The 1,153,433-nt window shown below is 39.3% G+C and overlaps 8 protein-coding genes across 18 annotated transcripts; 4 read left to right on the top strand and 4 right to left on the bottom strand.

Annotated features, from left to right (window-relative positions):
* Positions 1 to 28,265: 28,265 nt before the first annotated feature.
* On the bottom strand, positions 28,266 to 54,255 carry DYNC2I1 (dynein 2 intermediate chain 1). The gene is made up of 24 exons (XM_059472918.1): positions 54,187 to 54,255; positions 51,606 to 51,659; positions 50,559 to 50,973; positions 50,013 to 50,065; positions 49,091 to 49,417; positions 47,670 to 47,728; positions 45,810 to 45,867; positions 44,210 to 44,287; positions 42,777 to 42,972; positions 41,097 to 41,199; positions 38,807 to 38,936; positions 38,166 to 38,277; positions 37,691 to 37,785; positions 37,244 to 37,370; positions 36,197 to 36,369; positions 35,463 to 35,625; positions 34,094 to 34,207; positions 32,951 to 33,012; positions 31,898 to 31,949; positions 30,618 to 30,678; positions 30,274 to 30,370; positions 29,900 to 30,031; positions 29,356 to 29,579; positions 28,266 to 28,769 (listed from the first exon to the last, which is right to left on the bottom strand). Exons 1-24 carry the CDS (start codon positions 54,199 to 54,201, stop codon positions 28,598 to 28,600), a joined length of 3,072 nt encoding a protein of 1,023 aa, XP_059328901.1. The 5' UTR covers positions 54,202 to 54,255; the 3' UTR covers positions 28,266 to 28,597.
* Positions 54,256 to 62,143: 7,888 nt separating this feature from the next.
* Positions 62,144 to 141,598, top strand: ESYT2 (extended synaptotagmin 2). 3 transcript variants are annotated; one of them, XM_059469337.1, is made up of 24 exons: positions 62,144 to 62,526; positions 91,476 to 91,517; positions 92,103 to 92,237; positions 93,977 to 94,053; positions 99,779 to 99,851; positions 100,677 to 100,766; positions 111,835 to 111,890; positions 116,558 to 116,678; positions 117,313 to 117,489; positions 117,940 to 118,022; positions 119,240 to 119,288; positions 119,940 to 120,029; positions 120,458 to 120,553; positions 123,373 to 123,474; positions 128,000 to 128,062; positions 129,970 to 130,044; positions 130,662 to 130,748; positions 131,502 to 131,651; positions 132,668 to 133,056; positions 135,158 to 135,256; positions 135,784 to 135,915; positions 137,235 to 137,340; positions 138,245 to 138,294; positions 138,453 to 141,598. In XM_059469337.1, the coding sequence occupies exons 1-24, from the start codon at positions 62,173 to 62,175 to the stop codon at positions 138,496 to 138,498; spliced, it is 2,742 nt and encodes a 913-aa protein (XP_059325320.1). In that variant the 5' UTR covers positions 62,144 to 62,172; the 3' UTR covers positions 138,499 to 141,598. The 3 variants fall into 3 exon arrangements, with proteins under 3 accessions (XP_059325320.1, XP_059325327.1, XP_059325336.1); XM_059469344.1 differs by lacking the exon at positions 123,373 to 123,474; XM_059469353.1 differs by lacking the exons at positions 123,373 to 123,474; positions 128,000 to 128,062.
* Positions 141,599 to 151,057: 9,459 nt separating this feature from the next.
* NCAPG2 (non-SMC condensin II complex subunit G2) lies at positions 151,058 to 194,542 on the top strand. Of its 2 annotated transcripts, XM_059488007.1 has the most exons (28): positions 151,058 to 151,263; positions 151,937 to 152,022; positions 155,491 to 155,682; positions 156,761 to 156,875; positions 157,300 to 157,457; positions 158,204 to 158,338; positions 163,721 to 163,815; positions 164,654 to 164,723; positions 165,405 to 165,491; positions 168,050 to 168,145; positions 172,444 to 172,569; positions 173,438 to 173,617; positions 174,609 to 174,761; positions 176,340 to 176,562; positions 177,804 to 177,928; positions 178,787 to 178,960; positions 181,202 to 181,272; positions 181,520 to 181,673; positions 181,845 to 182,018; positions 182,548 to 182,658; positions 182,769 to 182,912; positions 183,686 to 183,785; positions 184,075 to 184,259; positions 185,046 to 185,189; positions 187,019 to 187,122; positions 190,094 to 190,191; positions 190,411 to 190,513; positions 194,309 to 194,542. In XM_059488007.1, exons 2-28 carry the CDS (start codon positions 151,948 to 151,950, stop codon positions 194,358 to 194,360), a joined length of 3,444 nt encoding a protein of 1,147 aa, XP_059343990.1. In that variant the 5' UTR covers positions 151,058 to 151,263; positions 151,937 to 151,947; the 3' UTR covers positions 194,361 to 194,542. The 2 variants fall into 2 exon arrangements, with proteins under 2 accessions (XP_059343990.1, XP_059343997.1); XM_059488014.1 differs by lacking the exons at positions 151,058 to 151,263; positions 151,937 to 152,022 and having other exon boundaries at positions 155,620 to 155,682; positions 156,761 to 156,832.
* Positions 194,543 to 211,139: 16,597 nt separating this feature from the next.
* PTPRN2 (protein tyrosine phosphatase receptor type N2) lies at positions 211,140 to 845,446 on the top strand. 2 transcript variants are annotated; one of them, XM_059465851.1, is made up of 23 exons: positions 211,141 to 211,321; positions 278,815 to 278,865; positions 372,693 to 372,806; positions 434,337 to 434,454; positions 439,246 to 439,408; positions 451,904 to 452,360; positions 459,034 to 459,288; positions 460,633 to 460,673; positions 462,632 to 463,005; positions 482,232 to 482,318; positions 497,782 to 497,861; positions 609,446 to 609,510; positions 739,115 to 739,327; positions 759,711 to 759,905; positions 782,953 to 783,100; positions 790,578 to 790,651; positions 798,821 to 798,898; positions 810,885 to 811,004; positions 812,149 to 812,315; positions 817,943 to 817,996; positions 820,017 to 820,081; positions 835,999 to 836,072; positions 840,760 to 845,446. In XM_059465851.1, exons 1-23 carry the CDS (start codon positions 211,183 to 211,185, stop codon positions 840,829 to 840,831), a joined length of 3,204 nt encoding a protein of 1,067 aa, XP_059321834.1. In that variant the 5' UTR covers positions 211,141 to 211,182; the 3' UTR covers positions 840,832 to 845,446. The 2 variants fall into 2 exon arrangements, with proteins under 2 accessions (XP_059321843.1, XP_059321834.1); XM_059465860.1 differs by lacking the exon at positions 739,115 to 739,327 and having other exon boundaries at positions 211,140 to 211,321.
* Positions 845,447 to 934,155: 88,709 nt separating this feature from the next.
* On the bottom strand, positions 934,156 to 993,261 carry DNAJB6 (DnaJ heat shock protein family (Hsp40) member B6). Of its 7 annotated transcripts, none has more exons than XM_059467608.1 (10): positions 993,131 to 993,256; positions 983,585 to 983,693; positions 982,779 to 982,888; positions 980,058 to 980,117; positions 979,578 to 979,688; positions 968,082 to 968,216; positions 967,175 to 967,319; positions 965,663 to 965,733; positions 943,696 to 943,899; positions 934,156 to 935,764 (listed from the first exon to the last, which is right to left on the bottom strand). In XM_059467608.1, exons 2-10 carry the CDS (start codon positions 983,647 to 983,649, stop codon positions 935,682 to 935,684), a joined length of 984 nt encoding a protein of 327 aa, XP_059323591.1. In that variant the 5' UTR covers positions 983,650 to 983,693; positions 993,131 to 993,256; the 3' UTR covers positions 934,156 to 935,681. The 7 variants fall into 7 exon arrangements, 6 of the variants coding, with proteins under 6 accessions (XP_059323591.1, XP_059323554.1, XP_059323563.1 ...); XR_009418030.1 differs by lacking the exon at positions 934,156 to 935,764 and adding an exon at positions 957,960 to 958,162 and having other exon boundaries at positions 993,131 to 993,254; XM_059467571.1 differs by having other exon boundaries at positions 934,156 to 943,899; positions 993,131 to 993,261.
* Positions 993,262 to 1,001,575: 8,314 nt separating this feature from the next.
* UBE3C (ubiquitin protein ligase E3C) lies at positions 1,001,576 to 1,073,667 on the bottom strand. Its single transcript, XM_059466407.1, has 23 exons — positions 1,073,373 to 1,073,667; positions 1,062,546 to 1,062,599; positions 1,059,793 to 1,059,867; positions 1,059,007 to 1,059,153; positions 1,058,224 to 1,058,339; positions 1,056,640 to 1,056,797; positions 1,054,473 to 1,054,626; positions 1,053,478 to 1,053,698; positions 1,053,044 to 1,053,198; positions 1,051,084 to 1,051,271; positions 1,043,854 to 1,043,940; positions 1,043,077 to 1,043,234; positions 1,042,298 to 1,042,530; positions 1,038,441 to 1,038,545; positions 1,037,310 to 1,037,397; positions 1,033,938 to 1,034,035; positions 1,030,546 to 1,030,678; positions 1,029,511 to 1,029,758; positions 1,017,326 to 1,017,538; positions 1,009,556 to 1,009,744; positions 1,009,393 to 1,009,459; positions 1,008,428 to 1,008,558; positions 1,001,576 to 1,005,357 (listed from the first exon to the last, which is right to left on the bottom strand). Exons 1-23 carry the CDS (start codon positions 1,073,436 to 1,073,438, stop codon positions 1,005,187 to 1,005,189), a joined length of 3,255 nt encoding a protein of 1,084 aa, XP_059322390.1. The 5' UTR covers positions 1,073,439 to 1,073,667; the 3' UTR covers positions 1,001,576 to 1,005,186.
* Positions 1,073,668 to 1,118,380: 44,713 nt separating this feature from the next.
* On the top strand, positions 1,118,381 to 1,121,925 carry MNX1 (motor neuron and pancreas homeobox 1). Its single transcript, XM_059481742.1, has 3 exons — positions 1,118,381 to 1,119,019; positions 1,120,902 to 1,121,062; positions 1,121,145 to 1,121,925. Exons 1-3 carry the CDS (start codon positions 1,118,416 to 1,118,418, stop codon positions 1,121,478 to 1,121,480), a joined length of 1,101 nt encoding a protein of 366 aa, XP_059337725.1. The 5' UTR covers positions 1,118,381 to 1,118,415; the 3' UTR covers positions 1,121,481 to 1,121,925.
* Positions 1,121,926 to 1,132,595: 10,670 nt separating this feature from the next.
* NOM1 (nucleolar protein with MIF4G domain 1) lies at positions 1,132,596 to 1,147,300 on the bottom strand. The gene is made up of 11 exons (XM_059475591.1): positions 1,146,335 to 1,147,300; positions 1,144,859 to 1,144,983; positions 1,143,742 to 1,143,937; positions 1,141,644 to 1,141,967; positions 1,141,055 to 1,141,165; positions 1,140,131 to 1,140,298; positions 1,139,419 to 1,139,540; positions 1,135,782 to 1,135,914; positions 1,135,297 to 1,135,428; positions 1,134,482 to 1,134,591; positions 1,132,596 to 1,133,631 (listed from the first exon to the last, which is right to left on the bottom strand). Exons 1-11 carry the CDS (start codon positions 1,147,298 to 1,147,300, stop codon positions 1,133,454 to 1,133,456), a joined length of 2,565 nt encoding a protein of 854 aa, XP_059331574.1. The 3' UTR covers positions 1,132,596 to 1,133,453.
* Between the last annotated feature and the right edge of the window lie 6,133 nt (positions 1,147,301 to 1,153,433).

The following is a 1,153,433-nucleotide window of genomic DNA, read 5'->3' as shown; positions in this document are numbered from 1 at the left end:
GCTGCTACTGTGACCACTTGTAGGGGGATAGAATATAAGTAAATAAAGGTAGTATAGAAAGTAATTTTACCCCTCTAAAGAGTTGCAGCTGAGCCAATTATTAGAGATTGGGAACAGGCCTGATTTTAACAGGCCACAGCTGTAGCCAGTAAGAAGAGTGTTATAAAAGAGTGGATGGGTTGGTTGAGGGACCTGGAGTCAGTTGGCTGCTGTGGGGATAAGGAAGAGTCAGTGCCTGGAGGAGCTGCCTACAAGAAACATCAAGGAGGTATGAAACTCTAGCAGTATGGAACCCTTGCAATATAAAGATAACAGCCACTGCCCTGGGGTGTCACAGACGTCTTTTCTGAAATAATCCTTTCCTTAGTATTTTTTTTCTCCTGAGAAGCCTCAGGAACAAAATGTAAACAATTATTATCTGCTGCTGTGGAATGCAACAGGTGGCTCTGTGACTGGTCTCATGTGGCCATTTCTAATTAATGGCCAGTCACAGTCTGCCTGGCTTGGACACTTTGTCTGAGACACAAGCTTCTGTTTTCATTCTTTCCTTTTTCTATTCTTAACTGGTCTTCTGATGAAATCCTTTCTTCTATTCTTTTAGTATAGTTTTAATATAATATATATCATAAAATAATAAATCAGCCTTCTGAAACATGGAGTCAGATCCTCATCTCTTCCCTCATACTCAGACCCCTGTGAACATGGTCACACTGGGGAGCCTGCTCCTTTTCCCAGTCACCTTCTGGGGGAAGAACCTTTTTCTAATATCCAACCTAAACCTGCCCTGACACAACTTCAGGCCATTCCCTTGGGTTCTGTTGCTATCAGCACAGAGCAGAGATCAGTGCCTGCCCCTCTTCTTCCCCTCATGAGGAGCTGTGACAGCACTGAGGTCTCCCCTCAGCCTCCTCTTCTCCAGGTTGAACAGACCAAGTGCCCTCAGTCACTTCTTGGTTCTCCTTCAAGGCCCTCCCTATCTTCATGTCCTTCCTTTGGACAATTTCTAATAGTTTTTCCTTCTTATATTGTACTGCCCAAAACTTCACACAATGCTCCAGGTTAGGCCAGAGCAGAGCAGGACAATTTCCTCCTTGGACCATGGACCTTGTGCCTGTATTCCCAAAGTCTGTTTGGTCCTTTTGGCCAATTTGAATCTAATTCTTAAATAGTGTCTTTAAATCTTCACTGATTGCTCCTGTCTGCCCATGCAGGCTCCGTTTGCAGGCACAGGGTCAGTGCCTTGAGGTCTGGCTCTCAGAGCCATGACAGCCTGTTCTTTCAGGATTTAGTAAGGATTATTCCTGAACAATGCCAGATAATAAATTTCCTTCTTAATATGAATTTTTGTAGCCTTTTTCATTAAGAGCCCCTCGCAGATCAAGGCTCATCCTCAGCTCCCCATTAATCATGTGTTATGCCATAGCAACAGCTCCCATGAGTGGGTTTGCTTCATGAAGGCTTCCATCAAAATGCAACTTGAACGTGTTTTTAGCAGGCATTTATCTATAAATATTAGCACATGCTTACTCCAAAAGTAATCCATGAAATGTCTCATCTGCTGAGTGCATCAGTAAGTCAAGACATAAGTTTCAAAGTAAATATATCTCTTCAGATTAATCCAAGCCTGCCTGCTCTGACAGTTTTTAAACAAAACCTGTAATTGTGCAATGTCTTGTGGTCTGCGGTTGTGTTTGCTGTGTGCAATTTGTAAAACAGGTAATTAAATTGCTTCTTGGACAGTCTCAAAATTTGCTCAATGAGTTTAAAGCAAAGTTTGGTTTTATAACCATTTCATATCTCAGCATTAAGAAGATAATTGTGAGATCAAACACCAAGGGAAGAAAAAACATAATTGATTTTTAAAAATAATTTCATTTACTGCCCCAGGAAAACAAGTGGAATATTTGGACTGGTAATCTCTCATTCAGTAACTCCAGTAAAAGACATCAAATTGTGGGGACGCTATGGAAAATAAATGATGATAAAGATATTTGCAATACCAGCTGAATTGCTGCTGAGTTACCCAAAAGATATTTAAGTTAATTTCATGGCAAAATATCCAAGGTTTAGTGTATTCAATGAGTTAGTATTGAATTAGTTCAAGTTATAAGGAAGTGCCTCAGAAGCCAAGCAGCACAAAATAGTTATCATGATGTGCTGACAGGATAATCTGTTTTTTTTCACAGACCTTGACCAAGCAACTCACTCGTGCTTGATTTGCTGGGAAAACGCATTTGATTACGAATCCCATGAACATGAAGCATGTGCCCAAGATACAGTATAAGCAATCATCACCTGGTTTTTCAAGAGATTTAAATAGACTTTGGAGCAAGTCCCAGACTGCAGTAGTCTACTTCCTTACAACAAACATTATCTTAACTAGCAAGAGCTTGAAAAGGTCCTGACATTTTATTTTATAGAAGCTACATAACTCAACAGAGTAAAGAGAGGGCATAAAACACTCTGTATGGTTAGTTATTAGATGTCCTGAAAATAATATTATATACTGTTAAAATGTTACCTTCTGTTGGTTTTCTCTTCCAATTATTTGAGCCTGTGGTTTGACACTAAAAGTAACATTCAAGACCAGGCTGAGGTGTTCATTGTGTACAAATATTCAGTGTACACCTCTCAAGCTGGATTTTTTTCAAGCAAACTGGATAAATCTTATAACTCATACTTTCATGCGTGCTAGAGCACAGTTCAATTATGCAAATATTAATTTGCATCATTTACATGGCTCAGTGGTGAAGACTCTTGAAAACATCACCTACACAGAGCCTAAAATGAAAGTATCAGAGACTTACAGAATGACATCAGTAACTTTTCACAGTAACTGTGTATGGTATTTCTACCGCAGCCAAATAACTCATGCAAGAACTGTTTCCTTTTTTATCCTTCATGTGAGATTTTCTGTGAATACAACACTGAGTGGATACATTAAAAAAAATCAAGTAATTTCACAGAGAGCAGTCATTTAAGTGTTCATTTATTTAATCTTATTAAGAAGTACAACCCATATCCTTCCAGTGGTGAATTAAATTGATCTCTTTTGCCTGTTTATCTTGCTGCTTTTATGTTTGAGCTCTCTGACATCAAAGGGATGGATGTCTTTAGGCAAGAGACACTGTTTGGTGTTCTGCAGCTAAATAGCTGTGACCTACAAATATGTCAGCACTAGCATAAGGATCACTGTACAAACAATAGCAGAAGTTAATTTCCTCCAAATTTTGTTTAAAGAGTAATTTTAAATGTTTGATACATGGGTGGCAAAGGCTTATATGTATGGTAAATTCTTCTTTAGTCAATTCTGGTCTTTTTTATGCTCCCTATGAGGCTGTCAGCTCTCATTAACATCAACAATAAAGCTTTGTATGTCTTAGTTTTGAAGTTTAACAGTTTACAGGGAAAACAAACCTTTGGCATTTGTTTCTACAGAATAGACTATAACAAAATGAGATGGGCAGTAGACTTTAATAGAATAGAGCTATATTCAGCATTGAATGCCTTTTGGCTAATATGCTAACAAGCACTCTGTGCAGTCTCAGAACCCTGAGAGAGGGAAGTATTACAGCGACCTGAGGAGGTCGCTTGGGGGTGAGAGAAAAGGGCGAGAATCTTGTTTCTTGATCAGAAGGCTGGATTTATTGATATATGATATATAATACAATATTACTATACTAAAAGAATAAAGAGGAGATGTTGCAGAGGCTTGCTAAGCTAAGAATAAGAAAAGAAAGAATCTAAAAACAAGAGAATTCTCTGTCCCTGTGTTCCAGGGAGCTTGCCCTGTGATTGGCTCTTAATGGTACACATGGAACATGAACCAATCCCAGGTGCACCCTATTGCATTTCACAGCAGCTGATAATCATTGTTTACATTCTCTTCTGGGGCCTCTGCTTCCCAGAAGATGGACAAATCTGAAAGAAAGTATTTCTGTGAAAAAATGTCTGCGACAAGGGAAGATCCTTGTATCCATAGTAGCAATTCACAGTAACCAGTCTCTATTTCTTTTTTACTCTCTATTGTGAGCAGACTGCATAAAATGATCTGCTCAGTAGGGAGGAAGGAAACAAGCATCCCATTTGCTGCTTTGTTAATAGGAAAGTGGAGAGATTAATCATTAAAGAACAAAATGCAGTATATTTTGTGGGAATGGTGATGCTATCAGTAAGAGCAACACAAAGAGCACCTACAAGAGTAACAAATCCACGTCAAACAGTGTTGGGGATTACAGCATGTGGGATAAAAGTCAAGATTGAATTCCTAGTAGTTTTCAGAATTATTAGCATGTTTCAAAGTTCTATCTAAGTGTCTCGACGTAAAGAAAACATTTTCTACAACCTCTGCAATCAAGCTTTTAAATATTTTTAGGAATATTTATTCCCTCATTAGAAGAGTAGTTTAAACCTGCTAAATCTCAATGTTCAAATATCCCAGGCTCCCTCAAAAGAAATGGGACCTTTTGGGGCATGAGAGATGAAGCAGCCCTCACATGGACGTAGGTTGAGAGAGTTGGGGTTGTTCAACCTGGAGAAAAGAAGCCTCTAGAGAGACCTTAAAACACCTTACAGTACCTGAAGGGGCTGCTTGAGAGAACTGGAGATGGACTTTTTACAAGGGCATGGAAGGATAGGGCAAGAGGCAATGGTTTTAAACTGAAAGGAAGTAGATTCATATTAAATATTAGTTGTAAATTCTCCTCTGTGAGGGTGGTGAGGCCCTGGCCCATGCTGGCCAGAGAAGCTGTGGCGGCCCCATCCCTGGGAGTGTTCAAGGCCGGGTTGGATGGGGCTTTGACAAGGCTGGTCTAGTGAAAGGTGTTCATGGCAGGGGGGTTGAAATGAGATGGTTTGTAAGGTCCCTTCCACCCCAGCCTGTTATATGTTCAGTCCTAGAAGAGTATTTCAATACCCCACTGTTAATGCATCTTTCAGGTTTCCTCTTGTGAGTTGTTTCCATCAGATCAGGTGTTCTGTGGTTAATGCTACAATGGCAGACCAAGCACACAAAGCCAACTCAGAGAAGAAGCAGATGACATGCCAAGATGCTAACACTCAGAGCCAGAACCCAGGTTGTTAGTTCAGGGTGGAATAATGATGATAAATTAATGCTCCCTTATCCTTTGAACTGAACTGGAGACTGGGATGTTCTTCACCTCCAGAAAAGCTGCTCTCAAAAAAACCTGTAGAGAGAGGAGAATGCTTCTTTTCTCATTCTCTGCAAAAGAATTTTCTCATTTTCTTTTGCAAGACACAAATATAGAAATGGAGGTAATAAGATGAACACCAATGTCAGAATCACAGGAATACTCTGGGACTATGGCCTTTGTCTCGTCCTCATGAGTACAGGAATCCCTGGACCTCTCTTTTTCTTCAGGGAGGATTTTACATCTTCAAAGAAATTCTGAGTTTATAATATCCACAGATTTAATATTAGTAAGAAATTCTTCCCTGTGAGGGTGGTGAGGCCCTGGCCCAGGCTGGCTGGAGAAGCTGTGGCTGGCCCATCCCTGGAAGTGTTCAAGGCCAGGTGGGATGGAGCTTCTTTTCGCTATTAAAAAAAAAAAAAGAAAAAAAGAAGCCAGAGACTTCTTTTCTCCAGGCTGAACAACACCAACTCTGAGTTTGTAATATCCAACCCCAACTCCATCCTCCAATTTTACTCTCAGGAGCACCATGTCCTTGAGTACCAACATCTGAAGGTTAATAGGACAAATCACAGGGTTTGGACCAGGTACAAGTTTGGCAGGGATTCTTCCTTTCCTAGAAACCATTGGCTCTGGAGTCTCCATAGCATGAGAAGACATCAGGGATATCTATTCACTACATTGCTCTGGTGCATGCTTAAGAGATGAGTTTAAATTATAGCAGCCTGGGAACTGCTCGTGTTATCTATCTGGAAAGACAGAGTTGTGTCAGTGACTTTACAAAGGAACAGACATAGTTGTAATATTCCCTGGAAAAGCGCTTCAAAGAGAGAATTCCTGGAAGAAGATCATGAAATCACAGGCGATAAATCCAACTAATGTTTTTAAAATATGTAGTTATGAAACTACTGAATGAAATATGCTCGCAGAAGATCAAACACAAAGAAGACCTTTTGTTCTTGGCCTTGGGATTGTTTGGCAGTCCAAATGAAGTGTGGGGTGAGGGACATTCCCACTGTACCAAGGGCAGGAGGTAAACAAATCATCAGTGTAGAAATGGGGTGCCCAGAGCCATGGCTAGCCTATGAAGCACGAAGAACATGAACAGTGAATACTTTGGTTTCTTTGCTGAGGCCCACAGCATTTCTCACCAGTCCTGAGTAAGTAATTATGAACCAGATCCTTTCTGAAGATGGAGATATTCTGAAGGGTTTTCTGTTAATCAAAGTTCAGAGCAAAATTTTCCACATTGGGGCTAGCTGAGAACTGGGATATCCCTCTCTGCCCATGTGCAATTGCAGACTGAACATGGCCAGTCCAAAAGGTTCTGCCCACTGAACCAAGGCTTGCTAGATGAGAGGAGTGCTAAAACAGTTTTTTCTCAATTTGTCTAAAATACTTCTGTATTGGATGTATGGGACACAGGGGACTGGGGACATGACTGTAAGATACTGGCCAGGGGAAATGCTTTTCTTTGCAACCTCATGTGGGGACCTTCTTCCTGAAGGTCTTTATCTGTTGTTGACTCTGGGGATGTTAGGAAGTGGTCAGGTTTTGAAATCACTGTTTTTTATTTGGCTAGCTGGTTTTCAACTGAAAAAACTTTATGCTTGTTCATGGCCTGAAAATAAAAATTGAGTTTGGGCCCTACCAGAAAAGTCACATCACCTGGTGAGAAGCTGTGCCTTCTCAGCAACTCTAAACTGCAGCACTCCAATCCCTGCCACCTCTTTTTCCCAGAACGCTCACCAGGTAACTCACATGCTCTGCCTGTATCAGGAATCCCACACTCAGCAAGGATGGTGCAGTGCATTCCCATTAGTGATAGGATAAAGTCTGTTTTTAATTAAGGCCATGCAGATTTCTGTGCATTGAAGCAAAGTATTAATATATCAAATATAATTATCATCATCAGCTACAGAAACCTCAGCTTTTAAGCTGCTGATACAGAATGCTTTTTTACTTTCATTTATATATATGGATGTTGTATATTCACAATACACACATATACACTACCTTAACAATGGAAAAACACTACCTACATCCAACAGGTGGTTTCTTAATTCTATTTTGTTTTGTTAGTAAAATATCTATTTAAACAAATAGTAAAGCCATAATTTCTTAAAGATAAAAAAGTTGCATGATAGTCTCTATAAATTAATGGAAATATTAACAAAATATTGCAGCCTCATTAATGGCAGAAAAAGAATTGAACATAATAACCAGTTATAATTGAATAGAGGGGCACACATTCCAAGATTTTGTCTTGGAAATAACTTTTACATGAAAAACAGAATCATTCAGGAAATCAAAAGAAAGAAAAACACTACACTGCTCACAATTCGAGAATATTTTCTGCAGGAATCAGTGATAAATATTTCTTCAGAGCTATTTCTGCCTGCAGGAGGGAAAAATATCTAATGAAATACAAGCTTCTGCATAGGAAATTAATGAGTGAATTCATTGAGTAGAGAACATGGCATATACAAAAATGAATAAGATACAGATCAGCATTATGATATTTACATTATTGTTTATATACAAGAAAAGAAAGAGAACTTCTCAGTGATATACACACCAAAGCTAAAGAAAAAATCACAGAAAGAATATTAGAAAATTATTAGAAAATCTATTCTAGTTCTGAAGACTTCTGTCTTGTCCTTTTTTAAATCTTAATTTGACTGGTTTTTTTTAAAAGATCATAGAATCAAGGAATCCTCTGTAGAAGACCGCATGAAAATAACTGACTTGCCACTCCTGTCCTCAAGGATCAGCTCAATCTATGTCATTAGTTCATCATCTTTGTGGAGTAAAGACTGAAGGACCTCTCCTGATAAACCTTATTAAACAATTTCTGAAACATATAGCTTCATCTGTATTCAAAATCTTCCATTAACAGAAATTCATAGAATCACTGGACAAAATTCTTACCAAGCTATTTCTTTTTATTTTGAAATATTCAATACCTTTCCAGTGAGTAGTCCCCTGATGAACTATTTTCTGCTCTAATGGATATAGCAGTTTACACTCAGAAGTGAATGTATGCCATTAAATTACTTTAGGGATCCAGTGTACAGTTCATTTTTACTTCATTCTGAATTTTTTACAGAAATACAAAGTACCAACTGCAATGGAGACGGAAAACCTTCCTTAAATCATGTCATATGATTATCCCATAATATTTCCCAGGACATTTTAGTTCTGCTCATTTTTAGAATCTCCACAGAAGAGGGGAAAATGAAAAAAATTACACCTTCTTAAATTTCTCACTGCTTAATTACTTTCACTGACATTTGCATGGCAATACTTTTCATATATTTCAGTTTATTCAGTGCAGGACTGTTTGAGAAAATCACTTAAATAATCATTAGATCATTATCTCCATTCAGAGAGAAAGCATTTAAAATGTCATCACACCACTTATCCCATAAATAAAGCCCTCCAAAACTGAGTACAGTTTTATGAGGGCCAAGCAGTATTTTGCAGTTAGTAACTTTTGTGACAATGAAATATAAAGGGGCAGCTCTGTAAGGGTCAGAGATAGGTTTGTGTTTTATAGGAATATGATCTGTATCGCTGCCATAGCTTGACTATTCTCTGATTTAAACTAACCTGGTGCCTTGTTAATGGCTGCTCTCTATTTCTTGCATCTACAGCTTGCTCTTGGCTGTAACATTCATGCCATGTATCTCCCATGGCACCTGAAGGTGTGTTACTCTTCCTGGGCACTTTTCCAGAGCACGCTGTAGCCAGGAGCCAAGGACAAACACAATTTGTCTTTTGGTTTGCTTCCCTTGGTTTTGAGGGTTTCTCTACAGAGACAGAGCTCAGCCAGTCAAGACAACCAACTCCTTCTCTGGCTTCTCCTGTCCCTGAAGTCACTCCATGCCTCTGCTGTCCCTGGCTCATGATAATTGCATTTCACAGTAATCGTCAAGTCAGCAAGTTATGCAGTGAAAAATTGCTCTCATGGGCAGCCTTTACTGTCATATCAAATAATATTGAGTACTAATTTCTACATTGTGAATGTTAAAGGAGACTGGGCTTTAGACCAGGTCTGGATACACATTTAACCAATGGTGTATTTCTGTGGGAGAGGAAGAGGAGCAGAAAGTCTGGTCTGAGTGAGTTTGACCATAATGTCAATAAGATGGTGCAGTTTGGAATGAGAAAACATTAAAGAATTTTTTATTTTAGACATTGAGTTATCCTCAAATGCTTTGACTTGTGTTTCCCTTTCATCTACCAAGGTGGTAATTACTTGGGATGGCTGTCAGAAGTGCAGCAGTGATTGCTTTTAAACAGTGTTCCTTTCTCAGATTAAGATCCCTAAAGTAGCAGCATCCATCCCCAGAGCACACTCCATGTCACTAAGGACGAGGCTCAGTGAGAAATGACTGCTCTGCCTGGTAGAAAATCTTCCATTTCCTTTATTATGCAGGCACTGTGGCCAAGGACTGTGTGTTCAGCCATGGACACACACTGCAGGCCCGCAGGAAGGGGAAGATCCATAATTTATGCTGTGAGCCAGGACAATGTCTCGCGCACTTTAAAACGAGCACTTCCTATTTCATGACTTTGCCCAATTCCACAGCTGGAGATGGCTTCTGTCCTGCTGCACATAAGCCTCCTGTGCATTTCAAAGTCTCAGCACTAGAGCAGAATTTCTATACTTTAATGGAAATAAAAATCATCCATCTCAAGCTAAATGGGTTTTTTTCTCTTTCAGGCAGCTGCAGAGAATAAGTGCTAGCACAGAAAGGGGAGGATACAGCCCTTGGTCCAGGTAAAAATTCAAATAATTGGACAGATTCTATTCTCTGCTTCAACACCAATTAATCTCATCTTCAAAATCAATTCACTTTATTTTACTGGTTGCTCTGTCAGACCAGGTACCCCAGCTGCAAGAGAGGGTAAGTGTAACCCTCTCTTGCCACCCAGTGAAGTTAGTCAGGACAGAAGCCTAATCACTCAGTGGAAGACATGCAGGTATTCAAATGCATTCTGTGACATTTCAATTTGTCTTTGCAAAGCCACAAAACTTGAAAGTTTATGTCAGGACTTAAGGTAGAAAATAAATCAGGATTAAATGGTAGCCAGCATAACTGAAAGACTGGTCCATTTTTTCCTCTGCAGGGGCCAAATGGCACCACCCAAACTGATGCCATGAAAGTGTCTTGCTGGATGGGAGCAGTAAGAAAACAGAGAAAAAGGACAAATATTTTTGAATTGTCTTTTAAATAACAATGTATAAAGTGGTCCTGTATTACTGGGAGCGGGTCAATCAATGACAGATTTGCTTTGCTCAGTGAGAATTGTGATAGAAATAGTTAATGGCTATTTGAAATAATTTTATTTTTTAGTGCAAGTCATTCTATATTTACATTCCCTTTAAACAGCTCAATTTATTTCACAGTGTTGTTGCTGTAGTACAGCAATTTGCACTGGATATTTCACTTAATACTCTAGAAAAATGAGAAGCACAAGAGGAAAAAAATCATAAACATTTAACTGAAAACTGTCTGCAACAATTCCATCATTTTCAGCTGTGTGGGAACACAACCCGCATTTAAACTAAATGAATAATCTGACACTCTGTAGTCTGTAAAAGCTCATCTGACCAGACATGACAGCTGTGAACTATTTTCACTGCTTGATATAAGGCATACTGGGCTTGTGCACCATACCTTCACGTCCTTGTTTGGAATATAAGCAAGCTGCCAGTCTTTGTTGGCAGTGGCTGCATTTGGAGAAACTTCACAAAGTCAGTGGGAGCGAAAAGTCCCTGGAGATTCTCCTTAGTTCCCTTACTGGCCTTTAATATGCTCATTAAAATGGCAGAGCAGCCCTGTGCAGGTTTGTACACTCCTCTCATTTCCCAGCTCCTGCAGCTCCCCACTGCAGAGTCAGCCCTGCCAAATGGCCCAGCCTGGATCTCATCCACCCCCACACACACAGCAAGCACTGAAGGAGTGACATGAGATGCCACACCTGCCACCAGCGCAGCCCTGCCTGCCTTACCTGTGTGAGCTGGTGACACAGCCCAAGACAGAGGCAGTTTCCATCCCCAAACATTTGTTTGGTCAGTCTTGAATACAAAACCTGCTCCTTGGAGCTAATTATCCCACTGGCCTTTAATTCTCTACCTGGCAGTCTTTTCAGGATTTCACCCACCATTTTCCTTTCTTACCAATTCCAGATGTCCCAGAGTTTGAAAACAAGTGGGATTTCCAAAATGTGCAGCTTGATCAAACAGGTTTGGAGACTAAAGAAAACAGTTTTATTCACCTCACTGACCTGCTCACTCTCAAACCCTCCTAAGGATCTGGCATCACAAACCATGTGTTCCCTTCAGTTGCACTCAGCCAGTCAAGAAGTACCTACAAACTGTAGTGAGAGTCCTATGTATTGGATAAGTGGGTCCTAGCTATTCCAAATGAGCTACAGCTGTGAAGTCCACAGTTGGGCAGCAGCTGTAGCTCGTGAAGATAACTGGGATAAAAGGGGTGGGCTGAGAGCCCTGGTGGAGTCCCTGTTGAAGTCATGAAGAACTGTCCAACAGAGAAGAGTGCCATGGTAGAAAACCAGCGAGAAGGTATGGACTTTAGATATGATTGCAACAGTATGGGGCTCTAGAAATATGAAATACAATGTGATAACATGTGGTGACCCCGACGTGATGGACATATGCAGCCTGAGGGCTGTAGCAGCCTGAAGAGCTGCGGAGGATAAGACAGCCTGAGAGCTGTGGGACAGCCTAGAGCCATAGAGAAGAATATAGCTATTGAATCAAGGAGCTGTGACAGCCAGGAGCTGCGAGAAATATGGCCTTTGAGTCAAGAAGCTGTGTGTGTTGTACATGACCTTTGAGTCATGGGGGAATGTGTGTATTGTACTTGTGTGGTGTATGAGGCCACTGAGTCTCAGGATAAAACATGTATTGTAAGGAAATGAATATATTGTACTTGAGTATCTATATTGTATTTGAATAGAAAAAAGGGGGGAAATGTAGTGAGTGTCCTATGTATTGGATAAGTGGGTCCAAGCTATTCCAAATGAGCTACAGCTGTGAAGTCCACAGTTGGGAAGCAGCTGTAGCTCATGAAAATAACTGGGATAAAAGGGGGTGGGTTGAGAGCCCGGGAGGCGCCCCTGTGGAGCCATGAGGAACTGCACAGCAGAGAAGAGTGGCATGGTAGAAAACCAGCTAGAAGGTATGGACTTTAGATATGATTGCAACAGTATGGGACTCTAGAAATATGAAATACAATAAGATAACAACAACAAACCTCTTTTAATCCTCCCCAGCATGGTGTAAAAAGGAATATTTGAAAATCCTGTTCTCTAAGGCTCCTCAAAATGCTCTGAGATGCTCAGACTAACGTTTTCTTTCACATTCTTGGGTATGTTTTACTGACTCCTTTTCACTTTTAAACTTTCTATTGTCTTTCTTTCATATTCTGAGCTCTTGACTTCTGCCTAAACTGATATGTCTGCACACAGTGATGTAAACCTCAATTATTCTAACTTTCCAATACTTACTGTTGTGTATTAATACATTCAAAACCTCTGCATTATTCTCTTAAATCAATTTTTTTCAAGTCTACTCCACTATTATTACTACAGATAATTTAACTAGCATCATATGAAAGGGTTTCCCAAACCTTATTTTATGAATTTCTGTTCTAATAATTTCAGGTACAGACTCTTAACAAGGTAGGAGATGCTAATTTTTATAATTAGCTATAATAAATATGCAAAGGGCAGCTTGGCTAAATTGTGTCTTGATGATGGAAATTACTAAATAGAAATACATTAAATCCAACATAGAAAATTAAGATAAAATTGTAAACAGCAGTTTCACAGTGTTTCACAGGCATATAAAAATAACCTTCCAGGCCTGTAGAAGATACATCAATAGTAGAACAAAATAAGGTAAGTAGAAATTGAGCTGAGTTAATAGGAAAATGTTGTCTGTATTTTTAAAATAGTCAAACAAAAGAATAGTGGAGAAAGGATTTTTCATTTTATAAGTGGTTACTGCACTTTTGAATTATAAAATACTGGGGGAAAAGTCCTAGAGAAAGATATTGCAGGACCCATATGAGTTATGAGGTCAACTGCTTCTTAATCAAAACCTGTGAATTCCAGAAAATATGCAAACACATACAACAAAATTGAACTAGCTTTCCAATCTCTTTGCTGTAACAAAAATTGAATCAGTAGGAGAAAAAGTTGTCGAATTTGCACACTCAGGTGTTTCATATTTCTCTGCTTGACTTTCCTTCATTATCCTCTGGGATATTCTGTAACCACCAGAAACTGAGCTACAGCTGCTTGGCTCTCCATCCATCTCCATTGCTGAGCCAACATTTGCTTTTTATTTCCCTTAACTGCAAAGTGAAATGAGTTAGCTTATACCACCTGACTTGTCACAGCACCTTTGGGACAGTCCCAGATTCAGAAATCAATCAACTCCAGAAGCCAAAATTTGCTGTGCTGTCTGTACATGCAATGTGACTTGTTCTGATGCAAGGACCGTCCTTGCTCAGCATTTGTATCTTCTCCTACCCATTTGACAAGAAGCAGATGCTTAGAATAATATGCATAGAATAATTTTTTATCTGAGTTCCTTTGTTTTGAACTCTGGCCCATCTGTGACAGTGTTGTTCCTCCTGGGAGCAGTTCACACAAACTGCCACCATGGCTATGAACATAAGATAAAGAGAGGAAGCTTATCAGCAGACTTTAGCATGTGCAAAATTATACAGAGAAAACTGGTCTGTTCTGTCATGATGAGGCACAGCCAGTTTTGCAGCAAGATCTGCCCTCTTTCCTCACTGCCCATGCAAATATGAGCTGGTTCACTGTCAGGCAGCTCCAGGCAGGGAAATGCAGCTGGAACTGGAGGCTGGATCATTCAGAGGTTTCTGTTCTACATGTAGGATGTGTGTGAGTGGTGACCAGTATACAAGAGTAGTTATTCCCTCTTGAGCAGAGAAAAGGTCTAAAGCCACCTAGAAGAGACCCAGAAATTCTGATTGAGGTTTGGTTCTTTAATAGAGACCAAGCAATGAATCAGCCAGGCACTGCAGCTCATACTTGCTTTCCAGGGAATTCTGAAATTTACCCTTAACCAACAAACCTGAGTTCACCAAGGGTTTGGTGATTCTAAGCTAAATTAATGTCAAAGGGAGCTAACTTGGCTCTGAGGACTCAGAAGGAGCTAGAGAAAAATGTGTTTTCCCTTGCTTTTACCCAAACCAAGTTTTGTGTGCACTAATGAACCGTACCTTCAAAAAGAAATTGAAGGGTTGTACAGAGCAATCCCAGCCAGGCACTGATTGTGAAAACAAACACTGATGTACAGATATTCAGGATTCAGTTTATATTTACACTTGCAACAACAATCAGTGATGTTATCAAGCACATAAAAAAAAGGACTCTTGAAATGATCTCTGTGCCACACAAAACAAAGGCAGCTTAACTTCCCTCCCTGAGTCTGCAGTGAGTTCATCCTTAATAATTGGTGCTGAGCTTATGTAGTTTTTCTTTCTCATACCATGTGACCAGTCTCCAAAGGCAGCTGATGGGATCTGAACTTTGCTGGTGTGTTTGGGATATTCTGTTCCACAGGCACACACAGGATCCAGGACAGTTCCCACCTCCTGGGGCTCTGTGGGCCAGTGGAAGAAAATTTACAGAAGTTCAAACACCAGCAACAAGCAGAGGCACCAAGCTGTGCTCTTAGTAGCAAGTGTCAGAAGGCATTTAAATGATATTTCATCACAGCTTGTACTGCACGGTGGTGAAAAGCTGTGAGCTGAAAACAAGTGGCTGACCTGTGTGTTATTTTTGCAGAGGGAAGAATTTCAGCACTCAGCAGAGCATCATGCAGCAGTTCTGTATGATAGGTGGGTGCAGCACTATCATGGCCAGGAGGGGTGGTGGTGACATGCAAAATAAATGTATTTATGGCTTCAGGCTATCAACAAGCGCTATTCTCAGAGACAAGCAAAGGCCACACTTGCTGGCAGCAAACTGTGTACGTGCAAGCAGAGGTTACTCACTCCACTTAACCCCACTTCCCCAAAGGAAAAAACATTCCTGAGTTTCAATGGACCTGAATAAGGAGCCATGATTAGCCTGGCTGAGGAGGATTTGGGTGTGAGGACTCAGATTAGCTGAGTTCAGCCCCCACATTCTAAAAGGGAACTCCTTTCCTGTGCTCAGTTCCAGAGCTGCATCCCCTTGAGCAGGGTCAGGTCCTGCCCCTCACCATCCTCTGTCCCTTGGGCAGAAGTTTCAGAGAAACAAACCAAATCACAATCTCACAGCTGGAAATCTCCCATGATGCTGATGGAAGTATCTGGAATTTACTTCAAATTGTGCCCATGCATTTCAGAGGTCTTTCCAGCACTACTTACCAGCACCTGTTTTGCCGCATTTGTATGCAAACTGAAAAAGTCCTTCCTGTAGTTTTTCCCTTCGTGTTGATGTTCATTTAAGGAGACTCTTATCAGCTACATTTTCCAGCCTCTCTGAAGATGTTACATAGCATTTTGTCAATTTAGCAACACATCTTCATTCTTCTTTGTATTATCTTGGCATTTTGGTTTCCAGGAGGTATTGAAAAATGAAAAGAAATGCAATTTTTACTTAAAATGTTGCCCATACTTTCACAGATTCAACCTGGCCTCTGGAGGAGACACTGATTTCACCCTTCTGAGACAAAAGGCACAGGAACTTTTGATAGTTATCATGGAGATATGAAGGAACAGTTTATTCTATCTTAAAACAGATTTTGAAGGATGCCTCATTCCTTCCTTGCTAGACTTAATAGGATCAGCATTTATCTGCTCTAAAATTCTTTTTGCTTTTTTCCACCGGACTGTGGATCTTCTCCAGGTGTATATTTTGGAATATTACAGTTTATTTAGGATTATTACTGCTTTTGCATGCATTTCTCCCCTTTATTTATAGTGATATCTTCAGGCACAGTCCATATAATAGGCACCATTCTCTGGGATTTGGTTCACCCTGGCATGCAGTCTCTCCCCTCTGGTTATGATGCTCAGAGGAAGGTCCCACACCCCTCAGTGTCTGACATGTGACACTGCATGGTGTCACATGTCAGGGTGCAGGGATGATGTGGGTAAAGGAGAGCGAATCTCAGAATTCTCCGAAGTAACACCAGAATCAGTTACTAGGTTTGATTTTTTTCATATTTTAGCTCTTCTTGGCTTTGCAGAAGGCTGAGGGATGCATGATTTCTCCCACTGAGCTTTGAGGCAAGGTGACTGCAACCACTGGTGCTTTGCTGATGTCAGTGGACACCACAATCCCTTAGATTGTGATTCCTCTTAGCAAACTTGCAGCCCTAAACTTCTTGTTCCAAATGCCAGACAGCTTTCACCACGAGACAGGTGCAGCCAAGATATCACACAGCAACATTTGGTGTGCAAAAGTAACTTTAACTAAAAGCTTTGAAAGTGAAACTTCAAGAGAAACCAGAAGGAGGGAGTTGTACAGTTCCAGTAGAAAATGTCAGTCAGGTTACTGTTGGCAACTTGACACTTCTCACAATCTTCTAAGTATTGGTAGCACCTTTAAAATGGCACAAAATTCACTGAAATGCTTTTGAAATTCCCACCTGCCTTTACCTGCCCATGTCTGTCACCCTGATTTTTTAAGATTTTCTAAGCCTTCTGATGTTGACATTCTTGTAGCGAGCTTTCTCACACACTTTTTGTAAACAACTCATTGTTTTGCATTCTTTTATGCAGGAGAAGAAATTTGATGGGCTGTTGCTTTGTCCAGTGTCATTGGAGAGGTGGCACTGTCACCCTCCAATCCACTGTCACTTTTGGAAATCTATAATGTTGGAGTCAGAAACTAAACTTCCTTTTTCTCCACCTTGAGAACAGCAGTGTGTGTGCTTGTGTTTTGTGTCCTGTAGCAACATGTCTTCTGCTTATCCACACTTAAGGAAAATGGTTTTTTCCTATCTTTCTCCAATTTATCATTTTTTCAGTCTCAAGGTCATTAAATGTAGGATAGTTGTTTTAAATATTGAATTGCAAACATGTTCTGCTGTCCCTGCTGTCAACAGCTGCTCCAGAGCTGCACTCAGGGCTCTTGCTGAAACAGAAAGAGATGGCAATAATCCAAGCAAAGTCACTGCAGGAGGCACCACAGGGAGCTGGCATCCACCCATTCCCAGGGAATGGCTCCTCTGGCAGCAGGCACCATTCTGGCCCCTCTGCCCACTCCAAACACCTCCATTCCTGAGCATTTGAAAGTCACATAATAAACATTAATGAATATTGTCAACCAGCTTCCTTCCTCCTCAAGATCAGCTTGCATAGGATTGAAAATATTTTGAGGTAATTTCATTATAACAACACGTTTAATTATTGCAGACATTTCGGAGTGTGGGTTTCAGCACAATTAATTGCTTTACATTATTCCACTTATTCATGACAATGACACAATTTTTTGGTGATAAAAGGCTCTTAATCACAATTACTTGGTAAGTAAATGCAAAGGAAGAGCCGCTGACATCAAAAAGAAAAGCAGCACAAATCCTGGCTGTCTGGGACTGCAGATGAAGGAGGCCACATATCTGAAACCAGACCATGAAGCAGCCCCTCTCCACCTGCACATGCTGCTTCTTCCCTGTGCTCCAGCTGCAGAGGCTGGGAGGAGGAAAATACCCATCCAAGGGGAGTTTCCCTGCATGCAGATCCTTTCCTGTGTGCTCTCTGAGTGTTGAACCAGTGCTGGCCCCAGGAGCTAAGGACAGGAGTGTTGTGAGAGCAGATAAAGGATAAAAGCATTCTTTAACAATGCTGAAGTTAAAAGCAGGTTATGAGTACCAGGGTAAGCCAGGCCTGGTGCTTTGAATAGATGATGCCCATTTCTCTGCAGAGCTCTTCATCCTGACCCTGGGAACTGCTCCTCAGCTCCCTCTGAGCTGCCTCCATGGTCCTTTCTTGTCTCCTCTCCTGATCCTCACTGGTCACAGACTGAGCCTTCACACTGAGCAGCAGCTGAGCCTGAGATGCTGCCCTCCATCCATAATGTGCACTTTTCCCACACTCCAGGTTTCTCCATACTGCATACTAACAATTCTTCTTTCCAGGAACTTTATTAGCTGGGACATAGAAGCACAAATTATTTTAATGAAGGATTGATGATTAGGCTTTCTTGACTCTTGATCTGTCAAGTAATGAATTGGATCCAAGCACATAGCCATGTGCCAGTTCTGATTTTAGTTTAGTTAGAGCCTGACAAGACCCAGGTTCTCGTAATAAGTTTCATGTTCCCCCTAGTTGAACTTATTCCTTATGTTTTTTTTACTAGAACATTACTTTCCAGCAGTTCACATCAGTACTCTTTGACTGCTTCAATTACCAGTAAGTGTCCATCTCCAAAGTGTGCATTTGCTCTTTGATTGTGGATTTCCCTGTTTCTTACAGATAGAAAGCTGAAGTGATCACCTTATCCCAAACAAAACTAACAAAGGAATATGAAATTCAATCCCTGTGACTGTCTCTTGTCCCTGAAAATCCTGCAGGGATGCACAAGAAAGGATGGCCGTGGAATTGGGGTCAAGTTAGTACCACATGTATTTCTATCCCCTCCTGGAAAGGGCACTGCCCCCCAAAATCTCATATCCTTTGCAGCAGCCCAGATGTGCAGCCAAAGTTGGCATGCTCCACCATCCGAAGATATCTGCATGGGTGATGGAGTACCTGTGGGTTCTTCTGTGCAAGCTGAGTGGGAAAAGTTCCAGGAGAGCTGCACCACTGATTAACCATTGGATGGTGGCTTTTTTGCAGCTATTCCAATGCCTCTGACCCTTTCTTAGCATTTTATAAATGGAAATAATGCAAACACAGAAAAACTCAGAGGTGAGAGACAGGGTTTTTTATCTGTGCTCTTTCATGGAACCAGCCCTCATGCCTGAAGATATCTGTGTGTTATCCATAATGTATTTGCCTCCTAAGGCTGCAGCACTGAGCTGAGCAGCACAGTGCTTTGCAGGAGGTACCTATCACTTGCCCTTTCCTACTGAGGCTGAATATCCCAGCAGGAGCTTTCCCCTGGCAGAACAGCAGCCCATGTCAGCCTTCACTCAGTGCTCTCCCATTTTTTTGGGAGAGAATGAACAGGAAATATTGTGAACTTCCAACGAAAGTCATGCTCAAGCTTTGCTCCATGCCCCAGATGCAAAAGGCTGCCAGCACTGATAGCCCAGAGATAAAGCTTCAGGCTTGAGGCACAGGTAAATCTGCAGATCTGAGGAGGACATCTCTTTCATTCCACAGGTGGAGGCTTGTGAGCTTGGGTGGATGCCTGAAAGTTAAATATCTGTAACCTGAGGGCAAAAGCAAAAAGGTATTTAAAACCCTAACAGAGTAATGTTTGGAAAATTCTGGATTTGCTGATGGTGGAAAAGCACTGAATACCCATTATGGAATTCAGCAGCAGGCTGAAACATCAGCTTTTCATTGAGGTGAAAAAAACCATAAATTTTCCATGTGCCATTTGCTAATCGGAATGGCAAATTCTGATTTACCTCACAAATGTTGCATCATCCAAATTCTCAGGACAACTTAATTTATTCATCTACTTATTTTCATTGATGTGAAAGCAATGGGAACTGAAACAAGCAAGATCCAAAATGGTGAGAGGATAGATTGTAGTCCCTGTAGCTGTATGGAAGGATTACTCTTTAGGGAAGCATTATATCTTAGAGGGTGTCTTAGATTATATCTTAGAGGGTTGTTGGCCTCATTTAGAGTACCTTGAGGATGGTTGGAGGATGCTGTGGAAAGACAACTGGCAGATCTGGGACCAGCCCGACAGGCTGTATGGTTGTACACAATGTGCTGTGCAAGAAGGTGGACAAGGGAGTGAAAGCTGGAATGAAAACAAAACAAGGAGGAAAAACCATGAGTGTGAACAAAGAAAACTGCTGTCCAGATGAGAGAATTCCACTCAGCTGTCCAGAATATGCTGAGAAAATAGGCAAAGAGCTGAATTCTGCCAAGCCCATAGGCCCACTTTGTCTTGGCCCTTGCATTCCTGCAGAACTAGAGGAAGGGAGATTGATAAAATTTTATGCTTATTTTCTACTTATTTGCAGGTATTTTATACTTATTTTTCACAGGTGTGTGAAAAATACCTTTACAGCACCATTACAGCAGCACATTGATATTGCTCAAACACCTGGGCTTAATTATTTTCACAGGCTCCCAACTTGGTGCTTGGAAAGGAAGATTCAATGAGCAGGGATGACTGCTGTTCTGGATGAGGCTTTTGAGGCAGCTGTTTCCATGGTGTTTAAGCATTAAATACAGTGAGTGACATTCCTGAAGCTCCTTGCAAGGTGGCTGGGCTGTCACTGCAGTTAGGAGTTGGAAACAGAAGAACTTTTATTCAGATGATGGTCAGAAGTTTATCAGGCAGATGGAGGACAAAGAATAGCAATTCCATGATGTCCTTCTGCATCATCCAGCACTGCAGTATTTTAGTTTATGTGTCTGTCAACACACGTCACTGAACTCTAAAACTCTCTATGGGCAACTTTTTATATTTGGATATATCTGCCTATCCTTGAAGAAACCTGGATGAAATATTTCCCCTTCCTTCTCTTCCTGCTGTTAATGCTCCTATTCTGTGTTAGAGGCATTTTTTAACCAGCAATAGTAGCAATGCTATTGATACTATTGCAAATTGATAGATGTGCTCTAATGCAAACAGCTTGTGAGACAATCCCTATGCCTTCAACAACATTTTGAAGGCATCACAGTAATTGTTAACTAGTCCATTAGGGATGTTCTAGTTCTTAAAATGTATTGATTTAAATTATGTATGTTAATGTACCTATCAACATTACAAATGTAGTTTGCAGCAAACTGCTCATAATATATGAATGATAAGCCATAAATAATAACTGGGGCTGTAAATTAAATTACTTGATTAAGCTGCAAAGATGCACTCTAATTTGGAACAGAAAATTACTTTGAAGTGATTTCAGCAGTTGCTAATTCTTTTAGAGTAGCTGAGTTTTATGAGCCATAGTTTCCTTCATGTCAGGCATCAAACTTTCTGATGGATTTTGCCCACTAACATGGTTAGTTGGGTATTGTTACACTTGAATGCAACAGACTGACAAAATAATGAGTGACAACTATTTTAACCAAAATATGAAAGTGCTTGAAATCAAATACATTCATTTTTTTCTGATACAATGTGAATAACCTTGGGTTGGTTGTCAGCAACAGCAAAGCCCCTAGAAGAGCCTTAATTTTGAAACCCAGCAGTGGCAGCATATAAAAGGGTTGCAGTTAGTTTGGAATTTTTTAATAGGCACAAATAAATAATGGTATTGTAAAACCCCCAAAACCTTCAGCAGAATTTAATATGAGGCTCTGAAATACAAGCTGAGCAGAAATGCAATGCTTGACCTCTTCTCACAACACGTCTTACATTGCTGGTACAGTAGATTAGATTCTGGATGAGTTTCAATAGATAGAATAACTAAAAATAACTTACCAAACATGGACTTCTGTACCCAAAAGCTGCTTTGATAGCTTGCACGTATCTAAGTGGAGAGGGATGAAGTTGTGGGAAAGTACTGGAGAGCTTGTGTTCCAGGAGCAGAGAGCCTTTTCTGGATATCCCAAGAGGAGTACTGCACCTCCTCAGAGCCACAGAGTAAAGCTGGCTCTGTAAGGCACAGCTCACTGCTCAGGGCTTGCCTGGAGCTCAGGGCAGTGGCAGCACTGCTGTGTATCCATCAGGAGACTCCTTCTCAAACCTCCTTTGCCCAAGGACACCCCAGACACGTGCTGGGGCACCTAGATTCCTTGGGGATTGTTACAGTGCAATAGTGGAGTTTGAATTTGTGGGTTTCTCAGTTAGGGTCACCTTTAGCACACCCAAAGCAAGGGCACACCAGCAATGGTTCAAATGGGCTGGATGAGCAGTCAGATTCCTCATTACAAAGTGACAAAAAAAAGACACTGATAAATGAAATATAAACCCAATTCAACTTTAAGACTGGTGGGTACTTCCAGTTGTCTGGGTGCGATTTTTGAATAATCCAGTATTTCCAAATGTCCCAGCTATCTGAGGCTTGGGGTCCATCTCCCTCTTCTGAGTTCTTCCACTAGATTTCAGCTCATACATTTCTTGCTCTGAAAGCCAATTTCTAGGCACTTCAAGTGTGGGTTGGTTTTTTCCCCCTTTAATAAATGCAAATGACGGAAGATGGTGTGACCATGCATCACAGGACAATGAAGGACTCCAAGTCCTTTCAAGTAAATGAGACTTGTTTGAGCTCTCAACCTGATATTACAAATCATTCAACAGCAAAATTTGTTTTTTTAATTATAGTTTGATTTCTGCTCTTCTAGATCTGCTTGGGCAGAGGTGTCTAAGAGGTAGATACAGAGAAATATTTGTTTGTTTGTTTTATATATTTATATTTATATTTTTCAAGTAGCATTAATATTTAAAACTTTCATTGATTGATATAATTAGCTCAAGGCTAATTTCAACACACATCTACTTTCCTTATCTAAACAAGTGTCTTTGGAGCAGGGTCTGATGCAATTTACTGGTATTCCCAGGCATGACTGTTACAGGAAACACCTTTGTAGCTGAAAGAGAGATATTTGAGCTTAAATCATGGTTTAAATGAAACTCGTCTCAACAGAGAGGTGAATTTGGAAAAGTTTCTTGATAAGAAAATCAGAATAGACTTTTTAAAAGCAGATAAATAGACAGAGAAACTATGAGAAATAACAATATTCCTACTTATTTCCTGGTTACAATTTTCCTTTTCAGATAATACAAGATGTAGGACATAGTTAGTGAACTGATCAGCCAGCAGGCTTGAAACAGAAGTAGTTATTTACACAGTCTAATGATTTGGTGGAATGTATTGCCACAAAATATTCTCAGGACAAAATAAAACTCGTTTTTAAAAGCTATTGGATGAATCACTGGGAAAAAAATTCCTCCCTTAAGCACAGTGATCTGCTACCATCTGAGTCAGAAAATTCCTCTGCCACCAAGGAATTGATTTCCAGATTGCCAGAAGCTTGGAAGACACACCAAACTTGGAAGAAAAGTGTAATTGCGTGTTCCTCTGGCTTCCCCTGTTACTCTGTTTTTCCTTCAGCATTTGCCTTTGGCTCCTGTGGGTGGGGTAAGATCAACCTGTTGTCTGAATACAGCTATTTTCATGTATGGATAGATTTTTCAGAAAGACCTAAACTTCAGAGATTAGTAAAGACATTAAAGAAATGAAGTTTTTGGTTTTAAAGACATGGATGCAATGATATGAAGAAATGCAGTATATTGTGAAATCCTTATCTTTGTAAAGTATGAAAAGAATGCAAATCAGAACTTAAACAAATGTAAACTACGCTGAATGCCTTTGAAGATTGTGGATAGGTAGCTTTCCATTGGACCCCATGCAACACCCACATAATTAGTAATGAATTTGCTTAATGAACAAACCTTACAGAACTGCCAAAATGCTAAGTATGCAGCAAGTAAAGCAAAAGCCTCAGGGAATTTAGGGAATCTATAGTAATGCAGTGCCTAACCTATGTCCTGCATTCCACAGCACCAATGGAGGAATTTCCTTCTACTCAATGTGAATTTCATCATTTTGGGTGACTTAATCTTTAAATGAGGCCCTTTGATACTGTCTCATAATGTGAAAAATAGCTGGATATCTAAAGTAACCTAAGTAATTGTTAATTTTCTAAGTTAAGGTTAGAAGGGCAGTTTCATGTGCATTTTTTCCTTTATCCTACTTTTCTGGTATTAATCAGCCTGTCCTTTGGCTCAACTGCATGGGCATTAAGAGAATCCTATCACCATTGCAAACAAATGGAGTTATCAAAAAAAATCTTTTCCACCTACCTCATATAACTCTGTGAGGCAGACTTTGCTTGGTCACTTATTTCAATAGTGCAATAGAACTTGACTCCCAAATGATTGATAAAAGTTATTCTAGATGAGGAAAGTGTATTAAATTTTTCTCTTAATTCTTTGCCTTTAAGATATGGCCTTAGAAATCTGGAGTTCTGACTGCAGTCAGGGTAATGCACAACTTCATTTAACTCCCTGTAAACATTCACTGTTCGACTCTGCTATTTCAAAATTACAGCAACTGTCTGATTGTGGACTTATGGATTGTTCTCTAAGCTCTGGAAGAATTCCCTATCTCCCTAAACAAAACTTTTTTACCCAGCTCTTATTTTCTCTTCCCCAAGAAGTACCAAGCAGATTAAAAACGTGACTTTTAAACTATGTGCCTAATGAACTGCTGTGTTATGCCTCTCTTTCTTCTATAACAGAGACAAAACATTGCAGTTGGAGTTTGAGGAAAGTTATGAAATCCCTGATATGAAACAATTGTGGGGTGGATGAGTTGAATGGTTTTTCCTGGTCACAAGACAGACAACATAAAAGAGGAACAGCAGTGAAATAATCAGCTGGTAGAGCAGAGCTTTCAGCTAAGAAAGGCCTCTTAAGAACACTGTAGCACTTCAAAGCCTGACTAAAAAGACTAATAATATATTCTACCTGCTTTTTATTTACTGTATTGAACCTATTCAGCAACAACAGATTGTCTGACCTGTGCATGGGATTAGTTTCCAGTGGAGCTGTTATATTTCAGACTGCTAAAAGTAAAACCCACTTGACATCTGGGAGAAAAGGGCAGCAAATATATCACAAAATTTAATGAATCCAAGGGAAGCAAAGGTTCAACTAAAGGTGAAAAATAATCATGTTTTAAATGTCAATGGGTAGTATAGGCTATTACTGTATTGCTTTACTCCTGCTTTTAATAGGGTATCATTGCAATTTTCAATTGGGTTGCACTAGGGTAAAACTAAGAAACAGAGCCCTTAGGCTACTTTAATTTATAATAGGATATAAATTGTTAGGAGCTGAAATTCCATCAGTTTAGTGGCACAGTGTTAAAAAGTTTAAGCTGCATCCATGAAAAATACAGATTTTTCTAACTATGTGCAAATGTTAGTCCTTTTGAGCCTGTATTTGACACTATGTCAGTAACCAATATGAAGAAAAAAGCAGAGATTTCCTTGTGCTCAAAATCGAGCCCATCAATGCCATCAAACAATTTCAGTCTTACCTGCCTCTCTCCTCACAGCTGAGGAGGTTCAGAAACACAAACAAGCAATTGTCTGTAAATAGAATATAATAGAAGCTAATAATGAAAATATGTCTCATTGGCCATTTCCTTGTCCTGGTATCTTCACAACTTTTCCTGGTTTGCATTTCATGACTGATGGCCACGCTCTGGTTACATCCCAAGTGAATTCTGCATGGGCCTATTCCAACAGTCTCTGCAATTTAATGACACTTCAGTATTTGCTTTAGTCCTGCCAATTTCTACACCTAACACAGACCTAGATGGGCTTTCCAACTCCTCAGAAGAAAGCTTCTATTTTTACAATTTAAATGTGTTCTGGTAAAAATATTCCAGGTTGCAGAATATTCCCTTCCTTTGGAAGCTACAGAGCACCTGTATCCTTCAATATGACTTAATTAAATGAAAGCTATGCTTAATTAAGGCAAAATTGCATTGGGTAGGATGGTCACCTTCAGTACAAATAAAAATAAATGTTCTGGGACTAAAGAAGAGTCATTCTATTCCTGTTCTCCCAAGCTCTGCTGGAAATATAGGCTGACAGGTTAATAGAAGCATTTCCAAACAGTTGTGAGAAATCAGCCATCTGATTCAAGTACTCTGTTCCTTGGGTAACTTACTATTCAGCTACTGAAAACTTGATTTTCCCATCTGTGAGTTGACAAAATGGAACAAAAACAGTATTAATATTTATGTTCCAAATAGAAAAGGCTTTCAAAGCATGTTCATAAAGTGGAAAATAAAAGCAGCAGTTTATCCAAAACTTTCTGGTCTTTTGCAAATTTAAAATTTATCAGCCTTGCTGCCAGGATTTGCTGGTTTAAGAGCAAGTAATCATATTTTATAGAAGCTGTTAATATAGGTGAACTTCTATATCACTTTAATGCTCTCTATTATGTGGATCAATTTCAACTGAGTTGATACTGTTATGAGTGGTTATTCCAAAATTGCCCACAGGTGGGAAAAAATGTTTACTGGGTCTGGTTGAAATGTTTTGTGATAGCAATGTTTATATTCTGCATAAAGATTGTTCAACTGAATATGTGTGCATAAGAACCAGAGGTACCAGTAAAATTATACCCAAATGAAAATACAGTGAACTTTTTTTTCTTTCACAAGATTTTCATTTCTAATTAATCATGTTGCCTTCTTATGAATAAAGTCCAGTATCTTATATAACTTGACAATGATTAGAAGTAGCTGATGGAAAATTAAATGTTTTGTTTGAAACAATTTCTTAAATCCTTATGCATGGAATTGATTTCTTTGTGCTGTGGCCTGCCAATACTTCCCACTTTGCTGATATGTGCTCCAGAATGGTTTCCTCCAAATGTTCAGCTGCTGACACTGCATGGCCTGCACTCTTTACCCACTGAGAGCATGCAAAAAAGGACAACATTTTTTCCTCACATTCTTGTACCAGCAACTCTCAGCCCAGGATGATTTTATTATTACTGATATTCTTACATTGGTTTCCAGTTCAAGAGAGGAAAATCCTTTAGGCAAGAAGCACAGGCCCACTGCAGGAACTGACTCTCCAAGAAGTACAAGCATAAGATAATAAAATATGTTTGGATGTTTGAATTCAAGCACACCTAACAACAGCTGCTCAAAAGCAGTGACAGGTACTTCTGTGCAAAACCTGACACTATTTTTTCCTTTTTGCATATTGAAAAAACCCACCACAACTGCACACAGCACAAGGCAGAAAAATCCCAACCCTTTGCTTACAGGTTCCATGTACAGAATTGGCTACAGTAGAGAAAATTCAGGATGGCAAGTCCTGAAAATGATGAAATTATATTGGATTTCTTTCAGAAGACTGATCTGGGAGAAAGGAGTGGTGGAGTGTGTGTCTCTCACTTTGGGATGCAAAGAGTGAGAGATTTGGGTTTGACTTTTTTTATGATAGGTGTCATCAGAGATGCTCTGATAGCTTACTGGAAAAACTACCTGCCCTTTCTTCATCTGACTTACTAAAGTTATTCTTATTTAACTTGTAATATATTGCCAGCAATGAAGATAAGGGTCACTTGTGTTTATGGACATTAAAAAGAAAGCCCATGACTAATCAAGGACCTAGGATTTGCATAAATGGTCTCTAAAATATTAATTTCTCATCAGTTCTTTGGGCTCTCTGGATTTGTGCAATGGACAACAACAGACTCACTGCCCAAGTGGTGGATGTTGTTTTTATAAAGAACTCATTTTTTACTGCTGTGACTTGGCACCATCATGTGGCCACTTTGAGTTTTCTCAACTTCAGTAAAAATTTACATAGAAAAACGTTTGCAATTAATTAATTTAAACTTAGAAATATTTCAATCTATTTCAGAAGGAGAAGGTACGTACCTGAAATATATCTGTTTACTAAATACAGAATACATTGTTTGTGAATTCTCCTTTTTTCACTAAATCGGAGCTTGTTTAATCAAGGTTTAACTCATGTTCTTTAAGCTGGCTTTTCTTAAGTTACAAAAGACATTTTCAGTCCTTCATCTTGGTCCAATCCTTACCAATAGCATACAAAAATTAGCATATTATAGACAGCTGTCCTCTTCCTCACTACAAGAGCTGTGGAAATTATGTGCAGAATTAAACAGGTAAGTACTTTCTGTTTTATGTCAGAAATCCCAACAGATTTAGAAGTTCAGTAAATCTCCCAGGCATATTTTTCACATAGCTTGATCCAAACAGGGAGTGTACATCTCAGAACCTGAGTTAGTCAGGTATTCCTTTTCAACAGTTTCAGGGTGAAAATCAGAAGATAGATATGTGTGATGCAATTTGTGTTTTGACATGTTTGCATATGGTCTTTAGGCAGACACAAGGAAGTTTTACCAAGCATTAATGTTGAGGCCCAGAGGTGGAAATCTCCTCACATTCAGGTTGTACAAAAACACAACTTTATGTTTGCCAAAGAATTGCTGTGATTTATTTCACAGTGAAATAAAGAGAAACAACAGTGCAATTTATAGGAATGTATTTTTGCTATTTTTAAAAAATATATATACATCTAGAGTACCTTCAATAATGAAACACGGCCGTCACATTTTTAGTGAAATAATGGTAAATTTGATTCTGTCATTTTTATGATAAAATATATTGTTTCACTTGAAATATTGTATTGATAGTCTTTAAAATATACACAAATAGTTATATACAAATTACATTAAAAATTTTTAATTGAAGTAAAAAATAAACTACACATTTTGCAATAAATTGTACAACCCTGTTTCTAAAAAGACTGCAATAAAATAGAATACAGTTTTTCAGATTCCTCAGGCCGAGGTAATGCCCACTTCTTCTTTACATACTGAATGTCTATGTGTCCAGATTCCTTGGCCAGCACAATGCCTAACAATCCATTTGCTTTTTCTGGCTCTCCCAGAAGAGTCATAGTTACAACCCTGAAATCAAAAGAACAAGGGAATGTTTTTTAAATGAGGCAAAATAAATAGAAATTGGTGATTTCAAACATGTTTGTATCAGGTTACTTACAGTCAACTAAATGATTCTTATTTTCTGCTCAAACCCCATCATGTTCTTCAGCTTTTCACCAGTTGCAACCATTTAGTGTAAATATAACATTCAATTCTTCCCCCATACAATTCATCATCAATTTCTAATCATGGTTGTAAATTATTTCAAGCTTGTAGAAATGATCAATGTTTGACTGCATTTTACAGTACAGTGTAATAACTTAAAAAGTTAAATAATTTAAAAAATTTTAAAATTGTAGTAATTACTCCAAAAACTAGCAATGTGTTGCTACAGTTAACAAGGATACAAGGAAAACTTTTAGTTAAAGGGATATTCAGTAAGACTAATTTCAGCCTAGGGAAGACAGTCAAAATTTAGCTCACTTTAGTTTGTTTCCACACCTTCAGCAGTTCACAAAATAAGAGTTAGAAAAGCAAATTCTAATGATAATTTAAAATCAAGCAAAAAACCCATGCAGCAACATTAATATTTTGTTAAAAAAAGAGCACATACCTCTCTGATGGCATAGTCTGCTTGGCCACAGGCAACAAATCATTTTCCAGAAGATCCCAAATGTAAATATTGGATGATGCATCCAGGGCAAAGAACACAGCAGGTCTTGTCAAAGCCCACTGCAGGGCAATAATTGCCTGGCCCTTTGTGCTGCCATTCCACTGCATGAGGGGATGCTCTGATGTCATCTGGTGTAGTCTAATGCTTCCATCTGAACAGCCAACCTACACCACAGATAAAAAGAAAATGCCTTTTGGAACAAATGAACAAACAAACCAAACTAAACAAGATATAAAAAGTGGTGTTTAGGTACATGGCTTACTGGTGGACTTGGCAGTGATAGGTTAAAGGTTGGATTTGATGATCTTGGGGGTCTTTTCCAACCTAAATTTTCCTATTATTCTATGATTTTTTTTGTCACCCTTCATGGCAGATTTGAATTAGTGAGGTAAATCTACTAACACATGTAGTTAAATATATCAAATTAGAAATACTCCCTCAGCAAGTAATTAAAAAATGAAACTTCTATAAAATGTTTTCATACCAAAAACAGTGGCTTTCCAAAAGGGAAGAAATCAATTGCAGTGATGCTTATTGATCTCAGTCTGCTCTCCTGGGGCCTGAATAGCTTGGGAACAACTTTTAAATCATGTCTTGTACCATGGCCTACCAGACCCTGTGAACAATATAAAGGAAATTAATTAAACAAAACAACAAAAAAAGTTGCATTATTGGTATTACAGGAAAGAGTTAAATAATTCATGAGCTGATACTTAAAAGATCCTTAATAGCTACAAATTTTAATAATATAGGCTCAAATTATAAATTTCATACAGTCTACTGGTAAAATTCCAACTAAATAAGGCAGCTTCCAAACCAAAAAACTAACAATGAGATGAATCCCAGGATGGTACTCACAATGTTGGTTCCAACAATGAAGTGATTGGGATTAGAAGACAGAAATTTAATAGTCAGTGTCTGTGGCATTCTCTGGCTAATATCCTTTGGGAAAAGGCTGAGGAAAATGGCAAAGGCAAAAGATGCATTAACACAGAGAATTCACTCCTAAAGCTGTGCAAGTACATAGAGAAACTCTTCATCTAAAATGTCTATGATTAGATCTAGGAAGCAATTTGTATTAAAAAAAAACACAAACAGAAAATAATGTTAAATATATCTTATGCAACAGCAGATTAGTAAAGTATAGGAAAAATTAGCTTTGTGAAATAACATGTAAAATTGTAATGCCCCAGTTCTCCTACCTGTTACTCAATTCCATAGTTGAGCTATGTACTAACTTCACTTTCCCTCCAGGAACTAAACCTAAAATTATAAAAATTTATTATTTGAACTGATTTAAGCACTTTGCATTAAAAAAGTGCAAGCAATAAATTAAATTGTAAGGTAATAAATAAAAGGATATTTCATAATTAGGTTACTGCAAATACAACCTTTGACATGTAAGAATCTCACATCATTTAGAACTGTTTGCTTCAGAATTGAAATCTGAAGAGTTACAGTCTTTGACAGAAATAGAAACATAGTTATACTTTTCTTTTTCTGCACTCTCTAAGACTCAATTGTAGAAATGGTTAAGATGCACATTTATGTTACTTGGATCTTTGACAATGAATTAGAGGTATGAGATAGTGCAATAATGCATCCACAAAGTTGGTCTATGTTACTTGTTAGCAGAGAACAACATAAATAATGCAAATCCTTCAAAGACAAAACTTTTTTGCAGAGGAAAAGGTTTTACTGCTGGTTGCAGTAAAAATGTATCAACACATGACCACAGCTTTAAAATGCACCTCTCCACAGACATAATACCCAGCTTTAGCAGCTTAATATAGCCTGACATTGCACATGGGCTTGTAGAAACTAATCAAAAATTCTAGTTTGCTGCCATTACTTCATTGTTTATTTATGTATTTTCAAATGTAAAAGGATTTTAGTCACAGCCTTTTCCAGTTAGGTAAGCATGTAAGTGTAAATTTGTTTAAAGAACAAAGAATGTAATTTTCTTCATTTACATAACTCAAAAAGGGCTGAATGGACTTGGTTTTTCAGTGTTTCCACAGAAAACTCCTCATGCTAAATTAAGTATCTTACCTAAAAAAAAGCTTTCAGGACAATTCTCAAAATGGAGACACAGGCAACAACAAAAGCACTTTAACGGGTTTGGTTAAAACTCAAGTACAAAGAGGAGGACCAAAGCCATAGAATTGCACATTCTTGGGAAAAAAACCCTACTGCTGACAACTCAAAAAACTACTCTGACATTGTAAAAATGTGTCTGTCTAGTGCCAATTACCAATACAGAATTAGCAGATGAGATTTAGATAGCAGTGAAAATTATTCTCCTACCTAACCAATAACCCCAAACATCAGCTATGAATTATTCAGAATAAATCTTTTCCTCAGTAATTTTGCCTTCTTCTAAACTACTTCTTGGCATCACTGACTGTTCCTCTCTCTTTTAACTTCAACGTCTCAAAACTGGAGCATTTTATTCTACCTCTAACAGTAGTACAGTACTCACCTAAGTCAGTTTGTGAACCAGCTAGATCCGCTTTCTGCAATTCAACAACTACCTAAAAAATCAATATTTAACATTAATAAACAATCAATATTTACCAGAATTCAAAGTTATAATAGTAAGTAAAACTCTAAAGGGGTGTTTGGAGAGGCAGGTTTAACATTACAATGACCACAGGTAGATTCTCTACTCCCTGTCAATGTCTGCAATTCTAAAAACATCTTCACATGCCTGCGTGATGCTCCTGATGGAAAGCACAATATGGAAAGCTACATTCTACACTTAATTGCTAGTTAGCATCTTGTTGGCTTGGTCAGTCACCAAAAAACCCACTTTAAACAACATTTCCTGTGCTTTCCTATACATGAATAAAATGAACTGTACATGAAATAAAAAGGGTAGATCATTTGGCCTGAATCTGTTGCTACTTAAGTTACTAAAGTAAGTTAAGGCTTTAAGGAACTTGATTACTGACACAGAGGTGAAATACTTTTATCCCTTTTTATTCACAGGTTCAGCAGCTGAACCAAAGCTGCATCAGGTAAAAAAAATGTGTAAAACATATGATAAAAGAGTTATCAGGACAACAATTAAGAGCAATAGACCTAGTACTTTCCTAACCATTATATTTTAGGCAAGGAAATCTTATCCTCTGATTTTCACTTTTTATCTCTTTAACATTTGTTTTATAGAAATTAGGAATTTAATTTCTCCCCTATATTCAGTATCATCTCTGACACCACAGTGATTTTAAAATTAAAGTAGGTGGGTGAAAGATAACCGAGGACTATTAATGGAGTACTGGAAATATTTTACCATATTTTTATTAAGTAATGCAATTTATTGCCTTTTTTCATGAATTCATGTACCTGTTAATACTTTTGCCAAAAGATAACGTTAGGGGTCAGATCAAAACTTTTAAAGAGAATTCCAACAGAATGGTTAATGTTGCTGTACTTTTCAGGGAAGCAATTCTCCTAAGAAATTCTGAATTTGGGTTATTGTATTTGAAGTATTTTATTATACATTATACTCTCTCCTTTCATGCATACTCACCCACATATTGAGGATTCCATTTTCATCCATTGAAGCTATCTGAAATGGAGGGCTTGACATTTCTATGGATGGAATAGCAACAATTTTTTATTCATACACTGACCTCCCTCCTGAACAATAGCAAAGGATTTGAAACATTTCCTACATTAATACATCCTCTGAAACTTCTACAATCCTCTCATTTGCATAAAAAGGGAAAGTGCCTAATTCTACAAACGAAAAAAAGGCATGAAAATTTCTTTACTGACAGGGTGGTCAAATATTGGAGCAGGTTTCCTAGAGAGGTGGTCAGTGCCCCAGGCCTGTCAGTGTTGAGGAGGCATTTGCACAATGCCCTTAACACATTTTAACTTGGTCAGCCCCAAACTGATCAAGCAGTTGGACTGGGTGATCCTTGTAGGTCCCTTCCAACTCAAACAGTCTGTTCTATACCTCTGTCTATTCCAGTATGTGCAGCTTGTCCTACCAGAAAGGCAAATGATCTCAGTCTGCATCTTTTTTAAAATGTCTGGATTCTGTGTGGACTTTGGAAGGGAACATAAAGTGAAACAGATGGAATCTTGTAAAACCTGCAATAGGCAGCACATTTCTTCAAACCACTATGGATTTCAAAGTACAAATCTGCAATGGAAGTGATAATGTCTTCCCTAGCACACTGTCTGAGCATTTGAGGATGTGAGGATTAGAGTATCTTTGCAAAGGTTGGTCATAAAAAGAACAGGCAAAAGGCAAAGGAAAAGCCACCAATTACAGCCACACATTTGAAGTGCTTTCAGCTATAAGCAAGTTGCTCCACTGACTCAGACAGGGATTTTTTTGGACATTAGAGAAGTACTAAGACTCTTCCAAACACAGTTTTTGAGTGATAACTGGTTTTATCATGGAAATTCTGCTTTCTTCTGTCTAGAAAGCAGAATTTATAACAAGCACACAGCCACATCTGATGTGAAGCTGCACTGAATGAACACTACATAAAAATGAGAGCAGAAAACAAACTGCAATTGATACTACAGACAACTTAAGAGGCAGACTGGGATTATAAACTGGATTTTGGCTATGCTAAATTTGTTTCACTAGATACATAAAGAAAGGCTCAGATGCTTAGAAGAGCAGTTTTGATGCTTAGAAGAGCAGTTTACATACCCTCCTGATAAGAGAGGCTTGAGAGCCCATAACTGTGGTCACTGCTGAGAGAAGTTGAGACAGGTTCCACTGCCAGTATGGGAGAGGTGTGGTTTACTGAGTTTAGAATGCCATCTGTAAATGAGGATAATGACAGTTAAACATAGTACTTTCCACAAAAACAAAAACAAAACCAAAAACAAAAACAAAAAACCAACAACAACAATAACAAAATCTTCATCACTTTTCAGCTTATGGGAGAATTATGATTACAAAGAAAAAATGGTAAATAATGAACTTTGCACAAGTCTCAAACACAATATGCAAACTGCTAAATTACCAAAATACTACTAGATAAATCAGTGTTCCAATATTTCTATTCACTTCTCATTTTCCAAGTGACTGATGCACCATTTATGTCACTGTACCAGATATTTCATTAAAATCTGCCATTTCAGGGTTAGCATGGAAAGAATTATTTCAAGCTCCATAAACAATAGGGGTAGAAATAAATCAGTGTTTACTATAAAAGAAGACAAAATTTAAGAAAAATTACTCTTAGTAGAAAGTATCCTGAAAAATCCTGAAACAGTATTCACCACAAGAGAATATGTATTTGCCCTTTAATAACATTTTAAGGCTAGTGTGTGTTTAGGTAATTTCAATGTGTGTTCTTTGTCAGATACCCATGATTTCTGGACTTGCCCTTTGCAATGAACTTAATCTCATTTAAGACTGAAGGCATTAAAGCTTCCTAAGTAGCCAGCATTAAACCTGCCTGCTTACATAAGCAACTACATGAAACTGTACACATCCATTTGACCACCAGCTTGCAACAGAAGACCAAGCATCTTTGACCTACTAAAAAAAAATTAAAAGTCTATCTATAACCAACTACTGTTTAGTTTTACATGGCTGCTGCAATTAGAAACACTTGTGAAGAAAGGAGGATTTTGTAAATGTGTGTAGTGGGGTGTTTTAGAAAACTGGTAGTACTACAGCCAAAGTCAAATCAGAAAATCACAGCATGGTTTGGACTGGAAGGGATATTAAAGATCATCTCATTCCAGCCACCAGCCATGGGCAGGGACACCTTGTTCTAGACCAGGTTGCTCAGAGACCCATCCAGCCTGGCCTAGAACACTTCCAGGGATGGGGCATCCACAGCTTCTGTGGGCAACCTGTGCCAGGGCCTCACCAATCCCACAGGAAAAAATGTCTTTCTAACAACTAACCTAAACCTACACTCCTAATAAAATTATTTACAAAACTATTGCTGTATGCTATTCCTCACTCTATGATATCTTGCATGAACATTACAGAAACATCAAGACTTAGGTGACAATTTCACTGTGCACAAAGTGCCTGACCAGGATGCACAGATGCTCACCTGTGGAAAATGTGGGAACTCTAAATGTCCACTCAGTTTCTGAGATCATCATACAAGGGTGCATTCTTGAGTCTTCCCGAAGATCCCACACCAACAATGAACCATCTGCTGTTCCAGCAAAAACTAATGTTGCTTTACTGGGACTAAAGCAGCAACACATCACCTGTAAAACAGTAAAAGCATGCAGCGTTGATATTATGATAAAGATCAATGGTTTGATGAGCCTGAAATAGGTTTATGAACATGGAAACCCAGGAAATACAGATCACACGTGTTTATGCACAAAGGAAATCTATTTTAAAAGGGAAGTAGGATATAAGACCTTCAGCAGGCTTCCCCTTTTCAAAACAATCATTGTGTAAGCTGAAAGCTGAAAGAAGTGACTCAACTGTATGGAAATGATGAGTAGACAGAAGTCCTAACAACATCTGAACCAGATGTTTTACCTCCATTCATTCTTCAGCCATGAAATAGAGTCAAAATTAAACAATCCAAACAACCAACAAAACACCATGACCATCACTACAATCTGGTTCTGAAGCACAGAATAGAACAAGAACAGTCTTTGTTCACTAGGCTCAAATGTGCTTCTCAGAAGACAGAAGATGGCATATTTTGAAGCAACACAAAAAAATACCCCATGTAAAAATAAAATCTTTAAATAAAGTCTTGTATATTGATGGACAATATACATTGTATATTGATGGACAATATACAATGTTATTAAAACATACCTCTGAATCACATATTAAAACTTTCTGAGGACTGGAGGGCTGCCAGATGTTCCAAACACATATAAGGCTCTTTCTGCTCAGCAAACCCACACCTGCCTTTTCAGGTAATCCATGAGCAGAGAGCATTGTCTGCCTCTGAACTTGGGAGACACACAAGCAGGAGATTTTTCGGCCTAAACCATTAAAGAAAAAAGCCAAGAAAGAAAAGCAATAAATGAAAAAGCATATTCACTGCAGATGAAAAAGCATATTCACCTACTATAGCAACAAACAAACTAAGATGCAATTATGAAGAATATTTCTATTAACATTGTGTTGCTTTTGAAACTATACAATAAAAAAGTAGGGACTAGAGAAGGAATTCAAAATACTACAAGTAGGAAGCAAAAAGGAAGAGTCAAGAAATTAATAGAATAATTATTCTGGGCATAAGCAATCTGATCTGATGCCAGTATTTATACTGAAAATTAATCTGAGTCTCAAACAGGAAACAGCACAGGCCAGGCTTTTTTGGTTTTATCTCCATCTAACATGTTCCTGTTAGATGATGTAGGGTTCTGTGTTATAATAGGCTTTCCTAACATAATTACAGATGCTCTATTTTTCACTTTTCATCTCAACAGCTATTGTTTATATGGAGAAGATATAATTGCTTTACAAATATATCAGGCCACAGTATCCCTGTTGAATAATCTGCCTTTATTTGTAACTTTGGCCCTACTGTCAGCATAAAGAGCCCAAACAAAATTACATCCCTTGGGATGGTCCTTCAACAACAGGAATAAGAAATTACAAAATTACACCCATCATGTTAATTGCTGGCTTTATTTCTGGTAGGAAGAGATGGAATATATTTCTTATAAGATGCTCTGATGTTATCTATGTGAAACCAATCTGATTAGTGCAATAAAAAAGAAAGTGGGGTTTACATCATCTGTATATCCTGATATGTGCTGTTTGCACAGTAATGACAAAGAACATGGCACTTTGCATAAGAAAGAAGAGTGTATTCTGTACACTAAAAGGTGTAGAATAAAGTTCCCTTACCATGGAGGAATGGCTGGTTAGTATTTAACTGGAAACAGCTGTCACTAATAGACAGACTGGTTTGTCGAGATCTTACTTTCCTGGGTTGTGTTGCAACTTGATCTTCCTCTAGCAAAACAGCAATCACCTTTCAAACATAATTACATTTATAGAAATAAAAGGGTCATCTTCCAGCTTTGCTATTTGTAGCTTTCTAAAGTTACATGGAATAATTTCATAAAACTTTTATCAACTGTCTTGTTAATTTTGTAACTTTGCAAATACAGCTTTACAGACATAAAAGTTGCACAGGTCTGATTCCATTCCTTTGCAGAGAGATTTTTCTCTTTGATAACAACTATTATTTAAGTAATTCATTTAAATTAGTCAGAACAAGAACTGTAAGTGATTTATCACACTGTATATTTATGCAACAAGCTCAAAGGGATATTAAGGATATAAGTGTACCTGGCATGCAGACCGGAGAAAATTTGCTAATCTTTGTGAATCAATTTTAGGTGTTGGAGCTCCATTCACTGATGTATTCTGGCTGTTTATGGGACCTATGAAAAACAGAAAACAAAAAACCAAACCTGAGGCTTCAAAAGAGAATCAGTTAAGAAAAGTGTAAGGAGAATTTTATTTTTGAGCAAGAGGAGAGTGGCAGGAATCAACTTATCTTCAGAAAGAATATAGAAAGAATAGCGTTTAAGGACAAGATCTGTTGAAGACTCATTTCTGCTGCCAATAAAAACATCAAGCCAGAAGGAAAATTATTTGTGCCACTTATTTTTCATACTTTCCACATGAGGATTCAGAGTGCCTATGTCAGCTTGCTATCAGTGCAGCCTGCCACTGTACAGATTCTCACAAGTAATGGATAGCAAAGAGAAAGTTTATATGACATGCACTCCTCTGTTAGTAAAATTAAAATGTTCTTCACCTCCAGATACAAGAGCACTTTCTCCTGGATGCTGTGTCCATTTCTCCAGTGTCTCAACTTCCTCAGTCTGAATGTCTCTGTCAAGGTTGTCCTCATTACACTGAACATATGCCTAAAGTAGAAAGATTAAATTATCAATATATTGGGTGATACAGCTAAGACTGACAGCACATAACTGAATAGAACTTATTTTAAAACTGAAATTTAAAGCTTAGCCTCTTCTGTTTGTGAATTCAGATCTGAGCATACTAACACACTGTCACTATTTCATGCATGCACATTTTACCACATTTCACACCAGAGTGCTAAATAAATAATATTACAAAAATACAGAATGTCTTCCTAGGCATGTAAAACCCAGCATATCTGGGGACAGTGAGCCACAGACAGGTGAAAAGCTCTTCAGGAAATGGGGAAGGAAAATGAGAGAGTTGTCTGCTAATACAGAAAGGAAATTGCCTGTCTGACCAAAAGTTTTGAGATCATTGCTTTATAGTAATTAAGGCTGAGAGATCAATATGATTAATTTATTACCTTATGTGCTGGTAGCTTTAGAAACTTTATTTTTTAAGGAAAATTCCTTTCCAGAAGGAAAATCAGCCCTTTGAGAATTGAAACATTACTAGGTATTTGTTACACACCTGCTTAGTGTTCATTTTACCAAAATTCCTGATATACATGTCGTACTCATTGACAGGGGGCAAATCCAGTAGTGAAAAACTAACTGAGAAATCCAGGTCAATTAGTGGGAGAAGTTCTGAAGTCCGTTTTCTTCAGGATGAATTACAAGAGAGAAACATAAAAATGGTTAAGAACAAATATTTGGTAATCCTAAAGAATGACAACCTGATTTTATATCTAACAATGCTTTAATCTATGGGAATTGAAGTTGTACCAAAATTAATTAGCAGATTAAAATGTAACAATAGAAATACATAGACTATTGTTTAGAGTTTTCATTTAATGTTACATTGAGATAATATCATATTTGATCATATTTGAAAATGCAGTACTAATCGCAAATGGCAAATGTCAAATGGTTTATTACTAAAGACAAACTATCAAAAGCTCAGCAGACCATCTTGCCTAAGTATTCCAAAGCTGTTCTGTAACAGATGAATGTCTCTTTCTTCTATAGTTAGTGGCTAATTCTCCTAAACTCATTTCATTAACTCACATCATTCATATGTGTACATGCTTTATAAAGATCTTGTATGATATCCTAGCTTTGTTACATATTTGTAGGAAAAGACTGACAGTCCTTGTCACAATTCACACAACTATCTATCTACTTTAATGCCATAAAGCTGTTGAGATATTTCATTTCTAGAGTGAACTGCATGAATTACACAAAGATGTCTGCTTACAAGTCAATTACAGGCTCTTGCTGTTACACAGTCTTTGATAATTAGACAATTTTTGCAGTCTCCCTTTCTCTCTCCTGCACTTGCAGGTTTTTAATGTACTTAAAAGTGATACATAAATACAAATTAGATAAAATTATGCATCTATAGCAATTCCATATCTAAACACTCTTGCAGATGCATTTTGTAGTTACAGCTTCTTGCTGAGGCAAGATGTCATTTGAAAAGAGACAAGACTAGAGGAACAAGAGCTAGAATTTCATCAGTATTTTAAAGTGAATTTTTCTCCATGCATAAGGACAATTTTCACATCTCCTTTTTGCGACTTGATGACATCTGTTGCATATTCTTAGCCACGTTTTACTTGTGCTTCATAATGTATCATCCTCTCTTCACAAACATGGGCATAGATTGCTGAGATATAACTCTAACATATAAAACTTGCTTACTAGTTTCAAAACTTAATGATACATGCAGATAAATCCTAAAAATAAACTAATGAGTTTGTACTTATAATTTGCAACTCCCAAGTTCCAAAAATTATTTATGGGATGCTTTCAATCTATTTACTGGTAGTAATGTATTATCACAACATTGAATTCCACAACCCTTTCCTCTTCCCATGAAAATGCTCATTATCTTCAGGCTGTGTATGCTGTCAGCATGCACACAGAGTTATAAACATAGTTATCATCAGTCATGGAACCTAATCAGCAGAGGCTGACAAACATTCCAGAAGACAATTCTCCAGAGATGCCTTTGTGAGTTTCTTAATCTGTCTCTACAGTCTAGAGAGGAAGCCTAGACAATGAACTTGTGTAAAATTTGAGCCTATAATTTTAGGCAATGTGAATTAAATAACTTAGACAATAAAATCTCCCTTATGTGAAAATTAGCCACTGATGTGAAGCCATGAAACAGTGGAGTCTGGCATTAACAATAACATTTAATAATGTTGCTTTATCATCCAAACATTGTAACAGAAAACTGGAGATATACACAGTGCTTCTGACAAATCTAGAGCTCCTGTCAAGTTCCACAAAAAGCAGGCATCAATTTGTTTCTTTAAAATAAAGATATGCCTTAAGGTATCTCAAATCTAGATCAATTTTAGATCAGCAATAACATGTATTTACAGCAATTGATGTTATTCCTGAAAGGGAATGTGCTATTTAAGCAACTATATGCACCATATATTCTTGATTATTTCAATAAGTTACAGTTCTGCAGAGATCTGATGGAAGATAAAAGGATTGCTTTTTTGTACTTTAAGTCAGTATCTAATTAAATGACTGAAGCACTAAACAAAGAAATTACAATCCTGGCAACACGTTCTGTAATAAAATGATGCACATAAACTGATATATAGATACATTTCTCTTACAAAATGACATGTAGCAATACCTGCAAATTATATATGCTTAAAAACTAATTACTGCTAGTTAATAAAGTATTTGATTCCATAAGACTCAAGTTTATAAAAGTCACATACTTTAAACATAATGAAAACAACTGCATCTTACATAGTGAGCTGCCATTTTTTGTGGATTATTTAAAATACACTTACTTCTGCTTACTGGCCAAACTTCGGCTGCTTTGTCTTTGGTTTGCCATTTGGAAATCCATGAATATTCCACAAAAAGAGCTTCTGACAGAAGAATCTTGCCTTTCTGTGATATTGTAAAACACAGTGTTACAGTTCACACTTAAAAGTGCATGAAAATGTTAAGCAGTAAGTCTAAAAAGCAGCAGATTTGTTACAACACAGCTACTGAAAGTTCCTGGTTCACATGTTACACAAAGGGCTCTGCCACCATTTTCAGTTTAACATCAGTAATGGGCCAGCATATACAATGGTTCTTTATCAATCAATTCAAAATGACTGACCATTGTAATTTTTACTTTAGAAGACTTATGCAGAAAGTGTCTCTCTCTTTCTCTTGCCATCAGCAGGTGCTTTGTTCCCCAGTGTACAGCAAAACCCTCTGTGATCAGTCCTAAAGATTGCATTCAAGTCACACAGACTTCACCATGTGCATACTACACCTCTGAGGAAGAGCTCAGGTAGAGGAGAACCTCACCAACACAGGCTTAACTAATATCCTTAGATGAGTAAGGAAAACATTGGAAACTTCCTTGAAAAGCCACAGTTAACAGACCAACTACAACAACTGATGTCACATCTGTCTTACTCCCTTTCCTGGCTAGGTTGCAGCTAATTGACCTTAAGAGCCAACTTCCAGTCAGGACTAATGGTGCTTCACTTCCTCAAAGGATAACTGCCTCTTTAGGCAATACTTGTAAAATGCTTTTTAACTTATAAAATAATTGCCAGACTGATCAATCACTATTTTAAGCGAACAAAATCAAAAGTTCATCAAAAAAAGAATGTGTTGTGTAATTAAGAATAAATCACCAAGTGTTAAAATGCTGAAATTTAAAAATCTCTATTGATTCTGTATTGTTGACTAGATAAATAATAATTGCCTAAATCTTCTGCAAGAAGAAATTCACATTACAGTATGCTGGTTCCTGCTGCAATGACCATTAACTGAAATCTATTGACAGAGACTCTTCTAGGCTGGAAAAGACCTTTAAGGTTTACTGTAAAGACTTACAGGAGCTTCATTTTATTCTTCCTTTCTGTAATAACTTTGTACCAGACTAAAAAGCTATTTAATATTCTTTTGCACAGTGATTCTATGTGGTTGTTCACTTCAGTGCAGACTGCAAAGGAGAACAACAACTGTACTTAAATAAGCAGCTCTGGCACTCATAAGAGTGAGATCAACTGAATTCCAGACATTTCAGAAAGAGCTTGCATTTAAAAGTGATAAAGTGCTATATATTTGAGTAGTGTTGATATTTTTCTTGCCTTCCCTCCAGAACAGTTGCTTCAACTTTGCTTAAAAGAAAAAGGTGAATTTAATGCCAGCGGAAGCCCCAAACTGTTCCAGCACTCCTCAAGTTTTCAAAATCCAGACTCTCATATGCTCCTCTTACCCAAAATAAGATGCATTAAATGTCACTCTGTACTTTTTATTTTTCACAATTTAAATGATTAGTAATGCCTGTGAATCGTTTAGTAATGTGGACGTTACAGTGCTTACCACAAATCTACATGATTCATCCTGAGGACCAGATTTTGGTCTTTAGGCAGACTGTTAGAAAAAGTGGCCAGCTGACTTGTAAGTTGTATGTGTTACTCATACATTTAATATAAAAAGGCTGCTATCTAGTCACATACCCATGACTGGCTCCTTTTTTTCATTTTCCACTTTCCTTGGCAATGGATTAAAAATTCTATCGTTTTCTTCAGTAATTGCTCTTTGAATTTCTTCAATTTCTGATGTTCTGGAAAACTGAACCTCTCTTAGATTTTCTTCTGCATCTTCTACTTCACTACTTTTGTCTTCATCATCTTCAAAATCATCTTCATAGACCTTTGAAAGTAATAGAACTTCCAATACTTGGTAAACACAAACTATAGATACACTTTTCAAGATCTTTTACAGAAATTATAAAACGTCAAAATAAAAACCTCGTGCAGATATCTATAAATCCTCTGATTGAAAGGCATTCTAAAATAACTGATGGAAAGAAAATAGCATCTTTTCATTCTGCAGTACAGAACAATCTGATCAATTCTAAAGATTGATCAGATTATCTTCTAATTATTCATAATTACCTTTAACTATTAAAATTACTGCAGTAATTTTAATCAAGAGAAGATAATCTCAGTGTTGTTCTACAGTGCCTAAAATAGTTTTTATTTAATATCCTAAAGCAGACACTATAAGTTTAGGTGAATTATGTGTTCTTTAAAGAAATAATATAACAGTGTTCAGTGGCATAAATGTGTAGGCATGAATGAAGCTGTTGATTTGACAGTTTTACTTCAAGCTGTCCTTTAATGGCAGGCTCACATTTACTAAACTGCCACACTCCCTGTCGATGCCTAAGGGGCATCCTTTAACAAATTCTCAAACTAAGACAATTCATGTCATGCTAAAATAACCATCTAACATGTATGAACAAGTCTTAAATGTGCTTATTTCTCTTCACTGAATGGTAAAGAGCTACTGCAGTGACCAGCTCAATAGTGGAAATCATCACTCCTGACATGAGTGGAGATGAATTCTACCCTCACTGAACAAAGATGATTTTAGTTCAGCTCACAATGAAAGCACATCCCACACACTCTTGTGTCTTAATAACTTTAAAGTAGACAAAATAGAGCTAAAAATAGGGAATTCAATGAAACAAATTAGTAAAGTGAATGCTGTGTGTCAATACCTTTTTCCTATGATAAATGAGCAGGCTTTTTTATATTTTTTATCTGAAATTATTAGCTTTGATTATTTAATTAATTCAGCATTCTTCACAGAAAGTCATTTAAGTAATTGAAATCCACAAAGGCAGAGAAAACATTTTGTGAACACTTCAACTGAAAAAACAAAACTTGACTCCCAAGCTCTGATGAAAACTAACTAAATATATAGCAGAGTCTCTACATAACATTTTAATTACTCACTATCTACTGTTAGCCACATTAAGGTCACTGTCACCAAAAAGTAACTAAAAGCCATGTAACATCCTGTTTATTTCTGTGAACAAAGTTACTCTCTTTTTTGATACTTAAGAATTACTCCAGACAGACAGCTGTATACTTTTACTTACTTCAAAGTCATCTTCATAATTGAGGGAAAAATCCTTAAATTCTGTGTCTGGATTAGAGATGTGTGTATCTTTCATTTCCTAAATCCAAAAAACAAATGAAACCATTAAATAATCTTCCTCCTAAAAAATCTCTTATCTGACAAATCTTAGCATACAATAGATTAATAGTTGCTATTCTCAGATATTTTTACATTTTCAAGCAAATATATAGCATGAAGTTTATAGATAGTTTACAGATAATTATATTATCAAGCACTAATTGCTGAATTAAACTAATAGTACAGGAAGAAAAACAGAACTCAACTTTATCTTAGGAAGATCAAGTGGTTTTCTAACAGTATTTTTATTGGAAAAGATATAAAAACTGCTGTGCTGCCTACAACTTCCTTGATGGTGCTAACAACAAATAAGATTGCCCTACCCTTTTGAGGACTAGACAAAATTATCCCTACACCTAAGTTATACTGGAGGACTCACTCTTAATAAAATAGTGCAAATGCTGAAACCAGGAAAGCAGAGACATGGATGTAACAGGAGAACAAGATAATTTCTATATGTAAATAATTTTGCTAACATTGAACCCTCTACTTTGTTTACATGGAATAAGATTTATGGTATCCCTGCAAGAACTTCAAATACATTTCCTTTCCCTAGATTATTAATTTGATTAAAATAATGCCATTTACTTATGGCAACTTTCCTGGTTTCACCATTTGTAGTGTTTAATTAACAGACTGAATCCCCCAGTATAACTTTAGTTGTGAGAAATTTCTCTGATTTCTTCTGCCTGCAAGATTGTAGCAACTAATTAATATAGTTTAATTTATACAATTTTTAAATAAATCCTTATTCCATTTAGTCAGACTCCTTTAGTAACAAACTCAACAAAGGTAAGTGTTTATTAGCTTTTAGGCTACTTTGTATTTTTTATTACCTATGATCATCTCAGAAAATGTCTACAGAGCTGTCAGCTTTATTAATAACACAGAAGCATCTGGTACAAATGTGGTTTTTACACACTAAAAACCTACCAGCTGTCAGTACTGTCTGGGTTCCTACTTTCAAGAATTTATAGAGAAAATCTATATATTGTCAATACAAAATGGGATTGGGAAATTATGCTGGAATATTTTGAAGGCTGTGGCATTTGGAGGAACAAATATACAAAAAAAACGCAACAACATAGAATGCAAATCCCTGGAATTTCAGTGTCCTTGTTGAGTCAGGTCTTGAGTAGGAATTTCTCCCTCCTGTGTTGCCTCCTATTGCCAATGAAGACAGAGAAGATAATGGAAAAGGAGACCAAACATAAGAGGACTGAACTGCCTATTTCTCTCCACAAACTAGAAATGAAATTTAGGTCCTCACCACAGAAATTCAATTAAAGATGAGCTGAATCAATAAGTTGAAAACAACACAAAACTTTTTTAAATTGTTATGGTAGAGTTAGGCTGCATCTGCACAGACAGTCCCAAATAAGCCCAAGCCTATACAGCTTCAGACTTGCTGAAAATTTGGCTCTGTCTGCACATGTCCATTTAAAAATATTAAAATAAATAATTTCAAACTATAAAAATCATTTCCTCTTCTTTAGTTTTACCTCTTGTCTTGTGTCCATGTCCTCTGTTTCAATGAGTTTTCCTTTATCTTTTACAGTCCTATTCACAAAAAGAACAATTTTATAGGTTAACTTATAAGAAAGCACTTCTGGTTTGGTTTTTGGGGATTTTGTTTGTTTTAGTTAAAAAAAAAAAAAAGGTTTTTTTTTTCCTGAACAGGAAAGAACAGTTGGAAATGTCCACTTAACTGGAATATTTCTACAAGTATTTTTATAGATCTCTATGATACAAAAGGATAATGAAAGAACCAAGTGATAAACTGGCAAAGAATTGAGAAACTAATTTAACACCTATAATTGCATCAAAAGGCAAGAAAAAGTAGTGAGGAAAAAAAATTCATAACCCTACACATTTATCACTTGTATTAATATCTGCAGCAAACCAGAGATGAAGATCAGGTTGGTGCAATATGTTCAAAAGCCATAAATCAAAGACTGATTTCAAACCTGTTTTTCATTCAGGGGTTTTATTTATGGGGACAATACAATCAGGGTCAGAGAGCAGGAGCAAGTCACAACAAGCTTTGCTCCTCAATAATCTATTTGATTATTTTATACATAGAGAGTAAGTAGAGAGTATCAAACTTCTAGAAGAAAATATTTTTACTTCTTATGCGGGTATTTGTATCTACTGCTGTTGGGATTGACAAACATAGGAAAAGGCAACAATAAAAATGAAAATTTGGCTGGATTGTGTTATAACAAATTGGAGTGATTGAACATTAACAGTGCCTGAAGCTGAACCAGGGTTTCATGACGTCTCACCAAACCATACTGCCTTCCCTGCCACCCAGGAATGGCTAAACTCTCCTTCCCAGCCATGCACAAGCAATGACTCAGCCACAGCCCCAGCAGCAACAGCTTCAAAACATTGCCTGAATACTCAGCACTGCTGACACAGCTGAGTGCTGCTGCCAGGTAGCATCTCAAAGTGTGTATTCTGAAATATTTCATTTTTCAGTTTTGCATAGGATCACACTTCCACAAATTCACTTCAGCCAAAGTGGTTTGTCCCATGCTTAACATTAACAATACTCAGCCACTGGTGGTGACTTCACTGCCTGTGTCCCCAGAAGCAAACAACCCAGATTGTATTGAGCCAGGAAGATAAACTAGGGTTTAAAAGTGAGAATTGCAACCAACCATGGACCCAGAGAATTAGACTACAGGAAGAATTTTACAAGGCTCAAGAAATAAAGAATTCTAAGTACTAGAATATACAGGAAACTTGTCTGAGAGTTCTATTTGCTAGTACTAAAACTTAGAAATATAATCCTGAACTTAATTTAACTGGTCCTACTGAGGGTATCTAGAATATTTCCTTTCATATTCAACTGCAAACTTGCTATATATATATATATATATATATGTGTGTATATATATGTATATATATATATATGTATATATATATAAAATGTTTCAGATATCATCTAGGATAGGAGCTAAATATTGATACTCAAATTAAACTGAACAACAAAATAGAGTCCGGTGTAGTTCATCATGAACCTTACATGTCTCCACATGACTACATAGTGAATTTCCAAATGCTAAAATTCAGCATTTCTGTCTCTGAAACTAAGTGCCCAGATTAATATATATATGACTAAAAAATATCTCTTGCTACCCTGATGAAGAAAAATAATCAAAGGAATACAAATACATCCTTTTTCTATCTGAATCATCTTACAGGCAACACACAGATTTTTTGTTGTACTATTGGGCCTATGAAAAAACATTATCCCCAGATATGTGAGATTAAGAATTTATGCTCATTGCTTTGGTGGTGACTGAATCTTAGTAGACACCATCTAGTATATAATTATTTTAAATCTCTGAATTTACCTTACAAGCTGATGGCTCATTTCTTCTTGAATCCTCTCCTCCTTTTTATATTCACTGCTCTGTGAAAGAAGTCACAATATTCATGAGTCATAAAAGCTGGCAGGGAATATCTATATGATCCTGTATTAGTAGTACTTTCATCAAACAACAAAAAAGGTTGTTAATGAATTGTTTCAATTACAGACTATTTTTTATTTCAGTCATTGCTCGTAAGATGCTCTCAAAAACTGGTAGAGCCCAAGGGCTGACCTTGGAAGGCTGTGGCCAGCCTGTTCCAAAAATTACAGTATGAGACTTTAACAGTATGTACTACAATTCACACAAACTGGACAGAAGGGACACAGAACAGTCTCAGACACTTGTAATCCCCAGTAGAGGGACTTGGATCTTAAATTCTGTATTATGCAGGTTTGCTTAAGTTTGGAAATGTATTCAATAGGTTGTTTAAGATAAAGGTCTTTGTCTCTATCCAGAAACACAAAACAAAATATAACTCTGGGACAGAGGCATCAGTGTGTGTTTTCTCTAACAGCAACCTGAGTACATTTCCAAGGAAGTCACACACTGAGCAAGCCCCTGATAGACTTTTGTTTTCTGCTGCAGTCAGTCAGTTACAGGAATCACTTATGGAGGGCCCCTGCACTGAAAATGACTCATTGTCACTAGAAAACATATTTCTGAATTTCTATTTCAGAAGATTGTACATCTTCACTCTTTAGGCAGCAGAAGAAACTACCTGAGACCATCTCAGCTGTTGTATGTCTATATGTCTATAGAAAATTCATTTGATTCTAAGAGTTACAAATTGCTAGAGATTCCTTCTCTCAGTTTTCTTGAATCAATACTTATGAAACATCAGTTAAAATTACAAATTAATGATTAAGTCTCTAGGATACAACATAATATTAAGTATCTAGGATATAACATCATGCTCTGTATTAGAAACACAAAAGATATTCTATGGCTTCAGAAGTAGAGGCAAACCCCACAAATATATAAAGGGTCTATATTCACCTGCCTAGTTATGACTTGGATTGATGTGTTCCCTTCACAGACAACATAAAAATAGCATCTATTAAAATCTTTTTTGCAATAAAGGCAGCCAATAAACTTCAGTGGACCTCAAGCCTTATGACATCTCCACTTCAAAGTGTTTGCAAAAATTTCAAAAGTCATAACAAGAAAGAATTTTATGAATAAAAGATGTTTCTAACATATAGGCAATTTTTTTTGTTTAAATTTTAAGGAAGGAATCAATTCTGAATTAGCATATTTAAATGCAGATGTAGTGTTTTCATCTACCACTTTAGCCTCAAATTTCAGAAAGTGTTGACTTAAAATTCTAGCATTTTTATCATTCCCCTATTGACAATATATTAATAATAAAGTAAGTGATAAGGTAATGTTTTAGCAAAACCTACCTTTAGATCATATTTCTTTCTTTCCTTTTCTCTACTTTTTACTCTCTCATCAGCTTCTGCCTCTGACCCTTCTCTGTCTCCATGGGAAGATTTTTCTTTAGATCTCTTTGTTTTATGTTTTTCCTCCTCTTCCTTTCCATAATGTTTATAACTTTTCTCTGTAGAAAGCCTCTCTTTTTCTGTCCCAGAAGAATGTTCTTTTTTTTCTCTGTATTTTCTTTCTCTCTCTTTATCCAACTCTTGATGTTTCTCTAACTTGCGCACACGTTCACCTTCTTCAATTTTGTAGGCCAAAAATTTTTCAATTTGCTTTCTTAAATCATTATCCTGCAAAGAGGAAAATAATATTAAATGTTTAAAAACTTCTCCAAGACAGTTCTATCTTCACAAATCTATCCAGATTTGACCATTAAAATGATTGAATTTTAAGTACCTAATCTTTGTGTCCCATGGATCTTCCAGCCACTTTTTTCATTTCCTATGATAACAAGTTTTAAATTATGAGATTCTGGTGTTTCTTCTAGGACACTGCACACTTTGCTACAGAAAATTCTTTGAATTATATGTTCTTCACACAAAAAATTAATTCTTGTCTACTAGGTGGTCTAAAGTAGGATGTACACTCATCAATTACCCTTGCAATAAGGGCATAAATAGTAGATGGAAACTTTTGATGTAGCTGTACCAAAACCAAGCATTTTTGCATGAAAATTTTATTTCACGTTTACTTAAAAAAGAGAATAAAATATGTCCTTAAATTTGAGTAGCTGAGATATATTTTGGTTTTGTTTTTTACACTTGTCATCACCTTACTATCTATGCATCTCTTGGATTTCTTGGGAAACACAGTCTGATCCAGTTTCCTCATTATTCTAAAATTTTATCTATTCTGGTAAGGAGACACTTCACTAACTTCCTTTACCTTCTGTACTTTATGTCTTCTTTCTCTCTCTTCAGCTCTTGTTTTCTCCTCCTCTAGAAAACAGATGTATAAATTAGAGGACAGATTTTATAATATTCAAACTCTGTACATAATTAATTCTAGCAAGTAGAAAATTGTATTTTAGCAATGTGTTTTCTCTTACATAAGCTCTTTCTAAAAAGGAATTCTGTTGAAATTCTCTCTCCAAAGCTGGTTACTCCTTCTTCTCTCCTAATGAATCCCTCCAGTCTTGTGTCATGGTAAGAGTAATGACACGTGCTACTGATTTCAGCAACCACCCTGCAAGTGAAGGGATCACTCAGGACAGTGTCCAGGCACTGAAAACCAAACCAGTGACATCCATCCTCTCCTCAGAGGAAGGGAAACAAGCATCAGAATTTTTTTAAAAGCATCAAAATAGAACATGCCAGCAGGTACTCACACCTGCCTGTTTTATTCTCTCTGCACAGATGGGGTATGGTTTCAGAACATTCCTATATAAATATAAAATATTTCCAAGTTCAACAGCAACCCAAAGTTACTTACCCAAATGATGCCTGATTTCTCTTCTTCTGTGATGCTCTGTATCTCTTCCTTCAAATGATTTCAGATCATTTCGGGGATCTATTATCTCATATGTCTTGTGCTTTTTGTCTCGTTCTCTATCAGTGTCCCTGTCTCTATATTTTAGTGCACTGTGTCTCTCCTCCAGCCATGACTCTGGGACCTTATCTTTGTGTCTCTCTCGGTCTTCTCTCTGCTGTTCTTTTTCCCTTTCTCTCCTTTTATCCCTGTCCCTTTCACTGGATTTAAACCTCTCTCTCTCTCTTGTTCTCTCCTTGCTCTTCTCTCTGCCTCTGTATTCATGTCTGTAAGGGTTTATGTCATGAACACTCCTCTCTCTTTGCAATTTCTTCTCTCTGGGTTTTTGGTCTTTATTTTGACTCTCTAGTAGTGCTGCCTGAAATAAAATTTTAAAAAATTATCATTATAATTCAGCAATCTATTTTGATAGGAGTATATTCATGTGAAAAAAAAAGCTGGATTACTAAATATATATTTAATTTCCCAAATAATTGTTAATTTCCCATTTAACAATTAAAATGCTGATATAGTTCTAGGCTTACTTTGTAAATACTAACATTATGCCTGTGCTTATTGAAAAAAACCTAGCAAACTGAATAATAATAACACATATTGGAAAACAGCTTTTAAAAAATACAACACAATTTTAATGTAAACATTAATGATGTAACTGACTGCAGCCTATTTGAATGCCTATTTGACCAGGGGAAAATGTAATTAACCAGTTTAAAAACAAAAAAAAAAAAAAAAAAAGATGATGATAATAAATACAATACATAATATATATTTTAGGAAAGTGAATAATATATATAAAGCAGAGCTGTCACTTGGATTTGGGTGATCAGAAAATCAGATCCCACTGACTGCTGTGTGCTTACTGTAACAATGCATTATTTCCATTTATCTAATTTAGAACAAAGAGTTAACTCTTTACATTTAGACCACCAATAAATTCTAGTGCTGTAAGGCAGCTTAACATCAAGACTAGCAGAAATAAAATAAATCCACCTTTAGATGTTTCCTAAGTTCTTCTGCTTTCCAAGTGTCTTCTTTAGTTCTTTTCTAGAACAGAAAATGCAGAAAAGACTGAGAAATCAATTTGCAGAGAGAAGTAAATCATTCAATAATGAATCATATTTCTAAGGAAAGGATCAAGGTAGACATGGCAAGTCTCAGTGAAAGGATCATGCAAACAATAATTTGATTTAGCTATAATACCTATTTGCAGTAAATCTCACTTTCCTGGACCTGGAAGAAGCCTGAAGCTCAGACTGCATGTGTAAGTTGACTGCACATGAAATATTAGTATGTAGCACTGAAGGTAAAAAGCAAAAAGATAATGAAACCAATCAAAGTACACATGGTTTCAGTAGAGTGCTCCCCAGTAAAATAAATTCTATTTCTTCTATCTGCATTTGCAGAGCTCCTTCACTTGCCTGCTTGACTGCTGTTACAAAAACTAAATAAAAATTCATATTGTTTGAGATCACTGAGGGAAAGGAGGAATTTTAATCTATTGAATATTTAACTAGTTCATTGGAGGATGATGACCATATCCAAAGTGACATGATCAGGCTATCCTTATTCTCAAATTTAGACTTGGCAAAAGCTACTGAAGATTAACAAAATAATCACTGATAAATATGGTAATGATGAGCTGCACTGGTGGAACAAAATAAACACATGGTGCCCATTTTTTTTCTTCCTTTTGGTAATTCATTATATGGGAGCAGTATTTTAACAGTATATATATATATTTTTAAATCATTCTACATGAAAAAAAATCATGGATGTTATAGAAGACTGTAATGGACTGTGACTTCTAAAGTTAATCAGAAGACCCAAGAAGACAGAATTTGTTACAAACAGAAAGTGCCCTTTCAGTTTTATTTTCTTCTGATATTTAAAAAAGGCAAAAACCCAAAGAATGCAAATATTTACTACTGCAGAAAGTCAGATGAGAAAGTAAAAACAAAGCTGATAATTTTCTTAAGTCAAGATTTAACAAAGCCTAAGAAACTCAACAGAACTTGTATAATGTTAAGCTGAAAGGACGGATATTGATGGGAAGAGAGCAGAATAGTCCAAAAGTAACATATTTAAAATCATGTTTTGGATTTAGACAATATTTAGGCATGTATCAGCAAACAAAGAATGTTAATGATGTAATAGCATAAAATCAGCATGACCAACAGACAACATCAGATGAGGCTGCTTCAGATTTATTTCAAAGCTGAGGCAAAAAGCACACAGCACACACAGGTGGTTCTCTCACCCAGTAATGTGCATCTGTCACTTTTCTGGGATCTGCAGTTTTCACCTCCCCACCACAACCAGAAGCTGTTGCTTTTGTGTATGATTTTCCACTTAAATCTCTGCTTTTGCAGAAGTATAATAAATAATCAGGGAAAATGAGATATTTTATAAAGGATTGAGTCCTTTGTCCCTCTGTAAGTAAATGTCCACACAATAATGTTTCAAACAAACTTTCAAAGGATTTATTGAATTGTCTCACCTGTCTGCTAATTTAGAAGTACTAATATACTCATGTAAATCCAGATTAAGATTTGTTACTTAAATGACACTGGGGTTAACTTAATTCATCCACCGAGAGAATTCAGCACACATGAAATGCCACACATTTACTGAACTCAAAAAGTTCGGCAAACATTTTTACCAGTTAAGAATCTGTCCTTTAATCTAAAGATAAAGCAGTCAGTGGAAAAAGAAATCTTGTTGCTTTAGATAAACTTTGAAAGAGATCGACAGGGGGTTGTTTCATCACTCATAACTAGAAAGATAAGAGGTTTTCAGAACATAATGTTTTTAACCAATTTAAGAACTCAGTTAAATGTGATTCTAAAGAAACAGAAGAGCAATAAGACAAAACTCTGTCTTTAATTTTTAAACCAGAGAAAAGTACTTTATTTTTTGCATGTAAACGTTTATCGTTCTTATTTCCAGTATGAGAAATAAGAAAGCTATGAGAGCTCTCAAATAAGCAAGAGCAGGATGACAGAAGCAGCCAAAGGAGGGTTCCTCACTCCGTGTGGCTGCTCCTGCCTCTGGCTCTCTGGCACTCCCACAGCGACACACCTGAGATATTTCGGATCAAAGTTGAACTTTTCCATCACAGCGCGCTGCCTTGGCACGCCTACTGCAGCCAGTGAAAACGTCACCCAGTCATTGCTGCTAGCACGCCATGTGGTTTTGTTTCCTTTATTCCGCACTCGTACAAACCTTCAATAATTTAACACCTTAATGCAAAAGTTACGTGTGTTCCCGAAGAACTAAAGCTCGGCGATTAGCGGTTACAGGAGCATCAATTATTAAACACGCTTTTATCTAGAAGGTGAAACAAGGGGTATTTCCGTAACCAGCTGTCCCCTTCAGCAGGGGAATGAGGGGCGGTACAGCCTCCCCTCAGCCTCGGGATAAGGATTCCCTCTTGTGGGGGGATTCACCGCCGTGCCGACCAAACAAAGCGCCCCGGCCGGCCCCAGCAGAGCCGCGGGGGTTCTCGGGGGCAGCAGCCGAGGCTGCGGCGCTGTCCCCCGGCCCTGCCGCGCTCTCCGGCGCTGCCGCTCACCTTGTCCCCGTCCATGGGGCCGGGAGGCCGCGTCCGCCGCCGCGGGCCGGGATCGGCGCTGCGTGCGGGCCCGCCCGGCAACCAGGGCCGGCAGCCGCGCGCCGAGCGATGGATGCGCCAGCGCCGCCTGAGGGGCGGCATGGCCGCGGGAGGGGCGGCCCGCTCCGGCTGTCCCTGTGGCCGAGGACAGGGGAGTGCAGCACGGAGGGCACTGCTAGCAAATCCTGCTCCTCTCGTCGGCTCTACTGAGGGACATTTGGGGTCTGTGTCCTGCTCTGGGCTCCTCAGTGCAAGGGAGACAAGGAGCGGGTGCAGCGGAAGGCAGCGAAGGGGATAAGGGAGCATCTGTCCTTTGAGAAAAGGCTGAGGGAGCATCTCTCCTTTGGGGAGCATCTCTCCTTTGAGAAAAGGCTGAGGGAGCTGCCTCTGCTCGGCCTCAACTAGAGACAAGTGACAAGGGACCTCGTTAATGTATAGATATCTATGGGTGGTGCCAAAAGGATGGGCCAAGCTCTGCTCGGTGGTGCCCAGCAATAGGAGATGAGGCAATGGGCAGAAATTGGTGCACAGAAGCTACACCTGAACATGAGAAAGAATTTCTTTACTGGGCAGGTGATCATGCACTGGAACAGATTGCCCAGAGAGGTTGTGGAGTGTCCCTCGCTGGATATTTCAGAACCATCTGAACACAGTTCTGTGCTGTGTGCTCTGGGGTGACCCTCCTTGAGCAGGGAGGTTGGACCAGATGACCCACTGGACATATTCTAATTTCATTAACTGCAGTACATCAATCATCTTTTTATGCTGAAAAGGGGTGAGTTAATGATTTGTGATGGAAAGAGCAGGTGACCCACTGTGCTCCCTTCCAGCCTGGCCCATTCTGTGATTCTGAGCTGCTGCCCAGCTGGGTTTCTGCTCTCAGACCCTGTGAGCTGGGGATGGGGACACATCCCCACAGCCCTCAAGCACTGTTGTTCTCTGCAGCACTCACCTATTCCAGGTGAAGTGTATTATGAAACCATCCCTCGTCATGGCTGACTCACTTTTAATAAAGTTGTGCATAATTACTGCAGGGCAAAAAAACTGTGAGAAGGGTGCTATGCTTAATCTGCCACTTATACAGGTGCGGGGTAGTGGTAGGTATGAAGAAGAGTTGTATAAATTAAAATACTAATAATATTCCCCCAGTGACGAGTACAAGAGCTGATCTCTGCAACAAAGCACAAGTGGCAGCTCAGCAAGCGCACCTGGAATGAGCTCGATGGTTGCCTGCAGGAAAGGCAAAAATATTCACACAAATATTTACAACCCATTAACACGTGCAATTTAAAAGGCCAAAAGAAAATTTCTCTGGGTTCTTTTAACTTTGTTCCCTATTTTCAGAGTGTGAAAAAAAAAGTTAATATGTAGCAGCTACTGCTAATATTGATGATTGTAGGAAACTGACTACTGGGGGCGGAAAGCAAAGGAAGATACATTTTTACATTTTAGAAACATTCGTGACATAGTTCAATGGGAGTTTGTGGCTGACTTCAGAGATAAAATTTAACCCTTTATACTTGGCCTTAAATAGTCAGTTGACACGTAGGTACAAACCCATGATATCTCGCCTTGTGTTCATATTTCCAGAATAAATAAAAATTTTGTAAAAGTTTCTACTTGTCCAAACTGTGAAATATTTTCCTTTATCATATAGCAGAAAAGTAAATCAAGGAAGCAATTATGAGGAAAAAAAAAACCAAAAAAATTTTGATATTTTCTTGGAAATAACAAAACCAAAAAAACACACAAAAATCCAACCAAAAAAAAAAAAAACCAAACACACCATTAAATGTAAGTATGACTTTAAGGGCTAAATTGTATCCACTAAATATAAACATCTATGGATACTAAAATATTTATAACCTTTCTAATGGATTATTATCTGGTTGTAGCAGAACAATAATAATCTATAAGCACCTGGTTTGGGGAAACCCCAATTTCAATCCAGGCTGTGGGATGAGCAGATTGGGAGCAGCCCTGGCCAGAAGGATTTGGGGGTGCTGGTGGGTGAGAGGCTGGACATGACCCAGCCATGGCACTCACAGCCCAGAAAGCCAAACGTGTCCTGGGCTGCATCCAAAGCCCCGTGGGCAGCAGGGCAGGGAGGGGATTCTGTCCCTCTTCTCCTCTCTGGTAGAGAATATTGCAACCACAATATTGCATCCAACCCTGGGATGCCCAGAAGAAAGACATGGACCTCTTGTAGACAGTCCAAAGATGATCAGAGGGATGGAGCACCTCTCCTACAAGGAAAGGTTGAGAGAATTGCAATTGTTCATCCTGGAGAAGAGAAGGCTTTGGGGTGACCTTGTTGTGGCCTTCCAGTACCTGAGGGGAGCCTGCAAGGAAGGTGGAGAGGAGCTTTTTACCAGGTCATGTGGGGACAGGACAAGGGGGAGTGCATGTAAACTAAAAGGAAGTAGGTTTAGATTAGATATTGGGATAAAATTCTTTACAGTGAGGGTGGTGAGGCCCTGGCACAGGCTGCCCAGAGAAGCTGTGGGTGCCCCATCCCTGGCAGGGTTCAAGGCCAGGTTGGATGGAGCTCTGAGCCACCTGGACTAGGGGAAGATGTCCCTGCCCATGGCAAGAGACTTGGAGCTAGATCTTAAATGGCCCTTCCAACCCAAACTTTCCTGTAATTCTATGATTTTATATTTTTCTTCCTTGAACATATGAAAATGGGCATAAAAGCCATCTTGGATTATCTCAAAGAGCTCTTTAGCTGTAGTGGTGACATTGTATAATACGGAACTGGGCATCTGCTTAGGAAGAGATCTCTACAGAAATGCTGTCCTATGTATAGACACTGAAGGACAAAACAACCTTTAACTGGATTTTTTTTAAACAACAATATAGCAAATACATATAACTAAATAAGCAAATGTGATGCCAAAAACTGAAAAGAAGAAGCAGGGTTTTTTTTAAATTCTGTTTCTCTTGTCTACTCTTTAGAACATGCATTTGTATTTACTATTAAAAAAAAAATACCAGTTTTGGCTGCTAATAGGTTTTCTTCTTAGCCTTATGATAGTATACTAGTCAGGCATCTCTCAGACAAGAAAAAATACAGATGTGGGAAAGTGCCACTAGAGGGTTTGGAAAGAACTTTTCAAACCTTAAATCTAGGGATCAAACAGAAGTTTATCTGCTGCATGAGAATACAAGGTAGAATAGCATGTTTGGAATAACAATACTAAAATTTGCGCATGCTTAAATGTATCCACCATATATTAAAATAAACTACAGTGTGTCACCAATGTAGTGGAGAAAATGAATACATCAGTGGTTTGACTGTTCTTATAAAATGTGTGTTAGAGTCAAGTGAATACAGGCAATAAAATTTTAAAAAGCCATCATAAAAGGATGCCCTAGATTTTCTTTGTAAGAAAAGTGTTGCAAAACAGGGGTTTGGTAGCCCTGAGAATTTTATTACCATTTTAGCATCTACAGGTTTTTCTCTTGTCTGGCTTGGTACATGTATCTCCTTCTTCACCTGCACTGTTATCTGAAAAACAGGGAGATAAAATAGCACAGCTTTTAATATTCTGCAGTAATAAACTTTTTTATTTGTTTGTTTATATCTGCTGATGTTCCTCTAAGCCTGTGAAGCATTATTGCATTTTTCTTCACCTCTGTGGAATGACACATCACAGTATTATACCAAAAAGTTACTGGAAATATTACCCCTCAGAGGGACAAATGGCAACTTTACACCAGGCTTAAAAATCAAGACTCTTCTGTTATTAGGAAAAAAACCACTTTTTTATTTTTTTTTTAAATTTCATGAAGAAACGAACTTGTTAGGACCTAGGCTTTGTAGGGTTCCTCTCCCCACCTTTTTTTTAACCACATTTTGCTGAAGCCTTTTGAAGATTAGAAGAAAATTAAAATATTTCTATCAGCAGACATGCATAAATGATCTGCAAAATATCAAAATACTTTTGTTAGTCCTTCAGGTTCATAAATAGAAACAGCAAAAATGTGGATTACTGCAGTAAAGTTTGTGTCTGTAGTTTTGAACTCCTAAGAATCCAATGAGGGGGAAAAAAGGAGACTGTAATTATTGTGAAAACTTGTTAAGAAACACATCTCAGTGGAAAGTATTTCTGTCTTCAGTAACAATAAATATTTGAGGATCTTGTCATGAGAGTACAATTTATGCATTCAGTGAAACTGAAGCCAGCCTGGGTGATAGCAGGGATCAGACACACATGGTTTTTCTCCAAACAGAAGCTCAGGTATGTTAGAGTTTTTTGGCTCTTCTTTGTGCTATATATTAGATAAACTGAAGCAGGCAAAAAATATTTATGGTCTAGGGTAGATAACTTGGAGCAGGCTGTAACAGCTGCATAAAATCAAACACAGAAGTAGAGAGTATTCCATCATGAGAATCTACTAGGATAAAATTTCATGTAAATTATATTTTCATTAATAATTCAATTTTTTAAAGGATTATGTTCCTCAGCAAAAATTCTCAGATTTCTACTCAATAAAGATTTCTCTTCAATAGCAAAATAGTCTTATTAGACTGAAATAATGCTGTTGGGTAAAGTTAGGTGTAATACCATATATTATCCTTCAGGGAAATAAACTGTTACTGTAAATGGTCATGGAGTAACAATTAAAATTGCTTCCAAAACATGTTTTCTTGTGTAAACTCCAAAGAAGTTGGGAAGATTAGGTTTTCTTTTTTACCACATAAACTGAATTTTCCCAGTTTTTCTCATGGTCAAAAATGATGTACAAACAAGATCTTTCAGGAAGTTATTTGGGAGAGTAGTGATGGTATTTACTGGCAAATAAATCATCATGGCAAGAGAGGCAAACACATATGGCTGAGAATGGGTATAAAGGGATGTTGCTAACAAAAAGTATTAACTGAAATTCTAATAATGTAACAGGCCTTTAAAAGGCAGGATATGGAAAGAATAAATATCATCTAAATGAAATAAATATAATCAGCTGTGCAGCTGATACAATTGACTAGAGGATACTTGAGAAGAAGCCAGAGCAATCTCTGGGCCATAAATTATTATCTTCAGGAGTCCCTAATGCACAAAAGACTACCTTTTAAAATTACATATTTTTAAATTTTACTTTTATTTTAATTTTTACATTTTTAAAATATTAAAGTATAGTATCAGGAAATATGTGAATTAACATTTCCAAGATTCTTGAGCAAATTATTAAACTCTTTATCCGCACCAAAAGATTCAAATAAACAAATAACTACTGTTTATATAGAACATTTTATTATAAATTTTATAATGAAGTAACTAACCCTAATTTATCACCTAGCAGCAGAGTTTATATCTTGATTTTAACAAGACTCTTTTGTCTCTATACAACAATGGCTATGCTAATTTCCTACCATCCAGTTTCTTCATCAAAATATTGTGTGGGCCCAAGTGAGTTATCTACAAAGGTTCTTAGAAGTCAGTGGTAAACTCTTTATCAGAACTTCCCCTTGACGTTACAGATAAACATTATCAAATTCGTGCTACGAGATCTTACTTCTGTTTTCCTCTTTGATTAGCACACAATCACCCACTTTTAGTTCTGATTAATCAAACTTCCACATTGATTAATTACTCTGTGCAGGACCAATGCTAGGCTGCCTGGTCTACAGTTATATTATGTTTGTCATTCTAAATGCTACTACAAGATTAATTTTTATTCCATTTTATTAAATTTGACTGCATGGGGAACTTCTCTAAATTCTATATCCAGCTCATTTTCAAAATACATGCTGGACATACATGAGAGCAGAATAATATGTAGCTTGTGGTAAAGTGTTAATTGCCAAATATCACATTAATTCAATCACTTTTTTCCCTTAATTTTGAATTTTCATTTTAATTTGTGGTTACAGTTGTTTTCTGACTCAGACACTGTAAGGCCGGATAGGGAAATTAAGTGGACAATGGAGTCCAAGGCTGAGAACAAAAGACTTGAAAAAATGAGAGTATTAATAGTGTTGGTTGTAATGGAGGGAGCCAACAAACAATGTGGCCATTTGTACTAGGTGTTACTGAAACTCAGGAGTGAGTTACATTAAAGTCACATTATAAGCAGAGTAAATAATTAGAAGAGGAATTCCATAAATGCAAAAAATCACTCAAATTTACTGTAGTTAATTTCACTGGTGTCCAAAGGGTTCACAGCATCATATTTGATACCCTCAGTTTAAGGTCACAAGCTTTCCTAGAGCCTTATGGTGCTCTTCAGTTCCTTCACAGTTACAGCCTGCAGGTGTTTTGAGTTCTCTAGAAGACCCAAACTAAATTATAATTTCAAAGCTTGGATTACCACCTAGTTGCAAATCACTGATTTTGTTACATCTTTTTGTATCATTTGGTTGTTCTGAATATTCATCCCGAGTAATCTAAATACACAGATGGAGTAAATACAGTGCCAGTGGTAAAGAGAAAGTAAAGAACAGCAGGAGTCCATGGCCAGAAATTGTTTTAACTTCGAGTGCTCCATTGAGTCTGATGGCTGGCATGGAGGCATTTTGGAAAGATGAGAAAACACTACACCATATTCAGTTGTCAAAACATGGATTCTTTTTCCAATTCTGTTGTGCCACACTAACTCTAAAAAGCAAACAACTTTTCCTCTGATGCCATTGCATTTTTAACTTTCTCTGGATAATTGAGATGAGGTTACTTTCACTTCCTAAGAAAATGAAGCTTTTATTTAGCTTTTCTATTTATCCACTTGTGTGTGTTTTCATAACTTTTCAGCCTATTGGCTAAAGTGATTCTCCCCTCTTTACTGCCTGCAAATTTGAAGTCTCAAAGTCCTACACACTCTGTGAAAATTGGCATCTGAAGAGACGAGAAAGGATCCGCATTCCCACTAAGTGAAAGGTTAGCTATTTAAAGCCAAAAAAGGCAAAAAAAAAAAAAAAAAAAAAAAAGCAAAAAACCTCAAAACAAATAAAACCCACAAACTTCTGGTAAATGCTGAGTTTAATCTGTGTGTACCAGCAAACTGATTAGGACCTGATAGCTAAGGAAAAGCAACAGCTGCCTCTTACGAAACTCGTGACTATATCAAAGTTATTTGAAAATGTAAAGAAATGGTAGGAGGAATGGTGCAAGAACCAGGTGTTAAAGGGATACAGGACACAAGCCTGTTATAAAATCAGATTTTTCGGTTTAACAAATCCCAAGACAGTGGATGCCACCCTCGGTACTCGCGTGTGTTAACAGGATGACAGAAGAGGCAGCTTTATGTGAGGATGTGTGAGCCAAACATCAGGAAACACCTGTTGTAACTCAGGCGCGGAGTGACCAGCGTCTGGTTCCTCCGAGACATCGATCAGTCTCTCCTTTAATAACACCCATCAACAGCGAACAAAGCGAGACAAGAAGGTTGTCATCGAAGGGCGTAACAGGTAGAAACATCCAGCCGCGAAAGTGACCGAAGAGAACGGGAGACGGAGTGGTTTGCCCGTGAGGAAGCGCACACACGCCTCGGCACGTTCTTTGTGCTCCTGCCACCCACCGAGAGCCCCTTTCCTGCGGTGTCCCCCAGAGCCGCGCTCCCCTTCCCGCATTCCGCATGGCCGTGGCCCCGAGCGGCCGCGGGTCCCGGGCAGGCCTGAGAGGGAGCGATGAGCGAGCGGCGGAGGGGAGGGGAAGAGGCTGCCCGGGGCGGGGGAGGCGGCGAGCAGAGGCGTTCGTGCGGCGGCCGGGCGCCAATAGCGGCGGTCGGGGCCGAGTCGCCTCCTCCCGGCGGCAGCGGCGGTCGGAGCGGGGCCAGCCGGGCCCGGAAGCGGCGGCGGGCGGTGCCGGAGCGCGGTGAGCGGGGCCGGGCGCGGGATGCGAGGAGGCGCCGCCGCCGCCCTGCCCCCTGCCCGCTCGCAGCCAGCGCCCCAGGAGGAGGAGCAGCGGGAGGAGCGGCAGCAGCAGTAGGAGCCGCCGCTGCGGTAGCATGAGCGGGGCAGCCGCTAAGCAGCCCCCCGGCGCGGGGTCCGCCGCCGAGCCCGCCGCGGAGAACGCGCCGGCTGCGGACCCCGTACCGGAGTCGCCTCCGCCGCTGCTGAGCGTGGACGTGACGGGATTGGTGTCGCAGTTTGCGAGGAGCTTCGTGCTGATCTTCCCCGTGTATGTGCTGGGCTACCTGGGGCTGAGCTTCAGCTGGGTGCTTATCGCCCTGTGCGGGCTCTTCTGGATCCGCAGGCACCGCGGCGGCAAGAGCTCCCGCCTGGGCCGGGCGCTCGCCTTCCTGGAGGACGAGGAGGAGGCGGTGCGGCTCAGCGTCTCCTCCGCGGATCTGCCTGCGTGGGTGAGTGGCCAACACCCTTCGGCGCTGCCGCGAGCACCCGCGCCCGGCGGGCCGGGCCTGGTACCTCCCCGGGACCTGCGTGACACCCGGCCCCGCCGCGCTGCCCCTCCGCAGGCCGGAGCCCCGGAGCCGGCCCGGCGGGAGCGGTGAGGGCACTGCACCTCCCGCGCCCCATGGCTGCTTGTCCCGGTTCTCCAGCCCCTTCCGAGACGGTGCAGCGGCGGGAGCGGGCGGGCAGCCTGTCCCTTCCCCGCCGCTCTCCTTCCGCCGGGGTGGCCTCTCCGTGTCCCCGGCGGCCGCTCCGCTGCGCCCGCGGCGCTGACGGCGGTGACAGCCTGAGCCTGCTGCGGCCGGGGTTCCCCTGGCAGGAATAAACTTTGCTGCAGGGTTTGGGTTTCCTTCCCCTCAGGTGCCAGTGGCGCGCACGGCTCGATTCCAGCGCGGTCTCTGCAAACAGAACGCGGATGTCGCGGCTTGGGCCGTTCCTTGCAAAGTTGAGATGAGAGGGAAATAGAATCGGGCTCTTAATGCTGGCTGGTCTCTCAGTAGACTGCTGCCAAACATGGGATGAACCAGAGGTGAGGTGGTGTTTCTGAGTGGTTTCAGGGCTGTGACATGAGGACTAAGGGACAGGGGCCGTGGTGGCTTTATTTGTGCGTTGATATGGTGGGGGTTTTTAAAGGCTTTCTCTAAATCTTCCTTTGGAAGTTTTAGGCTTTCTACAAGGTCTTCAGAACTAACGCTACTTACTTTTTTTCTGTTTTAGCTTAAATCTGGCTTCAAAGTTGAATACCTTTTGTTTGTAATTTCTGCTTTGGAGGATGAATGATGTTTTTGATGCAGCTGCCAGTGCCAGTGTGCATCCAGGCCTGCCTGTGCCCCACTCTGCCCCGTGATGCGCTGGGCAGAGCTCGCTGCTCTCTGTGCCCACACCGCAAATCCTGAGGGTTTCTGCTGATTCTTTCCATGTGATTCCTTTATTGGCTCTCTCTGCTGCTGACCTACAGTCACCCACATCTCCCCTGGGGACTCTTTGCAGTGACTGTGCATCCAGCAGTGCTGAGATGATAAGAGTGCAAGCAGCTGTTTTCATGGCATCAGATTGCAATACCTGATGTGACCTGTTCTAGCTCTACTGAGGAAGTTATAGCAGAGAATAGAGTGGGTAGGTGTGAGACTGGAGGCTTTTACTCCTCTTCCATCATATCTTTTGCCAAAGTTCTGATGGAAGATCATTATAAAAATAAGTGCAGTGTACAGGAGAGATTAAATGTTTTTACCTCTTGAAGCAGAGATGTGAGTCTCAAATAATGTAGCAAATAGCTCTTACTTTACCTGTAATGTGTGTTGTGTTTGGTTTTTCCTGTAATCACACAGCAATATAATGGAAATGTTCTGACACTGCATTTAGAATGAATTAATTGAAGCTAGATTGGTAGGAGGCTTGTATATAGTAACAGTCTGCTGGTAACTAAGATGTAGATACTCAAACTTATTGCTGTGTGTAAATTTTATTTTAAGCTGCAATTTGTTACCTTTGATAAAATGGCAATTAATTTCTGCGTGGAGTTATCCAAATAACTAAAGATTTGGAAAGGGGCCTCCTGTTTGAAGTCAGAGGCAAAAAAAAAGTTGAGTGGTGGCTGCAAGCACCTGTATATATCCTATGGCATTGTGAGACAGCAACTGATCAAAATGCAGTGTCCCAAAAGTGTGACCCTCTCAGGCACCAGCTGGCAAATGGATGTAGATTTTTTTTTGTTATTTTTTCCTTCTTCTTTATCCATATTCTTAAATTTTAAAGGTCTTGGTTCTTTTCTTTTTGTTGATGTATTTGCTATGTTCTGGAAGCATCCTTCTTTCAAATCAAAGTAGCTTCCAGAATAAACATAATCTGGAAAAGAGAAGACTTCTGAAAACCTGCTTAAATCAAAAGTGGTCTTCAATGTCTGCTGTCATAGTCCTTAATGCTGCTTCCATAAAGCATCTTGAAAAACTGCTGTTGTTCTTCCTTCTGCATTATGTGCATTTTCCTGGAGGTTTGTGAATTTCAGTCATATTTGAAGTAACAGCTAGTGGGTAGAACCTGACATTGCTGGTAGGGATGAGCTTTATCCATTTCAGTATGAACTCCAAACTGAAGGATTTTCCATTGGTTTCTGTTATGGAAATAAATTTTAAATTACTTGAGTAGGACAGTGCTGTGGTTTAAATATAGGAAACTTTTTACTCTTCTGGGACTGATGCTGAGGTGTAATAAACAATCTTTCAACTAAAATTATGTGGTACTTGAAAGATTTACTTGACATGTGGTATCTTTCTGTGCCCTTGATTGGAGAAGAGCTTTAGCTTGGTGTGTTAGGTGTGATTCCCTTTCCCCACACACCTTGGTATTGTCTGTTGCTTTAGTGGTTCATATTAAGTACTCAGTAATACTGCATTGAGTTATTTATTTTTGAGAAAGTGATTATTTCAAGAGAATGTTTTTCTGCTGGCAATATGCTCAGTTGCAGTTTGGAAATGATACAGTTGTGCCACCACACTAGATAGCATTTGTAATGTTAATTATTAGTTTCCTAAATTAGACTTACTTCTTCCATGAGCAGGTGGTTATATATCAGCAATATTCTGTACTGTGCATATAAAATGAATAAATTCAACATGAGTACAAGTTATGTCACTTAAAATGTCAACACAGAATTAACTACAAATAAGTATGCATTGAAAAATACCACATTTACTGTCTTAAAAAAATAAGATCTGTACTCATAGACTTGCTAAGATGTAGTTATAGCTGTGCTGTGTGTTTGAAAGGTGTCATGGATTATATGGGGTAGGAGGGTGCTCATTCAAATAATTTAGAACTAGGCAGCAGAACTTACAATGAGAAAGAACTGGAGATCAAAGTTGTCTTTAAATAGAGACATTTTAAGACATGAACAAGTCTTTACAGAAAGACATTTTCTCTTTATTTGCAGCATTTTATGCACCAGATGTATTTTACACTGGAATGAATGTAATTTAGTTACAAACATGTATATAGTGAAAATGGCAGTTTAGGTATCAGTACACAGAGGAGCAAAGGTAGGAAACTTAAAGGCAGGACTCTTGTTTTTAAAGGCCAGGTATCATGTTGCCTTTTATTTTAAAAATGGTAATGGAATTTAGTAATCTGATAATAACAAATTTACTTTGTTCTTTCTTAGATCAGCCGAAAAAGTTAATCTAATTTTTCCATTTTAGCAGTGGTTCTTGTTGCTTAGTGCCACTTTTATAACATGCCAACATGTTCAACATGTTTTTGTTTAGTGAAACTTTGGCTCCTGTTTTCTTCAACATACAGATAAAAAGCCATGCTGAATTTGTTTTCCCCAGATTAAATGTAAATTTGGCCTGGTACCAGGAGCTGTATCTATGTCCAGTCTGTCAACAATCAGCAGGTGACCAAAATAGGAACAAATCTTAGCATTTTAAAAGAATTTATTCTGAAAACAGATTTAGACATTTTTTGGTAAGCCTAAGTATGTATTATACAGAAACTGAAATACTGTATGTGATTGTAGTAAATGTAGTGGCATGGTAGAACATTAATTACAAGTCTGCTGTGCCATTTTGGGTCCTACACACTTAAATTTCTGCTCTAGTTTGGAGTGATTTTATGTTCTTTTTTTTTTCTCTTATTTTATTTTCTCATCTACTTAAGAAAAAGAAAAAAGCCTGCCTAAATCTAAATAGTTGTCATCACCTTTTAAATTAAACTTACTTGGAGTACCATTTTAAAGAAAATGGTAGGTCTTCTTTCTCATGGGAAGCCGTATGACGTTTTTGCAGGTTGTGAGTATTGTGGGTCACCACTGAACTGCTGTGCCACTGCTTCACCTAGAGAAAGGAGATAATGTCTAATTATATGGTTAGAGCAACAAAGACTTTGGTTTTCGCTGGCATTTATTGGAAAGGCAGAGCCAGTGTTTGTGGAAGAAAAGTGGTTTGGTAGCTCTAACTGCAGGATCACACCTGTACTGAGTGACATTTGCAGAGAAGGTTAAAGTGGTTCTGCTCTTGTGTGTAGCTGATATGAAGATTTCTTGATGATACAGAATCAAACTTGCTATGTAAATCCTAGATAGATGGTTCAGGACAGGAATCTCCAAAGAATCCCTGCTGATGGATGTTATGTACTCAGTAAACCTGATACACAGGTGAACTTCAATGCAATGTGTGTTACTTGCTACAGAAGAAAAAGATGTTCCTCCTCTCATACCTTTGGTTGCTGCTGCAGCTGCAGGAACTGTAGGAGGGTTTTTCTGCAGCATATGAAATTTGAAGACACTGAGACATTGACACATTTTTCTGATCTGTTCTCCAGCTTAGCTGAGTACGTGAGATGGAATTTACCAAGGGGTGATTTATAAGAAAAATGACTCCCATGTACCATAACTTAGTGTTAGGCAAGATCTCATCAGTTTGGGTGGTGAGTACTGCAGGTGGCCCTGGCTCTGGGCTGCCAGCCTGCATCTGGAAAAGGTGAAGAGGTGTAGTAACATAGAGTAGTAACATGTGAGTACTTAACAACTGAACTCTGTGTCCTTCTTCTGCCTGATTATTTTTCATTTTAAACTGTGTTCTGTTCTAGCTGATTCATAGTATATGAATATGCACATCTGTGTGTTGTGGGTTGTGTGTATGTTTGTGGTTGGGCTTTCTTCTTAAAGGAAGAAGTTTAAGTTGTTTCAGTATTACTTCTTGAATTTAGGTAACTTGAGTGACATCCTGAGAGTACCCCATAGTTGGGAGAAATGTAAATGATGGGTTTGGGAATGGAGAACTAAAGGGAAAAAAAAAGATACTAGACAATTGATCCTATCTCCCTGTTTCTCAGAGTTTTCAATTTGAGTGTGTTAAAGCTATGCTGAGACCATGTCTGTCCCAAAACACCTTCTCTCATGTAGTAATGTGGTGAACCTCACTAGATGATTCATTTATAAAGATCAATTTCCAAAATATTTATGGTAGAAACCCACATGTTGAGTTGCTGTTTATGAACATGATATCAAACGACTAAAGAAAAATATCAACCTGAAAGTATTAGTACACCTCTTGAACTCTTTGTAGGTGACACAGGCTTTACATAATTTTTTCATCCAAGAAATTATTATTATTATGTAGAAATTACTACTGTGTTTTGGGACTACTGTAAATTTCAATAAGCAGTTTGTCTGAATAACTAAGGAAGATGTGTACATGTCTCTTTAGTTTTTTTTTGTTTGCTCGTTTGGTATTTTTTTTATTTTGCATTTTAGTCTGCTAGTGTCATTTCCATGCCTAAGTGCCTTTGCATATAAGGACTGGCCCATCTTAAATCATATATGAGATTGCAGGAGTCAGAAAGATCTTGTCTGTAGGGACTGAGATTTTGTGGAAGAGAAAGAAACCTGGGAGAACAGTCAACCTTTTCTGCATCTTCTACAAGATTCTTCTCATTTTAAATTACAACTGCTTTTTGAGATTGTTGGCATATCACAGTGTGGTGGGGTATGCCATCTAAGATTTTTTTTTTGTTTATTTTTTAACATGAGAACTTTCTGGGAAATAAAGTTGAATCAGGATTATTGTCAAAACATTTTCATTGCAGTTTATAGTAATGAAAGCCTGTTTTATACATGTGAAGTGTTCTTTGGTGTCCTGTTCTTTTTCTTCAAAAGGAAAGAAGAGTGGCATGTTGTTTCTGTAAGATAAATTTCTTTGACTTAAACTTTAATATAAACCAAATTATTTATCTCCCATTTATCAATTCATCACTAGTTCTCTAGTGGTTGAAATTGCCTTTGGCATAGCTTCTTTTGAGCTTTGCTGCCCATATACCCATACTGAATATGTTTATTTTTAAAAAACCTTTCTTTTGAATAATAGCAAGTTTTAAAAGAACACTTATTTCTAAATATCCTCTGTAGTGTTTGAAATGAGCTTGTCACAGTCTTATAACTGTGTATAAGGTTCTGAAGGCAAAAGTTAATGATTATTAATTAATCTATCTATACCACTGATTTGGTATGTTCTGATATGTAGATAAAAGGAAATCAGTAAAAAGAATCATATTCTGGTCATGCTACATAAATAATAGATTTGGTGTCAAACACTGCTAGTTTAGGTACAGAGTTGCTTGACCTGTGGTATCTTATCTTTGTCTTTGCTTTTCTCTACTATTGGAAAGGATAAATTAAATCTGATCCTCCCCTTTCCTAAGGAGGTGGAGAGTGGACACCCCACCAGCAGCTTTGGAGCTTTCCTGTGGCCTAGCAGGGTTCTAAGGGTTATGTACCCAGCTTGAAAGGGCTGCAGAATTTCAAATGTAGGATGTGTAGGGCTGCTTTGGCACATTCAGGGTAAATACTGTGCCACTTCAAAGAAGAAAATTAAATCCTTATCTTTCACTGCTATTTGTGAACACTTAATGGAAATAAAGGTTATACAGAGTAGGTGTGTTCAACGTAGATTGAGATGTGAATAACACTGGGGAAACAGTGTTTTGATAAGAATAGGGCAAGAGTGGTTTTATTTGAAACAACTGTTTGAATTCAGTAAATTCTGGAACTGAACTGTTTAGAGAAGTCTGACACTTTATCATTTGTATAGCTTTTAGATCATATGGTACTTTGATTCTGGGTAAGACTTTATTCAGTTGAATGAGGAGAGAGTTCTGTGAAGTTGAGAAAGAATATGTTTGATAAGAAACAAGAGGGAGGAATTAAACCAAGGATTTGCTAAAAGTGTGTGAAATGGTGAAACCCAGTTGCCAGATTTGTGTTTTTTTCTGGCATATGCCACATTCTCTCTGTTTCTGAGCTGGCAATAGTGGATCATCAAGAGTGGAAAGAGGGGTTGTACAAACTTGCCCCATCAGCTAGGGACATATCTGATAGTAGGCTTCTACTCCATTGACTGGAATTAATTCAGATTTAACTTGCTTTGTAAGGACCTCGTTACAAAAGCAAGGTTCAAGAGTTAGGAGTCATTTCCTGGCTTTAGGGGCCTGTGTTAGACCAGCACATCAGCCTTGGGAAGTGTGTTCCATTTACCTCAGCTCTGCAAGATACTCTTTGATCCCTTGTTGCTTTATAAAGACCTTAAAATTTCCATCCTAATGTCAGGGTTCAGGTAAGAAGCTGTGTCCCATCTCTTGAATCCCATTAATGGGGTGTCCGGGAGAGGGAGGAAAAGAGGTGTTCCTGAGCCTTCTTGCACATCATTTGATCCCCATCCCCAGTGTTTAATTCCCAAAAGCTTTACCAAGCTTCATGTACCAGTCTTTTTGTTGCATTGGTGGAGTTTTAATTTCCTTTCATTTTAAATGGCACAGGGTTTTTTTTGGTTGGTTGGTTTGGCTTAGTTCTCTTTCTGTGCTTCCTGTAATACAGTTAAAAGTTAGAGCAACAGCAAGAATATTAAAGCTTTTTTGACTTAGTCCTTATTTAGGATAATTTGAATTTTATTTGTAGGATCTTCTCTGCATTCCTGCTTGAGGCAGAGAGAATCAGGGGGGTCAGTAAAGGGACTGATTCTGCAGTTTCAAAATGAAGTAAATGTGCACTCTCCTGACAAAAAGAATGTTCTGCATCCAACTGCACTTTCCCAGTGACACCTTGTGCCAACATTAGAATTTACTTGGCCAACTAATTGTGAGTTTTCTGCCAAGCTGGGTGTTCAGCTGGATGAGTTTCATGAGTTTACTATGAGGCCACAAAAGTGCCAGTGCCTGCAGAAGGGAAGGGGCGGAAGCCTGTGCTCAGGTTTAAAGTGAGATGGAGCAATGGCCTGCACAAAGAGGCTGTTCTTAGCCAAAGGGTGGAAAATAATGCTGCTGACGTATCTTTGTGGAGAAGCAAAGTTTGAATGGGAGCTGTTGATAAAGTCAATTTGCACATCTAACTTCTTTTATAACATTTTTTAACATTTTATCTAATTATCAGGGATATAAACTCTCAATATTTTGATTCACCTTAATTAGTTTTTATCATGTTTTTAGTGCATGATTAGATTGGATCAACTCCAGAAGTCTCTTCATACCTGAATTGTTCTATCGTTTCCTTTTTGTTTTAAGCTGTCATTTAAATTAGCTTTCAGTCTCTAATTATGGCTTACAAATGGTAAGAAATCTTTTCTGCATAAAATACAAGTATTTGCTTAAATATTAAGAAAAGAAATTAAAAAGAGGCTGTTTTTAGAAAGGTGTTTTGTTGGATATAATGATGACACCTTTTGAAGGATTTGGATGCCTGTCAGCTAAGTAGACAGTATTAAAGGTTCTGTGCAGCAAATGTTAAAACACACTATTTTTCAAATGGAACTCCTGTTATATAAATAACCTTTGTAAGACCAACGTTCCTATATAATGAGTCATTGCACAAAGTTTTGTCTGCTACACCCTGATGCGACTACAGAATTTTCCTTAAGACCTGACAATCTGAAAGAGGACTAATGGTTTTCAGCTGAAGCAGCCTGGATTTATGTGCCATGAAGTTGTTACTGTACTAGAAACACGAAACTAGTTTTACTTGGCTGAAAATAACTGTCATATGACAGACAAGAATTGCATTGTCATTTGGCTGTCCTTATCGTATAGCAGCCTGGGTCGAGTTTACATTAGTTCAGTTGCTGCACTTTTACCTGGGAGATTTACATTTGCAGTGTAAATTGCATAACTTTTGCCATCTGTTTATGTGAAAACTTCAGTTGGAGTCTAGTAACAGACTACACTATTGTTTTCATAACCTTTGTTTGCATTCTTTAGTTAGATACTGGCTCAGTGAATTATCCAAGCGGACTGAAATACTTTCCTCTGAGAAAATTTTGAAAGATGCAACACAGAATGTAAAAATTCAATGTATTGACAATCCATTGTGTTGTCATTGTCAGTCCTTAGTGGGAAGATGGGAAGAAGGTGAATGTCTAAGAATGCAGTGCTCTCCTGGTTCATTTTTAAAAGTAAAAACAGGCTATGCTGAAGCATGAAGGTAGCTGTAAAACCTCGCTTGCTCAGATTTGAATTCACTATGCCGTGTTATGATCCACAAATTCTGCTCTTAAAGCTTGTGGGTGATCTTTTTAAAAATAGCTTACTAAAAACAAATGAATTGTGTGGAGGAAAACTTTGCAGGGAGAGCTGAAATGGAACTTCACAGCTCAGAGAGCTCACAGCTTGCTTTATTTGCAAGCATTATTACTGCTTCTTTGTAGTTTGTAGTTTTTCATGCCTTACTTCAGATCTGCATAGCTTGATAGAAAAAAACCCACGTGTCTGTGCTTTCTCAGATGCCCTTCTTCACTTAGCACACTCTGCAGACCAGTGAATAAGTTTACAGCTTCATATCCAAAAGCTCAACAAGAACTCCTGTGATTTGTTTTATTCTGCAGGGAAGAGTATGAGAAGACATGCTCTGAGCTGTGAGGTTTTGTGCAGACTTACGGGCAAACTCTCAGGACTTCTTGGTATTTAGGATGTTTGGGCTCTCTGCATGTTTCAAGCTGACTGTTAATGTAATGAATGTAGTTATACAAATGATTCAAATGAGGAAATGTCTTCTCTTCATTTGTTAATATTTCCTAATGCAGTAAGCTTGCTGGTCCAGAATTTTGAAAAATTGTAATTTGTTTTGAGACAAGTCTTCCCTCCTCCCCCAGGCTGTTGATTCATCTTGCTAATTGTTGAACTAGAATGCTAAATTCTCTCTTGTGTTTGGCTAGGAAGTTGCCTTAGTCTAGTGATAAATTTTATGATGCAGGCTAAATTTGTATACTAAAATGTGGTGTTCCTCACTCAATGACTTTCTCCTAAAATACTTGAACTAGAAAAAGAATTCTTTTCCACCCACCCACCCTCTGCCAGTTAAATATCAAATGGCAGCCAGGAAATGATAAGAGAGTGTTTCATGGGGGGAACAGAAAACCAGTCCTCAGTCACCTGACTTGTATGTGTTAAAAGAATATTCAATAGAGATTGATATTAGATTAAATTGTGGTAATTTCTTGTTCTCTATTTGTTCATGATAATCTTAATATTGGTTTATATTTTAGGGGAGATATTTGGGCTTTTGAAAGTGTTTGGGTTTTTTTTTTCTTTTAAGAGTGTGCTAGGTATGAGTACAGTGTTGATGTGAATGTGCCTAAGCTGTCTATGTGCATTTGATAAAATCACTTATTTCTGTCATGTTCATGTAAGTGTTTATAATGGGAATTAATTTTCTGGTACATTTGGCTATATATAAAGCTTTATAAGAAGTTGCATATAATATATGCTTGTTTTCAGATGTCTAATAACAGAAAACATATTTGCCAACAATTGTTTCTCAGGTCTTTTGTGTTTTGAAAGTTTTGCAATTATAGTTGACATTTCTTTCCCTTGTGTCCTATCTTTTGTGTATTCAAGTGAATAACCAAAATGTTACCAATATGTTATTTTTGTTACTTTTGATTAACCAAAGAAAAGCTCTAATGAAGTTTTTCTTGTGAGTTCATTAAGATAATTCATTACACACAGAACCATAGTGACAGCCTGACAGTAGATCTGATGTGGAGGTTGCTTAGTTTACAAATAAAGTTCATTTAAGATTGGGTACTTTAATTTTGCTATTTGAGAGCTGAGGAATTACAAAAGTGTTCTTTTAAAGAATATTTCAGTGTTCTGTGATTCACTTCCAGCGCACACAAGTTGTTACTGTTCTGCCTGCTGCCTTTATGCTGAACTCCTTGGTTTTCTGGCACAGCCAGTGAGGAAGTCTGACAAAGTAAACCTGACAAAGTGCTTGAACCTCTGTAGGGACTGGGGAGAGGATCTGCACATTGGTGTTCTGGATACCATGCAGGAGTGGCAGGCAATTGTATGTGGCAGTTCTTGTGTGGGAATAAGTGTAGACAGGCCCATTGAGGACTAATGGGTAATTTTAGATGATATTAAAACATTTGCCAAGGGAAATGGGCAATAGGAAGACTCGAAGGGATACTGGAAAGCAGTCTGTATTGGCTCTGGTGGGAGACACCTAAACTTTCATTTTCATTCACTTTGAATGAGTTTGTATTTGCGATGTAAAGTATTTAGCAGATATTTTGTAAAACTTTTTTAGTGTAAGTGGAGGTATTTGTGCTTGAAGTGACCTCTGCTAAAGGGATGGAAGTGATTGGAGCTTTAAAGAATTTATCCTTGACTGAAATAAGATTGATTCACATCTCTGTCCTCAGGGAGAAGGTGGTAAACTGTAGGTTCAGTTTATTGCAGAGCAGTAGAATGTATTCACTTGCCAGAGAGAGAAGATTAGTTCATCAGTGTTCCTAAAATTAATGGGTTTTAAGCTCTGACAAATCACTCTGGAATTTCCTTTGCTGTCAAGTTCTGAGTCTTGATTCCCATGTAACACATAAGATTCTAGTTTAGTTTTAACATGTAAGAACTTACAAGGTCATTTGCTTTCTTGCTGGCGACTTGCAGTGCTTGGGGAAATGGTTGAAAACCCCAGTTGTCTGGAGGGTTTTCATTTGTTCTAGTTTTCTTTTCCAGCAAAGTTATGAACTCCAGCTCTGCTTTCTGCCACTGTGGTTGTTTGCATTGTCAGCCACATGGAAATAACATTCCTGTCATGTTCCAGTGGAGAAGGCAATGTGTAAGTAAAGCTCTTACACTGTGATCTCCCACTGAATAAGTAAAATAGAAAAAGCTCTTGACTTGAAGCAGTCCAGGTTAGTTAATGACAAGGGCTTTGAGATGTCACTATTTTAAAAGAAACTAACTTGCTTGTGGCAATTGAAATAAATACATTTCCCAACATAATTTACAAGTTAATTTCAGTTGTTGTGGTTTGACCCTGGCTGGATGCCAAATGCCCACCAAAGTTGTTCTGTCACTCCCCTCCTCAGCTGGATGGGGAGAAAAGTGCAATGGAAAAGTTTGAGGGTTGAGATAAGGATAGGGAAAGACATCATTCACCATTGCCAGTATGGGCAAAACAGACTCAAATTGGAGAAATCAACAGAGATTTTTAGCAGTCCAATCAGAGTAGGATAATGAAAAGTAAATATTAGAAACACCTTCTCCCTACCCCTCCCTTCTTTCTGAGCTTCACTTTCTTCCTGATTCACGACCTCCTCCTCCATGGACTGCAGGGGAATCTCAGCTCTGGAACCTGGGGCACCTCTTCCCCTCCTTCTTCACTGACCTTGCTGTGTGCAGAGTTGTTTCTCTCATGTTCTCACTTTTCCCTGGACAGAACTACTTTTGTGAAATAATTTTTTGTTTTTCTTCTGAAGTAAGGTATCCCACAGTTGCTGCTGGGCTCTGCCTTTTCCAGCAGTGAGTCCATCTTGGAGCTGGCTGGCATTGGCTCTGTTGGGAGGGAAATCGGGAAATAACTTCATTGGGAAAGTTTCTGGCAACTTCCCACAGAAGCCACCTTGGCCCTGACCCTCCACCTGCTCCGAAAACCTTGCCATATACACCCAATACAATTTTAAACTGTTCAGTTAAAAGAGAACTCTTTAATGTACTTTTAAAAAATGAGAAGTTTGGCAGCTGAGTATTCATGTCGTAATGATTTCTCAAATACATTGAGCAGTCAGGACTGTATCAGATAAGGAAAATCATATGTGGTAACAAGGGTTGTGGACCTGACTTCAGCATCCCTTGATTTTGTAAAGAAATAAAAGACTTGGTTGTTTGTTTTCTTTTCTTTTCAGAGCCTAGTTGTACATGGAAAAGACTTTATCAAATTCTTGAAAATACTTTTTTGAGTTGGGAGGATATAGTTGCAAATTAGCTGCTATTTATGCAGATCTCTGAAAATAACTATGGCATTTTACTCAAGGGGGTTGGTTTCATTTTAACTGTCATCACTGCATTCTTCTAACTCAAGTGATGTCTTTTGCAAGAAAGTTATTACATGTGATTAAAAGCTGAGTACAGATCTAAGACTGCTGAGAATATCTGGTAGCTGTACAGGGCTGGCAGTCAGGCCTGGAACAGCACAATGAACAGTAAAACCTGTAAGAGAATCTGTTGCCAGTTAGTACACACAGTCACACTTCTGTAGCAAACTGAAATTTAGGTTCCATCCTTGGGCACCTCATTCCAGAGATGAAGGTCTGTCCCTGGAACCTGCCTTTGATGAATGGGAAGGGGTGAACAGAGCTCTTTGCAGGAGGTCCCTTTTCTCTATATAATAAGAACATACAATAATGAGGTCCTAACTACACTGCTGCTTTTTACATGCTTAAATTTATCAAGGAATAATTTGGGCCACAACTGTTAGATTTTAATTAATACATGTAGTAAATATTCTGTGGTAGAACTTCTAAAAAAACTACTAGCATCTGTTACAAAATCTGCTGAGACTTTCAGAGCTGACAGTGACTTGGCTGTACATATTTTTCTCTGCATGGGCACAAAGATTAACCTGTCCAAGAGAAATTCAGCATAAGGAAAGCTCTGCTTTGGAGCAGTAAAATAAATAGGCATTGCCATGGGCAATATTTCTTGGAGCTAGATTTTAGACAACTGACTTACTAGGTGGTTGTTGGCAGTTCAGTCAGTTGTCTTAGAATCAACAAAAATTTATTTTTATTTACAGAGTTATTACTAAGTTGGGTTTTAGGCACTAGGTGTTTGGTTTCCCCTTAGAGCTAGAATCTGCTGAACTTAAATTTAAACATATAGGTGCAAATTAGTTGGAGTTTATCTTTATGGTCAGTATACACATCTCTAGAGGACTGTACTGATAGTAAGGAAATCTTCAACATGTCAGATACATCTCTCCAGAGGCCTTTATTTCTCTTTTATTGATGATGAAGCAGGTGTAGAGTGACTTGTTTATTCTTGAACATATAAAAGAATTTTGAGAATTAGAGAAAAGTAATTCATCAGTTGAAATTGCCTACTGATTAACAATATTTGAATCTTAAAATCTGGAAATCATTGAAATTGCTGTGAAACCATATATAGGTAAAAGCATTGCTGAGATGTAAAGTTTTTTTCATCTTTTTTTTGTCATGAACTGCAACCAAGATCTAGTGGGTATGATCTGATTATCACAGTTCCAGCTATGGATTGTACAAATACACAAAGTGGGACAGTAGATGCAGATTAAAATACAGAAATTTTGAGCTTAAGTATCAGTTATAAACTGCTCAGTCTTAAAAGACTCTTAGATGTGTAATGTTATGATTAATTGGAGGCAGTATCTCTATAACATGACACAGCCTGCTGCTGTCATTAATTAAAATGGTATTGATTTATAATGGCTACTTTTGCTGCTAAATGGCAAAGTGAAAGAACATTGTTTGTAAGAGTTGAGCCAAGAGTAAAGAATATTCAAGAGATCCCCAAATGCTTGGCTTATCTTCAGCATTGATGATAATCAGTAACAGGAGAGCTGACTGTTCTGTGTTGCATTTATAAGGGGGATAATGTATCCAATTCCTTTTTTTTCACTCTTGCTACCTCCCCATCCTGTCTGTCAAACACCCAGCAATTCTAATGCTGGAACATTGCTCCTCCTAGGCCAAGGAGATGTTGAATCTGAATCACTCAGCTGCTTGCTGCCCATGGTTAGTTTGCAGGGCAGAAGTTGTCTTTATATAAGGGCTGTTTTCAGGTGTGGGTAAAACATAAGTGGTGCTGACCATAGGCAGTGGCTGTGTGTGTAGAAGCAGAGTTATGTCATTCAGGTCAGCACTGCACACTTGACTGGCCATTCTAGAGGTGAACTGATGGCATTATTGAAAACCTTAGGTACAGACTCTAGATAGTAGTTTGTCTACAGTCTGTGCTTCCACTGAAGGGCTGCTTTTGTAACTGCTTCTGCGAAAATCAGATTACAGTCTCTCAAAAAAACTCAGGAACTCCTCTACAAAAATATGCAAATAAAATAAATGAATTTACATTAGAAGCAGAGAAATTTAAATGGAGTGTCATTTAAAGCATATATGGCCAAATGCTAAACTTCCCAAAACACTGGAGAAAGCAGATTCTTTGGTTTCCAGCATTGTTTTAAAAAGAGCTTAATTTAGAAAGAGGATTTAAATTTTTTAGAATTTATGATCACTAACTTTGCTTGCTTTTTTTAAGATGGAAAAACTTTTTAACAGAGTCTGAAGAATGTTTTGATGCAGAGCATTGCAAGACAGCTATGTCAAAAGACTGTATCAGTGATGGTTTGCAGTCCTGACATGAGAGAGTCCTGTGTCTGCTGGGAGCTGGAATCTTAGGAGATGTTTCCTGGAAGTAGGGCCTGGAGGAATTTTGGTAGGGTGAATGGGAGCATTGCAAACTGACTGAACTTTTAATTTCTGTTTAGTGTTTTGTATTTTTGTATTTACTACTGATGTCTTAAAAGATGACACCATCTTGAAACTTAATCACTGTTTTTCCTTTTTTTCCTCCAAAAGATGAAACGTTGGTTTCAAAGTCCAGATTTCCTACATATTAGCAGTATTTCTTTTCCCTTGGCTTTATTGATTTGTAAAGACGTGTGTGGTTGGGGTAAGTGACTGAACAAATGTTGCTGTGTACACAAGTCCAAGGATCAACAGGACTGTCCAATATCCAGGTGTGTTTTAACTAAAATACTAAAACATGTAATACTGTGTTGTTGGAAAAAGGTACAGGCCAGCCTTGGGTGCTCATTTACTGCAGTTCCACTTGAGGGGCTTTATCTTCCTTTTTGCTAACTGTGAACTTCAATATGTTGCAGACTGTGATGTGCCTGCCAGGTAGTGTCCATCTGTTTGTGGATGAACAAAAATCTCCTAGTGCTGTGGATGGTGTACTCTGGTACTAAATGTACTTTGTGATGAAAATTATTGTACAGTTGTGGAGAGACATTGCAGGCCCAGGAGATTTGCAACTTGCTGCATGTTCCACTGTGCAGATGCTGTATGTGCCAGCCCAGTAACATAAGCACATGAATTTTCCTCAGAGGATGCAGTTTCAGTAGCAGCCTGTCCTTGTGCAGGTTTGATTTAAGTACACTTACTCTGCTTTTTCTAAAATAGCTTCTTGGATAAGAGGTGCTAAGCTCAGTCATGGGATAGATACTCAGCTGGAAGAGAGGCTGTCCAAATGTGATTTGTGTGAATTAAAGGCCATGGGTGCAAATTTAAAAATCTTTCTATGTCTTTGTAAAACCTTTTCAATAAATAATGAACATACTTTTTCTGTTTCAAAGCAAAGCGAAACTGGGTGGGGATTTTTGTTTATGTTGAACATTAGTTTCTGCCATTTTTGAGGACTTTTTTTCCTCTAAAGTACCTTTTGTTAACATAGAGAGTCTCACTAGTAAGGCTGATATTTAAGGATAATAGCTAATTTAGCTGGGGAGGCAATCTGGGTTTTGATTCCACCTTGTAGCTCAAGCATATGATGTAGCATTCCTTAGTTTAGAAACTTGATTTAGCAGGGAGTGCTTTCAGTGTCTTTCCTTAGCAACCCAGCCTACCAAAACACACCAGAGCTGCCCTTCCTGCTCTGTTCTGAGGAACAGTAGCAAACTCCATGGTTTTAAGGTGGAGTTTATAAACAAAAATAGGATAATAAGTCCTGCAATTGTAGGGGATTGGAATTCAGTGGTCAGAGTATTTTCCAATTACATGTTTTGTTGGTCTTGCATTTTCAGTATGATCCTGTATGAGGTTAAGGGCTGCACTAAAACTTTTAAGTATACTTACCTGAAGAGTATTCATTAAATGGAATTGCTTGTGAGTTCTTTTTGCTTGTTTTCTTTGGTAGGGGCTAAGCATGCCTCAAGGCAGAAGGGGTGCTGGAGGATGCCAGCAGCTGCTAAGGGTTACAGCCATCCTTTGCAGAAGCTGAGAGGGCATTCAGGGAAGGATAACTCCATAGTACTCTTTTAGTTTTGATTTTTCCTTGCACATCACTTCTGATTGCTGTGTTAGCTTGATGTTTGATCTTGCTTAGTGCAGAATTTGCAATGTAATATGTTGCCAGTGAAATGGCAATAGTGGCTTGAATGAAAGAGCCAGAAGGAGTTACACATGTAAGTTTGTCATCTGATGCCTGGTGCTGTCAGGTTAACTGGGGCTTTCCTCCCCACCATTTGTCACTGCATTAACTGAGACCTGATTTAAACACTGCAGCTCTTTTTGCTTTCACTTTATTGGAATGCTCTGCTTTCTGTTACTTTATCAGCAGAGTTTTATAGTTTCAGAGGGGGCTAATCACTGATTATTTACAGGTTGCACAGATCTCCTGGTCTATTGCTCTGCATTCTTTATACTCTCTGGATTTTACATAGTGGGTTTCTAGTGTTTTGACTCGAAATGAAACAGGAAGTTTTAAATGCCTGTTATATCTTACGTGATTTCTGATTATATTTCAAAAGTGGTTTAACATTAAGTTCTAGCTGGATAATACTGGATTCAGTGCAGTATGTAGAAGTTAAACATCTTTGCTGCTGTTGGGTCAGAGTCAGTCAAAACAAGCATTAACTACTGAGTGTATTCTACAGACTTGTTTGACTTCTTAGGATTAACTTCTTAGGACTTCTAGGTTAACCTAGCTTGAATTTTTATGTCATGATGCTGCATTTCTTTTTGATACCACCAAAAAAATAAAAATCCAAGTTCTCCATTTTGCTCTTTTGTATTTTCAAATACAAATTTGCAGTTTGCTTATTCCAAACAAATTCAAAGCTAATTATACTTGTCATAAATCACATAGATTTGTTTCAAATGTGTTGTGAATTATAGATTACATTAGAAAGAATATAAGGTAGGGCTTCATCATGGAGATGTTTCAGGCTAAAGTGAGGGAAGAAGATTTAATCTGCCTGAGAAAGAGGAGTCTAGCAGGAGGTGATCACTGCTTCTTAACACCTGCCTTTTCTGAAAGCTGATGCCCATTTTAGCTCTCACAGAACACCTGCCTGGCTCCCTTAGGGAGATGAACTGTGCAATCCAGTGAGTGCTGAAGGAATGAGCTCTCCCTGCTGCAGGAATCAGTCTCTGGGTCAGAGCTGACTGCAGGCTGAGGGAATGGGGCAGCAGGTCAGTGGAGTAAAAGGTGAAGAAACCTTCAATGTTTTATTGTAGATACCAGCAACAAGGCTGGCTGGCAATTGGTGCAGAGCCCAGCACTTCTTTTCACAGCTGTAGACAGTTCAAAGAATAGTGAGCTGTGCTGTGACACTGGTTGTATAAGCTGTTTTGAAAGCTAATGTTTAGCAGTCCAGAGAGGAAAATTTGTCTTCTGTTGACTGTCAAGAGAATAAGACACTCTGGCATGCAGTGGGGTGGGAACATGCCTGGATTCTCAAGGGAACTGAAAAGGAATTTGTTATAGAGACTTGAAAGTACAAAAGAGGTCATGTTTTTGAAATGTGACAAATTGAAAATATCGTGCTAATGCGTTAATAATTTTATTTTTAAAAGCAAAAGCTTGAATTTCAAGGTATTAAGACTTTATTTGTGGAAGGAGAAGAAGAAATTAAATTACTCCTGGGAATACAAGGGTAAAGTCAATAATGTCAAAAAAGAGTACTCTGCAAGACTTTTTTAAGTAGTAAAATTTGGTGAGTCCTGAGAGCTGTGGTTCATCCTATGCCTTTCAGCAGTTTAAACATTTAAAATCTGGGTCTTTGCTTTCAGTAATTGCAATGCTTGTGGGAATTTGGGGATGTGCTAATGCAGGCTTATGAAACATTAAATGTTTCATTTTGTAAACCTTGGTTGCACTACTTCTCTGTAACAGGCTGTGAGAGCAAGACTATGGTCAGTATAAATCCAATTTTTGATATTTTGCTTGTATAGAGCCTTGTGCTACTAATTTTTTTTTTTTTTTTTAACTGTGCTTGTCCTGGCCCTCTGTTGGACATCAGCATTTATAAAATACAATTGTAATTGTTACTGCTGTAAATGCTTATAGAGGTGAGATTGGAAAAGGGGCATCCTGTTGTCCTAAGAGTTCATGTTGGCTTCTGGTCTTCTGAATGAGGAAGTGATATAGACAAAAACTTTTGTAAATGTGCATAGTAAACAGTTAAAATGTTAAGCCTAAACTCCTATGTTTCCTCACTTCAAGATGTGCTCAACAGATGTGTTACATGTGAAAAATGTCACTTCCTGTGTCAGGTTATCATTCTGCTGTCAGAGGTTCTGCATGTCAGTCCCTCAGAACTGGAAACCATTAAAAGGTTCCTGCAACCTATTCCCTCCATATGCCTTCTACTCCTTTATTATTATTTTTACTGTCCTGTCTCACTCCAGACTAAGCACTGAAAACTTGCCTTTGTCCTTTTTGAGGTGGAAAGGGAAAAACTAATGTGAGCATGGCAATCCAGGAAAAATTACAAGATATTAAACTGCAGTGAAAATAAAGCGGTTTGGCTACAGAGTTGATGTAATCTCTATATTGAAGCCTGAGCAATGCTATATATTAGTAATATACAGTACTTGAGGATAATTCTGAAATTAGGCTGTGCTAGAAGGTGAATCTGTGTCAGTGCATTAGAAGCTTCAAGCTTTCTGTTCTGAAAGAGGTAACAGCTGAGCAAAGCAAACCCATGTGGTTCCTCTGGCAGACATCCTGTGCTGTGTTTAGGGTAGATTCTGCACCCAGATAGCAGATAAAACCATGCCAATGTACTTCCACCTATTTGGAAGGAAACTCTAACCTTTACTGGTGGAGAAGGAGATTTTTGTTTCATGTTGTTTGTGAGGTGATTAAGCCTGGTTGCTTCTGGAAGTTAATGATGATTGGTTTTTAATTTCTGGGCTGGAGCTCTTGCCTACAGCTGGGGCTGCAGAGGCTGAGTGTGAGGCTAGAAGCAGGATTTTCCAGTTCCCTTACTAGCAGACTTCTGTTCTGTCATTCTTCCAGAGCAGCTGCTTCTAATGCCTATCCCAGAGGATTTTGTTAGAGCAAGCTGCTGCTAAGTAGGAGGTCTCTGGGTAACTTTCTATTATGGCATGCTTGCTCCATCTCTGCAAAAATAGCAGCACTTAGGCAAATTGTATCTAGTTTTGGTATTGGTGAGTTGAATTGCTGAAAAGTAATGCAGCTTTTGAGAAGTCACACTGCCACTGAGTGAAACATATTTAATAGATGTTGAAGTGAAAGATGTGCATAAAAAAATGAAACTGCTGTGCTTTGAAATGGCTCAGCATCCTTCACTTCTGAATTGCAGCACTTAGTTCTGGGCTGCCTTTTCAGTCATATCAGAGCTCTGGAGCCTCTTTTTAGGCAGGGTTAATATTTTTCAAATATTAGCATTATTTTGCATTGCCAAAGACATTTTTTGCCATAGAAATTGGGGAGAATATCCAGGTGAGAATATTCTGGTGGTGTTGCAGGGCTGCATAAGGATGGATTTTGAATCCTGAGCTATAAGCTGATTAGACTTTTGATGGGCTGCTAGCAGAAACTGGAGGATTGCTGATTTTCCAAATGCTGTTCCAATGAATTCTGCAATGAGAAGGAAAACAGAGGGACAACACTCTCAATTACAGTCCTGTATTTGTATTTAATATATAATATATTTTAAAAATAATCTTAGCAAAGTAGCATATTTGTATTATTTAAATGAGAAATACAGATACATTTCTGGCTATTGATAAAATGTAAAAAAAGGCATCTTATAGTTTGAATTAATGGCATGCTTTAATTTTAGCACAGCAGACAGGTTGGATATGGGATCCCTCTGTGGAGTTTGGGCTCTAGTGAGGTTCAGTGGGAGTGTGTATGGGCAGTGGTGGCTCTTGGCAGTGTTTTGGGAAGGTCTGGTTTAGCCTGACTTTACAAGACACAGCCTGTATGCTGCTAGTTGTTTTCCTTGTCCCCCAGATATGGTACTTATGAATATATATTAAGAAATAATGTCCTTCAGGCCATACCAGGATGCTGAAATGTCCTGTTTAAATGTCCAGGTTTGAACTACTCTGTATGTTAGGCTTTTCTTTAGACCTTTAAGAAAGGGAAGAGGAACAAAGATAACAAGGAAGGTTGTAAGGAAATAAAAATTTCTATACCTTACAAAGAATGTTAGTTTTGTTACTTGAGGTGTATGAATTCTATTGTAGTAGCTTTCCTGTGTTACCATTGAACCCTGGAGGTGTTGAAAAGCCTCCAAAAACAAAAGTGTTTGTTTCAATTTCTCCAAGCACCAGCGTGTTTTGTCTTTAATTGCTATGTTGTTGAAGAAATTACTTTCCACCCTAGTGCTCACAGTGACTGAAGCAGATAGCTCAGGGTAGGGGGGGATACAGAGATCACCCTGGAAAACTCGTGCTGAACAGCTGTCTGTAATTCGCTGTGGCACCTCACAGGACTTGAACTGATAGAGGCAGCTCACGTGGGGTGACAGAGTTTGTGCTGGTACAGTGTTTTGGGAACATTTGGTGGGGTACCAAGTATGTGTTTCTAAAGCCACTTTTGTCTTATAGGTGCAAATCTGACTCAAAGGCCATGTAATTGCTTCTTACATAAAGGTTTATTTTGTTTTCCAATGTATTGTCCAAGCACTTAAATGGCTTATGTTCCAGTTTATAAATAAATACAGTCCTTAACCTTGCTTGGTATTACAGCTGTTTCTTTCATTTAAGTATGTTTCCACTTTTTCCATTATTTCTGTTTTACTGTGAGGTTTTATCATGATCATAGAGGCATGGCAAAAATTTTAGGCTCCTTTCCCACCTCCTTTATATCTTACTCTCCGTGTGTATTCTCTGTGTGGAGGGGAGTAATTTTATTTTTTCCTCTACCCTTAATTCTCTTATGTTTGATTTTTTTAAAACATTTTTTTTCTTTGTTTGTTTATGGGCCATTATTGTCAAAACCTCTGCTGCTTATTTTGTAACACTTTTAGGTTACTTGACACTGATTTATGTGGCTGTTTCTAACTGGAATTCTGTGAAGTGTCCTATGGACATAAATAGTGTGCTTGACAAAACTGATTTTCTATATTCAGTCTGCTTCTGCACCTTGCAGAAGTTTCTGTTGAAAGATGGGGCACATGCAGCTCATCTGTAATGATTCTCAGGGAAACTGTTTTGAGAGTCTTGGCTTAATCTCAAACTTGCAAACACACTACATTTGTAGTCTTGAGCATGAATTTTGCTGTACAAAGGCTGATCATTTTAAAACTGCAAACACAAAATCCATCCCAAGGCATGCTAAACAGAAACTGAATCTGATTAGCAGAAGTAATGTGAATAACAGTTGATTGTTGGTTTAGTAACAAGGGCCTGCAGGATTTCTAAGGTACCCTCACTATTAGCATTTAACCTTTCCTTTCAGAAATACTGCATCCTGCAGTTCTGCAACAGTAAATATTTTGTGGGATTTCCTTAGAAGAGGAGAGAGCCAGGGTATTTCTGGTATTGCTAGAAGTTGGGAGAATTGCTCAGTTAACCCCAGAGGTGAATTACTGAAGTGACAGAGCCTGGCTGCTGTGATTTCCCTCCCAGTCCCCTTCTTTAGCTCCTGCCAGAAAGGAGGGGTCCTCCCTTCAGCCTGGCTGTGAGGAGGAGCCTCTCCAGGCTGTGGCAAGTGGCAAAAGTGGAAGGGAACAAATCATTCACCTACTGCTGCTCCCTGTTGCTTCAGAGACTGAGAGGGGATTGCTGGCTGGAATACATGGGATTAAGCTATTAGCCCTGCTCAGCTCTATTTTACCTAACATGTCCTTAGGCCAGCCTGCTTTGCCAACTGGAAAACACTGGAGTGAATAGCTGTTAAATTGAGCTTGAATATCACTATATGACATGATTTATTCTATCTGCGCTGGGCTTCTTCTTTTAGTTACTTTGTCTGGCCTTTTTGAGTTACAAGTGCAGTGAGTTTAGACAAACTGTCAGCTATAATTCAAAGGAAAATTTAATTTTAGTGTGTTTTGGTTTTTTGCCACACCACTGGCTTTAGGCTTAATGGTTAAATAACTGCTTATGCTGTACATTCAGAAGGTTTTAGAGCACCTAATTTGGGCTTCTGTCCTGAATCTCCTTCTGTGGTATGGTCTCTCCCTACCCACAGATTATGTGTGAAGAGACTATGAAAACTTACTGTGATACCCTCATACGTTTTTACATTTAAACTAGACAAATGTACTTTTGATAGAGAGGAGGATGGAGGATTTTTAGATGTAATTTTAGCTTTCCAAAATAAGCAGAAGGGATCAGCATCTACTAGAAGAGATATTTGTGAAATAGCTGGAAAAGTGCTCAAGAATATTTTGCTGCTTTGTAACTATATAAAAGAAACTTGGTTATACTGTGTGACCTTAAAGTGACTGGTATAGTTTCTTTAAGATTTACATCTGGAACAACAAATGATCAGTGCAAAGGGAAGGAACTAAGCTTAAGTAAAGTAATGCTGACTCAGATAAGTATCTGTTAAACATAGCTATCATAGTGCATTATGTTTTATGTAGAATATTCTACAGTGTGTGGAAGTGACTCATCAGGATTGTTGAGGTCAACTCCTGGCCTATGGAGAACACCCCAAGAATCATAACATGTGTCTGAGGACATTTGAATTCTTACTTTTAATCTTTGAATGTAAAATGGAAGAAACTCAAAATTTTGGGGGATTTTGTTTGGGGATTTTTATTTATTGCTGTTGGAGTTTTTTCCCTTTAAATCTAATCTGCTTTTATTACTTCCATTTCTTCCATTGCTGTAATACACAATTTATGAAACGTGGTTGGTTTGTAGCAAATTAAATTTTCAGTTTTTGGAATTCTCTGGTCAATACCTGTAGTTTTGTACTTTCAGTGTAGGTCCTCAGATTTTTGGTTGAGTTATGTAGATAATATTTAGAGCCTATGTGTTAATCATAATCATCAAATAAATGTTACATTTAACTAGGGTTGTCTCATAAATACCTTTAAGATGGAGAAAACTTTCAAAGATAATTTTTAAAAGAAAAATGTTTTAGAATGAGGGTATCGGTGAATAGTAACAGCTATTATGAAATTTATGTTTTAAAGCAGATTATTAGTACCTGTGACTGTGTTGAGAGCAATTCAACATTACTTACAGAGGGGTATTGTCATGTCTTTCCTTCTGATTTTCTTGTCAATGCTTGCTTTTAAGGACATTTATGTAGATAAGTGAAACTTCCTTTATGTGAATGAAAAAATATATTTAAGGCATTAATATTATTTGCACTTTGAACCTCATTTCATGTTATTTGCTGGTTGCTATTTGACTCTTCAGAATTTCCCACCAATCCTTAGTCCATGGCATTTGAGTGTAATAGTTACTATTCTGTGTCTTGCCTTGTTTTCTTGGAAAGATGCAGGTGATAGTCTGGCCAGAAAACTGAGTCAATTTAGCCAGTATGAAGAGAGTTTGAAAAATAAAATAATAAGAAATGTTTCTGCCTGTTTTACTGCTATTGTAAGTGGTTTTCTTTTGTCCTTTTTTTCTTTTACTGTCTTCTAGGACAATAGATCTACATTCCTTGGGCTCTTTCTGCTCATTTATTGATCATTACAAAAAATACTGTGTTTTGAATTGAGTTTTTGAAAGTGCAGATCAGAAGTAGAAAGTAAATATGAAAGTTATTTAGAGCTAAGCACAACCAGTTGTGTGAGAAAGCCAGATAGTGTCTTTTTAATGTACAGAAATGCATCTTTTGAGCACTTCCAAATATTTTGCAAGATAACATTTAATAATAGAACTTTCCTGGAACATGAAATATTATGATGTTTTTGGAGTTGAATGTGGTCATTGGGGCATTTCTTCCCTCAGTTCTTTCTTGTTATACTTTGCTTTGAATAATGAATTGCTACACCAAGTGGTTGAAATGACACTACTTGCCAAACCTGCATGAGTAATTTAACAACAGAAGCCAAGAGGGAAATGCTTTTAGTCATTAACTGTCTTAGCTGAAATCTCCACTTCTGTCTCTTTCTGTCGTGCTTGTCAATAGATTTTTATAAAAGAATTAACAGATTTTGCACATCGCTTAGTCTGATTCTTGCTTCTGGCCGTAAAAATGTCTGTGCAGTTGCTTCAATGTTCTTGTGTCAGTCCTGACTGATCCAGTGTACCAACTTCTATCCCTCAGGCTTTTTCCTGTTGTCTATGCATAGAATTGTATTTGAAGTCAAAAAGTCTTAAAGCAAAAAATAATTTTGCCACTAGTATTGCAGTCTCATATAGCAGGCTGAAAACATATGGGATTGGTAGATGGATAAATATTTTATTCTTTGTTTTCAGACAGCCTGGGTTTGGAGCATCTAAGGATTAAGCAAAGCCCAGCTTTTGATTCAAGGTTGGCTTGAGTGAAAATTTCAGAGTCTTGAAGAAAAAGGTTCTCTGCTTTCTGTTTTGAGTGTCAGAATAGGCACCAAACTGAACTATATTAAAATAGGAGTGAGCAAGCAGAAAAGCAAGAATGGAAAAGAGATGAGAAACAGGAGTGGAAGATACTGTATTATTTGTTGCCTATTATCACATGCAACTGCAGGAGTAAACTAGGCTTACATAAATGAGGAGCAGGCTTAGTGCCAACTCATGTAACTGTAGGAGCGTGATAGGTGTGGCGCACCAAAGGACAAGTAATTATTAAATCTGTGGAAATATTAAGAGTCCTGTCCTGTTAAGCAAGGTCTTAATGAAGACTATAGAGTAGATAAAATAAAAAATTAATAAATTAGCATATATGGGTAGATTTGAGTATCTGTGGCCTCTTTTTTGTTTCCCAAACTATCTCAAGTGTTTCTGCATAAATTGGGACTGAATGTGAAGAGTGCTTGAAGATTTTTCTTAAATGCATTTTAAACCTCCCTGGTGCAACTTGAGGCTATTTCCTCTTATCTTCTCTTTTTCACATGGGAGAAGAGAGTGACTCTCATGTGGCTACAACCTCCTTTCAGATAATTGTAGGGAACAAGAAGGTCTCCTCTGAGTTTCCTTTTCTGCAGGCTAAGCAACTCCAGCTCCATCAAGTGCCCCAGCTAAGTCTTGACCATTTCCAGCTCCACTGTCCTTCTCTGGACACACTCCAGCACCTCAATGTCCTTCTTGTATTGAGGGGCCCAAAACTGAACACAGGATTCCAGGTGCAGCCTCACCAGTGCCCAGGACAGGGGGACAATCACTCCCTGGTCCTGCTGGCCACACCATTTCTGATTCAGGCCAGGATGCCTTCGGCTTTCTTGGCCACCTGGGCACACCTGGCTCATGTTCAGCTGCTGTCAACCAACCAGCACCCCCAGGTCCTTTCCCCAGGGCCACTTTCCAGCCACTCTGTCCCCAGCCTGTAGCGCTGCCTGGGGTTCTTGTGACCCCAATGCAGGACCCAGCACTTGGCCTTGTTGAACCTCAAACCTCTGGTCTTTGTCCATCAGTCCAGCCTGTCCAGATCCCTCTGCAGACCCTTCCTGCCCTCCAGCAGATCAACTCTCACCCAACTTGGTGTCACCAAGACTGAGGGTGCTGTCAATGCCTTCACACAGATCATTGATAATGGCAGTAAACAGGAGTGTCCCCAGCACTGAGCCCTGTGGAACACACTTGTGACTGGCCAGAGTTACAGCCATGGATGTAGCTCCATTCCCCCCACTCTCCCTGGGCCTGGCCATGCAGCCAGATTTTTACCCAGCTGATTTACACTGATCCAAGCCGTGACCAGCCAGTTTCTGCAGGAGAATGCTCTGGGAAAACATGTCAGGCTTCACTGAAGTCCAGGTCAGCACATTGACAGCCTTTCCCTCGTCCACTGAGTCATGCTGTAATAACAGATCAGCTCCATGGCCTTTGCTGGCACCAAAGTCAGGGTGACAGGCCTGTAGTCTCCCAGGCCCTTGTGGATGGATGGGGTTACATTTGCTGACCTCCAGTCACCTGGGACCTCCCCAGTTAGTCAGGACTGCTGGTAAATGATGGGGAAGTGGCTCTGGGAGCTCTTCTGCCAGCTGCCCCAGTACCACTGGGTAGATCCCTTCCAGCCTCAGAGACTTGTGCTTGTCTAAGTGGTGTAGCAGGCTGCTGAGCATTTCCTCTTGGATTACTTTGGTGTCCCCTATGTGGAACAGCTGTGCAGCTCTCACCCTGTGAAACTGAACATCACTGATCTCCTCCTAAATCAGAAGGAAGCATGTTGATCCAGCATCATGCACAAGTCATTACTGAGATTTGGCATTTTTCTGTTTCCAGACTCAGAGGCAAATATTTAAAGAAAAGATCTAAGTGTTATTTATTAGTGTTGGGGTTAACAGTGTTCATTCTTTCTGTTCCTTTAACAACTTTACCGTTGGGAGCAACATGAGAACCCTATAAGACAAAAACTGAGTGTAAACTCCGTTCAGCTGTAAGTTCGTGTACATACTTGTAACTGCTTGTGTTGCAAAAGTAAAAAAAAAAAAGTGGTTTTTTTTTTTCAAAAAGTGGACACCATCCCCAAGCCTCTTAAGTTCAGAGTTATGACATTCTACCCACCATAATTTTCTAGGAAATTAATTCTAAGTAAATAAAATTACATTGTTTCCAAATTGTTCCATCTGCTATTAATAATTCTATTCTTTTAACTTTAGTAAAATAAATGATGATATTTTTTCTCAGTCAAACAGATCACTGGACTTTAGCATCACTTGTAAAGCTTTTGAGAGATGTGATATACTTGAAAAAAGTGCTGAGAACCTTTCTTGACAGTGGAAGACAGCAGCATTTGTAATTCTCTAGGTATCTGTAGAAACATGGGGCTTACCTTTTGTTGTTGACCTGGGATTGTTGAAAAATAAACAGACTGGAGAGATAACTCTGGCACTGTTTATTATGCTGCTGATGGGCAGCATAGCAAAACCTATATAGCAAAAGTTTGGGGGTTTAGATGAAATTAAGGACTGCTCTGAGGGTAGATTGAGTATATGAAGAATATGTTAGTGCTGATTATTAATGCAAGAAGTGAGTAAAAACTGAAAGAAGTCATTAATGGGCCTTGCTTTCAAATTCATCTTGTTGAAAATACGCTTTAAAGAGTAGTTCTTTCACTGACTCCTCACATCCGGGATATGCATAATAAAAATAACTGCTGTTGAGGCCGTGGTGCAATCTGTTATGCTATGAAGAGATTAAGACTTGGCAGTTCAGTTCAGTAGAGACACTGCTTCACAAAAGTCACCATATGTAGGTCACAGTTTTTTAGTGTGTTCAAAGGCTCTTTGTGTTTGGGAAGTGTGATCTGCATCTTGTTCTACAGCCTGTGAGTTTCTAAGGAAAGTCTTGTTAGCTCTGCTTATTCAGGGCTTTATTTTTGTTTGGAGGGGATTTTTGTTTGGGGCTTTTCTGGTGTGTGTATTTGTAAAAGGTAAAGCTACTACCTGTGCTCTCCTGTCTGGAAAACTGTGTCTGTTCATCCAGCATTTAATTGATGTTTTCCTATTGCCATGGGCACTTTCTGCCCTGTATATAAACTATCACTCTGTCTCTGACTGGTTTCTGCAATTGTTTAAAGAAAGAAATCACTAGAAATGTCTTTCAAAGGACTTTTGGCCAGACTTAAATCCATATTCCTGAGCTTCAACTTCACTGATTAAATATGTATAGCCATGATTTATTGCCATTGAAGAAGATTTGGCATGAATGAAAGGAAGTAGAAGTGCAGTTGGGACTCTGGCAGTCGTGTGTGTCGTGTTAATATTGGCTGACACAAGCTGGGTTGGCTGTGCTGGTTTTTTAGTTTGTCCATGGTGTTACAGCATTACTTTATTCCAGGTGCTGCTACTAGAAACAAGCCCAAGCATATATTTATTTAGTTAATAAATGAATTTTTATTTTAATTTGCTTGTATTTTAATTCTCTTGTCAGGATTGTTGACTGCTCAATATGTTGTCCACTGTCTAGAGAGAGATCCCTAAGCTTTCTGGCATTATAAATGACTGGACGCAATTAACTACAAAGTGTTTTGTATTTGTATTAATTTTTTGGTTTGTGTTTTTGGTTTTTTTTAGGTGCATTTTCCAGACACAGAGAGAGCAGAATGGCTCAACAAGGTAAGGAGAAGCATTGCACCATATGGGAAGGGGCAGGAGGGAGGGCTGAGATGAGAATAAAAGATGAGGCAAGAATCTGAGAAGAGAATAGTTTTGACTTCATGCTTTATACACTTCAAGTCTCTGGTTGTTGATCCAGTTAGTCACAAGAAAGATTAAATTTAGTTTCAGAGTCCTGAAAATGTGAGTTTTATGAATGATTTAAAGTGGCATAACAGTAATGACAGCTATAATTGCATAGAAGTCATAGCAGCTGTAAACACAATCTTTAATTTTCAACTTGTCTGGGATACTTTCCAGTTACTGTAGGTTCCTGACCTACAATCTAAAAATAAGTGAAATTTGCAGTTTTGATTTGTGTGTGTGATAATCTAAGACATAAATCTATGTAGCTTACTTTTTAAAAAATATCTTTCATTCAAAGAGTATAGAAGAACATGAATTAATGAGAAAATAGTAAGAAAAAAGCAATATAGAATTTTCAGATAGAAAATTCAGATGCAGCAAAGTTCTGATTTTTACATTTATAACTTATTCATGTATTTTAGAACTGTACTTCAATGCAGATTTTTTTTTTCTCTTTAGACTGTAAAACAGATGTGGCCTTTTATTTGTCAATTCATTGAGAAACTCTTCCGAGAAACCATAGAGCCAGCAGTGAGAGGAGCAAACAACCACCTCAGTACCTTCAGCTTTACAAAGATTGATATTGGTCATCAGGTCAGTGTCTGGGGAGGTTTTTTAAGAGACCCTCTTTTACACAACATTTTCATGTAGCCTGTTCAAATCTGCACAGAAATATTTCTCTGCGACACTTGGTCATAAGCCTGACTCTGATTTCTATTGTAACATTAAAATAAAAAATGTGTGGGTTTTTTAGCAGAGGCTTTATTGCATTTCCTGGGATCTATGCTTCACAAACTTGACTGAGAATTTGGAGATGACTCAGTGTAGCAATGCCTGGTCACATGAAGAGCTCACAGCAGTGTAATTTTAATATTGTTCATGTGAGCATGTTAGTGAGCAGGGACCATTATCCTTCTGGCAGAGGGTCCAAGTGCAGTTCTCTTGTCACAGATGCACTTCTGATCATGTTATGTGTGGGGTCAGTGACAAGGCTGCTGGCCTGGCTTCTCAAGGACTGCACAAATCACAGTATAAAGGGGCATACAGATACTTGTCTTCTGTTCCAGCCCATGAAAGAAGGGGTCTCATGCCTGCAGGAGAGTCTGTTTGACCAGTGCAAGCTGAGAATGATCCCCTCTGCTTGCAGCAACTTCAGCACAACTTAATCATCCCAACCAGAGCTTTACTGCTTTGAGATGCAGTTTAACAGCTTTTGTTTGAAGTTGTCTTTTGTGTTTCTATTGCTTGTCATAAATTGAATTTCAAATAAGGATTTAAAAATCAACACCCCCACACCCCACCCTCAAATGTTAGGAAACCTAAAATTAATTTTCAGGTGAGATGGAGGGGAATTGTTTTTCCTCTCTTTGTGATTATTTCATGTAGGTTAAAGTTCATTATGCTTTACTGCACCTTTTGTGTGTTTGGTTTATTATTTATTAAATTGTAAAACCTTTCACATGGGGCCTCTGTCCTGCCCTAGATATATTTGTATTATAGACTGAAGCATTCCTTTTAAGTAAGTTTTAGATTAGCTCCCAGACCTCTTTGTGGTTCTGCAGCTGAATTGAGTAACCTTGGACATGACAAAGAGCTATTCTTACTTTATATTGCAGCCTTGATTGAGTTGGTTGAGCTGCACAGCCCCAACACAGCAGTGAGATTTTGATTTTACAGAAATTATCAAAAAGGTGTAAATAGAAATATGAAAATTTTTCAAGGAAGGAAAAACTCAAATGTGAGGTTGTTAGTCATCCTCTCCTGCCTAGTGTTTGATGAATATTTGAGGCTTGAGTGTGTGATTGATATGTGTTAATTCTGTGTGAGGGAGAGAGGGGAGAGACTGAACAATGATTTAGAGAGACAGCACAGAGTGGTTGACACAACTTTTATGGGAATTACAGATTCTTTTCCATCTATTCTCACTCAATTCCACTCAAGGCAATTTTTTGTGAGCTAAATTTAGCTTGTTGTTGTAGTTACACAGAAAAGAATGCTTTGGGAATGTTAGACACCTCTACAGAGAAATCAGATGTTTATGCAGGGGAGAGAGAAAGCTTGATATGAAATATTTTGTAAATCTTGAAGTTTAGTGGTCCATACCCAGGGTAATTCTGGAAGGATTGTGGTTAACTGGATCCCAGCGAGGTAATTTTTACCCTTGAAATAAGAGTTTGGACTAAATTGTGATAGTCTTACTTCACACCTTTTAATGTTTATAGTAAGTTCTTAACTTCAGACATGAATACGTCTATATTCACCTTTAATTCAAAGTTAAGAGTTTAATGTACTTCTGTAGAAGAATCCAACTTTTACTTGCTTCATTGTTCTAGCCTCTGAGGATAAATGGTGTAAAAGTGTACACTGAAAATGTGGACAAAAGGCAGATCATTTTGGACCTTCAAATCAGGTAAACTTTATTAATATATTACAATGGGGTCCCTGCTCTATAATTTGCACATTGTTTGATTTGGCAGTTACATTGGCCTGAAAGGAGAATTGCTTCATTATGCAAATATAGTTAGTTCTAATTGTGTATGAATGGAGGAAGAAGATGCATGCTGTAAACAGCTTTTATCTGAGGGAGATGGAATATCAACTCTGTGTGGTTTCATCATTAAAGTCATGTTTGTTAATAAAAAAATACTTTCCAAAGATAAAGCACTATCTTTGATTTTTTCTTTGATGTATTAATACTTTGCCATTACATGTAGTCTGAAATCTAAGATTTTGGGTATTTGACTTTTCTCAGTTACTTATTATTTTATAAGCATAGTATTAGGAAAAATAGTGATAGGTACAGAAGAAATTGTGTTTACCAGAGTAAATCTGTGTGTTATAAAATGCCAAAACAACACTGCTCCATTGCTTCAGCTTTCTTTGCTATTTCATCATGACTCCTTTTATATAGGTTTCTCAGTAGGTCTACCCTACATTTACCCAAGTCATTCTCAGCACAATCTGCAGTTGCAAAGGTTTTTGGAAGTTCAGTCAGTGAACCCAGCAATGTTTTCGCATTTGATCATCTTAGGTCTGTGTTACTGTGGCTACTTTTGCCTGTTTGTGGGTTATGGAAAAGCCAAATTTGTCAGTCACTGACAGTCCAGCAAGGAACAGCCTTCTGTGCTCCTCACTACTTCCCTGCAGCAGCCAGGAGGGTCATCAGGCATCTCAGCTTCAGAGGCACCTCCAAAATTTGAACGTGGTTATTCTTAAATTTGAATTATTTGTGTAAAGCTCAGCTATGCTGAAGCCTTTGCTGCTTTGGCAGAGCTGGGCAGGCCCCAGAGTGATGAGAGAAAAGGCTGCTGTCTCCTTCCCTGGGTTCCAGAGCAGCTGGGGGCTGCATTTGTGAGCAGAGCCCAGTCTGTATTGAATTGAATCACTTTATTTCTGTAGGGAAAAGACAGCTGTTCAAACCAGGGATTGGTGTTGCTGGACAAAGTACAGCAGGATTGGCTCTTAGAGCTTATTGCACTGGGTGAATGTGTTAGTCCTAATGGAGATACTTCCTTCAGTTTTCTCTTTGTTGCCACTTCTGACAGCAGCTGGGAGAGCAGCCTCACCTCTTGAGAGATAAGCCCTCAGGAAAACCATCTAATCTGACCAAACAGTCCATAGAAATTGTTTTTAAGAAGCTCTTTCTGTTCCAAAACCACTTCTTCCCTTTAAGGCGGAACTATTCACAGGAAGACAGAGTAAATCTAGTTTTGCTTTTTTTTTTTTCATTTCTGCTCATCCTCATGAAGCAGATAAAAGTGAAAAGGCCAGTAGGTTTGTACAAAAATTTCAGGAATAATGTCCTGTTACACAGGCCTGAAGGAAATCTGTCTTATTGCATTATCTTGCAATCTGCTTAGATAAGTGGTAGACAGCTGCAATAGAATCCAGTCTAAAAGGCTGAAATAAATTCCTTGAAGTGGTTTAAATAACAATAACTGTGCTGGGTCAGTTGGGTGCCTGTTGAGCCCAGCATCCTGTCCCTAATGCAAGTGGCACAGGCTTCCAGGAAGTAAATGGAAACGAGAGCTCTGGAGTGGCTATCACAGCTTCTAGGAATTAAGGCTTAGACAAAACCATCATCAAAGGAGTCCTGTTTCATATTTAAGACTTGTCCTTGTCACCTCATTCAGAAAGGGCTCTTTTTCAAAGGCTTTTAGTATGCAAGTTAAAACAGAGAGCCCCCCTGGCCCCCTGTAGCAGTTGTTACTGTTTGAATGTTGTTTGCTTTTTAATAGCTTGATTTATATGTCCTCTGAGAGTCTCATCACTGGGATTGTCTCAGTCCTAACAGGAAGAATAAGTGCCTCTTGATACATTTAGATACATAGTTAAATACAGATACCAACTTTAAATTATGTTTTCTATTGCAGTTTGGCAGGATTATAAAGAGCAGTCTCACTGCTGGAGAAAAGTCCATCCTTTGGAGTATTTATCCCTCTAGATTTTAATATCCAGTTAAATTAGTTTGTTATAACTTCAATTTATTTCTAAGTTTAAAATTAGGAGCTTCTATAAACCCTTCATTCTCTTAATACAGTTGAGCAGGACCTCTCAAACAATCTCTCTAAACATTCATAAGAATAGTTGTAGGAAGCCAAGCCCTGTGGGGTGTGTGGTGAGGGAAGGAAGGAAAGATTTTATTTATGTTTTTTTCAGTTTAAAGTACATTAATTCTTTTAAGAATCCCCTTTTATCCTGCAGTTCCACTATTGTGGCTTCTTTTAGCCCTTTATGCTGTCAGTTGTTTGTGGTGGTGTGTGTATTTGCTTTGGACCTTCCATAGTGCATTTAAGAGTTTCAATGTGTCTCCAAAACTCAAGAGTATTTTTTTGCATCATCCTTGAGGGGTTTTTTTTTTTGTCTGCTTTTAATTTTAATTGCAAAAGGAGTGTGTTTTGGTTTAGTTTCTATTGTTTCTGCAAAGACACTGAGTGCATTATGATCACTGCTTCAGAGTATTTTTCAGAACTCTTTGGAGCACATTTTGTGCATCACTCAGGGTCCAATTAAGAACTTCATTCTAAGTAGCTTGAATAACTAATCCACAAAGCACTGGAGAATGTATTTAAAGGTTCAGTTTGAGAACCATATTTGTGAAGGGAATGCTTTGCCTTTCCCTTACTTTGGAGTTTATGTTTAAAAAAATTATTAAAACTCATTACAGTTTAAAAGTCTAGTTCTTGATGACAAATATGGGCAAGAGAAAAATTTCAACCACTTAAGCAAATGAAGATAAAATCTAGAGAAATTGTTAATAAGAAATCTTACATTTGCTAAAGTGTGTGAATGTAGTAAATACTTGGGTAAAGGTTATGGATCAACAGAAAACAAGTTAAAGCCAGTCAATTCAAATGTAACTGTAGAAAGCAAGAAAGCAAGAAGATTGAGAGATTGAAGAAGTAGTTGTTAATAGCCTGAGTTCTTTCAATTTCTCATGACACAAAAAATTGATGCACTGAAAGAGTTTTAGGCTGCAGATTAAAACACATGGCAGATTTTTTCAAACGTGGAATACTTGAATGGGGAGACTCACTACATTATGCTGGCAGAGGACAAATGTAAAAATAGGGAATAAAGACTTTCTAAAAACAATTTAGATAGTCCAGTATACAGAGCCACATCCCACTGTAATATAGGAAATATTTTTGCTATAACATCTTCTTTTTTCTTCTTTTTATTCTGGGTATCTCCCATGGGCTACAGTGACCACATGCAGTACATCATGCTTCTCTTTTGATTCAGTACAGCTGCTGTTAATATTCTTACAAGAGTGTCCTCATTAAACTGTGATCTACCTCAGTGTTCTGTACCTTAAAGGGATCATAAATATTTCTGGGATGTTATGATCTGAATGTATGGAATTTGCTTACTAAATGAGCTTTCAAGTTGTATGGTGTATTACAGTGGAATTGTGTAGGCATCAGCTGTTAATGGACCCAGCCAAATATCTTGGGGGATAAAACCATATTTAGCTTTATTATAAAGTTAAATGTTGTTGACTTAGTCCCCTCAAATGCAGTTTGTTACTATTTTTACTTCAGTTTGTCATCATGTTGTTATGGATTTTCAAACAAGCATATTGCTTCCCAGTCTTCATAACACAAATAGTTCTGGTGCTGCAGAGTGCTGAGATTGAGGTTTCAGTTGCAGGTTTTAATTGACCTTGCTTCTCTGTGTCATGTTGTTATGCAATTATATATATATATATATATATATATATATATATATATATGTGGGAGTGTATTTATATATATCTCTACTATCTCTATATATAGTTAGATAGATTAAAAATAGAAATTACATCGTTTTAAATTGTGTATTAAAAGTTACATACCTATTTTTAAACTGTACAGTCACACTACATTCTTTCCAAGGAAAGCAACTGTCACCTTCCTTTGACATAGACCCCATCATGTTGTTGTCTTCCAGTTCTCCAAACTGGCCATTAAACAAAAAAGATTCTGCAAAGTCTTTTCTTTTGAATAGTTGAAAATAAATTCCAATGATGGATGTTTACAGGAAAGTCTTGGTACTATTGTTTATTTCTGTTTAAGGGATTGATAAGAATTGCATTTGTTGGCATCCCAAAGACAGCACCACCACACCCAGAGCAGAGGAGGATACAGATGATTTGGATAATGGATATGTGGAATGCAGCAGCTCTCACCTTGTTTTTTCCTTTGGTAGTTCTTTGTGCCCCTCAGGCTCAGGAGAAGGGAACAGCAATCCTGCTGTTCTGCTCTTACTGTAAAAGTAATTTATTCTATATTGACTTGAGCCTGGAATAGCCAATGAAGAGAGCAATTCCATTTGTTCACAATTCCCCAAACATTTTTGTAATAAGATTACTTCATACTCCCAAACACAGCTAACACTGTACAGGCCAGGTCTGAGGAATGAATGTGCAGAAACCTGGGCTCTGCTGCAGAACCTGGAACAGGATGCGCTGCAGAGGGAACAATTTCCCCCTCCTTTCAGCAGTGTCTGGCTTTAATCTGGCTCATCTCCATCCCTCTTGGCTCCTTCTTCCATTTTCTTTACCTGGGCAGTCTGTTCAGAAAGCTTTTCAGATTTCATTTTTGCTTCTGTTACAGCCTCTATCTTCTTAGAGAGTGTCCTAGTCCAGCTCATCTCTCCCTACCTGGGGAGATGATGGTATTCAACTGCTGGGTTTTGCTTTTAGCTCTCATTCTACAGAATCATTGAACAATTCCATGCTAAATCAGAGTTTCAAGCTTTCTTCCTGAATTCCCTGTTGGGTCTCAAAATTAGTTTGTTTTCAGAACCAATGTGTCTCACAGCAGTACCAGATCTTGGGAAAAGTTGCTCAGCTCTGCTGGTACATGGTTGAGGGAAAGCAGTTATAAATCCAAGCCTGAGTTGTGCGTGAATAATCTTGTAGCTTTGTAATATGGGCAAAATAGATGGGACTTCTTTTTACCAACTTTGACAAATCTGAAATACAGGGCAGCATCTGGAAAATTTCAATCACTTGACCTTGCATCCCCAAAAATGGGATGCAAGAACAGTTCAGGGAAAAATATGCATGATTTTTAATATATTCTCTAATTTGCTTCCTGCCTTCTCTCCCTTCAGAAAGGGCTCAACTGTTTTTGGCTTAGAACTTGCTTAGAAGATCATTCAGCTCAGCATGCCCTGCTTATTGAAATTCTAAACACAACTGGCTTTGCAAGTCTATGAATATTTCAGACAAGTTTCATTTTTAGCATAACTACCATCTCTGTCTAGTGCTTCTCATGATTATGTTAGATGAGAGTGGATTTGGGTACATTTACTATCAATGAGATCTGTGGAGAGCTTTCCTGAAATGGAGTATGAGTTTTGTGTCCATTTTTTCCCAAAAGTAGTGCCTCTGGCTTGTTTCCTATTAGACATCCTTCTGGAGATGGTAGCAAACCTAGGTATTAATTTGAGTGATTTTGATGACAATGATGTTTTGAAAGGGATGTTTAAGCAAACTGGCATTGTTTTATGTTCTAATATTTTAACATGCATTTTTTGTGCATATACTGGGAAACAAAATATGTCGTCATGACACTGCAAAACAGAACTAACAGTTTATTGCAATTTAGGTCATAAAAGTGAAATGTATACTTTCTTTTTTGGTTTAGTTTTGTTGGAAACTGTGAAATTGATTTGGAGATCAAGAGATACTTCTGCAGAGCTGGTGTGAAAAGCATACAGGTGAAATTCAGTTTTTTTTCTTTTGATTTTCATATCACTAAATCACTATTTTCTGATGAAATAATCTATAAGAAAGGAACACTAATTGTGTAGTTTTCTAGCTTAATTTTTTTTCTCATTTGAATAGTATTGATACTGCATTAGAATTTCAGTTATATGACTTAACATAAGAAAAAAATTCCTTTAATATGTAGAACAAATATGTAACATTTACTACAGGAAGAGCTGCAGATAATCTCATATCAAGCTGATGTTTAAGTGATGTATCAGTTTATAAAGGCAGCACAGAGCTTAAAACTTTATTTCATGTAGTATCTAAGCATCAGATAGAATTACTGATGCAATTACTATTAGTAGCCTTATCTTCTGATATTGTTTCTGAGATTTCCTGAACTTCCTGATAACAGATCTCTCCCTAAGGAGCAGAATTAGCTCTTTTACATGTGTGTCTTGACAGACCTGTAAGCATTTACCTGATTCTGCTCTGGTACCTGTGGTGGCACTGTGCTTCTTGTGTCACATTTGTTTACGTGGAGCTGTAGAAATAATCTACTTTACAATTTAAAAAAATACCACCAACATGACACTGCATGATACAGATGAATGTAATGAATTTTTAAGCACAATTGTTAAATGCTTGTATGAATTTTTTGGGATTTGGATGACGTATGAAGAAAGAATTTTATATATATACATATATAAAGTTTTCCCGTAAGCAATAATTTAATGAATTAGAACGTGTGAAGTTTATTTGCCAGCAAATAAATTTATTTAAAACTTAAATAAGTAAATTTCACTGCCTTTTTTTTTCTTCTCCTTACACAGATCCATGGCACCATGAGGGTTATCCTGGAACCACTAATTGGAGACATGCCCCTAATTGGAGCACTATCCCTTTTTTTCCTTAGGAAACCTGTAAGCACTTTTATCTCCCTTTCCACTTTTTTTAGAGTGCTGATGATGGTAGTTAAAAATGATGGAGCAAGAATTAAGCAGCAAAAGGAAAGAGTTTGGGAAATCACTGTTTGCTTGAACTTTGACAGATAAGGACTGGAAAAATTTTATGAATGCTAGCAGGATCCAAGATGGATAATAATTACCTTGGAATGGTGAAGTGTGTTTTGTGAAAGCTGTCAAACTTTTCTTTCAAGTCCTATGGGTAAGGAAAGATAGCAGATGCCATCTAGATTGGTTGTAAAAAAGCTTTTGTTACTTTTCTCATGATATTCTGTAGGTCTAACTTAAAAATTCCCAAAATCTGTGCAAGGTTGTTAAGAAAACCAATGCTGGTGTTAGCACAAATTAAAATGGGAAATTATCCACCTACTGTGAAGTTTTTTTCCTAGAAAGCAAGTGGCAATTTCTATTACATTTACCAGTGACACTCTATTACATTTACCATGAAGCACATAGTGAGATGGAATTGGAATTCAAAATAATCATGATAGCAGCAAAAGTGGAAAGCAGAGAGAAGGTCATAGGCCAAAGTGCCTGTTTGGGCAGGAATAACAGGGAAACAAAGGTGAGCCAGCAAGGTCTGGCTGGTATGAAAATGATACAGCCAAACTGGCATGTGTAAACAAGAGACCAGCCCTCAAATACTTTCAGTTTTAGGCACAGCACTTCACCAAATCTTTTTTTATAAAAGTATAAAGGATAACATAATACACATTGCACTTGGCTGGTGGAAAATTCTTTGATGTTGTGTATGTGTGTGTGAGGCACTCCCAGCAATTTGAAGTTTGGTGCTAAATAAGTCTCCCTAAGAGCCTAACAGAAAATGTGAGCAACGTGGAAATTCTTATGCTCCATAGACTTCTTTAAAGAAATTAATTGTTTCCATCTCTTACTTGAAAGTGTATTTTCCATTGGACGCTTTCCTTGAAGATGTTCTAATTAAACATTAAAACTTCCTGTGTCAAAGTTTAACAGTTTCAGACTGGCAGGTCACAGATTGCAAGTGCATGAGTTTAAACACTTGGAAGCATCACAAAGTGATCATCTTGGTTTCATCAGCAGTCTGAAACTCTGAAAAGTTATCTAGGCTTGGGGGGGTGAGATACATACCTCCTCAACAGCTTTAGGAGGTATGTTGTTACTTTCTTGTGATACAGTATTTTTGAACAAATGTGATACAGTTCTTTTGTGATACAGTTCTTTTGAACAAATGTCCCATGATAAATTTTTGCTACCATGTTGAAAAATAGGTTTGGTTTTAGATGTTTATGTGTGGCCTAGAAAAAACTTAGGTCACTTGTGTGTTTGTGTGACTTGTTTCATCTGTCTAAAGAAACCATGTGTGCTTGGGTAGAAGGAATGGAGACTTAAATCTCAGTAAAATATGCAAGAATTTGGAAATATTTTGTCCCTGATTTAGTCAGTGTTTTTGTAAAAGTGAATTAGTTCATGCAAAACTGGTAAAACATCATTGCTCTTATTTGGAAATAGTTGAGAAACTACATTAGGATGAACTAAATTTGGATTTCCACAGATTTCTTTGAAATAAGCCTAAACACAAGGAGATGTCTGCTTAAGTTTCACTTCATTTTTAATCTGTGGCTGAGCCATGACTGTAGGACAACTGTTAATCTTCATGTTTATCCTAACAAAGTAAGCATGGCCCTGAAAAGGATTGAATGCTGTCTTATGCTGGTTTGCACTATGTAATTGTTAGCATATTCTCTGATATAATTTTGCTATGTAATCTTCTCCTAAACAACTTCCATACACAGTACAGTCCCCAGCTCATTCCAGGGTCCATCCAATAAACAAGTTAAATGCAAACATTCTGGTTTAGAGGAGCAGGGACAAAAGTGGAGCTGTGTGGACAGAGGTGCCTCTTTTTGCCCTACAGGAATAGCATTTCTTCATTGTCCAGATGTGTTGTGTCGTCTCTCAGCTCTGTTTTGTACAGTCCTTCTGCAAAGCCATCCTGACACACTCAGTGCTGGAGCCATGACTTGACCCAGAATATCTGCACTGCCCTGGGGTCCCTCCTGCAGATGGTCCTGTTGGTGCCTTCTGGGGGAGAGATGGGAAAGCTGGCAGTGGCAGGAGGAGAGATCAGCCCCAGGAATCCTTAGAAGCAGCTCCTGGCACTGCTCTGCTCCCCAGCATCCTGCTCTGGTAGGAGATATCCAAACCTTTCACTTCTGGTAGTCCCAGAGCCTTCTCCAGTAGATTTTAACTCTGGTAGCTGTGCCCACTCTTCTCTAAGTGTGATACATCTGCAAAGTGCTTAACTAGGACAATTTGCACCTGAGAAAAGAAACTGAAAACATGTCAAGTGAAACACCCCTCATTTGGGGTCAGTTTGTGAACTTTGGGAAATACTTTGTCCGTAGTAATTTTGTCTTTTGTCCTACCCCTGACACTTTATTAATAGGACAAGAAAAGGATGGAAGGTAGAGCAGAGTATCAGCTTGGACTAAAAAGTCAAGGCCTCCCCAAAAGTATTCAGCTACAAAAATGCTAAAAGTGTTTTTCACCCTCCTTTCTTTAAAAACTAAGGTAGTGGTAAAGGTCTGAGCAAACCTAAGGGTGAATGGTTAAAATAATCTAAGATAGGCCATTACTTTGACAGTTATCCATGGCTGTTCAGCTTTCTCCAAACAGACTCCTCTCCCCACCACAGTGTGTTTTCTCAGTGTTTATTTTTCTAACCTCTGTAGAAAAATGTAAAATAAACCTTATTATAGCAAGAACCAAATTCTGTTCTCTTACTAGAGAGCAAATGGCTGCAGCCAAAGAAAGCCTTTCTTAAATATTTTTGTTAGAAGAGAAGAGGAATTAGCTGGCAGCTGGCATTAGATTTTGTTCTCATATTTTCCAGTCTAAAGTAACTGGCAACAATTCCTCTTGCTCTGTATCATCTGTTTGCTGGACTTAATGACTATAAAAGGCAACATGGCCTATGAGCTTACCAGTCTCATATTTCTGAGTAATACATAAAGTTTTTGATCTTCCAAGAGTTCTTACATCTTATGAAACTTTCTCTATACTGTATTTTGTTGTTATTGTGAGGAAGGTGTTAAAAGTTTCATCAGCTTATTTTATAAATCCAAATATGTAGGACATTTCAAGGAAGGGAAATATGTGCATTCTAATGTTTGAAGCGGTCTTTTAAATCTCTGAGTGTCAGTGCTAGAGAGAAGGTGGCACTGGATTAACAGTCAGGATTTGTGAGATTCTTTGTATTTTCTCACTATATTAACATTATGTATATTTACCAGATTGATTCTCAAAGTTTTAGCTATCATTTTACTTTTAGCATGAATCAGTGCACAGTTATTTTGATTTGCTGTTCAGTTATAGAAGTTTATATGGCTTATAGTTGTACTGTAAATGGGTAATTTTCAAAAGCTTGTTCAGTGGCACACTCAGAATTGAGGGTGTGTCCTAACCCAACCATTTTCTCTTAATAAAAGCCAAAACCCTCCCAATAAGACAAACACATAAAAATACTAATGTTCCAAAAAGAACAATGGCTGCAAAACAGGATGTCTTCCAGGAAAAATGGGCAGCTCTTCCAAAGCTCTCATTTTCAGATTCACAGTTTTGCCTTCCACTTGATGACTTGAGTACTACTCTCCTTCTGCTCACTTTATAGATTGGTTCTGTTCTGTAGTTTGATTAATTTTTTATAAGGTTGAATTTCACTTAATATTGTCTCCCTTTGGAAAACTGCCTATATGGGACTTTCAAAATTATAAGTCCTAATGAAAATTAGTCTCAAAAAGGAGTGCTTGCAGCCATAATGAGTCCAGTGAAATGGCTGGAAATAAACAAAGTGGTTATGTAGAATGTACAGAATGCATCTAGAACATGTGGGACTGTCAGGTTTGTGGAACACCTGGGTAAAGGCTGATGCACAGCTACTGTTAGAATAACATTTGTTAAGAATTATTCTTGTTGCTTATGAAGTGAATGATTTTCATTGCTACTCAGCATACTTAAAATTTGCTACAACTTACATTTTTTCTCAGTGATTTTAGATTTTGGGGTGTTTTAAGGGCCATCACAGTTGGTGTTTCCACAGTACCTTACTCTTTTCTCCCTGTGCTTTCCCATTCAATGCTGTTGTCTCTCTTAAACCAGTTTTGAAACTTCTGCTGCTGGAGGAAGCTGGCTAAGGGACATGAGCTGGCAGGATATTAAACACCATAAGAAAAGCCCAATTTTCTGTCCTTGAGATGTATTTTAGTTGCCTGAGCCAGCTCACTAAAGTCAGGAGACTGGTGTGAGGGTGTGAACCACAATGCAGACTGGTAGAAGGGTAGGAAGGAGTAGAGAAGAAGGAGAGAATTGGCTTGAATAAAGCTGTGAGTGGCTGACACTATGGAGAACAGCAGGTGCACTGGATTGTGCAAAGTCAACTGTGATCCTGCTTCTGGTCCCTTCAGCTCACTTGCCTACTGTGTCTTCTACCCCCTCAAGTATACATCTTACCTCTCTAGCAGTTGTCTCATGGAAATCTTCAGAGAGTTACCACTGAAAAACTTTTAAACACCATTTCTGTGCAGAGATATGCTGTGTTTCCTGCACAGACCAGTGGGAATACTACAGCACCTACTCTGTATTGTTGTTTGAAAGGTTGAGTTTATTGTGTATTTCCTGGGAGATACACTGGATAATGTTACATATTAAATTATTACAGCAATGCCAGCACTTCAGTGTTGTAGGTGGTGATGGGCTTTGCTCTACTAACAAACAAATTGTACCATGTCTGGTATGGCCTTTCACAAGCAACAATAGAGGGCATATTAGTTCCCTTCTTGTAAGACATTCCTGGGAAGAATCACATCTTATCCCATGGATTTGTATCCTCATGGCCTGTAGTAGAGCTTCAGTTTTTCTACAAAAGTATTGCACTTCCATAACTCATTTAGCAGGAAGCTGTTAATCAGCATTTTAAAATATGCTGTGGCTTATCTTCTGAGAATTAGTATTGTTTATGGCAGCCAAATCAAGCCACAAGGTTGGCAGTGTTTAGAGGCTGCTTTTTGTATATCTGTGAGCTTTATTTATGGACCTATGTATTTTACATTCCAGTACATATTTTTCCCTTTGTAAAGGTTTCTAGGGTCTTGAGAACACCCAATGTGTATAGAGGTGCTCATTAGTTTTTAGCCTATCTTTTCCTATTGGCTGAAGGGGTTTATTTTTTAATCTGATTTTTTAACCTCTTCCAAAATATGCATTGTGTTAGTTCTCAGTACAGAGCTTTGGTAAGATGTGAATTTCTTGGCTTTCAGGCAGATAACGAAATTTGTTTTCACCTCTCTGAGCAAAGGAAGAATTGTAAGAGGTTTGAGTCACAAGACACTGACTACTTCATTGGAAAGTGTAACTGGTGTCTGGAATCTGCCTTTGTGCAGTGAGCTGCTGGGTAGAGTTTGCAAGGCACATCACCTCTCTAGTTGCAGTGTGTTGTGGAAAGGCACCATCGTTTCTGGCTTCTGGCACAATTTCATTTACTTACAAATTCTGCCCAGTTTTTCCAGTGTTCTGGAAAATTGTTCTGTTAGTTCTGCTGCAGAGAACCAGCTGTCATTCTCTGAATTTTGCTAAACTAAGAGAATTATGCATTGCTTAAAATGATGACAGAGGAGGAAATCATATTGTTAAGCTATTTCTTAAATATGGAAACTTTTCAGGTTTGGTGCTTCATAAAAGATTCATCAGCTGGGAGTCCTTTGCTTGCTCCCTTTTTCTCCAAAGGACTCTTCAGTTAGTTATGATGGCAACATTGCTGTAACTTCTGTCAGAACCACATGTTAGGGGGTCCTGTTCTTCTCCAGCAAGTCACGGCATGGCAGTGCCCAAAATACAGAGTGAAAACCCCTTGTTATTTTGCTGGACTGTGGCTGGGGGCTCTCTCCTGCTTATGAAGAATTTTTTTGCCTCCTTTCTTCTCACTCTGCTGTGAGTGTGTCTGCTGTCAGTGTTATTTCTATACTTTTGCAGATATAAAGATGTTGGGTTTTTTTTCCCCTGAGTTGCTCTTTAATGTTTGGAAACCAAGAGCAGACTTGAAACAACTTTATTGAAAGGAATGATGGGGCGAGGACAGGGGGAGATAGAACACTAAAAAAAACAGAAGAGGAGAAAACAAAAATAATTTCTCCCTAATACCTGTAGACCAAGATTAGTGTGTGTGTTACTGCTGGGTGCTTCTGGTAGAACTGGAAAGGAAACTCTGTGGTGGGTGAATGCCAAAAACTTTATCTGACAGGGGAATTTACCTTTAAAGCCCAAACAGTGAAAGCTTGATTATGGCAGGAGTTTGAAGGCTCATATTCCTTCCAAAATATTTAATGGCTTAAGATTTATTTGCAAAGCTTTTTTAATAACCCTGTAAAGTTCTTAGCTGTAATAATGTTTTTTTTTTAATTTATGAGCTTCAGCTTCAAATGGAAGAGGATTTGTCTTTAACATTTCTGAAATTGGTCTTTGTATTTATTCCTGTACATTAAGTGGATGAAGAGAATTTCTGATATTATATGTATTTCTTGTCTAAATAACCACTCTTGGGTGCAAACATCTCGGGTTTTTTGTGTAATTGTTTTTCCATGTTTCATGCTGTAAGGACTGATGATGGAATGAATGGGTAGGCTTGTTTTTTAGCAGAGGTGTGTAATAATCAAAATACTGACAGTGAGGCTGTATCATAGACCCTGTTTTGTTTCATAGGCCGTGTTGCAACCTTTTGAAATGCTTTTTAGTCGCATCAATGCAAAGTGTCACTTCTCAGTGGCATCTCTTTGGTTGTTCTTGGCTTTCTTTAGGGCTGTGGCAGTTACTGCAGAAACCACTGTGATAAATGTTTCAGTCCAGTGAAGGAGATGTTTCCCAATGTTGAATTTCAACATGCATTGTGTTGCTCAATTTATTGTGTTGCTCACTTTATTCAGTGAAGGCTGTTTAGGAGGCAGCACAGGACATACTGTGTTAATTGCTGTATGCGGCTCACTGAACAAAATATGAAAACAAAAGGAAATGCAAATCTTTTCTCATTTGCTATTTAATCTGAAAACATGGTTATTTATGTAAAACTGTTAAATACAGGATGCAGGTATGAGCACCTCAGGATAAGGGACCACTTTTGGAAGGTATTTATGGTGTCCATTTGCTTCTATTTTGCCTATGAATAAAGAAAAAATAAATCATATAATAAACTGGCTTCTTTGTCTTAAAACAGTATAAAATTACTATTTCTAGAAGCTTGGTAAACTGCATAGCTTTTTAAAGTGTCTTATAATGTACAGTCAAGACTTGTGATTACAACAAGAGAATTAGTCTGAATACTCAATTTGTGGTTAGTCTTATCAGCTACTACCAAGCTACTTGTTTGCTATATTACTTAAACATCCGTGGGTTTGCATGATTGAGGAAGTAGTATAAAACTGAAATTATTCACACTAAGTTGGAATTTTCATCCTGGTTCAATTATTTGTTTCTTAACTTTTTTTTTCAGATTTAAGATAAGGAGGAGATTTGAGAACATATACAAATACAGTAATTTGCACAATTAATTTTTAAGGTGGAATCTTAGTTTTCCTAAATGAAAATATTCTGTGTTCTAGCTCATAGCTTTTGTAGAACTGTACAAATAAAGCTTGCATACCAGTGTAAAAGAACCCATTTTGCAAGAAATTATTTTCAATAAATAATTGATTTTTACATTTGTAAATTAAAAACCTCATAGCTTTAAATTCATAACCATGTAGAAAAAATTATAGTACCTCAAAAAGGAAGAATAAAAATACTGTTCAGTACACAGTATGGGTTGTAGCTAAGAAATTATTGTCTTCTGAAAGGCAGTACTTCCATTTAGCCTTGCAAGTATTTCATAAATAAAGGAGCATTAACCTTTTCTCACTAAAATCCTGCTAGTGGATTAGAAATAGAAATAGAAAGTGGGCAAAACTAGTTGCAAATGAGGTATTAAAAAAGATATTGAATACAAAGTGGTCCTGCAACCACTGATAGCTTTGTGCTTTCACCTAAAGAAGGAATCAGTCAAGAAAGTCAGCAATCTCTGTAGAACTTCTGAAGAATTTTTTCACTTTAGATTCTTACAGTCTGGTTTCATCTATGACAAATGTAAATGATCAGGTAGATGGCTTGGTCTGAGTTTAGTCTGAAGCAGAATCTCTGACTTTCTGGGGAAGCTACTGGGTGGAATTATCCCATGATGGGGAAATATGGAAATTTTCTGCCCCAAGGAAGATGACTCCTACCCCATCTGCAGATTTGCAGCTGTGGGACAGATTTGGGGCCAGTGTAGCAGAGGAGGGCCTGGCACATCCAAGCCAGCAGAGCCTGAACTGCACTGAAGCACCAGGAGAAAGGGGAAGTGGTCACTTCTGAGAGACTGCTGGCCTCATATCCCATCCTGACCTGTTCTCTCTTGAGGTTTGTGCTTGCCTGGACCTCAGGTTCAGCATGTTGTTACAGCTTGCCTGGCCTCAGACCACTGCCCTCTGCTGCTCTTCCATGTGGGGATCAGCACCACTTCCAGGGTTTTGAGATCTGGAGAACATGAAAGGTGACTGCAGTGTGGCTCTGGAGGCAGTTCAGAGGCACAGGGGCTCAGGTGGTGAGCTCCATCCTGCTGCTAAGGTTGAGGAGGCAAGAAAATGGTTGGGAGTAGCCAGGAGGGAGTCATGAGCAGGAAATCATGGAAACCAAGGCAATAATCTCTGTGATCAGAAGGTTGGCTGGGTGGATGAGGGAAGAACTATGGATACAGCTTACCTTGACTTCAGTAAAGCTTTGACACAGCCTTCTGCAACATCCTCCCAAGTAAACTGCTAAGTACAGAAGAGATAAATGGGCAGCTTGGTTGAAAAATGGCTAAACTCTTCAGGGTCAGTGAGCTGGGGTTAGCAACATGAAGTTTAGCTGGAGGACCATCAGTAGTGATTTACCCTGGGTTAAAACCTGGGGCCAGCACAAATTCATGGCTGTCCTGGATGCCGAGACAGAGTGTGCTCTCAGCAAGTTTGCTTGCTTAAAGCTGGAAGGAGTGCTTCATACACCTGATAGTTGTACTGATGTTTAGAGGGACCTTGACAAGCTGGAGAAATGTGCCAGCAGCAATGTCTTGAAGTTCAACAAATGGAAATGTAAAATCTTGTGCCTAGAGAGAAATAACCTTGTCTCCCATGTCAGGCTGGGGGCTGACTGGCTGGAAAGCAGCTTTGCTGAAGAAAATACAGGCTGATTAGTTGGATAGAAGGGGGAAGAGAAGTCAGAAATGTGCACTTATGGCAAAGAAGGCCAACAGCTGCAGTAGGAGAAGCGTTGCCAGCTGGTTGAGGGAGATTTTCCATTCTCCACAGCACTGGTGAGGCACATCTGGAGTGCAGTGTGGGGTTCCCCAGTACAGCAGACAGGGACATGATGGAATAAGTCCAGTGGAGGGCCACAAAAATAATGAAGGTACTGGGCATCTCTCATGACATCATGCTTCAGTCCCTTAATCATCTTCCTCATGCCCAGGACAGCCTGAGCCCTGTTTGTGGCAAGGGCATGGTGCTCATGTAGGTCCCATGATTGGTGTTGCCTTTTGTTCTGGAATATCTGGTCTGGTTATTACATCTTACTTTTTTCCTTGAAAGGATAATGATTTCCTTTTTCCTTGCTTAGTTGTTTGTTACAGGTAGGCTTGGTAATATTGTTCATAGGTAACATTGTTGAAATATTAGCCACCATTAATAAAGTGTATTAAACAATATACGGTGTTCCTTATATGAGTTAATCTATTATGTCTTATCTTTACTGGAAGTATTCACAAAGGAAATCACTAATTAAACTATTAATAGATCCTTTGTAAAAGAAAGGTATAGGTATGTGCTATTTTTAAAAAAGAAAGTGAAGTTAGGGTGATGATTCTCATCTGTTTGTGAAAATACACAACATTTGTTCTTGCAGAGATTTGTTGTTTTGTTTTAGCATTTAGCTGGACTGCCACAATTAGTTTCTTAACTGAGGAATATCAAAATCCTTTTCTCATGCAGTTAGATTGAGTGAGTTGGATTTGGAAACATGTTGGTAACTGGGTGGGTTTGGGTTTATGTGTTGCTTAAATACTCTGGTAACTTCTGTGACATTAATTGAAATAATTCAGTGAAGAGAGAACTAAGAGAACTCAGATCTGTTGGTTTTGTTATCTAGAATTAGAATATTATAGGATCAAAAAGGATGTTTAAATTAGTTTTTAATGGCAGCAATCATGAAGCATAATAGGTACCTTTATACAGCATAATATTCTGCAAAGATTTTCAGTGACAAAGTATGCATGGCCTAGCAATGAGTTATCCCTTTTAATTATTTCTGACAATTTTTCTCTCTTTGATACTTATTCCTGTTGATGCCTTTCTCCTTTATCAGTGGTAAAATGAACTTCTGCCTTGAAAACAGCCTTTTATGTTTGAAAGCTGTTATCACATCTTCCTGCCACCTTCTTAATTCCAGTTCTTCATTCATTCTGTTGACTACCTCTTCTAGATCTCTTATTTTCCTGGTCTCATGTGGGGTTCTTTTTCAGGTTATTATAATTTGCAAATGCATGTTAATGATTGTTCATCTCTAACAGGTCTATGGTGACCCCAGAAATATTTCTCCAGAATATAGGATCACATTTCATTATTCTATATGGATTGTATGGAGTAGATCCTGTGTATTTGTGTATATTGGGGGTGTATATTTATATAAAGAGTGGATAAGAGAATGGTAAAACTTTTTATAACATTAAAAAAATGTATCTAAAAATTCTTAAAAATGGAAGAGTTGTTTTGTTTGTTTGTTTGTTTGAGAAAATCCTGGAAACTGTTTAATTCTCCACTGATCAGAATCTGTAGCAATTGTGTTTATTTCTTCAGTATTACCAATTCTAAGCTGCTTTTCTTTTTTTTTCCTGTCATTTCCCCCCCCCCCTCCCTTTTCTCTGCAATTTTCTTTTCTCTGCAATTCACAGCTTTTGGAAATTAACTGGACTGGACTGACCAATCTTCTGGATGTTCCAGGACTGAAGTGAGTATACCTAAAGCAGTGTATCTGCACCCCAGTAAAGCCCAGAAAATCTCAAGACCATAAATTGAATAGTTTCTAGGTTAGATGACTCTGAGCAGTTTTCTCTTAATGTAGAATTATATGAAATTGCTCAATTGGCAGAAGGTAGTGATTTCACCACAAGTCAAAGTATGCAAAAAATATATCTAGTAGATCATGTTAAAAATAGTTTGAAAATATAATTTATAATGTACTTCTTTTAGTGTTCTCAGCCTTTCTAGAATCTTATGAATTTCCTACCTGCCATCTCCTATCATCAGAGCCTTCCTTTCATGCAAGTGGGTTCATGACATCTTGGTTCTTGGCTTTGTATGCCAATCCATCTCTATTTGCTTGTGTAAAGGTAGTTAGAAGTACCTTAAGACTATTCAAACTAAATAAAGTTTCTAATATCTTCAAGTGTTTACTTTTAAAGCTTTCAGTTTATTATGTGAAGATCAAGTGGAGTACCAAAATATTCACTGTATATAGCAATAAAATATGTTAGCTTATTCAGAGCTTTTCCTAATACCACATGATAAAATCCCAAATTAAAAAGCTTCAATAGAGGTGCAAATTAGGCTGCTTTCAATCATTATAAACCTGATTAAGTTAAATCCATTAATATATTCATATTTATCAGGTTTTAATAGTTACCCAAGGGCTTTTTATATGGAGACAATGGCAAAGGAGATAATGGTAGATCTGATACACACTTGGATTTTGTGACTAGCCCTTTTATTAGATCCCATACTCTCAAGAGTTGGCTGACTCCAGAATTATTTTTATTGTTTCAAAACAGGAGTTTGAATTTAGTTGTTAAATTAATCCCTTAGTAATCAATTGCATGACTGAAGTGAATTCTGCTTTCCTTAGACACGTGGAGCCATTGCATGGAATCCCAGCTAAACAGTTTGAAATTAGAACTTGCATTAAGTAGGTTAATGGCTCCAAGAATTTCTCATGTTTCAAGTCTGTCTCTGAGGAAAGAGGTTTTCTTGATGAGTGAGAGAAAATGGCTTCCAAAATACAGCTCCTGAGTAATAATTCCCCTTTTTGATATAACACGACTAAATTTACATTTAGCACTTAACTTTACTAGGCTCCTGAGACTCACATCCTGCTACATATTTGCCTGGCTGCAAACACAAAACCTCAGATGTAAACAAAGTCTAGCTAAATATCTCAAGTTTATGGTTTCCAGAGCAACCAAACTTGGCCACATATGCACAAACCAGTGCCACCTAGACGTGGTATAGTTTCTATAGTAACTGTAACTGGGGTGACTCATGCTCTGCCTTGCCAAGAGGTTTCTTTGGTGCTGTATTTTTTTTTTTCTTATCTGTATAGATAACTTGACATATTGTAGTTGTTATAAACAATGAGATTGCTGCTACCACAGGTACCTTTATAATCCTATGGCTTTTGGCTGCACACTGAACTGCTTATTGTACTCTGTTTGCAAATGTCTGCTACTAATTGAATTTCAGCATTAGCTGCTGGAAGCTTCTCTGTCAGCTGTTAACTATTTTTTTATTGCTTTTCCTATAAGACTCCACAAAGGAGAAGGACACACAAGGAATTCATATTCCATCATTAGTATAGCTTGTGGAGAAGTGGAATTAAAATCTCTGTGTGAAGAGGAGACAGGCTGTGAGAATACTCAGGTGCTTTCAGGAGGGGATGTGGTTGATGGGAAGATGTTTGGGTTGCTTGAGATGCAGTGAAAACACTCAATGCAGTCAGAAATTTGCTGTGTCTGCAGTATGAATAAAGATAGCACAAGAAAAATACACAACTGCTAAAAATTAAGTAGAGCTAAGTAGAGAGCAATACAAAAGAGTAGCAACTCACAATTATTTTTCTACAATGAAATTGAGCTTTTAAAGACAGTCTTATAAATATATGAAACATTCTACACTTCTTCCCTTTTTTGAACTGAAAAAATAATTGTACATAGAATCGTTGACTAAAGTTTTATGATCTTAGGAAGCTGGTTTTTAATGATGCATCAACATAAGTGTTTATATTAATGCATCTTTCTCTGTTGCTTGCAGTGTTTTGTCTCTGTTTTCCATAGATCAGACCACTTACTTTAGATAACAAAAAATGCAAAAGATTGTAATTTTTGCCTTGTATTCATGAGGAATACTTTGCATCTAGGTGCACCCCAGCTGGCTAATACCAGATGAGATTTAAACAGCTTGAAAGCATCATGTTGTTTTAGAATTCATTTAATTCATTAGTTAGTTGCATGCAATCTTCAGTGTTCTTTTCCAGCTCCCTATATTTAAATTCAGGGCATCTGCTACATTCTAGGAGTCCAGTTTCTCTATGTAAAACTTGGTGAAACTTTATTAATGCTGCCTCATTTTTCTCAGGTGTTTTTTGTGTAATTCAAGCAGCAATGTTGGGATAGAATTATGATACTGACCTCTGGAACCAGATTTGGGGTTTGGTTCTGGCATAAAGGATTGTGAGTCCTTCCAGTACTTGGGCTGTGTTTCTTTCTCTTATTTAAGGAGACTTGCTGTAGCTCTATTTGAACATTAGTCAGTCTCTGAACCTTATGCTAGTCCAGAGGAGGTTTATTTATGCCTGTGATCACATAAAGTTTGTGATTTTAATGAAACACTAGAGAAGAGCAGGGCAAGCTCTGGTACCATTGCTTTCCTTACACAGCTCCTTTGCTTTCTGTCACTTGGTTTTCTCCATTAGTCATCTGTTCTTAAGGGACTGAGCATAAAGGCAGAGCTTTCTCTTCTTACCAAGTAGGGACACTAACAAAAGCAGGAAGAAAAAGCTTACCTGGTCTCTATACTAGAGTGTTGTCATTAGACTTGAATTTTGAAAAGTGAGATTGTTGCTTGTGTGGTTACCATCACTTCAGCTTTGGTTTGGTTTTTCTTTTCCTTTTAATGTTAAGACTGGTTGAGATGTTTATCTTCAATTTTTTGTCACCTCTTGACAAAATAATGAATTCTATTTTCTTGGCTCATTTCAGAGAGCATAGAAAGCGAGAGGTTTGGTAGAATGAAACTTTAAAGTTTGAAAAGCAGTATGTTAAAATGATAGCTAAGTGAAGCTACTCTTCAGATAACATGTAGTATTTGTCTTAAAATTTACTGAAACTGAATTTCTAGGGTTCACATAGAATGATAACCTCTGTAAATGTGACTGGATAAGCTCTTCATGAAAGGGAGGAGAAGGAAGATTCTTTAGGGCACGTGTGAATTAACTCAGAAGTTGAGTGGAAACTTCTTTCCTCTGAGCAATATCTTAACGTTATCCACTGTTTCCTCTTTCTAACCAGAAGCCTGCACAGACCTGTCCATTGGTTTTGATGCAGCCTTGAGCTCCTTCTGTTCCTGTTGTTCTGAGCACCATTACAGTCAACCATGTTGCATCATGTATTGTAGTCACCTGGATTTCCAGGGGCAGCCAAGGGCTTGCAGGCTGCTCAGTTTTCAGATCTCTGGCATGAAAATCAGTGTGCATTTCTAGTGGGCCAGATTGTATTTCATGGATTTGTTCTGCTGCCCATCTCTAGCATAATGTTAATTGCTCATCACTACATGTTCTTTCCAAATGAAACTGTAACACATATCATGTTTCACTGCAGTTTTTGTGTTTTTATATGCGAGCTCCTGAGTCAGAGTTATTCCCAGCTTCAGATTCAGTCTTAGAAAACTTCACAAGGTGCTCACACAGAAGTGCTTCATCCAAAAATGTTCCAAGTAATCAAACATTATCTGCATCTTGATTTGACAAAGACTGTAAAAGAAGAATCATGGTGTGTATTTAGGAGAATTCACAGCTCCACCAGCTTTAGTGAGAATGTCCCTCTGCAGTTCAAAGTATCTCAAGTATTATTGTAATGACCTCTCTGAACCTTTGGGCATCCTCCTGGGATGTCCTGGGTGCTTGTGCTCTGTGTTCTGCCTTCTCCCTGCGTAGGCAGTGTGTGCAACCAGTGCTGTTGGTGTGACAATGATTTGTTGTCAGTTCACACCTGAGCTGGGTGACCTTGTAGCTTAGGAAATTGTTCTCTCTTCTCTGTGTTTGTGGAGGGGTGTGGGGTTGGGTTTTATGTGATTCATTACCAGTGTGGTTGCACTGCCACTCCCTTTTCACTGAACAGAACCAGTTTTGCTTCCCTAGGCTACGTTTTACTGTGTTTTACACATTGTGTTCTGTGTGTCTGTGGTTTAAGTGATGGTCCTCCCAGCTCAAGAGGACAAGTGCTTTCATAACAATTCAGGAAGGGACAGCCAAACTTGCAAGGACAGACAAATCATTATTGAAGTACAAAAGTAATTAAACAGTTACCATCTGCTTGGTTGTATGTGTTAGAGGCAAGAGCACTTATGCAATTCCTTTTTACCCAGGCTGCTTATAAAAGGCAAGGGTGAGGGGGAAATTTGGCTGTGGCAGGGAAATGGGAACTTTGTATTCATCCCTGTGGTCTCTGCTGTTCGGTGTCAGCTGCTTCCACCTGGTGGCCGTTTGGGCAAGAATCCTTTATTTTACATTTACAAACCAAATGTGTCTTCTGCTCTCCCAGGAAGGCAAATATTTTCTCCATTTAGGTTGTTAAGCAGCAAAAGGAATATTTTTTTAAAGTAACTGAGGATTCTTTTCTCCAACAGTGGCTTATCAGATACAATAATACTGGATATCATATCCAACTACTTGGTCCTTCCCAATAGAATTACAGTCCCCCTGGTCAGTGAAGTGCAGATTGCTCAGCTGAGGTTTCCTATACCAAAGGTAAGCAGGTTTCTGTCAACAGCAATAATTGGGCATTTAGTTTCTTCTGTAGTAACTGTTCAAGGCAATCTGGAGGAATTTTGAAATACAGTTACTGCACTGGTACAAGTTGCTGTGAATTCAATCACTGATAATAACTGATTTAATTTATAAACAATTTCTGTGAAGTTAATGTTTCAAAAGCCACCAAGAAAGATTTATTTACTTATTCATTTATTTATTCTTTAAAAAAAAATCTTAAACTTATTACTTTTACAATCACTAGATTGCTACAATCTAGTTTAACTATAGATAAAAAAGTAGCATGTGTTTTACATTATGGTGGAAAATTACTATTAGTGTCCTTCACTAAACAGTTGTTGCTATTTTTTGCTACTCAGTTCCAGAAACCTGATATTTCTTGATGTAACTGGCATGTTTCTGATGGCTGATGACAATTTTTCTTTTCAGGAGTCTCTTGAGTGCTAGGTCTGTTGAGTGTGTGGATCATCACTGATATCTTCTATTTACAGTATGTCCAGAATAACTTTCATGTTAAGGAAATGACAATGGAAATTATAAAACATCTTTGTGTAAATTGTGATGACATGGAAGCTCTCAGATTACTATACAAACTCATCTTTTCCTTTTTCAGGGTGTTCTAAGGATACACTTTATTGAAGCTCAGGACCTAGAGGGGAAAGATACTTATCTGAAAGGGATTGTCAAAGGAAAGTCAGATCCTTATGGAATCATCCGTGTGGGCAACCAAATTTTCCAAAGCAAGGTCATCAAAGAAAATCTCAATCCAAAATGGAATGAAGTTTATGAGGTATAACCAATAAAAATACCTTGTTTTATGTTCTTTTTTATGTAAGAAAAAAAAGAAGAAATATCCTCTTTTGTTAAAGAGGTTATTAAGGGGTGTGCTTAAGGAGCTTCTTGATGTCTCCCACTAGAAGCCCAAAGTTCTGTAACAAAACAGAAATTCTCCCTTTATTTACATACATTTTTTTTTTCCTTTTTTTTTTTTTTTTTTTTTGTCTAGACTGAGCATCAGTAATTCTGAAAAATTAGTTTGGGCTTTTAGAGCCAACATTGACAAATTTTATCTGAAAAGCTCTTAAAATTGCTCTACTCATTAAATTGAAATTTTTAAAAGCATTTGCTTACTAATGTATTTTACTGTACAAAGTTACTGCAGCTCAGTGTTTTACTGTTATTATGCCATTTAACCAAGCTGGTCAGTTTTACTGATAATGCCCTCTCACTGAACTTCCAGGCCTTAGTGTATGAACATCCAGGACAGGAGCTAGAGATTGAGCTCTTTGATGAAGATCCAGATAAAGATGACTTCCTGGGGAGGTAAATGTTATGGAGAATATGTTTGTATGCATTGGAAAGAGATTAAATATTGTAATTTTTCTTCAGTTATTGTTTGTATTTTATTGCAGTTGTTCTGCTATCTAATTGTATTTATAAATCAATTGTCTTGGTAGTAAGTAGTTTCCTAACTACTTCATATGTGTAAATTCATTTATATGCAAATGTGCCTGGGTGTGTATATACACATCTATATGTTTACATCTTTTCTGAAAAAAGCAGGTGAGGATTGTGGGTACCCAGAATTGTGCCCTAGCTTCTTTAATGTCTGTGAGCTAGCACTAAGTCTTAATTCTTTCTTCAGGCAAAGTTAATATACTTTTATAGCTTTGTATCTTCTTCATCTTCATAGCTTCTAAATGACTGTCTTGAGTTTGTTTTTCCTCTGAAGAGCTGATCTTAACTATTTGATTAAAGGAAAAAAATTACTGTAATGCTTTTACAAACATGACTCACTCTTTGACTCCATAGGCCATAGGTGTTCACTCATAAACATTTCATGGGTTTAGCCAGCTTCTTTCTCCAGTAATTTGTCACCTTTATTTCTTGTCGAGTTTTGGAACTTCTCATTGTTGCTTTCCATAGTAGAACTCCCTTGTTTTTCCAGCTCCTCCTCTCTTAACAGGAGCAACAGTACCTACTTCTCATTAAAATTAAGAAGTAGGCAGTGCAAAGGTTTCTTTTTCTTTGCACTTCCCTAATCTTACACTGAAGTGATGGTGGGAGGAAGTGACCTAATGTGTACATCAGTATTAATAAAATAAGAAGCCAGACAAATGTTCATGCACTGGCATGCAGGTGTCTGCTCTGTTTAATTTTTAGCAGATTCCCTGCTACATTTTTAGCTTGTGTGAACTAGAATTCTCCCAGACACTGCCAAAACATGAATTTGGTCACAGGTGCTATTTCCAGTGGGTAGTTTGGATGTGCTCTCTGTTTTGAGAGTTGGGTCATACACATGTGAGTTACATTGTTCCCTCATGGTTACAAAATGGGCTCTGTTGTAGGCATTTTCCTGAAACCCTGCACTCATCTTTGCTCAGCCATTTCCTTCTCTGCTCCTTCTTTTCTGAGGGGCTAAAAGAATAATATTCTGCTCTTTTGATGTCAGTGGTGGATAATCAGGGTGAGGCTTGAGTTCTGTGCTAGATATTTTGTTTCTTGGCTAAAATACTGCTTCTTTTTCTCCATTTTCCTAGTTTGATGATTGATTTAATTGAAGTTGAAAAGGAGCGTCTTCTAGATGAGGTAATGGAGTTCAGTCATTTTTGGTTTAACAAGGCCCATATGTTGTACATGTTGTTGTTCTTGGGTTATTTTTTCCTGGGCATAGTTCCTCTATGTGCAAGAATAACCTTAATGCTGTAGAAATACATGAAATACATGCCCTGATGATCAGTACAGTGGTTTAAGAGCTATCTGAACTGGTGAAATCTGAAAAATAATGACATTCTTTGTTGGTCTTGAGGTTTTAAGGTTACTCCTATGCAAATGCAAAAAATAGTAATTTAGATATTTGGTGAGAAGTTTTTTTGCAAGAGAATAGTTAATTGCTGGGCAGACTAATTTTTATCCTATATGTAAGAGAGATTTTGTAGGAACATTGTGCAGGGTTTGTTTTCCCAGAACATCTTTACAGAACTTTAAGAATTTTCTTGGTATTTTAAAGATGCTTTTATATATAATGTATAATGTTTGTCTAGGTGGTTTTATCATTCTGTATTGTAATACTTTATGCAAAATATGACCTTTTAATGGATCAGATCTTTTCAGGTTATGTGGACTCCAGCTCTGAGAGATTCTTAGCAGACTTTAGTGCTTCCTAAATGTCCTGAAGAACTAATTGCAATCATAGATTTGTTTGCCAGATTATTTCACATTATTTTGCTTAATTTTCAGTGGTTTACTTTGGATGAAGTGTCCAAAGGAAAGTTGCATTTAAAACTGGAATGGCTCACATTGATGCCAACTGCTGACAATCTAGACAAGGTATTAAAGGAACACATTACTTTCCTTCTAATCTTAATTGTTTTGGGGTGATTTGTTGTGACTTTTTTGTTTATTTGTTAAGTGTGTAACCAGATCTCTAGCTGCTGTGAATTTGGAGTAACAGCTTTATTCCAAGCTGTCTGTCTGCTAACATTTCATCACTTGGGAGATAAAGATGGATATAATATTACAATCTGTCCGATCAAAAAATATAAGTAGGAAATGGGGTGCAAATTTCCATGCAAATGGTTTTGAAATGTCTGCATGAGTCTTGAAAACTTACTTTTTATGTTTCATGCTCTGAATTTGTGAATGTTTGCTTTTTGGAAGATGGTTTTTTGTTGTTTTTTTTTTTTATTTTTTCAGATATGAGACAGAAATAGTAACACTTGGTTTCCAGGAAGGCTTACAGTGTGTTTTTGTTTTAGGTGCTAACAAGCATTAGAGCTGACAAAGACCAAGCTAATGATGGGCTTTCCTCTGCATTGCTTATTCTGTATTTGGACTCAGCAAGAAATCTGCCTGTAAGTTATGTTCTCATGGATACCCTTCTGTCTCAGAGTCTCTTGGGTACTCCCAGCATGTCTTGCTTGGTAGTGTGACACTGCTTTACTAACACACATTGTGCCATCTTCTCTATAATTCCTCTCCTTTCAAGATGTGTAATGTAAGGTCCACTTTTTTAGTAGCATTGTCTTTAGCTATATATTTAATAAAACATTATTCTTTAATCAGTGTGGTTTTTCTTTAAAGAATGCTCCTTTCCTGGACTTGAAAGGCTGCATGTTTTTATTCCATGATGTTTTCCATACATGGTATGGGATTAGCATGAGGAATTTTAAGGAACTAACTGGGAAACAACCCACTTCCATAAGTTCAGGTGAACTTGCTTGCTTTGGCTTAGGGTATTGCTGGAGATTTGAAGGTACTGAAGTCCTCACCATGAAGTCAATCCTGTGCACTTGATTTTACAGTGCCAGAACACTTGTATGAGATTTCTATCAGACTGTTTTTTGCAGGGTGGTTTATTTGCTTGTGCAAAACATAAAAATAAATCATTTTCTCTCTATGGATTTATCCTATGGGACTCTGAAATAACGTGTTTTGGAGTTTATTTCAGGTTAGTAAAGTACTGTTCCTGGTTGTAATTGATAGCAATAATAAATTTAACCCTACCGTAAAGAGATAAGTGAAACTTAACTGAGTTTTGCTGGTTTTCAGTATTGCTATTAGATGAGAGGTTCTGGAAGTGATGACTAAAATATTAATCAGAGAATACAATTTTGAAGGTTTGGATTTTTATGCATGCATTTTGCAGATTTTTCTGCTGAAACTTGGGTTAAAATTAAGTTAAATCCTAGTGGTAACAAATAAAACCTTAGTAGCCCAAACAATTTACATGACTGACTAGTGATTTCATGTCTGTTCCAGGGTGTATAGAGCAGAGTTTGGAAGTGGTATTTCTAGGCTATTTTAAAAGCTAAAAAGACTCATTTGGAATAGAGTTGGAATCCTCATGTTTCCTTTTTAACCTCACTGTATATTGAATTCAGGCAAAATCTGTAACTTAGCAGAAAAGAAATTCAAATTACTACAGTACAGAGTAAGCAGGAACAGAATAGAATTATGGTGTGCTTAGTATCAGTTTCAGAGTACTGCAACAGACAGAAAAAGTCTGTCTGCCATCTGTTTTGTGTACTAGATTCAGTTGAACCGATTTATGTATCTTCGTGTTCAACTACTGAATTTTACTGAAACAGCCACAAAGGTAATGTTTGGTAAAATACACTAAAGCCTCTTACTTAAAATAAGTGATGTAAAGTTCTCTCCTGCACCAGTTCCAATCTTTTCTACATAGCTCTGATTCTCTCTTACATGCTCCAGCAAATACTGAGGCTTTGTCATAATTTTTTTTTGTTTGTTTTAAACAAACATTCTCTAACATTGTCTCCTTCCTTGGGAAAGATGAGGTTGCAAGTCTCAACTTCTGCCTGTTTTTGCAGACAGTATTTTAATTTCAGTGCATTTAATCAGTAGATCTCTGAACTCTAGGGCACAGAAAGGAGGAGTTCTTTGCACGAAGCAGATAAATTAGGAAATTTGGGAACAGCATACCAAATTTCCTATTGCTGCATTTGATATTCTGTCTACAGTATAAGAATTGCCTGGGTGGGTGGAGAATGATGGCCATAGAGTGGGACCTGTTTAATCCTCTTTCTTCTTCCTCTACCAGCCCAGAAAAGCAGTTGCAACAAATGACTCAGTATTTAACTTCAAGTAATTTTCTTTCCAGTGTAAAGAATATAACAGAAAGTAACATAGAACAATTGCAAATTCCATGTACAACTTTACTACAAAAGAATAATGTGATATTGTGTTAAATCAAATTTTCCAAAACCAGAGACCAAAAGGCTTCACAGTTATGTCAAATTGGGGGAAATGCCATGGGAATATTACTTTTATGCAGGAGAACTGAAAAGATTCCTGTGCATTCTAGAAAGAAAATGTCATGGAACTTCTACAGGAACTGCAGTTAATTGTAGTAATAGAGCTTTTTTATGGCCATAGGATTCTAATATGGAGCAACATTTACAAGACTAAAAACATGAAATTTGTTGGTTTCTCATGTTTTGCTCAAGTTCAGTCATAGGGGTTATGTAGAGAAATAGCAAATTAATCTCTTGGATTGCTTGTATTTATGGAGAACAGAGAATTCAATAGAATGGGTAAAATTACACTGACCCTTATTAATAGTTTGAAGATTTTTGTGCACCACTTTAATGTTACAGTGAGAAGTTTTCTACAGGAATTACCTTGAAAATTGCCTTAAGTGAATGCTTATCACTGGTACATTTTAGGTCATGCCTTCAGCCTTGTTTTGTTGGAGTTACAGTGTTGAGTTACCACAACTCAGGCCTTTCTTTTGCATCATAGCTGTGAGTTTCTGGCACACTGGGATGACTGATCTGGAAAAGAAATAGAAATGGTGTAGAAGGCTGGTCTCTAAGTTAGTAAACACTGGTTGGATCTGCCATATAAATCTGAACTACCAAGTCTGAGCCTGGAAAGTGGGTTAATATTATTGAATAATATATATAATAATAATTGAATAATTAATGAAAAAAATAAAATTCTAAAAGCATTCCACCTTGCTGTGCTACAGAAAGTTATTTAATGGATGAAACTATTTGTAATGAGAAATATTTACTTTTTGTTTCTTGCTGTTTTCTCTGGAATCCTTTGACTATTTTCCTTAACTTTTCTGTGTAGTAAAGCTGCTTATGCATTCATTCTGCCACAATCCCATCACTCTGCTTTCTCCTTCCATTTCCATCTTCCTAAGAGTATCTACGAGGGAAACTTTGGGTGTGGATACTTAAAAGAGAGGAGAGCATCTGGACTAGTCTTTTGTGAAAACACTACCTCACTCTATAGAGCACTATTTGTGAGTTCTCTGGTATTATTTGTATTGTACCTTTTCTCTGCCAGAGTGTGGATTAGTGCTACTAAAGCCACTCACTCTAGTGGAATGAGAGCATGCAATTTGTTTTCCTGCATGGTTTCAACAAGTGTGCATTGTTTTTGTGCTATTTTTATTGCATTTTAAAGGCTACTTAAATTTTATTGATCAGCATATCATTGGGTAAGTAAGTAACCTTTTTTGATAAAACCCAAGATAAGTTTGGTGTAAAAGCTCTTTACATTTAACTTAAATTGCTGATTCATTGAGAAATAAAATGAATACTGTACTAGCACACTACGTGCTCGTTAATTGTTGGCTTTTATTGCAAAGAAATTAAAATAATTAAATTGCAACCAATAGTTTCTTCAAAAGGTGATACACTCAATGTTTGTAAGAACTTGTAACCTCTCCACACTGGTTCAAGTTGTTTTAAAAATGGGTGCAGTTCTTGTGCTTCCCAGACTATAAATTCCCTTGTAAATTCTATCTCACTTCATGATGCTCCTTGTTTTGCAAATTCCCAAGCTCCTTTTCTTTTTTGGAAATTAGTCTGTAGTTGGGAGAATCCAGGCTAGGGTGAACTAACAAGTAATACTTTTTTCTTGAATTTAATTTTACAAAACTATTAAAAACTGATGAGCCTCTGAGTATCTTACACTTACATCTGGAAGTACAACCTTGGTATCTTCAAAAAGACTGAGAATCTGCTCAGAATAAGTATCTTTTTTACCAGACAGAGGTGGGTTTGTCTTTGGAGATTGTGCAGATAAATTTTAACTGGCTAGCCACATCATAATCCTTGATTTTAAAACACCTTTCCAAACCCCAGCAAAATCCTGTTCATTTCTCTGTAGAAGTTAATTTTAAAGTTTCTAAAAAGTTATAACCATTCTATAATCTTGTTTAAAATAAAGGAATGAGAAAGGCAATTTATAACCTACAGTTCCATCATCTTAACATCCAAAAATGTTAAGGAGTTTCTATTTCTTTTAGTTACACCTATACTAGATATATCTTAAAAGTAATTATCATTAAAAAAAAGCTGGATTAAGAATGTAGCCCTGATGTTTTTTGTGGATCTTAGGATCTTTGTGGTAAGACAGGTTGTCTGTATAGAGCATTTATTTAGAAATCAGACAAAACTTTCCAAATCCCTGAGTCGATTTGTGAGGCAGAGTGGAACAGCAAAGAAAGCTGGGTCTGGATTCCCTGCTGCAGCACTGGGAGCTGCCTGGCTCTGCAGTGTCCTGGGGGCTGCTCTTGCTGCAGAGGAGGAGGAGGTGGCTGAAGGCCAGGGGACAGGACAGGTCTGAAATAGCCCAGGGATACAACCAGCTCCAGCAGCCCTAGGACTGCGCTTGTTCCCAGGGCATCCTTAAACATTGGCTGTTATAAAACATTCCCACTGCAAGCCCAGTCTCTAACGTGGAACATGAGTTACTGGGGAAGTGTTGAAAAGGGAGCTCACTTCCTATGGCGAGAGGAAAATTCTGAGTGATCTCTGTTCCTTTCTAGATAGTTTATTCACTGCTGCAAATCTAGGTTTGTGACACCAAGACATACACCCATGTAAATCTGTTTAGCTGAAGTTAAGGTATAAGAATTGTGTTAGTTTAATTTCCAGAAGTAACATGAGTTTTATGATAATCAATAGTTTATAACAGTTTTGGTGTCTGTGAAATTTATAAATTATCCATATTTTAAATGAGCTCTCACAGGTAGTGGCTGTCTTCTGGTTATCCAATGAGGATGCACACAGAGATAGCCCAAGCAACACTTAGTGAGTCTAAAGAGGTAATGAGTCATTCTCCAAATCATATTGAATCAGAGCTGGCTGAAAAACAAACCACTTTGTTGCTTGTATAATTTATGGATTTGTTATGAGGATTTACTGCAAATGTCACTGGCTGTTAGAGAATTCCACAGTGTCATTATCAGTGTATTTCTTGGATAACCCATCCTCTTTTCCTGTTACTGCAGAGACACTCAGAACCATACCAAGACTATTTTGTCACCCAAAGCAAGACCTTCCCTTTTTATATTGAGTATCTCCTTTCCTCCTCTGAGTCTCCTTCCTCCCAGCCTTTCAGCCACCATCTTCATGGACCTGCAGCTTCTTCCCTTGAAACCTGAGGCCTGGCTTAAAGACATTTGCCCCAGCTGATGTCCCTGTTGGCCTATCCTTGCTATGATTCCAGAGGAATTGAGATATGCTCAATATCCAGGAGTCAATGGTTGCCTGCCCTTATCTATGATCACATAGGTTTGGTTTTGACTTCTAAAATTCCTTGAAATAATAAGATAGGAAGGGAAAGATTTGTATTGAATATGCAGGTGCAAATGGGAAGGAAAAATAGTCCAGTAAGTTGAGTTGCAGTTTAAGATTCAAAATAATTTTGGTGAATTGTAGATGGCATCTGAAATAATGAGGTTCTCTATAGAGGACAATCATTGCATCCTTATAAATATGGGACAGAAATAGAAAGAAAGATTTGAAAAGAGATCTTTCTACAGAAAGAGATTTGTAGTCATGCTGTGTCATGTTGTTATGAAAGAAAACACTGTGCTCTGTGTAGAAAAGAGGATTGCAGCCTGTGAGAAGCATGGCCTAATCCTTTTCTTATCTTAGCCATTACTAATGGCCTACTCTTTTTGTTTTCTTAGCCATTACCAGGGCCCTGATCTTGGCTGTAGCAATTTAAGGTCTGGAGCACAGCACTGATGATGGCAGAGACAGTAACCATGGCTGGCAGAGAAAGGGACTTCAGCCCATGGAAATAAATAATGGAAGCACAGAAGGGTTTGGGTTGGAAGGGACCCTGAAGATCATCTCCTTCCAAGCCCTGTGCCATGGGCAGGGACACCTTGCACTAGATCAGGTTCCTCAAAAGCCCCATTCAACCTGGCCTTGAACAATTCCAGGGATGGGGAATCCACAATTGCTGCAAACAAAGCGACACTTTTATCTTTGTCAGAAAAGAGGGAACAGTGCTTCAACTCCAGGCAAAGAAATTTATGTGTTGAGGATTTAAAAATTTCTTAATGAAAACCAGTTAAGCATTAGTTCCAATGAGGAATAATAAGTTTCAATTAGTTTCAACTAGGGATAGTGTGCAGTCTCCATCTTTGAAGTTCTCTAAGTACAATACTAAGTTCCTAATGTATCAGATAAATCACTGTGGAAAATTCCATTATTTTATTTTAAGAAATATAATGTCCAAGAAAAATACCCCACAAAAGTAGTCAAACCTTATTTCTGGTTTCTCAAGTTTAAAAGTTGGACTTGATAAGTTCCTTGCTTGTAGATTGCTTCCAACTCAAAATATTCTGTGATTTTGTCCTGGATATTGTATGTTCATTCTGAAATAGAAATTTTCAAGCAGGATGCCAGGAATCTTTGTAATATTTTGGCCAACTGGAGTATATGACATCCCAAAAGAAACTGCAAAATAATATTTCTGCATAAAGGTTAAATCTCTTCAAATTTTAGTCACTTAGATTTTCATTTCAGAAAGGCATTTCTTTTGGCAAAGCATTAATACCAGTTCCTGTTCATAAACCAGAATGTTTTAAAAGGCCACTGTGCAATTTTTTATTGCCACAATCTACAGCTTCTAAAAAAGAATTATTCCTTGAAACAAAAATGTGTCTCTAAAGAAAAAGCCAGCCATAAGTACATAACTTGAAGTCTGTTTTATTTCCAAATCTTATTTTCTGAAATTATTTCTTATAAAGTGAATGCAATTTTTTCTAGACATTATTGCGTCACTTAAAGAACAATATATTAATCTTAAAATAAAATTCTAAAATTTCCATATTTAATGGAAAGCAGTGAGAGGTTTTGTCCTGCTTAGCCAGTTTAAATTCCTATTTTTAGTGTATTTACCTGTCTTCATTCAACTGAGTAAAGTAGCAGACCTTCATTCTAGTTAGCATGCAGTGTTTGCATCACTTTTCTGAAGAGGCTTAAAGAAATTTGACTTTTATCATTATATAAATCCCTATCAATTAGGTGTTGTAATTTCTCCCACAAAAGGACTCTTTTGCATAATTACTTTACTTATCATCAGAGAAGCTTCTGGGTTGTGAAAATATGCTCAAACAAATTCTAAAAGGATCATTAAGAAGGCAGTTCATAGGGCATCAGGCATTAAATAAAAATATTTTGTGAATTATCTCTATTAAGGTAAAAAAATGAGCAGAGAAATAGAAGCAGAGGGAAATTGGGTATATTACTTTTAAAGCAGAATAAAATATCCAGAGGAGAAGAGGAAAAAGAATTGTCCGATTTTTTTTTTTTGTTGTTGTTGTGGTGGTGGTCCTTCATTATTTTGTTTTGTTTGAAAGATGTTCTGGTTTTTTGTTGGTTTTTTTTTTTTTTTTAGGTTGATTTTTTTCCCCCCTGCTTTGTCCTATGTTGTCATGTCATAATTAATTAACCTAGTGAAATTGCTTCATTGCATGTCTTATTAACCCTTCCTATGTTCATTCTCTCCTGACTTAAAAGAATAATCCATTAGAATTTAACCCTGATGGCTTGAAGAAGGCTGCTGTTCAGAAAGCCCTGAAGGTAACATTAATATAGTTGTCCATTTAAGGTCACAAAAGTAATTGGAAATGCACGAATGCCTGCAACACTCTGCTTCCAACACTGGATGGGATTTCTATTGCCAGATACAAATTTAGTGTAATTCTGTTTCACTTGAATTTGATTTCAAGAGGCCAGTGTCAGGATGTTGTTAAAATTCTGTGGTCTGCGGTAATTTGAACTCTAGATCAGATTAGGGGAGTGCAGGCTGCTCAGGAAGAGTGGGGAAAAGTGCTGGGAACTGATTTGTGGTAGTAACTAAAGAATGAAGCTGACATGAAAGCTAAGACATCTTCCACATACTGAGTGATACCTTATCACTCAGCTCTGAAGGATTGCTTTGGAATAATCTTGTTCCTGCTAGATATTTTTAGTAGGTTTTACATTTTTATATGACTGCTAAAGAAATTTAGGCCAGCTTTTTGGTAGGCAAACTTGGAAAGGGCTCATGTTCAGCTGGAGGAACTTGAACAAGGGACAGACTTTAATAGGCTGTCAACAACAAGTCTGTCAGTACCTGGTCTAAGAGGTGCATTCTATGTGTGTGCATATTGCTACCTGCTTAATTTGATTTAAAATTATTCCTATTTACATATCAGCATGAGTGACAGGGTCTTTTATGAACTCCTGTACTTTCATCATTTTATGAAGAAAGTTTCAAGCATCATTTTGTGGACAAAGAAAAAATGAAGATAATGTCACCTACTATTTTAAAACACCATCAGTTGCAGTGTAATATGGCTTTGTTTCTGTTCTGTAAATCTTTGTATTCAGCTTTATTAGAGAACTAAATATTTTTTTCTTAGAACTCATAAAAAAAGAAAGGCAGCATTCATCCAAGAAAGGAGTGCTTTCTTAACAGCTTTATTTCTAAAGGAAAGTATGTGACATTAAAGTTGAGAATTATTAGTGGAAGTATGATGTCCAAAATGTAAGTTCAGATAAAAAAATCTAAGTGATGCCCTTTCTTAATTTAAAAATATAAAATTTTTAATCACTTGGTTGTAATTGTGACCTTACATGCATTAAGAAGATTTTAACTAACTTTCTATTGATATACCTGATTTTTCTACAGGGTAGAACTCAAAGTAACCATGTATCCTACATTTTCTAGGCTTTTTAAACTGCATTAACACCCGCTTGAGATGATTAACTTTCATGTCTAAATTTTCTTTCTGAATTGAATTTTTGTTAGATTAAATTGAAATTCATGAAAGAAACATACAGTTGGAATGTTCCTTTGTATATATGATTTGTTTCTAAACTGCTGTTTGTTTTCACAGTTTGATGTAATGCTATACAGCTGGTGAGCAAAGCTCAGATATGGCAGATGGTTGATTCTCTAATAAAGAGTATTTGGTAAACTGTAGAAATATCCCTCACATACATTATAGTGCATATTCTTTTTCCCCCAAACTGAAAAGTAGGGAACATCAGTGTTGGATACCACAACCAGTTTAATAGTTCTACAGCACTGTATATAAAGTTCCTGAGTTTGTGCTTTCTTCATATCTTCCATCTGCATGCAATATTCATTTTGCAGTTTTAACTATGCTTCATTAGCTTTGGGGATTGCAATGCTCATTAAAAGATAAGAATTTGCATCTTACCAGTTTCATTTAAAGAAAATGGAAATGAGTCTAAAACTCCTGCTTATTAGTAGCATTTTGCTTCAGCATATTCAGGTAGTTGGATGCCTTCATGTTGATGTGCTCACCAGCTACTCACCCGTCTGCCATTCCAGCCAGCTGAGTAAAACACTGAGAATAATAGAGAAGCATGTAGTAGAATGCATATGATTTGTATTTTTAAGATGCAAACATTTAAGCTTCAGAGGGGAGAGGTTTTGCTTTATTCTGAAGGCAAAGTTTTTGCTTTTTCTTTACCAGTCAGGAAAGAAAATGAACAGCAATCCCAACCCACTTGTTTGGCTGTCAGTCGGACACAAGGCACAGGAGAGTAAGGTGAGTTCCTACTCTAGGCTTGGCTCTGTCTCCACATCTTTGGTGGGTCTGTGAGCTTGGCATTTGGCTACCAAACCATGGAGCATATACACACACTAAGGTGCCACCAGAACTGAAATTGGCAATAAGCAGCCAAGGATTACAACCTGTGACCTAAAACCACTTTATCAACCAAACCATGGCTCAAAGGGCCACATCCAGTATCTCTTAAACACCTCCAGGGATGGTGGCTCCACCACCTTCCTTGGCAGCACATTCCAGTGCCCAGTCACTATTTCTGTGAAGAATTTTTTTCTAATGTCTGGCCTAAACTTGCCCTGGTGCAGTTGCAGACTGTGTCCTCTTGTCCTGTTGGTGGTTGCCTGGGAGAAGAGGCTGAGTGGCTACAGCCTCCCTTCAGGCAGATTCCTGTCAGGGAGTTATAGAGAGCAATAAAGTTCCCCCGAGCCTCCTCCAGACTCAACAACCCCAGCTCCCCCAGCTGTTCCTCATCAGACCTTGCTTCTCTGCACACACCAAATAAAATGCCAAAATGAAAAATGTGCTCATCTCTTGACACCACCTCCATTAGACAAACTGTCTGATAATTTGTGTACTTCCTTTTTCCTTAACTTCAGATTAGATACAAGACCAATGAACCAGTATGGGAGGAAAACTTTACTTTCTTTGTACACAATCCAAAAAGACAAGATCTTGAAGTTGAGGTATGTGTCTCACTCTCTTTAGATACCTTTCTTTTCTAGGATGTTGCAGCAGTAAAAGTCACACATTAAAGGCTGTTATGAAATTAGGCTAAATACAATGTGAACATTGTTAAAATAATACTTAAAGTATTTTTTTTTTGACCAGGCAATGAAATGTTTATTTCCATTTACTACTAAAAGGAAGAAAGACTATAACTATGTTATTCATGTGAGAAAGGCTCTCACATGAATAACATAGTTAATGGCTGTCTTTTCTAATTAAAAAGAAATCCAAAATTAAATTTGAAATACCAGTTTGGAAGTAGGAATCTTTCCCCTCTCACACCAAGGAAGTATTCACTTTATCCAAATGTATCCCTTTACACTGTTGACATGTCCTTTACATAGTTCTAAGAGACTGAAGTGTAAATGAGTGAGGACTGTCTTAGTCACTCTTCCTTTAAAAGCTATGGGAATTAATTTTCACACAGACAGTTTGGAAACCCTGTAGTTATTCTGTTCATAGGTCTGGTAGATGTAGATATGGTCGTTACTTCTGCTGTAGGAGGAAAGGTTGAAGAAATGAGGCATTGAGTATATTTGTCTTTTTCTCCTTCAATGTAATGTCATCTTAAAATCAGGGAAACTTGGTTTAAGAACAAACTACTTTCAATATGGTTTGTATTTTTTGTTTTTAAATAAAAATGTATTTTCTATCTTTGAATTCTTACAAAGCAGATGATACAAAGTGACGTAATTTCTGTGTTCCTTCAGGTGAGGGATGAACAGCACCAGTGTTCCTTGGGGAACTTCAAGCTGCCTCTAAGCCAGTTGCTAGAGAGTGAAGATTTAACTATGCATCAGCGATTCCAGCTGAGCAACTCTGGTCCCAACAGCACTATAAACATGAAGATTGCACTCAGGGTACTCTAAAACCTTTCCCATTGTAAATATCTGAAAGCATATTTAGGGCTATGGTGACACCACTCCTGTGGTGACTCCTAGCAGCTTTTGAAGAAGCCAGCACATTTCCTTTGATGTCACCTGCAAATTGTCCTTGGGTGTGCAGTGCATCAGTACACAGAGATAGCCTCTAATTTAAATATATTCCGTTTGAAAACTGTAAAATGCTCAAAATGAAACAATAGTCACCTGCATTAATTAAAAACAATGTCTCCTGTGGTTTAAGGTTTGGAAATCATGTTTGGAATCTGAATTCCTTCAAATCTCTTTTGAACCCAGTGGGCTACAGATCAGTGAAAAAGCCTCTATCTAGAAATGGAACTGAGGTTTTGATGGTTTTAAAAAGTGAAGTGTATAAGGAAAGGAAGTACCTGCATAGTACTGGAAAAATTCAAACCAGCCCTTAGACATGTTGGAGTTTAGAAAACAAAACTTGCAACCTGAAAGTTGGTTTGTCTTTTTTCTCCATCTAAATTACTTGTTTAATGAGGTACTATATCTCTTTGCAAACAGTCACACTTCTGTTATTTTTCTTTCTAAAGCACTTTGTTGCTTATGTGTCATTAATAAATTAAAGCTACGTATAAAAGAGAAAGTAAGAACAATCAATGAGAAAAAAATTGTGATGTAAAATTAAATTTCAAAACAGTAGAAGAAAAAATTACAGAATATCTTTCCAGATGGCTGGAACTGCAAAGTAAATAGCATTTACACCAGAAGTGGGTAGAATATGGGAAGAGAATAATGAGGAGAATAATTCTTAATAAACAGAGAATTTCACAGTTGTGAAATGAAGTTACCATGAAGAAGGTGGAGATGTGCTTTGTCATGTAAAGTATTTCATAGTGTAGAGTTAGCAATTGTAAATGGTTTTGGTCCTGCTTTAGTGTCCTAACTTTACAACCTGTCACCAACCATTATTCTTGTCATTTGTATACTGCAAAATAGCAACACAATATGTATTTTCCTGTATCCAGGTCCTTTCTCTTGAAAAGCCGACAAGATCTCCAGATCATCAACACTCAGCCCAAGTTAAAAGGCCATCTGTTTCCAAAGATGCAAGAAAATCATCTTTTAAGCCTCAGGTTCCTGTCTCGCCAACATCTGACCCAAACAAGCCCGCTCCAGCATCCCCAGTGACTGACAGTGATAGAAAGACTGACGCGGCTGATAAGAGTCAGCCTGCCAATGCCAGCCCGCAGTGGCCGACGGATCTGAGCCGCAGCTCCTCCAGCCTGCAGGCCTCCAACTTCTCGTGCTCCCCCAGCCACCTGTCGGCGAAGGAGCCCACGCCCAGCATCGCCTCCGACATCTCGCTGCCCATCGCCACGCAGGAGCTGCGCCAGCGCCTGCGCCAGCTCGAGAAGTACGGGGGGCTCAGGGCTTCTGCAGCGCTTCCCAGCCCGTGCACAGAGGGCCACCAGAGCAGGAATTCACATTTCAGAAATGTTCCTTACTGCTCAGTCATTGGGATTTTCTGCTTCTTCCTGGTGGCTCAGACAGACGCTGCAATTAGAAGTTTCTTAGCATTGTGATCGTCTGCTAGATAATCTAAGTCCCACTTCTTCTCATAGCTGCACTTTGTAGTTTCATGGCAGTAGTTGCCTCTTTCACCACTGAATCCTATTAGCATTAATTAAGCCAATTAAGCTGGAAATGGTTGGTCTTTTAAAATAACTCAGAGGGATATTAGGCTATAAAGAATGTTCAATGGGTAGTCAGTTACTATGCAGTCACTGAAGATTGGTGCAGACATGCTTTCTTAAATTCTTGATTTTTTTTTTACTTGCCTTTACTTACCAAGTACAGCCATCCTGCTCTTAATAGGAGACTAGAAACTATTCATTCCCTATTCATCGAGCTTCTCTGTGAATCCTAGTGGAAAGATTTTATTTTTTATTTGCAAGGCATTGAACCAATTCATCTTCTCTGTCAGAGGTCATAGAATCAACTGAGTCACAGAGGTTGGACAGAATCTCTGGTTGATCATCCTTCTGCTCTAAACAGATTCCTCTTCAAAGTTAGATTAGGTTTCTTGGGCCTTGTCCAAACAACTTTTGGTTATCTCCAAGGATTGAGATGCCATAACTTGTTCAGCAACTCCAGTGCTTAACCACTCCACTTTTAAAATGTTCTTCCTTATTTCTGTTGGACTTTATCTTGCTGCAGCTTGACTATGGTCTCTTGTTATTTTACTGTGTACAGCCATGAGGATTCTGACTTGGTCTTCTCTAAAATGCCTACTTTAAGCAGTGGAAGGGCTGCAGCTGAGTCTGTTGGTGGCTCTCTCTACAATTTGTACAAATACACCACCTGCTTATGTGCTCCAGACCCCCATTTATCTTCATAGTCACATGCTAACTTGTCTTGACTTTGTCAGGCTCTCTTCTGGTCCAAAACTGAGTTAGAGTTTGTTAATTGTGACAAAGATTGAAATCCCACTCCTCATGTAATGCACAAATGCCATACTTTGTCATTTGGTAAGAGTGGTAAAGCTACAGGTAATGAGGTCCTTTATTGCAGACCACATGATTTAGGCACTTTGAGTATTTTTTTTTTTTTTTTCAACTAAGAAAATACTGAAATTAAATCTTTATTCTATTTTTTAAGTGAATGACTTGGGAATTTTAATGGATCAATCACTTTGTAGTAGATATTCACAAAATAGGCACTCTTCTCCCTTGAAGATAAGATCCTTCAAGTGGCTGAGAAGTGGCAAATATGGCACACACAGTCCTGTGTGATATGGAAAATACTTACAGACAGCTCACACAAACTAAAATGAGCCTTTCATGGAGATGAGGGAACTGCATATGCTGACCATTCTGTAAAACACAAGTTCTTAAACATGGTGCTTGCTTTTTAGTTAAACATGACCTATAAGTGTAAATTTTTTCTAATCTTCTTTTCATAGAAGATTCATATGAACATAGAAGATTCATATGAACTATAGAAAAGTAAAATGGTTGTATTTATATTGAGCTTTTACAGCAGGAATTGTGGATTGAAATGATCACTGTTTTAATCCCAAGAATATTTACATTTCTATGATAAGAGAATTCAGAAAATAATGGGCTGATCTTCTTATTGGCTTCTGGTTTTAGGTAAGAGTGGCCCATGCCTGAGGTTTTCATTGCAGTTAGCACTATTATTCTTTCCAATTTCCTAGATGCTGCTTTGATATTTATTTTAGGGCAGGCAAATTCTTTACTTGTAATGAAGAAAGTCCCATATTCCTAATGACAGGAATACCTGGCCTATTTTGGAGAGCAGAGTTGTTGGCCAAGGAACTGTAGCACAAGGATCTGATGAGGACGTGCTCACAGACTTACATGGGTTCTCTTCTTTCCCATTGGTCTAGAGAAGTTAAATGGATAATACCTGATTTCTGGGAAAACTGCTCAGTTAAGTCTTATTTCTAATGTGCATTTTAAAAACTAAGCATAATGTTCTCTTTTTTCCTGCAGTGGAACAACTCTGGGGCAGTCTCCATTAGGACAGATTCAGCTAACAATTCGTCACAGTTCACAAAGAAACAAACTGATTGTGGTGGTGCATTCCTGCAGGTGAGCATACCATACACTATTTCATATCTGGGCATATTTCTCTATAAAGTTTGTCCTATCCTGACTTACTCTTAAGTGGATTGGTTAATCATTCTTCTTTTTGAAATAAAATATGCATAAATACAAAAATATTCAGAGCTGTGCTCAGAATCAGGAAAAACTTTGTGGAAGATTTTGCTCTGATTTTATATTTGTCTATTATGCCTCTGTCAGATTTTAAATGAAAATGACATTTAAATTTTTATCAGCAGTATATGAAAGCTGTTTCTAAGAGACTGATTATTTTACAGAATGACCAAAACACATGATTTCTAAAAAGCCATATCCAAACTTCAAATTAGAATTTAGGAAACATTGCATTCCCACCTCTGCTCTCTGCTTAGGTCATTTGGTGTTGTTCAAGTCACTCCATTTTGTGCAGGGGAAGTGCTTCATGTTCTAAATTAAGTGATGGTAATGTAGACATTTATATTCAGCAATGTTTTGTTGATTTTCTAAGTGCTTTTCCTTGGTTTTCACTTCCCCAGAAATCTGATAGCGTTTTCTGAAGAAGGATCCGACCCCTATGTGCGAATGTATTTATTGCCTGATAAGAGACGATCAGGAAGAAGAAAAACACATGTATCAAAGAAGACATTAAACCCAGTGTTTGATCAAATGTAAGTTCTAAACTATGTGTAGTAGTTTTGTATCATGTAATTACAAAGCTGTCAAATCAAGATTTCTGTGCTTACTGAAGGGTGAGCTGTTGAAGTTCCTGGTTGTCAGCATTAGACTTGATCATACCTTTCTCTTCTGCTGTAAGAGCTCTTCTATCCTTTTCTATTCCCTGTCATCACTACAGCCCTTCTTGCTGTTAGCAGCCACTTCTGTCTTTCCTGCCTTCCTACACCAGTTCCATGGCCCTGTGCTGTAGCTCAGCTGCAGGATTCGCTCTCCTGGCAGGTGGTGAGAACACGAGTGCCTTAAGCTGGCCAGTGCTGCTGCTCTCCCTTCCTGCCACAAAGCCTGGCTGGCTGAGTTCCTGGCTGATGCTGCCAGCCTGTGCATGCTCACATTGCTCAGTCACTGTGGCACTTCTCTGCATCCAGGGAGGCAGGAAATTTCCTTGTAGGTTATATCCTGGCCCATATGTTGGTAGTTGTAACAGCTTGTGCAATATTAAATTGCATAAAAATCCTTATCCTTGCACTCATCTTTTTGAAAGTAGTTTCCCTCACATGTCTGCCCCTTATTCTCCCACTCTTTGGTTTTCAATAAAGACCTTTCTCTACTGACAGCAAATGAATTCAGGGAAAACACCACTTCAGTCCATTCTGTCAGATCTGTAAATCATTAGTTAGAGACTCCAGCAGATTTTCTTGGTAGTGCAGCTCTCTCCTGTTCATTCCAGGTAATTGATTTATTTTACCATGTGCCTTTCCAAGGAAAGTGTATTGCAAAGCAATAAAGCTATTTAAGAACTGCAGTGACAAATTGATGTGGGTTGTGGTATAACCTTGTCCTGACTTTGTCTAAGTTGCAGCTCTAGTAAAGAGCTATCTTTGATACTTTTCTTTAGCCAGACAAGAAAGAAAAGGAGCTCTGGTTATCAAGTACCAAGGATCAGTAAGACTGACCAGTCTTTTTCTTTTGGAAAATGCTAATACTGAGCTGTCAGTACAGCAGGATTCCACATTCTCTTTTCTCTAGTCAGTGCTTCACCTTTGCCTCCTTTTGTCTTGTTCATGGGTTTGTTTTATTTTACCAGTGGTTTCTAGATGCCAAAGGTAAAAGAAGTCTCAAACATTTGATGTTGATATTGATCCCTGTTTTCAAGAAAAAATTTAGGCAAAACATAGGAATTTTTTTAAATTTGTCTCAGACCTCATTTTTTAATTTGGGGAGGAAGATGGTTTCGTTTTGATTTGATTGGCTGTTTAGCTGAACTGGGACCTCTGGTACAGAATTCCCTCTAATACATCTCTTTGCCTGTCAGGTTTGATTTCAGTGTTTCCCTGCCTGAAGTACAGAGAAGAACACTAGATGTAGCAGTGAAGAACAGTGGTGGATTCCTGTCCAAAGATAAAGGGCTGCTTGGCAAAGTAAGTTAACAATAAGCAAATTCTATTAATCCAGCTTATAAAAAACAAAAATCCTCTTGACATATGAGTTAGTGTTGATTGTGATTGAAGCCTGATTCAGGAATGAAGCTTTCAAAAATTACAGGTGCCTGAGATGTCAGGCTTCAGTAAGGGAAGGAACAATCTGCAGAGCCAGACTTAGAAAGATGAGGCAGTAGTCTCTTCTAGGGAGTAATAAGTTCACAGTAACAAAAGAAATGTGCTTGTCAGACTAATCATGCTGTCAGAGAAAGGAAAGAACCAGTAGAAACCAGGCAATATTTCAGAAAATGTTCAGACAAAACTGGAAAGACAAGTACTTAGGGAAATACAGAAGTAATTAAATCCCCAGTTTGTAAAATCCATGAGAAGGAGCTGCTCCTGGAGACATTCCCAAAGCCAACAGAGCTGCTGTGTTTGTGACTTCAGTGTTCTATAGGCACACGTTAAATCACCCGATTGCTACACACGTGATTTGGGGCATGAAAATGGAATAGTAAATTCCTACACCCTTTCAAATTGCCATATTTGAGCTCTGTGAAGAGGATGAGAGATACAGAATCATGGTCTGTTCATGGTGAGCAGTGTCCTCAATTTTCCTGTTCATCTGGAAGGCTGTTAGTTAGGAACACATCTGCTGATTGCCACTGCCATGCTATGCTGTGCTCTGGGACTGCACCACTGAAGGGTGAGGATTTTAAGGTCAAAAACAGCAACTTGAAACTTTAGGCAGATAGCAGAGAGCTGTGATGACAAGGATATAAAACACATCATGTACCAATGGCATTGCTTAACTGTAGTTGACAGGATTGTCAGATTTTATCTGTAATAGAATTAGAATGAAAGGCACACACAGTGCACTGATTGGTAATTTAACTTTCCACAGTTATTGATACCTCTGGCATCTGAAGAACTTGCTAAAGGCTGGACCCAGTGGTAAGTATAACATTTCCTTTATTAATAGTAATACTACATGCTAATGTTAATACCACTGTTAGTGTTAATAGTAGTTAATGATAATTACTTTGTTAATAATAGTTTTAATAGTACATGCTAAATGTAAAAAACCAATCCTTTGGTTTTTTCTTTTTCAGGTATGATTTGACAGAAGATGGTACAAGGCCACAGGGTGCAAGTTAGGCCCATGGACACCAGGAATTCCTCATGCATAATTTTGCCAACCTTTATATATTTTTAACGCGTTGTTTTCAGAGATGTACCAATGTTATTTTTATAGCTTTACTGATTTAGTTCTTAGACACATCCCCAATAATTTTATAACACTTTGTCATTTTATGTAGACATAGCCATCCTCATTGTTAAACTTTGTATTTTATTTTGCTAAACAGTTTTATGTGTTACTGTAATGTGCAATAGTACAGTAAGGTAACCTTTTGTGTTTCAATTGATCTTTATGATGGCTGTACCTATTAGAAAGTGAAAAGAACATGTTCTGCTGTTTTCCTGCCTTGTTTTATATCTCACCAAGGTATACTGTACCATGTAAATATATACTATTTTTTTATAATTCTTTCATGCTGGTTTGAATTCAGAAGAAAATTAGGTAAAGGATAAAGATATTTTCTTCTAAACGCATGTTAATTTCTTCAGATGAATCTCTTTTGTCTTTGCAGCACAATGGTCTTAATCATTTTGTGATACTCTGCAAAATGAAACTGCAGAAAAACATTTTTACTTTATTGTGTTTCTGGCCCAGTGGGGCTAGCTTAAAATGTATAAAACATTAACATTTTAATATTTATATATAAATGTATTATTGGGAAATCATGCTATAGAATATTATAAATAAAAATGAGAATTCTATAAATATTGTATAAATAGAGGATGAGGTCCACAAATAACAGTTTCTAAATCTGAGTTTTCATTTAATGGAGTAAACATAACAAACAGTACAGTTTTATTATACAGGTTCAGTTGGATTTCGTTATTTATTCCTGTACTCTGGAGTACTGGACATGTGATCTTTTGAAGGTATGAGGACATGGATTTTTCTGTATTATAAAGATGTCTAGCCACTTTAAACTGTCCCTACCACCATGTTTCACTGATTTATAAGTAGACAAATCAGCTTGCAGGTTAAGTTCATATAGTAGGCATATGTACAAGACATATGTTATTTTTATTACACAGTACCGTGCTAAAATAGTATGTTATGTGATACCTTCTGTAATCCTCAAATAAACACCAGTAGGTAAGGAAGTGGGGAACTGAGATAAAATTGACTGTCTTTGACAGTTGCTTCATTGCTGCTTAGTATGTTTGGTGCATGAACAAACTGCACATCAATGGTGCAGGCAGGTTTCTGAGCAATGCTGCTCTCCTGCAGCATTGCCCTGGGCTGGGCAGGAGGCAGCAGTCAGCACACACTGATCCAGGCAGGCAGGGTCTGAAGGGAGACTATCAGCCCCAGCAGCTGAGCTCATAACTCTAATTTTATGAATTATGGGACTTCTATTTTTGTGTTCAGAACTGATTTTTCTTTTTCTGGTAAGTTTTTTCAGACTGTTAGAAAAATGTGCATTAAGAATCTAAGAGAACAGCTTGGCTTTTGCAAAGCCAGTGTCCTCATCCTTGGAGAAGTATGCAATTAGACAAAGTATATTATTTAGCTAAGATTCTAGAATGATGTCTCAGCCAAGAAAGAATTTTAACGTGGAATGATAAACTCCTGAAATTAGCTTTATTGCAAGAAAACTGACAGAACCTTAACTCTAGATGTAGAATTTGTCTACATTACTAGATGTACCAAAGTGCCTACCATAGATGTAGCTTTTTGTCTTTTTCAAGTCTAAAAATTTAAGTTTGTCTAAATTCAATTTAACATGAACATTTGTTATGGTTATGTGTGACCTGCACCATACACCTCTACAGTGATGGCCTTCCCATTGCCACGTTTTATACACAACAATTTTATCAAACAACCTTACATTGTAAATTGTACTGTAACTGCTGTTACTGGGCTGGGCAATAGAGATTCTTTGTAAGAAAACATTTCCATTTGAAGGCTTCACTGTATATTGGAATGTATGAGTAGCTATATATACACTCATCAACTAATAGAAAATATATTATGAAATACATATTTTCTTTGCTAGTTCTCCATTAAGATGTTAAAAATGGAAAGACAGAGAATTGTTCTTAATGCAATGAAAATGCAGAAACCAAATGCTAATCTGAATAAATGAGGTCTAAGAGTGGCAGTTCAACATAATTGCCTTTTGCCTTTGTTCAGTCTGAGGTGGAAGGATTTTTTCTCTACATTTTGGCCAGTGACTGCACAGAGTTTGATCTGCAGCCAAAAAATAGGGTGTTAAACTGATTCACTGTTCCAAGTCTTAAGTGAAGTCTGGGGACAGAAAACTGCACTTGAACAAAAAAAAATTCTGTCTTCTAAAGTTTGAAGGTGGAAAATAATGCTGTGTTCAGGCAAATGTGAAAGGATAGCACAAAGTGAGTAATTGAATAAAGAATATAGGGCAGGTTTTCAAAATAGCTCACTACCTAAAATTAGGGGTTGGTTCTTAGAGATACCATTTTCCATTTAGGAATCTGAAATGAAGAGACTGAACTGTCATTGCAATTCAGCAACTAGAATTCCCATAGTCTATAATCAGTTCTGGATGCCAGATCTTCAGAAGCATTCTCCTGAGTGAATTTGGATCAGACTGTGAGTGCCTAGATGAGACTGATTCTTTGGATAGTGGATGCAACTTTTGTATTACAAATTCCAGTTGTTCCATTTATATGGAAGTGGGAAGGACAATTTTGCCTCTGGGCAAAAATTGCACCTCATTATCAAGTCATTTCTTCAATGTCAACTGATAGCTTTTCATGTAGTTCTTGTTATCCTGTGCCTTAAAATATGAACATATGAAGATGTTTAAGACATGGTTAAAAAATAAGCTTTGTTACCTGTATGTACCAACACATGTTCTGTACTATTGAAACTGTTTTTAGAATTACTCTGCTTCACTGACAAGAAAACCAGCTTTCTTAACTATAGCAGTGGTATAACTCAAACTCAAATCAGCATGCATATCACTTGGAGGTGGACTAAAAGAGTTTTAATTTTCTGTCTTGAATCCTTTATCAGAGCTGCAGCAAATGGTGAGAGTTAAAATGAGAACAAAGGGTAATCAATTTTGTACAGATTGCCTTTTTTGCTCATGTAATTCTACATTATGATGCATGTATTTATTCAATAAATGGTTCGTATGGAGGTTGGTGTGTTGCTTGCCTCTGCACACACACACACACACACACACACCCTCTCCTCTCTTGCATATCCCTGTTCTAATTGGTAATACAATGAACTGAATTTTCAGTCCTGTAGCCAGACTCCTGTGACCTAGGGAGCCTTGCTGTAAGGTCTGTAGGCAGATTTTTGGATCTTACCTGAGAGAAAGTGGCGTGAGAAGTGCAGGACACCTCATGGGGATTTCTGTGCTTGTTGATCTGGAACAGATTCACACATAAGAATTTAGTAGGTCCTTTGTTCAACTTCAATGTCTAAATTTTATTTTTCTCTGAAATTGATCAATTGAACAAATTGTCATAATTCTAGCACTTGTTAATTGTCTTTAAATATGCTTTCAAAAGGACCTAGAACTGTATTTAATTGCCTTAGATTTAGAATCAGCAGATTTCTACCCATGGCATTCTTTCCTATTTTTTCATTAGTGTGGTAAGGTTAATTGATGAAAAATATGATGATGTACTGCATAAATAAGAAAAAGGCTGTTATATCCTCTATCTGTTCCAGAAAAAATGCCATAGAAATCATGCTCTTTGCATGAAAGATTAATTTATAATTCATTATAATTCTATAATTACTTATGCTACCTCTTCCCATAAACAGCTATACTTTGTCTGAATTCATATTCAGTCAGTTTTTATGAGCCATAAGTAAAAGCTGCAAAACTTCATCAACCAGTCACTATCCCATTTAGAATGGGTCCCACTGGACAATCTTTAATATTACTAACTACAAAATTATGTTCCACTTTTATTTAGGGGTTTTTTTCCCTTAGAAGGGGATATGTCCATTTTTTACCAGAATAAAAATCATCTGCTAATCAATGGGAAGGGAGCTAAAGCCTAGGAAAAGCATGGCTGTCTCCACATGTCCCTCATGGCAAGGTGGTTCTGGATTGCAGACTCCCTGGCAATGCCAGTACTGATCAGGTGTCAGCATTTTCCTCACTTGGGTCAAGAACAAGCCTTCCATTCAGTCCAGCAACACAGGTGGTACCTGGATCAGCACTGCCTGTGTATTCACAGATCTCATTGGAGAGCAGAAATAACTGTGCAAGGCACTCCTGCAGATGGCTTTGGTATTAATTTGATGGGTTCACCCCAGCCCAGGATTCTTCTTAGTATTTGCTGTACTGTTTAAACTGGTTTGGCCTTTTAGTTCATCCAGCCCCCACCTAGGAGCAGTGTTTGCCAATAAAGTTACCACTGTGGCTATTTTCAGTATTTTCTCAGCTAAGAGTTGAGTACAAAATTTGTTTCCTATGAAACAAATTTGTTTCCTTCTTTTAATCAATTTAATTGTTTATATTATCCCCCTGACAAACTCTGAATGTTGGATGGTACCTTTGAAAGAACCAAAACTGCAGATTGTCCTGGACCCATTTGTAGCTGGCTGCTGAAGCAGTCAGATTATTTAATCCCAAATGGTGGCTTTATATATCCTAAAGTGTCCAACTGTTGTATGATTCCCTACTGATTTCTAAGGCAGTCAGGCTCTCAACAATTTTCTCAGGCACCTTCTGAAATATGTTTTATGAGAAATGTAAAAATCCACTTGTATTTCTTTCAGTGTTATGCAGTAAATTTAGCTGCCAGAGTAGATGGCAGCTCTGGAGGAAAGTTCTCTAATCTGTATTCATGTGATAGAGGTGATACTCTCCGTTCTCACTGTCTGCAAGGAATATTGCTGCATGCCAGTCATCCAATGTGGAATCCAATTTGAGCAGGCTCCGGCATCTCAGTTTCCTCAGACACCACCAAAGTGAAGCCAACCTGTCTTTCATGTTAATCTTTGAGTCCTCAGTAGCTGTGAAATTTACAGCAAGGGAATTAAGGCCTAACAGTGATCATTCTTCCCTTTAAGATCCATATAGGAACATGTCCAAGGACAGCCCAAAGCTAGGCAAGATTGCAGGCACTGGAAGGGCTCGTTCCAGCCCGGGGTGCTTTGTGGCCTGGAGACCCTTGGGCCATTCCTGCAGGGCTTGGTGACCCAACCCTCAGAGCTGGGCACCAAGCACCTCAGCCTCTGTGCAAGAAATGATAGAAGGAAGTTGTGATGTCCCTGCACCCAGCTGTGTCCTGTGAATTCACTCATCAGCTGTGTGGTAGGGATCTAATTGATGATCAATTTTATTTATTAATTATTTAAGCAAAGTAGCTCCTTTCTGCAGGATGTTACACTAGATGACCTGGTGAGGTCCCTTCCAACCTCAGTTCTATGGCTCTCAAGTCTATTTTTCTAAACACTAAGGTAAACTCAGTAAATTGGAGGTCTGTGTACTCCTGGCCTGTGCTGTAGGTCTTGTTGGGCATTCTTCTTCCTGAGCCCAAGCTCTCAGGGATGGGCGTGCAGCTACCCCAGCTGGGCAGAAACACGGAGTCACACAGCTGGGAGCTGCAAGCTCTGCTGAGTCAGGAAGCAAAAAATTGATAGGAATTAAAAATACATTAATTTGTGCATAGAACTTGAGTTGTAACATAGATAATGTTACAAAATGGTAATTGTAGGTACTGAATGAAGGTCAATAATTTTACTCAATAACTGGGACAAGATCCTCAAACGCAAAAAAGGTGCATTAATTTAACAGAGGTTGTTTCCAGCATGAAATTTCAAACAAGTTTTTTTGTTCTTTTATTCTAGTTGAATTTGCAGGCTAGTGTGTTATTCTACAAATACTGAGAGCCTGACAAGTAGAGCTTACTAAGCATGTCACAATGATTAATAATTTAATACAGAATATTTTGCAAGACAGTTTCATGCAGACTTCTCATGGGAGAAATGCTTCAACTGATAGGCTGAAATCCCTGATGTATTTTGCATGATTGTTGTTGCTGTCTCTTGGGTTAAGTTGAAGTTACTGTGTTGCAATGTTTTCCACCTACAATTTATAGGAAAGTGCATGAATCATGAAATTTTCTGAGCTCAGGTAACTATGATAGCCACTGCATGGGAGCTCTGTGGTAACTTTCAGCTCAGAGTTCCACTGGATACATTTGATAAATTGTCAACAGCATCCAAAGAAAGGACTTGGATTGTCTCCAGACCTGTCATTTATCCAGGTGATGACAATGAAATAAAGGTAAAAATGGGTTAATGGAAATGGATGTTCATGACTCATGAGTGGTACTGGTAGCAATGTTGGTTCTTTGTTTTATTTGTTAAATCATTAATTAATTTCCATGTAAAATAAGTTGGAATCAAAAGTTGAAAATACTAAGATTAGCTTTTTGACAAGTTTCAATCTTAGTTTTAGGCAACCTTGTTCTATGCCATATTTTTTATTCAATATGCCTTTTCAACTTCAGATTATTTGAGACATAAAAATGCTTAATTTAAAACATTTTATTTTTGCTTATCTTGTTTTTCACATTGCGACATTAAAGTTCTTCCATGTATAGTCATTAGTGCCCAGTGTTTATTCCTGAAGGTACTGTCATATTCCACTAGATGGTAGTGCAGTCCCTATTCTCAGAACCCTTTTTGCTGCCTGTGCACTCTCTTGTACAACAAGGAAGTGGTTTGGATGAGAGGCATCCTTTGGGAGTGCAGCCTTAAGTCACCTTGGCTTAAAAGCAGTTAACAACAGGTATGGTCCTCACTGTGCTCTGCTCTCCCCCTTTCCTCTGAGGCACCAAAGATCCTAAAAGAATTGTTTCATAATGGGGGATTCAATTTGCCAAAATGGTTTTGTAGAGGTATTTAGTCATGAGGCACAGGGAAATTTTAAAAAATGATGTGAGGAAACATGAAACTTCTGGAAGATTAAGGTTCTCAGTTCATCAGAAATTCTACATGCTTCTGTCAGCAATTCACTGTAGGTGTTTCATGCCTTAGATACCAAATTAGATTTGATTCTAGAACTCCCTTGAGTTGCTGACACAACTTTAATGAGATTAAGAGCAAAAAGTTGAAATTAATCAAAAGCAGGCAGAAGTGAAATTACAGTTCAGGACATGGAAAATGGCCAGCACATTTGAAACATCCCTGTGCTTTAAGTATTTATTGTTGATTCAAGTATATGGCTAGAAACTCAGGATAGCTAATAATTAAATCCATCATGGAACAGTATAATCAACATGGGGGTAAAGGGAAGACAGATAAAATTCTACTAGAAAAAATAAGAATCACTTTTCCTTTGTTTAAGGACATGATAAGAAAGTTTGCTAAAACACAGGTCTTGTGACAATAAAACTGTTCGATGGCCAGAACAGGAATAAATGACACATATGTCTAAACTTAGTGGAAATGGAAGCCCTCATGGGTGCCTGGCTCCACATTTCCCCCCAGGCTGACACCACACCACTGTCAATTCTGCAGGAAGGCAGCAGGACATGCAGCCTGTAAAAAAACCCAGTGGGCTTTGGTCAGGTGCCTGCTCTGGATCAAGGATGGGGGAACAGCCCTGCTGACAAAGCCAACACAGATGTGAGAGACAAGTGAATGTTGGTATAATGCCCAAGCAATGTAAAGCAGTTTGCTGTGTGTTTGTGTGTGTTTATATATGCATAAACTAATATGGATGAGCAAATCATGTCCATTCTGATATTTGTACTGCATTTTCATGTTTTGTGCTAGACAGATGGAACAGAGATGGTGTCATATCTAAGTGATGCATGTCTACCACAATGAAACCTCAAGAGCACTTGTAAAATTAATAATAACAGTGATTTTGTACCTTAGAAGCAATTTTTCTCTTAAAGACTAAAATAGAATGAGAGCTGCAAGGAGACAGGACACTTATAAGAGCAGTAAATCTCTATCAGAATGTAATTTAATAGGGTTAAAGTAATATAGACATAGCATTTGTAACTGCAGTGTTTTATATCTGAAACAAATTATCTGAAAAACTAGTATTACAAATTTACTCAATGATACATAGTATTCTGAATGAGGACAATGACTTTATACTAGAAAATGTTTGCTGCAATTATAATGAAAAATTCCACTCCCTTTTGTTTTTTTTTACAGTGGGATGGATTCAGCTATGCAAATACTGTTATTGTAATTTCTTTTTGTATCTTATAACATTTCAGAAATCTTTCCATTTTCATGGTACTAATAGTGGGCAGAGAAAAATTACAATGACTTGTAACACTTTATAAGTAATGAGTGATAAGAGTAAGGGAATAATAATACAGCAAATAATAATTATAGGACCAATAGAATGGTTTGGGTTGGAAGAGACTCTAAACATCATCTATTTCCAACACCCCTGCCATGGGCAGGGATGTCACAGACATCTTTTGTGAAAAATCCTTTCTTTAGGATTTTTCCCTCTTCTGAGAAGCTGAGGCCCCAGAAAGAGAATGTAAACAATGGTTATCTGCTGCTGTGGAATGCAACAGGTGCATCTGTGATTGGCCCATGTTCCATGTTTACAATTAAGGGCTAATCAAAGACAGGATCTCTCTGGGACAGAATCAGAGAGAGCTCCGTTGTTGATTCATTCCTTTTCTATTCTTAGCTTAGCAGCTTCTGAACCTTTCTCTCTATTCCTTTTAGTATAGTCTTAATGTAATATATATCATAAATTAGTAATTCCAGCCTTCTGATCATGGAGTCAAGTTTCTCGTCTATCTCTTCACCCTGCAACCCTTGCACGCCCTGCAACACAGGGACACCTTCCACTAGCCCAGGCTGCTCAGAGCCCCAGCCAACTTCACCTTGAACACTGCCGGGGATGGGGCACACACAGCTTCTCCAGGCAACCTGTGCCAGTGCCTCACCACACTCACAATAAAGAATTTCTTCCCAGTATTTAATCTAAACTTGCCCTCTGTCAATTTAAAGTCGTTCCCCCTTGTCCCGTCTCTCCGTGCTCTTAAAAAATTCCCTCTCCTCGTCTGTAAATCCTTTAGGCACTGAAAGGCGCTTCAAAGTTTCTCCAGAGGCTTCAGGTCTCTGGGCTGAACACCCCCAGCTCTCCCAGCCTGTCTCCCTGCTCCAGCTCTCTTCATGCTATAATAGCTAAGTATTTTGTCATGAAGCATCACAACAAAGGCAGGAAGCAGAAGCTGCCGCGTTCTCCCCGCTCTCCCGGAGCCGGGCGTGGCTCCGTGCGGGGCCGGCAGTGCGCGGAGCTCCCGCGGGGCGGCGCTCAGCGCTTCGGCACCGCCGGCAGCGCCCCCAGAGCGGCTCCCCCGAACGGCCTCTGCACCCCCTCCGCGCAATTTATTCCTTATTTTGGTCCGAGGTAACAAGGATACATTTTTTTTCTTCTGCAGTGACTTTTTTTCCCTAGTTAATCTCTTAAACTCTAAAATTGATTCATGTTAATATTAATAATTTAAGGGAAATAAGCCTTTTCACGGTCTAATCACACCAGCATTGAGAAGTGACAGTTGCCTCTGAATAAAGGATGGCATGATTGGCAGGATTACCTTCAGGCAAGGGGAGATCTGGAGAAGTGGAATAGTGTGAAACTTCATCTCTCTCTCATGCTGTTCGGATTATTTATCAAAGTATGTGAAGATCAAAAAAAAAAAAAGTCAAGGGAAATGCACGCATGTAAATTATTAACAGCCTGCCTCAGAGGATGAGCAGATTTTGTTCATACTGTATTAACTATAACAAATTTTATTACATATTCAAAGAAAAAGAAATAGAAGTTACAACTCCAGCATGGTAGTAGATAACGTGTGAAATAATCTTATAAGAAACTATTATCTACAAAATAACATTGTAAATATAAGAAAATATTGTCAAGAAAGCATCTGATGTTCAGGGAACTACTTGTTTATTTTTTTATTTATATTGTTGACTCTTAGAGGTTGAAATGGAATGCTTGCTGTAGTCCAAACAATATTCTGGTGTGAGCCATCTGTGACTGAGATCTCTAATGCAGGCCACCAACAAGAATAAAGACTGGTTCATGAAGCAGGAGCACAAAAGCAAATCTTTATTTGCTGTTGCTCAGCAACCATGTGCGAAAGGCCCATTTTTCATTTTTGCCTTAACTTGACAGGAAAATGATAATAAATATGAGATTATTATCACAGGGTATAGATTATTTTGAACAGATGAACAGATATGTCAAAGAGAGGCATGTAATTTGGTACTCTTGAAAGGGAGAATATTAGAGAAACTGAAAATAGAGTTGTAGGTTTATTACTGCCTTGCAGTTCATGCACAGCTCTTGAAAAAACCTAGAAAACATTATTCTGTCTCTCTGGTTTCTCTATATGGTCCTTTAAAATGAATCACTTGGTGTTATTCAGCCTGTTGTTATCTGTGTCAACTTCTAGTTTCAATACTGTGAAAAAACCATTCTGTGGTTGCTATGCAACAGAAATTAAAAACTAAAATATGTTTTAGTTTGTTTGCTAAAATGATACGTGCCCAACTAAATAAACAGTAACCAGGTGACTAATGTAGCATCTAATTAAAAGACTAATCAAGGTATTAATGAAATATTCAGTCTACATGAGTCACGATGAATAAATCCATCAGCATGGATCTAAAATGGCAAAGATTTTTAATTTATGCAGGAAATTTTTAATATAGGGAGGCATTAGCATAATGTAAAAATGTCAGGTGTTATACTTTTTTATTTGTTTTTACAATTCTACAGGTATGCTGATTGCTCATGCAACTTACTCCAAGCAAACTGTTCCACAGGCTCCTTGCACTTAGCTGAACACATGACTTGGGATATAAAGTCAGGTCCACAAGATCTGACACAAGCCAGCTTCTCATACCAAATAAATGTAGCAGAAAATGCAAAAAAAATGGATTTTTAATGTGAACTAAAACTGTGAAAGGCAGGGTAAATAAGGAAGATTCTATGTTAAAAATTAAAACAGCAGAAGATGTAAATGCTACTTTTAAAGGAGCGAATTTTTACATTTAATACTAAATGAAATCTAAATTATGTAATATTTTTTAAAATGACAATCCTGAAAAGTCTAACCAGATGTTAGAACTTCTATAAAAATTATAGTTGGTTTTCTGTTTGCACAGAAAAGCAGCACACACTGTACTGCTTCTACAGACTGAAAGTAAATTACTTTAGTTCTGCACCTCTCTCTTCTAACAGCCAACACTGAGAGATGCTACTGAAAATGCCAAATGGAAAGACACAAACTAAGCCCTTAATAAGAGACTTTGACTAGCTTTGGTTTGCAGAAGAATGGGGAATGGGGAATATGATAGAATTCAAAATTTGACTCTATTTCCAACACTGCAAAGAAGAAACAGAATTTCCTGATATATTAAAAAAAATATTTAGAGTTAGTTATCAAACTAAATATCATGTGGCTTACATAGTCTCTTATGCACTCTGGCATATAGGCTGTTTAACTCTTCATTGCTTTTGGATGAAGAGTGCAAAGTACTCACACTGTTCACCGGGACTGTGAGTAAAAGCATAGCTGTCAACAATAGCAACAATAACATTATTGGAGAAAAAAGCCACCAGTGTAATCAAATGCGTGATATTTTGTAAAAGCAGTTATGTTCACTTAACCAGAGATCCATGGAAGAAGGAATACCGCTCCTTAAGCACGAACATGAATTTAACTGAGCAGGTCTTCCCCCCATTTGGAAGCACTGACATTTGGCAGGTAGTACAGAAAGGGAACAGCGAGCGGGGCAGTGGGTTTGAACCGTGGCAGCTGCCTCTGGGGCACTGATGGATGTTCCCCCGGCACCAGCCGTGACAGAAAGCAGCGGACGAAGGAGCCTTTGAGGGCGGCCAAGCTGCCGGCAGCTGCAGCCGGGGCCGGCGGGGCAGGGGCTGAGAAGCGGGGGGTGAGCCTGAAGAGGCTCAGGAGAGACCTTATGGTTCTCCACAGCTCCCGAAAGGAACGTGGAGCCAGGTGGGGGTCGGGCTCTTGCCCGACAGAGCCAGCGACAGGACAGGACACAGCCTGAAGCTCCGCCAGAGGATGTTCAGGTGGAGCATTAGGAGGAATTTCTTCACAGAACGGGTGACTGGGATGGGCCGCGCAGGGAGGTGGTGGAGGCGCCCTCCCTGAAGGTGTTTAGCAAAGACTGGACGTGGCACTGAGTGCTATGGTCTAGCTGACCGATGATGTTCGGTCACAGGTTGGACTCGGTGATCTCAGAAGCCTCTTCCAGCCCAGCTGACGCTGTGCTGTGGTTCCCTGACATTTGAACACGATCCCCTGTCCCGAGGGGGTTCCCTGAGTTTTGAACACGATCCCCGGTCCCGAGTGGGTTTCCAGGGCGGCCTTTCCCCCGCCCCGCCCTCAGCGGCACCGCGCGCGGGAAAGGGCGGGGGCGGTGGCCGACCTCTCGCGAGACGAGACGGGAGTTCCGCGGCGCGCGCGCAACGTCGGCCGCGGGAGGATTCGAAAAGTGGCGGGTGAGGGAGGGAGGGAGCGGACCGGGCGGGGGCTGGCGGCGTCCCGGAGTGCTCCGGAGCGTCCCCAGGTGCCTCGAGCTGCCCACCGGTGTCCCCTCCGAGCGGCTCCCGGGGTCCGTGTCTCCTCCGGCGGTGCTGCCGTGCGCCGCGGGCTCTTCTACGCGCGCGTCTGCCGGCTCCGTTCCTCTCCGCAGAGGCGGCGCCGCGGTGTTGGAAGCGCGTCCCGCGTGTCCATGAGGCTGCGGCCGCTGTGAGGGTCCCGCGGGTCCGTAAGGGTTCGGCCGCTGTGAGGGAGCCCCAGGTAAGCGGCCCGTCCGGCTCCCCGCTGCCTGCCCTGCCGGGGCCTGGCGGAGCCCCCGGCTGACTCGGGACAGGGCTCAGGAGCGGCCCCCGCCCCGTTCTGTGGTGTGGCTTCACACTCACTAAATGCTGTGTAAGTCGCTTTCCCACCTGGAGAATCACATGAGGAGATACTTGGGATGGAGGGAATGTTTATGTAAGCAAATAAGGCTCTTGGTGGCCTTGCCCATTTCCCATTTCCATTTCATTTGATAGCCGAGAAAATAGACCATTTTACTACCCCTCAGTGCTTCTGATACAAATAAATAGTGTTGTTATTGGGAATTATGACTAGCTTAAATAGTGGGTATGTGCTGGAGAATGCATTGTGCTTTTTAAAAATCAAAGTATCCATTAGCAATTTATTCTGCTTTAAGACTTACTAAAAAAAAAAAAGACTGAAAAAGAAAGCAAGCCCTGCAGCCTAGTGATGTTGTGAATCCAAATACTGATTCAGATAACTAAAATATGTTGGAGGGGAAAACTACTTTAACTATGTAGTACATAGTACTATGTGTAACTACTGTAATATATAAATATATATATATATATATATAAATGCTATGTATATAACTGATATATGATTTACAGTACATTGACAGTACCTTCTCTAATGTCATGTTTTGGTTATAAAGTGGATTCCAGGATGAAGCGCGAAGCATTTTTGCAAGTTGTGTCTAAAGAGTCCATTGAAGACTTCCTGCGTTACACTCAGAGCCCTGTAAGTGAGCCAGTGTGTACATTTATCACTTCTGGAGTCCCGAGTCTGTTCCAGGTGCAGAAATCATGTGACAAAGGGACAGAAACTATCTGTCTGGTACTTGCAGATGGGGATGATTGCTATACAAAATAAGTTCAAATGGCACTTGAAGGAATATAGGCTGAAAAAGTTGTGGAATCTGAAGAATGAATGTTTATAAACCGGATAATTTTCTGGTATTTGGTTGTTCCACGTACTGTTTTTTAAAAGTAAAATATCAGTATTTGTGTAATTCTAAACAAATACCGATTACATGTTGTTGTTGACATTGTTACATTTCAACCCATGGAAGAGTTTATTGGTATATAAATAAGAGTTAATGTACAAACATAGCAGAATTGTGTTTCAGTAGTATTTGTTCATTCATTTGGTAGTTTGGGCTGTCCACTTGTTCTTTGGTCCATGTTTAATTTTGCTTGAATTGTTCTTTCTATCACTGAATGCTTTAGAGAAGGGGTGGATTGCTCTTTCTAAATGAAGTGTGGAGAGAACAGGGAGGAACAACCAAACAAATCCCCTGCAATCTACTGTTAAAAGCTCATTCTCACTTTGTGTATACATTGCATAATAATGAGAAATAATAATTTGCACTGAGCTGTTTCCCACTCACCTTCAATCTGTCTGGTGTTAAATATACCTGAGCTCTTCCAGACATCTCTTCCTTGCTGCCATAAATGGTATTGTGAAGTTTGTTTCTTGAGCTTTCTTATGGGTATTTTCTGGTAGTACCTGTGGCAGGGTAAAGTGGATCAGTTGCCTCTGTGTGCCCAGAGGCATGAACTGATTTCATGTAGCACTATATTAAACCCACAATCTTGTTCTGTATAATAAGCTTACAAAGTTTGTCTCCCAAACATCCTTCAATCTTTCCCCAAGAAATTTGCTATTTCTTTCATTTGTGTGCCTGGGTGTACTTATGGATGATAAATTTATTACCAGACTGCCTTTGTCTGAAGTCTCCTTCCCATTTTTTTCCAAATCTAACCACTTTAGCAAAAAACTATTCACTTTAGTATTCACTGGCAGTGTTTCCTTTTCAATGGTTGTGTTGATTCTGCCATCTGCATTCAGTAATATATTTTAATGTGCCACGGGCTATTTGGTTTTTTTTCATCCTTTTATTTTCCATCACCAATTCACAGTTCTCTTGCAGCAGTGTTCAGCTTTTGCCAATATCTCTGGAAACTTTGTCACCAGCTACAATGAGTAAATTGATTAAAATTGTCTTCATGCCCTTGTAGCATAAGGGAACATGAATATCCACATGACTTTTTGACTGTCCAAAATACTTCAATTCCTTTAATAATTTCCTTTTGAAAGCTGCAGCAATGGAGGATGTGTGACCATGTCTTGTCTTAGTATGAGGATCCTCCTTTTGGCGTCTCCCTTGAAAAATTCTTGATTGCTTTTCTGGAGGAGGCTGTGGTTAAATAAAACAGCACTAAAGTTTCACTGCTTTCCTTAGTTTTTGTATTATATTTGCTACTTAGTTGGTGCTCTAGCCTTAGAGTTTGCCTTTTAGACTCTCCAAAGTTCAGTTTTTAGCATCACTTCTTTCAGTGTCTGTTTTCTACACATGTCCCAAGCCCCCTTTTACTTCCCCCTTGAATTTTTCTTTCCTGCACTTTCACTGTTTAGATTCATCTGTGTATTCTAAAATTCCAGGGCTTTGCTAATTTTCCTTCAGGGTTGCCTGTGGGCTTTTCTTTTTTTCCTTTGTAATATTTTAACAGTGTCATATTGTGGTGCTGTTCATTAAGATCTTAAGCAGGTGCTGTTGGTTTTTTCCACTAAATCCCTTTCTAATTCAAGAAAATACAGAATTTCTTAGAAAAATAGGAATCACAGATATGATTATCATTCACTGTCACCCTTTCTCCTCATAGATTTTGGAATAATTCTGTCTCATATCATCCCAAAGAAAAATCTTAAAGCTCTGATCTTATTATGGATTCATTCTTTCTGTTCAAAATGGTACGATCTTAATATCCTGTCTTTTGGGTTTGTTTGAAGCACAGGGCTGCAGAACTCCCTGTGAGGCCTTTGGTTTATTGTATTTGTTTTCAGTTGTAGAATAGAATAGAAATTCTCTTATAAATATTAACAGGATCTTTCTTCTCATACCCTTCTGGGAAACTTGTAATACCTACTGCTGTTTCTTTCATTCTTTTCAGTTTTTACCTTCAACTTTTTCTTTTTGATGCCTTGCAGTGTATCTGCAAACTAAAAATAGATTTATTTCATGATTATGGGAGATCTTCTCTTTCCTCTGAAGTGTTTTTGATCCAGTGAACCTTCATTCCTGTATTGGAAATTACATCTCAGAAATTATCTTTCTTTCTCTTGCCTGGGCCTGGTCTTCCTCATCTTCTCTCTGCATATTCCCTTTCCTAGCAGGTTGCCTTCCCTTCCTTGATGCTAACAGACTCCTTGTGTCTCTGAGGTAAATTCCTTTAGCAAAGTTCTTTCTAGGAAAGAGTTCAGATCAGCCTCGTGGTGCAGTCTCTGCTGGGGAGTGAGTGATGGTGCCTTCCCTGTCTGCAGGGCCTCAGCAGGAGCTGCCTTTGGTGAGGGGCTTTAGCACATTGCAGTGTGCAGAGCTCTGATTGTGCAGATCTCAAATCAGTGCTGTTACTGGGCTTGCAAGGGTTTGTCAGGGTGAAGAGAGAGGCAAGAATCTTGACCTCATGTTCAGAAGGCTGCATTTATTATTTTATGATATATATTACATTAAGACTATACTAAAAGGAATAGAGAGAAAAGTTCTCAGAAACTAGCTACACTAAGAATAGAAAAGGAATGAATAACAAAGTTCTGTGTCCAGGCAGAAAGCAAGAACAGCTCTGCTGTGAGTGGTCAGTAAATCCAAACATTTACCCAAGACCAATCATGGATCCACCTGTTGCATTCCACAGCAGCAGATAACCATTGTTTACATTTTGTTGCTGAGGCCACAGCTTCTCAGAAAGAGGAAAAATCCTAAAGAAAGGATTTTTATGAAAATATGTCTGTGACAAGTGTTGTCCCTATGGCTCTGCTGACTGCTCTGTTTCCAGTCCTTGCCTAAGGATTTTCTTTCAACAGCCATCATCAATTGATACTTAAGGGAGCAAAGACATACTCAGGGACTTAAAATCTGTGCAGTTTTGAGCATCTTAGCCAAGGGTATGGAATTGTCTTCATTGCTATCAAGGGTAAAGACTTCTGTCTTAAAGGCAGAACTCTTGCTTCATGATAAAGAGTTAAGTAGCAGGAGTTTCTTATGCTATTTTAAAAAATATAACTTCTAGAAGTATTTTACCTCTAACTGGAGAGGAATATAAGTTAATCATTAATGTAAAAACCCAGATTAAATGTAGAAAAGATGATGATGAAGTATAAGCCACTTTGCTGATGTGGGATTGTGTGGTGTCTTCTGACCATTTATAGAAAAATACATGTGATCATTTTGACTTGAATGAGCTACTTCAAGAATTGCCAAGAAAGCAGAAAGAAGTGCTGTGGCAGAGACTGACACAGCTGCTGACAGAGAGCTTGATGGAGAACCCTGTGGAAACATGGCACAGGACTGGAGATGATAAAAATGATGATGACATGGAAGTTGAGATAGTTCCAGAAATGGTAAGAATCTTGTAAAATGAAAACATGATGAGTGTTTTGTGTTTTTTAGGAAATAAAATGGAATATTTCCATAACATCTGAAAACATGCAAGGGCTATGAAATAAGACCAGTTCCAAATATCACCTTCCTGCCCATTTTTTAAAAAGGCTTAATTTATTAATTAATTTATTAATTATTAATTTCAGTGTTAAGCTGAATTTATGATTGGTCCATGCTCTAAAAGGCTAGCTCTTCTGATAATTTAAATTATGAAAGATGTGACTTAGTTTTCTCAGTAGAGTTGAATGGGCTTTTTCTATGTCTTATGTTAGTAAACAAATGTTAATGTTGCACATGTTAAGTTTAAGTAGCTGGCATATAAGAAATTCACTACCTGATTTTTTTTTTCACTACCTCATTTTATTTGATGAACATAATGAAATCTAGATTCAACTGTGCCTTCCACAAATTTAGAATACATAGAATTCTATGTATTCTATAGTACTATAGAATTCTATAGTATTCTAAATTTGTGGAAGGCACAAATTTAGAATTTTCTGTACTGTAGTCTATGTAGCCTTGAGAATACTGGGGGAAAAGGTTATTTAATTTTGGGGGGAAGAAAAGAAATGCAGTGGGGAAATCATTAGAGAAACCAAGAGGCTTGTAGAAAAATCAGTCATCTGTTCCAAGGTCTGTAGAATCAACACTTGGAGTGAAATTCACCTGATGTACATCTCGGAGTTACACATGACCCTGCTGGTTAGGGCTTCTCAGCTCTGAAATTGATGTGTGTTTGAGTGCGTTTGTTGCAGATGAGGATTTTAGTGCAGGAATGGAAACACATACACAGTCTCAAAGTTATCTACTAGCTGGAGCTGAAACCCCTTTTCAAACTTTTTGAAAAGATGTACTTTAAAATCTGTTCTTTACCTCTTATTTGAAAGGTTTTGGGTGCCAGTATGCTCGTCCTTCAGAAAGGAAGCATAATAACATTTCAGCTTTGCTCTCTGTTGCTAAGGTTCATTTCTTGTTTGAGTTATTTTCTGAGCCCAAAACAACCTGCAGAAGTGTTTGCTCAGCACTGCTTTCTTTCAGAAACAGACGGTAGCAGTGATCCAAGGAGTGGCAGCTGTCGTTATTGCTTCCATACCTGCCGTGGATGAAAATGTAAACTACAAAGCTCTTGTGGAATGTGTGTTTATCCTAAATGGTGAGTGCTTCTCTGTACAGAGTGCTGCATTTTACAGAGGCTGTTTGATCTGACTGTGAAACAGAATTCACAGGAGAAAAGTTGGTACTGGTTTGAGTTCATATTTATGAGACAAAATTAAGGCAATGTTTACCTAGAAATCAGCTGCACAATTTAGAAGTTGGAATGCAAATAGTTTTCTTTCTCCCAGCAGTTCACCCAGTGGAAGGTAACTTTGATTATCCTTTGATTTTTATTACTTTTAAAGGAAACTCAATATTCCATTGTTACTGATCCAAAACTTGGGCCAAAGCTTAGAGTTGCCTAAATACTGCAGTGAGCATAAGCCATGGAAGTGTGTAAGTGTGGCAGGAGCTAGCAGACTGCTGTTTTACAGGAGTGACTTGGTTCTTTGCAGTAAATAATTATTCCATTACTCTTGTAGGTATCCTTCCTGCATTATCTACATCTGAAAAAAACCTACAGGATGCCATCCAACGTGTGTGTGAAATGTGGTGGGAGAAGGGACTGGAGGGGAAGGAGCAGCTGGGGAAGACTCTGTTTGTCATTCTGCTGAGGAAAAGCCTGAATAAAGCTGCTGTGGTAGGCTGAGGCTGTGTTGAGGCTATGTTCAATAATAACTTTCAGGTTATTGAATATTTCAAGAGAGATAATCCCTCCAATAAAACACTGCCTTCTCTAGAACAAATTTTAAAGGTTTTTGGCATCAGTTTCACAAGTGAACTGGATTTTAATTTTTTTTGCATTCCTTTTAATCTTTTCACTCTTTTGTCCAGTCCAATGGCCAAGGTTTTTATTGTAATTAACTTTTTGTCAACTCAGATATTAAGTACTATGTTCAGCTAAGCATAGAAACAGCTTTTGTGGGAAGCTTCATTTTCTCTTGCTTTTTATCTTTCTACAAATAATTTTTCTTTCATTTTTCAAAATGTTTGAGTTACTTGGTGCATTGTGATACACATTTTTTGCACTAATTCAATGGATGTATCCTTATTTCTTTCTACTGTTTTTCCCTGTTAACTGCATGTACTGTATAAAGTTTAAAAAGTGCAATGATGTGGTTTTAACATATTCTGCATGGAATGGCAACTTTTTTTGTTGAGCATTTCTTCAGCATATCTTCATTTGTTGGAAGTCAGAATTTCTGCAGTTACATGTATTTTTCCCAGTAATATGATGAATTGAATATTCATAATTTCACAATCTGTAACAATGCATTTCAAGTTCATTATTTAAAATCCTTTCACTGCAGCTTTGCATTAAATCAAATGTTTTTGCATTAAAGCAAAGCTTCTCCAGTCTAATGTGGGCTTCTTATTCCCTGTCAGGGTGCAGATATAGTTCGTGTGTGGAATCTACATCAGACATTACTTTGTTTTGATTATGATTCAGATGAGAGTAATGAAGTCAAAGACTTGTTGCTTCAGTGTTTTATGAGTGTAAAACACATTAAGAAAGAAGAGGTAAGCCTTTTATCTTACTGTGGTTTTGTGCCAGTGAGCTTTGGTTGCTTTTAATAGTTCTGTAGTTTGTCTTTTTTTATAGTACAGTAGGTAGCAACATGAGAGAAATCAGCTCTGACTCCAAGCTATAAATGGTTGATACTGTTGCATTTGGAAAACTTGTTTCTATTCCAGACTAAAGTGTGAAAGTTTATGTCTAAATCTTCAGTTCCTTTATCCTGAGGCAATAAGAATCAAGTGCTTTGCTTCCATTGCATTTCCCTCAATACTTTAAATCATTCCCTGGTGTAATTCTTTTCTTTTATTTTCTTTTCTTTTATAGCAGTTCTTCTTTTATTCAAGACAAGTTACTGTAGCAAAATAATTTTCCTTCTAAATGACTTCATCTAGAAGATTGTGTTGCCATATTCTGCTTTAAAAGTAGCAGAAAAAGAACCCAACTTGACAGAAAAATAAGAATTACTTTATTTAACCACATAGATTTCTCTCAGTGAACAGCTGCTGTTTTGTTGTTCAGATTGTGCCTGTGCACCAGAATTGTGGCATCCAAGCCTATTTTCTGGTTAGGTGACCAGACCACATTACTTTGTCTCTGAAGTTCTGTCTCTTCCCTGCATATGTAAAATAGATATATTCCTTTTCCTGTGGAATACATGAACTTCTGTCATAAAATGAGCTCTGAGATTGGTGCATGGTTGTGGTATATGTCATATTAAAAATGGAGATAGCAAAGGAATTAGGTGAAGTGGTTGATAGAGCAGGGTTTGGATACCTGCCACAAAGTTGGTGGTGTTTTGGTTACTTACATATCATATTTTAAGCTGTTTTAGTTTTGACTAAAATAATGATGTACCAAGGTAATATGAGAGGTGGGAATGGAAGAAGAGAAAATGTGGGTGGAAAGAGGAAAGGTAGGTAAGGCTTTATTGACAGAGTTCACAATTGATTTTGTGTCCTTGGTGTATTTCATTTTAAGCCATTTTTTGCCATCTGGAAAAATTGTGTACCTGTGTGTGTTCTTTGTCACAGTACTTAAAATGCATTTTCTATATTTCATTCTGTATTTTTTTCTGTTTTATTTGAATCCACTGTATTGTTTTAATATTTCATCTTCATATAGGCACAGTAAATAATTGGCAATTACATATGTAAAATACAACTGCTATCTAGGCTTTAGATGTAAATTATTGTAGTTCTTTTTTTCTTCCACATTATGTGAGACTTTTAGTAGAACGTGTTAATTACTACACAGCTTTTCTGAAGGAAGTTTGCTCCTTGAATCTTTGAGTGAAAGAGTATAAAATTGACATTTTGTTGTGGGATTTTTTTAAATATGTGGGGGGAAAGTAGACTAAAAATCAGACTCAATAATGTATATTTTTCCTGGCATATTAAATGAAAGTTTATGTCTGCACAAGAATGTGCAGATTTGGTCACACTTTGCACATTTTGCTTCCCTGCATGAGATTTTTCTCTTTGTTCTCCCAAGGATTTCTGGTTCTTGCCATTTTGTCACCTTTGCATTATCATTATGCATTAATTGCCTGCTTCTTTCTAGGTAGATCTAGAGAGCACCTTACTGCACTCTCTGCTCATTAATAGTTTAGATCCTGAATTGTGGATTCTTTGCTTTCTGGCTGGAAGCACTGACTGAAAGCAGCAGCTCCCAGCTGGAGCCAAAGGGCTCAGCCTTGGCCAGTGGTGGGGCTGCCTTGGAGCCCATGGCTTTGGCTCTGTCAGCACAGGGAAAGCTTCTGGCAGCTTCCCACAGAAACCACCTCTGCAGCCTCCACCTCCAAAACCTTGCTGTGCCAGCCCCATACACAAGGCACTTCACATCCTGAAGGATAATAGTTCAAAATAAAAGAAGAACCATAACCCATTCTGGAAAGATCCCAGGACAGGGTTCAGTTAAATTAAGTGTGTGAAATAAATTTAGACATCTGTGCAGGAGCATAATCAGTACAGGTCCTGGGAAGGATTTGATTGCTTAAGTGAATGACCCATGCTGCATTAAATGACCTAAGCTGCCTCAGACATCCAGGTGGGGCTGGCACATAAAGCACTGTCATAGATCTCTGCCTTCTGGAAAACCATCTGGGCATGTGAAATTGCTCTGTGTGTAGGGTGTGCCACATTAACCCCAGTCAGCAGAGTCAACAGAACAATTCAGCTCCATAAAACAGTAACTAAACAGCTGATCACATAAAACACTCTTCAGACAGTTAACAGTTCAGGGACTTAAACATCCAAATTCACATGTCTCAGTTTGTGAGCAGAAATCCAACTTCACTGTATGAACTTGCAGTACTTATCCAGAATGGTAACCAACTTGGATTTTCCCAGCTCTGCAGACAGGAGATTCAAAGTGTTCAAAGCATTTTCCTGTTGCTATGAGGCCATTGTACCTCAGTTGCAAGTCCTTTTGTTTGGCATTTGCGTGCTGTGGGAGTTCAGTTGTGGTAACATACCTCATGTATGTTCTCTAATTTCCCTTCCTGGTTCATTTCACTAATGTTAGATTTCTTCTGGCAACAAGAAACCAACCAACACTCCCCCAGTATCTCTGCTGAACCTTTTTTTTTTTGCATCCTGTATTGCTTCTAAAATGCATGTAGTAACACCAAGTATCAACATGATGTATGAATTGCTTTGAGTTGAAAGTGAGCTTCTGTGTATCAGGCCTAATACTCCCTTTAATGCCTGCAGACTTGTTCTATAGTTCCTAAGAATCCTGGATTTTCAGAGTACATGTCCCAGAGCACAGTACCACAGTAGCTTAAGCTGCTATAACTCCAGGTTGCAATGATCCTGTGTTGCCATGGAATAGCATTCCTCTTTTCCTTATCACAGTGGAATGTTCAAGCAGCAATATTGTGGGTTGATTGAAGGAGGTGGCTGTTTTCTCCTAGTGAGATTATTTTTCAGACAGATTAACTGTCTGGAATGGTTCATCATATGCAAGACTGAAGGAAGGGAAGGGTCAGGAATGCAGTGTATCCATTCTAAATCAGATTAAACCAATAGAGAACTGCACATTTATTACACCTCATTGCAAGATCAGGGTGTTCAGTGTTTCTGCCTTCCCAGGCTGTGCTGTTTAACACACAGTAATATTTCTCAGAGGCTTATCATTAGTGGAGTGATCCTCTGAATTTCTCTCTCTGTGATTTATGAAAACATTCTTGTTCAGATGGGGTTTCCAGTCAAACAGCTGCAGAGCAGGTTCCTGTGTTTTACAGGTGGGTCTGTTGTGCTCTTTCCTTGCTCACCTTCTCTGTGTGTACAGAACAAAGTCATGTGCTCTGTGTCCACAAGCACAGCAGAACCAGACACCCAACACTGACACTGCATTAGTCCCACAGATGACAGTTCACAGTCTCATTCACCTATCACCAGGTTATCTCTCACAATTATGAGAATGTTGTTACCAGTAATTATTGCAGATCCATTAATCACAAGCAGCAGATTCAGTTAGAGGCACTTATAATTTTCAGGAGCAGGCTCAATCTTTTGAAACCTAAGGCTAAAAAGAATTGGTTGAAAGCTATTTTTTTTGCTTTTTGTCATCTGTTTTGCTGCTGGGGTTGTAGAAGATGAGATGAGTTTGAGTTTGTCCTCATCCTTGCCTTGTTGAGGAAAAAACTGAAGGTCAAAACTCCCTTGACCTTTTGTTTTGTCAGGGATGTTGATGTGTGACATGCCAAGTGGGACTCCTCTATGTCTATAGAGACAACCCCTGTTGAACTGGGAAGGTTTCCACCAGACCTGAAGCCAAAAATCTTGACATTGTATTTAGCCATTAGGTCTTGATTTCTCTGAGCTTCTGAGTTACTTCTTCACCCAAAGGCATTTCAGTTATCAATTCACTACAGTGCAGTTTCTGACTGACTGTACTTCCATCTCCCTCCTCTACTCTGTGAGATTCCAACTCCAAATGTGTCTGGCATTCAATTTTCTGTGTTTGGTCTTAGGTGTGAACACAACTCTTGGCCCAGCTCTCAATGGAAGTGCCTCTGAACCTCTGCTGTTTATTCAGTGACCTTTTGCACTTCTGTCAATGTGCTCTTTACTATTGCACTTCCTTTATTAATATTCCTAATTGATTTGTTGCTAGAAAGCTGAGAGGTACAAATGACCCTTACAACTGACTCACCCTTATGTGTGATCAGCCATTTTGAACTCTTACCTTCACCTGTAGGCTAAGTCAGAGTGAAGCTGCCTGTACAGATACTGTATAAGGCTACAATTCCTTGGGCAGATTTTGCTGATTCTGGGAGATCATTGGCTTGTTTCCTTCATCCACAGCCTTTTGTTACAAAATCCTATTGCTCATCAGCTTTGTCATCATTGTTCCTGACTTGTTAAAATGGAAGAAAACTGATTTGGGAAAAATAGTTTCTGTTTTCATGAATGAAAGCCGCTCCAGGAGGTTCACAACATTACCTTTCATGTGGCAGGAGGAAAGGAATTGTCCTTGCTGATCAGAACATTGAATTTCCTCAGTGGCCCAGCTGTTCTCTGTGGCTTGGTAAAATTGTTTCTGCATGCAGTGCTGGTATGGCAATGACTTGATGAGGGTTCCTCAGGGTGAGAGAGATAGAAAAGATCTTGCTTCATGATCAGAAGGCTGGATTTATTAATATATGAAATATAATACATTATAACTATACTAAAAGGAATAGAGAGACAAGTTGCAGAAGCTGCTAAGCTAAGAATGGAATAGAAAAGAATGAATATCAAAGTTCTGTGCCCAGCAGAAAGCAAGGACAAACTCTCGTGTGAGTGGTCAGCAAATCCAAACACTCACACAAGACCAATCACAGATGCTCCTGTTACATTCCACATCAGCAGATAATTATTGTTTACATTTTTCTTCAGCTTCCCAGAGAGGACAAATCCTAAAAGAAAGGATTTTATGAAAAAATGTCTGTGACAGTGCTGGTAGAGTTGTAGTGTTTTATTTATGCCTTCAGCATCATTTCAGTGTCACCCCAGGATGATTTTGGGATATTGGCACTTGGCAGAGCTCAGTGCTGCAGCCTCCATGGGGGGGCTGACTGCACTGTGTGCTGCCATTCTGGAATGCTGCTCAATTGAAGGCACACCAAACCAGAAAGGACATGCAAAGAGTGGAGGCAGATATGTGATCCATGTGTTCATTTGTTCTGTGTTCTTTCTACACTATGAATAAAAGGAGTGCTTGAATTCTGTTTAATAATTAAGAATCTTAAATAGTTTTTTTCCGTTTCACCTATGCATTTTAAAATTAAAGATGTAATTTCCTTTGTATTTGCTGATTTTTGAGGTAGCTCTTAAATTGCATATTCTTCAGATCTTTGAGTTCTCTTTGTTTTTTCCTCTCTTCCCCTCCCCACACAGGGAAGAAGACTCTTGAGTTTTTTGTTCACCTGGAATGTAAACTTCATTAAAATGATACATGGAACTGTTAAAAACCAATTACAGTTCTTTCCAAGGTATGCATCCCAGTAAGAGTACTTCATTAGTAAGAGCTTGTCTAAAATCTTGTTTATCTCACTCTAAAAATACCTAGTGTATTGAAAGAATATGTCAATAACCAGAAACCCACAAATCTTCTGAATATTACTGCTATATTGTTTCAGCAACTTCATTTAATAGGAGCTCTGACGTGCCTGGTGTACAGTTATAGGAGCAGTAAATGTTGATTTGCCATTAGCTAAAGCAAATGACTTTGGATAGAAATTGGACTGCATTATTTGCAGTCTTCTGTGAGGGTTGCAGGTCCATTTCTCCTTTGGTAGGGTGTTCCTATTTTTTCCTACAAGCAATCTCTAATTGAATTTTCTAGGTTTCTATGTAAGGCATTCTAATAAGAAGTGACTTGCAGGATAAATCATAGCCTGAGAACTTGGCTGATGGATGAAAAATATGGAGATTTTTTTTCTTTGATTATTTGGTGAAGTATTGCTGAAGTAATTCTGTGTATTAAAATGAGAGGCTTTCATGTAGAATAATATATTCCTGTACATGTCTATAAAGAATTCCAGGCACTCTTCATGACATAACTGGTAAAATATCTCTCTGAATGTTTTGACTCTCCCACCATAGGAGATATTTCAAGTATCATGTAATAGTGCTTGTGCTCATTAATGAAGAGTTAACTTGGTAGTTATGGGTGTAGACTTGAAAAAGAGATTTTCTTCTAAAAACCAATTTGCACAGAATTAAGAAGAATATTGATTCTTATACAAAACTTCATGTTTCACCTTTATGAATTGTGCATAGATATGGTTAGTATGCTTTCTTGACAGTGTTTCCTCTATGTTAATACAGATCCTTGGTGGAATGCATTTCAGAAGTTTACTTCAGGGCCTGGAAGAAGGTGTCAGGAGAATTCACAGAGGTAACACTATGCTTGAAATCTCATTTGGATGGTTTTGAATTTCAGGGTGGGAAAGACTCATGACTTTCCACTACAGAGAGGTTCCTTTAACAAGCCTTAAAGAATTATTTCCCTAAGGAAAGAGCCCCTTCAGCATTGTCAAGGAGTAACTGTATGTCATGCTTTGAATGTTTTCCCACTGAGATCAGCTTGGCTGCAGTTAAACACCTTTAATTCTGCTGCTGAAATATTGGTTCACACAAATATGCATATGCACAATGTTTTTCATAAACATGCCTGTTAGCTGAATTACTGAAGCTTTTATTCAGCATGGGCAAATCTGTATAGTTGATAGCTCAGGTATTTATCTAGTTTTTGTGGATTTCCATGGAAATTATTAACAGCATAATTACAGATCACAACAATGCTAGAGCAAAATTTCAGATACCAAAGTACTTTTATTTACCCTTCTTTTAGCTTCTGACAATTGGATTAATTCTAGATTCTGAAATTTTGATAATCAGTTGAGGCAGATTGAGGCCCCCAGCATGGAAAACTTTGGGCAAGGCAGAAGCCAAGTAAGAAATAATAGCAGGTGCTATTTTCAGTTTCTTGTTTTAGGGAAAATATAGTTGCTGAACAGCTACAGTACTTATTCTTGTTTTATTGTGTTAACAGGAGCATGTGTGTGTTTTACTGTAGGTACTTGAATATAACTGCATTCAGGATTTCATGCATCATGGAATTCATCTTCCCAGAAGTTCTTCTGTTCATTCCAAAGTTAGAGAGGTAAGTTCCAGGAAAGCATGACATGACCTAGTAGTATCAAAATGAGATCAGTTGTTACAAATTAGCAAATTTCCTTTTCATACTAAAATACCATACCAGGTGTGGCTGGGATGGAAATACTTTCATTCATAGCAGGCTGTGTTTGGGGTGTGCTGGTGGCGCAGCAATGTTCTGCCTGCTGCTGAGCAGTGCCTGTGTGGTTTCAAGGCTTTCTCCTCCCCATGTTTTCTCTTGGGAGTGGGCTGGGCATGAGTAAGAAGCTGGGAGATCACAGCTGAGACAGCTCACCCAAATGACCAGGAGGATATTCCATGGCACACAACGTCATTCCCTCAGCAAACTGAGGGAAAGTGGGTTTTGGGGAGGCAGCCATTGCTGGAATGCTGGCTGAGTATTGGTCTGCTTGTGGCAGGTGCTGAGTGGTTGCATTTGCATCACTCCTTTGGGGAGTTTTTTGGGCCTCTTTGCTTCATTCATTAAACTCTCCTTATCTTGATCCATGAACTTGCTTTTCTCTTCCAATTCTTTTTCTTCCCCACTGAGCAGGGAATGTGTGTCACAGACATTTTTTCATAAAAATCCTTTCGTTTAGGATCTCTCCTTTCTGGGAAGCTGAGGCCCCAGAAGAAAAATGTAAACAATAATAATCTGCTGCTGTGGAATGCAATAGGTGCACCTGTGATTTGGCTCATGTTCCATGTTTACAATTAAGGGCCAATCACAGGTCCAAGCTCTGGAACAGATTCACAGAGAGCTCTCTTGTTTTTAGATTCTATTCTATTCTTAGCTTAGCAGCTTCTGCAACTTTTCTCTCTATTCCTTTTAGTATAGTCATAATGTATCATATATCATAAATTAATAAATCCAGCCTTCTGATCATGAAGCAAGATTCTCGTCTATATCTCTCACCCTGAGGAACCCTCACAAGTTGCTGCAATAAGTGTGTGCATGGCTGTGGGTGTTCAGCTGGTGACTAGGGCCAACCCACCACAAATACTTAAAAAATAGCATATTCTGAGAAATAATGTTAGAACAAATTATAGGAGGAACCTGCTTATAGTTTTGCACCAGATTTGTCTTTGCTGCTCAAAAGTAGAAGGGGATTTTCCAGAGTGTCAGGAATAGGTTTTGCTGTCTGTTGTCTAAGCTTTCTTTACCTGCAGAATTGACCTTTCCATAGATGATCACAGGGATGAACAGTCATCACCTTCTTGAGGCAAACTTAGTGATGGGTCTGAAATGAAGCTTGGCTTTTTTCTTTTGATTGCGTGTAGGGGATTTATATCGGTTTATAGGGACAAGCTTTGATTCTAGTTGTCTGTCTGTGGCTTTCAGTCATGAGCAGAGCATTTGAAGCAGAATGAGAAGTGCACAAGCCTCTTTAGGACATTTGTATTTGATCAATGCCCCTTCCCCTCCCATGCTTGCTCCAAATACCCAGACTCTAGAGTGTATGCTGTGTGCAATATTCAGCTTGACATACCAGTGTACAATGCTAGAGTGGGTTTTTTGTTTGTTTTGGTTTGGATTTTTTAGGGTTGGATTTTTAGGGGGTTTGTTCTGTTTTGTTTTCTCATAGCTATAGGATTTCCTTGTCCTGTGATTCCTGATTGATGGAGCAGGCATTTGACAGGGCATTTCATGTTTTACAGACTCTGGGGCTTATGATCTTGAAAGAGGACAGTGAATAAATGTCTTTGGGCTGCAGGAGGAGTAGGTCTTGGAATAAATTTGAACTGACCACTAGAGAGAGGGTCAGCTTCTTTTCAAATTTTGTGTAATCTTGTATTCTGTTTTCCAAGATCTTCAGGGAATTATCAGTGCTGTATTGATCAAGGCCAGAAATGTTCAGAGGATGATCTTGTCTCACTTTCTGATTAATTACCAACCTTAGAACACAGCTCAAACTGCTCAGTGTTTCAAAGTGGAGGAATTCTTCAAGTCAAGTTACATTATGTCCTTTCTCATATTCTGCTCTGGTCTTCCACTTTCTCTTTCTTTTCTGCATAATTCAGATACAGAAAATAACAGGATTTTTAGCTAATTAAGCACACTTTTGAGTCCCAAAGAGTGCTGATACTTGCTTTTCATCAATGCATAAAAAATGTATTAGGTTTTTACATGTGTATTTGGGTAACTCCACTTACCAGATAAGTTCCTTTGTTCTTAACAGAGAAAAAGCTTATTTATCTGTAGTTCATAATTTCAAGTTTCAAAGTACTTCTACCAGTAACTTTAAAAATAATTTTTATAGTAACAAAAATGAGGTGTTGCTGTGCAATTCTCTAGCCATGTTTTTTTTCTTAGTTGTAGATCTTTATATAAACTTAATGACTCTATAAAATTATAAAATATTATATTTATTAGATTGTTTTAAATGAAATATTTTTGAGACTTCCTAATAAGATACAGGGTCAATTAGCATGTTTAGGTTTATCATTTTCATAGTATGAAAGCTCTGGTCTTACATAATTATGAAATGCATCAACTCCTTACCACTTCCTGAATGTAGAATGTTAAAATTGGCTTTGGATCCTGTTTTATTTGTTTTTTCTTAGATGCTGAGTTATTTTCATAAACAAAGTAAAGTCCGTCAAGGAGTTGAAGAAATGCTCTATAGATTGTATCAGCCCATCCTCTGGAGAGCACTAAAGGTAATTATCCTTTTCAGAAAATATAAATGTCTTTCTCCAGCTATTAAATTTTGGGTCCCTTCCACATCTTCTGTTTTTATTATTTGCTTTTAAAATGGATGGCCACAAAAACCAAACTGAGTGTTTAACATGACAGATGTAGCTGAGCAACTTTTAAAGTTGTAATTAGACATAGCATGCACAATAATGTTCTAATTTGTTAATATAATTTACTTGTAAAATCCAGTTTTGTTTACAGGTACCTAGAGTGCTTTCCGGGATTGCAGTTGGCATTCTTATCTTCTCAGTCTGAAAATTCTGTGTAATCTGGTATTATCTTTTCCAAGATCTTTAGGGAATTGTCAGTGTTTTATTCATCAAAGCCAGAAGTGTTCAGAGGATGTTTTAGTCTCACCTGTTGATTAACTACCAGCCTAAGAGTACATCTGAATGAATTTATTGGAGTATTAATTTAGGAAAACTTTGATTCTAGTTGGATTGTATAGACAGACATTAATGGTATGGATGTGCTTTCAGAATGAAATTTCTTATTTGTAGTTCTTTCATGGTGTGTGTGTCCTTCTGTGGATTGCATGCATGGACTAAGGAGGACCCACTGCAGTTTGTCTGCTCAGTTACACTCTGTGATCAAGAGGAGCCAAGCTTCCTTCTTTGTGACAGCTTTTATTTTGTCTGAAATTATGAAATCCATGTTTGTGAGAGTGTACACATACAGCCAAGTTAATTTCTGGCAAACATTTACAATTTCATTTACTGGTTGGTCATAAGCATCTACTCTAGAAGTGAGAAAGGCATTTGAAATTCTCAAAGTTGAAAGTATTTAGTATTAACTTCAGAAGTTGTTTATAATGGATTTTATGAGTTGCAGGAAAGAGTTGAGATCTGCTTGGTTTCAACAGAACCCTGTGGTAGAGGTGGGAATATGAAAAGTCATTGCTAGGCCAGTATCTTGTTTGGTGTTACATTAAATCTTGGATCCCATCCTTTTAGAATTTATATGAACAAGAACCCTCTGGATGAAACATTTATGTCCTGATGCCAGAGAATGATAGCTACAAATCATGGCTTCCTTTAATTTCTCCATTTCTGTCCCTAAAAAGAATAGAGGTTTTAACTGGTTTTTGGTAAGTTAACAAAGTACACTGTTCCATTCTCAAGGGAGTTGCTGCCTGTCAGTGAAGGGTTGTAGTCACTTGCCAAAGGCCAGGACTCAGATGTGAGACTAGACTGCTTTTTGGAGGAAGATTCTGTCAAACCTTATGAAACCTGCATACATTAATTTGGAGGAATGTAACAGAAGATGTGTGATCTGGAAAAAAAGATTACTGATTGATTTGCAGCAAGACAATGGGAGAATTCCAGATTCCACAAGTAGCTGAAATTTTTAACAGCTGTTATTCATAATTTTCACATCACTAATGGTTCCAAGGCTGGAACAAATCATGTAATGCTGCATGAAGTGTTTGGTGGTTTGAACTGTGCTGTGACTCAGAATCACCAGTAGTTTAAAATACACAACTAAGAAGGGAAGCTTATAACTGTTCTTATAACTGTTATGGATTCTACTCCAAAGCTTGAAGTGTCAGTTTAATTTTAGATAACTAGTTTGATGCTCCTATTTTAGTCAAATCCCTAATTTAATACAGAGAAGAACAAATTCTGTTCTAGAACACTGTTTATGAAACAGAAAGGACACACAAGGCCTGTTTACTCCTTCTTACAGAGAGCAAAAATACTTCAGTTGTAAGAACACAGTGAGTTCCAGAACTGTGGATGCTGAAACTACTTAATTTAATCTCTGAAATCTTTAAATTGAGAATGACATTTTGTAATACAGTTCTCTGGTTTTTCTTCAATTGCTTGTTTTGCAAGTAATTAGGTTGCACAAGCTTCTGTTGGGGCTTTTACCAGCACATTTTTATAAGCCTTTATGCAACTCTCAAGTTTTTATAATATAAGCCCATATGTAACTTCTTCATCATTTTTTCATGTTCTTATTATGAAAAGCAAGAGTCATACAAACATAAAAGAGATGTGCAGTGATTGGTTGTTAGTATGAGAAGATATATGGATATAAAAATACAATTATCTAGTGTAAGTAGTGATTAAGCTATTTCTTATCAAGCTGAAAAAGTCAAGAACCACTCCTCCAGGAATTCAAGCTGTTGAAGGAAGTGACTCCTTTAAAGTGTTTGGTTGTCTTTTTAAATATTTTTTAACATCCCACACATTTAAACTAAGATGTCCTGGGAGAGCAGTGTTTTAAATAATTTGAAGTTAATTTCAGAATCTGTAAGACCAGTTAAAGTTTAAAAGAAAGCTGTGAAAATTAACTGAAGAAAAAAGTAAATTATGGTTTTAAAAGGCTCTGGAAGTTTCTCAGAATAGTAAAAGCATATAGTAAAAGAAATATTAGTTATTTAAATTACTGCAGGCTCTGGCATGGAAAAGTCAGTGTGGATTAAAACAGACCATGAATTTAAACTCTCAGGGTCTACCTCTGTGAAGACATTGTACAAGCCTGAATATGCAAATACATTTGGGATAAATTCCAGTTAATTAAAGGCAGGAATTTGAACTGTGGGTACTCAGTTCAGAATTAAAAGTGAGCTTAATAGAATTCAGTGTAATGCACTTAAAAAGTTTATGGAAATTAACTTTCTGGAATGGCTGTGGTAGACAAGGTCTAGGGTATTGCACAAAACCACATTTGAATTAATTTTCACATGCAATGTTAGTGCAGAAGAGCTATTTCACCCTGAATTCACATATTATCTTGTTATGTGTTAATTCTTAAATATAGACAGGCTCAGAGTTAAAGGATTTTCTATAACTTTATAGGATAGAATTAAGAATTAGGTCTTGTCATCTTTTAACTGTTTGCATTATCCATAGTAAATAAAGGAAAACACAAGTCCCTAACTAAAGAATGTATGTGTCTGCTTTGTTTGCTTTTGTAGTATCCAATTTCAAATTCCTCGTAATTTTGTTGACTTGAACAATTTGGCATGTTATGGTCCTACTCCACCATATCAGGCTTGGTCAAGAAGAGAAACCTAAACCAGATTGTAATTGAAGTAATTGTTACTATTGTGGTTTTTTTTCTGGTTTTATTTGTCATTAGTTTATTTTGAAGTAATTGTTACTATTGTATTTTTTTCTGGTTTTATTTGTCATTAGTTTATTTAAGTCTAAATATTACATGGTTGTTGCCATGTTCCTTTTCCCTGCTTTGATCTCAATGTGCTTTATGACAAGGGAAGAAGATAATTAAATTATTAGCATAGTCAAGAATGTCCCTGAACTGTCTCATCTTGCTGTTAAAATTAGGCCTACTTTGCTTGTTATATTGAGGGCTTTTATTTTTTTATCGGACACAAGATCTGGACAAAATTCTTCCTTCCAAGTCTCCTTTCCAAGAGAAGTCGATAGAGGCTCTTCATCACTGCACTGCTGTCTTTGATAAATAAAATGTAGTTTGGTGGTTAGATTTCAGCTTTCTCCTTGACATGCCTTGAATTTCTTCATGGTTTCATTGCCTGCTCTCTTTTTCTGTCCTTTGAATCCACAGCATCAATTATCTTTCACTCAATGATTGTCTAAATATACACCTTTTTCTTTTCCCTTTTTTGTGTTTGTGTCTGTATAACCAGTAAAATACATGGTGGAGTACAGTGAAAATTGTTGAATGTGGTAAAATGTTGTGAGGCTTCCCATAGATTTTTGATGAGCTGCCTGGAGCTCAGAACATGTTCCTAATCCTTATGTGCAGGGATGCAGAACTGAATAAGTTTTTGCTGGATAAGTTACGCTCCAAGCTTTCTGGTACTTAGTCACTAAATACTGTTTTCTTGAAGAAACAGGCTTGAGCTTTTCAATTAAATCACCTGTCTCTTGACAAGCAAGTTAATTAATCCAGTCTGATTGAATTCAAGAGTCTTCTGTCTTGAAGAGGAGCTGTAAGGCCACCAAGAGAAATCCCAACTGCTTTTAATTTATTCACTTTACAGAAAGCAGAAGGGCTCTGACTGTGATTCCTCAGGGTCGTTGCAGCTGATGTGCTTTGAAAGCTGACTGTAACAATAACTCAGGTTTTACTGAATGGGCAGAAATGTAAATAAAACATTAAAACTCTTATGTGACTTTAAGTTCTTCCATCCATTTGTAAATTAATCTCTTCCATTTACTTAATTAAAAACACTTGTTGAAATGTTTGGAGAACAGTATTTGACAGGATGCACCTTTGGATATTTACAGTTGATCCTTATGGAAAAAATATCTTTTCTCCATTGTAACAGGCCAGAAACTCAGAAGTTCGAGCAAATGCAGCGTTTTTGTTTGTGGATGCTTTTCCTGTTCGTGATCCCAGTTTTACTGCTGAAGAGATGGACAGTGAAATTCAGAAACAGTTTGAAGAACTTTTTGTAAGTTTTAATGAAATTAAAATGTTAAAAATGAAACTTTTGTCAGAACTAACTAAAAACAAAATCGTTGATGCAATTAAAATGTATGGGATTTCTGAATAATTGTAGGGAAATAGAGGTCTGTGGTACAGAAAATACAAAATTAAACTAATATTTTTAATTTCTATAGTATGTTTTCTGCAGATGCTATACACCACTTTAAAAAGGAAATATTTTGGTTTGTTATTTGTTATTCTGTGAATGAGAGATGCCTTTGAAAGATGAAATGCATGAGTAATGATCTTGATCCTTACTTAACCTAGGATTGTGGGGGAGAGCTTCACAGTTACCATGGAAGCACTCAATCAAAGTTCAGTACTGTATTACTAAATACTTGTGAAATTAAGTATAATGGAGAGAACCTAAAAATCTCCTTACCAGTCCAGATGGGTGAGAATGAGCACAGTATTTTCATTAAGAAAATGTTGGGGGATTCCTGAGTTCACATCATATAATTGAAAGTTTCAAAGTTGTTATGTTGTTCCATAGGAACAGTGATCAGTGTAAACTCATATAAATAGAAATCCAGATATTCTTAATTAAGTCACAAATGCAAGACTTGATTTATTTAAAAAGAAAAAATTCAAAAGTCCAATGAAAAAATTGGCCAGTAGTTACCTTAATTTTGCTTCTGGTTTAAATTTCCTTATTTTCTTCATAGTAAAATTCCTTGAGGCACTATTGATATTACAGTTCTTTTATTGTATGACAGTTTTCATAATGATTAAAATGTAATGGAATGCCTTTTGTTTATGATAGGCTCAGATCAAACAGCAGTAGAGTCACAATTTTCCAAATGCTCACAGTGTTGTTCTTTTGTTTGTTTTAGAGTCTCTTAGAAGATCCCCATCCAGTTGTTCGCTCTACAGGGATACTGGGAGTTACTCAGATCATATCCAAGTACTGGGAGATGATTCCTCCAACAATTCTTGCTGATCTTTTAAAAAAGATAACTGGAGATCTGGCATGTGATATAACATCTGCTGATGTTCGATGCTCTGTTTTTAAAGTAAATGTTTTTTATCATGATTGTAATTTTTCTGTTTTACTTGATGTACAGGTTTCTAGTATAGGCCACTTTAAATCAAGGAAATATCTTGTTCTTCAAAATGTCTGAGGCAATAGAATTCCTCCTACATGGAGGTTTTGCACATTTCATAAAAGCCACATGTTTGGAAGACACAAATGTCTTTTGAAATAGTAACTGATTGCCTTTCTGACTGTAAGGTTTTCAATTCCAGTTGTACACAGACTGTTTGGACCCAATAATTAATATTTTTTAGCTATTAGAAATAACGCTTAGACTTGAAAATATATGTAGGCAGTTCCAGAATTTCTTACATCACTGACTTTAAGGCATCCCAAGGCATGCACAATTGGGATTTTGTTTCCCACTTTGTGTGTCTGAGGTTTGGATGGATGTAATTCCACAGCTGGTCTGGTCATGCCTCCTCCTGTGCATTGCTCACTATGTTAGAAATAGTTCATCTACATCTTTCTGGCATGTGAGAAATAAGTGATAGCTTGGACAGAAAAATGAACTCCCTAATCAACATTTGCACTTGAAGATTTTGTCTGTGTCACTTCAGCCTCAGATTGAAGCTGTCATCCTGTTAATCCTCACTTGCTCCACTACTGCTTCATGGGGGAGCTATCCTGGATAAGCAGAAAGTGCTGATTTAAAAATTAATTGTTAAAAAAAAAGTATTTCTAATTTGAAATCATCATATTTTAGAGAGCTGGTGTGTCCTCAGGCAGAGGGCAAGACCATGGTCTGAGTGTAGGGCTGAAGCTGATTCATCTGAAGTGAGTTCACTGAACAGAGTTCACTGCAAATTTGAAGTAATCAAAGCAGATTTTACCAAAGAATATTACAAAAACAAGCATGCACAGTGTCTGCCCCTGCTTTGTTTAACATGACAAGTGTCACAGTCCTCTTCAACAATTTTTAGCTACAGATTTTTCGGCTCCATTCTCTGGATTTGATTTTTTTATTTTAGTGCCTGCCAATAATTTTGGACAACAAACTAAGTCACCCACTCCTGGAGCAGCTCCTGCCTGCAAGCAGACACAGTCTGCATGATAATTCTGAGAAGGTGCGAGTGGCTTTTGTGGAAATGCTGCTCAAAGTGAAGGCTACCAAGGCTGCCAAGGTAGGATAATGGTACTTGATAAGTAGCAAGGAGACAAAATCATGGCATGTATTTAAAAAAAAAAAAAAGTAGATTTTGAGACTGCTGCAGTGTTCTTAAAAAAAAATAACCTGCTTTGCTCTGGTAATACTCTTAGTATCTGTGGTATCCCGAGCGTTCTGTGGGGCCTTGTTCTCTCTGGATGGGCAGGGGAGAGCAGTGGGTTACAGCCACTTTCCTCAGCTGCCCAACTCTTCTAAATGCCTAACACCTTAACCCTAAGTAGCTTTTTTGCTCTGATTCTTCTGTTTTTATAATGTCTGCTTCTATTTTGTGGCCACATCCTTCAGGATTTTCATGTCCTTTACAGTGATTTTTAATGTATTTTGTATTCTGCTGTGGACTCTTATTTAGGGTGCCACTGTCCAGCCACAGGCATTACAACATCTTTGAGCTCTTATTCCACTCTCCAATGTTTATAGTTTCCTAATATCAATTTTATATTTTAATTTAACAATGGTTTAGTCTCTTGCTAAGACTAATAAAGACATAAAACTATTAGAAGGCATCCAGAGGAGGGCTCTGAAGGTGGTGAAGGGTGCAGAGGAGAAGTCATACAAGGAGTGGCTGAGGTCACTTTGTGAATTATCCTGAGTTTGCTGCAATTGAAGACAGAGAAAAAAGATAATTCTCTATGTTAGGGCTTTTTTAGGGGAAGGAAAGATCAGGTTTATATAAAGAAAAAAAATCCTAGTAAGTGTTAGATGTTTTTCAATAACTCCCTATTGATTTAAAAACTGTAATGTGTATCTCTAGGAAGTCCTGGGATCACTTTAAACTTAGTTTTTATGACAGTTTTAATAGGGACATCCATAGCTCAAATTCACAGGGTAATTATCTGATGCAAATATTTCTGCTAAAGAGTAAAATAAGTTCTTTGGCATTGAAAAATACTTTTTTGTTTGTTTTAATTTTAATTTGTCCAGCATAATTAATTCAGAATCTTCTCAGAAAAACTACAAATGTAGTGTTACAGCTGGCAAACAGCTGTGTAGTCTTTCTGAATTTCATAGCATTTGATTTCTGTGTTACAAATAAATTAGAGCTCTGCTAAGAATGGGATGCATTCAGTATTTAGTAATGTAAGCTTTGGGATGGTTTTGGAAACGGTGTTGATCCATTTAAGTACACAATACTTGTGAGTAGTTTAGACCTACTTTGTCCTGTGAGGAGAATATGAAACATGGCACATAATGGTAATAATTGTATTTTATGGTGATATCCTTGTAGTGTAAATAATTCTTCCCTGTATCTATGGAATTGCATTAGTATTGCAGGTGAAGTGGAATTGCTTGAACGACAATTTTAGCAGTGAGTCAGAGATACCAGGAGATTTAAAACATCAGCACAGCAGAATGACATTGCAGCAGAATTTGACCTCCAGTACACATTGGTGTAAGAATAAAAGATGCTCATGCTTTCCTGGTTGATGTTCTTTGTATTTGATTAGACTATTACCATGGAAATCACTCAATGAAGGTGATGTTTTTTTCCTCTGTTTTTGTTTCACTCCTTTGAACATCTTTTTACTCCCCAAAGTTCTGGAATATCTGTCCCATGGAGCACCTCCTGTCCCGGCTGGAGGCGGACTCTTGGCCGGTGTCGCGGCGCATCGTGAACCTCCTGCTGAACTCCTTCTTCCCCAGTGCCCAGCCCGAGGATGTGTGGTGTGAGCGCTGTGTCACCCTCATCCAGATGAATCCTGCAGCAGCCAGGAAGTTCTATCAGTATGCCTATGAATTCACTGCCCCCACCAATATAGGTAAAGCACAAAACCTTGGGAGCTTTTGGGATTACTGATATCATACGATGTAAATGCTTTTTTCTTATTTCTGTAACAGGGGTACATTGTTGCTGGTTTTTTTTGGGGTTTAGTGTAGTATTAGTTTGTAGTTTTGGAAATTCTTGACACCAGCAATAAGCACAGCAGGCAAAGTTATCAGCTTTTTCAACAGTGAGGAGATCAAAACTTCTCATCTCTGTTCTTATGATGCTGTACTGTGCACTCCCATGGTGGTACCTGGTCTATTCCCCTTTCTATTCCCCTTTCTCCCCACATGTACCTTAAAATTATCTCAGTTGATACCTATTTCTCATGTAGAATTAAGGTAGCAAATACCCTGATGCCCTAAGTGATTTGAGATCTTCATGTGAAAGATGATATAGAAACTGAAAAATGTTTACATCTGGTAATCTGAGTGTCTGGGATTTGTGGACCAGGATTTTCAAGTTGCTCAGAGAAAATCTAAAAAGTCCTCCTTCAGAAAGCTTCTGAAAGTTTCAGTGAAGAGGGCATGTACTGCCCAGCATGTCCTGCTTTTTAGAAAAGTTCTGTTGAAACAAGTAAAATCAGGAAAATTTTGTTTCAGAGGAGTTCTGTTAAAACTCAAGTAATCAGCATGGAGTGACTTGGGTGAAATGCCCAAACCATTGCCTCTCACTGATCATCTTGATAAGGTTATGAAATCAGCTTGTTGTACTTCCACCAGAGTGGCATAACCCTTTCACTTTTTCTAGAGCTGAGCTCCTTGTTCAGGAGTGCAATGGTTGGGCTACATCTTTTCCAAAGGATGGGAATTGCCACAGGAGGGAATGGGAATTGACATAGGAATGAACATTGACATCGAAGGGAAAATGTTCTTGAACGTGGGTCATTAATTTAACAGCTGTGCCAGATTAGATGTAGGAGTTGTGGAAGCTTCTTCTGGTTCTGATTTGATAAAGTGGTGATTATTTGGGGTTTTCAGTATACTGTTTTAACAGTAAAATTCCAGAGCCTGATGATAATATTGTCATTTCTTCTTCATACTTGAGGATATAAAACATGTTCACGTTTTTTCCATTTCCTGTACAAGGAATTTTGCTCCATTTTTTCCTAGCTGTTTCTGGTTCCGTTGCCTACTTTTTCATACTGGCTTTCCAGCATTGTAATTAGAGCACTTATTACCAACATGCATAGCAAATAGTAAATGTCTCATTTATTCCTGCTCCATTTAAATGTAGCTAAATTGATGCTCACCATTCGGCGCTGCTTGAACGCCTGCATCCAGAAAGCAATGAAAGCCAGTCTTCATGGCAGTGGGGATGAGGATGATGATGAAGATGGAAGTGAAAAGGAGAACACCAGTGTAAGAAAGTCCACTCTATTCTAAATTCTCATAACTACTTTTCAGTGGTGCTTAATGTGAGACAGAATATGGCAGAAAGTCTAAAGGAATGTCCTTGGGCATCTCTGGAGTTGGAAGGGGAGAATTGCCATTATGTTGCAGACATCTTTTCATAAAAATCTTTTCTTTAAGATTTTTCCTTCTGGGAAGCTGAAGCCTCAGAAAAAGAATGTAAACAATGGTTATCTGCTGCTGTGGAATGCAACAGGTACACCTGTGATTAGCCCATGTTGGATGTGTACAATTAAGGGCCAATCAAAGACCAAGCTCTCTCTGGGACAGAATCAGAGAGAGCTCCTTTGTTTATTCATTCCTTTTCTATTCTTAGCTTAGCAAGCTTCTGAGAATTTTTCTCTCTATTCCTATTAGCATAGTAATAATGTAATATATATAATAAAATAATAAATCAAGCCTTCTGAACATGAAGTCAACATTCTCATCTCTCTCTTCACCCTGAAAAACCCTTGCAAGCCCTGTTACATTATTGGATTTTCATGTCCTGCAGTAGCAGAAATCTGATCAAGTAGCTAGAAAAAGATAGAAGGAATATGAAGTTTATTTTAAATTAATAGTTGTCTAATTCCAATGTTGATTATAAATTGGTTTGGTTTTGCAGTTAAATTATTTTAAAAATTACTATTGCAAGATATGTGAAGTTAGAGAGATTAAAACTCAGTTATGGAGTTCCTGTTCTACGGTGATGAGTGTCTTTGTAAAGAATCTAGAAGGATTTTTTCTAGTGTCTTTAGAGCCTTATTTTAATTTAAATTTCTATTTGAAAATATCATTGGTAATATCATCTAAATGTTTGTATTTCAGGTGTTGGATAATGTGTTGTCAGTAAATGATGTGGCCAGCATGGCAAGTTTGTTGGAGATCACTGTAATACTCTGGAGAAGCATCCACAAGGCACTAGATCATAATGAGGATGCCAAAGAATATGCTATCAAGAAATTTGCTTCTGTACTTCCTGACTATTTTAAAGTATTTCAGGTAAAGAAAGCCTAGATTTTCCTTTATTTTCTCAGTATTTTCTTCTGATGCTTTCATGTTTTATATCTTTTATCTATTTTTATGACATTAAGTATTCTTTTTCATTGTTGCTATAAACTATAAACAGCAGCAATTTTCTTGGAATCCCACAAATGGGCAGAAACTATTCTCCAGCTGCAGTGTCTGAGTGATGAACCATTATCCAAATAGTCAGCTCAAAAATACTTTTGCAATAAATTGCTCTCCTTGTAAGGTTTTTCTAGGGTTTTATTATTTTGAATGTTTTAGAACTTTTGGAAAACAGTAAATACAAAAGAGCCATTGTAGAATTAGTACTCAGTGTACATTAGAGTCCACATGTTTTTCTACCCATTGTCCTCCAGACTCTTCCACCAGCACCACTTCTATGATTCAGCTGCAGCTGAAGCAGCTGAGGCTCTTTTTGCACTGAATTTGAGCTGGCAGAGTGCACGTGCAGCCCAGAAAGCCAAACATGTCCTGCTGACCTCCTGGAGTGAGTCCAAAGGATGGCCACCAAGATGATGAGAGGGATGGAGCACCTCTCCTAAATGGAAAGGCCTAAAGAAATGGGATGTTAAGCCTGGAAAGGAGAAGGCTCTGGGGTTTGCCTAATTGCCTGCAAGAAAGACAGAGAGGGACTTTTTACAGGGGAATGTAATGACAGGACAAGGGGAATGGATTCAAACTAAAAGAAATTAGGTTTAGATTAAATATTAGGAAGAAATTCTTTTTTCTGAGGGTGAGACATTGGCACAGGTTGTCCAGAGAAGCTGTGGGTGCCCCATCCCTGACAGTGTTCAAGGCCAGGTTGGATGGGGCCTGGAGCAACCTGGCTAAGTGGAAGGTGTCCCTGCCCATGGCAGGGTGGCTGGAACAAGATGATCTCTAAGGTCCGTTCCAACCCAAACCATTCTGTGATTCTGAGGTTTCTACTAATTTAAATCTACTCTCTAATAATCTGTAGATGCATTTATTTTTTTATTGCCTGGATTCAATATAGTCAGTTAATTAAAATCAGTCATTTTCAAATTCTCAGTCTCCTTGCTGTGATTGTTTCAGTGTAGTTCTTGAGGAGGATGCCATCCTGAGAGTGGCCAATAGTGGCTGCTGCACCCAGAGTGAATTTGGAAGGATTACATACTGGATATCTTTTTCTTAGTTGATGGCTTTTATGCTGAAGTGTCCTGAAATATGGTGGCTGCTCCACTGCAACTTTGCTTTAGATAATCAGAGAGTGAAAAGCAGCTCATTGCTACATATTACTCTGCAGCACAGAGACACAAGTGCTCTCTACCCTGAAAGCATTTGGAAGTTCTCAAAGACATTCCAAACTTTTTTGGCAGAGGATGTAGCATCCTTTCTGAAAGGGTCTGGTGAACAGACAAGATATCCAGCTTTAGCAAGCAACCTCTTTGACTTTGATATTCTTACACAGTGAGTATGCAGCTTGGATCTAAAAGGACCTGTTATCAGAGGCTTAGTTCCTAATAGGCTACAAACATACTGAAGCTGCCTGTCTCTTTCCTGAAAAAGCTACAAATATATTTTAAAAGTTCTTTTAAAAATATGAGCTTTAAAAAAAGGTTTTAGATCTTGGAATGGCCAAGTAGATGATCATTTCATTTGGCTGTTTCCATGAAGTTTGGACATAGAGATAAACCATTTTTGAAGAGTTCTTAACATAGATTGGTTTCTGTATAAGCTGAGTGAGATTCTGTTGTGGCCTAGACCATGTATTATGACATGTTGTAATGAGTAACAGTGCATTAAACAATGCCATCCTTATATAACAACCTTTTTCTTTAGTCTTTTTAATAAGTTTGTCTTGTGAATGAATTTAGGCATTTAAGGTTGAGAGGAGTTAGGTGGTGTCATGGCTGTGCAATTAAACCTTAGTCTCTAGTAGAAAAAAAATGATGAGGAGCTGCTATTTCTATTGCAATGAGTATTAACTTAATGGAGCCATGACTATTCATGGTAGTTATTCTGGCAGTTTGTCAGAAAGTGAAGGATATGATAATTGGTAATTGACCTCCAAAACCAGGAATCAGACATTTCAGATTGCAAGCCATATTGTTTTGAGCTCCTTTCAGCTCCATTTGTACTGTAAAAGGGAAATCCTTAATTTGAGGAGCTGTAATCACAATTTTTCAGTACTGTCTTTAGTTTTGCTTGCATGTATGTACCTCTGTGTCATAGAGTGTCATTCTTTGATCCTAGGATGAGCGGTGCATGGCTCCACTGATTATTCTGGCATCATTTATGCCCCCTGCTGCTATTCCTACGTTCAGGTACTGTTTGGAAATCCAAAATGCAAATGACAAGAAGTTTCTTGCTGGCTGTATTTGTTAATTTTTCGCAATCTGATATATTAAATACCCATTTGGGTAAATTAAGACACTAAAACTGTGATAAGTCAGTAAAATTTGTGATGTTCAAGTCTGTCTCATTGGTGAATCCTTATTTTGTATTTTACTAATTGTTTTCTGCACTTATGGGTGTGAAGATAATGTATCTCTTTGTTTGTTTTCTTTTAAGCTGTGGTGTGGTTTCCAGACTCAGAAATATTGACAGTGGAGCTGACCAAAACAAATATTCTATCCTGATCGACTGCCTGTGCCGCTGGGGTCAAGTGGGGCACATTTTGGAATTAGCCTGTGATTGGCTCTCTGACTCACTCACTCCAACAAAGGTGTGCAAATGCATGTCACAGGGAATAGAGGAATTGCCAGACTGCTTTAAGGCATCATGCTTTTTAAAAATAGAATAAGACTTGTCAATGCTGTATTATTCTGCTTTGAAATCAGTTCTACAGTCAGATACTAACAGGGTTGTACTGGTTTTGTGCTTCCTTCCTATTCAGAATGCTAAATCAGCTGGGCGTCGAGTACGGATCCATGTAACACAGGAATCCAAGCCAGACCTAGCAATTGATTACATTGAGTATTTATTGACTCATCCTGTCAATTGTGGTTGCCTACTTTCTGTTCCTAAAAATAAACTGAAGAAGCTTTTGAAAATCCTCGGTGCTGCAAAGGTAGTTTTCTCCTTCTCATAAACAGTGCTTATAAAATCAGTGCTTAACATCATATATTGCCTGAGTCAAACTAAAATGCCTGCAAGAACAAATAAATGAGGTTCATTATGCCCTCTCCCTTTGTAAAAAGATCTTTTTTGTAGAAAAAAAAAATCCTTTTGATTTTTATTTCTTTTTTATTTTTATTCCAACAAATACTCTAAAGTAGAAGTATAATAGTTCAGAATTGTTTATAGAGATGACAGATTTAAGCCAGCTTCTCAGTCTTAGATGTCTCAAAATTTTTTTGATCTAGTGTTGAGTGTTTTTAAGGGACCCAACTTTTAGAATATGCGAATAAGGAATAGTCTGGAAATCAGTTATGGCATTGAAAAATGGAAGTAAAGTATGCTTGTTGCTTATTTGGGGTTGGTGCTTTGCTGTTTTTGTGGGTTTGGGGTTTTCTTTAACCTTTTGTTTAAAGCTATTGAGTGAAGAAACATTTGAAAGGTTTTTTTGAAAACTACAAATGTAAACCTTGATATTTCAGAAATCTCTTGGCTCAGTTCTGGAAGGAACAGATTCTGGTGGCTGGAATCAAGCAACCAGCCTAAGAGCCTTCAGCCTCTTTTGCAGATTGACTGTTCATCTTCAGCATAAGGTATGGTTATAGCTTTCCAAAATAAGCTGGAGTTACAGTTGACAGTATAAGGAAGTTCCAAAACAACTGGAGAGACAATTGGTAAACTTCCCTTTGGGTTTTTTTTTCAGTTTTCTGAAGAAGGAGAAGATCACATTTCACTTCTGAAGGAGACAGGTGCTTGGATAGAAAGTCAAGTTGTACCTTTTATACTAGCAAGTGATCAAGAGGATGGTATTTCAAAACACAGTGATGTTTCTGAATTCATTATCCAGGTTAGATGATTCTTATAATATAAATCAAGCTGCTTTCAATTTGAAAAGCTGTAGGTGTAGCAATTTGTGTGCAGACAAACTGCACTGGCATTTGTGCCATCACTTGCAGTGTCCCTTACCCCTGACCTTGATTTGCCCTTCAAAGAAAGCATTTGATGATATAATGTGGGTGAGGTTTTAGCTAGTTCTGAGCTGTTTTCTGTTGCATTCTTCTGACATTTCATTTAACCCAAGGTGGATTTTTAACACTGAGCTTTTACCAGATTTTGGTGAAAGGAAAGATTTGGCTAACTTTGGTCCCAGGCAGTGTCTTTGAACAACCCAGCTCATATATACACAGACTGATTAAAAAGTTCTTACTCTGCCTGTACTTCCATCTCATAATCTGTTTAGTATGTAACAACTGTGTGTCTGTAGGGAAAAGCTCTTTTTGTCTGCTGGTTTTAATTTTGCTATTAAAGGCAGGTAGAGATGTCATATTTTGCCTCAGTAAATGATAAATATCAATGCCTTTGATCTGAGCCTGAGTTAAAAAGAGAGGATTTGCTGCCTTTTGAGAAACCATTTACTGTTGGGAAAGGGCAATGGAAGCGTTTGAAGGACTGGTTGGAATTCATGCTTTTCAGCAGGTGTGAACTGAGTAACTCCAGTTAGGTACACCAGCTCTCAGGGCACCTTGGCTAAGAGTTTGTAGTTTTATTATTTTTCAGTTTTACTGAATGATTACTTTACATGAAGTTTGGGTTTCCTATAATTTTGCACCTCTCTTCTAGGCCTACCTGACAGTGTGCAAAGATGTCATAATGGTGGGCCTGGGAAATGTCACATTTCAAGCACACCTGTTAGAAATGGCTCTTCAGGTTATGCAAACAGGTACCCTCTTTTGTACTAACAGCAACATCTGCATTTATACTTGGCTGGCTTTTCTTGGATTAGCAAATTAGTTAATCCCTAACTTTTAAGAATTGGAGGTAACACTGGATTCATACTTAAAATATTAATTGGACTGTATGAAAATTTCAGCTAAGGGTGCTCAGAAATGAAATGTATTGTCTACACTTGTAAACTCTCACTATTTGTTGTATCTAACTGAGTTCCATTCTAAGGTTGTACCTGATTAATATTGCAACTTTTACATTATGGTATTTATCTCTTTCTCTAGAGAGAGGTGGCTTTTGTGCTCCAGTGTTGCTGTGTGCTCTAAAAGAAATTATTGAAGCTTCTTTAAATCAGAATACTGAGACAGAGGAAGTGACAAATCTTTTCCACACTCTACAAAACGTCTTCCAGAAAATTTTAGAATGTGTGGCACACAGACTTAAGAAAGAGCAGGAAAAAGGAATTCAGGTATGATATTATAGTCCAAATTGATACGTAATTGCTAATATGTAGATGAATCCATCATTTTTATGCAAAGGGGTATACTTAAAACACTTTGAGGTTGTTACCTTGCTATTACCAACTGTTTGGGTAGACACATGATTAAATTTTCAGTTAAATTTTCCAAGTTTTCTTGTTACCAGGGTTTTTTTGTCCATTTTGGTCTCATCATGACATAATGCATTTGTTCTGCAATTTACTGGTTCTTTTGTTGCCAGTGATTCTGAAACATGGTGATACTTCTAGGCTGTTAATCTTATCTGCAATTAGATGAACTTTCTCAATCCAGAGCAAAGGATTTGTTTATATACATTATGATCTTGGAGGGAGGAAAATTTTTCTTTATTATTTATTTCTTTTAGTCTGAATGATAGCAACTTCAAAATATGAATGATGTTCTAACATTCTTGAAAATCTCACATCTTCACAGAAAAGTAGACTTCTTGTATTTCAAAGCAGATACTAAATAGTAGTGAAATGGGTGGATCAGTCTGGGAAATTTGCTGATCTACTTTTCAGGACTTGTGAAAAACATTCAGTTCTTTTTTGTAAGAGCCACTGCTTTGTTTGTTTCTCAAATTTGTGAGCAGACTTCCCAGTTGTTGCTGATTCCCCTCTGATCCCAAGTGACTAGAATACCTCAAAAGCTTTCAAGGTGTGTGTGGTCTGCACTTCACAGAGAGGTTTGCTGGTATAGATGATTTATACTTAAGCAGTCTAAAAAAACAGATGTGTTTTTCTTTTTGGTTTTAGTTGATTCACTCTATTCAGATGCCTCTTGGAGAATTCATCCATGCACTGCAGTGCTGGCATTCCACATTCCCAGCAGTTCAGCAGGGTGTTCTCTCCACTCTCCTGGCTGCAATAGTAGCAGAGATAAATTGTGTGCTACAGAAGGTAAAGTTAATCCTGATTTTCTTTTTTCTATTTAACACCTTCTGCTTTCTAAATGTTATGTTGGAATGACAGAGCTTTATTCAGAAAATTGATCTTTGTACTGCAGATGAGTATTTTGTGTGTGTTGGCATGGAACAAACAGGAAACTTTATTTGCTATAATTTCATATTAGAGTTCATCTCTCAGATTTCTGACTACAGCTGTGTAGGAACAGACTTGTCCTGATGCTTATTTCAGTGTCTGCCTCTGACAGGAGAATTTGGCAGTAAGGCAGTGTTGGGGATTAATAACATGGATTCTGGGATATTTCCTCTGTGCTTTGTACTGGCTCTGGCTGGGAAGGAGTCAGCTCTCCTCCATGTGCTGCTGTGGCTGGCATTTGTGGCCAAGCCATTGTTGAGGACACACCAGTTTGTTTTGGCTGTTGCTGAGCAGTGCTTTGCAGTGTCAATATTTCCCTGGTTCCTTCACCTTCACTCTATAAAAAAAGTGAGGCTGTCAGTGGGCAGGAGGCTGAGAGGGAACACAGCTGAGACCATGCACCCAAACTGATCAAAGGCTTATGCCACACCATGCAATGCTGTGTTCAGCAATCAGAGCTCAGGGAAAGGAGGAGGACAGGACATACCTGACTTCATCCCACCCAGCATTAGAGAGTTTGGGAAGTGAACCTCTGATGTGTGACAAATTCCCATTCCCTGCTCTTGGAATGGTCCCATAAGGTTCTGTAGCCCTGTTTCAAAGCAGGCTGATGCCCTGCTTGGCACTGATCACTTGTGCATTCTCTGCTTCCATACAGAGACATTTCATGTGCTGCATCTTGGTTTTGGTTCCTTTGGTTTTCCAAATATCTGATCTGCATTGCTTTGGAAAGTCAAGAAAGAGTCTCTAATACTGAAAAGAATGTGTAGACAGAGGTTATTTCATGTTCTGAAAGTGCCAGGAACCACAACTCTCCTTGAAGGAGAAGGGCAACATTCCCACCCCATTTTTCTAATGCAGGTAATGTTAGGAGCAAATATGATTAGTAAGATTGGAAGCTTTGAGAACTAAAAAGGAAGAGCAGAGGCTCTTCAGTAGAGGCTGTGCTTTTGCTGTGGGTTCTGGATGTGTCAGAAACAGAGCAAGGAGCAGTTGCCAGAAGGAACCACAGAGCAGTTGCAAGGTTCTGTTGCAGGAGGCACTGCAGCAGTACCAGCTGTTTGCCTGCAGATACTGATGTATCAGCTGAGAGGCTGGGGGGGACAGATGCTCTTTACACACGATGCAGAGGGAACATTTCTGGGCTTGAATATACTGGAGATTCATAGACTGAGTGTTCATTCCAGTCACTCATCTGAGCTGGGCTTTTCCCTGCCCCCAGGTTGTAGATAAAAATTCAGTTCTAACTAAGTATTTGTCATCTGTTCAGAACTTTACACCAAAAAGAGCAGGTATCCAGAAAATCACTGTCACTGAAGTTACATTTAGAAATCAGGGATGCACACTTCAGCTTGGAGCCACAGAGGGGACTCACTTGTGTTTAACAGGCTGTGCCTTTGTGAAGAGTGACCACCAGTGTAGATAAGTGAAACTTCTGGTGACAGCAACTGCAGAGAATATCTGCCTTGGTACAAATACTGTTCATGTGCTTTAGTTTCAGTCTTTCTAATTTAAATTAGTTTTGTTTATTTGGACACCACACAGTTGAATTAAAGCAACTCAAAGAATACTTGTGAATGTTCCAATTGTTTAAGGATAGGTCCTGGTTAGTGTAATTATTGAAATACAATGTTCTGCATACACATCTTTCTTGAGCTACAATGGTTGTTGACTTATTTCTTTTTTAGGCTTCCAGTGAATATGAGTTGACTATGCCAAAGGCTATTTCAGACCTTCCCCCTCTTTCAAGCAGTTTAATGGCTGTAATTATGAAGTCAGCTAATGTTGTCAGGTAAATGTTTCTATATTAATTTTTCCAAGATTTTTGCTAATATTGAACAGTTTATGTGTTGTCAATAAGATTTTAATTTCTAAATTCAAATAAATCTTGAAGAACTGGTTGCTTTCTAAATTTATCTGGACTATTTAATAATCCCTTTTTAATAATCCCTTTTTCTTGACATATTGCCTGTAGGTATTGATTGCTGGGGTTGAGTCCATTTTTTAACCAAGTGTGCTTCTTATTTACAAGACTTAAGCATTATGAGTTTTTTAATCATACATCTTGGCTTGCTTCTTTCATAAGATACTTATAAAGCTGAGTCCCCTCAACACAGAGATATTGAGATAAAATATATGCCAGAAATAGAATTAATCCTTTGATTGAACATCTGCAACAAGGTGGCATGTACTTATGGTTGTATTAAAGTCACAACATTCAAAATAGGAAGTATCTGAGTGCTGAAAGCCTCCAAAAGTGAGCTTATGTTATTTATTTTTTAACACTTAAACTGGGAGAATATTTTCTCTATTTAGTGGGGGCCCTAAATATCTTCTAAAATTGTCACAACTGAATTTCATTTTGCATGGTTTGTTCATATTCAATTTTTCTTAACATGACTCTACACACCAGACTTGTTTTAAATTACAAAGGGACTTAGAAGTCCTATTGCTCTCCCTGACTTACCACAACTAATTCCTCTTCTTTCATCTGACAGGCACTGAGTATCCCTGTCTCTGCTGTTATGAGGTGGTTTGTTTTCTTCTCAATCCTTCTCTAATTCTAGTTGAACTTGCAAAACAAAAGACTCCAGAGACTCCAGCAATAGTCCACATAATGCAAATCTAGCCATGAGGCAGCAGCTAAAGGTGTTCTCTTCTAGTGAAACAATTATTTTACACATATCTTTACAAAAGAGATGCAGAAAATCAGTTAATTCTTCTGAAACTTTTTCTTGTAGTAATCAAGGTGAATCTTGTCCATTCTTGGTGGAGAAAACTGCAAGTTTGGGCCAAATTGTTTCTGTGTACTTGGGGAAAAAAATGTATCTTCTAGTATTTCTCTTTTTGGGGTAAAGATTTGGAGATAATTTCCATCTGGTTCTACTGGTGCCTCAGAATTGAGACTACTTTTAAGGCTCTTTTATAAATCTGTGTTGCTAGGCCATAACTAGAGTCCAGTAGTGCATGGTTCAGTATTTCAGACATCTTTATGTCAACATGAAAGCCTCTAGCATTACCAAATCTGATGTGAGCTCCTGCTCTGTGAGCTCAAAGTCATCTTGCTCTGAGTTCAGCAGAATCTGTTTTATTTTCAGTACTAACCAGTCTCTAGCACTGAATTTCAACCCCCCTAGAAGTGATAATACTGGGAGGCTTGGCAATATCTGTCCAATTGTGTGAGTAGCCTTCATTTTAGTAGGGAATATCTGTATAGGAACCAATTACTTACCTCTGAACCTTATATGTATTTTTAAATAGCTTATTGTTCTGTTCTATTTTATCTTTGCCTGCAGGCTCATATGACCCTTTTTTCAGAGGGAGGTGGGGAAAGGCAGCTTCAGTGAGTCTTGTTACAGGTTAATGAAATTCCAGTGTTCCTTCATGGAGGTTAAGAGTGTGCTTAGTGACCCAAACAATGATAACAACCAAGTCAGGACTGATCCCACTTCTGTCCATTAGCAATTTAAGAGCAAGCTGAAATGGAATCAGTGCTTGGTCACATTAGTCCACAATGATACAATGAAACTGAAGCAATGCATGAGCAACTTCATAATGCTTGTTTCTGAAGCTGAAGATTTTTCATCTTTCTCAGCTCTTAGAAGCAATATTTGAATTTCTGCAAAATGTTTTTACTGAATTGGTTCTTAACTGCATATTTCATTTTGATATCTTAGCACAATAAAAGCCTGAAGAACAATTGAAGTCAGGACTGGCAATGTATGATGTTCAGTTTTCATAACAGATAATAATATTGCTAAAGGTTTTTTGAAATATGTTAGGGAAAGTTTCTGTAACATTGCTGCTCTCAGTTTTCCCTTTAGTTCTTCACAGAACATTTTGCTTTGTGCTCTGAGGAGTACCAGGATTGTGGATCTCTTCCATCTCCGCTTTTATCCCTCTTGTTCTTTTATTTTTCTCTGGTTTTGAGAATTGCTTCTCAAAGTTAAATTTGGGTTTTTTACCACAAACACTAATGACCAGTTAGTTTCCATTCTGTGCTATTGACTTATTCCCTACTGCAGTTTAGTTTGGTTGCTGGACCCCATCTGAGACTCATTTTATTTCTCTTACCTTGACATATATCCCAAAACACCACTAGAGTTTGCTGGTAATACTTTCATCTCTTGCTAGAAGTCACAAAATCTGTTAAGATGCATATAGAGTTAGTATTTTACAAGGAGCTGCTGTCATAGCTCTATTATTCTGTCCATAGTTTCAGTAACTAAAATGTTGCTTGGATGTGTTTCAGAGCATTGTTTAGTTATAAATGATCTTCACTAGGTTGTAATTGGAAAAACATCTATTTTAATATTTATGAGAAACACATTTAAGATCAAATTTTAATTAAGCCTGAGTAGGCACTAGCAAACCAATGGAGTCATAGAATGGTTTTTTTCAAACTTTTGTAGGAATTTGAGTTAGAAATTTCAGTAAATTCTGGAAATCAAATTCCTGTAGAACCAGTAGTTTTTTCATGGATTGACTTTCCTAAAATGTACCACAAGCTCGTCACTTCTTTTAACAGCCACTTTTTCTGTTTGCAGACTTTATTTTCTTCCCAAGCAATTTACCATGCTTTGATATTCTCAGATCCAGAGGCAGCACATAGTTTTCAGTTACCCAGTCATGCTGCTTTGTCCTGCCTGGTGTCTTTGAAGCTGTGGTGGCAGACTAGCACAATTACAAACATGTTCTGTTCGGTTCTATTTTGAAGGAAATGTGATTTATAACATATTTTTTCTTTATGTTTTTTTCCTTAGGTCAATTTTAAATGAATTAATGGAGTGCATTCTCTCGGAAGAAATTGAAGGGATTTTTAGTCTAACAGCTACTGTCTGCATTGTGATTATAATTAAAGGTCAGTTAAAACATTTTTGTCCTTTTTCCATCTTTCTTTTTGCTACTGCATTGAAATACACAGTAGTTAATCCAGGACAGTGAAAATCCAATTTAATCTAATATTCCATTGAGCAATCTTTTCTGTTTAAAGTTATTTTATGAAAATATGGAAGGGTGGGGTTGGGGTTTTTTTGATAAATTATTATTTTTGTCCAACATTTCAACTCATTTCAAATAGGTAAGCACAAAACTTCACTTCTAAAGGATATTGCACCTGCCATTCAAAGGAAGCTGATAATGTGCAAGGATGCTGCCACAGAGGAATCCAGAGGCACTGAAAGGTGGGTGTGCTGCAGGAAAGGAGCACTGAGCTCTCCTATCCCCCCTCTGCAATAATTGGCTCTGTTCTGTACTTACATAACACTGTTAGAGTGTTCTGAGTGATTGATTGCAAGGTTTAAAATACTGGGGGGGAAGTGGGAGGTATTGAGCCCAGCACAGTATTAAATTTCCTGCCCTTATATCTGCTGTGATTGCAATCTTTACATATTTAGCTTCAGGCTTTTTTCATTTAATTTGAATGTGTTATCACTTGATCTATATATTGCAGGATTCACTTCTGAAATCCAGGTCTGTTTGCAGCTGGGGTAGAATAAAGCAAATAGTCCAGTTAGTAATTCTTATTACTAGGAGATTTTTCTCCCACTTTAGCATTAGGCATATGAATCCAAACCTATGCAGGCAGTAAAAATTTAACTGAATATAACAATGACTTTGAGACCTTTCCACAGGTGATTTTATTTTGCTCTTTTTGTTAGATGATGGATTTCAAGTGTCATATCTTGTGTATCTTTTGTGAAAAGTTTTTTGAAAGTGATTGGCTGCATTGTATTTGCAATCAGTTATCTGAGGCCTGTTGACAGAATCATGATAAATGCTTTAGCCTGTAGTGTCTCAAATTTGCTTAAGTCTTAAAATTTGTGAACAGCTGATTTCTGCCTAGTTATTGAACTGCCCATGGAATCAAAAAGTGTGCAAAGGAGACATTATAAGCTCAAATACAGAATGTGAAGAAACCAGACCGGGGTTATGGACATTAATCCAAAATTTCTGAGAAAGTTTGTAATGCACCACAGAGGCCTGAACATGCAGAGGCCCTTGCAGTCTTTCATCCTTCAAACTAGTGATCCTTACTATTGAGTCAAACAAGGAATGTAGAGTAGACAGACTTTAAAATAAAGGCACCAAAGCAGGGACTCCCAAACAAGCCAAAAATCCCATTGTAAAGGAGCCTCATTGTATAGGAGCTTCATTTACTCAACAATTTCTTGCACAGCTCTTCCCCTGTGTGCTCTTCTTGTGGATCCTTGGCCTAAAGCACTTTGTTCTCTGACATTTTAGTGACTTGACATGACATTGGTGGTTGAGCTGTGCCTCCATCCAGAGCATGGTGCTCTGGGCCCCTTCAGTACCCAAAAGAGACCTGCAGGAAAGCTGGAGAGCTGCTTGGCTGTGAACAGAATGTCCTTTGGTCAGAACCTTGCTTAGAAACAAAATCAAACACAAATAAACAAAACCTCATTCTTTTCTCCTTGAAATTATTTTACAATGGGTTGCCAAGTGCCCTACTAGAATATTTTTAACAATAATAATAATAATTATGTAGAAAAGAAGGAGAGCAGCAGGATATCGTGTTTCAGTTTGCACTTCTTCTAATCAAGGCAGTAAAAAAAGCTGTGAAATTAAAGTGAATCTTAACATGATTAAATAGATAGGCACATTAAAGTGAATAATTGCTGCCACTTGAGAGCACTAGTGACTATAAATTTCAGTGAGAACACAGATAATTGCTTTATGAATCTATATGATTGTCTCTGCCCAGTGAACTGGGACAAATCAACCTGCATGTTGGGGCAGATGAGGAGTATGAGATGCTACACAGTGTTTTAATTTTGTGATATATGAGTGGCTACCTTTGTGTAATACAACCCAGGAGGCAGTTGCAGACAAAATTCAAGGGTTAGGGATATGAATATGATAATGGGAAGACTTTTTCTATGAATTGGAATTGCACTATGATAAAATTCAGAAGCTGTCACACAGCTTTGCAGAATTTGGGGGGGGTTCATATTTGTACAGTTATGTTGGGGAATTTTTCAGTCCAGAAGGGTAAAATAATTGATGCTGGGAAGAGGTTTGGAGGGAGTTCTGCAGTGATCAGGTTCTGCACCATGAATGGAAGTGTTTGCAGTCTCCCAGTAAGACAGAACGTCAGACTGGGCTGGGCCTCTGGTGGTTTCTGATGTGCCATTTGTAGTGCTCTGCTGCTGGTGTGCTCATGTAGCTAAAATGTGATTATGCATGCTCTAAAACATGCCCTATTGTTTGTAAACTATTTTATCATCCTGCTCTGCTTACCAAACACCAAATTTTGTTATGGTATGCTGCAAGCTAGAGCTCTGGTCATTAATTTGAAGACAGTCCTCTAACACACATCACTGTGCTGCTGCTGGCTAAAATACATTGCTGGGTTTTAGCTCATTCTTAATAGTATTACTATTTTTTTGCTTCTGAATGCATTAGCTCCTAATAACTCCTTGAGGGATTATTTTATTCAACACCCAGGTATGCCAGGAAATGGTGACATTCTTTAATTTCCCAAGAGAACTGGCATTCTGTGCCAGCATCTTAACTTCAGACTTAGGAGTAATCTCTTACATATTAGCAATGAAAGTAAAAAAGCTGTCTGGTGTGGTAATTAAGGTGCTGCCCTTATACAAGGAATTGGTGCACTAATTCAGAAGCAAAACTTTTCACTGCAATTTACTCTTCCCTCTTCAGCTGAGCTAGTGGTTTCAGATGGTCCTGTGGGTCTGTATTTTAAAAATGCTGTTCAGTGCATTTAAAAATTCTGGACAACATACTGTGTATTGAGAGAATTTCCTCAAGAGTAATGGCACACACATTAGTTTATAAAATGCAAATATTTATGCTTAACAAAAAAAATGCAGGTACAGCTGTCAATGCAGTCGTTTGGAGGTTAGAGAAATATTAGATTCTGTAAAACCTAATGTGCTATAGGATAATAACTTAATACTGTATTTAAGTGTATTTATTTTATTTAGCTTTTTAATATATGAGTATTAGAATTTAAATTTAGCTAATGACTGTGCTGAAATATTTTTTTTAGTATTATCATTTAGCTAGCTCTCAGATTCTTAATTGCACTCTCTTGTGTCTGTAAATTATTGCTCTTGAATTGTTTTGGTGTACAACTCTGGGCATGATTTCTCTGCCTCCCATCTTTAAGATCCCTAGGAAGGTACTTGGTAAAACTGACTTCAGCTTGGGAGGAGCAGAGTGAGCCCAAGTGATGGCTTTGGCCAACGTGCCAATGGTCCCACATCACAAATCCATTGGTTTTTTAGCCTTCAACTGTAAGGAAATAAAATTTATACAAAGCAGCATTGTGCCTAAACCCACGGAACACAACTAATTCTCCTAATTCTGTAGAACCTTGTAACACTACCTTTAATTGAGACTGGAGTTTCATTCTGGCTTAAAGGCACTGCAGAGAGGGGTGTGAGATCAGAGATCAGAGCAGGGCTGAGGAGTGTGAGGGCAGCTCGAGGGGGCAGCTGCTAATAAGGACAAGATTGAAAGCTCAGGCTTGGAAAAAAGTTGCCACAGGTGAGAAGAAAAATTATAGTTATTGAAGAGTGAGGGAGAAATGAAGAAAGCAAACGAATGAAAAGTGGTCTTAGAGTGAATTTCTTGTAAAGGATTTCACTGTTTTGTTTAAACAAAAGAGTAACAATGCTGTGCAGAAAATGAGTGGGTTCTTTAACTAGATGATGAAATATTAGAAAATGTGCTTGAATTGACATGGTAATTTAAACTGGTTTGCTGTTGGTTATTCTAGAGACAGAGATGATCAGGAGAAAAATGAAAAGTTGAAAGAAAACGAATCCAGCTATTTCAAAAGTAATTTGTAAAGGCATTTTAATAAACTAATACAGACTAACTTGTCAAAGAAATCATGTGGTAGCTGTACTCTGAGAATCAAATAGTTGAGGATTGATTTGGCATTTAGCATTTCTAATTCTGTTATGCATTCTTTTTTTATGGCATTTCAGATTCCTGTGTGAATCATCTCTGAAAATTTTGGATGAGTTTTTGAATCCTTGACCACGCAGAAGCTTTTGTCATGAAAATTGAGGGAAGGTGTATTGCTTTGTAAAAAACTTACCTTGTAAACTTGTGAATTGCTTAAAACTGTTTTCTGTTATTCTGTACATTTAAAGCAAGCAAAATGTATAAAAGTGTGTATAGAAATTATGTAATAGTAAAGATTCTTCAACAGCTGCAAAGGGGTTGTTCTGTATAAAAATGTCTTCTTGGGAGTGTAAAATCAGTATTTTTGTATCTTTGTTTTTGTAAAACAAATAATAATTGTATCATAGATACTCTTGAGGCTGAGGTTGCATGTAACCTCAGTTCCTGGGAGGACTACAGCATATTCCTGGGGGTTATGGAAATGAATCTTACTTTGAGATGTGTGAGGGTCAAAATGGTGATTGGAAATAGCCATCATGGCTTTATCAGGGCAAAGGCTTTACCAACCTGACTTCCCTCCCTTTTGGAGAAGAAGAGAGAGCACAGCATGTCCTGTTTCCTATCCTTGGCAAAGACTTTTCCACAGTCTTACACAGTATCCTTACAGCCAAACTGGAGAGAGATGGGATGGATGGGTAGACTTGGAAGATGAGTAGAAATCTGCACCAGAGTGGAGGAATAATCTGCTAAGGGGTGACATTGGCAGCTGTGGCTGTGGCACTGCTGAGGGCAGGCCCTGCTGCCAGGGCTGGTTGGTGACAGGGTGAGCAGCAGCCTCGGACTGATGGCAGGTGACAGCAGCTGGGAGCCACAGCTGACACCAAGGGGCATCTCCTGATGTTCAGCAAAGACTTGGAGCTGATGGACAAATCCTGCACCACCCACCCAAGCACCTGAAAAAGGACAGCTTCTTGCTGCTTGCTCCTGCCTGCAGGAGGGTAAAGGAAACACTTTCCCCAGAGATGACTGGAGGAGAATATGAGGCTACAGAAACAACTTGAGCAAGAGAATTTCTTGTTGGATGTGAAAAACAATCATTATGAGAGGGAAATGGAACTGGAAGAGGTTGCTCAGAAAGCCTGTGGAATGCCCATCCTTGGAGATGTGCAGAACTTGGCTGACAAGGGGGGAAGGCTCTGACTTTCCATGGTGTCACAGCTTTGGAGTTAGCCCTGCTGAGCTGGGGATTGGATTCTCCCCTGAGCTTCCTCATGACTTGAATATTCAGATGATTCAGTACCCAGTTCAATGGGGGGAAATGTCTTAACTATTAAACATAGGCTTGAGTAATATATAAATTGGTTTATATTTAACTATTTTTAAAAATTATAGCTATTTTGATCAGTTAGTACCAAGGATGCAGATAATGTAGGCATCTAAGCCACATATTTAATTTTCTTCTTGCAACCAGATGCTCTCCCACTGATGCCTTGTGAAGGCTGACCTAGAATAGAGGCTAGACAATGTTAAAGGAATAAAGTAGGTATTTATTAAAAGGTGTAATGCATGGGTAGTACAAGAGCCCACCTAGGGCTATACCCTAGATGAACCAAAATGGTCACAAAATGAATGACCATTATAAGTTTTGGTCCATTAGCACATTGGAGTTAATTGTCCAATTACAGCTTTAGCCCATGCAGTCCCATCCTTCTTGTTTTTCTCTCTTCAGTCCACATTGTTTATGCTCTTGGGCCTGAGATTTGGATTGGTTGTCCTTGGTCCCCAGCTAGAGAAGGAATTGTTGTGTCTGCCTGCTCTGTGAAGAGAGCTCACCATCCCCTAACATGAAGCTCAGAACTACAAACTAAAGCTGTACAGAATCTGAAAAACAGAAAAGCTAAAACCCGAGGCATCACCAAGATTAAAATTATGCTCATTGCACAATGTTTTTTGCCTTAATGGAGATACCTGTAAATTGCGTGTCTGAGGTCATGGGGTGGTTCCAGCCCAGCCAGCAGCCAGGCACCACCCAGCCCTCCCTCACTGCCTCCAGCCCTTCAGACATGGGGGCAGGACTGAAAGGACACAAGTAAAAAAGAAGCAGTTGAATAATTAAGTTAAAATAATCGTACTTCTTCAAATTGTGAGGAAAAGGGAGAAAAAGGGAAGTAAAACCATCCAGCCAGTCCTTAGGCAGTGCCCTTCGCACAACCTTCCGCCCACTTTATTCCTAAGAATGGTGCCAGATGGTGTGAGACAACCCTTTGGTCACTTGGGGTCCCCTGTCCCAGTTGTGTCCCCTCCACACTCATGGTGCACTCCCAGCCTCGTTAGGGGTGGGGTGAGAAGCAGAGAGGCCATGATGCTGTGTAAGCCCTGCTCAGCAATAGCTGAAACATCCCTGTGTTATCAGTACTGTCTCCAGCACAAATCTGAAATACAGCCCTATACCAGCTACTGTGAAGGAATTTATCTCAGCCAGAACCACAGCTCCTGATGCTTTAGTTTTTCTGGTTTAAGAGATTTAATGGGAATCTCCAGAAAACAATTCAGCCACAGACCAAAGTCGCATCCTCCAGCTTAGACCTGGAGACCTGGGCACAAAGCTCTTGGTTATGTACAGTTCAGTGAAGTGATTCTCAGGTGGGCCTGTGCCAATGGCTATTGAGTCGCCAGTGTTGCTGAGGGGCACTGACAGTGAAGTTAACCAATCTGGCCAAATTAAGACAGGCTCTTCATTCTTGATTAAGATTTGTACAAAGCTGTACCTCCCATCTGTCTAAACAAGCATCTACTCTGCTGGTTTTCTGTCCATGGGAAGAGACTGTCATGTTTTTTCAATATCTGCTGTCAGTGCAAACATCAGATCCATCCATGCTTGACCTTGGTACATAAAACTTCCCTACTGGATAAAAGCTGGTTTAGCTGGAATGTTGATATTTAAAAGCAGTGTAGTTCTTAATAAACAACTGGCAAGCTTTGCAACAGGATAGTCAGTGTGTGCATGGATTCATGAGCTCCAGATGTACCTCATCCACAACAGTGGCCTGACCAAAGGAACTAATGCTGCCCCAGCAGGTAGCTGCAAATCTGCCAACTGTTTACCTATCAACATCTTTATAAAAACTGTGTTCTTTGGCCTTCATTCTTCTACGTCTGTTAACAGGCAGGTGTTCCGGTAATGACCTTTTAAATCTTGTGATTATACAAATTACTCAATGAATATGTAAATAAGTTTCTTTTTTTTGCTTCTCAGTCTCTCAGTATTTGCTCATATCATTAGATTAGAAAAGAATCCAAATTTACTGCCTTGTTTTTCCTCAGTGTATAATTTTGTTTTATTCATGGAATTCATGGTACAGATTCAATAACCCTGTCAGCTAGGTAGGAAATAAAGGTCATTCCATCAACATCAGAAATATGTGGATTTCCTTTGGAGAACTCAGAGGTGATACTGCTAGGAAGGGTGAAATATTTAAAGATAAACCTTTGTTTTCCTGGTGGCTGGTACTCAAGTGGTTCTTAAGAGGGTTGAAATAATTTTCTGTTAGTCCTGTAGCTGGTGAACATTTCAGCTCAATTTCTAGTCTGGCTCTACTAAACTGTTCTGCCATGAAAAAACATTGGCTTTCTGCAACACAAATAATGGTGTTGGCGTTCCTCGAGTCAAGGCCTGTCAGGGCTTTCTCCTTAGGCCTTTGTGGCAAATTTCACCAGAATATCAGAGGCGTTCTGAGTTTCACTTGCTGTTCTCATTGCAAACTTTAATCGTGCAAAAATTTAAATCTACATTTTCCTTCTTTTTGGAAGAGACAAATAAATAGAACATTTCTTAAGCTGTTATCTTTTGTAAACCTGTACAACAAATTTGTTTCATCTTATTAATCAAAAGTGCTGTTGGGGAAGACGTGGTGTTTTTTGGGTGTGTTTGAAAACTTGCCTTAATCTTGAGACAGACCCTTTGAGATCTCTTCAGCTTTTTGAAGAAGTTGAACCTGACTTTCATTAATAAAATTTCTTGAAAAATGAGCAAGACAACACCAGTCTATGACACTCTTTTGGGTAACTGGCACTGTCAGGTGATGAAGAGCTGCCTGCAGAAGAAACGTTCTGGACACATTTGTACCTGTGAGTGCTGTGCCTGGAGCTCTTCCCTTTGTGCATATGCATTCAGGATCAATGAGACTGAAGAAAGCAATAACCTAAAACTACTTTCAGTAATCAACATTGTTTGTAAGGACTTGGGCCCTTTTTGTAATGACAATGTTCATTTGCTTTGTTGTCTGGATGGGAAACAAATCCCTGCATCTGCCACCTATCACAGCTTCAACTTGTGAGCTAGGAAAAGGCAGGATAAATTCTCAAGCTTCTTCCTTAGCAAATAAATGCCTTCATGTACGGATCCAAGCACACAAACCTTCAGAATAACCAAGGAAGTTAAAAAAAATCCACCTTGCACCTGTTGTTTACTCCATGAGAACTGAAACTCACTTCATATTTAAACTCCCATGTGCTGCTCTCAAGTGTTCTGAGGTCTTTTGACTTTCAGAAGGAAATTGGACTAATTTTGACAAAACCTTTCACCTTACCTGAAGGATGCTTAGTGAAGGACACACCTGATGAGTGTGATGTGAAACCAGGACACACAGCAGTGAACTTCCCATATTCTTTGCTGATCTGCTCCAGTCTCTTGCAGACCAAGACCATGGCAGAGTCCAGCTGTGCCCGTGCCAGCAGCCCCTGTTGTGGCCACTGCCTGTGTCTGAGAGAAGAGCTTGGCTTTGTGCTGGCACCTGCACAAGCAGCTGGCCAAGGGCAGCTTTCAGGAGCAGCTGCAGAATTTTCCACAGGAGGCCAGCAGTTCCTCAGGTTCATTAAACCCTTGCAAACAGGCACAGACCTTGCCTAATCTGCTCTGGATAAGAATTCTTGGTCCTGGGCTCTGTGTGGCTGCTTGTCTGAGCTCAACCTGAGGCACAGCCCCAGGCTTCCAGCAGTGCTGTAGCTTTGGCTTTCATTTACTCAGCAATCACTGGGGGGTTTTCACTGGGTTAGGGTGTTCAGCATAGATGTGTTCTGGGTCTTCTCTAATCAGAGTCCTTTGTCTCTCCAGTTCCACATCATGGTTCTTGCAAAGTTGCAAAAATGATATGCTGTGGCACTGAGGAAATTTCATTCTCTGTTGTATCTGTCACCACTGTTTGAAAACAGTGGGCAGTAGGAGTTCTGTTACTTTTATTTTGTTACTGCTCATGACTCTAGTAAGCAGAAGCTGTTACCAATCTTTTTCTCTTGTGTCATTCTTTTTAAGCAGAGAAGCACCTTTTACTTAGCTAAATAACTTGGTTCTCAAACACATGATGTGACAATTATTTATTTCATTACTTAGGATGTCACTTTACTAGATTCTTCCTACATAAAATTCTAGGATTTTGTTTTATACTCTGTCAGCTTGTCCCAGTTTCAAATATATGTTCAAACTCCATTAGTTTATTCTTATTTTTTGTGCTATCATTAATAAAAACATTAAATAAGATGCTGTTCCAAAACATCATTAGTAATTACTTTTCAGTTAATCTCATTCCCTCTTCCGTTCAGTTGGTTCCTTACCCATCTCACTATACCTACAATAAATCCTTGTCTTGGGTTAATCCATGTTTATTGTGCTGCAGTAGCAGATGCTCTGCTGTGAATCTTTACATTTTAAGCAGGTACATTTTGGCAGTTCTTGCAGGAGAGGTACCTGAATCCTGTGTGACCCCATGCCCACATCAAAGGACATAGGGGATAGAGCCAGCCCAGCCTCCTTCAGAGTTCTCTGCAATGTGCAATGATGTATGCTTCCTGCCTTTTGGGGTCATTATTAAACATTTAGATAAACTATATTAGCTCAGCTTCCATCTGAATAAAGAATTTTGATTTGGCTGGGGTTTTTTTTGTGTTGCTTCCTACTTGTTGACATTCTTATTTACCCACAGCCTAAAATGGTACCTGAGCACAAGCTTCTTAGTGAGAAATTCAGGCTTTGTGCACAGACCTTTCTGAAATCTTGTGGTGGTGATTAAAAAAAATTGTTTGCAACTTTATTTTCTTAGAACAGTGTCTAAAGGAAAAACACAGCATCTGTAAGAAGGTACAAATTCAATTAGACCACTCTAGGACAGTACTTAGAAACAAAACAAAAGAAAACAAAACAAAACAACCTGAAGTAACTCTACTTCCAGCTCTAGTTCGGGCTACTTGAGGACGGTGTGACTGTCCTGCATTGAAGGAAAAGCTCCTTTGACTGGATAGGCTCGTTTTGCTGATCACACTGCCAAAATCTCTGTCCTTTCTTACACCATCCTCCATGGTGGACACTACCAATATATTACCAATAGTTTTACTCAGCATTTTCCCAGTTCTGCACAAAGAGAATTTCTAAGGCTTGTTCTATATTTAAAAGTGATCCTTTATTAAAGGGGATCGTCCTTCCTGACAAAAATCATTACCTTTCTGTTCTGTCCCCAGTTTCCCTCTCATGGGCTGCAGGACAGTGGTTTTCATGGGTCTGTGCCCCCACAGTGTGTAAAACACTTGTTTGCCAGTGCCTGAGCTGGTCACTGGGCACAGCAGATGAGTTTGCCTCGTGCACAAGAGCTGCTGGGAAATGTGTAATGATCACAACAACCTATATTCAAACTCAAGTAGCAAAAATGTCTGAGATGGACACTGCATGGTGCTCTCTATGTCCCAAGAATCTGATTTTTAAAGGAAAGAAGTTAAAGGTGGGTTTACCATCTTCCAGATCAGAGTTTTTTCTCCTTTCGTAGGTGTCTCTTATTGTCAGAATTTTAAAAGTTAATGTTTTGCTAGGGCTCAAAAAGGATATAAAACCAGTCTACCTGCCATGAAATTGAGAAGTGTTTGATGCAAGAAAGAGCTCAAGGGATCTGATTACAGCCTCCTGGTTCCCTGATTTGATCTACACTGGAATTGACAGCAAACTTTGGTTCCTAAGCCATCCATCACAGGTCAGCCAGCCTCTGGGGGATTCTTATCTTCCCAGTTGAGATCACAGAGCCTTAAACTGCCTGAGTAGCACATAGAGATGAGGGAACCCAGCCTGCAGTTTTTAATTTATCAGTGCATCATGATGCATTGATTGAATGCTTAAAAGCAGGCCTGTTTCAGTGTGATCTAATATTAGAAAGCACTCTGTCTGCGCTATCTGATAAGACTCTCCTGGGCAATTAGCACATCTGAACAGGTGTGATGCTTTTGACTCTGGAAATAAACTGACTGTGGAAAAAAATACATGAAACCTCTTTTTTGTTGGTTGGGGAGCTTTTTTGCTGGTTTGTTTGTTTTAATTATAGTGAGAGGGAAGCAAATATTTGTTTTTTCATAAACCTATTTGTGAAGACCATCTTCATCCTTTAGGCTCTCAAGCTTCCTGTTGCAGGTCCAGTTTAGGACAGCTCTTTTATATCTAATTTTATTCATCTGCTAATGAAAGAAAATGCCAGTTACAAGTTTCTTTTTGTCTTGGTATTTTTTCTAATTGTATTTAATGTAATTCTTGCTAGTAGAATTTTGTGCCTTTACCATTTCTTCACCATAATTTTCCTTTTTTATTGGCAATCTAGAAGGTGAAATGGTAGAATATTAAGTACCCATCTCACACCTCAGAGCAAGAACCTTGTTCATCTGTTTGTGTACCTTTTTGTCATGCACAGTAGAAGCTCTGTTATAGGGAGCAGAAAAGTTCATGAGAGATGCCCAGCCTAGGAGGGAGATTCCCTAGAGAAGCAAAGTAGGTATTTTTGTTTGGGCTTTGATGCTCCATTGGAACACTCTGAACTTCAACAGGGAGCAACAGCAAGGCTTTTAAAGTGGTGATTCAGAACAGAAAAAGAGCATTGCCTTTTCTATTATTCAACTTTTAATATTTTCTCTAAAACCCATGATTGTTCTCAACATAATCTTGTACTTGCAGAGACACATAATGTAACTTCAGTGTAGCCTAAACAATGTTCCTCTCCCCAGCTGTCATTACCATGAACTTTCCCTATCTTTTTTTTTCCTGATCACAGCGTACCCTCAAAAAGTGGCCTTCCTTTAAAAGAAATGCATCATAGGCCCAAGTAGTCTTGTACTCTGAGATACCAGAATGCTTGCAGCAAGAATTGCTAATATTTTAAACTGGAAATTATGTGCTTATTTTATTTTTTATTCCTTTTTAGCTATTCAAAATAACCCATGTGAAGAAACATTGTATAAAACTGCAGTGAAAAGGATCTGAGCTCTGTTGCTCGTGCTCCATTCTGAGTTGCTATCAAACATATTGGTCAATTCTACATTTCCTTTACAGTGTACCAGGAAGAAAATATCCTCAAGGATTCTCCAAGCTTATAGACACACAGCAGCTAGAGCAAATATTCTAACCTCTGGGCAACCACCAGGTTTGCTTCTGTGTTTTACAGTAACTAGGACAATAGAACATGGAGAACTGAATAGAACACTGAGGATGAGCTTACCCCCAAGGCAGATTGTCTCCAGTAACAGGCAGCCAAAGTCAGAGAGAGTTGCTGGAGAAAATAATGGAGGGGAACACAGGTGACTTTTTGACAGTTTGCTGTCCCACACTTCCTCTCACCAGCACAGCAAGGGGCTGAAAAATGCAAGAATCTGCACTTTGTGCTTTGTGAAACCAGATCCTCCCTTGAATGTCTTCAGGATGAGAGGAACAGACTCAAGCTGTGCCAGGTGAGGTTTAGATTGGATATTAGGAGGAATTTCTTCACTGAAAGGGTGGTTGATCATTAGAATATGCTGCCCAGGGAAGGGATGAAATTACCATCCCTGAAAGTGTTCAAAAGATGTGTGGTTGTGTCACTTGGGGATATGGTTTGTGGCAAACACATGGTTGCTGGGCGAACAGTTGGATTCAATGATCTTGGAGGTCTTTACCAACCTTAAAGATTCTGTAATTCTTTGAAACACATAAAGACATGGTTTAAGAGTGTTATTAGAGCTGAAATTCAGGCACTCAAAAGTCAAATGATATCAAAATGAAGATGTGGACAGCTTAAATGTCTCCTGTGATTATGTGATTATGTGTCAAGTGACACATCTTCAATCACATTAAGAGAAGTTACTCATTCCACACAAACTGTTCCTGTACCTGCTCTATGGATCATGCAAACCCCTTGCTGCTGATGACCCAGCAAATGGGCAGTGTTTTATCCCCTCATGGTTCAGCACACAGCTCCACACTGAGCCTGCTGCCTGCTGTGCACACCCAGCTCCTTCTGCAGTGACATTACCTTTGCACTTCTCACGGCAGTCCCAGAATCTCACAGTGATTCATGTCTCTTTCCAGCTCCCTGTAGGTTTACTTATCACCATCCTCAAAATGCACAGTGACACTAAGGTAAAAAATTTCCACAGATTTTTTTCCATGTTTGTCAGATTATAACACTTGTTGCCTTGAGGCACCCATCTTCAGCTGTGAGTGCTCAGCACTGGAAGCAGGCTGCAGGTTCTGTGTCAGGTACAGCAAGTGGGGGACATAACCAGAGCCTCCCCAGCAGCTTCAATCAGCTACAGGCCAACTCTTTCAGAATGACAAAGTGCAGTAATCTCATTCATCCTTTAATTGAGTACAAGAGGAGTGGCTATCCCAGGGGATTAGTTACTTCTTGTAAAATCCATTCACCAAGTATCAAGTCTTACAGATTAACAAAACTGGATGAAAACAGAATTTTTAAAGTGTTTTTGAATTCCCTCCCATTAAAAAACCTAATTAATTTTAAAAATTGGCTCCCTATTGACATTTCAAATCCATTTTGATCAATGGCAACCAAATCTAATTATTCATGCACACCTAAGGGTTTCAAGATGGTTTTGAAGAACAAGAACCTATTATCAATTGTCTAATCCTTTCACTTGGATATCCCATCATGGTGTGCTCAGACAGCAATTTTTTAAGCTGCACTGAGGCCTCTAAATGCCCATTAAAATCAGCAGATATTAATGTGGTTTTGTTTTAAAATCTGCCTCAAGAGACTGAAAAACAGGCAAGTCCCAGTTCAGCCTGTGCTGGACTGAGTGACAGCAGGTGTTAGCAGGAAATTCAGCCTTTCCCACTCAGAAGGGACCAGCTCCAGAGCACCTCAGCCACCTGTGCTTGTTCTCACAGAGGCCATCCCTCTCCCAGGAAAGCCCAAATTCCCTTTTATAGCATGACACCAGATATGAAGATGTCAGAATGTCCCCAGAGCTGGATTCATCAGTTACTGTAGCCCTGCCTTGAGACACCAGGGGTTTGTTCTTCACAGGTTCTGGACATTCAGTCATTTTTACTTGCTTCACTCCACCTTTGCCTTCTCTTCCAACAGCTTCACACCAAACAGCTTCAGCAACCTGTTTCCTGTAGGTATCACCAGCAGTGGTATTTGAACAAGTCAGCTAGAATTTTAGATGAGCCTTAAATGATTTTGGGTTCAATCCAGACCTGCAAATGCCTACATTAACAGAAGCTGCTCTCTCCAGCATCCCTAGCAAAGCAGCAGGAGAGATTATGGAAATTTTCCTCACACATGCACACTGAAGTGGCTGGTGTGTTACCAAGGCTTCTTACAGCCTTGGAAGTCAGCCCTGAGCAGTCATATACAAAGATGTTTAGGTCTTCAGTTAATGTAAGTCACAGCTCCTGCTATTCTCACTGGTAATTTTCTCTAGCTGCATTTCATCTCTGAGGCCTTGAACATTCCACTTTAGGCTCCGTTCCAGAAACACATAAAAACCATTATCATTCAGTTACAGCACAGGGAATAAAAGACAGGCTCACATCTTAGCAGTCATAACTAAAATCAACCTACTTTTTTCTTTTTATTTTCCTTTTTAAACTTCATCAGTCATGCACTTGCACAGTTCTCTAGGATTTTTCCTTCTGGCTCTGTATTGAACTCCTGTTCCTCAGTGATGCTGAAATATCTAGAGTAAAACTTTTAGTGTGCACCAGAGCAAAGCCTTTTCCTAATAAAATTTTGGAAACAAGAAAAAAAAACTTTAAAATAGCTGAGAACAGCCAGGCAACATCATTCTTAGATATAACAGAATTGCTATGATATTCATAAAGTTAATCATACCACTAGCTTCCATCAAACAGTCTGATATCTTCTAGACCCTGCAAATATTTATTTTCATGCTAAACTGTATCCAGTATGAATTCATTAAAAAATTTCTAAGGCTCTGCTAGTTTTATAGACATTAAATAAAAAATACTGAAATTGGTAATTTCTGTATCAAATGCTAAAATCCTCTCAAATAATTTTAGTTACACAATTAATTATTCAACAATTGAAGAAGACCACAGTCACTGCAGACATGACCTTGGACTATACATTTTCACACCAGTTTAAGACTTTTCCCTTTAGGAACTTTCTATCCATTTGTCCTAAAACTTTGTCCTCAAATTCAGAATACAACCACCAAACTGAAATTTATGGAGAGACTGAGGCTTTTGGTCTCAGTAGTCCAGCCTTGTGTAGAGCTTCTTATGCTATAAACATTCATTGTCTCAGGCACTGGGTGGCTTTTTAGACATATTGTTTATAACTATTGCAGAATAAAGTCTTTCCTTCTTAATTGCTTTAAAATATTAACTATTTAAATTCTATATTTAAAAAAATGTTTACATGGAGTGAGTTATAAATTTTCTCTTACTGAAAGGATCAAATACACAAAGCTAGATAGACACACCTATACTTTTCAACACAGATGAGTAAGAGAAGTTATGGTTAAGTGCATAGGTCAAAATTTCTATTAAACTTTGTTGATATTTTTAATACTAAGGGCTATTACAGCCTCTGCAATACAGTTGAAATACCCCCCCCCCCTCACATAATTTGAATATAAATATTGTGACTTTAAACTTTTCATCAACAGTAGTGAATAAATGTAACTAAAGCACGCCAGGACCTGAAAGTGTGAACAGTTCTGCAGTCACTGTTTGGGTGTCTCTGTGAGATCACCCTGCAGAGTGCCCAGTGTGTGTCAGCTGCCAAAGCAGAGGTTATGACTGCTCACACCAACAACCTGCACAGTGGCAATTGCTGCTGCCCCTCTTGTCACCATGGCACCCCAAGATGTGGCTCTAGAGATGGGGTTTGTGGCCTCATTTTTCACAGTCTTGTGCAAGAAGTCCTCAAATGACACACAAGGTGCAGGAGGGTCACTGCTGCTCAAGCAGCTCTTTCTGCCCTCAAAAAGAGCTCGCTCACCAGGTGTGGTGAATGTTACACGTGCATCAGAGCCTTCAAAACCTCCCTCAGTGTCTGTGGACACATCTAAAGGCTTTGAAGATTTTACCTCCATCCTCTCAGGCCAGAAATGGAAATAATAAAACAATATAAATTCTGTCTTTTCTGGGCACAGATACACCACAAGCCTCTCTATCTCTTCCTCTCTTCTTTCACCCTTAACCCCCCAATACATCTTAAAGCTCTGCCAAGATATCTAGGTTACTGAATCTGAGATAAACTGCCTGATAGGTATTGTTCCCTGTGGACTTTGGGCCCATTAGCAGGACAAATGATCTGCAATTAATGTACTCAGAATTTTTGATTTGGGGAGGGGAGAGTGGAGGGGACAAGAGGATGAGAGCAAGAAAGAAAATGAGGAAGATAATTTTAATGCTTTTTTTTTTCCCTAAGGGCTTGTTTGTCTGTGCAGGTAGAGTGTAGTTAGCATAGCTGGAACTGACCTTTTGTTCAGGCTCTTCTTTATACTTGGATAAACTGACAAATAGTTCTGTGATCCTTGGATGAAACATGCACTTCTACCCAGTAAAAATATACAATTTCTACAATCACACAGGTGTGCCTATGCTTATAAATATAATTCCCATTTGAAATTTGAAAACAGACCTGTAAAGGCTTTCAAACACAACCTCAGGTACACAGGTACACAGTAGGTACACAGTAAAACTCAGAGGTGACCTTTGTGTTGTAAGTTCTATTACTTACCCTCTAACTATCCTGTATTATTTAAATTCTGTTTACAACATTTGATTCATATCACAATTATTTACAATTTGAAAATATTAAGAGTATTTTCCTTTTGTGTATCTTTAGGCCTAACTTATTCTCTGGCAATGTTCTACTTTGACTGAACCCTGTGTTTCTTTTTTACACCCAATCAATGTCTGGTTTGTGTAATTTTGGCACTTTTTTGTTTCTTACATCTCTAAAAAATTCTACTATTAACTCAATTCCCAGCTGATTAATTGACTACTCTTAATATTTAATTCTAAACAGTAATAAATCAACAAAAGAAATCCTATAATGATCTTCTTGCCTCTCCCATGCTAAACTACTACCTACAAGGTCTTTTCTAGCAGGGCCATTTGCCTTTAATATAATCTTGGATGGCCCAATGAAATTGAGAGAGGCTGACCTAAATATCCAGTGGTTAGTTCATGTCTTTGAATCAACCAGAGCAAAAATTTAAACCTTTAAAATACCACCAGGCCACACAGGTGTCCTGGCTACTGGGGTAATTATCCATCCTGGGGTCGTTTCTGGCCCCCTCTGGATCTTTTTTTCCAGCCCTTACTAGTGAATTTTTGATTAAAACATGAATATTTCTCATGAAAAGCCTTAGTCAGACAACACAGCATTTTCAAACAGAAAAGTGTTCCCTTGAAAAATCTCCTGTTCAGCTGTGGTTGCCATGGATAAGGATGTAAATCTTTCACATGCATAAAATCATATAGATTATCCAGCTCTGTTTTTACTTTGCCTAGCATGTTTTTCACATCTAAATGGGCATCATTAAAATACTTAGCTGCAGCAATTAAGGACATGCTAAACCTCAATGTGTTGGACTGGATTTTCACTGGGTTGAATTTTTCAGTTCTGTAATTCCCAATGTCATTCTTTCATGAAGCCTCACCCTCACCTCCAGACACACTAGCAAGGAGAGCTGATACGCTGCCCTATCTTTCAATATATTTAGAATGCCTCAGCAAAAATATTTAAATATGCCCTTAGAGAAATAATTTGCTGATACTGTTTTTTCAAAACTATGAAGTCCCACAGTTGTTTTTGAGCCCCACAATATCCCTGACTTCAGGAATGGAGTCATTTCTCTAGTCTTTCTAGAAATCTTCACAAATGACTTGCACACTTTAGGATTTCTTTTTCCACAGTTCAGAAACTTTTTGAAAATATAAGAAAGCCCACAATCAAAACAACCTCACAAGGTTGGTAGACCTAAGCATGGATGCTTAATTTATTATATGAACTATTGAAAACCTTGGCACTGATAATTGTCTTGATGAAATGACTGTGAAGCAGCAAGGAAGATGCGTGTGACACGTTATTTACACTTTGGTACTGTTTTCCATCTAATTTGCACACAGACTCAAGCCTTGCAGTTTTTACACTTCATTAACAAAATTCATTATACCTAATACACATTACTTCAATCTGTCTGCTCCTGGGGCTTTAAGACAGATCTGTGTATCTTTGTTAGGTGAACTCTACTACAAAACTGTAAAATACAGCCAGGCAGGGAATGCCTTGCACTTCCCAGTCCTGAGAATTGCTACTTGAGTTATCTCCAAATGCCTAATTCACCTACTGATTGACTCCTTGCTCTTTCCTTGACACCTGATTCCTGTTTTTACTGGATTTGGATATTCGAGGATTTCCTCCTGTCCTCAATGAATGCCCTTTCTTGTCCCGATTTTTCACATTGCTTCAAACGCTTTTGAACAAATGTCATTATTTTGCTAATCCTCTGCACAGAGTGGTTATGGGAATTTTAATTTCCTTTTAAAATCTGCATAGTATTTGATCATAAATTCACAGGAACTATGCAAATCCTTCCTTGCAGAGCTGCACTGATTCCCGGCAATATCACTGCTGTTTTGTATTTTGACGTACAACTTGTTCTCTCGCTGTGCCTGCCATTTGCTGCTTTCTTACCTTCAGTTGTTTTGCAGTTCTCTGCTAATTCTGATGACCTTTTTTCTTGTTCCCACTACTAGCTTTTAAAGCCAGATGGTTTGCATAACCCATGAGAATATCCTAATTTATGTTTCAGCACTTTCATTTCTCATCTTGTCCTTTCCACAGAATGCTTTTCCCTCCTTTTCTCTTTCTCCTCTTATAGTGTTCAGATTTCTCTCAGTGTCATCAAAATTGATTTTTCTGAGGTAAAGGGACCTTTTGGCTTAGTGAAACCACTCTCCTGCAAGGCATAAACAGTCATGTAACAAACCTCAAGAGCAGGAATGTTTGAAAAGACCATCCAGTATCAATACATTTTTTTGAAATTTCTGTTTTCTGAATCAAGTATTGCCCTTTTTGCATCTGAGTCACCAACCTTAACCACAAAGGAAAGGAGGTGACTTTGCACCAGTTCTAGAAGCAATGATTTTTTTTTTTTCCAGCACAGAGGTTCATGGTTTCCCACAGAGCAGAACTGAGAGGACAAGAGTTGTCTGTAGCTGGCTGTAAGTGCCCCTTGTTCTCCCCATGGGCTCCTGTCCAGCCCCCCTGCCCCAAGTCTTGGAAGTGAGCAAGGAGGAAGGTCTCTGCTCTTCCAGGGTTAGCCTCTTTTGTGGACTTTTGTTATTTGCTTTTCTGTTCTATGGCAAAGCCACTTCATGTACTAAAATTGTTTCTCTTTTTAAATACCTCGAACATGTCTCAGTCTGGTTAAAGGCAGAGATGAAGCAGGTCAGGTGTAGTTAGGGCTGTCTACCTGAAGGTCGTGGGAATCTGAAACTTCAGGGAGGAATAAAGCAGATGTTCAGGTGACAGAGGGGGCTGGGACCAACATCATATGGTGTGGCATGGAGCTGGCTGTCCTGGCCAAAAACACATCCCCCTGTATGGAGACATGGCACCTGTGCTGTGTCACCTTGGTGGCTGTGATTAAAGGCTGAGTAATATTGCTACAGTGAATTATGTGAGAAAAGGAGAGCCTGTGAGCCAGGATCCCTCCATGAGCTTGAGACTCCTGATCCCTCCTGGCAGCCTGGACTGATGCTCCCACTTGCACAGAGTGTTTTGGGGACAGGAGTGGGAGGATGAACACTTGTGGATGTCTCCCAGGAAAACTCACAGAGGTGTTTACCTGAAGGCTCTTTAAATCCTTTGCAATAGCCAGCAATTTTCTGTGGAGGAAGCATTGGTACACAAATATCTGCTGAGGAGACCACAGGGAGGATCCACTCAGCTGGCACATGCTTCAGGACAAAACTTTGATAGGGTGGACTGGTTTCACAGAATCACAGAATTTGTAGGTTTGGATGTCCCTTCCAACCTCTGGAGGGACATCTGGAGATCACCTTGTCCAACCTCCCTGCCAAAGCAGGGTCACCTGGAGCAGGTGACACAGGAACACGTCCTGGAGGGTTTAGAATGTCTCCAGAGAGGGAGACTCCATGACTTCCGTGGGCAGCCTGTTCCAGTGCTCTGACACCCTCAGCGCCAAGAAATTGTCCGTCTTGTTGAGGTGAAACTTCTTGTGCTTCAGTTTATGGCCACTGCCTCCGTACGGCTCCATTGTCTCCCCGTACAGGTGTGTGAAACAAGCACATTAACTCCCTTCCCATGCCCAGCCATCTTTACGGGGGCTGCCGGGCAGGATCGCGGTCTCCGCCAGGGCCGGTGCGGGCCGGGGGAGCCCCAGCGCTGCCGCGGCGGAGCCGCTTCCCCCGGTCCCGGCGGGGCGGGCAGGGCGGAGCGGGCGGCGGGGAGCGCTCCCCCCTCACGGCAGCCGGGCGGGCCGGGGCGGGGCCGGGGGCGGGCGGCGCTGGTCGCTGTCCTGGGTGTTGAATCTGCTGCGGCTGCCGGAGCCGGGGAGCGGCCGCGGGAGCCACAGGGCGGGCGGGCGGCATGGAGTGAGGGCTGGCGGCGGCGGGCGGGGGAGCGGGGCATGCGATGGGCCAGGCATGATGGGGACGCTCGGCTCCGTCCTTCCGCTGTTGCTGCTGCTGCTGCTGCTGCCGCCGCCGCCGCTGCCGCAGGTGCTCGCCGCCGCCCCGCGCATCCAGCCGCCCTCCGCGGGGGCCGCCGCCGAGGCGCGGATCGGTGAGTGGGGCCGGGGGCGGGGGGCGCGGGGCTGGCGGGGAGCGCACCCCGCGCTGCTGCCCGGGAGCTTCCCCGCTGGCGGCTCGGCAGGGCCCCGGCGGCCGCGCCCGCACGGCGGACGCTGAGGGGCCCGTCCGCCCGTCCCTCTCCAGCGGCTCCGGGTAAGCGGCTCCGTCCGCTTGTCCCTCAGCGCCGGCTCCGGAGCTCCGTCCTCTGGTCCCTCAGCGCCGGCTCCGGATAAGCGGCCCCGTCCGCCGGTGCCTCCGCACCGCCTCCCGCTGCCCGTCCCCGGGTCTGTCACTTCCCGCTCCCGGCCCCTCGCCCCTCCTGCCCCCCGGCGTGTCCCGTCTCGGGGGACAGCTCTGCGGGCCGGCTCTCGCCCGCTGTCCCCTCATGCTGAAAACTTCCGCTCACGAGGCCCCTAAAATCGAGGTGCGCCAGTGGCGAGTCCCCGAAAATGCTTCCAGCCTCCACATATTTAACTCTTCTCCCGGTTTGCTGGATTCAGCCCACCGAACTGCCCGTATATTTGGAGACAGGAAATCTCCGGGCCACAATCCACCAGATGCTGCCTCTGGTGGAGTCCCCCCTCCGAGTCGTGCTGCTGGAGGTGGAAGTCAGCCCTGGCTCCGGGTTAAGGCTCTTTCGGAGCTGTCAGAAAATGCCCAGTGCTGCCCAGTGCAGACCATTAAACATCAGCTTTGTGTTGAGACATTCTTGACCGACCCCTTCTTCATTTAGAAGGTACCAGCTGCACTCAGCATCCCCACCTGGGAAGTGACCCACGCGGGCATGAAGGGATCCTGGAAACAAACTCTGTCTGTTTCACATCGATGCAATTCTCCTGTGACACTCTCCCTGGCAGTTCTTTCCTTTGAGACATTCTGCACTGTATGCTCACCTGAATTGTCTATTAATATTAATATCTATTTATAGAGTCAGTCTCATTTCACTTACAGTATCTTCCCAAAGCTCACTTTATGTCAAGAAGGTCATGACTAGGAGAATTTTGTATTTTTTCACATTTTAATGTCTGCCTAGGGTGGTTATGGAGGTCAGAGTGAAAGCTAAACAAACTACCCCTAAGAAATGTTTTTCTAAGACAAAAAATTTAAATTCCTTTAAGAAACAAAGAAAGCCTTCCAGAGGAATATTGCTGCAGTTTTCCTCATATACGTTCTCTTTATTAAGAAGGAATTAAAATCAGTTGACCATGTTTATAATGAGGCTTCAGTCAAGTGGCAATAAAAATGAGCTATTATGCTTGCTGTAGTGAAGGTAGTGATGCAAGGTTTTAAGGAGAAATGGCTTGGACTGGATTTATCCATCCCTCTTCTCTCCTGGTTGCTATAGATATGGACTGTTTCTCCTAATCTGCTGAAGGGAAAGCTTGCATAAAAATATTGCAAGTAATAGCTGTATTTTTTTTCCTCTAATAATACAATAGCCTGCACTGTTCTTTCAAAGTAGCCAGATGTACACAAACTGCAAATCAGTTTGGGTCACAGGGTATTTTTTCAGTTTGTTGTAGCTGAAACACAAAAACAATGTGTGTGTTTGTCACTTCCCTCCCGCTTCCCCGTGCTCCTGCCTCAGCAAGGATCCCTCCCTGCCAGTTAAGGCTGTCCTTGCATGGAAGGGACTGGGGGAAGCACAGCCTTGCCTTTACACAGTGAATCCACTGCTCTGGAGGTAGAATTTGGAGGCATTTTAAAGGCAGCAAAAGATGCTGAGCCTCCCTACTTCTTGCTGGGATAGGGAGCTCACTGATCTGTCAGAGATCTCTGTGAAGGATGGGAAGGGATTGATTGTGTTTGACAAGATGCAGGAAAATGTTTGCATTGCTTGAAGTGAAACAGTTTTAGCTGTCTCTTCCATTAGAGTTCCTTTGTTTCTTTTATTGACCAGTGTTTCAGATCTCATTAATCTTGAGTTCAAACTATTTATTATTGTAGATTCTGTTCAATTTTGGAGTACAATCTTTAGACATAATCAGGGGACATAACTGTAATTGTACAAGGTATCCAATTTTTGAGATTATTTCTGGTTATATGTGAAAGATACTAATTTGGTTTCTTCTTGTGCACAGTCCCATCTTCTGTAATTGAAAATTGAAGACAGACAGATGCACTATGAGGCCTCTAGAATGTGTGCTGAAAACTGCCTTAAGAGCAAAATAATTATAGAAACGTATTTTTATTGGGTTTTTTCTCCTATTATTTCAGGAACTCTTCCTAAAGGTTGTTTGAGGAGCAGAAGTTCATGACCTTTACCATTTCATGGAATGGATTAATCCAATTTCATTCTTTCCCTCTTTTTTATGGTCAACTTTTGTCTGCGCTTTCCAGTATAGTGAACATCTTTAAATGTTGACCTTTATTTTGCAACATAATTACAAACATTTTAAAGAAATTAGAAGCTTTAAAGTTGTAGATAACTAAGATTCAAGATTTAGACTCCTGCTTCTTCTTCCTCTATAATTCATGAAGCTTTGTAGATTCTTCCTGTGTTGACGTGTTTTGTTAAGGTGCAATTACCAACAGAAGCACATATTCTTCCATTTCTTGACATTTACCTTCATCATTCATCATTCTGTGATGATTTATAGTAGCATTTTAAATGTGAACAAATAAGGAAAAGTAAAGTCTTTTCCCTCTCTCTTTTCCTTGCCTAATTCTAGGCCAGGAGAGAGATTCTTCTCTTTTTCACAGAAAAAAAATCAACTGAGTACATAGTAGTATTCATTAGTCTTTAATGAAACTCTGGGGTTGGGAGTTTAATATTCCAAAGAAATCTTTATTAATTTATGAGACACAGTTCATTTAAGATTATGGAGCTTCTTCTTAAGTGTTTTACATATAATTGTCTGTGGAAAAATACATCCTGATCATGTTTGCTCAATTCCAAAGGTTTGTGTTATTCCATTCTTGTGTTGATGGTCATAACACTAAGCAGTACCTTCAATAAAAACTGCAGCTCCAACTACTGAAATATTTTCATTGTGCAGGCTTTTAAGTAGACTAATTGATTCAGAAAGTTGCAGAGGTACTTTATTTTCATTTTAGGTAGGCTGGGTGAGGCAGAGAACTCAATAACAAAGTAAGCTGTGAGCATTCTTAATCACGTTCTTTCATTAGTATAAACCACTGCTGCTTTATAGCAGGGGTTGTCCTCATATGTTCCAGAAGAGAGTAAATGTGCTTGCTGCAGTGCCTTCACATTGACCTCTAATGTGTAAAATGATGCTTATAACCTTCAGTGAATATAATTTTGCAATATAATTTGATCTTTTGTGCTGTGTGCAATCCCATTTTTCAGTATGCATTTTCCTATTAAATGAGTACATGGATATGCTGTGGAAATTTCCAGAAACATTTGTTCCACGCTCTACGTAAATTTGCTCCCTACACTGTGTAAAAGTTCCTTCAGACTTGTATTGAAGTAATCACAGGCAGAATTTTTGTCTGTCAAATGAGTGTGAATTTACTTTTTTACTTGCTAACAAAAAGACAAGTCACATTTCAGCTTATAAATATAAAATATACTCCTTTAGCTGTGAGTTCCTGACACTTACAGTGTCTTACATTTCTCTAGGATTTAAATGTAATTGAGGATAGAAACTTTACTCAAAGACTTAAAAAATGTTGCATGTTAAGTTTAGTACTTTCACAAAATACTTTATGCATATTTAACCACTGAAAAAAATATTTTAGAGGTGGGTTAGGAGTTGCAAGTGGCTAAAGTTGATCAGAATTAAGAAAATGCAACAGCAGGAACTTCAGTTACTGTTGGTGAAAAGCATTTCTCCAGTGTTGATTCTTAAATTGTGAGAGAGTTAAATAAAGAGTAGGACAGGTGAAAAAATTATTTATTTAGATTTTCTGCATTTCATTCAGTGTTTTGAACACTATCCAAAGGAGGCAGCAACAGAGAGCTTTTGTCTGTGGATGTCACATGGGGAATGGCAAAGAAGTGTCTTGGTTGAGTTCTTGTTGGATGGATGTTACCCTAACAACACTGTTAGGGTACAACAACAACAACCCTAACCAGAGCTGCTGTTCTCAGCCACCATTGTTATCTGCTCTGAAGGTCCATGAGGACTGAAGTTTTTCTTCTTGAAGTAATTGAGCTGAAGCTCACTGAAGCCAATGTCAACCTTCCCACTGACTTCAATGGCATTTGGATCAAAGTTCTGGTTTGGGGCTTGTAGCAGACTGGCTGGGAAAGGAGGAGAATTAGAGTTTTAAAATCTGTTCAGTACAAAAAGAATTGCATGACTTTCCAGTTGCATTCATTTAGAACTTCTCATAGGCACTTTAGTTTTTAATAATGTCTTTAATGTAATTATTGATGGTGGAGTGTAATTTATGATATAATAGTAAAAAATAAAAATAACAGCAATATAATTTAATTAAGACAAGGCTGTGTGCTCAGGATGTGGAGGGTTCAGTGTAGGAAACTGGATTCTCCTCTTCATCAAAATATTTTTGCATATCCTAGAAATATTTCTTAAATTATTTGTTACATTAAAAAGCAGATTTAAGGTAGATTGATATCAAGGCATATCTATCTGTCAGTTCCACTGAATTACAGGTAAGAACATGCATTAATATTATTGGCACCATGCCATGACTGTTCTCCAATAGCTTTTTTACTGTAACTTGTTTGTGTTCAAAGTTGCAGGTAGACAGGAAGTGAATTATTTTCTGTCAGTCAAAGGAAGCAGTTGCAGGGTGCTCTGAAGGCTGTCCATAGGATTGTCAGAACCCAGCACATCCCTCTGGCTGTCCTGAGCAGCCCAGACCCTGCCAGGGGGCTCAGAGACCCTGGCACAGAGCCCAAGATGCCCCTGTGGGTTTGATGATGACCCATGGAGCAAATTACCAACCTTAGATGAAGATCTGCAAGCCACGACAGCTGAGTAGAATGACAGTGAATTTATCACAGGGTGGAAAAGTAGATTTTGGGGTTTTTAGAATGGGGGTTCAGGGGGCAAGATGTAAGGATCAGGGCATGTCCAGCCTTTCTCCTTCTTCTTCTTCTTGGCCTCCATCTTCTGCTGTGATGTTGGCACTCACAGATTGGTTTAGAGTAGCAGCTCACTGTCTAACACAGGTGATAGGTATTGGAAAGTAATTGTAAACATTGTACATGTAGTTTTTAGTATAAAGATATAACACTGCCCTGGGGCAGGCAGAGTGCCTGGAACTGTCCTGCTGAATGGACCTCAGCTGGACAGGAGAAAATATTTTATAGATAAGATACAATAAACAACCTTGAGACTGAGAACTGAAAAGCTCTGACTCCTTCTTTGAGCACCAGGCTGGGAAAAGAGACTTTCTAATATTTCTCGGGGTCACTGTGACCAGAGAGAGGCCCCAAGATAGCATGGGATTCCTTGGGAGTTTTTCTGTGTTCCTGTTTGTCTTACTGACCAAGAGAAAACAGAGAAGTTTTTGGCAAGACAATCTTGTCTCTGCTTCCTACCTGAGTGTGCCCCAGCCCTTCCAAAGCTCCCCAGAGCACACCACCATGGTGCCCTGACGTCAGCCAGCCTGCTGAGGGGGAATTGCTCCTCCTTGGATCCTGGAACATTTGGGCAGCTCTGCTGACACAGCCCAGGGCAGGTCATGTTGACACACTGCTGATAGGCAGCAGTGGCCTGTGTACTTAGTGACTGTGAGCGCTGTGGGTTACAGACAGCTCTGTGCTGAGCTGCCACACAGGAAAGTGCAGCTGCAGTCCCTGGGGGTGCTGAGCTCATTGAGAAGCAGGAGCTGAGGTCCCCTGTGTCAGTCAGATTTCCACTGCCTGGAAAGAGAGCATAAGAACATGAGCTCAGATGTCGGTGGTTGCCATCATTCATATGTATCCAAGTCTGTAAGAAGGCTTGGACAAGTCAAAAGGCAGTGTGTATTCCAGCTGCCTGAGAATGATACATATTTTAGTCTCATCTCACTGACAATGTAGCCTAAAATTTAGCTAAAATCTCTGCAGTTATTCTTACAAAATCAGTGTATCTACTGTCCTGCTAAAACCTGTGTTTAGGCAACACAGGGAGATTTGTGAGGAAGTTCAGTAACTGGAGGAAAGATTGATTTGGTTTTGGTCATAAATTTGGCAGAGGATGGAAAGTCACCAAGAGGCAAAGTTCACTGCTAGCTTCCATCACAGGAGTGCTGAGCTGGATGTGAATTTGGTTGGGCTCAGCATGGTCATTATTAATAATCCAGGAATGCAGTGAGTAATATTGTTGTTGGTCAAACAGTTTTATATTTGCAAATGAGGAGTAAGCAGGTGAAGATGCAGATGAAGAAGGGAAGCAAGCAGAAGAGAAGCCAAGGAATAGAGAGAAGCATGTTGGAATGAGAAATTAAATCTTTAGAACAGGAGATCAGAAATGGAGATTAGTGAGTTATATATGATCTGTAAAGATGTAAATTTAAGATTAAATAGAGTTACCTTTTCTCTTGGAAGAGACAGTCAATTGCAGCAGCAAAATTGAGCTGTTCAGTGTATCAGTTTGAGGCATGAGAAAATGAAGGCAGGTGACTAGAAGGATAAGGGATTTGCCAAATAAAACTATTAACTCATTCTTTCAGCCCAAAGTGGTGGCAAAAAAATGAAGTCAAGAAATGCATATACACTATGAGAAACTGCTCTGGGAATAGAAAGGATTTATTTCTCTTTATGTAAGGGTTGGGAATCATCTAACTAAATGTAATTAATTGAGCTAATCACTCTAGGCTCCTTTTAACCTATTTCTAGTTTATAAATTTCAATTAATTTTACCCAACTGTACATATCCAACACAGGTCAAATAAATGTCTCCCTGAGTGCAGCTATTGCTTTTCACTTAGTATTATCTCAATTCATTTCCCAGGCTAGGACAAGTATCTGTAAATGTCTACAAGGTAGGTACTGCACTTCAGCTCTTCAAAAATCAGATGCTCAGGTTAAATTTGGGGAGAGCTGAACACATTTGGAGGGTGATTGACCTGTCTTTCCCCACTAGATGAGACTAATGAAGTAGCTTAAACTAAAGTTAGGCTGCTTGAGGCTCACCTCCTAAATTTCTTCAGAACCTTTCTGAGATGTCTAGGTCTTGCCAGGGAGCTGTTTAGGGAGGTTCTGTGAGTAGCCAAGCAGGTTTGTCACATAAGGGACCGAAGTGAGGTGGCTGATGGATAATTGTAATACTTGAAAGAAATTTCTCTGAGAAAATCTGCCTCTGGTAATTGCAAACAAGTGAAGAGGACCTCCAAATGAGACAGAGGAGAAATGAGCATAACAGAATGAGCAAGCAAAGGGAAAAAAGCAGGTAAATGTGCAGGAGGTCTGCAGGCAAGACGGAGAAGAAGGCAAGGGAGTCTGGTATTAGAGACATGAAGGAAGGGGATCATGAAGACCTGAGTTATGGACAGTCATTATGTTAATGTGTATATAAATTAATGAGCTTTCTTATCTGAGTTTTAAGGCCTATATTTGTGAGGTGGTGGAAGGGTTCTATTTTTACCTCAACCATTCCACAGTGTCATTACATTCCTGCATTCCCAGTAAGAGTTTACCATTCAGAACGGCTGCACTCATCCAACAATTAGGGAGTTTTATTTCTTAAAAGATTAGAGGAACTTTATATATTTTATTCTTTTTGAGAAGGAATTTCTTGAGAAGTAGTTAGGAAATTACCACAGTTTACTGTGGTTTCCCCCCCTATAGTTTGTTTCAGCAAATGGTACTTAAATACCACACCTAGTTTGTTGATACACAGTGTCTCTGGTCAGAGGGTTAGTGCTTACAATGCCTACTTATTTTGCTTCCAAGTAACACATTGATTAAACAAGCTGTTTTTACATATAAAATGAGTAACTAGAAGTTTTATGGGAAGTACAGCTGGTTGTAGTGGGTGTAAGGTCTCTTCTTTCAGTCATAGCTGAGCAGCATGCAAAGATGGTTACATAAACTTGAAATCACAGCCAGCAAGAGCAAGGTAATGCGCAGAGATAGTTGTGCCTCCAAAATGTCACATACTTCCAGATGTCCTCATAGAAAACAAAGCAGTGGGGACCAAACACACGCTACAAACTGCAATGAACTTAACAAGTTCTACAAAACTCAGGAAATATCCAGATACCTGTAATCCCCCCTTTTTTACTCCCTCTTCCCCAATTAATCTTTGATCTCTCAAGTTTGAACCTCAACATATTCTACAAGGTACCTTATGAAAATCAGTTGTGGATGCTGAATGAGGTGTTTTGAATTTCTGGTGCACAGAAATCTGCTCACATTATTCTGCAGGAGATGATTACCTGTCTGTCTATTGATGCCCTAAAAGGGGTAAAGATATTATAACCTCTTCTTCCTATTCTGCTCTGCCCCAAGAGCAGAAGTTGTCTTTTCTCTACAAGTTTTTAGTTGGTTGATGCAATGCAGTTAAACTCAGAGCAGTTGCTTCAGGCAACAACTTTACCTGCAAGGTCAAATCTCATCTTCAGGCCTGAGGAAGAGTTTGTGTGTTAAACAATTGTCTGTGGTTTGTTTTTCAACTCCTACCAGCCTGCAACTTTGCAGTACAGAATGGCAGTAACAAATTTTATGTTATTCCTGACAGTGACTGTTGATCTTGCTATTGAAATAAAAAAAAAGGACCTAAACCACAGCCATGCTTGCAGGCAGTGAAACCAGTGCTGGTATTGGTGTTGGTGTCCATGACATGGCAACAGGGACATGGGTTTTGGAGGTAGGATTAGTTTATGCCACTGTTTCTCTTAAGGTCTCAAAGGCATGAAATCTAGACTTGTGTCTGTGTAAAAGATAGTCTCCTGTTAAGCTGGCCTCTCTTACAGAATAGATTTATAAGTCAGACATCCCATTGTATTTGCACGTCAGTGCTGAATTTAAAAAAACTGCATAAAAGATTATAGGCCTTGATAATTGTGGATAAATCACCACCAAATAATGTGAATGTCTATTCTATTTCTGTTAAGAATGTATACATTATTGTTTATTTCTCTTGGAAAAATGGTTTGTTATAATTTTAATTTGTGGTGTGGAATACTTTATATATAAAATACTTACATTTCAGCTTTATTTGATCTTTGTTGTGGTAGATGTTAACCATCAAATACCTTTGAGCTATTACTCATGAAATCTTCCTTCCTGTTCTAGATTTCAGCAAAGCTCAGTAGTCTCAGTATGTAATCAGTCAATGCTTTACTCAAACTAGCAAAATCTCCCACCAAGGCTCTTCTGAGACCTGGCCAGCTCCTCAGCTGAGCACTGGCTCTTATCTTCATGGCCTCAATCTGTGGATTGTGCAACTCCTTCCTTTTGTTGGAGATGGCTGTACTCACTGGTGACTATCTCATTTCTTACTTTAACATCCTAAAGGAAGAAAAAAAGGAGGGGAAAAGGAAATTTGGGAATTAGTCATCTGTCATGACTGTTTGGAGATAGCTGAAAACAAGATACCAAGCTAAATATCATCAAGCATTTAGGTAGGTCACCTTGGAGGTAGCAACACAGTTGACAGACATAACTCCACCCCAAATATTCTTCAGTGCAGAGTATTCATTACATTTTTGTGTCTCTTTGGCTGCGTTTCTTTTTTTTTCCCTCTTGAAAACAAGGGTCAGGTTCTGCAAATTTGTCTCACCTCAATTTTAAAGTGGTTAAAATATTCTTGTTAGTACTACCTACCTGGAAATTTATTTTAGTTAACTAGGTCAGCTCATAATTACAGCTTACCAACATATGTTAGATGCAGGGGATAAATTCCAAGGACAAAAACCAGCTATAAAAATTGTATATTCAGAATAAATGTGACAAGAATGAAAACTGAAATTTTGAAGAAAAACCCAAAGTTAACTGAAGCTATCCATTGTAAGAGCTGCAGAAAAATAAAACAATCATGTTCTTTGGAAACAATCACTGTCACTTTCAGACAATAGAAAATTTATAATGCTATAATCAAGTGGCATTTGAAAAGCAGAATGGGAAGGTTGTTTTAGTACTACATGTGCTGGGTTTCATGCTGCCCAGCAGAGATCTAGGGATGAGGGTGGGTTATTTTCTGTCCATTTGCTTTTGTTTCTCCGGGTAACACCTGCTCTAATGAGTTTGTAATCTGAAAGTAAATAACTGAGCAGGGAGGAGGAAATGGACACAACACACAGGCTTGAGAATAAACAGCTGTCAAATGGCTGCTGGTTCAGAAAGTGCAACTCACAGGTTTGATGGAGAATCTGATTCAGCTTGAATGAAGGAACTGATCACACCCAGTTGTCAAACTTCCCTAATTGAAGAATTACTTGAGAGAATTCTAGGACAATATGTTATCCTCTTCAGATTACGGAACTGTTTTCACAGTTTAGCAGGTAGGGAAGAACTCTGAAAGGATCAGCTACCCACTGATGGCTGTAAAAGGAGTGTGGTTGTGATTCTTTCTCTTGCAGTTTAGGGAGGCTCATGCCAGAGAGATTAAATGAAATAGTAGGGCATTAAAAGGGGATGAGCTTTACCTACGTCTGCATGAAGCTGCCAGAATCTGAATTATGCTACATATGTTTGGCCACCTAACACTCTTGTCATTCAGTGCCTTTCTTTTTGTCCATCTGGAATTAGAATAACATCAAGTTGTTTTCAGATGAAAGTTCATCTCTGCACAAGGAGACTCAGCTATCAAGAGAGGCATATAAAATACAACCTTTAATGAGTAGTTTCACCAGTTTTCCTGACTTTGTTTCTGTGTTTGGTGTAAATTAGAGGGGTTGCAGGTTCAGTTCCTTTTGATGCCACTGGTATTAATCCAGGGTTCCTGGATTTAAGGGGATTTAAGACACCAAATATTTAAACAGGGCTTGCCTGATTTTATAGCATGTGTTTAGCTCTATTTGAGACAAAACATTACCAAATAAATATTTGAACATTTTCTTTATAGTCAGTTTTCCATTGTCTCTGTCACAGTCTGAAGATAAACTTGGCTCAGGAGCTCCCATGTTTTTCTTCTATTTGATAAAGTCCCTCTCCTTAATTCTTCTCAGTGTGGGGAATTCTTCTTGTCAGATGATGGGCTTTGGTGGTTTGATGGAGTTCCCTTTTACACCCTGATCCCACAGAATGGTGTGTGAGTGTTACCTTGTGTGGGAATGTCACTCTGGGAAATGAGGGCAGTGTTCTGCTGGCCACACCTAGGTCACTCCCCAGGCCTAGACAGCAATCATGTTCAAATGAAAAGCAAGTATTCTACTCTCTGCAGTGTTCAGTAAAACAGCTATCATACAAAAAATAGGTACAGAGGAAGATGGCATAACATTCCTTAACCTGTAATCTTTACTCTTTATTGTCAGAGTAATTATCAGAATACTTAATTACATTTCCCAGGGACAGATTATTTTTGGTCAAGTCTCATGCCCCGAAATGCATACTGACTTTACATGGCAACCTGCCTTTCTGCTGTGGTTTCTCTTGGGAGAAGGCCCATTCATACCTGGAATTTCCACCCACCTTCCAGCCCTTCAGCTCCTCTCAGCTGTGCTAACAGAGCTCTGTTTGGCCAGCTTCATCATTGCCATGGAACTTTTGGAAAGTCCTTCCCAGTTGTACGGATGTCAACTAAACACCACTTTGAGAATAAACACCCAACCAAAACCAAAAAACAAACCCCCCAAACCATTTACACACTGCCAGTACAACTCTTCCTGAGCACACATTATTCAGCTGGGAGTGAGAGTACTCTAATATTATCTGTTGTGTTGGAGTCAGTATGCAACAGTTGCTCTTTTTCCTAGTTTTTGTAAGTAAAAGTTGAAGTGGCAGCTCTGTTGAAAATAGGTTAATTTCAGTAATCCAGTTTCTTACCACTTTTTCCCACCACAGTATTTTACATTATATTTATTCATAATTCATTTTTAGTCACATTTAATTTGTGGATAATGTGTGTCAGTTATTATGATTATATTTTTTCACTTCATAAATCAAAGAAGAGCTATTTCTGCAATAGTTTATTACCTGAAAGCTGTAATTAAGTCTGTCTGTTTAATGTTGGTACTGATTGCCAATGTTAAGAGTTAAGAGTTAAGCATGTGCACAACTATAAGTAAATGCAGTTGTCACTTAGTAAATGTGAGTGTTCACCCTTTATGCTTTCAGCATGGAAAAATATAGGTCACAGCAGTTTTGTTCTGTGAATTTTTGTAGAGTCCAGACCTTTATTTCACTCCTTTAGTTGGTAAGTGAGCACTTTGATGACATCAAAATTATACACACTAGAAAAACTTATAATTCCAACTTCATAGTGCTGTCACTTGCATGCATATTCAAGGTTACTCAAAGAATTCATTGCATTTCCAAGTAAGATAGTTACAACGAGGTTTCTAAAATGAGACTAGATAGAAATTTCTAAAATTGCCTTGAATCTGCTGTTTGTAGTGCCTTGTGCAATAAAAAGACTTTGTGTATTTAACTTACTTTTTAAAATTTGATATGGCACAAATCTAGATGAGCTAGGTTTGGTTTTCATTCTTCTCCAGCGAGTAGGATGTCTGCTGACATGCAGGAAGGACTGTAAAAAGATGCAAATGAATATTTCTCTGAAATCAGATTGGTGCCAAAAATCCACTAACTGATGCTTTACAACTGCATGAAAACTGAAAGAGGTTATTCCTCCTTTTCCCAAGATGATTCTCAGTATGCATTTTGCCAGTGCTTCCCCAGAAGAATGACTTGAGCTCTGGACCTTACCTTGCAGACCAGTGAGATAATTGCATAGTTACAGAAAAAATAAATTCCTGTCAGAATCCCCATGTCCCTCATGAATGAATTTTGTATTCACTCTGCAATTTCTCAGTTCATACATTATCTGTGTGTAGTTATTCTCCATATGTGACAAATTAGAAATAGCTTTCTTTTTCTTGGTATCATCTCAGGAGGTGAAAACTTATTTCTACAAATATATCTTTTTGCAAATGTAAGCTTTTTTTTTTTAATGAAGATGATAAGTTGCTCTAGGATAAAAAATTAGTAGGGTATTATCCTTAGAGACCATTGAGAATTTTCTCCTCACAAGAGAGACTACTGGGTGGCTAAGGGGAAAGAAAGTAGGGCAGACCTCAGCAAGTGAGAAGTCATTATGGAAATAGATAAAAACTTTAGTTCACCTTTTCTGTTCCATCCTTACCCATGCTGAATATGAGCAGGATTCCTCTGAAGAGCTTGACTGTGCTTTTTAACTTGCCCTAGAACTCTCTTAAGACAGTGTTTAAATTTAAAGGTCTCGTTAGGAAGATGTTACTGTAGCAACAGGAAAGTAGTATTTTTCAGATTTGACAAAAAGCTTCAGTGTCCTTCTTGACTGTATCTTCCAGATTTCACAGTATGAATTTCTTTCAAAGTCACATATGGTATTTGTTGGATGAATTACCAAAAAATAGTCAAGTGGTGCAAAGACAAAAAGGATGATTTCAGATAGTGATTTTTTAAAATTATCTTACCTTCAGAAGTATATTGCCATTCCATTATATAAGGCTTTAAAATATTAATAAAGTGATGACTCCTGTTTTTTCATGGATCTGCTGAGGGACCCTCTGTTGGTGGATCAGCTCTCCAGCCTGGTACTGGGCCTGGCAGATCTGAGGATATTCCACAGTGATGGATGGCTGGCAGCTGGGAAGGTCACACCAATGTGAGTGTTATGATCTATTGCCCCATTCTTACCTTATTTCCCTCAGCAAATGCCACTGGTTTCTGTCAGAGAATGATTTGGTTTAATTTGATTTGATTCTTTGTATTGTTTGCCCCTTTTGACAAGAGCAAACTGAGTAAGCACAAATAGCAGCCCTGAATAATGCTTGGGTTCCTGTACACACTGATGGGGCCAGGAGGCTGCAGTGCTGAGGGCATTCTGGAGAATGACAGAACAATTCTGATGTGGACAAAGATTCTAGGTGCAGGAATTCAGAAACTTTCCTTAGAAGAAAAAGAAATAGATATATTCACAGTAATCGTGAATCAAAATTTATGCTAGGACTTGCTCATCAGGCTCTGAATAAGAAATATTTCATGAGAAACAAAATTCCATGGATTTTTGCTACTGAGCTGCTAATGCAGTGCTAAGTGTGGGCAGAAAATACAGTAGTTAAATGAGTTTTTTATAACTGTGTTCTGGCCAGAAGTCTCTATATTAAAGTGCTCCCACTGGGTTCCCGTAGCCATGAAAAGTATGTAACTAACTTGGTGAGAGAAAAGCTGTATATTTGCATTGTAAATTGCTGTCAGTCCAGGTAAGAAAGTGTGAATAGAAAAATGTCACATCAAGGCAGAACACACAGACTATTATGGTCTGCTGAGCTGGATCATTCTACCCAGCTAAGCCTCCCCTGCATCCTTCTGCTTCTGCTTTCAGGCTGGGTGGCAGTTCTGTATTCACCACTGTGTGAAAACATGGACTTCAGAATGTGCAAGTACAGGTGGGATTTCAATGTGGCCTTGAGCTAATTTCTGTGCTTTAGGTGATGGGAAGGAACAGAACTAGGATTTGTTTTACTTCTTAGGTGTGAAATAATAAAAGTGCATCTTTGTGCATGACATCTGTGTGAGAGGGAAGATTCAATTGCAAGCGTGCTGAATTTTAAGAGAAAATAGCTCAATAGGGCACTCAGAAAATAGGCAATTTAATAAAGTAGAAAGAGGTAAAATAAGTGTGCTGATTTATCATGATCCTATATAAAATTGGTGGATATTATAACCACAGCTGAATGATTTTTTTTTCATTGCCTTGGTTTACTTTCACAAATGAACAAAGTCTTAAAAAATTAGTGTGGAGACAAACAAACCAAGGATGATAATATTAATGAGAAAGGCAGTTCAGATTCAAGAAGATCTGTTATGATTTTGTCACAGACACCTTGAAGTCACAGAGTTTAAAGAAGCATAACTTTTGAAGGCTTCTTTAAAGGAGTAAGATGAAAGATTTTTTTAAAAAATAAGACTGCTTTGCTCCTTTTAATAGCACTTCTAGTTATTGGAATATGCAGTTTAAAACAAGAGTTTCTCGGATCTTCCAGCTATCAGAACAGGTTTGTTCTAAAACAAGCTTCTAGGAATGTGTTTATCACTTTCTTTAAAATTAAAATAATGAAGGAAACATTTGACTCTTCCTCAAAAATTACTGCAGTGACATAAAATGGCAGTTCCTCTAAATCTCTGGCTGTTGTATGTAGGTTATTTGAGCAATGATTGTGAATTTTTGCTTGAAGAGCAAAGGATCTCAAATTGCTCCCAAGTGCAGTGTGGCTGTGTAGGGCTGCTGTATTTAACTTCTTGAGCCACTGGTTTTGTGTGATCATTAGATTAAAACTCTTCAGTGTAGTACAGATACTAAAGTTATGTTTTACATGACCCAACACAACAAGGAAATACATTATATTTTGAGATGGTTTTGCCTGGATAGTTTTTGTGGCTTTTTGCTTTCGTTCCTTAATTGCAGCAGAGAGTATTCCTTGAAGAGGTTTTAGTTTTATCTGCTCAAGATGTGGAATTTTTTCTTTATAGGAGCCTGTCATATTTTAACATTTGTTTTTGCTCCATCTCAGGGCAAAAATAAAATAGAAAATTAAAGTGTATTAATAGAATAAACCACTTTAAAGATTATTTTTCCAACAGGTAAAATACTGAAATATTTTAAAATTTGGGGGTTTTAGGTTAACACTGAACTTTTTCAGCCTGAACTGCAAGGTTTGTCAGCTCAAGGGCAGAGTGAAGGATTTGCCAGTCCTCATCCTGGAAGTTGTATCCTCAGATCTCATGTGTCCAAGATGGGCAGGAGAAGCCAATCTGGTCACAGGGCCAGGCTGCCCTGCTCACCTGATCAGGAGCCTCTGGAAGGGGCGTTTGAAACACCCAAAAGTCACAAAATCAGAATAGAATCACAGAATGGTTTGGGTTCTGAGGGACATTTTAAAGGTCTCCTGGTCCAATCCCCCTGCAATGAGCAGGGACATCTTTAACCATATCAGGTTGCTCAGAGTCCTGTCCAACTTCTTTCTTTTATATAAATTCCCACTATTCATATATGGCTCAGATGCATTGTAGTGTTAAATTTACCTCAAATGAAATATTTTGATTATATTATTTTTTTCATTAGAACTATCTTGTAGAACCTCAATTTTCTGAAAACTACATTTTTCTTTGAAAGATCTGTTGACAGTCTCCATCAACTTTGGTTTATATAATGATCATAATGTTCAGAGAAGTCAATTGGTTTTGTTAAAAGTCCCAAACAACCCAAACTAAAGCAATCTTTTAATTTTTCTTACACAAGGGCAAATGTGACTGAAATTTTCATGAAAATTGTGGGGTTTTTTTACTTCTGCTTCTTGAGGTGTCTCCCAGCTGGTCTAGTTTTTTTTTAATACCAGGAAAAGAAATCCTGTTTCTCAACTGTCTTCAAAGAATATATTGATTTCACTGAAAAAATTCTGTGTTTTTACATGTTTTCAAAAGCTCCAGCTTTTACAAAATATCACAAAATGTGTAGGTATCTGTCCTCTAGTGAGAATTACAGCAAAAGGGGTTCTGCACAATTTTTCAATTATTTTCTAATCCCAGACAGACTGGAAGCTACACTTATTGACAAACCTCATGAGAAATAGCAACATGTACCAGATTCCTTTTCAACTCCAGCAATTTAGTATTCTCTCAGAAATAAGACTGTGTTATATTAGATATTTAAAAAACTGGGTTTTTTTTTCCTCAAATTTCTTTTGATAAGAAACATTTCCACTTTTTTCTTTTGAGAAACTTGCAGGATTGTTAGTGGTGTGGTGTGGGATTTCTCTCACATCAGATCTCTGCAGCTGAGTCAGTCCCTCTGTCCCATTTATAGTCACTGAAGGGGAAGAGGCACTCGTGGGACTTATTTGATCTGACCTATTTTACGTGTCTGCGTCAGGAGGAGATGAGTGCTACTCCAGGAACATTTGGCAAACTGGCTTCATTTCCTTCAACTGCAGAAGCAGCAAAGTGTGAGCAAAGGCTGTGTTAGAGAAATGTTGAGAAATATGAGCTTCCATCCAAACTTTCTGAAATATCTCCATGAATTTTTTAAACTTCAGATCTGCATCTTAACTTCAAATGGGATAGTTTCCAAATCCTCTGTCTTAAGAGTACTTTGTAGTGCTAAGGTTTGTAATATTTAATGGTGCCTTTGTTACACCTAAAAAGATATTACATTCTCATGCAAGGTTTTAAAACTAGAGAAGTTTTAAAAACTAAGAGAAACACAGTTTTTAAAAATTTTAAACTAGTTTTTAAATGTTTTTAAAATTAAGATAACCACAGTAACAGGAGCTCTGTAAAAGGATAGCACTGTCTTCCTTCTCTTGAAGGACATTTTGGCTCTACAGTAATGGAATATCTTATGACTTGGGATTAAATGATATTTTTGAAAAGTGAATTATTTTGACTTTTTTAAACAGTAATCTTCTTGTTTGTAAATAAATTCTTAGTTCTAAATAAGCAATGAAAACATAATAAGCAATAAGCAATTATAAACTTTAAACTGAAAAGATGCAGTTAAATTCCAGCTTGTTTCTAAGCTCAAAACATTTTCAGCCATGGTATATAATAATGCAAATGCACCAGTGCAGACACACTTGGCTGCAAATGCATTCCTTCCTTCTTCTTCTGCAGTGTAACAAGTTTCATCATTTCTGATGATTATTTTCATGCTTTGCTCATGTTCAGCATAGTTTGTTTTTTTTTCCAGTACTAAATTATCTTGGGTTACTGTAAAAAGTTCAGAGATATGTTTTAGGGATTTTTCTTTCACCTGTGCTTATTAGAAAATAATCCTGTCTTAAATCTAATATAAACTGCTTAGTATATAGAGATACTGCATTTTTCCAAATATCTATAATGAAATATATAGTACTTTGTTGCCACCTAATGTGTTGAAAATTTTAAAGCTCTTTGAAAAGAGGCACTTCCAGCCTGAAGGGGTTGACAAATTAGGTAGGATGTATAATTAATGCAAGGATTTAGAGGTTGCATAAATTAATAGTAGTGTAAAGATGATTAACAATATGCTGGTTCTGTTAACTTAATTTGACAATGAATCCTTTTCTGTACTGTAGTAAGAAGAAAAATATTTAACTCATTGAAGAAAGAGCAATATTGTAGTTACTGTGGCTGAAAATCCACCTGCAGCAGGCCTGAGGGGCTGAAAAGTCCAAGGATATGGGTAGGGAAGGATTGAGAACTGGTCACACACAGGGACATCTGTGCTGGCCCCTGACAGCCCTGAGGGACTGGCTTTAAGATGAGCATTAGTGCATAGAGGAGAAGCTCTAACTTCAGAAAGGGAACTCCAAATCTATTAACAGAAAGGCAACAGCAAATGAGAGTAAAATGAGTTGGAGGACTCAAGTTGTTTGACTGGAGAGTGGGGGTGATGGGAGAAGAGAGAAATATTAGGAAGCAGATTATGAAGGGCTTTGAATGTCAAGTGGCCATCCAACAGGATTTGATTCCTGTTTCCTGTTATGTGACATTAGGCAAATCATGACATTTCTCTGGTTTTTCTGAGTTGAAAATGTGGGTAATGCTTGCATACCAAGTAGCAAACTGTGGTGGCAGCTCTGATCTTGGTGCAATGTAAATGAGATATTTAATTTACTAATTTAAAAAATTCCTAAATGAACATGGTGATGTAAAAGCATTAGATTCACACTATCCTTGAACTTACTTTTTGTAGTACTCATTAACATATTTTTCTGTAATCAAGATTTCTGCAGAGCTTGATTTCTGTATACAAAGCTTTTTATTTATGGAAAGCAAGGTGATTTTCTTTCTAATCTGTAGCCATATTGAATAGCTAATGAGGACATGTCCTTTTCTTTGTTCTTCATGATCCTAAGAATTTTTGAAAAATACATAGGTAGGAAATGATACTGTGTCACTAACTGTTACATTTAGTGTCCCTATCCATTACATAAGAGAAACATGTGCAATACCACTGCCAGCTGCAGAAGCAATCTGTGTATGTGTTGATTTTATTTTCCAAATAAGAACTTACCACATAAGATACGCTCAGAGTGGTACAGTTTGTAAAAGCAAAATACAGTACTGCAGAGAAACTACAATGTTCTCGAGGGAATGCTTGGTTTTACCAAGGTATTCCTTTTCTTGAAGGTTAAAAAATACTCAGAATTGAATCTGTTTGAAGTTCAAGAATTGTTGTTATATGCATGATGATCTCACACAGTATTATCTGTAAGAATTCCTGTCTTCCATGTCCAGCTGGCTATAATTCCGTCTCTCATGCTGGTAGATGATGACCAAAGCTGGATTTTACATCCTTTCACTGCCTCTCATCTGGATTTCGTGGGGATAATACTCTGTGGTTTAAAGTTACCCTTCTTTAGTACAGAGTTGCTAATCCAGGAGAAGGCACTGGGTGAATTCAGCAGCACAGGCAGAGGTGAGTTAGATTCTGTTTTGAGCCCTGGTTTCCTACAGACCAAGCTCAAAGCCTCCACCCTTGTGTATAAGAGTGCCACTGGAACTGAAATGGCGAGACTGAGAGAAATTCACACAGAAAGAGAGCAACAGAGAGAAAACTTCATAAAGTTACATATTAGTCATGTCAATTGCACATGTCAATGCGCTGGAAAATAGTTGGATATGACAGCAATCCAAAACCACATAATCACAAGTTCTTTATAAAAATACCATGGAGCTCGCTTCTGAAGATGGTAATAATTTTATTGACATTTGAGAAAACTTATCTTTTCTGAAGTTAACATTTCATGCAAAATGATTGAGAGATGTGGAGAAAACCTATATCTGAATGAGTCATTTTGTGGGTTGTTGAGTCAGTTGGTGGCTTAGGTAAATTAAAATGAAAACAGTTTTTCTTTCTGTTGGTATTTGGATACTTCCCTCATCTGCAGTAAGTAAACAATTTCCTGCTAATATCACTTGTATTTTTATTGAAATTAGACTTTTGATTATGACTGGGGAAGAAAAGTGCTTCCCACTGTAGGTTAAGACCAAGTTCATGACCACCTAGGGAATCTGAACATACATAAGTTGATGGGGCCTGATGAGATGGATCCCAGAGTCCTGAGGGATTTGGGTGGTGTAGCTGCCAAGCCACTCTCCGTGATATTTGAAGAGTCTTGGCAGTCAGGTGAAGTCCCGGGTGACTGGAAAAAGGGAAATGTTGCACCCATGTTAACAAAGGGTAAAAGGACCCTGGGAACTCTCAACCTGTGCCTGGGAAGATCATGGAGCAGATCCTCCTAGCAGATGTGCTAAGGCACATGGGGCACAGGGAGGTGATTTGGCATAACCAGCATGGCTTTGCCAAGGGCAAGTCCTGCCTGACCAATCTAGTGGCCTTTAATGAGGGGGTGACTCCATCAGTGGGCAAGGGAAGGGCTGCAGGTGTCATTCATCTGGACTTCCATAAAGCCTTGACAGAGTCCCTCACAACACCCTTCCCTCTAAACTGGAGAGAAAAGGATTTCTCTCTCCAATGATGTGTGGACTGTCCAGTGAGTAGGGAGTTGGTTGGATGGCTGCATCCAGAGGGTAGTGGTCTGTGACTGAGATCCTGATGGACATCAGTGACAAACAGTGCCCTCAGGGGTCTCTACTGGGCCAGTGTTATTTGGTGTCTTCACCAATGCCACAGACAGTGACACTGAGTGCACCCTCAGCACATTTACAGATGGCACCAAGCTGAGTGTTGTGCTTGGCTGCCTGAGGGATGGGATCCATCCAGAGGCACCAGGACAAGCTCCAGAATTGGCCCATGGGAATCTCATGATGTTTAATAAGATCAAGTGCAAGGTGCTGCACCTAGGTCAGGACAAGCCCTGTTATAAGCACCGGCTGTGGGTGAGCAGATTGGGAGCAGCCCTGGCCAGAAGGATTTGGGGGTGCTGGTGGGTGAGAGGCTGGACATGACCCAGCCATGGCACTCACAGCCCAGAAAGCCAAACGTGTCCTGGGCTGCATCCAAAGCCCCGTGGGCAGCAGGGCAGGGGAGGGATTCTGTCCCTATGCTCTGCTCTGGTGAGACCCCACCTGCAGAGCTGCATCCACCTTTGGGATCCCCAGAATAAGAAGAACATAGGACTGTTTGAGGGAGTCCAGAGAATCAGAAAGATCTTCAGAGAGCTGGAATAGCTCTCCTATGAGGAAAGCCTGAGAAAGCTGTAAGTGCTCAGCTTTGGGATGACTTTATAGTGGCCTTCCAGTACCTGAAGCAGGGCCTGTAAGGAAGCTGGAGAGAAACTTTTTACATGGTCATGTAGTGACAGCAGAAGGGGGAATGGCCTTAAGATGAAGAAGGGCAGATTGAGATTAGATATTAGGAAAAATTTCTTTATTATCAGGGTGGTGAGACAAGGATCAGGTTGTCCAGAGAATTTGTGGATGTCCCATCCCTGGAAGTGTTCAAGGCCAGGCTGGATAGGGCTTTGAGCAAGCTGATTTAGGGAAAGGTGTCCCTGCCCACAGCAGGGAGCTTGAGACTGGGTGGTCTTTAAGGTCTCTTCCCACCCAAACCATTCAATTATTCTGTGATTCTATAACCCAAAACATATTTATAATGTCCACTGTAATAAAATCTCTACTTACACAAAAAGTTGGTTTTGAAACATGGAGATCTGGACTGAGAAGACTTTGGGGGAGTTTACTTGACAGCTTTGTAGTTCTGATAAAGGAAAAACTTCATTAAATTTCTCAAGAAAAAGGTCATAATAAGTGGTGGAAAATTTAACCTGAAACTGAATAAATTATTGCTAGAAGATGAGGGTTTTTTAATCACTGGGATGATAAGCCATCAAAATTATTCAAATGGGGCATACAATACAGTAATTCAAACAGAAATTGTTTGACTAATTGCAGAGACCACCTGATGATGGTGGTGACATTCTCTGATGTTTTCAATGTAGAATGTGCTCACCATGGTCTTTTCTGACCTTGAAATCTATCAGTCACTCTCATTTGACAGAGTGCATTACTGTGAAATGTGTGCTGTACAGATTTTTTTCTTCCTCACTGTTCCTCCACTGTTCACACAGTATGAATGGTAGTACCTATTAATTCTGGAGTAAAATGGTTTTATGGTGGTTTTATTATTAAAAGAAAGCAATTTTTAATTATGTCAAATTATAAGGTCTAAGAAAATCTTGCCCATCTTAGCAGCATACAAAGACAAAAATGCTTATCAGCTTAAGTTAGAATCTCATTTGATTGCAAAGTGTTGTTTTATTGAATGCATTTTATAATGGGTTGACTGTAGAAGTTGATGTGGATGGTAATTTTGTATTCATCCTTTTGTCATTTATTGCTTGTAGTCATATAAGAAAGCATAGCTAAATGTTTCTTATTATTTTTGTACTGGCTGCAGAAGGAAAGGTTGGAGGTTCTTATAAATAATAACAAAAGTGAAGTGGAAATTTTTCTTTTACCTTTTACACTATTTTAAAATTGATTTTGAAACCTTGCTTGTGAAATACTGAAGTACTCAAGGAACAAATAAAATTCCTGAATAGTAAACCAGAGAAATTATTTATTAAATTAACTGCCATAAGACATTTTTCTAGTTCGTGCTTTTCATCTGAGCAAGTCTTGGAAAAGAGTTCATTTTTCCAAGGACAACTTTGCCCTTGAGAACAGTGGTTTTCAGCTCCAGCAGAACTTTATGAGGTTGCTAAGTCTTTTATTGTTGTTCTGTCTTAGTAATGTAGTGACATTTCTAGTGGAGTTCCAACAGAACAAAACTATTTGCTTTGAGTTATTTACTCTCAAGATAGTACTCAAGTGAGAGGATCTAGTTGTTTTATGTTGAAAATCAGAATGAATGAGCATCACCTTGTAGCCTCCTATCACATGTCACTTGTAGTGCTCAGTTTAAGCTGATACATTTTGGGATAGTGCAATCCTCAACATGTGGCAATTTTCCATACATGTGCGAGTATGTACATGTATATATTACTAATATCAAATCAGGCCCAGAGTTCTCATGCTTTCATGTTCTGGTTGAGCACTGCTAATGCTATTCACTGTCCTTAGATACTCACTGCTTTACAGACACCTCCACACTGAATTCTTCTTCAGAGCTCTGGTTGCAAATCCCAACCAGCATTACAAAGCACCAGAGCTATCTCTGCATTCTTCTGCACTTTTCTGTCAAGTTCCCTCTGCAGTGTTTGAGGTCAGACTGTCCAAATCAGCCCAGCTGATTTTATGGTTGCTATGAAGGAGGTTACAGAGAGAAAAATCTGACTAATCTGAATTTAAAATATAGCAATAATAGCTTTTGACCCCAAAGCACTGTATGAATTTTTATTCTTTTGATGGAAAAGGGGTTGTTATTGGTTTTGGCCTGGTATTTTGCTGCAGTGCAGCTTTCTATGCCTTCTTCAGCTTTTTCTGTGGTGCTTCTCACTGACAAAATAGAATGAGAGAGTGAGTCCTGTGACTTGAGGTCAGTACAGAATCATGCCCCCGTGGGCACTGTATCACTGGCTCACACAGAGATTCAGTCTTGTTACTCACTGCCAAACTCCACATCAAAGGGAAGGGAGGCAGCAGGTGTTCCCCATATTGCATGGGCAGAAATGATCTGAGCTTCTGTCTGCTCACACTCTGCAACTGCTGCAGAGATTTTTAGGGAGCAAGAAGAGGCTGAAATACAGAAATACAGTCATCTTTCAGAAATGAACAGAAAGTTTTTCAGACAGTACTTTGTCCTCTGTTTTTTTTTTTTTTTTTAATGATTAGACAATAACATTTTATTACTTTTAAAAATGACTCCTTATGACTCACTCCCTGCTGCTGGCTTTAAGTTTCATACAAATTGCATGAAAAATTACTTGTAGGCAATACAGTAATAGCAAAAAAAATGGCCATGACCACAGTAGCATGAAAGGATTACCTGCCTTAGATTGTTTGAAATAGAATCTTATATGTAACAACAAAAGCATACCTAGAAAACAAATTAAACTGTGTTATTAAAAACACTTCCTTTCCATTGGAAATTCAGGCGTTGTAGAGACAAATGGAATGTGAGTCATTAGGAGCTGTGGTCTGATTGACACTCAGCTCATGTGTTTTGCAAAAATAAATTACACACTTTTCACTAGCAGTAAACTTAAAATTTTCGGTTGAGAGCAGGAGCAATTGTGGCTTGGATGATAAAATTGGAGATATAAAATAATTTCACTGTATGTTGCTTCCATTTTATGGTGTAGAAATTTGTGTAACTTAAAATGTCAATAAGGAGATAAATTGCTGGCTTTCAATGTGAAAAAGTAATAGTATTATTTTCTTATGCCAAGAGCTACAGCAGCTATCTGTTAAAAAGTAAGGCAAGAGCAGCTATTTTGAAGCAGCAGAGGTTTCTTTTATTCCATATTCTTGCACATATTTTTTCTAGCTATTGAAATTTTTATGTTATAGCTGTTGAAGTAATGAAGCTACTGATATATTTCTGTCCTTTCAAAATTATTAGAGAGAAGTGTCATAGTTGGGAGGTGCTTCCAGACAGTGTGCTGTGCTAGCACATTGTCCTGAGGAAAGGCATGTCCTTGCAGAGCCGGTCCCAATGGATGGGCAGCTCCAGCTGGGCTGAGCTCATGGTGCAAAAATGTCACAGCTGCTTTGCCAAATGACAGGAAACAAAAGAGAGCCAGGAAAGGTTTGGACAGAGAAGGCAGCAAAGAGAGAATTTATTCAGTGATCTGAATCTAAGGAAAGCTGTTGGAGATAAGTGCATGACTGGAGCTGCAGAGAATGCTGTTGTGTGGCTGGTGACATGGGGGACAGCTCTTGGTGGTGGCCCCATGTCACCCAAATACTGACCTTCCTTTGCTACTCTTGGTCAGACAACTTGCTGGCTGTTTTATGGGGAAGATTTTTTATTTCACCTAGTAAGACCACTTCTTTAGTTTATTTTATAATATTTATTTTATTAAATTTTCCCAGCAACATTAGAAATACCAATATTGAGCAATGATTGCATGTCTTTTAGAGGGTCTTATGTTTTAGAAACTATCATGCATCTCTTGGTGTGAAACTATCACACCATTACTTGTGATAGTTTCTATCACAAGTAATCACTTATAATCTATCACTTATGAAGCCAGATTTACTGGTAAGGTGTGCCGATTCTGGGTCTGATAGTTGCTGAAAAGAGTGAGGGAATTGCCTTGGTGGGAGTTGGGAGATTTCCCCTCAGAATCATGGGGTAGTTTTACTGAAACCTTTGCTGTGATGCAGTGCACTCTCAGAGCTCACCAAGTGAAGGCTAAAACCATTATGGAGGGCAGTTTGGTGTAGGAAAAGAGAGAAAGGGAGATTTTTTAAAAAATATGAATTATGGAAAACCTAAATTATAAAGCGCATATGTGTGGTTCTATCTACATAATTATGGACATTTAAAAACTTTCCATGTCTACTGGTTTAGTTAACACTAGTGAATTAAATCCAAATTACAAGATTTGTTTACCTAATTCCAGAATAGAATGACCCCTGTGGTGCAACCACCTGTGATGGAAAGCCTACCTTCTGACAGAGGTGCCACTTTTTTCTAGAGGAGACATTTCTGCTTCTGGTAGTCAAAATTTGAGTGACTTAACACCATTTAAAAGTTATATCACTTTATTTAGAACATGAGATCACTGGAGATACAAAGTAAAATGCAAGGGTGAGACACTGTTGGAGTGGAATCCATACATTTGAGATATAAAATTGCTTTAACTGAAGCATAGTAAAAGGCAGTGTGGCCAGAACAACGTAAATTTCTGGGGACTGATTTGTGACTAATCTATGTCATCCTGAAATCAAATCGTTTGATTTTTAAACCTGCTTTGTTAGATGCACTTTGAGGAAAAAATGCAAAAATTTTACAAGTAAGAACAAAAAGAAATTAAGAGCTGGAATATCAAGAGGCTTTAGGCATAATTTCCAAAAGAGTAAAGATGATAAAGATGCTGCTTTCTGCTTCTCTCAGCAGACTCTTCAGCTGATCTATTTCATTCTGAGGTCTAAAGATACTCAAAGCTGAGCTGGTCCTCTTGAATCTGTTCCTGTGGTCTGCATGAACCAACCAGGGGTTAAGCAGTGGAACTGCTGCTGGTTTGGGTTCTCAGTGGAAACTGGGGTGCAAGTCTTTTGTCTCAGTGAGGCTGCAAGGACATTTTTTCTCAAGATCCCCACATTTTCTTTGCAGACCTCACTGCTAAGGTGCAGCATAGCAGAAAACCCCAAGCACATTGTGATTTCTCCATCAGGACTCTTTGCAATGTTCTGAAATTACTGAACTAGAGCTGGTCTTGAGGTTGGCTTGAAATAATATCTTTGGTGAATCAATCTTCAGTGAAACAATTGGCTAGATCAAGTATTTAAAAACAAGGTGGAGATCGTTCATTTGTTTTTGGGGTTTAAAAAATTTTTTTACTTTTAAATTGAGGAACAAATCCATGATTTTCATTCCGGCAGTAATTCTGCCATGCAGCACTATGATGAGATTCCAGGAGTATGGCATAGGAGCACTACTCATGTAGGACAGGAGCAGCTCATTTTTTTCCAGGAAAGAGAACTACAAGCAGCTATCATTACTAGCAGCAGATATTTCCATTTTTTCCCAGTAGTAGCAGTACCTATTTTTAATTGCTGATAGTTAACAACTCCATGGGAAAAGGAAAAAACCTATAGCTAGTAATTACAGTCTCTTCTCTCCCTTCAGTCCTGAAGGAGCCTGTCCTCTGCTAACAATTATGAAATCTGGCACTCCTGGATCAGGCTGCATATTAGGTTAAACCTAAGTAGCTGTCAAGGAGGGGAGCTATCATACCCAAGACAGGCTACCAAAGGAGGGCTGCATTTCCAAAAAAGTTTGAGAATTGCTGCTTCACACAGTCCTAGAGGCACAGATTGGAATGAGCTGTCAAATATGATTTTTCACAGAGTATTGTTGAGTTTATATAATGAGGAGGAACCTACCTGCAGAACAGGATGAAGAAAGAGAAGATTAAAGGAGACATTGAGCTCCACTGGCTGATCTACAGGACAGTAAGAAAAAAGCTGAATGAGATTTTTATACTTAGATGAAAACTCTGTATCTATTTATTTTACAGGCTGGAATAGTAAATGTCTGAGGCTTTAGTTTGAGTTGTTTTTTCTTTTCTTTTTCCAAAGCTTTTTATGATAAAGGGAGTAACTCAATAAAGGGTTATTTTAGGTGGTCTTACAGAACAAATTCCACCTTCTGCAGATACATGCAGTTCTTTGATGAAGCTGGTAATGTGGACATACCAATTTGAGGGTGATGTCTAAGACTAAGTAAGTATATTTGGTTTTTAATAGATTTAATATAGAGCAAGAATTTAATTGTATGAGAGTAATATATAAATTTTCCCCCAAGAAATAGAGCTCTTTTAGCTTCCAAGCAAGATTTTGCTACTCTTATAAATCCACACTCATGCTTAGCCACAAAGTTAATAGTGATTTACCATCCCTGGCTCCAACAAATGTCAATTTTCCAAGTGTAAGCAGCTCAGAAGGAGACACATATGAAGGAGACAAAGAGATGTACAGAGCCTGGCTGGAGCAGTTATATCAGGTTGACTGATTCATGAACATTTACTGAAAGAATTTAATATGAGGCAGTGATTTGTGAGAAATGACACATGTGGCCAGAAACACCTTACTGGGTGAGGTCTGAACATGGTGTTTGTGACCATCTGAAAGTGTTGTAATAAATGTCAGTGACAGGCTGTGTTTCATTTCTGCTGCATATCTTTGTTCAGGCAGTGTGTACTTGTCAGTTGTTCTGATTTGTATAAAATTGTATGTGGCCATGTACAATTTGGTTTCCTCTGCCTTCCTCTTCCTACAGGAAACTCACTCATAATTCAAATATTTCCTTTCATCTTGGAGTGAGGGACACTGAGTAGAAAGCCAGAACTGGCAGTTTGGCTTCTCTCTCTTGCTTAAGGAAGGAAATCTTTAGATGGATTTTGATACAGCTTTATGTGTTGATTTTTCCTTTTAAGAATAGAAAAAAAGGTGCAAAATACAGCTTGTTGAGGTGTGAGACCTAATACAAAAGCAATGTGAGACAGACTTCTTTGCATAGAATTTAGATTCCCACTTGAAAGGCTGAAATACCCAGAAATTCTCCTGTGATTTAGTTGTAACTAGCTGGCAGATGTTGAATAATCTCAGGAGCTGTCTTTGTTGCTATTCCTTAGTAAATATGTAGCAGACGGACTGTTTATAATCTCTGTAATATGGGATTTGTCAGTCTTCCTTTATTACCTGTAAAATGGATTAGGAGAACAGTAAGTTTGGACTGGTTCTCTGAGGAATGTGAGAGAGTTAAATGTCCATCCTTATTGGGGATTTTAATGAAAAATATGTCTTTAGTGATTATATTAAAAATAGCAAGACTACTGTCTCTGCTTCAGCCTTCTCTATTTCTCCTCATCCAACTAGATTTTAGTACTCTCACAATCCCCACCCTCTCTAAAATTACTGGGAAATTACATTTATCTTTGGACAGAAAGTGCTGAGCATCTTACTAGAGCCATTTATGATTTAATGTCTGTTCTCAGTGATGCAGTAGTAATGAAGATGCAGATGTGGCTGGGCAGATAGAAACGGTTTATTTTTCCACAGATGTAGGTTTTTCCATCTCTTATCTTTACATGTTTTTTTGTTTCAGGCTTTATTAGCAGTGAGTTGAAAAGATCAACATTGACATACGTGACGTGTCTGTGATCCCAAGCTGGAAACCATTTCCAGCTTCTTTGCTGGGGAAGCACAGCACTATTCAGCTGAAAAAAGCCCTTCAAGTATGTCCACTCAAATATGAAGCAGCAGTTGCATGAGAAAAGTGTGCATTTTAATGAATTGATCTTCAGACATCACATAGCAACTGAGAAAAACCACACAATTTAAAGTGAGAAAGAAAAGCTAAACTACAAAGAGCCATTAGGCTTGTCTGATCCATTAAAATGTACATATTGTGTTGGACCTAAAGTGTATACAAGTGAAAAAAATGAATGCAGTAAAAACAACCCAATAGACCAGTGGGGATAAATCACATAGTTAATTATAAAAGATATTCAAGATTCAGGGTTTAATTTAATCAGTGTGAATAAATCATCCTGCAGTTCTCCTTTGGAATCCAAATCAGTTTGTCTTTCTTACCCACTACTGCTAATTTGAAAAAATGCTGTTCATGAGTTAATTTATATTAACTCATGAACTTAATATATGGCTTAGTAAGAGAACAGAAGATAATAAAATCATTCATTAGAATTAGTATAATCTATTTTGCTCTTGAAATAGAGAGTTCTCAGTGAAACACCAGAGTAAAACCAGTGTTAAGACTGCCACGCAAGTGAGGACAGCCTGATGAACTGTTTTTCTGAAGAGATATTCACAGATCCATTTCTTCCAAGGTAGCAGCTAAATCCTACTGCTGGCCATTGCTGCTGCAGTGAACACAGGCAATGGCTGGCAGCCATGGGAGGTAGAACATAAAACTCGTTTATTTACTGACGTACTAAGCAACTTCAGCAAGCATTGTTAATACTTTGGACGATACCCAAGGCAGAAGACCAGAGTCCTGTTGGCTCAGGAGTATGAGGAAGCTTTCTGGAAAATTGGAGCATTAATGAAAAGCTTATCTTACATACCAGGACTTGAGCAAAAGGCCAGAGCATCTGATAGAAGCAGCCTCCTTCTGAGAGTTTTTTTTTCTGAGAGGGTCTGACTTCTTTTGGAATAAGACAGCAGGGGATTGGCCCACACCTGTATCTTAATACTTTAAAATCAGATGGAAGCTTTTGAGTATGTTTGCATGGCTGTATAAAATCAATTACAACATGCCTAAAAGAAAAATATACCACAGGCATATCCCCAGCTTGGTCAACATTTTTCTTATAGTTCAAGGGAAATAGGATTTGAGGATAAGGCAGGTAAATGTTATATCCATAGTCAAGTGTGAGTGGCTGGAGGTTTTGTCAGTAATTTTCCACTTCAAAAAACAAACAACTGCAAAATTCATATGAAAATCTTGGGAATCCCATACCTTTTCCAGGCAGCCTGGCATGCATGTTGACTTTGAGGAGAAGTCATAGCTTTATATGCTGTAAAGTTGCACAAGTCATGGAGATGATTTGTGCAAAATTATTATGTGTGAATGCTGAATGGAAGGCAGCTCATAAGCACAATTTTCTTGCTGCTTGTGTTGATGAATATTTCTCTGAAGTGCTTGTGTATCACAGCGAGATCAGATACTGCTGATCTAACTTATACATGGTTCAACATGAGTAAAATGAGCCTCACCTCCCCAGTAAAACTGGACTGGTTTAGAGTTTCATTTGGTTTTACCCAGCTTTATTATTTTTGAGAAGATCTTTGTTTTCTTCATGCTTTCATTCTGTTGTTTCGATTATATTTCATCTGTTTTTCTGTTCAGGATTTTGGCACCCCTATAGGTTCCTTGAAGGGATGAAGGAATCTATACCTGCTGCTAAATCCAGCCAGTTCCATGTCATTCCCATCCAGATGGGCAGCTTCCTCATTCAGATGGGCTGTATTTATTCCTGAATCTGAAAAGAATATGGTTCTCTTATGTTGCTCTATTTACATTAAAAATTTTATTTACAGTGAAGGAAAGAAGAAGTTTTTCCTTGCAGTTGTTAATGTGGATATTGTGGTTTAATCTCTGTATTTTGAGATTTTAGAAGGGTAACTGACAATTTTTTGCATGTCATCCAGCTGGACTAGATGATTTTTGTGAGTCCCTACTAACTGAAATATTCTATTCTATTCTAACTGCTGAATGTATTTTTTGAGAATGTTATCATAAATAGTAAGTAAAGCAAGTTTTGAAAAGATCAATGAGGAAATAATGAGAAAGGGCAAGCCCACATCATCAATAGTAAGAAGAGGAGCGTGAGGATAGAGGGAAAATAGAAAGACTTATAATATTCTACTAAAAATATTAAGATTATGACAGTATTGGAAAACATATAGGAAAATCTACAAGTATTTAAGAAGAGAAATGTTGATGTATTTTGTCACATCTCATCGAAATGGATAAGGAATATTTTTGCCTATGTGATGTTTATTTTAGCACTAATGTATTACTGACACATTTCCTTCAGATACATGAGATGCCATCTATTCTAAGCTGGAAGGCACAGTAATTTATTTTCTTTGACCATACTGCTCTGTAGGCAAGCTATCTCCTGAGCAAAATAGATTATTCCTAATCCACTGAAAATTATCGAAGTTTTTCTTATTAAAATAGTTGTGGAAGTGAAGTAGATGTCAAATGAAGTGCCTTTCTATGACTATAGTGAGAACAGGAGAGCAAACCTGCAGAAAGTGTTAATGGTAATTATCTGCTAATGATGAAATCCTGTGCAAAACCTGCAAGCCTGTGGAGTTATAGAAAAGCCAAAACTCAAGAAAGGTCTCTTCTCTATCTCATTAAGTGAAAAACTAGAAGTGAACTGAGAAACTCGTTCTTGATTATGTGGCAAAACACAGTGATCAGAGTCTGCACTAATAAACCAAAAGTCTGACCCATTGTCTGACCCACAGTGACACACTATAGACAATAAACCAGGATTTATTAACTTCTGCATTTCACAGAAACTGCCATTCTCATTTCTGAAAGTAGCCCAGGTTGATCACTGCATTGTGGAACACATCCAATATAAAATCAAACTCTGAATAATTTATGACAGTGCTTGTAAGTCTATATTAAAAAACTTCTCAAATGCACAAGTCCTCCAAAGGCCAGAAAAGAGTAATGAGTTTATATTTGTCTTATTTCTGCAGTGTAGACAGGTTCATCAGTGTATAGTGAGAGACTGTTCATGACTTCAAATGATAGAAATTACTTTTTTAAATAAAAAAAAAAGCCAAACTCCCTTTCCACAACATTGTTATGATTTTTTCCTGATTTTATCATAATCTTTGACTAAGACCAATGGCATTCCAGGTCGGTTTTTATTGTTATTGGCATATATGGATTGAAAAGAACTGTTTCAATGAAAACTTCACCAAAGTGTCCAAAAAACCCCAACATAGGCAGAAGAGCCTACTCTTCCCAATACATCTAGGATATTTTAATCTCATTCTAGAATGGAGAGTCTAGCATTATAATAAGTTTCTAGATTTTCTACTGCCTAAATACAAAAAGCACAATAAAAATAGGACATAATACTAATTATACTGGTTAGATTGGCAGTACTGTTCTGGTTCAGAATATATTTCACCACTTATGTTGGCAGAAACATGCATTAACATTTAGGCTAAGAAAAAAACACTGTGAAGTTGGCAGCCAGGGCCATGATTCTCTTCATGATTCTCACCATATGATTTGCAGGTGAGGTCCATGGCTACTTATTTAAGGCTTATTAAAAAGATGGATATTTTGCCAATAGGCTTAATAGCATTCTTCACCCTTGAGAAAAAAACCAACCAAAAACACTTATTGTTTTGTTTTTCTACTCTCTGTGCTTCCCCCCAGCCCCCACCACCCCTATGTCACTACATATTAAAACATTTGAGAGGCTGATTCATCATTGTGGTGAGGCCAGTAATTCTCATGGTGAACATTTCTCTGTCCTTTGCTGTGAATTATTGACAGAATTAAGTAAACTCAGGAGTCCTGCCTACTAATGCCCAGCTGCATTCTGAACACCAGAAGCAATAAGAACATTAACAGTAACCCTGTTCCACTCCCCCAGGGCTGCTTTGCACATGAGACCCTCAGCATTTTGCTGCTGCTCTGTCAAAATTTCTCCCAGTTCCTTCTCCCCTTCTTGTACTCAGAAAATAATTTATAATCCCTGTTTGGAGCTCAGAAAGGGGAGGAAACCTGTTGGGTTTTATTTAGGGTTGTCCTCCTTTACTTTCCTTTGGCCTGTATTTAACATGCGGAACGCGGGAGAAGGTTGGAATATCAGAATAAGAAGGCAGAAGAAGGGTAGAAAAATGGAAAAAGGTACTGCATCCTCTGTTAGTTTTGCTCATCAAGAAAACCTCAAATTTGTCACCAGGTTTATTCATTGCTCTGAAAAGTAGATGAAGGCTTTCAAATAACATTCCCTTTGAATGTAATAATAATTCTGGTGTTAAAGATTAGATTTCAGTGATCATAAGACTAACATTTTCTAAACTGGGTCCCAACTGACTTTTGAAACTCAAAACCTTAAATTTCTCATGTCATTTGTCACCCCATTGATGAGTTTTGGGAGCTTGCTGTACTGCACACATATATTTAATGTCTCTTTTATGGTAATACAGATTATGAGCCAAAATGTAATATAGGCTTCTTAAATCCATTATTCAAAACTTACATTTCTGTCACTGCAGAAGATTTGTGGTGAGTAATTTCAGCATTTTGGAAAGTAGCCATCAACTGAATGACTCAGAGCAAAGGGTTTTACACAAATGCAGATTATGACGATATAAATTCTTTCATAAAAAGATTGAATCATTAACAGTAAATGTTCTTAATAAAGATGAGTTCCAAGGGCCCAATTAACACAGTCTTTTTTTATGCAACCTTTGTGTTGTGAAACAAAGAACTCATTTTAAAAAAGCTAAAATCACACGTACTTTCTAATTTCGTCTCATGTTTTGCATAAGTATCCTTCATTCTACATAATAAACTTATGGAGAAAAGGAGAATAATGTGTTCCTGGACAGGAAAGAACAGGAGAGGCTTTAGAGAACCATTGAGGCTTTTATGTGGAGTAAACAGTGAGATATTTGTACCTGATTGCCAACCACATCCTGGGCTGCATCACTGTGGGCAGCAGGTGAGGGAGGGGATTCTGCCCCTCTGCTCTGGTGAGACCCCACCTGGAATATTGCATCCAGCATAAGAGAGACATGGACCTGCTGGAGTGAGTCCAGAGGAGGCCACAAAGATGATCAGAGGGCTGGAGCAGCTCTGCTGTGAATACAGACTGAGAGGGTTGGAGCTGTTCAGCCTGGAGAAGGCTCTGGGGTGACTTTATAGTGTGGAGGGATAGAATGTAAGAAAATAGTGCAGAAGGTAATCTCACCCCTGAGGAGTTGCAGCTGTGCCAATCACCAAAGATTAGGAACAGCCCTGCCCTTAATAGACCACAGCTGTGTCCAATGAGAATGAGTGCTGTAAAAGAGTGGGCTAGCTGGTAGGGAAGAAAGTTGGAGTTTGTTGGCTGTGCTGTGATGAAGAGGGAGTCAGTGCTGTGAGGAACTGCCTATGAGAAATTGCTGAGGAGGTATGGGAGTTTTGAAATAAGATAACGTTGTTATAGTGCCTTCCATTACCTGAGGGGGCTACTAGAGAGATGGAGAGGGAATTTTTCAAGGGTATGTAGTGGTAGGACAAGGGGGAATGGTCTTAAGATGAAGTGGGTCAGGTTTCCATCAGGTACTAGGAAGAAATTCCTCGCTGTGAGGGTAAGTGCCTTCCTTACTAAGGCACTGGCACAAGTTTTCCAGAGAAGCTGTGGATGCTCCATCCCTGGAAGGCTTCAAAGTCAGATTGGATGGAGCTTTGAGCAACCTGGTCTAGTGCAAGGTGTCCCTGCCCGTGGCAGGGAACTAGATGATCTTTAAGGTCCCTTCCAACCCAAACCATTCTGTGATTCTATGACTCCATGATCTTTTGTTTCATTTTTTAAATTAAAAATTAGGTAAGAATAATAGGAGGGTGTGATAGTGAAATAGCTTTTGCAACGAAGTAAGTTGGTGAACCTATAGTTTTTTGTATGGATATTAAAGGGAATAGAGGTTGTTGAAATATAATCAAAATGGTAAAAATATATATAAAAAAGTAAAAACCAAGAGATAGAAAAGTATCTGTACCAATAGTAAATAACTGAAGGCTTCCTAGCAAGACCAGGTCTTGTAGGACATCTTCACATTTGAATTATAAGAGTGTAGGTGTACACAAAGTAATTTTGAGTAGTTGTAAATACAGGTGACAACTGAAGAAAACTAGGCTTTCCTAGATTATGTTTGTGTCCAGCTATTTCTTTCCAGGGAGTCAATACTACTAAGCAAGGAAGTAGTAGTAAAGATAGTAGAGAAAGACTGGAAAGGCATGTTTTTGATTTAAAGTCTTAAATCAAAGCTGTAACTTTGAGGAGGAAAGGCATGTGAAAGAAGGAAAGCACTGGAAGGTGCTAAAAAGGAAATTGTTGGATTCAGGGGAGATGCCTATTAAAAAGGGAATAATCTCCATATTTCCTGAAGGATGATTTAAAGAGAAAAGCCAAACCTTCTGTCATCAATGCACACTATCTAAGTAAAGTATTTAAATCCAGAATAATGAAAGAAGCAGGAGATTTTTGTATGTATTTATCTCTCACATGGTAGAAGCCAAGTGCTATTTCAGCAGAAGTAAAAGTCTGAATGAGGAATGGCTCAAAAAGAATCTGCCAGGGAACAGCAGAGGCAGTCTGCTCCCTGGGCAGCTGAGGAGGGGCACAGGACAGGGAGCCAGTCCCACCACACCTGAGCAGGCAAGCAGGACAGACTGATCACCCCACCCGGGTTTAGCTGAGGCTCTGGGCCACAGCAAGCCTGTGGTGATGAGGAAGGCCTGAGATCAGGCTGAGATATGAAATCTGAAGGTCTGGATCAATGGGAGGCATGCCAAGGCACTGATGTGGTGGCAGAAGAACTCCAGTGCAGTTCAGACCAAGGGATGAGGTCTCAGCTTAACAGCAGCTCCCAAGAGATGGACTGGGGAGTCCCCAGTTCCAGCTTTTATTTTCATAACAGCTGAAAGCTGAACTGGCCTTGAGCTGCTTCTAGGAGGGGTGAGAGAACTCAGAGCCCTGAGGACATTGCAGTAAAATGGTGGTTTGCATAAGAAAGAACTCATATGTAAAATACATTATTTGAATATCTAGAAGATTGAGTGAAGGATAAAATCAGAATATAATAAGGCAACATATTTTTTTTTTTAATATATGGCAGGAGAGACAGATAACAGACTTGAGATAAGGAACACCTTTCTCCCAGAAAAGTTGTTGAAGGAAGAGGGGAAAGGAAGGATGTGGACTAACACAGCATGTTGTTTAAGGAATGACTGATGGTTTCAAAATGAGTGAACTAAAACCAGAGAAATAAGAAGAGGCTGAGAATGACAATAGCACAGGAAAAGTGGAAAGTGGTATCAGGATTAGGCAAGAAAAGGCAGCAAAAAATGTTGAGGTCTAGATCCAGAGAATTTGGTTGCTATTAGGACCACCTGTTCCAGACATACATATAAATTGTTTGGCTAAGCAATTTCAGTTTAGGCAACTGAGTTTTCCAAGCAAGAACAGGAAGTTAAGTGCTATAAATGGGGTTCTTAAGAATGGAAATACACATCAGTAATTGGGGACTGAGAAGCAGCACTCTAAACTCTCATCTGGATTTGGCACCTGTCTCAGTTGTGGTTAAACTTCCATGTTGAGACTGCAAGCCTTTACCTTTAACTTTGACACTTACACTGTGATGGTGAATGAAACAGACATCTCTCAAAATATTGTTGTTAAGGGGTTTGTTAAGGCTGTTTTGTGGAACTCACGCTGCCAACCCTTGGCAGAAAGAGCCCTCCCCACTGAAGAGACAACTAAGTAATTTTTGAGTGATTTTTCCATTTTCAGACACTGTCATTGTATCCCCAGGCTAAGAAAGGACAGAGAAAGCTACTTCCCCAGGGAAGAATATAATTGCTTTATAAAAAACCCCAGACTTCAGTGAAATGCACCCATCAAGAAGTCTACTTCTCCTTACAGTTCCAGGGAAAAAAACAATCTGTCACCTAAATTGAACCATCCTCTAGGAGAATGAGGTTATGTCTTTGTTAATAAACTAATCCTGGGTGTGCTTTGGGCCTGAGCATGGATATAGGATCATCCAAACTCCTGCCAGCTTGGTCATGTCCATGGTGCAGTTTGGAGTGTTAAATAAGTACATTTGCAGACAATGCCCAGGCAAAGTCTGGGAATGTATTATAGCCCAAGAATCCAGGGAGGTAGGATGCAGCCCTTTTATTTTGGAGAAAAAGGAGACAGAGTGAGAGAAGTCAGCCAAATGCATGTGAGCCATGCTGTGCTGATAAATGCCAGGGTCAGAGAATTGTTGCCGGCCCATTTAATTTATTTTTAGGAGCAGCCTGAAAGGACAGGTAACAGCATCCCAGAGTTATCTTGACATTTGAAGTTATGTATTGGGGAATCATATGGCTTGATAGCAAGATTGCAATAGTACAGGCACCAGCTTTGGTTGTGGTCAGGTAAGTAGCTCCTTGATTTAAAACCTGTCCTTTAAGCCTGGCTTTGTGTCAGTGAGTAACTTCTGTCTGTGTTGATTCAGGGCTGCAGAGTGTGAAAGCTTACAGGGGCAAGATAAGAAGTTTCAGAAAGTTAAAAGCCCAGTTCCCAGGGACTTTTAATAAGACCTGAGAATCCCTTAGGTCTCTTTGAAAATCCTGTCTGAAAATAAAAATTGGATGAAGTGTTGGATTTATTGGTTCTGACAAAAAAAAAAAAAAAAGAAAAGCAGCAAGTTCTCAGACAATCTGCAGATTGGAATAGCAGAAGAGAAGTGATATGAATTTTCTAACAAGTCTTGTCAGTTTTCTTGTCCTTATTAAGGAGAACAGAACATCTGCAAATGGGGCAGACATAATATTGAAAATAAGTCCTGAATCAATCAATTCAGCAAAGAACAATCTGTACTCATGATTTTGGTTTTGGCAAATCATCAAGCAGCTATTATCTGGAAAGCTAAATGGGGTCACCAATTCAAGGCTGGCTGGAAGATAATAAAATCATAAAAGCATCATAATATGCATTACTTAAATGTGAATAGTCAAGGCACATTTGAATTAAGTGTGGCTGGTTTCAGCTTCAGAATGAGACACCCATGTGTAGATGTGTCCTTGTAGGTGCCTATAATGAATGAGTTCCCATTAATAAGATCCCATTATGGTCAATATGGTCTGTCAAGGCCAGAGGCCTTTTCAGCTGATCAGATGTGGGGAGTTCACTCAGAGTGAGCTGGAGAGCTGTGGACTTTTGTGACTGCTGTGTCTGCTGGTCACCCATCACAGCAGCTCCATTCTTTGTGAGAATGTGCCTTTTTTTGTCAAATTCATCACAAGAAACTTCTGCAACACTTGGATTTCAAGCAAAGGTTTAGAATGATCTCCAGCCTTCCTTGGTTACCCTATTGACCATTTCTTCTAATTAAAATACAAATCCCTTCCCCAAGATCTGTAGCCAGCTGATCATCTGTATCCATGTGCTCTCTAGAAATAGGACTTGGAATTGAATATCCCATGGAACTCCCATAGCTATTTTTGGTTTATATTTATTTGATTTAACCTTGGTTCTATTTTTAACGGTAGAACATCAGTGCTTACCAGTGAACCTGATGAGAGCAGGTCCCACACCACCCATGCATTCTCTCTTGCATTTGTCATGTACCTGTAGCATTGTTGCCTATAGCATTTACCTAAAGGAGTACAAAAGAATAGGGCAAACACATATTCACATTTCTCTACTTTACTTTTCCAGCCTTCAGAAATTTTCAGCTCAGGAAGTGCTAAATCAAAAATGATAGAGTCTTGTTTATTGATTTCTAGAATTTTATGAGTCCTTTAAAAAATGTTCTTGTGGCTTGACAGGATGGTGAACTTCTCTCTTCATGTTTGTTTTCCATGCTATTTAGGAATTTTTAATCCTTTTGGCCCTAGTAATAATTCTAAAAAGAGGTGAACTTCTGTTTGTCTATCCTCTGTGTTGGCAAATATCATTTACATGCTAAATTTTGTTATTCTAATCTTAGTTTGCACTAATGACAAATTTCATTAAAAGCTAATAAAATGCTAATTAATTAATGCTAACAAAGGCAATATTTCACAATAGTGAAAATTCTACCTTTTGGACTTTAATGATATTGAGAAATATTTTGTAATTCTACTTTTTCTGAGAGGCAGAAAATTAAGGGTAACAAAGGTTTTCTAAATCAATAGGAAACAGATGTGATTCCCATGAAAACTCCTGCATTTAAGCTTCTTTATTATCTTGTTTATAATGTTTAAGTAAATCAGCTCTAAAACAAGTAGTGCTGTGGGGCAGAGGACATTGATTAACTGCCTGAGTTTGGAGGGTAGTTTTACCCAAATCCAATTTCATAGGTATCAAGACAAGTGGAAGATTTCAACTAATTTCAACACTTGGAAGACTTTTTAAGACCATTTATACAAATTGAGCATGTTAGTCTTTTTTTTTAAATTACTGTAATAACAAACAAAAGATCAGTTTTTCATGAGATTACACATAGATATTAATGGTAACTAAAGAACAACGAATGGGATGTACTTAGAAAAATTAAATTATAAATTAATGAGATGATGCTCTGCCCTGAACTAGTGTGGTTTTAAATCTCCAAATTTGCTGATAACTGCAAAAAGTAGGAAACAGTAGGTGTGTGTTGAGTAGAATTATATTAATTGATGTAGGTTGGAAAAGCTTGGTACAGACAAAATGGTGGAGGTAAAAAAAGGCTAATATAATCTGTGAGGCTCTTGAATGGAAGTGAGTTGGAATATAGCTCTGGAAAAGTTTGAAATGAAAAACCTGGGGTTTTAAATGTAAGGAAATGCTGTCATCTTGAGGAGAAATTTTCCTTTGAAAATGTTAATTCTTTTGTTTTGTCATGCTTCCGATTAGATTTATTCGTATGAATAATAAATTTTCATAAATCTTAAGTGAAACTCAATTATAGTTTTATTTTTCTACTTAAAAATGTAAAAAAATCTAGAAAAGTTTTAGACCAAAAATGTAAATTCTTTTTGATTGCTTTGCCAGGATATTCTACTTCTCTTTTCATGATGGGATGTTAGGTTTAATTAATGTTATTTTTTCTTTTTGGGGTGTTTTTTTTTCCATTTTTGCATATAGCCTGGAGCAGAGCTGCCAGCTTTGGAAACAGAGGTTTTAAGATGACATATACCAGTTGCTTCTGAAGTGAGGTCATCTGGGATTTCTCACCTCTCATTTTGTGCTCTGGATGAAGCTCAGGGTAGCAGATGCTCTCAGTCCTCTTTACCTGTTCCATCCCAAAGGATTCAGTTTTGTGGTTTGCACTGTTCCCTTTCATCATCACAGGACCAGTGACTGCTTTGATTTGCATTCTGCATAAAGTGTGTTGGGATTGAACTTGGCCAATTAGATTTTTTCCATTGAGCAACAATAGTAACTCTCTCTGAGAGCTTAAGGAATAAACTGCACTAATTACAAGGTATTATAAATTTTGTATTTAGAAACTTTTTTTCAAAGTGGAGATAGATCACAGTGACAAGTCAGAGCAGCTGAGATGTAGTAGTGTGGAATAACTGATTCCTTCTTAGCAGAAAGAGCAGTGATTTACTGGTGAGAATTTCTTCCTCTGTTCCTCTGACAATCACCAATAAATTACTATGTCTTTTCCCCCAACTTTAAATATTTACAAGCATCTCAGGAGAAAAATGTATTCTTCATTCTCTGAACATACTTTTTGTGGCTTGTATCATCACTAACTAAAGGTATTATAACACAGTGCTATTTAGTATCTCTCAGAACCACAGCTTTAAGCCATCTCTGTCTTCTGTTTGGCTATATCTCAAATCAGGTGACATGTTTCTCTTTCCTTTAAATCTGTCCCATGGATGTGTGATATTTAGTTGTTGAATTTACTGGAAATACAGGGATGAGTTAAAGCACTGACCTCCTGCAGGAAGCCGCTATCATTCATCTTGTGGTTTGGGACTGTCACATTTGGTTACTGAACAGCTTTTAAAGCAAACTGCTCCAGACTCCTACTGAGGTGAATCAGAGGGGACAGAAAGTAATTTCTTCTGTCTGCACCCTGGAATTTTTGAGGTTTATGAGTGTGCTAGTACTGCCACTCTCACTTGTTTACTTAGGTTTCTAAAATTGGAGTAGTGTTTAATTTTGACAGAAACTGTGGGATTATTTTAAAATTTGATTTAGCATTTTAGTAAAAACTGAGGCCTAGACTGTAATTAATTCTGTCATTCCATTCAACACTTGTCCCTCCAGTCTTGAATTCTTTTTATGTGGCTGTAGTTATTTCAATGTCCTGTTACCTTTCCTGTTGTTCATACAACTTTTAGTTTTTACATTTTAGAATGCCATTCAAACACATTCTTTACATTATAACCTACTTTCTAGTGAAATAATTCTTAACCATAAGTTTCAAACAGAAATGGGATAGAGGCATTCTCTGATATGTTAGGATTTTAGAAATTTCATTCTAATAAAAATGGAAGTAAAATCAAGTAACATCTTAAAATATTGAAATAGGATTGCAAATATTATAGACTCAGTATTGCAAAAATTGGAAATATTATGAGATGCTTCCTAAGTCAGGATCAATCTTGTAATGTAATCTAAATCACATTTCACAGATTTCTTCCATAATTGTGAGCAGTGGAAGCTTATTGTTGGAAACTAATACTGTGTAATTTTATCTTGTATTTCATTGCTGGCAATTAAGTTTGAGTTGGCTGCCCTGTTATTGTGCTAGAGTCATGGAATGGTTTGTATTGGAGGGGATCTTAAGGATCATATAGTTCCAACCCCCCTGCCATGGGGAAAAGAGTCCTTAACTTGTCCAGGTTGCTCAAAGCCTCATCCAGCCTGACCTTGAACACTCCCAGGGATGGGGCATCCACAGCTCCTCTGTGCAGTCTGATCCTGTGTCTCACCACCCTCACAGTACAGAATTTCTTTGTAATATCTAATCTAAGCCTGCCCTTTCAGTTTGAAATAATTCCTCCTTGTCTTGTCACTACATGGCCTTGTAAGAAGTCTCTCTCCATCTTCTGGTTTGTCCCCAAGCCTCCTTTGATAACTGATTTTTTGCCTGTGTAGTGTAGCTTAAAAGATTCTTATTTCTCAAAGTTTTCAATTGTGAAGCTTTCGACAAGTTACTGTTTGAGGAGTTTGTAGAGAATGTTAGACAAACTTTTTAAAGAAATTGGAAGCCAGATTTGTCCTTAGTTATTTGAAACAGCAAAATTCATACAACATTACAGAGTATATTTCTGTTTCCTTTATCATGAAAGCCTATGTTCTTTGTATGCAGTAGCAAACTTGACAAAACTACAGAGAGTAATGAAATTTCAAAGCAGTAGTAAGGCACTGGGCTTTCAGCAGAGAGGGTCATTTGCAAGGAATACAGCTGGCTTCAGTTTTAGTTTGGCCAGAACCTGCAGTCAGGTACTTGGAATAATACATCTGACTACTCATCCTGTGGAATTCTAAGGTTTTATAGGAAATGGACAACAGAACAAAATAGTACTCTTCATTTCTGGCAACACGAGTATTAACAGTGCAGTTCATGCACACTTTAAGGCAGCATGAAGTTGCCCTGATGCTGAAAAAGCTGCCTGATGGATCTGTCTTCTCCTGAGCTGGCATTTAGCTCTGCTCCTGTGCTGCTCTCATCCTGCCCTGTCCTCTGCAGGCTGGGAGAACTAAACCCACCTAAAACCAGCCAGAAGTGAAAGAGGCAGGAATGAACAGTCAGGGCTGTGACCATGCACTCTATGCCAGTATTAAATGCTCATGAAGTCCTTTTCCAGTGTTTTTTTTTTCCCTCTATCTCTGCAGATAATTATATCCTCTTTTTTCCTGAGACAGAGCCACAGTATAAGCTCCTCAAGGCTACTCATGTTCAAGGAGATATTATATTCTTGTGTCATTAAAAGATTTGATCCAGGACAGATATTTTTTCTCAGAAAATGAAAGTAGCTGGAGCTGCTAAAGGGGCACAAATGACTCTATTAACTTGTCAGGTGTCAGGAGTTCAGGAGATGGTCAGATCAGTTTACACTGGCTCTGAACATTTTCTGCCAACAGTGTGTTTTAAAATCTTTAATTACATATTATTATTGTCTCAAACTATTAGGACTATTTTATTTTGCCCTCTGTCCTTTTGTCTTTAGTCACTGCATTGTCCTGGTTAGGTTGCTCTGGTTTCTGCCACCTAGAAGGTTGGTTTCAGTGATTTGGACAATGCTCTCAGGCACACAGTGTGGTTTACGTGCAGGGTGAGGAACTGGACTTCTGCAATTCTTGTGTGTCCCTTCCAGCTCAGGGTATTTGAAGGCAGAATGAAGGGGACAATCCAGCATTACTTCAGCCCACTGCCCACAGCTCTTTGAGAACACAATCCTTCACTGCAGAGCAGGGATGCAGGCAAAGTGGCCTGAGAAAGCCAAGGAAACAGTTGTTAAAGTGCCCTCCTAGTGAGAAACATGGAGTCAACGAACTCAGGTACCTCCTAAAACCATTTTTGTGCTGCAAGTGGAGCAATGTACTCCTGATGAATCATGCTGCATCTGTAGTACATCCACGTCCCAACGTGTCACATCAATAGGGGATTCAAAGGGAATGACAAGTAAAAGCAAGGAGTAACAGTGTGATGGAATGTAAGTAACATTAGTGTCTCTTTTTTTTCCAATCATGCTACTTAAGAGGTCTGTGCTTTGATGTATAATACAAAAGGGCAGTAGTGGAGGGAAATGTGAAGGATGGGTGGGTGTTAGTGATGTGTAAAATAGCAAGCTTGCCTTTAAATGACTTGGCAGGGACCTAGCTGTGAAAAAAGGCACTGCTGACAACTTGGAATCCCCCTAAGTGTGATGTCCCTTCTCCTTGAGCAGTCTTAAAATTGAAATGGTGACAGGCTTTTAGATTTGTACATCTGCCTTCTCATTATTGAAAGTAAGTTAGGAAAATTTATATTAATTGATGTAAGGAAAAGCTGAAAAATGGCTTTTAGTTGGAAAATTGTTTCCATTTATAAATAAGGAAGGTCTTTTATTGACATGTATACCTATTTTAAATAAAATAGATTAGCAAGAAAGGAGTATTTATTGTGGTTTTGTTTTATTGTTGTTGCAACATTTACCTGGTTAATGTCTTTGCTGATGATCTTTTGCACTAGCTGGTACATGGCTTTCATTTTGCTTTAGCTAAATTCTTGTAACTTACAGCTTCAGGTCGAAATGCCTTTTAAGGAATGCATGCACTATTTAGTGCTTTTAAAATGAAAGTACAGAACTGCTCTGATCCCCCAATTTGTGGAATAATTATTCTGATGTAGTTAAAAATCTAATTTAACTTTCACACAGATGTTTTGTTCAGGAAGTTTTCTTTGCACTTTTATCTCCAGTATGGAATAACACAACAAATCACCCTGTGTAACTGCACACCAGCTTTGCAATCTTCGAAGAAGTAAAGCTTAAAATTTATTAAAGAACAATGAGAGGAAAGAAGGGACTCTTAAAAATTAATTTCAAGGTCAGCTTGAAGCAGTGCCAGGCTCTCAATCTTCTACTGCTCTTAGCAAAGGGTGTAGTCCTGTAGATTAAGTGGGAAGGGCCTCTTCAACTGCTGATGCACAGGATCTGCAGCAGTTGCAGATAATTTGATTTCTTTTCCTTAAAAAAAAAAAGGTCAAGAAAACACATCCCCCAAATATTAATATGTTGCTGCTTTGGGATTTTTCTGCAAGTGCCTACATAAACAAGATAACCTGAATTATTAAAAGTGTGAATTTAAAGAGGATTTGTTGTGCCACATTTGTTAAACACCCACACTCTGTGTGGGCACTCAGAAGTAAAGTGATGTTCTTTGAGTTCAGCTTAACTGCTGACTGAGCCTTTTCTTCACAGTATGGTTGAGGTTGGCAGGGAGCTCTGGAGGTCTTCATGCCCAACCCAGAGGCTCAGGCTCCTCTAGCTCAGGATTGTGTCCAGTTGGCTTTTGAGTGCCTCTGACAGAGGAGATGGCCCAGTCTTTCTGTGCCACCTGTGCTGGTGCTGCTGTTCCTTCTGGTGAAAATGCTTCCTGATGCTCAGGGGGAACCTCCTGTGTTTCAGTTTGCGGAACCTCTTGTGTTTCGTTTTGTCCCCTTTGCCTCTGGTCCCATCACTGGGCACCACTGAGAAGAGCCTGGCTCCATCTTTGCACTCTCCCTTCAGATATTTATGCAAAAGATCTCTCCCAAGCCTTCTCCAGGAGTGTCAGTCTCAGCTGTCCCAGTTTTCCTCACAGGAGAGATTCTCCAGTGCCTTCATCATCCTTGTGGCCCTTCCTTGGGCTCTGTCCATGTGCAGCAGTGCAGGTGTGGTCTCACCAGTGCTGAGCAGAGGGGAAGGATCACCCCTTGAATCACTGCCTTGAAACACTCCTCAAATGTAGCACAGCACAACATTAGCCTCCTTTGTCATATGGACCTAATCTTTTGTGGCAGCCTTTGGCACTTAAGGATTGAAAACTCCAATTTTTAAATTGCTGCCTTTGACTCATACACTATGATAGTTTTTTAAATAAGCCCATTTTCCCCCAGCTCTCTGTCTCAATGTCTCTTCAATGAGTAAGACTTTATTTAAGATTGTATAAGGTCACATCTATCACTCTAGCTTTTGGAAGTTCGATTTAATAAATACCTGGAAATTAAATTTTAAAAAATGCTAATGTATAATTAATATATATATTCTGAGATGTGCTAGGAAGGGGCTCACTGTTGCTGTGTCCTTCTCTGTATTGGAATTTCTACACAATAATGCAAATTATGCCATGTTTTCCACAATACTTCCTTCATCTTTTCTGGCTTTGGGATTAGCCATCTGGTCTTTGGTCCAGTGCTGACTTCAGCCAGGTTGTGAGAACAGTAGGAGAACTGAAGCTATTGCAGTAACCTGCGCTGCTGGTAATTCAGTGCAATTTACCTCTCTGGCTTTCCTAGATATAATACAGCTCAGTAATACAGTAGCCATGGATCCAGGATGCCTCTCAGTCTTGGATACCCTGTTATCTCTCTCAGATGATATGCTGACCCTCCTTCTTATAGATAAAAATTGTTATAATCAAATGCAAATATTACTGCCCAGCTTGGGATTTGGAACCAGTACAGCTACATGCTAACAAAGTGCACAAGTTGGGGTAATTTATCAGAATTCCAGTACATGAAGAACCCATAAAGACATTCCTAGCAAATTATGATGGTAGTGTTAAATGACACATGGCAAACATGCCCCTACATTTAGGGGGATAGAATATAAGTAAATAAAGGTAGTATAGAAAGTAATCTTACCACCCTAAAGAGTTGCAGCTGAGCCAATTATTAGAGATTGGGAACAGGCCTGATGTTAACAGGCCACAGCTGTAGCCAGTAAGAAGAGTGTTATAAAAGAGTGGATGGGTTGGTTGAGGGACCTGGAGTCAGTTGGCTGCTGTGGGGAAAAGGAAGAGTCAGTGCCTGGAGGAGCTGCCTATGAGAAACATCAAGGAGGTGTGAAACTCCAGCAATATGGAACCTTGGACTATATATGACAAAACCTACATACTTTTTTTTTCTAGAGGAAAAGATGTGTGCAGTCAGAGGCATTGCCACCTGGTAATTTAAGAACTTGCTAGGGTGACTGGTGAAGTTTTACTTAGGATGTAAATATTTTAAATAGCCTTGGATTCATTAAGCATTTCTTTCTCTGGCAGAGCAGGGAACTTATCTCTTTATATATTTATATAGTAATTTTTTGTCTTGGCATGAAAAAGTAGTTGAATCTGGTACCTAAATTCTTGCACGCTAGAAAATGTTATGGATTAATTGAATCAAGATGAGCTTTAAGCATGTTGTTTACAAAGAAGTTTGCATTCCAAATTTTTCTTTCAGAAGTCTCCTTTTCATGTCAGGATGACTGGGAAATGTATAGTGTACATTCATTTTAAGAAGCCTCTGGTAGACTCTTCCTCACCTGTACTCATACTACGTGTATTATTTATCATCCTCAGTGTTCTGTTTCTGCTATTCTTAGCATGTGGCTTTGTTTCATTCAAGCAGTATACTGACTGTGAGGACTGGTTAGGAGCAATCTATACAAGGCAATGAAAATCTCTTAATTTTTATTTTAGAAGTTCGTGAGGGAAATTATACTGTGCAAGCAATACCAGTAAAAAATTCCTTGCATTTTGGTTATGTATTAATGAAGAAAAGAATTACTAGAAATAAGAGTTCAGGTAAAAATCTTCCATTTTCCTGTTGTGTGTTTATCTCAGTTTGCACAGATGATGTGTACCATGAAATTCAGGGGGATTTCATGGTACACATCCAGTGGGCAGGAAAGTCTGGAGGTAATACAGATTCAAGATGGAGACAAGATCTTCAATGAAGTTTTTTACCTGATAGTAAAATGAGTTTTGAATATTTTTTTTAGTCACTAAGAAAGAAAAGCAAAATAACTTTTAAAGCATTTCTTAAAAACTATAAAAATCTGCTGTAGTACTTAGGCTTCTTACAGATTGGCAATTTGATTCTTGGTTTCAGATTCCTGGGTGCTTATCCTTTCTCCCCAAGCATTCAATAATACTTCTGCTTTGATTTAGCCCTCCTCCAGACCATTCTTTTTGGATTGGGTAATTTTTACTTTTCTACAAACTTTACTGCATTGCTCCTGGTCACTTGTGTAGAGTTATTATAGGGAAGGTAAACGTGAAGGGTTTCAGTCCTGCTTGTTCCATAGTGCTGAGTTCTCTCCTGGTCTGTTTTCTTTCCTGTCTTATGGCTGTCACCTTCAGTTTGCTCCTGCTGTGCTTTCTATTCCATTTCTTATTTGGCCAGTATCAGGAACTTGGGCTTGTTACCCTGGTGGGGATCCATGCTGCTGATTAATAGCACAAGTAGCTAAAAATAGGTGGAGTTCAAGCAGGAGACATTTGCTGATAATGAAATGTTCTGCCTTTTGTCCAGGGCTCTCAAATGTGATTTTAATCAGGTGACAGAATGGCCACTACTGCTCACAAAATGAAGGAACTGATGTATCATTTTTTAAAGTCATCCTCTGCAGAATGGAAACTTCTTTTGAGGAAAACAGAAGGCACAAGCATGTTAATCAGTTTAAATGTTATCTACAGTTATTTTTTTTGCTGTGGATGAGAGGCTTCTGCTGAGGGAGGCTGTTAAGAGTGTTGTGAAGAGCATGTGACAAATATCTTTTATCCCTTTTCAAAGTGGGAGTCTTGTGTCCTTGTTTAACTGAATATAAAAGGTTTTGCTTGAATTTGAAATTCTGAAATCTATATAGCAATCATAGGTGTAATTATTTTATTGCTTAGCTGGAAATACACCTTCAGATACTTATTTTTTTTTTCCTCAATCTGAATGTAAGTTGTTATTACTCTTGCAATGTAGTTTAATTATGGTTGTTATTGTCACATGGAAAGCTGAATACAAGCAACTTCAGGCAACTCTCATACCCCTTGACATTTTTCATCAGTATTGCTACAGTTGGGTGCTCTGTGCTCTTTTATCAAGGATAAATATCAAGGATAAATTTATCAAGAATAAATTATCTTTCCACAAGGTGATAGGCCTGTAATGAACAATTATAAACACTAGAAGTTATGCTTTATATGTCATAAACATTAGAAGTTATACTCTTCTGGCACTAATAATTAATCCTCAGGTGTATTGAAAAGATTCTACTCACCTAAACCCTGAAAAGCAGTGCAGAAGAAAAGTGAGCGCTTTCATGGGAGTGCTGATGACACAGGTTATTTGGGGAGTATAAAAGGTGTATTCTTGATCTCTTTTGTCACATGCTAATACATTTCCAAAAGTTTCATCTCTAGAACTTAAACTAAAAGTTTTGTTCTATCAAGAAGATTCATCTTCTTGGAAAAGCTGAACTGGCAAGTTCTTTGACATGCTTAAATTAGAAGCATGATGTGTTTGCCCACTGGAAAGGAAAAGCCAGAAATTTTACAATCATTCAAAGAAAAGTAAAGCTTTGTGATTTTTTTTTTTAACATGCTCAACTTGAAAATATTGTTTGTGTATAAAGTAAGAAAATATAAGCCTGAAAAATGCTCCTGGTTGGATATAACCTATACATGTTTGCATTACTTTCCTCATTTGGGCACAAAATACCCTACCCTACCTAAATCTCCTTGGCATTTACATCCCGGAAGTCTGCTTTCAACTGAAAGTAAAAATTACTGTTCAAAGTTAGAGAGATAAACACACTGAAACCTCATTTCCAGCCTAGACAAAATTCTAGTATTTGGCTCTTTTATACCTTAGGACTTATGACTGAAGAATAAGAAAATAATAAATTCACTTTACTGATGAAGTGATTGGAGTGCAGTGAAGATGGTCATGCTTTCTGCTGTGTAAAACAGTTCATCTTCTGCTTATGGCTTAAAAAAAATTGACTATTTTATGGTGGAAAGGGAATATACTGAGAAAGTAAGAGAAAAACAGGGAATCATTTTGATCTAATAGGCTTGTAACAGATATTGGGAGCCAGAGGCCTAATGCATTAAAGTAGAAGAAAAAAGCGGTCAGTACTCCTGTATTAAAAAAAACCAAACAACCAAAATCAAAAACTTTTACAAATGTCAGGCTAGACACTTTTCTGTTCTGTTGGAGTATTTTATGCCATCTGTCTAGACTGTAAGATCTTTAAGGCAAAATGAGATACACAAGTGGCACATGGACCATTGCTAGTACTGTTAATTGCTTGGTTTTCACAACATCTGGCACACATTATATAACACATTTTCTTCTGCCTGTTAAAAGCAGATAATATTTATTTACCTGCCTGTCACTAGGGCTTTGAAGAGTCTTATGGAAACCAAAGGAATAAATGAGCCCTGGAGGTGAATTGAAGCTTTTTAGACACTCCAGTCCAGACACAGCCTCTAACTCTGGGTTTTTGAGCAGTGTCTTGCCTCTCACTGGAACAGTTTTCTGATGCTCTCTCCCTGAACATCTGTTGATGGCCACTTTCATAGCCAGAATCCAGGGCCAGACAGAACTCCCCTGTTGCAAATGGCCAGCCTGATGTTCCTAAAATTTCCTCGCTACTGTGGGACCCGTTAAGCTTCATGGTGGTGGTTTTATTGTGCCATCAGTGCCACCTCAGTTGGCTGAATGGCAAGAGTCATAAAAGGGGAAGAAAAACATTTTATTTTCTGTTGCCTGTTTCCTTCTACTGAACTGAGGAGATATAAAAGAGCCCTTGGAGTATCAGAATTAAAAAGGCCTCAGCTGGAAATGTTTGACAGCACTGCCTCCAACAGAAAAGGAAATAAAATGGGACCAAAAAGTTGACTGTGTAGGAATAGCATATACAGAGTTAAGCTTGAAGTGGGTCACATAACAGGAATTTATTCTTTTTTTCCCCCCCATCTCATTTTTTCTTCTGGCTTTGAACCATTTATTTTAAAAATGAGGCCTCTTCAGTTAGTCATCATAAATTAGTCATCCACCAGTGTTTGAGGAATTGGCCCTAAGTGAACTAGGCTGGTGTAGTAAAGTATAATTCAGCTCCTGTGTAGCCTTTCTTTGTGAGCAGGGCAAATGAGCTTGGATGTGGTCTCTGTTTCTTTGTGCTTGGATTCCAGCTGCTGTGACTGGGTATGGAGGGCTCCTGCATGGCTGTTCTCTATTAGGACCTCACTGCAGAAAGGAACCTGCTGGTGCTGTGCTTACATCTCTCTGACTGCAGGAAACATCCAGATCCTATCTAGCCATATTTATCTGCATGAAGCTGCAGAAGCTAAAAGTCATCCCACGGTGTTTTAGCATATGCTGAAAAATGAAATACTGTCAAACTCCTACAGTACTTGAAATAGACTTGAAATAGCCTTACAGTTTTGCTCCTTTACACTTTTTCTGTAGGGATCATTCAGGGATTCAGATGCAGTGGGGCACAGAAATAGAGAATGAATCTCTCACTTGTTGAAATGAAAATTAACCTTCTGAACTAAGATGGCTTTCATGCCTACTTTTTGTGCTACACAGAAAGTGCAGAATGAATAATTCAATAAGTGATACTCAAGCTTATAATTTGAAAAGAGAAATGTCTGGAAATCTTCTATGAATGAGATCTTTGTCATTTTTTAAGCTTGATTGCTACCAGCATAGATGATGGTCTAAAAATATGCTAACTGTTGTTCACACCTATTCAGTGTAGCCAACAAGGAAATTTCATGTTTTGATCAGCAGTATGTATCTGCAAAATAACATTCTTGGTTCCAGTTGCAACAAGTAGGAATTTGCCATTAATTTTAAGGTGGCTGAATTTCATTCCTCTGTGTACAGTTAAAACAACTTTATAGATGGGAGAGGTATTGAACATCAGTGCCTTTTCATACACAATTATGAAGCCATCCATCCTGATTTGAGGGTGGTGGGTGCTTTCCTACTTGAATTTTGCAGTTTAATTACTTTTCCTGTTGTGTGTGTATGTGTACTTGATGAGAGTCTTCTCCACAGTCTGGTTTATTACCCCATGATTTCACAATGACTAAGTAGTGATTCAAAGAAGATTGAAATGTTAATTTCTTTTGTTCTCCTGCTCTTTAAGAGGCCAGCATAGGTAGAGTGAACACCACTAAAATAATTTTGGTTCTAATATTAACTACACAAGTACAGAATGAGATTCTACCTTCTCATTGAGTTGAAAGAAGAAAAGCCCCCAAGCTAAGGTTCCTAAATCATCATCTTACTCCCACAGATGATCATTTTCAAGTGGCAGATGATTATTTCTGGAATCAAGAATCTTACTTACTTCCTGATGTGTCAGTTTTTATTTTTTCTAAGTTGCATTTAAATACTCTTTAGGTATAGATATCACACATAGCAAAAAAATATAATCTCAAATGCCTAGGCTAGAGGTAAACCTGTGAGGAATGTTCTGGATTTTTTCATTTGTGAAATGATTATTCAAAACCATTCTTCTCTGTATCCAGAATGATTTTTAGACTGCAGCTGTCTTGCTGAATATTCATTATGAAATATTTGTATTTAAAAATAAACCCATTAGTTTTGTTTCTATCACACCAACTTGTCTTTTAATATGTGCCAGTGACCTAGCATGGTGACTGCATCTCTGAGCCTTAGGTCTCCAAGGAAAATCTTCATATATTAGATTTCTTTTTTTTTTTTTTTGGTAAAAATATCCAACAATATGCAGATAATGTCAAGTATTTTTAGCAAGGTATCCTAAAAATATAATACAAAGTTATTTAGCTGTTTTCTACCTTCTCCTTTAAAAGCTCATGTGGAACTACTCTCTCTTGTCCTAGGCCCCCATCTCTACCCTCATACTTCCAGGATAAACTGTGTGCTTTCCAGCTTGGAGTTATTTCTGATTCACAGAGTTGCTCATTTAATAACAGAAGGCATTCACTGTGACTAGAGTAAAATGTAGCTAAGGGGAAGCATATTTCTCCCTTTTCAAGGATAAAGAAAAGTTAATTCACTTTCATATTCCTAATTTAGCTGAGGAACAGCATCTCTTCTATAATGCAGCAGAAGCATTTTCCCAGACCGCTTTAATTCCTGAACATTTAGGATCCAAACTTCTTTTTTCAAAAATCAAAGGCCTGTCAGTGCCTCTGCCAGTAAAAAGATACCCCCTTGGTGACTGTTCCACTATATATTGTGGAAATATGACCCCCTGAAACAGTGGAAAAGGAGGCACAGAGGAGCAGGCAAGCCAGGGTTACAATGCCCACAGAACTGGTGTCAGGCAGAGGCATTCAGCAAACCTGGAAACCTCATGAAGCAGTTCAGTGTAGGGGGATAGAACACAAGTAAATAAAGGTAGTATAGAAAGTAATCTTACCCCTAAAGAGTTGCAGCTGAACCAATTACTAAGGATTAGGAGCAGGCCTGATTTTAACAGGCCACAGCTGTAGCCAGTAAGAAGAGTGTTATAAAAGAGTGGATGGGTTGGTTGAGGGACCTGGAGTCAGTTGGCTGCTGTGGGGACAAGGAAGAGTCAGTGCCTGGAGGAGCTGCCTATGAGAAACATCAAGGAGATAAGAAACTCCAGCAATATGGAACCTTTGCAATGTAATGACAATAGAACTCTTGCAATGTAATGACAACAGTTCAGTACAATGTACAGGGCCTCCTTTTTTAGTTCTTCCTTCCTCTTGAGTGCTTGTATTGCCTGAATCTGTGTTTTTCAAACATATTCAAGTGATTGAGTCTTGACAAAATTACCATTTTGAAGAGGCTGGCTTTTGGTTTTCTGACATCTTATGGAACACAGTAGAGAGGTCTCGTCTCAGGTAACTGGAAGATCACTACGAGAAACCTGCAAGACAAGTTGAAAAAAATAGAAATTGTATGGCATGGCATACTTAGATTATTTTAGAAAAGAAGTCTGGGTTCAGTTGCCTCACAAAGGGCACCTTGAGTTGTTTCAGGTGCTGTGGGTATTCTGCCTAATGTCTCTGACACTCCAGAAAGGACTGAGTCTCCTACCAGATCTCTCAGTGCTGTGTGGATATCTCAGGCTGTGGTATCTCAGATGGCAGTAGAAGAAAATGTTTTGACAACAGATTCCAACCCCATTTTATTGCAGTAATAGCAATAATAACAATAATCATGAATATGTTTTTAATACATATATCCTGTAGACATGCTTAATAAATTTGTATCTATACAGGTATAATACAGACTTCTATACCTGTAGTTTGCAAAGACAGACTCTGATACTGAGTTTTGCAGAGTGCCTCGTGCTGACTGGAGGTGGGAGAGCAGAGGTGCAGCAGTTAGTGAGATTAGCAATCCTCTTTGATGTGTAATTGCAGCTGTGTGCTTCGTGCTTTTGTGTGCCGTGCCTCCCGCTGGGGCAGGCACTGCACGCTCAGGAGCTTTGCAAGTGAAAACATAATGTACTTTATTATTCTCCAGAAAGGGGAGGGAGAAACCAAGCAAAAAATAACAAGAAACAAAAGCAAAGTACATTTAGCTTCCCTTCATCATAAAGGAAAAAAAGAACGCAGCAGGAAAATAGCTTCCATATTTTTAGGCATTTGTGAGTCACCCTAAATCTCTTAGGATATTTTAGTAAAAATTATATTAAAAAAGCTTCTATGAAGTAATGAACTCGTAAGTTTTTCTGCGTGACATGTTTCAGTTGCTTTTTTAAATGTTTCTTTTTAACTTCCTCAGGGTAAAGAATCAGTTATCCACCTGGGAATGCAAGTGTTGTGAAGTGAGCATATGGATTGTGAGAGGAAAAAAGACTGGGTAATCTTTTCTGAGGTTGGCTCTGGCATTCTGTAGTTCTGCACTAGGCTATCAGTAGTAGCAATAAAGGTGTTCACACCTCTGGGAAAGTAGGGGATGGTGGGATAATCCATGGCCTAAGGTCACTGTCCTGCCCTTAAGGACCTTTTTGGCAACTGTAGGGTCTGGGTTTAGGCAGGTGTGGTGGAGATAGAGAATGGGTTAGAATAAAGTCATAGTGTTGTCAAAAAATGACAACAAGGGAATTGGAACCTTAGAGAAGGTTTTACCAACAGTGCAGGTAAAGGCTTGGAAGATCTGGAATGATAAAAGTCTCCAGTACCCAGCTGTGATTTGAAAGCTTGTGGACACTTTCATATCATTATAGAATTAAAGTATTACAACTAAAAGCAGCACTAACTGAGCAGTAATTATCTTTTATATGTGCTCTACCTTTAATCCAGAATGACATAAATTGTGTGTTATTACATCATCAGATGTCAATGGGCAGAGCTGCTGAGTTTAAGGAAAGTGAGGATTTTCTGAGAGGTGAGGAGGATACAAGTATGTATGAGCAGCTCGCTCCCCCTTCCTCACACTTGCTCCCTGTCCTCATATTTTATTTAAATTGGGAAGTTGAATAGGCTGGGTTACTCTGATGTAACTCTCCAGTAGACTTGTGCCACTTGAGGACTGTTTGTTCATTGAACCTACATGTAAAATAATATTTTTAGTTATGTAAAACTGCTAAAAATTTTGGCAATTACTTAAGAAATGACACAAAAGGTTTTTTGATTTTGTTGTTCTGTCACCACATGAATGGCTAAAGGCAAGTTGAATGGATAGCCAAAATGTCTTAGCTGTAAAAATCCTAAAAAATATTCCATGAGCACTATTTCGCCTCCACGTACCTCTCTGTAAAAATGTTCCAGGATGTTATACAAAAGAAAGAGAACTGTAGATACAGAGATTCTTGTTCTGGTCCTTGACTGATACTTTCCAACTGCCTGCAGGAAACTGAAGCCACCTTCTCAAAACAGGCCAGTGCTTGATATGAATCTGATAGTTAAGTTTTATTTTTAACAAAGCTCAATGAAGAGAAGTAGATGAGTTCTGTTTCCTTGTACAAAGTAGTGTGTAATAACACTTCACATTTTAGTTTGACATACCAATAATGAAACAATTTCAGGTGTATCAGGCATTCTTGTCACAGTCCCATCTTGGTTTGAAAGAATACTTCAAATGAGGTTGCACATTAGAAAAAAAAATTCATTTACTCATCTGGGTCTAATTTTAGTATTCTTGTGCCTTTACTTCTGCTGCATGATATATAGATTGTAGAATAGAGAATTAAGGTCAAAAAGCTTTGGATTTTTTGGGTGATTTATTTGTTGCTTTTTTTGGTGTGTGTTTTTTTAAGGTCCTATAATTAGGATGTTTTGTAAACACTGCATTGATGTAGAAAGCATTGCATACACATTGTTCCTTGCTTTCTGTAGAGTATTGGATTCAGAAACAACACAAAATTAGATTTGTAATATATTCATCAAATAGAAACTCTCCAAGTATAGTTTTAAACATTATGTTTTAATGTTTTGGCTGAAATTCAAATCCTGAAGGAAGAAAAATATTTTTTTGAATAATACTGGTTCATTAGAATAATTTAGGAATTTTTAAGAGGGCTCCCATATGAGGTGCCAGACTGATTCTAAACCTTGCTGAATATCATGTCTCATAGAATTATGCAAATGCTGGTCAACTGCAGACTGAAGGCTCATGTGTGGAACTTCATGAAATATTAACATCAATAATTTTTTGGAGGAAAAAACAAAATCAAGTCTTTAATTAATGAATCTTTGGAATCGACTTGCAAAACTATCAATGGGATTATTGTAAAACAACTTCTGTTCTCAGGATACCTCCAAGAAATGAGAGAGTCCCTTTCTTCTAAATTCTCAGAAATCCCAAGACAGAGTCCTGTAAAGTCAGTGTAAGATGCTAGCCGGGAAATGCAGGGCTGTTCTTATCTCTGCCTCTGGCTTATCTCTGCACCTTGGACTTTTTATCACTTTTAACACATCATGCATTACAGACATTTCTGTGGAGATTATTCTCCTGCACTTCCTTTCTCAGACGCTCTTATTTTCTCCCATTTCCTCTTTTCTTGTACATTTTTCTTGTTCAGTTGTTGCACAGTGAAGTGGTCACTATTACCTCTGCTCTCCCTCCAGTATTTTCTTCTGAATTTGTACCTTTTGCTGTTTCCAATTTTCTAAGTTTCCTCAACCCCCTTGATTCTCTATTTCCATACAGGGAAGAAAAGAAAACCAGAACAAAACAAAAAATCCCCTCTGAAGTCAATGTTGGTAATTCCTTTATGGATTAATAGGTCTCATTCTTGTTTTCATTGTGTATGCTCTAGGCTAATTATTGTTACTAGGGAGAGGCTGGATTCAGCAGACAGAACCAGCTCTGGAGTTCAGAGCAGCTTGGTGGAGCAGTGGAGGAAGTTCCTGATTGGTGAATAGGGATGTGAAATTCCCCATTCCTTTCTCTTCTCCATTATGTGCCTCCTACCTGGGAACTCTCAGTAGCAAAGAATATCCAGCAGAGGATAGGGAATGAGCACAGAGAAGTCTGTAATATGGAAATAAAGTTTACAAAGGAAAAACAGCAAAGACAAAGAAACTTAAACAGAAAAAATAGTAGGTATTTGGGCCCTAATTTCCTGCTCAGATACTTCAATTCCATCAAAATCACCAGGCATTGGAGGCCAAGTTGAGAGCTGGTGTCTCTATGGCTGCAGTGTAGCAAAGGCTTTTGTCTGCTCTTAATGGAGAAATGCACCTATATGAACTCCTGACAGCATCCAGCCTTCAGATTTTTTTCCTTCATAAATGGATTTGCTGAAGTGCAGTTTCTCCTTGGTGGTTAAAGGAGTGCAACAGATGAACTTCTAGAATCTGAGAGGTTCAGTCTTCTAATGATATTTTTCTTGTTTTTCCAGACAGAGAAAAATAGTATTTTGTGTACTTTTTAGGAAGGAAACAGAAGATGAATTCTGGTGTTACTCAGCATGAACACTATTTGTCATATTTCAGAATCATCTCTAATTTTCTTGGCTTCCTCCCCAAATTGCTTTAATCATTAGGCTTTTTCTTAACTACATCTCTGATGTGTGTCATTATTGTGGCTGGCTCTCAACAACTAGCCTAGGGAAAAAAAAATTCTCGCTGGTCTCACAGAGTAGGCAGAGCTGCTTCACAGACACAACAGCAGGATGTATTCTAGGACAGCTGGCTCTGCTGCCAGCCTCAGAAACACCAGGGTGAGTCAGGAGTAATTAGAGCTCAATTACTGGTCAAAATCAAGACCATTCACTCTCAGTTCTTTCAAATAGGTGTAATTTCACAAAAGTAAGTAGAAGCAGATCATTTAACTCTGTGATAAATTTAAACATCTGTCTGCAATGGATTTTGAATCAATATAGAATAGATTTAATTCTTTATCAGCATAGCAGAGCATTGTCCTAATTCTGTCCCTTGTCATTGTGATGCCCATGTGGGGGCTTCAAACACAACAGCCCAACAGGACTTGAACAAAGCCACAAGGTGCTGCACATGGATTGTTTGTCAAGAGATAATTTGTATTGATAGGGACAGCTGAGTTCTTGGTAGCTTTTAAAAAATGTCTAGTAGATAAACACTGTTATGATTTTTATTTCCTGTGGAAAGGGAGTTTTGGGCATCTTAGTAAGAACTGTTAATTCTGTTGTGCTACCAATATCCCTGTGTGACCTGTTTCTCATAACTCTGTTCCATCCTAGAGGAGGCTGCAGCTTCATTCGCAATTCAAATTCCCTGGGCAAATTGTAGAGATAAATCTTGATGTCACAGTCCATTGAATTTTACTTAATATTATTATTTTTCCCTCAAGAACTCCAAGAGACTCTGACTTTCTTCATTGACTTTCATTATGTTTCTCCAGTACATGAATAATTAATGTGGATTACTCTGGACTGTTTAAACTCTTTATTAAAGAAATTACCGAGTGTATATAATAGTGTCTCTTCCATTAGATGAACACAGGTGATTTCAACACTCTAAATTAACATTATGATTCAGAAATGCATGATGAAGGCATGAAGCTGTTTTTCCAAACAGCGATTTTTACTGTTTTCTACATCTATCAGACCTCCATATGGATACAGAGAAACAGACAGATTTAGACCAGTGTTTGGGTCCTGCCTTCCTTTTTTGGAGCTCTTTTGTAAGAGTAGCTCCCACATCCATGGGTGCTGTTGTCCAGATTAGAATTACTTGCCTGCAATAAATGACTCTGAATTAGCCCCTTGCACTCAGACTTCTTGCAATGATGTATTTCTTTTTTCCTTCCAAGTTGTTTTCACCAAGTCCACATTGTAATTTTAACCCAAAAATTGTAACCCAGCTCAAATTAACTGTGAAATAGAGGTGAAGCAAAAAGGAGAGGGATTTTTTAAAAAGTCTGAGGAAGGAAAATAGAGGGGATCCTATGTGACAGGCACTTGGTCATACTGCAGCTCTTGGTACAGGCATCTGTGGTTGAAAGATGCTGCACTGTTTTCTAAGTAAAACAGAGCATAAAGGCCAATAATAGCAGAGAGGTCCTCTGCAAAAAATGGTTTCTGCCTTTGAAGTCTGCTTAAGATATTGTTGGGAGTGGAATATTATCCATTATAAATATTGGGTAATTGCTTAGTTTGAGGCAATGTAAGTGGATGAGAATTGCTGTAAATTCTGGTTATGTGTTTTTAAGCACCAAGAAGATACTCATTAAGAATGTCTGCCAAATAATGAAAAGAAAATTTTGGCACTTGTTAGAGGGAAATGAGAAACATGTCTCTTTTCCTTCCTTTGATTATGGAAATAATGGGAGCTTTCCCGAAACAGAAAACATAAAACATAACTTTAAAAACCATTTAAAAAAAAACCAAACAAACCCCGTCACCGAATCCAGCTCTTAAAGATTGAGTACTGTCAGAGAATAGGACATAAGTTTCTGAACCATGTAAGTGTTTTGGATTTTTTACCTGAAAGAGTTATCTTCCAAAGCACATAACCTCCAGACAGAGCTCCTGTTGCCTCTAGCTAATGGTTCATTACTTCTTTGACCCAGCTTGTCTTAACCCTGACTGTGGAAGACATCTAGAATTATGTTATAATTAGGATTTAGAATTCACTCCTGTACTGCAATTTTGTAAAACAAGTATGCTGGAACAGACTGGCAGTTAGTGATGGGCAAAATGAGGTTGATAGATATAATGATGGCAGCAGCTCTTTCACAGAATAAATATCACAGAGGCCTCTGCAGTGCAATGCTGGCTGGCTTGTGTGCAATGATATTGAGGAAGGCAGTGCTGGTAATGTCACACTCTGCTGGATGGAAGCTTCAGTGTTGTATCTTTTGGCTGTGGATAATACCAGAAGGTTTTGCTGCCAGCAGATTTTGTGGGCAAGGATATTTTACAGGCAATGACAGGTAAAAAATCAGGCTGCTTGTTGATGTATTTAAACAGTGAAATGGAATTTAGTCTCAATGGTGTTCAGCTTTTAGAATCTCTGCCAGGCACAAAAGAAAGTTTTGCTTAGTTGCAGTTGGGATTTCAGTAGGCATTGGGTGATTTTAGTTCCTGCCCAGAAATTAATTTAATTTTAGCTATGGGTGACCAGAAGGTGTTTAATTGCAGTTACTGAAGGCCTGCTCTGACCCTTATGACATTATGTCTACAGTTTGTGAGTATTTCAATCAACAATTTTTAATTCTGAAGTAACAGATCCTTCATTTTGTATTGTAAATATGCTATTTTTTCCCATTATGGGGCACCAAAATGGCAAAAATCTTTTGTCTGGGGCTCGAGTAAATGTGATGTACTCGAGTAAATCACATTTGATGCCTTCTGCCACAATTAAAGGTAAAAGATTTCAGTCATGATTGTAAGAGATAATATTTGAAATGTTTTAAAATTATTGTCTATTTATTCTGCAAGAAGTGATTCATCTTTTTTTTACAATATAAATAGTGTTCAGTATAATTAAGTATTAGTGGATCTAATTGTTTGGCAGATTATATCTGTGCTCCCCATTTTCCTTTGAGAGAATGGCATTCTTGCTAAAGAAACAGAGTTAGACAGTGTAGCAGTGAGAGCATTGTAATTTTTCAGAAGAGATAATGCAAGTTCTTTTAATGTTTACAGTGAAAAAATGACAAAATGGCTCATCAAATGGTGAATGAGCCACTTTCTGAGCCCTGGGCAAATGCAAATGCTGTTCTAAAGCTTTCTTAGTGATGGACTTTCAGTGTCTCTTCTCTTCATGACCTGTTATTACTGCTCACATCTCCAATTATTCTTAGTACTGACCTTTTCTCAGTGCTCCCCAGAAGAAAAGCCCTCCATCATTGCAATCATGGCATTAGTAATCAGATAAGCTAATGGTGTTCTCACTACAAAGCAATTCCTTTCCTTAGTGGTGAACATGCTCAGACTACTTACATGCAAAGGAAAAGATCTAATTTTTTCGTCTAAATGCAGAAAGGACAAAGTAGAGATTTACATAGTGAGAAATAATAATAATAAACACCACAACATGTCTGTCTATGTTGCCTATTTCATGCACTAATCCATGGTGAAGGGCAAGTGATATAAAGGAGGTAACTGAAGTTCTGCTTTGTAATGTCATTGAGGCTTCGGGGGCAAGTCTTGGCTGTAGGTTTAGTACTGAAATTTTTCCTAAATGAATGAAAACTCTATTCTGTGATGAATTATTCTGGCTAGAGTCATATTTCAATATACAAATCAGTGTGTATGAAAAATGATTGAAAGAAGGGGTAAATCTGAGATGAGGAAGTGTTAGCACCATATGATAACACTCATGGGAAATCTTGCCTTACTTTACTTTGAAAACTTTTCATGTAAAAGATTGCACAGTCCTGCAGTTAACCACTGCAGGGATTTCTTTTGTCATCTTTATGACTGTTAATTTGGATTAGAGTAAAGCCTGGATTCTTCACCAGGGATGAGTGCTCCTTTGTATGAAGCTTTGTACATGCACATAATTAAAAAAGAATGGAAAAAACCCTTCTCTCAAGAGTTTGCAGTATTACAAAAACATCAGGCACATATTAAACTCATAAAAGGTGGAGTGAAGAAAGAAGATCAAAGCTCAGTATATTTTATGCTGACAATATTTTTCTCACTTTCCCTCTTGGGAGAAAGAACCCCTTTAGTATTATGTGCCACTTTTAATATTATTCTTGACCACATTGATTTACTGTTCTTTCATCACTAAACTATTATCCAAGCAGTTGTTGATAAACCACCACAGGCTCTGAGAGCTTGATCAAGTCTCTTTTTCAGTGTAGAACATTCTGGATATCCTGAGACCCTCAGGAGACACCAGAATGTAACTGAACCTACACCTGCTCTGAAGAGCTCTGAATTGAGGTAGCAAGACAGAGCAAATTCTGCCCTTCTTTTACCTCCTGTCCCTTAGTTCTCTCCCAGTGACACAATGGAAGGGAGAGAGATGGGGAATGGCTGAATGGGCTACAAGGGAAGTGGAGGGCTGTGGCATTCACATTCTCTGAAAAAATTCTTTTCCCAGGATTATTCACCTGAGAAGCCTCAGAGAAAAAGAAAACAATTATCTCATTTGCTTCTCCTGTGTTTTGCTCCTTTGAAATGTGTTTGGAGCTTGTTTACCCACAGGTGATTGTGTCATTGGATTCTGGTGGGAGTCATTTTGACTCTTTGGCCAATCAGTGGCCAAGCTGTGCCAGGACTCTGGAAAGAGTCACAAGTTTTCATTGTTATCTTTTTAGCATTCAGTAAGTATACTTTCTATATTCTTTAGTATAGTATTCTTTAATATAATATAGTATAATGAACTAATAAATTAGCCCTTTGAGAACATGGAGTCAGACTCATCATTTTCCTTCCTCTGTCGGGCCTCCCTGATTTTACAATAGAGGGCATGTGTGGGCATGGGTGGACTGGACTGCCAGCAATAAACACTGACAGGTGACAGAGCTGCTCACCTGCAGGAGGGAAAGGAGAGGGGACAGTGTAGTGGGGGCAGTGCCTGGGAATGGCATGAACATGTTTGGGAGGGTCAAGGAGGGGCAGCTGCATCCTGGTGGTGGGACCATGTTTTCTTGGAGAGGAGGAGCTAAAAAAGAAACACTTCTCAGGAAGAGAATGGAGGAGTTGGGAACAGAAAAAAGGAGCAAAGGAGATAAGAATGAAAATTTAAAAGGTAGGGCTAAGGAGTATCCTGGTTTTTTGTCATAGTGAATTCCATAATGAATCTAAAGCAAGGAAGGCAGTTAGTCTCTTGATTTTTCACAGGCAATTAGTAAGTTTTGAGTCATGAGTATATGCTTACATTGCATGTGCACATACCTGTGTAACCCCAGGGTTTAGGAAATTGGGATGAAATTTGCTTAAAGCCTGTGATCAGCTTCATGTACATTTTCCTCAGATATTCTTGCAATTTTGGGTAATTCTAGACTTGTTAGCACACATGTATGGCAGACAGATGAGGATGTGTTGAATAGATCACAGCTTTAGCAGACTGAAAAAATTTATCTCTCACCTTTATTAGTGAGCAGAATATTTCTCTCTCAGATGATTTCTCCCATCAGTTTTTTGCAAGAAACCTCATTTCATTTTTCCTACCAATGTGTTCAGATTATCGTTCATTATTGTTGGGCATCATCTTGGTTTCTTTAGTTAAAGGTATCACAGTTGTGTGAATTGAGCACATCTAAAATACAATTATTGGACCATATTTATTAATCCTACTATAGGAAAATAATGTGACTCACTATTTAGAGTCTTACATAGCTGGGGCTAAAGACCCAAGGAGGCATTGACCTGCCCAGGTGTTTCCTTGTTTATTACCCTCACCAGCAGTGATGAGCTCACCCTGCAAGGTCTCCTGACCACATCTTGCAGCCAAATGTGAAATAAAGAGGTAAATGTGGGGTGCACTTTTATTCTGGACTATTAAAATGTTAAAGACTGCTGGCATATTTTGATTAAGGGAACATATACTGGCTGAAGTTGTGATGGGCCAGGGGTTGTTAAGGTCTGCAGATGTGAGGAGACATTAAGTGCTTCCATGAATATTAGAGTAAGAGAGTGAAAGGAAAAGGTAGCGATCCTTCAATAACACAAAAGATTTAAGAGGTTTGTATTTTCCCAATTTCAGAAGAAATGTAGCTGGTTTTGCCTGTTATTTGGATTTTTGTTTTGATGATTATAAAACAGTTTTTGATAAACAGGGAGTTTATCTATGACCTACTTTTAAATTTTAATTTAGAAAAATGCTTACAGGATTGATGGCATTCTTGGGAGAGGTGGTTAGTTTAGGATCATCATGAGTTGGTTAACAGGGGGAAAGGACAGAGAAATAAACATAATATAATCTGTTTGAATCATCAGTCAATGTCAGTTTTAAAAAATATTTTCCTTCTAAGAGAAATTTTACAGTTTCTTCTAGATGAAGTTCAAGTGACTTCATCTGCTGCATTGACTGTCCTAACCTTCAGAGGCTCCTTGTATAAGTCCAAACAAACAATATGTTCCAGTGCAATTTAAACTTTCCTATTTTTTTCTTTAGGAAAGCAGAACTGCTGTATGATGAAGAGAAGGAGATAGTTTTATTAGTGTCTCATGAGAAGAATGAGTTGAAAAAAGAAACATAAACTTTTAGGTCCTGTACTTGCAGCAGTATTTTGTGATTATGTTTTGCTGCCTTTCTGAGAAATAGCACTGGAGATGTAGAGGGGGAGGAAAGGGAGGCAGAAGAATTTGCAAGGCCCTATGGAATCTCTTTCTGTGACTATTAAATAATACACCATGTAAATATACTGTAGTGTATATTATATACAGTATATTAACCTGATCTGTCACTATTGAGATGTGGAGACCATGCAAGTGTTAATAAAGAGTTGAATGTCAGTGCAAGTTAGGTAAGAAAACTCTAAATTCTACATTTAACAAGGCAAAGCATGCTGGATAATTGTGTGGAAATTTTGTTATTTCAGGGCTGCTGTGTGAAGTGAGACTGGGGCTTTAGGTTTGGTGTTTGAAAGTAATGTATCAACAGTTTATGTGTACTGGGACATTTTTTGTGGTAGGGAGATTTTTTTGATAGAAAATGCAATGTGATTTTGCTCCCATAAGGCATGAACTGAATTAAATATATTTTGGAGATGATACCGCTTCACTCTTCGGAGTTGACTTATTACCACCATTACTAATGGTAGGTAGATGGTATTTAAAATGAAATATGATATTTCTTAGTGTTCCAGCAAATAGCAGGAGATAAATTAGTAGCTAAATTAGCATATTCACTGGTTGGGTGAAATATGCATAACAATCAACTCTAGCAATAAATAACTAGAAAGGAAATATTTTTCAAGGCATTTTGGAGGTCCTTGTCTATTTTAGAGTAATCCTACATGGATTTAGTTTACTATGCATTGACTTTTCTAGTTTGCTCTCCAAGACATGGGTTTACAAGTCTGATTGCATCAGATTCCTTGCTGCAGTGAGCATCAAATAAACAACAGTTATTAAAAGAGAAGCTAAAATGTGATAATGCCAGTTTTCTTTTGTGCTTTTCCTGGAAAACTTATTAGTCAATAAAGCAAAATCAGAGTTCTGTAGAGAAGTAGCATGACTGTGCATTTCTTTGTACCTAAGCAGGCTTGTTTTGTTCATTTTCTATCTGTATTTTTCTGCTTCTGAGAATCTCAGTGTATTATTATAGGATGGCCTGTCTCTGGCAGGTGGCTACAGACAGCAGGTGGTTGTAATCCCAGCTCCCAGGTGCTTCAAATCATTGGAGTCAGGTGAACCTGTCACTGTTTGAATGTGCCACTCCACTAGAAATATTCCTGGCTGCAACTTCTCATCTGACACCTTTTGGCTCCACAGCACTGCAGGATGGGAAATGACTACAAAACTGTCTTCCCTCCATCACAGGACAAATTCAGCAGCATTTTCTGGACACAGATATTTCAGGTTTCTGGTTTTAATTCTTTTTTTAACCTCTCAGGAAAAAAAAAAAAGAAATACTGATTTTTTTCTAGCCATGAAACCTTCTATTTTTTTTTTTTAGAAGAGTTAACTTCAGATTTCTGGAAACAGGAACACTGAAGTATGCATTCCAAGTCTAGTTTATATTGGTGCTTGAAGTCTTTATTTTTTTTTCTGCAAGAACGCCTATCTAAAGTGAGCATTGTTATTCTTTTAATTAGACTCTTGATCTGTGAGCTCTGTGTGGATGTTTTTGGTCACTGCCTCTCATTGTCCTTGTCTGATGCCCTTTATGAGTCAATGTACAGCTCAGGCATCCTCCTGCTTGGCTGGGTCAGTAGCAGGGCTGCAGTCAGGTATCTTCAGTGAGTTTCCAGCCACTGTTTCAGGTCAAATGGTTCTTACAGCAGACTTGTCTGGGCCAAAATCATCCACATCTCAAGAATATGTTACAAGCCACACTTTGTGTACTGTGTGGGTACATCCATTCTGCCATACTGTGTGTGAAGAAGCTTTCCTTGTCTGAAATTTCCTTTTCAAAAGGTACCAAATGTATATCCACAGTTTACTGTGACATGAGTAAAAGGATGAGAGAACTCTTATTCGTGTGCATATTGTAAATCTGTGTAAGGTTATGTGTCTTTGCAGGCAGGTGTGGGATGGATGTGAAGAGCTGTTTGTTCTCCAGCATGTCTTGAATTCACATAGCTGGGTTTGTCTAGCTCAGACCTAGCATGTGCTGCTAAATCCTGCTGAGACACATAGCATATTAGTTCAGGCTTCATGATGTACTAATACAGTTATCTGCTGAAAGCCTTTTCAGAAATTCCTAAGTCACTCTATCTCACCAAAACTTTTCTTTTAGCAGGATTAGGAGCCAGGTAATTCATGGTCAGAGGGTTCTGAGCCTTTCAGTTCTTTTTCTAAGGATATTTTATATAATCCACTGGACTCCCTGGTGATTAGAGGTGCTGTACTTTGTGCTTTCATGGAGATAGGCATGGCTGGGGAGAGAGGATTTGCTCATTGGTTTGGGTCTGGTGTAGTTCCTGCTGGTTTCTTGATGCAAGGTGTGGAAAAGTTCAATATTGCTTAATATCATAACTCCATGTGGCCATTTATAAATAAGATATTTTCCAGGAAAATGAAAAGGTTTAATTGTGAAAATGTGTTCTTAAGGGCAGTGTTTGTGTCCAACCTACAGCTTCATTCCCCAGATCTGCTCCAGTCCTAGACCTTTAGCTTTGTCAGAAAATAAAGAAACTACTTTGGGTAAACAAAGCGAGTGCCCTTAGCAGTAGCAGGATATTTCACAGTGCCTTTGCACCTGATCCTTGTCCCTGTGCCCCAGTGTGGAGTGACCAGAGCAGGGGCCCATCTTGCCCACTTCCCTGCTGCCTTCACAACTGTCAGCAGGGACTCATTTTGGCTGAGGATAAAAGCAAAAATAACCATTGACTCAATCCCTGGTTGGGTGACACCAAGGGAACAGAACAGTTTGGTCACAAGGGAACAGAATACTTTATCCATGAAGATGTGTACAAGTGAAAGAGCTGGGATTGCCAGCCTGGATGAAGTTTCTAGGGTGAAGAATGGAGTTTGTGCTGTAGGGGCTCATCAAGCAGCAACTTCAGGATCCAATTTCCTGTTTTAAATCAAAAAATTCCAAGGATATTTTTCATGGGCCTATATTGATTTGTCAGCTGTCTGTGAGGTATTAGGGTGTTGGTAGGGGTGGCTTAATTTGGAAGCCTTTCTCCAAGGACTTAGCACTCCTGAAGTCTTAGGCATGGTCAGTGTTGCAGTTACTAAACCCAAGCTTAACCTGTGCAATTTATAGGCAGATTTAAAGGCTTGCCTCATTGCTGTGGCAATACTGTCAGGATGCTCTTGGTTTCTTGGTGTGTATTCTTGCAGTGTACTGCAGCATTACTGTGCTGTGGTATAATAATGTGTTCAAAATTAAGAGAACATAAAGTCCCTCAAATCAATTAATGAGAGAGACATGCATGGGAAAAAACCTGAACCTTCAGGAGAGAGATGAGGGGAGGAAAACTTCAAAGATTATTCTGGACATAGCCAATTAGTTAGATGTGCTGTCTAATCAGACCTGTTCTGGACTTCCTCTACTGCCCAGTTTGAACTCCCAAGGCCCACCAAATGTCTGACTTTTTCACAGCATTAACAGGTCTTCAATGCACTAATTATCCACAGTTTGACACCTCTATTAATTTTTACCTTTCTTTTGTGTTTTTAGGCTGCCTCTTTGAGGATGACCTTTGCAAGTCTTATGAAGTCTGTGTTAATGGTAAGTCTTCCAGGTTTTGTTTGCTGCTTGGTCTGCCCTCCACTCTGTAGTTGCTGTGTGTTTGATTTAGTAAACCAAATTCATATGTGAGTGAGAAGGAGGGGAAAAGGAAAACTACCAGGTATGACTATTATGGTCAGCAGTTAGGAAAAATTTAATAGATTAAAAAAAATTTCTCTCAACCCTGAGCAAAACCATTTATGTGACATAGATTTTGGTTTAATTAAGCACACTGAAATATGCTAACATTTAATTTATCTTAATATGGGTGAAAATAACTGTTTTGTTACCTTCAGTTTGCTCCTCTTTTTAGAGGATGATGTTGGGTAATTATCAGTCTCCTCTTCTTCAAAAGATTGTTATTTTATATAATAAGAAAGAAAGTCTCAAAGGAACACTGCAATTGTTGATCATACTGCTTCCTTTTTTTGTGATTTTACTTGAATTAGGCAGGAACAGCTTTCTTCTACTGTCCTGCATAATTCATTTTCAGTAAGTCCAAAAAGACAACACAACATATGAATGAGGCTAATGGAATAGTACAAAAGATGTTTTCTAATAATAGTTGAAGGTTGGAAATGTGCTATATGAAATGATTTAATTCCCAGTGAAGGACAGAGGATGTTTTGAGAGAGGTGTTTGAAGCAATAACTGCTATAAAATGTGTATATGTGGTGAAAGAAGGATGGGAGTAGTTTTTACAATGTCATTTGACATAGAAATATATGGCAATATGTATATTTGTAATAAGGGAGGTTAATATTTAAATTAAGTATTAGATATGAAATTGTTTGTGACATCATATTATAAAGGAGAGGCTTTGTTTTCCATCAAGCTCAAACAATAATATGGGTCTATTAATAAATTAAGATATTAATAAGGTTTAGCTAATGAACATTTAGGATGAAATGAGATTAAATTTCCAGTACTGTTTAACATCAGACTAATGCAAATTTATAAGTCTTTTGTATTGACAATTCCTGTCATTGACACCAGGAAGGGCAGTGACAGATTTGTACCGGTTGAATTTTGGTGACTATCAATATTTTCCAGTGCCTAGACTGGAGTCTTCCCCAGTGCAAGCAGATTTAATCAGGTTTAATCATAGGCAACTGTTATATGCAGCAGACAATGCATAGTGGGCAATTTATGCAACAGATGATAGCAATTTCTGCACTTTAAGGGATCTCTCTATTGAAGACTTTGCTGTTCCTGTAAATGTAACTTCCTGACTTCTTGCTCTACTTGTTTTCTTAAATCATGGTGCATTTCATCAAATGTCCATATGACACTCTTTACCATGCAGAATTAAATTATGGAAGTTGTATCTTTGAATTTACATGGACCTTTTCTGTAGAACTACTCATGTTTTGGCATAACTAACTTAAAGAAATGTCAGTAATGAGTAAGACAGATGATCAATAATATTTTCTAATGTCTGATCTTGTTTTAAAAGAATACTTGCAGGGATTCTGTCCAAGTGTCTAAGGTAGCTGTAAAATATTTCATTCTTGTTTATCCACTGGGAAAATGTTATCTAGAATGTATTTTAAATGCTCTCTTTGATGCAAGTGAAGATTAAGCCATTCTTGAGAAAATAAACAGGATCTTTGGGAGATCGTACATTGAAGTACTAAGAAACCATCAGAATTTTTTATGTGTAGCAGAGAGGAAGTTGGCCTCTTGCTTCTGAGCAATCCTTCACATTTTTTCGTGCCCAAAGTACTGCTGATTCACCTGTACCTCTGAAATTTTCAGGAATTCTGATATATTAAAATTTGAGTGCTTTGCTGGGTTGAGAGTTCAGGAACTGAAGTTTGTGGAGGTCACTGTGCTCAGAAGCAGAGTGTACTTGGAAAAGCTTTGCCTCCTTTCTTGTCACACAAGTGGGTATTTCTGAAGTACAGTGTGAAAGTGGGTAAGAAGCAGCAGCTGCTTTTGGTAGCATGTGATCTGCAGATCTGCTTCTAAATCCTGCAGGTAGGCTGATAATTCTGATCTTTTTCTCTGCCTTCAGCAGAGGCAGAGAAAACTGACCACATTTGCAGGAATAAAGCTAAATTTGCCTACTGAAGACATAAGTCACAGTATTTGCTGTCTCCTATCTGTCATCAACTGTAGATTTCAAGTCTATTTCATGCATACTTGTGAAAGCATAACCAAAACACCAATAACTGAGCTATTTCATAGCTTAAAAACCCCCTACTCTTCTTCCCCTCTCATTTCTTCTGAAGAGAGATTTTTACTGAAATATTTTGATAAATTTTCTTTTCCATTAAGAAAAAAAAAAAGGTGTTAAAAGAATGGGTTTTGTATTGTTAAAAGCAATGTAATAGAAAGGTGAGATCTGAGATAAGCAGCATAGCTGTTTATATCAGAGATAAGGGCTGCTTACATCTGTTTAGGTCACATGCCATTTTTGCAGGGCAAAGGACTTGCTGTAATACTGATTGTTGACTTTTCTGCCACTTTCTCTCATCATGTCAAGGTCTCTTTTGGCTTCAGTGATGGGTTCTTGCTTAGGCTTGTTTAATAGCTCCAGCAGCATTCATGCAATATTAATTTATTTCCACAAACCTTTTATCAGTTTTCTGAGCTGCACTGACTCATCAAGTGGTTAAGAAGGAACATATTGTTTCATGTTAATTTTAATGGCATAAGGATAAGCCAGGCAAAAAGACTGAGTTTGTTTTCCTGGACTCTTTCTTTGCAAAGCCAGAACTTTGAGAGGTGAATTGACTTAGATGTCATTTATTTATCTTCTGGTACATCACTGCTTCTTTCTTAGAGCTGGAGGAACTGACATTTTCACCCATCTAAAATGCTTGAAGCTTGAAAAACTGCAGCTAAAAAGGGTGATGGGAAAGGTGGTGAATATGCCTGTGATCTGCAGTCTCTGATATAAAGAAACCTGGCATAGTATAAGCTTGGAAATTCTTGCCCTCCCCAATAAATTCTGAAAAGCTGTTATGGATACAATAGGAAGCAAATAATATCTTAAGTAAAGAAGATATATAGAAGAAAAAGAATATTTATATTATTATAGTTATTAAATTCCAATTAAGTAGGAATAGTATTTGCAGTGATGGTATGTGCAGTGACACAGCTGTAGGTAAAGGGGGTTTGACTTTCACACCTTCACATACACTTTGCTGTCTGGGTTACAAGTTCAAGCAGAAGAGTTTGCCTGTGAGTGTATTTTTTCCTTAACAGCTCTGCCTAGAATATGTTTGTTTGAAAAGGAAAGAAAAAAGCATCAAGAAGGAATTTTTAGAGGATCTCTGAGACAGAAATTCTTTGCTTACCCTTGAACAGTCCTTGTATTTATATACTAAATTTAGTACAGCTGGATAAGCAGGAATATGTCATGTTTTGTTTTGCATTTTAAGTGACAGATAAAGCAGTTCATGTAAAACATCAGCTTGTTTATCTTCCTTGTTGGAAGGTTTAAACAAACTGGCTCCTGTGAACAGCAAAACAAAGACAAGTTCTTATTCTTTCTCATGAAATTGTGCTATTGAATTCTAGCAGTGCCACTGGGAAAGACACCATGTGGTACAGATAAAAGTGTTCATTTCAAAATAACCATCCCTTATGCCCTCTCTTTATTAAACTGTTTGAACTGCTTATTTAGAAGGGTGCCATTCTTTCCTTTAGCTTTAATCTCCAGATATTTTGCTTCAGGAAGCAGTTTTGTGCTGTGCTTTATGCGGGCATGGATACCATGATATCTTTGCTCCTATCAACAGCTCCTTTACAAGTCAGGGCAGGTTTATTTACGAAAGAGGCTGTGGCTGCCATCCTCCATCCTGCATGAAATCAGAATGGGGTTCATGCAGACAAGATCAGATAGTGGAAAACATCTCTGTGAGGCCAAGCAAGGGAAGCTAATTAAATGCAGTGGTTGGCGCAGAGTGCGCCGTTGAGCCGAGCCTGGCTGACAAACACCTCCCCTCTCCTCGGAAGACAGCTCTGATGTCTGCAGCAGTGTTTGGAGAAGCCGTGCCGCTGAAAGGCTGGGCAAACAGCTCTGCACAGCTGAATCAATATTGCTTTATGTATGCAAGCTGCACTTGTTAGGAGGGACTTAGGTTAGCACGGTGTGGCAGAGGCACCCAGGCATTGCAGTACGAAATCATGAACCTTTCCAAGCCTGGATCTCTGCAGGTAGTTCTGAATATTAATGCATTTCTTCCTGAGCTCCTTGAACATTTGGGATATAAGTGATTGCGTGTGCTGGTGATGAGCCATAAACAGTAAACATGTGCTACAGATGATAAGGGAGAGAAGTCAGGATCCCTGAAATGGTTTCTTGAACTTAATGTGCTCTGCTTTGAGGTTTTCCAGACCATTGCCTGGTGGGGTGGGATTGCAGAGGGAGATGCACCTCAGCATTGTTGAGCTAACAGATGTCTGTGGCAACATCTGTGTTGGCAAGGCACTGCTCTCCAAAAGCTATTGAATTTTTGTCAAATGACACTATAAATCTGGGCCTAAGCTTTCTGAGCCCTTTCAGTGAGCATCAGTGCTTGTTATAACTAAATTCAGACTTCTGAGGAGTAACACTAAGTGGTACCTCTGCATGCGCTTGCTGTATTGTCTGTAGAGAATTCATGTGCTTTTCAAGGATGTGGGGATTCTTCACCAATACCTGAAGTTCAAATACCACCTGATGTAATTTCTTACCTGAATTCTGAACTAAATGAGTGTGTGTGTATGTTTGCACTTGGATTTTTTTTGTTATAAAAACCTGACCAATTATTTAAATATTAGGATTTACTTCCCATGGTTCCTCTGTACCAGTTCAATGAAATAATGGGACTTGTCTGACACTTTATTCAAAGCATATTTTAAAATATTATGTCAGAAGAAGTCACAATCTTGTGTGGTGCTCAAGAAGTAAAGCTTAAAATCTGCCATTGTATAATGGTACTCTGAAAATCCACATCTTCGGAAGTATTTGCACACTTCATTCAACTGAAATCAAGGGTGAGTTAACACCTAAATATTCCTGAGAATCTGTGCATGTGAAGATGGTGTCTCAGTTATTAGGAATACTTTATAATTTTTAAGGAAATCCATGCACGTTTTGAAACAAGTTTGTGGAAATAAACACCAGGATTGAAATTGGCTCAATTTTTTTGTTCCCCACACTTGTTCTTCATCAGGTTGTGTGACAGTTGTGTAATAGGAACAACTACGTGAAATGGAGATAGTTTGAGAGGAAGATTCCCAATTTCCCATTTGCCTCTGTTCTCTTGTGTGTTAGCTCTCACTTCCTCTGAGCAATTTGAGGTACTGGAGGTGAAAAAATTAGCATTTAAGTCTTAAGGTTAAAATGTCAGTGCAGTGGTGACTTCATCTCCTTTACTTTGAAACAGTGTGGTGGGATTTTTTCCTTATTGAAAAAAGTCTCATCTATCTTCTAAACTCTGTATTTGTGTCTTGTGTTTGTCTCAATGTGGTGCTAAAGCAGCTGCCTGTGTGATGGAAGGACAGAAATGCCCAGCACAATGGAAGAATTAGAAGTGGAGTAGTGATCAAAGGTGAAGTTATTCCTCTTAGGAGAAGATGTTTAGTGTGAAAAAGCAACTGTGTTATTCATTGTCCCTGCTGTTTGTAAAAACTTTTTTTGTGGGGTATTCTTTATGTGGAGAATCTCAGGGTGCAGCTCCTGCAGGGCAGAAAAGCATTGCTGAGGCTTCACTGGCAGTGTGCTGCTCAGCACAGGGGAGAGAGGCAGCCATAAATCTCCCACCAGCCATAGGTAATCCTTTATATTCCCGTGTCCTGTGCTAGTAAATAAGTTTTGGAGCTGCTGAGTGCTGCATAGTGCTATTTCATGTGGACAGACCTGCTTTTGCTCAGAGCTCAGGCAAGAATTCTGCTGTGTTGCCACAAGGAAGCTTTAGTTCAATCTTAGTGTTGTGACTTGTGGTAATGCATTTTCTTGGCTTTCACAGAACCAGGGCAAGCATTGTAAGAAAATGGTTTAACCAGTGTGATTTTGGGAGCATTTTGGTGTTCAATTCAAGAATTTTAATTATAAGATTCCACCCTCCCCCCCTGCTGACTGGGGGGATGTGGGGTGTGTGTGGTGGAAGGTTTGACATCACTGGAGAATAACCACAGTTATCTGGTATCTCTCTATTCAAAATGATGCATTTGTGGTGATAAGATGGATGGATCTCTAAAATCTAATGTAATGGTCTGATATTAAGTAGGATTTAAATTCTGAAATTTTTGGAGTTGCCTTTTTTTCTTTCATTTTTAATATTTAGTATTTCTCCCTGAAATATTTGAGGTTTTATGAAGTCTTTAGCCTTATGAGATGTTAATTAAAAAAATACAACCAAATCTTATTTTTCTGCTGTTTTTTGGACATGTAGAAATTATAAATACAATTTGGGGTAACTTTGAACATGTATGCTAAACTAGCATGCTAAATGTTCCATGAAAATATATTTGTGTATTCGAGATACTGTTTTTGTCATGTATCTTATCTGTGTGTGTGAACCTTTTTGTTAACACCTTTTGGGTAAACTACATAGCTGCATGTTCAGAGATGTTCCCTAATTCACTATTGTATTACACTAAAAAAAATTATTTTAACATTTGAGAGGTCATGGAAAAGTACAGCCTGTTTGATAAAGGCATTAGGGAGTCTCAGAAAGGTTTGAGCCTGATGAATGATGAAACATGAGAGCCTGAAAAGGACAGTGTGGTCTGGAGAGAAGAAGAGAACACCAAGGGATAATGTTCTGGCAATGAGGTGGAAAGCAAATGAATCCTGGTTTGGAGGGACACTGCAGCAGTGTGCCTCTGCTCTAAATCCATCATAGTTTGTCCTCTTCTTGTGTCAAGGGACATTCACGAGTGTGGTTTGCTTTATGATGATTAAGATGTTTGGTTACAGCTTCTGAAAAAATAGAATAACTGTTTTTTCTTTAGCTCTTCACTTTTACTAAGAGAAAAACAAACCAAAACACCACCAACAAAGATAAAGCATTTTTTTTTTGAATTAACAAAAGGTAGTAATGAACATTGCTAAAAGAGATGTGAAATGATTTGGCAGTGATGGCTACACAACCATATTGTTGTTTTGGGGCAGCCCCAGATTTGAGTGAGACAGGACCTTTTCTCCTGGTGTTAAAGGATACTTTCCACTTATTATTCCAATTGATTAAAAAGATGTCATTCCAAAAATGAAGTGCTTAACAGCTATTTGCTTATTTTGGGCTTTATCTATTCTCTGTCAGAAGGTGTTTGCCTTTGTCCCCCTAAATATCAGTGACTACATCTCAGTGTAGCAGTGGTTAGTTGGATCAATCAGATTAATTACTGAGGTACTTTGGTAATTAACTGAGGCATTGATAGGCATGTCTAAAAGAAGACAGCCTAGAAAACTTTGAACCCATCCTCTGCTTGGAAAAATTGTGCTTCTTAAAATTCATGCTGCTTCTCTCTTTCTTTTTGAAAACTTCAGTAATCCTGTTTTATAGCACATAAGCTGAAGACATGAGGTCACAAATCAAATAAATTTCCAAATTTACCAATTTTGCAAGGACAATTATGAATGACTATTCACTCTGCATTTTCTTGAGTGTGTAGGAGGCAAAGCTGTTGATTTCTTAAGTATATTCTGAATAACATTCTTCTGGATGCTTCTTCACAATAACAAGCTTTGCTGTGCAGAAGATCCCTTTTATTTTTTCCTGTTTTTCTGTCCTTTTTTTCTTCAAATTTTCTTTTAAAATTCTTCCCTGTTTGCTGTACAAATTCTGTATCACCTGACTGCTGTTGCATTACAATAATAATTTAGTGAACATCATTTTGTTTCTGACTTCATAGCATTTGACAAGCAGTAATAGTCTTTTGACTCTCAACCTGCCTTTAGGCAGTAAACATAATAGGAAAAAAATATTTATGGTTTTCAGGGGGAGGATGTTGTGGTTTTGGCTAAGAAGTTTCTCAGAGACTATGGGAGAAATGAGTAGAAAACTTTACTGCATGGTTCACATGAAAGTGTATCCACTGCAGCAGAGCAAAAGTGATGAGTCTGCATGAAATAGGGATTTTTGTCTCAAGACAGCTTGTGTGTGAAAAATATATGCAATAATTATTGGCATCCGTTTTGTCAAGTAAGAGGCCAAAGAGGAAGGTATTCCTTTATAATATTCCAAAGGAGCTACACATTTATGCACATGGAAATCATAAATGTATAATATACAAATTTTCCTTTTTTCTAATATTTAAAAATAAATAATGTGGAAGTTTATTCCCAGGTTGTGTACCTACTATTAGAGTTCCTGATTTGGATTGATTCTTCCAAAGGGAATGAGAAAATATATCCTCTCTTTATTCTAGTGTTTAGAACAAATGCTTTGTAATAAAGAACTGTGAGAGGCTTTTATTATTATATGTCCTCATTCAATAAGCAAGAACAATCTGAAAGTGAACTAATTATGGTGCTGTTGATTAACAGGTAAAGACCTGTTAATGAAAAGTCATCCTGCATTATATGACATTCCAAGCTTTTAATTTAAACAGAGTTTTCCTTCATTCCCTCCAACTCCATGGCAACAGCAACAAAAGTTGCTCTAGAGGTAGACAGAACAATAAATATATTTTATGGTCCCAAACTATTTATTGTAATTTGGTCTTTACTGAAATAGCTTTGGCTGCTCTGCACAAATTGAGAATATTTGGTAGCTTTTGCTGCTGTGTCAGCATGTTCGTCTGGTGTCCTGTGGTAGGACCAGTGTGATTTAAGGCTGGGGACTGCAGTGGATGTTGAGGCTGAGTAAGAGAATGCAAAATTTCATGTTTCGACTCATAACTCTTCAAGGTACAATGGAAAATGCTTTTAATGTAATGCACTAAACATTTGTGTTAGTAATGAATTTGCAATATTATGGTAAGGTTTAAAATGTGTACCTAATTAATTCTATTTAGTGGTAACTCTCTTAAGATTGTATTTAGACTTTAGACTGCATTATATCAATGAGTCTTCCAGAGATAAGGTTGTACTATAGTTTTTTTCCTGGAAGTAACAGGACAGGTATGATATTGGACAGCTGCCCACTGTGCAATTTTTCAATGGCAAAAATGTCTATTTTTGGTCCTCTCTGTATGTTACTGAGCTGCAATTGCTGTTTTCTCTATCATAAACTCTACAGTAGATGAGAAAGAAGTGTATTACCCAACCAGAAACTATAATGGACTGGTGGGGAAAAATAAATTGAGGGGAGTTGAAAACTATTGAGACTTTCCTTCAGATTTTTGTCTTTGTCCTCTAGTCCTGCCTCTTTACTCCCCATTATGCTCCTGCATCTCTATTTCTGTGGGGTTAAGATAGGGAAGGTACTGGGGGACAGAATTTTTAGATGGCAAGACTGCTAACAGTTTCATAGGTTATTGAACACTTAAAGAAAGCAATCTGCAATACCCAGTCACAGTGGAAGCAGTTTAAATGGCTTTTGTATTTCCAAAATTAAATCCATTTGTTTTCTTTGAATGAGGAGTGGTTTTTCAAAGTGGCAGTGTTTTTGTTTTTAAATTTTAATTAACTTTCAAGCTTTAGGTGGCAAACTTGGCAGCTTTTTGTTTACTGTGACTTAAAAAATCCCCAAAACTTTCCAAATTATAAATGTCCTGTTAGTCTTCTGATTTAATCTTTCTAGGATGTTGTTTCACTTCCAAGTTAGAGATGTATGGATTTACTAGATTTTTACAGTAATTAAGATTTCCTACTCTGCTGACAACTTGCCTTCATGTTAGTGGAATTGTGGTGATGGCTTAAGCTGAGTAATTTAATGGAACAAACTGTTCTTTCACTGACAGTACCTGTTAGAAAAGTCTTCTCTCTATTTTTACCTGTAATTTGGATTGATGTGTTTGGTGAATGATTGCTTTAGAAATATTTAACTTTTAAACTCTTTCACTTCTTTTTTCCTTACTTACAAATTTCTGTGATTACTAGTTGGACAAAAATGGATCAATATACATTTAAGAAATACCAGTCCTATTCCATGTCTCAAATTCTTTTTTATTAATTTCAATTCTGTTATGGTAAATCTAACTTTATATGTCAAACTTCCACAGTGCTTTTGTTACAAATGTTTGAAGTTGTCTAAGATTTCTTTTCTCCATTGTCTTTCTGCTCCTGCAGTTAGAGATCCCCACCCAAACTCAAGGCAGAAATTATTTTAACTGAAGAAATGAAGAGCTCTGAAAGAAGTTTGGGCAGAAAAGGATCCCTCTTTCCCCACTGTTTTTCTCAGTGGTGAAGGATTGATGGATGTGCTTAATGCTGCAGTACAAATTATCAATGCATGTTCTCTAAGATGATAATCAGGCAGTTAGTGCCCATTTCATGTCCCTGGATCCACTGCATTCCCAATTAGAAGTCAGGCCTTCTCTCTGGGCTTTATTTCAAATATCTAAAGAGATTTATACTAGCCCCAAAATTTTGGTTATTCCCCTCCCAGAAATAAGATCATTGATTAAAATGATTTTGTTATTCTGTGAAATATTACCCTTCACATATGATGCCAAAAAAGATTTACTTGTCTCAATGTATTTTGTTGGCATGGTAATTGAAAATAAGTTATGACTGGCATAGAGGTTAATGGCATATTTTAGAAGGCAAGAAAGTTGGGGCTTAAAAAATGCTATTTCATATCAAAAATCTGTGGGAAGAATCAGTCTATCAGAAAGAATTCTTTTCTATCCCCAAGCATCTCTTTGCCAACACAGTAACCAATTCTTGTGTTCTGAGAGACCATACTGTGTTGGCCTGGGCTGGAGTTAAGTTTCATCCCAGTAGCTGATATGGGGCTGTGCTGGAATCAGTGTTGGTAATTCAGGGATGCTCTCAGTGCTGGTGAGCAGGGCTTGCACAGTATCAATGCCTCTCCTGCTCCTCATACAACCCCACAGGGAGGAGTCTGGGAGGGGACCCCGCTGCCAGGTCTGGCCTCAGGCATGTCCCACACCCACAGTGTCATAACCTGGGAGCTGCTGCTCAGGTGCTGCCTGGACATCGGTCGGTTGATGGTGACAGTGTTTCCATTTGCATCACTGGTCTTTCTTGGGTTTAATTCTCTTGGTTTTGTTATCTTTTTTTTTTTTCATTACCATGTATTTTTATTATTTTATTTCAATTATTTATGTGTTCTTATCTCAACCAAGGAGTTTTCTTGCTTTTACCCTACTGATTCTCTCCCCCCCATCCTGCAGTGAAAAGCAGCTGTTTGGTGCTTAAGTTCTGGCTGGGTTAAAGCATGACATGGATTCACAGGGCTGCAATGGCTTGTGAAGTTAATGTTGTGGTTCCTTCCTGCTTTGCTTAGACAAGATTCCTACAAATGATGCAGATCAGTTGGCTCAAATAACTCCTTATGATTTCTCCCCAGTTTTGGGGAGAATGACTTCATTAGATCATCATAGACCAAAGGAAATGATAGTTCAGAATTCTAGGGCTAAAGGGGTTTTCATCATGCAGTTCGTTCATGTACAGTAGTACAGGAATAAATATTTCCCTTTTTTTAACTTGAGTGTCTCCACAGTAGATGTAAAGGGGAAATGGGCATTTGTTAATTAAGCTGCACTAATTGCAAATTTCAGTACCACTGCAAGCTGCCTTCTTAGGAACCATGACAATGACATTAAGCATTTGATAAACAAAATCCACTCCTGTATGTCATGCAGTTCACATCCTGTTTGCTATTTAAAAGTCGTTGGCACAGATAGAAGATGTTTTATTAAAAACAAGGGATAAACAGAATTTTCTTCATCCAAAGAAAATATGGCTATTTTCAGAAGTAGAATTTTTAGGTGGAAAAACAAGTGGAGGCATAAATAGTTTTATTCTCACCTTTTCTTGCCTAATTGTTTAAATCTGAACCTGCTTCTTTAAGCAGAGAAATACTTTCTCATCACACAAAAATAAAATATAGTCCCTGGCCACAAAGAAATCCTACAAGGAGCTCTTTATAGACAGCTCCTGCAGGATGTTGGGGACCATGGTTTTGTGTCTTTCTCTGTCTCACAGAGGTGGAAGTGTATTTCTTGCTCCTAGAACAGAGATCTAGAATAATCTCTGCTCTCCCCATAGCAGCTGGTCATCTTGCAGGCGTATAGAGAGGAATTTATGCATCCTGGAAAAAAGCAGGAGAGTCTTTAATCAAAGTGAGTATCCCAAAGTATATGCAACAGTGTATCAATACACACACTACAGAGAAAGCTTTTGGATTCAAAAAAAAAAAAAATCTGTTTGTAATACCAAATCCTCTGAGGTTGAAAATTGCACTTGAAAAACAGCTATGAAAAACCTCTTGTTTTCAAAGTTCTGCAAAACTTGGTCTCATCTCAATTCGTGTCCCCTAGACTGTTCTTAATGTTGTTTGAGCTATGCAGGAATTGCTCTGCAGTCTGAGAGCCCCAAGCTGACTCTTGTGCTGGAAAAAAATGCATGTTACAGCTATATAATCAATGACATAGTCCAAAATCACCCCATTAAAGGAGAAAAAAAGTGCAAACAATGTAAGAAACTCATATATCTGTATAGATAGATGATTATGATGATATGTGAGGTTTTCTTGGTGGAAAATACAAATTAATGCAGGTAATTTATTTTAAAAAGCATTATCCTTTGCTAGACAAGGAGATTTTGTAAGCAGTCTAACATACTTGCAGAGCAGCAGAGCCATATGTCACTGCAGAAGGTTTGTCCTTTGGCTTCAGTAAAATGAGAATGTGAAGGATTTTATTACTTTGGGTGCTAATACAGGTCATAATCAAGGTGAAACCAAATTATCTACAGTATCAGTGTGTGAGATACTGCAACTCAAGTGGCAGCAATTTTATGGGGGAACAGACTGATTTATTTCTGCTTGTTTACTGCCTGTGCCCGTGAGCTGTGCTGTCTGGCAGGGCTGGGTCTGTGCTCTGCACAGGTCTGAGCTTTGTGTGCCCAGAGCAGACTCTCCCCCATCTCACACTGAAATAACTCTGAAAATATTGATTAGTGGTTGTTTTTATGGAAGGTGGAAAAGAATCTGGGTGAGATTTAGACTCAAAATTATATCTTTTGCTGTTGGCAATATCTGAATCAACTTTAGACTCAACTTAGGACTTCAGCTCATTCTCTCAAGGCTGAGAAGGGGGTGATGAGATGTTCTGGCTTCCGTTGTCCTTGAAGCAGATTTGGCACTGGGGACAGGGGCAGCAGAAATTGTGATTTGCTCACCTGGGTCACAGTGAGCTCTGTCCCCCAGAGCTCCTCAGTGCTGCTGTTCTGCATCTGACCATGCTGTCCTGGCCTTTTCAGAGCAGAGTCTGACTGTGACCCAGCACCTTTTCTCCTTGCCAGAGCCTGGGATCCTCTCTGTGAGCAGCACTTGCTACTTGAGGAAAGAGAAGACAATTAATTTTGCAAATCAAGTGTGGGGATGCTGAAAAGATCCTGAATGGTGGAAAAGTAGTTCTTTAGGATTGTGGAGGGAGCCTGGAGGCATGCACAGGATGGAGGAAGAGATGAGGGAATGCCAAAGGTCATAAGGGCTGGGGAAACCTTGATTTCCTCTGAGCCTCTTTCCCATGTACATCCTCACCTTTCCATGCCAGGGTGTCACCAACAGTGAAATTTAGTTTTGCCTCCATAGCTGAGGAACTCTGAAGCACTGAAAGGAGCTCAGAGTTGGGTGAGGAGATGTGAAAAGGACACCTACGGAGAAAACCTGATGGTGGAGCGGGGGGGTGGAAGTAACTTTTATTTTTGCTTCATCAAGACTGGCATAAAGAAGCTGTTTCTGTTGTGTTCTCAGATAAATCTACCTGCTGGCTTCTGCAGCAACCAAGTGGGTCAAAAGCACAGAAATTGTTTAGCATATCAGATCTCTTCAGGTAAATTTTGGACACTGTTTGCAATGACACTCCCTTATACTCTGCTTCCATTCTGAAATCTATGGGGTTGATTGCTAACCCAAACTAAAATTAATTTCAGATATTTGTTCCTGAAGTTCAGAGGAGCCCTCCACAGATCTTACTGTATTAGTTCTTGACTCCTGAGTCAGGTGTCAGGGTATATGAGTAGCTTAAGCATTTCTAAAAGCTTATATGGACGTGAAAGAGAAATAATGTTTGGTGCAACTATATCTCACCAGCAATTCTCAAGAAAAAAACTGTAAAAAAAAGGAACTTAATGAGGGTTCTTGTATATATTCAGAAATAAGATCTACATACCTTTTTCTGTAAACAGCCTTTAACTCCTATTTTACATTTAAATCAATCCATAATTTTTTATCATTTTAAAATATACCAAGTATTTTATTTTCATCTTTTTACAGGAGTGTTTCTTTTTAAAATAGGAAACTTGCATTTTATGGGGGAAAAGTAAAAGGCACTTGGGAAAAATAATTTATAGAGTTGATCCCTAATTTTATTCCATGAGCCACTGTTTGCTCATTTGGATCAAGGGTGCTTGTGTAAGCAAAGGGCCAAAAGTCTTGGGAGAAGTGGATGAGCTTCAGGGCCAGAAAACTGGAAGAAAATCCAAGATAGACACACAATGAGAAGAATGTTTCTTTTCCTGAATATTTTGTATCCTTTTGAAGTCTTATTCTGAGAGAATAAGAAGTATGAAAAAATAGGAAATTAAAATTTTGTCTAAAGTGAGAGTTTAAGCAAGAACATGTCAGAAAAGGCTGTAACATCAAACACTTGCATGGACAGACCTCTTGTCCTGTAGGTGTTGTGGGAGGTCAGCTTGGTTCTTTTGCTTGGTTTTTTCCCTAGTCAGTTAAAAAAGTAAAATTATGTTATGAGCTGATGTGACTGTTTGTTTTTTAATGACTTTTACCTGATTTGTGGGAGTTGAGAGTCTGTCTGTCACCAGTGCTGGGTGAAGGCAGTAGCAGGCACAGTGGGTTCATTTTCTGTCTGCCTCTGTCAATCCCCACTCCTGTTCAGACAGGTTTAGTCTGTTCTCATTGCTTGCTTTGGCAATGGTTCAACAGCAGCTGGGTGCATAAGGTAACCTCTCAATGCCATCAGCATCTCTGCCTGATGCCTGTGTGAGGTTGCCAGGTTGGGCTGAAGAGCGCAAGCAGGGCACAGCTGGGAGCAGGAGAGGCTCCAGTGACAGCCCCACAGCGTCAGGACAGACATTACTGCAAAGAGAAGCAAAACCAGAGCAACACAACCTGTGAGTCTGCAGAAAAACCCCATTACTTAAGAGCAATGTATTCTGTCAGGGGTTGGTGCCAATGTGGAGTGGTGGATGGGTGCCATAAAGGCAGCTCCATTGATGCTGTGGGAAATCCTCGAGGAATGGATACAGCCAGATGCCAAGGTCTGCTCCAGAACTACCTAATGGCCCTCCTGGCATGGCCATCATTATTTCAGTGGCAGACAATGGGGAACTGGTAAGAAAGGAAGTTGCAAAGGTGAATTCATTATTCCAAAAAGTTTTACTCTCTTAAAAATGTGTGCTTTCAGATCAGCTTGATCTTCAAAAGTATCTTTTAGTACTGAATTTCTAATCCTTGATGTGTGTTCTCTTTTTTTCCTGTGACATAAGTGTATTAGCACATGTAGTGGCATTATGTGTGATTGATAGGAAATCCAAAGGAATTTTTATGCTTAAGATTACCCTGAGAGCAGAAATGCTGGTTAATCTGTCATCAATTCAGCCATGTACCTTTCCCATTAAAATTAGTTGTCAGAGAATGGAAGTGAATGGGTGAAATTGTTGTGCAATGGCCAGGTGGAATGACATAATGGACTGTGGAAATCTGATGGGTTCAGGTGTGCTTTTGGTAATAGGCAGTATAGGTAGCAAAGAATTTCATAGCTGCAGAATATTCAGATAATTTGATAGAGCTGGCAAATAACAAAGAAAAGAAAGAACAAATTCACCAATACTTAGGCAATTCAAGATGGCAGTTTTACAGTATTTGTGTGGACATCTGCAACTCTGTGAATCTTTGCTGTTTAGAATGATTCAGCATCAGCTGCAAGGGGGAGCAGTGACTAATACTGTGTTTGTTCAAAAGTATTTGGGTTCTTTTTGTAGGGTGTAAGGGCACTGGTACATCAGGAAAAATTTGTAAGTCTTAGAAATAACTTGTTGAAATGTGATTTTAATTATTTTTTGGTGTGTGTCATGCTATCAGTATTACAATAATGTTTATTTGTATTTGTAAGCAAATAAACGCAGGCAAATGTGATGTGCAAAAAGTCAAAGAAAGTTGGCATTGAGATGTTCTCTGACTAAACAAAAGAGACATTACTGCTATGTTTGTGTTATCCATGTCTGTGATATAGTTACTACAGGTTTTGAAAACTCACATATTTAAAATAAGTTCTTACCTGGGCAGGATATTGTGGTCTTGGGCATGGCCTCACAATTCTTGCTAAATCCACCTTCATGGCACCACAATTCTTTCAAATCTACCTTATTTGTTCTGTTGTGGCCAGGATGCCTCTTCTAAATCCTAAGCTTTGTTTGAGACTCCTGGCTGCTCTCTCCAGCCTCCTTCCTCATCCTGGCATCTTCATGAGCAAAAGCAGGCAGCCTGGCTGTTCTCATGAGTCTCTGCCTTTTAGTTTTCCTCCTCTCTGGTCAGAAATATTGCTAATGTGAAAGCAGCACTTGTGTTTTTCTGTTCCCTGACTGTTGTGGCTGGATTGTCCATCTCGGTGTCTGTGACTGGTGCTGGCAGGCAGGATATGGGGTCACCTTTTCACCTTGTACCCTTCAAGAGTCATGTCCTATATGGGCTGTGCAGGCCAGTGGGCATGAGGATGAAGAGGGTGCAGGCCAGTGGGCATGAGGATGAAGAGGGTTGCCTGGAGGGCTTGACACAGCTTGTGAAAACCTGTCTGGCCATTGGTGAGTGGCTCTTCCTTTCATCCCAGGAATAGCCCAAGATTTTGAGTTTGCTTTTCATTGAAAAAGATGGACTAGGATTGATGCTTAAGCTGGGTTGTGTCTTCTGCTTGACCAGAGGCAGGTTGATGTGTCCATGTGTAGCTTGCCTGTGATCTTTGTGCCAATCTGAAGTGGTCAGCCAGGGGTCTGTTGTTGTGGAGTCCTGTGTGCTGACCTCAGAAACCTCTGAGCACAGAGCTAAGGTGATACTGGGATTTAAACCCAGTTTAAAGAGTGTCTGTCCTGCTCTTCACACATCTCCACACCCCATGATGATCCAGATGATCAGAAAATCTATGAGCAGGAGCACAAATCCCGTTTTTGCTCTGGGGAATGTCCTTTTCCTCTCCTCACCCAACAGAGACCCAGATTTGCAGCCCATCTCTGGCTACAGGAACATGATTGCCAGGTGGGCCAGAATTTGTGTTGTCATGGAGGCCTGGAACTGGCAAGGGAAGTTCCTCTGGGTCGTGCCTGGTGCTGGGAGGTGTCTCCTGGCTGCAGGTGATCCTGCCAGGCTGGTGATGGGGCTTTGGGAAATCTCCTGGGGCCTGAGATGTGCCCACAGCACGAGACTGTTGTAACCATGTTAAGAACAGAGCAAAGGGGGTACTTTTCATATTTATTTTTTTTTCTTAACAGCAAACTGAAAACTATCAAATAGACTTTTTCTGAAGGTACCTTGGGAGCATAACTGGGACCATTACTTTATCATGTTCATAGTCAGTATTGTGGGAATCCACAAAATTAGAGGGTTTTGGGAAAGCTGAAAAATTTCTATTCTTTTTGGGGGACAGTTCTGACCCTTCTTTCCCTCTCCCATACACACACAGGTTTATTCTGCTGTAATAATCACAGATGCAGAATTAAGGACTTGTTTTCAGAGAGTCCAGGGAGATGCAGCGCTCACCTCCAAGAGTATGGCTTTAACACACTAATTAATTTCTAAAACAAAAAATACATCAGTGTTCAGCATCCAGAAAATGTACATCTAAAATGACTTATTTTCTTATAATTTTGTATATAATATAATCGTTATCTTGTATGAGATGAGAATATTGTCTGGGGAGCAGCAGCAGAGCTGCCCTGTTTGCTTTGCAGTTCTCTGACCTGCTTATTAGAGGACATTCTTATTAAACAGATGAATTTATATGAGAGGTGTTTAGGGGGGCTGTTGTTAAGGGTCTGTCAGCACTTTTCTTTGCAAGGTGTTACAAATATATGCAAACTGTGTTTTAAGTAGCTACTCATCCTTGGTCAGTAATAGGCAGAATAAAGCCTCATATGATCAAAAGTGTATGTTTTATTTGCTCTTTTGTATGAGAAATAGTTGCAGGTAAAAGTAGGGAAAACTAAAAAAATTCATCAATAATTTTACAGTTTTTAATATTTTTTTCTGGGTAGTACTAGAGGGGAAATGAAATGTTTCAGCAAAATCTGATGTTTTGCATTATAATTATTTAGTGGGGTTTTATTTCATAGTTTTTCATTATAAGAGGACTACTTTTACTGAAAAAGCATTTGTGTAGCAGTACTGTTGTCTTGAAAAAAAATCCAATAATTTATTTTAAGAGAAAATTCCTCACATGAAATTTAAAATAGCAAACAGTATGTTCTCCCCCAGAATGAACTGTTCTCTCCTCCTGTTCCCTTACATTAGTCCCTCCTTGAGCACTGACCTTTTCCTTTCTGCAATAATGCAGCTCTGGCTCCTCACCAGCCTGCTGGGGCAGGGATCCCTCAGCAGCAAGAGCAGCACTGGGGAACCCAGGAGCCACAGCCCAGGATCCAAATGTGCCCTGGGAATGTCCCCGAAGGGTGGCAGGGGCAGGGCTGATTCAATGGCACAATTCATAGTCTGGGCCATTCTGCTAAATCCTGAAAGTGCACAAGGAAGGGGAATTTGAAACTCGAGTTTTAAAACCACAACAAAGCAGCCACCTCTCCCCCACAACCCATCTTGGTTCAGTTATTTAAGAAAGACTTGATGACTTCTGTTGTTTGGGGGAGAAGGTATAATTTGGGTTTTTTTGTTCATTTTTTTGGGTTTTGGTTTTGTTTTTAATAGAAAGGCAACATACTAGAAGGCTGTGGAGCTGAGTTCTTAAGATTCTTAAAATATAAGAGCAGCATAACTGGCCTTTAAGTGTTCAAGGTAGCTGGAGCAAGTGGTACCTGGTAAATCTTTTTATTGTGTGCAGCCAGGGGAGCCTCCCAGAAAGGCTTGTCCACCTTAGGAAGACACTAGATAGCTTCATCTTAGTACTGATGTGTTACTTATTGAGAATTCAGCACCAATAGGTGTAAATTACTTTGCTGTAACATTTTGCTGACCCTGCTTATATCATAGATGAGCAGATGGTATGGAAAAATATTTTGTACCTGTGCCAGAGAAAGGCAGAGAGACTGAAAAGTAAACCTCAGGCTGAGAGGCACGATGAGCTCAGTGGGAGCATCTCTGGATGAGCTGACTGGAGAGCAGCCCAGGCATGGGGGCTCTGCAGCCTCTCCTCAGGAGCTGCAAATCCTGCACAAGGCACCTGCTTGCAGGCAGGGAACTGCCTTGCCAAAAGGGTTGGTGTAAGAGTCTAAATGAGAGATGTGGGACTCCAGGCAGCTCTCCAAAATGCAGTTTATTCTATCCAAGAGGTTACAGCAGCCCAGGGTGGTGGGTGATAGAGCCTGTGCCTACAGCTGTCAGCTCCAGCTGCAGGCAGGCCTGGAGACCCTTTGGTTTTGGTTACATTGCATTATAGACTTTCCTTTGCTGAGCATCTTAATACAGCAGAACCAATCTATACCTTAACTTTTATCTATAGCCTCTCATCACTACTATAATTACCATATTCATGTTGCCATTCTCCAATCACTAGAAGTTAGTACATTACATTTAAACTAGAAGTTGTTTTTCAGTTTTCTTACAGTGGAAAATTCTGAGACCTTTTTTTCTACTTGCCACATTTTCTGACTTGTTTGCCTGTGGAATCTTTCTGCTTGGTAAAAACACCTTGTTTGAGGGATTATCCTTTGCTCTAAGTCATAAAACCCCTTCTAACTAACACACCCTTTGCCTTCTTGGTTATCCAGTAGGACTGGCTCAGCAATTCTTCTATATCAAAACTTGCTTCCATCTCTATTCCTTCATCAGACACTACATTTAAAAATCTTTCTGCTAAGCATACATATGTGATATTTTCTTGTCAAACTTTCGTCCTTCCCAAGAGGTTGGAAAAGTGACAGTGAGCTCTGACTAATTTGTACTGGTGTGGGGAGGCTGTTAATGAACACCCCAGCAGCCACAAGTGCCAAAGGAGGAGTGCATTCAGAAGGGTCATTTTGGACTTGTCCTTTTTTACCACTGCTTTCCTTTTATCTTCATTTAGCTGTGTTTGGGAAAGCCAGAGTGAGAGTGGGGAAACTTTGTTCTTCTTGGGGTCCTGATGTGGTAACTGAATTTTCAGGTTTTGAGGTGAGGATTCCATTTGGATTTTTCTGTTGGCAGTGTAAAATTCCAGAGATCAAATGCCACTCTCTAACTAGCAGTCAGGTGGTAGGAGAGCACAAACAGAATATAGAAATGAGTAGTTTAATCCATATTAGCACAAGTGTGAAATGGGACAGGTTTCTACAGCTGGGGGTGTGTTCTGCAGTTGCAGATGTGTTTATCAAAAACTTGTTCAGGTGTGTGTCAGCACAAAGTTATACCAAGTATGTGTCATATAAATCAGCAGAAATGGAGTTTGTAACAACCATTAGAGACCCAGCTCAAACCACACAGGAGAATATTTACTGCTGAGGCTATTGGAATTGCAACCTCTGCTTACACATGTTCATTTATGGCTCTGTCTTGCACTCTATCTTAGATCCTATAGTGGAAATCCACAAGGAAATACAAGTTTTGAATTCACAGAAGTTTTATTCAGCAAGAAATCAGTGACACCCCCTTTACAGCTACATTGAAATAAATGGGGGGAAAACTTTGAATGAGGGAATAGTTTTAGGAGATAAAATAGTGTTTCATTACACATAGGTACAAAGCACTGGCTTAAGGAGTATAAATTATATAAGTTTTAAATTTTTTTCAGTGTTTGATATAGCATGTAGAATCTTTAGGTGTAATTTTTGTGTTTCTGAGAGATACTTTGAAGAGCAACAGCAGTCATATTAACTTCTGTATAGTAAATGTTTTAATTTGCAATGCTTGCTCTGTTAGTGAGACACTTGAAGTAAATGTAAATGACTCCTGGGGCATTTCCACCTTCCAATTCTCATGCATGGGATTATTGTATTGCATAGGGAGAAGAAAACTATAGAGCAGAAGTGAGGAGGTAGGTTGTATTTCTAGCATGTATAATGTATCTTCATGAAGTTTGGTAAATACCTTAAATGAAGAAAAATATCTTTGATCAATCCATCTGAAACCATTCATTTTAATTTAAAATGAGAAAAGCAGTTGTGCCAAGCACTCAGCTATTTTTTGTGACAAATTCAAGTGTTCATTTGTTTTGTTTTGTGCTTTTTTCTCAACAGGAAAGCTAGGGTAATGATTTCAACATAAGCATGTAAATTATTAATTCCCTGTCCATTTTACTTTGTAAATTGCACCAATATTGAGCTGAGGTGCTGTCTGAGGGGGAAAGTCTTCTGTGAAAGAAATTTCACAAAATTAAGCGCTTTGCCTGAATTCTGTGAATGCTGTGCTACATTCACTAATTCCAGACTTTCCTTTAAATTTGCTACTTATCTTTGCTAAGTTAGCACACCAAATTTTGTCAGCAACAGACAAAAACTTTTGTTTTCATTTGTCTTCTGGCAAAATGAAGGTCTTGAAACTGGATCCTGTGCAGCTGCATGGTGCTGTTGATGTACTTGCCATAAGCAGCTCTCCTCAGAGGTGAATTTTAGGGTGCAATTCACACCTGGGATGATTCTTGTCTCTTCCTTCCCAACCCTGAGCACCTGTGGTCTCCTTGGGTCAGATCTTTCTTTGATTTTAGGGTCCTTTGGGATTCAGTTAGTTTGCCTGGATAAGGACCATGCCTGCATATTTCTGTGAGGGAGGGTGACAGGAGTCCTCAAAAGGCTCTTTGGGGAGCAGGGAACAAACCCTGTGTGTCCTGCCTGCAGTTTTCCCTTAACTTTGAGGCCAAGCATCTTCCTTATTAGCTCAGCTCCAGAACTAGAATTATTTTTCCATGCTTTGTGGGCATTTCAGTTTGGCTCTCACTGCTGAGGTCTGAGCCATGGCCTCTGCTCCTTCTCTTCTGCAACCTCATTTGCAATAATGGAGTTTAATGAACTTGTCTGCATTGTGGTTCGTGTGCTGCTATGGGAAGTGTGGGGTTTGAAATGCTCAATTTTTCCACATTAAAAACTAAATAGTATAAATGAATAGAAGGTCAAAATCAAATTAATTCTGTTTTGGTTTTTTTTCAGAGGAGGTAATTAAGAGAAACTTGAGCAATAAATCAAGTCCTTACTATCTTTTATTAAATGTGTTTGAGTCAGCAACCTAAAACACAATTGGGAATGTGGAAAAGCTCACCATTGTCTGTAATAATAACATATTTTGGCTGGACTGCATTCTTCACAGAGTAAATGAGTCCTTTTAATGATATCATTAGGGAATAAATAGTTGTACTCTTAAAAAATCAAGTAATTCCCCCAAAGAGGAGCCTTTTTCTAAAATGGAAACAGGCTGCATAAAAATAAACTGGAACTTCTGTGCAAGAGTTGAGCTTTTTTTGTTTACAATCATGGTACTGTATTAAACTTTCTCTGCTTTGAGAATATGTGGAGGTTTAATATTTGCTAGAAATAGCTTTTTTGTTGTTGTTGTTGTTTGAATTAAGTATGCAAAATGGGTGATAACTGAAACTCTTCGCCTCACAGGGCAATTTGGTCCTAGCAAGGGACAGAACCAAATGGTGCTGTCTGTGCAATGAGTGTTGGACTCACGGCACTGCTCTGAAGGCTTTACGTGGCATCCAATCTCTAAAAGTGCAACCTGCTTTTAAAGAGATCATCCAAAGGTGTAATTAAATTACATAACCATTTTGGTGTGCTTGACTCACTGTAAGGTGTGTGGTGTAGGAGGATGCAGCTACTTAGCTGGCTACTTTCATCTTGCAGTGAATAAGGCTTGTAAAGGTGCAAATCTAGTGCGTAATTGTAATTCCTGTGGATCAGAGGTTGGGCAATGAAATAAGCCTGAAACTTTGGCCAGGCTTCAATAAACTTTCAGTAGTATTGGAATAGGTAAATATCTATTTTTAAACTGGATTTTATGGTTTCATTTGAATTTTGAAGAAAGTTTGGGGAAAGCTTTTCAGAGAGGATTCAGATTATTTAGAGCTGGGTGCCTCATTGTGGGAATGCAAAGATAAATCAGTCTCTGTCCAGGCACTTGCTGATCTCACTGCTGCCCAGAACTCCAGCTGGGATTGTTGCATGTCATATGTAGGTTAGATTGTTTCTGTCCCGTAAAGGCTGGAAGGACTCATCAGATCACTTTTCTATAAACCAGTAGTCTTAATGTTGAATTAAGACTACTCAAGTAGTAGTCTTAATTCAACATTAAGTAGAATGATGTAATGAAAAACCCAAAATCCAGTGTCCCAGTGTGGGAAGTGCCAACTGTGCACTGCCTTTAACTCCTGATACATTTAGTAGGCTCTGGATTGCTTCATTATAGTGCCAAAAATGAAACCTCAAATTTTTGCAAGTGTTTGCAAGCTGGTTATCATTAGTCTTCTTTGGAAGAAGATTGATTTTTTTACTTGAATTTTTTCTGAAATTAAAGCTGTAATAATGTAATAAATGAAAGAAATCTTGCTGGTAATGCAAGGGGCAGCCATGCCAAGACACAAACCTTCTGGAGTGCAGGGTCAGCTTTTTCTCTCCTTTATTTTATTATTTTTATTTTCAGGGAGAGATACTTTCTGGCAGCAGAAAGAAGTGCAGGTGTACAGTATCATAATTAAATTTAGCAAGGTTTGCATATTGAATGACCAGGTGCTGCAAGCAAAAAAAAAAAAAAAATCCAAACACCTTAAAATCCCCCAACAAATACACCTATAAATACATATAGTTTATATAAAAATGAAGAGTTTTTTACTAAGGTATAGAAGCTAAAAAAAAAAAAATCTCTTTAACTTCTTAATTTTCCTTCATTTTCAATAAATTAAGCTCCCATATTGCAGCAGCTTTTCTTCCCAAACAGACAAAAAGCTGAGGTTCATGCATAACTCAAGAAGGCAGGGATGACACTGAGCCAGAACTTAGATCTGCTTTATTGATAGTAGAGCTGACAGTTGAGAACAAATCTACAGAATGTAACTGCAAATCCTTTAACCAAGCAGCAAACTGAACATCTGCAATGAAATTGGCACCTAAATTGAAGTTGAGCAGTAGTTTAAGTTCTCAGAAAGCAAATTAGGAAGCTGACTAGATCTGTAATTGCAACAGATATTGTAGTGAACAGAGAGATGGACTTGGGGATTTTTGGGGTTTTTGTAGTTTGTTTTTTTTTTTTAAATCAATAATAAGCAATTGTAAACATGTGAATTTGAGGGTATGGTATGTGTTTATATAAATGCATAATCAACATATTCACATCTTGCACATTTCTGTGTTTTCACTGCTTCTACAGCTCCAGTCATGCAGTAAATACAACACAGGCAAGAGGGAAAGGAGCTTCCTTGCCTCCTTCCAATGGACATAGGAAACAAAAAGAGACAGGCAGGGATTCTGAGGATGTGGAAAGCATAAATAAAGCTGAGCAGTGATAATCTAGTATTCTTTGAGAACACAGTTTTTCTTTTGTTGATTTTTCTTAAATTCTGCTTCTTTAATACTTTTAAATTTAATTAACATATAAAATATCAATTACATTATTTAAACCTATTAATGAAGGTAAATGTATTTTTTGAGATATGCAGAATGTAATTATATTTTCATGTTCTGTGCTCTCTTTTGCCTTCCAAGATCTCTAGTGAAGAAAACTCACCTGTAATGTCACTGTAATCTCACTGTTAATATTATTAAGGGAATAAAAATTCTCAAAGAGCTTTGAGAATAAAAATTCTCAAAGAGGGACATGAATCCAGTATAAATATTTGTTTGATACAGGTTTTCCTCTGGCATTATGGCAAAAAAAGGTTAGCATAATTCATGGTGTGAGAATGGAGAGTAACCTGAAGAGTAACTCTTCAAAGAAAGAGGAATCTAAATATGAACTGGTGGGCAAAGACTGAAAAGATGTAAATAGATTATTTATGATTTGTCCTCAAATAAGCCTCATTGGTTTGTCTTTTTTTTTTAATATATTTGAGTTGAATGTGTATTTTCTGCCATTTTGGGCAGTTGATAAGAAGAGAGGAGTGAAGCTGGAATGTGAGAGGCATGAGCAGTTTGGTTAAATGGCCAAATCATCTCTTCTGGCCTGAACTCTGGCTGTTCAATTTTTACAAAGCAAAGGGGCAGTTTGGGTCACTTGCTGTGTCAGTGCACAGGAGCACACAGACTGCAGTTCAGGAATAAAGATTTTGTAACTGCTCTAAAGGGCATCTGGAATATAATTTTGGAACAAGACAAATCATGTTCTGCACTGTTTCTGGCCTGTTTCTGAGCTGCATACTGCAGTGGGTGACACAGCTTTGAGCCATCACTGTCCTTTTTAACATGGCCCTCATCAGATGTGACCACCTCAGATCTAAATAACCCAATTCCTAGAGCAGAGCTGCTGCATTCATCATAGCCTTGCCATTAAGAGCAGAGCTGCACTTTACATTAATGAGGATGGAGGAGGATTTTCATTAAAATATCCTGAGCAGGGGAGGTTTGGGAAAGACCAGGAGATTTCAGTCCTGGGTCACTTTGTAAATTAATCTTCTGTTCACTGCTTTCTTTGGAGTGAACTTTTTTCCTGGCCAAGTCTAGTGCCTCACTTTTGGAGGCAATCTAGTCATGTTTCTTAATTAATCTTTTCTGCATAATTTTTTTGTCTCAGAATAATTTATGGGCTTATTTCAGCTTTCTTACCATATTAAAGAGTCTGGGTTATGTGTGATGGCCACTCCTAGCCTAGTCCATTCAATTATACTTTGTCAAAAACTGATGAGAATATGATTCCAGAACGTTGATGGTATAGGCAAGTTGCAATCTGACATTCCAGTTTGAAAAACATCTTTAACAGTTTAAAAAGTAGGGTATGTATGTTTAATTTTCTTTGCAAAACTAGTGATGGGCTTTTGAAATTTTTCATTAGATCTAATGGGTGGACTGTGCTCTCATTTTTTCCTTTGGGTACACCATACAGATTTAAGTCTATGGCTGAGGTGCAAATTTGTGATGAGTACTTGGACTTTCTGATGATGAGAGTTACTTCAATTTCCTATTTAAATTAGTGAGAGCTGAGTAGGGAGTGAGATACTGGAAGAGAACCTCTTAATGGGATTTGATCCAGTGCTTACCCAAGCTGAAATCTACCCAAAGGGCTACAAAATAACCAGTGTATTTCAGGGACTGGTTTGTCTTCTGCTTTGGCCCAAAGAAGGACTGTGGTCAGTATGTTCATGTCAGCAGACAGAAGGCGAAAGGATGTAATCAGAGAAAGATTTATGTGGAGGGGGATTAATCAGCCTTAACCTTAGATATTTGCATTTTGGATATCAGCCTCTGAGCTGGTTGCCCAGATGTTGCCATATAGCTGCGAGTAGAACAGGCAGGTTTTAGGTGATACTGATCTAACATGCTTTAGATCTTTTCAGTGAGAGAAGTTAAATTGTTCCCTTGACTGCAGCTCTGCAAACACAGTGGATAGGATGACTAGGTCTGCTGTTGAGAGCTGTTTTTAACCTTGTGAATCCCATCCATGCTGTCTTGGATAATGGCCAGTTCCTGGTACTGGCAGGCAAACCAAAAGATCCGGCAGGTACCAAGTGCCTGATGCAGTCAGCACTCCCCAGGATAACTCCTGTCTCCTTCCTTTGATTGTCTGAAAGGGAAATGGGAAACCTACCCCCTGTGAAGGAGACTTGCTCTAATTAGGTAGAGCAAGTCCCAGTCATGTTGGGCAAGTGAGCAGCAAAACACAGAGTAACCTTGGCCACAGTCGGGCACCACAAGCAAACAGGGAGGACAGACCTTTGCTGGCACTGGGAGCTGTTGCCTTGCACCCTTCCCCTCTCCAGCCATGGTTGATTAGACATGCCAGCAGTTTAAAAAGTGTCAGCAGGAACGCCCACAAGTACAGCCCAAGATCTTATTAACTCCTGGGGCAGCACAATAATTGCTGAGCTCCAGACTGCTCAGAGCAAAGCCAGACTTTGCCTTTTGCTAAAGCCATTGTGTAGGAAGGACAAGATTTTCAGAGCTGGGAAAAGAAGACAAGGGAACAGGATTGTACCCTTGTGGTTATGCTGTGATTGAGTCCTGTTCCCAAGATTATGTCAAATTTTCACTGAATAGCTACTCAATGTACAATACATTGCAATCCTGGGGGAAGGAGCTGGAAGTTATAATTGCATTCTCTCCAGCTAAATATCCTATTAGGGCGCAGAGTCATACTTTTCCTTTTGCTCCCTTTCTGACTCCATGCAGCTTTTCTATTCATTGACATGGCTTCAGCATAAAGGAGAGTTGTCCCAACCTCTCTTAAAATCTAATGGCCTGGGACTATCCTGTTATAGGGCAAATCAGGGAGTGAACCACCTTCAGACTGAAGAACATAGATTTTCTGAGTAAAAGTGCTAGTCAGTAGTCTCTCTCTATATAAATATGAAAATACATTTATTAAAAAATAATGTATATATGCCTAAGTGTAACTTCCTCAAAGTTCCTGCCATCTAAGAGCTGCTTTTAAGAAAGGCACTGAGAATTCCCTCCCTCTGTGCCTTTGGGTACAGCTGGTGCTCTCAGCACACTCAGTGACCTGGATTCCTGCCTTGCTCAGAGGCCATTCCAGTTTATCTCCAAGAATGTGGGATCATATTTTTTCAAATCAGAAAAATACAGAGCTTTGCTGATCTTTTCTGGGCATGGGGTGCATATTCAGTTGCACTCTGGCTCCCAGCGACTTCATACTGGGGATTTGCACTGGCACACAGCTCTCACAGTCTTCAAGTAAATGAGGGTGATCCTTGTGCTGAATCTGTGTAAAAATGTGTGCTGTAGTTTTAATTGTCTGGTTATTCCCACTGGGGGATGCTGCAATTCCTGCCCTGACAAGATACAGAAAAGGAATTTGATGCCTTTTTCTGAGCATGCCCATGGGATGTGACTGGCTTGGGCATTGTTGGTACACTGCCAAGTCAGTGATATTTTTTGGATGTTAAGCATTCTGTAGTCTTTCAAAAGGTTTGCTTTTATATCACAGATTTGGACTGGAGGGCATGATTTCAGATCTATGATGAGAATATTGTAAATAAAGTAATTTGTCTGATTTTAATACTGCTTTTTGTACTGACTGCAGGTTGGAACAATTAGAAAAGTAAATAGCCTGTGTAAGAATGAGTGGCTTGGACAGTGTAGTTCTGGGCTTTTATACTGAGGTTATCATTATCTTTTGCAGTGCATTTTATGTTTTAACATAAATACAACTAGATTTTTTCCTGCTATTTTTTGTCCTGCCTCACGCATGGGTATACAGTGCAGCAGGTCATCTTTACATAACTATGGAAAACTGGAAAAATAAATATATTTCCTTTTAATGACAAAACACAATGAGTTTGATGTTTGACTTGTTCCCAGCTGATTTTAAAAATGAATAAGTCTGAGGACATTTGAGGATGGTGCAAGGAGTGTTGCACATAGCATGTTGAAATTCCTGAGTAGAGCAGTACCTTGTTTTGGTGTTACACAGCAAACTGCTCTGGGTGAATCAGATATAAACATTTTGGTGAATGTTTATATCTGATTAAAAAGTCTTCGTTACAGTGAAAGGGCAGTGATTAAGATACCTAGTAGCACATTTGTTTGTGAGTCATTGGGCTTTATACTAAATACATGGACATCAGTATTGTGGGAATTGCACCTACTTGTAAGTGGGTTTGTTGAAAATTTGTTGTGCAAATACTGAAGTGTTTTGTGGAAAGCTGTTTGATATTTCTGACTAGTTTGAATCATTTTATATTTTGAAGGTGGCTGGATTTAAGCTTGCATACTGCAGCAATTATCTGTAGAACTTGATGTTATAACTTTCCACTGGTGTTTACCACAACACTAACCAAGGTTTGTTTGTTTTCAATATGTTCCTTCCTTCAACTACATTCTCATATTCTTTTTCAAAGCCTATAAAATACTAGTTATTTACATATAACAAGTACTGTTGCTGTAGTTAATTCTTTGAACTACATAAAAAACTCTCTTTATAAAAAATTGCCCTTTGTCCTATCACCACTAATTAATAGAATGTGAGACTCCATGAAGTTCTTGGTTTATTGATTTAAGTAGATGAGGTGAGGTCTACTTTGCATTTTGAGGTGTAATTTTAGATTTAGTTTGTTTGGTTGTTTTTTTTTAATCACAGTACTTCATAAATTAGCAGTGGTCATTCACCAGCTGTCAGAAAACACTTAAATTGTTACATCAATCCCTGTAGCCACTCCTCTAGAAGTCCTGCAAATTTTCTGGGTTAAGTCCAAGCAGAAGAAATGTGAGCTCTGCCACTTGTCTTCCAGAGAATCTGCTTCTCTGCAACATAAGCGCAAGAATTATCTTGCTTCTGAAGCAGAGAAGTAAAGCAGAAATAGCCCTCACAATGAGAAAAACCTGAATTTTGCTGGAACTGTTCCATTATAGCTTGGTTGGCACTGCACCAGGATCTGCTCAGAAACCTCTGCCACCTCATGTTTTTAAAACATTGCCTGCAGTCAATATTTAGGCATTGCATTTCTTCTTTCATTTGCTGTAGTTGATAAATGTTTGGCTTGTAAACCACCTGAGGATGTGGCTTCTTTGAAGCCACTGGACACAAACCACAGTGTTACAGCTGGGACTTGTGAAGGCAGGTGAAGCCACAAAAGCTGAGATTGTGCCTGGATCCAGAGAGAACCAGCTCTTGAATCTCAGGGCTTGCAGGTGATCAAATCCCTTTGGAAGCTGAGTGTAAGTTGTCTTGTGTGATACTCACCTGGAAATGGGAGATCAGTGGACATTGAGCTCCTGCAGTTTGGTGATGTTGTCATCTCGGCCAGCACTGGAACTGGGAGCTGGCTGTGTGCCACCCTGCACAGGGAGTGACAAGCCACGGGTGTGATGTAATAAATTTGCATCCTTTTGCAGATATCTTACACAGGAAATGAGAGAAATCTGTTAGTTTACTAAATTATAGTAAGGAATTGAATATGTGCTCAATAGAAGTGACACACAAGGCTCTGTTTCTGCCTGTCATGGGAATATCTCCCAGATCTTGAACTATATTTATGTATTAATTCACTTTCTTGCTCTTTAAATTTTACATGAACTTAATGTACTCACATGTTGATTGAAAATGTATTGCCAAGTTATATTAAGTTAGATGGGGACCACTTAAATTACAAATTGAGTTCATCTTGTTAAAGGTGATCAGAACCTATTTTTTGGCACTCCCCCCATATTTTTAACTAGATAATTATATTCCAAAAACCTGTTTTCTAAAAAGGGTGCTCCATTAAAACCTACTGGCTTGGTTTTCAGACAGCAGAAAAAAAGAAGCCAACAGTGGCTGCTACTGTTGATTGATATGGTTGTATTATTTATGTGCTATGTGGGAACATAATACTTCTGATGGAAAAAGGTGTATTTTTAGACGGTGTTTCAGTATGGCCTTTTTACATTCAGAAAAAAAAAAGAACAAAAACTTCAAGACCAACTGATGCATCATCTCAAATATGAAGCACTTCTAGACAACATTTAATTTGGCATCATTTGAATTTTGCGTCTCACAATCAGACTTTGCTTAATCTGGTTGTCATCAGAACAGTAATGGACCACCTCAATTTGCAATTTTTTAGTTATTTACTTATTTTTTGGACTTAGCTGGTTTATCAATAAATGAACAAATGAGTTCTTACCTTACTTAAGAGTTTCCTTAAGCAAACATATATCTTTTGTGATATTATCAACTTGTCAAATGTGCAAAAACTGCCTGCTATGATCACTGTTATTAACAAAGACCATAACATGATATATTATGGATAAAAAACACTCAGTTTCCAAAGGGAAACTATTTTAATTGACATTCAACATCCAATACTTCAATTACATGATGCATTTGCCAATAGCCAGCTTTTACATATTGACATACATTTTTATTTAACTTTACCTGGAAATGTCAGGAGGAGAGTTCAGGGAAAACAGCAGAAAGATGTTAATTAATATTGCTCACGGTGGGATACAAGCATTGTTTCAGTTTCAAATTAGAGCAGTGCTCACTCAGGCATGCACTGCTAATATGTTATAACTAAGAACTTGTAGAGCAGGGAAAAGTTAATGGACAGCATCTCTAATAAGGATGCTGTACTTCACTCCTGATTTGTACTGCAGCAGAGGGAATCAATGTGGCCTCACAGCTCATCCATCATTTGCCTTTGCTTCAGGTTGCTCTGTGCATGTGTACTAATATATCTGTGTGTGGGATTAAAACTCAGCAAAGGCCAGGAATTAGAACAGGTTTAGAGATGCAATGTGTGTGTATGATCATTAAATAATCAAAAGGAGTTTTTAAAATTCTAGCTGTAAGCTTGCATCTGCTATTTTGATGTGGAAAAAAAATTAGCAGATTTATAAAGATTTTGTCATCTTTTATCCCCAGGACTAAATATTTTCTCTGTGAAAATCTTTTTCTCTTAAAGAATCCTGGGAGTTGTAATCTTTTAGATGAGCAGCTGGAAGTTATACTGGTGTGGTATTTTTGGGGTCCTCTGTGGTAGAAAGGCAATGATGAATCTGACTCCATGTTCTTAGAAGACTAATTTATTATTTTATGATATTTTATATTAAAGAATGCTTTACTAAAACTATACTAAAGAATAGAGAGAGGATGCTTATACAAGGCTTAACAAGATACTTACAGAAGGCTACAAAGAATGATAATGAAAACTCATGACTCCTTCCAGAGTCTTGACACAGCTGGACAGTGATTGGTCATTAAGTAAAAACAATTCACATGAAACCAATCAAACAATCACCTTTTGGATAAAAAGATTTCCAAAGCAGCAAACACAGGAGAAGCAAATGAGATAATATTGGTTTCCTTTTTCACTGAGGCTTCTTAGTTTCCCAGGAGAAGAAATCCTGGCAAAGGGATTTTTCAGAAAATATGACAGTGACACACTGACTGTAGAAACTAAAGATATGAGGAGGACTAGTTTTGCCAATTTTGCCATTCCCCTTGGTCTAAGTAAAAAACAAACTGTTAATTCACAGATATCTGAAAATTGTAATAATTAAGTACTTTACAGAATAAAAATTCACTGCAGAGAAAATAAGTCAGGTAAGGAACATTTAATGGAAGCCAAAGATATTTATTTATAAGCATAATTGTAACAACAGGAGGGATCCACTTTGCTTCATTTGTTATGAGGCAAGTTATTTAAATCTTTGCTCTCTTGAGTTTTGCTCAAGTTTTTAAAGCTACAGTTATCCAACTGGAAGCATTTCTTGTGATGAGCAAGTATGCTCATGCTCTGTTGGTAACATGCATCTGAGGATGGCATTGCTGCTCCAAAGGTGGGAAAGTAAGTTTTGTACTTGATTTGAGTTATCAAGTGAGCATCTGAAATTGCTGCTTCCAGATGGCTACTAGCTGCTCCTCCATCTACTTGTGAAAAGAGATTGTCAGACCTTGTTTTGGTGATGATTCATCCCTGACTGATAGTTTTACATAATTATATGAGTCTGCCTCGCATGAACCTGATATTTTTGTGTTGTGGAAGAAAAAAGTACTTCACAAAAAATATACAGAATTATTATAAACTTGTGTTTTGCTTTCCATCCAAGGATTTCTAAGTATTTTGAACATTTAAATACATTAGGACTCATAACAATGTCTCTTTTCAGAAAAGTAATATTTTACTAAACTTTATGCTTTATAAAAGTGTGATAATGTCTCATGTAAATAGTCCATTAAAATTCCTAAATTTCTCATCAGGAAGATTCAAGATGATTTTTCTGTATTTTATACAGCTGATAATGACTACCTAGGTGCAGGCATAGCATCTCAAATTTCTCCCTACTGAATCATGTCCTTTATGTTATGCCATTTTTCCAATTTGAAAAGATTATTTTGATCCTAATCTTGTTTTCTAGGGGCTTGAAAGAAGCTACAGGCCCTGTGTTGTGTGCAGAGAAATGTCACATTTGATAAGCATTCACTAGGTTCCATCATTTAAATGATTAATGAAATTACTGAATAAGTACTACTAGACCAGGGCAGACCCACTTCACAATCTGCCTTGATACTGCCTTTTCTGCCATCCTGTTTTGACATTTATCCATTTCTAGAGCTAAATATGTTTTTCAAAATAGTTTTACCAATTTTAGAGGGTTCATTTAGACTTGCTAATGAGAGTGTTGTGTGAGATGGTACCAAAAGCCCTGCTAAGGTGAAAATAAGACATTTACTGACTTGTTCCTTTGCACAAGGGCTCTTATCTGTCATGGAGAAAATCAACTTAATTTAGCAATCTGTTATTTAAAAATTCAAATTACTTATGTAACTTGTCCTATCTTCTGCGTGCTCTTTATTTGCTACAGTGTTTTTCTGAGACTTCAGCTTGAACGGAGTAGTTTCTATTTCCCAAAACTTTCAATTTTCTCTCATTCTGAAGAGAAGTATTTTCATTTGCTTTTTCCAACCTCCTTGAGCTACATTTCTTTCCCACAAGTCCTCTTAAGTATTAAGTGTTCTAAATTTCCTTTAATGTGCTTTCTAAAAATTAATTTCATCAGGCCTGTGATTTGAAAATTTAGAATATGGTTAAATGCTCACTTACTTCATTTTAGCTTTCATTTTCTTCTTTTTCCTACTGCATAGTAATTAATTGCCTGATTACAGGTTTCTTTCTAATGAAAAATGAAGCTGGAGCAGTTTGAGTGTTTTCTCATGGTCATCTATTTGTAATTTTCCTGAGTAATGTGCAATTCTTATTCTCGTGCACTTTTTTTTTATTAAAAAGGTCCCAGAGAAATCCATGCATTGTTTAATCATTTAAAAACAATCCATATATTTTTCCTGTGGAATAACTATGGTGGCTCTTATTTTTGAACCAACTGAAGGATTTTTTTTTTCCATTTTTTTGTAGCCAGAAAATTGTACAAATATTTTCCAAGGCTACATGGGTGAATTTCATTGTGTAATGGTTTCGGTTGGAAGGGACCTTTAAAACTTGTCTTGTCCAACCCCCCTGCAATGAGCAGGGACATCTTCAACCAGATCAGATTTCTCAGAGCCCCATCCAACCTGACCTTGAATTTTTCCAGGGATGGGGCATCCCCCTCTGGGCAACCTGGACCAATATTTCACCAATCTCATTGTAGAAAAATTCTATCTTACACCTAGTCCAAATCTACCCTCCTTTAGTTCAGAACCATAAACCCCTGTCACTTTTCACTACTGTTATTTGTGGACTGTTTTCTGAGGGAACTCTAGGTGATCTAGCAACCATAGAAGGAGAAACTGGGAAGGGTTGAACCATCGGTTCCATGACTGTTTTCGTACTATTCCTGTGTCTTTATAGCATGTCCTTTTTACCTGTTCCTTTAGGTTACATGCTACACTTTCATCTTTCTGATTTTTGTGCCACTGTATTGTTGCCATTTTTATATTCCCACTTACTACTTGGCTTCTAAATTGGTTTATTTTGAAGACTTTGTGATTTATCAACCTGCCACATCTCTAGGAACAATGAAATTAAGCTTTCCAGAATCCAGTCTTCACTGGATTTCTGTTAAGAAGAAATCAGGACCTTGGCCATTTTGCCATCTTTGGACCTATAGCTCCCATGACAGGTCTTGGAAAGCCCTTATTTTCTGCCAGAAGAAGCTGCTGAGTGTATTTCTCTATCGCTGTCACATGCTTTTATATAAATAACCAGCCCAAATTGTCCTGCTGTATTCTGCTTCCAGCAAGCATTTGGTAGCTCTCTTTAACTTTGTACTTAGTGTTCTTGACTTTTTTTCCTTTTTTTGATGTAATTGATTATAAAGCCTTAGAAACCTATAAAATGCTGTTGTTGGTATATATACAAATACATGCCTATAGAATTGTGTATGCCTACAAAGTGCAAACAAACTGCAAGGACAGTGTTGATTTAGCTTTGTTTTGCACTCAGAATTGGCAAAGGTTAGTTAGTACCTGTTTTGCAGACTAATGGTGTTACTTGAAGACTGTAATTTCATTATATCTGGTCAAGTTTTACCATTTGCAATAAACTTAAACACTAAGGCAATTTTAATACAATTTTAATAAATCTTTTTTATCTTTTAAATTTTTTTTTTGTGGTAGAGAATGTTGTATGCTGATGCTTTGCCTTCCTCTGAGCACTTTCATTTTCCATACAATTTCTGAACAGCTGATTAAGGTATGAACTTATTTGACAGTAAAAACTGAGATTCTCATCTTGAAATGTCACAAGATTTGGCTTTGAGGGCAGCAAAATATTTTGGCATGGCTGGTAAAAAAAAGTAAATTTCAAACAGCTTCCTAATCTGGGTGAACTCACATAACACATAGTATTCTTTTATTAAAATCAGTATCTAATCTAGATTACATTATACAGATTTTACCTTTACCTCCAGAATCACCCTGTACCACTTCATAATTTCTACCCCAACCAGGTATAGTAGCACCATTCTGTTTCTGCCATTTTGACATCAGTTACTGGTGGTTTTTTGTGTGTGGCAAGAATCATAGAACTTCAGTTGCTGACAAGTGCAGATGGGAACTGAAAAAAATTGAAATTTAAAAATAATTAAATTAATTTAAAAATCATTAATATAGGGAAATTGGATAATTATAGCTCCCTTGCAGCTATCAGGAAACTGGCTTCATATCAAACACAGCTTGATGCAGTTTTCTCCCATGATTCTTTCAGGGGGCAAAAAAGGGAGAGCTTCAGAGAAGTTCAGGAGTTTGCTGAAAGCTGTAAAAGGCCTTCTCCAATCTGAGTTCTTTCTGTGATGAAATCATCACCTTTCTCTGCAGATTAACCCTTTTATCTGTACCTGATTTATGGCTTTTGGTCAAAGCAGAATGACCCTTCTCTCTTCAGTACTGCAGTCATGTAGTCTGCGAAAGAGAAATGTCGCCTACTCTCTCTGTTTCTCCTGAGACATCCACCAAATGTGAGGGCACTGAAGCTGTTAAACATGACTGCATTTCTTGTATTTTCTTCCCTAGGTGAAGGGAAGCACCTTAAGGGTTGTGTTTTCTTGCCCCTCCTCCAGTGACACACAGAAGAGAAAATTGGAGGCAAAAAAATAATTTCAATAGGGATGGTATGGACAGAGACTTCATTCTAATTTCTATTGCTACTGCTTACCTATGGCATTTCTATTCATACAGTCCCTGAGCATTAGCAACTGGATTTATGTATCCTCTGCATCAGCTGCCAACTGCCATTTATATAAATAAATGCATTTTTGCTTCAGCAAAGCCTCTTTTGGCTCCCTCATTTTATTTTCTTGCTGTTTTGAAGTTGAACACATTTCTGAGGTACCAGATGGCCAGGTACTGAATGCATAAAATGTATTATTTCCTTCTTCCCTCCTCTGCAGCAGTCTGTTTCTGTTTAGCTATGCAAATAGGAGTGGTTGAGATTAAAAGCAGGAGTTGCAGCTGATATAGACCCCAATAAAATCAGGTGGCATTGAACATGTCTGGAAAGTAAGCAACTTTTGGCATTCTTAAGCTGCTTAGAATAGTGGTAAATAAAACTATTGGCTGAAGAGATAATATTTATTCATTGTGTGTTTCATGCTGACTGCTGGGAGAGGGCAGTTTGGGGGTAGAGCTCTTCTATAGCTGGAAATAACATCTGCTACAAAAAGCTGGAGTGCTTCAGAGCTGATGTGACAGAAATCTTTCTTGGCTGTTAGTGAATTGAGGTGAATTTTAGCATGAGAGTGAAGAATGTGTTGGGAGCTCAAACAGTTAACCATGCTCTTGTGGACTTGCTAAAGGTATGGTATGAAATTGGTATTCCTTTGTGGGGATTTAACCTTGTGAAATGCAAATAAACTAAAAACTCCTCACTGCTCATCTCACCTAATACCAGAGTTAAGTCTTGTGTAAATGGGGTTTGTCTGAGTGGCAGGAAGGTACAAGTGACTTATGGATTTCTGGTGTTTTATAATTTACTTTTCAAATAAAAAGTAATAGAGAGTTTTTGAAGGCACATTTTAATTAAGCTTGTCTCCGTAGGCAAAGTAACATAATGATCCAGCTTTGCCAGGTAGTCCCTGTCCTCGGACTTTTGCTTCATTAGTTTAAAGCTGAACATTTCATTTTAGCTCTTAAGATTGTGCAAGTAAGACAATGTACTGTAGAAAGAAAAATGAGTTTAATAACTTTGAGACTTCTAAGATTTCTTGATCTTTCATATGAAAATATGAGGTATGGGTTCTTATGACTTTATATAACCAAATATCTGAGGTAAATTCCACAGCTTCATAGATGCTATTGGTTTGTAAAGTATTTTAGTAAATCTCAGGGAAAAGCTTCTGGAATGTATGGGACTTTCTTTATACAAAGGTTGTAGTATACAGGACCACTGAAATTACTTGTGACCTTGCCTGTCATTCATTAGTGAATGCAGCAGCATTAATCAAAACATACTCATTGGAGAATTTTCATCTGTGACATATTGCTCCCGTAACTCTTCCTGTGCTTTTCCTAGGGTCAGCAAGATCTGACATTTTTAGAGCAGATGTGTAATTTCTGAAAATATTTGTAATTAATTTTACAAGGCATATGTATGACATAGGAGATGCTATGATATTCAGGTTTTAGCATGTACAACATTTTATGGTTTGTAGGGGCTTGACCTCAATTTATTTGCAAAATAAGCTTTTGAATACCAGCATGGAAGCTTTATAATACCAAGTATTTGAGTCTCCCATACTAAGTTGGGTTGGTGATCTGTCATAAAAATAGCAAACAATACAATTTATTCCATGAGATTTGCTCTGTGGAAATGCTGAAACACAACACCTTGAATCAGATTGATGCGTAAATCCTACTGATTTCAGCAAAGTCAAAATATTACCTGCCATCTCTCTCACCCTGTCCTGCCTGCCTGTGACACCTCAGGCATAATTGTCTTTTTGAATCCTGATTCTGATGATGATGATGTTACCAGGCTTATGCCTTATTGCTTCTCATCCTACGTGTTTGTTCCAGCACCTCATCTCTGTACAGTAAAGTATGTGACAGAGTTCCATTCTTATCTTCTGACAAGAGTAGGTCAAGTGTAGTTCTATCCCTGTTGTCATCCATGGTTTGCACAGAAGGAAGGAAATCTTTTAGCATCTCTCTAATTCCTTGTTTTTCTCATTTTCACCTCTTGCTCTCTGTTTCTTTGCAAAGAACAAAGGCTAACATTTGTAATTAGCAAGAATATTAAAACATGCTTGTTTGGGAGTTTATTCAGGAAAATAGGTGCATTTGTTACTGGGCAATAAATCCTTTTAAGGATGGCCATGTGATGGGAGCAGCAGGAAATGTGAATGGAAAGCCATCTGGTCTGTGCCACAGCCCTGAGGATACGTCTGTGTGGCTGGAGTAACTCTTGTGCAAACTGTGTGCTTGTAACAGCCCTGCTGGGCTCTTCCTCCATTTATCCTTCCTGTGCCTTGACCTTAGCCTGGGGCCTGGTGTGGGACAGAGCTGTGTGTGTTACAGCTTGGTGCTGCACTGCTCACAGCTGCTGTGCTGAAATGTGAACAATTAGGATTGCTGCACTCGAAACACACAGTGGGAAAAGCGCCATTAGGTTCAAATATTGTCCTGCACTCTCCTGTGTGACTTCAGTCCTTCTCCCACAAGAGGGAGACAGAAAATGTGGTTGAATCTAAGGAAGAAAGTATTTGGTATGAGGAGATCCTAATTAGGAAGGAACTTTATCATTCTGGAGAGAGCAAAACTCCCAGAACGAGTAAATATCAATAGTGTGGGAACATTTGGTATCACAGAATGTTTTCTCGCAAAGGAAAGAGAAAGAGACTGTGTAAATGTGATTATAGATTTTGAAGGAAGACAAAATGTTTCTCAGCTAGATTCTGGCTGTGTTTATGTTTGCACATAATGTGGTGCAATTGGAGCAGACCTAGCAAGCAAAACACTTGATTTGCAAACCTGACATCCAGGCTTACACAGATTTCAGGAGCTACTTTCCCTTGGAAGACCTCTGGTCCAATGCCAGGACTTGAAAGCCCCTGGGTCTTAGTTCCAAGAAAAACATGAGTGTGTGCACTCCTCTGTGGAAACCAAAGTGTGTTCAGAGAGGATGAAGCAGAGATTTGCTGCAAAAACATATGTCTTGTGAAATAAAACAGTACTGTAAATAGACCTTCCTCCATCCATTTTTCTAAGTCTTTGTGCCAAAGATTGTGTTTGAAATGTGAAGTTTGAAATGTGAAACTCCATCCAAACTTACAATATGAAATTTCTTATGGAAACCCTATACAAACTTAGGTTTTGTCTAAAATATGTTTCCTAGTACAAAATCAAAGGAATTTCCTGACAGAAAAGCAATGAAGGTGCTAACACTAACCACACCACTACTAACTAACACCATCTTCTGTTACTGAAATTCTTACCAAACCCTGAAATATATATGACCATTTTGTGGAAAAGAAGGGCAGAAGAGGTGAAGGCTACTTTGTTTGTTTGTTTGGATATTTTTTAAATCATGCTGACATGTTGTCAGCGATTTTTAGTCAGTGCTGACAATATCCTCTAAAACAGAGCAAATGTAGAGGTGCTTTCAAAACCAAGTTATTATTGACCCTCACTGCTGCATCCTCAGTTCCTGAGGTGCTTTGTTGTTGTTTTTACTGTTATATTTTTCAGCAGTATTCCTCCTTGTCAGAGTTATTGATTGTTTCCCACAATCATGGCTGAGCTACTTCCCACAAAACTGTCTTACTGTCTTGAGTTTCTGTTTCTGCCTGTTTTCTTTGTGCAGGTTTGTACATCCATCTGATTTCACTTTAACCTTTATCTTCTGTTGTGAAAAGCCTCTGCAGTAGCAGAGACCTGACATTCTGGCAGATCATCCAGGGCTTTTCTATCTATTTTTTTCCTACCCATTTAGGGGTACTCTTTCTCATTAGGAATAAAAGCAAAGCTGAACAAACAAATACAACCTTTCAATGCAACAAAATTGTGAATAGTTGAGAAAAAATGAGATCAAACTTCATACATATCTTACTTCATCCATGGCTGCATGGACTAATACAAAGTTGTTTTGCTACCCAGTGTAGAAATAAAATTGGAAGTTTATTGTGAAGACAAAAATGGTTTGCTCTCCCTCCATCAATACTATGTCTGCAAAAAATATTAGCTCTGCATCGTTGATGTATGCAGCAAAGGAGTAACAACACTGCTGTAACTGGGTAGCAGCAAAAGCCAGAAACTATTTATGTGAGATAATTTGGGATTGCCTCACTTTATTTCCAGGTGTTTTGCAGTGAAATTTATTCAATATAGTCTTAGAGCAGCAATTTTTGAGCAGTCATAGAAAGGCTCCAGAAAAAAAATAACCTTAATTTCTGGGGAAAGCTAAAGTATGTGTACTTCATCTACCTGGTTATAAGTCCCTATCTGATTTAAAAAAATAAAAGAAAAAAGCAAAAAGGATAGCAACAAACAGATAAGATGCATTTGTCCAAAAAAAAACCCCAAAAAGATTTCCTATGACCCAGTTTTATCATTTGACTGGGCTAAGCATACACAGTAAACATGATTAAATCATGAGTTTGTGGTTTTTGAGACTTGGATTCACAAAAGGAAATTGTACAGATACTGTGTGGAAGTCCTGAACCTGGTGGCTGCATCATTAACCTGGTGCAGCAAAACCACTCCAGGAAGGGACCTGCAACTTTTGGAGACCCCATGGGCAGCGGAATCCCCTGGTTTTGCTGGCACTGAGTCCTTTCATGCTATGACTTGAGCAAATGTCTTCCTGGGAGCAGTCACTGACCAGCAACTTCTGCTTGGCTGGAGATGCTTACCTGGTGCTTTTCAACATTTGGTAATGATTTGCACCATACACCTCAGAATGTGCTTATGGAATCTGCTGGTGAGGTACAGGTGGGCCTGGCAACATGGGAAAGGAGACATTGAAATCCAAAATGATTTAAAAAATATTTGAAGAAATAGCCCAAAGGAAGGGGCAAGACTCACCAAGGAGGAGGAAACACTCTGGGGTATAAAATGCATTGCTGAGTGTGCTGGGGTCAGCCCTGTCATCCTTTGGCACAAATATTAAGCATCCCAAAGGTATTTTAGCAGGGAATGTTATGGTGAATGTATGGGAGATAATACTTCCACTTCAGTCAGCATTTCAGGGAGCAATGCTTTTTTGGAGCTGGAAGGGATCTGCTTGAGTAATGAAGAAATACCAGTGAAAGAATCAGTGACATGAAAAAGAAAAGCCTGATAGGGAAGAAAAAGGGTCTCCCTGTAGTGAGAATAAAACCTTAGAGTTTAAGCTACATCATGGGATATCAAGAGGAGGCACCAGGATAAATGTCCAAAGCTTGAGACAATGAGGATGTAAATAGATTCCTGGTGAGACACAGCCTATAGGAATGGATTAGGGATTTTTGCATCTGCCTGGAGGTGGGTGATGGGCTGTCTGCTCTCACCAGGTCTGAATGTACATCCCATTTTTCCTGAGCTGCCAGCTGGCCTGGGTGGAGACCTCGGAGAATCGAGAGCCAACTCGGAACTGTATGGAAGAGACAAAAAATGGAAGCAAAATATGTTCAGCTTCCCAGGACTTTAATCTTTGAGTGGAGAAAGACACAGGTGCAGCCCAGTGCTAGGCAGTGCCTGCAGTGTGCCAGAACACGGGTGTGTGCTGTGCTCTGCCATCTGTCACACCAGTGCTGAGCCTCCCTGCAGCAAGGCAGCCCTTGCTCTCGCACAGGGTTTGCCTGCCCACACTCTGCTCCTGCAGCCCAGCCTCCAGCTTTAAATTGGCTTTAAACTTCAGCAGGAAGTTTCCTTTGGACTTTTACATTGCAATTCATTTGGGATGTCACGTGGCTTGTGGGGGAAGTATAGAAATCTTCCAGATAAAGTGGTTCTTGTAGGGTTCCTGTTGTTGTTCTAATTGCTTCCTTGTGTGTTCTAAACTGATGTCTTAAGTACATAGTAAATCTAATTTTCTACTCACTGACATTTGTATTCTGTATTGCCACCACAGGACCTATCCAGTTGGATGCTTCAGCTTTGAATGTGGGATAATTTCACATAGTTTTAGCAACTCAGAGGCTTAGGTATTTAGCCTAAACAGCTCTAGGTTTCTCCTTCAGGTGGTGGATGGCAATTGGTCCCTTTGGATGAGGATTTCAGGGTTAATTTTGAAGGAAAGGACTTTGCTTCTGGAAAGAAGAGAGTGTAAAAGCTTTGGTTACAAGAGAATGGGAAAGTGTCACTTGTATTTGATGTGGGACGTGTCTATTCTTTATTAATTAGCCATTAGGGTAATTAATTTTGTGCTGTTTAGGTTTGTTAGTTTCGGAATATGCATTGCTTAAGAAGATGAAAAACAGCTAAGTAGCTTTTATATTATAATTATGCTATGATTTGGTCACACATGTATTTAAAAGATATTTTTACTTATTAGGACATAATTAAGTAATTATTATTATTATTATTACTGTGATATGAATTCTAATGGAACAGCATTAGTAGTTACTTGTGCTTTGTTGTGGCTTCATTTATACAACCTATGACTGACCCAGAATTGTGCAAATAAGCTGGATGGAAGTCTAACAAAGCAAAAAATAGCTTTTTAGCTTCTTTTCCCCCCAGGTTTTCTTATAACACCTGTAATTTAATCTTCTTCTCTGGTACACAAGGGCCTGAAAGAATTTGTCTGACTTCGCTAAGTAGAAGTTTCAGAAGATGAAGCCCATCCATGGAGTTTACATGCAAATATTTTGCATATTGCTTAAGGAGGAAAGTAAACTGTGCTAGTTTAAAGCATACTTTGCATAGTCTCAGCTAATCAGCAGTGTCAATGAAGTTTACTGGGGATTAGTTTTATCCAGCTTTCTAACTGAAATCTGGCTTTTAGCTGCAAACCTCTAAATCATGATTTGGTCATACATGTATAAAATGGGACTGTTTATGAGAAGAAGCATTTATTGATTTTTTCTTTTTTTACATGGCAAATCTGGGAATCATTCTTGGATGATCTTACACGTGTGTATTAGTAAATTTTACCTGCCAGTTTTGCTTGTGGAATACTAATGTGCATTTTTTGCCTGTGGGAGCAAAGCCTCTTGAGAAGTCACAGGATGGGAATGTGCAAAATATTTTCCATAAGGTACTTTTAATATGCATTTCTCTTAATGAATATATATTAGCTTCATATTTACTTCTTGGTTTTTAATAGTGATCTCAGTGATGAGTGCATATGAAGGAGATGGTAAAGCTTGGACCCTTGCAGTCACTGTGGTCCATAATTATTGGAAGTGATGTGGGGTAACTTCCTATTCCCTTTTGGAGGCTGCCATCTTGTGTTCTGAAATCAAAATTTCCATTTCCATGACTTCTCTCTCTCAACTACTGTAGTTATGAAAATGGGTATTACATTGTCAATACAGTGGGGATAAATGCACTAATATTTACTGTAATGAGTAGATAGTAAATAAACTCACATATAGTAATTTGTTTGCTTAAAACAATGTGATCCCAATAATCTTTGAAGGATGTTTATTCTGAAACTCATTGCTGGTCATTGAAAAGGCAACTGATATGAAGAACTTTGCAACAGACTGTGGGATTTAATGCTGAAAGATCATTTTCTTATAGATTTATGTGAGATCACTACCAATATTTTTTGTGAAATTCTTATTTTGAGGTAATTGAAGTTTGAGGTATGCAGAATTTGATATTAAAAAACATGGTTTTGGAATGCCTCTACCAACTTGCTCCATTAAATTTTCTTAAAAAAATGTGAAATAAAAAGTGAAATTTAAATGAAGATTCAAGTTTCATTAAGATGAGTGTAATTTATTCCATTTTATTGTTTTAGACATGCTTCTAGCTTTAGGCTTAGTTTATCTTCTGGGGTACTTTCTTGCGTGAAAAGCGGAATGAGCAAATGCAAAGGTTATCTCATGTTTACTGGTAGATTGTTAAATTCGGACATTTCAGAGCTTTGAGGGTCAGGGAGGACCCATAATGAGGCCTCAAATGTAAGAATCCAGCAGATTAGGGTCTACTGCCTTTTGGTGTTAAAGGTGCTGAGCATTATCTTTAATTTATAGCGTGAAGTGAGTTACATTCTGAAAAGTGCTAACATCACAGAAAATGCTTAGGAAAGTTTTCAATGTCTCATGGAGACAAAAAGCTAGAGCAAGACTTTTGAAAGTTGATGGGAGCAGGAAGGTTTTGGGTATTTTTGAGCCATCAGAACTGATTTGCCTTGTGCTTCTTTACAACAGTCCCAGTCTCTTGACAGAGTTAAGCAGAACCCTGCTGAAATATCTACCACCTATCTTTCTGAAATGAAACTCAAAGTGATATTTGGAAATTCACTTCAAAGTGATATTTTTTCCCCACCTGTCAAGATGTAAGGACTGAATTATTCTTGATTCATGTATGAGGGGGAAAAAGAAAGTGTATGTGACACACTCAGTGGAGAGGTGTTACAATTGTTCTTGATTCATCCATGCTCACGATACAGTTTTTATTTTAAGAGAGCTGCTCCAGTCTATGATGTACTGTTGCAATGCTTTTCCTTTCATGTTTATTTTTAGCACAAATTTATGTTGGGCTGAGCATGAAAACTTATTTAATGTTATGGGCTGTCTTCATAGTCAATAAATTAAACCCCCTTGAAGCAATCAATGGCAGGTAACAGAAAAGCAAGAGGTATCGATTGTGAAACCATTAGGAAGCGTGTGAGACTGCTCAAATGCAAATCTAAACCTTCACTGAGTTATGAATAAAACATGGTTAAAAAGCAGTTAGCAAAGATTCTGTTTCCAGAGCCAGTGTATAGACTCTACTGCTGCTTTTAGGGCAATCTGTGCAATTTCAAAGATTCTCTGAAGGAAAGAAGGAAAAAAGCAATTTGCAGTGCCCATTTGTGTACTTTCCTGGTCTAGCAAGTCAAAAAAGAGTTTTCTGAAAATTTCAAGTGAAATGCACTCTCTTTTATTAGAGAAAAGAAAAATAAAAAGAAGAGGGAAAAATGAATATCCCACATGGTTTGTGTTCTAGAAATGGCTGCACCCTCCAAGGTCTGCATGTCACTGTGTAGCTGCAGATCCCAAAGGGCCAGCTGGAATCCAGGATGTGTTTGTTTAACCAAATGTAGCAAGTTTCAAGCCTAGTTAGATAACAAAAACAGAGCTTGCAATGATGAAAAAAACAGCAACTTTGCCAGTGGTGCAGCCTAAAATGAGGACACAGTTCTACACAGAATTTCAGAACAGGTCAAAATTGGGTACTTTTCTGTCACACTGTCTGATATTACCATAAGTGTTAAAGGTGTTTATCTGTCACCATCAAAAGTATCAGCAAACCCAAAAAAGCCCCCAGGCTTGCTGTTATGCTGGCAGTCCCGGAAAATGGAAGGAAATTGCAATCATGTATCACTCTTAAAAGACATTGCTAAAGGAGAACCTGCCACGAGGTGTCATCTTCAGATGCCAGGGGAGGGGATGGATGACACTGGAATTAATTTCAGACTGCTCTTGGGTTGCTTCACGTTGGTTAAGTCAGTGCCTTATTAAAGCAGAGTGCAGTACTTTCCAAGGAAGAAGCAAGAGGAAACAAGTAGAATCTGGAAAAATAAAAGCTGCTCCAGAGGCTTTCATTAATTCCATTTGCTTAAATCCAGAAATGGATTTTCTGCTGGGGAAAAGGATTTTTAGAACCAACTGAAGATAATTAGCAAGTCTGTTGCAAAACAACTGGAAATATGTTACACTCCAAATAAACATGTTACACTCCAAATACTGCAGGAAGGACTGGGGATATGGTTAACATTTTTCTCAAGTTCAGTAGTAGAAACAGCACTTTGGTTCTTTTGGATTAGCTAAAATGGAAGAATTGTTCATTTGACTGAAATTGCTGAACCCTAGTCCAAAACGCAGGAAAAAAGCTATTCTTTGTTCTTATCAGTATTCTGAAACTAATATAATTCCTTTCTTTCAGCAAGCAGCAGTTTTCTTCTCACCAAAGCAGAGATCTTGTCTGCAATATCAGTTACTTCCTTGTCTTTTTCTTTCAGAAGGAAAGAGATATAGCAATTTAAAGATGAAAAGTCTTCGATTTTGTAGGTAGAGAACAAGGGGAAAAGATAGAAATTAAATGAAATTCAGGCTATTACTTAATGCAGCAGGAAAGAAGTGAGTCTCAACTGTTGTTACAACAAACTTTATCCATCCATCCTAAAAAACAAATCCCTTCATCATTTCAGTGAGGATCAAAAGCACTGAGATGAAATCTTGTAATATTACTTTCCAAGGGGGAAGAACTCTGTCTAAAATCTCCCATGGGGTCTGTGATGAAAATTTTCTCTCCTTGGCTTGCTACACTGGAAAGATGAAAGTATGATCCAATAATCCCTGCTTAAAGAAACAAAGTTGTGGTTCCTTTTCCTGAACTTTACAAGTTTCCCACAGGTTTATTTCTTTTCTTTTTCCCCCTAAACTTTCCCCTGTAGAGCATCAGGTTGCTGTGGATGGAGACCCATTGCAGCATCCTGGAGGCCCCCTGTCCCAGGGCTGTAGGTAAAGAGCAGGGTAAGGAGCCACTTCTGCTCATCCTGAGGCTGTTGCTAATTTTGTGAGCAGAGGGAGAAAATACGAACTCTGGGAGCAATGATGTCCCATGCAAGCCAGCTCTAATTTAGGGCACATGTCCCCTTCATTTAGGCTCTTAACAAGTGACTGTCTCCAAGTTGCTCTGCATCCCTTAAATACCTGTTAGTGGTAGTAAAGTGCTTGAAAAGGAAAAATAAAATACCTCCTGAGATGGGTTTGTGCCTGAGGCCAAGGAGGACTCAGATGTGAGTGTGCTGGTGGTTTGTTCACCACAGCATCCTGCTTTTCCTTGGTGTTGTGCTCACACAACACATCCCTTGAACTGGAGGCCTGAAGATTTACCTGACAGAGTTTCCATCAGTGGGGCTGTGTGCTCAGAGGTGCATCACAGGGTAATTTGCTGCAAGAACGGCACAAGTGGGTGTCCCACTTGACACCAACTGACTGACAATGTTTGAAAATTCAGCTGATTCCTCTTTCCTGACAAACTGCCTCCAGGTTTTTGTAGCTCTGAAGTGATTGTAAGATGGAAATGACTAGCCCTAAATCCACTGATAATTTTTGCAATGTTTCTGGCTTTTCACACTGCTGTGTGAAACCCTGCATAGAATGGACAGCTTGTGCAGTGCAGCAGAACAGGGGCAGCAGAGGATTCAGCTGGTTACAGGTTTTCAGCAGCATCTTGGGAATTCGCAAAAGCAGTGAATTATCAGATGTTCCTTCTGCCATCCCGTGGCAGTCCTGATACACTGCAAAGGGCCTGTTCTGGCTTGCTTCAACATGGACTAGAGAGTGATTCTGTAATCAATCACACCCTGGTCCTTCTTTTGCATGGAGTTGTTTTCCTGGTGTGTATCCATATGACACAAGAACTCAAACTTGTGGTATTGAGCATATAGATTTTTTTCCCCTTGTATATGTAATTTGGCACACACTGCAGCTAGCTGCAATTGTTTCTTGTTTGTGAGAAAATGATGTTTATTGTGCTTCCTGGGAGGAAAATGTGAAGTGAATTTCTTCTGACTACAGCTCTTTGGATAATTTTATATACTTGATGCATTTCTGAAATAAAAAAAGTTATATTAACTATTAATGTTAAAGTTTTAAAAAACCTTATGCAATTGAGTTCTACTTAATATGCTTAAAAGTATTTTCTATTTAACTTGTACTTTAAAAAGAATACTTTTAATGGAATTTCTGGGGAGAAATTCTCTTTGGTTTTATATTCCCAGATAAGCCAGCATTCTTTTTATTGCAGTGTATTAATCTTTCTACTCTGGAATGGTTAATTTCTTTAAGTTGTCTTTGTGACAGATAAAAATTTGAATTTTTAATGACAATATGCCTTAAGATAGACCTCAGAACTTAAATTTCTTAACACCTCTGTGGAATAAGCCCAAAACATACATAATGAAAACATGAGATGTAGATGATTTTTTTCCCCAATTACTGTTTTCTTAAATACCTTTCTAGAAGTTGAAATTGTACGAGTGGTAAAACCTGGAGCAGAGAGAAGGTGTTTGTGTCAGGCACTACTATTATACATTGAAAGAGATTAGTGGATTGTCTGAATGCAAAAACCCCCTTATCTCTACCCTTAAAAACTTATTTAAAAGCTGCAGATTATACCTCTGTTTATAGGTATATGTTTTATTGTGTGGCTGTGTATGTACTGTGGTGCTCTTCTAGAAATGTTCAGCTCCTGAGGGAGAGGAGAGATTGTGTCTGTTAAATATGAAACAGATCTGTGATATAATCTTGGAGAGGTCATTCCATGCTTTTTGGCACAGAGACTCCATGCCATGGATGGCATGGGGATGCCACTCCAGGAGTTCTGTAGGCTGGGCTTTACGTGACACAAGCAGGTTTTCATTGGGGTGCCCTTGACACAGCTGATACCGTTTGTTCCAGGTGAGGTGTCCCGAAAGCCTTGGGTTTTCCAAGTCATCATTTCTAAATGGAAAATTTATCTCAAAAGGTTTGTTCCAGCCCATAAGAATTGTTAAGCTTTCCAGTCTTGTTGGCCTCCTTACTCTTTTCTATAGAAGCACAATGAAACTGTAGGCACAGAGCAGTTTTGAATCAAGGCAAATTCTGGATATGTAATATAAGCAGTAAAATACAAGGAAAGCAAAAGAAAACTGTGGCTGAATTAATTCCTTCATTCTGCCTTCCATATATTAAATATTTCTATTTTGACTTATGTATGTCTTAACAGGACTTCTGACCTTTTATTTTCTGACATTCACTACAAAATTAAGTAACTTCAGGTTGTTAGAATCTTTATGGCCCAGGCACCCATATAGTTTATATTGTAGTATATTCATCCTGTTTGTTTGCTAAGCCACAAATAAATTTTCATTTTTACTATACAAATGTTTTTTCTATTTTCAGCAAGACCATTCTGGAAGAGTAAATTGTTTCTCTGGTTTATGAACCCTATCTATACCCATGACATGCTCATAGTTTAAATATGTATAGCTGTGCATTGGGCATTATGTAACAGTGTGCATTGTACAGCAGAGGGAGTATTTTGTCAGGAATAGAGAAGGCAATTTGTCACTGTGTCACTGAGTACTTGGCACATCACCAGCTCCAGCAAGCTATAGGATATCTTTTTATCAGAAACAATCAGGCACTAGCAGGTTAAACAGGATAGAAGTGCAGAGGTTGGATGGGATACACTTTGAGTTACTAAACTCTTGCATTTTGTAACTGATACACAACAGATATCAACTTTGCTGAAAATGTGGTAGAAAATGAATATGCATGTTAAAATTTAAATGTTCTGTTGTTACAAGTATTTATGTTTCTATTGGCTGGGATTTTAAAATGTTCCTTATGCTTTAATTATTTTTAAACAAGTTTTCTCCTCTTTCTGCTCCCTAAATCAGCGATTCTTAATGTCTAAGGTTTTCTGTCTTTCTGTCTTTCATGTTAATTTGTAATAGTCCAACCCTACTGGTCATAATGGCATTTGCCACTCTTCTGCTGAAGTTGAAATGCTGTGTTGGGCATTGGTAGGGGGCTAAACAGTGCCATGAGAGATGTGGGCAATGTCATGCATGATCTTCCATTCATGGGTAGAACAAAAAGCAAAAACAAACAAAAAGATTTGGAATGAACAGATTGAATAGAAAGAGGGGTTGGAACCAAATTAATCCTGGTATTCTGTGACTTATTTTATTACATGTTGGCCAAGATTTCGAATTTCTGCCTACTATCTTTTATAAAAAGCAGATATTAAGTAAAAACCCCAAATGAACTCTTTGCTTGTGCTGTTAGAGGTGTTCATTTACAGCCCAATAACCACAAAGGTAAATTTACTTTAAATTGATGGTGCCTTTTTGCCTTGTCCCTGTGCTCCCCTCATCAAAACTGATTGTTTAATTCTATTGGAATGCTAGAGACCAAGCTGGATTTTCAGCTCTGCTTCTTTTTTATTTCTTTTTTATTTTTTTCATTTTCATTAGAAGATATTACTTGTACTTTCAAATCTTGATACTGGCATCACATTTCTATTATTTCACATTTCCTATTAGAGTTTCTTTTGAGCACTGGATTTGCTGCTACCTGACATAACAACAAGAGCTGAACAAAACCCCTGTCTTTCCAGCAGGCTCTTGGCAATTCTGTCTTATCACAGAAGTGTGTGTCAGCAATGCAGGGCTCAAATCCTGGAGGAGTTTAAGTCTTCATTCTTCTTCCTGAGCGTGCTTCTTAGAAATCTGTGAGAACAACATGTGTGCAGTTCTGTGGTGATGTGACAGACCTTTCCTTGCCTTTTGATTTCAAAGATTTTTTTTTTTTAAAGGAAGATAGCTGAATTAAGGTATAAAGAAAACTTATTCACTGGACAAATACAAAACTTCCAACTTATGCACAAAAATTGTGCTGACTCCTCTATGTGTATTTTATGTAAAAACCTGGAATTCCTTTTATACAGTGTGTCAGATGGTCCCTTCTTCCCTGTTTGGTGCAGATCACTGTGTTCTGTGTTGAACCCACCTGATGCACAGAGTCCCATCTGTAACTGCATCCAGATTTGGGACCTGGCGTGTTTCCAGGGCAGCTGGCTCTGCTCCCAGCTCTCTTGTTGTTGTTTGGTTTGGACTCTGTGAGGTCTCATGCTGACACAGGTTTGCTCTCAGCTTTAGCATCTGAAGCAGCAAAGGTGAACTCTCCTAAGCCCTGAAATTTGTGGTGAGATGTCCTGAGGTTGCTCAGGTTAACTGTGCTCAGTGCTTCACCACAGCACAGGAGCTCTGTTGGCACTGGCAGAGTTTGAGACCTTGCCAGCAGAGTAAGGAACCTTTTGTTCTGCGCTAGCTTTTACTCAAAGCTGGTCTTCTAAGAAGAATGGAAGTTTGGAGCTTCTCTTTAGCCTTGCTTACCAATTTTTGTTTGTCTCTTAATGCCTACTGAGTGTGAGATGTGCCTGATGAGATGATTGTGTCCACTCTGCACTCCAGTCCTGGGATATTTGTTCCCAACTTTTCTCTGTGCTACAGTTGTTGGTCTAGGGCTGGAATTTCCTACACAAGTGAAGATCTCAATGCACAAACACGATAATCCTTCATTTTGATGTCCTTGATAGATTAATTGAGACAGTGCCGTGCATCATGCTGCTATCTCAGAAGGATACATCCATTTCTCATTATTTTGTTTATAATTTTGAATACAGTGTGGGGTGTTGATCCCTGAGCTACTGCTGAAAAATTGAGCTCCAGAACCCAGAAGCAGCAGAGCAGTATCACTATGGTGCTGTACTGGGAATAATTAGCTTTGCTTGAGAGGCAGGCCTAATTAGCCCATGCACAATGTTGCTCTAACGAGGTTATATTCTCTCTGAGACCTCAGCTAATATCCCTGCATGGTGCTCTATAAATGTACTGGTTTGGCTGAGCTTGGCTCTGATATGATGTTGCATTGCATTGAGTAAATATGCATTTTAAGGGGAAAATAAGGGTCCAGAAAGAACTTTTTAGTTTTTTTTTAGTTTGTGTGGGCTTTGTTTTTTTTTTGTTTGGTTGGGTTTTTTTTGTTTTTTTTTTTTTTGGTTTTTTTTTTATCAAATGCAGGAATATTTATTTGTATCTGTGGGGTACTATTCTGTCATCCCAGCTCACTAGGAACATCCTGGTGAAATAAATCTGTGGAGCCATTAATTATAATGCACTCAGGAAAGAGCTGTGTCATTCAAGGTCTTAGAGCTTTAGACTTATGGAAATGCTACTTCTCATAAAAACATATATAAAAATGACTGTCTTATAATCATGCAAGTTATCTGATCTCTATTAACATGCCACAGTGACAGCAACAGACTTCTTTTTAATTCTGTCAGAATGTTAGACAGATGTGGTTTAGCCAATTAGGAAACTTCCCCTAATTTTTCTTGTGCCAAGTTGAAAGGCATGGTTGATGGCTTAGTCTGAGTGCAGCCTGTCTTTCATCATTGCTCCCAGTTTTAGTCCTGTACAGTCCTCCTGTTCTGCATAACTTTCTGGCAGAGACTTGTAGAAAAATACCTGCTCCAGTGCCTATTTATTATTGGATTAATTTGTGCTTCTGTTTCAAAAGGCTGATTGTTGAGGATGATTTAGGTTCAATTTGGATTTTGTATTTTTTCCTGCTGTTGCTAAAACATTTTTCTAAAATATTTAAAACCAGTCCCAAAGCATGTAAAATGAAATGCCCTGAGAGATGGGATGACCCAAGTAATCCCCAGATATTTGCTTTGTGAATTAATTTCTAAAGCTTTATTCAGACAAAGGGAAACATTTGGTGTTGGAATGCTGCTCTGCCCTAAAGCCAAACTCTTCCTGAACAGGGAACAGCACAGGCAGGGCACCAGTTTTAGGTGCTGGGCACTGTCCAGGTTGTCCAGTGATTCCCACCCAGATAAATGACTCTGACAGTAGTGCCAGCAAAATTATTTCAGAAGGGTAGGGAGGAAGGTAATACTGTCCCATACCTGTGCCAGGTTCTGAATCCAATTCATGGACAATATCACAGCACTTGTCATTTCCACTGAAATGCTGATTTCACCGTGTCAGTCCAGTCCTTTTCTCTTATTAGTGTGGAAATGACATTGCTACTGGCCCCAGCCCTAAGAGAACTGAGGGACTTTTTTGACATCTGTAAAAAATATCCCCTTTTGCACAAGCACAGAGCAGAAGTTTCTCTTGTGTTGCATTTGGATATTATGTGAGGAGGATTATTAAGGTCACTAAGAAAAGATTGTGACAGTGCCTTAACATGGCAGTGTCTGAGATGTGGGGCTGATTTTTTGTTACATATACCTTCAAATTCTGCATCCAAATTGTTTATGATGTTGAAGAGCACTGGCCCTAAAATGAAGCCCTGCTGAACCCCACTAGTGACTGAGAAGAATTTTATAAACTAAATTTTTAGGCAGTAAAATGGAATCCCACTGTGAATGCATGTTCCATGGCTGAGATAAAAGTACTGAAGGGATTTACACTGTGCCAAAGTTTTTTAAAGAATGTAGTAGTATAGTAGTGCTCCAATATGTAGTATGAAAAATGAATGGTAGCATTTCTTTAGTGGCTTATGAAAATGTTTGCCTATTGGTAAGAAAAATTGATTCAGTGTTCTCCTCTGTAACTCTTGCTTTACTGTTGACAGAATTTTATAAAATACCAGTATAAATTACAGTCTTTAATGAACTAACTTATCACATAGTGAGTGTACTTGAAATCTTTGGGTTTCTCCTATTACGTTTATTGTGTATTTTGTTGTCACTCTTCCAGTACATGTTTGTATCAATTCTTACTGGTTTCGCTGGGATCACCGAAAGGAAAAAGAGACTCTGAAGCACTAAAGTATTGCTCCTGTTCAGTATTTCTCTCAATTCTTATTCAAGTGGGCTTTTTCTCCCCTAAATGCAAAGTTGCTTTATATGTCTTTATCTCAAATACTCAAACACTTCTGAGATTTTCTTTTATTCTTTTCTTGGTCTATTTGATTATGCTTTATGTCTGTTTTCAAGGATAATTTTTATCTAAAGAATAGCCATGATGTCTTAGTATGAAACATGATTTATTTATTTTATTGTTGCTAACATAATTTTTGTGAATTCAGTCACACACGGAGTGCACCTAGCTAGAATATTAATTTCCAACAAACATGAGAGCAAATAGTGAGATGTACTGTACATCTTGATCATCAGGTTAAGTGAATTCAGCTACTGTGGAATGGAATATAGCTGCACAATCCTAATTTTGTTTCTTCCTGTTGATTACCATATTTAAATCTAGAAGTAATGTTTTTACAGGAAAAAAGCTAAAGAGAGAGGAAAGAGTGAAATAGCACAGTAATTTTCTTATGTGAGAGCTAAGCATGTTAAATACTTCAGTATTCACTTTTAAAGCAAATTAGATCAAACAAATCACTGTACTTTTGATCTGTTTCAAAGACTTCAGACATTTTTGTCATAGCATTTTGGCTCTTTTGAGTGTTGTTGATGTCTTGACTTGTAACAGAAACAAAACAACCCTGCAAATATTTCTAAGCAGAATACAGTACTGAAGACTATGGCTTTACTGACACCTTTGCTATGGAGAAAACACATTTACTTTTTAAATAAAAGCAACCTAGTTGATCCAAGGTATCTCTGCAACAGCATTGTGCAAGGTTAATATAGACCTGCATTCACTGAGTGCCCCAGCATGTTCATTGTCCAAGCCTGAAAACATCTATATTGAGTTGGAAGGCTTTTTAAAATTTAACATTTAATGTTGTTGGGGTGATGCAGGTCAGTGTTCTCAGGGCTGGTAAATGGATTAGATTGCAGCTCACAACATGTAGTGAGTATGTAACTGTGTCTCCACTGTATCTTCCAGCACCTCATTAGAAATGTTGTGTTGCACATGGTTTTGGTAACCTACCAGATGATGAAACGTTTGGTGCTGGGTTTCCTTGGGAACTCCTTGAGGAGAGTAACTGGGTGTGCAACCCTGAAATGAGACAAGAAATTTATCCCAATGAAAGCCATGCAAAGCATTGTCTACTTAAACAAGGATCTACTGAGCTCTAGAAATCTGAGGCAAGCAAGTCACAGATAAAAATATAAAAGCAAATTGTAAATGATGATGGATGGCATGATTGTGCTTATCTGTAATTCTGTCACCAAGAAGCAGGGGCAGGCTCCTCATACAAATACAGATGTGTCCCTTTGCACAAAACTTCTCAATCCACTGCAGACATAGGGGCATTTGTGGTCATTCTCCAAAACTTTCAGACTATTCTTCTACAGGTCCAATCCACCAAAGCCCCATGGGTTATCTCCAGCAAGGCATGGGTTATCCCCAGCAAGGCATGGGTTATCCTCAGCAATACACACTATTCCATACCCAGAGAGGGAGTGGGTGTGTTACTGCCATGTGCTCCTTGTGTCCAGCCCTAGAGCAGCTCTGTTCCAAAGGGATGCTTGTGCTAATATCCAGGTCTGCAAAAGATCATAATTCTTGGAGAAAAGCTAAAATTCAGCTCAGAGAAACAGTTTATAGAATATTTTAAGGTGGAAGTAGTTAACTGAATTGAGGGGGAAAATCTGGATTGTAGTGAAGATGAAACAAGATTTTCAGTAGCCAACTGAGTTGTGTGGCTGGTGCCAGCAGTCTTGGGATAATACATGGAATCCTTTGCATATTGGCCAGCTGGGGCAGAACTGCAGTGGGTATGAGCTGAATGGGGATGTGCATTGTGGATACTTGGATCAAGCTAAGACTGAATTTGGTGTAGCTCTGAGGTTAGCCCTAGAATGAAAGCTCTGCTTTAAACATCATACATGAATTTGGGAGTTGGAATTGATTATAATAATTTGGTCTCCCCTTCATAGCCTTTGTCTTTTCCCATTTTACTTGTGCCTTTTGCTTTTAGAGCAGACTCAAAGGAAATGGGTCAAATTCCTGCAATGTTGGTATCCCAGCCAGCTGAAGGGAAGCAGTTTAGCAGAACTTGCATCTTGCTAAATATTTTCAATGTGTTCTGTTCTGGACATAGTAAAAAAACTTCAGAAAGCTAGAAAAAACCTACTAGCCATATATTTTAACTCTCACCCTTTGGTTTTTGAACTGAGTTAATGATTAATCTTATTTTTACAAAGGGAATGTTTGTAAATAAGTAGTAAACCCAAAAGAGTAGTCATATGGAGAAAGCCTGTTCTTCATGTCAGTCAGTTGCAGTTGTAATATTTTTAGTAATGAAATTTCAAATGATAATCCAAGTCAGTCTTTCAGATCCTCAGTATCTTTGGTATTCAGTCTTAAACCTCAGCTACAGAAATGGAAGAAAACTAGCACAGATTCTTGCAGGAACACTTCAGTTGTATATTTGATCTACAGGAATAATTTCATAAATAATATATGTATTACATATATATATATATATAAATAGATAATTTAATAAAATATATCGCCAGAAGGGTGGTCTAATGGTGGGATGAAGGAATGTCTCATAAGTCAACTCAAGCTTGTGACCTGTCACATTACTTAATATCTTAAAAAATTTAAAAAGTTCCACAGTCTGGTGTTCTCAATTTTTCAGCCTAGGAATTAATTGAACTGACAAGGTAAGAAGAAAGCATTATAAATCATTTTCTAATGAACTTATATGTCTGAAATTTAGACCAAAAGCTGTAGGCACTTTTAATACAAGTTAGGCTTGATGTTATCTTGGCAGTGAATTCACTAATATTCTGCTGCAGCCACTTCTTTTGAAGTCAGTATTTTTCCTATCACTTCTTCTATATGTGTAGATCGCAAGGATACCTTTGCCATGCCAAATCTTGCTCCTTGTACAACACATTAAAAATGCAAGGCAGGAGAGAAAATCTTTAGCAGAATTGTTGGCTGGTAAAAGTTCAACAAGAATCAATTTCCTTCTTTCTGCTAATGGTATTTCATATATATATTCACAACAAATATGCAAACTTGGGAGTTTTATTTCATCCTTTTTTTTTTCTCTCTCAGGAAATTCTTTTTACCTGAAAGCTTAGACGTGTTTGGAAATAAAGCATCCCAGGCAGACATGATCAGTGGATTGTTGGTTTGGGTTTTTTCCCCCTCTGTGAATAGCAGGTGTCACAAACTGCCAGCCATACTTGAGTCAGTTGTTGTCAGTTTGACTAACACTGTGGAGTTGTGTAGAGATGTTTGCAGCTACTGAATGAAACCAGCTTATTTTCTTACCATGAAGAGTCTGAAGAAAATTTAGAAAGAACTGTATCACTAGTGAGCTGTTGGCTTTGTTTGGAATTAATTACTGCATTTTGAATATAAAATGTGGTGCTTTTGTGCCAAAGTCCTTCTAATGCCAACAGTCAGAAATTCCATTTATGATTTAAAAATTATGTTGTTCCACTGCTGATGCCTTTGTATTTGCCTGAAGATATCTTTCTGCTTGAATTTAAGTTGTGGAATGCCAAATTTAAATTCTGCAAGACAGAAAGTAGATTTTTTGCTTGTGTCCTTAAACTAGAGTGTTTTTATTACATTATGTGAAATAAAATTACACTGAGTGTAGTATTTTATTTGGGATGGAGGAGAATAAAAGGAAAATAATGGAAATATATGAAATATTCAGCAAAAGTACTTAAGTGTATGCTAAATTCTTAGTGAATACTTAATAATGGTATTCCATGACTGCACAGCTGTATTTGTTTTCAAAAAACTAGGATTTTTCCTGAATGTTTTGTTGTGTATGTAAAGGAATGAGTTACAGCATCCTGATTTTCCTCCTGAATCTTAATACAGATTTAGAGTTTTAGGAGCATATCCAGACCAGTTCTTCTCACATTTCCTCTATCTTCCCTCTGTGGAAATGCTCTGCCAGTAAAAAGCTGCATGGGGTTGCCTTCCCCATTTTACCTGCCCTGAGTGGCTGAAGAAACACAAGTTGAGCCATCCCAGCTGCTCCATGAAAGCATTAATAGCTTAGAAGCCCCCAATCTGAATACACTCTCCAAAAAGCAATTTAAACAGTCAGAGGGCATCAGGAGAATTAATTGAGGTGACCAATCATATCTATGACTGCAGAAAATACAGGGTTATTTTTAGGTATGTGCAGGGGAATAAAATCTCAGTACTATGACATCAGTTTACTATCAGTAAAGTCAAAAGCATGATGTAACTTCATGGGCAAGAAAGGCCAAGGTCAAAGTACAAAACTTATGCTCAGAGTTTTTCTCGTACCACTTTTATTTTCTTTCCTACCTTAGAAAAGCTTTTAGATCACTGAAACCTATATTTTCCACTCTTTTTGAGATTCCTGAGTTGGCCTTTTTCCATCTAGTTTTGCTGGTGTGATGAGAAGTGCTGCTTCTTGTTGGAAATATTTCATTTCTTTTGCGAATAATAATCTTACAGTATCTGTGTATACCATTTCTTACTCTTTAACTTTTTGTTCTGTTAGTCTTACTACTCCTTTTTCTTGCCCTCTCTGCTCTGGGGAAAAGCAATTACAAAACCCTGTGCACTTTTTTGTTTTCTAGTTATGAAATTATTTAATTATTGGAAATGAACAATTGCCCAACTTTGCCCGGTGGAAAGTTGAAGTGGTTCATTCACTAACAATATAATAAATCCTTCCTGAGTGAGGTGAAGAATATACAGGAAAAAAAGGATTCCAGTAGTGTTTTGATTTGTTTCTATTGAGTTACAATACTGACACTTTTTTTCCTGGCTACCATGCCTTTCATTAAGAGGGATGTGAAGTTAGGAGAATTGTTATTCATCAAAGAAATCTCCCAATTACCAGAGCTTTATTCTGATAATTAAGGTCAAACTCATTAAAAAACCAAAACAAAATAGAGCAAAGAAAAAAAAATTGCAACTGAATACTCTATTGATGAAAGTACAAAATTTAGAACTACTAAAATTATTCTGTGTCAAACCCATACACAATGTCATGAAAGTCAATCACCTCACATGATATAGTTTGGGATGAGCAGAACTATTTCTTTATTAAACTCACTGAAAGTCAGGCTCTATCAAAGAGATTTCTGTCTGCTGTGCTGAGTGTCAAGACCAACCCCAGAAGCATTTCAGGGCTGGGCATTGTGAGGTTCAGTGGGATCCCAGAGTGACATTGAATGTGGACACTGCTCTTCGTGAGGGACTTTGGTTTCAGGTCCGGGGCTGGGACTTGTCAAGCCTAAAGCTCTCAGGAGGGGAAATTGCAATAAACAATGGAAAGTCAAATAGATGCCCTGGGTGCTTTGCTGATGAATATCAAGAAGAAATGTAGTTAAACAGTTCCCAAATCTACTTTAGGCACTGGTGACCTCCTTTTTTCCTCAGAGATGTTTACTGCCCAGGCATATGCCATGGTCTGAAATCCATTTCCCTGCCCACAGGAATAAAGCTGCAAAGTCTATTTAAATTGGTAACAACAGTGATATTTCTTTGTTTCAAAACCACAGAGAATTTCAGAAATTGAATTTTTATATTGCTGGCTTCCAAACCAGTTTAGTAGATCTATAATATTATATTTTTTTTCCTTTCAAGTATTTGTATATTGTTGATAAACCAAGGCATTTGCCCTTTTGAAAGATGATCAGGTGTGTGAATCTAGTTACTCAACACAAATGTTAGCAGATGTGTGTATTGATATTGGTTGGGATGCAAGAAGATATCTTTCAGAGAGACAATTTTTCTGTTAATATTAGAGTTCTGATTTTCACATGAAGACATTTAACATATTCCCATAGGTCATATTTTTCTCCATGTCTATTCATATAAATATAAATCGCTTCTTACCCTTTAGGATGATGTCACAAGTGATATTTATTATCTAATGTTCTGAATTTACTTATTTTGGGCATAAGTGGGAGAGAAAATTGCAGTTTTCTGACCTGTGGCTTCATACTTGGAAGAGACTGAGAATCAGTGGACCAAGTCCCCAAAAGTACTCGTGCATGGTACCAGACCTCTGCTTATGCAAGTCCACATTTATGCAGCAATTTGAACTTAGGCATCTGAGGGTGCCTCTCTGCGCTGAATAAATAGTACCTATTCTGTATTTCATAACTATATTTATTTTTATTGTCATCAGTCTGTGTATGCTGCACAGCATATCCAAACCCTGTACTAGGTCCCTAAATATTATTTGTCACATTTTGCAATATTAATCACTACAGTACTATTTACAATTTTTCAACATGATTAATTAGTTCATTGAATGGGGAAAAGTGATATGTCACCAATTGGGAAATGAGGAGTAGGGAGAATAAGGCTGAAACTGTCAATACTGAGTATGTACAAATAACTTTTTGTTTTTTTGATCCCTGAGGGTTGTGGGTACATTAGATGAGAGGGAGTTTTCACAAAAACATCACTTGTAATCACAAATTAATGAAATCGTATAGTAGGATGGAAGAGACCTTAAAGACCCTCTTCCAAGCCCCATCCTTGAACACTGCCAGGGATGGGGCATCCACAACTTCTCTGGGCGCCCTGTTCTAGTGCCTCATCACCCTCACAATGAAGAATTTCATTCTAACATCTAATCTAAACCTGCCCTCTGCCAATTTGTAGCCATTTCCCTTGGTTTTTCACTACATGCTCTTGCCCAATGTCCCTCTCCAGCTTTCCTCAGCCTGTTTTACATACTGGAAAGTGTTGCAAGGTTTCCCCAGAGCCTCCAGACTCAACAACCCCAAGCTCCAGCCCTCTGATCATCTCTGTGCCCTCGGGACTCGCTCCAGCAGTTCCATGGTTTTCTTATGTTGGAGGCCCCTGTTGGACCCAGCACTGGAGGTGCAGGAAACCAGAGCAGAGGGGCAGAATCCCTTTCCTCCCCTGCTGCCCACACTGCTGTTGATGAAGCCCAGCACACATTTGGCTTTCTGGGCTGTGAGTGCACGTTGCCAGATCACGCTGAGCTCCTCATCCACCCACATCCTTCTCCTCAGGGCTGCACTCATATTAATTCTTATTTGTTTTTGAGTGCTAACAGGTCTAGCCATAAACATTGCTGCAGTCTGGCTGAACTCAACTATTAAACTCTGTCTCATTTATCACATCTCCTCTTCTATGCCCAGCAAAAAAAGTTTTATTAATTATAATCACCTATTGGTAACATGAAATCAGTCAGCGTGGCTCCTTCTCTTAGTAACATGGCCTGCAGGAATGTGAAGAGGAATGCAAGACTAAACAGCTGGTGTGAATGGAACACCCAAAACTGCTCAGAGGTTGTTTGCCCAGAGCCTGGTAATGCTAAAGCAGAAATTAAAAATAGCAAAGTTTGCCTAACAGGAATATTAGCTGTTTGAAAGGGTAACTGGGGAGTTACCTAGAGACTTTTGGGAGCTTCAAAGCAAACAAACAAGAGGGGTAGCTTGAAAAAAGTGTAAAAGAAGCATGAAAACCTGCTATAGTAGGGAGACAAGTGGGAAGAGAGCAGCACCAAAATGGTGTTTGCCCTGCTGGAGGCTGCCCCAGCCTGTCCCAGATGGTGCTTCCTCCCTGCTGAGGCTGTGGGAATCTGCCACTGCTGGGACATGCCCTGGGCATTCCCACCTGCCTCTGGGAAATATTTCTGTTCCCTGCCTGCAAATTATGCAGCTGAAGAAAGCAGGATGGGTTTGTGCTGAGCTGGAGCCCCCACATCTCAAGGAGGTGCCTGTAAATAGGAATTTGTACCCCAAAAAAGGGAGATCCTTGTTCACTGCCTGTGGGTGGCTGTGTGTGTGCAGGGAACTGTGAATGTGGCCCTGGGCATTAGAAATTTTGGGGGTCTGGCAGTAGAAGACTGTTTAGAAAACTGTGAGCATTTACTATTGTTTGGTGAGTGCCTGGCCTTGTGGTTTATCTGTTCTTTTGTTGATATTGATCCTGAATGTATAGCTCACTGATTGCCAGTTAATTATGTCCCATTAATAAATCAATAAACTGCTTCAACTCTGATTTCATTTTAACCATGTGACTTGGCCAATTTTTCTTATGACAGCACTGTATGTAAAATTAAGGTAAGGGATGATAATGTATCTAGAAAATATACGAGTGCCTGCTTTATTTAGCACATCAGTTTAGAGAGCGTGTTTTTTGGCATGATAGCTCAGGCTAGCGTGTTTTGACAGCAACATGGGCTTTGTTCCTCTACTGATCCTGTTACTATGGGACATGTGGCTGGTTCCAGTAACCCCCTCAGGGTCGGTTTTGTAAACCCAATATAAAATAACTGTAGTCTTTATTTTTGTTTATAAATGTTGATCTTTAATCAACAGTATAATCTTTTATAGTATTTCAACATTTTTTATCTTGGGCTTCAGCCAAACTTCCATGAAAAGTTCAAGTACCTCTTTGAGTTGGAAAGAACATCTAGGAATGTGCTATTCTGCTCACTCTGTGCTTATAGCCATAGTCACTTTCTGCCATGTCAGTCGAAGCCTAGCTCTGGCATTCACTGTCTAGCCTTTGTCTGAAAGTGGCCATTTAAAATAAATAAAATGATCCTATAGGTATTTTTAGTAACTGGTGATACTTTGCACTCTTATCAGATGAATTATTGTGCTCCACACCCATGGTATCTATCTCTGTATCTAGTTTGCATATCATGTGTTAATAAAATTAAGAAGGGTTTTTTCAGTCAAGGTTATATATAAAGGCTAAAGAATAGGGAAGGCATTCAAAAAGCATTCACTCTCTGGGTATGTATTCTATTTTCAGATACCCAGACTTACAATTAGGGAATTAATGGCTATTTTGAACTTTTACTGCTGTTAGTGGCATTGTGGTTTTATATTTCATCTAGGTAACACTAATTCATGCTGTGGACTTTGTTTCTGCAGTGAGGTGGTGTTCAGAGATCCCTCTGAGACAGCATTGCAGAGAGAACTGCTTCATTATATTTGTCAGTCCTGGCTCTAAATGAGTGCCTTGAAAATGAATTCCATTCTCCAGTAAGAAAATGCTTTCAGAGATGTAGTTCATAAGGACTGTTCTGCAGGTGAGCAAAGCTAAAGGCATTGACGTGTGTTGCTGTCTCTAGCTAATGACTTGTAAAGGATGAGAATATGGAAATTCTAAATTCATTGCTAGTGATAAATGATACCCATTAAATAATTTCAATAAAGTGTTTCAACTTTGTAAAACCTCTCTCAGAAAATACCAGAATAATATTTGGTTGATAAAAGACTCGTGTTGGCTCATCTGCAGGCTGTGACTTCAAACTAAACTAATAAACTAGAAGGGCAAGGTTTAGAAGAAGAAGCAGAGTTCAATGCTTGTTAGAAGTATATGTGGAGAAAAAAAAAAATGATATTCAGGCCTTGGGATGGTTGTGGAGACAGTTTTATAGAACGAAATGTTTAGAGTTGAAATATTACTCAGAGGTAAGCTGGAATTGTACCAATGTAGATGCTGTCATTTTGCTTAATGTTTGCATTTTTGCTCATGGTAGCTATCTGCAGGTGATTTGAAAATTGAGAACAATACATGCAGGTGAGATTCTTGTCAGCAGGGTGCTTTTGTTACAGCAAACCTTCCGACTTGATTTAATAGCAGTCTGCCCAGTAAATCATCTTCACTCCATACAGTGTAACAGTGGCACGGACTGTGTAAAAGTCTGCTGTGTTAAATTTCATGACCTCAATCTATTGCTTGTGCATCAGCAGATTAATCTGTAATCATGAATACTTAGAAGTTCTTTCTGGTTGGGATGTTTTTTTACCACTATGACTGTGGTTACTCCTCTTTTCTCATGTCACACACTACAAATTCAGCACAACCTTTCATCCTAATAGGCAAAATGATTCAGAGCTTCACAGTTTATGGAAGCAGAACTGCCCTTCAGTGACACTGGGAATAGATTCAGGCTTGAGGCAGGCTGGTGGGTAGCTGCACAAAAAGGACTTTCTTCAGCTTGGTAGAAAGCTGGAATACTGAAGTCAGGCCTGCCCAGAAATTTCTGAAACATTTGACAAAGTTGCAGCCTGTGAACACTTCCATGTGGACTTGGAAGACACTTCCTGGGGCTGCAGAGAGAAGTCTGTGTGTTGATAGATGCTGTATTCATCTTGGCAGGAGCCATTCAAACTTAGTTATTTGTATAAACTATGAGCATTTTCTATAAAGGCAATAAATGGTTGTTATAGGTCAATGCAGATGGCATCAGTACCTGGCTTTGGGCTTATGAAATGCATATATGTATTTCCATAGATAACATTTCTCAGAGTTTAACAAACTATTGGAAAGAGCATTAGGGAAGATTTGTATGCTGTGTACATATTTCTGAGACCTGAATTCTGCCCTTGGGGAATTGACACTGCTGCTGCTCAAAAGAGAAGCTATCAAGGGAAAAAAATATTGAAAATCCAAACATGAGTGAATAAGAGATGTTTTATTTCCCCTTCCCCCTTCTCCATTTGCAGAAGATTGGAAAATAACTGATATTGCAACTGTAGTGGCATAAGCCACTGAGAAGAAAAAGGGATCTGAGAAAAAGCAAATAATATTAGTGCTTTGCTTTGTATTATATCTTCATCCTAACCTGCTTGAATTACAGTTGTATCGGGGCTCTGACAATGGCAGGGTTGGGTTTTTTTCCTAGATTAATGTTATTTTTCTTTCAGTTGTCATTACAGGCTATAAAGTGCATATCTTTGCAAATTTTCTGTAAGGTGCTTTCAGAACAATATATTCTTGTAGTGCATGTAATTGCTGCTATTTTGGATTTCTTTACCCTATAACTTGAGTACATTCTAGATCCCATATATGACTATTATATTTAGAAATTTGTTCTCACCATTTTCCTAGAAGAGAGAAAAAGAACATGCAAGAGAAGGATAATTTACTCTGCATTTCATTAGGTGAGAACTTTGAATTTTCATGAAAGTATTTCTCTCCATTTCAAACATAATATCAAAAGACCTCAGTCCTGCACCTTTGTCATTTGGACAATACAGATAATTTCTCATTCTACATCTTTGTGTGCTGATTCATATATTTGTGTAATGAAATGCACAGGTTGTTTTAATGGCAATTACTTGTGATTTTCAGTATGCAGTCAAAGTTGGTGTGTTCCTGAGGTGCAGCTCTTGCTGTGAGAGGCCTACAATAAATGGATTTTGTGGCAGGACCTTGACATTTGCTGCCACATGTAGCAATATTCCTTATTGTCAGCCCTTAGTTATGGTTTGCTGCTCACCAATTTGGAATTAGCCAGGGCCTCATTGGAAGCCTTGGTTCAGCCCCTGCAAGAGGGAAATTCTGTGAGGCTTTGCTGGTTTTAAAAGGCTTTTGCAGAATTGCAGGATTTTATCAGCACAATCTGATTCAAAGGTGTTGGATGTAAGAAGAAAATTCAGATGTCTGACATGGAATGAAAATACCCAAGAGAAGGAAGTGTGTTTGGGGTAATTTTAAGCACACTTCTTACTGATTTAGTTACTGAATAAGAAACTTTTTTTTTTTTCCTGGAAGCCTTGTCAGCTCCCACATTAAATAACCCTCCAGTACTCTGCTCCTGCTGCACCTTGTAGATTGAAACCCAGTGTGAATAAATAAATGGCAAGTCAGACAGCATCTGCTTTGATCCAGGGCACTAGAAATAGAGACCTGACTTTTAATGCAGGCACAGGCACAGCCCTGGCTGTAAATGCTATATCAACTCCTGCTGCTTTTTTTCTCCTCCTGCCCCTATTTCACATGAATAAAGTCATGATGGAAATTGCACCACAGCTACATCTTCACTTGGGTGATTTGTCCTCTTTTGGCTGCTACTGAGTAATTCTGAGATGCAGACAGAAAGACCATCACAAATGGATGTCACTCACCTTGTGTAACACCACAAACTCAAAAAATGTGTGTTGTAAAATATTACTAAAAAATTCACTATTGTGGGCGTTAAAGTTATTAGAAGTGAATATAAATATTTAGTTACTATACTCTCTACATTCACAGGCTCAGAACCTTTAAAATCTTTGAACGGACCTCAAATCTATGTTTAAAAATAAACAACATGAAGGTCTGACATCTTTCATCTATATTTGCCAAAATCTCCTTTGGATGGTGGATATCTGCAGTGTTCAGCTTAGCAGACCCACCAAGAAGCTGATTTTTAAAAGCTTTTGGTTTTTACATACAGCTAGTAGTTGTTGATGCTGAACTGATATTTCCAAAATTGATGTCATTTGGGTGTTAGCCTGCATTATGCTAAAGGTACATAGTATATCTAGCTATGCTGTTATGCAATACATAATGTGTGTTTGTACAGACAATATCACATCACATTAATACCTACCTAAGGTATTGCATGTGAACATTACTGTGGCAGATGTGTTGGAAAAGTTAAGCCTGCTTATATAAGGCTTGCAGAGAAATATTTTTATTCTCAGTATGTCACAGTGTTATAGGGAGAGCATACAGGATCCAGTGAGTGTGTGGAGCATGGCAGTACCTTTGCTAAGGTATAGAAGATTTCTGGAATAGGAATAACCAGGCAGCGTTTCTGAATGCCAAACAACTACACAAGAAACATCCAGAAGGCCAGGCATTAGAAAATCCCTTTTATCTGAGAAAGCAACCTTCACTTCTTTTAAGTCTTAGCTCACTGATGTGAGCTAGTAGAAGCAGAGACAGAGCCAGACCACTGTTGAAAAACAGCTTTAAAGGGCTCTAACTGGAAGAAAATAAAATGCTTATCCTCCAGAGGACAAGGGGAGGTTTTTTCTTTCTCTTGTTGCCCCTTGCCTTTTTTTTTTTTTTTTGTAGATATGGAAATTGGGCATAGATGGTATTTGAGGGGAGTGTGTGTGTTGCTTTCCAAGGAACCATATCCTTTGCTTGACTGTACTTGTGATTTGACCTTGAGTCATGACTGATTTTCCAAGATCTTTCCAAGTGCAGTGGCATCAAAATTCTCCCCAGTTCTGCCATTCCACTTTTGCTGTCTCTGTGTCAGCACTACTGTGCACATAATGAATTTAGGGTCAAACTGGAAACTTCTTATTAAACTAGACTACACTGGTGACATTGCATTGTGAGTGGTTAGCTGGTGAATAAAGTTTTTATGAGCTTCTGCATTAGCATTTTTCTGTCCTGGTATGAGGTCCCAGTCCTCACCCTGACTGTCAGTTTTCAGGTCCTGGTCCTTTTCTGCATTTTGGGATCTAAATCTGAGGAGCACACAGAGAAGCACATAAAGTATATTCAATATCTCATGAAAATAGATTTTAAAATTAATTAGCAGATGGCTTTTCAGTCCCTCTGGAGTGCCTGGTTTAGCAACTTTGCATTCATGTGAGTGATCCCATTGACTTCAGTGGGAGACTGTATGAAAGGCTGTATGCTCTGGAGCCTTTTGCCAGCAGCTGGCAGGCCTTAGAAGGATATTTCCTTTTCTGCAGATATGAGAATAAAAAGATGTCTTTATCCAAGAGGCAACGTGCTAGAAACCTGCCTAAGCTCAGTGTCAGCCTATTGTTCTGCTGTTAAGAATGGGGCTGCTGACATTAGAGAAGCACAAAAAAGCAGCATAACACTTGTGGGCTCTACCAGCAGTAGACCTGTGAATTAGGGCAGGATGTTGACTCTGATATCTTCTTTTTTTTCCTCCTTAGAAGCCTCAGCCCCCCTTTGGAAGTGCTGTCTATATGCTATTAGGCAGTCAAAGCACATGTTAATAGCACTGATTAGTTTTTGATTCTCAGAAAAGTAAGGAGGGGGTCAGCAGGATTGCTGCCGTTTGGACTTGCAGAGGGCTGACTTTGTCCTGTTTGTGAGAGGAGCTGACAGTGTCCCTTGGAAGACTGTCCTGAAATGCAAAAGGATCCAGGAAGGAAATCCTAAAGTTGCAGGAGCAGGCCATCCAGTGTGCCATAAGATGATCTTTGCTGGTGGTGAAGAACACCAGCCTGGCTGAACAGAGAATTTTTACTGGAAATCAAAAGAAAAAGGGAGAGTTTATGACCTTTGGGAGAAAGAGAAACTGACTCACATGAGTTTGTGAAAGGCAGGTCCTGCTTGACCAACCTGATGTCCTTCTCTGGCAGTGTGACCCACTCAGTGGATGAGGGAAAGGCTGTAGATGTGTCTGCCCAGACTTCAGTAAAGCCTTTGGCAGTTTCCCACTGCATTCTCCAGCAGAAGCTGAGTGCTCTGGGGTGTAGTCTTTACTGGGTAAAAAACTGGCTGGGTGGTCAGGGCTAGAGAGTGATGGGGAATGGAGTTACATCCAGCTGGTGGCTGGGCACAGCTGTGCTCCCAGGGCTCAGTGCTGTTTAATGTTGGTATCAATGATCTGGATGAGGGGGTTGAGTACACACACCCTCATTCAGTTTGCAAATGATACCCTGTTGACTGGATGTGTTATCTTCTGGAGGGTGGGAAGGTTCTACAGAGGGGTCTGGACAGGCTGGATTAATGGACTGAAGACAATTGTATGAAGCTCAGCAAATCAAAATTCTGGGCCCTGCACTTGTATCACAACAACCTCAGGCAGTGCTACAGGCTGAGGACAGAGCAGACAGTGGCCCTGGGGAAAGGACCTGGGGGGTGATGGTTGAAAGCAGTTGAACATGAGCCAGTTGGTCGAGAAGGCCAATGACATCCTGGCCTGTATCAGAAATGGTGTGACCAGCAGGACCAGGGCAGTGATTGTCCCCCTGTTCTCAGCACAGGTGAGCCCTTGGGCTTGGCAGTGCTGGTTACTGGATGGCTCAATGATCTGAGAGTTTTTTTCCAACCTAAACAATTCTATGATTCCACCTTACTTTTTGATCCTTAGAGATTAGCAAGCTCATACATAGAAGTGCTATAGTGAGTGAGAAACTGGAAATAAAAAAGCAGAAAGAAGGGAATGATTTCTTTAGTCACAATCCTTGTATCCCAACATCTGCCAAAGTGGCCATCTTTTTCTACCTGTGCTCCACCAGAGAAGTGTCTGCCCAAACTTACAGAATTGCTCCTCTCTTTCAACATCACAGGCACAATGCTGTCTGTGTCAGAGCCAGAGGCAAACTTAAATAGCTGTAGATATATAAAGGAACAAAGTGAAGGAGTCTTTTGAAGCCCAGAAACCACTTTGAATAATTTAGGGGTCTTTCTTATCATCCTACTGTTTACCTTGGCAGTTGAGATGTACAGAGTCAGTGGCTTATTTGTCAGAAAGATGTCAGAGGTTGGGTGACTTGGACAGCTCAAGTTTAGGTTTGTCTGTAGTTCATTATGCACAGTGTTTTTCTCCCCTCATTAGAAATAAGGGTTTTCTGAAGATTTGCAGTATTTGTGGACTATGTGGCATACTTAATAGAAAGGTTTGGGGTTTTTTTTTTCTGTTTTTATTTATATGGTGCTGAGCTCTCAGCAAGTAAGTTTGTGACAACAGATTTGCATTTTGCAGTTTCATGCAAATGTCTTTTTTCTTGCAAAATACCTTTACTTCCAGGGTGTATTTTTTACTTAAAGTTGATAATCTGTCTTTTACTGAACAAAGTGAGAAAGCTTTTGCAGAAGATGTGCACAGAGTTTTGAAATATTCATGGAAGTCTAAAAATCACGACTGACTTTTGTTTACTATAGATTGCCTTGACTTTCACAGAGATGAGAATTGGCTTTTAAAGAGAAACCCAAATCCCTCCGAATGCTTCATTTTGGGAAGGAGGGGGAGAAGCGACTCTCTGATGATTTGTTTTCATGAGATGTCTGCATTAGCTCTCAAATTACAGAGCTGATTTGATGGAAAATTGCAAGAGGCTGCTCATTTGTGACTGACCCTGCCATCTAACAAGAAGATAGATCTTAGGCATAATTGGGTTGATGCTGATTTGATCGCACACACAAAAAAAAGCTTAAAATAAGTCTTAGATCTGCAGAGGCAAGGCAATGCTCCATCCTTAAATTGCCCCTTTTGTTGGTTGTCACAGGATTTTGCTACACTGGATGACTGCTTATTGGAAATCATATGCCTCCTTCAGTGGATTGAGGATAAAGGGATTTTTATTGATGCTTTGTGCTTCTGTATTTTGTATGTGTGTTTGGAGAAAGAAGCATTTGCCCAACATACACAAAGAAATGCCCCACACCTTACACTACATAACTTGAGTGGAAGAAAGAAACCTGGTGAGATTAGATTTCCTGAAGTCTTCTCACCCACACATTTCGCATATCCTTGCACTAGGAACAGGTGAAATATTAGATTTGGCTAATGAAGGTAACGTGAGTCTTGAATAGTTTATGGGGAATTGATATTAAGAATTTGTTTCATTTTCACTGGAAATCCAAGAAGTGAGGCCACGAACAGGGAGTTTGTCTGGGAAGGAAGCACAGTGCTTATTTCATGGTGGATCTGCACACACCATGGAAGATAGATCCGGCTATTCCATGCTACCTCACATACATGGAGGCAGGCTGCATAATTTGGGGGGTCTGGGAGCCTTGTGGTGGCAGGGCTGGTTTTATAGAGCAGGGAATGAGGACTGGGAAATCTGTGAGATGTGTTAATTCAGCACCTCTCCCAGGCAGCCTCCACTGCCCCTGTGGAGCATGGCCAGCCAATTAAGCTGCCTCCCCTCAGCCACCCCGTCTTGCTCAGATGCCCATGTGGATGCAGAGGATTGCAATTTGCAACTGCCTATACAGGTGAAAATTTTATCCAAACATCCTGCTGCTTAAGGACATAGATTTTTTTGCATCCAGAGTGGTTGGGAAGCTCACTGCTTGTGCTTATAATGGGCTTGCAGAAATATTTTGCATAAGGCTGGGAGTGTTTTGCTCAGAGATTTGATTAGACATGTCTACAAACCAAACTTTCATCTCAACACAAACTGGTATTTTAAATAGGTATTATTCTGAGGCCTTATAGATTGCAATGGAAAATATTTTTAAGGCTCATTCTCACAACATCCTGAATGATGCTGCAAATAAGTTTCAACTCTATTTTAGCATAGTGGCAGCAAGCATTGCTGTGTTTGTGACAGACTCCTCCCTTTGATAAGGGAGTGAATTTGCATGGCTGAGTTAAGCCCTCTGAAAATAAGGGCTTACAATGAATAAAACACCGACGTACTGTACCCCTTTAATTACCGTAGTTCTAAGACAGCATAGTTATAACATGTAATTAAATTTCATTGTATAAATGGAACATGGGCTGTGGTAGGCACATCTTTCATCTTTTGATGTATAATGACATTCAAAATATTCTCTAGTACTCAGTTGATAAACAACTTGAAGAGTCAGGGTCTACAGAGTAGCTTGTTTGATTTTAAATTTGTAAGATTGGCACGTGGTCTCTTTTGACGATACTGCATTCTGATGTGATCCATTTATCTAATGTCATTAACAGTACATGCTGAATGTACAATTAAGCTTGAAACTGTCAATGTCAGTGGCTGTTAAAAAAGGGTTGATAAAAATGAGAAGAGGAACCGCTGTTTTGTAATAAGCATCTGTGTTGCTTTTAAGTCAAGAAAAAAAAAATCAATGAATTTCAATATATTGCTGTCTTCATTGCCAATGTAATTCAATAAATATGTTAATTCACTTTTCTGAACACTGAAGAGAGTGAAAGCTTTTTGTCATTTATTTTTGTCAGTTCTGTTTTTCTTTTTTGTTTTTTTTTTTTTTGTTTTAGTTAGACTTCCAGCTTAAGTCTAGTAATAAAAATGTTATTACATTGAAGTAGAAAGGAAATATTCTGTGTCTCAGGCTTTTAACAAACTGCAGGATTTTTTTTATTTGTTTATCTTTGAACTTGCAAGCCAGCAAAAAATGGATGTATTCTTTTATCTTTAACAATTTTCCTCCTGATAGAATAAAATGGGAGCACTTTGAGGTTCAACAAATACAATTGTCAATCCACATGCTAATTTCAATGCAGAAATTTCTTCCTAACCACATTGCTGGTCTTTATCATGAAACATGATAGATTGACTTCATATACCTAATCCTATTTAGGAATTTTCATGTTCTTTAGTTTCATGAATCACAACTGAAGTGTTTCTTTAAGAACTCTTTGACGTAATACCATTATCTGGTAGTGAATTACATAAACTGACATGAGAAATACCTGTATTTATATCTCTCTACAAGCATGCTGTTGTTTTGTAATAGTTACATCTGTTTTCTAAAGAAATTATTAACATATTACTAAGTGCAGCCGTATAGGAGAGGCTCAGAAATCATGTTCACTATGGTAATATCATTTGCTGTAGTGGTTTCCTGAAAAACCAATAGGTGTGCAAGTATTGGAAAGGAGATGTCAACTTGTGAGTGTGCAGAGCTGTGAGCTCCTCTTGCCATCAGCTCAGTTGCTGTATTTTGAAAAAGACAGAGAGGTTTCTGCTGATTGAGTAAGAAAGAGCCTGTGTTTGAAGCACAAAATCTCCTCAGGGCATCTGTGTATTAGGCTTCTCTTTCAGCATGTGAAATCTGCTGAAAGAATCATTGGTAGCATATCAGACCTCTTCTGATTCTTCCCTCAGTGCTTTCCTGTTTAATCCTCTAAGTACTAGTCAAGAAATGTACTCTCAGAATAAAGATGTATGTACTATTTTATATATATATATATATATATTCTGTTGTGTAGTTAATGGCTGAGGTTGTGTGGACATGTCAATAAAATATCCATCTGGAAGCAGTTATTCCAAACAAGGCCTTGTAAGTGCACAGAGATGTACAAAGTTACAGTTTCTACAATTGTCAGTTAATATTCCACGTGATAAGACAGCAACAGATTTGCCAGTGAAGGTTTTCAAAAGAGACAATACCATGTTTTTATTAATGCTTTGCCTTTTTTTTTTATAATTGACATTAACTGAGATGAATAAACACTGGCAAAACCAGAAATTACTCCAACTAAAGGAAAACTCATGCTGCTGTGCAATCTCCATTCCACTTTGCAGGATGGTAGTTCTGGCAGCAGGTGTTGTAGAGACAGCAGCACAGGTGGAGCAGAGTGAGTTGTGCTTATGTTTGAAGGCAAACACAAGCTGGGGAATCAGATCTGAGCTAAAGGAAAACACTACAATATAAATCTACCCAAGATGAATCATAGCAATAACCTGAAAAACTTTGCTTTGCTTTGCCCTCTTATTTTTGGAGGAGAACTAAGTTTCTAGACAGGAAATGGAGGCAATGGCATCAACTGGAAGTCAGCAGAGCATTGGTTGGTCTGTATAAGAAACTTTTATTTAAATTTCAGAGTACAAAGTCTATTGAAGGAATTGTATAAAGTGAATACAATGTCTTAATAGAATATGTCAATGGGAAGTATTAATAGAGAAGTACTTGGACTGAGCTTTGTAAAAGAATTTCTGAAGAATTGATTTCCTAAAAGATCTCTTTATATTCTTACTATTGGCTTTAGGGCCAATATTAATATAGTATTGTCTGGAAACAGTGCTTCTTTCTTGATAAGGAAAGAAGAATATTACAATGATAAGAATGTGCACCTTTGAGAAGTAGAAGGATAAACTCATATGGATAGTACAGAATGAAAGTTGATACAGCCAGGGACTAAAAATTTGACTATTATTAGAACATTCCCAGTTGGAAATGGTGGGAGAGAGGGGCTTGTATGTAATTTTCATTTATTTACTACAGTGTTATTATGAAAGGCCATGAACATTTTTAGAATGCATCTATCTGGGACATAGAAGAGAGAAACAAGTAACAATGTGCATAACATTAACAAAATGTCACCTGTAATACCCATATGGACATTTTGTTTTAAATGTACTGAAGAAAATTTAGTTGAAGCTGGAGGATGGGAAAACAAAGGCTGTTGATAAGGTTAGAGAGTGAAGTCTCTAATCAATGAGGAAACTGGAGGAGGGCATCCTAGTTGGCCTTGCACATTACACCTTGAGAGATTGTGCCAGATAGGCAGGTGATACAGGGGGATGTGGCTGATAAAGGATCAAGGAGATAAAAGTTCTGTTTAAGGCCAGCATTAGCATGAGAGCTAATGACTCATGAGCTGGTTCAGAGCCAGACTTAGAGGATTCTTCCAAGACATCTGGAGCCACCTTTCAGATGGGAACTTTGAACAAAACAGTGAGAAGGTGAAGCTTGCTGTATTTTTATATCAGAGGAAATGTGTTCTATGCAACACAGAGGAAACTCCTTTCACTTTTCTCATCCTTTGCTTGGCTTTAAACTTAGTTGCTAAGCTGCCTCTTACACAAAATTGCACTTCTGTTAATGCTGTCAGGTACTTGTGAGAGGCTTATATGTTTCAAGGAAAACATTCTGGAGAGAATCAGTATCCAGTGCTGTTTATGCTGTCTTCCTAAAAATACCTGGCCATAGGGGCTACAGAAACGCCTGGGACTCACTGTGTAACCCTACATCAGGCAGCACAGAGTGATCCATGTCCAGGCAAAGCCAACCTGAGGTGCACTGACTCCTACAGCTGTGCCTTGAAATGCTGGAGCCCTCTGGAGCCCATGAACTGTCCAGTTATCTTTGGTGTAAAGCACTAGGTCAAATTTTAATAGACTATGGAATGAAACAAGAAAAAAAAAATATTTTTAAGAGAGTTTGCTACTGAATACTATTATACTAGAAATCATGGTTTTCTGAAAGGTTTTCACTGTTTGCACTTGATTCCACTTTAGTGAACAAATGAAAATAATACTGAATAGCAACATCTTCTAAGAGGTTGCCAATTTGTTATTTTTTTTTTAAATTTGAGATTTGGTACAATAGTAACAAATTTAAACTCTTTGTCTTTAGACATGTAATTTGAGAATTTTTTCTTATATTGAATACAGACTCTGAATGTATTAAGTTTCTTTTATAAAATAAGCAATATAGGTTTTAATTCCTTTTTCTCATTTACCAGTTACTTCAGGATTTCTCCTCTTTGTATTCATTTTCAAATAAGCACCTTTGCCCTTCTCCCTCATACCCACCATGTTTGACAGATGCTGTTTGTAACCATTCATGAGCTGACTTAAAGATGTCCTTCAGATTCCTTCTTGAAATGCTCCTCTGTGGAGCATACAAAGTATGCTCTGGGAACTGGGCAGTGTTTAGTGTTACTGGCCATTCTGCCCGGTATTGCCAAGCTCTTACTTCATGGATCTGTGTCTGAATGCCATAAATACTCCTTGGGGGAGAGTATTTTAGATTGTTATTTTATTTTATGTGGATATGTAATATGTAATTTACATAGTTATAGTATATGTCTATATGTAGAGAGAGACACACATACACTTATGTGTCAATATATAGAGATGGTGGGGTGTTTTTTTGTTTATATTTGTATTTTAAACATATTCCCTGAACAATTATTGAGGATGCTAGGCAGTACAATGATACCAATAATTAAAACTAATGATGTAAAAGGCACGTTTTAAGACTTGTGGATCTTACAGCACATGTTTTTCTCCTTTGTGATTCTTGGTGGTATTTGATATAAGCCTGCTACCTTCACAAACAGTCCTTTATGCAAATTTTTGACTTTGCATATAGTATTATCCTCCTATAATTTCTGATTTATTTCAAATTATTCAGTTCTGGCTTCAGCCATCATATTGTGACATTTTCTCATTTCCCGAAATGGGATGCCCAAAATTTAGTGTCTCATGTTAAACAAAGCTATCAAGCTCATATTTTTAGCTGTTGCTTTCTTCTGTAACAGATAATAATTATTTACCATTATTTGAAAGTGATAGGATTATTTGAAGGAATATCCTCATGTTCTGTATTTCATGTTCACTTATAGTATCAAATGCTCAGACCAATGTATCCTGTTTAGAATAAACACGATACTTCAGTGCATCCAAGTGATTCAGCTGTAGCACACATTTCTCCCTGGAGATGTAAAAATTAACTGTTAGAAATTGACTGTGGTAGAAATCAAAGAAAACCAGTTCAAGTTTTCTAAGAATAAGACTTGAAAATATATTTCAAACCCCTTAAATATCTATATTTAAGGATATCCTGCTTAATGCTAGGAAATTAACAGTCATTTTATTCATTTGAAATAGAAATGCCTTCAACCTTTTAGCGAAAGCAAGAGCAAATTACAGCCAAATTTTCATTTCACAAGTCATCTTCATCCAGGATAAGCCAGGGCCCCAAGGTCAATTCTTCAATTTGGTATCCTATTTCCATAATGTTATTCTGCAGTGTACTTTCATTATTACTGGAGCACTGCTCGCTTTCCTATTAGTTTTATAAATGGCTATGTTAATGCCTTTTTGCAGACAAAACCATCTTTTGTTAATATCCCAGTGGATTTCCTAAGGATTAAAATATAGTTTTAAGCAGCCATTGGTTCTATTTATATTTTTTTCATTGATGATTAGCCCTTGTTACCTACCCAAAAATGGCATTGTTCGAACAGAGATCGAAGCAGTTTGTAAGATATGAGTGATTGGCTTGACTGACAGAAAAGAAATAATTAGAAGCTGAAAATTCTAGGAATCTTTGTAAAATTTAGTAATATCTAAGGCTATGCAATAGTAGAGAAAGAAGAAGAAAAGAGGTGTGGGGGAAAATCTATTCTGGCCAGGGAGTAGCCTTTGTTAATACGAGGAGTTCTGCAGATAAAACTGTTTTCTTTGTCTTTTCTGTGCTGTTAGTGGTGAGAAGATACCAGTGCAGCTCTGCTGGGGTGCCACTCTTACCCCTAAAATCTTGCCAGTTTTGTTTTAGATTGTTAAATATTTACCTCTGCAGTTATAATAAATACATACCTTATGTAATATCCAGGACAAAAATGGATGGAATATGCCTGAAGTGTTCAATAGTCTACATCCTTGATAGGAGGGTTTGTGTTTACTGTGCATAAGTTCTCATCATACCTTAGAGAGAGTGGAAAATAGTCTTTCTGGGAGCCATATTGATGAAATTTGATTTTTTTCTGGTGTATCTTTTGTTGGGGGAATAAATGATTTATGTACATAAAATGAAATATTTTCAAGAAAGAGGATAATGAAAGAAGCTATTGACTGGTTACCTTGATTTTCCATACTCTACATATCTTGTGAACACTGTACAAGCATTTCATTAGATATACAACAAAATGCTGTTTGTAGTAGCAGAGTATTCTGTTCTGCTTTAGAATAGGATATTGCAGTTGGAAGGGACCTACAGGATCATCCAGTCCAATTTTCTGACCACTTCAGGGCTGATCAGAAGTAAAACCAAAAAAGTTCTTAAGGGCATTTTCCAAATGCCTCTTAAACATGACAGGCCTGGAGCATCAACCATCTCTCTAGGTAGCCTGTTCCAGTGCTTGGCCACCCTCTCAGCGAAGAAATGATTCCTAATGTCCACTCCAACCCTCCCTGGCACAGTTTTGAACCATTTCCATGGATCCCATCACTGGATCCCAGGAAAACAAACTCAGCACATCCCTTCCCAATTCCCCTCATCAGGAAGCTGTGGAAAATGGCAAGGTCACCCTTTGTGGTGACCCAAAGCCCTTCTCTGTTCTTCATAAGAAACACCTTCCATCCCTTTCACCAGCCTTGTTGTCCTCCTGTGGATGCATTCAAGGACCTTCACATCCTTAAATTGTGGAGCCCACACAGAACTGCACACAGCACTCCAGGTATAATTGTCTGTTTTGAGCAGTGGGTTGTGCTGTGTTCGTTCCAGGTTAATACATTTATGAAGTGGGTTTTTGTAACAGAAGCTGTGTCTTAGCAGGAGCTCAATCTTCCTGAGAACATCTATCCAAACAGCTATGTTCAACTTCTGAAATTGGACTGATAAATGTTCCATACCTGACCTGCTGCATCTGGAACAAAACCAGTGGGCTTAGAACCCTCAAGATGGAGCAGTCCTTTTGCTTTGCTCAGCAGAACACCAACTTTTTATAAAAGAGAAACCATTCTGTGTGATTTTTTTCCATGCATCCTGATATATTTGTAAGTCTTGGAGACATACAGTTTAATACTTGGTTGTGGACCTCAAGCCCATCTGACATATTGTCTCTGAGGAAGTTATTTTAGTTGAAATTCTCAAACTTGAATGCTTAAATATGAGTATATGTGACAACTTAATAGCAGTCTTCTGAGCATGGTTTTTTGTTGTGTCAGTGTCAGCTTGTGGTAGACACATACTTCAAAAAAGAAAAGAGCATTTTCACTTTAATACATAATAATAATTCATGTTTTCAAGGTATTTTATACTCGGATTTGAAGAAAAGTTCAGAGGTCCTTGAAGTGGTGGATACTTGTCCTAGCATTCCACACTGTGCAGGTGGAACCAAATTAGATCCTGAGCATACATGCATAGTCTCAGAAAGGCTTTTTAACACATATGAAGGAGAAAATTATTGTGGCCAAATTGCTTCTAGATTTCCTCTGCATGCATTTAGCTAAGTCAGTGCACTTAATTTTTGGGCTTACCCCTGTCCTGCTCCTGTTCAGGTGCTGACGTGAGCACCTGCTTTGGACATCTGCTCCAGGTTCACCTGACCTCACTTCAGGCTCTCTGCTGAGGGTGAGCTGGGAACTGACAGACGGTCCACAGCCAATGTAGAGAGGCACTTATGCAGAGTGTAATTCATCCTTGCTAAAATCAGAAATTGCTTCCAAATGTATTCCACTCTCTTTCTCTCTTGGAGAGTCTCCTCTTGGAGGCTTTCCCTGTGCTGTTCTTAATTTCTTCTAAAAATCTCCGTAGGTCTTGTGGCTTCCAGGGTATATGTGCTGCCTATTAGTTAAGATACTTTATATTAAAAACTGTCAAAGAAATGAAAGCAATTTCGTATGGTTCCTGATTTAATGACAGTCTGCTTGCACATTGGTTGCTTTCTGTTGGCATCTGGGTCCTAGTACAGACTGCCATTCTTAATCATATTTTAATTTTCAAATAAATTGCTTTCATTATCCTTTCATTTACAATACCATGTGTGCATTACTGCTCATTAATGTTTGTCATCTACTTTGCTGAGACTGGGTTTTTAAATAGCCATGGTTGCAATGCAGTAATTAAAGATGATCCATGTTGGTTTTGTAGAAATTATTCTGAAGCCTTCTTACACAAAAAAAAAAAAAAAAAAAAAAAACCGAAAGAAAAAAAATAGAAAAAAGAAAAACAAACCCAGAGTGCTGTTAAAATCAATTCCTTAAATGTAGGGAGGCAGCTCAGCACAAGGCGTTGCCTGTGGGTAAGAAGAGGCCACTTCTAATGCTTCTGCCTGAATGATGGCTAATGATGGATCTGTGTGAAAACTCTACATCTCTGTAATTACTGTTGGGTTTGAGTATAATATTTTACACTTGAGATGAAGTAAGTTTTTTTCCTCAGTTATTTTGCAAAATTTTTTATTCCACTCTCTGTTTAGTAGTATTGGTTTTTATACAGCCAATTCCTTCCCACTTTTTTTCTACTTCAGATACCAAAACCACAAAGGGACAGACACAAAACAACAGGGATTTTAAAATTACAGTTTTGGAACAGAATCTCTACCAGACAGAAGTCAAACCAATAGCAGTGACCTCTGCCCTGGTTGTAGTCTACCCATATTCCATGGGTAGCATATGGAAATGCTTCCCATATCTGCATGTGCAGTTAGTATTTACTTGCCTGTGACACAACCTGTGAGACTGATTTTATGCACACACAAAATTGTGAATCTCCATGTCTGTGCTTATCTGATATTTTTATTCCTTTGCTCCTTAAGTGTCTGTGCTCAGCTTTTAAGACCTGGCCCTTAGGGATCCTTATGTGAACGTTCAAATGGAATGTCACTACTGATATGGCACAGGAGTAAGGGAACAATTATACGTTATTCAAAGAAATTTAAATGGATTTTTGAGATAGGATGCTCTTTATGAACTGCCAGAGAATTAGTTGGTTTTTTGGTAGTAATATTTTAAAAAACAACTTCAGGATGTATCCATCCTTACATGACAGCACTTGGCCCCAAGGTGGGACCCCTTCTTGGTGGGACTTGAAACTTGAGTCCTGCAGTCACCTACAGAGTTTTATGTGTGGCACTGTGTGGTCATAGCTGAAGAGGCCTCTCCTCTGTCAGGCTGCATTTTCTTCTGAGCTAAAGAGTTGAAACACATCCTGCTTCTTGCAGTCTGTATTATCATTTGCTTGCAGTGATGCTTGTCAGCTCTCCATGACCAAGGTGTTCACAGTCACTCCCTGCCTCAGTGCAAAAAAGCAAAAGTGAAAAGAACCAAAATTAACAATGTGTCCATTTTTTTTTCCTATGGTTTATATATCTTTATGGAAGTATTGTGAAACAAAACTATTTGAAAACATATTTTGGTGTTTTCACACCAATAATTAAGTGTAAATAAGACCAAATTATTTAAACAGTAGCAATTCCAAATACATTCAATTAATGATAAAGCAATAGATTCAAATTTATGATTTTACTAATTTGACTGATAGAAGAAAACCCATTACCTCTCTACTTGAATCTTCTCTTCATGATTATAGTCAAACAAGTCGAAATAGGTGTAGCACCTCCTCTTAGCATTCATTCACTAAAAAGTCAGACTGGATGCAAAGTGATAGAAGCCCCTCAGCCAAGGCTGGATCCATGAAGTTTTTTTAGTTTGTTCTTTTGTTATGGTTAATCCAGTCATCTCAGCCTCATGCTTTCATTCGTATCAAGGCATTTATCTCTTCAGTTTATTGACTTAGTTTTTAATTTAGCCAAATGACCTACAGCATGTGCTTCTTTGGTATCTTTGGAGTAAATCTGTCGCAAATATACCCCTAAATTACTTGTCCAATCTTGTATGCAAGGTTTGGTAAGATGTGTCAGACTTAAAAACACTTCTTTATAAAAATTAGGCCATTTACTATGAAAAGAAATGTTGCCCTTGTTTGTTCTTAGAATACTTTTACTTATTTGAAAATTGTCTGTTCTCATTAATAATAAAAAATGGAAGGAAAGGAAGTAGAGTAGAGAAGTTGATAACCCTGCACCAGATAATCTAAGGACATTTCTAGATAAAACTGCAGGTTCGCTACTATGAGTGTGGTTAGCTTTGGGACGATATTTCAGAAGTTATTTGTCACTGAAAGGATAACAATTATGCCTTTGTGAAATGAATTCATCTATCCCATGCAAGAGCCCAGAGTGCCATCCCACTGTACCATAACCACACAAAGCACCTCAGCCCATGCATGGGCAGGACTTTAAAATCACATCTGCAAAGGAAGCTTCGATGCCAAAAAAAATTTGTGTTTCTACCTCATACATCTGTGTTACATCTCTGTGTTACAGCAAAGCTTTAACATTTCCTGAAGGGTGTGGTATGATTCTAGAAACATTTTGCAAATGCTTGTAATTTTTTGCATTTTTTCCTAAAACTGTGAAAAAACAAGAGAGCTGTGCTAGTCTGAAGCTTCAGTAAAAACAGCTGCTTAGGCAAGTAGTTATGTTTAAGCATAAAAATGTTCCCCGTAGCCCCTGGGAGGCTTGCAATAAATGGAAATTTAGGCATATCTTGAATAGTAACTTGGTGAATTGGAACTTGTACAGAAAGAGCCTGGGTAGCTTGACATCCTGCAGAAATACTTGCAGCCTTAAACGCTTATAAATATTTGTCTTAAATCCATACCTAAACTTTGTGTGAAAAGTAGAGAAGTCCATGGTGGTAAAATGTGTTTCAGGATATTTCTTTCAGTTTCTGGACATCTATAAATATGAGGGCTCATAGCCCATTGCATATGTAGCCTTGAGGATGGTTAGTCATTTATTGGGGTAGAAAAAAGGTAAACACATTTATTTTCTAATTTTGGACGTACTTCATTAGGTGATTCAGTCTGATGCAGTGAATGTGTCTAAGCATCTTCTTTTACTTATTTGCCACTTTTTCCTGTGGTGGATAATGATATTCTGTATATGCTGATTATAAGATGCAAATACAATGACAGTTACAATTCATCAAGAATCTGGATGGCCTCAGATTTAAATTTTAGTAACTAGATACTCAGGAGGTTATTATACTAAAAGTTCATAATCAGAAGAGATGCAATAAGGCCTTTTTATTCCTGTTCAAGTACATGAAGACTATCAATATTAAGCCTGAGAATCAAAATCTGTGCAGAAATGAAGAGAGGAGAGAAGAGCAGTGATACTCTAAAAGAAACGTTGTTGGTTTTGCATGGATTTTCTTATTCTGGTCGTGGTTATCAAGGTTTGAGGAACATCCCTGCTCCTAGGAGAGGAAGTACCTCAAAGCATTGAAGTTGCTGCAATAGCTTTAGAATAAGCAGCCAACACTTGCTTTTCAGTAATGTAATAGGGGATCTACACTACCCTTGTCTTACTGTATAAGAGGTATCAGTGATGCCAGTGAATCGCTGAGAACCTGCCAACAGTGTTAAAAAAGTAATCTTATTTATGTAGGTATATTTTTCTGTTTGTTTTGTGATATTAAAGTAAGCAGAGCAGAAAATGATAGATGATTTTTTGATTTTTTTTTTCCTGAGTAACAGTCACTGTCCAGATAAGGTGAGGGCTAAAAGACTTCTCTTCTTCAAACCACATAATATGCCATTTTCATTTTGTGCTGCTTATAACCCTGAGTGTCACAGCTTTCTATTCTAGTCTGAATAGTCAATGAAACATTATGAAGCCGATAAGAAAAGCTGGTCCCTGTTCCTTGGCAACGGCTGTTAAGCAGAGCTGAGTGCTGTTGATTGAGGAGATTAGCTGCCAGAGATAAACCTCCTCTTTTTGCTGCCCTGCTGCTTATCTTTCCACCCATAACAAGTTGCACCAAATATGACAGCAGTCAGTGGTTTGGGCTGAATATGAACTTTGCAGCAAATGAAATTTGTGCAAAACACTTCGGGTGCTGACGTTAAAATCTTGAATTTATTCAAATTTTGCAGGTTGTTTTATGGACTGTAGTTTCTTGGCTTAGGGGTGAACATTTTTATTTGAAAGGGTGGTGCTCCAGATGTGAGGGAAATGGGATGTCCTGTTGCTACACTGAACGTTCATAAACACTGAAGGTAGTAGCAAATATTAGTAACAGTTTTCTTTTGCTGCTGTTCTCAGTGACATTCAAAGAATACACGAGCTATAAAGTAAAATTACTGCAGCTACTAGGCATGCAGAAGTTGGATTAAAAATTACAAATTGACTATTTTGGTTGATGTCTTAAGGAGAAAATGCTACTCTATATAAAACAAAAACATTGGATACATCTAAATGTGCTTCTGTCTGTACATGGCTTGGAAATCTCTCTGGTTTCAGTATATCCACGTTACATTTCATGACAGAAGCATTGTTGCTGACTGGAAAATTAGTGCTGAAATATGACTAGGGGGAGAAGCTGGTGACTTTTTCCTTTCTCAAAATTTGCATTTCTGTTTCCTTTCCCATTTTAAAAATATTGGCTTATCCCTCTGCTTACGTAAGTGAGTCTGCAGTTCTGTTTGTGTTTCTGACCTTGGGGAGGTCTCTGGTGCTGCCCACACCACCACCCTGGATCTGCTGGCCCTTTGCAGACCTCTCTGTTGGCCAGGGCAGGAGCATGGGCTGGGCTGGTTGTTGAATGGCAAAGCACTGGCAAAAGAGTGAAACTCTTGAGTTGACATCCTTAAGAAAAATCATCTGTGTGCAGAGAACTGGGTGAATAGTTATTCATCTAATAAATGTCCTAAGTTCAGCATTATTATTTGAATGTGTGTGATTGGTGTAAATAATGCAGCAGAAGCTTCAGAATAATAGATTTTGAGTAGAGGCATTTTCCTTCAGGTAGGATTGGAACCCCTTTCTGTTAGATCTATCAAAACATTCTAAAAAGCAGTGATGGTTTCTGGTGGAAGAACATTCTGCTGGAATGGAGGAAGCAACAACAAACAGAGTTAATATTTTCTATGTGTTTTTTTTACTCCAATCAAGAATCTGGCACCTCATAAGTAATATAGTATCAGGAAGAATTTAGAAAGATACAGTTTGATGCTCAACAGTAAAGTATTATTTCACTGGGTAACTTTGCTGATTCTAAAGTCCTGGCTTTCAAGTTTTTTTATTTTCTATCTTTGATGAATGCTTTTTTGATCCTTTTGTAGCATGAATATTTTGTTCAAAATAATTTTTATTTATTTTGTTTTCTTTTAAATGTATGTGCTGAGTGTACAACTTCTGTACTTAACCACTTCAGTTGCAGGATATTCTAAGGGTGTAAGCAGCTTAAATCCAGCCCCCAAAGTCCAGGTAAAGATTGGGGCTTAATTGTATACAGTATTGTAAAAGCCCATTACAACTTATAAGTCTGCACAAATGTTAGGCATTTTGTGTCAGTTGTGTGTATTCTGCAAATAAAATAGGAAGCAATTTGGGGTTGCACATGTCACATATATTGAGGGATCTCTGTACACATTGCAAAAGCAAAAGAAGTCTTGCTTTTCAGATCCCTTCTTATCATAATTTAAGATATTTCTGGTCCTAAAAGTTATTTTGAATAGTAGCACACAAAACTGAGGAGAATTTCTGAAACTGCTCCCAGCCCTGTTCCCAATCCCTGTTCCTGTATCCTTCCATCTGTCTGCAGGCTTACTTAGAGAGACTAAAGATCATCTGCTGTGCTGGGGACTTCTGTGCTGGAAAAGGCATTTCACCACAGGGCTTTTTCCAGCCCATAAATAATCTCCTTTGCCTCTCTCAATGTCCTTTCCTAAATTTATCATTCATCTTCAGATTTGGACTGCAACTGCATTCCCATGCTGACTTTACCAATGCACACTGAATGATGTCACCTCCTTGTTCCCACTTATTGCTGTTATATGTCCCATGTATCCCCAAACCCTCTTTGTGCTTTTGCCCTCACGTTGTCCCAGGCTGAACCCTGGGGTTTGACCCAGGCAAGGAGGACTGTAACTTGTGCTGCCCTTCACCTGCTGCCATCAGCAAAGCAGCAGGCAGTGCTCTGGGTCTGTCCCACAGCTGGGGAAAAGCTGTGTCAGGACCTCAAATTAATTGTAACAAAAATAACTTTTCTGAATGCAGCTTCTGATAGGTGGTCTGAGGTATGTGGCATCACATTTAGCTATTTCAAAGCACAATTTTCTTGAGAACTGTCAGATTTTTCATGCTCTTCAAACTGTTCAGTTGAAACTGTGGGCATCCTGATGCCAAAGTTTGAGTGAGGTGCTTGGCTGTTCCAGTGCCCAAGCCTAAGGTGCCAGAGGCAGCTTGATGTGCTGCAGCCTCTGTAGGTCAGACTTGAGCAAGGTGTGGAGATTTCTGAGATAGATCCAAACAGTTGTAATCAGGCCCCAGGGTGCAGCACTCTGAAGTTATCCTTGTTTATAAGGATTTGTCCTCCCCACCCCAAAGGATCGCACTTAATTTTTCTGCTGATGTTTCTAGGTTCACATAATTTTCCATATTTTTTAAAAATATTTTGCAGCTAGGGAAAAAGATGGAGGTCTTTGTTAATATAATTCCATTCACGTCTGAAGTCAGTTCCATTTAGGAATAAATTCAGTAACTCAGCTTACAAAAGCAATCTGCTGTCTCAATAAATATTGTCCTGCAAAGATCTAGAAAGCTTCTGGTTTGGCAAAGGACAGAAATAAACCTAGTTTGCTCTATTAGACACTGCAGCTGTGAATATGAATGGAATGGTCATTAGTCATGTTTTCATGAGAGCAGAGTCTCCTACAAACACATAATAACCAACTCTTAAAATACAAGCTCTTGGCACTTAGGACCAGTTAAAACTTTCACTACTTTGTTTTTAATACAAAATTAAAATTAATGCAGAAATGTATTTTGCTGAACATGTTTCCTTGCAGAGTTATTTTTGCCTTGGGAATACAGATGCAAGAGCAGCTACAGTCTGATCACACAGTGAAGACATTGCCAGAACCAAAGTGGTTCTTGGCACCAACCAAAAATGTGATGGGGATCCTTGAAGTGACTGAAGTACATCTCAGTGATACTTGGAAAATTAGTGTACATAAATAAGCATTAGTATATTTGCATCTCATTGATTCCATAAATAAATTCTTAGTCCCTCCAGTAACCTCTGTTCATAAATGAATATTGGGTAAATAAATTTTTAAAAAATGTTTCATTTTCAATTGTTCACCATTCCTTGTTGCTCTGGCTTAATTTTAAACAGTGCAAGCAATAGGAGCTCCATTACCCTTCCAGGAGGAAGCTGAACAGCTCCAGAATAGTTTCTCCCTGCTTGAAACTTATTCTGATTCAGAATGTTCATTTTTGTCTTTTCACTCCATTTCTCCCAATAATGTCATAAATAATCAACCAGGTTGCATAAATGTTGAATGTTTCTTGTAAAGAATCAGGTAGTTCAATGCTTAAGGCTCTATGTGACTGCTTCCTTGCTTTCATTTTTCTCTAAACTTCTCTAGTTTATTCATATCTTTCTGATAATGACATGGTCAGAATTGGATGCAGAATTCTGTCTCTTTTTCTAGGAAAAAGGCTTTTTCTAAATGGGGAAGGGCACATGGCTTAGATTTCTCAGTATTGAAATTACAATGTCTGGTAAACCTGCATGTTAATCTTGCAGTCCAGTGGATAAACAGGTTAAAGGAAAAGATAGCTTTATTTTATGCCTACTAATACTTGATTTATACTTGAATTTAAAGTATTTACCCTCTTGGAGGAAGATTTATATGTTTAAATAATTCCTCCATTTTCTCCTTACTGCCACTATTGACCAGAAAGGGAATTGCTGCACAGAGGATTTTGATTGCAAGCTCTTCTTTCTTAGAAGCATCACAGTTAATACAGAAAGCATAGCTTTGCTTAGAAAAGCCCTCTCAACATACCACAATTAGAATTTCTTGGGCTTTTCCTCAAAGGTGTTCTGGATTTGCCTCTGATCAGAATTAGAGGCAGATGGTTCCTGTGGTTTACAGACTGTAGTGGTTATCTGGATGTGGGAGATGTTGATTCAGTCACTATTTTCTGATCCTTTATTATCCTCATCACAGAGCCAAAACATAACTTTCATGCTATGTGGCTACCTAAGCTGTGGAAAGTTCAAATGTGGTTCTCTAAGAAGTACCAAGTTATTGAAGCATTATTCAGCTTGAACATTTGCTCCAGCAGCAGAATGTTAAGGCTTGCTTTCTATTCATCTCTACTTTTTCCTTTCCTTAAAGTCCTTCCTGCCCTCTCCTCCCAAGGCATGGCCATTATTTCAATGTTTGCAAGGCCTAAGTATGGCCTGTTAAGCTTCATTTCTGTGCTCTGAGTCACATAAAGTAGGCATTGAAATCTGAACCTTTCAGTCTCTTAGTTGAATAACTTTGGGGCTTTTGGAAAGCAGGCAGTATTTCCTTCACGGCAAGCCTGCTCTCCTCTTGCTTTGTTAGCCTGGAACTCAGTTTTCACAGGCCTTTCCTTCCCTCCTTTTGCTGTGCTGAGGAGTTTTTAGTTACTTTCTCTAAAATTTACATATTTCTGTTGTAACTTAAAAAAATCTCTAAGTGTGTGTAATGCTTTAGGACTGTACAATCCAGCACTTAAATTAGCAGGTTAACACAGAAATAGTTATATAATAGTTATATTTCTCTTCTGTTGAAGATTTCTTTTTTTCTGTTTGTTTGGTTTTTTTGGTTTTTTTTTTTTTTTAATTTTTTTTTTTTTTTTTTAAAGGAAGGACTGAGACCTCCAGAACTTGCAGTCCAAATTACTCCTTGAGACAAGGGGACCCTAATTCCCAGAGGAACTATTCATGCCTCAGAATGATGTGGAGCTTTGAAATCCCAACCCTATCACAGTATTTGCACAACAGATAACTAATGCTCCTGTTAATGTTAGCTTTTATCTTTAAATATGACCACTTTCATAATCACCAACATCCTTCCCAATTCTTTTAATCACCAGAAATATTCAGGGGTTTCAGGTTTGGGGAATTTTTCAAAGTAGACCAACTATCCACCTTTTTCCCTAAATATCTGGGTCCAGAGAGGTGAGAAGAGGCATTAGATCTTGTTAGAGTTCTTTTATAGGACTGTTTGGTGATCTGGGTTGCAGCAGAATTTTTTAAAAGTTACCTTTACCTTCCAGGTTGCAATTTATTCAGTTGCTGAAGAAGAGTGGATTTACTGGACTCTTAGTTATCCACTGTATGGCAATTTTTTTGTTGGATAAAAAAAATAAAAAAAATCATGTTTAGACTGTCCTACTTCATTGTTTTCTGATTTTTATGGTGTTTCTATTATATTTGCAGAATAAATCTACAAAAATATGCCATGTTTTCCTTGAAGCTGAGGATTTACTTTTATTGCATAGTTTTGTGCCTCACACAGTAGCAAAGGCAGGATGCCACCACAAACTCTTGTTAAACAGTTTCAATGCACTTTCCTTACTTGTCTTTTATTATGCGTTTTTCTAGAAATATGGTACAAATATGATAGCCTTTAATTTTAAAATAATATCTCCTAATTTTAAAGAGCTGCCCTAAAGTCTTCCACCTGCCTGTCAGCCATCAGGACAGGGAAGGACAGCGTGGGTGGAGGGTGGCTGGAGGTGCTCAGTTCTGTCCTGGGGTGATGGATCTGGAATCGGGGAATTCGGGGTGAGCAGCCTGGGCTCCAGGGCTGATCCCTGTCCACTAGATGCCACTATTACTGCTCCTAAACGGGAACAGCCGAGGGCCACTGAGGGAAACAACCAGGGACTACAGAGATAAGCAAAATAAAATGACAAAAAGGTTTTAAAAGCTGAGCAGGGGGATGTTGCTCCTTGGAAGGCTGCTCTCCCCCTGATTGCAAACAGCAGCTTTTCTGCTCAGCCACCGCAGGATTTGCTGTTGGAAGCACTGGACTCACATTTCCAAAACATTGTGTGAGAAATGACACTGTAGAAGCCACTGCTGCTCTATCTGTATTAGCTCTACCTTACTTGCAACGTGAATATAAAAGTAGAGATATAAGTTATGAAAAAATACTTTTAATAGATGGAATATTAAAATAAGTTGTTTGCTGAAGACTTTACTTGTAAATGTTGACTATGGATTTGTGGACTATATCTTTTGAAATAAGCTTCCTGGCATACAACTTAATGTCCTCTTCAAGGAACAGTAACATTTTTTTTTTTCTTTTTAATTTTTGAAAAGGGATTTTGAAAAGGAACTCCATACTATGGGAAACAGCAGGGAGAGAATAATAAAATACTGTAACAATCTCCTTCATACTTCCTAAACATTTAACATCTGTGACCTTGAAGTTCAGTGTCTTGAGACTTTTGAGATGCAAATATTATGCTTCCCATTGGAAAAGGATTTAATCTCTCCAGTAGGCAATTCAGGCTCTTACTGTGGGTTGTAACACTGACCTTTTTATTAGTCCTGGACCTTACAGCACCTTAAACTACTAGCTAGGGGAAGGAGTGTGATGTCCATATTCAGTGAGAAGAAAGGATTCTTTTCTTACAGAAGGTTAAGTTGCTGGAGAATGATGCCCATTGAAAACATTACAGTATTTTCTCTCGTTAACTGCAAGAGCACAAATGATGCAAGCCAAGGTGGCAGAAGCTGCCATTTGACACACACCACTGGGTCTGTGGACTTTCTTTTTTACAGGAACAGAGCATAATGACTGCAGTATGGGGCAAAACTTGAATTTTATACAGAGCTTTAATTTGTTAACAATTGTCAGGTAATTAGTGTGAGGAAGCTGAAGCATGGCTACTGACACTGTCTGGAGAGCTGCTCCTTTCTGCTGCTGCAGGAGTCTGAAGAGCAGAAAGAACCAGGTGCTTCAAAGCATCTGCTTGAAGGCTCCTTTGCAAAGGTCACTTGTCAGTGCCATGTCAAAGTTTCACTGCATGCAGATCTAAATAATTAATTACTGCACAGCACAATCTTTTAATTTACATATATCAAGCTTTCAGCTTCCTGCAGACAAACTCCAGTATCTCTATCAGTCTTCACACCTTTGCTCAGTAGCAAAAGACACTCAGCAAGAATTTTTTGCTGGTATTATTCAAAACTAAGCCATATCTTGGATACATCTTGGTTTCAGTCACCAGATTAGCCACACATAGTGATTCCAGGATGGAATATGTTTCTTGCCAAGGACAGTTTTTTTTAACATGATTTTTTTTTTTTTTTTTGGAGATATGACTTCCTATAAAGAACTGCATGAATCAGCTGCCCAATAAACAGTGCTGCCTTCAAGGTGAAGGTTGACCCTCAGTACAAGTTTCCAAAGATTTTTTAGTAACTCTTAAGCACTTGATGCCCATCTCCTTTATGAAGTCAACAAACTGGTGCAATCAGCTCTTCTTCAAACTGTTTCAAACTATATTTTTTTGTGTTGTCCTTTTACATTATTCAGTACCTGGATGTCAATCATGAATGTAACATGGTACTTCCTCAGCAGGTAATGGAGATCATATATATGCACTAATTCAGGACAAATAGCCAACAATAATGAATAATGATGGGTGTTTTCCATTTCCTTTTAGACCTCTCTCAGTGATCAGCCTTCCAGAACCTGTGTCTTGACTTCCTCATGGTTTAATTTATATGTTGCATTTTTTTTACTAGAAGTTGATAAGTATTCAGTGTGAATATGTTTACCATGCTCCAGGAAGTTGTCTTTAATAAGAGACATCTGACACTATTGGAGATCTTATTGGGCACTTGAGTTACAGTAAATTTGTGTCCTTTAATCTTAGCATCTAACTCTTCAGTACATAATAATTTGTGGAAAATCAAGATTTTAAATAAAAGCTTGTAAAAATTTATGTTTGTGTTTCTTCTCAAATATTAAGCCTATCAGCAAAAGAGCCAAATGGATAAAGAAGCATTTCACTGTTCCCTTGGGTGTACGGATGTATTATTCTTCTGGTTTATTTTCTTTGAAAACAAATCTAGCATCTCTCTAAGAGCCAACATGAGCATGCTTTAATGCAGATTTTTCCTGGTCTAACTATAACTGTTAAGATATTATTATGAGAAATACTACTTTTTGCTGACAGCAAATGATAACACCTTAATAACAAACATGTGTCCCTATTGCTCAGTCTCACCCTTCCCTCATTCTGTGTAGATGTCCTTTGCATGTTATGTTCCCTCTCCTAACACAACTTCAGTGAAGTTCAGAATGAGCACACTCTCAGCAGCTATGGTGTTATTAAAACATCACTCACTCTTTGAGTTTTCTCTGCCCTGATACATCTTCAGTTAAATCCGGGAGCTTTTCCACTCTCCTTTTTGCGTTATGCACAGCTTTGGACATTCCTCTCACTGTCTGAGGCCAGCTGGTGGCACAGCAGGGTCCAGAAGGATGCACCATGTACTGACTTTCTGTAAATCCCACAGTGACTGGGATAGTGCACGGTAGACTAAGCTGGACATTTTAAATATTAGCTGTAATTTAATTTAATCTGTTTTTCAAGTAAAAATGAGCTTTGTGCTGGACCTAAGCCATTTCCTACACTGCATCTCCCATTTAGGTTTCTTGAAAGTAAAAGAGGGGCACTTCTGGCAATTTTTCTTGGTAAAATGGCTCTCCCTTGCCTTCTCTTCCTTTGCAATCCGTGTCATTGAAAGCGAGGTTATTTAAAAGATACCCTTAAAATTGAATGCCCAACCTCAATTTAATTTTTAGGTCTTATATCTTGCCACAGAAACCTTATTAATTAAAAAAAAAAAATTAAAAAGTCAAAACACACCCAAAACCAAACAAACCAACTCCAACCAAAAAAAGAGAAAGCTCTAAGCAAACAGAAAAATCTGGGAAAATTCCTACTTTTTCAGAAAAAGCAGCTGAACTATGAAATGTATTATTTGCACGACTCCAGTCCCACTGTAATCCCCGGCACAAAGATCCTCTGTATTTTAGAGCTGGTATTTGCCAACCACTCCTTGGGGCATTCTGCTCTCTCTCCTCTCTCCTTGTGCTGCATTTAGCAGAGCCCAGTGCTATTTGTGGTTGCAGCCCCTCCAAAGCTTATTATGCCCATATTTCAAGTACAAAAGCCAAAGTAACTTGCAGTTTCTCCCTAAGCTGTCCCAGTGTTTTTGGTAGATTGTATAATGCAGCTCAGGCTCATGTGCTAATTGTTAATTTTAGAATTTAAATGGGTTTTGTTCTATTCAAGGGAAATAGGCTGAAGGTTTCTGAAAACTCTGAGTTTAGGAAAACGGTTTGGTCTCTTTTAGAGTTTGTGAGTGAATTAGTTTTTGCATCCATGGAGATATCCTTTAATGATACTTAATGCAAAAATCTTTCATTTTTATGGAATGTGTATGCTTTTCTGGACTCTAAAACAATATTAGAATTATTTTTAAGGTAAATTATCTCTAAAAAATGCATGGAATATTATTTGTTTATGTAAACATAGATTTTGTAGTAATTGTTTGTAGCCAGTAATGGTGGTATTCCAAAATACAGTTGGCTGTGTCAGGTTATGTTTCATTTTGAACAATCTTGTTCCTAAACACTGAGATGTTCTTCTGTTCATTTCTGAATCAAAACCCCATTCCTGCTATCCATCCATTTACAAGTTGGCTGATATTTATATACTTTGCTTATTTTCAACTGCAGCAGGTTTTTAAACAGAGATGAATATTTTAATCTGCTGTTAGGCTGCTTTTCACATTACATGTCAGAAAACCAAACCCTATCTGTCTATGTGGTTTCCAAATTAAACCTAGCTTCCAATAGCAAAATTAGATTCAGATGTAGGGTTTTAATTTGAATTAACTTAATTTGACAGTTGTAAGTGACAGGAGGATTGGAAAGGAGAAGAAAGAAAAAGTTGGCTAATTTCAATGAGGTATTTGTGTTTAACAGTGAGGGCTAATAATGCCCTTTTTCTGCATCCTGGTTTGGTTTATTTTCTTTTATGCCATTATTTGTGTTTAGTGAACAGCTGGGCCAGTAGTTCCCATTTGTAGTCTTTTAGCTCTGTTAAGTAGCACAGAAAGTAATGGACATTTGCAAATTAATGCTTACCCTTATTTTCTGCTCATCTGATGCAGTTCTCCTTTTAGAGCATAGATGTAGTATCAGAGCAGAAGTAATTACTGTGTTAAAACTAGGATTGCAGTAGAATATTTTGCTAATTAAACTTGTTGCATTTAAATTGCTTCCTTTGGATCACTATATAGAAGAGAACTATTTTGAACAATAAATGAAACCACTTTCTTTCTCAGAGACCCAGAATTGCAGATGGTCAGATTGTATGTGAAGCACCTAGACTCTGAATTAGGCTTTTGTATGAAAGGGAGAAAGGTAATTTGAATGTTTGAACTCCCTGTTCCTCCCACACATACACAGGAAGCTTGCCTCAAAATGAACAATTCTCTAAATAAAGACTAATAAGAAGCTAAATTAATTAGAAGGTGTGATTTGAAAAGACATTGATGAGAAGAGTCTGTCATTTCAGACAAATGGAATGGAGCTAAATAAATTAGGCCACATTAATATCTTATTGTTCTGTGAGGAGCTTTCTTTTATTGCATTCATTAGAGGGTACTTCTTGAAATGAGTCTTTACTAGCCATTATGGATTCAGTTCTCATTTACCAATGCCTAACACACAGCTCCCACATTAAAAATGTTTCAGCAAATCCACATAGTTTCTGCAAATTAATATTTATATTTCTGGGTGCTGCACATTTTATCCACATCAATAGTAGGCATTGTACATTAGGATTTTCTCTCACTGAATTGTCAGTAAAGAAGTCTTACATCTAAAGATTTGGGAAGCAGAAGTCTGAAAATACTTCATAAAATAAACTGTATGCCTATCTCATACAATAGGATATTCCTCCAACTAATATTCTTTCCAGTATTTATTTATTTGGATTGAAAATATTCTGTCTCATGACTTCAATGGTCCTTTGATAGCTTTTTAAAGTGTCTTTTAAAAGGTTCCTTCAGTGTATAATTAGGAGACATTGGAAATGCGCATCTCATCACGCCCCTCTTCCTCTCAGAAAACCAAATGTGTCTTTTTCCTTTTCTTTTTTCTCTTTCCTGCAGATGGAATATTTGGGAGATGTCAGCAAGTGCCAGTAATAGACATCTATAAATATGACATTTCAGCCCCTGTTCTGCAGCACCTGAGGATCATCCTGGAGCAGCTCTCACACAGAGGTACAGTCAAAGCTCTGCTCTGGGGTTCGATGCACTGGGGGTTACAATTATTTGTGCTCCCTCTGAGGTGATGTCTCCAGAAGTTTTTGAACACATTTGTGTTTCAGCCCTGCTGGTGCACACTTTATAAAAGTCAAAAGCCTTTGGATTGACTGAATCTGCCAGGAGGAGCTGGGGAAGCAATTCCAGGAGAGGTGTTTCCTCCCAGTGTAGCACATGGCTGTGACTGACGCTGCACTGGAAAATGTTAGCATCCATGAGTGCTGGTGTCACATAAATAAATCGTCAGGAAAGAAAGAGTTTGCCTTCTTCACCACAGCATATTTTAGGGTGCATGGGCAGAAAACACAGAACTTCCAGTTAGTTGAAAACAGTTCTGAACTTTCTAATAAATTCAGATAAAAAACTGCTCTGATTTCATTGCCAGCTGCAGCTGGTCTGTTTCTTTTAATTTTTGTTCACCTTTCCAATGTTAATCTCTCTGCTCTTTCCAAAGCCAGAAAGGATTTTCTAGCTTTTGAATGGCATAACTTGAACTAACAAATCAAAACTTGAATAAAGTAAAATCCAGTAAGGTGAACAAACCTTTCAGATACTAATATATGAACTAAACATCTCTTGTAGACAGTCACTGGACCAAGATATTCTTGTTATTCAAATTGTTCCAAGAGTATTGTTGGAATGTTTAACTTTGCACTTGCATCATCTGTGTAGGTGTTGGTGCCTAAATATTTTCCAGCTACAATGACAAAATAGTAATATTGCATTAGCATGATGGTAGTTTATTATGAGAAAAAATTGGTTTCTCAGAAGTTTTGGACCCTGCTTAGAGACTGAATTTCTAGTTGGGACACTTATTTAGAGCATTTAGAAATTTTCCAGGGGTTTATTTGCTGTCTAGTAGCCCATCCAAGTGAGACAAACTCAGCAAAACTTGATTGTAGTAGCTCCTGCCTGATTAACAGTTACATGTGAATAGTACTTGTGGCTCTTTCACTTGTCACTTTCTAAAGGCTAAGTAATGCAAGCAAAGTTATGAAAATACTCTGTTGTCAGGGCAACATTTTATGAGTGAAAAAACTTGTGTCTGGGCTCTGTTTGAATATAGTGAGGGAGGAGGAGAGGACACATTCATCTCATTAGGTCACCTAAATAAATACCTACAGTGATGATGCACATGGACAGGCAGCAGTTATTTACATCACCTGAATATAGGTCAGGTGTCCTGTGTAAAGCTTCTCCTGTGAGGATGTCAGAGGTCAGAGATCTGAGGGTGACTGATGTCCTTGTGAAAGGAACATTCAGAGGGGATGGGATACCCCAGGCCATCTCAAAGGATGCTCACCTGCCTCCATCTCCCTGCTCGCCAGAAGATTTTGGTTATTTCAGTGGAATTGTTGTGGCCTCCCTTTTTAAGTGCTCCTCTGCTCAATAAACCCACCCTTCCTAGGACTTTTGTTATCCACAACCCACCTCCCTGCATTTAACTTTTTTGTTGCAGGAAACCACAGTATGCTTCTTTTAAGGAAACTTGCACATTGAAATTTAGTCTTGTCTCATAGTTTCTTATAGCAGGAAAATGATGTGGAAAACACAGATTGAAACCATGGTGGAAATAAAGGACTTTTGCTTTTACCTGCTTTACTTGTGACATTCATAGATGCATACACAAATGTGTGAATTCAAACTGTTACAAAAGTTTTGCAAGTTGTTTTTGTGGTTTCTAGGTATCCCAATGAAGGGAATCTTAAATATATGTATGAAACATAAGAGAATGCTGGAATGCTCTTGCTCAAATAATGGATGGCATAAAATAACTTTTTCTTTTTACTCTTAGTACCTTGCAAATTTTGTTTAGCGGGGACAGAAATATGGAAGGAATAGAATCAATACTATCAAATTGATGGATTACTGACATAAGGTTGCTCAGACAAAACTCTGCTGCTCACTGGTGCTGTCAGATGTAAGACATCCAGCCATCAGGTGGTGTTTTCTGGCTGTGATGGTCACTCTGACAGTTCTCCTGCACAGGGTGTTTAAAATGGGATAAGCATTTCTGCAGTAAAGCTGGACAAAACATTGTCAGGACCGCACTAATATTTCAGGCAACTACCAGGAAGGGCTTAATTTTTTCAGAGGTCTTATTTGCTTTATTTGTGTAATACCCCATTCTTGTTATCTCCAAAAGAGTTCTGTCTAGCTCAGCTTGGTGGTGCTCACCTTCCCTGGAATGGGTAGGGGACAGCATCTATTCTCTACTTTCTGTAAACAGCAGACAATGTTCCCATGAAAGACTGAACAGCTGGTGTTGTGATTAGTAACAATTTTAGTAATGCCTATGTTGAACCCTTTCTATTTTTATTAGATGTATATGCAGTTAAGGATGAAATACTCTGAGGGTAATTAACTTGAGTGGTTTTTCTTAACTTCTAGGTTCTTATTTATTTAATTTTTTAATTTGACTTGGTTTTTCTACTATACATATACATATACATATACATATACATATACATATACATATACATATACATATATATATACACATATATATATATACACACACATCTTCCTGAGGTGTTCTTGCAGAATTACTAAGATCTTCCTTTTCCTCCCCAACCCTGAAAATAGTCTGTTAATATCTATTTCCATAGGATTTTTTTTTAAAGCAACATAAAATCTTGTAAAATGTACATTTTTTTCATCCTTCTTTGCTGATTGCTTATAACTCAGTGGTGCCTCTGTTTGAATCATGGCCCAAATGGAAGAGTGTGTGGTGAGATGTATAAAACAAAGGACAATGTGATGTGAATAGCAAATAGAATTTGTGACTCTGCCAACCCAAAATGTTTACTACAATGGGGAAGAATAAGACAGAGGCTTAGATGAGTGACACACCTGATGATAATCTATTTAATAAAGGACTTTGACTAAAATTGAATTCAGGTTTCATAATAATACAGATTTTATGTCTTCTTTACACATTGAGTCTATCTTTGTCTGCACTATTGACTGGGTAGATGGATGATAGAAATGAATGCCTTGGAATATTAGACAGTTCCCTACAAAGAAATGATCTGTTAGCATTCAAATACCCCTGCTCATGTCATTTTCACTCACACTGTCCTTGAGTCCTTCAAACCCTCATGAAGATTTTCTGAAGGTTCAGTGTTTATAAATGGGTCTGTCTATATGGGAAAAACCCTTCTCACTGTTGCTGAAATGTGACAAATCACTTTCTGGAGCTGATGGTACTTTATATTATATTCCACAATAATTTATGAGGAATTGAAACATATTTCATTGTCTGATAAACAGGACAGTCAAAAGGATGCCATGTAGATGGGTCTGAATCAATTGAAAATGAAAGTGAAGGAAGTATCAGTGTAGAGGGGTGAATGAGTAGTGCCTGAAGGAAAGGGAGATATTTATCCCTGTGGTTGGTCTTCTGCATCCTCTTGTCCAACTTGGAAGAAGATATTTTATGGAGTATACAAGAATGATAAATCATGTGTGCATTTCCTTGTTTAAGCTAAGATGCAGAAAATACTTTTTCCTATTTTTTTATCTAAGTGCATTAAATTTATCAATTTTGTTTGTTTTCTTCTTGTGCCTACAATAGTGATATTTATATTGTAATGGCAAAGTATTCACTAAAATAAAATTTTCAACAAGGTTGTGGAAACAGTTCCACATTGATTATTGACCTGTACATCAGAACCATGAAAAAGTGAGATAGGAGAGCTAAGCATGGGATATAATAACTCAAACATGAAGCATAAACAGTACTTGAAATGCCACCATTAGCAATAATAAATCAGAACAGTAGTATTTTTCAACTGCATGCTCCAAAAGGCATTTATGTGTGTTTCATGGGATTAGAAACAGTCCCAGGGGTTAGAAACAGCACCATGATAAGGTGGTACCAACTCTGTGAGTGTGAGCTGCCACAGCCATGGGCATTCCCTGAGGCACGAGCTCAGAGGTGAGGCTGAAGGACACAATTCCTTAAAAACATCAGGACGAGAGGATTTGCTCAGGGTCACAACAAGTGCCCAGCTGACTTGGGATTCTGCCTCTGAGAGAGGGCACTGCATGTTTGGGGGGAAAAATGGAATAAGATCCCAAGTCCAGAGAAGTATTTTGTGCATTTGTGCCTTCTCACCGTGTCTGTGCTGTCTCCTGAGCTGGAAGTTGAGGTTTTGTGTTCGCTCCCTGCTCTGTGGACTCTGTTTCTAGCACAGCTTGACAGGTTGCTGTGTATTGAAAACAAAGTGTGTTAGTCTAATAATCAGTATTTCAGCTTCTGTTTTCTTTTTTACTCAAAACGTAATTGAATTACATCTATTTTCACTTCTCTGCAGGAAATTTGTAGAGTGACTGAAAAACAGATCAGTTATGTATATTCTTTCTTTATTTTTATGTGAGCTGGAGTCATTCCTAAATAATTCCTCAGTATGCTTGCTGTCACTTAATTTTTGCAATAACACCTTGTTCAAAATAATAATTTAAAACAAAGTAGTTTATTTCACTCTGTTATGAAGAAAGTCCTGCTTAAGATATTCAGATATCAACAGTAATATTAAGAGAACCAAAAAGAGTAGGATGTGCTTTTAAATTCATGTAGCTTAAGTGAGCAAGAAATTCTGGAGAGATTCATGGACTGTGGAAATAGGCAACATCTTTACAGGCTATTTGAAAAAAATAGTATTTTTCCTTCTTGTTTGTTTTCTTTGCAATGCAGGAAGCTCTTGACAGGGAGAAAAAATTATCTGTCTTAAATTAATACTAACCAGTTAAGTGTAAGGTGATTAATACAACTTTGCTAGAAATAATTTTATACTCTTACGGCAGATTTGTTTAAAAATTGAAATTATTTACAATTGGTTAGCTTGAAAATTGAAATGAATGTGACCTGTCACATATAGCTTGTGAATTACAAAAGGGTTGCTAAATATTTTTTTTCACTCAGGACTATTTTTCAAGAAAAAGTATAATTTTTTCTCCAAGAAAGGTAAGAGTTGAAAGCAAGGCTTTATAAGCTCAATTTTGAAATAAACTTAAAAGGAATGGTGCAGTTCTTGCACATATTTGTGAGGTGATTATCACATCATTATGGAGGAATACAGAAACCTGAAACCCTGAGAGGTAGGAGAAAGCAGGTTTTTCTTTAAATTGAAATATTGATATAAATGAAGGCAAACTCTTCTTTGGCAGAAAGCAGTGTGTTTACATCTAATTTCCTGGGCATCTGCCTGCTCCAGACATCTGTCTATGGAGCAAATTCTTCTCCTAGATGGCTGCTGAAGCCAGGAATTGAAGCATAACTCCCATGATGAGCTACACCAGAGGAACTCAGCTGGGACTGGACATATTTACCTTCTCCTGGTATCACTGTCACACTGCCTTCACTTTTTGGCTCAATGGACAAAACCTGCTGAAAAGATTGCAAAAAATTCCTGCCTTTGTTAAGGGCTGAAGCACCACTGATATTTTTCAGTCTTCAAAGACATAAATGGAAGTTCAGAAAATAATGAGTTTCAGAAAAAGCAAAAAGATTTATTTACAGAGCAGCAGATCCTGTTTTGGACGCCCATGTGTTACACAGCACAGAATCAAACAAAACAGATTTTATTTTTTTTTTTCTCTTTGCTTCTTTGTATGGCTGCTCTGCTTACCAGACATAATCTGACATGGCACTGACTTGTCAGATACCATATAATATAATTGTGAAAAATGATCTTTTCAGGAAATTGGTATTTATGAAGAGTGCATTGGAATTATGAAAATTGTTAGAGTGAAACAGATTCCATGTATCCTGGGAAAGATATTAAAAATTACAGAGGAAAGCTTTTTGCAATGTACATAGTGTTTTATCTGCATCCACAACACCATTGCGTAAAGCTTTTTAATTTTGCACAATTTTATTTTTTCTTGTTTTGGAAGATATATATGTCATTGTGATAGCACCACATTCTCTTGTTTAAATAGAATGACCAATCAGAGCTTTTACTTGTGCTTTTGATAAACAAATACATTAAATAATGTGTTTGGTACAAAGGAGAAAAGGTCTGCATGCCTCCCTTGTGTCATGTTTACACCAACTAGCAGTGACAATTATATCAAATTCTTTGTGGCCAGGTAATTTTAAAGATCTTCTTCCAAAGGAAACTTAGAAATTAGTGATAGTATAATGCAAATATTTAAGGCTGCTGATAAATTCCTGCCTTGCTTTCTTTGTTTAGATCTGTGTGGCACCTCATGGATTTTAACCTTTGCATTAATGTTTTGTCTTTTCCATGTGCTGGCTCTTTTGCAATTTGTTCTTTTTGTGATCTTTGAAAACTGAGGACTGTCTTTGTTTCTTCCTCCTGTGGAAGAAGCTGCAGATGCCTCTTTTTTTTCCTTTTGGACTTCTCTGAGCAAGCTCAGCAGGCATCCTCTGGATGGTTCTCTGCGTTGGATTGAGCAGCAGCTCAAAGTCTTTGTATTTGGGATAATCATGAATGTGTTCCCCCGTTAATAACATCACAAGGAGTTCTAAATTTCATTCTTACTCTCTTAGATAATTTTAAAAAATTAACCCCTTCCACAGGACCATTAGGTTTGAAGTGATATAGGTGTATAATATGTTTTTAAAACACACTTGAAAATGCATCAATCAAATTGCTGTTCATTATCAGTTGTTCCCACACTTGGAATATCAGCAAGTCTCAAATCAACCATGAGATTACTTCTTTAGGTGCTATATTCTCTAATAACACCATTTTTGGGGACTGTGAATAACAATATAGCATATCCAGACTAATTATGCCATTTTCCACCATTAATCTGTAATTATAGCCTATTTACATATTCAAAATATAACTATTTTTTTATCTTTTCACTACCAGTGCTTTTTTTTTTACTTGTTTATAGCTAGGGAATATTTTCCTTTTCTATTTCTATATTCATTGCATATTCTTATCTGCAGTTCTAATCTCTATCTACACGGCCTCATGTTCTTTTAAGATGCCAGCTCTTAATGACAGTGTTTGACATATTTTTTTTAGGTTTTTAATAGGTACTCTAAATTCTGAAACTTTTAGGCTTATTTGTCAAAGTCATGATTTAATTAATTAATACATAACTTCAGTGGGTAGATTTTGTCCCTCTCACAATCATGATAAGATTGAGGCTTTACTTTATTTTAGCAACAAATGAAAATTCCCACAAAAGTTCTTTTTTCCCCTTCTCTGTAGAAAAAGTAGAAATATTCACTTATAAAATATATATACACATAAAATATATTGGTGGCTTTTTATTTTCCACTTAAGGTGTTTTCATTCTTTACCTCGTGGCTGTGTTAGAGTGCTTCTGACAAACACAGCAGTCTCCTGAAAAGGCTGAGTAATGTTAAATTTCCTTTTAAATTCTACATTTTCTTTTTTTCGTGCTGATTCTTAGCATGTACTTGCTGCATTTCAGGCTTCCTCCTCTGTTTTGCTCTGCCTATACATGGATAAACAAAGCAGTTCATGATAATAAAATGGTAGTATCCCTCCAGTATTCCATTGCTCAGTTTTTCTTTTACAGCTTCTCCCAGCCTTAAAATGGCAAAAAAGGAGTTTTCCCCCAATTTTTAGTGTTTTTCCTATTGTTGTCTGGTTTCTAATTAAACATTGCATGGATCTGCACTACATATTTTGCTAAATAATTTCCAGTCTTTTAGCAAGACATTGAATGTTCTTCTTGCTTGACTTGGCATATGTCCTGCATACATTAAACTGCATTTTGTTCCCCACTTTGAGGTTTGTGACGTTTCCCTCCCGTGCTGTATTCTCACATTTCTTTAACATGGTAAGATAATTGATTTTCTTTTCCTTATTTTATCTGTGAGCTACTCAACAATGCAAAATCTCTGACTGGGAAAGAAAGTGTAAGGCTCCTGAGTCTGTCATGTTTCAGAAACTTAACTTTTCTGTTCCTTTTATTTTTATGTGGCTCTTTTGAAGAGCTAAAATTCCTGCCTGAGCATCCTCTGGTTCTTTGATACATTCCTAGAAAGCTGTATTGAGTCTTTAGATGTCTCTTCATCCCTTCTTCAGTAGAGAGAGTAATGAAATGAAAAGACTTCAGCATTCCAGCCCAGCTTTTTCTAATTGCTGATGAGTTTCATTCAAGTTTTTCAGGTAAATTCTAACTGAACTGTGTTCACTTCTGATAATTTTATAGTTACTCGCTATTTTATAGACACTCATAATAGTGTTAAACATTGAGCTTTTCATTGATTTTATAGTTATTAGGTTTTAGCAGGCATCCAGCTCATAGTCACATTCAAGATGTTGGAAGGATTTAATACCAGCCAATACTGCAAAATAGTGTAAAACCTAATTCAAAATTCTACATGGTCAAAAGGTCAGTTATTTTGTTCACTCACATACCTTTTCTCTTTACAACTCTCCATCATAAAGGTCTGTTCTCTCTGAAATTCCAAGGTTCCCATTTGATCAGCAGTGTAAAAGGCAAGTTCTAAAAGTTTGGACAATTGCTCTTTAAATGATCATATTAGGACTCTTCATATGTATTCAATACTTATCACCCATACATTTCTAACCTGATAGACTGATTATATTTATCAGCATTTCAGAAAAAGCTCTCTATGTATCCTAACTGTAAAGAGTATCACCATGCACTGAAAGTATTTGGTAAGGTCAGCTCTATGTGACTAAGGCCAGGCCACTCTTTTCTGGAAAAAAAAGAAAGAGTGATAAAAATTCATTAAGTGAAAAATCATTCACTTTAACACCCCATAAAATATTTATGGGTAGTAAATATTTTTACAGAAGTTAGAAATGAATTTCAAACTATTTCTAAATAGAAGAAGGGTTAAACTCTCCACCCAATTAAACCATAATAGATAAGTCAATCAGCCCTACATAGGAAGGAAAATACATTATTTTATGTTTTGGGTTATGATGGCTCTGACATCATCAACATCTTCATTGAAAACTGCAAGACTGGGCATTAACATTTTTGCATATATGTGGGAGAGACAATGATACAATATTCTTCCCTTTTCTCCCATCAAAGTGAACTTTGTTCTGACAGTGCCTGCAGGCTTGAGCAGAGGGCACTCAATGCTCAGGAATCAAGACACTAAATTTAAGTTTAAAATTAAAATGTTCATCAACACGGAAAAACTTCTAACTACCCATCTTATTAACCTGTGAGGTAATTGCACCAGTCAATAAACGAAAATGGAATGTGGTCCTCAGTGGTAGTTACTTAAACTGAGAGAATTTTCTTTTAGCTAAGAATAACCTTAGAAAGAGTGGATACCAAATTTGATTCAGAAATGAGAAAAATACTCTTGAACTCATCTTGTAACTCTGCTTTTTCTCCCTTGTGGGCAGTGCAAAACCTGTCTCCTTTTAAATTTTAATTAAAATTTAGATTAGTTATGATCATCTAATCTTTCCTTTGCTCTGCAGTGTCTGATCACTGTGTATAAGTATCCAAAGTTTAATCTGCTTCTGGTCCTCCCAGATTTGGCAGTCTAATCAAGTGCTCAACTTTAGCACTTAGTATATAAGCAATCCCACTACATGTTTTGATAAGATTTTAGATGAAATTGGTCACTTACCTGTTCTGCTGAAATATTCCTGAATAATTTTATTGTTTCATCTTTACTACTGCATTCATCTCCTTTAGGAACCAACAGATTTCCTTCCTGCATTATGCTAAAAATCTATTTGAAGGCTCAGCCTACCATTGCCAGTAAAGCATTACTGGCATTGTTCTGGGGGGTCTTAAAGACCTTCCTTCAGTGTGAAAATTAATATATAAAAATATGTCAACATAAAAACTCTAAGGTTGTTCTAAGGTTGGTGGTTCACTGGAAAATCCACTCTATTTTTCTCACCAGGTTATGGTGACTGAAGAAGGTGTGGAGATATCTCTTTGTGCTTTCTTGCACATGACTTTGCCCTTCTCTTTGTTTGCCTTATTGTTACTTTTCCTCTGCAATCCTTCACCTCGTTCCAGGTTCCTTGTGACTAATTGTTTTCCTTTGAGCTTTGGGAAGACATGACATTCATGTCTTGTTCTTAGGCCAGCAGCTAAGTGTCACAGAAAGCTGTAGCACAACAGTTAGGGAGGTAGACCTTGTTCCTTATGCCAGCTTGCTCAGTGTGTGGACAGGTGACCCACATTCTGGTAATTGCAGCTGGTGTTAAATGGATGGAGATGTTATTTCAATTGCTCTTAGCAGCTCTGTTGAAAGCAGGTTTACATTTGCTCCATGGGGGCCAGCTTGACTCAATATAAATAGCTAAGGGGTTGTAAATTTACAAAACTGTTAAACTTCCACCTCTTCACTTCCCATCCCACTCCTCCCATCACATCCCATTCCATTTTCCCTGCACATCCCATCCCATCCTCAGTGACAGTGACTTTCAAGGTGGTTCTGGAAGTCTGGTTCTTTGCCACCCTGGCTTGACCCTGCTGAGCCCACCCTGTGAGCTCGCATGGGGTGGGCAGCCCCAGCTCACACACAGAGGCCTCTGCAGGCTCTCTCTCCTGGGCTCTTTATAAACAGTAGAAAAACAAGCACTTCTAGGGTGCCTAAAAGGGAGTAAATTCAGAAAATTGTAGGGCAAAGTGAATCATATCTTTGATTTCACTCATGGTATTGCTTTATCTGTCCATTGACTGGGGAGTCCCTGGCTGATTACCTCTGTCTTTCATTTATTCACCTGAATTTGGTCCTTTGTGTCTCACTGAGTACAGTATTTAAGTTCAGCCATATTCCAGGCCCAGTGGAAAGGTGTTTAGAGGAATTCACTTGTACTCCAAGGATAAGGAGCTTCTGGGTACAGCTTCAGTAGTCCTATTCAGACTGAACAGAACCTGAGAAACAATTTTAAATTCCTGGTGCCAGGGTCACTGAAAAAGAAAAAAAACAACTTTGCTGCAGTTTGCTCTGGTGCTTGCTCTTGCAACATTTTAATTATTTTTCTGGAATCCTCTGGGCTCTCATCAGTTATCCATGTAGCAGCATAAACTAATCAGCACTCAAATTCTGACCTTTGTTGAATAGCAGGGGCTCAGGCAATTTCTAATCCTGCTGGGTTATTTTGGCATGAACTTCTTTGTTCAACTTATGCTAGAATAGATCCTGGTTTTTTTCTTGAACTTCAGTTGGAGAGATCATGGTACAGGTCCTTGCCTGATAACTGATGGTATGAACTCATCTTCACTGGAAGAAGTTCTGCTTTTAGCCTTGAGAACATTCTTGTGATCCTATAATTTCACTTATTTTTTTGTACTTCATCACTTTTATTGAACTGGGGACAAGATACCTGTTTGTATGTCTTTCATATTTTAGTGACTAAGTTATGTTATATTATTTTTTGTGGAGAGAAAAAGCCATTTTATCTTTATAATTTTCACATAAATGCCGTAAAAGCAGATCTGTTGAAATAGTCAAACTGAAGTATTTTCCCTCTTAAAAAGAAAGTGGATCTGAAATGTCTTTATTTAGTACTTTTTCATTAATTTGAAAATACTGCACCTATCTCTGTTTCTATGTTAGTCATTCTGTGCTAAGGCTATGGAAAGCATCAATTTTTATAATGAAACCTTCCATTTTAGATGCTTTCACCTCCCTGCTGTTTCTCTGAGCAAGATGCAGCTGAGGGTGGGTGATGCTAAGAAGGAAATGACATTGATTTTCTACTTTTGTCATACAGGAGTATTTTAAGATGTTCCTCTTTATTTTAATTTTTCTTATTCAGGGAAAAACAGAGAAAAATACTCAGAAGTTCAAGTAGAGGATGCTGGAATCAAAACGTGCCTGAAGAAAAGTCCTTATTTTCTGGCAGGTCTGTGCCAGGACATTGGAAGGATTGGGTGAACTGCCTGTACCAAACTGAGTTTTGCAACACTATGACCACCTAGGGCTTGAGGGATTGAAGGGCCAGAATTGAGTCTCTTGGTTTCCTTCCTGGATGGCTGAGCAATAGGCCAGCAAGCTCTTCATTTAATATGTCACTTCTTGAAGTAGTGTGACAATTTATTTTTCTGGAAAGCAGAGTATTGTTAAGTCAAAATGGCTTTTTGCTATTATACTTCCAATGTCTAGTGGTGTAGACCCTGTTGGCATCAAGAACAAGGCAGAAATTTATTTTTCACAGATATTATTTTATCAATTTTTCAAGTTTGTTTGTTTTTTTTTTTTTTTTTTAATTTCTCTTTCAAAATTTTCTCCTGCATAAATAATTTCCCAAATATATCTACTAAAAGGTCTGGCTAGCTGACTCTGTGTCCTCTGAAAATGCACTTAGGTAAGTTGGTAAGATGCTTTTACAGGTAATTTCAGATATGAAAATCACGTATGATATCAGAAACCTGGTGAAACCTTTTGAGTGAGAGCATTGATAAACTTTTGTAGGAGTTTCCAAAGCATCCATCACTGCATAGATGCTACAACTTCAGTGGTGCAGTGAGGAGCGAGCAGCAGGTGGAGCATGCATATTGATTTTGTCACTGCAGGCCTTTGAATCCCACAAAGCAGAATTTCAACAAAATGCAGGAGCCCTGAGAGTAGTGTCACCAGTTCTGAGATGAAGAAAAAATGTCCTGGGGCTATTATACCTCTTATGAATTGTAGTGTGGACTTAGCATTTCCTTCCTGGTGGTATTTGCTGTGTTACTCTATACTCTGAATAATGAATGTTATATTTTACATGTGCTCTTTCAATTTGTGTAGCCTTCATCAGGTGTCTGTGTCTATTTTTCAGAGAAAAATTACTCATCTGGAATTGAATCACAGATATATACAGAATAATCAACAATCAGTCTCTTTACCTGCTTTGCTAGGGTGCTGATTAATGGATTTAAGTTCAGTATTTCTAGATTTAGTTCTCATAATAAGCATAGTTTGTTGTTGCACAAGTGATATTTACATTCTTTACAACTTAGGAAATGCCTACTGCAGCTCCTATAAATATGAGATTTAAGGAACTTTATATCAAATTACAGTACATCCCTCATTCCCAGGCTGCAGAATTGCTCAGCTTTGTTTTATTGAGTTAGTTAGGCAATAAAAAGTCAATCATTGCAGAGTGTGTGTATGTGTGTAGGCTGCTGTGTGTTGGGAGGAAGCTCCATTTGATCAGTGGGTTTGCTGTAGCTGGGCCATGCACAGGGGGAGAGCTACACGTGTTCATTCCATCAGGATTGGCCACACAACAGCAGTTGGGGTTACATGGCTCTTTGTGCCAGGAATTAGCTTGCAAGTCATAGTGAAAATTACATTCTCAACCTCAGCAATCATTTTCATTAACCTCTGTATCTATTTGCATTGTTTACAAGTTGAAGATAAAGGGTCTTTGAACTTTTGGCCATTTCCTTCAATTGTCCATCATTGCATGCAGCATTTCTAATAGTGAGCATTGTGAACTTGACCTACAGAAGGATTCTTCAAAAGGAGTCCTTGAGTTCCTTGAGTGACTCATTTCTGTTTGGCTTCCCTTCTGTTTGGGCTCAGAAAGAATCCAACTTGTTTTTATGTCTTGGCAAAGCTGGGAAAAGACTTTGTCAGATGATACCTGGAAGATGTAAAAAGCACAGTCCCATCATGTAGCTGGCTTCTTTTTGCTGCAGATGAGTCTGAATAAGCTTTAATTGACATTACCCCATGGCAACAAAACACCATTAGGTTTTGTAAACAAATGTAAACATGTAAACAAATATTTACATCTGTCCTGCCCTTCCCTGTTAAGCCATTAGATCTGCTGACACATTTCTGCAGACTGAAATAAAAGATCCAGAAGCAATTGTGTGGTTTAGCCAGCTAACAAGTCTGGATAAGTGTAAAAACCCATTGCTCTGGGCTGGGAAATGATGAAGTGCAGTGTTAGCTCACTCAGGTGATTCATCCAGCTGAACATCCTCCTCTGACAGTGATTGGTAGCAGATGCTTTGTGGTAGATTTCAGAAATGTAAGACACCAAGCAAATGTAAGTTTTTCCCTTGTATCATTTCTGAAACTCAGATTTTTTTTAGGGACTTTACATTCTTGTATTTTACTAAAGAAAAACTACTTGTAATACATAGAAGCAACTAAAAGCTGCCATTAAAGCAAAGAAGCCATGATGTGATGAAATAGGAGGAAAGATGAGAAATAATTACATCTTGTCAGCACAGGGTTCCCTTAAAAGTGCTTAATAGAGCAGTGATAGTCAGCCTCCAAAATTCAGTCTCTGAATATTAGTGGCATTTTTTTGGAATACTGTCTTTCCTCAAGGAAAATACCCTTATTCATATAGATTCTTGAGTCCTCTTGAGAAAATGACTTGGCACAATTTTGGGATGGCTGTTCTGTTTTCCATTAAAATAACTTCTAAAATAGTTTCCTCTTTTGGCCAGGACTCCCAGAGTTCGTTGTGAACAATGTCTTGGCACCTCTCAAAGGAGCCGAAATTATTCTAAAGTAGAGTGACAACTGGAAAAAGTTCTGCATTTCCAAGGACAAACTGCACTGGTGCCAGAGCCCAGGGGGAGCTGCTCCTCCACCTTCTACACCAGAGGACACTTTCTCCTCAATTGTAATTACTGCAGGATGACATAAATAAAACCTGGATCTAGTATTTTTATCCTAATGTGGGGTTTTTATGCCCATCAGGAGTAAAGATTGGTTTTCTTAATAAATTAAACTAACTGGTTTCTAGAAGGTTTGTAAATGGTGATACACACAGTAGGAGTGGGTTTCATAGGAGACTTGGTTTAGGTTTGCACAGTAATAGATCATTGGGCCACTGTCCTGCATCAGTTTTTGAGATATCACATAGCTATTTCCACTGGGTCTTCTGGATCCTTCCTTTGGCTGTATCACCACTGATTCTCAGTATGAATTTTTCATACATCCTGTGTTTGTGCTTTTAATGGAAAAGGAGAACACCAGCACCCTCTGGATTGGACAGGGAAACAGATGAACTGATTTCACTGAAATGATGATGATGATATGGAAAAGTACAGGAAAGTTAAGGGCAAAATGGAATCTGCCATGGACCCACTCCAAATCCTGTTTTGGCAGCCCAAGGTTAACTGTGATCCAGCTGTGGAAAGGACCCAATTATTTGCCCCTTAATCTTTTGCAAACTAAGTTCCTGGAAGCTGCATTCCATCTGCCTTGAAATCTGTGTCTTGGCTTATTTTTCACTAAGAAATTCTATGGGCTCTAAGGATGGACAGCTTTGGGATTCAGAGTGACTGTGCCATATGATACATCATTTGAATGTTAGAAAAGCTGTTTCTTTATGAACAGTATACTTAGTAGATAATCTAATAGGTCCATTTACCCTTTAATTTCTTACATTGCTGTTAATTAGTATCAAATTCTGGCTGCGTTGAAACACTGCTGTTGGCCCCATTTTCCATTACTGTCTCTGGGACTGAGCTTCTTTTATAATGTTCTTTAGTGAATTTTCATTACTCTAGGAAAAATGTTGTTTTTACTACATTAAAAAAATGGGATTGTTTTTTATATTGTTTTATTTATGAAATCAATGACAAGGCTGGTGTTCAGGATTATTTTTTTGGAAGCATTTGGTAGCAGAAAAGCAGTGTTGCGAACCTGCCAGAAAAAGTGTGCCAGTGTACTCCAGATGCTGTCCCACAATAGTTTAGCAGGATCTGGGCTAACTGTGTCTCCCTTACCTAAATTGTCTCTGTGGTCATTTCTAAGGGGTGTTATTTTGGACAAGATGCCTTTTAAAAAAACATTTTTGGTTGCCCACTAACTCCTTATAAAGCTGGTTACCTGTAGTAAACATAAATTGGTAACAAGTGCTTTTCTCAAAGTGTTTTCATCAGTTTTTTGCCCAATGAATTTTTGTAGAAGTGCCCACATAAGAGCAAGACTTGCTGAGGGTGTGCTGTGCCTCCCTTGTGCTTGGAGAAGTGACAGAGAAGGTGGCATCAATTCATTTGATGCTGTCCACAGCAGAGCAGGCACATCTGGATGGGAGACACTTTGTGCTGAGGAGTGTTAAGGGTCTCTCTCCCTTATTCACAGAGATGTCAAAAATGTTCCAGGATCTCAGAAAAACATGTTGCCAGGCAAATAATGCAGAACTGAATTAGTTTGACTATTTTGCTTCAGTGTTCCTGTTGAAGAAGCAGGTTCATCTAAATGAGGCAGCATAAACACGAAGCAGAGTGTTTGGACTTAATGTTACAATTTATGAAAAAAACCTTAACTGTCAAAGACTTAAAAGGTTCAGCATCTGCTGTATCTTATACTGCCAGCCTCTGTGGAGGAATCAGGGCAGCATATTCCAGAAAAGCAGCAATAAGATAAAAGCACAAGTGAAGTTAGAATCTTTACTTTGTATTTAGAAAGTTTGCACTGAAGGCGCTGAAGGATAATTGAGCATATTTATCCCAATTTTAAGACTTTCCACCATTTAAATTTTTTTTATTGGTTGTTGGTTATTTTTTGGGGGGTTTTTTGTTTGTTTTTTCTTTGTTTTTTGTTGTTTTTTTTTTAATATTCCAGTAAAATCTCAGCACCTTTTAATTTTCAGCATTTGTGTTCTCTATCTCTGGTAGATAAAGGATTAATGTTATCCTCATTTCACAGATGGGACATGGAAGGACTAAAGGGTCAGGTTCACAGAGATATGTAAATATTTATATTTCCATTGATTTCAGTAGCAAGTCTCCTACCTACATAAGATGCTTAAATATGTTTTTGGTCACGGACCTTGGTGATTAGCTGACATTTTACAGGAAATCAGTGGTGACACAAGGATCTGAACCCTTTAGTGTTCTTTGAGTTCATCTTTTTTTGCTATGTGCTTGCTGAGATTATGTGAAGTCTAAGCCTTCCATTCTCACCAAGCTGGTTTTAGCATAATGGGACAGAGGTAGAGAAAGCTGCTTTGATAGCTGTTTGCCTTGGGCATTATAAAACAGAATTGACTTTAAAAAGGCATTTACAAGTGACCTAGTGCTTTCTGGGAGACGGGCACTGCTGTTGGATCAAAAGCCAGAGGAGATACAGCTTCAGGACAGAACTAAAATCTCTCTGTACTGCTAAAAGAATCAGTATCAGAAGAACTGCAGGGAAGGGGAGGAGGTGAGGGGAAAGCAGAGTAGGTAAAAGTGATAATTCTGAATATTTATAACCTCTTTTGTGCTGTCCCACAATTGAAAACAAAGGAGGTGGAGCCTGTGTTCATAATTAAACTCTAATTCTCCAGGTCAGAGGGTGAGGTGACCTGTCTGCACTATCTGCTTTTCAGGCCAACATATGGTGTGATTGATATTGGCTCTAGAGGGGTCCTCATACAGCTGGAATGCTGGGGATGTGAATGTGATATCAGTTCCCTAGGGAGAGCTGTAAATTTAACATTGGGGGATAAAGTGAATATAGTATCAATAAAAAAGATATTGCTGCTATTTTTGTCACCTGTGCACTGACACTCACAGCATTGGCAATAACATGCAGGTCAAAACACCTTCCAAAATGTGATGAAGAACTTACTCTATTCTTCAGTTTCACCACTGGGGAACACAGATCTGATTTGAAAATAAATAAGTAAGGTCTCTTTCTTCCACTTTGATGTAAGAGCTGTTGATAAGGGAACAAAAGTTACTTGAATTAATTCTGGAGAGTAATGCAAATACCAAAGTGTAGGATAACGGGATAATTGTATTGATTGTTACAGTAAGGGTATTTTCTTCTTCTGCATTAAAAAGAAAATAAAATTGTCTTTTCTGTGTATAAAAAGGAAGAGTAAAGGAAAGACTGTTTAAAAAACAATGTAGAAAAAACAGTGGAAAAAATTATAGAAAAAAGCTGCCTGGCATCAAATGTTAAGATCTCTGAGTTCAGGAAGGTAGTACATGATGCAGGCTTACTGATTTAAATTGAAGTTGCGTTGGTCCTATGAACAGCTTTTTTGTTGTCCTTTTCATCTTGAAGTATAAGGTTATAATTACTTATTTGGCATCTATATTTCTATAGGTCTTTGATTCCTGTGGTGAACACAGTTGTGAAAAGCAAAGCAGACTTTTTTTGGTTTCAATTATGCACATTAGTATTTCTTTTTAATCAAAAGTGGTGAGTGAAAAAATTAATAAATTCCAAATAATAGAATTCTAATTCTTTTAACCAAATTCTGCCGTATTTTCATAGTGTTAGAAGCTCCTCTGGCAGACTTTGTGTTGTTTGCTACAGAATAGGCTCAGTACAGGCAGGTTCTGGAGAACCTACAACTTCAGAGACAGCAGCCAGACCCTAAAGAGCGTCAGTGCAGCTCATGGAAGCTCTGGAACAACGTGGGTCAGCACATGGACAGTAATTTTGCTATGGCAGGAGCCCTACAGGGATGAGAAAAGGGTGGTATGGCTTTGCATGCACAATTCATTCTGTCAGGGCTTGAACATACAGCTTCAGGCAAGAATTTTAGATACCTCAAGTCTGCTACATACAAAGGCATTTTCCTCAGTTCAATCACTTCTGTACTTTCCAAGTGATTGGTGATAGGAAATCAGTAGGTTATACCTGGGGTTTCTGGCTGATTTTTTCCTTCCATCAAAAGTCCAGAAAACTGAGAACTTATCTGGGGATTTTAATGGTGGAAATTCAATACTGCAGCCTCATTACCATTCTGTTATGGATTCCTTTCATCCGATATCTTGATATTACCACTTAGAGCAGTAAAATGGTTTCAATTTATTAAACTAAGTGTTTAGTTGGAGAAAATCAAAAGTGCATGCTAATGTCACTGTATTGACAACCCTTCATCCTCGCTGTGGAGCTGCCTGTATTTATGTTACCATCCACGTGAGCTTCTGAAACGTTGGAGGCTGAAGCCATAGTGAAGACATTTCTGTCAGATCTCTGCTGCTTAATTAGGCAGTGTTGCTTTCAACAGTCCTGCTCAATGGTTGTACTCTTGAAATACCAGGCTTTTCCAGTGTACATTGTGACTTGTGTAACACAGTCTCCAGCCTGAGTATTTATGAAAATTCAGTGTATAGATATTGAGAATGATTTTAAAAGTCTTTTCAGTTAGAAAACTGGCAGTATAGAGAGTTTTGATTTGCCTGGTTTTGAAACATGTTTGCACATGTTTTCTAGAAATAAAATATATATGTTGCTAACTAATTGGCTGAGGCTTGATTGACAGACCAAAATATTTTTAATTGCAAATCCTAAATCTAATTTAAATCTCATTTCATCTGTTCTAAAGAAGCTTGACTGATTAAAGACATTTAATTTCACTGCCATGCAATGGATATGATTTTAGTGCCACCTTTTCTTTAACTGGCTTTTCAATGCCAGCAGTGCAAGTGATGCCCCATAGAAGGGAGACAGGATTATACAACCTGAGTAAAAAACTTCAGTGTATCATCCACAAATAGAAAAGATAAACCTTAAAGAATAAAACAAATTGGTCCTTGTCTCCTTTAAAAATACACTTTGAAACTAACTCAAAAGAAGTTATTATCATAAAGCATTAGTGTCAACATCCATCAGGAGAACAAATCTGTTAGGGTCATGCTAGGTATGAACGCAACTCTTTTATTCCTGGGTTAACAGGCTTGGATTTACTGCAGGTGATCTGGATTTCCTTGTTGTCATATAATTTGGGCAGTATGAAGGAAATTATAATTAATACCTCTTTGAGTGAGGCATGCTTTGGAGAAAGGGGTAATATGATTATTGTAGTAGCTGAGATACTCAGTAAAAACCAGCCAAGTTTCTGACATGTCAGCCTTTCTTCTAAACTAAATAGGGAAGGGGAACAGGAATAGTTGGAGTGATTTGCCCCTAGGTGGGGACAGACTGTCAAGGCATTGAAGGAACTGTGCATTCCTATTTCCCCTGCACTGATTGTTTTGTGGGTGAGGTTTTAGCCACTAAAGTTGACAGTCTGGCAGAAATCATATGAATCTTTCTGGGGAGGAAGGAATATTTCTGTTTAAGTGCTAGGGAAAAAAACCCAACCCCAACAACTTTCTTACATGGAATTCTGTAAATGGAATAAAAATACAAGTTGCAAAATGATCAGATAAATGCACTGGTTCACCTAGATCTGTGTACTTTGATTTTTCAGGGAGGTGAGAAAACTCCTATTCCTTATTGTTTTATCTAAGCCTGTACCTCATTTCTGACAGTGTCAGGATAAGATATGTGAAGGAGACTTTGGAGGTTCTGTAGATTCTATAATTTGGACATTTCCCCCTCCTGTGGCAACTGGCTCTGAAAAAGTGCTGCAGGGCAGCTGTCTCCTACTTTGCAAAGGAAGCCTCTCGCTCCTGTTTGATAGAACCTTGAATACCTTTGTATTTACTCAAACAAATGCCCTTTGTTAGTCCCCTACCAGAATCATTGAGTCAGGTATCATTGAATTCCTCTCAATTATTGATTTACTTGATGTGATTTTGCTGTTTGTTTTTTTTTTTTTTTTTTAATGTAGCATTACAAGGATAACCATTGCCTACCCATTGCATTCATTCAGCTCAGTGGTTCATTATGTTTTGAATTTTGACAAAAAGCCAAGGTCTGAAATGCCCTCAGTGTATACCTTTGGTGGTTGGCTCAAGGAGAGCTCCCAAGTGAATTCAGAGGATTTCCTTGATGTGCTTGGCTGGGTGATACAGATATTTTGAAACCAGCCACAAGATGCAGGGGAGCATCTGAAAGACAAAGAACATTTTAGAAGAATGAGAAGGGTAAATAAAGGTGAGAAATACAGATTCTGGTGTAGGACCTGTGGTGACTTAAGGAGAATGGGATAATTGCAGGAGAAAGCAGCAGAGAATACTTGCAGGGAGTTGGTATTTCCATGGAGGTGGAATATGTGACTTAAGGAATAAGGGCTCCAGCTTTTTTTTATTTCTTTAGCCATTCTCATTGTCTGATGTTGAATCTGTTCCTTGTTTGGTTTTGGATAAGCAGACCAGCACTGCTCAGAGTTTTTAGTGGGGGCATTCAGATGTTTCAGTATTTTAGGACTAGTAACAGCCTTCCCGTGCTCCTGTCCCCATAGTTGTGCATAGTGAATATTTCCATTGATTTCCCCCAAAAAGAAGAGAATGAAATTTGTTCTCAAGAAAGTATAGCTATAGGTTATTTTGTTCAAGGTATACAAATTTCCATTTTTCAGCAGTTAACTTTGTTTTCTCATATTCCCACATGTTATCAAGAAGCTGATTTTTCACCATGTTGTCAGATTTTCTTTAATTTCAGGGTATATACCAACCTGTGAAGATGGCCATACCACCTATCACAGCTCCTTTATAGACCAATATTAAATAATCCAAAGAGTCTAAAGGACCTTTTATGTAAGCAAGAGAAATGAAATGGAATCAAAACTTATATAATTGTAAATGCAGGATGAAAATGGAATTCTTCTTAGTGCTGTTTTAAGTTAAATATCAACATATTCCATAGCACAAGTAGCAAGTGAAAAATTTATTGATAGAAGTGTTTAAAATAAATAGCAAGGAGGAAACACTTGCATGTGACTAAATGTGATTAGAATACATTTGGCCAATCATTTCTTCAGTCCAAGGAAAAAGAGAGGCAACAAGAGTGTGGCAGGCACAGCTGAGGGGGGCATCCCTCCCTCACTGAGCTGCCCAGTTCACCATTTACTGCCTCTGCTGAAATGATCCTGCCCATGAGAGCCCTGGACATGGATATTGGTAGGAGTTTCCCGACCTGCATCACTGCAGCAGAGATCCAGGGCAGCTGCAGGAGAGGTGAATTTAACCCCTATTCGTGCAGCTCCTTTCTCACTAAATGAAGATGTTCTTTGAGAAATAGAATGCATTTGACACTGTATTTACCATTCATGTCTACTATGAACAGAATTATTTTATAGACAGACACATTGTTCTCTCACATATTAATTTTTTTAAATGCATTTCACTTCTGCTGACAAGCTATTAAAATTCAACATTTAAATGTCACACTATGGCATGTAATTTGCTGTCATGAAAACAACTATGGATTTATTTTCTGGTGAGATTCTCGTTAGGTATTGAGCAATATGTCAAAACCAAAAAGTGTCATCATTTCATAAAGGGGGGGAAAGGAGAAATCCCCAAATGGTATGGAATATTAAAAATCACCTGTACTGATAGGAAGAGATTCAATGGCTCTGCTTGTTATTTTTTTCAATTTGGAAAAGGAAATATAATTATTCTGGTGGGTTGGAGTTTTGATATAATTCTGAATAGGTCAGACCAATGCAGGAGTTAATTATTGAAGCTGAGTTCAGTCAACTCTTGAATGGAGACCACCAGTGATAAACTGAAGATGATGTACAAAGCAGTTGTCTTGCTGCTGTTCCATTTTATCTTTTTTCTTCTTTCTGAGTCTATTTAATATTAAATCCATAATCCAGCATGGCCTTAAAGAATAATGTGCTGTTTCAGACACAGATGCCACTGCAGAACATAATGCCTTGATCCCCTCTGGATTTTAAAGATGATAGACACCTTTTGCAAGAAGCAGCACATAAATTTCAGTGACTGTCACAAACTTAATTTGGACAATTTTCTTTACCAAATTCCTCCCACACCCGTGTAAAATCCATTATATTTATTTAATCGTTGCCCTTATCAGCTGTTCAGGTTTGTTTTATGCTATCACACAAGCACTGTATTCCAGCCCTCAGAGGGCAATATATTAATCTCAGCTGAAGAAAAAAGCATGTTATAATTTTCCAGTGCTTTCATACTAAAATTTGTTGGTAACAGTAATAAAAATTATTTTATGCTTAATACTGCTTGATTTAGTAATATTTTGAAGGTCCAACTAGCAGCTTATTTTTCATTCCCACATTATCCATAGAAAATTCTTTATTCCTTTTATTTTTTAACACTAAGATATATCTAAAATGAAACAAATAGCATATTTGTTATTTCAAAATATTTTCACTGGAAACTATTTTACATTATGTACAATAACATATTCAATACCAAAGAATGTGATTGCTTTCTTAGATAAATGTTTTATTATCCTCCAGGCTTCTGTAAACTTCCCCATAAGTGATTTTTCTTTTTTTTTTTCCCTCTTCTGTTTTTCATTTTTGCTGAAGCTCTAACAGTATGCATAGCTTCAATGTGACTGCACAACAGATTTTCATGTGAAAAGTACTGTGAAAGATTTTTAGTAACTTTTTTTTTTACTGTCAGGTTACCTGTCTTTCAAACAGCCCTTTTAGAAATTCTGTTAAAATGTGTGTGTCTGGTGTCAAGAGCATCAGATCCAGGCAGGGATGGGCAAGTGCTCAAAATGACCTGTCATTGCCAAAGGGAAGTGGTAAAGAGCATTGTGCTGCTCTGAAAGAAACCTGTCTGTGCTAAAGTCTGTATAAGTTCCTGTATGGAAAAACTGGGGGAAAAACCACGTCTCTAAAATTTTTAAATGAAATGTGCATTTTTATATTTAATATAGAATAATTTTTGGAAATAAAACAATACTATTGCCATTCCAGAATGGTCCCAACATGGATTTTGCTTTTAAAGCCCTGTTACAGAAACAGAGTCTCAAACAAAGAATAAAACCTGTCTTGTCTAAGGAGAGGTGCTGCATTATACAAATTTCTGGTTTTAGGTGGGGCCCAGGGATTTGGGACTGAGGGCACTGTGTGGTTATTGCAGGCAAAGAGGTAATTGTGGAGCTGTACAAAGAAGTTATAATTGTTATTGGAGTTAATGAACACAGCTCCTTCCCAAGGCCTCATTGGTGGGTTTTGTAACAAAATCCTGTTGCAGTTCTAGCAAATGTTTTGTTCTTTGAGAAGAAACAAATCCAAGTCTGGTACTGGCAGAGCAGAGATATGTAAAGGGAAGAGATTGACATATTCTGCTTTTAACTAGGAAAGGGAAATATGATAAAATGAGAGCTGCAAAGCACCTGATCCCCTTCACCTGATCTCAGTTTAGGTTTAATTGGCAGGCTCACCTGAACAAGATTTGGAAGAACAAGGTGAGAAGCAGCAGGCAGCTGTATGAAATCTCACTGTGATTGCAGTAAGGCTGCAAGGCTGATGGGATGAGCTCAGAGCACTCTAAATGAAGTCTCTGTTTGCCTCTTCCATCTTGTACCTGATTTTTCTTCCCCTTACTGCTACAGAGGGGAGTACACCAATATTTTATTAACAGGTCATCAGGTTCATCTTTTAATGTGCTCAGCCACTTCAAGTGAGTGAATCTAGGTTGAAATTTTAATGTTAAAATAATTAGTTAAAATGTTAAGTAAAATGTTAAGTTAGTTAAGATGTTTTTGTCTTTGTTAGAGAAGCAGAGTATGTTTTTATGTCTTTGCATCCTGGTTATCCACTGAACAATAGATAGGACTGGATGGGGTTCAGCATAACTGTGTCAGCACAGTGCTGTTCCTGGGTTAATTAGCCCTGCTAAGTTCTGCACTGCTTTGTTTTGTACACATTATAGCTTTCACAGTGCCACCTTAAGTATCTCTTTGTGGTAGTGCATTTATTGAGTAGATATGCTATTTATGGTCAATTTTAATCTCTCTTGGTGTTACGAATGCTAAGTCCTTACCTTAAATTTCTATCTGATTTTTCAGGTTATCAGCTTTCTGCTTATCATGTTTTTTTATTTCCTGGAGCTTTGCTTACTTCTAGTGATTTCATTGTATTGATCATTAGAAGTAGAGTGGGTTGAGTATTATTGCTTAAATAGATTTCTAAATAAGGCTTACACCTATTGACTTCCTGTTCTAAACTACCTTACAATGTGAAAGCCTTATCCAGTTTGCTGGTTTTCTTTTCTTTTCACAGAGGAAATATTTTGAATTTATTGCTAATTTACCATGGGAGTCTAAACTCTTATGATAAAATTTAGTCTGCATACAATGAACCCAGACCTGTGTCTTCAAATGCACTGTATGCTTATTTTGTCTGGTATTTCTCTGAGTAAATTTTTTTGTTTAGTGTGATAGTGAGTTTACCCGCAAGAGAGTTATTTGCCTTTTATTTACTAGCAGTTTTTTGGGCTTTAAAATTTGTCATCCAGTTCCAGATGGACTATCTAACTTCTAAAAACCTCCCTACCTAAATCTTTGCAGCTGTTTTTGGTAGAGAAGCTGGTGCATGAACAGTCCCTGGACTGAATGATGAACAGTTGAATTCACTCTTTTTTCAAAGTTAGTGAATCAGTACTATGGTTGAAGTACAGTCTTCTTCTTCTATCTCTAGTGAGTAGATAATTCAAGGTTTAGATGCCCTCTAAAACAACTTTTCTTGCCATTCCAGCTATAAATAATTGGGCTATCATGGGGTGCTTCCCCATGGATGCCCTTTAAATGGGAAATGAGGGGAAAATTAGTCTTGTATCACCCTGTGCACAGGCAGGAATTTTGCCTAGGAGAAATTAAACTGAGAGGAAAATATAAAGATGGGGTTTTGTTTGTTTTTATTTTTTTAAGAATGATGAAAAATAAGCTTTTCCAGTGATAGATGTTCTTCTGTCTATGTCTCCAAGGATTATAATGTTATTGCTATCTAATTGGTCCAAGCCTTTGCCCTGCCCATGGTGGTTGGGAAGTGCTCACCAGGGAGAGGCTGTGGTTGGAGTCACAGCCCTTTTACTTTTTTACAGCATTCTGCATCCCAAAACACAACCTATTTCCTCCCATTTACATGGCATAGACTGATAGTTAGTGCTGTCTAAATGCTGCAAATGAGCTCCTTGCTACACTAGCATTCTCTAGGAGTCATAAATTATATTCCCAGGCCTAAAGCTGTTTACTGCATCCATCATCAATGCCACTAAATGGTAGTTCATCTAATCTGCCTTAAGGGACACAAGGGAATTTTGTGGAAGTAGTCTCAGGTAAATGATTGTACAATATACATTATTTCTCCACAGTTATTTATAAATACATTTTGAGGGAAAAAAAAAAAATGTGTTGTGGGAAAAATGATTGGCCTCACAATAAGAGTAACAAATGACCATTGTCATGGATGCAGTGACACACTTCGCTTGTAGGACAAGTAGCATAATGTTTATTGATATAAACCAGTGATTTAACAAAGTTTGATAGTAAATGCTACAGTGGTTTAACAAGATTCAATGGCAAAGCACACTTGATTATTTACTGCATGGAGGACAGGGTCAGAGAAAACTCCCAGGAAGACCCTACCACTGAGTAAGGAGGCTTATAAAGAACTCCCTTTTAAACTGCTTTCTGAGGGGAGTTTAGGTGTGGCTGGTCCAAGACTTAGTCACAGACTTGATTATTGGTTTATTCTAAAGGATTATTTGTGCACATTAACCCTTTATATCACTTAGCTAAGACTCCAAAGTCTCAGCACTCTTATTTCCACTTCACTTGCTGAGTACCTGGTGTGGTAAGCATTCCCTCAGTTTCAATGTGTGGCCTTGAGAGGTGTCCCCGCTCAAGGGCAAATCCTGGCATGGAAGCCACTGCTGTGCAGGCCTCAGTGGGCCCTGGGCTGTCCCTGTCTGTGGGATAAGATGATTGATTTGCAGTCAGATTCTCATTCTGGATGTATTTCAGCTGGCATGTGCTCAGCTAGCCCTCAGCTGTCACGTAAGATGTTTGGCCTTCAGATATTTTGGTTTTTTTCTGTCTTCCCAGAGTTCAGCTCAAGCCAGATGCAGCCAGCATGGTGGCCACTGGTGGCTATTGCTTAAGCAGGAAAGGAAGGGGAGGGGAAGGACCACACCATCACAACATTCCATCACCTGTAAAACATCACATTCATTCCATCAGGCACTGCCAGCATGGATGTCATGTTCATATGCTTGCATAGTAACATTTTTAACTGCGTGAGCACATTTAAATTTTTACTATTTTACAGTCTTAATTCAGAACTGGACATTAATTCCCTCACCTGAAAGGTTATAGGTGATGAAGATGACTGGGGCTGAGCAGGAGCTTGTTTCTGGCAGGCCCAGGATAACTCCAGTCTGAGCAGAGAGCATCAGCTCCCAGCAGAAACTGCTTGTCATTTTGCAGGAGAAGCTGCTGTGCCTGAAACTGAATTATAGAAATCTGTGTCAAGGAAGAAAGCTCTCTTCTCTCATGGGCATGGCAATAAAGTAAATATATCTAAACAAGTTCTTTGAAACATTCCACAGACTTTTCTGCAAGATGATGCATTGTTAGATGAAAGAACTGCTCAATGCCAGTTTTGTTTCGTTTTTTTTCCAAAGAATTACTAGCAAGATCAAATCTAAAACCAAATTTCTTTCAGCACAAGATAGCATGATGGATCATTTTTTGGCTTATTTTCTATTTTCAGACCTCATTCTTTCATTTTTAGTGCCATTCCAGTGAGCCAAGTATGCATATAAAAGTAATGGTGGGATTTTGGCTTTCTCTTGAAATGTCAATTAGGGTACTGAAATTCTTTTTAAGAAAGAAAAAGGAGTAATCTTAGAACCCCAAACCAAGAAAACATTGTTCCAAAAGGAATTGACATTCTGTGAAATGGGGACAGGGTAAAAGCTGAGAATAGGAATTATTTTCTAAGAAAAATTAGTGTATGTGGTTTGTTTTTGTAAACTTTAATGAGAGAGTCTGGTAGAGATTTAGCTACACATTGGTCATTGTTTAAATTGTCTTTGAAAGTACTTTCCCTCAAACATATTGTGCAACTTTCATATTTAAGTAACCTGTGAGATGCACTGGAAAGGAAGTTATAATTCCATTATGTTGTCTGTTTTCTTAAATTTTGAGTAATGTGAAAAAATGTGCTACTTATTTATCCTAACTTGGAATAAATGAAATCAGCAATGTCATTGTAGTAGTATTGAGCCAGAGCAAATTGCAGGACAATGGATTTAGAGTAGAACTAATCAAATATTGGAAATTTTCATCTCTGAGAAATCCTCACATCTCAAAGACATTGTCTTGGGGGAATATGGATTGATGCTTGGGGGGAAACTTTGATAATTCTGAAATAAATTGCATAGAAGTCATTATTTTGGAACTCTCAGAGGCTTGAGAAGCACCATCTACTTGGAAGTCCTCAGAGTTTCAGCTCCTGGGAATTGAAGAATTGTCAGGATTTCCTTCTTTCACCTGACAGGCTGGAGCTCCCAGGACTTACACAGCTTTTTTTCCTAGGTGAAAGGATAGCAAAGCAGGTTGCTGTCAGGTAATTTACAGAATGTTTTCTAAACAGAACCTCTATGTCTGTAAACTTCTAAGCTAATACAACATTCAAATCATGCTTCTTTTTGAGTAGTCACTGTTACCTGTTCAAAACCAGCAGCAGTACAGTAAAGCTCTGTGCTTTGCTTTTCCAACATTTTTTCTCAGTACATGGAATTGTCTCATTAGGCATCTTACAGACCTAAAGCTGAAATATCCTTCAGTAGAGCTGAGGAATCACCCCAGGTATGTGTACATCTCTGATAGAAAATCACTGCCTCAAATGAGATGGAAAGAAGAGATTGTTGATTGTTGGAGTGGAGAGAGAAAGCATTTGGGTGAGGGAGCATTAAACTCTAAATTGCATTAATATTGGTTAAACTATTTTGTCTGGCAATTGACCAAAACAGATAACATCCTGCATGGCTTGGGGATGTCATTAGAAAGAATGATCATGCTCTAGTAATGGCCAGTGATCATCTGGTGATTGCCCTTGTGATTTTCTGGTAAATTTGATGCAGTGCAGTTAAATTTTCAGTGACCTGAGTGTGGGCCATGTCCCAGGGGCGGTTTGCATAATCTGAGTTACTCTTACATGGCACTATCTGACAGCAGAAATGTCGGTGCTGTGAACCACTGGGGTTCCTCTCAGCTGTCTTCTAGCAGGAGGAATGTCTTCCTGTGACAATTTTCAGATTTCTCCCTGCAATTTAGCACTTTAGCCTCATTTCTGGCAGTGTTCAACGATGAGGCTTTGGGCAACCTGGTCTGGTGGAAGGTGTCCCTGCTTACAGCAGGGGATTAGAACTGGATGATGTTTTAGGTCCTTTCCAGACCAAACCATTCTGTGGTCTTATGGTGATTTTTTCACCAATAGAAAGATTTCCCAATCCCCATTGAAGCAACAGTGATTCTAGAGTGTGGTTTCAGAGTCTAAGATATTTAAAATAAAAAGAATTGAAAAATTAGCTCTTGTTTTATAGTGATTCTTACCAATTTGATCAATTTTCCTACTTAGATGAAGATAATCAGAACCTTGCAAAAAATGTTTTTACTAGATAATGAAGGAAGCAGGAGCCCCTTTTGTGTCAATGGTTTACCTGCTGATGTAAATAGTGTTAATTTTAGCATGAAGATGGGACCTCCTTGTGTCAAATATGATACAAATACTTAATAAGGGATTGTTTCTCCCCCATTGACTGAATCTAAGGAAACTCTATAACAACTCATGGGAGGCATCATAATAGTGATGTTCCAAAACCCAGATACTCAGTGGTGCTGCCAGACACACTGAGCACGTCACCAGCACTTGTTCAGTGAACAGCAGTGTCCCTCCTGTTAGTGCCTCTTTGAGATCTCAGTCAGACATTTCATAAAAAAACCCCAACATTGATGGCAATCCTGGTTTTGTACTTTTGCAGGCTTATGTTCCCGGCTAATGATAGGATGCTCCTTTGATTCCCCAAAGGATAATATTCATGGAGTTCAAGTTGTCAAAACATGCTGTTAGGATTGTTGGAAGAAGAATATAAAGCTTTAAATAATCATAAGTTGGTGGTGCTGACAATGAAACACACATAAAGACACCTGTTTTAGTGGAGAAAGGAGAGGTGATGAAGGCTAAAAGTGAGAGGACAGTTGAGTAAAGGTGTTTGCTATTTTCTCCTTTCTAAGGATTCTGGGAATCATCTTAGCACAGAGTGACCTCTGATCTTGGAGCTCCTCTCAGCTGTTGCTGTGTGCTAATGGTGACTTCAGTGCACTGGAGGGCCAGGCTGGATTGCTGAGAGAGAGAAAGTTAGAGAGGATGACTGGGTTTGGGTCAATATTAATGAAAACATAGGAGGATAAAACTTCTTACTTTCAAATGGAACTCGGAGAGAAACGCTGTTTTTAAATTGTTCAGTGGGAAAAAAATTAGGATTATGGTGGGTTGAATCACTGTGAGTTTATAATTTATGTGAATAATGTGGATTGCCTTGTCCTCTGAGTGTGCAGCAGAGGTTGGGTAGTTTTAAAATCCACCTTGATATCAGTGGATTCTTCAAGTATTCCTGCATACTTGAGTCTCAGTTAAATGTTGGTAATTATTGCAGCTTCTCTCTTGATTATCAGCAGTTTTCTCCTGTTGTCATTCAAAGTTTCATTTCTGAATGAACTTCTTTTTAGCCCTTTTACCAATCAATACTTCAGGGTCTGAAAAAAGGGAAGAGAAACTGAACATAGTGCCGGCATCCATAAGGTTTTTTTGTGTACAGAGGGCATGAACATGGTCTTGCTCCATGATCCATGTGACAGACTCTTCCTTAGTGCTCCTCAGCTCTCAACTTGCTACAAGCTGGGGAGTTGGAGGTGACAAGTTGGTGACAAACATGCTGAGCCACCACATGCTGCCCAGCATCTTATTGAAGGAAAAGAAAGCCAAAAAGGCTTTGACCCCAAACTACAGGATACATTGTCAGGCCTAACACATTTTTCTGTTCTGTATCGTTGGGATCATTTCCCACTGAGGTAGATACAGCCAGAGAAAAGAAGGAATGTTTTCAAGTAGTTTACAGTGCTCTTATTGTATCTCCTATGCACTGGGGTGACTGCTTAGAGGAAATTGTTGATAAGTTGAGAAACTTTCACTGATCTCTTGCTGGGACATGAAAGTTTCAGTTCCCCTGATCTCTGGTTCAGGGCAGTCAGAAGAATAATGCAATAATACAGGACTATTGAAAGGCACAGAGGGTGACAACTTCAGGAAAGCAACTGAAGTGAACAGGGCTCTACAGTAGATTTCATAGTGATAAATCTTTACAGGATATGAAGTTTACTGTGTACATTCTCTACAATTACATAAAGGCCATATGATTCACTCTGCAGGGTAAACACTTCTAATCAAGAGAAAATCTGAACTACTTAGCACAGAAATGTCATTGAGAATCGGAAATATGGAAAAGTAAACCAGGATCTAACCCCATGGTTTGGAGCCAGATGGCTCCTCTGAACAGAATCATGCCATGAGCAGAGATTGGGGTCTGAGCACAGCACCCACTCCCTTGCACACCTGTGGGAGGGAACCTACAAGATGGAATGAGGAGAAGACAATAAAATTTCCTTTGACATGAGAGCTGGGGTGGGCATTTGGGGCTGAAGGCTTTGGAAAGGAAAAGGAACAGAAGGTTATTTCTTGAGAAATGCTCATATAACTGGAATTTAAATGAGAGCCTCATACAGAACTGACATCCCAAGCAACCAAATTAAAAGCAATCTGTGTGTTAAGGAAGTTGAGAATATAAACAGGGAGGAGGGAGAGATAAGATATTTCAAACATTTTAACAATTACCCTGAAAGTAGATTAGAGTGGAATCCAAAGAGAGATCTTTTATCCTCTGTGGAACAGTATGAGTAATTCTTGTTTTCATTAAAAGTTTTCATTTTTTTTAATGATGTTACATTTGCATTTTTTCTCCCTAAAAGATAAGAGTTGATTAACAGCGCTGTGAGTTTTCCTTCTGCGTTTCCAAAGTTTGTTTGAGAAGTTTTGTGGACTTGTCTCTTCCCTTCAGCCACATTTGGCTGGTTCACAGACCAGATGCCACGGTCAGATTGAATGACAGGGAGAGGGATAAAGTGCTGAAGGTAATTCTGTGTCCTTATGTTTGTGCCAGCTGATTATATACATCTTCCTTTCACTGTGCTGTAGCTTAGCAAAGCCTCTGAGCTGTCCCTGCTTGTGTTCCGGAGATAACATTTCCTGAAGAGTCGTAACACAGAAGAGAAATGGTCAAAGTCTCCTGGGTAGTTTTGCATCAGATTAAATGAACTGTCCAGTCTGTGCTTTTATTATGTTTTTAACCCAACATTAATTCACTAGGGTCAGAAATAAGAAGGAAGCAAGCACTTTTAATCTCCTCCTTGCTTTCTTTCCACCTTTTTGACCCAATAGAAACTATTTGGAGCTTGAGAAAAGGCTGCATAACCTTGCTTGCAGCATTAGAAAATATATCAGCAAGTTGGTGTAACATTAGGTACTTTACTGTCCCTTTAGAATTTAGGTTCAGCTGAAAAAAAAGTTGGAAAAAGACATATGGCTTATGGGGACAGGTTTACTCTCTAGTGAAAAGCAAAGTTATTAAATGAGCAGAGCCTGCCAATGGCAGAAAAGTTGGCAGGGATGCCTTGGCACTGTAGTTTTTATTTATTATTTAAAAGGCCTCATGCAGAGCTTCTGAATATGGCCTTAAAATTCAAGGCAGTTTGTGAACATAGAGGGTCAATGCACAAATTATGTGCTGTGTTACAAGCAGGAAGAGATTACAAAATGGAGCAGGAATGATATTATGAAAAATCCTCTCTGGAAAAATCAGTAGATATTGTAATGACAAGACCTCACCCTAACAGATTAGAAAAAGATTTCCTAAAGATTAAAACTAGTAAAAAGAAAGAATTCCTTGTTTGAAGTCAAAGCAGAGAAGATTCTGTAATATTTTCTGGTAGTTACTGTACAAAGTTGGTCTATTAGCAGAAAAAATAACCAAACAGGCAGTGGAATTATTTTTTATTTTGTTAGGAACAGTTGTTAAAGATCCATAATTATGAATTTTGGCACAGTTTTAAGAATCATAGATTGGTAAAGAAATTAATCATATTTTCAAAATAGAACCTGGCTGTTAGTGCAAAGGAATCCCAACATACACAACAGCAGGTACTTGAGTTAAGAATCTGGCTTATTGTTAATAAGAGTGGGATGTGGGTATTCATCCCAGGGAGCTCTTATTTCCTAAGACTGAAAAAGATTTCAGACTGATACAGTCACGTAATAATTGAATTTTTACATCTCTGGGTAAGCCAATGGAACAAAACCAAATATTCGTTCAAAAAAAAAATAGGTCATTTAGTAGAGACAAACCCTCTACAAAATGAATTGTGTAAGATGTTTGATTTTCTTAATATAATGAATCACTGAAACTACCATGAGGACTTCCTGGAAAGCATTTTCCAAGCAGGCAACAGGCACAAGTCAAACCATGTGGGGGCAACTTTGCATAGGAATGTTGTAACTGGTGATGCACACAGAGCTTCTCAGGGTTTGGCTCTGCAGGACTGCACTGCACACTGAGTGCTGCTGACCCAAAGCCAGCCCTGCAGGCTCCTGCAGCTGGAATCACCCTGTGACAGCAGGGCCCACGAGCAGAGGTGATTAAGGACAGCAATCTGAGCATGACCCTCATGCTCTGAAATGTTGCGCTTTGTCTTTTTCTATTAATTTTTTGCAAATACTCAGACCTGTATTTTTTCTCCCATATTCATTTGACTTTTTTTTTTTTGCCTAAAAGGAGCTATTTCCTGGTGGTTTTGCACTTTGTGAGATATTTATTTTATCATATTTCCATGCTCAAAGTTTTCTAGGAAAGAAAAAAGATTTTTAGCCCTGAGCATCTGTGTAAAAATAAGATGATCATATGGTTTCTAATTTGCTTTTAAAACACTGGAAAGGATTGCCTTTGTGCAGGGGAAGCTTCAACTCTTTTGCAAATCCAGAGCCTTCACTTTCAGTGGAACGAAATATATCAACATTGGAAGAAGCCAGGTCCTATTTAAAGCTGAAAGCCTCCTAGATGGGACAAAACCCTGCATTTTTAAAGGGAGAAAGAGGAGGGAGAAAACCATTCATGAGAAGTATAAAATGTAATTTTGTTTTAAAGCTCACTAAAAGCTATATAGGTCATGAAGACAATCAGTCTTTTATTCTTTGAAATAATTCACATTACAGCCCTATGTATTACCACCCTTATCACAGAAAAGCCTTTAGATATGTGTTGGCAGATAATTACAAATTGATTTCTGGACCCTCATTTTGACAATGGTTTTGAAAACCTTTTCTTTTTTTCTTTTCTTTTCTTTTATTTTTTTTCTTTTTCTTTTTTTCTTTCTTTTTAAAAGCCTTTTATGATTTCTCCTGCCTCATAGTGGAGAAGTACTGTCATGATGAGCTGGCCAAGTGTATGAACCGTTTATAAAAAAGAGCCACAGAGTACAAGACCCAAAATATTCTGGAAATGAACTGTGAAGTGCTGCAGGTAACTGCAGTGTACTTAATTTATGTCTATCTTCATCTTTCATCCCACTTGAACTTGAAATAATTTAAAAAATAGATGGTAATTTAACAAATGATTAACCTAAAATTTTACAACCTGCAGGTTGCTCCTTTCACTGCATACCAAATCCAGTTTCCTTGTTTTTTCAGCACTTATGACTGTCAAGAAATCTTCCGAAATGAAAGAGCTTAACTCTTTACTGCTCTATTTACCCTTAAGGGTCAATCTGACTCTGAGGATGCCATGCAGTGATTTACCAATGTCGTAGGCTGAAAGTTTAGTTTACAGTCTAAAACCCATCCTAGAGGTAGCAGCCAAGTTTAGCATGATAATCCCTGCCTTGAGGAGGCTCCAGTTAAAAACTCAGCCTGTTACAGCTGAAAAACACATTTAGGTAAAGTTGATGAGTAGGAGTGGAGAAGATGAGTAACAAAAATAACTGGATATCTTGGTGGAGATGTGCTGTGTGCACAATCTGCAGTTGTCGGTGACAGCGAGCGCAGTAATCACTACTCACCACCTGCTTAGCTGTGCTATTTTTAAGGTATCACTGAATGACAGCAGTAGTGGGGCTTTTTTAATTGTTTATTATTCCAGAGATTTAAATAGAGTTATCTCAGCATTTGGGATGCATCTAAAGGATTTACAGCACTAAGAATATCCTAGGCATGCAGGTACGTGGAGTAGCCTGTAAAACATGCAGTAAACACTGACATAGAGTAACTGGAGGCTAAATTGAAATTTTTTAGTTTTGCAGACTTTATTGATTTGGTTTTGAGTTGTTTTCCTTTCTAACTCAGCCTTATGTATTATTAAAATGTTTGCAGAACATCAAGCATGATACCATTTTTCTTTGGTTTATTTTTCTTTCGGGGGAAAAAGGAGCCTTTCAGATATGTGGGAATGGTGGCCATTAACTTTAGCTAATAACCCACTTGCATGCCTTTGAAGTATAATTTTTTTTTATACAACTCCCAGAAGGACGTGATTTGTAAACAGTATTAAGAAAAGCATATGAAGTGCCACTGTCTTCAGTAATCTGTAACTCTCAAGGGAGGATGCATTTTGATCACACTTCTTGTTGAGCTTGAACCTGAATACTACAAAATTTAATTTTCTTTTTCTGTTATTTACTTTTTCCTATGTATTTATAAGTCATTTATTCTATTAACCATTTCACCTTCCTTTTACCTTTCAACATTTTTGTTCTTATTTGGGTAAAGAAAACTCTACTTTAAACCAAAATAGAAACCCAAAATTCTTTAAACTGACCACTGGAATACATTAAGTTATATGAAATAAAAATAATAGCCCTCCTAAGTTTTTTGTATAATTAAAATAACTCATGAAAGGAGGTTCTCAGCAGGTTGAGAGGTGCTTTTTATTTCTCAGGGGCAGATCTTTAGCTGAAATTAATTACTGGAGTTCCTTTTATTTCAAAGGGCATTGAACAATTTGCACAGCTTGGAATCTGTCTCCTGCTTTCCTCTGTCTTTTAATATCTCTCACTTCTGTCTGTGCTGTGTGTATTTGTATGAATGATACTTGCCATAAGCTTTCTTTATTATTTCTAGACAAGACACCTTAGGATTCTTTTGGAGTATCACTAATTTGTCTCCATGAGGATGCTGCTGTCCTGTTACAACATAAACTGCTGCTGTAGGCATGCTCGCAAGAGGCAGGAATTTATGCCGGCATTTAAAGTATTTAAAATCAGGGGGGGAAATAGGAGAATAATTTAGGAATGAGGGACAAGGAATAGGAATATTTTCATTCCTTATCCTTCAAATGAGATCAGGAAAGAGATGTAAGTGACATGGCGTTTTTGTGTAATTAAGGAACATCATTTGAAGTGAAAAGGATTCCTGTTTTCTGACTTAATCTCTGTGTGTTCTGCTGTGGACAGGTATCAGTAGGAGGGGTTGCATGTGCTGCCTAACCCTGCTCAAGCCTCCCCATCCCTCAGACAGAGGGAAGGGAGCAGCACAGCTCAGGCTGGGCACACTCCTGCTCCTTTGGAGCAACTCCTACGCTCTGCTAATGCAAATGCAAAGACTCATTTCTTCCCCTGTAAAGCCAATGCTCAGACAATATTGCAGAACAAACCTTTCCTTGCACAAAGGTTATTTTCTCTCTGGAGCATTCTCTGTTTTACTGAAAGGCATTGTAGACTAGAAATTCTCGGAGAGTTCATGACACCCTGAGAGCCTCCTTTTCAGAGACAAGCTGTATAATAATAATGTGGTGACAGAAAAATCGAGGAGAGGTGGCTTTCTCTGATAGAGAATTTGCCTTTAATTCTACCCTGAAGAGATTGCAATGGAGCACCAACCTTTGTTCTTACTGTAGTGCTTCACTGCTACACCAACCATTTGTTACATGGGAAGTAATTGAGGTTGAAAAAGGATTGAATGAATAAAGCTTTTGGCAGGGAAGGGGAGGAGGCAAAGTATGGGTTAAAGGTTATTCCTTGCAGAAATTTCATAAAATGAGAGGTAATGTAGCTTTTGAGCTAAAATTGTTTGTGCCTCTGGAGGGGGAAGAGAGGGAAGAGAGCAGGCTGGGGGGAGGGAGACATAACCTGCAGAAGCACAATGGGAATAATAAGCCAGCATCAAATATTCAGCTTTGTGGCATCTTACTGATTATACGACAAATTTCACCCAGAGATGTCCTGCCTTGGCCCCCTCTCTAGGTTAGCAGAGAGCAAGGGAGGAGGAAGTGAGGAGTCAGGAGAGTAACATGAATACCCCTTAGAAGATTTTTCTCTCCAAGAAATATTTTAGCATTGCTGTAAATTGAATTTGTTACATTGAGAGGAATGAATGGGCTTCATGTTTCAGTGCTTTCCTGAATCATGCAGTTCTAGTAATCTGAAAATTAGTAAATATTTTGACTTCTTTTCCTGTTATGAACTCATATGTTTTCAGATTTCTTCTGTCACAGTGACACAGCATTTTTCTCTCTGTTTTTTTCCCCCTCCTCAAAATAAAAAGCCTTTTATGAAGGTTAATCTTATGCTATTTTGAGCCTGGGGATCCTGGAGACAGGCAGAAAGGATTTATATCCTTGACAGAGCCCATGTTGAAAAAAAATATCACTATTATGGAGCACCAGTGTATTTCCATCTACTATGCCTACCATACTGTATTGCAGTTACTTGAAATTATTTGTTGATTCTTGTATTTGTGGTCCCAATGAGTATAAACATATGCATTCTTTTTTTTGTTTGTACAGAATTATGTTGTGTTCTTATGCCCATTGAATTGTGAAAAAGACAAGACTTTTTTTTTGAAAAAGATTTTTTTCTCCCTGATTTTAAGGACCGTTTTTGATTCACAAGTTGTATTTTCATACCCAGCCTTTACATTTTTACATAATTAAGCCTTTCATTTCCTATGCCTTGAAAAGAAAAGCTTTGCATATTTTTTAAATATTTTTTAGTTTTTTTTTTACTCTTTATTTGGATAGAACAATGCTTCCACTCCCAAAATAATAATGAGACCTAAATAGGATTGTTGTAGTGAGATTCCCCAGGGATAGATGCTGGCTCAATTCTCACCCACAATTTTGTCAATAAATTGGAGACATACATACTCTAGCTGCCAGTAAAGAATCTTCCAGATGACTAATATTGGAATGGTGAATAGTAATTGAGAATTCTACCAGAGAATTTAGAATTGTTGCCAACTTGGGCCATTCAAAAAGAAAAGAATAAATAAATAAGGAGAAAGGAGGCTGGAGTTGCAATGAGGATATCTGCTCTGTTGGGAAAAGTGTCACAGCAGGCCGGCAGCTCACTGGGGCTTTCTGTGAGAGCTGGGGCAAAGAAGGCTGATGTGGGTCATGGATACACAGATGAAACCAGTGGTTTAGGGAGAGGGAAGTGATTTTTGTCTATATATGTTGTGATAGGCAACTACTGGAATATCCTTTTAGTCTTGTGTCCACATTTTTTAAAATTATATTGACAAACTGAAGAAGGTAGAAAAAAATGGGCAAGAAAAATAGTTTTGAGAGAATGCTTCTAGTGAGGAATTTAGAGCTCCATCTGTTCTGCCCTTCTCAAGGAAAGAGAGACAATTTGTTTACAGCTCAGAAGGGCCTTAATGTGTTGAAAATATTGGTTACCTCTATAATCTAGTAGAGAAAGACAGGATTTGGCTGAAGTAGGCTGGAAGCTGAATCCAGATAAATTCAAATGGGAAAGTAGAAACAAATAAAAAACAAAAGTAGCCTTAATCATGGAATAATACTTCATGAAAAATGAAAGTCAAGATGCTGTTTTATTTTTAATGAGACAGTATCATTATTGCCAAACATGGGAAATAAACAGTGCAAAGGATTATTTTACATTGAGAGAATGTCATCACCAGTAAATTTTGAGACTATATAGGCTCCGATTTTGAATCTCACATGAATAAATCATACCAGACTAGCAGCCACCAGCATTGATGAATTTGATACTTCATTGTTTTGTACAGGCAACAACCAGTGTGAACAGCTTACCAGCTACAACTGGAGCTTTGCTGGTCTCTTAAGCAGGATATGGCCTTTGAATAAGACCATTTTGGGGAGTTAGGAAAGGCTTTTATTGTCCTGGAGAGGTGCCTGTGTCCTTACAACAGGGCCAGTGCTCCAGCACGAGTCCAGCACTGCAGCTTCACCCGGTGAGCTGGCCAGTGATGGGCACTGCAGCGCCCACAGGATGCTGAGCTGGATTACACTGGTGCAACTTCAGCTGCCCCTTCAACAGACACATTTTCTTCCTGTGTGGTGTTCAGGAGTCCCTGCATCACCTCACAGTGCAAGGTCTGTGTGTGAACCTTGGCACAAGTGCAGTTCTGTGCCCACTTGGAAATGCTCTGGGCAGGGGCTCTGGCAGTCAGAGCCTCTGTGCTTCCTGCTACTTCTGGAAAGCTGGACTCAGAAATGAGTATTATCATTCACAGCTGAAATAACTTTTAAAACTGGGGTTAACAGAGAGATACAAAATGTGTTAATCCTGTAAATAATGTGTTACAATTAGAAATCATCATTAATTAAAGACATTCACTTACAGAATGAGGTATTTTCTCTGTGGCATATCCAGGCATTCTCTTTACTTACATTTTTATTACTTGCAATTACAATTTATTACTTTCCATAAAAATGATATTTTTCAGGCATACTAAGTTAAGTGAATGATTCAGTAATTTAAAACTGAGTATTTGTTATCTTTGAGGGCCATGAAATAAATCACACATTGTTGAATTTAAAATGCCAGTCTTGTGGATAAATCAGTCCCTGGGGGAGCCATGAGCAGCACTGTCACAAAGAGAGAAGGAGAGGATTTGCAGGGTACAGATATTTACTTCTTTCATATTTATGGCCTGATAGTCAAAGAGGCTGAGCATTTGAAGATTCAGCTGAAGTGAATCGAGTTGAAGGTGCTTCCCAAAAATCTAATCTTCATATATATGTTCACAGTTGACTGGAGGGAAAGAAAAGTTAAAGCAAAGAAATATAGGCAGGAAAGAGACTTGGGCATGAGAGGAATCTGAGTTGTATGAAGTTAAATGTGGACTGCTCTTTCATGTCTTGAGAGACCAGAGACATTCCTTTTTGTCTAAGTGGAAAACTTCATGCAGATTTTTGAGAGAAATGGTCTGCTGTCCTGGACCAAAGTCAGTGCTAGGGACATGAGTGGGCAGCCCTCATTGTGTGACTTTTACTCCTTATGCCAGGGATCCAGATATTCCAGCATTCTTGGGAGTGGCAGGCACCATATAAATGTAAAACATTGTGTTATTAGCAGCACTGTCACTTCAACTACTCATTTGCAAAGAGTGCCCTGCATTGCCAACAACTTTGCTGGTGATTCTGGGAGGTTGGTTAAATGCAGTGCATAGAGCACATGGAGTAGTTTTGCTGCATTCAGTGAAAACTGGACCAGTTCCTGTGTAATTCCTGCAAATTAATTTTGCTGTCATTGCTTTTATTCCTCAAACTCTTGTATTAACCCAGAACATTACAACTGAGATAGTTTGTTATAGCTTGTTTTTTTGGTTCATGTAAAACCCAACAATCGTGTATCATGGAAGCAAACCTGAAGATGATTTAGCATAATTGTGCACAAGCTATTAGTTTCTGGTGGTCTAAACACTTGTGCAAGCACAGGTAGATTGTCAATCTCTGTGTGGTTTCTCAGTGCAGAATCACAGATTAAGGATTTTTACATGGATTTTCAAGGAAAAGGGGAAAGCTGAGGCTTTTGGCAAGAGCTGGGAATGTAGCAAAACTAATAACTGATGAATACAAAAACCAGCCTTGTGTCTCTACCTTTGTCTAGAAGAGGAGGAGAGAAGATTTTTATCGTGTATGGATACTGTCATCTCCTTTGTTGAAAAGATAATAAATATCCTGGGTAAATTATTTAAAAAAAATTACTTCAGCTTTATCTAAAAAATGTACATTATTCCCTTTTCAAATTAGTCCTTTCTGTTACGCATGGCACCTCCTGCCATTCAATACCTTAATTGAAACTGTAATAATTGATGCCACCTTTATAGATTTATTTCCTGTAGAAATAGTTTACACAGAGTCACAGATTCAGAAGATAAGAAAAGCATTCTGGTCATGATGGCCTTCTCTCCTCGAGTCACTGTGATGATAAAAGTGATTTCCTGTTGAGCAGGCAGCCCAGGACCACAATTGCACGTGCACGAAGCTCCTGATTTACAGGGGTGCTTAGCACCCTGAACTCCAGTTTAATTCACTGGGAGCTTTAGCACCAATAAATAAAAGTCAACTATGTGTTTTCACATATTTTATATACTGTGTGGCAGGTTCTGATTACTTTCATTGTCAGCTAAACTCAAGCCTGCATTTCCCCCCCCCCCCCCCCACTAAGTAGTTTGTGGTGTTTCTCATGCTTGTATAAATTATTAGAAAAACCCCACAGCAACAATTCCATTTCCCCCAAAGCTCCTGCTCTTCTTATTCTATAGATGCTTTAGCCTTTGCTTTAATGCAAGCTGTATCATAGGGCACAGAACATTGCTGGCAGTGGTTCAGCAGAGTTTATCAAGGATGCATCAGGCTTAGCCAAGTGGCACAGGTTTACTGTGTTGTGACCAAGCTCAGAAATTGCTTAGAGAGTAATGCCTGTTTGCCACAGTGCAGATCTTGGAGGCACAGAAAATTCTTGAGACATCAATGTTCATGATAATTAGGTTAAACAGTGTGTGTGAGGCAATCAAGTGGTCATATGCATGAGTGAGCTGATATACAGAAGATATTATATTATTAACCACTGCAATATCCACGTCCGAATACGAAAAATGCTGGGGCAGTTAACAAGCAGGAGCTGCACACCAGAGGTGTCATTATTACCCAGAATTGTATCATATTTCCTGTGTGTTATACACAATAGTTGTGAATATTAAAAATAATATTATAAAAACCTCCTGAGACTGCAAATCAAGCATTCAGAAGGTAGACAAATGTAATTCTGCCATTGCCTACACTGCCTTAATTCAGCATCTTTCTGCTTATGTATTACAGTGTATTGTCTGATTACAGGATCACATACAATTTTTTTTCCACATAATCCCTGCATCGTTTAGTGCAGGAGGAGACCTATTCTTTGGATCACCTGGGATCTGAAATAGCTCCATTTGCAAGCTGATAGTTTAAACTCCTAGCAACCCAGACATGCCTACATAACCAGCAAGCTTATCTAAGGTCTTCTGTCTCAGGGAATAAATTAACCCCTTCGATCCCAATAGCTGAGAAAGAATAACAGAAATCAAGTTGGACATGATTTTTATTTAAAAGCACTGCAGTCCTTTATTGTTTTTTTTATAATTTGAAGTGTCATTAATCTTTTAAATATTTGATAGCAGAAGGGTGTGAGCAAGAAGGAGTAAGTTGTCATAAATATATTGCTGCCTATTTGTTTCTTCCTTTGGAAATGGTAATTTTTATTTTTTGTTATGAAAAGAAATAATTCCATATTGAATGTGGACTGCTGCATGGAATACAGGAGCACGACTGCCTTTCTAGGAATGTGTTAAATCAAAGGGGTATATTCCTGAATTGAGATTTTTTTAATAGCAATTTAAGTGGTTTTGAAGCCCTGCTTACTGTGAACGCTGGAGGGAAGGAATGTGTTACTGTATCTACTTCTGAGCTGTATTTTGAGAGTCTGCATGAGTCGTCAAAGGTGCCTGTGTGAGATGTGACCTTTTCAGATCGTATTTATTATGTCTTCCCAAATACACACCGTAGCTGTACAGTGCCTGTCAACATTACATTTAGTGAAACTGGTTCTCTGAAGTGAAGAGTTCTTTTTTGATACTTAAATACTCCCCATCTGAACCTGGTCCTGAAAAAGGTAAAACCACCATGAAGAAAATTGTAAGGAGAGAAAGAAATATGTTTAAACCTCTTTTCCCTCTTGCTATTTCAAAATCCTCCTTCCAGTTATCTCCCTCTTCTCATTGTGATCTATTCTTTATATTTTACTTTATTCTTCTGAGGGCTTTTAAAGTAAATGAAGTGCAAATATCTAATCTCCAATAAAACACAGTGAATTTATATTATGTTGCATATAAACCATGTAGGGCACCATTCTCCTTCCCAGAAGTGTCTCAGCTTCAGCACCTGGCTGTTGCCAAATGTGTTCGTCATGGAAGAAGGTATTAAGACATATTCAGCCTTTCCAAGACTTTTTGTGTCTCCTTCTAACATGCAAAGCTCTGATTATAGCCCCTAAGCTCTCACTGGGGCTGATGTCTCATCAGGGATCAGAACCATGACAGGAAATAATGAAATATCTATTAAACCTCTTGAAAACATGGAAAATATTCTGTTGTCTAACCCAAGCCACTTGATCAATATGCCACTGTCTCTGCATCATGGGAGGAGACCATTGTGACCTACATTGGTTTGGTGAAACTAGTCTCAAAGCTGAAGTGGTATTCTCCACTCCCTCTGCAATTTAAAAAATAACTATTAAGGGTAAATACAGGATATGGTAATCTAGGCAGTGAGTAGTTACTATTCAATTGGTTTTGATTCTGAATAGGAACATTTTGGAACCCAGCTTTTAACAAATGTTGGTCAGTAGTGTGAAAACTTTGTTTATCTGAACACCTGAAAGGGTTGTATCAGACAGTCTGATTTGTGTCATTGCTCTTCCTCAATTCTTGCAGTTAGGTCAGGCTATCAAAATCTTCAACAACTGTGCAGTTGGTCTTTACAGTAATGTGTCCTTCCTAAATCCCCACTGTGAGAAGAGTTGTCCTGGGTGGGCTGGATCTCATCTTGTCTCAAGCAGCCTCATCCATCTTCCTGCTTTGCACTGCTGCAGACAGGCTGGAACAGCTCTGATCACAACTGGACTCGGACCAAGGCCTTTGGGCAATCCTATAATGTTTCCAATAAATCAAAATAAACTGGCCAGCTGCTCTTTCATGTCCCCTCAGTGAGCTGTATGTCTTGTTTGAAATGGGAGAAAGTCTTTTATGGATTGAGTGTTTTGGCAGGGAAACAAAAAAAGCCTCCAGAGCCCTCAGGTAGCAAGCCTGGGTGATGGGAAAGCAGCTGGCAGGGATAAAGCTTGTGGATGCTGGGGGAAAAAGGAATGATAGAAGAGCACAAGGTCTTGTTCCTGTGATTGCAGAGCACATCCTCTTCAGTATGGGGCCAACAGGAGGACCAGGGCTAATTTTTATTTTTAGGAATCATATTTTGCTTCCCACAAACAGTGCTGGTGAATGGGGAGACCAGTTTACTGGCGAAGATGTACCACTGGTTTGACTTTGCTATTTTTATTTATTTTCTATTCTTCCATGTAAGAGTGAAAATTGACCACCTGAAACATCCTTCACAGCCCTCATGTGTGTACTTCAAGTGGGATGCTGGTGTAGATAAGTAAACAGCCGCATCTGTACTTTAAGTGCTCTGTGGGCCCCACTGTTGTTTGCTTTGCATGGGCTCCACACTCTTGTGGCTCTGTAGGATGGAAACTGGATTACTCTTATATTCTCATGTGTGAATCAGCAGATAGCCCTATTCTTTGTCTCTCATCCAGCAACTGAAAAAAAAAATACATAAGGTTGAAGGTAAACATTCCCAAACTACATTTTTTTTTTTTTTTTTTTTTTTTTTTTTTTTTTTTTTTTTGTGTGTTCTGAATTTCTACAAAAATTTCTGCAGGTCTAACAGCTATATAATGTATAAATCATTATAAACAAGGCATGAAAGGAACTTCACTGTTTATACTATAACTTGCCTGCCCTTTAGCAGTGATGAAAACTGAAAATACCAGTGCATCTTGAATTCAAAGGAGGAAAAAAAATAGATGAGAGATCATAAAGGGGTAACGCAGTTCAGCTAGACTCAGCGTTTGGAATATTAAGCAGATTTGACCCATGCTGAGAAGAGTCTGAAGAGCAAATTCTTCTCAGCACCATCTCTTATGTCAGGACCCTGATTAACAAAGACATTTAAATAATGTCACTGCACTTCATACAATTTGAGCCTATTTTCTCTTTTGTATAGCTTGTGAATGTAATCTTTTTTTTACTTGCCATATTTGACCTCTGTGTCCTAATAGTGGCAGGCAATGATACTTTGAATTATTATGCTGAATATAAATGTAAGCTTCAAAACTAACAAAGCTTTTGTTCCTTCCCTGATGAAAGCACAATTTTGCAGTTGCTTTAAATATTATAGCTCTAAGTCTGCTGTTGCTACTTCTACTGAGGATTTCTCAGTGAATTCATTAGAGGGGTCTGTTTTCATAGCCTGGCTTGTACAAATAAGAAGAAGGGATTTGCAGGTTCAGGGTGTATCTTGCTGTGCTTAAGCTGCAGCAGTGTTACATGTGCTGAATCTGGTTTTATGTTTCTAGTGAGGAATAATGCAAGCTGAACTCAGAATTCCATCATTAGGGGTTTTAGGTCTCTAAGGCTAAAACAAAGGCCAAGTTTTGATATTTGTTAATTCACCTGTGTGAATCAGTATTTTCTAGGGGACACACTAAATTTTGAAGGAACAATTCTAGAAACATAAAGGTAAGGAAAAGGCACGTGTTTTCCAGGCATGTGAAAATAATTTCAAGGGTCAGTGGCTTTGCAGCTGGAATTAACAACATGGTAGCAGAAGTAGGAAGGGGAAAAGGCAACTGCATTTCCTTTTTTTTTTTTTTTTGTGTAATGCAGAGAACAGTGATGTTCAAAGAATGCTGCTAATGAAATAACGTTTCTAGAAATAAGAGCTTTTTCTGTTCATTACACAGATTTCTTGGTTTTATTTTTCCAACTTTCCTAATAAAATCTGTTTCTAGATGAAAAAAGGATAGAGAGAAAAGTATGGACAAAACCTGTCTATTTCAAATTGTATCTAATGATTTAGGACACAACAAACTTCTGATGATAATTTCAGCTTTCAAGTGGTTTTCTAGATTACTCTTTTGGAATAATGGAAATTGAACTGCTGTTCATTTGATTAAAATATCTGAAGATGGAAGTGATTTTAGGGAGAAAAATCTTCTCTTACTGAGTATCTAACTCAGAGTTTGCCCAAAGCCTCTGTGCTGTGTTTCGAGGTAGCCTGAGCTGTAGGGAATGACTGCCAACTGCCCAGATGGAAACTCTAAATCAGGGAGCAGGCAAATGTGGGATTGCCTCTGTAAAAAACATCATTTTTCAGTTGTTTTGCAGATTAGGAACCTGTCACACTTTGTTGCTGTCATACAACCCTAAACATTTTTTAGGGACATACAGGAAGCGCTGTGAAGAACATGAGATGAGTAAACACATTCTTGTGTAATAAGAAATTGTATCAGATGTAGATTTAATTGCAATCCATACCACAAACAGGTTGTGTTTCTTCGCTCCCATTTTATTCTAACCCTTAATTAATTGTACTTGGGAAACATTAAATATTTCCCCAAATTATTCCAAGACAAGGTTGTCAGTTACATACAAGTTGTATGGAGTCAATACCACAGACTGGGAAGGAACTTACAGAGAATAATTTCCTTCTTCCAACAGGTTCTCAGTTCCCTGTCACATAGCCAAAGAGAGCTGATGAAAGGGCAGCTTTCCAGCATCTTGACACCTGGCTTTCAGTAATTTTCAAAGAGGGAGCTGGAATATTTCTTTTTATCAGTTGAGATATCTTCAGGGTTGGTGGATGAAAGAGTCTTTGCATTACACATTTGAAAACTTTGTACAATGTGTGATGCTTTTGCCAATATTTAGTTGCTGCCATGTAATCCATCTCTCCTGTAAAGATCCAAAATATCCTGCTGTTGTTGCATTAAGACAACTATTTAACAAAGCATACAGGAATTAGAGAAAAAGAAGTGTGTGCTTAAGCAATTTTTATAAGCTTTACAAATCACTGTGTGCAGACATCAAACATAAGTCAAAATTGTAAAAGCAATGGGTTTATCTTTTATTTAGAGTAAAACAATGCATTAATGTAATAATCACATTTCCTAAAGTCTCATGTAGCCCAAGAAACCTCTTTGTACCTACTACAAGATGCCATCCCCAGGGATTTTGCTGAATAGGGTAAAATTTCTGTAGGTTATTTATCCTTTTATTTTTTTCATGGGAGGTGGGGTTTTGAGAGGGAATGCGCTTTGTTTAAGTTGGAAATTAAAAGTAGCAAGTATCTCGTAATCTTTTTTTGTCCTTCATTTTCCTGGATGCATGCTTGAGAAGTCATTTTTGCTCATCATCACCATCTAGGCTCTGGGTTTTTTGTTTCCTATTGAACTACTCCCATTTCAAAGCCAGTTTTCCAATCTGAAGCAATTAGAAGCCTGACAGCCATCAAAAGATGGAGACTAATTTTTTAAAACTCTGATGGCTTCTACCAATAAACAGAAAGTCTTGATTTGAGGCAATCTTTTTTCCATTTCCCTTTGTATTTTATCAATTAATATTGCCCCAAGATCTCATGTGTCATTGCAGTGTCACTTCTATGACAAGCTGTGCCAATTATTTTCTGTTTAATTAACACATTCAGCACCATTTGAGAGTGAAGCAAATGTAGGTTTTGCTAAAAAGAAAAGAGATGCTCCTGCTGGCTAGTGAGGGAGGTGCCCTGAAGATAGCTGTGGGTCAAGTCAGGAGGATCACATATCCAGTTTCTCCCCAGAAGAAAATATTCTTATGAAAGGAGGGAGACTCTGTGTGGCCAGAGGGTATAAGGTGCAGTGGGGATTATAACTCGGAAGGAGAGAGACTTTTCTCTGCTGGATATCCATGGATTATCTGGTCTCTTCCCTTGCCCTGTGCTGACAGCATTTCTCCTCAGGGAAATTCCCCTAACTCTGAGAAATCCACCATGGGCAAAAAAGATGTTATAGTTGCAGCTCTTCCACAGAAACATGTCATTAGCCTAAGCCAGCTGATGTGCTCTTGAAGAATACTATTTGCTGTATAATTCAGAGCCCTGACTTGACTACCCCATAGCCTTTTAAACCATTGCTGGTACAAAACCAGATGGAAAACGAGGACACTGCAGTGCTTTCCTTGGAAAAGCATTTGGGCTGTGCCATGTCAGGCATGACAGCGAATCTGGACTGTGCTGCTAACAGAGCAGCTCCACTCTGGAGATGGGCATCCCACTGACACTGAGCAGACTGTTCCACAATTCTCTGGCAGCATGCAAGGAGTGAGAGGACATAGAACATTTTCTTACTGTACTACTCAGTTTTTGCGTTTTCTTTCTCTTGGAAGTTGGAGATATAGTTTAAAAAAATCAGAATTGTCATTCATAAAAAGAAGAATACATACTTAGGAAACACAAATATGCAGTACTTAGCATTTGCCTGATGTTATGCCAGGATAGTTTCTACATGTTTTGAGAATTAGGTATTAGAAGTCTATATTTGGATTTTTAGTTTATATATACTTATTGCAGGAGGTGTCTAATGAGGTACTAAAGCCACATCCAAATGAGCTGGTTGCTTTTGGGTAGTGTATGGATGACCACTGCAAAATATTACAATGCGGAATGGAAAGAAGGCAGTGGGCTTCAAGTTGTGAATTTCACAGAGCTTACAATGAAAATCTTAAAAAGCTATAGAAAAGCTTTCCTGTTTGTCTTGAACTTTTGCATTTAGAGTAACTTTTCCTTCCTTTCCTCAGTGCCTCTTGAGCATTGCATGTGCATTTATGTTGCGTGTGTTTCTGAACAGGTTTCTAGAATTTGGACTCAGATCCAAGCACATGAATTCTTCAAGGGCAAAGGCAGCATCACTTGTCATTGATTCTGCCAAGCATTTAAGAAGAAGTGACATTTACCAGCTTGTTTTGAAGATTTATAAATGCAATATAGATTTGGCAGGAATATCTGCTTCAATAAATGTTGTGCTGTAGCATGTAAGCATGGGCTTTACCACCAGCGGATTCACAAGCACTGCATCATCCAAGTAAAAATAAATATTCAATAAACAATTTATTAGGGATGTGAGCTCACTTCTGCTTCATTCCACTTGGAAAGGCTTGAAATCTGTTGCCTACATAGTGGTATTAAGGAAAAAATGAAATGAAGACAAATTAATTGTGGGGTTGTAAAAACTGTGTCAGGGAAATTTTCCCTGGCCAACAAAAATGATGCAAAGTGTAGTAGGAGAAGGAATATATCCAGCTTATATATATGAGGGTGATTTGTTTAATAGCTAGGGATAACTGGGTCCTAAACACCTGACTAGGAGCTGACTTCTGTTTTATGAAAAATGCCTTGCATTCTTCAATGCCATTTGAAGAGCTTGCTGCAAAAGTAAACAGGATTTACAACCATTATGATCATGATTTGGACTACCAGATCTGTTGATATGGAATTAATGTGAATGATAACAGGAATACTAAAAAAGTACTTTCTGCTTCCTATTCCTGTTATCAGTGTAAGGCCATAATGTGAGAAGAGTGGGAAAGGGTCTAGTTTAACTTTTTCAGTACAATATTTGCACAAGTTCCCATGCTGGAGTATTTCCTTGCACCCATTCATCCAACTACTTGTGGCAAAGGCCCAAACCATGCAAGGCTGCACCAAAACTGGGGCAGGACCTGTTCTGGGCAACAATTCCAGCTCAACTTCTGTACTGGAGGAGATAAAGTGTTTTTGGAGTGTGTTTATCCACACAGCATAACCTGCCCAGTCTCTGGGAGAGCCTTGGGAAATAAATGGCCCTGCCCCTGTGCTGCTGAGAGCATCCCAGGGGACTTTGAGTGTGCAGGAGAGGAGCTCTGGGAACAGGGACACATGGGGGGTGCATCATGCCTTGCAGTGGTGGCACCTGCACAGTTGTTATCTGGAGTGGTTGCACAGTCTTATTTAGCCTTGTTGTAATGGGGATCACAGAAAAAAAACCCATAAAAAACCCTAAAAAACCAACCAAAAAGCAAAAAAAAAAACCCAAACCAAAACATTACATCTACAAAGAATATCAACATCACAGTCAGCTAAACAGATTTTGTTTTACTAAATACACAACAGATGTGAAAAAGACTTAATTGTGTTTTTTTCCTGACATATCAATAAGACTATCTTTGCTGTAATCTTGGAAATCTTGACCAATTCTAATGTACTTTCAAGCAAGCAGGTTGATCAAAAATTATCTGAGTAACATTGGATATATTTGGTTTCTAAAAGTATTATAGATTTAAGGGCATAGCTTGGTACTGCATAGAGCAAAATGAACCAAACCTGACTCACTGCTAAATATAATGTAAAGTACAAAAGCTCAGTCTTATCTGACTGTCAAGATAGACATGCTCAGTTCATATGTTTGAACCTTTGGCATTTGGCTGAGAAGTAATTGAGAGAAGTAAATATTTTCTTTAATGTCATATAATGCATGCAAATTAATATCTACAAATACAGTTTATGTATAGACATAGAAATGAATGGTGAGTAGGAATAGCAAATTAGCAATAAATCATTGAATTTGCAATGCCCCGTGCTTCTCTTTTATTTGTCATAGTAAATGAAACAACTTAATCCTAGTTTCCTCCTTTCAACAAATAGTCTTGAAGTATAAAAATAAACTGATCATTTCTTTAGATAAAGTATTTTTTTTTCTTTTTGAAACTGCTAACACTGTGTGAAATTCACTCATTGCTCTTTCCTTTCTAAGATTTGTGCCTTTTGGGGATAGCAAACATTTTGTAGGTGGATTGCTTTAGTGAACTACAGATTTGGACAGCTGGACCACAAATATTTTGGAGTTAGAAGAGGGCAGTTCTTTGTTATTTTATTCTGATATTTGGAACAACCATAGAGGAGTGTGTGGAGATCTTGGACACTTCAGCTCTTGGTTACATTTACAGTGAGGATTGCTTATAATTTCTCTACTAAGAAATCTGGTCAGTGACACAGAGATCTTAATTTAAATAACAAAATACTTGTAAAAATTGTGTGATATTCTGGCTTTTTAACTTTATGCCTTTTGTTGTGAATTAGCTTAAACTGCTCTCAGAGCAATCAGATTGATTGCAGCAGGTTCCATCTATCAAGACTGTTATAATATGGGGGGAGGACTGCTGTTAATTAAAGCTACATTACATTTTCCAGTATTATTTATATGTCTATTGGAGTAGTTTATAGATGAATAGAATAATCAATGTTCCTTTCTTATTGTATTTTGTGCCTCCCTTAAAAAGAATTAATATGCAGGTTTTGTTTTCTTAACATGGGAGAAAAATGCATGTGACATTTAACCAGGATACCCTGAGGACGTGGAAAATAAGGCACATGACTGTTCCACCACATCAAAAGTATGGTAATAGGTAGCAGTCGATTATCTAGAAATATATCATTATTTCTTAAAGCTGGGAGCCACTGATCAGAAGACTTATCCTCTGTAACAATACTAACAGTGAGACATAGGAGCTGCATCACCAGTGTTTTTGTAGTGCTCTAACATCATTGCTGCTTCACTTCAGTATTGCTTTAAAGGAGGTTTGCTGCTTTTTACAGCATTCAGAGCTGCTGATGAACAAATTTCTAGAATAAATGGTGGTTTTGAAAATATATTAAATTCCTTGATATTAGTTATTAGTCCTTAAATAGTAAAAATACACCGAAGTTCAGAAAAAATCCAAGTACCTGCCACTTACTTTGTGCCACACTGCAGTAGCTCCTGCTGAATTCTGGTTTTACCATTGTTCCTTGTTAATGCCTGCCCAGTTCTACAATATTCAAATGCCTCATGAAATGCAGTAGCACTTTAACCCCTGGAATTGTGTTTTTTTTTATATCTGTGATGTAGATAGAGAAATGAGCCACGGAGCTGGTGTTGCATTACAAGGGGAAGGGCAGATCCAAGACAAGGCACGAGTGTTTCTGGTTCCCCCTCCTGGGGCTCAGCCTGCAGGTCCAGCCTGCGCCCCAAACCATGATTTGTGCCCAGAGAAAGTTCTCTTAGTTCATAGTGAGCACACTGGGAATAGCAGGTCTGTGTAATTAGCGTTAGACCTTAGTGGCATGAAATTAGCAGAGCTTTTGTTTTAGAATTTTTGGATTTTAGCTGAGCATAAAACTCACAAGGAAAAAATTTCTCCCAGGACTGATAGGAATTTTATGTCCCTCTGTATGCTTTATTTCAGTGTTGTGTCACTGTTTCTCTTTTGGAGGCATTTTGTTAATGTCAGGGTTTCCAGTAAATTACTTTTAAACCTAGCTGCTCTTTAGAGTTGTGAGCAAGAAACCTGACAAATCTCTTTGAATGGAGTGAAGTGTTATGAATGGATGGCACCAAATGCTGTCCACATAAAGACTTAGATTTTAGGGGGTTTTAAGTTCATATCTGATGAGCTTGTGCCAGTTCTTCTTGTGCAAATATTTTAATTCATTGATAGTCTTTTTCAAAAAACTTTTTTAGCAGCATTGTGGTATACTGTGGTAAAACTGAGTCACAGCTCATATTTTAAGTGTTCAGAGAGATCAAACCCAGAAAGCAGTAAAGAAACAATAGTGTGTGCAGCTGACAAAGCATCAGTGGGAATCCATGAATCAGCACTATATGAATTGTCTAAAAATGTTATTAAAGCTTACTGAGGTATTAACTGCATGAAAGAAGGGAGGGAAAATGAACACCATGTTGGAAATCATGTCAGTCAGAGATTCCCTCCTGAAATCCTTTTCATTGTTGGCTGAAATAATCAAATTATAGAATTTTTACCCATAGACAACAGCTTAATATATGGGCAGACACTTTACCTTGGCTTACAAGTGGTACAGTATTTTTTTAATTGGAATTGAGATGTAAATCAGAGCTCTGAGATGCAAAGACTAGAAGGGCTTTAATTAAAAACTTATCTGTCATTCAATGTACAGTAATTGCACCCTCCATTGCAGCTGCTTAGAGGATCAATACCCAAAAATTGTATGTGCACAAGAAAAAAAAAAAGAAAATAATTCAAATACTCCTCTGGCTGAAAATGCCTTTCAGGGTTGCACAAATGCAGTGTGTGTATTTTCTCTACACAGGGTGAATTCAAAATGAAACCTGAGGAGCTCTAATCAGATTTTGGGGAACAGCATGACCTGCCGATTGTTCATCTTTGCTGCAGGCAAACTGACTTGGCTAGCTCAGTTCCCTGGAAAACTCTGAGCTTTCAGCCACCAAGATCCTCACAAAGTTCCTAAGGGAACCCTCTCTTCTGCAGCTGCTGGGGTTTTATTAATAATAATAGCAACAATAACAATTATTGTTATTGTTATTGCTGCAGAAAGAGACTCTGCAAATGTATGCAATATATGGCCTCTTCCAGGAGGAATTTGCAGTCTCAGAGAAATGGCTTAAAAGTGGAAAATGGAAGATATGGTTCTACACAAACTGTGTAGAGTTTCTTCCAGTCCTTTAGTATAAACAAATTACCTTTTACCTGCTTTAATTTGTATTTGTCGTAATGCAGCACAGAGTGTGGTGAGTGGCAGACCGAAGGCCCTTCCTAGGGCAAGGGTTTCAGGAGTATTGAGTTTCCTGATGAGATGGGCTGGGAGTGTCCTGGAGAAGCCTTTGCTCTGCCTCACTGTAACCCTCCCTCTGCTGGTGCATTGTCTGTACTGTGGGCAGAGGGAATTGTGTTCAAAACCAGAGGTGGAGGTGCCCTGGAAGATGCAGCCTCAGTGTCCAGCCTGGGGTGGCACCCCTGGGATTGGCTCTGGACTTTGGTCAGAGGGAATTTTGTTCAAAACCAAAGGTGGAGGTGCCCTGGAAGATCCAGCTCTCACTGTCCAGCCTGGGGTGGCACCCCTGGGATTGGCTCTGCACGTGCAGCTGAGAGCTCTGCTCTGACAGCCCAAAATTGATTTTTCACAAATTTCAAAGAGAGTCCAACAGTTACATAAAACAGGGCTGAGAACCACTGTGTGGAGCTGAAAGAACAGTTCTGCTCATAAGCATTTAAAAATACATGACGAACTGTAGGTCTGAGATGAATTTGCCAGAGTAAGTGTAACATGTATATCCACTTAATTTTCTGTACTGATTTAAGTGCCAGCACATTTTCAACCAATTTTACCTTGTTACAGGTGATGTTTTAATTCCCAGGCTGAAGACACTTTCCCAGGAACTATATTTTTTTGACAATAAGGCTGTCATCTACTGATAGCATGAAATGAATTGCATAAAAAAAAAAGAGAAGGAAAACCTGCTGGTTTTAAATTCATTGATAACTACTATTTGGACAAAATCTCCATTCTTAGCATTGTACAGTGTAGCATTACAACCAATTTATGCATACTTAAAGAGATTCTGAGTTTGAGAAAAACTTCGAGTTTGAATGAAAGTGTAGTGTAGGACATCTTGGAAGGAAATAATAAGATGGAAAGAGAAAGGAACAGAAAAATGAAGGTAATTTTGACAGGAAAAAAGTATCATCACTTCTTACTCTAAAAGGAGATTGCAGAGGATTAATGTATTAAAGAGTTTTGCAGTGTCAAAATAACATCAGACCTTTTTGTGTTAAATTTGGAATAGTTACACACATCTTGGTGTGAGTGCCAGCTACAGCATTTGGGTTCAAAGCTTGGTGAAACAAGGAAAGTAATCTCATGTTTATTTTAGTGTCACTATTTTTAGTGCATGTGAATATTTCCTCATGTTGATGAAAACTCCTTGGGCTGACAGCACAGAGGAAATGTCTGAGCATAGTCCAGGGACAGAAGGAAATGGGGTGCACCTTTTCTCACCATGTATTAGAGTTGATTGTTTTTATGTCACAGCCCAGGCAGGACATAAGGTTATTCAAGTCAAAGATGGGATTGGCCATGAGTTAAAGTTGAACATTAATGTGAAGTTGTAGCAAGGCAAGATAACCTTCCTTCCTAGAAAGCATTTCTGTGTATGTTTTTGGGTTGAGGGTCAGTAGTTTGTGGGAAGGTTTATATGACATGGTGAATAGCATGGGATTCATCTCAAGGATTTGGGAATCATGTATCCATTCTGTTGTAGTCTTTGGAAAGTAACCTGCTCTGTGTGGAAGTTTGGAAATATATTTTGCATTATCATACTAGTCCATTATTGCTATCAGCTCCAGCGGCAGGAAAGTCTTATGTAACACTTAGAAACTTTTCTTGTAGAAACCCAATTATTTGTAGCTGTCTGCAAGAGCTGAAATAAAGGTAAGGAAACATTACATACTGAGTCCTGTGAGAGCATTTTATAATCTCCTTGGCAAATGAAGCACTCATTTGGCTTTTTCAAATAATAAAAAAATTTCAAAAACTGAAGAGAAAAGCCTTCCCTCTACCTTCTGGGAGAGTTGCTTAGAGTAAATTAAAATCAGGACTGTAAGCAGATCATGGTTGTAATTTAATTCTATGGAGATTATCACTTTTATGTATAATAAAACAATATATGAAAAGTTGAAGCTGTAATCCTTAGGCAGCCCTTTCATCTGTTCATTCAAACAGAAGCTCTTTGCCTGTGAGTGAATTGCTGCTGAGTGCAGCAAATGAAATTCTTCCATATAAGAAAGGTCTCATTAGAAACTCCAAAAGAAGGCAAAAAAGTCACCAATGCAAACCTGGTACCTGGCAGTGGAAAAGGGAATGAAACAAAAAAATATTTGGAGGACTTTCAGGAGAGGATGACCACAGCTCCAGCTGAGATGGACTGGACAAGAGTTATGGTAACTGCTTATAACCCCCAGTCATTTCTTCAAATAAATTCTGAACCAGATTTGGTTGTCCGCTAGAAGGCAAACAGAAAGTCAGACCAGAGCAAAAAAATTAATTAAAATAAGTTTTTCTGGAAGTGTAATACAAAGTGTTTGGGCAGAATTTCTTCCAGTTCTGTGGAAAATGTCTTAGTCAAAATTTTCACTAAAAATGAGTATTCCAATACAAAGAAATGGGAAAATTAAAAGGTTGTGGTGTAAGAGCTGGGTTTAACTTCCCTATTTCTCTTTTTGCCATTAACTTGTCATTTCAAGTTGTATTACAAATTCGCTTTTCGGTGAAGTTTTATTTCAAGAGCCAACGCCAGGATTTTATCTTTTGGCTGGGATCTTAGATAGGAAATACAGCAACAGCAATTGAAAGACTTAATTTTGTTGTACACAGCAACCTCAGCATTAAATCTGCAATTTTGACTTAGGCAGAGCTGAAATAGGTGCACATTATTGGGTATGTCCTTGAGCTCTGAAAGGGGCGGTGTGGAATGAGAACAGAGCAGCTCCTCTGGAGAATGTGCAAAGGCAGCCTGCAGGAAGGCTGCTGTCTAGAAGGTACCCTGACCTGTCTGTTGTGAAAATAGGGAAGAAAGCAAATCATTCCCAATTCTGCAGACGTTCTGACAGCTAAAGCAGTCATTAACAATTTGCAACACATGGCATGGGGGATGAAAGTCTCTGAGCTCTACAGCTAAGAGTTTTCTGGCTGAAATGAAGTAGCAGTTGAAGGTAGCTTAGAGAAAAAAAAAAAAATTTAATATACTATATAGGGACAAAATGCCTAATGTTACCAAAAACTAGAGAAAAAATAATGTCACAACTCAGAAATAGTGCATATCCTGCTTTTAATTCTGAATAATTCTGAGGATTTTGGACTTTTATAAAGGGGAATTTCCTGACAAAGAAGAATCAAGTTTCTGTATATAAGTTTCTGCAAATTTAGAATAATCTCCTGTCATTTTCAATGAATTTGGTACGTAAAAATAATTTTGTTGATAATATATTGATGAAGAACTAATAATTTTAGATTTTGATTGGTACAAGAGTTGGAGGAGTCAGACAAAGGTTCTGCTGGACTTTTCTGCAGAGCCCTGTTCAACATCAGCCATGCTGGTCAGGAAAAGGGTCAGGGGCAGCAGCAGGAAGATTGGAACAGCCACATCTCAGGGCAGTGAGAACTGTTGTTTCTTTAAAGGACTTATTTTGAGCTCTTCTGATTCGCACCAGAGCTCTTCCAAATTGTAAAAAAAACTTTTGGTTTTTCTTGCTTAGGCCTTCAGAGGGAAGGAAATTAATTTGTATGAGTCTGAATAGAATAAGTTTAACAGAGAAGTAGCAGATAAATGTTTTCAGAAGCTGCTGTTATAATTTATGTGCATTAAAGATGTTGTCAGGTATATTTGGAGAGACATCAACTTTCTCTAAGATGGAAAACAGAATCAAAACCACACAAAAAATGCAATTGCCGAGAAAAATGGATCAGTTGGGGGAAGGAAATACATATTTGAATTTTAAGTATTTTTCAATAATTCTCTGTAACTGCTATAGCAGCAAAGGCAATTAAGCAGGTTAAGTGACATTTTATGTTGAATTTGAAAATAATTTTTATTTCAGTTTTGTAGACAGAAGCTAACCTCTTCACCACTTTGTATCTCTCAAACTGTTTTCTTCACTATTAAAACTCCTTGCTTTTGATTTGATTTCAGCTAGTAATTCTTAGAAGAGTACTTGCTGGTGACACAGCCATTATGTATAATAATGGGAATATAATGGGGACCTAAACAATTTTTTTTTTTGTAGTTGTGGGTAATAATATTACTACTGCTGCTACTACTACTAATAATAATAATGACAATAATAATAATAGACTGTGATGTGGAAATAAAAGACCTGGAGAGATACCTGATGATATGAAAGACTGTGTTATATCTAGATGACCTCCATTAGATTTGACCTTCCAGTTGGGTTTGATAAAGGTATTAATGTCTTCACTGTCTTTATACTGGCATTCCCTTTTCATGTACATTTAAATTATGGAGTTCCAATTAAATTTTCTGAAAAATTAAACATTGGGCTGACAGGAATGAAGATGGTGTAGAGAATGTAGGGAAAGCTTGTACCAATGGCTGTTTTTTGTGGTGTGAAAAATGCATGTTTTATGATTGGCTTTTAGCAAATATTAAAATTATTAGTATATGTGTTGTGTTAGAAAGCTATGCTGTATTAATTCTCTTAAATAGTGTGTTAAATATAGTTTAGGTTATAACAAAATGTTATAATAGGAGCTATGCTATGTAGGATACTTTCTAAAGAAAGGACTCGCACTGAGATAGCAGTTACAGGACACCTAAATCTTTCAGAGAAAGAGAACTTATTGCCCCATTATCAGGAGAAATGAACTTCTTCCTGTCTCACTCAGGATTGGAGACACCATGAGGATTAAGAGGAAGAGTTGAGGATGACCAGACAGAATCCTGTGTTTGGATGGAATTTATGCATGATGTATGAGGTGTATGAATACGCAACAGGTTATTGTTTTTAAGGGTTAATCCTCTGTTAATGTGTGTCATTTTTGGGCTTATGCTGCCCAGAAATAGGTACTGGGACGTCTGTAACTCTTTGTTTCTATTGTCTCATATTGTCCTAATACAGATTGTCCAAATTATTATTACTCTAATTGTATTACTATTTTTATAACCATTTTATTACTATTAAAGTTCTAAAATTTTACAAACAAGTGATTGGCGTTTTTCACAGCGGGGTCTCACTCCTATCAATGACCTTCAATGACTGGGAGCAGTTTTGTGTCCGCTGCTGTTGTCACGGTGTTTGCGTCATTCCAGTGCCCGCCGGACTCCTTCTCTTCCCTTGACATTGTCCCTCTGTGGGAATTTGGGCTGGGAGAGCAGGGCCTGGGCCTTGCAGCCACGGGGGGGATGGATAATCAGGAGCTGGGCATCCCCCACCTCCCTCCCTGGCAGTGACATGGAAGTAACGCGCGCGCAAGGGCTCCGCTGTGACCCTGCCCAGCTCCGCTGTGATCCTGCTCAGCCGCTGGACACAAATCGCAGTAATTGGGTGGCCAGGCCGGGGCTGTGACGGCACAGGGACAAAGGACAAAGGGAACAGGAAATCACCGTACGGCGTCATATGCTCCTTCTCAACCCTAATTCTGATTGCAGCTGTCAGCCTGGCATTATGGATCTTGAATGCGCGGTTTTATTCGGCTCAGTGTGTGGGAGATGTTTTTTTGAAAGTGAAACAATGCTGGAAAATGATTGGCATGAGGTTAACTTTAGGCAGGCTGCAGTTCCTGAGATTGTTGCATAAGAGACAGAAATATTGAATTCCTGGCATAGGGGATTTTTGAATTAGTTGAAATTTGTGTTTTTCATCCTTGTCTTGTCCTGACACTGAAGTGAGTTAAAAGTGCTGGAGATACAGCTGAGAGGGCATATTTCCTTAACTCTAGCTCTTTCTAGCTCTATAACAACTAGTCTGTTTTTCTTTCATCTATTTACTCTTTTTTAGTGCCATAGTTGCATTTTTTACAACATTAGGGATGATAGTGCATCTATACTGGTTTGAAATGCATTAGAAAAAGATGTTAAAATAGTGCAGCAGTAGGAAAAAAATGCATTGAAGATAACAGACATACCATTCTCTTGACTAGTGAGAACAGGCATCTCAATGGTTTTGTATGCTATTTTACTGAAAATATTGGGGTTTGTTGGCAAAAAACTCTGTATTTCTCAAAATTCAGAGATTAATTTCTTATTTGTATGCAAGTACCATGGATGAACTCTTCTTGCTTTAATTTGAAAAAAGCTCTTCAGAATAATTAAATGTATTTTTCTTCAGAGTTTATGTTCTTTATTGTATATTCTTTAGCCTTTAATAGGGTTGGTATTGGCTTAGAGAGTAAAAACTGTAGTAATTTTGGACTCATGGTTCATGAATTAGTAGTTTTAAGGCTATGCTAATGTTTTTACTATATATGTATTCTAGCTGAACTTTCTATGTTGCACATTCTCCTAAAATTGAAAGTTATTTTAGTTTTTTCTCCTTCATGAGATTATAAAACAAACAGAAATGTGTAGTGCTAAACAACAGAGAAGTAAAATTGAACATATATATATATATATATATGTATATAAATAAGTATGGAATATATCTCAACTTTGTTTTAAAAATCATTTTAATTACACTGCATCAAAGTAATCATAGGTGCATGGTGACTCATTTATGTGTGTTCACATAAAAACATGTTCTGAGCAGCCTTAGATTTAGATTTTTGAAACTATTTGAATCCATCTTCTTACATGGCACCTTTGAAAAGGTGATATTTGCATTTGAAAAGGATGAATCAGAAATAAAACCAGATTAGAGAGAGACAGATATTCTTTCCCCTCCCGAGTGTCTAGAGTCATTTACTGTAGCCATTAACATCTAATATGGCTTCAGGTGAAGTGTTTCCTCAATAAACTTGAGTAACATTTTTGTTTAAGGAAAGGAGAAAGGAGGATCACAAGTGGAATGTTAGAAAGCTTTTTTTGTTTGTTAAAGCCTTCATGCATACTTACATTGGTCTAGATTTCTTCTTATTATTATTTTCACTAATGAAAACAAAAGTTTGGGATGCAGCCCACTTAACTAATGCTCAAATGGGGCCTTTCTTTATCCCCCCCCAAATATTGTCTAAATCCAAGACAACAGAATAGTTTTAATGCTTCTTAGCCCTGTCTAAACATATACTGAACTTAAGTATGTCCTCTCTAGGATGAAAATTTGATATTTATTAAAGTAATTTTTACTTCTGCACGCTCAGAATTGTCTCCTTTGGCAGAACGGAAAAATGTCCTACCTAGGCTTCTTTTTTAATTCTAGAATTTAGTAAATAGATAAATAATTCTGCTTCGATGCAGTGGAAAAATCTGAAGAGCCCAATGGATAAAGCACCCATCCCAGGTAGAGAAGTGGCCAAGTTCTGAGTTCTGCTGAGGCCGAGGATGCTTCATCTTCATCCCAAGGGTCTGCCTCCACCAAAAAACCTCATGTTGACTCCAGATGGTGGTGAAGTTTATAATTTGTACACAGAATAGGGGCTGAACCAGAAATGCTCCTGCCAAGTTCTAGCAACTTCCCTTCCTGCTTCTACCAACCAGATCTGACTGCATCTGGTGCTAGAGAGGATTTTTCTTTAGGTGGTTTCTTACAGGAAGAGATTATCAGGATAACCATATCTGGAACTTCTATCAATATTCATTAAGAGATTTTGTGGTATTGGGCTGCACAGGGCATAACAGCAGAGATTCCCTTCAGTTGTGGGATATTTAGTTATTAGATATTTACAGAGAATTGCATCAGAAAGCTCTATGCTCTAAAGTGTTACTGTAACATAAAAAATCAGGTAACAAAGTAAAAAATTTGTAACATTACAAATCAGGTAACAATTATGTTTGGGATTATATCATTATTTCAGGTGTAATATTGAGAGATTGGAAGTTCATGTACTTAACGAGTCATCACTGTAATTTGCCTACATAGTTGTGCTTACCCCTTAAAGTTAAAAAGTTCTTTGTTACAACTTTTAAATATAACTTAAATTGACCTCTAGGTGTGTTATACTAAAACTTGCAGTCCTTGGTCCTCAGTGTTTGAAACCTTAATGTTTCATGGGGAAAACAGAGAGGGGGCAGCGTGCTGTGAATGGGAAGGACATGAAGCAACTTTTCAACAGACACCAGCTAGTGGGATAATTTCCATAGCTGTCCAAAATAACCCTTTTTTATCTATTAAAACTGGTTTGCACCTAGCTAAGATTCTGCTAAGAACAAAGGCTTTCCAAATGTCCTTGCATGATTTACTGTCTTCCTTCCATTTCAAGGAAGTTTCATTACCAAAATTTCATTAACAGAATTTCATACAGAAGAGAAGAATCTGCAGTTCACTCATGGTTCCAACCAAGTGAGGCTTCTTTTTTCCTTTTTTCTTTTTTAATGTTGTTTATTTGGGGCACATTTTTGCCAAACTTCCAAGTTGTTAAATAGTGATTATTTTCCACTCTATTTTTGTTTGTTTCATTATTTATCAGGTTTTACCTGGCGAGATGATTACACCCAGCATGTTATTGGTCAGGAACTCTCAAACATTCACAAAATCCACAGCCGACGCCCTGATGTATTTGCATCTGAAGGATCTGACACAGCAAGGTAAGTCTTCTGTAGTGGTTTTTCTTGGGTTTTGGAAAGGTTTGCAAATGATAAGAAAGGTTGGCCCAGAAGCAGAATTTTAAAAATTTTTAAAAAGCCACTGTCTGTATGGTAAAGGTGTCCACTGGTGTTCAGGGGACAGAATGAATTAAAACCCTGGACCTTGTTCTTTTGTTTATCATCAAGTTAAGGAAATACACTTTCTCTTATTATTTAAGGTGTCAGAATTTAAAACATCATGCCTTTCATTCAATTTATGCCCTATCTAGTGTCAGTTCAACCATCCCTACCTATGACTGGCTCAAAAAGGCAAACTTATAAAAGCTCAACTACAGTAGATATTTTATTCTGGACTAAGTATTGAATGACATTCTGAGTGACTAATTGTATTTTCAAAGTCAAATTCTTCCAAAACATATCTATAATTGAATTGCAGTCCATAGATTCTTAGTGGTAGTCTTGGGACATGGCTTGAAAGGTATTGAGGGTTGACTTTGCAGTAATTGGTTGCAAGACACATCAGTAATTTTGTAGAGTTTTTGTAGAGATATGGTTGAACCTGCAATTGTATCACCTTCATATACAGTTACAAAAATAAAGAGACTCTTACCTGGTCTGTTCTGTCCTACAGGCTTTTAAGTGCAACCCAACCACACAAACCCCAGAATGAAGTTTTAAAACAATTAAAAATTAGAAATTTTGCTTTCTCTTATGTGATTTTAAGAAATACATTCTCAAAACTAGTGAAATGGAAAGAAAGGGCTTTTTGTTAAAAAAACTTTCATATAGTGGGATAAATTTGAGCTTCTAGCCTTGATGGGCAAAATATTGGATGTTGGAATTCAGATCTTCATGTACTGCAATATATGGTTTCTATATACTGCAGAACCATTTCTTTTCTAGATTGCTTTTTTCTGGAAATAAAATGCTGTGTAATTGATACTTCCCAGTGTCTTCAACTGCATTTGCCTCACTTTTTTTTTTTTTATTTTATTCAGAGACTTTGACCCTGTATTTCACATGTTTGCTGATTCAAAAGCATTTCTTAAAATCACAGCACCATTCAGAAGTGCAGTAAGGTAGAAACTTAATGTCTAAAGAAGATAGTGATCTAAAGATTACCATGAAGGTGATAACAACATGTGGTTGAATCCATAAACATGTTTTCACTGCTTAGATACACAAAATGTCAGTATTGAATGGATTACTCTCAGTAGATGGTATCAGAAATGATCTTCAATATCTTCTGGGGATTTTTTTTAAGAGAGTACCTAAAATTTTTATTCATGAGAGTAAGACAAAATAGGCCAGATTTTCATGATATCAAGGCCATGTTCTGCAGTGTTCTCAATTTGTAGTTATATAAAAATAAAAAAATATAAGAAGACATAAACAGTTATTTAAGGTTTAGATTGAAAGCAAATGCTCACTTTTAGGAATTCCTGGTTTTAACAAGTTTTCGACTATAATTTTTAACTATATATAATTTTTAACTTTGAATATAATTTTTAACTCTAACTATGTTTTAGGAAAAAACTGCAACATTTTGTATATTGATACTTCAAGAACATCAGAATTTCAAATGTGTTCACGTAAAGCAGTTCCTATTGTGGATAGATTTTCTGCAGTCACCAAGCTGTGCTTCTGAAAGCATTATCTTATGTGCCAACAGTTTAAAGCACTAATTGATTTTTCTGGTTGTCCATTTCCAACGTGTTTTGTAGGTCAGAGAACAGTAGGAAATCTGGTGTCTTGTAGATTCTGATCAAGTGTGTTATATGTTCAGTGTGCTCAGTGTGCTTGCTAAAATCTTATCAGATAATAATTAAATAATTTAAAAAGCAACTTAGAGTAGGTATCTAATTATCAAAGAAACATTATGTCAGGAAGACCTTTTATTAAGGGTAACGTGTGTAATAAGACAATATGAAGTCATACTAATGAGTCATTAATCCCCACAGAGCTGGTGAGAGCAAGAAAATAGACTCAGACACTTGAAAGGTAAATTGACTTAGGCTAAATTAGTGCATATAAAATCTGATGAAACAGAAGACATGGATTTCATCTCAAAAAAAAATGCTGAAACTGGGAGTTTGATTTCAAGATGAAAGTTCTTTCTTTGTTGGCTAACTGGAGTGTACGTGGTATTTCCTGGGTCCTTATTAAATTTCAAAAAACCCTCTCATGAAAGAGGGCTCAAGATAAAGGAAAAAAGTCCACTCTGCACAGAGGGAATAAATGTCAGTTGTGTTCATTGGTGCAATTAGGCAAAACCACAAACGTTTCCAGCAAGCTTCAATGTATGAGATGGGGTATAGTATTATTTCTGTAATAAAACAATCATTAAGGCAGTAATAAGATACTCTCAGCATTTAAAAGGGAGGAATTTATTCTAAAATGTGTGGTTTCTATTAATTGGGAACATTCCAGAAATAGCAGAGGTGCAGTGATTTAGATATTTCCACAAAAAAAAGCTTCTAAAATGCTAGTTTGTAGGAAATACATAATTATTTCTGTATATAAATAATTATATGTGGTATTTTCTTTATACTCTTAAGTTCATTGTATGCAAAGTCATCTTTCAGAACAAATGAAAACTGAAAATACTTCCAAATAAGTGCACAAAAAGAACTCAACTGACAGTCATTTCTCCTACTCACCAAGTGCTTTTATACATTTGTCTTTCATCCACTTTCCAGCATGACTTTGTCATATTTAAAAGAAATATTTTAATTTAGTAGCAATAATTGGTTTGTTAATGCATTTTCATTCCTGAGTTAACAAGATGATATAGTGGTGAACTGAAAAAATTTTTTTAAATCTTTCAGATGTATTCATAGTATCTCAATAAAGTTGTCATCAAATGAAACTTAAAGCTTTGTAGTCTTTTACATTTTAATTGTTTAAATGTTTATAGCATAAAATATTGCATCTAATGTGGAGGGTAAATATGAGTGCAATTATTGTCTCCATATGAAAAATGAGAAACCTTAGATCCCAGATTTTGCTTCTACCACCAGTGACAGTGACTATATATTGTAAATAATGGTTTGAAAGGCCAACTTAAATCCTGTCCTTTGTCTGTGCATTCAGTTCCCATCAGCTCCAGTGGAAATCCTTGGGGCAGAATTTGGTCTGGTTTTTTCTTTTCATTTCCCCTTCCTTTTAAAATTAGTGAAGAAAGCAGAAGATAGGTGTTGGAATTATTCAATGAATGAAAGGTGAGTGTTGGCGACTGGGATCCTTCCTATGAAGAGAGCCTGTTTGGATTAGTTCATCTCTACTGAAGCAGAAAGCACAGTGCCCAGGTTTTCCTGAAACTGCAGAATAATTTTGGTCTGGCTTTAAGCTGAACAGAAGGTGGATAATGTTACCTGCATGTCCACACTCCATCAGAAGGCAGAATGTAGAGCTCTGGAATAAGAAAAAATGCAAATAGAATGAGAAGGAAGCAAGACTGATGGTAAATTATATCAGGTTTGCTGTAGTGCTCTGTGCAGTAACCCTTCTTTTTTTCCCAGAGTTTGTGTCCCTGATGGGAACCTGCTGTTATACACTGGGGAGAAATAGGGGATTTTTCTGGTGTTTCAAAATGAGCAAACCTGTGAGCACTGTTGGTTGCAGTGCCACCACAGTAAATTAGATTATTAATTACATTTATTAGTGTTAAATTAGTAGGGACACACATTTGGTTCAACTGTGAGCATGGAAGGAAGTCTGTTAATTTTTGATTAAAGTAATATAATTAATCCCCAGCTTTGGAAAATGATATAATGGTGCTCTCTCAGGCTGTGCCTCTGCATTAGTGCCAAGATGTGGGCTGGTAGAATAAAATTTTATTTACAGTGGCACAGAGATGTTGAAAGTCAAATTCATTCACTGAGCTGTAAAGCTCTTCCACCTGGAATTCTTCTTCAGTGGAGAAGTGTGTGGGCATGTGAGTAGGAAATGGTGACACCAAAAGGTGATTTCCCTCAAGCAGCTTCACTCACAGGGAAGGAAGAGGGCTGGGAACTTTCTCTCTGCTTTCTTGCACAAGGAATGAAATAGTTACTGATGCTGACATTTAAATTATCATCACCATTTATGTGTTGTTGAGATAGATGAGGACAGCTGGTAATAATTCAGATTCATTGCACACAGCACTCTGAATCCCATATAAACACCTCCACACTGCCATCATTTAATCTCATTTCTAGCTTTTCTTTGCAAATGTCACCAAAATCTGTCTAAACCACTCAGGAAACACCACTATTCTGTGAATCCCAGGCACATGAGAAGATCAGAAGAGATATTTGTTCCATCTCATTATTCCCTTTTCAAGCTTTTCACTGGAGTTTACTGGCTCCATTATTTCCTGCATATCTAGTAGTCTTTCGTCTATTCTTTACATTGGTGCAGGGCCAAATTGGCATTGAATCTCATCATCATTCAGCAAGTTTTTAAATCTTAGAACCATCTCATATTTCTTTGGGGTGCAATCTAATCATGTGCATTTTCTTTTTACAGGCATTTTCTTTGCTTTTGAATATGGCTTTGCCTTGATGTGACATTTTATTTGATTTACTCTAGAATCATTAACTAAAATGCATGAAATAAATTGTTAATAGTGCAAGAATTTTTGACTGCTTTTGCTGAAACATGGAATTTTCTATACTTTTCTAGTTGCTAAGCTTTTGAGTGACTTTCCTGTTATGTATTGAACTACAGTGGTGTGCAGTGCCTTTTTAGTTGGCCACTTTGTACATTGGACAGGCTGGTAACTTTCTTTTCCTTGCTTTTGCTGTGCAGGACCTTGGGACAGAATGAAGATGATGAAAGAAATTATGATGTGGAAAATAATGTGAACTTGGCCAAGTCTCTTCAGCAATACCTTAAATATCTCAGAATTCTCTCCCAGTCTGCATCAAAAAATTTGTATCCAAGGAAGACAAGTGAAAAAGCTTCTGTCAAGGTAGTATTTTTAATGTGGTTCTTACATTCTGTGATTTTGGTCTCTGAGTTCTCATTTTTTAAAACTTCCCCTCTGCCTGAAGAGCAGACATTGTTTTCTACTGCCTCCTCCAACTTATTATCATAAGTGCACTAAGTTTTCTCAAAATTAATCACCTTCAGCATTGTAAATGCTTCAGCTCATCAAATCTGGAGCATTTTACCCTAATTAGGGATGTATTGCATGTGATGAAGAAGGAAGAGTGGGATAAAGCCGGTAACATTTTGATTGGCAGATCTGAAACTCTGCATCTGAACTATGCTCCAAAAACCTGGCTGAACTAGTGTGAGTTCTTGCTGGTGTTTATGTTGCTTAGGGTGCAATTCATAAAATCTTTGAGCAGATTTTAATAATGGGTCTGATAAATTGTGCCTCAACATTTCCTACTTATTGATCATAAGGAAATCCTACTGTGACCAGTTAAGGTTCATATGTATACTTTATAAATGTACAGATAGCTGGCAAGATAAATCACAACCATTAAATTTTGAGTATTGACTATGTCAAAAACTACAAACATGCCTATTTGGGAAATAAAGTATTTTACCCTCTTCCTAGAGAAAATCTGTCTCACTCTAAGATGCAACTTGATAAATTTATTAAAATTATTGCACAAAGGGGTTCCATACAACAGCCTTTATGGCCCTATATCTTTTGCTCAAAAAGCAAAGAGTGCACACTTTGATTTTAAAGAGCTAGGCTGCTGTTGCAGAAATCCTTTACAAGAAATTGTCTGTGCTATTTCAATGAATTCAGTATAAATACAAAATCTGCCAAAAAATATACTGAAGTTTTAGGAAAAGTATCAGGTGAAAAAACCAAAGTGCAAAGCCAAACTGCTTTTGTTTAGTTCAGAGAATAACTCGGGGCACCAAATCTGCAACAGCTCCTGGCAACAGCACCAGTTGTAGCAACCATTTAGTCATGGTTGTTATTCTTGTCAGAAGCACAACTTCCCAGATTCTGACTGACTTATTAGATATACTAACTGTGATTTATGGCACATAAATCCTATCTGGGGCAAGAGGAGCTTTCAGGCAGCTCTGAGGAGGGACCAGGGACCACCTTGGTGCTGCTTTTCCTCCTCTCTTCCCTCCTGGCTGCAGTGAGGATGCTCTGTTTTGAATCAGTGGCTTTCAACAAAAACTTGCTCAAGAAGTATTTCAGTGGGTCTGGTGTTGTCATGCAAGTTCATAAATAATCCATATGGCTGAGACCTTCTGTGGGGAAGCCTGCTGTGATAACACCACCCACCAACCTTATCGAGTGTTGCCATGGAGATGGGTACTCTGAAGCCTGGGGGAGTGGGATAAAGAGGAGAAAATCTGGAAGTGAAGCACGTAGAGGAGCAAACTGTACACTTCTATTTACTAAGGAGCATTTTGAAACAACAGACACTGAGTCAGATGTGTTACCTATAATTGAAAGTCAAAAAAAAAAAGAAGAAAAAAAGGAAAATTATTTTTAAAACTAGGGATCAGCCATGAATTTTAACTGATCCTGGAGATATTTCCCTATCCTAAGCAAATAAAACGCAACTGCTCTTCTTGAAAAAGCCAGAGGGACATAGTATTTTTATCTGGATTCATTGTTTTGTTAGTGAATTAGCAATTAAACAAGAGACAAAAACAGAATTTTTGCTGCTCCAAGAAGCAGAAAAAAACTCATAAAATTTGAAAATTGGAAAAGAGAAGGCAGAAAAGTAACTGAATGAGCTGCCTCTGACATGGTTGTGCCACTTGAAATTGGAGATAGCTACCTAGTGCACTTTAATTGCAAGCTTCCACAAAATATTGGTACCTTATCTTTTTACTTAATATGTAGATTACAAACCCACATTAAATATTTGTAGCAAGATCTGATCTTTTAAACTTTCTTGTCCTTTTCTAATTGGAATAAGCACAAGACAGAGGTAGTTCACCCTACATAGAACTGCAGCTTTTGAGCTTTGCCCTTCTTAAAAATAATTTTCTTCCAAGTATATATTTACCTCTGTCACTTCATTCCTGCTTTTGGGAAGCAGGAGAGGTAACACTGCTTTGGTTGCTTTGATACCTTGCATGCTGTGAAATGTAGCTGAGTCTTGCAGAAATTTAGTGCTTCTTGACAGATTTCCTGCATGGATTCAGGATCCAAGCCTGACATCAGAGGTCTCTGGCCAAATATAAAACAAAGAAAGATAAAAGATAAAGTGGTTTTAAAATATTCCTTATACTCTGAAAGTGTTATTTTGTATATTCACATTAATATATTTTACAAACTTTCAGTCTTCAGTTGCCCTACTCTCTTCCACTTGCATTATCAGACTAAAACTACAGAGCTTCAAAATTAGTGAACAGACACCTCACACAGTTATGCAGAAAATTGTAAAATAAAACATCACAAAACTTAAAGCAGATAATTCTTTTCCTATTTCCCTTGCTCAAACAACTGTCAGCTTGAGGCTTGATACGACAGTGACAGAAATAACACCAGTAAACTTAAATCATGTGATTGACCAAAATTCCTATGGTGTCTACCATATACTGCAAGAGCTTCTTTGGGTGATTTTTGAAGCACTTGAAGTTCATCACTGACTTAGAATTATTTCTCAGTATACAGACAGTAACTACTGCAGGCTGTAATCTAGCCAGCTGACAGTGACTCTGCCAGGAAATAAATAGAAAATCTGAAATTTGGTGTGTCTCTTTCCTGAGGGTTACAGTTGTAAAGAGCATTTCACTTTAGTTCAGCTGAAAAGAGTTGTTCAGGAAATGGGCACTTGGTGGCATTTGTTACTTAAGCATTAGCTAGTGGGATTTTATGTTTGGTTTTAGTCTTCCCTACACACACTTTATGGAAGGGCTTTATGAAAGTTTTACCATTCACAAAATACTGAGTTATCAGTCTTTGTGATTCCTTTCTACCAAATCTGGATGCAGTATGGAAAATAGCAAATAGCCAGGCACATATTTTAAGGAGAATTGGTTTATCTTAATTACAGAGGTGAGAAATGCAGAGGCTTCAAATCACGTGTGAATTGCCCTGTCCTTCCCCACTGCAGCTGGAACAAACTCCTCTCATATCAAAGCACCCAAACCCCTGACAAACCCACTGCACTGTTGGCATTCCTACAGAAACTGAGGCTCAGGGTTTTGTTGGATTTGGAAGACAGCACATGGCTGGTATTGCTAAAGCTCAGAGGCTGTAAAGGAGAACTTGCTGCCTTTGCTGCTGGTCTGTGTGCCTGTGTTTGAATAGTTATGGGAGATTTTAATTGTGCTGCTTTCATCTGACTGAGAAAATTTTTTACTCATCACAGAAAGAAAATTTATTTGAAACCTAACGCAAATGTATTTCCTGCTGGACAGGCTGCAGGAATTAGGAAGTTCCCATCACACCTGTGCTGTGGCTGTATTTCCTGTTGCAGAAATCTCATGAAGATTTCATGAATCTTCATGCTTGAAGATTCGTGGAATTGCTTTTTCATAGGGTTGGTCCTACCTTGGGCTAAGATCTTTGTCAGACAAATGTGACATTCAGGTCCTTGTGGATAGGATGGGGGAGAAAGAAAATTATGTCAGATACATTAGGGAATTTAATTAACTTTCTCTTGTTACTGTTTCTTTGTGTTTAATTACATTAATTTTCATGGTAGACTTCTTGTGCAGGTATTGTGATTACAGAAATCTCCACATCTTAGATATTTATGTAAATTTTAAAGCAAAGATTTCTGGGGGAAAAAAACCTCAGAATCTTTACATCAAAGAAGGGGCTTATAAATTTAAAGGCCTTTTCAGAATTATGAGAGGCAAAACAAGGAGGTGAAGGGACAGGTTAATGCCAGAGAGTCGTGGCTCAGCAGTGCAATGGCGCTGAAAGGGGAGAAGCTGCAAGTAAAAATCATATCAATTATATAAACTAAAAATTCATATATTTGCTGGCCTAAAAAAATCAGTTGTTTGAATCTTTGTAATTCATCACCAAAAGAACTAAGATGTGTGATAATTATTTAAAATAATTATTTTTAATTTTAGAAAATCTGAGTGCACGAGTGCTGAAAGATGTACTTTGAGCTTATCTGCAAATAATTATTACTGTGATTAACTAGAAAGAAAATACATTGCACATTTTAACCTTGAAATTTAATTCAAAAAAGCAGCACCTTTGTTTATCTAACATTGATTTAAATACAGGACTGAAAGAAGTTCATCAAAATTTTGACAAAATGTAAAAAAGCTCCCTGCAGTGTATACATTTAAACTCTATTTGTATAAAGGTAAAATTTAATATTTCATATATAAGAGACTATATATAAAAATGTAATTCAGTTCTGCTTGAACACTTTCATAAAAATATTTCTGGAATAATTGATAAAGGAATGTGTCCTTGAAGCTACTGAATTGCCTTCTTCGTTGGCATACTTATGCAATGATATCTGAGCATTTCCCAAGCATTGGTGTATTCATTTACCTGCAGCCATTACAAAGTATGGAAGAGTTAATGCCCCTGCTTCACAGACAGGTAAGACAGATTTTCTGAGGTCATGCAATAATTTTTTGGTAAAGCATAAACTAAAAGCTAAGCCTCAGATCCCAGAAAAGTATTTCATCTTTCAGATCATTCTCCTCTTCATGGCTCTTTATAGAAAAATAGAAACAATAAATCCTCCTTAAAAAGGCCAGCAAACATGTACACAAATAAACCCCAAACTAACCAATGAGAAACCCCACATAATCCAAAACCAAACCAAAACAACCCCCAAACCCAACAAACAAAGCCCCATAAGCACTGGAGCAGAAATCATTTGACCATATAAAGATGTCTGTATTGGTGCACATCAGCCTAAACTCATTCCATGATCAATGGAGGGGAAAAGAGTTTTCAAGTTGTGATTCATCTGTTTTAATTTAAGTATATAAAATGAAATGCTGCAATTTCCATCCTCTTGGCTGTTCTGCAGGAATCTGGTGTAGATTGCAATTTTTTCTGGAAGGACACATTTAAAGCTCAAATAGAATCATGGCTACAAAGCCTAGTAAAATTGCAATCATATTGTGTGTGGCATGTTTACACAGTCTGGTGATCTAATGTGACTTGTGATTTGTTTTTTAAACAAATAATTTAGCAAGGGAGCATTCTAGTGCTAGTATCCTACTCAAGTCTTAGATCCAACATGTACTTTTACTCTCAACCCATCAGTTTATGCAGAATATAATGACAGAATTTCAACATCTAACATAGAAACCACCATTTCCCTTATCACACAGGTATCTGGAAAGGATTAATTATTTTTTCAATTATTAGAAGATGCAAGTGCCATAGAAATGTTATTATAAATGATCTGTGTCAAGTCTGGAGTCTTATTTAAAAGGGCAGTTAATTAATTTCTAGTAATTCCCAGATGAAACATAGATTGATATTTTTAAAATCTCAAATACTCACTGGATAATAAGATTTAGTTCTTTTTCAGACCTTTCCTTTCAAAATCAACTCTTTTTTTTTCCAAATACCATGTGTTTGGAGTTCATTTCTGTGATTTTTCCTGCAAGTTTACTGTTTGTCTTCCAAATATTTACTTCAGTGTATTGTAATTAGTAAATAGAAGATGATGGAGCTGATACAAATTTTCAAGTGCATTCTATTTTTTTTTCCATTATAATTATCAAATGGGAGGGTAGAGCTCACAGAAATGTAAACTTACTTTATCTACCCCTGTGTGAGCATGTTGGTGTAGACATTTCAGGACAGTGGAACAACAATTTCTTTATTTTTAGTGTGGAAAAAGACCTCAGCTGACCTCAAGCAGTTGTCCAGCAAATGGAAAGTTGCTTTTAATGGGGCTGTAAAGCAATGTTGTGGACATCAATCCTGCAGATCTCTATTCACTTGCATTTCTTAGGATAAAAGTATTTTCCAGATTCACGTGTTGGAGTTATAAATATATTGAATTGGTGTTAATGTGCTCAACTTTTGGCAGATGAAGATCATCATGTTTCTATGAAATTCATCTTTAGATAATGAGATAGTTCAATATACCAGCATATGCCTACAGAAAATGTGTTTAAACATCATTCACTGAAACCTTGAGTAACAGACTTATTGGCATATGAGCAAAATGTTCTCAGGCAAGGGAGGCTGATACACCCTGGTAGATCTGTCAGCACTGATCACCAGGCTGCACAATTTCTACCATCACTGTGGCTTCACTGTCACTCTTTGGTCTCTGCTGGTGGTGTCAGGGAGCTCCTGAGTGCAATGGCCTGGCAGAGGTAAAGATGCACCAAGTCTTGTGTCCCCATGTCCAGGCAGTTGCCAAGTGGAGCAGCTACTGCCAGGAAGCACCACAGGACACAAGGTACAGAACAGAGCTTCCCACCCAGAAGAATTATTAGAAATGGAGTTTGTTGAGAAGACAGGGAAGACATGAGACATGGTCAGACACGTGTATTGGTCAGCTGGTTACATGCTGCCATTCCAGACTGTTCCTTGTTCCTAAACATCTCATAGTGTGCCTTGGGCAATGACAAGATGGCACCCAGAAGGAGTCCTGCATCCCTTAAGGAGTCCCTCACCCCTGCAGATGTTAGCCCCTTTCATTTTGCAGGGTGATCCAGAGAGCTTTTTCCATCAATCATCTGGTGGGTGCCACTCCTGGACATGATGGCTGATGGCTCACTGTGATGGCCTGGATGGAGCCAGGGCAGGGGCCCCTTGACATCCATCAGGTTATTGGGGGTCATCCACCCTTTCTTTTTCCCAGGTATTTTATCCTTTATGTGTAGAAATATTTCAATGTGTAAAACTGACCTTTTTTGTTTATGATGACCCAATCATGAATGCTGAGGAAAGACCGCCCAGAACTCCTTCTACACCAAAGAAAACGTTTTGACACATAGGATGGAGATGTGTCAGAAAGAAAGAGAAAAAACAGCAGTTATTCTTGGAAACTGAACGCAGTTTTCATGATGATAAAAATTATCCCTGTAGGAGACTCTCTTGTAGATAGCTGAAGGGTAAGCAAGTGGATATGATCATTCCAAAGGAGATCAGGAATGGCTGGGAACATCTGAAACTAAAAAGCTATTTTATTAAGTAGTAACTTATACATAAAAGAATCCAGTGTATTGTCCTTTCTTTTCTTTTTTTCCCCCCTTTTTACTTTTTTGAGGTTTTTTTGTTTAAGAGTGGAAGCCAAATCTCTGAAATTCTGAAATCAACTGAAATTAAAGCAGTAGAGATTATTGAATGCTGTAGAGTCAGATTCTGGACAGTCCTGTTGCACTGTGGTTTCACAAGAAGGATTAGGAAGTAAAGTCATGAATAGTTTCCATCAAAGCAGACTCTGAAGTCTCCTTTTGCTTGATCTAGTTTTTGACACTCTGAAGTACAGGATGTTAATTAACAATCTCTGCCACCTTCTCTGATGTAGTTCTTAAAAGGTTTCAAAGCTACTGTATTTTTCAGAAAGAAAATAGAAGATAGTTACAGAAAATTATCAATGAAACAGTAGGTCGAGTGAGATGACTGTAGTGTTGCCTGTTGCCTTAAAGCTGTGAATCTGTGGAAAGGCCATGGCCTGATGTTGTCCCATCACTGCAGGAAGTACTGGTTGGGCCTCTTTTCCAGTTTCTGGATTCTGAATTAGTTTCCCAAATTCTTGAATATTATAATATTCTAGCATTATAATATTATAGTTAGTGAAAAGGTTATTAGCAGCTGGTAGAAAAAGCCTTTGCTTTATTATTACTCAGACAATTGAAAATGTTTATTGGCTGTAGTTATTATTTTCGGATAAAGCTGCCACTGGATTTGGTGCAGAGTATGTAAGGTCACATCTACAGCACGCAGAATTGTCAAGGGAGTTCCTCCCTTTCAGCCTGAACGTGGCTGGGAGCTGCTGAGATATCCTGACAGGACAGCACTGTGTGGGCACAGCAGCTCACCAGCTGCAAGAATGAAGGCTTTGTTGTCACAGGACTTGCCGCTTTAGCTGTGATGCTCTGGGGACAAAGCTGTGCTGCCTGCTCAGCCCTACCCCAGGGACTTTCATGCTCCATCCACTCCATGACACCCGTTTGGCACTCAGGTTTCATTGTTGGGTGGATTTCTGTCAATTTAAAGGTGAATTGAGCAGTACAAATTCCCAGGCTTCCCTTTGATTCAGCAATCAGGCGGTGGCCCTTGTGCTGGTGTTTATTTTGGGGGTTCACATGAGTACAGGTAGCTCCCATGTGAGTGAGTTTGCATGAGGCAAGTTTGGGTGAGTCACAGAGCATCTAGACTGTGTCTGGTACAAAAACCTAAACTTCTCTCAATCCACACAGTGAGTTAAGCTCTGAGGTAATTTCATTTCTGGTAGTCTTTGGAAAATGTTATTTTATCCCACCATAAAGATGGGCCTTCCAGTGTTTGTTGTGGTTTTATCTTCTAATTTCAGAGATCAGAATATCAATATCTCAAATAGGCAAAGTAAATAAGAGTTGTAGGTGGAATCATGCTTCAACCAAATTTAGGTGGTAGCAAACATGGGTTAATACCTCAAATGCATCAAACAGAAAAACATAAATTAAATTGAGGGCAGAAGATTTCTTCATTATGCATTTCGAAAGGATTTTTGTTAGCTCTATATGCCTTCTAGATTTAGTAAATTTATGTGCAAGAAAGGAAGTATTTTGTTATCAATTTGATTCCATTCTTTCTGCACATGGGCAAAACACTCAAGTCAATCTGCCCTTTAGTGGATAAATTGAAGAGCATTATGTTTTATGTATCTAGTCCTGCACAACTCTTTTAATTAGTATTTTTTTAAATAAAACATGTTGTTCATAGACTTTTGCATAGTGTGTCTGCATAATGTAATTTAGTGTGCCCTTCTGTGAATTCTCATGCAGAAAATGTCAGGTACTTACATACCTAAACCATACAAGACATTGCCCTAACAATTCCATCTTCAGAAAGATTAGTGTGTGTGGATTTTCTGTAATGTGTGAATTATTGAGATAGCTTATTTGAAAGGTGGTGAAGGAGAGGGAAATCCTGTGCAGATGGAGAAATAAGATTTTTTTAAACTGAGGGGTTTATCAATTCAGAGTACTTTTCAAAGGCTTTGTATCAGTGACATGAGATAATTGAACAGTATTTTACTTATTAAAAAAATGAAATGTTCCTCATAGCAACCAGGGCTTGTATTTCAACCCTTCTCAGTACAAACCATCTATATGATAACTAGTGCATTCTTTATTCTTGTGCATTTCACTTAATGTTTGTTTGGGGTGGGGTTTTTTTGTTCTATTACTGACAGTCATATGAGTCATGTGTAATCAATCCAGAAATGTATTTTCTTTCAAAAAATTCCAGCTTTATGTTTCCCTCTGCTTCCCCATAATGTCAGAAGATTCTCCAAAGGCACCAATATGGAAATTTACATTCTTTTCACTGAACATGGACTATGCCATTTAACTTTGACATTAATCAAACTAGCAATGTCCATGTTCAGGAGTGGGTTTTACAAAACCCACTTCAAATGAGATAATCACAGTGCTCTGCAATTGTTATTAATAACTTGAGATGTAAATTGTCTCTGGATTCTAAATTACATATTACTGATATTTTTCTTCTATATTTTTCTGTAAAAATTAATTTTTTTTCCCCATACCACTTAGACAAACCCATAGTTTAGGATTATATTTATCAGTGCTGCAATTTTACTTGAATTTTATCTTGCATGTCGCATGTACTTCTGGTGTTTTGTTTGAGATAGGAACAGCAAGGAAGGGGATTTTTTTCTCCTGCAGGTGGGAGATTGCCATACAGCTGTGAGACCCCTTTAATTAAAGTCAGAGTAAACTACATCAGAAGGGCTGCTGCTTCAGTGAAGACAGCTGAGCTACCAGTGCTCTGCTTTAATTAGAACTGTTAATATTTCATCCCTTACTGCCCAAAGTGTGACCTGTCAAGCTGCTGAGAGGCTGCCCCTTCCTGACACGGGTGTGGCTCTGAGCCCAGGATGGGCACACACTTAAATCCAATTTGTGCATGATCACTTGGTGGGTTGGTGGTCTTTTCCTTGTTGATGTGCTCCTTGTCTGCAAGAACAGTAAATCACTGATCTGTTCATGCTAAAGGGTACTTGGACTTGTTAAATAGCTCATCAAAAGCCAGCCCTAACCCTATCTTTCACATGGTTTGGGAGTGCCCAGCAGTTTCTTCCCCTCTAACACTTACTAGTAAAGCTTAAGAGGCAAAATAGAGAGCTGAATATAGGACATAATCCAAACTGGGGTGCAGTTATCAAGCTGGATTGAGTGATTTCTTGTCTTTCCATGGCTGAATGGGGAATGTCCTTTTCCCCCTGTTGCATTTCTCCCTTTCCCCACTCCCTGTTCTTCCTTCCCTTGAGCCCAGGAGATCCTCTGGAAGGCTACAAGGCAGAGAGAACAGGAGTGGGGAAGGCAGATGGCAGCTTATGTGAATTCTCAGTGAACTGCTCGGGGTGTCCTGGGCTGCTTTGTGTCATCCTCTGCAGCTTTCCTCACTCTGGAGTCAGTATCATTAGAGAGTTAATTACCCCAGGCAAAGACCCGTTCAAATAGGGAGATAAATGCATCTGACTGGAAGTTTTTCACATTTAGGCTTTGCTATTAAGCATGTAAACAGTGTTCAACTTGCATTTTGACAACTGGCTCCCCCTTGGAGCTGATCAGAGCAATGCCTACCCTGCAGCTGGAGCACTGAACCAGAGCTGCACTGCTGCTGTTTGATACAGTTCCCAGGGGACATTGAAATATTTCATACACAAAGCTGCTTGATCTCTAGCTCTGTATTTTTTGACGCTGCTTCACTGCAGCCCAATTTCTTGGCTTTCACAAAGCACATTTCTGTGTTAAAGACCAACTGCAGAAATCCAAAGCCTTGCCTTAGTAGGTCACAAGCCAAAGTGGCCAAAGTGCCTTTTGTCTCTGTAATAAAATTGCCTATACCATAATTCTATTTAAATCATGATATGGAATCATGAAATTAATCTCTTCAATCATTTCTTAAGGGGAAGAAAACCCTCTTGGAAAGAAATGGGTATGAACATGTGTTGTAAAATCCACTGGCTGTCATCAGAAGAAATAAAAATGTTCAGATGGAAAGCAAAATTATTGTCCAGAAATTAGGACCTAGATAAAATCTAAAAGTAATTCTTCATCTCTGGAGGAGTTTATCAATCTTATTTTGGTTTTAAAAAGTACATTAGCAAATACATAAATAATGATTTTTCTGTCTGAATCCTTCTAATTGCTGCACCTGGAGTGTATAGTGTCTTCACTCCCTCTGTATTTTGCAGCTCCCTCTGTCCTAAATCATTGTGTCATCAGTGCACAGGGACACCAGTGATTCACAATAATTTATAGCAGTGAGTGCTGAAGTAGTCCCTGTCCTAAGGTTGCCATATTGTGATGGAGTTTGTGTGACAGTTTAACCAAGAAAACACAGCTGAGAAGCAGGACCCATCCTGCAGCACACATACAGGATGGGATGTAGCCTCATTTAATCATAAACAATCTAACTGGAATTATTCTGGATATAAGTAAACCTCTCAGTTCAAAGTTGTATTTTAGCAAGAACTGAAGAAAAATTATTTTTGAAATTATTTAGGAGAATGGATCTGGTTTGTTAAAAAATTAAAAGACCTGCCTTCAGGTTGCGATCATAGCAAAAATGTCCCTAGGATTAAGTGATAGTAAAAAGAATGTCCATCTGGTGTTTCCATGAGAATAGAAACTGAAAATAGAAAACTGTACTGCAAACCCACCTTTCCACTTTTTATTCCCCAGCACTTTTTCAGTAAAAATGTAGTTTGAGCTTGATTGACATGTTTTTAACATCGTTGTTTAATTTGCTGTGGTCTTTTCCCTGAAAATAATAATTTAATTAAAAAACAATTTAAACATTGTTTTGCCACAGTGTCAGATTATATATTTATTAAAGATTTAATTTAGTGGAAAATATTTCATTTAAAATAGAACAAAGTACTTAATATATGCAAAAAAATTGCTTTACTTGCTTGATGTTCCTTTAAAAATGACATTTTTAATTTGACAAGCTAGTTTTTGGTAAGTAATCTGAAAAATAGTAATTCTCACAGGTTAAGTAAAAACCAAAGAGAAAGTAGATTTAATAAATTTCCTTTGTCTGTCTGAATACAAATAGTTCACATGTAGTCAACACTGAGTTATGTTATTCTCTCTCTAATCTCTTGCTCTTGCTTTCTAATAATTTGATGAACTGGATTTTTGCACATTAAGTAGCAGTGCCTCTTTGAGGCACACTTAACAGTTTGAGGTTTGCAGTTTCCATTTGCATGACAAGTTCCAGTTATTGTTCTCCTGGCTGGTAAAGCACTGAGGGTTCCACCTCAGCTCCCGGCACAACAATAATCACAAAGCAATTCTGACTCCTTTCCTCTTGCCCACCTTCTGCTCTCTCTAGAGCTACATCTACAATGACCCTGCCAGGTACTACAGGAGGCAGAACCCCAAAGATCCATCCCCTGCATCCCAATCCCAGCAGGAATTCCCTGAGGGTGCCCGTGGCAGGACGCTCCGCCAGCGCCAGCCGGACCAGCTCCCGCCGGAGCCGCGAGTGGGCCAGAGGAGCCTGATGGCCGCGCTGCACTCGTACATCACCCAGAACCTGTCTGCACACAGCAGCGAGAACAGCCCTCCCAGCAGGACTAAAGGCTCTCAGGTGTATGCTGAGAGCTTGTACTCCACACAGGGCAGTCCTTTCGATGGAACTTTGGCCAAAGGGAAAACAGAAGATTTCAAGATGAGGAAGCTGCTCCAGCCGAGGCCTGGGCCTGGAGCGCTGAGGCCGACCCCTGAGGTGCTGAGTCACAAATCTGCTCCCCAGGATGAGCCAAAGGACCCTCTGAGCATCGTGGATGGTAAAGTTGATATTTATTTCTTTTTTGTCACAGACATATTTTATAAAAGTCCTTTCATTAGGGTCTTTTCTCCTGAGAAGCTTCAGCTTCGCCATGTTTTCCTGCTTTGGAATGTGGTTTGGAGAGTTGTTTACCCAGCATGTGAAATTGTTTTTACTTGGTGACCAATGACAGCCACCTGTGTCGAGGTGTGAGCAGTCACAAGATTTTATTATCATTTCATTCCTTTCCTTTGCTAGCCTTCTGATGAAATCCTTTCTTCTATTCTTTTAGTATAGTTTCAATATATATATTTTTAATATAATATATATCATAAAATAATAAATCAGCCTTCTGAAACATTGAGTCAAGATTCTCATCTCTTCCCTCATCCTGGGTCCCCTGCAAACACCACTACAAGTTTCTGCTTACCTGAAGTTTCCCTCACGTTTACTGAGTTTTTTTTGAGAAAAAGAAAATAAAATTAGACATTTGATCTATCTCCTAGTATTGGCATATTTATATCTGCCATAAAAAAGTAATAATGTTCACCATTCCAGCTACTCTTTCCCTGCAAACATCTACCCACATTCTTCAGCCCACCTTCCATATGCGTGCAGAAATGTATGGCACTTAGTAAGACATAGCATTTATGTAATTTATTATATTTTCAAAGCATTTTACAAACAACGCATAATTATGGGTATATCTTTGCTCTCAAATCTGTTTTTATGCATTCATCCCACACTATATATATAGATGATACAGAAATGCCTGGTTTTGTTCCACGTCTCTTTATTTAACTAGAAATTCAAGGACCATGAATAAAATTCAAAGTTAAGCACAGAAAGTAACTGTGAGATGAATTCTGGTGCAGAACCAGAGGGAGAGGAGGAAGAAGGGAGGACAGGGGAGGAGTCTGTCAATTCCATGGATAGGTGAACAAGAAGGTGGGGTTGCATCTAGTTTTGTCTGGACATTCTGTAAAAAGGAACCCATTTCCTGGATTTTCATTTTTTTTTTTTTGATAATGCTGTTTAACAATGATTGTATCACAGTTTTTCTGTACATGACAATTCAACAAATATTTAAATTAAAATGGAGGGTAACATCCCCATGCTGTGCTGCACTCAAAGCACTGCTTTATAAGATGAATCTTGGGGATCATGTAGACTTTATAATTCTGATTCATTTTGTTGTTTCTGTAAACTTATCTAACTATAGATGTTGTTCCAGTGGTTCAGGATGCCTGAAAAATGAAAGAGTTGATCCCAAACCATTGTCAAGCACTTGCATCTGTTACACTGCAGTCAGCACTTCCCCAGTGGATTTTGGTGATATGTAAAAAGGTTCCTTTGAATCCCTCTTTATCATCCATAAAGTTCAGTGTTCTTTGATTTCTTTTTTTTGTTTTTTTTTTTTTTTGTTTTTTTTAATAATATTCTCCAAAACCAGAACACGTACAAACACACAGAAATGTCAGAGTTTCAGCAGAGGAAAGATAATGCTTGCAGCCTAAAGGATGCTCAGAAGTGAAAGCATTCTTGGTATGGTGCCCAGAGATAATAGGTTTCAAGGAATGAACTATAATGTAAAATCAAATCCAGGTGGCACTGTAAGTCTCTTGCACAGGTTAGACAATTTTGTTGCTAGACTCAAAACAAACTAGGCACATGCTGGTTTCATTATCCTCCAGCTGTTCCACTTCACCTTTCCTGGTAGGAGCCAACTGGGAAAAAAATGCTTAACACTTACAGGGAATAACATGTTTCACAATTCATTGGGTTGTACTACTTTGACTTCTCATACATAATATGCCCTATAGGAACTTCTGCCATTGCATTTGCTTTTAAATGTTGCATAGACAAGGCATTATGAATTGTTTGAGTAGGAAATAATGTGGTTTCCTTTGTATTTTTGAGCCACTTAATAATCTCACAAGAAAGTGGTGAGGACAGACCCTGGCATATTCATTGCTTAAAAAGCTATCCATTGGAATGAAGGTGGTTTGGATTCAGGTTTCCCAGGCTGACCACACAACCTCTTTCTGCTTTTAACCTTTCTCCAGTCTCTCTTGTGTTTATGGATTATTTTAGGCTTGTGGGTTGTTTTTCTTTTGCACTCTGTGAACTACAGAACTGTAAAAAAACTGGAAGGATGGGGTGCTCAGTTCTCTGATCCATCTGACAGAGGATTAGACAAAGGCACTGGACTGGGAGAACAATCCAGAAGGTACTGAGCAGATTAGTACTGAGAATTGCTGCAAAACAGTGGCAGGTAAATTCTCTAACAAGGCACCCTGAGGGAGAAATACAAAAGAAGGAAATGTGGAGTTATTTTTCTATCAGATTTGGAAGTTGTTACCTCTAGGAGTAGCATGATGTGCGTGGGCACTGCCTTTGTAGTCACTGTGCAATACTGGAATTGTTAATCTCTCCTCTGCACCAGCCATATTTAGAATTTGGCTCAGTTTTGTGTGGTTTGTTCTAGTCTACTGATTTTTTTATATGTTAAATATTACAGAACACGTCTCTCTGTTCCTTTGAAAAGGTCACAGAATTAGTAATTCAGATGTCTTTAAAAAATAGCAAACTTCCGTGTTTATGGAACAAAAATATTTTTTTATACATCCTCGCTCTGGCAAAGCTGGGATCACCATTCCATATGGTGCTCAGCTGCTGAGGCAGCTGACATGTGGTCAGTAGGGCGATGGGGTTGAGGAAGACAGACCACACTGTGGAATTTCTAACAAAGTCACTGCTCCCATTCCATGAGGTTGTCAGCCAAGCTGGCTTTGACTCTTGTGCCAGCAGAATATGAGGCATCATTTATATGCTGTACAATAAAAAGCTGTTTTCCCTGCATAAGGTGCTGTTGTTACCTACTAGGGAATTCTACTGGTGGAGCTTATATTAAAAATTACATCTTCTAGGACATGTATGCTTTTACTGCCATTATGGTTCCAGGGTAACTATAAAAGGCAGTTTGCATTCATCAGTTGCAAAGCTGGAGCTAAGGGAGAAATCTGGTTTGCAGTTTGCAAGCCCTGTGAAACATGACTGAGCATTGCTCAGTCTACTTAGGAGGGAGTCAGTGGGAGACTATAAAAGCTGTGCTCAGGTAAATGCATGTTCAAGTACATGGGCTGCTTAAGTGCTGTGCCATTGCAGTATCCATCTGCTTTTTGGTCTTTCTCCAACAATATTTTCTGATTTTAATAAATACATCATATTAATCAAAGGTGTTTGTAAACAGATGCAATGATATTTATCTGTTTATCAATGTTATCCAGTAATTTACAAATCATTGCAAACATGGCCAAGTGCCATAACAAGAAGTGTAAATATCCATATTTACCATGGACAAGGATTAATACCATATCAGTAGCCACGTGAATTTAGCAAGACTCTTTATGCAGACCTGCATTCCACCAGGCTGTTTCAGACACTTTGGTGACTGTCCCTCCTGGGGTACTAAAAACATGATGTTCCTCATATTTACTGGCTTTGGTTATTGCCTTTGGTCCTTGATGTTTTAAGTCACATTGCAGCTGTTCAGAAAAAGTAGATATAATGCCAAAGTTTTACTCATGTCAATGCAGTGTTTAGGAGTCTGTTTGATGAACTGTGCCCAGGTGGCAATGACCAGGGCAGGAATGCCAGTATTAGAAGAGCAGGATGCTCCTCCACATAATATTGAGGTTTTAGTGAGCCAGAGGAACCTGCACTGAGCCTGTCAGTATTATCTGGAATAGGGCCTTTGGCCATTCTTTTTTCATGTCCTTCCTTGTCCTGTTTCCCCATTCCTATTTGTTTGAGATTAAGATTGCCTTTTTTGTTGACAATGGATATTAAAGATGAGTCTGAAGATGGACTGGAGAGGTAAGACTGGGCTAAGAATATAGGTAAAGAGGAAAAGCTAGTTTGGAAAAAATGGAATGGAAATGACAAGGGTACATTGCCTGCATGTTGTTGAGTAGCTCAGTAGTTGATCTTGACAGCTGGCTGTGAATCAAATGAAATAAACAAAAATCTAGTTGTGTTACATTAATATAACTCTTTTAATGATATATGTCCTGAAATACAATTCTCTTTTAAGATTTGTCTTCAAATGATGTTTTATTTGTGAAATTTTAGTTTTGATTAGGATCTGACATATATTCTGTCTTTTCGTTGCTGACTTTATTAGTTCTGCTTCAATAATTTAGGCTTTTCTGTCAAGATATTGTCCGATAGTTCTATAAAAGATAAGTTCAGAAATGTACCTAAGCAGACACAAGGCTCCTGTGGTAATGCAACAGTAATGTTTTCTTCCTACAGCTTAGTTTTCTGCATTGCTGTTCTGTGTAACATCCTCTCCATCCCTCTTCCAGGTCGCTCTTGTGCTTCTTGTAAAAGTGTCTTGAACTCAGGTTGATCAAGTGTATTTAAAAATTTTGTTGCAGTTTGGATTAATTTGCTCTTGTAAATTGCCTTCCTAAACTAAACCATTTGGTCTATGCTTTTACTAAATTATTAAATTCATAGCAGGTGATGGATACAATAAAATGGAGGGAAAATTTTCAAAGTTTTCTCTGAAGTATTGCTAAGCTTCCATCAAACTTCAGTATTAATTTTGCTGCCTCCACAAATCTTGGCCCAGAGAGTTTGGCACAGATTGAGTTTACATCTTTGATTCTCATTTCTGAGCACTTGCTTTCCTGCACAAAGCTCTCTGCTATTCCAGTATGGTACCAAAATCTTTGTCAGCTGTCAGTTTGAAGTAACATCACAGATATAACCTGTCTTTTTTTATTGATAGTCACAATTAAGTATACTTATAACTGTGCTTTTTAAAGGAAATCTAAAAAGTTAACATTTTACAAGATTTGCTTGTGTTTTATATTACTGAATTTTATAATTAAATTAGTAGAATTTTGTAATGACATCATGGTGGATTGGAAAGATGTTTCCCTTTTACCTGGAAAAGAAAGTACATCACAGAAACACCTTCCTTGTGTGTCAACACCCTCTCAGACTCACAGTAAATCTATTATTTAAGCTGTTTAAGCTCTTTTGCTTTTTATGGCCTAATTAGTTAAGGGAAAATGGCATTATTTTGTTTGGTGAATTTTGGGTCAGGTCAGGGGAAATTAGTCTTTGCCTTGAGATGGAATTGGGAATCTGATGGTGAGATGCTGATGGTGAGCTCTTCAGTTAAAACTGAGGGGTTCAAAAATGACAGATGTATCCAAGGTCTTGGCCTCTTATTCCCAATGAAAAATAATCCTTAATGCTTGTCTCCCTGCAAAATCACAGATGTTCCACTGCCTCTTCCCTGAAGTAGAAATTTGTTAACTACTTTTACTTCTTTTCTAGTCTCTATGTACTTCTTCCTCCTTTGCTGTGAGGAAAAAGAAAAATCCTTATTTTTAGCCCTTCTTATGACATTGTTTTCCTTGCTTCCCTACTTTTAAATTCACTTTTATGTGAGCCTGAAAGCTGACAGGATGATCCCAAAGTCCTGTTTACAGATGATGATGATGTCCAACTACTGGGTTGATATGGATGGTGTTATTGTTGAGAAAAAAGGTTGGATGGCACCTTCAAACTGCTTATATATAAATTCATACGTTCAACAGAGATTTAAAAGCCCCCCTTATTTTCCTCTTCCTACACAATACTATGTGAAAGATTTTTCTTTCTTGCATGCATATGCATAAATATGTTAAATTTCTTATCAACATGAATAAGCAGAACAGAGGCATGATTGGAAATAGTTTTGGTGTGCTGCAGTAAGCACTACATTAGGCTGAATTTTTCAGAGTTCTACAGACTGATAGTGGAGATGCAATAAATGCAGTCAGAAAAGTGCCCTCCCTGGAGAGATGTTATGCTTCATCTTCTGACTCACCTTTAATACCCATTGTCCTTGAATTTCCTTACCTTCAAAACTTTTATCACATCAAAGGTGTTTTGCTCTTTGGTTTTGTTGTTTTTTTCTCAATGTGACTGGTAAAACATTCATAGCTGGCAAACCAAAACAAGTTCTATATATCTCTGTATAATCTATATCTATCATCTATATATGTAAATATATATTTGAAAAAATATATATGTTCCAAGAGAAATTGATAAAATTTAGAAATTTTGTCCTTGACATACCCATATATATAATGTACATTTATTTATATCCCCTTCTAATTGACGAGGAGGTTTTTGATTGAAAGAAAAAATATCTGATTCATTTTTTCCCAGAACTCTGGATAAATTATATAGATATACTTATCTTGTGAAAGCAAATTACCGAAGAAAACTGATCTCTAGGAAACAGTAATGTTGTTTGTACTGTTTTGCAGCTAAAAAGAAAAGAAATTAGGCTACTTTAACACTTGCTTTCAGTATTTTGAGTCAATTTAGACTAGGAGGACTGTTTTCTTGTAAAGAAAAAGCGATCATTTCATGCCCTCTCTCTAGGAGAACTTGCTGGGTTATAATAGCATACATCCCCCTGTCCTGGCACAGATTCACCTGGTCATAAACTTTAACATCCATTAAGAATCCTGTGTTTAATGTAAGGAATGCAGCACATTTCTTTAAAAAGCAGATGCTCTCCAAGAACGGAAAGCTATCTAAATCTTTTAGGAAAAATTAAAAATATAAGCACATGTGTTTCATGTATGCAGTTAATGTGTTTATGTTGTTTTCTGATCCAGAGGCACTGATTAAAAATGTATTGAAGGACCTGGAGAAACACCAAGTGAATGTGGAGAATCTCAGCTCGACAGAACTGGATGAAATCGCCGATACTATCGCCACTGCAATCCAAAGTGTTGACATTCAGCAAGAAACAGAAAAAAATGCTGGAAAAACTAGAGAAGACAAAACAGAAGCACAAATGAAGAAAGGAGATGCTCAAGGAAGGGCAGAGCTTCAGACTGGATTAATGGAAAACAGTGTTAATATACCAGGTATTTATTTTAGAAGTGCAGCAGAAGACAGCTTCCCTGATTTTCCTCTATTGCTTCACCTTAGTGCTAGACTTCTAAAAATCAGTTTGAAAGAAGGTGTGAGGGAAAGTTTCTGTATTTCCCAAAAGGCTGTGGAATTTTAGATTGTTGTTTGCTTTTTACAGCAGGTTCTTCATTTACCAAAAAAAACACCCCCAACTGTTTATGAACGCTTGGTCTTCAAGCTTCACAAACAAGATAAACCTACACACCCAATTATATTGAAATAAGAATTGCTTTATGCTGTGTGGTCTAATTTCCTATTCTTGAAAATGAGATGTTTAAGCAAAATGATAATGGAAATTATTATATTATAAGATGAATTTCAAAATATGCAGAGAAAAAAGATATGTTTTACCGTTAATAATTTTTAACATGCCACAGTTACTTGCAAAAGAAAATCTGTGACAGGTACAAAGTTACAGGTACAAAGCTGCTCATTCCCTTTCCTTCTTAGGGAATAAGAAGAGTTATTATGGTTATTTGTTTCTGTCTGCACACATATTTTCCTGGTGATGCAGATTCAGGAGCCACAGTAATTGCCATTAGTGAGTGAATGCCACAGTGGAACATAAGTTGCTGCTCATCTATTTTCTATTTTAGGAAAGTTATAATATCTAGTATACGAGAAATGTGAACTGTAAGTCATAAAAAATGATTTTCACTGTTTTCATGGTGATATACTGAAATCCTTACTAGTTAGGGATATTCTGGTTATTCTTATTGTCAGATTTTGTTGTAAACTAAAAGGAGTAAACTTGAGGATTTATCTTGAATCATGCTGAGAAAGATGAATGACATTCAGTTCATAAAGCAAAAAACCAGTGCTATTTGACTGAGGTTAAGGATATGGCTGAATATTATCAGTGTAGTTAAACTGTAACATGATTTTGGTGAATGATATCTTTTGAAGTATATAATTTTCTCCCACCAAAATAGGTATGAGGAAAATAAATATTTCATTTTCCTTTACCATAAATGTCCATTCAGCAAGCTAGAGCCATTTTATTCTAGGTTTTTTTCTCAGATATTGGTAAACTGATATGATGATTTGACACTTAATTAGCAAAATAACACTATTACATTGGCTCTTGAAGTACTCTGTTTATTGATCTCACATTAATTTGCTATCAAAGTGGGGTTAGAATAACAATAACAAATTATCCAGTGCTCCTTACTCTGCCCTTTCAGCTTTGATGTCTCAATGTTTAAACCACTGCTAAGAAGCAGCCTATGAGAAGTCTTTGTTTTGTATATGATGTTTGCCCTTCATAACTATATGTTTGTGCTTTTCATATCCTACAGACAATGGAGTGCACGAAGCCAGTGTGAGAAGTGATAAAGAGGTAGAGTACCAGTATTTTAACAAAACAAATGTTCCATCTCAGAATATCAGGTTTCTGTGCACTGAAACCTGATATATTTCACACCTCTGAAATATAAGAGTTGTTCTAAGTTTTGTGTGGCTATGATGCAATAACACACATGTTGTTTTGATGCATTGAAATATTAATTGAGCATTTATTTAAACCTTAAGCAAAATGGGTTTTGATGTTCAAAAATCAAAATCAAGTCCTTTTTTTCCCTCTTTCTCCAATTTTTAAATAGACAGATTTCAAAACAGATTCACAAAGTTCAGAAAAATTCAGGCTTTTCCTCAAATCCGTAGATTTTGAGCAGTGAGCTGTTCTTGAAAATGCTGTTCCCCCCTGTCCTTTGGCTCTTAGTTCTGGGGAACATTAGGTATTTCAAAATCTCTAGGCATTACATCTTGTACCCTAGCTAGTAACATCAAAATTAGCATTTTAATCCAGATTACTTTGACAATATTCCTCCTGAGTCATTCTTTCAGATAACAACACACAATAATACAGCACAGTATTTTTTTTGTGGTTTCATTTTGATCTGAAAATAACACATATAGGACTCCAAACATCACACATGCAGCTAGTTTGGAAAGAAAGACCTCATGCTTTTAGGTCATGCCACTAATGAATCTGACATTTAATACTATGCTTTCAAAAAGGCAACTTTAGCCCCCTAATGATGCACAGTTCATTACAGGATTTGGGATTATAGAACCATGTAGGCACTTTTACATCCTTTTCCCCTCTGTAGAACAATGTTTTTTTATATATATATATATATATATATAGTGATCCTGATTCCTCTTCTGTGAGAAATTGGGAATTTCTAGGGTGAGCTTTCAAATCACTGTCTAGCATCACAGAGAAACTGAGGCAGGAATTTCTTTAGCATGTACTGATTTGTTTGCCTCCTATGGACTGCTGTCCAATATTTAGCCATTTTTGAGGTATATTCATCTTTCTTTTTCTCAGTTTCATGCAGCAGAAAAATTTCAAACAAATATTTTTCAAAAACTGTGTGAAACTTCCCCTACTATGTACTCTATCAAAAGCTAATACTGCATGACTTATAAATGGGCAAATCCTCTTGTGTTCACAATAAAATCTCTCTGGTCCTTCTACCAAGCAAGGGAAACACATGTAGATAGAGTGGCAGGAGCTTTAAACACCCACATGAAAATCAACAAGGAATGAAGTGCAGTAGTCACAACAGACTTACAGAGGATCTCATTATAAATTTCTTAGTGACAGTTTGAATAGGGAATGTTTGAATAGAATTTATTGTGACACAGAGCACAAAGTGCCCATTAGCCATCATTTCCTCCCAAATGCTTGGCTGCAATAAAGTTATGTAATGAAACTAGCTAATGAATTTTTCCAGGCACCTGTTTTGACTTTGGCTCATTTGCTTATTGTTGATTTATTAGACAGATTCTGGTTTTCTGTGATCATATTTTTAGCTTGTTGGATCACTCACATACAATTTGTCACCATTTCTAGAGAAGAAGAAGGGAAACAGAATTGGTCATATAATATCTGTTCCTTTACTAGTGTTATAGCTTGTGAGATGAAAGAGTTATGAGTTTCCAGACCCAACCCAGGAATATTGATGGACATTCCTATGTTTTCTCCTTTTCATTAACTTAGCTGATAACAAAGTTTCATTTTTGTCAATACTTAAACACACAGACACATGGAAACTACTGGAAAAAATATAGTGGCATAATTTAATGCTCTTTTATTATTACTGAAGAAACAGCATGTTCTTAACATAGTCTAGCAGCTTAGAGAAATTAAGAAAATGACCATGCAACAGTTGGATGAGTAGACTCTACTATAGCAATAAGAGTTTGAAAAAATTATAAATTATATCCAGGTTTGGTGACTATAACCTTCCTGTGTTTAGTTTTAAAAATAATATTATTCTTTTAATACAGGAGAACACTGCAAAACTGATTAGATTCTTGAATGAGAATGCATTAGCTGAAAAGATGCATAAAGACCTTATTCCCGAAGAACGTGCAAAGACAGAAACTAAGAAATCTGAAGAAACTGACCCGTCTTCCTCAGAAGAAACAAATGCTGGTGTGGAAAATGTAAAAAGTGAGACTTTCTCAAGGGAGCTGACAACTGCAAAGAACAGTGAATCTGACTCCAAAGACCCAAGCCAGACTAGCTACTGGATCAAGAATACTTTAATGCAGGAAGGAAACTCCAATGAAAAGCCTCAGAAGAACACAGGACAAGGCTTACAACTTGAAGTGAAATCTTCTCAGGAGGAAGAATATGGCTATATTGTGACAGTGAAAGAGTAAGTACAACAGCCAATTTGAATGGCATTTTTAACTGGGGAAAAGATAAAATCATTCCACCTAGTGAAATATGAATGTACAAGAGGAAAATGCCACAGGCCTAATTTTTAATACATCTGAAACTGTTTGGAAGCTGTTCAGTACTTTGATGAAAATACGAGCAAACAGTTCAGTTTTCTTACAGTTGCCTTTCCTCCCTTGCAGGAGACATTAAATTTGTAGGTCTTTCACTTAGACCTCTCTCTATCTTCTCATGTTCTAGTGACCTTCCAATATGTCAGTAAGTGTGCATATGATTAGGATGAGAGCTTTAAATATTTGACTTGAAAGTAGTCTAAATATCAATGCCTGAGTCATTCTTTCAGAAAAACAACACACAATAATACGGCGCAGTATTTTCTCTGTGGTTTCGTTTTGATCTGAAAATAACACATATAGGACTCCAAACATCACACATGCAGCTAGTTTGGAAAGAAAGACCTCATGCTTTCAGGTCATGCCACTAATGAATTTGACATTTAATACTAGACTTTCAAAAAGGCAACTTTAGCCCCCTAATGATGCACAGTTCATTACAGGATTTGGGATTATAGAACCATGTAGGCACTTTTACATCCTTTTCCCCTCTGTAGAACAATGTTATATTTAATTACTGATAGTGATTCCTCTTCTGTAAGAAACTGGGAATTTCTAGGATGAGCTTTCAAATCACTGTCCAGCATCACAGAGAAACTGAGGCAGAAATTTCTTCAGCATGTATTAATTCTTTTGACTGTCTTAAACTTATTAATAGGATTGAAGGCAATAGGATTGTGGAGGATTCTTGTTTTTATTATACTGTGTTGCATTGAAATGCATGTGGCTGCACATTAGAAACAGACCAGAAACTGGCGGAATACCCTTTAACTGCACCTCTTCATTCCTGCCTAGGAATGTTATGTGAAGCAGTACAAGACAGTTTTTCCCCAGCTCAACACTACTTCCCTACTTCCCCCAGCTCGTTTAACTCATATCAATCTGGAAGACTCCTTTATTCCAAAGAGTTTCATGATGACACCATCTCATTTGACTATTCAGATTTATTTGGCTCATAAATGCAGTAAAGTTTAGAACTGCCAGAGCTCTGGGAAATGGGAGACATTCTGAATTTCAGTGTTCACAACCTGGAGATTCCTCACTGTATCATCTTACCTGGTTTTCTTCCTAGCTACTCTCCCACTGATGGCTTTTTCCTGAATCATGTCTGTTATTATTCAATGAAACTTGCTGAAGGTCATTTGTCCAAAAATTCTTGGTTCTTGAGGAGTTCATATACACAAATATAATTTACCTTCTTTACCATTTTTAATGGCTTTTAACTGGGTGGATGGCCAGGACCAGAGAGTGGTTGGGAAATGGAGTTACATCCATGAGAATTATAACTCTGGGTGGGCACCAGTGTGCTCCCCAGGGCTCAGTACTGAAGCCAGTTCTGTTTAACATCTTTGTTGATGATCTGGATGAAGGGATCAAGTGTGTCCTCGGTCAATTTTCAGGTGGAAACCAATTTAGGAGGGAGCTTTGATCTTCTGGAGGGCAGGAAGTCTCTGAGAGAGAAAAGCCTCGACTTGCACCAGGGGATGTTCAAATTATATTAGGATTATTAGTATATTAGGAAAAACTTCACAGAAGGGTTGTCAAGCTTTGAAACAGGCTGCCCTGGGAAGTCACCATGGCTGGAGGTATTTAAAAGGCATGTCCCTGTGTCACTTAGGGACACAATTTAGTGGGGGACTTGGCAGGGCTGGGTTAACAGTTGGACTCAATGTTCTTAGAAGTATTTTCCAACCTAAATAATTCTATGATTCCGCTCAGTGTTATAGCTGACATTTATGGGGAGATCCATTCCCTGTTAGCTTCTGAGGCTTTGCAAGCACGATCCAAGGAGGTATTAGCACTGCTGCACTGAACTCCATGAAATGCTAAGAAGATGCTAGCATTTAATTGTGCCACAAATCAAAGATAAATATTTCCATCTAATATGTGAAGTAAAGATTTGTGATACTTTAAAGACTTGTCAAAATGGCAGTCTGATTGTCAATGCAAGAACAGTGGGTCACTCCTGCTGTGTTTGTCAAGTGACCTTTCAGATGGTTGCAGCACTGCAATCCATACCAATCCATATTATCCATCAGTGCTAAGCTTTGGAATGAATTGACACTTTCAGTGTAGAAAATTGCCCAGCAAATCCTCCACTGTGCTGCTTCAGTACTTTGTTATTCTGAGAAACCAATCAAGTTGGTGATTTACTTTGTTTACTCTCTTCTCTTTCAAAAAATGGCTATTCTACACAAATCTTTGTGTAATATTTTTTTTCTTTTTCAGTGTAATTGCTTTGAAGTGTTTTATTAATTTTAACTCTAAAATTCCAAAGTAATCTTATTTTTAAAAAGTCATCTATGGGATATTATTTTCGTTTTTGTTCTACTTTTGCCATAAAGTATCTCTTTTATAGTTGGGATACATCAGTGTGAGCTCTCTAGTCAGAGAAATCTTGCCTTTGGACTTTTTCTATTTTCTGAAGTTCTAGTTCTTCACATTTGGGAAACTTTTTTTTTGTTAAAAACCATGCCAATTCTCCCATTTGTTTGGCAGTATGTGCTCTATAATGAGGGCCTAGATCCCACAATCAAAACATTTACACAGTGTTTAGCCTCCTGAGTGTCTCATGAGGAAACCCAAAGCCTGACTTTCCAGAAAATGTAGTTCTTGCCACCTCCAGTAAATCTAAATGTAAGCTGCTGCATGCTCAGCCAAGCTGGCGTGCAATTTCTCAAATATGAGATTGAGGAGCTAGACTTAAATGCACTAAGAAAAATCCTAGTTTGAAAGTTCATCTCTTTCCACTGCTTATCACAGAGTCTTTCAAGCTTCAAAATCAAGTCATGCTTGTCTGAAGCCATGCTTGGACACATAATGCAGAGCAACCCATCCTGTTTTGTGATTTATCAGAGGGCTTGTGCTTGAAGTTTTTCATTCAAAAACTAGATCACAGACAGCTCATGGCAGCTCTCTCAGCTTGTGAGCCAACTCCTGGCATTGTTGTGTTATGCATTTCCAGGATAGTTCATGTTTTGTCATATGTTAGCTCTCAATGCAGACTGTCTGTGTAAGATTGCATAGGTTGTAAATCTGTTCACACCACGATGACTGAGTTGGATGCTGCATGCACAGCTCTGCATTTCATTGCAGGTGGCTGCAATTCTGCTCAGGTGCTGGGAAGAAAGGGGGTTTGTGTTCATAGTGTGAAGTTGCTATGGAATATGATTAGTCTGACCCATTTAACGTGCTGAAGGGTTGGGTTAATGGCAAATGCTTGATGTTATTTCTCCACCTTTACAAATGTGATAAATGGTACTGCTTTGCATATAATGATTACTTTCCTCAGGATGGCATTTGGGTTAGGACCCTGAAGCTGGGTTGTGCAGAAGTCTTGGTTTATTCCTCAAGTTTTCTGTTATCCTAGGCATATCATTAAATAATTGTATTTTTATGATCTTCATTATTTTTTCCCCTACCAGGTGGAAACATTTTAATTGCATTTAAAAATTAAATTTAAAATAAATAGGAAAAATTAATCACAATATCTACAGCAATGAAACAGGGGTGATATCATTTTCAGTTACTGGATCTTGATATTTCTTAGAAGCTGAGCATTTATATTCCATGAGGCTTTGCAGCTCTTTCTAGAAAATAATAACAGAATGTTCTTGTTTTTAATACATCTCTTCAAAAAGAAAAACTGATTTGATCCTCTCTGTACATCTCACTGTCCTTTTTGAAATCATTATTCTACTTAAAAGTGCATTTTATTAAGGGAAAGAGATTTGTTCATATTCTTCACTTAATATCTACAACTGGCTTTAAAAACAAAGAGAAATTATAAATACACACAAACCAGAAAATCTGTTGCTACTGAAGTCTGTTAAAAAGAACAGCAAAGTCACCAAAGAACAGCATTGCTGACATTAGGGAAAAAAAGTAAAATTTTTATCTCTGATTTTTTACTTCCCTTATATAACTCTTCCCTTGTATGAATAAGTTCCATAAATGTCCCTAATTGATTTTAAAGCCGAAGGTTTTGCTTCTGACAACATAGCTTGACCCCTTATCTGAAAAATACATGTAGAAAATCCTTTCCTGTGAAATTATCCAGTAGGTACAATTTGGTCTTTGTGTCTCAGCACCAAAACCTGTAGAGAGACATAATTTTAGAATTTTCTGTTGCCAGCTTTTCATGCATAATTATTTATGGTCCCTAGAGTTTTCTAGACATGAAATCTTTCTTCCATCTATAATTCTCCAGTTTCCTTGTGATTCTTAGAAAGTGACAGAGATCATATCCCCCATATTACTGCTTCACTGCCTCAATTTTGATATTATATATTCCCATAGGAAAATGATACTTCATGCTTCCTATTCATCCACAAGAAAATAACAGAAGCAGTAGTCGATCTGGCTTTGTCACAGGGAGCAATAAATAATGCCTTTTTTATTTTTTAATGTCTGTGTTCAGCTTTGTATATTTTTATTATCTGTTATATGCACAGAGATGTGATAATCTGTTCTACTTCAGCTGCCCTTAACTTTTGTGCTTTCACAATCTGTTGAAATATATCATAACAGAACATGATTCTCACCTGCTGATGTAGATCATTTTACAAGAGAAGAGTCCTTCCCGGTGTCCATCTTTCCCTCCTCGAAGGGCTTTCCTTTCACCCATGCTTTCCTCTCATTTCTTTGGGACCAGCTCTGCATTCTTACCTCTAGATGAACATAGAGAGAAAATTTTCTAATTAATGTACCTGGTGACCAGCCAATGTGCTGCACTAATGGCTGATGGCAAGCATTCACCCTGGTCCTGTTGCAGGGTGCAGTTTTGGGAGTGTGCCTGGAGCCCTCTAGCACCACAAGGACTCCCTTGGATCTGTATTATTCCACTTAGCTGAACAGGAATGGCTGCTGGCCTGCTTTCCCAGGCCAGGCATTCCCAGACTCTCTCATTCCCCTTTCCATGCCTCTAGCATTCTATCTTTGGGTCTTCCATGCCAGGTCTTTGGAAGAGCAGCTGCTTCAGGTGCTCCACCACCTCTCAGTGAGCAGGTTCAGGTCACCCTGCTGACTCCAGGCTATAGAACTGATCATGAAATATGCCCAAATTAAGGATGGGGCTGGGGACTGTGCTTTGTTTTTGTAAACATTGGGAGTCCTTAAAACCCTGAGATGCTGCAAAATCTCACAATAACATATGGTCAGTTCTTCTATGATATCACAGTGCTTTTTGGGTAAGTACCATTCAGGTCATTATGAAAAAGTAATGAATTTTAAACTTTTGAAATTAATGAGAACAAGAAAGCCAAAGATCAAGATTCCTGGGAATGCAGCATACTGGATCATAGTGCAGTCTATTATCTGACAGTACTTTTTCATCAGTGCTGTTCTGCCCAGTCCTGAGATGTAAAAATGCCATAATTTAATTTTCATCCTTTTTTTTTTATTTCTTAACTCACATTTTGTGTACAAAATGTAAATGCTCAACCACTAAAAATTAGAATGAAGTAATTTCATAAATAGAAAATCAGTGAATAAATTTAAGCAGAAGTTCACTGGGCAGCCTGTGCCAGAGTCCCTCCTAAAGAAATAGGTAAAGAATCTCCTCCTAACATCTAACCTAAACCTATTCTCTTTTAGTTTTAATCCATTCCCCCTTGTCCCTTCACTACACCTCCAGGTGAAAAGCCTCCTCTGATTTCCCTGTAGGCCCCTTCAGACCTGGAAGGCTGCCTTGAGGTTCCCACACAATCTCCAGGTTGAATAAACCCAACCTCCTCAGCCTGTCCTCATAGTGGAGAGGCTTTAGTCCCTTTATGAGCCAGTATTTATTTATCCAACTCCTTTTTTTGAACACTGTATTGTTGGATATTCTTTGTCATTTTGCATTATAAAATGGTCTGGGCTTTATGCTGCCTTGAAGAAAGACAGAAGATATGAAGCAAGGGAAAGAATTTAAAAGTCAAAAGTGCATTAAAATGTGTATCATCATTTTTCCTCAATCTCATTTACTAATTACTTGTATGAAGAAGTAATTTGATATGAAAGAACAGGTTTACATTTTCAAGGCCTTTTTTTATCAGAGATTCAGGGTGCATGACAAGTGAACCCTGTAGCTGTTTCCAGCATTCAGCTTACAATGCATTAGTGAGTGCTTTGGTGGGGTCCATTTCAGCCTCAGAAGGGAGGGCAACACAATCATGGCACTGATTATTGCCATTATTTCTGTGCTTCTGCAGGGGACAAAGCATCTGTATGAATTTGTTACTATTAACACAGCTGGAGGTACTGAATGTTTGAAGTAATGCAAGCACAGGCTGGCACAGTGTCACACTTTGATTATAACTCCAGAGAGTTGGACCTTCTCAACTTCTCTCTCATTCTCCTGTTTCCAGGATGCTGTTATCTCCTCTGACCTTCATAGCCCAACTACTGCCATTGATTTTTAGCGAGTGTCATTTGTGTTACAAATTGGTCTGTACTTGAATCTGTCTGTATTAAGAGGTTTAGATTCACACTTACTGATGGTGGGAAAAGAGGGAAAAAATTACAGAAAGTGGGAATTTGCTGAGCTGTCAAAACAGAAGTAAGCTTAAAAAGGTTTTATGGCTAATATAGCCTTTGAGGAAACAAGCATGAAAAAATGAAAGTGCAGCCCAATGCAATAAAATTGCAGTGTCCTTAAAATGATTACAATAACAGTGCTGTGAAGTCAGGCAGTTCTCAAACAATCCAGTGAATAGCTCTGCGCTTGGAAGTTATTTAGTTTTCTCATGAATTCTGGATAAATGTGAACCATTACAAAATTAATCACTATTTAACTTAATGTAAGACGCAGACTGTGTTCAAATCAAAATGAATCCATGAAATGCATTCTCTCCCAAAGTCTTTACTGGAGATGTGTGTTTCAAGATATATGAAGTTACATTGAAGCATGGACAAAAACCTCAGACACACAAGGCAGGCTATTCTAACACCATGGACTTAAAGCATCAGTGCCCAGGACTTTTATTATAGATTATCAGATGAGTTACTCTCAGGGCACTTCCAGACAAGAGAAATAAATAAAATTTCAGTGTCTAAATTCTTTTTAGTCTTGGTAGGCTCAGAAAGAATTTAATGGCAACACTATAAAATTGGTATTAAAACTGTTCCCAGTAGTCCTTTCCATGGCACTCACCTCCTCTATGACCTGCAGCAAACCCCTCTAAGGTCTCCATTTCTTCTCCATTGTATGGATAAGAGGCATTGTTCTTGTGATGACTGAGACTTCCTTTGTGTCTAGAAAAAGAGGAGTAGGAGCTGGGGAAGGCTGGATTTGATAGCTTTATACTGGTGGTTACCAGCCTGATGAGAACGGCAGTCATGGCACTGTGTTGCCCTGTCTTTTCCTACAGGCTGTGTGCTACCTGAGATGGCAGAAGCACTTGCTCCATCCTTGGGGCAGGAGTAGATGACACCCTTCTCCATTTATTCCCTCCTCAGGCAAATGTGGCATCCTTCCTTTGGATTGTAAGGTGTGTGGCTCAGAAGCTGGCCATTGCCAGGCTTGGTAAATGACCTTTCACATCAGAAAACAGTGGTGTTGGTGTACTAAAAAGTACCATGAAGCCAATTCTCAGGAGGCAGGAGTCAGAGGGAAGAGGGGAGTGAAAATCTCTCGTGGAACCTTGGTAAAGCTGTATCTGTTTGTTGGAGGACCATCAGAAGCCCTCCCATGCCTCAATTACTACTGAAATTCTCACACAAGGAGTTTCACATCAATCTATTTCATACATCAGTAGCTGAGTTTCCCATTATTTTGCTTGTTAAAATATTTACTAATCTTAGCAGAGGAAAAGAAAAGACAGAAAAAGAAAAGGGAAATTCAAAAGAACTAAACTGTGTCCTTAAAATAAAAGATTCCCTATGTTGTTTACAGCTTCTCAGAGATGGAGAAGTGCTGTGGTCACAGACTTGAGACCACATTGATGGTAAGCTGCTATTTAAAGCTACACAATTTAAGTCCTGTCTATTTGTATGTGAGGGCCACTGAGCCTGGGCCTCCAGGAGGCAGTGCCAGGGACCCTCTCTTCTCCTTGGTGGCATCACCTCACATGGAAGACCCTCAGGTCCTCAGCCCCTTCTGCTGAGATACATCAGACTCTCCCAGGAGAAAAGCTCCTGTCACAGCAAAACCAGAAGTTGTACCTACCCTTCAAATCAACAGGACATAAATGGGATGCTCTTCACACTGACTTTAAGGAGAGTGAGTCACAGAGCAAGGGGCAAGGTGTCACTGAGGATTAAGAGCTGGTTATGAGATAGAAGAGAAAGATTTGTCATGAGCTGCTGCTCCTCAGCGTGTACAGAGATTAGTGGTACCCCATCGGCAAATTGTCTCTGTTAGGAAGAACTATGGAGGATTTAGAAAAATTCCAGATGGATTTAAATACATTGAGGGATTAAGGAATACAGTGGTAGATGAGATTCAGCTGGAATAAGTGTGACAGAATAATAGACATTAATAAAAATAATACTTTGGAGAAAAAAAAAAAAGAAAAAGCAAAGGTATTCTTTAAACTCCTCATAGTGTGTGCTCTGAGGCTGTGGAAAATCTGAAGAAAAGATTTGTTGTATCTCTATACATGAATCCTGCGCTTCATATGATGGCACATATTTTCAGACCTGAAAATCTAAAAGAAAGCATGCAAATCCTGAATGCAGCGGCCCATTTCCCAACATTTCTAAAACACAAAGTAGTGTAATACATATTGCAGGGAGATGGAATATGAGTAAACAAAGGTAGTATAGAAAGTAATCTTACCCCCCTAAAGAGTTGCAGCTGGGTTAATTGTTAAAGATTAGGAGCAGGCCTGATGTTAACAGGCCACAGCTGTAGCCAACAAGAAGAGTGTTATAAAAGAGTGGATGGGTTGGTTGAGGGAACTGGAGTCAGTTGGCTGCTGTGGGGACAAGGAAGAGTCAGTGCCTGGAGGAGCTGCCTATGAGAAACATCAAGGAGGTGTGAAACTCCAGCAATATGGAACCCTTGCAATGTAATGACAACAGAACTCTTGCAATATAGTGGCAACAACAGATCACTGAGGTCAAGAGCTCAGGAGGAGATCTTTTTTAGAAGAGGGATTTTTCTAACTTTTAAGCAGATACATGATCACATTAACTAATTGTTTCTAGAATTATAACCATAATCTTATTTATTTTCAGAAGGAATACTCTTGCTGCAGGGTATAAAGCGAGAGGAATTCACTTCTGATATCTGTCTGTTCTTGGGACTAGGCCTATAGTGCACATGTTACACATGGAAAGGGCTTGACTGATACTCTTTTTAAACACAAGGTTCACGTGTTTCATGAAGATCATGTAAGGAAAATGTGGCACCGTTCCTGACCTCTGGAGTCAGAGAAAGAATCAGTTAGTGATTCTTTCGTGTATAATATTCTCATTTATTTGGTCAGGTGTTCCTAGTACTCCAGGGATAGAATATCTGTATTTTGCTACTTTTTGACTGGGTTTTGGGCAAGTGCCTGAATAATGGCAATTTCATAGATACCCTTTCACCATTTAAGTTTTCTCTCAGGGAACTGAGGAAATACTATTTTTTGAATGCTATTACCAAATAACTCTCTTTGGGTCTTTCAGTCTTTCTTTCTTGATTGTTAGTGCTGTAAATACAACAATGCCCAAGCCAAATAAAAAGAAAACAGAAGAACTAATGTTCATTAGAAACTAAAGTTTATTGTCTCTCCAAGCACTGTTTTTCCCAGGATAGATGGATTTTTAGGTAGTCCTTACTGAGGTGGATGCCAGCTGATCACTTCTTACCCTCCCTCAGAATTTTTACAGAATTATCTTGGACTTTATTTCTTAACACTTGCTTTTGGGCTATCTTGTATTTAGTGCTAGTTTTAGAAAATCAGGCAATAGCATGTTCAAGGTGGTCTAAAAAACCTCCAGTCTTGTGCTGGTGGCTGCTGCTGAGAGCTGACTCAGGGTCTGGGGTGAGCATGTACTGCTGGGAATGTGTTTCCTTCAGCTTGACTCTTCTCACTCCTTCTTAATCCCAGCAGCAGGAACTAGAAATTGCTTTTCTGCTCTTTATCCTTTTGTCCTGACTGCTTTTAGCAGGCAGAGCAGTCATGGCTGGTGTGCAGCAGCCCCTTGCCCATGACAGGCAGTGCCCAGGTCCTGGCATTCCAGATCCTCCACTTTTCCTTGCCAAGCAGTGCACTGAGAGGGGAGGTAGGATGGGAAAGAAATCAAGCCTGACACTGGCCCATGAAAGTGGGTGATTAAAAATGCAGGAGTCACCTGTTTCAACATTCCCCCTCTTTAATATTTAATATTTTGTATTCATTAGAGCAAGTAATAAGCAAATAGACAGTTCCTAGCACACCTGTAAGACATTTTACTGAAGCTCTGAAATACTTCCACACATGTCAGAGTTTCATCACTCAGCCTCAGCTCCATGACATGCTCTTTTCCAGGCATGGAGGAAGGATGGCAGCTTGGCTGGAGCTGGCCAGGCTGCCCCTTCCTGCTTCCCACCAGCAGGGATTTTGCCTGCACCAGTCAAAGTCCATACTGCTGCCAAATGGTGTTAGCAGCCAGAGAAAACTGGTTCTCAACATTATTCATCCTAAAGACAGACTCCTTATTTGACTCTCTAATGCATTCCATATGGTATTCCAGACTCATATTTCTGAACTTTGATTTTTCTTTTTTTAGGTTTATCTTTTTATCTACAGTACTAAGGAGACTGTGCTGCATATTAAGAAAGTGATACCATTATAGCCTGTTGCTCTCTCAGTGACAGGAAGCTGATTTGATGTCAATCAAAACAAAGAGAAATGGCCAGGTGGAACTTCTTTAAGTAATTGTTTTAAACTTTTAAATTCATCTTTCTTAAAATTCAGTATTTAAAAAGACTAGAGGGGAAAAAAATTACTCTCAGTAATTTTACTATGTAAAAATTACTCTCAGTTCTCAGATCACTACTAAAAATATCTTCAGTGTGAAAAACATTCCTATTTGTGTCCACTAAGAGAATGATTGTTCAAAAATCTTAAATATAAAAACTCAGAATAAATATAGTGGTAGGCAGGACCAACAAAATTATGTCTTTCAGATCAAAACTCAGATTAGCTCCTATAGTAAAGTACCACCACAAGAAGCCATAATCTTTGGTGAACTCATCCAGGCAAGTCTTCTGGTTAGACTATTTTTTTGCTAACAAGTGAACCTGTGGAGTAAAGAACCAAATGAGAAAGAATCTTAGAATTCTAACCCAACACTTTGGCCTGCAGGGCATAATCTGTGTGCAGCTCTCATTGTTTAATAAAAGCTGATTACTGAAATTAAATTCTTCAACAGATTTCATCCATTCAGCTTCTGTTTTCAAGAGCTTTGGATATGTGCTTTGTTACCCATGTGTTTAATATCTTTTCCCTTTAAGGCACATTTCTAGGTGTAAAGCTGAAATGTGGTTATTTCAGAATTTAGAGTGAAAGCCAGACTGACTCATTTAGGTACCAACCTGCTGGATAATGCTGCACATATTCCCCAGGGATGTCATCCACTTCATTTCACATCACTGAACTTCTTGAGAGACAGGTGAAGACATACCCACACGGGGAGGTTAGACACCTTCTTTCCTCCACTGATTAGAAGAGACCTTTGAAGACTCCGGAAGACAGCCCAGACTGCAAAACATCTCCCTGTTTCACTGAGACATGCCAAACAAGTAAGATGTTCAGGGATCCAGTGTGCCTAGTGCTGCTCTGCTGACAGGCACTGGGTCTAGCATCTTCTGTCTGTCTTCTGCTTATTACTGTGGGGCTTGGAAGATGAAGCAGGAGATGGAAGAGACCTTACTGAAGCTGGTCTGGGCAGTTTAAACTTCCACATGCTGGAAGAGTGCTCTGTGTACCAGAAATGCGAGGTAACACTGTCCATCATCCTCTTGATGGCCCAGTGGTTTGTCTTCAGGCCCAAAAGCATCAGAGAAGGACAAATAATGCACAGAAGAGGACCTTAGTCTTGCAGCACTCAGAAGTAAGGAAGACTGCTGGTCTAAACAGTTTTTTGAGCATGTGTGAATTGAAAATGGTTTTAAAGTCAGCATGTCTGAATAAAATGTCTCCTTCCCAATAGTCCTAGATGCTGGTTTCAAGCTCTGCTTCATTTTCTGATTAAGATGTGTATTAAATACTATTCAAGCTGAGCTCAGGTGTAGCCAAACTTCTGAATATTCTCCGTGGGAGATAAATGACAGTGTCCGTGCCACTGTGTTCGAGTTTGGACAGCAAAAGAGGCTGGATGTGAGTGGCATTTACCTGCCCTGAAAATACACTTACTGCTGGGAGGATACTGTAGTTAAGCATTCAGGCAACTTTGAGTCTGCAGGGAAATGCCTTGCAATTTTATTGTAGTGCTCATCACTCTTGAAAATGGGCAAACTGGCCATCATTGCCTGTGTTCTGATCTAAGCAAATTTTAGGTGTATTGAACCCTACCTTTCTTGAGATTTTACGGGGGATTAGACTGACATTTAGGTTTAAAGAGTGCAATTCCCAATGTCAGGCCCATTTCTGTACTGTATATTATTCTTCATTTTTGCAGAAAATGATTCAATTGAATTAATCTGACAGGGCTGACTGGATGTCCATCACAGTGCTGCATTACAATTTCTAAACAGAGTATTGGAAGGGCACTAGGTACAGTCTGGTAAAGACAATACATAATTTGAATAACTGCACTAGGGGAGCATTTCAGAGTTCAATAAGTGGGTTTCCAATGGCACTTGGCAATTGGGAGGAGGAAGGGCAAGTGAGAGCAACTGCTTGTGAGACTGACATAACCTCAGCATAACACTGAGCTACATGTTGTTCTCCTTGGGCTGAGAGCAGGCTTGGCAAACACCAGCAATCAAGCCATCTGTATAACTGCATCAGATTTCTTGCTACCAAAATGGTTCAATTTATGGGATTGTTTTGACAGGCATGTTGGGAAATACAGAACATATAGTTTTCATCATTGTTTACTTCTGTTTTTGCTCTTGTTCCCTTTGACATTGCCCACTGGCTCATATTAGAGTTTGAGCTCCATTTAGCTCAGCATGCAGAGCTGGCCGTGCTGCCAGTGTCCCCACAGAACTCCTCCTGTGCCTTCATTTACATGCTTCCTTTTTGTTCTTTAACCAGAAGGGGAAACTTTGAGCCTTGAATGCATAAATCATTAGGTCCAGGTCAAAAATAGGGCATTATTCAAAATGTTTGTTCTTGCTCAGCAGATTTGTACTTAATCTTGGGAATTTCTTGAAAACGTGGAATCCGTTTGTAACATTGTTCAGAGAATTGGAGCATGAAGCTAAACTGGTTATGAGATGAGCATCCAATATTCAGCACTACTTTTCTGTTAAAGTTGTCTAACTGGCCATTCATGAAGCAAGTCTGGTCCATTAGACTGGTCTCCTACTCTAATTGCCCACAGCAGGACTTTAGCAAGACTTCCAGCTCACCAGTGAGGCAGAGCTTAACTTCACTGGGATCAAGGTGCTCCAAAGATGCTCTAAATCAGCAAGATGTGCTCTAAAATCAGTCAGAGGCCCTGTGCTAACATAGTTTGGAACAAAACCTTTGGTAGGGGAATAAGTGAAGTTTTTAAGTTAATTTTCAGGTGGCATAGTATTTGCTACTACATCTCCTTCATATTTGGTAGGGAGTGGTATATAGATCCAATAGTGTTGGTGCCTCTGCTGTTAGATCCAGAATGGATGCAAGTCAAATAATAACATTGTCTTTTATATAACAATGCCAGGCAGATGACAAGGAAATTTGGTGTAATTGCCTTCATTTTATGGACAGTGGAATTGCAGATCAGGAGGATGCCTTGACTGGGGTAACTTGATAGACCTCTCCCAGATGAAGACATATTCTGTTCCTCATTAGTTACTTGTTTAGCTACAGGTATTCTCTCATTTATGTATAAAACCACTGAAGACAGTGGGATCGTTTAGACAGACTAAAAATAATAATAATTTTTAAAAAAAGGCTAACATTACTATACATTTTTATCTGGAACTGAGGAGAAACTCACTTAATGGGATTGTTCCAAGTTGTGCTAACTTCCTGGGAGCAGATTTTAAAAATTACTTCTCATCACTGCATTTTTCTTGTAAATTGAAAAGTTAAATCTTAATAGTCAATAGCAGAGGAAGATTATCATTCAGTGTTCTATTATTTAAATTACCTCTGTAAGTGGATTGTTCCTTAAAATATTTCTGTTTTCAGCTTTCTCACTGGGAGGGACCTAGACACTGGAAGATACAAAATCTTATTTTCACCAGACAATCTAATTTTCTGGTATTCAATGTCCAGTACACTTTGTGGAGACACTTTGACAATTACATAAAGTTGGGTTTCCAAATCCACTCCTGAGCATTTAAATGGATTGCACTGATTTTCAGAAGTGCTCAGCTGCTCGCATTAAAGTTAAGAGATATTTATTCCTGTGCTTTCATTTCAGACTCATCGCTCAATAAAACAGCTTTATAGGCTAGATCCTGCCTTTTTTGATTTGGTGGTTTGGTTTGGGTTTTTGAGGTTTTTTTGTGTGTTAGACAAAACTCCGTATGAACTTAGAGGGAGCTGATTGGCTCAGGATTATTTTAGGTTAATCTAGTAGATCTCAATTGGATGATTTTTTTTTTTACATGATTAAAATGGATTCAGAAGTTTTCACAACTATGTCATGATGTTAAATCATGAAATCAGTCTTGAACTGAGCTGGGGAGTCATTTCATCTGGAGGGATAATACAGTACTACCATATAATATTGTCTGTTTTTAGCAGAGGTATAAGCCATATTCTCCAGAAGGTATAACGGTGCAAGAGCCCTGCCCCGAAAAGTGAGATCAAACAAAAACAGTAGTGAAATATTTTGCAGATGACACTCTGAAAGACTTTGAAACTATATCTATCAATCTATGTATCTTAAAAAACCCCAAAGGAAATATTTATATTTCGTTCCCCACTTATTTATTCATTGTCATTAGTGTGTCAAAGTTATTCTACCAATAATATGAGATAGAAATTGGCATCTGAGTGAGCCAGAGTTCTAGTCCTGATGCAGTAGGGTCTGAATCTATCAACTAAAAAAATAACAATTAGGGTAGCACTTACAGGTAGAGATGTTTTAGAAGATAAAGCAATGGAAGGAAGTACATTATACATGAATTTTATATACCTTCTGACTCTCTTTTCATCTTCCAAGAGAGCTGGAGATGGAAACTTAAAAAGGACCTCAAAAGAATTATTTTAAACAGTGAGATGTATCACATTTTCTTTTAGCTGCTGTTATTACAGTTACCTTGAAAGAAGGTGCAAAAGAGAAATCTACAGCAAATGGAATGACAGCAAAGGTAGGAAACCCAAAGTAAGCACTGTCTCAAGATGTCAGTTGGCAACATCTATATCATCTGTAAAAAGGTGCTTTGCCATCCAACAGTTGACTCTTCTTAAGGCCAAAATCTAGCCTGAAGGTGATCAGAAACCTTCAAGGCAATAAAAAAAAGTAATGGTAAAATCAGATCATAGAATCATAGGATATCCTGAGTGGGAAGGGACCCATGAGGATCCCAGAAGTCCAATTCCTGCACCTGCACAGGACACCCCAAAAATCACACCATGTGCCCAAGGATATTGTCCAAACACTTCTTGAGCTCTGCTGAGAGTGCTGTGACCTGGGAGCCTGTTCCAGTGGCCATCCAGCAGGGTGTTGAAGGCACTGCAGAAACCATTTGTTTTCCTGGACATAGAAAGGGTTCCTCAGGAGAGCTTGGAAAATGTAAATAGCATCCATGAGAGGTCCTTTTTGTGCTTTTGTTTTTTTACCAGCTCATGCTTTGTATCTCTGAGGCATATCTAAATTGTGATTTCTCTCTTAAGGATTCACTGCTACTGATGTTCTGAACTACCTTATCACACACTCCTGGAAGAAAATGCTTTGAATTGGACCTGCCTTGGCCCTGGAATGTGTGGGGCCACAGCCCAGGGATTCCCTCTGTGCTGTACTGCACTGCTTGGAGTGCCAGCAAGGCCCAGCACCAAAGGAGTTCCCAGATCCCCCACTGGGAACTGCACTGACCATTTTTACAGATCAGATAAAGCAGTGTGAACACTACCCACAAGTTTTCTCCAAGTCTTTGGCCTTGATAAAATATTTCAGTTGTCAGGGTTGTCTAAAGAGCCTTCTTTCTACTGTTACAACTTCAGTCTAGTGTTTCACTATTTGTGAGACACTTATCTCAACACTTATTTTTGTCTTTCTTTCTTGATTTGCCTAACACTTCCTATTGAATTAATTCCATAGTTGTTGAACCCTCACAGTCAATAGGCAAAACATATTTCTAAGAAAAACACTAGTCTCTAATACAGAAACTGAATTGAGCAGGCTGAACACTAAGGATAATCTGTAAAAGATCACAAATATTATCTGTTGTATTGAGTTCTTGCACTGAGGACGAGTGGAGGGTCATGGTGGGAGAGCAGGTGATGTTTGAAAGATTGTCCTTGTGAAAGCCTGAAGTCAGATGGGTGATGTGGGTGAACAGTGCTGTTACAAGGTCAGTTTGGTTAGCACTGTGCTGGTGGGAATGGTGTGGTTCTCTCCATGCAAACAAAGTTAAAGGCAATCACCATGCAAACCATGCAAGAATAAGCAAAGTGAAACACTAAAAAGAAAAGCTTTAATTGAGCATGGAAAATCATGGCTGGGCATTTTTAGAGAAAGGTTTTGAATATTCTACTGTGCTACAACATAGCTGTCATAGAACTGTAATAAACAGTACCAGATTGTATGTTCCACTGTTGGGAAGTTGGAAAAATTGCATTGGTAAATATCATGGTTGTAATAATTCTTAATGGGAATCCTCAAATGTGACTGTGGGATCAGCAATAGTATTGGTTCCATAGAATACTCATTCTGCAGCTTTCCTGTGCTATTATGAATGATAATTTTTTAGCCTATCAAACTGCATCTGAGTTTGTGAGCCTTTGTCTTTGAGTTTGATATTGCATGAGAGGTACTAAGACTGCTCTTGGATGCTCAGGTTTGCAAAACAATGGCCTTCCTGCACCATTTTCTCACCCATTTCCCCTCCAGCATTATTGCTGGTTTGTAGCATTCAAATGCTCTGATTACACTCCCCATTTACTGCTGCTGCATTGGCTTGATGCACCATATCTTGTTTTTGAAGCTGGGGAATCTTTTTCAGGGCAGTAGGGAGGGGTGAGCTGGGAGTAGGAGGTTGAGGCTCCCTTGGTTTAAAAGCAGCACCAATGGACACAGCAGCCTTGCCTGCATCAGGCTTGCTATTACAGTAAAAGCCCACTTGCTGACACCAATCATTTCTGTAAAATTTAAGCCAGCCTCTTTGGGAGAAAAGATTTAATTAACACATAAACCCCAGAGTAACTATGAAAATCTGCTTTCATAGTGATGAGAATAATCACGTTTCTGTCCACTGTCAGTCCTTGAAATATAACAGTTTTATGAATAATCTATAGTACATTTTTTTTCCTTACACAATCAATCAGATTTTTTTGTTACTTTCACAGAAGAACATTTCTGTCTTAGAAATCTAGAAAATCTCTATATTTATCTGGTGCCTAGAGGGGCTACCTCTGGTTGTGTGACAGGAGGTCTCCTGAGCATTTTGGGCTAGTAGCATGAAGGGAGGCTGAGCAATTCCATGCTAACCAAGATCCACATGAGATATCCCATTATTTAAATAGAGGTGCCCTTAGGGCAGTGCATGCAGAAACCAGGGAAAAAAAAATTCACAACCAAAACAGAAAAGCAACGAAAAACAAAATCCAAACCCCCAGTGTTCATTGCAGACAATAAATAAAATAGTGGCAATGAATTACCATGATGTAAAATTCGATAAAAAAGCTTCAACTCTGAGGTAAAAATAGTGACTTTTGAAAAAAGCTTTGAGAAAAATCTTAGTCCAGTTGAAAGTGTCTAATACTACATGCTTTTTTGGCACCTTCTTCTACTTATTTTAAATCCTCAGAGGAACAAATACAGAACCTTTTTTCCTGTGAGTTAATCTCAGGAAAGTTGTTTCTGCTTTACCATGGCATAAGTTAGATATTCTTGTAAGGTATAATTTTTGGTCTTTGGGGCTTTAACAATATTGAGAATAAATCTATGATCACAATTTAGATAGAGAATGTTGTCTCTGTTGTTTTCACTGGACACTGTTATATCATTTCTGCATCTTTTTTCTTTCCTAATACTTTTTTATTTGGTTCCACAGTACTGAACAACTAAGCAAGGTAGGATCTGTATATTAGGGATGGAATGCTCTAAATACATCTTTAGAGTTGTATCAGCTCTAATAACCTGAAATTTTTGCAAATTCAAATTTTGCATCTGGATAAGTGCTTTTTAAAATGATAGCAGTCATATTGTGTTAGGCTTGATTGCAACCTGTTTTCTAAATTAAAAAATGTAAATGTGGCATTGACAAAGGTTAAAAAGATTTAAAGGGGTCTCTGTTAGCAGTGAATGCACACACCAAGCTAAATCCTATGTATCTAATCAGTATCCTCTGGACTGTGTGTCTTGCTCCATTGTTTAATTTCAAATCCATAATAATTTTGTATCTTTTCACTGGGCAAAAATTCATTTTAAAATCTAATGACTTTAAAAATATGCTTTTCACTTGTCCATTTGATACCGAGCCTGCAATTTGACTTTCATTGTTTGTTTCCCTCCTTGTCTTGTCAATCCTTTTCTTTCTTTCTGTCCTTTTACTTTATTACATTTTTATTGAGGACTGAGATGAACTGGTAGCTGCATCATGGGCCCATTACACTTCCTAACAATTCCATTTGCACCTTATTGTTTGTCTTATTGCTGGAAAATTCAGGTGATTCATCATGCCTGAAGAAGCACCTGATCCCAATTCCCTTGATATCACGATCACTATGTGACAGGAATACAGTTAGTGGTGGCTTTCAGACTCAAAGAGGCCAAGGTGATAACTCTTTTGGGACCTTTAGCCTCTCAAGTATTGATGAGTTCCATTTTTTTAATGCTCTGTTTTCTTGCTCCCTTTCAACAGCCCCCTGAGTGTGGAAAAGGGCTTGGAGTTAATAAAGGAAGTGGCAGATCTCCTGAAGCTGCAGATGAGTGTCTTCGATGATGTCAAGTATGTACATGGGATTTTCTCCTTTTTTATTTTATTGGATGTCTCATTATTTTTGAATAGTTTGTCTTACAAGGAAATATCTGCTCTTTACTGTCAAAATTAAGGAGAACAGGCAAGAGGGGAAAAAAATATTGATGATCTTTGTAACATTCCCTACACATGGGAACAAATTATTTTGAGAAAATTATAAAGAATTAATTTTTTTTCTTCTTTCATAGGGAAAAAACAATCTGTTTCAAATGCTATACAAATATTACCAACTTTATTTAAGTTTCTAGACAAGGAAAGTATTCTGAAAGGTAGTTTTACCCAGCATTGCCAGGGGGAAAAAAACATCAGAGATGGATAAAACTTGGGTGCCTGGCTTTGAGTCTGGCACATGGCACACTAGGTCATGCTTTTTGGTCAGCTATTATTTAACAAGTCACAGGGAGTTCAGCTATGCTGAGCACTGGTTTTCCTCCTATGATTCATCCTGATGAATGCTCTGCATGTTAATGTCATGAACTAGGAGGTTATGATCTGCCATGTCTAGTAAAGAGTTTTAGATTGAGGTTTTTCTGAAGGCATTTTGGAAGAAACAAGTACTTCACAAAACTTCATCCTCTCTGTATAAAACACAAGGAGTTTGATGTAAAGGTAATTGAAAAGAAGGGTCAGCTGTGGGAGGGTTTTGTGAAAGGAAGTCACATTTTGGGCACACAGGAAATACCTGATGTCTGGGTAGCTGAAGTGCAGCATCTCTCTCAGCCCCACCTGCTGCCATCAACTAGTGTTTGATTTTCATTTACAGAATGGAATTAATTGTTTAATACTCTTTTTAAAACCATAGACTGATAATGCTTTGTCTTTAGTGGAAGTGTTTATTCTTGATTGTAAAAACCAATAAAATTGTACCCCTTCTATAACTATATTTGGATGGAGAAATGGACTACTGGTGAGAAAATTTTTTCAGAAACCTGGAAAATACCAGGCATATTGGCTTTAGTTATTGAGAAGGATAATATTCCATATTTTGTTTGCTTTGATTAATGTCTTTTGCTTGTATTTCATGAATACTGAGTTTATAAATTGAAAAAAAAAAATTATATTCTATTATCTTTCTTGTACGGAGACTTTGTACCCTTGACTTTGGACACTAGCAGATAAAGTCTACTGCACATTTAAAGGAGAAATCCCATGGAAAATTTCTCTGCTGAATCAGGAGGTTCAGCTTCATTAGCTTCATTTATTTACAGTACAAGAGCACTTTCACCTACCTTTCTAATTTTTAATATGAATCCTTTTGGTTATTTTTTATCATTTGATAAATCACAACACTTTGCAGTTGATAGGCTGTAGACTTGTTCTTTAATGATTATGATAAAAATATCCTTCTGGTGGTATAGCCAGCTATGATGGACCTTTCTTTTAATGAGCAGAATTAGCTGCATATTTTGCATTTATTAATATGCAGTCAAATGACTGTACTGAAAATTTTTGTATGGTCAGTACCTTAAAAGTGTGGCATGAATTACAGGAAGTCCAAACAGGACTGGGCATTCTTTCTATCCCTACAATATTTTTATCAGTCTGAGCCTTTTTAAAAATCTATAAATCTGGTAAGGCTTATCCTAAATCTCAAATCAATGAAGAATTCATCCATAATTAATTTATTTTTGTTCAAGAGAATGAGATGCTTTGACTCAGGTTAAACCCATAAAGTGCTAAAGGAAGGTGGAGCTGACCAGTAGGTAAACCAGCAGTAGAAGCTTTAGACAAAGACCTTGCCAAGAAAAGAGTAAACACTTTTTGGATTTGTTATTTTCTTGACATTGCACCACTATCAGTGGAAAACAGTACAAATTTGAATACTCTGCTTAGCTTCTCTGTGGTCTCATGGAGAGGAGTTCCATGAAAAACCTGACGTCATGTCGAAGTCACCACTGACATATCAAGAAATATTTCTCAGGAAATCTGCTTCTTACTTGGGATAAGGCATCATGGGTGATTTATTTTATTTCACTGGCAGCTAAAAGTACCCTTTTTCTTAAAGATTCTTTTTTATTTTTTTTGTAAAAATGGGGAAGTTATGTAGAAAAAACTTTCAGTCAGCCTGGAGAAAGAGGAGTTATAAAAGGGGTGAGAATTTGTCATACTAGCCTCCTTTAACTCTGACCTGAGTATTTGCTTGGTCTGGAATTCTCAATTCTCTCTTTTCTGCCCAAGAATTCACAATGATTAGAAAGTAACAGTGTAGACTTGGACTTGTTAGATAATTGCAAAGATTTCAGAGTAATAACATGTTTATGAGAATCACAGACTAAATTTGAGAGTATAGAGAAAGTCAAATAGGAATAGTGCAATAACTGAGGAGAGAGGGTGAGTTATTTCAAATTTCTTTAAATTCTTTAAATTCTTTAAATTCTCAGTTACCAGTTTATAGTCCTTTTCTCTGGAAAAAAAAAAAAAAAAAACAAACCCAAAAAAACCCCACAAAAAAGGAAACAAAAAAAACCAAAGAGAATTTAAAGGAACTGCTTCACTACTAAATTACTGCTTTTAGTTAGTTTTCTCTGCAAAATATCTTTCCCTCTTGCCTACATTTTTAGTTTTTCCCTGTGCTTTGAAGTTAAGTAAGTGAACAATTGCCATGGATAGGAATCCAACACCCTGTATTAGCTCTTGATTAGCTGGTGCTTGGTAGTAATCAGCTTATTCTATGAAGATAAAATTGTCTTTCACAATCCTGCCAACTTTAAGGATAGACTTCAGTTCACAGGATATCCCCAGGCTTGTCTTCCAGAGCATTCAGTCCATCTCTGCAGCTGATTTGTTGTCAAGTTCACATTGACATAAACTTTGCTCGCCCTGTGAAGCAGATGAGTGGGAATAGATTTAGGGAATTCATAATTAGAAATATTTCAACATTGAAAATAAGATCCAACATGTTAGTTGTCACTTTTGGATACAGCCTGAATCTTTATGGAAGTAATAGTTATGCTTAATATGTTTTGTTAATGGTTATGTAGCTGTCAAATAAATTCCATTATTTCTTATTACATCATTAGAGACCATTAAAAGGATATTAGCATGCTGATGTAATTATGCAAGCAGACGTAAAATTACTATAGTTATGATTTTATAATCTAATTATGGGTGTCCAATGCCCCTGGTGATTGATTGTTGGACTAGTATCAGGGATTGAAGTCAGATGGGTACTTTTGTTTAGGAGGGTTTATATCTATTTTCTTTTAAAAAATATGAATTTGCAATCTGCAACATTGGTTTTCTTCATATAATTGAGTTATTCACATGATATTTTATCAAGAAACATCCAAATATAATAAAATACCAAAATCTCCAAGCTCAACTTTGAAAGTAGAGGAAAGGACACATAATTAATAGTCAAAGTCATTGATTAGTGTGGAAATTATTTAACTTGTTTCTGATGAGAATTCAAATAATTTTTGAATATGTATTTAATGTTCTCATGTTTGGAGTATTTTCTGCCAACATCAACTCTGACCTTAGGAGAATACCTTTGTATGGAAAGAAAACAAATTATTCTGATTTCGTAGTATTTCAGGCCTTATATCCTACCATTCTCAGCCTCCGGTTAAGAGTGAGATTTTCAGCTGAATATTACATTCTCTCTAGACTGATATGGTTTTCCCATTTTGCTATTGAAGATCTTTTGCTCTAGGTGTCTCTTTTTTTCCCATTTTGTTCTGCTTTAGCTTCCCCCACCCATTTATCTTAATGGCAGTTTCCTCATTTTTGCCTTCTGATATACCAAAACTCAGTACTCAAAAACTGAACTTCCAGGAGATGTGCTAACTTGACCAGAATTTCCATTTTCATATATATTTTTTCAGCAGAAAACCTCTAGCAGAGCATTCTTTATTCATTCTATAAAACTACATTAATCTCAATCTGCTGCTGTTGTTTTGAAGTGTAACAATTCACTATATAACCATATAATCTATATATATAATGTTAAGAGTGAGCAGAACACTTAGGCTAAATATGAAATGCTAATATAAATAGATTTTTTTTAAGTTGAAAAGGCTGATTTTGATTATCTAATATAACATCCTGGGTTGCAAAGCCATTTCATTTAACCACTATTCCCCTATCATGAATTGATGGATTTATATTGTGAATCCAAAACTAAGTTAAAAGACCAAATCTTTCATCTTTCAGAGTCTGAATCTCCAACACCCAGGATTCAGGCTGGTTGTTCAGCTTTCCCCTCACAGTGCTCCCTACCCCCACTGGGACTACAGGTGAATTCAGGTTTACTTAAATAGTTCATTATATGAAAAATGAAAAATTCAGGCTAACTGAAGCTATACAAGGAAACCATATGAAGACTTCAGCTGATAAATATCTTTCGAATTTTGTAGCAGACACAGCAATGTGATTTCACATTTTGAAAAGAAAATACTATAAATTTGAAGTAATAACTCATTTCAAAATTTAACTAAGCTTGACTTATTTAGGTGATGAGAATAAACAAAAAATTGACTTTGGACTGAACTCAAGCCATTTTCTTGTTTTGTTTTGTTCAGGTGGCCAATCTTTTGAATAACACTAATTATGATAGACTTCTGAAATATTGAATCACATCTATATATTTTTCTATAGCTAAATGTTTCCTTTCATGAGCAGAAAAGAAATCCTCAGTTAATGAGTAACTCTTCAATGTTTCATTTTATTTTCATTGTTCAATGTGTGACTTCAGGTTTTATTTATTGCACTTCATTCAAATTCTGCTTTTTGAGGTCAGAAACCCCATTTCCTTCTGTTTTGGTTTGGATTTCTTTTCCTGTAGTGCTCTTCACTGCACTATCAAAATGCTTGGCAAACATGAATTGATATATTTAACTCATATGAGATATGGGGTTTTATTAGGATCATCCAGAGCTGGAGTTATGCATGAAAAGATTAGTGTCAAAGCTTCTACCACTGCAAGGTGTCCAGTGTGATGTCTCACTGCAGGGCTTACTCAGCCTCTTCTGAAACAAACTTACCCTGAGACAGAATCCCATTGGCTCCAATCTGCTGAGCATTCCATTACCTGAGCATTCAGCAGTCCCAGCAATCAGCTCTCCATTCAGGCAAGGGCCTTTAACAGAAATAAATAAATAAATAGATTCCTGAAATTATTTTTCCTCAAATGAACTGAGAATGAGTCTAAGTCTGAAGTGAATGATTCCAGCAGAATTTAAAGTAACAGGAGGACCTTTAAATCTTTATTATTCCATACTTCATTTGCAACATACCTCCTGAAGTCTGATAAAATTGAAATGAAGGTCTTCTCTACTACTTGGCCACCATTTATCTTTGGATTTCAAGGATCCTATTAAAAAAACGTTTGATAAAGAAAGGTTGCATTTCTGTGTTTGAAGTATCATAGACTTTTCCTGTTATACAGTAGCATGTCCATAGTTTTTTAACAGTTATGTGTAAATGGTGATTTTAACAAAAGCTTGAATTTGGAAGGCTTATCATGAGGATAGTTACAAGCACATTCTTTTCATACTTCAAATCTCTTGTTTCCAAGAACTGGGGTTAGAGACATTTTGCACCTCCTTTTCAAAGAACAAGCCTTACACAACCAAACCCTGCCTACCATTATCCCTGCTCTTAGGAAGAGCTGGAACGGTTGGGCTGGAATAAATACAATTAGAAAAGCCAGCCAACCATCCCAGTGAAAAGAACCTGAACTGAGGAAAATCAAACCAAGTGGTGAAAGTTTGGAGCAGCTTAAAACACTTCCAAATTGGAAGTGTTGGGCAGGCAGAGTGGTGAGTGGATCTCCCAGCCTCACCTGTTATAAACATGTGCATTGGCTGTAGTGTCCTAATCATGCACTCCAGGTTTTGTTCATTGTTTGTCATGGTACTTTTATAACACCTGAAAAATTCAATCAACCAGTTAATCATATTCAGTCATCCAGAACCTAAACACTGGAACAATACTTGGCATTTTCACTCCATTGTGCTGATGGGTTATGACATGTGGTGTGTGTATGCTCTAAATGTGAACAACTCAGGAAATGATTGAGGGGCAGGACAGTGTGAGGGAGGATTATTTAACCACTGAGCAGTGGTAGGACAGGTACCAGGGTCTTGTTAGGTTTGTGTTTGAAAAATTCTGTCTATTGTACAGATTCTCCGTTATTTGGTGTGATTAATCTTTTCTTGTGTTGAATGTTGAACATCTGTGGATTGATATTCTTGCAAAGTTTTTTTTTTTCCAGATTGACAGATTCTGGATTCTGTTGTCTATGTAATTTAGATTTACTAAGCGGAATGTTCTATAACTCATCCTGCACTCCTAAAGATGCTCTAAATTAACTAGAAATATTTTTTTATTTAAACTCCATTTATTGTCCAGTTATTAAGCAGGATTCATATTTCAATTTGAACTATACCATGCTTAGTCTCAATAAAAAGGCAGACCTTTCAAGAAAATTGAGCAGTATTTTTCATCTCCTCTCTGATCTTAAAAAGCAAACAAATAACTGTGGTTATTTGACATAATCTTGTTTAAAGTGTTATAAAAGCATAGCTCAGGAATAATGGAACCCCTTTTATTCAAACTTGACTTCTCCCACAGATTTAATGAGTCTGGGAAACAAATTATGTGAAAAATGTGTTGCTGTAAATCATTGCATGCAGGCATTTATAAGAAATTACATTGTGTTTTCTGGTACATATTGTCTTATTTGACAACTAAATTATAATATAAAAATTCATCACTTTTTAGAGGAATGATGATAGGGAAAAAAAAAGGTGAAAATTTAAACTATGCATTTCCTTACTTAAAAATGAGTTATTCCACAACCTTAACATTACATTAGTCTTGTCGCTTTTCCCCCTGAGGTACAATACATTTTGTTTTCTTTTCTTAAATGAATGTGCATATAACCAAGATAATTTTGTCTTCTCCACTGTAACTTTCCTCCTAGAAAAATATAAAAATCATTAAAATAACAGGAAGGTTTTTGGCCTGCAGCATTTTATGAATTCTAGGTTGCAAAGAGAAAGACCAGAAAAATCTAAGGAGATTCTTATAAATAATATGTATGGTGCTTGGCTTTCCATTACAACATTTCATCTCATTAAAACAGAGGATTTACACCTTTCTAATCAAAAGCAGAATGAATCCACTATTATTGATATATTTCCATGAGCTCCTAGGTCCCTGCTCAAGAGTAGGTTTTTACAGATATGTGAACTTCTGAAGTCTAAGCTTTTTTAACTTCATATTTCTCTGCTACTCATCTCTCTGTGTGACTGAGAATGCCATCATATTCCTTTTTTAATAAAATCAAAGTTCATAACATTATAGGGTAGGCAGGGTATACTCCTTTCTTTCAAGCAAGTCATTGAGTGTGTGCCAATGCATTTGATTTATATAACACTTCACATATTATTGACAGGTAATAATTCCCATTCTGCAGATGGGTAGATTGAAACCCAAGGCAGTTTGCTTCATTTTCCCTAAAATGGCACAGGGCTTGATGACAGATATGAGAATAGAAACAGAGAACTGTGATTCTCACTCTTGAACTAAAGCTTCAACCACAAATAGATTACTAATATTAGAAATGAAAAAAAGGTTTTCATGTACGGATTTGTTTAAAAGAATAACCTCTTAGAAGAAATATAAAAAGAATTTTATATCTATGTCTATCTTGATCCTTCTGCCCTTGCCTGCCTGATTCTCCTAGAAGTACAAACACACTTTTTTTCCTCTCATTTTGTGACCTGGATGGCTGGATTGCATGAGCATTACAGACCTGCTGACCCAGCCAAAAAAGATAAAGGATTGTTTTGCATTTTTGTTACAGCCTAGCCAGTAAATATTGCATAAACAGGTCAATAAGTTGAATTACAACCTGCCTGTGGAAGGGTTTGTATTCCTTAAGAGCCATAAAGACAGAGCAAATAGGCATTTGTAGGTGCAACTGAAAAAGCCCAATAAATTCTACCTGCAGTGTCTCCATTGCCAAGGAAATATCTCTACCTCACAGCTGGCAGGGGAGCCTCGAGAAAAAAATCTCATTGTTGCTCTCAGAGCTAAGGGAGAAGCCAACAGGTCCTCATGAGGACAAGCAAGAGAGCTCTGGTTGTAGCATTCAGAATTTTGTGGCCTTTTGAACTAAGACTGCAGCAAAGTTTGGTTTTTTTTTTCCTTTGGTTGTGCTGCCTAATACTGATGCAAGAAATTTGTGTCCTGCATGGATCCTGTCAAAGCTCTGAACATTCTGAACCTGTCCCTCTGTAACAGCCTAACATGTGAGTCATGCTCCTCATTAAGGATTGAAAGTCACTTGTGCAAGCAGAGCAAAAGGTGACTGTCATCCCAGCAGAGAAATTTTATATGTGCTTTCGGCCAGTTCCATTAACAACACAGGTGTGTACAGGGTGAGTAGGGCTGAGGCCAGTAAAATGCACTGAAGGCTTACTGGGTGAATATAAAAAATGTCTGTTGTTTGTAGATACAAAGGTATAAAGAAGGAGAATGGAAATATAAATAGAATGCTTTTTTTTTCCTTTTTTATGACACAAATTTTATACTTTAGCTTAATCCTTGGGGAGTGGAAGAATCACTGTACATTTAAGAAGCTTTTTGAGACCATTCTTCCACCCTCACAGGGTCCAAACAGGTTTTTCTTTACTGTAAGAAATTATAGCACTTGTATGGTTTGTTCTTTTAAATACTGTAATTAAGAGCCTTATTTGCATGGCAGGCAAAGCTGGCAACTTTCATGTACTCAGTGTGGTGAAAATGTCAAGTTTCATGGCTTGTGACAGATTAATAGAAAAACTATTTTAAAACTCTGCAAATTATTCATAGATATTGAGTAATCATCAAAAGTTGCATTTTGTGAAGAATAAAAATAGGGCAAACTGAGTGTAGCATCAATCTCTAAATTAAGCGTTGTCTCTTTTTTAAATCATTTAAATTGTAGGCTTAGCAAAATAATCTTCACCTCAGATGAAGCAAGTTGTAAAATCTTTAAAATACTCTTTCATCATCTTTTGCAATGTAAATTAGGATCAGTGTACTTAGCACAATTTTGATGCATGTAGATTAAATTATTAATACAAAATTAATGATTAATGTAAAATAATTAAAGCTCCATCTTTTAGTATCAGTATCAGAGACCCACCAGACAAGGATTGCTGTTATTGGAAAGTGTCCCTTTCTGGACCAGTCATCCCTTTCCTGTGACTTCAGTGTGGAAATTATTCTAATGACAGTAGTGTGTCAGGCATTTCATTATTTGAGCACCTTGTCGTGGCCTCTTCTCTGTCCCTGAAATGCTGCTCTGTGCAGTCACTCCTCAGTGCTTATGTCAGGGGGAGAGAAGAGGGCACAATAAGGTATCCAAGACTTGGACACCTAGTAATTCATACCTAATAATTCACCATAAGTCACCTGATAATGCACCATAATTCATACCTGATTTATGAAGAATGTAACTTTCAGAAGTAAATCTGGTCTGCAACCATCAAATCCAGACCTAAGTTTTGTTTCCATGTAGCTGCATTTGTCAGATGTGATTGCTCTGAAACTGTCAACCTTTCTAATCTTTGTGGTCTACCCGTTCTGCCTCCCAGCTGCCTGGTGAAAACCCCTGCAATGAAATTCAAGTGGTGATAGGAAATCAGGGACTACCTGGTGAGCAGTGCAATTAGTGTCTTTCCCTTAGCAGGGATTTTGCTTTTCCATCTTTAGTTCCTGGTCACTGTCAGACCAGGTGGAATGCCAGGACAACAAGTCTTTAACTTTCTCTGTCTATGCTGTGTTTAGTGCAAGAACACTTCAGAGAATGGTGCAAACTGTTTCTGCTTAGTGTGTATGAAGGATATAAATATTAATAGATAATATATTACTTGCTGTATTGCAGGGTGTTCTGGAACACTGTGCAACATTCTGCACTTTAGGGAGCATGTTAAGAGTTTCGTGAGAAGGGCTCAAAAAACTCATTTTGCTAAAACTGAAAAAGATTTTTTAAATTGATCACTGGCTGTGCATACATACCTGTCAATAGGAATGTGAGAAGACATACAGCTCCACATTGATATTTCTGCAGTCCAGGTGCAAAGTGAAGCAAGTCTTTGAACAGTAAAGATATTAAAGAGTGAGAGATGTGTGTCTTTTTAGTATTAAGTCTGAGTGATGATCAATAATTCTCTACTCGACAGTTCAGGGATGTTATTTTGTAGCAGGTCAGCACAACACATCCTTTGCAAGCTTTCCTGAATCTTTGAAGCTCAGTCAGGTACCTGCTTGTGCAATTTAACTACAGTATGATGCAATGCTTCACAAAATAAACTCTGGTCAACAATTCTGGTCAAAAATGTTGGTCAACCTCAAATCAAGTGTCAATTGATTTACAACTACTCTGAATATCAGAAGGAGAAAAAAATAGCCATTGTACATCTCTTAATCCATTCATGTATTGTGTGTCAGTGTCCAGCCGAAATTTTCTGCCTTTGCTTTCCTCTGTAATTCATGCTGTAGAAACATAATGTAGTACAAAAATGCCTCTGCAAATTATGTGCTTTTTCCCATTGATTTGATTTGACATTAACTATGTTTATATACCTCTATATGTAATATATAAAACATTTACAGCAACATGAGCATCTTTATTTTTCCAAAATTGAGAAGGTGAAAAGGAGGCTTCAGTGCAATATAAACAATGGACAAAAGCTTCAAATTCCTAAACACAGAAGGCATAGAAATGTGTACACATTGCAAGTCACTAGTTCAAGCGCACCAAACGTTTCCTGAGACAATTACCTTCACTGCTATAAAATTTGCTTTGCATAGTCCTCTGGAGCGTTACTAATTGCTTTTCTTAACCTCCAGAGATTAAAGGATTTTGAAATGAACATATAGACAAGTGGTGACTTTAATTTCAAATCTGAGCTTTATTAAGGCAAGCCCTGTTTTATTAAATAGGGTCATTAAGAGAATGTTTCATGTTGGAAATAGCCAATCCTAATCTCCCCCTTTTCCTCCAGTCTTGAGAAATTGCACTATGCCTGTGTCTTAAAAATGAGATGCCACCTCAAATCATTTCCATCTGGCATCAGCTCTATGTCTCATCTTCAGGGGTGCAGAGAGCCATGTTGGCACTTGTTTCTGAGATCCTTTTCCACTAGGGGGTATGATAGACTGTGAGTGCATCTCTCAGTGAACGCACGGTGAGATCCTGCAGCGCTGGAGGACGCGCACACGAGGGAGAGGAACAGGAGTGCAAAGCCTGGCACATAATTTATGGAGATTTAAATCCTGTCATTCATAAATATAATTATAACCCACGGCTTGAAAGTGATATGGACCTTGCCATATTGATCACGCTCCAGCTCTGTTTATTCACATCATTCATTTGTTGACAGGGAAAATATAAGAAGAATGCTGTTAGTTGTAAAACAATTAACAAAAGGAAATACTTCTATTTTACACAAAGAATATTCTTTGTTTCTGTGTGTGCTGTGCACCCTCCTACCTTCAGATGGGAAATACAAACCCAAGGGGAGGGGATTTTATTAAATCAGCAATCAACCTTCAAGTCATTTTGGTATAAACACTGTAATTATTTCATCTCTAGTAAACAGAATAAAAGACAACAGCACATAAGGGTGACAATTTGCAATATGCTTAGAATGTCTTTGTTTAAAAAACCCTTATTATGACTGAAGGCACCATTATTGTAAGTAAAAAAACAGGCAGAAGTTGTGACAGCCAACAGGGTGGGTAATTAGTTGGTAAAGTTCAAACAATAAATTTAGCAGGTCATTGCAACAGACATTACATTTTGTGTGGGGTGAAGTCACTATTTATTATCCTTGAAGCCAGAACTGCTTACCTTTATTTAAAAAAAAAATGTAAGAAAGTATAAGGAAAAAGTGATAAGTGCAATTACATTGTATAGTCCAGATACCTTCTAAAATTCACAATCTTCACTTACTTGAGTATAAGTTCATTTGTGTCAGAATAACATTACTACAGATTTACCTGGGGGTGATTATAGTAGCATGCATCTCTGGGCAGGGATAGACAAAAACTCCTGTCTGGCATTTTTAACCCTAGTTGCAGCAGACGTCAGATGGGGGTGAGGTTTCAGCCTGGTCAATGGTTTCTGTGTGACTTTTGTCCTGCCCAGCTGGGTGAGTGCTGGCTGGGGTAGGGTACCAGCAGGAGTGATGCCTCTGCTCCCCCAGCACCTCCCTGGTCTGTGGGAACGGTTTGCTTGCAATTCATCAGCCATAACCAAATGTGTGCACTTCAGTGAGCCCCTGTATTTAGAGCAGTTTCAAGACAATTGCCATTAATAGTAGCCAGGTTTCAGAGGGTCTGACACAGTCTCATCTACCCAACTCAAATTTCCTATCAGAGTTGCATTTTATACATCTTCAAACCTTTTTTCGGGCTGGTTGACCTCTTGTTAAAAAGTCTTTTAAAAATATTTTGCAGTCATATAATTACTGGTTTTGTTTAAATGTTCTCATCCAACACATAATGAACAGTGAGGAATTCCCTAAAGGGCATCTTTTGTTATTGAAATGTTTATTTATTGAGTGCTTTTGCCAGAAGCCCCCATGAGAAAAATCTCATTTTATGAGCTCCTGAAGCAGTCAGTTCCCAAAACATCAAGCAGAAATGCAATTTTGACCAAGTAATCTCAAGGTCTTTTGTTTGCTTTTAAATAAACAGAATGCCAATGTGCAAAAAGTTGTGACAAAAGCTACTTTGTTTTTTTGTATTTTGCAAATATTCCTAGTGAAGCCATGCTGATCTGGTGCTCGGGTGATTTCTAACATACAAGAATTCAATTGCTACAGTAGAGGAAAGCAATGTCCCACAGAGCAACATATGAGTGGGTGTTTCAAATGATTCTGAGATTTATTCTTTCCTGCAAAAGAATGGTCTTAACTCAGTGGCATCCCACTTGCATGAGGAATTATTTTCCTTGCTCTGTTTTGTTCTTGTTTTCCTTGAGCAGTGAGGAAGGAACTACAGTCCTTGTGGCAGCACTGATGTGGGCATGACTCAGATCTTCCCGTGTTCCTGGGTTATCCAGGTGGAGTCAGTAGAGAATAGTGGGATGGTTGCTGACAGGCTCCACTCCTTGGAAATGCCTGTCTCTCACTGCCTGGGCTGGGTCACTGAAATGATCCAGTTTTAATCTGTGATTTTACTGATGCCAGGAAGAGCAAGGCTGCTGGGAGTGCAGCAGGGCAGGACAAGTGGGAGGAAGTGGGGAGTGGCTGAGAGGGAAAAGTAAAACATCCCAGTGAGGGAAAGAGGGCAGGAAAATTTTTGTGTTTGCTGATAGAGCTGGCGTATAACTACATTGTAGTTTAAATTTTGTGTTGGTTCTAGGTTCTCAGCTATAATGGACCATGCAGTGAAGATTTGGGGGGAATACCTGAAATTGGTTTTTCTTTCCTTCCTATCTTGGTGATGCAAGAGCTGCATACTGGGGTGATGCTGCTTTTATTTAAAGCAGACTGCTACTGGCACTGTAAATATCTGAGCACCTGAGAGGAATCAGCATTTCTCTTAGGCTGACAGCACAAAAAGAAGGACAGTGCAAGATTACTTAGAGTCAGTGTTTGATATCCTAAAACAGGTGCATTTTATGGTTGATTATCTCAGGGTTAGTGACAGAACAGCCTGGACTTTTTACAGCAGTTATCTCAAATAAAAAGTACTTTGCAATTGTTGCGTATTTTAATCTATAATATTAATATGATGTTGACAAATGTTTTATACTTGCCTGGCATTATTAAAAGTGTTTCTTGACCATTAGTGACCAGGCTTTTAGAGTGTCCTTTAACAATAAAATCTGTTTTCTTTTTCTCCCCTCCCCCCGAGAGTACTTCAAGAAAAATGATTGATTAATGGCAGTCTCTGATAAGTCCAGAATAAAATGTGTGCAGTGCACGCTTTGCTAGTAAAAGATGAAAGGATATTTCTTATTCTTATTCTTCCTCTGATTCCCTTTGTAACCTCAAAGCAAAGTCTTATACTAAGGAAAGAGTTTTTACTATGTAAAATGGAAAAAGTTTAAAGGTATTTCTGTCTAGGATATATGTGATCCAATTAAGCACACTTCATTAAGTGCTCTCCATTCTGTGATTGTAGAAGAAGAAGATGTTACTAAAAGAATAACAATACTTTATTTCAAGCCCTGCAACAAAATATTTTTCAATTTATTTCTTTTATGCAAAAATTTTTCAGATTTCATTCTCTCCTAAGGCACTGCCATAGGAAGTCAAAAGCTGTTACATGTACAGTTCCAGCCCATGAACTTCACCTTTTAAGCAGGGTTGCTCTTCACAGTATAAATATAATTTTTTTCTCTGATAATATGAGTTTAAAAAAAGTTTGGAACTTGCATAATACATATTATGTAAGTAAATTTTATAAAATAGTGTCAAATTTGGGGTTTTTTTCAGACGCTATGCTCTTCTCCTCTGTAAATGCTTGCATTATAATTAGTATAGTCTCTTGTTCCCCAGAAATTTTTATTCAATAATACATTCACTATATTTTTATGTGTATTTTTCTTATGTGTTTTGTAGCTAAGTATTTAAGTATAGTTTTAAGGACATGAACCTGAAATTTCTTCTTTCCTTTCATCAGATGTAGATGTAGGATATTTATTGGGACGGATGGAGAATGAATGCAACATTACAAATAGAGATTTATTTTTCCTTAAAATTACCCAGTGATATTTTTCGGTGAAGCCCTGAGTACATTGCCATTCTACATCTGGCTAATCAGTTCCTTCCTCTGTAAACATCTTATAGATTTCAGTGCCATAGAGGATCATCAGGCTACATGCAGAAAGGTCTTCACAGAGTCAAATCATTTCCTCTCAAAAGTTGTTATACCCTCTGTTGTTAAATGATAAATACTTTGTGGTATTTTTCTGGTCAAAGCCAGCTATTGGATCAGATATGTCCAGAATCCCTTCTCCATACATATTCTTGCAGAATATGATTAAGATAAATATTCTGAGTTTTTATATTGTCCCTCTGACTTGCAGTTGTGACAACAGGAACTGAAGTTGTGTTATTGGGAATATAAATGTGAAAGTACATGTAATCTTCTTTGGATGCTGAATTCCAGTGATGAGCTATGCTGTACTTCACTGAATAGCAATTTCAGTGCCTCCATTTTTCCATCTTCATAATAAGAACAGTATTTACAGAAGTGTTCTGAAGTTTAGTTAATGTCATTGAAATTCTTTCAGACGGGCACAAAATACACACAGGAAACCACAAGAGGTATAAAAATGTATGCAAATGTAGCTAATGAAGCAAAAGGAAGAGGGCTAAATGGTGTCTTAATAGGTTCTCTTTAAAAACCTATTTTGATAAGGGATATTATGCCATGTCTCTTGATTATGAATCTTACATTTTTTAATAATCTCTTTCAGCGTGCTGGGACCAGCTGTGACCTTCCGAGTGCGCTCAAACCTCCAAAATATTTCAACTGCAGATGTTGCCAGAGAAGCAGGTAAGTCCCTGTCCTCCTTTCCCAGACTGTGACCTCCCACATGTCTGTTTAGCAGTCAGTACCACTGCAAACAGCACAGACACGTCCTGTTCTCCCAGAAGACTGACATTTAAAGGGGGAGAGAGTTGAGAGGTGAGTGGCATGTGAAAAATTGAAGTTTAACATCTTTAAGTCCATTAAAACTGTTTGAGACTTCCTTGTTTGTCAAGAAAACTAAATAGAGGCTTGTCATCAAGTTCCAGTGTGGTGAAAAACGCTTCAGTGTTGTCAAAACCTCATAAAAACACATTAGTCATTTGTAAAAGATTATCACTTTTCTGATACTTTTTTTCAGAGAGCAAAAGTGTTATTACACCTTAGCCTTAATTTCTGGAACAAAAAATGAAAAGATATGCCTTTTTTGTTGTGCTGTTTCAACTATTTCAATGACAAGTTAATCTTGGAAGTAAAGATTGCATTTCTAGAATTAAGCTGCTTCTGAGTAAGTACCACTGTTCTAAGGACTCCTGTTGGCCCTTTTCAGCTTGGCTGTTAACTGTATTATGGAGTTGTTGACTGAAAAAAACAATTTTTGCAAGGTATCTGAATTTATGACTGATTTGTTTCCAAATTACTCAATTGATAGACTTTAAAAATCAGAAGTAAACAAGTTGCAATATTGCTTGAAAACAGAAACAAGTAAAGTTCATGTAAATAAACACTGGGAGTTCCAATCTGTTTATTAAATTCTACTTTTGCTTCACCATGGATGAATGTAGTTATAGAAAAAACGAGGGTAGCTCCTAGGCCAGAATTTTCCTTTGCAGAACCCTTTGCATTGGTGAAGGGTCTTGTTAACTGGTGATTAAAGAATAGCAGGGTCCAAAAACCCTAGAGGTGTAATGTCAGAACTACTAATTTACAATAAGCACTGAATTATGTGACTCATCAATGGGTATGATTTTTTTTTCCTGGGAAAATTAATATGGCTTTTTCATAACAATGATCTTCCCTGTCTTGTAAACTTCTTGAATCTCTCTGAAAGGACCAACAAATACAATGCTGTTGGTAGAGCCTGCTGGATTGCCAGAGGCTTTTGGCAAGGTCTTCCCAGAAGTTTCTAAGGAAATGAATTGTTCTTAGAATGTGGAATATGGAAGAGAAAAATGGTGAATCACTAATTGGTTAGGAGGCAAGAAACGGAGATTAGGAAAAAAGTATTAGTTTTCTAAAAGGCTAAGATAGTGAAAAAAAAGGTGGAAGGATCTCTGCTCAGAGTGTAACATTCAACATAGTTATAAGTGAATTAGAAAAGAGAGTGAGCAGCATGGTGAGAAATCCTGCTAATACTGAATTATTCACAGTAATAAAGGTGAAAGTTGATCTTAGAAATGTAGAATAAAGCTGCGTGAATAGACTCAAAATGGCAGATGAATTTCATTGTAAATTACTGTAAAAATTTCATATGGAGAAAAAAGTAGCTTTGCATACAAGGTCTACATAGTAATGTAGTTAGTGTAGTAATGGGTAATTTAATGAAAATGACAGTTCAGTCTCCATTATCAGTTGAATGAGGAAAAGTTTTTTTAAGGATTATTTGAAATGGAATAGAAAACAGAATAATATCATTTGTTCTTTCGTAAATATGTCCTTTGCCTTTATTTAAATACCACATATAGTACTGCTTCTCATACCACAGATGGATTTGAAATTCCGGTTGAAATGGAAAGATTCAGGGAAAGGCAGAAGGCATGACTGTAAGTATGGAATAACCAGTGGTGCAGTAAGAAAGGAAACTTTATTTTGAAAAAAAGAAAAAGAGTATGGTATGAGAAAGGTCTGTCAGCTCTAGAGTTGCATAGTGAATATGGACAGGATGGTATAATTGGTTTTGCAGTGCAAGAACAGATGAAACTGGCAGAAAGCAGGTTTAAAATAAATCAGAATGCAGTTTATAGTTTTTCCAGTTGAGGATAATGAAGCTTACATGTATTCAAAAATTTACACGTAAAAAAATTAATGGAATTGACACCCACTGAAATTTAGCAAGGCTGTGGAAACATTATCAAGTCCAGGAAGTTCCTGATGTGCCTGTTCCTAACAAGCTACTCTGAAAAGTAAAGAATGCTGTGACTTGTTTATTTCAGCAAAACTCAAGATACAACATTCTGGTTTTGCTTACCACTGGAATCAAAGTAGTTGTTTTCAACTTCCTTAACTTAAATGCTACTGAAAAAGTGAGGAGGTTCTGTGGACAAAATAATGGCACCCCAGAGAAAGGGCAACAAAGTGGTGAAGGATCTGGAACATAAACCCTGTGAGGAGTGGATGAGAGAGCTGGAGGTGTTAACCTGCAGAAAAGGAGGCTCAGGGGAGACCTCATCACTCCCTACAACTGCCTGAAAGGAGGCTGTAGCCAGGTGAGGGTCAGTCTCTTCTCCCAGGCAATCAACAGGACAAGGGGAAATGGCCTCAAGCTGTCCCAAAGGAGGTGCAGGTTGGATGTTAGGAACAATGTCACTGAAAGGGTGGTTAAGCACTGGAACAGGCTGTGCAGGGAAATTATGGAGTCACCATTCCTGGAAGTGTTCAAAACCAAACAGACATGGCCCTTTGGGATATGGTTCAGAGGGCATGGTGGTATTTGGTTAATGTTGGACTTAATGGTCTGGAGGTCTTCTCCAACCATAATGTTCTATGATTCTAAGAATTGCTGCAGATTCACCAATTTAAATTAATATTTTATCTACTCTTTATTCCATTAATATCCCAAGCATTTTTTGACTTCTATTTGCTTAGTAAATTAAAACTTACAGGATTTGATGACTGCAGAAAGAGGTTTATAGGAGTTTTACGTAAGTTCCTCTTGGTATTTCAGTGTGGCCATACTATTGTCATAACTAAACCTTGTGTTTGTCTTTTACATAAAAAATATAAAAAGAACTCACAATTTTATCCATCCCTCAAATATTTTAAATTTAAAAAGTATCTTATTTTTCCTTTCTAACTCATGAAGTTGCAGTGCTTGTCAATGTACTCACTAATCAGTTCATTTATTTTAAGCAGACATCTTACTTCCAGATCTCTAGACCAAAAATAAATTCTCTTAAAAAATCAACAGCAGTATATACTTACATAAGAAGTTTTTTCATACTCTAGTTGTAATTATAAATTTTTTAAGTCAACAGTGTCTTGAAGAAAAGCATTCCAAGTACTTAATTTACCAAGGGAAGCCAAAGGAGAATAAATCAATGCATACTTCCAAGGCAGGCACAGGTGAATGCATAGTTCCATGCTATTAGGGAACTTGACATCCCTCCAGGAGCTTGGAAAGCAGATCTTGTTTACAGAAAATGAACAGATCAAATGGACAGAAGAATTTCACAGTCTGTCACATCCTTAGAAATGAAAAGAATTTGGAAATTGAGGTAATCAGATGCCATAATAAATATAGGAATGTAAATTATTCAGATTTGCAAAAAGGAATCTATTTGTGCAGGTGTTATGTACATGCAAGTCTCACTGATAGCCACAAGAACAGTTTCTGTGCAGCAGTTTGGTCTCATTATTCATGTAGCATATATTTTTGTAACCAAAATGGATACACTTCATATTTTCCTTGCACTATTTAAGGCCTAAATATAGGGAAGTATATTTCAAGTTTTCCATCCTCTTCTGTGGATTTTGAAAAATGTGCAGGTTAGAGAAGATACGGGACAATTCAGCAGCTATGCAGGGAGGTGAAGGACTTAAAATATCCACTAAAAACCAGAGATATGGAAGTATGATAATTAAAATGGTTGTCTCTGTTGTCTTGGTGTTTGAGATTTATTCTTCTTGGTGCACACGTGACATATGTCTTGACGCAAAATAAACTCTCTAAAATCCTTTAGAGACATTCTTACTGATAAAACTTTTTTTTTCCCAGCAATTCACGGTTCCGATTCTGTGTACGTGTTTTGATTACTTTTAGTTGGGTTTTTTTTTTTTCAGTTTCTAGGGCTATATAATTATATGGAGAAGTTGACAACAGAGTAATTTAAAATTGTGAATACCTTGTTTTCTCACATTAACAATAACTTTATTTGTTTTAAAGCAGGACACCCAACATTTTGCCAGCTTCACACTCTTTGACATTCAAATAATAGAATACATCTTTCATCAAGTAGCTGTCCTCTGGCCTATTTCTGTTTAATAAGTCAGGTTCAGTGGTGCAATGTAATTTAATCTCAATGTTTTGAAGAAATAAAATTTCTCAGGACATAAGTTACCTGCTCTAGGAGTAATTACAGTTGGCATGACATCATTTAGACAAACAAATGTGTATTTCTTTTCTCTTCAGTTTAAAGGTCAGGAGAAACCTAGCAGAGAACAATTATCAGTAAGATAACTCTATAGAAAAAATTGTAATGTTTTTGATGTAGAAATGAGGAATGAAATTACTTTATATGTAGTCTAGAATCCTATCATTTAGGCAAGGACAGTGATAATTAGAGAAGTGGAAACTTCTGAAGTTTCCAAGCACAGAATTTTGGCATCAGGTGCCTGTAATGGTCATATATATTCTGAGCACATGAAAAAGAGATGTAGGAGAGTTTTGGGCACAGATGCACAGCACTGCTGAAATGCCTTTTAGTGTTAGAGTCATGCTCACTTTTCTTTTTGTATTGTATTGAAGTGCAACATTTTAGGTGTTCAGGTGAAGACTGAAAAGCAGAGGACTGTGGGCATAGTGTAGGCGTGGTTGTGATGGGGACAGGCAGAATTAAAGGCTGTGCATAACCAGATATTAGGGAATTAACAGGTCTTGTGTGCATGTTCTTGTGCCTAAGATATCTTGTGATACGCACCAATATGGAAGGTCAGAAATTTAGATTTATTTATTGTATATATGGGAACAGAAATTTTTCAATTTTAATTTCCATAACTTTTAACTAAACCATTGGTTTGGATGGTTTTGTGGTTAGCTTTATTTTTTTTCTTTTGGGGCGGAGCCTTTTTTACTTTTGTGTTGCCCTGTTGGTGAAATGCACATTTTCACACTGTGTATGGTCTGAATAGGACTATTAACCTGACTTAGAGAATAGGTTGTTGAATCATATGAACTTCTTGTCTAAAAATCATTTCTCTGTGAGAGATTTACTTCTGAAAATAAGGCATCACAAAATTAATTCTGCTGAAACACAAAAATGCAAAACATAATGTATTATTATTCAAATTTTACTGTATTATGCAATACAGCAAGCTGATTTGAATAAAAACACTGCCTCAAAGTTACTGGAATATATTAAAAACATATAGAATTTCTCAGCAGTTTTAAATGACTGCAAATGATTAAATCTGCAATCTTACAGGTTTTGAGATTTAACATCTACAAATTTTGGTCATGTCTCAGCTGAGCTGAAATTTCCATGACAAAATACTTCACTGTCAAAAAGTTCTATTGTGTATATGTGAATATTTTTGTTGAAGTTGGCAGCTTTAAACATACAAAACACCATCCTTAGCTTTTAGCCTTAAACAGTCCTTTGGAGTTAAATGAATACTTTAAACCCCTTAGAGTTAACTTACCCTGTGTAGTGTTTCCAGCTGCTGGTGAGTGATTGGTTTGGATATGGTCCAAGATATCATATGGCCCAAAGTGGTCCAAGATATCATAGTTCTGCTCTTAATTAGGATGACTAAATGGCCGAGCTCTTTGTGAGTCTGCATCCAGTTGGTAAAGAAGGTATTTATGCCTTATTCTGTCTCCAGTGTACTGCTGACATCATGAAATTTTTTGTGCTGGTTTGCTAATAACATCCAACTTGTTTTTCATGGTATCTGCCAGTGCAGGAGATACGAATTCTGTGTCATCAAAAGGAGGAAATTTCAATTTCAAAAAGCAAAATCACTATAGCCAGCCTTGGTTTTCTTGTTGATTCTTGGCATAAGCTTTGCAAGTCTTGTGAGAAGTCTCAGCAAGATGAACTCTTGCTTCAGGCACCAATATGTCCATCCTGGCAGAGTGTCTTGGTTCATTTTTCTACACCACAGCTGTGAGCAGTGATGGTTGTTTTGAAAGTATTCGTTGGTCAGTCACTGTCAGATCACAGTTCAGCTGTGATGAAGTAAACAGAACAAGTTTAAAGTCTTCAGGTGAATTCCTTCTCTCTATCTAGATTTTTGTAGACTGTGCAATAAGATATCTTGCTCTCTGAGATGGTAACAAAGAATGTGTCTGTGAATAATTTGAAGTTCATCTTTGAAGAGAATTGACAGCTTCTGTGTCAGAAACTTTGAACAGTGTAGCCAGGAGGCTGTGAGGTTCATCTGATTTCACTTGCCATGTCCCTGGTTTAAGTAAGATTACAATTCTTTGGTCTATAATGTGAAATGTAAAGATTTGACAGGTCTTTTTCTGTTCCTACCTCTCTTAAGTCTTGTGGTGTAAACCCTGATTTCTTCTACTCAAGCCTCCTTAGTTCACATTGTCCTTTTTCACCTCCTGAGCTCTCTGTACTGGATTGATTTCCTTTCACCTACTGGATCATCAAATCTGTCTGAATTATTTTCCTCAAATCCATCCATTGCTGAATAAAGGATATCATTATGGTTTTGAAGATTATTCAGAAACTGAACTGTCTTCTGCAGTACCAAATGTCTGATGCAATGATTAATGAGTTTTCAAGATGGCATTTCTTTCCCACCTTGTTCTTCTGTTGAAAAATAGAACAAGTGAGAAGCGCTGCCATTCAGAAAATGTGTCTCAATCTTGAAGAATAACAAGTACCTTTGGTTATGACTTTTCTCCATGGACTTCCTTCTAATTATGGTATTCATTTCTGTGATAAGTAGGGGTAGAATTCACTTGAACATACACCCCGCTCCTCTAAGAATAACTGTGAAGTATCTAATTTTAGAGTGAAATATTTCTTGTCTTTAAAATCACTTTCTATTTTAATAGAAAATTGCAGAACTTCCTCCTGTTCAACTTATAAAGTCATGTCATCTATTCCAGCATAAACCCTTAAATCCAGCTGCTTATTGGGAATTGTAAAGCTACTTAATTTTGTAGAACTGGGGAGGAAAACAAAAAGAGCTAATTAGCATTATGTGGTTAATAGTCTTTAATTTAAAGCAATGATAGTTTATGCTGTTGCATTCTCATGCCTCTTATTTAGACCCATTAATAGAAAACTGTCAATTAAACTAAAATAAGGAGAAACACACCATTGGTGTAGAGTAGATATTAGAATATTGTGGAATACAATAATTAATAGCTGAACAATAGTGTACCAAAGGTTCAATGGAAATACCAGAATGGAAGCTTAGATTGAAAGTCATGTATTTTGTTAGGTGTTTTTTTTATGAAAACTATAAGCAAGCCTATGGAGACTGGTAAAATAAGTCTTCCATTTAAGTAATTTATGTCATGGTTTAGAGGTTAATAGAGATTTTTAGGCTGAATTTTTTTAAGAGCCCTCTGGTAATATATCTAAATGCATTTTAATAGTGGAAATAGAATACATCTAAATCTGTTGCAGCTGTCGAAATGTTAGGCATTTATTCAAAAATAGTTGCCTAGATTACCTCTACATTAAAAGAGAAATGATAGATTATATGAAGTGATATTTGTCATAGGTGGGTAAAGGTTTGTCCACAGAATCACTGAGACATTGTTGATGATAGAGCTGCCATACATAGATCCTGTGTGTAAATCTGGGGAAATTGGTGGAAGTCAGGATAGTAGAATTTAGTACACTGGAAAGCTTCTTCCTGTATTTGCTGCTTGGTAACAAACTCAAAAATATTTTTTTTTCTATTGATAGATCTCTTAAAGTGTTCTGGTGCAAGTCCTGATTTCTTCCGCATAAGTCTCCTTTCTTCACATTGTCCTTTGCTAAAATATTTTAAAGCTCTTTAATAATTCAAAATTAATTTAAGAGCAAGTAAAAATACAAGCATTTAAATTTTGATAAATATTACCATGTGTGATACTATTAAATAACTGAATTCTTGCAGCTGGCATCTTCACACCTACAGATCTGATAATCCAGGATGAAACTGCCCTATAGTTGGAGTGCAAGGTGCTTTTTTTTCAAGCCAAAGAAATCTCCCAATACATTTTTGACTATGGTAGTGGAAAGTCTTTTTCCATTTAGATTTGCTGCAGACTTCCATGCACAGATGTTTGACCTGTACATTTTAGGTGTAGGAAATTTTTCAGTTGGTGCAAATCAACAAATAGCTGCTCTAAAATCCATGGCACAGAGAATGTGTGACTGAAACAAAATACTTCTGGTTTTTTGTATAGCAGCAGTACTGGGGGTCCCACTGTGTCCATAGCATCAAAAAGTCCCCACAATAAAATATTTGAGAACTAATTTTATTCCTGACTTAAAGGAAGCAGAAATCCCCAGACTCCAAGACAATTGCTTAATGTTGTATTTCACCATATTATTTAGCCAAATTGCTTCTCTTTCACATTTTCATTATAAACATCACATTTTCCAGGAAAATTGAAATATTTATGCATTATGACATATACAGCAATAATAAATACAATTCCAGATATCTCTAAATGTTATAATCCTTTAATAAAGTTTTATGCATTTTTGTGCAGTACACATAAGATGCTCTCTCTGTTTATAGCAGATCCCAAGAATATGACAAATTATTTAGGAATGCAACAGAAGAAATCTGGTAATGCAAGATCATGCATTGATCTTTGAATGCTTTGAAAGGCAGATTTTATATAAAGAATAGTTTGGCTATGTAATATTTTTTGATGATTATGTAACTTTCGAGGTAACCATAAAGAAGGGAATTGTAGAAACTCTGATTTAGGTCAGATAGCATTGTAACCTCATCTTTACCCTGAAAAGAACAGTCAGTACCTTTTTTTCCTTCCCATTAGACAGATTGATTATAACTTCTCAAAATGTGGAACAACAAGATTAACCTAACGATTTTAAACTGTGCATGCAAATAAACACTAGGCACCATGTGGAACAGGGATAATGTGGAACAGATAGTGTTCTATTTCAGTTGGTACAAACAGGAAAATAGACTTAATCTGATGTAACAAAATATCCTATTTTTAATATATGAAATTGGATGATTAGAAGTCTTGTGATTTTAGCTGATAGCTTTCATATGAGCCAAAGAATAAAAATTGTGAGTGAGAGCAGTGCTACTTCAGGAGTCTATGAAAAGTAGTTGTTATTTAAAGCACAAGAGAAAAAACAGAAAATCAATATACTCATCTGAGAATCAGGCTGTTTTCCCTTTTACTTGGAGAAAAGTAATAACATGAAAAGGCCCTTCTCCAGAAGTGTGGTGTTTTGGTACAGAGTGTAAGGACAGCTGCCCTGAACTTGGGAGCAATTTGTTCTCTTGCTAAAACATGATTTACAGGTTGACATCTTGGGAAGGAGGCACAAATGTGACCCTGGATGAAGGGGCAGGTGGGGGTTTCTGGCTGAAAAGGGCTTAGTTGGAAGGTCCAGGGGATTCACATATCATCTGTCTTGAAAATAGGCACTTGCACGACCTTCTGCTGCTGATAGCTCATGGAAGGATGTATCTGAGAGGGGAAGTAATGAGCTCTTGATAGTGGGACTAGGAATTATTTGAGAGCTTTGGGAGACTTTTTGAAGATAAGAGAAGTTTTTTGGCAGCGCTCACAAGGGCACACTTGTCAGCAGTGTTCAGACCTGCGTGTTAACATTGCCTTCATTTTAAGCTGTCTTTTTTCCTACAGACTGAAGGATCCTTCAGCAGCTGCTGCTCCTGCCTGATACTGTGCACAGTTGTTAGGGAATGTTGGGACTACAAGGCAAGGGACTTGATTTGCATGAATTGTTTGTTTTCTGGACTATCCATGGCTAAAGAAGCAATTTTTTTTCCTCCTTGAGTTTTCCTGAGCTCCACATATCCATTCTGACATGCAAGATAAGATTGAGTCGAATTTATCACATTTGATCTTGTTCTTATCTGGGGATGATGTTTTCCATTGTTTGACAAAAGTAGTTTTCAGGATTTAGAGATAATTGACCATTGAATAATCTGCAAATACTTAAATCTTTCTAGAATTGCCTAGTCCTCAGGAAAATGTTAAATCCCTTTGTTATGTTTAAAAGATATTTTCCATAAATTTGAACTTTTCAGATTAAGAAAAACTGTATGAATTTATGTTCGCTGAAGTCAGAAGATATCTCTAGATTTAATCTAGCCATAGATTTTTCAAGTAGTACCTGTAAATCCTCTTTTCTCAGTTTTCTAAATTGTAAATCTGAAATATGAACAGTAAAAGGCTTTTTATAAAAAATAAGCTATAATGTATAAGTTAATTCAGAGGATAGGCAGTACAATCACCGTAGGATAATTATGATAATTTTTCTCTGTGCTACTTCTGCCGCTTTTAAATATATTTTTTCCTGGTTGCATCAGTGAAACAAAATCAGGATGACAACAGTGATAAAATGGTTTTGGTTGAAAGATCCATCTCGTAGGTTATTTAGACTGTCCCCCAGAATTGTGATGGGATTGGCTGGCAGGTGATCATATAGCAAATATTTGATAGTCTGTTGAAAAAAAAAAAGACCAAAAAAAAGTCAGATAAGAAAAAAATGTATATGCCAAAATCCAGAGGGTGCCTCTTGGCAAAGTTTTATAGACATTTTAGATCAGTAACAAGAAAAGGTAGGTAGCTGCACCCCATTACTCCTTCCTAAACAGCCAGGTAATTACTTTTGGCATTTTGACAAGTGTTTGCTGGAGTGAAGGTCAAAGCTGTCAGCAGAGAAGATCTATGCTAATCTGCTCAGCTGGAGAAGTCTCAGGTAGCTAATGTTTTGTAATTAGAAGTTGTGGAAACCAGTTTTCACTGTAGTTTTGCACTGAGCATAAGTGAACTAATAAAACAGAGTAATTTCATTTATCAGAGTTCACAAAAATTAGCTAAATGGGTGCTTAGGAGTAAAGATACAATATGAAAATGGAGAAATATGGGAAATCTGTGGTGCAGAGTAAATTTATATTTGTGTGTGTTTATATGTGGTATTCTATATATATGTGTGTGGTATTATTATATAGATATGTGTGTATACAGGTGTATTTATCAGACATGTTTATAACACATGTGTGTATTTGGCTATATATGTACATAGAGATAAATAATGATGATATTTTTAATTTACATTGAAAAATATTAATAAAAAGGAAAGGAAAGGGAAAGGATGCGCTTATTCTACTTTAAAAAGGTGCTGGAAATAAAAAAATTGCTGGAAATTTCAAATGCATGAATGCAAAACTTTAATTCAGCGCATGCAAAATATTCCCATTTTTCTTGTGGGCATTTTCACTTCATCCAGCGCTACTCTGTGAGTGGATTTGTTTAACTGAGAGGAGTTTTAAACTGCTAAAGTTCTTTTACAAGGTATGAGAAAATATGAAAGAAAAAACTCTAACAAATAATTGTATTGATACAATTATGAAAACAATGGAGATTTTTATAATATGTGTCATTTGTTTTATAATGTTGATTGTCTTTTCCTGGTGTTATATTTATGTCTTTATCAGACTAAACTAAAAATTATTTTCGCTTATCATGGTGTTCTTTGTGCTCCTGAAAGTGTCTGTATTGTGTGTATATATATATATATGTATATATATATATATATATACACATATATAAGACAGAAACAGGGAAGGTTTCAGTGGAGTTCAAGGTGTTCAGCTGGGCTCCTGAAGTCCAGACAGCCCCTCAGGTCTGCAGTGATTTCACACACAATTAAGTGTTCGTTCCCTCTGATTTTGCTTCATGAACTAAAATACCCAATATCGATATTTGGTGACCATGAAATTTTTACTGTACATGGAGAAAGAATGCAGACCATCAAAAAGTAATGGTTTGGGACTGATTAGTGTGTACTGTGGAAATGAAAGTAAGGATTTGATGGCCAAATCTTAGACGTAAACCCAATGAGAGAAGGTTGCAATATTTCAGTGGTTGCAGTCAGAGCTGGAGTAGAACTTCATTGGTAGCAGTCAAAACATGCTGGTGTTTTGCTGAGTAGTTTTTAACCTTGATCAGCTCTGCCACACAAACTATTGAACTGTTACCAATCAGGAGCCATGGGGCTGTAGCACTGAGGAAAATACTCCTCTGACCATTTTTGCCTTTGCATATAATCCAGAGCAAAAATAGATAAAGCTTTAAACCTAGGTCTAAAGAATGGTAGGTTAATCTGAAACAAGGACTTTAACTGAGAAAAAGTTAATTTTTTTCTTCTGGATTTCATGATTGAGGTTTTATAGGAAATGGTTAAGCCTTTTTTAAATGTTACATCATCTCAGGGAACCCACAACACAACTCATTTTGGAAAGAGATCAGAAAATGCTTCCTTTTTTTCCTCCCCATCCTTCCTTCTCAGAATGGATTTTGTGCACTATAGTATTCATTCTGATATTTGTTTCCTTGGCATTTTTCCTCTTTATGGGTATCCCCATGTATTCATTCTCTTCATTCATTTAACAACTTGAGGGTATATCCTGCACCCATATGCAACAATTTAGCTGTGAATCTCATATTAACATTAATGGGAAATGTGCAGTGAAAATCAACCACACTGGGTCTGGTTACTGCACTTGGCTGTAAAATGGGTTTGCATAGGAAATCATTTCCACTTGAGGACTGGGAAGTCAGAGAGGTTATTATGTTATTTTATATTAAATTAAGAGTATTTTAACATTTTTTAATGTGTTTCAGATTGAGAAATCCACCTGATATAGAACCTGTTATTTTATGCTGCAACTTAATGTTTTTGAAGATAAGTCACAATTTAGGCAAGAAAATTGTTTTCACTTGGCAGCTCCAAATACTCTGCTTTCTTTAAGATTTAGTAAAATATGTTAATAACTGTTGTTTGTTGGTAAGTTAATATCTTTTTAACTTTATGTTGAAGAATCAGATGCCCCTCTCACGTTTTCTGATGTAAAGATTTATGGATCCAAACATTTGTCAATCCTCCTGCAATTCTGCTTTTTTGTCTGGTTCCTTTTCCTCTCATTCTATCCAAGGCTCTTTTTCCTGCTGGAAGCAAAGCTCTCATAGAATAACTAAATATCTGAAATCAGTACTGGGGACAAAAAAGAGCTGGAAGCTGGGAAATGTGATAAGGCTAGAAAAACAGGTTTGGGTAGATGTTTGCCTAAGTGACAGTATGGACAAGGAAGCTGATTCTCTTCTCTGATTATTAAAGTGGTGATGAGGCAGTGCTTGGATGTTTATTACATATTTTTCTATATATTGCTTCTGCTTCTGTGATACTCTTTGCCAGTCTGAATAAGTGCATCCATCTTTCACTTAATATTGGTTTCTTGCTGTGTTAGATGTAGGTAAAGAGCATCAGAGAGTTTAAGAGTTCTAATTTGGTTAAACTGTTAAACTGATATCCATTATTAACTGATATCTGTTATGCAGCTAACAACCACAAATGTTGCAGTTGGCAGATACTTCTGTGTAGAGGCGTATGTACCAAAATGAATTATAACTTGCCCTTAAGAGTTTTAAACAAACTTAGTGGAATATTGCCATACAGTTAAATAAATCTTTGCTTTAGACAGAAGGCGGTTAGCATCTAAGAATCCTCATTTCAAAATGCCTTTACATCTCTGATTTCTTCACTGAGAAAAAGCGGAAATGGGAGCTGTCATGACAGAATGTCAGTAACACAGCAGAGAGTCACAGCAGGTTTTCACTACCCCATGGACACCTTCAAGTTCTGACACCCTTGGGAATAGGATTCAATGTGGCTTTCAGTGTGCATCTGGTAATGCACCATCTATCACTGGTGCCACTGATGAGCATCCTTCATGCTCCTAGTGCCTGTTCTGGATAAAAACTTGCAAGTCACACTTGTTCATTAAACCACCATTATTAGTTTAATGAACAGTGGTATCATAAGAGGTAAAACTGAGTTTGGGGTAGATCCCTGCAGGAATATGAAATCTGTTGTTGGTCAAGCCCTACCCTCTCCCAGGCACTTATGTGGGAGAGACGTGCTGAAGTTAGATAGCACATTTATACCCTTCATATTTAACGATACTCTGCATTCTTTTGACACCTTTATCACATTAAAGAGAGAATTCCTTGAAGTCAGTGTACATATTTTTTGAAAAAGGTGAAACCAGTTGTATTTGATTTCCATACTCTTTCTTCTGTGCACTGCTGGAGATATGATACATGGCTGAAGGAACCAGATACAGCCATTCATATAGAAACCAACTCCAGGGCAAAATCACTTTAAATGATTTTAAATGGACTCTGTCCTTCTCTGTGTTGAGACACAGAATTCTTTCTTGAAATTATTTTTCATGTCTGAAACTTCAGTTATAGGAGGGATTTCCACTCTTCACCATTCTGTTCAGAACTGTTGTACCTGATGGAAATGCACTTGAGTGCATCTTCTGTTTGTCAAGATCTTCAGGAGTTCTTGAATGTGTTCCAAAATGTGCAGATGGGTTCTGCCCTTGTGCCAAGGGAGGTGGAAGCCACAAGTCTCCAGCAGCATGCCAGGGAGACCAAGATATCACAGTGACTTTGTCAGAATCACTTCTGGAGGTTGGTATTTATCATGATAAATCAAAATGTTTATGATTTGTGGTGAAATAATTATTTTTAATTCTGAGAGATGTCCAGATTAATGAAATAGAGCTATACGGAACCTCTAACACTACGTGGGGTAGGACACAGAGGAAGGTCGTGCCCCCTTAAAATATCATCCATCTTTTATTTCCAAGAGTCTTTAAACTTTCAAAATGCTATATATCTGTGGAGCTGACATTTATCTTTTCTCCAGAAGATTTCTGGGAAGATTGTTAGAACAAAAATTCCCTTCAATGTTTTAGATTTCTGATGAATCCTGACTGATGATTACCACATTTAGACATGACACTTATTTTGATTGTTAGCTAAATTCTTCTGACAGGATTTTTGTATATAGAAATGAGAGAGTTCCTTTAAATTTCTATGTTATAAACCTTTACAAATTTTCAAAAGTATGCTTGGCTAGTTCATCTTTTATCCTAACCCTGGCATATTTCTTTTGAAAACACTGCATATAAAACATGACATTCTAATTTCCTTTTTCATTAATATTATTATTTTAGTTTATTAACATTCTTTGCTGCTTTCCAAAATCTGCTCCATTTTTAATTTTTAGGGCATAATTTCCCACATTTTAATAGAAGATATTTCTTTTTATCTGTAATTAAATCCATAACTTGTTATTCTCAGAAGGTTATTATGGATTGTGACTTGACTGTTACAAAAAATGACTTAAAGAGGCTCCTAATATCAATTTAGTGTAAGGATTTAATTTATTATTCATTAATTTTGTATTCATTGTAATAGCAGTAATCATTATGAACTCATTGGGTAGGTATGAGAATGTCAGGCACACTATATTTCCATAGAAATTTAGTTCATTAGTCATCTTTAGCAAAACATAAAATACCATTCATGCGTTATTGCTGTCACTTGTTTCTCTTTATAATTATATGCCAGTTATTTTACATAAATATCTTCACATGTGTAAGTGGTACTGGAATTTAAAAGTTTCAATACATGCATAAACTCCCTTCTCTGTGCTTATGGCAACATAAATTTTGGTGGTGTAAATCAAGATAGCTTCACTCAACTTATGACAGTATAAAGGCTAATTTCACATTTTATTTTAAAGAAAACACTTTCAAATATTGTCAGTTTACATTGGCAGAATGTGTTGATTTTTTCAGTCATACACTTCTACTTTTTTAAAAAAGCTTTCAGTTTAGCAATGCAGAATTCTAATTTTTATTTCAAACTAATTCATAGGTTCATCAGAACATTTGTAATTTCCTATTTTAAAATGGGAATTAATATCTTCTCTTCATTGCCATTGAATATGAATTTGAAATGTTCAGAATAGAATTGTAATTTTTTTCCATAAATACCTCAGGTGGATCATTTGTAACTGTCCAATATTTCTGAGACTGCATCCTTTCACTGGTAGATTATCCTGCTCATGCTAAAAATGAGTTGACTGAATGCCTTGGAAAAAACCAAGTGTGTTTAGCACCGTGCTAACTAATTGCAGTGGCTACCTTGCAGCTCAGTGCTGAATTGGACTTGTCCTTCTGAGCACGGACCCAATCAGTCATGGTCAGCATTGTGTCAGCTAACTCAATTCTTTGTAATCAAATTTAAATGTAAGAGTGGATTTCGTCTCCTCTAACTCAGGTGTCTTTCGTTTGAGCTGCTTTAAGTATAAGCCAGTCAACCTTGGCTCCTGTTTCAATCAGTGCAGTGTAATAAGTGCTTCCAGAGGCTAATACATTTCATCCCATGAGAGGTGTCTGTCTCATCTGGAACTCCTCTGTCTCATCTATCTCATACATGTCTATCACACTTATGATTGGTGTCTAAGACAGGTCAAGTGTATACCATCCCCCTGAGGATCCTGTTGTTCTCCATTAACTACAACAGGAGTCTTGCTTAGATTTTGGACTAAACAACGTCTCCCAGTGAAAGCAAATCCCTCAGATCTCTTTCAAGCACCCTTAGAGCACATTTCTGAATTAATATGGCCATGGAAATCTTTTGCTAAGGGAAGGGCAGCATTTTTTGGAGCAAGGAATTTCCACTTTCTGTTGTGCAAAGAGGATGGGTTGTACCTCACCAAACCCAGCATGGTCTGGTAGCATTCTGGGCACTGAGCAATATTTTGGCTGCCAGAATCTCTTTCAGAAAAGTGGTGTTTTCTCATGGCCCTCAGTCACCTTTGGCCACCCCATACTGATATCTTAGGTGCTTGGGTCACCTCAAAGGGCATGTGCTGCTGTGTTTAGTCAACAATAAATAAGTGGGGGAAAGGGGCAAAGGGTAATATTTTGTTGCCAGTGGCTTTTAAAAGTAATTTTCAAATGGTTTATTCTACTTCAGTGCACATCTAGCAGCAGCTAAAAGCAAACTCCATTCACTTAAAAAAATTAAGTAGGGCACTTATAACCCTCTTACAGAAATGACTGTAGCAGTTTCAGTTCTGTAGCACTCATTGCCTTTGACTCCTCTCCAAACAGGCTGCCATTTTTTGGCAAGTGAATTTTGTGATGGAAGTAATGTCACCAGTTTGCACATCAATGTGTGGGAACAGCAGGTCTTTTTGAAAAATGTTTTCTGGTAGGTTGCAACTGATATTTAAATTGATTTATTTAAAGGCTACATTAGTTTTGATATAAACTGTCACTTATTCTTACCTTTCTCTCCCAACCTGTTTTCCTTCCACCTCTGCAGAAGTGCTTTGCATTATTGTGGCCTGGAGCATCTCTGAGTGTTCTTCTAGGAGCATCTGATTTTACAAAATTATCCAGTATAGATAAGCAATGCTGTTTGCTGCACAAACTGCATATGTATAAGCAAATCTCTGTCTAAATTACTGACAAGAACAGCAGAACACAACAGTGAAACTTGAAATCCAAAGTGCATGCATTCTAAAAGTCTCCTCTCAACTTTCTCCTGATTCTTGGAAAAGGCTTTTGTGATTTTAAAAGATAAATAATCCTTACTTCATTATTTCCTGACAATATTTGTAGCAATAGAGGCAAGGAGAGCCCTTCAGGAATTGGCTAAACTGTAACTTGAGTCTCTGCTCAGCATCACACCATAGCATTCCCATCGTGTTTGCTTGTCCTTTTAGGAGAAACTTTGGTGTGTCTATCGCCTTTCCTGGATATTGAAGAAAACTTAGGCACAAAGCAGCAGCCAAGGGAAACCATTCTTACATCATTACAAACCAGTTGGAGGAGTGTGTCTAGCTCAGCCTCTGTTAGGGAGATATTTGGAGGTTAGCAGACCTTCTGTGACACCTTCTGGTGTATGCTTTGTTAAAAAAAAACCCAAAACACAACAACATTAAATTTGGAGAGTGAGGGAAAGTGATGTTCTACTTGAAGAGAACAAATATTTCAGTGAATGTAATTCTGTCAGCTGCTAAACTTAGACCATTAACCTCATCAAGTATGCAAGGTCTTTTAGTTTGTGCCACTTCCTAATATAGCTACTGTGTTATTAAACAATATTTTTCATTATTTTAAGAATGATTTCAATTTTAGTTGTGTTGTGAAAAAAAAAATTCAAGGAATGCCATTTTGGACATATCTTAATTAGCATCTTTAAATGTCATTGCCTTTAAAAAATAAGGAAAAAGCCATATGCTACTAAATCACAGATGTGATATTTGTCACTTTTACTCAAAGTGCTTTTCAATTTTTCAGTATTTTCTTGTGATTTTTCTCAGCTTTAATAGAGACAATATTACATGCATTGTTGGTTGAACTGTGACTGAATCATCTCCCTATTACAGGCAAATAGAGTCTCAAAGTCACCAGCTGAAAAGTTATACATTCTCTGACAAGTACACAGTATGACACTTATGGCACTGAGAGTTAAAACTTATTCAACTTATACAGCTCTGTTAACTTGTGAAAGATTTTTCCTCCAATGAAGCTGGGTTTTGTATTTTTTTTAATTTCTCTTTTTCATACAGTAAGGTAAATCATAAATGTAGATAAACTGAAATTACTTATTTTTTATCCACGTGATATGCAATTTCACACTGCTGTGAAAGAGAAAACCCCTCTAGAAAATTGTCTATGTATGATTCTTTTTCACAGCATATTTGGGCAATAGTGGAATTTTTCTCTCAATAAACAAAAGCAAAATCTCATTTTGTTAAGGATATTAACTGATAATATCCCCCAATTTTTCTGCCTTTTATTAACTTCATTGGGAGCTTATGCAACCTGCTGATATGTCAACATGTCTCTTCAGACACTCAGGTTTAGATGTCTCAATTTGAGAACTGAATTCCACCCATACCTTCCCCTGAATTTGATGCCCTGGCACTTTAATGCTTCTCAGTTATAAGCACCAAAAAGCTGGGGCCATTTTTATTGTGTAGGTCTTCCTTGGCTTTTCTGCACAAACTATTGTGCAGAAAAGAGCACATTTCAGATGGCAAGTTAGTCTTAAACTAGGCTTGGAGAGTGAAAATTATTATCTAAATAAGAGCTCATTTAGGGCTTTCTGTCAGTAATTAAAACATTGATAGTTCCTTGATGTTAAATAGTGATAAAGTTTCATAGAGGGATAGACTTAAATTTTAGGAAGGTAAAAGAAGAAAAAGTTTTCTTCTGGTGATTTTTTTCCTGTTGTTTTCCAGCAACAGTGGTTTGTACTTTTATTAAGCATCTGTACCACGTTTCCAGCAAGGATAAAATAAATTGTTAGATAGTTGATTTGAGTCTAGTAAAATAACAGTTTTCTTCTTGCCATATTTGAAAATTTTACATCACTTATTGTTATCAATGTTATTATGTTATCCTTTTGATAGCAGTTAGAGCTAATCAACAAATTCCTGTTTTCAATGTATTTTAGTACATTCACAATTCAGATTCCCATTAATATAGACTAAAGCTTGTGATGTAGATTAAGACTTGTTAAAAAGATTTTTCACATTTGGGTTTAAAAATAAACTGAATTTAATTCTGTCAATAGTAAATCTGTCAAAAAAACTATTCTAAATTTCTGATTTTAGGTACTAGAAAATGCAGAAATCTGTTCTAATTTATATATATATATATATATATATATATATATAAATGAAGTGACAGAGACAGTTTATGGAATCAATAACAACCACGGGCACATAGTTATTTTATACTATATAAGACCTGTCTTTTTTGTAATTTCAATATCAAGATGTTATTTCATTGTCCAGATATTTCTATTATTTCACTATTTCAACATCCTACATTTATTTTGAAGTGCCTCTCACTTATATTTCTTATTTCAGACTCTGAAGTGATTTATGTAGTTCATCTCTCTGTGCTACAATACACATAAGATGGAGTAATAAGCACATGCAATTGGGTAGATTATCTCTCTGGCAGACACACCATTGCTGTACAGAAAATATCTCTGTGCTTTTTGTTCTTTCCTTCCCTTTTCTGGTTTGTGTGACATCAGAAGGAGATTATATGGATCAATTACCCACATTTTATTTACATGTGAGACCTCATTAAAGTCAGGGCTAAGGTGACTTTTTTTTTCCTGCCATGCTCAGTGGTACCCTAATCTGATTTTTATAGAAAACACTGGACTTACAACTTGAATTGTTTGCTGAATATCTCTAGTCATATACGCAGACTTTTGCTCTACAACTAATTGATTATCTTCCCTGTGTGTTTATTCCCTCTGGCCTGTACTACAAACCATGATGCAAATCTATATAATCAGTTCTTCCTGATTAATTTCTATGGATGAAGTCTCAGTCTGTTATCAGAAATTCACTTGAATGAATATATGAATTCACCATTTTCCTGGGCCTTAGCAAGTTTGAACCTTTAATCACAATGCTAGTAAAGTTCTGGGAGGAGATTCTCAGCCTTTCCTATAGAAGTTGTTAGGCTTTGCATGGAATAATTGAACATTCACTGACCTGGAGTGCAGGAGAGCAAGGGGAACATTGCACTGTAGCAGTTTGATGAGTCATCTCCAAGTCCTTCCTTTTGTTGCATATTTAATGTAAATTGGTGAATTTTTCATTGAAAAAAGTGTTGAAACTGAATTTTTCTCTTTGTTGTTTAAGGAGAGTAGCTACAACATCCACTTGTGAGCCCAGTCCTTATTGATTGACCCCAAGAATTTTTCCTCTTTTGAGGGATCATTATGATCTATCTGACAACAGTGTAGTTTCTTCTAGTGTTTCATAATCTGTGCTAGCATGAATGCATCTGTAGAGGTCTTGGCTCCGTGGTTCAGAGGGGGTCCACTTACTTGTTTGTTTTTCAGTTGCAAAGAAGGTCAACAAGTAATGAATAAATGTCAAGAAAGATCACTTACGAGAAGTGGATGCTCTGCATAATAAACATTAGCACATGTTTAACAAAAAATTTCCTCCAGTAGAAGTCATTCCCATATTAATTTAATCCTGCTGTCTAAGATAATACAATCTCTTTGAAACAGTCTTGATTCTTAGTGCATAGGGACCTTTTCTGGATCAGAGGCCAAATTTCCATTACCTGATGAGCTAATCTGACGTGACAGCCTCATATGCAGATGGGGAATCACTTGTCAATAGTTTTCTTCAGAGACAAAGAGAAACAAATGTCTATATTCATTCTCTCACTTCATGCATGAGTAACATTACCTTTCTATCTTCCTTTCACTCTATTCAGGTAGTCATTGAGAATTTAAATATAAGCTTTTGTGTTCCTGAGTTAGCTTATGAATGCAAAGCTGTTTACAGAAGACTGGCATCCTTGTCTGTTTGTTTAAGTACAGTATGTATTTTGACATGTAAATTTACATGAGGCATATTTAATCAGTCACAATGATATGCTAATTGGATTCCTGTATGAACTGCATAAAAACAGCATTTGAAAAAAAATTATGAAGGGAACTTATTACCAGCTGAGACACTTCCTAATCAGTAATATGCATCATCAAAATGCACAAGGATAAAAGTGGTAGATTTCCAGGACTTTTGTAACCAATTAAAAAAAAAAAAAAAAAAAAAAAAAAAAAAAAAAAAAAAAAAAAAAAAAAAAAGAAAAACTGTCTTTTTCTGAGCAGCCTGAAAGTTAGAAAACAGCAACTGAAATCCATAAATTAGAATGCCAAAAATCTCTCAAATGCCTCTGCACGTTTTGGATGTTTTTCACTGACATAATTTGTGTTCTGATAAGGTTATAGGTTGGTCTTGTCTCCAAAAGAGCACTGACATTTAGACTTCAGCTCTGTCTGCCCTAGGGATTTGCTCAAGCATTTTGAATATAGTTTTTAAATATATATTTTTATAAGTAGCTCTGACTTTTTCAGGTGACAGTGGTTCACTTTCAAGCAAAAGCAAGACATGCCAGTGTAAACTAGCTACTCCATATCTGCATGTATGAGCCTACAGTACCCTCCCATTTCTCTTCTATTTATGTACCTGAATTTCCCTGGTAATTAAAGTTTTAAAGGTGATAGTCTTTATCAGTTTTTTATTAAATGTATCCCTGGATCTATTCTGATCACATCAGAGTCATTCTAATTTCTCTCTTGTGGATCACTATACCTGCATAATTTCTGGCATAACACAGCATAAGTTTAGAACACTTAGATTCCCAGACTGATTCAACTACTCATTTCTGGCCTTTACTGAAAATAATCTTAATTTCCAGTATTTTACTTAGATTTGACTGCACAAATCCCACACAATTACAGACACAGGTAAGGCCACAGGATCTCCAAATTCAGGGATTTACCTTGCAAGGAAAGGAAGCATTTTACCTGAATTCAGTCCAATAGAGAGGAAGCAGTGAAAAATTATGCAAAGCTTTTAAATAATGGGCTGGAAGCCACCAGCACTAGCTGGTGGGGGAAAATGGATAAATAGGTTATCTCAGTTTTCTTACCTCAGTAGAGTTTAGTTACATGAACAGAGCTGAAATATGTTTTACTGACAATCCTGAGAACTGAGCTCTTTGTGAAAATAAACGGAAAGGAAAAAACCTTAATGAGTCTTCCCCAAAAAGTGGGTTCCTCAAGAGTCTGCAGATATGTCACCTTGGGGAGACTGGGAGCCTCAGTTTCCCAGCCTTGAAGCTGACTCTGGAGAGCAGACTACTGGGAATTTACAGGGCAAAAAGGGGAAGAGAAAGCATCTTTTCTTTCCACACTGTAAATCCTGCCCCACCCATCTGGGAGCTGAGCAATGCTGGCTCCAGAGGTGCTCAGCCAGATGCTGGCCTGGGGCTTGGGGCTGGCAAAGTGGAATAGGAAAAAAACTCAGAAATTTGATTATTGTGTGTACTGGTTCTGTACCTCTCAGTGATGATGGAGCATAACAATATATAGAGACTCTAGGAGAAAGGAATGCTTTTTCTTTACTGTTGGGTGTCCTAACTGCCAAATATTTGAATGTACCTATAGTTCCTCCCACATTCAGTCTAACATTCATATTGTGAGTAATTTATTTATGTATATGTTGGATCAGACAGTTCAGGTTAATACATATGTAGCCTTTGTATTAATGACCCTAATTATAATTAGAAGACTGTTAGGAAGGAGCTTTTCCTTATATACTACTAAGATAGAAGGAGGAAGAGAGTTGGTATATTAGTGCTTTTTAGGTTTGGAGATCTCCAGTGCCTTCTGGTAATAACACTAATATGCTGTGCTATTATAATATAATATTAAATTATAATAATATATAATTTTAATTTTCTTGTTTTTGCCTTAATTTACTCTTTAGTAATACACGTGTCGGGAAAGTAAAAGACTATTTGAAATATAAAATAAGGAAGTAATTGACTTAAATAATTAGGATGAAGTATTTTGGAAGTTACCTAGTTAAGATGTGGATTTTGCTGTAGACATTATTATTTTGCTTACAGTAGCTTTCTTTGCTTTGTGGCTGAAGACAGAAGCTGAGAAGACAGTAAATGTTTGGTGGTTGTCACAGTCTTCCACATATTAAACTCAATTTTGTCACAAACACCTTTAATTTAACCAGTGTCATTTCTGTGGCCTTAGAAAAGTCCTCTAGATCTTTTTTTGAGTGGAAAAAATAAAAGAAGGCCTAACACAGAAAGTTTTCTGAGCCTTAATAAAGATTTCAAAGTGCCGTGCAGCCCACAGAGAGGAGTTCTGAAGCAGAAGCTGTAGTATGGGGTGATGAAAAACACATCTCTGGTTGCCCAAATGCTTAATATCCACCAGTAACTGGCTTTTATTTCCTATTCCTCACCATCTCTGAACAAAGTTAGTAAATAGTTACATTCCTTTACTCCCAGCAGTGTGTGTCAGCCTTCTAAGGTGGCAGGAAAGTGAGCACCTCCTCTGCATGCCATGAAGTGTGGGGAGGGTTTGCTGCACAATTTAATGTTTTGACGTGAACATTCTGGATCTCCTTCAACATAGGTAAAGCCAGAACATGTGTTCATTTTTTTTTCCCTTGAAAAGTAAGGATGCTCAAGTTATGGGAAATTGTACATTTTGTATGCATGTATAATGTATGAAAAATATATTTTACCATTTGGATCTTCCTGAGATTTCCATAGCATGGCAACAGCAAAAAATTGCTCAGGCTTCTTTGTATTACAGACCTCTGCCTCAGTTTCTGCATATTTGTTGCCTGACTGCAATCTCATTAAAATCTCTACATATCACAGTATAGTTTTCTGAACTGTAATACTATTCTCAATGTTTCTGTTGGTGGATTGTGTCTAGATATATGGCATTGATCATTGGTCATTGGGATTATCAGAGGGCTGGAGCACCTCTCCCAGGAAGATGAGTTGAGAGAGTTGGGGTTGTTCAGCCTAGAGCAGAGAAGGCTTTGGGGACACCTCATTGCAGCCTCAAGGGAGCTAATAAAAATGAGGGAGAGGAAGTTTTTGTGCAGGCAGATAGTGATAGAACAAGGGTTTTAAGATGAGAGAGGGAAGTTTTGGGTTAAATATCAGGAAGAAATTCTTTATTGTGTGCTTGATGAGACCCTAGCACAGGCTGCTTAGAGAAGTTGTGGATGCCCCTTGTCTGGAAGTGTCCCAGGCCAAGCTGGATGGGGCCCTGAGCAGCCTGATCTGGTGAAAAGAATTCTATGATTCTAAGACTCCGGGATAACAAATGTGCAAAGGACAGAACAACACTTGTTGAGTTTTGTGGAGTTCTAGTTTCAAGTTTTTACATTAAAGGAAGCTCATAATCAGATTAGCACATCATGAAAAGCCATGTCAATAGTTATGACTGAAATGCTGTTCTACTTATGAAAATGAATATAGAAGACAATAAAAATAAAAATTAAAAATACATAAACAAGCAAGAAAATAAGAAAGATAGTAGAGGGAATATGATAGAATTGCAATGGATGCAGTGATGTGCTGAATGAGATTATAAATGCTCTGTCCTGTCTGGAGCAATTGCCACATCTGTGTTTTGTGACCCCGTTAATGACTGTTTGATAGAAGTAGGCAGCCAGGGAATCTGTGAGCAATTCAACTTGGTCCTGAGCACTGGTGAAAGACTTGACTGATAATGTTTCTCTCAATGAACTGCTCTGTAAGAGAAACCAGCTCTGTACTTAGATTCAACATGCCAGCAAATGAAAAAAAATCTGCTATTCCTGTGCTTAATTTCAGAAACAGAAAGCCCTTTAAGTGTAAATAAATAATATATATTAATATAGCTAAAAATATACAAAAGGAGCTGTGAAAAATATTAAATGGGTTCCAGTTCTACAGAGATTATTTAAAGAAATCAGATTAGGAATTCAAGAAAAATTCTTACTATGTAGTAAAAATACTTCAAGAAGACCGAAATCCAGACAACATGGTAAAACAGAATGAAAATGCAAGTCACTTAAATATATATCAAGAAATCTGAGATATGTTCAAGGGAAAAATTAGAAAGAATGTTAATTACAAATGAAGTATGAAAATGTAGTAAAGTAGGCAAAAAAGATCAAACAAGCAAGTTGCAGATTCTTAGAAACCAATAGTAAACAATTTTCAAACTCACTGGGGACAGAAAGCCTTTCACAGATTCCTTAGGACCAAAGGTTTTGAAAAGTAGCTCTAAGAGAAGGACACCATAAATAAAAAATAAATAAAAAAAATGTTAATTTGATAAGGCTATGCTCACTATTTAAGTACTTATCAAGGGTTTTAGGAACTAATGTTTCTTTATGGGAAACTTCCCAGACAATGTCTGAAATTGAATCTATGGAACAAATAGACAAAATTAGGAATAATAGGTCACCTTTGCCAGATTATAGTTGCTCAAAATAATTCAAATTCTCCAGAATGAAACATCTGAGTCAGTAGGTGACATGGGGAAGCCCCATTGGTACAGACTGGAACACACTAAATATAACGATAGTTTGTAGAAAAGGCCACAGAGAAGATTGACAGAAATGACAAATCACTGAACCAAATATCTGTATTTTTATAAATTTGAATAAATGATTCCAAATACTGAATCAGTGGGCATGTGGGTGTGTATGGCACATTAGGAATGGCTAAACTTTTAAAAAGAAAAGTCCTGCCTCCCAGCTTCAGGCCTTTGAATTCAGTAACAATTGTGTGTTAGATACTATTGATAACAAGTCCCATGGAATTCCAAATGCTTTCAGCAATATCTCTCAACAAAGCAGCTAAGTTGCTCAGGGATAATAGGGAGGTCTTCACATGGATAAATAGTCTGTGAAAAGAGAGGCAGATGAGGGTAAGAATAAATGTTCCATTTTCACAATGCAGAGGTGTCACTGGCTGAATTCCACAGAGGTTTGTGCTCTTCAGCAGATTCAGAAATGATCTGTGAAAAGGACAGAATAACTTGTGGAGGATGTTGAGATATTCAAGCTATTCAAGACTGTTTAACATTGAAGAAGGACATATGAGTGACTGGGCAATAAATTAGCCAATAAAATTCATAAATGTTATAGGATACTTAGGAGTGAAAACCCCCTCAGTGTTAACTTTGCATATACAGTGATGGACAGTGAGCTAACTATAAGTACTTGGGAATGACATTTCTGCTTTTAATGTATAGTTCTATGAAAATACCAGTTCAGTGCTCAATAGCAGCAACAAAAGCAAATTCTTTGTTAGGGAAGGAAAGAGAGGAAAAAAGAGAAGAGATCATACAAAACCATGCTGTGCCTGAGTTCCTAAATGCATGAAACTCTGTTCCCCTCCCCTCCAAAAAGTATATTATTATGGGCAGAGATATAGAGAGGCGTGACAAGGAAGATCAAAGGTATGGAACATCTGGTGTGCAGGGAAAGATTTAATAGAAGAGGAGCCTGCTAAGAGTGATATGACTGATGGAAAGATATGCTAGAGGCCTGTGAAATCGTGACTGGCATGGAGTCATTGTGTAGGGTTTGAATATTTCTTCTGTCTTCAGAAAAGGAACCAAGGACCATCAGTTTTGTTATGTTTTATATAGTAAACAGAACTAACATTGTATATTCAGCATCCTCATTGATAACTGTGTGGAGCCAAGCTGTTACCAAGCAGAAAGAAGGAGCTTCGCAAACAGTGCGCTATCAAGCAACCAAAGACCTTGCCAAATTTTTTTAACACTAAAGTTTATGTTGATTTAAAAACCCTGATGGGCAAGTTAGTGGAAGAAAAATATATTCATTGACAAAAGGTAAAACACCACCTCTGACTTAGAAATTTCCTGACTTGTTTTGCAGCACTGTTCTGGAAATTATTTCTACTGGGCCTTTTTTCTGCATAGGCTTTCCTTAGCATTTAGGATTAGTCACTGTTGGGGATAGGGTTTTAAGCAAATTATTTATGACATCAGATATTTTATTAGGTGGCAGACTTTTTGTATTCTTCTTGCTTTTGGCTTTTTAGCACTGTATTATTGCATTTGGCTCTCTGTGTTTAAGGAATGTTTGCATTTGCAGCTTGATATCATAATAATAATTTGAACTAATTAGTACATTCTTAAGTGCTCCTAACAGAATAATGCTGTCTTGGATGCTTTGTCTTGATTTATTTCTACTTGAATTTGTCTGAAATCAGTGAAGTAACAGTGGTAATAAAGTCTCCTTTATGATTTTTTTCCTCCATTGATTTCAAAGACTAAGATGTTACAGGGATGTGAATGTCAAAGCTACTTCAAACAAAGGAGCCACAAGGCAGTTACATATTTCCAAATCATTGGACCTGCACAATTTTCAGAGAAAGAGTAACATAGGAGGATAAACATCAGTGAGAAATGGAGAGGAAGGGACTTTGGAGCCTTTCAGTTTATGCTGGCAGATGGGCAGAACATTTGTCTTAGGAGACTAATACGAAAATAGACATTAAAATTATACTGCTTTTCCTACTTAAGACAAGTCATATGCTATCTTTTTTTCTTTTTTTTTTTTTTTTTTTCCCAGGGAAAGTATCATATGTTGAAGTAAAAGTAGAATAAATTAGTATTTGGATATATGGGTTTTACATGTGTGTTTCCTGGGTGTGAAAAATTCATTAACTTTTCTTTAAAGGGATTTTGAGGCTTCTTGAGTGCACCAGGCCCAGCCTCCATAAATCAGAATTTCTTTTGGGGCCCATGAAGTACTTGGTTTAATCTATCAACCAAGGTATTTACAGAGGAGAGAGAGATGACAACTGAAAGTAACTGGATAGTAGTCAAAGGGAGTAATAAAAAGCCCCAGGGTGTAGCTGGGTTTCTGTGATTTTACAGCCATGAATATTAATTTCTGAAATTTTATTTAAAAATAATAATGATATTATTAACAGATTTATGACGTTCTGAGCTATAGATTATGCTATGTTATAGATTTTGGTAAGAATAGCACTTGATATAGGTTGTTTTGAAAGTGTCAAAATTCTTGTTTGAAACATACATATACCTGTGACTGAGAGCTTATGGGTGGAAAAGCATTTTTCTAGTATCTTTCCTAATTTCAATTCCTAATTTTAAAAGTATAGAAAGACCACTGGAGGCCTTCTTACACTGGAAGCAAATGGTTTGTCCTGAAATAAATGGTGGAATACTCACTTCTGGACTATGCTCTGTGGTCTTAATGGTGAACAAAGAGATCACATTTCTCTAAAAATCACAAACTAAAACAACAGCGACAACAACAACCATTCTTTGGCACTGACATGAGAGTGCCACAGGCAGTGGAAACGTTACCTTAAAGCTACTGTAGATAAGCTACAGAGGATTCAAGGTGATGTGAAGTTACATTCCATTTTAACTTACTGAAAGAAGTCACAAACACAGAAAACTTCATAAAACTTCATAAAATCTGGAGTGCCAGAGCTCATGTCTTGGGACTTCCAGTCAGAAAACTGACCACCTTTCTGGACTCTAGAGATGTGTGACTTGTGTTTGCATGAGTCAGTGTACTAGCCATAGTTATTAGTAAGATCTAGTATAATAGGCTTGGAGTATACATGGATGTGAAAGAGAGCTTAATTAAGTATGATAAATATTAATATTGGGGAGAGAACAGTGAGCATTCTGGTGTTGCAAATACTTTAAATCTTAGTTTTCTTTGGTTTTAGACATGGAACATTTGGGGTTTATTGACTCACCTGGCTGATATTATTTTTTCTTATCTTGGGTGAAATACAAACAAACAACAACTCCTACACCTTAGGAGTTTGAGGCACACAGCTGTAGAAAATACTGCTCTGGGACAGGCAGAATGATCAAGGCATCATCCCTCCACATTCACATCCATGTGAGTAGCAGCAGCTCCTCCATGCTCACTAATGCAGAGGATCAAATCCAGGCTCCCTTATTCTGAGAAGGGAACAGCCAGGGCTCTCAGGTTTCATTCTTGAGGCTTACTACAAGCAGTATTGTCTTGTCTGACCTGGCCTTCATATTTTATTTCTCTGTTGGCTGATTCTGCATGTTGGTTCCTGTTCAGACAGGTATTAGTGAGCTTTGGGGAAGGTGTTTACGATCCCATAATTCAGGCCAAACTGTTCATAGGGCTATATTAGAAGCACAATCACCTTACACAGATCTCAAGCTGAGGGAGGATTCCCCAGAGGGCAATTGAGAGCATCTAAGTTAAGATGCTGCTCTGACTCACCCTATGTAGGAGGTTCTTTCTCTCCATTCTCTTGCAGAGGTCTTTGGAAATTTAACCTTCTCATAAACACACCACAAGTTAGATTAATGAGTTAATCTACCCAATCGATAATGAGTTGTCCAGCAGTGAAATGCAGGTTGTTGAGACATGGGACAGCACTTACTTTCTTCTTTTGAACCTATTTTTTGCTAATAGACACTCAAAACTTTTAGCAGCTGTTGGGGAATTTTATACAGGAAAATTTAAGGTCTTCATATTGTTTCCAACAGATGTGTTCACATCTCTCCAGCAATTCATACAGGACTGGCATAAGTTAGAGCAGTGAACCTCAGAGTGCTGTTTCTGGCTCATACATGGGGGTTACAGGAGCACTTCAAGCAAGGAGACACAGAATTTTGTGCTGCCCCTCCTTGGACTTTGCCTCTTCTGTGGTATTTCATTCCTAAGCCTTTGAAAAAGCAATCAATGAATAGACTTACAAAACGTTTTTTTTTAAATTTCCTTTTTAACGTAAATCTGCTCTGACCACATTAATGCAGTATTTTATGAGTGCTAAAACTGGAAGGTTGCACATTCCCAGTGGTATTGTGTTGTGGCTGGGAACCTGACATTCATTCCTTTCATTTAGTTTTAAATTAGAGGCAATGTGAGCCAGTTTATGTAAAAATGCTTTAATTAACAGGACCCAGATGCAGCATCAGAAGTTCTAGAGGAATTTTAAAAAATATACCTAGGATTTAGTCCTCTAAATAGTAGGTGGGTTAAAGCTATCTGAATTCCTCTGGTGTAATGCAGGATGGGCCTGTAGATGCTGCCTTGCTGCCTTTTTTTTTTACAGTAAGCTATGCTGGGCCATGATAAAAGGATGCCAGGGTTTCAATTTAAAACCATGGCAACTAGAAGGCGTGATTTGCATGTTTGCATGACAATGTGATCGTGTTATCTTAGGAGATAATGCACATACTATACATAGTGGAACTGCTGTACCTACATCTATAAAGTGTGATGGACGAAGGGGAAGGGGAATCACCTCTGTTGCTGCAGGAATCATGAGCAAGAAATTAAGTTATTTTTTCCTCTTGGAAGGTAAAGAAACTTATAGATGTGTATGAATTATCGTTTTTATTCAATATATTCAAATATTGAACTCAAGGACAGCTTCCAGGTACACCAAATGAAAAACTCCTCAAACTTTTCCTTTCCCTTGATTTGTATATCCTCATTCACGAGTAAGGTAGCAGTAGAAAATTCATCCTACTATTGATCTAACTTTCTGCTAAAATGACTGTCAGAGAAAACATTTTGGAGAGGAACAGCAAGGAAAGTAATAGAACATGAAACTAAAACTTTTAGATTTGGTTTTAAGATCAAGTGTGAAGCTGTGGCTCTGCTGCCTCTGCCTCTGCTGTGTAGTAGAAGTTGTACTGAGTGACTGCTTTGATTAATTTGTGCTAGAGGCTGGCACAGGTTTGGCGCAACTGATGGCAGTGTAACCTTCAGCAGATTAAATCAGCCTTCCCAAACAGGAACCAGAAACTCTCATGGCAGCAGTGGATTGCTGTGCCATGAATTCTAAAGATGAAGAGCAAGAGCAGGGTATGATTCTTTTTTTTTTTTTTTTTTCTCATTAATGGTGGAACAAACAGAAAAAGGTCCCTTGAAAGTTAAAGCTTAGCTACTGCAGAGTGTCCTCATGTATTATGAGTGAGAAACAAAGGAAACTGAGAAACTTCAAAGCTTTCTGTGGCATTCAGAGCTTTCCATCTTCAAAGTACCTCTCCCTTTTGTAGTTCTGCTCTGGGTTTAATTAATACATTTTAAATATTGTTACTGTAAACAGCGTCATCTTTGTTTTCTACCCAGTTCTTTTTCAGAGTAATTTAAATTATTTTATGAAGCTATCTGTCATCTTTATTTAGTGCCTCTTAACCTCTTTTCTTTTACAAATGAGTAGTCACCTCCAGTTGAGATTAAAACAACACTGGAAAGGGGTGTATGTGCATGTGAAGCAGTCCAGAAAAAAAAAAAAAGATGTTTTGCCTGCCTTTTATCTATGTTCTCTAAAGTAAAAATAGACATAACCCTCTCAGTTCATTTACTAGCAATATTTTAATATTTTAAGATGGAAAAGAGAGATTTAGAAATTTTAATGCCTCTCCTTTTTTTTTTCTTTAGAAAGCTAATTCTAGAAAACTACATGAGAAAAAAAAAGTGTGAAAATTACACATCTGCATACTTGTAGGCATCCTATTTTGTTCATGCTGTCACTAATTTTTTTCACATGTATTCTGGGGATTTGGACATGGGGAGAAAGAGAAGAGAGGCAGACTGGAAGAAGTATAACATTTTGCGTCTTATTAAGCTGATTTTGTCTGTGGAGACTTGAGAAGTTTTATCTATTAAAATCATATATTTCTTCTGCAATTTTGAGAGGAAAAGGAAGACTGTAATATTGAGGAAATGTAATTTTGCCAATTAGTCAAAACACTGCCTTGTAGTTAACATTACTTAACTGTAAGAGTCTATATGAAGTGATTGTTTTATAGAAATATCACAATACTAAGAATTTTAGTATTTTTTTTCTCTGTGCTTAATCCCTAAAAATGAAAAGAATAGGGAAAATAAGTAGCGAGGTAACGTGAGGAAAAACATAATAATGTTTTTAAACTCTGGTAAGTGATCTGAGTGTGATTGTGCTCTCATGACTGTGAGTTGCCGGTCTTATTTTAGTCTCCATCACACAATTGTTACTGTGCCACACTTGAGGCAGAGAAGAGGCATTTTTAATGCCTGTGTATGATTTCAATCTCGCATCCTTCCAAAACATAATCCTTCCTGCCCTCTAGAAGGTAAAAGAACTTGAGTCAGAGGGCACTGAAGCTAATGAAAGCATTCCTTTTGACATCCCTGGCCCTCGGTTCAGGCTTAAAGCACACAATGATTGCTGCTACCTTTAATTCCTTTTTAAGTCCTCTTTTCAAATCATGACTCATCTCTTCCCTCTCCTATCTGAATATCCACCATTATGGTCACTGCACACGTAAATGCCAGAGTCCCCAGTGCCTGGAAAGGAAGAGTATCAAATTTTAAATGCACTCTCATTGGAGAAACAGGCTCCCATGGGTATAGTTTATATAATATGAATATTTTTAGTTGTGAAGAAAAGTAAACACTTTTGCATCTTGACTTTCTGTGTTTGTATGTGCATGTAGAGAGTGATTTTTAGCTTGATGTCAACATTTTAGCAGAGAAGGGAAGAAACACGTACCAAAAATACAACGCGTGAATACAGAAAAATCAGTCATTGTTTACCAGACTTGTGTCAGGTGTCAGGCAAGCTCTTGTTAGTCCTACCGGCTCCTGCAAGGTTTCAGTGAAGTTATAAATGGATACTAAAAACTCAACACATGTTTCTGTTACTAATGGAAAATAAAATAACGCATACACTCAAAGCTGGGTTTGCTTTGTAAATGCCATTTACTCACATTTTGTCTAGTCTGTCTTCATAGTTGCATAGCATCTGGTTTCTATTCATCTCTTACCTCTTACTGCAAGTTGCAGTAAGGCCTTAATCAAACCATCCATTTTAATTCTTCTATGTTAAGGCCCTTCCCCTTCCCCTTCCCCTCCATCACCTTTTCCTTTCTCTTATCTGAAAAACTTCTTTACTGTAAACATTTTCACTTAATTTCTATTTTTATCTAGTTTTCTGGTTTCCCAGCTCCTTCTTTGTGCTGATATTTTATGATCCTTCCCTTTTCATAATCCATTTTTCCTTATCTTTCTTTATACTTCCCTGCCTCTTTACAATCCCAATCCTCACTCCTTCCTCTCTTTGGATCTTGTTCTTGTTGTTTTTGCTGTCTGACTGTCATTCAAAGTACTGTGGTAACATAACAAGAAGATCTCCTGAGACTCCATGAAAAATCGTGTGAAAGCAGCTGTCCTTGTGATGTTTTCAGCAGGAAAAGTGTGCAGAAAAGACCAGCAGGACCTGGGCTCCAAATTATGATGCTGCTGAACTGCAGCATCATAATTGTAGTGTTTTCTTCAAGGTCTAAAGATGAGATAGACTGTTCTTCCACTCCTGACATGTCCATCTCCTTAGTTTTTATTTAGAGCACTACATTCAGAACTTTGGCTTGCTATCAGAAATATTCTCCCAATAAATTTTTCCTATGATCCGGTGTGGGGTTATTTGTGTGTAGCACACAGGAGGTTGGTTTGGTGGTACCTTTTTAGACAAAATAGGATTTAACCCCACATTTAAATAATAAAGTACTGGATATTTAATATTTTAAATGCCATTTTGAAGTTTTGCTTGATATCAATTAAAGAATTGAAATTCATTAATTAATGTCAAGCAATCCTTGAAATCTTCAAGGGAGTTTTAAATTAAGCAATGGAAAATAGAAAAGAAGCCACTACAGCAACATTTTTGCATGCAGTTCCACAGAAAAATGTAATTTATTTGTCTACTTCTGTGTCAGAACCACCTCTAGTAAATACAGAATAGTAACTTTAAAGATAAAACCTTTAATGTGCCCAGAACAATATTGTGTTTCTGAGTTATTTCCTAAATTATAAAATATAATTACCAATATTAATTATAATTGGAAACTTTTATTTTTTTATTAAAATAGCCTAGTCCTTATGCCATATGTAATTGAGTTTTTTGTATTCAGAAAATGATAATATTTCTTATGGTTATCATGTTTAAAAATAAATCATTGTCAGTGAAAAAATCACCTGCCATTACACACATTTTTGGTGGAATTAGTGTGTTGGGGTTTTTAACCTCTACTAAATATATATGTGCAATACAGTTGATGATGGTGCTTGTGACAGATATAGTTGGGTTATTTATCCTTAAAAGATGAACTCACTTGTCAAGTGAGATGTAAGGTAATTTTTAACATCAAGTAAATATCTAATGTTCTAGTAGAAAAATACAACAGGAAACATTTAATTTGTTTATTAGAAAATGGCTCTTTGTTGTTAGAAGGTTTCAGCTCTCAGAGGTTCCGGTGTAAGAATCCTCTGCTTGTGTGTGACTGGAAGTAAATGTTTCTGCCCTGCTAAGTCAAATAAGTGTTTCTACATGAATATATTTATTTGTAAGCTTGTTATCAGAGCCGGTGCGTGTTTCAGTTTGGTCTGAAAGTGCTTATTCACACAATAATCCTTCTGATGCTAATACTGCTAATTAGGGATGCTCCTGTGCAAATGGCTGGTTGGTCAGGGCCAGAATGAATGGATGAATATAAGGATAAAGGCCATCTTCTGAAACTTTAGAATTTGTCAGTCATTTCCACATGGCCCTCTTATAGTACAGAAGTTTGGAAAGAATTGCAAAATATGAAACTCTAAACAGAAAACTATTCAAAATATTTCTTAGTGGCATATGTGGGTCTCAGCTTTTTCTCGTGGTTATTTCTGCTTGTGGAAAATCTTGCAAAAATTATTGTAATTTCATTTTCAAGTACAAGATATGGACCCCCAAAATTATGATTTATGGTGATTTGAGTCTACTATTTTTCTGTCCCTGTTTAAGACATAGTAAGACAGTATGGAAGTAAAAATAAAACATTGGAACTTTAATTCAAGCCGTAAATATTATGATCTCTTGTGAGTGTTGTTAGTGGAATACTTCTTCCTTGCTTTCTTCTTTTGCCTTTGTCTTCCTTGCTCTGTGAAAATTAGCCTGTTTCAGTATTGGAGAATTTCTCAATTAGTTGTGTCAAGTCAATTATTTGACATTCATAAGTAATAGAATCAGTGGAATTTGCGTGGTAGATTTCTCTAGTTTGACTCTCTGGGAACCAAGCAGGTAAGATGCTATTTTTCTTTGTTTGTCACAACATGGTACTTTTTCCAGGTATATTTTTCAGGCTGAAAAAAAATGGATCATCACTAAAAGCCATTTTTGTAGTAGCTCCAAGGAGAAATAAGCCATATCATTTGTATCTCTTTGGTTCAGAGGTAATTTGATGTACCTGTATTGAGCGCAGGGATACCGATTCTATAATTTTATCTAAATAGGCACTAACTTCAGATGAAACTATGAAAGCTAAATAATGCATACACATCAGAAAACACACTGTGCCCTTTCTATCTTCCCCAGCTCTCTAGTCTCTATCTAAATCAATATCTGTGTACTGCTGTGATGGCTCACAGCACGACCTGCATTTGGCATACTGAAACTGTTACATGCTTTAAAGCAACATAGGATCTTTTGGAAAGGCACTTTTTCCCTCAAAATGCTACTGCCAATGAAACCCCATACAAATGGTCAATAACAACCAATTGCCTCTGTTACTGAAGTCACTGAAATGGAAAAGTAACCTATACAACAGAAAATAAACTGAAAGGAAATTTTTATTCTGGACCCATAGAGGGGTTTCTCTTTCAGTAAACCATAAAGCTAGACTTTGCTAATATATGCTTCTTTATTTATTTACATTTCTTTCTGGTCTTTACTGTATAAAGGTTTTTTCACATCATACTGCATCCCTTCTAGAAATAAGTGTACTTGATCTCTGGAATTATTTTAGTCCCCGGCTTTGGTTTGCTTTTTTCCCCTCCCCTCCCCTTTTTAGCAATATATTGAGAAAATATCCATATCTACAGCAACAATTTGATTTTGAGCCAATCATTAAAAGTATGGTTACAGATCCATTCCTTACCTGACTGCATTCCTGGAAATATGAGGAAATTTGAATTATTGTTTGCAGTACTAGAAATGAAAACAGAGAAATAAAATGTAATGACTAGTGGCATGTCTTCCAAGATGGTGCAATAAAAGAATTAGCTCTGTCTGAAATTCAAGGATTGATGAGGATTTCCTAACTGATATATGGTTATGCTTATTTCAGCCAGGGCTGAAAATGTATGGGCGACAGAATGAGCCTGAAAATGTTCTCTCTAGCAAAGTAGTTTTATTGCTGGGGAAAAAGTGTTTCTGGGTAGAAGCTTTATAAAAGGTGAACTAGGTCTGTTTCCTCCTCTCTAAGACATCCTGATGTGGCTGAACAAGTAGGCATTAAATCTCAGAGCATTCCTTAAAGAACCACTCACCTGTTACGAGTGGTGAGGCCCTGGCACAGGTCGCTCAGAGAAGCTGTGGATCCCCCATCTCTGGAACTGTTCAAAGCCAGGCTGGATGGAGCTCTGGGCAACCTGGACTGCTGGGAGGTTTCCCTGCCTATGGCACTAGATGGTCTTTAAGGCTCCTTCCAGCTCAACCATCCTATGATTCTCTGATCCTGTATTTCTCTACTTTTAAAGTATATGTTTTTTGTATATAACCTCATGTTCCAGCTACAAACTTATGAATTAGAACAACTTGTTTTCTGTGATCCAGATTTCAAAAATCCTGCCCTGCCTATTAAGAAAGTATCCTCTTCTATGTCTTGAAGAGGGCAAATTTCATCTTTCAGCCTTGGCTGCAGTCAATGTATGGCTCCAGTGCCCTGGATACAATTTTCTTCTGCTCTTATTTCCCTGAGGAGGGCTGTGATCTCCACTTCTACCTGGGCTGGGATATAGTGGAACATGTGGGAGGTGATAACACTTTTGTCAGTATGCATTTCTTCCCAAAATCTGGGAAGCTCTAGGAAATGTCAAACTTCAGCCAATTTGTGCTTACACTAGGGTAGTGGAACTGTAGGTTGGACTTTATTATAGTCTTGAAAAGAAAATTGAGGTCTGTGAGTACAAAGGTAGAAGTGCTGCCTTAAACTTCCTTCTTGTAATTTGTGCTCACAAAGTGAAGGTACTTTTCTGTCATATACAAAGGTCAATCAATACATGAAATGCACCGTACATCTCTTCTTGTTTTTACTTTCAAAATCTCATGACCGTTGCCGGAAAATACTTTTGCAACTTTTGAGCAACCACTCTAGCAATCATGACTGTTCGCTCTGCTGTTATTTGAGAAGATATTTTTTTGAAAAATAATTAGGAAAAGGAAATGAAATGGTCAAAGGGAATTGTTTGCCCTTTTGGCTTTCTTTTTAGTTTCTGTATCTGTTTTCAATTTTCTATTTAAACCTTACACATTTCCATTCTTTCATTCTTTTCACTGGTTGCTTTGGGAAGACTAAAATGAAGATGTATTGTTTATTTGCGTAATTAACATTGCAGATTGCTAACTAGAGAAATCTACTCTAAAAATTCTTTATTTATATGTCATATATTTTGCTAAGTCTAAAAGGTGCTACATGATGTTATCTAAGTTATGTGCAGGTTCAATAGCTACAATTACATTTAACCAATGTATTTTAACTGAATCTATTATAAAATAGATTAAATTATCTATAGATTCTAAAATTAGGTCAAAGCTTTTCAATGCAAATTTAAATCTTCAGTACCAACACCTCAAAAACATATTTCCAACTTGATTACTGAGTTTACCTGTGTTCCCTGTTGTAAAGCCTGGTTTATTTTATCTTTATAATCTCACCAGATGGTCTCAAGTGAATGAATTCATTTGTTTACAGTGAGTCCACACAACCAAATCACCAAGCTTGTCACAAGTGCTGTGGTGAGCCTCAGGTCACTCATTTGGTTTGCCCTCCCCTGCTCAGAGCTGTTTTGCTCCTAAATCTTCACATTCACAGGGATGTCTGAGCTGGCTGCCCCTGTCCCCTCAATCACTCCAAAACTGCAAGCCAGCACTGCATTACTTTGTGTAAAGTTTTGTATACCTAGGATGTGAAATAATGTCATTCGCTAAAGATTCTGCCTTTCAGACTCTTGATAAATGTCATGGTCTTCAGGTATTGTGCACACTGGCTTGCTTTTGACATGGCAACCATATCATTTGAAGGAATGAAAGGCATAATGTTAACCCAGGTCTAGGAACACAGACTAATAGATGCTCTTGCATCCCTTCTTTTCATTTACTTTTAACCTAGAAGGGATTTTTTTTTTTTTTCTATTTTGTGAGAGAAATAAAAGTATTCTATCCAATTCTATCCATTGGGGGTGAGTGTGTAAACTCTACTTGTGGAAACCTTGCAAGGATTAACCAGGACTTTATTTTCCTCTATTACATTACATTGGTATAGACAATTATTTTGTAAGTCTAAGAAATACTTTACTGCTTTTTATTGTAAATTATACTACTTAGACTTATGCTGGACTTTGAGTTTACTCTCTCTGGAGTCTCAATGATCCATAGAGGAAGAACTGTTCCTTTCACATTAGGATTATGAAAACTTTTTAAAGAAACAAGTAGTAAACCATGGGTCAGATTAAAAATTCAAATACTTCCTGATTAAAATGTTTCTCAAGGTATGCAGTCTTCAGCTTTTCTTTCTAATTTGACATCCATTAGTTGTTTGGAGTTATGTAAATCATCAGATGAATTACTCCAACACATATTGGACATAACATTGTAATTCAGAAAATGCAAATTTTTCTTCAAGTCAATCAGAATTCAGAAGCAGATGTATCACAGCAATGGGGTTCACCTTGGACCAGCAGTGCATCTAGGTGTTTTACTTACCAGGTTTATGATTATATTGTGGAAAACCTTGTAGCCTTAGAATACTACAACCCCCAGGGCTAGCACAGCATTTGGACTTTGAGCCAAGCACAGTTATGTCAACTGTCTGTGGAAGTCTGTTGGAAGTGTCCCAGTTGGTTGAAGGACAGGAAGGATATTCCTGACTCATGCTGCTGTGGCTCCAGCTGTTGAAAAAATTACAGTGAGTATTCTTTCCACATAATTTGAATCCAACTTTCATTGGTTTTATTGGCTGTGACTTGCAGGATGCCACACTCAGATTTTCATTCATCTCTCTTTAGACTGTGCTTATTCTTAGTGCTGCAGTCACCATGGTGCCTGAGAGAAAGGAAACATTTCTGTATGATACCAACTTGGAGAAGTTCCCTGTTGACATAGTAAAGATTGTTACCTTTGATATTACATCTTAAAAGTAGCAATATTGAGAAGAAAATAATAAACAATCAGATTTCCTCTATACTCAGGATACTTAGCTGTTGTGTATATACCTACTTCATTATGATGGGATTGCAAACCTGGAGCAACATGAAGGACCATAAGAGTTCCACCAACAGACAATGTTAGTGTTATTTGATTTATGCATGTCATAGATGTTATTGTAGCCACACCTTTCTTAGACTTCTTCAGATGGATGAACATCTCTTCCTAATTCAGGTCACTAATGTGAATTATTTTCTGGTTTGGAATCCTTTATATTAAAAACCCCACTAACTCATAGCAAGAATTAGGAGCAGCATATCCCCAGGCAGGTGGATAAGCCAAGTATGTTCAAGGGTAAGCAACAGTATGACAAAACCTTGTCCAGTTACCCATTTTAGTGACTTTCATGTTTCATTCTCACCCTTTCTCTCCTCTATTGTCTTTATAATTTCAGTCTTCAAGGAAGAGAATATTTTTGAGCACATGTATTCTAAATGTGGTAGCAACTTTTTATTTCTACATTATAGCTTTAAAAGGTAGGATTTTAAATGTGAAAACCAGAATTTTCCTATTTTCAAAAATAAAAAAAAAAGAAAATAAATTAAGCAAACAAAAGTCATGCCTGAAAAAAAAAGATAATTTTGAAAGATTCCAGTTTTATTCTCTGAGATCTTCCATCCTAAATTGTTTCCTTGAGTTTATTAACCTGAGCATATTAATTATTCCCAACTGGTCAATTAAGCCTTGGGAATTCTCCTACATTTCACTTATTCTATCTCTAAAACCATAACTTGAAATACTTGCTCTTGCTCCTAACCCTCACAGTTGCCTTCTATGGCCAGGAAGATTTATTCAAAAATTATGAGGTTCCTCATACTGTGATACTGAACTGCTGTTCATGCAGTAATTTTAAAATAATGTTTCTTTCTCAGGAATCAGAGGTTGTGCTGCTCATCTATCTACAACTTCAGGATTACAAGGCAGATCCTAATTTTGTCATTCATTGCTAAGCTATCTTTTTTTTTACTAATAGCCTCCATGCTTCCTACAATTTCCAGCAATCTGATAGCTTGTTTGCAGAGATAATCAGTCAGATTTTTCAGCACTTTATAATCTTCAGTAACAATTGTGTTTTGTTATCCTTTGATCATTATCTCAATTACTTTATTTTTTTCTCTTTCACTATAATCCCAAGATCCAAGGTCTTTGAATTTATGCGTTGCAACAATTGAAATCAAAATGATTTCTGGCCACATTTGAATAGCTGCTAAATTCTTGCAAAACAGATTTTACAAATCTGTGTCGTTTAACATTATGGACAGTGGAAGTGAACAAACCTGCAGTAAATTCCTGGTTAGAAGAAAGTTCTGAAGAGAATTCAGATGTTCAGCTATCAGATGTGTGTATGCCAGTGGTATTGGATGTCTTTAGCATCCTGTGAATCAACCCACGAATATGAGAAGCTCAGGTAAATAAATACACAAAGGAATGGAGAGAAGCATGTCATTTAGATGCAGTTCGTTTCTGACATGACCCATCTGTCTTCTGGAGCTCATGAAAACATGTCCCTTCTAATAACCATTTTATCATGTCTGACAGAGTTTCTCTTGCTGTCTTAATGCTGGACTGATGTGGGCTAAGCACACCCTGGCAGCAGTTGCGATTCAAATTTCTATTTTGTCTTTTGCTGGAAAACAGATGATTGATTGCCAGTGCAGTTCAGAAACACATGGGCCATTCATTCCTGGCTAGTTTTCTTCATGCACTTTCTACAATTGTCACTGTTTCCCTCAGTTCTTATTACAGAGCAAATCATTCCCTTGCCCCTCATCCTGCTGTGCAGTCAAGGTTCCCAGCTGTCCTCATTTTCTCTATTCTTTTAGGAAAATCTCGTCAAGAATCTGCTCTTCAACGCCTTTTTCCTAATTTTCTGTGGTTTTAGGATCTCTTGTGCAAACCCACATGGGGATATGGTCATTTGCATTATTCAACCCTATTATCTTACATTAAGCCATGCCACTTTCAATTGAAGTTGTCTAGTGTATTACTCTAGTTGTGGTTATTCTTTGCAGTGTTTACTTTGATCCTCTTCTTCAAATGCAACATTTGAAAACCCTCTCTGCCTGATGCTTTTCTTTTCTCTCTAAGTGTCATGTACATGTGATTGCTGACCACAAAATACATTAGTTTAGCAAATATTTGTGCTTTCCAATTGTTTGCTGTGCTGCATGCTTTGTGTTCTAAGATACAAAGGTACAGGCATAGAGATAATTTTATGACAAACTAATTGATGAGAGGAGGTTTTGTGTCTCTGACTCTCTGTGACTGACAGAAATTATTTAAGTAATGAGAAAGATCATAATTTTTTTTTCTCATAAGCATTCAATGAAGAAATGATTAAATTTTCTAGAGCATTGTGGGAATATGGATCCCAAAATTATTGTGGTTTTTATGCTACCTGAAGACAGCTGCACATACTTATTCAGATGTTGTTAAGACCTCATTTTATTTCTCATCACTGTTTAAATTTAACTTGTCACAGGAAAAAATCAGCCAAGTAAGCTCAAAGTACCTTGAACTTCCAATGGGATGAGGTAATGGTAGTAGCAGTGTTTGTGGTTTAGTGTTATTAATGGCAAGATTTACTGTCTAAATATTCACCAGGTGCATATCAGAAATGTAATCTCATAATTTTGTCTAATGATAAAACTTCAGCATCCCATTTACTGGAGAAAATGGTAGAAAATTTGTTAGGTTTATTTTTCCATCCTGAGAAATCCCCAAGGATAAAATCAAATTTCATTGTTTCATCAAATATTTTATTAAAGGATTTAATTTAACTACTTTTTCTAAGTATTTCACATTGAGCGCTCCCATAACTGGGGTGGGTTTTACCCTTGGAGAAATAAGGCTTAACTTATGGGGAAGTCTAGATGAAAAATTTCATTTGCCGTTTCCTATACTGAATTATTGCATTTAAACTTGAGCCAGTTAAATATGATGTCCTCCTCATAAGTCCCTATTCAGACTAGGATGTTTCCAAATCCTGTCAGCAGTCCAGGTTTTTATATATTGGACTCTCCTGCTGTTTTTAAAGTATCTAATAAATCTCTCCATAAATATACTCTATCTATTTTTCTTCAGGACTTTTGATTCAAGCATTTTCCATCCTCATCCCAAATTTTCCATTGGAGTGATTCCCTCAGAAATCTTCCTATTCATTGACATCTTTACCAGTCTCTTTTAACAGGAGGATTTTCAGTTGAGCTGATTAGATTATACCTCTCTTTGTTTTAACAAAGGCATATTTTCTTAAAAATTAAAAAAAAGTTGCTTGCTTTATTTTTTGTTAGCAATAATTTGTTTGCTTTCCTTGTTACCTGTTTCTAATTTCCCTGATTCCTTATGTCCCCCAAAATTCGGGAGGGTATACTAAGGCCTGCTTTTTCTTTTGCTGTAAAAATTTATGGGCTATTTTAATACAGATTAGTGCAAGTGCAATACCAAAGCACTGTAGGTGGTAAAACCCAGTTATCATTTGTATGATTAGTTTCACCTTGTAGCCGTGTCTCTGAAAAATGCAATTAACAGTTTCATATTCAGCATAGCTGGCTTTTATTCCTGCTGCATGGTGTGCAGCATTTGCATCATAAAAAAAACCCTAATTGGTAAACACAGCCTTGCCAGATTCTCTGCAATTCACCCAATTCTCGTCCTGTTAATTGGCTCAGCTTCAACACCCGTTGGATGGGTTTTCAAAGGCAGCCGCAGATTAGAGAGCTTGCAAGCACTTGTGTTTCACAGGACTGACTCCAAGGAGACTGAGGGAGGAAAAAAAATATTTTAAATGAATGCTGAATGCAGGCAAGCTCTCTGGTCCAAGGGTTGCCATGGAAACTGTTTTGTCTGCTAATCTGATAGCAGAGTGTATGTTTATTGGTACACATCTCTAATGACCTTCAGAGCCTAAACTCAGCTGGAAAGTAGTATTCTACCACTGTGGTCAGAGACAGCAGCTAAGTGATTACATCCTAAACTCTATTATTGTAGCTTCTACTGTTGTCAGGTGGGTTGGGGTTTTTTTCCCCTTCGTTATTGTTGTTCCCTGCTATGCATTGCCCCAAAAATGACAATTTGCAGTGCTTAGATACACAGCTTTGGTAGCAGATACCATGTGTCAGATAGAGGATGTAAAGTTTTTAGGGTGAGGTCTTTAAGCTGGAAATTCTTGTATTGCTGAGCTGAGGGAATTTGTCACTTTTTGTCTCTAAATAATGGGTTACTTCAAAATAGCAGTGATTCTAAAAAAAAAAAAAAAGTTAGAAAAATATATGTTTAATAGGATGTGTTATCTTGGGAGAATAGGGAGAAACGTGATATTCATCTTCCTGATAAACAAACAGATTTAAACTCAATATTTTAAACCTAAGCAATTTTTTTTCTCCCAGTATTAGAAAAGGTAAGTCTCAAAATTCAAGAGTTATGCCTTTAAGTCAGAGACATTAATTATAGCAGCTTTCCTGACAGTTTTTAATTTTGTAGTAATAGTACACAAACTTATTATTGGAGCAATTTCTAGAAGCATACAAAAACAAATTGTATCCTAATTAACCAAGCAATCTTTCTTTAAATCTGGGGGTGTTGACTCTGCCGTAATTACCAGCACTGCATGCATGGGTGCTGTACGATAGCCAATTAATAGAGGAGCTGTCATACAGAGAAGGATTGTGCGTTTGTTTTCAAATCCTGCAGCCAAAATGACACCTCGGCCTTGTGCACACTGTTCAGCTCAACCTCCACCAGGTATAATTTTGACCTTTAGGAATTAAGCATTAACCTACTAAAAATCCTCAGCTTTGTGGTGAATGGGAAGGTGCCAGAGGAGCTTTGTTAAGGTGTGCATCTCTTCCCTCCTGGATGGGGGGGGTGCATGGCATGGAGCTTGTGGGAGAGCTGGAGATACAGGAGATGGGCTGGCTGCTGCTCTGGGCTACTGCCAGCCCTTGAGGTTTTTGCTTTTTGCCCAGAAAAGAAGAGATAAATCTATTGCCATGCTTCTCCTTCTCTGTGAGTGGCCTGCAGGCCAATCCCAGAATTCCCAAGGGGAAGATGGAGACTCCAAAGGTAGAGAGATTCAACAGAGCAACATCTGAGGATTTAAGACATAAGAAAAAAGGAAATTTAAGGAACACAGTAGATGAAAACAGGCAAGAAATGTCAAAAATTCAGAAATTATTAAGCTACCTTCATCCACCTACATTCAATGAGTGTGAATGGTGAAGACCACCAAAAAGAAAGAAGGAAAGTTCTTGAAGCAGAGGAAAATTTATATAAGAGGCTCAAAGATAACTGCTATTAAATGAGGGAACTGTCTGAATTGTTTTGCCTACCAGGATGTTTGAAGTTTGATTTCCTCACTTTAAAATCTTTGATTCCAAAGTTTTGATCCCAGTCATTAATGAGGACGTAAGATAATTAGCATACTGGGGCTACATCTCTGTTATTGTGATCTCATCTGTCATTTTGTCAGAGCTTAGGACAGTGGAAACACCACAGACCTGCAAACCTTCCTAGTGGTGAGGTCTTGACATCTGCAAATCTCACCAAGCAGCACCAGCCTGAACCTATGGTCCTGCAGACATCAGGCTTCTGCTGTACCTCTCCCAAAACAGCACCTTTTTGGGAAAAAGGGGTAAAAATGGTCTTCATGCTAGGATTCCAGGTGTTTCTTTAGCTGAGCTGCAATCATGTTTATGTCAGATCTTCAAACTGAGTTAGTGCAAAGATTTCTTTTTAGACATTTTCAGAAAGGAGCTTTCCATCCCTCCTGGTCATTCCCCTCCTACTTGTCTCTGACAAAATTTGGTTGTTGAGTATGTCATCAAATCTCCTTGTCCTCAGAAAGCTTCATTTCTAGGCTTGACCCTCTCTCCATTCCAAGCTTTGATCTTTAAAAATTAAATAACTTGGAGATTAATATCAAGCCTTCTTTTATTTTCATCTATATTAGCTGTTATTTTCTTTTGAAAATATCAGTCCCTGCATTTTATGAATTTGATTTGAGCTGCTGGCTGCAGCTGCTCCAGCCGAGCAGAGCCGTGAGCTAACTTAGCCGTGGAGGCAGTTCTGAGCTGTTTGTTTGTGCCAGGGCTTCAGGAAGGGAGCTGCTACCTGTTATTGGAACAAAGCAGGTATTTTCATGCAGGAGTCTGATTCTTCTCTTGATAAGATAGAAAAATGCATAAAGTAAAGGCTAGAGTGGTTTGGGTTTTTTTTTATCTCTTTGAAGTTTTGCTGAATTTCTTTACAAGAGCTTACTTCTGTTCACAAAACCAAAAATCTTCAAATCACCATCATGTGCTTCTTTTTCACCAATTAAGGCATTTATCTTCATGTATGTTCAGAAAAATAATGACACTGCTTTCTGTTCTGCTGTGTGAAGAGTATCCAAGACCCTGGGCTTATCCAGAAATTGATTTTCTTTTCTTCTTTTTTTTTTTTTAAGTGGAAAAAAGACGGTTGCAATTTTATTCTTTCATTTCTATCATTATTCCTTGAATGCAGTCCTCCAGTCTGCTTCTGAAAGGTGCTTGAAAACCCTGATTTATTCCCCTAAATTACCAAGTTATTAATGATCAGTAAGGAGTGCAGTTAGGGCTCCTTACTTAGTAAGCTGTTCAAAGCTAATTTCTACATCTCCTTTAGAGCCCCAATCCCAATGCAAGTGAAGTCAATTGCAAATCCTCAGTGCAGAAGGACAAAGTTCTAAATTGTCCCATTTCTTTCAGTTAGGGTTCTCTCTGAAAAAGCTCCTTTTTTAAAAAAACAATCCATTGGCTGTTTTCTGCTTGAAAAGCATGGTTACAGGAAATGTATTTGCACTTTAAAAGCCATAAGGGAGCAGAAATGGAAAACTGAGTTTTGTCCCCTGAATGAAAAAAGGATATATGTGAGTACTACTGCTTTTTACAGCTTGCAAAAGTGTATATTATGTTTCAGTAAAAAATCTGTCCTACATATCTGATTCTAAAATATATGTGTTCCATGTCTCTACTGCTGTAAATATTTTTACTGATATTAATTGAACAGACCACAGTCTAACCATTTTTCAAATATAAGGATACTTGCATCAAGATGCAATGAAAGTTATAGTCTTGTGTTTTAATAGAAAATTCATAAATTTGATTGGAATGAAAACATAATTAACTCTTTCATTTGATATAAAATATTTTATTAAGGTCACTTTAACAAAGCATTCCAAGCATTTTCAGTTTTCAGGCTGATGAGGAAAAAAATGCCATTTTTCAAATTTTTTTCCTTTTTTACCATCTAATGTAAGAAATAACGAAACATTTCTGTGGAAGAATTTATGTCAAATTTGTCATGTATTCTTATTCTTGAGCATGTACTTGTTGATACAACTGATTTCACTCTTCTAGTAGTTCAAGTTTTTTATAGATTCTCTAATATCTGGGAAGGGAAAGAAAAAAATCTGTTTCTAGTCCACCTGAATAGTCTGTTCTAGAAATTGCCTCACCTATTTAAAGTGTGGAAAGAATTTGAACAATTTTTTGGTTTGTGTTAGCTATCATTGAAATTGAGTCATCTGTTTGATTTGGTGTTCACTTTGTTTGGGGATAACTATTTCTAGAAATCTTACTAGTTACTCTTTAGTTAAACCTTTCCATATAAGTTTATCTGTAGAGAAAAAAAAATCTCTAAAAGAGGTTTAGGTGTTTTTCTATATTTTATACACTGTGGGGCTTATTTTTTTTACAAAGACCCCAAACTTTTTTTTTTTTTTTTTAATTTTGTTTTACCCATATTGATTGAAAACATATGGTTACATTCAGGAGCAGTACTGGAGTACTTTGTTCATTCCTTGCTACCTTGATGGCTGCTGTGGTGGTGAATCACTGCTGAGTCATTGCCATCATCAGTTTTGCAGTGCTTTACTGACTTTGTCCAGCTCTTGCATGGCTGTTCTGCCTTCCTGTGCAAGGCTGAGAGAGCCAATCATTACAGCACCCTCAGAGTAACCACAGCCACAGGTACCAACCTTAGATTTGTTTTAGGAAAAAGTGAAATGACCTCTTGTCATTTCAGAGAGATGAAGAAGTTAAAATGAAGAGAATTTGTCTTCAGAATGTGGCTGACCTTCAGCTGTGTTCTTCCACATTTGTCCTCTAATAACTTATCAAAAAAATTTTAAGATACCTTTTATTTTGCCAAAAACAATACCTTATGAATTATTCAATAAATAATTCCCATATTTTTGGATACTGTTTAATGATATGCAGGGCTAACTTTCTCCAAAATCTCATTCTTAATTGTGTGCTTAACTTTCCGAGAGTTAAACTGTCTTTTCAGGACATCAGTCCTGAATTGACTGCAGTAGAGAATTTCAAAAAGAATTAATTTCCAAATCATTCCACCCACATCTTCCTGGTTTTACAGAATCTCTTAGGATAAAAAAAATCTCTGTGTTTTCATGACCTTTATTTAAAGAAAGCAAAGCATTTGACATATATACTGAAATGAAAATGCAGATGAAATCTGAAATTCTTTTCTTCTCTCTGCATTCCATTTGAACATAACATCATGTGTGGTTTCAATGTAAAATTGGCTTGAGAAGCAAATTCAGACTCAAACCTTTGCCTATATATGTGCCCACACAAAAGAATATACTCAGCATGAGAAAATAGCCCTACAGTTTTAAAATTCTATTTAAATCTTCTTTTGTTAAAGATGTCATTCTCTGTAACAGAAAACAGATAAATTAGTTGTGCTTATTCCTCTGTAATATGTGTAATTATGTCCCTTAATTCTGTAATCTCCATTTTTATAAAAGTACAAATAAATGATCACATAAGTCCATCAGCATAATCCATTACATAGGAAACATCCATTGCTTTGTGACTTCTGAATTTCTAAAATAGATTAACCTATCCCCTATCAGTGAAAGGACTGTTTCACAAAAATACTTCTTAAGTGTTCTTGTTCATTCAAAACTTACTCTACCAACCAGCTCAGTGTGATGATGTCGCTGTTTGCACAGTTACCTTCAAAGCTGATCCTCCTCTCAAACAAGAAGCCTATTTTGAATTTGAAGTATAAAATATTCCCATTAAAATTCATAGAATTTGGCTTATCTATATTGTTCTGAGCATTTGGCATTTTAAATAATATAGTAACCTCCACAAAAGGCAAGATAGATGAAGAGTAATGCCAAAATGTCAAGATTATGCTGCTTCTTCCACTCTGTCATCACACTGCACAAACACTGCAGACCAGTTACTGCCAAGCTAAAGGGCCACACAACACGTGAAAACCACAGAAATACAAATATGTGCAATAATTCAGAATCTATGATGTGTGTATCCTGTTGACAGATATATTGGAATATCCATATAAAACCACCATTAATTTCTTACTAATTTTTCTTAGAAAAAAATCTTTTATTCTTTTATTCATGCTGTTTCAAAGGTACGTCTCAGAGTACACTTCTGCTTCTCTATTCCTAGCTCCATATATTGGGATCAAATTACAAGTTTATCCCTCTCTCAGGTAATCTCCTGACCCTATAGCTCCTAGTCATCACCAGGGGTTTCCACAGTGGATCTGCCTTGCAAACCCTCCACTTGGAGACACTGGTGGCACCCAAAAAATGGCTTGTAACCCATTTATAATTTGTTTAGAACTGAAGCATGTCAGAGGGCAGAGATTTTGTTTTAAATTTACATCTAAGTTTTCCCAGCCTGGACCCAAGACTGAGCAGTGCCTTTGGACGCATTTTGCAGTTCTGATTCCTTTATCCCTTTCCCAATCCAGGCTGCCTTTGACAGGGCTTCTCTGAGCTCTCCTAATTCAAACACTTTGCTATCCAAGCTCAAAATGCAGGTTTGTATCCCTGCTGGGTATCTCACAATTTGGTAATTCAGTGCACCATGCTGGGGTCTCTTCTCACCATTGCAGTGTCACCCTGTTGGCTTTTTCAATCACTTCCAGCACAGGCTTGGCTGCAAAACTCAAGCACAGTAATTTCTGTCACTGGTCTGGACAAGCACAGTTTCCATAGGACTGTTCCATCTAGCACTCATTACAGTGAGAGATGTCAGCTCCACTGTCACAGATGTATTCCTCAGTGACGTGTTATGGGGCTCCAGCCTTGTACTTTAAAAAGCTTTATTCAGTTTGTAAATATTTATTTAGTGATCAAAGTCTGAAAGTAGCTTTCCTTTCTGATTTTGGGGTTATTTTTTCTCTGTCTAAAGACGGTTTCACAGTTAAATGCCACTTCTAATCTGCTTTTCTGTGTCTAGAGTATATTTTATTAACCCTTTTTTTTTTATTTTCTTCAGTGATAGATTAGTAAATTCCAAAGTAGCTTAGAAACATTGCTTAGTGACCTTTTTGTTCTTTGCATTTTTTGAGGAGAAATCAACAAAAGACAACAATAGTAACCTTTCCATATTCATTACCATAAGCTGCACTGACCTTAAGAAGCAGTCTTATGATTCCACACTTGTATACAGGGTACGGCTGCTGTGCGGATTTCAAGACCTTGACAGTTTTTCTCTTCTTAGGGCTTTGAGGGAAAAAGAAATTAGGTATACTTTAGTACCTGTGCATTTGCACAAAATGGAATGATGGTGAATCTCTCAAATCTTATATTGTAAAAATAACTTTGTGTGAGTATTTCTTTACAAAATCAACTTCTAGGTGATAATAAGCATAAAAGCTTCATTTTTGTGTTTAATTTAATTAAAAATAGGATTGTTGATTTTTATTTTTTGAAAGAATAAAAATTAATTTAAAAATATATTATTTTCTTTCCCTTCCATTGAGAGAAGGATATGACAGATGAGGATATGACAGAAGATGAGCTCAGACAAATAAGTCTAATCTCAGCATTGATGAATTTACATTATTGGATTAAGCTTGATTTCTGGAGTTTCTTGTTATTTTATTAGTCTTACTGCTAAACTCAACATTCTTTTCTGTGAGATTTTCTAAAAGAAAAAAAAAAAACAAGAAAAGGAAATAAAAAATATGTGTAATTTGTGGCCTTATCTGGTAAAATAAAAATAACATATAACTCATGAAGAATAAAGTGATGCTAAAACTGTTGTATTCTATATGGAGCAGGCCTGTGGTTTTAATACTGTATTAGTTGGTGACAACTGAAAACAAAATTGTCCAAAAAATGCAAACCTATATTCTGGCAAAACTCTGAACTCACTTCTCAGTCCTCTGTGTCATGATAACCTGAAAAATTACAGTGTGCCTGTTTTTCTGGCTACTTACACACCATCCCTTTCTAGATTATTAATGAATCTATTAAATAGCCAGTGACCTAGAAAGTAACCACAGGATGGCCTGTCATTCGCCTTTCACCATGATAAAAATGCACCATTTAATCATATCTTTTGGCTTTTTCCTCCTCTGGTCATTTGTTCTCTGGGGCAGAGTTTTCTTCTTTACTTTCTAGTTTATTACTCATCTATTATAACAGACCTTGAAAAATAATTTTGGCAATCCAGATAAGGTTTGTCAAAAGGTTTTTCTTTCTTCATTATTTTATCAACATATCATAAGGTTTCTAAGATTGTAACTCTAAGACATGTTTTCTTTGGCATTAAACTAAACTTGAAAATCTTGTTTTTTCTGTTGTGCCCCTATTGCTGCCTCCTCCATAGTAAACATTATGGCAGCTGGGCTATACAGTTTTTGTTATTAAATAGAAATATATTTTTAAGGAAAATTTATTGTACTTGTAATCTATTTGAGGTCCTCCAGCAATTACAATGGCACAATTGTTGGTAAGGACATTACAATACGTGTGAGGGGAGTGGAAACAGTGGTTTGGGGCATTTCAGATGGTTTTTCTAGAAAATAATACATAAAGATACAGTGTTGAGAAAAGATATGGTGTTTCTTCAGAAAACCAGCACTGATTAGCCCCTTTATCATCATCTTCCAAGTGTTTTGTTTTAGTCATTTGGGCTGCCATTTACATTCACTGGTCAGTAATCCCCTGGAGTGATTCTGAATCTCTGCACTGATTTTAAATACAGCTGCCCTGTGCTGTACACATGAGAGAAGCACAGAGAGTGTATTTTATACACTTCAGATGACTTTAAGGTGCTTTTTCAGAAGTTTGATATTTGTTCCAGAATTTCTGGCACCTCTCTTTTGATAGAATTTATTCTTAATTAGTGGAAAGGAGCAAGGGTCTCCTGTTTCACTGAGGCAAAGGATCATTTGCCTTCTCAGATGGACCTTTCTCTTCCTTAACTGCTTCATTAACCTGTGATAGTCTTCAGCAAATTGTTCTCATTCTCCTCATTCCGGTGTCCTCTGAGTATTTCTTACTTGGTTTTCACTGAAAGATAAGAGTTTTAGACTCTCAGATTTTCCTCTTTTAGGGTATTTGCCATGGCTCTTGACTTCCATTGGGGCTCTACACTTTTATCCCAGAGTTTAATTAGCTTTTATCTGACTTAACTGGCATCTTGAATCTTGCCATTACAAAACAATTATTTTCTTCCTTATTTCTTCAATGCGCTGGTTCCTTCCTGGAGATTTTATTTAACTTCTGTTTTTCCAGTTCTGATTAGCCTTTGGGCTATCATTTCTTCAAAATTTCTCCTTTGAAAGTTCACTAACATGGCATTGTTTTGTTAAAAGTACTCTACAGACTGTATCTGGAATGGGATTTACTGTGGTAGGACTGTAGGAGCAGCAAAACACTGTTATTGGCAGTGCTAAGTCTTCAATTGCTCAGTCTTAATGAAAACAAATCTTTGCTTTTTATGTTGGTTTATTTTCATGTGAGAAAAACAAATGTCTGTCAGAGAAGTAATTCTAGTTTTACAAGATAATTTTTCATTTAGAAGCAAAAGTGCAGGGCAATAGTGTTAAGCCTTGGCTTCTGTTTGATAGAGGAAATCCCACATCCTGCACTAATTCCACTAAAATGTGATCTTTTCTGTGTGCTGGAGCCACAGAAGCAGTCCCTTGTCACCCCAGAGGGTGTGTAAGTGTCATCCCTTGAGGTGCCATTCATCCAAGTGAATTCTCATTAGTAATTAGCAGCCCCTTTGTAGTCAAAGCAATGGAAGTGTCCCCAAAGAAGAATTCACAAAGTGTGTTTTAGAATTCCTGTATTCTGCCTGAGACATTTATTTTAAACCCCACTTCTGGAGCTGCCTGCCTGCCCTCCAGCAGCTGTAGGGAGAGCCAGAATAACAGGCACATAGGTGGCAGAGTTCAGTGTAATTAGTACCACCATTGCTGTCATCTCAGGCTTCAGTAAAACCTGCAGCTCCCAGTGCCACCACCGGCCCCTGGGCAGCCCCTGCTGTGTCCGTGGCTTCAGTGGCAGGAGGAAGAGGGGCAGGACTCTCCCTTAGATGTTTTATGCTACGTATCTAAAAAGGTCATGATGTTATATCTGTTTCTTAAATGTTTTTTTGCTAGATATCTATAAAGGTCATGTTTTACCACAGCCTGAGGTGTCTGTCCTAACCGGGGAGCTGTGTTAGCCTGTTTCTATTCCCAGTCTGTCATAAAAGACATCCTGCAGGATAAGTTGTGTACTTAGTTACTGCAATGTAAACTCTGTTGTTCTGAAAACAAGTTGTTTCCAAGATGTTGATGTTGAATTCTGCATTCATGAAGTACAGATGGTGCCTTTTATTGGTGGGGTTTCTCTCAAAGTCTTGTTGCTCTGTGATAATTTTGCAGCATTTTTTTGTTTGGTTGGTTGAGTTTCTTTTGAATTGCACAGATTTTAGATGCTGACCCATCAGCTATTCCAGGGGCTTTTTCAAGTTTCTGTGTCTAAAAAGAGAAGAAAAAGAAATTTGAGCTGGGGACTGATTTTACTGCCCTTCACAGAAATATTTAATGGATCCATGTTAATTGCTCTTTTGAAAAGGCACCTGTAAGGCCTCATGTCTGTTCCCTTTCTGGTTCTGGAGAAGTTGCCTCATGATACATCTACAGGAGATGTGAGAAATCTGCTATTTTGTACTTTTTGCCATGGCAGGGGGTGTTAGGTTCTGCTACACTGGATTTCAAACATCCCTTCCTTTTGGGCTGTATGCATGGTAGGAACGGGAATTTAACTGTAAGTTCCCAGTTATACAACCTACCTTCAACCCGAGAGGAAAAAAATCAATATAATTACCCTCTGGTAATAATTCTATCATCTTTTGTGGCATTGAGAATATCCTTATAAAGCCCAGTGAACTGTCACTGTAAAGGTCCAGTGCTGTAGTTCCACTACCTGAATTTTATCAAATGCAGGAAGGAGCAGCAGCAAGCTCTGAGGGAGTAATTGCAAACAAGAGATCTTTCCCTTGATTTGATAGTATGGATTGGATAATTTTCCAAATCACTAATTCCTCAGTACAGCGTATGGCACAGGTGGCTGCTGATAACTCAAGCTTGCAGAGAGTCACAAAGCTGACTCGTTTGTGGCATTGCTGCTGCTGCTGCATATGTTGGTGTAAAATACACAATGATGCTCCTAAGGAGGAGAAGGGATGAGAAATGATAACAATTAATCAATAATCTTTATTTGACTTCTTTTATCTTTGTTCAGCTCAGTAGCACAAGAAAATGAAAGCAATGTTTTTTGTGAGAAATTTGGATAGCAGAGAGCACTCAGCCACCGTGAAAGTAATTTCATATCTGGAGATGAGCTGTGAAAGCAGCTTTTCTGTTTATTTGAGGGATGGAGCAGAGGGGCCCAATGTGACCAGGAAAACAGCAGAAAGGAGAAGCTGCACATTTCTAAGTGTCTTAAATCTCTTTCAGATTAGGAGGGCAATCTCATGAGAAAGCATTAAATATGGCACACTTCTTCAACCTGCTAAATGATGGCAGCACTGCCATCATTAGCTATGAGTTTATTTTGGTGGCATGCAGACATCAGATTGTATAATTACTGCATTGGCTCTTGCAATATGTTATTGGCTCAAACCTTGGCAGACACACAGGAGCTGAGCAGACTGACCAGCTTCAGCCCCAAATAGTCTGATTTTTCAGGATGTGCAAGCCATCTGACACACAAAACCCAAGGGTTTTAAAACTTTTTACAAATATCAGGTGTGAAAAGAAAAAAATGTTTTTACTCTCTCCACTGCCACAGCAGCCTCTTTTAATTTTTATTGTACACCCAGTACCTGAGTACTAACACTCCCAGAAAAAGCATATTTCTTAATAGAAATGGGAGTTCACAGTCCAGCCATATTTTTATATTCAACTGTATGGTCATCATTAAATGCATGAGAGCAGTTTATAGGCTGGACAGGGAAATATTTGCATGTGCATAAGGAAAGTCTGTTGTACTTTTTGACCCCCACCTAAAATCTTCCTGTCGCAATATGGTCACGTGTTAGTCTAAAGGGAGGTGGAAAAGGCCAAAGCAAAAATTCCTTCCAGCTGAGACTATTTAACCTGCCATCTGTTTCTGAGCTGCCAACTAGCCCCTAGTTACCAAAAAAGCTGTCATCCCATTAACCCCAGCGAGCAGCACGTTCCTGGACTTCGACTGATGGAAGCAAAGCAGGAAGAAATGCACAGATTTTAACTTCTGTGCTTCTTTTCATTGAGGGCACCCTTATGAAAGCAATATGGCAGCAGTAGCATTTCTGAGGTTTTCTTGTGTGTTATGGATTCTGTGCAAGTAGTAAATGAGCTGTACTAGGATGTCAAACACGTGGGGGAAGCGCACATTCAAAGCAGGCTTGTTCTGAGCTGGCAAGATGATTTCTTATAGCTGCAGTATTAGAAAGTTTTTCAAACATCTCTTTTGTTTAGCAGCTTTGCTCTTATGTTGCTTCACTTTACATTTAATTTATTGGCTCTGAGAGCACTGCAGCTTGGATTAGTTAGCACTGCTAACTAAACATCATCATAGATGGTCTGCAGATGGAAAGGGGACCTAACACATTGAAGTGACTGCTCCCAGCAGTTCTGTAGGTGGCACTCTTTGCTCTGCATCTGTCTGAGCCCAGGCCTTTACACAGTGCAAGTGGTTTTCTATACAGATACCAGAACTGGTATCTTTGTTTACGCTCAATTTCAGTAGGCAGCCTCTATGCAAATGATACTTTTAGACTCAACTGTTTAATCTCTACATGCTGTCCTGGATTACTACTCTGTAGTGCTGTGTTCTCCTGAACTCTTAAAGGCTTGTAGTGGTGGTGATATTTATTGCTGCATTATTTCTTTTGTGATAATGAGTACACACACACAGCTTTATGAACATAAAAGTTGGTGAGTTTATTACTGCTGCTGTAATGATTACTGATGAGAGCTCTGGGTGAGTTCTGCTGTTTGGGCTCACACCAGGTGCAACCTGTAGCTGAAATCATCCCATTCAGCCTAGGTATGGTTCAACCTGGTGGGAAATGAGAATGGCTGATTCCACTCACTGCTAGGAGGCTGTCACCTCTGAGAAGTTAAATCCTAAACTTTTCCCCCAGGCTTGAGCAGTTTGCTGGGCTGAACAGGAATGGGGATATCTCTGCCCACAGATGAACTTTGTCAGACCATCTGTGATGCAGTAACAGCTGCATCGTGCTTGGTGCTTCCAAGAAAGAATAATCTTTAAAGAAGCCTTATCTTTTCATTAACATCTTGCTCAGGTTATAGGTAGAAGGAGGGCTAAAGATGGCATTCCCTTTATTAAAAATAATAATATTAAATAGGTGAGTTGGAAGTGAGACAGTTTCTCCCCCTGTTAACAGCTCGGTCCTCCTTGTAACACAAACTCTCTTGTTTGTGAAGTTCCTGAGGAGTGAATTCTGGCATTTCAGCCCACTTACCACATCTGAGATCATCTGAGATACAAACCCCTAACTATGTAGCCTTGGCTGAAGGGAATGACTGAAAGGAGAAACCATGGGTGCGTGCCTTCCTGAGCTAGTAACAATTTTATCAACTCGCTGACATCAAGGGATGTGAGACACTGACACCACCTCAAAGGCTTCCAGCTTGTTAGCCTTTCACACACCTATTAGGATGTTCCTAGTCTGGCTCATTGGGTAAATTCAGTAATTGTCTTTACAAGACATGTAGAAATCTGAAAGGTGGCTGTCAGCAGCACATTAGAAGCTGCAGGCTGGTTAGTAAAAAGGGCAGTGGGAAGCTGAACAAAGCCAAACCTTTTCCTGCAGACACAAACCTTTTAAAACTCCTCCCTGTTTTGGGCAGCTTTTAAAATATTTACAGAAATAATTATGTGTAAATGCTGTATAAAAGAACTTTCAGAATATTTTTTTCAACAGAGATGCAATAGAAGTCTTTAGGTAAATATCATAACTAACATTACATTGTATATTGCTAAAGAGACAGATGGGAAAACACATAAGGGTGTTATGGGCTGGCCCAGTTTATACCTTAATGACATTGCATTGTGGAATGAAATAGTCTTATCAAGGGCCTGTCATTCCTGAGGTAAATTAGATCAATAAAAATTAAGAGAAAAATAAAGTACTTTTTTTGTTTTGACTAAGCACCCAAATGATTAGCAAATGTTGAAGTTCAGAATGGAGATCTAGAAGACACTTTTACAGCTGTAATTGGGGAAAAATCTCCTTTTTTGAAGATTTTAGAAGGTAGGAATTTCCTCTTTATTTTGACTTGAGTAGGCTTTTCCTTCTCATGTTGTCTGCAAAGACCTTTAGATCCACTTTTCTAATGCAAATTCAACTTAAATGAGCCTGAATAAGAGTAACTAAATGCAGGCTCCTGAAGAACAAGACTGAGACCTCTGTCTGTCTACTCCTCATAAATGTGTGGCCACTTCTGTCATGGTGTGGTCTTGCTTTTAACAGAATATGAGATAGCTGGTGGTAGCTGCAGTGCTGAGGAAATACCACATGAGTTTAATGCTCACTGCCTCCACTGGGTGTAGAGATAATTGTAGCAAACTTCTCCTAAAGGCCTGGATAGTCTAGCCTGTCTTTTAATCACAGGATTAAAGAGCAACAAGATCATAGCGAAACCAAATAAGAACTTAAGCCAAAATTTTGGCTTGATATTGCTGGGCGATGGTCCCACTGCCTCTTCCTTCTGGAACCCTTCAGGAAGAGTTTGTAAGTGGAATGTTGATGGCCTTGTCCTCATCTGTCCTTGGTTTCCTTCAAGCCAGGCTTTGGAAGGGAAGTGGTCAGGATGCATTTTTTTCAGAGGCAGTTTTCTCCCTTGGAGTGTTTCTCCTTTTCTCTCCCAAGTGTTCAGGACCATGGCTGTATGGCAGCCAAGACCCACATGCATGGGATTTTGGCTGCACTGCAACACAGCTAAACTGATTAAAATTAGAACCCAGCACAAAAATCCATTCTTGCCTCCTCATGTTGACTTCATGCCATGACCAAGCATAAAACTCCCTTGAGTCTGTAAACTGGTTTTGGCTATCACATCATCTTTTTGTCTTCTCAGTAATTTCACAATGCAATTAGAGAAAGTATTTTGGGATGAGTTGAGAGGCACAATTTTCTGGACTGTTGTACCCTGGTTAAACAAGGAAAAGATGTAACAGATGAAATTTGTTATCAGGAGGAGTTTGATAAACACTTCTGCACCAAAACAAAGACCTATTACAGTTTGGCTGTCAACAGTCCTATCCTTACAGCATTTAAATCAACTTGTTCATCTGGAGAAAGATCAATGTTGGGACTTGTGCACTGAAAAAATGTGAGCCTATCAGGCATGAAAAAGATACAATTGGATGGGGAACCAGATTTGTGAAGTTGATAGGTTTTGTTTACCAAACTACCATATGATGTACAGAGATTTTTTTTAAACTTAGTTCAGCATGCTGTGTAATATAACGTGACATTTCTGTATATGACAGCAGAAGATTCAGCACTCAAACTTCTCACAGCATGACTCAACACTTCCTGACAACTCAGCAAATAACAACAAAAAAACCTATCCTTAATCAATTCCTTTACCCAGTAATCTCAGTTGTGATCATAAAGAATTACCCATTAGTCTCAACTGGGATCACACAAAATCACTCCAAGTCTTTCATGACTTAATAATCAGCTTTTTCCACCAGAAAAAAAAAAAAAAAATATATATATATTTGCAGCTAATGAAAAGGTAAACTCCCTGTGCACACATTGACATAAATGTCAAATTTTAATGATTGCCCTCTTTGAACTTCGGACTACTCACACATACTGTGGGATCCTGCATAGGAAACAGTAAATGTCATCAAGACAGTGCATGGGATGTAATATATTATAATAAAAGGCCAAATGACTTGAAAGTCAGGTTTTCTTGCATTTTTTATGAAAGAAAAATCGATCCATTTTTGTGAAAGATGTCACTAAGCCATAGTATAATTTTTGTAGCAAAATTGAAGTCAGTGACCAAGACTTGTGTTCCTAGAGACAACTAGACACTTCTGGAAATGCTTCTTCTAATTAAAAGATACCGACTGATTCAACCAAAAATGCTTTCATCTTTCATCCTGTAGAAATTGGTACACAGCCATGAAAACTGATTTTTTTCCCCGTCTTTTCTCTGAGCTTTTGCAGACTTCATCTGCAGTATGGAAACAGACTATATTTTTGGCTGAGCAGAGAGACCCTTCTGTTGAAAATAGCTTTGATATCTAGGAAAGGATAGTGGATGCATCTCTGCATTTGACATTTTTCTTGAAATGAAATCAAAGACATTCTTTATTTCACTGCCTCTGATTTTGATATAAAAAATATATATATGTATATAAAGGTATGTGTGCATTTGGCAAAGAATGAGGGATTTAAAGACAGAGAGATTCCTTTGAATTTTAACTTTTTCCTATCTTTAATGATTATCATTAGTGCTTCTTTCAGAACACTTCACTAAAAGAAAATGCAAGCCAATAACTAATCTAACACATCATTTATTTTGCATTACTCAAATGACTGAAAACTGAAAATGGGAATGTAACATAAATAATCTGAATTCTTCAATAGATCAACCCTTGGACATGACTAAATACATTAATTGCTGTTTCCATTGTAGTGCTGTCAGTTATATCCTCAAATTGTAATTTTTTTTTCCTTGAAGTCAGCATTTTCAAGAAGTCAGGGTTAATCTAATTGATGTAAAACTGAGTAAGGAGGAAGATTTTGGAATTTGAAGACTTCCCTCCCCCCCTTTGTTTCACATACTGTGGATAGACAAGCATCAGTGGGTCCAAGGGAAAAAGGAGGAAGGATCAAATGCAATATTAATAGTTTCTGAATTCCTTGTCATGAAATTCACAGCAGAATGCAGCAAATTGGCCATGAACGTTGGAAAATTGTGTGCAGGATGCTCGTTTCTGGAGTTTGCCCTCTGTTTTAGAATGTAATATGTATGAAATTGCTGTGGAAAGAGAAGAAGAAAGAATGTGACACAGAACAGCAGGGAACCTGTTTAAAAACACAGTTCAAGCCTCCCACGGTGGTACAGTTTAGCTGTGCAGGGAGAGGAAGCAGTTCCTCATGAATCCAAGCAACAAAAAGGGCATGACAGAACCACAGGCTTGATTTCAGTGCCAAGGGCTCAGCAGAAGCAGATCTCTTGGCTTGGCACCCCTTTCCTTGACAGCAGCAAATCGAGTTATCCTGCCTTCCCTGCGGGGGAGACAAGCTCCAGAAGAGCAGGGGCTGGTCTTGCAGAGCAGCTGAGCACTTGGAGCAGATGAGGATGTCGAGTTGTACCAGTGATTTCCATGGTGTCTCCAGTGCTGCTGGGACCAGTGCCCAAGGGCAGGATGCTGGGAGAGGGGAGGTGGGGATGGAGCTGTTGAGGACCAAGCAGGCACAAAAGCAAGGTTGGGAAGCCAATATCTCCTCAAGGACATCCTGATGTGTTCTGATTTTCTTTAGTGTCTTGCCTTGTTCCGTGAACTTAATTATTCTTCATCTCCACTCTTTGATTGTTATTTGCTGCTGTTGGTAGCATATGTGGAAGCACCAGCATATGTGGGACTGGACAGGCAGCTCACCAGAGATGCTGAGCAGCACACACAATTCTCACAGGCGTGTACTGATACCCTGTGTTGGAGGCTCTGCTCATGTAGAAGCCAAACTTCACACTAAATAAAGGTAAATGGTTTTGACAGGAGTAGGAAAACAGATGCTGGTTTCAGAACCAGCCCCAATGACTTGGTTCTTTATAATTTGGAACTGCTGAAAACTATGCCACAGAACAAACTCCTGTGGAAAATAATGTTTGCAAAATTAAAATAATTCTTCTCATTTTTTTTATTGAAGTTTTCTGGTAATAATTGCTGTCCATATTTTCTGGAAGTAAATTAGCTATCCTTGGGCTTAACAAAGTGCTGTGGATTATCTGTGGGTTCATTCTGTTCATGTTCCTGTTCAGGGTCAGTTCAGTTCAGATGGTCTATACAGATGGTACCGTTTACTTTTGAAGAAACAGCCAACACAAAAGGAGAATGTTAAACAAATTTGAATTTAAAATCCTTGCACACATATTGTGTTATGAGTATTTTGTATTCTGTTTGTATTTAGTTTGATAGTCTCACAGTTCTTTTCTTAAAATCTTACATTCTGAAAAACTGTTGTTTCAAAAGAACCCTTCCTCCCCCCTCCCTCAAAATATAGGAAATCTACTTAATCAAACCAAGAAATACAGGCAGAGAAATTTAGAATTTTTTAGAGTGGAGGGTAAGTGGAATTTGGGAAGAAAAAGGTAGCACTCTAGAATAGTTTAGAAGTTTGTGGAAGAATTGGGTGTGCAGAGTGCAATTAAATCAAATCAGTTTGGCACAAATTCAGGAGCCAAGGTCTCCAGCATTAGCAAAAATACCCAAGGTCATTCATGTCTACACAATGATCAGAAGATTTTATATCTGGTATGAAAAATGGCACTTCCATTGATGAACTCTTCATTAGTACTTTCCTGAGGCATTGACTTCAGGGACAGTTATCTGTTACTTCTGGTGACATTTTATGGTTTTCTTTAAGTTATACCACTCAAGTCCCACTTCAGCGCCTCCTTATCTGAAGACATCTATTTTCAGTTTCTACTTAGAAGGAAGTAAACTGCTCACCTTCGTATTAATTTTGTAGGTCTAGAAGTTGCTGTACATTTAAAACAAATTGCAAATTGAATCATTCTGCAGTTATATTAAAGTTCCATAGTAGGAATTGCTATTTTTTTTCCTAATATTTTACCACTTGAGCTGTAGGTAAAAGGCTTGGCCTAATACATCTCAGGGAAATATAGCCCTATTTGTCAACAGTGTGGTTAAATATTAACAATGAAAAGTACACAAAAGTTACTGCAAAACAATGAATACAAAATTCTCCCTTCGATTCCACTTTGCAGTAATGAGCATTTAAAAATGTTTCAATACATCCACACCCTACACCACATTATGAATTGCTGCTAAACATTCCAATGTAAATTTCACATGAAAAAAGAAAACTGTGGTCATTTTGCACTGAGTATCAGCATTAGTATTAAAAGCAGTGAACAACTGAACTTTCTTATTGTCATGCAGGCTTAATTCATGCATGAAATAACTGTGCATGTTTGTGTTGTAGGACTATATGCATATTGAGATCCTTGTGATGCTGTCTAACCCTCCACTGCAATACAAAACATTGCTTTTTGTATGCCAGCAGTCCAAGGCTGCAGCATGGTGGGGCTGAGAGCTGCAGCTGTATGGGATGATGCTAGTCCTTGAATTCAGGAGCTTTTGTTTCTTAACCAGAAAAGAAAAACAAGAAGTTGGCAGACAAACACAACGAAAAACATCTGCACTCTGCTTCTGGAAAGCAGAGTTATACAGAGGCTTGGTCTAAACTTCAAAGTAGGTAGTGCAAGGGTAGGTAGCTCCTACCCCAGGTTTTTGGATCTGAGTTGCAGCCTGAATGTATGACAGCTGAAACAATTTTATGAGTTTTTCACGTAGACATGAAAACATCCTTGTGAGCTGGTGAATGTCATGGCTCTATCAAATGAAGTCAAATGTCCCCAGTGCAGTGTTTTCACATGAATCCAAAACTATTTGACAGTTTGTGTTAAGGAGCTTGGACACTTGCACATCAGGATTTTCTGTTTATCACTCCAGACATTTATCAGATGATAGGACTATTCTGGGGAGCATATCTTAAGAAACTGCTTTGGTGAAACAAAAATGAATTACTTTTCTGAGGTGGGGTGATGGTTTGCTGTGTCTGCAAGTACCTCTGCATCATTTCACAAGGTACTGCCTTAAGGAGTGGGTCACAGTATGTCTTTCTTAAGAAGGAAAAATCCTACTAAATATCTAAAAATACTTGTTTCTGAAGTATCTCACTAGAGTTCTAAGACAGGAGGTGCCTCTTTGCTGTTGTTCAGTTTCCTCACTGGGTTCTGCTGTGCTCAGAGGTCCCATGTAGGTGTTTGTGCATTGGAAACACCCAGAGGGTGGCTGGGCACTAAACAGGGCAGTGGTCACAGCACCCAGCCTGACAAGAATTCAGAAGCATTTGGACAGTGCTCTCAGGCACATGGTGTGATTTTTGGGGTGTCACATACAGGGCCAGGAATTGGACTCGATGATCCTTGTGGGTCCTCTCCAACTCAGGTTATTCTATGATTCTAGACCTACTTTTAAAGTGGGAATTGTGTTTTCTTCATCATATCAGTAAGATACCAGGTGAGAAGCTTACATTGCATGTGGAGATGCATGCTTGGGTGAAGGATTTCAGTGGAATGTTACACTGATCACCTCAGTGAGTTCTCCTACACCCTTGGTATTGAAATGCTGTTCTGATTGAGGCATGAACACCCAAGGGCTTCATTGGCTAAGATACAGGGGACCAGATGTAGATCTGCTTAATGGTTTTTTTTGCTCTCAATATTGAATTGATGCATGTGATGGCTTCCTGATAATCTAAGAGTATCATGGCTGTGTTTACTCACTGCTTTTTAAACTTATATCTATTTTTTCGGTGAGATCCAAAATATAAAGCATTCATAAAGTACTTTATAGTAGCAATTAATGTGGAACTCAATCTTAACACTGTGGAAACTACCAGAAATGAAATTACTTCAATGAGTCCATGAAAATTTATGCCATCTGGAGTTTGGAATGGGGAAATTTCGGCCCTGCTTTGTCCTAAGGTCCAGGTCATAACTTCTAGTCTGCTCTGATCAGGAAAGCTTAGAATGAAGATATGAAATATTAGGAATGTTTAATTTATTCAGCATGTGGATTTAAGGTTGATAATATTTATGAATAGATTCTTAAATATTTTTTGCTCTTCTGGCTAATCTTCTCTAGGCCAAACAATGGAATTCATCAGGAGACGATACTTTTAATCTCTTGTTTGCTTTTCTTTTCTTCTCATGCTCTAAGTAAAAGTTACTTTTATTTCCCTTAGTGATTGAAATAATTTTCTTTGCTGTACTAAATTGGTTTTGTATTTCATAATTTGCATGCAAATCTAGTGAAAATACATTGACAAATTATAAACCTCGTGAATGAAACTGCTTTAAGCTTTAAAAAGAAGGCATGTTGTCATAAAATTTTGAAGTTGCATATTTTTTTTTCTCGCAGGCAATCAAATTTAAAATGTACCTCAAAGCCTATCTTCTCTCCCAGTGTAACACCTGAACATAATGCTGAAATGGGCTGGCTCAGCCCATTATAGGAAACTTGCATTTTAACTTGATTCCATTATTTGCTGATATATGATCTTCCATGTGGCCTGTAATATATTTTGGCAAAGTGAGTGTCAGCTATAGCAAGTATCAGAAAATAGGAGACTGCAAGAGAGAGTGAACAGTAAAACAAGGCATTTGGCAGTAATCGTTTCCACCACTTAATATGCAGGTTTTATAAGCAAAGTCATGACCCTGTCACTATATTCATTTCTTTCATGCCTTTCATATAATAGGGAAGGTGGTAACAAGATAGAACTTCCCTGCACTCTGATTTCCTTATCATAACTGCAAGTTTTAGTGAATTGTCAAAGTATCTCCAGTTGTTTTTTTCTTCCAGCAGAATCTGTTTGTGTTAAGAGGAAAGAACAATTCTCCCCATGTTTTCAGTGTGTACAAGTACTGCCTCAGTGCATGTACAGAAGTGAGCCAGGTCACACCTCAGGGTCACCTGGCCACAGGTCCTGTCCCAGAGTGGGCACACAGAGTGGTGGAGTTGCCCAGGTCAGATGAGCAGTGAGGTAAAAGCCAAGCTCCAGGGCACACCTCAGCTTGCCCATCCCATCTCCCATGGACCAGCTAAGGTTTAACATCCTTATGAACTGAGCAGGGAATGTCCACTGGTGGCTTCAGGCATTGCTGCTCAGCCTGAGTGCTCTTCCTGAATGAAAGGGCTGAGACAGTGGGTCCTATCCAGATAACAAGTGGTGGTTCTCTCCCTGCTGGAACATCTGTTTTTGCAGTCAGTTTCTGAGGACAAGCTTGCATGCAGCCTTTTCAGACAGTGGGGCCACATCCATCTGCATGCTCATTTCAAGCCATGTCAATCTGGAGGTTCATTCCCAAATCTAAGACATTAATCTTTATCACATTTGTCACCTTTTCTACACCTCTTTGAGATATGGATTTAGATTCAAGCTGCCATTTGTCTATGGCCTAGGTTAGATATGGGAGAGGGGGCAGGTGCCTGGATTCTTCTCTTCTCACATAAAACCTATAATATATATTCAACAACACAACTCTATATCTACATGAAAAGAGCAAAATCAAGTCCATACAGAAACTACATGCTACCAGGTCTAAGGTTGCTCTTGTGAAACTGAACTTAGCCCCTTAGAGTGCAGGAACTCTGACATACTTTTAAAAATTAATACCTTTTGTTTCCACATGACCCTGCTTCATCAGCAGTTAGCTTCCATTCTCTTCATGTAGGATGTGGCCCCAGGGCTTTCCTCACCACCACATCATTCAAGACCTGCACTGAATATAAAATTATTGTTTGCTTCATTGTTCTCACAGCTATCATACCTGAATGCTTCACGCACAGTAATGAAATTACTTGCATAATACCCTGGCCATTCATGGGTTTTTTATCCCCACAGGTGGCAGAGGAAAATAGTTAACAGTGTATCAGCTAATTTCTAAATAGCATTTCTTTCATAGTCTGTATAATTTTAATCAATCTGTATGTGTATGTGAATACAGTTTAATCTGTATCTATTGCAGCTATAAGTGTTCCATAGCTCAGCTCAGTTGCCTTGTATAAAGACCAGAAAACGAGGAACATCAAATTAATGGTCATCTCTGGGAAATGTGAAGTAATTTGTCCAACATCACATAGGAGCTCTGTGGCAGATCCAGAAATGGAATTCACTTCTTCAGTGGCAGCTGCCTTAACCATTAAATCTTATTTTCCCATTCTGTAGTCCCTTGTTGCTTCATTATATACCTTCCAGGTCCTGAAACAAATGAGGCAGAGAGAAATGAAAGCCTCATTCACTAGATAAACCTGATTCATTCCCCAAATACCATTTCTCAGAATACCATGCACAGTGTGCATAAAAAGCACTGCAGCTACCATGGAAAAGTAGTCTGTATGTTCAAGGGGTCCAAACTGAGTTCCATAAGCAGTTTTAATCTGGCATTTCCCACCTCTTGAATATGTGAATTTGAGTGGTGACTACAGTTATTATTTCCAAGACTTTGAAAATAAATAGTAAAACAGAATTTCTACTGTGATGAACAATACTGACCTTGAGCTTAGATGATCAGATCATCTTTATAGTAGAGACAACTAGTACCTGAGGTCTTAAAGTAAACATTATTCATAGGTGGCTACTTAACTTTTATGAGAATCAATCACTAGAGTAAAAACAAAGTTCACCTTATTTTCACAAAAAACCCATCAAGTACTAAATCTATACTATCAAATACAGGTCTAGGGAGGACCTTGGTGTATTTATATAGATCAGACCCATCAATTCTTGTATGTCAAGGCTCTATTTTTGTATATGTTTGTCCCTTTGTCCTGTGTGTGTTCAGCCCCCTTATTCACTGTTTTTTTTTTTGCCAACACACAATTCAGAGCAGAATATTTTTCTGTGGCTGTGTGTATTTATTTGTGAGCAAGTTAAAAGAGCTGGTGAAGATAGAGGGTACAAAGAGTGCCCTATCTAGACATTACAAGTAATAACCATATTTGGACATTAGGAAAAGCACTGGATGGATCTGAAGAGCTTTAAGGTTTTCCAGGACCTTCAGAAGGCTGGAACATAGGGGAGTGTAAATGGAATTGGGCAACCAGGTGGGGATTCCCACTGTTATTCTTGCCAAAGGGAGCCAAAGTCTCTATTTCTTGACCAGCAAATCAGAGTTATTCCTTGAACACGCGTCCCAGGCTGTGTCAGGGTATTTTGTTCAACTCAAGGCAGCAGTTCAGGTGCAATCTGCAGCAGCCCACTGCAACCCTGTACTCCCCATGGCATGGAGTTTCCTTCCAGGCTTTGGCTCTTGGCTTTCTGGGCCATGTGACATACACATATACGTTGACAATTTTTGCCAGTGGGACAGAGTATACTGGTGGGTCAGATTTCCCTATGCATTTGCTGGTTTTCAGTGAATCATGGCTGGGTGATGAAGCATACCCTGTTAGGCCTGGATTTGTTTGCCATTTTCTTTAGTCCTCTGTGAGAAGTTCTAATGCTGCAGTGCAGGGTCTAAATGTCAATGAGGAGTCAGGGTTGGGCAAGGATAAATCTATTACTTTCCTTAAAGAATTTTTGCTTAGCTTTCTCACTTTATTTGTTAGGACATTTTTCAGTTTCTGGCTTCTTGGTCAGGAGCCAAAATTTCCTCTCCTGTTGTATCCTGGAAGGGTAATCCCTGTGGCTTTGGCAGGTGCCGATAACTTCTGAAGGGAAGTAGCTTTTGCAAAGGCATATTGTGACAGGGAGTGTTGCTCTTTAATTCATTCCTATCCCATTTGCCTATCATAATTCAGCCGTGCAGGACCAGCTCATTTGAAAGAGCCTCTCATTTGTTAGCTATTAGTGCATGTCAGATGTAAAGAAGCTGTGGCTTGTTTGCATATTGCATATTTCCCCTCAAACTTAGCCTGGATTCTCCATTTGACTACTGCAGCTGTAGCTCACATGCAAAGAGGATGTCTTTTGTGTTTTCTGGTAACTCTTAATAACCTTACTGGCCTTTTTAAACAGAGTTTCTTCTGTTTTGTACTCAGGGATACAAACCAAATTGATCTTGATTTCTGCTTTTGACACCTGTTTCTTTGTCTGTAATCCAGTTATATAATTTTTAGAAATAAGCAAAAATTTATTGTATCATTTAAAAAATATTCTAGAGTCAAACCTCTTTTACAGATTTATCCTGGTCCAATAATTTTTTTCTATTTTTTCTGTTTTTTTTTCTTTTAATTTATTTTCTTTTCCTTTTTTTTTTTTCTTTTCTTTTTAAATTTCACTTTAGGATATGTAGTATAAAATTCTTGGTAAATCATGAGGAAAATGAATGGTTTGCATAAAAATTAATTCTGTCCCCCAGAGACGTGGTTTACACAGATATGAGATTAAGCCTCTGGCACAGCCCCCAGCACTTGTGTCCACTCAAGTCCTATTTTGAAAATTCTGTGAAAAGAGGAAGATGATGTTCTGATTGATTTTGCAGGAATAAAATTAGTCTTATCTAGGAGTAGAATATATCCATTTGAGGTCCACAGATTGAAAAAAATAAAAGAAAATAAAATAAAGCAATTTTTCTGACATGTAAATAAGTAGAAATTACAATAACTACAGATTCAAAGTTTTTCCTACTTTTTATTTGTATTTCATTGCAAACTATTGTTTTGATTCTGTACAGGATGATGCATGCTACTTTGTTTAGAAATTATTTAGATTTTTTCTAAAGATGTTTAATTGTATTTTAATTTCAAGAGACTATAAAGTACAAGACTAGGGACAGCAGCTGGCCAGACAGGTCATGGGGGCATGTTATCATTAGATCTCCATGAGCCCATGCTGTTGATAACGCTCAGCCTATTCCCTCAAGATCAGAATCTGGCCCTGAAAGGTCAATCACAGAAATCATATTCATCAGCTTCAAAATAATGAGTTTCCCCCTGTTTTAAATATTCTACCTTTGGCTGGCTGGTATCCATTGCAAAACCTTTCCAACTTTACGGTAATGGTCACCTCACAGCCTGATTCTTTCACAGACTTTGTGCTAGTTTACCACGTTATTATTTATAACTCCTGTAACCCTTCCCATTGGATTATTGCAGGTTGCAGTCCTTGGCTCTCTGGTGGTTTGGTTACTTTAGTCTGTCAGCATGTTCAAAACTGTGGGGAGCACGCTGTCGTGCAGGAGGTATATTGCTCAAGGCCAAATGCAAATGTTCTGGTTTGCATACAGTCCCAGAGGTTTTAATTGCTGGAGCAAGGCCTCACACTTAATAAACAAGTATTGGGGATGCTCACATCTGGAGTAGCTAGTTGTGTTCCTCTTTGTGGGGGAAAAATAAACAAACAGGTCCAACAAAAACCCCCAAACCAAAATGAAAACAGCATTTTATTTTCAATCCTTGGAGGAATTGATTGGTTGGAGCTATATTCCTGTTTATTCAGACCCAAAAATAATCATAGCTTATTTCTGTTGTATGTCACATCTTGAAAGATTAAAAACTGTGAGAGATATTTCTCATGGACTAAGTTTTTGAATTAATTCACTATTCATAGAGAGGGTGAGAGTAAGGAATGGTTTAGTAAAATTAGTATATGCTGGCTGGGCTGTCCCGAGCTCTATGCAAATCTAGGCTTGATGCCACCACCACCACTTTTCTTGGGCTTACAGTGTCTAGAAACTAAGGATGGAAATGCTTCTTGCAGGTAGAGATACTGAGCTGTTAGCTCCAGGTTATGTGGTTCAATCTGGGGCATAGCAGGAAAGGAGACTTCTGAGAGCTCCTGAATATAGGCCCACATCTTAACCATCACAGCTCCCTGATGTGATACCATGATTGTCTGATGCATTTTGTGCTGCAATCAAAATGAAAGATTAATTACTTATTTAGAGACTGTTTCCTACAATGTCAAACTGAATAAAATCAAAGAGGAGACATGCAAAAATCCTTCATCTGTCTTGGGTTTGAGCATGTCTCTATTCAAGCCATGATGATTTATGAAAATTAATCAGAAAGCTAATGATAATTGTTATTTTTATTTGAGTTGAGAAGCCAGAAGTAGATTTTGAATGTTGCTTAGAGTTCATGTTCTGTTTATAGCCCTGGAAATTTCTTACCAATTAAAGGCAAGCCCAGAAGTGCACAGAGAAGCAAGACCTTCGTTCTCAGCATTCCATTAGGTTGTTAATTAGCCATAATGTTTATGACTTTCTAAAGAAAGTTGCAGGAACAGGCTTAGAGTAACATTCATGTTCTTTTGCATCCTGGCAATTTATAAACTGCAGCTCACTCTAAGGTATATTGAAGTGTAGGGCTTAACAGAAGAATGAATGAATATGACTTTTTACATAAAAATTCAGATCATAACATATGTTTTTCTTCCATTAAGTATAATGTGCCAAATGAATTTATCTGCTTGCAAATTTTTGGGAAAGTACAAGTTTCTGGTTACATCTAGTCAGGGACAGCTTCAGCTTCTTGCTGGAACTTGAGAGATTATTTTCTTCTTTTTCCCTCTTCTAACTCTTCATTTTGGGGTGTGTAATTTTTTATTTCTTTTGCAACATCTCCATATTTCTTAAAATAGCCCTTTTTCTAGTTAAAAAAATTATGTAGGGAGGAGGGAGAGTGTGTGACATTTTTTATAACAAGCAAAGCAATTCTTAGTTCTGATGTGATGTATTTTGAATTGGAAAAGTAAATTTATTTTTTAAAATATTGTAGTGGAATACATTTCTTATTTGGACAGATTACTCGAAAATAATAAATTTTAACCATTGTTGAAAAAGCTAGGTTCATTTTTTGCAATGTAAGGCCTGGGAAAAAACCTTATAGCTCAAATTTTATTTAATAAATAAAGTAAGAGCTCCTGGAACAGCTATGTAGCTATTTTTGGTGATGTTTAGTGAAAGGGTGACAGCACTGACCTTTAGAGTGTTTGTCGAGTACGAGCGAAGTCTCAAACCATTCAGTCTGGTGATGTAAAGCTGCCAAGAATATAAACTATGAGAATCAGTGCAAATACAGTGATAATTCTTTATAGACCTAAGGTTTTGTTCTAGCATTTTTAATACTCTGGGTGTGTGTTTATCCTTTCTGTTCCCATCACATGTCCACTGACGGTAGAGTTCATGTGTGAGCTGCATTGTAGTGTGCCAAAATAAAAGCTGAACTGCATGACAGTACACTAATCTACATCATGGAGTTGGGCTCATGTAATTTAAATTATGGCCAGAGGTAATAAAAATTCCTATTTCTGGTTTATAAGGGAACAACATGAACCCTAACAGCTGTAGAACAGTTCACAAGAGACAATTTACCCACAGATGTGCTGAGGCTGGTTTATAATGTATGATGGGCTGTCACAGGCTGGACTTCTCATTTTTAGATTGCCCTATTTCTTTTATCGGTAAAGTTAATAGTAGAATAGGACTGCCACTATTCCAGAAAGGACTAATAAATGTAGGAGGCAACAAACTGAAAGTATACGGGTAAAAAGTATACATCTTGAGAAAAAAATGAACCTATCAACATTGTGATTGAATGCAATTACATATTTTCACACTCTGCAGTAAGTACTGTTAGCACTGAAAGGAATTTTAGTGAAAGGGGAGTATGACAATATTGTATTATGTCATATTCTGCAATATGACAAGCTTGAGAGAGATTGTGTTTATATTTGACTGAAAATCTAGTTGTGGTCCTTGTGAAGATGGTGATTAAGACTTCAGTTTTAAGGGATTAAACAGTTATGATTGAACAGCAATTAAAATGTTAGACTTCAGAGAGAAGTTGTTAACCATAAAGCCATTGTTTTAAGAAAATGTGCACCTGTGGAAAGTGTCTGAATGGCAAAATAAATATTTTCAAGAGAGAATGAAGAAGCAAATATTTTAATTTCTGTAAGGAAATAGCTGACTCAGGCTCAGCATTTTTCTTCACTATAGATTTAAGAAAGTGCAAAGTGCATTGGAAAGGAAGTAACAATTTAACAGGAATTAATGGGAAGCATGATACAAAATACTTAAATATATATTTGGGCCATAGAAGATCAAACTTTTAAAACTGACTAACTTAGGTGAAAATTTTATTTTTTCTTCCTCTGATTCACTAAATTTTAGCATGTGGCACTAATCTCATCCAAACTTCTGTGCTTCAGGAGGTGTGTCCTGAAACTCCCAAGGGATGCTGTCCCTGTGGGGACCCACAGCAGCAGAATATTTCTCCAGGGTGGAAGTGCATCCTTTGGGTAGGAGGGCCCCAAACCCAGACTGATCAAGATCTTTGATCACCAGCTGGGAAAGCTGGAAATCAGAACTGTGTAGGAGCAGGAGGGTCTTTGGCAACCATACTTGGCTTCTGGTCAGGAGATATCATCCTCTGAGTCTTTGGTATCATTCCTTGTAGCTTATCAATTTACAGAGGATCATGGCAAAATTTAGCCTGATCTAACCAGAATTTGCAACTTTGAGCAATGAGCCCATGACTTTAGTTAGACAGGCACAAGAGTCTGCACTGATGAATTCAAAAAGGAGCTGTCCAAGTTGTCCTGCTGCAACAGCAAATATCCTTACTCAACATGAGTGTGTCACTACCAAAATTCATCAATGTTTTATGCAAGATTGCCAGCCAGTGAACATTGGCCTTTGAAATATCCTTCAAAAAAAGGTGCTGTCCCTTGTGAAGGAGAACTAACAAGTAGAAAAAGAATACAGCCATGAAGGTAGTAGTGACAGATCGGGGGGGTGAATGAATCTTAAACACTGTACATATTTCTTTTCCACCAAGGGATTCTTATGGCGTAACAGTATTTTTCATCTCTAATCACCGGTGCTGCGTGTCAGTATCTCTTATTCCTTTCCCGATTTGAGTGACACAGTGTGATATGTCTAATGACAGCTAGAACAAATTTCAGTAATGAGGTCACCTTGGGCCTGTATTACTGTCTGACTGCTGTTTTCCATAGAAATTATTTGTGAAAGCAGACCACATGCTCTGCATAACTTCCTCTGTTTTACTCAGAGTGACGAAAAGGAGATCTGCTAAAACTTGCAAGGTGCAGATGGTTTGCATTGATCTCTTCCTGATTTTGAGCTGTAAATTGATATGTAATGAGAAAGCTGCCACTTTGGTCCCTAGGAAAAAGAAAAAAAAAGTTTATGGGTTTGGTTGAATTGTTTAACTTTTCTTTAGAAATGTAAAAAAATGGAGATTCTAACTGACAATAGGCAAACACATGCCAGCAAGGAAATAATAAGTGTCCTAAAGATGAGGCTGAATGATAATCTTTGCCTCCAGCTCAAGCTGAACTAAGATTTTGGAAAACAGTGCAGGAAGATAAAAGTTGTCTAATTATAGTGAGTTCCACTGTTTGTTACAATATATATTTTATATAAATATATACAATATATTTGTATACATAGAATATACACAATGTGAAGTTTATTAAAAAAAAAAAGTATTTCTGCTTTTGGTATGTAACAGAAAACTGGTTGTGTGGTGTTCTCAGGACATTGGTTGTCCACCATGCAGAAATAAATTAGGAACACTGATCAGGACAGCAGGACAGCAATATCATCTAATTTAAATCAGGACAGCAATATTATCTAATTTAAATTGGATTCATTCCAGAGACTGTGAAGGATTTGAATTACAGTGACGTAAGAGATGAGAATACATCCACAGGGTATTCATTAGTTTTCATCAAATCAGTTGAGTAACTTTATGGATTCTAAGAACAGAATTTCTGTGGCACATCTTACAAAGATATTGTCTGGTGCAGAAGACCAGGCTTTAAGATTTGGAAACAGATGCACAGATATGTAAGCAATCATGAGTGGGTCAAAATATAGAATCAGTGCTTCAAAGCAACACTTTTTTTTGATTAAAGGTCCAGTGAAGAGAGAATATATATTTAGAAATAGGGTATTTTGGTGAGTGCTTAGAGTTCAGTACAAAAGAACGAATTCAGTTCTTCTTGTGGCTTTGACAAGAATCCCCTGCTACTGTATTTTTCTCCAAAAAGTAGTGATAAATATAAAATTCATGTCCTTTACAGCACCATCATTCTCTCATTATTAAACAAGACAATGCTGTAGCAACAGATTATGCAATGTTTGTGTAAAACTAGCCATTCATCTTAAAAATCTGCACCATTTCTCATGAATTGACTGATCACTATTTTATTAGTTAATGGATTTCATTACATGTTTGTGTCCATTTCAAATTCACAATACAGTTAGAGAGCTACATAAAGATGATCACGAGGCTGAGAATCAAATTATAACTAAATCAATACATTGATCAGAAAGAACATTTTTAAATTAGCTCAATTAAGGTGTTTTTTTTTCCCTAGTACATGGTCTTATAAAAATCCATGCAAAGATTACACTCACTGCTAGGTGACTTCCACTGAGACACATGAAATATTCCCTAGATTGAAAGCTTTTTCCTCACAAGTAGTCCTGAGAGTTTTTCTGGCTCCTTGCAATACTTGTGCTCATTGAGGATAATTGGTCCTGATTCTGGTCTCTGATTTATAGTTAGCCAGAAAGCTAAATTAATTGAAATCAATGGAGCTATAATAGTATGAGATGTTCTGATCTCATATTAAATGCTATGAAGGTAAAATAAAATCCCATGTTTTCTCATCTGTAATTCCATTAATTTAGAAAATCAGTGTCCTTTGAAATTTATTATTGTTTTTACTAGTAATAAGACATTGAAGAGAAAATAGCTGCTTTTTTTTACATGCCATGCATTGTCACTGGACTCTCATTTTTTGTTTTCTGATTTTTGTTTTTCTGATTCTTGTATTATAGCATCAATTACTGCTTTGGTTTTGAAAGAACCATCACATTTGCTAACACAGAGCCTTGCCTAGTGTAATCAGACTGTATCCTGCTGACAAATGCTGCAGTCTTAGATTTCACTTGAACTATTAAATATACTTTTCGCATGGAATGACTCCTCAGTATTTGCTGGAAATCTTCTGGCTCAGTTATTATATTTAATTTATGCAGATTGTACCCCAGAGTTGAGTTAAAAACTGAACGGCAAAATTAAAATATAGTGAACCTCTTCTCTTGGATGATGGCCTATAGCTTCCAGGGAATTGATATGTGTTGGTAGCTAAGGCATCTTCCCCATAAACTTGGGTCCCATTTTCCTTTATTTTCTCTTGTTCTTTTTATTTTGTCTACTTTGTGCAGAAGTTTTGCTAACTCTCAAACATTTTCTCTTTGCATCTTCTCTCAGACCTAGCCCCATGGCTCCAATGTTTACCAAGTGTATCTGTTATCTGTTATCTGTTTATTTTTGTAGCTTGTGATTTGACCAGTTCACTCTTCTCTTTAAGTAACTCTACAGACTTCCTTTGTTCCATTACACAAATATAATTCTTGATCTTGTCTTTCCTGTTTATCTGTTTGTGTCTTTTTCTCTATGTCATATTAGAACCCTTACAACTTTCCTGACAATGGTTCTTACTTTTTTTAACTTTCGTAATATTCCTAAGAATTTTAGTGTCCCTATTGTAGAGCTAAATGTCTGAAATCAAGCTCCAAATGCATATTTAGATCCACATCTTAAACAAATCTTTCTCTTTTGAGGAACTGTGCATTTAGAATGCCCAAGGAAATCAATACTACACAAGACAGGTGAACAATTTTCTCTTGCTTCTTGTGTACTAGGAGTAAAATATTTAATTGTGGTAAAATTTACTTGCTTGAGAATTAATTTTGCAGCATAATGCTAGATTAAGAATAGTTGACAATATGTGTTGTAGCCAGTGACTGGACTGCAGCATTCTCAGAATCCCAAAGATTAGATGACATCTAATCTATGTAATGATGGTGTAATCATTCTTTCCAGGGTTTGGTTAGTGTGAGAGAGAATTGGTGCCAACTGAGATATTTCAGCTAAAGCTCTGGTGAGCTACAACACATTCCTTTTTCCAAATATCTCAAAACTTCCCTACAAATATTAAATAGTTGCATCTTATGGTCACAGAGTAGTGCAATGGCCAAAAGGAGGCCCATGGCCAAGTGTGGAGGAGATTGGGTGTTGCCTCAAGGCTAAAGCTCAGTCACTGGCCATGTTTTATTTAGTTCTGTTGGAGTACCCATAGTTACAATAACAGAAGGATTAGAGTTCTTAGAATTTGCAAGAGTATTATTGTTTGAAGAGAGGTTTGTTCAAAAAGAGGTAGTAAGTAGTCAGTTTGAGTCATAAACAGAACATAGATGTTTAAATGCTAGGTGATACTGGGTGGGGATTTAGTAAAGTGATTCACTTAATGTAAAAATGTGATGAAGTATACACAGCAGAACAAATTAAAACTGTAGAAAATTGGGATGGAAAGCTTGACTTTGTGAAGAAAAAGGTGAGAAGTTATCTACTGTTTTCCTAGTACAGGGAGGGAGATTAGAACAGTGGCAAATGTCTGTTTTAACATTATAATCATGATGGAAGTGGAAGAGTTGGAGCCCCAGGAGGTCCACATTCGTGCTGAATAGTCATTTTAAAAATGAGAAAGCTCAAGAACATTGCTGATTCACTAAATCCCCAAAGTTGTCTTCCATTAGTAAAGTTAGTGTTGCACAGATGAAATACTGAGGAGTGATTCTTGTCTTTTCCTCTAATCAGTGAATACATACAACCAAGGAACATATGTGGGGTAATTATCTCTGGTTCTTCTTCTAAGGCTGTAAAAAAAAAGCCTCTTTATCATATATATATTAAGAAAGAAAGCATGCAAACATAGATCCCTATATTGGAACACAGTTCTTATTTTGAAACACTAATGAAAATTTAGCTTCATTAGACTATTCCTAGAAAGAAAATTATACAACACATTTGTTGAAAATTTTTCACATAGATACCAAAGACATGAATGATTAAAAACTAGAGGGAACAAACAAGACAATCTCATTTTATGCCTTAGTAAGAAATGATGTTATGGACATTTTGAATGGTCAGGAATTTAAATAATTTTTTTCAATATCAAGAGGAATTACAAACACTAACCTATAATACTATACTGTATTCCTAATAGTCTTAAAACATATTTATTGCTCTTAGGCTCAACAGAAACAGGGGGTTTTCTTGCTGCTGTGTTCACAGAGGCTTATGTTCTTAAATGATTGAATAATCTTTACTTGAAATTCAGGAATGGTTTGAACTCCTTTTGTTTTTCAGTGTGGTTCAAAACATTTCTTGGGTGTCTGACTGTTCCTGAATGCAGGGAATAACTGAGGTTACAATATCTGAACCAACAGCACCCATGGTGTATTTTGTTGGTTGTTTCACAATTCACTAATCAACAGTGAAAGTCTAAGCTCCTTAGCACACTGATCAGGAGCAGGGTCTGCATGACATGTCCACACCTCATATCCTTCAAACCTAGAAAGGAATGGTCAGGGAGATCTAATTATAAATGTGTCATTCTGTATTTACTTTAAAAGAAAAGCTCATTGAAGGACTCTTAATGTAGATGACAAGTGAACAAACTGAAATGTACCCCAAGCTGATTGCTACCAGAGAGATTACAGGATTAAAGGAGCTGTGTTGCATTTCTCATTGTCTCGTGGAGAAATATTCTTTAAAAAAAAATCCACCATCTATTTCTTTAGCCTTTCACAATGTATTTCTAATCATAGAAAGGTATTTAATATTTAAGAGAAGCATTATAGTTTAGGTTAATGAACACAGATAATGCAAATCTTCCTCCTTCCCTTATTTTGCTATTGTTATATTGTTAGCATTATTCTTTCCAAGGGAAGCAAAACTAGACCTAAATGCAGGGTACACATTCTCATATATAGTGCATCTCTTCTAAATCTTTAATCTAGTGGGAGAAAGTAATTTTTGTCCAGTTACTCTGCAATGCAGCTCTCTTTTTTCTCAATTCAGGTCCTGGCTTTCTCCCACTAGGAAGTCTGACTTCTTTTTTTTTTTTTTCCATCTGTGTAAAAAAGTCTAAAAAATTATTCCTCATTTTCCCCTCTGCATTAACCCTTCCACAAATACTGTGTTTCATCAGAGGCACCATCTTTATTTCAGCTGCAGGCACTGGCTGGAGTTCTCTCTGGAGCCAGGATACACAATTTCTGAACAGGCTGAAAGATGCCCTGTGGAGGAGGGTGTGCCAATTGCCCCCTGCTCCAGGGCTTTGCTGCTGTTTGTGCATCACACCCCTTCTGGGGATTTAAACAGCCTGTGAAGGCCTGAGTTCCTTTGCCACGGTTTCCTCCTTTCCACGCTGCCCCTCAGCTGCACCTTCCCCCTGGGAACAGCAAGCCCTCTCTATTTGCATTTTCATGTCCTTGAATACCGGTCAGCAATGCCGGCTATCGCACATTGATTCCAGCTTTCATTTTTTCCACTGTGGATATTATTTGTTATATTTCAGGTGCCAGAATGAGTGATTGTCATCTGCAGACAGATGTGCTTTTGAAGTAGCAAAAAAAAAAGATTGACATGACTTTTGACATGATTTTTGTCAAGACTTTAGCATGCCATTTGCTGGCATACCTAGTCTAATGAATACCTTTTACTCCTCCGAGATGTGCAATCTAATGTTACGCTATCTTTTTTCCTCTTTGATATCTAAATGTCAATCATCAGCGGGAAAATTATGTTAGTGAATAGGTAGCATGCAATTTATCCCATAGAAATTAAATATCTATCTGGGTTAGTGAAAAGAGTCTTTTCCATGCCCAAATGTAATTTCTGCATATAATTTTGTGCTTGCCAAAATCTCATTTGCACATATGGAACATTGTTTTTATAAGTCATCTTGGAGTGAGTGTTTAATACATGTGGTGTTATTTTAAAAATAATTTTGTACATGTGCCACTAACAAAGGGAAAGTTACTGCCAGCAATAGAATTAAGGCTTTTTGTTTCTCCAGGGAGTGCTCTGACCATTGAGTTAAACTAGTAGCTATTGTAGCCTGAGGCAAGAAAAGCCTTGCTGTATTACCACAGGCTTTCTTACAACGATGAAACACCTTTTTTTTTTTTTTTTTTTTCTTAATCCATGTATCTTAATGCAGATGTGAAATGTACTGTCTCTCAGCTGATGCTGAAAATTCTGATACTTTACAGTCACTTAATACTGAAATACTGTGGAAATTATGGAAATACCATTAAGGTATTCATAAGGAACTCCATGTTTGCCATAAATGATTTCATTGTGACTATTGCTATCAAAAGAAATACTAGAAATTATTTTGTTAATTTCAAAGCACTTTTAAAATATAAAAGAAAAGCTCATTATTTTTAGTATATATGCTTAAAAAGGACAAGAAACATTTTTTCTGTGTTCTACAGTATTTTGTCTTTTGTACAAAAGAAACAGTAAAGCTTTTCAAATAAAATTTCTACTCAGTTTGGAGACTGTGAGTGCTCACCAGCTCTATCTACAATGTGAATAAAAAGATGACTTTTTAAATTCATGACAAGAGACATATTTGGGCTGAGTCATCCTTTTTTGTTTATTTTTTTTATTTTTTAAATTTTTTAATTTTATTTTCTTTTTTAATTTTTTTTTAATTTTTTTTTCTTTTCGTCTTTTCTTCTTTTTTTAAATTTTTATTTCTAAGGATAAGGAACGTGAATTTTGGCACAATAAAGACAGAAAAACAAATCTCTCCTCTGAAGGATGGGAAGGTTTGGCTTCATATGTGTAGAGCTTAATGTTTCAAAGGCAAAGTAAAGGAGGAGACAGAGCTGTCTCTGTTGACATTGCACCAACTGGGAGACTGGGCCACAGCACCATCAGTGGGTGTCTGAAACTTGGCAAAATCGTGCCTTAAATGCGTTCCTTTCTCCAAATGTTATCACCATTTGCTACCTAGGATAAAACAGGAGTCTGCTGAGGGATTTGGTGTTTCCAGGCACATGGTGAGGTCTGATCCCTTCATCATCTTGCCTACTCGACATCTTTTTCACCTCTTCTGACCAGGGAATCAATCACCTTATGATTAGGCTATTTGACTCTGTTATTGCAATATAAGCAGTGTCTAAGACTACCATAAAATTGTGTATTAATGCAGAAATCACAAGAGACAAACTACCTACGTGATCCTGTAGGTGCAGCTGCTTTGGCTCCAGCAAATCAATAATACTAGAAGAAATTTGGCTTCAGCTTCTGAAATATCATTTAGAGTCAAACTGCAAGACTTTCTATATGGGATTTGCCTCATTTTTTCCTAAGTCATCACAGTTCACAAATCATTACATGATGTATAAAACTGTGAGGGAAATATTTAAATATTTACTAAAGTAAATAAATGTATAATGAAAATTCCTAACTATAAGGGTTTGGATGAGTATGAATATATACACAGAGACTCACACACAAATGCAAATATATAGGTTTAAACAATTTGCTACAACCAGTACAAATAGATACACTTTGAAATTCTTTTTTAAGCAAGGAAACCAGTAATGTGTGTAGCTTTCAGGTAATTCATATCTGAACATGTGTATGTGAAAATTTTCCATGTGTTGTATGTATTTCAGAAGACATTGAACTCTCTGTGCCAAGAGAAAAAAAATCCCATTATGTATACAACTGTCTGCATGCACTTACCTACTTACATAATTATTAGACATTTGATCAAAAAATAAATTCCTTCTTCAGTGAAATATCAATATTTTAACACTGAATAAAACCACCGCAACTGAAGAACCAAGAAACTTTGAAGTAAACATATTTCTAGACATCTATGTAACTTACTAGAACTTCCATTTCAGCAGTGTCAAAAGAGTTCAGCCTAGCAATCTCAGAACATTAGAATATAATATTGAATTATCAGAAACAATATTGGGTTATTTAGAAGTTAAGTTCTAAAACAAGTGCAAATAGAAATAGGACAAGACTGTATGATCACAACAAAATCTAGTAAGAAAGCTCAATGTTCCAGTTTTATTTGAGGCATTAAAATTTTTTTGTCAAATGCTATAAAACTCAACATATACATGTAAAACTTTCGATTTCAATGAAAAAGAGTTTCCTGATGGAGGATGGTACTTGGGGAAAATGTTGCCAGCTCAATCAGATAAATGCTTTGCGATAGGCACTCTTCTCTGAAAAGGACCATTAATTTTGAAGGTGACAATTTCTGCAGTAAAGAAATAAGTTAGACAAGGATTGACATTACCTCATCAAGAGGGAACACAGATAACTTGTTCCTTTTAAAAGAGAAAGAGACCACGCATTTGTTAGCTTCAATAAGTTGGCTGCAGCTTTGTTTTGGGCTGGAGAGAAGGGAAAATTGGATGGAATGAATGCATGTGAGAGCTGGTGCGGGGGTGTGTGTCTGTGTGTGTCTCCCAGTGGCTGTAATATTGTTAGGGCAAGAGGGGGGTGATGTGTTTTTCCACTATGCTGCTATTGTCTTAATATTATAGCAAAACTGAAGAGAAGGTTCTGAGTGACTCATGCTCCATGACAGAGCTGCCTGGCAAAGCCGGACACCCAGTGACTGCCAACTCTGCCCCTCTCTGAATGAAACTCATTTCTTGCATAGAAATTTTCCATTTTCTATTGATGCAATTTCCATAACTTTTCCTTGAGTCTATAAAAGAAAAGACTCTCGACATTGGTTTTGTTTCCCTCAGTTAAAAAAGGCAAAAGCCCCACTGTTCCTTCATTCATAAAACCCCATACCCCTGTAGGTGGACAGAACTTCTCATTCATGCACACATGGAAGAGGGGAAAGCACTTTGAACAGAAAAACTAATATGCATAAAAGTGGTCTCCAGAGTATATTTTCGAAGTGCTCAAATTCACGCACAACTTTGGTTAATGGAATTTCTGCACCTATCCCCCTGGAGGGCTTTCGAAATGTATTCTGTTTATGAGCAGCTAATTAAATGTGCTTTCTGGTATGCAGGTAATTACTTGTTTTTAACAATTATTCAGGTGCTGTAAGTAAAAGGTAACGATGAATTTTAATTTTAAAACGTTGATTATTTTCCCACACTGAAATACATTTGTTGAATGCTAAAAGGCAAGGGACACTGTCTTTCCAATCTGGCAATCAAATAACCAAAAAAAAAGAAAAGGAAACTCATTTTTATTTTTTGGAAGTGCCAGTCTTAAGGCTCTTATCCATAATCCAGTGGGTTTAAGCAGACTTAGGTTTAGATTAGGACTTGAGTTGTTATAATTGCAGACACTCAATTAAAAAAAATATGCATATATATGTATGTGTGTGAATACACTCAGCTTGAACTTAATCAAGAAAAATGTTCTTTGGTTTATTAGGTCAGATTAGATGCTCATAGTGGTCCCATCTGGCTTTACAATCCATGAGGTTAATTTCTTGATACAACTGAAAAATAATGTATAACTGCAAAATTAAATTTGATATATGAAGACTGATAGCTGCTAAATAGAAAAGGTAAATGAAATTTCATTAATAGTGACAGGAAGTCAGAGTTATTTGTTCCTTTAAATTTTATTTTCCTTATCACCAGAAAGAATATAAATATATTCTCATGCTGATAGTTTGAGACTATTTTTTTACCTTCCATTCAGTTAATTTTCACAATATTGTAGCTCTTGTTACTTCAGCAAAGCTGCTCTTTACAGTTTTTAGTCTTTACAAGGTCAGCATGTGTTACAATAATAGTGAGGAATTTTGACAAATGTAGAATAAAAATTGCTTTCTTAATTTGTGTTATCTTGTGTATCTCTAAAAAAATAATATCATCTACACTGGGTAAATTAACATTTATGTAAATTAAACATTTGCTTTTCTGTCAGAGTTCCTGCACCATATTGTTCTGCAGAAGACAAAGGTGTTTGAATGGTGGATGTTTTGCTTCACCCTCACAGTGCAAAATAATCAGCATTTCTTGGTGATTCCATTCTATTCCTTCAATTACTGGGGGTTTTTTTATCCTATAAATACTCTGTATTTAAAATAATACTATGTGTGGTGGAATACCTTTCTAATTCTCAAAGAGCAGTGTTGTATGTGTGTGTTCTCTTTCAGACCCAGGAAATCAAACCAGCCAAGCCAAGAGTTGACTAACTCAATGGGCTCATATATATGACCAATGCCTTGTCTAGGATGAAATGACAATCCTTGAAGGCTATAAATGATTGAATAATATGTTTCATACAATCCAAAATCACATTTTGGAGAGTGATGAGGTAATACCTAAAGTTTTGCACAGCCCAGGGAAAAGGAGGGCCTTCCTTAAGTGGAGGGATGAGCCACTCACATTCATGGAGTCATGAATCATAGAATTATTGATTTTGAAAGAAACCTTCAGGATCATCCAGTCCAACCATCACAGTTCCTTAATATTTGTGTTCATGAAAGGAAAAATATAAACAGGGTTTTGTGTTTCAGAAGAAAATGTACTTTTGAGCAATAGCTGGTGACATATATTAAAGTGTTGGATTGCTACATGGGTGCCCTGAAGCAGAGCTTCTTGCTACAATATCTCACAGATGCTGAAACCTGAAGATAAATTATGCCCAATTATTTGAAGATATCTATTATTTCTAAGTGTATTCACTTTATTGGTCATGATGCACTTAAAAATGAGAAACACATACACAAATACATTTATTTTATTGTAGAAGGCAGTGACATTGGTGAGGCATGTTTGGTGAATAATTTTGGTGAATTCCTCTTGACTTATCCATATCCTTCTTCTTCATATGCCTAAAAACATGTTTCAAGAGGACTAATAAAATTACAGAGTAATACTTTTCATACTGTTAAAGTAAATATTTGAAGTCATTTTAAATTCTAGATTGTATAAACATTTTTACCTTCTACTTACCTGTGAGAAATAATGTCATAAACTCTAGAACAAAACATTATAACCTTTCTTTCCTATTCTATCCATCTTTCCCAACCTCATTCTCTTACATCACAAATATATATTTTTAATAGATCTGATTTCATAAAATTAAAAAAAAAACCCACAAAAAACAAGACAGTGCTTCCTCAGTTCGAGTTTCCATATTTGTTCTCTTCTTTTGCATTGCTGGCAATTGTTATAATGGTTTTGTGAACATCAGACCCCTGATGTTCAAACATGCTACAGAGATACTGGCTAACAAAAGTTCCTATTCACTCTTTAGTTAGCTAACCCCAAGATTTATGGGGACAAGAGCATCCATGGGAAGGTTTTGCAAGTTATTGTAGAAATGACAAATCATGGTTAATCTGTGAGGTCAGATGAGCCTTGATGCCTCACACATTTTCAAATAGATCCTAAGCAGCTGTAAGTAGATCTGTAAACCTATTCCTTTGAAGTATATTGCCATGAAAAAGAGCTGTAGTACTGTGACTTTGGGAGTGCCTTTACTCCCACTGCAGTGCAAAGGATATCCACATGAATACTTAAGTGGGAGGTTGAAATTGGAATTGTATGGTTCACAGCATTTCACTTTAGAGGGACTAAAAAGCACCCTTCTCTCTGTACAGATTTTTTTTTAATTTTCCTCTGCTGAGAATCACTTGGCCTTTAGTTAACTGAACGCTTTTTAGGCTGCTGGAATTAAAATATCAAATTAGGTTCAAATAGCTGCCTTTTTATCCTGGCAGCCGCAGCTGGCTTCCTCTCACCTGGAACATCTTTTAACTTGACACTAGTGGAAAAAACTCTTCTCCCAAACCTCACACAGTAACTTTTTTCACATCTATCTGCTTTTGTGTTATCTGGGGAATGTCATTCCTGGGACGTGTGGTAGGGGGATGAAGCATAAAATTGTATAACCCATTGGAGAGTGCAGAAAGTGCTGTTCCTCAGCACCACTAGTGCAAGTCATTGAAAAACAGGTACCTGGTAGCCAGGTGATGGTGATGGAGGTGTCCCTTGGGCCACCAACAGCCAGCAGAGCATAACCACCACTGCTGCTTCTGGTCACTGTGATTCCCACACCATCACTGGTCTGCTCTTCCAGGTTCCTGACTTGGCCAGGCACTGACCAAAGCTGTTCTATCACTCCCCTCTGCAGCTGGACTGGAAAGAGATAATACAACAAAGGGTCCATGGGTTGAGATAAGGACTGGGAGAGGTCATTCACCGCATACCATCACAGGAAAAACAGACTCAGCTTGGGGATATTACTTGAATTTATTTCTAACAAAATCAGAGTGCAATAATGAGAAGTAAAATAAATCTTTCAAACACCTTCTCCCCACCCCTCCCTCCAGCCTGGGCTCTCCATTCCCTGTGCCAGCCCTCAGGAAATGGGGGTTACAGCCAATTCATCACAAGTTGTTTCTGCTGCTGCTCTGGTGTGTGTGCCTCCCACCGGAGACAGCTCTCCATGAACTGCTCCAATGTGGGTCACTCTTCCATGGGATGCAGTTCCAACTCTTCCATGGGGTGCAGTTCTTCTGGCACAGCCTCTCCATGGTCTCCTTGACGGGCTGCAGGTGGATCTATGCATTTCCAGGGACCTCCATGGGCTGCAGGGGCACAGCTGCCTTACCATGGTCTGCACTACAGGCTCCAGAGGAACTTCAGCTCTGGTACCTGGAGCACCTCCTGCCCCTCCTTCTCCAGTGACCTTGGTATCTGAAGTATTGATCCTCTCACATGTTCTCACTCTGCTCTTCTCTGTCTGCAATTACATCTGGGCAGTAATTAATTTTTTTCCTCTTAAATATGTTGGCACAGAGGTATTACCACAATTTCTGATTGGTCCAGCCTTTGCCAGTGGTGTGTCCATCCTGGAGCTGGCTGGGATTGACCCTGCTGGGTGTGGGGGGAGGAAGCTTCCAGCAGGTTCTCAAGAAGCCACCCCTGTGGCCCCCCTCTACCAAAACCTGGCCCTGCAAACCCAATACACTCCTTCTCCAGGAAATGCTGAAGGACCTTTTTATTGTCATCTCCATTTTTCACAAACATCTTTCTGTTCTAAAGCAGATGAATTTATCCTCTTCTTTTCAGTTTACTCTGGGAGCCAAAAACCCCACAACCCAGTACATTCCCCTTTAAAGCAGGTTCAGAGAGTTTTTTTCTGAATGTCACTATTTTTGATTTTGTGCTCCAATTTTTCTTACATATTAGATTTCTTATCAAAGTCCCAGCTGTTTTCTCTTATCCTTTCTCTATGTTTTTACAATAAAGAAGCCAATGATGAAGCACGATTCTATCAGACATGTGGCAATCAGCACACAAGGACTGACGTGCTGGTTCTCCTGTGTGCTTTACTGGCAAAGCCATTTCTTTCACTTTAATCAGTATTTTTATTGGCTTTTTCATCTTCAGTGAAGCTTATTGGACTCTGCAGTTCTAACAAATGCAGGTTGTTACAAGGGCATGCAGAAATGCATTTTTTCACATGTCCCATAGGAAGGAATACAGAAGGGATTGCTCTGTTGATTGCAGAGATAGGGAAGTGGTGCATGACTATTCAGAGTGGATGTTATGATTTGTCTGGTTAACTCTGATTCCAGCTGAGGTTGCCATGATGACTGGAGATGCAACTCCCAGAAGGTCAACTTTCACTTGAGCCATTTCAGTAATGGACTAACAATATATTTTTGTGTCAAGAATTGGCTTGGTTTGAACTCTGCACTGATTGAATACTTGATGAGAACCAGCAAATGCAATGATTCCTCTTAGGAGTTTGTGTTTGATAGTACCCCAATCTCTAATTTACTGTGTGCATGTGCTGGAATGCAAATCATTCTCACAAAGTTGTATAATCAGTATTTATCCTGGCCTGTTATTTCGTAGTGACTCTGACTGTATAGTTTTCTAATTTTTTATAAAAATAACTCCTTTCCTTTGCTAACTTGAGATGGGTCTCCTAGAACTAACCTGCTAGCTAGTATTTTCTTCTTAAAATTATTTTTCTGCCATCATACATCTTCTCTGTGTGGTAATATTCCTACAGTTCTGATCCTTAGGGATGTGAGAGGAGGAAGGATTCTAATGATGAAAATACTTTTTTTGGGCCCACTCTTGTAGCCGCAAAACCCCCAACTATATGATCTATTGAATTAAAGCTGTTGCCTTCTTTTACAAATCTTGTCTCATAATATGTGTCAACATAAATCACTTACCAGTGGGCAGGTTGGAGAGAGATGAATATAGATGGTGTTTACAATTCTTCTTATATAGTAATAAAAAATAATGATGCATATATTTGATTGTACTCTGCTCCATTCTTCTAAGTCACTTTTTTCTTTCACAGTATGGAGCGCATTTATCTGCCCTAATCTACACATCAAAAGTTAGACATGTAAGTTGGAGTTAGTCATTTTATATACCCTTGTAGTCTGTACAGAGAGGCAGAGAGGTAGATGCCCCTGTTTTCTTTTCTGATAGGTATCCAGGAAATTTCAGAGCTTTTCCTTCTAGATCTACATATGTCTTTACGCAGATGATAAAGTGTGGGCTTGAACATCCATCTTTTGAACTGTGGTTTATTGTGAATCCATGATCCAGATTTTAAAGTTAGAGGTTTGGGGTTTTTTGTCTTTGTATAGCTTGGCACAATGGAATGTTGGATCTGAGTGTAGTAGAAATAGATGGTAGTGGCAGTATCTTTTTTCTAAGAAAGAGATGAAACAGTAGAAAACAACTAAATTTAAAATGTGAGCCATAATTATTAGTTAGGGCAGGTTTTCACATGTGATCTCTTCAGGTCCCCCTCCTTGGCAGGAAACTTGTGATCAGGACATAAGAGTGCTTGCCTTGATCACTGTGAGGTTTCTCCTTCTGCCATGCCACAATTACTCTGCTCAGTTTTGGGTAGTCCAAATCGTAACTCATGCAAAAGTTTGAGTCAAAGGTGATCCATGGAAAGCCCTAATCTCTGATGTGCCAAAGATTTCTTTGCATTTCCATCTTCTCTGTGTTTGGAGAGCACAACACATTGGTTCTCATGAGTGAGCATGCGTGCTTGTGCTAGTAAGGGAAGTGCTACTATGAGACCTGGTTGTTTGAGGTATAAATCTTTGTTTCAGGGGAATCCTTTAGAGAGCCATAGGATTTATCTTCTGATACAAGAATATTCTTTGAAGCAAAGAATTAAAGACTGTGAACAGATTAAATACTGTTCCAAGCAATTTGTTGCATTTTGAGTGGGAGTAGCAGCAGTAAAACCATGAAAGCATTTAGGAAGTGTTAGATGATCTCTGCAAGACAAGTTTCATCCATACAACTGAAAAAATGTGGACAAATTACTAGAGTAGTTGTATTTTTAAAATACTGAAAAGATACCAAAATAACTAATAGAAATAATAATTTTGTCATGTGGTAAGTCATCTTGTTGTTACAAATTTCTGAGCGACCCTGCATTCTAAGTTGATATTTTCTATGAATCAAACATTAAGTTAAATCAAAGAATCTTACAAGTTCCAGCATTTTTTGAAGGAATTAATAGTTATTATGGCAAATGCAGAAGGAAAGGAAATAATTACTGGGATAATTTAGCATAAGATTCGAGCAGGACAACTTTACCATTTGCAGCCATCTCCAATTGCATGTTTCTCTCCTGGCAGTATCACATAGGACTCATAAAACTAAGTTGATATTTTATAAAACTAAGTTAATATCCTAGAAGTATGCTTTTGGTGCCTCTTCCCTTCTATGGTTTTAGAACCCAAGTTAGTATTTATGGTACTAACTGTGTTTTTTAACTTTAAAGTGATATCTTTTCTGTTCTGTGCTCATCATTGACTTCACTGTGACTTCAAAATCATTTATGTCCTGCCTATTCTCTTATAGTAGAATTGAATTCCATTGGTAGAAAGTGAATTAGCTAAAATAGATTTCCAAGTTTTTCAATTTCTACAATATTTTTCTCCATTTTCTGGCCAGCTTTCTGTGTGAATTTGAAAAAATGCAGCATTACAATCCAAGAGAAGTTAGCAATGGTGCTGAGGCAAGATTCATGTACCTGAAAATGTATGACCTATGGGTATTTTTGAAATAGCTCTGGTGATTTTCTGGGACAAATAATTTACATGACCATGATATGTATTCATAGAACTTCCTGCATCATTTTGCCTTCACATAACCCTAAGATTTGAAAATAGGCTTGTCCTGTCAGGAGAATCCACTTAGAGAGAGTGGTATTTTTAAGAGACTAAACACAAGGAAAGAAAATTAGTTTCTTACTTCTTTTTGTGCATTCCCATTAGCTCATTTCATTTGCCCCTTAATCTGTGGGCTGATGACTTTGGATACATCACTAACTAATATCCCATCATTGCTGCACCCTGAACAGAAGCCTCAGGCAGCATTTCATGGCCAGCTCAGGTTCAAGGAGCAGGCTTGTTGCATTATGGTATCATGAACTGGTTTGCCCATCTTCTCTGCAGGACTAATTAGCCCAGGCAAAGTGCCAGGTTAAATGGTTTGGCTACAAAATGTAGCCTGTTCAAAGATACCATATATCTGCTGACAAATTTACTGTGAGAAATCTTCTGGGCTACCAGGTACCATCAAAGTGCTGCTGTAGCCCTTGAGCAGCCACGGGGAGCCAAGCTGGCAGAGGGAACTGAGCTACACTTGGTTTTCTCTTCTTGGTTTCTCTGGAACCCTTCTGGTCACCAAAGGCCTCAGCTGTCCAGGAGCTGCATACTGGGAATGACACATCCCTGCTCAAACAGATGTGTGCTTTGAAGGGCCCGTTGATTTTCAGTCCAATTTTATGTTAAGTATGTTTTTATATATACACAGAGTCATTTTTTCCCCTAGGAATTAGGCTACTAAAGTCTAGGCATTGGTATGCAACAATGTTAAATGTCTGTGTTTCTACATGTGTATATTTTTGGTGAATTATGAAATGTCCCATGTTTAGTACAGGATTGAGAGTGTTTGAAATACCAGTGTAGCCAAATGGCCATGTCAGGGCAAGAAGCATTATCAGTTTCCTATGGCAGACGTGTAATTTCTGTTGTCATTAGTGTCCTTCTGATTGCCATAAGAGGAGAATAGTTCCATGAGAAATATATTCCTGGCACTGTAACAGTGCATATTCTGCACCAAATTACACCTCAGCACTTCAGGTGTTCTTCCATTCAGGAAAAATAAAACATTCAAATTGCTGAAGACAATTTCATTCTGATCTTTACTCTCTGAAAGATGAAAAAAAACACCTGTGAAACTCCACATTATGAACACTCTGCATTTTCCAATTCTTCTGTCTGCCACCTGCATAAAAACAAAACACAACAAATAAACATACGAAAAGCAATACGAGTGTTCCCAATAGTAAGAAAATAATAATGTAGAACAAGTGAAAAAGTGAATAGAGTCTTTTGCTTTTCTAAGTGTAGAATGCTTGACACACATATATAATAGCGATTTTTTTTAATGGAAATGCTTTCTGTTGACAGTGTGAATATGATACCATGTGAAGCATTTGAATGATGTAACTCAAACCATTTTGCACTCACTACTTTTAGCAGGAGACTGTTCCACAACCTGATAGATCTCAGCTTTAGGAATTATTTTTTTTCTTTAACTTAATGCTTCTTATCTGAATTCCACCCCAAGACTGTATAGAAATCTCTATGGATTTCTTTGGATAATTTCTCTTCATACTTACTTGTATCTTTCAGATCACTAGCAAAGGTTCTTTTTTCCCAAACCAACCTCATGGTCCTTCATTGGCAGCTTGAAATTGTGCCTTTTGCTTCTTCCCCTTCTGGCTCATCCAGTCAGGAACAGATCCATTAGTCAGGAGCACTGTGGGATGGGAGCAAGTTCTGAAGGGGATTTGTGTTAATAAAGTAAAGTCAAAGCAGAAGATAAACATGGGACAATTCCTGCTTGATCTATAGGGAGGGGTCCATATATTTTCTGTCTTTGATGCTTTACATTCAGGAGATTGGAATTCCTGTTTATTTTACAGATTTTAATTTTTTAATTAAAACAAAAACAGAACCAAACCACTGAGCTTGTCTTAAAGGTCATTTATCTGGATTTTTTGAGCAGCTCCTTATACAACAGTTCTCAAAGTATTTATGCCTATCTGATGAAAAGGCTACAGCAACTGCTAGAGCATCAAGGGTCACATGCTGATAACTCTAATGAGACATTTATTTATTTGAAATGCTTTAATGAACTCTTGGCAAGCTTCATGTAATGAAAGACCAAAGGAGTAACACTTCTGCAGTTCCTTGATGTCCTCAGAACCAAAAAAACACATAAGTAATTGTAATAAATAAATAAGCAGATAAAGTTATTCAAAATGAGAAAAAGTCATCTTAGATTCTGACCCTGCATGTTCTAGTAATAAGGTCCATCAAAAGAGAAGGAGTTTCCAAATCTAAAGCCTTTAAGATTAAGGATTTAAAGAGTTGAGATGAAAAACCCTAGAGCTTTGGGTCCTGAAAACCAAGTGATTTTTCAGTTGGACTGAATACTTGTTTGAAGACTTTGAAATTCTGTGAGATGATACAATGCTTTAAGGCCACAAGAGCTCTGAGACCCCAGACATTGTTGCTTTTGCTTTCTTTGGGTTATTGGCCTGGATTAATTTAGAGGATGATGAACTTAAAAATCTTAAAATCCTCACAAGGGATAACTTTAAGTTGGGGAGAATAGAGTCCATAGTAACTCAGCTATGGTGAACTACAGAAATTTATTTAAAGCTCTTTAGAAAGGCAAGGAAAATCACTAAAGCAGTGAAACAGTGAGCAGTTCTGGATAGATTCAGCTTCACCAGGGAAAGACAGACTTTCTGAAATGTAGTCACCAGCAGTTGTGATAGCATTGTGTTTCATTGATATGCTCCTCTCCTGCCTCACATCTAATTAATTTATAGCTGTGCAGCTGGTATGATTTAAAGGCCAATACCTTGCAGAAACTGTAAATGACACCATGTGGTGCCAAGGTGTGGACTACTGCAGTGAATGAGCCCAAACATTGAATGTTGAACCAAAGAGGGAGTGCAGTCAGAGTTATGGAATATGTTCACAAGTGGTGGTTTTAAGGAGGCTATCCCAGACCTGTACAATGTAAATAAGTTGTACAATATAAATAAGTTACATGGGGAACCTCATGCCTAAACTCATGGTGCTTCCTCGGCACAGGTTCCCTGAATCCAGTCCAAACACAATTTGAATTGAGAAGTAAAAGTGAAAATCCATACAGAATGCAATAAATCATGTTCCTGCACTCAACATATAGAATTGTATTAAACTTATGCTAATTAGTGACCTAGAAAAAAGGGAGTTCAAGACTGAGGGGAATGAGGAAAATGTGTACCAGGCCCTGGAGTTCAGGAGGTCAGGCTTTGGCTTCTCCAGACACTGGTAGGCAATATCCTGTGAGAGGGAACTCTAAAAAAAAACCAGCTCAGGATAGCTGGTGGGTATCTAAGACAGAAAGCTCAAGAATGACCTTCCCTGGTACTCTGGAGAATGAGATGTACCAGGAAAGTGGCTTGGGAGGTAAGGACTGAGTTCCAGAGTGAAAAGGGTGTATACAGGAAGCACATGTTAACAAGCAGAGCTTCTACCACTGTGTTAGAAATAACAGAAAAAGAAAAGGAAAAAAAGAAAATAAAAAAGGCCTGCTTCTGAATGGGGCAGGTGGTACAAATAGGCAAATGCAGAATAGACAGAAATTTTCAGTATCATCATTGTGACCTGCAGCAAAAATAAGTTCTCCCAAGTCAATACATGCAGACAGAGTTTTTAAGGAGAGAAACTGCAATCTTCAATAATAAAAGACAGCTGAGTCAAAGAACTCTTATGAAATCTTAACACAAGAAAGTCCATGGGTCAGGACAGATGCATACAATGATGCTCAAAAAGGTGGCTGATGTCACTCTGTACTCTTTGAAAATTGTGAAAACTGGGGTTTAAGGCTGCAGGAAAGCCAGTGTCGCACACATCTTCAGGAAAAGCAAGAAGGAACACTCCAGGATTCAGAGGCTGGTCAGCTTCACTTTGAACCCTGAGAAAATTATGGAGTGTGTTCTCTTGGAAGCTATTACTGCGCACATGAAGGACAGGATGATGACTGGGACTAGATAGCATGAATTAATCAGGGGCTAACCATGTCTGACCAGCCTCATTGCCTTCTGCAAGGAAATGACAAGCTCTGTGGATAACCAGAAAAGAGGGGCTGTTATCTACTTTGACCTAAACAATACTTTTGATGTGATCTCCTGTAGCTTCCGTGAATTTAAGTTCAGACATTTCAGTCTCAATGAGTGCATTAGTACAAAAGTGAAAAGCTGCCTGAATTGTTGGAATCAAAGGGAAATAATTAATTGTTTGTAATCTGCCTGGAGGCCTGTTATGAGTGGAATAACATTTGTGCAAGTGGCAATATTTGCTAGAAAAGCAGAAATGTGTCAGCCAGGAGACAGCATTGGAATTAGTGGCTGAGATGTACCACTGTGTCAGTGCTCTGCCTGGCTGTCCAGAGGCTTGCTCATATTTGGGATAATAGATCTGATTCCTCTAGGAAAGAAATAGAAAATTACGGTGGGAGTCTTACTGCAATATTGAGTTCTTTGCAGCATGCAGAGAGAGAAGTTAAGGTGTCTTAAATATGCAGCTGTACCTAGAGACTCTTGGCATGATGACTCTGATGGGAGACTCTCAAGCCTGGCCTGTGAGTGGGGACCATATTAGCAACCATATTAGGATGAGGGTGATGAGACAGATGCATCAGGGATGGGAGCAAAGTATAATGTGATGTGATGTGGGTACTCCTGGTGGAGCTCCAAGACAGAACCATCCTGGAGGATGCTCTGAGGCAAAGGGAAGCCCTCAGACCATGGCAGAATTTCCTCATATATCATGGTTATTAGAGGAATTTAAGAGAAAAAGGCACTAAACTAATACAGCATCTTATTTCTCCTTGCAGCAATGTACCAAGGCTCACTTCAGGATGAATCTTTAAATATGTATCCATTTTATCTCCAAAATCTGAAAATCTTCTCTCTCAACACTAAAGTCCATCATAACAACCTGTGGTGCTGTCCTGGTTCTGGCCAGAGCAGGTTTAATTTTTGTACACACACACCCACCAACCCACTCCCACACACATCCACTCTCTCTCGACTTTTGTTATTAGTATTGCTGTTGTTGCTGTTTGTTTTTTCTTATCTCATTGCTGTTTCCAGTAAATTGTCCTTATTCAATCCATGACCTTTATCTTTTGTGCCTCCAACTCTCCTCTCCATCCCGCTGCAGGGGGCAGAGAGAAGGGAAGGTGTAGGGTTTAGAATATAAGAAAATAAAGGTAGTATAGAAATTAATCTTACCCCATTAAGGAGTTGGAGCTGGGTTAATTATTAGACATTGGGAACAGGCCTGATTTTAACAAGCCACAGCTGTAGCCAACAAGAAAAGTGGTATAAAAGAGTGGATTGGTTGGTTGAGGGAACTGGAGTCAGTTGGCTGCTGTGGGGACAAGGAAGAGTCAGTGCTTAGAGGAGATGCCTACAAGGAACATCAAGGAGGTACAAAGCTCTAGCAATATGGAACCCCTGCAATGTAATGACAATAGAACTTTTGCACTATAAAGACAACAGGAAGGGGGAAGCGAGCAACTGGCAGCACAGTTTTGGTGGCAGCACTAAACCAGAGAGTTCCAAAGCCATTGCAGGTGTACAGGCTTTTAATACATCATTGTTGTCTTTCCTTGCTCAACAGAGCACAATTTGGAGGCTGTTGTGATAGGTGCTGTTTCAGATGGTGAATAGTCCACAGCATTAATCCAAAAATTGCTACTACTCACTGGAAGGATGTCTCTGAATACACTGTTCCTACTGTCTGAGGGCTAGGAGCTGTGGTTGTAAGTCACATTCTCAGTCCTTAGCATATCTTCCTGAACTGTAAAAGAAAGAAAAAGCCCCTGCACCGTTCACTTTCAGTGAAGCCCATGGCAAAATTTCTGCTCTACACAATGGTGTGAGGATTTTCCCTTCAGCTCTAGAAATAAAGGATTCTGACAAAGTCAGTGTTTCAAAAGGTTTACACTACTGGGGGGGGATGCTCACAGTTTAGCTGTGGCACCTTGGACCTTGCCTCTCGTTGTTGTGGTGACATGGCAAAGCTGCCAAACTCCCTGGGTTAAAATCTCCATTTTCTTACACTGTCTCTGAAGTAACTGTGCCCATATAGGAATATAAATAAATAATACTGCATTGTTAATAAAGTCTTGGTTTCTCAAAAAAGTATTAATGACAATCTGTAAAGAAAATAAGTAGAAATAAGAAAAGAGACAGGTGAAGCATGATATGAAGCTGTTTCCCTACATGAGACTCCTGCCTTGTGCTATGGCAGGACAAGTTGAAAACCTGTAATTGTACTTGCTGACAGGCTGTCTCGAGAAACAAGCATTTGATTGTGATCATCCTTGACAAAGATATAGGGCACAGGCACCCATGGACGCCTAATTTATGGATTTTTATCTTGTTTTATAAACTGTCTGTAGGGTTAAATTGCTGAATAGGAAATGCAAAGTGAGCTGGAGACAAGGTATTTGAAAAGCAGAACTCAGGGAAGACTAATAATAACGACAGACTGAGGAGATCAGAGAGCTAAAAGACAACTTCAGCTAAATAAACAAGGAAGCCTCTGACCCCTCTGAAATCCAATAAGCTGGTTATCAGTCTAAGAAACAATGTTGCTTTATCAGCTCATTTTTAAATGGGCCAAAGTATCAAGTACAATGAGTTTTTAGATGTATTTATAATAATCTTTCACATAATATGTTATTTTATTGTGCAATGATTGCTGCTATTTTCCCAGTGGCAGTTTCTCTTTTTCCCACAGAAAATTTCCTTACTTTTCTTTGGGAAAAGGCTGAACATAAAAAAGAGAAAAATTTTAGCCCAGCTGATTTCTTTAGCTGTGTATTTTCATTTTACTTTCACTTAATCATTTTTATCCTGCATCCCTGGTAGTGTTTGATTACAGGTTCTCTACTGGAGTGGACATGTTAAACAATGAGTATTTTTAGAAATATTTTTTCACAGCTGACACGACACTGAGGGTTTCTGGTTTTGGCAGCAGGCTGCTTGGTGACTTACACAAATTACTTTTATCTCACTTTTTCACAACTTTCCTGTCTTTTATGAAAGACAAAGGCTTTTACTGATGCAGATATTACTGTATAAAGGGGATGTGTCTATATTATGCAATCTCTTTCCAATCACAAAGCAGAAGCAGCATGATATGACTTTTATGTCTAGCTGAAATTGATGCACAGCAGTTATATTTTGAGAGAGTTGAACCAACTGCCCATGAAAGTGTGACTGTATAAAATCAACAGGACATGGTTCCCCCTTGACAGCACCTATATGGAGCATGGCAGTGAAATCAGTGAGGTGGTTACGAGCTCACTCCAAGTTTCAGCCCTGGGTGAATTTCTGAGTTATGGCCTGAGAGTTATGCACAGAAAACTGTTCTTCAAATTAACTCTGACAAAGCCATAGGATCAAGATGTTGGATACAACTTGCAAACACATAAAAGAATTTTGTATGAATTCATATTTATATATTTTATACTATGACTAGAGCCAAAAAATTGTTCAGACATCTTTGCTATCATCAGCCAAGTAAGCATCACTGTGCCTAGTTCTTGAATGCTCAAATAAAACTGCAAAACAGGAAAAAAAAATGCAAGCTCAGCAGGGAAAATACACTTTTTTCAATGTTGAGTTCTTAATAAATTGAGATTAATTGGGCTGTATTGAGATGCAGAGATGCACAGGGATGGCTTCAGCTATGGGACTGAGGCAGACATGCTCTGATAGCTTTGGCTGCAAAACGGGAAATGTTATATATGGCTCTTACTTGTTCATTTTGCCAAGGGCTATCATTGCCATGGCAGCTCAACAGGCTGGGGCATGTGTCCAGCTGTCCCTTGTCACTGCCAGGCCCAGGGAGGGCAGAGCCTGCCAAGATGCAGAATTCCACCTTGGCAGCCCAGACACAAACACAGATTCTGCTCTAAGGTAGTAATTTCTGTGAGAGGAGTACCAGCTGCAACTTTTATTAGCAACATCTTAGGTTCCCCCAAGTATGTGCTCTAGACTGTGCCAGGGAGCTTGAATTTGGGTCAGATACTGATTACATGCACAGTGGGAAGAATTGTGTTCATTAGAAATAGCTACTTTAAAATAAATCTGAAGCAAAATCTAATAATGGAAGGAAAAGACAGTTATCTACTTATTTTGTTTTTACTTTTCATAAAACCACTTTCCCTGGTTCTCCAAAAAATTTTGTTTAACATATGTGCTATGTTTCCCCCCCTTGGGAGGGAACACTTGGGAGGGAATACTGGGAGTGTCTTCACATGTGGTATTATCTAGCACTCAGGTTTAAAATGGGATCAGCATCTTGAATAAGACAAGAATCTCTTGGTTCTGCTACAAGTAAAAAAATAATAATCATGGTCCTTTTGAAAGTCAATATTAATTAATTAAACTAAACAGTATATGAAGTTAAAATCTGCAAGTGTGAAAAAGACAAAGTCAAATCCAAAAGTCACTTTAATTGCTTTGTAACTTGTTGAAGGCTGAAAACATGTTGTATAATATTAACTTGTCAGAAAAATAGGCTATTTAAGTAATTTAAAATAGGCTATTTTAACTTAATTGTTGTTAAAAAGCAACCTCTGCCTACCTTATGAAACATACTTCAAAGTATCTTCTTCTTCCCAATTGTAAATACAAGTAATAGTTGTAGTTTTTCTAATCTCTCTGGTCCAAATGTGTCATATATTTGTCTCTGAATTACTACCATGCTTGCTGATAACAAGCCTAATAATAGAATAACTTGTATGTCCTTCTCAAATACTACATTTTATTTACAGCAGCATTTAAATTCATTGGGGTCTGTTCCGACTTTCATTGGATCTGCAAACTATTCAAGGTAAAGGAAGCCTTTCAAAATCCAAAATCAATACAGGCATTCTGTGGCATCAGATGGTGGGGCCTCCTTTGATGCTGCTCTGCTCTTCTCTCCCAAGTACTTCATGTTCCACACCAAAGGCAGGGCTTCACTTTGAACAACTGCAGTTCAAACTGTGCATAGAAAACATATTTAGATACTCTGAGTGCTTTCCCCTTCAGATGTATTAGGCTTTATAAAATTGCTGTTTTCCTTTAGCACTACTGCTGTTGAAATAATTTTAAAGTGTGGCATAGTACATAGTAAAAATGCACAAGTAGTAGTGTGGCAGTTTAAAAGAATGAGGTAGGTGCCATAATATGATCTATATAATCATGGAATTATGTGTTGCAGTTATCTAATAGATGGTATATTGTAATTCCTTTTAATGAATTGTCAGCAGTGCCTGTAATTTGATTTAGATAAGTTTATGTCCTTAAAGTATTCTAACTACTAATGGAATTCCCACCAAGTAATACAGTGCTATATTTAAAAGTTAATTTTATATCAATTATTATTTAAGTTTGGATTTAATTTAAAGACGATACTGTAATTGATTCAAGAATATAATGCATTATTAATGTCTATTATTTAATGTAATTTATAATACCAAACATCTTGTTGGTATTTTTAAATAAGAAAATAGATGGGTAGATCATTATACACTGTGAAATTAGGGAAATGAAAGAGATGCATCTTCTCCCTGTTATCTGTGTTTCTCTTTCTGCCTTTATTGCATTTTGTTTCACAATATTGAAGAACTAATGAGTATTCAAATATATGCAAGTCCTGCTGCAACAGCATACATCATACACACAAAACACATACACCTTGCATATAATTCCATCCTACATTTATCTGTATTTTCAGGACCTTGGTGTTTTTATCCATTTAAGAAGAATTTTTGTAGGATTTGCATTTCTAACTTGACCCAAGGAATTATCCAGATACAAAATTACAGAACATCTAATTAAGTTAGCCATCACAAAGAGATGGGGAAACCTGTAAATTATCTTGCCTTCATCTCCTCACCCATCCTACACCTGGAAAATAACCCTCCTTTCTTCTTCCTATCCTCACTTGTAAGGCAGCAGGACATCCAGTTTCTCATCCAAACTTTGGTGCAACTAATTGCTTGAAATTGCTCATTTTTTATATTTGGCACCCTGTTACCTGAAGGAGCATCAAGCCTTCCTGTGATGTGACAATGTAATATAGAGATTACTCCTTTGCTGGGGCCCCCATTTATATGAATTCCCACAACAACCAAATCCTTTCAGCATGACCCTGGAGGTACTTGTTCCTCCTGATGATTTGTCAACTTTGTTCAGCAAATTTTATGGGGTAGAAAGTTTTTTGTACATCTTATCAATCAAAATTGATTCTTGTGGTACAGATAACTCTGGTTTTTTTTTTTTTTTTTTTTTTTTTACCTCCAGTGGAAATACAAAAAACTTTAACATTCAATTAGTTTTGAAACAGGTTGCAAGTACTGAGTGAAACAATTCATCTATTAAAGTATTTTGTAGCATAATTGCAGTACAAAAAAGCATTTTAATTATTCAGAAAACAAAAGTAAGATGCTGCAGTCTGTACTTAGTAAAAACCATACTCAATATTTTAAAATTAATTAAATATTTTACAACTGTCAATTTAAATCTTTTATTCTCTCACTTTGAATTTTTCTAGGTCGATTTTATCACTCTCTGTTAGTTGTACTCACTACTGTGTTATATTTTAGACTGTATAAAATTTAAAAAATATATAAATGGAGAAAAAATACTAGTTTGGGGGATTTTTAGGAAAAAATCCAAAATTACTTTTGCATTTGAAATTGCACTTTCAGAATCATAGGAAATCACCACTCTGAAATGTTAGAGGTTTTTGTTGTAGTCTAGGTGACTCAGCCTGTGGTTAGGAGAGATTTCCCCTTTTTTCCATGTTGATTTTCTACCCATTAATTTGATATCCTCTTTCCTGGAAAGATCACCTACCTACTTCTGTATCATGAAAATCAGTTCCTGGAGTCTTTGCATCAGCCCCCAGCTGCTTTTAGGGTATCATGGCTGCATGTCAAATGGATGGTGACACTGTATGTGAATTAGAGAGGATGAAGCACTCTCTGGAAATACCTCTCTCTATCAGCTATAAGAGAAGTAGTAAAGCAACTTTAACTAAATGCCTGATTTTTGGATATCTAAAACTACATTTGGAAACTGCCATTGAATTACAGATTGGAAAGTGTAGGGAGTGGCCAGACCTAACCTGAAGTCCTGAGTAGTTTTTTTCTTACCCCCATCCCTCTGTGTTTCCATGGCTCCCTCTCACTTTCTCCACTCCCTTGGTGTCTGTTTGTCTCATGCTTTGGCTGAGATAAAACTCACTGTGTCCTTTAACCACCTGCCATTTATGCAGTGACATCACCCTGCTTCAAGAAGAGACCTTTCTTTTCTCAAAAAAAACTTTCCTTTTATTTTTTTCACTATTCACATAATGTTCCAGCTTTTAGTCCTTGCAGCATCTCCAGTTTTGCTGTCATAGCCTAGTTCAGCTCTGCTGTGATGTCCATGAAGATTTGTATGCCCCAAATGTTAGTTGGTTTTGAATTTTCCCAAATTTTTCACTTTCTCTTCTTCACTCCAGTGCTTTTGGGTTGTGATTCATCAGCTGAACGTGTCCTAAAGTGCTTGGCTGCATAAGAACAAACTGATCCAGAAATAAAACTGCTGGATCTGACACATGATGGTACTTCTGAGAACAGCAGCCTTTCCTCATAAAAACATGTAGTACCTATTTCAGTACTTCAGAAATGTTGGGATGAAATAATAGTTTATTGTGAAGATCATTGTATTAATTTTTTTTTATATGTATATATTTATAATCACAGAAAATTTGAAATCAGAAGGGACCTCTGGAGGTCATTGGGTCCAGAACCATTCTAAACCAGTGCCAAATTTGAAATTTGTGTTCTTGGGGCCCTGCTCCACTTGAATTGTGAAAATATCAATGAATTCTACAGCTTCTTGTGGCAGCCTGTCCCAGTGCTTAGTCATCACTTACTTAGAAAATAATTTTTTCCTTCTGTCCAGTGAGAATTTCCTTTGTAGCAATTTGTCTCAAGTACTTTTGGTGTGAGTCTCTGCAAAATTCTGGCTCCTTTTTATAATCCTGCCCAAGCAGCAGCCAGCAGCAGTTAAATTACCATTTAGATTTCTGTGAAGTCTTTGCTAGACAAACCCCAGGCTGAGCCTCTGCTTATATTCATGTTTCAGTCCCTTTATTGGCCCTTCTCTGGACCATCTCTGGTTTGCTGATGTCTTTATTTTGTTGGAGACACAGAACTGGCCATAAGAAACCTGAAACTGTTTCATTAATCAGTCACCAGGTAAAAAGGCAGTAGCTGCAAAGCTCTGCATCTGGCTAAAAAAAGCAAAATGCTGGTAAAGTTCTGCAAAGATGAAGAAGAAAAAGACAGAAATGCCCTTCATTCCCAGTGTTCAGCAAAGCAACAGAAGGGCACCAAGGAAATTCAAATTATGAAACATTCTTGATGAAATATTAATAAAACCATACTATGGTCTTAATTGCTATAATTTAACACCCTGTATGATATAAATATTTTAGAAACGTGGTAAAATGGAACATTAAGAAGGGGTCAAGGGATAATAATATACATTAATCTTGATGGGTGGAGATGTATACCTCATACTTAATTTATGTTTATACTACAGTTCTGCATTCCTTTTTGAGGAGCAGAGTGTGGAATAAGCTATATGCATGCATCTTATATTGAGGCACACATGTTTTGTGTGTGTGTAGATTATTGTGGGTATTTATAAAGTATGGGCTCTGGTGTGTAATATAGATCTATAGGGATATAGATATGTAAAGGAATTTTAAAATACCTTCAAAACTGCATGCTCTCCTTTAGAAATCAGACCTGGATCCAGCAGTCTACAAAAGCAAGAGGGTCAGGAAATATGCAAACCACTTTCTCGCAAAATTATTTCTTGAGGAAGTCATTATCTATACTGCTCTTGCGATAGCCGCCTTTCTTTTTCAGTGGAAAATATTTCTTTTAAGGCTAGTTTCCATATATTTCAATGAAGGGGAAACCCTAGAAACAAATCTGTGCTATGGCCATAGTGTCAGGGAGGAGAAAGCAGGGCTTTATTCACAGTTTTAGGAATACTTTACAGCCTGTCTTGGTGGGACAGTGTCTGCCTGACAAACACAGCAGTCAGACAGAAGTCAGAAAATGTTTCACTGAGATTTTAACTCTCCTATAGATTTTCACCCCATAAGAATGCTATTGTGCTGATTTTTTTCCTGAAAATAGCATGCAGAAATGGCTTGAAATTGCTGGCACTCTAATAGTGACCTGTGCCCATGTATGCATAAAGCAGATAGACATTTCATTTACATTTCTCGAAAATTGTATGCAGTAATGATTCTTATGTGTTAAATTGCATAATCCATACAAGTCTGACAGCCTTATAAAGGCTGTGGGCCAATGTCTCCTTCTGAATGAGTCAGTGCCAATGAAAGGGGTTACCATACCCTTGAGAGAGGTTACTGCTGTTGTGTGTTGGCTGATGGAACTGCTCCTGTGGTCACTCTCTAAACCATGTCAGTCAAAATTGACCAAGTAGGCTCAACTAGTTTAAATAATGGAGTTTTTACTAATGATGCACATTTGGAAAATACAAAGGATAAGGGGCTACTCATAAGAGGGTGTAGCTGGCATTTTGATGGACAGTTTCATCAGCAGGGCAGACTCCTGATTCACAGCATTAGTCCACAGCCTCTCACTGTCAATTCACCTGTCTTCTTTAGCTTGAATATTTCTGCAGTTGCTTATGTTATCTTTTTTAAAATGTAGCATGACAAAATGCTTTGCTTTTGGGATGTAGGATTCTCACACAAAGCATACAGGTCTGGGATGCAGAACAGTATTTTGCCCAATGAGAGGTTTATAATTGGATTTTTAACATGCTCAGATGGAACTGGCACCGTGGGGGAGTGGCACAGCCCAGGTAGCCTTTTCTGCACATTGAAGGAAAGTCCTAGTAAATGTTTCCATAAAGGAGGAAAGGAGAGGGATGATGCCAGCAGAAACTCATTCCAGTGAGCACTGGGTTAAACCTACCACAAAGGAGGCACCTCTCCTTCACACCATTTACAGAATGGGAAAGCTTTGCCTTTGCTTTCATACTTCTGGGAGAACTGATCTGTCTCCTTTCCTGCCATTTCTCCTTATTTTAAACCCTGCCAATAAGTCTCTTCTGCCCCTAACAGCAAAATGGTGAAAGTGCTGCAGCTTTTAAAGGATTTATAAGGCTTAGCTGAACACATCACTTCCCATGCCAAAAAATAAGAGAAAGAATGTTGTGTGGATGGAGGCAGCCTTGGCATTCTGCTGTTCTCTTGCCCAATATCCATTCCTTGTTATCTCTACCCCTCTGCCACCAATTACTGTCTCCACTTGTTTGGTGGATATAAGCTCTTTTGCACAGGAACCACCTTTTAATAGCATGTTTGCACAGTGCCTTTGGCACAGTGATTCTGGCCATGAAAAGCATTGTAGGGAAGGTTGTAATAATCATAATTTTTTGAGTACTGCAAAACAGCCATCCTTCACAGACTCAGATCCTTCCTGTTATATCCTTCTCATTCCCATCAAATGTGCATACCTGCAGATACAGGCACATTCAAATCCTGTAAATGCATTTAGGACACAGTTATCTCTGTAGGCAAGCATTTATCTTCCTTATTTTGCACTTCACCCACCCAAGGATAAAAATAATGGATTTTTATGGCATGATTAAATTTATATTCTTCAAAAAATATTTGGCTTATATTTCTGAAATATAAGGGTTTTTCCATTCTTGCTGATTTTGAAGAATTCCTTTTAAATGTAGTGAAGTAACCTCCAGAATTTTCATGAAAGCAGAATTATGAAAAACTGTTCTGAGAAACAATGGGCAAGTTAACATTGGCCCTATTCACTCTCATCTGAAAGCTTTATTGTGACTCTTGTTACTAGTGGCATCCTTGGTAATAAATATTTTCATTTTATTCTGAGGCACAGCAAATAGATTTTGTTAGTGAATGACCTTGTGCATTAGCTGTGCTATTCATGATTTAGTGAGCCAGTCAGTTGAAATATTGCTAATGTTTTTATGACTCAGTCTTGTTACATTTGTGCCACGAGGATGACATTAAGTGTAGTCATAGATGAATAACAAATAACGTGTCTCGAAGTTGTGTTTTGGATCATTAAAGAAATGAACCTACAGGGTGCTGTTTATTAACTGAGGAAATGACTGGGAAAAAAAATGACAGTTCTTGAATGTGTATTTATTAAAAACAACATTTGGCATGCTGAGAATTAGTGATAGTGTCCGTTAAATTTTTCATAAACCAGCGCAAATGCACTGCAGTGTCCATCCAAAGGTTTTGACAAATTTTAAATAAGTGTAAGAATAATTCATACATTTCTTACTGTTTCGGGCTAAGACTCAAAATGATGCAAGCTGGAGAATGATAAAAAAGTAGAGCATAATGCACATGAAGATTAATAATTAGATGCTAATATGAGTATTTTAAATATTATGTATATGAAAGGGGGTCAGTGTACTTTCCAGGTAGACCCTAGGGGAGGTGTGGATTGCTTCTTTAAAAATGCAGCAAGTATTCTTGGATTTCTTTTCCTGAGTCTGCCTGTTTCTTTTGTGTTAAGAAATTATGGAAACTCTCAAAAAAGTATCTTGTAGACTTCTGGAGAGATGGTTTAGTCCTTTCCTTTGCCCCAGTAACACATCATCTATTCTAAAGAAATCACAGAAGGTCAGTTTAGTTTCAGATAACAGGGTTTCCTGAATTTCTACAGAGGTACAACCATAAGGATCAACCTCTGGATGACTTCAGTGGTTCTTTCTGCTTATTTAACACTAAGTAATCACAAAGAGGAGCTGCAATGGATATCCTGAGAGATCAAAATGAGTTATATGGAAAGAGAGACTATTTAAATAAAAGGAAAAAGCAGATACAAAACCAGAATATTAGCTACTCTTGAAAAGCTGAGTTACTGCTATTCTCTGCTTGATTTTTTTGGGTAGTATTTTCAGCCCAAGAAAATTAAAGCAATCTGTTGAATTCTTGACTATAAATAAAACAAGGCAGAAAACGTGTTCCTTTATATTGTTATTCCAAAAACTTTTCTATTTAAGAGGAAAAAAACTGTAGCCTTAAGCTTGTCTTGGAGGCCAAGAGTGCTCTGCATGGGAAGGGCCAAGAAAGGCCCAGGTGGTTTTTTTGCCCGTCCATCCCCTGGGACCCAGATCTTGCTTTCTCGTTTTTAAATGTTAAGGTTGGACATATGATGGTGAGCTTTGACATTAAGCTAAGGGAGACTTTGAAATGACAATTAATAGTTTATTAGTTGTTTATCATTAGCAATCACCCAGAAATAACTCTCTGCAGAGAAGCACTGCACTGGTAGTCACACCTTGGTCTACCTGAACCAGCTCCAGTTTCAGCTCAACACCCTGCAGGTTGTTTCATCTGAATTTGCTGTTCAGAGCTGATACTTGTCAAGGAATATTTATGTGAACAAATTTTGATGTGAAAAGTGGAATGACACTTCTTTTTTTCATTTTCTGCTAACACTGGCTGAACTGGTACAACTTTTGCTATAAATAATGGATAAGTGTTTTAAGTATGCAAGCAAGTTGTTATACATACATGCATTGCACTCTCTCAAATAATGTGCAGCATTGAATTGTCACAGCTAAAATGGCCAGTAGTGTTAAAAATTGTCACTGTTAAGCATTCATTGAAATATATTTTGTGTTTCTAAAGCATATACAACATATAACAACATATATATACATATATCCACACATATATGCATATATACAACATATAACAAAGGACACATATCCAGAGCATGGTTATTTTTGTTATTACTCAAAACTCTTCTTTTGATGGACACCAATCTGCTCATATTATTTAACAGAATATTTTTGATATTGTGTTCCTTAAGTTCTGCCAAAAAGAAGTATTTAGGATAGATAAAGGTTTTTCATTTCCACGGTTCTAATTCAATTAAACTGGGTTTGTTCATACTTCAGAAACAGAATCATCCTTACACCACACCTTAAAAATCTCTGTAGCCATGGCATTGAAATGTCTGTTGAAATGTCTGTTGAAATGTTTTACTGCTGAAGTTTTTTGGAGATTATGTACATGTATTTCTTACAAGGAAATGCCTGTGTAAACAAACAAAAAAAAATAGGATTGGTTCATGCAGCAGGCATTTCAAGGCATATATATATATATATGTAAAAAAATAATAAACTGTACTGATCTCAGGATGGGATAAGTAAATCTCAGGTGATATCTATTTACTTCTCTTGACAACGCAGGGAATTTGACTGACTTCCTAGTTGAGACAGCAAAGTTTGTAGAGATGGATCCCATCATGAAGCAGAAAAAACTCCAGAAAAATAAAAAATTGTCATTTCATACATCCCAATCTCCTTTATTGCAATTTAAATATCAGATTTTAGAATAGCAGCGTGCTCATTTTAAAGGAAAGTTAAAGGAAGATGTACAATTGAGCACTTATTTATTGAAGAAGTGGAAATAAGTCAATACAAGCAGTCATGCAGAAAGAATGTGTTTAAAATGCATCCCTAATCTATGCAAAGACTTAGGTACCTGAGGTCCTGCTGTATAAAATCATTGCTACTCTATCCTTGAATATTACCTGGCCATGGATGTAGGAGGTAGATGGTTTAGAGTGGGGAAAGTGACATTGTTTCGGTGAATAAGTTTTAAAAATATACAGGTCTTGACAGATATTCAAGCGTGGCCCCATTTCCATCTTAGAAAAACATGCAGTGCTGCTATTTCCCTGAGAAAGGGATTCTGTGTGTATTTTTTGTACAGAATTAAATACAAACAGAGATGGAAAATTCCTTGATTGTGAGCATGGAGATTTAGCTGCCTCATACCAAAATCTGTGAGAACGCAAAGGTGCTCAGGGAGTGGTGAGCATGGTCTGAATTTCCATCTGCTGGTTTTATTGGCTACAGCAGGTTGTAAAGGATGCGTGCTCTCAAAATTGCTGGAGATGCAAACAATATTTTAAATTACTCCAGGCAGCAAGGTACTGCATCTGAACAGATTGAAAGCTGAAATGTTGATATCAGAAATTAAATTAATGCACATGAGATTGAAACAATATCTAATTAAAATCACTTGAAAAATGACTTGAAAATTGAATATGACATAGTATTTAGCAGGCTGTTGCTAGCACAGCGACGTGGCTTTGACTTTTCTGCAACCATTTCCATTCCAGGCCTGGCTGCCAGTTAAATAGAAATTACACATGAAGCAGCAATCTCATGCCATCGTCCTGTAAAGACTGGAGGACAAAATACCTTCTGCCTGCAGCTTGTGTACTTGTTCCTCACTAATGACATTGTAAAATCTAGTACAGGCACTTTTCTTCTCACTTTATCTGCCCACTTGATTTGGTCATTCTTTTTCTGAGCTGATGCATTTTGAATATTCCATGTTGTGCTTTTGACTTGCTGTGTACATGCATGGCACACTGTGTGGCCCTACCAAAGACAAAGCCCCTCTCTCTGAACCATGATATGAAGAAGCTTTCCAAATATTCAAGGGTTCCTTGTAGGGGAGGAGAAAGAAAATCCAACTTAATGTAAATAAATGTAACATTTGTTTGTCTTAAAGATACTTGTTAAAAAGCTAAAAACTGTAATGAGCACCATCTCTCTGGAAATCCCTTCCTCCTTTCCTCAGAGAGGAAAATAAATGAAATTCTTCTAAATGTGGCTGACTCTTTGAACAGAACTTTGCAACAAGCTCATGGGAAGAAAACAGTGATTGTAGAATTCATCTGACAGCCTACAGTAAATCTGAATTAGTTGCCCTCAATTTATTGACTGGAGGTTCAGTCAATATAGTTAGTGAGTCTAGAGCAGGAATTGGCTCATCCTAAAATGGGCAGGTAATAGCAGACAGGGGAATCATATGCCCATAAGTCCTTTTTACCCTACATTCAATTAAATACAGCACACACTCGAAGTCAGATACACACCAACAATCAGGTTTTCCTTGTGAGTGATGCCATCTTCCCAGAAACATTTTTCATATTTAAGGGTGGTTGCGTCTTTGGGGCAGGTAAATCCTGCAAGAGCCTGGGAGACAAACTGAGGAGGCTTCCTGGTGAAACCCTGCTGAACCTGGTTCCCTTTCCCCCACTGGTGCCAGTGTGTGCTCCCATGAGTCACCTGGAGGGTGCAGCTGTGCTTGGCAGCCTGCTTGATAAAAAACCTCCTTCCAGAAGTGCAGTAATGAGGCTGGAGCTCTGCTCAGAGCCCTCCATAACTTGCTCCTTCTAATAACTGATGGGCTCTGAGGTTAAACCTGCCAAACCTACGCACTCCAATTCCTGCCTGTGCCACTGACAGATAACTTTGCTAAAGAAATAAACGTTTGCCCTCGGAAAACACATCAGACCTCCCTCAGGTTGGTGGAGACTGAGCAGTGACAATCCCTACCCTTAAACACTCAGTAACACCCTCATCATGCTCTCTAATAGAGCAAAGCCATTAAGTTGTCCCCATTGTAATTTAGATCACAGAAGAGACTTCCACAGATTCTTTCAGGTTAAAATAACTGGTATACAGAGAGTAGGCAAAATTATTCCACTGTAGCTACGTGCTTAATTATATGGAATACTGCATAAATTGTCAAGTGCAAAGAATTATTCTGATAAATTAAAAGACTAATTAAATAGGCTATTGCAGAATTTTGAGAACATTATAGGGCTCCGCTTCTTCAGGTAATTTGCATATCCTTCATCTAGTGAATTTAATTTAAAGGCCTCCGTTTTTGTGTGTTTGGAAGCCGTTTTTGTTTCAGTGGAAAATTAAAAAATGGATTTTTGTGTTGCTAACTGGTTTGAGAGGGATTTGCTTGGGGTATTTTTCTTTTTCTTTTTTTTTTTTCTATTTTGAATAGCTTTTTTTTTGTGCCTCTTTGCTGATGAGTTTGTCAGTTCTCCATTAGTATTATAGGACTTTAAACTGTGACCATAAAAAAATAACTTTGATGAAATGTCCAATATACTGTGTTACCCAGAATTGTAATTTTTACTTTCATAAAATTTGCTACTGAAACATCAGCTGCTATATACTGGCATTTGAGTAAAAGCTAGCAGTTAGTATATTAAGATATTTTCAAACATTTGGGCCAATTTTCAGAGAATTAGTAGCATGTTCTTAATATCTGAATACATTTTCCCACCACTTCTTCCATCTATCTCTATTGACTGTATCTTCTTGTTTTAAGTTCTCCATTATAGTCCTGTGTAGAAAAGGTTAAGTGCTTGTATTCACCATTCCACAGCCTGAAGCAGCTGCTTGATACGTGGTTACTGCTTCAGCTTCAGCACCATTTTTGACAGAATTTCTTGACCTTCCTGGGCAACTTGTGGAGTTCAAGGTTAGCTAAAATTCTCAGCTGTACACGCCTGAGACTGTCGGCCGTGTCTCTCTCCACAGTCTGACAGAGCCTGGGCTTGACCATTTTCCAGTTATGATTTAATCAATAACACCTCGTGCCTTCCATGCCTCCTAATTTTGGCAGGGTTTGTGTTAGCATGGCTGTCAGACCTGTCCTTTGTGTTTCAGCCAATATCAAGGGGGAAAGCAGGGCTATTAAATAAACCTTTTTTGTTGTTGTTTTTTAATATCAAAGCTTCAATAATTAATGTCCGCAGGAAACCTATGAAAAGGAGGTCAAATCTGTAATAGTAATTATAAAATTCAACGATTCAGCAGGCCCAATATTTTCTATTAACTGTTCATGTGGTAAGAAATTACACAGTGGGATTTAAGCTTTGTTGTTTACTTATAACCATTTATTTTGCAGCCACTCTGCTGTGCAGTTTTCTTTATCCTAAGCTGCCAAAGAATCCTTTGTTGGACCATTCAGTCTCTTTGAAGGAGCCTGTGGAACTTTCTCATTTTATAAATCTTCAATTTTTGCACTTGGTAGAAATCTACCTTTAATGTGTTTTCTGGGTGCAAGGACGGTCAGTGTGGTAGCATGGCATATCTTTTCAAAGATTTACTTGTTTTTTTTGGAAATTCATACTGCACAAAAAATACAACACTGCAAAACATGGTCTCATATTTCATGTTTCTGTCAATTTGCCTTCTCATGGTCCCTTTGGCTCTGTGTGGAATAAATATGTTTGTGAATGTAAAAAGCATGGCACAGGTGTTAAGTATGTGAGTATTGCATGCAGGTTTTAGGTTGTCATTCAGCAAAACATGCATTTAAGCTTTCTTAGCTTGGGACTTAGCAGGTTCCTCTCTGCTTAGTCAGCATATTAAAAAGATGCAAAAATAAAAGTGTGGGTCTAAAGTGTGTGCAGAGATTTCTTCTTTTTTTTGTATTGAGGGCAATATTCACCCCTTGCAGAAGGCAGTCAGAAAAGTTTTTCTGTGTTGGAATTGCTAGAGGTGTAACTTCTTGAGTCTTTGCATGTAAAAACTCTTACAAAAATCTTGCCATAAGTGGTGAGATGGAGCCTAATGATCAGACTTACCTCTGGAATAAGGTAAGTCATTTGTGTTGCGCTTTGGACAAAGTCAATAATGTATCAGTTCAGGATAATCTTCAAGTCTGCTGAAATCTGAGCTGTTTAAGTGTTTCAAATGGCAACAATTAAAGGGAATCTTTCACAAATTTTAAAAAAAGTTAATTCCCTTAAGTATCTTCAGGTAAATTTACAGTGTGCAGTATGTTCCTAGCACTTCTTGACCTTTCTGATTGGAAGGCTTGCTTCAGGCAACCAAAAGTGAGAAGCTGCATCTATCAAATTTTGTTCATAATCAAAGAAGAGGTAGATGCCTGCAGATAGTGTAAGATGTGTGGGGTGACTCACCACATTAAATGTGCATCCCTTTCCAAAGACAGCAGAGAGAACCCAGATGACTCACTTGGATTACAGGCAGCTAAAGGAGGGAGAGGTTAACAGGGCTGCAAGGCTTCATTGCTACTCATAAATAAATCAAACCAGGTGCCTGGGTTTTGGCCACGAGTCCAACTGACTAAGTTTGCATCTAGAAGGTTAAAATCTCCCCATCCAGAATGGGATGGCAGTACCCATACACCCAGCTAGGAACAATCTAAACCTTGTGTTGTTCCCAGAACTGTGGTTGAACACTGTTTTTTGAAGACTTTTTTGGCCTGTGCTGACAGTCACAGGCCAAAACATTGCAGACCATGGGATTAAGGGAATGGGCAATTGTACAGCAGTGCTCAAGCCCATGCACTGAGCTTGTTTGGGTTGCAAGTATAATTAGTGATTATCACTTTTATTTAACTGCTTTATGACGGGTTGCTTTATTGTAGTTTTTAATGCTTTTAGTGATATAGATGCTGATAAAGAGAAAAAATGAAATAAAGAAAAAACCAATTGTGCATTGCATCCTGGTGGTGTGAAATAAACTCTTTATTTAACCTGTGAGATAAGAGTCTGTGTCTGTTGTGAAAAGTCCTACACAGTGACAGTGCTGTTCTCATGGTAAATTACTGCTCTGCTCTTCAATGCAAGCAAGTGGGAAGTATCCTCAGAAAAGAACTTGCCAAACAAATTCTGTATCTGAGTTAAATGTGTGTAATATTGTGGAAAATAGAATTAGCTTGGCTTTCTTTTTCACATAATAATAAGCAATTAATAGCATAAATATGCATTCAAAAAAACTGAATAGCAGAGCTGCTCTCAGGAAAGATATTCCATAGATAGAATAGGAATGAACTGTAGTGAATATATTGATGAAGGAAAAAAGAAGGTTGGTGGGAAATGCTGTAAAATCATACATATTCCAGCTGTCCTTTAACTCTCTCAATCTTCATTTTTCCTTACAGCTATAAACAAAGAGAGGCTTGAAAAAACAACTGGACTGAAAATTCTGCAGACTGGTGTGGGGGAGGTAAGTGGCTTTCAGGCATTTTACATTCTCAAAAATATTTTCATTATTGGGATTTTTAAAGAAATTCTGGAGCTCATGAATGTTTGTGAGCTACCAGTCTCATGGTGCTAAGGGCCTTTTTATGATACAGTTGCATCTGTCAAAATACAATCTGCTGCACAAATAGCACTGTATCCCACAGAGAAAAAAAAATACCATCCTTATGAGAAAAGTGCAGCCAGCTTTAAGAAATGCAGTTTTTGCTTTGTTGTATCAGAGGAAAAAAATCCCCAAAGATGAGCACAGTGACTGAAGTCATCATATTATTCCCTTTGGTTTTGATGGAGTGCTATCTCATCTAGAACAGTGGAAGTTTAAATTTGGGGTAAAGAATCTTTAGATATTAGTGAGAATCTGACATCTGAATGTCTCGCTTATTTTGGATGTAACTTGAAACATAAATAAAACATGTGTCTGTTATTATAGTGATATCACTAAGCAAAAACTCCACTAAGCAGTTCATCATTTATTAATAAACATGATGCTATCTGCTAAGAACCTTGTATGAACTACAGTTGATTGCTAATTCTCGTGCTAATTTTGTGTACACAGTTATCTCTTTTTTTTTTTTTTTTCATTTAAGTAATTTTGCTAGTGGTGAATGCTCACAGGGCCGGGCAAATGTCTTTTTCTCATGATTGCATTATTCTCAGTATTAAAAATAATTAATTACTAACTTCTAATATACTCAAGGAATAGGTTGTTTTCTTTCTTTACCAATTTTTGGGGCTTGTATTTCTGATTTTTATCAGTTCATGCCTAAGAACTTGATGAGATTTGTGAGGTTCACAGTGCAAGTTCATTCACATTACTGAAAGACTTGGTCTTGGAGGGGTAATAACAGTGAGACCTGCTGTGATGCTGAGGGCCAAAGCTGAAAGAATTGCAACTGGAAACAAAGATAGGTGAAATCATCAGAAGATGAAAGCCATCATCTCTCCTTAACTGATTTAGCTAGGAATGTTTCTTATGGGTGCATAACCTTAGGAACTGTGAAGAACATCCTGGGGCATAGCTGTGCACCTCAGGCTGTGTCCTGACTTCAGGCCAGGCTGAAGTTTGTGGCTGTGCTGTCTGCAGCCTCTGGTTTCTGTTTAATAGCAGAACCAGGATTGGGGTACAGGCTGTGGAAGCCACTCAGTATCATTTTACCCAATGGGACTCATCCATGCTAATAAAATACCTCCATGTATTTTGTCCAATTCCAGTCATTGAATGGATTCTAGTTTGCTGCAAAATCAGTTGGAGAATGAAAGCCCTCTTCTGATGCTTACTGTTAAATCAGTTTTTGTATTATATGTGGTCAATGGAGGAAAAATTCCCTTTTGGATAGTTGGAATGCAGGAAGTTTTCACCTGCTAAACATATGATTAATGCCCATTGTAGCAATAGCCTTGCTGTAACCATGGTTAGATAAGGGATGTGCTGGAGCTATAGCTTTAAGGATTTCCTAGAGCATGAAAAATTGAAGAATTCTTAGGCCGGAGACCTCACCAGCCTGATTCTTGTGTTTGGTTTAGAAAAAGTCACTGTAGAACTCACCTTCCATATATTTAGGCTGTCCTAACTTTTTTATAAAAAAACACTGATACAACTTGGATTAATGAAGATTTTGACAGAATTTTGTAATTTACACTCTACCAAATATGTATTATTAGGAGGCAAAAAGTGAAAATTGATTAACCCAAGTGAAGCAGACATTTTGGCCTAAATATAATCCAAGTTATTTCTGAAAGAGGATGATCAGCAGAGAAAGAACCAAGTGGTTTGGACCAAGTAACGTGATGGAAGAACATTTATTCAGCTGCTTATGTATTTTGTTGGGTGTGAATTCTCCCAGCTGTATACATTCCCTTGCTAAGTCTTATCAGATATGATTGTGTACATAATTAATACATTTCTGTGGTCTCACATAAATGAAAAATAGAGGAGTGCTGTGACCAAGCATTTTTTCTGTTGATACAGTATCAGATTCAGGCTATTTCAGGTCAAATTTAACTATGGTAATCAAGTTTTGCAGTTTGTGTTTTATTCACCCTGGTGAATAATTATTATTGAAATAATAGAAAGTATGTATTTAAAGATAATAGAAGAGCTTCATGTTGAATAAGGTTTCTTTTTACTTCATACTGGAATTAGGAATGGAATTATATGGTGACAGTAAATCAAAGTCAAGATGCTCTAATCAAAAGTACTTATGAAAACTTTAGTAGAAAATGAGAAATGGCCTTTTTGTTTGGACACCAGGTGAGATGCATGACAAACTTAATGGACATATAATCTTCATATGCAGGCCTGTAAAATAAAAAGGATTGATTTTGCAAGGCAATTTTCATATCTGAAATACCTCAAGAGAATATAGCCCAGATGGTGGTGGCAAATGGAGCTACTGTCCAAACAAATGCAGGAGCTCTCCTAAGCTCAGCAGTAATTCATGTGTGCCTCTGGATGGTGGAATCTGTTTTAGGAGTCGATCTGTGATAACAGGATTTGTGTCTCAGTAAGGAATGTGTGGACACTAGTGACTTCCCAGGTCTTGGCTTTGCTGGAAGCAAACTGTGTCTTCCTCTGTGGAGATGAGAAATGCTTCTCAGAGCTCCTCAATCTATCACTTTCTTTCCCCTATCTCAAGAAAAAACATTTCAAAAGCAACAACAGACTATGAAATTCACACCAAACTTACTGAGCCATTCAGTCAAGTCCAGGGAGAGCTGATGAATTGCTTTTATGTCACTGCATAAACATGTGCTGTATAGTCATTAACAACATGGGTCTGGAGTCTACCACAGCTGCAATCCAGTTCATCATCTTTATGTCATGTAAAAGATTTCCACAGCTTGTGATTCTCCCAGCTAGGCCTGAGTTAGCTGTGTTGTGTCAGCGGAGGGTAGGCTCTGCTTTAGCTGCATTAAAAATGAGTTCTTTAGCTGCAACTTCAGAAGTTGCTCATGTTTCAGGATGTTGACTTAAAAGTTTTGTACATTTCAGAGCAAACATGAATGATAAAATGCAAAGCACTGTCTGGACTCTGGGCAAGCAGAGTTTCTTTCAGGCCATTACAGAACAGATTTCACCAGTATTTCCACCATACATGCACCTCAGCATTGAATATTTGTAACAGAATATTCAACAGTACAGGGATCCAGAGAGTTAGATTAGAGTTTGATATGATGTGCAACACTCTTAAAATGAGAATTATTTTATCTCATTTTATCTTGTTTGCAAGAAGGCAATTATTCCAGAATACCAGAATAACCCTGCTGTAGAGAAAACGAGTGCTGAGCTTGTAATCTTGAGGATATGTGCATTGATGTAGTACTATCTCTGGAATTATATTTGCCAAGATGTGTTTTTTTTATTTGCAGCTTTCCAGCACCTATAACAGGAGCTGGAAAAAAACTAAAACTGAAAAACCAGTAGAACTCCTCTACAGTATCCATGTGAGATTTGTTGGACTCATTGTCATGCATGTTTGTGCCAGACAAATCCTTCATGAGCATTTCACACCTTCTTGTTTATTCAGATACAATGAAGCTTTGAGGTATTTTCTTTTGATCTCCTACACATGAAATAAATCTCTGAAGTCCTGAGGTCATCTTCAGCTGTTCTGCTGTGTCTTTGAGGGTATGACTGCATGTGCTGTGTTATTTAGATGTCTATTTGCATAATACCATGAAAGACACAATACTGGTAAAAACTGGAGAGCTAAACAGCATTTAAGCAGGACCCATAACTTTTCTTCTCTGCCCCAACTTGATGTGAAGCACTACTTGAGTTGAACTTGCTGCTTTGAATGGCTGAGCACTCCTGCAAGATCTTGGGGATCTCTTTGTCTCACATGAAGGGAAAGCCTCCTTAGCAGCTGCACAGCTCCACCTGACTCCTCCTGAGTTCAGCAATCTGCACAAGCCCCCATCCCACACCAAAATTATTGCAACTGGATTTGTTCCCAGGAGTTTCTCTCCAGCCCAAGGAGCTCAGCAGACACCACGAGCCACAGCCCTGCACAGGGGTCACCATGTCAGGTATCCCTTCAGCATCATTTAGGAACCTAGGATGAACTTTAGGAACTACTTCTATCTCTTCACATAAGCACCATTGAGTTATTACAGGAACACAGTATTTTTAAGTTCAATTCCATGCTCAGGTTGGCTGTGACCAGAATTACTGTGACATGAATAAATGTTTATTCAGCTTTTGGCTGCAATTTGTTTTCAACCACAGTTTCAGAATAACAAGTCAGGCTCTCCAGTGGCTCAAGAAAGTGTAATCCAGTTTTGGGGTATAAGAGTCTGTGATTTGAATAATCAATTAATGAGGTCTGAAACAAACCCAGGGAATGGCACTGTTCCTGTCTTGAAGTGACAAAACAGCACCCACTTCAGAATAAGTTATATTAAATTACCTCTTTCAATTTCCCAGTAAGAATGCACAGAAGAAACTAATCATTGGAATCATAACTTCATTTGTAGGATTTGAATCATGGCTCTCATATGGCAGACATATAAATTAGAACAGTTTTCTAAAGCAAATGGAAATAACCCAAAATGTATGCAAAATGAATGCTTCACCATACCTCTAGATATCCTAAAATAGAGCAGTGATATTTTGACATGTTTCAGGATATTCTCATTTATAGATATTTTGATAGGTGTAGAATTATGTTGATGTTGCATAAAGTGATGTTACTACAATAAAGAAATCTGTGTTTAAAAATTCTAGTGAAGCTAGAGGACATGATAAGACAGACTTTCCAGAGATGTACAGGCTTCTGAGGCAGGTTTCTAGCTTCATACCTTCCTTAATGTTGCCAGATTTTGTCCCTATACATCCAGATTTTACCTAGAATGATATTAGATTGGACATCCATAAAAAAAATTGGAGTTCAGAACTTGACAAATCATTTTCAGTTGTTGATCAGAATAAGAATTTCTGATCTTTGAGTACTAGGTAAAGTGCTAAGTGTTGGCTTTTGGGTTATAAAGACCAAATCAGCCTGGGATCTGCTCCAGCTGTCTCTGTTACAGCAACGCCTTGGCAAGCCAAGCTCCTGACCTGGAGGAGGCACTGCCCAGGGGTACCCAGGACTGGAAGGGATGCTGTACCCAAGATCACTTAGATGAGGTAGGTCTGAGACTGACCATGGTGTATGAACAGCAGCTGTGCATGTCCAAATACTCAAGTTTTAGCCCAAGACACAGCTAAGTTTTTCATCTTCCACTGAAACCCGCCCTTCTTTGACCAAGACTCAGGAGCCCGAAGCCAGGCACAGGCACATGTGAGGGCAGACACCTCTGCACTACAGGGGAACTGTTCTTAGACCAGTGCTTTGTCTCTATGCCTGCCTTCAGCATTTTTTCTTACAAACCCCATGGCTTAGAGATCAACAAGTTTATTTTTTCCTGTTATGTGAGATTTGAGTTCCCACAGACAGCTCTTGCTGTTGGCTTTTGCTGATCACTGGGGCTGTCTTGATCAGCAGACAAACATTTCCAGGAGGAGCAGTGTTTGGAGACACATGAGATGTTGTGGGCAAGGCATGGATCAGGTCACTGAGGGGTTCTTTGCCTTAAGGCAGGCAAATTTATATATAGAAATATGAGCAATGATATGAAATAAAAAGCTTTAAGGAGTGCAGTCCTTGAAATATTCTGGGTGAAGGCATAATGGGAAAGACTTACCTTGTCCCACATACACAAATTACAGATTCTAAAGCTGTGTAACCTCTAAAAAATAGTAGATTATATTTTCCATAGAATTCTACTAGAAATATACTACTTATGTGAAATTTTACTAACAGTGAATAATATCTCACTATTACAGTTTGTAAGTACACATGAATAGTAAAGTTATGCTAATCAGAACTTAGTCACACAGTAGCATTTAGAAGTAACACTTCAAGAAATTTTAGGAATAAAGCTAAACAGAACATTAAATTTCTCCAAAGAGAATGATGAAGATCTATGGCTCATTTATTTAAGACCTTGTATGCTTTTAAAAAATGCATTCTAGCTAATATTTAGATATAATGTTAATGCTATTTATTAACTATTCATTACAGTACATAGCCCACTAGAGGGCTGCTTCTCAAGTAAATTGCATCCAGAGTGTTAATAAAAGTGTTAAATGTTTAAAAACAAAAAATATGCAGCAGAAATATGTGTAGCATTTTACCACATTATTTTGTCAATTATTTTCTGCTACTGCATGTTATATACAGAGCATACTAAGACAATATAAGTCATGGCCCCAATTCTACAAACATTTAGAATATGCTTAGCTTTAAGTATATTGTTATTCCTTTTAAGCTGCTGCTAAGTTTAGAGTTAAAGAGATGCCTGGATGCTCCTGAGACTGTCTTCTGTCACATATCACACCGTCTCTGGTTGTGGAGGGGCAAAGTTCCAATGTTTATCCCCTGTATTTGATTTGAATATTGCATAGCAGAGGTATTTTGACATCTGAATGACAGGTCACAGCTTCAGTTTGGAAATCATGTGTCAGTAGTAATTTCTTTTCTTGTTCTCTGATTGTGACAACGCCCTCCATCTTCTTTACAAATTTTTAAAGAACACGACAAGGAAATGAGGAGATTATAATGTAAAGAAAAATACAGCAAACATGATTTTCAGAGACACCTATCAGTCTATATTGATTTATGTTTTCCTCCTGAAACAGTATATAAAGCACAAGTATTCAAGTGTCACATTGGTTCATGAGTTCCTTTACAGTAGCACTGTGTGATTTAAAGGAGCAGAAGTGCCAAGTGATGTGGCAGTTGCCATGGCAACTACAGCAATTCAATTTTTATTCAGTATCATGTAAAATGAAACAAGATACAGTTTGCCTTGTGGCTTCAGGAACTTATGCATCTACCAGTGTTGTTCCTTTTTGTCTTTTTTAACATTGTACTGGTTAAAAAGAAGCATGTGTTTGTTTTAAGGATTTATCTTGGGTTTAGGCTGTGTCATGCCATTGTTTTTAAAGCAGAGTTTTCCTTACAAACCATTATAAATCTGCAGAGAGGAGATTTAGACACTAGTACTGGCTACATAGAACAAACTGCAGGGTAATTCTGTTTAAGAATCCATGTTATTATTCACCTTAACTGTGATTTGGCAGCCTGCACTCAATATATTAATAGAGAATCTTTAAATAGGAGAACATGATTGTTTGTACTAGATATCTTACTGATTCATGAAATTCAGCAGCCTCCTTCTACGAGCAGCCAGGTTATTATGACTCAAAGGAAAAGAAAATCTTGAGTGGTGTAATGGGTGAGCTGGGGAGGCTGCAGATTAAATTCTTTTAAAGTGTCTGAAGTTTGAGGGACCTAGATGGTCAGAAATTGTAGAAAAGGGAGATTCTTCCATATCCACATACAGGAGCTTGATCCTGGCAGGAACACATGGATTTCAAGCAATCTCAAACACATTTAACTATTTAAGGAGAGGAAGACGTGGCAGATCCCAGTTTTTCAGCCCTCTCTCTAGCAGACTCTGGGCTGGAAATGTTCCTACATAGGTCAAAATGGAAACACCTTTGTCAGGACCTTTGCTCTGGGTCTGAAAGCATAGGAGAATAAGGGTCTGGTTCTAAGATTCAAGCTCTTGAGATATCCAACTTTCCTATAGGAATCCTTGACACCAGGGGCCCAGAGCTGGTAAAATGAACAGGACCAGGACCCAGACCCTGTCATGGTCCAACACTTGTCTGCACTGCCAAGGTGTTGTCAGTCACTCACACTGTGTCCTGTGCCAGTGAGGACTCTTGGGCTGTTTGCTTCTCCACCTAAGCAAGATCCTGGCCGGGGACCATTCACAGCAGGCAGTTTCAGTGTGGTCACCTTTGGAGCATGGGTGTAAAGGCATGTTAAAATTTAAAAATAATAAAATTAAAACTTCAGCTGTGGGTTAAAAGATTTGTGTCATTTATTATAGGTTTTTTAGTACTAAGCTTTAAGTACTTAAGTAAAACTTAAGGTCTTTGCTTTCTGGGAAAGCCTGATAGCACATTCTGATTCATCCTTCCCAGAACTGCTTTGCACTTGTACATCACTAAGTTTCCACCCTCAAAGGCAACATGGCTGTAGTGTCCATCACTTCAGACTCCTTCAGAATGCAAGGCTTTATCTGTTATACATATTAAAGCAAATTTTTGTCAGAAAACTTTTGGCAAGTTTCTAAATTTAAACATCATGATTCGTATTAAGTAAGCTTGCTGGAGCTTGCTTTTGTTTCTTTTTCCATTAATCAGCAGATTTATCCTGATGAGATAGTTTTAAGAAAAGTGTTGGGGTTGTTTTGACTAAGCATAGTTTTATTTTTGTGTGCACTTTGACTGGCATCAAAGGGAAATGTTGGGGGTATTTTGTTGTAATAAGAATACAAACATACTTCACTGAATTACTAAATCAAAGTTTCTGTAGAAACAACAATATAGTGGCTTCTGAAGGGACTGCATGAAGTCCCTGTGCCAGAGAAAAGTGACCCAGTCCAGGAATGCCCAGGAACCACAACAGCTCTCTGTGCACTCTGCTCTCCCAAAGGGATGGCATTCTGCAAACTGTCTGTCTGTCTGTCTGGTTCTTTACCTTTAGCAGGTAGAGTAATGACTTCATTTTAAAAATGTCAATGCTGCTTTTATGATATGGATTTCACTTGATTGTTAAACTGTTAATTTACAGATCTTTACTAAGTGAATGCAAACAAATTCTGGTCCTCAAAGCTCTGCTAATGCACAATGTTTGAATTTTAATTTCCAGTCCATCTTAGATTATGGTGATGAAAAACAATATTTAATCCCTCGTTAACACATGAATAAGCGGAAACTGTCATTTCCCACCAAACAATAATGGGATTATCTCAAGAACTGTCAGTTTATGTGAAAACATTATGTTGCCCAAATTTTCATAAAAATTAGCAGTGGGTAATATTCAAGATCAGAGCAATGGAAAGAGGGAAATCTGCATTCATGGTAATAAATATTCATATTTGTCTGCTCAGGAGATGAAAATCTAATCAAGGGGCTATTGATGCACTGGCTTTTTTTTTTTTCTTTTTCTCTTTTTTTTTTTTTTAAACCAAGATGTTTCATCTAAATTGGGTTTGATATGGAAATTAGTCTTACTCCAAGTCCTCCAGGCCATGAGCATGCTGGGATAACACTGGAGGTGTCCAGTACATCAGATGTTGCTGCTGGCATCTGCTTCCACAGACAACAAACACAATAAAATTAAATAAAAAATTGACAACATCTCAAGGGTCAAGCTCCCAGTGGTTCAGGGTGTTGTGGGGGGTTTTCCCCCCCTGAACATTTTAATTTTATCCCAGTTAAATCCTCAGTACTGCAGGGTTAAAATTGTCGGCATTTTTTGCTTTTGTTGACAATTACCATAAATCAGAAGACACTCTGCATGAAGCTTAATGAAATATGTATGATATAAAAATGGGAAGAAGATAAGTGCAGTTTGCTGCTTCAGGATTTTTTGTGTGTGTATCTCTGTATCTGTGTGTGCACATGAACAGCCTGAAGAGGTGAGTTGTATTTTGTGTGCTGTGCACTGAACAGAATAGTCAGGCAGTTACTGACTGCCAACATATAAAAAAGCATATAATGTGAAAAATAAATTATAATTTTTCCAAAAGTGAGAGTGGGATATTTGCTATATCAGGTAATTTGTTCAACTAATAGACTTGCATGGTAAAATACTCAGTTTAAAATATTTCTTCATACTTCTTTTTGTGTTTACTAGCATGAAAATCTGGTTTGTCCTAAAGGAAGTATTTACCTTAAAATACTTACTATTTACTATTACTATTAATATTACTGTTATTATTATTATTATTATTATTATACTCATTAGTTGCACACTGAATCTTGTTCTTCATTGGGCTTCTCAGGGGTTTTATGATCTTTTTAAAAAAATAGACACATCATTAAGAAGCTACAAATGAACCCATATAGATATATATATACACACATACATACATGTATTTGTGTGTGTGTATAAAGAAGGACATCCTTTTGTGGAAGGGTCTTGTGTTTTCTGACACCCACATTTACCTGGCAGACCTGTGGGTGCTACTGGACACTGGGCAATTCACACCCACAGAATCACACAGAGTCACACACACAGAATAAACAAAATCCCACACACAGAATTCACAGAATCTCTGGGTTGGAAGAGACCTTCAAGATCATCGAGTCCAACCCAGCCCCAACACCTCAACCAAACCCTGGCACCCAGTGCCACATCCAGGCTTTTTTTAAACACATGCAGGGATGTTCCATTCAGCTCCTGATTGTTGTGCAGACACCAGGAATGTGTGACTCAGTCCTCTTAAAACTTGAAATACCTGCACTGAGTTTATTGAATTCCTGGAGAAATTGCCATACAAAAAGCATATTTTTTAAGATTTGGAACTGAGCAAAAATATATCAGCAGCATTCAGCTATATTGCCTGTAGCAGAGGAGAGCAGAAAGGTAAGCAGAGCCTGCTCTGAAAGAAAGGATATTCCTACTGACCAAAAAAAGAGAATAGTCAGAATAGAAATATTGCTTGTTACAGAGATTGCACCCTTTCTTTATGAACTCTATACTAAATAGGAATATGGAGATATGGCATATTTCAGAATTCCAGTAATTTGTGCAGTAAATTGTTGTGAAGCAAGTATAAGCAGCCTGCAGAGTGTGGTGCGCATGTATTGGCAGACCTGATATCTTTAACTGTACAATCTGTGCTGGCATCTTTGTCCAAAATGTTTTTGAGAGACCTTATCTTCCTAATCAACTCCTTTGCCAAGCTAAAAAAAGAGAAAGGAAATGCATGCAGCATATATAGCAGATGGGTGTTCAGCTGTACAGGTGTCTGGTGTGCAGATGCCAGATAATGCAAGGTAGTTAGATATTTTCTGAGAAATTCCATTACTTGTTCAAAAAAGAGAGAGTCATCCATTCTTCTAGTGCTACCTGCTGCAGCAACATGCTCACCCAGGAGTGTGAATGACCCCTCTTAACTCTTTCCCATTTGATCAGAGGGGTTCTTAGAGAGCTGCCTTTGGTCTTTGCATTTTCCTAAGACCCTGAATTAACTCTGAAGTTCATCAGTTTCTGCAGCAGAACAGCAGCAGCCTGCATTGAGGTTAGGCAGCATCATTTGAACCAAGTTCTTTATTCGCTTTGCCTTCTTACATGGATTGGAGAAGCATCAATCATAGAATCAGAGAATCATGGAATGGTTTGGGTTGCAAGGAACCTTAAAGATCCTCCAGTTCCAACCCTCCTGCCATGGATGGGACACCTTCCACTAGACCAAGTGGCTGAAAGCCTCATCCAACCTGGTCTTATATATTTAAGCCACAGATCTATATTAAGGCATAATTCATCTCAAAGCAGTGTCTGGAGATAAGCAATGCAGTGCTACCTGTAAGCAATATATCCAACATCATTTGAGCACTCACACCACCGTGCAGCCAATTTTAACTTTTTAAGGTGGCTGTGTATTAAGGTGCTTCATGGACCTCAGCTGTGGTCCTGGATCCCATTTCCAGTCACCTTCATGCAGGGAGCTGCTGCTGCACACTGCTGAGGTATCACAGGCAGCTTCTGAATGTGCACTCTGATCTTCCCCACAAAAGGACCCACGTGCACACTTGGCAGTGCTCAGCAGGAGACAGTTCTGTGTGCTGCAGAGCTTGTTGATAGTGTGGAGCACTACTGCTTTCCCATTTGGATGATTTTTTTCATGACAGAAACACAAGAGAGACCCAGATTTGGGTCTCAGACTTGAGGGGAGGTGTAGGCCCTCATGCAGAAGGAAGGACACCCTGATTTTCTGCTTGGCTCTTTTCTGTGACCTGAACCTCATTAGCTACACTGAGTATTAGCCTCCTGGAATTGTTTCTCTTTTTAAGCTATTTTAATATTCCAGATAGCTTATGAGACCCTGGGTATGACCCCAGGTATTTGTTCAACATAGCTCCTGGTTTATATCAAGATTCTTGTTTGGAGTCAGATGGGTGAAGGCTTGGACTTTGGGTTCCCATAGGAGTGCTTTGACACTAAACTATAGATGGTGGTAAAGCTTTCTGTAAACTGAACATTAATAAAAAAATCATGCTTTTCACATGAAAAGAAATTCCCTGTTCTAAGTTTCCCTAAAAATTATGTGGACCTATTAAAAATAATTCTGCAGCAAATTATATTTCTTTGCATAAATCATTTAATTGAAAAAAGGCTGAGTAGTTTTGATTAACAGAAGCATTAGAGTAATGCTTTCTAGACAGGATTGGAATCTCACTGGGTACCTGCCCACACATAAAGTGACAGGAAAGCTGTGTCTTTGAGTGATTAAGATAATCACTGAAAAAATACAAGATTAGGAAAGAAAGGCAATAAAAATTATCACCTTTCTAATTTTAAAATAAAGTATATAAGCTGTAAAGATACTAAATGAAATTACCCAGATTTAAAAACAAGCCCATGAGAAATTTTTAGGACCCAAAGTCCTATCCAGTGTCAGAACCAGACACTCACATTTCCTGCCCATGAATGTGCAATTCCAAAATCATCAGGATGGAAGCTTATCTTCAGACTTGACTTAACTAAATGTTTTAATAATCCTAGCTGTGAAATGCTAGGAGCTGATCTTGGATTTTACAATAAGAAGCAAAGTGGTTGTGATACTCTATGTTATGTAAATTATATGCAAAGTATATTGGCATGCAAATTTGAATGCTGAAAGAAAATCATTCTTTTCTAAACCAGAGAAGAGAGTTTTTCACTCAGATAAGCCAGAATCTGCAGATAATTTTTTGAACATACTGATGGTGTTTTATTACATCTTTAAATATATAATAAATATATAAAATAAAAATAATTGTGTCTCCTTTCTAAACAAGTTCAATTTCTCTACTTTGCTGGTACCAAGTAGGCAAAAATGCTAAAAGTCTGTCAGATAAGATCATATCAGGATGCCATAATATTAAAAAATGTATTATTAATGTGTGAAATTTTAAATTGGCATTTTAATACTTTACTATTTTGGTTTCAACAGTCAAAGCTTGGAGTAGATCCAGGTGTTGTTTGTGACCCTGTTGGTCAGTACTGTCCACAGTGGCTAATACCATGTTGTTATTGCTGGTGTTTACCCATGTGACAATGAACTGTTCCTCTGTCTATTGACATGTTGAACTTTGGAAACTCTAATGGGCAGATACAGAATATTTCAGGAATAGGTAATGTTCACAGGACATGACAAGACACCTGCTTGTCCCTCTGGCTCACCAATAACACAACAGTGCTATTAACCATATTTTGTTAGGTCTGACAAGACAAAACAGAGCAATAGTGGCTGTGTCTGCTGTCTTTTCTCTGTTTTATCTTTTTCATTTTGAGCTTGAGTTTTGTGCCAGACTAATAGCCGGTGGCAATGGACTGGGGAAATGAAACTTTTGCTAAGATTAGGGACTGTGCAGAAAACAATGTGTGAAATTCTGATTTGACAAGGATGAACAGACTGGTGAGGGCAATGAGACATTTTGTGAAGTGAAACCATGTTTGTACTCACTGTGCCTTAGAAAAAACAGTGACAACAGAGGTACCAAAAGATCCCACCCAGGAGACAATAGAATGGCATCCTCATTAAACCAGTCAGGGAATAAAGGAAGTGTGGGGTTTATTCTGCCCTTTCCAATTACTGGTAGCTTATATTAATTGATGGTATTGGAGCAATGTGTGTGGTGTTGTGCTCTGGGGTGAATATCCTTGTGAGACTGTAAGTTCAACAGTTGTCATGCAATTTGGAGTTGCAGACTGGTAATTTTTGTAATTGAATCTCAGGAAATAAACAAAATATGGCAACTTGATACATTTTGAGCAATTAAATTTCTGCTGAATTTTCTGCTTCATTCTTGGGACTCCCAGATTCTCAGCCAAATTCTGTCTCTGATTAAGAAATAGCAAATAGCCAAAAGAAACAGAAGAAGGAAGCCATCTTTAATATAGCTTTATGTCACAACAATATATTGTATTGGTACCTGCCTTTAATTTAGAACATAGTCTAAAACAACTGCCAGCAGACCACAGGTCAGGAGAGCAGAATGAAAAATTGTGTCAAGTGTGGCTTTTCTGGCTCAGGAGAACAGGAACAGTAACAAATAAACCATTCCTCTGTAGTGAAATGGTTTATTTGCAGGATTTGAATTCAGTATTCCTGCTCAGCTGTGCAGAGGATGTACAGATTTCAGAGGAAGATCCTTTCCTTGCTTCATGCCAGGTCTCTTTAAATGCTTGTTATTAATTACCTTGATGTAGCAGGTACAGGGAGCCACCAGGGTGCATTCCCTCATGCTAAACACCTGACAGATCAGCATATGCTCAGGGATTTGTTGGATCATTTCCTGAGAAGGTAATTGGTACATGCATGTTATTTCTTGGGTGCAGTCCTGCTCATTTACAGAAACTTTACCCCAGCTCTTGTTGCATGGGACACTGGAGGAGTGGGCAGTGGCAGATCCATGGTTTCCAGGATCTCAGCCCATAAGACTGGCTCTGGCTTTTCCCAGGGCTTTGAAAGACTGGCTCACAGTTTCCTGCACCCTTACCCTCCAGTGAGATATGAGTCCACTGATTAGAAAAGTGACATTATCCACCCCAAACTTAGCTGTACAGACACTTAACTAAATCATCTGTGATAGGAGTGTAGTCAGCTGAGCTCTATAATCAGCATAGTCCAGCTATGATTGGAATTGCCTTTTATTTCCCATCACTGATTAAAGGGAAAGTCAAAAGCTGGGGCTGCATAGTTAAATGGAATTCAGTTTAAAAGCTAAGACTGAATAGGTTTCTGTTACATCTAAGGTGTCAAGATGATTCTGTCATATAAATAACCAGGTAAACTAGGATATCACAGTCTTCAGTGTTGGCTGCCGATGTAAATGATGCAAATAATGTTCACCAAACTCCATGTCAGTCTGATAAGCCTGTCCTGGGGATTCCTGATTGATCTTTAACCATTTGTGGCTATCTTTGACAGAGCACTGAGGCTGTGTCCACAGAGTGTGTGAGCACACTCAGCTTGAGCAGTCATCTCAAAGCCCAGCAGGTCTCCCAACCTCTGTCCTACACCTCATGTAGCACATGCACTGATGGCCCAGTGGGTGATTTACCTTTCAGAGCAACCCTCTAACCCTCTGACAACTGCTGGCTTAAGTAAGCAGTGAATAGTTTGTAGTCTGCATTAGTTTCATAGCTGATCAAGAGTCTTTTCTAGTAGTTTGAAACCCTCTCTTTACTGGCAAGTTCTCTAATATCAGCTTTTGAACACAAAGAGAATAAAGAGTTCATTCTTTTTTGGCTGACGTTGAGAAGTTGTATGGGGTCAGCCATGCTGACAAGGCACTTTGCAAGGGAAGAGGAAGGCATTTGCAATATCTAAAGGATGTTTTCTTCTTTTCTTTTCCTTTTTACTTTGTGTTAAAGATGTATGACTTCCCAGTCAGCGCAGCTTGCAGTGCGCCTTTGTTTTCCAAATTAGAAAAACCAAACAAGCTGTTTCTCAATATAGTTGTCGGGCAGTTTGTTGCATCAAGCTGTGAGCAATGTCTGCCATGGAAAGAGCCCTGGCTGGTGCCAGCACAGGAGGTGTATGATGGGGATACAAAGATAGTGGTGCCACTCAAAGTGTATGCAAACAACTGTGGTTCTCTTCTGGTAGTGTAGAAACCCCTGGTGGGTCCTTGAATCTCAAAGCTAGCTCAGAAGAAAAAGATAATAATGTTGTCATCTCTTGTTTTTGTACTTTCTTTCCAGTGCTTCCTCCCTCCCTCCAGAAGAGGGAGACAACTCTCCCACACTGTAAAATTCAGACGTTTAGAAGGATGAAATATCTTTGAATTTATCTTTATTGCTTTGAAATAATTTACATGAGAGTGTATGATTTTCCAGGGCAGGGTAGGCATTACAGGTCCCTGTTAGAAGTCATCAAGTCTTTTTGCCAAAATAGTTTGCAGTTTATGGATACTACATTGAATGCTAAGCAGTTGGATAAAAAAATTCAACCTATTCCTTTCTACCAGTAGTTTCCATGTGGTTCTTGATATTGGGGATGTCTTCTCTGTTTTGATTTTAAACTTGTTTTCATTTCTATTCTATTCAGAACAAGTCAGTGTAATATTTCCTCAAAAGCTATTTACTGAATTGACTTAGCATTCATTTTTATTTAATATCAACTTGGTGAATGAAAATAAAGAAAAAAAAAGCTCAAATGGAATTGAATTTCAGGTTTCTATCAAACACATAAATGTGATAGTGTGAAATAGAGTAAAAAGTGTTAAAAAATTGTAGAAGGGAAGCACTGCTCATATATGCCAGTAGGTATCTGTTCCTCATTGATTTTCAGAGTCAGCTTCCAGTCATCTGACTCTTTACATCTTATGAAATATAATGCAATATATAAAAATAAATCATCTGGATTGCAGCATGCAGCATTATGATGTCAAGGGTAAATGAAGCCATTGAAAAAGCAACAAATGCACTTCATTGATTGCATTTTTTTAGATTTTATCAACCAGCGTGCAGATTGCGTCTGTCTAAACACAACGTAGTCACCATTTATCTCCTATAAAATCAGTCAAAACAGAAACTCCTTTGTAATCAGTTTGACTCAGTGATGGTTTGGGTGGTGGTGCTGGCAGTGGGAATCACTTTTCTCCAGCAATTCTCAGCCAGCCAATGCACACATCCTATCAGGGGTTACCTAGCAACTGTATGCTGCTGTTAGTTGAAGTATAGTGATTAGTTAATAGCCCATGACTTCACAGGTTACTTTCTTTACAATTACATAGAAGTATTTAGCATTTGATTTCTTTTGAAAACCCTTTCTCATACAGAAATTAATATCAGGTCAGATTATGACTGGCGTTTATCTCGCCAGTATAGAGTTAGCAGTAAGTGCTTCCTTTCCTCCACCTTCCCCATCATATTTTATGTCTTTCAGATGATTGTTACAACTTAAGTACATTGCCAAGGGAAAATTATGAAGGGTCAAAAAGACATCTGTGGAATTTTCTGGAACTTTTTATAATTTAAATTTTAACTGTGAATTGCATAATGAACTGACTGTTTGCTTCTCCCAAGTCATACTAGGACTGGGCAAGAGAAAAGATCTTTCAAATGCAGCAGCATCATGGGGCACATTCATGACCCATTATTTCAGATATTACAACATGGTGTAAGTGGGACTTGACTGCCACACACACTTTTCTCAAGCCTTCAGCAGTGCTTTAGTGTTTTGGTACAACCTTTCACATGATATTTCTCCTTGGGGTACTTTTTTTACCTTTTTTTTTTTTTTGACCTTTTAACTTTCTACTAAAACCATGCCATTTTCTCTTTTTTCTTTTTTTTTTTCAAAGATCAGTTCTTTTTTATTTTTCAAAGATCAGTTCTCTCTAAAAATCCTCTAAATCCTCCCTCTTTTCTGTATGATGCATTTGTGAAATTTGGAGTAGTGCATTCTCTAGATTAAAAACACATGTCTGTACTGCCCAGGTGAGCCAGCCATGCTTCAGGCATGCAACATTTGGTTCTGTATGAAGTCCACAGCTCCAGAGAGGTACAGAGGTGAACTGTCAGCTGCACTTTATTCTTCCTGTGTCCCGAATGACCATGACTGTAATGCCCATCCATGCTGACTGCAAGGTTGTTTCTCTTTTTATGGTCAAGTTTCCTCATATTGCTGTCATATTTCAAAGCCTGTCTGCTTCTACGAGCATCTAGAGAAACAAAAACAGTCTTGAAAACATTGTCTGAAGGGACCCTGGATCCATCTTGTCTCATCTCCTGCTCAAAATGGGGTGGTTGCCAACCCTGTATCAGATTTCCTTTCCACATTGGCACTTTGAGTGCCATTATTAGAAAATGAGAACAAGTTTTTGAAGGCAGAAAGAAAAGGCAGGACTTACCCCCTTAGCTGTAAGGAAACATTCTCCTTTGGGTGCTACTAACTTGCTTGTGCAATCTGGTCTCATGCCTTTTCCAAGGATTTGTTTTCTATCCTTTTAATTTTTTGTTGACTGATGGTGATATTGGTGTGTCCCTAGGAGAACCGTCTTGGTTCTGGCATTCCTGCCATCTGGCACATGATAAATAATGATGATTTCTCTTTGTCGTCCTTCACCTGCTCAAAACCATGCATCAAACACTCTACATGTAATAAATGTATCTGCCACAGATGTCTTTGGGGTGACAATCACCCATAATCACATTCCCTGTCCTGCCAGGCCTGGGCAGGGTGAGGGATGCCATCATTTTCATGGCTTTCTCTATACCTTGTGGACTGGCTGGTTGAACTAGCTTGACACACAAACTTAAAGTTCCCTGCAGCTATTTTCCTTTTATATATAACCAGAGGCTTTGCATGAGGGTGCAGTCTTGTTTGGTCCTAGAGAAACTTTTAGAATTGACTAGAAATGTTCTGGACACAGTCAGTGACAGAGCTTATTCCCCTGTTCCTGCTTCCAGCTCTGAAGGAGCTCAGGACCATCTGCCTACAGCAGTTGTGATATTGAAAATGCTGAGGAAGAAATGGAGGAAATGCTTTGATTAGGTCTCAAACAAATACATTAGAATCATTAGGATGGAAGATAAAGCACCAATAGTAGAAAGTCAACTACACCCATTTGTTTCTGCATGCAAGGAAAAGAAGAAAAATTAAGAAGCTGTCCTATAGTCCTTGAGTTCACTTTCTTGGTCTAATTCCATGTCATTAACCCCACTTGGCAGCTATCCCCAAAGGAAGAGCACAGCCTTGCTTGCCAGTGCCCTACTAAGAGCTGTCCCCTTTGGAAGCTGTGGTGTAGCTGCCCATGGCATTGCTGTGGTCTCTTCAGAGATCCCCCTGGGATTTTGTTGGTGTGGACTCCTTGAGTACAACCTTAGTCTGAGTTCCAAACACCCACCACAGAGCTTTTGCTAGTCTTAAAAGCACAGACCAGCTTTCATATAACTTGCTTCAGGTTCAGGGCTTCCTTAAAGCTTCAACAAATTGCAGTTGGTGTCTCACAGACCTGTGCAAGTTATTCTTACAAGCACAGGGAACAGCAGGCAGAGTTTTGTTCTGTTTGTCTCTTTTAATGGGACTTAAATCTGCTACTAATGGTTATAAGGTCTAGGAGAATTCACAAAGAGATAAATGTACAAAATTAATTTATTTCTACTGGGAACTGAAGACAAAAATATATTACATGTTTATTATAAGTTTTATGCTCCTATTGTAAATCCTATTCCATGGACTACATATATCTGCATCACATAAGCCAAATTCCTATTAACATGTTAGCAGAAGATAAAACCCAATCCTTTTATAACTTAGTAAAATTCAAAGTGTTTTATGGGTGCAAGGGTTGAATTTTATTAATGGTAACAGCACAATAATTTCCATCATTTAGTATCTAGTAATTTTAAGCTTTGATCTCATTACTATGGTCAGATTTTGTTATTGTTGGGCAGGACCCTTTTAAAGATAGCTGCTGCAGTTTCTGAATAGAGATCATAGAGGTTGGGTTTGAATATCACAATGATTTATGTGACTTCGGAGATATTTTATCATACAGTAGTAAATACAAACTGCAGGTACAACAGATGGCTTTTGCACTACAATCCATTTATGCTTCATTTTCTAATGTGTGGTTATCACTGCATGTATACAGGATGTTTTGTCTTGCAGAAGTTTTCCTAAAGGATTGCAGCAGGATTTGTGCTGTCATTTATTAAGCAGCAGCCCCAGACCACAAAGTGGTGCTGCACCGTGGCAGCTGCCGTTCTCCACAAAAATAACATTTTTCATGTGTCTGGCTCTTTCTCTCAGTCAGCTCTACAGCATCTTTAAATCATTAATCTCTTGCTTTCTGTTTTGAGGGGCAAATATAGCTGGAGATTGACTGAAGGACCATTTCAGCATGTTTGGGTCTCTTAAAGAAGCACCATGTTCATTTGTAAAGTGGATGATCAGTCTAGTGGAAGGAGCTGTTGCTACATCCCTGCCTCATTAGCTTTTTAACTGACTGCGTTGTATGTGAGCCCTGCTTGAAAGTACAGGGAGGTGTTTTGCTTCTGGTTTCATCAAAAGCAGCTTTCAAACAGCAGCATAAAGATATGGGAAATTATTTGTTAAATTGAGATAATAAGACCAAAACTGGGACCAAAGACTCCTGTCTCTCATTCCCATGTTCAGATACCCTTGGTTATTCTTTTCAAATAAGTGGTGTTCAAGTCCTAGCAGGCAGATTTGGAGTTACTAATGACATTCTGAATGGAGCCTCCCTGTCATCCTCAGGAGAGTGCACACAGGCATGAACTGGTGGAACACTCTCTCGTTGGTGAAGTGACAACATCACATGCACAGCTTGTCTGGCACTGCTCATATTGTTTCTCAATTTGATGTGAGCATATTAGTTATCACTGATTGCACTAAGGGTTTTTTAGCTCCCAGAAGTGTATTTTACTGCATGTTTGATCCTCTTTTATTGCCACATTTCACACTCAACAAAAGCTTTGAACTGAGAGCCTCTGCATCCATTGGCATTGGGTAACAGCAGGTTTCATTCCCTTCTTTACACACCTGTTTTACAGCACCTAAGTGAATAATTTTAAGAATAGAGCCTGTATATCCTAATCCCTCCAAAACCTGAACTGCTGTAGATACAAATGTCATCTAAATAGCAAGTGGTTTATCTGAAGTCTGTGCTGTGTGCTCTGACACAAATGCTTGTCTGGCAGGTGTGAGCAGCACCTGCCCCTGACACCTTTGCTTCACATGCACTCATGAATTCTTTGTGGCCTCCTTTTGAAAATTGTATTCCCTGTGAAAGGACTTGTCAAAAGTTAAATTATCTGTGAGATCACTAACTCTGCCTCCATCCTAGTGTTAAATTCATAACAATTTCTGTCAACCCTCAGTATCAACAAGGACGTTTAATAAAACTCTTACAGTAGGAAAACCACATCATTTTGGCACAGGTGATGATGAGCCAGAATACAGTCCTGGACCATACCATTAACTTATCAACTAGAGAATTCCTACTGGGCATATCCCTGCTTGTAGAGCTTTTTAATTTTTGTTCTTATTTTTAATCTAAAAGAGTAAACTTTGAACTGGTATTTCTGTTGACATAAAAGATGACTGAACTTGCATTCAGGTCTGGAGTTTATTTCTTACAGGGTCCTTGCAGATCTTACAGTAAGGCATTTTAAACACTAGTTATCTAAATTAATAATCATGTTTTGCAGATCACAGTGTAAAGAATTTTTCCTCCTGTGGCATTTATTTTCCCTGATATTTTCATTCTGTTGTTGTGTAACTAAATCCATCATTTAAATGTGCCCAGTGTGAAAAAGAGATCAAGGTGCAAATACTACCAGTATTTTAACAAAGGTTTTGTTTGGCTAGGAGGAAGATGAATGAATGTCCAAAGGTTCAAAATACAGGAGAGGTAAATAGGAAAATTCTCTGAGTAAGTGACCATCGGGACAAATTTGCCTTCATAATTTATGAAAATGTGACAGTGGATTCTGTATACCACCATTTAGGCATCTGCTTTCAGCCTTGCTCTGCAATATGTATTTAAATGCTGCATCTTCACCATCAAAGTGCAAAAACCACTGCGAAATTGGCACATAGTGCAGCAGGAGACAGCATGTCCCTATCTTCAGCTCTTTGAATGTATCAGAGTGGAAGCTGCTGGCTCTCAGTGTAGGATGTATGATGTTACTCTGCAGAAACTAGGGGTGAATTTTGGTCTGGGGAGCAAGCAGGAGACAAACTCCTCTGTTTCTGCCTGGAAGGGATCCTGAGCAGCTGTAAATTGGGCACAAGAGTTTATAGTGCAGGTCTGTAAGCATTAAACAAAAAAAAAAGAAAAAACAAAAACAAAAAAACCCAAAACAACAACAAAAAAACTTTAAATGGGCATTGCAAAACAGAGCTGAACAAAACTGCCTGCGGTCTCACCAGTGACCCTTCCTGAACTTGTAATGCTGGGGCACTCAGAGTGCATTGACTCCAGCTTAGCCTCTGTTTTCACCCAATCTGCTAATGGAAAGAGCATGTTTGATTGCTGATTATCAGGGAGATACCTGCCCTGCTTCCTGCAGTTTGGTAGTTAATGTTTAAAAACATGCTATTTTAATAATAAAATAAAATAAATAGTATCCACCAGGAATAAACATTATCCTGCAATTTCTAAAAATAATTATAATATCATCTTAACATTCAGAAGAGTGTGTCTCATGAATAGGAATCTAATTTCATGATTTAAATGCTGACGGTACAGCTAGAAAGCAACTCAAGTACATAATACACCAACCTAAGATTCTCATATTTTTCTGAAATATCAATTCAGCATTAGCAACGCTAAGCCACCTGCTTTTTCCTTAATAGTGCATGAGTTATTTTAAGATCAATGTTTTAAATTATGTTTATGCTCTAATAGAAAGGATCTGGTTTCTTAATTTAAGAGGTGATTTTGTTTACCTGCTTTACTTGGCATATTAATTAGTAAGTCACTGTCTGTGTGTCATGTAAGATTAAATAATGCTGAATTGCTTTGTGAGAAAAAAAAAAAATCAGGAAAGATGGGTTTAAGGAACAGCTTGGGTGAAAGAAATTACCATAAACTAAAGCAGATCATGACTGGGGGGTAAGAGCAGTCTTACCCCCCAGTCATGATTGAGTATTTCTAGTTAGAAGACTCAGAAATTTTTCTGCACTGTGCTGAAAACTTTATTTCACTTTTATCGAGGCTCTTACTAGAGTTTCAAAAGTACTTTTTAATTTTGAATTATTTAGATTCAGGGCTCAGTGTTTAACATGTGTCAATGTCATTTGATTTTCAAAGCTAGTCAGTACTCAAAGCTACAGTTTGAATCAGATGAGATCCAAAATGCCAGGCAATTTTGAAAACGAGGCTTCATTTTTGGAATTTTACAGCATAAATTTTTTATACAGTAAACTGTGGGTTTAGGGTAGAAATTCCAGTAATCTATTTTTCTAACTCATGCATTACCTAGTCATATTAATCAAAACATGTATTTTCATTTTTAACTTTTAAGAATAAGTTTACTTAAATTGATCAGGAATTTTTTAAGTTACATCGAGATGAAGTGCTACCATTTGAGATAATAAAATATACAGTTAGAAATTTTGAGACTTTAATAATTTTATGGAAAGGAAAATTAGTCATCCTGATTATTTCTGAGTGTTGTCAGTGGCTTTGATGTCTAGAAAAGATTTTTACTGAGAAATTTTCTTTTGGTGCTACAAGTAGAATTTTCCTGATGTTGTATATTTGTCAAGGGAAATTCATCAAGATGAGTGAGTTAATTTTTATTGATCTTATGGATTGTCAGAGCAAAGCAGAACTCTGTCAAATTTCTTGAATACCTTTGTGTCATATTGCAAGATAATATGGATGAGGAGACAGCCTGCAGAACTGCAGGAGCCATTGATTTGTTGGTTCAGCCTTTCCTTGTCCTGCTTTCTCATCTCAAGGAAACGCACAATTATGCTTGGGTGTTAAATATTGAATTCCAGCTCCCCTTGGTAAAGCATAGCAACCAAATTTCCATCAGTAAAAAAATTCAGATTTTCCTGGACATTTTATTAGGCAAGACAAAAGTGAATGCATTAGAACTTGCTTTAAGTCTCTTGACATCTTAAGTTTGGAAAGAGTTGGGATGGTTCTGACTTGTCAAGAGATTCCAAAATGTCAGTGCATGAAGACAATTTAAATGGTATGCCTCTAGAGTGTGAGATTCAGGAATGCCCTTCCTCTTCTCTCTGCTTAGAGGCAGGAATGGAGGCTTTCACATCACAGGATGTTTCAGATCAGGTGGTATCCACAGAAGAGCTCAAGATCCTGAACCATCCAAATTAAACCCCACCATGTTACAGAGTGGAGACGAGAGAGGATCACCACATGACCAGTGTTGAGTGCAAATGCCCTGATTTACTTCTCCATCTGTTCTTACTCTTCTCCAAGCACCCACCTCTGGTTACTGCCACAAGAAGAATATTCAATATGTGCATTTTTTGTCTAACTTGGTTAGATCACTTCTACGTATTTAAAGACTCAGAAATCCACATCTCAGGTGTTCTGTGGCTATTAAAAAATAGTTTCTCTTGTTGATCAGATCCTAGTATTGTAGATCAGTGTTTATATTATTGGTGCAAAAATGGAAAGACGGGGCTTATCTAGCAGAATGCAAAAGAGAAAGCTGATAATGATGTATAGTACATGGTTTAGACTATGTATGTAGTTTTTGTCTCCAGATATCTCTTCTGCCTGTGTCCAGCAGAAAGAGCGATAATAAATCTTATTTGGACAGCACAAACTGTGATTTCAAAGGTCAGCAGAAGTCCAGCTCTATGCAAAATCTGACAAACGCATATATTTGCCCTCAGTAGTGAAGTTTAGTGAAGTCATTGCTCTGCAAAAACAAGATATGATCCTGCCCAGGCCTCCCAGCAGCCTTGTGCCACTAACTTCAGTGGGATGACAGGGTAGTCAGTGTCACAGAGAGGGGTCACAGAGCTTCAGCAAAACCAAAATAGAAAATTAGTGATCTAGAAATACCAAAACTACTGTAAGACTCTCTAGCTTGCACCAAACCAGTCCCAAACTCACTGAAGGAAGAAAATGCACTGAAAACAAAACCACACTTTTAAAAGAAAAATTTGGATCCTCTCTGGGGCAGCTGACAGCCCTGAGGCCTCAACCAAGAAATGATGATCCTGTTCCCTTTGATGCCTTCCTGCAGACACATGAGAAGGAGGCTGCTTCAAGCAGAGGCTGGATCAGTCTGGATTTACAGATTTCAGAGATTATTCAATGTAGGTGACTGTTCACAGGAAGGGGCTGTTGTTGCCCAGCTGCACCTCAGTCCTTCACACACAGACACTACATGTGCAAACACAGTTTTCACCTGTGATGTTTATTCTGTTTATCTCAAAGCCCCATCACTGCCACTGAGTGACTGCTCCAGCCATTAAAGGAGAGGTGATGGAGCCCTTCTGAGGTACAGCCAGTATCATAACCACTGCTACAGCTGGGAGCTGGAACATAGAAATTATCTGTGAGTGTCCATAACCCATGTGGAAAGGCAGCAACAGACTAGAGAAAGGGCTTGATACCTTCTCAGTCTCATTTCCATACCTTCTTTGCTTTGTTCTGTCTTGTTCTTTTTCCCTTCTTTCCCCAACTGAGAGCATTATCTGGAGCTAAAGAGAGGAGCTGAGCTGAGACCTGAACTACCCACAAGCAGATCAAGTCCTGGAGCACCACAGACATTGTGGGAACCCAGCCTCTGCCAAACTTCTCACAGAAAGGGCTCACATTTCTAACAGTGGCATGTTTTAAAAGGATTCACCCATTTTTAAATTTAAAAATCTCTACCTTATTAGCCATACAGCTTTTAAAGCTTCTATCTGTACTACTCACCTTTCTGCTTATTTTATAGCATCCATCTGCCTGGCAGCCTTGAATGCATTTACTTTTGTAAGGGTTCACGAAGGTAGGGCAGTAATCTGCATCCTTCAATTACCAATGATGAGCCAAGTCAGGGATGGGCTATTGGCCCTGGGGATGCATTTGTTATCCTGGATCTCCTCAGTCCTAAGCCAGCATCCTCTTCTCTGGACCATCCTCTCAGCCCTTCCTTGAAGGTTTTTGAATTCTGGGACTCTGTTGTCCTAAAGAAAGGAATCCTTTCATCCATCCCTCCATCCGTCGTGCACTGCTATCACGTCTAGCAGCAGATGCACACATTTGAACCCCATGACAGCAAAAAAAAAAAGGAACAAAGACCAATGTTTACGTACCATGGTTTGAAATCTTTGTAGTTGGCAACCAAATCAAAGGAATGCTTATGTTTTGATGTACAGCAGTCTTAAATCATTTGTAATTTTCTATCACCTCATTTTATCAACAAATTAACATCTTGATATATAAGATCATCAGTAAATTAGCAATCAGCACCAGAACACAAATTTATTTTTAATGTGTGTACAAAACAAAGGACAATTGATAATATGTGGTGTAGCACTTTACATTTTAAAGAGAAAATTAAAATATTTATATATGTCAAGATATTTTTAATTTATTCTGGCACCTGCAATTGGTGAATTTTTCTAGGTTTTGTGTCATTTTGATGTATGTGCTGCCCAAACTCTTCTCCCTGCCAAGAGTCCTCAATTTTCATGAACAAGAGAGGAGGATGGGGAGCTTTATAAAGGAAAAGGGAACACATCTACATCTTTCTTGAGGAAAACGTTTCCAATGTAATATTGAAAAAAATACTGATTTCAGAGATAAATTCTCTATGTGTGGATGGTGAGGGTATTTCCTGTAAACAAAGTAAAGTAATAGTTTAAGCATAGATTTAAAGCTAACATTTAAAATTGCAGATCCAATCCTCCTCCCCCAACAATCATTAATTCATTAATCCTTGAAACCATCGCTGCATTGTTTTCTGGTAATTATACACACCTCATATGCCAGCTTTTTAAGACATTAATTGCATGATTAGTTTTATGATTTCTTCTGATTACCAATTAAGTTACCTTTTTCTCTCTTTTTTGTATTTCATACATACCATTAGACTTTATAGTGCTTCTTTTTTAATTTCTCACCTAGCAGGGGTTCTCACACATTCGAAGACAGCATTATCCACTCAATAAACAGAGAGAGAGTTTAATTTTCTGTGTAAAGTATTGCTATGGATTTGGAAGGATGATGTTTCAGATATTATGCTATCAAGAGTGACATTTAATTTTACAAGGAAAAAAATCTTGTTTTTCCCTGTCATAACAATGTTCACAGAGCATGATTTTAAAGATGTGCAGAGACCAAATCAAGTGATTCTGTCTGTTGGTTTAGCTGAAGTTGTCACATCTTCCTTTTTTGCCCAACATGTATTGCCAGCTGGTCTTCGATTATATTAGTCTAATTTCTTGTATAGAGTTCTCTGGGTCTGTGTAACCTCCCATACACCATAAATCAGATACACAGGCACAAGGCTGTCTAAGACTCAGGGGGAAAAAAATTGATCAGTAGGAGTACAAGTCTGAATAGAGCTGAATTTCCAAATCCCAGTTTAACTGCATCCCAATTATCTTGTAGCCTGCATCCTTCAGATGCTGAGAAGTCTCAACTTTTTGACTTTCATTTCATTCAACACATTTGACTTTCAGCAAACAGGGCTCCTATCAGCTGCAGTGGCAATATGCTAATGCCTGTACACATTAGGTGAAGATCCTGGAGGTGCTTTGGGGGATTTACAGATGAGACTATTGCACAAATCAGAGAAATACAAAACCAGATGCTAAAAATGGGTTTTCCTCTCTATATTGCACATACATGGACAAATATTCATCTTGGTATTTGTTTCTTTCTGTGTATGTACTTGTGTGCTTGGTTTGCCAATTATTCGTGTGGGATTCATATACATATTCTTCATCATCTTTGTTGTGTAAAAGCAATTTCATTTAATAATCAGCACCAGATAAGATGCCTGAATGGAATTTAATTGAGAAAGGAAACAGGGAACTGACTCATAGACCTTCTTGAAGAGAATAATACAGTCTAGAGCATATTGTGTGAGGGGTTTTAAGGCAATCTGGTATGGATTTAAATGAGCACACACTTCCAAATTCCTGACAGCTATGGCAGGTGAGAGAATAGAAAGACGTTGGGAGTTGCAGGGTAACTCTAATTGGACCAACACAGAAAATAAACTCCTAACTTTTCTGTTGATCCTTAAAATGCTTGCTTGCCAAAGCAGTACTGTGGTTCTCTAGTAGGGGGGAAAATTGTCCAGAGTGCACCATATGTTTTTCTGCAAGTACCCTGTGGACAGCAAGTCAGCATTTAGAAATGTGCAAAGTTGAAGGTGTTCCTGTAATAAGTAAGGGCATCTCCAACTCTATGAAAAATGCAATTTTTAAATAAATTATGGGGGAAAAAATCTGATTTTCTCATTAACCTTTTTTTTCTGTCATGGTTTTTGTTTTTAAGAGATGTTTTAAATCTATTTCATTTGTTCCCACTTTGTATTGTATAATACAGAAGATAGCAAGTGACTCTGTCAGGCCAGAAAGCAGAGGACTCCAGGGTACTGCCTGAAAAGGTCAGGAACAGAGTTGAAATGTCCAGAGGTTGCAATCACCTTGGTTACAACTGATAGTACCTTCAATACTTCACTCACCAGGTGCAGTTAGCTTTGATATCTTTAGAAGTATTTTTAGGCATAAATCTCTCTATTGCACTCATGTTTTCTATTTAATAACCAGTATAAATTGTTTGAAATATTTTCCATTACCCAAAAAGAAGAATCTGTATTTATGCCACATGTCTGCTTTCCAGGCTTTGTCAAACTCAATAATCAAACTATAAATATTTCCTTCTAATTGCTGCTTTGTTTTTTTGAATTGCACACTTCTGCTTTTAGCCATTCATAAAAAGTGATAGACACAGGAGGCTGTGAGATAGGACCAAATGTTGTACCTAACTTGAAGAAAAAGAATTAGCAGCATAGAGATCTCTGGTTCTTTCTCTTTGGCAAAAGTTACTTGACTGCTGTTTTTGAAGCAAGAAAAACTTTGAGAGAAGTAGAGTAAAGGCAGAGGGGAGAAGCCATAATTTAGGCTTGTTCTTGTATAAAGTTTCTATTGATGACAAGGCAAGAAGGATTCTCTTGAAAACACGCTCAACATTTTGTCCCAAAAGACGTTTAGAAATTCTCTTTTTTTTTTTTAATTCTGTTTCTTCTTTCCACAAGTGTCCAAATTGTCATTTGTCTTTCTGAAGGCTCAGTCCGTGACATGTACATGCTTTCTCTGTAGGAAGACAGTGCCTACAGGCTAGCCTTCCTTCTCTTCTGGCACTCTGAGAAGAATTCTTGCCTCCATTCCTAGAGTAAGGAGGTTAGAAGTCAATAGATCTACTTCATTTATAACATGTCAGGATTCCAATCAACTACTATAGGATCAAATGCTGATCCCACTTAAAAATTTAGAGCACTGCATGGAGATATGATCCTGGGTATCATGGACCATCTCCAAATAAAAATTGTAGAAACACCAAAACCCAATAAACAAATCAATCAATACAATAAATATATTTATATATTTAATAGTGTATATTTATATTGTCCTATACTATTTATTATTTTATATATAATTTTATTGTTATTTATAGTTGCAGGTACAACTCCTTGTGAGAGGAAGAGGAGGAGCAGGCACTGGTGTCTTCTCTGTGGTGACAGGGACTGAGGGAATGGCCTGAAGTTGAGTTAGGGGAGGTTTAGGTTGGATATTAGGAAAAGGTTCTTCCCCCAGAGCGTGGTTGGGCTGTGGAACAGGCTCTCCAGGGCAATGGTCACAGCAGCAGTCTGGCAGAGCTCAAGGAGCCTTTGGACAATGCTCTCAGGCACAGGGTGTGACTCTTGGGGTGTCCTGTGCAAGGCCGGGAGTTGGACTCAGTGATCCTTGTGGATCCCTTCCAACTCAGAATATTCTCTGATTCTGTTATAATACTGCTGTGCTGAAAGTGTTTAGTGCTGAGAAAATGACTTAATGCCCTCAGAGAATGCTATGAGTTTCAGAAGTTTTGTTGGTATATCTGACAAGGTGCTTTCAGAACAATATAGCACACCCTTGAAACTAGAAAGTACAGCCAAGCAGCAGGAAAATACTGTCAGCACGCTTTCAGGTAACCTCCAGGCTTCACATTTTAATAGAAGTATGAATAAATGAACCAGTAACAATTCCAGTTTGGCAGACTGGTGTAGCCCAAAACTTTAACAAAACTTTAGCAAATAGTAATTTGAACTATATATTTTCATCCTTTTGCACTTTCTTCATCTGTGGGTTTAGTTTTCACTGAATACATGAATTGCTGAAAGTGTCACGAGAGGCTTTTCTCTTCCTGAGGTCATTTGCAGTTGTGTGTTGTGTAAAGCCAGGAAGTTTGGATAAACAAATATGCCAGTCCTTTTCAAACTGAACTGCAGCTCCAGAATTTCAGTTTGCCCATCACTAATGTTCATTCAAATCCATGTTTAAATTGGGAACAAAACTATCTGCAGTTTACAGAAATGTAGCCATCCATAGCAGCCCAAATGGATTAGGATTGCTGCATCAGAGAAGTCCATTAGTGTAATGTAAAGTACAGATACAGTATAAGCCATTTCAAAAAGTACAGCTCCCTCTGATCAACCCAAAAAAATCCTCTTATTTCTGAAAACACAATGTAAAAATGCACAGCAGGCTACAGGCCAGATATGTCAAGTATGTATTTTTTAGAAGTTGAGTTTAAACCATATGAGTCATCATTCATTCATTCTTAAATTTCTATTATTCTGTTATTCTTGATATCATCCCAATTTTAATGGATACTGAAGTCCACAATGGATGCCTCATCCATTTCTCTTCCTTGAAGCATCCAAGCACCTTGATGTACTTTTGCTGGCTGGCCCTGCCTATCACATCCTGACCTCCTGTCCATTAATTGCACACAAGCATGGCATGCAGGTGCCAAGTGCAGGCATTGGAAACAGGACTCGGAGAGGAGGCAATCCTGGAGTATACTGTACATTTGTTATAAGGGGGATGTCTGAACTAGAATCTCAATATGACATTTCTCATTTCTTCAATCAAGAGAAGGGGTGATTGCAACATTGCTCTTGCAACATTGTCCTTTCTGTCTTTGCTGCAATGTTCATTTGCTGCAAGGAATGGACCACTGAGAAAGTCACCCCAGCCCAGGCTGCATGGATTTGCTGAAAAGGGCTGTTTTTCCTTGATGGATTTCCTCAATTTTTCACACTCATCAGAGGATGAAATCCTAAGCAGTGCTGAGGAGCAGGGGGGTGGATGGGCAGCACCTAAAGGCAGATAGATGTACAGCAACACCTGATTTCTGTCTGTGTTAACATCCAGTCCTAATCCCCCTGATTGTTCAAGTGTCAGTAAAGAGAGTTTATTGATGTTATCAGTCAGAGTGAAAGGACATCATTGCATGACATCAAACACTGTATTCTACATCTTCTGTGGAAGCTCTGAACAGGAGAAATACAGTTCTCATCAGGTACTCTGGAGAGGAAAGAGAATTCAGATTTGGAAAGCACAGGGGCAGCTTTCAAAGGGTCAAGACTGAAATGCCACACTAATCTGCTCTGGCCGGACATCTCATTTGAGATCCTTTGCCCCTTCCTCCTTTTCCAGTAAAATAGTCCTGAAAACTTGTTTCAGAACACAGTATATCTATTTATAGGGAAAGTTGTTGCTTTTTTACATTTTGCAGGAGCAATCTTTGATATCAAAATTTGTTTGATATGGAAATACTGTATACTTGCTATTTTTTAGCCCACCTACATGCACACCAAGTTTCTGAATTACCAGTAAAAATCTTTGTTTGAGCTTTTGTGCACAAACAAGCTCAGCTTTTTAGTATGCACCTCCTTAAGCAATTTCTTTGAAACCAGCATACTTGGGTTTCAGTTTTTTGCCTATAAATAGCCTTGCTTTGTAGAATGTAGTTTATTGCAGGCTCTTTTAAATACATTTCTAAGGGAAAATATGTGGGGAAATTTTAATAAGTTGTCCTTATTAAAAATGAATTATATACATCAAAATTATAGTTGTTTGCAATAACACAACATTCCTCTTTATCTTGCTCTATCAGCACAATCAGTGGAAAACATAAAAGGAGATATCCCATACACATTTGAAATTACAATTACAATATCATGGGAGGGGCTCTTTTAAGTCAGAACTTTTTTCCTGAGAACAAGGCTAATTTTCTTAAGGACTTGCATTTCCTACAGACTCCTCGCTCCAGCACATAACTCTGAATGAGCTTTGGAGCAGGAGGCTGCAGGAGGAGGAAGTCCTGCCTCACACATTGGGAGATACCAAATGCTCAATTTAAAGATACAGTATAAAATAAAAACAAAGCAAAACCTGTTAATAATTGTATAATTATCTTTGCATCGCTTTTGAGACACAAAACACATTTTCCTACTGTCATATGCTTTTTCAGTTTTCTTTTAAAGTGCTACACAGATAAAATTGACTCCTGGGACTATTAAAATAATTCTTTGTGAGGATAGTTCATGTTTTGCTGTAGTCAATGAGGAATTTATGTTCCAGGACACTTCAGTGGATCCAGTCAACTTGTTTGACTTTCTCACAAAAATTATTTAAAGTTATACACTGCTGCTTGGATAAGATCTGAAAATGTAAGTGATGTGATAGTTGTGTTGTACCTTCATAATTGACTAATTCTGTAGTGATCTGGTATTATTGTAGCAAAGATCAAATTTTTGGACTGTTAGTAATTCAATTCACATTTTTTTCATTATACCAATGATAGTCAATAACTGATAGACTCAGTAGCAACACTAAAGTTCATCTCTGTCCTTGGATGCATGTTTGAGTTGTACATGGACATCTCAGGAGTTGGCTTTAGTGTAATGTTACCTTCTTGGAGCCTTAGTAATTTTTTTTTTCTTTAATTTTTTTCTCATTTCTAGATTGTCATTAAAATATTTCAGCTTCCCAGCAGTATTAGATGAGCAAGCCTATGATCTAGTGTTGATAGACACATCAAAGTTAATCACAGACTTAATTTAAAACACATAACCCAGAAAGCATAACCAATAAATAAAAAGCAAGGTGTGCACCCATTTTGAATCGAAATCCTACATCCATTATCATAATTGTACTCAAGACCAGTCTGATATTAGGGCCCCACAAAATTCATGAAGTTTTCTTTTTAATTTTGGGACTGACAGAAGTACAGGTTGGTTGTTACACATGCAGAAGTCTTTGAGCTGGCTGACCCCACCAGTCCTGAGAGCTTAACAGAAAATTGTGACAACTGCACTTGCTAAATGAATTCACTTGAATCTGAAACAGTGCAGCACATGAGCTCAAAACTGTGCAATTCTACTGAGTATTTGCTCTTTTTTTTTTTTTTTTTTAATCTGTTTTTTAAGTTCTTCTGCTTTTGGAAGCAGAACAGAGGATACATTTGTATGCTGTGTGTTTTCTCTGGAAGATAAAAGGCACTTTTGATGGAGGTACAGACTGTCTCTGTTCATGGTAACTTTCAGGATATGGTGAAAAGATGCCACATACAAGGATACTGAAATTTCTTTCTTAGTTATTTTGTTTATAGCTTATACCTTGGACAAAATTACCAACCATTAAAGTTTCTTGGCACTTCTTGTTAGAAATTTCAGCTGCAAACTTTAATAATTTGAAAGTACCTAACATACTCTCTGCCTCTGGCTGAATTTTCTTAGGAAAATTACAACAAAAACAACTCAGTCATTTCTGAAATTGCACTGTTGAAAACTGAACCTAAGCCAGTATGAAAAAGTTAGGGGGCTTTTTTCTTTTAACTGTCCCAGTGATTCATCCATTTCACCTTTGATAGATGCTGATGGGTAGGGGAAGCCATGTGACAAGGATTTCTCTTTTGCCCCTTTTTAATGGAAATCCAGGAAATCCTTTCCAAAGTAGTTATAAATCTGTGTATATCTGTGTTTTGCACATGCCCTGAAGAAGTTTGTGGCATTTTAGCATCTGAATTCACCTGGCAATACATCCCATCCCATTTCGTAGGGTAGCCAAAAGCTTGTTGAGGGCTTGTGGACCATGATCCTGCATGATCAGGGTGAGAAATAGAAGAAATCTTTTCTAAATAAATAAAGGACGTTTCTGTAACACAGACCTGGTTATTAAAGCGGACCTTGACCTCCCTGCTGCTTCAGCAATTCCACAGGACACAGTAGTTAAGAAGATTTTGGAAAGGTGTCAGGGATGACATCTTGTAACAAGAAATGTACCAAGGCCACCAGGGATAATACACACCTTGGTCTGCAGGAGAATTGGCCAGGAAAGGCACAACCAAGACGACCATGGAGAGAAACTTTAATACTGGGGAACTGGGCAGGCAAAGAGCCAAGGGTCTGGGAAAAAGATGGGTTCAGATTTGGAAGACATTATGTAGAGTACCTTCCTTCACAGTGAGTTCTGAAATTACTGGTTTTTGTTTGAGAGACTCCCTGCATCAGCAGAGAGATGTGGAACCAATGGTTGCACAGTGACTCTCCTTCAGGGAAGTGCTGAAGTCACCATCTCAGGAGGTATTTAGAAGATGTGTAGAAGTGGAATTCAGGGACATGTTTTAGTATTGGATTTGGAAGTCCTGGACTCAATGCTCTTAGAGTATTTTCCAGCCTAAAGGACTCTATGATTCTTTGATTCTTTATTTGATTCCAGTAGCCTAAATGACATATGTCTGGATGATGGATATTAAGTCAAGTGACAAAAGCTATATTTGAGTTGGTATGAAGACAAAGATTTAAACTACAAAGGGGAGAGTACTTTTTTCTCAGAATCAAAATCTTGTGGATATAATTTTTTATTCCAAAAAGAATACTTTCTTTGGAAAAAGAATTCAAAGTTGAGCCCTCAAAATTTTATGCCTGACTTACATTTTTTTGAACATCCTTAATTTGTCTCATTTTTCCATGTATATTAAGCTAGCATATTTAATTAAAGAATCATGCTTCATTCATATGCAGGAAGAGTCAGGTCTGGCAGTGGACTAGGACTTTGCAGTATAGCAAATGATTAAGAGTCCCCCACCTCCTTTGTTAAGTAAATCAGAAAGTGTAGAGTGAATGAGAGAGGATAGTCTCTTGGTTAAAAAATTAATTTTGTTTTCACCAGAGAAACTTTTATGACAGTAGGCAATTTTCTTACACCAGTTTTGTCAATTTTTTCTCATTTTCTAGATGTACAAGACCTTCCATATAGGGCTTGACCCAAGGTTTTGGTGAGCACTGGCACAACAAATGTATGAAATGAAGAGTGTATGTGAATATATGAAGTATTAAAAAATATGGAGACAGCTCAGACTGTACCCAAAATTTATGAGAACCTTTTGACATAAATCTCTCTGTGCTTCAAATCCACTTTGTACGGAGGGAATAATACCCACATGTACTAGCAGGATATGAAATTCATTAAAATTATGTAGTGTTTGTATACTGGGAAAATGAGTACCAAAGTATGAAATGAAAATATTGAAAATTATTCGTCTATTCTTAGAGCTGAGATCTGTCATCACAGAGGGCATTGTGTAATGTGAGCTAAATAATGCCAGTGGCCAAATGCAAATATAGGTGCAAAAATACTGTGCCCTGAGCAAAGAGGAGCACTTATAAACCACCATTTCAAAATACATGTAGAGGACAAGAGAGAGTTGATGAGGCAACCATAATCCTGGCTTTTCCTGAAACTTTATTTTCCCAACTTAGTCCAGTAATTAAAGAAAAGCTTCCCAGGATTCTTTGGTCCAAGCAAGAACAGTGGGTAAATCTATAAAAACCCTCATTCCTTGGGCATGCAAACTGATTCAACCTGCACCCCAGATCCAGGATGCAGAGCCCAGATTTTCCTCCCCGTCACAGCACCTGACCCACCTGCTTGGCCCCCCTGGGTGTACGTTCACCTGACTGTGTTGGGAAATCCATCATAGAAAATGCTTCAACATCCATGTAAGCAGAGATGGGACTCTGTCCCCTGGGACTGACAGAACTACTGACCTACAGTGGGATGCTCACTGCTCTCTGGCCCAATGAATATTTAATTGGGCCATACAAAGTGGAAGAGTATGTAATTTGCAAGGAATGCCCCAATGAGGGGAGAAGAATGATGAGGAGGACTCCATCTTATCAGAAAGCTAATTAATTACTTTATTATACTATATTGTTCTATATTATATTACACTACATTACATTACATCTAAACTGAATCTGCCAAGCACTCAGCTGCACACAACTGCACAGAACTCATGACTGTCAGCCAACAGTCCCAACACACACACTTGGCCCTGACAGGCCAAGGAAACAAAACACCATCACTTTGGGTAAACAATGTCCATATTGCATTCTACTTTTGCACAACACAGGCACAGCAAATGAGATAAGAATTGTTTTGATCATTCTCTGAGGTTCAGAGAATGTGAATCCCAGAAATATTCTTGGAAAGATTGTCTTGCTTTTCTCTGTGAGGAGAAATGTGGCTGCAGAAGAGTTCCAACAGAATGGACCAAGAGGAGCTTCCGTGGGACACTCCCGCTCTGGAGGCTTCAGCTGTGTGGCAGGAGGGATCCCTGAGGTGGAGGGGAAATGTTTGATCAAGGCAGGGACCCACATCATATGGTCAGATGCTTCAAAAACTGATCTGCTGGATGAAAAGGGGTGCTATCATCTTGCCTTTGGAGAATCTCAGATCTCCTTTGCTCGCCTGGAGAATCAGTTTAGCTGCCTGAGCCCTGATTGCAGCTGAGTGCCTCTGTGTAAGTGAGGCCCTGAATGAGGAAGGCTGAAGTCATATCCATCTTCTACTGGCCAGGCTGGGCAGATCCAGTGATGTGGTAGCTGTGCACCCTTTTTCTTACCCCAAAATGCCAAATTTAGAGCTTGGCAGGACAGTATCTAGGAGGCAGTTGTTGCAGTGGATTTACCAAATGCCCTTGGGCTACTTCAGCCCAAGAGAAAAAGAAGGATATTTAGGGATGGCAAGATGTAGTCCAGACATTCTTAGGTAGCATCTGCAGGGAAATATGCATAATCTCAAAGGAAAGATTTTCATTAATGTAAAATACAAGGTTGCTTCAGAGAAACCTTTTCTGAAGTGTGTTTAAACTATGCACTTCAAAGCCTGCTGGTGCTTCTGTGAGCCCTGGCTTCACAAGAAACTTTGCCATAGATACAAAGAAGGAGAAAATCTCCAAAGTAATGTACGGAAATAAGAGGAAAGGCTGTTTGCTCCTTTTGCATGAATGCACCAGATTTTGACACAAGAAAGGAAACAGCAGACAGAAGTTCAAAGCTCCCAGTTGCAGCCCTTTTACAGTAATAATAAAATATGGGGTTTAGCCAAAACTCAACTTTCTCCATTATTTCTGTCTGCTGCTTTCTTGCTCATGAGCTGCCCTGCTTGTATCCCAGAGCTTCATTTGTGCCCGTGCTTTAAATGCCATAGTTACACCCCTCTCAAGCTGAGTACTAACAGTAGGTGGAGATACAATCCAATTGTTCTGTAGTGTTTCCAAACAATCTGAAGCCAGTCTGACTTGCTATAAATTTTAATTAAGTCTTGCAATAAAAACCAACAGAACAGTGAAAGCCATGAGCAAAAATAAATGTATAGGTCATGCCTTTAGTTCCTTTTATGCAGTAATCTGATAGCTTGTTTTGGTATCACAGGTGGAATATGTAGACTTAAGTTTAGTCTTGCTGTTTGTTTTTCTCTCAAAACCCCTGTCTTCTGCTATTCTTTTCCCTCAGTTAAAGAAAATTATAATAAAAGGGAGATGATTCTGAGACCAATTCAAGCATCAGAATATAAGCTGATTAAAAAAAATCTGTTGGGTTATTCAAGATTCCTAGTTGGTGCATCTTATTTTTTACAGGAAAGGCAATATGAAATACTGACATTATATTAATTAAACTTTTACCATAGCTGGATTTGAAAGGCTGTCTCTGATCTATGCTTCTACAAAGGTGAAACAAAATGGTGACTGTGTTTCTTTGCAGGTTTAAACTTTGGAAAATGAAGGTCACAACCAGTTTTTTGCCCATGCAGCTATACTCACTTTGCTCCCTGAGCAGCAGGCAGTGAATATTGACAGTTCTAGCAAGAACTCTTACTGATGTTTTTTAAGTGCTCCCAGACATGCAAATCAGTAGGAAAAGCAGCATTCCACCCCTGGGAATATACCCCTGAAGAGTTTATGTCTGTCCATTTTGATGGTACCTGCTGTCCAGTTTTTCAGATCACTGCAGGCTTAATATTTAAAAATTAAACTTTAATTTATATCCTTTTCACTCACAATCAGTCCAATCCAGCTGGATATCAGGGAACAATAGTGTTGGGGCTTTTAAAAATCAGAATGGTGCCATAGTTGTGCTCTGGCAGTGCGTCTCCTTCAGAAGCCTCCGGAAATACACCACCACGAAAACCAGCCAGCACTAGGCTGCAAGATGGCAGAAAGACTGATGTTCATTAGGGTGCAGGGAAGTGCTTTTCTGGGAATTATTCTGTTTTCTGAAGGTACCTGCCATTTTGCTTTGTGCTTTTATGCCGTTTGTCATACACAGCCTTTATCCTGTCCTCTTTTTCATTCTTATGAAATATCTGATGATATGCACAGCTTGGTTTACCCCTAGATCTTCAGCTTCAGAAGGAAGCTCTAAATAGAAGTGAGGGTATAAGGGAAACAAAGGGATGAAGTCTCTTGGCATACAACAGACTGGGGAATATCTTATGGAGATGCCTGTAGGTTCTGAAACTTATTTACTCCTCTCAGTAGCCTCTCCCAATTCACAATGTCTTATTCCCATGGCAGATTGGTCAGATATGTTACCAAAGATTATAGTAAGATGACAAAATGATAGTTAATGGAAAGCTATTAAATAAAAGGTTTTGTCTTTCACATTGTTAGTTTGATGAAGTCAATTTTCAGAGGAAAGCACCAGAACACCAGGAATCACGGTGAACTTTAGAGAAGGTGCAATTACCTCTCATGTGAAAGTCAAGTCACATATGTTTCACCAATGTTTTTTAAATCTCATGCAAGATAATTGCTCCTGCTGGAAAATATCTGTCTTTCGGTGCTGTGTATCATATTCATCCAACTTGTAGGACTTATTTCATTAATAGTTGCATTAAAATACCGCCCCACTCGTGTACTAAAGCAGCACTCAAAACTTAGCAATTACTGAATTTTTAATTACATGATTTTCTTATTTCTTCACTGTCTTTAAGTTCTTTGCTTATGCTAATTAAAACTAGGAGAAAAAAATTAACTTTGAATGAAAGAGCACATGGATCTTGTGTGTAGATATTTCTGTGTCTGCCTTTCATTTAAAGAAACTGAAGTTTAAATGAACAAAAATAAATTTCAAGAGACATCCACATCTCACCAACATCATGCTTCTAGAAATTTAGGGTACGATTCACCATAATCCAAAATCCTGATACTGAAATACATTTCTTCCACAAATGCATTTTCTGTATTGCATCATTTGGTAGCACATTTTGATAGCAGAACCCCAAACTGCAAACTACCAGAGCTCTTTTGTGCCCCTGTAAACCAGAAAGGAACCTGGTTTTAGGTGAATTAACTTGATCCTGGTTGCCTCATGGGGTTACCAAATTTCTAGCACTGTATATATATATATATATAAAGAGAGAGAGAGAGAGAGAGAGAGAGAGTATATGGATATATATACACTATAGAGTATTTTTATATTACGTTTGTTGTATTTATTGTATTTTCTAGCATTGAGTACATATATATGTATATAGTCCATAGCAAATAATGATAATTCATAGCGCTTCTCTCACATCAATAAAAATTGTGTTCATATTATGTTTTGTCTCCATAGGAAAGTACCTTTATAATCACACCAAAATTTTATACCTTATTTATTTCATATGTTTGAAGCAGCATGAGCCACTCAGGAATCCTTGAGTTCAGTTTTACATGGTCTCAAGTTGATTTCCACTTGCATTCAGGCAAATTCAGCTAAACCAGAAAACTTAGAAGAGCATTTTGTGTTCAACACAAAGATGTCATTAACCTGATTTCTTCAGCCTAGGTCTGTGCAATGAGCCAAAGAGGTTCATCTTGACTTTCTAGGGGCTATCTTACAAAGCAGAGGCTGTGATTTTGCCTGGGGTCTGGTCCCACACAGAGGGCACTGACCACCAAAACTCTGTCGTTTTGGCAAGGATTTTTTGTTTGCTGATAGTAATTTCAGTGTGTGATCCACCTGTGCCCTGTGGATGTGTTTATAAATTGAAAGATTTCAGACATGATGAACTTCATTTTAACAGCAAATACAGCATGTGGTGATGTTGAGTCTTAATAGAAACAACTCTATTGGAAAGATTTCAGTCTACCAGTAATGGAAATATGACATTTGTGCAGGCTTTGTATTGTTTGAAGCTACTGGCCATTGTAGCTGAATTGCTGTATGGCTCCACTCAGCCATTCTCTTTCACAGAGGTTTTTCTTGAGCAGGCAGCCATTTCTTTTCTTTTTCTTTTGTTTGTTTGTTTGTTGGTTTGGAAAAGGCCTAGTGAGTTGTGTAGTTTTCCCTGGGAAGCAAAAAGGCTTGCAAAGACTTATTCCTCCCTGACATTTCAAATCTATGTGGTTGTGGTTAAACATTTAGTTACATGGCAACTTTTCTAACAAAGCACCTTGCTTAAAAAGGAGCTCTAAAATGCCAGTCTGCTTTAGCAGCTATTTTATGATCAAATTCCCTGGTGAAGTATGTGCAACTTGCTGACTTCAGTGGAAGCAACATCCATCTGAGGGCAAAATTTGTCTGATGGATTGGCTGATTGTCAGCTGTTTGGTGCTAGTGCCAGCTATTCAGAGGCACTTAGCCCCCAGCAACTCTTGCAATGAGACCTCAGGCTGAATTTTCACAGGCTTTTTGTGAATCTCACATACAATGTGTAAATAAAAATGGGCCTGAGTCCTTATGTTCAATGGGAAGTAATTTATTCTCAGGAGCAGTCCCAATGTGTATCCATATCCTGTTGAGATGATTAAGTACTTATTAACATGAGCAAGAGTTACAGATTACAGCATTCTGTTGACTGTTTAAAAAATCACGAGGCATGATTCATATTGAAGTCAATGGGCAGAGGCTGGAGGAGCAGGAAACAATCATTACAGACATGGACTCCACTGGGGTCTCTGGGAGCCTGTGTGTGTCAAGCTTGAGCTGGGATTTTTTTAATTGCATCTTTGGTTTGTGGGTGCCACTTTACACTTGCAACTACTCATGCCCATAATTTTGAACTGAAAAGGTATCTCACGTTTTTTATTGTGGGTGGTTAATCTCACACACAGAAGTAGAGTGCAATTTAGGAGTAAATCTAAGAAAGAATATTGTTTTCCAAGCAGACTGTCTTGTAAAAACTGATTTTTTTTTTCTCTATGCTCCTCCACTATAAGCAGGATATTAATATTTTCTTTCCTCAGGTTTACAGTTTGGTAAATCATCCCAGGGTACTTGGGACTGGTTTTCAGCTGCGTTTCAGGGTCACAGTTTCTGCTACATTTCATAAGGGGTTTGAGAAGTAAAAGAACCCATGACTGGGAATCAAGGTTTTGTTCACCCCCACCAAGCACTGGTGATGCTCTTCAAGGCTCAGCCCAAATCCTGAGCTGCCTTTACATTTAGACTGAGGACAATATTCAGGCTCTGAGGTATGAGCTTCTTTATGAAGTGTTTCTGCATAAATTGAACATGTTTAACAGTTTTTAGAATACAACCTTTTAAATTACAGGCATCCATCTATCAGTCCCACCACCCAAACAGAATGACAGGGCATTTTTTGACATCCTGGGCTCATAAATTAATGGACTTGCTTGATGGTGAATTATTTTTATTTTGAGTTTGATAGAAAACAGAACACATTGAGCGTTAGTTTCATTTTGAGTCTAATCATCATTCATTTATCAAATAAGGTGTCACTTTGTGCTGGTTGATGGAGTCACACAGATTTGTGGGCCAGACAGTTTTACTCTTACAATTTTGCAGCAACTAAGACCAGAGAGGTTTTTTTCCACAGTAGAAGTCATTCACACACTCTTATGAACAATATCATCAGTAATCTAAGAAAAAAACATACTGTTCCTTATCTTGAACTAGCATTAATATAATCAAGCTGTTGAACATGACATCTGGGAGCTTGAAAGTTTTGGAATTATCTGAGAATGTGGTTGTTTATGTACATAGAATATAATGACAAAGGTGGATTATATCCCAGGCTAATATGTTCAGGCTGAACACCTCAAACTGAGAAGCCCTGTGACATTTGCATGTCTTTTCATCATGTCATACATATATTTTTTTTTTTCTTTTGATTGTAAAGAAATCCAGAGATCTACAGAGCTCATGTTATGCAACCACTGGCAATAAATATCACATGAATCCCTTGTGAATATAGCTCAGTCTGTACTGGAAATAAAAGCCAAAGATTTTGAAATTCAAAGGAGTATCATGTGACTGTTAGAAAACTTAAATCAGCCCATTCCACTCATACAGTCAAGGAGAAAGGTGTATAGATCTGGGTAACAGCTGAGCATATTATTCCAGAGTTTAATCATAACAAAAGAGGCCATCATGAAACCTTAGAGACCTAACTTCAAAACAAAATTATTAATAGCCAAGGGGGTAAAAAGCCCTAGTCAAATTCAGAATCCAGTTCTAAATAGGATCTCCACTTCAAGAATGAATAATAGATGGAGTCCAACTGTTATGTGGTTGAGCACAAATTAGTGATTCATTGATTGTAATCAAAAGCAGCTGCTTGTAATCAAAGCATAGGTTTTGATAGGTCATTATCAAATGATATGCTAATTTTCTAGGTATATAAAGAGCAGAGATGGAGCTTTTCAAGAAAGGTCTTGACTGTGCGAAAGATGAGTTTTGTGAGAAGTTTGCCTTGGTGTTTTCTTTCTTACCTGTCCTTTTTCTCAGTCAGTATTTTCTGCCTCCATAATTAGTTTGAGTTTTGCAGCAGCTTACTGGAAATGTCACCAACAGCTGGTTTGTTGCAGCACCGCACAATAATGCATTTATTGGAGGAAAGGAGGTTTTAGCCCTTCCTTTTATCATTATTAACTCTGAATGAATGCTCCTTCCTATGGACATAAGTTTGTGAGTCTGAATTTTGCTAAGTGCTTAGGCAAGTATTTTCAATTTCACCTGTTTTATTTTACAAGACTTCAGTAAATGTCAACAGTTAGCCAGTAGTAATTTGTGGATGAGAATTACAACTATCTAGAAATTGAAAATCAGATGACTGTTTAAATTCTTTAATTTATACACACATTTGGAGATACCTTGCCCTCAGGTCTCATAGTCCTGAAGTTAACTGGGACAAAGCTCCATGCAAAATTAGTTTCCCACATATTTAATCACAAAATATCTTTGAAGTCCAAAATCTCCTTGACTTCCCTTCTTTTTCCAAAGAGACATTATTTTGCCAGTTCATGGCTACGAAGGATTGCTCGTGTCAGGTAGGTGTTTGGCTATTTCCCTTCTTGCTCTCAGCACCCTTTTATGAATCAGGAGGTTGATCTCTGGGTTTGAGCTCCAGCTGTGGAACTGAAACAGAGGAGGTTTGAAGGCCAAAAAAGACAGTTGCAATTCCCTAGTGTGAATTCTAAACACAATAGCCAATTCAATGGAAATAAGCCAAGCTCAGTGTTCCTCTAAAGGAGACCATAACTGTCCCTTTTTACCATAAGTTTCATTTGCCATTGATCTTGGTGTTTGCAATCTGAAGTTATTGTTCCTCCCTAGCTGCTTTTAGGTGCTCAAGAGGAGTTTTCCATATCAATACAAAAAGATTTTTCCATTTCAATACAGGCAGAAAGTAACTTTTTTTAGCCTCAGACCTTGATGCTACAAGCCATTCCTTATATCAGTTCCAGCCAGTCTTTTTGTGGTTGCTATTTAAATTGATTTGGAATCTGAAACTACAACACCTCTGACAGAAAACTGCCAATCTCAGCTAGTGACCACTGGATAAGTATTAGATTAATATGAAGATGATGGCAAACAGACAGCTCTCAGACATTCTCTGGCCTCTCAGACAGGTTTATAAAGTGTGCTGCTTGTAGAAGCACTGACAACCTGGCACATTAGGTTGGACTTTTGAACCACCATTTTTTGCAACTGGTGTGGTTTTGACATTGGGACTTCTTTAATTGAAGTGTTTCTTTCTGACAGCAAGACATGGCTGCAACAGGAGGAGTAAGGAGGGAATCCCAGCACTCTTGCATTGGTGGGTGCATGTCTGACCTCTGAGACCAGATTTGCAGAATTAGGAGTTGAATCTTCCTTAAGAGGGATGTTCTGCCCTTCTAATTGTGGGATTTGCGTGCAGGACGTTGAAAGACCTGTGCTGTGATCACAAAGGGGATCAGTGACTCAGGCATTGGTACTGTCAGGTGAGGAGGACACCAGCATCCCACATCCCTGCAGGGAGCCACTGCCCCTTTCCAGCCCCTCTGTGGAGGAGTGTCAGCATGTCTTACTTGTGGGCAAACAGCTCTCTGGTTCTGTAACTAATCCCAGTAATATAATGATTATTTCTAGCTTATCCTCAGATTTCCCCCTGAAACAGTCCCAGTCTTGGAACCATTTTCACTCATCAATATGTGCTTATAAAGCAAACACAGTCCAGATTATGCCATGGTTTCTGAATGGAAAATCATAGCAAAACAGAGGATTCTTTTCTCACTAATCATGGGTTTTGTGAGTAAGACAGCAAATGTGGACAAAAACAGAGAAATATTACCACAGGCAGGGTGGAGTGATGGGGTTTTTTTTCATTTTCCCTTTCAAAAATGGGAAATAGTTTTCTTCAGTGAGGCAATTTGAGGTATTTTGTAACTAAATTGCGAAGGTATTAAAATAATCCCCTCACTTATATAATGTCTGAATTTGGTCTAAAATATTTAAAAATGTAGATGGACAGAAAATATTGATGTCACAAAAATAAATAAAATCTCGAAGAACTAATTGTCTTTTTGCTGACCATATTCTCAGTCTTCATCAGGAATATGGCATGAACTGAATGACACTTATTTGTTTACACTGTTTCTAAGGCCTTAGAAATATCTGTATACAACTGATACTTTTTTTTTGGAATGGCTGTTGTGTGAGTGTTTCAGTTTTGGACAATATGAGTGGGGACAATTCTGATTTAATTTAATATCTATTTTCAAAAATGAGCTAGTAAACACATGAAAATATATTTTCATTATAGTTTTTCAAAGTAGAACAATGTTCAGTGTAGTTGTTCTCTATTCTTAAACTCATCTTCCCAATATTTCTCACTTTTTACTCTCTCACAGCACGTTAGGGGCCTGATTGTCTAACTGGGAAAATTAGATGGTATAGTTCCTTCTATCCTATCCTTCAGAGGTTAATACATCAAAAATGGAGCCACCATTTAGTCAAAAATTTTTAAAGTTTTTTTAAAAATAAAAAATTTAATTTTGCTAATCAAGAGTCCAGGGGACAGTCCAAGTGTGGCAAAGAGATGGAGAGAGAGGGTGAAGCCCTTGCTGCTGAGATGTGAGGAACAGATATGGACACAGTGGAAATAGTGTCCTCCAACCTTCCCTCCAGCAGGAGTCACATACTAAATTTTCCCTTTCTGGATGGTCAGTGCTGATGCCATGGCCAAAGTGGGCAGAAGAACCAAAGTCCTTTGATTATCTCTGGCAGTGGTTGACTTAGCTGGCTTTGCCTGTAGGACAAAAATGTACTCACAATAAAGGATAAACAAGAAACATGAATTCAATTTTAAAATAACATTACCTTTCTTTTTTACAAAGGTTTTCTTTGGGGAAAAAAAAGAAGATAAATGATAGCATCTCTCTTATTTTCCCAGCCTCAGCCTCAAGCCATTATAATTGCTGGAGCGAAGGTAAACAGCAAGCCAAACCAAGCCAGGCATTTGGCTCCCTGTTCTGCTGACTGATGTATTGTTATTTGAAGTGCTACATACCTCATTATCTGCAGTTAATAAAGTAGTATTGTGGGCAGATCTGCAGTGCTCTCAGATCTACAGAGCAGGTTAAAAAGTGGACTAGCACTTAAAGGTTGTGAAGCAGAGAAAATGATCTGCAAAATTCACAGTGAATAACAATGCATGTCTTCCATCACTGTGTTGCCCCCTGTTTTCTGCTTTTAACCACAGCCAAAACAGGCCATTCTCCTTTTTTTTTTTACTCTATACATATTCACCTTGTCATATTTCTTCATCTAGTTGTATTGTATTCAAATATTCACGCTGGGACCACAAGGCTAAAGTATCATTTTCGTTCTCTAGGTGAAAATGTCTTTGCAATAAACAGGGAAGGTAAGATTTGCACCTAACTTCAAAGAAGGAGTAAAACATTTTTTATCAATCTGGAATTTGATAAATAGTATGCTACAGGACATGGCCTTTCTTTAGTTGTTAGAAAAATCAAAACTTTAATGATTTTTCACACAAGATTCCAAGTAAAGGGATTTCATAAAAAAGTTGCAATATGAATTTCAGAACTTTCCACATCTTGAAAACAAATTATTTAAAAGAGTAGAACAAACAAGTAAGCCTAAGATAACATCAGTTCATAGGATCCCATGTCTACTGCTGCTGTGGCCAACAGTAATTGTCAGAAAACCAATAACATGGTCGACTGTGCTGGAAGATGTTGCATTTCCCTCCTTGGCCACTTCACTTATAAATTTTCCTCTCTGCCTGTTATATGCTTTTACACCTCTGCACTCACAGAGGTGCAGAGTGGGACTGGGACAGTCCTACAGCAGATGTCAGAAGCACTGAGGTGCTCACAAGCTCTGTCCCCAGGCAGCTCAGTGACCCTCAGGCTCTGACATCCTCTCCACCAGGCCCATCAGTGCTCATTAGCACAGCAGATGGGAGAGCTTTGCCTCCATTCCTATTCCAGCCCCTTTGAGGGGAACATTTGCCCATCTCACACATCCTGCACACTCACTGAGTAGTAAGCTCCAGCAAGTCCAGACATTTTCAGACTTAGGACCACCAAAATATGTCTAAAGGAAACAAGCTTATAGATGTTACAGGCCATCCAAGTAATGGTTTGTAGCTCACTAAAAATGTTTTGGGCATCCAGGTCATAAAGTTTGAAGCCACCAGCCAGATACAGAAGCTTTAAATGGACAAAAGGGATACTAGAAGAGGAGGATTTGTGAAACAAATACACAAAAATGTTTTCAGCCATTTCTTTATTTACAGTGAAGTGAGACAGAGTGGGAGCCAATATGAGCTTTAGCTAGCTGTCTTGCTTCTTGTTTGTCCTACAGGCCTCCTTTATGGAGAAAAAAATGGGTAAGGCACAGGCAATCAATTAAACAGAACTAAATTAAAGTTGTTGACAAAAAATCATAATGTGCATTTGATTATTCAGCTTCGATGAAACAAATATCTCAGACAGCATTCAAGCTTCCATTGTTTTTATGGCCGGTATGTTTGCTGTCATGAACTCAATCACAGCACAATAGGAGGTGAGACTAAATGGTTTGACACATAACAAGTAATCATGATAAAAGAATTGACACTCTATGCAGTGCAGAGGCTGTTACATTTTTAAATGCAAAGTTAATTTCGAGATTGATTGAAGTCTTCTGCCTTTCTTCTAGCAATGGAATTAGCGCATTATTGTGGGCCTTCTGCAGCTCTTTGTCTGGTGTATGGCATCTGCAGTGAGTTCAGCAGTGTTTAAAAATGCATTTAGATTTGAGCTTTAGAATAACCTTTGTGAGTACTTTTCCCCCTTGAAACTTCACAATGAATTTGATATGGGAGACGGAGGAGGAGAAGGAGGAGGAGTTGGCGTTAGAGCTTCACAGGATACTGAAGGATTCTGTTTACCCGAGCCCAGGTAAATTGCTGGAGATTTAGCACACAGCTCATGCCATTTGTCTGAGCATGACCTTGAGAGAACACCTTCTTTCTGGCTTGAGGGGGGTAATTTTGTTTCATGCACTTGTCAATCTTGCAGCTATTTCTCCAAAAGCAAGCAAGCGTGCTGAAGGAAATGTGTGACAGCTCTGAGAGGTGGCCCTCCAAAGTGTAAGGGTTGATTGTTAATTAAGCTGAGACTCCATCCAAAGCTGCAGTGCTACAGTACAGAGTTATTTCTGTTGTTTTTTGGGGAAGGATTTTGTGTGCTGGGCTAGCACAGTTCAGATCTTGCACACAGGATTATTTGTAAACAAAAGCAATCATCTATATGTGACATTCTACACTGTGTTTGCAAGTCCTCTTGCTAAAGGCAGTGATGAATCCATGCTTGCTGGAGGTCTCTGCTGGAACAGATCTGTGCTAATCAAGATGATTTTTTTGTCTCTTGGGTAATTCCTATGGTCTTAACTAAATCAGACTTTAGGGCACTTCTAATTGCTTCCCCAGCACTGATTTACAGCTGCAAATGAAATGGTCTGCTCTAATTTCTCTGTTGAATATCAACAGGTTGTGAGGTGTTGGTGTGTGAGAGGGAGGTGGCATTGTCTGGGTGGTTGGTGCTGGAAGATCAGCTGCAGGCTGCAGGGGCACAGCAACAAGGGAAGTCCCCACCATTGTCCTTGGTATGCAAATGCTCTTGTTCATTACCTTAACTCTAGCTTTGCAATTAAAAATAAGAAGAAAGAGACTGGCAATAAATAGTGCAATGTCTAAAATTGTGAGTTACAACACACCCTAAATCTGTTAACCTTTATTAATGAAAACTCAGATTAGCCTAAACCTGCTAACATTTATTCATGCTGGGAGAACACTTTCTCTGCATTTCAATAGTTTCCCCAAACTGGACATATTTCCTTGTGCTTCAACTGGCCTATAACAGAGCTACATGCAGAATGATCTTTCCACGTCAATGATGTGACCAACAGAACTTATTCTTTAAGATCTGTTCAACTTAATTTTACCACAAGTCCTGTGGTACAGTCACTGGGAAGCTGAGAATTGAGCTGGGAAGGCTCATGGCAGGTTAGGAAACCACCAGATCTTATGGCAAGGAATGCTTCTATTAGTAACTAAGATTTTTGTTGGAGTGATGCATAGTCAGGTGCTCTTCACATGACTTCCAGTTTGCCAGGAAGGCAGGACTTGGATGTGGATATTTACATAGACCTGAGGTCCCAGCCAGGCACTTCTGGATGTTTAACCCAAACCAAATGATAATAAAAATAAAATAAATGCAGCTATAAAACAGTCAGAATTTTACTTTCCAAGCTTGGTAAAAAAAAAGTAGAAATAATACTTAGGTTTGTGCACCATGTGTGGTACACTTCACAGGACTAGTCAAACATTTTTTTAAATTGTTTTAGAGAGCGGTTTTAAAAGTTTTCTATGGAAGACAATTTCAAAGAATTATTTGAATTCAAGCTTTTTTTAAAAAATAAGCTTTGGAATTTTGAGATGCACACATGGGTATGTTTTCATAGCTGCATTAACTTTTTTCTGAAATTTTATAATAATTCTAATCTAGAACTTCAAAATTGCCAAAACAGTACCTTATTTGAATGAAGTGCTTAGTGTAATTCAAATAATTTATTAAAATTTGCTGTAGGGCAAAATGCAGATTATTATGTTAGAATTAATGAATGCAATTTGGTTTTTGAAACCCCTTAATTTTTCACCAGGCAGAAAAGACTGTTTCCAGCTCAGTTCTGCTGGTTTGTGTGTCATGTAGTGAAGAATCAAGTACTGAAAAGAGTTAAAGCAATTTAGGGCTCTATCTTTTTTCTCACTAATGGCATCTTCACTGCAAATCAAGCCTGAACACCATGTGAGTCACCCTACTCCTAAATTTTCTTTATAAATTCAGTAATGCTGAAGTGAAACCTGTAACTTTCTAGCAACCATAATGGGAGCAGTATTTCACCCCAACTAACCAGGCCAGTGAAGCGTTGTTGTAATCACTCTTATGCATGGTTCAGCAGTAATAATCTCAATTACATATAGATAACACTTTTGTATTCATAAAGACAGCTCTAAGTCTTCAAAAACTGGCAATCTGTATTTGCAAGTTTGAAACTGGTTTTGTTTTATTTTTTTTGCTTTTGAATTACTTTTATACAATTATCTCTCCCCATAAAAACTCCTTTCTGTGTTCATTGAACATTGAACAGCAATGTGTTTTCATTTGAAAAGTCTTAACATTTCAGATTAAAATAGATTCATTAATTACTCTTTTCCCCCAAATTAATTTAATTTACCTGCCTCTATATAGGCCTCTGTCTTTATTTTTTCAATTGGATTTAATTCTAGGGAATAAATATAGGCAAAATATTCAAGACATTTAATGCATAGGGAGAAATGGCAGCACTGTCTACCACTGAAGTTGCCTAAAATGCCCGGATTGGAGAGGACCTGGAAGGATCATCTGGTCTATCCCTCCATGGGAAAGGGAACCAGATGAGATTATCTGGCCCCCTGTCCAACCACAGATTGAAAACCTCCAGCAATGGAGACTCCACCACATCCCTGGGAGGTTGTTGCAGTTAATTATTGTTCTTACTGTAAACAATTTCTTTCTTATATTGACATGAAACCTTTCCCCTGAAACTTTTTCCCAGTGCCTTTGTCTTCTCCATGTGGCTCCTTCTGAAGAGAAAGACTCCATAAGTGCTGGAATACTGTGACAGGGTGCTCCCTGAGCCTTCTCTTCGCCATAGACAAAAGAAATAGCTCCTTAAATCTGTCCACGTAGGGCAGGCTCTCCAGCCCTTTGACCACCTTTGTGGCCCTCCTTTGGGCTGTCTCCAGTCTATCTGTGTCTTTCTTGAACTGCGGGGACCAGAACTGGGCTGTGATCCAGGTGCACTGAGCAGAGTGGGATGATGACAGCTCTTGTCTCTGTCAGTGCTGACCTGGGGATGCAGCTCACATCTGCTTTGCCTTTGTTGCTGCAGAGGTGCCCTGCTGACTCCTGGCTGGGGTGTGACCCACCAGGATCTCCAGCCCCCTTCAGCAAGGCTGCTCCCCATCCCCAGAACCTGGTGTGTGCTGGGCTCGTCAGTTATGTCAGCCCAAGTGCAAGACTTTGGACTTACCTTTGTTAAACTTCATGGTGTTCTCCCTCACCCACTCTCCCAGCCCTGTCCAGGCTGTCTGTAAGGTGAGTGACCCTTCTGCCATGTTCATGGCACCACCTGGGCTGGTGTCACCGGCAAAATTGGTGCTTTCAGTCCCATCAGCCAGTTTGCTTAGGAAGATGTTGAGCAGCATGGGGCCCAGTATCAGTCCCAGTATCAGTCCCAGGAAACCCCTTTGGGGACCAGCTGATACTTTCCAAGAATGCAATTAATTGCAGGGTAGGTTACAGGAGAGTTATGCCAACTGAGCAAACCAAAAGCATGCTCAGTTACTTCACAGCAGTCATTTCCTCGAGTATTTTGACTTCATGGGTAATGCAGGTTACCTTCTCTTGCTTTATCCCCAAGGCTTAGTGCAAAAACTACATTGTGAAGATAAAATATTCAGCAGTTGCTCATTCAGAGAGCACCAGCTGAGGACTTTTTGAAAAAGGGGTCTGTGATCATGTAATTAACAACAGGAGCAAAATACATATTTATGAGCTAGATGGATTTTGGTGTTTCCTAATTTTTGAGCACTCATCACTGTAATCTTAATATTTAAAACATTTCTTCTGCGTGTGTAGCATGTCAGTCAGTGTGGGCAACAGAAGGCATGACTGGCTCCCAAACCTGCTCCTTCTAAGAGCCTACCTGGCTTTTAGGCTACAAAGTAACATCCAAACTGCCTCTTTGCCTCTCCAACAGAGGAGTCAGTCCATGAGGACTGTCCTTGCTGATAGAAGGCAGAGGGAAGAGTTTTATGGATTGTTTACCCCATGATCCAACTCACAGAAATTTGTCTCTTCCCACTCTCATGCAAGTTATCTTACAGATGTAGGTGATGTTAAGAAATCAGAAATCAGAATTGAAAGGGACTAACTAGAGCATTTTAAAAAGAAATTTGGGGTGGCTGTCACCAGATTTATTTTAATTAATAAACTGAAAGGATTTAAATATCTAATAAGTATCACCTTAGATCTTAATCACTCCAACTCCCTTTATTTATGCTTGCACATTCTCTGCACAGTGGTTATTTCAGTTGTAGTAAAGGCAAAGTACTAGAAACAGAAAAAACATGCAAATACAATTCCTGCACGTCCTTCAGAAACTGTCTGTGCAGCCTGTAATTTCTAGGGCAAAGGTTTGATGTCTGATGCTTCAAGTGAAGTTTGAAACTGAAACAAACCCTGGCTCCTGTGGAGAAGAAAATGTGTCGACGAAGTTTGTCCTTTTTAATCAGAGCACCTAAGAGAAAGTGTTAGATCTAAAATATAAAGGTTTTGTCAGAACAGGCTTCTATAAAAAAATCAAGACAGAGATTTTTTTCTGCATTTTTAAAATAAGATTTACATTGAAAAATAAGATTTTCAAGGTCTCTCAATTCTACCATCCTGGACAGAGCAGTAAGGAGATTAGCTGTTTAACTGAAGATAAGAGAAATGCAGAATCACAATACATACCCATGTAACTTTCTTCATACTATTTTTATAAAAATATTTTGTCAATAATTTTATTAAATTTTCACTTAGAAATAGGGCCTGCCCCAGTTTCTGTGGTTGTTGCGGCGCTTTTATCCTCTGTAAAACTGTAGAAAATAAATGAATGAAAAACTGGCTATAACTGCTAGATGTGGGCCTCCAAACAGAGCACCCAAAATCAACTTCCTGTTTCATCAGTGGTTTATTGTGTTGAAATAAACATCATAAGGGCTTTTTCAGAGGATTACATGTTTTTAAGCAACGACAATTTCAAGGTAAAATCTTATAAAATATATCAGAACTTTCCCATGTGCCTATGCTTGTGAGTGCATATCATGAGTGTATACACATATATAAAGCCTTCTGGGGAGATACCATCTCATTAACTCTCTTAAATCCTAGAGAGATGAACACATGCCAGTGTTGCAGATTTATTTAAAGGAGAAAATGTATATTATTGTGACAACCTCCACCAAAAGAAGGATTAAAGTCAGAGGCAGTAGCAGTTACAGTGAACTTTTCCATCAGATTCACTAAGTGTCAGGCATGGCTGTGCCTAAGACAATATTTTGCATTTGCAAAAGTTTGGATCACATATGACATTGTATAGAAACATGGGGGTGGAGGGGGAAGAAAAAATAATTATCACCTGTGTGTGAATATTTGGTTTCAATCTTTGACCTTCCTTGAACTCATGGGTGCTGAGAGATTGTCATTTTGTCATCAGTTTCATTATTTTATGCCTAAAGGTAGGCAATTATATTTTGTACTTGAGTTTCAAATATCCTCCGAAAATCTAGTAATTTATTTAAGTGCTTTGCTGTGAACTTAGCCCAATTCTGTTTCTAAGGCTGGAATATATTGGCTAGTGTTCTTCAAAAGTTTGTTTCAGAATTAATAGGCATATGCAAACAGGCATATTTTGATCTGTTCAGTTTTTGTGTTCCTGCTTCTTTTAATAGGTACTCAGACATCACATACAACCTTTTGTCCATCTCCTTCTCCACAGGACTATATTTATAAATGGCTTCACCTTTAATATGGCCCAGCTTTCCTATTTTAGAGGACAGAAATGACTTATCAGCCTGGTAGCAGATCCCTATTTTGTCTGCCTCCCATAATCCATCAGGAGAGGGTTAAGAAAAGGACCAGTTATCTCATAGCAGTCAAATTCTTTGTACATCATTGAGTTTTACATTGAACATCTCTGTGTGCTGTCAGCTGCAGAGAAAGAAGATTACACTGTGTGTCTGCTACATGAATACCCTGTAAATACTGCTTTGGTGCAAAAGGCAGATTTCTAATCAGCTATGAAATAAACAGAAACTGCTGGTCATTTTAGCATTCAAATAGCCAAATTTGGTTGCTTTAATGCACAGCAGCAATTTACTTCATGTGTTAACAGAAAGCTAATAGCACAACAGCGAAAATATTCAAAGGAGTAAAACAAACCCTACGAATGAGAGAGGTTATGAAAATCTTGAAGAGCAGTCCTTCATATGGGCTGCTCACCAGCATTTACAGTGCAAACAGTTCTTTTTTGAATCTATAAATGGTTTTGAATCACTGATTCCCCAAGCTGGGGATGCAAACCGTAGCCATTCTTGAATGTATGTTGTCACCCAAAGCATGTCTGTATAGAGGAATTTGTGAGGTTCTAGTACATTCCAGAAGAGAAAAAAATCTGAATTAGAGTGGTGGAGGTTTCTTGTAGTATGTTCTTGTATCTTTTGAGAAATGACAGGCATCTTTATGAAGTGATACAACACTCACAGAGTCACAGCAAATGTGCAGATTGCTCATTCTGCTGCTGCTGGGGATTGTAATAGTATAGCCTGCATGGGGCTTTGTTTTCACAGCCAGACACAGAAACAAATTCAAACTTCATAATTAGGGCATAACCCAAATCCCAGGCTCTTAAAAACCTCTATTTAACTCTGCTGTTTATTATGTTTCCCCAGGGACTCAATACTGATCAATAGCTGAAATTTGAATGCTGGTCATGGGGGGCTTGTACAAATAATGGCCCTTGTAAAGTCCATAGTGCAGCAAACAACCTTAGAATCACAGATCACCACTTCAGAGATTCCTGAATTTAGAATGTGCCCCTTTCCTGTGGCATGTGGAAGTATTATGATTTAAAAATTGGTGTAGACCTTTAGTAAGAGGCTGGACTATTTTAAATGTCAGAGAGAAAATATCAAATTCTATATAGAGTGATCAGGTTTAGTAAGTGAAAATCATATAGCAAAGAGACAGCCATCATGATGGGTTTATGCCATCTCAGTTTAATACAAAGAAAATTCTGCACATCACTAGTTGTTCTTTGACAGTTTTTTGTTATTTCTTCCATTTTCATTTCAATGCAGAGAGAATCTTCAGGTTTTTAAGATACATGGTTGCCCTCCATTTCTTATGCAACACTGGAAGCATCACAAGGGTCTGCTTACAAATGGGAAGGCTGTCCTGCCTAATGAGTGCTGTATTTTGTGGCACAGGATTTTGTTGAACTTCCCAGCTCTGTTACTGCCCTGCTTGTGACCACATGACAAGGATGCATCTGCATGTGGCTGCATCCTTGGTGGAAACAATAGTCTAGGTCAGTGTCTTTACATTAAATGGGTGAAAAATGCAGCTTAGTCATTGTGGTTTCAATTCTGATCCACATTCTTTAAAGAATGAAAATTGCAAAGGCTAGTGATTCTGAAGGAAAATGATACTTTTCTTTTTCTTAGGTATGCAGTCTCTCCTGCTGTTGCTAATTAGAATTCTACATGTACTTTCAAAATTGTACTTCAAATCTTGGGCATGGCATTTTATTCCAGCTTAGCCTATAAGGAAAAAAAATGGCTTTGAACTCTTAACCAGGACATTTTAAGAGGGAAAGAAGGAAAAAAATTCTTTCATTCTTGATATCTGGCATCCTTTCTTTTTTTGTCTGAGCTTTGAATTACTGTTGTTGGGTTGGGTTTTTTTATTTCTCTTTTAATGAAAGTGTTGTGGGGGAAGAAAAGGGAGTCCTTTCTAGTACATGACATAAAAGAAATAATAAGTGAAACAGAATATAGCTGGAAGAAATGAAAACTCTTTTGGTCTTAGATTTCTCTGGCTTCAGCTTTCCATCAGGGCAAGTCTCTTGCTTAGCCTGGGCAATGTCAGTCACATTAGAATTTGCTTTTCCTAAATCCATTTGTGAAAACACTTGTTTCTTCAACTGGTATAAAATTTAACTACACATTTTTCTTCTATACCAATTAATTTATTTTTTTTTCTAGAGCTATTTGTTAGAGACTGAGGTCTTAGATTTGTCAGTCAAGCCATCTCTCAGACAAAGATGTACATTGACAATAAAGATCAGGAGTTTCATGTGGAAATAATTTACAATTTACACACTCTTACAATTCTTTTTTCTTTCAGTTTAATTAAAAAAACCCATAGCTTTTAAATAATATGTAACCTCTGATCATGGGACTGACAACAATCTATGCTGGCTCCAGGCTTGAGTCAACTGCAGGTCTGGAGCCTTGTTTTGTATTTTCAAAACAGTGAGCATCCCATTTTCCACAGCAGCATATAGGAACACTGGCCCCTCAGCTTTGGTCTGTTCAACCACAGATAAGCAAGTCATTCCAACTTTAACTAATAAGAACTTGAATTATTGCCAAAAGATGTGTTAAAAGTACAATAGCAAGTCTGAAAATCAAAATACATCATTCATTCCCTCTGGAATGGATTCCTGATGCTCAAAGGCTTAATTTCAATCCCAAAGCAAATATGAGCAACTTTGAATAGCTGTGTACCATCTTTTGAAGTTATTTTTATTTTTTAAAAAGGAAGGAAACTTTTCTTACTATGCTGTATCCTCAAATCTTATTAATCAATAAAGCCTTAAAGTGGCAAGTCAGTCACATCCTCCTGCTAGGGTAAATGATGGTTTAAACCTTTTCTAAAAATTGCTTCCTTTTTTCCTCTCTTCTCCATCATAACATTTGTTTTGTTACAGGCTGCAAATGTGCTTTTCTGACTGCACTTTGTCACCCACAGATTCCACTGCACAGTGGGTGGAGAGCTGGGGATTTGTGTTCTGTTTTCATGCAGAGCTGTGCATTAAAAAATGTGCTGCTGCTATTGTATTGGGAGTGGAACATCTTACACAAACAGATAAATGAAAGTCTTTGCAATCTAAATAAAACTAAATTAATCCATTTGGTTACTTTCTATTCAGAAAATTACAATACAATGGAAAAAAATATAAAAAGGCAAAAATCTTAAATCTCTGGTGGTACCTATGCATGTATATTTGGCTATGGTTCCATTTATCATAAACTAAAGTCTTGTGCTTTAATGAGGAGACAAGAGGCATCAAGTGTGCCCCTTGTTATTAGTTCAACTTTTCATTATGAGTAATTCTGACCTGTATAATAAAATCAGATTATGTGTGAAAAATGAAGCAGTGCAGTACTGAAATGCAGTGTGAAGGTCAAATGTGGATTTGTAGCTGTGGGAGACAACTTTAGCTGTGAGAGATGACTCTTTTTCAAATAGACTGAGCAAAACATTTCTGATTCTGAAATACAATTCAAGAGGGAGATAAAAGGAACAAGGAAAGAGAGGTATGGCTTGAACACCCAAAAAGAGAGGGAACTGAAAAATGCCATTTCCTAAGACAACCTATGACACAGAACTTGATTCCAGTCACTAACTCATCTTCTGTTTTGTTTTGTGTACACAGGGAATTACAATGCTCATCAAGGGTCTGGGTCAGGCCCCTAGTGCTGAGAGTGAAAACACATCCACTGCCTGTAGTGGTAGCTCATCATTCAGGGCTTCCAGAGGTTCATGCTTATTTATAAGCAGATTGTTCCCGGATTCATTTGTATTATTTAGAGGTGAAAAATGTCACACTGATGCTTAGGAAATGAAATTATATGACAATATTTGCTCTGCATTTAAATGTTTAAGTTCTGTGTGGTGCACTTTAAGTGAAACAAAGACATTCTGAGAATGATTATGGCATTAATCAAATGCCTTCCTTATGATTGGTATGGATTTTATACATTTAAAAGAAACTTTTAAGAGTTTTCTTTTTCTTTCTTTTCCAAAATTTTAATTTTGCAAAAGGGCAAGAAACATTGGAAAAAAATCTGATTTTAATATTTCTGGATGTAACTGAAAAAAGTCAATAGAGAACAAAATGTATTTATAAATAACTATTTAAGGATGAAAATCTTTAAAATATGTAAGTGTTACCAGGAATTATCTAGCTTGCTGTAGCAAGTAGTCATCCTCTGGGAGATTGATGCTTCTATTCAAAAAAACCCCACATTGTAAATGCACTCTCAACAAAGACTGCAGGTCTGTTCAAATATAGTGAAAAGAATTACAAAGTTCAGAAATTATTCCAAAAGGATGGAACAAGCAAGACTTGAGCTGAAAACTCTGGGTCTGGGAACATGAATCCTGCAGACCATAAGGAGCAAGGTCTCAGATACAAATTTAGGTCCTGGATTGTCCTTTGTTTGTAAACCCAGGAAAGGACAATTCCCATTTTGATCAGAATAACTCACACCCCTCTGCCAGCCAAGGCTCTGCTCCAATTCACCGGCTCTGCCCCAGCTGCCTCCACTTGGGAAAGGTTCATGGGGCTGCCTCCTTCTTCCAAGTGTGACCCATCACAGGCTGACATTGGGATACCCCACTATCAGTGGGAGAATAAATCCCACAAAAGGTCAAGTTTTCATCCATTTTCCATCAAAGCTGGAAAACTATGACTCTTACAAGGGGATGTTGGTCCTGATAAGTCATCAATGACTGAAGAGTTTTATTTTTACTGGCGTTGATGTCTCAATTTATTTCATATTTTCAACAGACTATCTTAACTGCTTCCCTTGCACTCTAACAAACTCATCTTTTTCCATTCATTAGGGGTTTATTATGTTTTGCAGAAGCAGGTATGAGAGTACAAGATGATTTCTTGTTTAGTGGTGTGTGTTGTTAAACCAATGCTGACTTTCAGTAAGGACTTAGTTCTTGTCTCTCCAGCTGGAATATTAGTTTAATTTGTGAGGGACTGACATCTTTTAGATTATATGAAATTTATAAAATTGAGTTTTATTATGCAGATAAGCAGAATAGACCCTAAAAATGCTTTCACACAATCCCACACGACTTCATGTGTTAATATGAGGAGCTTGTAAATTGTCAGCACTAACAAAATCTTCTGCTGAGCTGCCTCTTTAGGCCAGTTGTGCATTAGTGGGATAATAATTTTTGGTCTGTAAATACAATTCAATGTAAAGAAATGTCTATGTCAGTAGATATCGCTGCAGCAGTGACATCTCTTTATTGAAATTCTTGGTTTAAAGGTGTTTCTTATTTTAATCTGAAATAAGATCAAAATAAAAAAATGCAATAGGGAAATGATTGCTAGTCTTGATCGTGTTTCTGTACCCAGAGTAAATCAAAACACAGTTTACTAGGAAAAGATAAATATCATGGATTTGAGGGTATGGGGAGCTTTTCCAACTTTTTAATTAAAATATAGGGAGTCACACTTAAAGCTTTAGGAAACAGTGGGAGAAGAGGCTCATGAACTGCTCCATTCCACATAGCTTACACCTCTTCATGGAGGAATGCTGGTTTCCAGCAAAGACTTTGCTTATGCAAAACCTTTCCTTTCCCTGATCATGTCAGTTTGGTCTGAAATGGAAGACTTTTTATCAGGATGTCTGATTAATTGTATATCATAATGTCTGAGGCAGCTGTAGACTTCACTTAGCTGTCACTTATCCAAGTTTACCCAAAACTGAATGGCAACTCCTCTGGCAACTAATCCTTTATTATATTAGCTCAAAATGGAACGTTGCTGAAGAAAGGCTCTGAAATTTGTCTCACTCTGGCAAAGCTACAATTAGCTGGTTTATTTGTTTGCAGGCTGTGTTGTGTTGCATGCTTTAGTTAAAATATGAATGAAAATTTGTAGATCTTCATCTTGGCTGATCTCTCCAAAAAGGCTGTTCCCCTTTCCAGTGGCAGAAATCAGGACACCAGGTCAGGGACTCCAGGTGTAGCAGGGGTCAGAGGTCTGCTGCAAGGGTAGAGAAGGGAGATGCTTGGGAAGAGGAGGAGACCTGCCTGCTGCAAGGACACTGAGCTGTAGAGATTTGTATCCAGAGCTGTGTGTCAGGGCTGGGTTGACCCAGTAAGGCCCTGAAAGTCACCCTTTCCAAAAATCTTGGTCTCACCATTGCTGAGTGTTCACTAAATGAGTGGTTACTGCACTGAGGTTAGTATTTAGCACTGTCATAGAAATCAGTCCTGAAGAATTGGAACCTTTTGCTGTCTCTTCTCATCTTGGTGAACACGTGGTCCCTTTCCTCACAAGGCTCTGGCTGCCCAGGAACATTCTATCACATTCACCTCCAGGGTGAATTTTAAGTCTAAGCCACCTAGCTCAGAGGTGCAAACATCTGCCTTTTGCAGCAAGAGGTGATGAGCTACCCCTGGGCAGCTTCCTTCACATATTCCCTTGTGGATTTGATTCTGGTTCCATGTCCCAGGTCAGCTGGAGGGAGGCTCCAGCCCAAAGGGCACAGGGATGTCCCAGAAGCCCAGGACTCTGTTTAAGAGCAGCAGATACAGCAAGTTAGAGGCTGATGATGTGTTTGAGAATGAGGTGTTCCCCATGGGAGCTGACTCTGGACTAACAATTTACAAGGCTTTCTCAAGTGTGATGGAATGTGTTTCTGTTAGTATTCAGATTATTTCTTTTACAAGAACTCACTGGGAACCCCATGAAAATGGGTCCCTGTGCCCAGGAAGCAGCCCAGTTGTCTCCATTTTATTGATTCATACTCAACAGTGCAAGGCCTGTGGTCACTGAGCCTTGGCAGTGCTTGCAGAGGCTGACCCATATTGTCCCTGGCAGCCCTAAAAAGTAAATTTTGTATGGCCCACCTAATCCAGCCTTTTTGGGATTATGTAATTTCAGGTCGACAGCTCTGTGGAAGCTTCTGGAACTGAAAATTTGCTAATCCTGCATAAAATGCTGGAGTATAATAGTTCTTTGTGAAGTCCTTATCCAGTGCTTCTTGTACAGTGACCCTAACAGAGCAGTGTTGGGGAGGAAGAGGATTGTAAGGTGAAGGCTCTGTTTTACTGAATGTAGAGTCCTAATCTCACAGAAATGATCTATTTCCATAAGTCAGCAACCAGCAAAATGCTTCTCTGATTTTTGTATCAGGCATCAGTTGGTGTTTAAATGATTATAAGCATGTTATGAAAATTGATCTGTGCTCAACTTGCTTTATAGTTGGAACTAAATCAGTATTGATTTTATATTTTTGTATTAAATTATATATCACAGCTTTAAAGTGCCAAATGTATGAATAAGTAGAAACTAATTTCAAAGCAGTTTGTGGCACACGTTCTTCCAGAAGGTGGCAGCTAGGGAGCTCATACTACTGCATGGTACATTCAGACTACTACAGTGTGAACCCTTTGTGTAGGGGAAATAAGATTATGACAGAGCAGAAAGGGGACACTACACCTCTACTCACCACCACTCACATTTTTGGACTGGGAATTGCATCAGAATCTTGTTCTGAACTCTTCTAATGGTATGAATGTTTTTTTCCCACAAGAAAAAAAATCAGACTATTTAAGATATCTATGTATATTTATTTAAGATATCTCTATATGTTCATTTTTCTATGCATATATATATACACACACACATAAGTATAAATGTAAAAAGCAAAAAGTCTGCAGAGGGAAGAGATGGGAAACCAAGACAAAGCAGGGTGGGGTAGGTCCAAGGGAGTGAAATCCAAAGAGGAGGCTGATGTGGCAGTTAGGTTTGGGTTGAAAGAGTCCAGTGTAAGGCTGTAGAACCTGTGCCACAGAGCAGAAATATACCTAGTGATCAAAAATTATCAGAACAAAGTGGGAAATAAACAGGGGAAGAGAGGGAGACTGTGGTGGTGATAGAAGCAAATTTCCACACAATTTTTAAAATGAGAGGATTTTTTAGACTGATTTTTTGAAACTATAGGAGAGTTTGAAGTGATGACTTGGCATGTGTGAGAAGGTGGGTGGTAGCTCCCAAAAGCTAAAAGCTGGAGCATGCTGAGGTTAGAAAGAATTTTGCAGCTGTTGCAGGCAGCTTGGTGATAATACATTGGTGTAGTCTGGCTTTTCCTTCTCCTGAGCATTATTTTGAGTGAACCATGAAACACTTGCAGCTTGACAAGTATGGCTGTTCTTTACTGGAGCAACAGCTGATCACGTTTTCTCAAGAATGACAAACAAAAAATTGGCAAATGCAATTTTTCATTTGGGGGGGAAGGGGGCAGGGGAGGAAATTTGACTAAAGGGGGTGTTTAATTATTAATAAAACCAAAAGGTTGTTATTTCCAAAAGAATGAACTATATATATATTTAGGAATTTAGTTTAAACTTTCTTCTAGGTTAATTTTCTTGAATGTTTTAAACTACAAACAATTGAGAATATACCTGTTTCACAAGTAATTATGAAAGGTCCAGTAGAACAGTCTGTGCGTTGCATCAAAAAGAGAAAAATGCATTTCAATGGCCATTTCCTAGTCTTGGTAGCTGGAAATATGAAATACCAAGTTTTGACAGAAATTTCTAGTTAACTAAAAATGTTGTACATTTATGTGCACTGGAAATCAGAAAATAGTCTTGCTTGTGATGAGCAGCTTTGATGTTACTGGACTATTAAAGTCAGTTTTGAGAACAGACTTTGCAGACAAAACTTTGTTAGCAGACCTGCCAAATCAGCAGCACTAGTTTCAAATTCTGGTTGCATTTGTGCTCCCTCTTTATAAAGAACAATTATAATTAACAGTTTCTGTGGGAGACTCTTCATTTTAGCTTTAAACCTTCACAGGAATCTCCAGAAGAGAGCAACTGATCTCAGTTCTATGAAATTTAATTGGCTTTAACACGGTTCCTGCTAATAAAATAGAAAAGTAATGTATCAGTAGGTGTCCTCCCTTGTTGCTTTCTCCCATTACAGCGATCCCACATTGGACTGTGAGAGCAATTTGATTCACAAGTAAATCAGGAACACTTTCTTAAAGGGTGGTTTGTGAGGCACGGCACTGCTGCAGAAAGTAGCTTTGATTAGTGAGTAGTTGACATCCTTCCCTGAAAACCTCGCGTTAGAGAGAGCATTTTACAGTATTTCAGGTGCAGAAATTAAAAGCCTATTGATCTCTTGTTCGTTAACGATCTTATCACACTTCTGCTACACTGGCTGCCTAATGCCCTGTCAAAATTCCCCCTCAGCTGCCTGTCATACAGCTGCATACTTTCCAGCATCAGTCCTGTAGGATAATGCAACATTTTTTTACTTTCTGTCTTAAACTGTTATGAAATCTTGTCCTGTGATATTTACACTTATCTAGAAGCAGTTGCATATCAGCACTTAGTGAGAGATTCCCTAGACACACTTGAGTTGTACAAATGTTAAGGCCCCACACTTACAGTAAATATTCCAACACTCATACAGTATTAATAATACAAATTCATAATATTTATAATATATCCCAGGGGAGAGGAAGGGAGGTTCGCTTGAGTGTATTGCACATCATATCAAAAAGATTTGGAAACAGCTGCCTTTTTCCCTAACTCATGGCTGCTGATGGACGCTGCTGCTCTTGGAGACAGTGCTGTCTGACATCAGGTAATGGATGTGCTGCTGGAGAGCTACAGCATCCCTCAGGCCACAGGGAGCCTCGTGGTACAGCCATTCTGTGTGATACAACACCAGCACAGGTCATTAACAGTGCAGGAGTAGCAGCTGCAGGGACGCCAGTACACCCAGCGCCAACCCTGATGGTGATTTTGCCACTGGAAGTTCACTGGGAGAAAGCAGTGAGTGAGTCACACCTGCTGGAAAGCACTGTGGCATTTTGATTTCCCCAAAAAAAATTGCAGGTTGATCTGTGACAAATCAGTCACTTTTGAGAGCAAAATCTTGGTGACCAGATGCTGCATTTTTATTCTGAGTTCTATTAGATGAGGCCACACCTCAGCTCTGCTGCCTTTATATTTTAAAAATAGTAAAGATAGGGCATCCAGGGAAAAGCCCCACCAAGCAGTTAGGATTAGGGTTTATAGGAAAGATCCTAAATGGAGTTAGAGATTCAATCTTTTGAAAATCCTATCTTAAGACTACATGAGGTTTCAGCTTCCAAAGGACAATGTGTTCATAAACATTCAGAGCATCTGCTAGGTGACCCAGGAGAAGACAGAAGACTGTGGTCTGTATAAACACAAGTACAGTGCAAATTCATATGGACTACCATTTCAAAATACCTTTCCTTTTCAGTTTGCAAGAAGGTTTTGTTCAGAATAGCAACATTAATTCTGGCTTTCTCTTACTTTTGACTAAAAAAATCTCATTCAAAATGTTTTACTCAAAAAATATTTCAAAATAAAAGTGTTCTGCTAACTTAAATCAGGTTGGCTGCATGCTAGTTCTTAGCCTTGATGCAAGCTAAAACTCAAGGATGTGTTATTAAGCCCACCTGCAGACAGTTTTAGATCTTTTTAGCTTTTTTTTTCCTGTTGAGTACCTCGTCTTCCTCCCAATCTCCCCATAATGCACTAGTATGTGCTTTCTAATCAAATGAGGCCTAGGTTAAGATTTTCTTTGATAATGGCTAGGATGCAGCAGCTGGGGGACTTTGTTTTGGTAGATTTTAACCAGAGATACATCTTTGTAACACACAGTCTCTGATATTTAATTACTTGGAATAATTGTAGACAATAGGCCACCTATAAGTAGCTGTAGGTCCTGGGATATCAATGAAATGGTAATTTTATTAATATATCCCTGTGTATAAGCAGCAGAGGTAAGAACTAAACCAGTGCCTTCATAATGCCTTGTGACTCACATGAGTTGCCCTCTGAGGTGCATCACAGAGATGCAATAGTTCACTCTTCTGTATTAAATTTTGCATTTTGGTAGACATTTAACATATATATTAAATGTGTTTCTATATAACTTGATGATGTGTAACTATTTTTCAGCTAGCTCTGAAGCATAGTAGATCAATTTAGGTGTTGCTGTTGAGAGGGTGTGGATTTCTCTGGGAGTCACAAAATACAGCAATTTTTCTAAAATATCAGTGAGTGTACAGCAGCCATCCGAGCTGATTGAAGCTGACCAGAGGGGTTATGTTTGTTTGAGTTTGGTGCAAAGATCCTGCAAATTTCTGTTTGCCCACCCTCCTAAAAATGAGTGTAAACATGTGTTGACGCTTATAAACTGTGTATAAATTTTTTAAAAGGGTATAAAGCATATAAACATGGTCTTTTTCCATTCTCTGAAGGGGTGAGGGCTGATTCACTTTTCCAACTCATTTTTTAGAGAGACTTTGGACAGAGGGAAGGGAAGGGGGAAAATAGTTTCCACTGGTGAAGACAAGGATGCTGATGCTGTTTTTACTCTGTTGCAGAGTGGGTAAAGCTCCATTTCTGCTGTGTTTGAAGGACAGGTTTCAGAGAAAAGGGATGAGCATTCTTTTTACCCAGGCCATTACGACACAGTGGTCCATGAGTGTGGAGGCTGAGAACCTCCCCTGGAATCCCAAATGCCGTAAGCAGGAGTGCAGCAGATCCTAATCCTGTAAGCAGAAACTTGGCTGTTCTTTTTGACTGTGCTGGTGGGGGTGGGAAATAAAGGAGATGAGAACGTTAAAAATAAAAATTCCAACTGAACAGTAGAAAGGTGATGTTTGTAGCACCTACTATATGCAAATGTATGTGTGCCATCACAGATTACCAAATGATTATTTAAACAGAGTTGTAAAGGAAAAACCTGTACCTGGATTTTGTCATAGTGATGGTCCTGGAAATGCCTTTATATCTCTTCAGATTTATCACTGGAAAAGTCCCTTTGCTGTCATTTTGTGCTAGTCTTGGGGCTCAGCTCTTAATGCAGCCCTATAAAAACACAAACCTGTAATACATGCCTGATTTCAGCTGTAAAAAGGCTTTTGTTCCTACAGTGGCCTCCCTTTGCTGAAAGTCTGCTTTGCCTGAGCTTTCTCAGTGTGTAATTACTTGAGGATCTATAGGTAAGACTTTTCAGTGCTTAAATAACCACTATATGAAAACTCCATGGTGAGGCCTTTCATAAATCAGAGGAGGCTTTGGTGCAATTGATTTGATGATGCAGTTCACTCAGGGGGCTGTGAGTGATGGAGTCTAATGAAGAATATTGAAAAATTTACAGAACTTTCTCTTGCTCTGTGTGCTTTTTGTTTTGAGGCTGATGCTTGAATGGTAGAAACAGTCAAGTTATTAAACCCCACACCTTTCATTTTTATTTACAATACATATTTCTTCATTTCTAAGCACATATTTGTCCACATTTTTTCTTTTGGCAGTGCAAAAATTGTGATTTCTGACTAACCATTATAGGTTTCTCTTTAACGTTTTTTCTCATGCACTTATTGCAAAAAATATGCAAAAATTCAGAGTAGAACTGTGCTGTACTAAGGGGGTTCATAAAAGAACATACTGCTCAGAGATCCTTTGGCTGCTGTTACTTTTTTGTTTTCCTTTCCTCTTCCCTGTCTTGCAAGGAGGTCTTGGGGCTTGCCTGAGTTTTGCATTGCACTGTGAGGGTAACATTTAAGCCGTGACATGGATGCATTGCAACAGAATAGCAAACAGCAAACACTTCTCTATATGGCATTTTAGCATGAAATTCTCTGAAGGCCTCTGGATTTTCTCTTTAGAGAGAGAAAGCACAGTGTTGTTCAAGATTGGGCCAGTTTTCCCACAAGGTATCAGTGAAGCCCTTTCTGTGAAGGACAGGGCTCAGCAAGCCTTCAAGCAGCAAAGCTTTCCTTTAGTGAATGTGGTTCTTTTTGATGTCTGTCAGTCTTTCGGAATTATATGTCTGGATTTAAGTAAAATATATAGTAATGTTAACTTGTATTTCTTCCTTTAGTCAAAAGGCTCATATTTCTTTCAATCCTTCCTTTGTTGTTTTTGTGAGGGTTTTTTTTTTTTTTTCCCAAGATAGAAGAAAAGACTAAGTCAGTCTTATTCTGATTTGGCTGAAGAAATCTTTAGATAGCAGTGTTAAGATTATGGCACAAAGGCAAATGCCATTGCACTCCTACTGCTTTTATACAGCAATCACGTTGTACCAGAAATAATAATCTCTTGGTAAGCTAATTTCAAAATGATGATAATGACATTGATCTCCTTTCTAAAGTGCTTTGAGATTTACTGATGAATGTCTCGATGCAAGAAATAGATATAAATTATCATCAAAAGCATTCATGTACAGAAATTCCAAGGAAAATTATCAGAAAATTTAGGTTCCAAAGTTTAATACTGCTATGGAAATTCTGTCTTCTGCCATTACCATCAGTAAAGAGTGAAAATGAAGATGAAAATATGCAAGGCCAGCAAAGTAACCCTATGTGTGAGCCCCCCCTGCTGCCTCTGGCTGCCATTACCTGGCGAGCCCCTTGCCATGATCACTCCAGAGCTCATTTAGGAGCTTCAAGGAGAAGCAGAGGGGACACAGTGGGTGGAATGAGGATCAAATTCATTCAAGACAAAAGTCAAACAAGGAAAGGGTACTTTTTTTATTCCTTCAACCAAAACTTTAAAATATATTTCCAAGAAAGGAAATGGTTGAAAAACGTTATTCAGGCTAATAATATTGGGTTTTTTCAAAGTGTAACTATTATTTTCAGAATTTCATCAAATGTAAAAAATACTATTAAAATTATACATGAATCTTTGAATTTTTGATATGTTGACAGAAAATTTTAATTTTTTTGTCTTTAAAAATAACCTCTTCTCTGCTAGGACTTTTAAATGCTATGTTTCTGATAGAAACAATTTGGAAATGCAAGTGTAAAGATTTATAGCACTGCAGCCTTGCAGCTTCTTTGTTCATTTTCACCTGCTCAGCAGGAGGAGAGAGTAGAGTGAGTGCTACAGCAGGAAGAGTAGCACATTTTACCTTTTGTGCAAAAGTATCGATATTGAGGCAAGGCAGCGAAGGATCAGGTCCCCTGAAAAGAGACTGCACCAAAAGTTGGGCTCCTTTGAGTAGAAGATGGGTTGCCCACAGAAATTGTCTTTCAGACTAGATTTAAAATTTGGAATCTGTGGCTAGAAATAAGACCATGACACATGCTGCAGTTCTTGGATGTGCTGTTCTATAAATGATGCCAGTATAAGGCATGGTACAAGTGTTAATGCTCTGTTCTGGTAATTCTGCAGAATTAATATTTGTATTTTTGCTTTCCTCATTTAGTTCCCAATATATGCTCGGGAAAAGAATCTCTCATAAAGGAAATTGGGAGGAATCCTACATATATTTATATCTGTCTGCTCTGGTGTCTAACATCTGTCCTCTGATTTGCCATGAATGAACTCCTGTAGAAGAGCCAGAAATGAACAAACACACTTGGATGGGCAGAGAATAATGGAAAACCAGTGGAAGGAGGAAAATACAGATCTAGGTTGCCCACTACTGCAACTAATGAGCTGCAGTGTTAACAGTGTAGAGATAATGATGGCTGATTTGGGGAGGAAGATGAAACTGGGAAGTTACAGGAACTGAAGCAAAGAGCAGTGCTTAATGCCAGCAGCATGAAGGTTTCTTTTCTGGAAAACCTATTCTGAACTGCTGTGTCATTCCCTGAAAGCTGGAGACTTTACATGGATTTTAGAGACTTTGGGATTTACTGAGAGAGCTGTGGGAGAACAAGGTAAAGCTTTTTCAGGGACCATCTTTAAAATAATAATTTTAAAAAAGAGTTATGTAAGGCTATGTTCTCAGAGGGACTATATAGAGATTGAAGGCAAAACATATGCTGTTAAACTGTGAAAGTGATTATATTGTACCCACCTAAAATAACCCTGGAAATGCTGTTTTAGAGTAGACTTTGCATTTGCTTTTAAAGAAAAGTGTAGGTTTGCTCTAAATTGTTAAATAGTTGCTGTATACTAGCCTGAAAGCTGCTGAACTTTGCCAGTGTATGGAGGTGTGGGATGCTTACATGGCCTCCAATACGAAAAGGACATTATGGGTTTTCTCTGAAAGTCATTGGTAATGTTGTCAAGAGTTTTATGGGCTTTGGCTTAGACTAAGCTGTTGTTTATAAAAGAAAATGATGGCCACTGTTTGGCAAAATTTAGCATTTCTGGTTTTGGGAAACCTTTCATGGCTTCACTAATATGGCTGCCAATAATGAGGCCAAGGTTCTATAATCTCCTTCAGATGTCTGTGCTGAAAGCCTTGAAATTCTTATGCTGTGGAACATGTGGTAATATCGTGTCAAGCTGGTTTATGTAAAACTTTTAGCAATTTGAGAATCCATCACTACTGCTTAAGTAAACTCCTTGAAGGCTACAGTTGACCTTGGATTCATAACTGTCATGTTTTTGACATTGTCTTTCTTATTAAAGGTGTATATTCACTTTGCACTGTCTTCATCACAAATACAAGATGAGATTGATGAGACCCATCCATTAATTCCAACTTTTTCATGACACGTCTTGCACATCTCCTGTCCCATCTCTAGGCTGTGCTTTTCATATTAAGTAATAATGTGAACTTGCATAAAAGCAGTCAGCTTGCAGAGATACAAGTGGAACTTGATCTTTCCCGATAATAGAGTTTAACCTTTTGATTTCTTGATGTGATTCCTTTCAGGGATGCAAAGTGGTGATATTTCTATTTGACACTTAGAAAGTCATTAGAACTTGAACTCCTGAACAGGAAAGAACACAAACAAGGGACACAATAGGACTATAAAAAAATAATACTGCAGTCAAAAAAAGGCAGGATATCATCCTTATTTTAGCCAAATCCTGAAATAAAAGCCGTAATTTATTAACATTCTTGATCACACTGCAGAATGTGAAGGACGCTTCTGGGGTACGTTCAGCAAAGGATTATGGTTACAGTTGCTCTGGTTTATTTAATCAGCCATTTTTCCTTTCTGACCTGTCAATAAACACTTTATTGCAAAAGCTGATGGAAAGTGAACGCTGTTGTTAGTGAGCTGGACATTCTAATAGTGGCAGAACCCAATAGACTGCTGGGCAAATGAAATGCTGGCTTTAGGGACGTATTCTTTGCCTTTCTCTTGGGTGAAATAAGGAAATCTTGGCTGAACTGAGCACAAAGAATGTGAGTGTAGGGAAATTGCCTTTATGTCAGCTCAGTTCACCTATTGTCATTTTTCTGCAAAGAGTTAAACAAGGCCTTTAGAGGAGGGAAAGGGGAAATGGAAGAAGGGCAATCGAGTACAGCCTGGAAGAGGTCCCTGGTGATACCTGGGTGCTTTTAATTAGGAAAGGCCTCTAGCCTGGCTCAATCCAGCCTGGCAAATCATAACCTTTCTGCCTGAATCTATATCCATGTAAAATCATGTAAATGTGTCTGGTGTGGCATGAGAGTGGGGAACTGCCAGAAGTGGCCAGTCCTTAGTGAAAGGGACCCCGAGAGTTTGTTGCACTTTTGCATCTCACAGATAGAAAAATGTATTAAGGGGCAGGCAAGGCTGAACATGCACAGACACCTGTATTGATTTACCCCTTTGGGGAGTAAATACTGTTCTCATAAATGTGGTAGGGTTTGGGGTTTTTGTCATTCATCAAAGAAGTTTCTAAAATGTGCAGAGCTGCTGGATGCTGCTCTGACACCCAGACTAGCCATGGACTGTGAAAACTTGGGTGATTAAGTGAGGACACTTAAGTTGCTATGGCACTTATGTTATATTTAATTTTAGGGAATCTCACTCAAGGATTTTTAATTTTTTAGAGAAAAGGGATATTGTCCTCCCTCTCACTCAACTACCACCTAAACAAAACAAAGAATGTTTTATTCTGCAAATTATTTTTATAAAATAAGGAGAAAAGAGAGCAAATAGATAAAGAAAATATTATCTAAAGAGAGAATATATATAAATAGAAAAGTGTATTCATTAAGGATATAATACCATAGCACTAATCCTGCTGTTGGACATTGGTGCAGAACCCATAGCCCGTGACTGTTCAGAACCACAGGATAAAACTTGAAAAGTATTGTGAGTTTTTTTTATTTATAGCTTGCACATAAGAGATTTATTTTTTTCTCCCCCCAATTTGGATTCTTTATTTCAGGGCTTTTGCCTTTGGTGAGCCAGCCAAGCTCTGCCTGAGCTGAATGCTGGGTGTTGCATGTGTGCATAAGCACGCAGCAAAAGCTTAGTTATTGTCTATATTATCTCTGTGCACTGGGCTGTGATTTTTCATTTCAGAGCTCTGTCACAAATTGGTGTGCTTGAACTGGTAACACAAAGGAAAGCATTTGGACATATATTGGCATGGGTTTCATTAGCCACTGCACTGCCCTGGTCTGAGCTGGTTTTACAGATAAATCTTGCATTCTTGCCCCAGAAGTAAGAATCAGAATAATTCTTTAGGGGTCTATTTTGTGTAATCCCCATATGGGAACAGTCACATCTTATTTCATTTTACAACAAACATTTTGTTCTGCTAAATGCTTTCTTTTCCAGAGAGGTGTGAAGGGTGAAAATAGCTTTTCTTTGGTTTTTAACCTATGCTACATGTCCATGTCAAGTTATAGAAACACCCAATACTTTTGCAAGCCACAAACCATGCACTGGTTTATCTGCAACTTTGCTAGTTTTGGTGCCTTTCAGTTTCCTTAATTTCAGTAAAAGAGAAGGGCTCCTCATATCTTGTAGGATTTTTGGGGATGGGCCAAGTGAAAGGTGGAAGTCATGAAAGGAGGTTTGCCAACATGGGGCAGGTCAGGCTAGCTGAGCCTCCTGATAGACAAAGAACAGAAAAGGCATCATGACATTATTCTTCTGCCTGCCCAAATCTGAAGTGTTCTGGATGTTCATCACATTTCATCCCTCAGCTATTTTTATTCTCTGGCCATTACAATTCTTTTTTAGCACAAAGGCTGTATTTACTGTGTTTATGCAGATATGAACACACTTCCAGAGACAGCACAAACTGGGAGCTCTGAGGCTGTGTTTCTGCGGACGTCGCTCTTGGCATCAGAGGCAGCGTGAGCTGTTCCCACTTTTCTCCTCTTCAACTCCATCTGTTTATTCCATTTAGCTCCAACTGTTCACTCCAGGGGTGGCTCCTCAGTTGTGCCATTGCCACTTTTTGCAGGGCTATAGATGAACTGGTTGACCTCAGCTATATTAAAACTATATTCAGCCTTTTCTTGTGGTTCTTTAACAGGAATGGTTGTAAGTTCAGTTTCTTGATGTAGTTCATCACAAGGTCACACAGACACACTGACCTTGCAGGACTGAGGGACAAAGAGAAAGAGCCACATTGGCCTATTTTGCCTCCCAGAAATGTGTCCTGAAACTGTGACATAAAGCCCAGTTAAGTGTCAGAACCAAGTTTGTGATTAGGAATTTGCATGATTAGGAATAACTATGGGACAAAACCCTGCATTCTTAACACCTCAGAACTGCAGAGAAGGTGAATGGGCATTTAAAGATGTGCTTGCCTTATAGTTAGCTTTGGTTTTAAAACTGTCTTCTATCCTTTTGTACAATATATTCTAATTCCTCTTTATTTATATCCAATACTTTGTGAGATTGCCTTTAAAATCTGATTGTTATCCCTTTCTCAGCCATGCAGGAACAAATTTTGGCTTTCTTTGCTGGCTCACCTTTTAACTTCTCTTGTTCCTGCGTTGTTTGCCTTTTTCACACTGAATGCTGATGAGGTACTATTTGGTCTGTCTTCAGCAGTCATTTTCTGGGTAATTTCTTTAAGCAGCAAATACTAATTCCTCCCACTCTTTAAAGTGCCATATGGGATCAGATTACCAGATTAAACATGAATCCATTTTTGGATGGCAGTTCTGTCCCATGCTAGTTCTATTAAAATTATTGACTATCTGGCCAAAAGTACTGCCTTCTCAAGACTTACATGCAGCTATTTTTGGGCCAGAACAAGAAGGGCAAAGGGCCATTTTGAAATGTTGTTTCTAACATCTTTATCTCAAAGTTTGCATTTATGCAAACATTGCTAAGTGGTTTCCATTTGTTCATGTTAACAGGAACTGCTACAAACACAAAAATATATTTTTAGCAGTTATCCTCCTATGAAGCATTTTCAATCCCAGCTGACACATGCAATAATTTGGAAAGATCATGTGAGGGGCCACAGCAAGAGGATGTGGCCCTAGGGATTATCATCCTCACTGAGGTAGTAAAGTTGCACATATTTTAGGAGAGGTTGATAGTTTACAGGCTGTGTCTGATAGCCTTAAAAGAAGTAAATATTTGTTAAAAGAACTGGTATGTGGAACATGTTTAAAGGAATAACACTCTTCTCCTGCATGGCTGTTTCTGATGCATTGCTCTATAGTGGGTGGACTGGGCTGGATAACCAGGGAGGAGCAGCCTGGTTGTAAGGGATACTTTGCGTATCTCTCTTGAAAATTTTATGTTTATTTGCCAAGGCTGGGTAATGCAAGGCTCAACAGCATGGGTTTTGCTCCAGAAAAGAAGAACACACTATGTTTAGTTGTGGCTGAAAGGTGGCTGCCTGATTTTCACACCCTACTGATTGGCTCTCCTCTCCCCTGCCCATAGGTGTTATGGTGCAGTGTATGGGAATTCCTTCACACTGGAGGCCTCTTGGGGACAGAGTGGGGACTAGTCCATCAGCCAAAAATGGCACAAACAAGATTTAAAATCACTAGCATGGCTTCTGCTGTTATGCTCTCAGCAGATATTGTAAACTTGCAGGATTTGATTCATCATTTGCATTGGTGCAAAATTGGCCGTGACTGCCAAAAAACAATTGACTATTCCTTCCCAGCTGTTTTCTAATTACATTAGAATACTGTGGTGTCTAATGCAGCTGCTCAGCCATGGTGTGGACCTGCCTTCTCCCACAGGGACCTTTCCAGAGCAGCAACACTTGCTTTGAGATGGTATCTGTAGCAGAGGTGGCTGGTACACAGGTAGCAGTGACGCTTCAGTCATGGCCAATTCATTTCTTTCCCTGGAAGCTATCCCACAGGACATATGACTGCTGAGAAGTCAGGGTTTAGAAGAATAATACTAAAAACATCAAGTCATCTCACATCAAGCTGGCACACAGCCCAGAAGCTTGTAAAAATGCAACTTCATCAGACAAAAAAGGAGTTACCGGAAAAGGAACAGAACAGAAAAGAAAATACCTTCCAGCTCTGCCTTGTGATGTTCCTGTGCTTCATCAGCTATGTGCAGCTTTTGTTACCCTGTCTCCAGCTGGATGTGACAGAACTGGAAGAGCTACAGAGAAGGTGCCAGCCTGAACAGGGGAATTGAGCAGTTTCTGTACAGGTAGAGACTGAATGCACCAAATCTCTTCATCCTGTGGAAAAAGGAGTTTTATGATGTGTGTGATGGTGTGAACAGCAAAGATATAAAGGCAGGTATGACATTATACATGATCCAGAGCATATAGGAAGGAGTTGTTCTTCCCCTCCTACCACAGAATAAGAAGCAGGGGCACCATGAAATTGCTAGGCAGCAGGAAAGCACTTTTAATTCCTAATGCAAAATAAATTGAGGATTTCATTGATACAGGATACTTTGGATACCACATGTTTAAAGAGCATTAAGAAAAGATTGGACAAATTCAAGACAGAAAGGTGCAGCAAAGGTTGATAAATACAATGGTCTGGTTACAACTTCCAGCGCAGAAAAATACAAAATCTTTAACTGATGGAAACTAGAAGTTTATGTTAGGGGAATATGATCTGGCAGCTTTGGGCTAAATGAGGACATATTAGTAAAAGAATCCTTTTTTCAGCTATCTTCCATTGTCTGGATATTTTACATGCTTTCTTTGATGAGAATGGACCAGCCTGGCGCAAGCCAGGAAAATAGTATTACCCTTCTTTTAGTACCTTTCCCATCTTTCTCAAGGGAAGAAGTTCCCATCCCACTCTACTTTCAGTGTGTGCTCTGCTGGTACCTCAAGAAACACAAACTGGTTCTCCCTCTCCCCATCTTTCAGGCTTCCCAGATAGTTGTTTTGGGGAGTTTTTTCTTTTTTTTTTTTGGTCCATCACACTCCCTTGCTTTCTTATTGTTAAGCTGAGGATTCTTGGAGGAAGACTGGAGGCAGGAACAGGCATATCCTCCAGCTAGAGCTAAAGAACAGTTAAAGTGGCTCAAGTAACAGCCACGATGAGTTACAACTCTAAAAGTGGTCATTGGTGAGGGGCAATTTACTTGTCCAGTAGCCCAGGTGCCTTTGGCCTAAGGCAAAGGAGAAAGGAGAAATATCCTTACAGTGTGGTCTAGATTTTTTGTGTGTGTGAGTGTGTGTGTGTGTATGTGTGTGGTTTACACAGGCAAAGACAGACTAAAAGCATCTTAACCGGGAGATTATTTTTTTTTTGTCTGTGGGGAGTGTTTTGTGTCCAGAGTCTCTATTTATGTAGCAAAGAAGTTATCATCTTTTTATGCTTGAAAAGATAATGAGGCAAATTAAGTGTAAACCAACGAGATGAGATTGTCTGAGTCACAGGATGGTCTAAAACAAGAGAGAAGCAGACTGCCTTCATTGCACTAATGAGTTACTTGATGTCCAGCTAGGATGATATTGCCTCTTTTACTGCTAAGGAAGATTTTAAATGAAACAAGCAGAGAATATTAATGCACAGTATATAAAGTATAAAATGTTTATGACACTGCCTGTTACCATCCACTGGTGTTGTTTTAGCTTTGCTGGGAAAGAGCAAATACAAAACAATGCAAAAATAATTCCTTGATAGCAATTAAGCTAGGTCTAAACATATGTTACATCTCTAGCTATGTACTGAATCAAATAAAGATACCAAACAGGGAGCCTAAAGATTGCTCATGCACATTTTTTCTTTTTCATGTTTGCAAGTAACATATATAAGAAAAATCAGATCCCTTCTTATTTGAGGAACGTGGGTTCAAAGCTTAACATTTAAAAATTACAGGGCATGACTTAAAGAATTCTAGATATGCTTAATGGTGTGATGGAAAGAGTAACCTGAGTTAGCTTTTCTGAAGGCGTTCATTATCCTCTAGATTATATTGACAAAGATGACTCAGACAACATACTAAAAATAATTTGAAATGGAAGGTGTGTGTTTGGTTTTCTTTCTGTCCTACAGAGATTATTGTAGAGGATGATGACACTGGCTGTCATGTGAGACAACTAAATAGTAGGGGCAGGTAGAATGGCCTAACTTGGCTCATCATTTCAACTGAAGTGATTAAACAGTTTAGAATTAAGAATGATTTTTTTTTTTCTGCTTTATATATATAAAAATACCCTGGAGCCCCTTCTCAGAATTGTGCTTCAGTGCCTTCTGAATGGTGTTAGGAGAGATGGCTCCTGCTCTTTGTCATTCCTGTGGCTCACTGGCTAAGCATGGCCATCTGCTAAATGTTGGGGCTGCAGGCTGACAGACTCACCAGGCCATGTAAGTAGAAGTCTTATTCAAACCTTATTTTTGGGACCACACAAATAAGGACAGATGCAGCTACTGACACCTCGAAACGTGACTTTGTGAATACTAAATATTGCCACAAAAATGGCAGGGAGGCTGCTGGCATCCTTTTCAAGAGCTGCTGTTTGGTACAGAAGGGTTAAAAAGGAAAAATTGTGCGCAGAGGCTTCAGATAACACAAAACAGTTTGCATCTCAGCTTCTTTGTGCCACATTTCCAACTCTGCAAAAGTTTTGTACATCCATTTAGAATTGTTATCACTGATAATGATGATGACCTTGCTTCTCTCTAGAAGTGGAAGGTCCTTTGATCTTCTTCCTTCTCACTGATGAGAAGCAAAGTGAGGTTCTGACTCTGGAATTGCACCTGGTGAGGTAGAACTGGGTAATGGACAGTTACACCCTATAGGATCCCAGGAGGATGCACTGCACATATGAATTATATCTAAATTTTCCAGCCCACACATTTTACTTACTTGAAATAAGACCTGAACCTGACCAATAAATTCACACTATAATTTCTGTTTATTTTTCTGTGCAAGAGAGCTGTGAATTGTGGTTATGGTTGTCCTGCCTTCCAAACAAAGTATTCAGTGGAAACAGCAGGTGTGCACCTAACATTTCACCTAACATTTTTTTAAAATTATTTAAACTATCAAACAAGAGAAAACTATAATTCAGAGATGTTGGTGGTGTGGTGTTAGAAATATATTGTAGATTTGTTTCACTTGTAACTTCATCAAGATAAAGAAAAAGCTGCAAGCAGTCTTTGGTATTTAATTGTTATTATAGTGCGTTGTTGTTGTTGTTGTTGTTGTTGTTGTTTCAAAGGTGCATCTTGTGAGATGGGGAAATAGCTGATCTCTGTCCCAGGTAACTGCATGTGATCCCACACAGAAACTAGAACTTCTAGATGACACTGGGCAGGAGACTGTGAGAAGGATATATCTGGATGACATTTTAAAGCATCTTTACTTTCTACTGTGTCTTGCAGATGAGGTAGACAGCATCATCCTGTAGAGAAAATTGCTATAATAAAGAAAGTGTCTGAGAGTAGATATAGGATCTTGTGCAGATACTCTAGAAGGTATTTGGGAGAAAACACACAGTGCAAAGAGGCAGCTTTCAGCAGAGTAGGGAGGATGAGAGCAGCACAAAGCAGTCAAAGGTCGACAATAGCATCAAGAAGTGATGAATTTTTTCTCACTGTATTGTGATTCAGAATCATCTTTGAGCAGTAAAATTCTGGTATAATCTGAAAGACTATTTGCTGAAAAACTGCATTGATGAATTCTTCCTATTATCCTGCATGCTCTTCATAATTTTACAGACATAGTAACACCATGACCCCTAGGGTATACAAAATAACAGCAAGTAAAATTTGAGACAATATGCAACCACCTTGCAAAAAACCAAAAAAGTCTTTGTAATTTTAAAATCCTAGAGTTAAAATGTAGGTGTTAAGTTCAGAATAGCACATATTTACAAAACTCATAATCTGATGAGTTTTAAGTGAAAAATTAATGTTCTCACCTTATATATGTCCATGTGCATTTTAGTAACAGCTACAATTCCCATTGCTGCCAGACCTGCTATGGAGTTCTCTTTCATTTCTCTTTGTTGTATTTGGGTGGTTTTACAGTGTTTGTCAGTAGCACTGAACAAGTTTATCTTTCAGGGCTGTATCAATAGATATTAGATTCCTGTTCACTGCTAGGAATATGGAAATGTGCAACTCCCTAGATCACACATCATTGTTTAAAGAGAGCCCTGGCTTGGGATGCCTCTGGTTTTACCCCTCAAATGGCACACCATCAAGGGCACTTGTTTTTAGAAGGTGCCTAGCCCAAATACATGAAAATCAGTACCTTTTGTAGTATCTTTTAATTATTTTCTTTTATCATTTTGGGCACACAGGAGGAATTATTCCAAAGAACAATTTTGAAGACTAGGATGAAAGCCTAGCCTTTAGATATTAAAGAAATTAAAAGCCAAGAATGAGCTTGCTTTTGCTTGCTGTAGCAAGTGTTAAGTTTGCCAATGGAACTGTATGAATACAGAACACTTCTCTTTATGCTCATGACTGCTAAAAGAATATATGGCTCTGCAGAGCAATGTTGGGTATCAATATTGTATGCCTTTTCATTTTTTGTTAGAGAATGGATAATTTAGGTCTAACTTGAAAGAGCACTTGGCACCAATGATTCTGATAATTGAAATGTATGAGAATTCTGTTTAAATACAAATCTAATCAGGATATCACTGGTAGCCCAAGTGAAATTCAGAGCACTCTAATACTTTGATCTATGAAGGTCTTTTCTAACAGGAAGGAGAATTAGTCTTGGTGGCTAAACAAACCAAGTTTGCTTTCTTTTATTTTCCTTTGCCTCTGACGTTTGTTTCTGTTTGAAGATCACTCCAATTTTATTCATTTTCATTTTCTCCCTTTGTGTTCACTTCAAATGCCCCCTCTCCTGACTCTTCTGTGTGATTACTCAGATCCCTTCTTTTCCACAGCAGTGACCTGATACTGCAGTCTCACTCCTGTCTTGCAGTAAAAAATCTCAGCAGTAACATTATTTTAGAATAATAGAAGGCAGTTGCTTTATTGTAACTTAAAAATCGAGCAGTTCTATCTGTGCAAGAAGTGCAGTCTCAGCAGCTCTGGGTCTGGCCTCTATGGTAGATTATTATCTGAGCAGTTCCTTTTTGGAGGAGAGTACCAGGATGCCAGTCCATAGCTGTCTGAAGCAGATGCCCTCCTAATTCACCACATCCGGAAGGAAATCAGCTGAGATTTCTTGACAGTCTGTTCTTTGGTTTTCATTGCCTCCATGTGATTAATGTGTCCCTGCATCATTTTTTAGAAGTCTTTTCTCATCATTGTGTTTCCTTTGTCACGGGCTCCATCACACCACTCTTCACTAAAATACCCTACATTTGTTAATGACATCTCTAACTTGATGCTTCTATCGCTTTTGTAACAAAAAGGCTTTCCACTTCTGCTAGTAATTCCCATTTATGGGAAGAGAAGGATAATTCAATGGCTGTGGTACTTTCCATTATTCAGAATGACATAAAATTACTTCTTTTCAGTGCAGCTTGCTCTCTTTGACCCAAATTTACAAGGCCTCAATTTTGCCTAAGTCCCTGTGTTTGCTACTTACTCTTGACTGACAACTCCTTATCAACCTAGACCTTCTGAAGGATATTCAATAAAAAAGGACAAACTACAAATAAGAATGCATATTTCCTTGCCTTCTGTGTCAGAGTGGGTATATACGGACAGTCCACTGCACGCTAGACATAAACAGTTTAGTTCAGAATGAGGTAATAGGGGTGTAAGTGGAAATCGGGTTATTTGATTCTCATCTTAGAGTTCTATGTTATTATTATTATTATTATTATTATTATTATTATTATTATTATTATTATGCTCTTTCTCTCCTCTGCCTGTTTTACTGATAGATTTGGAGAGTTTCTCAGTGAACCAGACCACAGAATTTAGCCTTATATGGAAATGTTAGTTTTATTTACAGGGCTTCCGATCTTTCATGCAGCTATACAACATCAGTTTGGTGGCATCTGATTAAATTCTTGCCATATAGAACCATTCTAAGGGAGAAGATAAGAGAATTGTAACTCCTTCATAGCAGTTTGAATTTTGCTCCTAGGAGCTGTGCTATGGGAGACAAGTGATTTGGACCTAGACTTTTTTCCTTCTTTTCTTTTTTGCCATTTGTTCTCCATAACTATGCTGTATTATAGTCATTCCAACAGACTTCTAGTTCTGTTTACCTGAGCTGTTGTTGACAGGATATTTGTTTTGTTTGGTTTTTTTTTTAGTGTAAGGTTTATGGCATAGTTTGACTACTGCCATTTTAATGTCTGTGTCTGTAGGGTCTTAATCACACTGAAATCTCTGGATCTCTTAGATTTACCAAGAGTTCTCTAAGGAAATCAGAATTGCAAAGGCTGAAGAAAGCCCTGGAGGCTTTCCAACTTAATTAGGAGTGAACTCCTTCCCTGTAAATGAAGTGGTTCTTTAAAATGACTTAGAGTCTCCATTGGCATCTTCTGACAGTGCTATGATGAAGTACAAAATATTATTAGAATTATGTTCCCCTCTTGTGACACTCTCTTTCTTCATATATCTTATGGAAATAGCCATATTTTGTGAGTACCCATAGCATTATTTTCCTTGTACTGAGACAGAATTAAAAAAAAAAGGGAAAAAAGAAGTTATATATCTATTTTTAGAAGAGTGCAAAATAACAGATCTCTGTAGCATTACAATCTGGACTTTTGTAATTTTGAATACAACATTGTGAGTGTGAAACAATCATGGATGGAAGACCTTTTTAATGAATGGATGAGAAATGATTTATAATAGACTTAATCTTACAAAGGACCATTGTCTTGCTATATTACGCATTTAAATGATGCTGCTGTAAAAGGCAAATCCTACATCCTAATATTTACTCTTTTATTAAACATCTTTTTCTGCAAAAATGATGTGGTTTTGTGCACTATTCAGGTATTCCTAGGTGCCACAAAATTGTGAAAAACTATTTTCCCTCAGGTTAACTGAGCAATACCAAATTTCAAGTAATGGCAGATAAGCTTGAGATAAGCACAAGACAAGCAGTTCATATTCTTCAAAATTTGCTCTAAACCCTTTTCTTTATGGAGGATTTCCCTATACATCATCTTCCCATGTCATGTAACAAGCAAAATATTGCCTAACCTTCTATTCATATATCATGTATCACACACAGTAGCACCGAAACACAGCTTTCCTTCTTCATTCCAAAGAGTAAGAGTTCTATTCCAAATAAGCCACATATGGCTCACCAGAGTAAACATGGAATATCTCCATGAAGGTGGCTGAAGTAGCCTGGATTTACACTGGTGCTGGGGCTCTTGCTTCTAATAGGTGACTTTCTGTTTGGAGAGTCATTAGAGAGTGAAAGGTTTTGTATCAAAATCAAATCATCAGAGTGAAGTTTGGTAAATATTTTAAATTTAAGTTCTACTGAGGAAGAAAAAAACCAAGGAAAATTTCAGAAGAAATTTCAGAACCTGCAGGATGTATGGAAAAGCAGACGTAAGGTCCACCCAATATTTTTTATTTTCCTACAGTTATTCCAGGTATTTGACTGGCATGATTGACAAAACATCAGTTCTGAAGATTTTTTCCATGCTTTTCTTCAGCTTTATTTCAGCAATAGGAGACAAGATCAAGAAACGGGAGAATGTGCAAGTTGCTGCTATCAGATGGTGCTAACTGAAGGCACGGGTCATTTTGCAGGGTGGATTGTTATCCAGATTTGTAATTACAATAACTCCCTTTCTGGGTATTCTAGGTTCTCTTTTGCAGTGCCATTGGAGATATTTCTATTTGCTGCATAATTCAGTGATGCCCAGCTGCAAAAATCAAGGAGACATCCATCCAAAATTTGGGCCCAGTGTGCCAGCATGGATGTTCTACAGTTGAGCTAGTGATCTGCTAATGAGTTTTTTCTAATTATTGATCCTTTTCTTGACTCAAAGCTGTTTGTAAACTAACATTAAACAGAGGTTTAAGTGAAAAATATAAAGGAATCTTATAATCTGCTTCTGAAATAACACCAAATTATACATGAAGCTCATCTGTTCTTTCTCTGCAGTTGTGCAGAAAAGGAGAAATTACTTGCTTATTTCTGGACAAGAGTGTTTTAATAAAAAAAAAAAATGAAACAGGGTGAGTTTAGCCATTACTGCTTTGATTGCTGCTGGCTCATTAGCATTGGCCACGCTCCTTCAGATTAGCAGTAATTAAACTGTGAAATCAGACCGATTGCCTTAAGCTGAGACACCATACCAGGCTGTCAAGAGAAATCACAGGGGATAAATCAAGGGCCCTGTGCATCTCAGATCACCCTTGGCATGGGTGAGAGTGTGAGAAGTGGAATAATGAGGACATTCAATTTTTTGTATTTGGTGAACTCTCGGCAGACAAGCTTTGGAAGCGTTGTCATGACAATGACAACAGCAAGGATAAACTCTTACTCCCACTAGCTGTGGTTAATGAAGATGATAATGAAAAATTATGCCAACATTACTGCAATTTTTTTATTCCGACTGGCACTTGTAACCTTACGCCTAATGACACAACACAATAGTGACAGTAATTGTGCATTGATAAATGGGGTAAAGATGCCGAAAAAATGTCTGACTCGAAGATATACAAGTTTAGTTAGCTGAGTAATTTCTTTCAATAAGCATTTGCTTTGTTCTTTGAACTCTCACTAGGTGGTTTTGGACCGTGCATGCCAAAAAACATCTCTAATCACTTTTCATTGTTTACTAAAGAATAGACCCAGCAATTAAGGCAAAGAGCGCCTGTGTTTTATTTCTTCTAAGCAGAACAAACGCGATCAAGATAAATAACTGTAATAAAACAACAATACTTTTTACAAATTCTGAATGGGTTTACAAATTCAGTGTTTGTTTAACTGCTGGTTTCTGGGACACCCAGTTTGTCCCACTCCAAGTGTGAAGCTTTGGTGGATAAATCTCCAATTACATTATGTAATGGCTGTCTCACCCCCACATTGCCCCTGCCTAAATGCCACCATTTATTCAGATTGCATTAGCACTTACGTAAGTGTCTCTTTCAACCACAGCTCCTAAATCCTGCCACATGGGGGAGGATAGATAGATAGATTAGATAGATAGATAGATTAGATTAGATAGATAGATAGATAGATAGATAGATAGATAGATAGATAGATAGACAGACTGACAGTATGTTTTAAGAATATGGTTAAACCATTGTAAAAACTTTCTTCTGACCTATCCCAGCTATCTGCATCCATTTTCCTTCTTACATTAAACCTCTGATCAATCATGCTGACCCAGTCCAGGATGCTAAATGCACAAAACCTTATACTCTTTGTGGTCTGTTGGTTCAGCTCCCTGATAACAGATGAGGGCCCAATACGGGGCAAGAGAAGCAGCAAGAGCATTTAGGCAGAAGTGGCAGTGGCAGCCAGCCTAACCAAAACCTTCCCATCCTACCTTGAAGCATGAGGGTTGTTCATGTTGTTATGGAAGGATCTGCACTACAAACTCTCATTGCCTTCCAGTTAAGCACTATGAGACCATAATCCTGAAAGCTGTTCAATATGGAAGCTGCTCAAAAAGTGCTCACAGCGAGAATAGAGGCAGCCACCAGAGCTTTTGCAAGCACATCTCAGAGGGATTCCCAAAGGGCCACATGGCACCTCAGGAATCCCTCCTGCTCCCCAGGCCACCCACTTCCCACTGCTGAAAGGTTGATATTCTTTCAACAAGCGTGATACAGACAATAAAGAATAGCCAACTCTTTCAATTTATGTAGTGGATTCCAACTCTGCTGCAATCCAGCATCCACACTCCCACTTCAGAAGCCACACCACTTAGCTTTAAAGAATAGCCCAATTGAATGTGTGAGTATGCTACAGCACAATAACCTCTCTGGGATTAGACAAATAAATGCAAATGAATCATTAATGCAAACAAATCACTTAAAGGAGTAAGTGTTGTTTTATTTACCCCAAAACTACCTAAAAGAATAGCTCTTTTGATCACTTTAGTAAAGTGTTTGGGGTTTTTTCTATGTAAAGTTCTACTGTTGCTCACCAGTGGCCTCATTCCATCAAAGCTTTAGAAATCTAGATTGTCGGATGTGGGATTTTTTTGTTCAATCACTGTTTGTTTTGTTTTGTTTGGTTTTAAGAAAAAAGATTAATCACAGAGCATTTGGAGGTGTATCAGATATATGAGGGTTTCTCCTTGACTAAGTGGTATTTGTCTTTTCAGTTCTTGAAAGGCAGTATTAAGACAGCACAGTAGTGTTTGTGATTCATGGTTGCAATTCTCTTTTTATTGCTGAACACCAGCAGTGAATAGGAGCTGCAGAAGGACACGTTTCCAATTACTCTATCTCAGAGTTCTCCATTGCTTCTTAACAGAGACGTCTCTATCTCTGCGAGTGTAATGCAAAAGTTTATACAAAAATAAATGTGTGTGTGTATATATATATATACACACACATACACTGAAGAAAGATTTCTTTGCTCTTTCAGCTGTTCTGTCTTAAAGTTGATTCAGTGCCTGCTGCTTTGTTGCCAGTCTTGTCACTAGAAGAATAGAGAGGATTTAACCATTAGAGAAAGGTATTACACAAAGCAATGTCTAAAGAATATTGAATGGGTTTTTGGGAAGAGATGGCCTGACTCTTGAATCCAAAGTGGTGGAATTCTTGCACAGAATGACAGAAATGGCTTAGCCATGCAAGATCATATTTTCCTCAGTATGCAATAGATTCAAGTAGGAAATTTAGAAATGGAGTACTGCTTCCTAAAGAGAAACTTCTTCCTGGACTGTGGTCTTTGGTCCTTTGTGACTTTGGGCCCTAATTCTTGTAGTGGCATGAACCAAAGATGGTTATCTGTGCAGGTGAAGAAGTTGATGCATCTCAAATGGAATCTCTGGACCTTCAACATTTACTTGATTATTTCTTCATAAAATAATAAATCAGGGTTCTGATGGAGGGGGAGAACAAAAGTCTGAATTACATTTTCCTTGAGTATCTTTAACCTTTATCAGCACCAGTTTTAGGAGAGAATTTTTTGAAAAGTGAGACACGAAAAACATCAAAATACTCTGCCTAAACATTAACACAGGGCACAGCTCCCAAATTGACAGAGAAATCAGTGCTAGGGAAAAGTCAGGAATAAAGGATCAAAAGCAGACACAGTCTCTGAAGAAAGGAGAATAACAGTACAGAGCACCATGCACTGAGTGAGTTTGATTTAAAGCATTTTAAAAGAAAACTCCATTTACTTTAGAGACTGACAAAAGTTTATACATTCATGAATGAGCTCTTTATGTATTTAAGAGGGATGACAGCAGACAAAGGGAATATTTGATGAATGTTAAGGCAAGATTCTGAAAGTCAGAGATCATTGAGAGAGGACAGAAGGTTTTGGCTTTTTCTTACAAATAGCTGCATCTGTTTGGCCCTTTGTGTTTCCATTCTGTGTGCTAGAATTGTGAGAGAACTAGAAAAGGTATTTGGGAGCTGAGTTAGGAACTTAAAAATATATAAATTTTATGAAAGCTATGCCTCACATCCTTTCATAACTTGCTTTTCATCTTGCCCTATAATGGAGTACCCTGGCTAAAATTAGCAGCTAGCAGAGACAGGACAGTTGCACAGATACAAGGCTGTGACTTGAATTCATTGAGAACAAGTGGGAAAGAAAAGTGAGGTCATTTTTATATATTTTTGGGGTTATATATTTTGTTATTAAGGCTTTTGATGGTGGTATTTATTTCAACTCTGCCCTGTGTCAACGTCAACAGAAAAAGACTGGACACCTGTACTTCAAGGACATCCTTTTGCACGCTGATGTCTCATCAGTTTGAAGGGGCTGTCTGAGATACAGGCCCAGGTTTTGGTTTGTCCTTCTGTCCAGGGGCAGTAACTTTGGCAAAAAGATGGGAAAAATAACTGAGAGCAGTAATATCTAAACCACCTCAGCAAAATTTGCTGAACTTTATCTGCTACAACATATATTTTCTGTTAAATCAGCAAATCTTGAGGTTTCAAAGTTCTTAATTATTTATGATGGAGTTAAACTTGTGTAAGACTAGGAGACCATACACCAAATACTGCAGGTAGATTTTTAATATGATGACCAGTAAAGGTATTCAGATACTCTCTTGCCAGACAAAGTATTTACTTCTTATTTTAAAATATTCATTATGACCTCAGGTAATCAGAAGACAGAGTTGCTGGTGATGTTAATGAAGTATCATGGCACTGATGTTTACCAGACTTCAGGTAGCAGGTGTAGAGATCTCTAGATCTGTAGAGTAGGCTGAGAACCAAAGCTAAAAAGGAGCAACCAGATTATATAAATCAGTGATTACTCTACATCACACTGCACCAGTTCTGAATTACTAACAGTTAAATAGATAATATTCCTGGCTGGACTGCTGTCAGCAGACCTTGTGCCAGGTTAAGAAACATTTGCCCTGCCCAAGTTTTGCTGCCATTGTTTCCACATGGGCCTTTTCTTCTGACCCACTTTCTGTTCTCGTCATGTAATCATTGAATCACTGCACAGGGATGTTCCTGTCCCTCTTGAAATGCAAGGTCAATGCAAGTCACTCCACAGAGTCAAGCTGTCTCACAGTATAACATCTCCTGGATGTTATACTGTCTTTTTTAGTAAACTGAGTTGGTTTTTTTTTACACCCAGTAAAGTGCCAGTCTTTCTTTGTTTTTTCCTGTCTTGACCTGGCAAAAGATATCAAAATACAGGATACCTCTGAAATGAGGAAGATATGATTATCACAACTTTCTGTTTTCTGTGGTGTGCACCTGTTCCTGTTACCAGGGCAGATAGTCCCTTGTGCCTTTGTGACCCCATACAGCAGAAGGTTGCCAGAAGTCACAGAGCAGGAAAGGCACCGAGGTTGTAAACAGCTTAACACAAGCTACATGTGGAGGAGAAGCCATATCAGCAAGCTCCTAGCAGTCATCAAACTGGAAATCATGAATACAAAGCATCACAGAATTAGTGTGAGTTAGAAAGGTCTCACAAGAATCATCAAGTCCAACTCCAGGCCCTGCACAGGAGGGGACAAGAGTCCCACCATGTGCCCAAGAGCATGATCCAAAAGCTCCTTGAGCTCTGTCAGCCTAAGTGCTGTGTGGGGGAATAGAAAGTAAGATAGGGCAGAATGTAATCTCACCCCTGAGGAGTTGCAGCTGTACTAATTACCAAAGCTTAGGAACAAGCCTGCCCTTAACAGGCCACAGCTGTGTCCAATAAGGATGAGTGCTATAAAAGAGTGGGTTAGTGGGTTGAGAAGAGAGCTTGTGTTTGTTGGCTGTGCTGTGAGGTAGACAGTGCTGTGAGGAGCTGCCTATGAGGCAATCACCAAGAAGGTATGGAACTTTTGCAATATGATGGCAACAGTGCTGTGACCATTTCCCTGGGGAGCCTGCTCCACAGCCCAACCACTCTCTGGTTCTAGAGCTTTTTTCTAATATCCAACCTACACCTCCCCTGACACAACTTCAGGTTTGGGCCCTGTCACTGGCCACCACAAAGATTAGTGTTTGTCCCTCCTCTTCCCCTTTACAGGGAAGTTGGAACTGCAGTGAGGTCTCCCTTCAGTCTCCTCCAGGCCCACACCAACTTGCACCATAGCTGGGAGCATAAAATAACCCTGTACTTGTTCATGGGATGTCAAAGGGAAGGACGGCAGCAGAGGAGGATTGTCCTGCACACACTGTGCCAGGGCTGGAAATAGCACTCTGGGCCTCAGTGTCTTTATCAGCCAGAGATCTGGGCCTCAGTGTCTTTATCAGGCAGAGATCACAGGGCTGAGGGCTCACTGCCATGGCTGCTGTACTTCCCCAGCTGTACACAGCCCCTGTTGCTTGGGCACACCAAGGTTTGTGCCCTCTGCTGCAGGTGGGGGGCTCAGAACTGCCCTGCCAACGTGGCAGCCCTGAGGCCAGAGCCAGCAGGCAGGAGGAGCTCATGGCTGGTGCCCAAGCGTCCGCGGAGACGGCGAGCGCTGGCCAAGCTGGCAGCAGTGCAGGATGTCAGCGCCGTGCCCGAGGCTGGTGCCACTGTGTCAAAGCCTCCTGTAGATTTGCACATTTGGCAATGGCTGTGCAGAGCATGGCTGTGGCTCCAGGGCACGAGCTGCCTTGGCCTTGTCCTGTGTTGGGCTCCTGCCCGCTGTCTGTGCTGACTTTGGACACTGGAGAGCAAACACTGTGATTTTCAGTGACACTTAGGCCTTGCTTAGGTTTCAAAGTTTTTAGTCATGAAGTAAAAAGGCAGTGCTGTAGCACTTAGAGGCACCTGTTTTGGTAGAAAGTTTTGGACAAGAACTGTGTACTCGTTCCCCTGTAATTCCTGCTTACCCTCCATTCCTTTCATCCTTATTACTTGCTCCTTATTATGTCCAGCATTTAGAACCCTAACTCCATGTTTTATGATTATATCATAATTCTTGCTATTTAAGGTGTATTTAGTGTTCAGATTTCTATGCTAATTCCCAACACTCTCCATCATGTAACTTGCATGACCCTTCTCGACTTTATATCAAAGCTTCTGTATTGGTGGATATAACACTTTGGAAACAAACAAGAAATCATGATGAAAATTATAGTATATTGTTTTCATATTCATTGACCCCAGTGATAATGCCTTTGCAAAAATCATTTATTGTTTACCTTATCTCAAATTTCTTCCTCCTTCTTCTTGCCAAAATACTTGCATAGAGATATTATACCAACATATTTTTATTTCACATTCTGGAAAAAAATCTTAGATTTTTAATTGTTCTAAACACTGAAAGATTGAAGTTGTTTTTGATTGAACACTGAAGATTGAATCAACTGAAGTCAGTGACAGCTTTTGCTGTGAATTTCACACATCAGGATGTTGTCTAGTTGTATTCTGCATTATTTACTTTTCCATATTTAGGAATACCACCACACAAAAAAAATTAAAGGGAAACTTAGTTCATAACTTAACCTTGAGAAAGAAATGTGCCAACAAAAAAAATGTGTTTTCCTCTTGGTTTTTTTCTCCTCTACTGGAACTGCCCCTTCTTTCAAGTAGAACTCAGCTGGTTTAGTGGTGGTTTCCAGCCAGTCCATTGTACAGCAGAACACAGAACTCTGCCCACTGGTAGCCAACGCTTCATTTAATAAGTTGTCTTTATCTGCCCCATGGGACTATTTGTGTAGATAGAATTAAGCAACTGCATGGAAGGTTAGATCCCTTGGGAATGTTTTGTTCAGTTTTAGCTGTTTTGGCTGCTGTAACGTCTTTCTGGAGTTCTGCCCCAAAGCTAAAGTCTCAGGCTGGGAGTTTCTTTTGGCAAGGATTTGACTACTTTCTAAAGTGGGCAGCATGTTGCATAAAATAGTCACTTTCTAACACTAATAATAGTTACCTATCAGATGTCAGGGGGGAAAAAATTGTAATTGTAGAATTGGTCAGTTGATCATTTTGGCAGAAAATAATCAAAACTACCCATTGCCTTGTAGCTTTCTACCTCTGAATTAATCACTGCTGGCTCCCTTTACAGTCAGTGAGAGAAACGGGCATTTTTCAGATGTGATTCTTCTGGCCTATTTTAGATATCTAGTTTAGGACAAGATGAACTACAGCCTAGAAGTGTCTATTTCTCATTGCTGATTATAAAAGGAGTCTAGACATCTCTGGGAGAAGTAGGCAGCCAGATTGCAGATGTTTTTATTTGTCATTGTGTGTCTTCATGTGGCATGGGTGACTAAAAAGGCTTCTAAGCTCTATTTTGTTAGAATTATTCCAGTACAGTAAATTTAAGCCTCACTACTGAAAATGAGAGATCTTTTTATAGGTTATTATTTTGTAGATAGCAATTAACCACTCAGAAGAGCTGCTAGGTTTGACACGCACATGCTCAGCCACTTCATGCTTTAATGTTAAATTATATTTGACATTTAATTTAAGCTCATATTGCCTTCATTCAAAAATAAACCCTACTGCATTAGTAGTGAGAAGGTGGAGGGATAATTTTTCTCCCCAAATTCACACTCAGTGAAATCTAAACTGATTTTTCACGCTTAGTTTTTCAAGTATATTATGTGCATTCTTCTGAATAGGTCTGTGCAATTGCTTCTCAGATGTGAGGGAAAGAAATCGATGCATCTTTTTTAGTGAGCAATTACAACATAAAAGTGTATTTTTAATAGATGCTTTGAAGGCTGCACACACTGTGTGGTTTGTTGCCCCCTTGAACCAATTGTAATCAGAAGTGACATATACCATTATTTGCTGGGCAAAGCTGCACTGATTTTGTGGCTGTACCAGTGCATAATGTGATCTCTTTAGTCTTATGTATTAAGCAGGATGAAGGCTTAGCTGACTGACACAAATATAATGCCAGGGCACAGGAGGAGCTACTGCCTGGTGTCCTGCCAGTGATATTTATCCTCCCTGAGTGGCAATGGAGAGCTGTCCCACCAGGTCTCTGCTACAGGGACTTGAAAGGATGCCAGAGGGAAATGGATTCTTCCTCAGGCTAGTGGGAGCCATAACTTAGGGCTTTCCTTTGTAGAGTCCATGTCAGTCCTTGGGTCCTTCCTCAGCCCTTCCTCTTGTCCTTAGAATAGCCAAACCACGCTTAATATTGATCTACCCCTTACTTAATAGCTATTGCACATCACCAAACATGCTGCCATTCCTGGCAAAGAAGCAAAATCTCTCTCTTCTGGGGCCCTGCAGCAGCTCTGATTGAAGTTTGACGTTGGTATTCTGAATGCTGGTGTCTGTGAAAGACCCCAGGGGTTGCTCAGGAGCACAGTTTATTGAGCCAAATTAGAACTAGGGCTGCTACATTCTCTTCATATTTAGCTCTTCAGCCCATCTTGGCTGCTTCAAGCTTTCTGTGCAGACCATGACCAAGACTTGATGGGAAATCTTGGTAATGGTGAAACTCTTCCAGTGAGGTTTGCAGTCATGGGACATGAATGATGATTATTTGAGGTAGCTGGTGATCTCTAGGAATTGCTTTATGCAAACCACCTAGTCACAGAATTTCCTGAGTTGGAAAGGACCAACAAGGATCATCCACTCCAGTTCAGCTCTACACAGGACAGCCCCAGAGTCACACTGTGTGCCTGAGAGCATTGTCCAAATGCTCCTTGAGCTCTCTCAGCCTTAGTGCTGTGACCACTGCCCTGGGGAGCCTCTTCCAGTGCCCAACCACCCTCTGGGCACAAAACCTTTTTCTAGCATCTGACCTGAATCTCCCCTGACACAACTTCAGGCCGTTCCCTCAGGTTCTGTTACTGTTCATCACAGGGAAGAGATCAGTGCCTGCCCCTCTGCTTCTCATCTTCATAGCTCTCCTTTGGGTGATCTCAAACACCTTTACAGCCATCTCATGCTGAGGTGCCCAAAGCTGCCCCAGCACTCGAGGTGACACTGTCCCGGCCCAGAGCAGGACAATCCCCTCCTTTGCCCGGCTGGAGATGCTGGGCCTGGTGCACTTCATTGTTTTCAATGATCAGGAGTCACTGCTACACAAAAACAAAACAGACAAAAACCAAAATTAGACCCTCCCAACAGCAAGTAAACCAGTGTAACTACAGCTCTTCAGCACATTTGTCTTTGCTGTTAAATTGTGTGATTTATCCACCTTGCAATAGACATTAGCATTAAGGGACATGGTCTTACTCAGATGCAATTCATTATTAATCTTAATGGGATTGTGCTTCAAAGACCACTAAATGCACATCTTCAAAGTACTTAAATTGCTCTTTATTATTACTTTTGACAGTAAAATAAATAAAGCTTAGTTAAATTCTACATGCTAAACCCAAATTACTTTTTTTGCTCTGCCAACCAGAGTGAAACAGACCACTAAAAAAAATCAAAACACCAGGAAACAAAAACACCAAAACCCAAACTCTCCACTCAGAACCTAAATGGTTTAATAGATTGTGATTTACAAACAATCATAAAACTAGGTTGAAGACATTTGAAATTGCATTTTTTCATTTTAAATGTATGCGGCATCAAAAGTATGATTACAGGGAGAGAAGAATAAATATTTAACATCAAACAAATTTCTTTATTAATATAATTACATGGTGTAAAGTGAATTTCCTAATATTGCTTTAAATAAATTTTAAAAATTCATATTGCAAAGCTAGCACTATCAACAACAGAATCTAGATAATAGGTAAATAGCTCTTCGGGTGGCACTTCCTTTAAAAACAGCAGTGAAAGCCAAAATTTCCATTTGTCTCTGTTTTCTAATGCAAATTCTTCATAAGCTTTGCACAGAATGAACATGTTCAAGCTGTGCCCTGGCTGTATGGAATTGTGCAGCAGGGAGACGTTTTCTGATGTTCCTGCTAATTGCGTTGGAGCTGGACTCTTCCTGGGGGTCCACCAGGTCACTGCACAGAGTGGCACAGAGGGAGAGAGGAGAATATCCTGGACAAATGGTGTAGAACATTGCAGCAGATAGACTTGCCAGATGCTCAGGTTATCCCCAGGCAGCCCCAGGCTATGGTACGTGTCAGCCGCCCGCGCTGTGGTGTCTCCACACCTGCCTCAGGCACCTCCTGCCCACGTCTGGGCCTGGTGGCACCCTCCTGTCCCCAGCCCTTGGGGTCTGAGATGAGGAGCAAGCACGTTCAGGGCATAAAAGAAATGCATCTGCTTTCTGAAACAACAGTGTTAGGGCTCAGGGTTTGTGCTACCCTAGCTCAAATGATGACTGATCCTGTCCTTCTTTGTGAAAAGCTGAAACAGGCTCCACTGCTCTGTCAGTGTACAGTCTGGCTCTGTATTTTGCAGGTTGTTCAGAAATGGAGTGATCTTCTTTAGCCTTTTAGAAAGTTTCCACGTGTTTTTTAACTCTGCACCCCCTGCTAGGGGGTCTTCAAGGAGTGACATCTCCTGATAGCAGGGGTTTATACCCTGCATATAGCCCCTATCAGGAGACTCCTCTCTGTTGGGGCATCTGCCATACAATCTCATGTCCCCGCTCAGTTCTTTCAGGTCTTCTCTGCTAACAGAGGCCTTAAAAGTTCAGCTTTCCCTTTGTTCCTGGGACTTTGTTTGCTCTGTGGTGCCTCTAACAAAAGACGTGTATTCTGTTGGCAGGGATGGGGGTGCTGTTCCAATTTGTCCCCTTTTTGCCCCCCCTTCAGTTAACTCAGTGGATTCTGTAGACCCCCTGTTGCCTTCCCTTTGACAGGGTGCTTGGTGTTACCCCCTCTTCCCAGCACCACCATCTTCTCTCTGACTAGGAGGCAGTCATTTGGAAAGGTATTACCTTAAACTTCATGGGGAGACACCCCTGCAGGGATAGTACTCTTCTGGAAGATGTCTGCTGGTGCCATCAATCAGTTCTTTGGCATTGAGGCCAGGTACCTCAAGCAGTGATTTTATGAAGCAGATGGTAGGAGTCCCACCTACAGCCCTCCCGGTTTCTTCCCCCACACACACTCCAACCCCACTCTAGCAAAAAATGCATTTAATTATATTGATGGTGATGATTTGCCCCCTGGCTACCTGGGCACATAAGAACATCTTTCTTGGACTGTGGAAGTCTGTGTCCAACTGCTGGCAGCAGCAGGATGGAGTAGGGCCAGTGACACTTTGCTGATGTATTTCCCCATCTTCTGGTGATTTGAGGTCCAGGGACTTCCTGCACCAGAGATGGTATCTTTGTATTTAATAGCCTTTAATACATTTTTTTTTCCTCCCTTCAACTCATCCCCAACATTCCCCTTGATATTGTGGAAGAGAGTAGATGTACCATTCCCAAAATTCATCATGTTACATTTAATTTAAAAAAAATGCCACAGAGCGGAGTGTAGATGCTCCCAATCTCAACAAATTTCTTATATTTTACATTTACAGCAGTCAGGGCTCTCAAACTTGGTGGAAATCAAGCTGTTTGATTCAGTTTATGTTGACTGAGGCACAGGTGGTCCTGCCTGTTGGTTAAACTCAGCTGAATCAGAGTGAAAGACAAATGTTGACAAACAAGACCCAGAAATGGAGAAGTCTGAAAGACAAAGGCAAGGCAGGAGTGTGGTAGGAGGTGAGTGGTTCAGATATCAGCAAGATACGAGGGGGCCTGGGAACAAATGCTGGCATTACAGGAGAAACATACTAGGGCCTGAAGCTGGTAGTCAAGGACCTTTCAGATTTCAGATTCTTAGGGTGTTTGTCCCATAGATACTTGTTCTATGTTTGTCTTAGGATTGTGCTTGTCTTACATGTTCCCTACCCACTTGGAAAGATGGGTCAGCCCCAGCTGGTCTGTACAACAACACAGCTGGGTTGCTGCTCACCATCCCTACAGTCTTTAGGCTTAGGTCAAGCTCCCATTGTTCTGGAATGCAATTTTGACTTTAGGGCTGTGTATTTTTTAGGCCTGGTCAGTGGGATTTACAGCTACAAGCCCACATTTTTAACTGTGGCCATCAGGTTGGGCAGCAAGGCTTGCATTTAAGTGTTAAAATAGGCATAATTCTCCAAGTGCTCATTACCCCATGTCTAAAGTTAGATGAGTTGTGTGGTCCCACCAGCTTTTTAAATCAGAAATCAGCTAAATTTGAGTGATTTTGGTGCGGGGATCAGACTGCTGAGATTGGACAGTTTGAGTATGGCATAAGGCTTCTCTCCATTTACACAGGTTTTATCTGAACCAAGTGACTTTAGATGTTTTAGTAAAGGTATCAAACCATCCAAGTGCATCTAGGAGCTCCTGTGCCAAGGCTGAATGAAGTATTTAAAATTTTCATAGATGCCTGGTAGAAGACATTTGCAGTGGCTGAAGTCAGTGTAAAACAAAATATGTCTAAGCATGCCTGGTATAGAGGACATTTGGGGTTTAAAAAAAAGTCTTGTGTTTCTACTTTGCAAAATTTAAGAAAATGTATTTTTGTTTTACATTTATTTTTTATTTTGAAATGGTTTAGCTGCAGTATATATAAAAAATTAATTTTGGTCTAATCTACCAGCTTTTGCTTTATACTATAAATGATTCCTGGGAGGGAAGCACATCACAATACAAACATCAAAACTGGACTATTTGTCAGAGCATCTAAGATTTTTCATTTTACAGTGTAGAGAGAATATAACTGAGGTGTCAAAAGCACAGAGGAAAAAATTGTTGCTGAAAGAGCTTCAGTGAAAGTTTTGCATTTATTTAGGCAAATGGAAATGTGCACAATGAGTGCATAGAGTTGAACAGCTCTTGGACACAGGGTTGTTAACAAGTTTGAAAAAAACTGCATCATTAGGAAGACAAGAAGTAGGAAAGCAGGATCTAGCTTTCTTATTTCTGGATTTTCATGGCTTGTATAAATGTCAGAGGCCAGATAACTGACTTTTATTGGTAATAGCCTGGACTGTATTACAATGTGTATACGTGGCTGTTCCTGCAATATATCAGCAAGCTGCCACACTGGGTCAGAGCTGGTTATATGGATTATAATGGGGTAATATGCAGGCTCAGGAGTTCTCTTTGGATGGGACCCTTTGTGCCCTTTACTTGTAAAACATATAGATTTATGTAGTCAACTGCTATAATGAGGAACTATAAAACATCTAATTCAGCAGGAAATGTAGCATCTTCTATTCAATCATACAATCACTGTTCAACAAATAGAAATTGAAGAAGAGACTTTTCTCCTTGTAAAATTTTCTTTTGTAATACGTGCCTCATCTAGAGCATGTACTGGTGAGTCAACAGTGAAAGAATTTTGTGCAGCTTATCTAAAATCATGCCATATTGTGCTCTGTGCTGTAGTTTTCTGCTATTTCAAAGATCAGGGCAATTAAGATTGCTCACCTGTGATTAAGGGTTGTTCCTCTCCACTGTTAAAGACAGCCTATTCCATTATGCTGAGGTTTGTCTTTATATTTTCCACATTTATATTTTCAGTACGCGGGTTTCTGATGGAGAAGTGCACATAGACTTCTTAGTGCTTCAGAACCTATGGTTCCTGTGCAGTTATTAGTATCCTAGCACCACATAAGTTCTTTGAGTTGTTACTTCTAAGATCTTCCACTGTCCAATGCCAGGTAGCTTTACCTGCTGGAACTCATGGTCTTTCTTAGAAATGCTTGAAACCCAGGCTCTCTCTTTGCCACTCAGTGTTTCATACTTTCAGAGTACAGGAGCTGAACACTTTCATTTTAAAGATACTTTTGTTCAAAATGAGGGAACTTTCTGATGGAATACATATGGAAAGCTACATGATCAGAAACAGAGTTCCTGCACTGTCCAGGGAAGTGAAATTCCCCCCACAGCTGCATGGGAAGTGTGAGACTGTCAGTGCATTGGACCTGTGGGCACTATCACTTGCTGTAACCTTTGGGCTTAGAGTTCAATATCACACCCAATGCAGAAGAGAAAATGGAGAGAAAAGACTACATAGAGGCTATTAAAGGGTGAGAATTCCTCCTTTTCTGTTAGTCTTGATATCTATAGAACTGAGGTTAGATCCAGCAGACCCAGCTGACAGAAGATTATACCTGAAAGAATATGAGAAGCAAGGCAGTTTATGATAAGGAAATATTTTTTTTCTCCAATGCTAAACCACACTTAGTGCCTCTACCAAGCTTAAGGAAAATTTTACTGCTCCTGATCTAGAGCAATCTAGACTTCTCCTTTCTAATTATATATGTTCTAAGTGCACTGTATCTATACAGTTTAAAATTAAGACAGATTTTAAATCCAAAAATAAAGATTAATATAGTCAGTCTCAGAAAAGAACAAGTTATTTTCAGAACTCATTCAACTTTTATGATCACTTCCATGTAATAAATTAAAGTTCTCCTAAAAATACTGATGTACCATTACCTAATGAAACTATTTCACGCAGTACAACCTCAGAAGCCTGGATGCTTCTAGATTCAACCTCTAGTAAATGTACCTTCCGCTGATAGAGGAGGGAGCTGGGAAAATACCTGATTTCAAAAAGGGCTGCAACTGAAATTATGCTGTGTCTCATGCTAATACAGATCAGTCAGAATGGATGGAAATAGAAAAGGTCAACTCAAAAAGAGGAAGTTTGTTGTCTTGCCACATGCCTTTATTTGCATTCCAATTGAACCTGTTTTGAAGATCTTTTTCTGTGAATCTAATGAACTCTTGTATTGACCTGTGTAGAACTGTGAACTTCAGAAATGTCCAGAGGGCTCAGTGGAATGAGAACATCTTTCCTAGGGATAGGATTCAACCTTTCTCAAGGACTAGACAGAGGAGACCTGGTATCTGATTTCATGCCACAAATCTCCATGTTTTACTACCACTTGGAATCAGGTTCTTCTGGGATCTCATGGGCTATTCTCTGAAGGGATGGGTATGGGGCAAAACCTTTCCCAGGAAATAAATCAGCTGCACCTTGACATAAGTCTTACCTGGCTGTTTTTTGCTAAACTTTGCCTTCTCTTGGTCACAGACTCTATAAAGGAACTGTGAAGGCATCATAGAAAGGCCTCAGTGGTACCACCAGGCTGGCAAGGTCACTTGCAGGTGACACAGCACAGTTCTGTGCTCAGGTGGGCCATCACCCCAGGTGAGCTTCCACAGCCAGGGACAAGATGTAGCCCCTCTAGCCTCTTCAGGTCTGACCAGGAGAGATCAGGTCTGGCTCTTGGCACCTGTACACCTCAAAGAGAGGGAGTACCGCCTAATCACAACCTGCAAGGGTAGTGCTACTGCAGTTCTTTTAATTTTAACGTATTTTGTGTTTGTAAGTAGTCAATGGCATGCAAAGATTAATGCTTAAAGCAACATATGCTAGCTGTTTGTTAGTAGTGCTATTAAAAAGTGATAGTGCTCCAGCTCTAAATGAATGCAATTTAATGGATAATATTAGTAGCAGAGCTGTTCAGCTGAAGCCATGGCTAAAGGGACTCTGGTTTAATAACTTTCTAATTACATCTGTATAAGCTGGGTCACTTAGCAGCAAACTGACAGGTTTACATTTCTTTATATACTAGGTATTGCTCTGTGTATTAGCCCTACACTAGAATTGCAAATAGAAAATAATTTGGTTGCTTTTTTAGCCTCCCCAAATGGTTTAAATTAGTGGCAGTGCAGATCAACACAATGCCTTCATGTGTGTGATTTTAACCTTCATTGATTTTCACAGTTCCAGGGCAGCATGACGTTGGCTGGAGAGCCATGCTGATGGGGTGGCTGCCGAGCTGAAAGGAGGTTTAGGCAGTGTTAGATTAGTTCCTGGTATTCAAGAGCACACATTACAGAAAACCAAAGGTTTTTTCAGTTCTTCAAATTCTAAGTGTTTGGGGTTATTCCTCAGGGCACAGAAATTTAGTGTCATTCTGTTTATGAACGGCTGGCAGCAGCTTTGCACAAAGGCTTGAAATCCCTTAAGGAAAGAAATCTGATGCCCAGCTGAGATGTATCAGGAAAGTTTTTACATAGGATAAGCAGGAAGGCTGCAGTAGCTATAAACAAACAGGTGGAGATTTTACCTACCATCTTCCACATATAGTGCACTTTAAATTGTATTCATTGCAGTCATGCCTGTTACCATGACAGCCAGGTGCTGCAATTACCTCACACCTCGAGGAACTTCATGCTTAGTACAGCATTACAGAGTCTACTTCCTGCTATTTTGTTTTTATTTTGTTACTTTTTTTGTACTTTGGAGAAGTATTGTAGAAAGCAGAGCAGAGATGTGCCTTGAAAGAAAAATGCATCTTTATACTCCCAAGGCACTCTGAGCCCTGTTTAGCCATGTCCTGAGGAACCAGTAAAACATAATGATCTCTGTGGGGATCAAATGCAGTGACTGAGGCTGAGTTATCCCTTGTAACTGCCTAGGATGACCAGGACTTGTGAGAAGAGCTCCTCAGTGAGAGGGACATGCTGCACTGTAAAATGACTTTGACAAAAAGCTTTACAGGGTGAAAGCCACAACATCCCCTCATCCAGAGGGATTAGCCTGAGGTCTGGCTGTGAGCTTCTGCATAATCTAGGCATTTCAGCTGCAGGGTAAGGCCACAGAAAAAAATATATTTAGAAAGTATGTCCTTTTCCATTGGGGTGCTTTTGAATTGGAAAACTGGTTGCAGTAACCAGGTGTGTTGGGCACTGGGGTATCAGAGCAGGGCAGGGACCACAGTGCTGCAAATCCAGAGACAGAAGGATAGGAGAGGGAAGGAGGCTCGCTCACAGTGCTTGAGAAAATACATCTGTTAATCCCTTCTTTAAGGTGTTAAGCAGGCTCAGCTGTCATTCAAGCCTTGTGCTGGTGATCCACTACAGCCTATTTCCACAAGTAGCTGATTTGAAGCTCACTTACTGTATAGTATCACTTTGAAGAGTGTTGTAAACAAAAAGGTATAGGCTAGGCAACATCCTCTGGGCGAACATGAACCCTTTAGACTGAAGCTGGAGGTTCAGGCATTTACACTCAACCAGCAATAGTTCATGGATCACGTTTCCAACCTGCCATAGCAGCAGTGCTGTTTTATTTGAGTCTGTCAGCATTTTCACATCATAAACCTCAGTGTTGCAGTATATCTCAGCTGTTTCTAATCCCTGAGAACTGAGACTTGGCATATGAATTGCTAACCCATATATTAATTTGTGTAGAAGAGGATAAAGCTATGTCTAAGTTATACAACAAATTATATTGATTTTTATTTCAGTTACACGCACACTGTCTGCCAAAGTCCTGTAAAATATGTTTTCACTACAAGGAATTGCATGTTCATTGTGTTTTACATTAATTGATGTATTTTATATTGTTTTAAATGCTTTTGAAATAGCCATTTTGTTTACATCAAATAATCTTTAGCTAATATTCTATTTTGTACATCATTATTCACTAATATTAGAATGCCAGCCATGAACCAAATGTAGACTCTTTGGCTTTGGCCTTGTTCTTAATATCCTTAAAGGTTTGCTAAAACTATATTTTGAATCTGAAAGCCATGTATCACTGTATTTGCTGATAAAAATGCACATGTCAGTGAGAGCCAAAAGATTATTATTGTTCAAATGTCACAGCATTCAAATACTGGAGAAATTTCTAACAGAAATAATAAAAATACATTTTTTAATCTTGGGTATTTACAGAACATTGGTTATGATTTTGACCTTAATCCAGTTGCTTGCTGGTACATTTATTTACCTGTGTGCTCGGACGGGACTTGATTGATTATTTCTTTAAAACTGTGGAGGAAAAATCCCTGGCAGACAGAAAAAACCTCCAGCAAAGAGAAATTACATACTTAGGGTATGCAAAACATGTGTGCTCCATTCTGTATGTAATACTGCACTCACATGATAGCTTCACAAAATCAAATTTACTTCACCTGCCTTCTAATGAATTTTTCTGCATTCTAAAGAGATAGTGCTATTGTAGCCAGAGTGAGTAACATTTGGTATATTAGCATATACCAGTCCAGAAGCCGCTGTGTTTTCTCATGACTAGGGAGCTTTTACAGAGATGTGAATTCAAACGTCACAATTATGAGACAAGTCAGATTCTCTGCTGATCTAAATCAACTGAGGGCTTTCTCTTTCCCCCCTCAACCTGTACTGCCCAAATGGACTACCAGGAAATAGCAGCTTTCAGCCAAAAAAAAAAATCACATGTCAAAGTCTTAGGGATGAGCTGTCAAGTAATGGGTGATCCTGAGCTCCAGGTACTGTTACTTAGCAACTTCTAAGAATGTATTAACCTTCTGTGGGCATCCCTTGCACTGCTTTTTGTACTTGTTCATACACCCAGGTGTAAGTCTCCTGCAGATCAATCAGAGATTTCCCTGAAAGAAATCCAAGTATTGCATTGCACAGCCTGTGCAGTGAGCTGGGTGCAGCTGAGGCAAACTGAGCAGCAGTCCCAGCACAGCAGAGTTGATCTGCCCATGAACAATAATGCACATGTACCTCAAACACCTTTTCCATGTATAGATCATCTTACAGGGCCTAATCCAGGGCTTCACTACTATAATCATTCTTAGCTAAATGTGTTTCAATTTATGTGGTAATGTATTTGTCATAGCACATAAACCAGAATAGCCTGATAGATGTGCAGTTAGTTTTTTTCTCAGATTTCCAGGCTATGCTTTGGTCAATCTCACCAGCTGTTTAAAAATTCTCAGCAATAAAACAACTCTCCTTTTCTTCTGCTGCACCCCCAAAAGCGTGTACTTTGGAAAGTCATATGTGGCAAACTATGTTAGATAATAGAGTGTGGTGTGAAGGCTCTGTTTGAAATGATACTCACCTGTAGGTGAGCATTGTCTATTATTTTACCTGCTCTTCTGATGTAAATATAAAATCCCCATGAATATTAATAGTAGTTTCTTGAGAATTGTCTAAACAGGAAAGAACAGACACTACAAAAATCAATTCATTTGACATGACTGGTAAAATTCCTTATGCTGTAGTAATTTGTCAGAACCATTCTTTATCCCTTAGAACAAAATTACTGCTTTCACAATAGCTATACTTTTTATTATCTTTGGTGTAAATACTTATATTCACCATGTTAACTTTCACTTACCATGATTTGGGGTCACAGAAATGGTGATTGGAAGGGACATGAGCAGTCCTTGGCCAAACTCCAGTTCAAACTGCAGCTAATGCTAATGCATTGTCAGGTCAGTCCTGGTTTGGTCCTCCTAAATCTTGAAAACACCAAGGGTGGAAATTCCACAGCCTCTTTTGGGCTGTCCTAATCTCCCAGGCCATAGCTGGTGACCACTGTCCCCATAGATCATCTACCACTGCTGCAGAGTGTGGCTTTGCCACCTCTGTCATTAACCCTTAGGTAGCTGCAGGGTGCTATAGATTGCCCTTTTAACCCATCTTTACCAAGTGTTCAATTAATTTAGGAGTACGGGCATTCCTAATGTGCTTTTTGTTCATGTTGTTGTTTCTGGCCTGACTGTTCAATTGCTGTGTATGCTCTGCTCAAGCCACTAAGGGGAATTTTCTCTTGGTACAGCTTGTTCCCACAGTTTCCTGTACTACATCTTTTCTGGTGCCTGTGGGGAGCACAAGGCTAAAAGCATCTGTGCAATCAAAAGCTTCCTCCACCCTCTGATAACTGCTTTCAGTAGGTGGAGATAAAGATTTCAGTGATAGCAATAGGAAAGGCCAGGCCCAGGTTGTGAATGCAAGTTAAGAACACTACAGTAATATTTTGCTCATCTGTTTTGGCGCAGAAACAGTCAAGAAAGATTAGGCTCAAAGGCTTCCTGCCTTATTTTTCTCCCTGCCTTTCATTAACCTGGATGGCCAGCAGGTGATAGCAATTTATGCAAATCCTTTTCTCTATACAACATTTTACCTTTTGACAATAGGCAACCAAGCAGATGACACAGCTACAGACAAGAGGGTTTTGAAGACCCAATTTAAAATCTGAGATACCATATATTTTTCAAAAGCTTTTCTAAGGATAAGATAAGGGTATAATCCCTTAGTTTGGTGCAAATATTTTAAGACTTTGTGTTTCTAAAATCCAATTTGAATTAGCCTTGAAATTTAAAGCTGTTTATGTCTACTGAACCAAAAGGCACTGTGTGATGCATACAATAGAAAGTATTGTACAGTTTCTCTGTTTCTCCTCCCCTTCTGACACTGGTCTATAGTATTTGCCAAGAAAATCACCCAAAGGCAAAATGTCATAACTTAAGAAAAAAAAAAATTTAAAGCTAGTCCCTTTGCAACAAAGGACTTACAAAGCTTCCTTCTCCTTAGGCTTCTCTAGTCTTACAATTTATTAGGAACTCTTTGTCATCAAATATATTTAGGATAAACTTGACATTTTGGGTGAAGTTATTTCCAATATCATGTTATATAAAATGCATCTTGATGTTCAGAACAGCTTGGACAAGTCTGCTGCGCCTTTGAGAATCAGCACTTTGGGAATCTGCATGCTGATCTGACTTGTAAGAGGAGGGCCCGGCATATAATGAGATGTTGACTTGCTCTCACTTCAAACCACACATTATTTGAGAATCAAGAGGAAAAGGTTGGGCAAACTGTCATGGATTCCTTCACTCCCAGTCAGCCTGCCTATAGTTTTGCCTGGAATGGGCTTCTCTGTCCAAGTTTGCCTACTTTCAGGATCTATCACAAAACTCCTGATTCTTTAGCCACTGGAATAAATTACCTCTTTGTGACTTAGATTATTCCTTTAGATATAATGCAGCTTTAATTTCTCACCAATGTGGTCAGAATAACAGCAACACAATTCATAAGCACCATTTCTGAAAGTAACTTTCTTCTATGTGTTATTAGTTAAGAAAACTCTCAGTAATGACAACTAGTTATCAACCAAGCCTATATATGAGAAGTTCACCATGCAGGTTACTCATTCAGTGTGTAGGGTTTGCAGATCCAGCAGATGAACCATAAAACTGACCAGGAACTGCATAAGGAAGCCAAAGAGGATTAAGTCACATATTTAAGGAAACACAAACAAATCAGGAGATCAAGATGGGAATTAAAACCTTGACCCTTATTCTATTTGTAGATTTTTATCTATCAGACAGATCTCAAGAAAAAGAAAACAATAGTAGTTGGAGACATTGTCCGTGGACAGTGCCTTATCTTCTGACCTGTAGATCACCAAGGACATGGGACAAGTCCTTGGTGATCTACAGATTCAATTTCCATGCTTTGAGAAATGTACTGACATGTCTGGTCTCCTGAGAGTTTGTAACTCACCAGCATGTTCTAATTCTTTCTTTCAAGCTGTCCTGTTGAAGTTGTTCCATTGTACATGGAGTAATTAAATGATTGTTGGGCTACAGGGGGCCAACATCATAAAATCATATATTCATGGACTGATTTGGGTTGGAAGGCACCTTTAAGATTACCTAGTTCCAAACCTCCTGCCATGGGCAGGCACAGAGGGGGCACCTTCCACTAGATCAGGCTGCTCAAAGCCCCATCCAACCTGACCTTGAACATTTCCCAGCATGGGGCATCCACAGCTTCTCTGGGTAACTCATTCTAGTGTCTCATCAACTTCATCATAAAGAATTTCTCTCTTATATTGTATCTAAAACTATCCTTTTTTAATTTAAAGCTGTTACCCCTTCTCCTTTTATTAGAATTTTTTCATCTAGTTTAAGTGCCCCTTTAAGAACTGAAAGGCCACAGTAAAATCTTCCCAAAGCTTTCTATTCTCCAGGATGAAAACCCCAACTCTCTCAGGCTTTCCTCATAGGAGAGGAACTCTACCCCCCGATCCATATGTGTCCATTGCTAAACAAATATACATGTGGCTAAAACAAGATAAGTTAGGAAACTGTGGCACTGCCTTTGACAGCCTTTATAGTGGCATCTCCCTGAGTGTTTTTGTTATTTCAAAATTCATTTTAGCATGGATGACAGTATAGACCCTATCCTGGGTGTCACCAAATCCCTTTTAAAAGTTGCAAGGATCCTCCTGGCAGAGCACAATGAACACACCTGCTATCTGCTTCCTACATCTGTAGGTGATGCTTCTGTTCAAGGGCCAGTACCTGGTCCAGCTACTTTGGATTAAATGGCAGGGATGACCTACAAACTGGTGGCTTAACAAAAGAGACACTTAAAGCAAATGGATAATCAACAAAGCTTTATTTACAGGGTACCAGGCCATTATATTAATGTTTTAAATATATGGCTTTTTGTCTCATTCATCTGTGCCCAAGTGGGAAAAAATCTGTAACAAGTGTAGCTGCCTAATGAAAATAATATGAATAAGAAAAAATCTTCTTAGCTTTAAAAGTAAATGTCATGATCTATGTAAAAGTTAGTCTTTTGATACTGTTTGTGAGACCAACATCTTATTGAATTACCTTTGTGCTACTTTTCCACTCTCTAAACCTCACTCTTCAAAGCTTTCTGGCTGCACATTGCTGTGTGAATAGGCTTATGGATGCTATGAACTCTTAACAAAAAATCCATTATAATGATACTTTGCTGTTTCAGGGATATTCACTGTATAACAATCCTAATGGTTCTGGTGAAGCAATAGGTATGGAAATGCTGAGTAGAAGATAGCTTCTCCCTGAGTTGCTATATGAAAGGTTCTGGCTCTGGTTATTGATGATCTAACCACCTGCAGCACTTAAACTTGCTTTTTACTTTTGTCCCCAGCAGTAGTCCCATTGCATTCAGTAGGACTGCATACATGATTAGTCTGATCAAGGTCTAATTAGTGAAAGAAGTGCAGCCCCTGGGGCTGCAGACAGAAGGCTGTGCCCTGAGCCTGTCTTCCAGACACATTTTTAACCCCTGTACCTCTATCCATGCACCCACACAGGCACAAGCTGCATGCAGAATGTTATTCTGAACAAGCATTTAAATCCAGATGTAAAATAGATTCATAGTTTGCATCCTCTGGAGAACCAGACCAAAAATGTCAATTTTGATTCTAGAATATTTCAGCAGCCTAATCAGAACCATTTGGTGAATGCAGAGATCCCTTTCAAGGGGAAAGTAAATATTCAAGTGAATATTTATTTGTTCTGCTTTTGAAACAAGGCCTTCTTTAGGCAGCAGTTAAGGACTCAGTTTCTCCATGAAGTGATCAAAGAGCAAAGTTGCTCTGGCCCCATGTGGAGCCACTGGAGAAAGAACAAGATATGTATCCTCAAAACACTTCAGCCCACAGCCAGGGCAGATTCATTATTTTCCATAGCCCAAGTAGCCTACAGAAACCAGTTCCCCAATTTAACCAGTCAGGGAAGGTGCCTCAGGTTAGATAATCTCAATCTTTCAAGTCTTTTGCTGCTAAACTTCATTGCAAATGCACACTGATGGAGATGATTGTCTGCAGTATTTAGCACTGCATGTTTTGCAGAATAAAAAGCAGTGGTTGTGTTTTGGGGTCTGATGTGCCAAAGGTACTTTTGTCCCATTTCCTAATGGGAAAGGATATAAAAGGCATTTAAGTTCTTGGGGAATTATTAAATAAATGTTTTAAAGGGTTTTTATTCCCCTGTAAAAACTGTTACTTTTTAAAGAAAAAATATTGCAAACTAAATTTTGATTCTCAAGCTCCAAATTATCATGCAGATGTTAAATAGTTGAAGTAGGTAAGCACTGATAGTAAACTGGAGAACTAGCTAATGGAACAACTGGGAAGTAGGAGAGTTGGCTGATGAAGTCTCATAGTACAAGTTTACATGACATGGGTAACTGCACCAAGATGACTCCATAAATCGTTCTGTTCATGAAAATGCTGGTGAGTCCTCAAAGCATTGTGAGCTTTTGTGGGCACTGAAAAGTCATGCTAAGTGAATATTCATGATTTGGTGTTGACAGTGACTTTCTTTCCAACCTTTGAAAAATTTTACTCATTCAGGATAAGGAACATAGTACTGTGTTAATTAAATGCCCAACTGAATGACACAAATTGTGAGTATGTAATAATTAAAAGGAAAAGTTCATAAAATAGTTCAGATAAAAATTTTCAGACTCTGAATATTTGGAAAATATTTATGAATTATAAATGAACAGCTAGAAAATTAATTATTGACTTGTGAATTATTTACTAACCAGAACAGATGTTAAAGTTCTGCATTATTTATTATGATGCATTTATTTCAGTGCTGAGTATAACCTATGAAAATAATAGTGATATTAAAACTGTATTATTTAAAGAGGTTGATCAGTGGTAATTATTATCCCTATTTAACAGGGGAGTCAACTTAAAAACACAGGGAGGGAGATTTTCAAAGTACCCAAGGGGTGAGGGTTCCACAAGTCTAATAAAAATTAATGAGAGTTGCCCTTCTGAATCCCTCGGGTGCTTATGAAAAATCTTTCACTGGGAGGTTAAATTGCATTCCCAGGAGAAGTCAAGAGCTTTAAATAGAGCTGATCCCAACTTAAATTTGCTACTCATTGTATCTGGTGTCTCCTCTGTTTTGGGGCTGGGTTTTTTGTTGTGGTGCTGGAATGTAAGAGTCATTAGATATCAGGCTTTCCTAGCTAGAGCAGCAGTTCCTCCCTCTGACCCACCTGAAGGTAACAAATCCATTGTACAGATATTCATATGTTTGGGTTTTGCCAAGCCATTATTATCTCTCTATTTTTTTTTCTCCTCAAAACTGCATTGAAACAGAAACCAGAAGTTTCTTTTTGTCATTTTTTAATGGAACTAACTATCCCTTAGCATCCATCTCATTAAACTTTACATTTTTCATTTTCTGGGTGGAGTTGACTTTGCATATCCATGACATATTGTAAGATCTGAGGAAGATTATGAAATTGCAGTGTTGGCACTGCAGTGATACAAGGAACCATTCAGTCATCCTGAAGATCTATTAGAATCCTCAGACACAAAACAAACATCCCCCACCAAAAAAAACAAAAATAATTTTTGTCCCTTAGTGTTTTGGGTTTGGTATATTTCACAAAGACACCTTTGTTTATTCCTGCTTTGTGGCATTTGTTACAGGAGTCTGTCTGAACATCTGTCTATCAGCTGTGATATTTAAATTAACTGCATTGTGTCCTTCTTGCTTATTGTTCATCCAGGGTAAAAATACTTGGAGAATACTTGCACATCTTGCTTAATTTAATTTTACTTTTTCTGTGCCTGGTCCTAATTTGAAATTCTTGTTGGTAGTATCCTATCAAAGTCTTGCAGTAAGCTTGGAGATCTGACCTTACATTCAGTGAGCTCATGTTACTTGTGTTTGCTAGAAATCCATGCAGACCAGAGACAGCTCTCTTTGGTGGTCCCAAAGGGGAGTTACACTTTCTTCAAAAAGGATGTGCCAGTTTCCAATACCCACCCATAACTTTTCTGCTTGGGCCACAAAGAAAAATGTAGAAAATGGCTATGGTAGCACAAGAAAACCTGTACATGTAATTTTTATTTTTCCTTATGTTACAATCTTCACCATTTATATGGTAACTTTTGGCTAAAAGCTTGACTGCATCTTATAAATTTTAATGACTTGATCTCTACAACAACCTTGTGAGGGATTGAAGTTCTGCCATGTCCATTTTACAACTAAGAAAACCAAGGAACTGGTAAATGTAATAACAAGAAAGATTATACCAAGTGTCATGGGCAGACATGGGAAGAAAGCTAGAAACTCAATGCCCACTTATCACTTTACCTTCCCAAGGTCCAAAACCATATGGAAATCTGTGGAAAAAAAATCACTTTGCTGACATTGCTAGCTCTGGAGGGCTTTTCATGCTGCTTTGATGAGATCTGGCTTGAATCTGAAGATGGAAATCAGCCTGTCCTCTTCCCATTCATCCTTTCATCTCCATCTGACCCACTGTGTGCCAACAAAATACTTTAGTTTGAAAAGGAGAGGATAATATACGAAATTAAATATTTTAATTTGGGGATGAGCACCTTGGAGGACTCAGAAAGGACTGATAAACCCTGTACTTAAGAAAGGTACTGATTTTCCCCCTCATCTGGAGTAGGTGTCCTGGTACCAACCCCAGTTGTGGATTTATTGGTCCAGCTCTGTGATGGTTTTAGGTCAGTGTGATTTGCCTTTTTGGCCAGGTCACAGGAGGATGAGCAGGGCTCTCCATGAAGGTGCCTTGTCCTGACCCCAGGCAGGCATCTCGATTTCTCCTTCCAGAGAAAGGAGAAATCCTCCTTCTCCTTCCCAATCAGTCCATAAAATCCACTATTTCCCTCCTATCTGCCTAAATACCCCCAGCTTTAGCCTATACCTGCCAATAAAAGCCTGTAATATCAACCTCAAGGCTTTAAAATAAACCTGTAGTTGTTGTGCTGACAATATTATTAGGCGCATTTAAGGAAATAAATAAAAAGTTTGCATCTTTTATTTTTCCAGAGGTCTCTGTAATCCTCTTTAACTTCAGTTGTTAAAAAAAAAAAAATCCCATCTTTTCTTTAAAATCAAATGGAGGCCTATTCTTATTGAAATGAGGTGCATAAATCATTCTGCCAGGACAAGTTGTTCAGAACTGATCATCACAATAAAATAATAATAATCTGCTGTAGAGAAATTAGTGTGAGCACACATTTTCTACTGTGAGGGGCAATAGTGATCTACAGCAAGAAAAAATTCTCTGCTGGGATCCTTTTTTAATAAAGAGAAGCAGCAAGCCACTGGAGAGGTGTTAAAAACATAGCACATCTTAGTCACAGGGTTTAAAGCTGAATTCCAGCAAAAGAGATATTAAGGAATGGTTTGGTGTTCTTCCTCTAAGTAAAATCTGTTTGCACCACACATATTTCATAACCATTTAGAGAGTTTTACTGACAAATAGATTTATATTAATATTTTAAATTAATGTATAACTAAGAGTCCTTGATTTTTCTCAATGATAAATAATCCAGCAGTTCAGTAGATGATGAATGTCCCTACTCTGAGAAGCTTGAGAGCTGGCACTCTGAGGAAAATGCATAATGCAGCTGCTGCCCCAAAACCTGGGACTGAATTCAGTGCAGGATTTAGGAGCCTGCATCCAAAACTGTAGTGCAGCTGCCCTCAGTTCTCTCTCCCTCAGTTATATCCATCTCTGTGTGATCATGAAGGTCTTGCAGCATTTGTGTTTGGTTTCTTCCGTGGTCACACACAGTCAGTACCTGGTGAGGGCAGCCCAGTGCCTTTGGGAAAGTTTGTCTGCAGCACAAGAGAGCACAGCTTCCAGTCTGAATCTGTGTATGTATAGGAAAATATCCACTTTTTAAACTGCATCTGCAATTATTTGTGTTATCCACATCAGGTCTCTCTGGCAGTGAGTCTGGCTGCCCAGTTTTCCCCGTGCTCAGAGGTGGCGATGGGCTCCAGCACCCAACTCTGAGTGACACTAAAGCTGTGCTCAAGCACGAGCTCTCCCCACTGCACCCTTACACAGTTTTCTGATGCATGACACTCAGCTTGTGACAAAAAGTTACTTCTGGGTCTGAGCATGGGCTGAGAGTAGCTTTTAGAGGCACAGAGGATGGTTCTGAGGTGATGCTTTGCTTCTCTGCTCCAAGTGCCTTGGTGTGCTGGAGCAGGGCTGGGCTGGAGCTGCAGAGCTGCCTCCTGCCCTGCTGCTCAGCGCCGTGCTCATCTCGGCTGTGCGAGTTCCTGGCAAGTCGTGACTGCCCTCCCTCCGAGCAGCATCAGCATCACGTCTGCTCCCAGCAACCTTCCCTCTCTCCTGAAAAAAGGCACAGCAGAGTGCCTAAGGGGCCCTCCCCCAAGGAAACACCATGAGGGAGTGGGAAGGAAGGAATGTCCCCAGCTCTGAGCAGCAGGAGAGGAGCTGCAGCATCCCTGCAGCCTGCAATTAGCAGTGACCTGCTGATGCAGCCACAGCAGCCGATGGAGCAACGCTGGCAGTCCAGGTTTCCTCAGCATGAGCCTGAGACACAGTAGCTGAGCCTGTATTCACCCTTCAGGGAATACACCCTTGAAAATTATCATTTGTAATTGTTGCTCTAAACCATACACCATATCTGTGAGACAGTACAGTTGTCTGATTTCTTCTCCTTTAAAAAGCCCTTTGGATTTATTCCCTTTCTTAGCCACTGGGAAGCAATTTATAACATTATTGTTTTCTAGCTCTTGAGTACAATGAGGTGCAGCTCTCTGGCCAAATGTAGAGTTTATTTTGTTTAACATCCATTTTGATAAATGTGTTAACAAAATTGCAATCAAAACTTTATTTTGTTTATACACTCTTGGGAAATTCTCTTTCCCTCCTTAGTACATCATTAGTTTGACACAAAACCAGGACTAAAGCCTAACTTTGGATCTCTTAATTCAGTGTTGTAATAGGGTATAAAGAAACAGAGCCTTCATAGTCTCAGATCCATAGTCTTCTCCTTAAATTCTGTTCTGCACAACAGAAAGCAAAAGCCAGGGCTCTGTAGGAAACCCGCAGAAGGACAGCAGCTTGAAAATAAATAATGACCTTGATGATCTATTTGTTAGATTTTCTGCTCATTTTCCTTCAGGCAGATGATTTGCCTTTTAAAATCTAAAGTGGTATGGAGAGGTTGTTTCAAAGATATAAATGGTGAGATGGAATGCCAAGAGAAATTAGAAACTGGTCTCGTATTCTACTAGAAATTGTCTGATAGGGCAAAGAGTCAGAGCTTGTTCCAAAGCACCTCCCCTCTACTGCTCCATCAGCTGAAGTAACCTGGGCTTCAGAGTAAAAGCTTTGACAGAACCAAAGTCCTACAAAGAAAACTGGGTAATATGCTGTAATTTAGCCCAACTCTGCATTTATTGCAAATAACCAAGTGCAGTGGGGAAATTTCTTGTAAAAGAACTCAATTGTACATGGAGTCCAACTCATTGAAGAGCCAGGTGAAGTGGTTGGGATGAGAAGTCATTTGCAAGCTTATCCCACCTCTTGTTTCCATGTGGATGAATGCTCTAACTCATTAGGAGTATGCAGGATTCATGGGATTCATGGATAAGACAGGAGAGTTCTGGTCTTCTTCCTGACACATTTCCCATTTTGAGGGACCACTCAAATTGAGAATGGGGGTCTCTACAAAGAAGTTTGATATTCTGGTTTTAAGGCTCTCATGTTATGTTCCTGTCCTGGAGGATTGGCTTTTCTATAAAGGCTGGGAGGAATCCATACACAGCCACTCTTCTGCCTCTCTGATGGAGGGGGATCCTCGAGGACCTGCCTACTCCAGTCCTGCAGCTGGTTGAAAACTGCAGTGTCACAAAGCAACTGGAGTGGGCCAAGATCCAACACCCACTCATGGATGAGATAAACTGATAAAGAAAGATACCATTTTTCTTTGCCATACATATGATAGTCATGTTTCCAAACCCTGCAATTTCAAAATTGTGTAATTTTCATATAATAGTAATCATGGTTGTTACACTGTGTTATGTCTAGGGGGAAAAAAAGGATAGGAAATTTGTTCTGTGTGAAACTGCCAGATTAAGGTATACAGCAGACGCATGAGCTTGTGTCTACATTAATTTACCCACTTGACTGCTTCCTAAATTTCATATCTGTTCTATCATCCTCTTAATTAAGCCCTAAGTAATTTAAAGCTTTGAGGTGGACTACTGTTTTATTCCTAGCTGTGGTGCATGGAAGTGTGATTCATACGTGTGAATAAAAATAGATGAGGACAGACCTTCCCCAGTGTAAACTGTTACAGCTCCAGAGATTTGTCTCTCAGAGAGGAGACAGGAGAAGTGGCATAGAGATTTTTGTCATGTTTTAGGGCAAGGTTTGTTAGTCATACATGGCAGAGGTATGGGACCACACAGAAAAGGTTTCAGGGCTGAAGCTTTGAGTTAATCCCATTTTGTATCTATCTAAAAGCATATGAATGACAAGGTAAACACAGAGAAATTCTCACAATGGGGAAATTAAATACATCCTGCTGAAGAAACAAGGTGAGGAGGGCTACTGAAGAAACTAGCACCTCCTTCTAGCAAATTTCTCACTGCATGTAAAAATAGCCCAAGCTCAGGTGTGTGGTCAGTGGGAAGCTCTCTGCCAGGGCAGCTTCAGCACATAAATCAGCTCCCTTTGATATCCAGATATGAAGTCCAGCTCTCATAGGAACCCCAGAATGTTATGGCACTGAGTCTCAAAAAATGTGTTTTGCTGTTCCAGACAATGTTGAACAACTGCGTTTTGAAACAAACAGATCTATTGCTATGTGAAACTCCTTCTGTGGCACTGAATAGAAGCATAATTACCAAAGATTTGAAATCAACTTCCAGCTGAAAACCTGCCACAATATGCTTGTGTTTCATAACTAAACCTTTCCCTCAGTCCATGCTGGCAGTGGCAAATTTCTGCCTCTTGCTAATGCCAATGAGCTAAGCCTGTTAGCAGCATGGCTGGGCTACAATTTGGGGCAAAATGCAGAATATAACCCTTCATGAGAATGGTGTTGGTGAAAAATTATATCCAAGTATATAAATGATATCTAAATATTTCCAAAACCTGTTCTTTCATTTTAGAAATAGTAATAAACTAAATCAGAAGCCAGATACCAAGGATACCTTTGTTACAGCTGCTGTGTGCACTGCCCTTCCTGGTTTTAGGATGAAAATTTATCTTTCTGAGTGGCAGAAAATTTATAATCAAAATCTTTAAGTTAATTTAAAGAGTGGGATCTTTTCCAGAATATGTTTCTCTGGTGGTGTCCTGATAGGATACTGCTCCTCACCTTCAAATAATCTCTGTAATTCCTTGGGTTCATTTTCTTTTTCCATGTCATGCAGTTGAAGTGGGAACACAAAACCCAATTCTGATAGCAGAAAACCTGAAGCTATATTGTAACAATCAGAGTATGCTGATTATATAAATTAACAAGTGGGTAGTGGCAAGTTCCCCCTGCACATGAGGAAGAACTTTTGTATGAGGGTGGCTGAGCACTGAAGGAGGTTGCCCAGAGAGTTTGTAGAGTCTCCTTCAGTGGAGATATTCAAAAGATGTCTGAACATAATCCTGAGTAATTGCTGTAACACAACCTGCCTGAGCAGGAGGTTGGACTAAAGGACCTCTATTGGTCCCTTCCAACCATCCCCATGTTGTGATTCTGTGTAAAAAAAAATCAAACAAACAAACAAAAACCAAACAAACAAAATGATAAAATAGTTCATTTGAAATTTCTCTTTAATTTGGAGAATTTTTGCAGCATTTTTGGCAAATCTATGTGCTCAGTGGAAGTTAAATATTGAAAGGAAGAAAAATAGTTTGGTTTGGTGCTTTTTTTTAACTGGGTTTATTGTTTTCCTTATAGCTGTCCTCTGATGGGTTTTTTCTCTCTTTTATTAAGGGAGGAAAAAATAGAGAAAGCAGTAGAAAGAAAGGAGGAAATAAGGCTAAGCAAAAATGGGAAGACTTTTAGCACTAAAAATTCAGAAGCAAATTTCTGAGACTACCTGCATTAAGAAAAAGAAATGGAACATTTTTATAAGAGCCTGAAGAACAAAAAAATAGTTCAATTTTGTTGTTTTTCCTCATTTTCAGGTTGGCTCTACTACAAAAAAAAATGAGAAAACTGTCATTATTATCATTAATCTGGTTCCATTCAGCCATGCTGTTTATCTACAGCAGACCCAGTAATGCAAAGGGAAGGCACAATGCCTTTATATTATTATCTCCTCTAAATATGCAAGAGTTTATGAATAAACTATTTATCAGCTTTCTTTGTGACCAGCTCTGAATTTTCTTTAAATTTACATTATTATTGCTTGTGAAGCACCTTCCACTTTGACTACAGCTTATTTTCTTCTGCTTCCATATGATCAAAGTGTCTAATGCAGAAGGACCTTCTTGTGCTCTGCCAGAATATGTCAGAGTTTGCCAGCTATGCCATGGAAGGAGGATGGAGCAACATCATATGTGAGATTAATTTTATGCTACAGATTGGTACAAAGAAATGAAAACTAAGTTATAAAGCCCAGTAGCATGGCCTGGATTACATTAAATTAGGACATTTTTCAATTGAAAATTTTCTTACTTTAAGGTACAACATTAAAATTCTTTCTGTCTGCACTGTGCCTCATTTCAGACAATTTTCTTTCCATTAAACTTGTCTACTACCATGTAAATATGTTCTCAAAGTTATTCTTCCTTTCCGAGTAGCTTTTGCTGGCATTGCTTACATTCTGTGTGTTTTGTCACTCTTCATTTTTGTTCTCTCCTTCCTCAATCAGGTGTTTGAACAAGAGACAACAGTGTTCAAGTTTTCTCTGGGGATGTAAGGTAGAAAAGATAAAATCAAAAGTTGGGTCATGTCATGATATACATTTACTGAGACAAAAACATCTCTATCCTAAAAGAGTGTATGTTTGTAGATGTATTTTTAAACTAATGACTCACTGGATGTGTTGCAATTTTTAATGGGGCATGAGTAATGCCTGGGAGTCTGTATTTAAATGTGAGGGAAATCTTGACATTTTTAAAGGGAATTCTCTGGTGTTGTTTCTATGGTAACTTTTCTAAGGGGATGACATTTTTTCATTTGATTTTTAATTGTGATCAACAGTAGAGTAACTAAAATATTGAACATAAAAGAAATTATATTTGTTGTAAGCCCTTTCAGACCAGCAGGAGACCAAGGGAGTGGTTGCACCTCACTTAAACCTTCAGCTGGGGGCCTAAAGAGCTTTCTGTGCTTCATGGACTTGACTTGGGGTTTTGGGGGCAGGGTGAAGGGCACAAGCATGTTTTGGGGAACATAGACAGTGGGGTTACAGCTAAGAAATCCCCAGTAGTGCCAGTGAAGCTTAGTGAAGACAGGATAATCAATCCCAAAGTAGCTAGAGAAACAAAACTATTAAAACTAATGAATTAGAGATAAAGAGCATCTTCACACACCCTTTCATCAAAAGCATCTTCTCTATTTCCTTGAAGAGCTGAACAGTAGAATTTTTTAATTGATTTAATTAATTAATAATTAAGCTACAACTCTTAAAACTTCCTGTAGGTGTATGTTTTTAAACAGTGCAATACTTTCAGGCTTAGTTTCCTTTTTCCTGTCAAGTCAGACCCTACAAAGCTTTTTTCCTAGCAGCAGGGCTAGGTAGTAGGAAAAGGTGCAAGCTTTGGTTGTGGCACACATTTCCTGGCCTCTGAGTGCCTCTGGGGGAGTTACACTTTCATGCACCAAATAATTGATCCAGACACCAAGCCTGTAGCTCTTCTGTGGGTATATTTAATATCTATCCTGAGATCTCCCTGGTGCCTTTGGGAGCTCTGAGGCCAGGGCCAGAGGGAGGCTGGAAGGATTTCCAGATGAAAATTTTCCATAAGTACTGTTCCCCATTAATTTTCTTGATTTTAAAAGAAAATGTAACACATAAAACCTAGGAGCAGCTGTGTTGGACACTGTCTATTCCATTGTGAAAAACTAAATGCTGTACATAGTTTTGGATGGTAAACCCCTGAATTTTCCTGAGCTCTGCATCTGAAATGGCTGCATTATATGTATTATTGACAATTTAAACTTTGATATTGAATTAAGAGAAATCTTTAAAAATTATTGAAAAACTTTTTGTACAAAGTTATCCCACACAGAGTGATTAAAAGGAGGGAAGAGGCAAGAAGGTCTTTCTTTGAAAGGACTGAGCAAATCACAAAAAAAAGGTGATAAACAGAACATCTTCTCAGAAGTTCTGGCTTTCCCTCTGCAATTAGTGTTGCATGAGAGGCTTGTCAGTGCATGTCTACTCAAGCTTTGACATGACCCCTCCACTCTCAGCCCTTCTGAAACTCTGACAAAGTTATGGGAATACAGTGATGCAGCTCTTGGTGTCACTTGTAAGACCACAGCTGAAAATGAAAGCTTCTCTTTGTATAAATTGCACCATTGTTCTTCTTCTTCCACTTAAAAAAAGGAGACTTCATGATAATCACTTCAAGCACCAAGTGTCTGAGTCCAGGTAAAAGTTCAGGGACCATACCTGCATCTACTGGGGATTAAATGGAATTTTGAATTTGAACTCTGTTTTGAAATCAATTGAAAAACTCTTCTGGGTGTGTGTGTGTGTGTGCCCCATTAAGTGGAAAACATAGGATAGGTGCTTTTTCATCAGCCTTTCTGATTTCATATGTAATCTGAAGCTACATATTTAAAGCACATATTTTAAAATGACTATGTGACACATTCATGGTAGCACACTATCATTAGCATGCTATCACACATGATTGTTTTTCTAGGTTTTATAGCTTGTGGTTGCATAAACTGATGCTGTCACCTTCTTTTTTTCTGGAGCCAGGAAAGGCAAAATTTTTCAATGTTCTCAAATGCTTGTATGACTCAGAAAAGAAAGGGACTTTCTGAAAGTTATGTAGTCTCTATCCTACTTCCTATAAGTGTCAGGATCTTCCTTCTCTTTTTGGTAAGTGTTAATATTTTCAGGATTCTAGTTATATTACAAATGCCACAGATACAGTGCCCACTTGCTTCATTGGCTAAGGGCCTGCTTCCAACGAAGAAGGGACATTTTGTCATTTCTTCAGTAGGAGGAGAAAAAGAGGAAAACCCTGGTAAATTGCTTTCTAAAATAGAGAAGTGGGGTGTGAGTGGAGGTGGTGTCTTTATTAGGTACAGTGAAAGTACATTTAGGATTTTATTGGGTGTCTGCCATCTTTGCCAAATCATCCATTGAAGCCCAGCTCCAGGACCAGTATTCCTGGTGATATTTCTAATGCTGCTCAGACTTCTACTGTTTCTGTGCGTCACAACATGAAATCAAGGCTTTTATCAGGAACCCTAAACCAATGGTAGCAGCAACTAGAAATTAAAATAAAGTGGAGTTCTACCAGTACATGAACTTCAGTTGGTCAGACAGTGCTCTGCAATTGAGACTTTTCTCAAAACTTTATATACCAGTTTATATGCTGTCTCCATCCGTTTTCATAGAAGGCATTGCTGAATATTCCACAGAGATGGTTGTTCTCTGCAGTCAGAAATGGAAGGTCAGTGCCAAAAGAAACTCAGTGGGACTGTATGAAGCACATAAGAACTTTGTAAACAGTCTGCTTCAGAACCTTAAACTATTTATAAAAGCATTTTATTAATTTAAATTTATAATGCAAACAATTTAAAGCTAATAAAAATGTTCTAACATCAGATTGAGGCAGGTTGGAAGTGAATTTGGATCAATATAATGAAGGACAATTTTCTAACATAATCTATGTTTGTCCTGAGGCTACCAGTATTAGGAGATAAGATAGAAAGAGCAATATCTGTGTCAAAGGCAGAAAAAACACATCTTGATTTCAGATCTCCTTCAGATTTGCAGCACTAGCTACTGTTCTGAAAATACTTTTTCCTAGTTAAACTGTACTAGTTGGTTTTCATCTCAGGAAAGAAGAAACAAACTCCCTTTCCATTATGATATTAAAATAGCACTTTAACAAACTCATCTGCTGATGTTTCAGTGGAGAAAACTGATACCTCCCAGTTCTCTGAATTCTTGGCACATACAGTACTGATGCATAAAAGGAGTCCAGCATTTCAATGATAGCCACATTTTGTTATAACAAGATCACAGTGTAAAATCATGCATTTCTCATCTCATTTTGCCATTAAACATGTTTTAAGTTGGCATTTTTATAGAAGCTTCTTAACCAGGCTTTCATAATAATAGTATTTAGTCTCATGTTAAAACAGATTAATATTTTTATCTATATTCTGTGAATATAAACCTAATCACAATGGAATTAAAGTTTCAATAGTGCAAAATTTTTTTTTTTTTGTGGGAAATACCAATTTACATAAATCCTCACTCTGAAAACATTTGCTGCTGTGTTCCAGGTGCTATTCTGTTTGGTTCTGTTGATTTGTATTTGATTTCTTAAAATGAAGGGTGCAGGATTGGGCCCTACAAAGACACTCAAAATGTTCTGTATAAAGGGCATGTTTCAAAACTCCTGCTGTAACTCCTAAGGTATTTTGAAACTTTGTCTTCAATATTTAGTTTTCCTTCATCTGATGCTGCTGCTCAAATATTTGAAGGATAAAATTATTACTGAATTAGGTAGAATTACACTTATTTTTTGATGTAGCTACTAATCAGACTCCTCTGCCTTGTCCTGTGCTTTATCTCAAGAAAGATGTGCACCTGCAAATCTAGAACACGTCAGCTTTAATTAAATTGATTATTAAAAATGCAATTTATCCACTAGTCTTGTAATATTTTGTTAGTGGATCGGGAAGCATCACAGGCAATCCAACAGCTTTGGGGTTTTTTCAAGTTTCCTAGAAAAATGTAATACAGTAAAATTTTCATTTGTTTAAAAATGTCTATAAATTCATTCAGTTTTATCTTACTAATTACCTTAATAAGCAATACATTATCAGGATGCCACTTTTACAGGGCTACATCAGCCCCCTGGAAGACTGAACTGACCTTTTCAGACTGTTGGACCTCACTTCACTAATGGGAACCCCCAAACATTTCTGCATCTCTTTCCTATTAAAAATAAACAGTCAAGAGGGCCAATGTGAACAGAGAAGTAATCAACAGGAAAATTTGCATCTGAGTTTGTTTTGATGAAGCATAGAACTATTTTATTTATTGAAACTGTATTAATGTAATTAAAATAAATGGAAAATGCACTCTTTACTTAATTAATATTTTAAGCTGTCTCTGAAGAATAGTATGCAGCTTGAATTTAGTTATCATTTTTAAACTGCAAGACAGATTAATTAGATTCAAATCTTAGCCAGAATGAAATAATTTTCTTAATAAAGCTAAGAGCTCTAGAATTTGCTAGTAGAATGTGTCTGTTGTTGATCTTCACAGATGAGCATGAGAAGATAAGACATAAAACTCAGTGGAGTCTAGAGGTTAAAATTCTGCTAACTCTGCTTTTAAATTATGGTCCTAGAGATATTGGTTTTATTTATAAGAAAGGTGTGATGTTTTCAAGACATGAGAGTCCTGCCTCTTTCTTAATACATGTATTCCTAAAGTAATTTAAATGCATGTGGTATGGGAAGTTAATATTTGGAAAAAATGTTTTGTTCATCAGAATGAAGGAAATTCAACTTTGATTTCAATATCCACATGAACAGAAAATCTATGGAAAATCCTCTGCAACATATTTGGATCTCTATTTAATGAGCAAGGCTCCAAAGGATAACTGATAAACAAAACAACAAATGAGATTAAATGGTGTTTTAGCTTTATCACACATGCTTTAAAAGAATGGAAATCTATTTCATGCTGTGCATTGTGCATGCTTTGCAGAATGAAGTGGCTAAACTTAGAAGTGCAGACAGATCTGTAGTCAGAAATCAAGGCAAAATGGTCAGTGTGGTTTTCAATGTCCAGTTATGAAGAACAGATTTTTAGGGAGTCCTGACAAACATTGGTGGTTCTCAAGCAAGAGTTTTGTTCTGTGCAAAAATGGGAATACGTTTCAGCATCATTCTCACTGAAATTGCAAGATTTAGAATATTTTGAGTTTAGGCATAGTTCAAACACAGCTCTTGAATTTGGATGAATGTTAATGTGAATCTTCAAAATACCGGTATTTTTAGATGCGCTAAACCCAAAGAAACTGTCTCAAAGTCATTTATACTTTCAATGTCAACTTTTTTTTCTGAGAAAAAGACATGAAACTTTCTAGAAATTTTATAATGAAATGCTGCTGATAACAGGGGTTTTTTTGTTTTCCCATTTTTTAATTAAGTCATATAAGAAAATTTATCAGTAAGTCAATTCACAGATATGTGACCAACAGTTTATAGATACTTTAAAACAGATTTTAAATTTAAAATGAGTGAACAATTGAAAATTATTTCTTCTATCTCTCAACACCTTCTAGATTTTTAATGAATAACACATTAAACAATCTATGTTTAAATAATTTCTCCCTGTGACATAACCCTCACAAGTATCTATCATTGCTTCAAAGGTCATATTTAGAATGGGATAAAAGTAATGAAAATTACATAAACGTGAAAAGTTTTTTAAATTTCACCACAAATTTCTCAAAATCTCACTGTTAAAAAACAATAGTATTTAACTAATATTTTGCTGTCTCTTGACACCTGGCCAGCCAAATTCATGTTCAACCCATTCGACACCTGATAGTTCTGAAAAGATCCAATATTATTCCAGGAAATGTTAATTAATATATTTTTAAATACTAAATACAAACTGCAAAGCTAATGGAAGTATTTATCAGTTTCAGACAGTTCATTAGAAGGATCAATATGCAAACACACGTGTCCTTTTAATGAAATCACTTGGCGGGTTCATTTATCTTTCAACTTAAGCAATGCAGGTTAGTGAGCAGCTTTTGTATGCTCTGGCTTCCAGGGGCAGGAGAACATCCGACTGAGAGGGTCCTCTCAGCATGACAGACTGACAAAGCAATGCTTTCAGTCCAAGCAATACAAACGTGGCTGAGGAAATGTTTGGAGAAGCCAAATTTGTGTTAATCTGTGGGAACGTGAAGGATTTTGTATGAACAGCAGCCAGGTGAGGAGAACCTCTCCTGCCTGGAAACCTTCTTTTCAGAAATGGTGGTGATGTAAAGAGCATCTTCCTCACCCTGGAATGGGAAGGCTGGGTGTGGGTGAGATGTTAGTGGGGGTGAGCCCATGGCAAAACCACTCTGCACTTTCAGGACCCGGCAGGAGGACGCTGTACAGGGGATGGTGAGGACATTTCGGTGCTGTCCTGCAGTTTAAATGAAGTGTCACTCTGGTGCGGGCAGGGATGCTCTAGGAACTCAGGCGGCCCTTGCCCTTCCTTGGTCCCTTACCCAGGTGCCGGCTGCCGAGGGGGGCTGGAAGGAGGAAAAGGGGGCAAAGGAATTGCTACAGGGCGCTAATGCGGTGTGCCCGGGACAGCCGCGGGGAGCCAGGGCCAGCCGGGAAGGCAAAGCCCGCCGGGGCCGGGCAGGGGACCGAGTGACCGAGCCCCGGGACAGCAGGGGTGTGGGGTACGGGTGGCCATGCCCGTTCCATGCCATGCCATGCCATGGTCGTCCCGTCCCTCACACTGCCTCCTCCGCACCGCCCCACGGCGGGGGTCGCTCCGCGGCTGGGAAGGGTCGGGCGGGGCTGGGCGTCCCTGCCGAGGGGAGCTGTGTGCAGCCCGGCTGGGGGTCCCTGCCGAGGGGAGCTGTGTGCAGCCCGGCTGGGGGTCCCTGCCGAGGGGAGCTGTGTGCAGCCCGGCTGGGGGTCCCTGCCGAGGGGAGCTGTGTGCAGCCCGGCTGGGGGTCCCTGCCGAGGGATGGTGTGTGCAGTGGCCGCCTGGGGGTCCGGTGTGTGCAGTGCCCGGCTCGGGACGGTCCTGCCCGGGAGCAGCCGCCGCCGCTCGGGCCGGGGCGGGCCGGGGCACAGCGGCCGCGGCGGCGTGGCGGGGGGACGGCTGGGGAGGAGAAGGGGAAGAGAAAGGGGAAAGGGAAGAGGAAGGGGAAAGGGAAGAGGAAGGGGAAAGGGAAAGGACTGCCCCCTCCACGGACAGAGGAGAGCCGGCTCTGCCCTGGCTGCCATCCCCAGCCGCAGTGACAGCGGGAAACAATGGGGACAGGGAAGCGGGAGCGCTGTCCACCGGCGGGGGAAGGGGGATGGAAGGGACCTGGCACCCTGGCGCTCCCCGCCCGCTCCTGTCCCGCTCCCGCAGCCGGGGCACTCCGTGGGCAGATGCTGGATTGGGGGGGAGGGGGGGGGGGGGGGCGCTCAGCGTGTTTGCCGGCGGCATGAGGGAATTTGAGGAGATGGGGAGGACTGCAGGGTCCGTTTCGATCCAAGGGTCGGTGCTGCCCCGGGCCCCTGCGCGGGAGCGTGGCACTGCCGGGGAGTTACGGGTGCGCAGCGCGGGCACGGCACGGCCCCGCTCGCCCGTCGCTATTTATCGAGCTGGACTTCGTTACTGTCCCGGGGCTGGTCGGAACACACTCCTCCTTCCTAATTTCTTGTGTCATTTGGAGAACGAGGAGGAGAGGGGAAAAAGTTTGGGTCTTCTTTGCTCGGCAATGTGTAGATCTTTTTTTTTTTTTTTTTTTTTTTTGAGGAAAGTCTTTTCAGGAAGAAGCGTTGTGGGCTCCTTTGCCGTATTGTGATGCAAATGGTTTGTAGCTTTTCCTTGGTGTCCTTGTTTGATTTTATTTTTGGCTTTCTGTCATTGTTCTACCCTCCACTTCCATCTTGCAAGAGAGACACCAAGGGAAAAAAAAAAAAAAAGGAAAATAAAAAGAAAAAGATGGGGGAGGGTGCACGTAAAAAAATCAACCAAAAAAAAAAAAAAAAAAAAAAACACACACACACACACAAAAAAAAAACCGTACATCCACAACAGAAACCCCAAACAGCTTTTCCAAATGAGTGACACAGCCCGTGTCCATTCATCGCCGCACTTCGGCGAAGGGTTTCTGCACAGCCCAGACCTCCTTAGCCAATTGCTGCCAGCAACATGTGGAGGGGAGGCATCGCTATAGCAACCGGTGGATGGGCCATGTGCGGCAGCCGGCAGGGGCTGCGAGCAGCCCGATATAAGGAGGGCAGCGCCGGGGCGCGCCGGCATCCTCCGCCCGCGCCCCGCGGGGACCACCGGGCCGCCCGAGGCCGCCGCTGCCCCCGCCGCACCGAGCCGGGAGGCGGCTGCGGGCTGCGAGGGGCGATTGCGCTGGCCGCCGCCTTTGTCTGCGCTGAGGAGGGGCGGGGGGGAGAGGGGGAAGTTTTGGCACCGGAGGAGGATTGCTAGAGCCCGCCGACCCCTCGCAGAGAGGGGCCCGTCCCGGCACGCCGGCAGCAGGTACATGCGGCGGGGACGGGCTGGGGGGAGCGCCCGCGGCTCCCGAGGCGGCCCGGCCGGGACTCGGGAGAGCCTTGTGGGCAGCGGGGGCGGCCGGGAGGGATGGGGCAGCCGCTGCCGCCGGGCGGGGCCGGGCCGGGTGTCCGCGGAGCAGCGCGGGCGGACGGAGGGCTCGCTTCGCCTCCCTGCGCGCCCCCGGCCGAGCGCAGCCCCGGGGATGCTCCCGGCCCGGGGCCGTCGAACAGGCGCGGGCGGAGGGGGCAGCGAGCCCGGCGGGGCGAGGACGCGTTCACGGCTCGGGGCCCGACGACGGGACCCGAGGACGGGACCCCGCGGGGGTGTGGGCGTGCGGCCGCGGAGCCCCGGCCCCGGGCGGGGACGGCCGAGGGACCCGGCCCGGCTCCCTGCGAGACGGGGCGGCTGCTCTGTCGACGGACCCGCCGGTGCTTGCAGCATAACCGAGAGCTGGCTCGTTTGCTGGCACTCGGCTGTAAGGTCGCCTTATCTAATCCCTGAATTATGTGCCTTCAGCATCAGCATTAGATCAGCGCTGGCGCTGCGGCTCGTGTTTCCCTTGCTAGCTGAAGATATTTGATTAAACTCGGCTATCGCTGACCGACCTCTTGGCTCGGGCTCTGACACTCTGTGACTTAGACCCGCCGAGTCCCTCTCTTTCGCGGTTTTACTCCGGCTAGCAAAGCCTGGGCTGCGGAGGAAAACCTGGTTCCTGGTGCACCCACTCTGCTGCTTTGCCCTAACTGCCCCCGAGTCCTTAGAGACGGGGATCGAAGTTTCTTCACCGTGGTTCCTTCGCCGTCTCCGCGCCCTCCTCTTCTTGCTGCCACCTCAGAGGTGCACTGTGCGGCTTCGGACAGGATGGGCCGTGCTCCTCCGTCTCCGACTCACCTGCCTCTTCCACAGGCATGGATGTGGCTGTCCAGTTTCCTGAGTTGTGTGTTACCCCTGCGCTGTCTCAGTGATGCTGTAGGCTTTTGTGCTTTACTCTTTACCTAACTGCTGACTTCAAAAAATACACAGATGCTCATGAACATCTTGAAGCTCATTGAATTTCCTCTTTCACAACCTTACTCCTTTCATGCCACAAACTTCTTCGGGGTGCTTGGACATTCTGGCATTTCAATACCGCCTTGTAGTGGGATTCAGAATAATAGCTCTTATTTCTTGTAACTCTAACCAGAAACTTCACTTCTGTTTGCCTTTAGGAAGCCAGAAGAAAATATCTACCATTGATCAAGGGATCTTTGAACTCAGTGAATTCTTGATTGTATTCAGTCATTGTTCATGGTATTAATCCTACTAAAAGGTATAGAGACGCTCCAGAGTGCTTTGTGGTGTTGAAGGTTGTGGAAAGATCATTGTACCCCTACAGATGAATAGATCTGTGGCTTTTGCAGTGACCTTTCTCAGTGATTTGAATAAGCTGCAGTTCCCAGAAATCCATCTGCCTTTTGTGTTTGTCGATTTGTCTAATCTTTCCGACCCCTAAAAGAAGCAAAAAGTACCTTCCCATCCGATTTCATCCTCCCGAGTAAAAGCATTAAATTGACCTCGTTTCAGGTGATGAACTGACATTTGCTGAAAGTGATCCTGGCATCAGGTGAGCTTTCCGGGGAGAGAAGGAGGGTGTGTGAGCAGGGAGTCAAAAGGTAGCGGCCCTAGAAATCTCTCAGTAACTACAAAGATAGTATTTAAAACACCAACAAGTAGCTTGGGCCAAACAGCTTGGGAGTGCAGTGCTGAACACAAGGGGTGTTACAGCACAAAAGGTGATCATCCCCAGGCCCTGCCGCCCCAGCCTAACCTGACTGGGAGCACAGCAGGGGAGGAGGCACAGCTACCAAAGCTGGGAGAGATGCTGCTGTCCCTTCTGTTTTGTTTTCTTACTTTATGAAAGGTAAAAAAATCTTCTCTGTAGCTTTCCTGGGGACAGATTATGGTAGCCAGCCTCCTCCTGACGTAAAGTGTTTCTCTGGTTTTCTAGTAACCTATCAAAACTTAACCAGCAGAGTGTATCAACCTATGTCTCAGATAACCTCTGGGAGAGGGAAATTACTAGAAGTGAATTTAAGTTTAGATTTATATAAATGAGCAGACATACAGGGATGTGTGTGTACATAGATATGAACACGCACACACACATTATATATATACACACCCACACACATCCATCCCTTTCTTCATGCTTTCTATATAAGGAAATAATATGCATATCCTTTATATTTTCATGTAATGTCAGTGGCTGCAACTGTTAGCACAGGATATTCCTTAGAAAACAAACAAACAATGAACCAAAACTTATTTTAGAGAAGTTTATTTTTAAGACTAATGATTTTCTTGTAGAATTCTTTTTTTTTTCTGCCTAGGTACTTTTTTCCCTCCTTGAATGGCATATTTGCAAGTACAATTTCATCTGCACAGAGGAACAATAGCTTTCAGTTGCACAAAGGATTTCTCCCACCCTGAATCCAAACCACAATGCCTCTTGCTCTGATAATAGCTTCTGAAAAGATTTTGTAATGCACAGAATTAATACATGATTATTTCCGCCTCACTTCTCTCATTTATTAGATTCTATAGTGAATTCCAAATTAAAAATAGCACCTCTTGAGTTTCTTAACGTTCTAATATTTTGAAACAAATCATAATCTGAAGTTCCTCTTTTTGCCCATATTTACTAAGAAATCTTCAATTTTTTATTATTGTTCAGAAACAAAGCTGTGTAATATAAATGTAAAAATCGAAGCATGAAAAAATTGCAAAAAAAAAAGATAACGTTGAGTTGTTTAAAAATTAATTGTAGTGATTTTTTCCATTGCTAACTGGAAGAGTGGTCAGGTGCAGTAACTGGCAGATTGGGTTTGAAATCTTTTTAAATTTATGAAGCAAAACAAAACCTCAATTTTAGTTAGAATTTTGCAAGGACCAGAATCATGCCCTATGTCCTAAAGTAAATAATGAAGTGTAACTCTGCTGAGGCATCTGGATGGTGAGTTTCCACATCACTGCATGGGGAGCTCCTCTCTGCTCTTACAAAGACTTTCTCCAACACTTCCAGCATAGGTGTGAGAACTTATTTACATGAAAGCGTACATTAAATATTTACTGACATTTGCCTGGAATTCGTTTGAAATGTCGACTGTTCTGCTGCATCATGGGATGACACCGCGGACGGGACGCTGCGCTTTGATTAGAACAGTGATTTGTGACTCCAGTGTTATGGCTGCTCTAGTTAATGACTCACTTTTGGGTGTATATAAAATGTGTTCTGTCGAGGGACCGGGAAAGCCTACATGAGATCAGACACTAAGAATTTTCTTTCCTCTTAAAAACCCCACAGACCCTCACAGAATCAGTGTACTTCAAGTAAACGCTGTGTGTTTAGGTGTGCTGTTGTTCTTTGCTTTCTAGCATTTAAGCTAGGTCGGGCTGTTTCAAAGCAAGGCTGGATGAACACCTCCAAAGCCTCTTCATTCAGATTCACTTTCTAAGCCATTCATTTAGGAATTAGTTGTTTTTCCTTCATTGGAACTTCATTGATACTCCACACTTTTCGAAGGAGAAAATCATTCAGAGGAATGTCAATATAATCTCTTATGTGAAGTTTTAAAAATGCATACTTACATGTAGCTGAGTTTAATATTTAATTGCGTGTAATTTATGTGGTCTATTTATTTGTTAAGCCTTGGGTGGGGAAGTAATTTGTTTTTCTTGTTATGCAATAGCTATTGTTCCCCTTCCACCCCAGGCACACGCACCACGGCAGCCCCAACCAGCACAGGGAGAGGTGTTCTGCTTTAAAAGACATCCGACTGTAAATGTCAAATTCATAAATATTTAAACACTTTTCTTTCAATTTCAAGTCAAGGCTGACAGGACGCCTCTAATTAACCCTGGGCTCCGTTTCAGGCTGGGGCCTTCTTGCAGGGAAGAATCAGGGGGTTAGGCGAGGTGGGGAAATCTGTGCTCTTGGTTAGAGGCAGCGGGGCGGCTGGGGGGAGAGGTGGGAGGAGGGAAGGAGCTGGTAACTAACACGTCGGATTAATTTTTACCCGTTTCATAATGTGATGTTTGGTCACCGAGCAGGATGAAAGGGCAGCGGGTTCCTCCAGCTGCCTTGGGGACAGTGGGGGCTGTGTCCTGATGGGGCGTGCTTGGGGACCGGGCTACCCTCTGCGGTTCGGGGTCCAGGGACGCCGCCGATGCGCGGCCCGGGGCTGGAGCCGGAGCCGGGCGATGGGGCTTTGCCCCGGCGCACCCGGCGCTTCCTGCGGGACGGCGCGGGGGAATCAGCCGCTGGGACAGGGGGATCAGCCGCTGGTCCCTCCCGGGGGCGGCATGGGGGCTGGCCGAGGTGGCCCGGAGCACCAGACCCCGCAGGCAGGGAGGGGAGAGCGGAGTCGTCCGGGCCCCGACGGCAGTGGCTCTGGAGCTGCTCCCCGTGAGGCGGGAGGGAGGAAAGGGATGGGAGAAGGGCCGGCGGCTCCCGGCAGAGCCCCTCTCCCTTTCCCCTCTCCCTTCCCCTTCGGCGGGCACCGGCGGGCAGCGGGGAGCGGCCGTGCCCCCTGCCCTTGGCCCTGCCCTCCCGCCGCGGGGCCTCCATCCCCTCCCGGGGCACGGGGGTCGGGCCAGGCGTGGGCGCCGCTCCCCCTGGACGTGCAGGGGCTTTGCAAGCCCTCGCTGGCTGGAAGCCTGTCACAAGGGACAGGGCTGCACAGACTCTCCCAGGGCAGACTCTTGGCAAGGTGTAAACAACGCCGAACGCCCCACGGAAGGTTTCTAATTCTTCCCTGTGCTTCAGGCTCCCGAGTGCAGCTGTACGCTGAGAATATGTAGGGGGGGGGGGGGTCTTCGAGCAATTCTTTTGTCAAGGGCAGCTAGCTCCGAGGACGGCAGCCCTGGATTTGCGGGGAAAACTGTCTGGCGAAGTTGGAAGCAACATCTAAAATAGCTCTAACTCCAGTGGGAGAAAGAGCCTGCCGCCCTTTCTCTTCTGCATGTTTACTCGGAGCTTTTGACAGCACTTTGTCAGCATCATTGTCATCGTATCTCTCGCATAGCCCTTTCCCTGTGTGCTTGGTGCGGCTCTGTCACACGGCACCCGGAGAAAAGAAATCGTTTAAAACCGTGGTAGAGATAGCAGAGACGTAAGGCTCAGGAGCAGTGCCCGAAGGTGCCCGCCAGCCTCTTTCCTCCTGTCGGTGCCCCGGAGCCCAGCCGGGGGCCGCCCGATGAGCGGGGCCGGCCCGCGGGGGACTCCGGGGCTGCGGGGCTTGTCCCTGCCCGGCTGAAGGGGGGCAAACACCGCGGCGACAAGGATTAACGTCCCGGGGCGCAGCGCTCGGCGAGGGGGCGCCGGCACGTCGGCGGGAGCCGCCTATTGAGATGCAGATCGCGACCCTTGGCCCCGGGGGGACGGGGCCTTTCAGGGAGATGCTAACGGCGGAGCGCAGCAGCCCTTCACCCCCGCGGGGCCGAGGCGGCTGCCGTCGGTGCTGCCCCTCCCGGTGCCCCCGCCCGCCGCGGGCCCAGGGCGCGCTCCCCCGGGGCAGGTGCCCGGCTGGGGCCGCGGGGGCGGTGGCGAGGGGGCGGCCCCGGAGCCCCCCGCGGCCGGGGCGGGGGGGGTGGGGGTGCAGCCCCCTCCTCCTGGTGGCTGTTGGGATTTGGAGGAGGGGCCGTGCAGGGGAGGGGAGGCGGCGGGCGCGGCGGTGGCCGCGCGGACGGACGGACGGACGGACGGACGGACGGCACATGGCCGGTGGCCGCGGCCAGCCCTGTGCCCGCCCCCCGCCGCCCCGCCGGGGCGCACGGAGCCGCGATTCTCCTCCGCGCGGCGCATCCAGGCAGGAAAATCCGGGAGTCTGACTGAACCTGCATTTCCATTAACTCAGCCTCAGCCCCGGCTAATCCGCAGCACTGAAGGCAAGGAGGCTAATTAATGACAAGCTTTTCCAGTCAAGACCAGCGATAATTGCTTTGGTGGCCTTTATGATTACAAGATAAAAATGGACCGGGCCTGACATAAGAGCCACTGTGTACACTGCAAGACAGGAGGAAATTAAGAGCTGGCTAGCTGAATACGGAGCAGAAAATTACTAATAGAGGGGAGATAATGAATAGGCCGGCTAGGCATTCATGGGGAAAAATCCATTTTGTTACCACGCGAAATTAGGTGGTGGAAAGGAGTTTGCTAATTGTTCTCGTCTTGTAGCAACCAGGACTGAGGCAGGGGCGTGCTTTTCAATTCATTTCCCTGGTAATTGTGAAAGGGGGAATGCAGGCCAAATGAGTCTTGCTGCAATTTGCGCGCCTGGTCTTTTCATTTTCATGTTGCGTTTTTAATTGTTGCTAATATAGGTTATAATGAAGCTAATGAGGGGAAATTATTGTACAACTTTTTAGCACATGGAGACAAGTGAAATGCACTAGAAGGATTCTCTCCTATTGCTGCAAAAATAATAGTAATCTGGAGGAGTTTGGAACTATCGGGTTTTTTTTAAAACCGCTTCCCTCTACAACAGACAAAAGGAAGGATCGCCACCTACTTGTTTTGTTTTTGGTTGTTTTTTTTTTTTTTTTTTTTCCTGTGTTTTATTTTTCACTAAGAAAAAAACAATACCGGATTTTCCCTTGCTGCGCCCCTCGCAGCCCCTGGCCCTCGGTGCGGTGCGAGCGGAGCCGCGGGGCGCTCGGCGGTGCTTGCGCGCATCCCGCGGGTCCGCCTCCGCCTCTCGGTAGTTGAGTGCGAGCCGCCGGAGGGGAGGGCACGGAGCGGGGCACGGCAGCCGTCCTGTCCCTGTCCCTGCCCCTCCGTTTGCCTCCCTCCCCGGCCGAAAGTTAGGGCTGCCGGGTGCTCCCCCCGACGGGATCCCCCCTCCGCGCTGGTCCGCGACCGCGCAACTCAGGCGCTGCCTCTCTCTCCTTCCCTGCAGAAAAGCAACGTCCCGCCGCTCGCTCAGCGCGGGGAGGAGGCACAGTCCGCGAAATTCCTCCTCCTCACCCTCCTCTCCCTCGCCTGCATCGCCGGGGTCCTGGCGGCGTCGGGGGTCGCCTACTGCCTCCGCCACCGCGCCCACCACCGCCTGAAGGAGAAGCTCTCGGCCCTGGGGGCTGACGCCGGCTCCGATGCGCCCGCTGCTTACCAGGTAAGAGCGAGCTCTCCTCCGCCGGCCCTGCCCCGCTGCCCGCAGACCCCCGGGGGGGCCCCTCTCGCCTTGGGAGTCGTGGGGGTGGGTTTGTTTCCGACGCTTCCCCCCCGCCCCCGTTCCATTCATAGTCCCGCGGATTCGGTGTGGCAGCTTTTTACTACTGGGTATTAATCTTGGCTATTCTGGTAGCTGCTGTAAATTCGTGCCTAATTAGAAGCATTAAAAAAAAAAAAAAAAAAAAAATCCCAGCCCTTGCCATTGAAATTCTCAGAAAAATAACATTAATATCCATAATCTGTCACCCCTGCCACTATTAATAACGAAAAATCTTTAACATTTATGAGGAATGGATTGCACGGTTATCTGAAGATGTCTCTCTTTTTGAGTAATCGACTTCTTCAGGGTCTGATATGAAAAGAGCCTTTGACCCGATCTGTTGCCACCTTCTGCCATTATTCAGATAAAATGAAATCTAATGCTGATAGATGGGAGGTAAACCAGGACTGGTTCTAGGAGAACAATGATAGCAGATGTGTACCCAGTAATGCTGGAGGACTGCGCTCAGCTTCTCAGAAATAAATCAGAAATCTCCAGCTTTCTCTTTCAGTTTCAAAAGTGTTGGGTGGAGAGACACTGTATCTTCCTGAAGTTTGTTTTAGATCATATGGCACTTATTTCTTGGTGTGTTATTGGTGTGGTAGTGCATGTGTTATTGTCATAAACCAGACAGCCCTGGTCTGCTACCCAAAATATTTGGAGTGTGACCAGGAAAAAGAATCTGAGAATGTGTAAACCTTGTCTCTGTAGTATCTCTGTCTATTGTGCACCCATGGGGCCTCGCTAACGGCACTTTTTTGTCAAGTTTTGTTTTACTTTCTTGTTCTGCTTAGGATCAGACATTCTAGCCTTTCTGTATTCTGGAGCTGAGATAGATTTAAATTGGCAGTTGAGAGTATTATGGGAATAAACTCATATTTCCTCACAAAGTTTGGATCTGTCTGTACCTCTTAGATATTAAAGATGTAATGCATTAAGTATATTTCCACAGGGTGGGTCTAGAGAGAATTAAGTACAGAATAATAAATATGAATGTTTCTGTAACAATTAGTATCTTCAGGAATGGTTTTGGTTTACACTTTTAAAGACATGTTTACTTTTAAAAAAAATCATTGGATCGCATCTTTGCATTTAATGACTTCCGAAGCAAGACAGAGTGAGAGCAAGAGCATTTCCTGTAGACAAAAAGAAGGAGTGTTCTCTGGGATTAAGTGTGAACAAAACAGCAGTTTATCAGTTTTGTTGGCCAGTGAGATTGTGCCCATAAATATTTTTGTTTGATTTTAATAGGTGACTTGCTGTTGGCTTATTTAAAGCACAGAAGCAATAGGTAGGCTTTCTCTCCCATTAATTGTGAATACAGGAATTCTTAATTTTTTTGAAAAGCCCTCCAGGTTCCAAAACCACACTTGAAACTGAATTTCTGATAATTAACAGGACAATCTTCCTACTGACAGCTCTAATTAATAGTATCTGTAATTAAAATCGTGCCCTTCCAGCAGGAAAATTGTTTGAATTTCTTGGAGTGACCTTTTTTGCCATTTCTCCTGGGAGTGTAGTGGTTGATATTGATTTTATAATGAGCTCGGTTTGTTTAATAAGAATCTGTAATCCAGACATTAAATGAAATATGTGCTTCCATTTTTCTTCACAGATTTATATGTGTTTTAAAATCTTCATATTTAAATCTGAGAGTGACATTTTCTGTTTTGAAAACAACAGCAATGCTTCGAGGTTGCTGCTCAGTTTTTCAAAAGCAAGACTGTATTAATATTCTTTGTTCCTGACCTCTGGGCCTGGTCCTAACCACCTGACTTCTTAAACAGTTCCACTAGGTTTTCAGGAGAACTGTACTCATGAGTGGGAGGAAAAATGTTTTTCCTTAAAAACAAAGGTTTCTAAGAGCTTGGCTCTCCACCCATGGAAGTAAATGGGAATTCTGCCATTTGTTTCAATGGCAGCAGTAGGAAGCCCTACTTCCTACTGACAAAATGCACAGGCAGTTTTGATGCTGCTAAGTAGCATTTTATCAAAATGAATTGCTGTGCCTGGTCTGTATATAATAAACTATTCACGTGGATTTGAAGAGAAATAGGATTGAGCCCTGTTCACATTGTCAGAATCACCTTATGTTGAGCTGTGTTAAGTGTAATGGATATCTGATGTAATGCATGTTTTGGATAACATCAATTAGGTCTCAGAAGGGCATCTGCTATCTTTTTCCTCATCTTCTCTGGATACTTATAGGGGAATAATATAACCTCTGTAATATGGGGGTAGGAAAGAGGCAAGCAGCTTTCAAAACTGTACCTACTTGGTTCTGTTATATGTTTCCCAAGTAGCCACTCAGTTAACTCAATGTTTTTTAAAAATATGAAATATATCAGGGCTGCTGCCACTAGGCTTTGAAGCACAGTACTCCAAAGTGTTGCTGCTTACAGCTGACATGACAATTCAGATTTATTTTTTTATTTGAAGGGGAAGAAATTGGTTGGTATAAAAGGGCCTGGTGGCCCAATGTGATTCAGAGAGAACACCGAAATATCACTTCGATTCACATGCTTCTCAAAATGTCAGTTGTTTATATCTTCACATAAACAAGACTGACCTAAATTTTCAGCATTTAGTAGAAGCATTTTTCATCCTAACCCAGTTTAGCCAGGGGAGTTCATTCAGGGTTTTATTCCTTCCTTACTTATCCTGTGAACTTGGAAGAGTTTTTTCCCATGGCTGTTTATTTGCGGTCCTTGGGGGTTTTTTCATTCCCTTTCTGGTTTGTGCAGTGAAATGCCATCTTGAGAAGGGGAAAACAGACAAACCATATTATCAGGGAAACAGCAGGTTGGCTGCTAAGTCTCCCCCCGTTCTGGAGGCGTAGCACTTGTCATGTAACATCACCCTCCCTCAGGCACGAGCACTCCTTCCACTTAGCTACTAACACAAGTATTTCTTGTGTAACTGTGTGAAGAGGGCAGGACAACCAGTACTGGATAAAAGTTGAAGCAGGCAAATTAAACTGCTGCAGTGCTTCTGATAAGCTGCCAAACCTGGTTATTCAGGTGTTGGGGTAAGGCAAGCAGCTGGCCCTCGAAGTGTTGAGGTAGGGAAAGCCTATTGAAAGACTAAGTAACAGGAGGAAGGATAGATACACAATTGAAACTTCATTTATCTTTGAATCACTAAACAACAAAATTACAGGCTGGTTTAATTAGACAGTAGCTGAGGAGCTTTTCAAAATTAATGGAAATAGTGTGTCTTGTAAAATGTTACGTTTTATCCCTAAAGGCGGACAGTTTTTGTTTCTCTCACAAACACATCTCCTGTCCTTTCAAAGCACACGTGGAATGATTAGATAAGTCAGCGTTAGCATTCAAGGATGACTAAAAAGAGGCTCTTGGTGCCTCCGCGGAGCCCCCGCGCATGCGCGCACCTGCACCCCTGCTTTTAATTGTTGCTGGCATTGCTTTGATCTTCTTTGAAAAGCAAGTTTAGCATTCTGCAAGCCCACTCTCTGGTCCAGGAGATTAGGGCAGAAGCGTTTTAGGAATTTTCAGCAGACGCTCTTTGATTTATTTCACAACACTGAGCAGATTTTCTTCATGCACTTTGAAGACTTTAGAACATAACCCAGAGAAAAACGGGCATTCAGGCATCAGGAGCAGGCAGCAAACAGGGCCACTAAGTGCACATCTTACTTGTCACTGCTCCCATTAGTGAGCAATTTATTAATGTAATGAGTGTGTGGTAGTGACTGCTACGATTTAGGGATGCTCTGTTTGATTCAGGGTGATGTATTTGTCAGTCCAGCTGAACCCTGGCTTTTGACCCCTGTGTGGGGAACGCTGGGGGTGTGCATGTTAAATCATCAACATATTTTATACTTTGCACTGCAGAACTTTCCTATGAGCATGGTCTTCTGCATCACTGATAATGCTCAGCAAAACCTTGTCCATAATGGAATTAAAAGGCAAAAGTTAAAATGCTCTGAAGCTGGCTTCAGCAAGCTTGCCTTTTAATATTTCATGTCAATAACATTCTTTTTAATTTTCCTTCATCTCAAAAGAACTTCCTTTGAAAAGTGAGGAGGAAAAGACCAAACAGTTTACAATGAAGTTCTTTCTCAAACTGCCTGAAGTATTCAAGGTTACATGCAGATGGATTACCTCATCAGCTGTTTTAAAAACTTGTCCAATTAACTTGATTTGGCAGGCATATAGTTGTAAATTATATGTTAAATTCTTCATTATTACATGTATTGTATTATGTATAAATTATATATTCCTTTGTCAAATACAGTCTTATTAATTACATTATCCTGCTGGATTCAAAGCCCCTAAGAACTTCTCCATGCTCTTACCGATTTGATCCCGCTGGTATTTTTTATTAGAGATGTTAAGAACACACTATTTGCAACAATTACAATAAATATTTTGCTGCAAATATTTTAAAATACTCCAACTGAAAGAATCTGCTGGAAACAAACCCTCTATTTAACCATCATGCATGGTTTGTGTGTTTAAATACAGATAACTCATTACCTCTAATATGGCTTAATATTTTACACTCCAGACTGAATTTCAAAAGCAAAATTGTTATTATAATATTAGACCTTAATGTTATAGTAATACTGTATATCAGCTCCTTAGAAATTGTGGGCTAAGTGACATGGGGGGGAGGGGGAAAGGAAAATTTTGCTGTTCTTATTTATCAAGTTGTCAGTAATACTCCAATTAACATCACCTTTATTACCAAGGGAAGCTGGTAAACTGAGGATAATTTGTACTATAAAGTATTACCTTCTACCTTTATATCACCTAATTTTCAAGGACCCTCCTACACTTAAGCACAAAAGATATCACTGAGGATGAAGTTATTCAGTACATGAGTATTTAGTAAACATTTCAGAAGGAATACATTTTGTAAGGATTTTGGATAGATGAAAATTTTGCCTTAAGGCAGAATGCTGTGAAGGCTTGCTTGTGTTCTCTACTGGGAAAACAAAGGGCATAATGCATTTTTAATCTTTTCTTTTCCTGTGTCCTTATTTAAAGAAGCAAAACGATATCATCTCATGACTACGTAAAGCTACAGGACAAGCTGTAATTTTTTGTGATAAAGCATATATGGCATGGTATATGAATTAGAAGAGTTGTTCTTGTCCATTTAAGTCTGCTTATTGTGTATTATATGAACAATTTTGTCTATCTTTGATTGGCATTTTGTCTCAGAATAAGTTCTCAGGAACCTGCAGATACTTTGTGCATAGAGTAGTTACATAAACCACTGTACTTTAAGGTGAGACAGTTTTCACAGTGTACAAAATATGTGTGACTACACAGAATTCACAGTAGTCACACACAGCGATTCTGGGAGAGGAGAAGGGGGAGTGTTTCAAGGTGATTAGAAGAAGAGTTTGCCTTATGTTTAAACACTTCCTTGAAGTCAGACAAGTCAAAGCAGAATGATGCAAAACAGGATGTGTACAAATCTGGATTTAACTTTTAGTCAATTTTTTATCTGATTAGTGTTCAGAGCTATCCTCCATTCCTGTGGTGCAGTGGACTCTGCCGTTTCCCTGACCTTGCTTCCTGTGGTAGTCATAAAATTGAGTTAAATGGTAGCAGTGCTCTAAATGGCATTCCAAAATACTGTATGAATCTATAAAGCAGTAGAAATTTATCAAACTTGCTTGGTCAATAAAACAGGATACAAATAAATAGGGGTTTATTTGGTAACACAGCATTTAAAATCAACTTCAAAAAATACTGCTCAATGAGAAATGCCCATCTTAAGGGCTGGAGCTTGATGGCAGAGATTTCAGAGGGCACTTCTGGAAGTCTTTATTTGAGCCTGTGGTGTGTGTCTGGAGGAGCAGGGCTCTCCTGTCACCTCCTGTCCTTGCTCTGCCCCTCTGCTCCAGCACACCCAGCCTGGCCAAGGGGCAGCCCTGGGGGAACCACACAGGCTGTAGGAATGGGGCTTGCTGGGCTTTTACTGATGTCTCTCCTCCAGCCTTTTCCTGTCTACATGAATAACTTCTGTGAATTACTCAGTGTTGGACAAATGGACTTGCTCTTACCAGAGGAGGTTTCACTTCCACAGCCCAGCCCCTAGGCTGCTGCAGCAGTGGCAGTGCAGCAACACCTCGGAGTGAAATACTCCTTACATTAGAGTAGGCAGGTGAGAGAAAGGGCTTTTTGCAGGTGTGGAAGGAAAATAAGCATATATGCAAATCCTGGAGTGCTTGGATGAGATGATGCCATGCAGGTCCACATTTTCATTAAAAAACTATCTTTTTCAAGTAGTTGTCCATTTTTCTGCATAGGACTCATTCAAAGTGGCAGAGTGAAGGTGATGCTGACCCTCTCCTCTTAGCCAACTTTATTTTTCAAAAGTATGATGCTTGAGCTTGGTGTTTAGTGAAACAAGGACAAACGTGCCCCAAGCATCCCACAGGATAATTTCTGTGTATCTAGGATGTAAGAAAATGCTAAGTAAAAATAGTAGGAGGCAAAATTAAGTTTGTGACTCATTTGAATTACTGGGAAATCCAGAGTCCTTACCCAAACAGGCATTTCTTAGAAAATGTGCTGGAGGTGCTCTGGACTTGCAGGCTGCATCTTGCCTGGTAAATCAAACCAGTAAATATTTTGAATGGTCCTGGCACCGTTTCAGGTCATGCCACCCAACTTTCCCCCAGTTTCTTAGCAGAGTAAGCACAAACAAAGAAAAATTAATAAATTCACTCAATAGGCAGTTTTATTAATAATTTGGCTGTAGCCACCTGGTTTTAGAGGGTGAGAATTCCTTCTGCTTTATCTACCCTAACTTCCTGTCCTGGACCACCAAGGTCCAGGCTCCTGCTCCCAGGATCCAGCTCCTGAGCATTCTGCTCCTGCTTCAGAGCACCTTTCACCCATCCCTGTGGTGCCACAGGCTGTTTGCCAGCTGAGCGTGGGCTGGTTCTGGATAAGTACAATGGATTGTCTCCCCCTGGTAAATTGATTGTGTCCCAGAGCCTGTATGTTATAAAGAAGCCAAAGATAACCACAGCCTTGCCTAATGGGCTGGAGAGTATTTGATTTGCAGTCCCAGGCTGTACATCATCTCAAGTGTCCCGATTTCTTTCTGGAATAACTATACTGTCTTCAATGGCTTTTTTTTCCCCCCATGTAATGTAGAGGATAATCAGGCCTGTCTTTCCTACACACTTCTACCCTTTTTTCTGTTTTAAGATTTTCCTTTTTCTTTTGCAGCATCTCTGTTATCACGTTTCAGATTTGACACATTCTTCTATTGTGTGTTCTCTGAATGCTCAGCAGCTAACACTGCAATCTGGCTTGCTGATCCTTTCATTTTCCTCCAGAGTGCTGCACTGGAAGGAAAAAATACATTTTTAAAAGTTTTTAACTGGAAAGTTTTGGGGTTTTTTTTTGCAGGATAAATCTTATACCAGGGCCTCTGAAAGGGAATAGAAATTTTGTGTAAATAAGCAACTGTGGTAGATGATGTTTGTCAGTTCTTGTAGGACCATGTTGCCTGTGAGCAGGAACAGGTTGCAGTTTATTCTCTGAAGTCTGTAAGGTATATAAAAGCATTCTTCCTACTGCTTTCTTGTTAGCACATCTGTTCCTCCTGCACACCAGTCTCACAGGATGGGGAAGGGAAGAGGGACAGGGATGCTGTGTTGCTTCCTTTCTCCTCTGTGCGTGCAGGGAAGCTGTGCTGTGCTTGGCTCTGTGGGCAGAGCAGGGCTGTGTCCTGCCCAAACCACCAACATCTTACCTCCAAGATCTCTGTTCTTCCTGCACTGTGTGTTTGTGCTTCACCTTTGGGAAGGCTTTGAGGCTGACTGCAGCCATCTGAGGTTTTTCCCTGGCAAGCCCACACAGACTTGGCTGCTTTGAGACAGGACAGATTTGCTTTGCTGGGGACAGATGGACAAAAAGTCTCAAATCTCAAATCCTCTTTCCTCTGCCTGTAGCCCTGTGGAGACCCTCGTAGGGATGTTGCTAAGAGGAATATTCAGATTGGACTGATAGTTTTGCTTGTTCTATTGTGATATAAACTATAAGACAAGTTTGGGTAGAGCAGGCTGGAGCTCTCCTAGGGCTGTGCTGCTCCAGTTTTCTTAAGGGCACAAGTGAGAGGTGTCACACCAAACAGCCTCGTGGGTGTGTGTGACATGTGAGGGCAAGGAGATCCATGGAAGGCCTGTGTGCTGAGCTGCAGCAAGTCAGACATTAAAAATGTGATTTGGATTGGCTGGACAAGAGGCCCAATTTCATTTCTCTCAACAGAGAAAAAGCTCTGGCTCCAGGGATGGGAGCCTTCTATCCAAGATATTTTCTTTCTCTTGTAATTTCATGCACAACAGAGATCTAAATTTTTACAGTTCTCTAAACCACTAGAAAAAGACAATCTGAGTGATTTAATGCACACCAGCAAGGCATGATAAAGGACTGAGACAGCTTACCTGACTTCTTTGTTCTGTGGTTTTTTTGCTGTGATATGTTCTAAGCTGTCAGTGTTGCTCCTCTATTTAAATTCAGTTGGGGCATTCCTGCAGCTCTTCTCCTTCCAGTTCAGGTTTGCAGCTTTCAGTTTTTATCACTTGTATTCTTAGCAAACAACCAAACCAAGACTAAAGAAGGGAGACTGTAAAAGGATGTTCCTAAAAGTTAAATCCCTCAAAGAAACAAAATTAATTTGGAGGATGAGAGAAAATAGCTTTTGAATGGGAGAAAATCAAATTTAGTGTAAATGGCTTATCCAAAGGAGAAAATCCATGAGGTCTTCTCTAGCTTTGTTGACCAGTTTCTGTACTTCTTACTAAAGACAAACAAATGATATTTTATTGATGGTTGTTTGGGATGGCTGCATTCTGAACAAGCACAGATTTTGACCAGAGCAATAGTTTTTTTAAATTTTTAATCTTTCATACAGATAAAACCCTGCTGAATTTCAGTGCAGTTTTTATTTTTCTGTTTTCCTGTCCAGCTGACATAGTTGCAGGCTTCTTGATGATTCCAGCATTTTCCTTTTATATAGGATGGCTGTTGTTTTGCAGAACCACATTCTGGCAGCCACTCAAGAGATCTCAGAAAGGGCTGATCTTGCTCTACAAAGTGAGAACAGCTCAACATCATCCTGATAAAACTCACTTTTGGTATTGGGATTACATGCTTAGCTTGGCTGATGACAATCACTGTTTTTCCCCCCATCAAGAGTTGCCTGGCTTGGGGAGCCAAGGAGCCTCCATGCAGGTTGGGGGCTTTTCCTTGGTCCCACAGAGCAGCAGAGGTGCTGGTTTGAGGTGGGCTGCACTGGAGCCCTAAGGACCAGCACCCCCCATTTTCTGGTACTGCTGCTCTCAACACCCCCCTCGTCTTCAGCAGTGCACTGGGGAGAATATTCCCATGTTGGAGACATACTGATCTTCCCCACTGCTTAGAAAAGAACAAGGGAAAGATGAAAAGGTAAAATTTGCTATATTGGTGCTTTTCTGACAGCATGGGCAAAAGAAACTTGGATTTTACCATTTTTCAGCTTCCCAAGTGGAGTTCATTCTGGCTTTCTGGGAAGGAAAAATGCCTCAAAATGGAGTGATTTGCTGGAAGAGGTTTTGCTGCAGTGGCTCACAGCACAAGGTGCCAGTGGCTGGCTATTTACATCAAATAGGAGAAATGAGATGGGGCTGAATGTATTTTTGGAAGCAAAACAATGTACACATATAAATTTATCTTATATAGGGAAATTATTTCATACATCTCCCTCTGTACTGTGTGATAGCAGTATGTATAGTAACATGGGAATTTGAGCATGGAAATTCTGTGTATTGTGACCCCCAAGAACAAAATAAAGAACTGCAGCTCCTAGTTAACCTCACTGGAAAGCACTTGGGTGTGAAGCTAAAACATACATAAGGGTTGCCTAGCAAGCTCTTCCAAATTTCAGCTTCTTTTTGGAGGTCTGAGTCAACCCCATTGCTCTGCAGGCATTGTTAACTAAGAATTTTGTTTGCTTCTTTGAGGGCTTTAGAAGTTAATTAAGGATAAATCAATGCTTGAGCCTTCTGTGAGTGCTGGTCACTCCATCGCCAAAGGGATGCAGAAATGGAGGGAGCAAGGAAAAAATGACAAGAATGATTAAGGGCATGGAAAATTCATATGAAGAGAGATTGAAAAGACAGATTATTTCTTCTAAAACAGTAACAAGAAGTAGTATAGAAAATAAAATAAATATATAAAATGAGAAACTGAAGAAAAGAGTGAAACATTTATTCTGTCTTTGGCCACCAGGACAAAGATTTTCAGTTACATTAAGTATGTAAAATAAAAGACTAATAGAAGAAAAGCTATCAGCAGAATACAACTGCAGCAAGCAACACTTTCTGCAGAATGTTGTTGATGCACAAGTTGTTAGCAGGAATATCAAAAACTAAAGGAGCCACGTGAGAAAAAAAATTCTGTGATAAAAGAGCTAATAATGTTTTAGAAGATGCCTGTAGCTTCATGCAGGTCTTAAGATAATCCAAATATGAGTGTGACCATTTAAGAAATGGGCCTACTTAGAACTTGTCCTCTTGTGCTGTTCCTGTGGCACATCTTGCAGACAAACTGGTGCTTGGTGGAGAGGTCCAAGGGAGAGAAGTGACCCCCTGTGTTTGCATGGCTTGGGAAAAGAAAATGCAGAACCTCAGTAATGGCCAGGGAAATCCTTTTATTTGAATGAACACACACATTAAACCCTTGCTGCTGCTGCAGGGTATTTAGTGGAACTAAATATTTAGGATATTTAGGTGCCATGGGACAGGTCAGGGACAGTGGAGAGGGCTGCAGGTCTCTTCTGTCCAGGCACTCTCAGGGCACAGCCCTGATCCAGCTGTACACAGCTGTACAGAGAGACATGGCAGAGCCCAAGAAAAATTGTGCATTTTTGCTGCTGTTGCTGTCCTCTCCAAAATATGAGGTTTCTGTATGTCTGACCATCAGTACCACATATTAAATCCCTGTTAGTTTGTCCAGTATCTCCTATGACACCAATACAGTGAAAGTATAGAAATATTGACCATTTTTTAATCCTTGAAGAAACTTTTGTGATGTGTGATAGAAAAAATGTCTGTACTCAGAGATGTGAGGAAACTCATACATACTATTTGTTCCCATAGTTTAATAGGGTTTCTCTGTATTACCAAAGATTTGGCTCTTAATAACCTACTGTGACTTAGTAGCAACTTTGTTCTTTATAGATCCTTTTTTAACACTTGTGCACTAAATTTGCATTTGGTCTTCCCAGCAGAGCTGATGAGGGATTTTAATTTTTTTCGGTAGAGAGTGGGTGAAAAGCAGTGAGTTTAGTTTTCATATCAGGAGGGGGTAATGACTGGCAATTTTGACTATCATGATAGATGATATTATTAAAAAAAGTTTGTCGCTGATGGCCATCTTTGGTAAATACTTCCTTTATCCTTGCATCGCCTCTGGTGTATGTCTGCCTTCTGTGGAGAAAAAAAATAAAGTATTTGGGGATTTTTAGAAGTTTTAGGATTTCTTTTCCCATTTCACTGACTGCTTTTAGAAACTCTGTTACCATGAATGCAGTTACACAGATTTAGGGAGAAGCAATATTAGTCTTTGCAGTGTGGTAGAATAACATTTTTAGACATAAACTAGTGGCTATTTTGTTTCTCTCCAGGCTGGAAGTGCTCACTGAGTCCTACTGGCTGCTGGGAATTCTTATTTCTAGCAGAAATGATCTTCCATTTTCAGTCCTGCAGGGCAATAAAATAGTGGACTACACAGCCTTAATGTATAGCTTTGCTGAGAAACTACAGCTGTCTTGGGACTGCATTTTTTGCCTACTTTGGGCCCCAGGCAACTATAAATGCTGGGAGTGAGAAAGGAAACATTTGTGGCAGTTATCTTTAAGAGCACTGGCATCTGCTGGAAGCTGGTCAGGCTTTGGGTGGGTTAGACAAAGGCAAAACACACGATGGATTTACATGTGGTTCTGCGTGGCCTTTCAGGTTAATTCAATTGTTGCTATGGTTTATTTGTAACCCATACTGGGCTCTGTGGCTCTACTGTGCTAGTGAGGAATTTTCTGTGCCAATTCATATTAAGGAGCAGCTGTGCCCTCATGAGCATGTATTGGAGTTAGTTAAGATGCACAAAACATGGCAAAGGTGAAGTTTGTTATTTTTTATCTCTCTGGTTACTCCTTTAAGAAATCTTTCCTCTTCCAGATTTATACTTGCCATATACTCATATACTTGTAAAGCATTACATGCAGGCACAGCTGAAATGTGGGAAATGCAATTTAGAAACCAGCACTGGTTGAAATCACTTTTTTTGTGGCAGGTAGGTCAGTGTGATATACCATCACTTCCAGAATTGCAGTTGTCTGAACTGCAAGGCCAGTAAAACTCTGACAACCTGAGAAAAAAAAAATTGGGTGCTTTTACACCAGTAGATCTCAGGTGACTTCAGGTGCACATTTTACAGATATATCCTATTCTAAGCACACACTGATTTCCTTGGAGTCATCCAGGAAATTTTAAATTCTTTAAATTCTTTGGGAAGCTACCATGATGTCATCATACTCTTCCAAATCAGCCTAAAGAATCACAGCCTTTCATTGTGTATCTCCTGTTTGTGAAGACCAGGATGCTGGAGTCCTGTTTATTCGGCACTGTTTCACAAAACTTTTAGAAATAAGGGCTCTAAACTGTCATACTCATGCAGTCCCACTCAGTGGTCTTTTGTGGTTTTGTATAGAAAAACATTCCCCAGCTGAGTAACCTAAACATGGTCTTCAATTTTACTGACCCTCTGGAAAGCAGTATTATCCCCAAAAATACCTGTGCTTTCCTGGCATGGATAGCAGGGCAATATTATCATTATTTCAGAGAAATGTCATTAGACCTATGCTGTCATGTCTTCCTTGGCAATGTGAGCCTTGTAGGAGATATCTGCCTCCTTCAGGAGCTTCTGGACTATTCAGATTGCTTCTTCATTGATGAGAGGTTGCTGAAAGAATAAAAGTAAAACTATTTTCTCAAGCTGTATTGCATAGGCAGGATCTTTGGTTCTGTGCAATTTTTATGTCTGCTGAACACCTGGATATGTGTACAAGACCACGATGGCTTCTCATTCAATTTGGTAGGATAAGACTGTGCAAATGTGTGAATTTAGAGGGAATACAACAAAGAAATCAAAGAAATTAAAAAAAAAAAAAGGAAAATTCATTTTTCATTTAAAGTTAGCCATGGTTTCTTTGCCTTTCCCTTTCTTCATGACCTCGACTTTTTTGGGGAAAGGGGAATGATAATGACATGAGTCATCACCAGGAAACACACACGATGCTAAAATAATTGAAATTTTAGGTTTCACAGGCCACAATCAAAATTGAGGTTTTGTTAGGAGAATGATTCTCAAGCCTGTATTTGGCTGTGATGCTGTCAAAAAGAAACAGCATCCCTGGGTTTTAGATCATTTAAAAATCAAGCAAAGTAATCCCCCCTGTCCCAAGGTTCAGAGTTATAGTCAGATATAGAGAGTGTGGTACAAGAGGGCAGATAGTGAACTGAACTGGACACATGAAGGCTGCATTGACAGTCAAAGAAATTTATTTTGCTTTCTTCTTTTTTCTTTCTTTTTTTTTTTTTTTTTGTTTCTCTTCCTCCCAAGATCTATCACATTCAAGTCTAGATAAAAACGAATTGTCCAGAGTGTGGATGTGTAATGTTATGTTTGATGCTGTGTCTTTCAAAATCTTACTCTCAGTCATTTTTTCAATATATCCCTTTATCCCTTTTCTGAAGGGACACAGATATCAGATATAGTTGCTTTTTCTGAGAAGGATAGAAAATATACATGCAAATATTCCTTGTAGGTAAGCAGCTCTTTTATTCCTGGACAAAAAGTAGGCTAAAATCAAGCTAAAGCTTGAAAATGTGTTTCAATAACTCAAAAATAAATGATAATAAAGCTGTAATTATCCCCAAAGCTACAAATACAGTAAATAAGTTAAAGTTAAATTTATAACACCTGAAAGCTTATCAAGTATGCAAAAGCAAAACAAAGGCAGCCAAATGACTTTAGCTTCACCCTGTAGTAACACTAAGCAAATTTAGTTAGAGAATAATGATGTTTATAGTCCTAGATCCATTTGTTAAAAAAAAGAGCTTATCTTATTTTTTTCATTTTTTAAATCTCATTGTCTTATGCATGCATCCACTGCAGAACAGTGAAATCCAGGTTGTATGTGCAGACCTCCTGTGAATAATACCTCTTGAAAAGGAGAATGAGACTTCTGTTGAATTAAATGTACTAACGTTGAGGAAAAAAAAAAAGGTGTTTTAAAGGTCTTATTCCTCCATACCTAGCATATAGATTACATATATTCTTAATCTTCATTATGCATTTGATTAAAAGGTGTAGTCTTGAATAATTTAGAATTGTCAGCATTTTAATTTAAAATATCTGAGAAATATGTTCATTCCACAAAAAAATTAACACAGTGTTCTTGTGATCATGCCTGCTTAAGCAGATTTGTTTCTTGATTGATAGAGTATTAGGCAGGTCAGGTTGGAAGGGTTTGGTGTACACTCAGCTATCACTTTTAATAAACAGTAATTTCTTTGTTTAGTGTCTCTGCATTTTCTTAATAATTATCCATGGAAAGCTTTATTCTTTCTTATATTTTGCTAATTCTAGAATAATTTTGTCACACTTATTTCTGGACTAACTCAAGTGGTTTCTATTTTAATTTGCTAAACAAAAAATTCTTTAAAATGTGGAAATATTAGCCCTGTTTCCTGGACTTAATTTTTGGTTTGGTGCAAATTTGGGGATCAGTTGCAAAATCTATTTTCATTAATATATAGTCATGAAATTATGTTTCTTTTTCTAAATAAACTGAAAAGTTGACATTTCCCTCAGATCCTAGATCTCCTGTTAGTCAGATCTGAGGTGACAGTGGCTGGGAAAGAAGAGCAGTGTTTTAGATATGAAATTATTTTTGTTTGCTTTGGACTGAACATTTTTCATGCTCCTGGTACCAGCTAGAAGAGAATGATTCATGTGCCATCATCACTGGCTGGACTTCGAATACCTGAAGGCATTGCTTAGAGAATTTGCATTAAGTATTTGCAGCATCCTCTCTGGAGGCAGCTTTGAGGGGGAATTGCTCGTGTTTAATGACTGCAGAGCTCAGGTGAGCACTAGCCATGTTCTTAAGTGGGATGCTCCAGTCAGCTCTCCTGCCTGTACTGTGTCACCTGAGCTTCTCAAATTCCATTTTTGCAAGTAAATCAAGAGAAAAGATTCAATATTACTCATTAGCCTCAGTTACATCTGATTTTAGTTCTATGGTTACCTATACTCATAATCCTTACCATGGCATATACATATATTTCTCTCTAAAACATTTCAGTAAACACTGTAGCTTCAATGGATTTTCCAATTTCCTTAAGTGGATTTTCCAGTAGATGACAGATGAAGATTTCTCTGAGCTCTCTTTTGCTGCCTTGCCCTTCTGTGACACCAGTGGGTGCTGAGTATCACAAAGCCACGTGGCAGAAATCACAGCGCCTGCACTGGCTGGTGACGTGGCCTAACACTTCTGCTGGTAAGCAAGGCACACCTCCAAACCAGCCTGGACAGGTATCTGTGGGCTCCATTTCTGGACAGACTCGATGCCTCCTTGTTTGAGAGGAGAGTTTTTTACCTCTTCAGGTTCAGAAACTCACCTAACAAAACATGGTGGCAAGACTGGCTCTCAGTTTTGTCAATTAAAGAAATACAGCAAGTCTCTTCATGCTCTTCTTTAAATGTGGATAAGCTGCGTTTATGCTGCAGAGTGCTTCATTCACAAGTGGAGTGCATGGATTTGAAAATCTATTTGTTGTACCTGAGGAAATAGTTGCACTTCATGCTTCTCCCTGTCTCTGTGTGGACAGCCAAGTATTAGGAATATTTTAGAACCTCATTGTGAAGAGGATTGAGGGGTTTCCAAGAATACTGTTTATGGTTTGTTTAAGGTTATCAATTGTGTGTCAAATAAAAAGCTCACTGCAGATGATCATGGTGCAGTACTTTGAACTCATTTAACTCAACATTATTTACAGAATATTTATCTTGGTTATGGCAGTTTTTGTCATGCAGTGATATTACTTCTCCATTATATACTGCATGTGACCGCCATATAAGTTTGATAATAAATGTTGGGAAATAAAAAACATAGTAAGTGCCTCAGTATGATAGCAATTCCCATGTGATGGGAAATAATGTCATAAACTTCAAATTACCTTTTAAATAAATGTTTATGTCCAACCCATCCATTAGATCATAGCCTGAAGGTCAGGAAGATCGTTTCTTCATCTTTCACTGTATGCATTATGGTTGCTTTTTTAGGTGTAAATGATGTTTTTAAATGAAGAATGGCACTCAAACTATACACAAACAATGGCTAGACATTACTGAGTCTCAGCATGGCAGAAATAGCCTCAGCCACTCTGCTAAATATAGAAATGCAGCAGTAAATTGAATTCATTCTTAGAAAATATTTTTAATGGCTGAGACAATACAGAAATACAGTTTGTGTCATTCTCACAGTATGAAGCTTTGACATTTTAGTCAAGTTTGAATTCTAGTTGTGGTTTGGTAAATGGCTGATTTGCAAAATGCTTGTCAGAGTAAATATTTTGGAGAGGAAGACAGAGCATACCTGAGCATGCAGAGAAGTGCACAGGTGACAGATATTGTACTTACGAGGGTCTGAACCATCCAGGGCTTTGTGCATTTGTGAAAAGATGCCCGCTCAGTAAGTTCCATGGGATGGTGTGAAACGCCCCACACTGTGAGACCCCACTGTTCCCAATGCCTTTTGTAGGAGGGGAACGCTGATGACCCATCTCAAGGCCAGATTCCACATAAAGACATTTACCTGCTTTGAGCTGGATGTCCCTTGTCCGTATGTCCTGGAGGAACCCATGTGGCTCCCCAGAACACCCTGTGCACCAAAGCTTTTACATGTGGTGGTCTTGAACATGTTATCCCTGCAGTGCCAGGCTAGAAACCCAAGTGGGAGCTGGAATGGCTGGGCTGGCAGAGAGGTGGCTTTGGAGACGCAGAAGCTGGAGCTGTGCTGAGGTGGCTGATGTGTGTGTGGGGATGGGGCAGGTTCCTCAGCCAGGGCTGGGCTGGCTGGGAGAGGGGGAAGAAAGAGCTGTCAAGGGCTGTCAGACTGATCTGGAAATAAATTCAAACCAAAAACTTCTGTTTACAGGCAGGGGAAAACCCATTGTCATGGAGATTTAAAACTCCAATCAAGAAATTCAGGGGCGTTTTTGCTTCAGCTATGATTTGACCTTCCTGTTTATATTTAACATTTTTTGCAGCAGAGTGCAGTGACGTGGTTGCTTTGTTTGAGGTATTTGACAGTTACAGCAGTTCTGGGAATTATTGCTTTGGCTCTACATATGTCAGGAAAGAAATACGTTAATATTTGAGATAAGGTATAGGTTTTTTAAACATATTTAAATTTGTTATGCTTCTCAACTTCACCTTCTTCCACAAGGTCCATGAACATGTTAAACTTCATTATAAAACATTTCTTAGTAACATATTAAATAATTATGTACAAAAAGATCTTTTGGTTAAAGGTTAATCTGTTCTAGAACCAATTGTCTATAATATTGTTTCTTTTGTCATTATAATTCATGTACAAATGGTACATTAATTTCTTAGAGATCGCTTGATCTCAATTCTTTTAGTTAACAGAGGTCTATAATCCTTTCCACAGCAACCACTTGTAAAAGCAGAGGATTATGACTTGAGGCAGGATATGAACAGCAGGAACAGATCAACTTAAAAACAAAGATCCTGTTTGAGTACAAATGCTATTGTTAGCACAGAGTTGGGGTGAGTCAAGTGGCAGGATGTCTATTAGAATATAATAAATTCATATCAACGCCACACGGCATGCTAGCCAGAAGACAGATCCTTCTAGCAATTATGTGACAAACTTCTTTTTTTTATACCTTTACTTATTATACTTTTGCTTAGTCCAATAAACCATTCCCTCTAGGAATGGCTGATGTCTAAACATCTGAGCAGCTTTTTGGGTTTTTTGTCAGTTTATTTTCCTGTCTAAAAAGCTTCCGCTCTGTTATACTTTTTCCCAAAATCTGCTAAAAGCAGGGATTTGAAATTACACTACTGCAGGGTCATTCTGAGGTTAGTAATAGACATTGAGGACTATTGCTAGCCTTTCTTACAAAGTGTGTGATCCTCCAGAGAAAAGGAGGAAAAGAGGTTTTTTCTTTGTTCCTATATATAAAAATAAGAGACACACTGACATTTTTTCCTTTATTAAAAAATAAAGTCTTGGGTTTAATACTGATAGTTTAACTGACCTATCTAACACCAATATATTGTGACTCAATTCAGCATATTTTTGAAGTTTAATTTATTTTTCTAATATTTTTCATGTTAAGGTTAGTAGGAAGCTAAAAAGTACCAAGTGACAGAATAGATACCACTCAAGTGTGGAAAACACCTACTTTTGGTAAAAATTAGAAAAACTCTTTCATGGCCTAGACAAAATCAATAAATATACAAAAACACAATGATGGAGTCAGGTAGCAGTTTCACTTGTGACAGTCTTCTGTACAGTTATTCCAACAACTGACACCACATAGAATTAGTAATCTTTGCTTCCCAAGCTTCTGTTGACTGTATTTTTGTAATAGACAGTGAAATATATCCTGTCTATAAATGATACAAATTTTATCTCAGTGTATCTTAATTTGTACATGCATGCATATGTGTATGTATATATGCATATACATCCTGTATTAGATGCTATCAAATAGTAAAAGTCCACATAAGCATCTCTAATGGCAAATAAGACAGAAATTTTGGTAGAAAAGAATATTTGAAGGGGTCTTTAATCATTGTCATGTGGTGACAGGAGGAGACTCTGTACAATGGTTTCAGGGAGTTTGTTTGAATGCTTGCTGCTGCATGGATTGGGATCCCCCTTCAGTCTCCTAGAGTTTGCAAGGTTATAAAAAGGCCCAGACATAGTCTTAAGTTATATTTCAAACTCCTGTCTGAAAAAAAGATTTTATTGCAGCTGATAAAGAATGGTTTTCAGATCATCCTACTGATGGCACTTGGGCTGCAATTAAATTATCAATGAATAAGAAAACAAAAGCCATGGCATTCCAATGGTATGAATTTTTCAGCCTGTATTATTTTGTTAGCCTGTAGCAAAAGATTGAGCTCTTAGTACTCATCTGTGCAGAATGAGTAATCTGAGACAAATGTGTACCCACACTGGGTGTGCAATTTGGCCACATCTTATAGACTTGCCAAGGGGCCTCGCAGCCAAGGACCCCTCATGGGCAGTAGTCATATGTTAAAAATGATCATTTTATTACAATATCTGTGATTTCACCACCACAACTGATTCTAACAGCATTACAACATGACAGTGTGACTGTGGGTCTGCTCATCCTATAAGAATCAGAATTTTATATTATCAGGAGTTGATTTTACCAGCAGGATTTTCTGCTACCTAACCAGAATTCTGTATATTTGCACGAATTCTATGCATAAGAGCAACTGAAAATACGTATTCCCAGTGCTATCTATATTGGTGTTTCAACATAACTTGCATTAGTGTGTGTGATAGCTTGAATTTTCTTTCTTCGCCAAAGCTGCTTAAACAATACAATGACAGATTTCTGCTTTTATTCTTCATTAATGTCATTCTTCATCCTCTCTGCCCCACATCAGGGAGGAAGTGTTGCGAGTTTGCTATTTTAATGAAGAGAAATGAGGCATCTATCAAGGAGGATTTACATTGGAGAGCACATCAATTCAGCTGCCTTGAGCTTGCTGAGTTTGCATATCCAGGGCCAAGCAGTGCTCTCAATTACTCCCGTGCAACCCCATTAACTTCAGGAGGTTGTGTGGTTCAAAAGTGGCTTTGCAGAATGTGGGGGAGAAAAGAAAAGTTGTATTTGCTGGAGAAGTCAAGCTCCAAAATATGATTTTTGGTTATCTATATGGAGATGTGCATGCAGTCATAATTGCACTTTTGAAAGGTTAGGGCAGTGATCGTGTAGTAATTTCATTGAACGTCCCTTTGTAGCTGTGCTTAACAGAACAGACAGCCACCCAAAAATTACTGCAGTGAGGGGGGAAACACTTCCAGCCCTGGGAACATATTGTAAATCATATGTCTTTAGTAGACTCTGTCCTGTAATTACTCGTAACTGTGGGTTGTTTGCTCCTCTCTCTCTCTCTAGGAGCTATGCCGGCAGCGCATGGCAGTGAAGAGCTCTGACCGCCCCGAGCCCCTGCACTCCTCCCGAATCAACAGCGTCTCCTCCCAGTTCAGTGATGGGCCCATCCCCAGCCCCTCAGCCCGCAGCAGCACCTCATCCTGGTGTGAGGAGCCAGTCCAGTCCAACATGGACATCTCCACCGGTCACATGATCCTGGTAAGGCACTTTCATCTCCGTGGCACCAGAAATTTCGACAGAATTTCAGGCACCTGCTCAGCTTTTGGAAAGAGAGAGCTTTAAATGACAGGGAAGATGCGTTTTCACAGGTGGAAAATATTCCTGAGCTTCACTGATAATCTTAACTTTGTACAATTAAAACAGGCATTTTTATTTCCTTTTTGTTTTTCATTATATTTTTGTTTTTCTTCTCTTGGGAACATTCTTTTAACGTGAACATATGAATTGTTTGCATGCTTGCTTTTAAGAAAAAAAAGCCCTGTGGTGTCCTCTTGTCCTGTTAATTTATGTTTAGCTCAGCTTGGACAACTGAAGAAAGCTGCCAAATTTCTGATCAGCTCACTGCTTTCTCTCATGTCTTTCCAGTGTGTGGAGGTATCTGAGCTGAGAAGGCAACAGAAGATTAGTGATATGGAGCAATTTATTTCTGTCACCTTAGAAAAGGGATCTGAATTTTAAGTCTTGCCTGGATTTTTTTGTTTTGTCCTTGGATGAATTTCTTCCAAGCTGGATTTCTCGTGTTTGAAATGATCCAAATATATTCTATTGATGGAGTCTATGTTGGAAATCTTGGGTTACTTCCAAGCACAGCTTGACACCAGTATCAGTGTAGAAGATGGACACATTAGGAGTTTTTTGTGTGTAAGAGTCAGAGTCCAGTGGTTGGGACTGGTGGAGCTTGTTTCTGTCCTGCTGGGAGAGCTGTAGAGTAATCCTCTACTTTTTGTGCCTTATTTTCATCTTTCTTTAAATATTTACTTTCTCTCTAGAGTGCATTGACATTTTCTGAGTAGAAGTTAGGTTGTGGTGAAGAATTTGACCAAAAGTTGTGTTATTTTGCTTGTATATTTGACTTCTGTTTTTACCTAAAGTAAGCATCCTTTCCAGTTGATAGTTTGCCGTGTTTTTGGAAACTTCTCTCCATCGTGCCATACTTTTAGGTCATAATTTTTTAACTTCTTTCTTTTTCTGGACTTATATTTGAAGGTACTATCTTCTGAGGTATTTTCCAAGTTCTTACAAGACAATCTCACGTAATGGTGGAAGGAATAAAGGCAGGCAAAACCCAAAAACCAAATTTGACCTCAGCCAAGTTGCTGACCTTCTTCAGGCTTGATCCAGTCAGCTATAAAACTGAGCAAAAGCCGGGTAGGATTTTAAACCAGATGCTTCCTCAGAGTTTATGATCCTGGGTAAATACATTGCTGCCATCCCCCTCCAAAAGTAATTAATTAATTATTATGTTAATATCTGGTAGACAAGTGCAGTTTGAAAGGGTTGTTACCATGACAGAAAACAATTTGTTACGGTTTTGACTGTTCCACTATTGCCAAACCATAATTAAACTTCACTTGATTTCCTTTCATAGTTAAGTAAAATACTTGGGGCCTGGGGGTGGGAGGATTGGGAACCCCAAACATTTCCAGTTGCCCAATCTCAAAATAAATACAAATTTTGAGGCAAAAAAGGTTCAAAAAGATCTAGGTAATATATTTGTATGGAAATTAGAGCAAGATTTCCTATGTAGTTGGAAGTATTCATTTAACATTTGCAAACAGTTTCAACTACTTCAAATTGAGCAAAATCATTTTCAGTGATATTATTGGGGAACATAAAAAGTCATCTCAAAATCACGCTTAAAGGAGATAAAGTTGCCTAGGGGTACCACTTATTCTGCGTCTGCAAATTTCTGCAAAATTGCAATAAGGAATTGTCTTCATATGGCAGTAAATAAACTTCAAAAAATAGTCAGATTGGTCAAGATCACTGTTATGGTGTTCAGTGTCCATAATTCAGTCAATCCTGTTTAACCCTGGATGAGCTCATGCATATGTTAACTATCTAACAGCAGATGTTATATCTTACATGGTGAGGGTTCAAAGAAGGGTAAAGAAATGCTGTAGGGTTTTAAGAGTGCAAGCCACACAGAAAGCGTAAAAACAGTTAATTTGTTAAGTCTAACCTGAACAAACAAAAATCAGTGATTCAGGGGAGTCTGCCTATGTGCTGTGACATACAGGATGGGGAAAAATTGTTCTTAATGGACTCAGATGATACAATTAGGGAGAAAATATGTGTCAGCATCAAAATATGCATTTATCTTTGCTATCAGGGCAAGCCTAATAGGAGGGTCAGGCAGGCAGTGGGGTGTTTACTTAAGGAAGCAGTTAAACCATAAATACAAGATTTGCTGAAGGCAAAGCTGGGTTAGGTTTACATGGAAGGATCAGCATCCCTCAGCTACTGCACAGAAGCAGATGATTTGGCTTGATCAGAAATGCTCATGTTTTGTGTCACTGTGGGTCACAATGAAACCAGAGAGCTGACCCAGTTTATGTTCTGCTCAAAATTAAATGCACAGCTCTGTAATGCCTTGTTTACCTGAATTTCTCTCCTTCTGGGGATGCTGTGACTCGTTGGACCTCAGCAACAGAAGCAGCTCAGCAGAGGTGAACTTTTCCTCTCTTTGCCTTGCAGATACCAGTGGAGGAGAGTGAGGAGACAGTTTGCAACTTTTATGCCATTCAATAAAAGACATTTTTCAGTTCTGCTAATTTCCCTCTGCCAAAATCTTCTTCCTTTTAAATTTTTTAGGTATTTTCTTTGAAAAATATCTCAGTGCCCAAAAAAGCCATGACAAATATTAGCAAGGGGCCTAGTAAGAATGGCAAATACCCTTTGCTTTGCAGGGTAAATGCACTTATAAGTCTGCAAATGTGTTTTTGAGCTCCACAATGTGCAGTGAAGGGGTAGTTAGCTGAGCTAAGGCTTCTCAGTCCTTATTGCTAATAGGTGCAAGAATCTCCCTAGAGAAAGTAAAACAATGGATTACTGTATAAAGTGGCAGCAGGAAATAATTTCTTTTGATTCATAAACAGAATAAAACTTTAATGAAAATAGCTTAGAAGTGTGTGACTGCTGAATGATTCCATGTAATCGTATTCAGAGGTAGCATTGGTCAGAAATACTTCTATAAAGCTGTTGAATTTGCTGGAAAATGCTATCAGTCATACCTGCAGTCATATCTAAGTCAGCTCAGCTTAGGGTTTGTTGGAGCTTGGGTTGGCCACAGGTACTGTTTTCTTGGAGTACTTTCCATTTGTTAGCCCATTGTTTATAGTGCTCAAGGTGTGCAGAAAGCAGGAATCTTCCAAGCCCTGTGGCTGTGGGGCAGTCTCCTCACTTAGACTGAAACCAGCCTTCCAAGGGAAAAATCCTGCATTTCTGCCACTTCCCTGTGCAGCCAGGCAGTGCCTCTGCACTGCTGCCAGCAGTGTGAGGTGGTTTGAGCTGTTGGCAGGAGGAAGCAGGGAGGGCTCAGGAGGCCCAGAAGGACAGTGATAACAACATTCAGAGGGTTTTTTTTTTCCTTTTCACTGTCTTTTTCATCACATTTCTAACAGGAGGGTGGTGCATATGGCACATTTTGATTCTGTCTTTCTGAAAAATCCAAGCACTTTGGGAACTGTAATTAGAGGAGCATGTTTAATGCAGTCATGGTTGTGGCACTGACTGGCTGGTTTCAGCATGAGCAACAGCTCAGGATGTGTACCCTCATTTTGGTCACCACTGGTTTTGCAAGAAAGCATCATTCAGAAGGTCACAACCAGGGAAAGAGTAGGAACTTAAATTTCCACCCATTTTATTTTCATGTGTGTGTCTATATTGCGGCTGACAAGAGAAGTTCCAATAAAGGGCAACAATTCCTTTTGTAGTCCAGCAAGAAAACCAGAGGGATTTTAAAAGTAATCAGGAGAGATTTAGTCTCCCTAACTTGGGCTCCTATGTTTTAGGCATTTAATGAAGTGTTGCTGTTGATTTGAGTCCATAAATTCCCCCTAGATGAAGTGAGTAGGTGGTTCTAAAGGTCTCCTGAGAATTAGGAGACCTTGATGTTTGCTGCTTACATGAAGGAGTCTCTCTTGTTTGTGCTGTAGCACAAGCTCAGCACCAAGGTGGGTTGGATACTACACCAGCTTCATGTGTTACCATGCTTTTTTTGGTTAGAACAGTTATAATCTTTTATGAGGTTTTAAATGAAGAAGAGTCCTGCAAGAAGGGAATGTATGCTTTTGGTGATAACATTATGAGCTTGTTATCTGAATACCATATAAGAGACGGTATTTGCAGAAGCAGAAGTGATTTTCTGTGTTTTGCAGGTTTTTTTCCCTTGTAAAGACAGATGTGCAAAATTTGGAGCATTATGCATAAATTAGAATTTCAGAAAGTGTGAATTTGCAAAAGGTCTTTTTCAGTATTTTTTGCAAGCTGAAGTCTTAGGTGTCCTCTCCCAGAGGGTATGAAACTGCTTTATGTATTGAAAGCAATAATAATATGTGATTGTTTGTGATGCTGTACTTTTCAGAAAGAGAAGAAATTTTCATACTTGGGCTGAATGAGGTGATGGGAACAGATGAACTGAGCCTGAAATCTACAGCCTTTTATCTAAGAGATATAAGTCTGCTTAATCCCCTTGTCTTTGGCAATATGCCTGTAAAACCAGGAGGACATTCACCACAGAGGAGTGAAGGATGGCCTCATGTGAGAACTTTCTGTCAAAGTCCTGGGACAGGCTGTGTCCCAGAAGGTGACACAATCTTAGCTGAGGACATGGGGTGGGGGCCTGGTGCTGCTAAAATGGGCAAACCCCAGGTGCTGAATTTTGCATCCACTTAATTTTGATGCTGAATCACTGGCAGGATTGCTGTAGGACTGGGAAGGGTAGCAGGGAGAGAATAGTTTCCAAGATTGAACCTGGGGGTTTTTGATGATATTGGTATGCTGTACTCTCTGAATAGTAGCTTTTTGATGGTTTCTTAGCAATTTCCCCCTCACTCTTATTTTTTGAAGTGAATTCTTTTTTAGATAAGCTCTCTGGGGTAGCAGCTATAGATTCTTTTTAATTGAATATGGAAGAGTGTAGAACTGAGTGACTGAAGACACATTGCAACAAGAAAAGGTATTTGCTAGGTCCTGTACTACATCTTGCTGAAATTCCTTCATTTTATCCCTAAAGCTGCAATAAAATTGGGAACAAAAGGCAACTAAACACTTCTCTAAATGAAGAGAGAAGCTCCAGCATGTAAGGACATACAGCACTGAGCTACAAGCAGGTGTACTTTCCACCTTGACCTTAATCCATATACACACTGAGCATCTCCTGAGTGAAGCAGCATGCAGTGCACTGCCTGGGGACACAGATGCTGCAGAGGTGATTAATGCTGGCAGGGACAAAGGTGAGGAGTGCAGGTATGGAAAACAAGGTCTTTGTCACAATCATTTGTTTGGTTATTAAATGGATTCTAATATTTTTTTCTTTTTCCCACTGACTCCTTCTGCCAGCATTAATACCTCTTCATGCATCTCAAGAATATAAATACCCTGTTTAAAAAAAGCTTGCCACTGAGAAAATGCAGAAAAAAATCCTCCCTCACATGGGAAGGGAAAAAAGTCAGTGGCAAAGTTAAGCTAAAAGCATAAACTCCTTACACATGTGCTAAGTGGATCTAAATCCCAACTTATCTTTCAGCTGTGCCAGTATAAATAGCTGTAGAAGTCTCACAAAATGAAGTCCCAAGAAAGCTTTGGCCCTAAAGGCCATTTCATCATGAACAGTTGGACAGGAGGAGTCACAAGGGAAAGGGTTGTTATAAATTATGTTACTCTGTGACAGGATAGCCAATATCCCAAAAAGACATAAACACTGTGGATGGGAAAATCTTTACCCATCTCTCCCTGAGTTGACATGCTTTTAGGGACAAGCAGAGCTGGCTGCCTCCTGAAAGATCTTCTACTGATGTAGGGCTTATTCCTTCATTTTACATCTTTTTTTCCCTCCCTAAATGTTTAAGTTGTTTTGAAACATTTGCCTGTGTTTGTCTAAAGCTGGGACTTGAGATACAAGAGCAGAGAAAAGCTGCAAAGAAAAGTGAAAAAAATCTCGTGGCATATGGAAACAGCTCTACTAATAGAGCCATAAATCTAATAAATGGATGTATGTACCACATAGATTATATCAATAAAACTCAGAAAAAATATTCATGAACACGTTACCCTTTGATTCTTCCATTTTATTTGTTTCATAATAAGTTGCTCCCCATTTTCTGTATTAATTTTGTTATATGGGCCTTATGAAATAATGACAATTGCAGAGTCAGTATTAAATTGAGAAAAACATTCCTCTTGAACATGATATGAAATTGATTTCAAAACATTTTTTCCTTAAATTCTTCCATGCCAGTTGTTTTCCCCTAATGTATTCATTATTAGAAATAACTCACCAAATTTCTGTGACTACATCTTACTCTGTCATTTGACTGTAAAGTGTTTATTCCAGCTTTGTTTAAGCTGCTTTGGTTGAACACTTTTATCCAACTTACATCATTCCCTAGGGCTTTTAGTAGAAAGATGAAGAAAACATTTCTCTTAATATTCTAGATTACTGATTTTAAAAGTGTTACATTGGGAGAAATATGTGACACAAAACTAGGTTATGCAACTGTGTGCACCAAGGAAAAAGTAAGGATCATTTTCTTGGCTGAAACAAATCTTGGTGGCTATCTGGACTTTTTTCTGTTTCACCCAGCTTTCTTGCATTTCCAGAGGACATCCAGGTAATGTCAAGGCAAGACAAGTATCAGCTGTAGCAAGTAGCAATAGATGGGGATTTAATGAAAATTATCTGAGTTTTGATAGATCAGGTTGAAGACAAGGAATGTTACTGGACACTCAGCTGCTTCTGAGAGTCTCATGAACTGTGGGGTCTCCTGGAGATGAATATTTATCTGGGACATCTTGTCTTTTGGCTTCAAATGCATCCTCAGAGATGAAGTGCTCTTGCTGTATTTTTCCTATTGGGCACACTCACATCATGCATTAAATCCTTGATAGCTCATTGTAGCAGATACAGCAGTTAATAATATTTTGGATTTAGCAGGTGGAAATGCCTGTTTAGAAGGATACTAGAAAGAGGGCAATTCAGAAAGACTTCTCAGACAGGAGACCCAAGATGATAATATATGTTACAGAGTATATCTGAGCTGGTGGCAGAGTTCAGATATGAGCAGGTGGTGAGTTTTGACTCACTGTGAGGTAAAGAAATTACTCACATGGGTTGCTAGACATGGCACACTGCTAAGATCAAATGACATGTGGTAAATGGGACTCCAGCTTCAGAGCTCCTCAAAATGTGTAAGAGTTCAGGGTGAAAGTGGGACTTGCTTCATAACTTCCAAAGAGACATAATATTGGCACTGTGTTTTTGCACTGCTGTGCCAGTTGCAGTTTAGGATGCCCAGAACTCCCATTGAAATTTCGGAGAGCTCTTTCTCTTTGTGTGGGCCATGCCAGCAAAAGTTATTGAACATGGCCTCGTTATTTGTTATGAAGACAATTCAGTCCCTCCACTGACTCAACAAAGTTCTTCAGGGCAAGATTAAAAAAACTTGTACTTTGCTTTCTGCAACTCCTTCTGGGATTAGACCATAATTTGGCAGTGTTTTCTGAGTAAGGTAACAGAATTTGGGTGGTATTTGGAAAATTTGATGGGTAGGACACAGACAAAATGCTCCTGTGATGATCAAATTTTGCATATGCACCCACGACGCAGCTGTGGAAACATTTTAAAATAAGGAGATAAACATTAAAATAATCTGTGAAATTTGCTTGGAAGTGGATGACATAGTATTTGCTGTTCAATAAAAGAGGACTGGTTTACTTTGTGATCAAAACCAGGTAAAGTATTCCACCCTCAAATATTACATCCTTACCCCTCCGGTATGTCTTTATAAAAGAATAATTTCACTGAGTTTGTCTCCTTTATGTAACTGTCCTTTTGTTTCAGACCAGAGTAATATCTTACTTTTTTTTTTTTTTTTTTTTTTAGTTGGCAGCTCTCCCTCAATGCTGTCATGTCTCCCTTATCCTCTTCTCCTAAACTCATGAGCTAATGCTGCTTTAGGTTGCCAAGCTGGCCAAGAAAACCCTATTCATAGCAAGGGAGAATTATGAGCTGCCTCTTGTTGCTGGCTGTATGTTGGACCTTTGCATTGAACTAAGAATAGGAGGGAGGGGTGATAAACTGCTCACAAGCATCACCTCCTCCAAACACAACCTGCCATTGCTCTAGGAATTATTCTCTGGCCTTTTTCTTCCTGGAATCATTATGAGGGTTGATGTCCAGGTCCTCAAATGTTTTTGTCCTCTGTCTGCTCAGTAGTAAATCCATCGAGGTTTGTTAAAGATGGTGGGTTTCTGGATTTGACCCATCTTTAAAAAAATATTTCTCTGATTATGTATCACAACTGTGTTATTTTTAAGATGATTTATGTGAAGGTTTGCCACCATCTGACTGGGCTGTTGGGAGCAACTAAAATATTCCCATGAACATACAAAAACTCCACTGCACATAGCAACTAAGCTCTAGTAGCTGTCAGACTGCAGTGAATTGAAGCACATTTCTGTACATGTTTTATTAAATATATGCACATGCAGCACATTTCTTTAAGGAAAATAAAAGATGACAATGTCTCCTTTTTGGATGCATTATATTTGTACTTCAGCATTGAAGAGAGTCTGGTAATTATAAAGCTGTTTAAGCAATTTTATTTTAAAATTATAAAGGTAATGAACTTGAGAAAACAAATGCAGTCAGTTATTTACTACTGACTACTTCTTTCATTCTTTCTGTATTTAATTTAAGTGGACTTTAGCTGGTTGCAAATAAGAATACTAAAGGACTAGCAATGCACACCATGATTTGTGTTCTTGCTGTCATGCAAATTCACAGAAAGAAGGAAACATATTAAAGAAATTTGATAAGACCAGGTGGTCTGAGTGAATAATTTCCCTTTCATTAACATATTCCCCTTATTAACTCTGTAATTAATTGTACATAGCTAAGGAAAGCTATGGAAATTGCATTTTGAGATGTATCAAAGCTGACTTTATGCTTCAGACTTCCATGCAATTTACTATTAATGAAGCAAGAGATGGAGGCCCCAAATCTATAATTATTACTTACTATTTGAATGACAAGCAAAGAATTTTATCAGCACAGTTTCAAATGAAAGGGGATTAGCAGCTAATGTTGAAATTGTTAATCTTTCTTATTAAAATAATTTTGACGAGAGTGTTTAGCCTGAAAGAGGTTTCTGGAACATCATTTACCATTAAAACAGCTATTTTCTGAGGCTCAGTATGAATTTGTCTAAGTTTGACAGCAGGGTGCAAATATTTTTTAAATGAATGAATATTTTATGGGAGCTAAGGCTGTTCATGTGTGAGCTGATGCCGAGCTGCTTGCTGTGTGCATATTCCTAGAATGTGTAGCAGGATGGTAGCTCAATATCCATCTCAGCAAAGTGAAGATGTCTGCTGAGATAACAAGGGGAGAAAAGCTACAGCAGGAAAATCTGAGAGCTGAAATTGCACCCACGGCTGTGTCTGCAGACGAGTGATTAGCGGGTGGGAGCCCAGGCAGAATCAGGCCCTAGATCTTGGTGTTATATTTATGACACAGTGTTACTTCATGTTTATTTAGGCCTTCTTGTGCCTTTAAATACTGGTATATTTTTAGGGTTTGTATATTGGTTCTAGTATCATGTGCCTTGAGATGACTCTTCAGTGGTGGGTGCTTCATACCCACATGTGTGCTTGTATACAAATACCATGAACTGCAATAGTATCCTCTATAGTTATAGATAAATATTTGGGAGCAGACATACAATATATACAACTGTTTTGTGTTAATGGAAAATTTTTTAGCATTTTAAATTTTAAAACTTTTCCTTGCAATATTTGCAATTTTTGTCTCTTACAGCAGTGAATAAGTGAAGCTGACAAGGCTGTTTGTGCTCCTTGGGATGAGGAAATTGTGAATATATAGTGACATAAATGGTGAAAAGCACAGCAGTGATAATTTATAAAATTTAATTTGCAGTGATCTCAGCCACATCAGTACTGGAGGAGATGTGTGTTAAAGAACCCTTTTAATCTGCCTGTGTCACATTACAGAGAAAAGCTAATGGAAAAGATGTCACATGTCTTTGCCAGTGACAAATTTTACCAGCAGAATTGATCGAGATCATTTAAATGCTTTAAGACATTATTTGCATGAGTAGATGGACTGTGTGTAGAAGTACCATCAACACAACAAACCCTCATGTACCTGCTCTACCATGAGATTACTCCAAGCTTTACCTCTGTGTAGAGCACGTGAAACTTCACTGGGCTCACCCCAAAAACTGCAGGTTGCAGAACTATTCTTTTATCTGTAGGCCTACAAGATTCCTTGGAGCAGTCTTGCAGAGGGAGTACTGTTGCAGCAGGACATGTCCTAAAGTGGTCATTCCTGTCATTCATCAGACAATTCCAAAGGAGCTTTAGCTTGAACGTAGCAGTTGGTAAACAGCATGCAGTGATGATAGCCAGAGAAGTACTTTCATATAAAATCATGTTTTGTATGTGTTATGTGTTAGGCCAAAGGCATCAAGGGTGCTTCTTAACCTGTGAGAATCATAACAAACTGTGTTGACTTTGGCATTAAGAGACAGCCACAGTGTGGTAGGCTGTGGTGTACTTAAAAGATGGAATTTTTCAAGAATGAAGCTAATGAAGAATCCAAACCCAAAGCTTTTCTAAATGCAGGAGCATTTCTGATGCAGCAGTTTATCTACTGCTTTGTCTGCTGCTGGGGAAGGCACCAGGAAGGGTTGGGTTTATTAACCACAGCAAGCTAAGATGCCCAAGGCAGTGCTGGCTCACAGGCAGGGGGGTGTCCTGCTGCTTCTCAGGTGTGTGTGTGTGTGTGTGTGTGTGTGTGTAATGCCTGCCTGAGAAAAGTGCTTTCTTCATTTTTCATTGCCTCCTTTCACCTTTTGGTGTCTTGGTTTGCATTGGACCATTTTGATTGAAAACATCATGGTAGTGTCTAGTTGCTGTAGTAAATGTACTAATGGTGCCTAATACAGTACTTCTTCTGGAAGTCCATAAATGGCTTTTGTTTCATTTGAAGTTCAAGAACCAAGAAGTTCAAATATCAAGAATACTCTGTGGTATCTGAGGGTATCCACCAGCATTTGACTTAGCATATGTGTGTCCTCATAACTGAATTTTGAAAAACATTGTCCTTCAGGTAGGATTCTGGGGCCTGATAAAAGAAATGTTGATTAAAGCCACCAGGATCCTTTCAACTCACTTTAATAACCGAAATAATAATAAGCCAATGATTATATACTACTTCAGATCAGTAGATTCAAAGCTCTTTTTAAAGGTTGCTATCATTATCCTGTCATTTTTTTGTCAGGAAGCTCAGGCACTGACAGGGAAGCATGTTGACCAAGACAAACCTTAAGGTTGGAAACAGAGCCAGGAGTAGACCCCCATTCCCTGGTGTCCCTGTGCTGAGCTGTCACAATTCATCCTATTGGCTTTAACAGAAAAAGGATTGTGTTAAAGGACAATATTTTTGCCCTTTTTTTTCCACTCATTACACTTTTTTAAGACATGAGAGTATAAAGGAATTCTGGACTTGTGTTTGTCAGATTTCATTCTGCCAAGTTTAGTTTTCACCTTATTATCTAAGAGCAAAATATCCCATATTTGGAGAGCTGACTAAAAGATATTAAATACAGATTGAAAAAGCTTGCGAAAACCAGAGGATGTGCAGTCTATAGTAAATAACAGTATGATGGAAAAGGATGCCTTACACACTTTTGGAGTCTCTTCTGAATTGATTGCAGTTTTCTTCAAACCCAATCTGCTAAATCTTAAGCAATCATGCACATGCACCACATTTTAGGTTCTTTTCCTTTCTGTTTTAGAGTCAGCTGTACTTTTACTGTCTACTCAAAAATACTGCTGTCACTCCCTCAATGTATTCTCCTTGTTCAGCAGTTGAAGGGAAAGGTTCCAAGGAAAAGAAACAGCATGCAAAGAAATGTTGGGACCTATCGTTATGACCAAAATTTGCTTCTTCCCATAGCATTTAGCCGTGTTCTGGTTTTTGTTTTTCTGACTTTCTTCCTTTGCAGTATAGGGTCTTCTTTCATCATTTCACTTCTTTATTGACCTCTAGAGTATGTTCTTGGCTTCTTCTGTCCTCTTTCACATTGTTTTTCCTTTGTTCTTATTTTGCCCTCTGTCACTTCAAATGTTTTCATCTGTGGATTAGACCACTGTTCCTCAAACTTCTTTAAAGTGTTATTCTTTACTGGCTTCCATGGAAACCAAAGAGTCCCAGGAGTAGGCAGGATGTCTTCAGCTTATGCACTTCTAAAGCTTTTCTACCATCACTTCACAATCCCTTTTGAATGCTTTCATGAGAAAAATATTTGAGAATCACTAAGCTAGGCCAGCGTCAGTTGGAAATCCCATGGTGCATAGATAAAAGGTTACCTGAAAAATGGGACACTTCCTCCAGATTTGGGAGCTGGGCAGATGCCAGCTGCATCTTGCTCACAGCCAGCATTGCTTATTCTCCTACTGCATGTTGTTTCAACATGGCTGTGAGTGTGACATGGAAGGTGTAGGACAGAAGTGTCTTCTCCCACAGTCATCTCTTTTAAGGCCTGAAAGGACTTCTGTGAAAAAAGAGTTTCTTCATTTCCTACTGTTATCGAATAATTTACGTTGGAAGAGACCTCCAGTATCAAGTCCAACCATTTAAAAATCAGTTTTTCATTCCATCTGCTTTCTGAGCTGTCTTCTATAGTCAAGCTTGTTGTTTCTACTATTGCACTGGGTTTGCTCTGCATCCATGGGACTGGCAGCTCACTAATTGTGTTGCTTCTCTATGTGCAAACATGGAATTTCTACGGTTCCAAAATGATCCTTAGTGCAAGGATGTGATCATTGAAGATGTTTATGGAGTTTGAAGTGTCTGGTCTCTGTTACAGGAGATTTCTAATGAAAAGGCTGATTATCCAGTCTGTTCCTTTCCTGCTTTTTCTCCCAGGTAACCTGATGGTCACTTGTGCTTATGTGCACAGTCTGCCTCTAGGCTGTGGGTGTAGCATGAATTGCAAGACTTCTTGGATTTCATATTGCATGTTCTCAATTTTCTACAACTTCTGTGTGTGTTTAGGTACAAATTCTATTACTTCAGTATCTTACCTTGACCCACCACCCAAAAAAAGCCCCAGAAGAGCAGATGGGCTTTCCTTTATGAGTTATTATTTTTTCCTGGAGAAGCCCTTTTTGACTTTTATTCACACTTTTAAGAGTAGCAGTAAGTAAGTACTTATCCCTTTGCTTTAGCAGGGGTATTATATCTGTAAAAGAAATATTTTCCTGTCTGTCCTCAAGATGGCCAGTGTTTAACATAGTGATATTTTTCCAGACTATCTATAAATCACATCATGTTCTGTATCACTTGGATATACTTGGTCATGGTTGCCTGGGTTTTACTGGTCTCATTATCTCTGTAGAACTTGACCACGCTTGAAGAGAGGATTATTTTTAAACATGATGTTTTCAGAATTCTTTATTTATCTCTTGGTAATTTTTATATATATAGTAAAGGAAGATGACTATACAAGTGCTCTGAAAAGAAACACAGACCGTAATTCATTAAAATTTAAATTTGGAAATACAGTATCCAACAGGGAACCCAAATTTAGATGCTTAATTGAGTTAGCAGAGCTGTGAGACGAAGCCAGGGAATTTGGTTTTGTGTTTTCAGCCAGGTAATTAGTGTGCAGTAATATATTTTTAAAGTTTTCATTTCAGACACACAACAGACATATAAATGAATCACAAATATGTCTTGGATTGTGGTATGGTGTTAAAATATTAGTAAAAAATGAAGTGAGAAGGGATCATTAGAAAAATTTATTTAATGTGTAAGAAGAAAATAGCAGTTTTCTGTGAGAATGGTGTTGGGTGTCAATATTTATCACAAAGAGTCAAAGGACTTGATTTGTATATTTTTTGTTTAGTTTTCCAGCTAGTTTTTACATGCTTGTGCTTTTACATTTTAACAAAGCTACCAGAAATGCTTCCCAAAATGTCTCAGTTGATGAATTCAGCTGACACTCTTCTTGGTGCCAGTTCCTGTACTGCAGAGCTGTCTTTAATGGGGAGGTTTGGACTGAGTTTTTTCTTGTTTTGGATTTATTTTTGGTTTTACAAAATGTCACAACATATCCCATGCTGTGAAATAGCAGTAATTGGCTAAGAGGTTTAGACCTTAATTTTTTAAAGTAATATTATTCCTTTTTGTGAAGGCTATTTATTATTTAAGATTTTTGTAGTGAAATCTACTATAAGAAGTACAGAAATTTTAGAAACTGCTCTTGGATAATTCATCTTCTACATATATATTATTTACCTTGGCATGTTTTTGCATTAACAGCATTCAGCATGTGAATAAATTTATCTACTCACCAGACACTTAAACCATGTACTTCTAAACAAAATCCCCAACCTAAAATCTGTATTAATTCCATCAGAGTCAGAACATTTTGGTGTACTTGTAATTACAAAAATATTCTCAGATATGGATTCATTAAGGTGCCCTGACTTTCAGCCATGTCTATAAACATGGTCATGGGGTTAAAAAACAGCTGTCAAGAATATTCCTGCAAAAATTAGTGTTTCAGGAGCATATTCTGTGACCCTGGGAAATTCATTTCAATGTTTGAGCCCTTCCATTTCCCATCTGTGAAGCAGCAGTGATACTTGCCTTCCCTGCAGGAGTAATGTGAGCACTTTCAGACAGTTGGACAAGAAGGAGCTATAGAAATACAGGGATTGTAAGGGAGCAAATTATATTCCTTTTATGGCAATCATCTTCCCTTTTTTGTGGAGGGTTATTTAAAGCAAAGTAATTGCAGAGGTGAAAATTCAGAGGCATAATTTAGATTTCAAAAAGGGGGTAAGGAGGAGGAGATGAAGGTGGTTGTATTTTAAGACCTAGAAGACACCATTAAGTAGCTGATATTCCTTAAGAAGGGATTCCTTGTGGAGTGAATTTCTTTATCTTTTGCTATATTTAGAGAGCCAGGTAGAGTAAATATTTCATAATTAAGCATTCAATTTTTTAAATGTTTAACTTCATAGCTGCATTTCTTTTTAAAAGTATACCTGCCTCCACCATTCCAGCTGAAGCAATTCTTAGCAGCACTTGTATTTGCCAAGATCTCCTCCAGAGATGACAACCTGTGTCAGTCCAGGCCAGGTTATATCCATCCATTTCACTGGGATTTCATTGAACACCTTTGGCAGCTGGGAGCTGTAAGAAAAGGGATTAGCAAGTGTTTGTGTGACACACACTGATCCCAGCACCTGCTGATTGGATTGAAGTAATCCTTTTACAAGTTACAAAACTCTATTATCAGAGCATTAGGAGAAGGAGAGATGGTGATGTACACTGCATCAAGGGTATATTAATTTAGGCAAACAGAACATAGGTTGCCATCTAACATGCTTGTGAATTACAGCCTTTCTTGCCATAGTTGGACACTGGTCCAGTCTGGTAGAAAATGCCTTGCACTGCTTGTGCAGATGTGATACTTCTCTAGCAAACCAGGGACAAAAATTTAACATTATTTAAGATGGCATGCTGAAAATACAGCTGCTCTCTGTGTGCATGCTTAGGTGTCTACAATGTGCTTTACATCTAAAAATATGAAACTGAAAATATGGAATGTCATTTTTATTGTTGGCTGGTATCACCATGGAAGTTAAATTATTTCTGAATAATACAACCTATTTGAAGCAATCTAGGGATATTATTCTCAACCACACTGAATAGTTGCTTTGTCAGTGAATTGCCTCACTCTGGCTTTTTTTTTAAGTTTTCCTTCATCACCTACCACATTATGTATGATATTAGTAGTGTTTCATGCCAAATTACAAGGAGAGCTCCATAGTATTTTTCAGTACCTAACTGAAAAGCTTCAAAACTATTTTTTTCACTGATGCAATCATGTCCTGAGAAATACAAGAACTATTAGATCAAAATACATCATGGTAGTAATATGGCTGCAAATGGAGGAGGAAAAATAATTTCTCAGTGTCTTTTGCAAGAGAAAATACAAATTCCCAAGTTTTTATTTCCCATATTTTTTCATTTGTGGTTACTGTGAGCAGGAGATCTGAGATAGCACAGGACAAGTTAGAAGAGAGAAAGGAGCTTTTAGCCTGAAATGACTGACTAATCAGGTGATGAAATCCTGGTTCCAGTGAAGTAGGGATGCAGAACACTCCCCAGGACTGAGAGTATGTGAGACTTTATAGCCAGATGGTAATTTACTGAGATTTCTTCCAGATACAAGTTCTGTAAGATACTGACAATGAGCTGCCACAACAGAACTTTTCATGTTATATGTCTGTATAAGCCAAATATAACTACCCCTATAAAGTCACACTTCTTTGCAGTTAATATTGAGAACTTGATGTTTAAGATTAAAGCTGGTGTTACTAACATTTATAAATTGAAGCTTCAGAGATGGAGCTGGTCTTGGTACCAGTTACAGGCTCTGCATTATTGGGGGTTGGTTGGATTAGAGCACCAGAAACAACTGTGGGACTTCCATGGAACAGCTAACTATTGGCAAAAAATTATTTTCTTAACATACTAGTTGATGCAAAGACTGAAATTGATTGAGATAGTGCATCCTCTATTTATTTAAGGTTTGCTTTGCTAGGAAGAAAAGTAGGAGAGCATGGGCAAAGTTTGGCTCTGCTCCCACGTTTCAGCACCACTGGAAGTTTCTTCATGGAAACGTGGGGTGAGATCCCAGCCTTTTGTCTGTGCACCAGGGCAGCTCAGGGAGAAAGACTGATCTTCTGCATCAAGAAGATGCAGAAGACCCCAGAGTAACTTCAGTGTTACGCTGAAACTGGTGGGAAGTGAGAAATGCTTAAAAAGTGTAGAAAAAACATTGTGGTGCTCTGCAGGATCTGAATATGGCTCAGAGTTGTAATAGTGACTCTGATCTCAGGGAGTTTTATTTGATCAGCTCTGGGCAAGTTTGTGTGTGCCAAAATAGAAGAATAAATTAATAATTTTGTAAAAGAAGAATGGGGAGCAGGAACAGAGAATAGAAATGAACTTTTCTGTTGCTATTCCCTGAGTCTAGACTCCAGCCATAGAAAATAATGGAGCACATATTAAAAAAGGAGTTGCTGATTATCTAGAGAGAGATTTTTCAAGGGCATAAAAGGAAAATAAATGTAAGGGTGTCATTTAAGAGGATGGGGAAGGCTGGAGTCTTTCCTTTGTGTGTTTGCTAATCTCCTTCACCCTTTCCATTGGATAGTTGAACAATGAGTAAGAATATGCATAATTTTCTAAAGAGCAATTCTTGCCTGGACAAATCTGATTGCTTTTTATTTAAGTAAAACTACAAAACCCAGTAGTTGAAGTGAAAACGATGGATGCTATACTACAAATTTTAATAAAGTCGTGACACTGTCTCATGAATAGTTAATTGAAAAATTAATGCCAGTTTTTTAGAGGACAATTATGTGGATTGAAATGAGGCAAAAGGTTGATATACAAAAAGTAATGATTGAAAGCTATGTCTAGGAGTGTCTGGCAGAGCACAGGAATTGCTCTTAGATCCAGTTATATTTAACTTTTTAAATAATGATGTGGAAATGAGTGGAAGTGACAATGACTTTCATCACAGTCTAAAGTTCTGCACAGATGTGATGACAGAGGAGTAATTCAAAAGTTTGAAAGTTTTAAACCTGAAAACACATACAACAAAGAAATTATCTTTGAAGAAGAGTCACAAGAAGACATATCTATAATTTGAATAGATCCATTAATTCATGATCTGTGAAGACACTGGAATATATACAAGCAGAAATTGTGGAGAACAGGAATATTCTGAGCAAACAGACTAAAGTTGAAATACATGTCTTGCTGAAAATGAGTAGCGAATTAAGTTTGAAATAGAAAAGCAATGTTGTTGACATCCCTATTAAAAAATCTCAAATGAGAACTAGTGTTCCTTATTAAAAATATTTGTGTATTTTCAGGTATACAATGTATAGTTCAGAACAGTCAGAGTCCCAAGAAATAGTAATGAACTGTGCTTTGGGCTTCTGCTTTAGATACAGAACAGCCAAATGTTAGAAAAATCCTAGTGAAGTACAAGAAATGACATTATTTGAAGACCTGGAAGCAAGTAATCAGATAGGCTGCTTCTGTCTCTGAATTCTATAGCACTGTGAGTAATATGAGTGGGAACAGAGAAATTTACTGTGAAGCCACTAATGATAAGGTATTAAGCCAGAAAATGGAAGGACAAAACCATATGTGTTGTTAAAAGCAAATTGGATTTATGCAGAAAAGTATTCCTCTTACATGTAGTCAATGCAATGTGTACTAAAGAACACAAAGAAGTTCAAGCAGAGCAACAAGAATTCTGGGGCATCCTGGGCCAGAGTGATACAACCCATGAGTTGGCAGGGAACAAAGACAAAAAACCACATTATTTAAACTAACTGACAAGAATACAAAACAAATGTTTTCAAGTATAGTCTTTTTCTGCACAATTTGCTATATAATAGCTAAGACAAATTCCTCTAGAATTTCCTCTCCTCCTTCTGAGGAAGCCTGGGAAGCTCAACAGCACTGCCTGGCCCTCTGCATCTCTGGAAAAAGCAGCAGCAGTTTGAAAGCAGTGGTTCCCACACTGTTGGGTGAACAGTGTGGGTTTGAGCAGTCACCATTCACAAGGATTAAGATAATTTCACATCCACATCTTCAGCTGACATTTGAAATTCGATTAGACCTGTCAAGGTCTGTCAATTTGAGAGCTGCTCATGTTTTCACTGAAAGATGCATCCTCAGTCATGGGAAGGGTTTCTACTCAAGTACTGTATTGGAAGTATGTTGTCAGAAATAATTGTGGCAATTGAATGTCAGCTAATAAAATAGGAATTTTTAAAACAAATATCTTCACAGATGCAAACCATACTATCTCTGAAGAAAGTACTGTGTCTCTTCAACCAAGTAAAAAGTGATAGGAGAAGAGGAAGTGGCCTCAAGTTGTGCCAGAGGAGGTTTAGATTGGATATTAAGGAAAATTTCCTCACCAAAAGGCCTGGCAAGCACTGGAACAGGCTACCTATGGCAGTGGTAGGGTCACCACTATCTCTAGAGGTATTTAAAAGACATATAGATGTGGTCCTGATGAACATGGCTTAGTGGTGGACTTGGCAGTTGGACTTGATGATCTGAGAGACTTTTCCAACCTAAGTGATTCTATGATTTAAAGATTGACCAGTCAATTCAAATTTATTTGTTTTATTTTTAACCTTATTTAGTCACAGGGCATGTGTTGGACACCGTTCTTGATAAAAGAGTAGAGAAAAAAATAAGGAAAACCAAAGTAGTTTGACACCCTATTACAACATCAGCTGAGCACACAGGAAGCTCTAACAAAGCCATGTTCTACCAAAGCCAAACCAGCTCACTGTGCTCTGTCTTTGTGCCTGTGTTCAGGCACATAAAATCTGTCTTAATATGTGCCACTGGCAGTGTCTCTTCAGCCCATTCATTGTCCCTGGGACAGCTTTTCATCCTCTTGCTGAAAGCTCCCCTTTTGCCTTACAACTGGCAGGTCTCACACAGTAATAATGGATTTTATAATACATCCACTCTGTCCTCATTACATCAGCACATCCTCCTCATCCCCACAGCATCTTTGGCAGCAAGAGTATCTCCGCTGTCTAAACAAGAGAAAGTAGGGACTGGGCTACCAGTTGTCCTCACAGGTCAGGCCCTGTGGAAGGAAAATTAAGGTTAATGGAATTTAAGGTGCATCAGAAGACCCATGCAAGCAGATGGTGTTTGTTTAAATAATAGCATATACTTGGGATTACAGGATTTGCCTTGTTGTGCCCATATTGGTGAGGCTAGACCTCTGCTTTTTTCAGCAGGCTTGAGGAGCATTGCAATAACAGTGGTGACAACCTCTATTTATTTTACCTGCTGCTCTGGGACAAGGGCAATCATGTGCGTTTTTGACACGTTGGTAATGAATTTCTTTTGCACCAGGCAAACATTGCAGAATGTCTCATCAAAACATCCCAATTAAGGAGTGCATTTGAGTAGACATACAATCTCTAAAATATCAGAAGTTCCACTCAATTTAATGTACATCTAGCAGCTCCCAAGGGAATGTTTCAAAATCACTAAGCTTCTGTTTAGCAAAGTGGGGATGAGCGTTGGGGCTCTGAAGGACTGTAAATGAAAGATTACTTAACTCTGAGGGAATTGTCTGGCTCCTGAATGTTTTAAAGCAAGCTTCTTCCTCAGCAGCTTTTAAAAAAAGTGTGTAAAGCAGATGTCCATATTGGGCAGAGCCTTCCATGGGTCCATTCAAATAGTCAAACCCCTCCTCAAGGTCTGTCAGGAAGTGCTCTGTGAATCTCATCCGTGTAATGTAGGAATTGAAACCACACAAGAAATGGTTGGCTAAAGTAAAGATTTCCGTGTGTTTCCATTTGAAAATTCATGTATCTTTACACTCAAGATTACCTGAAAAATGAAGGTAAAAGTAATAACTTTTAAAGAACATTGAGTTATTTGAAAGTTCATGTGCAATAAAAGCAGTCAATTTACCTTAACTGTAAACTTTACCTTAACTGTGACAGATTTGATGATTTTAAAAGGAAATTAAATTTCTTTTTAAAATACAATCCTTGAAATCATCAGAGAGACAAGCTGGAGTCAATAGAAAGCTCCTTACTACATTCAGTTCTGCCTTAGGAATCAAATGTTCATGGCCCTTTTCCTTTCCTTTCCTTTGTGGGTCTACCAGGATTTTGGAGAGATTCAGTGTTGGCAGATCTGTATATCTGCATAAAATGTCCCTGAAGTCTGTGGGACATTGGTGATGGGCATGTCAAAATGAATCAGATTATAAAACTGTGGTTTAAAATGGGAAGATGCTACAGGCTGGTCCTTGACTGCCTGATCTCTGCTGCATGCTAAACAGCTGCTCTGAAGCCAGCAGTCTTGGCTCTGTGGTATTGTAAGATTTTGCTATTTTTTCCCTTTGCCTCATAAAAATTCTTATATACCAGCAAGTCTCTGCTCTGGAGGGATTATTCTTTTTTTTTTTTTTTTCTTTTTTCCCCTATGACTTCAGTATACATAGCCAGGCATAGAATTGCTAGGAGAAAAGAATAGGATCTTTAGCCTCCCTCCTTTGCCAGTAGCAACAGCCTTTTGACAAGGATAAATAAACTATTAGAGGATGGTTTCCTCCTGTTAACTTGCAAATTAATGCTGGGAACGTGTTCCCAGACCCACACCCTGACACACACCGGGTCAGGTCACAGCTCTGTCCACTGCAATGCTTCTGCCTCCATTATAGAGGAAAAGCAATCACACAGTAGGTGTTTTGATTGTATCTAGGCCACCACTATTTTTTGCCTCCTTTAGAAACCTTTCTTCTAATGCAATACCTTTCTGTGTCCTTAAAGACATCCCTTCTGAAGCGTCACTTCTTGAATTGGTTTTTCAGTACCAGGTTTGATTTACAAACCTCGTGCAAAGACAGCGCCCAACAAACGCTGCACCAAACAAAGCTGTGTGTCAGGGGCTCTTTGTCATCAAAAAACTGTTCAAGCTGCAACAGGGAGCTGTATCCTGCCCTGGCAGCCAGGTGGGAAGCACTGTGGCACAACAGATTTGCAGAGCTCCTGTTTGGCAGAGGACAAGCTGCAAGCTTTTTACACCTTCTGTTAAACCTGTAGAGAGGGCACGAGAGCCTTTCTTCTTTAAAGCACATTTAGGAAGAACAATTCAACATCAGAAAGATTGTCTATGGAAAGGGTTTTCTAAGCAATTAAAGTCCTTTTTGTACTTTGCAGTGAATCCTTTCTGGGAGCTTTTTCTAGACAAGGTTTGCTATAGATTGGCCTGTATTAGTTCCAGCAATACCTGATGTTTGGGCAAGAAGCTTTGCTATTGACCCCACCCTGAGCCTGTCTCCTGAACAGTCTGTCCTTTTTAAATCTGTTTAGGAATGTTAATTTCAACCTACCTAGTACAGGCAATTTGGAGTTTAATTTACAAATATGAACAGGGTGTAAAGTAAGATGTTTCTTGCTTGCTGTAGAAGATGGAAGGCTCTGTAAGGTGATGAGCCTGTATAAGCAGGCTTAAAGTACCAGGTGGTCACTATCTTAATTTTCATGTTAAAGGGAAAGGAAGATTTCTGTGTTTCCCCACTCCTCCTCCTTTCTGCTCTCCTCCTCTCGCCTACTTGGATTATTTCTGATCCATAAGGTGAAGGAAAAGGGTTTTGGTTCACTTTTCTCAAATCTTTGGAGCTGAATTCCTATCCACTGCTGGAGCTCTAGCCAGGGGAGATCTGCAAAATCTTAAGATCAGCACCAAGATACTTTGAGGCCCATAATCCTGCCACAGTTTTCTTTGGTGATGCTTTTCCCAATACTGTTAACTGAATGTAATGTACAATCCTTAACAACAACTATTAATATTAATTAACAACACCTCCTCAGTTGAAGGCCCTCTCTGTGCCTGTTCATCTGCAAGATGAGTTTCTGATGACCCAGCGCTTGGCCACAATAGTTCAGCCTGGCAATTTTTTTTATTCTTTTCAATATTTCTATCACTGTTGTGACATGCATATGTGCTTGAAATTTGGTTGTAAAATCCTTTGTTTTGACAGAAGTTGTTGTTTGTAGTAATTTTTGTTAATGGAATTTTGTTTCTTTTCCATTGCCTGATGAAAAAGACATTTGGGCTTATGTTTTCTAGGTACTGAAGAAGAAACAATTTTCTCCTAAAGCTCAGTGACTGGATGTTTCATAAATTTCCTCTCTGTTAGCACTGGTACATTTTATCATTCTCATTTTTTATAGCACAAATAAGCTTGAAGTCAACTCTCTATTAAGTAAATAAATGAACCTTAAAACTGAGCCAGTTTTTTTTCCCCAAAGCTCAGGATTCCCACGCTTTGAGAAACATCCTTTAAGCTTAGCTTGCAGCCTAGCTAAGCCATTGCTTAATGCAGTATTCTTTTCATTCCAGTCCTACATGGAAGATCACCTGAAGAACAAGAACCGTCTGGAGAAGGAATGGGAAGCTCTGTGTGCTTACCAGGCTGAGCCCAACGAGAGCAGCGTGGCACAGCAGGAGGAGAACGTGCCGAAGAACCGCTCCCGGGCCGTGGTGCCATGTATGTACACTTCCCTTTGCATCTTGGTTTTTTGGTTCTGCATACACTCCCCAGTATTCTTTGCACAGTGGTGTGAAAGCTGCAGAAGGCAGGTAAACAATGTGGAGTGGTTTCTGTGTGTACTGGAAGCTGTGGCTACAACTATGGGCTGGGTGCATGTCCTGTTGTCTTATCAGACCCTGTTTATCTCCTTGTAATTTGCATATATGTTACAAAAATACACAACTGTGCCACATAACACTGCTGCTGCAGCTGTGCTGTCTCACCAAATTCCATAGCCAGAGTGATTGTCAGTGCTGGAATATACTGTCTGTACAAGAGTGGCATCTGTAGCTATTCAGTAGAAGTCTCTTCTCCTTCTGACCAAGACAAGTTGGTCTCTTGTCCATCCAGCAGTAACACCAGCAGTCTGTAGGCAGAGCCAGATAATCAAATACTCAGCTGTACTGAAGGAGCCCCTTTAGGCTTCAGTGGATAAACTTGCTAACTGGCTTCTCTCTGCAAGGCTTCTCTAAACACACAAAAATAAAAATAATTATAAAAAAGGGAACCGATGTTTATATTCCCAGAATCTCCTCTTTCCTGTAAGCAGCCGCCTTTTGAGCTTGAAATAAAAGTAACATAATTTTGCTATGCAAACATACACACACACACATATATATATAATATATATATCTCATAGATTACATTGGTAATGTATGGACACATATTTCATTAGGCAACCAATGAAACAAAAATGAAACTGAGAATATAACTGAGAATATATGCACAGTCCACAGCAACCAAAATGCTCTCAATCAGCATGCCCACAATCCAGCTGGATAGCTTGGCAAACATATATAGCTGGTTTAATTTTTAAGGTGCCCTGAAAACATTAATTTTCCCTAAAAGAGTCTTGAGTAAGTAGTACTCAAGTAGTACTTCTCCTTTAGGAATGAAGAAATGACAGGTAACACGTTAAGTAAATGTCATAGCCAGATTTAGAGTGAAGATTCTTTGGAAGGATATGGTAATTTAACTGAGCCCATCAGTCCCTGCATATTTGCTTCAGCAGGGTTTGTCTTTTTTGTTTATGTAGTGGCTCTTTCTGCAATACTTTTCCACTCAGGAGAGGATTACAGCAATTTAGCAGTATTAATTCTCCTGAGTAAATATGGTGCTGGTCAAAAGCCTTTTGGGGCAGCAGCAGCAGTTTGCTGACTTTCATGTGGCTTGGGATCAGGCTTGTGAAGAAGTTCTAAAGAAGTCACCACGAAAGTTGAAGTGGTGCAAGCCTCCTGTGCTCTTTTACATCCTGAAAAAAACCAACACTTAACTGACACGATAGGCAGTGAAAATTTTTCATGAAAATATGTATTGATCCAAGTTAATCTTCCTGTTTAAAGTGTTCCATCAATATGGACTTACAGTCAGACCATTTTAAGATATTTCAAGTTCCTGCTCATAAATTAAGCTAGACTGGTTTTGGTTGCTGCCACAGAGACAGCATGGGATGTTGCCAGAAATTGGTGCTGGTTATTTGACTGATGTAGAAACTCTGTCTTCATGATTCAATGAGCTGTAAGATAGAAACCTTCAGACTAGACTTTTCTACCTCCAAATCCAGACGTATCATGGCTGTGACAGTGCTAAAGAGCAGAGGTTTTTAACTTAGGTGTCATAGAATCATTTGGGTTGGGAAAGACATCTGAGATCATCACTGAGTCATTACCCCAGCACTGCCAGGTCACCACCAAACCACATCTCTGAATACCACATGTACAAGTCTTTTAAATACTCTCAGGGATGGTGACAGCTAGTCTGTCTCTTTTCATCATATTGTACCTCCTGGATGTGTCAGCCAGCCCTGACCAGGCTTTGTTTCTCTGCCATTGCTTCTTTCATGGCACGTTGTTATGCCATTGAAGTGATTTGGTGAAGGTATTTGGACATGGACAGGGTGACTGCAATTTATCTGAAGTTTTAACTGTAAGTGGTTTAGTACATTTAAAAGGGTAAAATGATAAATGTGCTTTGTTTCCTCAATGTGGAAACTTCTATTACAAATATTAGTGCACTGGGAATTTTCCTTTTTGACTGAATTGCACAAAGTTACCTGCCTTCTCTTTCTGAGGTTACTGTGCACTGGTAAACAGCTGTCATATTATATATGTTTAAACTACTTGCTACTTTGTTGATGAGTGGAAAGTATGGCATAGAGTTTAAACAATATTAAATTTTAATAAGGTGTTGGTTATTTTAGACTCTAAGATTAGACTGAGATGAGAGGGCCCAGTTTGCCCATTTTTTTAAACTGTGTTTAGACATTAAAACTATAGCAAAAAAACCATAGCTTTTCTTCATAATGTATGAAGAAGCAAACCTGATATGCTTTTGATATTCTGCAGAGCTGTTATGTTATATTCAGTGTATTCTCACAGAGCAAGTAATGCCTTGTTAGTGTTTCCTCACCCCTTTCATATTCATAATCACCTTGACAAGGTAGAACAAGATTGCCAATTCACATAGAAGATTTCCTCTTAGAAAGGCTTCAAATAAGCTTTAATATGTTGTATTTGCTTTGTGTTTTTCTTTCTGAACCAATACAATATTATTTTTAGTGATTATATAACTGATCTAGTTATTATCACTATTTTATCATAGTTTATTCTTGTGCCTAACTTTTCTATTTTCTCTACAAACTTCTAAAATACTTGATAGCAAAACACCTTGACACTGCACTTAATTAATTACTAGTTAAAAAATGCTAACAATTCAAGTTACCTGGACCTTCTAGATTAACAAAACTGTATCCTTTTATCCAATCAAGAAGCAGATTGCTATAATTTAGGACACATGGTGTTTATATTTAGTTCTATAATTTAGTGATGCCTATTTTGTTTATGAATACATGAGCAGATCCAAAAAAGCTTTCCAATTTTTTTTTTCTCTTTTTGCATCACGGAAAAGTGAACCCATCTCAACAGAGTCAATACTGTATGTTTTTATTTATGTACACCATTAATATATACAGGTATTTTAAACATTTGGAAAACAACTTTTTGCTGTGAACATCTATCAAAAGCTGTCCACCATATCCATGGGATGTGGTGTATATTTAAGCAACCTGGTTATCTCTGTGCTTTGCCTTTCCTCTAAAGGAGAGCAAAGCATTTAGGGGCAGAACATGCACCCAGATTTGAGCCTTGTTTGCCTTAAGGGCACAGCCTGGGGTTGTGCACCAGAGATGGGAACACCTGAGCAGAGGGTTGTGTACATTATCCATATTATGAATGCATGTGCAAATAGTGCTCTGAAATAAAGGAAGTTCAGAGCAAAGAAAAGTTCAATTTTCTGCCAATCATCTATGAACAAAATAATGATAATCAGCAGATAATGGTTCTTCATAGTCTTCAGGCTGCACCACTTTCATTTCTCAGTAGTTCTTCACTTCCTTTATTGAGTGGAGTCCTGTGTAGTGCTTTGTATTAAAAAACCCCAAAAATCAGTCTAAATCTAGAAGGAAGAAAATTATGATCCAGGCAGGATGTGCTAGGTTGATTGCTGTAAGATTTGCCTTATTCTGTGATGCCCAGATTGAGACAACCCAAATTTGCCCATATTTCCTTCTTTTTCAACCTTATATTTGTTGGTTCTATTTCTTCAGAAGTATCTGATAAAAAGGAAGCAAAAGGCAGAGGGAGAATGTAAGTCTTATTTTTACAAGCTTTCAATCTCCATCTAACAAAAATAATCTTCATTAAATTGCGGGGCCACTGTGAGAGAAGTAAAAGATTGAGATGGCATACTACTGTAGTATTGGTCAATAATAATAAATAATAATTATTCAGATAATAATTCAGATAGTAATGACATTTTGTGCTTGACTAAGTCATTTAAGGACAGGAATCCAGTGTTGTTTGAGATGCCCAAAGTACTCAAGGTACCCAGGCAGAGCTAGTAGGTGTAACACCAGCTCTGTGGGAGACTTGTGACCCTCCTCCCTGCTAGCCAAGCGTCTTTAGGACTCTCAAATATCAGTGGAAACCTACATTGAGGCATTGAAACCAAGTTTCTGGGCATGAGTCTGAGAGATTGTAGATCAGGATGCCTGAATTTAAGTGTCTCCATGTGAGCCAGGTGTCAAAGCCCCTGACAGAGCCAGTGAGGAGCCAGTCAGTGCAGGGACATCAGGAGAGCTGTGCAATGGCTGCAGCTGGTATTTGGTTTATAGTGAAATTAATAGCTTTGAGATGCCACTGTTTATCCTGTGTGAGCTTCAGATGCTGGTCTAATAGGGTAAAAGTCTTGGGGTCTTGTGTCCTGTCTGTTTTCCTTGTGCAATGTCTCATCTACCCTACAGTTTCTCAAACAGTCCATGTTCTAGTTTAACAACCTATATCAAGCTCCATTAAGCAATTCACATGAATATATCTATGTGTAGACACTAAAACGTAGCTTTTACAGTCTGTAAATGAGATTTACATACTGAAAACTCATGTGTGTTTGCTTATATCATGTCCTTGATGCTCTGTCCTCTATATTTTATGATTTATATTGTACATGTATATAAAATCCAACATTGTGCTGTGTTTCTCTGAAGCTACAGGTTAATATTAACCTTTTTATTTAGGAAGCCTCCCTCTGCCACATGTATCCATCTGTACATTTTGCTTTTCTTTCAGCTGTAGCTTGGCTGGAGCAATGGCAAATACAAAGCAGCTCAGCATTCAGCAGCAGCTATTGTAGATACTTAAAATGATGCTGTAGCTTGGCCAGATTGCAGTAGCTAGTAACAGCATTTGTTTGTCTTTTCTCTCACTTCCTTATTACCACCCCTCTCCTCTCCTATTTCTTCATTCATCTTTCCTTCTCGTTATTTAGATTGATCTTTGTATCTTCCTTTTCTGACATACCTTCCTTCCTTGTATTTCCGGCATTTCCTTCTTCTCACCTAATCAATATGCAGTTTGCCAAAAACAAAATGTTGTACATTCAGCATTTTCCCCATGGTTTCTCATTGTTAACATAACAATCTGGTGTCCATGGTTTTCTTTTGGGTTTCTTTTTTCTTTTCTTCTTCCCCTGCCTATTTCAGAAGAGCTATTATCCCAGTTCCTAGAAGCTTTGAGGTGATAACAGGCATAGACAAGCACAATCTGTTCATTGTCAATATGAATGTTTGATGCTGCAACTGAAGCACACATGGGTGCAAACTCCTGATATATGCAGAAAAACATGTCCAACCTTTTTTGTACACTTCCTTTTTCTAAGAGCAAATACAAAGTCTCAACACCTTTTCACTAAGCCTTGACGTGTTTTGCCCTCTAATAAACCCTCCAAGACTGCAAGATAATGACATAGCACACTAAATCAGAGGGTCTGGATAAAACTCTGTGTTTAAAAAAAAAAAAAAAAAAGATCTATTAGTTACTGATCTCACACCTGACTCTTATTGGAGAGTCACCCTGACATCTGTTTGCTAAGTACTGATGAATCACTGTCTGCTCTCTCTCCTTCATCCCTCTGAAAACATTTCACACGTTTCCTTTGGTGATTAGTTCAAACACTTTTGCTATTCAATGAACAGGGCTTATCCTGAGTGCTTGCTTAGCTTAAGGTTTATGACACCACATTTACTGCATGTAACCTGTGTTCCTCCTGCAAAGCCAGAAGGCTTCAGAGCTGCAATTCTTCAAGCACTCTGTGACATTGCTCGTTGCAAAGCCTCCTATAAAAAAATATCAGGTAGCCCAAGATCTCAGTGTCAGAGGTTCATATTGATGTTTTGGATTTTTTTGTGCAATGGTGCCAAAGTGAGGTGGAAATGAATAATGTTCGTGGGTGTGTTCCCTTTCTTCTCTTCTTCATCCTCAAACCTTAGCAGGGAAAGGAATTTTATGTGAATAGTAAAGAATATCTCTTCAGTTATTTGACATGACTTGTTCATCACTAATCTTATTCCAGGAGAAGATTGCTGATGCTGTTGGGTGAGATTGAGTGACTATAAACAACACTCTTACAAACATCCCTTTGTCTTGCTCATCTACTGAACTGCCATGGCATTGCTGTTAAATAAGCCTAAGCAGAGCCCAAACTCTCTGTCTCTACCTTCCTGTATTGTCCTTAGAATGTTTGATAATTCATTTCTTATTCCTCATGATGAAAATAATGATTGGTACTTAACAGCCAACCTGGAATCCTGGTGTTGAGTGGTGTCTCAGGCCACCAGACAATGTGCTGTTACTTTGTCTATTTGAAAAATCAGTGGAAAGATCCTCAGTCCTCTCAAAACGTCATTGTCTGTGTCCAGCTGTAGAGGGTTAGAAAGGGCAGTTCCACAACTTGTTTCTACCATATCCTGTGCAGGGTAGGTTTCCTGAGGAGTATAAATGGTGCTGGTTATATATCAGGTACAAGTTGTTTGGGATTCATATGTAGACTTAGACATCTCTAAAATTATCTCAGCTGGGTCTGGGCTTTCTTTCTTTAGTCAGTGGAAAGAAATGGCATTTCTTGAACACAATTTGGCCTGTTTGTGACAGCTAAATCAGGATGAAATGATTCATCACATAGAAACATTTCTTTTCTCATAACAGAAAGCAAGTCTGGATGATGGGAAGAGATGCAGATATCTGCATTGTCTCTGCCTGAGTACAGACAAATAAAACCCATCCATTATATGTGTTCTGATGTAGAAATAATTTTAAAAAAAAGACTGAAAAGACTAGAGTTTGGGGCATACCAGCTTTAAATATAATTGAGCTAGCACCAGTAAAATTACAAGTTAAAAAGTGATAAAGTAATTGTGAACATGGGCAAACAACAGGAGTGAGTCTCCTATGTCCAGAGCTGCTGTTTTCTTTACTGGTGTCTGAAGTGTAAGATGTTTCTGTGTGCTCCAGTTGTACTTTAAGTCAAATTGTTGGCATTTTGTCTCTTCCATGGTCATCTCCAAGTCAGATTGTCTCCCCACATCACTAGTGGAACACCATACAGCACTGGTCTTTGACCAGGACAGATTAATTTACTGTCCAGCTCTCAGCTGTACTTCCATGTCTTTGCTGCTCATATTTTAGAGAAGCCAGGTGGACAAAGTCCCATTAGCTTCCTTCTTCCATGACCTGGCAAGCTCAGGAGTGTTTGTTATAATACTGGGGGGTCTTACTGATTTTAGTGGTTTGCCTAGTTTAAATCTTAAACTTCCTGAACAGAAGAGATTCTCTTTTTTTCTTATGAGAGGTTGTAGCACATCAGAGAGCATCACATGAAGACAGGTTTTATGATACTGAGCTTCTGGAATATCCCATTGTTTCATGCCTGAGTCGGGCTGTGGTGCTGTGGCTGTATCAACCCTATGGCTAAGTTGGGAGTCAGAAGGAAATATCCTTTTTGCTATCTTCCTGTCTTGGAAAGCACATTAATGTGACTCTGAATTGTCTAACATAAAATGGGTGGAATACTGGTATAAAAACTTCTCTTGTTTTGTCCTTTGCAGATGACCATTCCAGGATATGTCTGAAGGGTGAAAGTAGCCACGACAATTCAGACTACATCAACGCCAGTCCCATTGTAAGTATGGTAACCTATGAGAAGTATTCAAAACAGTTGTTCCTTGTCATTCCTTGTTGTCAAAATAGGGTCACTCCAGGGACCTCACTGCTAATCTCAGGTTGTGAGAACCTCAGAACACTGGTGCTTCAGCCTGTCCTTTAAACTGAAGAGAAATGTATATGCATGCAATACCCTTGATGTTTATTTACTAAGAAAAAGTCACTAGATAACCTTCATTCTACCTTGTAATGCTGTCAGTTTTCTGTACTTGATAATAGATTTTATTAATTTACAGATTATAAAATTCAATGCTTTATTTTACTAGAGCTTTTCCTTCTCCTGAGAGGAAAAAATAGCTTGTTCTTTTTTGCGTTGTCCTGCCAGCTACAGTAGGAGGAATGGTTTCCGTAGGCATGGAGGGCTGAGTTCCACAGACTTTTGAGCTTCTTCTGCATTAGGAAGTGACATTTCCTCTTACTTTCTTATTCTGTTGACCCTAGTGAAGCACAGTCAGGTGGTTCTGTAGCTCTCCTTGTTCTTCCAGGAGCTTTCTGTTTGGAAAGCAAGAACAGGATCCCCTAGCCCCTGTACATTCATTCCAACTGCAAAGTAGGTCAGTCCAGTTTTTGGGTCCAGATGCTCCAGGGTTGCCCAGCTGCCATGTCCCATGACTGTGTGAGCTGAATGTGAATCCTTTTCTTGTCCATGAAAGGTGATAGGGAGAAAAGGTCTCTATTTGCAGACACTGAACAGGTACAGTCATTCCAGTGGCATTGCCCTGTCATAGTATCTCAAGGAAGTGTCAGGATCTCCAAGTGAAGGGGAGAAAAGACACTGTGTCCTTGACCTTGTGGGACTGCTGGTATGGCAGTCACTTTTTCTCACAGTTCTTATTCACATTAATTAGCCACCAAAAAGTTATTATAGGGCAACTGTGAGAAAGAGCTTAGGATGGAGAATAAGATCTCACTGCAGTGGGCTGTATTTGCCATTACTGGCTCATTTTCCTGGGGAGTATCACTCCCCCAGTTAAATGACTTTGTGTGGGCAAGGCAGCTGACAATTTGCAACAGCATGAAATTACAGGCTGCATCCTTCCAATGTTGTTGACAATACTTTTTTCTTTAAAAAAAAACCCAACAGCTGCATAAAAAAGTGTTCCCTGATCTTTGTTTCAGCAGAGTTCAAAGCTTCATTTCCTTCAACACATAAAAGCACTTTATTCAAAGAGTCAAAAAACACACAGAAGCCAAAAAACACCTTTGGGATATTTTTGTCTTTGGCTTAGGTTAGAGGGGAAACCAAAGCACCTGCATGTTGAGAGATTGCCAGTTCCATTTCAGAGGACAAGGGTAGATAGGCACAGATTGGAGCTTTTAGGCTGTTTTTAGGTGACTAGACCAAGCTCTGTTGGGTAGCAGGATCTGGGGATCACAGTAGGTCATGTTCCAAGGAATATCCATCCTGCTTGTAAAATCACACACAGAGGTCCAGCTCCAGGGCCTCAGTGCTCTGCCTGTGTCTTCAGGACCCAGCTGGTGAGTTATGTTTGGTCAACCCTTCATCTGATAGTAGAAACTGAGAGGTTTTGTGGGAAGGACGGGAGTGGGAGGTGATAACTGGAAGTGAGATATTGTATTCTTGTAGGAGCTTGGTTGTAACTCACATGGCAACAAAGTGGTAGCAAAGTGGAATTACAGCATCTGTAGACAGTGCTAAGGCGGGTTCAGTGTTGACACCAGTACAACTGCTGGGTTTTTACTGAAAAACTGGGCTTCTGCAACCTGCCCAAAAGTCTGTGTAGACACAGTTTAACTATTTTAGTACACAATTTCAGCTGGAGAGGGGGGTAGATTCTTGCATGTGTGTATATGTCTGTCGCAGTTGTAGTTTTGGATTATAGTGTAACTGTTTCTTTAATAACACTGAAGAGTAAAGTATTAGATTTAGTAGTGTTGTAAGTGAAGAAACAGGACTAAGATATCCCACTAACAAAACTGGGAAGAGGTTTGCTCTCTCAGGATTCCCAAGGCTCATGCAAGCGCAGGGTCCCTGCTCCCACAGCTTTAGCTCTTGTGTTTTTACAAAGGGTTGTAATCTTGCCTTTCCATCCAGTTGTTAATAAGGGTCCTTCTGCAGGGTTAGAACCATATTTATTTTTTTGTTGTTTTCCCAGACTCAAGAGTTCTGTTCAATACAACAAGTCACACTGATGAACCAAAAATTCTTATGGCTGCCTTTGTATCTCTTACAGAAATACTTCTATGCCCAGAAATAAGTGGGCTCACAAGTGTTTCATTAGATTGGGATTAGTGCCCAGTAACTTGCATAGCCGAGAAAAACTGCCAAGAAAAAATTTCAAGTTCCTCTTCTTTCTGGTAGGATAGAGACCCTAGTGTGAGGAGAGAGTGCCACAGCTGACATTTGTGTAGACCTGCTATTCCAAGGAAAGAGATGCTCCAGTTAGTTACATGAGTTTGTTCCACTAAGCCAGTAGTCATTTTGCTGTTTTGAAAGCAATAGGTCAAAATGTGTTTCCTGGGGGTGATAAAGTGGGGGGCTGATAGGAGGAAATCCCTGCTTTGCAAGCCCATGGTCTGGAAGGATTCCCTGCAAACTGCTGAATTTTGAGCCAAATTAAATATCTTCAGATTAGTGTTAACATATTTGTTAATCTGGTGTAGTTTCGGTACAATGAGGTTTATTATAGAAGTGGCAGAGATATTTAGTTTCTGTTCTCCTCACTTCAAATGCCTTCTGCAATATTGAATTGGGCACTTGATTCTGCAATATTTGCTGTGTTTATAGAGCCAGTGAAGCCTAAGTTGGACATTTGTGCTATTTCTGCTGCTGTTTACTCGGGATCTTTCCTGGTAGCAGGCACACATTTAGTGAGCGTCCGTGAGAGCACAGAGAGATGTGGAGTATCGGCACAACCGCTTTCACTCACTCTTGCAAAAATCCTACCATTTCTTTCCTTCAGACTCTTTCAACTTAAATAACCTCACTAATTATCCTGTCAATACAGTGATGCTCCTGGTGCATTTGCTCCTTGCAGAGCCTGGGAGAGGAGTGAGCAGTGTTGTGAGATGGGCACTGATAGCACAAGATCAGTACAGGATGAACTGACTGTAAGAGGCTTTTTCCTCCCTGTGTGTGGGAGCTGTCTGGTGCAGGAAGAGTGGAAAATAAAGTAATTCTCTTTGAGCTTCAGAGAGGGAGGCTGCCAGTGCCATACATGTTGCTGGGTATCTCCAGCTTCTGGGTCAGTGGTCCAGTCTCCAACTGGGGCTCACTCAACCTTCACTGAAGTCTAAATGAGTGCAGCAGCACACCGTAAAAAAATCCCTGTGCTAGACAATGAGCTGGCCACCTGCCCACATATTTCTTCCTTTGAAAAATTGCTGCCCCCCCTCAATACCTCAATACCTCAATACTTCACAGTAGGATGTGAAAACTGGGGTTATATTGGTGGCCCCACTGCAGCTGGGTGAAGAGAATCAGGAAAGATTTAGTTCAAATTCTTCCCATATGTCTTTTATTTAGCTGTAGCATGAGGCCAGGCAAAATGAGTCCTTGGGATAAATTTGCAGGGTAAAAGTGAGGTAGAAATCTGTTTCCCTCCTCTCAGAAATAACATAAAGTACTATGATAATAACTCTGGTATCGGCAGCTGAATGAAAGGCTTGCAATTACAGCACAAGGAGACCCTGACTGTGCAGAATAAAACTGTGATAATTACTTCTGTCATATTTGTACTTAGTCCTCATTAAATTTCAGGAAAATCATCCAGTAGTAAATAATGTGCAATCTTTGCTTTTAAATCAGAGGTCATGAAAGTAAATGGGAAATTCTGTTTTTCCTCATAGGGTGTCTGAGAGGGAAAAAATCCCATCAACTACATTTAAAAACTCAGTTTGCTTATTATTGAAGACACCAGACTGAGGAATGTCATTAGCATGACAGTTTGTTCAAATACAGCATACAAATTTCATCAGCAAGAATAGACTCTGAAATTCATAATGGCATAGGCAACCAGATTTGCTTCTTTCATTCCATTAGGGGCTTAAAAGGAAGGATTTAAAAAATTGTTTTAAATTTTAATTCAAACATGAAGATGAGGACTAGTCTACCTTTTTAATTTTAATGCTGAGGTGAATGATTACAAAGTTCATCTGCATTTGCTGGATATGCTTTCTTTTGCAAAAACAAATACACTTCTTCTTTAAAGACTGTCTATATTTTGTGTAATAAAAATATGTATGGAAGTAGATTTTCTTGGTGTTGTAAACACATCAAGTCTGGAAACCACACAGAAGCTTGAATCCATACAAATTTTTAAGGCGTTAATCAGATTTCAACTTCCTTTCTGTTGTATTTGGTCTACACTGGATTTCATTCTGATCTCATGATTTAGGAATATATCAGATGGACTCAGAGGTTTTAAGTGAAGGTAAATATGGTAAATATGGGGTGACTGACACCACATCTCACCCAGCATCCTTCTCTGTGGAAATTGAAGATCTGACAAGCTGAAAGGGAAGGTAAAGGGAAGGAATTCATCAGTATTATCATTTACATGAAATTTCAAAATGGCCATTGATGCCTATTGCACTTTTACTTCAGTTTGCAGTTTTACAAGACTGCTTAACAAGAATCTACATGTACCACTCTCAAGGATTTACTTCCACAATGTATTGACTTTTCTGTATTTCATCAGCATTATCAGTGAAATCGTGCAGCAGCACAATCTCTATCACAAACTCAACAAAACTCAGCATTCTTCAGGGAATTCTTGCAAAGTCTTAGAATAAGACAGCTGGATAATAGAATTCTTGAGGGGAAAAAACAGCTTTTATTCTGCAGTAAAGCAAAGGTGGAATCCTTGTCTGATGTTAACAAGATGCAACCAGTTGTGATAATGTTCTTCATATATTTTCCTACTTTAGGGTACTATAAGTCAGCTTATACTACAAAACCCTGTAGGAAAACAAAAGTTGTGCCACTAAAGTTTTCTCTAGTTTTTCTTTTACAAGAAGAAATCTCAGTGCTCCTCATTTTTCTTTTCTTTTGCTTTTCATACTGGTAGTGATGCAAATCAGTACAATCAATTGCATGGCCCATTATAGAAATCCTTGACCCCTAATATAAAATCATGGAAAAATAGATTGAAACATTATCACCAGACTTGCCTTTGCTGTACTGCAGCAGAAAATGAGAATTCCACCATAGTAGAACAGCTGCAATAATTGTAGGTTTTTCTTTCCAACAATGGCTGTTCGATCCCATTCTGATGTAAGCCTTGTGAACTTGGTGCTTTGATGGGGAAATAGAGGGAAAAATCATGTTCTTTTTGAACAATTACTATTAGGGTGATTTCTGAAGGTTGTTCTGATGTAAAATGTTAGCAAACAATCAATTTTTGTTTTAATACTTGATTGTATGGAGTCTGGAGTTCTCCATTCTTCTCTGGAGAATACATTTTCTATTTTATTTTCATGGAGTGAGAAATCTGAGGGATCCTTGAAAGAAGATAATGACTACTGACATTAAAAAAAAAGTCTTTTACTGGATCCTTGATTAGTTAGTTTAAAACCCATTACTGACTTTATTTCTTTATTCAAACTTCTGTTAACTTTGATAGATTAAGATGCCCTTGGTGGTCTTGCTGACCTTGAGAGAATAATAAAGAACAAAGCAAAAACATTCAAGAACTGTCCCTTGCCATCACCTACTCATATTAAATTGAATGTGACCAGACTAGGGATTTTTCACACTTTTCTTGAAATACATGGTCTTTTAAACAGTGCATGTAATACAAAATTCATGAAACCAGGAATTTCATTTAATTAGTTTAAACTTTGCTCTTATTTTTGCTCAGTTAAAGATCATTTAATAGTGTGATAGCATTTTCTGCCATTTTCTATTTGCTCCAAGCAAGAAGAGTTTCTGCTCATAATTGTTTTTTGTGCAACACAATGTGCTTGGAGTGTAATAATTGTAATTGTCTTTTGAATTATTGTTAAACTGCTGATATACTTCACCACTCTGTGCTTATTGTAATGTTTGCCACGTTCCAACAGCACCTTTGTGACAGAGGTTGATTAATGCTGAAATGCCAAGAGTGGCCTATTCCTGATTTATCAGCTGAATGTTGAGATGTATTTCCTCCATGACAGCACTATTTGCATCATCCTTGATTTCTTCTGCCTTTGTTTTCTGGCATATCTACATTTGAAAAAAAAATCATTTAGAAGAATTCAAAGTGAATTATATTTTTTCTAAAGTTTGGTGTATTTACTGTTGGTTACATTTCCAAGCAAAGCTCTAGCCTGTGGAGAAATGACATCATTTTTGAGTGGATGCAGCCCACAAAAATTTCCACTGAGAGTAGCACATCTTCCTTGGTGTAGGTCAGTTTTTCTAAGTTAAGATTTTTAGTTCCAGCATAGGAAATCATTTCACCACAAATTTAAATCTTGTACATCTTTGGGATTAAAAAAAAAAAAAAAAAACCAAAAAACAAGAAATCATTTCAACTGTAATGGAGAATAAAAAAAACCTCTGCTTTTAAGCTTGACTTTGCTTGATCACATTTGCTGTTGTTTTCAGCTGTGTTCAGTTCAGTGTCTCAATTCTTACAAAACAAAGCAAAACAAAACCAAAAATAGTTGCTCCTTTTGAAATGTTTCCTAAGGGTTTTTTTGTTAATACTGATTTTTGAAGAAAGCTAGTTTTCCTTGGTCTCAAAATACCCACAACAGTAAATGTCCTGCTATCAGAATTGCTTTTTTCAAAAGGCAAAGAAAGTAAGGTTGAAATTTCTTGTGAGCAATTGCTTGTTGGGAAGATTTACTGGCTGATAAGAGAAGCATCCCAATGAAACTTGGAATAAAATGATGCTCTTATAGACATCCTGGTCAAGTTTTTTGTGTAACTATGGGTGGTGAATCAGAAGTAAGCTTTTAGTCTAAATTGATTCAGTGACTTTTACCTATGTTGTGTTGTCATGGAGAATTTTAATATTAAGTCCAGCTTAATTATATATCAGAAAATTAGAAACATAAAAGTGTTCTCTTCCTTTTTGCAACATTCATCATATTGTTGTTCTGTTAGAATAACTTACATCTGTTCTTTTATGGTTCTTCCCTCTTTTATGTTGCACATAATTATGAGGTGCCTTTTTTACGCTGACATGTACCATCACTGAAGATTTTGATAGGCTATGAATAAATTCAGGAGATGCCTGTTAATGCAAATGTGACTCACATTCATTCTTATTCAGATCTTTACTTATAGGACAGAACTGTGTATTGAGACAAATTCTGCCTTCAGCTACATGGGTATAAGTTAACTCTCAGCGACTTCAGTGTCACCGAGTCACACCCACACATCCCAGAGCTGAAATGGGTCTCTTTTCTTTATGTTCAAAGTTTTGTCCTGCCCAGTTCAGGGTTAGAATGAGTTTGTTTGTTTTTTAATCCTATCAGCAGATCTTCTTTTTCAGCAGAATGGGTCCTAAGATTTAGAACCAAGAAAACCACCCATCAGTTCGAAAACATTCATTGTAACACACTAATCCTATTTACTCCTGATGGCTTTGTTTCTTAGATTCTTTATTTTTTCTGCTCAGTGAATTTTCTGCTCCTTGAATTAAATGTAATAATTAAGGTCTTTAAGCAGAACTTCCTCCATTGAGGCCAAATCCATGCATTTAGATAAATCAGCTAACCAGAAAAAAGCCAGAAACTGAATTTGTTCCCCATTTTTGCTGATTTTTAGTTACATGTGCCCTTGACTGGCATGGTGGAAATGGAGAACATATTTAGATGTGTGGAGCATTCTTAACATTCAGTGTAGAAAAATGTTTCAAAAGGCTCCTAGGTTGCTATGAAACCACAAGTACTGATCTCAAATAAATGCCTTTGTCAGCCACCATAAATGATCTTTCTCTGCATGTTGAGGACATGGGACATTGCTCATCACTTCTGGTGTCATCAGTCTTTTGGGGGAAAATTCTCTGAGCTTACAAATAGAAATAAAACACTTTGCTTGCCAATAACGGGTGGAGGGACATGACAGTCCTTCAGGAAGTCCCTTATTCTGCCCTCACATACTTTCTGTCTCTAAAACTACAAGGGATTTCCTTTAAATAAATCCAGTCTGTGTTCTTCTTCCTTATTCCAGATGGACCATGACCCCCGAAACCCTGCATATATTGCCACCCAGGGCCCTCTCCCTGCTACTGTTGCTGACTTCTGGCAGGTAAGTTAAAGATCTTTTTGAAAACTGAATTTATGTCACAAGATTTCCTGTGCTTCTTGAAATGTAATTTGTGTAAAAGTATGTTGTGCTTGAGTCACTGCAGGTGGAATAACCTCAATTCAAATGCCTTTTTAAAGTCTAGTACATGGATATTCAAGACATTTATATGTAATACAAGCCCTGCTAAGGAATGGTTTATCTGAGAATTATACTGAGAACCTCTGGGCAAAGTATTCATATTTTAGTGCCTGGTCTCTGTAACTAAATTACTGCCAGGGATGCAGTGATTTTCAGAAGGCCTGAAGAGTGTAGCCAGAATTCATTGTCATTTTTGAGATCAGAAAGGACCTAACACCAAGTGCCATGAATTTTCCATTGAAATCTATTCCACACATGTCCCAGTTCTCCAATATGCTTCAATCCTTATGCATTTCCCCTGCCACAGGCAGTTAGGACCCAGCTGCATAAATTTAAGCAGGGGCAGAATTCTTTGCAGGACTGGGGCTAAATGGAGCAGTTCTTGAGGCACAATTAGGATTTTACTTTACATGCAGGTGTTTCAGTGCTGGTCTAGCTCTCAGGTTTGGACCAACACACACTGTCAGGGTAGATGTGTGTGATGGTGTGATGGATACGAGTGTTAGATATTCCTTTGGAAGCACAGAACTGTGTCTGAAAGTTTACAGAAGCTGCCTGGGGAGGAGGCCAGCTGGGGCTTATTATCAACAGGAACATATGCTTTTATTTTTTGTTTTGCATTATGAATTTAGAAGTTTTTGTTCTGAAGATAAGAGACTGTCTGTGTGACAATTTCAGAAGTGTCATTGTATTTTGGGAGCTTGCATCTGTTGAAATCAGCTCTTCATCTGCATCACTTGACCTATCCTTAGAAATTATTAACTGATCCCTATTGAAGACTCTTTTCATGTCACGATTTTTCTGATGAGTAATCAGGACATTGTCAAAAAAGTTGTTGAATTTTGGGTGCGTGGATATTGAAGTGCTCAGTCCAAGATATTTTGGGACTGTTTTCTAGAAGGGCAGAGCAAATGCTTTCTTCTTGAAGTCAGGTGAGCTTTTGGTCTGGCTTAAATTTTCAAGGAGCTTGTGATTTTTGTCCTCATTGTTTGGTAATTAGCTGGAATTGAGAAGACTGATCTTTTTTGCTTGGCACATGGGTTCATTCTAGCAGGCATAATACTTGAAAATGTATTTTTTTACTTACATATGCAAAATCAAATAGTATGTTAGCTCTTCTTTAATTACATTTTATGATTTTTATGGCATAGGTTTTTAATTATTTTTTTCATATTTGTACATCTACATTGTGTGTACTTTGACCGGAAAATTCCCCTTTACATGTTGAAGAATATATGTTCTCATTTTTAAATATGGCATTTAAGAAGCCCACTTTGAGTAAGCCTTGCAGAAATCAGAATTAATTCAAGCATAGAATGAAGGATATCTTTTGTTCTTCTCCCACATCAGTTTGAAGTTAGGCACCCTGTTTTCATGGTCACAGAGACTACAACTTTGTTTCTTTGTTCTGTGGTGCAATCTTCTTCATTCTACTTCATACTTAAAAAATCTCTTTCTTTACTTTCTTTCCTCATTTTATGTTGTGTGGAAGAGTCTTCACTTTCCTTCTGCTCTTTTTGCTATTTCTCTTCCAGTGTTCCATCAGTGGAAGTTCACTCCAGCTCCCCACCAGATTTGCTGTAAACATCTTCTCAAAAGATGTTTGGGAGCCATGGTTCAGCTTTGGTTTGAGCGTGGTTGTGTGCATTTCTGGTGTGATGCTCTTTTACTATTTCTTCTGTTAGGTTCCATAGAAAAGGTGTTTTTTGACGTTTGTTTTGATGATGTCTGTCACTTCAACATAACAATCTACCTGTGCCAGTGTCCTGGTTTGGTCCATGACCCACTTTTCTTAAACTTCCTGCTGATCACAATTCAGTGTGCCAGTTCTTGTCCCAAACCTTTTACACAGCCCAGGGTATCAACCAGATATAATAAACAGGCCAAGAGAGAGGAGCTCCTTGCCAAACACTGCATCCACGACCACAGAAATGAAGATCCAGTGTACAAGTCAAAAGCCATGGCTTGAAGGTTTTGCAGTTTATGCCCAGTTGCGGGAGAAAAGTTAATTTCTATTTTCACCTAATTGTGCCTATTTTAATGTAAAGCATAGGAAATCTAAACTTGCTATGGAAAATAATCTTAACTGCTGTCAGGGCACAATCAGTTGATATTTACTTGAATACAGTTTTCTATAGTTTATGGTGCTTCCATGATGCTGCCACCAGGGATTGTTTAATGATTCAATTATTCATCCCTGATACATCTTCTCAGTGGTTCTCCTCCCTCTCCCTCCTCCACTTAATGCCAGCTGTTGCAGAGTTGCATTGCTGTTTTTCCCTTTTTGTGCTCAGTGAAGCAGTTTTCTGACTGGTAGTGAGAAGAGCGACTGACTCCAGAGAGATCTGGGACTGTTCTGCTGTTCCTTGTCTAAATGCACAATGTCATGCTTTAGCAAGTCCATCAGAAACTCTTGGAGCTTGACATCACCTTCATGGCAATATTTACTGGATGTATTGCTTCCTATTTTTGCAGAGATTTGGCTGCTGAGATTCCCAACAGTCAGAGTGCACAGTGGGCATCAGCCACTGCATTGTGTCTTGGCTGAAAGGTTGCCCCAGCAAGAACCTTTTGTAATTGTTTCATTCCTGAAGGCTTTTCAAGCTGACTTCTAGAAAACTCTTCTCTACAGAGCATTTGTTTTACTTGCAAATGTAAGGCAACTTCCTTGGCATTCACAAGACAGCTGATACCCACAATGAAATCCAAACTGCTTCTGATCTCTGCTGATTGTCTGCATTTCATGCTCTTATTCCAGATATAGTTTCTAAACCAGCTTTCTCTTAAGCTTTCATTATATTCTCCCACCAGTCAGTGACTACCTCTACAGTAGGAAGCAGTCTGGCCTGCTATGAACGGATTTGTGGAATGTCACAATACTTTGTAGGTTTTACCAAACAGATAATTTAGTTTTGGGCAATCTTTTTTTCTAGTTTTACTGACAGGCCCCTCTAAAACCTGTTATGTTGATCCAGTGCCCAGTATTTTAGTGCAAGTGCTGTTAGACACTTAGCAAACAAATTCCCATTTACTGTATTCAAGTTGCCCAGATCCAAGCAAAGATCATGGTTATCTCAGTGCCTTTGCTTTCTCAAACTAGGCAGAGCTTTTTCATACAACATTGATGGTGCTTGGTCCAGCCTCATGTAGTTCAGCATTCTTTGTACAGGCAAGGTCTTAAGCTGCACCAAGAGAAATATAGGTTGGATATTAGGAAAAAGTTTTTTACAGAAAGGATGATAAATTACTGGAATGGTTTGCCCAGAGATGTGGTGGAGTCACCATCCCTGGGTGTGTTTATAAAAAGCCTGGATGTGGCATTCAATGCTGTGGTTTAGTTGAGGTGTTAGGGCTGGGTTGGACTTGATGATCTTTAAGGTCTCTTCCAACCTGGTGATTCTGTGAATTCTGTGTGATCCAAGCCTACTACCACTATGGGATTGAGAGGCACCAGCTCCACTGATTTCACTCGTGACCACTTCTTGGAAGATAAGTCTTTTTGGTAGGGTGGAGAAGAGCAGGTATCATTCTTCAGTACCATTTAACTTGAGCCACTAGAGTTGGCCATCAGTCTCAAAATTTTCTGTAAAAGTTTCTATTTATTTGGGTTTCCAAGCTGACCTGAGAGATAGCTTGAGAGAAGTTTTTCTTTCAAAGGCACAGTGTTTGAGCTGGAGATGGTCCAAATGCCTGGGTATTGGTTATTTTCAAATGGTGTTTGAATTTGTATGTGTTGTAAGAAAAATAATGATAAAAAGGAAATAGTCTTGTACTGACTCTTCTAATGGCAAAAAACCTCCACAGTTATCTGTGTCCCTCTGGTTTACTTCTCCAGCTCCTTAGATTCTTGGCATAGCTTCTCTAAGTCAGCAAGTGCCAAGTTAGTTCCAACTTTCCTGGCTTACCTATTTCTTTGAAAACTTTCTAGCCTGCAGGAGTTGTGTTGTCAGTCATCTCATTGATCTGTTTTGCCACGGGGCTTCTTAATCTGTCTGGATGCTCTGTGTTTGCGGCTCAAGCAGAGATTTCATCTCTACCCGCTTGTCATCTCTTGGACCACTCTGGAAATTTTCCAGCCACTACTTTAATTAATTTTGAAAAGCCTCCAGCTGATTTAAGTCTTCTTTTAATTTTATCTGGTCTAGTTTTCATCTTTTACCAATTACTATTTCTGAGAAATACATCCTTCATTGATTCTATTCTTGTTCAGTGGGAATTCCACCTCACAATTCCCTTTCTCAAAAACTGGAAGACTGTTCTCACATGGTATTAATCCATTTTTACCTGAGTGGTTATACAATTTGTTAGGTCTGTGAGTTGTTTTCTTCTCAGCTGGAAAGAAAATTCATCCTCAGGACAGGGTTTTGCTTTGGTAGAGTTCCATTTTATTTACAAAGAAAGAACTGAGTTTTATTTCCTTGAACAAAGGCAGAATCAAATAACAGTCAATAACTTCTATTTTCCAAACCTCATTCACCCAGTGTTTTACCCCCAGCCTCTCAGCTTTTCTTCTACCAGGATCACAATGCTAGTTTGTTGAGCTGTGCTGGTGGTTTCTTTATTCCTTTTACACATTTATGCTGCTTATCAGGATTAATCATCTTGCCTTGATTAATGCTCTCTCTCTGCATTAAGCATATCAGTTTCTAGAGAAACTCGCAGGTCCATATACTTCATGTTTCTGTTGTTTTTGATGATAACTTCTGTAATTTCAGTTATCAGGCTTCATAAAAGAGTTTGCTTGTTTCTTACATTTATCTTGAATGAAAGGTGATGATTTTGTCCAGCAGCTTCAGTAAGCTTTCACTCAGCTCTTTCACATAGCGCTATTAAAATTCAACATCTCTTTGAACATAATTCAAAAGAAAGAGGATGTGGAACATTTCTGATCTATAACAAGTTTTCGCAGCAGGAGTTCCATGTTGTGAATAATTCTGGAGGCATAAAATTTTATTATTTTCAGTATGTGCTGGGTTATAATTCCACAAAATATTTGACATGAAGTACATGTCTTAACTTGCAAAGTATTCTAAGAAGCAAGGGATGATAATATGCAAGAAACTATTTCTAAGAGTCAAGATACTTAGAACTAACTGTCCTTTCACTGAAAAATTGTTCTTAATTATTCTGGTTTTATAAATTGCATGTCTGCTAAGGTTCATCATCTCCAAATGGGCATTTCTGTAGGAGGCCATAAATTCTCCCTCTGAAAAATATCATGTCTTTCTTTCATAAACCTACCCACGTTTGCCCTTCTTTCCCCTCCTTTTTGGAGGGAAGTAATTTTTCATGTTTTTTTTATTTTACCACATTAAGTGAAATAGGGGGAGGGAACAAGCACTTCCTACCATGCTTTATTTGCCTTGGAAAATGAAATAATATGTGATATATATACTTCTGTAAGCATTTGTTGTGCTCCTGTGATGTCCTCCCTCCACGAAGAACATAATTAATCTGAACATTATCTGAACATTAGAGAAGTTGTGCAGAAGGGGTAGAGAAATAGGATTTTCCTCATTTTGCAAATGCTGGGTAAGGTACAGTGCATTAAAGTCACCTGGTGACCTAAGTCATGAGAGTAAGTTAAATACAGTCCACATTTGTAGTGGACACACTCGTAGTTTAGACCAGAAAACCCCATGGGTTTTGCCTAAACACATCTGTAGCTCAGGCTAAATAGATCCCCCAATGCCTCAGTCTGGAATGGTGACAGAGCTGACACCACTCATGAGCAGCACCGAGTCAGACAGGAGGTGGAAGGCAGACTTCAAGTGCTGCCCCTTTGTGGCTGGGGTGCTCCTCTAGGAAGCAAGGAAAAGCTTCATCATCCTCCACATTCTGAGTCAAACCCATGCTTTTCTTTACCTCATCTTGCCTCCACTACTTGTCAGTACATGAAATAGTCTCAAAACTGGAAATCCTCTTCAGCCTTCTTGTTAATGCTGCCTGTCTCTTGCTGACAAACAGAGAGAGACCTCACTGGAGTGGAGGTTTGCACTGTGGTGGCTGTAGTGACTGGGGAAACCTCAGGTCTGTTCCCTTGATTATTTTTTACTTTTATTGCCAGACTGTTAAATGTAAAGTGCAGAAGAGGTCCCAAGAGTAAAGTCCATAGCCCTAATATGGGCCAGGCAGTTCAACTGCCATTTGCTTTTTGTTGCCCCAGTCCTGCATTTCTTAATCTAAAACTATTTTTACTTTTCTCTTCCCCTGTTCAGGAGTAAGTTATCAGCATCAGTCAGAAGAACTGACTGTTGGTTTCCTCCCAGATCACAATGGCATATTAAGAATTTATTCCTGAATCACAGTCTAGAGGACATGATAAATCTCTGCATGTCTAATCACCAACATTTGCTTCTCTCTTCCAGTTTTGGAATTCAGCAAAAGAAATACAGAATACTGTCAGTTGACTGTGTCCTCTGTAAAAAGGATTAGTAATCAGTAGTCTCCAAGGGCAAATCCCAGTAGCAGGAGACCATGTCCCCATAGCTGAATGAGTCTTCCAGCAAAATCAGTGTTCCAAGCCCATGGGCTGAGTAGGAACAATTGTACTAAACCCTTGTCTGCTCTAAATGCTGGTTTCTGTGCTCCCAGTTCAGCACGTTTTTGAGTGCTGAAATTAATTTACAAACTAAATTATTCTTCTGCATTTTGTTCTGTGCAGACATAGTGCTTTCAAGCAGTTGTGATTTCCAAGTTTTATTTTCTTTGCCTGGAATGGGACTTCCTGCATGTCTAATCAGTTCTCACCTTCAGAAAGAAGAGCAGATGAAAACCAACAGAAAGCAATTAAATGTGTAAAATATGCATATTTTAATTTAATAAAGGAAAAACAGCAAGGGAGACATAGGCACAGAACAGTAGCCCCTAGAGCTCTAGTAACTTGTCAAGCCATGAGAAATAAATATAACATTAGAAATTCCATAAGCATTCAGTGAAGGAGTCTGCTTTTACCACACTCCCTCTAATTATGGCTCTGGTTGGAGAACATACTTAGAAATGGTCCCTTAAAATTTGTATCCCTTTATTGTTTAGTTTCCACATTTTCAATGCTAAAGGAAAACCTAATTTCTGATTATTTTGGTGGACTTTTGCTCCTTAATGTGGTTTTGTCAGCAGTGCAACTCTAAACAGAGCTCATATTTAAATTATTTAATAATAAGGCTCGTTAGGAGTCTACTGAGAAGAATAAGAGCAGTTTATGTCTCTATGAGAAAGCAGAAAGAGAAATTATTGCATCACATACAGACATCTTGAATTTGCCTTTTCCTATGACTTCCAAACAAGTGTTGCTAAAACAGCAGGGGACACAGTACAATTGTCTACTTATATATGGTTCTCTCTGAAGACATTTTTCCAGTTTCTGTTAGATACTTTTTTAATGAAATACAGATTGTTGACCGTTAATCATCCAACTTACAGATTTGCTTAACTGGCAGGCACAGTTATGATTTTGCAGATGGCCATTCTCACCTTGCCAGATTTGACCCATTTCATATTAAAGTTATGTCATTTACAAACAAAATATTTCACAAAAATGTTTGTATGACTTTCTGATTGGCATGCATTGTAAAGCTGTAGTTGGTAACAAAAATCTAAATTCAACTGAAATTTTTCCTTCAGTTAAAAGATCCCCCTTTTTTTTTTTAAAGCTTGAAAGGCATCAGTTGAGTTAATTATTTTCACAATATCTAATGGGATTAATATTATCTGATGCAGCACGGGTTAGTACCTCGCTTTGTTGTTTTTTTAGGAGTCCTGTTTATTCATACTGAGTTTTTGTTGTCCTCAGAAATTATTTGGGTTGTCTTAGCTGGTTCATCTGCTTTTCCAATTCTTTGCATTTACCAGTTATTCCAATTGTATAGGGAGCCAAAAAGACTGAAAAGGTAAATTCTGTCGTTTTCTGGAGGTCACTCCCAGAGAGCAGCTGGTGTGATTTGCAGGTTATATTTAGTGAAATGACTGGATTTGACTGATTTTCCCATCTATTTCCTGCTTTTAAATCATTGCATTTTAGAAACTTCTCCACTAGTCCCCATTAAAAGAAGTGTGTCTGGGCAGAGCACCTATCTTGTCATTTCCCCATCACCAAAATGACAGAAATGGCTGGAAAAGGAGTTTGGGGAGAATCATTTATTATAAAAAGAAGCTTCAAAGTGATGAAGTGTCTGAAAAAAAAAGAGCGCTCATATTAACCATTTTATTTACAAGCTAGTAAACAAGGACATTTTAAAGTATAAGCTATCAAAAACTGATGTTTTATCAGATTTATGGCATTGTTGTAACACTGGTTCTGCTATTTGTGACTTTGTTTTTCTCATTATGTGAAAAACCAATTCTGTACTCCTTTTCAAGTAATTCTACTAAATATAATTCATCCCAATGTGGAAGCCCTTTATATGGGGCTGGCAATGCTGGATAACCACAGCATGAGGTCTCTACACTTGGTGGATTTCATCAACAGGGAATTCTGAGGATCACAATGCTCTGCTCATTTTGGGTTGCAGGATTCAGCCTTTAATTTGCAGCAAATGGAACAGGGTGGTGTTATTCTTGTCCAAGAAGTGTTCTGAGAATGATGCATACAGCAGAACCTCATTAAAGATCATTAACATGTTACTCTCTAGGCCTACAGGCTGAAGGTGGACATGTCACACAAAATCATGCAGTGTCCTCCCTTTTCAGCAAGGCTCTGCAGTGAGCTCCTGTACAGAACTCAGGCTTTATTGCTCCCATTCATTTCTTCTGATGCTGAAAGTATTACCATGAATTACAAACATGAGCCTGCCTGTGCTAAGTGATGGAAATAAAATTAGATTTATATATTGCAAATATATACATGTGTATATTATATGTTGTATATATATGAAAATATATTTAGTTTTTGTAGAAACTTGAAGTCTAGGGCTTAATTTTGCAGGAGTCTACATAAAAAGAAAAACCTCTTCCCTGAGGACCTGAAGTTCTCTTTATTCTTCTATCACATTGTGCAAGCATACAAAGTTCAGAAATATGTGAATTAGTGCATATTTGCAGTTGAACTTCTTCCTCCATTCTCCAAGGCCAGCTCAAATGTCCCTTTGGCACTTCTTTGGAGGCTGTGCTGGGATTGTGCAGACCAGGTCTGGGCTACCTGTTCTTTCTTTACCAAGACACATTCTTGGGGCCACTTTGTAGTTTATGGGTGTGCCTGGACACTGAGCACAGCCAAGCGTGAAGTGCTGGTGGATGCAGCTTCTGAAAACCCCAATAATTGCTTAAAGATGGGGATGTAAACAGATGACTCTGTGAATCTGCCTTTGACTCATCCTGCTTCCAAGTTACTTGGAAATATATGGTAATAAATATCAGGCTGATGGCCTTATATTTAAATTAGCAAGGAAACAATGAAAATGCTGTAGTCCTCCAGTCACAGGTGGTGAGCCTTAGTGAAAATCCCATCTCAATGGTAAGCACAGAACATGCAGGGACAGTTGCTTGTAACTGGAAGGAAGGCACTAGATTGTATTGCCTTCTTGATTTAGTAGATTTGACTTCTACTTTTCACACAATGACCTAAAAGAAATATTACACCCCAGAGTAACTTTGAAATTGTTTGTTTAAATTAACTTTCATTTGGATTTATGCTTAATGAAATCTTCAGAGATGCAGACAGCCCCTCTCTAATGAAATGCTCTGTCTTTGAACCAATGAACAGGGTTGCCAAACTGTAAGGATTCCTCTCTAAATGAGTGGGCTTTTATAATGTTACACTTGGGTGGCACAAGCAGAGTGCTCGATGATTAGTTTATGGTTTAGATCATTGTATTTTTATTACACTCATAAAAACTGTGTTTCTCCTCATTTTCGTAATGGCTTCAATGAGCTTCTATACCTTCTAGAGGCACATTAAATCGTTATGTGATGAAAGTACTGATTTAGTGGGGCTAGTTTTAAAGTAAGATGCATGTTTTGAATTCTTATCTTAGTCTGATTGCTGGCTGAAAAAGGTGAAACTATTTTAGAATGAAAGAAATCTGTATCATCCTCCGTACATATCAAGAAGGTTTCCAGCTGTGGCCTGAAACAAACGCAGTACAAAAAAGATACCAATGATAAATATACATCTGTCTGTAAAGTGTGTATAATTTTAAAGTATGTTTAAATGGTTTTGTGGCATTGTGAGATTTTAAAGTGAGGAGGAGGAAATTACAGACATTTTTATTTAAAAAACATTTTTGAAGGGGTTAAAAAAAAAGATTATTCTTAAATTCCACTATAATTTTTTTACCCCACTTCTTTTCAAAATGATAAATAACCCTATTCTGTGTATATCCTAGATTCATTTCTCTAAATAATTCTAAGCTGGTTTTAAAAGTAGTTTTAATTATGTTGCAAAATGAAAAAAGGGAAGAAAAACGTTATTTGTTTCTCTATATGCAAGCTATTCTTAAAAGAGAAGACAACATCATTATCCATGAATGGGAAACCTTTTTATTTGATATGTAATTTAAAAAATAATCCTTGAATTGAATGTATCATCTCATCTTTGCACAGTTTAGACAAAGGCCTTTTTTGTTGACAAAATTTACATGTCAATACAGTTGCTTATAAATATTTCTGTGAAATAAACATAACCCTTCACAAAAAGAGCAGTTTACTCTTCATTTAGTAATTTTATATGCTAGCAAAAAGACAATGAAAGTTGTATGCAAATATAACATCAATGTACAGCATAATAATAACAGTTTTTAGTGATTATACTGCTTGGTATTAATTCATAGGAGCCTTTTTGTTCAGTCATGGGCTGTGTTTGGAACAGAGATATGCCAGACCAGAGCATCTCTGCTTGTCTGCTGTTTGTGAGAGACATCCACAAATCCTTTAGTTGAGGATGTTCTTGATTCTTGTATCCTACTCTGTGGCTGGTCTAAATTATGAAGTGATCATGCTGACAGTGAAGATACTCTGTTTTCCTCTGTTTCTGTACCTGTGCTCTGTGACTGCACTGTCTGCAGCACAGGTTGGACTTGCATTCTACCTCCAGGAAAAAAATAAAAGGAGAAAACAGAACTAGAAAAAGAGGAAGGAGAAGGGGAGTGGAAAAAAAAAAGCGAAGGAAAAATGAAATAGAAAAGAGGGAAAGCAAATGGAAAATAAAAACAAAATTTTAAAAAAAGGAAAAGGGAAGAAAGAAGACAAAGGAAAGCTGGAAGGAAAGAAAGAAGGAAAAAGAAAGTAATGCACATTTGCAACGAAGCTTTTATAAATGTGCATTTGGAGGGACGACTTCTCCATCCAAAATGTTCCTGGAAAAACAGATTTGCTTTGAATTTTCCCGGCCTTTTCTTCATTACTGTTGTTCAGATGCAACTTTTATGATTGTTTCAGCAAAGCTGTGCTTTAATGGCTTTAGCTACTTGGCAAAGTGAAAAAAGACATGGAGTTGAGAACACAAACAGGTTTCAGTATATGTGACTTTAGTAGGTCTGTGCTGCTTCAGTGTTAAATATCAAATCTTAAATGGATGGGTGTTCTGCAAGCACCACTCAGTGTTCCTTCAGTGGATCTAAAAGTTTGCCACAAAAGCAGTTGAACATGGTACCGGGAGCAAGGAGAGATTTTGGGGATGACCTGAATTGAAATCGCAGGAAATTCTTTAATATTTCATGGACGCCTGCAAAATATGGTGCCAGTTTATTCAGGGATTTGAAAGCAGCTGCAGAGTAAAAGTGTCTAATGAAAATGAAATAAATTTCCTGTGAATGGAATAAATTTTGATTGTGTGTCTGAGTGCAGTAATTATACATGTCACGCAGTAATTAGGCAGTCACAATGTGGCCACGGTGTCTTTCTTTGTCTGCAGATGGTCTGGGAGAATGGCTGTGTCGTTATTGTCATGCTGACACCCCTCGTGGAAAACGGAGTCAAGCAGTGCTACCACTATTGGCCGGACGAAGGGTCAAACCTCTACCACATCTACGAGGTACCTGCACAAAAATTCTGCTTGCAAACGTGACAGTAAGTGCTGATTCCATCCAGGGCAGAAGGATGCTGGAGATGTTTTAACCCAGAGGTCGAGCTGCGGACTCAAATTCTCCTGGTGTGCCTTCGGGTAGTTCTGTGTTTGCAAAAAAAAATTGGAGTGCAGCTTTAACAGCAAGGTGGTTTCCACCAAGCATAGAAAATAATGAGTAAAATATTGCAGTATTAAAAAGGACAATAATGTTTGCATTTTGAATGGTTTTGCAAGTGTTTGATATATGAAAGTGTTTTTATGTTTTATAGGAAAATAGTATTTTTGGAACTAGTGGATTTTGCCTTAGGATAGCCATATGTAAATCTTTGTAGAAAAAAACCTCTATATTGCTGTAGTAATTAATCTTATCTATATTTATCTCATGCCTCAGTCACAACAACAAATATATATTTTTATTTTCTGCTTTGCATTTCTAGCCCAAAATATCATATCACAAGTTATGTTGCAATGCAACATTGACAACGACTGTCAGATTTTTCCAGTGGTCCAGCTGTGTAGAGGAAGAAAATAATACCACAATGCCAAATACAAAGAAATGTGGAGAAACTGTGAAGAAATGCTGTTATTTAAACTAAAATGGGAATAAAGTCATTTTCTGAAAAGATGAGCTCTGCAAATAAACTGCATTTTTTAATGCTTATTTTTCTTCATAGCAAAAGAAACTGAATTTTTACTTCTCATGTGAATTCAACTCAGATTTTTAAGACCTCTGAGAGTGGGCTGGGCAATGCATTTGTGGACATTTTTGAAAAGAAAGGAACTGCCAGTCTAACACATTTTCAATACAAAATATCTTTTGTGTTCACATAATGTTATAAAAATTTAATTCAGTGAATTTTTCTTTTGCATGAAAATTGTCAAGATTTTTCTTATGCTTTCAATGGAAGAGCAATGGCAGCTAACCTCTTTCTGACAGCTACATTGATTGCTAAATGAATTTTTTTTTTCCCTCCATACTGGCCAATTTGCTAATAAAAATAAAATTTTCATGCAATTCCTTCATCCCAGAAATCTTACACGTGCAATCCCGGAGACGTGACTTGCAACCAGAATTGCTGATCTCCGTTTGTTCCCTCCTGTGGGTGTGTAGGTAAATCTTGTCTCTGAGCACATCTGGTGCGAGGATTTCCTCGTGAGGAGCTTCTACCTGAAGAACCTGCAGACCAACGAGACCCGCACAGTGACCCAGTTCCACTTCCTCAGCTGGAACGACCAGAGGGCTCCTGCTTCCACCAGATCCCTTCTGGATTTCCGCAGGTAAAGCACAAAGTATGGCACTTCTTCTAAGATGACACGGATCTGGGGAACTAGGGCTTTTTTTCTTCCTTTAAAGAATTTTGGGTTGAAAGGGGGCTCCTCAGCCTGTGATGCCACAATGCTAGACTAAGAGAAATATCTTCACTAGGTTGATGTTTTTAGTGTTGCCTTACACAGAGATGGTGCCTGGGTTTAAGACATATTCATTTCACATTTAGAGATCAATACCTTTCCTCCCTTTGTATAATCTCAGTGCTTCTGTATTTCTTTGTTTGTCAAGTATTTATTCATTTCTGCAACTTCCAGGCTTTTTGTGTAGCTCCCCCAAGATCCTTATATCAGGACTCTCACAAGTAAATTAGGAACTGTGAGCTTTAAAAAAAGAATCCCAATGGAGTCATATGGTGATAGCATCATTCCCATGGTACCATTTGCTCATAAGGATCCAACAGCGAGGTCTGCAGACCTTTGGCTGCAGGAAGGTGGAAGCTTGAGGAAGCAGATGAAAATGTTGACATAGCATATCCTTTGGAACTTTAAAGAAAGTCAGTGTGCCTTTAAAATACAAATATACAAAGGCAAAAGCTGTGAAAGTCCTCACCACCTTTTCTAATGTTTGCTGTGCCTATCTAAATTTTAATTTGAAAATTAAAGCCATGCATGATAAATACTGGAGCGAAATAATCTTCATTTGATTGCAAACCGTGCCCAGTGCATCACGTGTAGGTGTTAGCGTGTACCAGCTAATCCACAGCGACGCGCTTATGACTAATGAAAATAATCTCCATGAGGTTTGGGGAGTTGGTGCTCCATCCACCACCGGCCTGTGGGATCACATGTTGTTCTCTCTGCTCTACAATATTATCTACAACCCCCCAAAGTGATTATACGGGGCTCAGCGCTCAAAGATCCAAAGTTTTTTCTTTCAAGGAGTGCTGGGAGCTTTGACTGATGCCAGTCGAAGCCGTGCATCTGCACCCGAGGGGAGGAGCTGGCATACAGCCAACAGGAGCTGGTTGCACAGTTGTCTGTTGGCAAAATCCTACCCTTAAAAATTTAGGGCTAAATGCCACCCTTCATCTACTCAGTGTTCTTGTACATATTGCAAGGCTTTTCAAAGCAGAGACACATCTCACACGGTGCAGGTCAGGTAATGGAGTGCAGCTGCTCTGAGTCACTTGGAGGTATGGCTAGGTGAGGATGTAAGGATATACTACAGAGTCACAACACAAAAGCAGTAGTGGAGCAAGGAAGCACAGCCATGCAATGGAGTTGAAATTGTAATTGAATTTTCAAGGTTTTCTTCTCTGGGTTCAACTTTAATATGATTTTTATAGGTTGATTTCCCTTTGCTTGTGGTACCGAGGAAGTTGCCTGTAGTGAATTTTTGCAGTGACAATTGTGACTCGGTTCCATTAAGCTGTGTGAGGCTGCAGCACAGAGCCAGTGCAGCATCCAGCTTTGCTCTTTTCAAAGTTAGTGGGAAATCTGCTAGCAATTCTAACTAGAGCATAAACGAGCCTGTACAGCCAGGACATCTGAAGCTCAGAGCACCTCGCCTCTGACTTGTTTCAGTAAGGATTGAGGTCCCTGCATGAGCTACAGGATTAGATCTGCAGTAAGTCACAGTTCACACTGCCAGGAAAGAGCCTCTTAGAGTGACATTGTGTAAGGGTTAAATAGCCGTGTGGAAGAAGTGTTGTGCAATACTTTGAAAAAGAAAAATGATAACTAGATGAGAAAAGTAGCAGAGCTGCCATTCTTTGTATTTTAAGCCAGTATGGGAATGAACCTGTTAAGATTTAATTGAATTCTGAGTGTTCATTTCACATGTATTCACAGTCCAGTTTGGGTACTGTAATCATTTGCTACGTGCAGATTTTGTACAATGAACTCATAGTACTGAATGCATAGTAAAATTCCGCCTGAAAAGGAATTTTGGCATGCACAATAGCCTGGTCTATGAATCTCAGTTTTCTTGGTCATCTGATCTTTGGGTTGTTTTTTCTTTTTCGTTCTTTTTTAATGACAAAAAAACTAATGCACTATCGCTAAAATAATGTATTTGGAATTCATTTATACAATCCATGTTTTGCACCTGAAGCTTTCTATTGAAAGTACAGACTCTGCTGGATTACAACAGCTGAGTCATAAAGCCCCCAGAAAAATGTCTGACAGTGCTACCATACTCTTAGTAGGGTAGTGCTAGGAAGGGGCTGCTCTCATTTCTTTTAATCTTATCTATGTTTTTATGTGCATTCAGTGTGTTTGTATATATATATGGATATGTGTGTATATTTATATATTCACATACATATATGAAATTAAGCATATACATAACCAACCCTCTATTTTTTTATAATTCATCACCAAGAAAAATTGGATTCCCAAAATTACCTTGCCCAGAGTCTGTGGAAATATGGACCTAAACATTTTTATTGAAGTAAATTTTGCAAGTCTCTTTGAAAACTGAAAGCTTACATTTCTCTTACTCCATATCAGACAGTGATTTAGATGATTTTGCATCTAGCAGATACATTAAACCTTGCTGAATAATCTATCATACTTCCATAATGTAGGAATAAATTTTCAAAAAGACATTATTCTATATACTTTACAAATCTGTACAAAAGACAGTCCCTGAGAGGTGAGGCTACTACGGAAACCACTGGTCAGTTTTAAATGCTTCTGGAGTCCTAATTTCATTTTGAACAATAGACCAATCATTATTGCTCTGGACTAGCTTGTTAGTCATGCACTGATATGTGTCATTAAATATTTCTTAAGCCCAGAGGGAGCACATTTACACTTTAAAGAGGGACTGCTAAGCTAAAAGATAATTAGCATCACATGTGAGGGCTTTGCTTAAAATATATATCTATTATGCTATCACTTCTCGCTGTGTGCAATGGCATTTACTAACACTGCTCACTTTAAAAATGGACAAATTCTTATTTTGCCAGCTAATTAGCGGTTGCCAGTGTCATTTTTGTGATGTTGCAGCTAGTAATATGAGCCCAGTTGCATAGTCACAAAAGTGATCATTGGAAACTGTGACTCTGCTGCAGGGACAATGTGGGAAACCCCTTTTCTGAGCCTCTAACGACCTCTGACCTTTGCTTGCTGATGGTTTGCATGATGATTTCTTTTTCACTCAATGAGCCAAGGGTTGGTTTGTATTACTAATCATTCTTTCTAAGTTAATTCTTCCTGTATATGTATATATTTTTATATATAATATATATTTTCTTCAACATTCAAGAACTTTGCTTACTGATGAATTTTCAGCTCAGTCTCATTAGCCAGAACTAAGAATGAAATGAGATGTTGCTGCACTTCTAAATATTTTCAAAAGCTATATATAGACTAAGCTATGAACCAGCTGGATTGAAACCCTTTGTTTTAATGTGTTTTCTGAATTGTGTGATAATGAAAATGTTTGAAACGCCTTCAATAAAACTGACAAACATAAGGTGTCTTTCCCTAACATGTGTCTCTGGCTGTCTGATTTACTGAGAGGTCTGATAGATTTAGATCCAGTTTGCCATTGAAATTATATTAGGACTTTGGTAGAAGGCTAGTCACAACATGCAAATATCATGTTAGTGGTGCCACACAAGGAACAAAGGAACCACACAAGCAGAAAGAGAAACGGTAAATACCCCTCTGTAGTGATTGGCTTTTATTTAATACTTGAAATGGAAAAACAACTCTTTACTAATGCACTTGATGGGGGTGGGGGGAGAGTGACCAGATGCGAGTTGGGGAATGCAGGCTGACTGTATCAGATGTTGGTATAGACATTTCAAATATAATTTACTGTATACATTTAAAAAAAAAACAAAAAAAGCCCCACCAAACCAGGCTTGATATCATGTAGAAGGAGCTGATCCCCAGGATATGACCATCAGGAATTGAATGGTCCATTCATGTGAAAATTCTTCTGTAGCTCAAGTTGTTGAAGTTTTGTTTGGTACTGCCTGCATATAGATATATTTATGGACATATAAATGGTCCATTTAACTTCTGAGGTCATGTGCTTCTCAATGACTTTCTACTCATTTAATGAGAAAATTGTTCTACTGCATTAATTACTTATATCCAGGGAATATAAATAGAGACAGAATGTCTCTGCAAGTATGATTTACATAATTAAGCAAGAGAGTAAGAATTGTGAAAAGTCTCTGAATTCAAATGTTTAAAGGGAATCCCAACAAGAACTTAATATTGGTCTCAAGTTTGGTTAGAATCTTAAGTCACAAAAATAAGAATATGAAAACATAGTTTCATGGGATATCATCAATACCTCCATAGACCATTTGGGTTGAGTTCCAGGTATCCCAACACCCTGTCAGAAGTTTAGGCATCTTCAGGCTATACTGTAAGCAGTGTTTAAAGATATGTGCATGTTTTCACAGCACAGATGTTAGTGAATAGATGAACAGCCAAGAACTAAATGATTCAGTAGGTTAGTTATGCTTTAAAATTCATAATAACATCACACCACTGTTAAATTTTAGCAGCTCCCTTTAGTTTAGTTATCAGGATCCTGTGTAACACTTACACTGAGCTGGGGACTATTAGAGCACCCTTTGGAAGCTGCCTTATGAAATTATTTTATAGGAGACCCTCTAGCTCCAGTAAACTCAAACTCATCAAATAATTTGAATGAAAGGTTTTGATTTCTTGCAGCAATGCTTTCCCATTTTAGCCTTTATTCATCTTGCCTTGTTAACATATGTGTGCATATTTTATGGATTTTTGGCCTGTAATGTTCTTGACATGCAAAATATATCCTAGAGCAAAAGAGAGGGCTTGGGATTTTGGTGTTTGTAAGGCAATTTAAATAGATTTAAACCAGTTTTGTGGGCTCTATTCTTAGACTGAGTATCTTGATTTGCTTCAGCACTAGTTAATTCCTTCACTGAATTTGCACATCAGCTAACCTGTTCTGTGGTTATATTCTATTGATTGATTCCACCTATATTCTCTTGCCACTGAAAATGTTTAACCAGGAAGCTGTTGAAGACAATAATGTGTAAATATTAAATATATAACACTTTTGCAATAGAACTGAAGCACTAGAACCAAAGCTTACTGATGGATTTAGTTATTTTTACTATTATAAGATTACATTTTAGAATTTTTAAGAAGCATTTAAGGAGATTTGGCATTTGCCTTTCTGGGAAGAAGTGGTGTTACAGATCAGCACACATTGTACAAAGTGTAGTAGTGGAGTAGCCTTTTTTAATTTTGTATTCAGTTTGATGACCCTTGATATTTCCTTGAGCAAGCTTATGAACTCAAAGTTTGCCTCAAAATCAAGGCATCTCAAGATAATATTAGTTTTGGAGCTAAGAAATGAACCATTTGAGAAAATAGCTCATTTGTTTTGCCCAAACAACAGTAATGATGGAATGTTTTCTGGGATTTCTTAGGCAGCAAACCAGAATCAAACTTTAGAGAAGATTGTCTACTTAATTGCTTGTTATATTAGGAAACTATCAACCTGAGTATTCCTTCAAAGACAGTAATATTTGCATTTTCTTATTGCTTATTTTTGACAGTTGGTGAAAGAAACAGTAAATAATATGCTTAATTAATTTCTTGTGTCTGTTTTATTTCAGAAAAGTAAACAAGTGCTACAGGGGTCGCTCTTGTCCAGTAGTTGTTCATTGCAGGCAAGTACAATTTCTAAAATAGCTTTAGACAGATCTGTATGTGTAAGAATTTAATATAGATATAAACAAAGCGGGCAAATTAAAGCTTTACATGAATCACTAAACAGTGTGGTAGGCTAAAAGTTTTGAGTGTAATTCAATTGAGTTTTAATGCTGTTTAATACTTAGGATGTGTTTTTATCATAAAATTGTTCTTCCATATGATGTTTTAGATGTTGAGCCATGACTTTACAATGTATGGCCACACTTTCTAGTATAAGCTGCACTTCAATTACATACATCTCCTTCAAAATTATAGATGTTCTTTGCATGCCGTCCCAATTTAGTCTGCTTTATTTTATTAACACTCAATTATGTTTTATTTCTTCTTTACTTGTTTTTAGCAATCAGGGCAGGAAGAGGGCAATGTCAGGGAGTGGAAACCTGCCCAGAGATTGAGTAATTCTTTAAGCACAGACTATTTTTAGGCCTGACAATGTGATAGATGCACACGAAAGCTGTCAGGCAGTTCAGTGGAAAAGTTTACCATAATAACATTAATGTTGGGGTTTGCCATTGGGAGCTCTGACTTATTTATCAAAAATATCCTCGTAGATAATGAAGACAGAAAAAGAGCCCTGCTAAGTGGCAGAATGTTTGCCATGTGGCACTTCACTGTGGATGGGGGTGAGGAGGGAGGGGATGTGTCTCTCACGTGTGGCTCAGCCGAGTGAGGATGCAAGGAGCTGAATGCTCCAGAGGGGGCTGCTCTGCATTGCCTTCAGGAAATGCGAGAAAGGAACAATTTGATGCACAATGAAGAGCCTTCAAATTTCTTGCTATTTCCTTACTGTGATGGATGGAAATATCTACCATGAGCTCAGGAGTTTTTGTTTTTTATTGGGCCTGATTGCTGTCTTGTCTCTCATTATTCAGCTTAACTAATAAGATTGTGTCTTTGTTCCCTTCATAGACAGAGGAAAAAATTTATTATCACTAGCTCCTTTTCTCTAAACAGTGATCTAGTAACTGAAAGAAAAAAATCTCTGTCTACAGAAATTAAGTTTCATAGCCTGACTGTAAACAGAATGCAATAACATGCTTCATGCTGTTCTATTATTTTTTTTTCTTTCATTAATTCTTTTACACAAATTGAGCTATCAATAAAAATAATGGCTTAATTAATAAAACTACATACCAGCCTAAGGGGTCACACATGCACCTTTGTAAAAATTTTGGGGAGGGAAAGAAAAAAAGCTTTTACTTAAAGTCTTAATTATGTTTGCTAACAGCAGCTCTAAAAGAGCATCACGCTGGCAATTACACGTTGCTCTCTGAAAGGGACACAAGCTGCATTCAGATTAGGGAGCTTTGCCCCTCCCGAGGCTTGGTCTCACATCTCTGAGGAAGGGCTGTGGATACACAAAAGTAAAGCTATTTCTTAAAATTAGAAGATAATATTTCTTTCTGGTCATTGTTTCTAGGGAAGAATTGAAGGGAAAGGGACAGAGAAAAAACAAACCACTCATATGTAGTGAAGAAAGATTGCAGTCCTCAGTAATTAAATATTTGTTCTTGAGCAGATCTCTGCATTCCCTGTCACCACTGTGCTCAAATGCAATCTGCAGCATTTTTGACTGTTCTGGATAATGTTCTAGTCAAACTTAAGAACTCTTGAGTTCTTCATCTCATATATAAGTGACTGCAAGGTCACTATATGTATACTTTTTTAATTGAAATGGTATCCTGGTTTAGGGTTTTCCAGTGTTGTTCAAAATGTTTCTCTTGCATGAACACAACTTGGCTTAAAAAAATCAAAACAAAGCCCTGCTATCCATGCAGGGTAGTAGTTAATCTTCCACAACCAGCTTGTGTTTATTCAGTGCAAGCTTTCTCTCCTCTCTCAGTACCCTTCTTTAACCCCTCATTCTCTCCTCTCCCACCATGTGTAACACTGTAACACTAAGGGCAGGTACCTTCATGTTGAGTCTAGATGCACACTGATAGGCTTTATTTTTTCTTTTTCCTTTTCTGTTGGCAGCGATGGTGCGGGAAGAAGTGGAACCTACATTCTAATTGACATGGTTCTCAATAAAATGGCCAAAGGTGAGAATCGAAAGGCTTGTTACTTCCTCACTACTGAAATATGTGCTTGTGTTGCCATGACAACAGTGGGGGAGCAATATTCACAGAAAATCTGAGAATAAATTAGAGGCAAATTGTACTCTTTCCTGAATGTTCTGTGTTTTTATTTTCATACCAAACGCAAATGCTTTGTGAATGAGAGGTGTGTTTGTGCTGTTGAGAAGTAGTTGAATTTTTTAATTTATCATTTAAAATAGTTATTGCAGTTTTTACAAGAGATGCCTTGGGGCTGTACAGCCCTAATTTAGTGGTTACAGGAGCTAGGTCCTGGGCTGTGTCATGGCTGTTGCCCACATGGGTGTTACCTGCCCCACCATGACATTCAGATGTGATTATTTTCCTTTTTGGAGCTGCCCATTGCCACCAACATGTGTAGAAGTGGTGGTGCCAGACAGGACCTCGTATCTGGCACAGATTTGTCTCTTACAAGGAAAAAGACTGTAGTGAACAGGACAGAGAACTGAAAATAAATCTCCATTGCCAGTTCTGGCACTATCTATTCGACACTGAACAATGTATTTAACTTTCCTGTTTCTTAGAAGTCTCATCTGTGATATGTAATTTTATGACATGGGAAATAATCTGTCAACTAAACATAAACTTGTTTGTTAAAATGAACAATCTATAGATACTCTAGAGATTGGGGCCATTCCTTTTTTTTCTTGATTGGTAAATTGTTCATGGTGGGAAGTACTTGAAATACTCGGAAATAATCTTTGTTGGAACTGAACAAAATTTTAATGCTGATACTCACTTCAGAAGGAAGGAAGGTGAGAGTGAGCATGTAAAACTGACCAAATAAGCAAAAAGAAATTTGCCTTTATTGATTCTTAACCTGAGTTCTTAAGCTGCATCTGGCATTATGCACACACGTGTATTTAATGAAAAAGGATTAAATGTAAAAACATACTAATTTATAGAGAGAAACAATATTTAGTTCTTTGAATTCTAATCACTTTACTGCATTTTTTTAATATCTTCTAACACACACATATTTTTATATGTAGTTTAAAAATACTCTCCATGTTTTGCAGTCATCTGCTGCTGCATCCTGAATATTCCAGTCCTCTGGGACATGGTGGTATCCGGTCTCTTTAGAAAGAAGATTTTAGCTTTTTTTTCTCCCCAGATTTTGTTAACATGTCTCATCAAACATGGACTGAATTTTCTGCCCGCAAGCATCATGTGGAACTTGCCACTGATGCTAAAAGAAGTTGTATGTTTGCCTTCTCCTTTGCGCTGTACTGAAAATAAATTTTTCAGTGGGATGAGATTAGTTTTTCATGCTCGTTGGAAAATAGGTTTTTGCTCTGTGAAGGAATATGGAGATATTTCCAATGCTTGTTACTTGCCACGTGACAATCTAGACCTTAAAAATAGAAGCAATGGTGCATCATAAAATTAATGTGGACCTTTGTTAAGTGTTTGTTCACTCATTTCGGCTATCAGCAGTGAGAAGCCATAATGAAAACTAGATTTAAACTATATGCAATTTATTGGCATATAGAAGTAAATGAGGAGTATTTTCTAGCTCGAGGCTTTCAGCCACTTAAGGGAGGGTTGACTTTATTGTAAAAGCACTGAAGAATGCCATTTATTGACTCCATTGTACCATGTAATGTCAAATTCCATTTTAAGTGTGGGCTTAGCGCTGCACAATGCCAGACAAGTCATGTGAAACTGGCCAGAGAAAGGCGTCACAGGGCTTTTTGGAGATCGGTCACCCCCATTTTGTTCTTGACCTGCTCCCCTCTGCCCGTGGGGGTGTGCGACGTGAAATCCCCTGACCTGGTGCTTTGGCTGGAGTTTAAATGAAAGATCAAAGGGCAGAGCGGGCATCTCAGCCCTGCTGAGGTGGGCCTTTCCCAGGCTGTCACACTGTGCGGCCGCCAAAGGTTTTGTTCGGGCGGGAGCCGCGGCCCAGCCTGTGCGGCCGGGGCCCTCTTTGTCTGGCCTGAGAAGCTGGAGGCCCAGGTTGAGGATCCAATGTTCATCAAATGATCAAAGGCCTGAAGCCCTGGACATGAAATCTTTCTTTCCATTTCCTTTTCTTAGAGAATGAATTGCACGAGTGGCAAAGAATGCCCTTTCCAAAGCTTTTATGTGCAGTGCGAGGGCTAACTTCAGAGTCCTTCAGCGCTGAACATAAAAATGTAAGTGCACTTTCAATCTGGGCCCAGCTGCAGGGCCAGCATCGAGGAACCCTTCTTTCAAAAAGGCTTTTAAGGATTAAGGCCTTCAGTCTTTCAAAAAAAAAAAAGGCAAAAAAAAAAAAACCAACCAAAAAAAAAAAACCACCATGGACTTTTGAGAATAAACTTAGAATAATTTGAGTTTCTTTTTCCATGGTCTGGTTTATTAGAAAGTAGACAATAATGCATTTTTAAATCAAAGTAAATAGAGGGGTACTTAGTTTCAGCAGTGGGAAAGTAGAAAGCAATCAATAAATACCTTGGCTCTTTAGTGGGGTCTTTAATAGGTTGGGCAAAGGAGCTCCTTTTTCATGTAATGATTTACTTCCCTGCATTCTCTTAGACAGTTAACTGTAAATGCCTTTGTCATTTACAATTTCTTCTACTGCCCATTGAATTAGTGCTAACTCTTAGTCTATTAAACGCGTTATAAATTCATATCTTCTACTACCCTGCTGTTGCCAACCCTCATATTATTTTAGATGCTGAAAACCACCAACAAGGGACCTGTTCCTAAAAGCTAAAGCAGGGGAAAAGAAATCAAGTTGGGGAGGATTTTGTGTTTGACATGTGCCACATCAATTTGACGGCCCCAACCCCTTTGAGGAAGGGAATTTTGAGGAATGAAAATTTAAAGAAGCAAAGCATCTCATCTCAGGGCACTTGCAGGACAGTAAAAGTTGGTAATGAGGGCAGAAATGCTCCCATGGTGTACTTGGGGGGTGAATTGAGCTGGTGGAAGGATGTGCAGGACCTCATAGGGGCACTGGGACAGATTTGCTGTTGGGGGAGGTTCTTAATGAATTTCACTGTCCTCAGTGCAGTAAATGCAATGACTGCATCTGTGCACTTATTCCCAACATCCACATGAAATAATCTGAGATGCTGGAATAGGCAGAGAGCAGCAGTGTGTATCCTGTGTCATGTCAGCTGGAAGTTTCAATACAAAGTAGGTCCTTTTGTTTCATTGTTCCAATAATTAATGTAGCTATTTATCATGTTGTTTATTACTATATTTTTTTTCTTCCTAACTTCATATGCTGTTGCCTAGAAAGTTTAGACAAGTTGATCCTTGAGGTCCCATTCCAACCTGGTGTTCTGTGATTCTGTGATATGCAGAGACCATGATCCTGTATCCAACAAGGCAATAAGAAAAATGAAACAGTGTTAAATCTGGCCTTACAGTAACACATTTTAATGCCATTTAACATGTTTCAACTATGGTACCTATTTAATTATGATAACTAATTGTACATGGGTGTTGAAGTTTTAAGACAGTTACCAAATCACCTCTCATTTCAGTGACAGCCATCTTAGGACAAGCTTTAGTTTTGAGTTAAAAGCTGAGAAGTGATTTCGTTCAGCCCATGTGCATTTTCATGATTTAAATAAATACAGAAAATAATAATGGATTGTTTTTGTAGATAACAATGCTAGCTGGATTTTTCATAGGGACTGTTTCTCTGAGGCTGATTTCTGCTGAGAATTTCAATGTTCCTGATGTATTTACAAGTTTTATCCTTTGTTACTAGGGAAGATAAGATGATTTAGATTTAGTCTACTAGATATTTCTTCCTCACCTCAAACTCACACTAATGCTGAGCTGATCAGATTTTTTTTCTTTTTGTGTGATCTAGAGAAGAGTTGAGAATTTTCTCATTTCATGTCTTTCCCGCAGGCTTATTGTAGTGACTAAAAGTGTGATATATTGCAAGACAGTTTTATTGAGTGTTTTTGGCACACAAACACGCACACACACACACACACACACACACAAAAAAAAAAAAAAAAAAAAAAAGAGAGAGATTATGAGTCTTCCCACTTCCATTTTTCTGAACTGTGAGGCTTGGATAGTGTAGATAATAGTTTGATTTTTAGATATTCATTCAGCCAGCAGCTGCTTAGGGTTTGCTGACCATCCATTTTCTTGTGTTTGAACTAGCTGAAACGAGATGAGTCAAAGGGAAGGCAAATATGAATTTTAAAATCCTTTTAAAGTATTGATTTCCAAATTCTAAAACCCAGCAAAAAAGATTTGATTTAGCAAAGCCGAACCAACGGTTTATTCTCCTGCATTCAAAAGCTTGGATTATAATTGATGAGCACACACTCTGGCCAGGGCTGGCTCTGGAGGTTATCTCCCCAAGTCCTTTCCTTGCCCCTGCTACCCTATTGTCTGAGGGTCTTGTGAGTCAGCTTCTGAGCAGATGCAGTTTATTCCGTGACATTTTAAGGCAAAACAAAAGATTCCTTAATTCGCCTTCTGACTCATCGTGATCAAATGATTTGGGCTAATCTGAACCCTTGCTGAGGTTTTGCTTATCTGCTGTTTGGATTTAACAATCATAATGAAGTTGTGGGGTTAGCTCCTCTCTGAAAGGATTTTATGAAAGGAAATGCTTGCCCATACTCGTGTTAAAATGGATTCAATCTGCTTATTTTTGAGTCCTTATGCAAAGTCTGAGAAAATTCTATTGTTCTGTTGTTCTGATACAAGTCTAGAGCTGACTGTTTCTGACATGCTTTTGGTGAATGAGGGAATATTTCTTCAGCCAGGATCAAGCTTCTCCCATGACAACAAAATTTAACATACTGCTTTCCTTTGGAGGTTGAGAGACTATATAGTGTAAATGAGAGATTTCTTCTTTCCTTTTTTTTTAAGGTAATAATGGTTAGAAGGTCAAAAAGTGGGATTAGAAATAGTGGTATTCTGGAAAAAAAATTACAGCAGAAAAATTCAGGACATAATAATTGTTTTCAGGGTCTAAGTTTGAATTAATTACATGGCTGGTCTTTGAGATTTGGGTGAGACAGATTATTATCTCTAGGAACACAGAAGAAAAAATACAGAGCCAAAAAATTGGGGTTTTTTTTGTTTACTGTTGTGCTGTCCACAAGACTGCCTCAGTTCTCAGCAGCAGTACTGCCAGCCATGTAAATGTGAAATGCTGCTGTTTCAATTTCCAAAGGAAGATGCTCGTGTCCATGTAAACATATCGTATGTTATAGGGCTGGTTTTTCCAATGAGCTGCATTTATGTATTGTAACTTTTATGTAATGAGTTACCCTGGAAACACAATTAGGCAAATAGTGCTCGTTCTTGCAGCCTTTCCCAGCAGATAATTAATCACTATGAGAGCTGGGCCCCCAGCTACATGCACAAGTGTATAGGGAATGTATAGGATAGTTTTTCACGGTCCAGCCTGAGGTGCTCAGCAAACTCTTACTATTTAGAAAAAGCTTCTTAATATAGGATTTATTTCCTTTGAAAAACACATTTGGGCATCTGATGCTTTAAATCCTTTTGCATGTTATTGCCTGTATGGAGTCATCGATTAATAGTTCATAAAAGGAAGATAAAAATATAGCATGTTCTACAAGCTTCTGTCTGAAATGAATTAGTGACCATAGGGAAGGTGTTCTTGGTTGATGTTTCCCACTGTATCTTGTATGGTCTGCATTTTTAGGTGGTTTCCTCTACAGAATATAAAAATTTCAAGCAAAAAGCAAACATGATACTGATACAATTTCTTTACCTTTTTTTTTTATAATATATATCTATATATATAATTTATTGGTCATGGATTACCCTAACAGAGCCATATTTCTTTAGTTACTTGCTATTCTGAAGATTTTATTGGAAACTACTTGGGATTAGGGAAAGTTATGGTAGAAAGCAATCCTAATTATCCAGGGTTAGGGGCAAATGAATTGTGAAGAAAGACTGATCAGGCATGGGCTATTCCCTGGGAGAGGGAGCACGAAGGGGGGTCCCCATAGAGTTCTGGAAGACCCTGAAAGAAATGTATTGATGTCAGTAAGCAGCTTGAGATAGTGACTAATTTGAAAACAAGAGGTCATTGACTGAAACTAAGGAGGAGACAAGCAGATAAGGAATTTGTGTGGCGTTTTTCCCACCATGGGGAGGTTAGGATATGGAAAAGTGAAAAAGCTGCGTTGTAGAAGCACTGTGCTGCTGCTTTGAAAGCAGCTGGGCACATGTTTGGAAAAGGAAGTTTATATGCAGAGAGTAAAACTATTTCTTTTTCAGTAGCTAATCTCATGCAGCAGAGGAATGTTCAATTGACCAGTGGTGGTCTTCTGGCTGTAAAGGGTACAATTTGGTGGCTAAAGTGTGGTTATTCCACAGTTTCTAGAGCTGGATCAGTTCAGTCACTTTTAAGGATAAACTCTGTTTAAAGAGTGAATCCATAATCTTTTATTCAGGTCACTCCATGTACTGTCTTGTGAGAGCTTTACCACCTACGTGCAACATAAAATGAATCTAATGCAAAATGGAGTTCTTACAATTTAATAGATTTATGTAGGCGAGCTACTTCTGTGTCTCCTGGAAAGAAAATGCATATTTTGCAAAGGGGACTTCAAGATTTTTTTTAAGGCCAAGTGAGACGTACTCATAAATGTCATTTTTGCAATAAGCATCTTAACTTTGTTTGTGTTTGATTCATCACATGGAGATCAAATGCCTTTCAGGTAATGTACCAAGAGTTTCTGGAAGAGATGCTAAAAGTAGCAAATTGTGTAAAACTCCATGGGAGCTGATCCTGGGCAGCATCTATTAGCAGGAAGCAACAGCACATTCACAATACTTGCTCTGTATGTGCTTTGTCTATATGTGTGTGTCTGCACATGCACATGTAAGTTGAATTTAGATGCATGCACTGGTATTTTCTACAGTGACAATAGGTGATTAGGGGATGTTTTACCCCATATGGAATAAAATGCATTAGCATCCATTTCTATAGCAGTTCTTGTGTAGTAATTTAGGCATATTCATTTTACTTTTAACTTCTGGAGAGGGTGGAGGAAATCTAATTGTAAAAGAGAAACAATTCCTATCGTGTATAGAATGTGATGTGACAATTCTCACACACAGTGGAAGTGAGGAAGGATTGGTCCTCAAATTAGCATCCATTTGCATTCAGTTACAGTGAGTGCTTTCTGCATGTTTTTTTCTGCATTGACAAAGGATATTAACTTAAAAACTGACATGTCAGCAGTGAATTTCTATCCCTGCAAGGCTGTTAAAATCAGTGTAAAACTTAGAAGCATTATTTCCCTGTATAATTTTTTTAAATATTAGATTGTACCTATGTCTTCTATCTGCAGTGTCACCTTCCTTTGGATTGTGTACTGACAAAGCCATATCACATTTGTACATTTATTACATGCAGTCTTAAAGTATTAATACAAAATGTGTAAACAGTAACATGTTATGTAATGCATATATGTAATGTATACTCTATGTGCATGACTCTCACTATCATTTTAATTACTTCACTTTTATTACTTTAAGCACTCCCTTCTCCCCTTACATGCTTGCTTTGCCCATTGGGTACTTTTGTTGAAGTTGTTTTGGTTTGGTTTTCTTTTTAATAAAGGTAATGAATTTTTAATTTGGGTTGTTAGGTGCATAGAAGCACAAACATATTTTGTCTGAAATTACAGACAGTTCACTGACTCAGGCATAGGCTGGGTCCATCCCTAGCTACACACACATGCACACAGATTTTTTTCATCTCAGAGAGTGAATAAGCTTATAATGAAAATGCCAACCTGAATACATTAATCTTTTTTGTTATCTTTAAAAGTGTGCCCCTCACTAGGATTTTGCTGACGCTTTTCTCTTTCCACAAAAAGTGTCAAATGATCCTCCTGGCCAAGAGCAGAGCTGCAGCAGCAGACATCTGGATAGCTACAAATGAAAATTGCTTTTATTTTTGTAGTTTCTAGCTGATGGTCAGACCTCTTTTTTATCTCTAATACTTACAAGCATTTTTTAATTAGTGGGCTCTTAGACAGTGCAAGTTGAAGGAAGAAAATACTCTTGCTTCTTTGCAGCAGAGCACTTTACAAACAGCAGTTACTCACAGGACACATTTTTCACTTCCATGGCCTTCACTATACTGTACTGCTGGTTTATCTTTTCATTGTGGTTCCATGTTGTCTTTCTTCTGTCATTTCCCTCAAAATCACCAATGTGGAGGTAAGGAAAATAGGGAAGGCTACAGACACAAAGCACAGATCTCAAACACCGTAAGCTTTAGCAGATTCTAGCATTTGTGAGGCCAGAAGTGAAGAGCAGAAACTCAACTCTTTTTAGCCCAGCTTCATTCCAGCTAACTTTAGGCACATAAAACATCCAGTGTTAAGCATCTCACCTAACCTAGTTGTCTGGGTCTCCTCTGTCATCAAGGAGAACGATACACACCTCTGGAGGATAATTCTCAGGCAAATGAATTGCCCATCCGAGCTTACCCTCTCTCTCTTAGCTGTTGAGAGAGGAGATGACTAACTCCAATTCCAACTTCAAGGATGGCTGGAGTAGATGAGATGAGGTTGGGCCTTTGAGACCAAGCTAGTTAGTAAATATTACCAGTTTGCTATTAAAACTAATGGTCAGTGAAGAAGTGGTGTTACACTCCCCCTAGTTATGAGCCTTTTCTCTTTAATCAGATTGAGTTTGCCCCTCATATGGTGTGATTAAATGTTTTGCTGCAACATTAAGTACTCAATGGGGCAAACACTTGCTGGGGCAGCTACATGAGCCTTCCTTTAGAAGCTCTCAGTGGGAAGCTGGAGGCATATAGGGCTTTAGGAGATTTGCAAATCTTCAGCATATCTCTGCTATGTCCAGCTACATTAGAGATTGGAAACAGCATGGCTGTGACAGTGTAATAGTCCATGAGTGCTGATTTACCCTCCTAACTCCCCAGAGAGCCCACTTCTGTCTCTATACACTATATCTATGGCAGACAGAAGTGTAGATGGGTATGTTTGTGTGTTAGGTGCCTGACAGACTGGGATCTATTTACTGTCTGTCCTGTGGTCTCTCTTAGTTCACTATCCCCTTGCTGTGGCAAAGCTGAATGCAGAACAGGGCCAGCAAATGCAGTGCCAAAGAAAGACTCTTTGTGAGTTTCAGATGGGGAGGGAAGGAAGGCAGCCCAAAGCCGCTGCGCGTTTGCTCTGACCGTGACGCGCCACGTTAGACATGAGTCATGCAGCCATCACCCAAACATGACAAACACTTGTGCTCTTCCTAAACACAGGCACACTGTGATGAGACAGCTTAGTGTCCTCACTGGCACTGTGTTGTTTCCCCTTATTTTCTTTCTCAAGTGTGTTTTTGCTGTTTCACGTTATGACACGTATCTTGCAGTGCCTGGGAATACTGAGCTGTGCAGGATCCGAGGCTAAAGGCTGCGATCAGCAGCATCCTGCAAACACTAATTGGCTCTTTTTCACCTTCTAGCAACAGCAGCATAAAGAAGTGTAGTAGGCACTGTTCCTTCAAGATTTTAACAAGCTAGTTTTTAATCTTAGCTAACAAGTCCCTTTGCCCTTCAAGGCCTAATTCAAAATCTATACAATATAGTAAATATAAAAAGATGCATTAGGCAGGTAATATCTGACTAGAATGAAGCTGAATACTTTCTGCTACAAAAAGAAAGGTGTTTGACAGGTCATTTCTGTATTACTCTTAGTACTCTCTTTTTTTCTGTTGGGATAAATGTTTATCCCCACACTGATCATCATAATTTCCTGAAGGAGAAATGGTAAAGGTGCTAATAACCCCTCCTTTACAGCTGCTCAGCATAACTCCTACCTCATATATTCAGTATTGTGATCACTTTATGGTCAAGGAGAACAGAAAGAGAACTGAGAAAGGTGCAAAAGGTATTGAAAAAAAAAAAAAAAAGAAAAAGGATCTATCTAGGTGTTCACCTCTCTAGTGTCCAAGTACCTTATAATCATTAATGGATTTGCTTTCATAACAACTCATTAGGAAAAGGGTTCATTTTATAAATGATGGTGTGAAACATAGGGTGAATTTAATGATTTAGTCTAAGTGGCTAAATCATTTCGCAGGAAGTCAAAATCTCAGTCTGCAAGAGAACTGAAATCTATCTAAGCATAGCCCCTAATGACCAAGCCATCCTTTAGGAATCACAGTAACAAATTTATAGCCATTCTACAGAGTTATAATCATATCTTTTTGAGGTATATCTGGAAGTTTTTCCCAGCTAGAAAAATCCTTTTTAATTTAATATTTATGAGCAAAATGCATTTGTGAAACATTCACAAAGAAAATTCTTCAGTTTGGGCTATTTAAAAGGAAACCCCCCACAAATAACTGCTTTGATGAAGTATTTAAACATCATTTTATTTTTATAAATACACAGGAAATTCAGAGCATCTAGAATCTAAAATATTCCTTTTAAGACAGAGCTTTAATATAAAATTCTATCAGCCTCACAGAATCTACACTACACTTTTCATTAATACTGAATAAAATAGAACATTTGAATTTGCTTTCAGTGTATGCTGAAGCCTGTTACATAAAAATCTCAAAGATTACCTCAATTAAGCTAAAACTTCTCATGCATTTATGTAAAAATGGTGATTGTTCTTATAACTGAAAAAAAAAACAACCCAGCACATTTTCAGATACACAAACTCTATAGTTTGCTGAACCTGAAAAAAACTTTTTAATGATATATCTTCATTTTTTCTTCCCAGCTGATCCATTTAAAGATGCTATTCTCTTGACAAACATTGTCATATTCCTGTGCCATCACAGTGACAGCAGTACTGCTACAATGTGGAAGGGACCATCCTCCACAGAGTGTTTCTCATGTGTCTTGTGCTTAGCAAAATAGGACCCCTGCCATGTCTAGGGGAATGAGAAGAGGAGGGAAGCTTTCATCATTATAGTCATAAAACTAACATTAGTTAATTCAGGGTGGTTTTAAATATTGTGAGCGGCTGGTCACCTCATGGAGCCTATTGCAGCAGAATTAGGCTGGGTCGTTATTTATTGCATAGAAAAGAAAGAAAAGGGGAATTTATCCATGTTTTTATGACATGCTGGATCCTCCACTTACACAACTGTCTAAGGGCAAACACTTTAACCCCTTGAGATCTGCTAATCAGGAGCACCAGCTGTTAAGTGCCAGCGTGCATCCAGCATTCATGCCTGCGGGGAGAGAAAGGCTTGCAGAGGATATGACCCTAAACTTCAGAAACCTCTTCTCTCCTTGGGGGCAAAATATCATTCAGCTTGCATCTTCTCCTCTTTTCTTTTAGTTTATCCAGTTAATGTTCCTGATGTGGGTTGTTGTGCACTCACTGTGAATGCTTCAAGCCTTTAGGAAGATGATAGTTAATTACTGAAGTTAAAATCTGGCTTGCTCTGGTGTGGAAGTGCTTTCAGAGGTATTTACTCAGCCAGCTCACTGAGCTGCTAGGGGCAGGGGAAGGCTGGCAGTATCTGGCTCACAGTGAATTACTGAAAATGTATGTTCTGTTTAAAAAAAAATAGCACATTGAACAGTCATTTTTCCCAATACTGTTGGTACAATATTAGCTCAGTCTCACACTAAGTTACATTTGTATGTTCATTTAAAACAAGCAATGAAATCCGTTGTGAAAAAGCCTGTCACAAACACAACCCAAATTTATTCCTTGCAAAGTAAAATACAGTCAAAAGGTGAAAAGACCATTCCTTATTTTTAAATGCTTCTTTTATCGCTTTCTTTAGCTTCTGAAACCAGTGGCAGACACATATATATTGGTGGGAAGAAAAGATAGAAAATACTGTATTTTTGACATATTTTGTTTTCTTTTCCAAATGTCACTTGCTCTCCAGCCTAGTATTTTTAACTCTTCCTGTAGATTGTTATATGACAATAAATTGACATCTGCATCTATTACTGAACTTAATAGTTTAGAAGCCTAAGCGAAACACTTCCAATAATTGGATATCATTGGAATCAGTGGATCAAGCTCTTCTAGCTTTTGCTCTAAACCACTGCATCAAATTTAGTTTGTGTGGGTTTTCCAGATAAGCAGTGTTTCAAATGCCTTAGCAGTGTGTGGATATTTTGCAGCCATCTCAATTAGAGCATGATTTGACCCTAATGTCCTTATATGCAATATTCCTCTTTCCTGATGTCATGTAGCATATGCTGTATTTTTTGTCACCTTAACTGGCTCAAAAGCATAAATAAATTGTTATTGGGTACTGTACAATCTAATGCCATATTGTCATATTCCCAAATGAAAGAGGAAGCCTCAGCATGGCAAAGAAATTGTTGAATTTGTGTCAGATTTCAGCAAAATAATTCCAAAGAGAGTTGAAGGTTCATGCTGCACTTAAACACTGAGCTCTTCTCACCTGTGAAGGCAGGTTGGGTTCAGACCTCCCTTTGTGCCTTGAAAATCTCTGTCTGTGTCTGTCACCAGAAAACTTTTTACAGACTATTACACACGCCAGTGGTAGTGAGCTGAATTTACATAATCCAGCAGCAGAGTATCCTAAGCTTGAATAGAAAAAAACCCTCATCACAAAATGAGATTTAATAGAGGACTAGCAATATATATTTAAACTCATTTGTTTTAGCCACAATAAGGGAATAGATGCAGAACATGTAGATGCAGAGGAGGAAGAGAGGCTTACACATGCAGAGAGAGAACAAGTCATGCTGGCTTTTTCCTATACCATTGATTTCATCTCCTGTCCTGTGAATTTTCTTGTTCCAAGGTGTTTTTCTTCTGAAACAGTGTCCTGTCTTTGCAGCCCTAAGTTTCATTGATCATTCTCTCCAGGCACTCACATATTTCCCATCACCATAGTATCCAAGGCATTCAGAGGTGGAAAAATGGTGTAGCAAACCAATCCTTGTCTCTGCTTTGGATTGCCTCTAATGCCTTGGCATCTCAACAAGACACTTGATTTGCTCTGCTTTTCCTTAAATTACCTGTGGCTGAGGACATCTGAAATGCTTTTGGGTGAGCTGCTGATCACAACACATGGGCTAGGGACACTAGTGAGTAAAGACTGATGTTTTAGGGACTTTACTGACAAAACACTTCAGAACAAGCTTCCCCTTAAGCACACCAGCCCACTAGGACTGTTCTCATGTTCCAGTGCATGCATATGCTTTGGTGTTTTGCTAAATCAGGATTTTTTAATCAAGTGTTGTTCATACTATTAGTCATGTCATTCCCTTAATGATGACAAAAAAGCAAACGTCAGTTCACTAGTAAATGCTGCAGTCTGCATCACAGAAATGGAGGAATTAGCTCTTTCAAAAACTAAGAAGCCCCTGTCTGGCCACTAAAGAGTGTAACAATTTTCTCTTTTTGTTCTGAGGGTTGAGTATTTTCAAATAAAGATCATCCCTCAGTGGTGGGGGGACAGAGATGTTACACTCATGGGTACTTGAGCCTGCCAGCTGCAGTGGAGGATCTCTGGGTTTATCTTTGCAGCATACACCTGGGAAGCTCAGAACTGTGGACAGCCTTGTTCATGGACAGCAGTGTCTTAAATATTTCTCAAATTTTAATTTCTGAAAGGAGAATTCCTCTTACTTTGAACCAAGATGCCGCTGGAATGTTTTGTTTCCTGGAAATCAAGTGAGGCTACAAGTGAGGCTGTAAAGCATGTGCAGCACTCACATAGCTCTGCTTCCATCCACAGCTGTGGTGGAACAAGAAAACCCCACAAAATTGCACATGTGTGTGTGAGATTAAACACTGAAGAGAGCTACTGTGTTTTACCATTGTTAGGGTTTGTGAAGAGGGTACCTTTAGTGATGCTTTCCAGGTGAATTGCCACTGCAAAACCTGCAACAGATTTAAGGTATAATTACTGTCAGTGTTATCAGACTTTACAGTGTATGTAAGCATTGCTTTGCTCTGTTGTAAGGAGATTTGAGGGGTTTTAATTTTCAAATAAAACCTTCTATTTTTTTTTTCAAAGCTCATCCCTGTAAATCCTGGGGAAGGGTGGGGGAGCAAAAGGCATGCAATGTCCCAACCCATAGTAATTAGCAAAACTGTCTGTAAGACACCATTTCTTAGTTGTCACTATTATATTTGCTGAAATAATTCATTCATTTTCTAATACAACTGAAGAACATATTTTCATTTATTTGAAGAACATACTCCAAATAAATTATTCCTGTAGAGTTTATGCTATTTTTAAATATAATTTCATATATTTTATCAGGGAAAACAAATGAAATCATTCACTATTCATTGCTTTTCTAAATTTTTTTAAAAGATGGTGCTGAGCTATAAAGTTGAGTTGGGTAAATGAGGAGGTGCATGATGTTTGCATTGATATGAGCCCAACTACAGGTAGACAAGCCCTTAAATTACAAGAGTTGTAGAAAAAGTGGTAAGTGTTGGGTCCAGATCCAGTTGAGGGAACTCAACAAGTGTGTGTTCTAGATGTACACAAGTTACATTGCAGCAGCAGTGCTCTAGTGCATGGCCCACAGGTTGGCCACTGAAACCCCTGTGAATATTTGGGGATATTTAAATGCCTCCAGAAGGAAGTCCTAGATTGGCAGAGGGTGGCTCAGGAAGTTTTTAGGACCAGGCAACTGGAAGCAGTTGACAAATCTTCTTCAGAGCCCACCACTGAGTATCCCTTAAAACAGAGCAGATTCCAGAATTGTGGCCAATCCCTGCCCTTGATAAAGCATCCAATGGCAAAAGTGAATGTACAGAAAAGGAGGGACCTGAGGTCAACACATTTCCAAGCTCCTGTAGCTGTGGGCCCACATCAGCCCCAGGAGAATGAACAGCCACCCAGGGCAGTAGGACACGGGGGAGCAGGGATGGGGTGGTTACACTTGCATTAGGATGACCCTCTGCCCATCTGCCTGGTGCTTTGGCACCATGAAATGTTCTTGCAAGATGCAGAAGGGAGAAGATACAAGAAAGCCAAATTCTGCATGTGACCTTTTCACCTCAAAGGATTTCCAGCCAGGCTTCTATTCTTGAAGCTCATACAGGAAGGACCAAAATCCTGATTCCCTCTCAATCCCTTCCTAAAACATCAGATTAGGCACTTAAGGAAAATGAGAAGGGTGGTCTTGAAATATCAGCACTGGAGGAGATTGAGGAGAAAATCAGCATCTCCCTATCCCCTTCAGTTCTGTAATCTTTGTGGATTATAAGAAAGGGAAGGGGCTCAAGGACTTGCTTTGATCTCCATAGTTCTTGTATTGAAGAGAAGCTCCTCCATGTGTGTGGGGCAGGGAGCCAGCCCCAGCCAGGCTGTCTGTGCCTGTTTCACCTGCCCTGTGCTACCCATGGCTGCAGGGCAGCTGTGTCCAGACACCCAGAGTGGAGCCCAAAGAAAATGCCACAGACTGGCCAGGTGAAACAGTGACCACACAGCAAGGTGGTCTGACAGGTCCTGAGCTAGGAACCACAGACAGGTTTTCTGGATGTCAGCTGCAGGTGACAAAAGGTCACCTAAATCTTGGTTTTACAGCATTAATCTTTGTGTGGTTCAGGCCCTTAATTCAGTGCATGCTCTTAGAAGTGACAAAGGGGATGCTCAGTGGTATTGCCATGACAGACCCTCAGGTTCCACAAAATATATTCTGCTCTGGTGCAGAGACATTTTTAAGAATTTGTTTTTCTCTGGCTTCTCTTGAATTAATGTTAGTAAAAGGTGCCCCAACCTCTTATTTTTCTATATGAAGACAAAAATTGCAGCTGCCTGCCAAGTCTGCTGAGAGATGGATGTAATAATTTTCAATTGGACTGTTAGCCCAAAGGGAACCCGATAGCAAGAGATTGACAGATGCAGCATGGATTATCTTGTGCTCTGAACTCAGCCCAATTTGTGGTTTGTTGCAGGTGCTAAAGAGATTGATATTGCTGCTACCCTGGAGCACTTGAGGGACCAGAGACCAGGCATGGTCCAGACAAAGGTACTGTCAATAAATCCGCTGGGATTTTAAATACATTAAAGGTCTTTCACAGTAGTTGTTTTCATGACAGAAGAGAAAGGGTATGACCTAATTTAACGCAGGTCGCTTGCTGATTACTCTGTTTGGCTCCCTCCCAACTGAGGTTTATTTATGCTGAAGATTTATCTAGGTTACTTTCTTTGGTGTTTACTGTTCTTTCTTGTAACATCTCCAGCATCTATCTTGATTACCATATATGAAGGGCAGTCAAGACAACAATCTATAGCCTGCTAAAGAAAATGTGCATTTGAAAGAATGTTCTTGCTTTCATCCTGAACTATGGATTATTTTCTTAGAGTATCTGTGCTTAACTGTGCTTGTAATATTTTTTTAAAGCTTCTACTCTTTAAAGAGAATGTAAGTGCTGCATTTGATATTTTTTTCTGAAAAAAAAAAAAGAACTCAGAAATATTGAATTAAAGGAAATAAAGTTTTGCAGGGAATCAAGTAATTTTTAGTATCTTTGAATGAAGGAGCTTGCATCAGCCTTTATGGATGTAACATGGCAACTATATTTTCACACTTTGGTGAGATGAATGCCTTACTCTCAAATTCCTGTCAGTTGTAATAGTTTTGACATTTTTCTACAATGTAAAACTTTTAAACATAGTAGCTGATTGTGCAATTCTAGTCCCTTAAATTAGAAATGAAGCTTTCTGTTATTAACAATTCCAGTGATGTATGGAATGATATTGTGGGATATGTGCTGCAAGTTAAGAGCTGCAAATATGACAGTAAAAAACTCTTTCCTGGTATGAAGGTGAAATAAATCAGTTTATGGCCTTATAAAATACCAAATGATAGTTATAGTCCCAAACTGAGCAACAAGAGCAATGTGACAGCACTGGGTCTTGGCCAGGCTGGAGCTGATAGGAAATTCTGCAGTGTTTAGGGAGTTGAAAAGGCTGAGGGGCAAAGGTGAAATAAATATGTGTTGCAGGAATCATTGGTTCATCATTTTTCCTGAATCTCTTCCCAATTATGTTATTTCCCACTAATATTAGGGGAAAGCACTGCTGAAGAACAGCTTGGGGAGTGTTAATTATTATTTACCAATTAAAAATAAAGATGAGCCAGTCAAAACTAACTAATCTTTATCTGCAAGGAAGACATAAAATTGCACAAGTCTTTCTTCTGCTTTGATTGCTCCAACTGGAACAAAAGGCAAATAGCACACAGTATCCAATGCCATATATATTTACTCTGAGGTAAGATGCAAATCCTGGACTACTCTGCAAATGCATTCAAAATATGTAGCAGCTCTGTGGCAACATAGAGCTCAAATTCCAGTTTCCTTTTCAGGGCAGAGAAATTATGGCTTGTTGCCTTCAACAGAAGGAAAATCATCACTCCTGAAGGAAAGAATGAGGTTATGTGAGCAACTTCTCCTACTTAGCTCAGCAGTAGTTACCTGAGTTCCATGAAAATCTCCCTCAAGACATGTTTTTTCCCTCCAAACATTTGTCTGGAAGAGCTTCAGAAAACAAATGTACCCTGTGTTTTCCATCCAGGATGAAAAATTTTCTCAGGATATTGCTTATCTCTCCTCTTGCTCCTTCTTCCATCATTGTCATTTTCTCAAAACCACCCAAATCACTTATTCAAGCTAATGTCTTGCAAATTATAAATATCTGGTTACATGCTAGCAATGCATGATCCCCAGAGAATTTTTCTGATGGATTTAAACAAACCCCTGTGCTTTCCCAACTGAATACAAATGAGGAATATTAGACTCTTGGAGTAATTTAAAACGATGGATTAAAAGTCAGGTTAGAAATGCCAATTACAGAATATCCCTAGGCAAAATAAACACCAACTTCCTTCAGCAATGTTATTTTGTTTCCAGCAGGCAGCGCTCCACCTTTCCAACAGGCATGGCAAAGATTTCTTTGCAGTATTTTGTCTTCTGGAAGGGATCTTTAATTCAGAAGCACTGTATATAATAAATTGTAATGAAATTATCATAACCACATTCTGCATTTCTGAGAAGCATAATGGAGGGTTTGTGGTTTTTTGGTGGTTTTTTTTTTTGCAGGGGAATTGTAAAATAGAATTGATATGTCACATATGAGAGGAAAAAGTAATGAAGGAGGAAGTGTATTGTCTGTGATGGGAAAAAGATATATTTCTTATTTTTCCTGTCTCCTCTATCCTCTCACAATCTATAATAGTAGATAGATTCCTTACTGTGTTATATATGCTACATGAACTCACTGTTTTCCTGGGAATTTTTATCTGTAGACTTAATGAAACATAGCCATAGTAACTTTTTATTAAGTATATTCTATTTTTAGAGCAGAATTTTTAGAATATATTTTTTAATAATTATATTCTATTTATTAAGTATATTGTCACCTCTGCATTATAGGTAAACTGACACCACAGAATGCCTGTCCAGCTCTGTTTTCTAGGCAAAACTAGATGTTAAAATTCATCTCCAGGCAGAGATGAATTGTATATGCAAATAGAATATGTGAATGGCAGTGTAGCTGTACAAAACAACAAACTGATCTCCTTTAAAAATTACTGACATTAATTTGCTCTAACTGCAGTTGTCCTCATGGAGAAGTGTGGAAGGTGTGGGAAGGCTTTTCCTGGGAGGGTGGGGATGCCCACCAGTGGAAGCTGCCCTCCCTGCCTTGCACCTGGGTGTGTCATGCAGAAGGATGCAGGGGAAGAGCTCAGCTGGCCATCCCTGACGGGCCATGTCCCCACACAGCTCGTGTCTGCTCTCCTGTCCCTTCACTGCAGTCAGTTCTGAGCTCTGGCTGTGCAGATCACACCCTGGGAATTGTCTTGCTCAGTCATTGAGGTCACCCTGCCTGTTGCTCAGTCCCTGGGTGAGGCAGACACTCTTCCTCAGGCTTTTTGAGCTGCTACAAGCACCCAGTTTGGTTCTGCCCCAAAATGGCCCAAATTTGCCCTCTCTGACCCTGCTGCTCTCCAGCTTCTCTCACACTCATTGTGCTCCAGGTAAATACAACTCATGCTCCTGGATGGCCCCCAGCATTCCCAGTGTTTCCTTTAATTGCAGAGCCCTTAGACAGTGCAGGGAGCCTTAGGCAATCATGCCCACCATTTTCAGTGCCTACTGAGGATGAGTCCTTCTCTTTAGGGTGAATTGATGTCTGATTAAAAGCTGTTGGCTGCAGTCCAGCAAGTGTACATGGATGCCACTTTAACAGCACCAAGCAGACAGCAAAATTCTTGAATGGCAGTGTCGCTGAGAAATTATTCTGAGTTTTATTCTGCTTTTTCTGCTCTGGCACCGTGCCCATCATTGGTTCTCTGAAGCATCTCCACATGGGAGCTGACTGCAGTTGGGTAAGACAAGGCAGAGAAGACTGGCGCTGGATTGCAGGAATTAAGAGTCAGCTGCCTTTCTGAACTTTGAGTTGTACATCTGTAGTTTGTTCTCTCATCCTCCCTGTACATTTCTGCAGTAAAATGAAACACTGTGGAAAATTAATGTTATTGGTTCAATGATCAGTTTTGGGGGTGGCTGTGTTCTGTAACCATCCCACACAGCCCCTGGCAGCACCAACTGAGATGCCAGAGGTACAGACCTCCAGTCTTCTAATGGGACACACAGACAGTATCCCGGCAGTGATCTTGGGATGCTTTGCAGGGTGCATCTCAAACCTGCATCCTCAGAGTTGATTCTTCAGCAGCTCTTGACCCCAGCTGGCTTAAACCTCTGGAGTACTTCCAGAAAATCCATTAATTTCTCCACAGTCCTTATCAGGTGTCTTTGATTTGCCTATATTTTGAGAAAACTTTCCACTGGAAAGTTTCAAACTCCAAATCAGCCAGTCAGTTATTTCAGTAAGCTAAATTACTGAGAAAAAAAATCACTTGCTTGGAAAATATAACACCTGTTAACCTTGAGGATTTAAAACTGCTTTGTCCTTCTGTAGGACTGCACAGTTCAGGAATATGTTAGGGTTGCACTCTGAAGAAGTAGCCATTCATGGCTGTGTCCTTCACACCTCTGCCAACCCAGCACAGAAGCTGGTAAATCATTTGGGTGTTGAGGTTACAGTAAAATAATAGCAGAGAAAAGCCTTCCCAAGTATGTCTTATGTAGGAGTGGTCTTAACAAAATTTAGTAATTTGTGAGTGTGGAAAGGACATTAAAAAGAGAGGTTTAAAAAGATCAATGACAGGTATGCCAAAAACCAGATATTGTTCTGTATAATAGATATCAGGGGAGAAGATATTTATTTTAGATTCTTTCAACTAGAAACAGTCCTGAGAAAAGCCAAAGTCTGTGCTTTACAGCACCTCACTTCATATTTCAGTAATGTACTGAGTTCCCATCTCTGTGTCAGAAGGAAATGGCTGGTGATCAGCTACTCCCAAACCCTTCTGACCATGCAATGGCAATAAATCATCATGTCCCAATAGCTTGGGTTCTGCCACTAACATTTTCCTCCATTAAAATGACTCCAGCTTCGAGATGCTGTCAAACATATGACATCAATAATCCAAGATCATTTTGTTCCTTTCCATTGCAGTGTACAGTTCATCCCTGCATATTCATATTTTTAACAATGTCTTGAGGAGGTTCAGCTGCAGAACAGAGCACCAGGCTTTGTGGGAAGTGTTTTGTTTTATTATTCAGGGTGTGCGTTTGTTCTCTCCGCAGGAGCAGTTTGAGTTTGCTCTGACAGCAGTGGCAGAGGAAGTGAATGCAATACTCAAGGCCCTTCCCCAGTGAGCAGCTCAGTCTCCTGAAGGTTCCTGCAGAATCCATCCCTCGTTTTCCTCATCCTCAGTCCCTGTGAATGTTCTTGGAAACCGTGACCTGACCTTAACTGTGTACCTTCTGTTGTAACCACATAGTGATAGGGTCCTTACAAACTGCTTTAGCTGGTAAAAGTTCAACAGTTAAAATGTGTATTCTGTTTTTTTGGGGTTTAAACAAATTTTTTAAAGTACATCAAAGCCTCGGATTAAGTGACAGAACAATCCATCTAATTCCTCCTACATCCTCAAAGCCCTGAATGTCACACTTTGAAAGCACACATTCATGTTCTTAATAGCAAATATACAATATTGTGGGTAATTAGTGCAGTCAATATAGTCTCAGAAAACAGTGTTCTGTTATATTTTGTAACTTCTCAAAGGCTGAAAAAGAGTGGGGGCTTAAGGAGGATGGTGATTGTTCCCATACAGTGCGAAGCTGGAGCATGAAACTGCTGTGGGTGTGAGCAAACACAGGTCCAGGCTCTGGCAAGGAGAGCTTGCACCTTCTCATGCCAGGCTTTGGCAAGCAAATGTTTTCTTAACTGTTGTTTACTTTTCAGCTTTGTGCCATGAGACGAAGAAAGTCTGAACTTTAAATAAAAGAGGCTTGCATGGTTGTTGCAACTGGGGAGAAAACATGTTGGTCACATTTATGGAAAGCCAGGGATAATGAGCACAACTCTGGCCATGTACCTGGCACTGACAGCACAGAAAAGGCGAGCACAGGCTCCCCTCAAATGATGGGAAAGGTCCTGTCAGCAGTCAGGTAATTGTCTGGAGCTGTTATGGAAAGAGATTGTTGGTTTTATGGGATTACTGAGGAAGAAAATGGGATTCTCCCCTTTATACCTTTGCATTTCCCTCTGTAGAGCTCTGCTGTGCCATCCTTTGTAGCCAGGAAAGTGTATTTCTGTAAAAGCCTGGCTGAAGAAGAAATCTCCAATCTGCATTTTATGACTCTCATCGAGTCTGTCTGATCCAGGCATTTGTTGCAGCTTTCTGCAGAGGCTTTGCTCACTCCTTGTTCTGCAGGACACCTATTTGAACTGAGCACGAAGGGGTAAAGCAGCACAAAGATTGAATTTCAGAGATCCATGTGTTCTCAAAAGCCTAATGCCTACTGTTGCAAAGTAATGGTAAAATATGTCTGTAAATGGTTTGGATATGCAATCTTGCTTCTGTGATTTCACAGGTTCAGTTGTGGCACTTTTCTAAAGGAATTTACATTATTGATAGAAAGTACTCTGATATGTTTGAATGAAGGGTCTGAGAGTAAAATTATTGAAGGTACCTAAGTGATCTAGGCTATTAATTTCATTTTCAAAAGTGAATATGTGGATGCTTTTTCATCTGCTATCCTACATCTCCATGATGTAAGAATCTGGGGTGCTTTTTTCCCAAAATCTTATGAGTATTGTGTGCTTGAAACCATATTAGGCTAATTGTTTAACTTCAACACTGGAAAATATATCATTGAATTTAATTTGGGAAGGGGAGCTTTCATAAACTTCTAATCAGTGAAATGTTAAAAATAACAGTATCATACAGTTTTGCTGGCACAGAGGTGATGAGCATCAATCAAAATCAACCACGTTGCAATTTTGTGTTGTAGGTGTGGATATTGGTGATTTCTTCTTTTTAGCAATTAAAGAGGTCCTAAAAAAAAAAAAAAAAAAAAAAAAGCAGAAGGCTTGTTACTTTTTGCCATACATTTTTGTATGCTTTACTTGATATATACTGTTGCCTAATTTGTGCATCCCATTACTACAGCAGTGCAGAGCAGTTACTGCAGATGCCATCATCCTCTTAAGTACACATACTGTACATTAAGCCACATGTTTATTTTATGGCCTAAGCATTTTAGAGCTTTCCTAGCAATAACTAAAAAAACTAATGGAGTATAAATGAGAAAATTGCCTTTTTCATTTGATAATTTAGGTTTACTGGTATTCTTTTATTACTTTAGCTAACACAAAATTTCAGATCAGGGCAGATGAGATCAGTTTGAGCTGTATCAGCAAGTGTTTGAAGTAGATTTACTGTGAGCCACGTACTGCAGCTTTCTGAAAATACAGGTGTATGCAAACAAACTGTCCAAAGAATCAAAACTGGGACATCCTAAGCCAAGCCCTCTCTCTGATTACTGGGTGGAATTATTTTCCAGAGTTAGATGCTGTGCCACCTCCCACTGCCAGTGGGCTAAGGGGGTTTTACCACAGATTTCTGCCCTGGGATTCATTAGTGTTTGCCTCCTGACTGTCCCTGTGCATACCACCAACATGACTGACGAGCCTTTCGTTGCACTTCAGGAATATTTTTTAATTGTTCTTTTGCAAATATTTGCATTTCATAATAGCAATTTCAGGGTGATCCCTATTAATTCACAAGCAGCTGAGTGTGGGACTTCATGCTTGAGAGTTTATTTAGCGTAGATTAGAGGGCATTAATCTTCCCCAAGGCTAATGGGGCAGGAATGTATTGTTTTACTCATCCTTGTAGAGCAGTTTACACAACAGAAAGATGCAGTTTTACTCAGAGGGTTAGAGTATCTCCCACTGACTGTCATCGACAATCCTGTTATTTCAGCCATGTTTTGTACAGTTCTTCCACAAAGAGGTGCAAGGCTTATTCTGTTGACTGTAAACAACCACACAGAATATTTCATCTGTGCATAGCACACTGTTCACACCTCTCAATAAATGCCCTGCTTCTGGGGGTGATAATCTGCTGCAGGGTCAATTAGTGAAACGCAGGTTTCAGGTGCACCAGGGCAATCTGGAGGGATCTGACCATCCATTTCCCAGGAAGATGCCAAAGCCATGGATGAAGCCACAGAGATGGATTTGCCATGCAGGTATTTATTTTCACTGAAGTTAACTTAATCCTTGTGATCTGGTGAAGGATGTTATTCAGGCCAGCCCCCAGTCACTTGCACTAGACGTGGGATGCTCCCCATGTTCACTGTCAGGGTGAGCTGAGCTTCTGCCTGAAGACCAGGATCACCTGAGAGCTCAAAGTCAATGAGACCCACCACCCTTCTCTGTTCAATTTTCTGCTGATCTTTAGTAAACTCATTGCCATTGGAGCTGGGGCTGGTGCCTGACTTGGCCACAAACAGCATGTGTTTAATATTGGACACACTCACATTCTAGACAAACGGAGTGTACAGGTTCTGTTTGTGTGCTTGAGCCTTTAAATTACATTTTAGGGGGCAACCTGAGGGAGGGCAATTTAACTCCACTGTTCCTCACTGGTCAGAGGCAGAAATCCCTGTTGTCCCACAGGCAGCACACAGAGCTGCTGTCCCTGAGCAGGGACCTGAGCAGAGCCCTGCTGATGCAGTCAGTGTGTCCAGACAGGAGGGACAGAAAGGTGGATGATACCAGAGTTGATATTTCACAGGAGTAAAAGCACAGTTGCTCCCTCCAGCCTTTGCCCTTGCCATGACACAGGCTGGGACTTAGAGGAATGGAAAGGCAGGACAGCCCCATTCCCCAGATCCCAGATCCCTAAGGTTCAGCCTGAGGCACAGGGCTGAACAGCAGTGTGGGGTTTGCTGTTGGCTTCAGGTGTTCAGGTGTGACCTGTAACCATTGCTGTTGGCCACTGCCATGGGACCTGCTGCAGCCCAGGTAAGTCCCATCCCAGTGGAAGTTCCTGGCCAGGAATGAATTTCAGCAGAAAATCACAAATCCAGATCTCAACCCAGTAGCAAAACAAGCCAGATTATTTTTATAGAAGCTACTAAATGTTTAACACATTTCAAAATATTTTTAGAATCTACACCCATGACTAAACCTTGTCCCTGTCTCCAGCATGCATGCAGAACCAATCCCCATCCATTCCCAGGGGAATGACAGCTATAGTACCTGTGAGGAGTTCATGCTTTATTAGTCAAGTGGAACATTAATAAAACCTGGCCCGCTTCATAATTTCCAGAATAGTCATTAATTAAAAAAACTGTTTATTGGAACAGAAAACAAGAATTTGATTAGCTTTGTTACAGAACAATAGCTCTCCTCATTTTTATTCTGCATATTTTATTCTTTCTTTAGAAAATTCTCTTAAGAAGCATTTGAGATAATTCGCTTTTTAAAACTGTACAGTTTCTATGGTTTTGCTTTTTAAATGAGAGTACACTTTTTAGATTTGATTATTATATTTTTCTGTTAATATTACATGGGGCATTACAAAAGCATTCCCCACCACAGTGAAAAGAAAGTGATCCTGTTGGTTTATTGTAAAAGAAAAAAAATAATTAAAACAAAATTGCAGAGCTGTGGCATACTCAGTCCAATTAGAGCATGACTCTTTACTACTTTTCATTTACCACATGAGAAAAAAATTAGTTACACCAGCAAGATTTCATTTGAAGCTGTTCATGCATGCTGTTTGTACTGTATTTGATGGCATAATATTGTTTTGTTTACAACCTTTTCTTTCTCGTCATTCTATTACATTCTTTATATGTATATAGTTAAAAAAAAAGATTATACAAAGTATTTTGTTCTACCTCTGTAAAGATCATATTTGTGAATAAAGTCACGTTGTCTGTGCAGTATGGTGTTGTGAATACAGCATTAAAAGCTGGTGCTTTGCTTTTATTTGGGGGTGGGAGTGGTGCTGATGTCTCCTGCTGGAGGGGGGGGGGTCTGACTATCCAAGGTGGGAACAGGAGGCTCACAGGGAGGGGCACAAATGCCCTGCTGGTGGCTTGGATATGCACATTTCATCTGCTCTGAACAGAGATTGCAGCCAGCTGACTCAGGTGTATGGCCCTTAGTACTGCACCTTACAGGATTTTGATTGAGATGGATTTCTGTGTTCAGGCCAAAAATGAAGCAAAAGAATCACAAAGTTACAGGGACCCTCCTTGTACTGCCAGGAAGTGGAAAAAAAATCACCTAGAACTTGTGCCACAAAGTGTACAAGTTAACAAAGAAATTAAATGGAACCTGCTTTCAGGAAAATTAAAGGCAGGAAAATGTTTTGGGGAAGCTGGTGGATCAGACCATCAGAAAATGGCCAAGGATTTATAGTTTTAAAATAGTAGAAGTTCATAGGAGTATTTGAACAGGTAATGGAAACTTCTCACTGTTACATCAAATAAGGTTATGAGAAATAAAGTATAAGGTTGCCACACAAACACAGCATTCAATAAAGGGTCTTTTTCCTGGGGTAAAGGAAGCCATTTTCCCATAAGCACTGTTCATGATATGAAGGTTTTGGATCTTCCCATTAAATACTTACTGTCAGCTGTCAGAGCAATCTTTGGGTTTGGACAGCCCTGATATGGCAGTTTCCATGGTCCTGTGTTATGTGTTGAAATTTCACTTGTGTTTTGAAGAAGACTTAAAATATGCTTTCCACTTTCTGGAAATCACTAGAAAAATGTAAACAGAAACCTAAAGTGGTCCTGGTCCAGCTTGCTTCCTTCCCATTAGAATAATCACATTTTACATTCTTTAACCTTGTTTATGTAGTTGCATGTTTTAATATCTATGCCTTTCTCAGTGTAAGAAGGTGACTTTCATCTTGGAAGCAAAATATATGCACCATTACAGCTATTTTCCTGTTGGTGTAATTTAGGAGGTCTTTCATCTCCAAGACAGCTTTCTGAAAACTCCAGTAACATCCAATGGAGGACAAAAAGAGAAATGTGTTTAACTGTATAAATACTGGAGCATTGTGAATCTTCTAGATGAAACCAAAGCCACCAGTTGTGCATCTTTCATTCATGCAGGCAGTGCTGCTCTGGCCTCACACTGCACAGGTGCACACAGCTGTAAAAACAAGTGGGATGGGACTGATATTCCTGCTTTTGGATGCTGAGCAAAGAACTGCACAGCCACAGGGAGGGGTATCTAGTCTGGGTTTATGTGTACTTGAAACAACTGAGTCCTTGGGCAAACTCTTCTTAAGTCAAAAATTAATTTCTCCCCTTGAGAGTGCACCAGTTAACCACCCACATGCAGGAAATCAGCAATACAGATAAAAGACTCAATGTGGCTGACCAATCTGGGAATTCAGACTTTCTAAGGCTTGGGCTATTTGGCTGATATTCTGTTAATGTTACATTGCACTGCCCCAGAGTTTTCCTGCAGTAGCTTTGGTCACACTTCTCAAAGATACAGGAATGTGTTGCTCCCATCATTTCCAGCATATAGTACAGGTGGGATTCATCTTAACCAGCCACTGAGCAGCATTTCATGGACTTCCACAAACCACCCACTCATCATAAGCTTCCTCTGTGGTCAATAAAGGAAAACAGAGCATTTTTAGAGTGGGAATTACCTGGTTTGGCTTCCACTTCACCATGAGGTGATTCATCCTATTCACCCCATACCCTGAAACAGGGAACATCAAAATTTTACTATGTGCTAAGTACAAAAGCATTTCCGTTCTATACTGTAAACCTATTCCCTCAAAACTGCATTGGATCACTTGTCAGAAAAAGTGAAGTGATTTCTGGTTTTATAGACCTTGAATTTATAGACATCCTTATCCCATTCCTCCTTAGTTTCTCCTGATCCAGACAGATGACTCATGTCCCCTCTTACAGAAGCTGTCCTGTGCCTTTGATCACCTTTGCTACCCTTCACCTTAACTTGTCCAATTCTATTTGTACTACACTCCGAGGTACACAGGGGCCAGGCTGTAGTCCAGTGTCACTGTGATGGTTTTAGATATTTTAGATATTTTCCTCTTCTTTGGAATGTCTAACATTTTGTTGCCCTTCTCCATTGCTGACCATTGAGGTTCTGCTCTCAGACACTCATTCACAGCAATACCAAATGCTTTTCTTCAAGTCATCTTTATATCTTTATTGTTAAGATGTATTTCATTATATTAATTACTTTATCACCAGTAATTTCATCTGCCATCCTCACAGTCCTACAGTATCACAAGGTCTCTCCATGACACTTCACAGCTACTTTTGTTTTTGTAATGGTAGGGAACAATGTGGCATTCACACTCTGCCACCTCGGTATCACCTCTTCCTTTTTCCTATTGTTTAAAGTGGGGAATCACCATCACTACAAAAATTGTCCCTTTCTTCATAACGTGTTTCTTAACTTTTAATCCTTCATTAACCCACAAAAAATCTAACCCTTAATGCAATGGCAACTCAGTTTCTGTAAGAACCTTTCATGATACAGCTTTTGCAAAATGCTTCTAGGAAAGCCAAATACAAAATTATCACATACATCATCAAACTCACTGATTTTTTCAAAGTCTCTTAGGATGCTTTTGCAACACAACTTGACCCTGCAAAAGCCTTGTTGCTTCTTCCTCCTCTTTACACCATCAGTCATGCAGGATCTAGACACAGGGGTGTGGATGGTGCTTATAGAGTAGGACACCATAAAATAGCTTTGGTATCCTTATGGAGTCAGTGGAGAGCTACTGATGGGCTAAAAATGGAGCTGTGGAGCTCAGATGGTGCAACCCCCACTCAACACAGCCCTTGGAGCACACAGCTCAGGGTCGTTCCCAGGCACATTTTTAGTGTCTCCAGAGATGCAAGCTCCTCTGGGTCGTCTTTGTAAAAAATATCTTTTGAAGATCTCATTGAAATTTCCCTTGATGCTGATTGACTGCCAACCAGCTCCCCAAAAGGAGATGCCTTGTGCAGACAAATCCCTCTCTGGGTTCCACCACCAAGGTTGTCATTGTAGAGCACACCCAGGCAAGCAGCACACATGGAAGAATTTATAAATAAATTCTTAATCTGTGAGCTGAATCCCACCCTCTGGGTAGGATTCAGTGCCGGCTGGTGAGTGGTTGATGTCACTGCAGATGCTGTGGGTCCCCTGCCCAGCCTGCAGCTCTCCTGCCAAATGGCTCAATCTGAGGTCTTGTGCTGCGTTTGCCAGCCCTGTGCTGGTGGCTGAAATCTCCTGAAGTGCCTCAAATCATGTTGGATGCTTACATTCAGGGATCTGAGTCCCATATCATGTGTCTAGCAGTTGGATTCTGCATTTTCTACCAAAATTGAAGGTATGAGAGGGAATTTGACAGGACAGCAGCTTCCCAGATAACCCACGGCTCCAAAAGAGGCAGCAGCTTCTGAAAACACTAATTTTGCTGTCAGAACTGGATTCAAGGCAGGGCTGTGACTCCAGCAGCTTTACCTGAGCGTGTGCCAAGCCCAGGCATGAGGTGCTGCAATGACCACAGCAGGGCACAGCTGGAGAGCTGCCCTTGTGCTGGGCAGCACTAAAAGGCTTTGTGTACCTCACAGCAGTGACAGCGGTGTGTGGGATCACAGGCTCTGTTGCTTTCCAACACAAGAGGGCAAAAAAGGGAAAACTGGCCAAAAGCATGAGTTCACATAAAATAAAACCTAGTGTACAGCAGTGTTCCATTAGCACTTGTTTCTAAATGTGGCATCCATTTCCTTCATGCAGGAAGTCTGCCCTGATTTCCAACAGGTTTCATTTGTATTGTCCAAGTTAGAAATGTTTGTTCCTGAAGACGGATATTACAATAGAGAGCATCAGCAAGAGCAGTTCTTGAGGTGTTCCTGATGCTGCACCTGAGCTTTTGAGCAGAGGCCAGAGTGGACTCACAGCTTTGTGATCCTGATAAAAGCATTGCCAAGGCTGAAAGGAAACCAGAGCTCTGGAATGTGGCTGAATGGGAAAAACAAACTTCCACTTTTTCCAGAAAAACCTTTTGATTCTTTAAACATCATTTCCATAAGCAGGAATACTTTTTGCTTTTTGAAAAGGGAGATTGATTTAACATCTGGTGTGTCTAGCTGCACCTGGTTGAAGGAGCTGGGTATAAGTGACCTCACTCAGTGAGATGTTCCTTGCAGAACAGAAGGTCTTTAGCATTGACTTTCTCACCTGTTCTACTCTTCATTCTAAGACATTTTCATTATATTTTATTTAAATATGGTAATATAGAAGCTGGAGTAACAAGCTGGGATCTGTTAGGGTTAATCTGAAATTAATTACCTTTCTGCCCATGCCATATATTTCCATTACAAAGACCCTCAAGACAGGCAACCAAGCCAAACTGTGTTCCTAAGCAGTTAGGTAGGATTTGGCTTTCCTTATGGTTATAGCACTAAATGCTGAGCTTTTTGAAGAAACACTTTGATTATGTTTGTAAAGTTAAATTACCTTCTTTGTTTTTTTTCTCTGCAGTTCAGAGAATAAAGACATTGTGACAACATGATGAGCTAATGAACTGACTTGGGAAATAAAACATTTCTTGATGGCTCATAGACATCCAGGTATTTTGTTCTGGAAGATTTTATGTCTCTGCTGAACCAGACCTTTGTTAGATTCTCCATTGTGCCAAATTCTTGCCCTGCTCAACTTCCACCTCCTTTATCCTCCATGTCCAAGAGGCCAGATGGAGATGGATGTGCTTTGTAGGCTGCTCCCCCTCTGACATAAGGATGTGAGGCACAAGAATAGAATCTTGAAGGAAAGATGCTCTGAGAGACGCAGAGAACTTACAGCAGAGGTTCCTGTATCATCACATTCACCAAGGAATGGAATGGATGGACATTGGAGTGATCTGCCAGAGCTGTCATCTCATTGCTGAGCAAGTGCCAGTCTCTAATAACCTTGCTCTTCTCAGTAAAAAAAAAAGAACACCTTTTTTGTTGTAGGTATTTATCCTGGGAGATCTTCACAGATCTTCTTTTTCTGCATCTAAGTTTCTTTTCTGTAAGACACATAACATCTAATGTGAACAGAACCACATAAATGTCCACAAAAGTTCTTTTTTTTAGCAGAATGCTGGCCTGGAAAAGCTTACTCAATTCTTTCTGGTGATTTCCAGTCCTGTAATAGCAGGATTTATGTAAATGGCAGACACAAGCAGCCCTGCCATACACAACCAATGCTGGTCCCCCCTCCTAGAGCAGACTCCTGTAGCTATATATGAAAGTCTGGCTGCATCTGACCAGTGTGAGTCACTGAGACCATCCCATTTTAAATGTTTCTTCAGAATGGATGGTGATGCTGCACGAGTTACACTATTTCTAATGTATGTCAATTAATTAACAATTTGATGCTGGCTGAAAATGCCATTATAGCTTTTACTTTTGGCTTCCGTGAAAGCTCATTTAATATTATTAAGTATTTTAAGTCAGGGAAGAGTAATTTAATTACTTGTCTGAGTTTCCCCTTAATGCACAGTGAGATATAGAGGGTTGGGCAAGAAGGAAAGGAAGCATAAGGATAAACTTGATAAACTCTTCCTGCCCATATCCAGGGTCAGGGAATGCCCTGGCAGGTTAGACCTTCCAGGAGACAAGAGGTACAGCAGTGCACCACTAACAGATATTTTCCTAAACCCTCTAATAAGTATTTACTTACACACTTTCCTCTCCCCACACCATCTGCTCCCCTACCCTTCAGTAAGTAATGTAAGTGTGGAAGGTGGGATTTGCTTCCTCTAATCCAAACAGCTAAAAATTAAGTAGTAGTCCCAGATAATCCTTTCAGCTTTCTTCCAAATCAGCAGAGAGAAAGAAACAGTGGTAAATTACTTAGCCCAGAATTACCTGTGGACTAAGAGCAGAAAAATAGAATTCCCAGTGGAAAATACAGTCTGGGCAGGCAGGCAGGATATACCTGAATAGCCTCCCTTGCAGAAGGAAAGCATCATGAGATGTGGAAGGACTCCCAGCTGGCCAGGGGCTGTAGGTCTCCCCTGAAATCTGCCATTCCCCAGTGTGTTCAGGGCTCTGAGCAGGGACACTCATCTCTTTTGGGAATGAGGCACTGCCAAAGGCAGCTGCTAGACCAGCTCCCACAAATCCTCACTGTGTGCCAGCAGGACTGCAGCACAGAGCTGAGAGGGAGGATTGCCCCTGCACAGGCCAGATCTGTGTGAGGATTATGGATAACTGGCACTTTGAATTTAGGGGGAAAACGACATCTGTTTTTCTTTTTTAGCTAGAGACTATAAAACCAGTACCAAATAGTGCTCCAGGACTTAGGTCTGCCCCCTGTACTGTGACACAGGTTTGCTCCTCAGCCATCTTCACCCTGAAATTCACCAGGTACCCACAATGAGGGTGAAGGTGGTAGACAGCAACTCTGGATCCTGAACCAGAGCAGAGAAGCTGCCCTGGCATGGTGTGAAGTGGCTCAGTAATAGATGGGGATGGAAGGCAAACTGTCTTCAGCAAAATTTGAAGCCAGGATTTTGTTGCCATATGGGTACGCACTGTGTCCATGCCAGAGATGCAGAATCACCTCTTGGCCCACAGTCCAGCCTTCTTTTCACTGTGTTTTGGCCCAAATTTCACTCTTCTTCAACCTTTTGCTGAAGGATAGGGGAGTGTGTTCCACTCACTCCATGCCCAAGCTGAGCAATGAAGGAGCTTTTGTGCAGTAACAGAATAAGCAGCTCCTGGTGTGAGAAGGGGCAAAGGGGTGAGGTTTTCCATTGCACACTGAGGTCTCTCCTCACCCCAAAGGCTCTGAGACCAGACAGCAGCCCTTGAGCAGAAGAGGGTTGGAGCTGAACAATGGTCTGATGTCTTACAGCACCAAACACAGGAGGAAGGAGAGACCAGCACCGAGGAAGCTGAGCTGGGATTTCTTTCCCTGCCTCACCTCAGCATGAGAAATGCTGACAATGGCAGCATTTTGTAAATGACAAGATCTTCTTCCCCCAGAGACAGAGGCATAAATTCATTAGCCAAGCAAAGGGCTCAGAGGTAAATCATGACAGGCCTGATAATCTGATAAAAAGAAATGTTTCCTTATTAAAATACAAATGGAAAACTTTATTGTTATTATTTAAAAATCCTGTCTGCCCCACTGAAAGGCCAGCAGGTAAAGGACATGGTACAGATATTTTTTGTTGGCTCTGGGAAAAAGTGAGCTATGGACAGAGGGGACAGGGCAGGTTTGCACTTTTCACGTGGCTGGTCTGGAGACTTTATTACTCCTATTCCTTAAGTTCCTCCAAGTCTGCCAGGCTACAATAATCCAATTTACTTTCCTTTCATATTTGACTTAACATCAGAAGCTCTGCTGTCTCTGAGCATCTTCTGGCACTTGAAGGGCAACCAAATGAGTTTGTAGTGCCTTGCTAACTTTCTCTCTGACATTTTTTCCCTAAGCTTTGTTTATTTTTGGAAATACATTCAGTTGACCAGTTGCAACTAATAGGCCTGTGCCTATTTTGTGTTGGTTTCTCTGCTAACACAGTGTTTTCTCTCTATGGACCATACCTTGCAACAGATGTTTATCTGTACAACTATCTCTGGAGCTGTTTTAGAGAGATATATATCTCTTGCAGGTCTAGACATAAATAAACAACAGAAGAAAAAAAAAAAAAGGGAGAATAAATAAGAGCACAGCTATGTGGACAGCCAACAGATGGATAAATGTCCCTCCAGACATTTGGATAAAATAGCACAGAAAATAGCTGGATAAAATAGCATCACAGAACTCCTACCAGGCACATGTTCACTTACTCATGGTAGGACATCTGTAATTTTTGGTGTAGGAGACATCCAACCCTTCACTATCACATTGGCTCTGCTGGGATCTGGGAGTTATTCTGGATCTGCTGGCATCCCCACACCTGGCTGGCAGCAATGCCTCTCCCACCACAGTGATTCCACCAACACAAGGTGGTTCTTACTGGTAGGAAACTGAAAATCTGATAGGAGGGTAAAAGCTGGCAAAGTCATGGGTTGAGATAAAGACATTTCGACTGGCAAAGCAAAAGCCACACCATGTGCAAAGCAAATCAAAGAATGCATTTACCACTTCCCATGGGCAGGCAGGTGTTCAGCCATTCCCAGGAAAGCAGGGCTCCATCACACATAGCAGTGACTTGGGAAGAAAAACACCATCCCTCCAAATGTTCTCCCCTCCCTCCTGTTCCCCCCGTCTGTACTGAGCTTGATGCCATATGGTGTGGGATACCCCTGGCCCAGCTGGGGTCAGCTCTCCTGGCTGTGCTTCCTTCAATACCTTGTGCACCTCAGCCTCCTTTGCTGGCAGGGTGATGTGAGAAGCAGGAAAGGCCTTGGCTCTGTGTTTGGCCCTGCTCAGCAATGACAAAAACAGCTCCACATTATCAAAGCTGCTTTCAGCACAAATCCAAAACACTGCCTCATACTAGAAACTGTGAAGAAAATTAACTCTATCCCAGACAAAACCAGCACAGTGATACACACCTTACACCATCCTCCCTTAAACTCATCACCTGACAGATGCATTTACTGGGCATTTATTTTGATTTTCTTCTTTTTCTGAACATTTAAGGGAAGGTTTGGGTCTCACTGCAGTACTCACTGCCTTTGGAGCAGGCAGGACAAAGGGTTTTATTATTCCACATCCAACCCTGACACTGCCAGGTCCCACAGAAGGGTGGTCAAGGGTTCTATCCCCACACAGCCATTCCACATAGGAGAGCAGGTTTGCGACCCTGAACTCTTCTGTCCCACCAGCTTCTGCCTAGGCCAACATCCCACATGCTTAAGTCACCAGGGCAGTCCTTTCCATATTTACTGGGACAGCCTGGGCTTGCACATGCTACTTCCTTTGCAGCCAACACTTGGAAAGTCACCCCTGCTGGCTCCAGGGAGCAAAGTCCTCCTCCTGCAGCCTTTTAATAGGGCTGACAGGACACTGCCCTGACAGTGGATTGCCCTATCTCCAAGAGCAAGGTGCTCTCCTTCTCTGGCTGTTCTGTGGGAGGTGTTCCCACCAGCTTCTTTCTGGGTCTAAAGTAGCAGCCTGAAGTTATTCACCCATCAGTAGTGAAATGCTGGACCCTGTGACAAAGCCCACCTGCTCCCACGGTGGCAGAGGGAGCTGAGATCTCACCTGCAGCATTTAACCCAGACATCAAATTTTGTGGGAATGCTGCTTCTCTCTGAGAGGGAGGTGAGCCTGGGCATGTCCCTGCCAAACCCCTGACCAGTTCATATTGGCTTGGCCAGCCCCAGTCCATCCCCAGGGAGTGCAGGAGGCAGGCAAGCTCCACTGCTGGTTATTAGAGTGGGAGAATGAATAATTTTCACAGGTTCAGTTAGGAGATTTCAGACAAATTGCTGAGACATATCAAGTGTACGTGATGGAAGACTAAAAGGTGAAACTCTGAAAACATGAAATTATTCTTGCTCTTGGCTCCCCTGGGCCTTATCCAGAAAATGCTTAACTTGACTTTTCCATATAGCACTATTCAGGAACGATGTTCACAGCGTGTTGTATGGAGCTGGGTCTTTATTTTATCCATCTGCATTTTCTCCTCTAATTTATTGACTTCTCCAGCTCTGATGATTAGGTCAGGCAGTGTCACATGTTTCAAGTACTGAGGCCAATTAACACTCTTTCTGGGTGACCAGGATTGCTGATCGATTAAGCTGCTCCATCCCACTGAGATTCCTTGCTGTTGCAAAGGCAGGCACACGGTCACATAAAATACATTGAAATAGAATTTATGAAAAGGCAGGCCTGAATGACAGCCAAGCTGGGGTTTTTATTTTATTTCTGGAAGGAACCTAAGGAGGGGTTTATTGGACTCCTCTTCCCAGCTGTTGCAAATTAAAAAACAACTGTTATTAAAAGAAAGCTTTCTGGGGAGGGGGGAAGGAAAATGGATAGAAGCAGCTAAAATAATGTCTGAACAAAACAACCCTGTTCCTTCCAGAAAATAGTGAAAGTGGGAAATCATAGCAATGATAAAATTGAGGCTTTTTCTAAAAGATACACACATTTAGTACACTCCCATCTACCCAGGAAAAATGTATTTTTAAACAATATTCAAAAGCAGTATAGCTTATGTTCCTTCATTTTTTACATACCCAAATGAAAATGAAATTAACTGGGCACAGCAAAGTACATGACCTTGAAGTACTGTGCTAACAATATTTGATTTTTGGACAAAAGACATTCCAGCTTGCATGACGTTAAGAGGGGCAAGAGTCTGCTGGATATCCTTGCACAAGGTAATGAGGGTGGGGAAGAAATGGAGAGGGGGTTTTGCTGCTGGAGGTGACTCTGCCCACATGGCCCTGCCTGGCAGTGGATCAGACCAACCTGATCAACCACCAGAGACACCCCTCGGACATTGATTCCACTTTCTCTCGCTCCCAGACAGAATAGCTCAAAAAGCAATCCACATCATTGCATCAAAAGCAAACTCTCATCATTTTCTCTGATTGAATACATCAGAAGAGCACTGGGCATTTGCAGAACACTTCAAGGCAAGTGAAACTTGAATGAATAGCAGCACTAACTACCAGCCTGCATCAGAATCACTGGCTTGTCAAACAGTCTGGTTGGAAAGAGCCTTTAAAAGCCCATCCCCACTGCAGTAAGCAGGGATAACTTCAACTGGATCAGGTAGCTCTGAAAGCCTGTACAACCTGACCTTTAATGTTTCCAGGCATGGGGCATCTACCACATCTCTGAGCAGCTTGTGCCAGTGTTTCTCCACACTTACCATTAAAAAATTCTTCCTTATATCAAATTTAAATCTACCCTTGCTTTTTAAAATCATTACCTCTTGTCCTGTCACTGCAAACCCTGATAAACCTCTGTCCTCATCTTAGGTACTGAAAGGACCCCAGAAGTCCTCCTGAAGCTTTCTCTTCTCCAGGTTGAACAACCCCAGCTCCCTCAGCCTCTCTTTGTAGGAGAGCTGCTCCAACCCTCTGATCATTTTTGTGGCCTCCTCTGGACTGACTCCAACAGGTCCATGTCCTTCCAAGGCTGGGGACCCCCAAACTGGACACAGCACTCCAAGGGGAATCTCACCAGAGCAGAGCAGAGGTATTTACCCAGGGGCACCCATGATGGTGTCCCAGCTCAGATTAGCACCCTCTGGAGCAGGGACAAACCCAACACAAACCTTCTCCAAAGAGTAAAGCCTGACTGCACAAGAAGCATGAGAGCTAACAATGGAAGGAGGCAAATCATTGCTTTAGTTAAGGTAATACAGAAAACCTGAAGAGGTTCCTGGGCTGATAGACTGGCTTTGAGTGGCAGAACATCTTTCTGTGGGACAAGGTCCTGTTTCTAGCCTTGACCCCTCATCCTGGAATTTTCATGCATGGCAAATCCTGTCTCAGGCTGGCTGAAGATCTGACAGGCTGTGCATATGCAGAATATCCTGTTAGCATCACTGAAGGTTTGGATCCAACAGACCCACACAGGACATTGTGAAATGGGATTGCACTCTCTCCAAACCTTCTCTTGGGTATGTGCATGATTTCCCCTGTGATCTGTACCTTCTGGCTCCTTGGCCTGGATGGTCTCTAATGCCAGTCAATTCATCAGCTTTCTGCAAAAAGAGAGTAATTTTGGAAAGCTGAAACATGGTCTTAATTAACACGCTATTGTGGTTAATCTGTTTTACCAATCCCTTAATGCAGAGAATCAATAGTTACAGACATCAAAGTTGATGAGTTTCCTCACAGGAAAAGAAAAATCTATAAAACATAGATGGTTACACTTCTCAAAGCTGCAAATTAAAAACAATGAGTTTCACTAAACCTTGCACCAAGGTGAAAGCTGCTGATATTTTAAATAAGCCTATAGCTGGCTCCTGGGCCAAAATTATTGCACAGCCCTTTGAGCAGCAGGAAGACTGGGACAATTGCTTTCATAACCTTCCTACCTGAATGGCACCTCAGTACATGGCTTGGTGGATTTGCAAAAGTAATATTTTTCTTAGTGCATGCCAAACAAATGGCTGTAGTATTGATCTAAACACAACAGATCTTCCAGACTTGTTGAGAAAATTTACCAGGCACAGCATTAAATGGTCTAACAGAAGTACAGTTATTGATGAAGGCCAACTGTGAATAATAAGATACTTAACTGCCAAAAAGATTCTATGTCATGGAGTATAATATTGTTTAATTTCAAAGTATGCAAGAAAGTTGTATCTTTGCAACAATTTTTCATCTTCTTTAATATTCTACAGATTAAAAAAACCACAGAGACCTGGCTAAATTCTACCTGCCCTGGAGGAATGGAAACCCAGACATTGGGGGCAAGAGCTTTGTCCATCTTTGCAGTTGGTTGTTATGGTCTAGCTAAGATAAATGGCTCTCAAATTCATCATCTGCATAGGGTTTGCTCCTTTCCCTCTGGCTGATATGGCCACGTTACTTGTGAAATGTTTTTAAATGTTTTCTCATAGCAGATTTTATGCAAAAAAAAATTCTCTCAACCTTCACAAAATATGCAGGAATTGAGGTTTACTATCTGTGTGTAATCACATATAATTTTACACTTACAATTTATTTAAATATTTTACTCTTTAGCTCTTCTACAAAAGAAACAATAAAACAATACCCATGCTCCTCAGACAATCTGAATATTGGAGCATTCCTGTAGGGAGGAGTTGTAGTTCTGGATCTGGGGAGGCAAACACCCATTGAAAAGAAACTTGCAGCTTCAATGCCAAAGTTTTACTTGTAGCCTCCCTATGCTGAAAGGCATTTCTATTAGGTATTTACAGCTAGAAGAAAAGACTTAATCTGGTAGGGTTTTTTATGGATATTCAGTGGGACACAAGGAGATTTATGGTGCCTTTCCTTGGACATTTGGCGGTGGCATGAATCCCTTTTGGTGTGAAATCACAAGATCAGAGCACATTTACCATAAATATCTGGGTTGTAGCAAGCAGAGGTTTTTTTCTTATGTTAGATACTTCTCACATAGAAATACTGAAATTTTCTAGCCTTTAAAGATTTTATATTTTCCTTGGAGAATAAATTTTACAGAGTTGCCTGAAAGCTAACCAAGAACTGAGTACAGAGCTCTGGGTAAGTGCAGTAGTCAATCCCTGCTCAGAAGAGCTTTTGCAATTTCAAATACCTTGTTTAAGCCTTTTTTTTTTTCAGCTGTTGCTGTTTGAATATGGCTTTCAGTGAGGAAGCTGAGCAAACAGGTACCTTCTCTGTAAAGGAACAGCAGTTTTGGGGGTCTCAGAACCACTGGGCAAATAGCAGAGTTCATGGCTGGAATTCTTGCTGCTGCCCCTGGAGCATTCAAGTAACAAAGCTTTTGGTGCCTGACTGCCTGGGGAGGTGCTCAAGGTGAGTGAGGTGCAGCACCACAAATCCAGGTATCAAAGTAGATACCCTTCATTGCACATCTCCTGTTAGGGCAGCTCCTGTGTCACAAACATTCTCTCCCAGTTTTCCAGTGAATCCTGACTGCTCTCAGCCTGAGTTGGTGATTTTTCAGCTTTTTTCAGATTTCAGATTTTTTTCCAGTGTGGTCAGTTTTACTGGACTCATATAAACACTCTGGTTTTGGTGAGTCTCCAGCCTGGTGTGCCTTGATCCACATTTCCTGGGCTCCCACCAAGATTGATGTCATCATGACAGCATCTGAGCAGGGAGTCCCAATGGTCTAGCTCAAGGGACTGTGTAGTCACTGGGGGAATTACAGATGTTCAAAGTGAAAAAAAAAAAAAGACAAAAAAAAAACCAGTTAAGTACCATTCCTCCTGGCACTAAGCAACCAAATTCCCAAAGGATTTTTGTAAAGCATCCCTCCTAATATCTCTTCATCTGATTAAAACCCCTTCTTTGTTTAAAAATAAGTCTTGAATCCTTTCAGTTTTCTAAAAATATTCAGTCTTTTAGCTGAGATGCTGCTAATTGGTGACAACTTTGTATTCCAAGTCTTACTCATTTCTCATCAAATGTAAGAGTCAGGCTTCACTGATTCTTTATGCTGGTGTTAAAAGCTTTACACACTGGATGCACCTTGCCTGCTTTATGAAAAACACAGCTGGTTTGAGTTTTTTTCTCTTAATATCCATGAAATTTTGAAGATCATCTCCTCCTAAGGCTTCTGACCTGCCTCACTATTACAGTTTTCATATGTTTCTGTTCTCTTTCTCTGGCATCCTCTTTATAACAACTGAGAGAAGACACTGTGTCTTTTTAAGGTGTGCTGGTGAAACAAAGTCACGTCCATGAATAATTGAGCCCAAATCCAGTGCTATAATCTATGTGGGCAGGATGCACATCCATTAATTCCATTAGGAGTCTGTGTGTAGGACAATCCTGTGAACAAACCCAGGGAAATCAATGATTTCTGGTGAGTTAAATTCATTGACAGGAAGAGGACTTGCATATGGAATGGAAGTGACAGCACATATAGGATGAGATCCTGGCACTGTCCATGGCAGGGATGGGATTTTTGAGTCAGTAGTTTAGATTCCACACATGGCGTGCTGTTTTCCTCTCCCCAAGTTTTACAGACATGCAATTATTTGCACAAGTAGGACAGGACTGGCAAATTCAATAAGGCAAGTTTTTTATAAAGGTCTTAGGCTAATTTAGTGCCAGACTTGGAAAAAAAATATAGCCTTAGGTTGTTGAGATTAATGAAGTGCATTTTGGAGGTGTCCTGAACTGGATGCATTAGCAAATAAGCCAAGAAAGCAGCAGCAGACAAATCAAGCAAAATGCTTGACTTAGGGACTCCAGCAACTAAAGAGATCACTGAGGAGCCAGAAGTAAATAAAGCCACAGTAAAAGAGGGATGCAATGGGCTTCTAATTGCTCTGGGCTGAGCAGATACAGAGCACCCTACATGGAAAGAGAGAAAAAATGGGAAATCCCTCTAGAAGGTGCCAGGCTGACGTTGCCCCTGTACAGCAGAGCAAGCCATCTCTTATTATCACTTCCATCTCTCATGCTGTGTTTTTTAGTGTGATAAAGAATTAGGTTTAGCAAATTAGGTAAGGGAAAGGGAATTTGGAAATGACATCCCCAGTGATTGATGATACTAATAAGTGTTGTGTCAAGGAGATCCCCTTCCCCCCTCACACAGGACACAGCCTTGCTCACTGCCTGAGCACAAACGTCACTGCACTCCACATATATGGAGCTATTTAGGGAGGGGAAATAAAAAATGTACACAACAATATTTATGCATGCAAAGTCTGTGCAATGCTGCTAAGTATACACACACCATTCATCCAAGTAGAAGAACACAAAGAGGGACACAATTTATATGCACAGAAATATGTATATTTTAAAAATCCCCCTGCGAACATATCTCCCTTTACAAAAAGATAATGGAACCAAACCATGACAGATGATTGTTAATCTTGTGCTGCAGGAAACTCCAGCTCAGTTCCCTGGTTTTGCTTCATTTGAGGCAAAATTTGAACCATTCCCCTGAGGGGAAGGTGTTCTGCTGAGGAAATTTTTTTGCTTGAGCATGTTCATTCAAACAGGGAGAGCTGGCAGGAGGGTTATAGTAGGATGTGGGAGAGGACTCATATTTCTCTGCATCAAATGATTCAGAGCAAAATTTGAACTCACCTGTCACACATCAAGTTCTTTAACCAGCAAGCTGGAGGGGGCTACCAGGGTGGCAAGAGTGGCAGAGGTAAAAATGAATATAGGGCCATATTTGTCCCTAGGCTGTCCACTGGGTGAACCACAGCTCATTTAATCATCTTCCCAGGGTTTCAAAGGTACTGGATAGTGAAGTGAGGAAATTCTGCATTTGGGGATCTTTAAGTCTTGTTTCAGCTTGAGCTGGAACACTTAGCATATTCTCAGCTATGGGCAGCACCTGTATCCAGGAACTTTGAATAAATACAAGAGTGTGTGGAAGTTTAATAACCTTTTTGTGACTGCAATAGCACCCAGCTGACAGATTTGGGTGCTGCAGGATACCTAAATTCCATTTGAAGAGCTGGACCTCTGTTGCTATGGTGATGAGAACTGTATAAAAAGCTACACAGAATGGAATAAAATATTGTAGTTAAATAGACCCATGGAGATCTACAAGTTTATTTCTTTTTTAGGTTTCATACTCATGCACACTGCTGTGTGCCTGCCATAGCTGCAATTTCCTTCTTCAGTTTGACACATGGGATTAGGTGACACGGAGTGTCAGATGGGCAAAGACTTGGAGCACAGCAAAACCTGGAAATGCTACTTTTGCCCACTCATGAGGAATGTGTTCATCACATAGGAAGTATGTGGTGAGTGGTGCTAGAGGGTATTTGAACGACTGTGTGTGTGTGTGTGTGTGTGTGTGTGTGGACAGCAGACTGCTTTGTTGCAGACTAAATTGGGGGCTATCACCACATCTGCAAGCCTAAGATTTCAGTATTGCTCCCTCCAGAACAGAGTCACAGTAAAATAAATGCTGACTTCTCTCCTCAAGGTATTTCCTTCTCTCTCACCAGTATTTTATTCCAGAGCACAACCACTGTCAAGAGATAGAAGGGGCTCCACACACACACTCACCCCTTGGTCTCTGTGAGAATCATTTTAGAGCATAGAAAGACTTTGTTCTGCTGTCAGGTGAGGTAGATTTTCACCACTCCAGCAAGCAGAGTTTCCTTCCAGCAGGGTCCTTCTGAAGTTCACATCATGATGAGAAACTCACAGTCAGCCCATTCAATGTAATGGCAAGCACCCATAGCATATGGGTACAATTCCTTCAATTTTCTGCTGCATTGGTTTTTAGAGCAAAACTTTTGCTCTCTTTTCTTTGTGTTCTAGTCTCCTGCTCTGACTTAGTCTCACTTGAGAAGTCTGGAACTGCATTTCAGCTATAAAATGTGCTAAAAATCTTCTAGGCCACAGAATCACAGAAATGCTGGTTGCAATGGACATCTGGAGATCTCTAGTCTCCATCATTCTACTCATCACCCACAAGGGACAGCCTGTGGCTTTTTGTAGCTAAGACGTGCCAACTTCAAAGTATGGAGGTTGAACAACCTTTCTGGTGAGCTCTTCCACTGCTGTGCCTCCTGCTGAAATCTTTTCTTAATGTTCAGACTGAAACCCCAAATCTTATTTTGTGGTCTTAGCCCTTCTTATAGTGCCTGGAACTACTAAGAAGGGTTTGGGTTTCTCTCTTTGCAGCTGCCCATCAAGTCCTTTTAGTTACAAGGGTGTCCCTTAGCCTTGTCTCTACAAAGGCAGGACAGACCCAACTCTCTTGGCCTCTTCTTGTGAGCCAGAGCTCCCAACCTTGTGCCATTTTGGTAGCCCTCCATTACATCTGCTGCAGTTTCTTCCTATCCTTCTTCAGTTGGAGCCCAAACCAGACACAAAATCATAGATGGGATTTCATGAGAGCCCAGCACTCTGTTCACTCTGTTCACTGCCAGCTATCAGCCAGACATCAAACCACTCATTTCTCCCCATTTCTTCATGAGATCAAGGGGCACCTAAAAATCTGCAGGCACCACAGCCTTGAACACCAGTGTTCCTGAGGCAATTCATGTTGTATTTTCAGCTGTGCCCAGAAGTTTCTCAGTTTTAACAGATCTGAGCAGTTCAACATTCATCTAAGACATGACTCCTGTTGGTACCCACAAATGAGGCATCTGCCTTGCATGCAGGGGAGCCTAAGCCTGTGATCAAGGAGCAAAAGACCAGATGATTCACAGAAAGACAGCAAATAACCAGCAAAGTCTACTGTGACAACCCACTGCCAGTCTGCTGTCAGTGACCCTGCAGATCACTTCTCCAGCATACTGGCTGCCTGTGACATACATTTTTTCTTCATCCAACATTCAAATTAGAATTATCAGAGGCTGACCCACAGAGTCTAGTTCATCATGAATTTTTTTCTTACTGATTGCATAAATAATCACAGGCAGGAAAGTGCCTTTTACAACAGTACACAATTGCATAAGCTTTTGTAAGAACATAAGGAGGAGTATGTTGAGTGGTAAAGGCATGTTTGAATTGTCTTATTTATCTTGTAAGTCTAAAGGCCTGTCATCTGCAAAGTGACAAAGCTGTCTGTTTAACCTAGACTCATCTCCATTTTCTAACCTATTAATGCATTTGGAGTGCATGGGTAAACAACAGTATTTAACACTGATGTTCTTTGGGATACTCTTTTCTCTGGGTTCTGAGAGATTTTGTATATTTTGCACCTTTTTTTTCTTTGTGGGATTATTGGCAGAATCACGGGCAAATTCAAGGGATTAGGATGGGATTCTTTCTTAAACAAAAGAAATGTGCAAAAGCAAAGGAATAGGCAACCTGCTATGCAAATCAAAACTATGAGGTTAAGTACAAAATAGACACGGAATTGCCTGGAGGAATACAATGAAAAGAGGCACAGATCTGTGAAAACATGACAAGGATAAGGCTATCAGCTTCCTGCATTCAACAAAATATAGAGACTGTACTGTGAGGTCAGACTGATGGAAAAATCTGCCTTTTGTGTGACCCACCTCATCTTTGGTCTTCAAGGAGAGATGGACAAATGCAGCACAGAGGTTGCTTCAGCTCGGTTAGTGAAATTTCTGAATAAATTCTCTCCATTTCATCCGAGTGACGTGTCTTCCCAACAGATGATTGAAGGTCATAGGAAGGAAGATTGGAGACTCTGTTTGGTTATGCAGTTGGGGTGGCAAATAGAGAAAATGAGTCACAAGCTCTAATATTAAACATAGATGTCTTTCCATTTCCCAGAAAGTGGTCTTTATACGCAGGCTCTGCAGCCACTCAGCCAGCTGGCACAGGAGCCCAAGACACCTTCTGAGCATTCTTTCATGTCACTGTGGCAGAATTTTCCTCTGTTCCCTTCTTTTCTGGCACAGCTATGGAGCCTGCTTGTGGCTGGCCAGTCCCTTCAAGCTTCAGATCTGTGCTCAGCATCACAGCTGGGCCCTGCTGCTACCAGAGCTAATTAGAGTCCTGCAGGTCACTGCCTTCACGAAGATGTTTTTGTTGTTTTGTACCAAGTACCCCATTCCCTGGCTACTGGCACTTATCCTGCTTTCAGCACTGAGCCCTAAAGCTCTAAGACACCAGAGAAGCCAGATTCTCAGTACAATAATTAGGCTGAAACATAGAAGAAAAGCAATCCATTTTCTCCTGTCACAGCTAGCATCACGTCTTAGGTCCTCTCTCCCACTCCCCTCCCAGATTGCTGTGTGGTGTGTGTAATGGCAGTGTGCTCTAATTAATGCATGCTAGATAGGGAGCTGTGCTGGAAGGCTTGTGAGGTGGATCTTACAGAGAAATTATTCTTGTCCACCTCTAAGGGAAAAGTTCCACAGGCAGGGAGGGCAAGTTCACAGCTCATTTCTCTGGGGTACAGCCCCTATCCCTGTGCATCCCCTCCTGCTGGCAGTGCTGGCCCACCATGTGCCTCACACAGGCTGAGCTAGGGCAGTAAACATCCATTTCTGCTTTTCTTCCTGTATGTTAATGGGTTTTTTCTCTGTAGTGATACAGACTGGCTGCTACAAGGTCCAAAGACCAGAGTAAATGCAAGGGAAGCAGTTAGACCACAGTATGGGAGGACATAACATTTCTGCAGAATGTGAACTGAAGGCTGAGCTGCCTCACAAAACCTTATTCTAAGTACCTGGGCTTGATTGATTGGAGGAAAAAAAATTAAAACCAACTCTGGTCTTAACCTTTTCTTGGGAATATTTAGCATTAAAAAATGTGCATGTACTAAGCAAAGATCAGCCCAAGAGAGAGATGCTATACCTCTCCATAAAGTATTTGTGGCATTTGCTTAAGGGTGCTACACTTATATGCCATATTTTATGTCAAGAAAATCATAGACTCATCACAGAATCACAGGATAGTCTGGTTGGGAAGGACCTTAAAGACCATCTAGTTCCAAATCCTGCTCTAGGCTGGGACACCCTTCTCTAGACCTGGTTGCCCAGAGCTTCATCCAACATGGCCTGAACAACTTCCAGGGATGTGAAATGAACACTGACTTTTGCATCCTGAGCATCAGTAAGAGACTAGCAAGGAAAGAGTAGCTTTTTATTTTTTGTGTAAACTGTGGAGCCTTCAGATATGCAGTGAATGTCTAAAGAGGAAATGCTGTGGCAATGGTAAAACAAGAGACACTTTCTTATGCAGGTGTATGATAGTCTGATGACAATTATCTGGTTAGGTGAGGAACAAATCCCATTCTCAAAGAGGCAAAAGTGAAACACTGTTTTACTGATCAGCTTCAGTGATAGTTGCCAAGGGTTATATCCATGCAACATCCAGAATTAGGCCCTTTGTGCGTAATTTCCAGGCAAGGTAAAAACCTTTTTGAATAATGAAAATATGTGAATATGGATTGCATACTGTGCTGAAGCCTCTGGGGCTTGATTCACTGGGGTGCTGGAGGTGTCTAACTGCTGGTCTATGTGCTAACTTCCAAACCAGCCATCTTCCAGACCTCCTTGGCAACTAAATTATATAGATACCATGGCTCTCCTCCTGTACAGAAATCCCTGTGGCACCTGAATTTCAACTACTGCTGCTCCCTATCTCAGGCTCACAAATCAAACATTTCCCTGCTTGCTGTGCTCATGGGACCTGAGCTATTCCATGCTGCAATAAAAACATACATATTCATTAAGACACAAGAACAAGAAGCTGTAAAGAGTTGATTCTGCAGCCTTGAGGGTTGGATCCTTACCTGCACTGGAGGAGAAGCAGGGCTGGCTGCCTTAGTCTCTACATACTGAGTTGCAAATGCAAAGGAAAATTACATTGAGAATAATTTATGGGTTGACTGGGACAGCCACATTCTATCTCAGTCAGTACCCCACGACAGAAAGTTTCCATAAACTGGCTGTGAGTTTCTGTCCCAAAACACACAAAGGGATTTTGTCTCAGGGATTCTCAGAAGAGCTGGGGTTTGCATGTGTAGCAGAGAGCAGCGTTTGGCTGTGTTTTGTGAAAAGATGCAGGGATATGGAGGAAAAGGATGGCTTCAGGATTTGGTACTCTGGGAAAGAGAGAAAATTTGTCAGTGAAACAGATGTCAAGCACCTCAAGAGTCATCAAATTGCAAGTGAAGGTCTATCTGTGCAAGCATAGTGCCATAGCACCTGGAAAAACTGTCCAGTGGAAACTTTTGTATTTAGGGAATTAAACATTTCCTGTTTAAATAAATTTAATTAAAGGGAAGAGGAGAGCATTAAAAAATTTACATTTAGACTTAGAACATAAAATGGCTGGTAGTATCCTGATCTGTCCTTGTAAATCCGGCCCCAAAGCTTTTACTCACTTTTTTATTTTAAGTTAGTATTTATAACAACTTGTTCCTTCTCTACAGAATTTTCTAAAAATAGCAAGGATACCAATATGGGTGGAAAAAACCACAAAATCCAAAGACCCTAAGGGGCAGAGCCAACAGCACACAAATGATCACCCTCTCCCCTGAGTACATGGCAGGCAGTTATCAGTGCCAGCCTAATTCTCTGTCTCCACTCTTGTGATATCAGCAAAACAAGAGGGGCCAAGCAAATCCCTGGTGTCACTCCAGCAAGTTGCTGAGCTCCCTGAGGCCTGGGTTTGCCCAGCACGTTTAGCAGAGTGATGTATGCTAATGTGCAGGCATCTCCCCTGGGCATCTGCACCTGGCCTCGGGTCCACACAGAGTGTCTGTCCCTCACTGCATTTCTCTGCTTGTGTTTTGGATTCCTGTGAAATATATTCTTGCCTCTTTTGTTTAACCTTTGTCTTCCAGTTTTTGTCTGCCTTGTGAGTTTTGCCTAATTAGGAACCTTTCAAATTCCCTTGTGGCCTTTAGTTTTCTCATGCAGAATTTGGAATTAGTGTATTATTTTGTGGCTAGTTTTCAGGGCCAGGTTCATGCTTTTAAAGTGCTAAAATAACAATTAACAATACTTTGCACTTCCATACAATTTTTTTTCCTCTGGGGATCTGAAAGCACTTTATAAGCAGCAATTAATTAAGATTCAACATTATGAGGGGAGGAATGTATAGGGACACATTTCTTCTGTAGGAATGCAGCCATTTCTGGGGTAGCTAGTAATAACTAGTTTAAGAGAGTTACTACAACATATTCAATACCAGACAGCACTTTTTAGACTGCAAAGCAAAAGACCAATGCAATACCCAGCTGAATTTTCAAAACACATTTATAGAATCAGAATGAAACTACAGAAGTTAATTTTGACTACGATGTCAAAGTCAAGACCCCTCTCACCCAGGGCCAGAAGTGCTGCTTCATGTCCTGCACAGAAGCAACCAGCCCTGATAACTGACTCAAACTGGGCCTCAAGGCTCCCACACATGGTGCTGGACTCAGATTTGGTCCTAAATCCAGAGGAAATAGTGCCATCTACTGAGGCAGCACCCCACCAAGGACCAGTGCTCAGGGTGAATTCCTGCAAGGAGTGATACCCACACCAAATATGTAAAATCCAGCATATTTTCTAAGTGATGTGTATACAATACATATACAGATAGGCAAACAGCAGAACAGTCAATATGCCAGAAAAGATGCAAACTTGGGCTTGTGTGATTATATCACTTTTTTATGACAGCAAGGAGAAAAGACCTGAGTGTGGACTGAAGCACCAGCTGGGAGCTGTGTATTTTGAGGCCCCACAGTAACTAGCAGTCATGTCTTGCTTTTGCTTCCACAGCCTTCAGCATGCTAATGAAGGAAAGAGTGTTTTATTATTTTGAACACTCCTCCTCCCTACAAGGATAGTGTTAATGATGTAAGGAAGTAAACAACTCACTGAGCCACAAAGCTCTAACAGTTATTAATTTCCAAGGAGCTATCCTCACACCAATCTAGGAACTGGAGCATTGAAGAATGGTGTGAATAAATATGAACACAGACACATGCTGGTTTACAAATATCAGACACTGGTCCAGTTTGTCAAAACTGCTCCTTTTCAACAGTTTCATATTTGGATGATGACAGCTAAATCCACACAGGTTTAGCCTCAGTTTTGCCCACAGTCTTTGCTGCAGTGGCTGGTGCAGGCAGCATGGTTGAGATTACTGATCCTAAAGCAGCCCAAGCACAGACCAGCAGGCACCTGCACCCTCTCTCAGCTTCCATGTGGGCCAGGACTTCTCATACCAGGGTGGTGCAGCCATTTCCCTGCTGCTGTTGTGGCTGCACCATGCTGGGGCAGATCTGCTGGGGGAGTTCAGAGTGACTGGATAAAAGCTAGGAGAAAGCCATGGCGCAACTTGTGCATGCCTGATGACAGACCATGGTGTGGCTTGGAAAGAAGAGTTGGTGATTGCTCTCACCCAGGATACAGTAAATCAGGGCTGGAGATCTGGGAAATGGGAGGACATTTAGGACATTTTTTCCTGCATCAGGAGGAAGCTGAGAGCTAGATAATCCCCATTTTAAATCAGTGCTCTAACTTCTGCCACATAGTTTATAACATAACAAATGGCACCATCCAGTACTAGAATCCTGCCTTTCTAGAAAGGGGTGATGGAGCAGATTTCAAAGGCACAAAGACAACTAACATTTCCAGTGAATCTCCTCTTCCTTCCTCACACATCACCAGTATGGGGGTCAGGAGCAACCTCTGGAAGTCTTTATTGTTGCTTATGCCTTTGCATTGACTGCAATCTAAAAAAAAAAAAAAAAAGAAATCTAAAAAGGATTTGGGTAGCTGCACCCATCTCTTCTTCCTTCTACCCAGGTCCCTAAAATTTCAACCATACATGCAAGCTAGAGCAGCTGGATTCAGGCCTCTTTCATAGATTCATAAAATCACAGAATAGCTTGGATTAGAAGGAACCTTTAAAGTTCATCTAATCCAATTCCCTTGGAATGAGAAAGGATATCTTCCACTAAATCAGGTTTGCTCAGAGCCCTGTCAGCATTCCTATTTCCAGGGATGGGGCCTCTACCACCTTTCCAGGCAGTAGCGCTCATTACCCCTTTGTGGTACCTCTTCAGGGCTTTTTGTGCAGTGTCAGGAGGTCTAGACCTCAGAGAACTCTGCAAAATCCAGGCAAAATCTACAATTCAGGATCAGCTCTCAGCAGAGCTTAAGAGTGCAAAGTCAGCTCAAGGCTGATCCTTACTACAGGTAAAATTCAATTCTGCAAAACCAAAAGAAAAATATACATATATTTAGAGTATTTAGAGGTATGTGTTCACTACAGGAAAAGCTGGGAGACACCAGTTTGGGGGAAGGTTGCATTTCTAAGTTGCCTCTGAGCCATCTACCTGAAAACTTCGTGAGTGGGAACAAGAGATGAGGTGAGAAAGGGATAGGACAAGCCTGGGAAGGAGAGTAATCATTGTCTGTGACAGTATCTGCCAGCCTCTGTGCAATAGAGACTGGCCAGGCAGGGACTGGGGACAAGGCACTTTGTCACGTGCCTGGTCCAAGCAAGGCAGTCTGCCAGCCACTGCTGCCACAGGGAACCACCAGCTCTGCCTGTCTGCAAAGGCAGTGCTGGAGGAATGAAGCCAGAGCAGTTAAGTTTCTATCTTGGAGCACATTTTTCCCCCAAATCTCTGTGTTACTCACCTTGCTGGAGTCTTTTAGAATGTAGGATCCTTGTCAGGAAGCTCTGCTGCACACCATGGCAGCTGTCTCTTCTTTTCAACCACCTCTGTCTGAGGACACTTATTGATGTGTTGGGAAAGGAATTCAATTTTTCTGAAAGGGAGTAGTTTATTCATACATTTTCTTATATATGAATCCACATTTGATTGCAAGCTGTTTGTAACATGGTACTGAGCACAGACACCCTAATCCTCACCAAAGCCCTTGGGCATGTGTTCACTACAGTAACAAACAAAAATAGTGATTGCATTAGTTACCCACTCAGAAAACCTGGCTGCCATTTAAGGATGCTGCTTCTTGCTGTCCCTCTGCAGAGCACTAGCCTCAAAAATGAAAATAATTTCAAATAATCATTTCAGTTTCAGGTTGCTCAAAGCCAGGCACTTGTAAGGGCAAGCTGTCAACTTTCCTGCACCAATTAATGTATTGATAAAACTTCTGGAGTAGTGACATTAACAGCATTATCCTACAAAGATACCTGCAGGTAATATCAACACAATTACTATTGAATCTGAAGTGGGGAAACTGGTGAGCCTGCCTTAAGAGAATTACCAAGATACATTGAATTATTTCTACCAATATGGAAACTTATATAAGAACAAAGCACTGAGTGAGACGTATTTGTCTTTGTTGTGCAAAGCTGAAGCACAGATGTTCCCCAGGCCATTCTGGCCCATGCTGGTGATATATTCAGAGCTCTGGATGTTTCAAGTAAATACATCTTTAGCCACACTCCCTCCACTGCTCCTACCGCTTTTGCTTAAAGGAACAGATCCTTAAAGTAAAGAGTTACCCAGCTACAGAAGGTGATTTATATCTGTAGCACCACAGCCAGGGGAGGAGGCTTAGCCCTGAGGTGGGATGTCAGAAGAAGGAGCTCATAGCAAGGTATGGATGGGCACAAGGCATTCATCCACTTTCATTCCTGTAGCAAAAGCCAGTGGCCAGACCAGTGTTTAACAGCCTTTGGACTTACTCCAGCCAGTGCAGAGATGTTAACTTCAGGGTGAGGAGAGTGGGGAATGTGATCAGACAGGAGCAGTCACAGGGCATCTCTGTGAAAACAAAGGAAAGGATGCTGGATGAGAGAAAGTTGGGATGTGTTCATCTTAGCCCTATGTAGCAAATGCCTCTACTCTCAAAATTTGAGCATGACCTTATAAAATCTTAATGTGTCTTAGGCATGATCTGTCCCTTTCTCATTTAACCCATGTATGTATGCATGTACATATACAAATATATAATTTTAATATGTAAGTGACCCATTGAAGAAACAAAGAAGCAAACACCACACAGGGTAAGCAAACCTACTCAGAGACATTGCTTTCCCTGTTTCACTTGCTTTGGTAGATTGCTATATTGTGCAGAGATATCTCCTCACTGTTTCCTCTTAATTATCCTTAATTCTATTAAACAGACAAACATCAACTGCAAATAATGCATGCTTAATTATGCAGTGTTGGTGGTTGATACTGTATTATCACCAGCTTTTCTTTTAATATTTTGGCAACACTCAAATAAAGCTGCTACAATGTGCTTAAATAGCCTCTATCAGAGTGATGGTCATGAATCCACTGCATGCCCAGTAACCTCACCTCTGCCCACAGAAGGCCAGCAGGGGTGGTGAAAGGGAGCAGTTTCCATCCCAAACGAGCTTCCAGGTGCCCTTGCTCGATATGGAGCTGATGGCAGGAGCCTTGCAAATGGTTGCCAGGCGACCCCAGAGAGAGGCAGGAAGCACTACCATACAACACAAAACAATCATTTTCAAAGTAAAGCAAAAATTCTCTGGGTTTTGTCATCATTATTATTTGTAATCACTTCTGAGGATGGAGAAGGCTTGTCAGACCAGATGGGACCAGAATATATAATGAAGGACACAGTACATTGCACAGGAACCAGAGGTAGCTGAGAGCAATAAGGCCCCAGGACTGTCACTATTGCATTAGTGACAAACAAAACCACAGGGACACCAGTAAAAATGCATCTATTTTCACAATGACATTGCAAAGATGCCAAATGACAGCATTTTTAATCACTAAATAATCATCTCCTACAGGCACTCTTTACCTGTCATGGTAGACTTGGTCTGGGCCTCCAAGGGTCTAGATCTTCCTGGATTTGGCTCTGTGCATCATATTTGCCACAGAACCTGTAATTCAAACCAAAATAATTTGTTTTCTATGTTGAATATTTCTAGGAACAAGGTGTAAAAATCTTGGTGAAGTGGGATTTCTTTTGCTAGATGCTTTACTTTGCTTTCTTGCCTCTTCCACCTATGTACTGCCCAAGCAGAAGTGGTACACTCAAGCTGTTACACAACAGCTTAAATAGATCCATGAGCCACCTCCCCATTTCAGAGGCCACAAAACACCTGAGGCATGGCCCTGTGCTAACATCCAGGTAATGAGAAGAGCTGAACCAACTCCTAGTGGGCCCAAAGGAGGGTTTGGAAGTATTTAGACAGAACAGTCATTTTACAGTGAATTGGTGAAACTGTTTCAAGTAGATTTATCCTCACGTTGATTTATAGGAGTCCTGCTCAAAGACACTGCATTTGCCCAGAGTGAGGCTATAAAGAGGATTTGACCCTTGATAAGTATTCACCTTTCCAAACATAACAAGCCAGGTGCAGCTCTCCTTCCAGACCTCTCCTAAATACTGGAAATGGGTTGGGTGAAATAGGTCTCAAGCCAGTGCTGGCCCTGCTTGAAATGGGAGTTTTGCCTGGGTAATGTCCCAAGGCCCTTTTGCTGTGAAGAGTGCTGGAGTGGTGCAGTGATGAGAAGGAAACCTGGGCACTGGGAAGCCCCTTCAGAGCCCTTGAAGCATCCTAAATTCATACTGGCAGAAGTGCAAGGAGTAGAGATTCCTTTCTTTGCTGACCGAATCAGTCAAGTGCCTGAAACACCTTCAGGGTGCAGAACAGCTCCTGCATTCCCATGGCTGAGTCACACAGGCCAGAGACAGCCTTGTGCCAATGTGGGATTGGCACAAAAGCTGAATAATGAAGATGTTTACGCTGCTGCTGCTGCTGCTGCTGCTGCTGCTGCTGCTGCTGCTGCTGCTGCTGCTGCTGCTGCTGCTGCCTTTACTCAGGGACTGGTTTTATTCTTGCAGCCTCTCAGGCACTCACCATTCATGCACAGGTGCAACCATAAAGGGGCCAAATGTGGAAGGCAGGGTGTGACTAAGCCCAAAAATGAGCGACACAAATGCATTATTCATGCAGAAAGCTTACAATGCTCCACAATTCCTTTCTTCAGAGCAGATCACTCCACTATCAACGTCAGCTACACGATTCTTCATTTCTGACCCCTGCCTTTGTTCCTTTTCTACCTCAGGAGTGAGGTGACCTGGGTGTTTGCCTGAAATGGTTGCTCAGGACAAATTTTCCATCAATGCTGGGTAACAGCCTGGGACATTTAGGGGGTAGAAGTGACACAAATGACAACAGGGTCCTGCCCTCTTATGCTGTCTGCCCCTCTGAGCACGGAGTTTGTGTGATGTCAGGAACTTTGCTGGAGAAATGTATTAGAGGAAAAGAAGGGTTTAAAAAAGAGAGAGGAAGAAAAAGCAAAAGGGAAGGTGAGGATGGGAAGAGAGAGAAACTTCCAATCAACATTAAAAAATAAAAGATGGAAACTTGACTATGTTGTGGAAAATAATGGGGGTTTTAACAGTTAAAAGGTTTTAAAAGGTCATTATGCATTTAGCAGCAAAAGAGCAATATGAATTTCTAAGCAGCAACATCTGGAAGATCAAAAGAAATCATACTTCAATCAACATGAAAATCTCTGCTCATTACACACAATCATATTTAGTTATTAATAGACACAGGCTAGACACTGACATTTTACACATTTCATCCTATGATGCGCCAGGGACACTTCTGGCATTTAGTTTATCATTTTCATCAGTGTCATGGAAAGAGTGACCAATATGACCCCAAAAAATCTCACACTGTCAGTCATCGTAAGTGAATTTATCAACACATACGAAATCAGAATCCACATGAGAGTTTTAACTGTTTGCATACTAAATTACTTCATTCTTCACGCTTCAAAAAAAAAATCAGTTTTGCATAATAAATAATGATAAGGGCCAGTGGACAATTATATAGGTGGAAACAGTATGCAAAATACTTGGAATTCAAATTTGACGTGTGAATATACCCAGAAGTTGCTTAAGTAATCAGCTCAGCAGCTGTATTAGCCATTGTTAGAGCTTAATACAAAAGCTCTTCAGCTTATATTAAAAGCAACCCAACTTAAACTGCACTTGGCACATGTCCTATTAGTATTTTTGCTTTGTTAGACAGCTTCCAATGGATTCAGATTTGCAATTAGGTCAATATTAAAATTAAACGGTCTGTTGTTTTAAGTCAGAATACAAAGAGGTCTTGGGGAGGAAGGAGTCAGTCCAAAAATAATGTTGACTCTAACATGAGCACAAAAACAAAGTGCTGGAAGCCAGCAATGCCAGCCTAAATCTGTACCTTGTGGTGTGAGAGGGAAGGCTCTTAGCTGAGAATCGTTTGCTAAACTGGCATATTCGATTTCATGACTGATTTTTGTGTGTAATAATTGCATTAAAAAAATAATGAGAGTGGGTTTCTTTCTAGTTTTAGCAATCACTATGGCAAACATGCTGAGACGCTTCAGACAGAAATGTGATTTTACTTCTAATGACAATTATTTTTGGACTGAATTGTAATTTAGTTCGTTAATTAGATCTGTCACTGCATTTTCTAACTCGGTTATTGCATCCTTTGATGATTTTACTAGAATTATACTTCTATTTCTGCCACTTTGCATTCTATGCTTTAATAATTCTTCAGACAAGTATGCTAGGCAGTTGATTACATTTTGTGGCAGCAGTAATGTAAACCCTCCTCTGTGTTACATTGATTCAAAAATCACAATGGTCACTGAACCAACACACTAAGCCAATGTTGCTCTGAATGAGTGAACTATTCAGAGGAATTCAGCCAGGGACAGATTGTGGACATGCTTTTTTAGTCATTAAATGGACATAAACAGTTATGAGGAATTGTAAATGTAAACAAGATTAAAAAAAAAAAAAAAACTGAATGTTCTAAAACTCATTTAGTTATCAGCAAAATGAGATCTTATCTACTAAATTATTTCAGGGCAAGCTGGCATAGGTTTATTATATATTAATGAACTGACAGATTTTTAAAGATCTTGCCATTTCAACAACTTTAGAAAACTGATTGTTTTTAAGGTCTGGCTTTTTATTCATCCACAACTGTGGGTGTAGCTCACTCTTGGAATAAAGAAAATGTGATCAAAATAGTCACATCCAAAAAAACTCCAGCACTCCCCAGCTACTGATTCCCCCCAGCCTCCCTGTGTACCCAGACATCTGCCAGTCAGGTGCTGTGTGACGTGGATTACAAGACAAAATCCTGCTGCTGAAAATACCCACCACTAAACATAGCTGGTAGGGCAGTGAGCAGCCCACTGGACTATGCTGGCTGTAATTCCACTGCCTGCCCTGCACAGGAGACAGCTTGGAGCTGCCCTGCAGCCCAGGCAGAGCAGGGAATGATCACAGCTTCCCTCTTCTCTTTGCTTGCTCAAAGGAGAAACATTTGCTCTGCTTCCTTTCCTGGAATTAAACTGCTTCTGTTGTCTCTCTTTCAAGAGAGGGATCACAGAGCCAGAATTCCAGAAATTACCTAGTTCTGCCTGACATGTCTTCACTCAGTTCTGTCCCACTCCTAAAAGAATGCATTTGATAGAAGATTTTTATTTAACACATTCAGGGATGTTTTAAATGCCAGTTTAAGAGCATTTTCATGCTTACTGTCCAGCTGGATTTTTTTCAAAGTAGCTGTGCAGGCTCTAGGAAGACATCCTGTGCATCCAGTATTTGGTTACTTGGCTTTAGGGGTGCTATGAATTTCCTAGCAGTGACTAACCAGACTTCCAGGACAGAGGGATCAGCTAATCACTTCCCAACATTCTTCTTTCCACATTTCATTTAATTCGTCCAAGTGGGCTCAGTTTTCAATCCACTAAGCAACAGCACAGGGTAAAAATATTTGTAATTCTAATAGTTGATTTGTAATTATTTCTTAACCTCCATGGATTTCTTTTCACTTCTTGAAATGTTGGGCTGCAGAACAGAAATGGATATTGCTTTAAAAGGTTCCATAAGCCTGGAAAATGGATCAATGTCCACATACCAGGCTGGTGGTCAGAAAGGCCTTGCTGGGGTATGAAGGAAACACTGAATCAACAGTGTTCAGCCCTATGAAGAGGCTGTCCATTATTCCATAGACCAGCCCAGAAACTGAGCACTAATTTTCTTTCTTTAAATGCTCTCCCATATGGTTTTTGATCATAAAAGTGCACCTTAAAATAACTAGGCTTAATAATAAACCATTTGAATCTCAATTGTTAAAATTTCCAAGGATTTTCCTAAAAATAACCTATAATTCCTCATGAAGGTGCTTTCCAGTCTCAGAAATACATCCCAAGCTGGTGGGAATGAGTTCATGGCTTGGAAGTGGAGTTGTAAGAGAGGATGTCTAGGAATTTCTGCTTTATCATCTCCATGGGTTTTTGTCATGTTATCATGGTTTAATTTTGGCAATTTACCTCCTCTACTATAAATACAGTTTAAAAACCTAAAAGGCAGTTCACTCATGGCTTTTCTGAACTAGTTGTTTGGTTTTTTTTAATCTGCTAAGCAAAAATACTTGAATGTCTACAATGCTTTTTGAGGAGGCAAGACAGAGAGAAATAAAGCACATGGGCATGAAGGGAGAGGTGGGATATTTGGCCAGTTGCTGCAAAATTAGACACTTGGAACAAAACAAAGCTGTTTAAAGTATAAAGCTGTAGGAGCACCATATGAGCAGGGCAGGAGGAGGGTGGGTTTGAAGGGCAACACCGAAAAAAATAATCACTTATCTTTTAACAACCACTACTTATAAGTGTTTAAAACTTGGAAAAATCATGCGCACAACTTTGGGTGGAGGGAGTAGCAAGAGAGCATCTTTGTATCACAGTAAAGCCACACGTGCTCCTTGGATGCAGTGGGGTGCTGGCCCTTGTCCCCACAAGTGTTTTCCTCCTGCATGTTCTGCCCCAGACACTGGGAGGTCACAGCAAAGAATGGATCCAGTGAGGACTGGACATGCTCTTTTCCTGGGAGAGAAAAAAGCCCTGAGAAATCCTGAGGCACGACATCCACACTGGGTCAGTAATTGAATGGAAGAGGGGAGGAGGGGGAAAAGGAGCAAGAGGGTTGTCAGGCAAGCAGAAAAGCAGAGGAGAAAAAGCAAAAAAGGTTTTCTCTTGGCATGAAAAGTGCCCTGTGACATCTGTTCAGATGTTTGTGGAGCGGTAGGATTCATGCAGGTAAAAAAACCTATCCTGATGCAGGCCTGAAGCAAGGCAAGGTGGGCTAGCTGTGGGAGGACTGTCAGAAGGGATGTAGTCACTCTGAAACAAAGATGCCTCTGCACAAAACTTGTACCAGTGCAACTCATTCCAAAACAGAGTCATGCTGCTTCCAAAGTGGTTTAATTAAGGCAGAATCAAAATGTCAGCTTAAAATAAAGGAAAAAAGAAAAAGAAAAGAACTTTTGTATGAAGACACAAGGCATCCGATGCCAAAAGAGGCACAAAATTACAGGGGAGGAGAAAAAACATCTCAACATTTCCATCTTGCCAAAGACCTTTCTCTCTGGAGGGAATTTCAGTTGAATTGTTGCCACTGCCAGCAGCTGGAGTTGCAAACTGAGCAGGGGAGCAGCAGGGTTCTCATTCTCATGCTTGCTGACCAAGGACTCTGACAATCCAGCTCATTATTTTCAAAAGCTTAGCTCAAAGCAGCAGTCCCAGCACTTGCTGGGCCCATATTAGTCCATTTACAGCATTTGTACCATCCAGCGACAGGAATTCTGGCAAGAACCAAGATAAAAACCATCTTGGAAAGGAGGTTTGGTGAATGGCAGCACTAAAAAGCACTCCTGGTTTTTCTGTGCAAGAGAAAATTCAGTGAGAAATCCAGCACAATGCTGCAGCCAGACGCAGTTTTGGGGGAGCAGTGTAAAGAATGGGAAGCAAGAGCTTCATTCCAAGTGGAGAAGCCTTAGGTGCCCTTCTTCCACTCAATGTTTGCTGGAGGTTTGTGAACCTCCACCTGCACTTCAGAAGGGGAACTGAAGAAACTGAAACTGTGATTGCTGCTTTTGCTCCAGACTGGCTTGGGCACCTGGGAAGCTCCTCAGGGGCAAAGCAGCACCTGCCTTGCCCTCATGCAAACCACAGGCAAAGGTCCAGGCAGCAGCTCCAGAGATGGTTTTGGAAATTTTATCCCAATGCCAGACTGGACCAAATCAGTTCACAACAAAAAGAGACTCAGAACACCTGCAACAAATGTGGTTATTGTTGTTGGATGTTGTTTCAGCTTTCCTAACCTAAAAATAACAGTTAATAAAACTTAGCAAAATCTTCTCTGATAAATTCCACCATTGTGCAAATTTTTATGCCTGAGTTATAAGCCTAAGTAATTAACAGCAGCACTTCAATGGAAATGATAGTAAAAACCACACTACAGTAGTGCTATGGGGAATGTTTTCCCTCTGTCTTGTTACAGTTCTTTTTTCACAAGTTGGAAATAAATGTATAAGTTAAACAAAATAAAAATGCCCACCTAATTGTGCAGATGCATAGTTAATTAGTCACTTAATTTAACCCACTTAGCTTCAACTGGAAAGAAATGCAATCTGACAGTCAAGGCAATATTTTTCCATTCATTCTAGTGTTTGAAAACATCTACTTTATTATAATAGCACCTGAATTCAATGTATTGACGCTAATGTTTTTGCTTAATTTGGTTTTAGAAAGGTTGTATAACATTAAATATGTAAAGAACATAACATGGGTAAAAATAACTGTCATTATGTTTCTAGCAAATATTTTTAAATGTTATAAAAAATAAATATATATACATTTGTGAATAGATTGATTAAAGAGGTATTTAGCTGGAAAAATTTGCTTTGGGATGAAAGTTGATTAAAAATAAAATCATGTGCTTACAGCTCCAAAGAGGACACTGCTAGAAAACATTGAAGTGTGTGGTTTGTTATATTTGCAATCCGAGATTCCCGTGTTAATGGCTCCCCGGTATTCATTACCATAATGCAGCATTAAACAAGCTATGCTACACTGCCTCCACAACACTCTGCTGTCCATCAGCAGGGAGCAGGGCACTGGGGACCTGAACTGCGGCTCTGTGCAGCCAAAGGCTGCTCTGCTTGTTTTCCCTGCCTTTCCTTTCACCTACAGCTCGAGGTGGCACCTGCGCCCCAGGAGCGCCCACGCTGGGCATCGCTGAGCAGGCTGTGCTGCTCCTGCTGCACCTCTCACTCAATACACCCTGGATCAAGTCCATGGATAAAGGCAAAGGCAGCCCAACCTGACCCAGGAGGCAGGCAAAACTGAGATACAGCCCCAGGGCCATGTTGCTGGATTCATGCCCACCACAGAAGGCTTGGAACTGAATTTATCTCTGCTGATATTGCCAGGGATGGTAGCAAGAACACCTTTTCCAAGAGGCTTGGAACCACTGCCTTCAGCATCCTGTGTACCACTGCCAGCACACACAAGTATTACATCACCATGGCTGCCAAAGCAAAAGACAATTTGGGGATTGGGGGACTCTTAAAAGGGTCAGTAACAAAATCCACACTGTGTATTCATGGGAGATTTTTGGGAAAGACTTAAGGAAAACTTCCACACAAAGCTCAGTGCAAGCACTGATGTACTCAAATATAACTGTGTGCTTAAGTCTTGGCCTGAGTCCAAAGCTGTAAAGAAATAATATCCACAATAATGCTGACTGCATGCCTCTCCATGAGCTATATGGAGCCACTACATCTGAGGGCAAACCCCTGTGGCACAATGCCCTTGTTTATAAATATCTGCTCATGCTTTCATATGGGTGCATATATAAACACACATACACATATATATACTAAATACACGTGCCAGCATCTACCATCTAAAGATCACAAGATGCTTTCAACCTAACTCTCATGAATTAGATTTTCTAGTGTGAGCTTTACAGATAATGGGTTTTTTATCTCACTAGTGATTCTGAAAAAATGATGTTGAAATGACTGTCTCATTTCAAACTACTTTGTTACTTATCTGCAAACAGAAAAATATTTTAAAACCATTATATCAGGTAAAACAAAATGCTTCATCTATGAAAATATTTTATTTTTCATCTGATGTTAAGAATTTAGAACTTTTTTGGAATAAATTTTCATGCCATTTTTAGCTAAAATGTACTTTCCAATTTAAAAAAAATGAAATATAGCACCCTGACAGTGTTACAAAGAAGCATACTTCCTATGAAATTAGAAAGCAAAATTCACAGTGAGATGACTTGTTTTTTACATGTAAATATTTAGTATCATGGAAACTTCTTGGTACATCAGAAGTTTTGCATAAAATAGTTCATCCAGTTATATATTTGGGCCCTGCATATGGTTCTTGGTTTTGAAGTTGTAGACAGACTGGAAGCAGTTTAAGGTATGTCCTTAGTCCTCCAGCCTTTTTTGTGAAATTAGATATTATATGCTGTTAGGGTATGAGACATTAGGGAAGGGAATACATATGTCCTTGGTTCTTGAGCAGCATTAGTACTGGGAAATGAAATATTTACTTTGGCAATGAATATATTAACAGTAAAAAGGGAAAGGAGAGTCATTACTTGTCTACAATGTTGCAAACTCCTTTGCTGAACCTGCTTCTGGTACACACCATGGAAAACAAGTTCCTGCACTTTGTCTCCCTCCAGCTTTGCCTTTGTCCAGAAGGAAACAATGCAGGAAACCCAGGGAGGGAGTGCATCCTCCTGCCTCTGTCCAAGGGCATGGCAAAGAGGCTGCTGCCTTCACACTGCCACAGAGTGCAGGTAAGAGGAGGATAAACTGATGTGGCCCAGCTCTCCCTGGGATGCTGTCCCTGCATCCAGCTCTTCTCCTGTCATCTTCACTGTGCAGCCAGGGAAAAGGGAAGGGAGGAAAAGGAAGAGGCTCAAAACCAAAACTCACTGCTGTGACTACAGCAACATACAAAAAGCTGTTTATGCCCTGCCTCACACACACTGATGTCACATTTGTCAGACATCCTTCTAGGATAAATCATGGGACCATGGTTAGTCCTGGCACTCTTGGGATCTCCAGCTGACTACAGCAATGGAGTCCAACAGTCCCATGTTCAGGGAGCTGAGAAGGAAACCAGTCTTGAGGAGCTGGAGACAGGGGAAGGAAATCAAAGAACACCTATAAATGGTTATTGCCATAATGCATAGCAATAGATTTTAATGACAATTCAGCTGAAAAGATAAGTATCAGCACGTGGAAGAAACTCTGAGCAGGAAATAACAAAAAAAAAAAGAAAGGCCAGGTTACACTATCATTTGTTTAATCACGAATATAATGGATGATGGGGAAGGAAAAGGTCTTGCCAGCAAGGCAGTTTAGTTGGATCCTTAGTGAGGCATCAGCTTTGCTCTCAGAAAGTCTTTCTTGAAGAAGAAATTCATATTGGCTTGAATACAGGCACTGTCACACAGAGTGACAAGTGGCTGAGTGGCTGTAAACAAAAGGTAAAGATAAATGACACTACATCAGGTTGGTGTGCCTGCATGGAAATGATGGCCAACGAGATACCATCGAGGAGAGGCTGGAGCTGTCAGAGAGCTACCCTGGCTTTATTTCACATCTTTGCTAATTATCTGCAAAATGAAGGAGAAATGCAGTGCATTTACTTCATTTGATTTTCAAGAAAAGAGGCAAGACTCTCACCTGCTCCTGGGAGACCCCTAATACCAAAGCAGTGTCGGCAGGGAGATGGATTGCTCCGAGGCTGCTCAGGCAATTGTTTGGGAAAACGCCCGATGGTGGAGGTGGTGGCAGCAGTACAAAAGAATATGTAGCAATTATCTGCCTGGCGAGGGGGCTGTACATGAGCAATCCAGCTCTTGACGTAAGCAAAATGCAGTAAAGCAGATAAATAAATCTCTGTGTGTCGAGGGGGGTGTTTTCAATAAACCTGAAGGGATTTTTGCTCCAAATTATTTTAAGTATCTGTGCTATTTCCATGGGGATTTCTTGTCTCCTCCTTCCATTGTGAGGGCGTTCATTCACCTTGCAGGCAGATGAGTGAGAAGAAAGAGGTGAGACAGCATTCATTACTTGGATGTCGAGGTTTTACATCACAAGGAGGGGGAAGAGTAACAGGAGGAGTGTTTGAGTGGGCAGCCCAAAGGAGGAGCAGAAGCAGAGAAAGAGAATGGTGAGGATTAGGCAGAGATCTCACAAAGTATGTTAAAGCCAGAAGGAAAAGGACTCTTTTCTTTCTGCCTTTTAGATGAAGGCAGGCCTGGCTCTGTTGTGTGCTGCTCTCCTTACTGCCAAAAACAGAGCAACACTGTTTAAATAAGAGAGGGAAAAACTTCAAGACAAGGAAAATAGAGTAAATAGTAGATAAAAAGAAGACACAAATAACCCTTCATGCTGGAGGAAGGGATAATCCTTCCATAGGACAACAGGCTCTGGGGATAGAGATTGCTTTGGTCTCCTGTGGCTAGAGGAAAGAGGAGGAAAAAAGCAAGCAAGCTCTGATGGATTTCTCCTACACTGCATCTGAATTTTCTCATTCAGAAGATGTTTGTTAGCAGGCTGCTCAAGAGGCAGATCACCTAACCATTCCCCTGATTTCTTGATCATTTCTGCTGTATTGCATAGGTGGTTCTCTTGTCAGATGCTGAAGAGAGACAGAGCAAGGCTAGGAAAACAAAAACAAATTATTAGTAATCTCTTCAAAAATTCAGCAAGTAACTCAAGAAAATAGGTCTGCACTTATGTCCAAGTTTTAGCAAATTAAGTGTACTATCGCCTTTTCTCAATTTTGTCTTATTTTCCGATAGGTATTTTTAACAGTTATTTCTCCTATAAACCAGGGAATAATATCCCTCTATAGAGGGAGTTCTGCCATTTCATTACAATATGCAGAGGGAAGTCTGTTGTTGCTCAAGGTCAATCTACTTGCAAAGCCTTGAGTGTTGAAGCTGAGAGGCAGGGGATGTTCCCAATAGCCTGAGTCTCATCCTCAGGCTGCAAAGGTAGAGCAACAGCTGAAGTGAGCTGATACTGCTTCATGGAAGCCAGTCTGGCTGTTCCCACACCTGCCCTGAAGGCTGGAAATGATGGGCTTTCAAGCAATGTCACCCTGGATGTTTGCACTAGACATATGCACTAGTAGATGCCATTGGAGTACAAATAATTAATAAATATGACCATGAGTGTGTCCAGTAACTGCTTCATCAAAGAACCTCAAGCATCAGTATCCAACAGCCTTTCAAACAAAACTTTCTACATTGCCACTATAAAGTGGAAGTGGTCCTTGACTTTTTAAAAGGATTTTTCCCCTCAGCTCTGAGTGGTATAAATGCAATATGATTTCATATGACTTTAGACATGTGATACTGTCCAGAGCAGGCTGCTCTGTATCACTGAGATGCCAACATTTGGCTAGCAGAAGTGGAAACACAGCAGGTAACAATCCAGCAGAGGCAGGCTGATGGAACTATTTTATTCTGTGCTGTGACCCATGTTACAACAGGAAAATATATTGGATTGCTGGTCTCTCCTTGTGATCCAAAAGCAGGGAAGGTTGTCAAGACACAGTCACAACCCCAGGTCAAGAATTACTGACATGTTGGTCTAATAAAACTTTTCTCTTTCCCTATGGCAATCAGGTCATGCTGGGAAACTTCCACCTCTCTTGTCATAGGAGATTCAACACTCAGAATTCAAACCTATTCCTATTCAAGGGCAGAGATACCATTGGCATCAATAGGAGCAGCACTGGTATGAAATAGTTGAAATGTCAAGTGTGTATTTGCAGAAACTGATTCTGCTGAAGACTATGCAGATATAATTATGCTGCTCTTTTCCCCATTGCTCTCCTTTTACATTATCTAAGGCAAAGTGCCCACAGAGGACACAGATGCACTCTATTAGATGTAGAGTGAGTATTGTTAAAAATATCCTCTCTAAAACCAACTAGATATTTACTCCTTTGTAACCTCATCAACTGTGACACAATGTAATTACAGATTGTTCAAGAGTCTTGTCTGCCCACTCAGTGCCAGACTGAAAAACAACTAAAGAAAACATAAAAAGAAAACCAGACAACTGAGCATGTGCTCTCCACCATGTTCCCAGGAGTCTCAGTAACTGAGTATACACCACACATCTCAGGGAGGAGAGTGCCCGTCTACAGCATTCTTCTCCATGATGTACTTTTACAACACTAAAGTTGCTAACAGAAGAAACAGCAACGTGCGAAAGTAAAGTTTAGACACAATCAGTGTGGATGAGTCACTTTTGGTTTTTTATTTCTGCTGCACTAGCTTTCAGAAAAAGTCTATGGTTTTTTTCTGGGTAGTGATTTCCTCTCTCATGCTGTGCTGGTGTACCCAGTGCTGTGCCATGGCTCTGCCTAAAGGCCCCAAGGTCTGTCCCTGTAGCACAAACCTCAGTCCTTGTCCTGTAATCAGCCCTGCCTGGGCAGAGCATCAGTACATGCAGAGCTCTGCTGAGTTTTGGGAGCTCTGCATGGATGAGACAATCTTCCCACACAGATCAAGGACTGAGAGTGGGGCTTAAGAGAGAAAATAATAAGCAAGAGGATAAAACCCACTGTGAAATACTGGGTAATTTTTTAAAATGTAATTTAGCAGGTGTTTAGTGATTACCCTGAAAATAAGGCACAAACACTTTCATGACTCATATTTGTGCTTCAGTTGAATTCTCTCTTCCATGCTACAGCTGTAATTTAAAACATTTGCTTCATCCTGAGAGGAAAAATGAAGATGTTTGAAACAAAGCACTGCTGCAGAACTTACACCCGTAGGGTACACACAGAAACTACACCACCAGCAAAGGTTGAATTCTAATCATGGCTCCTCCTTGGGGGAGAGCTGCATTCACCTTCTTATTTTGAATTCCTTTCTCCTTTTACACTAAATACTTAGACCTGGTCAGCTACAAATAGTGAATATTACAGTATAAATAGCTAATATTACAGATCAACATTTTGATGTTATGGGGACTGCATCACATTTTTGTCCTGATCTCGTGATGCTCTACAATGGCAAGTCTGTCCTAAGGTTTTCATCATGTGAAAGGTAAATGTTGATTATATAAATTAATAACTGGAGGGGTAGGGTGACCCACGACTTCTTGACAGCAAATTGGTAGTGAAATTATAACTGTTCCTTTGTGTTTAACATGACTTGCTAAATTAAGTGGTTGGGGTTTTCTGTGATTTCACAGTGACTCTGCAGAGCACCACACAGGTTATCCCTGCTTTAGCCAGTGTTCCTGAACCTAATCCATGTGCTTCTCTTTAAAGCACTTTCTACATCCTCAAGTGCTATAAAGAGCAACAGGTCCCCAGAAAGTATCTGACCCCACTGCTGAAGGTTGGCTGGTTTATGCCAGTTGTGGTCTAGGACATGGCACTGCTTATCAGTATTGCAGAAATGAGTTGCAATCAAGAGAAAATGCTACTTCCAAGAAATTCCTTTTGAACCTCTCCTCTTCCTTTCTTAGATAATTACTTCATCTTTCCTTCTCTCTTATTAGAAGACAGCATTAGAAGACAGCATTTCTCACCATCCAGCACATAGTATGAAGAAATCCCTGGCAGGAAGGTGTGGGGAAAGCAAGTGTTGGGAAGTGATTTTTTAGAGGCAGAACGTCAGATAAGTTATACAATGAGTCTATCAGTTTATATAGGTATTCCCTGGTGGAAGAGATACCTAATAAAGGGCTTTCAATCTTTGTTGACAAAAGCTTGAACAAGATTGAATGGCTGGAAGTTAGACAAATCCAACCTTGAAACAAGATGTAACTTTCTGGCTGACAGGGTAATTAAACACTAAAAGATTACCAGTAAAGGTGAGGGTCTCATGACTGACTGGAGGTTGCAAGCAATACCACACACCTTCCTAAAAGATGTGGTTTCAATATAACCCAAGAGCAAGCCTGGGCTCAGAGGATCCCCTCCCCCTCTCCCTCTCGTGCTCAACTGATCAGAAGGAGATGACTGGGCATTTGGAGATTGGGGGGTTTTTTTATTTATTTGACTGTTTGGGGGTTGTGGTTTGCTTTCAAAATTACAAACTTGCTGTAACTGACACAAAGGCACCAAAGATCTGGCTTCTAACCAGACAGAGACAAATGTTCCTAGATAGTATGTATGTATTTCTGGCTTAAATGCACAGAACCATATTGATTAGAGCTGGAAATAATTTCTCAGGTCTCTCAAAGATGGGAGAAAGCACTACTTTTACTAATTGTGATCAATTAGGCATATCCCATTTAATAAACTTCCATCATCACTGAGGCTTCACAGATACCTGGCACTACAGCTTGTTCTATCTGTGTTATGCCGGTGGCATGCAACTGCTACCCCCAAAGACTTAAATTCTTTAATCTAACTAAAAACTTCATTTAAACCATGAAAATATTTGTGTATCAACTAAAGCTGAATAGACCATATTATACAGGAGATCAAACTACAGGATCTTATGGTGTTTTCCTAGTTTAGAAGAATTACTCTTAAAAAGTCAAGGATTGTTGTTTTCCTTTATCACAATACGAGTTTTGATACAATGCCAACAAAATTCCTATATATGCACAGGGATATTCAAACCTGCCACCTTTGCCAGTGGCTTTAAGTTCAAGATCTGATTTAAAAGCTCAAACAATACACAATGTAGCAGCCCACTGCATCACACAGGGATTGCTGAAGGTAAACTGGAGCTTTTGCTTGCAAATAAGCTGAGTAATGTTTTAACTATTACACTCCAATTATCTATGCTGCTTTTATTCACACAACCTGTTACCATATCAACATCTCTGCAACACAGGCACTTATTCTCTATGAAACATCCATAATTCTGGTACCATAGTCCTTTCTCCAGGAGGAACCTATCCATCATGGTACCTTTTCTTCCCAGGCCATACATAACAGTGGCTGTTTTTAATCTAGTAGAATTATGGCATGCGGGATCCACATCCAAAGTGCTGTTACTCCTCTTATCTCACTGTTTTATTTCAGTTTTGGATAAATGGCAACATCTTGACTGATTCTATTTGATCACAGAGCATGGACAAAACAGTGGGACATGTCACTATGGTAATCATGGCAAACACACTGATTTCTGGAGATATATTAGACATCTCACTGCTGGCTGGCTGCAGTTTCACAACTCAGCTGCCAGCTGTCTTGGAAAGCTGAAGCAGCTACCAAGCTGCTGTTGAAGCAGATTCTGTGGCTCCACTTGCCATGATCCTACCAACAGCTGCTGCTCAAATAGTGGGGAGGCCAGTAACCAGTTGCTTTGGAGTACCTGTTCCTGGCTCATTCAGAAAAAGGCTCTTTCCAGTCTCGTAAACAAGTTTTGTGTGAAAGAGGATTGTGTGGCAGACAGCAGAGTAGCAGGGATGAGATGTTTCACAGAATCTTTTAGGCTGCAAAAGACCTTTAAGATCATTGAGTCCAACCCTTAACCCAGCACTGCCAAGTCCACCACTGAATCAGTCCTTAAGTGCCACATCTTTTAAATACCTCTAGGGATGGTGATTCCACCACTTCCTTGCTTGTTCCAGTGCTTGACAACCCTTGAAGAGAAAATGTTTCTCTTAATACCTGGTCAAATCCTCCCCCGGTGCAAGTTGAGGCTGTGTCCTCCTGTCCTGTTGCTTATTCCTTAGGAGGACAGACTGACCCCACCTGGCTGCACCCTTCCTTCAGGCAGTTGTAAAGAGTGATAAGGTCTCTCCTGAGCTTCCATTTATCCAGGCTAAACAACCTCAGTACCCTCAGCTGCTACTCATAATATTTGTGCTCCAGACCCTTTTCCAGCTTTGTTGCCCTTCTCTGGACAATGTCTATCTTGTAGTGAGGAGCCCAAAACAGAATCCAGGGTTAGAAGTGCAGCCTCACCAGTGACCAGGACAGGGGGACAATCACTCCCTGGTCCTGCTGGCCACACCATTTCTGATTCAGGCCAGGATGCCTTTGGCTTTCTTGGCCACCTGGGCACACCTGGCTCATGTTCAGCTGCTGTCAACCAACCAGCACCCCCAGGTCCTTTCCCCAGGGCCACTTTCCAGCCACTCTGTCCCCAGCCTGTAGCACTGTCTGGGGTTGTTGTGACCCCAATGCAGGACCCAGGACTTGGCCTTGTTGAACCTCAAACCTCTGGTCTTTGTCCATCAGTCCAGTCTGTCCAGATCCCTCTGCAGACCCTTCCCGCCCTCCAGCAGATCAACTCTCACCCAACTTGGTGTCACCTGCAAATGGACTGAGGGCACACTTAATCCACTCACCTAGATCACTGATAAAGATATTAAGCAGAATTGACCCCAGTACTGAGCCCTGGGAGCACACTTGTGACCTGCCACCAGTTGGATGTAATTCCATTCCCCACCACTCTCTGGGCCTGGCCATCCAGCCAGTTTTTATCCCGTAAACAGAGCACCTATTCCAGATTTAAGCAGACAGTTTCTGGAGGAGAATGCTATCAGAAATGGTGTCAAAGGCTTTACTACAGTCCAGGCAAACATCTCCAGCCTTTCCCTCACCACTTAGGTCACCTTGTCATAGGAGGAGATGAGCTTGGTCAAGCTAGGCCTGCATTTCTCAAACCCTTACCAGCTGGACCTGATCCCCTGGCTGCTCTGTACAGAGATCTTTTGAAACAGATATAAAGTGAGTTTCCTGAAGAGCCTGGATTACCATAACACACTGACAAATTCCTCATTTTGGCCCTGTGAACCCAACACACCTACTCCCAGGACATGGGCTTGTCTCAGTCCAAGGAAGATAGAATTAAATAGATCAAGCAAATTATGTGCCAAATAATGTTTATCTCCAGTGCCTGGGCTCATTAGATCTGCTGTAAATTTCTCCTCTCTAAATATCTAACATATGATGAAATAAATGCTGTCACTGTGGAGAGAAGTGTTTGGATCCATGGTAGATTGCATCACATTGGCTGTTCTTTCTCACAGGACAATTACTCTGCAAACAGTACCAAATCTGACTGTCTGGCTCTAATAACCATAAAGTATTATGGCACCAGCAGCCTCTGAGTCACTCATCTGTTTCTTCCCAATCTCTATCTCCCAATATCCACTATTCAAACAATAAAATGTGAGAACATATTTGCATATTATGACAATTTCTAAATGAGGCCTTATCAGATTGACTAATGCTCTGGCTGAGCTTATATGCTTTGTACTGAAGAAGTTTTTCACCTAATGCTTTATCAAAAAGATGCACAAGTCATATCCCACAGAACATTTACAGTTTGCATGTTACAAAATACATTGCAGAGTTTTGTACAGGGATTTTTCCCTCTGGTCCAAAACACAGCCTTCAACGATGCATTTAAAGGATCGAACATCAGCAAGAAAAGAGTCATACTGTGCCATTAACCTGAACAATTCTGAACAATCACTGCAAAATTCCTTGTATTTTTGGTGCACATCCATGGGACATCTAGAGCAAAGTGCCTCTTATGGCTCTGAATTCCCAGAGCCAAGCTGCTTTGCTGTTCATTCCAGAGTGGCTGTCAACAGTGTTCTTATTTTGCTGGGGACATTTTCTCAAGTAGTATCAGCATATACAATGTTCATTCTCCCACACCAGCTCCTCTTCTTCCCAGTCACATGAAAGGGTGCCCCATTCTTCATGAAAGGGCTACCAATAGAGAGGTTCATCCAGTCATTACCCAGCCCACACTTTGGTCCTATTTCCTCAGATGTTCCACTGGTCAGCTTAGTGTTGTATCAAGAGGTAAAACTCCCTTAAGTGGTGATAAACAAGGTACACTCACAGGTACATGGCATAAAAAAACAGAGGTGAAGAAAATCCTTGCTGTCAAGACAAGTGAACAAAAAGAGCAGTTGCCCACAATTTTGTTCACTTTCAAGGTCTGGCAGTGAGCCCACAGATCTCCTAGGAGGGGGATTTTCACTGAAATCCTGGCCTTTAGCAAACCTGATGGGGAACATTAGAGAGAGCAAAGAGGTTATGTTTTGAAAAACTCCCAGCAATCCCACAGAGGTGAGCCCAAATGGGATGAATCCATGCCTGGGAAGCCAGAAGGAGGCCCAGGGGTAGATTAAAAAGAACTCACCATATCCTTGTTCATACTAATAACAAGAGCTGCCTGTCTTAGGGTTTGCTAACAGACTGTTCCCAGTGCCCTTGACCTGAAACTCACTTTACTTTTGACATTTCCTGAGCAGCTGGCATTAAACAGAGGGTTTCTTTATCTGGGCTGCAATACTCTACTTTATCCTTTGTTGATTCTCATCAACTTCATCACACTATACAATGTTTGTGGATTAATGTAAACTCTATGAAGATTACTGATAGCATAAACTGGTTGAAATTACTTCAGAAAAAAAATGTTTTAAATTACAGAAGGATCTTTGTGAAGAATATGTTTGTACTAAAGCACTATTTTAAAGCTATTATTGATAAAAATGTAAAGCTTTTTTGTTTATACAATCCAAACAGAAAAGGAGCATTAGAAAGTTTGCATTTTTTAAAGCAAATTGAAAGAAGCCCTTTGTTTCTAAAAGAAAGAAACTTCCACTGGAACAATAACAACAATAACATTTCAAATTTAGAGGAAAATATAACTTTGTTATTTTCCAATAAAATACAATTGATTTTTTTTTTCAATCAGATGCCACAGGAATGAAGAAAAAAAAAGTTTAATATTTTTCCTTTGTTTCTCCTAGCTGCTCCTGCTTTCTGAAGATTCCCTCTTGCTCAACCCTGGCCACACATCAACCTCCCTCTCATCATGCACCAAAATGTTCCCTTTCCTCATTCAGCTCTTTCTTTAAGAGCTGCTTCTTTTGTGAAAGCTTCCTGCATCATTTTTCTCCCTGTTGGTGACTCCAGACCTTCTCACACTTGAACTATTGTCCAGCATGTATTGTATTCATTTGAGTCAGGTTGTTAGGTCCATACCCCAAGGGCCTCCAGCCCCTCCTTCACCCCTCAGCGCACAAACACAGCAAAGGGAATTATAAAATCTTAATCAGGAGAACTCAGCAAGGTTCCTCCTGAGGAGCTGCCTGCAAAATGTCCTGGGGAAGGTGCAAAGCTTGCTGGAGTTGAGGTGCTTCTGCCCTGAAGGTTCAGGCACTGTTTTGGTGAAGTTTGGACCGATGGAGGAAGGCAAAAGCTGTGCTGCAAACATCATTACAAGAGCTCTCCACAACCTGACAGCACACTTACAGAAAGAGCTTGGCTGCTGCTGCTTGAATTTCTTGTGATTCCTCAATAGAAAGCATGGGAGAGATGCTAAGGCCATTTAAAGCACTAGAAATATGGATTTGTTTAAATTGCTTATGTGCTTAAGAAGTTGTTTGCAGGCTCTCTGCTGACTATTTAAGCTACCCCAAATCTCATGGTACGTGCAGCATGTATTTGAATGGGTGTGGGAAAAATCATCTTCCAATGCCTTAAAATATTGTATACAAAAACGAAGATCAATAAATGAACAGTGTAAGCCACAGTTATTTGGTTCACAAAAATCATGACCTACATTCCCTGCAAGTGCAAACTATTAACATATCTTTTGTTTTAGTGCATGTTGCAGGGAACAACTGACACAAAAAAAAATTTAAAAATGAACAAAATTAATACATCCATATATACAAATTTTAGTACTGTGTTTTCAGTTAAACATACCTCAGATATTTCTCAACTTTAAACCCCATGGGTTCTCTAATTCTATAGTCTGGATTTTTTTTTTAAATGGAATTTGATGAAAGCTCTTTCAAAACTGGGTGGGGTAGACAATGCTGTTTTGCCTTAATAATTTTCTTCAATAGAAAACATTTTAATAATAGAAAATAATAAAACATAAGGCCCCTTACAGCTGAAGCTCTTAGGGACTGCCTGATGGCCAGAGCTCACCATAACTGTTTTCTTCTTCTGTATGCAGTGTTTTATAGACTTTCTTATTTTTTAAGTGCTCATTGGTTTTTACACAACAGAACATTTTGTTTAACAGTCCTAGAAACAAGGCATCACTCTACTCTGAATCACAGGAGGGTTGGATACATTTTGTCTTCATCTCAGACCTCTTACTGGAGAATTTACTTCGCCCAGAGGAAGAACCACGAACCAATCAGGATCTGAGGTACAAAAGGCATAAAATTCCACAATACAAAATACGTAGAAATTCATCTAATTGCTCAGTAATTTCCTTGCTGAGTAAACTGTTTAGTGTGGAATTCTCTGAAAAACAGGGCTCTGAGGAGAAGCAGGGGTATCTCATCTCTCACATCAGTGATAAACCTTCAAGGTACAAAGAGACCTCTGCTGAGGTCAATATTTGGACAGCTAAGGATGCCCACTCTCAGCTGAGTCTGGCCAAAATTACACAATGTGATTCAAAACAAGAATCAGGTTCATTATTTTTGCTAGAAGTAAGAATTCTTCAAGTCACATTTGTCCATGCAGGCTTGACACAGAAAAGGTTGAAATGATTTGTCACTAGCTTGAAAAAAAACCCCCAACCAAGACTAAACTCTGCATGAGCACAAGAGAGGTGTCTCTTCTGACATCAGTATTCATTAGGTAAAGGAAAATATTATCATTTCTGTAGCATAACACCCACTTTACTTGTTATTCAAAGAAGATTAGGGGAAATAAATGCTTTGTAGTAACCTGTGTGTTCAGGTATGAAGCACCAGAGGCTTTGTTCAAGCGGGGCCAGGGGGTTCCAGCTGGGGAGCAATCTGTGGGGAACAAGGTCCAGTTTTGCTGGAAGTGAAGCAGACATGTTACAGCTGTGGCACTCGCTGGGAATCTCCACAGCCAAGGGATCCTGGCACCATTTCCAGAGACCTGAGCCACTCAACCACAGCGATGGAAGGGCTTGGGTCACGTCTGGGCAAAGGCATCCTTCAGGAGGCCAGAAAAGCCAGCCTGGCAGCGGCGTTCATCACGCACCGAGGGGACAATTTCCTCTCCAAATGTCAGAAAATGCCACTTCTGGTGTTTGTATCCTATTTTGTCTCCGAACCAAAGAGGGGGGAAAAATAATACCCCAGCAGGTCATGGAGTTCAGTGAAAAATCCTACAAGCTTTTCCTGAACAAATAACAGATAGTGACCTCTGGCCCTGCCTTTGCATAAGAATTGCCATCGGCTTCGGGAGCCACTGCTGCGGCGGGGGACGCGCAAACGGCAGATTCTGATTTAAAACTGATTTCCCCCACACACCCGCCCCGATTTTTTTTAAACTAATTTTTTTTAAGACCCTAGAAGAAAAGGGGGGTGGGGGACGAGGTGGGGGGGGAGGCCTGGCAGCTCATCTGCATTACAGATCAGGCCCTCTTTGAGCAAACCAAGCATCCATAATTCATTACATGTTTCCTGCAGGGCCTGGAGACGGCAGAGCCTCCCTAGCAACAGAGCCATGGCAACAGCGCGTGCCACCCGGCCAATCCGCGCGTGCCTTACAGCCACTGCCGGGCCAATCAGGAAGCGCGACACAAAGGGAGGGCGGGTTGGGAGGGGATTGAGTGTTTGGGAAGTGTGTCCATGCAATCCTTGACTGTTGTGAGGGGATTGCGTGTTTGGGAAGTGTGTCCCTACAATCCTTGACTGTTGTGAGGGGATTGTGTGTTTGGGAAGTGTGTCCATGCAATCCTTGACTGTTGTGAGGGGATTGTGTGTTTGGGAAGTGTGTCCATGCAATCCTTGACTGTTGTGAGGGGATTGCGTGTTTGGGAAGTGTGTCCCTACAATCCTTGACTGTTGTGAGAGGATTGCGTGGTTTGGGAAGTGCGTCCATGCAATCCTTGACTGTTGTGAGGGAATTGTGTGTTTGGGAAGTGTGTCCATACAATCCTTGACTGTTGTCAGGGGATTGTGTAGTTTGGGAAGTGTGTCTCTACAATCCTTGACTGTTGTGAGGGAATTGTGTGTTTGGGAAGTGTGTCTGTACAATCCTGAACTGTTGTGAGGGGATTGTGTGGTTTGGGAATGTGTCTGTACAATCCTTGACTGTGAGTGCTGCATGACACTGAGGGAAACTTGAGGGGTTCGGGCACTAGGAAGCAGATTATTTATCTCCTTGTTTGTTTATTTTTAGGAATTTCAGGATTTTTTAATTTGGTCTTCGCGATGCAGAAATGCTGCTTGAGAGTGTGCTGTATTGCTCCGTGAATGACGCATCACTTTTAGAGAATCAGCTTAAAAATCAGATTATTTCTCCCTCCACTGCACCCTCCAGCAGTAATCATTGCGTTGCGGCTTTGCCCTTCCAAGCCCATGGCTTGTCTTATCACACGACACAGTCATTGCTCTCAGGTGACATACAGGAGAACAAAGCAGAAATACAAGTGACAGAACAGTGGCGGAAACAACCCAAAAATTTGCTGTAGTAGAAGTTGTACCTGGAAACAAAAAGTGCTGAAAGCATTGAGCCACATTGTGTGCAATTCCTTTGTGGAGTTCTGTGAACTCTTGTTGTACTACTGCCACACACGAAAAATGTGTAATTTCCCTTCTTTGAGGGGGAGGAAAGGGATTGAGCTTTGTTTCGATTAAATAAGAGCAGTGAAGGCAGAAAAGCTCACTGAAGGCACACGATGGTACCTTACTGCAACCATCCCGTTCTGTAAAGTATCATTTCTCTCAGAATGGCGTAAGGAAATAGTTGCCTTTGAATATTTGTATTTAACATACATTTTAAAAGAAACGCTTGATGTCCATGTAGGTAGAGAGGTTTGTAAATCCTGGTATAAAACTGTATCTTTTATCTTCAGGGAAAATGAAAAGCAATCATTTATCCAAACCTGAGCACTGCACTTGAAGCTGAGATACTGTGGGTTATCTAAGTAAGCGCTTCACCCCTCAACCTAAAAGCTGATCTCACATTCCACTCTAATGCATATGTTGCTCAGATAGTGAGAGCAGAGATCAGAAGATTTGCTATGGATGCTTCAAAGTACATTTTGGGACCCAGTGCCCTGTATTGAACTTCAAGAGATGATGCATAAATTGAATAAAGCCGTGAAGGCTGCCAGGGGAAGATTGAAAAATACATTCCAATCTCCCCTCATATATTTTATAAAATGTTGCAAACTACCTGCCTTTTCAAGGCCATGCCTTCTGAGATGCCAGAGATGAAAAAATACTGTATCACTAACTTTTTTGATCTAATAAATGGCTGAGAACTCTTCTTTATCTTTCCTTTCTTTCAACAAATTAGTATGACTAATTACTATTTTTTCTGTTCAGAAGTGGCAGCTTCCCCCTTGTTTGAAGAGAAGCTGTGTTAGGATTTTCACAGTAGCATTTTGCAGCAGACAAACCTGAGATCAAAATATTTATTTTAGCTTAAAAAACCCCAATAACAAATAGTCTGAAAACATAATTAATGACCATAATTTTTTTCTCATGTCAAGAACGATCAATTTACCAATTTTATATTTTGCTTGTAATTAGACACAAATGAAGATTTGAACATCAGGCCTGTGACTGTTCATTAAAATCATTTAATGAACCTTGTGGTCTGCATAGTTAAAAATCAGAAATTGCCTTCCAAGATGGTGAAGTTGTCCCATACCTTTATCCTTAACTTTGACAGGTTCTGCGTGGGACGGAAGGCATGCTCAGTGTGAAAGGCACAGTGCTCTCTAATGAGCTGTTACAATCACACAACTTAAGCTAATGAATTTCTTATCCTCTTATGTGGATAAAAGTTCCTTTTAGAAGTCAAAAGATCTCTGCATTTTAAGTGGATTTGTATTTGCATTTGAGGAGGGAGAGGAGGAAAGGATACTGCAATGAGGGAAATTCATTGTATTCTTCTTAACAAACAGCACTGTGTGGCAATAACGAAACCATCCCGATTCATAAAGAATCTTCACATGCTCCATTTGAAGTGTGGAATGCTGCAGGGCAGAGACATGGATCCACAGGCACAGGTGGAAATAGGAACTCACGCTTGAATGAGTCAAGTGAGTCCATGCAGGAGAGAGGACCCTGTCCCCCTCACATCCTTGAATGACTCTGTGTGTGGGGAGGAAGGCTCAGTGCTGGCAGAGGACCCCCACCTGTGTCACTGCAGCACAGTGTGTGGAATAATCTGTCACTTCATGTGCAAAGGCTAAAATCTTCATTTGTAAAGGGGTTTTCTGATGCACCGATGAACAACATCAGTCCCGAGCTTCACAGTAGTGAGATGCTGTAAAGTAACAATACTGCACACTTAGACAGGGATCTGGAGGCATTTTGTAACCATTTACTGCTCACACCTCACAGCATCACAGAGATATTTCACCTAGACCATAAAAACTGTGTTGTTCCACATTTAAGTGCTGCTGCTCCTATAGAAACTCTGTGTAATGTCAAGAGCTGGAAGGAAAAGTCCTGAATTATTTCAGTGCAGACTCTGATGTGCAGGCTGCAGTCTGAAGGCCAGGGGTGCCTTAAGAAAGGAAGGCAGGAAGGAAGGCAGGCAAGGCAGGGAGGGAAGGAAGGGAGGAAATGAAGGGGAAGGGGAAGGGGAAGGGGAAGGGGGGAAAGAAAGAAGAAAGGAAAGAAAGCCTTGACTACAATTTTGTAGTCAAGGCTGTACATGGTCTTGGAGTGTTTCAAAAGGAATTTTCAATCTCGCCAATGAGTTCACATGGAGATTCTGCACATATGTTAACTCATGCTGCTGAATTAGTGTCTCTGCTCAGAAAGTGGAGAATTGTTTTCTCTACTCTTGTCTTAGGAGTACATAGAGAGCACATCTCTTTTGAGCAGTTTGCTGTTTGTGTAATTTAAAATAGTAAAGGCTGAAATTGTAGGGTACCTTAACAAGGTAAAAGTATTTACTAGTTACATCTTAGGTCCAAATTCTTGTTCCAAAGTAAGCAGCTAAACCATGCTTATTTCCCTGGGATCTGCTTTGGAAGCAACAAAATCTTGCTCAGTGAGTTCAGTGGGAACTGCAATCCCTATCTGAACAAAATATGACCCAAAGACTTGAAAGAACAGATGATACCTATGAAAAGATAGCTCTCGACTCTAAATTCCGCATTAGCTCCTTAAAGATCTGTCCAGAGACTAATGTAAGGACAGAAGCCCAGTCATGGCCTGACCCAAAGCCCATAAAATTCAGCCAGAACATATAAGTTATTTCAAAAGATTGAGATCAGGCTCTGAAGGAGGCAACTACAACAATTCAAACCCCAAACAAGTAGGATAGGTGATTTCGTTTACTGTTTCCTGTCTGACAACACAGAACCTGAATTTTCCAGTGTATTTCATGTGATCCTTGCTTTCTTAAAGCACTTCATGGAAGCTCAGTGTTTCCCCAAATTTCAGGCTGATGTATAGGTAGAGGTCAGTGGATTTGCTGTGGATTTGCAAAGAGTGTCACCAAAACCTCCAAGTGGCACGAAACCTGTACTTCAGCACTTCACTTTTATTTGGATTTTAAAGCTTTGCTCAGCTAATCCTACTGTGTCCCAGGCAGCCTGGAAATCCTCAGGAAAAAAAAAAAACCCTAGGGACTCCCCTTTTGCTATTGTCTCTTTCCAAAAGGGGCCCAGGTAGTGACTTGTGAGTTCCCTGTACACAAAGCAGAGAGAGGAAAAAAGAACTAATCTCCCCTGCCCCCCGTGTGCGAGAGAAAGCCGGGGCTCAGCAGCATGTGTGCGTCCCAGCGAGAGCGGGGCTGGGGCACAGGATGACCTCCGGCTGCCTACCCGCCACAGAGGGACCATGGCATTGACACAGCCTGACTGCTCTCCTTTGGAGGGGACAGATTGAGAGGAAGTGACCCTTGGTGCCCCCCTTCTGCAGGGGACCTTGTGAAATAAGTGTTACTCTTCTCTTCCTTCCTTCCTTCCTCAGGCAGCTCAAAGAATTTAACGATGAGAAATCACTCGCTTTTACTTCATCATTCAAAGAGCAAGCAATGAAGAGACTTTTCCTTGAAAGGGATGAGGAGGAAGTGTAGAGGAGCTAGTCTTAACTATTTACTTCTGTCTTGGGAAATCCAAAACTGGTCCACAGGGTTCACGGATGACAGGGCAGCAGACAGCAGCAGCAGGAGCTCTGGGTGAGGCTGTGGGAGTCTGTCGGGGGTTGTTTTCTAAGGGGACTCATAAAATGATCCCTGCGGCCCCATTCCCAAGAACCAGGAACATCAGGATGTTCAGAGCTGTTTAACACAACTCCCCGATGGCATCTGGTTAATTCCAAGTGAAAGCCAGATCTGGGAGGACAAGAAGGATTCTGGGGACTGTGAAAAGGAAAAGACTGATTTGGGGGAAAGGAGGCAGAAATGGTTAGGCCCATGTCACAGCTGTGTGATCAATCTCTGCCCATTCTTCAGCACATGCCCATGTGCTGAAGTTCACAATGCCAAACTTAGAAACCAAGGCCAGTCCTGGGTAGGTTTGAGCATCAGGGTCCTCTGAGGGGCAGCTGGGAGTATTCAGCCTGAAGACTAGGGGGGCCTTATAGCTTTCTACAGCAGGAGAGCTTGTAGCCAGATGGGGGTTGGTCTCTCCTCCCAAGCAAAAAGTGGTAGGACAAGAGGAAATGGCCTCAAGTTGTGCCAGGGGAGGTTTAGATTGAATATTAGGAAAAATTTTCTTCAATGAAAGGGTTATCGGGCATTGGCACGGGCTGCCCAGGGATGTGGTGGAGTCATCATCCCTGTAGGTGTTTATAAGACATGTACATGGTTTAGTGGTGGACTTGGCAGTGCTGGGCAAATGGTTGGGCTTGATGGTGTGAGGGTCTTTTCCAACCTAAACAGTTCTGAGATTCTATGGTAAACATTTCATGTGCAGCTCTGGTACACATCTCCTGGCTGTTGAGGGACAGTAGGTAAAGCACATGGACTCGGTCTCTTCCCTCCCTCTTCAAAAGAGTTTTAAATGTCTCTCAGATGCACTTGGGGTAAGTTGGGGAGGGAGGGAATGACCTTTGGATTCTCCCTCCAGAGGGAACCTGAGAAAATGACCTTTTGGCCCTCAGCTCTGCAGGGGCTCGGGAGAGGTCGGGAGGAATGACTCTTGGTCCAATCTTGCTCACCACAGGGGCTAGGGGAAGGCAAAAGAGAAAGAACTCCAAGAATATGTGATCACGGGAATTTCTGTCGTCTTCTGAAAAAGAGGCATGTTTACTTCATAGCCCCTGCAAGAAAAATAACCTGACAGTGAGAAACAAGCAGGTCCATTTAAAGCAAGAAAAAGCCTCAACTTGGTGACCTAGAAATCAATGCCAAAAGTAAAAGCTGATAAATAAATAAATAAGTAAATAAAATAATCACGGATGTCGTGCAAAAATCAAGGGGTGCCCTCTGAAGAGGTGTAATCAAGGCTCTGAGCCTTCAGTTATAATGGTTTTGATTAAAGAAAGCTGTGCAGAAGTAATCCATTTTATTTTTAAATGGCCTGATTTTTCCTCACTACTCTCTTGGAGGCTGAACCTAGAACAATTTGGAGGAGGACATGAAGTGTTCAGTGAAAAACAAGAAAAAAGGTATGCATTTAATAAAAAAGAAAACTGACATCTGCTTAAGTTACTTTTGGGGTTTGATGGCACACATTAAAATTCACTGAAAATAGCAGTGCTCTAATAATATAAAAACATGAAATCATGGCTGATCAAGCCACACAGTTCTGCACTTTTTCCCCAAAACCTGCAATATAATTACAAGCACAATTGTCACCCAGAGCTGGGCATGGGGCTCATCATGTGCTGTGTACCTGGGGGTTTATTTACTCTTTTTACTCTTCCCAGCATAAAAAACTTTAAAACTTCCTTCCCACAAACTTTATTCACAATTTTGAACTCTTTGCTTGTTTCCATTATAGCTGAAAACTTCTTCAAGTTTGAAAATCTTCTGTTCTTATATAGGGTCAAACATATTTTCTTTGCTTGGTAAATAAAGACAAATAGTAGAAAAGAACGTCAGAAGAATCCCAGCTTGGGAGGGAGGGGAGGGAAGTTTACATTTTCTTCCTCAAGAAGGTCAGATGTTTATTCAAGCCTATCTGAGCCCTTTGAACAGAGCCTGGGCTGTGCTGGAAATCTCCTGAGAGCTGCTCTCCTTAGAGAATGGAAGGGAGGGCTGCCTTCAGAAGGGCTGGCCACAGAGTGCTCTGCTGGCTTCAGAGTCTGGCAGTGCCAAAGGTGCACTGAAACAAAGGGTGCAGAAACAAACTTTTGAAATACTGTCAATACTCAGCTCTTTCACACTTTATTTCTTTTATTGTTAAAATAAGCTGCATTAACTATTAAAGCCTGAAAAAGCAAAGGGAATCCAAAACTTCTACCAAGTGTGAAACTTTGGTTTGCTAAGTTACATGTTTTAGTGGAAACCCAGGCCACATCTTCATTTGCCTGTGGTCAAATTTTTGGGAAGATAAAGCAACTTTGATTACTGTTGGTTTTCTTTTGACACCTCTTAATGCTTCAGGCTTACAACAGTGTTATTTTCACATTGGAAGTTTGACATACAGACTAATGTACACAGAAAGAAAAACATCATTGTGTAACTTGGCCTATAAAAGCTTCAACAGCACGTTTACAGCACAGCAGAGCTGTTTAGAGCTGAAAATATTAATGGTCCTTCATGGGAGGATGACTGTAAACACAAGAACAGACAAGATGCTGATGTCCTCTTTGCAAAGGTGGGCAAGAGCATTAGACAGTGCCTGCAGCCTCAGCTTCCTCTGCCAGGACCAGGGGCTGGAAGTACTTCTCTCCTAATAAAATACAGGAGTCCAAACAGACCTGCAAAATACAATTTTTGTAGAGGCTTAGAAATTATCTTTGGCCACAATGAACGGGCAAAAGCTTATTGTGTCCTCCAATCCCCAGTCATAATTAACATTTGATTTCTAAAAGCAATCTTGTATGTTCTTTGCAGGAACAGCATGAGTTCTCTATTCAGAGGAAATCAAAGTTGTATGATGTTTACATTTCAGCAGCATGCTTCAGAGAACAAATTTAGTCATTCAAGCAGAGCTACTTTTAAATAATATTAAGATAACAAGGAAGTCATGGAACAGAGGACCAAATGAAGTTACATTTCTCACCTGTTAAAATTACTTTTATAATAGGCTGTCTGCTGCCTTAGCTTCTGAGGTCTGCAGGTAAAACAAGGGTCTAAACCAAAAGTTACAAAGCCCATTTGTGAGGAATAATGTCATGGCGCTCATGGCCTTGCCTGTATGTGGACCATCCCTTTCCCAAAGTGAGACTCATCCTCTGCAGCTCTCTGGGAGCATCCAGTACAGCAGCCATGTAGCACTTTTTCTGCTGGGAGATCATTTTACATCTTGTAAAAAAGCCTTTTACCAGGTACTACTTATGCATTGGTGTGCTGCCCAGTCTGGGGGACAGTAATGGGAAGGCAAACCAGATGTCATTTGTAAAGCCTGTGGTACCCTAAGGTTGCCTTGGTTATCTCTACATAATGCAGAACCATCCTGTGTAGGCACATCTTTGTGTTGCTCTTCAGGAGAAAATTTACTCCATAATGATGAGGAAAAGCTGAACAAAACTTGATTTATCCAGAAATAATGTCCTTTTTTGTCCTCTTGAAGTCACAGTTTTTTATGTGCTAGCAAGAGACCTCTTTCACAAGGTGTAGCCAGGAGAAGAACAGTCAGCTCTAAGAAACAGTCACTTGAAATAAACTAGAATTCACCACATAATTTTCTACATCAATGTGGTGTACAAATGCACTGGACAGATCCCCATGTTCATTAAGTAGGGAGAAATTTCTTGGGGTGTCACCTACATAGCTCAGACTTGGCTTCAACAAATGGTTTTTCTCCTGGTTTGTGTCCCATGCTTGTTTAGTTCAACTTTACAGGTTATTCAGGAATCCCTGGAGCTCACATTCCCTGTGGATGAAATGTAAATCCACTGAGTTTTTGCTACTGATGATGAAAAATGTGTTTAGTACATTATTATTAAGTGATAAAAAGCAATGTGTGATGGAAATCCATGTCTTTTACACCATTAAGATTCTTCTGTTAATATTGTTGAGCAGTGGTTGTAAATCTGTGTGCATTTGTGTGAACAGGATGAAAAATAATAAAAAGATGACTGGAATCACAGAAGTGCAGGGATTCTAATACAATCAGAATTCTTGTAAAGGGATTGGCTGCCATGGCCCTGGCATGTGTTTTTTGCCAAAATACCACTGAGCAGTGCATGTTTGCTGGGTAGGTATTGTAACACATCCCAACACAAAGCAGGGAGGGGGCATTCCGTGACACATCCTGATTAATTGGTTAACAGCAGCCTCCTCGTACTCATTACAGCTATTCAGCCATATCAGTTTTGAAATCTGAAGGCACAATTTTATCTGAGAGTCCATATGGCTTATTAGGAAACTGTGCATATAGAAAACTACCACTATCCTGAACCAAGATAATATTTATCTAATAGACCATAACAACTCAGAGACAGTCAATATGGTCTCTCATTTGAGCATGCATTTTGATATGCATTCTACCTATGCAAACACAAGTCATTTACATTGCAAGCTATCTGTCTGGTAAATCCATGTTTAGGTAATTCTTATAGCAGTGGGCCTTTTCTACAAGAGAGATTATGAAGATGACTTGAATGTATTGTAGTCCATGGACTAATTTGGAAATTACTGAGTATTTGTCTGATAGATTGTAATGGACTCTGATGGAGCTGTTGGCTTTTATCAGCTAAACCCATATTTTGGTATGTAAGCAAATTTGAAAAAGCAAAATATTTGCAGAATAATCAACCAGGCTGCTCTGTTTGACTTGCAGCATCCTGCCTGCTTTGAGCCACCAGGTTGATGGAGAGAGGGACTATCTGCTACCAGGGTACAGACCTGGCAGAAATGAGCCATTACTGTAAATTCTCTTGTGTCCCTTCAACTCTGAGCAGCCTGAGAGTGTGGAGAGCAGATTGCTGCAGGCTAATGGCCGAGGAGAAAGTGAAGAGGTAACCCTGCTCACTTAATCCCATACAGCTCTGCAGAGAATATTCTATGGTGAAGCCATACTTGCCCTGAGAATCCTGAGCAGATCCCTGGCTGAATGTTTAGAAAGCCTTTAACAGGTTAATTAAATAGCCTTAATCATCCTCACACTCTCTGTTTTCTGTTCTACTTTCCTTCCATTGGAAAAGCAAAGGAAATAAAAAGAAAAATGGAGAGAAGGCAGAGGGTAGTGGAATATGGAAAATATTGTTTAGGTATTGTTTAGGTTTCATTTCAGTTTGGATACTGTTCAAAGTGAAGGATCAGAAAATTTTCAAAGAACACGGGGTTTTGTGAAAAATACACTCAAAGAGATTTTTTTCTTTTAAGACAGCATTTTTGGCAAATCCCAGCCAAGAAAATTAAGTCTTCCTGAGGAAGGATTGCTAAAATCACAGTGGCCCCTCAGCATAAGCTCTGAGAGGCCATAATAAGAGGGATGAAGGTGTCTCTCCTCTTCACTGAATGTAGAGGGACCCCACGTGGCTGGTGCAGACTATGTGCCTGCTTCCTAAATTACTCCAGTTCGGGGAGTTGCAACCTGCTTAAATTCTGCTTTTTCACCACATTGTCTTGTTGAAGAATAAAGGAGAAGCACTCAGGCAGCACCAGCCTTTCCCACAATTTTCTATAAGCTACCCCAGTGGCTCTCCTCATATATCAGTGGGCACAATCTCTTTGATTAAATTGATTTCAGTCATGTTTATACCATCTCCAAATCATTTGGTGGCATTTCCAGAAGAGGCAGGAGGTGCTGACATCAGATGGAGTAGAGAGGGAGTTACTCTGTGTTGGAGCCACACAGAGAATAAGTGATGCTGTGTGCTACAGCTTTGGTAGGTCTTCTTGCAACTGTGCAGAGAGTTGCAGTTATCATTATGAGACATTTATGAAGTCTTAACTAAAATTCTGATAAAAAATGTAAACTGAAATGCGAATTTTTATCAGATCTCATTTTTCTGGAGGAGTGTCAGTAAAATAGCCATTGACATGGTGCCAATAAGACAGTATAATGAGAGGTAGTATTTAATTTCCTTGAAAATTAATTTAGATTTGATTTTTGAGGCTGTGTCATCAGCTGTTAAGCTGCTAGAACAGGCTTCAAGACCTACTAGATTGACTACAAAACCCAAACCTTTCCTTTTAGCTAAATAAGTAATCTGTATTCCTCTGTAGCTATTAAAAAACAAGTTGCCATGTGACAGAAATGAAGGTGTCGTGAAGAAATGAAGATTCTGAGCATAGAGCTTGCACAAATCACTGCACAGGTTTGTCTTAGTTTTTAAGAACAAAAGGATTAAAAGGAGATATACTGAAAAGGAATGTGCTGATTTCTGCCCTGCCAAGTCTTGCCCATCTTCCAAAGTGAATGAGGGGAGATGAGCCTTTCCCCAGTATCCCTCACTGCTGCTGATGCAGCACAAGGCTATCTGGGAAGCTCCAGGCTGGTCCCTGTGTACTCTGCATGGTAAATAAGCATGCTGCATTTCATTTCCATTGAAACAGCAACACAGATTCAACGGTGCATCTTCCTGAGGCTTCCTACATACTTTTGTATTTCATCTGTCACCTCCAGTCTCAGTTCTTGCTCTTCCTCACTTCCTACTGCCATCAAACCCCAGTGATGGTTGTGCCTGATGTTCTCAACAATATTTCTGTCTCAACCCATCTCTGACTCTCTCCTGGCCTTCAGCCATATGTGTAGCTTTTTACTCACCAAACTAAATTGATGCATACTTCTAACCATAGAATGATTCTAAGCACAACCATCACATCTCTTTTAAGGAGAAGGGATTTGAGACAAACAGTTACTGAGTTCAGGAAAATAATGTTTGTTGTCAGTGAGGATGTCCCATGTTTGAAGGATATCTTTAACTGCTTTGCAGAATCAGAGTTCCAGTCAGTCACCTATGTGCCTCAGTTTCCCCTCAGTTTCCTCAGAGGAGCTGCCATTTACTCACATTACTGATGTGTGGTGAGCTCCTACTGACTGTGTGTTCATGATGTGCTTGGAAAAATGCCACTCACTTTTCCAAAGGTCTGAATTGCCTCTCTTTCATTTTAGCTGGTTTTGTTTGTAGCCTCCAATGTTCTTTCCCTGTAGATTGTGTCTATGTGATTTCTTTATGGGTAAAAATTCAAATGCATCAGGAAAGTTCCTGAATAACAAAATGCAGCACTCCAGCCACCTGGAGTTTTACTCTATTTGTATGCCCACTCCTGCTCCAGTAACTCTTTCAGAGGTTCCCACTCACAGCTGCAGCTGAGTGGGCATGTCTAAAGGTGATAGATTGAGAATGTATGTTCAAGTACATGTATAAGTGTATATATATAGATTTCTATTCCTCCTTTGTTTCTTCCTCCTGTTCACTGACGTTAAAGTCACACACTTGCAATTTAAACCCCACCATACATTGTTGTTTTGTAAAATAATAAAAATATTGCTCACCTTCATCCCTTCCCTTTCACAGAATTTCACATCATCATTTCCCTCACTCCTGGTTGACAAGAGACTCTCACAAAGCCAGTGATCCTCTTCTTTGACCATATCCTTGTCATCCCTGCAGAAGTATTATCTGCACCAGCGTTTCCATGTAGGTCTAAGCTGACAGTTGACTAGGAAGGCTTCAGATCCAAATCAGACTTTCTGACACAACTGATATGTTCCTCACAGGACTCTGTGGAGTGTCATGGCTTGTACTGCATTACATTTACCTGAAAAATTCAGAATCTGATCAATACTGTAAAGCTCTCAAAGTTGAAGGCACTCACAGTGGTGAGGGGGGGAACCGTGATTCTGGGCTTACGTTTTTACATCTGTTCACTTCAACCACCCTTGTGCTGCTTTTGTGTTCACTTTCTTTGAATATTCATGTGATTGAATTCTGTGTCCATTAACATTCACAGAAAGTGAACCTCAGAGCTGCACATATATTTGCAGAAGCAGTGGTTTACATTTGCACACTTAGGTATTCATAGCTAAAAGCACTCACTCGAGGAACAAAATCACTACCATTTACCCAGCCAGTCCCATGCAAAACTGTTTATTACTCACAAAGAACTGATTTTTGATCCTGCTATAGAATTTTTTTTGCTTGCTTTTAGAAAAAATTGTGAATGTAAATCACTACTTTCCATACATTTGTGCAAGTAGAAGAAAAGCTTAGACAGATTATGTATTAGGAACTATTTGTTTAGAATTTGGATACTCCTGCCACAAAAGCGTGACCTCTAGTAGATCTTGGTGGTATAGAAGCTATGACACACAGCTGAGCAGATACAGGCTTTTCAGTAGAGATGCTACACATCCACCTGACACAGTTAATTAAAATGTCACTTGTATAGGAGGAAAGGGAGATGAATGTGAGCCAAACAGCTGAGCAGAGAATTTTGTTTTGCCTTTGAGCAATTCACTGTAATTTTGTTTAAACACAGGATGCGGGGGGGGGGGGGGGGGGGGGGGGGGGGCAGGGGGGGAGTTTTATTGTATTGATCAATAAAAAGCTACAAAATTTACCCTAAAAAAACACTGGCATATTCAAACTATTTTCTTCACAACTTAGACTTATTGGTCCCAAACTTTCCAGCTTGTTCTGCACAGTGGCCTGACACACTCTCATCCCTGCCAAGACCCCTTGTGATTTCAGTGGAAGTTATAACAATCTTGCCAATCTTGTTTAACATCCAAGGCTTCACTAAGTGACAGCATGGGGTTGAGCCATACTCCATCAGGGTACGGGAAGTACCATGTGGATTGTTGAAAATGTATCCTAAATGAAAACACTGAGTTGGCACAAATGCCAGGAGTATTTGATGTTCTCTGTTGATGGCAGAAAGCTGGGAGGTGTTCCCAACAGAGAAGAGCTGATACGGGGAACAAGGAGGGGTTGCATGGTGCATTGGACTGAAGTGATGGAAACAGGGTAAAATCCATTCAAGGTGCAAAATATTCAAAGATATATTTGAACTAACACCCAAAAAATAGCTCCCCATAAGATGGGAGCTCATCAATGGAAATGAGTGAAAGGTCATGAGCTGATTGTGTGCAGCTGTGAGCCACCAGCCCTAGGGCAGGTCTGAGAAGTAGTTCTGCCTTCAGCTGTACCAGGAGTGAAATTCCTAGGAGAGCTAAGGACATATCAAGGTAAGAGTCATGGTCTGCTGGGCTGGTCTAATGGCTCACTCCTGCCTTAAAAACAGATGTGAGTCTTGTGCCCTTTTCCTACACTCAGAGATAGCTCCCACTATCTCCTGTGCACCATCTCTGTTCTCCTCAATCCCTTCTCATGGTCTTCTGCTGCCTGTCAGTCCAATCTCCTGCAATTTTTTGGTAACCAAGGAACAAAAAATGGTGTTTTTCTGAGTGAATGAGCTGCATCCATTTGCAGAGGGATTCAGAGAGCCACACACCTACCACATGGTTAATGGCAAGAGTGTGTAACAGACAGCAGAGATGGGGGAAAGGGAAAGGAGTAGGCACTGATTCTACTGGGAAGTGGCTGTCAGGTCAGTTTATCCCATTTTGGGAAAACTCTTGCCGTAGTGGGTTTGAGTAAGGCTTTATCTGAGAGGAGGTCATCCAAAGCATTGCACACATGTGATGGTCACACCAAGATGGGTCTTTTGGTGGTGTCTTTGCAGCACAGCCAGAGAAAGGAGGTTCAGACTGCCTCACTGCCCTCCAGAAATACTCTTGGGACAGTCAGGGTTGGGAGTTGCCTGCCCAAGTTGGAAAATATATTGTGCCAGTTGGCAGCCTCAGTGAGAGGCTTTTTCCCAGATCTCCAGTTTGTGATAGCAATTTGTCAATGAAAAGCAGATTCCAGAGTGTGCCATGCCAGCACACAAGTGCTACAAACACCATTACATGGTCCTCTTTGTAAGCCTGGTACGGTTTTTTGCCCTCAGCTGAAAACCTGGTCCAGAACCTGCCTCCTCAACTCAGTAGAAATGTAGTGATTTTCAGCTAAGTGTATTTAAGACCAGGGTATGCAGGGGGATCAAGTAAACTCAATGGCAAAACAAGAGAAGGCAATTAGCAGGATATATGGCAAAGCTCTTAATTACCACATTGAAAGCAAATGGTCACAAGGATACAAATACAAAAGACAAATATGCTCAGGGATAGCAACGAGCCTCCAGCTCCTAGACACCCAAGAGCCTTTTCAGCTACCAGACCTGGGAATCAGGAGCTGCTGGAGACACCCTATCTTCCAAATTTCTCCCCCATTTCCATTTATCCTTCTATTCCTGGTGCTGCGCCAGTTTCAGGAGCAGGTGAGCTGTTTTTATCCAATAATCCTTTCCTGGACATTCCTTCTGCATCAGATACTTTCACCATACAGAATCTCACCTCTCTTTGTCACAGAGGCTTTGACACATATTGCACAAATGATGTCTGTCTCAGGATCCAGATCTGGACTATGAGAGGGATCCTTTCATCCTTTCCCATGCCAGCACTTTGCAGGAGCTGTGCCATGCAGTGCTCTCTCCTCCTGCAGATATTCCTTCACTGCTGTGCCCAGGAATGCAGGTCCCAGCATCCTGGAAGTGGTGTCTGAAAGGATCCAGCACAGTGATGAGGAGTGCCAGGGAACACATCCAACCAGTGCAGGAGCATGAGGAGGCTGGGGAAAACATGAAGGATGAGGTGTTTTCTGCTTTTCAGAAAGAGAACTGGGAAATAGGTCTGGGAAATAGAGCAGGAGGTGTGAGAACTGGATGATTTATGTGTATGTACACACGAGAAAATGAGAAGCAAAGTTTCAAACTGACAATTCATTTGGGTTTTTTATTGATTATAAATTGAATCTGCAAGCTATAATTAATAACCTGAGCCTGAACCATACCTGTTATAGAGAGTTGCTAACACATCTCTATAAAATGTCTAGCAAGGCAGTAGCTAAACATAAATTCTGTGAAGCTTATGATTCCCAGCATGTTACCAACTTCCTATAAAAGCAGTCTGTTTTTATAAAGCATGGCAGCAGGCATGGTCATGAAATGCTGCTTTGAAACATCTCTTCTAGCAACTATTTTCAGTGTTGCTACACTTTTTGTGTAGCCTTTGTAAGGTTTCTGTGGCCCATTTTACTTTTTTCCTCTTTGTTCTTGAATAAAATAAATGCAATAGTCATATAAGTAAGTATATTCAAAGATCAATAATGTTATTTTAATGCCTGTGTTTATGTCATAATTTACACTGTTTCCTTTGGACACAGCTATTTATACCCACAGCTGAAAATTCAGCTTTGGGCTTGGGGCTGTGTGATTTGGGCTGAAGGGGCATTGCAAATTTTGACTTTGTGGATGGGGCCTTTTTGTATATACATATATAGACAAAATTCTTTTGCCTTGACAGGCCTAAAAAGGGGGCAAAAGCACCCAAAGGCTTTTATCTCTTCTCTTACACATGACTCCAACAATAATATAATAATTTTCATTTTAAAGTGCACTAATGCCATTTTAATCATTTTTTGAGCAACTAATGTAATACAAAGGAAAGGATGAAATGGAATATTTGTGGCTGCAGAGACAGATATCATTATTCAAGGGTAGAAGCATGTGAAAGGGTAAAGGGGGTTTAAAGAGATATTCTTTTGTTGTACTTAACACTGATAAATGACATACAAGTCAGGATAACAGGGCAGAGCTCCTGTCAGGGAGACAGTGATAAATGTGGAGGCTGGGACAGAAAGGTCCACTAAACAGAAATCTGTATATGACACGTTGTACATTTGATAGACTTGTCTGCATGGTCTGAGCCACAAAGTGTTCCTCTTGGCTCAAATTATGGCCCTTGAGCACATCTTATACAACCACTGAGCTCATGTTTGTTTTCCCATTTCTGTGTGGCAGCAAAGATCAATTCCCCTTCATCAGTGCAACACACGGGGCTAAAACCAGTGAGGGGAAAATGTTCTTATACAAATATAATTGATATCTCTTTCAGGCAAATCATTGTATAATATGAAACAAAAAGCAAACAGACCCTTTTATTATTTAAAAATAGCCCATCATCATCCTTTTAATCAAAAGATTTATTTAAGAGAAAACAAAATCTCCTCTTATTTGTTTATGAATGAAACAGAAGGTCTGTGATTTGTGCATTAGGCTTCCTACATCCCATGCAACATGACCTGCACTTCTTGAATGTCCTCAGCATCAAAAATGAAGACAGAGGAGTGGAAACATCAGAAAAGGCATTTATGTCCTCCTGAAGAAACTTTAACAGTTCACAAAGAAAAACAATCCAAGACTTCACTCATGTAACATTCACTGTGCCCTCCTAAGAGGTGACCAAGGCTTGTGCTTTCAATAGGACAAGCATGCATGAAGGACTCCATGTGATACCAGGTACAAAAACAAGGAAGATTGAATGAAAGCAATTCTGCAAGACTGGTGGAGGATTAGAGACCAATGGTCAGTCACTTTTGGGTCCCTTTAGGGACATTTTGACTGCCATGTTCTGCCAGTCCCATTGAGCGCTGTGAGTCTGGTGGTGCAGTGGAGAATTGCCAGGTTCTAGGTGGGAACACTTGCTCTGTTACAGCAGGTTGAGGATGTATCATGGCTTGGGTGGCGCTGCCACAGCAGTTGTGGGGACCAGGATCACAGGAGCATAGAATGGTTTGAGCTGGAGGGGACCCTGAAGACCACCTAGTTCTGAAGCCCTTGCCATGGGCTGGGCCACCTTCCACTCAGACCAGGGTGTTCAGAGGCCCATACAACCCAGCCTCAAATACTCCCAGAGGTGGGGAATCCACACCTTCCCTGGGCAAGTTGTGCCAGTGCCTCACCACCATCACTGTAAAGAATTTCTTCCTATTACCTCTTTTTAACCTACTCTCTCAGTCTGAAGCTGTTCCCCCTTGTTCTGTCACTTCATGTCCTTGTCAGAAGTCCCTCTCCAGCTCTCTTGTAGCCCTTTAGGAACTGGAAGGTGCTCTGAGGACTCCCTGGAGTCTTCTTTTCTCCAGACTGATCAACCCCAGCTGTCTCAGCCTGTCTCCATGGGAGAGGTGCTCCAACCCTCTGATCATCTTCATCACCCTCCCCTGCACTTGCTCCATCAGGTCCATGTGCTGACACAGTTCAACAAAGATGAGTCACAAGGGCAGTATTGAAACCTGAATTTCAAAGTTATCCTGCTCCATATCTGCAAGTGTCACCACTTTTGTCCCTTGCCATCTCCAGCAGTCCCAGGGAGTAGAGAGGCACATCTGTGCCCCAGGCCATGTTCACATCTTCCTTACTGAATTTAGGGCTGGAAAAAGAGATGGGAAAGAGCTCTCCTTTCCAGCACTGTGCAGAGGAAACAGGGACAGCAGCACAGGTATCTGTGTTCACTATTCTGCTGAGAACTCCCTTGTTCCAAAGTCTTCTGGGACTGTAGGAGGGATCAGCAACATTGCTGTCAAAAATGTTTTATAGGGAAAAAATATTGGAGGCCTTCCACTAAAGTGGCTTCACTTTCCAAGCACTCACTAAGTTCAGGAACAGGTTGTCCAAACTGTTCTGCAGAGCAGAGAGGGTAGAAACCATCTCTGCAGCCATACATTGAGTTGAAATTCCAGGGCAGGATTCCCATGAAGGTGGCCAATCTCAAGACCCTCTAATCAGTTTTTAGTGTGGGAGGTTTTAACACAGTGAGGCCAGGCAGATGGGTGCCCACACAGAAACTGTGGGTTTGGGGGTAACCTTAAGAAACAAGACCCTTTAATAAATCCTGCCATATTTCAGACCCCGGCTTTACAGGAGCTGTGTTTAAATTTAATCAGCTGCCCCTTCAAAGCATCCCTTTTCATAACACACTGCTCTGACACCACAGCTGGCACAGTCCAAACAGATTGACTTGGAGAGGGAAGAGGGAGAAAGGAGGAAAATAATGTGTTGTTCCCCACATGCTGTTTTCTGTCTTAATTTGCTACCTCTTGCAGTGTGGGTGAGAATTGGCATCCTCATACAGAAATCTCCTGTTAGTCCCTGGAATCAAAGAGAGCATTAAATAACAGACCTCACCTCCATGGTTTTAAAACTATATTACAAGAGTTTCTCTGTTTAAAATGTATTTCTACTACCGAGACTAAATATTTATTTCAGGCCAGAAAATTTTGCATGTTAGAATAGAAAGAGAGAATATGCTGCATTTTCCCATTTTTGACTATTACATTACTTTTTTTGTTATTAAAATAGTAAAAAAGGAAGAATTTGTCAACTGTTAGCTGTTGTATATCTTGTCTTTTTCCATTTTAATCCAGTAAATTTTTGACAGGAACTGAAATAAGCTCTTCAGGGATTTTTTGAAGAAGCAAAGTCTATTCAATCGTAATGTAAAATGCAAATTAAATATTTGTTCAGTGTTTAGTCATTCCTCAGAGACTAAAAGAAATTCTTCATCACGACCTCTATACTGACCTTCACATCAAATTAGAAAGTTATAGTGTTTATGTGGAACCATACACACTGTCCCTGTTTTAAAGAAGAAATGAATATTTTACAGCAATTGCAATTTGTTTCAAGGATCATTTTCTGAGATCTCTGCTTGCTGAAGACTACAATTTACCTTTTTACAATTTCATTTAATGATCTGACATTTGAGACACTTCCTAATTAATTCTGTCGCTGCCTAAGCCAGCTGTGATAAATATAACCTGTGCATACAGGATTACATTGTGGCTTTCAGAAAATACACCCAGTGAGAAAAGGTGAAGCTTCCATGATAGGACATTTGTGTTATCCACACTGGAAACAGTGAAACTCTGGAGTAGCCCCTGCACTGAGGAGCTGGTGTGAAAGGCTGCACAAAGTAAGGATGAGAGCAGAGACTGCTTTGTGCTTTCATGGTTTAAGTTGTTTTTTAGCACACAGAACCAGCTGTTTCAGAGTTCGGCATTTGTAAGATGCTTCTTTATCAGTAGTTCTGGAATGGAGCTCAGATGCAGTCAGCCTGAGGCAATCCAGCAGGAACATGGGGTGTGTAATCCCCTTGGAAAACCAGAGGGAATGTCCTGAGCTGGCCAGAGCGTGGGCTGCAGCTCATGGCTGGGTCAGCTGAGGGATGCTGTGGTTAAAGAAGTCAAGCTACAAAAATGGTCTTTGCAAGCCAGCAATGGAGTCATTTTTAAAATGGCTTTGCAAGCAGCAGCTGTGCCAGCTGATGACACAATCCAGAGTGACCACTGGGCCACCAGGCTGAGCAGATTCTTTGTTCTGTATACCTTTGTTCTGTGTACCAAGTCATGGACCTTGCTTATCAATCAGAAAATAAAACAGCATTTTTAAATCTGACAAACGCTCCTGGATACTGCCCAAAAATTATGCACAGCATGTGCAAACTTCTTCTTTATATCTTTACTTCCAAGTAAATATTTCAAACATTTTTTCTCTTTTTGATCAGTGAATTAAAGCAAGGATGTGAAAGGAAAGTTTTTCATGCCACAAAAGTTGGGAGTTTTCCATTAAAGAGCAAAAATAGCTAGAATAAGATTATAACAGATCTTGAGCTGTTCATTATTTGTAATATAACAGATCCTGCTGTGGAGGAAATAGTAATTGCAACAACTGGAATAAGTCTAATACTTCCAAATTTCTGTTTCTATGGTGACTTCAATAAATATTCTTTTCAAGATAAATTTAGGTACTCAGGAACATAAATGCTTCCTGCCTTCTGTTTCAGACAAAAATAGAATCATGTTTGCACAAAGATATGTTTTAGATACGTTTGGCATATTTTCACCAGATTGCCACTTTCTTGGTGACTATTATTTTTTTCTGGAAAAGTAGCAGATAGCCATAAATATTACTTCATTTAGATTCGAGAAACGTGATTGCAATAGCAGGAGTAGACCTGGTGTGGAAAAGGGAAAATCTGCAACTTCCAGGGCCCCAGAATGAGATAATTTCACTTCTGTTGTGGCTATCACTCACAAAACCCTCAGCAGCAGGAGGAGCAGCCTGGCCATCAGAGATTGTTTGGCTGCCTAAATGTGTCTGGTGGCTGCAGACTCGAGCTGTGGCTGTTCCCCAGTCAATCTTGGGTTCTTTTCTTGTGCCAGCACAGGTGCCTGCAAGCCGGGCTTTGCCAGAGCAGGAATTCCAGCATTGTTTCCCCATTGTTAAAGTTGAGAGCTTTAATTCTGGTCTAAAGTGACACAAACATTTTTCCTTTCTTCTTTTCCTCCTATGCCTATAGAACCAATAACTTTATGTCATGTTAGTTCTCTGATTTTAAACCAGAAGTAATCTGTAACTGGAAAAATAACAACCGTGTTTGGAGTGTTCCATCCGAGGGGGAGCAGGAGAGACGGGGCTGGAAGTGCTGGAGCAGGTTGCAGCTGAGTTTGGTTTTATAGTGGAGGTTTCCCTCCAGTGGCTTCTCCAAAAAGTGCAGCGTTGAAGAAGCAGCTGGGGTTTTATGCTGAAATAAGACTGAATGAAATGAGGTGCTCTCACATCTCCCAAAGCTCACCCCATGCTCTGTTACCCTAGGAAAAAGCCAATGAATGAGGTAAACTGATGTCTACATTCACGGGTCCTAGGGGAGGTCACAATATCCAACCTACAGGAAATTTAGGCCTGTGCTTCTGTTGAATGAAAAAGTTATTACCCTCCTTAATTTATCCTAATGATGTACTTTGGTTTTCTCTAATAACAAACTCCTGAATGTAGTTCATACCTCAAAGAGCTTATAATCAAAAATAAAAAAAATACACAGGAAATAAAAGAAATCATTCACAACTACATTTATCCTGTATAATAAAATATTTGTATAATGTACTATGTCAAAGATGAGGGGCTTTTTCTTAAACCTTATGGCAAAGTATAATTAAAGTAAGAGCTCTGAAGGCAGATGATGATGTCATGTTGTGGCTGTTTGCAAGATGTCTCTCCCAAGCCCTAGGGCCTATGGAAGAAAGTATCCAGGTTGTTGTTGGAAAGTGAACCAGGAATGATGGCACTCTGGCAGGGAGAAGGGCCTTGACAGGCAGAGGAAGCTGAGGCAGAAGGGTGGGAGCTGGCCAGGCTGTGCCCAGACAGCCAAGGCAAGAGGCTGATGTCCAGTGTCTGAGAAAGAGGTGTCAGTGTGGAAAAAGAAAGGTGAGAGGCAATCCAGGCTGGAGAATCACTGGAATTTTGTAGGCCATGGGTAGGAGCAGGGTAAGATTGAATTTCTCAGGGGTAACAGAAAGAAACCTGCAAGGATCTTAAAGTGTGCAAATGGGGTGCCTGGAGGAGTGGTTTACCTGTGGGCAGTGCTGGGAAGGGTTGGCTGATAGAGAAGTCAGAAATGAAGAAGCATTGAGATTTCAGTAATCACAGCTCAGCCAAATCCCAGCTCATACAATGGCTGGGCTGGGAGCCTGAGTGACAGGCACAACAGCCTTATCGCCTGCCATGATTAGGAAAGGATGTTGAAAGGAGGAAACACTGTGAGGAAAGATTAAAAACTGAACAAAAAGCAACTTACCAATCACAAAGGTGTGCCAGGGTTTTAGTCTGGACAGCAAAGGTAGGATCCAAATCCTGCTTAGGACACAGAATCCGAGGGATCTGCCAGGGTGGCTGTGCATAGGGCCCTGTTACATTCACTGTCAGGGTGAGCTCTGCAGCCCAGAGGGGATCATGTGGCCAAAGGCAGGTCAGAACTTCAGGATGGTCTCCAATATTCCTGAGTCAATAGATTGCCCTGACCAGAGCTCCACTGTCTGCTGTAGGTGCTCCAAGGACACAGCTACCTATGGGTACTTTCCACCCTAGGAACCCAGTAATCCAGATGTTGTCAGCATTGGGAGGACACTGGGATGAAAACCAGTGATGCCCCAGAGAAGATTGGAAAGAGAGCAAATGGAGGTAAAACAGGAGAATCAGTAAGGGACAATGTTTAGTTCTAAAATTTTATGTAGCCTGAGTGAGAAGGTTTTGAGTCCTAGGTGGAGTTCTTTGAAAGGCAGTTTTTGGGTTTTTTCTCACTTTTAATCTATTTATTAGATTTTAAATAGACACTTTAATCTAGAGACACTGTTTTCACATCACTGGCCAGGTGAGAGAAATTTTGACCACAGTTTAGCAAAGCACAGCACACTACATGCAACTTAAAGACTGGTCCCTCTGGAAGCCAGGAAACAATTCACACATTTGAATGCATCTAAAGACTTGTTTTTAATCATAATCAGAGAAAATTACTCATTTAAATACTACCAGGGATTATAAGTCTCTTCTCTACGCTCACTGACTTTTACAGCACTTGATTTTTTATCATTTAACATTAAAATATAAGTGTTATGATTTTTATTTTTGGATGTGCTTTCACTTTGCTCTAGAGCTGCTTAATTCTCTGCCATATCTGGAATGACATTTGCCATTATTGGATGTCAGCCAATAAGTTTGTGAAAGTTTTTCTGGTTCCCTGGAAACCTTCCCTAACATCCCACCCTGCCCAGAGTTTAGACAATGACACATCTCAGTGTCACATACTTCCCATGCCTCAGTTCTGAAGGGATTTTTTCCCTTTGCATATGAAGAAGAGCTGACATAGCCTAGATTGGCTTTTGAGACATTCTTGGAATAGTCAAGATGCTCAGTGTTTAAGAGCAATATTTATTTTACAGTTCACAGCCAAGGGCAGCTGGCCTGGCTCAGAACCCGTTGACTCCACGGGGAATTGGCTCTGGCTGAAAGAAGCTGCTCCCTGCCTGCCAACAGATACATGGCCAACCAAAAGTGTAAACCTGAGAACTGGAGGATTTGTGCTACCACTTAATAAAAAATATGACTTTATACAGATTACACGAAGAGAACAGTGCTTGGGCTGCAATTTTAGGAGGATTTCCTTTCCCCAAGAATTAGAGAGTGTAAGAGCCCTGAAATGCAGATCTGAGCCCCAGTCTATTGCACCCTGGAAGGAGAGACACATATCAGTAGCATTGAGTACCAGACTCCAACCTGAGAGACCCAAGCAAGGGATAAGCAGCTTCTGTGGCAATATTTCCAGAGGAGCAGTCAGAACAAAAGGAATTAAAATCAGAATACGAGTTGGTGTACTTCAGGGAAAAAAAATCAACCCACAATATGATTACTGATCTATAATAATATTCCTCAGGTTTTCTCCACATAGTCAAGTCTTCCTGCACTTCCTCTGACTGTCAGAGAGATTTCCAGCAGAGTTCCCAATTCCCAGCAGATTTCCCAATTCCCAGCAGATTTCCCAATTTCTAAGCTTTTTGCTCTGTCTCCTGTTTGCAGAGCATCTGTTTCTTCCAAAATAAGGACTTTTTCCTGCTGCTGCTATCCCTTTTACACATCAAATAACCTGGGTAGAACAATAACAACCAGATGTGATATATGATATATCATAATCTGTAACAGCAACATCTCTCTCCAGCCCAGGAGGGTTATTTCATTCATCAGGTGCAACGAGTGTTCAAGCAGTTTATGACACATACTGCTTCACACAATCTAAATGCACCTATGTCATTATATCAGATAAATCTTCCTAAGCAAGGATCTGTGCTATCACACACACGCAAAAATGGTATCTGTGCTACTCCAAGGGCTCAAGTTTTGCCAAATGAATTCAATTGGGATTTAGGTTAATGGTTTTAAATACAATTATTCTACACTAAAAGTGAGTTTAGGCTTTCTAATATTAATTCTGCTCCTGTGCTGGGTCGGTAGGAAGGTTCTGAGGCCATGCAAAGAGTAAGTAACTCCCATGGGACCCCTGGCAGACAGACTTTGGGGGTGTCCTGCTAACAGCATGATTTTATTCCAAGTCTATGAAATCTGTAAAGTGTATTTAGTAATAAAACCTGCACAGATTAGAAGTAAAGAGAAGAGAAAACATGAGACTTAACAATATTGTGGTTTCCAGGCAGGGGTCAAGGTCAAAGAGCATTTTCATAGTGAAATTAGCAGCCATGATTTCCATGTGCCCATTTCGTGTTCCCAGCTATACATGATGCTGAAAGTGCCACATATACATCACCATCAGACTGGTGAGAGTTTCTGGCAACACTCCAAAAGTAGGCTATAATGAGCAAATGACAGCTGGGAACTTGCAAATTTCTGGTTTCCTTCTAAGATTTTAAAGTATGAATGGGTTTTCCAGGGAGGGAGGGAGCTACCAGTAAAATATTTCCCTGGCATCAAAATTATTAATCTGAAATAATTCAAGGATGACAGTAGTCGTCTGCAAAATCCCAGGTAGAAGAATTTTTAAAACAGGAAAACTAGGAGTAGTAGGGGTTAGAATCACTTTAATAACAATATGGAACAATACAGATATGTTTATTTTGAAAGGTTATCATTAGTGCCAGTCATAATAAAATGCCTGGAGGTAAACATGTAAACTTGTAAAGATATGGAATCTATCGTAATCACATATTGAGCAATGAGCAATGGATTCTTTGATACAGTTTGCCTCAACCCAGCCCTATCTAGACCAATAGCATCCTTCAAAATTATTTGATAACATAATATTCATATCCTGAGGCAATTGTTTCTACAAGTGTTGAGGTTAAAAAGAAGTGATGTAAATTCAAACCGGATTGATAGCTTCAGAATAAATTCCTATTTTAACTTGGACGAGTTACTTAGATTTATAAGCAGAACTTGAGCACTCCAATGCCTAAAAAGCACTGTTGCAAGTCAAACACCTTAAGGAAGGGCATCAGGATAAGGTAAACTGTCCTCACAAAGTGTTATAGGGGAAGGGGCTAAAACCACAACTTCCATATGAAGGTCTCCTATGGAGAGGACTCCACTGATGCCAGATGTTAAGGTCAAGATTTCCCACATTTATGAAATCGTGGAATTGCTGTCTGAGATATACCCACTTACTCTTCTCCCTACAGCTGCAGAGCCTTGTGTTGAGAGCCAGATGATGCTGCTGAAACCTTCAGGCAGCTGAGGGAGGTGAACTTGCAGCTACTCCACCCCAGCAGGAGGTTTCACCCCCTGAGCATAAATCCAGACCCCCTTCAGGCACGGGGCCTTTGCAGGGCTGGCTCTGAGGGTGAGAATGGGCACGGAGCACCTTGGTGGTGACCCCCAGCAGGAGCTCAGGCTGCTGCCCAGACTTGGTGGCTGTGTGAATGCAGAACACACAGTTTTCTTTAACACAGAGTGTTAAAGGAAATCTCCAAGGAGAACCTGGTGAGGCCCCAGGCTTTGGACACTGTCAGATTTAGCCAAGGAGGGTTGGTGGCTGAAGGCTAGGCAGGTAGACTTTGAGCTTTGGCTTTGGAATTACTTTTTTATCTCTTTCTTGCCCTGCCCATAGGAAGGAGATAACAGGTTTTTCTCCAGCTGTTGATAAAGTGGCAAAGAAAATTAAAAAAAAAAAAAAAAAGGAAAAAAGAAAGAGAAAGGGAGACAGTTATATAAAGCTAGACAGACAGAGACACATTACCTCAACAGCACCAGAATCTGGGCTGAAAAAGAGAGAGAAAATTGTGTTTGTCCTGGAATTAATAACTTTGAGAAGAGCAAGTTGAAAGCCCAGTAGACTACAAATTAAAACCCTATCTGTTCACTCTTTGGGGGAAAACTGATTAAAGGACTGACTCACAGAGGGACAGTGAAGGACCAGTCACTGAACACCCAGGTCTGAAGATGGGCAGGTGAAGATGCTCAGTAACACAGCCCTGGCACAGCTCACTGTCCAATGACAGCAGAAGCCATACAGCAAGAAAGACAAGGGATGCACCAACTTCTCTGTGTCCCTGGAAGGTGCCACCAGCCCAGCCTGAGAAGTTGCAGAGATGAAGAAAAGAGGGCTGGAGCTGGGCTGAGCCTAGAGGAGATGGTCCCTGGAAGCACCTTGTGAAGAAGGAGAGGACCAGAGCAAGGGGGGCATTTGTGCCAGAGCAGGAGTGCAGAGCAGCAATGTAACCAATGCCCTCCCCTCAACGCTTGGACCCAAGGACACACGTGAGCACAGGCACAGTCTCAAATTGAGGGCTTAGTGAAAAAGTGCTGGCTTTCAATAAGGAATAATTTCTATCACTGCAGTGATAATTTGCCCAATTTCTGCTGCTGTAAAGCAGTGATGGTGTCTGTGGGACACGGAGGTGCCCAGGGTTGAGCCTGGGGCTCTGCACAGAGCTCAGGTCATGTTCTCCCAGCAGAGCTGAGCCAGAGGGCTCTGCTCAGGCCATGCCTGGTGTCTGTGGAAGCCTGAGCAGGTTCAAATAGCTGAACACTGATGTGTCTGGGATCAGGAGCCCAGGTCAGAGAGGATTAGGAAGAAGGATTTGTGGCTGCTTCCAGTTCTCCTGCTGAAACAGCATCTGGGAGCCTTTGTCACCAACTGTGTCCTGTCCTCACAGCCAGGCCAGCTCACTCTGGTGTTCAGCAGCATGTAATGTAGGTCCTAAGAGATTTACCCAAAGATGTCAGATGTTTCACACTGCCTTTGGTCACTGTGCAAAGCACTTTTCAATGGTTAAAGTGGACCTGGAAGGACGACACAGGTGCTGGTCCTGCTGGAAAGACATCACTTTTGGGGTAATATTATGTATTTTTTTTCCTCCAGTCTTTGCAACAGCTGGAAATGATAAAAAAATCCAAACCCAAAACTCCACTTTCTGTTTAAGTTGCTGTAAAAATCCAGTCCCTGGGTGCTTTGATAGGAGATAGCCTAATCCTCTTCTTGCTTGAGTAGTCTCTCCAATTTCTGCTGTAGAGCTGACAAGTCCCTTTGGGGTTTATGGTGAGGGATTTTTTTTTTAGTCCATTTTTTTTCCTTCTTTTGCTCTACTGATTTTACCTCAAGGGAAATCACTGAGGTTTTGAGGTTTTTTACAAGCAATAGCTTGTTATTTATTTAGCTAAGATATCTAATTCCATTAAAGATAGCTGCTTTAAGGGTCTTTTTAAACATTCCTCCTTTTGCCCTGGATTCTTGAGATTTTGCAGCGTCTTTTTACCACACTAGTTGGCTTGGATAATTAGAGTTCCATTACATTTGTCTAATAAGAAGGAAAATGTATTTAAACCCTTAAGAGAGGAGAGTCCCAAGCTTTGTTTCACTCCAGTGGGACTCATCATGCTGGGGCGGGGCTGAGGAAGAGCCAGAAGACAGGTGGGTACTTTGCCTCTGCACTAACCCTTGCCCCCAAAATGCGTGTGCCTACAAAAGGGCAGGTCACAAATACAGAAGATAAACAACTGAAGGAGTTTAATAACTTAATTGGTAATGGATGTGCTGAAATTTTCCTATAAATCCTACAAAGATGGTGTTTTCCTGTAGCACTGCTCCGTGTCACATCCCAGAGTGGTGGACATCATGGCACAGGGACAGCTGGACAAAGAGCTACAGGCTCAATCATGCCAAAGGGCAGGAATGTGCTGCTCCTCCAAATACCATTTCAGCTGCTCAGTTTTGTTTTCTCTTGACAAACAAGGGATAAATTAATTACATTCTATTGCAGATAGCTGGGGATGGAAGTGAAATAAAGCCCCTTATCTCTGGGAAAGCCCTCGGATGTGACTGTGGCTGTACAAATACTTGCACTGCAAATACAATTACTCAGAATGAGAGGGGATGCCAGGAGAGCCACGGGCAGAGGGTGGAGCAGGGCACTTCGCAGACCTCACCCATCTCCCTCTCTGGTGTGTGTAGATTTCAGGGACAGGGAGAAATGTGCTGTCTCAATGTTGGCTCTAAGGAGAAATACCCTACAGAGCTTAATTTCATCTTTATAAGCTGAAACAAGGCTATTTATTGTGTATTATTCCACATTGTTTCCCTGTCTGTTTGCCTTGTGAAGCAGCATTTTTGGTTTCCTGGACTGAAAAATTAATGAGCTAAATGCACTGAATGAAGTGCAATAAATTTACAGGGGGAACAGAGAGGCTGACTGGAAACCACTCTAAGATTGGCTCAAGAAATCAGGAGCAGAGTCAGGAACTGCATGAAAATCCTCTGAGTCCCAGTCTCCTAACCCTGAACCCCACCTTGTAAAGGACAGGGTTCTGTTTGTAATGAGGCCATGCATCACACATTAAGCCACTTCCTGCCTCAGGTTTCATTTTCATATCTATACGGGCAAATTCCTCCAGAAAAAAAAAAATGGTTCTCCCAAAATAATATGCTCAGCAACCCCAAATGCTCAGGAATTGCAGAAAACCAGAAAGACTCAAAAGAAAGAAACACTTTTTTTTAACAAAGCTGATAAATGAGGCTAATATGCTGGGAAATTCAGCTGTATCAAAAAGGAGGTTGAGGTAGCAGCTTACAAAGCAGAAAGCACTTGGCTGATGCCAAAAAGCTGTTTCAGTATCAGTTTCCTTTTGACAAGAGTCAGGAACAAGCAACCTCTTCCCAGGGGGAAGGCAGACCTCTGCTTTATTTATGAAATCAGGAACCTGACTAGAGTACTTCAAGCTTTGTGGAGCAAAGCTCCTTACAGGCTCATAAATGGTGTCAGGATTTGGGGGTTACCGTGGTGGTTGGAGTTCACTCATCACAGCAAAGTGCTCCACATTTGGGGCCATACAAATCAGCTGGTGAAGGCTGATTTAGGGTAAAGGGCCTTGATGGGATGGGATTTCTTCCCCACTGCACTTGGAATGATGCATCAAGATTTAATTCACTGAATATCAGCATATATTAGTGCAAATAGCACAGCAGCTGGCAGGACTAAATTAAGGAATGGTTAGCTCCATTCAGAAAAGCATTGTGCACTCCACAAGGTTTAATTTAAATAGGAAGACCTTTGGGGGATCTTTTATGAGGATACATCCTGATAATGTCATCAAATTATGACTGGATTCTGAGGTTGCAACATGGTATTTCTGTTACTTGGTTTCTCTATTTTCTGATCAAAATAAAATATCCCTTAAGAGTGAAATTCAGGGTAATGATGCACATAACAACACTTGATGTTACATGCATGAAGCCTTAAGTAATCCCAGAATCTGTGTTGGTATAATTAATGTTTAACACCTCTATAAGCTCACATGTCATTATTCCAGTAAAGGTCTTTATCACTAGAAATGCAGTGTTAAACACACAGTGCTGAGTCCTGCACCAGGTGAGCACACAAGTCCACACACAAATACATCCCCTCCAAAAAGGGGCAGCAAAGTGGGAAAAGCTGCACCTGCAGAAAATGCATCCATGTGACAGAAATCCCAGACAGAAGGCAAGGGTCTGATATAAAAAGCATGGTATTTATTTTAAATTAATCTTCAAAGTGTAAGAATACAGCTGTGTCCTGGGGCTCTAATTTCAGATAAGGAAACAAAACTGTACACTCCCTTTGACAGCTCTCTATCTCTTATCCAGCTCTTGCAAGTGGAAGAAATAAAATACACCAAAATCCCCTTAACAACAGTGTAATTATGTTTATCAAAGTCTGTGTAATTATAGCTACCCTGGAAGCTGTATTTATGCCATTTTCCCCACTAAAACCCATTCCTTGTAGCTAACTCAGGACAACCCCTGCATTTAGTCCTGGCCAGAGATGCTCCTACCTGTGCAAAGACCCTGCAGCCAGACAGGCAGATGTGTAGAAGCTGCTGTTTGAGGCACTGAGTGAACTGAAGTGCCTTCTGTATGGGATGATGCTTAAAAGAGATGAGTATTCCAGTTGTGGATGGGTGTTTCCCTATGAAATACACTCATGAGATCATAACTTAAATGCAGGCATCATTAAGTGAAATTACATGGTTCCATGTAATGTAGCAAATCAGATTTTCATCATATTCTCCTCTTGACCATAAAACCATAAACAAAGACCACAAAACAAAGGAGTTCCACTGAGAAATCCCAGATCAGGCTTAGATCCCTCCAATGTTTGGCACTGCCTGAACATAAATTCAGAGGCCTGAAAAATAAAAGCTCTGCCCAAAGATATTCAGAAAACTGCCAATTCCATTGCTTTAAGATTGATAAAGGCAATTCCAGTTTGCTTCAGCTCCCTAGCTGCTAGGACAGTATCCATCTTCTTGGCCTAATAAAAGTAGATAAAAACATCCCAAAAGATGCTTGAGGTCCATATACATGTGGATGTGTATGCTTGAATATTTATTTCTGTGAAGAAAGAAACAACTTTAAGGTATTCACTTCAGCTTGAGCAGAAATTGGCCCCAAAGCAGAGCGAGCAGGCTGGCAGGAAGGAGTAGAAAAACCAATCCAAAACACAACTTGACCTGACAGAAAATTGGCTTTTTAAAATTAATGGTCCAACTCTTCCTGTCTGACGTACCTGCTTCCTCTAGAAGCATTCATCTTTGTCAAAATACCTTAATGAAAATATCTTAAATGTTTTTCTGAGCAGCTCAGTTCTGTATAGAGAAATAATTTGGTGCCTGTGTCATTACTCCTTTGTGCAGCAGTATTAGGTGTATGTTCAGTTTTGAGCCTTTCCTTACAAATGTGCAGGTGAAACCTCTTTGGATGTGGAGATTTTTTACCAGTAATTTTGCAAAAAAAATTTTTTGCAGGTAAAAAACTAGTAAAAAATTTTCCCCTTATGCATTGTAGGACAGAAGTTGTTGACTGATTTGTTGATTCCTGTAAGGTGAAAATTCCCATCCTACAGGAAGGGCTTCTGTAAGAAGCTTCTCCTGGGTCCAGCAGAGCCAATGCCCCATGGTTCCAGGATGGACATGCCACTGGCCAAGGCTGGAATTCCAGTTAGGAATCATAGCAATGCCTCTGGGATAGCATATTCTAGAAGAGAAAAAAGAGTTACTGGGCAGATGTAATTGTGCCCCGAGAAGAGTGGGGTGAGAATATGTAAGAACAACTCTGCAGACACCAAGGTCGCTGGAAAAGGAGGGGCAGGAGGTGCTCCAGGCACCAATGGAGGTTCCTGTGCAGCCCTGGTGAGGCCATGGTGAGCACAGCCCCTGCATCCCACAGGGATTGAGCCCTGGTGAGGCCGTGGTGAGCGCAGCCCCTGCAGCCCTTGGGGATTTAGCCCTGGTGAGGCCATGGTGAGCACAGCCCCTGCAGCCCATGGGGATTTGGCCATGGTGAGGCCATGGTGAGAATGGGCCCTGCAGCCCATGGGGATTTGGCCATGGTGAGGCCATGGTGAGCATGGTGAGCACAGCCCCTCCAGCCCACGGGGATTTAGGCCTGGTGAGGCCATGGTGAGCACAGCCCCTGCAGCCCATGGGAATTTGGCCATGGTGAGGCCATGGTGAGGATGGGCCCTGCATCCCATGGGGATTTGGCCATGGTGAGGCCATAGTGAGCACAGCCCCTGCAGCCCACGGGGATTTAGGCCTGGTGAGGCCATGGTGAGCACAGCCCCTACAGCCCATGGGGATTTAGGCCTGGTGAGGCCATGGTGAGCACAGCCCCTGCAGCCCATGGTGATTTGGCCATGGTGAGGCCATGGTGAGCACAGCCCCTGCAGCCCATGGGGATTCAGGGGGTGCAGGGGTCCAGGGGAGACACATGCCTGGAAAGAAGACTGTGAGCCCATGGAAGGCCCCTGCTGGACCAGGCTCCTGGCAGGACTTGTGACCTTGTGGGGGACCCACACTGGTGCAGGCTGTGCCTGAAGGAATGACCCCATGGAAGAGTGACCCCAGAGCTGGAGCAGTTTGTGGAAAAGTGTCTCCCTTGGGAGAGACCCCACAATGGAGCAGGGGAAGGACCTCTCTCCCTGAGCAGCAGCAGAAACCTTGTGGATGAAGGGACTGTAACCCCATTCCCCAACTCCTGAGAGCTGGCAGGGGGAAGAGAGAGCCCAGGAAGAAGGAGTGCAGGGGGGGAGGGCATTAAGGGAGGGAGGAGACCAGGTGTTTTTAAGATTTATTTGACTTCTCATTATCCTGCTCTAATTCTGATGCGTAAATTCAATTAACATCCTCAAGTCAAGCCTGTTCTGCCTGGCTGTTAATCTGTGTGTGATCTTTCCCTGTCCTTATCTCAACTCCTGAACCCTTCCTTGTATTTTCTCTCTGCTGTCCAGTGGAGGGATGGGACAGAGTGGCTTTGGTGCATGCCTGGCATCCAGCCAGGGTCAACCCACCACACCATGGCTATTTTTAATTTTTAAAATATCCAGACTGATGCAGGTGATTTCTTAGTTCATTTGCCCTATGAAAGGTAAAAAGTGTTCCCAAATAGGTGAGACCTTTATTTGTTTGTCCTTCAAGAAGGACAAGACATTTTCAGCATTGGCATTAGCAAGGAGAGGGCCCACTTCTGCTCTGGCTGGGGGAGAGCTGGCCCAGGACAGCCAAGGCCAACCAGGTGGCAGCAGAGATTGCTGAAAAGGAGCAAGAATGAAACAAAAAACAGAAACAGCCTCACTGATCTCCTCAGACATTTCTGGGTAATGTCTTGCACAGCTCTTAGGGAAGAGGTTCTCCCTCCCTCCCTACAGTTACATTGGCCCATTTTTGTTATCAGTACTGTGGGATTTTAGTAATAAATCCTCAGTGCTGACCATCATCTCTGCCATGATGAAGGGAAGTGACAGCAGGTCCCAGGTCAGCTTTCCCCTTTCCCCTCCTCCTTCCACCATTTCCAGCATCCACAACACTGGCAGTCCTTTCCCTGCCAGCCTGCTCAACTCCACACCTACACAACTGCTCCCTGCACAGGCACCAAGCCCTTAAAATGATAACAGATGTTTTCCTTAAACATCTGTTTAAAACATATTTTAAAACATTTGTAATGAAAGCTGAGGTTAAAAAAAAATATAAGTGCTCTGCAGCACTAGACACACAGCCTTCATGCTCCAAAGGTAAAAGCCTTATTTCAGGAAAGCAAGCACACTGATGGCAAAACACAGACCACTATCAATTGATGCTCCCATAAATCACATTTATTTTCCAAATAATAGGAAGATTCATTGTTTTCTGCCAAGAAGTGTCACCTGGTAATAGGAGCCAGTCAAAGCAACAGTAATTTTCATGCCATAAAAACAGTATCAAGACCATTCACTGAGTAGGATGAATGCTATTGACTGTGAGGAAAAAATACCCTATAAAAACAGGAGACAAAAGCAAAGAAATTAAGTAATGATGTATCAGATGTGTAATGAAAGGCCTGTTAACATTTCCATTATTCAATTTCCTTCCCTGGATCCCTCCTCTGAAGCATTTATGACCCCACTAGGAAACCTTCTCCTCAAACCAGGGCTGTAAGGGGTTAATGGTGTGAGATCAGCACTTAGAGAAGAGCAGTTCAAACCACAGTACAAAAATGAAGGGAAAGGTCCTGCCCTGGCCTCTGTTTATTGACACAGCAAAAGCCCCAGAGCATTTCACTGAATTGACTTTTTCTGCTGCAAAAAGACACAGGGCTGAAGGGAGGGGACTGCAGAAGAGCTGTGGGCAGGACAAGGCACAGGGCTCTCGGAGGGAAGGGATAACCCATGCTTATCCCAAATTTGTCCCCTGCATGAGGGGCTGGAAACTCCAGGGCCCCTCCACTGAGTCCACTTGTAGTCAAAACAAATAGCACAACAAGAAAAACTGAGCATACATATCAGTGTACATTCATTAATCTCGACATTTACCTAAACTTCTACCAAAAATTGCATTTCCACTATGACCAGATACTTCCAGACTGCCTGGCTGAGGGGCTGTTTGTTTGTGCAGCTTTGGCAAATCTATGGCCATTTCAGCTGGAAGCCAAGCACCTGGCTGAAGGTCTCACCAGACCAGTGGTGGAGAGGGACCAAGACCCACTGGTTTGCACCACTGCCATCATCCCCATTCCACAGGCATGATTCATACTCAGACTTCTGCAATGTCCTGCAGGAATGTCCTTTGTCCTTGTGAATGACCACACAGGGACAGAAATGCAAAGCCTACCTTGGGCACTTCTGCCTGGGTGCAGGTGTCTGTCCCTGTCTGGATTAAACTAAGAACATGGGCCTGTTCTGTAACCTCCTGGCTTTCCAAATGGTACCTTCATAGTCTCACTTCTCTGCAGCAACAGGTGATGGCAGCATCACCCCCTTCTAGTCAGTGCCAGCAGAAGGTACTCCTAAAATAAAGGCCATCTCAGAACCTTTCCCCTCTGCCAAGAGGGAGTTTCTGAGCACATGTAACTCTTTCTAGCAAGAGACTTTTCTGGGTGGAAAATAGATTCTGAGGCAGCTCATTGTTAGCAACTTAACCACATTGTTAAATGACAGACCAAAACCTATCTGCTAAACTAGCCTAGGAAAAACTTACTAATTCCTGCATGAACCAGTGGTGGTTTCATAATTGGGCTGGTGGAAACACCTATAGCTCTCTGCCTTTCTCAGCTGACACATCACAATAAAACATGATATGAGGTGACTCATTACCATCATGTTCTATCACATCCATCTCATCATGCAACCTCAGACTTGCATTACATGAGCAGAATAATGTTTTCCTAAGAAACCATGATAGAAAAATCTGTGGTTCCAAGGGAAGTAATTTTACTGATTAAAGAAAATGCCACCACCAAACCTGAATCCTGCTGAGAAAAACAGGGGCTCAGGTGCACCCAAAAACCTCCTCCCTGTACATCCCAGCAGGGCTGTCTCCTGCAGCAGAGGCACAGCAGGCAGGGGTCACCCATCACCTGAGTCTGTGTCTGCACTCAGAGCAAAAACATATTGAGCAAAATTGCATTTACAGCAGACCTGGATCTGACCCAGAGCTGCAGAGCCAGACACACTCTGGGCTTTGACAGGTCCTGACACAACCTTTTGGGGGCTCAGCTCAATGAGCTGGTTTTGCCTTTGCACTTTAGCTATCACTATTTGCTGTCCTGTGCCCTCCCATCTCTCTGGGTGTTCCTTCCCTGACGTTTCCTCATAACTATTTCCCCAGACATTTAAGATTTCCCAGATGACGTGGATCACCCAAAAACCCAGTAAGTGAACGCTTGCACACAGCTGTCCCTGCACAAAATATGCTGATGGGAACAGGGAAACTCACAGCCCAGATTGCTTGGAAGGAAGGAAATACCTTCTACATATTGAACAAGAAGGGGTTGGCAGTGCAAAAGCCATTGCATTGCCACGGGCAGTGCTGCAGAAATCGGGGACACGTGGAGTGGCACCACCCAGGACTCCCAGCACTGCCTGCAGGGATGTGTCACTCCAGGAGCACAGTGCCTTCCCAAGGTCACTGGAGCCATCTCCCTGGCTGGCAGGGATCCCTCAGGCAGTGCCAGCTTTGTGTGGGAGCAGGCAGCCTGGCAGTGGCCACAGACCCCAGCCTGGGCGCTGGCCGGGCAGAGGCACAGACAGCGAACGCTTGGAGGAGCAACGAGTGGAGGCAGGAGCTGAGCCTGAGCCAGGAGGAGCACGTCCCAAATGCTGCCAAGGAATGTCCCATTACGTGATTCCAGCTGAGGGGGAGGGAAGGTGTGTTGGGACCAGGCTCTGGAGATACCATCACTGCCATGAGCTCATGCATTCACACCCAGAGCCTGTGAGAGCCTGGTGAGACTGAGGGCAGCAGAGCCTGGCCCCAGCTCTGCCCTTCCTGCATCCCAGGCTGTGCATGGCCCACTTCTCTTCCTGTCAGTGGAGTATTAGCAATCTGATAGCATGCTACTCGTGCTTGTCCAGATGGTCAGCACAATTTATGGAGCTGAGCCACTGTTTAACCATCTTTCCCCATTCTGAGAGGGTGACCAAAGGCAGGAAATGCTTTCTGCAAGGAATGGCTCAATGTGCTGAACCTCTTGAGCCATAAAAGAGTTAACCGAAGGCTGGCATGAGTGTAAAATCACGAGTGCCATGGAAAAGGTGAGTGAGGACAGGTGGTGGGCAGTGGCTCTTCCCATGAAGGGATGGAGGAGGGGGAGGAAGCCAAAGGAAGATGTAGGAGAGAATTTTAAAGCACAGCACCTATCTCATTACCCAGTGGAGTCACATGAGGAGTGCCTTGTCACAGGACAATGAGTGTTGAGCAGCTTTCTATGTTAATAAGTCAACGGGGGAAAAAAATACTGGGTAACAAAAAGGCCATTTCTGGATCCAGGAGCCTCTGCCCCCCAAAGTGCCACGGCTGGGAAAACACTTTGGTGAGGTATAACACGCTCAGCCTGTTCGTGTGCTTTCCCCTAGGCAGCCACCATTAGTCACTATCAAAGACAGGACAGTGGGCCAGGCAGCTGACAGACAGATCCTTTTCATGGGCACAAAGGGTGACTCACAGCCCAGGGAAGGCTCCAGCGCGGGCACCTCCTCCCCTGGCGTCCCGCAGCGTGAAACCCGCGCTGTCACAGCATGGCAGGTTGGAGCTTGTGTCTGCTGCCAGGATCAAGCCAACCACCTGTGGTGAATGTCCCTTCCAGGTAGTGTGGGAACTGTTTTTTTAGTGCTTCAAAACCTCTCCTCAGTGCTCCTTCCCCTCCTTGGCTCTGAGTGTGCAGTCTGTTACAGAGGCTGCAAACCCTCTCCTGGTCTGACCTGGCAATATGCAACAGCGCTGCTCATCTAAACATATTGAACTGTCCAAAAATGCCCCACATCTGAACTCAAAAAATCAGGCAGAAACACATATTTTATAGGTTTAACCCCATTACATTTGAGGGGTGTATGTGCATAAAAGCTTTGGTGTGATCCATGATTTTGCCATCTCGGTTTTCATCTCAAAAGCCTGGAAGTAAGCTTTGGTTTTTAAGTTAATTTTCCCAGCTGTAATCTCTAACACTAAAATAATGTAAAAAAAAACCATCTGCCATAGAAGACTTCATTAAATTTCAACCACCAGCAGCCTAAAGAACAAGCAAATTGCTCAGCATTGACCAAAGGATGAGCACTACCCAAACAAGGGATGGAAAAAATGACATCTGCTGTTTCAGTAGAAAGGTGCATGTGTGTGCCAATGGAAACAGACACTGAAGAGATGCAATCAGACATCCAACCACTGCAGTGAGGTCCCTTTCCCTCCTTGAAGACATCCTAGAAAATCCATGATTGCTTCCAGGCAGGTATTGAGGCGTTTCCCTGAAATCAAAGCATTCAGACTCATTATCAGCACAAGTGTTGTAATCTCCCTCTCACACTCACTTCTTACTTTTTGGGCTGGTTTTGCAGTGACAACATGAGGCCTTCAGGAAGAGGCAGGATCCTGCCTATGTCAAGTCTGGGATACTTGAAACTGTAGTTCAGGATATGCCAAATGACATGGTCAGTCTCTTTTTGTCATGGTGAAAGCAGAACCTGCCCCATGCTTGGAAATGTCATCTCATGTCAGCTCAGCCACTTTGTAAATGCTTCACCCACTGTCAGGAGTTAACAGCTGGTGGCTAAGAGGGTACCAACAAGGTACATAACAAATCTGACACTTCCTAACACCCCACCTAATCCTTTTTGGCTACAAGAGCTTGTGAAGAGACAAAGTGTGCTGACACAGGGCAGGTCAGTGGATCATAGCTCCAAAGATGAACTTTTACTGAGATCTGTATGTGGCTCTAAGTGCCCTCTTAATTCTCATCAACGGGGAGAAAAGTTCCCTTGCCTAGAGTTTTTAGTGCAACAGGTAGCAATGAGAAAAATTTTGCAATGAGTGGTAAAAAATCTCTTAAGAACAACTTCCCCCTTGGAAAGAAGAGAATTAAATATAGCTAATCATGGGCAAATGTGCCACCCCCACCCTCCCATCAATGTGTGAGTTACAGAGCAGCAAGGTGTTCTGTGGGCAAGGAAACGTGAGAGAGCCCTAAAATGTAAGCTCAGTTTGGACATAAATGAGAACTCTACAAGATAACCAGGTTCTGAAATGCAGGAAGGACTAACCTGTGCATCCAGGGAATCCTGTGCAACTAGCACACAAAACAAAAGGGAAAAAATGGAAATTAATAGAATTCTTCACAGGTAGAAAAAAACAATGACATTTGATATAGTAACAAGCTAATCCCACCACTTGATAGGCACCAGTTTGGTGGCACATGGTGGGGAACATTCCTGAAGAGCAAGTGGGTACAGGTCACACATTTCAAATGTGGTTGGGAAAACATGCTTACCTGATGATTATTGCACATTTTCTAGATATTTGACTCATCACCTTTTCAGTGTGTTATTTCAAGAAATACATACAAAGGCTCATGAGGTAGTTTGAAAATTGGGGAAAAGTGAAGTCTCTGTAAATGCAGCCAAGCCGACAGAAGGAAACAGAGCTTTGTGTTACCTCTAGGAGCAGGATGTACAGGTCTGCAAGCTGCTCGTGAAGGTGGCACCAGCACGGAGTAGCTGAAAACTTGAAAAATACTTTTTTATCGTTCTGACACCTACACACTCTGAGAGCATTTATTTCAGGTCAAAGTCTTGCCAAATCTTGGTTCAAAGAGTAGACAGTGAACATCTCTGAAAGGTGTGGAAAAACAACTGAATTTAAACCATTTTCACAGTGGCAGCTTCCAAGTGAAGAGCAGGAACATTTATCTATTTGTTTGTAATTGTGTCCCCTCCATTGCAAAACTGGGGCTTTTCCAGTGTTATCTTTTTAAGGAACACATTTCTGTGTATCCCTCCTGTTACTCAACTGTTATCTACCCTAGTAAATGTATTTTCTTATGGATATATTTCAGGTCTTGGAGCCCAGGTATCTGCTCCATAAAGAATCATTTTGCAATTCATCTTATACATCACATCAGGCTCTGTATTTAAACTAGCTCTGTTTCTGTTCTCACCTCTTCCACAGAAGTACTGTGGGATGGGCAGGAATCATTTCCCAACTTTCACAATACATTTATTCACAGCCATTCTTGGGCCAGCATCATCTGTTATCAGTTGTGGTGTCTCACACCCACCTGCATTTTTTCCTACCCTGACACATATTTAAGTGTCCACATCATCAGGCAGCCTTCACCTGTGGCAGATGGATGCACTGGGACACTGAACCATGTGCCTGCTCCTACAGACACAGCACAGCTCCAGGCTGTCCTGGAAGCAGCACAGCCATGAACACAGTGCTACAGCCACGCTACACTTGAGCAGCTCCCCTTCAGCTAAAATCCAGAAATAATTGGGCTGAGAAAGGAGGAATAAGGCTCAATGGCCATGGGCTCACATCTCTTAATTTCCAGGCAAGCTCGGACAGATTCTGGGTAGTTATGGGAGAGATGACGCGTGTGCTTCCCTCCTCTGGGGACTCTGTTTCCCAGGAGTTTCTCCCAGGGGTGTAGGAGGCCACCTGTGAGCAGGGCAGCACCCTTCCAGTGGGGTGAGGATGCCTCTGTTGAGACAGGCTTTTCCTCACTAATTCAGAGCCTGCCTGCAGCTCTCCTAATTAATGCTGTGCCTGCCTCCATCGAGCCTGACACAGAGATTGAGTCAGGGAAATATTTATGCACCAAACCCCTGTCTGCTCTAACTCTTCAAGGCACATTCCTGATCTGGAGCCACTCTGTCCCATTATGTGAGGCTGCTCCCAGCACAGGGACAGCCCTGGGGAGACCAGCCCTGTGCTGGTGTCACCTCTCCCTTCCTCCACCTCTGCTGCTTTTCCAAAGCATGCACTGTGTCCCCAACAAAAAATGAGCAATAACAGCTTTAAACTAACATCTGTATGGGGGCATTTCTCCTGGAATATGGAAAGCAACCTAACCAGGATGCAGTTCAATGTTGTGCATTATCCAGGATGAATATTCCTTGCATGGCAAATGTGCAAGCTCTGCTTGAAGTAACACACACTCCTCATAGTGATGTTTCCAGCCAGAATGAACCCTCATTTTCCAGTATCAGCCATTTGACACAGGGACTGTATTGACTTGCTCATGGATTTAACAAAAGGAATTACCTGGAATGCTTGTGGGCGTTGTGTGAATGAGGACTGTCCCCCTACGCTTACAGCCTGAACTTTAATGGGAGTGAACCAGACAACTGATGCCAGTCTACAGCACAGTGCAAGAGGACAAAGCATAAAGGCAGATTTTCTTTATTTTTAAATATTAGTAACACTGCACAAAAAAAAAAAAAAGTGGTACTTAAGTGACAGAAAACCAGTACTCAGTCCTTATTTAATTTTAACCATAATTTACAGACCTTAAGAGAGTTCACAAATGGTTATTGTGTGTTATATGGTGCCTGCAGAGGGTTACATTGGGTAATTGAAGCTAAACCATTCAGATACCAGAGACACCAGAATTTGTTATATCAAACCATGCCAGAATGCAGACTTTGGCTTTTCTGTTTAGCTCCTCTCTTACACCATCATTATGTGCATTCCTGCATCTTTGAAACGTTAGGATGAGTGAGTTTCTCCAAGAACGGTGGACTTTCAATATTGCCAGGTTTAAGGCTGTTACATCAACAACATATTGGCAAGAGGGAGACAAAAGAAACAAAACAAAACCATAAGCTGCTAACTCCTACCTGGAGGTTAAAAAAGGAGACAGCACACTGACAAGAAACATGCAGGTGAATGCTTAAGGCAACAACAGAGGGGCTCTGTACACACTAAAAGGTTAAGAGAAGCAATGTGTCATGCACATGAGACGAGTATGGGAAGCAAGGAAGTCATCTTGCCAGGAAATATGTATTTCTTTTAAATCTAAGACATCTTTTCAAGCCAAAAAATGAAATAGTCCTGCAATAAAACTGATGCAAAATGCTTTCATACATAAAGGTATAAGTTCTTTGCAGAACAAGTTGATAAAATCAAAAACGGATGCTGAAAAAATGTTTCTTATCTAAAACCTACTCAGGAGAAACAAAGAGCAGTTTTAAAGTAGCACTTGGATCATTTGTCTCTAGGTTCTGAAAATAAACTTTTAAAACAAGGAATGATTTCACTAAATGATTCATCAGGAGTCAACTAAGACTAAAGAAATCAGTAGGAGTGCTTACAGGAGACCATCATTACTTAAAATCAGAAAATATAACTTCATGATGCAATTTAATATGAGGGAACATTTTCATAGGGACAGAACTGCCCAGCCTGGGGGAAAAAACCCAAAAACCCAACCATAAAAGTCACTTATTAATCTTACATAAATTACCCTATAAGAGCTCATGTCTCAGTCCCACTCCCAACATGAGTGAACAGGACTCTTCTTTCAACAGGCCTGATTTGATGCCAGTGATCAAACAAGCAGGTATTTGCCTTTTATATCCTACAAGACAAATAACAAACACTAGACTAGAGTTGCCTTAGTCCAAGGGAAGGAAGAGGTAAGAAATTCTGTAACTCTTTCCAATCTTCCAACATGACACAGTCTAACCACGACCTGCCTCGTCTGAATTCCCCAACCTGAACGGGCAAGAAAGCCACTCCGTGAAACTAAAAGGAATAACATAGTGCAATTTTAGTACAGTTTTAAACATGAGTCACTTCCTTGGTAGCAGTGTGAACAATCAAAAAATATACACAAAAAAGAGGTGTGCTCGAAGGTACATGAAGTTGTTGTCATTATTTTAAAGGTATTGGCATAGCAGAGAAGTCCATTTTAGTAACTCGCTTTGGTTGACTTCTTCTTCTTCAGTTCCTCTCTCTGCTTCTGCTTCCTCCTCTTGCTGCCTTCTTTGTATCCTGAGGAAACATGGCTTGTAAAACACTTTTCACAGCATTCACAGACTTTTCTCTCTAGCAAAAGCACATGTTCTCTGAATGGTTTAAAGAATATTAAAGAAAAGGTCTGGCTTCCTAATATGTTGTTTGTTTTTTTTTTTTTAAATTGCCATTTCCACTATATCCCCCATTCTACTGTATCCCTTACATAGGATAGAAAGAAAATACTACCAATCTTTGAAGTTTTAAAAGATCTGGAGAACTTTCAAAATACTTCAAAACCATTCAGGAAAAGCTTCAAAATTAGAGCACATGCAAAACCAGAATAATTTTCAAAAAGGAAGCAATAAATAAGACTTATGCAGCAGGAGCAATTTAAGTACTGGCATTTCCTGCTCACAGTAGTCAGAGTTACCACTATATTTGCATTTCCATTTTAAGACTAGGGAATGCCAAGAATCCTGAGTAAATAAGAAGGTGCTCAGTGTTTACCAATATATATTTTATATGCTGGTCATCAGCCTGCTCATGCTTAACTATGCACCACAGGTTATATTCAACTGCAGCCCCAATGGTGCATGAAAGCATTGAGTTCAAGCAACAATTATTTGCTACAGGTTCAGTAGGCACAAGCTTCCAGCCATGTGATCATCATTCCAATGGTTTATTACCCCCACAGAGATGTGTGTAAAACAGGTCTTGCTCAGCATCACACCTTTTCCTCCAAACTTGCAGTAAAATCAACTTGCTGGCAGACTTGCACGGGCAGTGAACTGTGTGAACCACCACATCTACCTGGGTGCACTCATAAATCTAAACTGAGAGCCAGTAAACATTTCCCTCAGACAATCGCTCTGTGATGTTTTGAGGCAGCTGGAGGGATCTTTCAGCTCAGTGGTGCTCTGTCACTGGAAATCAGCACAGTCCAGTGGCCAGGGCAGGCACAGAGCAGAGCAGCCCCTGCAATCCGGCCGAGAGGCAGGGCTGGGAGTCAGAGGAATGGCTCTGTGGAAAGGCACAGCTCTGCCTCTATGGAAATCTATTTTTCTCCTCTGTCCTGTCAATAGGCAGGCAGAGATGGCCCCAAGGGAGCAGTTTCACCAGTGCACCTGGTTCTTCATCAATTTTTCAATAGCAAAATTAAGATAGGAAAAGGAAGTGGTGGGAGGCCGGGGGAGTACAAAGCCACACTGTGGCTGCAGTTTGCTCCTCACCAGAGCTCCTCCCAAGCACAGTTAGAGATGTGCCCACAGCAGAGCTGAAGTTCTTCAGTTTAAGTTTAAGACTTGGGGAGAAGCACAAGCTAAGTCTTTTGGCTAAAACCATTTGAGACATTACCAAAAGCTTAGAGGAAATACACTCATTGTAGCAACGGGAAACTGTTCTAGGTTATCACTCTAGCTCCTGTGCTGTACCCACAGTATGACTTCATCTTTTGTAATTACCTGAGTCAAGGGGCAGGATATTTATTTAGAAATTGTGCCATGAGCGATCAGCCTGCACAAAGTTAGAGTAGAAACCAATTTTCTTGTTTAAGGAAGAGAGGAACTGGTGGTGCTTAGCAGAATTGCAGATGACACTGGGTTTTCCCTGCACTCTGTCACCCCCTGAGCTAAACTCCTGTCCCTGTTCACTGTATGAACATCTCCTCACCAGGAACTCCATCCAGGAAGTTTCCTTCCACGTCAGCCCCTTGGTCACCTGCCCATCACCAAAAATAGGATCCTTTTGCATTCAGTTCACTGAGTAAGGCACCCATCCCTGAGGGACTCAAGCATTTCCCTGCTTTCCCACAAAGGAGGAGGAAAAGATGTCCTGATTCCTGAGAATCAATCATCTGGGGATGTTATTCAGAGGATTCCTCCCTTTACTGGAAGGAAAACCAGATTCATACCAGCTGATCAGAACTAGCTCACGTAATAACTATGAAACAATAACACAGATATTCGGGAAAGGATCATTAAACCCTAGCAGGTACTAGCTTCATAATTTGTTTCATTTTTCATTCTCAAAACAGTGTCAGTATTTCTAAAAGGTTTCCACAATCAGGCATGATAGCATTTGATGCTGCTATTTTATATCATAATACTATTTTTTTGTCCATTTCCTTCAAATGCTTGAGATTTTGAAAGCAATTCTAGCAACTGTTTCTTAAAAATACTGAGTCAATGTAAATTATGACTTGAAGTGAATACCACATAATTTATTGTCTTATAAATGAAACAACTCAAATGTTAAAATATCGTGGTATGAAGATATTTAGGCATTTGACAACATGGCCTCCTACCAGCCTCTGGCTTGATAAGGCTGAAAAGTGGAAATCTTTCAAGCGTTATCACTGACACACAGAAAGAGATTGCCCAAAGTAGGAGATAACACACAAACACAGAGTATTCCTCAAGAGAAAACTGCCAGGGCTTTTCTGTTTTGAGCCTGCTGTGATAAATAATTTCACTGTCTGCCATTTCCTTTTCTACCCCCACCTAAGAAGAGAGGATAGGTCAAACTTTGCCAGTCTGTTCCTCCAGTGATGCTGGGTGATAACAGCCAAAAACTTGATCCAAACAAGTGAAGCAGCTCCTAACATAAATAAGAATTGCACACTAAAGATGTAACCCTTCAGTGTCTATTTCACTCCAATACTTCAACCAGCACTAATTAAAAGTATATTTAGCTGCCTTGGTTACAAGACCAGCCCCAAAGTCATGAGACAATAAAATCTGAATTAGAAAGCAGCGGCCCCGTGACTGATCAGTCTGCAGTGAGCCTGGAGAGCCGCCAGCATCCCAAAGTGTCCATAGAAACTTCCCATAGTAAGTGCCAGGCTGAACTGGCTCCAGCCAAACTGTGCTGGCCTTGGAGAAGGCTGCTCACATTTCCACCCTCAGCAGCAATCTTTAGCCACCCAAACTCTAGAAATGCCTCACGGGGCAGAGGGAGAACAGGTCGCCAAGAGCTTCACCAAGCTGTGACGTTTGGAAAACAGAGTCACTCAAATGCAGATAGAAATCTCCCTAAGTTGGGATTTCTTGCTTTTGTCAGCTGCCAGGGGCAGAGATGGGTGAAGCAAGAATCCACACCATTTGGAATTACACCTGCTTTACTGCTTGGATAATTCTTGTCTAAAACAAACAGCATCAGCTAACCCACTCCTTCCATGTCATCCCCTTCTCTTCGGCTTCAGGAAGAGCCATGAGGAGCATATTCAGGAGCTATTCCAGCTTTCATGAAGCTGCTGAAGGCTGAAAACAACTTCCAGAAACACTTAGGTGCAACTCCTTCAACCATCACTCAGCAAGGACCCAAACAAACTGGGAAACTTCTCTGCTGTGTCCCAGATTGACTTTCCTTCTGGCTTTCTACTTCCCTGCCATCTGCACCTCCCAAAGTCACGAGCTGGTTCAGTCACTGGCTGTGAAACTCATCACATTCCTGGGTGGCAGCTGCAAGGGAGGCAAGCACATTGGGAGGCACAAGTGTCCTGGGCAAGACACTCCTACCCAATGCATTTCTGGTATCCTGCTTCTTCCTGCCCTGCCCGACATCTGCCTGCCCTACCAGGATGCACAGAGTGGCCACGGGTCTGCCCCACCTTCCTTGTGCCAGCACAGAGCAGCGTAGGAGTGAGCAGAAGGAAACAAGGTGTTCAGTCACAGCTGACAATCAACACCCAGCATTGCTGCTGCTTGACCCACACCAGTGAGCAATAAAGGCACAATTTTTATAGAGGATTTGCCAGGGTGAAGACTTTGGAGGAGCCTCCTTCCAATTTCAGAGTGAAACATTGAGGCTGGGGTTGGGAGAGATTCACAATTTCTGCTTAAGTTCCAAAGAAAATGTTCTCCAAGATCTACCAACTTTTTGCTAAGATTGTGGCCTCCTTTCAAAGCATGGAAGCAGCCAAAGCCCCAACACCCATAGAGCTTTAAAAGGGCAGTGAGGAACTTTCAAGCTGGGTTCTTGTAGTGCTCTTTCTAATTTTCTGATCTTAGAAATCTCTCTCTAGTCAAAACAATAAACTGCTATTTCAAAGGCAGCTGGCTTACTTCTGAATTGCAGCCACCCTCTGTTATTTTATACTGACCAGACTCACACAGGCCATTGTAAAAATTCACCCCAGATCAGAGCTTGAGTATAATTTCATGTGTGACTCAATTTGCAATTACAACTTTGCACTTTCACATCCCCTCCCCTCAGCCTGAGCCACTGCCCAGCACCCAGCACAACCTGACCTACTAATTCCTCTCCTCACCCACAGCTCCTGCCTGTGCCACTGAGCATCCTGGAGAGGGAGCCTTCAGTCAAGGCCTGGGGTGGCAAAACATCCCACCCTGTCTAGGTATGCTGCTCCACTGTTCAATTATCCACACTGTCAAATCCAAGGGGTGAGTTCTCCAGTTTCACTGGCCAACCTGGTGATGTAACCCCAGCTTTGATGTTTTAGGGGACTGAAAAGCTTTAGCAGCTTGCAGGGGCCTTCCTCTTCCTGCTTACTCACCACACCATTTTCTTTACCAATTCTGCCTAGAACTGCCACAAGAACAAACTAAGCCAGATACCACCTGTTTGACTCCTGTTAATTAGGGTAACACAGGCACTGAATGGATTTCCAAGGTTTTGCTCCCAAATGGCAAGCAAAAGCTTGCAAGGCTCTGCAGCCATGGAAACCTTTCCACACACAGCCCAGCTGCCTTTGATGGGTAACAAGATAATGGATGGGTAACAAGATGATTTTGCACCAGCAGCCAAAACACCTTGAGTGAAGGCAGCTCTGGGCTAAACGTGGGGGCAGCCAGGCAGTCTCCAAATCCATCAGCCAGTCTCCAAATCCATCAGCCAGTCTCCAAATCCACCAGGCAGGCTCCAATTCCACCAGCCAGCCTTCCCAGTCCTGCCCCACACGGGTACAGCTGTTATCCCATCCCACTTGCACAGTTACAGCCAGGGGATGTGGGGCAAAGGGAGGGAAAACTCCATCTCTGCACCTCCTCATGTAATAGAATTCCACAAAAATCAGTGGCTTTGCTTTCCTTTCTCTTTCCTGTACATGCCCAAAAGGAAGTTTGTGATGGAATTATAAAGTAATTAGTTTGGATAACAAAGCACATCACTGTTACTGGTTAGTAAAGTGTAATTCAGGAAACTGCACATTGGTAAAAGGAAGAGAGACTGAATTAAAGATGAAATGAACTACAAACAGCTCAACTTTCCAGCAGAGGAAACCATGCCTGGAAAGGATCAAGATTAGTTAAGCTAGTTCTTTTAGAGTGGTTTCCTCTTCACAGATGCCAGCAGATGAAAATGTAGCAAAAAAAGAATTATTAATGTTGTAAGTTGTAGGTTAATGCAAGCTATTTCTTTGAAAAGGAAGAGCAAACCTTGCAATATTATCTTCCAAATAATGAAAGTTGTATCATATTTTTTTTGCTATTTAAACAATTAAACATTTCAATCATTCTTGCTGGATAAAGGTGAAAACTCTCAAATCCAAAGCAGTGGTTTTTAAGGGGTAGTTGCCACTACCTCTGGCATTAAGAGCTGGCATCCCCAGGTCTCTGCTGGCATTAGCACCACTTTGCACAGTCAGCTGTATATCACACTATCAAGGAGCACATCAATTGCAGTGTCTGAATTCTTATTTCAAAAATTCCTTTTTGGAGCTAGAGAACTGTTTGATATATGCAGCAACTTCAGAGCACGAGAGGTGAAGTTTTATTCTAAAAGGCCATTATGAAACCGAGAACAGTTTCCAGAGCAATTTCTACTAAAACACAAAGCATCCATGGTAGATGGAGAATTAAATTAAACCCTCAATTTTTTTGTTAAATACCCAGTGTGATAACTGGCAATCCTGACTAAGGAGAGGATTCATCTCACCTCTGGATATTGCCAGTCTAAAGGAGCTGGCCAGCCTTTCCTCTTGGGCACTAGAGAGATGCCACTTCCAGAGGGATTCCCACCACATAGTCAAGATTAAACCTATCCCCTTCTCCTTCATTTAAATTTCCTACAGACTTACAAATCAAAACTCAAACAGTCCCATTCTTAAAGCTGGGAAAAGAAAACCACTTCACTGCAGGTGAATCATCAATGACTGAGGGTCCGCTTGAGATGCTCCAACTGGGACAACATCTAAAACTGCTGCGTGGCCCTGCTGTCAAGAACTCCACACTGGTGGTGGCAAAAACAACTGATCCAAGGTGGAACTGCACCTGGATTGAGGCCATTGAACTCAACTGTTCCCCAGTGAGCTGGGAGGGCTTTGGAGCAAGGCAGAAAGGATGCCATTCTCTCCCGCCGCCGGCCCGTGTAAGCACGGCAGTGATCGGTGAGGAGCCAAGCGAGCCGAGCGCTCTCTGGAATCACAGAGCTGTGCTGGTGAAGCTGCTGGCTGGGCAAGGCACTCTGCAGAGGTGAACACCCATGAAGGGAAATGGCATTTCTGGCCAGGGCTCGTGCACACACTCCCCAGGGAGGGATTGAGACACTCACGTAGGTTTTTATGACTGACTCGACCAGTCCTTCAGCAGCCCTGTCCATCAGAGGAACAGCAGGCAAAATATTTAAAGCAACAGTAAAATCTTAGTCTTACTGCAATCAAGTTTTCACCCTGAGTCTGTTTTGGCAACTCACAATCTACTGGTAAAAGAGAGCATTTTGTGATTGCACTAATACTTCTGGAAATTAATTTTAATTGCAAACTTGTGCGTCTTGGAGCATAAATAAATTCACAGCAGAAAGACCTAAGCAATCTTAAAAATTGCTCCAAAAATTGCACAGTGCGTGTCAAACTCAGCTGCTCCTTGGAATCCATTGCAAAATATTGTGATTGCAGAGACCCTTGTGTGTCCAAAGGCAGAGCCAAGGTTTTGTTTTGCCAGCCACAGACACAGGAGACCAAACCTGTAGCCCTGGCATGGGAGGCTTCAGCCCAGAGGTTACATTTGGGCCTCCGTAACTTTTTGCCTTTTTTTAAAAAAAAAAGAAAATACTCAACTTGGTCATCTTTAAAGACACAAACAGCAACTTGTCAGGAAGATATTAATCTAAATTGTTCTATTTTTTCAATGTGCCATCTATCATAATATCCTTAGGCCTTCCATACAAAAGACATTGTTGGGTTTAAAGGCTCATAAACACATTGGAAGTTGGTATAGCACTGGGAGTACATGAGCACCTGTTTTGAGATACAGTGCATATTTTTCATGTGCTGTGTTTACCCTGGGAAGCCTCATAGGCTCACACTTCCCAGCACTTCCCCTGATTTCACACTACTGAAAAGGGTCCTTGCTTTGGGCATCCAAGCAGAAAGGCATCTTTCACGTATCAGAAAAACCTGTGCTTGCAGTCCTGGATGATCTCTGACCACAGGTTCCAATTAAATCAAGTAATTACGAGGACTTCATTGTCCAAGATAGCCTCTGGACTACATTGCCAAAAAATTACAGACTGGAAATATATCAAAGGACTAATTACTTCCAAAAATAACCCGGACAATTGCCACGTTGCCACGTTTGCCTGAACATTCTCAGCCTCCTCTATTAGGATCTAGTTGACTAAAACTGCAGCTTCCAGAAATAGTATCAACTTGCTGAACTTCTCCTTAGACAAGGAAGCCAAGCACAATTTAAGTAAATGAATGTGCAAAGTACTGTGATGAGTTAACCTCTAAAATGCCTTCACTTTTAACAACAAAGAGCACAGGCACTTCAGCAGCACAACAGTATTTGCCCTGGATCCTTAAATATCTCAGGGCGTTAGTGAATCTAGGCTAAATGGAAGATCAGAGCTAAAGCAGGATGAAGGCAAACAAGCTGCTGTTTATTATCTACCAGGGCACTAACATTAAGTCAACACACAGCACCAACTTCTTGCATGGCTTTTTGCATTTGGCTTTTGACTATGTGATGGGTCCTTCTCTGCACCTTGCTCACCAACATGCTTGTGCACACCTGATAAATAAATAGGGGTCTCGAAGCTGCTCATAACCCGGCTCTTGTCCTGCTCTTCCAGCTCATCACTACTGTAATGTGCGAAGCGGGCCGAGCTGCCAGACTTGTGGGGCTTCAGCAGGCGCAGGTTGCTGGGCTGGGAGGGCAGCGCGTGTTGTCCTCTCCGTCTGCACTCCTCGGCAAAGGCTTCTTCATCTGCCTCCCCTGCAAAAAGCAACAGAGGCAAGAAAGGTGAGCTGCACCCAGAGTGAATACATTTAGCCTGGAATAAAAGCCCTCAGAAATGGGCTGGGGTCACAAAGCTCATGTTTTTGATGTGGTTGGTCATGGACAATCCTGGGTGTCTGCGGACTGGGGAGTGTCTGGAGCAGAAAGCTCCATCAGTGGCACCCAAAAAAGTCCACTAGATATGGTGACTTGGGGGCCACTGTTCCCTTTTCCCAAAGGGCAGGGTGAGGGAGCTGAGCACATGGCCCTGGACAGGATTTCTGTGCAGAGCTTGTCATCCCATCCCACCTCACCTGGAACTGTCCTGCTCAAGGAAAAGGTAAAAGGAAAGGAGAGATCAAGCTGGCTACAGGGGTGGTGGGACAAGAATTAAGCCAGCATGGGTTCAGAGGGGCCAGATGTTGGACATCACAGCTGGAAGGATGGTGGAGATGTGTGATGGAACACATGAGGACAAGAAATCATGTTGAAGCTGTGAGAGGTAAACACAGCCCAGGAGCAAGGCAGGCACACACAGCACAGACCAATGCACACAATGGAAATAAAACCCAATGTTTGCAAAAAGTGGCATGAAAGATGAGATACTCCTGTCATACTCATGCTGTGTTGCAGATGATACTTTCCTTTGCTGCAGAAACTGTAACAGCACCACTGCTGCAAAGCAGAGAAATCAACTACATAACACACAAAAAACCCAGCAAAACCACACACTGGAAAACAAACAGATCCCAAAAAGTCAACAAAAGATGCTCAGCAGGGAAAATAAGGGGGGCAGGGGAGAAAGACTTGGAACAAAGGTGTGTACCACATTTGTCTCTTAAAGGCTTTTTAAAGTTTCATTAGTTCAATTACTTAAGTACTTCTAATAGAGCTGATGAAATATGGCATCATTTTATTTTCATCAAAAGTGGTGTGTCATATTCTGGAAGTTTTTCCTGGGATGTGGCCGGCATCAGCTGCTCAGGGAGGGGCGTGTGCTCCCAGCTAATGCGTGTGCTCTTAGTTCATGGCTGGAAAATGCTTTGAAGATGAAGGAGGCTCCACGTACGCAGGACGGGACAGAGCAGGAACCCCCACTTTGTGTGTGCCCCTCCCAAACACAACGGGCTGCATTGTCTTTACCTTGTAATCCTACACCGGGAGATGCTTCTGAGGGCATGAGGAAAAGGAGACAAGGTGTGTTTAAAAAGTCATTTCACAGTGCATTTCACAGAGGCCCTGCAGCAGAGGAGGACTCGAGCACACCATGGGCTGCGCTGGGGTGTCAGCAGAGGAGGCTCCTTCCCGAGTGGTCAAATGCCCATCCCCACCCCAACACTGCTGCTTTTGTACCCTGGAGTCCCCCACACTCCAAAGGCACAAGCAAACACCACAGAAACACCAGTGATGGCAGGACAAGGATTCTGCATTTAGTCTCTGTCTGCCTGCATCAGGCCAGTGTAAAACCCTGTGTAAGGTTCTCCTTGCAGTAGGAGAGGGCTGTGTAAGGCTCTCCTTGAAGCAGGAGAGGCTGCCAGGGTGGCACCAGGACTTCAGCAATGAGAGGCAGGGAGCAAGGAAAAGCTCAAGGAAGGCCAGATGCAGAATTGCCATCATTACCCATAAGAGGTTACAGGATTTTACACACTGTACAAACAGCACTGAAGAAGGTATCAGGCTGATGATACCTATGAAGATAAGCCCATAAAATGCCAAGACTAAGAAAAGAAAGCACATGGAACCTGTTTACATCAGCTGCACATACAAAAGCCAGTCAAGAGAGTTCACTTCCTAACAAATTACAGTGCACCAGAAATAGGAGATCCCTCCTCTCCCATGGAAACACAGTGCATGGATTTCTTTTTCATGTGCAAAGTTCTGCTTAATGTATGTTTAAAATTTATATTCACAGATAGATGCAGGAATGGGAAACATGCTGAGGCCACCCTTGAGGCTCTGGGTGTGTTTGTGCACCACAGAGCCATCCCAGCCAGGCACACTCACACAGCTCCTCGGCTCTGGGCTCAGGGAACCAGCACAACCTCTGCAATCACAGAACTCTCCAGCTGGAAGGAGCCTTTAAAGCTCAGCTGGTCCAACCCTCCTGTAATAAACAGGGACATCTCCCACTAGATCAGGGTGTCTCAGGGCCCCATCCAACCTGACCTTGAATGTTTCCAGGGATGAGACACCTACCAGCTCCCTGGACAGCCTGTGCCAGTGTTTTACCACCCCCACTGTAAACATTTCATTGTTGTGTCTAAGTCAGCCCTCCTTCAGTTTAAAACCATTACCCTGGGTCCTGTCACTACAGGCCCTACTAAAAGGTCTGTTCTCATCTTTCTTATTAGCTCTCTTAAAGAAATTGAAAGGATTAAATGCATCCTGATCATCTGAGTCCTTCAGTCTTCTATATCCCCAAAGCAAAGGCAAATTTTATTTCAACAAAATTGCCCGAACTTTTCCCTCCTTATGAGTTGTGGGAGAGCAGGATGGCACCAGAAATTAGTTAAACAGTGCAACATCACATCAGCTGTGATTTAAACGCTGAATTGACTGCAGTGCTATGCATGGCATGAGCTGTCACATCTTCCTCTGATCATCCACCTTTAGCACACCTGGCACAGCAAAACTAAAGTGGGATTTGCATCACCTGTTCTCTCCTGTTCTACATACTTGAAACGTTGAGCCAGACAGAACCACTGCAAATAGAAAACTTGACCAGAATTTACTTGGGAGAAGTCAGCCACAAAGGACATCACCGCCAAAAAAAGTGCTTAAATTCTGCAGGAGCTTTGTCAGCAGTGATGTTTGTCCTGGAAATGGCTTTTAGGAAGAGAGCAGGTATTGGGGATGGGGGCTGGTTGTGGAACTCCTGAGTTCTGATCAGGAATGTCCACCCAAGGAGCTGGGTGTGGAATTCCTGAGTTCTGATCAGGAATATCCACCCAAGGAGCACGAGAACCTTCCAGGAGTGCTCAGGTTTCAAACAGCCCTCAGCTCCCCCAGCACCTCCTTCTTGCCATCCCCTGCTCCTCCACACCCACGTGAGAGCCTGGGCAGCCGGGCTGTGACCCCAACAGGGACTCAGGTTAAAAATAACCCTTTTGCCAGCTTATTTTTAGCCCAGCTCAGGGCCTGCAGCCAGCTCAGTGCAGCTGCCCCAGCTGGGGCAGGGAAGGGGGAAATTGTTGAGGACAGCTGGAATCAGCATCCAGGTTACAGTGTTAAGCAAAGGATCTTATTCTACTAATGCAAATAATAATTAAAAACCTAGCAGTTGCTTCACTTGCAAAACCAGTTTGGAGAAGTTACATTTCTAAGAGTTAGTTCTGAAAATTACTGATTTGGCAGTACCAGTAACATTTAAAAACAATAATTAAGATTTGGGTTTGTGCTGCAGCAGAGAACTGCAGCTTCCAGGGAAGAAAAAACCAAACAGGAGCTGCAGCATCCTAAAAAGCTGTGTTGGGGCTAACAGCTAGCAAGAAGGGCTGGGGAATGACTCCTCACAGCAAAGAGGAGCAGTGGAAAACAGGGCTCCTTGGAGCTGGGATAAACCAGCAGAGGGCAATCTCGGCTGTCCCAGCGGAACAGGCGATGCCAGCCCGCACTTGGGCGGTCACACGGGGATTTTACAAACCTGTCACAAACCTGCACCAGGTGGGGGCCTAGGGGAGCCCCAGCTACACCAAAGGCTCTATGCGTGATCCTGGCCATTGTCTTAGCACAGTCTGGTGACTTATCTCAATAGAGCAGTGTCCTAGGGTGACTTTATGATGCTTGAATCCCCAATTGTCTGTTCTGTTTATGCTGTATTATATTCTATAATGCTATATTATATTCTATCTGCTATATTATATTCTGAGGATGACACACAGGAATATAAACAGTGGCAGAGACATGCAGATGAGTGTGACGGTGTTCACAGGGGTCTTAGGATGAGGGAAGAGATGAGCATCTGGCTCCATGTTTCAGAAGGTTTATTATTTTATGATATATATTATATTAAAACTATACTAAAGAATAGAAGAAAGGATTTCCTCAGAAGGCTGGCTAAGAATAGAATAAGAAAGAATGATAACAAAGGTTTGTGGCTCTGCTCTCTGTCTGAGCCAGCTGACTGTGATTGGCCATTAATTAAAAACAACCAACATAGGCCAATCACAGATGCACCTGTTGCATTCCACAGCAGCAGATAACCATTGTTTACATTTTGTTCCTGAGGCGTCTCAGCTTCTCAGGAGGAAAAATCCTAAGGAAAGGATTTTTCATAGAAGATGTCTGTGACAGGTGAGTTGGGACAAGTGAGTCCCAGAGCCCTTCACAGTCCTGCACAGGCCACCATTATTATTTTGTGTTACATTTAAGTAATGTCCCTGTATGTCCAGGAATTGAACTGAAATCCTAGCAGTAATTAATGGCAAGACATTAATGACAGAAGTATGCTGAACAAACCAGGGTAAACATCCTGAGGAGATGGAGCTGCTGATTTGCATTTACCAGCTCACTTCCCACACTGCTGCCTGCTGTGCTCTTACACACCACACCACAGAAATACAATTGGAATTGGGGTTTTCCCCTCTGTTACGAAATAAAAAGCAGGTGCAGCAGTTGGCTCAGGAAAGGAACACTCCCCTGAGGCCACAGGCACCAGAGAGCCGCTGGTGCCCCAGGCAGCATCAGGAGATGCAGCTGGTGAGGGACATGGGGCTGTGTCCAGTGACACCACAGCTCCCAGCTGAGCTCCTGCCCCCGGGTATTGGCTTGCAGGAAGCTTCCTCCACCCAAATCTTCTTTAAAGGTTGGCCTGCAATGTGTCTTTCTAATCCTTCAAGACTCTAAAGTTAAGGGGCAGTGTAAACCCAGAGCAAGGCATCATATTGCTGCTTCAGCCAGTCTGAGGCTCCCCTGAGCTGGTCCTGATGCAAGCTGACACCACAAAGAGTGCAGAAAGCTGGGGAGGAAGCTTTTCTTGAATTTCTCTCCCCCTCTTGTTACAAGGGTTTGGAATTTACCCCGTGCTCACAGAGAACCTGGAGTTTCTGATGACTCAGCCACATCCGCTGCTGCTGCAGAGAGCTGAACTGCAATGGAAGGAGCAATCAAAAGTGAAAGGGAGAGATCCCCACTTAAACACATTTATCTGAAGTCGATTGCACTGTGATCTTTGTGATCTGTTGATAAGATTTTTCTGCCAATGTACTTTTCCATTGTTACAGCAGGTCTGGTATTAATATTTACCTTGGCAGAAGCTACCAGTGTTCTTCCTAGACTGAAGTCCACCAGTTGCTGGGAAATCTCAGGATTTACAGGAACCAGCTCAACCTGAGAACTCATCTAATAGATCTGTCCACAGGCCTGGATTACCCTGGGCTGAAAAAATCCTGGAGAACAACTGTATCTTCTGTTTCTTGTGAAATCTAATGTATGATAGCACAGAGAAGACAGAGGAGACCAAGTGACTCTACCAAAACACAGAATTTAGGGGACCACACCTTGAAAGTTGTTTTCATAAAGTTGCCAAATCATCAGGTTTTTTTAATTCCTGTTGGAAACTACAGATGCTCATTATAAAACACCCAGCCCAGGGTATTTTCCAAAACCACGTGCACACACACACCCCTCACCTCTCCTGAAACTGTAGACAACATGCTCAGCCAAGAAAATACTCCCTCACCATTACTAGAGGCTATGTTGAGCAAGTTCTTCTGATTAATTGGTCTTAAACCTGTTTCTAAATGCCAGGAAACACGAACACAGTGACGCTCAGCAGGCGTTATAAAACCCTCCTTCAGCCTGGGCTCTCTTGGGTTTGTCAGATTCGACAGAAACCAAAATTTGCATTGAGCCCTCTTTGGTAAACGTCTGAGTTTGACAGTGACAGCCCTTAAAAATCTCCCTCGTGCTATTTGATGTGATGCTTCCAAGAAAAAGCAGCCATTTTAAAACCCTCTGATTTAAAAGATGCACATAGTTTTGAAAGCTGAAAGAGCCTGAAGTCACTCAGAAACTATCCAGGGAATGCTGGAGCAGCTGCCCCATCTGCACCATCACTTTTGTAAACTGTAGAGGGAGTTTATTTCAACAGTGACGTTTATCAGCCAAAGCACAGGGCAAACAACGAGGTTTTGAGTCAGCTCACAACAGATCAGTGTCTTTCACCAGTTATTGGCAATCATTTTCCTTCCAGAGCAAATGCACTGGGTGTTACAGAGAACACAAGGTGATTCAGGGTTTCCTGGTGTCTGTCTGAGACTCCTGTCCTGCAGAATTCATGGAAATATTTATCCAAAGTGGTGCCTGGAGTGCTCAGCTGGGTAGGAACTGAAGATGCCAGCAGCTCCCAATCCCTGCCCTGCAGAATCCTGCTCCAGTGTCCCACTCCCTTCTCTCACATCCTGCACTGGCTCTGACAGCTCAGCTCTCTCAGCAGCGATGGCACTGCACTCTGATGTGGGTTATGTCTCCCTGCTCCAACCCAAATACACTGCACTCTGATGTGGGTTATGTCTCCCTGCTCCAACCCAAAAACTCATATTAAATTTGTAATTAGGGGATTTGGGCTGGCCTTTCCCAGGCCAGGACCAGCACTGCTATCTCGCCTGCCATGCAAGCCAGGCATTTCCTGCCAGGGAGGAAGAAAATCCAGAAGTGGCAGGAGACAGCAGGGGAGGTGGTGGCAAAGTCCTGGGAAGTGCTGGAAAAACAAGGGTGTGGGATTTGGGAAAAGGAACAGGCTGATGGAGTGCTATTTCTGTGCTGGAGAGGCCTGGCTGCAGCACCTCCAGTGCCCAGGAAAGGGCAGGGCTCAGTGCAGATTTCTGCTCCATGCTCAGAGCCACCCTCTGCCCTCCTGGCTTTAACAGCTGGCAATGGACCTGCTCCTTTCATTTCTGCCCTCCTATTCATCTCCAGTGCCAGCTCCCACTGCTGCTGCCCAGCTGTGGCACAGACCAGAGCAGGGAAAGCCCCACACTGGTTCTCTCACCCTCCCTGCCCTGCAGCAGCTCCCTTAGACAGTTGCAACTTTAGATTTTCCTTTTTTTCTTTAGGTGGATTTCACCTGCCACCCCACCCACACCCAAGAACCCCATGATATCCTGCACCCAGCTCAGCGTGTACCAACATGAATCCTGCATTCCCAGCACATCACAAGCTACTCAAGCCTCATTTCACCACAAAGATTCCCCAGTCTGCAACAAACTGGTAAAATAAAGTGAGTTTTCAGCACACACCAACAGTGCTGCTTTGGAAGGAAATGTGGTCATGCTGTTCCCCATGGTGGCCATCAGGGATCAATGGCTGCAGCCACTCCTGTTGGACCAGGAGCTCTGGAGCCTGGCCCAAAGAGAGGGAGCTGCTGGGAGAGCCTGGAGTTACCTCCTCCTGCCAAAACTTCCTCACCAGAACCTTTGAAAGCCCAATGAACTGGTCCTGCATTGTTTCTGAAGCAGGAGAGAAGGCACAGGCTGAGCACACCCAGCTTTCTGCAGCTATTTTCCTTCTGTTAAAGCACACCAGGGGCATCCATATGGATAATCCAGTTGCTCTCATCTTAAAGATCTGGGATGTTGGAAATGCAAATGGCAGGAGGTAACAACATGAATCCTCACGTTTCCAGCAAGCAGAGAGATAACCCAATTTGCATGCTCAAAGGGAATTTTATTAATTTTAAAAGACTTTATCAAGCAGGGGCCTTTTATTCAATTCTGCATGAATTTTGAAAGGAAGCAAAGAATGAGGAATGAGCTGCACAGCTTGACATATATAAATACAAATTAGCAAGATTTCAAGCTCAGAGCTTGACCAAATGGACCTGATTTTTAAACAGCAATCAAGATTACTTAAAAGATTATATTTTCTACACTCTTCAGGGTCATGTCAGAGGTCTACCCCAGTTTCCTGCAAGTCTCATTGCACAGCACTACAATGAAGTGCCCAAACCCCTTTAACATCCTGTACCAGGGGCTCCTGCTCTTGGGGTTTCTCTCTCCAACACAACTCATGGCTGAGGCGGATTTCAGAACACTGTACCTCTGTCTCTTACATGGCTCCTCTTCCTCCAGAATTGTATCACTGACATCAAGTTCTTTGATTTGGTTTGATACTGCAAGGGCAGACAGTGGGACAAGGGGGACATGGCTTTAAACCATTGAAAGGGGCAGGTTTGGATTAGATATTTGGAACAAATCTTTACTCTGGGGGTGGTGAGGCCCTGGCACAGGTTGCCCAGAAAAGCTGTGGATGCCCCATCCCTGGCAGTGTTCAAGGCAGGTTGCACAGGGCTCTGAGCACCCTGGGATGGTGGAAGGTGTCCCTGCCCACGGCAGGGGATCAGAACTGGCTGAACTTTAAGATCCCTTCCAACTCAAACTGTCCTGAAACAAAGAGGGGTTTTTTATCTCAGCTCTACTTCGACCTCAGACAAAAATACCCGTGGGTTTCATCTCTGCCATGAGGAAGCCTCGCAGCCCAAGTTTCACTTTGAAATTGTATTTGAAGTGCAAACCAAAATCCTACTGAGGAAAAAAAAAAAAAAAAAGAAACCAGTTCTCATAACGAAACTTAATATTCATTACTAGAGGAAAACAAAGAAATAAAAATTCCACAGTGCAACTGCATGCAGCCCTGCCAGGTCCTCCATGGTGCACCCAGACATGAGGTGCCTCCCACCAGTGTTTCCTCTGCCCCTGTGCCCAAGCAGAGCCCCTTGGACCTTCACATCTCTCACATTTGTTCTCCAGAACCTCCAAGTTCCACATGAAACAGCTCCTTCACTGCCCCCAAAGACAAAACTTTGCTTCTTGTCTTCAGCCCTTCTAGGAGTTTCCACCACCAGGTCAAGCAAAATTGGCTTCTAATTAAAAAGCTCTTCAAACAGCAAAAGCAGAGGAAAAGTACTCTTCTACTTTTGCAACAGATCTTTATAACTCTTAAAAACTAATGAGTTGAAGTGTCAAGACGTCATCTTATATTCCCATTAGTGGCCCTCACTAAAGGAGCAACTTCAGAACAGTTCTGAGCATGCCCTAATTTGCAAATTGTACAGCTGTGTTACATATTTTTCCATTGATTATCAGCTTTAAGCCTGTCTTCAAAACCTTAATGCACAGCAAACCCAGATTACCGTAAAAGAAAAAAAAGATACATCAAGAAAAAGCCATGCAGTTAAATTTAAAAAGAAAAGAATCTCATGAGTGACTTCAGAAAAATGTGATAAATGACTTCCCCAGCTGTTTTGTCAACACTTCCATAGTAATTTGGCAAAAGCACAAAATCACTGAGTTTATACTTTCATCAGATGGCTATTAGTGCTGTTGAAATATCACAGACACGAGACAGTGAGTGCAGCCCCACGTTTCATATTGCACTGTCCACACTCCCTTTGCAAGGTCTCATCCTTTCAGGTTCATCACTTGAAAAAAATTCTCCCTTCTACCCCGAGGTTTAAATATGACACTGTGGCTCTGACACTAAGGGTTGCACGTATTAATTACAAAAAAATAAGAGATACCTGCCCTCTCCAATTATACCCCCAACATGCAATTTATTCCTCATCCATCTATCCCTGTATGACTACAGCAAGCAAATCCCATCTTCCAGTGTGAGCACACATCCCTGATTTACAGAGCTCCAGAGACCATCATCTTTTAAATGACCCTGAAAGCATCATATGCTCACAGTAACAGGACTTCTCTTCTGAGGCTCAGGAGGTTTCAAAGTACTTCATGAACTTTTGCCACAAAACCCAGTTCCCAATGACAGGAACACTAAGTTGTTAGCTGCTGTTCCACTTTTGATATAAAAATGACAAGCCTGAATTTTTTTAAAAAATAGTGTTTCAAGTTGACACTCAATGGTAGTTTTGATGAATACTATATTTAATTATGAAACCTGTACAACTGGCCTTAGAAGAGCCTCCCAGGCTTCACCAACTTGTGTTGTTTGGCATCTCCAATCCATCTCAAAAGTTTCCAAACATTCTTCTTTCCCACCCATAGTCAAGATCTATGCCTTAAACCCACCACAGTTTAGAAATATCATTTTTCAAATCCTATCAATAACAATGTTTATAAATGCAATGTATACACACATATACATGCAGGTATTTAAACAGATAAAAATATTGTTTCATGTACTGTAAAAAAAATTGTTCCATGTATGCTTCTCAAAATGAACTTCTGACCCAAACAACCAATAAACAGAGCACAGAAATGAAGATTTTCTCAACTGAAAAAAACCCAAACACCAACCAGGAACATGACTACCACCCAACACTAACAATACTTACAATTCTCTTTTGTGCCTGGAAACAGAATCATCAGTTTATACATTCCTTCTGCAGAGATCCAGGGGGAGCAGACAAGATTTCACCAAGAGAGCTTTGTGAGTTTTGGAAAGAGGAGAGTTTGAAGAGTGGCATTGGTACCTCTGGGTGCACCCAGCAAGGCCATGAACCTTCCAAGAAAGCCACCCCAGGGCTGCTCCCGTTCTGTGAGGCTGCAGTGGCACCATCCCACCTTCTCCTCTTCTCACACACCTCCAGAGCTGTGGGATGAAGCACCAAGGACAGGAGCAACCACAATCTCTGGGGCCAAAGTAAAAAAGGGGGCTCCAGTATTTAAGAACTTTCCATAATGGCAGCGAGGCTGGAGTGCTCCACATTCCAGAAGGGTGGAATGCACTCTGCAGAGCCCACTGGTTCTTGTGGAGATGTGGATGTCACCTGGGGAGGGCTGCACCCACCAAAACTGCACAACTCAACACCTGAAGTTGCCATAACCAGCTTCTGCTCAAAATCACCCAGCATAAAGATGTACCCTCATCTCCTGTAATTCTGTAATGGCACTGAAAGCTTTATGGAAGAATGTTTGAGTGACTATTTGTCAGTGGGATCGACATATCATGGTATAAATATTTGAAAAACTATAAAAACAAGTATCAAAGCTGCTGTGGTTTGAGCTGTGTAACTACAATTTTGTAGCAGCTCAAAGTGCAGCATCCAGCAAAGCTGCTCCACCTCCTCCCTGAACATCAGCAAACTCAGAATCTTCTCAGAAACATTTGCCAAGAGCTTTACTGAGTGTGAAGGTGTCAAACTCAATTTACACAAAAGCATTTCTGCTCAGCCTTGTGACCCAGGGTGGGTCCCTTTGCAGGGCTGAAATGTCCTGCAGACAGCACCGTGACAGAGAGAGCAACTCTGGAACAGATCCACAACAGGTAAGGCTGATGTTCACCTACATTTGGTATCATGCAAGTCAGTGACTGACAGAAATAGCCCCAGATTTTGCACATTTGAGAACACTTTGTCACTTTCCAATTGAAATTCTGACCTTGCTTGAACTGCTGGTATTGGATACAGCCTGGTATCTCTACAGAAACAATCTCCATTTACAGTAATATTTAAAAATACTAAATAAAAGAATCATGAACTGTTTTTCTAAGGAGAAAGTTGCTTAGACAAGACTGAATAGTGGACTGGAAACAGAATTGGAGCCAAAAGGGCAGCAAAGTTGCCTTCCAGGAGATGGAATCTGTTTGCAAAAGCCTTCAAAGCACTGAATTCAATTGAAAATAAATCAACAAATAAAACCACACTGTTGTGACAGCAATAAATAGACACTGATGACAGTTCAGTTAAGACCTGAGTGTCCACCTGTACTCCAGTTTTAACTGAAAATCTAGAGGACCTAGATTTTAAAAGATTAGCCAGAATAGTCACAAAAATAGAAAACCCAAGAGGCTTTGACCTCTGTTAAGGATCTATCATCTAACCTCCATGAAAGCTGCACTCCAAGTTGCCAGCTTGGCTCTGAGCCCCTTCCAGGCCCAAACCCAACAGCAGAGACACTGACAATTTGGGTAATTTTGCCACCACACCCAGAAAACACAACAGCAATCTGAATCTAGAGCCCAGCATGAACCAAGGGCTCGTTTCTGGTTTCAGGAGGAGCTGGGAGGCGCAAGGCAAAATTCCCCCCCACAAACAGCTCTCATAAAAGAACTTTCCACTACTGGAAACTATTCTGTGCAGGGCAGCAAGCACCTCCCCTGAACAGAGCAGCACGGGCATGCACTTGGCTTTGTGATTTATTCCACAAAAAGGGTTACCAGGGATGGAGTCATCACCTTCTATAAACATTTCGAGGGCAAAACCACACATGTGATCCCAGAGCAAGTGCTAGAGGAGGGGGAAGAGTGGAAACCACGTAAGAGTAATCAGTTAATGTTATGTTCTCAACTTGGTTGATCAAGAAGAGCAGGGAGGTTTGAACACCTGTGTCTTCTCAGAAAAATGTTTTATTTCCCTGAGCTGAGTTTCTTGGTTTGAGGAGTGATTACAAGAAGCATCTTCTCAATTAGTCACTGCATTAGAAGCCACTTAAAAGTCACTTTCTGTTCTATGACACTTTTCGAGACAGAGTTATAGCTATTAATAAATAAATTATTAATGGCTACAAAACTGCCATGAGAAAGCTTCAGGACAAATTACTTTCTTTCAACCTTTAACCAAACAGATTTTCTTCCCATTCTTTCAGGCTAATACTTTCAATATAGATCAAAAGTAGGTCAATAGCAATAGATCCTCCAATTTAGATACTATATAGGAGCAGCTGACATTGATACGTAACACCTCTAAAATATGAATATGCATAGTAAAGTACACATAATTTTCTTTTTATTTAACAGTGGTAAAAACCAATCATCTACTTGTAATTTTCTATCTGCTTCTCAAAAGGGTGTTTAGTCTCCAAAGACCAGGCAGTGACTAACAGAGGACTTGATTTGTACAGTAAACAAAACTGCATTTTCCATCTCTGGAAAAGGTTCTACACAGAATACAACTCAAATCTTTGAAGGTCCTTGGAAAATACAGATAAAATTGATGGAATTGTTTTGCTTCGACAAGTTCCAGTTCTGGTACATTTAAAAACAGTTGCTTTAAACAATTTTTAACAGTTTAGAAGCTGTTTACTGCTAACAAACATTCAAGGTGTGCACTGGCTACACACTTTGCAAACTACAGAAATGTTTTTGTCTGAGCCTCCTTTTAGGCCAGAAGAAGGCAGAGCAGTACAGCACGTACACTTGTTTGCTTTTCCATTAACAAGATTCCTTGTGTCACTACAGCTGGCTCTGGCCATGCTGGTGACTGGAAAAAGTCTTACACTTTTTATTACTTGCTCAGAAAGGAGACTGCACAAGGGCTATTTTCAGGCCTGAATATTTACATCTCAAAATATGGTTCATTTGACCATTGAAGAGTAACATTCTGGAGTTGCAGTGCTCTTCAAGCAGGATACCTTTCCCAGAAAATTTGGGAGGACTTCAAGAGATACCAGGATTTTACCACAAAATAGCTTACCTTTCAGTTTTGTTACAAACTTGTTTGTTCCTTATGTGACCCAAATGCTGATGAATTTTAATTCTAGGAAGTTGCCTTTCCTCAAGTCCTCCTTAGAAATGAACCTAACAAATGCAGCTCTGGGTACATACAAAACCCAAAGTATCACCCACAGAGAGGTTTTTCACACACAGCCCTATAGGACACTTCCCTGGCTACTCTGTAGAAATATCTGTCTGACACAATGCAGTTTTAGGCATTGAGCACAATACCAAAGGTGATTCCATTAACAAAAAGCCAGCTCTTTTCATCACAGTCACTTAAAATTCAAAACACATGTATTGTTACCCACTTGAGATTTAACACACAGTAAAAACAAAAAACTTTAGATCATTAAAACATTGCCAGCATTCAAGAAAATGAACAGTTTACTCTGAAATGTGGATCTCTGCTGTATCATTACACAGATTAACAAGAGACATCCTGATCTTCAACTGAGGAGCTGGAATTAGGCTGCCTCAAGGTGTGCAGCCAGTAGCTGGTGAAAAGACAGGACATACACAAGTATTGCAAATTCATTGTATTGCAAATTCCAAATCTAACTCCCTGGCACAGTCATCACTGACCTGCCCTGGTTCCTCCTCCTCCTTCCTCCTCCTCCTCCTCACTTAACATCCAATTCATCCACAACAATAAAGCCACTTACCTGAACAGATCCAGGATGTCTTCTCCCACACGAAGTCCACTCTTGGCACCTACACATCCCAAACTGGATGCTTTAGGGCAATAGTCATCAGGCTGCCCCAGGTGCACGTGGTGTTGGCTCCTCTCTCTCTTCCCAGCTCCCCGGCTTCCTCAGCACCTCCCAAGAGACAAAGCAGCCCCCACATCACAGAATCATCCCCCAGCCTGAAAACCACAGTAAGGGAACATGACCTGTGCATCAATGTCAGCCCACCAGGAGGGCAGGAGCCAAGTACAGCCCATGGAGGGGGGCTGGAAGGAGCGCTGTGCTCCAAGGGGCATCTCACTCTGCGCCCCAGGCTCCCAGAGCTTCCACTACTTCTCTGTAAAGCCCAAGCAATCCCTTCTCACTAGGAGATATTTTTCAGAAAGCTGGTCTTTAAGACATGAAAGCCAGAGAAACTACTGCTCTTGGCAGCTTCTTCCAACAGTTAATCATCCATGTGTTAAAAATGTGTGTTTATCTTCTCATTTGAATTTGTCTAGCCTGATACAAATATTTATACTCTTCTTCCAAACAAGGCGACCTTTGATATGCTCAGTTTTTTCTAACTGTTGTACACATTTTTTAGAATCAAAGTGGAATTTGGCACAGCATCCTCAGGCTGCAGAAGCAGCTCCCTTGCTTGTGCTGGCAGGGGAACAGCCTCCAGAGCAGGGCTGAGCCTGGGCAGCCAGAGAACAGGCAGGGTTCACTGGAGGAGGAGACACAGACAAACACCCACCACTTCTGCATTCACTGTGATAACTCGTGATCGTGTTTTCCTGATGAGAAAGGCAAAAGCCAAATGAGGAGAAAAGTCCTTGAAATTTATGTCAACAGCACAAAACAAGCTACATTGTTTTCCTGCTTCTCCCTTACTGGTTTCAAGGACCTTAAGACTCATCTTCTCAGGGGTACACCATCCAATCCCAGAAAAGACAGAAGGAGCACTAGAGGTGTTTAATAAAAGAAACATCTTGGTGGTTGTCCTAACTCTCAAGGTGAATGTCCCCAAAAGGAAAATCTTCCACCTCTTTGCAATAACTCAGGAGCTCAGTCAAAAACCAAGGGCAGGAGGCTTGTGAATGCTACTCCTGCTTGCAGGCAGGACCAGATACAGCCAAAATAGCTCCAAGTGAATTTCTAGCTCTCTACTGCTCTCCTGGACAGCCAGCTCCCACCTGGTGTAGAAGAGATGAATAATGCCCTTTCATTATCCAAGTGCAGTACATTTGGTGATAAGGACCTGCCTGTATTTCCACAGGCACCCAGCAGTAAGAAACGAGATTAGCAGAGAAATTCTCAGGGGTGTCTGAGTGAATACTCAACAGCAGATGCCCAAGTAACTCAAAGCACCAAAGCACCTTCTCACAAGAGGCAGTGATATTACACAAAGCCTGGCCAAAGTCCTCAGGAGACAGAAGACCTTGTCCTCTAGCCTTGGCCAGAAAAAGTGAGTTTTCTCCATTTTCCTTCAGAAATACTTACACAGAGAAGTTCAAACCAATTTTAAAACATCCACAGTCTAGCTCCCCCTGGAAGGAGAATGACAGTGACTGATACTGCAGAATGCTTTTACACAAAAGCAAAGCACAGTATTTCCATTGCTGAGTATGACAAATATCACAACAGGATGACAAATGCAGATTTAGTTTCTGTGAAGAGTAAAAGGCAGCCTCCAACTACATGTCTAGGAGAAAACTTTGCCAGAGGTGCTATGGTGACAGTTATGCAAATGTGTGATGAATTAGCAAGTTAATCTTACTCTATATATCAGTTACAAAGATTAACACAGGCTTGACATGTATTTCTGGAGGGAAACCAAAAGATGGATGAGGCTGCCCAGTTTCTCTATCAGATGTCTCAAAGCCTCTGCAGCCTTATGACTTTTTTTATTATTGGGAGGTAAATTCCCCTCCTGCATCACAATTCAATCAAGCTTGTGACTGGAACCAAGACAGAAGATTCCAGAGCTACTGCTTTGCATTTTCAGCTGGTTTAGTAACACCTTCGAGCAACTCCGTTACAGACACAGCCAAGTAATTCTCTTTTCTGGCCATCACTAATCTGTGTTCTTCAACATGAATACTCTGGCCAGTCACCAGGCTCTCTCATTCCAGTAACTTAAATAAATTCACAATTAAGAAACAATGCAGGAAATGTCAAATTTGACTTTTAACTTCAAAAAGGAGGAACTGAAGCTTTCTCAATGTCCTGTAACAGAGCAGCAAGCTCACGTGAGCTTTTCCAAATGAGGTGTTACTATTTCATCTCTCTAACATTCAGGTGAATGAAAGGATTCAGCTTTACTTTCACTGCTGGTAAACTAGAAGGTACAGAGTTTTGTTTGTTTATATTTTTATGAAATTCACTTGAAGTTGGTTGCATTGCAAAGAAGAGCTAGACAAGCCCTCATTTGAGATTCAGAGGTAAAGATAAGCTATGGGCCAAAGCCAAATTTTAAGTTATTACCAGAAGCCTCTAAAAATATTTTTTCTTGACTGTCAGTTTTAAGTCAGGTTCAAAAATTACCTCTTTTTAGTGAGTTTAAAATTAACTCAATATGCTGCAAAGTTAATTTCATTGTAAAAGCCAGAGAAACTAAAGAGAATTTTATTTAATCGTGTCCTTCTGATATAATATTTTACTTATCTTCTCAATTAAACATACTTTAATCCCCACCACAGCATTTTGAATCTGACAACATCTGAAAGTCTTCCTTTATTCTTTCAGAAGGCAATTAGCAGTCAGGCCATCAGTGCAATCTACCTCACACCAGGACAGCCCAGCTTTCAGGCATGGGCACTATCACCTCCAAACTCCTCCTATCTTTTGGCCACAGCAGCATGACAGAGCATAAAGTACTCATGTGGGGTTTTGATTAACTTTCTACCAGCTGTTGTAAGTGAGATAACACCTAATGCAGCACTGAGTCTGCCACAACAGAGTATTCAGAGAAGTTTCAGTGAGTTTAAATCAGCACAGCTTGCAGAGGTTCATGGTTATGGCTCTGATCATCACAGGATTTTCATTCTTTCGTGATTTTTTTTAATCTGACAGCAGCATCTCAAACATAAGGTTTACTATTTTGTGAATGCATGACCTATATAGCAGAGAATGAACCAACCATCTTCAGCTTTAACCTTTCAGGAGTGCACTTCACTCAACAACCAACTCTAGCCAAGATATATTTTTCAAAACCAAGTAGGAAATCCACTAGAATTACAAATTCAAAGGTACAGTTTGTAACACTAACAAAGCCAACATTCTTCATTCCAGCCCTGGTGCAATGTAAGGACCATTTCAGCATTTCAGGTGGAAGGTAAGAAGTTCTGTACCACAACGACCACTTTAAGACAAACAATAACAAGAAAACCCAAACTGTCTTTGTTGAGGCAAATCAAGTCTGTGGTCATAGCTCAATCGTAAACTAAACAAGCCCTGAGGGAGCAGACAGTGCTAACAGACTTTCTTCTGTTAAAAAAGAGAAAGTTTCAAAGTTTGGTTACTGCTGACTGCCAGATTACTGATGTCCATATTGCCACTAGCCCATGAGAATACCATGACTTAAAAATAAGCCTTAATAACCAGAACATCCAAAAATCACAACCAAAGAGGCACATTTTCAAAAAATACTAAGAAACACTTCCACAAAAAGGTTAACAAGTATTATAGGTACTAGGCCCTTTTTTCAAAGGTTCTCTGACCACAAGCATCAAACAGCTGTAGCATTCATTATGCAGCACAACCATCTTCAGAAGCACTATCCTGTTACAGCCACAGATTAAACTCAGGCAAAGGAGCTCACTGCTCAAACAGAACAGAAGCAGATTCAGGAACTCACATTTCCAAAAATAAAAACTAAAATCTAACTTTATCACTGGACTATCCCACAGAGGGTCTGAACAGCTCAGTACAAAAGACAAATCTCCAGTTACACCTAATGCCAAAACACTGAAGGAGTCAAGGAAACAGGATAACCAAACACAAGCACTGAGAAGAGATACAAACCCTCTGGGCTTAGAGATGATGGGTTTTTAAATCTTTTACAATCTTGTTTTCAGCATTCTAACTCAGCTCATCAATTATTCACAAGTTGATACAGGATCCACCTGACAAATGCTACGCACACACTCTCTGCAGAGCAGCTCTGTCACCTCCAGCACCAACCAAGCCCTCTGATCCCCAGCAGAGAAGGTCTTGTGAGAACTGAGCCCTGCAGGAGTGCAGCCACTGAACAGTGTGAAGCATTCCAACACAAAATCCCAAACTCCTTCAGGAAAGCCAAGTGGAAGGGGCAGGTGCCATGCAATCTCTAGAGAAACTGGGGTTAGTGTGCTGCACTGGGATTACTGCCATGCATGAGGGACTGCAAAGAGGGTGCACCAGGAGAAAGCATCACAAAGTTCTTGTATCCACCAATGAACTTTGAAGCAGAGCATGAAGGACTAAATGACTTAGCAGGTTCAAAAACTCCATCTTGGTTTTTCCAAACCACTGTTTTTCCAGGAAGCTTAATTTAAATGGGATGGTGTCCCTAAAAATTCAAAACTAATCCCTCATGTATGAAAAGATGGCACTTTTAATCCAATAGCACCTGGTTTTGAAAGCTACCTCATCCCACTGTATATTTGTACTTAGCATTTGCTATCGGGAACTTTTTCTGTTGTTAATTATTTTGTATTATTTTGGCCAAAATTGAAGTGTAAGGAAATGTGCTGCCCTTGATGATCTATCACTTCTAATAAACAGGTTTTGTACATCTATGCAAATTATGGATTAGAAAGGAACAACATTAAATTTTTTTCAAAGCAACCTAACAAGTGGGTTTTCAGGAGAAAACAACTAAATTCAACAAAAAAATTCTGAATAAAACATGGAATGTGAGTTTATTTTGTGGTTTAAAAAGGGAGCTGAATGCAAGAAGTTGCATTAAAAAATGTTGGATGTGACATTATTTCAAAAAACACTGAAAGAAATGGAGACCGTTAGGTTTAGGTCAAGTGAACAATGACAATTTTTTAAGCCTGGAACTGGAATTGCTGGTCCAATGATATATTTGGATGAAGACCACACATCCAGTTCAACTACCAGCCCATGGAAATCCTGGTGTGTGGGTATCTCACTCCTGCAGGAATCTGCTGCCAAATTCTGCCTTCTGCTGACTCATTCCCTGTGTTTTGCCAGTTTCTACCAAGGAAATGCAGCACTGCCACTTCAATGCTGCATTTTGGCCACCTCTGACAAGCAGCTTCAGGGATCTGAAGGCAGAACAGAGACTATCCAAAAAACTGGATCCTGAGCACATTTAGTGTTAAAAAATTCACTTCAGAACCCTGGTGTGACCTGTTGGTGTGTAACACTGTGAGAGGGATCACACTTTCCTAGGTAAGAAGATAAACTTGTGGGTACAAATCTGATACCCTGTGTTCCTAACCTGAGCAAGGCAATTGAAATGTTAAAGATAACTTGGAATAAAACTAGAAGGCAAAGTTTGGCACTTTAATATAAAATCTATGGGTATCCAGAGGAAGGCATTCAAACTCAACTCCAGATTGTCCTAATTTTATTTAACTTGGTTAATCAATTTTAAAGCACTTTTTACAATTTACATAATTTAAAGGAGCACACTGCATCCTATAAATATAAATTAACATTTTTAATAACTCAAGACATCACAACAAAGCCAAATTTTGAAATAAATGTCATGTTTAGTTATCTGGATCAAGAAGTAACATACATGGGGAGGGGGGAAAAAACAGCATTAACAAGAAAACACTGTTTAGTTCTAAACTAAGTTTGTGCTTCTACATCAAAAACACAACACTGAAGTGACAGGAACTCTGCAAAGAACTTGAAAAGGTATATAACTGCTTTAGTCCCAAAACCAATATATATATTTATTTTTTCTTCTACATGTTATTTTTTTTCAGTTCTATCAAATTAGTATTAATGGTAGAGGGACAAAAGTACAATATACTAACTTAACTGCAAATACAAATTCTGTTGTAGCAGTTTGTTAGCTTGGTTTGGCTTAAGTTGAAATGGTTTTCCTGCATCAAAAACAAGAGCATATCTTTTCAATGTATTTAATAATCAACACATTTGTTAGTACAAAGCAGATGGTGTTCAGCAAGAAGGCATTAGGTGATCATTTGAAAACACCATGCTTTTTTTTTTTTTTTTTTTTCCTTTTTTTAAACCACTAAGCCACCCTGAAGAGTTTTGTGCAGGCCAGATGTTCACAGCTGGTGCACAGATGAAAGCTGCACATCCATGATCTATGCATGGAACTATCCAGAACCTGGCAGGTGTTAACATACACCATTAGTTACCTGCATGCTTTCTCTGTGACACACCAAAACCAAATCATCTTCCACTAAACTTTGAAAATCTGGTCTTAGCTACAAATGAACACTTTATTTCACTCCATTAATTTGACAAAGGGTATTAATCCATCTTTTGATTTTTGGTTGAGGACTAAAAATAAGAGTGAGATATCATAATCCTAACAATTTTGTCCAAATCTTCAAAGCAATTACTTGTTCTCAAAACAGAAAAAAAAATCATAATTCTCAGTCTTTTTGTAATTATTAAATGTCAAATAAATACATTTATCAAATGTATATTTATATTTACTACAGATTACTTTTTAAGCAAATCTCAGAATAACTTTAGAAAACTTTTTAAAACAGAACTGCTTTCGGCCTAGACTTAAAATAATTACATATTAGGGCAAAAGATGGAGTTAGAGAGTCAGCCTCTGAATGCTTCTTAAAAATAGGTGCTTCAAATACAGGTTTAGAAATTAAATTAAAAATAATGTTTTCAGTCACACTGAAGAAAACATCTGCAAAGAAAAAAGGCCCTCATCCTTAAGATTGAAGAAAAAGATGGTAAGGGGAAAAAAAAAAAAAAGCACCATTTTCCCAAGTTGCCCAAATCACACACAGACACAGGAAGGTTACAAATGCCATTCATGAAAGAATGCACCACAAACATCAGCATTTATTCATTTTGAATTTTTTTTTAGCAAATGACAAAAGACTCAGCTCACTGGCTTCACTTTTGTTTACCTTTTGCTTACATTACACATTTAAACATTTGTCAAAACTTACTAAAGTTGTCTGCATTCATGCACAACTAGAAAACATCCTTAATTTATTTAAACCAGAAATGCATTACCAGAAATGTATTAACATTGTTCACTACTAAACATTAAAAAAAAAAAAAGTTGAAATTATTAAAAAGGTTATCCTGGAACTGTTAACTTCACAGCAGACTTGAACTACTAATTGGCTCACATTTCAAATTGGAAAAAGCAAGATTCATGCTAGTGTTAGTGTACATCTCGCCCTAGCACTACTGAAGGATCATGGTTCACCTTGATCACAGATAAGAAAAGAAAAGTGCATACAGAAGTTTACAACAATTTAAAGGACAAAAAATGGTCCAATTGATGTGGTCCCAACGATTAACTCAAAAGTCTATGACAAATACGAGCTTCTGTGAGCTACTTATACTACTTAAGATTGAGTACGGATATACAGAAAGTTGAATTCGTTTGAAATCTTCAAAAAATGTTCCTGTCAATCCTCAAATGGTGGCTGTTAGAGCTTAAAATTTCTGTTAAATGCGTGCGTTGAATTACTTGTTATCCAAGCGTAGCAGCTGCTCCTTACCATTTATTGTTAGCGACCTTAACTGGCCATCTTCTTCAACTTCTACTCTCTCATGTCCATTCTCAACAATCCTGCAGGACAAAAACACCATGAGCAGTTCTGAACACACACCAGACCTCAGGTTTAGATAACAAACTGTAAGGGAGCAGCACCTGCTTAATGCAACTGTACTTGGCAAGCTTTGGTATTTACCAGCACTGGAGCTGGCACCAGCACCCAGCTCATTTCCCCACTGCTTAGTCAGGAAAATTGCCTTCTGCAAGCTGGAATCCTCCAGGATGTGGAGTTCACACTTACAGCTGCCACCTCATACACTGTCACAGCTGTGCTCTCACTACACACTGTTATCTAGGCCTAAATGCCTTGAGAGATCAACTGCACAATCTTGACACTGCATTTAGGCCCTACCCATTTGTTAAATGTGTGTTATTCTAGACCAATCACAATTTTGTACACAAGACAGTCTAAAATCCATTTTTAATTTGATCAGAGCAAGTAATCTGTAGACTTACTATACATCAACTTTATGACCAGCCTGCATGTTACAAAATTCAAGTATCCCTGATTGAAAAGAGAGATTATTAAACAGCTTTTGAGTTTTCAATTTTTCTGGCATGCACTCAGAAAAATATTATGACCACACCAGCATGTGATCCAGAGGCTGTTTGTGTTATTAAGTGGTCAAGATGATAGGAGCTCTCCAGTACAGGAGTTCATAGAAGAACCTTGCACTTACAAGTATGGGACCCAAGTTAACAAACAAAAACAATTTATCCTCCTTCACTTTTCTGTAATTTTATATTAAGTAATGAAATTACTTAATTGTTCAGTACTCCTACATTGATTATAATATTCCATGTAGGTTTTTCTATAGTTAACTAAGACTTGGGTTTGCAAAATGCAAGGATTTGCCCATCACAAGCACAACACTGTGTACAGAACTTGAAAATTCACTTTCCAACAAACAGGCATTTTTTCTCCAAAGCAGGCTTCAGTTTCTTATTTCATTTAACAGACAGAAAAAAATTACTAGAAAGACTTCACTCAAACATTGCCTAGGAAAGCACACTAAGCAGATGCTAGAGAAAATTCTTTCATAACATCTGCAAAACTAAAATTCTTCCCAATTTCTAGTCTAGTCAAGAAAATTCTTTCATAACATCTGCAAAACTAAAATTCTTCCCAATTTCTAGTCTAGTCAAGAAAATTCTTTCATAACTTCTGCAAAACTAAAATTCTTCCCAATTTCTAGAATAAAAGGTGCAGCCCTACACAGGAGGTTCTGAAGCCTAAAAGAGCTCCAACTACAGCATTAAGTAACTCAACAATGCCAAGAAGAGACAGAGAACCCAATAATCCAAGTAATATGATGAACATAACAACAAAAGTAAAACATAAAAACATGTATCACTATTTGTGTGTGTGCAAAGATACAATATATTTATATTAATGTAACTATAGGTATTTTAATCTCTACATATAGTTTCATATAAATATATTTACATCACTTACCTCTTTGTAGTAATTTTTCTGCCATTAACTATTTTAGTTGAGGTTGATACTGATTTGAAGTTTCCCATTCCACTGCCACCAAATGACGTAGAGGAGAATGATGAAGTAAGGCCTCCATGTCCCAGGGAGCCAAATGAAGTAAAACCTATTGAAAAGGAAGGCATTTGAATAAAATGTAATTTTGCATGGCTGTGGGATCCAAATTTACCATCCATTCAGACTTCATCCTACTTTCAGCTGGTTTCATCACACAGCATCAGTGACTAGATGGCATTAACACCAGCCTGAGAATAAAACCATGGCTCCAGCCCCATCCATTCTCTCATACGGACTCACAGTTCCAGTTCCAAATGCACAGCATTGTCCAAAAACCATATGCCAATTCCTCCCTGAAAAGGCATTCAACCTTTACCCACACTGCACTCAGGGGAAAGCCAGCAACCCTAAAGAATGTGATCATCAGCTTTAGTGCAGATGCTGGGATGCCCCAAGCTGGCAGACAGAACAAGTCCTGTATCAGCAGCACCCCAACCAATGCCCAGACTCCCAGCACTCTAAGCAGCACCACGGGGTTTAGGCACATGTTTTTCAGGACCTGTAATTGAAGCCATCACACCCCGAAAGCAAACAGAACAAAAGAATTCTAAAGCCATGAAGAAACTGTAGCACCAAAATAAAGAAAACAAAGTTCTACTTGTTAGAGATCTGTTCACTCTATATGAACTTTCAGGTAGCCCAAATACTCTAACAGTGGCTTAATTTTCATTTACACCTTACAGACACCATCTTAATTAAAAAAAAAAAAAAAAATTAGTCACAGAATTGCCTGAATGGAGAAGCCAGCTTGTTGTATTGCAATCCTTTGTGAGCCAAAATTGCATTCATTCTTAAATGTTATGATATTTACCTGTGTCAAATGGAGAGAAAGCACTTCCAAAAGCAGGGAATCCACCAAAGGCAGAGAAAAATGATCCACCACCACCTCTGCTTCTGTTTCCCCTCTGACCCCGCCTGCCACCAAAGAAGTCCTCAAAAGGGTCTTCTACAAAACAGAAGAAAACATTTAAGAGTCAATATTACTGAGTGATTCTGTATTTAATCATTAGGGATTATTTATTTTTTAAAAAATTGTTAACAGGTAAGATTCTTCCTTTGAAACATTTGAGGCTACTGAACTAAGACTCCCCCAATAATTGCTATGCTCCTTCTGGTCTAAATTCTGCTTGCTTCTGGACCTAAAAATAATTTTTATATATATAAAGTAGCTGACTTTCTTATTTTACCTGTTTTAACATTAAAAACTAGTAATCCTAATGAAAAATATAGCATTCAGGTACCTGAACTTTCTAGCTTCTTTGTATTCATGATTTATTGTGGATCACCATGATCTAAAAAGTAACTTCCAGGTAGGTTGTATTAATTATTGAAATCTAAAAACAGCAGCCAGGGATTGATGACTCATAACCCTAAAGTGTTCCAAGTGTTTAATTTAGCACTTGCCACATTAGATACTCCAAACACGAATTCTGCTGCACATTTAGCAGCAAAGCATGGAGGTTTACACACAGTGTCCCAAGGAGGCATTCAGTCTGTACCAAGCAGGAGGGAGAGGGCAAAAATAGAGAAAGGGGGTAATGGATAAAATGTTATTTTAAATTCTAGTTCCACTCTTATGTCATTGAGAACAGCTATTGTTCCATCCCCACCAGGAAGACAATAGTCTCTTTCCAAAAAGGGAAAAAAAAAAATGGGGGAGGTGTCAGGCCATGGGGTACAACCAGCACCTATACAAGCAGTCTTTATTTACTAGAATTACCAGAAAACTGCTTTTCTCTAATTCTTTTGAGACAGAGAACAAAAGAAAAGAAATGAAATCATAAACCAAAAAGTCAATAAACATAATACTTGCATTAAAACCAGAAAAGTTTAGGAACTACTCTCTTCATCAATCACAACTCTTCCAGAATGAGTGTTATTGGGAACACCCATGATTTTACCAAGTTCTTCAGTATTGAAAGTTCAGAATAAACTTCTAATGAAAACTGCAGAACCTGGTGATAGCAGCAATAGAGGTATAAAAGCAAGGAAAGACTTGTGACTGCCTGACTGTTCAGAACTACAGCTGACAACATGAAGGTCAGAAATGCAGTATTTGTTCCACTTCTGGTACCTCCACAAAAATCCAAGCTGATTTATGATAAATCACCAAGTTAATACAATATGCATTATACATCATTAAGTAATCAGTATGATAATAAAAATATGTAAGTTACCATCTGTTTTTGTGCAATTACTTAAATATGAAACGTCACAATGTATTTATGCTGAACAAGGGCAGCTGCTAAAAAAAACCCTACCCCCTCCCAACCTCCACAGTTATTGAGTAAAACAACACAGGACCTAACATTTATCTCACATACACTGGCAAGCAAGTGGCAAGATTTTTTCTACCTCAGACATTTTTTGTTTTGTAGCTTCTTTTTTTCCATGTAAAGCAATTTTTCCTCAATATAAAGATGACTTATTAGTACCTTTATAGAAGTCAACCAACACTTAAGCATGGAAATATGGGAATTATTATCATTTCCAAAACAAGCACTATGTCCATACTTAAAACAGGCCAGTTTTGTCAGTCTAGCATATCAACCAGCAAGTACAAGCAGAGCAGTTAATTGTTCTGTAGCCCAATTTATTCTCACAGGAATGACTCATAGGTTAGTTATGAAGGTCATTCACTCACGTGCACAAATGATCTATACACTGTACTACTCCCACTGTTAAGCTTTCTATTTATAATCCAAATTTTCTCGTTACCTGGAGTTTGAATAAAAACAAAACAACCTATCATGTAAGCTCTGTGGTTTTAATCTCTCACAGTGTGAGAGAGATTCTGCAAGTTATTTAAGGGAAGATCGTGGACTCTCCTAGAGATCCCTGATATCAACCCAGCTGCTCAGTGGATTATTGCCACACCAAAGCCTAACCAAGACCTGGCCATGCCTTATCAGCCTGCCCAGCAAAGGAAGAGGTCAGACTTGGTATCAGCACGTGTTCAGACGCCAGGTGATTGCTGTCAGCAGCCTGGGAACAATTCTCCAGAGCTCTTCCTGTAATTCTCTCAAGTGAGACACAGCAAGCACTGCAGAATGCTCAGCAAGATGGATTATGCTGAGGCAGGAAAAGGGGCAGGACTTGTCAGAGAAACTACTCCTTATGATTCTGACAGCCAAGTACAGTAGGCAGAAGAAAAAAAATACCAAGAACACAGAGAGAAGGCAGCAGGAGGCTGCTGCACTATCATTTGTTGTATCTACCACAAACACACATTAATATAGCAAACTCACCCTGTTTATGCTTTTACTCCCCAAATCAGGATGATTAATGGCATCACTCAGCAAAATAGTAACATTTCAGCCCCCTAAGTCTATTTTAGCAGAGCTTTTCCATCCCTGATAACTGATAACCTTTTCACAAAAAAGGCCTTTTCCAAACAGTTCAAATGCAGGGTGTTGGGGTTTTCTTAATGATTCCTCTTACTACAGTCACTTTGGTACTTCCAGTCCATTTTTTACTGAATGTGAGCAGTGTATCAGATTAAGAAAACTAAGCAGCAAAAAGAAAAGAAAAAAAATACAAAAATAGAAGTCATGGCCTTTCTAAAAAGGGGAAAATACTATATAAATACAACTTCCAAGCTTCAGAAAATCAAAATGTTAAACCAGTGATACTTAAGAGTATTACCAACCACTGTCTGGAGATAAATTCAGTATATTATAATCTAGGTATTACCAGAAGCTTATGGGAGGACAGAGTATTACACTCAGTTTCCCTAAAAATGTTGGAGTATACTTCTAATGCAGAATTTGTGGTGCTGTAAGAACAGCAAAGATCAAGAGAGAACAAAAGGTGAGAAACTTCAAGGAAGTCAATGAGAAAGACTTCTTATCTATCAACAACAGCAGATGACATGAAACTTTTTGGAAAAAGGGAAATGGTTAAGCAAAGAACTCATGGTAGCCCATTACCAGAACACCAGGCAAAATGAAGGACTTCAGGACTCTTGCTATAACTAGGTAGTAAAACAGAAGTTACAGAGGCCAAAAAGTTAATGTGGAGATTGGAACCCCCGGCAACAGAAGATTGTACACTAACAAACCTGTCTGAAAATAACTGCATTGGAGGTAATGTTTTCAGGAAAATTTAATTTCTTTAGAAAAATCATTCCCAATTCAAATGCAACAACTGTCTTGATCCTCTGGGTAAAACATTAAACCTGCTCCCTGAAAACCATGGAATATTACCTTGCTTTTCTGTAGTCACAAGAAAAGCATTTCACCTCTAAACAGGTCAAATAGCAACAACTACTGTAACAAATATCACACTGCAGCTCAAAATAAGGCAGGTGGTGATCTCCACTCTGAGAGGTCCCCAGCTGTAACACAGAAACAGGATTTTTTTCCCTTTCAGCTCATGGCAGAATACTACTTAAAAGATGTGATTGTTTTCCCTTCCTGCCTTGTGATCATAGAACCAAATAAGTTGTACTAATTCACTGATCCAAAAGAAAACACTGAGTTGTTACTTTCTGTTGCACCCATGAGCTAATCTCTTTCAGCACTGGAAACACTCATGTATTAGAAAAAAAATGGGCAGGAAAGCACCACACAACAGGGGAGGGGGGGAAGGAGTCAAACCCCACACTTTGAAGCAGTCCACAATGCAGCTAAAACTCAAAATTCATTATATCAATCTAAGGCATTAGCTGCAATTACAATACATGATAAACTGCAAGTGTCACATTTCCTATGGCAGTCACCACTGCCAAGACCCCTGCATCCTGGCTGCTGCTTGGGGAACTGCACCAGGAATTGATCTGCTGAAAAGAGCATCTCCACATGAAAGCAAGTTCAGCCACATCAACTCTTTGCTAGAGTTCACAGTGTGGCTGTAAAAGCAACTGTGCTGGTTATGAGACAGGCAGCAGCACAAGTGCCCAAGGGTCACAGGCAGCACAGGAGGATTCTTTCAGGCACAGAACGATGGCACATTCCACTGCAATGCCATCATTCACCTCCAAAAATCAAAGGTGTTGAGATAAATGGTGAGCTGTCAGCAAATGCTCTCCCATGCATGTACTGTCACAGTCAGAGATGTTGATAATCCTCTCAGGACAGTGTGCAAAGGGAATTACCCTGTCCAAGCAGGGCCACTGCTCTGGCCTCACTCACTGCAGCACCTCCCCAGCCAGTGAACCTTCTTTGCTTTATTCTCCACCACTGCTCTGCCAAAACACAGCCCCTGAGCTGAGTGCTCCTGTGGCAGATGCAGGAGGGTGGCACTGGCAACAGAATTCCTGGAGTAGGTGTTTTCTACCTCGTATCCTACCTGAAAAAAGTTTCAAATATGCATATTTGCAGTAAACACACATAGAACCTCATGCTACAGCTCTGGAGAGCACTCAGGCACTAAAAAATACACTATGAGAACTGGAGGGGCCACCTGTAAGCACTTTGAGTGCTCCTGTGGCAGATGCAGGAGGGTGGCACTGGCACAACACAGGATAATGGAACAGAATAAAGGATGCTGTGCAGCCCCTATGGAAGGGCACAGCCAAACCCACTGGCATTGAGCATGGCTGCAGTGTTGCAGTAAGCAAAGGCTGCCTGCCCCGTCCTTTCCTTCTATCAAAAGCATCCTGTAATGGCTTTATACATCCTGCCAGAAGAGACTCTCAAATGCAGGGCTGAACAATGTTTACAGACACAATACCCAGAATACAACAGAATTCCTGGAGTAGGTGTTTTCTACCTTGTATCCTACCTGAAAAAAGTTTCAAATATGCATATTTGCAGTAAACACACATAGAACCTCATGCTACAGCTCTAGAGAGCACTCAGGCACTAAAAAATACACTATGAGAACTGGAGGGGCCACCTGTAAGCACTTTTGCATGGAAATATTTTCTTCCTTACAAAGTAAGCACACTGTTGATGCCCCTTACTAAGGAGAGACACCAAGATGTTGTTCCAAGCATGGTTGCTTCATGTTCCTCATGTTTCAGCATGATCTTTGTAAATTTGTCTTTGGTCTTTCCATAAATTAGATGTGAAACAGATGTTTGTCCCACTCATATAATAAATCACAGAAGAAGCATTTGGAAGTCCTTCTAGTGATTTATAGCAGAGATCTTGGGATTCACTGGTTTTTAGAAAAGGAGACCTAAACATCACCTTTGAATGCCATCTATATGGTAACTACAGAGATGCTGGAGTACGCTAATCAGCATTTCATACTTATCAAATGAATGCTCAAATGTTCAGGCACACCTTAAAAATGGAGGCAACTTCCATTACCTTCCATTCCTTATGACCTGCTCTCCTTAAGATATTCAGCATTTGTGCTCTGACCAATTTAACCAGCTACCTGTCCAAGAAAAGCAAATCAAAACATTTTCTTGGGGACCAACAACCTCTACTGGACTGGGATTCCCAAGACAAACTTTGGCTAGTATGCTATCAATCAGTTTCTCAATCTATCTAATGGGACATTAGACAAAGATTAAAGTTTTAAGATACACATAAAAATTTGAAGTAAGGCCTCCTCCTTTCAGCAGGGCTAATTATGTATTAGTTTGGCCATGGAGCCACAGCACTACCTACTCCTGTCTGATAATACTGTCTGGGTGAGACAACTCCTGTGTTTCAAAAACCCTCTTTGAACCTATCAAGTTATTTCTGAAAAATTCATAGTGAGATATGGACCATTCAGTGGATAATTATGATCTAAGACTGGTGGTTATAAAATAAAACTGCACATTCATACCAAAGCAATGAATGCACATGCAAATCTGTGAGCACTTCAGAAATTGCACCAAAAGCAGCAAATTTACATCAACAAAAAGATTAATTACCAAAAAGACACTGCTGTTCAAGATAGCTTTAAATGAAAGCCACCTCCATTTTCAGTTTTAATAACCCATTTTACTAACAAATACATTTTGCATTAGAACATTTACACAATCAATTATCAGAAATGTGACAGCATGTGAATTAAAACCATGATCTGATTCTTATGTGAATATTTTGCCACAGCAGGACAACTTTCTGTCCTTGAGACAAGTACTTTGATGAAGCTGTCCCATTCAGGAAAAACATCCTGAAACACCTATAACAAAGAGTTTGCAATGATTACTGCACATAAAATTTCCTCTCTCTTGTCAAGTTAAGACTCTTTTGCCTGGATACTAAAAGTAACTCACTGTACTTTTCCAGAACAGTTCTGCTTTTCTTTATGTAATCAATATTACAGCAGTCAATCTGAAGTAATTCTGACCTTTGATGGAACCAAAGTACATACCAGAAAACCAGCTAGCTGACATTCTCTGTGACAAATATTTGTATCTAACTAGTTGTATGAAGCTTTTAAGTCTCATTTTATCTTTCATTTCCAAGAGTAATTTTAAAATATCACATAAACCAGGTAACCAGAACTCTCAAGGGAAAACTCCACAGAGTCCCTATGGGCATATAATGCATCAAAGTACATTGTGAATTCTACTTCACAATCTAAAAAAAAATTAATTTTATTACCATCTCCAAATGTATGTTTAGAAACCACAGCAAAACTGTCAAGACTACAGTGATGTTTAAAGAGATCCCACAAACAGACTTCTCTTGGGACATCAAAGTCCAGAGGGGAAATCCACCAGGACCAATTTATCATGTCACATTAGAAACACATTCTGCCAGGGAGAGAAGCCTGGCTCCTTGTGGGATTCATTTAACTACACACCCAGGCACTGGAAGCAGTTTGAAATGCCCCAAACAATCCTGTCAAGCTTGTAGACACTGCTGCTGGAGGATATTGGTCTGCTGTAGGCCCTGAGTTGTTTTTCCTAGCCCATACACAAATTACTCAGGCATCATTGATGCATCTGGAGTCAGCTGAGATGGTTTAGGGTGTGTATGCAGCTTCTAGTCTAGAAAAAAAAAAAAAGAATTAACTCCTTAAGGAGTTTCTGTTGGGTAATGTTCTGATCTTGTTATATACCAATTCCATCTTCCACAGTAACTCCTCACTGGTAACACCTTCCAACACAGAACTTACTCTCAAAGTGCAAATCTGAGTGCACTTTGTGCAAAGCCTCTAAACCAAAACCAAATCAATTCTTTAACAGCCCAGAAACACAGCCCAGCCTACACCAAAGCACATCAATTTCTGTTTCTCAGCCTGAAGCAGCAGTCACTCATCAATACACTTCCATTACCAGCGGTAACACTGGGATCCTTCCCTCCTGTGAACTGTTAAATTACAGAAGAAAAAAGATCCTTGAAAATTTACAAGTAAAATACAAATAAAACACAACAAGGAACACAAACCAAATCAAGGCAAGCATCACATATAAATGGAGTAGGATATAGCTGAAATATAAAAGTTTAAGAATACTGACAGGAAAAACCAACCCTACATTAAGAGTAAACAGAGAGGCAGAGGTGTATGGCACAGGCAGTACTTTGCAATGCAAAGTGTAGTGCTGCACAGGAAGCACCAACTTTTCTTCCTGTCACAAGGATCAGCATCCATCCATATGTCAGAGGCTAAAAACTATCCCTAGGACAGCTCACCAGGAATACACACTCTGCTGCAACCATGTGCCACAAAAAGCAAGCCCACAAATCTCAGAGTAAGAGCTCAGCATCTGTCATAGCACCAGATGAAGTTTTAAAACGTACTTGCCTTCATGCACCCCTAGATTTACAAAGAATTTGCCTGAGAAAAAACAATTAAAATAATCTGTGACTGTCTCCAGTGCAACACACAGCACATTAGCTCTGCTCCATTTGGAAGTGTTCAGAGCTGCCTCCAACAGCATTACAGATTTTCATTCGGAAAGTCTGAAGGGAGACATCATTTAAAAATCTACATTCTCCTTTTTCCTACAGATGAATAAAGATGTCTCTGTTTATAAAGAAAACTTTCTGTAACTGCAAGAGCAGTGCAGTATAGTTCAGTACAGTTTAACAGACTCAATTCATAGCACCATTTCAGAAATTTTTCACATCCATAAATTTACAGGAATTATGCATATGAATGCTGCTCTTTACATACTCAATGACAATCAGGATATAGAGAGTCCCACCTGCATTCTGTGGGCTTCACTACATGCCACTTCAAACTGCATAAAAAGTACAAATGTTTTAAAGTATTTATTCAATTTCATCTTTGATTCCAGCAGTACACATTTTTAGAAAACATGACCTCAGTACTTATTTAGTGGCTTAGAATATCAATTATAACCTGAGTAGCTCCTCCAGAAGTTACTAATTCCACAGAAAACTCATCAACAAGTTGGTAACTCCTCATTTTAAGAAGGTAAATTCTGTTATTATTCAGGACAGAACTGTTCCATTAGTGTTCCAACACAGCATCACCTGTAAGGGCTGCAGTTCACCAATACAAATATTTCTGCTATACATGCAATTCTACTGCTTGCTTTTGGAATTACAAAATGCACTACATTCAGATGAAAGCACACATATTTTTATGTTGTACTATCTTGAAATATTCATATATGTGCAAAGACCAATTCAAGTACTTTTTACAGAAATTTGTGAAAAAAAATGTTTGTAGTCACAATTACCCATGTTAGAGAATGTCTTAAACATCTTAAAGAAAAAAAAAAAAAAAGTGCTCACTTTGAAACCTTCCAACTAGAAACATTTCAAGAGCTTATGCTCAAAATCCAAAGCTTAACTGAGGCTTTTAGGCCTCTGGTCACTGACACTGCAACTATCCACAAAAAGCAGAGAGGCAGCTTAGCAACAATTAGTTTCCATTAACTGGAGTGCACACAACACTGCTGCCACTGCCAGAACCTTGGCAAGAGGCAGAGCCTGTGCTCAGTGCTCTTCTCTTCCAGCTGACAAAAACAGTGATGAATACATGAAGTAGATAACCTGCTTCTGAATAAATAAATAAATAAACCTGTGTGGTAAGCAGGGGAGAATGTCCCTCTAGGTCACTAATGCAGAGGTATGTTGCTAAGCCCACTGGTGCCCAAGGGAAGATGGGGCAACAGAACATGCAGTTACCTCAAACAGATGCTGGAAGGTAAAATACTTCTGACTAACAGGAATTAAAATCCCAGCCTCTACAGGAGGGGCTCACTGCAGCTGCAGTACCCCATGGAACACTGGCAGCAGTGGTCCCTCCATTGGATAAGCTGGAGAGCTCTGTGCACTGTGCTCTACAGCCTTCCTTCCAAGGAACCCAAAAGGCAGGGCCTCAGCTTTCTTCAAGCCTATCATTTAACAGCAGAACTAAACTTCATGGCTTTAAGGTTAATCATGAATACTGACATTTTCAGAGACAGCAAGTGAAGAGTCTTTTGCTAGTGTTGATGAAGTAAATCTAATCAAAATCAAACAGAGCCTATGTCAGTCTCCCACTAGTAGCATCTCACCTGTACAATTTACTATAAAGATACTTGATTGAGAACCAACTGTTTTGTTTAATAGATCTTCAATCAAAAAATAAACAAAAGAACTGAACACTCTCTCCCAGCTCCTCCACAGTAGCTTCCTACTCAACATCTTGCTCAGATTTTTCCAGGTTTTCTACCACACAATCAAGTGAGTTAGACAAGGACCTCCAGAGCTCATCCAGTCCAACCCCCTGCTCAAACAGGATCACGTGCAGGGGGATTTCCAGGACTACTCCATATGCCTTCTGGCTATCTCCAAACATGGAGATTCTACAACCTCTCTGGACAATCTGCTCCAACACTGTTGCCCTCCCAGTACAGTTGTGCTACCTTAAGTTCAGGCAGAGACTCCTGGGCTTCCATTGGTGGTGATTGCCTCTGACCTCTCCATTCCCTTCCCAATGCACTGATGAGACTCTTACCCTGAGCTTTCTCTATAGTGAACAATTCCAGCAATTCCCCAACTTGCTCTTCAGGTGAGAGAAGCTCCTGTAATAATCTGGGTGGCCTTTCACTGGACTCTATCCAGTAGCTCTGTTTTTTTACTGTGGAGCCCAGAAGCGGACCCAATACTCCAGATGTGTCCTAACCAGTTGAGATCACACATCTAAATTGAAATGCTTGTCTTGTACTTCCTAAAATTCTTATTCTGCTGCAGACAGTGAAGAAGTTGCATCTACCCAGTTCAGAGCCCACTCCACTCATCAGTATTTTGCTAGAAGCTTCCTCCAATCTTCCCTTTCCTACTTTCAGCTGATTTCACACTGGATCCAACCGCCCAATTCAGCTGCCTGTCTTCCACCAGATCCTCCTCTAGCTGCTCATCTAATTCATCAACTACCATTCTACTGCATTCAACCTCAAGCCCTTCAACCCCCTTTCTAATCCTTCATTAGTCATCTAACAGCTGATGATCCTGAAATAGCAAACCAAAGAAAGATATAATTAAAATCTGAAAGGCACTACCCCCTTAATGCTGCCAAAGAAAATAAATTACTTTTAAAAATATTAAAACATTTACAAACATTATTACAGAGCTAAATCAATATCTACATACTGAACAGGAAGAAAGCCTGGTTTTTCAAGTACACTTCTTGCAGTTTTCAGTATGGAACTTTCTCACAGTAAATACTGAACACAGGATCAGTTCTGCTTTATAGGTCAGCATTTTGCTGAGCTGAACATACACAGAGAGATTGCATAAGAATCCCAGCACCTCTGAAAAGACCTTCACTAGAGCAAGCAAGAAGACCTTCAGCATGAGGGCAAAAAGATTCCTCTGACAACTTTTATCACATATTGCTTCCTTTAATGAATGCTTCCTAAATGAAGAATACAAACCTCAAGAACCATTTTATCTGAGTCTCTAAAGGCTCTATACCCCAAGCAAACAGGTGACATGAATTTGGGAGAATTTTTAGATTATGTATGCAACTGTTCCTATTCTGACAGAAGAAAATCAGTCCTGCTAGGACACAAGTTCACAGTGAGAGTTATGGTGTAACAGTTATAATTAAGCTGTCCCATTCAGAAGCTCTCAAAGTTTTAATTTATTTACCGACCAAAAGAGAGAAATAACAGACTAAGTTAGCCTGCTTAAATTCTTGAGAGGAAATTCCAGTAAGCACTTTTTCTGTTGAATATTATTTCAACTTAGAGACATTGCAGACATCATTTCATGTTTGGCAAACCAGGCCTTCCAGCAAAACATTAACTGGCAAGCCATACCTAGTTTTGTACAATAAAATTAACCAAGAAACAGGTATGAAACAAAAATTTCAAATACAATACAAAATACCAGTTGTCTGCCCCATTTTCAGAACTATTTCTATTAAAACTACATTAGCTCTGTTTGTTTTTTAAGACTAAAGTTTAAGCCTCACTTTAGACACACGTTACTGAAACCAGGGGATCACTTACCAAAGAAGTCAAATGAAAAGGGGTCCCTTCCACCAAAAAACTCCCTGAAGACATCATCTGGGTTGCGGAATGTAAATCCAAAATCAAATGGACTATCATGATGATTTCCACCTGCAAATAAACAAAAAAAAAAGAAAAAAAAGTTAAATTTCAGTTATCTTCACATATTCTTACTAATAAGAAAGTTGAGGCCTATAGGGTACTTGAATCATCTAAAGATATAAACAGTTTCCAAAATTTCTCTTTCAGATATAATTTAACTTAAATACACACGTTACTTCATCACTTTCCATAACAGTTTCTCTGTTTTCAAATAACAGCAATACCTTTTATAATAACCAGAAAAACTGTAAAACAATTGACATCTTGATTTTTTAAAGACTGAATTTTAGGCCCTAGTACAGGCATTTCCAGATTCCTGTCTTGCAAAGAAAGCTACAGAAAATAGAGAAAGCAAAAAACTGCTGATTGTCAACATACCTCCACCTCCATTTATTAGGCCTTCTTTTCCATATCTGTCATAGATGTCACGTTTTTTAGCTACAAAGAGAAGTTGTACATCATGTCAGTAAACAGGTTTGTTGGTTTTGTGAAAAAATAAAACCACTTAACCAGCATTCTCAGTTAAGCATCTTCTCAAAGCTAGTTTATTTAGGGAAGTTCTCATCTATAACTGCTGAGCATCTTCAATTTAGTTCAAAAAGAACAGCTACTGAACTTCAAACTTAAGACCAGTAAGCTGTAGAAGGTCCAGTCCTGATGTATGAGAAAAAGTTTGGTTTAAGGACAAACCTCATGCAGAAATTTGCCTTTAAGAAGAATATGGCAGATTTCTTCTTTGGACAGCTACCATGAAAAGCTTTAAGGCTGTGAAGGATCTCTGGACCTCAACCTGCTCCTCCACACAAGTCTAACTGTGAAGTTGGTCACATCTTGCCTGAATAAAGCTGTGATCACATCAATTTCTGAGATAAGATTCTACAGGCTCTCTGGAGAGCAGTCCCAGTGCTCAAGCACTCCCTTCCTCCTCTCCCACTTGCCAACCTTGAGCATTGCCTCTTTTCCTTTTCTTGCACAAGACCAAGCCCATTGTGGGGGAGTTAAGAGAACAAAGACCAGTGTTTATAAGAGTGACTGCAAAACCCCTAAAATTAATTATAACCATTTTTGCTGGCTTAATTGTGGGATATGGAATGGAGAATGATGTTCCAAAATGCCAAGGAAGGATGTGACTCAAACTGCTTGCTCTCTATTATTTCAGAAGGCATGGAATGACTATTAATTTCACTGTAAACCAGCCAGTATTCATGAGAAAGGAGAGAAAAATGAACTCCACATTATTGCACAAGATCAGATGGCACTTTGGTACTGGAAGGGAACCTGAAGACCTTAAAGAGGCAGACAGACAGCTCACTTTGCCTGCACTGTTGTGGAAGTATCAGTCAAAAACCAATCAGGGCATTTGATTTTATTCTCTTAATATTATTATGCTTTTCCCAGTGGAATCTCTTCAGTGAAAGATGTTTTTAAAATTTAAACAGCATCACTGAAAGAACATGCAGTTACCTCAAACAGATATTGGAAAGTAAAATACTTCTGACTAACAGGAATTAAAATTTTATATAATGGTTATCATCTCAAATAATAGGAGCTTGCAATAGTTTCACAAATCCCTAAAGCTTGATACATTATCTGTACTGCCTTTCTAGACAGCAGTTTTTAAAGAAAGGAATTTAACCTACCCATCCAATTATGAAGAAGAAAGCAGCAAGGCAGATAAACTGTCATGGGCAGGAAACAGCAAGGGGGCCCTGAGGGCTCACAAAACCCAAAATTCATCTTGAAAAATGTTCCATTTTTGAAACCACAAGGTTTCCCACAAGGGAAGTGTGTTCAATGATCACCCAATTTCAGTATTTTTTTTGCTTATGTAATCCCTTACAAAACTATTCTTCTGCCAAAAATCTGTCATCATTCAAGCCTGTAATGGTGTCAGAAAATTTCATTAAGTTTGCAGAACATTTGACTGCCTCTCAACCACTGGGCTGAAGATTCTGCTATCCCTGCTGCACAAATGATTGTTAAGACATCAGTAACTTAGGATTTGGCAAAGATCCAAAAACTGGCAGCACTTTTAGAAGCTGTTCTAAAATTCTAGCACTGTACTGTTTCCAAAGAACTTAGAGATCTGTTTAACAACCAGACCAGTATCCTATTTTTATCCTGCTCAAAAAAATTAGCTTAAGAAGGATAAAGCACTCTAAAAGACAAGCATACAATGAACTAATGATAAATTAAGTTCTTCTTCTCCCCTGTTAATTAACTATCAAAACCAAGCAAAGAAACACAGTGTACAAGACTGCAGCTCACTAAATCAGGCTGAACTCTGAGAGGTAATCTAGATGCTGCTAGAGCTTTAAATATAGCTTTCCCATGCTCACTGTCTCAGGTGAAATCAAGGACACTTCAGAAATAGCATATAGACAGCTGCAGTCAATTACAGAGGAAAATAATCAAAGTAGCTTAAATCACTTTGTTATGATTCAGGCTGCTTTTGTCAGAACACTGGCAAAAGTTAAGGATACTCTTCAAGCAAAAAGACATGGGTGAACTGTAAACTGCATTCCTGCACTACATGGGTCAGGCTAAACACCTCTTTCAGAACAATTCAAAATAAACATTATCTTTAGTATCACAGTTGACTGAAATTACAGAACTCACTCAAATGAAATCCAAACTTTCAGTAAGGTTTACAGTATGCTTGGGTTTTCTCAAGACTAGTTTACTGTTACAGAAACTAGAAGCTGTAGGCCCAACAGTGGATACTTCAGAGTTGGTCTGGCCTGATTTTAGAGGATAAACACAATACCCCTATACTGACTGTAACACTGGCCTCACCTGCTAAGACAAAGTTAATCTTGGGATTCACAGAAGGCTACAGAAATTTCTAGCAGACATTGAATTTCAGTTTCTAGTAGTTTGGTTATGTATTTAGGGAGATCCTGAAATTTTTGTTTCAAAATTTCTGCTTATTCTGTCTCATCTGCAAGCATCTTTCTCTTTCCTTGCCTTTGAAAAGGAAGCAGTCAAGTTGGCTGATGAACCAAAACTACAATATCCCTTCAAAGCACCATATATGAACATTTTCAGCCTGATCCCCAGAACAGACAGGCAGTTCAAGAGCCCTTGTGAGATACCTACCATCTGACAAGACTTCATAGGCCTCAGCTACTTGCTTAAACTGCCGTTCTGCCTCATCCTTATTGTCTGGGTTTTTATCAGGGTGCCACTTCAGTGCCAACTTACGGTACCTGAGTGGAAGGAAAACAAAGGATACTTTACTCTGAAATAACAGAATATGCTATACAAATAAACACAATGTTGTCAGGTTAAACAGGTTGTCAAGGATGAAAATAAGAAATTCCTGGTGCTTTGTATATTGCATCTAGATATTGGGAGCAACCTGCAGGTACACAAAGAACCACCTACTCAGATATGTTTTAAATTAGAAAGTAGGTTTGGGGTTTCTTACTTATTCTGAAATTATTCTTGTGCATTTCTGACGATCAACATCTGCGAGACCTAAGAAAAACATTCCAAAATATCTCTGCTGTGGGCTTCTCCTTAGAGCTCTGTAATTACAACCAACCAAAGGAAACATCAAGAGGAATCTGGTACATTAGAAGTTGATAAAGCTCCAAGAACACATGGATTGTGACATCCTAACATCAATGCCTTCTTTGCCAGCTGCACACAATTCCTATCCTCAAATGAAACACTTTAGGCAAAGTGTTCATAACTTCTTACTTAGAGGGGCAAAGCTAAACTTGCCCCTAGGTTGATGTGCTTTGCAATTATCCAAGATCACAGTTCCAGAATTTGAGTTCATAAAGCAGCATGTGCAGGAATTTGCAAAAGAAATGGGAAGACAACAAAGTGTGACTACAAAAACCATGTAATTATATCTGTCCCTTAAAATCCAAAACATCCACACCAGTGACACTCACGCTTTTTTGATATCCTCTGCTGAGGCATGCTTCTGCACTCCCAGAACTTCATAATAATCCACCATGTTTCAGGAGTTCCTGTGGTAACAACAGCTGAGTCTTTCCAGTCCTGTAACAACAACAACAACTTGTAAATGAAGCTTGTCCAGTACTGCTACTCAATGAAAGTCAGGTAGGAGCCTGGGACTGCCTTGTATCAAACCTGACCCAAGAAAGACAAAGTTCAAATGTTCCAAATTGAAAATAAAACTGCTTTACTTTAGGTCAAGAAATCAAACAATGACTTTAATTCAGATTTTTATGTTCCTTAATCCCACTGAAACACAGTACACAAACACACAGAGATACAGCAGTTCCTGAAACAGATTAGACTGATAAGCTGAGTATTTTAAGAAGGGTATCTGGATTACAGTTTTGATGTAGATATTAATAACTCTGAATGCAAAAGTTCACCTGTTATCTGTGACACCTGTCATGTCTAAAGCACATATGGGCATAAACAAAGGCACCCATCTTTCACATCTGTTCTTCAGAACATTACTTCCACTGACATGCTCCCTCCAGAAAAGCAATGTTTGCGCAGGGCTTGGAAATTTAAAACTCAATCTCTTATTGAATCCAATAAGCCTTTCTTGTACTCAGGCTTTGACAAAAAATGTGCATGTTGCCAAAACTACTGAATATCATTTGCCTCCTTCACATTTCCCAAGACAAGCACGTAACCAGGCAAGATTGCTCCAACTGCAAGGTAACCAACCAACTCAAGTGCAGAGGCACTGAGTGTTTGTTAGTATAAAAGAACAGTTATCACAAGAGTCCTGAGAAACCCAGAAGTTAAAAAAGCAGTTTAAATATTGACAGTTTCTTGTCAACACTGGAGAATAATTACAAGGAACAGTTTCACTGACCATTACTCCAACTAAATGACCACTAAGATGAAAGAACCTTCCTAAAAAGTTTCAAGAATGTTTCATGTCTTCGTGCAATGCTGTCTTTCTCTCTTCCATTAAAAAATCTCCATTCTGGCAAAACTTCCAAGCCCCCTTCCATCCTACCACTGCTGGCTTGTTTCAATTTAAGGAACAATAAACAGTGAGCCTTTTCCAGTAGTTATCAACTTGTTGCAGGGAAAATCACCCAAATACACTCAGAACATAATACAGCAATGTATTAGTCACATTTTCTTATCTTGTGCATCAAGAACAAAAATTCATTGAAATAACCTTTCCCCCCCTCAAGTCATTCAGTGTTTTTAATTTTAACCCAGGCAGTCTAAGTTTCCTTTTCTTTCCCAAGAAAACCAAGTATGATGTAGCCTAGTGAAATATTCTAAAATTAATTTATTGTACTACTTTTACATGTATCTTTCAACATCCTGGGATATAAACACTGAAAAAATACTTCCTTTCAAAATAAATTGGTACATCTTCAAAATATGTTCCTGCTGTAGGTTAAAGCTTAATTACCTTTAATTATGGATTATGGTTACACACACATTTCCTCAAATGGCAGAACCAGTTTAAGAGATACCCTGCCATGCTTCCTCCCCTCTCCAAACCACTTACAGAAGCAAATGTACTGGAGGACCCACGTGTTTAAAACTTGGATGGTTTTAGCAATCCCCTTAACCATACAGTCCCACAAACACAAAATTAAAGTGTAGCAAGTAAATAGCCCTTTGAAGAAATCTCCACATCAAAAAAACCATAAGGTTATAGTTAATACTGTGACCAACACCAAAGGAAGTTGGGGGACGTGCACTAAAATTAAGAATGCCAATGATAATAATAATGTACTGATGGCAGTGTTCAATATGTAAACATACAGATTACCAAAAATATCCCAGGATATTTGCTATCAACTGGCCTCTCTAGCTTTGCTGTTTCCCACACAACAATTGGAACAGCTGTGTGAACACAGAGGCGAGGAGCAGAGTCAGTGTGGGTAAGTTTGTTATCAAATCCCACAGCCAGCCTTCTGAGGAACAGCACATATGGAATGTATTTCTGCAAAGAAATCAGGGGGAATCCAACATGAGTGAAGCTTAAGGCTAAAGGTCAGAGTCCCTCCTAACAAACCTAAAACTAGCAAGCAACCAGCAAAAAGCCTCAAGACAGGAGCACATACCATAATACTAAATGTCTTTCCATATTCTCCTTTTCTTATACAAGACCTTCATTAGCTCTCCTCTCAATTCTGGTACCTATCTTACAGGGAAAACTTAAAACTCAAACTTCTAACTAGAAAAAGCATGTAGGAAAAGCAACTTAGATGTAACAAATAAATCGTATCTTTCCCTGGAGAACTTTGTGCACACAGGTAGTCATATTGTTTTCAACACAGTATTTTTTTTAAAACTTTCCTGCTTGTTTAAAAGCAATGCTGCAGATCTGTGAAGTTCAGACTCAATATAAACACCATATATCCCAGATAACAGAAACCTGAAGTTGGGACAAAAAAACAAAGCTGAAGCAGCATGATCACCTTTTAACAGATGACTCTGACCCTAAAAAGCTATTCCTTCAAGATGGAGAAATTATTTGTTTCAAAGAAATGTCTGGGGATTGCATATTCTGTCTTTAGTGAGTGTTATTGCTCAGTTTTTACTTGTCACTAGCATAAAGTCTGGAATTAAAACAGCCAGAAACCTTCTAAAGAAAACAAATTCTTAATATTCTCCTTCTCCTAATCAAAGTGTCACCAAAGTCAGGTGACAGGAAGCATTCATCTCTAATATCCTGTTATTTCTATCTGCTAGTTATCATAAAGCATAAACTGTACTGCTGAAACTTCAGTTATCATAGGAAGTTTTGTATGCAAAAAGGTTTTAAAAATATTTAGAAGAAAAAAGTCATCTGCAGCTTCTTTTGTCCAGCTAAAGAAAAAAAAAGTCAGCTAGTATTTAGCCCCTCAACAGCCACCAAGACTGACCAAAAAAACACCATGCACACCCACAAAACCCCCCTCCCCTCAAAATATCCAACAATATTCACAAACTAGAAAAGACCTCTATCTGCAATCTTTTCAGGACAGAATTATTTAAAATACTCACTCAAGAAAACAACCACCATCAGCTTATAATAAAGCAGAATATGGATCACCATTGACTTAGAAAATAGAAGATGGCCAATTAAAAAAAAATAAATCAGTACTTCTAAGGCTAGTAGGAATGTGCATGGTGAAAATGCCTAAATGCCTAAAGATGCAAACCATATACCTCCCTGCAAGAAACCACCCAACTGTCCTAATCACAATGACATGACAAAAATCTTCTCCAAACACGCAATCTGTCAAATAATTTGTCTCCAAATATACAAGCAAGGCTCATTAATTAGGCACTTGAGTTTTTCTACAGCAAGGAAGAAGCCAGCCCACATTAGCTGATTTCCTGCCTCCATCCACAGAAAATCTTCAAAATTTCAGAAAATACAAGCCAAAAAAAAAAAAAATAAACCAGCTGAAAGAAGATGTTTCATGGCCTTCGTGTTTGCTCACAAAAATCTGCAGTTCCCTGAGCTGGGAACTGCACTATATTTACAGTGTGCTATCAGCTACTCCAACTCCTCCTTTGGGGCATGAAAATCAAACAGGCCAATGTTTATGTGAACCAAAGGTTTCCATAGTCTATAGATTTCTCAGGCATCACAGGGAAGGCAGCTTTGTTCTGGTTTACAGTGGCCCTGAACTACATGGACACAGGACCAGGCTCAGGCCCTCCCCACACAGCTCAGCCTGAGTTACCCAGAACCTGGCCCATGAACTCTTCACAGCACAGTCCTCAGCTACATAAAAAGCACGAGAAGCATTACAGAAGACGGATATGTAGAGAACTCCAAACTTTCATAAGATCAGATGCCAGAGAAAAGCAAGTAATCGGACAAACAAGCAGCAGGGATGACAAAGCAGCACCCCAAACTAAATAGGGAATGGGGGAAAGCATCCAAACAAGAAATTCTTCAGAGCAGCCAGGAGGGAATTCAGACAGCAAGGGGCATGCGACCTTTGCAGTCAGCTCAGTCAGAAAAAGTTATCTATTTCTGGCCATGAAGCAATGGGCAGCACAGAGAGTCCTCAAAGATGCCAGAATAGCTCGAGCTCAGTGACTCCAGCAGCCACCTGGAGAGCAGGATGGAGTTCCAAACTCCTGATTCAGAGTTCACAGAGCAGGCACTCAGCAACATCCTCTGCAGGCCCCAGAGCCACCCAGGTGCCAGCACCTGCTGCTTTCCATGGAGTTAACTAAAGGATTGCATCCTGCTGTCAGCTCTGCAGGAACAAACACCCTGCTCTGAAGGGTGAACTCACAAAAATCCACTGTGCTAACACAAAGTTTACCAGAACAGTTTACCAGAACAATTTTTAAGAGTAAGAATGCGAAGGAACAAATAAAGCTACCTATGAGTACAAGAACACAGAGTAAGAAAACCTGTGTAAGTTTTGTGATTAATAAACCTGACAAATACATTTAAACAAGGCACCAGCATTAATTTTTTCCTCCCACTTATACATACACAGTGCAGACTAAAGCACATTAACAACTTCAATACTTTTAGCTTTTACTTACCTAAGCTTAGAAAAACTGTCACAGTTTAACCTCACAGGCTCCTGAAATTTATTGTTTCATGGAAAAATGTCAATTTACCATATAATTTAAATTAATACAATGTACTTAAATAGCCATGTTTATGCTCATTATTTTAATACTCCCTCAGCATCCTCAGGAGATGAATTTAATAAAATGCACATTCCAAAAAGCTTAGTTTAATCTCATGTTTACAGCAAACATCCTGCCTGTATGTCAGACAGCAGAGTGGATTTGGATACAGTTGTTGTTATTATTATACCAGTTCATGCAGGAAGAAGGCAGCTGGGCTGGCTGCTTTACCCTGCAGCTCATGTTCCATTGTGGAAAAGCCAGCAACAATAAAACTCCACCACAGCCAGACAAGAGCACCTGACCAGGACACCCTCACCCCTCAAGGTGCTACGGAGAGTCCTGTCCACTGCTCTCCTCCCCAAGGACAGCAAGACAATTCTGGCAGGAATTACAGACCTGGTCTGCACTGCTGCCTGGCAGGCAGAAAGCCTGAAGAGGGCAACAAGTGAAAAACCATTAAAAAAGAGTGAACCAACCAAAAATGGAAACAGAAGAAATCCAATATCTTCATCTGTGAAAGAAATGTAAGCTGGCTAACAAAAACCAGGAAAGGATGCTGATCAGTCAACAGGCCACCCTCTCTCCTGCTTATCCAGCTCATCTGTGATAAAGGGGCACTTATTCATGATCTTTCCTTAAAGCAAAGGAGCACTTTTCCAAAAAACTCAGGTGTCCAAATTTGGAATTGTGTCACAAATATCTGGAACACTGTCACTCTCCTAAAACTCACCATAAAAGGCTATTTTATACAAAGTAAAATAAAACCTTATTTTAAAATATATATGATCTGCCTATGAGTAAGCAATTAAAAACAGTGAAAGCCTCAACTGAAAGACATGGCCCAGAAAGTTTTAGGCAAATAATCATATCAAACAGATGATCCTTTAGGGAAAAGAAAATAGTTCAAAGTTTCTACACATTTCCCCTGAAGTGTTTTTGAGTCATGATAACTTTATTTAACCCAAAGAAAAAGGAAAAAAAAGGTTCATTAAAGCAAACAGCAACTTTTGATAGGCTGTCACAGATTCAGACTACATTTTAAGAGAGAAAAAAATTTCTAATCAGAAAAATTAAAGTTTTAATAAAAAATAGCTGCAATGTAGCTATGAATGGCTTCAGACTTACTATATGGCCTTTAAGGTCCTTGTTAAGTACTGAGTCCTCACTAATACCAGGGGATTTCAGTATTCAGAACAAAGAGAAAACATAAAATCTACAACTAGTAACTGTAGGAGTGAAATGCATATGCATGAATTATTTCTTCCCTAACAGTTAAATAAATAAAGCAGAATGATTTCATTAAGTCTAAAGTAAGGAAAACCTAACATGCATTCAAATGTATTTCATTCAAAAGAAAATAGAATTTAAGCTACTAGCACCCTCAAATATAATTTTATTTTAAATTTATCTTGAAAGAAACAATCATCATATGCAAGATCCAACAAGTTTTGACAAAGCTAAGTAATTTCTCACTAATCCTTCCATTACTTGAATAAGACAAAGGAAAAGCTTTGTCATTAAATGTTTCCAGGACACAACTGAGGTTCTTTTACAAATGCTATTAGAGAAATGGAGCACTTCCTACTTAAGGAGCACAATGCTTGAACATAAACCTCACACAGCTAAGTCGAAAATTACAGCAACGAGTTCCCTTCAAAGCCAGCCCTGACTGCACGGCTCAGGAGCGGTGGATGCGCTCTGGGAGGCTGGAGAGCCTCCTGTGCTGTGCTGTGCTGTGCTGCCCTGTGCTGTGCTGTGCTGTCCTGTGCTGTGCTGTGCTGTGCTGTCCTGTGCTGTGCTGTCCTGTGCTGTGCTGTCCTGTGCTGTGCTGCCCTGTGCTGTGCTGCCCTGTGCTGTGCTGCCCTGTGCTGTGCTGCCCTGTGCTGTGCTGTCCTGTGCTGTGCTGTGCTGTCCTGTGCTGTGCTGTCCTGTGCTGTGCTGCCCTGTGCTGTGCTGTCCTGTGCTGTGCTGCCCTGTGCTGTGCTGCCCTGCCCTGTGCTGTGCTCCGCTGTGCTGTGCTCCGCTGTGCTGTGCTGTCCTGTGCTGTGCTGTCCCGTACTGTGCTGCCCTGTGCTGTGCTGCCCTGTGCTGTCCCGTACTGTGCTGTGCTGTGCTGCCCTGTGCTGTGCTGTCCTGTGCTGTCCTGTGCTGTGCTGTCCTGTGCTGTGCTGTCCCGTACTGTGCTGCCCTGTCCTGTGCTGTGCTGCCCTGTGCTGCCCTGTGCTGTGCTGCCCTGTGCTGTCCCGTACTGTGCTGTGCTGTGCTGCCCTGTGCTGTGCTGCCCTGTGCTGTGCTCCGCTGTGCTGTGCTGTCCTGTGCTGTGCTGTCCTGTCCTGTGCTGTGCTGCCCTGTGCTGTGCTGTGCTGCCCAGTGCTGTGCTGTCCCGTACTGTGCTGTGCTGTGCTGCCCTGTGCTGTGCTGTGCTGCCCTGTGCTGTCCTGTGCTGCCCCGTCCTGTCCCGGCAGCAGCCCCGAGCGGCCCCGGCCCCCGCGCTGACACTGCCGCCCGTTCCAGGCCAGGCCGCGACACCTCCGGCCCGGGGACATCGCAGTCACCGCCCCCGGCCCACGCAAGCTCCGCTCACAGAGCTCACTGCGCCACCGAGCTCGGCACAGGGGCAGAACAAACCAAAAACCCGGTGTTTATATCTCATGTACTGTTAGAAACTCCTGTATCCTACATAAGATAATTATGATTTAACATAAGTTATTCCCTCTCCCCGCATACATTCCAAAACTTCTAATGGATAAAAGCAAGAAGACAGTCGGTAAAGAAATCTATTTATCTATTTAAAAACATCAGTCGCAAAACTCATTAACCCTCTAACTAAAACTTCACAAAAGTAAAGCCCTTACCTCCTTCTTCCCAAGCCCAGCCAAGATAAATGAGCAAACTGCATCGATCTGGGAAGGACAGAGAATATACCAGAGAGAGAAGCTGCCTGGGTAAGAATCTGCTGCAGTTTGAAAGCACAAGTACTTAAAAGACAAGCTCGATGGAACTCTGCAGTTTACAGATTTAGTTTCCATTATTAGTAGCACTGCAGTCTAAACAGTGCTGCCAATAAAAGCAGCAAGTTAAACTTCTACTCAAATAGAGATTCTTTAAGAAAATTTAATACTAATTTAACTTCCATTTTCAACACACTCTTATTTGCCACTGAGAAGTCAGCACAGGCGCCGAGGGGAGTATGCAAAGTTAAAATAGTGGTGTGCAATAGTTAAAATTCTGGTTGTTTGCAATAAAAAAGTAATCACAGAGACAACATCTGTAAATACATTTACTCATTGGTCCAAACAAATACATTTACTCATTGGTCTAAACAAATCTTCTTTGACAACATAATCCATCAAACTAAATGGTATTTTCGCTACTAGGCTCTTGATCACCAGCTGAACATAAAATCCCTAACTGGAGTACGAGGATCTCCAAAGAGTAAACAAAAATTAAGGTCAGCAGGCAGCAGTGAGTGCAACCTCTGCTGCAGGACCGGAGAGGCAGAGCATTGCTTCATCCCAGCTGTTCCCCTTGTGTCAGCACCTTGTTCTTATCACTTTTTGACACTTTATACCCTAAAAACTCTTGACTTTGATCACTGACTATGCAATGACACAAGCCTAACCATCTGAACATTATAAACGTAGCTTTCATGTTACCGTGTCTAAAAAAGTAGCAGTTTATAATTATTACAATTTAGAACTGATTTGTTCAGTATTTAGAATTATTTCTAACACCTTTTTTAGCACACCAAGGAGAGCTCAGGCAGCAACACAACACGAAGTGTTGGTGCAAACAAGAACGCGAGTTCTAAATCCAGCCCACAGCCCCCTCCGAGGCGCAACAAATACTGAGGACAAACAGCGTTCCTTACCTGGCAGTGTCAGCTTTCAACTCAGCTCGGAACCTGGCAACAGCGAACTCAAAACACCCGACCTCTGCCGACCTCACCCACAACAAACCTCCCTGCTGCCCCTATCCCGAGCAGTAAACACTGAGCGAACGTATCGGAACTGCTTCCGTCGGGGGGAAACACAGCGCGTTTGGCTTAGGATCATCAGGGCTGGAAAATGCCGCTGAGATCATCCAGCCCAAACATCCCCCAGCAGCGACCGCCACTGTCCCTTAATCACTAACCCAGCCAGCGCCACATCCAGGCGCTCCCGAACACCTCCGGGGATGGTGACTCCGCCGCCGCCCTAGGCAACCTATTCCAATGCCTGACCACCCTAAACGCGAAATATCTAACTCATTATCTAATCATATATCTAACACATTATCTAATCAAATATGTAATACATTATCTGGTCTGATCTCCCCCTACTCATCTCAAGGCCATTCCTCCGGTGCTCTCACTGCAGGCACGGCCCGCAGCTCACCCCCCTCTCCTTTCAGGCACTGTAGAGAAAGGAGAACGCAACACCGCTCGCAAGCCGCCAAGGCAGCACCCCGCGACAAAAAGCGCTTTAAGGACAAGGTCTGTTCAACGAAACGAGGCTCGCCCTCATCCCCTGGGAACTGACACCACTGTGAGCAAGGAATGGAAAGCCGGAATTTATTTTCTGCCTCGCGGCGAGCAGGCGGCAGCGCGGGCTGGCACCGAACGTCCCGGGGTTTGTCCCGCTCCGAGTGCCGGGGGGAGCCCAGGGCAGCCGCTCCATCCCCGAGCTCGCTGCGATCCCCGAGTCCCGCCAAGGCCGGGCAGAGCCCGCACGGCAGCCGGGGCCGATCCAGCACTGCGGGGCCTGCGCCGGCCGCGCCGCGCCGCGAGGCCCCGCTACCAGGGACGCCGCTGCCGAGCACGGCAGCCCGGCCAAGCGTCCGCTCCCCTCTGCCCCTGCCTCCCGCACGGCCGCGGCCGGCGGCCCCGGGCCCGTCCGCCCCGCACTCACCCGCCGGTGTGTGCTGAGCGCGGCCGCCGCTCGCGCCGCTTCCCTCCCGCCGCTCCCGCCGGGACAAACGGCAGCGGCCACAAACAGGAAGCGCCGCCAGCGCGCGCCGTCACTTCCGCCCCGCCGCTTCCGGAAGCTTCTCGAACGGCCCCGCCGGGTGTCCCGTGCGAGCGGAGGGCGCCCCCTGCCGGCCGCCGGCGGCGCTGCACGGGGCGGGGCCGAGGGGAGGGCGGGGCTGCCACTGGGGGCGGGGCTTCGTGAGGGCAGGGGCGGGGCTTCGTTAGGGCAGGGCTCCGGCGGAGCAGGGTCATCGCGCGTTTGTTTGTGCACCGCGCGTTTTAAACAGCGATGGCTGCTCCCGGCTCCACAGAATCACAGCGTGTCTGGTGGGCATGGTTGTGTTCGGTCACGGGCTGCAAACAGCCATGGCTGCTCCCGGCTCCACAGTCACAGCGTGTCTGCTGGGCATGGTTGTGTTCTGTCATGGGCTGCAAACAGCCATGGCTGCTCTCAGTTCCACAGAGTCACAGCGTGTCTGCTGGGCATAGTGCTGGTGTTCAGTCACGGGATGGACTCTCAGAGGTTTTTTCTGACAATGTGATTTTGTGAAGCAATGCTCGGGTGGGCAGCTGAGGGGAAAGGAGAAGGAAAAAGAATAATGTTAAGAAATATTCTTTGATTAGGGTAAGTTTGGCTGCTAGAAGTGAGATGACAAAATTTCTTCCCCTTCTGGGTCTTTACTCTCAAAAACTGGGATTGCCAAGAGGATGGGCCAGGCTCTGCTCGGTGGCTCCCAGCAACAGGAGATGAAGCAATGGGCAGAAACTGAGGCACAGAAACTACACCTGAATATGAGGAAGAACTTCTTTACTGTTTTCTTCTTCTACTTTAATTCTTTACTTCTTTACTGCACTGGAACAGATTGCCCAAAGAAGCTGTGGAGTCTCTCCCTTGCTGGATATTCCAGAACCATCTGAACACAGTTCTGTGCTTTGGGTGACCTTGCTTGAGCAGGAGGTTGGGCCAGATTGACCCTTCCAGCCTGACCCATTCTGTGGGGAGAAATGCAAAAAGTGATGCCTAGGTGTGGTGCTGTAGGAAAAGTTGAAAAACCAATAATTTTAAGGAACACTCTTTGAATAGGTGAGTTTGGGTGCTCAAGGTGAGATGACAAAATTTTTTCCCCCTTGTGTGTTTTAGCTGTAGTCTCAAATGTTATATAACTCTGGCACACAATTCCTTTGAGGTCAGATTCCTTTCCATGCATGTAGCACCTGGACAGAGCCCTGTGCTGGGTGAATGTATTGGAGCATCCTTTGTGTAATATTCAAGTATGTGGTCTTCTGAGTGCCATGGCTGACAGCAAAGTTATTATTCTGTTTTTAAAATGTGGACTTCATCCATGCTTTAAATTGCTGTAAAATTATATTTCTTGTTCCTTATTTAAAAAGTGGAGGCATTAATTTATACATCACCAAAGTGAAGTTAGAGAGTTTCCACGCCTAAAATGCATGCTTCCCAAATAAAGTCAATTAAAAGGCTTAGGAAGTTCATTATTTAGGAAGTGTTTGTGCGGGAATGGGGTCAGTTCAAAAAGATAAAAGCCAGCTTGGAATAAGGCAGAGGAAGAAAATCTAAAACAATCAGCAGGACAAGTAGTAGGACAACCCTAAGTATAGGTTTGGTGATTTGGGGAAATGCAAGCTTCAAAAGAAATATTGTTGATGCTGAGTTGTGGTTATGGAAACAATTCTTCAAAATTAGAGCAGAGGGACACCTCACTCCATTATTAGTTTCTCATCAGCAAGGAGCTGTGGAGTCCCAGTCATTGATCCACTTGGAAAGACAAAACCAAAGGATTTGTAGGTTAGACTGGCTCTTCCTATGGGTGAGGTTCACATCTCAGCATTCACAGCCTGGCAAAGGCAAAGCCAGGTCAGTACTGTGAGGTGTGGGAGGAGACCATAATAAAATTTTGATTTAATCCTTTAAACATTTCTTGATGTGGAAATAATGTTTTTTTCCCCCAACCTTTCATAACTGATTACAGGGGAGAAAATGAAGTGTCCTGTTGCAGACATTTTTTATGAAAAATCCTTTCCTTAAGATTTTGCCTCCTGAGAAGCCGAGAGGCCTCAGGAACAAAATGTAAACTTTGATTATCTGCTGCTGTGGAATGCAACAAGTAAGTCTTTGATTAGCTCATGTTAAATGTTTGTAATTAATAACCAATCACAGCCCAGCTGGCTCAGGCTCTCTGTCTGAGCCACAAACCTTTGTTATCATTCCTTGCTATTCTATTCTCAGCTAGCCTTCTGATGAAACCATTTCTTCTATTCTTTTAATACAGCTTTAATGTAATATATATCATAAAATAATAAATCAGCCTTCTGAAACATGGAGTCAGATCCTCGTCTCTTCCCTCAACCTGAGACCCCTGTGAACACAGTCACAGGGTCCTAAAGCCTGAGCTACAGCAAACAAGACAGAAGTTGCACAAGGCAGTTTCTTTCCTTTAATAATTTAAAGAACAGATTTTATATTTACAGTTAAGTTATGATGGATGCCAACCATAAAACTTTCTGTTTACCCAAGCAAACAGAACATGGCAAAGAAGCATGATTCCACATGGAACTAGAGGGTTGGAATCCAAACACTGCCTGCATCAATGCAAAAGGACCATGGCTTCTTCAACACAATTGTTATCATTACATTAATCTGCCCAGAGATTTTCTAACACTGTTCTGACTCTAGACAGAATAGCCCTGATTCAGCATCCTTCTGATATAGGAATAATATTTGGGAAGGCTTACAGACCAATTTTGCATTTGGAGAAAGGAAGGTATGAGAAGGTAAAGTGCCTCAGCAAAACACTGAGAATGTAAATAAATGTTTCCTAACAAAGTTATAGATGAAAACAAAAGACTGTATAATTATTTTTAATAAATCAAAAATATATTTTAATTGGTTTATGCTTTTCTTTGAAGAAGATATGAAGGCATTTCCCAAGACTTCTCAGAATGGGCATTTTACAGAGCCACCAATTACAAATATAATTTAATAGGGCACCTCTTTTTTTAATTTATGATCATTGATAGCTCAGATTATCACTAATACTGAACAATAATAAGAATTATTTACTTTTTTAAGGTTTGCTCCAATTGTGCACATGATATTTAGTTTTCTGGTCTCTGTTACAGGGAAAGGCAGGTGATTTCAATTAAAATAGCCCATGGCAAAACCCAGCAGAAGAGGCACTGCAGGGGGTACTGAAGCACATCCATCCAGGACTGCCCTGGTTGAACTTCATGTGGTTGGTGATTGCCCAGCCCTCGGATTTGTCTGGGTCTCTGCAGGGCCTCTCTTCCCTCAAGGGAGGCAGCAACTCCTCCCAGTTTAGTGTCCCTGGCACACTTAGTGTCCCTTCCAGCTCTGCATCCAAGTCATTTGTGAGGATGTTTTTCCACAGGGCTGAGGCTGGGCCCTGTGGAAGCCCACTGGGGACAGGACACCAGCCTGGTGTGACTGTGACCCCCTCCACTGGAACCCTTGGTGCTGACCCTGAGCCCATTGCTCACCCAGCCCAGGCTGTGTTTATCCAGCTGTGTGCTGGACATTTTGTCCAGAAGGATCCTGGGAGAGACACTACTGAAAGTTTTGCTGAAATCCAAAAGGATTACATAACTGGCTCATTAACATTTTTAATTAGTTCTATTTATGGGACTAATAAAACTGAAAAGCTTTTAGATTCAGAAAACCTTCAAAGGTATTTGCAGAAGTATGAAGTCAAAGTGTCCTGTGTTTTTATGGCTTGCTGCTTGCAGCAGAAGCCTGGAGAACTGTGTTGAGGGACATTAAATCTGATGTTGCTGGCAGAGCATCAACATTCCAGTAACAAAAGTTCTGGTGGGTCTGTTAAAGCTGGTATCAGAGATCCAGGCTGGTATCCAAGTGCTGAGCCATTGAGTCAGGATAAACACTGCTATCAAACAATCTTAATTGTTTGAGATCTTTCAACTCTCCTCTGGGAACATGAGGGAAAGGTCTGGTCACTTCACCCAACTTCAGCTGTCTCACACATCCAGTTTGAGGCATTGACTGTGAAGAGAGAGGAGAGGGCACTTCCAGGGCACAGTTCATCCCATCCTCTTTGGAAAGGGTGGAATTTTTGCTTTTGTGTCTCAGTACAGAAGGAGCCTCCTGCCAGAGCTCTGTCCTGGGGCTGCCTGTTTTCCCCAGGTGCCTCACAGCCACCCCACAGATGCCTGAAGCCCAGTGAGATGAATTCAGCCCTAACTGGTAGCTATAACATAATGATGGAAATCATGTGGCAGCATTCCAGAAGGTATTGGCAATTCACATAGTTCCCAGATTCTTTTTTTAAACCATCTTTTATGATTTGTGGAGGTCAATTATATAAAGCCCATCAGAACACAAGAAATGCTTGAAAATGCTGCATTAGAGAGACATTAATATTAATCCTCCTGAGGTGGAAATGGCTGTAGCCTTCCCAGCCTGCTGCTCTGCCCTGCTGCTTAATGCAACTCGTTTTTCTATTTACAGATTCTATTTTTGGTGTTAACAAAGAATATGAGCATATGTATCAAAGACTGTTCTCATGTCATCTAATTATAGCATTGCTGGCAAAGTAATTCTGGAAAGTGGCACTTAATTAAATATAAGCATGAACTTTTTGCTGCTAGTTTATCAGAAACAATTAGACTTGAAATATGGGCGATACACCTTGAGTTTGAAACTTTCACTAGAAGCATTAAAAGCACAAAATAACCCATTTTCCCCAGCATTCTCCAGTGTTTGCCTGTCAAGCACAACCTCAGTTTTCATTGGTACAGTGTGTTTTAGGTAATCTAGAGGCTGCAAGTTTATCTGGACTCCTCTTTGTGTGCAGAAGCCTGAGCTAAGTGGATGCTTTTGAAAGTGGTTAAACAACTTCAGCAATGTTGATGTTTTTGCCAATTCCTCCTGAAATGTCAGGTGTATTCTGCTGATTATTTGGGATCTGCACACAACAACCCAGCAACAACTGGGGGCAGTCAGAGGATCTCACAGCTTATGCCAAGTGCTTATTCTTTGCAAGGACAGCTTGATCAGCATTTATGTTCATTACCTTGATCAGGGATATGCTTTTTTCTCCATATGACAATGTGAAATATCAGTTAATTCTATGTAATTTTTCATCAATAGCCAAATAGATCTACCAGATAATTATACCTGAAGTATCTCTGTAGAACTTTGAGCTCTGCTGCCTTTTGCCTGAAAAGTGAAAAGGGGAAAAAAAGAAAAATAGAGCTTAATGAAAATAATTCTTAAGACACAAGGGCTAAAAGAAACAATTCCTTCAGCAGGTTTGTTTGACAACATACAGCAAAACTACATAGCAACTGAGGAGAGATGCTTGTCCCAGGTCTAACATTTGGGCAAGCAGCAGTAGCAGGAGGATCTGAAATAACACCATCTGGTGAATGCCTGCTTCTCTCTTCAGCAATCAAGAACTATGTGTAACTATAAACAAGGAATAAAATAGAAATAATGCAAAACTACTTTTCAGTTAAATGTTACACAGAATGAACAAACAGCTGCTCTGGGAATGCAGAAAAGAATGATGTTAAATATAGTAGGAAATTTGAGCACGCTGCTCCTATAAATACATGAAGCAACTCTGCAAACAGAACGTGATTCTGCAGAGCTGTGGACAGGGAGGCTTAGACTCAGACTGGAGAGCAATTCTGGCAATAAATGTGGCAATGATTTAACCATCACACAGGAAGAGCTCATCCCTTGACAGTGAAATCAAGCTGCAGGACATCTGTGCCTGCCTTTATGTACCATTTTTTGCCAGTCAGAATTCCCATGTTTCTCCTGTTTGTCTGATGTGCTTTGCTGAATTCTGGGCTACTTGACCTTCAGAAGAGTCAAAATACAGGGGTTTGCACAAGAGGTTGCACTTGGGTGTTTGACACTGCTGGTGGCAGAAGCAAATAGACATTTAGGTGTTTTAACATTAGTCCTATGGTTTTTATATCAATGTTTAGCATCCTATCTATAAAAATTTGTGAAAAAATAATTCAGAACTCAGTTTTTACCAAGTCTGTTATTTTACATTGATAAAAGATTTGCAAAATCCTTGGAAAGTCAAAGCAGCAGCGGAGGTTGAAAAAGCAAAGCCACAAAATCTTAAATCCAACCTTACCTGGTAAGTGCCACTGATTAACAACCACAGGAATGTGACAAGGAAGAGATTTACTGTCACTTAACTCAGTCCTCAGTCACATCAAAATCCACAGAAGGAATTTTGAAGATGTTGCTGGGGTCACTAACAAGCAAGGCAGAGAAAGATGGTTACAGTCTTGGAAGCTGTGTCATAGGATAGGAGGAGAGGCTGAGAGAGCTGATGTTGTTCAGCCTGGAGAAGACTCAGATTCCTTAATATTGCCCCATAGAACAAGAGGCAATGGGCACAAACTGGAATACAAGAAATGTGTTTAAACCTGATTTAAAAGGTTTTATTGTGAAGTCAATTGAACACTGAAAACAAGTTGCCCAGAGAAATTGTGGATTCCCCATCCAAGAAGACATTCAGAACTCCACAGGTGAAGGTCTTGCCCACCCTGCTGTAGGTGACCCTGCTTTGAGCTGGGGTTGGAGTAGGTGATCTCCAGACATTCCCCTGACTTCAGCTACTCGGTGTTCTCTTTAATGGATTCAGCTTGTGTAACTTCAAGATCACTTCTTGCCTCTCTACACACATGAGAAATTTAATACCCTTTCCAGACTACCAGATACATACTGAAAAACAGGTCAGATACATGGGCATTTGTGCTTTTATTAATGTTACAAATTAGGAAATGCCCTACAAGAGGAGTTTTCTGTAGTTTTATGTTCACCACATTTTTAGTAGCAGTAAGCTGAAGCATTTATGCTGCTATTTCTAAACATTCAAAAATAAATATGCACAATACTAACTTTATAAATGTTAAAGTAGAACTAAAAGTGTATTTAACAATGAAAATAATAAATGAGCAAAGGGAAGCAGGTAAGTCTAATTATCAAAGGGGATAAAAACTAAATTGCACCTTCAAAGGAGCCCACATGTGCCAGAGTTCCAGAAGCTGAAAGAGAAATTTTTGTGTTTGCTGACAGAGTAGCATTCCTCACTATCAATTACAGCTTCTCAGACTTCTATCCATGGAGTTTTATTCTTTCCAAAGATTCTGAAAGAAGTTTTTACAAAGCAGAGCAAGTGCATTGTTTGGAAGACACCCTGAACAAAGGTAACCCTCAGAGCTGCAGCTTCCTTGGCAGAGTGGGGAATCACAGCTCAAAAGCTGAAGGTAGGAACCATCCCAAAGCAGAACCATAGGAATGTTTGGAAAACAGTGGAGACTGAGGCCAGCCATTAACCCAGCCCTGCCAATCCCAGCACTGAACCAAGCCCCTCAGTGACACATCTCCAGGAATTTGAAATTCCTCCATGAATGTGACTCCATCACTGCCATGGGTGGCCAGTTCCATCAGTACTACCTTTGAAACCAACTGGCAGTTAATATTAGATGTAGAAACTATTCAGAACCATCAGTTTTTAACAAGAGAATGCCCAATTTACTGCAAAAAAATGAAAGAGTGTTTCTGCAGAGTTTCAAGAAAACTCAAATTATTTTATTCACAAAAGCAGAAGTCAATAAAAATATAGATATCCTGATCAGTTTTACAGACCATGTTAATTTCTTCTCTCCTTCACTGACAGGCAAAAGCATCATGAAAAAAAAGTAACAAGCATTTACATCACAAACCATTATTAACACAGATTCATGTATATGAGCAAATATTACAGGTCCAACAAATATTTCTCTTTTTCCTTTTTTTCTGTGCTGTAGTGCTTTTCAGTGGTGGCAAAAGTATGTGCTGTCTCACTGGTATTTAACTAACAGTTTTTAGTAGAAACTGAAATGTATGAACTCACTGCACTCAGTTTTTTCTCTGAATTTCAAACCCCTTTATAGGATTTATTGAGACTTTTTGTGCTATATTATTCAAGTGATGCAAAAAAAAAAAAGTCAACACTGCTACTAATAGCATCGGGAAGCTCATTTTTTATTATTTTTATGGAGCACCTCCCCAAAAAATACCTGAAGATATCCCCCTCATTCAAATCAAATTTCTGTCAGCTGTCAGCTCAGTGTTTATGCAGGGAACTGGAGGAAAATCTTCCCTCTTCTAAAGATATAGAAATGTTCCCTAGAAATCAGCTTTGTAACATTTATACAAGTCTGGCTTTCAGGACCATGATGGAAGACAACAGAGATTAAGAACAAGGCCAATTACTCCTGGTTTGGTTTGCTGTGCTTTATTTTATTTTAATCCACCTAACAGGACTGAAACCCCATTTGGAAAAACTCTCACTGGAAGAAAGAGACCAAGTGTTAATTTTATTTCTTTATTCCACTTTTAACACCTTTGAAATCTGTAGAGGTGAAAAATTTGTGAACTCTTCTATCATGCAGACCTTGACAAAAACGTTTGTAGAACAGGTTGTAAAATTACAAACCCAAACCTAGTCGAAAACAAAAACCAATCAGAAAATGCTTGCTTTTTCAAAAGCAAGTACTGAACTAGGAGGAAGAAACACTGTAGTACAGAAATTTACTTTAAGGAAGGTTGTCTTGTACAGAAACCAACCCCAAACTCATAATTATTACTGCTGTAATTCTGATGATCAAATCTACAATAAAATTCCAGGTTGCTTGCATGCAGAGTGCTCCTGCCTCTGCCTACCCCAACCCTGGGAGCATCACCACTGGGGGACAGTTTGCTCTTTTTTTAAAATCCAGAAAACTCAGTTTCACATAGAAACAATTCTTGCTACAAGAGATCATTTCTACCCCCCTGCTCCCCAGGACGTGCCTGTTACCCTCTCACACCTTTACCTCCTTAAACATCCAGCAATAGATCATAAAAAAGCAGAACTTGTGCCTCACCCTGCCTGCCTGAGAGCAGCTGGCAGGGCTGCACGCACTGGCTGCCAGGGAAAGCCCCACTGTGCTCTCAGTGCAGCCTGGATCTGCAGGGGTGAAGCTGCACAGACCTGCAGCCTGGGCACGGTTACACAAACTGCTCTGATGGCTGCCTGTGCCAGTGTCACATCTGCAGGGCACAAACGTCACTGAGTGCTGCAGGACAAAGAAATGAAACACCAGAGTAGTGCCAGCAAACTCAAGTTCTCTCCTGGAGGTTTCTGCAGCTCTGTGCTTGCTGCCATTACAGCCCTGTGCAGTCACAGTCCCCCAGCCTACCCTCCCTGTGGCACCCCTGCTCTCCTGGCCACACACAGCAATAGTGGGCACTGGCTCCTTTTCAAAAGCACAAAGTGGACAGTACCAGTCACCAGTACTTGGCATGACTCCAACACAATCTTCAAAATACAAATATTTAATAGAAAAATTTAATTTAATTTTACAAAATACAGATACAACACTACTCGATGTAGCAAAATAATGGAATTGAAAAATAATTTCAAAATATTTAAAGCATTAGGTTCTAAAATAAATAATGCTATCTAAAAGAAGTGTTCAGGTTTTGCAATTAGGAGGAGGCAGTTTCACTATTACTGATCTCTTCAACTTCTTTACAAGTTTCATAATTTATGTAGAAAAATATACAAGAAAAGAATTTGGGATAAAGAATAAGTTGAGCATGTAACATTTAACATAAATAAAAAGCCTAAAGCAAAACCAAAAAGAAAACCAATCATTTTATTTCTGTACATCAAGACTACAAATAGAATTTTAACACTTCATTTATTACCCAAATTAAGAAATTATACATTTTTATATGGTTACTAGTAAACATCTTAAAACCACTCAGTTCCCCCACATTTAAAAGGATATTGCTGGTCACTGCTTATTAAATTGGAAATCCAGCAGAGTTTCCAGTAACAGCAAAATATTTTTTTTGCATAAGAGATGAATACAAATTTGATTGTAATTTTTGATGATTTAAAATATAAAAGTAAAGTTCAGAGGGATGGACTGATGAATCTTACAGTCTGAACTATGACTCCTTTTCTAAACTCCCTGGAGTTTGCATACGAAACCCTACAATGTGCCTACTGTTAGAGGATCAGCTCCTTCCATGTGAGAGCAATTTTTCTGCCCAGATATCAAATTACATTAAGCAGCATATTCCCACTTACTTTTCTCAGCAGAAATACTGCAGGGAAATGGATATAAAAGCTGTTTAATCACAAAAAAAGTTAATTTGTTTAGTGTCTACGGCACAGATATGGCATTTAAGATGGAAAGAAATGATAGGGAAAAGGAATGTGAACACCACAGGCTTCAAATATAAAAGATAAAGCCTGATAACTTTGGTTCAAATAACTTTAATTATTATTACATGTATATTTTTCCAAAGTGGTGATTTCTATATGTACTGTATGCAATAGGAGACTGATTTATTTAAAACCAACCAACCATCAACAAACCTGTACAGGCACAAAAGACAGAACAGGACAGAGAACACCTGGAAAGTCACATCCATTCAGAACAGTGTCCAAGTGATAATGATGCAGCAAAGGTTGAACTTAAAATAACGCAAATCTGTTTTCTTCAAAGTGCTTCAGAAAGCACAACTGGAATATTACACCCATTTTATCTCAGTGTCTACCATCTTGAGGGAAGGTGGTATGAAACAAAATCAGTTCTGTCGGAGCATCATGGACTATGCTGAGTTGGAAGGGGTCAATCGGGATCATCCAGTCCAACTCCTGGTCCTGCACAGGACACCCCAAGAGTCACAAGTGTCTGAGAGCATTGTTCAAATGCTTCTTGAACTCTGGCAGACCTGGGGCTGTGACCACTGTCCTGGGGGAGCCTGTTCCAGAGCCCAACCGTCCTCTGGGTGAGAAACCATTTCATGACACCCAACCTGAACCTTCCCCAGTCCAGCTCCATGCTGTTTCCTCAGGTCTCATCACTGTCACACAGAGCAGAGATCAGTGCCTGCCTCTCCTCTTCCCCTCACAAGGTGGTGTTACTGCAGTGAGGTCTCCTCTCAATCTCCTCCAGGCTGAACAGGCCAAGTGCCCTTAGCCACTCCTCACACAGCTTCCCCTCCAGGCCCTTCACCACCCTCATGGCCTCCTCTGGATGCTCTCTAATGGCTCAATGTCTTCTTTATATTGTGGCACCAACACCTGCCCCCAGCACTCGAGGTGAGGCTGCCCCAGTGCACAGCAGAGGGGACAATCCCTCCCTTGCCCAGCTGGCAATGCTGTGCCTGATGCCCCCAGGACAGGGCTGGCCCTCCTGGCTGCCAGGGCACTGCTGGCTCATGTTCAAATTGCATTCAAGCAGGACCCCAAGGTCCCTTTCCACAGCTGCTCTCCAGCCTCTCATTGCCCAGCCTGTCCACACAGCCAGGGCTGCCCTGCCCCAGGTGCAGAACCCAGCACTTGTCCTGGTTGAATTTCATATGGCTGGTGATTGCCCATCTCTCCATGATTTGTAAACAACTCTACAATATAAGTTACAATGTCAGGTTGTCAGAAATGAGCATTTTCATCCTCTCAGTTCTGGGATATCTGCAAACAACTGCTTGCCTTCCTTCTACAAGATTAATTACAGGATGTTAGCCCTGTCTCATCCCAATGCACCGCACAGTACACAACTTTATTGCCAGTTTGCAAAATTATTTATGTTTGAACAGCACATAGCCAAAGCTTCATCTTTGGTTAATTTCACTGAGATGTCACTGTTCTTTAAATGTGCTCTTTCTCCACACCAACACAGAAATCAGCCACGCTGCACACAGCATTCATTGTTTTCAGTCATAAAGCAGTGTCAATGCAATATTCAGTAATGGAAGCTAACTAAGAAATCGTGTTTAGAAATGAAACCTATTTGAGGGCATTTGGTAAGACACAAGAGCTGCAGAAATGTAGACAGAATTCCCTTAAAACTGCTCGGGTATGGGGGCTGCTTATAGAGTAGGCACTGGTTCGTTCTTCTGCAGGTCATCCACACAAGCATGGGTTGGACTCAGCTGAGTTCAAATCCAGCAGCACATTCAATGGCATAGAGGAGCTTGCTTCGCATCAGGTTCTCATCATAAAACTCAGGAAGCTTCAGCAAGTTCATGCAGGTACTGGCAGTAGGCAGCCTGTCTAAATCTGATCCTCCATTGTGAATGCAAAATGCAGGATATAACTCCTGGAAGATGCAACCAAAACAAAAAACAACCACATATCAAAAAATGTATACAAGCCACAACTATACTGTAGCAGCTGGCACACATTTCTACAAAGTAAATGACTGGATGAAAACCTGTCACAATGACACTCAAGTGGCATTTCTTTCACTCCTCATACCACCAAAACCACTCTTGAACTGTGCAGTGTCTCCCTCTACCTTGTCCCAACAAGATTCACTCATTTGGAACACACAGAGCAATTTATGTGATTCTAAGGAAAATACAATGATTTGTTGTTGTTCGTACAATCTATGGTAAAAATTTGCAGTGCTACACAAACATAAGATCAATGTGCATAGTGAGTCTGTAATGATAAAAATTTGTCAAACCCTGATTGTTCTTTGATGCATTAACTACTGATCTGAAGAACATGCTTTAAAGACATTTTGTATGTAGCATTTAATTGGTTTAATAATACCCCATTTATCATCTTCCAAAAAGTAGTATAGTGAAAAATATATTTATTTGTTACCTCCAAATCACTGCTTTTGCTGGCAACACAGTATTTATTTTATCAAAAGCTTGCCTGAGGTAAAAAAGTTCTGATTTCAGAAACTGGAAAAAAATTCCAGCTTCAAAGGCAAAAGGTCAATGAGATTCTAAGCTAAATTATTGTTCAAATGGAGGCCTTAAAAGTATTTCATGGCTAAAATGTTGCATTTTTAGTGTTCCTTTCAAAATGCTAATTGAATTCCCCTATTCTAGCTTTAAAAATGGAAAAATGGAGTTCTAAATTGAAATGTCATGCCAAGGGCACCATTTGTTGCATAATTAAATACTGTACAGCGGGAAACTGCAATAGTTTGGAAGGGAAAAGTATCATCAATTTATTATGTGACCTGATTGGAACTTAACAATTTTCAACCACAATTTAATGATTTTTTTTTTAATCTGTAACAATCACATTTATTAAGCTTATTAAACTTTAATTAGCTTTAGTAAATGTTATTCTGAACCTGACTCTGGCAATGAAAGTTAAACATTTTTAAATGATGCAAAGCTAAACTATGTTATCGATAAGCTATGACTGTCAAGATATTTCCTAATCTTAAATTAACATGCACTGACTTAAAGAAAACATTCTGGTCCCACAATATAATGCATACATAGAAAACTTCAGAGTGAGAACCAGAAATACACAGAAAACTTCAGAGTGAAAACCAGAAATTGTGTTTCTCTCAGAAAAATACAGCACACACACTTTGAAGATTTTGAAGATGGTTTGTCTTCATGTTTCCCATCAACATAAACACGTTCTCATGCTTACTTGGCTGGCAATACTCAGCACTCCTGTGGCTTCACACTCTGCACCTTCCAAGCTCCAAACAATGCCGTGTCAGGGGCTAGCAACACATTTCTGCTGATAACAAACACAGTCACCCACTGCCTTTCCAGGCAAGCCCCTGCTCTGGAGGCAAATCCTTGTTCACAGGTCCTGCTGCAGCCACCACAGCTGCAGAGCCAGCAGAGCAGCTCTAATGCCCTTTCAGCTGCTTTCCTCTGCCAACACTGCTGCATGTGGCTGAGCATGCAAGCCCCTTGTGCACTGAATCCATCTTTTAACTTACTGCTTTCATGCTGAAAGTCTGGTGACTAATTTTCATTTTTTCCTAGCCATGTCTGCTACAGGCAGTTTGGGGCCCATCTCCCAAGTGAACACACACACTGCAGTTTCCACATTTAGCTTTTGAGTGTGCCACTGTCAGCCTGAATATTTTTAGACTTTTGATTCACTTCCTCCATCTCTTCAAATGTCACACCGGATACCTCAAAGCTGGGTACCTACATCTGCATTTCCTCCTCTCCCCTTGTAATTAAAGAGGATGACAACCAATGGGAACTTCTGCTTACTTGGTTTCCCCAGCTGTTTCCCAGTTCTCCCTTCTGATGTGCACTGTTCCATCCTGGTCTCATCCCAAAGTTTTCCAATTGCTCTTCCTGCTGTCCTGTAAAATCCTATTCATTGCTAGTGTACTGCACAGTGATATCTGCATGGACTTGGGGGGTTTAAGAGAAAAGCCTGCAGATTTTTAAGTAAGGAATCACATAAATCAATAGATAAATACCAGAGACGGGATTCACGTGATTCAACAGCCATGTTCATTGTCTCCATATCCCTATCTATGGACACTCTTTACTGTTAAAGGGGATCTGGTTAGCATGTTTTGGGGAGTCTGAGACATGACTCATATCATCCTGAAGCTGACACATGAACAGTCAGACCAATCACCAACTGAAAGTGCCAGCTCCAATCCTAGATGTCTATAAAAGGAGTGTAGCTGAGCTATAGATTACAGGAGGATGTTGCCCATCCATCCACATGGTAACACCACCACACAGCACTGAATGTTCCCACATTTTAGAGGAAATTATGTGATGGCTGGTTCTTAGCCAAAATTCTGAAGTCCACTGAAATTCATAGGTAGAACGACCCCAGAATTTAGTTTCAAAATGTCTTCACCTTGCCTTGGCCTCTCTTTAGTTTTATCAGCAATACAGCAGATTTTGATACTCAAGCTTCCCTGTAAATCTGGAGACTGCAGCTGAATATTTTGCTGCTAAGAGTAATGAGATGTGAGCTATAAGCAGATAAATGGCAATTACAAGAAAATACATGTCCTGCTTCAAATGGTTAATTTAAGAGGATCAAATTTCATAACTGCTTTCATATTTTAACTTCTCTTTTGCCTGACTTAGAAGACACTAGGCTTAACCCAACCTGTTGTGTGAAACTGGTAGCAACTCTCCTTCTGCACAACATGAAATGGCAGCAAGGACTTTCCATCACACACAGCAAGTGCTCTAATCAGTGATCTGCAGGCTTATCAAATTTCACAGTTAAAACAGAAAGCAAAAGAACACTTCATTATATATTTTAAAACTGTACTTATTATACATGCAAATGCAAACATTGAAGCTGTTTCTGTAGTCATGGATGAGAATTCTCAAATTGTAGATTCCTAGACAAGAAAAACTGGAACCAACATCTGCAGCATTTCTAAAAGCTTGCCAGGAAGTCAGAGGACATACCTTGAACCCCAGAAGAGGTGGTCGAGAACAGCTCGTTACAAATTTGAGTAGTTTGCGTTTCTCTTCATCAGTGAAGCTTTCTACAACCCTCCAAAATATTTTAATTACAGGATGGTCTGCTGTGTAGCCACCTACAATGAGATTTAAATGATTTACAGCTAGAACAGTTTTATGTAAGAAATAAATTCTTCAGAAAACCTAGCATCAATCTTGAAGGTTTGGAGAATATACTATAGCCAGCAGGCTTTTATTGCTAACTTCCAATACCTACAGATCTGTCATCACTGCAATTTCAGTTTCATTGCTTAGCTGTGGCTACTTTATCCTTCATCTTCTTAAATGCAGTTTTCTTCACTGAAGCCTATTTTAATTTAGTTTTATTTAATTTAGTATTTAGCTAGTAACTTCAGATTGTTGCCTTTCCCTCCAAGAGTGTGCAAAATCTGCAAGACCCAGGATGTTACTGATTAATCTGCTCACCCTGAGGTGAGCCCAGATGTGAACTGATGATTTGGTAGCTACTTTTTGATTACATTAATGGTAAGTGCAGGGGACAAATGAAGTAAGATACCTTGCATTTTTCACAAGGAAAATATATGATCTCTATTCAGACTGTCTGAGAAATGGTAAGTATCTAAATGAGGCAGTAGAAACTACCATCCCAAAGTAATTTGCAGACTTATTTTCAGATTGATCAGACAGAGTCTAATTTTAATTTAGAAAATAAATGCCCTCAAATTATCTGGCTATAAACTTGCATTTAAGCATGTGAAAAAAATAAACTGTGTATCTCAATTTCCTACCATTTATAGAACTGGGTTGTAATTTTAGCCAGTTTTCTGAATTTGGCCAAAGGTAACAAGAATGACCCTGCAATTTTTTCTTAAAAGGCAGAATGAAAAGCAAGTTCAGTTATTCCCAAGTCAGTCATCACAGATTTTTTTATTTAAGTAAAATTTGCTTACCTGAATAGTTTGTGAAAGACTTAAGGTCATCCAAACTAATCGGAACTTGTGCACCAGAAGTCAGAACCTGAGGGCAAAGGAAATGAGAGCGTTCCATTAGAGGCAGAAGTGAGCAATGATTTCTGTCAGGGGCAGTTGCTCTGAGCAGCTTTAAGCACAGTACCTGTATTTCCTGCTGGTCAAACATGCGCAGCCACTCAAGGTTGACGACGTTGGCCAGCCCCTGGCGGAAGGCCAGGCAGTGCTGGCGGATCTGCTTGTTCAGCCGGTAGTCGGCCACCAGGTGGATGTACGCGATCCGGTTGGCGCTGGTGACGGGGATGTCCTTCCCACCTGGCTTCAGCTCAACCACCTAAAACACAGCCATTCTCATCACCTGGCAAACTGCACTTCTGTGCCCTAGCTGGGAAATGGGGCTGCAAAACATTCCAGTCAGTGATGTATCCCTTTGAAGTTAAAACATTCCAGTCAGTGATGTATCCCTTGGAAGTTAAAACATTCTAGTCAGTGACGTATCTGTTTGAAGGTGGCTATGATGACACATTCAGGAATATTCACCTCAAAGAAGACAGAAGATTAGGAGGAGCTACAAAGGTGTTTTCTCTGGTTATGTGTAAGAGCACATTCTGTGCACTCAGACCTCCACTGCCAATACAGCTCATCACACAGCCCTATGGTTTATCATCAGAAAGCTGGATTAGGCAAGCTGTGCTTGACTGGCTGGGCTCTTCCCGAGCTGCTGCTGGTGAATTCTGCAGGGTCACATTATGGTAAAGCAAGGGCCACTGGGCGGCCCCAGAGCCTGCAAGGGCTCCCCGGGGGTGAGGAGCCTAAGATAGAAAATGCCTAGTCATGATGACTGGACCTTAGAAGCCCCTCTCTTCCCCCTTTGGAGCCTTGCTTATCTCTCTGTAAGACTATAGGCCACTTTCCTTTGACCCTTACTACTGGACAATTTCTAAAACCCCTGTATCCTATAAAAACCTCTACTTTTGCCCAGCTCAGGAGAAGAGCTGTCACTGAGAACCTTCACAGAAGATTCAATAAAGACATCGCTGTGGAACCTCACACAGCCTTCTCTCTCTCCCTGCATCTGCTTACTGGCACCTAGCAAGCAAAGAGCCGAAATCACAATGCGCTGATAATCTCTAAAAGAGCTGATACCACTTAAGCTTGCTAAGGTTGCCTGAGGCTAAGAACTGCTTGGGAACTGGGACAGGTGGGCAGCCTGAGCAGGGCTGAGCTATCTGGATCCACTGCAGCCCGCTGGGGACACTCTGAAACCCGGCCAGAGGCTGCGTTACTGCCGAGTCAAAATTGCAAGCTCAGCATTCACAATTCATCCTGTGGAAAATGCACTGTTGTACATACTCAGTATATTCAATCAAAGTAAAAAACACAACCAAACAAATCAAGTCTTACTGGGAAGCTCAACTTTTGTCCTTCAAGTACACCAAGGTACCTCAGTATGGGAGAATTTTTAAAGAAAAATCCCAAAACTAAAGATGCTGTACTTGCATTAAGATATAAACCAGGTTCAAAGATAGCTGTAATTAGAACACTATAGGCCTTCACATATCCTACTCTTTCCTACATGGGGTTAATTCAGTCAAGCAGCAGTCCAATTGGAAGGTATTATTAGAGTACTTAAGAGAAGAATTAAAAAAACCCTAAAAACACCATAATACCTTCACCTTCTGAACTCTTCCAAAAATGTTGATTTTTTTCCAACACTCTGGAGTCAGCAATTTCTTCATTTAAACCAACAGTGCACTTCAGTATGTGGTAATAATGGCATTTTTAGAGCACAGAGAATTAAACACATGAATAGCTTCTTTTCTAACATGTTACCTAGTAATGCAGCTGCTCATGTACTAAGTAAAATGTGCAAAATGGTATGATTAAAAATTCACAGTACTTTTGAGCATTCAGACTTTTTCTTGATTCATAGCTCTTTAAGACAAAAGAAACCATTAAGATCTGTGAATTCTGACCTCCCAGATGACACAGGCCAGAGGATTCTGTCTAGAGATTCCTGTATTCAACTCCACAAATCCACAGATGAGTTAGAGCACATTTTTAGAGACGTGCAATCCTGTGATTCTGCATCTACCACTTTCTTTGATAAGCTACCACAACCTGAATTACAACAGGTGTTAAAAATATGTCTTACTTCCCACTTTAATCCTTCAGATGCAAGCTTCTGGCTTTTCTTAGCTCCTACAGTAAAAAAACTCATCAATACTCCACCATGTCTGTGTGCAGGTACTTAAACCCTACTCCTGGCAAGAATTAAGTAAAATTAAGGTGTCAGTGTAGGTGGCACCATTTCACACCCTATACAGATTACTTTGTTCCTTCCACAAGAGCCAGGAGGGCTCTCTCTGGGATCCACCCACACAGCTCCAGGCCTGGGATACAGTCAGGGATCATTTCCAGAGGGTACAGGCCAGTGCCTGGGACCACTGGCTGGCCTGAGGGTATTTTTACTGGTAAAGTCCACATGGAGTATGAACAGAAGTGTGGGACATGCTCCATACCACAATGGAAACAGCTGATGGGAAGGGGCTCCTGCACTGCTGAGCTCTGTGTTTCATCCACTGTACTAATTTTACTACTACTGCTGAACAGTTAATCATCAGATTAATCCAATTATTGACAAGAAGCATTCTAATTTTCACTTCAAATCCAATGGGTAAAGTTTGTTCATACCTACTGCCCTTATTTCAGTGTTGAAGAGCTTAATCAACTCTTTTCTTCCTCCTCAAATACATCCATGATGTATTACTTAAGGGCAGGAACTTCATTCATCTTCCCAGAGACTTTTACATGGAACTAAAGACAGTTCTTTTAATTTCCTCTTATAAAATACCTTTTACAAAGCCTAACAAGACCAGAAAGTTTTCTCTTACTTCTTAAATTCTCACCCTCTTTAGCTTTACAAGATCAGAGCAACCAGAGATGTTCCACATGAACAGATCAGTGTTGTGACCTCAGTATTACTAACACTTCACTTACAAACCTTCTCTACTTGTTTTGCAGAACTGCAGAATCCCTTGGGTTTCTGACACCAATTAAAACACTGAGGTATGGACACACTGAATTAGGCCATATTAAAATGCATTAAAGCATATTTGTATCACCTAACTCATCAAGCATCTCTTAAGAATATGCACACCAACAATAAACTAACAGATATCACTCCATGTGCATACAACAATTTCTGTGAGCTCAGTATTTACACTAAAAATGCTTGAACTGACCTCTTTCCTAAAATAGCCCAAGGGAACTACTGGGAGGGTGTTCTAGAAAACTTCTGTATTTTAAGAGTCATCCAGGCACTAGGTGAAGTAAAATGTCTGACCTTCCCTGCAGGCCAGCAAACAGAAATCAGGACACAGATTAATTTACATTTGCATTGTAAGAGCACTGGCTCCACAGTGCTCTAGGCATGTCAGGAAAGCTGTATTCATTCTATAATAAAAAACTGTTCTCTTCCTATAAAGTTCTTCCTTCAAAGCAGAGAAAAAAAAAGGTGAACTCTTTCTGACCACTATTTTTAGAAAACAGGACAAAGTTGTTTTGTTTTGTTTTTTAAATCCTATTATTCCATTCATTTTTATATTTTAAAGTAGCAAATATTAATTTCTGATCCAGCAACATTTCTGTAGCTGCCCTTCCTCCCCAGAGCCCTGCATTGCCACAAGAACAGGCACAGCACTCAGTTAAGGGCATTTGCTGGGGTCTTCCAGGGACCCAACTATCCATTTTCAGAGTTTGCCAGTGTGAGGTTAATTTTACCATTGTAAAAGTATCATCCAAGACCAAAGCAAAAGGGATAACAGATCACAAATAATAAATACATTATGCCAAAAAGGCCAAGAAGGATGTAAATCAGAAACCAGTAACATCTGGTAAGCATAAAACTGAAGTAAAGGTAGATGCACTCAGTGTGTTAATGGCATTAAAGGAACTATTGTAGAATTCTCACTTAATTCTAAAGTCAGCAATGATTGTTGAAGAGTTCCTTTTCAAAAAGGCCATAGCACAACTTAACAGGTCAAAAACACTTTATCAGCTTCATTTTTATTTTATCCACCCAGTCTTGGCCACTAGATGGGGCAAGCCAATAACCCAGGTTACCCAGGACGGCCACGCGAGGAAACCACAGCCCTGTGTCCTGTTTCTATTCTGCAGATCTAAGTTTAAACAAACAAACAAAAAGCCTTTTACCTTGGTTTGTAATCAAAATCGCATGTACTAAAGGCACTCAAACCATAGATATCCTTTAGGTGAGTATAAAGATTGTTCAGACAAATTTGATTCCCAACTCACAAAGTGCATCTTCAAAATGAAGGGGAAATACCAAAAGGGGACAGAAAAGTTCCATATGATGAAGACATAAGACACTTTATCTCTTCACAGAATCACAGAACCTCCAGTGCAATTTCCTACAGCTCTTACAGATAATCAAGAATTCCTACAAGATGAGAATCTTTTCTCTTGGACTCTCATCACTTTTGTTTACATCACCCCTACAGTTCTTCCCCCTTTTGAAAAGAAGTCGATGAAGTTTCTTTTCCCTTTCCCTGTCATCTGCCTACCAGATGTTCATGCAGGAGTTCCAGGTAGGAGATTGCATATGAATGCCTAAGAATGCATTTTCTGTAACTGTTATGAGTCTGCCTGAGAAGGCTCAGCCTCAGCTTAATTACTTTGCTGCTGAAAAACCTCTAAAATCATCCTTCTAAGCCACCACATCCTAGTAAAGAGGTTGTCAAGACAAACTTTCAAAACTCTTTTTAGGGCTTCAAAATTTTCCCCCAAAGAAATTTAAAAGCAAAGAACTCCCCTTTGGTGAGTCAGCATATTTTCAGTGACAACAAGGGCATTCACACCTGCTTAAAAAGCCCAAGGTGTCCCAAAACCAAGTTCTGTATGATATGGATTTCATAGAAACTGAATATTTATTATAGTGCTTCTCTGTGGATTTGTGCCTTTACACTTTATTTATGCAATCTTCTGATCACACTCAGCTTGTGATCCATGTACTCTCAAGTACCAGTGTGAGACTGATATTCTCAAGCAGATTTTTTAAGTACAGCATCCAACACTTCTGAAGGAAGAGGAATGAGTGCTTGCATCTCCCTCTTGCCCTGGGCAGCCACAAAACTTGCTTTCCTCACTGAAAGAAGGGGAGGGAGAAAGGTCTGAAAAGAGAAGGTATTTTCTTGAATTTGCTAACCTTATTCTTACAGACCTTTCATAACCATCTCATCTACAAGATAAAAGGAAAAACTAGATCAATATACAGACCTGTAACCACAGGCTGACCTCCTCTGAGACTTTGCTACTGGCCACCATTTTCTGCAGGAGAGCTGAAATGTGGGCTGGTATCACTGCATTAGATAGATCTTTATCAAAAGCTATTTGGGGTTGGAAGATAAGGTTGATGGCATAGCTCCCCTAATTAGCAGGTCTAATGTGCAAATTATTAAGTACCTTTTTCAACTTCTGGTGAATGCACTTTGACAATAGTTTAATGGGGTCTAAAAGCACATTACAGGATTGGAATCAATACACTGATAATAGAATCTGTACCTTCTACTAGTGACAGAGGCAATAGAGCCCCTTTTGAATGTGTCTTTCATTGCAGATAATGCTTTTGTGTCACAATTGGTGGATGGACACTGCCATGAGCAGAGCTATTTACAAGGATAGATTTATGATGCATTTATTGGGCACTAATTTATTAAACACTAAAGTGGTTGTTTAGCTGAAAACTACATATAATGTACATTCAACCTAAGGAGTGCAAATTAAGCTCTTTTCCTAAAGTGAATTAGCCTTACCTTGGCACAAGCAATTAGTATGCAATGGTTACAAGTCAAACAGCAGATAAAATGTATTTATCCATATGAGGTTTATTAAGGTAATGAAATGAAGTATAAAAAGAGACTTGTTGCATTGAAAGGCAGAAGACAGTGACAAGAACCAATGGGTTCTGTTGAACTACACTAACAGGCAGTGAGCCTCATAAAAAGATGGCTGATACTTTGTGGGTAAAATGTTCAAGTATAAAACCAGCAAACCATCATCAAAATATTTATTTTAACTGACATTTCATCTTGTTATTCAGCAACTCACTAATTCATTAAATCTTCCTTTTAAAGTTAGGCCAAACAACTACAAATCATAAGTCTTGAAAATAGCAGCCACAGCCCTCATTTTAGTTAGATACTAAACTGGATTTGTGTTAGCTATTAACACAAATAATACAAAGCTATTACTTTAATCAGAATTAAATAAATAGTTTTAGAACTCAGACTTTCCCCCCAGTATTAAAAATCTCAGATAATACTGGAAACTATTGGTGTTATAAACTAATAACTGGAACTATTAACTGTTAGAAACTAATAACTGGAAGCTATTTGGTGTGCTCTGCTTCCTAGAACCCAACCTCTGGGTGCTCAGTTCAGTACCAGCCATACAGAGCACTCAGAATGTGCTTTTGGGTACATCTATATCACATCTTTATCTCAAGTTTTTAAGTGTTTTTCTAAAGACAGTGCAGGTCAGATGTTTTCCTATAGGGAGTGTAATCCAGGGAGGAAAATGACACATGATACTTGTTTAATATTAAATGTTATTTATATCAGTCAACAGTTGCCTCTCCCCTTTAGTGTGCTTTAGAAATCCCAAATCTGAGGGTACTATTTTAAAATTTAATCCAATCCAGATTTTAGGATCTTCTACAATGACAGGAAATGGATGACAGTAGAATAAGATAAAATCCAAGCCTGACACTGTTCAAGCAGAAGTCTTGGCCAGCAAACTTGCCCTGACTTAAGGAGCCTCAGAGAGCTCCACTCCCAGTTTCCAGGACAGGTCAGTGCACCTCACTGGTGCTGCTGCACTGGAGATGTGCTCAGTCCTGGCCCCCTGAGCAGCAAAGCCCGAGCACTGCTCATCCCCTCCTGGAGTCTGTTCCTGCCTCACAACAGGAGCTGAATTCAGATGCTGCTGCTCATCACAGCGTGGTCAGGTCTACTTTTTTCATCCAATTATTTGCCATAATCGAGTGTAAGTTTGGAATCCTCAATTTTAAATCCTCAGAATTGAAAGAGGAAGCATGACAGAAGGCTTTACCTAGGAGGTTACCTGCATTAGCACACTAAGGCAGGCTTTTAGAGCTCTAGTGATATTTATTTTCTACTATGAGTGATCTTCAGTAGACACAACAGAGCAAATATAAGCTGTAATCAAATTATATGGTGCAACTGCTTAAAAACTCAGACGTAAGGACCTAAGTAACTGCTTTTCAGAAGCACTGAACACCATTCATCCCCTCTGACTAATCTGGTATCTCAAGCCTTAAAAAAAAAAGGGTGGGGGCTAATAAAAAAAATTGAGGTTGATCAAACTTCAGGCTCTCTTACTTTGTAAATTACAGATAAATGAGACAACGCTTATCTCACAATAACGGGTCTTTACTGTCAGTATCATTTAAAATCTCTCTAACTATTGCTAACTGCAACTCTAAAACTAGGCAGTACTTCTGTAGTTTACACATAATCTAAATTTTGCTACTATTACAAGTGCAATTGAAGAAACAACAGATTTTTTTCAGGAAACATTCTCAAGCAATACAACTTTATATGTATGACTGTTAGAAAATCACTGCAGTTCACTCCTTAAAAGACCAGACCTTTAAGTAATCAAAAGTTATTTAAGTACACAGTTAGTTACTCTCTACTCCAAATATTGAACCACAATTCCAACTGATGACTTACAGCACCTTTAACAGTTGTTTCCCATCATATTTAAATTAAAAAATTAATTAGCAGGGATAGTAAAGATTCATCAGTCATAGATGAAAAGAAAATACAATAAAAAAGAAACTAAAGAAAATAAAAATTCAAAGCATTCTTACCTGTGCTTCCCCAAGGTCATTATTTACCACGGTGAAGTTGAGTCCAAGTTCTTCCACATCCCCTTCATAGCTCTTTAGAAAAAGCAAATTTTTGTACATCTCTGGGTCTAGTGAAGCTAAATGATGGATGTCAACATCAGCACTTGTCCCTAATAATTTTGAGAGGAAAAAACTAGCAAATGGCAGCTCCACCAGCATATTTTCATAAAGAGCCTGAAAAATAAAGCAATTAAAAGCACATTAGATATAACTGTTTGTACATGCAAGAATTCAGAAGGTTTCTCAATTTTTGAGTAATTCTGTCCTAATTTGGTGCCTGAGAATGTTCTTCTAGCATGGAAATAGCTCAAATATTGCATAAATTTAAGAATATTCATCCAAAATTTGAAATGTGAATATTCTTGTGAAATATCAAGGTCCCAAATCTCACAAATTAATTATGTCACGATTTAAAATGCAAGGTCATTGGTTACCTGCCATCACTCTTTATCCAAACTGCATTTATTTTCAGGAAAAGCAAGGTTTGCTAAAGGACAATGCAACTGCACAAGAATGTCTTACAAAAGAAGTTTACACCTCTACTTCCATTAGCACCATCACAAGCAGCATTATTCCATTCATATCAATCACTGCATGTAGAACTGTCATCCCCCTCACCCCCTTAGAGTAACTCTGCAAACCCAGCACATTTTAAACTAATAAAAACTATTTGGTGCATGTTACACAGATTCACCTTTGGTGAATTTCACTGCTCTAATGACACAGTCAAAATATCCTTCTTTCCAAGCCAAGAGCTGACCAGTTCTGTGTCACAGGTCCAATCCTGTCTGTTCATGATCCAAACCTGACCCAAATCTTTTGACTGCAACTTCAAATTATCCCCAAGAATTTTCACATACCATTCTAGGTTCTTCCACTGTATGAGCACATTTCCATGCAATGCAAAGTATCTTTGCATTGTTTTTTATAAGTCAGTAACAACTGCTTGCTTGGAAGAAAAATTTACTTATGGTAGCTCTCAGAAGAAGGAGAGGTGCACCCTTCAGGGCTATTCTGAATAAAGGACCACTGCTTTAAAAAGCCCATTCCTGGTACATGCTGCCCTTCTCATTGTCCACTCTGTTTGCCACATCAGCATCTCTACCAGTGACAAGCAAATGTTTACAGAACATTAATAGCAATGCCAGGCTAATCAGACAAGGCATCACCAACATAACATCACTGTAACATCATTGTTTGCTCCCTTTTAAGTCTCCAAGAGCAGAGTTTTGGTGTTACTGAATTCCTCCATAATCTGCTGCAAACTTAGAAAAGGAATCCCACTGAGGGGAAAAAAAAACCAAAACTAAAAAAAGATGAATAGATGTAGCTCTAATCACTCAATGATATTGCAACAAAGACTTCAGGAATAATATACACAATTCCTTAAACTTCTGAAAGAACATTTTTCTATGAGGTGAGTTAGACCTTGCAAAAAAAACCTGAGAATAACGAGTTCAAAGCCAAAGGGTGCATTATATTTAGAGCCATATGATTTATTCAAGGTGTAGAAGTCAAAATCCTCATTTGTATAGCTGACTTTAAAAGCAAACTAGAGGGATAAATCATTAATTTGCAATGTGTAAGGTCAGTGTTTGCTGTTCCTGCATTAGTAACAATAAAGCTATTGTAATTCCTTAAATATATCAAAGCTACCCGAATTTAAAATGGAATTCCATCTGTGACTCATAAAATGTAAATGCAGAGGTGTAATTTTTTACACAAGGCAGGTTTAAGCCTTTAGAGCATTCAATATACAAGGACTAATAAATGATAGCACTAAAAACTATGATCACATCAGCTAAATGGATTATAAATTAAATTTCCATAATGTATGCAACTGAAATACAAATGTAGACATAAATCAAGGTATTTTCTAAACACAGGTTAATGACACAAATTCAAAACCTGTCTATTTTTTATGCAAAATAATCCACTTAGCATTTTTCAAACTGGTCTTAAGTCTTCACCACTTGCAACACTTGATCCTAGAAGCCTATCAATAATTCCTTGTCAGGAAGAAAACAGCAATAGGTATATTGAAGAAACTTGTACGTTATTTTTCAAGTGTCTGTCTTTTATGAGTGTTTATTGCAAGAAATTGTGCCAAAATGATTTGAAATAAAAAGGATTAATTATGGTAGAAGCTTTTTAATATAAGTGAGTGCAGCTGCAATGCAATTAATGCAAATTGTGATGCTATCAGGAAAATAAATGTGAACAACATCACTGGCTATTTCTGTTTGCTGCCAAATAACTTCAGTAATTTACTACATTAAGAATCAATAAAAAAATAATGCATTTCAAATGCATCACTATTAATCTTCAGGTAGTTCCAAAGTGAACATTTATAACTTCATCTAAAAACTATATAAAGCATTTTTAAATAAACTAAATTGTGCAACTTGAGAATATCTTTAATTACTCCCTCTCTTAGCTAAGTGATTGCAATATTCAAAATAAAGTATTTTTGGAAAGAAGACAAACAGTAGTGTTTTAATTAGTTTGAAAGTCAAACTATCCTAATAAAGTTTAATAAAAAATGCACTAAAACTCTGGTGAATAAAGTCACGATGAACTTTGGTTTTGTTTCAAAGAGGTGAAGGCCACCATTACAGCCCCAGCACCGCAGAGATGCTGAGAAGTACTGTGAACAATATGAGTAAATAACTGAAACTTTATTTTCTGGATTCCATCTAACTGTTTCTCAGTCAGCACAACTGATCAGACTACCTATTCTTGCTAAAAATGTGATTCCACACATTCCTGCCAGGGCAACAAAACCCTCAGCTGATTCCCCTGGGTTTGTCTGCAAGCAGAGCAGTTGTACAGTGGAGGCTACAGGGTCACTACAACCAGAATAAGGTTCACAACTTGCAGATTATTTGTGCTGCGCTTTGTTTGGGCTGTTGGATTTGGGGTTTGCAGGGTGGGTGTGTGTTGGTGGTCACAGCAGGGACACTGAAGTTTCTTCTAAATTACAGTAATATCCAGCTCACAGCTATGGCTGAAACAGGGTGGGAACTGCAGAACAATTTGTTTCCACCAGGAGCAAAACCTGCCAGCTGCCCATGGAAGCCCACCCTGATGGGGATTTTTCTAAAGCTAAATCTAAAGACCAAGAGGGAGACTCCCCTCCTTCCTTGTTTTTCCATACTGGACTCCCTTGGGAAGCTGTAAGTTACCCTGTTTTAAGCTTAGTTTTTTGCCTGTCTGAACTCTCTGAACTGGCTTTCTACAACATCAACATCAAGGAGGCAGGAGCCCAGATCAGCAACAGGCAAGGGAATGGTGACCACCTCTCTCAGAGGAAAGCAGCTCTGCCAGATTAATCAGCTGCAGTGTGAAGCTGCATCATTAGAGTGTACTAAAACAGTCCTTTAATACAATATATGGCCATGCTGTCCACACAGATCTTGTTCTCTTTCTTCCTCTCACAGCCAATGAGCAACAACACTGATGGCAGAAACTGGCTTGCTCTTGGACAGAGATGTCTTCTTCTGTTTGGCTAAATCAGAGCTTCCTGTTCATACACTGCTTCAGGAGCTCAAAGCCAGCAAGTTCACCCAGTTTAACCAATGTCTATTTTAAAACGAATGTTTAAAACTTCGAATACTCTCACCCTTTCAGAAGCTTCCTTTCATTATGCAGCAATCACCAATGGGACTGATGCCTTTCTATGCTGAGCTCTGACAGTTCCCATCCCCAGCTTTCCCACCTGAGCCCCTGACCCCACTGGCTCTGCCCTGCAGCCCATGAACTGCACAGGCCTATGGAAGGCAGAGAGTGCAGGTGGGAAGTCATGAAAGGAGCAAGTGGTGGCCATGGATGGCATCAGATTTCCACCTTCTCATGTTCAGACATGGGGGTCAACACCAACAACCTCAACCCATCCTGCAGAGCTCTGTCTCCCTGCAAGGCTGGGATATTAACACTCCAGCTGGACAGAAGGGCAATTTGAGGCACAAACTTGGGGTAAGAGGCTGGTCTGAAGCAGAGGCAGTGATGTTCACATCAAGGGCAATCCCAAAAGCACAGTGATGCTCACAGGGTGACACATTCCCAAGTAGCTAAAAGGTAATGTCTGTGAAAAGGCCAACTTGGATTTCCCAGCACTCTTTCAAACTCATGTAGATTAGGAATTTAGGTCCTTAGTTAAAAGTTGACATCTCTAGAGATCAAAAAAAAAAAAGTAATTTAAAAGCTTCTGAAATGACTAAAACAAAAAAAAATTTCTATTTCAGTAACAAATAATTTTCAGTACTCTCCAACCCAGTGTTCTAATTATGTCAAGTCTTTTCTATTTTCTGAAGAGATGGTTAAAATAAGGGGGTTTTTTTCTTGTTAAAAGGTCAAGAGCAATTATTTCACTATGGAAAAGGTAGTATTCAGTGAAAGGAACTTCACCTACCTATCTCCCCATTTGTGAGAATGACTGCAGAACACACCAGAATATTAAAAACAACTAAAGTAAGAGAAAGCCTCCTGTGGTTAGGAAGTTTTCACTTCACATGCAGTCTGAAGTTGTTCCTCTTTTAAACAACCTCAGCCACCTGTGATTACAGTGCAGTTCCACAGTAATTGATTGCTACAGGGACTGGCCTTTACTCAGTTTGGTGACACAGATCACAATGTGGGCATTTGAAGTGATGAAAAATATGATCTTCAGACACAAATATACTGAATGCACTCACTACACATCTGTGATGTGGAGGAACAAGAACCAATTCGTCAAGCAAGCACCTTTCAGAACAGAGGCATGCAATTAATATCTGTAACACATTATGGAAGAAGGATCTGGGCTGAAGGACTGCTGTACATAGTGACAAAAAGAGAAGGATGACAGCTCTCTGGACAAGGAGGACTTCTGTTATTCCAACAAAATAACAATTGTACCTGATAGAGACTACAGATGTAACTATCACAACACCATTTAAGTACTCCATAGGGTATTGTACTCCAATACAAGGCACTGTTCAAGTATGGCCCCAAGATTGGGGAATTGCTCTTCAGAAAGAGAAGATTCCACACCATGTTTTAAATTTGGACAAAATGTAAGCTATTGGAGTAATTTCAGCCAGATTAGCCATACACAGCAGAAGTTACACAAGCACTACAACATGCTGAATAAGGTTCAACAAATTGCATAAACAAATTTACATATGAATTAATTAAACCTCCCTCCCTGTAAGGCAGTTTTAGTGCCTTCACTTACACTTTCAGATCTACAACTAATTCTCATTTATTATTTCAAGTAAAATCTTTCTTAAGAAAAATAATCAGTCACTGCTGCTACTTTCCATTAATCCCTCACAACTCAGAACTGTATTTTAAAGCATAAACAATGCTAAAGTCATATCCCTAGAAAGATGGGATAAAGCAGTAAATGACTGGACTTAAATTCAGTTATTTCCATAATCAGTCTCCAAGACCATAACCCTTTCTATTTCAGTAATTTTAAACAGTTACTATTAAATAATACTTAGCACTTACAGAGTGCAATAGATCTTCAAAGCTGTACAGAACCATTAATAAAAATGATCGAAAAATAGCAAAACCATTAGAACTTCCTTCTACCTTATTATTTATACCCTAGAAATGTTTCATCACACTCACAAAGCTATTGGGGGCAGCAGAGACTTTTCAACCCTAATAAAAAAGATTAAAAATTTATGTTAAATTAAAATCAACATGTACTCATATTTTGAAGCATTTTTAGAGCTAACATTTAGTAATCTCTAGATAAAATAAATTCTTTAAAATGTGCTTAATAATGTGTTTAAAATTGAGGAAACCCCAAAATATATTGTTTCTAATGCCAATACAGTAAAATAAAATTATTCCTCCCAGGTGTGTGTCCCAATGCAAGGTGTCCTGTTACCCTGGAGCTCTAAGCCACTGTTTCCAAGCCTCTGAGCAGTAGCAGATGTTTAGATGCATTTGAATCACCATAGTAATGGAAAATCTGGTGCATTATCTTCCCTGTATTACTGTGAAAATTCATTGCTTGCCTTTGTTCTGTCTTTTAAAAGAACAGGAGTCCAAAATTCCACAGCTTGATGCCTGTAATGAGGCTTCAGCAAGCTTTAACAGCCCTTGCAGCAGTGTGAATATCATTACATTTAATTTTTTTTTTTTTTTTTTTTTTTTTTTTTTTTTTTTTTTTTTTTTAGAAAAAGCCTTTTAAAAATTGGTTTTACTTCGAATTTCCCACTCATTGTGAATTTGAAGGTCAGTAAGTACAAGTTTATAGAAGTCTCAGAGATTTGAGGTGGCAAGGATGGTACAAATCCCTGAAATGGATGGCAGGGGTGTGGCAGCACAGACCAAACTCCTGAACACAGGAACCTGGAAAATGTAAGGATCCACTCCCAAAGACTTCACTGGATCATATCAACTATAATGACCTTGAGTTAATTTTTAATTTAAAAATAGAAAGTCATGCTAGTGTTTTTATTCTAGGAATTTAGGATGCCCTTAATAACATTATTGTTTATTACTAAAACAGAGTACTTCAGAAATGCCAGCACGTGCAGAAAACTACAATTTCATCAGCTTGATACTTTCTCATTTAATAGGAACAGTTATCTCTGTAACTTATGCCATAAATATGATATAAATTGCTATCAATGTCATTTGGGGGTTTTGAATGATGAGAGAGAAAAGCACTGTGGATACCTGTAGATGCACTGGATAAGTGATAGTTATCATTCATTACTGAAGTTCAGTAAAGGCTTAATAGATTTTTTCTTGTCTCAAATTTAAACATAATTTAGGAAGAACTTGAAGATAAAAGGAAAACTTCTTATTTAAGCTTAATCTTCTGACATACTGAAACACTTAATACTATCTAACTAACCTTTGGATATGCTTCTAAGATAAATCTGTATTTTAAAAGCAGTGAAACAAGTAATTTCTAAAGTTCAAACCAATTTAAGAATTTCAGTAAATATTCCAAACCTAATTGATTGAAATGGATGTAGGTGTTCCCAACTGTGAACAAAGATCAGGATACCATTACCACACACTCTTAACTGTTTATTTATTCCCTGTCCAGGAACCTGATTTAGAGGCAATAAAATGCAATCAGTACACAAACCAGAAGCAGGAATCATCTGCTAATGGAACTTTTAATTGAGGAGTGACCACTGACATGAGGTAATTCTTTCCATGCAGAACTCCTTGCAGAGACCTCTATGCACTTTATCACGGTAAACAATCACTAACATATGCATTAAAGAAAATTTAAATACATTATGACCCAATAAATATCACAATCCATCAATAAACACTTTTCCTCCCTAAAGATTTAGAGTTAAAATACCACATTTCAGTAGTCTTTTAGCACTAGACATATATTTACAGGGTTACTACTAACATAGCTATTTGTAATCAAAAGATAATTGGTTTTGTTAAATGCACCAGTACACAAAGGAATTGTCAAGCTGAAGAACTGTGTCAGAAAGTAGATTCAAATTAGTTTACATCTGCATTCATAAATCATGAAATAGCTTCCATAAGGTACCAATTCTGCTCTCTTAGGATTGTGTTTCTGCACTGTAGGTACATCATTAAAGCACCATGCTACTTTCCATGGTAAATTCCTGCTTTGATTCCATATCAGATGATTCAGGATTTTCTGAGACAAATGATCATCAGCTAACTTGCTCTTAAGTAAAATGCTGAAGCTACAAAGTCATGTGAGAGCTAACTGAAATTAATAAAACCAAGAGTTTAATCAATGACCTCCTCTTTGCATCAGTATCACCAATCCCATACCTACCATTCCAGGTACCAGTAATACCAATTGTGGCTGCAGAACAAACTAATTAAGGGTGTACTGACTTAAATCAAGCCAAAGAGGGTCTAATTAAGAGAACAATAAGAAAATTGAAATAGGAGGCTAAAAATCAGAAGGAAAAAACCACCACCCTCCAAGTCAGAGTGGCAGCGCAATGCTTGACACCAAACAATCCAGTATATGAAAGCCAGTTCTCATTGTAATTTTCTTGCTTTGTTTTCCTTCCACAAGCTTTTGGTGCATGAATGGCACTCAAATACGTTATCAGAAGCATCTCCTTGAATGTTTTAATTCCATACATGCAGCTTATTTATAATTAAAGAGTTTAGGATCTGATGCAGATCTTGCTGTGGGAAGACTCGCGTGAATCAATACTTCTTAGATAAGGCCCAAGAATGATTAAGAATTACTTTGTTTTTCTGCAGAATGGATTCTACAGACACTGCTCATGTCAGAATTGTACCTTCCAGAGGCACAATATTCAAAGTTACAAACAGAAACCATAAGGCATACTCTCTAATACACAGAAGAATAATCTAATCAAAAATTAGGTCCCATTCATTTATTTGTAGTGTAATAAATTCTGTAATTTGATCTACTATTATTCTTCTAAAGCTTCATTTTACTCAAGGACTTAGCATATATCTATTTTTTTCAATTATATATATTTGATAACATTTAGATGTGTGCTAAGAACAGTCTGTTAGATCTTAAATCAGTAAACTACAAAAACTCATAGGAAAATAAGCAACTTTGGCTTTCATCAATATAATATCCACAAGTCCATGCAAATTACTGACCTCCTATATGCCATTAAATATTAAAGATCAAATAACAAAACCAAGATTGTATCCACCATCAAAATAATGCTAAAATTTAAAATTAACACATTAGTTTTTCCTCAATCCTTGCTGCTTCCTCTATGAAACTTCTTTACTGGGTTCCACAAAAGAAGGAATCAATTCAAAAACAACTCAAAAGACATTTTGTTCTCCATATTGCTTTCCCAATCACTTAAGGCAGAAGTTGGGTCTTGGCAAAACAAATCTAAATCTTTTCAGAAAACCTTAGTGTCTTCCAAGGACTGCAGGTTCTATTGTTTGGAAAAGGGGACTTCACATTTTATTTCAAAAATAGATGTTCCTCAGCAACATGAATGTGTGACTCACAAGTGCTATTTAATATTCTGGAATAAGAGAGGAGGTAGAATTCAGTAAATTCAAAGACACTGAGTGTATAATACAAAAATCTCTGTCAGAGTCAGTCTGCTTAACATGCAAAGACAGTCACTGTAAAACAAAATAAATGCAAGAACTAGCAGGTTTATGTCAAAAAGGAAGAAGAGAAAACCATAAAAATTATCATACTAATCTATCTATGGATTTCCTGTCATATTCTTAAACTAATGCAGATACTTCATGAAATTTAAGTAAATTATCCTAAGAATTTGCAGCTTGATGTCAAAGAATTCCAAATGCAAATAATGTCCTTTTCCACAACATCTGTCACAGTAACATGACTGAATAAATGTAAATGTGAACTGGAAATGGAGAAGTAGGTTGTGTACTAGACTGAGTTTAGGTCAGAACATGGTGAAGTTCAGATTTTAATTCTGTCACTGTTCTTCTACCTGGACACTGTTTCTGCCTGAATGGTTAACCAGTGTTTGCCTCTTCTCAGTCCCAGCTGTGCTTCCAGTGAACAACACTGAGAGGTTCAAGCCTCCAACCCCTCTGGCTGTAGGAGACTCTCACTGTGCACAACAAACTGAGCTTTAACTTGTAAGGAAGAGAAAGGAAAATGCTTAAAAGGCACCAGTGTTAAGGTAATATTTACATTTCAGAGTAAAGTCACTGACAGTTGAGAAACGTAAACTTTGGAAGTGTTTGAGTAGCTGCTTTTTAAGCAAACTCATTTCAGGTTTTTTTAAAGGATGATTTCAGACAACATATGCAATTACATGAGCACAAAGTATGATTTCCACAAGACCTTTTGCTCATCCAGTGACTACAAAAGCTGCATGAACAAGCTATTCATTTTGTACACAGATTTTCATTTCTTCATTAACTAGAAAGATATCCCAAAGTCAGTAATTTATTCAGGATTAAAATTATTTCTATTTTCAGATATACCATTTTTCAAGATATGTTTTATATTTTAAGATGCTTCGGCTTCTGAACTGACCAATTAACAAAGAAGATGCCAAGCTGTTAGAAACTCCTGATGAGAAGAAAATCTGAATTAGGTATAACTTCATGGAGCTGAAAGTTAAATGCATTTGGATATTAGTATGAAGTGGTTACCAAGAGACAGAGAATTTCTATAAATTATTATATTTTAATGTATTTGTTTTCTGATAACATTGAAGCCTCCTACGTGAGAGTTTTTGATGGCAGCACTCTTTGCACACTGATTTCCACAAATAAGAAATTGCTGTGGATGCCTCATTGCTTCCGTTGCATTTTATCTACTTTGTTTGCAAAGGGGCTTTTAATAATTCCCTATTGCTCACAAATAGCCCTGTGCAAAGCATAAAATGGGCACATTTTTGAAAATGGATGAGTGGGTATTCAATCACCTAACCAAGATCACAATACCAGCAGGTTTGGAATACTATGGTCGTGCCTTATCTTTCTGTTTAATTCATCAAGTCTCTAAACACACCACTAAAAAGGTGTCTGTGCACCTGGGCAAGGGTAATTATTAAGTAGCACTGTCAGTTCTTACCTTATCTACACATACTGCAAATACAAAAACAATTTATGCTTTTAAAGTGTTAAATAATAGATTTTCTGATTTGAAAAAAAAAAAAAAAAACAAAAACTCTACTTGTAGCACTCTGTGAGATAAAACACATTTTGCAACTTCTCTCTCTATGCTAATATCTGAAATTCAGTTACAGAAGGCAATGTGTTGTTTTGACAGAGGAAACTGAAGACTCAAAATTATTATTTTTTTTTTTTTAAATAATGCTTCAAACTTTCCCTGACAGATGAGCCCTTCCTAGATATACACAGAACACTTTTGGGGTGAAGTAACCCCCTTAACAATACCACAAGTATTTGCTTTCCCACTCCAAAAATCAACACATGCAGAAAGAAAATGAAGCTTGGATATGTAGTATCAGACATAATTACCAACTGTTGTCTTAGTACTGAACCCATCTCGCAACAGGAGTGGGAACATCAGTCAAAGATTATTTATTGAAATGGCCAATCTGCAATTTCATTCTTTAGGAAATTTGGATATGGCAGTAGCTGGGATGCATTAGCAGGGCATTTGCTTACAAAGAAGCAGTTTGATCTAAATCACTTGACTGGCAACTCCCAAGCACAGCACTGGTTCAAAAATTCACTGTTTGCCAACAACATCCCTTGAAACCACTTCCAGCTATACTACAAAGACATCAAACCTCACTGAAAGGCAGTAGCAAGATTTTAGCCTCCAAAATACTGCAGGCAATTAAATGGGACGTCTACATCTTAAATACCTTCAGTACTAGACAGCTAGGTAGCAGTTAATACTTTTTTTTCTGAAATGGAATTTGTATTCCAAATTTTGTTTTACAATTATTAGCTTTATAAAAATTATTTCGAGTGCTTAGAATGAAATAGCCTCAGTATTAAACCTGACCATAAAAGAAAATTGAATGTAATTAATGTTGGTAATGGTTTCTGTCTTTGTTCTTCTCCCTCCATTTTTCATCTAGCTCAACAATCATCTATTAGCCTTTGAACATTCATATCACCGAATTATCAAGCACTAAAACTCAAGAAATATGCAAAATGTACAAAATCCCAAAGAGAATATGTGAAAAGTCACTGCATGTGCCTCTTAAGTATTTTAAATGCTGATGGCAAATTTTAAATGCTATCAAAAATGGTATACCTCATACAACTAGTAACTTTAAAACATTCATTTCATGTATTTCAAATGATGGAAATGTAAACTGCAGTCATAGTCCTAAAATCTCCAGGTTGAAAATCTTTATATGCAGAGTAGAGCTGGTGAATTCAATCAACTTTACCTTAAGCATGAGGATATACACAGAAGCACACATATGTAAACTTCACCATCCTGAAGCAGGCCTAGATACAATTTATTAACTATTGTTACCTAACTCAACTGGCAGTCAGGATAACACAAATGTCCTGTACTTCCCAAATATATAATTTATTAAAATCAATCAGAAATTTAGTAGTAATATTCATACCCAATATCTGAAAGTTACTCTCTTTCAAGTCTGGGAAAATCTGTTTTTCCCCATCCACTCCTAATTAGAAAAAACCATTACTGAATCATTTCAGTACTGCTATAGCTTTGTATTCCAGACCACAGGTTTTACCTTTCCAAGCATTCTCCCAAGGAAGTAGTAATGTCGGGCATACGAGTCTCCAACCAGCATCTGTGCAGCAGGGTTAGGGTAAAGCAGCCCCTCATTGGTGGTCTTAAAAAAACCCTGGTTAGGGTTAAATCCTGATTTGAGGAGTTCATTCAGAAATTCTCTGAAAATTCCACCACCATCAATGCCAGCTTCATCAAGACCGTGTGCATTAAGCAAGTGAACACGAATGCGCTTTTTTAGGTCAGGTTCTGCAGGGAAAGGAGAGAGACAAACTCAAATGCAATTGTCTGCTTCAGTTTTGTATGGATAAAACCACATGTATATCACACACACAAACTATATATGCTAGAATAAAATCTGACCTAGTAGCAAAATAGTAGCTAAATGCTTATTACTGGCTTGAATTTTGGAATATTCAGTTTGTGAAACGCTCAATTTGTAGAAAAGGTATTGTTTTAAGAGTCATCAAAAAAAGAAGTGGGTAATACCATAGGTAGGGGAAGAAAAAAAATCCTACAAAATATTAAGAGAGACCAAGGAATAATTTGAAAATTTTATTTATATAAAATATTGTGAGCACAAGATCACATAGATTCACACAAACGTGATTATTTTGATGTAGTGAAATTTATAGTACTACATGCCATCAATAAAAAGAGAAAAGAGCCCTGCATTATTATCAGACACATTGTACCAAGCAAATCCTTTTCAGTCCATATGTATTTCTTGGCCAAGACTACCAAAGCAGATAATATCTAATGAATTATACAGAAAAATATACAAATTACAATTATTTGGACAAGCAAATGGGAAGAAAAGCACCATAAGAAGAGGTTGTAAAGAGATCATTTAGACTGCAATAATTAGAAAGAATATGGGTGAGAATTACTTCTGTAAAAATAAGGAAATGTAATTTTTAAGAACTTTCACATCTCAGAGCTGATACACCTACAGCATACCAGTCAAATAAGCAAATATGAAACTACATAATAAGAACAATAAAGTGTTGTAACAAGCTGATAACTGCAAACCTACCATTCTCAGGAGAAAGTTTATCATAAGCATCCTCATAAATATAATTTCTTCTGATAGTGACATTAATTCCATCCAAAAATGGCCCATCTCCTTGAACTTCTTGTTTATCAGCATAGATCAGTCTTTGAAAAATCTGTTTAAATGAGTGAAAAGAGCAATCATGTCATTGTGCAGATCTAAATATTCAATGAGAGATGGTTATTCACTACTGTTTACTGTCCTTTGAGCTGCCTCTGGCATTCACTTTCAAGTTATTTGTCTTCTCTCTCACTGAGCTGCAGAAACTTAATACAGGACCCATGGAAGAGGAGGAGGGGGACAGAAATGCAAAGAACTTTTCTGTGCTAAAATAACATCCACAGGGTTTTTTTCATAAAGAAGCACATCTACAGACACTGCACCAGTGCTTCCAGTTTCCTCTCCCTAACTTTTAGAGTTCTGAAATGCAAAGTACTCAAAAACAAATTTAAAAAGCCCCACGAGTATTTCACACAGACATTCACAATGCTGGTAAATAATTTTTTGTTGCTGTTTACAATAGTCAGGAACACTCTCAGCAATAAGAAAACAGGTACCACTTCCCCTTGTATAAGCAGTGAACAAATAATTCAGATTAAAATAATGGATATTACCACCATATTTTTAAAAAAAGAACCAGAGCATCATAAAAATTCAAAACAATTATGCCAGGTGAAGCACAAATTGAATTTCACACAGTCCATTTTCAAGTCTTCACAAGAGGAAACTGTTCCCCTGAAGAGTAACTGCAGCTCACTGTGTTTCTATACCAGGATGTAGCATGGGAGGGGGCTGCCTAATGTAAAATAATATTCCCTCTATCCATGGAGTGCAGGCTTACTATATTCTCTCTTGTCATCATTCCCATATTTAATAAATAGTCTAGCACATTATCCAAGGGATATAATCTCCCAGTAATATGTCAGACCATTTTTTAATTAAGAACATTAAGTAAGAGTCTGCAGGGATTTTTAAAAACAAAAAAAATTACCATGAAAGAGAAAATTTGACCACAGCAAACAAAGGTAGAATAAGGTCTCAAATCTACTGTTTTTATGTGCAACTGTTGCTAGTGGAGAAGATGCTTTCCAACCAGGAAGACTACAGTACAGACAAAGCAGGAATCTTTCCTAAGGTACACAGCAGGAAAACAAAAGAAAATAGTCCTAAGCTGCAGAAAGAGAAACAAGGGATGGGCATAAAGAAAAAAGTTCATAATGGGAGTGACTGGGTATTGAAAAAGGTTAGAGAGTGAGAGTTTGTGAAATCTCCATTTCTGGAGATAGTCAAAACTCATCTGGACAAGTCCTGGTGCATGCTGACCCAAGTCTGAAGTTATTCTCGTGTGAGGAAGGATGTGGACTAGAGCACCTCCAGAGGTTCCTTCTGGCCTTTTCTGGCCTACTTTTTCTACAGTTTTATAACATCCAGGCATGTAGTCACAGGCTCCTTTTTTATGTACAGAGCATGAGAATATGCTCACCACCACTCTCCTTCCAGAAGCAGCCCCAGATACAGTTTATTAATTATTGTTACCCAATTCTAGATGGAAAAAATCACCTGGTATTACATCTCATAGAAAAACTCATTTTGGTACTGACTCCCTACAGAACCCAATGTTCATGGATATGTTAGTCCTGAAAATGAGAACCCTAATGCACAACTGCAGAATTTGCAATGACTTCAGACAGAGAAAAACAAGCAAGGCTGACTGAAGCACACACCATGGAAGCAGCATCACCATAGGCAAGCTGACCAAAGCATGGCCTAAGGAGGTGAGAACCAAGGCACTGCTACAAATTGGATTCATTTCCTCCCACAGACTGGAAGGTGCATCCCAATGTGCCTTAAGGTTGAATGGGAAAACATTCCCTGGGGCCAGAAAGCTCCAGAGCCCACCATGGAACTGGACTCTGCAATTGCTTGTTAGACTATCTGTTATCTCGTGAGTTAAGGTAAAAGTGGCATGAGGAAATCAGAAAATGAAAGGGCACATGGAACAGCCCCCACAGACAAGCAGCACTGAGCTTACATAATAAATTACAGAGCAATAGACAGCAACTGACCAAAAGGGAAAAAAAAAACCTTATTATGATCATGGTATTTTCTTCCCTTATTGCTACTTGCTCTGTAGAGGCAGTGGGACACTCCAAGGAATGCTGACTCCCACTCTTATACAAAAAGGACTGTACACACTTGTTCCAAAACACAGTGTAACAGGATCTCCTCCATGAACTATGGAAGATCAGCAGTAGCTTTATCCTCATCTCCAAGCTCTCATGCCATTGTTACTTCAGTTTTTGTGATAAAAGCACACAAGGTTCTATGAATTCCACTTCCAAAACAGCTTTATGAATTCCAAAAAAGCTTTATGAATTCCAAAAACATAACATGTGTGCATCTCAACACAGCTTTAAGAAGTCCAGAGGCTGGAAGGCAGTGACTAAGTCATGACATAGAGACCCCTACTTGAGATCAGTTCCTATCATTTATTTCCCTGTAATCCTGGTGTGCCATTGCCATACAGTAATAAGATGTTTTGTTGGAACAACTGTTTAATAGAAGCCTGAGAAAAAAAACACACATTTTCTACCAAAGCTACCTCTGTGTTTTGACAAATAAAGACTGACTTTCCCTATTGATTTACTCTTAATTCCTTTGATGGTGTCTTTAAAAGGAACATTTCCAAGACAATTTGGGGAGCAGTTTTGAAATAATTGATATTGTTGAAAAGGAAGCCAGTTTTTAAAAAATGTGCTTAGCAGGAAAAAAAAGCTTTAATAATATTAATGATGCAAACTGAAATAGGTAATGGAACTAACAATTACATCTATAAAATCTCAAAACCATTCAAAAGCAAATCCAATCAATCAAGTACAAGAATCTTGCAAGTTTAAGGTATACACTCTAATAAAGTTCAGCTACTCAGCTATGAATGCAGGAACTCAATCTGTAGGTGTTCATTTCCCAGAATGGAGATCCATGATCTCATTTGGAGCACATGAGTGCTCCTGAGTCCCCAGCTGTGACCCTGCACTCTGGCACAGCACACAAGAGCCAGTGCTGTGCCACCACAAGAGGGTGCAATCAGGGAGAGCCATCTCTGAGCCAGGACTGCAAACTGCTCTCAGCTGGCTCAGAATAAATGTTCCTAACTTTAATGCAAATATTATTAAGGGCAACATAAGCAGGAAAGTAAAAGAGAAGTCAGTAACTTCAAATGTTCAGCTGCTGCATGAGTACTGCAGAAAAACAGAGCAGAATGCCATATCCTTCTGTAGGGAATCCATCCAGTTTCCACTTCACTAAGTGCTCTTTTTACACTTACTCAAAACAAAAAACACCAATTGCATATTAAATTAGAAATTAGGTACCTTTACTCTTTCTTCAAAAGGAACTACAAAAGGTAGCTCTGTCAGAATTGCAAGTTGTCGTTCTTCAGATACAGAAAGAGGTGCTGGCTCCAAACCCACTTAAAACAGAAATAATAATTTTTAAAATTTTGGAAAGAACATTTTTTTAAAACAATTTCTTTTGTATCAAGTGACTCAATCTACTTTGTATAAAAACACATACATTAAAATAGTTTATTTACTGCATACTCACTCAAAGCCTTACCTTTCCTTAAACATTAGTTGCTACAGGCAAACTGAAATATAAGTATTGAAAACATACAAAACCAAAATGCATATAAAAATATGTACTTCTGTACCTCTATTTTTACTCAGAATAAAAATCTCCTTAGGAAAAGCTTAGGAAAAAATGCATGACAGAAGACAATTAGTAACTGATGATTTAGAATTTTCATTGCAGGAATAGACAATATTCCTATTCTCATGTTCAGAATATTTTACAGTTACTGTGCTTTCAACTACATATTCTAATTCCAATCAAGTCATTTTTGGTAAAAACTTTAAGAATTAAACCAAATCTAAGGAAATCAACAGAAAGATAACATTTATTTCAGAGAGTTTTCTCCCCTAACAGTAAAGTCACAGAGACCACATTAAATCCCAGTGACTGCAGAAACAGTGAAAGCACCATCACGAACCTGTATAATGTATTTAAGACAAAAATCTTGGAGAAGCATCCAAGAAGCCACAGCAGAGAGACTAATTCATGCAGTTCCCAAACCACTGTGCAGCTCCTCTGAACTCACAGGGTATTTTTAGGAAACAACTGAACTTTTGGTGATGCACAGTAGAAATGACAATCCTGCTCTAACTTTATGGGAGGAAACTCAGCTGGTGAGCACACACCTGACTGTAAATTAATGAAGTGCAGTCATTATTGCTCACTGATGAGCCACTGTGGCCAAAGGTGCACCTGACTCCAGTCTACAGAGGTAACAACACCCACAGTTCCTTGCTTGTTTCATTCTCATGTTTAATAATCACCTCTGAAAAAAGACTCCAGAGTCTGAACACATACAATGTATTACAAAATAAGTAAATGCTTCATGTCACTACCCTGTCTATAAGTTTTTAATTACAGTTTCAAAGTTTTTTCTTTGACTTCTACCCATGGTGACAAGCATCTTCTGCAATCTTCTGGACTGAACACTTCAATGTTCTTTTTTATTTCTTTTTTATATCCTCAAAGCACGTGAAGTAGGGATATTTTAAGGACCAATTTAATAGGATATGACCCTAAACATCACTAATCTTGATATATATTCATTGGGAGCAGGTTTCAACATGGCAAGCCTTTGGAATTTCTGACAAAATGCTGATTTGTGATTATCTTTAGTTTACTTAGTAAACATTTTTAATTAAAGTCAATGTATGAAGCCTATTAAGCTAACAGTTAAAATCATTTTAAATGAAAAGTGCATGTACAGCAAAGGTAAACTACTACATGACTTCGACAGTTCAATTATTTCAGTCAATTAGTAAATTTTATCTGCATTTCTCCATCACAGCTTCTTTCTTTAGAGAGAAATATGGGATGGAGTCATCAATACAGAGGGCATTTAGAACTCACAAGTCTGCCATTTAAGTAAATGAAAAAGCACAAATAAACATGGCCATATGTGATTCAGCAGTACTTTCATGCTAATTGGCTTTAACCCATATGGAGTCAAGAGGGATTTAACAAGTCATGTGCACAAAGTTATCTGCTTGTTTTCACATATTCATGTTGACTGCACTCTCTTTTTAGCCTGACTTTGTATGAAAACAAGGTTTACATGAACACACTGTGCCATCTTTCCTCCAACACACCTCTTGAGTTCATCAGCTGAACTTCAACTTTGGCAGAGAATAGGAAATTCAAAAATAACAAATACTGTGAAAATTTTCACAGGCCAGAGAGGAGAAATTCCTTCAGCAACAGCCAGGAGAGCAGTGCTCAGTGTGCCAGCTCACCTGGAGCCAGCCAGGAACAGGAGGGCACACAGCTGCTCACACCTGCACAGCACAGGCATTCCTCATTCCCCAAGTGCCCACAGCAGGAGAAGCATGAAATGGAGAGAAATGGAGGCAGCTGGAGAAGGAAAACCTCAATGTAGTGTAGGTGTGAGGGCAAGGAGAGCAGGAGAATGTGGAAGTGATAAATGTGGAATAGGTTTGGCAGTGGAGAACATCCAGACAGTATAAACAGCTGTGGAGAGTCATGTAGGTCAGTGAAAGAAACAAGGATTGCTGATGTTGAGAAGCAGTGACTTCCAAAGAAAGAAACCAACTGGAAAAATATATAATCAATAATTCTCAGCAGTACTTGAAGGGACCCAACTAGTTATTATCTGGCAACTACACTAATAAGGTAATCAAAATTAACTTTTACCATTGTAGCTACTCAAATAAAAATTATCACTAGAAGTCTTTAGGCTTCCCCTCTGGCCAAAGCTTTTAATTCTGTACCCTACAGCAGCATTCAAAGGCTACAGTCCCTCCATGATCTACTGGATCTGGCTAAACTAACTCAAGCAGATTGCATCATCCTGAAAGAGAGCAAGGACTTCTTGTAGAGGAATCATTTTGCTGCTTAAAGGCCGCATTTTAAATTCATTAAATTCATATTTAATTAAATTCATTATTAATTCTGTACAAGTGCCAGTGATCTAATGATTATTTTACCTGATCACAGAGAGGTAAAATTCTAGAACAGTGAAGCTGAAAAGGTTTGAAAAGCTGGAAGAAACCAACTGTCTACATGAGAAAGCATATTGGAACAATCTGGTGTAAATTTACCCTGATTGCTAAATTTGTCCCATTCTCTAATTTTTCTCTGCAAGTTCCATAAAATCCTGGTATTTTGAGTACTTCAGAGGTTTACATTTTTGCCTTATCTAATTAGATAAAATATTTATAAACAGTAATTAATATTTACCATACAAAGCCTGTTTGTAACAGTTTAATACATAACAAAAATGTTTCTTTAGAGTACACAGTAAAAGCAAAATCTCAATGCTTTACATCTTCTGTTCTATGCAACTGCCTTTTATACAAATTAATACATTATTTTAAGAACACATCATTTCTCCACCTCATCAATGCCAGTGGAAACTTGGGCAAAGAAATTATTAAATTAAATAACATGACATATTCTAAAGATTTACACACATGCATACAAGTACACAATTTTTAAAAAATCTTAACCAAAATTATGAAAGATTGTCTTGCTTTTGGTTAGCAAGATTTTACTACAAAATGCTCAACTGCATTCTAGAGAAGACAGATTTCTTTGCATAAAGCAATCTCTTATTTTGACTTAGCAAAGCTGAAATTGCAAGGACAGTGTCTCACCATCCAGAGTGGACTGCAGGGGTCCTATTCTCCCCATCCTCCTGACTCTCCAGACGTGTCTGGCCGATGGCACATACAGCTGTGTGACCTCACAAATGAACAGGATTTCACAGTTAAACAGGACTAATTACACATTATCATTTACTGCTGCATACTAAATACACAGAGCTGTCACATGCAGGAGTGTGTCTGAATATCTTAATTCATGGAATTCACAGAATCACTGGGTTGGAAGAGACCTTCAAGATAATTGAGTCCAACCCAGCCCCAACACCTCAAACCCTGGCACCCAGTGCCACATCCAGGCTTTGTTAAACACACCCAGGGATGGTGACTCCACCACCACCCCAGGCAGCCATTCCAGAGCTTTATCACCCTTTCTGTGAAAAACTTTTTCCTAATATCCAACCTATATTTCCCTTGACACATCTTGAGACATCTTCATTTCTGCTGATCCCTCCTTACACTCGTGCCTTACAGGAGTGCTGCACAATTAACAACAGTACAATATAAATGCCCTGTATTTAAAAATACCACACAATGTTACATTCAGTTCTGGTATTTAGGACACTAGAGAAGCCAAATTTGAAGTTTGAGATATCAAATATTCTGTTTATTTTTTACTGAGCATGTGTCATGATTCACAGGAATCTAGTACACAGCAGGTATTAGCTTTTTCTTTTGCACACACATACACACTTTTTGACATCAATGTCATTTTTTTCAAAAGCTCTTAGAAAAATAAAGTCATTTCTAGGTGAAGTAAGTACAGAAAATGCTGCTGAATTCTCTTTTATTTTAAAAGAGAATTTTCCCCACTATAGAGCAATTATTTAATTTAGCATTTTTACTATGAGAAGATGCAACTATGTGCTCCTCTGCTATAAATGCCAATGATTTACACTCTTGCACTGTAGGGCAAGTTCCCCTTTACTGACTGGAAATGTGCTTTAACATACAAGTTTCTTAACAGAGGCAAGACTCCTACATTAGAGAAAAGCAACATTATTCCAAGTTCTAAATCATATAATCTGTGCAGCATCAACATCACCAATACTGTCAGAAATCACAGACTTTACCATTGAAAATTTGGCACCTGTAAGGCTTGGTGGAAAAGGACATGACTCTTACCTTATCTGCTTTAATGTTTTCTTGTTCCGACAGCCAGTGATTTGGTGGACAGAAATTTCTCCTTGTATCTCTAGATTTCAACATTTTCACTAAGTTTGTGATGACCTAGGTGTCAGAAACACACGCATTCAGAATACACTAAGCATTGTGAATGAAATTACATAATTCACAAAGCAAAAGTTTTTTTTAAAAAAATCAGTAACATATAAAATTGCCATTTATTTTTTTTTTAACTCACAAAAACTTGCTGTTAGAGTTAGATAGAATGAAATTAAGTAATCATGGTTCACCTGCAAGACATCAAAAAACTTGGCTTATTAACATGTCATTCCAAAATCTAGGAACCAGCAGTACATAGGATTTAGCAGTACTGCACACCTGAAGTGCTGCATGCCAGTTCAAGGAAGCCCAAACAAATCATTATCAACATTAAACTCCTTATTTAAAGAAAATAACACCAAATCAAGTATACACACAATTTATATTAGATATGTACATCATGTTCTTTTATCTTTCTAGCAAAATTGAGAAGCAAAATTGTTATAGTGATCACTAGGGTAATCTTTTCAATTTTAGTGTTTTTCCTGGAAGTTTCCTCCAATCCAGAAAAAAATGAAATAAGTAGAGAAACCAAGCTAACAAATTCTCCACCTCAAGCAGAGCTGCCATACTCAGCTGCATGCCTTCTGTCCAAAGCTGAATCAAGTTCACCCACCACTACATAAAACATAATTAAGTGGAATCAATACAATAGTAAATTACTAAGCTAAAAAGACATTATCACTGCTACAATGATCAGCCATCTGTTTGGCAAACTCAAAGTACAGCACTTGAAAAATGAGTAAGAAAAACGTGTACACAGAGTTTTTCATAGAAATAATCTTGCTAAAAGACAGTCTTAATAGACAGGTGCCAACAGTAACAAAGTTCAATGGGCCTTCTAAAAGATTCTGGGTCTAGATGCTACACAAAAGAGCTTTTAACATCCAGTCTTTAAGGTAATGTCTTTATTCAAGACAGAACAAAGAATGCTATTAAGTGAACTGTCTGATTACATGGGAATTTTCATCACCTTTCCCTTATAAAATTCAGTGCAGGTTACATGAATCACTGAAGCTCTATGGTCCCATTACCACTGTGAGGCAAATGTTTTTTAAAATGAAAATAAAATCAGAAAAGACTATCTACATGGAGGCAATGAAAATACAATATTTTACAAGCAGCTAAAGAAACCTTAAAGGAAGCTGAATCAGATTAGGTGAAATTGGAGTTTCTCCTGCAGAATGCATTGGTACTGAGAACACCAACCCAGCTGGCACCACAACTCAGCATTCCTTTGTAAAAACTTTCCTAAGTATGTATTCCATGGAAAGGGAAGATGTACTACAATAAAAATATTAAAATGGGGATTTCTTTCCAATAAAGTATCCAGTGCAAGCAGCATTTAAAATTAAAATTCAGCAAAATTAGAAACTTGATTTCACAGGATTAACTCAAGATGGTGAAATAATTCTTCTGTTTAACAAAGTTATGAGTATATGAAAATGGATTTAAGATTTTCTATGGAATCTGTATAGTTGACTATACTATCATTCTACCAAGCCAAAAATGGAGGAGTCTGTTGAAGACATTTTCACATGTAAATCTTACCAAAGACCTCCAATCTGTTAGCAAATATGCACACCATTATCAGCAGCCTCACTGTTTCCAGATTTATCATTATATATTAAATAATAATATATAACATATATATATTTATATATAATTTAATTCACTTCATGTATACACATATGTATTTTATTAGACACCAGAGGTATTGAAAATACACAAGTGAGGAGTTAAAAGAAAAAAGAGAAATTAAAAGCACAGATTATAAGGAAAAAATATGCTTTTTTTCCACCAGCAGCTTGCAAAAGCTTTAGCAAAGATAAATCCCATATATTTGATAGATATATTTGACATAGTGCAAAAGAAAGAAAAAGCAGTTTCTACTTGAATTTATAATTAACTACTTTAGCTTTGTTTTAATGATTTAGAAGAAGGTACTGCTGCCTGCTTACTGGCAGGAAGCAATTTTTTGAAGCTGCTGTCAGGAAAGACTCAGAGCCATACACAGGAGTGTTCTTGAGGACATTAACTTTAGCCATGTTCAATTTTTATCTGTAACAACAAACATGCTTCTGAAGAAGAAAAGAAGGGAAGCTTTGCTATTATATTCTTTTCTGGGGTAGAACTGGAGCCTTCCAGATACCCTCAAGATTTATATTTCCAGTTCAGCTGATGGAAGACAACTCTGGCTCCTGAACATAGTAAGAGTACACCCAGTTTTGACAGTTCACTACAAGTTTAATTTCAGACTGCCAAAGTGGTACAAAGTAACTCAGAAATTTACAGCTCTCTGAATGACAGCAAAATATGATCAAATTCACCTGAAATCCACCAACTTACACAAAGATTGATTAAGCATAACAAACTAAAGCAAACAAAAATAAGGAGGCATGATACAAACTGCATGCATAAAAATACCCCTGGTCTGACATCTTTCTCAGAAAAAAACACATATTGGGGGTTTCATCAGTGACCTTTAAATCAAAAGTTTATTTGGCAATTTAAAGACAAGTAATTAAATTACATTGTGCAAACACCTATTAGATCAATCTGTGCAAATTACAGATTCAGTGGTGCATTAGGACGGTATTCAAAGCAATCAAAACATTATCAGTTACTCTCACTGCTATTAATGCTTATGCTCATAAGTGAAATGTGTTGTAAAATCAGGCAGAATAGGCTGGATAGAGGCTACCTTAGACTTGTAGAATGAATAAGCATTCCTTAATTAGCCCATCAGGTTAAGTGCAAGCCTTAATGGGCCTTTCCTAAAGTCTAGCATGACATCTTTCTCCAAACATGGCCAAGAAGAAAGTTCCATTAGCAATATTAATACAAGCTTAGTTGATCATTTTCATTCAATTAACTTCTTTCAATTAAATAGATAGCTTGACAAAAGCAGTGATAAAAGACCTGAAGGGACAGCTGATGACTCGAACTGAACATTAGTGTGCGAGAGGTCGCCAGTATTAAACAGACTGTAAATCTGGCATTCAATTTGGAAAATGCATTTCTTCTGCTCCCACTTCTTTAATGAGCAATTTTAGCTGACTAGATGTGTTTGCTGCAGAATTTTCATGACAAGTCAAGCGCTCCTTTTTCTCAGCAACAGTTATATCAGGGTTTTTTTTCTGCTAACGTTTTCAGCTTCTCTTAACTCATGTCTTCGCTAGGATGCCACGGATAAAGCCAGCAGAAAAACACTGGTAGATCCCCAGAAAGAACATACATTAGATTCACATTTGCTAAGCCAGATTCACCTTCCCTTTAGATTCCAGCAAACCCAAAATGAGGAATACCAACAGGTTTTAGAAGATTACAAAAAAACCAATACAGCATGGTACCAGTATAGTGAAGTCTCTAATACAGAGAGAAGTATCAGAAGTATCAGAACTATCTGATAATCATTAGATTTTGTTAGAATTTCACACCTATACAAAGTCATGATAACATGCTTAAGCACCTTGGTTAATGAGAGTCCAAGTTAAACCCCAAATTTTACACAGTAACTGTTTTATAAACAAGACAAGCAAGAAGAAAATTAAGAATTGTCAGAAGAAAAAAAAATTTTACAGTTATCAGAATTTAGTCACTTGAAGTTTAGCATATATGCCAAACAGCAATCCTCCCCAATCCATATTCCTTGTTGCAACAGCAATAAAATTACAGGGACAAAAACCTAATTTCCTATCTTCAGCAGAATCATTACAATTTTACTCAGCTATGTTCTGAAAATTGCCAGAATTTACCTTGAATAACTGAATCCACCTTTTCTGTTCTGTCTGTATGCACTGCTGCATTTCTGTGTTTTTTGTCACTCCAACACTTCGAAATGCTGCAATATATTCCTCCCGAACCTCGGGCTTGGTTTCTGGGTAAGCCAGCTTGATGATTCCCAGACAGGCATCTCGAAGGCAGCGGGACAGTATTACAAGCTCTTCTAGTGTAAAAGGCATCATTGATGATTGTCTTTGACCTACAACTACATGAAACACAAGCTTAAGTTTCCTTAAATTACTTTTTAAAACCCTAATTATTTAATTCAACTTTAATATTCACACAAGTAATCTAGAGAAAAGAAACATCATCCAAAAAAAGAATGAGTAAAAATTTAGAAAGGAGATCAAATATTATTGTGTGCAGTTACAATTATTTTAATTACAATATCCCCTTGATCTCTTTTGTGATTCCTGCTATGTTAAATTTATACATTAAACTGCAGGTTCAGTCCAGAAGAAGTTCACTCTCTTCACTAACTCATTAAAAATTATCATGATTAAGAACTTCCATATCAGACCCTGTGTAAAGCTAGGGTTCCCAAGGTGCAGCCCATTAATTTTTCTCTGTTTTTTCTAAGTGCAATCACCATAAAAGAGCCAGCTGACAGCTGAGTGCTCAGGGGACCATCAGCAACCCAGGCCAGAAGATCCTTCCTCCCAGATGTCAGCAAATCATTGCCCAGGGAGCCCTCCAGCCTCAGACAAAAACATTTTACAAAGCACTGCTATTTAGCATGTTTGAAACTCACCTTCTATTGGGTCACCAAAGAATTCATTATCATGAATAGAAATAAGTGAGTGACTAAACAAAGAACTGAAAAGGTAGAAGAGAGGGATAATTCGGCTGGAGTCCTCTAAGGACATTGGAGAGCCTCTTGAAATCACTTGAAGGAGTGGCACCATAGACCTTAAAATACAAAATGCAGTGTAAAAGAGAGGGTTAGTAAAACACTCTATGACAGTACTACCTTCAGCATTCTGGTAAAATAATGTGGTAGTAGCTCCAACAGCAGTGTAACAACAGTATTTTCTGTTGTTAAATAATTACTGTTTTCAATTTCTGAAAAATAAGGTTACTCCTCAGAAGATCTTGTTATTGGTACCTCAGTGTCTGCATGACAAATTAACTAATACAGACTGCAGATACTTTGGAGACACAAAGCAAAGAGAATAATTCTCTGCATGTCAGCACTGAACACACCTGTACTGCCTCAGCTCCCAGGAAAGTGCTTCTGCCACCATCTATTTATGGACTAGTCAGAGCATGTGAGATAAAACTCACACACTTGGCATGAACCACCTGGAGCTTCGGTGTTTGCTCCAGTGATGCTTGTAAGCACTGCAAGAACTACCAAATATTACACTCATTTTAAATAAGTCTCTTTATTCTGTCTGATTTCCAAGATTTTGCTCAGTTTTATGAAATCACAGGAGGTAAGTAACCACACCTCTAACTGTCCCATTTCCTCTTCACCAGACATTCTACTTTAACAAAGAATCAGCTCCAGAGATGGTACAATACATACCCTGTAATCATCCGTGTCGTCATTGAAGATATCAAATACCAAAGATGCCTCAGGAATCTGGCATTAAAGGCTAAACTATAAAGAAGCCTGCAAAAAGAAGTTAAATTAATTGGGTCTTCCAAAATACTAAAAATTCACAAAACACAATGCTTCAATAATTACTTTCCAGTCAAGCATTTCTCAGAAATAATTTAAATTTACTTTTTCCACATGAAAGGTCTTATTCTGATCAAATATGGTAAAAGCTCCAAAAACTGACAACTGAGTATATAAAACCTTATACTAAAAATAACAACTTTCATTATCTCAGCAACAAACCATACAATATAAATAACAGTTTTCATTATTTTAGCAACAAACCCTACAATATAAAACCACATTTCCAGTATTTTGCTGAATTCAACATATATTAATAAAAATCACTGAATTAATGATCTGAGACCTTTTAAATTCTAATACCGAAAGTTAAACCAAACTAGTTAATAGGCCAATTCTGTGGTTCTTCTGACAGTAACAAATATAGCAATTTTTTGCAGAAGGTAGATTAAAATACCTTCATTTATGTCAGAACTATAGCAATTTTACTGATATACTCAGTTTGGCAGAGAGAAATAGAACATCAATGGAACAATGTCAGGACTGCTACATGTGCACTAATCCACCTGTAAACTGAAAATTGCTTATTGTTTGAAAATTTCTTACTAGTTTGTAAATGTGTAATTTCACAAGCCAGTTATACACAGGACTGACTTTAACCATATTACTTCAGACATGATTACATTATCAAAAACTTCTTATAGAAAAGAGAAATAAAAGCTTCCTGAAACTAAAAAGTCATCCCTAGCATTTTCTTCCCCTTGTGGGAAACAATACATGAGACACAATCATTTAAAACTTCTAGGAACCAAAATGGATTTCGCTGACCAAACAGTCATTTTTTCAGGTATCAAAGAACAACACTCAGTTATTTTTTCTAGATGCTACTTTCCTAGGTCTCCTAATGTCTGTTAGGAAGTAAGTAAAACAAATACTGAGGTCAACATCTCTCAGTGGCCAACAGTTTTGTAACATCAAAATTCTCTTGTGACCAGGCATACAAGAGATGGGAGGCTGGGAAATAGCAGGCAGGGGAGGCTATCTGCTGCCAGAAAACAAAATATTATTGTGGACCACATGGAAATAAATATTTGCCAGATGGCAAAAGGAAAAGAAGCACACATTTCATTAGAGAAAAAAAGTAAAATATCATTAAAGGTTTTAAAACATTGGAGAATGGTTTAACTCCCACACAAGAACACCTACACACCCTCTCACAAACACCCCTGGCTCCTGCTGCCTTCCCACAAGCACAGCCTCGGTCCTGAGCTGGTCCCTTCCTCGGGCTCCCAGCTCACCTGAAGACAGATCTGGGATGCAGCAGCAGGAGGCAGCAGAACTCACTGAGCACAAAGGATCCTTTCACAGCTACAGGGAGTTCTGGAAACAGACTAAGGCCATGCAGGAAAATGGGAAATGAAACAAGCAGCCTTGAGTTTGTAGTGCGCCTCTTTGAATTTTAAATGCATAGATCATTACATTTAAAAAGAGTTGGGAGCTTCACTTATTTCAAAGAAATTGCACATTGGGAACATTACCAAGTCCAAGTCAATTTGAAGCAACTGCAGCTAATGCCAGTTTAAGATGTGCTTTGCTGTTACATTAAATTCTACTGTGTTTTTTTCAAAAAAATTCAACCTGAAATTGATACATGAGAATTCCATTCCCTTCTAAAGTCACATTATTTTGACATTTGGTGAAAATTATGCATTAACATGTAAGGACAGCCTTATCATACCTAGCTAATTTAGAACAAGGATTTGTATTTTACTGTTTAAATATCTGTATGATAGCTCAGATGTCTTGGTTTCTGAAATGAGAAATTTCCACAGTGACCTTCAGTTTTCAGCCTGACATTTAAAATGAAAAGTAATTTGGCACCTTGCCTTCAGGTCTCCCGCAGCTTCCAAGTAAAAACTTGTTAATTTCTCAATCATCCCTGGAAATTATGTACCAGTTTGAGCAGAAATGAACAAACATTATGGACAATGAACCTATCATAATGTAATTCATTTTTTCATTCCAGCAATATTCAGCAGTAATGAAGGGGAAAAAAGGACAAACCTTAAGAGCTTATAATAATAACCTTTGCCTAAGTTTAAGCCATTTTTATTCCATATCCGTGATTCAGGCAGTCAATTGTAGCAACTGCTCTGTTTCATGGCTCAGATCCAGAAATGCTGAATTAATTCAACTTTCACATTTCCCTTTCCTGAAAATCTGCTTAAGTACAAAAATGCACATTAGGTAGAAGATGGCACCAACAGCCTGTTTCATTAATATGAAATAACTGTAACTATGAAGCAAATGAATTCATCTGCTCTAAAGCTTCCACTCTAAAGTTTCTGTGCTGTGACCAGAAAACAAATACAGAACTGGAAATTGAACACAGAATGGTGAATTGGGCAGTGTGTTAAAAGGGATTTGCATTGCTAGATTCACCTGAAATTTAATCCATTGCAAAAGTAAAGATGGCAGAAAAAACCAACTACCTTCCCACTCCAAGTACAGAAACAGGCTTTCAAAGTTCAAAAGGACAACTGTAACCAAAAAATACAAAAAAGAAAATAAACAAAATGCAAGGATGACTTTGGAAAATTGTAGTTACACAAAATCAGCTATAATAAAGTTTCAAAATTTTTGGTTTCACACTGACAAAAAAAAAGCACTGTGAAAAGCAAAAAACAACTAAGTAAAAAAAAACCAACTTGGAGAATCAAAATAGGTCAAAATCTACCTTATTTGATCTTTTTCCTTGGCAGATAAAAGATGTTCATCTGTTTAAAAACGGCCTTTCCAAGTAGAGCTACATTAAAATGACACAGTGCAAAAATTCCTGATAAAATGAAAAAGAGTACAGGGATGGCTCATACATCCTGAGGAAAAAGCCTTAGGAATACACAAAGTTTCAAGATCAGCTAATATATATATATATATATATATATATATATATATATATATATATATATATATATATATATATATATATATATATATATATATATATATATCTATATCTGGTTTTGAGTGTCAAAATAGTCTTGACCACTTTTTCCTTTTAAGAAAAAAAGAACAGAAAAAGAACTAGAAATAAAAAATATTACAGGCATTTTGATTTTTATGTTAACTTATAAAATCTAACTCAGAGGTTTCATTTTCAATATTTGCACTATTCTAAAAAAACTGAAGCAGCTAAAGTTGAAATTCCTTATATCTAGAGGTTTGAATTTTCTTGAAAATCTCACTGAATGCCACCAACTTCTTCACTATGAGATCATTATACATGTTTTATGCAATGGATTCATTAATAGATTTTCTGTAAAGTCCAATATTAAGATTTAGCACAACTGTTTGGAAGAAAGCAACATTTCTCTGCTACCAGAAAGGATAAACTTTTTTCAAGTGCAAAAACACACACTGCCTCAACCTCAGGCTGTGATAGAGTTAAATTCACTTTAGTGATTCCTGTTAAGTATCAATTTTAATCATACCAAATTAAATTATCTGTTCCCAAAAGTAAGTACATAACGATCATTTATTTAGACCCTTGTTTCTCTCTCTAGGTATCTAATTGTCCACAAAGGCCACATGATTTATGTCTACTTGCCACATTAGCATTTTGAGCACCTCTGGTTTAAAAAAAGTGTCAAATTCCTCCTGTGCAATGGGACAGATTAAATGACCCATTAAGCTTAATTTAGCTGAGGCACCACTACAAGTTAATTAGTTAAAGGCAAGATTTTCAGTCTAGGTCATAAATTGGGCTCAGTTTCCCACTGAGACCATTTAAGTTAATGAAGAGAATCCAGCAGAATGAGAGGAGCTCATACAGCCTGCGACAGGTCACTGCTGCTGGGGCAGAGATTCTGTCACTGCTCAACTGAGAGGTGTCACAGGTATGAGACAGCAGCACAGCCACTGCTAAATGCACTCTCCTGATCTTTAGAGTGCATTTAGATGCACTTTAGAGATCTTTGTATTGGACCATGAACATAAAAGCAAAGCTTAAAAAAAGAAGATTAAAACTGCATATGCAATGATGTTGGCTTTAAGAAAAACACCGCAGTGTCAGAACGCTGCCTAAAGAATGACCATAACAGCCCGGTGTAAACCTGGGCATCTCGGCACACATGTGAACACAGCTGCTCACAGCACAGCAGAGAGGTGCTGAGCCACAGGCTGAGATGAGCAGTTGCAGTGAGAACAGGGACTGTGCAGCTGTTCACCCAAGGCAGTGAACTCAGGGCACTGCTCAGGCTCTGCCAGCCACTGACATCCCAGCACCAGCACAGCTTCCACCACCATTGAACACCAGCTGGAATAAAGATGAAGTCTAAGGTATTAAATTACACCCCAAAATATCTTACAGAAATACAACTTACTTATTTAAAGCATTGGTTTGATAAAAAAGTCCTGCAAGTCTCTCCAGAAGAACTACAGTCCAAGAAAAAAATTCTCTCCTTTTTTTTTTAGAAACAGTATTCAATAATATGTAGCAACTTCATCCTGGAAAGATTACAGCCCATCCTTTTTGAAAACAAGCAGAACTCTTAATGGCTCCTTTACAATCAGGATTTTATTTTACATCTCTAATGTTACTGAACACAGGGTACAGGGGTTTTTTTTGTATTTGTAGTTTTTACAGGTTTTTCTTGTATTGGGACCCTCTTCTTTAAGTTGGCTTGATTGCATATTTCCAGAATTATTTCAGAATTCATCAAAATGCCTAATAACTAACCCAAAGCAATGAGTTTTTCCAGTTATCCACCTCTGGATCCCACCACCCTGTCTACAGCATCAGAAAATAACTTTACAGGCTTGCTCCTTTCAAAACTACATTATTAAACTTGTGGGCATCTTGTTTTGGACGTGGTCTCTGTTACAAAATCAAGGAAAACACTGAGCTGATTCAGCAAAACCAATGTTCCTAACATCACACAATATCATCATCATCAGTCAAATTATAAAAGTATATTATAATCATCAGTCAAATTATAAAAGTATTGAGAAGCCTCAAGAAAAAAAAAGCATTCAGCAATAACAGTGACACAAGTCTATATTGTGAAATTCTCATCTTTGTCCAAGAGGGAAAAAAACCTCAGAACTATTAAAACAATACTGAGATATTTGTCATTTGTTCCCTTCAAAATCCTGTGTCGATCTTAGCTCAATTTTCTTGTTACTGAAAAATTATTTTCAATTATTACTGTATTTATCATCCCATTTTTCAGATTTGAAGCTTCTGTTTTTATAATTACTTTATATCACAGATATGCCATTAAATAAACTACAACTCCTATTTTAAACCCAGTATGATTTCAAACACAAAATAAAAGAGTACTCTTGGCTCTTAGTATATTAAAAACAATTTTAGATAAATTATTTTTGCTTAACTATTTCTACATGGTTTTATTAAGCATATATACTTCACTCTGGATATTAAGTAAAAGTTTCAAAGCAAGGGTCTTTCAAAAGACTAGAATTAAATTTGATAAAATTTGGGAATTAAAAAAAGTCACCAGACAAAAAAAGTGAAACTTAATGACAAAATGTCTTTTAATTATCTTTCTAAATTCCACAAATAAGTATCATCTGTCCTTCAAAAAACACTCAAAAATTATGTTTAGAATAGCTACGTGGTAACCTAGGCCACATCTAAAATGCACTGAGAACAGGACAAAAGACTGACAGCTGCTGAAACGATGATCCCGGGCAAACTCAGCACTTACACCTGACTTCTAAGTCAGAACCAGTAATTAAATGTCTACTTTAATTCACCAAATATCTGTGTAAATTAAGTTCATTTTGACCCCAAAAGTAATTGCACTGGCATCATTGAGAGAAATCTTCATATCTACTACTCATTTCTAAAATCCAGCTACTCAAAAGTCACAATTTGTAAATTATTTTCTACTAGAAGATGCTGAGTAGAACTTTCATAACTCCTGAATGTATCCAATGTGTAAATAGCTTGTTATCACAAATAATTGCCAAGACCCAACAGAGCTTTTCAGAGGAAATAGATGCCATACTCCTACAATTAAAGTTGGGTGACTTCTTTATTCATTAAACATCCTTTTCCACACAGTTCACCAGCAAGCCCCCAGTCAAAGCAGTGATGCATTTAAGCTCAGTAATTACTATCCAAGGCAATATACTACTTGCAACAATAAAGCTGGCACACTAATTCAACTGCTGCTATGATCTTCAGGTCTCACATCCTGCTCTAATGCAATTAGTCTACAAAGAACTAATTACCCTAATCGAGCAATCACAGTTTCACTGACATCTCACTTCCTCTAGCAGCTATAAACACCATTGGGCTAAGATAGCACCTAATTAGTTTTCTGTATCACTGTTTACAATGCAGTTTGAATATGTTTACAACATTCCCTGAATACTTACTTTACTACCAGCAACTACACAGGTACTCCAAACTACTTGCACAAGAACAGTGTTAATACTTATGGGTCTCAGTCTGACAATAAAAAGGTCAAAAATCTTCTCCCACTGTTCTGACATTTGTGGTTTGCAATCTTTGTAAAAGAACACTGCACAAATGAACATGTCCTTTATTTTTATCTCAGGTGCCAAACCCTCCCCAAAAACCAGCAATTTTCAATAGTTAGGAATTAATTAACTGCACAAATGAACATGTCCTTTATTTTCATCTCAGGTGCCAAACCCTCCCCAAAAAACAACAATCTTCAATAGTTAGCTATTATTTTAATAGGCAGCAAGAGATTTTGGTATACACTAAAAAAGGGTGTGAATGAGTTGGTTTCAGTGCTCAGCTAGCCAGAGAGACTGGGGAATTCAGAGCACTGAATGTTTTAGAAACAAGGTAGTCCAATTTCTACTAGAATGACACTCAACACTGCCTCTGAGCAAGGGAAGAGATAAAATGCTTACAGGAATCCTGAGAGGGCATAGTGACCAGCAAGAAAAGTAAGAAACAAAAAATCCACTCTTTGGTTTGCCTGGAATTACTGTTTAAATTCTGAAATTCTAATTTATTTTGGTTAGTTATAAAAGAAAATACAGAAAAAACTCCACAAGGAATTTAAAACAAGTCTATCTAAGAAAATTTTAGATGTACTGCAGCAGCTGAAGATGACTATTATTTCTACTTGCCTGACTTTTGGCACCATCATTCGGTGTTGTACCATGAGTGTGTGGCAAATTGATGCCATCAGGGTAAAGACCTCTTCACTGGCTGAATCTCTCCACACCATGTTCAGCAGAGTGTTTGTCTGCTGCTTTGTGTCCAATTTCTTGAGGCACTCCTCAGTTATGTACTGGACTGATATTCTCCCATCACCCTACAAACACACCAAAGGAAAGTTTACTTTTAATTTTTTTTAATGATATCCCCATTTCTATTAAAAAATACTTCCAAATTTAACTAGAATGAAGTTTTCTTGTACAATAAATAAAACAGAAGCACAGATGTATATCCAAGTTTTAAAATTATCAGATCCAAGAACCAACTTAAAGTCCCAGGCAGGTAAGTGTTGAGCTTTGGTATCCACCCTTCACTGAGGCCAGTGGAAATACTGCCTTTACTATAAGTATGTTCTGTAATACTTACACACAATTAGGCAAAATCTCTAACTGGCATGAAACATGTGAATAATCACCTCTTCTCCACTGACATCAGTCAGCATTGGACATGAAACCCAGAAATGGATGTTGACTCTAAATCCCTTTATAAGGAGTATTTTCACATTCACAATTCTTGGGTTAACAAATGACAACAAAGTTCAGGGTGGTCAGTGCATGTCTGGGCAGTACCAGCAGTGTGTGAAGAGGAATGCTTTCTCTTGACATGCAACTGAGTCCACCTTAACCTTTTCCCAACTTCCTCTGGGCAAAGCTCTCAGGCTCATTGAAGGACACAAGTGAACCAGTTACAAATTTTTAAGAAAGAGGGGTTGCCCACCAACTCATCTTTTTTTTTTGTATGATAGGCATGCATGAAAATACCAAATACATACACAAAAATCACAGGAGAAACACATAAAAAACATACTGCAATAAAGAGTATTATTTATATAAAGCCTTCTCAGAGCAGATATTTTTCTAATTTAAAGTTATCTGCGAACAGAAATTACTGCTTTGTTTTTACCTAATCACCTCTTAAGCATCACCCATCTCTGAGGCACAAGTAGAATCTGCCAATATTTACACTGGCAAAGAAAGTATTGTGTGCCTGGCAAAGAAAGTATTTTATTCACACTACACTGGTAAAGATTTTGGTGTGACAGTAATATGCAGCATCTAAAAACACTCAAGTAAAATGCTGCAAGTACTCCCTGGCAGCATGGCTCTTCCTAAGTTTTGTTTTTTTTTAAATGGACTTTAAATATGGTGAAATTGCTCAAATTCTAGAAAGAAAGCATGCACACTAAGTCCTTTGAATGACTGTGTCTTCTGAAACATTACATAAAAACCAGTAAGAAAATGCTGAATTTACATCTGTCCAACTTTGGTTAGTCAAAGTCTTGATATGAGTAACAGGAGGCTAAAGTCAGCACAGACTTATTTATTAAATAAGTTTAAACTATAGTGAAGAAGTCCTATGTATAACAGTGTCTCTATGTATTATTACAGGAAGCAGGTGTTGGTTTCCCTTTGAGGACTTTTGAGTTAGTGGGTATGTACTGACCTATTCTACAGCATAAAAATTGTAGTTATTTCCATGAGGAAAAGAAAAAAAACACTAGGTCGGAGTATCACTGTATTTCATGATATCTCAACTACATTGTGGACCTACAGAATACAGAGAGTAAGAAAATCTCTGTAAAATACAAACATAAAAAGGCAATTTTAAGTCTCTTTTTAAATAAAAGCTTTGTACTTTCACAGACATGCTATCTGTAGTTTTGGATCTATTGTTATAGTAAGGAGTTTGCTTTAATATAAACAATCGGTTCCATTTGCTTGCAGGGAACAGACACCAATTTTTAAGAAGCAAACAGGCTCCCTTCTACACCTATAGAAAAATACTGGACTTAGAGTGATCATGTTTTTGCCTATCTCTGCTGCTGTTGCTGTAGCACAAATGCATTGACAGGAATTCTGCACTGCTTACTGGTGTAGTTGTCATTTTACTGATCTCTTCATCCTCATCTTCAGAATCACTGTTTGCATCTTGACAATCTGTACCAGCAGCAGACACAGGCAGCTGAGAGAGAAAAGTCTGGAGTACCCTCAAATATACAAGAAGTCCTTCCTCTGAAAGGGATCCTAGTACATACAGAGAAATAAATCATCATCAGGGAGAGCACAACGTGCTATAAAAAATATTTTACCAGAAATACCTGACCAAAACAAGTTATGCCAAATCTTATCAAATTAGTGCATTTTTATAATGAAAAGGGTAAGAATACGTAACAGAACAGATCTCTCCAACACTTTTATCCACAAACTGTCCTTTTTACTTGGCAATGAACCATGCTGAGGAAATACCTAACATATTAACTCCAACATGAAAAAATCCATGAATTGTCCACTCAGCTTGCTCACCCAAATATGTTTCTCCAACTGTTAACACAAAGTAGAAAAGCCATGGGGCTTGATCACTTCTTCTTGAACATCCACTTTCTGCTAATAATAGTGCATTCAGAAAGAGTTCATAAGGGAAAATGGTCTGCACATCAGCAAGCGCTGGAATGATGAAATGGAATATCTGATCTGTAAAAGGTGCTGCCAGAAACTCCTCTGTGAAGGCTGCAAAAATCTGCTGCCTGAAAGGAAGAAAAATTGTTGCTATAGAAAATACAGGCAAAATTTCCCACAATTATACCAATAGAACAATAGATCATTTTACAAGTATGAACACATCCATCAAGAGGACTGCAAAGATGTGCTCCATTAATTCCATCCCAGTACATCAGATTTCTCAAAAATTAACTCCTTAGACTAAATCCTCTTCCTAATGATCTTACATGCAATTTTATCCTTTAAACTTTTCATGAACTGGAAGAAAACTATTCTGAAATAAAATACATTTTTATAATATTGAAGAAAAAAATACATCTTAAAAACCCTTTTACACAAAATCCTATTGCAACAAAAAACCCTACTGCATGTGATACAACCTGAATTCATGTTCTCTGTCTACACACCTGACTCTTTCTGCTTGCAAGCTGCCTTAGTAATTTCTCTCCATAAACCTCAGCTCATCTGTCACAAAGTTCTTTTGAACTCTGAAATTCTTTTCATCTACCCTTAGCTGCATCTCTGCTCTCATCTAAATTTTCCACGCCCTCATTCCTGTGTGCTGATACCTGCTATTCTCTGCACTCTGTTTATTGCAGCATTCAGCATTTTATTGCCTTTTTCTTAAAAACACCTGAAACTACATTGCTTCAGTGATGTACAGTGCTACCAAAAAATCATTACTGTACAAATAAATCAACAAGCTGCACTGAACAAATGGCTGGACACTAGACAACAACAAACTGCACATGTGATTATAGCAAATGAGTACACAAATGTTTCATGTTATCTTTATTTACCTTGCACCTTCTGGACAGGAGCTATATGTAAAGTGCAACGGCTTCAGAACATTCTCCAGAAGTATTTTTGCAATAGGGACACGAGAAACATCAGAATACTCAATACTCGAGGGAAGCTTATTGTTAATTAACAAATAAAGCGACTTGTAGTAGCCTGCAAGCAAAAAACATCACTTTTAAACATAGCATTATTTTTCTTCTTTTCCATATAAAACAATAAATGAAGTTGAAAAATACTTTCTAATTCATTACATGAAGCTTGACTTAGGAAGACATTTTACAATAGTCCAAGTCACATTCACATAAATAACAGGCTGTATCAGCAATCTCTCTGGAAACATCACATTATAAAATCATTCATAGATAATCAAACTGTCTCTGAATATGGTTATGAAAGATCAATCAGCTCTTACTGATGAAGTGAATGAAGTGAATACTTTGATTTTTAAAATAATGATTTATGCAAGGATGTTCTCCTCTTCTTTGAGTGACTCTAGTCGTATTGTACTTTCACTGTTCCAGAAATGAAGAATTTTCTACTCTATTCCAAAACATGACTGCACCATAAGGCAAGAGGCCTGCTGGCAGAATGTCCCAATTCTGTGACCACCTTGCCTTAGCAGACTGAAGAATACAATCACTATTTCCAGAGCAGGGCCCTCTCAGACAGTAATAAAATGCATTATCACCCATGCCATAAAGACATGTATAGAGAGGAATTTATTTTTATCTCACTGAAGTACAAATGGAACCACATGATTTCATTCTTCTTAAAGCAACTTCCTTCATGCTCAATGAACTCCCAAACTAAGACACAAGTCCCACAATAACAGGAACACTGTAAATGCATAAACAGTGTCACACCACTGAGAGTCCAGTCTGAGAACCCTTCTCAGGGACCACCTAACTTGTTACAGTGGAAGTCCCATAAAGGAATGACTTAGCAATGCTGACCAGACACACATGGAAGGCCATTCTATCCAAAAACATACACTAATGAAAACTGTAACAGATTCTTTACAAGTTCAGCATCAAAACTTATTAGGAGACAGAACACTTGCAGTTACACAAAACCACTTCTTTTTGTTTTCATTGTAAGTAATCAGAAAGCTAAATTTTAGTAAAAATGTATGACTCTATAATCTCAAACTTTCATGTATCAGTTGTGAAGACAGAATATTATACTAAAAGAATAAATACATGCATATTTATTATACAAAAACCAACGTGACAGAGTTTCTGTTAAGCCAAGGCAAGTAAAATAAATGTGCTACATTAAGAATGATTTTTTTTCCTCTTAGTGATTTCAACATACAGTCCTTAGTAACAAGGATTAGGTAATCAAGTCCACTGAACGTACTGTAAACATTATATAGAAATATTCCAATAACCAATGACTGGAAGATGGACTTCCTGCATTTTACACCAAAGAGGCTGGATCCAAGAGATTTATTTCAAAATGCTTTTGTCTTTCCTCACAATTCACAAGTTTTGCAAACTCAAGCCACCATATCAAAAAGGCAAAATAATTTATTTTGGACATTCCCAGAGCAATAAAGTTTCTTTGCAACTAAACATCATTTTGGTGCTAACTATCCAATTCATTAACCTTTGGTATGTTTGCACAGGTGTCACTGACTGCAGTTCAGCAAACAGTTTTGCTGATGATGGCAGGAGAGAAATAAAAGCCAGGCCACCATCCCTGCTAAGGTGTCTGAGTGCTGGCAGGATGAAAAGCTAATGCCAATCTAGAATAATAATGAAAATTAATATTTACAGAGAACAGTACTGCATCACAATTATCAACTTTTACACAACTGAGGCCTAGATCTGCAACAGTATGTGTGTCCATGAGAGTGTGTTAAACATCTTCTGGAATAAAATTTTGTTAGGCAATATCCACCCACTATCAAAAGTTGTGCTACAAGTCTCTGTAAATAACTCAGTAGAATATTCAATTTATAAAGAGAATTTCCAAAGAAATCAAGCAGCAATTTCTCAAGCCATGACCTCATTACAAGGACAATATCCACCTAAGGCATAGGTTAGCGTATGCAGCACTTTATTCATCCTGTCTGTGGTAAAGACAAAAATTTTATTAAACAATATGAGCTTCAGGTGTTCAATTTTTCATTACTTCCCAGATTTCTGGCTCCTAGCTACTCACCTTTTTGAACCATGTAGTGCAAAATTTGTTCAATTAATGATGTCACAAAGCTGACATCTTGTAAAACAGGCAAATACGTATTCTCAGATGAAAATACCTCAAGCATTCTCATAGGAAGTGCAACATTCAGACTGTCATCATTGCAATTTTGCAGTAGCCTAGAAATGAAATTAAAATTATTTAACAAGATATTTCTCATTTTTCACCACACATTCACCTTAAAGTAACTTATTTCTATCTACCTGGTTTCCAGGTGCTCTCAGTGGTTTAGCTACATCTTTTTGCTGGCATCTTTATAATAATAAGTCCTGATTTTCAGGTAGCTATGAATATGGCATTTTACCTTTAAATCCTATTAAATTCTTGCTCTTAGTAATTTGAAAATTTGGAGGTCTACTGCATAAACTAGGAGAGAAGCAAAGAATAATACATGTTTTACCAACATGTACCACTAACCACATTACAAATGAAGCCATGAAAGCCCCAGAGCAGCACAAGCTGGGAACGGGTGTTAGGGAACATCATGTGCACAACTAACACAGTATGGCTTTGATTACAGACTGAAATATTAAAACTACAACCATTCCCTCCCTTTTAACAAGTTGCTTATGTAACAGCTATCAGTAACCACAGAAATTATGATGACTAAGAGCCTATTTAGAATTCAAAGTATTTTTTAGTGCAAGACAACTGACTTGTCCTAACAATGTGCTTTCTTCCCTGTCCATATTAAGAGCTGCATTTACAAAAACACAATTTCCACTGTAGTGAAATGTACAATTCCATGCAGTGGCACCACATCTGTGTCCCATTGCACAAGGACTTTAAAGTCCACCACCCAAGTCTTCTTTAGAATCTGGTGTCACCTTTTATCATACATGCAGTTTACACACTACACTTATAAGAACACGAGTTTTAGTGACTTAAATTAAACAACTTTCATAAAAACAAGTATTTTAAAGCTCTGCAGAGTGTAACTAGTCCCTATTATTGATAAGAACAAATATATTGTTTTCTAATAAAAGAATAACAATAGCTGCCAGATATTCAAGTCACCTTAAAAGATTTACCCTTCTGTGATTCTCCCACTACAAATAATAAATTTAATGCTGAAGCCAAAATGTGACTGCTCAATATGTCTTCAGTTCAAAATAAAGAGTGAGGAAAGCCATATTCAATTATATTAGCTTTGAAACAACATCTATCCAAAGCATATCCTTGGAACATTAATCTACTTCAGGTAATAACATCTAAACACTATCAGTTCCCAAGAAAACCTGGTTTCCACAAATATTGTCAATGATATCACTATACAAAAACAGTTAAGAACAGACTCAGGCCTATCCTAGGAGAGCATCCTTAAGTACAAGTTGAATTTGAAAGTCAACAGAGCTTCAGAACATTTGACTGTTCTACACAGGAACAGGTGTCCTATACCAGGGATGACACATATATAATATAAACAGTTCTCTACATAAAATAATGTACATTTAATACTTGACTTGCTACAAAAAAACAAACAAGTGCCCATCATAATTTCTGAACACTTTTTAAATAGTAGCACATAGAAAAAGAATAAATTACCTGCAACACAGCCCCAACAGTCTTTTTATTTGGAATAAGCAAGTAAGTCTGTCTGGACCATCCAACTGCTTAACAAACTGAGAACTCTGTTTAATTAAATTCTGACACATCCATACCTGCAACAAGATATGCACAAGTTTACAGTTTATAATGACAAGTTCTATCATCTATGACAACTCAGACAGTGATATTTCAATGCTGTTATGGATACCTTTGGAGGACTTACAAACTCAGACTGAATCATGTTCAGTTGAGGAAAAACAAATTGTTACTCATTATAAACTCCACAACCACTAGTACTAAATTTTCAGAGTTAAGACTGAGTTACACCATCTGGTAATTTTTTTCTTTTTAAATAGCTATAATTCTTTAATGTCCATTATTAACAGCCACTACAAATCACACTTACTCATACATTTGTGAAGCTGGCAGTGACTTTGCAATTGATATGCCAGCAATACTGACAGTGAGAAAAAAAATCACCACCCAAACACCTTGGGAATGACCACGGGGCTAAGTAGAAATACTGCCTAAAAATTAAAATCCTAATAGAAGTACAGTGTTTTTTAAAACTTACTATGAATAGTACACATAGGATTTTTCAAGGCTTCACTTGACATACTATAAATGTGTGTGGGCACACACGCTTGTAAAATACAATTTTAAGTGGTGACTAAATGAAAAAGAGCAGAGTGCAGTGAAAAGTGCACTCTGAAGTGAAACACCACTCTAAAAGTGCATGAAGTGCAAGTACCACAGATAAAGGAATGTAACAGTACTCACCAAACGCTTGGAGTCCTCATTCTGTCTGTAGAAAAAGAGCAACTGGCGAACCAAGAGAGTCAAATTCGCCCCATTAGCAGTGGAAAAGGCTCCTCCAGACTGAGCCAAACTAGCACAGCGATCGAATTCACTTCTTTGGATAGAGTACTTAAAAACAAAACATGCATCAATACATCAGTAATGGCTGTGATTTACAACAGAGCAAAACCTCAGCTTCCCATGCAGTGAGACTGCAAAGCAGTAAAACAGATACAGCACAGATTTGTAGAGATCAAAACATACACGATATCAGCTGAAGCCATAACTCCATTCTGTAACTCAGCACAGTTGCAACAAATCTGCTGCTTATCAAGCATTATCACATCAAATATTTTAGTCCAGTTTATTCCAATTAATGAACTTAAACAAAACTCTTTCTTAGGAGAATCTATCCAACAGCAACCTAAATCAACTTTTTGACTCAAACTACAACCTTAACCACACTGAAAAAAAATTTAAAAGCTCCACTGGTGTGTGAAAGTTCTTACTACTTAATTCTTTTTATCCAATTTATCAGCTAAAAAAACATTGCAGGATCCCAGCCAGGTCCAGTCACATCCATGCTTTGCAGAATACACATCTGTTTACTAAAATATTGAGTTTGAAATGAAAATGCCGAGAGGGAAAAAAGAACTTCCAATTTCTCAAATACTCAAAACAATTTTTCAATAAATTATTTATTACAAGAAAATCTCATTTTCAGCAAAACCATTCAGCGTCTTTCTAATTAAATAATCAGGTACTGACTTGATGTTTTCTGTCTCTGTACCCTCTCACAAATGACTGGATTATTATTGCATTTTTCAGCCTCCGCCTTTCTTCCTGTAAAACAAAGCAAGAAAACTGAAATCAGTATCACAGGACTGACTCTTAATTTCTACCACTTTATCCAATATATTTGTATTCAATATGGCTTTTTAATGAAAATTAAGCAGCAATCATTAGTCAAATAAATTTTAATGCTCATACCCAATACACATAAATCAGTGAGACTGCTTTTCATTTTTAAATGCAAATTTACCATTAAATATTGTGAAAGAGTATTTAATACACAGTAAGTATGTAATACTACAGAGATCAACAGAAATATTTTATTATTTTGCATCACTTTATTGTTAATGCATTTTATTAGACAAAGTCTTAACACTGTTGAAAAATTCTGAAGGATTCACCAAATTCAATTACATCATTCTTCTTTCTGCATAGAGCAGCAAACACTGACAATCCACTTATTTGTTTTCACTCAAATAATATAAAAGCATTATGATGCTGGCACAATTTAGATGTGGGGAAAACAATAAAAAATCAGTTATTTGGAGACAGTACTGCCATGAAAAGGAAAATGAGGCTTAAAGCTCACTGTGGCACAGAAGCAAAATAAAAAAATTAATAAAAATTCTAAGTCTCTTCTCCAAAACCAGGCATAAGTAGTGAATCCTTTTTATAACATCATCCTCAGAAAGTGGAAAGAGTAGCAAAAATCACCTTTTTACAAAGGCTCTGAGGAACTGAAAGCCAGTTTGCTTGAGATGCTGTGCAAAGAGCTCTTGGAGGGTTCCCTGACAACACCCTGGGCATATCCCATTACAATAAATATCTATGGGAAGTGGCTACTGTAATTATATTTCTAACAATGTCCATGTGGTTTCTTAGGGAATAAAAGAGGGGAAATAAAGAGTTGCTCATGAACCTAAAGTACAAAGATCAAGAAGCCTGCTTAAAAAGAGGAATTTTAAATTAATCAATCCTTAAACTATACTGAACCTATAATTCTGAGGGTCACCAGACAAAACAAAACACCAAAATGTTTTCATAAATTTCATCAAAATACTTTTGGAAAGTTCACATAAACTTTCAAGTCCCAAATCCTTGATTTCCAATTTATTGTCCTATAAAGACACATCCAAGTTAAAAGCAGGACCTGAACTGACCAGAGAGAACATCAGACAAAATCACTATTCAAGGCCTATTTTATTTTTCTTGGAAAACCTTGGTTCTTAAAGTAACTTATCTAAATAAGCAAATTCTTGAAGACTAACTGCTTCTATATCATGGACCAAAATCAAAATTTTGATAGGCCTAAGGGTATTTCTCTCTCCAAAATACTGACAGTGAAAGTGCAATCACGAGAGTTTCAGAGAGGTGGTGTCTCTTCACAACCATAATGTAAGGCTCAACTGAAACACAGATAACTCCTCCTCCTCTCTAGGTACTGGTTTTATCTCAGAACACACAATTGTCAATTAGAGACTCCCAACTGCACAGGTTTTAAGTCTGAGGTCACTGCTAAGATTCTGCTACAGGCAGTTTTGAAAAGCCATAGCTGATTTTATTCTCAGAGGAGCCATTCATTTGGTGAAAATGTGCTCCATGCCACAGCAAATCACAAGTGTGCACATGTGTACCTGCACTGGGATGAGTGGTGGCTCTGCATCAGCTTTGCACAGGACAGAGACAAGCAACTGAATGGGTTTATGGACCACAAAGAATTTTTACATGTGTTGCTAAAGACTCATTGATCATAAATCTGATCCATAATATGGAATTCTGAACTAATGGATGAAATCCTGGTACTTTCATACTTGAACTTAGTCCATAACTACAGATCCATGTTGCAGAGAAAAAGAAAAAGCAGTAACTGTCCACAGAAACTGCAGAACTTGAGATTAATCTAGCATGGGTCAAACACACCTTTAAGGGCCAAAGAGTTTTTTTCTTTATGAACATGAAACCTGCATAGTTACATTTTTTAATGTACTTAATGTATTTTATCGGTATTTAACACTTTTTTTTTTCAACTTACATAGGAGGGGTGGGGGGAAAATGACAAAATTAACATATTGAGTCTAATTCCATTCTGCTAAATTTTGGGTTCTTCATTTCAGTGCCTATTCCTCCTTTGCACTATTCCAGCCTGAATTTTCCAGAGCAGTAAGTTCCCATCATAAACCAGTATTAAGGTTGCTTAAAGCCTCTCACATCAGCTTCTCACTGGTCCTTCATTATCAGGTGATTTCAAAGCACTTGAGGTTTCTTGAATTCTACTGTTCTGATTTTACCTTCACAGAAGTGAGGTACACACTGGGGAAGTGAAGTACTAAAGGTCAGCCAAGAAACCACAGCAGAACCAGGAGCCAAAGGAAGTTTGCTGAGACCAACCCATAGTAATAGACTATGAATAAGGTAAAGTTTCCAATTTACTAGCCAAATCCTTATCTTTTCTCAAAAAAGACTAGATCCAATAAACACCAAAATAAAAGGGAAATTTCCCTTTAAACCCAGTGCATGCTTATCTTTTGAGATGAAAAGCACTTCTAAGGAACAGTTAAAAGCACTTAAATTCTTTTGCCAATTAAAGCATACTTTAAGACTGTACAGAACTCGCAAATTGGAAGAAAACATTCCTGAACTAAGTATGACAGCAGCAGAAGTATTTAGCACTGTAAATGTACCACCAAAGGAAATTCCAGCAGGCAGCAAACGCTTACAGGCTACTTTACCTCTCGTTTTCTCCTTTCTTCCTGAGTTCGATGAAGGAGAGAAGCCTTTTCTTCCTGGAAGACACAAAGAAAGATAACCCTGCATTTTCATTCAAACACACTTCAGCTGTGTTCAGGATATTTAATGCAGACTTCAGGGATTGCTCAAAATGCATAGCACATAAATCACAGAGCAAAGTGGGTGTTAATCATTTTCTGAGCTCACAAACACATGGCAGGCAGCCCTCCCAGAAGAACAGCGATGGAGGGAAGTTTGTCCCTATGAAAAGGGAGCAGCAAAGAGCAGCAAACTGTACTGATCCCTGTCCATGTTTGTGCTCTCAGCATCCCAACCACCCTGGCAAACATCAGCCATTTAAAAATGGCAGAGCTGCAGCACAAAAAGGTCCCAGTCCCACCAGACCATACCAAAGTCTGAGTGTTTTCCTTGCCTGGAGGGTACATAAATCCCTGGCCCAGGTGCACACAGCAAGCTGTGGCACGTTCAGAGCAATCCCATCCTGCTCCAAAGCCCCTTTCTTTTGTCTAACTTACAAAAATGCCAAAGCTCTTGTATTTACTTATTCCTTTTCTCAAAGCTTGTCCAGAAAAGATGTCAAGAGATACACAGCATAAATGGAAGGAATTTTTCCTTTAAAAATTTTGAACTCTTCACCCAAATTAAGGTTATGCATTAAAACTTTCAGGACAGTGATCTCACCAACAGAGAAAAAGACAAGAATACTAAAGTGCTCATGAGGCCTCAAAACCCAGTATTATTCCAACAGAAAAACCATACATTAGCTTTTAAACCACAATTTTATAAAAGTACTCACAGATTATAATATATAAACAAAACTTTATTTGCAAGAGTCTCTTACTGGATGATTCTGGGTAATTTCCAAGGAAATATACAAAATAACTCAATTTTGATGCACAGTATTCAATTCCCACTGCAGGCAACAGGAGATGAAAACACCCAAGCACCTTCCCAAATCCAGTCCAAAACACACAGCAGATTTAAGAAAACTATTTTCATTTTTTGACACTATGACACAAATGACAACTTTGTTCTCCTATGTATGCCCATATTAGCCTAGAGAAGTTAAGAAATTAAAAAACACTCAAGCTGAAAATGTACTGTATTTTAATACAGAAAAATCAATTTGAAGTTGGCAAACAAATGTTTATAAAATATTTAAGTGCAGCTAAAACAACTGTGCTGGAATTGTTTCAGTGTCTATCAGCAGAAACAAAAAATGAGAGCAAAACTCTTCAGCACCTCTTTTTTGAAGATATAGAGGAAGCAAAGTCATGATTCTCTGGGTTTCTTTCATGATTCTCTGCTTTTCTTTAGGATAGAAAATACTCTTACAGACCACCAAGAGTGAAAAACAAAAAAAGGCCACAAGGAGGTTAACCATCTTTCCTCTAAAGACAGTATTTATGGCCAAAGACACCACTAACTACAGCTACTGCCCTCTAAAGACAGGGTTTGCTCCATGTGTTAAACACAGGACAAACAAACTCAAGGAAATCCATACATAGGGATGATGTATCCACACTCAAGCAGTACAGAAAGGCACACACAGACAAAACAAGGTACTAAATTAATAACCAACAAATGGCTTAAAGTTTCAGGACTTTTTCAACAGCTGATACCTGGTGCATTAAAGAAGGTGGTGAAATATCCCAGTTTAGAAATGACTGTGCTGCAGACAGCACCATGTAAAGTGCATTTCTGCTTAGAAAAAATGTTTTGTAATTTTTCCTTACAATTCAGAGAGAAAGCAGGAAGAAAAAGCAGAACAAAATACAGGAAAGGGAAAACAAATTGCTGCGTGTGAATAGAGAAGAGAATGGTATGAAAAAACACAAGCAAAGACAGACAGTACAAATTATTGTAAATACAGGAAAATACGTGGTCAGAGAACAAACAATCAGAAACAATCAATTTTAAATCATTTGACGAGGGAAGGAGATGTAAAAGGGCAGTGTATCCTTAGTGTATCACCAGCTTTTCATTGATGAAGAACTGGGTTTCTTTGTAGCCATCAGTCTCTAATTCAGTCCACTCTGAAACTAACAGAAGTTTTTAGTCAGCCACATACTTGCTTTGAGTACTTGTAAAGAAAAATGCCAATTTGTTAGAGTATAAATTAAACAAAATAGAAGATATATATATAAAATACTCAATATTCAAGATATAAAATACACAATAAAATACTCGGGTATAAGTACATCCCACCTTTACAAATTATTATGGGTAAAATAATACTGTTACTCATATTCACAAGATATACACAGATCATAACTATGACTAAAGAACACATTTAAATTAAACTCAATAAAAATATATCCCCTTAAAGAGTTATTAAACCAAGCTGGAATACACTGCCCCTTCAGAAATTAAAAAGTAACTATGCATGTGCAAAAGAAAACAAACCTGCAGTAGGAAAGAGATGAAAAGTAACATGAAATAATCTTCTTCCAATACAAAGGGCATAACAGCAAAATCATTTCTTAAAGAGAGTTCACTGAAGTCACCTCTGAAATCCTCCCTGAACTGGCCCTTGACAGCCAGCACTGTGAAAGGAGCTGAACTCAGCAGCTGCTGCTCTGTGGCTGGCTCGGAACTGCAGTGACACCCGTTCGACAACTCCCACCCAGAGCCTCCGACTGCCGCCAGCCACAGCCCGGGCACCTGGCTGCTGCCAGAGCTCTCACTGCAGGAGAGAGCCCAGAACCCCCAGAGATCACACCTGGCTGCTGCCAGAGCTCTCACTGCAGGACAGGGCCCAGAACCCCCAGAGATCACACCTGGCTGCTGCCAGAGCTCTCACTGCAGGAGGGAGCCCAGGAACCCCCAGAGATCACACCTGGCTGCTGCCAGAGCTCTCACTGCAGGACAGGGCCCAGGAACCCCCAGAGATCACACCTGGCTGCTGCCAGAGCTCCTCACTGCAGGAGGGAGCCCAGAACCCCCAGAGATCACACCTGGCTGCTGCCAGAGCTCTCACTGCAGGAGAGAGCCCAGAACCCCCAGAGATCACACCTGGCTGCTGCCAGAGCTCTCACTGCAGGAGAGAGCCCAGAACCCCCAGAGATCACACCTGGCTCACTCCTGCTCCCCACCCTGCCCTGACCCTGCTCTGCTCACGCCATTGTCCTTCTCCTGCCAGACAGGAACACGTCTGGTGTTGAGTCTTTCTTTCAAGGTAGGCAGGCAGACAAGGTAGGAGGAACAAAGCCTAAGCTTGTCCTGACTCTGTTACACCCCTAAGGGTGAAAAAGGAGTGAAAGCCATATCCTGAATCACAGTCCTGACTTTTTATCAGCCCTTCTTCCTTCAGGGCTTGCCCTCCCAAGTGCAGAACATGGAATGCACCATCCATGAGTGTTCACACAGTGTAGGACACGTCTGGCTGTCCCTTTTCTGCCTGATGCTTTCTCCAACAGAGAAAAGACAACCAACCTCCTGCTCAGCCCCGTGAAAAACCCCATTTGAGAAGTTTCCTGTGGGGCACAGCACAAAGAAACAAGAAAGCAGAGAAGTACGTGACAGCAAAACACAGAAGCAACACTACAGAAATGACTCTGAGGGTAAGACAGAGGAAATAGGTGAAAACAGAGAAGCAGAGGGAGGACAGCACACAGACAGGAAAATGTGTGACTGCCACCAAAGAAATGCTGAGTAACACCTGAAATGTTAATTTGTCCGTGGGATAACATCCATGTACTGTGCTGTTCATCACAGCCAAGCTCCTGGTGGCAGAACTGCTCTAAGGCAGCAGTTGGGAACAGCCACATCTGACAGTGGGACAATGGCAATGTCACTGCTTCAAAACCAGCAGCTCAACCCATCATACAAAAAGAAAGTTGAATTAAAGTTGTTTTCTTATCCCTGTTTTGCTGAAATACACTTTCTAGTTGCAGAAGTTCATTTGCAGATCTCCTAGCTGTCACACATCCTAGCCAAAGGCTGAACAAGGTACACTAATTTAGAAACTATCACTCTCTCCCTTCTGCATTTGAACACTTTGTCTTGAGAGAAATAAGCTTTCAGCACACTTGGCTCAAAATCCAGATTTATAAAAAACAAAATGTATACATAATTAAATCCTCTTCAACACTTCTAATATTTGTTGACTCCTAAAATCTGAAATGGAACACTCTTGGACAGCTATTTACTGGCTATCTCATAGCAAATAAATTTAAAACCTAAATATGCCCAGATGCAAAGATGAAACTGAATAATTATTTTCAGGTACTAGCTAAACACAGATTTTTTTTTAATTAATAACAACACAATGAAGCAAAAATTTAATATTAATAAATATTTGATGCTTCTTTATAAATTAAGAGGGTTTATTTTGGTTAATAGCTGAGAATGCTTCGTATTTCACATTACAAGAGGTCACACAAAGTACAAGGCATGATTTTTTATGAAATTTTCTTTAAAAAACAAAAAAACACTTGACCTTTTTTTCATTTTTTGTGGACAATTATAAAAACTTGTGTGGTTTTCATCTGCAAAATCCAGGAACTTGAATCTTTTTTTCTTTCCTTAAAATGAGGAACACAAGTTTACAGCCGAATTGAACTTGAACCACATAAAAATCAGTAACAACTCCCAAAATAAATGAAGTAACCTAAGCAATTTATAGAATAAAATTCCTTTCAACACAAGTATTCAGGAACTCCAGCCAATAAATGGAAGAATTTTTAACATTTATTTTTACAGAATAAATGTGGCCACTGGGAAATATCCCCCACCTTCTCAACAATGTTTCAATCTCCTGACATTATTTTAGACAAGAATAGCAGAAGAAATTTGCATTTTAAAAGGCTTACAATGCCTTGAACTGAACCTCAACAATTTAAATTCCATTGAACATGTCTGAGTATGTTCAGCAGCCTGTGATTGTTGTTAACAATAATGTAAATAATCAGGTAAGTTTACTGTAGAGCAGACAGAAGGGAGTGTGAGCTATGCCCAGGAGAGGCAGCTGGCCCTGCAAAGCCTGGCCTCACTGAGTCACTGCCACAGAAAACGCCTCAGCTCAATTCCAGCTGACATTTACTGTGGGATGTAGGGGGTCTGGAACCTCCTCCATCATGGTACCCACAAAACCACACAAGGGGGAGCCAGGATTTGATTGGAGGCTCTAGAGGCAACTGAAATGCAAGAAGCTGCTTTTGCATTTATGCTGTTTGTCCCTGTTATGATTTTTAGGATTTACATTATACACAGAGCTCTAGGTGAGCTATTTCTAGTGGAAGGTGGCCCTGCCCAAGGCAAGGGGGTTGGAAAAGGATAATCTTCAAGGTCCCTTCCAACCCAAACCATTCTGTGACTCATCATTTCTCAGGAACAAGGGGAGAAAATGTATTTAGAAAAGCAGAAATTCTTGATTTGAATCTGAAAAAATAGCACATAACTGAAAAGAACAGTGCAATCACTGCTGTCAGCTAACTACAACTCCATCTTTTATAGCTTGCTTTCTAATGAGGAGAATTTCAAATGTTACAGAGAGAAAAAAAAGCCTAAGAATCAAGGATGCATTAACTGTGTAGTTTCCTACTAACAGGCAGCCATTATTTTACAACATGGCAGTCTCCTCATATTTTCACACCACAGATCTGAAAATCCAAGAGTATTTCAAGACTTGGGCTGTGACACTGCAAGATCCCAGCTGACCCAGGGTGAGGTGTGTACCTGCTACACCATGTGCATGACAGGACAAAGGTCTGCAGGGAGCAAAGCACTGCAATTCTTTCCATTCAAAAATAAACACTCAATTTGTAATTCTAATCTAGAATTCCCCTACTATAAATCCTCACCATCATTTCACTTCCATTGTGGCATGGTGTAGGGTCAATAAGTTATAATAAAACAGAAATTATTCCTTCCTGAAAGTATTAACTATTCTCCTCAATCCATCAGTAAGAGAGAAACAAAACTGGTTTTTAACTGTCCCATCAATGCTTATCTCCTACAGACATCTGCCAATCCCAACATGGGCAGATCTCTCCATGCACTGGCAATTTTACAGCCTACTGTTTCTAAAATTTTAATTTTAATTCTAATTCCACAAGAAGTTATTTCATGTGTAGAATATGGACAACAAAGAGCAAACAAGGTGTCTCTGGAGTTCTACCTCTGCACTTCAGCTGAAAGCAGAGGGAATGGAAATAATAATCTAATGTTTAATGTCATGCTACTAATTTAAGAAAGCAAATCAGAAACTACTAAATTAAAATCTAAACTTTGCAAATTGAATATCTCTGATTAGTAAAAGGTTCATATTAAAAGAAATCACTAAGACTTGTTAAAATACAGATGGAGTCATCAATATTTGTTCATTAGTAAGCTTCTATGTCTTCCACAAAAAAAGCCAAAGGTCAAAAAGAAACCCAAACTCAATGAAGTTGTTTTCACTTTCACTTTTGTGACCCTGCTAACTCATCTGTATTACAAATTCTAAAAAAGGAGGGTTTTCTTAAATCATCTCATAATGCATTATAATTTAAAAATATTTTATTATAAACCATCTTGGGATTTGTAAAAGCGTGGTTTAGATAGCTCCAGTGATACTGAACATTTGACTTAATATTCTTTTACCCAGTTTTCCTGTTAGACTTCCAAGGTGTCACTCATACATTTCACAACTTAATCCAACAATGTGGGACTACAGAGCCCCTTGGACTTCCCAGCACTGGCCTGGGGATGCCCTGCATGGATGCACTAAAGCATTGCTACCTCAAATTTTCCTTAATATTACTGAAATCATTGAAGTAACACTAGGCCTGAGTGTCCAAGGCCAGGCTGACGTGGTTAAACCAATTCTGTGCTGTGTTCAACTCATGCTAAACTCAGTGCCAGCTGCCAGCTGTCCCCAGAAGGGCAGGTGACACTGCACCTGGCAGACACATGTTCACTGCAGACACAGGGATGGAGCAGCCAGGTGAAGGCACCACCTGCTCCAGTCCCCTCCAGTGGGGTTGGGTGAGGCCTGAGCTGCAGCCCGAGGCAGCCCTCAATGCACAGCTCTGCATTTCCTGCCTGACACCCCACAGGCTCTGCAGCCACAGCCTCCCAGGCACAATTACTGCCCATGAGCGATTCAAGACAACTCCAATATCAGCACTCAGTTTTGGAGGCTACTTTACCTAAGAAGCACAAAAATATGGTTTGCCAGTACAATTAAAATAAACTTGAAAATTTCTTCTGAAAAGCCTCATAAAGCAAAGAACCATGTTTTAAAGGTTCTTTGCTTTATGAGGCTCTTAGTGCTGCAACCCTCAGACCAGTTAGTCTGAGCAGACATCTTAAGAGACCATCAAATCTCCTAAATCAAGCATCAGATTGTTAATGTTTTTCTAGGAAAAGTCTGGGTTGTGTTGTCATAATACAATTGTCCAGAAATTGTATTACAGATGAACCATTTGAAAAGACAGCTTTATCAGGACTTGGCATCTTCCACACACACAAAGGTGTGTGTGGTTTTAAAGGTGATGATAAAACTACCCCAAAAATAAAAATAAATAAATAAAGCCCTCTAAAATTAGATTATCACATTGTAAATAAAACCTGTATCTACACACTCAAACACATACAACAGGGTCAACAGTCCAGATGAATCAGCTGATTCTTGAAAGTAGGTACAAAAGGAAAAGTTCAAGCACTGGCAATACCACCTACATTTTTGCACTTTTGTACAATGCATTATTATAAAGTTACAATAACATTCTGAAAGGATCAGCCACTGAGGTAGTAATTTTGAGAACATTAATTTGCAGCCTGTGACTAGAACAAAATCAAGTGATGCTTGATATGGGTGGACTGAAGTGCCTCCCAAGAGCATGCACAATTCAGACCATAACACACATGGATATAAGATATAAACAGCTCAAAAGCAGACCCAAAGCTCTCTGGTTTTGTAATTCAGAAATTCCATACAAGCTAGTGATGACAAGGCACACTAAATTCAATACCTAACTGCCACAATTATGCAAGCCCCCAATTCTACTTCTATCATTGTGCTCCTAATGATAGAACTTACTGAAGTCTGGCCCTGTGGGGCCTAAGGGAACACTACAGACACACAGGGCAGTGCCAGACAGGTGTCAGCACATGGCAGCTGTGACCAACACAGTCACTGTTTGAGCTGCAGTTCATCAGCAAAACCACATTTCTAATAGTGTTGCTGATCACTATTCTGGTGTAGCTGTATTCACATCAGGCCCCACTGGCACCTTTAGCACTGACTGGCTCCTCAAACAGGAGGTTTTTGTCATTGTTCTGCAGTGGTGCAACCACTCTGGGAAACTTCCCCAAACTGGGTACAGAGTTATTCTTAGCACTAAGCAGCCTGCATGGCCCCAGTGTTTCTGAATGATGCCTCCTTCCATCAAAGGAATCACAACAGGCAGCACTAAGTATGCAGCCAGCTGCCAAAAGCATGGCAGAGGTACAGCATTGACCCTTCTAAAGTTATACACCATTTGGGAGGGCAAGGGCATTTGTCAAAAAAAATAGGTTTTTTAGTATGTGCACCAAAAGCTGGAAGGAAATCATTTACAATTCAGCTTTCTGTAAAAATGAAGCCAATACATATGAGAACCATGATCCCAAGGAGCTTATGATATGAAATAATGAGAAACTCACATGATGACTAATGCAGGCTTATCTAGAAACAGAGACCAGACAAAGTTAAAAGATAAAAGCAGATATATTTTATGAAGGGCCTTCAGGTACATTAAGAGCAGATGAAGCCTCCCCAAGGGGCTACACCCAAAATGGACAATGGTCATGAGTTTTTCAGACAGATATCATTTTAGTCTGTTTATATATCAGAGGTTAATCCTCCAATTACAGCTTCAGGTAATGAAGTTCTATTCCCCCAGTTTGCTCCCCCCCAATCACTTCCGTTTATACTTTTCAGGGCCTGAGGCTGTAGGATGTCTTTGGATAACAGACCCAGACAGACTGTTTTGTCTACCCAAAATGTGAAGACAGTTAACTACAGTTTTTATGGAGTTTAGAGCTAATGCACTAATGCAGTATAGAATCTGAAAAATTCAAAAGCTAAAATCTTAAGGCATCACATGGTACCCACAGACACTTCCCACAGCAATCTCTGTTGCAGTACATTTTCACAGAAGTTCAGCTAAACTGCATTTAGAAGTAATTTTTATTACTGTTTAAATAAATTCTTTCTTTAGTACTGTACCCAGCTTCTGCAAACCAGCAGCTCTCCCAAGGACACTCTAGGATGTCTGTGTAACCACGCTGCCCAGAGCTGCATGTAACTGATTTGCACTGATGCAGCACAAGCACTTCAGTGAACCCATGTAGAATCATGAAATCTGTGCACCAGTCAGTATTAATCTCATCATGAACCACAACCTCTGCTGCACACAGTGAAGGTAATGCATCAATTTCAGTTTCCAGTCTTTTACATGCTAATATTTGCCCTTGGAAAATTATGCCTGCATAACATTAATAAATTTGTCCCATATAATTAAAATAGACATAATTCTGATACATTTTCATGAATTGCTAAGTGTAAAAGAAGATGTTATGGCAGTTCCTTACTTCTGTAGGAGGCAACACGTTCAGTAAGAAACACCATAAGTCAGGGTCAAAAGTTGCAAAGTACCTGAAGTGTACAGCTGAGAACCAGGACATGCTCTGCCAACTCCTACTTAAGCTGGGGAGTATTTATGGCATTTTGACTCATGTAATGCCAGTTTACGTGACCTAATGAACAGACATGCCTTAAGATAAACAGAAGATGAATCAGAGGAAATCTGCATAATCTAAGTACAGTTCTCTATACAATCTCTTCATATTAAGTCAATACACCCAAATGCAAACTTCACTGTGATTTTAGTATCACAGATTGCAGTATTTTTGTTCATTTCCTCACTGTACTGCCAAACCATAAAGGTTTCCAAGGATCAAACTTCCTTTTAGTGCACAGTGATAAAAACTGATTTTTTTACTCAATTAAAATTCAAAAATACTAATGGAAACACTCATTGGCTTCCCACACAGCCATCTCCAATGACAACAGGGAGACTCGGTATTTTCAGAGTGAATTAAAGTGACCCCTACAGATCAGGCCACTTCTAAAAACACTCTGTCCTTTCCGTCGCTCTTCCGAAGTCCTGTGCCCTTCAGTGCTCGACTAAACATTTGCTGACCGTGTGCAATGAGCAAGATCTGAATAAATCATTCTGCTTCTTTCCCCATCAACAAACATGAGGAAATCAAAGAGCCTGGTGGAGCTGACAATTAACTGCGACTAACCCTGCGCACGACAAATTGACCGAACCTAAACTTGACAGACCAACGCGCTGGCCGCGGCTCACGTGGATGAACCTCCCCCGGCAATCGGGGTTGTGTGAGGCTGAGTGTGTCCCACATCCCCCGGCGAGGCAGCTCCACGCCAGGCATTCCCTCCGCAGGGAAATGACAGGAGGGCTCCGAGTCCTTTCCGGAGAGCGACAGCCGGGGAGGTGCCACGGGCCACGGCAGCCGGGATCGATCGCTCGCCTGCGGGGGGGACGAGCCAAGGAGACATTTCCTCGCTTCCCACAATTCTTACTACACTAAAAGACTGGGATGGTGTGGCCTGATTATACAAAAAAATAATAATAACAGCGAGGCAGGGAGATCAGAGATAAACACATCATCGGGAGGGGAGGGTTTTTCCCCTCTATTAAACCTTAGTCATCGCTGCTCCCATTTCTGAAGGCCCGACAGTAAAAGCACCGATAACAGGGCGGGGGGCGACAGAACCGACACACACACGGGCACGGCCGGGCGCCGCTCCTTACCTTCCTGCTCGCTCCTCCGAGGGACACCTTGGGCCTTGTTTTGAAATCCCCTTCAAAGCTGAACATGTTTACAGCTTATCCCATGGGGAGCGGGGCCCGGCCGGCCGGCAGGGCGAGCGGAGGGGCCGCACGAACCCCCCGGGCTGGCGCCCCGCGGCCCGCCCGCCCCCGCGGGGCTGCTCCACCGTCCCCCGCCTTTCCCGCGGCCTTCGCTATCCCGGTCGCCCCGTTCCTGACCGGCGGCGACGGAGGAGCGTAGTGGGAGGAGGGAGAAGGAGGAGGAGGGAGCGGAGGAGGGGGCAAAGGCAGCGCTCCCGCCGGCCGCGCAGAGAAGATGGCGGCCGCCCGCCGCCCGCCGGGCGCGCTCCCGACACACGGCCGCGCCCGCCGCCCCGCCCCGCGCCGGCTGTCCCGCCTGTCCCGGCGCTCCCGGCTGCGGGTGTTCCACGGAAACTTCCCTGCTCTGCGGGAAACTTCCGTGCTCCACGGGAAACTTCCCTGCCCCGGCCTCCACCGGAGCTCCCTGCGCGTGTGCAAGGGCCGGCTGGGGCTGCGCTGCCGCATCCTGCCCAGACGGGCCGCGCTGAGGGTTTTGGCATAGGGCTGCCCTCCTCAGCGTTGTTTGGTACGGGAACACAATTGCTACACACACACACATTTGTGTACGCATAATTTCTAGTTTTAGTAGCATATCACAGAATAAATAAGGTTGAAAAATACTTCTGAGATCATAGAGTCGAACTTTTTAACCAAACACCTCCATCCAATAAGTGCCATATCCAGTTCCTACACAACTCCAGTGATGGTGACTCCACTCCCCGCGCAGCCCGTTCCGATGGTTAGTCAAACTTTTCTGTGAAAAAAATCCTCCTATGGCCTACTTGAGCATCTCCTGGTGTAAATCAAGTCCAGTTCCTTTTGTCCTGTGCTGGGAAAAGAAACCGACCCCTACTTGACTATACCTTCCTTTCAGGGGGTTGTAGGGAAAGATAAGAATTCAGAGAATTTACAGAATCACTGGGTTGGAAGAGACCTTCAAGATCATCAAGTCCAACCCAGCCCCAACACCTCAACCAAACCCTGGCACCCAGTGCCACATCCAGTCTGTTTTTAAAGACATCCAGGGATGGTGACTCCACCACCTCCCTGGGCAGCCATTCCAGAACTTTATCACCCTTTCTGTGAAAAACTTTTTCCTAATATCCAACCTGTATTTCCCTCGACACTGCTTGAGACCATGTCCTCTGGTTCTGTCAGTGCTGCCTGGAGAAAGAGCCCAGCCCCAGCTGAGCACAGGCACCTTTCAGGAGCTGCAGAGAGTGATGGGGGCAGCCCTGAGTCTCCTTTTCTCCAGGCTGAGCACCCCCAGCTCCCTCAGTGGTTCCTCACAGGGTTTGTGTTCCCAGCCCCTCTCCAGCCTCGTTGCCTCCTCTGGATGCCCTCAAACATCTCAACATCCTTCCCAAACTGAGAGGCCAGAATTGGACACAGCGCTCAAGGTGGGACCTCATCAGTGCCAAGTACAGGGAAAGGATGAGCTCCCTGCTCCTGCTGGCCACACTATTCCTGATCCAGGTCAGGATGCCATTGGCCTTGGCCACCAGGTCATTCCTGAGCTGCTTTTTCTCCATGAAGAGACAGGCATGATCCTATTGCAAAGACTTCTTGTTTAGGGTGAAGACTAAACACACCAATACAGGCTTCTGTGTAGCCATGACAATACACTTGGGAAAATACACATTATAGAGGTGGGCTCAGGACCTCAGCTGATGAGGAGTGGAAAAAGAAAAAAGCCGTAATGTAAAAGTAGCAGACCCAAACATGAAACTACACCTGAGGCTGCTTTACATTTCTTAGCCCATTCTCCATTTTTTTCAGCGTGGTGACTGCATCCCTCCAGACACAGAGGTGGTGCAGACAACAACAGGAACAAAAAGCAGTTACTCAGTCTGCAGCTCAAGGTGGTAAATAAATATAGGTGGCCAAATCCAGCTCTCATTCCCTTCAGTGGAAATTTGATTTCATGAGCTGTAGCTCATGAATTCTCACATCGGCATATCACAACAAACAAATGGCGAGTACCCACGGCAGGAGAGGATGTATGTGCTTTGCAGCTGTTCATACCAAGAGTATAATGCTCTTTAACTGTTGTCAAGCTGACTGGCAAATGAAATATTTGTTCAGATTCCATTGGATTTGGATGATTCAGAAGAGTCAAAGTTTTAAAATTTCAGACTTTTCATAGGGGAATGAGGGCTTAGCAAGAGTAAGCATTAGCCTGGCATTTCCCTAGATAACATCGTCTCAGTATAACCAAGCCTGGCCTCTTAAATACTGTTTACAAATGCAGATGGGGTTTAGGATATTGTGAAATACCATGTCAAATGTTTGTCCATAGTTTCAACACATTGCATTGCTGATGAAATATCCCATCACTCTATATTGAAATGATAGTAAGTTTTTTTTCCAAACATGACAAGATTCTTTTCAATTTGACTTATTTGACTTTGGCCTTGATAAACTTTATAAGTCTCATACAAAAAAGGACTAGTCTAGGTGTCCCTAGCAGTTATTAAATTAATTTTCATTAGCACAGAAGCAATCTGTTAGGTTATGAGTTTGTGCCATCTTTATCAGTAGCAAAGACAGTTTAGGGATGCAATCTCTCCTTATGTAAGAAGCAAAAGAAACATGAAACTGCAGAGAGCAGAGTTTCTATGAAGTAGGGTTTTCACTAATACACATTTGACATGTTCCAGCTCCAGTATCAGAAAGACACAAGATCTTCTGCTGACCCTGGCTGTTACCTTCTGCAGAAGTGGTTGGCAAATGACACAGGCCCAAGTGATGAGTGTCTGAGAAGTCTTGCTTATTTCTGGCATCCCCAGCACAGGAAGAACATCAGCTTGTTGGGTTGAGTCCAGAGGAGGTCACCAAGAAGATTAGAAAGATGAAGTACCACCCATATGAGAAAAAAGTTGAGAGAATTGGGGTTTTTCAGCCTGGAGAAGAGAACATTGTAGAGTGACCTCATTGTGGCATTCCAGTACCTGCAATAAAGACAGAAAGAACATTTTTACCACAGAACATAGTGGCAAAATAAGGGGGAATGGCTTTAAACCAAAAAATAGTAGGTTCAGATTAGATACTAGAAAAAAAATCTTTTCATTGAGGACGGGGAGGTGCCACAGCACCTGTTGCAGTCAAGACAGCCACAATACACAGAGTGCCACTACACACTCTCACAAAGCTTCAACTCATACAAAGTAACAGCCTGTCACATCAGAAGGCTGCAAATGTCTGCCATTCTTACTTGCTAGCTCAACCTTTTATACCCTCCTGTTCATGCATTGCACCTGTGTGCCCTCTGTTCCTTTGGTGGTTGCTCAGTGCCCCTGGGCACTCCATGGCTCGTTGCTGTCAGTGCTGCTCACCTGCTGCTCACAGCTGTGCCCATTGGGGATGAGGCTGGGCCCAGCCCCACTCCCAATCCTACAAACTGTGTACCTGCATTGAGGTACTGGAGCAGACTGCCCAGAGAAGCTGTGGATGTCTGTCCCATCCCTGAAAGTGTTCAGGGACAGCTTGGATGGGACTCTGAGCAGCTTGGCCTGTCCCTATCCATGGAAGGGAGATTGGAACTGGGTGATCTTTAAGGCCCCTTCCAACCCAAGCCATTCTGTGATTTTATGATTTGCATAGGCCCCTCAAGACCAGGACTGGTTTAATATTCTCAGGAAGCAGCAAGAACACGTTGTTCCCTGAAGGAAGCAAAATGGATGCCCCCAGCACAGGCCCTCCCAGGTCAGAACATAATTCCACAGGAGCCAAAGAGAGAGGGCAGAGCCTGGCAGTGGAGACACAGGATTCAGCCCCAGGCAGTCCTGAGAGGCCAGACAGTGCTGTGATGTTGTCCAAGGAGCATCCAGGAGGAAGGGCTGGGGACAGGTACACCTGAGCTTAGAGCAGTGGGGTGAGTGAGTGAGTGGGGACCCCAAATGTGACTGCTCAGGGCAATCCAGGGCCCTCACAAACACACACTCAAGGATGTAGGAATGTTGCCCTTGTATATGTGCTGTGTTTACCCACCTGCCTTACCTGTTGCAATCTTTCCCATCTTTTTCATCTCTTTTTTGCCCATTCCACAAGACTTTTTGTGTACTTCTAGTCACAGTTCTCTGCCATGTGATGGTACCTTTTTGCACACATGTGTACATGTGGCTTGGTCCAGTTGTTTGTCAGATGCAGTCTATTAAAAGAATGTGATTCCTCAACATTTTCTTCACTCCCTGAAATCAAGTTTCCCAAGTGTGTACAAATACCATCTTTTTGTTGTAAATGCACACCATAGAAATTAAAACAGCAACACAAAGTTAGTGACAGTTGTAGAAAACATGGGTAAACTGTGTTTCAATCCACATTACAGAGAAACTTATTTATAGAGTGTCTCTAGGGTCTGCTTCTAGGTGCCAAGGGACAGCAAAAATCTGTGGTGCCCATATGGCTGTTCTAAGATCTTCCTTTTTTCACTGTGAGTGGCTCGGAGCAAAGCCATCTTCTGAAAGTCTCTTGTTGACACTTCTGAATGTCTCTTGTTGAGCAGAAGAAAAAGAGGAATGAAGATTTGGTGGGGAGCAATAATAACAAGAAAAATTATTCCTTCCCAACAGTGACAAAGATCTTGAGTTGTTGTGCTGGGTGCCAAGGATAACATTATGGAGGTGGCTTACAAACTTTTAAAATTATGAGCTCCTGGTACCTTAATGTAAGTAGCAGCACACTCTGCCTCTGCTGGGGAGATTTTTTTATGTTTGTAAATACTCTTTCTGCATATTGAAACAAATCAATGGCACTTAAATTTTAGAGGGAAAATAAATATTACTCATGTTTTACCCTTTTAATGAGCGCTGGTTTATATCTACAGTCTTTTTTCTATTCTCAGACTATCCCCAACCAATTTGAGTTGTGATGCATTGTCCTTCTGGCCTCATTCTGTACACACATTCCTGATTTAGACAGGGTAAACAATCAAGATTGTATTTGGCAATTGCTCAGTTCTGTAGGATATGATGGCCAAATTGTCACCACTTCACCATTACATTCCATTCCGTATACAATTATAATAAAGTGTCCTAAACTTTTTTTGCTGACTTGCTGAAGTCAGATGAAAATCTAAGATGCACTGACAGGGCCTCATTATGTCCTACATTATTTCCCAAGGTACAGAAAGATTTTTTACAAGAGTGCATAAAAAATGAACAGTAAATAAGTTAGAAATGCTTTAATTTACAGGAGATGAGGCTTGAGATTAGTCCAAATGCTGTGATAGGCCAATATCTGATTTTTAGTAATGCTTTTAGTAAGGTTTGCTACCATATGGATTGACGGTGGGAGGTAATTTTTTTTTTAAATTTATTTACTCTGAGTAAAACACTGAAAATTAAATCTATTCTATCAAAGAAGATACTGGCAAGACTGTAATGTAAAAAGCACTTCACTTAAGCACTTCCTTTAGTTAAACCTGAGTGGCAATAGACACTGCCAAGGAATGAAGACATTTTATTTAAAATTACACTGGCAAGAGACCATCAAATTATCCTTAACATTTTCATTAAATTGAGATACAGATATAGTTAGGATAGTAAATCTTTTCAATACAAGGAGTTTATTCCTGAGCCAAGGCCAGATTCAGCAGTAATTGTAGGAACTATTAAGACCTAAAGGCTCATCTACATTACCAAAACAACTGTTCAAGGCTTTGGCCCAGTTTTGAAAAATGGACAGGCTCCATCCTGTACTACAGAGCTAATCACATCAGCAGACTACAGTGATGCCTTTGGATTCCAGTCTGGGGCCATCATTCCATGTTTTGTTGGCTTGGTTCAGTGAGATTTTGGGGGTTTCCATCAGAAATCAACAAATATCTATTGGTTGCCTGCTGTTCCTGCTCTTAAGGAAGCAAAAAAGTCAAACAAGTGGTTCCTTTCTCAGTATTGACACCTTACTCCTCTAAGGCATGTTGAGTTGATGAGATGAGGAACCTTATATCCACAGTTTCTAAGATGAAAAATTTCTTTGCCTATAGTCTCAGCTCCTTTATAATAGCTACATTGCAAAATTTCTCCCCCAGATGTGCCTACACTTCATTCACAGCTTCTGATGGTGCACATTTATTTTCAGAATCCAGTCTTCTGGGGAGCACTGGAGGTAAGGACTTTTTATAGTTTTAGAGCCGTAATTGTGGGACATTATAATGTTATTTGCCAAATGTTACTTAACCATAAATTCTGTTTGGTTTTCTAGGGTTTAAAAATATAAACATATTTAATCCCAATGCTATTGCTGCTAAATAGTAAAGATGAGGATCATATTTTTCAAGTCTGCCTAAAACCCAAACTATTTATTTTAATAGGAAGGGAGCATTCAGGATTCTTACATGCGATTGAAAATCCAGTTTTAAAGAATAATTACCCTCAAGTGAACACAAACATAACTTCATATTTACCTTACTATCTTTGGCTCACCTTTGATACACTTGGAAGCTTTCCCTAAACATAAGCATTAAAAAAATTGGCATTCCTAGCAATTCCAACATGTTGATTTTATCTTGAGAGAAACATGTGTGCTGTGGGTGAGCACACACCTAGCTGTTGTTAAAATGTGTTCCATTTAATTTCCTATTTAAATTGGTTGGAGTATTTTCACCTTCCCTTGGTGCCCATGTAAACAAGAACCTTGTCGAAGTCAAATCTTTCATGTGGTTTGAGAAAAAACCAGACCAGATTATTTCTTAAATTACGTCACCTGAGCTTCCCTGTGATCCAGAAAAGCACAGGCACACATGCGTACTTGTGTGTGCATGTATTGATGCAAGGATTTATGGGTGAGTTTTCATGCAGGAATCCACAAAAGAATTTAAAGAGGTCTTTCATAACAAATTACTCATAATTACAAATGTTAACAGAAGATCCCAGTACACTCCAACCTCTGTTCATTAAGTATGAACACTCAGATTGTTTGTTGCACAAGGCCTGGGCTCCTGTGAGTGAAAAAACAATGAAAACACCTGTTAATATCATGTCCATTCAGAAAGTGAAATTTCCCTGACCACTTTTTATGAGATGGAAGTGGCCTTCATCTGGAAGCAGCTTGAAATTAAAGGCAGGCAGTAAAATCATATTCTGAACACCCGTTCATAAAGAATTTAAGGGACACAAATTATAATCTGATGGGAAAAAAATATGAGAAAGCAAAAAGAAAACACAGAAATCAGTTTAGATAACTAAGGGGAAACAATGGCATTCTGATATTTAAAATTACTCTGGAGAATTAACTACAGCTAGCCGTGGGATCCTGAACAATTGTTCTGATTTACATCTGTGTATTGTTCAAGTTATTCAGATTCATTTTCTGCATGGGTGTTTTAGCTTAATCCTGTATGAGCTGTATAGGTTCTCCTCTAAGTTTAGATTTTGTATAGCTCAAATCCGTTCATTCAGGTTTGCCATTGATGAAAATGAGCATGGTGCACAGAACTCAGTAGGAACTGAGTAGAACTTTATGACAGTTTATGCTGCCTTAGAAAAAAGTTCCCAAATTTTACTCCTACCTACTCTTACATTTCAAGTGACATCAGTGTAATCTAATTTTAGCTGTTTAAATATTAGGCATCTGGTCTAACCTCTTCATCTAGACCTCTCCACACAGAGAGTTGCTTCCTTCCTCTTCTAAACTCCTCCCTTACAAGGGGTTCAGGATGTGCTGATTGACTGAAAGTTCATTATGGATTTGGGCACTTGCCATGTGCAAGGCTGAAGTTAGCTGGAGTCATTTCACTTTCCATGTGACTGAAAACAAGCCAGTAAAAAATAATGAAGAAAGAAAGAAAATAAAACAATAAAGAAAAAAAATTCCTTTATCCGTAAAGTAGGAGCAATGATGCTGAGGCACTTCTAAACAGATTTTAAGACCTAAATGACAAATGAGCAATAAAATTATTCAGGATTGTTATTAATGTCACAGAAGGATGTTGTGAAAAGTATGAGACTGCTGAATAATTCCCATTTTACCAATTCTTAAGTCTGTAATTAACATCCACTCCAGAAAAAGACACAGAAATTATATTTTTCTTTTGATCTCTTCCAGTAAATTTGGATTTTCAAAGTGCCATTAGGAAGAGATGAAGGTGTCACAGGATTTGGGAGATGTAGTTTAAATGCCAAGCACTTCCACTAACTTCTGTATAATCATACCAAGTAAGGCAGCTGGAAAACACCTGTGCACAGAGGGGGCTGGGCTCCAGCTGGGCAAGAATTGGAACAGGAGTGGCCAATGTGCCCTTGCAGCACAGAAAATCAGCTGTGTAGCAGGTTGTACTAACCAGAGCATAGCCAGCAGCTTGATGGAACCTCTCTCTGCACTCTTTGCACTCTCTTCTCTCTGAGAGTGCATCTGGAGAGCTCCATGCAATTCTGGCCTCCTCAGGGCAAGAAAGGTTTTTGAACACTGGAGGAAATCATCAGAGGACCAACAGCACGATGAGGGACTGGACTGTATGATACAAAGAGAGGCTGGAAGGATTTGGTTTGTTCAGCCTTGAGAGCAGAAGCTGAAGGAAAGATCTCCCTGCATTTGGTTACCATCTAATCGGAGTGTATAGTGGGGGTGGAACCAAACTCATCTTGAGAACACAAGTTGCAAGGGACACAAGTTCCAGCAAGGGAAATTGGATTATTTTCAGCTAGATATTAGGAAAAAAAATTTTATTGCTGGTGATGGTGAAACACTCTGGATGGGACCTAGAAAAATACCTTGTGAAACCTCCATCCTTGGGGACATTCAAACCTGCACTGCACAGTGGGCTGAGCAATCTGTTGTCCTGCTTTGTCCACAGGTCCCTTCCAGCCTCAGCCCTTCTCTGACTCTGTGACTCAGTTCACCAAACTGATGGCTGTGTGTGGCTGTCTGCATCTCCTCTGGATGCTCTGGGTTCCTTTTGGGGTCCCTGTTGTGACTCTTGCAGTGCCAGCCTCACCATGAGACTCTCCACTCTGTGGTCAGGATTATTGCTCTGTTGCTGAGATCTTTCTGATGACAAAGGGTCATCAGAAAGATCTCAGCATCTCATCATTTCTGTCTCCTCTAAGCCACAACTTGGTCATACCAGTCCCACACTCTTCAGCTCTTTCACACTTGCAAAGCAGAGAAACCCCTACCTTAATACTATTTTGGAGGAACATTTTTGTTAATATTTGATTCTCACTCAGGAACTTTGGTGTTGGCTGCTGTGTATGAAAAGAAAAGAAAGAAATAAGGCCTTCCAGATGATGACAGCACAGTGGCTCCCTCCTCCCCTAAGCAATGCCAACAATAATTTAAAATTAGCCTTCTATCTTCAAATGTATTTCAGAGCCACTTCAGAGTGAGAAGAGCTTCTTAACATATGAACTTTCAGATGGGTGGGTTGAAGAAAATATGGAGCTTTCCTTTAAACAATTAGAGACCATTTTGCTAATCAATTTTTGTCAGGCGCCTAGAAACATTTTTCATTATCAGATTCCAAATTGTCTCAAACAGTACAAACTAATGAACTTTTATCAGTCCAGTTTGGGGCACTCTGATACATCCCTGCTCAAATTAAATAAATCACAAACCTTAATTAACAAAGACTGGCATGGCTGCAAAAGCAATGAATTAGTTTGTACTCTATCTGAGAGATCACAAACGTACAGTAGTTACAATTAATGGATTTAATTTTAAATGCTAGGGCTCCAGCATGAAAGTGCCTGAGAAGTCCATCCTGGCATTCTTATTACACTTTAATTATAATTGATGTACCTGGGAAAGATGTCAGCAATGTACATTTTAGCACAGGTGCTGGTTTCCCTTAAGAACTCATAGTCCTTGCTTGAAACAGTCAATGATACGCAACAAGATTTTGATGAAATCTGAATTTATTAAGGTTATTAAAATTTATTAATTATTTGGCCCTGTAGAGATGTAATCTGGTACTATTTTTTAATGGACAACTTTATATATTTAAGTTTCAGAATTGAGGTTTATTTTTAGTTTAAAACATTCTGTCCCTCTTGGCCCCCTCCCGTCATTCCCATTTCTTCAGATTTGCGGAGTTGGGGTTTTTTTTTCTCTTCTTAGGCTAAGCTCTTATCTTCCAAGCAGATATTTCCAGTTATTTTCCATGGTTTTTTTCCAGCCTCAAGAGAGGTCTTCACAGCTCCACTATCACCACTCCTGTATGAAGCAGCTCCCTGGGATGAAGTCAGTCAAGTCTAAAAGATAAAGTCAGTGAACATCAGCAGAAGATAAATCCATATTTTGTAAATTGCATCAATCTGCTGCCATTGTTTGAGGTGTCAAGCTTGAACTGAACATAAGTGGCCCCAGATTAAATATTTTCTAAGGGTAATCCTCTTCCTTTCTGTATTTTCTACATCTCAGCCTGGGATCTGCACCCCACTCTCCCTCCCAGCTTGGTCCTTCCACCTCCTCAGGGTTGTCTGGACCACACTCCCAGCCCTTAATTCCAGGGCACTCCTGTGCAATTCATCAAATCTCCCTGTGAGACACTACCCTTTTCCTGCAGGATGAGTTTAAAAGAAAAATTTGCTCTCCAATTGACTGGAGACATATAATTGGAGCACAAACCTGATGATAACTGGTCCTTCTCTTATTGCCTCAATTCCTGGACTTATTAGACTATGGGAAAACTCCATCAGTCAGTTAAGGAGGAAAATTAATTTTTTGATTACTGAGACTGGAAATGGCAAGTAGGTGAGTCCTGAAGGCTCATAAAAAACAAAAGGCAATTAAAACTAATCCCATATGGATTTCATCATTGACTTTACAAAAGGTTTGTCATTGACTTTAATGTAGTCAGAATTTTCTTGATTCCTTTTGAAATATAATTTTAAGAATGTGTCCTGATTATTGGGATCTCATTCATAACTTTTTAATATTTTGGCTTGGCAATATGGTATTTTGTAGAATTCTGTAAAGAGGTACAGCCATTTGCTATATTATGCATCTCTGGAACACAAACCTGTGATATGAAAATTAAATATTTTGAATCAAGTAATGAATATAAGATCTACACAACTGGATTTTGTGTTAATTAAATACTCACTTTCATCAGTTCTATTTTCTATGCTTACCAATTAGTTTCTACAGCGTTTGAAATCAATAACAGCAAAGTGATGGATGTTGGAGAATAAAAGTGAATTTTTTTTAACTGAGAAATTGAAAACTTGCCTACAAGCTGTGTTTGTTTTGCACTATCTAATACCCTAGTCTTAAGCAAGGAAATATTTTGGCCAGATGAGAATGCTCATTTGGTCTCTTGTGAAATGCAGCGCATGGAATTTTTTTCATTTGCCTCTGCAGTGATCCATACATTTTGGATCTAGCACTTGGAAAGGCATCCTGCACCATGCACTCTGGTCCCCTGCTACCTCACATTCCTCACATACAATCCTTTGCACAAGTTTATGGAGCTTCATCCTGGGAACACTTAGACTGTTTGAGGCAGAGACTGATGCATTTCCCCTTCAGGAGTTTGGCCATTCCCTGTTTGAGCCCATTTATCCTTGCGGCCTCTGTGACATCTTCCAACAGCAGAATCCTGTTGCTGCATGGTTATAAATGTGGGTGAAAAAGTGATGCCCTCTGTTCTTTTTACTTGAATGTTTATTGGGTGTCCCTCAGTGTTTATGTCTTTCTCATTTTCTTGGCTAATCCCATTGGAAACTGCAGAATCTGGCTGGTATGGAGCCTAAAACCACTCTTCTAACTTGCAGCCCAGCTCTGTTCATGGCCTGTTTATGTTCATTTATTCTTGCAACAGCACTGGCTTCTGTCTTATCTGGTTCAATGTTGGTAGACCAAATCTCCCTTCTGCCCTGTCGAGTTTTTCTAGGCTGAGCAAGCCTTGCTCTGCTGAGTTAGGTGAGGTTGCCAGGAACAGGCTGAGTCAATCCATCAGCTTCTTGCCATTGAAAGGGATGATCCCTGATGTTCTTCTCCTCCTCCTCTTCCTCCTCTTCTCTCTCCTATCCATGTGTATATTTCCTGTGCAACTGCTTTTGGCTCTTGTCTGACTATTCAATGTAGGTGATTAAATCAATAAATAACCTAGCAGAAAATATGAAGAGTTTTCTGCTGGTTTAGGGAGCAGGATCAGTTTGACAGGTGGTCAAAACTGGGCTTCTTCAGGCCACTGTTAGGAACCAATGTGTCTTCTTGTAAGATCAGTTCCCCACTCCCAGCATCATCTCATTAACCCTTCACATTTTTTGTCAGGATATCTGACCAGAGCTGGGTGACAAGTTGCAGAGCAGGTTTGCCTCCTCAAATTAAAAATTTCCTTGTGCTCTTTGAAGTATTTCTGTGAAAGCATTTCCATTCACTTTTCTCATTTCTGCATAACATTGTTGTCTCCTAATGGTCATGGTATTCAGTGATACTTCCTGATCTTCCTTTTCCTCAGATATTCTCAGCTGGTGAGTTCAATTTACAGCTGAAGTTCCTCTGATGGCTCCCCTAAAGCAGGACACTTTTGCACAATGGAATTTGGAGCCAGTTTTTGAATCCAGCACTTTTGGTTATTCAGTACTTTCTTTGTCCTGGATATTCAGATCCCTTTCAGCATCAACAGTGCCTCTCAACTTTTTACTTTTGGCAAATTCCTGATGTGTGTGTCACGGTCATTGAAAGAAAAATTGTAGAAGACAAGCCCCAGGCTGGACAGGTGCTAGAGAACATCTCTGGTGACCCCTCAGCTCAGACAATTTCTGCTTGACTCAAGTTTTTCTTCACTAAACTCTGATTACAGTAATCTTAAGGAAAATGCAATGTTGCAAAGCAGACAGATTATGTCAGACAATTTTATCTTGATTTTTTTCCTCACCATCCAAAATACTGTAAAGCCTAAACATGAGGGAAAGTTTGAAAAACCAAATAGAGTAAAAATATACAGGTTAAGTGCAGTCAATTACTGTACTGCTTTTGCTATTTTCATTTGTTTGTGTGAAGCTTTTTTAAATCAGGTTTGTTTCCAGGGTAGATTGCCTTTGGAAGGCTTCCTGGAAAAAGTATATTTAAAAGTTAACTTTTAGTGAAGAGAAGGTCATGAATTTGTTTCAGAAGCAGACTGGCCCATGGAGCTGATCTCCTTATTGCTTACAATTGGTGTTAATAATTTTCAGGTGAGTATGCTATTTATTGTTATTTATTTGGCAGCCAGCTAAATCCCCTGCCTCCACTTTATTCTTAAGTCACAATGACATGGCTTGTTTAACATGGTTGGGAGTCACCAGGTACTACACCACAGATAATCTTCAGATATTTACTTGCCTGATTACAGAGATAGAATAATGAGGTCTTGAATATTAGCTAGTTGCTAGCTGTAATTACGTTATTTTTAGAAACTGCCATGATGATTTTTCTTCCTGACTCTGCACCAAACTGACACAATTCCTCGGTGAATCTCCTGCCCTCGGGAGCCACAGAAGCAAACAAAACACCCTGGAATGCAAAAAATTATACAGCCTTTGAGATGCATTTGTTGGCCCTGCACTGTACACTATCTATCTAGTATGTAAAACTGACAAGGGAATCACATTTTTAGGGATATGTTTAACTTTTGAACTCAAGAAAAACTCTTTATTCAGTTTCAGACTGTTCCTGCTCAAATGACAGTTCTGCAGAGAAGTCTTATGCTGTACTTGATATGCTACAGCAAAGTGTCACTGCTGATTACTAATTTACTAAATAAAGTATCTCTGGCAACAATTTTCCAAGACATGACATCTTCTATAGATTGTGTTTTGATTTTGAGAACATTAATCTCAAGAAGTCCAATACCAAGGCCTGATGGAGAATAACATTTTCCATAGCATAACCTTGGTCTCTAGGAAAAGAAAATAGCTGAGTGAATACAAGGAACATATAATTATATTCAAAGAGCAATTATTGCTGTACTTGCATTAACCTTGCAAATCTCCTGCCTACAATGCCTATATAATGTATTTTACATGGCATTTGATAATGAAATATGATGAGCAGATCTCTGTAGCAAAGGGTGATCAGGAAATGCTCAGGGATGACCAGCACTGCTGCAATATGGAAACAAAAAGTAAAAACATACAAAGTGACAGGTAAGGAAAAACAAGGCAAGAGGGAGAAATGTCAAGAATTCAAGTTATTTTGATTGTGGTAGATCATCTAGAGGCTTCCTGAAATTGGTGTTTTGTTTTTCAATGAAAAAAAAGCTTCAAAAAAGCTCTGATTATTGGTGTCCAGGCAGCCAAGTGGCAAACACTTTGGAATTAAAAGAAAATAGGCAGGTGGCTGGTATTTACAGCAAAGCTAGGTGATGGTATCATTGAAATTTAGTTTCTAGTCATAGTCAAATCCACGCACAGAAACTTTTAATTTAGAGGGGAAATTGAGTCTTGAACTCAAGTTTATTAGGCCATTGGGGTAAAGAGGCCAAAGTAGCTCAGTCCATTGAGTGTGGACTGGGCTACTTTGGTCTCTTTGGACCTTCACTCACAAGGCAAAGTGAGCCCAGAGCAGCTCTCTTCAGCCAGGGCCCCCTTACAAATCCTCCAGGAGTCCAAACTGCTTCCAGGCTCACTAGGAATGAAGTTGCTCAACAGATCAACTATTACAAATGCCATGAAACACAAAACTTGTCTCTGTTGGAGAAATTAATAAATGCAGAATATGGACACAATTTGAAGGTTAGTTCACAGAATAACTCAAGTGAAGCTAACTAAAAAAACCCAAACCTATTGTTTATAATAAAATCTGTTGCCTCTGTAGTGATGACAGTACTAAGATAAAATTAATTCAAAGCTGTTATGAACATTGGCCCCTCCTATTATCAGACCATAGCTGGCAAATGATACAATTTTTCATCATCCAAAAGAAGTACAATGTTCATCTTCAATATTTAACATTAAAACTGGATTAATTCATTTAGCTATTCAAATTTCATTCCTTTACAGTTGATATTCTTCTTGTGCTGAAAAAAAATCAAAGACTTTTCATATTATTTGTCTTGTAAAATTGATTTCTATGACAAGATTACAAATGGAGTTTTGGAGGCAGCATTTAATTGTGAAACCACCAAGATGTTTCTCCACTGACAGCTGAATTGAGATATGCCCTTAAAACAGGAACTTAGTTTTTTTTATGCTACAGAAAGTTGTAGCTAACTACAGTAAGTTTGCTGAAAATTTACAAATGCGTTTGTCTAGCAGCTTGTGTAATATAAGAAAATCAAAATTTTCTTCTGGGGGTTTCATTATTTTTCTTTTTATTTTTAGATGATTTGTATATAAAAATAGTTTTTTAAGAAGAGGGTTTGGACATGTTTACCCTGTACTGAAGCATCCATATGAAAAGGACTGTTAAAGGTACAAAAATATATTTCAGAGATTTACTGCTGTGAAATCTGGCTACTGTTCTGTAGCAAAACAAAGACTGAAGGTACATACTGGTTGTGTGAATCTGCTAATGTAGCATCTCCAATTCCATGGATTTATTGTTCCTTTTTAATTTTGTTCATGGCAATGGCAGTATGCTATTTTTAAATGTTGGCAGTTTAAAAATCTTATAAATTTGGAGAAAGATTGAAAATTCATTCACTAATATCCTTTTGGGCCTTGCCTCTGCAATCTGCAGATCATCATGTGGATGTTGTCACTTAATGTTCCACTGATTACTATCTTAGAAAAGATGCTGTCTAATGTGACAGATTAATCACAAATGGACTCAGGGTCTGGAGGATTAATGGATTTGATGACAAATATTTAAAAGGCAGCCCAGCAGTTGGGTTTATATGGACATTTGTTTTTAAAATAGGAATGAAATTGTTTTCTAATACATGAATAATAAGATGTCACTGTCCCAAACTCTTAGTCATAGGAAACTAAAAGCATTAGATGAAAATGTTAGATAAAGCCATTACATTATGTTCTAGCCATTTTTGAAACAGCTCCTTTGGAAAATTTTATTGGCAAATAAAATTCTTCTTTGGATCTGTCTAAAGGACAGTTTCTGAAGTCTGTAGGTTGAAAAATGATCCATTTGTAAATTATTCTAAAGTTTAGGACAGAGACTATTTTAAGGTTTACTAATGTGTGCATTTTGGCTTTCACAGAGTCACCACAGTTTCACATTCCAGACCTTGCCATATAACAGCCTTCCCAAAATGTATCTGCTAAAAATTACTTCCAAAATTAGTTTGTAATAAAGCTTTTCACGACAAATACTGCATCACAAAATTAGTTTTGTATTCATTACTTGTGAAGGATAAGCTATGAACTGTATTCTTCCAGGACAAGCCACACAGAGAACAGCAGAGCTAACAGATTTTATCAACTTGAGCTTTGCCAGTTGAGTGATTCAGCATTTCACTGAGTTTTAAACTCTTGGCCAAAGCAGCCCCTCTGCTACAGCCCCATCACTGAGTCTGAGCCCCAGACTTGCCCTTTTTCTGTCTCCCTGCCCTGTCCTAGAGTGGATGGCTCTGTGTGATTCCCATCTTTCAAAATCACAGCTCCCCCAGCACTGGAGAAAACTTGAAATTCAAATCAACCAAGGATGATCATTTTCTAGCAATAAGAAGTTCTCAACAGTTCATGGATTTTGTTAGAATTTTTAAGCCATGCAAGGTCTTTCAAGAGATCTTTCTGAGTCACTCAGAGGAACATCTTCCTCTGTTTCCATGGGGGGATCCTCCCACTGGGATTTGAGCCCATCATTGCTACAGCAACCTCATATAGCAGCTCCAGGGCCGTGGTGAAGATGCTCAGCCACAGGTCTGAAGAAATGGATTTGACACCATGGAAATAAACCCAAGGAAATCCACCAGCAATCCCACTCCTTTCCATGAACAATCACTCCATGGTACAGAGGGGCTGGTGCCAAAAATTCACATGGTCCCATCGTGTCTTCTTCCAGTTAAGCTATTTTAGCTGTATTTGATATCTGACTATTGTACAAATCATTCTGTGGATGTGATTACCTGGCACACATGGAGGAAAAAAAGGAGGAAATGGGATAAAACAGTCTCAGTAAAGGCCAAGAATTATCCCTTTACACAAAGATTTCCTGAAATTTTCTCTTTTAAAACTGAACTTGCAACCTTTTTCATGAAAAGGAAGGAAATCTCAGGCATTTATGCAGTCTGAAAAAATTTTTTAGGGTATGCTATTATTTCTTTTTTTCAGACTACTTCAGCCAGCTCCAGGCTGGGTCAGCAATCTGTGGTGCCTCGCAGGTGGTGAGTCAGGACATCCCCAGCTGTGAAAATGATCTATCAGATGGCTCCAGGGACCCTTGGTGGGTTTGGTTTTCACAGTTGCTTCATTGCAGTTTTAGGTGTTCGGTATTGAAACATCAACTGTCCCTCTTGGAGACAGATTACTCCCACCCTGGCACCTGTGATCAGAGAAATCACAGCACCCACCTTCCAAATTAGCCAGCCCCATCTAGGAAAACCAGAAATGACCAATGATCTCTGCTAATTTTGAGGCAATAATGAAGTGGAAGGAACCTTTTATTAAAGAAACAAGACAAATTCTCTCAGTGCTCTTTAGCTGTTCTTAAGAGTAATTTTCATGTTGCTTCTAAAGCACAAGATGGAGTAATTGGGTGTTCTGGAAGCAGAGAAAACCCTGGAGAAATTATAGAGGTCATTTTAACAATCAAATTAGTTGTGATTAATACTCCATACTTTTATGATTTCTAATCCTCATAGAGGAAACTTCAAGTGACAGAAATATCTGATGAAAGATGGCCATCAGCTGGAGTTTCCTTCTCATCTACAAGATTTTACATGGAGGAGATTAAATTGGCTGGCTTCACAGCTCTATTTCCTCTCGAGCTCATTGCCCCATTCACTCACTCACTGCCCACCATTTGCTGCTGCCACAGCTGGGAAATTCCCTGCAAATTAACCAAAGATGGCATAGGAGAAACCCCCCAAGAGCCTTTCCTAAAAAAACCCCAACACCTAAGGTGTCACCCTGATTTTTTAAGATTTTCTAAGCCTTCTGATGTTGACATTCTTGTAGCGAATTTTCTCACACACTTTCTGTAAATAACTCATAGATTTGCATTCCTTTATAGAGGAGGAGAAAATTGATGGACTGTTGGTCTGTCCAGTGTCATTGGAGAGGTGGCACTGTCACCCTGCAATCCACTGTCACTCTTGGAAAACCATAAATGTTAGAAAATAAACTTCCCTTTTTTCTTCACCTTGAGAACAGCGGTGTGTGCTTGTGTTCTTTCGTGTCCTATAGCGACACTAAAATACTTTTAAAAAGCTTTAACTGTGTTCCTCACTGATTCAAAGACATCAAAAACCAGCAGTGAATGTCAGCATTTGCCCAGAGCCCTCTGGCACTCTGGTGCTGAGCCCAGGAGCAGAATTACACTGTAGTCTTGAATTACACAAGTGCTCTTGTGTTCCACTCAGTATCTACACCATGAAGCAGCAAAATGTGGGGCTTGGCCAGCACGGGGAGGAGATGTTCTGTCCTTCCAGACCTCAGATGTCCATGAGATGAGATCCCCCTGTCCTTCAGGTCCCCATCCCCTGTATTCTCACTCCCCTGTGTTTAAAAACACCTATGGCTAATCTGCACCCATGGGCATTTGCCCTGCATTTGCTGAGAAAAACTCATGCTAAGATCTGTGGCCTTCCTCTCCCTATTTTATTTTGCCTTTCCAGGACCTGTCTCCAAAATCCTACAGAACTCAGCTGCTCCCTGTGTTGTCCTTGGGATCATGGGAAGCTGTAATAAGGAGCCAAAAGGAATATTCCTGTTGCTTATGCTGGGTCTTGATAAGTTTGGTGGTTTTCCAGTTGTTTTGGATTCCTTTTAATCAATTTTGTGATAAAACAAGGCTTCTCAAGTTTGGAGACTCTGTTTGAGGCAATAGAGTCCCTTACAATGTAACACTGTCAAATGCAATAAGCAGGTTAAAGTTTACAAAATCTAAATTCATGGTTACAGAATTATGGTGGCCGGAACTTCTTTTTTTCTGTTTCTTTCAGATCACATCTGGTACAGTTTCAAAATTTTTTTCACCTGCAAACTATATGTGGAATTAGAATGATAATAAAGCTGCAGCTACAGAACTGATAATGAATAAACCAGAACAAGAATCCAAGAACCTGGGATGGAAAGCATTGTAACTTTGTTAGATGGGTTTTCTTCCGACTTAGTTCCCAAAAGTTTAGAAGTTGGGCCTCAGCTTAATCCAGCAGGATTTGGGTCCTTTATTATTTTTATTTCTTTTTAGAGTTGTTGGGGTTTTTTTTAAGGTTTTCACAGCTTGAAGCTGCCACTCAAGTCTCTGAGCAGTTTGCACAACTCACACAGGAAGGGTGGAGGTATTTTGTCTGTCAGAAACCATCCCCAGCTCCCCCAGCTTCAAAGAAGGCCTGTCTGGATCCTGATGGTCTGCTCTGCTTCTTTGTCAGAAAACCCTGTTTTTCTCAAGGTTAAAGCACCACTTCACAAATCCTGTTGGTACATGATGATAGTACAAGAGGGCTGGATTAGCCAGCCAGGCTGGACTGTACTCAGAGTGCAGAAGGAAGGAGAACAAAGGAGACCTGGACACGCTTATCCTAATCCTGGGGCACTCCGCTGCTCATGAATCCCAGCTGCCTGTGGCCCCCAGGATTTATGATTCACCATAACCCTGGGATTTTGGGCTCAGTCCCTTTTCCTAGGAATGTATACAAAGGTCAGGCTAAAGCTGACTTCCAGGGTCTTTGTGATGTTGAATTGCTAGAAAATAATTGCAAAAATTGCAAGATAAAATTAAATGTCTCCTCACAACTCCCATTTGCTTTGATGCCTGGCGAAAACTTTGTGAAACTTCTCATCTCTGGAACTGGTATTTTTTGTGGTTCTTCATCATTATTTTGTGCTTACCTACTTCTCCATATTCTCCTTCAAGTTTTGGGCTTAAAACTGTCTTGTCTTGGGTTTGTGAAACACCCAGCACCTTGGGACTCAATAGACAATAAATAGCATTGCAACGATAATTAAAATCAGAGGCCAGTATCCAGTACAGATAGGGGGCAATATCAGGTGTTCCCATCCAAAGAATTCCTGAGAGAAAGCAAAAGCAAGGTCTTCTCCTTTCTTGGCACTGAGTCACTGATGTGGCTTCAATTAGACTTTTCAGAAGCAAAAAAGATCATGATATGAATGCAGTTTAATCAGTCATTTTACAGCAGCAACAGTGGCAATTAGAAGTGGTTTAGTTCTTTTAGGTCAAGATTAAAAAGGATAGAATTTATTGCTGCTGATTTAGATATAAGTGTGCCAATTAATCAATTACTCAACATGAAGAATTTACAATTCATTGACATTCTTTTTTCCAAAATGGCAAACTACTGTTTGATAGTTGAGAATTCAAAAATATATGGATCTGGTACAACAAGTCTTTTGGAAGAAGTGCAGGTGGGTAAAAATAGGCTAAATAAAAATAAAATTGAGAACCTTGGCAGTTTTCATCAACCTCTGTGGCCACAGGGTTATTGCAGAATGAAAAATGAGATGCAGTGTTTGATTTTTGTGTAGGACACAAACATACTCTGCAGCAAACAGAGCTGTGGTTCATAGGCAGCACAGGAGTCACCTCCTCCCAGACCTGGTTCTGCTGTTGCCTTTCTTAAACAGCTGTCAGAAGGCATTTGGGGAAAGTGGGATGAATGAATAAGATGCTAGGCAATCCCCCTTCAGTTTTCTCCGTTTGCCCATAGTTACCGTTCTTGTTTCTGAATAATCCAGCATGCCTGCTAAAGCTGGACTCCAAAACCAGCAGATGCCCTGTTGTGATGCCAGCAGTCAGAATTGCCTGGAGAGATATTTCTGTTCTGCACAAAAGCAGAGTCAAGCTTTGAATGGAGCCTCCAAATTGGTGTTTGTGTTGGTGTTAGAGGAAATAGCACCAAGGAGTTAGTGAGCCTTGGAATTTGTGTGAGAGGAATCTGCCCCTAAGTGCCAGTGCGATTCCCACCTTGCCCAGGAGGGATAGAGGTTGCAGTTTCCAAGGTGCTCAGAAATCACTGCCCTGTGGGCTTATGGGCTCACTCTGCTTTCTCTTGCCAGAAAATCCTGTCTCAGTAATCAGAACAATGGGGCTGCACAGTACTGTGCTACTCAGCCAGAAGAGTTGTCTTGGTTTGGAAAGACAGGAGTCTGCTAAGGAAGGCAGGAGCCTCCCCCGAAATGGAGAATGTAAACCTTCCCCACCCCTCAGAATTGCTATAAATTTTAAATTTAGGGGCTCTCAGGCAAAAAATATGGGAGCAGGAAATAACAGTTCTTTAATAGGGAAAAGGAAAAAGAAAAAAAGATAAAATAAACAATGCAATACACTAGAACAACACTGACAGAGTCAGAACCCAACCTGACACCCTGTGGGTCAGGGTGTTGGTAGCAGTCCCATTGGAATTGTGGCTGCAACCCTCCTGCAGTGTCAGGGGTGGTTCTGTTGGAGCAGGGATCCTGTAGAAGGATGTATTCTTCCTCTGAAGATCCAGTGGAAGAGGCAGCTGCTGTTCCTCTGGGAACTCCAGTGGAGAAGCCGTGCTGGTGTTCCAGAATCTCCAGACTATATCTGGGTAGCAATGCTTGGCTCCTCCCTCCGGGCTCACATCTCCCAATGGGATGCTGTAGTTCTTATCAGCCATGCAGTGACATTCAATAGCCTGTTATCAGCAATGTCCCCTCCCGAGGGAGGTGTGATTATGGTCACTCAAAGAGAGAGATAAAGCAAACTGCCCACTTGACAAAGGTAATCTGCCATACAGATGGTAATGGAAAGCAACTTGCATTGCAATCTTCAATAAGAGTATACACCTGCATGTAAGGTGTAAATATTTGCATCTCTTTGTGTTGCAGGAAGGAGAGAAAAAGTCAAAGATCCTAAATATCCAAATTCTTTTTGATATGAGTGTTCCTACACACAGAGAAATTGTATAAATGCAACATGTTGGAGGGTTTTTTTTGTTATTTGAATCAAATCTACCTGTAGGAAATGGATGAGCAAGAGAGAACTTTTGCATTTAAATAACTTGTTAATGTCTAGAAACCAAAACAGTCACAGAACAGCAATAAAGAACCTCTTCAATTGTTGCTGGAGGATGTCCATAAAGAGGATATAATGAAAAAGACTGCCCAAATGTGCAAGGATAATATAGTTAATGTATTACTTCTTTTATTATTTTATCATCTTTCATTAATTGCTGGCATCTTTCCTGCAGAAGCTGGTTCCATGAAAAGGGCTTTTAGTCAAATGTCCTAAATGAAACAACCACTTAGAAACCAAGAACAAGGTTGAAATAAGGTTCACCTGACTTCTCTAAATCACACTGGAGGGGTGAGGGCAAGCCTCATCCTCATGGGTTTCATTTTTGGCATCCAAATGTCAAGACTGAACAGACCCCACAGAAAGGTGTCCCCAGGAGTTCAGGTGTATCTGGATCCTGAAGTAAAGACCAGGTCTGAGAGCATTAAGAGATGTTTCTACCCACCTGTGCTTGGGCTTAGTGACTGTCTTTACTGAATTCTCACAGAACCAAGCCTGGGGTAGATGCTGGCCAGGTGGGCTGTAACATTTTTTACTCTTCCTAGCTCAATGGCCAGGCCAGCACTGAGGCACTGAACAAGCTTGCTCTCTCCCCTGCAGCTCAGTTTTGAACAAACAAGAACAAGCTTTGCTCAATGCAAACACTTCCTCTCAGTCAAAAGCTACCAAAAGTCAACAGCTTTTCCAGAAACCCTCTGAGAACTTCACCAGGACAGGGGAAGCAGCCAGGAGGAGTGTCCCTGTTCATGCACAACTATAGCAGCAGGTAAATGGATCTCCAGGTGAAACCTGGGGAGCAGAGGCTGCTGCTCACACTGGGAACATTCACTGAGGTCCCTCCTCCACCTCTCCCACTTTTCCCCAAAGACAGCAGAGGCTGCTGTGCAAGGGTGCCCATGATGAGCACAGGGCCTGGAATAAACCAGAGGTCAGGTAACATTTGGAAAGGCCCATTCCAGTTCTGTGCTAAGTTTCCATGTGTGAGCACTTCAGAAATAGAGCCCAAGGAAGGGCATGTCCTGCCTGCTCTGAGCTCTGGGCCAGGTCCAGGGAGGTCTACAGAAACATTCCCAGGCCAGCTCAATGGGCTTTGAGTCAATACTTTGTGCAGGAGGGTTTGGATAATTCTCTTCAGAAGCTGCAGTCACCACTCCTCTCCATAGTTTTTGAGATCCACAAATACACTTCCAAGTCCAATGGTTACCCCTGTTTCCTCACTAGAGAAAGGTCGTGGACTTGACTACATCAGGGATACAGGAGTCACTGATCACATACAGATGTCACCATTTCTGACTGACTGATTTTTATTAAAACTCAGTGAGAATCAGAGATTCCCCAGTGTTAAGCAAGGGTGCTTCCTCAATCACAAGCTGGCCATTTTTTGTTCCCATTGCAATTGTTTACTGTTCTTCTGCAGCAGAGACTTTTTTTCCAGCTACCAAATGTCCAGTTCACATTAAAAACATAAACCAGTAAGAATATTCTGAAATTTATGGAGAAAATGTCTAGAAAGAAACCTATTCACTGATACTGGAGTAGGCACCACAGAGACAACCCAGCAAATCAGAAGCAGCCAGGGACAAAAGAAATGCTTTCTTTGTCATACCAAATTTTATAAAAGTCCTGAGCTTTTGACCTTTACACCATAACAACTGATTTTAGTGGAATTGCTCCCAGGTTGCTTGACAATAGTTGGGAAGAGAATGAATCCATATGTCTTCACTTTATATTAATTTCTAACACTTTTAGGAGGACTAAGGGGCTGCTTTACCCCAGGCAGTGTGAGCAGAACAAAAGAACAGCCCCTGACTCTTGCACAGGTTATGTTGCTGCTTTTGCTCAGTGACTCTGATTAGGCTATACTCAGTTAACTGAATTTAACTACACAGCTAAACTGATATAATTCATAAGGGAATTGATTATAATAATTGGGACTGCACCAATTTGTAACCTTCTGGTTTGGGTCTGTGCATGCCCTAATTCTTGCTGAGTTTGGGGTCAGGATGCACCAGAACCAAACAGGAACTTTTCAATTAAATCCTTTCCAGTTAGTGAAGTATTTGGCAGAAACACATCAGTTTAAAAGAAAATGTTTCCTTGCTGCTGGTTGGAATTTTTGGCCAGAAAGAGGAACAAAAAAGATTAATTTCAGGACTCACCTGCCCCAAGAGAAAAGGGTCCTGGTCTCTCACCCAAGCAAGTGCTGGCAGCTGCCAGGTTTGTTTAACAAGGGCTGTGGAGAAGACCTGGGGCTTGTATCTGAGGCAACTGCTGTGCATAAATCACTGGTAAAGCAATTGCAATGTCACCTGAGATAGCATGAGGAACATCAGGCATGTTAAGTTCATGGGATTCCATCCAAACCCATTGAAATACAGGAAAGTTAACTCAAGTCCCTTCAAATCATGAAGTTGCTGGTGATCCACAGATAAGGCAAGTGAGATTTGCCTGCCACAGTCACAGGTAACATCCACTGTGCTTATAGAGGGTATTTCTGCAGAAGATAGAGGATTTGTAGACACCCTTTGCTGAACAAATTTGACTTTCTGTTTTAGTCTTTTGCAAGATCATTCAGAAATTACCTGGGAGCTGTCACTTCATAGTTAGGTCAGCAGTTTCAGCTCATGTTCACAAATTAGAAAGTAATTTTTCACGGAGTATTTACTGTCTGTGACATGTGCCACATGGCTGACCGATAGGCGAGGTGAAATTTTGAGCAGGACAAATGTAATGATTTGCAGGAAAGGCCAGTTTTGGTAAAGAAAATGAGGCAAAAGTTGACCATTGTGTGGTGACTCTGAACAAGGGCAGGAATCACACTTCCTCCTCACAGACCCAAGCCACACACCATCCTGAAGAGCAAATTAAAAGTTTAGGTTGTTGAGATCAGAGATCCAGAAGAAGGTGCTCTGATTCCTCTTGCTCATTGACAGCAGCAATTCCCACTGTTAATCTCATCAAACTGAAGCTTTTTCAATTCATCCTTTGGACTTGGTAAACAGGACCATGCAACCATCCCCTCCAGGGATTTGATTTCAAATCTTTTGCAGTTTTCTTCTTTCATGCATATTTTCAGTCATTGACAACTTTTCCTTCTTTTTCTTTCCACCCTTCCCATGTTTAAGCCTGATGGGACACCAGACCTTCTTCACTGTTTTAGGGTTTGGCAAAGAGCCCCCATCTTGGTCCCTGTGGTTCCAGAGTAAATTCAGTGATCCTCCTCTGCCACAGCTTCTCTGTGAGGGTGTTCACAGGGGTCTTAAGTTGAGGAAAGAGATGAGGATCTGACTCCATGTTTCAGACGGCCTGATTTATTATTTTATTATATATATTACATTAAAACTATACTAAAAGAATAGAAGAAAAGCTTTCATCAGAAGGCTGAGCCAGCTGACTGTGATTGGCCATTAATTAGAAACAACCACATGAGACCAATCACAGATGCGCCTGTTGCATTTCACAGCAGCAGATAATCAATGTTTACATTTCGTTCCTGAGGCCTCTCAGCTTCTCAGGAGGAAAAAATCCTAAGGAAAGGATTTTTCATAAAAGTTGTCTACGACACTTCTCCTCTTCAGGAGTGGCTCCTTTTCACTGCTACTTTTTGCTGACTGCGTTGCTTGCTTTCTTAAGAGTTTAATAATAGTAGGGTTTGATGATTCTCTTTCCCTGCTTGCCAAAACCCAAAACATTTAAATGCTTACCTTGCCTCACACAATGGAAAGAACCTAATGTGCTTAAACATGGGTTTGGGAGTTTGTAGGCAAGAGGAGATTGCCAATGTTTTAAAGTCATTCATTTCCGAAACAGAGGGGAAAGCAATTCTGTCATGATCTGTATTTTATTATCTAGCTTATGATTTGTAAGCCAGGAGGACAGAAGGGACATTTTCTCTCTCTTGGATTGGCCAGAATAACTCATAGCTCATTTTAAAATCAATTATATTACATAGCAGATTTTCAGCAGTTCAGCCTGGAACTGCTCTCAGATCTTAGAAAATGGGATTGTCAAAGACCTTGAGAAGCCCTTGATTCAGCCCCCAGGATGTCATCAAAAATATCTACATAATCTCTGATTGAACATTTGTTAGCCAGATCTACTAAAAAATATTTTACTGCATTAGACTTCAAGCCCCTCCTGTTTCTGGATATATCCTGTATATATCATGCAGGAGAACTGACCTTCCTTATACAGCCCAGTCCAGGATCAGAGTTTGGATTTATCCATCACCTTCACTTCCCACTTTACTGTATGCCTGGTGCAGAAGGTTTATTCTTAAGGTTTTGGTTTCATTCAATAAAAGTGCAAGTCCCTGAAATATCTTTATTTGATGCTATGTAATTGTCTTTCCCCTATGGTTCAGTATTGGTGCTGGAGGATTCTGAATGTTTAAAGACTAGAGCTACTCTTAAATATTATTTAAACTTTTTTCAAACTTTTTTTAATCAGAACAGATGATTTTGTTGAATCTGAAAGAGCAACAGGCAACAAACCAATAACCTTTTCAAAGACAAAATATCTGAACTCCTGGGTAAGCCTCCAGATCATTGCAACACTGCAGATGGAAAGTGGGGTCTGTTTTGCTCCCAGCCTGGGTGTCTGCAAGCAGATCCCATTCCCAGGAGCCACCTACCAAAGTTCTGACTGCAGGCTTAAGAAAAGGGCTGGCCTTGGTGATTATGACCTTTCCTGACCCTTTCATTCATATGGGTGGCATAGAAAGAGATGACAGCAGAGACTGGAGAGGCATTGGCTGTCTGTCCCAAGTGAGGAGATTTGTTTGGGGTGAACAGTGAGGCCCTGGGAAATGAACCTAAAACCAGACATTTGGGCAGGAGGCAGTATTTCTGTAGGAATGAGACAAGGGATATATAACCTCTACAGACTAACAGCTCCCCTAAATAAAACTTCACCAGAAGCTTTGAATGGCCATCTTTTTTTTTTTTCCTATTCCTTGTACAAGGCTTAAAATTCCTGTGTTTAATTAAATCAGGGTTCATTCAATTCCAGTGGGGAATGGCAGCAAAGGTGAAAATCTCAGCAGTGCCACTAAATGAAAACCAATCCTGCTCCAGGAGAGCTGTTCCCTTCAGCAGCCCCATCTCTCAGTGTCCTGCAGAGGCAGCTAAAAACAGTGGTGGGGAGTTTTGCACAGGTGACTCTTCAGCCACATCCACCTGCACTCAAAAGTGGTTTGGTCACCAAGCCCAAAATACCTGTGTCTGTTTGTGTGTGAAATGGTCATTGCATTCCAGCCAGCAGTGCTGATAAAGGTTAATTACTTAGATAAATTGAAAAATCTATGTTCATTTACAAATGGACATAAAATGAAGTCTCAATTATTATAATTTATTTACACTGTCAGCTTAGATGACAACATATTCAAAAATATTGCTGAAAGCTGGGGCCCTGGGGCCTGGTTCTTCAGTCTTACCCTCTGAGTAGCACCACTGGAGTCAAAATAGTTAAGAGAGAATAAGGTTTGTGTTTTGTGGAGAAATAGAATTTAACTTGTATAAGAGTGCATCAAGAATTTCTTCCTTGCCCAAAAGTCATGCATATTTGATTTGTATAGTCTGGAGCATTTTTGTGCTACAGTAAATTCACAGCAAATATAAAAAGACACTTCCATGTATTTATTACTCCAGAGAGACTTGTAGATGGATTTCACCTCACTTACCATACCACAAGCAAATTATGTTGAAATCCTTCCAAGATCTGAAATGATATATTTATAAATTCTCCTTATTGAACTCTTGGCCTCAAGTAACTTTATTATAATAAAACATTTAGGTGTTTATTTTATTTATTTATTTTTTAAATGTTTTCTGTTTACTGTGAGAGAGGTGGAAGCAGTTTGTAACTTCACATCCATCAGCTGAATTTTATGCTGCAAAACAATCATAAAGCAGAATGAACCAAATTAAAAAAAAAAACACTCCAGCATATCAGATATGTAATGAATTTCTGTATGTGCTGTTGTTTTCATTATGCTGATTTACAGCCACTTTAATGTACCCAGCCTTCTTAAACAACTTAGAGTTGATTGTTCTGGAACTAGACTGTGATTCAAGATAGCACAGTGGCTCTTTGCCATCTTTTAGGAAAATTCTAAACCCCTCTGGGAGCAAACAGCCTTGTATTAAACACTTTGAGCTATTCAACATACAAATTATGTCCTAGCCACTAAAACTAATTGCTCAAATGAGGCGGAAGCAAAATCAACACCCCTGGAGGTGGAGACAAGCAAGCAGTGGAGGATTGGTGTCTGCAAATCACACATCAGTCCCTGGGTACTGAGAGTTCCCGGTGCACTCACAGTAATTTCACTGCAGGATTTGCCTTTAATGGCGCAGGGCAGTTCTGGCACTGCTGTGTGTTATTTGTGTTCCCCTGCAGCAGCCTGGCAGAGTCTTTTTTGCCAGTGGCACTCTGGCTGGTGTGTGCAGGCAGGGAAATGCAGTGAGAGCCTCTCTGCAGAGGACAGAGCTCTCCAGCAAGGTCAGCATTTCAGCCACTGCCCCCATCTCCAGAGGCTGCAGGAAGGAGATCCTCTCTGGAATACAGCATCAATGTACCTGCTACACTTCCAGGAAATACTTGCATCCTTCAAACAGCAGAGGAAAGAAGGCAAGTCTGAATGTCCCAGAGACAAATTAATGTCACTACAAATGCTGCAGCTCTGTTAGAGGAAAGCATCATCCTGAGTTTTAATCTTCTGACCACTGCCAGTGGTTTAGCCCAAGGATGGCTTTCAGTGTTGTTTTTCCATTTCCCATCCACCCCACCACAATGAGGTGTTGTAGATCCCCAGCTTTCCTGCTGGGGATGGGCTTTGCCAGCCCCAGCTCCTCTCTGCGTGCCTGGAGCCCAGGCTGACACAGCTGGAGCCTTCCTGCCCCACCAAGAGGCCCCTGCCCAGCCCCTGAGGAGGCAGGGAATAACACAATTCCAGGTCACAGGAATGCTCCTCCAGGGGCTGTACCTCCTCACCCAGATCAGCAAAGGCTGAGCCAAGACCTGCTGGTCACCACTGAGATTGAACCAAATTTGCTGGTTAATGGAAGGCCTGGGAAGCCAGCTGTGAAACTTAACTAGACAACAAAACAGAGACTTAGCTGGACCCCACAAAACCTTGTGAACCTTACACTTGCAGGAGACCATGCCAGGAGGGGACTCTGTGTTTCCTTCTTGAGCATTTCCCCCATCATTGCTGTCACTGAGTTCCTCTCCATCTCCCTCTGCTTTGTCAAGACAGCCACCGATGTCACCAGCAGCAAAATCTCTCTGGTTCATTCCTAAATCTGACTTTTCTTGCTCAGCACCCTCTGTTCCCCTTTACCATCCAACACCCTTGTGGGATCAGGCCCTGAAGCCACAGAGCCATAAATGCCAGCAGTGGCTGTAGCAGGAGTTGAACAAGAGCTGCACCAGAGCCTGCTGCCAGAAATGTCACTGAAATTACTACTACTCTTCTCTCTTTTAATCTTATCTCTTTTACAGGCTCTCTCATCAGCTTCTCGGTGAGCTATAAGCATTGTAAGAACATTAATTAGGTGTCCATTAGTATCACAGATATGACTTTTCATGCAGCATTACGGAGATACAGATTTATAAAATGTCAATATTTTCTTTCCGTGCATTATGTTAATCATGCAGTGGGTTGCCACATGAGCAGGCCTCATGGAGGCTGGGATATTTATGCTGATTTAACATTTACAAGCCGCCAGCCTGCCTGGGCACTGTGCTCTGCACAAACACATGTGAAAGGCTAATGGGCTGCACTGAAATATATGCCTGACTTCAGTAATTTTATAAACACTTTAGGCACATTAGGACACTTACACTGCTCTGCAGACACAGGGCCTGGTCCTATTCCCTGTCACACTGGTGGCAAAATTCCCACTGAATTCCCTGAGACCCAGGTCACTGGGCCTCCACTAAACAAATGTGTAATAAATGTGCAATAAATGTACAGTAAATGTACAGTAAGTGTGCACTAAATGTGTAAAATGCAGACTCACCTCCACCCAGAGCAGAGACCACCTGGAGTCCAAGATACAAAGGGAATGTGCTGGGAGATGGGACCATGCACAGGCTGGGCTGAGCCTGCCATGTTGAGGAGGTGTTTACACAAGTGCAGTGTTTGAGCAGGGTTTATTCCTGCCCAAATTCCTGCCCAGGGTAGGTGCCTGCAGCAGCTGTGTCAGGTGAGAGCTGCCTCACAAATATTTGTGAGTTCTGCCATCCAGTTCCACATTTTGTGGTGCCTTTCTGGCTGGACTGAGTGGACATGGACAGAGCTCCTCGGCTGGGCTGCAGTGTTGGATGGACAGCTGGATCAGGACACAGCCAAAATACTCCCCAAATGTCACACTGCCAGGAGGTAAGATGATGGGATGTAGCAACTCACCTCCTTTAAACATATTGATTACCTCCTTAAACACACACCTAGTTAGCAAAGGTCTTGGGTGACTCCAACATCAGCTTTTCCTTCCCCTCAGCATCACCTTGCCAACTCCCACTCCAGTCTCCAGACCCCTCCCCTTATTCCCTGTGACCCCACGAGTCCCCAGAGCATCACCCTCCTCATCCTTCACCTCTCTCCTTGGCACAGAGAAAATTCAGCAAAGCAGAGGCTGCTGCCCCCATGTTGCCCATGTATCACTGTGATATTTTCTGAAAAATCCCTTTGCTGGGATTTTTCTCCTGAGAGGCTGAGAAACCTCAGAAAAGAATTGTAAACAACAATTATCTGATTGCTTGGAATGTAACTTGAAAGTTGCTTACCAACAGGTGTATCTTTGATTAATAATAATAAAATAATAAAAATATTTCCATGTGAATTATTTTTACTTAATGACCAATCTCAGTCCATCTGTGTCAGACTCTCTGGTCAGTCACGGGTTTTTATTATTCATTCTTGTCTACCTTCTGATGTATCCTTTCTCATTCTTTATAATAGTTTTAGTATATCATTATAACATAACATAACATAACATAACATAACATAACATAACATAACATAACATAACATAACATAATAATATATCAGCCTTCTGAGAACTTGGAGTCAGATTCTCATCTCTCCCCTTGTCCTGGGGACCCTCACAGCACCACAACACCCATGTTGTCCTTTGGACTCTCCTTGCCATGTCCCCCTTACAGACACCTGTTGTCCCCCTCTGTGGCAGCTTTCTGAGCCAGGAGGGTTGTGCAGGTCTGGGTTTGCTCAGCCCCAAATGCTGCAGGGCTTGATGCACCCCAGGAGCTCCCAGGCCTGATGGAGCAGGAGCTGCTCCTGCTGCTGTCAGGGTTTGTGCTGGAGGAGCCTTTCTTTCTTTCTTTGTTTCTTTTCATGAGAGCAGTTGCTGTTGGCATTGGTTGTTCTGAATGTCAGCATCACAGTATCCTCATCTTGCAGCACTTATTTCATGTAGTCCTGATATGATAACTATATCCACTTAATCTTGCATGGAAATTTCTTTTCAGTGTCCATTGGCCTGCACTGATTTATGCAGCCACTGCTTTCTTGTGTCACTGTGAACTGCTCTCCATAGATTTTCTGTGTCATTGATTTGCCATCATCTCCACAATCCAATACAATTTTCCTCCACTTGCATTTGATATTCTTATGTTGACACCAAAGACCTGCATCACTAATATTGTATTAACATCATTTTGACACGGGAAGAAACCCTCACTCTAATAACATTTACTGATATTAACTCACCATAATGCAGTTACCAGCAATTTGCTTCCAGAGGGTTGAGTCTTTGGACTTGATGTTCACCCATCCTCTTCAAAGTGCTCCTCATGATTGTACCCTGCAATGCACTTTCCTCCCTAAATTAGTATTAATAATGCAACAGCAATGATCTGATCAGATTTTCAAAGACACTGCAAGCATTTAATTCTCACAACAACCTAGGCAAGAAATACTCTTCCTGATGCATACAGCAACAAGCTGAAGAGGTTTTAAAGTTTGCTTTATGAAAACCCAGTAGATGATTGTTGGGTTAAGGAATAGCCCAAGGGCTTTGTGAGTTGTGTGAGAGACTCACAGCCCTTCAGCTCCTCTACCTGACCCAGACAGGCTCCAGATGGCTGCCCTGACCTGCTGGCCATTCCCCATCCAAAGATTTCATTTTTTGTTACAGTCAGAGATTCTGGCTCAGGCCCTAGCAATCTCTCTCAACAAAATTTAATCAGTGCTGATATGTTCCCATGAAAAGTTTCAGTTTTAATAAATCAGCATTTTCCAAGAGAAAAACATCTGGTTGGAAAACTCCCAGTCCACTCACATCTCTGCTATCAGCTACAGAAAGTCAATATTATTCTCCATCATCAGGACCACCTCTACACTCCAATTTTTTAAGAAAGTTAAACTAAGGTCCTAATAAAGAATATGATTTTTTAAAGGTGCCCAAATGATGGAAGACCTCAGCAATTTCATAGGACTCCTGTTCCAAAATCACTCTAAGCTTTTGAAAATCCCAGTTTAAATCTATCATTTTGAAGTGCAGCTTGATTTTTACAGTGTGGGGTTCAAAGGCATGGCAAAAGCTAAACCAAGCTTTTTTGAGAGCACAAAGATGACACTGTGCACAGAGTGGTGAGAAGGGGAAGTTTTGAGCACTCCTCTCTCTCACGTGTGGATAGGGCAGCAAACCTGGGCTCTTTGCAGGTGTAGACAGCTCTTTTTTCTTTTTAATAGCCATGTTTGTCACCTGGCCTCAGTTCCACTCATTCACCAATATCATTTGAACTGTCAAAAAAAAAGCCAGAGCAGGACCCCTGGCAAAAGGGGATATTGGAGCCATGACCCACAGGTACCTTTTTGAAAACCACACTGAGCTCAGCCAGCAGAAGCTGTGGATGAAACCATGTCAGAACCCAGCACATCCCTCTGGCTGTCCTGAGCAGCCCAGACCCTGCCAGGGGGCTCAGAGACCCTGGCACAGAGCCCAAGATGCCCCTGTGGGTTTGATGATGACCCATGGAGCAAATTACCAACCTTAGATGAAGATCTGCAAGCCACGACAGCTGAGTAGAATGACAGTGAATTTATCACAGGGTGGAAAAGTAGATTTTGGGGTTTTTAGAATGGGGGTTCAGGGGGCAAGATGGAGGGACCTGGGCATGTCCAGCCTTTCTCCTTCTTCTTCTTCTTGGCCTCCATCTTCTGCAGTGATGTTGGCACTTTTAGATTGGTTTAGAGTAGCAGCTCACTGTCTAACACAGGTGATAGGTATTGGGAGGTAATTGTAAACATTGTACATGTAATTTTTAGTATAAAGACATAACACTGCCCCAGGGCAGGCAGAGTGCCTGGAACTGTCCTGCTGAGCAGACCTCAGCTGGACAGGAGAAAGAATTTTTTAGATAAGGAACAATAAACAACCTTGAGATCAAGAACTGAAGAGCTCTGACTCCTCCTTTGAGCACCGGGGAAAAGAGACTTTCTCACCTTTCTCGGGGTCACTGTGACCAGCGAGAGGCCCCGAGACAAAACCACTCCTCTGTGTGTTATCCATTGGCAGAGTCATGGAATCACAGAATCACTGAATGATTTGTGTTGGAAGGGACCTTAAAGATCATCCAGTTCCAGCCCCTCAGCCACTGGCAGGGATTCCACCCCTTATCTCAGGTTGCCCAGGGCCCCATCCACCCCACACTTGAGCACACAAAGCAGCCCAGTAGTAACTCCCAGTAGCAATCCTGAGGCACTCACAGCCCACTGAGAAACTTTGAGGGAAACAAAAGGATTTTCCAAGTTGCCCACAGCCCCTCTTCTACTTGCTGAAACAATCTATTCAGCAGAGAGCTTCAGGAGAGCTCAGTATTAAATTGTCATTTTGTCAATAAAATGTCATTTCATCAATAGTATGTCCAGGTGGCCAAATGTTTCTGCATAATTAATTCAACTGATGCATTAAGGAATGTTATACACAATATTAATCAAAAACTACTATCAATATAAGGACCATATATAAACCCAGCTAAGAAAACTGAAAACGTGTTTGAAAGCTGAGCTTTTTTTCCCAAGGTGATCCTTCAACCTACAGAGATGTGGATTCTGCTGTTGAAAATACCTTTAAGAAAATAGCATGATAGTCCATGGAAATATATTATTTTATTTCTCAACTGTTTGTCATCAGAAGGGCATTACTGGGATCTGAATTTATTTGTACCATATGATATCCAGGGATCACAGAGACCAGAGCCTTCAAGGAAGCAGCATTTGTAGTCCTTGGGAAACTATAATTTTGGCGTTTGTGTTTGTTCTGAATAAAAGCAAACTGCAAATGTTGTATAGCTTTCTGAGAAAACAGAGCTTTGAGAATACTCTGTCAAGCCAAGTAAAAGCATTTTCTTGCAGTGTGGATTGAAAAGGTTTTGCCATGTCAAATTTTTTTGCAAAGTCGGTTCTGCAGTGAAAATGAGGTTATTTAATCCCAGGACTGTCAGGAATTCACTCCTCTGTGAGCAGCTGCTGAGCACAGGGGTGGCTGATTGCAGAGAGCACTGACCATCACTGACCACCACTGACCACTGCTGACCATCTCTGACCACTGCTGACCATTACTGGTCATCACTGACCACCACTAACTACTGCTGACCACCACTGACCACCACTGACCACTGCCAACCACTGCTGACCACCACTGACAATTGCTGACCATCACTGACCACTGCCAACCACTGCTGACCATCAGCAACCACTGCTGACTGCTGCTGACAACCACTGACCATCCCTGATCACCACTGACCATTGCTGACCATCGCTGGCCACCACTGACCACTACTGACTATCACTGACCATCACTGACCACTGCCAACTATCACTGACTACCACTGACCATCACTGCTGACCATTGCTGTCCACTACTGACCGTCACTGACCACTGCTGACCATCACTGACCATCACTGACCACTGGCAACCATCACTGACCACCACTCACCATCCCTGACCATCCCTGACCATCACTGACCACTACTGACCATCACTGACCACTGCTGACCATCACTGACCACCACTGACCACTGGCAACCATCACTGACCATCACTGCCCATCGCTGACCTCTCCCTCTTTGCCTGGAGCTCCGTGGGCGCTGCCTCTCCCTGCCCTGCCACCCCTGCTGTCCCTCCTCACCTGCCACCACCTGTCCCTTTGTTCCCCCAGCTCCAGCACCTCCGTCTCTGGTGTCCCCCAGCTCTGTCTCTGGTGTCCCCCAGCTCTGTCTCTGGTGTCCCCCATCTCCAGCCCCTCTGTCTCTGGTGTCCCCCAGCTCTGTGCCTGGTGTCCCCCAGCTCCAGCACCTCCGTCTCTGGTGTCCCCCAGCTCTGTCTCTGGTGTCCCCCAGCTCTGTCCCTGGTGTCCCCCCATCTCCAGCCCCTCTGTCTCTGGTGTCCCCCAGCCCCAGCAGCTCTGTCTCTGGTGTCCCCCAGCTCTGTGCCTGGTGTCCCCCATCTCCAGCCCCTCCATCTCTGTGTCCCCCATCTCCAGCCCCTCTGTCTCTGGTGTCCGCTCTGTCCCTGGTGTCCCCCATCTCCAGCCCCTCTGTCTCTGGTGTCCCCAGCCCTGCATTCCCAGCCAGCCCCGCAGGTACCGCAGCGCTCCAGGAGCATCCCTGCCCCGGCTCCGCTGTCCCCGCTGTCCCCGCTGTCCCTCAGTGCCACGGGAGGCACGAAACCCAGCGGCAAGGAGGGAAATCCTGCTCGGAGCCGGGCCGGCAGCGAGGGCAGCCCCTGGAGCCGCTTTGGGAAGTTCTGTGGTCCGGCCAAGGGCTGGGTTTGTGCCGTCGGTGGCCGGGGCTGTGCCCGGTGCCAGGGGCCGATCCCGGCCGGTCCCGCTGTAAATCAGGGCTCAGTGCGAGCGCAAGCATCCTCACCGGGAGACCTTCACCCGGCTGGAAAAACGAGATTATTTCTTAAAATGGGTCTCTGAAATGGCTGAGGCATTTTTGTTTAAAAAAAAATAATGCAGGCAGATATTTCAGATATTCGGGGATTTCAGTCCACTCTGATCAAATGTGTGTAAACGGGAGCAAGAAAGAACAGGTCTTAGAAAGGGTATTTTAGGCATATTTATTTACAGACAAAGTCAGCAGCTCTGTTAACGTCAATAACAATTCAGACAGGGAAAATACAGCATTGTTCTCACTCCTAAGAGAGTCACTCCTATGAGGCTCAATGAACAATGCAGCAGCATCTATGTGAGCTCTGTTGGATTTTATGTTGACAATAAATATGAATATTTTCAGAAAATTTTCAATTATTTTGTTTGCATCAGTCATTCTACTACAAAAATAGCTCCACTGTAATCAGCTGCAGAAGCAAAGCAATTTAATTCTGCTCTTAAAATTAAACACTTTATTCTGAAGTTAATAGTATGAACTTCAAATAATTTTCTTGCCTTCTATAAACATGATCATGTTCTAGAAAATTTCATCAGAGCTGTTTTTAATTTCATTAGCTCCTTGTAATTATTTCCTATCCTTAACATGGGAAAATTTATTCTAGGTTGTTATCTGTCCCCAGAAAATTTTAGGTGTCACAAGTTGAACAGTTCTGCACAAATAAGCCACTTAAGCAAAGAAACCACTTAGATTTATCTATTTTATTTGTGTCTGATATTCTCAGTGTGTCTGCATTTTAAATGTATTTTAATGTAAAGGTTAATGGAGTTTTAATAAAGGGCAGATGGCTACTCTAATTGCAGAACACACAGCATACTCTCTTAAAAACCTCTTTAGCTGGCTAGACAGATATTAATAATTCTGAATGCCATTAAAAAAGCAGAGGTTTGAATCAAATTATTCTTCAAAATTACATTTATTATTAAACCAAAACTGCAATCATTGCATACATTTTGCAAAGAAAAAATTGTATTATCAATATATTTCCCATCAAGTAATCCTGTGAACTCTCTATTGTCTATTAAAATTATTTCTATTAAAACACCAAGTGTTCAGCTTCCTATTACATATTGGTTTTTATCCAGATGTCAATTTTCAGCTTTTTTTCCTTTAATTCTCTAAACATTTTGCTAGTTTCTCAGTCTGCTTCCCACTCCACTAATTTGATTTTTTTTTCTTTGCAAGAGCATGATTCCTGGCTCAAATACCATTATGCATGCACATCGCAATCCCTGGTATGTGTCTTAAAAAAGAGAAGAGAAAAGGAAATAAAAAGCATGAGCTATTTTGTACTAGGCCCTGCGCCAAGGAGAGCCTCCTACCTCCAGAAAAAAACAGTGAAAGCAAACTGGATCTATGAATATCTTCAGAGCAGCCAGTTCACTGGGAGAGGAAGGTGGCCAAATGCTATGCAGAAATCAAGAAGCCACAGGTAAAGATACTGTGGAGGTTATCACCAAAATAATTTGATTTTTTGAGCATTTAGAGACAGGCATTTCAAAGGGCCGATTAAATCCTCAGGAGCTCTGATATGAATCTGAAGGCACAGCAGAATGGTCATGTAACACCTAAAATAATTTAAACCGGACAGCAATTTTCTGCTTTGGAAATAATTCCTCTAACCTCTTCCTGCCCCTCCTGCAGACCCCTCAGCACAGGCCCATGTACACCATAACCAACCCCATCACCCTCTGAAATTAGCAGTTACATTAACAAGGTTTTGAATTATTGGCTGGGATGTGGTTTGGGGCTCTCCAATGGAAGAGAAGTAAGTTTTATATCATTTTATGAACGGGCATTAATCAATGCTAAATCACAATGAGAGTCTTATGGAATCACATATTGCAATCTCCTGAATCACAGGAGGAGCTCGCTGTGATTGATGTGACTACAGTGGCATTTGGTGCCATCAACAGTGAGAGCAGCTCACGTTCAGGTTTTACCACATTAAGGGCTGTTTTGAGCCCACCAGGGATGGGAGGGACCCTAGGAGCCCTGGCCAGGAAACAACAGTATTTGCCACATTATTAATCTACCCTTATGATTCATCTTTTATCCTTCCTGGCACTTGTGTTGCTCCTCTGGATGCCCAAAGAGTGCCAGAGCTGAACAGCCTGAAGGTGAAGTGAGGCTTTGTGTGTACCCTGGAGAGGTGGCAGGTGTCCCATCTCCATCCACATGGATCTCTTATTTCTCCAAATAATTCCTCTAAAATAATTACAAGAGGCTTTGCCTGGTTGGAGAGAGGGTGCCCTGGAGGCAGGGCTGGAGATGGAGATGGGAACCACCTAAACATGGAAATCCAGGCAGCCTCCAAGATCTATGGAATCTGTCACATTCCCTTTTGGAGAGTGCAGTGACACCAGTGACAGCAAAGCCCAGCTCTGCCTGCTGCAGGAGGGACTCTGTGCACAGCTTTTCTTTGCCCAAGAGAGAGAGGAGAGGTCCAGAATCACCCCAGATGTGGGTGGGAGGCAACTTCTCTGTGATGGTGTTCAAGCACAGGTCAGTGAAGGACCACGCAGGATGTCCCAGTCACTGAGTGCGGGTGCCTGACACACTCAGCCCCACTGTGGCCCTCAGGGGCTGGAGGGTGGGATGGGATGGGATGGCATGGCATGGCATGGCATGGAAGGGGAGCAGGAAACAAAGCGTGTCCTCCACAGTCCCACATTGTCACAGCCCAGCCACACTCACCTGCCCGTGCAGTGTTCCTGGCAGACTCCCTGCACCCACTCCCTGCTCCTGGGGGCTGCTCCCTTGGCCTTGTGCCCCCATGGGCTCGTGGGGTCCCCTCAAGTGTCACAGCGTGGGGACAGAGCCAGCCCAGCCCATGGAGAAGGTGGGACTGCAGAGAGCCTTGGCTGTTCAGGGAAGGGGGAGGACTGCACCGGGGTAGGATTACCCTGGGAAGGAATTAAGATCACCCATGTGGCCCAGCCTGTGTTTTAGGGCAGCTTTTAGAGTTTTTTTCCTACGCAGGAGAGGGAGCAGAGAAGGTGAAAGCACCAGCCCCTCTCCAGCTGCTTCTGCCACAGGAGGGACACACATCCCCCTCCATGCCCATGCCCATCCCACCCCTTGGGCAGTGTTTGGGGCAGGACCCTGCAGGTCACCCCAGCCAGGAGAGGGCTGGTTATTTAATACCCCATTACACACATTCGATACATATTTAATTCCCACTGTAGCTCTCAGTGTTAGCGTTCAAAAACACATAATCACGGGGGATTATATGTGGTGCTTTTTATTAAGAGCTCTGGGAATCGGGGTATATTCAACCCAAATCTGACTCCGACCATACATCCGAAATGATCATGCTTTATACTCTATCGTTACATAACTTTCATGTTAATTATTAAACTTATATTGTTCTATTGTATACATAAATTTAGCCCCTCTCTGAATTTCCAACATAGTTTCTCATTATTCTTCTTATGGTTATATAATAATTACATTTAATTACTAAACAATCATCACATCTAACAATTATATCATTTGTCATACTGCTTACGCAGGTGCAGTTGATCTGGGAAAGCACAAAGCCTAACATTTTAGATTCCATCTTTAACTTTTTCCGGTGCTCCACTATCATCAGGACAGGAGCAGGGGAAGGAGGTGTCCCTGCACATCCCCTCAGCTGCCAGAGATGGGGGGACGGGGGGGAGCCCCAAACGTGTTCTGCAGCCCCTGGAACTGCGCTGGAAAACAAAGCAAAACAAAGCAAAACAGAGCAAAACAGAACAAACCCTCAGCTTTCCCCCTCACAGCCCGGTTTGCCCCAGCGGCGGCGGAAGGAGCAGCGCAATTTTAAGCGATTTTCAGAGCCCCCGCGGCCACGGGCGGAGCGCGGAAGGGGCCGCGGGGCCGCCGCTCCCCGGCGCGCAAAACACGCGCGGTGTTTCCCAGCGATGCGCTCGGCCAGATGTTTAAGACGTATGAGAGAAGAGTAGTTAAAACGCACATTATATAGTTCTGCCTGGTCTAAAATCGCACGCGCTGACCCATATATTTTAAACTGCAAACGGACTCCAGTCACTTAAAATATTGCAACGTCGATAGGACTAATTAATTGGAAATAAGAAACGAAAGAATACAATTAAACGAGGAGAGAATCATTTTCTAATTTAATAGCGGCACATTTATAAAGATCACAAGCTAAAAGGCATGGAGTGATCCTATCGACGCGGTGTTAAATCAGCGCGGCTGGAGGCGGGGAGCGGCCCCGGCCCCGCTCCCGCGCAGAGCCGCGCCCCGGCCCGCGGAACCCCGCGCGGTGCCCTCAAACACGCGGTGATGTTTTATTAGCCCCCATTTCCTAACGATAATTTATTGCGATAAAACAGACACCCGAGGTCCTCTTAAATTGTCTTTTTATAATGAATAAATTTAAACAGGCTAATTAATATATAAACTAAGCCGATTTGTCAGGTTGATTTGTATTTTAGTTAATTGTGAAAGTAATTACCACACGGGCAAATTAACAGCTTTCTGGAAATGACCAAGGCAGGGTTTTTATTTCCTTCCTGGGTGAAGAAAATTCATTTTTCCCAGCTCTTGATGTGATGAATAAAAGTCATAAATCTGGGTGATTGGTGCAGGCAGAGTCTAAATGGCTTCATATTTCATTTTAGGTTTAATAGAAATATTCATGCTCTGTTTTAATGAAATTAAATTGAAGGGGGGTGGACTGAGAGGCTGTCGGTCGGGCTTAAAGGGGCAGCGCACTCTGGGTGGGCTTTTTGTTGTTTTCCTGTGGATGAGCAAAACCTGTCCAGCGTTCGTTATTCCAGACAAACCGCGACTGATGCGGGAATTGCAGCGGTAGCAGGAATAAATTTAAAATTTTTGTTTCACATTATCTGAAGAGCAAGTCTAAAGCAATCCAGGCAAAACTTTGGAAAATGGCTTGTAGGGAATAAAAAAAAAAGAAAACAACAAAAAAAAATCTAGGTAAAGTACCCCGGGCTCCTAAGGCATGGCCAGGTTTTTTGTCCAGATGTGGGGTCTGAGGTGAAGGCAGGGCTTTGCAGACCGGCCCCTCTCTGCAGCTCGGAGATTTTGGAGTGCGTGGAATGCCCTTTCCCCGGGAGGGACGGGCGGACACGATCGCCCCCCGAGACCCCAGGAGGGGAACGTGCTGCTGGAGACCCAGAGCCTTTGGGACCTGCCCGGAGCTCTCCCGGTAACCCAACTTCTTTGCCGGACGAAAGGAACAAGTTTGCTAAGGCAGAGGCATTTTCCAAGTGTCCGAGGATGCTGGTCCAGCTGGTCCCAGCCCATTTCCCCCAGCAGGGCCCGGGGCAGCCCCGGCGCGGGAGCCGCCGGCAGCCGGGGCCGCTCCGTAATGGATCTGATCTGTGACTTGTTGATTTCCCCTGAGCAAATACGGCTTTGATGCAGTCCCGGCGAGAGTGGTTAGCTGATGAATTGACAAAAACTAATCAGCTTTATTGGGAAACAGGTTAAGGGCAGCAGAGTGTCAATAATTCTCCGCCTGACCCCCTCATCCATTAGGAGAGGCAGCTGATTAGACCGAGAAGACCCTGTGCTTTTTGCACTGAAATTGCTTTCATAAACTCACCATTATTAGCAGTCAATGCAAGCGGCTAATTTAGAGGAGACATCCCGAGGATGTCACATTTATCAGGGAGGTTTATGTATCATTATCTCATTTACAGAATGTCGCAGTGTAATATGTGTTTTTGGCAATAACGCTGGCCCGCGCCTGCCGTTTGTAGCGGATCTGGGGAAATCGGGGGGAGTTAATTCGGAAAAATTTGAGACACCCCCATGGCAGGGTCCGCTGTTCCCACCGGGATTTACCCCAGAGCCCCACGCCGCCCCCTGCGTGCACCGCCCCGGCTTTTCAAAAGGCGAGATAGGATCTGTTTGCCCTCGGCCGGGCAGCGGGGGCTCTGCTGAAAGGGACCACCCGGAGGTGTCGGGGAGCGCGCTCCTTGCGCTATCTCCGAGATAACCGCGCATTGTTGGCTCCCGGGCAATACACTGGATCAACACAGGTGCGGGAGCCGCGGGGAGTTCAGCGGGCCCGGATGCCCTGCGGCACCTGTGGGGACAAACACACGGAACGGAACGGTGCGGGGGAAGGAAAAAAAAGGCTTTAAAAATTGCGATAGGATAGGATAGGATAGGATAGGATAGGATAGGATAGGATAGGAAAGGAAAGGAAAGGAAAGGAAAGGAAAGGAAAGGAAAGGAAAGGAAAGGAAAGGAAAGGAAAGGAAAGGAAAGGAAAGGAAAGGAAAGGAAAGGAAAGGAAAGGAAAGGAAAGGAAAGGAAAGGAAAGGAAAGGAAAGGAAAGGAAAGGAGTTTTTAAAAATTTTACTGTTAAAAAAAAAAAAAAAAAAACAAGTCTGAAAATCGAAATTCCTCTCCAAACACTAAATATCCATCAGCCAAAACATGCGACACCCGGGCCGAAGGCGCGGGGTGTCCAGACGGTGCGGCCGCCCTGAGCCGCCCCCGGTCGGTGATGTACCGGGGTCAGGGGACCGTGCGACCCCGGTGCTCGTTCCCCACCAGCCGGCTTCGCCTTCTGCCCCATCGTCGCCTGGAGAAGCGCTCACGGCACCGCCCACCCTCCAGCGCCGCCAGCCGCGCATCCCTCCGGGACCCCCGAGCGCAGCGCTGCGCCCATGGCTCCCTGCTGGCACCGGCTGGCTTCCCCTGCAGCTCGGTCCCTCGTCCCCAAAACTGCCCCGAGAAGGGGCCGCACGCTGTGCCCAGAGCAGTGTTCCTGCGTGCGGGACAATCCGCAGCCTCCACGGGCCCGACAACACCGACCCGGGCATCGGGAACCGGCACCGGCCCTGCCCGGGGCGCCCGCCCGGTGACAGCCGCGCCCCCGTGCCCAGAGGGGACATTGGAGGGGGTGGCCCTCATCCTTGCGGGGCCGGGGCGCAGGAAGGAGGGGGTGCGGCTCCACCACCCTCCTCCTCCTCCGGAATCTGTCACAGGGACGGGGGCCGGGCACTCCCTGCTCTGGGGCTGCCCGTGCGTGGGGCCAAAGTGGACGCTCAATGGAAACGCGGGGCCGGTGGGGATGCCAGAGGCCACCGCCCTCCTCAGCCCCTCGGCGCCCGAACAAAACCGAAGCGGGCTCATTAAACCATCCTGCGACTCGACGTCCCCTCTCCATCCCAGCGAGCGGGGGGCACTGGGGTTTTGTGCGGCTGCGGGGCTCGGCCCAGCCCCCGCGGTGTGTGCGGGCTGTGCCCGGTCCGTGCTGGGCTCTCCCGGGCGGCGGCGGCTCTGCGGGAGCATCCCCGGGGCCCGTGGGCTCTGTGTGTGCGTGTGGCTCTGCTGTGCCACGCGTGTGCATCGTGCCAGGCCCGTGCACGGGTGTGCCCGTGTGGCCGCTGCAGTCGTGTCCGCATGTCTGTCCCGCTTGCGCCTGTGTGTCTGTCTGTCGTGCGAGTGTGTCCGGAGGCTCTAACGAGGTCAAGGTGGGGGAAAAGTGCAGGGAAAAGGGGAACACGAGGGCGCTGAGCAAAGGGTTCCTTGTCTCTAGGTGTGCACGCCCCTCAGATGTGCTCCGGGCCTCCCTCCCACGGAGTAGTGGCAAGGAGACAGAGCCAAAGTTGTCAGATATTTTGTTGGTTGTGTTGGACTCCGTTTCTCTTCTCCATTTTCCCCTTTCCCCTTTTCCTCTCCTCTTTTCGTTGCTTTTACTTTTCCCACCCCAGGGGCAGGGGCCGGGAGGGACGGGGCACCCTTGCTGTGGTGTCCCCGGCCCCCCTGGGGCACAGCCCCGCTGCCCCCGGTGCGGAGCGGCCCCTCCCGGGGATGGAGCCGCGATTTGGGCATTTCCCGCGGCCGAGACCCTTCTCCACGGGGGAGAACTTTGAAAGGAGAACGTGTTTGTCTTGGCAGCGCTTCGTGCCGTGGCCTGACCTTTCGCTCACACTGCCGGGCCCCCCCGGGGAAGCGGGACCCGGGTAAGGAGAGACCCCTCGCCCGCTCTTTTCCTTTTCTGTCCCAGGCTGTTTGCCTTAGATAAGCAGGTGTAATAAGGCTGTTGACAGACCCGGGATTTGGTGGCAGGGTGACTCCCTGACCCGCAGGTGTTTATTCTTTCCGACTCGTTAAAAAGCGGCCGGCGGCGCGTTTACGGCAAATATTTACCGGGTGCGGGAACGGTGGGAAACTCTCATTGGACACACGGCGGAGCCAGCGGAGAGCCGCACACTGCCGTGCCCGGGAGGGTTCTCTCGCGGGGAGCAGCCGGTTCCCCTCGGGTATCCCGGGCTGCTCCCCAATGGGTGTCCCAGGTTATTCCCTCGGGTATCCCGGCTGTGCCCCTCAGGTGTCGCGGGCTGTCCCCCATGGTTATCCCAAGTTATCCGCACGGGTGTCCCGGGCTGTGCCCCTCGGGTATTTCGGGTTATCCCCTCGGCTGTGCCGGGTTGTTCCCCATGACTATTCGCACAGGTGTCCCGGGCTGTGCCCCTCGGGTATCCCGGGTTATCCCTCTCAGTTGTCCCGGGCTGTTCCCCATGAGTATCCCGGGCTATTCCCCTCGGCTGTCCCGGACTGTTCCCCAAGGGTATCTCGGGTTATCCCCTCGGGTATCCCGTGCTGTCCCCCACGGCTGTCCCGGGTTATCCCCTCGGTTGTCCCGGGCTGTTCCCCTCGGGTATCCCGGGCTGTGCCCCTCGGGTATCCCGGGCTGTGCCCCTCGGGTGTACCGGGTTATCCCTATGGGTGTCCCGGGTTATCCCCTCGGGTATCCCGGGCTGTTCCCCGGTGCCGCCGCCCGCAGCGCGGTTCTCGCGGAGGGGGCGGGCTCTCGGCGGTGACGGGTGTGCGGCGCAGCCAATGGCGAGCGAGGCCGCAGCGGCGCGGGGCCAATGGGAGCCGCCTGCGGCCCTTGAAGGGGCGCGCCGCGGAGCGCGGCCGCACTGCCGCCCGCCGCCGCCGGGAGACGCGGCCGGCCCGGGGCAGCCGTACGCTCCCATGGAAAAATCCAAAAATTTCCGCATCGACGCGCTGCTGGCTGTCGACCCCCCTAAGGCGGCGGCGGGGCAGAGCGCGCCGCTGGCCCTGGTCACCTCGCTGGGCGGCAGCGGTAGTAGCAGCAGCGGGAGCGGCAGCCCTCCGTCCTCGTCCTCCTCCTCCTCGTCCTCTTCATCCTCCTCCGAGCACCCCTCCGGCGGCCCCGCCGACTGCCTGCGCACCGACAGCCCCTCTCCGCCGCGCCTCCTGGCCGCGCACTGCGCCCTGGTCCCCAAGCCCGGCTTCCTGCCCGGGGCGGGCTCGGGCTCGCACCCGCACCACCCCGCCTCGGCGGCCGGCATGGCCCTGGGACTGCACCCCGCGGCGCCCGGCGGGCCGGGCATGCCGGCGCAGGCGGCCCTCTACGGGCACCCGGTGTACGGCTACTCGGCGCTGGGCGGGCAGCACCCGGCCCTCTCGTACCCCTACTCGCAGGTGCAGGGGGCGCACCCCTCCCACCCCGCCGCCGACCCCATCAAGCTCAGCGCCGGCACCTTCCAGCTGGACCAGTGGCTGCGGGCCTCCACCGCGGGCATGATCCTGCCCAAGATGCCCGACTTCAACTGTGAGTACCTGCCTCTCTCCGTGCCGCATCCCTCCATCCCCTGCCCTGCTGGCAGCTGCCTCCTTCCGAGGGCGTAGAAGCCCCTCCTGCCCCCCTAAACAAGCTGCAGATTTAAACTGGAAGAGACGCTTTTATTTTTTTGGCAAAATTTATGTTAGAAGGAAGAAATAGCGCTCGGCGATGGGAAACGGGGGTGTGCGGTCACATCGCCATTCCCCGCCCTTGAGGAGCCCCGGACAGCCTGGCAGGTTAAATGGGAAGGTGATAAATTGCTCCCTGCCTTTGCAAATGCCCTTTCCCGCTGTTCCCGGAGGGTAGAAGCCGCCGGGGAGGGGAGGTGGGAGTTGGTCAGGGGCCAGGGCAGGGGCAGGAGTCCTTACGGTGTCCCTAAAACCCCAGTCTCAATGTAACCCCCCAAAAGAGAGGTGGCAGGTCGCGCCACTCACTCACCGTTCTTAATTCTATTTCTCCTTTATCAGAAATGGGAGTATAATAATGATGACAGGCTTCCCAGGCAAAGGGATGTTGGGATCGGCCAAAAACTTGGGGTTCTGCGTTCCCTGGGGATAACGAATAGGAAAGAGGGGCAGTGGGAAGGGTTTAGGTGTGGGCCCAGGAAAGGCCGGGAATGCTGGATGGAGCCCCGGAGTCCCAGCAAAGCGCCGTGCGCAGCTCTAGGCCTCGCGGCGATGGGGAACTTGCATCTGGTTTAAGCAAAGATCATTTTCGGAGGTGTGAGCTCTCGGTGGGAATGGCCGGTTTAACAATACCGGAGGTGTAGTTTTACGAAAATCATGCCAGGAAAAGAATTGCGATTTTTTTTTTTTATTCCTCCCCTTCTCCTGCTCGGCACACACATTCGCAGACAAAAAAGTCCATTGTTTTCTCTCGGATTGGGATTGTTTAGACTGGAACATTCAAGAAGAAAAAATAATTAGGAAAGCTGTTAGAGTCCTGCCTCTCAAACAAGGGGCAGAGGGGAATAAATAACCAAGCAAAACGAGTCTCGGAAAATCGCACCGCGGTGACAAAATCTCCCGGGTGCTGCGGCCGGGAGCGGACACTGTCCTATTCTTTCTGCCGCTTTAGCGAGCTGTCTCCAACCGTGGCCGGGGAGCAGAAGCCGCCCTTTCCCAGGTTTATTTTATTTTTCTAAGCCTAATAAGCCAAAATATCTAAATAATTTGAGAAATGGACAGTAGCGCTGCCGAGTCGCATGCCCAGGGCTGTCAGGGCCTTGGAAGAGGCTCAGTTCCCGCTTTCTCGTGGATGAAATTTTTTGTTTTGTTTTGCTATTTCCCCCCCTCTCTAATAAATCCTCAGTTTTAGTTATTTTTTTAATGCGGAAAACACGCCTTTTTAAATTTTTTTCTTCCCCCCGCCCCCGTTTCCAATACGGTTTTCTAGTCCTCGCTGGTGATTTACGCTTCGAGGGGTAGCCGGTGCAGGGCACGGAGCGGCCCCGGTCTCGGTCCCGGTTCCGGCCTGCAATCCCGCTAATTAAACGGATATGGGCGGGCAGGGAGTGCGGCAGGTTTAACTAAAACATTAAATGGAGCAAATTGCCGCTCCCCGGAGAGCCCCGTGCCCCTGCGCCGCGATCCCTGCCTTGGGTTTATTGTCTCGGGTTTGTTGGGCTCTTGGGAAATCAAGAGACATATTTTCCTTTATTTAAAAGATTTAATTTAATTCCTTTTTTTTTGGTCCCTGTGGGCGATTCCCCTGACACGGCGGAAGCCGAGAAGCCCCGGAGTCAGGGAGGCGATCCCCGCTGGATGTTCCAGCCTTGCTCAGCCTTTCCCGCTTCCCAGGGGGGTGCGCGGCCGGGGCTGGGCGGCTCCGCGCTCACCTCCCGCTCCCCCTTCTCCTTGTCCTTCCCCAGCCCAGGCGCAGTCCAACCTCCTGGGGAAGTGCCGCCGGCCCCGCACGGCCTTCACCAGCCAGCAGCTGCTGGAGCTGGAGCACCAGTTCAAGCTCAACAAGTACCTCTCCCGGCCCAAGCGCTTCGAGGTGGCCACGTCGCTCATGCTGACCGAGACGCAGGTGAGTGAGTGTCCCCGGCCCCGGGCGGGGCAGCCCCGGCGGGCGGTGGATGAAGGGGCGTTTTGTGTCCCGTGTCCCCCAGGTGAAGATCTGGTTCCAGAACCGGCGCATGAAGTGGAAGCGCAGCAAGAAGGCGAAGGAGCAGGCGGCGCAGGAGGCCGAGAAGCCCAAGGCGGGCGGCGGCGAGGACAAGGGCGATGAGGAGCTGCTGCTGCCCGCCCCCGAGAAAAGCGCCGGCAGGAGGATGCGGGAGCTGCCCGACAGCGAACCTGAGGACGAGGAAGACGAGGAGGAGGAAGAGGAGGCGGCGGCGGCGGCCGGGAGATGCTGCCCGTACCACTCCTCCGACTGCTCCGAGGCGGACGAGGAGGACACGCAGCCCCGGGGCCGGCACGGAGCCCCGGCGCAGCCCCAGTGAGCCCCCGCGGGTCCGGCTCCTCCGGCCGAGCCGCCGCTCCCGGCTGGCACCGGCCCCGCTCCCGCCTTGTTCTGATTTCTCCCTGCTTGGAGAGGGATAGAGAAGAGGATCCTCGGCATGCCGGGCGGGGAAGAGGATTTATCGTGAATACAGTGTTATTATTGACTGAAAACCAGACAAGACTTGAGCTCCCTCACCCCCCACCCCTGCCCCCTGGAAGCGCGTTCCTTTCGCTGAGTATTGGAAATGTTTTGTTCTTACTATATATCGGGAAATCTGTTTATGTCATGAACGTTAAAACTGCTGGAAATCTCAATACTGTCTTTATTTTTGTATATCATATTTATAAAAAAAAAATTGCCTCTACTTATGCATGCTAAATTATTCCCCAGGTCCTCCCACCCGTGCGACGGTGGGGAGAAAATAAACGGCGTTTTTTACTGGAGGTGTCCGAGCGCTGTGTGAGGGGAGGATGCTCACAGATCAGGGTATCCTGGTGCTTTGGGAGGTGTCGAAGCGTTGGGGAGGGAGCCGGGAACCGCTTCCTAATCGGAATTTAGCCCGGTGCCACAGCTGCCGTGTAATGCCTGATATTTAGAGGGTATTTCCGAGAGGAGTCCCTCAGTACAGGGTGAGCTGCCCCGGTTACAGCGCTCCTGCCCTGCGGTGCTTTGGGAGCTCGGGGAATGGCCTAGGCATCCCCTCCCAAGGGAATGGGGCCTAGGGACGGAGGGAGCAGCGCTGCTTTCCCGGGGAAGCTCGGTTCCCAAAGGAGCGATGCTCTCCCGTGCCCGCCCCGCTACCGAGGACGGGACCCCCGGCTCCCCGCCCCGCCGCCGCTGGAGCGCGGGGGTTTCAATGCCCGCGCCGTTTATCTCGCCAATAAATTCGCAGATCAATTAATTCCTGTCACCGCGGCTCTTCCCCAAATCAATTATAGCGAATTTAAATAGAATCACTGGCTCATCCCCATCAGCTCAGGGCCACGGCTGGCAATTCATCCCCGTGAATGAATTACAGGGAGGCTCCGCTCCCGCGTAGGGCCGCGCAGGGAAAGACACGGATACCGCATCCCACCGCTCCTACTCCAGCCCCGGAGCATGAGAATGAGGAGCTGTGAAACACAGAGTTTTCCCACTCCCGTGCGCTTTAAAAATAAAAATAATAATAATTTAAATCAATATATTTTCTACAAATTCGCGTTAACCTGTCCTGTGAGGCCACAGCGTGGCCTCTATTAACGTCTTCTGTAAAAATCCGCCCAGTGACACACAGGCTGGCGGATGCATGAGATTATGGGATGACATTCAGGAAGGAAAATTGTTATCCCTCACGGAGAGCTTCAGGTGCCTCGGCTGGAGGTGGCATCCAGGCATAACCAGTTCACGGGCCCCGCACACCCCGTGCCCCGGGGCAACACGTCAAAAATGTGAACATATCCCATGTGTCAAAAGACTCGATCGGGATAATCTCGATTTGGGCTTGACCGATACCTAACCCCTTGAAACGATCGCGTCGGAGGCTCTGCTTTAAATTTCTAAACGATTTGCTTTTGGTCACAGGCTGTGGAGACTTGAAGGCGATAGAAAAATAAAGGTGTTAGTGTCTCTGTGGTTTTTCACGGCGCTGGCTGAGCCTGCATCCCCGTGGGTGAGCGGCCGGGCAGGAGCGCGCAAAACCCGCGCAGGGCCGCGGTGGCTCCTCCGCCCTAATCCCGGCCACACGTCCGAGTTACGGTCAGCAGGATTTACCTCTTGCTTGTACCTTAAAACGTCTGAACCGTATCAGTCTGGACGACACCTTGTTAACTCAAAAAAAATCAATAAATTAAATATAATGCATAGTTTTTATAACAGCACCAATAAAAACAACAACAATAATAATAATAACAATAACAATAATAATAATAAAATGCTACCCGAGATCACACCCCCACCAAACAATAAAGATCCTCCCCCAGTCATTAATTTCCAATTAAACACCCACTAATTAAGCTGGCAGACGTGCCCCACCGGGCCAGAAATATCCTGTATGCTCAAGAGGTGTGTGTCCAAACTCGCCCCAGCCCCACGGAAACCAGCCTTGCGGGTACAGGCAGCTATTCACGGCCCCGGTATCAAAGTCCTACCGGTGCATTGTGTCTGTCTCAATAAAATTAATCTCTTTAAAGCCCAGCGTCTCACAAGAATACCTTCAGTGTTCCAGACTAAAAGGGCAAATATGTTTTTCAGATTCTGTTTTTATGGACGGATTAAAGTTTATTTTCCATAATAGGGCACCTAATAAAACTCATAAAGCTCTGTCAGTCTTACAGCTGGTGGCCTCATTTAACACTTTCACTTCGTAAATCATTTTACAGCTTACCAGGTGTTTCCAAAACTGAAAGGAAAGGAGGGGGAGAGAGAGAAAGAGGGGTGGGGGGAAGAGAAATTAAAGTCATTTAAAATATAGATACGCTCCTTTGGCGCTGGGTGCGTTTGCATTGTCGTTTGGAAGGGCTTCAAAGAAGGTGTCGGTCCCAATGGGGGAGAAAAGCCTTTTAATCAGGATTTCCCACGCTCTTTTGAAGTGCGGAGGCTCGTCCCCACGTGCAGGGAAAATCAAAGGCTCGGGCCGATTAGCGGGGCAGGCGCCGTGTGCGACACGCTCCGAGCTCCGAGCTCCGCGCAGGGAGCGCCCGGCCCGGGGGGCTCCGAGCAGGGAGAGCCCGGCCCGGGGGAATCCGAGCTCCGAGCAGGGAGAGCCCGGCCCGGGGGGCTCCGAGCTCCGAGCAGAGAGAGCCCGGCCCGGGGGGCTCCGAGCTCCGAGCTCCGCGCCCGCTCTCGGAGCGCCCCGGGCGGGGAAGGCTCAGCCGGGGGGGCCCAGCCGGGAGGCACCGAAGGGGCCCCGATATCAGGCACAAGGCTGCTCTGCCAGCGGCTGGGGCGGAGTGGAACTCCCTGGCTGAGCCTGCAGCAGGGTCCCCCCGAACAGCTCCGGGGTGTCCCCGCATCCCCCGGCCCCATTCCCGGTCCCCGCACCCCCGGACCCATCCCCGGCACCCTCACCCTGCCCCAGGAGCCGCCCGCTCCCCGCCTACCCCCTTCCACACCGACATTCCCGCACCCAGCCCGCGGTGCCCCGCTGGTGTTGGTGCGGTTGCTCTGCCTCAAGACCCAGCACATTAAGGGCTTTAATCTAAACTGCTGTTTGTAATTTCATTGTTCGGCCGATTCCCTCCCCAGACGCAGTAGGTAAGAAACCTCTTAAAATTTTCATTGCTGTACTTGAGAAGTGGTAAGTATGAACGCGGACCTTTGGTAGACATTTTGCTTTTAAAAGCAACGTGGTTTTAGGCATGGATGTCATTAACTGGCAATTTCACAAGCATTAAGTGCTAAAACAAAAGAACCAAAACAGGATCCATATGTTCGAGGTAAACCTGCTAAAAGTCTTTCAAATGGGAAACCATAAATATATAATCTCCCCTAAACTCTCCGTGAAAGTGCTGCGAATGAAATACTCCACTAGCAGAACGACTATTGATTATTTCGGGAGTCCAAACTGTTAGGTCCATCCGAAAGGAAGACATTCATGTTCGATTTCTCAGTGATTTCCCTGGCTCTCTAGCGGTTCTGTCTCACACTCTCACACTCCTTCCCTCGGTGCCTGCTGCTCCCGTGGATCCTCCCAGCATGGTTCCTGTCCCAGCTCCGATTCCTCTGCTTTCCACCAAGGCTTGCCAGGTGACACCAGAGATGTCCCAGGACAGAGAATCTTATTGTAGATGCCCTTCTTCCTTTCCCAAATTTCCCCTGGTGCTGAGATAACCACCCTGTGCTTCAGCTGTGAAAGCAGGAGCAGAATTTGTTAATTCATTGTTCCAGGGAGCTCCTTGGTCGGCTGTTTGAATCCCAGGAGCAACACACAGGACAAACAGTGGAAGGGATGAAGCTCCCAAGCTCCTTAGTCTCCCTTGGGTGCTGTGTAGTGACCAAATTACAATCTTTTCTGCCCCCCAAAATGGTCAGGTCTGGTCTGGCCAGAGTTAAATACCAGCTGCACATTTCTCTGAGAATTTCTCAGCAACTGTGACAAAGTTTTTATTTTTCACCAATACTCATGCAACCAGAATCACAGCAACAGTGGATTGAGGTTGCTCCATATCAGGAAGAGGTGGTTTTGTCTTTTCTGGGTATTTTTGCTTCATTTTTCTTGCCTTGAGGGTTGTGTAATGTCTCTACAAACAGTTCTCTACAAGGGCAGTGGATCCAGGAGGTATTTACTGTCTTCTCCCTACTCTGAAGACAGAAGAACTTTAATTTAACTAAGTCCTAGGTGGAAATGGAAGTGCCTGTATGGAAATGGGATCACCTGCAACATGCAGGAAATCAGAGTGATTTTTCTCTCATCACAAGCTACAATATAATTAGGTTTTCCACTTCCTTTTGGAAAATCCCCAGAATTTTACTGAATTAGTCTGAGACTGGTCTCTAAAATGAGTAAAGAACAATGATGTTTTCCTCTAGTACAACTCAGCAGAGGCAGTGGCTTGCAATGGATTTTGTAGCTGCAAGTCTTAGCTCCATTTCTCTACCTGCAGGATATTTGCAAGCAGATCACAATTTCCTCTAATTAATCCACTATTTAAAATTATTATTCACAGGACTTCTGTGAATGTTCTTGGCCAATGGAGCCCTTTGGCAGGTGGGACTCCTGTCTGGAGAGGCAGTATGGATGCACAATGCAGAAGTTCCTGATCCAGCTCCCTCCTCTCTTCCCGCTCAGAGGAGATGGGGACAGAGAATTCCTGTTCCCATCCAGCCCTGCCTGGCTGTGGGTAATAATAATAAGAAAATATCCATAAATAATGATAAAAAACCAGCAGCCAGCATGGATTTTGATATAAGGCTGGGGCAGGGGAGGGATCTCAATTTAGAACACCTCAAGGGATGGGGCAGATTGTCCATTGCTTGTATCCCTGGATGGCCTTTCTGGAAAGGACGTGGAAGCCAAGCAGGAGCTGCTGAGCTGCCTCCAGGGCTGATTTCTGCAGTGTAATAGTGGCTGGCAGAGTGCTGGGGCCTGCCTGGACCATCTAATGATTCTTTCTGGACTTCAAAATGATAGATCTATAAAGCATGTATTGCTGTAGCAGCTAGGTGCAATTTTAGAAATGTTAATGAGTAATTACATAAAGGTTGTCCACAGTCATCGATGTTAATCACTGTTCTTTTGCCAGGGGTAATTAAGATGACACTTGAGCAGCATCAGCCAGTGGTTCCTGCTGTCTGGGCTGTCTCCTTCTCCCCTCCCAGCTCCTGCTGCAGCTCTCACTCTCCTTCAGGGATCTCTTCTCTCCCCTCATTCCTGCCTGGCTTTTCTGAAGGGCCTTCTCACCACAGCCTGAGGATTTTTAAGCTGTTTAACAGCATTTCACATGGTACTGTGAGGGCGAGCTGGGGGTGCTGGGAGAAGCAGATTTGGGTGATGTGAGGCAGTGATCTGCTCCACTCAGAGCATCAGGGCACTCCCCTCAATAAATGATTTGCTCAAACAATGTGTGCAAGCTACTTCACCTTCCTTGAGCCTCCACCTCAGGAAATGGCTGGCCTTCATACCTGGTTTTGCCTATTTGTGTGTCTTGGAAACCTCAATAAATGACAGTGGAGGAGATGGAATAACAGCTATCTAAGTGTGTGGTTTGCTGTGGCAAACCTGTGAATTTCATCCACACCTCCATTCTTCAGCCTGTGCTCAGATTCCCCTCAGTGTAACACAGGTTTCAGGTGATGGAAAGGCCATGGTGGAGGTTTGAGCAGAGGTGTGATGGTGGAGGTTTGAGCAGGGGTGTGATGCCTTGTCTGTGCCTCTGAAATGTGCCATTTCTGCACCCCAAACCCCATGGGTTCCCCTGGCTTTGGGGTGGGAGGAAGAAATCTCTTTCATCAGCTATGGATGGCAAAGTACCTGAACCCCCCCCTCCTTTATTCCTCCAGATCTTCATCTCTAGGACAGATAATTACATCCACAGGTTAGATTAGAGGGTAGGTTTAGGTAGAAGAGGAAAAAGGGATAATGTTCAAAAGTCATAAATGTGTTTTTCTGCACAACCTGTAACTCCTGTGCCTCTGACAGCTCCACCTCAGCCCTGGCTCCTCCCTGGAAGAGGCCACTTCAGGGAAAATGTCACTCAGCTTCAGACAGTGAGGGTGCCAAAAACCTGGCCAGGAGCAAAGGTTTGCTTCTCCAGCTCTCAGCAGCCTGAAGGCTCCTTAAACTCACAAGCCCAGTGTGAGGCTTCCCAAGAAGCAGCCCAGAAACATGGATGGGTCTAGGCTCTGTCCAGATCTGATCCTCACACAGGTTTCAGACCAGAGATAGGAGATTTGAACTGATACAAAACCCACAGCAGCTTTTGAGCTGATCTATTGCCTTCTGCTCAAGCTCTGAAGTGCTGGTGAAGAGCTCCCAGGAGCCTCCCTCCACAGCTTTTACCATCACAGGCACCATCCAGGATTCCCAGGTGCTGTCCCTGCCTTTCTGCACTGCTTCCTCATCCCTGACACACAGTACCTGCATCATCCCTGGCATAACAAATATCCCCAAGGGACCTACACACAGTTTCAAACCATTTAGGTAGGGAAATTTGGAAAGTAAATACCATATAGCCAATATTTTAAGGGTGATTTGAACTACAGAGTAAGGAAAAAAATTCCATTCAGAATCTAAGGCTTTGGCTGAGGAGGAAAGATTATTTTTTGAAGATGCAAGCCTAGAAAATGCAATCAAGGTGACTTATTTTTCCTCAAGGTGACACCAAGCATATCTTGGGTTATTGTCTCTATATTAGAAAAATGTATTGTTCTGTCCCCTGACTGTAACCAATGGCTGCTCTCCAGTGAACTTCAGTGCCTCCAACAATATTCCTGCTGTTCCACACCAGAGCCATGAGGGCCTGTGCACCCACGAGAGATTTGAGGGTACTCTTATCATCAGAACTGTAAAAGGTCCATAATGGAGTTTTTAATGAAAAATGCGTAGTGCTTGGAAATCTTTCACTTATGAAAATGAAACAACTATTTCACTGTAGCTGATAAAAGACTATTAAGGAACAATTCAAAAATGGTCTCTGCTTTAATTTTGCTCTGTACCTCTCATTCTAGTTCCATTACTCAGTCATTTTTAATTCACTTTGAAATGAATTCCACTCAATTCACACAAGGTGAGCTGGTTTTGGTGTGTTAACAGTTTTGTCCTAGGACACAAGTTTTAAGGATTTTTTGGTGCCAGCTGGCTCTTCCTAAGCTTATCCTTGATAGATGCTCATTCATTTCCTTAAAGTGTTATTAGGGAAACCACGTGGTATCCAGTTTGGAATTGTGCATGCATCTAAATTAGGGGAAGGCTACTGTAATTAGCTTTAAAGCAAGGCTGCAGGTCACACCAGCATTTGGGGGTAGCACAGCTGTTTCAGACAGGCAGTTGTTATGTCCATGCCTGCAAGCCTCATGCTAAACTGTGCTTTACTGGAGGGTGAGGGAAAGTTCCTCCAGGAGATGAAATCACAAAAAGTAAAAGAGTCATAATCACTGAAATCAGTCCAACACAAAAAATCTTGGGTAAACGTACACTCAGCCTTTTAAAAGTGACCCTAAAGGATCAAATTGTCTCCTGAAAACAAAATTGCTTTATCAACTGCAGGAAAAAAAATCACAAACTGACTCACACACGCGGGATGTAGCTGGGCACTAAGCTGCAATTACGATCAGCGCAACAAAAATTGGAGCATTAGAGTTGCCACTCACACATTTATTAAGCTGAAATCACTGTCGTGCACCGGCTGTGCCGCCGGGCTGTGGCTTTTCATGCGCGAAGTTCACGGGCAGAACAATGGGAATTGAACGATCCCAGATGTGCTGTGAGCCCCGTATTGGGTTGCACACCTTGGGCAGCAGCAGGCAGGGCAGCCCCGCTGCTCCGCACCTTGGGAGCACCCCTGACATCAGCCCCTCATCCCCGGCCTGCAGGACAATGGAAAAATGTCATGTGCAAAAAAGCCCTGCAGATACTTGGCTCGTTCAGGTGTGGCGTTAAAACCCTGCCAAAAGGACTTGTGTGTGATTTATCAGCGCAGCACTCCGGCCAAAGCTAAAAACCAGACCTCACTGCCCTGTTCATTTTGATACAGAAAACAGAGAAAGTTTGCTGTCCAGCTTGAAAGAAAACAAAAATCGAAGCTGCCATAATAGTTGTGAAAGGATCGTGCTGTTTAAAGGGGGAATTGAAATTTTCTGCTACACAGCTAAAAAATCAAACATCCGGCTTTTTGTTAAATGCATCTAAAGCAAATCACACTGGGTTTTCCATGGGTCTGCTGGGAGTAAGGATTAGTGTTGCAACTGTAGCTGCTTGGCTTTCCAGAATATTGTATTTTTACCAATCCAAACCCCTTTTCTTCTCATTAAGTAACTCTCCCAAACCTGCTGTATGGAAGAATTTGGGACATTTTAAGTGTCATCTCCATTACTGGAACAATCAGGGACCATTTCTCACAGGAGTTTGACAGGGGCTGCCAGACTAATACTCAACAGGAAGAAACCTCAATGGCTGTATTTGTGTATGTTATTGAACACTTACTCTGTGCAGACAAAGCAGAATGTGTCCCAGGCAGGCGTAACTTCCCCAGCAGCCTCTGCTGGCAGGCAGAGCTTAGTGTGCAGTCCTGCAGGAAGGTGACTGTTGCAGACATCTTTTATGGAAAATCCTTTCCTTGGGATTTTTCCTCCTGAGAAGCTGGGAGGCCTCAGGAATAAAATGTAAACAATGATTATCTGCTGCTGTGGAATGCAACAGGTGCATCTGGGATTGGTCTCATGTGGTTGTTTCTAATTAATGGCCAATCACAGTCAGCTGGCTCACACTTTGTCTGAGACACAAACCTTTGTTATCATTCCTTCTTATTCTATTCTTAGCCAGCCTTCTGAGGAAATCCTCTCTTCTATTCTTTTAGTTTTAATGTAATATATATAATAAAACAATAAATCAAGCCTTCTGAAACATGGAGTCAGATCCTCATCTCTTCCCTCAACCTGAGACCCCTGTGAACACAGTCACAGGCAACTGCCAGCATTTGGTCTTGCTGCTCTTACAGAGACCTCACAGCCCTGCTAGAAGGAGGAGAGACTCTGGAAGGGCCACCTCTGCTGGGACAAGTTCTTTTCTCCAGGGTTAGAAGTATGATACCTGCAAAAAATTATTGTGTATAATTTTGTATATACATTGTGTATAATATATGTTTAGACAGGAAGCATACATGCAGAATACCTATAAAATACATTATGAATATATATTTTAATATAAATACACATATAAATAAGTACAAAATCCTCTCTGCTTTCTTTTTCACACATGCTTTATATCCTTGGAATGTAATGACCTCTGAAGCAACAGCTTGCAGATGCTTCTGTACATCAACAGCAGAGTCTGCCAGGCCTGCACCTCTGTTGAGCTGTGGCAGTCTGGCCAGTAGGACCATGGAAAAAGTTGTTAAATATGACAAGATCCAAGACTCAGGAATTCACACACATCTTGGAATTGTCAGATTTCTGTCAGACTCACTGAATCACAGTGAGAGGATGGGACTTGTGCAGAATCACCCACAAACCCTATCATTGATGTGACTACAGCACTGTGGGCTGGCAGTGTATTTCTGCTGCTTTCCTTGGAAAGTGTTTTTTTGTTTTTGTTGTTTTTTTTTTTTTTTTTTTTTTTTGTTGGTTTTTTTTTTTTTTTTAATGATATTTATACATAAATCTGCTGAATGCAAAATCCCAGGCAGGCAAGATCTGTTTTCTTCACAAACAAAACAATGGCTCTGATAACACTAATTTTGAACAAAACATATGAGTTCTTTGGGAGAAATAACAATTCATGCAAGTCTCAGCGGGTGGAAAAAAAAAAAGCAATTGTAATTCTCAACTGTAAGGTTAAAACCATCTCCTCTAATTGCACAGCAACACCTGCATTGCACCACCTCAGGCAGCTGCAGCAAGGGAATGCTCACACCCATAAAACACTTGGCAGTGCTGCCACAGCAGCAAAGCTGGTCAGCTCCCAGCACCAAGCAAAACCCTCACACCAGGCAGGGACAGCCAGCCTGGCACCTCTGGGCTAAGGAAGATGATTCAGAATTTATCTGCAGCAGAACAGCTGCCTCAAACCTCCCTGCTAGAGCAATGGGCTTCCATTTGTGTGTTATTAAACCACCAACACGCACACATGCTGGGTCTACCTAAACTCCTGTGAAAGGCAATTAAGTGGCTAAATGTAGCAATTTTTACTCAGACAGTCCCATGTGTTCCACAGCAGCTATTTCTAGGGGCTTGCACAGACTTTCTCCTGAATCCACACTCCAAACTTTAAGGTTTGGCTTGGTTGGTGGTAAGGGAAGATGTTTACACACACCCCCTTAAGTTGTGACTTTTGTAAACACCAAAATAGCATCAATTCTGCTGCTGGCCACACTTTGTTAACTGGTATGAATTCTAGAAAATATTGGAATTAATTTTATCACAATGAATTTTTATGTTTTGTACACTTCAAAGCTGCTAGTGGTATGAAACAGGCTGAAAAAAAACAGGCTGAAAAAAGCATCTTGCTTTGTTATTTTGATAAAAATCTCTTCTGCTGTCACTTTGCTGTGTAACCCAGGATTTTGGAAGCAAGTCTCTGCTCCCAGGACACCTTTTTCCCTAAAGCTTGCCCTATCCTCTCAGAGGAAAGGTGAGAAAAAACCAAACAACTCCCTGGCTGCTGGGGGAGGCGCTTCTGCACATGGAAACAGGACACCTTAGTAAGCAGAATTTACTACATTTAACAATTTGATTAAAAAATAAATTTTGCCAACAGGAACAGATCAGTTGGTATCAAAGGCAAATTGGGAGGCACCATAAGTAAATGGCCCAATGGACATCAGAGGCAAGTCTGGCTACAGAAACAGGGCTGACAGCTCCAACACAGGCAGATCACAGATGCACATTCCACACAAGAAAGTACTTCCCTTCTCCACTGAATTTCAGGTCATTCCCTTCCTGGCAGGACAGCCAGAGTAAAGCTAACACAAACACCAAAGCGTTTAGAAAAATGGCAGTTTAATGTGTAGTGGTAAGGTGACAAAAGAAACAAACCATTTATAGAGTGTTACAGAAAGAAATGTGCCTATTTTTTATTTAAGCATCCAAATGAAAAATGTGAACAAATTCTTAAGGGAGGTATTCTCTTCTTAAGACTCATATTGATGATATTGTTTAAGTCTAGAAAAATCTGATTAATACACGTGATTTGGCAACTCCAATTCTAAAGCTGTGAAAAATGGGCTAAAAAAGCCATAAAAGTATGCTGTGATCTCTAAGCCCAATATAATTGGGCAAAGACAGATCTTCAAGTTGCTTTGCTACAGCTTTGAATCCAACTGAAGATCCTTTCCTGACCCACAGTCAGGGAATCAATTCACAGAATTAGCAAATAACTTCCAACACTTTAAGAAAAAAGTCGATTTCTTCCCCAACCGACTCACCAGTGCTTGTGCCATCTAGTGGCTCCTTTCTTCAGGTGAGTACCAGGGCTCCTTATCAAAAGCCTTTAGTTAGGCTGCTTCTTTTATTACTTTAAAGGAAAGGCTAGAATATGCAATGCAGAACACCACTGCTGACAAAGTATCACAGAAGAGGAATTCACCCTCTTCTCCAGATACCAAAAGTCAACGTGAAGCACTTGTCCCAAAAAGGGACATGACAAAATGACATTTTCTCTTTCTTCAAAAAGGCCTTGTATCCCCTTCAATTAAACTTCTGACTAGCACATAGAGTGAAGTAACTGTTTATATAAATAAAATGGATCCTTTAGAGTAAAACAGCTCTCCTCATTCCCAATTATTTAGGTCTGAAAGACCCCAGCTTGGTTTTTCTGTATGTTTTATTAGAAAAAATATAACTATAGCTTCAATTTGGGTTCTTTTGCCTCTAAAGCCTTGGTTGCTAGTTCCACTCTCTCTTTTAACAAGCCAGCTTCTTCAGCACTCTTTTGGGCTTGGGCATGTTTCAGTAAGAAGTGGGTGAGGAAGAGTTTCAAGCCTTCCCGCAGCATTTGCAGTTTGGGGTTGTCAGATATCCTGTAAAGATACAGATCAAAACCATCATTTAGTCTTCTCCCGTTTCAGAAGTTTATAATCTTCTTCAAATAGAGCTGCAGGAAAAAAATCCAGCCTATAAAAGAAGGTTTATTGAAGAAGCTTTCAAATTACCAAGTCTACCTTGGTTTGGCAAGCAGCCCAAACACTCCACATACAACTGGCCTCACCAATAAAATGGAATATTGCAGCCCAAGGCTTGCTTTATGTAAACAATTACATTACAGCAAAGAACAAGGCAAGCTCCATGTTCAAGCTTCCTTGTGCTGCTACATGACAGCTGAAACATCAACACCTGATTTTTTCAAAGTTTATGCAAGTCTTATCCACTCAAGTCCTAAGCATCTCTAAGGATGGAAATTTCCCAGCCTCTCCAGGCAACCCTGTCTCATATCAAAAATAAGATTTTTCAGAGAACACTGATAAAAAACCCATTAAAAATACCCCAAACATTTGTCTCTTTAGTTTCATTTTTTTTTCCTTCTTAAGAAACAGCCTAGCAATGACAGCTGGCAGAGTGAATCTCACCCCACATAGGTGTTACAGCAATAAGGGAAACAGGGAATTATAGAGCTCTGCTCATGAAAATCCTATGACCAAAATGATACACTGAATATCTGGAAGCCTTATTTTGCATTACACAGCTGCATCTTTATCAGAGCCTGTGCCAACACACACTGGCCCCACTCAGCCAGGAAGAGCTCACACTTTAAGGGATGGAGGGCTGATATGTGGAAAAGGCACAGTGTAATTCCAAACAGAATAGGCAAACTTCTTATCTTCTTAATTACTACTCAACAAGGGCTCTCTGGAGATGCCAGTGATCACTTACCTCATAAAAATGTCAGTAATTTCTTCCTCATCTGCTTTGGTTAACAGTGTGCTTAATACTTGTCGCAAGAAACGGACTTTGGGTTTGTCCAGTTCACTGAATTCAATTACCTGGCAGACAGAGAGGGACAATTAGATTAATTCAAGGATTTCAAACAGCTGCTCTTCTCTCCTAAATGAAGAACTTTCAGCACACCAACTGGCCTCTGCATACACTGAGCCTGGAGTTTAGCACAGAATAATTACCTGAGAAGGCTGCCTCCAAAAGCCAATCAATAATGAAAGCAAAGAATCTTCTAAGGAATAGAAGGCTCCTGGTACCAGAATACCAGATGTCCTTTCTCAATTAGATAAATACTTTGTAAGTACCTGGCACAATCCATTTAATTGCCTGTTTAATACATTCCAGTTACTCTTCTAATAGAATTCTGTGGACTACCCATTCTGAAATCCAAGAAATCTACTCAGCACTTTCTTGTCTAATAAAAACAACATCAGCTAAAAACCACAGCACAAAAACCACTGGCAAAGCCTGCTAATGAAGGGGCCTCAGTTCCAGCTCTGGATACTCTAAAGGAAATAATCTCACAACTTCTCTAGATAAAGAAATGTAGAATTTCTCTATGCTTGGGTGATCACAGGTTCCCTTCCCCAAATGACAGCATTACCATAATCAATTGGAACAATTTAGTAATTTTAAAACAAGTTTGTCTTAGCATAATCAGCTAAAGTACCAGATAAGTAACAGAGAAAATATGCCTTCCACTAGCAAATGCAGGGAAAACACAGAAGGATTTGAAAAGAAAACACACCAACCTTGAGAACTGAAAGTGGCAGTGATTTTGTCCTTATTAAGTGAGCCAGCAGTGAAACCAAGTTGGAGATGGCAGCAACTGACAGGTTTTCTAAGTCTCTGATTTTGTCCCAAATACTAAACTGAAATGTCACCTAGGGGTCAAAAGTAAAAAAAAATAATCCTACAAATCAAGTGGCTGTTTAATTGAGTAACAACATAACAAACCTTTTGACCTTGTATTCTTTATAAGCCCTCCTTTAATTAACAGAAATGCTTGATCAGACTGTTCCAATTATTTTAAAATGCATAAAACAGAAGAAATAAAACATTCAGCATTTCATTTCCTATTCAGATCTGACCATGAGTATGCCTTACTGAATGCTTAGCCATACCAGCAGAATTTTTCCTTGGGATCAAGGCATGCACCCACTCTCAGGTATTCAGTAAATCTCTTCCTAACCACAGTCATGACACAAAACCAATGAAGGAACAGATTTGTCTTTACCTGAAATCGTCTTTCATGTCCACAAAACTTGTTAGCCAGAAAGGCATAGAAGGGGTTGAATGTCTTCTCCTGCAAGCAGCAGTAAAGGATGACATGAACTATTTCTCTCTCCTGCTGATCTTTCAGTCCAAGCCTAAAATTTAGCAAGAAATTCAGAATTACTTTGTAAGGAAAAACTTGCTGAAACAAAGTAAGAGCTACAGTCAACATCTGAGAGTAATACTTTAAAATCTTTCCACACATCACATTAAATTTTACTTGTTACAAAGTACCAAGTCTTTAAAACTTCTAATGGACTCCACCTTGTTGGCTAAACAAGTATCCTGGTATGGCACTGTGGAAATGCTGAAGCATTATGGGTGTTGAAGGAGGAGATGCAAAAGCAAGACCTCAAGAAACAGAAGTGGAATGATAAAAGTGTTATCATTGCCCAGGGAAGGAAAGGAATCCCACTCCATGTTTGCAGCTCTCCATGAACAGAAGAGAGGGCACAGAGGTACCAGCAGTAGCACTGCACCCACAGGCACCACTGCAAGGGTTAAACTGTGAAACAAAGGCTAAATAGTGAAACAAGAACTGCAGGGTCCCATTGTGATCATCTCATGCTTGTACTCATGGTCATGGGAGGAAAACCAGCCTCTGGATCAGTGCAAGCCTATTTGGAGAAACATTTCCAGGACCCTTCACTTCTGTGTTGCATAGCAGGAATAAGAACATATTTGTAGATGTTTTTCTTACTTGGTGGTATGAATTTTTTAATCTCTGGGTCAAATCCATGCTACCTGATACATGAAATTCATTTTTGTGTAAAAGAGGGCTGAGACACTCTGGCATGGAATGGTGACTAACTCACAATGCACCTGGTCTGTGATTTAACTTCCTAATGCTGCCAAATGCTTGGCAGCATTAAAACCAATTCAAATGAAAAATGCATCAAATTAGAATTTGAAAAATATCAAACCAAATTCTTCTCATTGCTTGAAGTTCAAGTTTCACAGGGCATTAGCACAACTCAAGAGTACTTTCTAACCAAGTCTGACTCCACTGGAACTTGCCTTACTGTCTGTAGGGTAGTTGGTCATTACTTGATGCCAATATCCCTCCTTTGTACACAGCTCCAGACATCTGCATTGCATGTGACCACAGACACCCAGATTAACAGAGGAAACTCTTTGTTGAGCCCAAACTCCCTAGAATTTAAATTTTACAGTAGGAAAATCTGGGATGATTGAGAAGTCTGCTCTTTCTAAAGGGGTCAGTACTGGAAGTGCTGTGTCTGTGTCATAACCCACCTGCTCTCCCATCAGCCAAGCCACCTGATTTCAGAGCAACAAAAGGATTTTTTACAAATATACAGGTTTTCAACCATCAGATTTGTATTTAATAGATAACTTGGGAAATTACACTGCAATCACTGGTCTGGCACCCTCTCCTTTTACTTGATCATCATCACTCCTATCATGACTTGCTTATTTAGGAAATACTCATGTTGCCAGAGTTGTAACCAAGTGACGACACTTGGATATTCAATTCCTTCACTTCTTCACAGAACTAGAACTCCTAAACATCTAAAATATAAGAATCTGGACTGTCTTTCATTGTTGAGCTTCAGCATAAACCTGTGTAGATTTCATAAGCCTGATATTCTTTGATAAAGGATGCGAAACCACCTCACTGATTCAATTATTCATGAGTTACAGTATTCCCATGAACTTGTATATCTTGATCCTGCTGTAAATGGGATAACCTCTGAATCAGGTTATTTGCCACCAGCAGAAGCTGCCTCCAAGTAGGTTAGTTATCCTCAGCTGAAGCCCAAGACTATCAATGCCTTCAGACCAAAAAGAGCAACTCTTAAATCCCCTTTTAAGTCAGTTCAAATTATATTAGTAGATACACTCACTTTGGTAGTGAGTATTTAGCAAGAAATTGAGAATCATTTTGTAAGGAAAAACTTGCTGACACAAAGTTATCCTGAATTACACATCTCACTCCAATAGGATAGCTGAGCCTTTCATGAGTGGCTCAGTATTTTCTGAGATGTGAAGTTTCACAAATTCTTTATTCTTCTACAAAATAACTTCAAAAATTGCTTCTCCATCAAACTTAAGCAGCATTCATTCTCTCTCCTGAGTGAAACTGTGGTTTGTGAAGAAGGTGTGGCCTTTCAGCTGATGAAGAGCATCCAATCTCACTCTCTCCTCTGTCACCAGTGATGCTCCCAGCCCTCTTCATTGACACCTCTGCAATCACTGAGCCACTTCAGGGAGCTGTTCTGGCTCCAAACTAATACTTTCATCTGCAGTAAGGAGGAAAGGGACTAGAAAAACTATAGCAGCCTAGATTTCAAATAGTTTAAATCATCCTTTAACCACACCTCAACTCTGCCACAGAACTAGCAGCAGATGAATCAACAAGAGCAGTTAAAATATTTCTTTATATTCTCTTCCTCATGAGACATCAAACATACAAATACAAACTCCCATACACTCTGGAGCACATGTTCACACTCAAGCTAGTTCCTTCACTGACAATTATGTGTACTTTCCATTATACTCTGCCAGATGTGGGCAGATTTAAGAATTCCTCTCTTTGAGTTTGCTGTATAAACATCAGCACCAACACACAGCAGGCAGCCTGCAGAGAGATTTTCTGCCAAGCCTGTATGTATTCAGATTTGTGTATTAGCCTAAATAGCATAGATGAGAGTCAAGTCCAATTTGCAAATTGAGCTGCCAGGTCTTGGCAAGAGCTGCAGCAACAGCTAATTTCTTTTAATTGAACAGGCCATATTAAGATATTGGAATGACTCCATCACAGTCTCAAGTCCAAGTTGTGTTTTGCAAAAGTGGCATTTAATCAAATATTAGTTGACTTTATTACAAAGTCTGTTTTGGTTTGGTAAGCAAATTTAAAAATTGCATGCCATCCTGGTAAGACAATACCCTTGAGTTACAAGGCTGAGACAGAAAAGTTCAGACCTGATCTGTCCCCTCCCAGCTCCCACAGACTTACAAATAATATTCTGACCAACACAAGGAATAGCTTAGTTTGAGCTCTTCCCTGATCACATCTTCTTCTGAAGAGCTGCTTGTCAAGAGCTAAGGGAACTGGTCTTCATGTGAAGCAAACTCAAAGCTAATAAATTCTGCAAGAGGGAAGTGGAGATGCTAGAGCACTACCAGGTCATGCAAGTATGGGCAGAGATGGCTTAAGAAGGTGGCAAGAAGTCAAAGAAGTGGCAGTGGCACAGAAATCACAGCAATCCAGCAAAAAATCCAAGAGATGATCTGCAGGGGCTTCTGGTCTGCCTCTGTAAGGAAACAAGCCTGCAGCAGCCTTCCATCCACTCTGCTGGGATACACAGGCTCCTCACATCAGAAGATGCTGCAAATCACAGTTACAGCCAGGAGCAACAACAACAGGGGCTATTCCTTTCCTCTGACTGCCAGTCAGTTCTGCCTGCCTCCATTAGTCCTTACACTAGGGCTTTGGTTCCTTCTCCTGCCCTTTTACCCCGTGTGGATCCCTAGCTATGCACTTTTTAATTGCATTATCATCTGAATGCTCTTAAGCCTAGACCAGAAATGTTGCATTTACAACCTGATTTTAGTTCTGGGCTGATTTCTGTACTTACTTCAGAAGTTTTTCAAAGGCATCCATGAAGTCTTCACTCATCATCAAGACACAAAAAATACTTCTCCTGATATCTGTGTTCATTCTCAGCTTACGAGCAAGCTCCATTATTTTTGAACTCACCTGAAAATAAAGTTATATGCTATTTTATTTCTGTTTGCCTTAAAAAAAACTATTTATGTACAGTCTTAAATAACACCATCAGTGAAGCTCTCCAGTAAACCATAAATCACCAATCCAAAGGTCCTGAGCTTTTGTCCAGAGGCACAGGCATCATCAGGAGCTTTTTCAACTATGAAAATACATTTTAATCTACTTTAATTGTGCCAATTCATTTTAAGACATGCTTCTTTAACATAAATATTTCACCATGACTATCTCATCACATTACTTTTGGAATCAGCTTGGATATATGCCACAGACAGACACCACAACCTGTCAGAATTCCTACTAGCAAATCCACTGTTGAATCAAGTCTCTTCTCTCACCTCAGCAATTCCACACAATAAGAAAAAACAAGCTATAGCATATTTGTAGTAACAGCTGTTATGAAGCACATGAGTACAATGTTTAAAAAAAACAGAGAGCAGAATTTACGGTCCAAAAGCTTGATCTTACAAGAGCATGTGAAGGTTTTTTGGTGGGCTCTGAAATGAACTTCCTGACAAATTTTCAAGAGATCACAAACACTTAGACTTTAAATTTGGATTTACCTTTCCTACATGCAGCTTTTGCTGAGCCTGGCTTTTGGTATCACTGATCATTGGTGCTCCACTCCAGGATGAGCCCACGATCCACCAGCGCCCGACCTGGTCAGCGCTGAGCAGAGACTCCAGGGACACGCGGAGCTGGGTGTCCTTTCCTGAACCACTGCTGTGAACCTTGAATGGCAAAACAGAAATAAAAACCAACAGAAGAGCTTTTATTTGAAACTTTTTCTTTCTTCTTAGAGAAAACAAGTACTTTAATTACTTAAAATTGTTTCTAAACAAAAACTTCAAACATATAAATTCATATCTTCATAAAGGTCTTCCTATGTTTCCTCCCTAATCTTTGTTTCAATCAGCAACCTGAAAAAAATTTACAAGTTTCCCATATGATGTAATTTTTTAGATGCATAAAGTTGCATAAATCTACATGTAGAAGCTCCTGGGTGTTTTACTTGAAAAAAGAGATGCTAATCTAAAAAGTAGGTATCTTCCAATCACAAAGTTCGATTAGAATTCAGAGGATGCTGACATTGCATCAATGTATACAAATAACAACACAACAAACTGCCTTATGTGTTGTACAGCTCAAATAAAAAAAAATTTAAACTATGAAGAAAATAAGAACTTTCAACAACAGAGTCTAGAAGTGCATGAGAAGGACTGCAAAAATTTAAGAGAGGAAATCCTACAGATCTAGGTTACCTAGCTTGTTTTTGCCTGGCCTCTTAAGCTGATGTGCACATCCTGCACTGATAAATTATTTTCATCCCTTTTATACTGGGTTGTTCTAGACAAAGTGCCCATTCTGTCAAGAAAAAACCCCAAAAAACACACCAACAAAAAATCCCCAAGAAAGCTGACATCCAATACAAATAATTACTCCTGGATTAAGGATAACAAGGCTACACCAGCCAAGCAAGTTCTCACCAGAGCTCTCTGCAATTTGCGGAGTCTTTCAACTGGCTCAGGATCATAGCCAGGGATCTTCCTCATGTCATTGTTCCTGAGTGCCAGCATGGTCTCCAGCATGAACCGAACCTGTGGGGAAAAGAAACAGTTCTGTCAATTCTAAGCTGTGGGTTTATTAAATAAAGTACAAGAGTGCACTTTGAAATTACTATTCTGTCAGAATAAGCAGCTCAGCTGCCAATATACACCAAAATTTAAATACAACATGTTTGCTTTTATCCCGATTACACTAATTTGTGTACAAGATTCATCTGCTAAACACCTGACTGTTTTTTGAAGTGTACAAACTATCATGAAACACAAAACCTGTCCACTACATAAGACACAAACCAGTCGTGTCCCACCCATGATGAGCATTTTGGCACTTGTGTCCTAAGAACTAATGAAGAAAAACAAACAAGAAGAATGCAAATAACTGAATGTCACACTAACGGCAATTTAGAACCTGAATAGAATGTAGCAGAAAACATTTCTGTAAATTAAACTATGTATCCAAGTACTTATTACAGGCTGTTGAGAACATGAAATCTTTAGAACAAACACATACCCTTGTCTGATCCTGGAATTTCTTCTCTGCTGTGCTTGCCTTCCTCTGGGCTTCAGTAATCAGTTCTTTCAAAGCCAATGCATCATCTTTTCTTAAGGAAAAGCCCACATTTTTCAGAAGAAACAAAATCAGCTCAATCTCTTTTTCAGTGAAAGTGCTAACAAGCTTTTTCAGAATATCAAAGATCAGCAGGCAATGAACCACATGGAAGTTATACAGATGAGCAATCAAGGCAAGCAGATTTTCACATTCCTTCCCTTCAGCATCACTTTTACAGAGTTCATCAAATTTCTTCACCACAGCTTCCAAAAAGTGAGCACCGACCTGGCAACAATTCCATTACGGGAAAAAAAAATCCAGCAGTTAACTCTAAGTAGATTTTACAGACATCTGTAAAACTCATTTTTGGGTCACTGCCACTATTAATTTTAAAGAAATACTGTTGTTCCTTTCAACCAATAGGGATGTTCTACATTTACATACACAAATATTTAAGTAGTGTGACATTTTTGTAGAAGTCCATGTTATTTACACCTCACATTTGACATCCAGTTGCCTTTTAAAGCCTGTGCAAGAAAAACAAATATTATGAACCTACTGTACACATACACCAGCATTTATTTACATAATATTCATGGACACATATTAGCATCTTTCCAGCTGTCAGACTAGCATGCTGTTACTGCTAGCCATTCATCCAGGAAAAGCTGCATGTCAAAAAGCAAACACATTCCTGAGTGTAGCATTCCAGAACAAAATCCTTAACAGAAGGATAAAAAATTATATTGTGGAAAAAACCCCAAAATACCAAGTTTTCACAGTCGCTGAGCATAAGGTGCAGTGGTACAGCTGGGAAAAGAAATTTTGGAATATATTTATTTCTGAAGAGTGAACTGATGCTAAAGGCTGGGATTAGAAAGCCTACAGGCTCTAAAACACAGGGAGGCAATGAATACATTGCTGCTAAGTAAGACCCTCACCCATTATGATTGTGCTAAAATCTGCTGACCTTAAGAAAAAACAGAAATCCAGCAGCAGTACTGACCTGCATAACAAGCCCTGACCCAGCTGGGGTGTTAACTATCCAATGGTGCACAAATTTATAAACACAGGGCAACTTCTGCATTGCTCAGCCTAATCTTCAGTGCAGCTGCACAGTCACACTTTCATGTAATGCATATTGTACATTTATTTTACAGAAACATTGTATTTGCAGTCCAAACCGCCTTTCAAGCAGCAAAGAGGGACAAAATAAAAGTTTAATGCCAAGCCTATGGAGAAAGCTGCTTTAATTGCATCCATCTGATATTTAATATGGTTTCAGAGCCAGCATTCAGGCCACAGTATGACAAACTGAAAAACTTGCATTAATACATCTATTGCATTGAGATGTGGGGGGAAGAAAAAAGAGTAATCTAATAGGAATACACTGCTGAATTAACTTTGTTTCCTGACAGACATCTCACTAAAATTAGCTAAAATATTCCCTTTGACATCAGCTTGGGCAAGAGGGATTTTATCTCATCCATCAGGCTTAAAAACACAAAACAAAATCCCCTCCAAGAATTGCCATGCTTTTTGAAGTTTTTAATATTCCATGTTATAACTACTTAATTCCACTGATGATTTGCATTGTTTGCTTAGGAAAGAAGTTTATCCACCACTGTAAAAGGATTCCTGCATCTGCAACACTTTTCTTATCTGGATACACATAGTTCAAAACCAATACCCTCACGTATCCTTGAGAACAGAAACTGATCCTCATCCATCAGCTAAAGGGAAGAGAAATTGAAGGTTAGACACTTTGAAGGTTAGAAAGTTTTCTACTGGTTGCAGAAAGATTGTGATGAAATAAGGATGGGTTTATAACAGACTAGTGGTAACTCATGGAGGAGATAAAATCAGATAAGCAATGGACTTAGACCCTTTCACTTGTGAAGCCTTACAAATAAGCCACAAAATAATGACGAAACTCAACTAAAAATGCTTGTCAGTGCCACACAGTTAAAAATTACAAGGCAAGTCAAACAAAATGTCAAGGAAAACACTCTGCAATGTGTATTATTATAAAAAAATTTGTCCCAAGCACAAGAATTACCTCAATTCCCACATTATGATGAAGGATGCTGACCAGAAGGACATGCTCCATCAGGAGTCTTGCAGGCATGGCAACTGCAGTGACACAGGCACTCATGAGAATGTCTGTCAGAGTGTCATTCATGTCCTTTCTGCTGTTGGCCATGTACAGCTCTTCCATCTGTCCACTGATGGAGGATAGATTTGGTTCACTCAGCCTATGGAGAAACAAAATCCAGTGTTCACTTTTAGTCTCCTTACATGGTTCCACAACTTTGAGTTCACCCAACAAACAACTGTTCTTTTTAGAGAAACTAGCTGGACTTAAGAAAAGATTGAAGATTGATAAGATGACTGGAAGGTTTTTTTTGTATTTTTCTGTGTTTACTAAACTAAAAAAGTATAGTACATTTAATTCTAGTATAGTTAAAAAAAAAACAAACATGTAAAAACATGTTAACAACACTATTTACAAAGCACTGTCAATCTGCTTACTGAACAGATTTTTTACAAAAAGAGACTGGTTTGAGCAGTTTTAACTGTGGCACATCAGAGTCTTTGAAGAAGTTAACTATGAAAATAATTCATAATTTAACATATATGGTATATCAAATTTCAAATGACTGAACAAACTCTAGTCCATGTTTTACAGGTAACAGATGAAAATTGCCAATAGATTCCTGATTTTAAAAAAACTCTAAAATTGAAATGAATATTAATTACTTTTTCTATTCTGCAGTACTTTAACCTAGGAAGGGCTGCTCCCTCTCAGTTGTAGTGTTGGAGAAATTTAATTTATTAAAAAAAACCCACAACAAATCAAAACCTGTTTTCTTCTGGGTTTTTTTTTAATAAGCATACTCCAACTGACAGTGAATTATACCTAGCACTTGCAGGGAACTGCTGTGTGGAATCCAGCCCAATCTTAAATTTATTTTCTAGATTTCTCAACATCTACAATGACTAACTTTGAAGAATTTATACCAATAAAGATAATTATTCTTAACAATAGCAGACATGATTGCCAACTTAAAATCAGTTTGTGAAGAGAAAAGTCACATCCTTGCCACCTGAGCTTGAATGATGAGCACTGTCACATTGATCCAGAAAGATTAATTACTTTTTCCTCATTACACTACCTATTAATGAGGCCATTCACCATTTTCTTCAGTCTTCCCAATTCTTCTCTTTTCTTGTCATCTAGTGTCTCCTGTGCTTTCCTTACTTGTGGAGGAACATACTTTGTAGCACCTTGGTTATCACTCTTAGGAGGAAAACAAGAAAACAAGGAATCAGATGAGACCAGTGTCTTAAACACTTGAACACAAATATACATTTGTATTTAAGATTAAAGTACCAAACTTTTCGTTAAGGATATATCTTACCATCTAATAATCAACACCAAAGGAACAACATGAAGAAGTAGGCAAAAAATTACCCTTTATGACAAACTTGATGACAGCAAAGCCCCTCTTCCCTAACTTTCTTAAAGTTATGGTTATTAAAACCTGGCATCTTAAGTCTTACTTGGTTTTACTCAAGTTTTATTTAGGCCCAAAAATGCCCTGTGTGACCTCCTCTCCTCCACTCATTCAACAAGACCTAATACTGGCAGAACCTCTAAGATCGTTCAGAAAGTAACATTTCAGTGTGTAACCACTGCTGATTTCAACACAAGCTCTCTCTGCAGAAGGGTTTGATCATATTCCTACACTCTAATGCCAGGGCAGCTCCTCTTATTTGTGGATTTCATACACAGCTCCCACATGTCTTGTGCTGTAGGATATTCTCTGCCACCAGCCTGACTTGGTGTGGAAACCCAGGGCACTGGGAATATTTCCCTGTCTGCTCTGGGGTGCCCTGACTCGGACCCTCACTCATGGAGAAAGTTTCCCAGACTTCAAGATAGACCAGAATCCACAAAAGTGTGAAATAGATTATAGAGAGTAGTGTTGGTGTATCACTTAGTGAGAAATTGAGGTTTTGGGATTTTTAGTATGTTGTGGATGGAAGCAAGATGGAGGGCACAGGGTGATGTCCTGGGTTTCTTCTTCATGCTTCTTCTTCCTTAATTTTCAGGGGTTTGGGTGGCATTTTGTAATTGGGCAGAAAAGTCCACATGGCAGCTCTTTGGGATCAGTTATTGGGTTAAAAGGGAAAATAATCTGAGTGTCAGTTCTTAATTGGATAGTTTAGTCTTAAAAGACTTTGGAACAAGACATTGTTGCCCATTTTGTGCCTTCTAATGAAAAGCTGCCAAACTCACAGTAGTGAGACTGTTTTACTGGTAAGAAATAATAAAACACTTGAGTCTGAACACGAACTACTGTCTCAAGTGCCTTCAATCCAGACTCAGAGAAACCCACGACCGGTACCCTGGCAACTGGGACCCCCACAACTTGGGAACTCTCCCTCCATGTCTGATAAGTGTGTCCAGGACCTGGCAGACCCCTCAAGTCAACAGTGTCGCTGTCCCGGTTTAGAACCAGGACAACGCTCCACGTGGCCCGAGTGGACAGCGAACACCTGGGCCTAACAGCGGCCATGCAACTCTGCTCTCTGCTCAGGAGGTGCTTTGGGAAGCAGGTCTGTGCTATCCGAGGCGAACATCCTACCTCTGCCTCCTCCTCCTCCTCCTCGCTCGAGGGCTCGCTGGCCTCTGGCACCCCGCCGTCCTCGGGGGACGAGCTCTCGCTCTCCCAATGTCCATCCGCGTCGGAGGGCTCTGAGGCGTCTTCCTGAGCCTCCTCGTCCTCACCATCTTCCTCGTCCTCCCCATCCTCCTCGTCCTCCCCATCCTCCTCCTTCCCCGGCGGGCGCTCCCGCGGTCCCGGCTCGGTGTCCCGCTGCTCGGTCTCGTCGTCGCTGCTGTCGCAGAGCTGGCTGAGCCCGGCCCGTGTGCCCAGCGCTCCCAGCACGTATCCCAACCCGTCCCGCAGGAAGCTCTGCGGCAGCCGCTCGGCCGCGGGCCCCTCCTGCTTCTTGCGCCGCTTCCCGAGCCCCAGCTGCCGCTCCAGCCGCCGGATCTCCTTCTCCTCCTCCTCGTTGGCTTCCAGCAGGGCCCGTTTCCTCGCGGAGGTGGCTGCGGCGGCGGAGGGGGCCTCAAGGGCTGTCGGTGCCGGTGCCGACACCGGCCTGGGCCGCTGCTTCCCAGCGGCGGGCGAAGCCGGGGCTCCGGGACGGGCGGCAGGAGCCGGCTTGGCCTGGGCCGGCTTGGACTGGGCTGGCTTGGCTGGAGCGGGCTTGGCCGAAGCGGGTTTGGCCTGGCTCGGCTTGGCCGGAGTGGACTTGGCCGAAGCGGGCTTGGCCGGGGCGGTGGGAACCTCCACCAGCTCCCCGCGCTGGAGTCGGCGGCGGCGGCTCCGTTTTAGTCTGCGCTTCTCCTTCCTGGCTTCCCGGCGGCTCCTGCGATTGTACCTCTCCGAGTCTTTGAGCAAGGCCAGCGACGGCTGCCCGCCGGCCGCCTGCACGTAGTCCTGCACCGCCTGCCGCAGCCGGTCCAGTTTCCCGCCGCGGCGGCCGCGGGCAGCCGCCCCCCGCTTCATCCTGCCCGCAGCCACACCGCGCCTGGGCGCCGCCATCTTGCAGAGGGGCCGGGCTGCCGCTTCCGGCGCGCGGCCGCCATGCAGGGCACAGCGCCCCCTGCTGGGCGCGGGCTGCCGTGGCGGCTCTGAGGGGACGCGACCCTGGAGCGCCGCTTCTGAGGCGCTCGGTCGGTAGAGATGCCCTCGTTTGTGCGCATGTATTTAAGAATCACAGAACAAATTAGGTCGGAAAAGACCTCTGAGATCATCGAGTCCAACCTATGACCGAACACCATCGCGGCAACTAGACCGTGGCATTAAGTACAATGCTTAAAAAACACCTCCAAGGACCGGGACTCCACCACGTCCCTGGGCAATCCATTCCAGTCACCCTTTCTGAAAAGGAATTTCTCCTGATGTCCAACCTGAACATCCTCTGGTGCAGTTTGAGGCTGTGTTCCCGTCCTATCACTTGTTACCTGGGAGAGGGTCCCAAACCCTGCCTGGCTACATCCTCCTTTCAGGTGGTGTAGAGACTGATAAAGTCACTCCTAAACCTCCTTTTCTCCAGGCTAAACAACCCCAGCTCCCTCAGCCACTGCTTTTCTGCTACAGACCCTTCACCAGCTTTGTTGCCCATAAGAAACTCCAGAAAGAAAATACAAGGCTTGTCCCTCTTACACCAAGGACTGGAGGAATTTGTCCGACAGCCCTGGCTGTGATCACAAGGCTCCTGTCACTATAGGACATGAAACAACACAAGTGCACACACCGCTGCTCTCAAGGTGAAGAAAAAGCAAGTTTATTTTCTAACTCCAACATTTGTAATTTTCCAAAAGTGACAGCAGATTGGAGGGTGAAAGTGCCACTTCTCCAATGACACTGGACAAACCAACAGTCCATCAAATTTCTCCTCCTCCATAAAAGAATGCAAAACAATAAGTTATTTACAGAAAGTGTGTGAGAAAGTTTGCTGCAAGAATGTAAACATCAGAAGGCTTTGAAAATCTTAAAAAATCAGAGTGACAGGCTCCCACGGGGCACGAGGCTCTCGCTGATGCCTCTTGAGGAGCTGAGGGACACCAGCCCCTGGCCACCCCTCCACCTGCCAAGATCCACATTTTAAACCCCTTCCAACACTGCCAAAAGCTCAGATGTCTCTTCCTGAGTGTGCCAGAGCCAATATCCATGTCCATGGTCTTCTGTAGAGGGGGTGCAGATGGATGAGAAGCTGTTCATGAGGCACCAGTGTTTCCTTGTGGCCAAGAAAGCCATGGGATCCTCAAGTGCATTTGGAAGGGCATTGCCAGCAGATCAGGGAGGTGATGTTGCCTCTCTGCTCAGCTCTTGTGAGGCACATCTGGAATGCTGTGTGCAGTTCTGGGCTCCTCAGGACAAGACAGACATGGAGCTCCTGGAGCAAGTCCAGTGGAGGATACAAAGAGGAAATGAAGGACTGGAGCATCTCCGTTATGAGAACAGGCTGAGGGAGCAGGGCCTGTTTGGCCTCTAAAAGAGATGAGTGAGAGGGGACCTCATTAATGTATATAAATGTCTATGGGAGGGTGTCACAGACATCTTTTCATTAAAATCCTTTCTTAAGATTTTTCCTGCTGGAGCTGAGAAGTTTCAACAACAAATGTAAACAATTGTTATCTGCTGCTGTGGAATGCAACAGGTCTACCTGTGATTGGCCCATGTTAGATGTGTATAATTAAGGGGCAATCTAGGACTGAGCTGTCTCTGGGACAGAGTTGGAGAGAGGTCCTTTGTTATCATTCTTTTCTATTCTTAGCTTGCCTTCTGAGAACTTTTCCTTGTATTCCTTTTAGTATAGTTATAATGTAGTATATATATATATAAAATAAAATAATAAATCAAACCTTCTGATCATAGAGTCAACATTTTCGTCTCTCTCTCATCCTGCAAACCCTTGTGACCACGGTCACAGCAGGGTGTCAAGAGGATGGACCAGGCTCTTCTCAGTGGTACCAAGCAATAGCACAAGGGGCAATGGGCAGGAACTGATGCACAGAAGTTCCACCCTGTTGTGTGGGTGACCATGCACTGGAACAGATTGCCCAGAGAGGATGTGGAGTCTCCCTTACTGCAGGAATTACAGAAGCATCTGGATGCAGTCCTGTGCTGTGTGCTCTGGGATGACCCTGCTTGGGCAGGGAGGTTGGCCCAGATGACCCACTGTGACCCATTCTGGCATTCTGTGACTGGTGCCAACTTCTCTTGGGGCATTTCCACCCTCACCAGAGCTCATGACAAGGTGATGCCACTGCTGGGGCCTGTGCCTCTGCAACAGGCATGCATCCTCCTGGCTCTGCACAGCTGGTGACAGCTTGTCTGTCATCCATGTGATCAGGGGAAATGAAATGTCCCATGGCAGTTTGCTGCTGTCAGCAGGAAAACCAATTGGTCAAGCTTATTTTTGGTCTCTGCTGTGCTCCAGACGTATGGAGCCTGCTGGGTGTGTGCCAGTCATGTCTGGCACATGATTGGAGTTCCCCAAAACACAGATTATTTTTCCCAAGTTTCATTGAAAACTGGGCAGAGGAAAGAATTTCTTGGCTGTACAAAGAGCCTCAAGATGAGCCTAGACATTAGCAGACATGAGAAAAACACAAATGAAAGCCAGCACACAAGAGCCAGTTTCAGAAAAGGAGTTGGTCTTGAACCTGCTAAGGGGCCAAATCCAGAGGAAGTCAGGTTCCATTTTGTTTGTCATGGTACTCCTGATCTCTTTTGGACAATGAACTACTGCACAGGACTTACATTTTGCCTGACAATTTATTATGGCTTTATTACTCAGAAGATTATTTTTGTCTTTCTATGCATGTTTCCATACTCTCTGATTACATCATATGTCCTAGGTGACCCATGCCTCAGAAATTCAGCTTTCTCAAGGCTGATGCACAATGAATCTTTCATCCTTACTGACAAAATATGTTGCATTGATTTGTCAAGGCATTCCTTTTGCTACATTTTAAACTATATATTATGTTGTAATTTATTGCCAGGCCACTCTTTATTCATGCACAGACAGCTCACATGCATTTTGCATCCTATTTATAGATTTATTGATAACAGTAGTCCAGCAGCATGCCAGAATGCAAGATAAATACAGCTGAATATAATTTGAGAAAATATTAGGTGCTTTTAGAACCCTAAGATTTGCATCTTCCTTGTGTCTAATAATGTAATTTGTTAGTCAGGGAAAGAGAGCTTTCCAATAATGGGAAATTTCATGTATCTTCAAAGAGAGAAAATGCCATTATTTGCCTTCTTCAATAATTCATGTCACAAAGCAAAATGTGAAGAGCATGTATTTTGCTAAACTGCATAATCCCAAATTTGAGCTAAAATAGGCATGTTACTTTTGCAAAATGTGTGTATAGAATTATTATTACCTGTTTTTGAAGTAAAAATACTTTCAAAGAATTAAAACAATATTTCAGACAAAGTATAAATACCATAGTCAAGAAAATGTAATATTTAAAGAAATACCAATCTGCTTAATAGACTAATCCAGCTTCAAATCTAGTGATGCCTTATCAAAAGAAATACATTACAACAAATATTTCAGATCCTATCCCAGAATATTGTGGTTTATTATTTTACATTTACCAATTTGGCTTTGAGTAACTGGTAAATACAGTCTTCTTAAGGTCTAAAATATGAATAAATTAGAAACTCCTGCCAAATACTCTTCCAACATTCCTGTGTTGTCTAAATACCAGAAAAGGGAGGAAATCCAGTTTCCATTTCACAAATTTCACTTTTAGATCCCTGCATCATGTGAGCATCACTTACCAAACAGGAATTTGGAGCTGAGGGAACATTTTGTAATTGTTCTTTGTTTTGACAGTGATCCCACATCAGAGAACAAGCCACGAGGGCAGGCTTCACATTTGCAATAAAATTGAGCATAATGGCATGATTCACTGGAAATGAAAGTTCATATAGAATTGTTGCTTCCTGCTGAGATAATCTTTGTTAGCAGGTTTCCTTTCCTATCACTTTATATTAATGGATTATTATTTCCCAGCCCTCAGCAGAATGAGCAGAATACAATTCCTTTAGCTGCCTGTCTGCCATTGTGTCCTGATCCCCTCCCACATGCCATGAAAATGTGCCTTAGTGACTACATAATGCACATGGGTAGGTTCTGGCTCTCTTGTAATTTGCAGCTATTGAGAATATTTATCACCACAGGAAATATCCAAGCAGCACCAGAAAGACTTTTAGACTGAGCTCATAAGGGTGGCTCTTTGTTCTCATCAATGGAGAAAACAACCTGACTAACGTAAGAACATGGCTTTAAATGCAAAGCCTTTTTGACTCTACAGAATAAAAACTTCTGGCCAGAATGAGTTTATTCTGAGGAGAGAGAGCCTCTGAAGAGTGCAAGTGACTCTGCCATGAGTACCCAGCACAGCATCCATCTACTGCCTCTCCCCATGCCATACTGTCACCACTGGGATCAGCAGAACTGAAATTTGGTCTGTGGAAGGGCACTTTTCTTCTGGAAAGCATTTTCCAGAGTCTCAAGGCAGTACAAAGTTGCTGGTTCTTCAGATGTGTTTCAGTCCCATCTATTGCAGAAGGTATTAGCAGGTGAAGAAAGTGGTCTCTGTAGTGTTTTTAAAGATACATCCCTGTTGCTCAGAATCTTGGTGGGGTTTTTTTTTTTTGGTTGTTGGTTTGTTGGGGGTTTGTTTCTTTTTTTGGTTTTTTTTTTTTTTTTTTTTTGGTTTTTGATTTGGTTTGGTTTTCTTTTTTTCCCAGGGTGTATATGCTAAGCAATTCCTGCACTCTTAGTCTGTAGACAGCTTAGCCAGGCGCATGCTGAGAACTGACTACACAAAGTCTAGAAAAATATCTGTTCTGGCACTTTCTCCCACATTTCCATCATCTTTGTACCCGACCTTGGGCTGGTCATTTATTTCCCTCTGCTGCCTTTGTGCAAAATGAGCTTCCTTCCATCATTGTGAGACTAAACCCAAACAAGTGGATCCTTGTGGATCTCCAGGTTTGTTGGCTGAGGAAGTTCCACCCAGAGCACCTCCCCTTGAGGTGTAATTCCTGCCTCTTCTCTGAGGCTGCCCCAACAGATGTGCTGCCTGAAAGATTTGCTGAGTTTATAATGTAATTTCTTTCTTTTAGTCCCTGAAATCAATGCCATTTGAGTCAGGGCTTGCTGGTGATAATCTTTAAAAGAGATCTGCCATTAGTTTGAGCTCATTTAGGCTGTTTGATTGAGACAAATTAGAAAGTAACCATGAGTATTTCACATGGGGATGTCTGGAGCTTTCCCCCTCCCCTCCAAAAAAGCAGAATATGAAAGTGGAAACTTCAGCTGGCAAAACACAAGTAGGGAGAAAATACATATTCACTGATTTAAATCATTAATATATTTTAGTTCATTGGAAGGAAGGAGTGGGTACTAAAGGTTATTATTTAGATAAATGATCCAAAAGACAAGCATAAAAAAGACAGATATGCTGAGTGAAAGCAGAAACCCATTTCCCCAATCCATTAGCATTTTTAGTTTTAAACTATAAGGAGATTATCTAATATGTTGCACAAGGATGACTGAAAAAATGCAATCAGATTACTTTCTTGCTATTAAAAAGAAGAGGTAAATTTCAACTAAAATGAGCTTATAAATTAGTGTTTTGTGCCCATCACAGTTTAAAAATAAACAATTGTAAATCAGACTAGCACCATTGATCAAAGTCCCACATAATGGCACTTTGCATTTTTCACACAAAATTTATATAATCAAAGCTTCTGTGCCAAGAATTGTCTCTGTGGGAGACTTAGTGCTAAACACCAACCTTATCTAATGAGCACTTGTATTGTCATTTAGAAGGCAGTTTTCATCAAAAACCTGTACATGCATACCAAGGGATCCTTTTCCCTCTGTTCTTCCTCCTTTGTTGTTAATTACTTAGCTTTAACATCCCAGCTGGAATTCTTTTCCCCGAAGATCAGTCTTTATTAGCTATTTCTTTAATTCTGACAAGGCAACTTCAGAAAAAGAACGCTTAGAGTGACACTCCAGAACAAATACCTGGGAAGGCTTGAATTCAACAGACAAATTCCCTAAACTTAACAGGTACTGTCATTTTGTTAAAGTCGCCTTTTACCTGTTTGTTTGTTTATTTACTTGTAAAAG

This window comes from Ammospiza nelsoni, chromosome 1 (assembly GCF_027579445.1).
Source record: "Ammospiza nelsoni isolate bAmmNel1 chromosome 1, bAmmNel1.pri, whole genome shotgun sequence".
NCBI classification, from domain to species: Eukaryota; Metazoa; Chordata; class Aves; order Passeriformes; family Passerellidae; genus Ammospiza; species Ammospiza nelsoni.
Note: the sequence above shows the minus strand (reverse complement) of the source record. Positions and strands in the feature narration are given on the sequence as shown.

What these genes read in the sequence shown, in the direction of transcription:
- DYNC2I1 (XM_059472918.1), bottom strand. An exon ending in ATTATGAAGATGACTTTGAA is followed by an intron (nt 42,973 to 44,209) that starts GTAAGTAAAAGT and finishes TTACTTTCAAAG; the next exon opens with GTCTATGAAGATGATTTTGA. An exon ending in CAGACTATGCCATCAGAGAG is followed by an intron (nt 28,770 to 29,355) that starts GTATGTGCTCTT and finishes TTTTGATTTCAG; the next exon opens with GGTTGTAACTATGACTCTTC.
- ESYT2 (XM_059469337.1), top strand. Translation starts at nt 62,173, where the DNA reads ATGAGCGGGGCAGCCGCTAAGCAGCCCCCCGGCGCGGGGTCCGCCGCC. An exon ending in AGATTGATATTGGTCATCAG is followed by an intron (nt 92,238 to 93,976) that starts GTCAGTGTCTGG and finishes TCATTGTTCTAG; the next exon opens with CCTCTGAGGATAAATGGTGT. An exon ending in CTGTTCAGAAAGCCCTGAAG is followed by an intron (nt 128,063 to 129,969) that starts GTAACATTAATA and finishes TTTCTTTACCAG; the next exon opens with TCAGGAAAGAAAATGAACAG.
- NCAPG2 (XM_059488007.1), top strand. Translation starts at nt 151,948, where the DNA reads ATGAAGCGCGAAGCATTTTTGCAAGTTGTGTCTAAAGAGTCCATTGAA. An exon ending in CAATTACAGTTCTTTCCAAG is followed by an intron (nt 163,816 to 164,653) that starts GTATGCATCCCA and finishes ATGTTAATACAG; the next exon opens with ATCCTTGGTGGAATGCATTT. An exon ending in ACTATTTTAAAGTATTTCAG is followed by an intron (nt 178,961 to 181,201) that starts GTAAAGAAAGCC and finishes CTTTGATCCTAG; the next exon opens with GATGAGCGGTGCATGGCTCC.
- PTPRN2 (XM_059465851.1), top strand. Translation starts at nt 211,183, where the DNA reads ATGATGGGGACGCTCGGCTCCGTCCTTCCGCTGTTGCTGCTGCTGCTG. An exon ending in CCCTCTGAGCATCGTGGATG is followed by an intron (nt 452,361 to 459,033) that starts GTAAAGTTGATA and finishes TTTCTGATCCAG; the next exon opens with AGGCACTGATTAAAAATGTA. An exon ending in TATATTGTGACAGTGAAAGA is followed by an intron (nt 463,006 to 482,231) that starts GTAAGTACAACA and finishes CCCTTTCAACAG; the next exon opens with CCCCCTGAGTGTGGAAAAGG.
- DNAJB6 (XM_059467571.1), bottom strand. Translation starts at nt 983,649, where the DNA reads ATGGTGGATTATTATGAAGTTCTGGGAGTGCAGAAGCATGCCTCAGCA. An exon ending in TTTCTCTCCATTTGACACAG is followed by an intron (nt 967,320 to 968,081) that starts GTAAATATCATA and finishes CCTTTTCAATAG; the next exon opens with GTTTTACTTCATTTGGCTCC. An exon ending in AAGGTCGCTAACAATAAATG is followed by an intron (nt 943,900 to 965,662) that starts GTAAGGAGCAGC and finishes TGCTTTTTGCAG; the next exon opens with GGGAGGCAGATGAAGAAGCC.
- UBE3C (XM_059466407.1), bottom strand. Translation starts at nt 1,073,438, where the DNA reads ATGTTCAGCTTTGAAGGGGATTTCAAAACAAGGCCCAAGGTGTCCCTC. An exon ending in CTGTTGGGGCTGTGTTGCAG is followed by an intron (nt 1,056,798 to 1,058,223) that starts GTAATTTATTCT and finishes TTTCATTTCTAG; the next exon opens with GCTACTGCAAAATTGCAATG. An exon ending in ACGACACGGATGATTACAGG is followed by an intron (nt 1,043,235 to 1,043,853) that starts GTATGTATTGTA and finishes TTGTATTTTAAG; the next exon opens with GTCTATGGTGCCACTCCTTC.
- MNX1 (XM_059481742.1), top strand. Translation starts at nt 1,118,416, where the DNA reads ATGGAAAAATCCAAAAATTTCCGCATCGACGCGCTGCTGGCTGTCGAC. An exon ending in CAAGATGCCCGACTTCAACT is followed by an intron (nt 1,119,020 to 1,120,901) that starts GTGAGTACCTGC and finishes GTCCTTCCCCAG; the next exon opens with CCCAGGCGCAGTCCAACCTC. An exon ending in TCATGCTGACCGAGACGCAG is followed by an intron (nt 1,121,063 to 1,121,144) that starts GTGAGTGAGTGT and finishes CGTGTCCCCCAG; the next exon opens with GTGAAGATCTGGTTCCAGAA.
- NOM1 (XM_059475591.1), bottom strand. Translation starts at nt 1,147,300, where the DNA reads ATGGCGGCGCCCAGGCGCGGTGTGGCTGCGGGCAGGATGAAGCGGGGG. An exon ending in GCCTTTGAAAAACTTCTGAA is followed by an intron (nt 1,135,915 to 1,139,418) that starts GTAAGTACAGAA and finishes GCTAAATTTTAG; the next exon opens with GCTTGGACTGAAAGATCAGC. An exon ending in ATTACTGACATTTTTATGAG is followed by an intron (nt 1,133,632 to 1,134,481) that starts GTAAGTGATCAC and finishes GTATCTTTACAG; the next exon opens with GATATCTGACAACCCCAAAC.